This window comes from Ambystoma mexicanum, chromosome 7p (assembly GCF_040938575.1).
Source record: "Ambystoma mexicanum isolate Mex_15411 chromosome 7p, UKY_AmexF1_1, whole genome shotgun sequence".
In the NCBI taxonomy this organism is placed as follows: Eukaryota; Metazoa; Chordata; class Amphibia; order Caudata; family Ambystomatidae; genus Ambystoma; species Ambystoma mexicanum.
In genome coordinates this window covers 8,962,699-10,116,131 of record NC_090939.1, presented here as the reverse complement: position 1 = coordinate 10,116,131, position 1,153,433 = coordinate 8,962,699, and the positions used below count along the sequence as shown (strand labels likewise).

The following is a 1,153,433-nucleotide window of genomic DNA, read 5'->3' as shown; positions in this document are numbered from 1 at the left end:
ACCAACCCTGATGACAGAGTCATGCCGTCAATGGCGTTGACCAGTTCGGGGGAAGGCTTGGGAATCAGAGGAATACCATGGTCCTGAACAAACTGACTATCAGCATAATTCCCAGTAGCCCCTGAATCCAATACTGCATCAACAGAACAAGAAACCATTGAAGGAGCGAGAATGTCAACAGTAATGGGAAACAAAACCATGGTATCAGAGCCCGCATTAGTGGGACTCGACAAAGGGGCTCCCTCTATTGCCGAGCTTACAAGTTTCCCTGTTTACATGGTTTCTTGGGGCACTGTCTCAAGAAGTGTTCCGAGGAACCACAGTAATAACACAAATTGTTCTTCCTGCGGGTCTCTCTTTCTTCAGATGACAGAGGATCCCTGAGGGTACCTATCTGCATAGGGTCAGGCGTAGCATGGCTCTGATCACTAGATACTGGTGTTGGATAGGGAACCAGACTCTTTTCCCCTTTGCGTTCTGCCCTTCGTGCATCGACTTGAAGAACCAGGTCCACCAATTCAGAAAAAGCGGCGGAACCACAGGGACAGTGGACAAAACATCCTTGAGCGAGTCTGAAAGAACTTTATAAAACAGAGCCCCTTTCTTTGCCTCAGGCCAATCCGTCTCTGCTACCAGTTGGTTGAACTTGGCCAAGTAGGACAATAAGGGCATATCCTTCTTTTGTAAGGAGAGCAGCTCCAGATCTGAGGCTTGGTACTTGTACGGAGTGTCAAAGACACAGGACATAGCAGAGATGAGGGCATCGCAATCGTACAAAAGATGGCTACCCTGTTCCAATAAAGGATTAGCCCAGACCGCTGCTGTTCCCCCAAGGTAGGATAACACAAAAGCCGCCTTGGTAGTGGCATCAGGGAAAGACGTAGGACGACATAAGAAATGTAGCCTACATTGGTTGATGAAAGTGCGGAACGTCTTCGGATCCCCCATGAAACGTTCCAGAGGGGCCAAGGGAAACTGTGCCGTCATGTAAACAGGCGCGTTCTCTTGTCGAGGAACGCCTGCCCCGAGGGCAGAACCAGAAGGAGGGGCACTAGCGCCACCACCTGCCTGTAAGTTAACTTGCAGGGCGTCGATCCGACGCTGGGTGGCATCATGAGCCGCAGTCATATCTGCGCGTAAACCAGCGACCAACTGAACCAAAGCTGCCAACGGGTCGTCGGCAGCTTCCATCATGGTTAATTATACGGCTTCTGAATATGTGAGGAATCACCCACGCAGACCTGGTGGCGAGACCGGGGTTCAGTTGAGCGCGTAGTGTAGCCGTAGAAATCTTCCTGACAATGCAACGCCCAATAGTACCAAAGGACTGTTTGGAAGGGGAATTGCCCGGAAGATTTATGGTGAGTCGGAACACAGCCACCTAGACAGAGAACACAGTGTCAGGAGTTGGGTTCACGAAGCAAACAAGAGCAAACAATAACTGAGCAAACCAAAGTACTCACATAGTGGGATACCTCTGGGCAATGATAGCAAGTCAGACAGAGCGGAAGGCCAGAGATATGCAGGAAACCAGTCTTGGTGCTTGTCCGTGAAAATGTTCCAGCAGTGGAAGTGGAAACCCAGAAGAAATAGGAAGTCCGTCCGAGGAGTGTGGTTCCAAAATAAAGACAATCCAACCTAAACCTGTACCCGCCGGCACGCGGACGCCTGTAGGGAAATGGAAGTCCGTGACAAGTTCCCAAAGTAAACGTGTTCCTTGTGACGAGTTCCCAAAGTAAATGCGTTCCGTGTGACAAGTCCCCAAAAGTGAAAAGAGTTCCTTTCTGGATGAAGAGGAGAGATTGTGCTCGCGAAAGGTCCGGCGAAAAAACAGATGATTGATTCCGTGTAACAGGACGTGCAGGAAGTGAGTTCCGATGCGACAAGACAGAAAAACGTAAGGCAAGAGGAATGGTCATTCGTTCCGAAGTCAAGGAATACAAAGTATCAAGTACGAGGTCAGGGGTGTCCAATATCAATCCGTAGGGCAAAAACAAGGTTGTGGTTCAAGGCAACAGGTAACAACAAGAAGAGAGCTCCAAATGACAAAATTCAGAAGCAGCGTTCTATGGTCAGGGCGGAGATTTATACAGAGTCACGTGACCGCGAGGGGAACGTTGCACACGCTGTAGTCGTGCACGTACATGCTCAGGCAACCAGCATTTCCAAGGCAACCCCCAGCGTTGTCGCAGGGTTTGGAAACGTGAGGAGACGAAACGATTTGGCTCCAAAGATCTCGGGGATTCGGGACTTGCATGTTTGGCATAACGTTTGGCGGTACGGGGAGCTGGTTTCCTGACAATTTACAAGATCAGGGAGAGGATTGTTTTGGCCAGCAGTTCTAGAGCTGCGGGGCCTAATGGCCTATTGAATGCTCTCTTTAAGTGGATACGTGGTCAAAGGCCTTACTTCTTCTCTTCCAAGATATAAATCAAACAAAGATCATTCCATGTTCATGGAATATGAGTTACATCATTCCAATATATAAGAAGGGGGATAGATCCTTACGGTCAAACTATCGGCCAAGAGCTCTTTTAGATTCGGACTCCAAAATCCATGCAAGTCTTCTGTTACAAGAAATTGAATTGTGGGCATCCAAAAATGAGATCCTTTCACCATCTCAATTCGGTTATAGGAAAGGAATCGGCACCATGGCTGGGGGTCTCTTGATCTTCCTCCTACAAGAAATGGGTTGGAAAAAAGGGGCAATTCCGGTGTATTTGGCTAGTATGGATCTATCCCTAGCTTTTGATTTGGTGAATAGAGCTATACTTTGGAAGAAATTGGATCTTTTGGATATCCTGATCCATTTGCATGAAGGCTCGACGATTCGTATTTGCCTAAATAATGAAGGCCTCTTATCTCTGCCAATTAAAACATCCAATGGACTAAGACAGGGTTGCATTTTTGCTCCGACATTGTATAATTTGTATACATCTGACATAGGCCCATCGTTACTGAGTTATTTCACCCTAGCTGAGTGCTTCCCTCATTCAACCTAAATTGGCAGGCAAAAAAATGTGCTGGTGTTCCTACGTGGATGATTTTTTACTGTTTGACAGGACTCCTGTAGGGCTTCAGCATTTGTTAACAGCCTTCACAACTTACATGACGTACAATGGTCTAGCTGTAAATGCTCAAAAATCACATATTTTGTGTTTTAGTGGAAAGAGAAACCATGCACAGAAAAGCTGGTTTTTGAACAAGATTAAATTGGGAATCAAAAACTCGATGATATATCTCGGCTTTTTTGTGAGTGCTAATTCAAACGCAGCTCAAGTATTAAACCATTTTTTGACGAAAGTTAAAGTATGCATTACTCAAATGCATATAGTGGACCGTAAATTTGGTAGATTTTCTTACATACCATATCTAAGATTTTACAAACAAAAAACTATTCCTAAAGTTTTATATGGTAGTGAAATTCCATTCATAACAGGTACGCTGGATGTGAACAAATTGGAGGCGACCATTCTTAGAGAAACTATCTTCTGCCTCCCGAAAATGTGTTCCATTAGTAGCCATTCGTTATGAATTTGGTTTACAATAATTTAAGAGCATTGTAGAGTGGAAATGCTTACTGTTATTTCGTAATCTTATCATCCAAACCGAAAATAATTTGTACAATGAACTCTCTTACATGCTTAAACTAGGCACATCAAAATCAATATGTTTGATTAAATTAATGGAAATCTGTAACAATGTATTGAGCTGTGTCGGAGTATCTATGAATACTCTCATATTTAATGTTAAAAAAGTGAAACAGCTACTTCAAAATAATGATTGGGCGAATAGAATTCAGAAACTGTCTCAATATAGGCTGTATTCACATATGGTGTCCTATTATAAATATATGGGTTCCATGGAACCATATTTAATCGCCTTTCTGAACAGAGGATGGAGAAATCTGTATATGAGATTTCGATTTAATGTTTTGCTCACTGGAGAAATAATTGCGGTAAGAGCAAAATCTTTGGTACCCACAATACTGCGTAGATATTGTAAGGATTTAGAAGTAAAAGAAACATTGAGACACTTGCTGCTTGAGTGCTTTGAACATGAAGAGAAGGCATTACTTCTCTCGCTTTGTCCCTGATGTATCAAATGTGGACTTGGATCTGTTGTGAAAATGTATGTTATTTGATAAAAAAATCCTGTTGCAATTAGCGGTTGTAAGATTTTTTAAGATAGATTGCGGTCTTTGTTAGTCCTGTGTATAAGCGACTGTCAGGAAAATTGAACTATCCTCAGTCTCCAAACTTCTTAAATAGGTAGATGTATTACATTATGAATTAGAGTGCCTGCATGATTATAATTGTCCATTGCAGATTTGGCAATTTTTTAGCTTGTTTTAGATAAAGCGTTTTGGTGAAACGATGTCTAATTTTAGATGTGAATCGATTATTATTATATCTTTTCTAGATAATTTGTTTTAGTGAAATAAGGTCTAATTTTAGATGTGAAATTGTTTACTATTTTATCTCCTTGTACAAATTTTGTAAAGGATTTTTGAAAACCATATACAAATAAAATAAATGAAAAAAAAAAGTTTCTCTTGCTCCCTAGTGATTTACCGACATCCTACCGGGTCTCTCGTTCTCCCCATTACCTTTTATTCTGCAAGGGAACGTCACCAGGGCAGTACTGGCTCAGGATCTCTTCAGTTGCTCCGCTTCTCTGTCTTCTCGACTCTGACTTTGCTGCCCTCCCACTCTCAGTCCTCTCTTTTTTCCGGGATCGAGTATGGCTGTGGGTAAGTGGATGTCTCGTTGTTTCCTCCGTGTTGTGGTCGTAGTCACGCTACCAGTCGGATTTGGATTCCCATCTCCTCAGCTTCTCACTGTGTATAAACGGTGGGCCGCCAGCATTTCGTTCTCACACTCAAGACACTTGCGAAAGCTGCAGGCTCTGTGGCTCTCATCGGCTCAAACTCTGACAGGTGTGATGCCATAAGGCAGCGTCCACTGCTTACGCTCTCTGCCCTCTCTCTCGGCTTAGCCTCTCCTCAGTATGTGTTGCTCTCTCTTCAGTCTATTCATCACAGTTGTATCAAGGTCTCTTATTAAAGAGAGAAATCCTCTTTCTTGTTCACAAAGGTGTATTTTACATTTTTTCTTCTGCCAAATCCATGGCTTCCATAGTGGTCTTCATATCTGACAGCCCCATTTGTGCCACCATATGTGCCACCATGGGAAATTGCTTAGGGAGTTCCTCACCGGAACACGAGCCCTTGTGCCCTAAGGGGGAGTCTCTGCCAGTGAGGTCCCACTTGCTCAGACCCCTAGGAAGGGTCTTGGAAAGTGGGCTCACTTCCCAGGCCTCAATGGGGGAGGCTCCCCGTTGGGGAAAAGGTACGAATTCCCTTCATTCGTCACATACCCTTCTCCTTATGGTCGTGGCTTCCCCATGTTCATTGATAGCGAACCGACCTAGAAAGTCAATGTTTACTTGCTCTTTCCCCTTTCGATTGTCTACGGAGAAACAGAAAGGTTGTAAGTCGAAAAATCACTTTGTCACTCTTGCATTAGTTTCCTTTCTCACGGTCATCAAGGTCAATGGTAAGTGGTCCGCAATTAACCTGAATGTTCTTCCAGTCAAATAATATCTCATATGCATGATAGACCATTTTATGACCAAGGCCTCAAGATCCACCATAGCATAGGATTGTTCTCTTAGAAAGAGCTTCCTGCTGGTATATAATACTAGGTACACATTTTCATCGTATTCTTGAGAGAGTACTACTCCCAAGCCCATCGTTGATGCATCAGTTTGGAATAGGAACTCCTTATTGATGTCCAGCATTTTACAGAGAGGTTTGTGACATAGTATAGTTTTCAGTCCATCAAAACTTGCTTGATCCATTTTATCCCAGAGTAATTTCTGGGGCTGAGAATTCTTAAGCTTATCCGTTAGGTTAGCAGCTAGGGTGAAATAATTCGGGATACATCTCCTATAGTAGCTGGTTAGCCCAGGGAAGGCACAAAGGTCTCTTTTGGTCTTTGAGGTAGTAGTTTGTGGGACCGCCTTTACATTCTCCACCTGTGGTTGTATTAGGCCGTTTCCAACAAAAAAACAAGTAATTCACCATGGATTAGGCCAGATGACATTTTTGAGGATGTGCTCTTAAACTGGCTTTCCTAAGGGCACGGTTGATAGAATACAGGTGATGAACGTGCTCTGGCCAACTGTTGCAATGAAAAAATATGTCATCCAAATATGCCCCCACAAAATGCTGAGTTTGGTTTTAGCACTTTGTCCATTAGTCGCTGAAAAGTGGATGGGGCTCCGTGCAGACCAAAGGTTAAGGCCTTGAACTAGAATATGCCTTGTAGCATTGAAAAGGCTGTTTTTTGCCTGTCAGCTTTAGTTAAGTGGACATGTCAGTAAACCTTTGTCAAGTCTACCATTGATATAAATGCGGAGGTCTGTACAGAAATGGCAGGACTAGTCAGGTTTTGTGACTAAAGCAATAGAGGAGGACCAAGGAATCTCAGAGGGCTCAATTATATCTGCCTTGAGCATTTAATCTATCTCCTTCTCAATTATTCTTTTTTTGCTACAGAGATCCTATTATGTTTTAAATGAATGGTCTTCCCTGTCGGGGTTCAAATGTAGTGGAAGAAATCAGCAACCCTGCCTGGCTGTTCTGAAAATACCTCAGGGAACTAAGCCAGCAGATGGCTAATGTCGGTCTGCTGGGAAGTTGATAGATCTGGGGAAACTAATGCATTTCTTTGATCAGAATCAGTGAGGAGGGCAGCCATAGTAACTGTGGTATCTATACTATGGTCTATCTTCCACTCCTTCAGCAGGTTGACATGATAGACTTGTGTAGTCTGATGCATATTGGGTTGGGAGATAAGGTAATTTAAGGGGCCTCTTTTCCTGTAAGACTTCATAGGGACAGTACCAATTGGAAATCATCTTATTCTACAACGTGGGAAGGAGAACAAAGGCTGAATTTATTTATTTATTTATTTTACATTTATAAAGCGCTCACACAGCCCGCAGGCATCGAGGCGCTGTTACAGCAATTGTTTGTTTTTCTTAGTTGCATAATTGTGTTTTTTGTTGTTGTTGTTATAGTTACGTATTTATAACGCGCTTAAACACCCAGAGGTTTCTAAGCGCGGACCCGGGGATCGAACCTGTTGTTGCTTCGTGTCGTCTTGCTTCCAAGACGCGCACGCTGCCGCTGAGAATGTCCAACTGAGAAGAATCGGGTTACAGCATGTTATCGTAGATAGCTTGCTGATGTTCTTTTTTTTTAATGGTTTTAAAAAAAATCTTTTTTGATTTCGTTTTCTAAGCGCGGGTCTGGGATTCGAACCTCTGTTGCTCTGCGTGGTCTTGCTTCCAAGACCAGTACGTTGCCCCAGTGCTATCCTCTTTACAATTTATCTCACCGCTGTCATAGGGGTTCTCAGTTTCTCAGTTTCTGTTCGGTTTGCAAAATTGATAGAAGGGCCTCCTCCCTTACTCCTCCCTTACTGCCCAAGTCTCTTTTAGCATGTCTAGTTCAGTTCAAATGGGTAATATCCCAGGGAATCTTATGGTGTTTTCTGTACTGCGAACAATGCCCAAGGTATCATGACATGCCAGTTTTTCCCATCTGCTTCCACCGGCTTCCATGATATTCTTTTTTCCATCTGGTTGAAACGTTCGACCAAACCATCCGTCTGATGATGGTAGATGGACGTTCTTAGGGTTTTGATATTAAGCAATTCTTTTACCTCTTGCATTAATCGAGACATGAAGGTAGTAGGTTTATCTGTAAGGATGTCCTTTAGAAATCCTATTCTCGATAGGAAAGGAATAGGTGTTTTAATATTTGCTGCATGGTGTTGTTACGCAGGGGAAAGGCTTCTGGATATCGAGTAGCATAATCCATGATCACTAGGATAAAGCGGTTTGCCAATTTAGAAGTTTCTAGTGGGCCTATGATGTCCATCACTATCCTCGAGAACGGAACCTCGATCATAGCCAGCAGTTACAATGAGGCTAACGGGACTGGAGTTGCCACAGTCTTCTGACAGATCGAACAGGTCAGAACAACATTTTTAACATCTGCAAAAACACCTGGCCACTAGAACCTGGAAATTGTCTGACTTTGGGTTTTTCCCACCCCTTGATGAACTGTCAGATGTGAATGAGCTAGCTCCAAAACAATTTGCCTATGTGTTCGGGGAACGTCTAGTTGTGTTCGACTAGTACCCCATGCTGGTATGTCCCTGATACAACAACCCTTTTTTCTAATAAAGAAGGGGCTTCCTTGGCTGCATTCAGCTTCCTCACTGGTTACCTTGCTAAAGGCCTCTGCGAGGACTGGTTCATTCCCCTGGGCAAAGGCCAGATCAGGTAAGGGGGCAACCTCTTCCATCTCTTCTTGGTGGGTCTCCACTAGAGGAAGATCCGCCTTTCCGAACCCGTTTCATCCTCTCTCCATTTCTTTTTTTACCTCAACCTTTTGGGGTATGGGGAAAATGTTTTTTTTAGGATCCCTTGTGCTACCTTCCAGCCCACTTTTATGGTATAGGGGTTGTTTCTGTGGTTGTGCAGAAGAATTTTAATATCCCCTCAAAAGCCAGTGTCAGGAAATACATACCTGAAAAAGGCCACAACGGTTCCCTTCTCCCGCTGACGCTTGCTTGTGGCAGCCCCGTTGGACACAGCGTTATCTTGCCGGTGTCTCCAAGATGGCCACCACAAACGGTCAATTGCCATACAAAGATGGCCACCTGTTTTCCACACCATACCCTCACAAAAATGGCCCCTCAGTGTTGCCATGCCATACCCCCACCAAAATGGCCACTGCCGTAGATGCAACTCTGCGTTGTGTTCGGCAGACCATTCATCATAAAAGAGTGGATGCCAGCAGGAACAAGTGTCTTGAAAACATCTTGTTTCAGGACCCAGAGACTCACTGAGCCTCCATAAAGATCTCTTCCATCAAGATCCAGGCTCCAAGTATTAATTAGATAATTAGAACCTTGTTTTTGTGTTGTTCAATTTTGGGACTTCTATGCTCTACATTAATGCCTCACATGATTTTAGTTGGAAAGGCAAAGCAAGTGGATACCTTGTTTTGATCAAAGAGACAGCTTTCCCATTCCCAGGTAATTTATATCCATTGAAGGGAGAGAGGGTTTTTGTCTGTGTATGCATATCTCATTATATGTCCCTCTCTCATTCCCAGTCCCAACCCTGAAACCATTCTGGTCCTGGATGGTTGTCACAGTACGGTCTATAGAGGGAGAACACAGGTATGCTCTATAGAGGGAGAATGCAGAACATCCCATCCTACCAACCAAGGTCCCTGCCACTTGGGCAGGAAGGGGAGCACAAAGCTCTTATATTAAGATAGGGTGGTCAGTTCCTTTCCCTCTCCTAGCTGTGCTTTCTACATGGTTCCCGAGAGTTCAGGTCAGTCATTTTGGTTTAGATCTGACAGTCAGGATCAATGACCCCTGCCATGACATCCAACCCATATCTCCATGCCAAGCCTGATTTCGAGGATACTCTAGTATAGGTGCCTTGAGGAGGGGCCAGGGTAGGGCCAATGGGAATCGAGCGTCTATCTCCAGGTGGATTTAAAATGTCTTCCGTACTTTGTAGATCAAACCCTATGGACTCTGGTGTGGCTACCACAGGGTTTTTTGCCTTGGAACTCAGTTTTGTAAATAGCACAGGTCCCCAAATGGTATCAGTTGCTGGACATCCCACTTCTTACACCATATGTGGTGGGTCAGAAGAAGGACGCAAATACTGTGAGGACATTTCTACTGGTTGATTTATTAAATAGTAAGTATAAAGCCTAGCTCTCCCTATTGCTATGTGGGTGTTCCCTGCCTTTGTATATAACTAAAGTGCTCATCAGTCATCAGGAATTCTCAAATGAATCAGTCTGCTGTCCAAAAAACTACTTCTAACTGACCCTACCACTATTCTAACCAACTTAAATAAAATCAGGAGAATGTCTCCCTTTTACTGATTGCATCATGACAATGGGGGTCATTCCGAGCATGGAGGTAAGGTAAAAACCATGCGGGTAATGATTTACCGGCATGGTTTACCGCTCCATGCTATTCTGACCCCTCAGACCGCTAATTACGGCACCGTAAACTACAATGCCGTAATTATCGGTCTTGGGTCTTGCGTGCGCCCGACCATGCCGAAATTAGCGGCATGGCGTAAACGGGAGCTGATCGCAAGTGAGGAGCACACGTAAATAATGGCCTCCCCAATGCCGTAAAGTACCTCCCCGGCATGGAGTACATACAGGCATCTCAGAGAAGGAGTAAAAACCCTGAGCAGTGCTTCCCAGAGCCACAGGTGCACACATTCATCACAGATGGAGGCCATGGAGTCTGCCACAGCAGAAAAGGAACACACCCACACACCAGCCCCCCTCCCACACCAAGATGACACCAATAGAACCAGCAAGGCCACAACCACAAAATCTTCTGCAACAACACCAGGCCCCCCCTCTGAGGAGACACAGGGGTAGAAGGAGGGGGAGACAGGCCCTGCAGGCAGCACCAGTGCAGCCTCCGTCACCACCCCAGCAGCCCCCATGCACACGCAGCATGTCCGGCCACTCAAGGAAAACTCTTAGCAGATAGACACCCCTGACCACCTTGACTGTGACACCGTCACCACCATATTTCGCCAGAGACACAAAGAGATAAGCGAGCAGCATACAAATATACAGTGCTAACCTGGCACAAGTGACGGTGTTGCCTGTGCCCCACACCCATGCCACAGGCACCTACCATCACACAGTGGCGCCCATGCATGGCATGTCACAACCGTCCATTAGACGGCCACATAAACAAGTGCTGTTACACCTCCCCAAGCACACCAGGGCCTACCAATCCCCAACATGGACTGCCCAGGAGATACACAACAGTAAAGCTGGACCTCATGCAAATGGAGGCATGCCAAAAGACAATGGTGCCCCTCACAGCACCCCACAGGTCGTATGTGGACCAGCATGCCATGCAGGCGGCGGATAGCAACTGCAAACAATACCACTCCCCCTACGTGCAGATGGAATGCAACGCAACCAAGAACTGCACACATGGGTGGGCCCCGACACCAAAGAACTACACATGACTCAAAGGGCCAGCAGTTCACCACGCTACCGTGCCACATGGTCCAACATGCAGGATGACGTGCCTGGCTGGCTGTTGAGTCGTCTGACTGTGTCATGCAAGTGCATTGGTGCCATGAGGTGGGTGCCTGCATGAACCAACTGGGTCGAAATGATGAAGCCATCGTACGGTGTTCACCCCAACAACAAACCTGCCACAGAACCAGTGCAATGGCACATACAAACAGATTCCCACTTTGATGGAATAAGGCACTCACAATACACTACATCTCCACCATCTGACAAGGGCTAATCACACTACACTCGCACCACTCATTGGCGGCCACCAAAACCGTAAGCGCATATCGGAAGACACACTGCATATGCACAATGTGGCAGCCCCCAGCATGGCACCACATCGGAGACCCATCCCTGGGAGTGGATTGAACAGAGGGCAGGAGGGATACCATACCACGTCACCGGCATGGCACACCCATAGGAGTGTTGGGATTCACCATAGTATGTATTTGAGCAGGATGATGACCATGAGCCACAGACTACAGCCATCACACCCAAATACGAATCTACACAGTACACAGCACCACATGGATCTAACATCAGGACAGCAGCATGCAACAAGGAAACATGTACCACGAGATGTCCATGCCATCGTTCACGGACCATCTTGAAGACGCAACCCCCCCACAGCATTCCATTGTATTCGACACATATTGTGTCCATGATCGTGCGGAATGCATCCATGGACATGTGCATATGGCCATCAATGAAACCCTGCCATGACAGCCAAGTACTGTTCTCCACCATGAGAGTCCAAACACTCACCTTATTTGGCTAGACATGCAGCTGTTGGTGGCTGTCCCTTGACAACATGGTACATGACTCCTGTCAGTAACCCCCTGAACAGGCCCAGGGAGCACTCAAACAATGGCCATACCCGTGCATACGTGTAGATGAAGCAGTCACCTGGCTTGCGTAAAGCACATATGAGTTGGCGAAGCAGGACTGGTGGGTTACCCATCCACTGATATGTGGTGTCCAATAAGCCCATGTCATATGTGTAGCTGAACAAAAAGTGCATCCCTAGATTAGCGTCTATCACCCCTGACATAGTACTGCTATGATCACATGACGATGCGGTGAAGGTGGAGGGGGAAGTGGCAAGAAAGCATCATGGAGGCAGTGCACTTGAGGGACACGTAATGCGCCAAACTAACAGTGGACAAGATGTCCAGGACACAAGTCAGCAGAGGGTGGCATGACATGGACACAGAGGGCACTGGACGTGTGTATACTTGTACACCATGCACTGGCAGACGTCAATAAACACATGCTCAATGATGAATGTCCACAACGGTTGAACTTTGCGACACCAATAGTGTATTGTGAAAAAAAAGATTTCGTGAAAACATCATCAGCAGCCCCCCCCTCCTCCCCCGAAACTCAACAAGAAACCATCACCCCCCTAAACCCCAACTCCACATCAAACACACCCCCCCCCCTGCCCCCAACTCCACAGCAGTGGTCCCATGTAGGATGTGAAGCCCACATGTGGCAGAAATGCCTATTGTTTCTTGCTCCCCTTGCCCTGGGGAGGCATATCCCTGCGACGCATGAAACGCTGAGTGCGTCTCTCTGGGCAGCCGTGTCCGCCTGCTCTGGCTGGGTATTGGAAGGGCCTGCCTCAAGGGCATTCGCTATGCGGCCAAGGATATGACAGAGACGGGTCGTGCTGTCTGTCAGAATGTCACCCAACCGGTTGGTGCAGTCGGTGAGGGACTGCCGCATTTCTCTAACTCCATCATGCCATTGAACCCTGGCCTGGCGGTTATCCTCCATGAATTCTGCAATGAGGTCTGCCAACTGATTCACTCGACGCGTGCCAAATGATGGGAAACCATCCGCGAAACCACTTGCCCCAGCATGCTCGGGAGAGGGCTCTACAGGTGGACTCGGGAGATCATCCTCATACCCCTGCGGGTCGAGTTGAGGACTGTGGACAGGTGTAGGTGCATCCCCACAGTCACTGCATGAGGCCAGGGGTACAATACAGGGCTCCGGGGTGTGCACTGTGTTTTGGCCCTCCTCCTCGGACGCCCCACAGATGGGTGACGGGCTGTCCACACACTCATCAGGGCCGGTAGCAGCAGCCTCCCCAGAGATGCTCGACTGTGCCGAGGTAGGGGTTGGCATAGTGGCTGGCGCCGATACTGGGATGGATTGTGGTTCGGCAGCATCCAGTGGCCTTTCCGGAGCCAGGGGGCGGTTCTTTTAGGGGCTGACATTCGCCTGACCCTGCCACTACCCGTGGAGGTGCTTGGCCGGCTTGATTGGGGCTCTGCGTTGTCATGATCAGTGCCTGTGGGGGTAGAAGAGAGGTACAACATGAGTGAATGTGCGATGTCCTATTTGCATACATGGCTGCATACACATTTCGGTCAATTAAGGTTTGTGGCATTTTGGGGGTAGCCATGGCAGTGGTACATGTGCATGGTTATGTCATGTATGCATGTTTGGGAGTGACTCATCGTGGCCTGGTAATGTGCAATTTGGCTAGTACAATGCCGAGCCGGATGCACAGTGTGCATGATGGGCTGTGCAAGTTAATGCACTATGGTTGATGTGCGTTATGTACTCGCACTTGGACCTTCATTGCGTGGCACTTGCCTCAGCATTAGTTGGATGGGGGGATGCGTTGGATGGGGGGAGGGCAACACGAGAGGATGCCTTCGATGGCCCTTGGGTCAGTTTGAATCACACTGTGGACACTCACTTCCTTCGGCAAAAGTCGTTGCCTCGCACTCCATGTTCCCCACGCCCTCAATACATTCTGTGCCAATGAGAGCTGCACAGGTCTCCTCCCACGGCTCCAGTTGGACAGGGGTACTTGGTCCGCCTCCCGTCTGCATGGCCTGACTGCGGTTGCTGGAGAGGAGGCCCGGCACCCGCAGGTCATCCCACCGCTTGCGGCAGTCCATGGGGGTGCGGGGGGGTGTTGCCTACTGCGCTCACCCTCTGTGCAAGTTCGGCCCAGATGTTCTTCTTGCGGAGGATGGACTCCCTCCGCATGTCGTTGCTGAAAACGACATCGGCATGCTCAGCCAGGAAGTCAACCATGGCCTGGAGTTCATCGGGGCAGAATCTCCTCTTGCGGATGCGATACGCAGCCTTCTTTGGTGCTTTGGGCATGTTGTGAGTTGTCTGGTCCTGTTCCCGACTTTAGTTAGCTCACAAGGGTGCTGGCGGATGAGGATGGCAATGGATTGTGTTTTTAAAGATGGCCGCCGCTCTCCTTCCCGTTCCTGTGCGATGACATAATTTCCGGTTCCTTTTTTTAGCGGTGGCCCAAATTTACGGTCTCCGTAAATTACGGTGACCGTTATGTACTGACGCTACAGCTTCCAAGGTGGTGTTGTTATTTACGTGTCGCAGCATGCTGGTAGGGGTTTTTCGGATCGTTTTGCGGCAGGACGCTCGGTTCTTTTCCGGCATGGCAAAAAGCATGTGTCCGCGAGCTTGGAATGGGCCGCAATTAGCGGTCTGACGCCAGCCCGGTGTCGTACTTTCCGCCATGCCGGAAAGTACCGGTACTTACCTCCTAGCTCGGAATGAGGGCCATTGTGAAAGAGGGCAAGAAGTGATAGCAGGAAGTGACAAGAGACTATTTAAAAATATCCTATTAAAAGGGATTGTGAGGAGAAGAAGAGACATTGGCCCTAAAGTCGGGAACAGGACCAGACAACTCACAACATGCCCAAAGCACCAAAGAAGGCTGCAGATCGCATCCGCAAGAGGAGATTCTGCCCCGAGGAACTCCAGGCCATGGTTGACTTCCTGGCTGAGCATGCCGATGTCGTTTTCAGCAACGACATGCGGAGGGAGTCCATCCTCTGCAAGAAGAACATCTGGGCCGAACTTGCACAGAGGGTGAGCGCCGTAGGCAATTCCCCCCGCATCCCTAGGGACTGCCGCAAGCGGTGGGATGACCTACGGGGCTTGTTTTGGAGTTTGGGTTTAGGGGGGTGATGGTTTGTTGTTGAGTTTGGGGGAGGGGGGTGCTGATGATGTTTTCACTAAATCTTTTTTTTCACAATACACTATTGGTGTCGCAAAGTTCAACCGTTGTGGACCTTCATCATTGAGCATGTGTTTATTGACGTCTGCCAGTGCATGGTGTACAAATATACACATGTCCAGTGCCCTGTGTGCCCATGTCATGCCACCCTCTGCTGACTTGGGTCCTGGACATCTTGTCCACTGTTAGTTTGGCGCATTATATGTCCCTCAAGTGCACTGCCTCCATGATGCTTTCTTGCCACTTCCCCCTCCACCTTCACCACATCGTCATGTGGTCGTAGCAGTACCATGTCAGGGGTGATAGACGCTAATCTAGGGATGCACTTTTTGTTCAGCTACACATATGACATGGGCTTATTGGACACCAGATATCAGTGGATGGGTAACCCACCAGTCCTGCTTTGCCAACTCATATGTGCTTTACGCAAGCCAGGTGACTGCTTCATCTACACGCATGCACGGGTATGGCCATTGTTTGAGTGCTCCCTGGGCCTGTTCAGGGGGTTACTGACAGGGGTCATGTACCATGTTGTCAAGGGACAGCCACCAACAGCTGCATGTCTAGCCAAATAAGGTGAGTGTTTGGACTGTCATGGTGGAGAACAGTACTTGGCTGTCATGGCAGGGTTTCATTGATGGCCATATGCACATGTCCATGGATGCATTCCGTACAATCATGGACACACTATGTGTCCAATACAATGGAATGCTGTGGGGGGTTGCGTCTTCAAGATGGTCTATGAAAGATGGCATGGACATCTCGTGGTACATGTTTCGTTGTTGCATGCTGCTGTCCTGATGTTAGATCCATGTGGTGCTGTGTACTGTGTAGATTCGTATTTGGGTGTGATGGCTGTAGTCTGTGGCTCATGGTCATCATCCTGCTCAAATACATACTATGGTGAATCCCAACACTCCTATGGGTGTGCCATGCCGGTGACGTGGTGTGGTATCCCTGCTGCCCTCTGTTCAATCCACTCCCAGGGATGGGTCTCCGATGTGGTGCCATGCTGGGGGTTGCCACTTTGTGCATATGCAGTGTGTCTTCCGATATGCGCTTACGGTTGTGGTGGCCGCCAATGAGTGGTGCAAGTGTAGTGTGATTAGCCCTTGTGAGATGGTGGAGATGTAGTGTATTGTGAGTGCCTTATTCCATCAAAGTGGGAATCTGTTTGTATGTGCCGTTGCACTGGTTCTGTGGCAGGTTTGTTGTTGGGGTGAACACTGTACGATGGCTTCATCATTTCGACCCAGTTGGTTCATGCAGGCATCCACCTCATGGCACCAATGCACTTGCATGACACAGTCAGACGACTCAACAGCCAGCCAGGCACGTCATCTTGCATGTTGGACCATGTGGCAAGGTAGCGTGGTGAACTGCTGGCCCTTTGAGTCATGTGTAGTTCTTTGGTGTCGGGCCCACCCATGTGTGCGGTTCTTGGTTGCGTTGCATTCCATCTGCACGTAAGGGGAGTGGTATTGCTTGCAGTTGCGATCCGCCGCCTGCATGGCATGCTGGTCCACATACGACCCGTGGGTGCTGTCAGGGGCACCATTGTCATTTGGCATGCCTCCATTTGCATGAGGTCCAGCTTTACTGTTGTGTATCTCCTGGGTGGTCCATGTTGGGGACTGGTAGGCCCTTGTGTGTTTGGTGAGGTGCAACAGCACTTGTTTATGTGGCCGTCTAATGGACGGTTGTGACATGCCATGCATGGGCGCCAATCTGTGCTGGTAGGTTAGCACTGTATATTTGTATGCTGCTCGCTTATCTCTTTGTGTCTCTGGCGAAATATGGTGGTGACGGTGTCACAGTCAAGGTGGTCAGGGGTGTCTATCTGCTAAGGGTTTTCCTTGAGTGGCCGGACATGCTGCGTGTGCATGGGGGCTGCTGGGGTGGTGACGGAGGCTGCACTGGTGCTGCATGCAGGGCCTGTCTCCCCCTCCTTCTACCCCTGTGTCTCCTCAGAGGGGGGGCCTGGTGCTGTTGCAGAAGTTTTTGTGGTTGTGGCCTTGCTGGTTCTATTGGTGTCATCTTGGTGTGGGAGGGGGGCTGGTGTGTGGGAGTGTTCCTTTTCTGCTGTGGCAGACTCCATAGCCTCCATCTGTGATGAATGTGTGCACCTGTGGCTCTGGGAAGCACTGCTCAGGGTTTTTACTCCTTCTCTGAGATGCCTGTATGTAATCCATGTCGGTAAGGTACTTTACGGCATTGGGGAGGCCGTTATTTACGTGTGCTCCTCACTTGCGAACAGCCCTCGTTTACGCCATGCCGCTAATTTCGGCATGGTCGGGCGCGCGCAAGACCCAAGACCGATAGTTACGGCATTGTAGTTTACGGTGACGTAATTAGCGGTCTGAGGGGTCAGAATAGCATGGAGCGGTAAACCATGCCGGTAAATCATTAACGGCATGGTTTTTACCTTACCTCCATGCTCGGAATGACCCCCAATGTCTTTGGTTCTTTCTTCCCCTTATGGGATGATCCGGTTCTCCAATACTCCCTTTTTTGTGGCTTTATTATTCTCTGATTTGTGTTGCTATACCCTTTTGAGTTCGGTAGTATATATGTTCGTATCTGTTAAATGCCTTCTTGGCTCTTCTGGGTCTCAATCTCTTTTGGTGGTTTACTCTGAATATCTCTCCCCTTAAGTGGTTCACTTGGCTTTTCTTCTCATTCACAGAATTCTCTCTCTGATATTCTCCACTCTTTGCTTCTTGACTTCCCAGAGTGTTGTACCCTGGTGGTAGAGATCTCTCTTTCCCCGTTAACACAGTTACACTTTATTGGCTTTAAACTCAAGGTCTCATCAATTCTACTGGGGCAAGTTTTTCCTGTTCATAATGATTCACCAACAGCCTCCCGGATCTTCTGCTCTCCCGATTACCTTTGCTTCTGTAGGGAAACGTCATTGGGGCTTATACTGGCTCGGGTTCTCTTTGGTTGCTCCGCTTCTCCATCTTCTCGAATCCACTGACGTCCCACTCTCAGTCCTTTCTTTCTCCGGGATCGAGCATGGCTGCGGGTAAGCAGATGTCTCGCTGTTTCCTCTGTGTTGTGGTTTTGGTGTCGTGGGACGGGTGCTCTGCCCACCCTGAAAGGGCTTTGTCGCACCACCACTGGGATCTGGATTCCTGTCTCCTCTGCTTCTCACTACGTGTAAACGCTGGGCCTCCAGCGGTTCGTCTCCTGCTCAGGCCACTTCTGAAAGTCGTGGGCTTCACGGCTCTTCCCTGCTCCACCTCTCACAGGTGTGACATCATAAGGGGGCTTCCCCTGCTTATGCTCTCTGCCGTCTCTCTCTCTGCTTCGCCTTTCCTCGGCATGTATTGCTCTCTCTTCAGTCTACCCATCACAGTTTTATGAAGGTCTCTTATTAAAGATACAGATCCTCTTTCTTGTTCACAAAGGTATATTTTAGTTTTGTCTTCTGCCAAGTCCATGGCCTCCATAGTGATCTTCATTTCTGACAGTCCCATATATGCCACTATGGGAAACAGCACAGGGAGTTCCTCTGTGGCACGGGAGTCCTTGTCCCCCAAGGGGGAGTCTCTCCCAGTTTGGTCCCACTTGCCCAGACCCTTAGGGAGGGTCTTGCAAAGCAGGCTCACTTCCCTAGCCTCAAAGGGGGGGCTCCACCTTGGGGAGAAGGGATGGATTTCCTTGATTTGTCACAACACTCCCTGTCCCCTTCTCTGGCACACATAGCGCCCTTTGTCTGCTAAAGCCACATATTTCCACAGTAAAGGGGATTTCCTTATAAAGGCATTTCCTGACCTGAGAAGTCAGGAAGAAGGCCAAAGAACAATATGGCCAAAGAACACGCAAAATACCTTGTGGCATGTCCCTCTTGGGGTGGTAGCCACCTTTAGGATGCATTCACAGTTAATGCAAAAGTGAACAAGTAAAAGGTCATAAAAATAGTAAAAATATCACAGCTGCCACCAGCTTGTCTTAGGCACTTTGTAAAAGTAACCAAAAAGCCATTCTATAACAACAACAAAAAGAGGATACACGGTATCCTAACAGCACTTCACTGTAAGGTGATGTGTGCAATTGTAAAAATACAAGAATTCATAAAGAGAGACAATGGGCCTCATTATGACCCTGCCGGTACGGAAACAACGGTGGCCGTAAATCCACTGCCACTGTTGTTTCCGTAACGGCTGATTCCGAGTTCTGCAGGCGGGCGGTGTCACTCCTGCCAGGTCTGACCTGGCTGGAGTAACACCACCCGCTTGCAGCCGGAAATGGAAACACCGGCTACGTCATAGACGGAACCAGTGTTTCCATTGTCCCCATCCCAGTCCTATAGGACTCCATGGGAATAGGGATTTACGGAATTCCTCCTCTGGAATTACCGGGTCACCGGGGTTGTAATGCCCCGGTGATTCAGCCAATCACGGAGGCGGAATGGTATTTCGGGTCCGGCGGCAGCCTGCCGGTTTTTCCGGCACGACTACCGCTGGACTTGTATTGAGGCCCAGTCTCCCAGTTCCGATAGTCTTAGGGACTTGTCAGTTTCCCCATAAGAATGAGCAAAACATGCAAGGGAAGTAAATCAGAAGGCTTTACTTAACTACAAAAAGTCAGGAAAGGGTTCAAAACAAGCAAAAATAAATGATGTCCCTTAGAAACCTATGGAGGGAAAGTTGCGAAAATGAAATCTTTCATAACAATAGCCTCACGCTTGTTGACTTGAGGGTGTATGTCTATGCCCTCAGTGCAGCAGATAAGATTTGGAAGTGGGAGTATTTTACTCACTGTATTTTAAAGTTGGGAGTAAAATGATTTTTTTAGGGAGCAAAAATGTATTTCCAGTTCCAAATGGGAATATTTTATGTGTGAATGGAAATGTTTTTAACTGGAAAACAGAAATTTTTTTTAATCATTATTTCTTTGCACCTAATTATTCATACACATTAAAAGATACATATTTACTTGAACTGAAAAGGTAGTAATAATACAATGTTCTTCCTGTGGTACTACATGTACTACTGTCAAAACAAATCCATTGAGCTGTGTGGGTCAGCGGTGCAAGGTCCTACGTGTCTATTTCAGAATTTTTTTGTTGGGAGTATTTTTATTCCCTATTTTTAGTTTTGGGGAGCATTTGCCTATTTTTAGGGAGTAAAAGTGGCCGATACACCCTTTATCTGTAGAGCTGCATGCCCCGCCGTATAGTCCATTTACTGTGTTTGGTTGTAGCCATCACAGTCTTCTCTGGGTTGATTTTCAGGCTGGCTTTCTCCAGGGTTTTTACCACTTGTAGCAGTGTCTTCCCAAGTCTCGCTAAACAGGATATCATCCAGATGAACATCCGCATACTGTTTATTTGGTTGTATAATGTTGTCCATTTACCTTTGGAAGGTGGCTGGTGATCCGTGTAACCCAAAGCGCAGTACCTTAAAATGATAGAGACCGTATCGCAATGCTATTCTTTCTTTTTTTTGCTGTCTTGGTAGAATCTGGCAATAACCTTTGGTTAGCTCGATGTTCCTAAGGTAGGCCTTTATTCTGACCCATGTCAACCCTCGGCATGGCATGGGCTTTGTATACTGAGATTGTGCTACGTTGCCTCAAGTCCATCCAAAACCGTGTAGATCCTTCTGGTTTCGGGACTCGTACTATCAGGTATTACCGAGATTGTTCGAGTACAATTGTTCGAATGATACAATTGACTGAATTTCAGGGGTCCGAATTGAACTTCTGCATAATTGTATGGTCATTTTTATATATATAATGGGTTGGGTTGGGGTAATAATATAAGGGGATTGGGTGGGGGTTGGGGTGGGGGTTGGATTGGGTGAGGGGCTGCGGTGGGTTTCCCACTGCATATATATCCTAATTGACCGTTTAAATTCAGTCAATTGTGCAGAAGGTCAATTGTCATTCGGGAAATTGTCATTCGAACAATTTGTATACAACCTACTATCATGGAACACCAGGGACTCTCTGAAGGTTCTTTGATGTCCAGTCGCAACATTCCTTCCATCTCTCATCGTACCATGTGGTGCTTGGCTTCTAGGATCCTATAGCGGTGTAGCTTTACTTACTTGTCTGGCATTGTTTTGGTGGAATGTTCTGCTAATGTTGTTCGTCCCGGTAGGTTGGAAAAGACTGTTAAGATGGATTTCTCGAATCTGGCCTGGTGGACAGATTTCAGGAGGTCACTCTATTTCTAGTGAACAGGGAGCTCTGAGAGGGTAGCCAACACCAAACCAATGTAGCAATATAGAGCAGTCAAGTCTTATTCTCAGGAGAGTGTGAATGGGGTCAGGAGCTCGGAACGAGTCCACACAGTATCACATAATAATTCAATTTAGACAGTCAGTTTTAAAAATACAACTATTTATTATAGGCCCCGTGAACACACTGGAAAATGAATCTAACAGGTAATATTATCGTACAACACTCCATGATACAAATGTATACATTCACCATAGGTTCAAATATACATCAAACAGCAAAGCATGTAAGTATTTTAGATGCATTTAATGATGGAACTAGATCACAAGACAATGACCTAACTTTAGAAGTCCAAACCCTAAAATGAATGGGGTCTTTTGGGCAAAAGTCACAGGAGCCACAATGTTTCTCACCAGAATGGTATCCCTGCAGGTAGGTGTCAGTAGGCTTGTGTTGGTGATAGTTTAAACATTCTTCAACTATTTTACTAAAGGTAAGTAAATGTTTTCTTGTGTTACAGACGCAAGGCTATACCAGAGGCAGGATACTCGACCAAGGTTCAATGGCATAAATGTGAGTGGAAAGGTTTAAGGAGACAAAGGGGTTTGTACCCAATGTTATCCTGTAAAGGACAGATGGACAAATGCACTATGTTTACTTAGCCCCCATACTCTGATTTTCCCAGATGGCTTCATAGATTGTCTGGGGTGTCACTGGAGGCTTGATCTCCCACAGTTGGTTCCAGTGAGAGGAGCCCAGGAGTTACTGGTTCAAGGATTCTTCTGGTCGGGTGCAGCTGCAAGATGCAACCTCTGTCGATGAAGAAATGTAAGAAACAGAGAGTTCCAGCAACGGTCTCTGAACTCAGGCGATGAGTGGTGTCATTCTAGTCACAGAAGCTGCTCCAGGACAGGATCCCTTGATGCTGGGATGCTGGAATGTGGAGAGAAGGTGACTTGTGGCACAAGCTGGTGACTACCAAGGTTCTGGGTGCAATCGCGGAGTAGCAACAGTTCTGGTGAGGTTGCACATTAGAGAGCTGGTCAGTCCACCGGGCAGTCCACGGTCCTTCCAATGGTTGGATCCTGGAGAAGGTGTTGAGACGTGGGCCCCATTAGTCCAAGGGCTGAAGCCCAGCTCAGGGTCTTTGGAGATCAAGCAGAGGAGCAGGGCTTCACCAGGCTGGCTACTGGAAGGGATTCTGGCCCACCTAAGTAGTTGTTTTCGGATCTTCAGTCAGCTCTTCTTGGTCAAGGGATTCTTGGCTCCAACGATGCTCTGAAGAAATGGCTCCAGGAGTCCTTTTCTTATCCAAAATCCGAGCTGGAAGCAATTCCAAGCCCACCAATGGGGAGGATCTGCACCAGTCAAACAGCCAGCAGCGGTCCAATCAGGGACAACTACCGGTTTAACACTTGCCCCGCACCTAGAACTTCTGGCACCATGGAACTCTTGTGTATAGGCGCGTTATGAATGCATATCATATCATATCATTGAGGTGGAGTGAGACCAGACAGTGCCACCCGCTTCCCGGGCCGCACACACAAACAAATCAATAGCCCGTGAAAGCTGCAGCTTTCTGGGAGAAGCGCATGACCTTATAAGGAATTTCCTGAGCTAGCAAGGCCAAAGAAGCAAGCAAATATTATGGCAAGGCCATTTTAGTGCACCAGCCACGTTTAGTAGCAATACGCGTTAAACACGAATGTGCACACTAAAAATAATGAAAGCAATTGTAAAAATGTATCTGCTGCCACCAGCTTGTTTTTAGGCACATATAAAAATAACCAGATATTGCATGTGTAAAAAGATAGGGTGATACACAAATACCTCCATTGCACTGCATTGTAAGATGCTGTGTGCAGTGTTCAAAAGTAAAGAATTCAAAAGGGCAACACAGTTTCCCAGTACTGATAGGCCGAAGGACTGATCCGTTTCCCCATAACAATAAACAATAAGGAAAGGGAAGTGGAGCTGAAAGCTTTACTTCCCTTCAAAAAGTCAGAACAGGTTCAGCAAGATAGCAAAAAGAAAGGTGTTCCATAGAAACTATGTGGGGAAAGTTGGAAAAAGAAAAATCTTTCTTAACAAAGACTTCCCAGTGTTTCATAAGTCGTTCCATGGCTTCCTTCTTCCATCAAACTGGTTACCAAGAGTATGTCTTCCATACAGGCCTTAGGTTTAGTCAAGAATATATCAGTGGTTTCGGTTGGTTCGGTGGTACTAAGTCCTACGGGCACTGGGGGTTCATGGCATTCCTTCAGTAGATTCACATTGTCGTTTTATTCTGTTTGCCTATGGTCTGTTTGAGAACCAGGTCATTAACGAGTCCCATTACTCTTGTTATAGTGTAAGGCCCTCTCCATCTGGCCACCAGCTTCTTTTCACTGGTGGGAAGGAGGACCAATACTTTATCTCTAGGTTCAAAGGTTTGCACTCAGCTTTTCTTACTATATAGTTCTTCTTGACTTTATTGGGCTTGTCCCAGGTTCGTCTCAGCCAATTCGTTTAGGTTTTTTAAATATCCCCTTAGATTCTCTGCATACTCTGTTAAGGGCCTTTCCTCCAGTTTTCTCCACTCTTCCCGAACAATGTCAAGGATACTACTGAGGGGTCAGAAATGTGAGGTGGACAACTTTGTGAAGATTTTTCAAAAGATGCCATTTTATTAACTGAAAAGGTTGGATAAATGCCTCACTAACCCTAGCCTGATGAGGATTTCCCTGCCCAAAATAAGCTAAAGGAAACACTCTAACAAAAGGGTTCTGTCCCTCACACTTATACATACACCAATTCAGTAAGGTGATATATAGCAAATCAACATTAACAAATATAACAGTTAAATCCACAATCTGATAACTTTGTTTCCTTCCAACCTGGGTTAATTCCCCTTCCCCAGATTCAAGCAGGATTATATTCACCAGTTCAAAGAATAAGGAAATCCTGTCTTATAATAAAGTTCTAACTCAGTTCTTTTGGTTCCAACTTGACAACATACATTCCAATATAGTTCCACTTGTTCCAACTTGAACTTAACCAACAGTTCAAAAGTATTAAAAGTATTCCACAAGGTTTTCCTCTTTTCACTTTTGACAAAAGAATTCAATGCAACTTCTTCTCCTAGACCAAGAAGGCTTTCTTGTTTCATTAGATTCTACAAATATGTCTTTTTTAAGATTGTTCTGCAACAGTACAGCAAAACACTTGTTTAATCTTGTCTTGGGAGGATAGCTCAGGGGCAACGCACTTGCCTTGGAAGCAAGACGACACGGAGCACCACAGGTTCAATCCCCGGGTCTGCGCTTAGAAACCTCTGGGTATTAAGCATGTTATAAATAACATATCATATCATATATCAATGTTGGATAATTCTGCAGCAGTTAACACAACACTTGCTTCAGTAATATTTATATAGTTGTCCGGATGATTCTGTAGCAATTCATACAATCCTCTTAGTTGTTCTGACACTTTTCTTTAGGACACATCACCATCACACCACAGTACTTCATCGACTTTCACCTGGTCGACTCACCTGCCAGGTCTACCACTACAAAGTTCTATGCTCTGGTGTACTCTCCTCCCAGAACAGAACAAAAAAAAAGTCTGCACAGTTCTCTAACCTGCAGAACTCTCCTGTCAGGCCAGAGTAAACTACTCACCACAAGTACTTCTATGGTAAAGGTAAACTTACATCAACATATAAATGTCTCTTGTTTCACAACATCAAATTTAAGAATCTCTCCAGGGAGAACAAGAACCACACTGGTGCTGTTTGCTACATACTGATAATTGCTCCAGGCAATGCAGGTTATGCTCCACTCCTTCTGAATATCTTCTACCAGAAGGCCAGCCTACCTGCTACTCTTGTTCCTCTTTTCTTTCAACAAACTACTGTGAACAATCTTCATTTATCACCTTTGCCCTTCTTTGTCTTAAGCAACATTATTCATAATTATTTGGTTGTTGTTTTGCTCTCTCTCCCTAAATTGCTGGTAGAAAGTAGCTTGCTTAAGAACCACTTTCTCTTGGCTTGGGTAATGTGGGTTACGGTCAGCTTTCTTTAATGCCACTCTCTCTTGGCTTTGGCAATGATAGTTTGGATTAACTTGTTCAGGTCTTGCCTTCTTTATATATTTGTTCTTCACTTGATTAATGTAATAATAACCATAACCTTTCCTTGGGTTCACAAGGTTTCTGCTCTGCTCATTCACCACCTTAATATCAATTTGGTATTCAAAACTATGAACTAAGGCTAAAGTTCACTGACGGAGTGTTCCGGGGTTTCCTCGCTTAGGCAAACTCACCGGATCTTTGCCTCTTCTCCTGTTGCAAAGGCTCCTTCCTGCTTCGGTTGCTCTCCAGCGGACAGCGCCGCTTGGAAAAGGCGCTTGCTCTGCCCCTTGATACGCCTGTGTGCTCGCCAGCCACCTGGAGCGAACAAGCAGTTCAGAGAGTCTCTCTCAGTGAGGAAACGGTCTGCCACGGCTCCGCTTCCTGCTGCGTGGCCTCTGCAGCTCAAAGCTCCTGCTCTGATGACCCGGGTCCACACATACATCGGTCATGGTCTCAGCGTTGCCTGCATTTCACAATAGCCGCTCACAGCTCTCACTACTACTCCGCCTCCAACTGCATCTCCTGGTCCACACCTGAGGGGCTTTCAAATACCTCTCATTACTTCTCAGGTGTGGGTCAATAACATCAATTAACTGGACAAAGCAGTCTTGTGCCTCTGTTTCCCTCTTCTTCGTCACAGTACCTTGAGCATTGTGGGACTTGAAGTCCACAATGTTCAAATTACTTCTTTTCATGACACTAACATTATTAACTTTATTTGTATTCTTATTTCAATTCCCTAGAAGGGTATTATAAGGATATAATGAAGGGTTTTGTTTTACAGAATAATTAAAGATTTTTGAATCTCCATGGTTAATGTTTAGAGTTCCATTTTTAATCCTCTGTAAACCAAATTAGTTTTTATCTCTGGCAATGTTCTTGACTTCAAAGGGGGTTTCTTCTTCCCAAGCCATAAGTGTTTAGGATGGTTCTTATCCACCTTGATATAATTAGTTTGGAAAGTTTTTTAAAAAAAAATAATTTTATTAATTTATTCCAACAAACAATACAAACCAAACTTGCAGTGCATATAGTGACATCTTAAATATACATTGCTTCATCATGTGCACTGCTTCTCCCCTCCCCCTTTCGAACCTATTCCCTTCCATGTTCTATTTTTGCGCCTTGAGATAGAGATTCCTCTTCCATGATTTCCGTTGGGTCTCGCATTGGCCCAAATAACTCTGCTATTAGTTGTTTCCAGGCCATCAGGGTCTCTGTTTCCTCCTGCCCTCGGCATTGCTTGCTTCTTGCCATACTGTGGTTTCTGCCTCAGCCCATTTCTGTAGATCTTTCCACCATACTTCTAGTCGTGGTCTATGGCATGCCTTCCACCCCATAGCAATTCTCCTCTTTGCGAGTGCATACGCCAGGTCTTTCAGTTTGCTCACATGCTTGAGTTTACGTGGTCTAGGAAACCCTCCTATCAAACAGGCCCACACTGTATCCACCACAATATTAATACCTTTTTCCGCTAGTCTGTCTGCCACTTCACCCCAAAAACACTCAATGACTGGGCATGTCCAGAACATATGCACCATTCCAGCATTCTCCTCATCACATTTGGGACATGCTTGTCGTCTTGCATTTTTGAATTTAGCTATTCTCTGGGGTGTCATATACGCCCTATGTGTAGTGTATAATTGCATCTGTTGTAGTCTTGCGTTCCTTGACACCTTTTTGTAATACCCTTGGGCTCGTTCCCACATCCCATCACTCATTGGGGCTCTCACTTCCGCCTCCCAGTCCCGACTCAGTTGTGCCACTTCCTTTCCCACTCTGGACATCTGGACATCATCGGCTCATATATTCTAGATATCTCATGTCCCCCCTCTGCTATGTCATATATTGTATCTATGGTGGCGTCTGGTTCTTCTCCTAGTACTATTTCGGACCATGTCTCCTTGATTCTCCGCACCACTCTATGATATGTGATATACTGGCCTGCGTGTAACCCGGTTTCCTCCGCCAACACTTCGAAGTCTATGATAGTCCCCTCTTGCCAAATATCACCCATTGTTGCTAACCCAACCGGTTCACAGTGTTTCCTGATCATCATCCTTAGTTGCCTTTCTTCACTCGCTAGCGCCACTAATGGTACCTGCGGGGAACACGGGAATGGGTTCTCCATCAACTGGCAGGCCCTGCGCCATATCCTCCACCCAAGTACCATCACCTTTGGACACCCTTCCATATCTGGCGTGGGCAGCCACTTAATTTCCTTTAAGTAGAATGGAGCACAGTTCTGTCGGAACAGCCTGGACTCAGAGGTTGGCTCTTCAGAAAGCCATTTAGCTACATATTGCAGCTGGCTAGCTATATAATAAACTTCATAGTTTGGCAGTTTTATACCCCCTTTCTCATGTGAGTTTTGTAGCTTCCAGAGGGCCAATCTATTTCTCGTTCTATGCCAAAGGAAGTCCCTGCACATGCCGTCTAACCTAGTAAAGAACCTCCTTAGTAAAGAACCTCCTTGCTATCAGGTATGGTATGTTCCCAAAGTAGTGTAAGAATCTTGGTAGGACCACCGTTTTCAACATTGCCCCTCGCCCCAACATTGCCAAGGGTAGCTTCACCCAGAACTTCATGCTGTTTTCAATTTTCTTGATCGCTACCTCTGTATTATACTGATGTTCCTCTTCCACCGTATGGTATATATCTGTCCCAAGATATCGAAATGTGCTAACCTCCCATGGTATCTGTAGCACTGGTAGCTGTTTTAACAGGATCCCTTTATACCTACCCAATGGGAATATGCTAGATTTTTGGGGGTTCACAGCTATGCGAGACAGCCTTGCATATCTCTCCATCACCTCCAGAATGTACTGGAGGTTTTCTTCCAGGTGTCGTAAATACAGCAACATGTCATCCGCATACAGGGAGATTAAATGTGGTTCCCCTCCTACAGCGATGCCTATCATGTCGTACTGTTGCCTCAGGTATATCGCCTGGGGTTCCAGTGCCAAAATATACAGCATAGGAGACCATGGACATCCCTGTCTAGTGCCCCTATGGAGTTGCCACCTCTCTGATATCACTGCTCCTGTTTTAACTCTAGCCAACGGCTCACTATATAACATTTTTGCCCACTGCAGGTACCCGGACCCCATTCCATAACCAGCCAAGGCCGCCATCAGCCACGGCCATTTGACCGAGTCAAAGGCCTTTATTGCGTCCAACGATACAATTGCCAATTCGCCTTTGTTCTCACTTACATGCTCAATGACTCGATGGAGTCGCCTAAGATTATTGGATATGTTCCTGTTTGTGACATAGCCAGTCTGGTCGGGATGTATTAGTTTACCAATAACCCTCCTCAGTCTGTTTGCCAAGGCAGCTGTCAGTATTTTACTGTCCTGATCTAGCATTGATAGGGGCCTGTATGAGCCACAGTTGTGACCAGGCTTATTAGGTTTGGGAAGCGGTATGATAATCGCCTCTCTGAGGGACTCTGGTTGCCTTCCCATCACATATGCTTCATTCAGCATCTCTAAGAGCGGGGGGAGCACCTCTCCCTTGTTTTATAAAATCTGCTTGGGAGTCCATCAATCCCCGGAGTCTTGCTGGTAGGCAACTGCCTCATCACCTCTTCTAATTCCTCTAAAGTGATCGGAGCATCCAGCTCCTCTCATTCTTCAGCGCTGATCTCCAGCAGTCCTATGTCCTCCAGTGTTTCTGCTACTTCTGTGCGATTACTCTCCTACTCATCTCCATATAGAAGTCTGTAATAATCTACAAATTCCTGGTTAACTCCTTCTTGGGTATCCACTATGCTCCCATCTTCCCCCGATATCATCCTGATTGTGGGCCTGGGGTTCTCACTCTTGTATAGCCATGCCAAGACCCTCCCTGGTTTGTCCCCTCCTGCGTGCTATCTCTCTATGTACTTTTTATACTTAAGATTACACAGTCTCTCCCAATGCCCCACATATATCTGCTGCAGCCTAAGTATTACTTCATTGTCTTCTTTGGTATTACCTCCTCCCCTTAACGCCCTTTATAACTCCTTCTGTGTATCTTGTAGTTCAGCCAGGACCCCTCAATTAGCTTGGAAAGGTAACAGCTCTTTCTGACAGCAAGCCATTAAATATTTTGGTTTCACTAGTCTTTCTTCCCTTAGGAAAGATACATACCACATCTCATCCAACGGAGTCCTCCTGTTCCCCTGGTACCCTTATCCTCCCAAGTGATCCTCCCGGCTGAATCCACCCCAAGGGTTAGGATCAGGAAGCATCGGCCTTTCCCTGGCCCCCTGGGAGGAGACTTTAGGTAGGGTTTTTGTGAGGACTCTGCAGGATTCATCACATAGTGCAGAGTATTATATGACAAGATAGAGCCTTGGTAAGTGCAGTAACACCTTTATTTCACATTATCTAGAAAGTAGCAAAATACAGCAAGCAGCCCCAGCCTCTTGCATCTTCAACCGGCTCCTGCTTCAAATGTCAACTGTATGGAAGGCATGTTATCAAAGTACGACAGACGCAAGGGATCACAGTTCAAGGGTGTTTATTAAACTGTAAAATGGGCAAGATAAATGCCTAATCTAAACCTAAATCTAAGATGGTAGCAAGTTATGACCATCAAATAACAATAATACACTCCTAGTAGAGTCTAGTCTAATAAAAAGGGCCTAGACTAAAAAACCTATTGCCAATCCTTACCGCTATGATACACAATAGTGTGGGATAATGTTCACAAGAAAAGAAAGAAGTGTTCACAAAATGATAAGTCAGCATGTTATGGCGGGGTCTCCCTTCCCCACGTTTTTAGCACAGGACAAAGCCGGACCCTTGAGGAGAGCACACTCCTGGGCTTCTCTGGTACAAGCTTACAGTTCCTTTTCTCTATATCAGGGCCTTCTGGGCCCAAGTCTCTTCTCGTGCAAAGTCTCTTGCTTCAGAGGGCCTGCCATGGCAAAAACAACAAAACAAAAAGTTCCTTCTGCTAACCTTCACATTGGGCGATTACACTTCACCCTAAGATCCCCCTCAGCCGGGCTCTGATCCTTCTTTCAGCGTCAACCTCCCAAAGCACTTGCCAATTTATGCAGAGACTTCCAAAGGCCGATCTCGTCTCGCTGGGTCACTCTGTTGGCTTATGGCCAGTGCAGGCTTCACAAAACCACAGTTCGCAAAGCGTTCCCCTCACCCGGGCGCAAAACGCCTGTTTCACAATTCCCTCAGTCGGGTTCACAATTTCACAATCGTCAAAACTTCTGCAACGTGTCAAGGACTTTCAATTGTACAAGGGGTTTGGCTTGATCCTTGTATGACCACCTTGACACCTCATGTCGGCTTTCCCTATGTCCTTTTGGTACTTGTAGTTTCAATACTTTTGTAATTCCACATTCTCATTGTTCAGGAGAGGGTTACCACCTAGAGACCTACGAATGAGCGCTCACGTGGCGCCGGACCTTATCTTTGGTACCAAGTTTGTTCCCAAAAAGACCTCAGTCTATTAATCTTCTTAATATTGCCACTGCAACCTTGAGCCTAACAAGAGTCTGGTTAACTATGAGGTTCTTCCGACTCACCCGCTGTGCTGAACTTGTTGGTGTTTCTTTTGCCGCTGGAGTCAAGGACAGTACCACAATGGCAACCACGTCTTTCCGCCCTGGGTATCAGTGCGGGAGGGTTCCATGTACCGCTTACATCCGTCACAACATTCGCGAACTGCGATTCCCGGTCTTATGTTTCCTTTGTCAGAGGCTTCGGTGGGTTTGGGTTAAAAAGGGCAAGGGCAACTCCCTCCTTGACGCCCTTTTAGGTCTCGCCGCCTTTCTCCTCCGTTTGAACAGCCATCCTGGAATAGCTGCTTCCTCGTGCGTTCGGCCTTGCTCAGAGTGTGCTCTCGTGCTCCACCTTTTATCCCCATGGGGAAGGGAAAGGGCAGTCGTGTGTGTGTGTGTGTAGTTGTCTGCAATTGCCTGACTCGGCCTGACCCTTGTGTTGGGACATGTCAGGTAAACAGCCCTGGTTTTAGTCCATTGTCGCTCACTGTGTGAGAAAGTGTTCTTGTTGGAATAGGGAGGCGGGGCGCTGAGCTTCTAAATATCATACTAGGCAGGATGGGGAAAAGGTGTCATAAGGAAGGGGATACCGCATCTCACCCTTCGGTGTCCCACTTCAACTCACCGAAGACCCCCATCCAGGTGATCCTCCCGCACTGGTCCACCCCCAGTAACTAGATCCAATAGCGATGGCTGTATCCTGGCCACCTGTATGACAGATCCCCGGGGACTAGTGGGTGAGACACCTTCAGGTTTCTCACACAGCATTCTTTACCAACGGTGGTTTCAAGGTGAACCTGGAACCTTATTAACAATCCAAAAACAATGAAAACACTATGTACATGAAGATGCATGGTTAGCTATGTACAAGCAGTACATTTAATGTTTGCAGTTTTCCTTCTTAATATGTAACACACCTCTTTCCCTTTACATCACACCATAGTTATTTTACAATAGCCACCCTTTCCTTCCCCCCCTTCTCACCATTCATCAGCCTGATGGCATTGCCCAAATCATCTTTCACTTCCATCGGTCTTGAATACTTTATCATTCCTTTTTCCACTCTCCTTGTAAGTCCCACCTTCACTATTGCACCGTTGGGCATCGCCCTTTCACTGGTACAATTCTTCCAATCATACCTCTCTTTGGCCATCACCTGACTTCCCACCATTCTTTTCTTCACTACCTGTTCGGACACCACTGATCTCTCACCACCATACTTTCTCATCCATCCTGGATGCAATTTGTAATTTGGTAACCTCCTCCTGAAAACATCAAATGGTGAAACCCCAGTCACTTGATGTGGCACTAACCTGTACTGAACAACTCTCTCCATCACAACCCTCACCCAATCTCCACCAGTCGCCACAGCAATCCTGATGACATCCATGATAGTTCTATTACATCTTTCCACCACTCCATTCACTTTGGCATTGTACAGGGCAGTTGTGGCACGCTGCACTTCATTCACTTCCAGACACTCTTCCATTTCTTTTGCCACAAACTATGGCCCATTGTCTGAAACACTCTTCCTTGAAAACCCTTCTCTCCAAAATATTGATTCCAAAAATCTTACCACACTCCTGGCACTGATGTCTTTCACAACACACACTTCCGGCCATTTCGATAATAGGTCCACAGCCCCAATCATGTAGTTGCTCTGACATCCCCTTACAGCAATAGGGCCGAAGATGTCGACTGCCACCACATCGCACACCGTACTCAGCGGCTCTAGTACCTTCATTGGCAGGAGTCTTGTTTATTTATTTATCTACTAGAGAATGAATAGAGCGCACAAACACCCGAATGCAACCTGGCACTAGCAGACAGAAATGCAGCGGGGGGAAGGGGCTCAGAAGAGATTGTTATAAACACCTTGTCATTAACGCTGAAACACTCACATTCCTTCAACGCAAGCTCAATGTCCTTATCCGATCCAGGCCACCAGTATTCCCGACGTATCATACCTTTGGTTTTACATACATCGGAATGACCTTCCTGCGTGACCTGCATTACATTTTTCCTTATGCCCTCCAGGACCAACATGCAATCTCCTCTGATCAGCACCCCTTCTCCCGACTCAGCTCATTCCTCACCCTCTTGTAAGCCTTCAACGCACCCTGCAATTCCTCAACTGGCCACCATTTTGTACAAATTCCACAACCTTTTGATACTTGTCATCAGGGCCGTTCCTAGGTCTGGAAAAGATCAGGTGCCAAGCTAATGTGGGGACTGGCGGGATTCGGGCTAGCTATAGCCTTTTGGTTGTAGCCCCTGAGCTTCTAAAACCAAAAGACCCAGAGCTATGGCCCCTTGCCACCCTTAGCAACGCCGCTGCTTGTCATCCTCCGTACACCGGGCATGCCAATTTTCTTCATCCCCAATGCAACAATTTACAAAAGCCTCCCCTTCCGGCTGCTCCTCACCATCCTCACTCAACTGCATCTCGAGATAAGGCATCCGCGACCACATCAAGTTTCCCTTCTCCTCCCAGATGACCCGCCCAGCTGACATCACCCCCAGGGTTAGGGTCAGGAAGCCACTGTCTTTCCCTGGCCCCCTGGGAGGAGACCTTCGGTAGGGTTTTTGTGAGGACTCTGGAAGATTCATTACATAGTGCAGGGTATTTATTATATGACAAGATGGAGCCTTGGTAAGTGCAGGAACACCTTTATTTTGCATTATCTATAAAGTAGCAGAATACAGAGTTAACAGCGCCAGCCTCTTGCATCTTCAACCGGCACCGGCTTCAAATGTCATCATTCTTTACCCACGGTGGTTTCAGGGTGAACCTGGAACCTTGTAAATAATCCAAATTCCAACAACGAGAGAACGATGAACATGGAGATGCAGGTTTAACTATGTACAGGAAGTACGTTTCATGGTTCTAGTTTTCCTTCCCAATGTGTAACACAGGGCTGCGGTCCAAAACAGCAACTCGAAGTGCGAGAACCCGCCGGAGGATTGAGGAGTCTCTCACGGGACTGTGAGGATAAGGGTGGGGCTTGGTCCCAATTGTTCCCGTGGGGTCCTACTCTTCATCATTTGGGGGGGTGAACTGAAGTTAGGAGCCTCTGTAACTGTAGTTTTTGGCAAGCGGGTGAGTCGGAAGAACCTCATAGTTAACCAGACTCTTGTTAGGCTCAAGGTTGCAGTGGCAATATTAAGAAGATTAATAGACTGAGGTCTTTTTGGGAACAAACTTGGTACCAAAGATAAGGTCCGGCGCCACGTGAGCGCTCATTCGTAGGTCTCTAGCTGGTAACCCTCTCCTGAACAATGAGAATGTGGAATTACAAAAGTATTGAAACTACAAGTACCAAAAGGACATAGGGAAAGCCGACATGAGGTGTCAAGGTGGTCATACAAGGATCAAGCCAAACCCCTTATACAATTGAAAGTCCTTGACACGTTGCAGAAGTTTTGACGATTGTGAAATTGTGAACCCGACTGAGGGAATTGTGAAACAGGCGTTTTGCGCCCGGGTGAGGGGAACGCTTTGCGAACTGTGGTTTTGTGAAGCCTGCACTGGCCATAAGCCAACAGAGTGACCCAGCGAGACGAGATCGGCCTTTGGAAGTCTCTGCATAAATTGGCATGGCATTGGACAGGGTATTTATTATATGACAAGATGGAGCCTTGGTAAGTGCAGGAACACCTTTATTTTGCATTATCTATAAAGTAGCAGAATACAGAGTTAACAGCGCCAGCCTCTTGCATCTTCAACCGGCACCGGCTACAAATGTCACCATTCTTTACCCACGGTGGTTTCAGGGTGAACCTGGAACCTTGTAAATAATCCAAATTCCAACAACGAGAGAACGATGAACATGGAGATGCAGGTTTAACTATGTACAGGAAGTACGTTTCATGGTTCTAGTTTTCCTTCCCAATGTGTAACACAGGGCTGCGGTCCAAAACAGCAACTCGAAGTGCGAGAACCCGCCGGAGGATTGAGGAGTCTCTCACGGGACTGTGAGGATAAGGGTGGGGCTTGGTCCCAATTGTTCCCGTGGGGTCCTACTCTTCATCATTTGGGGGGGTGAACTGAAGTTAGGAGCCTCTGTAACTGTAGTTTTTGGCAAGCGGGTGAGTCGGAAGAACCTCATAGTTAACCAGACTCTTGTTAGGCTCAAGGTTGCAGTGGCAATATTAAGAAGATTAATAGACTGAGGTCTTTTTGGGAACAAACTTGGTACCAAAGATAAGGTCCGGCGCCACGTGAGCGCTCATTCGTAGGTCTCTAGCTGGTAACCCTCTCCTGAACAATGAGAATGTGGAATTACAAAAGTATTGAAACTACAAGTACCAAAAGGACATAGGGAAAGCCGACATGAGGTGTCAAGGTGGTCATACAAGGATCAAGCCAAACCCCTTATACAATTGAAAGTCCTTGACACGTTGCAGAAGTTTTGACGATTGTGAAATTGTGAACCCGACTGAGGGAATTGTGAAACAGGCGTTTTGCGCCCGGGTGAGGGGAACGCTTTGCGAACTGTGGTTTTGTGAAGCCTGCACTGGCCATAAGCCAACAGAGTGACCCAGCGAGACGAGATCGGCCTTTGGAAGTCTCTGCATAAATTGGCATGGCATTGGACAGGGTATTTATTATATGACAAGATGGAGCCTTGGTAAGTGCAGGAACACCTTTATTTTGCATTATCTATAAAGTAGCAGAATACAGAGTTAACAGCGCCAGCCTCTTGCATCTTCAACCGGCACCGGCTACAAATGTCACCATTCTTTACCCACGGTGGTTTCAGGGTGAACCTGGAACCTTGTAAATAATCCAAATTCCAACAACGAGAGAACGATGAACATGGAGATGCAGGTTTAACTATGTACAGGAAGTACGTTTCATGGTTCTAGTTTTCCTTCCCAATGTGTAACACAGGGCTGCGGTCCAAAACAGCAACTCGAAGTGCGAGAACCCGCCGGAGGATTGAGGAGTCTCTCACGGGACTGTGAGGATAAGGGTGGGGCTTGGTCCCAATTGTTCCCGTGGGGTCCTACTCTTCATCATTTGGGGGGGTGAACTGAAGTTAGGAGCCTCTGTAACTGTAGTTTTTGGCAAACCTGTTTCATGGCATTGGACATGAAGTTAGTTCCCTGGTCAGATATACATTTCTTTGGAATACCCACCAGGGCCCAAAACGGAATCAATATGTCGTAATAATCAGCACGTCTGGCAGCCCTTGCAGTGTTCGGACACATTGCCATATATACTTGGCCAATAGAAACGTTTCAAGAGGTGTTGTTGGGTTTACTGGGTTGCTAAGTGTCCCCCGCAAAGAAGCTAGTGAGCTCACTGCAAAAGGAGCGCTCTATTTTGTGGGTATGAGCGACAGTTCCTTTTCAATAATTCTTCACCTTGACCGGCCTTCTTTCTGGCCATTCTGTGTGCAGGGCCAGTCAATACGACGGTTCTCAATGAAGGGGCTTCGTCCTCTAGGCTCCAATCAATAGCACTGGACTGGTTCATCTTCTTTCCAAGTGTTATCTTTTTTTTTTTTTTAAACATATTTTTATTGTTTTCTGGTACAAAAATAAACATTAAAACAATTATTTCTCCCAACTTCCCTCCCTCCTCCCCGGAAGAGTGGATCCTCATCAGTTTTTCACTTCTGGAACGTTTACGTACTATACATGTCTGATATTTTAATGTTATGTGGGCACCATTGTTCTATGTAGTCTGATTTCAAATATTCCAGCACTTGTCCCCCATTCCTTCATGAAAGTATTGTTTTGGTCCTGGAGATGGTGCGTAATCTTTTCCATGGTCATTTGGGACCACACCTTTTGCAGCCAGGTGAATACCAGCGGCGGGTCTCGTTTCTTCCAGCTTTGAGCTATCGTTGCCCATGCCGCAATGACTAAACCCATGAGGCTCCTCCATTGTGCTTTGTGTAGTCTCTTGGCCTGTGGGTCTTTAGATTCGCACAACCACATTCTATCCCCCATTTGTCTGCCTCTGGGAATATTTTCCGGATTTCCAATCGCACTTCCTTCCAGAAGCCCTGCACTCCCTGGCAGTCCCACCAGATATGCCTCCAGGTTCCTGCGTCCAGGCACCCCCTCCAGCAACGATCCGACGTTGCCGGGTACATTGATTTGAGCCTCTCTGGGGTGTAGTGCCAATGTGTGATTATTTTCAACCACATTCCTCTGGTTTGGACTGCCCTGGTGAGTTTTGGGATGCCTGCCCAGAGTTCTTCCCATTGCTGCCTGGTTATTTCTTCCCCCAGCGTGGCTTCCCATCTCCTCATGTATGTCCATTTTATTTCCTCTCCTTGTGTGTTGATGAGGGTATAAAGGGTTGACACCAGTGTTTTGTCTCCTGGGTTGGATATTATGTACTTTTCAAATGGTGTAAGGTCCCTTGTGGCCGCCTGGAAGATCTCTGGTGTGCTTAGCCAGTGTTTTATTTGCTCGTATCTATAACGATCGGCTTCTGTTAGTTTCCACATGTTTTTACATTCCTCGAAAGATTGTATTTCCTTATCCTGGATCATTTCACCTATTTTCCTGCATCCAGCTGTTTCCCATTTTTCAAAGGCGCCAGATTCCTGTCCCGGTGGGAACTGAGGGTTTCGGCAGATTGGCGTGAAGGGGGCCAGTGGGGTGGTCATGATTCCCTTCCTGGTTTGGTCATCCCATGCGTTGAGGGTGGCTTTCATGACCTCACTAACTCTAAGGTTCAAATGTCTGTGTTGTTTATGTTTCCACAGTAGGTCCTCCAGGGGGGTCCTGGCGACCGCCCTGTCTTGTGTTACCCAGATCATCTGTTGGTCCTCCCCCCAACCATTCCTTGAGGATCCAGAGTTGGGCTGCCTGATAATATTTTTTAAAGTGAGGGAGGGACATTCCGCCTGCCTTGATAGGTGCCGTGAGAATGGCTCTGGAGATCCTCGGGGGTTTCCTGTTCCACACATATTGCGATATGGCTTTGGAGAGTGCTTTGAAGAAGGAGTTAGGGACTGTTACTGGGAGGGCATGGTAGAGCACCCTGGGGAGTATGTTCATTTTTACTGAAGTGTTATCTTTTTAAAACAAACTTCCCTTAAGGTTTTTCTGCTCCTTGGGGTTGAGACAGGTAATTAGACTTGGGGTGGGGGCTTCCTTCAGCCACCCTTCTTCCCCTAGGGTTAACACATTCTTGAAATGGGGATGGTCTGCTCCTATTACCCCTGGAGAAGGCAAACGGGGCAGAATCGAGGCATGAATCCGTACCCCCACTTCTTAGGGGGTTGATGCCCTTAGTAGGATCAGGTTTTAAGACTCCACGAGTACACTTTCTTGGGCCCCATCACAAGTTGGGCAGTTCGGTAAAAATATGGTGGTAATCGCGTTACCGCCACATTACTGCACCACCCAACTATGAGTTTGGGGGAAAGTCAGAGGATTCTCCTTCAGCCATGAGCTGGCGGTAAATCCGCAGACCTTTCGCCCATTTTCGGTGCTATTACCAGGGCACAATTACCATTGCAGTAATTGCACCGAAAATGCCCCATTGAGTCCTATGAACTCAAAGGAAATGGGGACTTACACCGCCATCGCCACTTGTAATCTGGCAGTAACACTGGCGGACCAAGTGGCGGTAAGGAAAATTTCATTGGGCGGTATTCCGGTGGATTTACCACTAAAATACCAGTCAACTCGTGATGAGGCCCATCCTTCCCTGGCACACTTACTGGTGGGAAAACTGCAGTTTCTAAGCTACTGCCATCAAACCTGGCATTAGGGGGTACTCTGTCCACCTGTGTGCCCATAGTGTAGGGATATCTCATGCCGGAGGGCGAGGTTCCTTGCATGGCTACGATCTCCATGGGCTTTGGCATGGTTTTCTGGGGACATAATCAGGCTATATGTGCCCACACTCCGCACTCAAACCATTGAAGTCATCTCGACAGTGCATTAGGCGGTGGGCCTCTGACATGTGCCCAGATCCCTTCCTCTTCTGTGGACTTCCATCTGGGTGTCATGGGCCAGGGAACCAGGCCCCCTTGGGGGCTACCGGCTTTAGTGGGGTTCCTATTCCTGGGAAATCAGTGGTATCCAGCTTCCCGATATGCTGATGCTATATTGATGGGTTCGGCGAGGTTGGTTTTGTGGAGGACTCGTGAGTACCTCAAGAAATATCTGCAGGACCATCTTTTCTTGTATTCCCTCCATGGAGGTGGGGGTTGTAGCCATTTCTCTGCAATGTCCTTAACCCTGTAATACAGAAGTTGCGGATTCCCCCTGGGTTTAGACGGGTTTCTCTGAACCTCTGTTGATACGTTGCCTTCTCTAGGCCCAACCTCTCCAGAAAGGCCCTCTTGATGTCCACATGTGGGGTATCACTATGGGGTTGCTGCTTGATATGTCCCCTCTAAGGGTCCTGTAAGCGGGGGGGGGGGCACATACTGTCCCCACCTTTCTTGGGGCCATTGAGCATTCTGGGCTATTCTGTCAGTGTTCATGATGAAGGCGGGCCGTTGCCTTTGTGGTATTTCTGCAGTACTGAGGAGGGAACTCCCATATGGGCTCTAGATGGTTAGATGTATAAGCACCTCCTGGAGTTTCTCTTGTGCACTGGCTTGTCGATTTCCTTGCAATTGCACGGCTTCTTGAAAGGCCTGTCCATCAGCTGGGGGTTGTTGGGGTTGCACCTGTATCAGCTGCTGCGCCCATTAGTCAATGCTTTTATCAGGGTTTCAATTGTGCTCCCAATACCATTTCTGACACCACTTTGTGGGCAGAGATGACAGGACTCTTATAAGGTCTCCTAATAGTCTACATGAAGCCGCTTGGCAATCTCTGCTGGATGTAGGATCAGTGACCACCGTTTCCCCCTGATGTCAATTGTGCCTCTTCCCGCGTAGGGCGAGACTCTTCCGGCCGCTTGGCCTCCTGGTTCGGCTCTAGTGGGTCTATTGGTGCTGTGAGCCTTTGCCTCTGTCGTCCTCCTGGAACAGAGGAACTCAAGTCAGCCAATGTTTCTGCCTCCGACGTGTGCAAATTGCGGTTAGCCGCCTCCACCTAATCCCTTCCGTTAGCAGTTGACCCTTTCCCCACCAGCACTGGCTGCCCGTCTGCCCTGGCATGCAGCATCTTTGGCGTACCTGCCTGGGTTCCTGCTCTGGGGCTCAGACAGTTCATGTGACAGCCCCCGAAGCATCCTCTGCCCACCGTGGTCGCATCCGGCTGGACCGCACGGCCCTGCCACACTGGTAAGAACCCTGGGATTCCTGGTTTCTTCCTTGGTCAGGAACTTCTCTGGGATTCAGTTGGCGTCCTCTGGTGCTCTCTGGCAGTCTGTGTATCCGTCTCTCTCTCCATGTGCATGCTGTCTCTCTGTCTTCCTCCTTGTGTTGCTCTTCCCTGAGTCCTTGAGTGTCTTGCGTCTGAGGTTCTTGGAACCTCTGTGCTTCCTGAAGCACCCAGTCGCCTCAGATCTCGGAAACTCATTGTAAATATTCCTCAAATATGGGAACATGGAGTTAGCAAACTTTAGCAAAACGAAAAGAAGAAAAACAATCCATGATTCCCACGTGCGCAAATTGCATAGCCAGGCTCAGTTTCTAAAATCGGACTCATGTGCAGACAGCTCGCCTCTCTATTCAAAAACACTCTCCAGCCCAGTTTGCACGCAAGTGATAAGCTAATGTAACTGCCGGAATAATGTATGTTTTCATTCAAGCATTAAGCCTGCCCAGGAAGATAAGCCCGTGAACAATGAATGCATGTTTTGAGCTAAGCGTTCAGCTCGCCTGGGCGCGATGCACCGGGGTCCAGTCCAAAGAGCACAGATCAATTGGAAAAGATAAAAGGCTAAACGCATGTGTATCGCAGAAGAGCTGGTTAGGGACAAGAGGCAGCCTTTCCAGGCGCCTGGCAGGCAGACGAATAGTTCCCCTTTAGTATCAGCGAGTTGGCGTGTGAACCTTTAAAACTCATTCATTTTCTGGCATGTCACGTTAAGCCAATTAGCCGTTTTTAAATATTTCTTTTATTATAAAGATAAGAAAGGGCAAAGCATATCATTTTGAAAGTCTAAATCCGAGAGTCCACTTTATTCGGTAGAAGCTTTAAAAGTACATAAGGCAAGAAATAGTTACATTGATATTTCCTGAGCCCATTTTAAAAGGTAGTAACTTTCTAAACACAGCAAGGGACGAGCTCTGTGCTGGGCAGATTGCTTAGCTAGAAGCGTGGCCTGAGATGACCCAGGCAGAGGTAATCTGAATTGAGCCTGGCCTGCATTTCTTGGTGCAAAAGATTCTGAGACATTTTTTAATTTCGAGGCTCATGTATTTTAGAAACCATTTATAAGCAAAATAAAATGTTATTTTGAACTTTGCTTTTAGATTAACCAGCTAAGGCTCGGTTTAGTGTCTAGAAGCAACTAGCAAGGACGTTTTTCGGAGAAAATTAGAATTGAAACATTTTTTGAGGATCAATGCTGATATTTAATGACAAACTGTGAATGGAGTGTTATCATGTTTCTTGGCAGAACATTAAGAGCATTGAGATAGTGAATGGTAATAATTAGGACTGCTAAATTGAACTAACATTTTTAAATAAATATTTTTTTAAAATACCAGTTTGTGATTCTTGAAAACCTCTATTGGCTAAAACTGGATCAGCACAATGTTGTCCTTTTCTTTAAGGCAAGAGGTCAGAAGTTCACCAGGGATAGAATACATGTCAATGGCCCTTATTACAAGTTTGCAGTAATTCTGGCGGGGTACTGGCAAACTGACCTATCGTTTCCATCACCTGATATCCCGGAATACCGGGATAATACAGGTGGCGGGAAGGGCAGGAATTCCATAGGACTCCATGGAGGGGATTGGCTGTATTTCCGGCACCAGTAATACTGCTGCCAGAAATACCGGCAGTTTTTATTTTTACCAGTGGTGGTCTGATTTACCTCCAGCTCTTGACTAGAGGTAAAACAGGGAACACCCACCACAAACCTGTAGTTTTCCGGTCCGGGAAAAGTGTTGGTCACAGTAATATTGCTACTTTTGGTGACATTTTTCCCGGACCGGCAAACTTGTAAAGAGGGCCAGTGTCTCTTGAAGAAAATAATGTGTACTTGGTGTCTCTTACAACCGTCTAATATGTTCCTCCTTCTCACTTGGTGTTTGAGGCAGTCTGCATTTTAGGAGAGAAACCTGAGGTTGTTGTTGGGGTCATGCAGAGTCAATTTGATTATAGGGAAGTGAGAGAGGTGAAAGTAAGTTGAGGGGAGTGTTGTTTACCAATTCCATCCATATAGAGTGTGGCGAGTTTGTGTTCAGTATTACCCCCTATATATTGAAAGGTAGTTCTTATGCAACTCAGGTGAGGATGTGCAAAAGACATACCAACCATAAATGACGAAGGGGAGAGGGTTAAACACATTGACATTGCAAATAACTTTGAGAGGAGATGGGAGACTGAGGGTCGAAGCTGTGGGTGAAACCACAGGTTCTACTGTACCAGGGGTCCCTGAAGAAAGAAAGAAAAAAAGAGAGAGATAGCGAGCGAGAGAGAGAGAGAGAGAGAGAGTACGTGTGTGTCTGTTAGTTAATATCCATACAGCTAGTAATAGAACCACCTTCAGTTTGGCAAACCATTCAGCTTCACTCCACGCCTGTAATGGGGTGGAAATGGTCTGTGGAAAGTAGGGTGATACTTGATAACAGGTCAGTTGCTAGGCATGTAAATGAAGAAGATTGATGTGGATGACAGGAGCCAACAAAACAGCTGGCCAACATTCATGTAATCTTCAAAGCAGTCATCTGTTTCAGTGAATGACAACCTAAAAGGGTCACCAGAATTGCTGCTGGTGGGTTAGTCATTCGTGATTTTGTGACATAGACGGGGGATGTTAGCTACAAGGTTCCAACAGGGCTTATATTAGGTATATTTCACATTTGAAAAAGCCTGTGAGCCTCGATTGCATCCTGTCAGTCAACCCGTGGTACATGTTGCAGATGATACGGACTTGGTGGATAATATGTAATAGTGTTGAGTTAGAGAGGACAAAAGGAAGAGGAAGATCAGGGAAGATGATCATCAGTAAAACTCAGCTTAAGTTCTGACTCTTAGCAGGTGATGTGGTTCTGTCTACTCTGTCCCAGTGGATCATTGTCACTTACTTATAGGGTAGATAGAGACAATTGGCAGTCTCAGGCTTCAAAGAGAATGCAATAAAGTCACAGATCCTTGCCTGTTTAGGCATACAATGTGCATCCAAGTTATCTACACTTTATGCCTCCATGATGGAAAAATCTGTACATCACTTGGCCTGCGGGAATATCAGTAGTGAATACGTATTTCAAGGCAGCTTTATCAAATTGCTGTAAAGATCTTGGCAAACTTGCCTTTGTGGTTGGTCCAGGCCAAAGGTTAATAAAAGGTCTAGATAGCTTCTAAAACTGAAGGTGGACTAGCATGTCCAGATCTGCATACCTATTACACTACTTCACCAACTAAAGTAGTTGCAGAATGGATCCAGAGAGCTACAGAAAAACAGTGGGTTTTATTGAACAATAAATTGTAGATGTCCATATAAAGTCCGACCATGTTTGAAGAACCACTGTAGGTCTAGTAATGTTAGGGCATGTTTAAAATGTGGGTAAAATGGGAATTATGCCCCTAACCATTCACAATAACATGAAGATTTCTCAACAAGCGAGTCGAGCAGGCTTCACACGTTGGGAAACCAGGGGCTGCAACAAGCCTGGAAATGTATTCTTAAAAGGGAATGTCAAATTCTTTAGGAAGTGTAACAAACATTTTAGGACAGATGAAATTGGCAGAATCTCATATTATCAATAGAGATACTGGGCCTTACATAGGGAAGTACATCCAGTGGATGCATGCAAGCTCCATGATATGATATGAAAAGTCATTTATAACGCATCTGTACACAAGTGTTTCTAGGCACGACAAGACAAGGGAGGTGTTAGAGGTCAACATATACCTGTTTTCCCTTGCTGACCTTTGCACGGGCCCTACAAAATCGAATTGCAGATCGGACCATGGGAGTGTCAAACCTCTTTTCATTAATGGTACTCTGTGAGTTTGGGAAGCAGGCTGAAATTGCGCACACACTAAACATCCCCTGGTGTAGAGTTTTACATCCTGTGACATGTGTGGCCAATAGGCATAATCTTTTAAGATTTCCAAAGTTTTCTGGGAACCTCTGTGGCCTGCAGTTATTGCATCTTGGGCATGATGTAACATCAATCCCCGAAATGACAAAGGCACTGCTCATTGGATTTGGCCTGACATGGATTATCTAACCATCAGCCCATCTTGTAAACTAATTCTCTTTTTGTTTTTTAACAACACCTTCAGCTCCTCTTTCCCTTTGCAGTCCTCTTCAGTCAGAGTATTTTGTTCTTCATCTATCAAGTGGTTGTAAAATGGACATAAGATCCTCCTTTTGTTCCTTAATCAAATCTTGATCAGGAGTATCACAATCACAACTCCACTGTGCCACGGGCTGATCAATTGTTTTCAGAGATTTGGAGTGTGTTATCGCATCCACCTGGATTTCACCCAGCAGATGTTCAATGGGAAATAACTCACGCATTACAGCCCCAATGTTGGCTAATTAGTCTGCCTTTCATTTCCTTGTTTATCCTCCCCATGTATTTTCAAATGATCACGTATCTTCCTCTAACGGATGGTCAGGTCATTTTCTGAAACAAGTTTGTCTACAGCTTAATTTTGCCATGTTTCAGTGGTTTCATGTTATATGCATGCATTCCCTTACATTTCCAAGTGGGTAAATACTCCACAAAACTATTTTGTGCATAATCAGAATTAGTTGCTAAAACTATTTCTTTAAGTTTATTTTCTACTGCTGTAGATATTGCCTTATAAATGGTGGCCAATTCTGCAACTTGATTGATTTTGTGGGCCTAGCCTCATGCTTACTCTCAGCATACTATCGCATTTAATCCACCAGTTTCCTATTCCTGCCACTAGTTCTTTTTCAGAATCACCTTCCACGTGATATGCACATACATCTACATACACGGTTGGGAGATCCTTACATGTTTCTTCATTGAAAGCCATGTGTGGGGATTGCTCAAATTCATCTACATTTGTTTCTAATTCTGTCTCTTCAGTTGCACAGACAGCTGCAGTCATGTAATTCTGCTAACCCCTGAGCAGCTGGGCTCTTTTTGTTCTGTCCATACCTCACCTCCACTGAACATCTCTGAAGTTCCAACGTCCATGAAGTGATTCATGACTGGGCCAAATTCCTTGAGCTGATCCTTTTACTTTGCAAGAGCTGTAAAGGTTGGTGATTCATTTCAACAATCACCCGCTCCCCTTAAATTATCGGACAGAAATGTTGCAATGACCAGACAGTGGTCAGAAGTGCTTTTTCAAATTAACTAAAATTAGTCTCTACCTGTGACAATGCCTTACTGGCATATGCAATGCTTTTATTTGCATCATGTTTTTGGTATAGCACTGTCGACATAAATTGATCTGTGTATCTTATTTCTACAAAGAAATCCTGACTTTTTATTGGACATGCCAAACATTGCGCTTTCATAAGACAGCCTTTTAACTTGACCACTGCCTCACTTTGTTCCGTTTCCCATTTCCAGGGTACACCCTGCTTCAGTAACTTCATTAAAGGTTGTGTAATCTGCATAATTTTGAAAACATTTTTTGTTGTAACTTGCCATTTCTAATAGACTATTTAAACTTTACAAGTTAGTGGTATCTTTTAGTTTCTGAATCACTTTCACATTTTCTTTTGTGGGTTTAATCCATGCTCTGTCACTTCATGGCCTAGGAAGTGTACTCTTTTTCTGCACCAATGTGCTTTCTGTAGAGATAATTTTGGTCCAGCCTTCTGTAGCTGGCCGAGTACATGTCTAATTTCATTGAAATGGCTTTTCAAATCTTCATTATTGATTAGCACATCATCCACATAAACTAGTGTTCCTCTGTCAGCTGCATCTGGGAGTGCCTTGCTCAGGAATATCCCAAACTCACCACCCCCTATTGACATACACAAAAGGGGTCCGGGACAACGCATATTGTGATTTGTCAACTGAAAATGCAAATACATTTGGAATGTCTTCAGCTAGTGGCACACACCAGTATCCAGCTGTAAGATCCAAGGTCGTAAAAATAGCTTTGACCCATGAACCTGTGCAAGTCCCTCGTCAATAAATGGAAGAGGCCATTGTGAAACAGGTACCCTTTTGTTCAATTCTCTTAAATCTGCCCACAAACGCCATTTGGTTTTAGCACACCTAATATGGGAGTATTTGATGTACTATGAATAGGCCTAATGATTCCTCTGGATTCTAAATGTATTATTACATCCAGTGACTCCACATATGCCAGGGGCAACCTATATTGTCGTACAAATACCAGCTCGCTACCATGTCCTTCTGGTAGTGTGGCAACATGTAAATTGGCCAGCCCACATTCATAGGCATCTTTGGGAAAAACCTCTTTGAACTACATAAATATTTTCCTCAATTGGTCTTTTTCTGATTCATTTGCACAAGCATCTGCAGCTTGAATCTGCTCATCTGCCATTTTAGAAAACTCTGGTCCAAAGGATGGACTTCTGTGCTTTCCTCTAACCGTGTGGCACTGTCTCTTTGGAATATTAACCTGCACTTCAATATGCTGCTTTTCTCTTTTAGATTCACCTAATTCAAATAGGACACAATCCTCCTGATAACAGCATATCACTTCACTTGGTTAATAAGGGTACACAGACTGAACTTTAAAGATTCCCTTTGGCTTAAAATCCAATGATTCTGGTAATTTACCCTGTGCAGTCACATAGCTTTCAGGAATATTCCCGATCACTGGGCTACTGAGATCAGCAGTGTTGTAAGATCCCTGTATTGCGATTCCTAACACTATATTTTCTTCCAAATGAATGTCTTGACACCCTTTATTGTCCAACAGGATTTCAATAGGTTCATCCTCAATCTCTATAAATGGTGTAAATTTGCATTCTAATCCTTGCTGCTTTATGGATTCATTAAGGCACACAAATGCATCAGGATCTTTCATCTGTTGTCCCTTCCTGTATTTTAATGCTACTGTAAATTGTCTGGTAAATGCAGGAATGGTGACATCCTTTTTCACTTGGAGTTTAATTGCATATGGCATCCTTTGGGCACAATGGTAAGCTAGTCTCTGTTTCAAATTCAGGTGCAGCTCCACCCAATCTGGACCAGACCTTTTGATTTAGAAAGTCTAGTACCATACACATTTTGTGCATGATGTAATTTCCCAGATAGAATTTGTTTTGTATTCCGCTCACAATCCACACATTGTTATGAATGTTTTTAGAGACAATTGTAATCTTTAGCATGCATCTTCCCACAATTCTTTGTCCCAATTCAAGGTCATCTAGGCCAAAGATGTGTTGATTTTTTATTTTGAAATGTGGGATCTCCTCTCCATCAAGTATGTGTCCGAGTACCTTTTCATTAATTAAACTCCTTTCCTGCTCAAGTGCCAAAGCGGCTTCAATCATTTCAGAATGCCCATTCACATGGATAGGCATCCATGGTTGTCTTTCTCCCACGTGTATTTCTGCAATTGTTGAAATGCAGTTTTCCTGATCGGACTCTGGAGTAACGCTTGGTTTGCATTTTTCTTCATTTAGATAGAAACGCAATGTGTTTTCATCTATTTCTGTTTGCCAGTTTTCTTAGGGTCCAAATATATCTCCAAAGATTGCTTCTCTTTTTCTCTTTGCATTTCATCCTGACACATGAGGATGACAGTGACGCTAGGCACACAGCCATTCTGAAGATATACTTCCATTGCACCGATTTAGCAATGGTGTTGCATTCTTTTATGCTGTTGCTTTGGGTCATTATTTTCTTAGGTTTCAGTGTTTTCCACAATACCCCATTTACCCCATCAACGAGGGCTACAGTCTCCTCAGGCAGTTTATCCCTATGAGGAAGGGTATTCCATTAAATGGTTGTGAGCAATACTTCCTGTCTCATCCTATGCTTGCCTATTTTTATGTCAACTTCAGTGACACCTTCGATAGGTATTTCTTCCCCATTGAAATTGTTCCCAGGCCTTCACTTTGCCTCACCTTTACACATTCTGTGAGGATCTCCCCTCATTGATACTTTGCATCAGTTCCTTTGACCTGTGTCAATCATAGCAAACGCGTTACATTTATCTTCAAAAGTGATGGGAGCATAGTATCGGTCTTCAAATTCTTCCAATACGCATAGAAAGCGTGAATTGGTACGGATCTCAGGACTTACTTTTCTCAGATCAGCCTGGCTCTTTGCTAGGCAAAGAGGCATATGAAATGACATTTTTCCCTCCTTTTTGCCCATTTAATTTTGAATTTCTTTGTCTATTCTCCTGGGCTCAGAACCCATTTGAAGTGTAGCCACTGACTGCAACTCTGACTTGGGACCACCATTGTTCACACCCCAATCTCTCATTATTCTTTCCCCATTGTCTGGGTCCTCTCTACTTATCCCCACTCAGAAACCTATTGGCTGTGTATTTCCACAAGTATCATGTGACTGCATGTCAGTTTCTGGTGTGTGACACTTATCTGCGTTTTGTACGGTGTCTGTCCTTTCTGTCTCTTGGAATATCTGTGGTTCAAAATACTCCTCAGGTTACTGACCTGCATCTGCCCTTTGGGGATTTTTTTATTTCTGTGAGAGTATCGACAGTATTCTGATTATCAAGTAGGAATACACTGTCTGTTGATTTTGTGTTTCATTTTCACATTGCATGTTATTTTTACATCTACCTCTTTGTTCTTTGGGTTTTTCTTGTACATTTTCTCCTTTTTGCTCTTCATCTTCACACACCTGAATGGTCTGGTTTAACTCAAAGTTAAACCACACTCCCTTTTTGTGTGTGTTATAATTCCCTGTCTCACTTTCATTCGTTTGTTGTCTTGTTTTTAAATCGGCATCAATTCAGTATTTTTATTCATAGGTGATTCATGGGCATCTGTGTTTTCATCAGGGCAGAGGTGACTAGCTAGTCACTTCTTGTCGCCACGTGCAAGATCACTCCTATGACCTTCTGCACCTTCACTTGGTTGTTGCTTTTGAACTGCACATAATTTCCCTATTTGCTCAGACAACATTCTAACTTGGGCCTCTAAACACCGACGCCTGGCCATGTCTCCGAATTCCTCTCTTTGTGGTCTGGGCCGGTAATGATTAAATTCACCCTTATTAGACCTGTTCTGGTACCTTTCAGGAGATTGATTTATGTTTGTGTTTCCCCTGAATTCTTGTGACACAGGAGGTGGAGAACTAAATGTAACTCCTATATATACTGCATACGTAAAGGTCTGTATGTGTAAAGGGTAGAGTTATCAAAGCGAATCTATGCTCTGCGGGATGTCAGGAGAGCATCGCATCAGTCTCTATACAGCACTACACCCGGTCTGACTATCATGTATAGGGACTGTATTCAGATCCGTGCCCGTTATAGGGGAAACGCTGATCTCATAATTTTGTGTTCACAGCCGCCACACTGAAGCTCTCCTGACATCCTGCAGAGCAGAGATTCACTTTGATAACTTTACACATCTGGACCTTTACATAAGGTAATTGCCCTTCCACCCCATTGACCATGCCTAAATTTAGTATCCAGTTTATATAGGAGTTACATTTCGTTCCCGTACCTGCTGTTTAGGCTTTCTCACTTAATATCCAAAAGCCACCTAAGAAGGCGCAAGCAGTTCAGCATCTGGAGACAGTGATTAGTCACTGCATACCGTCAGGACCGACCCCCACGAGGACCAGAGTAGAGTTACCACGCACAACCTACATTCAAGGTGGGTTATTTTACACTTGCCACCAGCCTACCTGCTTTAATGGCTGTTGTAGCAATGGGTTTTTAACCCTCTTTGGCTTGTTTTTAGCGATTATAAAGCATACTTATATGCTTTTTCGATTAATTAGGCACCATGAAGGACGCATCCTAGTCCTGACTACCATTATTCTCAATGCCCTTGCCCTCAAGAACACCTATGCAGGTAATTATCAAACTACTAACGTGGCACACTCATATATTGAGCAAAATTAGAGAATTTAGGAACACTAGCTTACTCTATGGTAGGTTTGTTTTGTCTGACAGGTGAAGGCTGTTTAGAAAATCCACATAGAAAACATCACAAGCACTCTAGCACATCTACCACGCTTACAACCACTGGGCTACCGACTCCTGATGAATGTTCTGCATTTTTGCAATTGTGAACTGAAACATGTTGAGATACTATACTGTAAAGTAATTATACAGTGACAAATTGCTGCAACAGAACACAGAGTTTCATGCATGAATTCTAGTTTCTTTTCCCTAATGTGTCTAAACCAGAAGAGAACAGTGAATTCATATCTCATGTATGTTATGGTACCCAGGCCACCCTTGTGATAAACTGTATTTGTGCAGGACCAGTGATTAATTGCTGATGATTTGTTTTTTTTAAGAATCATGTACTTTTAGAAATTCATGTCTTTATGTATAGCTTTAATGTTTATGATGATTAAATTGTTTTTTTTTAATCACTGAAAGAAAAATCCCTTTCAGTTTTCCACCCCATCAGACTCGTCTCTATTTAATTTTTTGTTCATAGTTACCCCCTCCTGGGATCAGACAGAGACAGCACTCAGATATTTGTTTTAGGAGTGGATCCCCGGGGTTCCTCCTTTATCTTATTGTGACCATCCTCTGACCATGGTCAACCCGTGGTGGGGACTGACTATATTGGCGGGGTACATAATTCATATTTTGCCTTTGATTTGGTGGGAACAGTTCCCTATGCTGATTTCCACTTTCAATTAATTTATCCACAAACCTTGGTCTTTCTTGGTGGCCATGCACCATTGTGTTTGGATCAAATCTACTCTGGACCACTAATGTCTGGTATGGGCCATTGTGCGTCTGATTTTGACTGTTATTTAGGCCTGGCAAATCATGGCAAAACCCCACTCTGGGAGACGAACCACAGTAAGGAGGACTAATGCAAGAATTACTTTCACTGGGATCAATGGATTGGAACATAGGAGTCTGGGGTGCTGTTCTCTGTGGAGCTACGCTCCATTGATTATGTGTCATGACGTTCTTTGCCTGAGTTTGGGCTGATTCTAGTGGCATCTTTACAGACTTTACCTCCAAAATCGCTGGTGTGGATTCCCTAGACTTTGATTTTGTCTCTTTGTTTCTAGGCCCCGCTTCTTTCTGATTAAATATTACCTCATACAGTTTGGTTGCCTGTTAAATTATCCATTCTAATGGCTTTTCCCTGTCGAATTCAGATTAATTGGGATTTTTGGAGCCCATAGTAATACATAGTTTTAAATTCTGAGTTAGGGTTAAAGGTCACATCAAAGCACGAGTATGCCCTTTTTAAGTTTCCAAAGAAGGGGCGAGGGGGATTCATTTTGTTGTGCAGCCATGCTATCAGCTGCTTTCGTGGCTTGCTGTATAGACTGATAGAGTGAGAATTGGTGTCTTATTTCTTTCTTAAAGTCTGCCCATGACAAATGTTCCTGTTATTCAGACCACAGATAACACTAGCAGAAGCCACATCTAGAGTGAGGTGAAAGTTACCTCGAAACCTGAAGGGTCGTGAATATATTGTGGACCACCTCCAAATGATCTTCTATGCAACAATCCCCTCCTTTTTTTGAACGGTCTAATCAAGGTCTTCATAGATTTCATAATTTTTAAAGGACTACATGGTGCATTCTGGTATGTGCCATTTTGTCGCTCACTCCTGTTCCCTTGTGGACGAGAATGTGTATGAGCAATTGCAGGTGATTGAGACCCCAACATTGGATCATACCCAGGCCTGGTTATGTGGACAGCTGCTGGCTGGTACATTTCCTTGGCTAGAGGTGTGACCAAATTCAGCATCAGTGAACCTGATACATTGCTGTTTTTCTTGAGACTTAAGATCAAAATTTGCGGTTTCAATTCTCTACACTGCGCATGAAGCCGCTGTGCTTCATGGCAAAAATTAGAATTCTCACTCCTGACTTTATTGATTATCTCTTGCAATTCCTTAATCTGTATCTGATAACGGTCCACTGTTTTTGCTTTTTCTTCATTCTCATGCAGTAATTTAAATATGTCTTGCTCCATGTCGCGGAATTCCTCATCTCTTTCACTGTTCTCTTTTCTAAGGGTTTTCAATTTCTGAAATTGCAACCGCTTGATCTTGCCTTACATCATTTAATACTGTTTTTAAATGGATTAATTCTTGCTCACTTTCAGCAAATTGTTCATCTCTCTGAGCCAGTCGGGCAGTAAACTCAGTACATTTGGCCTGCAATTGCATGTCTAATTTCCCCATTTTCTTCCATTTGGAGCAACCGTTTTCGTCATACATCTAAATCATCTTGCAACTTGCTAATATCCTCACAGTCTTTCCGTTGCAGCTTTATGGATCTGTGTAGCAGAAACCAAAGTTTTGCACACAGTCTAATGATGCAATCATTCTCTTCCTTGCGCTCCGATGCTCGGAACTGTCTAAGGAGGCACGTTTGCACAATACTTCCTTCATCAAAAATACCTTCAGATGCCTATTTTTCTACTTCAGTGATAATCCTATTTTTCCACGTTATCAGATTTTCAGATGATCTGGTTGCTTAAGAATAGCGTTTCACCTTGAGTTAATCTGATACCTCAGGAAATTCAGCCTGAATCTGAGACATGGTGGTACTTTTGCCAATAGCGCTATAACAAAAGTCAAATGTGCACAAAGCACTGCACTACTTCACAACATCTAACTCAGCGAATGAGTGCACAATATGATTATGCTTTATGATGCAAGGCCACACCTACTAATTTACCGCTTCCCGGCCAACACACCAAAGTTGTTGGTGGTATTTTTGGTATTTCGTGGTATACTGGTGAGCCTAACTTCAGAGTACCACCTAATAACTGTTTTTATACCGGGGTCAAAAACTGTAAGCAAAGACTTGGACTAAAATGCAATTACCACTTACTTCACCTCTGCATGAGAACACAAGAAACCAGGGCACATAAATAAAGAGCTCACTTGTTTCTTTTGCAAGCAAGGTATAAGTAACTGAAATTCTTAAATTAAACAGCACATATAATGCATTAAAAAGATTTGTGGCTTTGTTCACTTGCCGATGCTGAATTCACAATCTGTTAGAATAATACAATGCGCTTACAATTCCAGCAGCAATATTTAGCACACATTTTGCTCTCTCCCACCCCAGGCAATGATCCCTCTAGCAGCTCAGAGAGTTACTGAAGCCCAACTTGGCAAAGAACACTCTGCAACGACATTGAGACATTTACCTCTGAAAGCAGTAACTTCTATTACTTCCAATTATTTTTGGCAATGAATCCCGCATTGGGAAATACACTTCATTTCAGTATAATGGGGAGTGAACAGACTTTGGGATGCCTGATACGTAGAACCCATGCAAAATCGACATCTACACTTGTCATTTTAAAGCTACATGCACCTCAATTCACCAGACACTCACCAAGAATGAAGCTTAGTTATGTGCCCCCGGACTGCTAACGAGCCCAGTCTAATTGCCGACGAGAAGAATTCTTTATTATTATTATTTTTTTATTGTAAAATATTTCAGTTTATATCAAACTTCATTTACAAACATATTTCATTTGATCGTGTCACATCCATTAGTCAAAAAAGAAGGAGACTTAAAGAGAAAAAAGGTAAGACAAATGTTCTGCTTCATATTATTACCACAACATTTAAATCATATTAGCTAAAGTTTGAACATTAATATGCATAGCTATTTCCCCAATATGCTATCTAAGTAGTCAATTTCCAAACATGTTGGCATTAAGTTGCTGCCTGTTAACAAATTCTACCACCACTCGTCCATGTTACTATTTTTTTGGAGCATATTTGCCTAGAAAGTGACTTTGTTGGATTGCCAGGGCTCCATATTCAGCACTCGGGTGTTTGAGCGATTCCACTTCCTTTGTACAGAAACAGCATTTATTGTCGATTACGTCTGGTTGATGTTTCAAAAGCAACATTTCCTTTGTCGCATATAAATGTAGCCGTAATCGCAGAAATTGGTCCCGATGGTATCTGGAAGGAAATGGAAGCATATTCAATGATCTTCCTTCTCCTAAATTCAAAGTTATCACAAAATCGCCTCGTTTATTTTGCGTAGCTATCCAGTGGCAGGCTAGCAAATTTTCCTTGCCATACATGGATTTGTTAACAGGGTTTTTGTGTCAATGTTGGCATAGGCTAAATGTTCTTGTAGCCGCACGGTGCATTTTTCAAGTAGCCCTCTATACGATTTTCCAGGTTGGGGAGCTAATAGGTGATATGGCAAAGCTCCTGGTACTAACTGCATTTTTCTCCACATGGCAATCGATTTCCATAGAACTACATAAACTAGTGATTGCAGTCCAAGTTCGTATCGGATAGCCGTGATGGGTACCCCTCTTGGCAAGTGCAACACTTTCTGGCAAAATAGACCTTCAAGCACTTCCCAGATGGCTCTTCTGTTATTTAGTTCTGCCTCACTTCCAAATGTAATTGTCACCATTATTTTCTGGCGATAAAACATTATCATTGGTTTCATGGTGAATTTGCCACAAGCGGTGTGTAGTTTAATTCCTTGTAAGGCTAGATTTTTCATCAGGAGTTTTAGGTCATGTGTCCATTGCCATTCGCGTATTGATGCTACATACCACTTGAACTGCTTTCCCTTTGTGGCAAGCTTAGTACCAAAGGCCATGATTTTTTTATTTGGTCACGTTGATTAGTAGGTTATTATGTTGCAAGTAAACTGCCAGATCACTTAGTAGCCTCTGGAGGCCAATTTGCGTGGTGTCTAGTAACACAAGATCGTCTGTGTAGATGGCCCACACAATGTGTTGACTATTTAACCTTGGAGGAAAGGAATTCGTTTTCTCAAAGGACGTTTGCAGGTCTGTGATATAAAGCTTAAATAGAAGTGCAGCCAGGGGGCATCCTTGTTTGACCCCCTTCTCGGTTTTTATTGTTAGCAGATAGGTCCCCCTCGTCATTCAGTCGTATGGACGTGTTGGTATGTAGAGCTTTAATTGCTTGTAACAGATCTGGTGGGCAATTCCAAGTTTCCAGTTTACTCCACAAAGTGTCTCGATTAACGTTGTCAAAAGCTTGACGCAGACCAATAAAAGGACAGTAAGAGCTTTTTGCCATACCTCAACATTTCAAGCTTCAGCGGGTTTAGTAATATGAGGTCAAGTTCGACTCAGACTCCTCTGGTGAATCCCGTCTGCCTGGGGTCCATGATTCCCACCTCTTCTGCCCATTGGGCTAAACGCTTTTGGAGAAAGGAGGCAAACACTTTACCAATCACATCCAACAAGGCAATCGGACAGTAGTTGTTTGGATCAGACCTATCTCCCTTTTTATATATAGGAACTACCACCGATTGCCAAGATGGAGGGATTGTTGCAGAAGCGTTGATCTGCTCAAACAAAATGTGTATAAATGTTGCCCACCGTTCTTTGTTCTTTTTTAAAGTGAGGTTACTCAGCCCATTAGGTCCAGCGGCACCTGCGTTTTTTCAATTTACTTATTGCCGCTAAGATCCTTGGTCAACTTGTTTCAACTGCCCATGGTACTTTCAGATCGTGAGCACTTTTGACTTCAATCATGATGGGAGCTTTAAAGACCGCTGAATAATGCCTTTCCCATTTGTCGGCACTTATGCACATTGTCAAAAGTGCCTGCTGTGTTAAGGATCCTTCATTTAGGATAGTTCATGTGTCCCTATTGTGTTTTGCAAAGATGGATTTCAACATTATCTCTCCTCTTTCCTGGTCCCGAAGCATTTTAAATGCAAGCAGTCAGTTCCGATAACGTTGTCAGCATTTTTTCATTGCATCCCTTGAATTCAAGTTTTTGTTTGATTTTAACAACCTGCTGCAATTCCTCCTTTTTTTCTTTTCTGCTGCAACTTGTTTACTAAATGGATATTTTGGTACTAAATGCTTAACTCGAGATCCACTTTCCGTTGTTTGAAACTGTAACAAAAGTGACACATAGTTCACTGCTCCACCCACTGTATTGTTGAGTACAGAGAGTGTTTTTACATAGAGACTTGGTTTCCATCGGTCTTTATCTGGTTCACTCCCTCTGTGTTTGGACAGAGCCCACAAATGATGTTCCTCAGCCTGCCTGTCAGCACTTGCTGCACACCCTCATAGTCAGCCAGAGATTAAGAGTGCCTGATACTGCTGGCCATTTCTGAGACGTCCGCACCAGCCCAAGAGCGAGCCTCTTCCTGCCAGCATTTCTTTTAAAGGGATGGTCTAGTAATAAATTGTATTTAAAAAATAGATAGGCAACATAAAAAAGAAAATACTAGCATTCTCCGTTTTAAAACTTCCTATGTAAAATTTTGAGCTATTCAAGCTCAAAATTCGCAAAAGCAAGCACATGGGCGCATCCATTTTGTGAAATGGAGGCCCTCCTGTGCTGGCTTTTGCTTTTGCAGCACTAATGAAGTAAAAGCCAGCCAGCTTTAGTAAACAAAGGCTACCGCTGGGTGGCTTCCCCTTCATTAGTGCTGTGGGTGGAGGACGGGAACCGGAGACCAGAGCAGGAAAGCTGCAGCTGAATCTCGGTAAGTGCTATTTATTTTTAAAAAAAAAATAAGCACTAGCTGCAGGTTTTTTTCTATGTTTTCTGGGCTGAAGGAGCCCGGAAAAATTAGAAATAAAACCGCAGCTTTAAAAATGTTGTATTTATGTTTGAGGTCGCTTTTGAAGCGACCGCAAACATAAATTCAACGTTATTGTGTTGGAAAATGCTGCGGTTTTTCTTTCCAAGTTTCTCAGGCTCCTCCGTCTCGGAGGAGCATGAGAAACTCGGAAAGAAAAACCACAGCGTTTTCCAACACAACCGCGTTGTTTCTGCCTGAAGCTGCTTTCCCATTTGGGGCTCTCGGGCTCCCCACGGGGAGCCCGAGAGCCCCAAATGGGAAAGCAGATTTAGGCAGACAACGCAGCATTTAGCATTTCCCATTTGGGTCTCTGGGGCTCCCCACGGGGAGCCCGAGAGCCCCAAATGGGAAATCAGCTGCAGGTAGAAACACTACGCGGCATGTAAACATAACCGCGTGTGTTTCTGCCTGCTGTGGCTTTCACTTTGGGTCTCCGGTGCTCACCGGAGACCCAAAGTGATAGCCGCAGCAGGCAGAAACACACGCGGTTGTGTTGGAAAACGCTCCGGTTTTTCTTTCCAAGTTTCTCAGGCTCCTCCGAGCCGGAGGAGCCTGAGAAACTTGGAAAGAAAAACCACAGCGTTTTCCAACACAATAACGTTGTATTTATGTTTGCGGTCGCTTCAAAAGCGACCGCAAACATAAATAAGTTTTTAAAGCTGCAGTTTTATTTCTAAGTTTTCCGGGCTCCTCCAGCCCGGAAAACTTAGAAAAAAAACGCAGCTAGTGCTTATTTAAAAAAAATAAATAAATAGCACTTACCGAGATTCAGCTGCAGCTTTCCTGCTCTGGTCTCCGGTCCCCGTCCTCCGCCTACAGCACTAATGAAGGGAAAGCCACCCAGCGGTAGCCTTTGTTTACTACAGCTGGCTGGCTTTTCCTTCATTAGTGCCGCAAAAGCAAAAGCCAGCACAGGAGGGCCTCCATTTCACAAAATGGATGCACCCATGTGCTTGCTTTTGCGAATTTTGAGCTTGAATAGCTCAAAATTTTACATAGGAAGTTTTAAAACGGAGAATGCTAGTATTTCGTTTTTTATGTTGCCTATCCATTTTTTAAATAAAATGTTTTACTAGACCATCCCTTTAAGCTCTCTCCCTAAATCTGCCCATGTATATAATTTGCACCTATATGAAAGAGTGCCAGCCTTTTTCTATGATGTAACATGTCAGTCAGAACCACCTCCCTTGAAACTCAGCCAACCCTCTCAAAAGATCTGACCGTGTTCATCCTGGCTGTTTAAATTGGTAGCAACAGATGCAAATAGCTACATCTCAGTGCTGTTTCCTGCTCCGAAAGTCTTTTAAACAGACTAGTTTTGAGCAAAACTGATTTTACATTCCGCAATTCTGACTTGTTACGTCTTCGTTCAAACACAGCGCAGCCTTAATTCTGCATGTTTTATTTATTGCATTTCCAAGCTAACCTTGCCCATCCCAAATGCCTTGCACATAGGGTTGATCAATTTGCACCACGTTTATAAAAAAAAGTCATGGATGGACTTGCTCTGAATATTAGCAGGGGGTATTAGTGGTTAGCGGATGTTAGTCTTGTGTTTTATTCAGTGCAATTCGGCCCACAACTGTGGTGTAGTGGTGCAAAAGTGATAACATGATCTTATGTAATTCAAAACCTTCATTTTTCTGGAATGTGTTCTATGCACTCTCAATGCTGACATCTACTAGATTCAGCCCGAGTCTCACACGCTTGCTCACTACGGGGATCAGTCTTTTATCCTTATTGAAATTTGGAGCCCTAGCTAAAATGTGGCATCACCTCTCTCTACAGAGGGAGGACAAGACAAATGATGTTACTAGGCCTTTTGTCATTCAGATTGGGCAAGGGCGACAAAGCCTAGTGCAGAGGGAAGAGAGACAGGAAAGTGTCAGGGAGAGGGAAGTGCAATCAGGGCAGCATTGCTCTGAGTAAGTGCAAGGAAACAGGGGACTGTAGAGGTTAAAGTTACAGGCCCTAAGTGTGCGTGAGGTCCTGAGGTAGTTCAGGGGAGACTGATCATGAAGGAGCCTCGTACCCAGTGAGACTCTGAGATAAACAAGCAACCAGTCAGTGCAGCATACAGGTTGGTCAGCAGGGGAGAGCGAGAAAGCAAAAGCGACGAGGATGGTCTTGAGCTGCTTCCAGAACTTCAGGTGGTCCGGTTCAAGTTTGAGAGGGGCAGGGAGGCCCAAAGTATAGATCTTTTCACTTTCTTTGTCGGGAGGTGCCTCTGACGAGGCTAGAGGTGTTCCAGCTCTATTTTTTGTGGTGGTAACAAACAATGAATATGGCTTTAACTGACCCCTGATATAGAGGGGGCCTGAAGGAGCAAGTCTAAAGACCTTCTCAATACGTGGGTTTACCACCCATGTTAAGTTTGGGGTTACCAAAGAGAGTTGTATTTGCCTTTTTACAGACTGGAGGACAGGGATAAATGCGCAGCAGATTTTATGTCTCCCAAGATGTTTTCTTCAAAGTCTTTGTCTATTTGGGTTTCCTGTGTATCAATTTGGAAATGTTCAGCAGCCTTGAGGAGCATATTGTTATACTGGATTTGGTTTTCAACCTGTGAGTCTGCCATTGGTGGGTCTGTATGACTTAGATGTCTTCATCGTCAGTGTAATAGAACTGGTCTACATCCCCGATTTGTCTTGGTCCTCAGTGTCAGAGTATGCTCCAGTGTCCTGGAAGCTTTGAGTGGAATCATAGAATGAATGCTGCCCTGGGTCCTGCTGTGGGGTAGCTGTCTGTGCAGGGTTGAGTAAGAGCAGGACTACTTGCTGGCGGGGTGCTTTGGAGAATTTTCCCAAACCTCTGGGTGGCTATCTAAGAAATTGGCTAGTGAGGACACGCGTCGCATGACCCGGTCTATATCTTCTACAGACCACTGGGAAGAACTTGGGACAGCAGGTGGTGGTACAATGGCTGGAGTAGGAGGTCTGGGAGTCGGCTCAGGTGCAGGGGGCTGCCTGTGTTTCATAGCCCCTGAAATGGTCCCCTCCCCCTGGGACATAGTCTCCTTTTGTCTAGAGGACTCATAGGCCTTTGATTTGTGGTGTCTCGAAGTCCGACCTTTTAAAAGTGTGTCCGGGACATGTTTTTTAACCAGTTCAGACATCTTCGAGGTCTGATGGGATTTTGCGGGAGCTTTTGACGTGTCTTTCGACAGTCATTGTTCGGCATGCGCATGGGCCGTCGCTACGTCTTTCGGCAGTTGGTCGTCGGCGTTCGTGGCTTTGTTTTTTTTGGACATGGCGTCTGAACCAGGCTTTTCTCTCGATTTCAGGGGCCTGTCATGAGGTGAGCGTGATTGCCCAGAGGACAGGGAACTGTCGGCCCTTCCCCTTGACGCTGTATGAGGACTTCCGGTCAGCGTGGAAATCACCCTCTGGCCGAGGGTTGTGCGTTTAGTGTGGGTATGCTCGTCTGTGCCAGTGCTGCCGGGCGTTGTCCCCGTAACAGAGCCGACGGTCTGTGTGATGGGCTGGGGAGCTTGCACGCGGCTATCTGACTGATAGTTTGCAGTCGTCACTAAAGACGCTGATGCTGCAGTCGCTGTAGGCACCCACAACATCCATGATGGCCTCGGCCTGCATGGCGTGGTGGACCAGTGCTTTGTTTTTCGGTCCTTTAAAGTCTTGGGCTTGAAGAGCTTGCAAGATTTGCAGTGGCCCTTGTTATGGTCCCTTAAGGTTGCACACCCAGTGCAAGTCTTTCCATGGAATTGTTTTATTGCAAGATGGACAACATTTAAAAAGGTGTATTCTCCATTTTGTCAGGGTAAGGCAGCTTGGCGAATAAAGTGCGAAGAAGTGGAGCAATGCATTCTCTTAGGGAACTAAGATATGAACCACCCTCCTCCCCCCCACTCTCCCTACTGTGAGGGCCGAAGCCCAAAGTGGCCTTCCGAGGCCAGTTGGAAAAGTTTGAGGCGGGCTCCGCAGTAGATGAAGGTAGTCCTCGAATCCGTTGCCGAAGATTTTATAGGGCAACTGCAAAGAAAGGACAGTAGGAGTAACTAGCTCTAATTATTAATAAAATGGCCCCGACGTGTGAAGCACCATGAGTACAGTGGACGTCACACATGGGACAGTATTACTGGCACACCCTGTCGACGTTCCTTTTCTTTTTTTTATATTTTATTTATTGATTGCTTGACAAGGCAACAAGAGCAGTCGATGGGCGGTTCTACAGGGAAACACGTTATACAACGACAACATCAAGGAACATCTCACATCACAATGACTTATTAAAACAATATTATTGTGCTTCCCGGGGTCCTAGTTAACATTTGTTGCATCCTGGTCACTAGATGGATCGGGAGGGCCAGATGGATCCATATCCTTACCACTGTCAGCGGCAAGTGACTGTAAATACGCTTGGAAGGGTGGCCATATGTCACAGGATATGCAGCCAGATGGTTGCAAGGAGATCCAGCGCTCCTCTGTATCCGAATCCCAAGTGACATCGCAGAGCCATTGTTTTGTGGTGGGGCAGTCAGCCGAAGCAACAATATACAACGTACTGCAAGAAGCATATATAGACTGGCAAGTTTGTTGGGCGCTACCTTATAGTCAGGGAAACTCATGGAATGGACAGTTCATAGGGTTTGGGTCAATAGTTTGTTCAAGCATTGTGGATACAGCTGCACAGATCTCTTCCCAGTAATTAGAGATTTGCGTAGAGAGATGATTTCTGGAGGGCCAGTGAGTCGAACCCTCTCTGAGTGTTTATGTTGCAGCAGGTCAGCTAAAGGTTCCATCAATAATGCAAAGATAAGTGGGGAAAGGTGGCAGCCTTGCCTCGTTCCCCTGCCGATCTCAAAAGGGCGGGAGAGTTGGCCATTAGTACATACCCCAGCAATAGGATTGCTATACAGCAGCTGCATCCAGGAAACAAAGCGGGACCAAAATTGCATTTCACGAGTACCGCCCAGAGGAAGTGCCAGGAAACGGAATCAAAGGCTTTCTGCGCATCAAGCAGAGCAGCAACGGCATGCGCTGCAGGATCCATTTGGGCAAGGGTGTTAAACAGTCGCTGTAGGTTGACAGTAGAACGGCCTGGTACGAATCTGGATTAATCAGCGTGCACCATATATGAGGCAAGGCGAAGGGCAAGCATCTTTGCAAAAACCTTAACATCACAGTTGATCAAGGATAGAGGGCGATACGAGCTGCAATTCGTGGCAGGCTTACCAGGCTGAAGGACCATTATCACTGCTTCTCTGTGGATCAGGGTGGCTCTTTTTTTTATACAAGATTCATCCCAGAGGGTGGCTAATGGGGCAAAGAGGGATTTAAAGCATTTATAGAATTCAAAAGTAAGGCCATCGGGACCGGGGGCCTTACTGGAGGGCAAAGCATTTATATCACAGGATATCTCCTCAGCATTCATAGGGTGGTCAAGAGCATCCCCGGTCTCGTCCAAGAGCAGCGACAGCAGGACCCCGTCCAAGAAAGCTTCTATATCAGCGCCCAGGGATTCATCTGTATTGGTGTAAAGGGATGCATAAAAGGAGCAGAAGGCCTCATTTACGGCAGTGTCAGTGTGAACCAATGTATCTTCCGAGTCCTCAATCAGGGGGATATGTCGCCCTCCCTCCTCCTGGCCTCTCCCCCTCGCCATACTGTCATGCAGCCGTCAGGTTGTCCAGGAACTTCAGCTCCATCTCCGCTGCCTCCCTGATACTGTCAAGTGACTCCTTAATTGCACCTAAAGTTGTGGAGGTCGGGTCAGTGGCATACGCTGTTTCGAGCTGTTTAAGAGAGGACTCACATCTCTGAATATTCCTGCGTATTGCCTTCGGGATCCCTGCCTTGGGTCAAGGCCATACCACAGATATATGCTTTAAAAGCATCCCAAAGTTTGGCAAGGGAGCTCACTGAACCCCAGTTGATTGAAAATAGTTGCTTGCACACTCCCCCAACTCAGCCCTGAATACGGGATCATGTAATGCATTAGGCTTAAGCCTCCAGGGTCAGTTGGGGGTGTGCCACCCATCCCAAGACAATGTCAAGGGCAATCGGGGAGTGGTGGGAGTATGTCCTAGGGAGTATGTCAGCACAGACTATCCGGTTAATCAGTTTCCCAGATGTTAGCCACAAATCAATTCTAGAGTGGGAGTCGTGCACCGTTGAATGAAACATATATTCGCATGATTAATCTCCAGGTGTCCACTACCCAAGTCCGACCTGCTTGCCCAGGATGGCACGCGCAGTTCTAGGCAGCAGACGGGCTCTGTCCAAGTGAAGATCAAGGATGGTGTTAAAGTCACCACTGCACAGAACCGGGATTAGAGGGTACATGGCAAGCATATCCATCAACTGCGTGTAAAAGTCAGGTTTGTTAATATCGGGTCCATATATGTTGAGCAGTATTACGTCCAGACCAGCAAGTATACCATGCAGTAGTACATATCGTCCCAGGGGATCTATATGTATGGGGTTTGGTGTGCATTGGAGGGATTTGTGGATGAGGGTCATCACGCCATGACTTTTGGTTGAATATTGTGTATAAAAGCACTGAGCCCCAGCTCTTGGCAAACCATTCACACCCGACGCAAGTGAATGCGTCTCCTGCAGGAAGATGTGGGCTTTATGCTGTTCCACATACAATTGCATCTTGCGCATCTTCGTGTAATTGCCTAGCCCCCTAACATTCCAGCTCATACATTTCAATGTATCAGGCACCATCCGACAATTGTGTGTAGAAACTAGTGAAGCCAGAATGTAACCAAGGGGGGCCAGTGCGTAAAATTGTAGCCTTACAATAGCCTTATTACCTATGTCAAGCATTTTCTATGACTTATTTTTTTTTATTGTAAAACTACCGTTTTATACATTTTTTATGACAAAACTTTTGTTACATTTCCAATTTTTTCCCACCCTTCATCCTCGTTCTTGTTTTGCTTTTGGTTACAGTTTGCCCACTCTCTAGTCTATTTCCGAGGTTCCTGATTTAACAACAGCATGTCCATATAATCTATTACTGCGCATATGTTTTCGCCTGATAACAGGTTTTTCCACCATCTTTCGATGTCGTTGCTCAACGGAGTGAACTTTGCCAGGTGTATTTTACGCTGAGCGATTGTTCCTGTACACTCTGTAATAAGATGTTTAATGGTTTCGATCCCATTGTTACAAAATCTGTAGAAACTGTCCTTTATTATTATATCTTTTTGTCTCCATAATGTTTCTTTTGTTCTTAGTACGTTTAATTTCAATCTCAAAAACTGCATACGATAGTACTCTGAAGGGCATCGTGTCAGAAATCACGCTGGCGTGTTTAATTTGTTTTCAATTGGCCCTAGACTTGCCATTGATTTGTATGAATCTCGTATTTCTTTGTTAATAATCCAGGACCATCATTCAAACTTTTTTGTCGCAATTTGCGGTGTATCTTGCAGTTCTGTTTCTTTGATGTCAGCTGTAGCCAAGATTTCCATTAGTTTAGAGTTCCATTCAGTTATTAGATTCGTCTGAGTTCCAGTATTCTTCTTGAAGATCTCGTATGCTGGAATGGGAGAACTTATTACCCACCCCCCTCACAATCGGGGGGTGAAACCCCCATAACCACAAACATTACAATTTAGCATTGGGGGGGCGGGCTGATCGCGTCTGGCAGCCCGCTTGACACTGTGGCATAACAATAGCATCACATAAGGAGGCACCCTAATAGGTGTATTGGGCCAGTACAGAGAAGAGGGACTGTGGCCATGTGGGGCCAGTAACGAGTTGTTACGATAAGTTCTGATTCGGCCAATCAACAGCGGCCATAATACAAACAAGAGTTTAGCTGTAGGGCAGGGCATAATCATCCAGGGAAATGTTGATCGAGAAATGTCATTGCTTCTTCTGGAATCGTGAAAAAGAAGACCACCTCAGCATGCACGATGTAGAGCCTGGCGGGGAACATCATAGCGTAGTTAACACAGAGTTTGTGTAGTCTCCTCTTCACAGCAAGGAAAGATTTACTTTCCTGCTGAACTGCAACAGAGAATTCTGGATACAGATGGATTGTGTTTGATCCAAGCAATAGTTCCCCTTTGGCTCTGGCGGCCCAGAGAAGAGTGTCCCTGTAATTAAAAATTCTGGCGATGATTGGACGAGGAGGGGCCCCAGGCTTGGGCTTCGTACCACGGGAGCAGTGGGCCCACTCTACAGCAAAGTGGGGAGACAGCTTGGGACTATCTAGTAAGGAGAGAAGGGTACTCTTCACAAAGTCTTCCATGGCGCCAGGCGTGTGGACGCCGAAGATACGTATATTATTACAGGATCTGGACTCCAGGTCATCGTTCTTCTTACTGACTGCCTGTACTTGTCTGGTGAGCACAGTCAGGTCGGACCGGAGCAAGGTAATGTCATCCTCGGCTGTGCTGACTCTGGTCTTGAGTTCGGCGACACAGGTATCAGGTTTCTCAATCCAGGCCTTTATAGCACTTATCGTGCCACTCATATCATCCAGCTTGGTATTAAGAGTTGTATTAAGAGTTGTGCACCCCTCTTGCATATAGTCCATCACTTTCTGTAGTTCCGTGGGCTCACTGCTGCCTGAAGTGGAAGGGTCCAGAATGGCTTTGCTAGCATTCCCCAGATCCTTGGTTGTATTTTTGGTGAACATGTTCATTGAACTTTGCTTCTTGCCTTCACCTTTGGCCATGGTGATACTACCGGGTAGGGTGAAAGGAATTGATGAGGTGGGGCATTACAGACGGAGGACAGAAGGTTGCAGCCGGAGGAGTGACCGCCCAAAAAGCACTCTTCGACTACACAGATTGGGGACAGATCCCTAGAGCAGCAGCAGAATGTCAGCAGCTTGGAGCACAGAGGAACCAGACAATGGGGGCTGTAGGGGTACAGAAATGCCCCAACTGTAGGTAGAAACAGGGCACACTTCCAGTTGATTTAGGGTGGGGGGTACCCCCATAAGGAGGGGGAGAAGCAAGAGATCTTCTGGTGAGTAGACCTGTTGGGCCGATCCGCAGTGATGGAAATAGATTACACAGGTAGAGCCAGGCTAGTAGCAGCCTGTTGAGGATAAGCCACCGTCTCCTAGCATAGCCACAGTAAGGAGAGGGACCATGTATTATTGCAGCATAGAACGGGTGCTCCTCGCGTCCCCACAAGGATAGTAAGGCAGTCTCCAGGGTATTTGGGTGTTCAGGTGTTTAACAGGCACCCGAGGCTTACCAGCTCCAATCAGGCTCAGGGGTGGGCAGCACAGTGGTGTAGTGCCGACAGGAAAGCAGGCCAGCAAAACAGGGCCGGCGCGGAGGTGTTAGTAAAGATTTCATAATTGTATGTAATTTTTCCTCCAGTTGTACACCCCCAAACTTTTTTCTGTTTAGACAGCATAGACTGACTTTGTGTCATGATTCCTGCCCCTCATATCCCCAGCCCTCCAAGATGTCAGGCTGGTGCCAAGCCACGATCACCTACATGGCCCTCAAGGGCCTCTCCATCCCTCCAAAGACCCACTTGCAGTCAGACTTGGCGCTTGTGGCACCAGACTCACTCATTCCCACAGGATAACATTGGGGATTGGACTTGTAGTGCTTTGATGGAGACAAGATGGATGCCCCCACATATTTCGGTTTCCAGAAATGCATGTGCAGTCTAGTCTTTTGGGTGTGGTTCAGCCCAGAGACACCTGGGATAACTAGAGACTATTTAAGCCACACCCAGGCTGAGAAACATGCTTTGTGTTTTCTGCACCTGCAGCGTGACACTCACCGTGTTCGGATCGGTCTCCAGTAGGCCTGCATCTTTCTTCTGCGCTCAGCTCCTGCAAGAACAAGAACACTGTTAGGAACAGCCATACCTTGCGGCGCTGCTGCCCATCATTCATCGCTTCTTCTGTTCTGCGGGCATCTTTGGCGGTGTCATTCCCATCCCAGCACGCCGCTTCCTAAGGAAAAGGGAAAAGAACAGAAAAAAGGCATTAGTAAGCATTCAGCAAATCTTCGCTTATTTTTAAAGACCATACGAGCTTCAAACGCTTACCTGAATCCCAGCCGCTCTGGGGGAAATCTGTCTCCGGAACTTCTCATCCATCTGCAAGAGGGAAAAGACACTCCAGGTTAGCGGGGAAACATCTGGAGGCGCCGCATACCGCGCATCGCGCTCTCACTCACCTTCAGCACTACTCATCTCAGCAGTACGTCCCCATCCCCGGACACCGGCCATCATCTAAGGAAGGAAAGGAACGAAGTTAGAGAACTGTTCAAAAGACTCATTATACTTACCTGTCAGACTCTTGCCAGAGAAGTAACTAGGCAGCAACGAGCCCACATCAATCAACGCGCCCCTGCACTGAAAGCAGGACAGATAGCACACTTTCCAAGAAAACAAGGTGAGCTGTAGATCAAAGGGAAGTTTTGGACCTCGGGGAAGAAGGGGTTCAAGCACACAGAGACAATAGGGAGTTAAACTCTACCAATCCTGTGTTTCAGGCCCAGTCTCCAGTCGAGTAGACTCCAGGGAAGGGTTTGAGGTCGTAAGAGGTCAGAACAGGCTGAGTGACGTCCCCGTGGATACCAGGTGAGCGTTACAGAACACAAAGCCTCACATCAAAATCCACCTGGGCGTCATGGAAACGTCAGAAACCGACCAGTTAGCCCACATGTTGGGGCAGCTACGTTCCGAAGTATCTGCAGCCAGGCAGGAGACCAACACCCTGAGGAGAGAGCCGATAGTAGCCAAAGAACGCACTGATAATTTAAGCCGGCAACTTCTCCAGTCACAAGCAGGGCATGCACCATTGCTGGGAAGCGTGCTGTCGATGCCAGCACCATCAGCCAATCCCGTTCAGATAACCCTTCCTGGGGCAATTCCCTTGGCCGCACCCAAACGATTTACGGGGGATCCCAAGAGGTTTGCAACATTCATGAACCAGTGCCGCCTGCACTTCCTTTGTAGACCAGGGGCCTTTCCGAATGACCAATCACGGGTCGCTTTTGTGCTATCCTACCTGAGTGGTAGCGCCGCAGACTGGTCTGTACCCTTTGTGGCCCAAGACTATCCTTTGCTGCATGATTTCAGGGGCTTTCAGCAGGAGATGGAAAAGCTGTTCACCTGTCGTACTCATGGGCAGGCATGAGACAACGAACTTCTGTCCCTACGCCAATGGAATCAAGACCTATTAACATACATAGCCAATAGACTCGTAGTTGAAGCAGAATGGCCAATGGAGAAGCGAACCATCAGGGGTTGCGGGGGGAGCACAAGAATGTTCTCGCACAAGTAGTGAACCCCCGAAAGACTGCTCAGAATTCATTGACTTGTTGCTCAACTGGATCATAGGTTGCAGGACCAAAGATCAGATTGAACCACACCGGACCCTCACCCTATGTATGTGCGTTCTAAAGGACAATATTGCCCGCACAACAGAAGGTTCAGGAGAACCAATGCAATTCGGGGGGGGTCAGATCCCCCTTGACTAAAGCGGAAAGGGATAAAAGGAGACAGCAGCAGTTATGTCTGTACTGTGGAAGGTCAGGTCATTTAATTAAAGAGTGCCCTGTGAAGCCACCGAGGAGGACGGTAGGGGCCACAGACAAGGAAGATGCCATCAAGGAATCGGAAAACTCCCCAGACCGGCAAGTGTAGGGGTCCACTTGTCGAGCGAAGAAAGTGAACTACAGACCTCCCATTTTGCACTATGTGTGGTCTTGATCAATCACCAACAACCATCTCGGATGCACGCAGTAAGAGCGTACATCGACCGTGGAGCCTTTGGGAATTACATCGACCAGGATCTTGCGGCAAAGATGGGGCTTCCGTTACGCCCTAAATCAACCACTGACACTGTTGCCACTGTCGACGGCACGGAAATAGCTTCTGGTCCAGTATCCCAATGCACTGCAGCTTTAACCCTTCTGTGCCAGGATGCACACCAAGAATCTATCGTTTTCAACCTCATTAAGGCACCACAGTTCCGGTTGATTTTGGGAATGCCATGGTTGGTAGAAACAACCAATAGACACCAGAACCTCCACGCTTGCGACTGTGGCAATCGGCACCCTACCAAGTGAATACCAAGACTTTCAAGATGTCTTTCCGAAAGAACAGGCTAATACCCTGCCACCGCATAGACCATACCATTGCCAAATCGACCTGATACCCGGCGCACAAATCTCTTGTGGGCGAATTTACGCACTTACAGAACCAGAAAACCAGCACCTGAAGGCCTATCTTGACCAATACCTGGCCAACGGGTTCATCCGTCCCTTGAAGTCTCCAGCAGCCAGTCCTCTATTCTTCATACCGAAAAAGGAGGGGGACTTGAGAACATGCATCGACTATCACGCACTACCAGATTATCGTAAAAAACCGCTATCCCCTGCCACTGATCCCTGAATTGCCCGATCAAGTCAAAGATGCCCAAATTTACACAAAACTAGACCTGAGGGAGGCATATCACCTTGTTCGCGTAAAACAGGGGGACAAATGGAAAACCACTTTTCGCACCAAATACGGCTTGTACGAATATCAAGTAATGCCCTTTGGCCTTTGCAACGCGCCTGCAGCATTTCAATACTTCATGAACAATGTCCTACGGGAATTGACTGATGTCTGTGCTCTAGTGTACATCGACGATATTCTAGTATATTCCGCATCAAAGCAGGAACAAGTTAACCACTTCCGATCCGTATTGGAGAAACTCCGTCAACACCAGCTCTACGCCAAGCTCGAAAAGTGCTCATTCCATGTCTCCGAGGTGGAATTCCTGGGCTTTATTCTCAGCCCAAATGGAATCCGAATGAATGTACACAAGGTAGATGCTATCCTGAACTGGCCATCCCCAAATTCATTCAAGGGGGTTCAAAGTATGCTGGGTTTTGCAAACTTCTACCGCCGGTTCATCCAGGATTTTCGCAAATCGTGCATCCCATCACGTCATTGCTAAGGAAAATCAACAAAGAGTTCCAGTGGACAACAGAAGCTGAGGAAGCTTTCCAGGAACTCGGAGCAAGATTCACATCTGCCCCATTTCACGCCACCCTCGCCCTGATCTCCCATACCGGGTGGAAAAGGACACCTCAAGCATGGCTATGGGAGCCATCTTCTCACAAAAGGATCCCGAAACGGGCCAGTTACACCCTGTTGCCTTCTGGTCACGTAAATTCACACCCCCTGAACTCAATTACGCTATCACAGACAAAGAACTCCTGGCCATTAAGTCAGCCTTTAAGGCATGGCGGCACTACCTCTTGGGCGCCAGACACACAATCATCATAATAACGGACCACCGGAACCTTCAGTACCTAAAAACGGCAAATGCCCAATCCTCACGACAACTACATTGGGCTCTTCTTTTTTTGCTGAATAGGACTACGTGATTACATTTCGACCAGGGGTGAAAAACAGGAAGGCCGATGCCCTTTCCCATATGAGGGTGGAAGAGCAAGTGTATCAGACCCCTGACCTAATAGCAATCATCCCGATTGACAAGCTCCTAGAAATCACAGCAACCATAACTCAGAAAGAATTACATGAAGAAATCCAAAACCTGATGAGTCCGGAGCAATTACAAGCGTGGAGTGCACAAGGAGAACATTACATGATATACGATCAGTTGCCCTACTTCAGGAATCGTTTATTCTTACCAAACCAAGAACTACGAGAACAAGTCATGTCCGGTTATGATTCCTTGATCGAGGGCCACCCCGGAATCGCTAAAATCCTAGCCAAGGTAAAACTAAATTATTGGTGGCCCACGTGGCTTAAAGACATTATCCAATTCATCCTATCTTGTGGAGTGTGTGCTCAAAACAAGTCATCCAAGCAGAAACCGGCTGGGCTATTACAACCATTGGCAATCCCACCAGCACCCTGGCACACGTTGTCCCTCGATTTTATTACTGACTTACCACCCAGTCAAGGGTTTAACACTATTCTTGTGGTCGTGGACCTATTTTCAATAATGGCACATTTCATTCCTCTTAAGGGGCTCCCAAATGCTTCCACTCTGGCAAAGGGATTTCTTGAAGGCATCTTACGGCTCCATGGGTTTCCTTCAGTTTTAGTCTCAGACCGAGGTACTCAATTCATATCTAACTTCTGGAGAAAATGCTGCTCTATGGCCCAGATCGACATCCGGCTATCCACCAGTCACCATCCCCAAACGGATGGTCAAACAGAGGACAAATCAGACGCTCGAGCAGTATCTGCGTTACATGTTAGACCAAGCTGAAGGAAGCTGGTTCGACCTATTATGGATAGATGAATATGCTTATAATAGTTCCCTACACACCAGCACTGGGCAGACACCCTCCTATACCATGTATGGCAGGCACCCACATACTTCTGAGTTGGACGTTCCTACAACCCTGGAAATGCCAGCAGTCAAAACCTTGCACACGACCATTTCTCAAACCTTTAAAAGGGTAGTTTAACACCTACTTCAAGCTAACAATCGCCAAAAGAAGTTTGCTGATCAACACCGAGCAAAGCCCCCCAACTACCAAGTGGGAGACAAAGTCTAGCTGGCATCTAAACAAGTGTCCATTAAAAGGAACCCAAACTTTCCGTCCAAGATATCTGCGTCCATTCACCGTCACCTCCATGATAAATCCTGTGGCAGTCAGACTAGCTTTGCCGTCAAACATGCAGATTCATGCTGGGTTCCGCGTGTCTCTCCTTAAACCTGTTCAACCTGGGACCCGGGTAGCAACGCCACCAAAGCCAGTAGTAGTCGCCCGAGAGCCAGAATTAGAAGTCACGGACATCCTGGATTCAAAGTACGTAGACTGGAAGGGTTATGGTCCACAAGACATGACATGGGAGCCTTGAGAGTACATCCATGCACCTCGCTTGCTTAGACGATTTCATCAAAACCATGCAAACAAACCAGGACCAGACAGAAGAGCCACCTTGAGAGGGGCGTTGTTTGGGGGGGAGTGGGGGAGTGCTGTCATGATTCCTGCCCCTCATGTCCCCAGCCCTCCAAGATGTCAGGCTGGAGCCAGGCCACGATCACCTACATGGCCCTCAAGGGCCTCTCCATCCCTCCAAAGACCCACTTGGAGTCAGACTTGGCGCTTGTGGCACCAGACTCACTCACTCCCATAGGATAACATTGGGGATTGGACTTTTAGTGCTTTGATGGGGACAAGATGGATGCCCCCCCACATATTTCGGTTCCCAGAACTGCATGTGCAGTCTAGTCTTTTGGGTGTGGTTCAGCCCAGAGACACCTGGGATACCCAGTGTTCCGCTCACCTGGCTCCCACAGGGGCGTCGGTCGGACCCGGACAGCTGCGGTCTCCACCCACGTGATGCGTAGTGCAGCGATGACTGACTGACTGGATCTGCCCTCCTAATCTTGTCTGCTTAACCCGTAGAAATATTCTCCTGCAAGTGGAGAGATGGATTTAGCCACTTGTGGATTCAAGTGATGGCACCCCCGCAGTTCTCCACAACTAATCACCTCTGAAATGCCCTCACAGCAATCTCACCTTATATTCTTGAAAGATGAGCTCTCCATCCTGCGTGGATTTGCAGGGGCGCGTAGATTCCAGTTACTTCACTGGTTTGAAGGCTCGGGAGAGTTCCGGAGAGTATTGACTCTGAGGTTCCTGGTGAGGACCAGTAAGTATTAAGTTCATAGAGTTTAATATGTCCGATGTTCACTCTTGTTCCCCCCTTCCTTTCTTGTCTTGCAGCTGGCTCGTGAAAAGATGCTCTTGTGGCAGCTGGTGGCGCTCAGGTAAGAGTCTGTATTACCCGGCGCTGTCCGGTAAATGTTGCACGTGGAAAACGTTTTGTTTTGTCTCTCTTTAGAGATGCGGCACGTGAAAATATGGAGTCACAAAAGGATGCCTCCGGTGGTAAATCAGGTAAGTCTTATATTTGTTGGTTCCCTCGGCTCACCTTGTGGTTTTCTTTTGTTTCCTAGGTGCCGAAGTTCGGCAAAGAAATGATGGAGGCAGCGCGGACCCGAAGGATGCTGTGAAGACTGGCGAGTATGGCACAGCGCTGCAGCTGGAGGTGCGGCGCAGGCAGAAATGATGTTCTTTACAGGTCCGGAGACGAGATGGATCTAGAATCAGGTGTGGAATAGAAATAAGTTTGTTTTCTAATCTTGTCCCTTTCTTTCCTCTTTGTTTTAGGAGCTCCGGATTCGAGGCGGGCGTGGTAGAAGACTGGATGCAGGCTGCAGGCACTGTGAGCGTTACGCTGCTGGATGCAGAATAACGCAAAGCCTGTGTTGCTGGTCGGGCGTGGTTTAAATAGCCTCAAAAGTAGTCCCAGGTAAGAAGTCCCTAGAACCACACCCGAGTAAAAAATAGTCCCTGTAGAAAAATAGTCCCTTTCAGGCTTCATATTCGATTGGAGTAATTTGCAGCATGGTCTGTCTGAGGTAAGTAATGACTATGAGCCTGGCGCCTAAGGCGCCAGGACTGAACCCAGATAGCCCCTAGCCGGGGCTGCTGAGGTTTTACTAAATGTCTAGAGGCCTGCTCCCGGGGCTGATGGGCTTGGTCCGGATGCCTGGGGGTAGGCATCATGACACCCAGAGACTATTTAAGCCACGCCCAGGCTGAGAAACATGCTTTGTGATTTCTGCACCTGCAGCGTGACACTCACCGTGTTCGGATCGGTCTCCAGTAGGCCTGCATCTTTCTTCTGCGCTCAGCTCCTGCAAGAACAAGAACACCGTTAGGAACAGCCTTACTTTGCAGCGCTTCTGCCCATCATTCATCGCTTCTTCTGTTCTGCGGGCATCTTCGGCGGTGTCATTCCCATCCCGGCACGCCAGTTCCTAAGGAAAAGGGAAAGAACAGAAAAAAGGCATTAGTAAGCATTCAGCAAATCTTCGCTTATTTTTAAAGGCTGTACGAGCTTCAAACGCTTACCTGAATCCCAGCCGCTCTGGGGGAACTCTGTCTCCGGAACTTCTCATCCATCTGCAAGAGGGAAAAGACACTCCAGGTTAGTGTGGAAACATCTAGAGGCGCCGCATACCGCGCATCGCGCTCACTCACCTGCAGCGCTACTCATCTCGGCAGCACGTCGCCATCCCCGGACACCGGCCATCATCTAAGTAAGGAAAGGAACGAAGTTACACATTCTGGGTGCCAGAGTCTGGAGTGCCATGAATGACTGGGATCACTGTGGTCCTTGATTGGTCCACGTATGGAGTATGTTTGTGAGCAGATCTCCCATTGGCTCCTCTCCGTTTTGGCGCAAAGGGAACTTTGGATAAGAGGAGGCTGAAAACACCCATACCATATCGATCTCTGGAGTTCTCACTGAACGAAGCATAGGAACCAAGTATCATGAAACTAAGAAGCCGAGTCAAGGAACCGCTGGAGGGTTTGGCACCCTGAGCCCGCTGTCATCCCGTGGGACCCCTCTGCATCTGGTCGTCCAAGAAGGTCTGCGAAGATGCTTCGACCCATTAGAATAGTGGGACCAACTATTCTCGGCACCTTCAACAAAACCTGCAAGTAAGCCTTCTCGGAAGTGTCCCTGGGCCAACCAGTGGGCTGACCTTACGCCGGACCTTTGCTCTGTCTCTGCCGTCGTTTGAGGATGCCCTCAAAACTCGGTATACTGCTAGCTCTGTGTCCCCGGTACCCTCACACCGAATTTCGAACACTTAGCATTCCCAGGTCTGAAATGAGACGAGTGCGCCAGGACCAGAGTAAACACTGTTTATTGTGTTGCCAAGCCGCAGCAACGATCTTTACAAGTGCGCTGCATTTGTGACCCTCTTGCCCCTGAAGCCTGCTGCAGTGAAACTGGCCTTATCCATCCACCAGGAACGGAGAAATCGCCACTGTCCCATTTGGAAATCCTCTGTGTATCGCCAGAACTAAAAGCCGCAGAGACGTCCTTTTAGTCGTGTTTTGAACCTGCAGCCGCAGTGGTCCCAACTGGCAAAGTTTGGTCAGAAGTGTGCCTGGGGCCAGTGTGTAACCCTAAGATTAACCGGTGGCCCCTAGCGCCTCCATCTGTTTGTACGCACAAGTGGCCCCTGGGTGGTCCCTCTCCTTTCCACTGCTAGTGCGAACTAGCAAATCCTTCCTGAACCTTGGAATTGCCTCTGCCTTCAAGTGGAGGCCCTCCTCAAATAGTGGGAATCTATTTTTCATCGCCTCACCCATCTTCCTGGGCTGCTAGAGGCCCCTGAAGAGACCCCGTTTTGCCCAATGGAACAACCGCGTGCGCCTGCACTACATGTACTATTGAGCATGAGGCTGCTCTCTTAGGGATTGGACTGCCTCTTAGGTGTGTGTTGGATGTTGAAGGGGACTAAAAGACTATCTGCACTGCCGATTTTCCTTCCCCTCTAGGTTGTGAATATTTCGTACCTTTAATCCTTTAGACCCCAATGGTCTTGTATATATTCTGTATTGATTGTGGTGTGTTGGTTTGGTAGGATTGCTGCGATTCTTTTACTTTGTGTTGAGTTAAAAAGGCCTTGTAATAAATGTGTTTATATTTGTAAGTGTCCTTGCTCTGTGTGCTCAGTGAGGTCTTTCAGTCACCCTCACCCCTCCTGAGACTTAGTCTTGACCGCCTACCATAGCTACCTTGATTGGTCTGGCTTGTCCAGAGGTTACCCTGTTCCAAGAAACTAGGCTGGCCTTCTGAAAATCTGTCCACCAGGTCAGAGTTCAGAAATCTGTTTTAACAGGAGGTCTGCACAATACGAGGGCAGGTAGAGAGGCCAGCCAGCACCTAGTCAGCGAGGCTCCAAGAGAAGCAGCACTCACTGTTAACAGCCTATGAGTGGGCCGGGCATATTGATGTAATCTGTGTGTGGATCAAGGTGAAGGACAGTTTCGGTCTCCCACACACCGGGACAACTTGGGCTGCGGCAGCTCCCCGAGTCTCGTAGCAACAACACTGGTTAACGCGCCAGTGAGAGGGTGCTCCTCCTCGGCCAGTAGCAGGGAGATCACAGCACCGGGGGTACGTTACTCCGGCCAACGGATCAGAACAGGCAACACATCCCACAGTTAGCCTGCAGCCCCCCCTCCCAAGAGTCAGCCTCAGAGGTTGGTCCACACTGCAGTCGAACAAAGGTGAAGTGGAGTAACCACAGGAGAGGGCTCTGCAGTTCAGGCAGCACCCAACAATGTCCGTGGTCCAGGCAGTACCCTGCGAAGTCCGGGGCTGCATCCTGGTAGTACCAGCCCTCGGGACGCCGCCTCCAGAACATAGTTACAGGGTATGTAGTTGGTCCCAGGCTGCTCAGAGCAGCACCACATGGGACACGTAGACCTTAGGAAGGATTTCTCAGCCACGGGACTACTACTTCAGCCCAAAGTCAGCCAGCAGACGCTGTGCCCGGTGGGAGAGTTACATGGCCAGTTTGGTGCTAATTCATGCTAAGGAAGGATGCAGGCTGCAGAGCCGCAGAGTCAGGCGGCCATCAACTTCGCACTCAACAACGCTCCCCTGACGTCCCTTTGAGTTTCGAAAACTAATACTCTGCAGCTTCCACTAGATGTCGGCCTACGTATAGCATGTGATCCAAGCAGATTCCACAAGCCTCAGAAATATATATATGGGATACATTACTCACCGTAATCGTATTTCTGATGCTTGTATCTGCTTAGATTCACATGCTGTGCATAGGCCGACATCTAGTGGAAGCTGCGGAGTATTACAGTTTGTTTTTCGAAAGTCGAAAATGGGCGTCGACACAGGCGTGCCAGTAATACTATCCCTAGTGTGACGTCCACTGTACCCAAGATCCCTCACGCGTGTAGGATCCTCAGATTGTATTTTTTCTGACATGAGGAAGCATGAGGAGTAGCGTGAGTACAGATAATCCAAGCAGATAGACAGAAAGGTAAGACTACAAGCAATCATGCGCCTTCTCTCGGAGGGGAGGAAGGGTGGGTCGCATGTGAATCTAAGCAGATACAAGCATCAGAAATACGATTACGGTGAGTAATGTATCCCTTCTGAGGCTTGTGGAATCTGCTTAGATCACATGCTGTGCATAGATTAGCGAGCAGTACCAGAAGAAGGAGGTGGGATGTGAGAAGGGTCATGAGCAAACAGGTGTCTTAGAACCGCTTGTCCCACTTGTGTATCTGTCTTGGAATGAGTGTCAATGCAGTAATGCTGAGTAAAAGTGTGAATAGAGCTCCAAGTAGCCGCTTTGCAAATGGTGTCGAGGGGAACATTTGCAATGAAAGCCAGAGTGGCACCAATGCCTCTAGTAGAGTGGGCCCTTGGCGTAAAAGGCAGAGTCTTGTCAGAAAGAGAGTAACACAGCTGTATACAGTTGATAATCCACTTCGAGATAGCGCCCTTAGAGACGCGATCCCCCTCTCTGCCTGTAGCTACGGAGACAAACAGTTGATCTGTTTTCCTTAGCGGTCTGGTTTTATTTACATAGTATAGGACCGCCCTACGCACATCTAGGGTGTGTAGTTTCACCTCAGCCGAGCTTTGCGGGTTCTGGAAGAAAGCCGGAAGCTCGATGGACTGGTTTACATGGAACTTGGATATGAATTTAGGTGAGAACCTAGGGTGTGTGCGTAAAACCAGTTTGTCCTTGTGGATAGTAAAGAAAGGATCCTGCACTGACAGAGCCTGAATTTCACTGACCCTTCTTATGGAGGTAATGGCTACTAAGAAGGCCGTTTTATAAGTCAGGTGTTTGAGACTACTTTTATGCATGGGTTCGAATGGGGGTCCCATGAGCTTAGCTAGCACCACGTTGAGGTCCCATCCTGGCGGTGGGTTCGAAATAGGAGGGTGAAGTCTCTTTACTCCTTCCATGAAGGCTTTAACCACTGGTACTTTCCACCACGAGACCTTGTTATGGGATGTGGTGTAAGCCGAGAGGGCTGCCAGGTGTACTTTCAGCGAGTTAAAAACCAACCCTGCATCCAGCAGGTGGAGCATGTATGTCACAACGTTGGAAGGAGTGCAATCAACCGGGTTGATTTGTTTATTCTGGCACCAGATAACGAATCTTTTCCACTTATCAAAGTAACAGTGCCTTGTATTTGGTTTCCTGGACTCCTTTAGAATGTCCATACACCTCTGTGGTAATTTGAGATGTCCAAACTCTATGACTTCAGGAGCCATGCTGCTAGGTTCATAGAGTTGGGTTCCTGATGCACTGTTTGACCCTGTTGCTGGGACAGTAGGTTGTACCAGGCTGGGAGTCTGATGGGTTCGCACACCGCCATCCTGCGTAGGTGTGGAAACCATGGTTGTCTCGCCCACATGGGAGCAACTAGGATGAGCGTCATAGATTCCTTGTTCATCTTGTACACCACCTTCCTGATGAGAGGAGTTGGTGGAAAAGCGTACGCAAACATCCCTGACCAGTTCATCCACAGGGCATTCCCTTGGGAGTCCGGCTGGGGGAACCTGGATGCAAATCCTGGGCATTGTTTGTTTTCGCTTGTGGCGAATAGGTCTATAGTGGGGAAACCCCACTGAGAGAAGAGATCTTCTACTACGTCTCTGTGAAGGACCCATTCGTGTTCTTCTGGGAGGGAGTCTCTGCTTAGAGCATCCGCTAGGGAATTGAGCTCCCCTGGAACATGTTGCGATGACAGGAAGATGTTCCGTCTGAGTGCCCATATCCATATTTTCTGGGCAAGCTTGGACAGATTTGGCGAACGAGTCCCCCCTTGCTTGTTCAGATAGAACATGGCTGTCGTGCTGTCCGTCCTGATCTGCACCGACAAGTTCAGTAGATGGGGCTCGAACGCCCTTAGCGCTCGGAATACTGCCAGAAGCTCTAGCAGATTGATGTGGTTCTTGGCTACTGAGTGAGACCAGAGACCCTGAGCTGTGTGGTGGAGATGGTGAGCTCCCCACCCAGTCAGGCATGCATCTGTAGTCACCACGGCTTGTACTTCGGGATCGTAAAAGGGTTTCCCCTTTGCGAGATTCTCTCTTGTCCACCAGTGTAGGCTCTGTACGAGTGTTGGCGAAACGACCACTAGATCGTCCCAATGACCACTTGCCTGAGACCACTGTTTCGCCAACCATTCCTGCATGGGACGCATGCGCAGACGCGCGTGGGGGACCAGGTAAATGCATGACGCCATCATGCCCAGTAACCGCATAGCTTTGCGTACTGTTATCTGTTGACCTGACTGATAATGCGGAATTTGCAGAAGTATATTCCGAATTCTCTCTTCCGAAGGGAAGGTCAATCCTTTCTGAGTATCTAGGATAGCTCCTAGAAACTGTTTTGAGGTGCTTGGCACCAGACTTGACTTTTTCTCGTTGATGGAGAAGCCTAATTCGTGGAGGAGGTCGATAGTCCTCTGAATGTTTGACCTGCAAATTCCTGGGGTTTCCCCCGTTATGAGCCAGTCGTCCAGATAAGGGTACACCGGGATTGCTTCCCTGCGTAGGTGTGCAGCCGCCACCGCCAGTACCTTGGTGAATACCCTTGGTGCTGAAGCTATCCCGAAGGGCAGTACCTTGAATTGGTAGTGGCGACTGTCCACCTTGAAGCGCAAGTACTTTTTGTGCGCTGGGAGCATGGAAATATGAAAATAAGCATCTTTCATATCCAAGGTTGCCATGTAATCCCCCTTTTTTAGGAGGGGGATTACCTCTTGTAGCGTGGTCATACGGAATTTTTGGGGCTTGACATATTTGTTGGCAGGCCGTAAGTCCAATACTGGGCGCATTGTCAAATCTTTCTTTGGCACAAGGAAGTAAGTTGAATAGATACCCTTGTTTACCTGGTGTCCTGGGACGAGTTCTATCGCGTCCTTTTCTAGCAGAATGGCGATCTCCTCGAGAAGGATCCTTTGATGCTCTAGGGAGTGCACTCTTTGTCGTGGAGGATGATTCCGGGGACGCTGCAGTAGTTCTATACAATATCCTGCGGATACTGTTGACAGCACCCATCTGTCTGAGGTGATCCCTTCCCAAGCCTGGGTGAAGGTGGAAATGCGTCCCCCTACTGGGGTTGCGTGGCAAGGGACCCTGAACTGAGCGTCACTGTTTTGGTGGAGGCGTGCCACCTCCCTTGTTGGGGCTGCCTCTGCCTCTTCCACGACCTCTCTTGTTACCCCTGCCGTAACTCTGGGTAGACTGCTGGTTGTTATTCCATTGTGTACCTTGTCCCTGGGCATAGTTGCCTCTTTGTGAATTTTGGCCGCGTGGGCGACGAAAATTATTGTTCCCCCTCTGGTTAGGGGGTTTGTTGGTAAGCTGGCCAAGGGATTTGAGAGTCTCATATTCATCTTTGGCATTTTTAAGTGCGTCTTCGACCGCTTTCCCAAACAATAGGTCGGGTTCCACTGGCTTGTCTATTAAAGAAGCCTGGGTTTCTGTCTTGAATCCCGACTGCTGTAACCACGCATGTCTCTTGATAACAGTACCTTCTGCTATCAATCTCCCTGCGTTGTCAGCGGCGTCGAAAGTTGCTTTTAAAATGCAACCAGACACGGCTCTCCCCTCTGCCGAGATCCGAGCCAGCTGGCCCTTTAACGGTTCTGGAGCAGAGGCAATGAGCGCCGCGACTTCTTCCCATTGATGGCAATTGTAACTAGCCAACAGGGTGGTGGAATTCGCAATCCTTGCTTGGTAGGCGGACGTTGAGGCTACCTTTCTGCCAAACCCGTAAAGTTTTTTGCTCTCCTTGTCGGGAGGAGCTTCTGATGAAGATAAGGGCGTGCCAGCCCTTTTTCTAGTGTTGGTCACCACTAGGGAATCTGGTTTAAGATGTCCCCTTATATACAGAGGGTCAGACTGGGCTGCCCGGAAAATCTTTTCAATTCTGGGGTTGACAGCTCTGGTGAGGTTAGGATTCACCAGGGAAGGATCTATTCTTCGTTGGATGGATTTGAGGATAGGGATGGTCTGAGCGACCGGTCTTCTCTCTCCTACAAACTCCTCCGCGAAGTCCCTTTCCTCCTGTACACCGTGGGTGTCGATGTGGAAGTGTTCCGCTGCTCGAGCGAGAACCTCGTTAAGGAGGGGCTGGTTATCAACTGGAGAGTCAGTAACTGGGGCTTCGCTTTGTACTGGGGAATCTACTCTGTAAATTTCCTGCTCATCTTCTCCCTCCTCCAGGTCCTCATCCTCTGCATAGTAATCTGTCCCGGTTTGTTCTTCCATAATTGCAAACTCCTGGTCCTCTTCAGGGAAAACTTGTCCCTGATAACTGGGGAGTGGAGTAGAATATGGAGTGGAGTAAGGCTGAACCTCGAAGGGTTCAGGTCTTTCGACCCGGGGCTTTTTACTTAGCGGGATAGGATCGGAGGAGCCTGAGGGTGTGGCCCCTTGAGGGTTATATGAAAGAAAGTGTTCTGGGTTCTTATCATAAAAATCAGCCAAGGAAGACATCCTAGACATAACCCTGTCTATGTCTTCACTGGACCATTCCCTGGAACAGGGTATTACTTTAGCAGGTGATGATTTATGGGACTTTTCAAGGGTAGACTTGTGTTTACTTGTCTGCCTAGGGTGAGAGGATGGCTTTACAGGGGTGGAAGGCTGTGCTTTCCGCTGTTTCCCCCCCTCCCCGTGCGTGGAAAAATGTTTTCCCTGTCCCTTGGAGGCCCCAGAGACTTTCGACGCCTGGCGCCGAGGGTCTGGAGAGGTATCTGTGTGCTTCGGGCGTGGGGCCTCACTGGTGTTAACCGCGGTCTCGGTAACTTGGAGCGCGGCCTGGGGGTGGAAGTCGTCTTCGTCTCCCGACGATCGAACTTCCGTTAATGTGTGTAGCGAGGCACTCTTGGCAAGAGTGGATGATTGCCTTGCGTCGTGAGGTGATCTCGATCGAGAGCGCCCAGAGGACACCGAGTCGGACCGTTCTTTTTGTGCCTCTTTCCGGGAAGTCGACGTCGTCGAGGTCCGGTTGGTCTTAGTGTGTTTAGTGTGTGTTAGGTGTGTAGCGCTTGCGTCGCCGGGGGTCTTCCCCATAGCCGCCCTGCCGGACGACCTTCCGAGGTCGGGGACCTGCGCTCGCCGGCTGTCTTTCGACGCCATAATGCCCTCGCCGTCCGAAAGTACGGCGTCGCTGCCATCGCTGAAGGCGCCCTCCGCTGCCATGGCCTCCTGCCTGGCGTGGTGGGCCCAACGCTTTGTCGAACGGTCCTTAAGTGTCTTAGGTTTAAACCTACTACACGCTCTGCAGTTCGCTTCGGGGTGATCCCTCGGCAAGCAGAGATTGCACGTGGCGTGCCTGTCGACCCAAGGGTATTTGCGATTGCACTTGGGGCAGAATTGAAAAGGGGTACCCTCCATACGCACCGTAAGGCAGCGGGCTGCTAAGTGTAGGAATATATAAAATGTAACTATATATCAAGAGTAAAGAGTATGTACCACCCCCCACTCTCCCTACTTGTAAGGGCCGAGGCCAGCGGCCTACTAGGCCCGGGCCGAGGCCAGCGGCCTTCCGAGGCCCAGATCCGTCGTGCAGCAGTCGACGGTCGATGACTTCTCCAGCCGTCGTCGAGGTTGAGGGTCGACGTTGGGGTGGGGAAGGGAATGAATAAGAATTATAATTATAATAACAGCAAAAGTATGGCTAAGGCCAGGGAACTCCGCAAGATGCTTCCGACCAGTATGGCGGAAAAAAACAATCTGAGGATCCTACACGCGTGAGGGATCTTGGGTACAGTGGACGTCACACTAGGGATAGTATTACTGGCACGCCTGTGTCGACGCCCATTTTCGACTTTCGAAAAACAAACTGTAATACTCCGCAGCTTCCACTAGATGTCGGCCTATGCACAGCATGTGATCTAAGCAGATTCCACAAGCCTCAGAAATATATATATATATATATATATATATATATATATATATATATATTGTTTTGTACAGTGCACTGTACAGACTTTGTATATAGTTTTTAGACTTTTTACAAACTGTTTTTAAAACTACTTCTTAAATATATTTAAATGTTTAATTACACAGCTGCTTAGGTTTCGGTCATTTGTCTTGTTTTCCCCCTTTTTAACAATACTCGGGCGATTCACTATATGCTGTCACTTCTCCCGGAGGAGGCCAGGTCGCTACCCAATAGTCCCCCTGGGTATAATGAGAGAGGATCTCTTGGGGAGGGACTCCATCCCTAGGAAGAAAGACAGCAATCTAAGGTGTAGCCCTTATAGGAACATCACACCCACAACCATTCTAGCCTCTTCTTCCTCTGATAATCTCCCTGTAGAGAATAGGTCTGTGTGTTGTTGTAAAGTAGACAATCTCAAAGTTCTGAAAATTACTGAGACGAAGAAGATCAGGAACATAGCTAACTCAAGTACTAGGACGAGGTGGGAACACAGATTGAAGAACCATGGTAAGAAGGAACTGTAGAGGTATAGACTTCTGCAGGGGAGTAGTCTTGCTTACGCCATAAAGACCAAAGGACTGCCTGAAGGGGAGACCGAGCCAACCAGGGTGAGAGACTGAAGCACGAAGGAGACGCAGAGAAGGCCAGGAAGGAGCTAAGAGCAGTCTGCTCCTGGAGTCAAGAAGACAACAGGACTGCTTTACCCGACTTCGTAAGGAGATCTGCAAAGGAATCAAACTACGAGCAGGAGAAGAAGGACGGCAGGAAGAACCGGGTGCAGACAAGGTAACTGGAGAGGCACGGGGACCGGTAGGGGCCGAAAGGTGTGGGAGGCACAAACCCAGTACCAGGATTATAAGCAGGACCATCTTCTCGTGTCAGCAAGCGAGGCAGCCAAGGGGACATAAAGAGGACCCAACCCAAGAGAGTGATACGAGTCATCTTCCGGATGGCAGTACTTGGCAGGGAAGTGAACAGAGTTGGCCAAGGAAGAAGAGAGCAACCAGGGTCATGGAACCCATCTTTCATCTTCCTTCAACACGGTCAATCATGCCATCCTGACAAATCGGCACTCCAACACCCTGGGCATCACAAGCCTGGCACTGGACTAGTTGACCTTCCTCTCCAACTGACCTTCCCAGGTTCAACTTCACTCTCCACCTGCGGCATCCCTCAAGGCTCTATCCTCTCGCCGAGGCTTTTCAGCATCCACCTTGCCCCTGGCCCACTGGATCACGGCCTTCTCTCCTTGCTTTCAGTGTTCCACAGAGGTAACGCAGCTCTCCTTCAAGCTTCCCTCCTCCCTCATCCGACTGACTGCTATTCAGTCATGGTGTGCTGCCAATGATCTCTGCCTTAATGCCAGCAAGACTGATCCTTTTCATTGGGACCCCAGCTCCCAGCTTTCCTCCCTCTGTCCGTCTTCTATGGGCCCCACCCTCTTGTAAGGTAAAAAAACCTTGGTGTTCTTTGAATCCCCTCCCTTTTTCTCTCCTCACATCGTATACCTTGTCAAGAAGGCCCATTATCAGCTGCACCTCCTCAGAAGTATTCTCCCTTTCCTGACTTTCCCCCAGAAGCTCAAGGTCTCTAGACCTCTCTAGGTATGACTACTTTAACAGCCGCTCCCTCATTCTTCCTCCCTTCGTCCCCTTCAACTAATCCAGAATAGGACTGAGACTTATTCCTGTCCTCTATCCCAGTGACTGCATCTCTCCAGCCCTAGTTTCTCTCCACTGGCTTCCGGTTGTTGCTAGGAACAAATTCAAAACCCTCTTCATCATCCACAAGGCTTTCTCGAGCCTGGGACCCTGCTACATCCAACTCTCTCCCTAAACATCTCACAATATCTCCCTGCTAGAGCTCTTCGGTCTGATAGCTACAACCCTCTGCAAATCAGACACTTCTCTAAGCAAAAAGTAGGGGTAGATGTGTCTCCTCTGCAGAAGCCTCAGTCTGAAATAGTCTCCCTGCCCCTCTCAGGCTTGAGCCGGACCTCGTTAAGTTCTGGAAGCACAAAACACTCCTTTTCTCCTCCTTCACTCTCCCCCTTTCCGCCTAATACCTTTGGTCATTAACTGGTTGCTTGATTCCCTCCGAGTACTACAGGGCTCCAGTCGCCCCCCGCCCAGTCCCCTCTTCCCTGCACTTGCCTGCATTGCCTGGCACTGGCTTCCGGTTGTTGCTAGGAACAAATTCAAAACCCTCTTCATCATCCACAAGGCTTTCTCGAGCCTGGGACCCTGCTACATCCAACTCTCTCCCTAAACATCTCACAATATCTCCCTGCTAGAGCTCTTCGGTCTGATAGCTACAACCCTCTGCAAATCAGACACTTCTCTAAGCAAAAAGTAGGGGTAGATGTGTCTCCTCTGCAGAAGCCTCAGTCTGAAATAGTCTCCCTGCCCCTCTCAGGCTTGAGCCGGACCTCGTTAAGTTCTGGAAGCACAAAACACTCCTTTTCTCCTCCTTCACTCTCCCCCTTTCCGCCTAATACCTTTGGTCATTAACTGGTTGCTTGATTCCCTCCGAGTACTACAGGGCTCCAGTCGCCCCCCGCCCAGTCCCCTCTTCCCTGCACTTGCCTGCATTGCCTGGCACTGGCTTCCGGTTGTTGCTAGGAACAAATTCAAAACCCTCTTCATCATCCACAAGGCTTTCTCGAGCCTGGGACCCTGCTACATCCAACTCTCTCCCTAAACATCTCACAATATCTCCCTGCTAGAGCTCTTCGGTCTGATAGCTACAACCCTCTGCAAATCAGACACTTCTCTAAGCAAAAAGTAGGGGTAGATGTGTCTCCTCTGCAGAAGCCTCAGTCTGAAATAGTCTCCCTGCCCCTCTCAGGCTTGAGCCGGACCTCGTTAAGTTCTGGAAGCACAAAACACTCCTTTTCTCCTCCTTCACTCTCCCCCTTTCCGCCTAATACCTTTGGTCATTAACTGGTTGCTTGATTCCCTCCGAGTACTACAGGGCTCCAGTCGCCCCCCGCCCAGTCCCCTCTTCCCTGCACTTGCCTGCATTGCCTGGCACTTGCTAGCTGGACTCCTCTTAGCACTTGCACCTCGCCTCTTCCCCCCCCCCTTTTCCCTTCCCACCGTAGTGCTCGTTTTTGCATAGACCAGCACTCCCCCTCCTCCCTCCCCCCTGCACTTCTTGTTCAGCCCTTGCACGTTCCGAATGTCACAAGGCCTAGTAGAATCCTTTTTTTTCTTGTGGTACCTTGAAACACCATTTGTTGTATAGGTGCCTTACAAATACCCAATTAAATAAAGAGAAGACCAGAGGAAGGGAGTCATTCTCCCTGCTTGTAGGAGACTATCATAAATACCAGGACAGGGAAGTAATCTCCTGGTAACGTGGACCGGAAAGAAGGTCCAACAAGCCTGGGGAAGGGATTCATTACCCCAAGCTAATTTGACACCGAGACCAAATTCCAGGGCAAGGGAGGCATTATCCTGGCTTATGTAGTAAATGTTATTTTGGAACTGCGACCCGGGGAAGGGAGTCATTCTGCCAGGCTGCTTAAGACTGAACGCCGGGAGAAGGGAAGCATTCTCCTGGGATCAGCACAGTGCTTCCTTATTCGTTAGTTTGTAGTGTAACAGTCAGAAGTAGAGTTTTCTTGACACAGGACAGTGGCTACTTTTACTTTAACAGACATCCTAACAGGTCCCATAGATCTTTAGTTGAGGCAAGGAAACCCCTCTTAGAAATAAGGACAGATACTAAATGTAAAGCAAGAGAAAACCTAACAGAAGGTCTATAGCCCCAAATATGCCACCTTTGTGTCAAAGTCCTTCCTCTACACCCTTACAATTCTTTAAAAAAAACCTGCTGGTGCACCAGACGGATAAGTGAAACAAGAACTGTACACCAGTATTCCTTTGACCGCCTTTACTTTTGTGTGCCAGTTATTCTAACCTAGTGTATTTCTTCTTAGGAGTATTTGGAAGAAAATCCATCTGGCTCCAACCTTTGCCTTTCCACAGCTGGACTCACTAGCGACGTCTCGGAAACCCAGGTAAAAGGTGGGTCGAGTTGTAAGGTATATAAGTTGTGTACTGTGTGCCCGCCTACAGCCGTCTCCCAACAAAGTGCGTGGTACAACCCCCGCCCAATACATTATGCTTCACAGTCTCTGCACTGGCCCACTAGCGTGAGCCATAGTATTTCTCAGTGCCTCAGCCCCAATTCAATTAGGTCTGTCTCTTGCAGCATATTGGTACCAGTCGAGTAGCATGCGACTCAGTGCCCCATGCAGCTCTTGGCACAGAAACACTTTGTCCAGGCTCCTTCCAACACCTGATGACACTGCCTTTCTCATGCTACTGGAATTCACTCCTTGTTCTCCGTCCAAGCTGGTGCTGGGCTGCATCATACAGTCTGCTCTCTTGCTTGATCACTGGCCTTGTTTGTTTATTTATTAATTCGCGCCAAACCCAAGGGTAGCCGGGCGCAACAGTATACATGAATACTTAAGCTAGTTACAATAGTTGGCATGAGTATATACAACACAATTGCAAAGAAGAGCAAATATATGTGTGACTATATACAAGCATAAGCATATAGAGCAGAGCGGCAAGAAGCAAATATATACAAGAATATATACAAAACACATACCCAGAAGCAAGGCATATCTTGGGGTGTCCAGGCAAAGGGTGGGTCATGGCTAGATAGGAAGCTGGGTGTAAGTTATGTGTCATTGGCGCGCAGCCAATTGATTATCTTGTGCCTGAATTTCGGGTACGGTTGTTCCGTTCTGAGGTCAAGTGGTAATTTGTTCCAGCAGTGAGCAGCTATGACAGGAAAGCGATTTCCTCCCGCGGTGGAACGTTTAAACCTTGGAATATCTAGTTTGGAGGCGTTAGCAGATCTCGTAGGTCGCATGGAGATTTTCCTGTTAATTTCTTTCCTAAAATACGAGGGGGCTCGGTTGTTTAGACATTTAGATGTGAGGGATGCTGTTTTAAGTAGGATTCTGTCCTTTATTTTTTAACCAGTTAACCTCTTTCCTGAAATTGGTGATGTGCTCTCTGTAGGGGATGTTTAGAGCTGGGGGGCGCTGTTCTGTAATCTTTGAAGTTTATCAGTGATATATATATATTGGTTCCAGAATACAAGGCGTTACAGTAATCCAACCTAGACATAAGGGCGTTAGCTAATGTGATGCAGCTGGCACTGGAGAGGTAAGGTCTAGCTGCACGGATGAGTTTGCAGGTGTAGGTGGTGGATGAGGCGAGGGAGTTGACCTGCTTCTTGAGAGTAAGGGAGGAGTCCAGATAGAATCCAAGTGTTTTAACCACAGACATCACATTGATAGGGTTATCAATGCTGAAGGATGTGTAGTTTGGGCATAGTTTTTGGATGTTGGCTTCAGAGCTTAGAATTAGTAGTTCTGTTTTATAGTCATTGAGGCAGAGGCCGTGTGCGGCCATCCATGCCCGAATGAGAGTGTATATCTTCTTCACCAAGGCTGAGTCTGTCTCGTAGTCGCCCGAAAGGGGTATGTGGATCTGGGTGTCATCTGCGTAGTTCGTGTAGATGAAACCCAATCTGTCCAACTTGTCAAACAAAGGCTTGGTGAAGATATTGTACATGGTGGGGGAGACGCAGGATCCTTGTGGGACACTGCAGGTTATTTTGATGGGGTCAGCTGAGTTGGTGGTGGAGAAGACTCGCATGGTGCAATTTGCTAAGAAGGATTGGACCCAGGCTATAGCATCTCCAGTGAAGTTGGCGGCAGATTCGAGGTGGTTGCATAGGTTCTCCCTCCTGTAGGTGCTAGTCTTCCTCAATACACACCTCCCATAACCCAGTCAAGTAATTAGCCATGGACAGTTCACATAGCCGAATTTGGTCTCTTTCAAACATTTAGACTTTTTTTTTAAGCAGGCAACGTCGTTTCATACTTTTTATCACAGGTCCTCTGTAGAGACTTAAATTGTCTACAAATACGTTAGGAGAGAAGCCTACTAAGAAGACTGCAAAGCAAAGAATTAGAAACTTCCAACAATCACAGAAAGGCAGACATGACATGAAAGAGCTAAGGAGATACAGCCCTCCTGTGAGCACAACTCTGAGCATGTGTCTCTTGTCAATTTCTCACCACTGCAATAGGCAGGTCTGGCACAATTGGCCAGGTTCTTGGATTAGACTCGGCATTGCTTCTGTGAGGAGAGTGTATGCTGACCGAGGCGTTTCAGTACAGGAGATTATCACCAGAGACTCTCGATCCCCTGCAGACACATTAAGCTTAAAAATGGTGGGTGCACGGTCTGGTGTGTGCGGTGGACCAACACGGTCCGACTAAGGCTGGGACCCGCCCACATTGTGCTGCAGTAATCAAGGGAACAGAACAATGTTAGTCTCTCCATACTGGAAAAGTGTGGCATTTCTACTACTGGTGGTGCAAGACTACCAAAAGTGCTCAGATGGCTTTGGGCGCTGGAAGAAGCAAGTCTGGTGAGTGAGAAGATTGGTATGTTATGTTGATTTATAGCACACACCAGACAACATATGACAAGGTTAGGTGAAGATGAATCTAATGAGGTATCACTGCTCTCGACTGTGGCAAGCGCTACGAAGAGGCAGCGTTACCAAGCTTGGGGGGAGACATCAATAAACACATCAACCGTGGCCAAAAAGATGGTCAAACAAGAATCTACATCCTGTGACTTAAGCCCAAGAGTTCAGGCAAATAGGATTCCTTGCACTAGTGAACCACATGGCTCACATTGGGTCCTGATGTCATTAGTAGCACCACAAAAAAAAAGATAATATTGCAGCGCAGCAGACCGCCTATAGAAATAGGATACAAGTGCTGTATAAGCACACCATTTCTAACTATGCGAAAATAATAAAATGGGGGAATGTAAATTAGATTCTCTAGTCATTTAACCACTATGACAAAGTCCTGCACCCGCCCAGACAGCAGGAGAGGGAACTCTGGGAGCAGAGGGGGCAGCATGCTCTATGATGAAACCCATGGATGTGGTAAACTGGGGCCTCCTAAACGATTTAGGGCACAGCTGTATACCTTTTCAAGGTGAGTTAGAAAGCTCACATACAGGCTAGTTCCTTCACAAACATCCTAGGCAGATCACAGGTTACTTCTGCGTGACCCCAACATTGTGGACTAAAAACTTCTAACAGTAGATTTACCTCACCTGGAGTTAAAGAGGTGAAGGTTCGACTGTGGGGACCTGAAATGAGGCGTCTAACCAAGTGAAGGCATGTTTGTTGCTACAAACTTATTAAAAACAATAAATGAAATCCTAAGTATCCCTGAAGCTAGAGGTGGCTTCCCTATCTCAACAAAACAAACTCTGGTCCACCAGGATGTCCGCGAGATCCAAAGCAAAGATACCGAACTAGTCAAAATTCCTACTCTATCCCCGTCACTCAAACACAAATCACTAAGCTAACGGAAGGGAATAGTGCTTAGTTATTCTCCCAACTCAGGAGAATGACTCCCTTCTCCTGGGTAGAAGTCTCTCAGAGTTCGGGTTTCAAGGTACGACACAAATTCCACAACTAGGAGAATGGCTCCCTTCTCCTAGGTTACAACCAGAGTTTTAGCAATCTATTCTTTACTTTAATACCAGCTTTCAAGTTGCTCCCACTGAGACGAGGGAGACACTCCCAGAGTTCTGTTGTCTCGAGTTACTTCAACTTTGATTATTCATCAATTCTTTAAGGTCTCTCTACAGGTTTAGTATTTTCTCTATTTTAACACCGTCCTTAAACCTTCCCCTCCCGGGATGAGGGAGAGGCTCCCAGGGTGCTTCTTGACTCTTCAATACCACAGTCTTATAGAACTGACCAGGGAGTTGCCTCACAAAATGATCTACTGCTCTTGTTTTCTGGTTTCACCTTCTCAAGTTTTCCCGGCGGCCTCCCGGACTTACTACCGTTCCCTTTTCTTTGGCATCTTTTCAGCCGTTTCGCGATGCGTTGCGGGTTGTTTCTCTTTCTTATTCTCCTATTCTCCAGCATGCTGGACTTCGCGGCCCGTTACTGCTGGCAGCCTGGGCGCAAGTTTCAGACCAGCCAGTCCACCTGTTACAGGTCAAGCAACCACCACAGTTCCTCGTACTTCCCAATCACCTATACGGTTCCGCAGTAGACTAGTGTTGGTGGTCTTGATGTAGGGCTTCGACCGCACGGTCCAACCACCACAGATCATGCCACCACAGCGTTGTTGGCTTCCAGCAGACGATGAGATGCTTTCTTAGCGTCCCTCGGTTCCCTCTGTCACGCTGGGAAAACCTACCCATAACAACCCTGGTGGGGTATGGCAGTTGCTACATTCTCTTTTGGTATTCCTAGGACAAGAGGGGACTTATTACTGGCGGTGGGACAGATGTATAAAATAAATCATATGAGGCACAATATCTTGAGAGTGGCATAGCTCATAAAAGGGGAGGAAAAGGATCAGGTGTTGCTAGATTCCCAGACCAGGAGGCAGTCTGTAGGAACTGGCAAAATAATTATCTACAACTGAAGTGCAGACACCACCAGTATCGCACCCGGCTAAATTAGGTGCTCCAGTTGAGGAGGGAGATCTACCACTTTAATCACTGTGACAAAGTCCTCGCTGAGACAGCAGTTTGAGTCAGCGAGGGATTATTGTGGAGAAACCTCAGAGACTGGTTGGTGATGGCAGTGTTGCTGATGAAGGCTTTGCTTACTTTTTCTTCCATGCCCCCGTCCCCCAAGCCACTAGATTGACATTGGTGTTATTGCCCTAATGTGAGGTGGATGGTTCAGTGGTCTTCTGATCTCTCGTACTGCTTACATAGTCAGCGTTTTGGGGCGGGGTTAAAAGTGTTCAGGGTTTCCATTTACTGTATTTATAGGCAAATGTCTCCATGGAGCAGTTACTGGTGAAAACAAACGTGCAAATGTAACAGAGTGGCTTTTAAAAATGATTAAAAGAATGTAAAAAAATCCACGAAAAAGCAGTGATTTCAAAAGCATCTTTATTTACAAGGGAAGGTATGGCTTCTGGCGAGTCTATGGGGATGGGCTTTACTGCACCACATCTTCATCCTCTTGGGGAGGTACAGTCTGCATCTCAAGGTCCTCTTACTGAAGTCGTTAGTGTTGTGGCGATTGTCTGCCGGATGACGGCTGAGGAAGGCGGAATTTGGAGAGCTCCAGTTCAATATCAACAAAGGTATAGGGGGTGAATGAATGATGCTGGAGGTTTTTGTAGGTGGAACTATCATATGTCCGCTCTTGGGCTTCTTCAGCAACTTTAGTCTCTGTGGATAAGAAAACAGAACAAATGACATCAACAATGGTGCATATGGAGCAAAGGCTCAATTGTGAACAGTGGCCTCTAACTGGCCTTTATAAAGCACCTGTAATCCCACCCTTTGCATCCAATAAGAGGACAAGACTGCCATATTCACGAGAGCCAGGACATGCATCTAGAAACCAAACCCTTTGCCTCGAGGCTCTAAAGGCTTTGTGTACACAGCCCCAACCATGAGAACAGCTCCACACCTTACCCCCTGCTGACACCACCGTATGCACAACCTAATAGCACGGTAGGAGCGCCAAACCCTGCTTGCTGCAGCCCTAAAGACATCCGCCCTGCAGACGTACATTACATCAGATGCACATCGTACCTAGTACTTTAAAGACATATTTTACAGTAGACCAGCTCCACTACCCGATTTAGCATAGCGTTAGGCATCTAGATACCTGCTTCACACCCCACCTCTTGCTCTAAACACATCTTCCATCTACTGCAATACGCGCATCCAAGCTACACACAATGCCTCCTGCTGGAAAGATCTATTAAATACTGCCCCAGGCCAGGTAACCAGCTACATAGTATGTACCAAGGGTTAAAGATTTAACATAAGAGATCAGCTCCACATATTATTTTACAAACCCATCTCCAGACTAGGTGTAAAGGGTCAAACGCTGCTCTCTGATCAAAATAAATGATGTTCCTTAATTGCCAGACTAGATCAGTCCCAGACCCTGCTTCACGCACACACAGGCTGCCTGATATTCTACGTATACCCTCGCCACCCAACAAGGATAACCCAAGGCTGCCTCATGCTCAAATTATAAACAACACCTGGCAACGACACCATCTCCACACCTTATTCCCTGCAGCAAAGACATTAAAAATGTCTAAAAGGAGACCAGCTCTACAACCAGCCTGGTGTTGTAAAGACATCCTAAAACAAGTTCAGACCAATAACCGGTTCCATGCACTGTTCCAACATTCTTTATAGCCTCCAGAGAGCAGTTTCACATTCCACTTCCTAGTCTAAAACATTGTACAAGTTGCTCATTGCCAGAATTCTAGCCACAAAATGTCCATTGCTCTAAACATACATTAACACTGCTCTAGGCTAGGTGACAAAAACTCTACACTTCTTGGTTGAAAGAATCCTACACAGGCACACACGAAGGTCCCAAGAGATCAGTTCCATACCATGCTACTGATCTAAGTAACATTTGCATCACCACAGTAGAACTACACCTCTTGGTCCATTGCAAAAAGATGCACTATATTCATATCCAAAACAGGATTCCCGTTGCAAACGCTCCTTCCTTATCTAAACACATTGGGTATGTATTGTCATACTAAGATCAGCTCCAGCCCTGCTTTATTCTCAAATACATTGTTCACACCACCCACAACATGATTCCTATTCTTAACGGGGTTTAGACTGGCTCCGCGCTAAGGGGAGCGCCCTACACCCTGCCCTAAAGTAGTCTTACGCACACAGACCTGCAAATGCCACTTTGCCTCCCTGCGCACAAAGGTATCAGAGACTGGTTGGCGCTTGAGCTGTCCATGTGAATGCCCCCACGACTATTAGCTTTGAAGGGACTAGTTGTCATGTTAAGGGACAGTTTGTACAGGATTGTGTCTCCCAGGTGTCTTGGCTTGCCAGGAAAGGCACATTTGTCTATTAAGTCAGTGTCACAGAATTAAGCAGCACATAGTCCAAAGTCTACTTGGTGATATGAGAACAAGGTAATAGTAGGGATACATAAAAACACATACTGCAAACAAAGCAATTATAATTTGGAATAAGAAACGGTGCCATGGGTAGCTGAATAAAAAGAAAGCAGTATAGAACAGGCCATGCACACCAAGCAGAGGCGAGAAAAGCACTGAAAACAGCCTTGGCTGCTGGTTTGTCAATCAAGTTCAGTATTTTGACAATTGCTTAATTTCATTCAAGCTGCTGAACCACATTAAAGAGCAATATCAGGCATAATTCAGAGACAAAATCATCCTGTCCTGGGCCTAAGCGGTCTAATTGAAATGCCAACCGGATGTCACACTACAGGCATTTGTTATATGCATGTGTCTAACTGATTTCAGTCACATTGGGCCAATTGAAATCTTCTCTGCATTAGAGATTGCAAATAGAAGCCAGAAAAACCAAGGTAACAAGAGGGTGTCCAGTTCATGGAGAACATTCCATGGAAATTGGCACAGTGCAGGGAGCCGCACAGCAGACAGTAGGCATGTTTCAATAACTTCAGCAGTTGGCCACATAGAGCGACGATGAGGAATAGTTCAAGCAAGATGGTGCAATTGCCACTAAGGGGGGGGGAAGAGAAATACCCCACACTGTGACCCTTGAGTGAGGAAAAGGGCATGCATCAAAGTTCAATCACATGGAGGCAAGGCTTGTACCCTAACACTCGCCCCGCCCTGGACAATGCTGTAGGGATCACGAGGAAGTATGGGCAAAGTTGAGTTGCTGCTGTCTGAAGCTTGTTCTTCGGTGGTGGGTGCACTGCACCGTGGGACGGTGTGCCAGTGTGCCTAAGCCGGACCTGGGTCATTTCATCTGCTGCAGACTGCAGGCTGGACCTTTAGTCACATAGCCTTGTTTGTGAAGGCGGGTGAAGAAATCAAATGCTGCTCCCTGCAGGAAGCAGCCCAATAACTCACCTGCCAGCTCTGCCTTGGCTGTTCGGCTGGGTCCGTTTCCATCCTTCACTGCTCCACAGTCCCTGGACACGCCCCTTTGGCTTGCCCATCAGTCTTTGGACTATTTGACATGACCTGGGCAAAGCCCAGGGGGAAGTTGGGGAAAAGTTGACAAGCTGATGTTTGCAGCTGTCCGCAGATGGCTGCTCTTACATGCATGTTTCAGTGTTTCTCAGAATGCTTTTTTTTCCTTTCATCTTTTCTTTCCTATTCAATCTGAGTTCAGCAGACCTCGACCATCATCTCGGCTTCCCAGTCTAAAGCACACCCAGTTTTATCACTTACTGGGTCCTTTTTTTCCTTGTAACATCATAGTGCCTGCTACATTAATACTACTTTAATTTTAACGTTTTTTAAGAGAGTAAGCAGAGGCAACTCAACCTGGAAATTTCAGCACTATGAAGAACAGTGTAAAAAGGGCAGTCTGGCTTCAGATGTCCTCTTATATAGAGAGGGTCAGACTGGGCTGCCCTGAAAAGTTTTTTTAACCCTGGGATTGACTGCTCTGGTGAGGTTCAGGTTCACCAGGGACGGATCTATTCTCTGCTGAATGGACTTAAGGATAGGGATGGTCTGGGCAACAGGCCTCCTTTCTCCCACTAACTCTTCTGCGAAGTCCCTTTCCTCCTGGACACCGTGGGTGTCAATGTGGAAGTGTTCTGCTGCGCGTGCGAGAACCTCGTTTAGGAGGGGTTGGTTATCGACCGGGGAGTCGGTAACCGGGGCTTCGTTCTCTACCGGGGAATCTACTCTGTAGGTTTCCGGGTCCTCCTCTTCCTGGTCCTCATCATCCCCATAGTAGCCTGTCCCGGTTTGCTCTTCTATCATACCAAATTCTTGGTCCTCACAAAAGGAAGCCTCTCCTTGATACAGTGAGTATGGTCTTGCGTATGGTTCTACCTCAAAGGGTTCTGACCTCATCTGAGTTTCAAACCGGGGCTTCTTACTCGGGGGGGGGGGGATTGGATCAGTAGAGCCTGAGGGTGTCACCCCCTGTGGATCATATGAGAGGAAATGTTCTGGATTTTTATCATAAAAATCTGCCAAAGAAGACATTCTTGACATGACCCTATCTATGTCTTCACTGGAGCATTTTTTGGAACTGGGGATGACTCTCTCAGCAAGTCTATGGGATTTATCTTGAGTAGCTTTGCTGGTTTTAGACATATCAGCAGACCTGGTTTTGTCTGTCTGTTTAGGGGGGGTGGTGTGTTTCACAGGTGTGGAAGAGTGCAAAGGTTGTTTCTTCTGCTGTTTTCCCCCCCTCCCCGTGAGTGGAAAAATGTTTTCCCTTCCTTCAGTGGCTCCGGAGGTTTTCGACGCCTGACGTCGAGGATCGGGGGTGGTGTCACTGTCCTTCGAGGGTGGGGCCTCGCTGGTTTTAACTGCGGGCTCCGACTCCTGGAGCGCAGCCTGGGGGTGGAAGTCGTCTTCCGACGATCAAACTTCTGTTAGCCTAGGGAGCGAGGCACTCTTGGCAAGAGTGGATGATTGCCTGGAATCATGCGGCCATCTTGATCGAGAGCGCCCAGAGGACACCGAATCAGGCCGTTTTGTTTGTGCCTCTTTCCGAGAACTCGACGTCGAGTCTCGGTTGGACTTAGTGTGTTTAGTGTGTGTAGTATGTGAAGCGCTTGTGTCGCCGGGGGTCTTCCCCATAGCCGCCCTGCCGGATGACCTTCCGAGGTCGGGGACCTGCGCTCGGCTGTCTTTCGACGCCGTAATGCCCTCGCCGTCCGAAAGTACGGCGTCGCTGCAGGCGCCCTCCGCTGCCATGGCTGCCTGCCTGGCGTGTTGGGCCCAACGCTTCGTCGAACGGTCCTTAAGTGTCTTAGGTTTAAACCTACTACACGCTCTGCAGTTCGCTTTGGGGTGGTCCCTCGGCAAGCAGAGATTGCATATGGCGTGCCTGTCGACCCAAGGGTATTTGCGATTGCACTTGGGGCAGAATTGAAAAGGGGTACCCTCCATACGCACCTTGAGGCAGCGGGCTGTTAAGTGTAGGAAATGTATAAGGTGTACCTATATACCAAGAGTGTAGAGTATGTACCACCCCCCACTCTCCCTACTTGCAGGGCCGAGGCCAGAGGCCTTCCAAGGCCTGGGGCGAGGCCAGCGGCCTTCCGAGGCCCAAATCCGTCGTGCAGCAGCCGACGGTCGATTTCTTCTCCAGCCGGCGTCGAGTGTCGAAGTTCGACGTTGGGGTGGGGAAGGATGTCAATAGATTATTATTTTAAATTTTTAGCAAAGGTATGGCTAAGGCCAGGGGACTCCGCAAAATGCTTCCGACCAGTATGGCGGAAAAAAACAATCTGAGGATCCTAGACGCGTGAGGGATCTTGGGTACAGTGGACGTCACACTAGGGATAGTATTACTGGCACGCCCTGTGTCGACGCCCATTTTCGAGTTTCGAAAAACAAACTGTAATACTCCGCAGCTTCCACTAGATGTCGGCCTATGCACAGCATGTGATCTAAGCAGATTCCACAAGCCTCAAAAAAAAAAAATATATATATTATATATATATATGACAATGCATTACTTACCGTAAAAGCATTTCTGATGGTTGTATCTGCTTAGATTCACATGCTGTGCATAGGTCCGACATCCAGTGGTCACTGCGGAGTATTGCATTTTGTTTTTCGTAGTCGAAAAGGGGACGTCGACAAGGCGTGTCTGTAACACTATCCCTATAGTGACGTGCGTTGTACCCACAATCCCTCACGCGTCGAGGTCCCTCTGTTTGTATTTTTCTGCCCTGAGGGAGCCTTCTAGACGTGAGTGAGTACAGAAAAGAGAGAAATATAGAAAAGGATGTCTATGTTCCTTCCATCCGAGCGGGGAGGAAGGGTGGGCGCATGTGAATCTAAGCAGATACAACCATCAGAAATGCTTTTACGGTAAGTAATGTATTGTCTTCTGATGTTTGTTAATCTGCTTAGAATCACATGCTGTGCATAGACTAGCGAGCAGTACCCAGAGTTGGCGGTGGGTTATGAGAAGGAACAGTAGAGAAAAGATGTCTTAATACTGCCTGTCCCACCTGGGAGTCAGATTTAGAGTGTGCATCTAGACAGTAGTGTTTTGTAAAGGTGTGCACAGAACTCCAGGTAGCCGCTTTGCAGATGGACTCAAGGGGAACATTTGCAATGAATGCTATGGAAGCCCCAGTGCCTCGAGTGGAATGTGCTCTTGGCTTGAAGGGTAGTTCTCTCTTAGCAAGAGTGTAACAGAGAGTGATGCATTGAACAATCCATCTAGATATAGTGGACTTTGAAACTGCATCTCCTTCTCTTCCTGCTGCCACCGAGACAAAGAACTGATTAGTCTTTCTTAGTGGTCTGGTTCTTTCCATGTAGAACATGACAGCTCTGCGTACATCCAGTGTATGCAGACTTTTTTCTCCCAAGCTGGAAGGGTTTTGAAAGAACGTTGGTAGTTCTATTGACTGGTTTACATGAAATTTCGATATGAATTTTGGTGCAAACCTTGGGTGTGTGCGTAGAACCACCTTATCCTTGTGAACTGTTACGAAGGGGTCTAGTACAGAAAGAGCCTGTAGTTCACTTACTCTCCTAATGGAGGTGGTGATAGCTATTAGGAAAGCAGTCTTAAGAGTGAGGTCTTTAAGAGTTGCCTTGTGCATGGGTTCGAAAGGCGGGCCCATGAGTCTAGAAAGTACCACATTTAAGTCCCATCCGGGAGCTGGGTTAGCTATCGGAGGGTGTATTCTCTTTACCCCCTCCATGAAGGCCTTGATAACTGGTATCTTCCACCACGACACTTTAAGTTGGGAAGTGGTGTATGCAGAAAGTGCCGCTAGGTGGACTTTAATGGAATTGAAGACTAGACCTGAATCCAGTAAATGGGTCAAGTACAGAACAATGTTAGTGGGAGAGCAGTCAACTGGGTTGATGCTCTTAATTCTACACAAGATGACAAATCTTTTCAACTTGCTAGAATAGCAGTGGCGAGTATTAGGTTTTCTGGCTTCCCTGAGGATGTCCATACATCTCTGCGGGAGTTGTAAATGTCCAAATTCTACGATCTCAGGAGCCAGGCTGCTAAGTTCATGGTCTGAGGGCATGGATGCAGTGTCCTGTCCGTGTCCTGTGACAGCATGTTGTACGGGCAGGGAAGTTTCACTGGGGGAGATAACGACATCTCCATCAAGTGAGCGAACCATGGCTGCCGGGCCCACATTGGGGCCACTAGTAACATGGTAACCTGCTCCTGGTGCATCTTGTGCACCACTTTGTTGAGAAGGGGAGTCGGGGGAAAGGCGTAAACAAATTTCCCTGACCATTGAATCGACAGACCGTTCCCCTTGGACTGGTTCTGGGGGTACCTGGAGGCGTAACTTTGGCATTGTGAGTTTTACATAGTTGCGAACAGGTCTATTTCCGGGAATCCCCATTGCGTGAAGACGTCTAAGACGATGTCTTCGTGCAATTGCCATTCGTACTCTTCGGGCAGGGGGAAGTCTCTGCTGAGTTTGTCTGCTAGCAGATTGAGTTCCCCTGGTACATTTTGTGATAGTAGGAACATGTTGTGTTTGAGAGCCCACTTCCATATATTCTGGGACAGCTTGGACAGTCCTGGAGAGTGAGTGCCCCCTTGCTTGTTGAGGTAGTACATGGCTGTGGTGCTGTCTGTGAGGACCATCACTGTCTTTCCTTGTAGGTGTTCCTGAAAGGCTTTCAGTGCTTTGAACACCGCTAGAAGTTCCAGCAGGTTTATATGCTTGGATGCTAAGCTCGGAGTCCACGCTCCGTGAGCAGTCTGATGGGATAGGTGAGCCCCCCATCCTGTGAGGGAGGAGTCTGTGGTTAGAGTGGCTTCCACTGCGGGTGTGGCAAAAGTTTTCCCTAATAACAGGTTCTTTTTTGTCCACCACCGTAGCGAGAGAACTAAGGCCTGCGAGACCACCACTAGATCGTCCCATTGTCCGCTGGCCTGACACCACTGGCTGTTGAGCCACTCTTGCATTGGGCGCATGCGCAGGCGCGCGTGAGGTACCAAATAAATACATGATGCCATCATCCCTAGCAAGCGCATTGCTTTGCGTACCATCACCTCTCGACCTGCCACATAATGGGGGATCTGAAACAGCATGTTTTGGACCCTCTCGTTGGAGGGGAAGAAGAGGCCGTCCTTTGTTCGAATTAGAGCCCCTAAAAATTGTTTGACTTGGTTGGGGTCTATGCTGGATTTCATTTCGTTGATGGAGAAGCCCAGTTGGTACAAAAGGTCTCCGGTCTTTTGGGTATTGGAGAAGCATGTTTCGTAAGAATCCCCTGTTATGAGCCAGTCGTCGAGGTAAGGGAATACTGGGATGGATAACCTGCGCAGGTGGGCCGCTGCTACTGCCAGTACTTTTGTGAATACCCTTGGTGCAGAAGCTATCCCGAAGGGTAGTACTCTGAACTGGTAGTGTTTGTTCTCTATCTTGAACCTTAGGTATTTTCTGTGTGCTGGCAACATTAAAATATGAAAGTATGCATCTTTCATGTCTAGCGTTGTCATATAATCCCCTTGTGATAACAGTGGGATTACTTCCTGCAAGGTCACCATACAAAACTTTTGGGGTTTGACAAAGTTGTTCGCTGGGCGCAGATCTAATACAGGGCGCATGGTTAAGTCCTTTTTGGGTACAAGGAAGTACACTGAATAAATACCTTCTGTTACCTGAGATAGGGGAACAGCCTCTATAGCTTCTTTTTTCAGTAGCTCTTCTACTTCTTGAAGAAGAATGGTGAGGTGTTCCGGTGTTATGCGTCGGTTCCGTGGGGGTCTGTACTTCGGGGAACCGTTGAATTTGATGCAGTATCCGTGGGCTATGGTGGATAATACCCAGCGGTCTGACGATATTCCCTCCCATGCTGATAGGAACGATGTTAGCCGGCCTCCGACCGGTGATGCATGGGATGGGACCCGAATCTTCGGGTCATTTGTTGGTATTGGGCGTGGAACCTTTGGGGCTGGAGCCGCAACATCTTCCTTTGCCACGCCGTTGGCCTCTTTGACTGAACTGGGTGTTGTTACCCTGGTTAGAGGGCCAGTTGGTAGCAGAGTAAAATTGCTGTTGGTTTTGCTGCTGGCGTAGGCCACGAAAGGAGCGTCTATTGCCATAGCCGCCTCTGTTAGGGGGCCTAGAAATTTGGTCAAATGTCTTGATGGTATCAAACTCTTTCTTCACATGTTCTAGGGCCTCATCAACTGATTTCCAAAACAGATGTGTTTGTTCTATGGGCTTATTTATCAGGGACGCTTGGGTTTCCGGCTTAAATCCAGAATTGCGTAGCCAGACATGGCGTTTGAGAAGTATTCCCTGAACCAGGGAACGGCCAGCCGTCTCTGCGGCATCTAAGGAGTTCTTTACGATGCCCTGGTTTACAAGAGTTCCCTCTGATATTATAGCTAACAGGCGTGAACGCAGGGGTTCTGGTGCGTCCTCTGCTTCGCTGCGCAGCTTGCTCCACTGTGCATCCGCGTAGCTAGCTAGTAGGGAATTGTTATTTGCAATCCTAGTTGAGAAGGCGGCGGAGGTTGTGATTCTCTTTCCAAGTGCATAGAGCTTCTTGCCCTCTTTGTCAGGTGGTGCCTCACTAGTGGATAGTGGTACCCCCGCTCTTTTTCTTGTATTAGTAACTACGAGGGAGTCCGGAATAGAATGTCCTCTGATGTACAAAGGGTCAGAGGATGAAGGGCTGAAGAGCTTTTCTATTTGAGGGTTGACCCCTCTTACTAAGGCAGGATTGGAAAGGGAAGGAGATATTCTTCTCTTTATAGAAGCCAGGAGCGGAATAGACTGGCTAACAGGGGCTTTTTCTTTAATAACTTTCTCTACAAAGTCTATGTCAGGAAGAGTTTCCCCTGTGTCTATCTCAAAATGCGCTGCTGCCTTGCGCAATAGTGCATTGAGTGAAGGTTGGTCATCTATGGGAGAGGTGTTCCCAATATGTGAATCCTTGAGAGGAGAAGGGTGAAAGACATCAGGGTCTGAGTGCACTGATGGGGATTGCCAAGGCTGCACTGATGGGGATTGCCAGGGCTGCGAGGTAGCTGTATCTTCTTCAAAAGCTCCTGCAGTAGTGTAAGGATCTTCTTCGAACCCCTCTTCCTCATGTTCTTCCTCTCCACCCAAACACTCCTCATCTTCCTGGAGGTATTGCTCCTCTTCAGTGAGGTCTTATACGTCTGTGGAAGGGGGAAACAGCCTAGGAATCTTGACCCTAGGGTCATCCTGGGGCCATTCTCTTTGTCTTTTGTGTGTGGGTGTGTCTTGGCTTCCCAAAAACCTTTCCATTTTCTCCATACAAGAATGGAGTCTTTCAAGGGTCTCATGGGGTACCCCTGAATAGTCTAGAGGGGGGAAATCAGTGTTTTCAGCTTCAAAACGCTTAGAACGCTCCCACAACGTCGAGGAGAGGTTTCCGTCTCCCTCTGAAAAGCCCTCTGGTAGTTCAGAAGTGCCCTTAGATGAAGGGGGCTGTTCCTGGCTACTTTTGTGCTTTTTCGGCGCGGTATTCAACGTTTGTTTCGTCGTCCGCGTACGTTTGTCTTCGGAAACAATTCTCGCCAGGCTCTCGACAACGAGTTTGTCAGTCGAGGGCTCTGGTGTCGACGTTGCCTGCGTTGCGCGTTGTTCCTCGACGGCCGCTCTATGGAGCGTTACGTCGGATGATTTTGAGGTAGCGCCCGTGTTTGATGAAAGCCCAATCGCTGGTCGCGGCTGCGTTTGCGGGTGGGGCTTGAGACCTTTACGGTCTGAAGTAGACGCCGGAGTGCCCTGCGTCCCCTTCGGCGCTGATGGATCCTTCGTCCTCGACGAAGAAGAGCCGTGGGTTGTGTGTTTAGTCTTATGGGGCCTATGTGCGTCCTTGTCGCCGGGTGTTCATCCCCATAAGCAGGGCGTGAGCCGAGCCCGTCGGGGACGGACGTCGAGGAGCGCAAGCGCTCCTTCTGGGGGTTAATGACTTCCGTGACGGACTTCGAGTTATCACCCTCCTCGTCACTTTCTGTAACAGCGGCGGCGGGTGAGGAAACTGACTTCGACATAGCGTAGTCCGCCCACCTCTTAACTTTTAGTTCTTTAAGAGTTCTTGGTTTCAAGAGCTTACAGGCCGCGCAGCTGTCCTCTTTATGATGAGGGGCAAGCAACGATTACAGAGCTTGTGTTTATCCTTCCAAGTGTATTTGCCCCTACAGCGTGGGCAAAACTTAAAAGGTGTCCTCTCCATAGCTTAGGCAATAATAACTGGTGATAACAACCCCAAGGGAAAGATAGGGGAGAAAGAAAGACATTCTCAAAGAGAAGATAAAATTTCGAACCCCCACTCTCCCTACTGTATGTTGGCCGGCAAGGCCCGGCCACGTGTTCGGCAGCGCCGAAGGATCTCCTCCGCCTCTTCCCCTCCGTCGAAAACTTGCTCGGCGGAGAAACAGCTTCGACTACGAAAAACAAAATGCAATACTCCGCAGTGACCACTGGATGTCGGACCTATGCACAGCATGTGATTCTAAGCAGATTAACAAACATCAGAAATATATATAAAGTCAATTGTGAAAAGGTCAATTGTGACCCTTTAAATTCGGTCAATTGTGCATTCGAACAATTGCAAACGAACAATTCGGGTAATACCCTCGCTCGGCCATAGAAGGACTCTTTCTGATCTGCGACCGTCATCCTCCCAGTGTCTGGGTGGCTCCTGCAACGTCCAGTCTTCTTTACCGGGATGACCAGACTTCACGCCTGTTGCTCTCTTTACTAAGTATTTCTTTGCTTTTTGTTTTGTTGGGCTGGGGCCTACCCAGCTGAGTTCCATATTCAATCACTGGATTTAGTTGTGTACTCGTCTCCTTGGGGCACCTCGCCCCAGTATCTTTCACATGAGTGTTCTGTATGACTGTTGTTCTGTAGTACCTTCATAGTACAAATCATGTTTGAATGGGGTCTAATCTTACAGGAAGAACTGAAGGAGTAACTGTAGTACGGTCAGCCTGAACCTTGACAGATCTTAAGGGTTTCATAGTTTTTAGTGAAGGAGAATTAGTGAGTTCCATCATAGAACGGGAGTCCTTGTCCCCATAGGGGGAGTCTCTCCTTGTGAGGTCCTCCCTGCTTTTTAACCACCCCTAGCCGGACTATCAGGTAGCAGCTTCACCTCCCTAGCCTCACAGGGAAGGGCTCCACCTTGTGGAGAAGCGAGGAGATCCAGTGAATCGTCACACTGGTCTATGTATTAACTGGCCTAAGTCAGTGCTATAGCCGCTTCCAGGATGGTGGGATAGACAAACTGCCCCTGAAGGTGTTAGAAGGAAGGCATGGTATCAAAATGCAAGACAGACACAAGTGATCACAGTTCAAGGGTTTTTATTGAACTTCAATTGGGTGGGTTTGAAAAAAGCCTATCTAATCCTAAACCTAAAGATGGGAGCAAGCTACGAACATTAAATAATAATAACAGCCCTAGTCGAGTCTGTCAAAATAAGAGAGTACCCAATTCCAATCCTTACCTCCAAGTACAAATAGTGTGGGAAACAATGTTATGCAAAGGAAAAGTGTTCAAGAAATGATGTCAGGATATCTGAGCCGTTAGATCCCCTTCCAAACGCCCTTCCCAAAGTTTTCCACACGGGACAAGGCAGCACACTAGAGTTTAGCACATCTCTGGCTTAGCACATCTCTGGCTTAGCACATCTCTGGCTTCTCTTGCAGGAGGATGCAGCTCAAAACTTCAACATTATGGCTTTCTGTGCCAAAGTCTCTTCGCCATTATGTCAGAGGGCCTGATGCAACACGACAAACATCAAAGTTCCTTTATGCTTAGGATTTCACATGTACAAATTCTCTGGTGATTTCCTGTTCACCCCCGGGTGCCCCTCTGCCAGGCTCAGACCCACTTTAACACAAAATGTTGAATTGATCTCCCTCTGCCGGGTTTGGACCAACTGTGCAAAAACTTCTTTACTCCACAAATCGAAGACCTTTGAATGGGCGCAGGATTTAGCTCAACCCATCGCAGGACCACTTTGATTAACAATTACTCGCTCTCCTCTCGATAGAACTTCTTTCTCACTTTCACTTTTATCACTCCTCAGCTGAATACCTTACAGAGACCTTTGATTGAGCACCCACCTAGTGCCGGACCACTCTAAGGTATGTTATCTTGCTTTGAAAATTCAATCACTCATCTGCAGTTTCAACATCACTTGTGTCTTATCAGACAAGTTTTTACAATGTTCGTTCCAGCGCCCGCCATACAATGTTGCTGCTTGCAAACTTGGCTTCAACATAGACCGGTCTTGTATCAGTCTCCCCAACTCACCGGCTATGTTGATTTCACTGATACTGCTTTGCTCTTGGAGCAAAGGATGGTACCACGGTGGCTGGCGATACTCCCTGCCTTGATTATTGATGGGGGAGGGCCTTTCACCACCCCGCCCCCACCTCCCTCTGAGTATGACACTCAATGCAGGATTCTTAAGTTTGTTTTCCTGGTCTTACACGTTCTAATCGAGGGTTCCTGAAAGTAACGCTTCCTTGTCAAAAAGGTAAAGAGAAATTGCGATCCTCTTCTGTTTTGCAGTCTCTCCTCTTTTGTTAAACTGCCATCTCGAAACTGCTGTCACCTCGTGTGCTTTGCTCAGTGTGCTCTCGTGCTCCGCCTTTTATCCGTGTGGGTGAGCTTAATGGAAGTCACGTGTGTGCGATGGTCAGTAATTGCCTGACCTCACCTGACCATTGTATTGGGACACGTCAGATATATGGCTCAGTGTTAGCCCGCTATGAGAGAAAACTGACTATCTGTGGGAAGGTGTTTGTGTTGTGGGAGGGGGAGGTAGAGTTCCTAAATATCCTACCTGGTAGGATAGGGTAAGGGTGTTACAGGGAAGGGGGTACTGCATCTCACCATCCAGTGTCCACTCCCAGAAGACCCCTCACCCAGGAGATCCTGCCACACAGGTCCACCCCCAGGAAATGGATCCAAAAGCGATGGCCGTGTCCTGGCCACCTGGATGACAGATCCCCCGTGGACTAGTGAGTGAGACACTTCTGGTTTATCAAAGTGAGCACAGAATATTTCAAATATCTGGGAATAATGTTGAATGCAGACTTTGAAGTGGTATACAGGGAAAATCTAGAAGAAATTATTAGGGTATTTACTGAGCGCAGACCTAGCTTTGTGAAGCAACAGAGCGCTTTACAATTATGATAGGATATATGATGTGGCATTTATAACGCACCTGTTCACGCATAGTGTTTATAGGCTCGAAAAAGGGGAAGAACAAGTTTACCCTTTAATACACACAATGACAAATGAAGCACCCTAGAATAACAGCAGTCTAGAAGGGGGCCTCTCTGGGATGGGAATGGCATAATATGTGCCCACTCACCCAGCCCCACCATCTGGTTTATCAAAGTGAGCACAGAATATTTCAAATATCTGGGAATAATGTTGAATGCAGACTTTGAAGTGGTATACAGGGAAAATCTAGAAGAAATTATTAGGGTATTTACTGAGCGCAGACCTAGCTTTGTGAAGCAACAGAGCGCTTTACAATTATGATAGGATATATGATGTGGCATTTATAACGCACCTGTTCACGCATAGTGTTTATAGGCTCGAAAAAGGGGAAGAACAAGTTTACCCTTTAATACACACAATGACAAATGAAGCACCCTAGAATAACAGCAGTCTAGAAGGGGGCCTCTCTGGGATGGGAATGGCATAATATGTGCCCACTCACCCAGCCCCACCATCCCATCAGCTTGCACTGCGTGCATCCACACTCTTTCAGATTGTGCCTAACCTCGTTAGGATTTGGGACCAGGTAGTAACCACATCGACTAACCACCCCACTATCACTCATAGGGAAAATTGCCGTGGCAAAGATGGTTCTATTACCGAGTTGCATTGGTTGCAGGTTATGCAGACAATGTTATGCAGACAATTGTCATATCAGCATTTTATTAAGATGCTGGACGCAATACTATTTACATTATTTTGGGGTAATAAGAGCCAGAGAATCGCCTAACCAAGTAGAAGCAATTGATAGCGAGAGGTGGGCTGTGTCCCCCAGGCTTCTGGCTGTACTGCTATAGAGCGCATTACAACATGTGGTAGCATGGTGGGGAGACACTACATTAGATCTCCCGAATAGGATGATGAAAGTTATCACGGGAGAACAACATCTGTGGGCAGGAGTGACGAGAGCTATGGGGTTGCCGGCTCTGTTGAAGGTGATGCATTATAATGGGCCAAACTGTACCCGCTTAAGAGTAAATACGTGGTGGCACATGATATTCCGTTGTGGGGCAATTGTATATTAAAAGGGCTGTTGAGCAGCACCAGGAAGGGGGAATTGGCTGGGAATTAGTGCAGAGCACTGGTCGATTTATATAAAGGGGACACTGCTTCCAGTTTGGGAAATCTGCCTGAAGTGGAACCTTCGGGGGATCTTTGTTTTTGTGGTACAATGGTGGTACTCCCAGAAACATGAGCCGACTTCCCCAAGAGGCCACCTGAGCACACAGTGGGAACAACGATTAAAGCTCTGTCAGCAGGTTGAAGGAGAATTTCAAACATATCTAAGATGTTGCTGGCCGACCAAGCCCTAGATCCTAGTTAAGAGAGCGATGGAGCAATGACCTAGGGCGTAGGGCGTAGACGTGGATGAGGTCAAATGGAAAAAGGAGCGTCAACATGTGAAGGATGTATCGACTAACGCTAGGTTCAAACTCATACAGTATAAATATGTACAGAGTATACCGGACGCCGGAACAGATACATCGGTTCACCCCAGGGAGCTCAGCTGCATGCCCCAGATGTTCGTCACAGACTGTAAACTTTATGCACATGATGTGGGAGTGCCGTCTTATCCGTCCACATGGCAATTGATAGTCAGTTGGCGGAAATGACGGGGTGGGAAATAGTGGATGACTCAGAGGTATACTTGCTGGGGAAAATTACTACACGAAAAGATGGGAAGACATTGGGGTTTATACTAATGAAATGTCTAATAGGAATGCAATGGAAGAGTAATACTGCTCCAGTGTTTAAAGATTGGCAGGGGGATTTATTAGATGGTCAGCTTCTGAGAGGGACTTATGTAGGCAAAGAGCTGTAAGGTCTGGAGCAGAGTGCTTATATTCACAATGGGGTGAATTTTTAGATTAGCTGCAGTACCCATCCGACTTAAGGCCGTCCTGAACCAGTCCACAAATGTATATGAATAGAGCAGCCAATAGAGCACTCCCCCACCACCTTCCGAGGAGCAGGAGCTCCAGGCCATGTCCCTGCAGGCGCAGCGGACCCACGGAGGAACGCACACATGCCCAGCTGTTCTCATGAAGATTCGGTAAGCGCTGATGTCTCCTGCGCACTTGATGGAAAATTGCCACATTAGCCTGTATATTACTGCAGGCGAGCACACGCTGATTTCTAAATGCAGAGTTCCTACTGCATTACTCTCCTGCTCTAAAAGGCTCAAGCAAGCCCATTGCCGCCATTAAGGTACACGAGGTACCTAATCACTCAAAGATGGCCGCCCGCCCGATGCTTGCTGCCCCCTCGGCCTAATCCAGCTTCCAGTAGCCATCTGATTGGCTTACTGGCCTATCTTCACCCCCATTGGCTGCCGGCAGGCGAAGCCGGCCCACTCCCTCCAAGGCACACGAAGGCAAGGCTGTTGCCTGTTTCGAGCCTGTTTCCTGCCGTTTCTGCCTCTGCCAGTCCCCCTGACCCTCACAGGAGAGCACCAGCTTGGAGGACTCGCTGCCCCAGGACCACTAACCATCGCCTTGGAGCCCCTGAGGTCAACGGGTAAGCCCACCAGCAGCAAATCACGCGGCCTCACTGATCCACAAGCTGGCTAACTCCCCCCTATGCGCAAAACCCTACCACCTGGCTGTTGCCCTACACACCTACATCCAAGAACAGCACGTGACAATTGTGTTAATAACTTGTTTTGCTCACCCACGGCTACGCACCTCTCCCTAGCCATACGGTGATTCAATGCAGTTACACTGCCTGCACCGCTATATGCTATCTGAATGCCCCTTATTGTGCCTAAACACGGCATTCTACCCCTTTTTGTGATATTGAATCTAGGCAGGTTGACACTGCTATCTGTTGCCTAATCACTGCATTCTACACCACTCTGTGATATTAGAATCTAAGCAGGTTGACACTGCTATTTTGTTGCCTAAACACTGCATTTTGCCCCTTTTTTGTGATATTGAATCTAGGTAGATTGCTACTGCCATTTGTTACCTAAACACTGCATTTTGCCCTTTTTTGTGATATTGAATCTAGGCAGGTTGACACTGCCTAAACGCTGCATTTTGCCCCTTTTTTGTGATAATGGAATCTAGGCAGGTTGACACTGCTATCTGTTGCCTAATCACTGCATTTTGCACCACTCTGTGATATTGGAATCTAAGCAGGTTGACACTGCTATTTTGTTGCCTAAACACTGCATTTTGCCCCTTTTTTGTGATATTGAATCTAGGTAGATTGCTACTGCTATTTGTTACCTAATCACTGCATTTTGCCCCTTTTTTGTGATATTGAATCTAGGTAGATTGCTACTGCTATTTGTTACCTAAACACTGCATTTTGCCCCTTTCTTGTGATATTGAATCTAGGCAGGTTGACACTGCTATATGTTGCCTAAACGCTGCATTTTGCCCCTTTTTTGTGATAATGGAATCTAGGCAGGTTGGCACTGCTATCTGTTGCCTAATCACTGCATTTTGCACCACTCTGTGATATTGGAATCTAAGTAGGTTGACACTGCTATTTTTGTTGCCTAAACACTGAATTTTGCCCCTTTTTTGTGATATTGAATCTAGGCAGGTTGACACTGCTATTTGTTGCCTAAACACTGCATTTTGCCCCTTTTTTGTGATATTGGAATCTAGGCAGACTGCTATTTTGCTATGTACTCTCATCCCGTCTTCACCTGCTTAATTAGCACGCTATTCACATTTATGACCTCACCACACCCTTCGACCGTAAAGCACCCCCACCACGACCAAATCAGCCCGCACCATCGATTACACCCAACGGACCCCTTGCCCAAGCCATCACACACTCCAAATAACACAGCACTAATGATACCTAACCTCAACCTCAGATTAGACAGACTCCGAGCCCGCACCATCCCTATCCACCACTATGCCACTCCTACACACATACCACTTAGAAACAGCAGACTTAGCTCACGCACCCATAAAGTGCACACACTTCACATCCATGACAACACATCCATATGCCACAAATTTAAACACACACCCACCACACCGAGCAGTAACTCCTTCTCTCAATATACCACTGTACCTAAAGCAGACACCCACACCATACCTTCAAAAATCTCTTGCCCTTGCCCAACGCCTTACAAATGCGCCTTAATCAACGTACGATCACTAAATGCCCACGCATTAGAAGTAAATGACCTAATAACTACCCATAACCTAGACTTACTCGCTATCACTGAGACATGGCTTAACGAAGCCTCAGGCCCAGCCATTTCACTAGCCCTACCACAAGGGTATGCCATCCTTAGACAAGACAGGATAGCCAGAACAGGAGGGGGGGTAGCCATTATCCACAAAGAAACCCTCCCCATCAGAGCCATACCCCACCAAGAGGAAGATAATATAGACATCCTATCAGTCAAACTAGCACTCTCTCCAAATAGCACAATCAATATTCACACCATATACCGTCCACTTGGCCCAACCGCTAATTTCATAGGTCAAGTCAATCACCTCCTAAGAAACAACTTTAAAAAATCCACTAAATCATTACTCATAGGTGACCTTAACTTAGGATTCAACGACTCTAAGGACAAAACTGCTATCTCTCTAGCCAAGGACCTCCAAGACCTAGGCTTCTCTCAAAAGAGCACCTCACCTACTCATATTAAAGGACGCATCCTAGATTGGATCGTAGACCACAACTGTAACACAGCCATCACCTCCAATACTAGCCTCCCATGGACAGATCACAACCTTCTCCTATTTGACATCCCTATCTTAATAAGCACTAAAGTGACTACTAAAGCGCCGGCGACCGCAGCGAGAAGCGCTAAAAAACTCACTGCAGACAATATCAGTGCACTCCTCAATCTACCTTGCCTAGCGCCCCCATTCTCCGATGACCCCAACATCCTCGCAGAAATATTCAAAGACACCATCACAATGGCTGTCAACACTGCTGCCCCACTAGAAATCAAAAAAGAAAAAAAATCCTTCCATTCCAATTCCTGGTTCACTCAGGAACTCCAGACCATGCGCAAAGACAAACGCCTAGCCCTAAAAAATTGGCAGCTTAACCCATGCGATACCACAAAAGCTAACTTCAAATCCATAGCAAAAAAATACAAAGACGCAATCTTCCGTGCTAAATCAGAAACTTACAACAACCGCATTTCCAATGCCAACTCCCACTCCAAAGAACTTTTCAATATATTCAAAGAGCTAACCGTACCACCTACATGTCCTGATGAGATCGTCAAAGACGAGGCATGGTGTACAGGCATTCAATCAGCCATGCTTACAAAAATAAACCTCCTCCAAAACAAAATATCCCACCACTTCAAAACCTTACCCAAACAAAGTGAACATGCACAGATAAAACCTCATGTAAAAGTGAGAAATGTGCCCAAATTTACATTTACCGAAATTTCAGAAACCGAGGTCACTGACATTCTCAGACACATCAAACCATCACAATGTAAGGGTGATGTATGCCCCCCTAAAATCATCAAAGATTGCGCAGAACCACTCGCCCCCCTTCTCACAGCCTTCATCAATGCATCCTTCAAAACGGGCATAGTCCCAGACAGCCTTAAAGAGGCCTGGGTCCGCCCTCTCTTAAAAAAACCGACCCTAGACCCCGCTAACCCTAACAACTACCGACCCATAACCACAGTCCCCTTCCTCCTGAAACTACTTGACAAGGCCGCCCACAAACAAATTCAACTATACCTTGAACTGAACGCAATCCTAGGTAAAAGACAATCCGGGTTCCGCAAGGGACACGGTACTGAAACCGCCCTTCTAGACTTAAAAAATGAAATTACCAACATCCTAGACAAAGGCAAGCCCGCCCTCCTCCTCCTCCTCCTTGACCTATCAGCGGCGTTTGATCTGGTAGACCACACTACGCTTACCAGCCACCTGACACATGCAGCACACTTCTCAAAGGACGCTGCATCCTGGGTAACATCATTCTTAGAGGGAAGAGCGATGAAAGTGTTCTCCAACATAGCACATGCTGCACCCTCCATCATCCACTGTGGGGTACCACAAGGTTCCTGTACTGCCCCCACGCTATATAACCTCTTTACCAAACCATTATTTGATAAACTAGATGCGCTAGGGATCACGTACACAAACTATGCCGACGACACGCAGGTTCTCCTCCCCCTGACAGGGAACTATCACCAAGACGCCTCTACACTACAGCAAATCTACTCTACCATACAAGCATGGATGGCTACTAACGGCCTCTGCTTGAACGGGGACAAGACCGAAATACTCATTCTAGGACAGAAATCCACCCTCACCAACCTCAACCCACTATACATCAATTTCAACATAGACAATTGTATCATCCCTGTCCTATCCTCAGTCAAAACACTGGGGGTTCACATAGACGCAACACTTTCCATGGACAAACAAGTCAGCGCCATAGTCTCGGCCTCAGCACTTACTACTAAACTCATTAACGCAATAAAACCATTCCTAACCAAGGATAGCTGCCTCTCCATCACCCGAGCAACTATAGGAGCTAAGCTAGACTATTGTAATGCGCTCCTAGCCGGAACCTCCCAAAAAAACTTATCTAGGCTCCAAACTACTCAAAACAACGCTCTCAGAGCAGCCCTCAGCATACCAAAAAGAGAACACATCACACAAGCCAGAATAGCAGCTCATTGGCTCCCAGTCAAAGACCGTATCTCCTTCAAAATTCTCACAACCACCCACAAATGTATCAACCTCACAGCTCCCTCTTATTTATCTGACACGATATGTAGATATCAATCCACAAGACCTAGAAGAGCACAATACACGAACCAACTAGCAATACCTCGCATCAACAGAACTAAAGCAGGAGGTATAGGCTTCCCATTCCTCGCACCTAAACTCTGGAATTCCCTTCCTACTGACCTCAGAGCTGACACATCTCTTTTCTCCTTCCGAAAAAAGCTCAAAACTGCCCTGTTCAACTAAACCCGTTTTCATGTACTCCTGCTGCACTTGCATATCTGTAAAAAAGTATATCTACATGAACTGAATGTAACTAAGTAAGCAACACTGTAACTAGCGCCACGATGCCTCCGGTCTGATGTGCGCTCAACAAATGTGAATAAATAAATCAATAATAAAAATAATGATGGCAGAACAAATTATATGTGGGGAAAGGGAAGAACGGGTGGCAGAAGCGAATGGCGAGCTTTCTACCCACAGACCCCAATTGACACGTGTTATGTTATGGGAATTTCTGTAAGCGCACGTACACCCGAAAGCATCTTGGCGCTGAGGCGGCAAGATGAAAGCTGGATTACAGCTAGAAAAGCAAGGTTTTTAAGCCTCAACGAAAGGCGAGGTGATCAGAGATGTCACGCAAAGGAATAGGAAGGTTGTTCCACTATCTTGCAGCAGCAACCGAGAAAGTACGGCCACCCTTACAGGCCAGCTTAAACCGAGGAACAGCCACCCGCCGGGTGGTTAGAGAGCGAAGGGTACGAGTGGGTTGGTAGGGAGTGAACTTTCTTTGCAGATATTCTGCTCCCATTCCATAGAAGGCCCGGTGTACTATAAACATGGACTTGAACAGGATCAGCTGGGCAACAGGGAGCCAGTGTAGTTGTCTCAGTAGGGGAGTCATATGGGCTCCAAAAGGCGGGCGGATGTTAGCACAGGCTGCAGCATTTTGAAGTAGCTGCAGACATAATGTAATGCATCTACAATGTATGTACACCGGATGTACACCAGATTCTTGATGTAAAATTATGAACTCTATGCTGCAAGATGTGATGTTGAGATTGTTGTATTGTTGAATTAAATTAAAAAAATACAACAGTTGGTATCTTGCTAATTTATTTTGCCACTCTAAAGATTTCATCAAGACAAGTTATCATGGCTAGTGCTTATAACTTCCCTGCTATAGACAATGATTTGCTTTTTCAGTTAGTTTGTCCTGTGGGAAAATGGGTTGACAGCAATAGGGATGCAATGTTTATCTTGGCAAGAAGAGTGTTTACGTCCAATCACTCTTCTTGACAACAGAATCATACATGGCCTGAAGACTGAGCAATGGCATTCAGCTTTGATATGTGGGCAACTGTAATCGATATTCTGCATGGTTATTTCATCCAGTTGGTCAACAATTTTAGTGCTTCAACAGGACCAAAACATGGTCCTGTACCACTGCCTGGAATTTAATTTTGAAGGCTGTGCGATCCATTGTACAAGGACTAGTTGGCTTCTGCCCATCAGAAAGACAGTAAGGAGGCTGAGGGAAGGGAGTGAGCCCCTGGAAAAGTTCGCAGACTAGTAGTAGAAATTTGTAGCGAATCAGTCTCCCATACAGAACCAGCCAGCATGAGGGGGTGATGGAAACTGGGAGAATAGCAGGGAGCGTTTAGGGTGTGGGTATGGTGGAGTTGAACATTTTGTTGAGTGGCGAGAAGGAATAAAGGGAGGCCAAGGAGGAGACTGAGGAAGTAGTCAAAAGTGACAGACGACCACAGTTGATATGAGATCTTTGGTAGAATGTGGGTGAGGCGATGGCAGACGTTCCAGATTCTGAGCAGGCTAAACCTGCCAGCAGTAATGAAGTTGTGGAAATTGAGATTGCTGGGGAAAGTAGGTTGATGAATATGAGATAGGTGAAAGAATTAGGAGGAGGGGTACTGAAGGTTGGGAGGTAGATGATTTTGGTCTTAGAGCATAAGTTCCATTCAATGGCAGTTTGCTGTGAGTTAATCAGTAAAAAAAAGCGCAGAGCGATCAGGAGCGAGAATGTGGAAGGAGAAGATTTGAGTATCCGACACAAGGTCATAGGAGAAACCAAAGGACGATCTGAATGACATGCATTACTCACCGTAATAGCATTTCTGATGATTGTATCTGCTTAGATTCACATGCTGTGCATATGGTCCGACATCCAGTGGTAACCGTTGAGTATTGCATCTGGTCTTTCGAGGAGCGAAAGGGGACGTCGGCATAAGCGTGTAACACTATCCCTACCATGACGTGTACCCAAAATGCCTCACGCGCCGAGATCCCTCCAATTGTATTTTTTCTGCCATGAGGGAGCCCAAGGCTAATGTGATTGAGCACATAAAAGAGAGCAAGTAGTAAGGCGTCTATGTTCCTTCCACTCGAGCTGGAAGGTAAGGTGGGCGAATGTGAATCCTAGTAGATACAATAATCATAAATGCTATTACGGTAAGTAATGCAGGTCTTCTGATGCTTGTTAATCTGCTTAGAATGACATTCTGCGCATAGACTAGCGAGCAGTACCCAGAGTTGGAGGTGGGTTGTGAGAAGGAACAGTAGTAAAAAGATGTCTTAGTACTGCCTGTCCCAATCTGAGAATCAGACCTAGAATGACTGTCTAGGCAATAGTGTTTTGTAAAGGTGTGTATAGAACTCCAGGTTGCCGCTTTGCAAATGGACTCTAAGGGAACATTTGCAATTAATGCTATGGAAGCCCCGGTGCCTCAAATAGAATGTGCTCTGGGCTTGAAGGGCGGTTCTCTCTTAGCAAGAGAGAAACAAAGTGTGATGCAATTGACAATCCACCTTGAGATAGCTGACTTAGAGACAGGATCCCCTTCTCTGCCAGCTGCCACTGAAAAGAAAAATTAATTTTCCTCAGTGGTTTTGTTCTTTTCAGATAAAATATGACTGCCCTGCACACATCTAGTATGTGTAGGCTTCTTTCGGCCATGCTAGTGGGGTTTTTGGAAGAAAGTGGGCAGTTCCATTAACTAGTTCATGTGGAACTTGGAAATAAATGTAGGTGCAAATCGAGGGTGAGTGCACAGAACCACCATCTCTGAACAGTAACAAAAGGGTCTAGTACTGAAAGGGCCTGTAGTTCACTAGCCCTTCTAATAGAAGTGATAGCCACTAGGAAGGCTGTCTTATAGGTAAGGTCTTTTAGACTTGCCTTGTACATAGGCTCAAAGGGGGACCCCACAAGTCTAGTCAGAACCACATTTAGGTCCCATCCGGGAGCTGGGTTAGAAATGGGGGGGATGAATCCTTTTAACCTATTCCATGAAAGCCTTGATAACTGGTTATTTTCCACCACACCAACTTTTGCTGTGACGTAGTGTAGGCTGAGAGAGCAGCTAAGTCAACCTTTAGGGAGTTAAAAACCAGCCCTGACTCCAGTAAGTGGGTCAGGTACAATACAATGTGAGTAGGAGAGCAGTCAATGGGATTGACGCCCTTGGCATAACACCAGATAAAGCGTTCCCATTTACTGGAATAGCAGTATCGGGTGGTTTTCAATATCATGGTGACTGGTTCCTGGTGCATCTTGTGCACAATCTTGTTGTGTAAGGGAGTCGTGGCGAGGGGGGGTAAAGCGTAAACAAATTTCCCTTACCATGCTTATCCAGCGAACGTTCCTCCTTGGACCAGTTCTGTAGGTACCTGGAGGCGTAATCTTGGCATTGAGCGTTCTTCAGAGTGGTGAACAAGTCGATCTCTGGGAAGCCCCATTCTGCGAAAATGTTGGAGACAATGTCTTCGTGTAGTCGCCATTCGTACTAACTTGGATAGCCCTGTGTGTGCCCCCTTGTTTGTTCAGGTAGTACATGGCTGTGGTGCTGTCTGTCTATATCAGGATCGTCTTCTCCTGCAACTGTGTTTGAAAAGCTTTCAGTGATTTGAATACTGCTAATAGTTCCAACAGATTTATGTGGTTGGACGCTACTTGTGGGGAGCACACGCTGTGTGCAGTCTGCTGAAGCAGGTGAGCCCCTCCACCCCGTAAGAGATGCGTTGATCGCGAGAGTGGCTCCTACTGCAGGCGTGGTGAAGGTTTTGCCCTTCAAGAGGTTTTCCCTCAACCACCACTGCAGAGAAAGAATGAGGGCTGGCGAGAGACAACTACCAGATCTTCCCATTGTCCACTGGCCTGACACCACTGGCTGTTGAGCCACTCTTGCATTGGCTGCATGCGCAGATGAACGCGAGGAACTAAGTAAATGCAGGACACCATAATTCCCCAACAGAAGCATGGCATTGCGTACCGTCACTTCCCGAATGGCTACATACTGAGGGATCTGAAACAGCATGTTTTGAACCCTCTCGTTGGAGGGGAAGACGATGCCGTCTTTCGTCTGAATTAGAGCCCCTAGAAACTGACTTGACTGGGGTCTAGGCTGGATTTCTTCTCGATGGCGAATCCCAGACTGAATAAGAGGTCTATTGTCTTCTGAGTGTTCAATAGGCATGTCTCGTAGGACACCCCTGTTAAGAGCCAGTCGTCGAGGTAAGGGTAAACCGGGACGGATAGTCTGCGCAGGTGTGCTGCCACTACTGCCAGTACCTTTGTGAACACTCTCGGTGCCAAGGCAATGCCGAAGGGGAGTACCTTGAACTGATAGTGCTTGTCCTCTATCATGAACCTTGGGTATTATCTGTGCGCTGGCAACATCAAAATATGGAAGTATGCATCTTTCATATCCAGTGTTGCCATGTAATCTCCCTGTTTCAACAGCAGGATTACTTCCAGTAAGGGGAACATACAAAGGTTGAGGTTTGACAAATTTGTTCGCTGGCTGCAAGTCTAGCACAGGGCGCATGATGAGATCCTTTTTGGGTACAAGGAAGTACACTGAATAAATACCCTTGTTTACCTGTAGAATAGGGACGACCTCTATGGGGTCCTTTTCTAGAAGGGTCTGCACCTCTTGCAGTAGGATTTGCAGGTGGTCCGGCGTCAGGAGTCTTGATCTTGGCGGTCTGAATTGGGGTGGTCGGGCAAATTCAATGCAGTACCCGTGGGTGACCGTCTTGAGTACCCACTGGTCTGTTATGTTATGTTATACGCCCCCGACCGGGGTGGCATGGGAGGAGACTTGGATCCACAGGTCATTTCTGACCAGAGGCCTAAGCGCCTCTGGGGTTAGAACTTCGTCCTCTACCTTTCCCATGCCGCTGTCCTCTGGGTGGGTAAGTGGTGGCGGTATTAGAACCTTGTCCCGAATTCCAGTTGTTTCCTGCATTATACTAGTTCTGGGAAAAGGGAATAGTTTCTTACCTGTAACTCCATTTCTCCAGCATTGGTATCTTTCATGGATTCACATGCTTAGAATATTCCCCGTCGTCAGGCTGGGAATCCCCGGTACATTATATAGACCCTTTCCCGTAGGAAAACTTTTTCGACGCTTATGTGTCCTATCCACCTTGTTTTGTATCATGCGTGCCCGCACCGTCAGGACGTCATGATATAAATACAGGACCCGCCCCCGCGCTCCCTCAGATTTCGGCCCCCAAAGTAGTGGGGGAACCGGTTTGCATGTTCAGGGGAGGCAGGTGGGCGCATGTGAATCCATGAAAGATACCAATGCTAGAGAAATGGAGTTACAGGTAAGAAACTATTCCCTTCTCCAGCATTGGATCTTTCATGGATTCACATGCTTAGAATAGATTACATAGCAGTACACCCCCAAGAGAGGAGGCGTGCATGCAAACCCATATACTTTCTTCGCAAAGCCCGTTCCCTATGATCATGTATACATTAGTAATCGTTAACATAGGAAAGCGAACCACATACAGTCATAAATTCCACAGGATGCAACCCCTCAGTCGGGGCTTACCTTATTGGAATAGGTGTCGGAGCACCGCCTGTCCCATCCGGGTATCTTCGGCATGTTGCTGCGACAGGCAGTAATGGCGGGTAAAGGTGTGTGTAGCCGCCCAGGTAGCCGCCATGCAGATGTCCCCCAGAGGGACTCCGGCCCACAGTGCCGTCGACGATGCCGCTGCTCTAGTTGAATGAGCTCGTGGCCGTCGTAGAAGAGGCTTCCCTGCCCTGGAATGGCAGTACGAAATGGTAGATGACACCCATCTTGACAGTCCTTGCTTTGAAATGGCTTTTCCTCTAGCACCCAAACCATAGGCCACGAACAGTTGTCTCGTTTCTCTGAATGGTTGCGTACGATGAAGATAAAACTTGAGAGCCCTTTTTACATCCAATGTGTGTAACATGCGCTCCGCTCCCGAGCATGGCTCCGGAAAAAACGTAGGCAACACAATAGAGGAGTGTTTATGGAACACCGAAGGAGCTTTCGGTATGAACTGTGGGTTAGTAGCAAGGGTTACCTTGTTCTTGAAAAATCGTAAGTATGGTGGGTCTACCATTAGAGCCTGAACTTCTGAAATACGTCGGGCTGAAGTGATGGCCACCATGAAGGCCAATTTCCACGACAAAAACTTTAGAGACGCTGATGACATTGGCTCAAAAGGAGGCTTCATAAGAGACGTTAAGACCAGATTGAGGCTCCACTCCGGCGGAAATTTCTTCTCTGGAGGGAAAATCCGAAAGAGGCCTTTAAGGAAGTGCTTAATCAGGCGGTCGCTGAACAATGGTGCCGAATGCCGTCGACGAGTAAACCTGGAAATGGCGGCCAGGTGTACTTTTATTGACGATACCGATAGGCCCTTTTGAGCTAAGAACAGCAAATATGGAAGGAGCTGTTCCGGCTTAATCGATTGCGGGGCCAAACCTGGTTGATCCTCACACCACTGACAGAAACTTCTCCATTTGTACGTGTATGAGGCGTTTGTGGAAGGCGCTCTTGCCGCTTGCAGGATACGTCGACAGTCCTCCGGAATCGTTAGCCGACCGAATTCGGCGAAGTCAGGAGCCAGGCCGTCAACTTGAGGCTGTCCGGGTCGTGATGCCAAACGACACCCTCCTGTCGAGACAGAAGGTCGGGGGTCTTCTGGAATCTCATCGGTTCCGCCACCACCAAGTGTAGTAGGTCTGAAAACCACACCTGCCTGGCCCAGTACGGGGCCACCAGAATTACCCGACATGGGTACCTGAGGATCCATTGCAACGTCCTCCGTACAAGGGGAAAAGGAGGGAATGCGTACAGGAATTTGTTCGACCATGGGAAGGAGAACGCATCCCCCAGTGAGCCCTGCTGAGGCCATCTGCTTGCATACTGATGGCATTTCCTGTTGTTCTTCGTCGCGAACAAATCTATGGAAGGATGTCCCCATTTCTTGAATACTTGCTGTAGTTGTTGGTCGTTCAGCACCCATTCGTGAACTTCGTTCATTTCTCTGCTGAGGGCATCGGCTTCCACATTTCTCACGCCTGGCAGGTGGAACGCCAAGATTTGCATGTTGTGTTGTAGGGCCCAATGCCAGATTTTCTGTGCCTCCGTCGATAGGGACCTGGAACGTGTCCCTCCTTGTTTCCTCAAGTAGAACATCGTAGTGGTGTTGTCCGTCATGACACGCACCACCGAGTCCCTCAGTTGAGGAAGAAAAGATTTTAGAGCCCATCGCACTGCTCTCAGTTCTAGCAGGTTGATATGCAGGGAGGACTCCTGCAACGACCACTGGCCTTGTACCTGTAACGTATCCAGATGAGCTCCCCATCCGCTCAGCGATGCATCCGTCACCACCGTCTTTTGGAACTCCGGTTCCAGTAGAGGCATTCCTTTTGTTAGATGAGTAGACACTCTCCACCAGCAGAGTGCTTGTACTAGTTGTTCGTCGACGACCAGTCTGTCGGACCAGCGACCTCGGCTCTGCGCCCAGCGGTCCGCTAGAAATTCCTGGCAAGGCCTCATAAACAGACGGCAGTTGCTTATCAACGGAATGCAGGACGACATGGTCCCTAGCAGGGACATGTATTTGCGCACCGACACCTTGGTACCGCATCTCCATTCCGACGCCTTGCCTTGGAGTTTCTGAATTCTTTCGCTGGATGGTCTCACCAGGCTTGTGTGTGTATGAAACTCCGCTCCTAGAAAGACCAAGGTCCTCGAAGGCTCTACGGAGGACTTGTTGAAGTTTATTGCGAAGCCCAGTTCCTGTAAGAGGGACATTGTGGCCCTTAGACTGTTTCGTGTTTGTTCCCTGGACGAACCTCTGACCAGCCAGTCGTCTAGATATGGATAGACATGGTGACCATCCTTCCTTAAATGGGCCGCTATAGGGGCCAAGCACTTGGTGAACGTCCTGGGGGAGGACTTGAGCCCGAACGGGAGGACCTTGAACTGAAAATGCTTTCTCCCGACGACGAACCTTAAATATCTCCTGTGTCGTGGGCGTATTGGGATGTGAAAATAGGCTTCTTGAAGGTCTAGTGACGATAGATAATCCATGGGTTGCACCGACCTGATAACCTCCTGGAGCTTTAGCATTTTGAATTTTAGGCTCTTTAGCCATTTGTTGAGTACCCTCAGGTCGAGAATGGGCCTCCATTTTCCATTTGGCTTCTTGACAACGAAGAACCGGGAATAAACTCCGTGTCCTTCCTGTGCCACAGGAACTCTCTCTACCGCTCCTTTTCGCAACATAAGCGCCGCCTCTTGTCGTAGGATTCGGAGGTGGGGCTGGGTCGAAAATACAGGCGGAAGACGTGGAGGCTTGTCTTTGAATTGTAGCGCATGACCCATGCGAATCGTGTCCAGAACCCATCGATCTGTGGTGATGCATTTCCATTGGTCGAAGTGATGAGACTCGGGCCCCCCAGGACGTTCCGAAGGCCGTCATTGGTTGCTGGTTTGCTTGTTCTTCGTCGACGAGGGACCCGAGCCTCGCCGCCTGGAAGCTTGATAGTCTCTGCTTCTACGTGCCGACTGGGACGCTCGTCTGAACCCTTGTGAAGAGTACAAGGGCCTGTTAAATCCACGGTCCCTCGAGGCTCCAAAGCGGGAGTTTCCAGAAGCACCCCTAAAGGGGCGAAAAGAGCGAAAGTTTCTACCCGTTTGGAGGGCGCCGAGGGACCTAGCAGTATCCGTGTCTTCCTTCATCCCCTTCAACGCTTCATCAACCTTTTCGCCAAACAGGTGTTCCCCTTCACATGGCATGTCAAGGACTTTGTACTGGACTTCAGGACGGAACATAGTACATTTGAGCCACGCTTGTCGACGAAGTACTACGCCATGGTTGATTTGTTTGAAGCCAGACTCTGCTAGGTCAACTGCAATATTAATTGCGTGGTTCGAGGCCTCTTCGCCATCCCGCAACAGTAACATGGCTGCTTTTCGGTGTTCATCTGGCAGGTGTTCTAGGATAGGGGCTAGTTTGTGCCACATTTCTCTATCGTATCGTGACACGATCGCTAAGGAATTGGCTGCTCTTACTGTCGTCGCACCGACCGAGGGCACCTTTTTTCCAAAGGCGTCTTGCCTCCTAGCCTCGCTTTCTGGTGGAGTTGAGCATTTTTGCTGTACCCTGGCCTTCCTAGCCGCTGCCGCCGACACCACCGAGTCAGACAGAGGTTGTGATGTTAGACATTTTGGAGTGGACTCCGGAGCTTTAAACTTTTTCTCAATCCGCCCCTTTATAGCTGGCTCTGAGAACGGATGGCGCATCGTCTTGAGACCTTCTTGCCACACGTGGTCCAGAATTGGGATGGCAAATACCGATTTCCTCCTTTGACCCATATGGTCAAAAAGGAAACAGTCTTTCTTCTGCTCCTCAGGAATCAAGCCGAACTCGGAACAAGCTTTTCCCATCATTGCATGGAAGGCTCCCACATCATCCGGAGGAGATGGGTGTGACTGGCTCCTCGTAGACTCTACCTCTACATCCGAATTCCATGTTGGGTCCCTCGACGGTGACAGGGAGATGTCTGACCCTGAGTCACCCAGTATAGAATCGGACTCCGATAACTCACCCTCCTCCTGCGCTCGAGGACGATCTTTTACCGCCTGAGGAGTCGATGGGTTTTTAGTCGTCGATCGAGCCGCACAAGTTTGCTCGTCGACGGAAGGTACCGAAAAGGTGACGAAGTTCCAGGTTGAGGGATCTGCGTATCCAGCCGCTGCAGGAGCTTCTGAAGAGTATTAAGCACATCCAGAGACAAAACTGTCTGGGGGGTCAGTAACGTCGATGATATAGGTACCATACCCCCACTCGCACTCGTCGTCGTCGCCGACGTGGAAGGCCGTAAGCCTAAATCCGATGGCTGCAGAACCGTGCCACCTTCTCCTTCCACCGAGCAGGCTGTGTCTGGCTGCAGTAAGACCTCAGGGGGGGATCGGATCATAGACCTCTGGCAGCCAAGCCATAGACTGAGTCTCCGTCGACAAAGGAATCCCAACCGCTGCTGCCTGGACGGTAATAGGCATCGTCAATGACACCGAGGTCGACGAGCAAGTAGTCGTCGTCGGGCCCTTAGACTTCGTAGCCGATTTCGATGCCGACTTCCCGGCTGAAGCGTCTCGACTCACTGAAGACCTGGGACGGTCCCCTGAGGAGGATTTTGACAGCGCCTGCCTCTCCGTCCTAGATGATGAGGAGGAGGAGGAGGGCTTTTTATGTGATGAGGAAGACCCAGCATGCTTCCCCTTATGCTTGTCCTCAGCGCGGTTTTCTGCTGGCCGTACCTTTTTCGATGGAGGTTCCGACTTGCTCCTGGAGGCCGTGGAGCCAACTTCCGAAGCCGGGTAGGCACCCGCTCCATCATTAAGCCAGTCGACCAGCCTTCTTTTATGGTCCTTAAGGGTTTTTTGGGAGAAACCCTGGCATATCTCACATGTATCCGCCGTGTGGTGCGGGTGGAGACAGTAGATACAATCCATGTGGGCATCTCCTTCATAAACTTTTTTGAGGCCACATGTCGCACAAGGGCGAAATAACGCTTTTCCAGACATAATTCTCCAGAATATGAACGTCGCCGAAGCGAAACAGAAAAAACAACCTAGTTTCCACTAGCAGTAATCACGAGGATCCCACTACTTTGAAAGACGGTTGAAATCTGAGGGAGCGTGGGGGCGGGTGCTGTATTTATATCATGACGTCCTGACGGTGCGGGCACGCATGATACAAAACGAGGTGGATAGGACGCATAAGCGTCGAAAAAGTTTTCCTACGGGAAAGGGTCTATATAATGTACCGGGGATTCCCAGCCTGACGACAGGGAATGTTCTAAGCATGTGAATCCATGAAAGATCCAATGCTGGAGAAACAAGATTGTCCACGAAAGGACCGGCGGGAGCTGCTTCCTCTCTAGGGAGAGGGTTTCTGGGTAATTTGTTGAAGGGACTTGAGTGTTTCATGTTCTTTCTTGGCCGTTTCGAGAGCATCGTCCACTGCCTTGCCAAACAGGTTGTCTCCTCAACGGGTTTTTTTAATCAGTGCTGCTTGGGTCTCTGGCTTGAAACCGGAGTTCTTCAGCCATGCAGGTATCTTGAGCAAGGTACCTTGTGCCAGGGTTCTTCGCGCTGTCTCAGCAGCATCCAGAGTGTTTTTGAGCACATTCTGGTTCACTTGCTTGCCTTTGGAAACTATGGCGAGCAACTTTCCTTGTATGTTCTGGCACTTCTTGAATGCCTTCTTGCAGAAGGTTCCACTGGACGTATGCATCGCTGGCCAATAGCGTGGCGTTATTGGCTATACGGGTGGAAAGCGCAGCAGCAGTTGTTACCCTTTTTCCTAGTGCACAAAGTCTCTTGGACTCCTTACCGGATGGGGCCTCTCCTGTAGACAAGGGAACACCAGCCCGCTTTCTAGTAGTGGTAACCAATAAAGGATCTGGAGTGGCATGACCCTTGATGTAGGCAGGGTCGGCCGAAACAGCTTCTCCACCCTAGGGTTCACTGCCATGGTCTGGGCTGACAAAAAGGAAGGTGCCAATCTCCTCTTGATAGAGTTCAACAAAAGGGATGACCTGGCTGGCCGGAGGTTTGAGTATATCCTCCACTAAATCAGAATCTGGTAAAGCCACTTGAGTGGCGATCTGAAAATGGTCAGCTGCCTTCTTCAAGATGGCGTATCTGTCATCCGCTGGGGAGCTTGGCGAGCAGGAGTGGAGGTGGGGAATCTAGGCACAGGACACTGGGGTCCAGGGTGGGAGTAGGGGACGCCTAGGGTTGAGCATCAACCCGGCGGCTGTCTTCCCAATTGTCGTTTAGACCGGTCTGATCATCCACATTTTAGTTTTCCAGAAAGGTGCCATCCTCATCCTAATCATAAGCATCCACAATATCATCATCTGTGATGACACATGTATACTCCTCATGTGGATCTTCCAAGGTCCTTTGAAACTTGGATACAGGCGTAGAAGGAAAGTCTTCGAGGCCTTTTGGGAGCAGGAGTCTCAAGAGACACATTTTTCTAATCTGACCATACATCCCTCAAATTTCTCACTGATCCATGAGGAGGAAAGGGTTCATCATCTTCCCTGTGATGTTGAGATTTGTCCTCCAACGTGCCTGACAAAGGCACAGGACTCTCAGCATAGTCCTTGCGGGGTTCGGGGCGCTGTGGCGTGTTTTTCGTCACATCTCTTGGCCGTTCTTTTTGCTTCGCGACCTCCCTCGACCGCTCCTTCAGTCTAACTGTCGAAGTAATCCTTGCGATGCTCTCGCCAATGGTCGGAGAATCTGGGCAGTTTACCGGGTGAACCGGAGGCTGAGCTGTGGATTTTGACGCCACCGGGTGAACCGGAGGCTGAGCAGTGGATTTCGACGCTACACGGGCCTTAAGCGGGGTCTGCGCGTCCTGATGGAGCGCCTCGATGTCAGCGTGTCTTTTAGTGTTAGCGCCTTTTACTTTGGATTGCCCAGTCGCAGGCCGGGAAGGCTGTCGATCATGCCGTGATCAGAGGATCCCGTTGAAGATTTCGACGGTTCCGTTGGTGCTTTAGTATGCTTTGACAGTGCTGCCAGAGCCGAACCCGAACCTTGGGTTGTGCGTTTGGTGCAATGATCGTGTGCGCCCCTGTCGCTGGGTGTTTTCCCCATAGCGTGACTCGTGTTTGGCCTTGTGGGGTCAGGGACGGGTGTTGCAGGCCGAGAACAGTCTGCCGTTAGGTCAATGGCTTCTGACACGGAGGCCTGGTCATCGCTAGTTCCCCCATCGCTTTCAGAGGTTGCAACGGCAGGGGAAGAACATTCGGCCTGGGACATGCCATAGGCCGGCCACAGCTTCAAGCAGTGCTCCTTAAGAGTCTTATAGCACAGGAGTCTACAGGCCACGTAACTCGCTTCGTTGTGGTCGAGGGGAAGACAGTTGTTGCACCAAGCGTGCTCGTCTTTCCATGGATATTTGACCCTGGACGAGGGACAAAATCTAAATGATGGCTTTTCCGTAGCAAAAGACAGTTACAGCAATGACAATACTCAGGGAGCAGAGAGGGTGAAAAAGGAAAGGCATACTCAACTGTTGCAGTGAATTAACAGGAATAACGACAGTCGATAATGACAATAACGCTATCTCCATGTAAGAGCTCTGCATTAGGGTGACCAGTAATCTGGGTGGAAAAAAAACAATCTGAGGGACCCCGGAACATGAGGGATTTGGGGTACACTACACATCATGGTAGGGATAGTGTTACAGACACTCCTATGCAGACGTCCTCTTTCGATCCTCGAAAGACAAGATGCAATACTCTGCGGTTACCACTGGATGTCAGACCATGTGCACAGCATGTGATTCTAAGCAGATTAACAAGCATCAGAAGTAGAGGCTTGGGGAAAGGTTGGGTCAGTGGTGGTCGTGTTCCATAAAGTGTGATGGGACAAAGGGGATGCAACTCAGACAAGGGCAATACAATATCCTGGATTCCAAGGTCAGTAAGGGCCTGAAGGAGAGGCAGTGTTTGTTTTGTTTTATTCGTATTTATATAGCGCACAACAGCCCGAGAACATATATATATATATATATATATATATATATATATATATATATATATATATATGTATACACAGGTTGCAATATAGTTACATAGTCATTAGCAGCATATATACAGGTTACAATATAGTTATATTACATGTGTTATATTACAATATACATGGCAGAAGTGGAGTTTCAGCTCTATGGGTGGCAAGGAGTGAGTTCCAGAGTTTCGTGCAATATAGGAGAAGCCTAGACCTCCCGCTGTGGTTCTCTTTATGCGTGGTATGTGTAGCTGGTTGGTGTACTGAGCTCTGGTCGGACGAGTGGATGTGGTCCTTGATATTGCTTCAGATAGGTATGCTAGAGCGGTTTTGTTGATGCACCTGTGAGTGATGGTGAGGATTTTCAGAGTAATACGGTCTTTGACCTGGAGTTACCGTGCTTCACGTCTGGCGTGGGATATATGGTCTCTTCTAGGGATGCTCATGGCGGCTCTGAGGGCATTGTTTTGTGTGGTTTGCAGTCTGAATGTTTTTGGCGGAGGTGCCAGCTAGAAGGGCGTTGCAATAATCGAGTTTGGCTCCTATAGTTGGTCTAGCTATGGCCAAGCGGTTGGGGGTGGATAAGTAGGGTTTAATGGCATTGATGAGTTTGGTGCTGAACGCTGATGCAGAGGCTATGGCGCTGACTTGTTTGTTGATCGATAGATTTGCATCAATGTGAACACCTAGTCTTGACAGGATGATACGGAGATGGTTGAGTTGTCTATGTTGAAGTTGTTGTATTGAGGGCTTAGTTTCGATAATGTGTTTGTCTGGCCCAGGATGAGAATTTCAGTCTTCTCCCCATTAAGACAGAGGCCATTGACTGCCATCCAAGCTTGGATAGTGGCACAGATGTTGAAGGGCCGTGGCGTCTTGGTGGTAGAGTCCAGATAGGGGTAAAAGTACTTGAGTGTCGTCTGCATAGTTTGTATATGCAACACCCATGGAGTCAAGTAGGTCGAAGAGGGGTTTTGTGAAGAGGTTATAGAGGGTGGGGGCTGTACAAGATCCTTGGGGGACACCGCAGTTTATAGTGGTAGGATCTGTGTTAGCTGTGTCGGAGTAGACCTTCATGGCTCTTCCTTCAAGGAAGGAAGTGATCCAGGATGCTGCTTGATTAGAGAAATGGGCTGCATGGGTGAGGTGGGTGGTGAGTGTTTGGTGATCTACCAGGTCAAAAGCAGCTGATAGATCGAGGCAGAGGAGCAAGGCAGGTTTGCCTTTGTCCATGATCTGTGAGATTTTATTTTTTTAGGTCTAATAAGACGGATTCTGTTCCATGCCCGATACGGAAACCAGATTGTCTTTTGACTATTATGTAGTTAGCTTCTATGTATGATTGGATCTGGATGTGAGCTGCTTTGTCCAGGATTTTTAGGAGGAACGGGACGGTCGTTATCGTCTGTAGTTGTTGGGTTGCGCTGGGTCAAGTGTGGCCTTTTTTAGAAGTGGCCGCACCCAGGCTTCCTCGAGATTATTTGGGACAGTTCCTGTTTGGAAAGATGTGTTAATGAAGGCAGTAATCAGGGGTGCTAGGTCATTGGCGCATTCCTTGATGATTTTGGGAGGGCAAATGTCTGCTTTGCAGAGGGGATGGTTTGAGGTTTTTGATGAGATTAAGGACCTGAGGTTCAGTGACGTTTCTGAAGGAGAATTGAGCGTGATTGAGATTACTACGCTCGTCTTGTGTAGGGCGGTTGGTTATTTGGTTTGGGAGGGCTTTGCAGTGGTTTTGGATTTTGTTCTGGAGGAGTTTTATTTTGTTGAGCATGGCGGACTGAATGCTGGCACACCAGGCTTTGTCTTTAGTTATCTCATCAGCGGTAGCCGGAGGAGTGACTAATTCATTAAAGATTGCGAATAGTTCTTTAGCTTGGGAGTTGGCCTTTGAGATCCTATCATTGAAGGAGTTGGATTTTGCTGCTAAAATGGCCTTTTTTATATTGGAGGTCTACTTGTTTGAAGAGGCTCTTATTTAGATCACTCTGATCCGTTTGCCAGTTTTTAAGCGACTGGCGCTTTTGAGCTCGGAGGGTTTGGAGTTCTTCCGAGAACCAAGAGTTGCAATGAAATGATTTTTTTTCCTTCTTGCTTTCAAGTGGGGCTATAGAGTTTATGGCATCGGTGAGAGTATCATTGAAGATAGCTGATAGTATATTTGGGTCCTGAGAGAAAGGTGGTGCTAGGCAGGGGCTTTTAAGGCGGGGACGCAAGTGGTCTGCGTTGAGTTTTTTTTAGAATTTATTGTGGCAGGTGGTGCGTGGGTGAGAGTCTTAGGTTTAGGGTTGGTGGGGATGAGGAATTCGATGCATGTGTGGTCCGTCCAAGGAAGGGCGGTGCTTGAGGTAATGTTGGATGCACAGTTGTGATCCATGACCCAGTCAAGGGTATGGCCTTTGGAGTGAGTAGGGGTGAGGACTCTTTGGGAGAAACCTAAGTCTGCGAGTTCTTTAGCTAGGGTTGCGGCAGATTTATCCTTAGGATCATTGTATCCTAAATTTAAGTCTCCTAATAGAAGTATTTTGGAGGACTTTTTAATGTTGTTGCTGAGTCGATGGGAGAGGTGCTCTTGGAAGTCAGCTGGGAGTCCGGGAGGTCTGTATAGGATGTGGATGTTGATTAGATTATTGGGGGAGAGCGTAAGCTTGGCTGATGGGATATCAGCATTACCACCCCATGTGCTATGGACTGCTAATCTAATGGATAGTGAGTCTTTGTGGATAAGGGCGACTCCCCCTCAAATCTTATCACATCTATCTTGCCTAAGGATGGTGTAGCCTGTGGGTAGGGCTAGTGCGATGGCTGGGCAGGAGGCATCAATGAGCCAGGATTCGGTGATGAAAAGTAAGTCCAGATTAAGTGTGGATAGTAGATCCTTTATCTCGAGGGCATGTGCAGGTAGGGAGCGTAAGTTCAGTAGTGCACGTTTAAGAGGTGGGTGTTCTGTGCCTTTGATGTTTTTGTTTGTACTAGTATGGGGTGAAGTGTGCTTGTTGTGGTGTGTGGTAGTGAGGAGCTTAATGTGAAGTAGTGTAGAGGCATGTTGGGGTGGTGGGGGGAGAGGGGCAGTGGCTATGCTCATCTTAGTATGGGGTAGTGGTGCAGTGCGGGTGCCTAATCTGGTGTTTCTATTTGTGATGGGTGTGGGTGAGCAGAGTAAATACCTAGAAAGTGATTGATTTCTGAGATTGCGGAGTCTGGTGGCTAGGCTAGGTGGCCGAGACTGTGTGATGTTCTAGTCTGGTGCTGCGGCATGTGAATTTAGTGCCGGGCGCTGGGTGAGGTGTGCTGAGAATATGTGGGGAGGCGTAGAGGCCATTATAGTGAGGGCTATAAGGATGGCTGTTAGGCTACTGAGCGGAGCGTGGCAGGGAGTGTGGCAGGGAGAGTGAAACTATGCTATGATTGGGAAGTGCACTCTTGGACATCATAACCGCGGAGAGTGGCTGTGTGTGTGTGCAGCTGGTGTGTGCTGCTGGTATGTGACAGAAATGACAGGGGGATCGTGTGACTAGTGCTAGGTAGTTCAGAGGCAGGGCATAATGGGTGGCAGTTGGCTGCACGAGAGGATACAGTACAAGCGGATAAGCAATACTGGTAAATGCGCTAAATAGTATAGTGAGATATTATATAACAACAATAGACCAGGTGATAGCAAGCAATTGTCCAAAGTCAGTGAAAAGCAGAGGCACCCATGAGGTGTACGGCATTAAGGGATTAGGTGGAAAGGATAGGTTCTGGGGAGGTGTGGGCTAGCTGCAGGGTCAGGGCAGGCTTACCAGAAAATGGGCAGAGTCCTTAGCCCAGGCCTCAGGTGCATCCGGACAGGCTCCAGACAGGAAAAGTTCCACAGGTGTGGTCCACTGTCTCCAAAACCAAACTCATGCTTTGCAGTACAACCCTATCAAGCCCACCCAGAGTACCCTGGATTGCTGAGTTGGGCCCATGCACAGAACAATTTTCAACAATAAGGAACCTCGGAAAACCAATGGGTGGTAGCCTCATGCTGGGACCACAAGTCAGAGCAATCGGCAGAGGCGGTTTCTTCCAACGTCTGAAACTACAACGCTGTGACAGGGCCATTGTTGTGGCCCTGTCAGGGGAGAGGGAGGCACCACCCTCTGTCAGGGGGGGCGGGGGAGGGAGGGACCCCCAACCAAACCGACCCACATGCCCGATTGTGGGCAGGCCCCCTTTCCACCCTACCTTATCTGCACAGATGGCGGCCTCAAGCACGCAGCAGTGCCACAGAAGGAAGAGATGCCCAAGACCACGAGGAGCAGTGGTCTACAAAAAACCAAAGGGTGCCACAAGCGGCACAACACCAGAGGGCGCAGCAAAGGGATTAAAGAACCAAAGGGTGCAGCATCAACCACAACACCGGCATGGCTCCAGCAGATGGTCTACTGGAGCCCGCATCCACAGGGACCCTCCACCAGCCCACCATGGAATTTATAGTGATAAAATAAAGGCCAGGAAGGACTTGCCCATCACCCACTTTGCCACGCAGGATTATTTGGTTATTAAACAAAGGCCCCCATGAAGGCCTTTACCCACTATACCACCAGGGATGTAATCATTGTTTAGAAGGCCCCATGGAGGCTTTCACCATGCAACGCCCGGGACCCTAGCAGGGTCCATTTTGGAAAGGGGCTGGGTTTACCAGCCTTCTTAAGCCTTCCCATGGCCTTCCCCTGTCACATCCCCTGGAGCCAGGGTGGTGGCTCGCTTAGGTAAGTGGACCAATCCTGGGAGGAGTTGGGGTATTTAAGTGAGCCTGTGTGAATGGCTTAATTGGGCGAGGACATGATGTGGTGGAGGACGTCTAAGAGGCGAGAGGAGGCGAGAGCAAAAGGAGTGAGGAGGCCATTATAAGGAGGAGTCTGGAGTGTGTGAGAGCTGAGGCTTTGTAAAGGAGGTAGAGTACAAGAAACCGACAATGCCAGCTAGCAGGCAAAACCACAAACGACCTAGTGCACAAGCCTCTGTCACCTCAACTTTGCAACTAGAGATCTTTATGTGGGGAGGAGGGGTAATGAAGGTTAAATAAGAATGGAGGGGGGTGGAGATTGTCGAAACAAAGGGACAAAATCAAAAGGCAATATTAACATACACATGAAAGAGGTGATTTGAATAGATGAAAATTCTCAAAATTGTTTTGCGAGTGGATATTTTATATTAACAATGAAACGCTGGACTCATGTAGACTGTTTGGCTTTCATTACAAGTGGGATTCTTGGGACAACAATTGCGCTCGTTTTCATAGGAATACCTGGCAAAACAGCACTTGTAGTACATTCAGTGTGGGGTGGGGAAAGGACACCATGTCATAAACAAAAGGAATTGAAAAGGGGGCCAAACGAAAACTAAGGGGAGCATTAGATCATCCTGTATTTAGATCTACTGCCTAGATCTAGAGAAATGCTGAATGTACACACAATGGATAAAAGCCTTGGCCGAAGTCCTGCCAGGGCTTTACAAAGGGCTGCATGCATAGCTCCACCTCTGCCTGCACAATGCAAGAAAGAACACATACTTTGTTGTTAACAAGGAACTTGGTCCTGCCCAACAACTATTAATTTCAGTGGGCAATGCGATTAATCTGAGGTCGTCACCACTACTTTCCCGGAGGTAGCTTCTCATGTGGCTAGGGGACGGCAGCCGCCACCTGATCCGAACCATGGATGTGGCTATGCGAGGGAGGATCACATGAGGGGAGGCGACCCTCAGAGCGATGGACAGGCATCATCAGATGAGACATGGTATCCCCCAGCCGTTCCCAATGCCTTAATGGCATATTATGACAAACCCTCTCAACATCCCGTAAAAGCTGCTGACAGACCTCGTGAACATTTTCCACCTTGTGAAACAACATATACTGAGACGAGGAAGAGGACTGTAACGACCAAGAGTGGGAAACATAATACGCAGTCTAGTGTTCTGAAGAATCCAAGGTCCAAGACACTTTCCAGCCTAGAGGCAGAAGTTTAAATCAGCTGCTGGGGGATAATGGAGAGACCCTCCTTTTCCAAGTGTCGGCTTAGAAACCGTCAAGAGACGCAGGGTGCAGAGCAGACAGTGTCCCAACACGTGAACAAACCCCAGAGGCAGGCGAGTGGTGGCGGCGAGAGAGGGAGCAGGCCCAAGCACTTCTGGCTGTCTGGGCGAACCAGGAAGTAGATGGGACCGAGAGCCATGGCTGCACAGCACTGCTTGCAAGAGGAGGAATGGAGAAGTGTGCTCCGGACCAGCCATGTCCAGAAGTGGTACCGGTTGTCTGTGGAGGCGCACGAAGAAGAACGAAGTTGCGATGGGAATCGGAAGCCAGGACAGGCCTTGTTTCAATGCGAGGAGCGAGAATGCTCTGTGCTGCTGGCTGAGGAAAGCCGCTCAAGTGCAGCGGATTCCAAGGCGAGAATCCTAATGTGGGCGATTGGAGCAAGAGATAGCAGATTATGCCAGTGAACTCAGAGAAGGAAACAGCAAAACTGGGGCAAAGAGACCCAGAAAGAGTCAATTGGTTGCTAAGAGTGATTGGAATCAGTGTCATTGTTACAGTTCTTTGACATAAAGTAACTGGGGGGTGGAGGGGGAGCCATGCCCCCTTGTACTGAGTTTGTAACAAGGTCCTGGCAGGAGAGTTTACCAGGCGAAGAGTGGATCTACGCCCACAAAGAATTGTGTTGTATGAGAGAACTTGGCAGGGGAGTATACCAGGTGTTTTTTTAGTCTGGGACCCGCACCCAAGTTGTTTTATCTTGAAAAGAGAATCCTAAGGAAGACTCATGCCCTTAAGATTTGAAATTGTATTGAATGTGGAAAAGGCCTGGGGAAAGGAGTCATTTCCCCTAGAGTGAATTGCAACACAACAGGAGGGAGTTATCCTCTTGAATTAAAAAGGAACCTGGTTATTTCTTTGAGCTCTTGTTTTGGTGGAGAGAATCCTGGGGAAGGGAGTAATTCGCTCTGGCACTGTGAACATTATCGTGGAACTTTTGTTGGAGTGCCACCTTCCGTTGAACTTGAATATTTTTACACTTTCTAAGCAAGGGACAAATACCCCAAACACCTTAAAGTTCGTTTTAGAATGTGAGGGCAAAGATAGGGTTTCGGATACAGGACATTTTTGCTTTGGACATCTTGACAGACCCTTAGTTTTGGTTGGGGTAGGGAAATCCCTCCTAGATTAGGGAGTGAGGCATTTGCCAACCCTTTTATTATTTCAATAAAAGTCTATACCAACCACCATGAGTCCTCTGTGTCTACGTCTCATTCCTGGCTCTTCACAGCAATTAACTGCCATTTTTTTTATAGCAGGAGGCATGTCCCACTAAACACGTTTATCATGCTGGACATTGCCACGGAAGCAACATCTCCTAATTCGGCTAAAGTGCCCATGGAAGCCATGCCATTGCAACTGTGCGTAAGACAACGCTAGCAAGTTTCTTGCTTTACGATTTAAATGGGCCTAGTGCAGTTAAACTGTGAAAAATCCTGTCCTGGTGAGAATGAAAGCGGATATATGCAGGAGGTTTAGCTGTGCCGAGACTGGAAATGCTGCACTAACACAAGGTCCATTCATGGTGAAATTGAATTCTACAGTGCAGAACAGGGGTCTGATGCGATTGAGAATGTAGGACATAGGTGCCCCACTGTGCATTCTGCTTATCCATCCCGTTAGTACTGCACCCTCTTTGCTGCTCTTCAAGGTCTATAGAGTGAGCATGGTGCAGACTCCTGCTTATGTCAGGCCAAGAGCTCATGGAGCAAGCCAAGGAATCCCATATGAGAGATTCTAGCACTGTCTGTTAATGCATTAACTTTCAGCCATAGGTAAGACTACCAGGGACAAGAGCCGCTTTCAAGGAGGTTAGAAAAAGGATGTAGCTTAAGAGACAGGCAAGCAAGGAGACATCTGCAGACAGTGACATCCCCAACAATTTAAAAACAGAACTTTCAAACTTGAAAGCTTTAAATTGCACATGAAGCACATGTGAATCTGTACCAGCTAAAGTGCTCGTCTCCACGGGTTCAGTGGTGGTTTCCAATGTAGCGCTTTGATCACCAGTGCCAGTCGCTTCGCTGGTTAGAGAGCTCAACTCCAGAACATCAGTAGCTTTATCGTGTGAAGTGCTTGTATCCAGAACCATAGCAGCATTGTCGGGTGTAGTACTTGGCTCCAGATCATCTGTAGCTTTATCGGGTGAAGTGCTCATATCCACCAGTTGGGCAGCATTATCGGGTGTGGTACTTGGCTCTAGAACATCAGTAGCTGTATCAGGTGAAGTGCTCGTATCCACAACCTGGGCAGCATTATCGGGTGTTGTACTTTGCTCCAGAAAATCTGTAGCTTTATCTGGTGTAGTGCTTGTATCCACAACTTCAGTGGCTTTATCGGTTCCAATGCTTGGTTCCTGAATCTCAACAGCTATATCCGGAGTAACTCTTGGCTCCAGAATTTCAAAAGCCACATCAGATGTCAAGCCTAGCCTCCCGGTCTCAGCGGCTTGCTGCACAGAGGTGACACTCTTCACCCTCTGGTTGTTCTTTGGCTTGTTAGTCTCAGGCGAGGCAACTTCCATTGAGCGTTCTTCAGGGATTTTTCCAGGTGTGATCGGTTCTGTTGCAGGTCCAGGATGTATCATTGGTGCAATGCTGGGTAGCTCTTCCTCTGAAGGTTCTTTCACCCCAGGACTACCAACTTCTTTTATTTTTTTCACCAGCTTTGATTTTGTTGGTCCTGCAGTAGGTGTATCTGCCTGCAGAGCTCCCCTTGAGGAGTCTACCTTAATTTTAGGCTCTGTAGGTTTTCCTTCCTGCCATGGTTTGGAACTCAAGTGCTGTTCCTTTTCTTGTCTCATCAGGTTGGAAATAGTTGGCCCTCCTTCAGCTTTTGTGATTTCATGAGCACTAGTGAGTTGGCCTGAAGTCTCCCGTTTGGGTTCTCCTTTCCTTGCCTGTTTTTTTGGCACCGCTGAAGCTTGATCTTCCTTGCTATCCACCTTGGGTGCATCATGTCTGTCTGCATGGTAGGATCCTCGCACTGGGAAATTAACGCTGGTTTTAACTGGGACTTCTGCTGCAACCTCTTCTGCTTCAGAATCAGAATCAGAGCTGGAATCAGAGTCTGAACTGGAGCTGCTGGAGGAAGACGACTCCTCGCTTCTCTTTTCCTTTGGTTCATCTACAGCAGCCCCAACAGCTCTTGCATCTTCTTGCTGAGCAGAGACCAGGTTTCTCAGCGGAAACTCTACCAAAGTCTTCCTGGTGGAAAATTCTGTATCCCTGTTCTCTTCCAACTTGGCAGTCTTATTAGGGTTAATTTTCATTTCCGTCTCACTTGCAGTGGCAACTGGTGGATTAGAGCTAGGGGAAGACTGCTTTTTATTGAGTTCAACTGCACGTTTTTCCGCCTGGACCTTCACCTTCTTCTCGGATGCTACTATATCTAAGAAATGGTACAAAAGCAACATTATTTTGGCAGATTCACTAAATTGCATCAATTTGTTTTCCAAAACAGCATTATTTTATGTGATTACTAGGAGAGGCAAGCAAGATGAAAAGATGTATAGATGATAGTTGCTTGATAAGGAGCGCATTTCTACACTGGGAAATAGCTGCATTATTGTTGCTTCTAAAGGGAGAGGCCAAGACTAAAGACCACATTAAAGGAGGAGTCAAGGAAAATATGGAGTCATGGAAGATTCAGAAAAAAAGAGCCCTCTGGAATAATAACATGATAAAGCAGAAGGAGGTGAACGCCACAGGAAGTGGTCAGTAATGCCAGGAAACAGAAAGAACACGTAGGCTTGTGCAAGGACAGAAAAAATAGAAGGGACTAGCTGAAGCAAAGGGGAACTCTGCACTGGCTTGACAGCCTATGGAGGGAAGCACAGTGCTTGGGATAGACAACACCAAGGTCTGCCCTCTAACAAGGGAGTAAAGCAACTAAGTGTGCCATTGGTGTCGGCTTCTGACAAACTTCTGCAGAGCCGTACCAAACTGGCCTCTTTCATCTCAGCTCTCTGGAAAAGTTCAACCAGACAGGGACACAGACACTTCAGGATGCTTTTGCAGAGGACTTTCAGGAATGCTCATTAGTCAGGAGGCAAGGCCTGTGCTAGCCAAAAGAGGGTGGGTGACGCAGACAAACCAGAATCTTTACTGCACCATACAAGTACTTTTGTTCAATTGTGGATGCCAATTGTTGCTTTTCTCTGGTCTATGATGTCCTGTGTGCATATATTTGTTCTCTCTCTCTCTCTCTCTCTTTCAAACAATGTCTACTTTGCGCCTTGTGTTCCGCATTGCGGATTGTCAAGACTTCAACTCCCAACATACGACTCTTTCAGTGCCTCCCCACTCCTTGTGCTTCGCAGTGGGCCGGAAAAGCAATTCAAGGCACGCAATCCCCCTAGGCTCACCTCATGATTGCTTGCACGCAGGTGGAGTGATGGACTGCAACTCCCAGCACGCGGCTCCCTGGGGCTCACTCTTTGCCATTCAACATTCCTCATGCACCAGTGTATTCTCAATGCCTTCTTTTTCAGACACCAGCTTCATGGTCAAATCTTTTGTCTCTTGCCTTTCATTCCTATTACCCCCTCAGCGTCTTTCTTTCCATCCACCTTTTGTTGAGCTTGCGTCGGGTCACTTCGACCATCTTGTGTACTCAGTTGTTGGTTTAGCTCTTGCTGGACAGAGATTCCTCTCGGGTATGGATTCACAACTCCGCTGCATACCATGTTGCATTCAGCTTGAACGGCCCCTTCAGTTTCTGCTTCACCCCCTTTTCTTCTTTCAATGAGCTGTGTACTTGGTGACGTATCCAAATATGGGGAAACAAACTTACAGGCGAGCCCTTTGTTTTCTCTGGGGAGGAGTCTTGACCACACCCGATGAGTGCAAATCATAAATTGAATTTGGAGTTTCTCTGCTCCTCCGATGTCTCGTTGCAAACAGAGGATTGATTCGTTCATCCCTAGAATTCAGGATCTGGCGTCTTTTCTCGGGCACCAGGTTCATTCACCACATCCTCTGCGTGGTCTCGCCTCCATGTAAGACCAGCTTTATTCTGCTTGGCGACTCTGCACAGCTCTCTGCCGGGTCGGCAGCGTTTCTCCTTCTCTCCATGCCACAGTCAGCTCTGCTGTGTAGCATGGCTTGTCCCTTCAATGACGTGCTCACGTCAGCGGCCGGCCTCTGCATATTTATTCTCCTTCTCCATTCAAGGGTGATCATGCCTTTATTCTCATTCCGTGACCAAAAAGGGGCATGCTGCTCTTGCTCAGCTGTCAAGCCCATGGAGAGACCAGAATTGTCTTGAGGCACTTCCAGTATTGTTTTGTGTCCCACAGCTGAATGCAGGATTCCAGTGTATGCAGATAGTGGGAGTCCTTGTCCCCTTGAGGGGAAGTCACTCCCAGTGAAGTCCCGCTTTCCCAAACCCTTGGGAGGTGGGGGTTGGGGGGGTTTGCTGAGCGGGGGTCCACCTCCCTAGCCTCAGAGGTGGCGGCTCCCCAGGGAAGAAGGGACAAAATATCCAGATTCGTCAAATACCCCTCCCATTAAGCGAAAGCCCCCCACTCAATACAATGGAAACTGCTAAGAAAACCCACTTTTCCTTTCCAATGTTCTACAGCAAAGCAAAAAGGTTGTAGATCCAAACGCCACCTCGTAAATGGGGCATTTGAATCTTTTCTGAGACTCATCCAGGTTAGGGGCAAATGCTCTGTCTGTAATTGGAGGTTCCCCATGTCTAATAATAGCAAAGACGGACTACTGCCCAATTGACGGATAAGGTATCCAACTCGATGGTGGCATATGCCTGTTCTCTAGGAAATAACTTACTTCTGGTATAAAGGACAGGGTGTTCTAGCCCATCATGATCCTAGGAAAGGAGCACCCCAGGCCTACTGGAGGCATTCTTTTGTCTGCCATTTCCAGCACTAGCTTCTGACATAGTATTTGTTTTAGCCCCTCAAAGCTTCTCTGATCTGCCTCTTCCCAGATAGGTTTTAAAGGGTGTGAATTTTCCAATTTATCCGCAAGATTGGAAAACAGTGTGGAATAATTGGGAATGAATAGCCTAGAATACCTGGATTTGTTTTTTAATTTATTTTTTATTATTTGCGCTCGACAGTATTTAACATGTAGAACAGTCACAGACTTATTGGTACATATAATTCCACATGACATTACCAAACCCATTCCCCAACGCCCCCCCACCCCATCTAACACCATTTAATGTCCCATTATCAGCCCAGTCCATCTCCTTTCCCTATATACCCATTCCCCAGCCTCTCCTCCGAGCCATTTATGGATCACCCCCGCCCAATCGCACTCCCCTCCTGTCTGCCCCGTATATCTGGTCATTCACCTTCTCCTCTGTGGTGCTCTTCGCCTCAGTGTGGCCTTAAATCTTGTGACGATGTCAACTCATTTAGCATCTGCCCCTAATCCATCTCTGCATCCCCTTCTTCCTCGGTCCCTCCCCGCTTATGCAGGAAATACATCTCTGTAACGACCCACCGCGGACCATCCTTAACCCATATCTGCATAGCCGTGCCTGTGAGGCTTTTCCATGAAATTGCAATCCTCCTTTTGGCCAAAATAAATTAAAATGGTGCCATGTTCTTCCAGTTTTGTGCCCATTCTACTCAGATAACAGTCACAGCAAACAGACGGCAAGCACTCATAAGAATCCTGAACTAGTTAATTGACCATAGCTGTCATTGCTTCTTAGAAGGTAGTTATCACTGGTATAAGGGTGCAGAAGTAAGGCTCGGACACAAAGGTGACAGTTTTGGTTATAAATCTTTATTGACCAGCAAAAGGGTTAGACAAATAACCTCTCTCCCCCTAAAGGCAAGCAAGGTTTCCCTGCCTCAAAGAAAACTATTCGTCATCCTGAGGTTTTCCTTTTATAGTCAAAGTTATGTCCAAAAACCCTGCTTCTGACCCAAACACTAGTAACTTAAATCTTATGTACAATGACGTTATATTCAAAACTAAAGTGGTGATGACCGTTCTTGCCAACAGAAAGTTCCCATGTCTCAGATTGTCAATAAAAGGTTTCCTTTTCCACAATGTACCATTACAATGACCAGGGATTCGCGCTCCTTTGCCCTGGATTCCTTCTTGTTCTACTTGACAAATTAGGAGCTTGTCTCCTCCTTATGTGCGCTTCCTTTACTTTGCAAAAATAACACAAAATAAGGCACCTTATCTGTTAGGGTTATCATTTTTATGCTTCATCCCTTCTCCTAGTGAGACCCCAGCACTTTTTGTGGGACCTCTGGACATTTTTCCTTCTGTGGGGGGAGCATGTTTCCAGTCATTCATTCTTATCTGCTGTTTTTTGCAACTCTGTTCTCTGTGTTTTACTTATTCTATGGAGTCTACTTTCCTCCATCGCTCTTTTAAGTTAAGGCCTCTGTATTTTGCTTTTGCAGCACACAGCTCCTTATGGGCAGTGTTGGTGGGAACTCTTTGGGTTCTCCTTTGAGATTCCTTCTTTATCCTTACTAACTACAGTTTATCCTTCCTAAAATGTTATACTATGGGAGATTAGCACTCACCACCTTATGTGGAGTCCCAACAAGATACCTACTATCCCCCTTCTCCCTGCTTCTGTGACTTTTTAGTCACAGACAACCCTATAGTTATAGCTGGTGGCAGTGGACGTGTTCTACCAACTATTGTGCTATTGTTTTTACCACAGACTGTATTCACAGTCTCGGTTTTTCACAATAGGGTCACCCATATTACAACATTGTGGCTCCTTTCTTTTTTCGCCATTTCTACAGTGGTTGCTCTTTGTTAGCCCTTCTACCATTCTGGGAGTGGGAGGTCCGTGTGTGTGTCTTACCTTTGGCAGGAACTGATGGGTGTCCCCGCCTAGGCTCCATTGTGTCAGGGCAGGCAGGAAGTGGGGGAGGAGTAATTCATCCCCTGCCCAAGTGCCTGAATGGAACCAGTTCCCACTGGGGGACTGGCTGTCATGATTCGACAGCCAACCGCCCCTTTCTGTAAAACGCTGAGAGGGTTTGCAGAGGAGTGCGTGGGAAAACTAAATTAAAAGTGAGGTGAAAGGCAAGTCAACCACTGGAAATGAAGTTAAGCTGAAGACGACCATAGGCGCCTGCAGACCCTTGCAATCACTGTGAAGCGACCACTGCTGTCCTGACCCAGTTTTCTACCCGACAGAGGCGCTCCAAAGAGGATGATTGCTTCCCTTTGGCTGTTGGGACAACCAGCCTGCCCTGAGACGAACTACAAATTGAGCAATCTCCTGGGGGGTCAAAGGGGAGGAGTGCCTTTCCAGAGCTGCAGACCACGAATACCACGATAGGATATGGCATTTATAACACGCCTATACAGAAGGGTTTCAAGGCGCAATGAGGCAAGGGAGGGAGAACAGAGGGAAGACGGACAATGATCTTACTAGGCCAGGTGACATTGAGATTGCGCAAGTGCAGGGGAAGGGGAAAAGTGCGGGGTGCAGGGGGAGGGGGCAGTGCAGTACATGGGATTGACAGTAAAAATAAATAGGATAAAAGCAATAAGTAAAAAGTGTGGCCAGCTGGTGGCAAGTGCTGGTAGTGGACTGAAGGGATACAGACAACAGTCCCCAGGTGCGGGAGTTGCCAGGGAGGCAGTGTATGTGTGCAGCTGGTGGGGGAGGAGACCTGGGCCCAAGATCAGAGGGTGGCTGGGTGACCAGGTAACCAGTGCAGTTTCAGTTTCAGCCAGGCGATCAGCAGGAGAGAGAAAGCAGAAGCAAAGAGGAAGGTTTTGAGGCGCTTCCGGAACCGGAGATGGTTCTCCTCAAGTTTCAGGGCGGCTGTTCCAGAGGGAGGCCCCAGCCAAAGACAGATCTGCCACCAACTCGTTGCTTGGAGAAGCGACTGACCCTGAGGGAGATGGAGACGGATGAGAGAAGAGCTCGAGAAGGAAGCTATTTAGGAAGAGAGAGTTGAGGGCATTGAGGCCCTAGGCCCCAGAAGGCCTTGTGTACAATGCACAGGGTTTTGAACTTAATCCTCACAGCCACTGGGAGCCAGTCCTGTTCTGGATGAGTTGCAGAGGACGGAGTGTAGAAGCAGGCAAATTTAAAAAGTGGCTGTTGCAGTAGTCCAGCCTAGAGAGAACCAGAGCTCTGGAGACAGTGAGCTTCTGGGGGAAGAAGAGGAGGTGCAGCTGGTAGTGTGACTTCTTAGAGACGTCGGGGAAAGAAGGAGTGTGTGGAGTCAAAGATGACCCCAAGATTTTTAGCCCCACAGGTGGGAGCAGGAATAGGACCAAGAGAGACCGGCCAGAGAGTGAAAGAAAAGGAGGCAGCAGGTGTGTCGATGAGGAGAATCTCAGTCTTACTAGCATTAAGGCACAGATCATTGGCGGCACACCGACTGTCTGCTATCCAGGAGTGGAGATGAGAGACGGAGAAGTGGCGGAAGGGAGCCTGAAAATTAGTTGAGTCATCCGCATAGCACTGAAAGTTGGGGCAGAGGGCGGCAATGCGGTGGGCAAGAAGTGCTAGGTATTGGTTGAACAGCCAAGGAGAGAGGTTAGATCCCTGAGGGACACCACAGATAGAGGGAAGGGAAAGGAAGGACCATAGTTGGACCTAGGAGGGTCAATCGGAGAGGAAAAAGGTCAACCAAGCTAGGGCCTGATCAGTGATAACCAGGTTTTTCACAGACGGTTGAGCAGGATGGCATGGTTGACTGTGTCAAAGGCAGAAGAGAGATCAAGTAAGATGAAGAAACAGGGGGTGTTAAAAATCAAGGTTTGAGAGCAGGTCTTCACAGATATTCAGGAGAGCGGTTTTCGTGCTTCTGGCAGCTCTGAAGCCAGACTGATGGTCATGGAGACAGCCAACAGATTCAGTGTGAGGATTAAGCTGGGAGACGGCCAGCTTTTCCAGAAGTTTGCCCAGGAAAGGAGTAATGGAGATTGGGCGATAGTTAGCTGAATAGGACGGGTCGGCAGAGGGTTTCTTAAGAGGAGGGTGCACAAGGGAGTGCTTCAGGAGGGGTGGGGGGAGGGAAGACCCCAGTGGCAAAGGAGTGGTTGCAGAAGTCAAACAGAGCAGGGGCCAAGGTGTCCATGTGGTCCTTGATGGTTTTGGAGGAGCACAGGAGAACCGGTTTTGATGACTTTCATAGATCGGACTTGTCTAGAAACATTGCCTGAGGAGAACAGGGGAAAGGAAGAGAAACAGGGAGGAGAGGTGGCCAGAGAAAGAGCAGGGAGAAGAGGGGGCAGGGTAAGAGGAAGAGAGAGGACATGATGTCCTGGGGTTTAGAGATGAAATGAGAAGCCAGGGCTGTGCAGAGGGCCTGGGAGGGGACAGGAGAGGTAGAAACTGTAGCAGGATTGGCCAGCTCCTTGCAGTTTTAAAAGAGTTCGGCTGAGTTGTTAGATGCCGCAGAGACGCAGACTTGGATGTGGGCTCTCTTCCTGGTGCAGACAAAGAGCCGGTATTGCCTTTGTAGCAGGCGACAGACCAGTTTGTCAGAGGATGTACCTGAAGCACGCCATTTCCTCTCAGCCACCCTGCAGTTGCGTTTAAGGGTGTCGAGGTCTGAGTCGTACCAGGAGTTGCACTTGGCTTTGGGCTTCAAGCGGATCCTCATTACAGGGGCAAGAACATCAAGAGTATCCGAGACAGCAGAGTGGAGCATGGAGAGGACTGTGTCAGGGTGTGAGTCAGCCAAGGGAGGGGAGGGGTGAGAAAGTGGCAGCGAAAGCCTCAACTGACACACGCTTCATGGGTCGGATAGCCGAGAAGGTAGGTAGCAGTGCTGGAGTTGGCTTGGCATGAGGGGTGGAGAGAGTGAGTTGGGAGGAAAGGAGAAGGTGATCACTCCAGGAGAGGAGTGGTGAGAGGGATAGAAAGGGGAAGGGGAGGATAGAGAGAGAGAGAGAGATGCAGAGGTTGCTAAAGAGTCCAGAGGAAGGGCGGGAAGCATCCAGGTGGATGTTAAAGTCTCCAAAAAGGAGGAGTTGAGTGGTCGGGACCAGGAGGGAAGAGGAGAGGTCCGCCCACTCAGAGAGGAAGGAGGATATGTGACCAGGTAGCCGATAGGTAGCCACAGTAAGGGAATGGCTAGAAGACAGAGCCTGCAGACACGGCATTTGAAAGAAAAGTAGGCCTGCATAGGAATGACAGGCAGGAATACACTCAGGGAAGATCAAGGCTACACCCCCTCCGGAGCGGTTGAGCTGGGCTCAGGGAGGATCTTGTACCAGTCAGGGAGGAGAGTGTCAAAATCTGTGACAGAGATGGCCATGAACCATGTCTCTGTGAGACTGAGGATATCGAAGTCAAGCTCTTCCAAGAGGTGGCAGATGTCAGGAGTGTGACAGCAGAGTGAGGGTTTAGAGTGGCAATATGGAGAAGGTTGCCATCCTTGAAAGACTTCCAGGGAGGGGTACAAATCTGAGGTACGCCCCCTGAGGAAGGAGGAGAGGGCAAGGTAGCCAAGGAGGAGACAGCGGGAGAGGCAAGGAAGCCATGGAGGGAAGAGAGGGCACAGCAAGAGCAGTAAGGAAATTGATGAGTTGCTAGAAGCGTCTATCAAAGAGGAGAAGATTGTCCTGAGGGCCATGGACCAAGACGGTACCATCCAAATTAACATCAATGATGACCTTAGAGGAGTCGAAGGAGGGCTGCCCACTGGGTGCCACCATTAACAGGAGAAGAGAAAGGAGAAAGCACAGAGACCATCTGAAGATTCCATAAATCTGGCGAAGGAACGACAAAGAGGAAAAGAGGATGTCAGTGAGGGTTTGCCTAGAGGAAGCACTGGTATAGGTGTCAGTGAAAGGAAGGCCTTGTTTGGAGGCAAGGATGTCCTTTTTAAACTTCTTCCTACCAGATTTAGTGAGAAGAGTAGGATAGTCGATAGAGAAGCAGTTAGAAAACATAGGAGAGACAGAAAGCACTATGGAGTAGGTAGGGAGAGGAGAGAAAAGGAAGGGATGAGTTAGGAGGGGGAAGCACTAGGGAAGGACACAGGGAGGGGTGCAAGACGACGAGACAAGGAGAGACGAGACAATAGTAGACAATTGAACAAAATGACAAGGGCTCAGACAGAAGTAGAACAGTTTGCTAGGTGAACATTTAACTAAGAAGGCAAGAACCCAGGACAGCACTACTTTCACAATGTAGTTTAACGACAGACATCAAACCTAGGTCAAGAGTTCTGTAAAGTGAGAGAAGGCCTAGGTTTCACAAAGAGTGCAGGACTCCAGAATCTAACATCGACCTGGCAAATACCGTCCTTTGTTGGTGCTGAGAAAAAGGCGCCAAAACCGCAGACTGACCAAGGAGGGAGAGAAGAAATCTGTGCCAAAGGTCCTCTTTTGAGACTGGCTGCTGGGACATCCCATTCAGAGTACTTCCTTCCGTCACCAGACCGAGGAATCGGGAGACCGGACCGTCGCTGCTGCACAGAGGAGAATCCATCTACCAGCTTTTCTTCTAACCTAAGGTACTATTGGGTGGAAGGTATTGCTTACCTCTGACCAAGAAGTTGCTCCAGAGTGACTGGAGTGTGTGAAGGTGTCCAGAGTGACCACTCTACCTCTGACCCAAGCTTGCCAACTTGTGTCCCTTTAGGGAGTCCTTTTGCAGGGTACCCCTCGTTGTGTTGAATTACCAAGTAACTTCGCCCACAGACAAACTATTCTGAGGAACCGTTGCTGTTCTTCTGCTTCTTAAGACTTCAAAGCCAGTCCTAAACTTACTTTTTCGTATAGTTAGGGATTTGACTTTTAAAGCGTTAAGTTTATCCGAAAAGTGTCTTGAGAACGTTAAGGGCTGGTGCTGTGCGATTAACCAAACTTTTTCCTTCCTAAAAGACTATCTTAGGTCGTTTTTCTAACTAAATACACTTAACATATTTCTTGGTCTTAACGCAAGTGCACTGTAGTACTGATAATGCGGTAGAACGGTCATTAGTGTCAAACTCAGTAACACATTGTACCGCAAGCAACTACCATTGAAGCAATATTAATAAGAATTCCAATGTGTGCTGGTTAAGTTAGTTATCTACCTTCCTTGTGTAAATGTAATAAATGTATATTTTAATATACCATTTTAAGTGCAAGTTTCTCTTTGGACTATTGTACTTACTGGGTTCAGTGTACTTACCTACAGCTCACATCTTCCACCTATGATAAGCCTGACTGCTCTGCCACTCTACCAAGGTTCCCGGAGTAGTACAGACTTATACGAGTTGGGGACCTTTATGCCAAGGGACAGTTTTACGAAGTCTTTACTCAAGTGGACTTTAGGAAAACTCCCCAAACAGTATTCACTCATCCAGGGGACTCATCTTCCTTTTCCTTGGCTTTCCAAGCTTTCCCAAAGATACACAAAGGTCTCTAGCTTTTTCGTGATCACCTCTTTTGCTCACAGAGGGTTTACGTCTGGTTCAATCTCCTGCCAAACAAACGCCAGGAAATTATAACTGACAGTCTCTGTAAAGCATCTGCTTGGGTCCCAGACACCGTACTTTCTTGAATGAGCTTCACCTTATTCTTAGACCTTCCTACGGGTGTGAGTCCCATATATGATGTATTATATAAGCTTGGTGCACCCTCCTTCCAGGCATGTGTTTTCTTCTCGTCAGCATTTCTTTTCAGGGTTCCAGACCCGCTTATTCTCTGGTTCTCATGTGGGTGCAGGTCTCAGACTCGCAATGCAGTATCACAAACGCTTGGTTTACTCTCCTGTCAAGCATTTCTTTCTGGACCAGCTTTCTCTCAGGGCCCCAGGGCATATTATTCTTTGGCTCTTATATGGGTGTGTCACAGACCCGCAATGTCGTCTCTTGCCTGCTTTGTTTACTCTCCTGCCAAGCATACAATGGTTTCTTTCTCCCTCTGTTACTCTCAGGGTCCTAGTCCCTCTTTACTCGTGCTTGGTAGTTGTTCCCCAATTCCTCCTGGACCTCTAGCACCTCTCGGTCTGCCCGTGTACCTGTTTGTGGAGTTTGAGTCATTGGAGCGGCGGTGCTCTACTTTGAGGCTCCGGTAGTGTTCGGGTGCCCTCTTGGGTTGGCGGCGGCTCTGCCAGTTACTCCTTTCTCAGGTTGTGGTTTCGGTCTGCAGCTCCTTTCGGGTTTAGCCGCTCCTCTGCAGTTGCTCTGGTGGTGGCCACTGCTTCCTTCTCAGGCTGTGGTTTTGGTCTCTAGCAGCTCCCCAGACTTTGGGACGTTGGGAGGGTTTCACAGGCAGCGGTCTGCGTAGCTCCTTCATCCTGGACTACCTTTGTACTCCCATTCACCTCTGTGCATAGCGCCTCATGGTGAGTTTTCCTGTTCTCAGGGTCGGCGTCTCCGGGTTTCCTCCTCAGAGGATGGCTCTCTCCATGTTGGTTTCCCTCTGCCATTTTGTAGTGCCTTTGATCAATCCAGTCCTGAGAGACTAGACTTCACTCCGGTTCTCTGGAGTGATCTTCATACTCCTGGCCAACATCTTCTTAACAGTACTTCCACTGGAATTCCATGGAAGGCAAAATGTGTTCCCGGGTGCCTTATTCAGGTCTAACATACAAGGTTGGCTGACTTTACAATAAAAGAGTTGTCAAGACGGAAGGAGAATTTTGCTTCTGGAATAAGGGAGGGTGCAATAAAGCGCAGGTATACCGCATTTTTGGGATGGTCGCCCCCAATCCCAGAAGGGGCTTCTTCTCCCATGCGATCCTTTCCTGTGCACCCGGCCCCCCCATGGGGATTATTGTACTGTGGACACACTGCCCTTGCCCCATGGGACAGGTCTCCCATTAGAGGAGAAGGGACAACATCCACAGATTCATCACATTGGGTAATTCCATTCCATATGCCAGAACTCTGCAGAGCTTTCCCCGCATCACGGGCAGCAATGACAAATCTGTTGGCTAATAGCAAGAAGTCTCGACTAGGATAAATATGGGATACATTACTCATCGTAATCGTATTTCTGATGCTTGCATCTGCTTAGATTCGCATAGGCCGACATCTAGTGTAAGCTGCGGAGTATTGTTTTAGAAACTCGAAAAGGAACCTCAAACAGGGCGTGCCAGTAATATTATCCTAGTGTGACGTCCGCTGTACCCATGATCCTTCACGCGTCGGGATCCCTCAGATTGTTATTTTTCTGACATGAGGTAGCATGAGGTGTAGCGTGAGTACAGTTGTATCCAAGCAGATACTTATCAGACAAGCTCATAAGCATCCATGTGCCTTCTCTCCAAGGGGAGGAAGGGTGGGTCGCATGTGAATCTAAGCAGATACAAGCATCAGAAATACGATTAGGGTGAATAATGTATACCTTCTGAGGCTTGTGGAATCTGCTTAGATCACATGCTGTGCATAGAATAGCGAGCAGTGGAAGAAGGAGGAGGTGGAATGTGAGAAGGTTCATGAGCGAATAAATGTCTTAGAACCGCTTGTCCCAGTTGTGTATCTGTCTTGGAATGAGTGTCAATGCAGTAATGCTGAGTGAAATTATGTATTGTGCTCCATGTAGCTGCTTTGCAAATACTGTCTAAGGGGACATTTGCAATGAAAGCCAGAGTGGCTCCGGTACCTCTTGTGGAGTGAGCCCTGGGCGTAAAAGGCAGCATTTTATCTGATAGGGAATAGCACCGTTGGATACATCTGACTATCCACCTAGAGATGGCATTTTTAAGATGCGGTCACCTACTCTGCCTGGTGCTATGGAAACAAACAGTTGATCTGTCTTTCTTAGCTGTCTGGTCTTCTCTACATAGTAGAGAACCACCCTCCTCACATCTAGTGTGTGGAGTTTTACCTCTGCTGAGCTACTGGGTTCCTGAAAGAAAGCCGGTAGCTCGATTGACTGGTTTACATGAAATTTGGAGATTAACTTAGGTGTGAACCTAGGGTGAGTATGTAAAACCATCTTGTCTGTGTACAACAAAAAGGATCTTGCACTGACAATGCTTGGATTTCACTAACCCTTCATATGGAAGTGATAGCCACTAAGAAGGCAGTCTTATAAATCAGGAGTTTGAGACTAGACTTGTGCATAGGCTCGAAAGGGGGTCCCATGAGCTTAGCGAGTACCACATTAATGTCCAAACCTGGTGGCGGGTTAGAAATTGGAGGGTGGAGTCTCTTTACCCCTTCCATAAAAGCTTTGATGACTGATACTTTCCACCATGAGACCTTATTATGAGAGGTCGTGTACGCTGACAAAACCGCCAGGTGTCCTTTAGGGAGTTAAATACTAACCCTGCATCTAGAAAATGGAGCATATGAGTTAGAAAGTGGGCTGGAGTACATTCTATGGGGTTGATCTATTTATCCTGGCACCAAGTTATGAATCTCCTCCATTTGTCAAAGTAACAGTGCCTAGTGTTTGGCTTTCTTGATTGCTTGCAAGATATCCATGCATCTCTGAGGCAGGTTGAGATGTCCGAACTCTATGACCTCAGGATCCATGCTGCCAAGTTCATTGAGTGCGGGTACACTGTTAGTCCCTCGTGCTGGGTGAGTAGGTTGTACTGGCACGGGAGTTTCATGGGATCGCACATTCCAAGTTTGCGCAGATGTGGATACCATGGTTGTCTTGCCCACACAGGAGCAACTAGGATACGCGTCATTGGTTCCTTGTGTATTTTGATCACCACCTTCCTCATGAGAGGTGTTCAGGGAAAAGCATAGGCAAATTTCCCTGACCAGTTCATCCATAGGGCGTTCCCCTGGGCATTGACTGTTTTCGCTTGTAGTATAGTTGGGAAACCCCATAGAGAGAAGAGGTGTTCTACGACCTCTTCGTGCAGACGCCACTCGTGTTCTTCTGGTAGGGGATCTCTGCTCAATGAGTCTGCTAGAGGGTTGAGTTCTCCTGGAACATGTGATGATAAACATCTTTCGTCTGAGTGCCCATTTCCAGATTTGCTGTGCAAGTCTGGACGTATATGGAGAACGTGTACCCCCCTGTTTGTTGATATAAAACATCACTGTAGTGCTGTCTGTTAGGATCTGCACATATAGTTTTGTTAAATGGGGTTCGAAAGCCTGCAAGGCTTTGAATACTGCCAGAGGTTCCAGCAGATTGATGTGGCTCTGAGCTACAGTGCGAGACCACAGACTCTGAGCTGTGTGGTGAAGGTAGTGAGCCCCCCACCCTGCCAGTGAGGCGTCTGTCGTGACAATCGCCTGTACTTCTGGATTGTAGCAAGGTTTTCCTATAGTTAGATTCTCAATGTCCACCAGCAAGGATTTTGTACAAGTGTTGGCGAAACGACCACTAGATCGTCCCACTGACCACTTGCCCGAGACCACTGTTTCGCCAACCATTCCTGCATGGGTCGCAGGCGTGCGTGGGGAACCAGGTAAATGCAAGATGACATCATGCCTATTAAACGCATTGCTTTGGGACCCTTATCTGGCGGCTGGTCTGATACTGTGGTATTTGCAGTAACACATTTTGTATTCTTTCCTCTGCTGGAAAGACCAACCTTTCTTCTGTGTTCAAGACAGCTCCTAGGAACTGCTTTGAAGTGCTTGGCGCTAGACTTGACTTTCTCGTTGATTGAGAAGCCCAATTGAAAGAGGAGGTTGATTATTCTCTGAATGTTTTGTCTGCAAATCAGGGGTGATTCCCCTGTAATGAGCCAGTCGTCCAGGTAAGGGTACACTGGGATTGCCTCCCTGCGCAGGTGTGCTGCCACCACCGCCAGAAAGATGTCTATGTTCCTTCCATCGGAGCGGGGAGGAAGGGTGGGCGCATGTGAATCTAAGCAGATACAACCATTAGACATGCTTTTACGGTAAGTAATGCATTGTCTTCTGATGTTTGTTAATCTGCTTAGAATCACATGCTGTGCATAGACTAGCGAGCAGTACCCGGAGTTGGAGGTGGGTTGTGAGAAGGAACAGTAGAGAAAAGATGTCTTAATACTGCTTGTCCCACCTGGGAATCAGATCTAGAGTGGGCATCTAGACAGTAGTGTTTTGTAAAGGTGTGTACAGAACTCCAGGTTGCCGCTTTGCAGATGGACTCAAGGGGAACATTTGCAATGAATGCTATGGATGCCCCAGTGCCTCGAGTAGAGTGTGCTCTTGGTTTGAAGGGTAGTTCTCTCTTAGCAAGAGTGTAACAGAGAGTGATGCATTGAACATCTAGATATAGTGGACTTTGAGACTGCATCTCCTTCTCTTCCTGCTGCCACCGAGACAAAGAACTGATTAGTCTTTCTCAGTGGTCTAGTTCTTTCCATATAAAACATGACAGCTCTGAGCACAGAGTGTATGCAGGCTTTTTTCTCCCAAATTTGAAGGGTTTTGAAAGAACGTTGGTAGTTCTATTGACTTGTTGACATGGAATTTCGATATGAATTTCGGTGCAAACCTTGGGTGTGTGCGTAGAACCACCTTATCTTTGTGAACTGTTACAAATGGGTCTAGAACAGAAAGAGCCTGTAGTTCACTTACTCTCCTAATGGAGGTGATAGCTATTAGGACAGCAGTCTTAAGAGTGAGGTCCTTAAGAGTTGCCTTGTGCATGGGTTCAAAGGGTGAGCCCAGGAGCCTGGTAAGTACCACATTAAGGTCCCAGCCGGGAGCTGGGTTTGCTATCAGAGGGTGTATTCTCTTTACCCCCTCCATGAAGGCTTTGATAACTGGGACTTTCCACCATGACACCTTAAGTTGAGAGGTGGTGTATGCAGAAAGTGCCGCTAGATGGACTTTAATAGAATTGAACACTAGACCTGAGTCCAGTAAATGGGTCAGGTAAAGGACAATTTGTGTGGGAGAGCAGTGAGCTGGGTTGATGCTCTTACCTCTACACCAGATGACAAATATCTTCCACTTGCTAGAATAGCAGTGGCGAGTGTTGGGTTTTCTTGCTTCTCTGAGAATGTCCATGCAGCTCTGTGGGAGCTGTAAATGGCCAAATTCTATGACCTCAGGAGCCAGGCTGCTAAATTAATGTTCTGTGGGCATGGGTGTAGTGTCTTGCCCTTGTCCTGTGACAGCATGTTGTACGGGCAGGGCAGTTTCACCGGTGGGGACAGGGACAGCTCCATCAGGTGCGCAAACCATGGTTGGCGGGCCCACATCGGGGCTATCAGTATCATGGTGACTGGTTCCTGGAGCATCTTGTGCACTATCTTGTTCAGCAGAGGAGTCGGGGGGGCGGGGGGGAGTGTAAACAAATTTCCCTGACCATGGTATCCAGAGACCGTTCCCCTTGGAGCGGTTCTGTGGGTATCTGGAGGCGTAATCTAGGCATTGCGAGTTCTCCAGAGTTGCGAACAGGTCTATTTCTGGGAAGCCCCATTGTGTGAAGACGAAGACAATGTCTTTGTGTAACCGCCATTCGTACTCCGAGGGTAGAGGGAAGTCTCTGCTGAGTTCGTCTGCTGGCAGATTGAGTTCCCCTGGTACATGTTGTGACAATAGGAACATGTGTCTGAGAGCCCACTTCCAGATGTTCTGGGACAGCTTGGACAGTCCTGGAGAGTGAGTGCCCCCTTGCTTGTTGAGGTAGTACATGGCTGTGGTGCTGTCCGTGAGGACCAGCACTGTCTTCCCTTGAAGGTCTGTCTGGAAAGCCTTCAGTGCTTTGAAGACTGCCAGTAGTTCCAGCAAGTTTATGTGTTTGGACGCCACAGTCGGAGTCCAAACTCTGTGTGCAGTCTGATGGGATAGGTGAGCGCCCCATCCTGTGAGGGATGAGTCTGTGGTTAGAGTGGCTTCCACTGTGGGGGTGGCAAATTGTTTCCCTATTACGAGGTTTTCCTTAGACCACCACCGCAGCGAGCGAACCAGGGCCTGCAAGACCACCACTAGATTGTCCCATTGTCCGCTGGCCTGACACCACTGGCTGTTGAGCCACTCTTGCATTGGACGCATGCGCAGCTGCACGTGAGGTACCAAATAAATACATGACGCCATCATTCCTAGCAATCGCTTGGCTTTGCGTACCGTCACCTCTCGACCGGCTACATATTGAGGGATCTGAAACAGCATATTTTGGACCCTCTCGTTGGAGGGGAAGACGAGGCCGTCCTTTGTTCGAATTAGAGCCCCTGGGAATTGCTTGACTGGGGTCTAGGCTGGGCTTCTTCTCGTTGATGGAGAAGCCCAGCTGGAACAAAAGGTCCACAATCCTTTGGGTATTTGAGAAGCACGTCTCGTAAGAATCCCGTTATGAGCCAGTCATCGAGATAAGGGTATACTGCAACGGCCAACCTGCGCAGGTGGGCTGCTGCCACTGCCAGCACTTTCGTGAATACTCTCGGCGCTGACGCGATGCCGAAGGGTAGCACTTTAAACTGGTAGTGTTTTCTATCATGAACCTGAGGTATTTTCTGTGCGCTGGCAACATTGAAATATGAAAGTATGCATCTTTCATGTCCAGTGTTGCCATGTAATCCCCCTGTGAGAGCAGGGGAATTACTTCCTGTAAAGTTACCATACGAAATTTTTGAGGTTTTACAAATGTATTCACTGGGCAAAGATCTAGTACAGGGCGCATGGTTAGATCCTTTTTGGGTACAAGGAAGTACACTGAATAAATACCTGTGATAGAGGCACGACCTCTATTGCTCCTTTTTCTAGTAGCAGTTCGACTTCTTGAAGGATGGCGAGGTGCTCCGGTGATGGGCGTCGTCCCCTCGGGGGCCTGAAAGTAGGGGACCGACTGAACTCTATGCAGTAGCCGTGGGCTATAGTTGATAGTACCCAGCGGTCTGTGGTTATTCCCTCCCATGCTGGTAGAAACTATGTTAACCAGCCCCCGACCAGAGATGCATGAGAGGGGACCCGAACCTTCGGGTCATTTGGTGTTGGTAGCCGGGGAGACTAAGAGAGTGGGGCCCCGACCTCTTCCCTTGCCACAACGTTGTCCTCTCTGAGCAGATTGTCCGCTGGTTCCTTGAGTGGAGGACCAGTTGCCTGCTGAGGAGTACTGTTGTTGCTGTTGGTTTTGTCGTTGGCCACGAAAAAAGAGTCTGTTGCCGTAACCTCGCTTATTAGGAGGTCTTGTGATCTGGTCTAGAGTCTTTAGGGTATCAAATTCCTTCTTAGCTGTCTCAGTGCGTCGTCCAACCGCTTTGCCAAAGAGGTTGGAGTCCTCAATTGGTTTGTTGATGAGGGACGCCTGGGTCTATGGCTTAAAACCAGAGTTCCTGAGCCAGACATGACGCTTGAGAAGTATCCCCTGGACTAAAGACCGGCCAGCTGTTTCTGCAGCATCTAGCGTGTTTTTGATGATGCTCTGGTTTACCAGAGTACCTTCTGTTACAGTGGCTAACAAATGGCTTCGTAAGGGTTCTGGGACTCAAGGCCTTTGCATAACTTTCCCCATTGGGCATCCGCATAGCTGGCCAGTAAGGAATTGTTATGGGCAATTCTGGCGGAGAAAGCTGCTGAGGATGTAATCCTCTTACCCAAGGCATAAAGCTTCTTTTCCTCCTCGTCTCGGGGTGCTACGCTAGTAGAGAGCGGAACCCCTGCCCTCTTCCTTGTGGTGGTTACTACCAAGGAATCAGGTATTGAGTGATCCCTAATATGTAAAGGGTCTGACGGTGAGGGGCTGAAAAGTTTCTCAATCCTTGGGTTCACGCCTCTAACCAAAGCAGGTGTTGAAAGAGATGGAATGAGTCGTCTTTTGACTGAGGCGAGAAGGAAATGGCCTGACTAGTAGGTTGTTTCTCCTTAATTATTTTCTCTACAAAGTCTATCTCTGGAGAAATCTCCCCTGTATCAATTTTAAAGTGTGCTGCTGCCTTACGTAGCAGTGCATTGAAAGTGGGCTGGTCCTCCACCGGTGATGGGTTTCTGACCGGTGTAGTTTAGGGAGGGGACAGATCCAGAACGTCAGGGTCTGTTTGACGCCCATGGAGACTGCCAAGGCTGTGAGCCACTTATGTCAGGGTCTTCTTCGTAGCCCCCCCCCCCCCCACCAATGTCTGGGTATTCTTCATAGCCTTCTACAGGGTCTTGTAGTTCCTCATTATTTATGAACTCATCATCCTCTTGAAAATGAGTGTCCTCTTCAGTGAGGTCATAAGCATGAATATCCTCCTGAAGTGGGTCAAAGAGTCTAGGGTATTTGGCCCCAGGGTCTTCATGAAGTATCTCCCTTGGCCTCTTGGGTGTAACGTGTTCAGGGGTGGACATGAGCCCATCTAGTTTGTCCATACACGATTGGAACCTTTCTAAAGTCCGTTGGGGTAACCCTAAACGGTCTGGAGTCGGAAAGGGGTGCTCTTCCGCCTGTAGCCGTCAAGATCTATCACATAGTGTGGAGGAAATACTCCCATCGCCCTCCGAGAACCCTTCTTGTGGTTGTGACACTGGGGGTGTATCTCTAGGCCTTTCATTCGATGGGGGGGGAGGGGAGGGAGGGGGATGTGCTCCGGCACACCTTCCGTCTGTTTCGGCGTCTCCCTGGCCTTGTGAACAGGATTTGGCGATTCCTTCGCTGTCCGTCTTTGAGCGTCAGTGGAAAATATTCTAGCTAGGCTTTCGACAACTAAACTGTCAGTCAAAGGCTAATTATGCACGGATTTCGGCAGTGCTGTAACATATTTCGCCGACGCTCGCTCTCTTACGAGGTGTGTAGTCTGCCGTTTTAGTGATAGCGCCCTTAGTTGTGGAGGGCCCGGCCAGTAGTCAAGCATGCAGCTGCGGGGAGGGCTTGCGACCCTTACAGTCGGCGGAGGCTGCCGGAAGATCCGGTGTCTCCATTGGTGCTAGGGCCTTCTTCTACTTAGTCGAAGGATGACCATAGGTTGTGTGTTTAGTTTTTTGCTTTCCATGCGAGTCGGCGTCCCCATGATTAGGGCGTGAGCCGAACCCGTCGGGGCCAGGGACAGACGCGGAGGAGCGGTTATCACTGTCCCCCTCGTCACATTCGGCAGCAGCGGCGGCGGGTGAGGAATCAGCCTTCGACATAGCGTAGGCTGTCCACCTCTTGACCCTGCGATCCTTTAAAGTTTTTGGGCGAAGGAGTTTACAGGCCGCACAGCCGTCCTCGTTGTGGTCGAGGGGTAAGCAGCGGTTACACCGCTTATGCTTACCCTTCCAAGGGAATTTGCCGATACGAGGACAAAATCTAAAGGGAGTCCTCTCCATAGCGGAGGATGCAAGAGTAAGTGATAACAACCCCGAAGGAAAGGAGGGGGTGAAATAGAAAGGCATTCTAAAAGGAAACAGAAATGTCCCCACAACCCTCACTCTCCCTACTGTGTACGCCGGCGAGGCCGGGCCACATGTTCGGCAGCGCCGATAGGATTGCCTCCTCGAAACCACCGCCGAAGATCTTGACTCGGCGGGGAAGTAGTTTAGCTGTCGAAGGAGGGCTGGAGGAGTTTATTGATAACTGACAAAAAACGACCAAGGGTCGAATAAATGGTAATGGCAAGGTCTCTTACGAGCTCTGCATAAGGCCACCAGTATTCTGGGCGGGAAAAAACAATCTGAGGTACCTCGACGCGTGAGGTATTGTGGGTACACTACACGGCACTATAGGGACAGTATTACAAACACGCCTATGTCGACGTCCCCTTTTCAATTACGAAAAACAAAATGCAGTACTCCGCAGTGGCCACTGGATGTCGGACTATGCACAGCATGTGATTCTAAGCAGAGTAACAAACATCAGAAACGACGGATACGCTTGGGCCAGCTGTTACTATGTATAACTATATCGTCCAATAAGACCCCTGAAAAATCAGAGTAGGATCTAAGAACCCATGTAGTGACCACCACGCCTTGCGGTTGGTCATGGGAATTGATCCGCCGGCGGTCCCAATTGTTAATCTTCCCGAATTGGACCACTGTGGCATTAATCCCCTGTGTAAGCAGAGAATTAAATGGGCCAGACTGGACTCTGCGGACACACAATCCTCCGTTTCTAATTCAGTACCATCCTGTCAAATGGATCCCCCCCCCAGGTACCATAATATCAGCGTCACAAAAATGTTGCAACACCATGTCCGCTATTTTTCAAAAGGGACTTTAAAACAGGGAGAAAGAACCCGGAAACTTGGTTCGATGTATCCTGTCGGACAGCACAGAAAAACCGTAAAGGCATTCTGGGCGCAAACGATAGTACCCGTGCAAAATAATCACTGCCCGGGTGCACTATAAACGCGTCCTGGCCAAAAGGAAGACCCCACTGAGAAGAACAAGCCTGGGTCGACCTCATTCAGGCTGTACAGTCGAAGGATTCCAAAAAATGTTGGGAATTTGTGGCCAATGAGCCACCCCACAAACGAACAAAAACTCACAAAAGAGAACAATGTAAGCACGTTGGCCTGGTCTAATCACTTTAACACTCTGTATAAAGCAGATCCTCCCTCAAGTTATAGCGGGCCTAGTGGTTCTCCTCTGCGTTTAACCATAAAAGAGGTAGAGATGGCTATTAAAAAGCAACTCCCCAACCAAGCACCCTGAACCAGACGCCATCCCCGTGGATATTGTCTGCAATGAAGTGGACCTGTGGGCCCCTTTACTGACCAAGTGCTTTAATGCATTTTTGGAACTCGGCACACAATCATTTTTCCCATTTTTGAGAAGGGTGACCTTGGCTGTCCCCTCTCTTATAGACCAATCTCTGTTGGACACCTCTTTTAAAATCTTCGGCCGGGCAGTTTTGGCACAGCTTGAACAATGGATCTCTGATTCTGAGGTCCTTCCAGAGACACAATATGGTTTTTGTCAGAGCTTGGGAACTAGGGACCAGGCTCTGAATCTGTACCTGGTGGGTGCCACGTCTATATATGTGAGGGGAGAGCCCCTATATTTAGCATTCATGGACCTGAACACCACGTTTGATAAAGTGGACAGGGCTATGCTCTGGGCGGTGCGCAGGTCCATGGGTTGCCAGGAGGTCCTTCAGATAATCCATGAACATACATCAGCCTGTGTTAGATTTGGTGACCAGGGACAGGGCACAGCTTTTTTTTTTAAGACCTTTTGGAGTGTTCGCCAGGGCTGCGTTGTGGCACCGGTACTGTTTGCCCTCTACATAAACGGTGTTTATCAGGCCTTGGTCAATTCCAACACTGACTATCAGGGTAGGAGGTGTCCCCCTCCCAGTTCTAGGCTATGCTGACAACATGGTTATAATTGCCCTCCCAGTACTAGGCTATGCTGACAACATGGTTATAATTGCTCGTACCCCCAGAGCCTTACAATGCCTGGTGGACGTCTACACTAAATTTATGGCCACCCACAAAAAAAGAAGAATCAGCCGTCATGGCATTTAGGAGCACGGGTGTCGGACACCTCAAGATGCGCAGGATATGGAGCGGAGGTGAACCCATTCCTAGGGTTACTCGTTTTGAATACCTGGGAATCTGTTTCACCGAGAATTGGCGAGGGATGGGCCATGTTGATAAACAATGTATGAGGATGAGACAGGCTCTAGGGGGCTTGTCCCGCTTTCAACATAATTGTGTGGGGCATACAATCAAACTAATCCTTGAAGTGTAGAGGGCACAAAGTAAAACAGCTACTAACTATGGGGCTGCACTGTGGGGCATGGAAAGGATTTCAAATATTGAAAATGTTGAGAACTCCTTTCTTAAAAAAACTCCCCGGGCTACCGCAGTCTTTGCCAAACTATGGTACACATTTGGAACTGGACCGCCCCCACGTTGCTGATGAGTGGTTACTGGCCCCCGTTTTGCACTGGCTGGCCTTATGGTCAAATCAGAAAGCCACTCTTACATATCATCATAAGAGCATTGGTGAGAAGCCCAGCTGTAAAGGAAATTCTGTGTCTCATATATATCCAGAAATGTATCAGACAGTTAACCTGTGTTAACCTCATCTGCTCTTTAACCTCCTTGACCCCGTGTGCTGTACATGCATAAAAGCAAATGTTTAAATCCATTCTTGTGTTAAATAGGGAGTCCTGTTCCCTGGGCATTTCTGCAAATAGAAGGCACATTGTTTTAACAACTGAAGATGCCAATCAGCCGTACGTGCTCCACAGTGACAAACCCACTGACCATTAGGCCCTGACTCGAGCCTGATTTGACTGCCTGTGGTTAAGGGCTCAAACAAAAAGCTGGTCTCACAATGTACAACCTACAGCCTACCCCCGTTGTCAGTGGCCGGTGGAGGACCTTTTACATTTTGTGTTTTGCCCATATTATACTGATCTAAGACGGAAAACACTTTTGCCACTTCTCAGGTCTGCTGGCATGTCTCATGCTAGGCCTGCTCTATGTTATTTGCTCTCAGCTGTCACAATGTCTGTGGCTTGGGGTTCGGTGGATTATCTGAGAAGGGCCTGGCACCAGAGAACTAAATTTATCTATCAAAACATGACCGAACATTGAAAATGTAATGAACAATTTGGACGCCTCTTGGTGGACACTAATTGAAATACACACATGCACTTTTTTAATCTCTTTTTATATGCAATGTTTGTAAGTTTACATTATGGATTTTATTTCAAAGGCAAAGTGTTCCCCTCCCCGACATACAGGGGGGAAGCTTTCCTGACAATCCCACAATTGGGACAAGCTGGAGGGCCACTTCTGGACAGAAGTAATGCCACTCCCTAAATCAACAGCGATCGTGGCAATCAGAAGAGAACTAGGACTATCCTCCCTGAAAGCGACAGTGGACGCCAACGAAATGTCACTATATGTTAATGTTAAAGGTCATTTGTACCGCGCACTATCACCACCGGAGTGGTCCCCTGGCGCCCTGGCGGCTCTGAAAGAGGGAGGGAGGGGTGGGTTAGTGGGTGGAGGCTGGAAAAGTGCAAGATTGCAGTGATGTGCTGTTGGCAGCCTCAGCCCGGTGGTTCCGTCGGCTGGGCCTGGGGTGTATGCGGCCGGTAGTCGTCGTGTGCTGATGTGCGAGTCTATGTGTGTTTTTGTTTTGTTGTTGCAGTGTAGTGAAGTTCGTGCGGTTTGCTGTGCTGGAGGTTTGTGGTTGTGTTTGGTTTGGAGTTTGAGAGGTGTATGCAGAGAAGGAAGTTGTTAGTGGTATACAGGAAAATAATCATGCCGAAACACCCACACAATACAAACTGGTCGAGCAAGAAATCCAAAGAGGTAATTGCAAACTTCTATCAGCCTGGGCAGCGAAAAAAGAAAACATCCTGGAAGAAATTCCCTGCACCAAAGAACATCTCTTCATAACAAAATCAGTAAAAAATTGACCTACAAGATTGGATACTCACGCAAGATAAAGCAGCATCCAACAAACTCCTTGCCCATCTGCCGCAACAAAACAAAAAACTGAATGACTATGCATCAGTCATCAGAAGATTCCCAGACAAAACTCTATGGCAATCCTTCATAAGGGCAAGATGAAATCTCTTACCAACAAACGAAATCAGAGCACTGAGAGGTCTAACCGACTCCAATACCTGCAGATTATGCAAAGACCCCACACAAATTGAAACAATACGCCATCTTCTAACAAACTGGACGAAAACATTCGCCCCAAGGCAAGCCTTCTAAACCCCGTTACTAAAGCCGTTTGACCTGCGCAAAGAGGAAGCCTGGTGGAACCCACTTATAAGCGGGAATAAAACCTCATGGACAATCGCAGCAGCCAAGATTCTAGGAGTCCTTGCAGAATGTCTTAGAGAAGAAAACCCTCCAGAAAATCTGATAGGGAAATAACTACATAGTCATACACAGCACCAGAAAGACAAACTAACTCACCCGCAGATCGACAAGCAATCAGCATCAAGACGTGAAGACCAACTCACCCACCTTCGCAGCATTTTGTAAAATAAAAGAAATGATAAACAAAAATAAAAAAAAAATTATGGATTTTTTAAATGTAGAGTTGTACTTTGCACTGATCTCTGTATTTTTATCTTGTATTTGCGGTTGATGGACAATTTGTTTCCGAATTAACTTATTATTGAATTGAAAACAATTATGTACCCGACCAGATTTGTGCTGATAGATCATGGAGGGCTTCCTGCTGAGTGAACTTCTCATTTTTGGTCAGTTAAAATGGGCCATGGTAACGGTAGTATTCTCGAGATTTAGTTGATATATTGACTTGATAGATTTGAGTCTTTTGAGGTTGGTCTACCTGGCTAAGCGACTTTGTAGTTTAGAAGGCTTTTTCTTTCTAGGATCTTATATAGACATACCATTTGCATAGGGAGTATTTCATCATCGCCTCGGTCTCCAACTCAGATGAACGGAACAAAATAGAAATTTTACGCAAGAAAATTAGTCACACAGAGCTCCAGGGAGCTCCGATGATAGAATATCTCAGAGCACACGCTGCATCGAATGGGCTCATAATCAAGATCAAACCCAGAATCCTTCTGGACCAAATACAGTTCCGGAAAGATTGGTCCTACATAGCAAACAAATGAACGAGGGACTGGCTGAATTTAATAATAAACACAGCAAAAACTGTAACAGAACAACTGCTGAAGGAATTAGATGAGAAAAACTAAGCTCTTAAATTGAAAATAACCATATTTTTACGGCTATTCATTTTAATAGCCATATTAAACTGGCAGCCCTCGACAGCACACAAAGACTTCAAGGAGTTTAATTTGAACAAAAAACTCAGCAAGCTTAAAGAAGATCTAGCCACTTTTGCACTCGAGAAAATCCATCCGTATGCCGGCACTAATTATTTTTCTGAAGCTGCTAAACAGGCCAGAAGGGATGCGGCACAAATTTGGTTCCAGAAGTACTCAAGAGGCAGTAACGGATCAAGATCAGGATCAAGATCAGGATCATCCTCAGGATCCTCCAATAGCTCGGACAATTGACGAGTGCAATTCAATCTCAACCAGGGCAATGTACCAACAGGACTCAATGTGCCTTTTTTTTTAGGGCCGTGTGGCGCCAACAGAGGCAGGCACAATCACTGAGTGTAACTCGCAGCAGAGGACGAGGCCTACCCCAACCAACAGTTCCCTAATAGTCAATCTATCCACGCATGTACTTACCAAAGATGAAGAAGGTATCCTCCCAAAGGGCTTTCCTTTGTGCCCACGGCCCAGCACGATCCCTTCCAAACCACGATAGAGATATGCCAACTCATGAGGAAAATCTGAAAAAATTGTGTTAGACGGAGCAGTACGGAAGACAAACAAGACATTACAGGGTTTGGGAGAAATCCCAATACCCCCCCCCGACCCACTTTACATACTGATACAGCAGAATCAGCCACGTTCGAGCAAGCCCTTTTGAAAAGCCTAGAGAGAATGGAAAAGAATATGCCCTTTATAGATTCCAACTATACACAAGCTGAACTACAAACCCTCACTAATCTGGCCAACAACCATATAGTGATCATCAAACCAGCAGACAAAGGTGGAGCCACTGTCCTGATGAATACCGATGATTACAACACCATGGTGGACAGCATTCTCCAAGACAGAACCAGCTATTGCATACTACCAGGCGACCCCTACGCAGATACTTGGGAATATGATCAATACGCTGGTTGAAGAAGCAGCAGTTGAAGGTTTCCTCAGTGCAAAAGAAGCAGCTTTTTGCTCTCCTAGTCATCCTAGAATTCCAGCCTTGTACGCCACACCCAAAATACATAAAGGCATCCACCCCCGCCAGCCAGCCTATTATCTCTGGCATACAATCTTTGTTGGAACCCCTTTCTCAATATGTAGATTTTTTCAAAAGGACTCTACAGCAATGCTCATTCTGCTGGATACTCTCACTTTTGACACAGACCTAAAATGGATGGTCACCATGGACATAGAATCTTTGTACACCAAGATACCCCAAGCAGCCACACTATCCAGTCAAAAACATTCTTGACTCTGGAATTGAACTACACAATGTACCATCATCCATTATCATTGAGCTGGCAGAGATCGCACTCACGAAGAACTTCTTTATATGTAATGAAACATTTTACCAACAAATCTCCGGCACCGCAATGGGGGCTACATTTGCCCCCAGTCTGGCTAACTTGTAGGTGGACGCATTCGAGAAGGATAACATCTAACTAATCCCTTTCTGAACAACATTTCCATCTGGCGTCGATACATCGATGATGTGTTCATGATTTTTAAAGGGTCACAACAAGAGTTATCTGCATTCCATTATTGGATCAATACATGTAACACACTTGAAATTTACCATCAAAACCAGTAAAGAAGCGATTCACTTCTTTGATCTCGCAATTACCAGTGAGAATGGATGACTAGTGTCAAGGGTTTACAAAAAGCAGACAGAAACTCGCTGTTAACTTTCTCAAGTCACCATCCGACAGCCTTAAGAGAAAACCTCCCCTTTGGGCAATTCTTAAGGTACAGAAGACTCTGCACCAACACTGGTGATTATGTATAGCAAGCAAAGGAACTCAAAACACAATTTACCAAGAGAGGGGACCCGCAACAGATCATTGATACAACATACAAGTGTGCTCACAACATCCCTAGAACCATTACCCAGTAACATCCCAAGCCTCTAGTAGGGGAAAACATCAAGGCAGTACTAAATTACTCACCTCTTCTTAATCAGATTAAATGCGAGGTAAAGACACTTTGGCCTATCCTGAACGCAGGAGAACATCCTTTGCAGGAACCTTCATTTGCACTGAAGCGTAGAGCTAATATCTGCGACAAGCTGGTCAAAACATTATAAGATAATAAGAGCGATGACCTTGCACAAACGACCCTGTGGAACACAAATCCGTCCATTGGCCATGCCCCATGTGGTAACTGTACTATGTGCCCACTAACACGACGGAGCACACAGATAGATATAGGGCTTAGAACTCTGTGGAAACAATGTACTCTCACCAACTGCAATACTACCGCCGTTATTTATCTCATCACATGCTCATGCAACCTTAGATACGTAGGCATGACACCAGGATGATCAAACATAAATCATGGTTGCGCATAAATAAATTAATAAATCACTGCTCCCTTGTTGCACATTTCGAACAAGCAGGACACGGCACAGACGACTTCATGTGGACAGTGATTGAGAAAATACACTTACCTAGACGTGGTGGTAATCTGCACAATATGTTACTCAAGAGAGAACAAAGTTGGATCTTTCGCCTTGGGACTTACAGTAATGGCACAAACGAACAGATACAATGGAACGAGCTAACAGTCATGGATAGATTAAGTAGGCACTACAGGCCAGTAGGAGCCACTAGCTTGCTAGAGCTAGTTCATATAATGACCTGCACCATGGAGGCAGGCCGGATACCATCTCCCAGAGTCCACCTGGCACATTGCACGACATAGGGTAGTGCCCGGCCCCGGTTTAACATCCAACATAACTAGATGTCTGCTAACATCTCTGCATCTGTTTTCCAGACAGACCAACAATTGACAACAACATTGTCGCTTCAATTTTCTACTGTGCTCTAGCACCTATGTATGGTTGGTAAAACCCTAATACATCCTTCCTGATTACACTCCGCGCCTCATGACACCTGTTGGCCTTTGCACATTTCTTGCAGCAGGTGCTAGCCAGGCCTCACCTCTTGGTGATTTAGCTCAATCGTGAATTTTTTTCACAATATTCCATCTCCACACGCATTTCCATGCGCGTCCTCACCCAAGATGGCACTGCACGTGTTCTAGACAACGCATGCTTGAGTTTTGATCAGCATACGAGCCGCCGGCCGTAGCACAGACAGTAGCTGAGGGAGCCGAGACGGACGTCGCAATATTCGGCGTTCCCTACACCTGCAGGTAAGCGGGGCACACATCGCAAGGCTGCATACGAGGCTGCGGCAAGGCACTACAGAGATGACCACGGAGCACCCCAGGAGTAGTACGCTCATTAGCTTATGTATGTTTCCATCCACTCGCAGCGCCGAACCATCTAGAGCGCAGCACTGTGAAGTCATACTCGCCAGATACAGGCGGCATGGAGCAGGCACCAGAAGAGGGCATCTTCTACCTCATAGCCGCCCCCCCCCCCTGGCCATAGTGGTAAGCACACTAGCTGATTACATCTTCGAATGGGCACACACTGAATTACGTATAATTAGAATGTGTTTTTTTAATACCCTAGGAAGGAGGATTGCAGTCTGTTGCTACATAGACATGTTTGCAAGCTACCATCTCTATGCCAGCCTACCCCGACCGCACAGCCTTCACAACTTGGCCGTCAGGTATGGACTTTTGATGTCCGACTCTTGAACATATTGCTCTTTCACTGGGGCAGGGGATACACAAAATACTGCATGTTGAACCACTAATTTTGTGACCACACAGTGGCCAGGAATCTTCAAAAGCACTTGCCCGCATGCCCCACCACTAACAGGGTTAGTGGTTGCACTACTGATACCCCCACTCTCCCACACACCCTTTCCCGCATGGAAATACTGCACGGATATGGAGCCAATGTGAGGCTTCTACATATTCTGTAGCACTTCGCTATCTCAAGTGAGATAAGCACTAAGTTATTTTGCACACCTAGTAACCCTGAGCAAGACAGCTCATGGGTTCCCTCAGGGGCAACATTCATACCCTGCTTCTCTGCCTTTTTGTTGCCTCCCAGGAAGTGGAAGTGCTCCACAGATCACAACGCCGATCTCTAGAAGGAAGCCATCCTTGATAAACCATAGGTCCTGAAGATGATGATCACAACCACATGGATCATCGAAACCGGTCGAGCACTAATGGCATGAGTGACCTCATGCTGAAGACAATATTCACTACAACAAGACTTGGACATGTCTAGTAATGGTATTGTTCAACTAGAGAGCTATATTGGCCCCATGTCTATTTTGCTCTCTGCTGAGAGCAGATTGTTACTGCTTCTAACAATATATAAGTCTTTAGTGGCAGGGACTGCACCCATGTAATGACGATTAAAATATATATAGAAATCCAGATGAGAGGACAGCCCATAGTCACTAGGAGAGAGACAGAAGTGGTTGATACTCTGTCGCCTTACAATGGTCTTGCATGACCTATACAATATTGTTTTTTTAACTGGAACTTGTTTGTATGGAAGAAGGCGAGTTAGGGTAAGTCTCTTCACTATCCCTGTTAGATAGGCGGTACACCACTCGCAGCCTAGGGAGAGGAGTCATCATGAGACAGGGACAGGGTGTTCTTCCTATCAGGGAGAGTATGTATGTGTGTATTTGTTCTGTTAGAAACAAGATTAATGTGATATTTAGCTAAATCATTCCTCCATCGGCATTCGTTTGTGAAACTAGGGAGTTTTTCTAACAGCAAAAAGTGCCCAGGGAATCAAGACATCCCAAATATGGCCAACGGTATCTACTAACTTGTGGACAATCTTCTTGAGAGTTTGATTAAATCGCTCCACAAGCCTAGCGAACCGAAGGTGGTATACCGAGGTCCATAATGTTTTTATTTCTAGAATTTCTTTTACCTCCTACATGATTTCAGACAAAAGTAGTACCTTCAAACATGAGGATCTCTTTAGGGAATCCTACTCAGGTGAGAAAGGAGTAAATGTTTCAAAACCTTTGGCTGGTGTTGGTACTCCGAAGCATTTCCACTAAGGAACGAGTATCGTAGTCCACTATTAATTACCAAGATTGATTTATTCCCCCCAATTTAGATGTCTCTAACGGCCCTACAATGTCCATGGATATGCAGAACAACGGGACTTCAATTGGGAGTGGCCGCAGTTTTCCGACATGTCACATGCAACATCATATCTTTTAACATTCAAAAATACCCTAGGCCAGTAGAATTGAGGGACCACTTGGCTCCGAGGGCCAGCTTCAATACTATTCTCGGATGACCTCTAGGAATTACTAGTTGGATTCTGGGAAGGCCATCCTTCTCAGTGTCCCCTCGATATAATAAGCTTTTTAATAAAAAAGAAGGGTCTGCTTGACTGAGACCCTGCTCTTTTAAAGCAACCTTCCCAAAGGCTTTGGTAAGAACCAGGTCATTCCTTTAGGTCAAGCACCAGGTCAGGTAAAGGATCTTCGGATTTGGGTCCAACTGATTAGTCAAGGAAGCATCAGCCTCTGCAAATCATAATGATCCTCGTAGGGTCTCTGTCAACTCCTCAACCTCTTGTGGAACAGGATTTAAGGATTTGCATTGTGCCTCAGCATTTCCAATTTTGACCAAGCATGGGTCAGATCCATGGTTGTTGTGATGAATCCTGCAGTCATCACTGACCCTCAGCCTAAAGTCTCCTCCCATGTGGTCAGGGGGCAGGCAGCCGCTACCTGAAGGTTTGCATTTTAAAGTGTATTTTTATTGTTGCCAATTGCTCCCTTTTAAAGAAGGCTTATTTTAAAACTTAAATTAATCATTATTTCATCAAGAAACCTTGAGTGTAAGTATTATTTGAACACTTGTCACTGTGAAACTATGTCGCAACCCTACAGCTCACACTGACCCCTTGAGTTAGGCCTGGCTGCTCAGTCTTGCTACCAACTTGTGTAGTAAAGGCCTATACCAAAGGTTGGGTTACCCATTGCCAAGAGGATAAGGCTGGTGTAGTCCCTCACAGGGTTACTACATACAATCTTGCCTAACACCCCGGATACACAAAATGCTCCAGTGGCCTTCACTTGTGGCTCATTAGGAGAGCACCTTTGAGGAAGAGAGGGAGTTGCCAACATACAATTCGAAGAGTCACCAGCATCCTGCATCCTGCTGGTTTTTTGGTGTCCGGGACCCTCAAATTCAACTGCATCACACCCATTCCGATTTGTTGGTAAAGGCCTCTCTTGCAGTTTAGGATCCAGCTTAAGTTGCAATCTGAGAGATCAATTACAGCTGGGTAGGGGACCAAGGGAGGCCAGGTGCAAGACATTACTGAGACTGTACCAACAAAGGTCTTGAGGCAAAAAGCTGTCCAATCAAAAGGTTTTCGACCACAGCTGCTTCTTGATTGTGGAGCTCACCCTTATGTCTCCTCTTTCCCCCCCCCTTTAGAAAAAGGGTAAACAAAATAATTAATCTTGCATTTCTGCTCCCCCATTTAGGGTTTAATATACCTTTTCTTTCTCAATATCCCGCCAAGTGCCTGAGGCTTTCCTTCCAGTTTATCTACGTGTTCTGTTATGTTGTACTGGTTCTGTTATTTTGCCAAAGTAAGTTACTATGTGTTAATTTACTTTCACAGAAGTACTTAGATTCCCACCCCCCCCAATTTCTTTAAAATGGGGCCCCCATCCTAAACACGCTACCCCACTACCAACCCAACCCCACCTATAAACCAACCCTTAAAACACACAAGATCACCCCACCCCATCAAAGTCATTTTGTAGAATTATTATGCAGTAATTCACTTCACCAAGATAACAGCCAACTGTTGTGCTATGGCAGAGTGGAAAAAGTAGTGAAATTGCTGTTACTGTCATTTTTCACCACACCAACATACTTAAAAGAACCCCAAAGACACTTGAATTTCCAATTATGGATGAGTGTAAACATATGCGCACCCCTTTTCTATATTTTCTTATTGATATTACTAGCTCAGGAGCAACGGTGCACTGTGCAGGTCATAGAGCAAAACATTGGTAGCACAAATTTACTGTCATCAAGTCAATAATAATAATTATGTTACAATATAGAGGTAAGGGCGTGTACAAGGTAGCTGGAATCTAGTTACATCAAAGTGTTGCTGGACGAGCCAGGTCTTCCCAAACCGAAAGAGATTTGGAGCAGTCCGGATTGCCAATGGGACGGTGTTCCATGGGACTGTAGCAGAAGACCTTCTTTCTAGTTTTCTACTTGCGGGCCAGTATAGTTTCCAGTCTGGTGATTGTTTTACTACAAGAGGACCGATGATTTTAGTTTGTCCATCAGGTGGGCAAGCATACTGGCAGTGGTTGCTGTGTATAAGAGGCATACGGTTTTGACCCACATCCCAACTGGAATCGGGAGCTAGTAGAATTGTAAAAGGTGAGGGTTATTTCTGAAAGGTATACCGCGCCATCACTCGGGTAAGTCCAAGTAAGCTTTACATAGTTTCTCAGCATGTCCATAAGATAAGATAACACATGGAGGACCCAACGGTGCCCATCACCCAGGACCCATCTCTCTAAAAGACTCTTCCCGGAACTCTGGGTTTGGCATTCTCTACTTGATAGCAATACATTCAATTCATAACATCCTACACTTTAACTGCACTTACCCAGACAGAAATACACAAGACAGATTAAACAAACCTCCCTTCTCTACCAAGCACTGTTATTCAATCACACATCGAACCCTCAGACACTCACACAGCCAAACCAATTTACCCAGTGCTTAATTTGTGGGGTTAAAGGGGCGTGCTAGGGCTCAGCCCCGCCACTTATTTCTAAGCCGTGACCCTTCTTTCTAATCCTAGCTTGATTATGTCGTGGTATTTTGGCAACTTGAGTTTAACTGTCAGTCAGTCATAGTAATATAAAACAGTGTGCACTGACCTGGGCCACTTGATCCCGGGCTTGCTCATTGTTATTCACAAACTTGATAACCAAGGCTGGCAGGGGCTGGCTACTTATCCATTTTCAAGAATAACAATGCATTAGAAGGTGACAATGTTGGGCACGGATGCTGGCCATTCCTGCACAATGCTCCAATCAACACGCTTGACATTGCTGCACATTCTCTACAGTAATAACCAGCATAGAGGGTTGACCATATGAGAGTCACCAGCTAGCAGCCACAACATAAGGGCAACGTCAGTGAAAAAGCCAATATCAAGGAGTGCCTAGCATAGGTGCCATACCAAGGAAGATGAACGTACCTGTCAAACACTGCAGCAAGGTCATCAGGTGACAAATCATTTGGCCTGCACATAAAAGCAAATCACGGTGGCTCTTATTTTCTATCGATCGATTAAATGTTCCACTTGTCACTGATATGATCAGAGTGTTTTAAAGAAAAATATTTATATGATTTCAAGACACCATATGTTACGTGGATTGGTATCTGTAAATCACACCATCTAACCATCACCCTCACTGAACCAGTGGCATTTGCAGCCTTAACACCAATGAAGGCGCGAGAAACCTGGGGGTATTCTCCCATGTAGGACCCGAGAATCCTATAGTCCCTGGGGGTATTCTCCCATGTAGGACCCGAGAATCCTCTAGTCCCTGGGGGTATTCTCCCATGCAGGACCCGAGAATCCTCTAGTCCCTGGGGGTATTCTCCTATGTAGGACCCGAGAATCCTCTATTCAGAGGGCCAGGCAAGGGCCATCGCTTTTGGATCCCATCCCTGGGGGTGGACAAGCGAGGGAGGATCACCTGGGTAGGGGGGGGATGGGGTTGTCCTCAGGAGAGTACCATAGTAGAGACACAGTATTCAATTGGGACGATAGGTGGAGAAATTCCAGAAGACTTCATGGGTTATACAGGACCCACTGCCCCTAATCCCAGAGAGAAACAAACCGATTATCTCAGAAGAACCCAGATGAAAGGGAAAAGCAAGGAAAGACAGGGACGTAATTTGAATTCCAAAAGTCTTTGTTTTTCCCCAGTTCAGATCATGGTATGGGTTATACAGACCCAGGGTGGCATGGCCGGGTGGGTAGGAAAGGGAGTAAGTTAATACAAAGAGAATCACCTTTTGTTTACCAATCTAGGGCCATGTCTCCCCCTATACTTTACCAATCAGTATCTCCAATCTCCCCTATCTCCCCCTTTCCATTTCCAACAAATACTGAGATGAGGAAGAGGCAACTAAGATCAGTAAAGATTACCCATAGGAATAACATGGGGAAAGTGGGGGCAACCTACCCTAGAAAGAACTGGAGTTGTCCCACTAGAGTCAGGCATTTAATAGTGACAAGTTACGCCAGACTCCACTTCATTTTGACAATATAAAAAGGTGTGGTTTTACAGTGATTGTTGAGCGAGCTGGAGAGGTATGTTGTCCAGTGAAGCCATGAAGCTGGGAGCTGTAGGAAGGAGGACTGGAAGAGAGCAGTGTCCTGCGACACCGACCGGTGTGCAAGGAGGGCTGCAGCGTGGCTGGGGAGCTGTGTCTCCTGAGAGCCGCAACGAGACAGCTGGGACTCTGTCCATGCATTTGCTTGTTGCCTTGGGCTGTGTGCCGGGTCCACGGGCCTCTGACGGGCAGGTGTTGAGACCCTGAACCAAAGCACCCCGGAGAGACCCTTCGTCAGCACTATGCTACCCATAGAGTTTCGCACGACTAAGAAACTTGGGAGCCTGCAGTTGGCTGGAGCGGGAAAGGGACGGACAAAAAAAAGCAAGCATGGCAAAACGGTACAAAACGGAAAGCAAGGAGGATAGTTTTAAGAAACTGAAAAGTAGAAAAAGAGAAAGCGAGTGAAAGAAAGTGACAGAAAAACAGTGTGTGTGAGCGCCGCAGAAATAAAGACAAAGAAAATAGCTTTGAAAGAAAGGGCAAGCGGACTGAATCTTAAGTTAAAGAGGATAGAAGCAAAACAAGAGGAAAGTGCCACTGCGCTCGGGAAAGTCAAGAGAGGGCAAGCGGCCCGAAAGTAAAGCAAGGAAAGGTGCGGGTGGGCACAGAGAAGGAAAGTGACAGTTTAAAGGTGCAAGGACACAGCAAAGGAATGAAAGTGCAAGTGTGCATGACTAAAGACATCAATGAGTGAAACAGAAGGGTGCAAGAAGCGCAATAAGGAAGGAAGATTCAAGAGGCGCAAAAGAATTATAGAGTGGAAAAGAATAGCGCAAGTGTGCACAACAAAGTGAAAGAGGTAAGAGACAGTGCCCGACAAGCACATGAAGGTAAAAGGCACAAAGGAAAGCACGGGCGGGCAAAGGATCAGAGTGGCCGCGCTTAAGAAAAGCCCCCGATTTTACCCCATTGAAGGATTGTGTGTAAGAAAATCTGTAAATAAGAAAAAGGTATATCCTGACCAGTTGAATAACTGATATATTTTGTTTTGTGTTGAAAGCTGGAAGAGGCCTACGCTTGGGGAAGGGAACCGAGAGATGCCTACTTAAGAAATCAAAGTGCATCCTGATAACATTGACTGTGTGTTTGAAAACTGGAAGGGGTCTGAACTTGGCAAAGGGAACCATAAGAGGCCCAGTGAAGTTGGGGATTTATTGGTTCACTTTATAGCGTTGAAAGGACTGAAACTTGGGGAAGGGAGCCCAAAGGACATCAAAGCCCTTGAAAGTATTTGAATTCACTGAAAGGACCCTGTGGCAAAGATCTTGCAGACAGCATTGCTTTAACTTTGGTGAACTTAAAGCCACGCCTGGCTAGAAAGCCACCAGAAGAACAAGTTACTTTCTTACCTGGTAACGCTCTTTCGATGGGATGGTCCGACGACGTATTCCATATCTATGACAGGTAATGTCCACAGCTGTGCTGCTTCGGAAAATCTTTGGCGTCCCGCGTCGATGACGTCGATGCGCCGTCCCCGAGGACCTCCTCCGACGGCCGACGCCACCCGATGTGATAAGTAGGACGCACGACACCCATAGCCTCAGTTATAGTTTTTTCCCCAGAATGTGTGCCACCAGTTTTCTGCCAGTCAGACACACAAGGCCTTGCAGAACGCAAGCTGCAATCGCAAAAGAAATTCTGCAGCGGGGAAGGCAGGGAGGGAGCGATGTGGAATACGTTGTCGGACCATCCTATCAAAAGAACATTACCAGGTAAGAAAGTAACTTGTTCTACGAGGGGATTGGGTCCTCCGACGTATTCCATATCTATGACAGACTCCCAAAGCAGTACCAAGCAAGGAGGTGGGAAAGAATTTAGAATACAAATTTAGCATGCCCAATCAAATTGCGGAATAGAGAACTGCCTTGCCAAAGGCCAGATCTTGCCCTCTGATGGAATCAAGGGAATAGTGACGTACAAAAGTATGTACTGAAGCCCAGGTGGCTGCATCACAGATGTGACGAATAGGAACTCCCCTCTGCAGGGCAGTAGATGCAGCCACTCCTCTGGTAGAATGGGCCCGCAAGCCAGGCGGAGGGTCCTTACCCGCCAAGCGGTAACACTCGGAGATAGCTAAAATAATCCAACGAGACAAAGTCTGTTTCGTCACAGCTTGTCCCAAACGCTTTCCAGCGTAACCAATGAAAAGTTGATTGTCCACTCTGACCCGGGACATGCGCGAAATATAAAAGCTCAACGCTCTCCGAGGATCAAGCCTATGTAGCCTCTCCTCTTCCTTACCAGGATGTGGAGGAGGATAGAACGCCGGAAGAACAACCTTCTGGCTCAAATGAAATTCCGAAACCACAGGAAGAAAAGAAGGACGAACTCTAAGGACAACCCTGTCCTTGTGAAACACAGTGAAGGGTGGCTTAACTGAAAGTGCCTGTAACTCACTCACTCTGCGAGCGGAAGTAACCGCAACCAAAAACACAGTTTTCAGAGTTAACAGCCTCAAGGGGCAAGAATGTAAAGGCTCAAACGGAGCACCCATAAGAAACTTAAGAACAAGAAAAGGTGACGGAGGGAACACATTAGTGAGCCCCTTTAAAAACTGCGAAATTAAAGGAATTTTAAAATAGGAACACTCTTCAGACGAGCGCTTAAATATGGACAGCGCCGCCAGGTAACCTTTAATGGTCCCCACTTACAAGCCCCTGTGGGCCAAAGAAAGCAAAAAAGACAGAACCATGGGAATGTCACATTCAAAAGGATCCACATTCTGAACTCTGCACCAGTCGCAGAACTTTCTCCAACGGCAACAGTACAGAGACTTTGTTGCCGGCCGCCTGGCCGAGAGCAACACCTCCATCACGTCTTCAGGGAGGTCCCAATCCTTATACCTCAACCTTTCAGAAGCCAAGCGTGAAGATTGAGGGATCTGACCTCTGGACGGAGAACCTGACCCCCCTCCCGTGAGAGCAGATCGTCTCGGTAGGGAAGACGACGTGGAGGGCAGATGGACAAATCTAGAAGTTCCGGGTACCATGTCCTCCGGGCCCACGCCGGAGCAATGAGGATCATCCGGGAACCGAACCTCCGCAGCACTTGCGGGATGATGGGGACTGGCGGAAACACGTACAGCAGTGGGAATGACCACTCCACCACAAACGTGTCTCCTAAGGCTCCTTTTGGAGGAAATTCCCACAAGCAAAACCTTTCGCACTTCCGGTTGACACTGGAGGCGAAGAGATCCACTTGAGGGGTCCCCCAAAGGGTGAAGATCTCCAGGAGAATCTCCTGAGCCAGTTCCCACTCGTGAGAGATCGTGCTCTGCCTGCTCAGAGCGTCCGCCGTCTCGTTGTCGTCTCCGGCCAGATGAACCGCCGAGATCGAAACTTCCTGCTGGATGGCCCAGAATTCGAGCTGCATCGCCTCCCTGCACAGCGGAAGTGACCCTGCCCCCCCCCTTTTTGTTGAGGTAGTGCATGGCCACCGTGTTGTCGGTTAGAATCAGGACACTCTTTCCGCACACAGCCGGCAGAAAAGCCTACAGGGCTAGCCTGACGGCCCTCAGCTCCAACAGATTGATATGGAGTCTGGACTCCGACGGAGACCAACGACCGCTGACTGTCAACTCGTTGGCATGAGCTCCCCATCCCGCGAGGGATGCATCCATCACGATCGTCACCTCCGGCCAGGGCAGCCAAAATGGGGCCCGCCTTCATCAGATTGCCCTCAACGGACCACCACAGAAGGTCCCGGGCTACCGAGGACGGCACCTGAACAGGGTCTGACAGCCTGCAGGAGGACTGAGACCACTGGAGCTTGAGTGCCCACTGCAAAGATCTCATCCACAGACTAGCCTCTGGCACCAGAAGAATGCAGGATGCCATGAGGCCGAGCAGTCTCAAGAACTCGGACGCTGGGAGATTCTGGGCAAGTTGAAACTTGTGCACCATCTGCTGAATGTGAAGAGCCCTCACCTGAGGAGGAAAACACTGCCCCAGGGACGTGTCGAGCACTGCTCCGATGTACTGGAGCTGCTGCGTTGGTGTCAAATGGGACTTCTTTAAATTGAGGGAGAAGCCCAGCCTGTGAAGGGAGTGGCAGGTGACGGACAGATGATCCAAGACTTGCTCGGGAGAGCTCCCTCTGATCAACCAATCGTTCAGGTAGGGGTAGACGTGAATCCCCCTTTCCTGAGATGCGCTGCCACCACCACCATGAGCTTGGTGAAAACCCTCGGGGCGGAGGTCATTCCGAACGGCAGGACCCGAAACTGAAAGTGCGAGTCGCCAACCGCGAACCTCAGGTACTTCTTGTGCTTGGGATGGATCGGCACATGGAAGTAAGCATCCTTAAGGTCGAGAGACACCAACCAGTCCTGAAGTTGAAGGGCCTGGAGGACTTGAGAAAGAGTCACCATCCTTCCTGAGGAGTTTGTTCAAACCGCGCAAGTCCATGATGGGTCTCAATCCCCAGTCTTTCTTTGAAATCAAAAAATAAGGGGAATACCATCCCTTGTTACTCTCCGCTACAGGCACCAGTTCTATGGCGCCTTTCTCCAGCAGGGCTTGAATTTCCTGCGCAAGGAGCGGATCCGGATTCTTCAAAGAGAGGTTCCCTGGTGGATTGTCGTGAGGCCTCTGCCGAAAAGGAAGACAGTAGCCGTGGGTTATGATCTCCAGAACCCACACATCCGAAGTAATGGCTTGCCACCACCTGAGCCCAAAGGCTTACGGGCGGTGTCTATCGACCGGTGCCGACCGACCCTACTCGGAGGCGCGGACGGACCGGTGCCCTGCGATTCAGGAATCGCTAGCATCCGCTTCCCGAAGGAAGCCCATTCCTCCGGTGTCGCTTGCATGGAGGGATAAGCGACCCGCCGACGGGCGGAGTCCTCGGAAGAGGACGGGGAAGGCGACCTATGCCGGCGCTTCCGGGAAAGCCTCAAAGAGGCGGAGGAGTGGCGAGACCGACTCCTGGAAGGAGACCCACTGGACTTCCGACGATGATGCGGAGAGTCGCCCCTCTAGTCATCCGTCGAAAGCCCCACAGACCTCGACTACCGGGGCTTAGACACCCGGCCTACCGACAGCTTCTTCTTGCGTTCCTGCAAGGCCTTTGCCGTGAGCGACTGGCAGTCGACACAGTTGTCCGTATCGTGGGCCTCCCCGAGGCACCAGAGGCAGGCGTCGTGCGAGTCTGTGACCGACATCCCCGCAGTTCTTGAAGCCCGGACGCGGGGTTGAAGATGAGAAAGACATCGCCACGAACAAGTCTTCACAACAAACCGAACAGGTTCAACGAACCGAGAATTGAAAACAGCAAACTCCAACGAGTCGATGCGTACCAAGGTTCACGAAGCGAACACGTTCGCGGAAAAAACGGAACCGAGGCTATGGGCGTCGTGTGTCCTACTTATCACATCAGGTGACGTCGGCCGTCGGAGGAGGTCCTCGGGGACGGCGCATCGACCCAGACACCAAAGATTTTCCGAAGCAGCACAGCTGTGGACATTACCTGTCATAGATACGGAATACGTCGGAGGACCCAATCCCCTCGAAGCCAACCTTTGTTTCCTATTTTTCTATTGAACCACTACTTTACATTTTTGACAAAAGACCCCCCCACAACACATTTTTGTATAGAGTGAGAGGAACCCTAGGTTTAGGCATGGACAGACTTTTTATTTGTACTTCCAGACATCGGCGGCCCTTCGAAGCATTCCAGGGAAACATCCCTTTAGTTACGGCCAGTTGGGTATTACACCAACCCTGAAACTTTAAATAGAGGTTTTGAAATCCAACTTTGAGTCCGTTTCAGTTGTCACCATGCCCGTTTCACAGTTGATACTGTATGGAGCAGGCATGGGTGTTGTCAGTGGGCTGGGAGCTGCCTCCGCCGATGTGCCAGTGACATGCAAGAAAAGATTTGGGCACTTGCACTATTTTCTTACAAATTAAAGCACTAGTACCAATTAACATTAGCTTTGCATCAAACAGATCTGAATACATCTGGGACAGATGTGGCACACGTCTGGGTTAGGAATTCTCTAGCTGATCAAGGCATTCTATTCATGACATTACACTCACTCCGACATCCTACACTTCAATCTCACCGAATCATAAAGAAACACACAAGACCGATACAACACATGTGGTGAAATGTAATATAGCTGCTAATGGGCTGCCTGGGTGGTAACAAGGTGAGCGGCCTCAAGGACTGCGAGGAGGAGGTTACCTCTGCTGATACACATTAGGGCCTGCAACACCGTCCGGAAGTCCTGGGGCAGGAGGAATGGCCTGATCTTGTGGAGAAGAGAGATATGGTACCAACTGTTTTAGCCTTTTTCACAATGTGTTGTTGGAAGGATGGAGTGGTGTCCACAAGAAAGCCTAGGGCTTTTGCTGAGTGGGAGTGGCGAGGCTTGAACCATCCAGCCAGAGTGGGTTCCTACTTGGTGGCGTGGCCCAAAGGTACATATTTGTTTTAGTGGGGTGAACAGGGACTGGTCATCCGCATCTGAATGTTTGAAAGGCATGACCTTTCATGACAATCAGGTATCATTTGATTACTGGTGTATTGCAATGTTTGGTCATAGGAGCGAGCCAAGCAGTTCCATATAGAACGATGAGAGACTGGAACCCTGAGGTACATCACAGGTCAGAGGGAGGTGCTCGGACCATAGGGAGCCCATCTGCACAGTTTTGTGTCTGCAGATATATAGGAGAACCACATTTTCAGGACAATGCCATAGAAGCCTATGCTAAGAGCAAATAGGGCGATTAGTGTGCGTTTGGCGACCATGTCGAATGCAGGAGAGGTCCAGAAGGATGCGCTGGCACGAGTCCCATTTATCAATAATATGAATTGTTTTGTCGACTAACTGGAACGGTGGCTGTTTTAGTACTGCATGGGGAGGAGCAGTGAACCAGGATGCAGACCGAGCTGCTTGATTTTTGTACGCAGTTGGTGTGACGGGGCCGTCACATGGGGCCATTGTCCCACGCTATGAAGAGATGGGACGGGATCATCATTGATCCCATCCTCGAACAGGGAAACGTCCAGAGAAGAAACCACATCCCGCCACCCCTTCTACCCTTGGTGCCGAGATGCGTCTAGCCAGCCACCATCCTCCCAGGCCGTGCCTCATAATAAAAACCATTTGGCAGGTGGCATTAGCTTCCTCTAGGCGCACAGTGGTCTTCAAACTGTGGGGCTGACCCCCTTGAGGGGCCCAATGGGTTTCCAGGGGGGCGCAAAAGTGAATACGGTGACTGATTTTAATTGAAAATGTAAGCAGAAATTACATCCAAGGGGGCCCAGCAGCAATATTTTTACTCGGGGCTGGAGGGGGAGCTCGCCATGAAGTTTGGAACCACTGCTCTAGGGAAAGGTGACGACTGGGAAATACTCTGAGAATCTACATCCACTCACCCACCCCCGTCCCATGTTGGAGAAGGCCCAATGAGACGCAACTACGTAAACATCCAGCAACACGGCACAGAAGGAGCCCAGGTGCCGCGACTACAGCTCAATCTACAACCCCCACACCCCCAAAAGTTCAGAAAGCTGGCTAGACCACCAGGGTAGAGGGCAAAGGATCTAGATTCTCCACAAGGACCAACTTACTGGGGAAGGGCAAAGCGAGGCTTGATGGGAACATGTACGAGGCACAGCTCTACCAGTCATTAATTTACAGTGATGGCCGGTGCGGAGAAGGGAATTTGATTAGCTATTCTATGCAGAGTGAACACTCCCCGGCCGAAGTAACGCAGTGCGATTGGCTAGGGGCAGAGATCTAATCCATGCTGAGAGGGGAATATTAAGCTCCCTACCACAATGGAAACAGGAAGGGTGAGCTTGGGTGTGGCCAGAGTGGAAGGAACCCAAAAGACCAGCAGGAGGAAGGAGAGCGCGCCAGCTTGCAGAAGAGGTTTTATCGTGGAGAAAGTGAGGCATCAGTGTAAAAGTGAAGGTGGTCCAGCAATGTGAACAGGCGTTGACGAATCCAGGAAATCCGTCCCTTCTCCCCAAAGGGGAACTAACCCCTTTCGGACTAGGCAGGTGAGCCCACTACATGCAACACCCTCCCTAGGGGAGAGGGAAAGCGGGATCCCATTGGGGGTGATCCTCAACCCGGGTACAAGGAATGCTGTAACAAGATTCACCTTTCACCTCCCCTCACTGCAAAGTTCCAAGCATATATGGGGACCTAAGCATGTGCATTGCTTGGTCTCCGACATATCTGTTACAGTCTCAGTCTAAAGGTGAGAGCCAGTTGGATCTCCCTCTCCACTCCAAGGAGTACCTAAAATACACCAGCAGAGAAAGAAACTCCAAGACCGCACAGTCCGGAGCGAGGACGAGAATGAGGTTTGCACACGCCAGGAAGACCGCCTCCAGAACCGTACACTGCAGCTGGAGTGAAGCAACCCTGTAGCCCATATGGGGTAATAACCAGGAGAACCCCCAAGAGGGGGCAAGAGAAACCGCAACCAAAGTGGTAACAAGCAGGCCCATTCTCACACAGGGCTAATCAGAAGAAACCAGGAAAGGATGAGAGAAATGATTACTAAAGCCAGATCCCATGTTGGGTTCAGCAAACACCTAGCCTACCTGAGGCCAAAAGCAGGAATATGGTAACAGAAACAAGAAAAGTGGAATTTTCCAAATACCGATGACCACAGATCCAAGGAACTCATTACATTTAATATAGCCCTGAGGAGGTGGTAAACCAAGAACTATTTGGGCTAGCGTATATAGCCATCACTGACAAAAGAACATTAAGATACATTTTACTTCCTTTTGATTGTTCATTGGCACTGCCAGGCCAAGAGCTGGAAGAGATCTGTTGTAAAGACCTTTTTGTATGTTCATTGGAGTACCGAACCAGGAGCCAAACAAAGCTTTTTGAGGACTCTTTGGTGGTGGTCAGAAAATCCAGCCCCTACAGAGTAAATCCAAGGGGAAAGCAGCCCTAATCTAAGTACAAGTTAGATTGTCTCTCTTGTGTCTCTAGTGGTAGAACAGGTGGGAGGCTAGTTTAGGTTTTGGGACCAAGTTTGTTTGTTTGACATCCGGATGAACACTCGTTAGGGAATTAATATTAGAGGTAGGACTTGGAGAAGGCTCCTTCATTTAAAATAAAAGTGGTGTTAAAACAGGTCTCTTGTCCGACTCCTATATCTGACTTAACCCAGAGTTTTGTGTGGCATGTGAACAGAAGAAAGTTAATGTGAGGTGGAAGAAGGATGTGTAGTTTGGAGGAGTAGTGTAGTAGTGGCAGGAGAAGAGGAGCAGGGAAAGGGATAACATCTAAGGGTGGAGCTGAGACTTATCCGGAGCGGAACATTGGAGGGTGTGAGAAACCAAAGGTTGCCTCACCTACTAGACCCCAGAGAGATAAAGATATATTCCCCCCCCTCTCTCCTCCTCCTTTCCCAGGGTGCAGCCATCGCCTTTGGATCTAGACCCTGGGGTGGACCAGTGCAGGGGGGGAAGCAGGGGGGGAGGGCGGAATCTCCTGGGTGAGGGGTCTTGTGCGAGTTAGACAACCTATGGTTTGACGCGGTATTCCCCCCTTTCCAGTACACATGAGCCATCCTTTTTTATAGGCTTCTCCAATGTCCCAACTCCCTCCGCCCCCCCCCCCCTTCTACACAGACACTGGCCCAAGGATGAGGGCAACCGAGGAAAGATGCTAACCCTTACATATCTCATTGGACATGTCCCGCTAATCGGGTCAGGCAAAGTCAGGCACTTGACTTCTAAGTGCATACATCTGATATCAATTAGCTCTCCTCACATGGATAAAAGGCGGAACATAGAGACACTCTGAGCAAGATGGAACACGAGTAAGAGCAGGACTTCCGGGGCGAAGGCAAACCTACTGGAGCAGTGCGACCGACAGAGGGACGAGAGCAAAGGATAGAGAAACCGAGGAGATCCCTGCAGGATCCGTTGCCTCCGAAGAACCGTGAAAGAAAAATGGAATAGGCCAAATCCCAGACAAGAAGACTGCATTGTGTTTCAAGGACGCTAGCGACCATCCAGGGTGAACGGCAGAGTTGGCAGGCAAAGCCTATGGTATTAACCTTGACCTGTGAATTAAAAACTGCAAAGACAAGAAAGAAACTCACAGAGCCGGTGAGCTGGCAAGCGACATGAAAGACTGGTGTGTGTTAAGGAAAGATTGAGCAACAGTATATCGCACAATTGAAGGCTGCACGCGTGTGGATGAGACGCGAAGGAAAACAGACCTGTGATTAACTTTGAATTCCCGATAGCTATGAAACAGCGATACCAAGTAGCGGAGTGGTCCGGCGAAAGAAAGTAGCCCATTCGAAAGTCTCTGTGAAAGGTGAAATGTTTGTTATGAAACAATCAAGTGAATGAACTATAAAAAGCAAAGTGAACAAAATTAACCCTGGAAAAGGGGGCGGAGGAGCAAGCAAAAAGGTGAACGTTGAATTCTTTTGCTATGACATTGAACTACCCAGACCAAGGGATACTGGGACAAATAACACAAGTGTGAGCTGAACGGAAAGTCGAAGTGGTCCTGCAGAGGTCTATAGTAAAAGCGACGCACATTCCAAGTCTTTGACTACAGGAAAAGGTCTGAGTCTGACTGAGGAAGACCGGAAGTGTGATAAGTTAAGGGACCCTCTAAAAGATGTGAATTAAGCTTGGAGAAGGGAATCCCTACAAGTGTTGTTTTTGAAAGGGCCAAACCCAAGTGAGAGACCGGCCTGAACTTTGTTGAACTGTGTTTTGAAAGCTTGAAAGAGACTTTAGCTTGGAAGGCCAGGCGGGCCTCGATCCACGTTGTGAACTGCCTTTGTTTTGAGAACTGAGCCAGTGTATGTTATCCTGTCTTCAAGGACCGACTTATTTTGTGCTGTCTAACGTGAGGAGGAGAGCTGACTCAGCCACACTTATTTTTAATACTCTAACACTGATTTTCCTTTGCATACATATACTCCTTTACAAACTTTGTACAAGAGATATGGCAGGCATTAGGTTTTGTTGGTGTAGGCCATTTTCATTTGACAGACTCAACTAGGACTGTTGTATTCATTATTTGATGATAGAGACTGCTCCTATCCTAGCTAGAGGGCAAAGCAGGAGTTTTTCCAAAACCAGAAAATTGAATAAAGGTTTTACAAATTGTACCTTTTGTGCCAGTGTCATACTCGTCATACCATGCCTGATGGGTTGGGTGGAGTAAGGTGAAGGAGGGGGCAGGGGGAGATTGTAGGAGTATAATGGAAAGGTGCGAATAGTCAAACCCAACAGAAGTGGAAGGCACCACCCAAAAACCCCATTTAGAAATATAAATAGTCAGAGTAGGGACAGATTAAAAGATCCCCTGTAGAAGGGAGGTATCAGGCATTTAGGGTAAGCATTGCCAGGGTACATCTAGACAGTAAGGGTTATGCGAGCAGTAGCACTAAATTGGGGTTTCGAACACCTCGGTCAGGGCAGAAATTCCACGGGAGGAGAGAGTGAGGGACGGCCCTAGCGCTAAGCCACCCCCTTTCTCTAACCAGGCCTTGTGTCCAATCCATGTCCTGTCTTTGTCCTAAACAAATAAATGCCTACCTTGTACAGAAATAAAGAACAGTTCCGAAAATACCTCAAGGACTTTAGGGCAGGTATGGGATCCCTTGTGACATTGGTTAGCAATTGCCTTCTCGTGATTGGCCAGTAGTTTGCTGGGTTCTTCTGGATTGAGGGTGGGGTTTTTCAGGAGTGGTCGTATAAACCCTGTTTTTCGGATGTCTGGAAATGTGCAGTCGCTGAAGGAAATGTTTACTATACCAACAACCTTGGGACGTAGGGAACAGGGCCAGAGGATAGTTGGAGCCTGCTGGGGACTTGCTGATAGCCTCACAGTTCTCCTAGGATTCTGGTACTTCTGGGCCTGGTGTGTAGTTCAAACAGCTAATATTGGTGGTGGTGTAATACATAGATTTGGCTCTGGATACCTGGGATTAGTGCTTGGAATGTAAGAGTTTCAGGGACAGACGGTCTGAAGGTCATGTGTTTTGCGAGACATAGGCAAGTATTTCTCAAGAGCTCTTATGGAATGTTTGTTGATTGAGAGCTCTTTTGTATATCGGGGTGGTCGATTTGGTTCTGCCGCGTCCCACTTTTTCTGGAGCAAAAAGGTATCTGCCAACTCCTTTGCAGTTTGGCCAAATAGTTGATTGCAAGGTCATGTTTGCAGAACGGGGGCGGGGGGCTGGGGAAAAGTAGCCAATGTCTCTACTGGAAACTATATGGACGAGTAACAGGACACCATGGGGAGTTTGTCCTGCTCCTTGTAGGCCATCAGGGAATGTGATAAAGAGAATGGAATGGATGCACGGTCTGCTGTCCAGTTGAACGCGACGGGGTCCTCATAACTTAGGAGGGGGGCAAGGGTGAAAAGATTAGGCCTAGGTTATTACCCAAATGTGTGTGGGGGCTAGTATGCGTTGGGTTATGTCCAGCGATGTTGCCAGAGATAGGAAGGGGTCTCTGGTGTTCTTGGCTCCCAGGAAGGTTCGTGTTTCCAAAGAAGATGTTGGTTGGGTTTGCCACCTCTACAGACCACCCCTGGGGTGGTCTGTAGAGGTGGGAAGTGGTTTACTCCCCGTTTGATAAGAGGGGACTGGCAAGTGTGAGTTTCCATTGGATCTAATGGTGAATGATTGTGTACGGTACAAGGCCAGTCATGAACAAATAACATGTATAGATAAGAGTTGGTTTTGGAAGACGTTCCTATACCCTGGAGATGGACCAGACAGAAAAACTATGAGTGAGCAAGAAAAATTACCACCATCAGTTTTGGTTGCGGGGTATTGCCTACCATATTTCTCTTACCTCTTGTGCCTGTCGCTACCACTTCTTCAATATTCGCAAGGTCCGCTCCTCTCTTACCTTCCAAGGAACAAAACTATTAATCTCCTCCCTTATCTTCTCTCGCCTCTTCTACTGCTCCTCCCTATTCTTTGGACTACCTGACCTCATCTTGCTCCACTTAAATCTATCGACCACTCAGCTATCCCTACCCTCTGTCTCCTTGCCCCGCATGACTCCATTTCTTCTTTGTTCTCCTTCCTTGGCTGGCTTCCCTTTCACACCCAACTTAAATTTCATTTCCTCTGTCTAGTCTTTAAATTTCTCCATGACCTGGCTCCCCCTTATCTCTCCTCCATTATCCCTCCCTTCAGCCGACCTCTTCCTTCTCACCGTTCTCCCCTTCCCCATGTGCCTCCTCCCGTTTCCGCTCCTAGCCCCCCTGCACTGGAACTCCTTACCTCTCTTGATCCGCTATACACCTACCTTTCCTCCTTTCGCACTTCCCTGAAATCTCTCCTTCTCTATTCCCCGCCTTGAAACCCGTTATAATGTTAAAACGTCACTTCATTCCACCCGGAATGAATAATGTTTTCCCCCCCAGGTTCCACCACGGAACGCCGTTTGTCATTCTCCCAACTGACAGCCCTCCCTCTGGGGGCCGTGGAATAAAGCTTATCCTTCAATTATCTCCACTTTGGTATTTATTACATTTGGCGACGAGGCTTTCTGCAGCGAGCGACATCCGGCCCCCGGAGCTGCCCTGCCAGTCTTCCTGCTATCCTACGACGACAGCCCCGGCGGCTCCTCGGCGGCCCTGTCCCACCGCCGCTCCCGCCTGCCTCCCCATTCCGCTGCCCTGAACGGAAGGGGAGGGAGCCGCCGGCAGCCACATTATGCAGCGACGGCGATAGAGGTAGGATTTCCTCTTCTTTTCCGGCAAACTTATCCACGCCGCCACAGGTGCACTGTGCGAGCGCGCATCTTTTGGATCGCCAGCCAACGGCGATTAGAGGAAAGAACCTCTCTACGTGCCGTGCGTACGGCCATCTTAGCAGGCCGAACCCTGTTTCCACGGCGACGACGCCGTGGATCTCCATCAGCTGTGCTCGGCGCCCCCAACAGCAAAGGAGTTCACGTTGCCTCCAGCCAGCTACCCACCCCGAATAGCAGTGAAACGTTTCACGATACATATATAATAAAAGCTGTGATGCCAAATAACAGTGCATAATCTCCAGGGCGATCTGGATTGGTGTCCATTCATAATAAGCTGCGACACCAGACAACAGTGCCCATTCATAATAAGCTGCGACACCAAACAGTGCATATCCCCCAGGGCGATCTGATTGCAGGTGCACTAGATACTTGCGCACACCACATCATACCTTGTCAGCCATTCACGGCGCCAGGGCACACCACTGTGACCACTGATTGTGGAAGTTGACCCACCGCCTAGTGATGCCTCGACACAGACTCATCGCAGTGCCATAACACACATTGCACTGCTTCCTCAATTTCCCTTCCGGCGGCACAGCCGACCCGCAGAGCCTCTACCACCCATACCGGCCAGCCATGCAGAACGTGCCACACCCCACCAAGTTTCTTCCCTGCCCGGGAACCCCAACCTGCCCCTGGGAGCAATGGCTCGATGGCTTCCAGATATATCTAAGGGCCATTGGCGGGAGCAAATTCAACGATGACCTTAAGGAAGCAACCCTCCTGAATTGTATAGGAGCCGAGGGCCTGAGGTTATTCAGGGCGCTTCCAGATCCAGATGGTGCAGGGGGTGACGGCAATCGAAAGTTTGACACTGCTTTGGCCAAACTCACCAAGCATTTCGGCTGCAAGACAAATGTGGTGTTGGAAAGATACAAGGTCTTTTCTCGGAAGCAAGCCAAGGGCGAATCGGTTGATGCATATCTGACTTCCCTCAGGGTGCTCATGTCCACGTGCGAATTCACAGGTGTTAGTGACGAGTATTTGAGAGACCAACTGCAGACAAAGAATCCCTCACTAGATCAAGCTACTGAAATAGTGAGAAGTATGGAATTCGGGGACCGATGCATGAAGGAGAGACTGGTCCTAAAAGAAGGTGTTGAAGTGAAGTCTGTGGGCACTTTTGAGTCTGACCACGACGGAACCTTAGTAGCAGCTGTGAGGAGTGCACCTCAAAATACAAGAACAGACTCCAGTAGAGGGAGAGTCTCAGTCTACGACAAGCAAAACCCAACGCGCTGTCAAAAGTGTGGGTGGTACAAACGTCATGACGCTGGGAAGATGTCCGCAGCCAACAATGTTTTTTTGATCAAAGACTTTATTGATTTGAAACATAGGAAAACAACTTAACAGTACATGCATCTCTCTGTGTATCAGGGCTGGGAGCAAGGGAGCAATCATACAATCAACATTTTCAGGAGGGGGTAAGGAAAGGAGAAAGAAGCAGGTAAAAAATAAAAACAACAAAAGAGAGGAAAGAAAAGAGAAAAAACCCTTGGTAACTGGGACTGCCGACTAGTGGTCTGTCAGACTTTGCCAAAACAGGAGTTACTCGTGGCACGATCAGTACGTGCCTGGCTTGCTTCATTCGGTATCATGCGACCCTGTCCATTCTTAGCGTCTGCCGTGTCACCCCTGACTTCTAGCTGGCATCTTCCCAGCGGCTCCATATTTTGTTCGCTTTTTGCGGGCAGCCCCTCGCAGTATACACCCGATGTTCCATTTCAGTGCAGATGTCTACATCCACGACCCATTGGTCGTAGTCCGGAGTGCGTTCTGCGCCCCACAGTTGTGCTATATTCCGCCTGAGCACGGCCATTGCGGTAGAGCAGAGTATCTTTTCATACCGGGACAGGTCGGTTTCATTGGAGATCCCCAGAAGGAGATGTTTTGGGCATCTTTCTATTGTCTTGCCTATAACGCTGGATAGTTTGTCACAGCATTTCTGCCAGAGTTGTTGGATATTATTGCATTCCCATAGGATATGGAAGAATGTGCCTTCCCCGCGCTTGCAGCGTAGGTGTCATGTCACGTGGGAGACCGGAGTCTGCCGCTCCCTTTTCCTCCTGGCGAGTCTACCCGCGCGTTCGCGTCTGGGGACTCGCCAGGGGAGGAGCGTTGGGTGTTGGGCCCGGCGGCCTACGGCGCATGCGCGGGAGACCTCTGTCGCGGTTCCGCGCATGCGCCGTGGACTCGGCTCGCCTCCTTGGAAGGGCTTGCCTTCCAGGCCTCGTTGTGGGTTCGCCGGTGCCCGGAGACGAAGCGGCTTGCGTTCCAAGCCTCTCGGGCGCCGGCGACCCATAAAAGAGGCCACGAATCGATGCAAGCCGCGTCTCAACGCGGTTTGCTTCGCTTTGTTTGTTCCTGTGCTCCTGTACTTACCTGGGTCCAGTCCTGGGCCAGCCTTCCACCTTCCCGAGACCTGCCCTGAGCCTGCCTATTTACCCTTATCTGGGTCCTGCCCTGGGCCTGCCTGTTTTCCCTTACCTGGGTCCTGCCCTGGGTCTGCCTGTTTACCCTTACCTGGGTCCTGCCCTGGGCCTGTCTGTTTACCCTTACTTGGGTCCTGCCCTGGCCTGTCTGCTTACCCTACCAGGGTCCTGCCCTGAGCCTGCCTGTTTACCCCTACCTGGGCCCTGTCCTGGGCCAGTCAACTACTTACCTAGGACCTGCCCTGGGCCTGCCAGCTACCCTTACCTGGGTCCTGTCTTGGGCCTGCCTGCTCACTCCTGCCATAATCCCGTCTAGAACCTGCCAATCACTTACCTGGGCCCTGCCAAGCAACTCTTCCAGGTCAACTCTGGGTCCGCCTACTCGGCACCTTTTAGGGCCTGACTGCTAGTTATATCTGGTCTCCCTCATTCCTGTCTGCCTGCTCCTGTCGGACCACCAGCATCTGCCAAGATCTTTTCTTTCTGCGGTATTGAACTGTCTTGCCGCGTCGGACATTTTGACTACTTCTGCAGTTCTTGAGCCTCCGGAGTATTGTCATCGGACTTCATCTTGCCAGCAATCTTCACCTAAACTTTGGCCTCACCAGTCTGTGCTTGCACAGTCCCACTGTCACAGTTATCAGAAGAGTGCCTTCGTGACATTGGGAGTCGGTCCATCCTCCACCCATTTCTAATCATGGGTGGTGGAGAGGCTGGTTCTTCGTGCCACTTGTTCATCTTTTCACGAGCTCCAGACTGGCGACCTCTGCGAGATCGACCTCCAAGACATCAGGTACGCGGCCCTCTCGGGCTTCCCAACTTGACAGTAGGCAATGTGCGTCTGTGTCTTCCCCCAGCGGAAAAGGTTGACTCTTGGGTAGTAGACGCGGTGCAGGATCTTTAGTTGAACCAGTCTGAGTCTTGAAGAAATGGTTACCTCGCGCGGGTACATTAGGGCCTCCACCCAGTCTTCCGGCTGGAGCGGTCCCACGTCCCGTTCCCATTTGGTCTTCAGGCTGGTCAGTTCTGGTGTCGCAAAGGATGTAATCACATTGTACATGGTGGAGGTGACTTTCCGTTTCACCTGGTCCGATACCATATTGTGCTCAAGGGGAGAGCTTTCCGGTATGTTTCGTATATTCTGTTGGTGGGTGCTCCACGCATGTTGCAATTGTGTGTAGTGGTACCTTTCTGTGGCTGGGAGGGAGAATTCCTCTTGCAATGTTTCAAATGGTACAAGTTTGTCCTCCCGCAGCACAGCCCCAACGGTGGTGATTCCTCGTTGGACCCATTCGGGCTATCTAGGTAACTTTTGTATTTCAGGAAGATGGCAATTGTTCCACAGGGGTTGGGCCAGTGTCAGTTTCCCATCCCATCCTAGTTGTCGGTGTACCTCTTTCCATATTCTCACAATGTGTGTCGCCATATCTGGTTTCGGTGGGCGACCCAGGCTTCCGTAGAGATGTTCTAATGGTGCTGTTGTGTTGTGGGGGTTAATTGCTTTGATGTGCGGAAGTGTCCCAGCCCCATGCAACATGTCATTGACCACCGTCAGCTGGCCGGCCCAGTAGTACGATTGCAGCCTGGGTAGTCCAATCCCTCCTTCCCATATGGACCTTTGGAGCGTGGAGAGAGCGATCCGCGGGTGCGCCCCTCCCCATAGCAGCTTTCTGAGGATGCAGTCGAGCTTATGGAATTCTTGCTGCGGGATATATAGAGGGGCGTTTTGCAGGATGTACAAGAATTTGGGGAGGGCAATCATTTTGAATAGTGCAGCTCTACCCAACAATGTCAATGGCAAAGAGATCCAGTTGCTGGTATCTTCTGCAAATCTTGTTACGAGTGGGGCAAGGTTCAGGGATGTATAGTCTGCAAGTTGCTGCGTGATGCGTATCCCAAGATATTTGAACTGCTCTATTTCGATCTGGTAGGGGCCGTTCATTAGACTGGTTGCAGGCACACCCCCTATGGGAAATAGGATGGATTTGGCCCAGTTCACTCGTAGGCCGCTGAATGCCCCATGTTGCTCCAGTGTGCTCGTAACTCTGGAGCAGAAATTGGCTGGGTCCTTCAGGTAGATGAGCAGGTCATCAGCATAGAGCGATAGTCTGTCCTCCCAGGTTGCTGACCAGCGAAAGCCTTCCCAGGTAAGGTGTGTTTCTCAGGAGGATTGCCAGGGGTTCTATTGCGATCGCAAAGATCATGGCTGACAGTGGGCAGCCCTGCCTCGTTCCTCTCCCCAGCCCAAAGGGATCTGATTGCCATCCATTGATCCTGGTTCTGGCGGTTGGACAGTTGTATAGTAGGCGTACCCAGCTCATAAAGTTCTCGCCGAAACCCATACGGTGCATTATGACCCAGATAGCCTCCCATCTCACTGAGTCGAAGGCCTTTTCAAAGTCAATTGCAAGTAAGGCTAGGGGGCCTTGTATGCTGTCGGCTCTTTCCAGGGCTGAATATAGTCTGTAAAGGTTCATGCATGTTGATCTCTGTGGCATGAAGCCACACTGGTCCGGGTGTATCAGAGAGGGGATGACCTGTTGGAGGCGGGCTGCTAGTATTTTGGCCAGTATCTTTGTTTCGCTGTTGATAAGTGAGATAGGCCTGTATGAACTGCAGGTTTCGGGGGGTTTGTCCGGTTTGGGTATCGCTATTATCGTTGCTTCACGTAGGTCAGGTGAGAGAATGCCCTTTTCATGTGCATACTGGTACATCTGTAACAGGTGTGGAGCGATCACATTGGTCCCCACCTTCCGCCATAGCTCGATCGGGAAGCCATTGGGACCTGGGGATTTGCCGGTTTGGAGGCTGGATATGGCACTTAGAATCTCGTCCTCCGTGATGTCTCTCTCCAGTAGTTCCTGCTGCGCCGCATTTAAGGTAGGGATGACTATTTCCTCCATGATCGAGGTATCCATTCGGGTCCTGGCTGCCGCATAGAGTTCTGAGTAATACTCTGCAAAGCCTTGTGTTATGTCCTGGTCTGTTACGCAAGTGTTTTGCTCTCCCGTCTCCAGCCGCCAGACAGGGCTACGCCCCTGCTCTTTCCTTTCCAGCCATGCCAGCATCTTCCCAGCTTTGTCTCCCGTTTCATAGATTCTCGCTCGCATCGCAGTATGTGCATGCCTTGCATTATACATTGCTGTATTTTGGAGCTTCTTTTGTGCTCGAAGCAGGGTGCGATTTGTGTCCGGTGTGTCTTTGCTTATGTGCTTTTCCTCTGCCTGCTTCACTTGCTGTTCTACTTCAAGTATTTTGCTGAGATGCTTTCTTTTTTTGGCAGTCGTCCATGATATTAGCTCGCCCCTTAGCACTGACTTGTGGGCCTCCCACAGTGTCTCAGGGTTTGAAACAGACTGTGTATTAAGCTCAAAGTATGTGTTTGTGCTCTCCTGGAGTTTATCCACTAGCTCGGGGTCCCCCAAGTAGTAGTTATTTAGTCGCCAGCTCGGCAGGGGAAATCGGCCTGGATGTTGTGATTTTCAGTTCAAGCGGGGAGTGGTCAGATATGCCCCTAGGAACAGGTCTATTTCCTGCACCTTGTGTAAATCAGAGGCCGGGACGAAAAAATAGTCCAGCCTAGATAGGGAGGCATGTGCCCCTGAATGGAACCAGCCAACAATGTTGAGTGCTATAAATGCGGCCAGTTCTGCCATTTCGCCAAAGTCTGCCGAAACACCCGAGGAATTCCAGATAAATCTGGCAACACCAACAGACGACCTGTCAATAGATATGGGTCTGTCAAGACAGTCGACCATGACCAAATGTCAGATAGTATTTTGTCCGTCAATCAGACATGCTCACAAGTGCAAATCCTCACCGTCACTTCTGTCCAAGAATCGTGCGGCCCATGGGTTAACATGTATGTCAACGACATACCATTGAAGGTGATGGTGGACACAGGGTCCCCCTATACCATGGTTGACCTTGAAACCTTTGTGAAGGTGCTTTCTGGTAAAGTCAATGACCTGCGGAACTCCTTGGTAAAAGCCACAGGGTATGGATAGACCCCTATTGACATAATTGGATACAGGTGGATCAAACTCAAATTTCAGGATAGACAAACATACTGCAAGTTATACGTAGCAAAGAATGGATCCTCGGTGGTAGGATGGGAAGAGCAGGCAGCCCTCCAAGTGAGAATCCACCCCGGAGAAGATATCCCCGTACTGAGTGTGTTCAAAAACAATGCCGACATCAAATCCAATTTGGCTGAGCAATTCCCCAAAGTGTTCTGCAATAAAATCGGATTACTTAAGGGCTTCCAGCACAAAATCATATTAAAAAAAGGTGCAGTCCCCGTGGTCCATCGCGTACGTGGAGTCCCTTTTAGGACCAAAACAGCGCTTAAGGATGAACTCACATGCCTATGCAATGAGAACATTATACAAGCTATAGAGAGCTCTGAATGGCTTGCCCCCATCGTACTAGTAAAGAAACCCGACAATTCCATACGTATGTGTGTTGACCTGAGGGACCTAAACAAAAACATATGGGTCGACAGACACCCACTTCCTAACATATCTGAACTCCTCTCGACCATGGAACCGGCGAGTTATTTTAGCACCTTAGACCTCTCCTCAGCTTACCACCAGATTGCCTTAGATGACAACTCAAAAGCCCTCAACTCCTTCGTTACACCTTTGGGAGCATACATGCTCAACAGAATGCCATTCGGACTCGCTTCTGCCGCAGCAGTATTCCAGAGACTCATGTCACATCTTTTTGGAGGCCTTGATGGAGTACAATGCTTACAGGACGATATTCTTATATCAGCCAAAACTGAGGAAGAGCACGATGCCAAACTAATGGGCGTGTTACGGATAATTCAAAGGAGTGGACTCACCCTCAAATTGGAGAAATGTAACAAAGTGCAGCCAGGTTTCTTATCTGGGCCATTCCATCGACGCCAGTGGCATCCGTCCCAAGAAAAAACTCCTGGACACAATATTGAGTTTAGCTGAACCCACCAACAAAGACCAATTGAAAAGTTTTTAGGGATGACGGAGTACTACTCCAAATTCGTGAGTAACTATGCTGACAGAACCGAGAACATGAGGAAACTCATGAAAAAATCCAGCAGATTTGAATGGTCCATAGAGTGCAAAAACGAATTCGAGAACCTCAAGTCCCACATCAACCGAGCCCCAGCTCTAAGTATGTTTGATTATAAAGCAAAAACGATAGTGTCAGTAGATGCCAGCAAGATTGGCCTTGGTGCAGTACTAGAACAGCAACAGAATGGCAACATCGTGACCATAGCATTTGCATCCAGAGTACTAAGAGGTGCTGAATTAAATTATTCCACCATCGAGAGGGAAGCTTTGGCCGTCAAGTGGGCACTACAACATTTCAGAAATCTAATCTGGGGCCTACCCATCCTCCTAAAGACTGATCACAAACCCCTAGTCAACATCCTCCAATCCAAAACGCCACACCTTATATCGCCAAGAATAAGGCGTTGGTTTCTAGACATCATCCAATATAATCTTCAAATTTGCTACAATCCTGGTCCACAGAATCAAGTAGCAGATTCTCTTTCCAGACTACCCACCATTCAGGAAAAACAGGACGTTGAAAACGAAGATCATGACGAGGACATCATAGCCACCATAAATCCTGCCATCCCCTCCGATGAATGGACATGCATCACCAAAGCCGACACAGAACAACAAGAAATCAGAAGGGCTGTGATGAACGACTGGGTTAGTGTTGGACAAGAGTTGGCGAACTTCACACCATTTAAAGATGAGATATCTGTGAACGAAAACCACATCTTTAGGGGAAGCAGAGTAATTCCAGCCGTTGCTCTTAGAAAGAAGCTACTTGATCCAGCCCATGAAGGACATCTGGGAAGGAGTCTGACAAAGAGCAGGATAAGGAATAACTACTGGTGGCCCAACATGTGGAAAGAGGCGGAAGAGACAGTAAAACACTGCACTGCCTGCGCTTCCAGTGACAAATCAAAAACATTGAGGAAAACTCCACTTCAGCCTGTAGAAACCCCCAAACATGTATGATCAAAGCTGGCAATAGACATTATGGGCCCCTTCGAGAATCTGGAGGCAGTAAAAATATTCCTCATTGTAATCGTTGACTACACCTCCAAGTGGACCGAATGGGACGTGGTAGAAAACAGCGCAACCACAAAAAAAGTAATTGACTTCCTAACCGAAATTTTCAACAGGGAAGCTGACCCCAAAGACATGGTCTCAGACAACGGGTCCCAGTTTACCTCGTCGGAATTCCAAGAGTTCCTTAATAAAAGAAAATCCATCAACCACATCACTAGATCACTTTACCACCCAATGTCCAACGGATTGGTGGAAAGAATGAACAGACTGATAAAAAGTGTCACCCAACTAGCCACAGCCAATGCTATCCCATGGAGAGAGACCCTCAAGGAGGCCTTGTACGCATATAGAACAACGCCGCACTCCACCACCAACTCAGAGCCTTTCACCTTGATGCGTGGCAGAACCGCAACTAAGCAACTGAGACCAGCATGGATCTTCCTAGACACTGGTGAGGCAAGAATGAACACGGAACCAAAAGCGAACATGGAACAAATCCATAAAACTATAAAGGAAGAAGCAAAAGAAGTATAAAACATACTATGAGAAGAATGGAGTTAAACAAATGCTGCTTCAGGAAGGAGACTGGGTCTGCGTCAGAGAACCCAGGAAAACTCTCAAGGGTGAATCCAAATTCAGGTCTCCAAAGACACACAATGTCATAAAATATCTGTCACATTAGACGATCGAAAGAGATGGTCCCATGATGATCTGGTGAGAATAACCAAGGACACTTATAGACCGAGCACTTTCAAGAGCAATCACAATGTTACTTGGTCAGGAAAGGATATGAGGAGAACACCCAACGACATATGCAGACCCAGCACATCTAAAGACTCACATGATGACATAAGATCAAGGAACGAACCCATTCCTGAGGACACATACCACCTCAAATACTCTAGAAACAACGAACCTTGTCACCACAATGACGAAAGATCCGCCAGGAGTCTGTCGAAAAGGAATCGCAAGATCATCCACTACTACTACTACCATCTACTATTGACAACAATTATCAACCATGCTAATTTCCTTTAGCCAACCTTCCCATCCCACCTTTCCTTGTCCCCCCCCCCTTTACGCCACCGCTTTCCCATAGGTAAGGAGATGTTATAATGTTAAAACGTCACTTCATTCCACCCGGAATGAAGAATGTCCCCCCCCCCCCCCAGGTTCCACCACGGAACGCCGTTTGTCATTCTCCCAACTGACAGCCCTCCCTCCGGGCCCGTGGAATAAAGCTTATCCTTCACTTACCTCCGCTTTGGTATTTATTACAAAACCTTCCCCACCTCTCATCCTCTCCCCTTCCCTCGAATCCTCTCCTCTCCCCCTCCCCTTATCCTCCCTCAGTTCACCCTTGTATCCCTTCTGTTCCCCCTCTCCCTTCCTCTCCCCTCCCCTCCCCCTCACAGATTGCTCTATTTACCGTTTTTATTGGTTCGATTCATTGTAAATTGCTTCTTCTGTTATAATGTTCTATGTATTCTGTTATAATGTAAAGCGCTTTGGATGAAAGCGCTATATAAACATAATAAATACAAATAATATGGGCAAAGGTGAAAATGGCTCCAAGAGTGTAACAAGTGCACATATTAACCCACAGAGGGGAGAGCGGTAAAAGGGAGAACAAAGTTCTAGAAAAATAGAAAAGCACTGAATTACGGAAGACTAACTGGAAGCTCAGTCCCCCATTCTTTTCACTGGACATTTTGAACAACATAGGAGCTGATGGATGGGATAATGACATCATAAGTAAACAATGGTCTATCATACATAGCCATTTGTGTAAACAAAGGACACCACAAGCTAAATTAGATTTTGGTTTGTAGAGGTCAATTTCAGAGCCAACATGCAGCCTTATTACCATTTGACTGGGCTGTGTGGCGATTTCCTAAATGAAGAGTACTAGACAAGGAAACATGGTTAAACCAGGGTTCAAATTGAGGGGAGCTGGGAGCTATTTAGCTCCCGCTTGTGGCCTAGAGGAGCCTGGTTGGCTTGACACCAACAGCTACTTGTGATCCCTATTCCAATGAAAGCGGAACACACCTACGTGAATTTATCTCTTTGCATTTGGGACAATCTATAAATACAGATTAGGACACATCAAAATGACAGTTAAAACATTTGGGGTCATAATTTATGGACAAAATTATAGGTTTGCATTTTATGTGGAAGACTTGTGGAACGCTATGTACTCGCTCCTGGTTGCCCAGTGGTGGCTCCTGGTGACTGCTGGATACCCAAGAGCTGCTTTTAGCTCCTGCTTATCCAATCCTAATTTAGAGTTCTGTTTAACACTAAATTAAACAAAATTACTTCCAGGATGTACGCAAATTCTAATTTCTGTCTTTTAGCCACAGTGCATTCTTTCTCCCTGAAGAGTTGTAGGACTTTGGTTTCAGGTCTCAGACCATGGGTCCCGTAACCCTGGAAAATGGGTTCTCCCCGACTCCTTTCCCTCATTCTACCAGAGTTAGTGGAAGAGAAAAGCAGAAAAGGGAGCCCAAATCCTATTAGTCCAAATGGAATTTATGTAAATTCCGATACCACCGAGGACCTAGAATTTCTATGTCCGACTCTGACGCAAGTTCAAGTGTAACTATTTCCTCTCTGTCAGGTCTTGTTTTTCCTTACTGCATGCTCTCCGTTTCCAGGCTGGTTAATCACGCCTCCTAATAAGGAAATCCACTGGCAGCTCTGCATGGTGCCAACACCAGGTATTCCTCATCCTCTTCGGACTCTCAAGCCCTTCCAGCTTCATCATCACGTCCTACCACCCAGGCGTAGAGCTCATCTCGCTCTCTGGTGCTCACAGTTAGCCTTCCGAATGATTCCATGGTTTCCCTTTGTGCACCTGTATTGCAACTCAATCCGAACTCTCCCGCACTGATTTTCTTGCCCTGTTCGGCTTCACATCACAATGGCACGTGAAAAAAGACAAGATTCGATTGACCTTGAAGTAAGTAACTGTGTGCGATAAGAGATTAGAGTCACCGACAGCCTTCATGTGAGGCTAAAAGACCACCCTCTTAACCCACAATGCACACCTGGAAGGCCTGCTGGCCGAGGAAGGTGACAAACTCTTCCTGCGATCCAAGGGAATCCAACACAGTAGCTCTGTCTCACCAGCAACTAAAAAGAGACCACTTGCGGCGCTCTGTCCATCGCACTGGGGGAACGGGTGGACCACAACACCTGCACCGATTGTGGTGGGATGATAGAACTCGCCAACCCTTTAGCGGGGGTTTGGGAGGAGAGTCACTAGGGCCAAGGTGGATCTGGCTGCCACCCAATATGCCTTCCAAAGGGTGGATGGAGTGGGAACATTGTCTCCACCCCACCGCTTCCAACCCCCGCTCCAAATTCCCCCCTGCCCCCACAACAACTTCCCCCTGCAACTGCCCCTCAAGAGAAGAGTGTTAACTGACCCGGGACATCCTTGGTTTCAAACCCCACCTGGGTGTGTGGCTTAAACACTTCTTAAGGCCATGTAGGTTCAGTTCATGGCAAAGGAGAAGAGTGCAATGAATGTACTGTGTGTCCCGTTGTGCAAGCCTCAGAATATAACCAGGGCAATCGCAAACTGTGCATTGAAGCCACGCTGTTTACGCCCCGCACATGGGAGGAGGAAGCAAGATGGCACCAATGTCACAGTGCAGCTACAAAGCCGTAGAACTGCCAGAGGAGAAGTCTGATGAATTACCCAATGCAGAGAAGTTGTTTGTCCTGTGGTTAAGAGACAACTATGGATGTGGGAGTAGGGTGGAGATAACGCTCAAACCAGACAAGTGAAAACTCCCTAGCATACACAGCCATTAACAAGGGTTGGCACAAAAAAAATAAAAAAAAATTCAGGCACTTTAAAATATGGATGGGAGAGCCCAGCATAGGCAGGAGGAGGACATGTTTCGTATTGCTTCCTGCTGAGAAAGGGAGACCGCCACTTGGTAGCCAGTTTGCTAGATTCCCTACGTGCCACTCAGACCCTACTTCAAGGCCTCTCCTATGTCTAGGATAGACCTAAAACTGATTACTGAAGTGAGCGAGCGGGCACTGGACTGGCTGACCTCATTCCTAACTGATCGTCCATCCTAGGTTACTCTGGGCACTTTCGCCTCTCCTACCTCCTCCACCTGGGATGTCCCCCAAGGCTCCAAACTATCCCCCTGAGTCTTCAACAATTAGCTTGCTCCGCTGGCATACATCTCCTTCCCCAACTTCCAGTGATATGCTGCTGACCCTCTTGCTGCTTCCACCACCCCGGACTGCCCATCTGCTATCCAGTCCTGGTGCACCTCAACAATCTCTGCCTAAATGCCAGCAAGACTGAGATCCTTCCTAATGGGACCCCTGCTCTCTCTTTCGTCCCCTCACTCTGGCCATCTATGGGCCCCCCCCTTCTCCTGCATCTGAAACCAAAAGCGTTGGGAGTCCTCTTTGACTCCTCTCTCCCCTTCCTCCCTGACATCCAGGAGGCTTAACTCTAACTTCTCAAAAGAATTCTCTCTTTTCTCACTTCCCCCAGAAGTTCAAGGTTACTGGAACGCTGGTCCTCTCTAGGCTCGACTACTGCAACAGCCTACTCTTGAATCTACCCTCTTCCTCAAGATAATCCAGAATAGGGCAGCAAGACTTATCCTTGGCCTCAAGCCCAGGGGCCAAATCTTTCCTGACCTTTCACTGGCTCCCGATTGCTGCACGGATTAAATTCAAATCCCTCTGCATCATTCACAAGGCTGTCTGGGGCCAGGGAGCACGCTACCTTCAACTTGCCATCACTAAACAGTCTCCCTCTAGACCGCTACATTCCTCTGGAGCAAACTCAGTGTGTGACTCGCTAAATGGAGGGCCGGAGACCGATCTCTTGCCTCAGCAGGCTCCCTCTTGTGGAACAGCCTCCCCCAACCTCTTAGTCTTGAGCCCCACCGCCTCAAATGCCAGAAGCTCCTCAAGACTTTCCTTTTCACTTCTTCCTTCCGTTCCTCCCTCATCTGCTAACCTCCCAGCTGCTACGATAGGGGACCAGGGCCCCTTGTGTGTCCTCAGGTCCTGGCCTTCCACACCCAATCTCCTCAGCATCTGCCTACACACAGCACTCAGCACCCACTGGCCTACCCCACTGTAGGCCTGCACTTACCAACCTTATTGCAGCTCCACGCTACCTAGCACTTACTATATATTTGGCACTTACATCTGATGCCCACCCATGAGCATGGACATTGCAGCACTTATGCGCCACTCTTCTCTCGCTGCACTTGCACGTTCTGAATACTCAAGGCCTAGTAAGTTTGCCTTTATCCCATATTGTTTCAATCCCATGTTCCCTCCCTGTTGCCATCCGGGCGCTTTGAAACACAATTTACTTGCCGTATACACGCCTAACAAACGCACAATAAATAAAATAAATACCTTTTTCAGAACCATGGTCTCCCCAACAGGACAGTGTGGAGGCATCATGAAGTAAGACACAGACAACAGATTCACTTTTCTCCAAAAAGGTGCATTCTTCTTAAATGTCAGGATGGAGTAAGGCCTACCTTGCCCTATGCGAAGGTGGGATTTCCCTACCTAAAGAAACCAAGGATAGTCTGCGTCATTATGTTCAACAAAAAAATCTGCCTCAGTCGCAAAACCTATAATTGCCCTCACAACTAAAGATATACAATGTGTAGGGATGTCGGCAACCAAAGAAACAGTGCCCCCACATAATGTTGCGCAATTCTTCCAGCTTTTCAGCTTCCCCTTGCCAAAGTTCAATCAAAACAGTTCCAACAGGCCTCGGGGCTCACTTCCCCGAGAAGGCAGCTCTTCCAGCTTCAATACCACAGTCAGTTCTGATCTCTCAGCTTTCAATCATAATTCCAGTTCAACTTTGACCGCATGCAGGCTTTTCAATAGATCACATACACGGTTCCTTTCTTCAATCACTTCAGTACTTATTATACAAGACCGCTTCTGTATCTTGACTTCCCTTGGTTCTTTCCAAGTAGGAGTGACTCAGTTTCGGCACAGCTGTTGGACCACACGGTCCACCCATTACAGGTCAAGCAACTGATAACCCTTTTGAATTTTGCTACCCACTGAGGTTCTCTATATTAGGCAGCACTCAATTCTGCTTACAAGTCTCTTGGCTTTGCCACAACGTGCTTTCCATACTTTAGGTATCTCTGGACACTCACTTATTTCAGATTCTTAACAAAACGTGTATCTCATACAATTCTTCAAACCTCCTTACCAACACTGCTCTTCTCTCTTTCAAACCAGTGTTCTCAATCCACATCGAGTTCTCCTTTTCCTTGGCAGTTTCTGGACTAGTTTCACAAAACTCACTTTGTGGTGTTTATTTCTTTCCATCGCTGTGCTTTCACATTGCCCGTTCGTACTGATCACTTGGTTTATAGGTGAGGATTACTGGCTTTCGCTTTTTTCATACTTTCATATTGTCCATCAATGCACATCACTTGTTTGCACTGCGTTCATAAATGCACATCACTTTCTTTCCACTTATGCAGTATTTTCATATACTTTTCATATCTTTTCTTTAGTTCGGTATTCAATAATTTAGTTGCATTTCAAATGTACTTTACAACTTGTTCGCGATTCAAAGATTCTTCCATTCAGTCTTGAAACCTAATTATTATACATTTCCATTCGATCAGAATTTCCATCTGCTCAATTCCAGCCCCTGGAGCGCCATATTATGAGTGTTCCCTTTATTTCACGCACTATTGTGTGGCTGCTCTTCCGGGAGTTTTTTTTCTCTTCGGCTTTCGCTTGCTTCCCTTGTGCTTATCGGGAGCTCTGGAGTGCCTTCGAACCTTGCTGCAGCAATATGGAGTCTTCTGTGTCCACAGCTGCGGCACAGGGTACTGCAGGTGTCCGACCCTCTCGTGACCCAATCGGGTCCCAGTGTCTCTGCAACACACTGCATCCTTTTCGGCAGTACCTCTCCAGCCTGCTTCACGTCAGGTCACTGCGCCCTTCTTACCAGGGGGGCTTCTCCCTCTTTCTTGCCAGTCTCTCATTTTATGAACCTGTAGCCTCTTAATTGGTTGCAGGTGCAAGTCCTTTGCCTGACCATAGTTAAATCTATCAGTGGGACATGCCTGGACATTCTAATAGTATTCCTCCATAGTCCTCTTCCTCGTCCTCGTCTCAGTATCAGAGTGGTGTGAATTAATGGAAGGGTGCATAACTCCCAGTTGTCTCCTTCTCGTCAAAGTCTTAAAGGAATATGATTGTGGCACTGTGTTGTGTGTGAAAGAGGAAAAGACTGAATCGAAAGGTGTATAATTTCCAGTTTCTTTGCGGTCTTGTTATGGCTCCAATATTTCTCTGTATCAACAAGAGGTTACTGTGGGTTTAACCTACCCATGTAAGAAGTTGTTCTCCTTGTTGATGTCTTCCTTGTACCTCTATAATGATGGTATTTCTGAGTGTCATTTAGGAAGGAAGGGAAGCGGTTGAAATTACCCTTTAAAGGCTTCTGGGACTGAAGGTTCATTATGAAAAGGAAATGGGGGATACTGTGTCTCACTTAAGGACATCCCTCTTTCCATTCCCAAAGTTCCTCCACCCATGTGATGCTCACGCGCATGTCCACCCTAGGGTCGGGATCCAAAAGCGATGGCCTTTCCCTGGCCACCTGAGCAGAGATGTTGGGCAAAAGGAAGTGGGGACACTCAGGTTTTTTTTACAACAGACATACACTCATAAAAATCACACACATTTTCTCTGCTACATTCCTCCCTCCCTTGGTTTGTAGCATTTTTGCCCACTTTCCCATCCTCTTATCCAGAGGGAAAAATGCAAGCAACTAGCCAACCATAAAAAGTCACATGTAACCTCAATTCCGCACACATAGTACACCATTTCTTACTCGCCAAGATTCAATTATCACTGGCCAATGGGTAGTGGCGAATGCAGATTTTGAGTCTTGCCATCTTCCCCTTCCTCATTTTCCTTCCGCCAGCCGAATGAAGGCCTGGATATACTTGGTGGGAGGCACAGTACTCAGGCAAGCCTGGGCGAACATAATAAAGGACACAGGGAAAAAAAAGGTTCCGACTGTGTACGTGTAGGGAAGCATACGAGAGAGCTTCTGGACCTGTCTTTGGAACTATAGGGCAGGTAGACTAGTGGGTGATGCACAGCATACCCTCCCACCCCAAATACATGGGTAGTGATCCGATCCGCTCTTGTTCCCTCAGAGAACAATTCCTCCAGCATGCGCTCCTCCATCCACTCTTATTTGGAGCCAGGGAAATACTTCTGTGCTTGCGCTCCAGCATATGAATTCAATGGGCACGCGAGTGAAACCATGTACCTTTTTAGATATCTCAATCCAACGTCGTTCTGCTGATGGAGTTTATAGAACTGGACAGAACACTCCAGATGAGAACTCTATGGCTAGTGCCATGTGCTGCAGCGCCCTATTAAGATGATTACCTCCCCACGCCTGCCCCGGAGCAATCACTGGAATAGTGCTGCAGCGCCCTATTCAGATGATTACCTCCCCACGCCTGCCCCGGAGCAATCACTGGAATAGTGCTGCAGCGCCCTATTCAGATGATTACCTCCCCACGCCTGCCCCGGAGCAATCACTGGAATAGTGCTGCGGCACCCTATTGAGAATATTACCATCCGCTCCAACGCGGGAAGGGGGCGGTTATCTCAATTATTTCTAAACCCTTGAAAGGCTCTGCGAGCTGGCGCCTTGGGTGAAGTAATTGATGACGCGGATGTAGTAAGCTGAAAGATGTTTATTACGTAACAAGTATGAAGTAATATAAGACCCAAGTCAGCACTGGCATGGTCGACAGTTGGTGACCTCTGATGCTTTACTACGTAATAGCCTTGTGTACGTGAGGTGGGACGGTGACGTCTGCCTCACGCACCCAAGACATGAAACAGGATACAACATACGTTCTCCCTTATGGATAGTACATGTGCATTAATGGGGCATAAGGAAACAAGAGTGAACCTTAAAATATAATTAAACATGGGGGCGTGGCGTGGAGCTGATGGTGAACGGAGGCCGAGTAGCCGAGCTCTGGCCGAGACGCCGCATCTGGATCCTTTTCGGCTGATTTTGCACGCTCCAGAGACGGAAAAAAGCAGCCACGACGGTAGAAGCAGCAATCCCCAACAGGGGCCAACAAATTACCAAGTTAATCGGAAAAGAGGAACGCGGGAGACCGCGTTTGAATCAGTCTCCCCCCGCCGACGCCTGCACCTAAGATGGCGGCCGTCCCCCGACACTATCGCCGAGCGGGACGAAGACACTGACAGCCCTCATCTCGGCGGGCACACACAACAGAATAACTGCGGGGACCGTGTCCGTGGAGGAACACACCGCGGTGTTGACTAACGCCGGGTGTCTCAAACCCGATAAACTGAGCCGCACTGAACCCACTCCAGCAGGGGGAGCGACCCCCGCCCATAGCACGCGGGAGACCGACAAGATCCTCAGCTGGAAACGCTAGTGGCTTCCACCCGAGACTCGACCGCAACCAACGGACGCCTGTGCATGCGGACACCTGCAGGTGGGGGAGAAATCTATACCATCGGAGAACTTATTCAAATAGATTCACACCCTGCCTCCACCCGCACTCGAGACGGTGCCGTCCCCTGACGCCAACGACGGTCGGAACGGAAACGTTGGATGCCTCCTTTACAGTGAGCTTGCACGGCGAGTGACAGAGGGGAGGGCGCCCGTGTCAATCTCTCCTCCGCAACAAGGCGCAGATCAATACCGGGTACCTTAACCCCGGTGAGCTGTGTAGAACAGAGCCCGCCCCAGCAGAGGGAGAGTGCCCCGCCTGCAGCATCTGAGAGCACGATAGAGGCTGGGAAACGCCGAGAGCAACCATTCAACACCCTGCCTAATCTGAAATGAAATCTCTGAACGCCCGCACCCGCAGAAGGAGAGACCCATGCTGGCGAACATCCCCGGAACGGAAGGAGAACCAACAAGCCGGGTTACAGAAAACGAGGGCGCCTTGCCTTCCCCCCTGGCCCCCGATCCACCGGACCTCAGTGGGGAGGGGACCCAAAAAACCAGAGGTGAGGAGAGAGGGGGGGGACGTGCAAGCTAATAGCGGCGCCACAGTGGCCGCCCTACTCGGAGCACTGACGCACACCACCTTGGTGCATAAAGCCCTCCCCGGATCCGAGGTGGAGGACGTTAACTCCTACTGGAGATAAGGAAGCATTAGTCCCCCCATTATTGGAACTACCCAGGCCATACCAAGGAGCTGGATAGACATTTGCCACACTTGAAACTAGGTATTCTGGGCGCTGCGGGCCACAAGGTTAGCCCTCGCTCCACCTAGAGACTGCCACGGACCAATCCCAGCACACCTATCCAGATTAGAGCTCCCTTGCCCTGACCATCAGGAGCCGAAAAATATTGCCACTGTGATAAACCAGGCACCATTGTACAATAACACTGCCATGGCCGACATGGGCAAAGCTAATCCGGCCACAATGGACACTTTTGTCACTGCCAAAAGAGCTCGACCAGCTTCCACCCTTCCACCCCCGAACACACACAAACAAAGGGAGCGGACTGCACTGAAAGTCAATCCCAAGTGCTAGAAGCCATTGCATCACTGCGCACATTCATAGACTCGAAGATAGATGAATTCAGATCTGATATCCAGCTGGTGCGCAAAGATGCCAGGAACTTAACAGAAAGACCAACCATAAGGGAGACGACTGAAAACACTGTTGAGTTGAAGGCCAAGGTCGTAGACCTCGAGAGGAAGGTCGCCAAACTCGAGGCGAGGGCTGAAGAGGCAGAGGGAAGGGCCAGACAGGGCAACATCAGAATATTGGGAGTACCGGAAGGTGACGAGGGCCCGAACTCAACAGCATACATAGCGTCCCTACTGCAACAAGAAACAGGCGCAGGAAACTCACACAAGTATTCGCAGTTGAAAGAGCACACCGGTCCCTCCAAAAGAAATCCCCCCCCCCCCCTCCGGCTCACATCCTCGCCTGATAATCGCCAAAATACTCAATTTCCAAGACCGTGAAACCATCCTGAGGTACTCCAGGGAGGAGAGCCCCATTGAACGTGGCAACGCCAAAATAACCGTTTACCCAGACTACACACCAAAGGTCCAAAGGGAAAGAAACTCATTTGTGCCGATTAAGGCCAGGCTCCGGCAATTAAATTTAAAATACATGCTGCTTTATCCATCAAGGCTGAAAGTCATCTTCAAGGGTCGCGCAATCTTCCTAGGGTCCCCAGCAGCTGCAAATATGTGGATGGAGGACAACAACCTTGCAGAAGGCAGAGACACCTACCTCCGGGACAAATGAGGGAAAACCATTTAAAAGCACACATGAACCACCAACACTTGCTGCATCGCAACTCCAACGCAAAACATGGGCAATCTGCCACCAAGGAAGTAACCTACACTATAGTTAGCTAAATAGATGCGGCCCTCGCTTGGGCCCGCACCAGGCACAGGACTTAACCCCCACGAACAGACCAGGACAGGCCAGTTGCCTGACCGACCCAGCTCGAGCCCGATACCAGGATGGGTCCTGACGGCGGGAGAGCGCCTGAGCACTGCAAGAAAAATGCAGTCGCTGGGCGCACCAGTTCCAGTTTCGTTAAATGTTCTACTGGTTACACAGTCTTCACATTACCACAATTGAAGAGGCAGAGGGCAGAGTCACCACAGATTTTGGACAAGATCAGAACTAAGAGCCGAGAACGGGAAAGCACCGATGAGAATCAACGGCTGCTGCACGGTATCAGAATGGGCAGACAAAGGACACACCACTTGATCCCAATGGCAACACAACTGAAAATTATGACGTGGAATGTACGCGGGATGGGCTCATCCTTAAGAAGGAATTGGATACAATCCTATCTCCGCAGAAAGAAGATCTCGATTGCAATGCTTCAAGAGACCCACCTATCGGAGGAGTCCTCATCCAAGCTGGCAGAATGATGGGGAGGCACCGGGAAAGGAGCATCTTACTCCAGCTATGCTCGAGGGGTCTTCACGTGGGTGAATCCGAACGTTCCATTTCAACTGCTAGGCACAGAGGCCGACAGAAGGCAGGTATTTAATAATGTGGGGAACCATCGAGCACATCGCGATCTGCCTGGTGAACTACTTTCCGCATCATGGAATACCCTCACACCTCAAGACAATATGCGGCAAGATGGTACACCACAGGGAAGGAACCTTCATATGGGGAAGCGACTTCAACTGCGTCAGAAACTGAACCTTGGACAGATCTATACCCCCTCAACAACCACATAACGCTGCCACCCAAGCACTCAACGACACGCTGGAACACCTCAACTTGGTGGATATTTGGAGAGAACACCCTGCCGAGAGAAGTTACTCATTCTACTCGGCCCCACACAAGATCCACACAAGGATTGACTATCTCTTCATCGACAGAGAACAAACTCCGTTGGCAGACACCACAGCATACCTGGGAAGGTCGATCTCTGATCACTCGCCGTTAATTATGCAATGGAAATTAAGAGGACCCAGACCACCGATTCCGACATGGAGAATGCCCACCGCAGCCCTTACTGATCATGACTTCAGAGAATAACTGGGTACCAAATTAGAGGACTACATTGATACCAACAAAGGATCTGTATCAAGCTGGAGCGCTGGAGCACGGGAGCACGCTGTGGGAGGCTATGAAGGTAGTGACACGTGGATAAGCGATATCAGGGGCAGGAGGCATCCGGAAGCACTTGATGGCGACGCTAGCGGAGCGAGAAACCGAAATAATGCGCCTCGAAGCCTGCTCCGACTCCACTCCAGAGGTGGAAGTGACTCTGCAAGAAATTTGCGTTGAATGCAGCACAGCCTGAGACGGGTTGGCCGAATTTGATTTCACAACAAACACCGCCAGGGCCCATAAGGAAGCCGATAAACCAGGCAGACTACTGGCCTGGTTGTGCAAACGCGAACAGCCCAGACACCTACCGACAGAGATCACCGACGAAAATGGGACAACACATAAGTCAAAACAAGATATCAACAACGCTTTCTTGGAGTTTTACTCCAAACTATACTCCCACGACAAGCAAATACCCATAGACGAAATTAAGAACACCCTGGAAGAAATAGGACTCCCAAAGCTATCCGAAGAACAGAGAGGCATTAGACGCGGAAATCACCACAGAAGATGTTACGGAAGCAATCAGGTCTCTGTCCACCTGCAAGACTCCTGGTAGCGACGGCCTTCCACCCGAATTTTACAAAGCCTACGAAGCAACCATCACCCCAATACTACACAAGGTTTTCATGGAGGCATACGAAAATGGAATTCTCCCCAACACCATGAAAGAGAATCATAATTCCCATGCTCAAGCCAAACAAACCACCCACCCACAGACTGAGACTCCTATCGCCCACTAGCAATGCTAAATTATGATAGCAAGATCCTGACCACTATTCTAGCCAAATTACTTGCGAGGGTGCTGGGAACCTTAATTCATGATGACTAGAATGGCTTCGTCCCCGGACACAATACCACGGCTAACCTGAGAAGGCTTCAGCACATCACGGCGGAAACCCACACAAGAAACGAAGATCTCGCAGTGCTTTCACTTGACGCCATCAAGGCCTTTGATTCCATATTCTGGGAATGGCTGGTTGAGGTGCTGAGAGAGTTTGGATTTGGAGAAGGCTTTGTGAGATGGATCAAAGTACTCTACAATTCACCCATGGCAGGAGTGAAGCCTGGAGGAATGATCTCAAAACCCTGGGCGATACAGCGAGGCACCAGGCAGGGATGCCCATTGTCACCGATGTTATACAGGCTTGGAACCGATCGCCATTTATCTTAGAAAGCAGTTCTTTGACGCGGTCATCAAATTGGCCAACCATTACTCCATAATATCTCTATACGTGGACAACGTGCTCTTATACCTGAAGGACCCACAAGTAAATGCACAAGTCATACTAGACGTCCTTGACAACTACGCACTTTACTCAGGGATCAAGTTCAGCAGATCGAAATCCTGTGCATTCCCACTGGCCAGACACAGAGACCTACCAGAAGACGACCTGCCGGCTGTGTGGATAAAATCGCACCCTGAGGAATTCCGATATCTGGGAGTCAATATACATCGCACTCCAGAACTCACACACGACCACAACACCGAAATAACAATGAAAGGACTCAGCAAATCCATGAAATTCTGGTCGAAACTACCACTCGCAATGATGGGCAGAGCAGCCATTGCAAAAATGATAATCCTCCCTCGCTTTTTATACTTTTTCACAAACATCTGCTACTTCATCCGTCCACCCTTCAAGAAGCTGGAAACGTTAATCAGAGACTTCCTATGGGGCCCATGCAGGCACAAACTACCCCTATCAATTCTCACGTTGCGTCACAAAGAAGGTGGAGTGCAACTTCATGTATTACTTAGCGGCACAGCTTAGCCACGTGACGAAATGGCTTCAGGATGAGTCGAACACTGAGCTGGAACTATTACGACAGATACCCTCCAATCTGTTCCCCAAAGAGACACTCTGGAACCCAGTGAAACAGACACAGGACGACCCCATGATTGCAAAGCTGGGCAGACAGATCTGGACCAGAACCCGCTCCACCCTGCAATTGAGCCATCCATATTCGCCCAACACCCCTATCCTGGTGGACGCTTGTAAAACTACAACAGACCTCGCGGTGGCGAGAAGCTGGGAGAAAGCTGGGATCTATGCCTGGGGGGGGGGACATGTTTGAAGATGGCAAATTCAGAGACTTTGAATAAATACAAATGGCAGAAGGACTCACCAGCGGCCAATTTCTGTGACATCATCGACTCAGACAAATTGCTAAAAGAAAATGGGACAACTGGCCCGAGGAACCCAGTCCGGACCCTTTACTACAAGAGATGCATGATCTAGCAGACGGCTGGAAGCCAGTGTCCCGGCTCTACAGCCGATTGATGGACAAACCCAACCCCAAAAGCATGCTACTAAAAGAAAGGTGGGAAACCGACCTGGGTATCACACTGACGGACAAAGAATGGGAAAGGATACTACTTTATCCCAAGGAGGTGTCTAGAAACACCAGAATCAGGCAAATACAAATCAATGTCCTTTACAGGACGTATATGACCCCACAGAGGGTGGCCAGCTTTAACAAGAAAGCATCACTGAATTGGCCCTGGTGTGGCACTGACACAGCTGACCTGCTCCACATGTTCTGGACCTGTACTAAGACGATGCAACTCTGGTCCAAAGTCAAGCAGACCTGCAAAGCAGCTGGCATCACCAGATACAAATGGGATCTGAAAGAATGCTTGTTAGGAGCCCACCCCAGAATGAGTAAATATAAGCATGTAGTCAAGCTGATGGACCTTTCCTGCATCCTTGCAAAAAGAACCATTGCAATGGCTTGGAAGTCACCTGGAGGTTCGAGATATGAACGCTGGATTAAGGAACTAGAAAGGTGGACTGAAGCAGAGACCAGAGCATGGCAAGAAGGGGCCAACTCCGGAGTGGATGAACCAAACAACACCCATGAATCGTGGAAAGCCCTACTGAGAGACATACCCTTTACTGCGGATCACAAACCCCCCTGAAGGGAACGCCCGGACCAGCATAATTTCTGAAAGAGACTCACCTTAACTCACGAAGATGCCCGACTTGGACCATTCTCTGCATTTGAACTTTTGCCCCCCCCCACCCCTGCCCCCAAACGGAATAGCATAGAAGACATAGCATCAAACGAAGATTGTTTGTTTGTTCATTATGTTGTTTCCCCCCTTTTTTTCCTTTTTCTTTTTTCTTTCTCCCCGTTTTGTTAAATGTTACCACACGTAATGACAAGACAAATTGTTAACTCCTAATTTGTTACGTGTTAATCAAAGCTCATATGATTAAATACCAATAAAATATGTTTAAAAAAATAAATAAATTAAACATGAAGCAATAGTGCGACCCAAATAAGTTCCCACATGTGTGTGGTGGACAGTGGCCAGGGAAACATAAAAGGAACTGAACATATCATTTGTGTAATACAAGTCACGATTTACAGAAGAAAAGAAACTGAATTATAATCACTTTTATAATTCAAAGTCATCATATTTGGACAGTCTTTTCCTTACCTGTTCTGTGGTACCTATTCCAACACCTTGCCTTTCCCACTCGCAACCATCCATTTCCACTGCAGTGGGTTGAGACCCACTACCTGGTGACCCATTTGTGGACGTGCCCTGTTCACCAGTGCCCATGTTGCCTTCTTCATTCACAGCATAGTCTTATCATCATGAAATGGCCCCTCCATATACCAGTCCTCCTCTCTGTTGTCTTAACTTGCACAATTGGTAAGACATTCTCTCTGAGCAGGATTGTTAACCACTGCCACACGACTCATGCTCCAGCGTTTGCCATGACTGTTTACCACATGTTTCTAGCCCTCTTTAGTCACTAAGATTGGGTCATAGTATTGAGAGCCTCCCTTGGACACTCGGAAAGGTTTCCTGATCCTCACAACATCATCTGCCCTCACACTGTGCATCCTACTCGTGTTCTCGTACCCTCCCCCCCCACAGCTTGGTCCCTTACCCAATCAGGATATGAATCACAATGCATGGGCCTCCCTCATCAATTGGAACAGTGATATTTCCGTACATGTGGGGTGTCCTGGTGTGCCATCAACAGTTCCTTCAACCCTTTTTTCCACTCCAACCCATTTGCCTTGGATAACTGTATAGATTCCTTGATTATGCGGTTGATCCGTTCCACCAACCCGTTAGCTCTCGGGTTGTATAATGCTGTGCTGTGATTCAATATGCCATGTAGTTCCAAATATCGCTTCATCCCATTAGACACTAACGGAATACTGTTGTCGGATATGATAATCTGGGGGTATCCTTCACGAAGAAACAGTTTTTCTAAATAATCACTACACCAGTTGTCACACACTCTACAAATTCCACCTCGAACCATCAAAGGGCATAGTCCACCACAACTATGGCAAACCCATTCTCTCTCCCCAACATTGGCATGGGACCCATAAAGTCAATGGCAATGTTTTCCCCTGCGTTATCAGGAATTTCCACACTACCAGTTTCCACCTTTAAGGTTTTAAGAACATGAACATGGGATGCACTTCCCCACCTCAATGCCTACCATGGCGTCCATTCCTGGACAACAAAATATGGATCTTAGTCTCCTTTTAGTTTCCCAGATGACCTCTGTGTGCGTGCTTAGTCAATAGACCCCATAATGAAAAACAATCAATCACCCTCTGCCCATTCAGAACTACTCAATTCATCTCTAAATCTATAGTAAGGAAATGTTGACGATTCCTTGGACCATGTATAACATAGCCAACCTCATCTCTAGGTCCTGACTCGGCGTGCGTCCAACCAAACCTTTTTGGAGAAAACATGGCTTACAGTATTGTTTATTTGAGATATCCACTCCCGTGACATGTCTGTGGAATCAGCACTGTCAAGAGGGGCCCTGGAGAGGCAGTCAGCAACAGAGTTACACTTCCCCGGACATATTCTACGATGAAGTTGTAACTCTGTAGAGCTGCTAAACACCTAGCAATTCTAGGAGTTGCCAACCCTGAACCTTTCATGGTGGAGAAATCAGCCAAGGGATTATGATCACTCCTCAACTTGCAGGGCATTCCCCAAATGTATGTCTTGAAATGCAGAGAGGCCCAGTAGCATGCCAGGCTTTCCCGCTCGATGGTGGAATATCTGGATTCAATGCCAGTTAAAGTTCTGGAAGCAAAAGCCACTGGTACTTCCTTACCCCTCCTAATCTGACTCAATACAGCACAAATACCAGCTACTCATGCATCAACCGATACAATGGTTTCAGTAGCTAGATCGAAATTGTACACCTTGGGAGCATTGGCTATTTCCCCTTTAAGTCTCTAAAACGCGCCTTCTTCTACTAGCACCACCTGAACCCAATCATGTCCTTTAACAAGGCTCACTTTTTGCCACGAAATTCTCCACAAAACTTGAAATAAAATTCTACTAGACCTAAAAATGATTTTAACTCGTCTTTGTTGGAAGGTGACTTAACTTTTACAATAGTGTCCACCATTTCAGGACGTGGTACCATTACCTCCTTTGTAAGACTGTGGCCCAAATAAGAAACTTTGTGTACTTTCAACTGGCACTTGGCTAACTCGACAGTCAATCCTGCCTTTTTCAATCTGCGTAAAACTTCATACACCCTGGCATCATGTTCACATTCATTCTTTACACCAATCAGAATATCACCTTGGAAACACTGCACACCAGGTACACCCCTGAACAAATCTCCCATACCGCTGGAATACTGCGGATGCAGATGCCAACCCAAACATCATCCTTCTGAACTGGAAAGCGCCCATCGGGGTGATGAATGCTGTTAAGGGGCGTGATGAGGGATGTCGTTCTACTTGATAATATGCAGAAGAAAGATCCAGATTAATATACCATTCTGCCTCTCCCATGGTCATGAGCATCTCATTGATCTTGGGTAGGGGATGTCCATTTAGCCAAATCGACCTATTGAGGTTCCTCAGGTCGACACAATTTAATCCGCCCATCGGGTCGTTGCGTTAATACAGTTGGCGATAACCACTCGCTGCTCTCACTTGGATCAATGACGTCCTGCTCACATAACCCACGTAATTCTTCTCTCACCTTCTCCCGCACTCTAAAGGAAGAGAGTTTGTGTACACAAGGTCTGGCATGTGATGACAATTCAATCTTGTGGAAATATCCCTTCAATTTCCCAATGCCATGCCCAAACACTCTTGAATCTTGAACCCACATCCTTGGCAAATGCATCTGCTCTGTTCTCCCCCACCAATCTCCCTTGTAATTCCTTGCCAGGATGCAATTCAATGCCCAACTTCCCTGGATGACGCCACCCGAGCAAGCAATTCGCTTTACTGGCCACATACCTTTTTCCTCTGGTTATCCTGTCCCAATAGGCAATAGCTCCCCACACAAAACTGATGTCTATTTTCCCTCCCCCGTATGCGCGTGGCCTTATGTCGGTATTGTGCAGCACATAACTTTTCTCACTCCAAAACTCTTTGTACTTGTTTTCCAAAATAATGGTGTAGGGAGACACAATCAGCAAGTGCCTTCAGAGTGCCTCCTGCCACAATGATTTCCACATTGGGGGTTTGGGGTGTGGGAGGGGCATATTCTTCATCGTCCTCTTCAATCACCCCCACAATGTTAACAATCTTAATTTTCCCACTCTCCCTTCTCCTCCCCCACAAACTGCACATGCCTGTCCCCTTCCTGGGATTTGTTGTTGAATTTACACAACCTACCAAAATGCCCCATGATGTCACACCGTCTATATTTAACCCTCATAGCTGGGCATCTTTTGAGCTCATGCCTTGTTATTCGAAACCACTCCTGGTACAGTGCCCTTTGCGGTTGTCACATGCAAATGTATTGTTACCGCTAGTATTTGTGGCCCACCCACCACCATTGTTACCCCTATTGGGCTTGTAAATGTAAGACTTTTTCATGGCACATACCGTTGTTTACTGAGCTCCTCCTGTATTTTCCCACACCTTTTCTACAATGGCCTGTACGAACTCCTTATTGCCCCTTGAATTTACATCAAGGAACATGCTAGTTAATTCCATTCCTTTGGCAATCGTCAAGGTCTTGATTAAGGGTGGACCCTTTGCCTGCCACAACCGTTCCTGTATTTTGGGGTTGGACGTATGCAACATTAACTGGTCTCGGATATACTCTGCCTCATTCCCTGTGAACTCGCATGATGCCAATTATACCCTGAGGTCAGCCACAAAGGTCCACGGCTTTCCCCAGATCCTGTTTCCTAGAGAAGAACTTGTACCTTTCCAAAACTATATTGGTTTGTTTCCCAAAAAGTGCCTGCCATTTTTTCATAGCTGGGCCATATAAACCCTCACCATCCCCTCTACCCCCATCATCGACAACATCTGGACGTTTTTTGATTATCCTCGCTGCTTCTGCACCCAAACAACAAATAAGGGTAGAGAATTTCTGCTCATCAGAATACCCTTCACCCAGAGATGCCACAAAAAAAATTTAAATAAATCTCACCAATCTTCCCATGGAATTGGTGGTTCGTCGGGTATCTGAGTGGTAGCTCTACGTTTTGCATGGTCTATCACTAATCTTCAGACAGGAGTCTGTCCCACAGTCACTTCTGGATGAAGTTGGGACAGTCACACACAGGGTACACAGGTACTACAGTTCAACCCCTCTGAATATGGATAATACCCTTCCTAGACTCCACAGGGTGGAATCTCTGTAGCTGGCAATGCAGTGCGCAGAGAATTATGCCAGCTAAACCAGGGTTGCTGTAAGGACAGAGCGCGGCGCCAAAAATACCAAACACCCCACCGCCTGAAGGGTGTAAAGTTAATTGCAGTGCTTCAAATAAGTATTCTGGGAACGATCTGGCCAAAACAATAAAGGAGCTGATCCCAAAGGACTTTGAATTGTCTTCCAAGATACATGAAAAATAAATCAACCAGTAATACCATTAAACAAGCACCGGATGGCACAGTTGTGACTTCTGGCAGGGAATCCATACTGAAAGCTTCCACGTGACGTTATAGTCAAAAGAAAATCGATTCCTTTGCTCGTTTTAATTAAGAGATGCATGGTACGTGCCTTACAGCAGAATTCAAACAGGCTGAAAATGTTATGCAGGCGCACTCGACCCCAAACTGAAGTCCGGGCACTGCCTCAAACGCATCACTCCTGCCACACCGAAAGCCACTTACAAGAGTCTGTGGAGCGCAGTAGATGTCCGCTCCAGCATGCCGATAAGGAGGTTGGCACTACATAACGCTTGTTGTGTCCGTTATATGCCTCTATGTATCCAGCGGTGCGCTGCTGCTCTTGATACTTAAACGCGCGACTGGCGTCTTTCCTCACTGGGTCATCCCTCCTCGTCGCCACTATTGTAGTAATTGATGGCGCGGATGTAGCAAGTGATTTTTTTTTATTCTTTAACAAGTATAAGTATAAAGTAACACAAAACCCCATTCAGCAATGGCAGGGTCGCCTGAATGACCGTTGTCAAAGCTTGTGACTTTTATGACGTAATAGCCTCGGGTACGCGAGGCGAGACGGTGACGTCCACCTCACGCTCCCGAGGCATGCAACAGGATACAACAATGGGGGTCAATTGTGCCCCGGGTGGTCGTGCAGGTTAGTTCTCTTTGCACACCTGTTCATGCGTTTACCCACTGCTTTCTCACATTCTTTTTTTTAACTTTGTTTATTTTAAATCAAGGCAGGATGATAAGTACAGACATTATAAGCAGTGGTTATTTAGGCATGTTGAACCCCAGTCCTCTATCCCCCCCCTGCGACTTCTCCCTCCCTCCTCCCCCTGGTCCATCTGTCCCATAGGCCCTGTAGGCGGGCTCCTCCCTCCCGGGCAGTCCGAATTGGGCCTCAGCGACTAGGTGTCTTCCTCCGGGATCTAAGATCCAGCGGGCCCTGGTGGGTTTGTAGGTCAGGGCGGGGAAGCGCTGGTCGAATTCCAGCACTGGGGCCCAGATATTCTGGAAACAATGAAGAGTTCCGCTTGTGCTGCCGTCACCTTCTCCGCTATCAGAATGTCCCAAAGTTTGGTCCACCATTGGGCTATGTGAGGGCCTTCCGGGGTTTTCCAGGTTCGGACCACCACCGTTTTCCCTGCTACTACGCAGTGAGTTACTAGTTTCGCTCTGGGTCCGGAGCGCGGATAGGTCCCGGGAATTGGAGCACCCAGCAAAACCGGTTCTGGTTCCAAGGGAATCGTTCCGGTAATTTGTGAGATGGACCCTAGGCAAGCTTTCCAGAATGGTTGGATCTTCGGGCAGTCCCACCACATGTGGAAGAAGGAGCCTGAGTGGCCGCATCCTCTCCAGCAAGAGTGGTCCACCTGGGGGTTCATATGGTGAAGTCTGAGGGGCGGATAGTACCACCGCAGCGTGATCTTATACGCACATTCCCTGTTGGTGATGCAGGTGGACGAGGTATGTGTTCTGGTCCATATGTCAACCCAGGTTTGATCCTCTATCGGGTGACCCGTGTCCGCTTCCCATTGGGCTATGCAGCGGGTTCTTGCGGTCAGGAAGTCGCTTAGAAAGCGTCTGTACAGGGTGGATACTCTGCCGCGGGTTGGAAGATCTCCCAGGGTGAGTTCTAAGGCAGTAGGAGGGTGTGATGCTGCTTGCAAGGTTTGGGGATGCGAGCACCAGTGGCGTAGTTGAATATATGTGAATCTATCCCATTCCTGGAGTTGGAACTTCTCCTTGCATTGGGCGAATGTGAGAGGTCTCTCCCCCGTATACAGCTGGTCTATGGTCTCCAGCCCACCTTTGATCCAGTTACGAAAGTTGCGAGGATTCATACCCGGTGTGAACGTTGGATTATGAAAGACCTGGGAACGAGGGCTCAGTCCTCTTGGCAATCCCTTTCGTTTTAGCGCCCAGTCCCAGGTGCTAAGGGTGTGTTTAGTTGATAGCAGGAGCTCTCCCCAATGGGACCTGAGGGGGGCGGGATGTGTGGTAGAAATCGCAGGGGTAGGGGTGCCCGTGATTGTTCCAGCTCCACCCATCTGGGGCGGTTTGTCGTATTTTGCCAGGCCTGGACCTGGGCCAGTTGGGCTGCCACTCTGTAGGCCTGTAGGTCTGGGACCCCTAGCCCTCCCAATTTGGAGCTCCCCAGCATAGTTCTGAGAGGGATTCTCGCTTTCTTACCTCTCCAGATAAAGTTCAGCATTTTCCTCTGGATCCCTCGGAGAGTTGGCGTGGGGATTGCCACTGGTAGTGAGGCGCATGTGTATAGGAATCTCGGAAGGAGGTTCATCTTGCATGCAGTGATGCGCCCGAGCAGGGAGATCTCTTGGGTCTCCCAGCGCTTCAAGTCGCCTTCCAGTTCTTTGAAGAGTCGGGGAAAATTGGCTTTGTACGTATCCCTTGGGTCAGCCGGGATGTAGACCCCTAGTTAGGGGATGGCGCTCTTTTCCCCATGTTATTGGGCACATCCTAGTCAATGGTTCTTGTTCTGCTGGGGTGAGGCCAATACCCAAGGCGGATGATTTATCGAAGTTTATGGTGAGGCCTGAGACTTCGCCGTAGCTGGCGATTTCGTGTATCGTGTGTTTGAGGGATGAGTGGGCCTCCGAGATCGTGAGCAAAATGTCATCCGCGTACAGGGCGAGTTTACGGTGCGTGGGGCCACTTTGTATGCCCTTGATTTGGTCATTCCGCCTATTTTTGGTGCGAAGGGCTCCATGGTGAGTGCAAAGAGCAAGGGCGACAGTGAACAGCCTTGCCGGGTTCCGCATGATAAGGGGATTGGGGCAGAGTTGTGGCCGTTGATCCTCAGGCTTGTTTTAGGGCTATCATAGTTGGCTAGAACCATCGTTTGTAAAGCTGGTCCGAAGCCCAAGGCCCCTAGGGTGTGTCTCATAAACGTCCAATCCACCCTATCAAACGCCTTAGCTGCATCGAGAGCCACTAAGACTAGTTTTTGGGAGTTCCGGGAGGCGAGGTCCAGCAGGTTCAGGGTTCTCCGGATGTTGTCACCTGCTGCCCGGTGTAGGATAAAACCTGCCTGGTCGGGGTGGATGATCTTCGGCAAGATGCGATTCAAGCGGGTAGCTAGAATTTTTGAGTATATGTTCGCATCGATATTTAAGAGTGCGATTGGTCTGTAGGATGTTATGCTTCTTGGGTCTTTTCCAGGTTTGGGCAGGAGGATGGTGGTTGATTCCTGCATCGATGGGGTCACCGCACCCGTTTCCCTGAAGGAGTTGAATAGGGTAGCCAGGTGGGGGGTCAGTTGTGCTCTGAATAGTTTATAGAACCTGGTTGAGAAGCCATCTGGGCCGGGGGCCCGTGTTTTAAGTGATTTGATGGCCTCCTCAATTTCCTCCCCTGTGATGGGCCCCTCCAGTTCGTCTCTCGTTGCGTCAGAGATCCAGGGCACTACTGCCTGCTGCAGGTATTCCTGCTGTTGTGATACGTTTTGTGGGGTTGCTTTCATGATTTGGGCCAAGTAATCTATTGCAAGGCGTTGCTTCTTGGGCTTTGAGTATAGTGTGAACCTGTTGGCATCACGCAGGCCCGTGATTGCGTTGATGCGTCTCTGCTTGGCTAGTTTGGCCACCAGAAACTTGTTCGCCTTGTTGCCCTTCGCGTAGTATGACTGTTTGGCCTTCGCCATTAGCTGGGCGGTTTGTTCCGCATAGTGGGCTTCCAGTTCTTTCCGTGCCGTAAAGATGATCTGTTGTGTTTTGGGGGACCAGCCTTTCTCCTTATGGAGTGCCTCAGCCTCTCTTAGTTAGTTCTCTAGGGCCGTCCGGGTCTGACGTCTGTCTCGATGGTAGGCCGCACCTTGGGCTATTAGGGAGCCCCCGATATACTGCCTTCATGGCGTCCCAGTTGTTCGCTAATGAGGTGTCTGAGGCTGGGTTTTCATTAAAGAAGTTTCTTATTCCTGTTGCGATCTTGTCTCTGGTGGCCATGTCGTTGAGGATCGGGTAATACAGCATCCATTTACGCGGGATGTTGGGGTTAGGGTTATGAACCCGGAGTTCCAGGGGCACTGGGGCATGGTCGGATATCGCTCTTGTGCCGATGGTGACCTCTTTGACTGAGGGGAACGTATGCGGGGAGATCAGGAACAGGTCGATCCTTGAGAAGGTGCGATGGACAAAAGAGTAAAAGGAGAAATCTTTTTCGTCAGGGTGGAACACCCGCCATGAGTCTATTATCTCCAGCGTCCTGAAGAAGCGAAGGAGGCCGAGTGCTTGGGCGAAGTCGCTTGGAGTCGGGGGGTGTGATCGGTCTTTGGTGGGGTCAGGAACCCTGTTGAAATCCCCGCCGACAATTGTTTGTCCCTCCACAAAGCTAGCGAGAGATGTGCCCAAGGAGTCCTAGAAGTGTGACTGTCCAGTGTTGGGAGCGTATACTGAAATGAGGGTATATAGATCCCCCATTAGGAGGCATTTAATCGCTGTAAATCGGCCTTCTGGGCATATTTTCGTTTCCGCAGGTGGGTCTCTTGAAGTTTCAGCAGGTGGGTCTCTTGAAGCATAGCTATCGCTGCGTCTTCGTCACGAAGTTTTAGTAGAATTGCCTTTAGGGGGGGGTCAAGGGGTGGTGGCTCAACTGCCATGTCTGTAGGGGAAACTCTTGATATCATCCTGCACTTGAGGTTTTAACGCGGAGCCCCAACGGGGGGCCGCAACTTTAACAGGGAGGTAGACCGACATTGTCAGTACGGTCGTACCTAAAGCCAACAGGGCCAACTGTCCCATCACATATCGTGTACTGTGGGTTTCCAAGAAACAAAGGATGGAAAGTATCCTTGGAGTGGGTATGAACCATGGGTGTGGCCCGCCGCCACCGTGTTCAAGGTTGGTGAGCTCGAAATCTAGGTGGCGGGTCCTACTTCAAGCAGGGGCATCTGTGTCGAGGCTTACTTGCTGACGGAGCCTGGGATCGTGGAAGCGTCCCCGTTCATCTCTTTCTGTTGTTCCGCTGGGTCGACGACCATGGCGTGCGTTTGGGCTTTGGAGAGGGAAGCGGTCCAAAATCTTCTGTCCCCTCTGGGATTGGCGTGGAAGAATCTCGGGGTGAGGTTGGGTGTACGATTTTCTCAGCGTCTTCCAAGTGGCTGATTCGGCGTAGGGTGCCATTATATGTAAACTGGAGAGCTGTCGGAAACAGCAATCTGTAACGGATCTGTTGCTCCTGGAGGAACAATGTCAGAGGCTGAAGTGCTCTTCTTTTCTGGAGGGCGAGTGGTGAGAAGTCCTGGTATATTTGAAGAGGAGTGCTCTGAAAAGTGATCTCATCTCTTCGGCGACTGATCGCTGATATTGCCTCTTTCGTCGTAAAGAAATGGACCCTGGTGATAACATCTGGGGGGGGGGGGTCCGAATCTGTCCCACGGCGCGGGCGGAGTCTGTGGGTCCGGTCCAGCAGGAGCTGGGATTTGTCCAGATCCGGGATTAAGGCCTCGAAGAAGCTTCCCACGGAGTCTGCTAGTTTGTTGTCGGGTATAGAGGACGGGACGCCCCGAATGCGGAGGTTATTTCGACGTGCCCTATTTTCCAGGTCTTCATGTTTGAACTCCAGGATCTCGTATTTGTGATGCAGGGAATCGAGTTCTGTGACCCTCTGATCCGTTTGGTCAACTTTAGCGGTGAGTTCCGAGAGGCAGGCGCGGAACTCCGATTTGATGTCTGCCATGAAGGCTATCAGGTCTCCTTTGGTGGCGAGAGCACCCCTATCCTCTTGTGGCTTCTGTGGGGTCAGTTTAGGAGGATCCTGTTTCTTGGGTTTCTCCGGAGCCGTAAACATGGTGGAGATATCTGTGCCCTTGCTCACCTTCGTCTGCCTCGACATGCTGCTCGTGTCAGGCGGTCTTGATTAAGAGAGTAGCAGCGAGGCCTAGGACGGCGGAAGACTGCACTCGGGGAGTTCCTCACCCTCGACCCCCGCTCTGGACTAGATCTGGGGGAGCGGGCAGGGTCGCCCCAGGAAACGTTGGTGTGGGGAGAGGGTCTCCGTCGGGGATGATGCAGGATGGCCGCGGGGGTCCCGACTTGTTCTGCGTAGCGGGGGGAGGGGTGGAAGCCTGCTCTCTCGGCCCCTCAGAGTGTATTTAAGCCGTGGTCGCCGCAACCCGGAGTGTTCTGGGTCGCCTTGGTTTAGATTCTGCTCCCCCTCTCCAGCTCCTCGGTGTTCTAGGGCCCCGCTACCGCCGGGTGCGGAGTGTGCTGCTGGGTTCCGGCTTGGCGGCCATCTTGGTTTCTTCGGTCGAAGACGGGGGAGAAGTTCAGCCGCTGAATTCTGGTAGAACGCCTCCTCGGTCGAAGGCTATGTTTAGCCAGGTTGTGCCATGTCGGTTCCGGTCGCTTTAGATGGCATTGGCGATGCAGAACCCCGCTTAAAACCGCCGGAATTCGACGGCGGCGGCGGGCATCCCACGGGCGGCCTCAGAGGAGCGACCACATCGATGGCGCGCTCCAAGCCACGCCCCCCCTTTCTCACATTCTTCACCTGTTATGACGCTCTCCTTTTTGATGGCATGTGGGCTCCATGTACCGCTCATCTGGATTTCTGAGTCAATGCTGTACATGACCTGCAGTGCACTGAAGCTAAGCTGCTGCCACCAAAAGGAGTTTCAACCCAAGATCAGGTCTGTGTCACTTGCAGACAGGTGCACCTTGCCCTACCCGATTTGCTAGGCTGCAGTGGTCCACAATCTGCATCTCTCCAGATGTTTTGAATTATGAAGCCCATGATGCCTCATCCTTGACTAGGCTGTAGTCCAAAACATCTAGAGATCCAACGGTTGCTGATGCTCGCTCTAGTGGAACCTCGGGAGGGACTGACGATACAGATGCAGAGAAGGCCATCGGGATGTTGAGGGACAGAGTATTAAGGATTGTACGTACAAGGAAAACAAGCAGCACAGTACCGGAGAAGATGGACAAAAAACACACACAAAAATAAAAAAATAAAAACACATTGGGGAAGACCACAAGTGCCCATCAGCAAACATATGGGAGTGGTCTCAGGTAGGGGAATGGGAGGTTGAAAGAGTTGTAGGAGTGCTGAGAAAACTATGCAGAAGGAATCGGAAATAAGGAGGAAGCAGCAAGAAAATGCAAGGGGAGCAAGATGGCAATCTAGAAAGCCACAGATGCCAGAACAGAAGCAACACCCCTGAAAACCCCACAAAGTCACTGCACCAAGAAAGATAGAGCGTGCAACAAGAACAAGGAGCCCTCAAGCGTGAGTGTAGGTTCTCAAACATGTTATTTTTGTTGGACAATTCTCATTTCTTAAAACAATGCCTTGCTCCCCCTTGATTCTGAAGCTCAGAGCAGCTTATGCGCACACAACTCCAAGTTGCTCTTACCAGCTTCCACTCACACCAGACTCCTTGTCCGTACACACTTGCTAAAGCCAAAATCCCAAGAGCATGTGGCAGACAGTAAAATGTGTGGCAGTCTAAATGCTAACCCCTTTCCACTCATGCTTCCCATGCTCCAGCTTCTAACCCATCGCATCATAGTCCACTGACGATGTAGACTTACTTTTTTTGGGCTCTTTCTTTGGCGCTCCTGTTTTTGTGCAGAGTGAGATGGCGGGGGGCACAGCTCGGAGACTTCGGGCTTCCAGCTGCAGAATCTGCAAAAGGCAAACATAGTTTCTGACGTTTTACAGACTTCAAAGCTTGCAGACATTGCACTGTAAATTTATGAACATTGTGAGCTCTCCGTCTGCATGGCATCCCTGCGTCGTTAACCACTGCCTCTACTACATTTCCCATTGCCCTCACAGTAAAATGCATTGAGGGCCTCACTATATATCACCTCAATGCATTTTACTCTGCAGCTCCTACTGCATCACTCACTTCCTTGAGCAAATCAGCCTCTCACTCTGGATTCCCACTCCATCCCTTTAATGCCTCTATTCAGTTCCTCACTGTCGCAGGTGAATCCTCGCTAGCACACTGCATATCTTTCAGCTGCTAATCTACATTCCGAAATTTCCCCACTGTACCATGACAAGTGATGTTGGGATATTCTACACATTTGTGGGCCATTTAACATACTTGGAAGACAAAAAAAAACTTCTTGTGGTTAAAGACCATATTTTGGGGGGCAGATACACTAGATTTAACAGAACTGTATGAAATAGGGCCTGCCCCGACTGCCTTTGCCAACGCACCCCTCGTTGCTTCCAGCAATGCCATCAACCACACATCCCTCACTGCATTTATCATTGCCATCAACCACACATCCCTCACTGCATTTATCATTGCCATCAACCACACATCCATCACTGCCGCCAACCACATCCCTCGCTGCATCCATCATTGCCACCAACCACATCCATCACTGCTACCAACCACATCCATCACTGCCACCAACCACATCCATCACTGTCTCATTGCCATCAACCACATCCATCATAGCCACATCCCTCGCTGCTTCCAGCAATATCATGAACCACAACACTTGATGCTTCCAGCAATGCCAACCACATCCCTCACTGCATCCATCATTGCCGTCAACCACATCACTCACGGCATCTATCATTGCCGTCAACCACATCCCTCACGGCATCTATCATTGCCGTCAACCACATCCCTCACGGCATCCATCATTGCCGTCAACCACATCCCTCACGGCATCTCTCAGTGCCATCAAGCACATCCCTCGCTGAATCCAACATAGCCACATCCCTTGCTGCTCCTAGCAAGGCTGGACCATGTCAATTCCTCGCCCCCAATAACCAGTCACTCTAGTATTGTCTGCAGCCAAACATCACTCGCTGCTTCTAGCAAGACTGGACTATGTCAATTCCTCGCCCCAATCACCAGTCAGCCTAGTATCGCCTGCAGCCAAATATTAGCTTTGTGTGCTAAAGGTTATTTTTTGACAGAAAAAAATATATTATTTACAAAGTATGTAATCAGTAAAGTGAGGGACTTTGCAGCAAATGTAGACCCGACAGTCTCACTATGCCTCCGACTGGATCCAGCACTGCCTCCAACTGCATCCCATAATCCTTTGCTACTTTCATTGCTGCCACCCACTGTTCCAGCCACTAACTGCTCTTAATACTGTCTCTCTTCCAGCAAACCTCTACTCCACCGCACCCCACTACCATGGCTGCATTCATCACCACACCCCACTGCTCCATTCACTGGCGTACTGTCTTACACCAAATCCCAGTGCACCTGGGATAGTATTCGTCAATACATCCATCACTTCATCCTCTGGTTCCTTTCGCTGTACTCCTCCACTGCATCCCACTGTGCCTTTCATTTTACTGACCACTGCATCCCATGCTTCCTTTCACTTTATTCTTCACTGGTCCTTTCATTTTATCCCTTACTGCTCCCTTTCCACATTCCATTCTCTTCCTTATCATTTCTATCAAAACATCCAGTGCTCCTTTCACTTTATTCTCTTATGGCATTCACTGCATAGTTATGTTACACCATCCACTGTCCTCTATGTTATCACTCACTGCATTACTGCCCATTTCTCCTACAGCATTCAGTGGTCCTCTCACTGCATTTCGATTTCTCTTACAGAGTCTGCGGGTCTTTTTACTTTGTGAATCACTGCGCCCATACTCCTATAATTGTAACAGAGTGGCGGAGAGTGGCAGTCGTGCAGAGAGTCTACCCTGCTGAGTCTATCCATCCTGTCCATTCCTTACTAGAGGATGAGTCTCTGAACTACCTACATCTGTCTAACCAGACCGTAGAGCGGACGCGGAGTGGTGGAGAGTGGCAGTCGTGCAGAGAGTCTACCCTGCCGAGTCTGTCCAACCTGTCCATTCCTTACTGGAGGAGTCTCTGAACTACCGACATCTGCCTAACCAGACCACGGAGCGGACACGGAGTGGTGGAGAGTGGCAGTCGTGCAGTCATGGCTATCGTGACTGGAATGACTGCTGCCTCCCTGTCTCCCATCGAAGACGACAATAGCCGCCTACGAAGTCTGCCCCCTCGCCAGCGCTTAGACAAACCTTTGCACACTGAAACGCTGGAACCCGCTGACCCATTGTATCACCAGACCCTTGAAAACTGTTACGAAAAAGGCAGGAAAAAAAGATCCAAAGCTTTCTCTACACTCGCTCGGATCAAGACTGTGTCTAACACTTAATTGTGCATCGAAAACTCAAGAAACATTGATAACTTCATCACAGCTCTCAACGGGGCCCCGCTTACAATCAAGTCCCGAGGACAGCATCACACGCAGCCCCACAATCTTGCCCGCTGGGCCACCTCCCGCTCGCTTACCGGCTTTCCTCACAGGGGGGGCTGAGTCTGCATTCGGGTCGATGTGCTTTGGTGGGTGTGGGATCGGGCCTGTGTCGTTCCCCGTGGATTGCAGCTTAGAGTTGGTCGAGGATCATCGTGGAGTCCATGAACTTCGCAGCTCCCCCGCCCCCTCTCCCGCCGAGGCGATTCGGAGCTCGGCTGAAGAGCAGAGGGGTCTGAACTCGGGGGCGTGTGTGGAATCACGGGATGCCTTGGTGTTTCCCCGTTGCCTCGGATCTCCTTGTGGTCTGAGTTTGTGTCCTCGCGAGGGCGGGGGCGCCCAGTAGCGGGTCTCGCTCCGGGAGAGGGCTGATCTGGCAGAGCTCCCACCCTGTCCAGGAGGAGCCCGCTCGGATGACGTGCCTTTGGAAGCGTCATCAGAACAGGGGCCCTGCAGCCCCATTACAGAACCTGAGCTACGCCCTCCTGGTAAGCAGCAGCTGCAACCACCTGTCAATAACGAAAGGCCAAACCCAAAGAAACGCCCCCGCCCAGCGCGGGATACAATCCAAGTAAAGAGGAAAAGAGGCGCCAGAACAGATAAACAAAAGTCTGCAAGATCCAAACAGCCTCTAAATAAAGTAAGACCATTCGGCCCCGTTCTCTCTCCCCTGTCATCCTTGGCAAACTTTTTTTGTTTTTTTTTTTTGAAGCAACAAGGGGGCAGGAGCTCTGGTTTATTGAAAGAACTGACGGATGCTGAACTGCTTGACGCAGTCTCTGACTTACAACCACCAAATAAGCAAAGAAGACCTGATGAGGCACCAAAGACTATGCTAGCCACCTCTGAATTTAGTGCCACTTTAACAGATAACTTAACTGTGTGCGCAGACATCACAGATATACAGATAACATCCGGTCTTGTAAACCTAAACCTGACTCCCGAAGACTTTGTTTTTGGCCAAAATATTTGCCCGCCTTCAACTTCAAACTCTCTACCCTCTCTATCGAGCACCTCTCCATCTGTATTACTTAAAGATCAGACACAAATCTTAGAGTGTGGTGCCCATTCGGGGCCACAACGAAGTCAAATAAAAGTGGCTACATCGAACATTACCTTGCGCTCGCCACCATCTATAAATGAATCGCAGGATATAACAGGGCCAAAATTAGCCCCTTGTAATGAAAAAAAGAGCACACACCGAAATGAGCAACAATTCCGACGCCATCAAAATGTCCACCAAAAACCATTCTCTCTGGACCACAGAGACAGGAGAAACTCGTTCCAAGACCACGAGCCAAGCTCCGACAGATCAGGTTTTCCGATCCCCTCGACTCCTACGCATGGCCTACATTGAAATGCCACAACACACACCAAAGAAAAACCTTTAAAGAAGCAAGATCTACTTTCATACATGTCCACACTTACAAGAGCTTTGGCTCCTTTCACTAAACTATATCAATCACTCTACGACACACTAAAGGACCACACAACTTTACAGGCCATGAGACATACAAAGCTCATCTTCCTAGAAGGCCATGTTATGGCCCAAGCGGAAAATGAAAATAAAAACATGCCATGTGCAAACATGGTTGCCATTTCTTCGCGCCTTCAGGCAATAGAAACTGCCTTGAATCATTTGGATAAACGCAACTCCCAAATTGTGCAAGCAGCTTCGGCAACCATCCCACTCCCCCGCATCGACTTGACCTCAAACTTCTTGGTCAACTCCTCTTCCTCTGCGAGAACCACACTGGCTCCCAAGAAAGTTCAACTGTCACCGACAAAAACTGCAGTTGGATCAGCTACAAATATTGTCTTAGTAGTTGACGAAGAAGAAAAACTAAATATACCATCATCTGAACCGACGGAACAACCCTACTCCATTTATTAACCTGCAAAGCCTAAACACATTCGTCCTTTGGGGAATTTGGAAATAGTCGACCTGAAAGTACTTTTCAAAAAAACAATCAGCTCTGTTTATAAGTCTGTTCCTACAACCCCGTCAGAACACATCTCTTGCACTGAAGTGTCCCAAAAGGATTGAGACTCTAAATTTCCACGACACTCCCACAAATCAAAAAGCAAAGAACTCGCCAATAACAGAGGATTTCATGTCAAATACAGACCTGATGAACCTTACAGAACACTCGGATGTGGTCTCTCATGGGTTCACCGGCTCAGCTTGCTGATGATCAAAGCAGTTCTCCCCGACTGGACCATCATACCAACGACCCAGTAGTAAACAGTAGCCGAGAGAATGAAGGATTCCACCCCCACTTCATGACCTTAGAGGACCGCCGAAAGAAAATTGAAGCATCAGCGTTAGCCAGAGTCAAGCTACTGCCAAATAGTGCTAATGACCATGCAACAAAACAGAACCCTAAAGAAGGGACAAACAAATCTAAAGCACGGCCGAAAGAGCATGGGCAGCAACTATCAAACTGCTTCCATACATCGGGCTTGCCTCCCTATCCTACACAGTCTTCTAAACCGACATCAGGAACCCAAAATCGGGAGGTCATCCCCAGGCAAAACAAAACCCATGCAGCTCAGCACTACAGATCACAAACGAATAAATATAAAAACCCAACGAAGTTCGAGAAACAGCCTGGGAAATGGATTCTCAAATTGGAACAAACTAAAGAAAACCGAGATGAAGTCATACTGAACAGAGTAGGTACCTTGATCTTGATGCTTCTCACCCCAAAGCTAATCCAAATAAAGTCAGATGACTTATGGATAGTAGAACCAAGCCACTATCATGGAAGAGCGATTTGCCATCTTCACATTCTCTCAAGAAGAATCAAAAACACACCGATTGACCGAGAGAGGGACTTTATAAGCTTAGGATACCATTTATCGCTACAGAACGAGTCTGTAGAGCAGGAAAAACCCAAAAGCTCTGAACCTTTACGGAGCAAAGCACGAACAAACAGCGAAAACAATTACCAACTGCGAACTAAATTCGCTCCCACTACAACTCCTCAAATCCCCTCACGACCTTCTGCAATGAAGAGGTCCCGTAGCCCAAAAGTGAGTTTCTTGTCTCAGAATCAACTCATCTCGCACGATTTTCGAATACTATCTGGAGCAGTAGCAGCGGATCCAAATGCAGAGGAATCTGAAGCCAAACTCAATCTTCACAAAGAGCGAAAAGAAAGCAACAGGAAGCTTACTAAAACTATCCAAACTGAGAAAGGGGGCCTGTCAGCGTCAATCAACAATATCCGTACCCCGTCTAGCTTCTGGGCTTGTCTACCGAAAGCTCTATTAACGCAGCGCTCAAAATAGCAGCCCAAGAACAAGAGCCCTTCGGCAGACTCGCCGGCATCCATCGAGAATGCACCCACTGAACCTAGGCTAGGTTCCTGGAATACCAGGGGCTACCTACATCTAACTTCGCCCAGTGATGTCAACCTCGGCTCTTTTGACTTGGCTGATAAAAAAAATCCTTCGCTCGACGGATACAAACTTTTTTTGGCTCTGGCATCAAAAGGCTCAGTAGGCCGACCCTCCTCGGGTTTCCTTACGGCCTGCCGGATGGACAAAGGTCTTTCAGTATCTGCTATTCTTGTTGCCAACTACTCTACTAGCACTTTTGCTAACCTGGTCGCAACAACTTGCAGAAGGAGTTCAACAACAACCTATTTCCATAGCAATCCTCAAATTATACTGGAGCCCTGCAGCAGTCGACCAAAAGAAATTCCTGGAACTAATCGAGAACACAATCGACGAAGTACGGTCCACCCACAAAACTTACCATATCCTTATATGTGAGGACCTGTACGCTCTCTGTAACCAGAAAAAAGGCAAGAAAATTTCGCCCGGTGTACAACGTGGTGAAAAGTGGCTTAACTTGATGAACTCAAGAAAGCTTCACAACCTGGACACGACATCCAAAAATAATCGCTTAGCAAAATGGACTAATGGACACCTTGGCTTTAACGACTGATTGATGTTCTTCATACAGTTGCCAGAGATCATAACATCTTGCTGACCACTTGGAAGTCATCCCACTTAAATCATGACAGGATGAAGATCGGGTTGGAGCAAAATCCTCAGGGAACTAGACTGTGTCTTACAGCCCATAGCATTAAAGATCTTACAAACCTTTACAAGAATCCAGGTCACGCTCCCACTACAAATCCCGTTGACAATGCTCCCCTGTTGTCGCCTTACAGAATGCCCAGAAGAAAACAAAATGATAGCTTCCGAAATGCAAACCATTCGTATGACAAACGTTTGGTCCAGAAACGCTGCGATTTCAGGAAAGCTAAAAGAATTGCAATGAGCCTTCCATTGGTGGAAGGAAAGGTAGCCATCCAAAACGCTACTAGAAAATACAAAGCGTTGGTGAGATCGTATAGATGGAAGCTACATCAACAAGATGTGGAAGCCATCCTGAAAACAATCTGCTTAAACAATTCTAGGGAATTTTGGTCGTTACTTAAAGCATCTGAAGAAACCGGTCCGGAAACCATGAATAGCATTAGCGAAGCCACTTGGGCAGACCACTTTAGATTGCTTTTCCAACTGCCTACTGCAAACCCACTTGAAGGTTGTCCTTCGCAAGAATTCAGGGATGACAGTGAAGGCCCTAACCAGCCCCATCGATGGACGAAACTGGATGACCTCTATGACATACAAGACATCCTTAGAAAACTTAAAAAGTCTTGTGCCCCGGGGATCGACGGCATTACCAACTTTGACCTAAAAACATTTCCGGACGAATGGGCCATTTATAAGATCTGTGTTCTCTAGATGTGTGGCCTCTCGATCTGCCCCCCCCCATGGCTTTCTGCAATTGTGGTTCCCATATACAAGAAAGGAGACAAACAAGACCCGATAAACTACCGCCCAATGGCCTTACTGGATCCAATAGGAAAAGTCTTTGGATCACTTCTGCTGAATAAATTCCAAAGTTGGGCTTCTCATGCGCCATGTAACGACAACTTTCAAACAGGCTTAAAAAAAAAACTTAGGAACCGCAATCAACATCTTCTTGCTAACCATCTTAAAAAGCAAAGTGAAGCAGGGTAGCCCTAGACTATTCACTGCATTTATAGACTCTGGGAAAACTCTGGGAAAAACTGGTAGCCTGGGACTGTCCAAATGACATTCTTAACCCGATCAAAACTCTGCACACAGACACCAACATCAAAGTGCGCCTAAACCAACAAGTTCTTCCATCTGCCCAAATTGAGACAAAAAGGCGTGTCAAACAGGGGTGCCCGTTGGCCCCAGCACTTTTTCTCGCTTACATGGGGGACTATCAATACTCATAAGATCATGTTTGATCATTCCCACCGAAACTTGCTCAAACAAATATAAGCAGATTATTGTACACTGACGATCTTATCCTACTTGACCCAGGTAGGACTACAGCGTCAACTTGCCAACCTGCATACATTTTCCATCGAAAATAACCTTGAAATTAACATCGAAAAGACAAATAATGGTTATGGAACGCCCTACAAAGAAGTTGGAAAAATTCAATTGGTCAATAGACAAGACCCCTATTGAGAAAATTAAGAAATTCAAATATCTGGGCATGGTCCTAGACAATTCCACAAAAGGGCTGGCCATGCAAGAAGCCCTCTTTGCAAAAATCTGAAGTCTGGCAACAAAAGGGAAAGCCACAGATAGAAAATTCGGCAAATTTTCAACCATCCCACTGTTACATTTTTACAAATCTAAGGTGGTTCCTACGGTGATTTATGGCTCGGAGGCGATGCCCAGCTTGCCCAAAGCTCTTTGGTCCAAATTGGAGGCTTACTTTTGGAGGACGGTTCTGCGATTGCCAAACTCAACCCCATTCACACTAATTCGACGAGAACTAAGTTTACTTTCCCTTCAAGGCACGGTTGACTGCAATACACTCATGCTGTACCGGAAATGTGTTCTTCCAAATCCTTCCTTCCTTCCTTCCTTCATGGTTTGGTGCTCAAAGAAATCCAAGCATCAAATTGCAAGTTGCTTAACGCATGGAAAAACGTAAAACTTACCCTACTAAAAACTATAGAGTGCACAGAAGAGGATCTGATCCGCAATCCAACAAGGATAATTAAAAAAACAAAGGAGATGGACGGGATTCGTACTTTAACTGCAGCAGTTGGAAATAAAATTAAATCTCATCTGCCTCCAATATGGAAGAAACTAAATTTGCTCCAGTACTACATCAAAAAAATGTCAAAGCCGTGCAGCACGAAATCTAATAATGCGAGCAGGACTGAATCTTCTTAACTCTAACGAAATAGTCAGCGCCAGAGGTCTGGCGCTGACTAACACCTGTAGATTCTGTGATAAGGATAAGGAGACAATTCGCCATCTAATTCTGTCCTGCCCTGGAACGAAGGAGGTTAGGCTTCCTTATATGAAATATCTTCTCCGGCAATCATCTATCTTCGATGAAGATGCATGGTGGGCAAGGATGATCAGTGGAGACAGAACATCGTGGCATTTAGCCACCTTTAAGATCCTGAAACAGTTCATAGAAAAACTGGAGCTTAAACAAAATGAAACCGACTAAGACTTTTTCTTGTACGGTTTTTCTTTTCCTCTCAGTAACTCTATCAGTGATAAATCTGGACAAAATATAGGAAAATCTGAAGATGTTGTAAAAATCAATTATTTGATAAAATTCAACAATAAAAAAAAAAAAAAATTGTAACCTTCACTGCCCTGAACTTCACAAATTCAGATCCTGCAAGATGGTTGACCCAGCCCTTCATCCTTAGGAGACTAATAAATGGGGGCATTAGGATACCGGCAAGAAGTAATATATGAACCTTAAAGCCACAGGTTTCTTCTCTTTTAGATGACCCTAGAGTCGGAGCCCTGGTCCTCTTTGACCAGTTAGCGGCCGCAACATCATCAGTGATGAGATATTAAGCACACGACCTGTTGAAATTGCCATTTAAATCCACACTCATGATTGGCTCCTCCATTCTCACTGAAAACAAAAGCTCAACTATAGAGCCGTTTTGACATTATCTGGCCTGTGGGTTCCTCGGGACCAATCTTCCCCTTAATGTTTAGCCTACTCCACCGATTAAACCGATTACAACTTTTTATGTCAATGTTTACAATTGGTAAGGAAGAACAAATCTGCAGAGTACCTTCAGGTTACGAAATACTGGAAGGAGGAAAACAAATTGAAAATGTTGTCAACATTTTATTATATATATATATATATATATATATATATATATATATATATATATATATATATATATATATATATATATATATAGTGAAAACACTTTGTTAAAGGTACGTTATGGTTCCAAGTAAAACCGAAAAACCCTTGAAATTCGCTAGTTATGGTAAGCTAAGCAACCATAACTCGCTCCACCACCGTGCACTGCCAAGACTAACGCCCACGACATCACAAGTCATTGATGACATCAGTGATGACATCACATGCCTGGCTCACTCTTTTCTTTTGCTGACATATCTAGGCCACATGGTTTCTTAAGTAACAGTCAGAAACTAAAAATTGTATTTTATTTGTAGACGTAGCCTACAAGTAGGTTCTTATAGTAATTCCCTTAGAGTCCAGTCACATCATATGAAACATATACATAGGGGAAGACAAGATTTAAAGACAGCATTATTTTCATGCAAATAAATGATTGCTCTGTTTCAAAGCTGCTATTTACCCTATGTATATGTATATTGGTATGTGTTCTTGTCTCTTTGTGTTTTGTCTATAGTAATGCAATTATGTAATATATGGGTTTTATTAGCTACTTATTACATATTTCACAGTACACAAAAATCTAAGAAAACAATTATTTAATTATTCAACATATTAACATTACGAATATTATACCTTCATCTTGTACGCTGCACACAATGCTATGTTTCTGCATTAGTAGCTTAGTATACTAGATAGAACCCCATAATAGAATGCTATTTATATCAATGCATCGTTCAATGCACTAATTAGGGTATGATATTTATTGCAATGATCCTTGACACTTTTTTCGCAACATTATAATAAGAATCCCTTGTACACATTTCATGAAAAGTACATACACATGTGATGTCATCAGTGATGTCATCAATGACATTTGTGATATCATCTTTGATTTCGTGGGTGTTAGTCTTAGTGCACGGTGGTGGCGCGAGTTATGGTTGCTTAGCTTACCTTAACTGGCGAATTTCAAGGGTTTTTTGGTTTTACTTGGAACCATAACGTCCCTTTAACAAAGTTTTTTTTACTGAATTTCATAGGTTTTTAGTAGCGCAACTTAACCATAAAGTCAGTTTAACACATTTTCTTTTACTGAATTTAATAGTTTTTTTATTAGTGCAACGTAACCATAAAGTCCTTTTCAATGGAGGAAGACCACTAGCATCCTAGGTTCTCAAAGTGGGAACCTGGGGTGGTAAAAAAAAAAAAAGATTTTTCTTCCCAAACCGGGACGCCGCAGGCAGGCGTCCCGGTGTAGGAAGGAAAATCTTTTACCAAGATGGACACCAGGGAAAGGGAAGACAGGGTGTATAAAGAGAACACAACAGGGCATCGGCGGGGGGTCGGGAAGACCAGGAGAGAGACACGGGGCATGAGCAGTGGGAAAGAAGGGAGACACGGGGCATGAGCGGGAAAGAAGGGTGACACGGGGCATGAGCGGGGGGTGGGGTGGGGAAGAAGGGAGACACGGGGCATGAGCGGGGGTGGGGGTGAACAGGGGAGACACGGGCCATGAGCTCGGGGAAAAGGAGGGAGACAGACACGGAGCATGAGCGGGGGTGGGGTTGAACAGGAGAGACACGGGGCATGAGCGGGGGTAGGACAAAGTGGGGCCCCCACCCCCGCTCATGCCCCGTGTCTGCCCTGTTCCAATAGTGCAGACACGAGGCATGAGCGGTAGGTGGGGGGGAAGAAGGGAGACATGGGGCATGAGCAGGGGGAAAGGAAGACACGGGGCATGAGCAAGGGGTGGGGGAAAAAAGGGAGACACGGGGCATGAGCAGGGGGTGGAGGGAACAGGAGGAAGACAGGGCATCAGCGAGGAGTGGGGGGGACAGGAGGAAGACACGGGGCATGAGCGGGGTGTGGGGGGAACAAGAGGTCAACAAGGGGCATCATAGGAGGTTGGACAAGAGGAAGACACGGGGCAGGAGACAAACAAAAACACGGACATGAGTTCGTGCGGCAGATCCCGCTCCTCGGCCCTCTGCTGGCCACCGTGTCCAATGGCGTGAGCGGGGGGCTGGAGGAACAGGGGAGACGCGGAGCATGAGCGGGGTGGACGGATGGACACACGGGGCATGAGCGGGGGTGGGGGGGAACAGAAAGGACACACGGGGCATGAGCGGGGGGTGGGAGGAACGGGAGACAGACACGCTCCTGCTGACCTGACAAAGCCTCTCATGCAGGAAAGAAAGATAGCGGGCATCTCTGAAGCCAGACGCACTGCACGCTTTCACCGCATCCAATGAGAGAGCAGGTCAGATGTCCGCGGACATCACGCAAGCTGCTTGCCCAATCACCGTCCTGTCCGCGGAGCGAACACAGATATCACTATTTTTTTTTTACCTACTTTTTGGTCATTTAAAAAAAACTACTGGACGGATTTTCACCAAATTTGCAAAAGCACACTTTCGGGACCAAGCCGCTGCTCCTGGTCCAAATTTGGTGAAAATCCGTCCAGCTGTTTGGGCTGTAGGCGCGAGCAACATTTTTTTCCCCATTCAGTCCATGGGAAAAAAACAGAAATTTTGGGACCCCTCCCTCTAACTTTCCCCCCCTGGACGAATCCTCACCAAACTTTGCAAAGAAATTCAGAGTGGGCCATATACTTTTTTTTGCAAAGTTTGGTGAGGATTCGTCCAGAGGGGGCGAAGTTATAAGCCGCCCAAAAAGTGCTCTTCTTATGGAAACAGCAACTTAACCATAACTACATAGCCACTACCGTGGCCATGTAAAAATATATATATGTTTTGGTCAGAGCCCCCCCTTTGCTCATGGCCTTCAGAAATATGGCCACTACAACAAGTTAGCGTTAGCTGCAAAACTGTAAATCCCCTCTCACCCCAACAAGGACTGCAATCGCTGCATTGAAGGCCACTTCAAGGCAGACTAGATGTAAGGCAGAGAAGATGTTAAGGTCCTGTGGTCCTCCAACTGCCCTGATCTGTTAGCATCTAAACTCCTGCATGCAAGAGTGACCTCACTGATCCTCTTCTGTCTTACTGGTTGCCGTCCCTAACCCAAACGAAAGCAGCCAAGGTCGTCGCACCCCATCTCCTTTGGCACTGAAACCATGGAATGCATTTCCTTTTGGACTACGATGCTTGAAATACTTCAATATTTTTTTTTAAAAACAAATATTTATTTGCACCCAATGCTGAGCTAGGAATCTTCTATCTAGGTGGGTTTGTGATACAGTCTCAGGAAGCCACTATATGATATGATAATATGATATGGCATTTGTAACGCGCCTGTACACAAGTGTTTCAAGTCCACTGTTGCGGCATCTCACTGACTACTACTGCAGCACACTTCCTTTTATTCATACCATATGCCCCTCGTGCTGCACTACACTGTATGCCTCACTGCCTTTCACTGCACCCACCGCTCCTTTTATATGATCCCCTTACTTTCTTCTATGCACTTACTCTATCAGAATTGTCCCAGAACCTAGTATGATGGCATGTATTTGAAGGTTTTGCAACCTGCTGGCAATCTCAAAGCGAGCTCACGTGTAAGCTCATTTCAATCTAATGGCGAAGTAGCTGTGGCTGCATGGTAATACGGCATTGAGGTTGCCCAATGATTGAGAGAGACAGAACATTTACCTTATTGTTGCGCCTACAGTTATCAAAAATCTAAGTAGGTCTTTGAGTGATGAGCAGAGACACAACGAAGATACAGGTTCATATTTATTAGATATATTGTTAACTTCACAATGAATATCTATTCATGAAAAAAAAGACGTGCTTGAAGGGAAGTCAAACGAAGCTCATGCCTAATAACCGAATTGGGAATTGTCAGAGATAAACTCAAAACCTTTGTCCACAGTTTACCCTGAATTACATTAAGCAGGTTCCCCAAATCCAGTAGAGACATGTCAAGTCCATACAACAGGACCGGTTCAATCTTGGCCAGATAAAAGCAATGGACAATATAGAAAATGTACACATTCTTGTACAATAGACTTTTTATTTGGGCGGGGGTAAGTATTCAAATTTGTTCGTGGAGAGAATTCCCTCCACATTCCAACGGATGCCTTTTTACTCAAATTGCATCCCAGACATCTCAAGGATGCTACCTGTTCCAGTCTCTTAGAGGCCATTACCCAGTACATGATCTTGCGTTTAGAGCCCCTAGAGAACACAACCACCTTCGACTTGACTCCATTAGGTAACATTATTGTCAAGTGAGTACTTGAGAGAAATGTTCAACTTACATTGCAAACCCTGCGCCGTTCTATCGAAAAGAATAAAGTCTTCAGCAAAGGCTAGCCAGTCTAACCTAAGACTTCCAAGCCGTGCCGACAAAATGAATGGCCCCTGCCACAAAGAATCCACATCACATACATAAAGAGTGAAAAGGATCGGGGCAAGCGTACAGCCTTGTTTCAAACCTTCATATGAATTGATAGCCGTGGAAAGGGAACCTTTCAGTCAAACAAACCCACAAAGTAGTTCATGTATGCAGGTGAGCAAGCAGTTGCACCAACATCTTGGGGATATTCATTTTGAGCAATGTTGTCCACAACACTGATCTAACAATACAATCAAATGCACTGGTTATGTCCAGTGAGGCCATGTAAACTGCCCCAGCGTGGCTGTGAGGAATAGTGTAGTAGATGAGCAAGAATAGTGGCATTTAGAGAAGTCCCCAATTGCTTCCTAAACCCCACCTGGAATCTAGACAAAGCATGGGACATTTTTATATAAGAATTTAGATCTCTTAGGAGCAAACACCTTACTAATAGCATCATTTAGGGCGGTCTATAATTTCCTGGGTCCAAGGAGTCACCTTTTTTAAAAATCAGAATGATGGACTGAGCCCAGGACAGGGGAATTACATGAGTCATGTATATTTGATCAAACATAGGTTTTAAGAAAGCTGACCAAACGGAAGGAGAATCTGTCAAAACAATAAGACGGATATAGGCAGGGCCCATGGCTGAGATGGTTTTAATTGGTCTATTGCCCAAACAATATCCTCTTCTTCCCAAGGACAAATACTGCTGCTAACCTGGGCCCACAGCAGGATTATCCAATTCCATAAAAGACTGCTAAAGAATATTTCTTCTTCTAGAAGTCCACCCATGTTTGTTCTGCAATCGGGGAGTCCATAGGGATCCCTTTTAATCCCAGAGTGCAGTTATCAGTAGCCCACACTGTGCCTTCCCTGCCGTTGCAAAGTTGCAACAAAATAGAATGAGAAGTCATATCTTTAAAGGTGGATTTACACGTCAGGGACTAAGTTCTTATGTGATTGACACCTTTTTCCTTGCTGTAATTATATTCTATTAAGGACAGCCTCTGCTTCATTAACAAACCCATATTTTCCCGCTTTAATCTCTTAGACACCATAATTCTTCTATTAAAAGTATGCCTAAACTCACCTCTACACTCAGGGGATTTGGTTCTTTAGCCCAATCCCCAAGAGACCGTTTTTCGTTGTCCCTTGATCCTGAGTTTGTGAGTGTGTTGGTCAGTAATTCAGTAAACTTCACCACGTCCTGTGGTTCCATTTTAAGGTAAGCCCTCCCCGACTGGCAAAATACAGGCAAGATCAGGTCTCACCTTGAAGGTGCGGAGGGAAAGGTCCAATGGGAACGACAAGAGTAAGTACATGTGATGTTTCACAAACCCATGTCATACATGTACTGGTTGGTTACGTGGCAAGATATTGAATGCAATATTTCAGCAGGATCCCAGTATCTGGCAAATGCTTACCAGATTTAATTGTGTAGCTTCCAGTTCTCTTCCAGTGCAAGAAAGACTTCTGTCTGGTGTGATGCAAATAACTAATCTACATCTAGTGCTTAAAATATATATAAGTAGGCAAGTTCATTTGAGCCAAGTCACATATTCCACAACACCAAGTAGCTATCGCTTGAAGTTCACCTCTAGTTCTGAGCCAAAACAGTAAGGCATTATGGGTATGCAAATTAACTCAAATGCAAACCTTTTTCTCAAGGAAATTGTCTTTGTCTATGAGGGCAGTGCTATTTTATACATAGCTTTATTAACCCAAGACAGACGTTTTGCAAGGCTGTCACGGCAACTACATACCTGGTTTCACCATTATAAGGGATCATCAGCTACTAGGTGGCGTTGTGAAGTGTGTGACTTGCTCCTACTTTCACACGACAGGTGAAAGTTTTTTTCCAAACCTTTTTAAACCCATCATAACTTTGTTGGTGCTGTGTGCATGTGTAATTATATATATATATATACACACACACACACACTTTTACAAAATACATCATAATCACAGAAATACAATCCTAAAGTAGATCATAATAGCTAATCTTAAATAAAATTGCATGTAGAAACAGCAATTTTGTTTCATAGTGCTGCAATTTCACATGAAAGCCGAGCAAAATTAGATTCCATAAAAACGTGGGGAATAGTTCTAGAATTGGAAGATCAAGTGATAAAAACACAGCAGTCTCACTTCCCCTTACACAGTACACTTCCCGTTTTACTGCAGCCCTCATTGCTTGGCATACTACACACACGCCTCTGCTCCTTTCACTGGTCCTCTTACAGCATCCAGTTGTTCCTCTGTGTATCCCTGCACTGCTCCTTTTACAATATCCCGCTACTCTTTCCACTGTATCCCTCAATGATTACACCCCACTGCTCCAATCATTGCATCCCAAGCTGCCACTTACTGCATCAAACTGCTCTTTCAACTTTATCCCCACAGCCATTCTTAAAGTAGCATTGCCTTCAGCATCCCACGTCTCTTTTCATTTTATACCTTACTGCACGATACTGTATCATCCACTTCCCTTAATGCAACGTACCGCTCCCATCACTGTATCCGTCACAGGCATCCCACTTCTCCTTTCAGTGTGTCCCTCGCAAGCATCTCACTGCTACCTTCACTGCATCTCTCAGCAACCCACTGCTCCTTTCGCTGAATACCTCACTGCCTCATAAGCATACCACTTATCTTTTCACTGCATGCCTCACTGCCTTATAAGCATCTCACTGCTCCTTTCACTGCATGCCTCACTGGCTCAGAAGTATCTCACTGCTCCTCTCACTGCCTCATAAGCATCCCATTGCTCTTTTCACTGCATGCCTCACTGCCTCATCAGCCTCCCAGTGCTCCCTTCACTGCCTCATAAGCATCCCATTTTCACTGCATGCCTCACTGCCTCATAAGCATCCCACTGCTCCTTTCACTGCATGCCTCACTGCCTCCTAAGCATCCCACTGCTCTTTTCACTGCATGCCTCACTGGCTCAGAAGCATCTCACTGCTCCTTTCACTGCCTCATAAGCATCCCATTGCTCTTTTCACTGCATGCCTCACTGCCTCCCAAGCATTCCACTGCTCTTTTCACTGCCTCATCAGCCTCCCACTGCTCCCTTCACTGCCTCATAAGCATCCCATTTTCACTGCATCCCTCACTGCCTCATAAGCATCCCACTGCTCCTTTCACTGCATGCCTCACTGCCTCCTAAGCATCCCACTGCTCTTTTCACTGCATGCCTCACTGGCTCAGAAGCATCTCACTGCTCCTCTCACTGCCTCATAAGCATCCCACTGCTCTTTTCACTGCATGCCTCACTGCCTCCTAAGCATTCCACTGCTCTTTTCACTGCATGCCTCACTGCCTCATCAGCCTCCCACTGCTCCCTTCACTGCCTCATAAGCATCCCACTGCTCTTTTCACTGCCTCATAAGCATCCCATTGCTCTTTTCACTGCATGCCTCACTGCCTCCTAAGCATTCCACTGCTCTTTTCAATGCATGCCTCACTGCCTCATCAGCCTCCCACTGCTCCCTTCACTGCCTCATAAGCATCCCATTTTCACTGCATGCCTCACTGCCTCATACACATCCCACTGCTCCTTTCACTGCATGCCTCACTGCCTCCTAAGCATCCCACTGCTCTTTCCACTGCATGCCTCACTGGCTCAGAAGCATATCACTGCTCCTTTCACTGCCTCCTAAGCATCCCATTGCTCGTTTCACTGCATGCCTCACTGCATCCCAAGCATTCCACTGCTCTTTTCACTGCCTCATCAGCCTCCCACTGCTACCTTCACTGCCTCATAAGCATCCCATTTTCACTGCACCCCTCACTGCCTCATAAGCATCCCACTGCTCCTTTCACTGCATGCCTCACTGCCTCCTAAGCATCCCACTGCTCTTTTCACTGCATGCCTCACTGGCTCAGAAGCATCTCACTGCTCCTCTCACTGCCTCATAAGCATCCCACTGCTCTTTTCACTGCATGCCTCACTGCCTCCTAAGCATTCCACTGCTGTTTTCACTGCATGCCTCACTGCCTCATCAGCCTCCCACTGCTCCCTTCACTGCCTCATAAGCATCCCATGCATGCCTCACAAGCATCCCACTGCTCCTTTCACTGCATGCCTCACCATCCTCCCACTGCTCCCTTCACTGCCTCATAAGCATCCCATTTTCACCGCATGCCTCACTGCCTCCTAAGCATTCCACTGCTCTTTTCACTGCATGCCTCACTGCCTCAGCCTCCCACTGCTCCCTTCACTGCCTCATAAGCATCCCATTTTCACTGCATGGCTCACTGCCTCCTAAGCATTCCACTGCTCTTTTCACTGCATGCCTCACTGCCTCATCAGCCTCCCACTGCTCCCTTCACTGCCTCATCAGCCTCCCACTGCTCCCTCCACTGCCTCATCAGCCTCCCACTGCTCCCTTCACTGCCTCATAAGCATCCCATTTTCACTGCATGCCTCACTGCATCCCAAGCATTCCACTGCTCTTTTCACTGCCTCATCAGCCTCCCACTGCTCCCTTCACTGCCTCATAAGCATCCCATTTTCACTGCATGCCTCACTGCCTCATAAGCATCCCACTGCTCTTTTCACTGCATGCCTCACTGGCTCAGAAGCATCTCACTGCTCCTCTCACTGCCTCATAAGCATCCCATTGCTCTTTTCACTGCATGCCTCACTGCCTCATCAGCCTCCCACTGCTCCATTCACTGCCTCATAAGCATCCCATGCATGCCTCACAAGCATCCCACTGCTCCTTTCACTGCATGCCTCACTGCCTCATCAGCCTCCCACTGCTCCCTTCACTGCCTAAGCATCCCATTTGCACTGCATGCCTCACTGCCTCCTAAGCATTCCACTGCTCTTTTCACTGCATGCCTCACTCCCTCATCAGCCTCCCACTGCTCCCTCCACTGCCTCATCAGCCTCCCATTTTCACTGCATACCTCACTGCCTCATAAGCATCCCACTGCTCCTTTCACTGCATGCCTCACTGCCTCCTAAGCAGCCCACTGCTCTTTTCACTGCATGCCTCACTGGCTCAGAAGCATCTCACTGCTCCTTTCACTGCCTCATAAGCATCCCATTGCTCTTTTCACTGCATGCCTCACTGCCTCATCAGCCTCCCAGTGCTCCCTTCACTGCCTCATAAGCATCCCATTTTCACTTCATGCCTCACAAGCATCCCACTGCTCCTTTCACTGCATGCCTCACTGCCTCCTAAGCATCCCACTGCTCTTTTCACTGCATGCCTCACTGGCTCAGAAGCATCTCACTGCTCCTCTCACTGCCTCATAAGCATCCCATTGCTCTTTTCACTGCATGCCTCATCAGCCTCCCACTGCTCCCTTCACTGCCTCATAAGCATCCCATTTTCACTGCATGCCTCACTGCCTCCTAAGCATTCCACTGCTCTTTTCACTGCATGCCTCACTGCCTCATCAGCCTCCCACTGCTCCCTTCACTGCCTCGTAAGCATCCCATTTTCACTGCATGCCTCACAAGCATCCCACTGCTCTTTTCACTGCATGCCTCACTGGCTCAGAAGCATCTCACTGCTCCTCTCACTGCCTCATAAGCATCCCATTTTCACTGCATGCCTCACTGCCTCCTAAGCATTCCACTGCTCTTTTCACTGCATGCCTCACTGCCTCAGCCTCCCACTGCTCCCTTCACTGCCTCATAAGCATCCCACTGCTCTTTTCACTGCCTCATAAGCATCCCATTGCTCTTTTCACTGCATGCCTCACTGCATCCTAAGCATTCCACTGCTCTTTTCAATGCATGCCTCACTGCCTCATCAGCCTCCCACTGCTCCCTTCACTGCCTCATAAGCATCCCATTTTCACTGCATGCCTCACTGCCTCATACACATCCCACTGCTCCTTTCACTGCATGCCTCACTGCCTCCTAAGCATCCCACTGCTCTTTCCACTGCATGCCTCACTGGCTCAGCAGCATATCACTGCTCCTTTCACTGCCTCCTAAGCATCCCATTGCTCGTTTCACTGCATGCCTCACTGCATCCCAAGCATTCCACTGCTCTTTTCAATGCATGCCTCACTGCCTCATCAGCCTCCCACTGCTCCCTTCACTGCCTCATAAGCATCCCATTTTCACTGCATGCCTCACTGCCTCATACACATCCCACTGCTCCTTTCACTGCATGCCTCACTGCCTCCTAAGCATCCCACTGCTCTTTCCACTGCATGCCTCACTGGCTCAGTAGCATATCACTGCTCCCTTAACTGCCTCATAAGCATCCCATGCATGCCTCACAAGCATCCCACTGCTCCTTTCACTGCATGCCTCACCATCCTCCCACTGCTCCCTTCACTGCCTCATAAGCATCCCATTTTCACTGCATGCCTCACTGCCTCCTAAGCATTCCACTGCTCTTTTCACTGCATGCCTCACTGCCTCAGCCTCCCACTGCTCCCTTCACTGCCTCATAAGCATCCCATTTTCACTGCATGCCTCACTGCCTCCTAAGCATTCCACTGCTCTTTTCACTGCATACCTCACTGCCTCATAAGCATCCCACTGCTCCTTTCACTGCATGCCTCACTGCCTCCTAAGCATTCCACTGCTCTTTTCAATGCATGCCTCACTGCCTCATCAGCCTCCCACTGCTCCCTTCACTGCCTCATAAGCATCCCATTTTCACTGCATGCCTCACTGCCTCATACACATCCCACTGCTCCTTTCACTGCATGCCTCACTGCCTCCTAAGCATCCCACTGCTCTTTCCACTGCATGCCTCACTGGCTCAGTAGCATATCACTGCTCCCTTCACTGCCTCATAAGCATCCCATGCATGCCTCACAAGCATCCCACTGCTCCTTTCACTGCATGCCTCACCATCCTCCCACTGCTCCCTTCACTGCCTCATAAGCATCCCATTTTCACTGCATGCCTCACTGCCTCCTAAGCATTCCACTGCTCTTTTCACTGCATGCCTCACTGCCTCAGCCTCCCACTGCTCCCTTCACTGCCTCATAAGCATCCCATTTTCACTGCATGCCTCACTGCATCCCAAGCATTCCACTGCTCTTTTCACTGCATGCCTCACTGCCTCAGCCTCCCACTGCTCCCTTCACTGCCTCATAAGCATCCCATTTTCACTGCATGCCTCACTGCCTCCTAAGCATTCCACTGCTCTTTTCACTGCATGCCTCACTGCCTCATCAGCCTCCCACTGCTCCCTTCACTGCCTCATCAGCCTCCCACTGCTCCCTCCACTGCCTCATCAGCCTCCCACTGCTCCCTTCACTGCCTCATAAGCATCCCATTTTCACTGCATGCCTCACTGCCTCATAAGCATCCCACTGCTCTTTTCACTGCATGCCTCACTGGCTCAGAAGCATCTCACTGCTTCTCTCACTGCCTCATAAGCATCCCATTGCTCTTTTCACTGCATGCCTCACTGCCTCATCAGCCTCCCACTGCTCCATTCACTGCCTCATAAGCATCCCATGCATGCCTCACAAGCATCCCACTGCTCCTTTCACTGCATGCCTCACTGCCTCATCAGCCTCCCACTGCTCCCTTCACTGCCTCATAAGCATCCCATTTGCACTGCATGCCTCACTGCCTCCTAAGCATTCCACTGCTCTTTTCACTGCATGCCTCACTGCCTCATCAGCCTCCCACTGCTCCCTCCACTGCCTCATCAGCCTCCCACTGCTCCCTTCACTGCCTCATAAGCATCCCATTTTCACTGCATGCCTCACTGCATCCCAAGCATTCCACTGCTCTTTTCACTGCATGCCTCACTGCCTCAGCCTCCCACTGCTCCCTTCACTGCCTCATAAGCATCCCATTTTCACTGCATGCCTCACTGCCTCCTAAGCTTCCACTGCTCTTTTCACTGCATGCCTCACTGCCTCATCAGCCTCCCACTGCTCCCTTCACTGCCTCATCAGCCTCCCACTGCTCCCTCCACTGCCTCATCAGCCTCCCACTGCTCCCTTCACTGCCTCATAAGCATCCCATTTTCACTGCATGCCTCACTGCCTCATAAGCATCCCACTGCTCTTTTCACTGCATGCCTCACTGGCTCAGAAGCATCTCACTGCTTCTCTCACTGCCTCATAAGCATCCCATTGCTCTTTTCACTGCATGCCTCACTGCCTCATCAGCCTCCCACTGCTCCATTCACTGCCTCATAAGCATCCCATGCATGCCTCACAAGCATCCCACTGCTCCTTTCACTGCATGCCTCACTGCCTCATCAGCCTCCCACTGCTCCCTTCACTGCCTCATAAGCATCCCATTTGCACTGCATGCCTCACTGCCTCCTAAGCATTCCACTGCTCTTTTCACTGCATGCCTCACTGCCTCATCAGCCTCCCACTGCTCCCTCCACTGCCTCATCAGCCTCCCATTTTCACTGCATACCTCACTGCCTCATAAGCATCCCACTGCTCCTTTCACTGCATGCCTCACTGCCTCCTAAGCATCCCACTGCTCTTTTCACTGCATGCCTCACTGGCTCAGAAGCATCTCACTGCTCCTTTCACTGCCTCATAAGCATCCCATTGCTCTTTTCACTGCATGCCTCACTGCCTCATCAGCCTCCCAGTGCTCCCTTCACTGCCTCATAAGCATCCCATTTTCACTTCATGCCTCACAAGCATCCCACTGCTCCTTTCACTGCATGCCTCACTGCCTCCTAAGCATCCCACTGCTCTTTTCACTGCATGCCTCACTGCCTCATCAGCCTCCCACTGCTCCCTTCACTGCCTCATAAGCATCCCATTTTCACTGCATGCCTCACTGCCTCATCAGCCTCCCACTGCTCCCTTCACTGCCTCGTAAGCATCCCATTTTCACTGCATGCCTCACAAGCATCCCACTGCTCCTTTCACTGCATGCCTCGCTGCCTCATCAGCCTCCCACTGCTCCCTTCACTGCCTCATAAGCATCCCATTTTCACTGCATGCCTCACTGCCTCCTAAGCGTCCCACTGCTCTTTTCACTGCATGCCTCACTGCCTCATCAGCCTCCCACTGCTCCCTTCACTGCCTCATAAGCATCCCATGCATGCCTCACAAGCATCCCACTGCTCCTTTCACTGCATGCCTCACTGCCTCATCAGCCTCCCACTGCTCCCTTCACTGCCTCATAAGCATCCCATTTGCACTGCATGCCTCACTGCATCCCAAGCATTCCACTGCTCTTTTCACTGCATGCCTCACTGCCTCACTGCCTCATCAGCCTCCCACTGCCTCATCAGCCTCCCATTTTCACTGCATACCTCACTGCCTCATAAGCATCCCACTGCTCCTTTCACTGCATGCCTCACTGCCTCCTAAGCATCCCACTGCTCTTTTCACTGCATGCCTCACTGGCTCAGAAGCATCTCACTGCTCCTTTCACTGCCTCATAAGCATCCCATTGCTCTTTTCACTGCATGCCTCACTGCCTCATCAGCCTCCCAGTGCTCCCTTCACTGCCTCATAAGCATCCCATTTTCACTTCATGCCTCACAAGCATCCCACTGCTCCTTTCACTGCATGCCTCACTGCCTCCTAAGCATCCCACTGCTCTTTTCACGGCATGCCTCACTGCCTCATCAGCCTCCCACTGCTCCCTTCACTGCCTCATAAGCATCCCATTTTCACTGCATGCCTCACTGCCTCATCAGCCTCCCACTGCTCCCTTCACTGCCTCGTAAGCATCCCATTTTCACTGCATGCCTCACAAGCATCCCACTGCTCCTTTCACTGCATGCCTCGCTGCCTCATCAGCCTCCCACTGCTCCCTTCACTGCCTCATAAGCATCCCATTTTCACTGCATGCCTCACTGCCTCCTAAGCGTCCCACTGCTCTTTTCACTGCATGCCTCACTGCCTCATCATCCTCCCACTGCTCCCTTCACTGCCTCATAAGCATCCCATGCATGCCTCACAAGCATCCCACTGCTCCTTTCACTGCATGCCTCACTGCCTCATCAGCCTCCCACTGCTCCCTTCACTGCCTCATAAGCATCCCATTTGCACTGCATGCCTCACTGCATCCCAAGCATCCCACTGCTCTTTTCACTGCATGCCTCACTGGCTCAGAAGCATCTCACTGCTCCTTTCACTGCCTCATAAGCATCCCATTGCTCTTTTCACTGCATGCCTCACTGCCTCATCAGCCTCCCAGTGCTCCCTTCACTGCCTCATAAGCATCCCATTTTCACTTCATGCCTCACAAGCATCCCACTGCTCCTTTCACTGCATGCCTCACTGCCTCCTAAGCATCCCACTGCTCTTTTCACTGCATGCCTCACTGCCTCATCAGCCTCCCACTGCTCCCTTCACTGCCTCATAAGCATCCCATTTTCACTGCATGCCTCACTGCCTCATCAGCCTCCCACTGCTCCCTTCACTGCCTCGTAAGCATCCCATTTTCACTGCATGCCTCACAAGCATCCCACTGCTCCTTTCACTGCATGCCTCGCTGCCTCATCAGCCTCCCACTGCTCCCTTCACTGCCTCATAAGCATCCCATTTTCACTGCATGCCTCACTGCCTCCTAAGCGTCCCACTGCTCTTTTCACTGCATGCCTCACTGCCTCATCAGCCTCCCACTGCTCCCTTCACTGCCTCATAAGCATCCCATGCATGCCTCACAAGCATCCCACTGCTCCTTTCACTGCATGCCTCACTGCCTCATCAGCCTCCCACTGCTCCCTTCACTGCCTCATAAGCATCCCATTTGCACTGCATGCCTCACTGCATCCCAAGCATTCCACTGCTCTTTTCACTGCATGCCTCACTGCCTCACTGCCTCATCAGCCTCCCACTGCCTCATCAGCCTCCCATTTTCACTGCATACCTCACTGCCTCATAAGCATCCCACTGCTCCTTTCACTGCATGCCTCACTGCCTCCTAAGCATCCCACTGCTCTTTTCACTGCATGCCTCACTGGCTCAGAAGCATCTCACTGCTCCTTTCACTGCCTCATAAGCATCCCATTGCTCTTTTCACTGCATGCCTCACTGCCTCATCAGCCTCCCAGTGCTCCCTTCACTGCCTCATAAGCATCCCATTTTCACTTCATGCCTCACAAGCATCCCACTGCTCCTTTCACTGCATGCCTCACTGCCTCCTAAGCATCCCACTGCTCTTTTCACGGCATGCCTCACTGCCTCATCAGCCTCCCACTGCTCCCTTCACTGCCTCATAAGCATCCCATTTTCACTGCATGCCTCACTGCCTCATCAGCCTCCCACTGCTCCCTTCACTGCCTCGTAAGCATCCCATTTTCACTGCATGCCTCACAAGCATCCCACTGCTCCTTTCACTGCATGCCTCGCTGCCTCATCAGCCTCCCACTGCTCCCTTCACTGCCTCATAAGCATCCCATTTTCACTGCATGCCTCACTGCCTCCTAAGCGTCCCACTGCTCTTTTCACTGCATGCCTCACTGCCTCATCATCCTCCCACTGCTCCCTTCACTGCCTCATAAGCATCCCATGCATGCCTCACAAGCATCCCACTGCTCCTTTCACTGCATGCCTCACTGCCTCATCAGCCTCCCACTGCTCCCTTCACTGCCTCATAAGCATCCCATTTGCACTGCATGCCTCACTGCATCCCAAGCATTCCACTGCTCTTTTCACTGCATGCCTCACTGCCTCACTGCCTCATCAGCCTCCCACTGCCTCATCAGCCTCCCATTTTCACTGCATACCTCACTGCCTCATAAGCATCCCACTGCTCCTTTCACTGCATGCCTCACTGCCTCCTAAGCATCCCACTGCTCTTTTCACTGCATGCCTCACTGGCTCAGAAGCATCTCACTGCTCCTTTCACTGCCTCATAAGCATCCCATTGCTCTTTTCACTGCATGCCTCACTGCCTCATCAGCCTCCCAGTGCTCCCTTCACTGCCTCATAAGCATCCCATTTTCACTTCATGCCTCACAAGCATCCCACTGCTCCTTTCACTGCATGCCTCACTGCCTCCTAAGCATCCCACTGCTCTTTTCACGGCATGCCTCACTGCCTCATCAGCCTCCCACTGCTCCCTTCACTGCCTCATAAGCATCCCATTTTCACTGCATGCCTCACTGCCTCATCAGCCTCCCACTGCTCCCTTCACTGCCTCGTAAGCATCCCATTTTCACTGCATGCCTCACAAGCATCCCACTGCTCCTTTCACTGCATGCCTCGCTGCCTCATCAGCCTCCCACTGCTCCCTTCACTGCCTCATAAGCATCCCATTTTCACTGCATGCCTCACTGCCTCCTAAGCGTCCCACTGCTCTTTTCACTGCATGCCTCACTGCCTCATCATCCTCCCACTGCTCCCTTCACTGCCTCATAAGCATCCCATGCATGCCTCACAAGCATCCCACTGCTCCTTTCACTGCATGCCTCACTGCCTCATCAGCCTCCCACTGCTCCCTTCACTGCCTCATAAGCATCCCATTTGCACTGCATGCCTCACTGCATCCCAAGCATTCCACTGCTCTTTTCACTGCATGCCTCACTGCCTCACTGCCTCATCAGCCTCCCACTGCCTCATCAGCCTCCCATTTTCACTGCATACCTCACTGCCTCATAAGCATCCCACTGCTCCTTTCACTGCATGCCTCACTGCCTCCTAAGCATCCCACTGCTCTTTTCACTGCATGCCTCACTGGCTCAGAAGCATCTCACTGCTCCTTTCACTGCCTCATAAGCATCCCATTGCTCTTTTCACTGCATGCCTCACTGCCTCATCAGCCTCCCAGTGCTCCCTTCACTGCCTCATAAGCATCCCATTTTCACTTCATGCCTCACAAGCATCCCACTGCATGCCTCACTGCCTCCTAAGCATCCCACTGCTCCTTTCACTGCATGCCTCACTGCCTCATCAGCCTCCCACTGCTCCCTTCACTGCCTCATAAGCATCCCATTTGCACTGCATGCCTCACTGCATCCCAAGCATTCCACTGCTCTTTTCACTGCATGCCTCACTGCCTCATCAGCCTCCCACTGCTCCCTCCACTGCCTCATCAGCCTCCCATTTTCACTGCATACCTCACTGCCTCATAAGCATCCCACTGCTCCTTTCACTGCATGCCTCACTGCCTCCTAAGCATCCCACTGCTCTTTTCACTGCATGCCTCACTGGCTCAGAAGCATCTCACTGCTCCTTTCACTGCCTCATAAGCATCCCATTGCTCTTTTCACTGCATGCCTCACTGCCTCATCAGCCTCCCACTGCTCCCTTCACTGCCTCGTAAGCATCCCATTTTCACTGCATGCCTCACAAGCATCCCACTGCTCCTTTCACTGCATGCCTCGCTGCTTCATCAGCCTCCCACTGCTCCCTTCACTGCCTCATAAGCATCCCATTTTCACTGCATGCCTCACTGACTCCTAAGCGTCCCACTGCTCTTTTCACTGCATGCCTCACTGCCTCCTAAGCATTCCACTGCTCTTTTCACTGCATGCCTCACTGCCTCATCAGCCTCCCACTGCTCCCTTCACTGCCTCATAAGCATCCCATTTTCACTGCATGCCTCACTGCCTCCTAAGCATCCCACTGCTCCTTTCACTGCATGCCTCACTGCCTCATCAGCCTCCCACTGCTCCCTTCACTGCCTCATCAGCCTCCCACTGCTCCCTTCACTGGCTCATCAGCCTCCCACTGCTCCCCTTGCAGCATCCCCCGCCCCTGCATGCAGCACTCAATGCTCATTTGATTGGCAGTGTGATAGGACTACTTGCTTTCAATGCCTCGCTTCTTTCGCTGCGATGTTCTCACTGTAGAACATTGCAGTAGTCCCCACTACTGCTCAATTCGCACAGCAGCACCCACTACTCCATGCCCACTGCGTTCCCGCGCGCCCTCCGCCTCTCACCTTCCCCCCAAAGCGCAGCAGTGAGGCCGCCATGTCTGACCCTGAGAGCTCCGGAAACAAGGACGCCGGGAGCCGAGCCTTGCAAGTGACACGTGACCCGCTCCCCGCACACGTGACACACTCCGCACGAGCACGTGACCCGCTCACGCACACGTGACACACTCCGCACGAGCACGTGACCCACTCCCTGCGAACGAGTGACCCATCCCCGAACACTTGGCCGCCGTGACCGCGCACGCAATGAGGAGCAGGCACGGATGAGACAGGCCGGCTGCCTTCTCTTACCTGCCCTGCGTGCTCCTCGGGGAAGCTTCCCGCGTGCTGCGTACCTCTATTCCCGTCTAGGCACGCGCAAGGCCACAGGCCCAGCAGGGCCTCAACCTCCGGGGGCGGGGGGCGGTGCCGAGATGCTGCAGTACTGCGCGTCCCCAGTAGATGGCGCTACATCACCACTTTCAGACTTTTGGAGTTCGCTTGTTTTACAACTACTCAGAAGGGAAAATGGAACAGTGATTCGTATGATTTTTGCAAAATGTCTTTGTAATATAATGATGACCACAAGATGATTGAAGTGACTCAGTTAGCCACTCAGTAGCAGGCAAGGGAATGTTCAGTTAGCTACTCAGGTGACTGATCACAAAGGCAACCTCTGCATATAGTTCTTATTTGCTGCAGCAAATCTCTGGCTTTATCAGTAATATATATATGACATGATAGTTTATTTATATAGCGCCTGTACAGAATGTGTTTCAAAGCGCTTCAAGGCAAGGGAGGGAACAAGGGAAAATACAACCACATTCTTACAGGCCATGAACAGTAAGGATGTGAAATTAACTATCGTACTCGGCCTGACGACATTTCAGATAGTGCAAGAGCTAAGACATAGATAAGGAAGGGAGGGGGAGAGTGGGAAGGAAATGGAAACAGACAGGCGACTACCGTACTAGGCCTGACGACATTTCTGGTAGAGCCGGAGAAAAACAAAAGGTGCGGGAGAGGGGTGCAGAAAGGATGGAGGGACAAAACAAGCGACTATCATACTAGGCCTAACAACATTTCTGGTAGAGCCGGAGAAAAACAAAAGGTGAGGGAGAGGGGAGGAGAAAGGGAGGGGAGGAACAAAACAAGCGCCTATCGTACTAGTCCTGACAACGTTTCAGATAGTGCTGGAGGGATGGTGGGGTGGAAAAAAACAGTAATGGGAGGGTGGAGGAAACAGACGAGGATGCTATCATACTAGATCCAGGGACAATTCTGATAGTAAGTGCATAAAAGAAAGTAAGGGTAGGAGAAGGGAGAGTGGAGGGGAGGAGAGAACAGAGAGTAAGAAGTCAAAAAGAGTGGAGAAGCAAGAGGGAAGAGCGAATACAATTGCAGAAGTCAGTAGTAACACATACGGCCTCATTACGAGTATGGAGGCTGACTCCATACCGGGTTCCAGGTCTGGGTTCCTTCAATGAGGAATTACCGGGCCATTCCAACCTTGGAGGACCCAGTAATTCCTCATTGAAGGAACCCATTCCCATTTCAGCCCCCATGTCCCGCAAGGGGACCTCATAATAGGGCATCCTGTAATGAACGGTGCCGATCTCGTACCGGCACCGTTCATTACGGGAGCGCCAGGGTCGTAATGAGGCCCATAATGTTGCAAACCAGGATACAAGATGAAGATGGGAACAGCATGATTCAGGGCCACCATGAGTACAAGATGTAAAGGAAGTTCAGCATGACAGTTGAGAAAGGGTGCTGCACCATGAATCAATGAAGTCCATAAAAGTCAAATCCAGCATTGGCCACAAGACAGTGATGGTGATGGTGAAACCAGAATGTATCAGGACCAACTCCTGCAGAAATAGGCTGGATGGGGGGAGAGGGAGCAGGGTAGATGAATCAAGGAAAACAGTCAACACCTGTGTGCGCGAAGGGGTGTGCACACAGAACATCACAGGAGGACCAGAGGGTGTGCGGATATAGAGGAACACCGGGCCGCTCGTCTTGCTCGGGCTATCTCCCACACCAGTGTCCCTGCTCTCTCTCACTCGACTCCTCTCACACGCCGAGTCTCGCGGGCTCACCACATGCCTTCTTTTGTTGAGCAGCGTTGTCCCAATCCATGACATAATCTGCATACTTGGCTGGTCTTCACATCTCTGGTTATGGACGGGTCTTGTGGTTCTCTCTACCCAGAGATTCGGCAGCTGGTGTTCTCATTCTCACTCTTCTCGGTTCCACCTGGTTCTTCTCTCTGAGACTCTCACTCTCACCTCCCATGCTGAATCTGTGTTCTTCATCTTTTGGGGAAAATTCTCATTGTAGTTCTCAGTGCTACTTCGTGCACAGATGCTGCACGCTCCCTGCACTCTGAGCTCACTTGGCCGGGGTTCTCCCCACACGTCTAATGTCTTTTGGTACACTGCAACCCTTTCTAATTTCCAGCATTTTCCATCCTGAGTACATATATGATTTGGTTCATTCTGCTGAATCTCAAACCAGTGTCTTGGTCTTTGTGGGGCAATCGGTTTATGACTATGTCTCCCACTCAAACCTCCATTCTCTGGGCTGCTCTTCTCTCATCACTTCTGACTTTCATGATTGCCTTGCTCTTTTTGATTCTACGTATCAGTTCCTCCATGTCTACTGTCTTATCTTCTCTTACCCTGTGTAGCCATGGTGGTACGAGAGTGGACACCGCCCTCCTGCCCCGTAGCATGTGAACGGGTGACACATTTGTGGTACCATTAGGAGTGAGGCGATGAGCCGCAATGCCCTCTTACAGTTTTATACAGGTCCATATTTGAAGGCCTGCACAGCTGCAGCAGACCATTGATGAACCTATTGGGTCTCTCGACCAATCCATTTGCTTGAGGGTGATGTAGAGAGGCCTTAACTTGTTTGATATTGTTATCCATCAGAAATCTCTCCATCTCTGGATACTAACTGGGGTCCATTGGCCGTGACTATCTGCTTGGGCAATCCTTCCCTTTGGATCACAGCAGTCCATACTTCTATGACCGTTGTGTTGCTGTCTGCCACAGACTCGGCTTCCACCCATTTTGATAAGTAGTCAATCATTATTATCCGGTATCTATGCTCCGGGCCCATTGCTTCCAGTGGGCATATGAAATCTAATCCGGTGTCCAGTCATTTGGTCGACTGAAAACTGGTCGAATGACATTTGGTCGACGCAATTTGGTCGAAAACCAAATGGTCGAATTTTTTTTTTATTTATATATTTATTTTTCGGGGTTTTGTTTTTTAAAAAAAGGGGTTTTTAGAGAAAAAAAGGGGGTTGGGGGGACCCCCCCAAAAAATAAAAAAAGGGGTGAAAATAATAAAAAAAAAATTCGACCATTTGGTTTTCGACCAAATTGGTTCAACCATTTGTCTGGTCGACCAATTTTTTTCGACCAAATGTCTGGTAACCATCTAATCCCACTTGTGCCACACCCCTTCCAGGTACCTCTGTTGGAATCAGAGGTGCTTGATGTACCTTCAGTCGTTTGTCGCTGTTTATGCACTTGTGACACCGGTCCATCATCATTCGGATGTCATTATCCATACCTGGCCACCAGTATGCATCCCTTTTGCGGTGTTGCGTCACACTGGTCCCTAGATGTCTGGAGTGAGCCCTGCATAAGATGATCTTCGTTATGCTCGCTGGTGGTATTATTTGATCTCCTCTAGAGAGCAATCCATCTGCATCGTATATTTCGTCTGCAACTTTCCAGAATGGTCTCAGCCCTTCCAGAATTGTTCTCTCATTGGGGCATCCTTTGCAAACCCATTCGGTTATTTCACATGTCGCAGGATCTTTAGCTGCCTCATCTCTCCAGTGATTTGTCCTCCATCTCCATGTACATCCTGCAGTTCAGGTCTTCCACTGATGCCACTACACACTCATCTTTCAGGAAGGGTGACGCCGGACCATCTGACTCCGGCAGTGTTGACATGCAGTTGGCCTATGAGTTCCTCCATCCTGCTATGTGTCCAATCTTTTATGTGTACTCTTGTAGCGTCGCAGCTAAGCATGCTAACTTGAGGGTAGACATTTTGGTACCGCATGAGCTCAGAATCTGTATGAGTGGTTTGTGGTCGGTAAGCAGCATGAATCTGGTGCCCCACACATACGTCCACGCAGCCCAAGCGCACAACAATAATTCTTTTTTCAATCGTCAATTCTTTTCAGCATCCGACAGCCGAAAAAAAAGCTGTATGGTAGCTTTTTACGCAAAAGGCACCATTTGTTCAGCGTTACCCTGTTTCTGGGTGAGGGTCATGCCTAGACCATGTGCACTGGCATCTGTTCTGATGACTGTGTTCCGTTGGGCATGGTGCACTTGGTAATCTGTCCTTCACCTCTTTGAACGTCCTTTCTTGGGTCGGGGTCCACTTATACTCTGCCCCATTTTTTAGCAGTTCTCTGTTTCTTCAGAGAACCATGGCACAATATTCTGCAAGGCCTAAAAAGGATCTCAGCTTTTCTTTATTGGTTGGTTCGGGAGCCTTTACTATGGTTTCCATGAAAGTTCCTTTTTGGACTAATGAGAATGTCATCTTGGAATCAGGCTACATTCCTCATGTTTTTCAGTAAGGCGTCTGTGATGCTGGAAATGGCGTATGGAGGGACAGGGCCTCCTGTGCTTGTCCTACCACTTCTCTGTGTGTGCTTTCTCTATGTTTTCTGCCACTGAGGTCCAGCCTGGACCTCTGACAGTGCAGGTCTTCATTTTAACTTTTGGTGAACAACACCCTTTGGATACCCTTATGGCACCCATGGGTGGGAGCCCCTTATGTGTGTTTTTGGGCACCTGTGTGTTGCCCAGAGAGCAGGGTATAGGCTTGTGGCAGCTACATGCTACCTTAACAGTGGCTCTGACTGTCCTCCATTTCGGAACATCCAGGCTCTGCTATAGAAATCAATGGATTCCTGATGTAAGGAAAGATGGCCACTGTGGCCTCTTGGTTTCTATTGCCTTTTATCTTGTTTCCCAAAATCCCGGGAAACCCTGTCTCTGTTCCCTTCCTCCTGAATGGCTGTTGGGTGGAAACACCATATTTGTGTCTTTCCTCTTTTCTCATGACTGGCTGTTGGGTGGAAATACCATACATGGCACTGGGGCTGCCTCCCGTCAAACTGACTGGAGCCTTCCCAGGGGTTGTGTGTTGTGGGTACACCCTAGTGGTGGGACCTGTGTGAATGGACTTGGGAGTCAGCTCCCATTCTCTGTTGTGGGTGTCTGGTTTCTGGGTGTGTGACACAATGAATGAGACAACCCTGACTGAAACTAACATGAATGTAGTGTAGTGTGCTGAAAGGCTGGGTACTTGCCACAATCCGCATTCTTTGTTATGGTTGTCTGGTGGCGTGAATGGCCTGAATGCCTGTGAGCCTCATTGACTGCCTGCCTGCATGAAGGCCCTTCTGTGTGACTGGCTGACTGAGCCTGGCTCAGCCAGAGTGAATTGGGAACAGATGTGTATATCTGGGGACCTCTCATTTACCTATTTGCTCAGAAGCTGAAGTCGAAGCTGAAGCAAGAAGAGGCTGTTCCTTGAAGTCTAGCTGGAGGAGAAGTCTGCTGCTGCAATTTCTTCAATGTCATCCGAAAGCTGTCATGTGTTCCAAGGACTGATCCAGAGAGGACCTGCAAAGGAGACCTCTCCCCAAACTACGAGGGATCATCGTGCAAAACTGCTGCTCCTCATCCAAAGTGCCCTGGAAGCCATTCCTGAGTACCTGCCGTTCGGAGAAGGAGTCTTTGTGAGTCCTGAAGAGAAGTACCTGGACATCTCACGTCGAAGAAGTCCATTGGTCTCACCCAGGGTCCGGTGGTGCGTTTCATGACCGCTGGAAGCCGTTGCTGTCTACCGTCCAGAAGAGGGGATACCCTGACATAGTGCTGCTTGACACCCTTGCTTCAAAAATTCCAAACTACCTAAGAACATTTCAAGGGACATCCTTGCCATCATCACTGACCACTATTTCCCACCAGAGAGAGTCCAGAGTCGCTGAGTGCAGAGGAAGGTCAGTTGGTTGGTTTCCTGCCACCAGAAGCTAACAAAAACTTCTCATTGGTCCAGCCTTGGTGAGGGTCCGATGTCCACGCCAGTGGTCGAGTCCATGTCACCAGAAGCCGTCCAGAGGTCCGTGCTGCGCCTGCAGCACCGAAGAAACGAAAGTCGGAAAACCGCGATATTCCAAAACCCGACACTAAAGTCACCTATGAACCCATGGCTGCCAGACGTCACCAAAGTGTCCCAAGAGTCTTACTCTCATCTACTCAGCCTTTAAGGAACCCATGGTAAGTTTATGCTTCACAGAACTTCTACAGTCAGAGAAATCGTCGACCCAAGGAGAGCACCGCGAAGAATAAAACTGCTGCACTTCTGAAAGACTTTGGTTGAATTTTTCTTCTTGGACTCAGCATCCCAGTGGCTCCTTCTTCCAAGGGAGGTCCATCCTCAGAGGGAATCATCAAGTTGAACTGCGAAACTCTACCACTTCACCGGCCAAGGCACCAAAGGTACTGTGACGAGGAAGAGCATCTTCTAGCTCTAGAGTCGCACAGGGGTCCCAGATTCATTGTGGATCCTGTTCTCCTGAGGCCTCTCGGGTACGTTGGGGTGGTAGCACCTTTTAAAGAAAGAAAAAGGTTATTGAACATTATTGGACTGGGCTGTAAAAGACAAGATAAGTTACTCACTAACTTTTCTGTTACAGGTTGCCCAGGTGGGGGGATCTTCACACATAATTGTATATCTAGTCTAAAGAAAGCATTCTGCCACTGTTCACAACTAACCTGCCTTTCTTCCCTAGTCAATGCTGATACACCTAATTTAAGAATTCACATGCCTATTTAAAACTGTCTGCAGTTAGTGCATCTATTACTGAATTTAAGTATTGTGTGGTACCACATAGAGTGTCCATATTTGCCATCCTTTGAATAAGTATTCCAAGTACAACGTTGTATTGTTTATATGTATATACTGGTAGGGGTAGACAGGTTATTTTATATAAAGAAGCTATGTTATCACCTAATATAGTGTGTGGACATTACTTTGCAGAGGCTTTGGGGATTCACTGTACTTAAGAACCAGCCTGCCCCACTCCCTGAAAGCTTAAGCCTGGTTGCTTGTCCATTGCTACCAAATTGAGAGCCCTGGCTGGGGTGTTCTGTGCCTTTACCCTGCCATATAGAGGGCAGAAGTACAGATACTCCCAGTCTTTACACTGGTGGTACAACTGTGGGATCACTGGTTTTAAGACTCAGTGTTTAACCGAGATTCTATAAAATAGCCACACTTCTTTGTTATTTTAGAGTTCTGTTAGTATATACTGATACCTACACTACACACAATGGAAACTATTGTAAATGTTAAATTGACTAGGATGAGCTTAGAGGCTCTCCAGAGTGCTTGTGACGGAGAGAAATAGATTTTGAAGATATGTCTAGGACAGAGCGTATAGCTGCCCTTGTGGCTTACCAGACAGATTGTGAGACTCATGATGAAAATAGGCGTTGTGAGGGGGGCTGTGATGGGGTCCTTACCCCTGGTGAAGTCACAGATGTTGCCATTGGGATTGCCACATCTCCTGTCACTTCTATTCCAAAACCCAGCATTGTTTCTCAAGGAAGTGCCATGGAACTTGAGTTATTAGCCTTTACATACAAAAAGTTAGAGACTGAAGCTGAGTAGAAGAAAGCGGAGTTGGCACAACATGTTTATTTATGTTATTTATTTATTGTTTGCTTGTTAGGTGCTTATACAATAAGAAAATACTGTTTCAAATCGCCCACTGGGCAGGGAGGGAGCGAGGGTGGGAAATACATTACAACACAATATTTAAGAGCAGAGGGAGGAAGAGAGATGGACAAACCTACTATGCCTTGTGAGTATTCAGAACGTGCAAGTGCCGAAAGGAAGAGGGAAGAGGGGGTAAGTGCTGGGGAGTATGAGCTCGTGGATGAGCCATAGACGAAGTGCTAGGAATGTTGAGTGCTACAAGGCCTGGGCCGCGGGAGGTGTAAGTACGAGCCTCCAGAGCGGAGGGTGTGCAGATGCAAAGTGCTGTGGATAGACATGTGCTGGGATGAACTAGTATGAGAGGTCAAGGCCCCAAAAAAACGCATAAGGGCCAAGGACACTGATTCAGCAACTGTGGGATTAGCAGAGGAGAAAAGGAGGGAAGGAGGAGGAAACAAGGAAAGTCTTAAGGAGCTTCTGGAATTTGAGAAGATCCTGCTCAAGGTGCAGGGGAAAGGGGATGCTATTCCAGAGGAGGGAGCCTGCAGAGGAATGTGAGCGACCCCTTGCCCTCTGTTTAGCGAAATGCTTTACACACAAAGAGTAGGTGCCAGAGGAACGAAGTGGTCTAGAGTAAGAGTATTTAGTGAGATAAAGTTGAAGATAGTGTGGTCGCCGGTCCCAGACAGCCTTGTGGAAGATGCAGAGGAATTGGAATTTAATCTGTACAGCAACTGGGAGCCAGTGAAGACTTTTTAGTGCAGCAGAGATGCAGTCTGTGGGCTTAAGGCCACGGCTAAGTCTTGCTGCCCTATTTTGGATAAGCTGGAGGGGTCTCAGAGTGGAAGAAGAAAGATTAAGGAGACTGTTACAGTAGTCATGTCTAGAGAGAAGAAGGACTTGAGTCACATTGAGCCTGTGAGGGAAAGTGAGAAAAGGTAAAATTCCTTTGAGAAGAAAGAGCTGATAGTTGGACTTCTTGGCAATGTCCTGAGTGTGAGGGAGGAAGTAGGGAGAAGAGTCGAAGATGATTCCAAGGTTTCTGGCTTCAGTTGAAGGTGCAAGGGGAGAGCCCAAAGAGGATGGCCAGAGGGTCGGGAAGAAGGAGGGAGCAGGGATTCCATTGGGAAGGATCTCAGTTTTACAGGTGTTGAGGCAGAGATCATTGGAGGTGCACCAGGATTGGATGGCAGATAGGCAGTCAGGGATGATGGAGGGTGCAAGAGGGTCAGCAGGTAGTCTGAAGAAGAGCTGTGTGTCGTCTGCATAACACTGGAAGTTGGAGGAGAAAGAGTAGATGTGGCATGCAAGGAGAGCAAGGCAGATGTTGAAGAGTCAGGGGGAGAGTATAGAACCCTTGGGGACACCACAGGTGCAGATGGAAGTAGGAGAGGAGAGAGGTCCAAGGATGACTTGGGAAGAGCAGTTAGTGAGGAAAGAGGACAGCCAATCCAGTGCCCATTCCGAGATACCAAGTGTATCGTGAAGCCCTTGTATGAGGATGGAATGGTTCACTGTGTCAAATGCAGAGGAGAGATTGAGAAGGATATGAGGAGTTGGAGTCCAGAGGTGCAAGCATTTCTACACGGAAAGTTTCTGTGCCTCTGGGTGCTCAGAATCCAGAATGATGGTCGTGAAGGCCACCAACAAGTTCAGTGTGACAGTTGATTTGGGGCAAGGCCAGCTTCTCAAGCAGCTTCCCCAGGAAGGGGGTGATGGAGATAGGGCGATAGCTGGCAGTGCAGGTAGGGTCAGAGGATGATTTTTCCAGGAGTGGGTGCACAAGGGAGTGCTTAAGCAGGGATGGGAAAGATCCAGTGATAAAGATTGATTGCAGAAATCAGCGAGATCACGGGGCACGAGAGCCAATGTTATCCTTGATGGTCCTGATGAGCAGGGGGAGACCTGTTTAGAAGAGACCCTTATAGATCGGACAACTCTGGTAACTTCTTCAGGTGTGACGGGAGAGAAGGAGGAAGGAGGAAGGAGGGGGGGGGAGTCTAGCCGGGGGTGAGGGAAGGGTTGTGAGGGAGAGTAGCAAGTGTGGTCAGAATGTCCTTAGTTTTGGTGGCAAAGTGTGAGGCCAGTGCATTGCAGAGGGCCTAGAAAGGAGAAGGGGAGGAGGAGACTGTGGAGGGGTTGGCTAGTTCCCTGCAGATTTTCAAAAGTTCAGCCGAGTTATTGGATTCACCAGAGACCCGTGCCTGAATGTGGGCTCTTTTCTTTGCATGGATGGCAAGTCAGAATTGCCTTTGGAGCAGGCGGCAGGCCAGTTTGTCAGAGGATGAGCCTGAGGTTAGCCACCTTTCTGCTGCTCTGGATTTTTGTTTCAAGGCTGCAAGTTCGGTGTCGTACCAAGTGTTACGCTTTGAGGCAGGTTTCAGACGGATCCTCATGACTGGGACAAGAATGTCAAGACTGTTAGTGATGGAAAGATGGAGGTTGCTGAGGGCAGAGTCAGAGGTAGAGTTAGAGGTGGGAGAGTGAGGGGCGAAGGTGGAGGCGAAGGCAGCCGCAGTCACTTGTTTCATTGGGTGGATATTAGTTAACGAGGTTGGTGGGTTTTTGGGGGGCAGTCAGGGGGCCAATGGGGCCCAGATCGGAGGAGAGTAGAGAGCGGTCTAGAGGAAGTCCCAAATATAGCCTGCACTGCAGCCGCCCATTTTGAAGTGCCAGGAACGTTCACACCGAGATATGTGACGTATGATGAGCAAATAAACCAACAGAGAGCCACATTAGGGCTCTGCCCAGTGCCCATCAGAAGAGCAATACCTATTGAAGTGCCAATAACCAGACAACCATGGGCAGTAAAGTATCCATTGAGAAAACCCTAGCAGCAAATGACACGAAATGAAGATTGCTTAAACACTGTCCCAGAAGAAACTCAACAGGCCTTAATTGAAGACGAATGGTGACGTCACGAGGGCCCGGACTGTTAGAAGAACTCCTAGAAGCCTATGGAGACACAGGAAGTTACATCAACCACGATATACTCAGTGGAATCCAACATGGCGGCTCCTTGATAACATCTCTATCCACTAACAATGCAGGTCTAGTCTTTTTCTTCCACTTTGTCCTTCTCTCTTTCTACCAATTGTTCGTACTTATTCCCCGCGAACAAACTGGTAACTGCATTGCTACTCTGTTCTATAGCATTGCTCCCTTGTTGTTGTTCGCTCGTATCTTTTGGTACCTGCTCCCACTCAGACCTCCTTCTGAGTCATCCCTCTTTCCCTCCTCCTTTTCCCTTCCTTCGTAAGTCACCGTCACTTCGGTTTCTTCCATTTCCTTTCATCCCGCTTCATACTCCTCCGTTCGGAGCCTGTCGCCTAATAGCCGTTCTCGGCACTGTTATCTGCTCTCTGTCTTTTCTGCCGCCCTTGGCATCCTTTCCCTCCGTCTCCTATTCGCCGCCGCTTGCGGCCCCTGTTCTTTCCAGCCGTTCACGGCTACTTCCAGTGCTTACCTTTTCTGCCGCCCTCGGCATTTCTTTTCCTTGGCTTCGGTTAGCCTCCGCTTGCAGCTTCTGTTGTTGCAGCCGCTCGCGGCTTCTTACTGCGCTTACCTTTCACCCGTCTCAGCTTTGTCTTATCTAACTCTTCTTCTTCATGGTTCTAGCTGTCCTTCTCTCTCTCCTTTCATTCTTCTGTCTCTCCTCTGTCCCTTTATTCTGCTGCCCCATTCCTTACCTTCTTGCTACAGCCGTCCACGTATTCTACTGCATTCAAGAATCTTCAGCCATTTTTGCACCCATTGGATTGGGATATTCTTCGTCCTTCTACCTGACACTACGGACATTGTGCATCTGATCCTCCTCTACACCTGCAGAGTCTCCGTTTTCTTCCCCAAGAGAGTTTCCCAGGGGGCGGCCCCCTGGGGAGCACAGAGCACAGATTATCTGGCCTCTGAACCTCTGGGGGGACGCCTCTTACCTCTTCACATCTGATCTTAGAGTCCGAAGAGCCGTGAGTACCCCGTCTGAGTACCAAAGTTGTAAGAGGTTGTAAGAGATAGCAACGCCTAAAGGAAATAGAAGCATGGATCAACAAATCCAGCAGTTGATGGCTGCGGTGCAGACTTTGAATACAGAAATGCAGGGATTACGGAATGAAAACACCCTGCTCCGCCAAATGGCAAATACAAGGACTGAATTACCTCCAGGACCCTTACCTATGGGAAAATATGAAGGCAACCCCAGGAAGCTTAAAGAATTCATAGATTCTTGTACCGTACAATTTACTTCTGAAACCGGCATTTTTTCCTACAGAACGGTCCAAGGTTAGTTTTATTATTTCTAGTGCGCTGGCTTGGGCTACTCCATTAGTGACCACTAACAATCAACTCTTAGACTCTTTGGCAGGGATTCTCAATAGTCTACAGGCCATGTTTGGTCGCAGAGAATTAGTGGTTACAGCCCAGGAAAACCTTCTTGATTTAAAGCAAGGAACCATCGAACTAATGTCTTTTATAACACAATTCAAGCACTTGGCTAACGAGACAGCATGGTCCGATGATGCCCTCTTAACCATATTCAGAAGAAATGTTAACGTGGAATTAAAGGACGAGTTATCTCGTGTTCCCCGCCCACATAATCTTGCAGAGATGATCACTCTTGTTCTTCAAATGGATTATCGCATCCAAGAACGAAATTCGGAGAAAAGGAAAAGAAAGGCAAAAGGAATACCATCTTCTCTTAGAAGTGAGACACTCAAAACATCCCGTACCACCAAAGATGAACCTATGCAAGTAGGCACTCGGCCCTCTTACAACTGAAGAGAGGAACAGGAGACGTACTCTGGGGTTGTGCATGTATTGCGGATCCGACAAACATGTACTTAAAGACTGTAACCTGGTTCTTCCACGGCGCTCGGGAAACGCATCCACCCGTTCATAAGGGGAACCGTGAACGGGTCCATTTTGAAGCGTTCCCTCAACTGCGTAACGAATGCCCTGCAAATGGTAGTGTTACCATTAACCATCCAATTCCAGGACTCTATAATCGAAAAGGTATCAGCACTGGTGGATTGTGGTGCGGCAGGTCTTTTTATGGACATTGATTGGGCATACAAACATAAGATACCCCATCTATCCAAGACCACCGCTATACCGGTGGAAGGAGTAGATGGAGAACCACTGTCCTCAAGGTTCATCAAAGAAAATACTTCGGTCCTTACGATGAAGATAAACACACATCAAGAAGAGGTGATCTTTGACCTTATCAAGGCCGCACATTATCCTATTATCCTAGGAATTCCTTGGTTATCAAAACGTAACCCCTATATTAACTGGAAGGCCGCAACTATGTTTTTGGGATCTGAATACTGCATCGCAACATGCTTACCCTACTGTGACACTGGCGTACATATCTCCCAAGCTCAAGTAGCACCACAGACTTCCTCTTCTGTAGTACTGAATCTAAATCTGCTGCCTTAGAGCTATCATAAATTTCACAGAGTCTTTCCCAACGAGGAATTCAAGGAGTTGCCTCCGCACAGATGAGATGACTGCGCCATTGAGCTGTTACCAGATGCTCAGATCCTTTTTGGAAGAATGTATACTCTTTCTAACCCAGAAAAGGAAGCCTTACGGGAATATTTAAAAACCAATGTACGCAATGGATTGATAACCAAATCCAAAAGTCCAGCAGGGGCATCGCTTTTCTTTATACCAAAGAAGGATTGCAAAGAACTTCGACCCTGTATAGACTATAGAGGATTAAACAAGGTCACTTACAGAGACAGATACCCCTTACCTCTTATCCAAGACATCCTCGAAGCAGTCAGGGGTGCTTCAGTCTTTTCGAAACTGGATTTATGTGGTGCGTACCATTTTATTCGGATAAAAAGCGGAGACGAATGGAAAACCGCGTTCCGCACACCATTTGGCCACTACGAGTATCGTGTGATGCCATTTGGATTAGCAAACGCTCCCTCAGTTTTTCAGAGGTTTGTTGACCATTTGTTTTCTGATTTACTCCTCCATTCCTTAATTGTCTACTTAGACGATATATTGATATTTTCCAAAAATCTACAAGAACACGTAGGCCATGTTTCCGAAGTACTCCACCGTCTACAAGACAATCACTTGTTTGCTAAATTGGAGAAATGTTCGTTTCATCAAACTAGTATCCCCTATTTGGGTTTTATCCTCTCTGCCGAAGGGGCTTCCATGGACCCACGAAAGGTACATGCCATACTGCAATGGAAGGCTCCTCTAGGGGTAAAAGAGGTCCAAAGATTCCTGGGATTCTCGAACTTTTATCGTAGATATATCCCTAACTTCTCAAAAACCATCAAACGTTTGACCACTCTTCTTCAAAAGGGTAAAAAATATATGTGGACTACCGAGACACAACAAGCCTTCGACAAACTTAAGACTGCCTTTTCCACTGCACCTATCCTGAGATTACCAGATCAAACAAAACCATTTGTTCTCGAAACTGATGCCTCACATTCGGCTATTGGGGGAGTGTTAAAACAGGCCTCCTTGTCGGGCCTTCAACACCCCATAGCCTACATGTCAAAAACCTTACTTCCTTCGGCACAAAACTACCCAGTCCTTGAGAAGGAACTACTCGCTATTAAGAAAGCATGCCAAGAGTGGACCCATCTCTTAATAGGTGCAAGACATCCTATCACCACCAGAACTGACCATAGTAATCTGAAGGTACTCCAAAACTATGAATGTCAGAACAGTCGCCAAGCCCGCTGGGCCTACTTCTTTTCCTCCTTTGACTTCATCATTACTCACATTCCTGGAACCAACAATCAATTGGCGGACGCCTTATACCGGAGTCTACAAACAGAAGAAACCCACATTCAAGAGAAGATATTACCTCAAGCTACTTTTATCTTTTTGGTATCTACCTTTCTTCAGGACATTCGCAAACAGCTCCATGGAATCAATGAAATGGATATCCAAAAGTACCAAATCCAGAAAGAACAAGGATTGTACTACCACAACACAGAGCTATACGTGCCTACTGAGTCCCCCAGGAAACAGGTATTATACATGTGTCACGACCACAAAATCGCAGGACATAGGGGAATAGCCAACACCCTCGAACTGGTCAATTGACATTTCTGGTGGCCATCTGTTTCTTCGGACGTAAGAGACTACGTTACAGCATGTCCTTTATGTCTTCAGGAAAAGACACCAAGAAGACTACCTAAAGGGAAGTTAGTTCAACCTCCCATTCCTAATCAACCTTGGGAAAGGATTTCGACTGACTTTATTGTGGAATTGCCTCCTTCCAATCGCAACACCACCATTATGGTGACCATTGATTCGCTGACTAAAATGGCACATTTCATTCCCATGGTAAAACTTCCAACGGCTGCCCAGATGGCATCGTGCTTCCTACAGACTATCTTTTGTTTACATGGCTTACCAAAGAACATCGTCTCTGACAGAGGGCCACAATACATTTCCGCCTTTTGGAAGAATCTTTGCCAAGCTTTAGGCATACACCGGAATCTTACCTCAGGTTACCATCCACAAGCCAATGGTCAAACCGAAAGATTAAATCAATCATTGGAACAATATCTCAGATGCTTCGTATCCTCCACACAGGATAACTGGAATGAGTTATTACCATATGCAGAAATTGCTTACAACAATTCTCAACATTCCGCCATCAAGATGTCCCCGTTCTACTGTAACTATGGGTTCCATCCTGTGGTTGTACCAATCACAGCCACTCGGATAACAAACTCCCCCTCTGTAGAGCAGTGGGTGGCACACATTCAATCAGGACATACCATTGCTCGTACCATCCTGAAACACACTCAACAGAGAACCAAAGTCCAAGCGGATAAAAGAAGATCCCAAGAACCAACGTACAAACAAGGGGATCTCGTATGGTTGTCATCTCGTTATTTACCTAGAAGATTGATACCCTCCAAACTATCTCCCAAATTCTTTGGTCCTTTTCAGGTACTCAAGGCTATTGGAAAGGTATCGTATCAGATACAACTACCACCTTCATGGTCACGGATACACAATGTATTCCATGTCTCCCAACTAAAAACTCATGTATCTGACAGATTCTGCAGACAAGGAGTGATATCACCCCCTCCTATTGATACACCAGAAGGACCGGAAAACGAAGTTTTCCGCCATAGCTGATTCCAGGTATCACAGAGGTACCCTACAATACTTGGTTGATTGGAAGGGGTACGGTCCATCTGATAGAACTTGGGAACCAGCATCTGCAGTGCATGCACCTGCTTTGGTGAGGAAATTCCATCGATTCCATCCCTGGAAACCCGGTCCTTTTCCCCCACGGGGAGGGCATACTGTTAGAAGAACTCCTAGAAGCCTATGGAGACACTGGAAGTTACATCAACCACGATATACTCAGTGGAATCCAAGATGGCGGCTCCTTGATAACATCTCTATCCACTAACAATGTAGGTCTAGTATTTTTCTTCTCTTTCTACCAATTGTTCGTACTTATTCCCCATGAACAAACTGGTAACTGCGTTGCTACTCTGTTCTATAGCATTGCTCCCTTGTTGTTGTTCGCTCGTATCTTTTGGTACCTGCTCCCACTCAGACCTCCTTCTGAGTCCTCCCTCTTTCCCTCCTCCTTTTCCCTTCCTTCGCAAGTCACCGTCACTTCGGTTTCTTCCATTTCCTTTCATCCCGCTTCCGACTCCTCCATTCGGAGCCTGTCGCCTACTAGCCGTTCTCGGCACTGTTATCTGCTCTCTGTCTTTTCTGCCGCCCTTGGCATCCTTTCCCTCCGTCTCCTATTCGCCGCCTTTTGCGGCCCCTGTTCTTTCCAGCCGTTCGCGGCTACTTCCAGTGCTTACCTTTTCTGCCGCCCTCGGCATTTCTTTTCCTCGGCTTCGGTTAGCCTCCGCTTGCAGCTTCTGTTGTTGCAGCCGCTCGCGGCTTCTTACTGCGCTTACCTTTCACCTGTCTTAGCTTTGAATTACCTAACTATTCTTCTTCACAGTTCTAGCTGTCCTTCTCTCTCTCCTTTCATTCTTCTGTCTCTCCTCTGTCCCTTTATTCTGCTGCCCCATTCCTTACCTTCTTGCTACAGCCGTCCACGTATTCTACTGCATTGAAGAATCTTCAGCCATTTTTGCACCGATTGGAATAGGATATTCTTCGTCCTTCTACCTGACACTACGGACATTGTGCATCTGATCCTCCTCTACACCTGCAGAGTCTGGGTTTTCTTCCCCAAGAGGGTTTCCCACAGGGCGGCCCCCTGGGGAGCACAGAGCACAGATTATCTGGCCTCTGAACCTCTGGGGGGACGCCTCTTACCTCTTCACGTCTGATCTTAGAGTCCGAAGAGCCGTGAGTACCCTGTCTGAGTAGCAAAGTTGTAAGAGGTTGTAAGATGGACAGACACACAAATGAAAAAGATGACAATCAAAAGATGACACACAGAGACAAAACGTCATGAATGAGGACATCATGAACTTAGAAGGAGAGACGACGTTGAAAGATAAAGAAACTTAAACTGTTAAGCAGGATGAAGCTATTCAATCAGCTAACGCCTGTACATATGCTTGTAACTGCAAGAAGCTAAGTAAACAGTGCGGCTTGATATGCTTAGTAGAAGAATAGAGCGGCAAGGCACACTATATAAGTGCGAGTCCACTTTACACAAAGCAGAATTAACCCAGGTTACTAGAGGTCAAACAGGACAGGATTCGTACTAAAGGTAAAAGTGAAAAGAGACGGCGGGATTGAAACTCAGCAAGTGCAGCTCGTGCCTGGGAAGTCGAGGTCAGACCAAGAGAGGGAGACGGACAATAGCTCCGGAGAATTGAAATTTAAGAACAGAGCAGCCTGCCCTGTGAAGGTCGAGATAGGGAGGCCCAGGCAGGTGGCAAGCCGAGTAAAGAATTAAATGCACAAATAGAAGGAAAACCAAGCAGATTCACGTGTGTGCTAGCACGTGACCTGCCAAGCAAGAAGAGGTACCTACGCCTGGCTGTCTCCCAAACAGAAGATACCATAACTTTACCTGACAAGAAGCTATAGTTTCGAGGCCGACCACAGACAACTAATTGACACATAGCACTAAAGTACTGATTGATGGAAGGGAGGCTGGGTGAATCTTGGGGCATCCTGCACCTGGTTGACCATTCTACGTGCTGCTAATTAAAGTGGAGATTTATGCATGGGGTTGAAGCCAACCCAATCATAGTGGACCAAATAATGTAGGGTCCTATAGATAGTACAACCAATGGGATGTCGTACTTTTAGTGACGTCCACCGTAGTAATTTTTGAAGGAAGGGCTTAGACGCCCACCTAATGATGTTCATCCAATCCTCACACTCCGTTACCATATATAGGTATAGCACTTATATTTAAGTTACATTTTCCAACCAATAGAATTGCATGACAAACTTTTGAAAGTTACACGTCAATGATGACGAATTTTGGGTATAACTGTTACTGTTTGCATGAAGTTATTGGGAGTTGAAGCGAGACGGGCTATCGCATCACTGTTGATTCCCATGTTTCCCCATTTTCTGCACTTGTCATTGAACTGACTCCCCTTTGCCAAACCATTGAGTTGTCCTTATTGATTGGTGTTGGAGTAAGAAATCCTACACCCCATCCACCTCAAGTTGCATCTATCTCGTCTTAAACGTACTACAGAGCAAGCTCTGACTCTATGGGCTGGTCAGGGGTCACTCGCTCTCGCTGTGAAAGGGGCCCCTAGGGGTCCCTCGCGATATGGAAACAAGGCAATAACCATACACGAAAAGATGCGCCAGACACAAGGTTCAAATTCCCAATGCTAGGGTTTATTGCAAGCAAAAATAGTCCCAATTGGCCAACTGTGGTCTCACGCCCCGCGACGTGTATTTTCTAGACCTCGAGGGATGCAAGAGAGCAAATTACGTACATCAGTTACATATATACAAAATGCATATCATACAATCAGCTATGACATGTTTAACACCCCCCTTTATTGAGTTTCTTTGAACTCGGGATGATGATGGACATATCCGACGAGTATGACAATTATGACACTTTCGATGTCTATTCTAGTGACAATGTGCAATTAAGAATGTGCGGAGGCATCTTCTAGTTGTTGAACAGAACACGGTGCTTCTGTTCTTGGAAGCAAGCTGCACACGGGGGAAGAGTCACATTCCAAACCTTGCTATCTATGAGGTGCTATTCGTGTCCTGGGAGCCGACACGCTCTAAAGGGTTTTGTGAAGGGGGCCGTAAGAGGAGCATAATTCAAGCCTTTAGCTGCTTTATTCTAACATATTCTACCACAGTACAAGACTGGCTGGCAGCTGTGAAATGATTAAATGCCCTGCAGCTCTCCCTCAAGGCTACAGAGAGGGAGCGTGGGCATTCCTTTCTGGGCTGCTCATGAGGAGTTTCAACAAACTCCTCAGTCCCGCGGCCTTGCCCTTTACATATTCAGACAAAAATGTTAACAGTTGAGCAGAGTAAGCAGAATTTGCAAGAATTGCAAGCTGCAAAGCAGTTTAGACAGAAAGCAATGAGCAATGGTTAACAAGCAAAATGGCGATTCTTGCTACGTTTAAAATGGCCGCTTGTTGGTCAAGCATAGCAGTCTGTATTTCTATAATTTTGTGCATAAAACGGTTGGCCTTCGGCCATCAAGTTACGTCTATCATCCAAACGAAGGGTATTCACTTTTCCAGATTGACAACCCCTCATTTTGGCCGTATGCCAAACGTCTTATTCATTAATTGTATCCTCCTCTGATGAGGATAAGTCTGGGGTATCTATGTCTGAACCTTTCATGTTATCATAAGCATCATCTTCATCATTAATGTCAATAGCCATGAATTGTTTTACTGTTTTTGTTTCATCAGTGTCTCTGTTATTTCGGCCATGCGTTTGTTTTCCTCTCGACACCATGTGCATACATCCCTTAGTACATCCCTCAGTTATCTCAGTGCAAACTATTGGTAGGCATTGTATGCAACAGCAACATGTTATGAATATACCAAGTATCACAATTAGTATCGAAATTAGCTTCCATTCCCAGGACCGCAATAGTCCCCAAAACCAGGATCTTATCCCCCAACCCCCTTCTACAGTGAAGAGTGTGGAACTTAGGACATGTAATTTCCGGATTGCTTTAAATATCGTAGGGGAGTAATCATCTATAAACACACAGCATGCAGTTTTTACGAGTTTGCAAACTCCCCCACGATCAACTAATATTATATCAAGAGCCATCCTGTTTTGGAGTGCCATTATTCTTATTCCTTTCTCTTCTAACGTCATATTGAATAAAATATCCGTTGTTGAATCTATTGTATTTTTTAATATTCTAGACAGTTTTCTTATATTATAGGAATTTTCTATTTGGGCCAAGAATGGTATAAACGATTTGGCTACATCCATTGCTATCATTCCATCTTCACTACTCCTTTGAGTTCTACCTTTTGTTCGTCTGGCTACTTCTGCTGTCTCCAAGAGGAACACTCCTGGAAACAGTAGACCTAGGTAACACGTACCTCCCCAGTTCCTAGGTAACCATGGATATGCTTTTTCCCCACATATAAAGTAAACAGGGTCCCCTACGTACACGGGTTCTATTTCGTGCTTTAAAACCACTGTGTTCAGGCAGCTGCTAAACGTTCCTACTTTATAGGGACCTTTTTTCTTTAAACATAGGGGAGCAGTTTTGGGGCTGTGATCCACTGTATAGGCAGGAGGCACAGCATCTTTGTTCCATTCATCCTTCATTCGAAATGTCATTACTGATGTTCTTTCTGCTGGCGGGGTTGGTCTATTCTGCCTATGTAATCTATTTAGTCTTGTTATCTTTCGTGTATTCTTTCTCATGGGTTCTAGTGCAAACAAGCGAGCTTTGTGGAATATGGAACAACCCACAGGTGTCATGATCACTTCCTCAAATTCATTCATATTGGTCTCATCTAGCTGACCCGTATTACTCTTGTTCCATTTCCCAAAGAACATTGCACTCAACGATACTTCACATGAATAAACCAATTATAACGGTTGTACATACCAGCCTGTACCTTTCCCACCGTGCTGTGGTAAATGGGCACAAACCCAGCAATCTTTTTTCTTTAAAACCGCATGGGTCATGTTCATGATGAGCAACAATGTATTGTTGCCATATCCTTCTCTATGTCTTTCTTCCATTGGGGACAAAGTACCAGTGATTACATGAACCGGGCTTTTAGTAGCTGCTTTTGGCAAAAGTGTTTCTAATGGGTGCGCGGACTCCAGGAACCATAGTGTAATAGCTATTATTGTTGGTACTACCATACTTAGAGAACACAGGACCAATGTCCAAATCAGTACCCTATTCCTTTTACCATGCTTTTTTCCTAAATTTACAGTCTCTAAAACTATCATTTTTTCAGCAGGGGTGCAGGAGGAGGCTGAAACCGGTCTTGATTTGTTCTTCATCGTCCTTCTTCTTGCTGGCAAAGTTCGTCGCAAATGTCTCTTGTTCTTGATGCCAGAAAAGTTCAATGAAAATGTCAAAGTTCAATTCTGCCAGCCCTTTCACAGCCTAGACCACTTATCCACTCCGAGCAAGATTAGTTGTTCTTTCTCCCACTGCTCAGACGATTTCTGAACAGTTCTTTATTGACAGAGTACTATGTGCATCCAGCTTGTCCCGCTCTGGTTTAGGACACATGTACTCTGTCTGCCTCAGTACTTATGTGCGTCCAGCTTGTCCTGCTCAGGCTCCTGACACATGTACTCTATTATAAGCGCACTGAGGAGCCGTGAGTATTGAATTGTCCGACTTGCACAACTCTCACACTTCTCTCCTCTACACCCCTGGCTCCTACTCCGTCCGTGAGTGGAACCAAAGGCAAAACAAAAGCACCAAAGATCTGTGGATCACTTTGCCTTTTGAGGCCTAAGATCATAACGTTTCACTCCTGGTATTGTGTGATCTGTAAATAGTGCCGATGCACTTCCAGTTCAGGCTCAGTGTCAGCCTGCGGCGCAATGATGGGTAGTGATGAGCGCCGTGGCAATGATGTAGTTTCTTTCTCTCGCTCTGGTGCGTTTGCAGAAGCTGGTGGGCGCCAAAGGGGTACACGCGTTGTTTCTGCTGGTGTTTGCAATGCAGAGTTTGTGTCGCTCGGCAGTGATGTTGTTTCTGCTGGGCAACGTTGGGGCACTTTTCGCCCTTTCCCCTTTCTGGCTGCCTCCTCAGGCTCTGTTTCAAGTTTCACTTCTCGCTCAGGCTTTGTTTCAAGTTTCACTTCTCGCTCAGGCTGATGCTGTGGCAGTGGACTGGCAACAGTTTCTTTCGTTTCCGAGACCGTTGTCTCTTTCTGGTCGTCTGGATCAGGCAAAGTTTTCAGTGAAGCTGGGAACCTTTTGGCATGGGTAGCATGAATACAGGCCTTGCGGCCGTCCACCCGTATGGCCGTCTGCGTTGCCAGCAACACTTGATAGGGGCCGCGCCACCTGGGTGCTAATGCTGTCTTCCGCTCAAAGTTCTTAATCAGGACCCAGCTTCCAGGCTCCAGCGCGTGCCCCGGTCCGGTGTATTGCACTGGTAACGCCTCCTGCACCTGCTGATGAATCAAACGCAATTTCTGCATTAAAAGGCCACAATACGTGCTTAACACAGGATGCTCGACCTCACATAATCTTTTGGGCTACGGTGCGCACCATACATTTGCCGGTCTCCCCATTATAATTTCATAGGGGGAGAGCCCAGTTTTAGCCTGCACAGACGTGTGCATGCACAATAGCGCTAGGGGTAATGCATCCACCCAACTGAACTTGCTTCCAGCACAGATTTTTGCTATTTTTGACTTTAAGATAACGTTATGTCTCTCAACAAGCCTGGCAGAACTGGGATGCCTGGAACTGTGGAATTGTTTCTCTATCTGTAGTCCTGCACAGATCTGTAGTACTACTGCACCCACAAAGTGTTGGCCGTTATCTGACCACAGGACACGGGGTAACCCGAACCGGGAGAAATACTCTTTCAACATTATTTTTGCCGTTGACATGGCAGTACAGTCTTTTAAAGGATATGCCTCCACCCACTTGCTAAATGCACAAATCACCACTAACACATATTTGTAGTTCCGGCACCTTTCCATTTCTATGAAATCAAAATGGATCCCCTCAAATGGCATAGAGGGTGGGCCAAAACTACCTACTGGAGTCACGGTTCCCTTCCTTACATTGTGTTGCAGGCACGTAATACAATTCTGCACTAGCCTTTCTGAATTCTTTTTTATGTGCTCATTTTTCCATACTGTGGATAAATGCTGTACCATCTTCTTCGCGCAAATGTGGGTAGGGCTATGCGTCATCGTAACCATTGCAGTCACGTAACAGTTTGGCAACATCCAGTTCTTTGTTTCCTTGTCCACCCAACACCCTTCCAAATCTAACTCAGCAGAGCCCTCAGCCCACCCCTGAATCTCTTCGGTCGTGGCCTCAGCCTGCTTTTCTTTAACTGTGGCAACTCCATTCTCTATCATACAAGGTACTTTCTCTGTTACATGTTACTTTTTTATGCGCCTCGCATTTTACTATAGCTAGGCGCTTTGGAAACGTGAGTGCAGACAACAATCGTACAATCAAAGGGCCGTGCTGAATCCTGGCCCCATGTGATGTCAAGAAGCCCCTCTCAGCCCAGAGTCGGCCAAAGTTATGAACCACGCCAAAGGCGTACTGGCTGTCAGTATAAATATTCACGTTCAAATTCTCAGAGAGTTCACAGGCTCTAGTCAAGGCTATAATTTCTGCAGCTTGTGCTGAATTATATGGAATTCTTTTACTTTCCACAACACTCTCTAGGGTAGCAATTGCATATGCGGCAGTTGACGTGCCATCTGGTAATTTAAAACAAGAGCCGTCACAAAACAACACCCCATTCGGCTCTTTTTGTGGGATGTCGTTCAAGTGAACTCTTCCCTTTGTTTCTTCTTCAGTGACCATTAAACAATCATGGGGTGGTGATTCGTTGTCACCAATTTCTGCTATGGGCAGTGGCATTAATTCTGCAGGATTCAAGGCACTACACCTCATAATTTGGATGTGGGGTGCAAACAAGATGAGCTCATATCTTGTTAGTCTGGCAGAAGTGAGGTGTTGCGTCTGTGTTCTATTTAATAGAACGTCTATAGCTTGTAGCACCATCAGAATTAAAGTGTGCCCCAATACCATTCCTTCCGTTTGTTTCACTGACGCAGCAGCCGCTGCAACAGATCACAAACATCGTGGTAGTGCGCGCGCTACAGGGTCCAGCGCAGAAGAATAATAGCCGCACGGCCTATTTCTTCCACCTTGTTCCTGTGTCAAAACCGCCAATGCACATCCTTCACTCTCGCTCACAAATAGTCTAAAGATCTTTTTATAGTTAGGAGTGCCTAAAACTGGTGCAGCACACAATGCAGCTTTCAATTGCTCAAACGCTTTCTGACATTCCTCATCCCACTGTAAAGGCATCACTGCATCCTTCTTAGTTAATTTTATCATCGGCTTCACAATCAACGCAAAATTACTGATCCACTGCCGACAATAAGAGGCCATGCCTATTACAGCTCTCATTCCTTTTCGAGTTTTTGGAATAGGCATACTAGAAATACTTTCTATGCGTTCTGGTGTTAATCTTCTCCCTTCTTTCGAAAGTAGGTAACCCAAATAAGACACCTCCTTTTGATTATACTGGAATTTCTTCAAACTCGCCTTGTGACCATGGGTCGCTAGGTGTGTCAGTAGTAATATAGTACTTTCTTTGCAGATCTCTTTTGTGTCAGCAGCTAGTAACAAGTCATCTATGTACTGCAAGAGCACGCAACCTTTGGGTAATTCTAGCATGTCTAGCTGCTCTTTTAGCTCTCTGCTGTAAATACTCAGGCTTTCTGTATATCCTTGTGGAATGCATGTGAATGTGAATGATCGACCTCCTAGAGTGAACGCGAACAGATATCTACTGCTTTTATCCACTGGAATGCTAAAGAACGCGTTCTTCAAATCAACTACACTAAAGTATTCTGCAGTGGCCGGTATCATTGTCAGTATTGTTGTGACATCTGGGACCAAAGGGAATTGTGGGTCTACCACTTTGTTCAATACGCACAGATCAATTATGAAACAATATGGTACTTCATTGCCTCCTTTCTTGTAAACTGGAAGAATCGGGCTGTTGCACGTGCTACCTGCAATTTCTTCAACCACCCCCAATCTCACCAGGTCAGTAACAATACTCTTTAATCCTTTCTCACCTTCAACAGAAATTTCATACTGGGGAATTCGTGGTAATGTAACACCTTCTTTCAAAGTTATTTTTGCTGGCTCTATTTTCAAGCATCCTACATCGTTATCATGCATTGCCCACAGACAGGTTGGTACTCTACTTAGCTCTTCTGGTAACGCTTCTGACATAAATTCCATCACCGGTGCATCGTGAGGCCAAATCGTGAGGAACACCCCATCTGCCGTACAAGGTATAACTGCCCCCAATTTTCTCAACAAGTTTAATCCTAGCAAGTTCTCCCCACAATTTTCTGTCAGAAGAAATGGACACTGTTCCGTAAATGGTCCTATTGTAATTGGGACAGCTTCGGACATGGGGTTAATTACTGGTGTACCTGCGAACCCTACAGAAACATTCTTTTGCCCCGACAGTGGGATCTCTGGAACCAAGTGGTGGTCTATCGAACACTTCTGTGCCCCTGTATCTACAAGGAAACAGTGCTCCTTATTCCCGACTCTCATTTCTATGTAGGGTCCTCTCTGATTCACGGGAATAGACACTGGTTCCGACCCCTGCCGTGGGCTGTCCTATTGTGAAAATAACACATCGTCCGATGTGTAGTCACCGCTGCTGCTATAATACGTGTTTGGCTGTGTATCAAAAATATTCCCATTTCCCCCTCTGTGTCCTCCACTCTGATCATTTCTCTGTTGGCCCTGCCCGCCCTGATTTTGGTTCGGAACACTTTGGTTCAATGCCTGGTTCTGTTGAGCTTGGTTTTGACCATGGGATTGGGTTTGAGTACCTCCATTGGTATATCCCTGCTGCTGCATGTTACTTCTGCTTGGGCCATTTGACCCCTGATGTCCTCTATGAGGCCTTCTCTGGCCAAACCCACCTCTATTCTGTAGGTGGGGGCATTGCGCTCGCCAGTGTCCTTCCTCTTTACAGTACGCACATTGGTTTAATCCCAATGACACCCCGTGCATATTATTCAAATTTCCTCTGCCTTGCGCGTTCCCTCTACCTCTATTGTATCAATTACCTGCTGCAGTAACACCCTCGTTTTTAAATTTACTCTATCCTTCACCTCTCTTTCTTTCGCCACATTTACCCTGTTCTCGTAATATTGGGCTATGTGTAATATCTCACTCACCGGTTTTGCTGCCCAGGAACTTTCCGACGTCATTAACATATCTTGAATTGGTGATATTAGTCCCCTCACAAATGTATCAACAAATAGCCTTTTCCCTGACTCTGTGCTCACATCCTGCCCACTGAAGTCTGTGAATACTCCTTCAAATCTATTGAAATAATCCGTTACTGGCTCATCCTTGCCCTGTACACATGTAGTTAATTTGTCCCACTGAATCCTTTTTTCTGGAATTATTTCCCTCAATCTCCGCATTATCCGTTCTGGTAGATCTGCCATGCAGGTTCCCGGATTTTCCCCTACTTTTTTATTTTTGTCCTCCAATAGTAACTCCGCCCATGTGGCGTCAAAAGCCCCCACGTCATCTACCGTCCTTATCTGTTTCCATATATCTGCTGGCAAAATCACTGGGAAAATCAAATCTATATCGCTCATAGTAAGCACTGCTGATCTCAGGGTTGACTCTACTTTCTTGTAGAAATCTGCTGGATTCTTTCTTATATCGGGAATCGTCTGTCTTATAGTATTCACCTTTTGCCTGGAAAAGGGGACATGCACATACTGGGCGGTGAAATGGGCTGGTGTTACCTGCGCTCCTACTGTACCAGTCGCAGGGACCTCTACTTTTGGTACAAACGTGGGCGGAACCTCTCTCATTTGAAATGCCCCACTCACGTTCCCTCCCCCTTCTCTTAGGTTCAATAGAATTCCTAAGTCCATTGATAGGCCCGTTTCTCCTGTACTTCGCTCGAATGCTCTCTTGTATACCGCTAGTATCTCGGGTGGGCTAGCCTTATTGTTTTTTATATCCTTGTCTATTAAATGTTCAGCCATCGATTGCAGCGCCTTTCTTTTCATTGGCATGGAATATTCGTCAAATATGTCATGTATGACCATTGTTGGGATACTAGGATTCGACATCCACTTTATCACTTCCCGTATACGTACTTTCAGCTTGTCGCCCCTCTGTACAGATGACATTGAATGTCTCCGCTGTATGTATGGTTCTACCGTCCCTCTCCCATCTCTTCTAATATCCCAACCCCTGTATCCAGGTGCAGCAAACATTTCAGCATAATCATTATCCAACTCATTTTTAAGATCAAAAAGTCCATTCACATGTTCCTTTACTTCTTCATCTTTTACTCTACAACATGCTAATTGGTTCAAATCTAACAATCGTTGTGGCTGTAATTTCTCAAGTAACTTTTTCCATTCTCCCACCAAAAATGTTCCCATGTATTCCAACACTACCTGTCTCTCGTTGCTTCTTCGGTGCCCATTTAATGAGGCCAATGCTGCCGTCCCATCATTACCTTCTATGTACATTTCTGCCTCTTGCTGTAATTCAATCTTTCTTTCTTTGATCGCGCTTCGAGTTACCCGTCCAAATCCTGTTCCTTCAGCCCCGCCTCTCGCCTCCCCGGTCTCAATTTCGGCTTCGGGAGGGGCGGATGGTGCTGAATCTGTCTCTGGAGCGGGAGGTGCGGATGGGACAAGTGACACAGGTGGCATCTGTGAAGGGCCTTCCTGGGTGCTGGGAAATTGCGCGTCTGCGGTCTGCGCTTGTGGGAGGGCTCGAGCTGAAGGTGGGGCGTAGGTTAATGCTTGCGTGAGGGGAAGTCCTTGGCTACGGGAGGGGCTATGAGAGCTTCTGGTTGGGCCTGCGCAGTCACTACTGGCGTGTTTGGTTTCGATTCTGGTTTTGGGCCTCGACCCGTATGGGTTAATACCTGTTCCATTAATTCGTCTTCTATGTGTAGTTCCCGCTGCGGGTATATTCCTTCTATGTTCATTTGCTCACGTCTCCCTTCCCGTCTTAGACTTGCCGTCCACTCCTCCTCCTCCTTTTCTTCTGCTACCTCAAGCTTCGATTTGTGCCTACGCGCATGCTTCTCTCTACTCCTAAATCGGAGCATTGCTTCCCTCCTCCAATCTTTGATAGTCTCAAAAGCTGCGGGTCGCGCTTTTTTCCTTATCAACACCCTTTCTAGATTATCTATCCTCGCAATCTCAAAGCTACCATTATTCGGCCACTGATGGTCCTGTTGCTTTCTAGTTTGCCTATGCCAAATTTCACAAAATATTATCGCACCCAGACCATATTTTGCATACATGTCATAAGCCGGCGTTCCCCCAGGCGGTGAACTTTGGCCATTTTCCAAGGACTGTCTACCGCAGAGGAAAAGTCCCGCTAAAGTGGACAGTACTCCAGGCATGTTTTTAACCTTCCCCTTGGTTATTCAAACTTACTCTGGATGTTTGAATTTGCAAAATCAACACTCTACCAAAAATCAGGTTTTCGTTTGAATCGGGGAATGACTCACCTGATAAAACAAGTCACCTGTCCTGATGCAACTTCTCCCAAAGTCGTGTCTGCGCTTCTCTGGCTTCTGCCTCGTTTCGGGACCCTCGCCTCCTTTGCCCTCTGGCCCGATACGTCGATCAGGGATCAGATGTGTGCAGATCTGCGAAGGAATCTCTCCTCACTTCTACAGGGCGCCCCGTACACCTCTTGATCCTGGCTCGATCGTCCCGTCCTCGCCGTTCTCCGCCTTTACTCCGTTACAACATATACGATGGGGCAAGTGGGGAAGGGTCCTTATTCGGGTGCCATCCTGAAAGGGGCCCCTAGGGGTCCCTCGCGATATGGAAACAAGGCAATAACCATACACGAAAAGATGCGCCAGACACGAGGTTCAAATTCCCAATGCTAGGGTTTATTGCAAGCAAAATAGTCCCAATTGGCCAACTGTGGTCTCACGCCCCGCAACGTGTATTTTCTAGACCTCGAGGGACACAAGAGAGCGAATTACGTACATCAGTTACATATATACAAAATGCATATCATACAATCAGCTATGACATGTTTAACACCCCCCTTTTATTGAGTTTCTTTGAACTCGGGATGATGATGGACATATCCGACGAGTATGACAATTATGACACTTTCGATGTCTATTCTAGTGACAATGTGCAATTAAGAACGTGCTGAGGCATCTTCTAGTAGTTGAACAGAACACAGTGCTTCTGTTCTTGGAAGCAAGCTGCACACGGGGGAAGAGTCACATTCCAAACCTTGCTATCTATGAGGTGCTATTCGTGTCCTGGGAGCTGACACGCTGTAAAGGGTTTTGTGAAGGGGGGCCGTAAGAGGAGCATAATTCAAGCCTTTAGCTGCTTTATTCTAACATATTCTACCATAGTACGAGACTGGCTGGCAGCTGTGAAATGATTAAATTCCCTGCAGCTCTCCCTCAAGGCTACAGAGAGGGAGCGTGGGCATTCCTTTCTGGGCTGCTCATGAGGAGTTTCAACGAACTCCTCAGTCCCGCGGCCCTGCCCTTTTCATATTCAGATAACAATGTTAACAGTTGAGCAGAGTAAGCAGAATTCGCAAGAATTGCAAGCTGCAAAGCAGTTTAGACAGAAAGCAATGAGCAATGGTTAACAAGCAAAATGGCGATTCTTGCTACGTTTAAAATGGCCGCTTTTTGGTCAAGCATAGCAGTCTGTATTTCTATAATTCTGTGCATAAGACGGTTGGCTTCGGCCACCAAGTTACGTCTATCATCCAAACGAAGGGTATTCACTTTTCCAGATTGACAAACCCTCCTTTGATTGACAGCGGTACAGTGGTCTGACCAGGTCTGACCAGGATAGAGAGGTGACTGATGGGGAGAGAGAGAGGTCAGTGTGTGTGAGGTCATCCAGGGTGTGTCCAGCTGTATGAGTTGGGTATGGGTTGGCCCGGAAGGGAGAATGGAGAGGGAAAGCGAGGTGCAGAGGTTAGTGAATAGAGTGGATGTAGAGTCCAGTTTAATTGTTCTAATTTGTGATCCCCTTGAGCCGTTGACATCTGCTGCAACACACGCTGGCTATTGATCGCGGTCCTATGATTCCTTCCGCTGAGGTTTCACAGGCCTTGGTCGGAAAGGGCGGCAAGGTTGCTTCCCTCCTTGTCATCCTCCTCTTGGACTGCCATGCTGAGTTAGCTCTCTCGTTGTGCAGTCTGCCTTGCTAGTATTGTGCTCTCGTCTCCACCTTTTATCCCTGTGGAGAAGGGAAAGGGCCATCAGGTGTGTGTGACTCTGGTGGTCAATTGCCTGACTTTGACTGACCTTTGTGGTGGGACATGTCAGGTAAATGGCTTTGGTGTTTGTCCGTCGTCTTTTGCGAAAGTGCGAAAGTGTCCGTGTCGGAAAAGGCGGGGTAGAGTGTTTGAGTATCCTACTGGGTAGGATGGGGAAAAGGTGTTATAAAATGGGTGATACTGCGTCTTCTCACCCGTCGGTGTCCCACTTCCACACCCCGAGGACCACGAGCCCTGTGATCCTCCTGCACTGGTCCACCCACAGGAACTGGATCCAATAGCGAAGGCCGTCTCCTGGCCACCTGGATGACAGATCCCCTGGGACTAGCAGGTGAGACACCCTCAGGTTTCTCACAACCCACACACAGAGGGACTATATCCAACCTCCACTTTATTGTCACTGAGGACCTCCCCGTCCTCACACCTCTCACTTACTTTTTCCTCCACCCTAACTCAGACCCTCTCTGAGGAATCTTGAGGGCATCCTCACTTATTTTCGCAACATATCCTCCTCCCAGGTGACATGGGAAAGGCCGTCAAAATCGGATCCTGACCCTGGGGGTGGATATGCGAGGGAGGATCACCTGGGTGGAGGAGACTTGGAGAGTGGGGACGAAGCACCCTCGGGCAAGAAACGGTATCCCCATTTCCCTTTTCTGATGAATCCAATGTCCACCCGGCCTTTGTAGGTTATTACCAGTCCCTTCCCTATCTTTTGCATGACTTACCTCCAAGTAAACACCAATTTTGTACCAGGATCAGGAAGAGAAACCCCAGAGCCATACATCACACACACTACAACACACACACAAACACCACTTTGGTACTGGGATGAGGAAGATGCAACACAGACTGACAATAGACTGCAGAACTAACTCTGCAGAGTCTAGGTGTCAAGGACCTAATCCAACTGGCGGGATATTTAAAAGCCAGTGCTAGAAGCATAAGGGGGGGCGTGAAGTAGAGAGCCATTGTGTGGAAGTAAAACTCACGGAAGCCGGAGAGGGATGCAGAGCAAGTGCATTGGGAAGTCAGATGGAAAGCAGGCCGGCACGAGAAAGCTCTGCAGAGGAAATGTGGTGCTTCCCTTTGAACTGTAGAAGCAAATAGATAGCCTGTCAAATAGCACAGCGAGTAGTGCGTTTACTTTAACATCCGTGCAGAGCTTGCGGACGCAGGTTCAATTCCCGGCAAGGTCAAACTCAGCCTTTCATCCTTCCAAGGTCGATAAATGAGCACCACACAGCGTGGGTAATAATAAGCAGCGCTCAGATGCCTGAGGTTCGTAGCGCTATATAAATGCTGAATTATTATTATTATTATTATTATTAAATGGAGAGGCCGGGTGAGAGCCGGAGGAGCACAGCCGAACGAACCGCAGCATAGAAGGGGCTGGCGGTGTCATGGAGGCAGTGAGTTGCATTGGCTATACCAGTGGGTGAGAGAGAAGCTGTCCACAAAGCCACGGGAGGAATGGCAGGACAGAGAATGCTTCCCAGAGACATAAGTGCTGCAGCCCCACACCACCTGTCAGACATGCCAATCAACACCAGTGAGCCTGCCCAGGAGTGCTGGGAGCCCTGGGGTGTACCGACACAGGTTTCAGGGGGATATTTGCTATATATGATAAACGGATAAAGGAAAGAGACTGTAACTATGTGAAATCCCGTCATTTAAGTCAATTAGGGAAAAATACTGAATAAGTACAACAATGAAGTAATGAACTGTGATAAAGCCAGAGAAAATATTGATACCAGTAAACTGTCATGACCCTTGCCCCCTGGCCCTCACTGGCAAGTCAGCCTTCCAGTTAGGGCCAGGTCAAGGGCCTTAAAACCTCATCCAAGACCCTCTTGGAGTCAGTCCTGGCGCCTTTGGCGCCAGGCTCATAACCATCACGAAGACCAACATTAGAATGGGACTATTTACTTGGGACTATTTAACTTGGGGGTGGGGTTCAGCCAACATGGAGGAACACACATAGCTCAGTTACAAGAAACTGAGCTATGCGGTCTAGTCTTTTGGGTGTGGCAGGCCAGGGACTACTTTACCTGGACTACTTTGGGTGTGGCAGGCCTGGGACTATTTTACCTGAACTACTTTACCTGAGACTATCTAAACCACACCCAAACAGCAGAACATGCTTTGCGTTATTCTGCTGTGGGCAGCGTAACGCTCACCGTGTCCAGTTCTTTGATGCTAGCTTACCTGAAACCAAGGACCTCCTGAGAGAGAAAGAACAATACAAAACTTACCTGGAACAGTATCCTGTCTTCAATCCATCGCTGACTTCAGTTCCACTCACCTGAAGGTACGAACTCCATCATCCCGCACCGCATGCATCCTGAAATACCATAACCTGGAAAGAGGAGAAAGAAAGACAGCATTAGTAAGTGTTTACTCACGTTTCCTCCCGAATGAAGAAAGCCACACAATTATTTTCTGGGTAGTCATCTCCTGGTCAGTATCATTGCTGGAACATTACGGCGCTCGGCGAGGAACATCACAACCTGCAAGGAGAGAAAAGACACAGGTTAGCAATATAAAAGGCGAAACAACGCATCGCTCATTACTCATCGGACAGCATCGCGCACACCGCGCTTTCGCATACCGTCCCATGCTCATCTTCAAACTGCATGTTGACTGTGTCGACTTCATGATGCCTTCACACCTCCTCTAACATAACGATGCAGGCCGAACATCACACCAGATAGAGGTATTTCTCAAACTGCTCCAAAGGTACTACCTCCATAAACACTTACGTAGAACTTCTAACCTTCCTAGATTTTTAGATTTGTTCTTGTTTAACTTGAGATTATTTTATTCACAGTCTTGGTCAACAGCTGATATTGTCACAGGTTTCCCCTTTTCTCACCTGTTTCCTTTGCTTTGCGGAATCCTTAGCCGGGGTCTTTGTCCGTGCAGTTCGGGTCTTGTACAAGCCCACTCGGCCGTCTTCGGATTCCCGGATTCGTTCAGCTACTTCGTCCGGGATCAAAGGAAACTCCAGGAAACTTGGAAGATGGCAGCACACGGAGGCGGTCTGCGCGGAATGCGGAAAGAACATGATCAAGGAAGTAGAAGGAATAAGAGTAGGAGGAAAGTCCGGGAATCAGAGAGCAACACAGTTCCAAGAGAACGAACAATGGCACACGTCAAGCCACAGCTATCGGTAGCGTTGAGACGCGCGGAACCGCAGGGGAGTAGCTAATTTATAGAACGTGCTGCATAGGACGTAAAGGCTGATAGACCGCGTTCTGTGTATACGGCCATGTTGGGTGTACTACAGCGAGTAACCCCCGACGTGCCAGGGACCAGGAAGACCAGAAGGGGCGTGATCGATGGATCATGACAGCATGCCCCCTTCTAAAACCCGTTCCACCGGGTTTACCTGGATGTATTCGGTGGAACTTTCTGAGCAATCTGGGGGAGTTTAAATTTGAGACTGGTTCCCAGGTACGTTCACTGGGTGGATAGCCCTTCCATTCCACCAGGTATTGAAGCCGGCCTCGTCTATATCGGGAGTCACAAATACCAGAAACTTCATATTCCAGCTGGTCATCGACAATCACAGGACTAGGTCTAAGAGTAGTCCGGGTGGTTTGGATGAATGGCTTCAACAGAGATTTGTGAAAAACTGGATGTATCTTCTTCCAGGAGTCCGGAAGTTGGAGTCGAAAGGCCACAGGATTAATGATTTCTTTTATAGTGAAGGGCCCATAATACCGGGGAGCCAACTTATTCGGTCTGAGATGTCGGGGCAGAAGTTTCGAGGATAGCCATACTTTACCCCTAATATAGTAAGAAGGTCCTGGTCTTCTCTTTGAATCTGCATAGTGCTTGGTTTGGATTCGCGCACTCTCAAGATGTTCCTTGGCGTCTTCCTGTACATTGATGAGTGTTTCGATCCAGGAATTGACGGTTGGAACAGGTGTTGGGTGTGGAAGAACAGAAGGTAAGACCGAAGGGTGGAATCCTTGGCTGCAGAAAAAAGGGCTGGTCTTAACAGCTGAATGATCCAAATTATTGTAGGCGAATTCGGCCACTGGTATTAAAAGTGACCAATCATCCTAGACTTTGGTAGAGAAGCAACAAAGATATTGTTCAAGGGTTTGATTCACTCGTTCTGTGATACCATTGGTTTGGGATGATATCCCGAGGAAAGAGCTTGTTGGATCCCTAATATCCTGCAGAGGTGTTTCCAAAACTGTGAGATATACTGTGGTCCTCTGTCTGATATGATCTTGGAAGGAAGTCCATGCAGTCGGAAGATGTGTTCCAGTAAAATACCAGCAAGTTCTGATGAGGATGGTAATTTATACTGAGGAGGAAAGTGAGCCATATGAGTGAATAGGTCAATGGTGACCTTGATAGTGGTATAACCTCTGGAAGGCGGCAATTCCACAATGAAGTCTGTAGCTATGATTTCCCAAGGTCTTGTTGGTGGTGTTGGCTGTAATAAGAGACCTGCTGGCTTCTGGGTATCATGTTTGTTCTGATTACAGACGGAACAAGATTGAATGTACAGTTGTACGTCTGTCTTCATCTTGGGCCACCAAAATTGTCTTTGTATTAGACGGAGGGTGTTGGAAATACCACGATGACCGGAGTGAAGAGTATCATGGCAGAGATTTAATTTCCTTTGTTGTAGTTTCTGTGTGGGGATGACCAGGTTAGTATCCTTGAACAAGTATCCGTCCTTGATTCTTAAGTCCCATTGATTCTTCTCTGAAAGTCCTTTCCAAAGTTCCGAAGTCTGAGTTTGCACGCAAATCTCTTCCAGGAGGTTTGTTGCTTGAGCTACAAATATGGTATGAGGAAACATCTTGGGATATGTCCGATCTTCCGGAGGTTCGTAGTCTGGACGTCGAGAAAGGGCGTCAGCTATTATATTTTGGGTTCCAGGGACGTGGTGAATCTGAAACTGATATTGTGCAAAAAAAAAGTCCACTGAGCTTGACGGCTATTCCTACATTCCAAGGCTTGCAAAACTTGTAGGTTTCGATGATCCTTGCGGACATGGACCGGTAATTTGGCTCCTAGAAGTAGATGACACCATTCTGTGAAGGCCTGGCGGATGGCTAGCAGTTCCTTTTCCAAGACGAAGTAATTGGTTTCACTAGGAGTTAATGTCCGAGAAAGGTAGGTGATGGGATGTTCCAAGCTGTCCTCGAGTTGTTGTTTTAGAACGGCTCCAATGGCGTAGTTGGAGGCGTCTGTCTCCACTATGAATGGTCGATTGACATCAGGCTGAGCCAGGATGGGAGCTTGTGTAAATTCAGATTTTAACTGTTGAAAGGCTTTCTCTTGGGCTATGGTCCAATGGAAGGGAACATCTTTTTTCAACAAGGCAATGATGGGTTGGACTATCTCGGAAAAGGAAGGTATGAATTTCCTATAGTAATTAGCCAAGGCCAGGAAGGATTGTATCTGTTTCACAGAAGCCGGCTAGGCCAGGATAGTATAGCCTTAACCTTGGATTGATCCATCCCGATACCATCTGGAGTAAGGACAAAACCTAGGTAGTGAACGGTAGAGGTATGGAAGATATATTTCTCGGGTTTCACCAGGAGCTTATTTTCGCGTAAGCGTTGTAATACTGCCTTAACATGTTCTTCATGCTTGAGAGGGTCCTTCGAGAATATTAGAATATCGTCCAGGTAGACGATCACAAAAATGAACAGCATGTCCGAGAACACCCGATCCATGAAGCGTTGGAAAACCGCTGGGGCATTAGCAAGTCCAAAGGGCATGACTAAGTATTCAAAATGCCCAAAGGGTGTTCTAAAGGCTGTTTTCCACTCGTCTCCTGGCCTGATACGGATCAAATGATAGGCGCCTCTGAGATCCAGCTTGGTGAAAACAACTGCACCTCTTACTGCCTCCAGGATATCTGAGATCAAGGGCAACGGATAGCGGTCCTTAAGGGTACACTGATTTAGACCTCGATAATCCAGGCACGGTCTGAGTTCTTTGGTGTCTTTCTTAGGAACGAAGAACAGGGAGGCCCCTGATGGAGATTTAGATTGTGTATGGTGCCATTTGCAAGATTTGTGTCCAGGTACTCTCGAAGGGCTTTCTTTTCAGGTTCTGATAGGATAAACATCCTACCAAAGGGAATCACTGCGGTGTCATGAACTTCAGATCACGCCCCTTTTGGACCTCCTGGTCCTTGTCTCAACAGGGCTTACATTCTGTACTACTTCCAACATGCCGTTCAGAGCTGTAGCCTTTGCTCGCTCCATGCGCTGAACGCGGCGTGATCTATTTGTAGACCACGCCTTCCGCGACTCCGCGTGTCTCAATGCTATTGCAAAGTAGCCCAGACGTGTGTTCGTAGTTCGCGGCATTGTTTCCTTTGTCCCATTGCTATTACCCACTCCTGTCCCTTCCCCCCTTCCTGGTTCAAGGCATTTCTAGCCTTTCCCAGTCTCCCAGATTCCTGGACTCTGCGATCCCGGAACTAAACGCAACCTGGAACCAGACAAGACTCGAGCAGCGCTGTTCAAGACCAGGAGCGTTTGCAAGAAGGCAGCGATCGAAGACACCGGCAAACACCGGACCCAGGTGAGAAGGGGGGAACTCCTTGACAGTTTGAGACGCCACCCGATCGAACCTAAAAATGAGATGGAAGCCGCCGTGCAGGACTTAATGCGACGTATGCAAGAATTATCAACCGAGGTTCAAAATCTTAAGGCGGAAAACGCCCCGCTCAAACAATTGGTCTTGTCCCGGGATTCTGCTACAAAGGAGGGTGCCCTGTTGGACGGTATTGTTGACAAGTATGATGGTTCGGCAAAAACACTTTGCGGATTCCTGGATTCATGCCTGGTCTACTTTACCTTTAAGCCCTATTATTTCTCGACTCCTAGGGCTAAGGTGGGTTTCATCATATCCCACCTTTCCGGCAACGCCTTAACTTGGGCAACACCCCTTGTTAACTCTGGCGATGCCCTTCTAGACGACTACGATGGGTTCATACAGGCCCTTAAAGCAGTGGTCTTCAAACTTTTTTGGCCAGGGCCCCCCTGAGCAAAATTTGGGCAGGTCGGGACCCCCCAGAAATGCCAAATGGACAGTATATATTGCGCGCCGTCACCTGCTCCCATCAAAGTCGCTGGGCTCCCTCATCCCACTCCTACCCAGTCGCTGGTCTCTCCCCACCCCATCACACACCCAGGGCTCTCCCCACTCTGCTCCCATCACTATCCCATGGTTCCCGCCCATTGTGCTCCCACCATAGTCCCTCGGTTCCCCCATCCCGTTCCCAACACAGTCTGAGGGCCAGTGGCGGCTGGTGAATCTTTTTTAAGTGGAGGGGCATTAAGGGGAGGTTCGGGGGGGTTTCCCCCTGTGAATTTTTTTTTAAATAATAGGTTAAAATGTTGCATTGTAGAGCATACTTTTAACAAAAAATGGGTAAATAGCCAAACAGTTTGTAATTGTTGCTGGGAGTCCAGGGGGCAGGCATTGATATTTTATTTCTATCGCGCTCGTACACAAGTGTTTCAGAGCGTGACAAGGCAAGGGAGGGGAACAGAGGAGAATAAAACAGCGATCTTACTAGGCCCAGTGACATTGAGAACGCGCAAGTGTGAGGGGAAAAGTGCATGGAAGGGGGGAGAAGTGGAAAGTGCGAAGCAGAGGAGAAACAGATAAATAACAATAAATAAATAATAAAGGCAACAAACAGTGGTAGTGCAGCCAGCAATTTGCAAGTGCTACGGTTAAGGCAGCAGACAGGGTAGGTCTGATAAGTGCAGGAAGAAAGATGGTTCTCCTCAAGTTTTAGAGTGGCAGGGCGCTGTTCCAGAGGGAGGCCCCAGCCGAAGACAGAGATCTACCCCCAGCTCGTTTCTTTGATAAACGACTGACCCTGAGGGAGTTGGAGGTAGAGGAGTGAAGAGCTCGAGAGGGGAGGTATTTGCGGAGGAATAGCTGAAGGTATTTTGGACCGAGGCCCCAGAAAGCCTTGTGGACAAGGCAGAGGGTTTTGAATGATAGATGTCCGGTAAAAAGATACCATCCCTGTCCCCTGGGCCCCACTGGTCCTAACACAATGAACATGATTATGTGTATATGCAAGGCGCTGCACATTCATACAGCAATCACTCTATCATTCACATGAGCATCCATCACCATACACTCACTCATAACGCATCCATACACATGTTTAAATAAAAACAATGAACATAAACGCACCTTCTGCATTGGCCTGTGTGTGGGTGCTGCTCCAGCTGCTCTGTCCGTATGTGCGAGGAGGCGCAGGAGCTCCCCCTCGGACATACAGACATGCAGTGCCCCAGCCAGCATTTCCAATGAGCTATGCAATGCTGGCGAAGCAAAACGCCCCAGCACTTGCATGGCTCAGTGAGCATGTGCGGCTGGGGAACTAAACTGAACTGTCAAAGGGAAACAGTGTTTCCCTTTGACAGTTCAGCCAGCCCAGGAGCACTCCATTAGCTGGATAAAGCAGCTGAGGGAGTGCTCACTGTTTCACTGGGCTGGCTCCTTAGCTCCTCCATAATGGGTGAGGGGCCACTATGCAGTTAGTAATGTTGACCATTGTTGCTGAATATATCACAATTTACTTACATTTTAACACAAAGCACCCCTTTGGGTACTATTGAAACAGTGGGCTTCATAACTACTCTGGCGGTAGCTGTGCCGGTAAAACCGGCACGGCTGCCACTGGAGTTGCATCCGGGTCTGGCACCCGCGAATGGGCAATTACTAGGTCATGCCGAGTTAGGCGGACATGATAATTGCCCTTTCGAAGGTCCCGGTAGATCCCCATTCCCATTTGAGCCCCATATGCCTCAAATGGGAAGGGGGAGCTCGGATGCACCGGCACCGTTAATAACGGTGCTGGTGCATCCGACAAGCTGAGGTCAGACCTGGCGGGGGCTGTCAAGCACCCACGAGCACAACTCTTACTATGGCGGAACGGTAGCAACGGTGCCGGTAGCTTACCAGCACCGTTGTTACTGGTCCGCCATAGTAGTAATGAGGCCCAGTCTGTGACTAAAGGAATGAATATCCATTTACAACTGTGGGCCACGTTTTCATTGTTGCCTGAGACAGTTTCATGCTTCAGCCCGCCCATGTGGGCCACCCCTGCCCATTTCTTCCAATCTAAAAAAAAATTTAAAAAAATAAAATCTTTTTTCATGCTGAGCTCTCAGGCCCCCCCTGGGATGCACCCGCGGACCCCTAGGGGGTCGCGACCCACAGTTTGAATACCACTGCCTTAAAGGCATGTTTGACCGTCCAGAGCAGGTCTATACTGCCCAAGAACGCTTGCTGGACTTTCAACAAGGCTCCCAAGATATGCTCACTTATGTGACCAGATTTAAACAATTGGCTAAGGAAGCAGGCTGGTCCTCTGAGGCTAGTTTTACCCTGTTCAGGAAAGGCCTAAACGATGAGATCAAGGATGAACTGGCCAGGGTGGCCAGACCAAATTCATTCCAAGCACTAATGGACCTGGCCTTGCAAATAGACTTTCGCATCCAGGAAAGGAAGGCTGAAAGGAAGAAATCCAAGGGAAACCCACCCAAGACGTCCTTTGAGAGCACAGCCAGAACGGACGCAAACCCAAGTCCAGCCCCAGAACCTGACCCCATGCAAATTGGAGCCTTTCGTGGACCCATATCACTTCAAGTAAGATTGAGAAGGATCCATACGGGTTTGTGTATGTATTGTGCTTCAGACAAACATTTGCTCTGGGAATGTCCTCTGGCACCTCCTCGGCGTTCGGGAAACGCCAGCTCCTGATCTTAAATGGAGCAGAGATTCAGGAGAGAGATGTTTGCTCCACATCAATTCCATCCTTGAACTCTCCTGGATAAAACAGTTTGGTGATACTGCAGGCCTTCCTGTCGCCCTCCAAAGACAAGACCTATCCCATTCTGGCCTTGGTGGACTGCGGAGCTATTGTAATTTTCATTGATCAAGACTGGGTTGTTAGTCATCATATTCCGTACGAGACACAAAACACCATGCAGCCGATGGAAGCAATTGACGGAAGACCCCTCTCTTCAGGACCCATAAGCCTGCAGACTAAAGAGATCCAACTTTCCATAAACCATCATCAAGAGCGGATTACATTCGACATCATTAAGTCAGCCCATTACCCCATGGTTTTGGGTATGCCCTGGTTACAAAAGCACAATCCGTATATCAATTGGACAGCAGGATCATTATTCCTGGGCTCAGAGTTCTGTATGTCCCACTATCTATCCCTGGATCCCTCCTCGGTAACTTCTAAAGAACTACCAAGAGACCAAGAAACACCACTCATGGTTTCCAATGTCATACAAGTTCCAGAGGCCTATCAGGGATATGCTGATGTATTTTCTACTGCCATAGTCCAGCCCTTACCCCCTCACAGGCCCAAAGACTGTGCCATAGATACGGATCCCTCAGCTGTAATTCCTTTCAGCAGAATGTTCATTCTTTCCGAACACGAGAAAAAGGCCCTTCGGGAATACCTAGACACTAATCTTGAAAACGGCACCATAAGACCCTCGAAATCTTCAGCGGGTGCTTCATTGTTCTTCGTTCCCAAGAAGGATACCAAGGAACTCAGACCTTGCCTCGACTATAGAGGTTTAAATCAATGCACCCTCAAGGATCGGTACCCACTGCCCCTGATCTCGGATATCCTGGAAGCTGTGAGAGGAGCCGTAATATTCACCAAATTGGATCTCAGGGGTGCCTACCATTTGATCCGTATCCGGGAAGGAGACGAGTGGAAGACCGCCTTTAGAACACCCTTTGGTCACTACGAGTACCTGGTCATGCCCTTTGGACTAGCCAATGCCCCAGCAGTATTCCAACGTTTTATGGATAGGGTGTTCTCTGATATGTTTTTTTTTTTTTTTAAATGTATTTTATTTTATAACCACATAGTGCAACAGAACATAAATAGAACACATCAAGCCACAACAAAGGCCAAACAACAGATATGAAAAAGAAAAGAAAGAAAAAACAGAACAGAATTAACTTAACAATCCCCTTCCCTCCCCCCTATGAGCCTGTAGGGTGTCCACCATCATTGTCCGTTCCGTGTGGTGGGGTTCCGTCGCTCTCAGATCCAGCCGAGGTCGACCCCGTACTAAACAGTTCAGCCAATAGCACCTTCCATGCCGTGAGGGAGCTCACCTCTTCCTCCCCTCCCACCCTGCTGGCCTCCCACCATGCTGTCGTCTCGGCAGCAGCCCATTTCTGGAGGTCACGCCACCATACCTCCACCCGTGGCCTCTGGCAATTCTTCCATCCCATGGCTATTCTGCGTTTGGCAAGTGTATAAGCCAAATCTTTAAGCTTCTCCACGTGCCGAAGCTTGCGCGCCCTGGGGTACCCCCCAAGCAAACAGGCCCAGGCCGAATCTATCTTAAGTACAATGCCCCTCCCTGCCAGCTTCTGCGCCACTTCACTCCAGTAGGTTGCAATCACAGGGCAGGCCCAGAACATGTGAATCATATCAGCGTTCTCTGTGTTACACTTGGGACACGCCTGGCGCCCAGCGTCTCGAAATCTGGAAATTCTCAGGGGGGTCATGTATGCCCTATGCGTGATATATAGTTGTATCTGTTTAAACCTGGCATTCCTCAATACTTTTTTGTGGTACCCCAGGGCGCGCTCCCACTGCCCATCCGCCATCGGGGCCCCCATCTCTGTTTCCCATTCCAACCTCAGGTACCCCAAATCCTTCCCAACCTTTGCCATCAGCATCTCGTACAGCCTGGAGACCTCGTGCCCGCCCTCGGATGCGTCATACATAATCTCCAGCGTCGCATCCGGCTTGTCAGCCAATACGGTCTCGGGCCAAGTGCTCCGGACCTCCCTGACCACTCTGTGGAACGTCATGTATTGCCCCGCATGCAGCCCCGCCCCCGCCTCCAAATCTGCGAACTCCGCCAAGGCCCCATCCTGCCAAATGTCCCCCAAAGTGACCAGCCCCACTGCCTCCCAGTATGTTCGCAGGATGGCCCTAAGCTGTCCGTCTTCCCCTGCCAAGGCCACCAGCGGCAGCTGCGGCATGCACGGCAGGGGATCCCCCATCATCCGGCAGGCTCTTCGCCACATGTTCCTGCCCAACGCTAACATCTTAGGACGCCCCCTCATCCATGTGCTGGATACCCAAATGATCTCTCGCAGGTAGAAGGGGGAGCAGTCCTTTCCCAACAGTCTATGTTCCGGGGTTTCGTCGTCCGAAAGCCACTTGGCCACGTACTGCAGCTGCGCTGCCACGTAGTAGGCCTCAAAGTTCGGCAGCCTCAAGCCGCCTTTCTCATAAGCCTTCTGCAATTTCCACAATGCGACCCTGTTACGCGTGCCCTGCCATAAGAAATCTCTACATGCCCCATGTAGTCTAGCAAAAAACCCCTTGGGTATCATGTGTGGAATGTTATTGAAATAATGCAGCAGCCTAGGTAGCACGACCATCTTAAGCATAGCACCCCGGCCCATCATCGCTAAGGGTAGTTTCTCCCAAAACCTCATGCACTTCTCGATCCTCCCCACTGCCAATTCAGTATTGTGCCTGTGTTCCTCCCCGGTCGTGTGATATACGTCTATGCCAAGGTACCGAAAGGTGTCTGTCGCCCATGGGATTCGCAATACTGGCAACCTCTCAGCCGGTATCCCCACATAGCCGCCCAGCGGGAACAGGGTGGATTTCCGAGGGTTGACCGCTATACCAGAAAGCCAAGCAAACCTCTCCATCACCTCCAAGACATATTGCAGGTTCTCTTCAGGGTATTGGAGGTACAACAGCATATCGTCGGCATACAAGGATATCAGATGGCTCTCCCCCCTCACCTCTATGCCCACCGGGTCATACTGTTGCCGGAGGTAAATTGCCAAGGGCTCAAGGGCCAGGATGTACAACATTGGGGACCAAGGACATCCCTGCCTGGTGCCTCTACCTAACTGCCACCTATCCGACACTACTGCCCCCGTACGAACTCTGGCTAGAGGCGCGCTATATAATAATTCGGCCCACCTCCTGTACCCTGGCCCCATTCCGAAGTGATCCAGTGCCGCCAACAGCCACGGCCAACGAACAGAGTCGAACGCCTTGACCGCATCCAGCGCCACTATCGCCATTTCGCCGTCTTTGCTACATCCCCATTCGACCACTCTGTGTAGGCGTCTATGGTTGTGGGTAATGTTCCTGTCCGGGACATAGCCCGTCTGGTCAGGGTGAATCAGCTTGCCTATCACTCTCCTCATTCTAGCCGCCAAGACAGCTGTTAGGTTCTTGCTGTCCTGGTTCAGCATTGACAAGGGTCGATAGGAGCCGCAACCGTGTCCCGGTGTATTGTGCTTGGGGAGTGGCACTATGACCGCTTCCCTGAGTGATTCTGGTAGCTGTCCCAGCTCGAACGCCTCATTAAACATGTCCAGCATGGGTGGGAGTACCTCCTCCCCATACGCCTTATAAAACTCGCTGGGGAACCCGTCCGCCCCCGGGGCCTTGCAAGTGGGCAGCTGTCGCACTATTTCTCTGAGCTCTTCCAGAGTGATCGGAGCATCCATCTCCTCTCGCTCTTCATCGCTGATTCTGGGCAGGCCTATATCCCCGAGTACTTCATCTATCTCCTCTCGGCTCCCCCCTTCCCGATCTTCATACAATGTTTGGTAGTATTCTGCGAATGCCCCATTTACCCCTTCTTGCGTATCGATCTCCGCACCCCCTTCAGTGATGACCGATCGGATCGGAGCCCTAGGGGTTTCGCTCTTATATAGCCAAGCGAGGAGCCTGCCTGTCTTGTCCCCACCCGCATGCAACCTCTCAATGTACTTCGTATAATTCAGGTTACAAAGTCTGTCCCAATGCCCAGTGCACCGCTGCTGCAGCTCAGTAACTACTTCCACATCGGTCCCACCCTTCTCCAATTCTTTTTCCAGCTCGATCTCGGCCTCTCGCAGGTCGGTCAGGATTCCGCCCATTAATCCCTTGGACTTCGCGATAGCAACTCCCCTCATCACCACCTTAAAAGCCTCCCACAAAGTACCAGCCGATTTGACACTCCCTGTGTTCGTCTCAAAGTACGCGAATATCTCCTCCCTCATGTCCTCCTTGAATACCGGATCCCGTAGCGCTTCCGCCCGAAGGCGCCATGTTGGAATCCGTGCACGTGGGGGGCGCAGCCGCCAATGCATGATTAGGGGCGAGTGGTCCGAGAGGACCCTCGCCCTGTAGTCAATCTGTTCACACTCCGTAAGAATGTCTGGAGTGGCAAAAAAGTAGTCGAGCCTCGTGTGCAGTTGGTGCGGAGCCAAATAGTGCGAATACTGCCTCCCACCCGGGTGTCTCGCTCTCCACACGTCTACCAGGCCTAGATCCGCTAGCAGCGACTGCAACACCTTGGCCGCTGGGCTGGGCCTAACCATTTTGTCATCCGACCTGTCCTCCCTGGGGTTAAGCACACAATTAAAGTCTCCACCCCAGATTACTGTGCTCCCCATCCCTTCACCGAGTCTCGCGCACAGTGTCTTGAAGTAAGTCGCTGTGTCCTGGTTGGGCGCATAAGTGTTTATGATACAGACAACTCTACCTTCCACAATCCCCCGAACCATGGTTCTCTGATATGTTGTTTCTCTTCGTCATTGTCTATCTGGACGACATATTTATTTTTTCCAAAGACCCTCTGAAGCATGAAGGACATGTTAAGGCAGTTCTACAAAGACTCCGGGAACATCACCTTTTAGCCAAGCCTGAAAAATGTTTGTTTCACGTTACCTCTGTGCACTATCTGGGATTTATCCTTAGTCCAGAGGGGATTGGCATGCACCCTTCAAAAGTAAAGGCCATTCTCGCCTGGCCTACTCCCACGTCCGTGAAACAAATCTAATCCTTCCTAGGACTAGCCAATTTCTACCGGAATACCGGAAGTTCATAGCCACCTTTTCCGAGATTGTACAACCCATAGTGGCTCTGCTAAAGAAGGACACCCCATTTGTCTGGTCAACATTACAAGAAACTGCATTCCAGCGTTTAAAGACTGAGTTCACACAAGCTCCTTTTTTGGCTCAACCCGATACAAGTCGACCCTTTTTAGTGGAAACGGATGCCTCTAATCACGCTATAGGAGCAGTGTTGAAGCAGAAGATGGAGGACGATTTGGAACACCCCGTTGCTTATCTGTCAAGAACCTTAACTGTCAGGAACTCGGATTGGAGGGTCTGGAAACGCTGGAGGCATTGATGCTGTACGCGCGTTCCAGTCCTCACCCAATATGGCGGACGAGTCCTTATATTCTGACTCCTCCCACCAACCGACGCGTTGTATCTGTTTACCAACGCTACAGTTCGTGAGGAAACTTCGTCCGTGATTTTTCCGCTTGCCTCTTCCCATCTTTTGCCTTTTCAGCCCTCCTGTTCCTTCTTATCGGAACGTCTACTTCCCCGTTGCCTTTTGTATACTCAATTTTCCTGCTATTTCCGAGTCCACTACCGTTGCTATCCTTTGCCGTCTCCTGACATTCCAGCCTTGTAGTTTGTTACTTACTTCCTACTTTCTACTTACCTTGTATCCTCCTTTTCTGTCCGGTTCCATTCCTATGTTTGCTTGGATACTCTTCTGGATTCCTGTCTTCTTGCCTTATCTTTTGCTACGGGTTACTTTGTTTACAACGTCCTTGCTAATTTCTGCAGCCGGTCCCGGCATCTCATTTTCGTTTACTGAGCAGTCTCCCGCTCCGTAAGCATCTTCCTGTCTGCTTACCTTATTGCTTCTAGTTCTGTACTCGCTACTTGCACTGTCTGTCTCTCTCTCTATACCACTTCCTTGTCACCTTTCCAATCAGATTTTTCATTGTCATCTTTCTATTATTGGAGCTTCCATTTCCAGAAATTCATCCGAACTCTAAGGATTAATAGAGCTACTAACAAACATACCCTTGATACTCTACCAACGCCGACTGCCTTCCGGTCTTCAAGAAAGAGAATTACAACCATTTGAACCCATCTGAACATACAGGGTTTTTTCCGCCTTTGTGCTTTTTCCCTGAATTTAGGGCTGGCCCCCCGGGGTTCCCCGCGGACAGGGTTCTTTCTCTGCCAAGGTGGCCACCGGAGGGGCCAGACCTTACTTGCACGAAAAGAAGATCAGGACACCCAAGAAAGAGACTCCCACTACACGGAAGGAACGAAAGAAGACCGAGACCATCCCAATAGAGTATATCTCTGAGGAGCCAGGTGAGGAAGAGGGGAGGAAGTTCTTAAACTTGACAGCATACAATGCCCAGAACCCACCATGGCGTCATTGGAACAGTATCAAGAACTGGTGGCAGCCATGCAGAATCTAACTATGGAGGTCCAGGCCCTGAGAACCGAAAATATCGCCCTCTGACAACAGGTTGTGATGCATCGTGACGACCGTGGAGACTTTCCTACAATGCCTCTATCCTTTGGCAAGTATGATGGTCACCCCAGAGGAATGAAGGAGTTCCTCGATGCGTGTAAGGTATATTTTGCCTTTCGTAGCCACACCTACGAGACTGCTCGATCCAAGGTTGGGTCTATCATAGCCAATCTAATGGGAAATTCACTTTCATGGGCTTCACCATTTGTAACTAGAAACTAACCAATATTGGATGACTACGATCGTTTTACAGAGGTGTTTAAGGAACGATTCGACAGACCTGAAGTATTTTACTCTTCTTTAGAAGCAATCTTAGATGTTGAACAAGGAAACACTGACGTCCAAACCTATCTCTCCCGTTTCCAGAGACTGGCAGCCAAGGTGGATTGGCCGGATTCCGCCCAGCAAACCATTTACCGACGCGGCCTTCATGAAGAGATTAAGGATGAGCTAGCTCGAGTAGCCCGACCTGCGTCTTTCCAGGACCTGGTGACATTGTCTCTTCAGATAGAGTTTCGTTTGAAGGAAAGACGATCTGAAAGAAGGAGAACCAGAGGCTCTTCTCGACCATCCACTCTACCCTCTTCTATTCCTCCCACCAGGTCTTCTCATCCCACTGATGAACCTATGCAGATTGGAACAACCCGAGGACCATTAACGCAGGAAGAGAGAAAGAGAAGAAGAGAGTATGGGTTGTGTATGTATTGCGGCTCTTCAAAGCACTTATTAAGAGACTGTCCTGAAGTACCTCCTAGAAGACAGGGAAACTTCAACCCCTGATCTACAGCAAGGGAGGTTTCGGGGGAAGTCTCAAACACCCTTGCAACCATACAAGAGCAGTAAACACTCCTGAGGATAACAGTTTGATGGTATTCCGAGTCCACCTTTGGCTGACAGATGCCGGTCCCACTGAGATATTAGCTATGCTTGACAGTGGCGCTGCAGGGAACTTCATAGACTCCAAGTGGGCAGCGGAACATCTTGTCTCCACTAGAACTAAAGCCACACCTATCCCAGTGGAAGGGGTTGATGGTAGACCCTTGTCGTCTGGGCCGATAATTAAGGAGACAATCCCCTTGAGAATGAGGTTAAGCCACCACGAGGAGTTTCTGGTCTTCGATCAGATCTGAGCAGCCCATTTTCCTTTGGTTATCGGTATTCCATGGTTAAGGAAGCACAACCCTCACATTGATTGGACCGCCAACAAGGTACACTTCGATTCCAAGTTCTGTAAATCACACTGTTTTGAATTACCTTTGGTCTCAAAAACCCCAGAGTCTTCCATAAGCAGAATCCCAGAACTGATCACAGTTGCTTCTGTTCCTCTCCACTATCAGGAATTCTCAGAGGTGTTCCTGGATACCATACCCAGACAACTCCCGCCGCATAGAGCTGAGGACTGCTGTATTGACCTAACACCAGATGCAGTGGTTCCCTTTGGGAGGATATATCCACTGTCGTTACCGGAGAGGAAGGCATTAAGGGATTACCTCGACGCAAACATACAAAACGGACTCATCCAAGAGTCCAAGTCTGCTTGTGGTGTTTCCTTGTTCTTCATTCCAAAGGAAGACTCGGCAGAACTACGCCCTTGCATAGATTACAGGGGTCTGAACAAGGTCACCATCCGGCACAGATACCCCATGCCCTTGATTCGAGATATTCTGGAGGCGGTTCAAGGAGCGGAATACTTTACAAAGCTTGACTTAAGAGGGGCTTATCACCTTCTGAGAATAAGACAGGGGGACGAATGGAAGACAGCGTTCCATACCCCTTTTCGGACTCTTCGAGTATAGAGTGATGCCGTTTGGCCTAGTAACTGCTCCAGCAGTCTTTCAAAGATACATGGACAAGGTTTTTTCTGATATGCTATTTGTATCTGTGGTAGTGTATCTGGATGATATTCTTATCTTCTCCAAGACACTTTCAGAGCACAGATCACTGGTCAGACAGGTCCTACGACGTCTTCAATCACATCAGTTGCTGGTTAAACCGGAAAAATGCATTTTTGAATCCACTTCCGTGTCCTACTTAGGATTCATTTTGTCCAAGGAAGGTATCGAAATGGATGCTAACAAGGTAAGGGTGATCACTGAGTGGAAGAATCCAGTTAACATCAAGGAGCTGCAGAGCTTCTTAGGATTGGCCAATTTTTATCGGAGGTTTATTCCCAACTTTTCCAACAAGGTATTACCTCTGACCTCTTTATTGAAGAAGGGTGTTAAGTTCATCTTTGGCGATGAACCCCAAAGGGCGCTCCAATATCTAAAGAAATGTTTTTCTACCGCACCCATCCTAGTCCAACCAGATCAGACCAGACCGTACATTCTGGAGACGGACACCTCTTCAGGAGCAGTAGGGGCAGTCCTACTTCAAGAGCAGGAAGATGGATATGAACACCCTGTAGCTTATTACTCTAAGACACTTACCTGTAGCAAACGCAACTATTCTGTTATCGAGAAGGAGCTTTTGCCGATTAGATTGGCCTGCCAAGAGTGGAGACATCTACTACAGGGAGCTAACCATCAATTTACCATTCGAATGGATCATCGTAACCTTCGGGTCTTGCAACAGATGGAATGTTCCAACGCCAGACATGCCAGATGGGCATATTTCTTTTTACAGTATGATTTCGTGATTACATACATACCAGGAACAGAGAATAAGAAGGCTGATGCCTTGTCAAGAAGTCTGGGGGAAGAATCTGGTTCCTACAAGGGACATGAGCTTATTTTCCCAAACCTTACTATGTTGGCATCTGCGGTTTCCTTTCTAAGATCTGGTACCACAGTATCAGATGTGCACTGAGTTTCCATCTAAGGTGAACCAAGACAAGGACGGATTGTACTACTATGAAGGTGCACTCTATATTCCGACCAAGAAGCTACAGGAACAGATACTGTCTTGGTGTCATGATACGCCCTTAACCGGGCACTCAGGTATTAGGAAGACATATGACCTCCTACGGAGAGGTTTCTGGTGGCCAACCTTAAGAAGTGATGTAAACCAGTACGTTTCTACCTGTTCAGTCTGTGCCTCTAACAAATACCGAACAGGAAGACCCCTAGGATTGTTGAAGCAGCATTCCTTACCGGCTCGTCCCTGGGAGCACATATCCACCGATTTTATAGTAGACCTCCCTTCATCCTATGGCATGACAGTAATCATGGTGACCATAGACTCATTCAGCAAATTGGCCCATTTTTCAGCCTTCAAACAGATACCGTCTGCCTCCGCGATGGCAGCAACCTTTCTCCAGGACATTGTCCGTTTACATGGTTTACCCAGAACCATCGTGTCGGACAGAGGACCCCAATTCACATCCAAGTTTTGGACTTCTCTCTGCCAAATTCTGGGTATTCACAAGGCTCTCTCTTCAGGGTATCACCCGCAGAGCAATGGACAAACAGAAAGGTTAAACGCCAGCCTAGAACAATATATCTGATGCTTCTGCAGTCCTCAACAAGAGGAATGGTATTGCTTTCTCCCTCAGGCAGAATTTGCCTATAATAACGCCCTGCATACCTCTATCCAGATGAGTCCCTTCTATTGTACATATGGGTTCCATCCCCAACACTTACCCTGGCTCAGTTCTCCTTCTACCAAGATCCCACCTCTTGACGGAGTTCTACAGGATCTACAGGAGGTACACAGATTAGCCAAAGAAGCTCATCAAGCAAGTCAACATTCGCAAAAGAAATGGGCAGACAAGGAACGTAGTTGTCACGACTCGCTCCCTTCGCTCCCGTTCCCACCATTTGGGGGCATGATTTGGGGTTTATTCCCTACTGGACTTTTCCTCCGAACTTTATGCTACAGTGCTGTGATGATTTGGGAGCGCTAAATCCCTATTTTCCCAGCTACTTCCCTTCCGGATCCATTCCAGGTTTTTGGCAGCCAGCATGCTTCTTTAACCAAATGACTATGCTTCCCAGAATGCCTGGCCCACTGCTCCACCTCCACCCTTGCAACACAAGGTTGGGTGGAGGATAGGTAACAGCTGTGGCGGCAGGTGCAGCAATCAGCACACCCGAGGCGTGTGCTCGTTAAGCAGCTTTAAAAGCCTCAGTCTTACTTCAGTCCAGCGCTGGTCATCGTTTGCAGTGTTCCTGTTGTGACTAGTCCCTTGTTCCTTGTTCCTTGCCTTTGTACCTAGTTCCTAGTTCCTGTTTTCTTGTTCCTCCGCCCTGAATTTCGGATTCATGCGCTAATTGATTTCTGCTCCCTTGATTCCCTTTTTGTCTTCCTCTGTTTGCAGGCAGCATTTCTCAGTGCTTTCCCCTTTTAGATGCAGCCCAGTTTGTCTGTGTTCTATATTTCTTTGACTCTGTCCTTTGCTGCTGTAAACCCGTATGCCTTAGCCTTCCTCTTAGATTAGCATCCTGTATTTCCCTTGGAGTGGTAGGGGGAAGTTTGCATTGGTTATTTCGTTTTTCCCTGCTCCTGATCCTTATTTTCCATTGGGATCCATTCCATGTTTTCCATGGCACAACTGCATTTATTTCCCATTTGATATTTAGGTGTGGTGTGCGGTTGTAGCTAGCTCCTGTGTGAATGCTTATGTTTTCCTCACTAATTTGTAAGCACTATTCCAACTTAGGTATTTAGTTTTCCTCCCATTGCTGTTATAGCCTTTCTGGGTCCCAGTTTCATCAACAGGATTCGTGGGCTAGCTGACATTCAAGAGGTTTATCTCGTCCTCGTGAGTACTGTTCTTTAGTTCCCTTATTTAATACCATCAAGAGTGTTAGTTCACAGATCCTGTCATTGCTTGCCCTCCACGTGGGTTTAGCGCTGTCAGTACCTGTAACAGCAATTGGGGGTAAGGCGCTTGCCGACTTTCCTCGCGGTCAGGTGCTTACCCCACATCCCTTTTCATATATTGGTTTTGTTGTCACACTCTATTTGCACTCCTGGGTTCTAGCATACATGAGTCTTTGTTCCTGTGTGCACGTAGTTTAATTCGAAGCCTTTCACTGTGTAATTTAGTGCACATTTCCCTTGCCATATTCGCTGCCTTTGTACTCGCCTGACTAATCCTGACAGTAGTGGCAATCCAGCATGGAAGATAGGGCAGTTGGTCTGGTTATCCACCAGGTTCCTGCCGAGATGGGTTCATAAGGGCAAATTCTCCTCGCGCTTCCTTGGGCCATTTCCAATTTTACAACAGATAAACCCTGTGGCATTCAAGCTCAAGCTACCGTAATATCTCAAAAGGGTGCACCCAGTCTTCCACGTCTCCCTTCTGAAAGAACATAAGGAGGACCCTTTCAAGAGACCCGTATTCAGAGGGCATACTCAAGTGTCTCCCATTCCCAAAGAATATGAAGTGTCTCATCTAGTGGATTCCAGATACCACAAAGGACGATTGTACTATCTGGTTCACTGGAAGGGTTATCCAGTAGAGGAGCGAACTTGGGAACCAGTGAGCCATGTCCATGCCCCACAGCTAGTACAACGATTCCACCGACTTCATCTGGGTAAACCCGGGGGATCCCCGAGAAGAAGGGGGCATACTGTCAGGAACTCGGATTGGAGGGTCTGGAAACGCTGGAGGCATTGATGCCGTACGCGCGTTCCAGTCCTCACCCAATATGGCGGACGAGTCCTTATATTCTGACTCCTCCCACCAACCGACGCGTTGTATCTGTTTACCAACGCTACGGTTCGTGAGGAAACTTTGTCCGTGATTTTTCCGCTTGCCTCTTCCCATCTTTTGCCTTTTCAGCCCTCCTGTTCCTTCTTATCGGAACGTCTACTTCCCCGTTGCCTTTTGTATACTCAATTTTCCTGCTATTTCCGAGTCCACTACCGTTGCTATCCTTTGCCGCCTCCTGACATTCCAGCCTTGTAGTTTGTTACTTACTTCCTACTTTCTCCTTACCTTGTATCCTCCTTTTCTGTCCGGTTCCATTCCTACGTTTGCTTGGATACTCTTCTGGATTCCTGTCTTCTTGCCTTATCTTTTGCTACGAGTTACTTTGTTTACAACGTCCTTGCTAATTTCTGCAGCCGGTCCCGGCATCTCATTTTCGTTTACTGAGCAGTCTCCCGCTCTGTAAGCATCTTCCTGTCTGCTTACCTTATTGCTTCTAGTTCTGTACTCGCTACTTGTGCTGTCTGTCTCTCTCTCTGTACCACTTCCTTGTCACCTTTCCAATCAGATTTTTCATTGTCATCTTTCTATTATTGGAGCTTCCATTTCCAGCAATTCATCCGAACTCTAAGGATTAATAGAGCTACTAACAAACATACCCTTGATATTCTACCAAGCCGACTGCCTTCCGGTCTTCAAGGAAGAGAATTACAGCCATTTGAACCCATCTGAACATACAGGGTTTTTTCCGCCATTGTGCTTTTTCCCGGAATATAGGGCTGGCCCCCCGGCGTTCCCCGCGGACAGGGTTCATTCTCTGCCAAGGTGGCCTCCAGAGGGGCCAGACCCTACCTGCACGAAAAGAAGATCAGGACACCCAAGAAAGAGACTCCCACTACACGGAAGGAACGAAAGAAGACCGAGACCATCCCAATAGAGTATATCTCTGAGGAGCCAGGTGAGGAGGAGGGGGAGGAAGTTCTTAAACTTGACATTAACTCCTAGTGAAACGCACTACTCCGTCCTAGAAAAGGAACTCTTAGCCATTTGCCAAGCCTTCACTGAATGGCGACACCTACTTCTGGGAGCCAGACATCCTGTCCAAGTCCGTACTGATCATCAAAACCTTCAGATTCTACAGTCACTGAAGTGCAGGAACAGTCGTCAGGCACGTTGGGCCTACTTTTTTGCCCAGTATCAGTTCCACATTACCCATGTCCCTGGATCACAGAACCTGATCGCTGATGCCTTGTCTTGCCGTCCTGACTACATGACCACTGAAGATAAGGCATTTCCTAAAATGTTCTCTCCCACAATCTTCGTAGCCCAAGCAGTTGATCTCCTGGAAGAAGTCTGATCGCAAACTCAATCCTCAGAATTATGGAAGGACATTTCAACACGAAATCTCTGGAAATTAAGAGCCAAGGAAGGCTACTTATTCAAGGACAATGCACTACTCATTCCTACACGGAAGTTACAGCAAAAAATAATAAACCTTTGTCATGACACACTCCATTCCGGGCACTGAGGTATCACCAACACCCTCCGTCTTATACAGAGACAGTTCTGGTGGCCTAAAATGAAGTCTGACGTGCAGCAATACATCCAGGCTTATATAACCTGTGCCCAAAATAAACATGATAACAAAAGACCGGCGGGTCTTCTTCTGCAGCCCACTCTACCCTCTAAACCATGGGAAATCATCGCTACAGACTTCATAGTGGAGTTACCACCTTCCCAAGGATATACTACCATCATGGTCACCATAGATTTGTTTACCCATATGGCCCATTTTATGCCACTGATGAAACTACCCTCCTCTTCAGAGCTAGCTGGAATATTTCTGGAACACATATTCCGACTACATGGGCTTCCTTCCAAGATAATATTTGACCGGGGTCCCCAATACATTTCACAATTCTGGAAACATCAATGTCGGGTACTAGGAATCCAACGTGCCCTCTCTTCAGGATATCACCCCCAAACCAACGGAGCCATAGAACGTGCAAATCAGACCCTGGAACAATATCTCCGATGTTTCGCCACCAAGGTCCAGGATGACTGGTCTCTCCTGATACCCGTTGTCGGAATTCGCTTACAACAACTCCGAACATTCAGCGCTATAGACCAGCCCCTTTTATTGTAGCCAGGTGTTCCATCCATCGGTCTTGCCCTCGGTTCTTCCTTACCCTACACCAGTACCTACTGTTGACTCCTGGATCGAAACTCTTATCAACATTCACCGGGAGGCTAAAGAACACTTAGAGAAAGCCAGATCACAGACCAAGAGGTATGCGGATTCCAAGAGAAGACCAGGTCCTTCCTATACGGTCGGTGACCGAGTGTGGTTGTCATCAAAACTACTTCCCTGACACTTACGTCCAAACAAGCTGGCTGCCCGCTACTATGGTCCATTTCCCATCAAGGAGATTATCAATCCTGTCTCATATCGAATCAAGCTACCTGACTCCTGGAAAAGAATTCATCCAGTTTTTCACACATCCCTATTGAAACCCTATACCCAATCCTCTCGAAAATCCAGTAGACCACCTCCTCTACTGGTTGACAACCAACTGGAATATGACGTGTCCCAGATTTGTGACTCCAGGTATAAGCGGGGCCATCTTCAATACCTAGTGGAGTGGAAAGGATATCCTCCTAGCGAAAGGACCTGGGAACCTATTTCAAATATCAAGGCTCCTCGGTTGCTCAGAAGATTTCATCTAATACACCCGGGCAAACCTGGAGTGAAAGGCCTTCGGAGGAGGCATGCTGTCATGAACTTCAGATCACGCCCCTTTTGGACCTCCTGGTCCTTGTCTCAACGGGGCTTACATTCCGTACTACTTCCAACATGGCCGTTCAGAGCTGTAGCCCTTGCTCGCTCCATGCGCTGAACGCGGCGTGATCTATTTATAGACCACGCCTTCCGCGGCTCCGCGTGTCTCAATGCTATTGCAGAGTAGCCCAGACGTGTGTTCGTAGCTAGCTGCATTGTTTCCTTTGTCCCAGTGCTATTACCCACTCCTGTCCCTTTCCCCCTTCCTGGTTCTGGGCATTTCTAGCCTTTCCCAGTCTCCTGGATTCCTGGACTCTGCGATCCCGGAACTAAACGCAACCTGGAACCAGACGAGACTCGAGCAGCGCTGTTAAAGACCAGGAGCGTTCGCAAGAAGGCAGCGATCGAAGACACCGGCAAACACCGGACCCAGGTGAGAAGGGGGGAACTCCTTGACATGCGGAAGGTTCCGTTTCAATAGCACAATCTTCAGGTCTGTGGAGAGGTAAAGCCTGAACAATGGCAGAGGAGAAAACATCAGAATATTCTTGGTAAGTCTCCGGAACCCGGATGATGTTTGAGACTGAGATTGTACCTTGATGATTTGTAGGGAGTCCTTCCGATAGTGTAGGATCAAGGTCTGGATGTAGGCAGTGGGACATACAAAACTCAGAACCCAGGAACAAGGATCCCGCTGCCCAATTGATATACGGGTTGTGTCTTTGAAGCCAGGGCATTCCCAAAACCATGGGGTAATGGGCCGACTTGATGATGTCAAAGTTTATTTTTTCTCGATGTTGGTTTATAGCAAGCTTGATCTCCTTGGTCTGAAGGGATATGGGTCCAGAAGAAAGGGGTCTTCCATCAATTGCTTCTACAGGTTGCATGATAGTCCGGGATTCGTAAGGGATATGGTGTTTTAGGACCCATTCATGATCTATGAATACGCCCATAGCCCCACAATCGACCAGTGCCAGGATGGGATATATTTCTTTCTTGGATGTTGACAAGAAGGCCTGTAAGATTACCAAGGAATTTTGTCCAGGTGAGTCCAAGGATGGAATAGAGGTGGAGCAGACATCTCTCTCCCGAACCTGTGCTCCATTTAGGATCGGGAGCTGGCGTTTCCCGAGCGCCGTGGAGGGGCAATTGGGCACTCTCTTACTAAATGTTTGTCGGATGCACAATACATACATAATCCGGTATGGATCCTTTGCATCCTTTCTTGGAGGGTAATGGGTCCACAGAAGGCTCGGCTCCTAATTGCATAGGTTCAGGCTCGTTGCTTGGAGTAGAAATGCCTTCGGAGCTCGAAGGTATCCCAATGGAGTTCTTCTGGAGTGGTAACTTGGTTTTCTTTTTCTCCACCTTCTTTCCTGAATGCGAAAGTCAATTTGTAGAGTGAGATTCATTAGGGCTTGATAGGAACTCGGGCATGCCACTCTGGCTAGTTCATCCTTGATATCTTCGTTTAGCCCTCTTCGAAATAAGGTAAAACAAGCTTCAGAGGACCATTCCGCTTCCTTAGCCAGCTGTTTGAAGCGTGTGACATATGAGAGCATATCCTGGGTACCCTGCTGGAAGTCGAGTAGATGTTCCTGGGCACTGTAAAGCTGTTCTGGGCGGTCGAACATGGTCTTGAGGGCCTCTATGAAGCCGTCGTAGTCATCCAGGAGAGCATCCCCAGAGTTAACCAATGGGGTGGCCCAGGTCAGGGCATTCCCGGAAAGATGCGAGATAATAAAGCCCACTTTAGCCGTGGGCGTAGAAAAATAATAAGGCTTAAATGTAAAGTGGACCAAACAGGAATCTAGGAATCCACAAAGGCTCTTTGCTGAACCGTCGAACTTGTGAACGACACCGCCTAGAATTACACTCTCCCTTGTGGCGGAATCACGGGATAACACCAATTGTTTTAACGCGGGGTTTTCAGCCTTTAAGTTTTGCACTTCGGTCGTCAGCTCTTGCATGCCACGCATAAGGTCCTGGACGGCCGCTTCCATGTCTGTATCGAGATCGGTCAGGTGGCGTCTCAATCTGTCACAGGTTTCCCCTTTTCTCACCTGTTTCCTTTGCTTTGCGGAATCCTTAGCCGGGGTCTTCTTCCGTGCAGTTCGGGTCTTGTACAAGCCCGCTCGGCCGTCTTCGGATTCCAGGATTCGTTCAGCTACTTCGTCCGGGATCAAAGGAAACTCCAGGAAACCTGGAAGATGGCAGCACATGGAGGCGGTCTGCGCGGAACGCGGAAAGAACAGGATCAAGGAAGTAGAAGGAATAAGAGTAGGGGGAAAGTCCGGGAATCAGAGAGCAACACAGTTCCAAGAGAACGAACTATGGCACACTTTAAGCCATAGCTATCGGTAGCGTTGAGACGCGTGGAACCGCAGGGAAGTGGCTAATTTATAGAACGTGCTTCATAGGACGTAAAGGTCGATAGACTGCGTTCCGTATATACGGCCATGTTGGGTGTACTACAGCGAGTAACCCCCGACGTGCCAGGGACCAGGAAGACCAGAAGGGGTGTGATTGATGGATGATGACCGATATCAGGGCTTCATCAACATAGCTGTGCAGACAATATCAAAAGACGCCGCACACATGCAGGGTACACAACACATTCAAAAGAGGCTTTGACAATCGCTGCTGCCCCCTTCCGCTCAGCTGTCTTACCCCGTCACTGTGAAGCCCCTCTGCTCAACCTGGGCAGGGATACGTTACCACAGAACTGCAGCATCATGAAGTGAATACATGTAGTGTCTGGTCTGGAACACACAACTGAGCCAGGAGGCCATACATGGCGCAGGGCAACAGAAATGGTCTTGGTATCCGGACAGCGTTAGATCCACCGTTAATGCACTGGTCCTATCTCACCTGGATGGGGCAATGCACTCCTTAAAGGCATCCTGTCATCTTCCCTTGTGCCCCTGAGAAGTGCCCTCCACGCGGCCGCATGCCTCATCAAGGGTCTACGCAGATACGACCACATCACCCTGGCCCTCATCGACCTTCATTGGCTCCCACTGCACACACAAATCACCTTCAAGTCTGGCTGCATCATCTATAAGGAAGTCGCCCTTAAGTCAGCCAGCTACCTCGTGGAGAAACTCTGCATCCATGGGGGACAGCGCACCACCAGAAGCCAGACACATGCCGACTTGAAATCCGCCGCTGGCAAAAGGAAAGGCCCACAAAACGAGCCTTCTCTGCCTACGCACCAAGACTATGGAACCTCCTCCCCGTCAGCTTCAGACTTGCATCCACGCTCCTACAATTCAGAAAAGAACTTAATACACACCTCTTCAAGGAGTCTCTCCTCCTCAAAACCTAGGCCATCACGTCGCCCCTCGCACCACCTGACTTGCTAGGTGCAGTCTGTAAAGACTGGAGGGGGGGTGTTTGTACTCCTGCTCTCTATATGGTAGAGGAGAGGCACAGAGGACCCCAGCCAAGATTCTCTATTGTTGGTAGCAATGGATGAGCAATCAAGGCCTAGTTTCTCGGGAGGTGATGCGGGCGGGTTCTTAAGTACAGTGTAGTCCCCAAGCACCCACAAAGGAATGTCTGCACACTGTATTAGTGGAAACACAGTCTTTATATAATTAAGGATCAAGGTTATATACACAATCACAATAACTCACTTTGTGCTCAGTTAATCTACAATGGCAAATATATACAGTTGTAAGTGGTACCACAATTATTATCAGATTTCATTAAAGTGCATCAACTATACTCTGGTCAAATGTCACACAAATCAATTAATAAAGTGAACCAACAATAGATATAGGAGGAAAGCAGTTGGTTAGAACAATTGGCAGAATACTGGCCCCTACCGCTAAACACAGTTCTGTGTGGAGATCCCCCACCTGGGCAACCTGTAAAATAAAGATATACTACAAGCCCAGTCCATATATTGTTCAATGAGTCTTATTCTCTTCTAAAATGTTTCTACCACCCCAATGTACCTGGAATAGCAGTGTTCCTCGAGGAGGCATCGATGGATCCTTCTTGAGTGACTCCCTTTAAAGCGGCAGCCACGGATCGTCGATGGGCCTCGAAGAAGGTGAACTTGTCGTCGATGATCCTCGATGAAAAGTTCAATGGCGTTGAGGCAGCAGCTTCGGTCCTGGCGGTGCTCGTCAACGACGAGTCGAAGACGTCCTGCAAGGATGAGGCGTGTGGGGCACCTCGATGTCGATGGTTCAGGACCGCAAAGAGTTTGTGAAGAACTTTGGCCCAGCAAGGGCATCGAGTCGTCTGGTGTCTCTACGGTCTTTGGGTGGCGCAAAACCCACTGGCGGATTCTTCTCGGCGCGTTGGCGGCCTCGACTTTCTCCAGCGGTACAAATCGGTCGGCGGGGTGGTCGAGAGTTTCCTTCAATTCGAATGTCTTAATCAATGGAGCGTTACGGCTCCCGTCGTCGATGTCACGGCGTCAGGCGTTCCCCGCTTCTGGGCAACTCGGCTTCGACGGGCCTCCAACAGTTATAGCAAACCTGCGAATCCTGGTCGACGACGGTGGGACGGAATGTCCGGTGCTTCTCTTCGTTCTCCTCGGTGGTCCCCGTCTCCGGTCAGCAGCCTCTCGAGGGTCTGACTTCCAGGGTGCTTTGGCGAAGGTTAGCGGTGCTCTGTGATCCCTCGGAGCTCAGGAAGAGGGCGCCTAACCAGGTTCTCTCTCGGATCAGTGTTGAGTCACAGCGGCTTTCAGATTGCGGTGGAGGTAACAGCAGTCAACCTTCTTTTTCGGGCTCGGCTTCGAGATCAAGCATCAGTTTCGACTTCAGCTTCTGAACGAATTCTAGCAGTGAGAGGCCCCCAGATATACTGTTGATCTCCCATTCATTCTGCTGGGTCACACTCAGGCAACCAATCACTCAGAAGGGCATTCAGCAGTCAGTCAGCCAATCAGGCATACAGTGCATTAAGGCCATTCTCCTCCCTCTCAGACACTCATAACAAGGAATGTGTATTGGGACAAGTATCCAGCCATTCAACACTATACACTGCATTCATACCAATTTCGAGCAGGGCTGTCTCAGTCATTGTGTTTCATACCAGAAATCAGGCCTCCACAACAGGAAGTGCATAATGGTCACACACTCCATTCACCCAGGTCCCACCCACAGGGTGTACCCACAACATCCAGTCACTGGGAAGGCTCCAGCCAGTCTGGCCTGGACTTCACTACAATACCATATATGGAACTTCCACCCAACAACTAGTCAGGGGGGAGGGACAGAGTCAGGGCTTCCCAGGTCTTTGGGAAAACAAGGTAACAGGCAATAGAAAGCAAGAGGCCACAGGGGCCATCTTGTTTCCTATCAGGAATCAACTGATTCCAATGGCAGGGCCTGGGTATCCCAAAATGGAGGATGCTCTGGGCACTCGTCAAATTCAGCATGGAGCTGCCACCAGCCCATACCCTGCTCTGTGGGCCACACACAGGTGCCCAAAAACATACACTAGGGGCAAAGGGTTGTACCCCCACCCATGGGTGCCATAAGGGTATCCCATGGGTCTGTACACCAAACCAAAAACAGGATGAGCTGCACTGCCAGGAGTCCCACATGGACTCCTGGGCAGAAAACAATACAGAACACAAATGAAAAAGGACTACAGGACTAGGACAGGGAGGCCCTGCACCTCCAATGCATTTCCAACATCACACTGCCCACCCATCTCCTTTCCGCCACCCGGTACAGCTGTACCCCTCCTCTGTCCCTCTCTGTATCCTACCCCCCCACTGTGTATCTGTTCTGTTGTTACCACTGAAAAGCGCTCTTTTATGCATCTGTAGTGTTGTGTATCTCTGTAAAGTGCTCTGTGGTGTATCTGTTTTGTTGTATACCTCTGTAGAGTGCTCTGTGGTGTATCTGTTTTGTTGTATACCTCTGTAGAGTGCTCTGTGGTGTATCTGTTTTGTTGTATACCTCTGTAGAGTGCTCTGTGGTGTATCTGCTTTGTTGTATACCTCTCTAGAGTGCTCTGTTGCTTCTCCAAGCTAGGTCCACGCTCAATAAAAAACATAATAGTAATATTATGGCGCCCAAGTAGTAAGAACCTAATTGTGTAAATAGAATGGTGAAGGGAAACTAAACATGATTACCAAGGTGTCCTCCAAAAGCATTGCACTTCACTCTCCTAGGCTCGAGGGGTGACATGTTCTGTCCATTTAGCTACTCGACCCAGAGGCACGCGAAGGCTGTAATGCAGGGCTTTGCTGCTGAGTTGTGGACTCAAGGGTGAATGCGTGCTGCAAATTAGATGTTAGTAAGCACCTCACTGTCAACATAGTTCTCAACTCCCTGCCTCGTAATCAGCTAACTCACCCGTCAAGCCCCCTACACATAAATGCCTAACCTCCCTATTTAACCCGGAGACTCCAGGTTTTTACACTCTTCTCCGGGTCTCCGGGAAGAGCCACCCGGAGAAGAGCGTGGAGCATAGCTCTCAACCATTTGTGTTACAAAGGCCGGTGAAATCACCCGATTTTGTTTTTGGCGGGTGAGACGCCCATTGGAATGAATGGGCGTGCATGAGTCTTGGCGGGTGAGACAGCCCTTTACAAGGCGGGTGACACCCGCCAAAAGCGTGTGAGTTGAGAGCTATGGTGGAGTCTCTGGGTTTTCTGGCCCTCCCTACGTCTCCACCAGATTTGTGTGCTTTGATCCCTTTCCTGCCATGCAATACCGGCAAGAAATGCTGTGTCCTTCTGCGATTCTTAACTGCCCACCTCCCCCCGAAATGCACTCATGTTTGTCTTCAAAGCGAGTTAACTGTAATGCAGGGCACACATTACGGCCTCCACTATGGCGAACACGTGTTATGCCACATGGGGATAAAAAAAAGAAGTTATTGTGGCGTGTTCGAGGGATTTCATTATCACGTTGATAATGCACTCCGTTTACATACACGTTCAAATGTGAATATATATATATTTGTGATGGATCCTTTAATATCTTTTGCACATTTAGTGCTTATTACAATCCTGTGAGTTTTAAACACATCTAGTACAAACTTAAATATATTGCAATGTGTGGGCTTAGCCTTGCAAACGTGTGGGCGGGGCTTTCCGATGACGTAGGTCTCCGGGTTTTTCATTTTGGAATGTAGGCGGGCATTGTTAAGTGTGGGCCTCGGTGTGGGCCTGTTGCTCTTTTAAGAATGAGTGTCATGACTTTGTCATGATACACGTAAATAAAAGGGGCACTGTGGGCACGTGAGGGCCAGTGCAGCAGATCCCCAGGAAGCAGCAACTCGTGCCTGTGCCCTTATTGTGTGCTGTTTTGCCGTGTGACCATGGTCTGGTCCGGCAGCCTGGCCCGGATGCCCCCAGTGCCGAGGCGGCCATGTTCACTGCACCCCCAGCCTATGTGAGCCATCCGGTGATCTGGATCCTGCAGGGTGATCACGCAGCATTAGTTCCCGAGTCGGGTGATCCTGACACAGCCCCCGGTGGCTGGAGGCGGGCCACCACATTGGTGACGAGGGAGTGGCAGTCTGGACCCGTGCACACTGGTGTGCTGGCCGCGGGAGGCCAGTGATCCTCTTGTGTTTTTTTGTTTTTGGACATTTTTGTTGTCTCCCCCGTGCAGCGGCATCAGCCGCATGGGGTGAGGACCGGAGAGGTGGCGTCGGCTGCAGAGGAAGGGGTTGTGGACGGCTGACACTCGGGCCGGCGGTGTTGAAAAGGGGGTACTGTGCCCTGCGGGAGCCTCGGGTAAAATGGGGGAGGGGCACCGAAACACCAGGCCTGCTGCAGTGACAACGAGAGGGAGAAGATAAAAGGAGGAAAAGAAAGAAGACATAGAACAAAGAGGGGGGCGTGGCCGAAGCATCCCAGCCCGCGGCATTAAAAGCGGAGTCCTCGCGCGCCTGCTCCTGTGGGGGGAGTAAAGCAAAGACAAAGGCAATGGCCCGTGCCACGTGCTGGGCCTGCATATATGTTGTGCGTGCAGGCAGCACGTGAGGCCTGGAAGGTGGAAAGGGGGCTGAAACAAGACACCATTGCTCCTCAGCTGTTTGCCCAGAGGGGTCCGTGCTGCACATGCAACAAAAGGAAAAAGAAACAAAGACATTTTTCTTTTCTCTTGCCTGAAGTCACGGACAGGATAACAAGGGTTGCGGCTCCAAATTAGTGCTTGTGCGCCCTGGGAGTGAGACGGTTTGCCTCTGTTGCCTTGCCCATGGAGCAAACAGCGCCACTGTGCTGACAGCACTGCCAGATCCTGGCCTGGGGATCCCATCAGCCAGGAAGGCCCAACAAAATAGAAACAGCCCTGGGTGCCCATCGCCCCTCACAGTAGCTTCTCGCTTCTCACCAAAAGGGACCCAGAAGGGTAGCGGCTCTAAAAGGAGTGTTTGTGTGCCTTAGTGTGTCCCGAATTGCCCAGTAACCATCATGGGGGATGAGGAAAATTAAGTGGTGTGTCGATAAGGTGGTCAGCTGGCACCCCTGTATCCCTTCGATATGGTGAGTGCACCTGCCAGTCTAGGACACCGATGGACTGCATGGGTGGAAAACCTGGAACTTTATTTTGAGGCAGTGGAAACCAAGGACAGGCCGAAACGCCCAACCCTCCTGTACTCAGCCGGCCCGGCTGTTCAGAGGCTGTTTAAGACCTTGCAGCCCAAAGCCCAGTCATATGGTGCAGCCATTGCAGCACTGAACGAGTACTTCAGGCCCATGGTCAACAGGGACAATGAACGGTTCAGTAGGAGGTGTGCGAGGCAAGAGGAAGGAGAGAGCCTCGATGCGTTTCATGGAAAGCTGCGTGGCATTGCGCTGTTGTGCGCTCTGGGTAATTTTGAGGAGAACGAGATCAGGGCACAGATCATCTATGGCTGTAGCCCATCTAAGCTGCAGAAACAAGTCCTCAGGGACCTAGCGCTAACCCTTGACCGAATACTAGAACTCGGTTGTGCCCAAGAGTTGGCGGAGGTACGTGCCTCGGCCATGGACCTCTCCAGGCAACAGCTCAAGCTGGAAGCCCCCATGCAACGGGTCAAGATGGAGGAGGTGTTGGCCATCAGCAAGTGGCAAGGAGGTAGGCCAACGAGGAGAGGGGATTGGCCACAGAGAGATCCAGGTGCCACCATATGCCATCAGTGTGGGTGGGATCTCTTGCACGCGCAGGAGTGCCCGGTCAAAGGACACATCTGTTGGTGGTGCGGAAAGGTGGTTCACTTCACACGGGTGGGCCCAGCCCCAGCCCCAACGCCGGCCTGCATGGTGGGGCCATCGGCAGCAAGTGTGTCAAAGGAGGGTGCAGGGAGGGAAGCCTCTCGAGAGTGGCAGCGGTCCAGGTGCCTGAAGAGCAAATGAGGGGACTGTATGACTATGCTGAGGAAGAAGATGAAGAAAATGTGTTCTTCTTGTCCTGCAGCAGCTCAAGAGGCTAGTTTTATCCAGGCATTTTCTGATCCACCGTGCCCGCCGTCGGCCCCTGTGGTGTGCAGACTGAAATGCACCCGTTGTTTGCAGTGTTTGAACAGTTCATCAGTGGGTGCTTGGACTGGAATGCACCACCGTTTGCAGTGATTTTGTAGCATAGTAGTGGTGTGCGGACTTGAATGCACCATACTTCTGGACCCCAATAGAGGGTCGCTGTTTTCTGTGTGTTGTGGTTTTTCTTTTGTTATAATAAAGGAGGAGTGTTGTTTGTGGCCCTTTTAAGTGTGTGCCTTTGTGTGGGCCTGTTGCCCTTTTAAGAATGAGTGCATGACACTCGTAAATAAAAGGGGCTCTGCTGGCACGAGACGGCAGTGCAGCAGAGCCCCAGGAAGCGGCACCCCGTGTCTGCGTCCTTATTGTGTGCTTTTTTGCCATGTGACAATGGCCTGGTCTGGCAGCTGGGCCTGGGTGCCCCCTGAGCTGAGGCGGCCACGTGCAGGGTGCCTCCAGCCTATGTGAGCCATCCGGTGATCCGCATCCTGCAGGATGATCCCTGCAGCCTGTGCGCTGCATGCATGCAGCATTAGTTCCGGAGTAGGGTGATCCCGACACGTGGTGTGGCCCACCCCGGTGACGGGCCTCCGCAGGTATGCCCCTACATGTCCATAGTATTCACCCGGCCAAAAAGAAATCGGGTGTTCTTGCCCGCCTTGACAACACAAATGGTTGAGGGCTGTTATGATCTGCATTGCTTTTGTCTCCCTTCCCTGCCTCTTGTGGAATAGCCATTTATGATCACAAAGGATCGGATTGTTCTAATGACCCTGTCCAAAAACACAACTCTATGACATCTGGTATATGAGGGGACAGCAAGTGCATTCGGTACATAACATGGGTCTGTTGGAGGCAGGAAAAAACAAGCTAGACTCATTCCGTTTCAAAGGTGAGATCAAAGGCGGCGCGGGTGTCGAGTATAGGGTAGGGTGGTGAACTGTTCTGTATTTTGTGGGATTGTCCCGTAATTGGGGACTCTGTCCTGCAGTTTGCGGAGTGGTTGTGCGGGACGCGGCAGGTTGTCCAGACTTGCTTTTGTTCCCTGGAGTGTGACTCTCGGGAGACAGCAAGTCGGGGCAACCTGCCTCCAGCACAGCCACTAGTCTGCAAACTGAAGTGGCCGTCTACACCACAGCGCTGCCGCCTGCTGCTTTCTTTCTCCGGCGGCTCTGCAGCCCCGGCTCCTTTTGAGTCTGCAGGTCGAGCTGGCTTAATTCAAATGCTAATGCTTTGTTCCTGGGGCCATGATGGTCATGTTTGCAGTTAAAAAACTTGACCATCACCTCCCAAGGACAAACCATTTGCATTGCAATTAAGTTGGGTGTTAAAAGCCAAAATGGGGCGGGCCAAATGTGAATAACACTGTATATCATAAAGTTCGGTCACCCTACTATGGGCTCCCCCCCCCCTATGGGCTCCCCCCACCTCCCCTACTATGGGCCCCCCCACCTCCTGCCCCTTCTCCTCAGACTCTCCTCTGAGGTACCTCGGGGCCTTCGGGCTTGTCTTTGTGCCTGACTAGAACATGGCCGCCGGGTCTGGTCTCTGGCCAGGCGGTGACGTCGGCGCCGCGCGCCTGTCGCGGTGACGTCATATGCCCGCGCGGCCGCTGCTGCAGGCGCAAGCATGGCGAAGCTGTCACTGTGCGGAGGGCGCGCCGCTGTCACCGCCGGCTCTAGGCTGCTGGCCTCCGGCCTCGGCGCAGTGGCGGGCGGGGAGAGGTGAGCCCCGGGGACGGGGGTGGGGCAGGTGAGCCCCGGGGACGGGGGTGGGGCAGCTGGGCCCCAGGCGGGGCGAGGGGGCGCACCCAGCCCAGGCAGTGATGAGCCCGTGCAGGAATGCATCTCTCAGGCTCCGGGGGGGGGGGGGGGACTTCCCCTCCACGTGTTGCCGATGCGCCGCTCCAGCGCGAATCCCTCTCTCAGTCCCCTTCATTCTATGAGTGTCACATACGAGAAAAGCAGGGTGCAAATAGCAGCAATGTTGGCTCCAGGCTCTGCTGTGTACATCCAACACGGTGACCACAGGTTTATACCAAACACATTTGTTCTAATGATGTAAGTAAGCGAATGCACACTTGGCCTGGTACGTTTTTATAACCATGCACAATATATGCTCCATTTGATGGCCTCGGTTTTTGGGTCTAACGCTTGGGCTGTGAGGCTTGAACAGAGGATAACTTGTCATTTCCCTGAATGCATTGCTTTCGCAGCCTGTACATCTAGGAGGCAGGCGAGAAGGGCGAGCTCTCAGTGGCAGGGCACAGGGGGAATTGCACCAGCTGATCTTCAATCCTGAGTGATGGGGGCTACAGGGCCAGTCACTTAGGGTTGGGAGTCTGGAATGGAGAATCACGTCACCAATCAGGGACGCGGCAGTAGGGCTTTAAGTGGGCCGGGACACTCCCACCCCCACCAAGTACACTGAACAGTGATCTTCCCGAGGGTGCGCTAGATCGAGTGACAGCATTGTTCCTGGATGCGCGTGAGATGGTGATTAACGAGCAGTGTGTAGGATAAGTGACTGGAAACTAGAAGCTGCTGTCACTCTAGAATGACAGACAATTCTTATGCCCAAAGACTGACGTTGCCCAGATGAGCTGGACTTGTGGTTTGCAGACATTTTACTATTGGGGTATTATTTCACATGAAGTGCTCAGCAAAGCCAGTGTAGATTATGTGATCATATATTTTGTAGGCTTGAATCACTGTCGCAGACCTAGATCTGAAACGTATGAGACTACGGTTATTCTTATGTTCCCAGCATTCTTTCCTTTCATGCAAAGCAGATACGGGACTACATCTCTGCTATGTTCCCTTCCCCTTTCTCATATCTCAGGATGTATCTGGCTCATGGGAGCCTATTTCAAAATGCTGTTTGGCGATGTTGCCTTACTCATCCTGAAGTATGGCGCATAGATTATAATGGAGCCGTGCCCTAATTTTTTTTATTTTAATGCTTTTGGCTAATAAATTAAGCATTTTGCATACAGTACAAAATAATGAATATACTCTACATTTAAAATCAACAATGCAGAAGAAAGAGAATCAAAACAATTCATACAATACTAAAAATACACTTGATGACATCAATACCCAAAATCCTCAATCTATTAATTTACTGCAATTTGATAGCAGACATTTCATCTTAAAATACCTATTCACTTAAATTATTAAAATTGATAAAAGTTGCCATACAAACTCCATCACTTTGTCCATATTTAGCTATTATGTACTTGTGTGTAGCCTGTTCATGAAAGACACAATCCTTTTTTAAAAAAAAACTTATTTTCGATCGCTATTGCGATTTTTACAAAATTCACCTTAGTAGAAAGAAGATTACTTCAAAGAGAAGCAAAGCATTCAATTTGTACTTATGTTTATATTCTGCCATACTCTACCTCACAGTTCAGATGTTGGAAGCCTCGTTCGTGTTGAGATTGCGGCCTTTCTTCCTCGTTTGTCAGTATGTTTCAGAATCTTTGCCATTACTGTTATCCATGAGGTCTTGCCTCTGCTTATCAGTCGTGACCACCAAAAGTCTTCCTCAAAAGTAAACAAAGCAACAGGAAGATCACTCAAATATGGGCCTCTGATGTATTGGGTGCCAGGACAAGTCAACAGAAGATGTCTTGTGGTTTCTATCTGTTCCGGATCAACACAAAATCTGCGATTGTTTGAGTCATATAAGCCTCTAATTGCCAACATTTAGTTCGTTTCGGGAAGGTTCAAGCAGGCTCTTATAAAGGTGTTCTTAGAGCTCTGTTTGGATATTTTTTCATGAACTCCTGAGTCTCGTTTAATTTTCTGAGCTGCAGAGGCAAGTGGGAGGTTATTTTATACTTAATGCTACATCTAAGGTGTTGGTCCAGTCCCGCCATTTTCCTTTTCACTTTTGGGGGTTTTGGATCAATTCTTCCTCAGAACTATGGATCTCTGCCAATTTTTTTCTTCAGACCTTGTTTCCACAATTAAAGCATTTTGCAGTGCCCTCCTGTTAGTTCCATATAGATCGGGCTGAAAATTGAAGGGCGATTTGGCAGTAGGATTTTTCTGTATAGCATCATACTGTTGTGTTCGATGACTGCCTGCAGTGACATTTGGCTTAGTTCCCGTCCGATCAGAGACATCGGGGTTGATTTAGGCAGGTTTAGAACAGTTCGCCAAAAGTAACTATCCGATGTCAGCTATGTCTTTTTTGGTATGTTTGGCATGTCCTCCGCTCCATAGGTTATGGATGGCACAACCTTTACTCTGTAAAAATTGATGACAGGTATAATTGAAAAGCGCCTGTACTTTTTATCAACTGCTTTTGCTTGCAATGATTTTTCTCATGACGAACACGCTGCATTGAGATTTCGGTTCTTGAGCCATCAAGCGTTACTCCTAGGTATTTAAATTAATTCACTTTTTCTATCTGGGAGTCTTCGAGGTACCATTTGTTTTTCCCTTTTCCAGCTGGACTTCTGTAGCGGCATCACTTTTGTCTTTCCTTTATTGATCTCTAAGTTATTGGTATTTATGTATTTGGATGTTGGTCAGTTGTCTCTGAAGACCTATAGCCGTGTTGTCCAGTAGGATCATATCGCCCGCATACAAAAGTCTGGACGTTTTTTGGAGGGAATGCTCTTACACCGTCCTCAGTACCCTGAACATATCTGAAGTAGGCTAGGAAGAGTGCCGGCGCAAGGGGGCATCCTTGCTTGACTCCTCCTGTTGGTATTTCCTCAGATAGCCGGCCCCAGGCGTACTCTGATTTTGGCATTTGTGTGTAATCCTTTATCGGGTCCAGGATGGCCGAAGGGCAGTTCCATGATGCCAGTTTGCGCCAGAGTTGGTCTCCATTGACCTGTTCAAATGCTTGAGCCTGGTCAATGAACGCGAAGAAAACCCTGGGGCCATCTTCCAAGGTCTTGCTGTTAAGGATGCTCAATAGCTTAATGTTTGCAGAGGTTTCAATGTTTTTCTTGAAGCCGGTCTGAAGAGGGTCGGTGCAAGGTGCTGAGTTCGCCCATGCTTGAAATCGAGTCAACAGTAGCGAGCCGAATACTTCTCTATAACATCTAACAATGCTATTGGGCAAAAGTTTCTCGGATCGTTTTTACAGCCCATTTTGACAATCTAGATGACTATTGATGAAGTCCAGGATGATGGCAGTTTCTTTGACAGCATGCATCTTTGGGAAACTGAGCTGATAAGTCGCCCATTGCTCAGGATGGTTCTTTAAGTCAATGTTGGTTATTCCATCGGGTCCCGACGCTCTTGAATTTTTCTATTTGTGGATGACATCCATGATGGAATCTCAGTCGTGTAAGTCGACCCACTGCTTCTTTGACGTAGTTGGTCCTATATGATTAGCAGTTGCCGGGCAGTGGAATAAAGTGCATTGAATAGTCTCCCAAATATGCATTGAGGCGGCAGTAATCACAAGGGAGTGTCGGTGGCTACAATCGTGTACCAAAACTGTTCTGTTGTAATGCTACCTGCCTGTGTGCCGAGGCGATCGTATCCTTTAGAGTAGGGGTTGGTTGCCTTTTTACATGCAAATATATGCCTAGTAGATTCTATAGACTTTGGACACAAGCAATATAATCATTATTTTTTCTTTTTTTCTTCCCATGAGGAATGTTTGCCAAGCACTAATACAGCAGAATATTTAGGCGCAGGTGTATGATAAAGCGCCTTAATGCACTAGTACAGGACTTAATCAAGAAACTGTAAGGCTTAAGGTATCAAACTCTGATTTATATACTCTTTGTAGCGTCACACTTTCTCAAGTTCTCAATAGTTCTTACTCTCCCGTTCATCTGTTTTGTACTTTAATTTATGCAAATAACCAATGGCAGCTGCCAGGGGTAATCCAATATTCTCCCAATGACCTTGTACTGACTCAGCCAGTTCGAGAGATGCTGTATTGGACATCCGTTTTAAACATCAAGAATATGTTTAGTGAATGTATTGTGCTGCTGTCTCTATTTTTCAGAATAATTTACTACAGGTTGACTTGACGGTTCCATTCTCGTAGCAGCCACTGAAACTGATGCCGGGAGGCCCAAAAGCGGCCTGAGAAATGACCCTTCCAATTGTTCTAGCCAGCCCACGTGATTTTCAGGAATTGTTTTTGTACCATACAGGGGTGTTGCTAGACCTTTCCACTTTGACCAAAGGATTTGCCGATCAACGCAATCAAATGGTGTTGTGTAATCGGCAAAACCTTACAGGTCTGCATCAGTCCCATTTCAGACATTGGCTGCTAACAGACGCAATGTCCAGGTAGCCTTAATCGAGCAATAGCCCTTCCTAAATCCTAGCTGGTGGGGTTTAAGCAGCTGTTTATCGCTAGTCAACTTGTTCAGCAATTTTAATAGTATTGCTGCAAACATTTTGCTGCTTGCATGTAGCATAGCTAGTAACCTATATTTATTGGGATCTGTATGAGAACCACTTTTATGTATCAGAACCAGTATTGAATTGAGCCAGCTATGGGGAAGAGTACCAAGTGCATATTTTAGTGTACATTTCGTACCATATACTAGCCCACAACTGGGGATTGGACTTCAATACAACGTTGGCCAAACCATCCTGTCCAGGGGCCCTGGATGGTTTAGTCTTGCCAGGTTATGCAATATGCCAGTACTTTCAATATTCAAACCGTGTGTGTGTGTGTGGTGTGTGGTGTGTGGTGTGTGGTGTGTGGTGTGTGGTGTGTGGTGTGTGGTGTGTGTGTAAAAGGAAAATTCATATTTCCCCAATATAATCTCTTTACATATACTGTCCAGTCTTCCACAATCGCACACGTTTCCTTTTTTTGAAGTCCCAATCTCAGTTTATTTTTTTCCCCTTGGTTGTTCAAAATCATACTTTTCTTAATGGCCTTAGCTTTCTTACGTAGCTAACCCTTTTCCATGTGGATGTTATAGTCAGAAGAATTGTCCCTTCCTTGTATTATCATTTTGCCTGCCATTATAAAGCCTATGCTTAATGCAAAGAATTCAGCCAAATCCCCTTTACAGTGCTTAAGTGCTTCTTTCGGGGGACACACACGCTATATGTGCAATGTATTCATTGGCCCTTTTTAAGTTTGCATCTGACCATACTAGTCTGTTGCCCGAGACATTAGGAAACGTAGCGTTCAGCATTGCGTGGTCATGAAGTGTTGTAAATTTAACTTCATACTTCAATATTTTACAATAAAGCATCATATCAGTTACAAAGATACAGCCCAGACATGAAGCACTAGTGCCACTAGTCCATGTGTACGGTGTTTCGCCCTATGTTTCTGAAAGAAGAGGTGGGCAGCAACCTGTAGTAGTCCTGAGCACGACACCTTACCGCAAACATGTTCAAAATGAAACCTCAGGGGGATGATCGATAGGACCTCATGAGGGTGCAATGTCCGACCTAAGTATGGGCAGGCAGCCCTGTGGGAGGGTTGGCTCTCTACTAATGGCACGGTCAGCCTTGGGGCTAACCGTAATGTGTGCACCGGTTTAAATAAGCAGTCACAGCCTTATTTCATTTGACCAGCCTTCTTTATAAAACAGAATATGTAAAACGGATCCTTGGTGTACCCGAGTAATATCCCACCACTGGGCCCTTGAGGCGTTCTCGGTAAGTGCATGAACAAAATACATACTTAAATGTCCTCTTTCCATTCCCTCTGTTATTAAATAACATCAGTTGGTTACCTGGGAGCAAGATCATTCACATTTTTATTTTTGTAGGCAGAGGCATACAGCAAACGCATACCTCAGAGCAAACATTCCATTCAATGTGCACATGAAGTAATACAGTAACTGCAAGACCAACATTATAGCAGGTGGGGGGAGCAATAAATCGTGATGCACCGCAACATTTAAGCACTTCATTGTGAGACCAGGGAAGAGCCCTCTCGGATGTGCTCTCCTCTTGGCTGTTAAGGTAGCTGTTGAATGCAGCCCATATGTTCTTGGGGTGTGAGTGAGTAGGAAGCATATTAAGGTACTCTTCTTTGCAATTTTGAGACCAGGTAAGCACATATAACCACTTCTGAAATGTAGGGGGAGAGGGACTCTTCCAGCTTTGAAGTATGCATTTCTTGGACACTATGCAGCTTATATTTAGAAATGTGGCCATACGCTTAGCATAATCTGCTTTCCCCACCCCTAACGGGACACCCAGCGGGTCAGGGTCAATTACAGTCTCCATGATCTCGGATAATGTCCCTAGGATTCTCTCCCAGAATTCTCTAGTTTTTGGCATGTCCAGAACATATGCAGATGTCAGCATTCTCTGCCTTACAGCAGGGGCAGGAGTGCGAGACGGTACGGGCAAACTTAAGAGGTTCTGAGAGGGGTGTAGTACAGCCTGTTCAGCAATTTATGTTGCATGGCACGGTAGCAGAAATTGAGGGAGACACTATTGGTGTGGAAGCAAATTTTTTCCCATAAGTGGTCAGAGACCTCAAGGCCCAGTTAATCTGCCCACTCACTGCGTGCCCTGGAAGGTCGAGTCGGGGTGCTAGTCAGTAACCTCTTGTATAATGAGGAAACAATGCCACGGACGCCCCCCGAATTACCAATGTATGCAATCCCTGGAGCGTCAGAGGGCTCGTTGGGGGAAATCGGGCCATGCGGCGCGGAAGGCAGCACAGAGCCTGTAATATTGCAGGAATTCTAGCACCGACCCAGAATGGCCCGGCCTCCACGTCTGTGGGTTTATGAACCGCCCATTGGGATAGAATTCTGTTAGTGCCTGGTAGCCCAGGGTGCCCCAGTGCCCCGCCAGGGCCATGTCGTGTGTAGGCTCCAACCTGGAGAACCCACACATCGGAGTAGGTATTCAGTGGCTGGTTGTTGGGTGGCGCTAGTAAGCGGAAAGACCTCAGATTTGGAGTAATTGATTGTAAATCCTGAGAGGGTACTTATACGAGTGATGTCTCGTAATATTGGATCAAGATGAGTGGCAGGGTCCCTGATGTACAATAATACATCATCTGCGTAGAGAGATATAATCTCGGGGGTGTCTTTCAGTCGTATTCCCCTGTGGGAGTGGCACGCTCTGATGTGGTCCGTCATTGGCTCTATTGCCAGTGTGAAGAGGATCGGGGAGAATGGGCAGCCCTGTCGGGTGTCTCTGAAGAGCGGGATCAGAGTGGACGTCAGGGAGTTGACTCGGACCCTGGCTACTGGAGAGGTGTATAGTAGTTTAATGTATTTGATCATATTGGGGCCAATGCCCATTGTCTCCATCACTAACCACATATACTTCCATGATACCATATCGAACGCTTTTTGAGCGTCAAGTGTGACCGCAACCGCATTCGATCGATTCGCGCCATAACGTTGAGCAGCCTGATGTTGTGGGAAGTGGATCTCTCTGGTACAAAGCCTGCTTGATCCTCATGGACCATGTGTATCATAATCTGGAGGAAATGGTTCTCTATTACTTTGACGAAGATCTTGGTGTCTAGGTTCATAAGCGAAAGGGGCCTGTATGAACCACATTCATCACTGGGTTTCCCGGGTTTAAGTAGCACCGTTATAACGGCTTCACACAAAGTGGGGGGGAGGGCAGACACGCATAGTGATTCATCCCATACCTCCAGTAGTTTGGGGGCCAGTATAACTGTGTGTGCCTGATAGAATTCGGCTGTGAGCCCGTCGGGACCAGGTGCTTTACCTTTAGGGAGATCTGAGATGGCAACGAATATCTCGTCCAGTAGGATCGGGGAGTCCAGTTGGTCCCTGGTTGAGGAGGAGATGCATGTCGTGGGTATCTGATCGAGGAGATCCCTCATATGCCGTTCACTATGTTCGGGGGGTTGGGAATAGAGGTTCGTGTAGAAATCGATGAAGATGTCCAATATCTGCTGGTCCGACCATCGTGTAACTCCTCGACACAAGCAATTTGGGCCTGACCCTCGGCCCCCCTAGCCCCCCTTGTTAGAGTTGCCAATGTTTTACCGGGTCTAACACCCTCTCCATACCTGTGGGTGGCTAAAGTATTGGACTTCCCTGGTGGCGTGTGCGTTGAACGACTGAAGTGTCTCACTAATTAGAGCGAGAGTGGCAGGGTCGGCTGCTGTCGAGCAGTCCCGCTCCAACTCTTGCTGTCTGGACTCGGAGCGACTGAGTTGTGCCCTTATTCTCTTCAGTACTCCCGCCTCCTTAGATATGGACATTCCTCTGATATAGGCTTTGAAGGCATCCCAACGAACACCAATGGTAGTGGCCTGAGGGGTGTTGTGCTCAAAATAGGACTGGATGTCCGCTAATAGTTCAGCCTTGAACACAATGTCCCTGAGGGCAGCATATTTGAATCGCCATATGTTAAATGTCGGGGCGGGTGTTCCTAATTCCACCGATGGGGTGATTGGTGCATGGTCAGAGAGGGTACGGGTCAGTATCTGCGCTCCCCCCACCCTTCCCATCACTTCGCTTGACACTAGGAACAGATTGATTCTGGAGGAGCTATCAAGGACAGAGGAATAATGGGTATATTCACATAGTTGTGGATGTTTATTTAATATGGCGCAGCCGAGACCCGAAGGTAGTTGGGCGCAAGCATTACAAGGATACTTATAGCTTGGTTACAAGGTGGTTATATATATATATATATATATATATATATATATATATATATATACAGGCAAGGATATCTATACAATGTTACAGTGAGTGAGGCTATTTACAGAGACAGATTTGCAGAGTACCAGCTGGTAGTGCATGAGGGTGATGCAGTGGGATGAATACAGTTGTGTAGAGGTCAAGGAAGGAGAGCTGCCTGGGTGAGGGGAAATTCAGCAGCAGCTCAAGTTAGACATCTAGAACTTTGCGCCAAAATGAGGGGTAGGGTTGGTCAGTTCTGAGCTCTAGCGGGGGTTTGTTCCAGGTTTTGGCAGCGGTAACTGGGAAGCTGGAGCCACCCGCTGTGTTCAGTTTGTATCTAGGAACCTCTAGGGTAAAGGCGTTAGCTGATCTCATGGGCCGGTTTGATGTTTTTCTGATTATTCTCTCTGTAAGGTAGGGTGGCGCTATGTTGTTTAGGCATTTGGAGGTGAGGGATACTGTTTTGAGTAGGACCCTGTCTTTTATATTGAGCCAGTGAGCGTTTCTTCTGGAGGCAGAGACATGATTTCTGTTGGGAATTTTAAGAGCAGCTCTTAGGGCGTTGTTCAGGAATATTTGCAATTTGTCCATGATGTACTTATTAGAGCCCCCATAAAGTGCGTTGCAATAGTCCAGTCTAGATAGTATGAGTGCGTTGGCTAGGGTGATGCAGCTGGTTTCGGAGAGGAATGGTCTGCAAGCTCAGATCAGTTTGCAGGTGTATGCTGAGGAGGATGCTAGTGAGTTGACTTGCTTCTTAAGGGTAAGCGCTGTAATATCCCCCAGCCATCTTGAATGTGAGTGTTGCGCTATGTGCATGTTGCCTGCGCGCTGCGCCAGACAGTGACCTGGTAGCAGTCCCAGTCCTGTCCAGTCTAGTGTCTTAATATCAAGTTCATATCCCCTCCCCAGATCTGGATTCCCACGTAGCCCAGCAGTATAGATGCCCCTGTGCCCACAAAGTCAGGGGTGCCTACATTGGGACCATATGTGTTTACAAGAAGGTATTCTCTGTTTACAATTGTGCAGTGTAATACGACATATCTGCCATCGGGGTCAATATAGCTCTTGTGTAGTATGGATTTATGAATCAGTGTCAAGACGCCTCTGGCCCGGGTGGAATAGGAAGTGCAGTATCTGTTAGGTCCCCATGATGGTGCCATACTCATTGCCAGGCGACCCTTAGCGTGCGTTTCTAGTAGCAATAGTATCTGACTACCATGTCTGAGCATAAGCTATGACTTTGTGGGCCTTGGTGTGGTTACTCAATCCCTGGACATTATAGTAGTGGGCATTTCAGTTGTCCAGGGCACATCCCAGCTCTGTTGTCGTAGCATGTGTTTGCTGTTAGTTTTGACGCTCTGGGGACACCCCGATATAACGTGATATGCTGGTCTGCCTCCGCCATTTCCAATATAACTCCCCCAACCAACTCCTCCCCCCTCCCCACACCACCCATTCCGGCCAAGCAGTGTCCCCACCCTCGTCCCTCCCCATTGTACCAAATCTTCCCTCAGAACAGGAGTTGGCGGGTAAATCCCACCATGGATCCACCACACTACCGGCCCAACGGGGCCCCAAATCCACCAATAACCCTTCAAAAGTAACCATTGCAACCGCAGTGGGGCGTGCTGTTGCCGTGTAGTTGACACTTAAACGAAGCAGGAAGCATCAAGTACCAAAAGCGGTACGTGCGTCAGCGGTACACATAACAATCGCATATTACTTATCACCAGTGAGCGCAGCAAAAAAGGGCTTCATCAAAGGATTAAGCAACATGAGCAGTCGGTTCCCGGCAGCATGATAACAATTGGTTAGAACCCAGAAGCAAGTACAAGCCTGTGCCAAATTAAGCAAAATAGGATGAAGAGAAGGTAGTGACCGAAAAGAGGCAACCGACTCGGCATAACTGCTACATGAATCAGGTGTATATGCAAAGTTAGATCAATGAGGCCGTTATTGCCATCATCTCATTAGGAAGCAAACATAAATGACCAAACAAGGGCAACATGAAATTAAGCCAGCTAGTGCTCAGTCGTTATCCATAGAGTCCTCTTCTGGATTGTGAAGCGGTATCTGCGACTAACTTCACAGCTTCCTCGGACAGTGAAAAAGCACAGTTTTTCCTTATAAGTAAACTTGAGTCGTGCCGGGAACAGTATTGCATAGGGGACGTTACGCGCTCTTAGCAGCTTTTTTGACGCCGAGGAACTGGCGCCTCTCCTGTTGCACTCCAACAGAGAAGTCGGGGAAGATCCTGATAGTGTGAGTCGAGGCGCAGGTCACCGTTCTCGCGTGACAGGATAAGGTCTCTGTCCCTATAATTGAGGATTCTAGCGATGATAGACCTGGGGAAGTCTCCTGGTTTAGGGCGCAGTGATGAGGCCCAGTGGGCTCGCTCGACAGACCGTGAAGTATGGGGACAAGGCAGGGTTCCCCAGCAGCTCTTGAAGTAGGTTCTCGACTATCACCTCCATGCGCCCCTTAAGGGCATTCTCTGGGACCCCAATGATACTAAGGTTGTTCCTGCGCGAGCGCGACTCTAAATCATCGCACTTCGCCTTCACGATCTTCATGTCTCGGGCCAGGGGGGCAACTGTGTCCTGAAGGGTGTGCAGCCCATCCTCGTTCACGCCAATTCTGTTTTCTGCCTCGGTGATCCTCGTCCCAGCTTGGTCAACCCGGGATTTAAGTGAAGCGACATTAGCATTGATATCGTCTAGCTTCTCGTGGAAGGAAACCATGTTCTTGGCCATGGATTCCATCATTGTGGTAAGATCAGGGGTTGGTGCGCTAGGGTGTGATTCAGATTCGGATTCCTCCTGGATGGATGATGCATTTCTCGGCTCAGACTTTTGTGCTGCCTTCGTGAACCTATCCATAGCCCCCACCTTGTTGGCCCCCCGGGATCGGTTAGACGTTTCCGGTGCAGTTAGAGGCGCAGTGGTGCCCAAGTGGGTGATGCCTGGGGTGATGTGGAGAGCAGAGGTACAGTTCAGCGTGGTGGTGCCCAGCGAGTGCAGTAAGGGGTGATGGGGCACAAAATGAGGGCACCAGGGGGGGCATCGATGGGGTCCGAGATCGATGTGTTGATAGGCGCTACAATGGAGCTACAGTGGGGCAGGCAGCTGTCTCAGCCATCCAACGTTGAGTGTATAGGGGTAGCGATGTGATATATCACAACCACATAAGAGCAATGATATGTGGTAATGGCAAAGGTGAAGTATGTTCGTATCCAGTAGCACTTGACCGTTGGGGGCTCTCTGGCAGGTGAGCACAAAAGTAGAGGGAGCACCAGGACTGTGCCAGATCATCTAAACATGAGTGTTTATAGGGGCACAGAGTCCAGACAGAGAAGCCCCACTTGTGGCCTAGCCCAGTCAAAGGGGGCCACGTATTGCCGGAGAGGCAGGCGAGGTCTCCATATAGCCTGCCCACAGTTGAGGCACAGGTAGGTGCGGCCTTGGGGCCAAGATGGAAAGTGCTGTGGAGAATGGAGGTCCAGTGAGGGGCCGGCAGCACAGGCAGCAGAAGCACACAAGAATGGACAACCCCCCCCCCAGCTCCTCACCTGCTCTACGAGCACGCTAGTCCCAGCTCGCGGGGAACGTCTTCGCAGCTCCGCCAGCCCGTAGGAAAGAACGTGAATGCTCCCGGGGGGAGAGTTGCTTAATGGTGGCCTGTCGGGGACACGGGGCATGCGGCCTGTGGGGGCGGTCCTCCGCCCAGGCTCCCACTCCGTGTCGGGCCCGGAGCGCTCCCCAAGCCTCAGGTGCAGCATGGCCGGTCCGCAGCCCCAGTGGGGAGTGCCGATAGTGAGACAGTCAATGCCAGCCCCAGGCGCAGTCGCACCCCCCAGGCTGCAGTGCAGCATTCTGGTTACGCCGCTGCGGCCTCAGTGACAGTCACAGCAGCACCCTAGGATGCGGTGTGGGGCCCAGACAGATAGGCCCCCAGTGCGCTGCCAGCTATTTCTCTGGAGGAGAAATAGCCCGAGGTTGGATGGGCAGTGGAACAGCGAGCCTTCACATGGCCAGGCAGCAAGCAGCCGTCAGTCGTAGCTGGTCGTCCGAACTCACTCAGAATTGGGGCCAAACATCCATTGAGGTGTCGGATGTATTCTGAGGCAATATTGGGTGATGGCAGCAAGGCAGACCGCTGATGTAGCCGAATGTGTGTCGGATCCACACAGAGCTCTAATGCTAGGCAGCCATTTTTGGGTTGCTCAACAGCCCCCTCCCGCCCCCCCCCAAGATCATTCACATTTGAAAAAGAAATAATTAAATGTCATAAAGTTAGGTGCACTGAGCTCCCTTCACCTGGCACTCGCAATAGGCAACACAAACCCCTTAGGACTACGGGTAGCTGCAGACTAACACAATACGCACAACACACAGGACAGAGACCAACCAAACAGTGCTCCGATATACTTGGGGAAATGATCCCTGAGGAGAACCCAATGGCTCAGTGTGGGTAGGGCAGGTTTCGCTACTCGCCCTGTAACCACGTGCATTACGTAGCCCAGGCCTCCGTGGTTTAACAGGGTTTGGTTCGATTTTGTAATATTCTTGAGGTGCGCCGCTCGTGCGTTTTTCCTGACCGATTTACACAACACTTCCCTTCTCTACCAATCTAGAAAAATAAGGGGGCAGAAAAAGGCACCAAAGAATACAACAAAACCAGTCTACTCCTCTGGGGCTCGCACGAGTCCCTCGCCCTTCACTTTCATGAAATGCGCAATGGGCCTTTGCGTGCTGAGGAGGCCACCGCAGCGCCACAGGGTAGTATTCCTGAACCAAGAACGAAAACCCTGTCTCTAGGCAGCTAGATGCCACAAAAGTGGCCAGTGCGGTGGGTTTAAGAGTGCAGTGCTTACTCTGATGGCTCTCATCACATCCGCACGGCGCTGCAAGGCTGAGGAAAAAACACCTTCAGATCTCCTTCCCCTATCCCCTCTTCCAACAGCAGAGAGGAGACATTGACAGTTACTACTAGTCTGCAAAAGGTGAGAGCCCCATCTGGTTGCTAACCATGCCACTTGTGCTTGCAGATCAATGACTATTGTTTACGCTTCATCTGTATAATCTGCTGACACCCGGCCAGCACCGTACTTCCTATTAGAGCTAATCCTTTATTGCGCCCCATTGCACTGCCTGTGCACCACCAGAGACTATATCACTGATTGCCCTGATCAGATCACTGCAGCATTGTACTTACAGCCAGTGCCGCTCTTGCCCAATTGGTATTCTGATCCTGTGTTTACACTGTATTCTAATACTGTAGATTACAGCCCAGTTCTTAGCCTAACGCTGTCCCACGTGCATCAATGGTATTTAGCCTAGCTCGTGTCCCACTTAGGATTATTGTTGTTAGCCTAATGCTTCTGCATGTATGATAATGTCATCTAGCCTAAACTGCACCCCTCCTAGGATTATTGCTACCAGCCCACTAGCACTTTACTATTGACTACGGTATCTAGCCTTATTGATGTAGTCAAAGTGAGCCTAGCCTCATCTTACACCACCCCACATCCCTAGCTATGATAAACTGGATATTGTGCATCATGTTCCCCTTCTGCCTTGTCCCAGCGGACACCCCATGCACTGGCAACCACTTCCTCGCCCTCAGTAATGGGCTCACCAAACTAGCTTGCCCAAGACACCATCCCATCCCCTGTCCTACCCCCTTCCTCCCCACCATACCTCCTTTCCCATCCTCCTCCATTCTCACTCCCAGTCCCAAGGACCCCTACATAACCAGTAAGGAACACCATCCCACCCCAGCCATCATCAATGATCCACATGTACTCCCCAACCCTTTAATCAATGGTAAAACATACCCTATCCTAGGATATAAGAGAACATCCCGTTTAAGAGCACGCACAAGGTTACCACACCACAACACCATTACCAGGTCCCAGCCACCCAGATCACCCAATCCTTCGGCCCACACAACAAATAATAAACACACTCAGCCTACAGTAACTAAAACTACTCCACCGTGTTGCCCACCAACTAAAAATTCTCTCACTAAGGATCCCAACCCCCCCATTAGTCTAAAAAATGCGCTCATCAACGCCCGCTCCCTTGGAGCCCACGCCATTGAAATTCATGACCTCATCATCGAACTCGACCTAGACCTGTTAGTAATCACAGAAACCTGGCTACACCAAGCCTCAGGTCCTCTTTTAGCATTGGCCATCCCACCAGATTACACCATTCTCAGATCTGATAGGACCACCACTCCAGGAGGCGGTGTTGCAACCATTACTAAAAATAGCATCAAACTTAGATCAAGTTCCATTGAAATTATCGCAGGGTACGAACTACTGCTCGCCAAACTCACCTTGAATGAAAACACCACAATTAACATAGTGGTCATCTATAGATCCCCTAGCACAAACAGCCACCCAGAAACAGACATCCCACTAATACTGGCGCCCTTCCTTAAACCCAAAACGAAATGTATCATCATTGGTGACTTGAATCTCGGTTTTAATGACAACCAAGATACCAAAGCCACCGCCCTTCTCCTGGCACTAAATGACATGAATTTCTGTCAACACATCAATGTTCCCACTCGCACCAAGGGCAGAACCCTTGATTGGATCCTCTCCCTCAACACCAACATCACTCTAGGCCCGATTACCCCACTTAGTTGGACAGACCACTACTGCATAGAATTTACTATCACTAGTGACGATCCCTGCACACCCAAGAATATAACTATGGACACCATTGAAAGTAGAAACCCGAAAAAGCTCACAGCTGAGAACTTCGACCCCACCTTGAACAAATTGCTAGATACACACTCAATCCTCAGCAATGACCCAACTACCATCGCTGAGTACTACCACAAATGCCTCTCCACAGCGATTGACACCATAGCACCTGTCACCTCCAAACTAAGACGCCTCAATAAAAAATCCAACTTCTGGTTCAACGAGGAACTAATCGTCCTTAGAAGGAAAAAACGCTCTCTTGAGCACGTCCATAATAAACATCCCTCCCCGGACTCAGCCAAAGCATTCAAAGACGCAAATACCCTCTACAAATCAGCTATCATCACCCACAAAGCAAACGCCTACAATGCTCGCATTAGCAACGCAGCATCAGACTCCAAAGAGCTCTTCTCTATCCTTAGAGAACTTGAAAATCCACTCCCAACCGACACACCCACAAACACAAGTAAAGAATGGTGTACCACCATACAAGACGCTCTTGCCTCCAAAATCACTATGCTGCAAAATAAAATCAATTCCAAAAAACTACTCCTAGCAACCAAAAACTCCCCCTCCCCTATTCCCTGCACCCTTTCCAGTGACAACTCAAACCCCCCCTTCCAATTCACACCAGTCACCCACGACCTCGTACTCGACACAATCTCCAAACTAAAAGCATCCAACTGCAAAGGAGATACTGTCCCGGCCAAATTAGTCAAAGCCTGTGCACCCACCCTGACCCCCCTCATCACCAAATTTGTCAATGCCTCATTCAACTCGAATACAGTTCCGACCTGCATTAAAGAAGCCTGGGTTACCCCGCTTCTAAAAAAAACAAATCTAGACCCCACCATTCCAACTAATTATCGCCCCATAACCACGGTCCCATTTTTACTCAAAATCATCGACAAACTAGCCTACAACCAAATTCAAACCCATTTAGAATCCAATCAGCTCCTCGGCACCAGACAATTAGGTTTCAGGCCTAACCACAGCACTGAAACAGCTCTCTTGGACCTCAAAATCCAGATGGATGCCATCAGAGATTCAGGGAAAATTTGCATTCTTCTGCTGTTGGACCTCTCAGCCGCGTTCGACCTGGTGGACCATGACAAACTCTGCAACTCACTTACCCGCGAGTTTAACTTCTCCAGGGCAGCCACTGCTTGGGTGAAATCCTTCTTAACCGACCGCACCTCCAGAGTGTCCATAGGCAAAGAAGCAGCCAACCCCATCCCAGTCCCCATAGGAGTACCCCAAGGCTCTTGCCTTTCTCCCACGCTGTACAATGCATATACCAAGCTCCTGTTCTCAGCACTTGATGAAATGGGTGTCATATACACAAACTTTGCGGACGACACCCAGATCCTTATACCACTGACAGGCAACTATGACCAGGACACACTAACAATCAATAAAATCTACGTCATCATACAAAACTGGATGGCATTAAACAGCCTATGTCTTAACGATGAGAAGACAGAAGTCCTCATCGTAGGATCTCCAGCCAAAATAGCAACCCTTCAGCCAGAATATTCAATCATCAATATCGACGGTACCAATATTCCAGTGTTAAAGCAAGTAAAAACACTGGGCGTGTACATCGATGCCAGCCTGACCATGACTAAACAAATCAATGTACTTTCCTCCTCCACGGCCTACACCTCTAAATTAATTGCGCTCAGCAGACAATTTCTGACCCTAGCCAGAGCACTGGTCCTATCGAAATTGGATTACTGTAATGTATTACTACTGGGCACAACACCAACCTAGCCAAAATGCAACTTTTGCAAAATAAAGTCCTGAGGGCCGCTCTAGGCATAAAAAAATCAGACCACATATCCAAGATTAGGAAAAATGCCCACTGGCTCTCCATCAAAGCCCGTATTATCTTCAAAACATTATGCATCACCCACAAATGCCTTACCAAAAAAGGACCTATCTACCTCAACAACACTCTGCATCCCAAATCCGACATGAGACTACTTAGATCCAATGACAAACTCCTCCTGGACCCCCCCCGATTCAAAAACACAAGAGCAGGGGGCAGCAGCTTCACCACTTTAGCCCCTAAACACTGGAACACCCTACCCATCCACATTAAAAAAGCATCTTCCTTCACGATCTTTAAGAAACAGTTAAAAACCTGGTTATTCAACCAATATTAGCACCCAAAGATAGGACCCCGTCCATCTTATACTGCTGTGAATACTTAGGCTATTGTATAATATTGTGAATATTCTGTAATTTATATCATGTAATGGAACGAATGCAATGTTTTGAATTTTACTAATTGCTAAGCTGTCTTTTAACCACGCCGTGACACCTGAGGGTTTGGGCGTGTAACAAATAAAAATAAATGGCACCCCGACTGGCTGCCAACAGTATACGTTTCTCCTCACATGGTAACACCGTACCATGGCCTGATTCTCAACCTTTCCCCACTCCCCTATAACAACCTCCCAGCATTGTTTCATTCTTACAAGGCAACACCGATATTAGACTGGATTCAAGCAATGCTTCCGACCACCTCAAGCCCTTTTGAATTAATACTCTGGCATGTTCTGCTAGTATTCTCTATTCATCAGTTATTACTCCGATTTAGATTTGTACATTGAGCGTTGAATTCGCCAGCTGTCAATCTGTATCCCTTGCGGTTAATTAGCTTCCACCTATACAACTGTCACCCGTTTCAACAGTAAATCGGTTTGCATTCCATATGGGCGATCATATACATTAGTATTGAAGTCCTGCAATTCCTTTTGTGGAAGTTTCTGATTTCAACTTCTAGACGATTCACACAATCTGCACCCGACTATAAGCCATGGCCTCATAACCATGTCGGAGGCCAATGCATAGACTACCATTAGGCCTCGCCGTCTGGGCTCTAGTGCTGGTTGTACGAATGTTCGATAGCCATCCATAGTGAACGTCGTCATCAGCCAGGTCTCTTGCAAGAGAAATATGCTGACTTAGTCAAAGAAACAGCCTTTTATCTGTGAGGTAAACAATCTAAATCCCCTTGTATTCATTCCATGATGGGATCAGGCACAAAATAATCTGTGCCGGTGGTCAAAATGCTGGGTCATCTACGAGTGGTCTCCAATACCCATTAGATTGAGATATTGAGATTGCTGGACCAATCGAGACTGTCGGGCTTGTTTGCCCAACTTTTTTTCTTTAGTTTTGTTTTTTTACCAAAGTAGATTTAGTTGTTGCTTTACCCTCCGTGGTGCACATGGGGATCTGAATCGCTCCTTATTAGCTAGGCCATAATAGAGCTGTATACAATAGCCCATGGTGTAAAATTAATTAACAAATGACATGAGCCTTTCGAAAACTATACAGCTGATAAACCTTATCACCACCCAATTGGCTTGACTATGAAAGGTCGGCAATTCCACCCTTTCAATATCTTGAGACGTCATGATTCAATTTTCTGAAACAAAGTAATTACATTCCTCTATTTAGAAATGGGGTATGGCTGGTAGGCTCGATTTCCTCCATGCACTCACAACGTGGGTAGCATCATGGAGTTTTGAGTTGTCTCCTTGCTGGTTGTGTGGATAAGTCCACGTATGATATCTACCCTTGGGACACATTAGAAGAGAACTAGATTGCTCTGCAAGTGTCCCCATTTTGTTAGATAATGGGCCATTCCACACTCTCACGAAGGGACATCTATTTCTCTGCAATATTCTGTAGAGATTCAGTAGATCGGCTTTTGTTTGGAGTACTTCAGTGGGCTGTCCTTTATCGCTTTGCATGGTGGCTTGACTCCCAAAAGTAATCCTTCCTCAGGGAATTGTAGCCATTTATCCAAGGTGCCACACCTGCGCCTTGGCAAGGTAGATTTATTACCTACTTTCTGGTGGTTAGCTTTTATAATGTTCATAGATGATAGTCTCTTAATTACATTAGAAATGGCTGCCAGTGAAGATGTATTAATAGCCGCTTTAGCAGGGGGTAGATTTTTCCGTCTAGGCTGTGGTAGCTTTTTTTTCCCCTCCTTTGTTTCCTAGCCGTTTTTGGCTGTGTGCTAGGTGACGGCACACTAGCTATTGGAGGATGAATAACCGGCTCTTAATAGATTTCCTTAATTTGATTAATTCCAGTAAGAATGTCGAATGCTCAACGATAGAGGGTGGAGTCCTCGCCTGCATCTTCTTCAATATCCATGTTTGCTATTTCTCCAGGCCAATCCCTTGCAGTATCCTGTCCACTACCCTGGCCAGAATCTTCCTCATTGTTTGCTGTTCATTGGCCAACGAAGAACAGGCCAAAAAATGACATCCATTGGGACTGCAATGGTATTTAAACGTGGCCTAAAATTCGAGTTATTAATATTGTCATCGCCTTGGGTAGTTATTTCTGAACTACCAAGGCTTGAGTCTACAATGTCAGGCACATGCCTATTAACTGGGGGTTGCTGACAAATTTGTAGGGGGTATTGATTGTGCTGAATCAACTTCCGGGGCACCAGTGGTCCAGGGATGAATTTTGGTTTCTAAACAATCAATCAGCCCCACACCTCGTACACCAGAAGAGATCCCAACAGATTGGAACACAATTAAATTATAAACTTCCTTGTCCAATTTTTGGTAACGTGGACGGAACGGCCGGTTTATCTCTGCAAGGTCATGGATCGTTGGTTAGTTGCAACATACAATTATTACCCAATGATAAAATACAATTATTACCCAATGATAAAAGGGACACTCCAGTCAGGGTTGTATAAAAATATCTACTTTTATTATTACTGCAACAGACAGTTCTAGCACACTACAAAATACAACCCACCTTGTAAAGGAACACAGATGATAGACAGTTTCACGAAGGAAAGGGAAGCACTCTGGATACTGACGGGAGGGTAATCAGTAATCAGTCTTGATTGGTTTCAGCACCAAGGGAGTAAAGGGTCATAAATGTCACTAGGGGACTTTGGAGAAGGACCAGGGGGACAGGACCACAATGTACCTGGTGCTTGAGATGATCTTGGTGCTAGACAGCGTTGCATCTGTTCCAGGACGCTTGGCAGTTCCTGTGACAGAGTTCAAGACGGGAGATGGCTGCGGGTATCAAGCGGCAGGCAGTTTGGCAAGCAAGGCTGGATGGACGGCTGCAGGCTGGCCTACACGGCGGCTCTGCATCAAGAATAGCTGTCTCTGTGCTGGTTGGTGGATCTGGAATGCTGGTCGAGGCTTCTTGGATGGCTTGAGTGACTGCAGCGGGACAACTGTAGTGAAGCCATAGAGCAGGAAGCTGGCAACCATACCAAGCTAATCAGTCGCTCTCTGTATGTACCCTGACCGGGTTTCGTAAATTCTGCTGCTTAAAATCGAAAGTGTTACTATGTTTCTCACAGTTCCTTTATAAGTAATCGCAGAATAAATGAATCTTCCTCCTTCAACGTGATTTGTATTTAAATTGAGTTCACTAATCACTTCTTAGTGAGGCAAAAATCAGCATATCCACCATTATAGATTCATTTGCCAATGCATTTCGAAGTATGTCTCTTTCATCGGGGCGAACCTTAATGTCCATAGTTTCATTCATAATATAAATCGCAACATAAAATTATTACCTCCTAGAAATAGAATACACGTAACATATGTCATGTTTCATAATGTGGTCAGCATATGTAATCAAAAAGAATGAGAAATCCACCCTGTTCTTACTAAAATGCGTGTACTCAAAATCTGTGGAGTTCCTTTACATTTCCTTCAGATTATGTTGAAAAAATCTTTCAAACGTGGATGCTGCTAGGGCGTATGCTTAAAGCTGCCAAATGTCGTCTTTGCTGCTTAGCAATCGATATCAAGGCGGGTAATATGTGTTAGTTCAATGATATGCAGACGCGTGGTGCTTAAACGGACTAGGTAATGTTATGAGCAAATTCTGCAAGTCAATTGTGTGTGAATATACACTGCGACTAATCTAAAACCATACTGGGTAGTTACGAGTCAACTTACTCGCCGTGCTGCTGAAGTTGGTGGTTGTCATGGAGATCACAATAACCGGGCGGCTCAAAGGATCGAGTGCTGCCCTGAGATGGTCCTCCATGTGAACCAGATTGATGTTTACTGTACAAAATAGCTACAATTTTCACCAGGAATGACGAAGGTGTCGTACATCACGGCACCTCGTGTTCCCAACGCTACGGGAGTCCGGGACAGGCCTCCTGGGTTGTTACACCCACTGTAACATCCTCAATCCTAATAGTTTGCATGTAAATCTCAATTACAACAAAACGGGAGTATTGATAGTAAAAAAATAAGAAATAACAAAATATAAATCAAAATAAGAATATCAACAAACATAATAAAATACGTATGCGTTGGGACCTGTATACCCATACTGTAACTGTACAATTGTGTTGATACGTGTGTCTGATTACAAAGAGGTTGTAGACTGGAGAAGTGTCTGCACCAAGAGTCTGGCGTGTAAAGCTGAATGAGTGGGAGGCGTGAGGTAGAGAATGCAAGGAGACAAAGATGAACCCAAATCAGATTATTTCCTTTGGCTGTAACAGAAGGGGCTCTATTTAGAAGCCCAACCTCCAAATGTATTCTTTATTTTAAAAAAAAAATCTATTTTCTGTTGGCTCAAATGGCATTTTTTAATGGTGATAATTAATGGCATTGCCGACATAGCAACTTGCATATGACATGTTGCTGCACTGTTGGACCATGGTGTTGTAACGGGGGAACCGCAGCATGACCTGCGCTGTAGATTTGCACAGACTTTGCAGTGGACGCTTCACTGGAGGTCACCATGCTGGTGAGGTTTTCCCATGTTCCAGTAGTGTCTTCCAGCACTTGGTACCATTTTCTATCTCTTTGGATGGGAGCACCTTAAGGGCTGACTGGTTTAACGTGTCTGCCTCCAGCCTTTTCCCTGTAGCTTGAGTCTCGGATTAACTGGGAATGATGGCCAGCAGTGATGCTAGATCTCGGGGAGGAAAAACTGCATCTCGGCCCGGAGTACATAGGAGTTCCACAATCTTCACTGGACTCTGGTACAATAATCTTGAACATCCTGCAGTGGTCTGGAGAGTTGGTCTAGAGAGGCTGCAAGTTCCCCCAACATGGACCCGTCTGAGCCCTGCTCATTCTGGGGCCCTGCAGTGAATTCTACTAAATGCTGTTGCTGCAAGCTGCAAGCTGCTCAGTTCCCTACAATCCAGCAAAGTTGAAAGCGATCTGGAGGTACACGATTGGCTCCCTTGGGAATCCTACATCGCAAACCGAAAAGACCTCATGGGTTGGATAGGGTGCCTCCAAGGGAAGGCTGGGCTACTGATTCTCTTCTGGCTGGATCGATCGGAGTCTCGCAAGTGTGTACCAGTCTATTCCCACAGATGCTCGGGATGACCTTTACAAAGGCATGCATTGATCCAACACTCCTTTAAACATGTACAAGTGATTTGCCCACTCTTTATGATAAATGGGTGCAGCGCCATATTGTCCTGTGATCCAGGCCTGTTTAATAGCATGAGGCAGAGAAGTTCCAAAGTTAGACTAAAGGTGTTTTGCAATAGCCTGAGAACATTTTTAAATGTAGGAGTGGTTCCTCCTCGTTCAACAAGATGACTTGGCAGGGCTAGAAATATACATAAAATAAAAACGCGAGAGAAATAGGTTTCCGTATCTGAAAGAGGGAGAGGTTGTCTCCACCGGCGATGTTGAGGGGCTGAACGGGGAAGATCTTTATACAGTTAGTTCATGATTTTAATATGCATGCAGCCTCAAGCTCTGATCCTCATAACTTCTCAGCAGGCCTCCTATTCTTTTGATGGAGCAGTTTCAACACTTTCTCGTAGTTACTGTGTGCTTTTAGTTTGATTTTAATCTTTTTGTGTGGTCTACCTTTTTTTCCAGATACACCAACAACTTTTTCCTGTATGACTGCAGCTCTGCAGAGAAGAAGCTTCCTGACCATAAAGAGTAAGTGTGCTGGGTGATGTGAGATGGTTCCATGCCGAGCCTAGTGCCTATCCCTGAACATTGGCAGCCTGCTTTCTGTGTTCAGATACGATTTTGATGTGGGAAAATTTTACTTCCTATTTTGTAAATTGGTAGTAAAATAATGTTTTTAGAGTGAAAGAAAGTCCAGTTCCGAGTATTTGTAATGGAATTGGTGTTTTACTGTGAAACAAATTTTTTGTACTGAATATTGCTTTGCACCAAGTTATTCGTGCTCATTGAAAACACATACCTTTACCTCTTTATATCCGGCAGTAGTAATCATAGTTTCTTTCTGTGGCACTAGGTTTACTACTAGTCCTGTCCATGGAGCTGTGGTTGAAAGCGGGGGGACCGGTTCATATGTCTGTCCTATTGTTGGCAATATTTTAATATTTTTACTCCCCCCCCTAGCTTTTGTTTGTGAGGCATTTGCCTCTTTTTAGGGACTATAAGTGGCCGACACTCCCCTTATATGCAGAGCTACATGGCTTTGCAGGAAGTGCAAGTCCTCAGGTTTGTTTTTGGGAGTTATGTATATTCCTTGCGCATCTGTAGAGGGCTTTAAACAGGTTGTGTTATCAGCATTTGCTGCTGTTCTTAGTATTGGGGTCTATTTGCATGATGGTGTGGAGGCCTGCACATAATTGGTCTTTTATAATGTGCTTAATACCAACCAGTGGTTTCTAAGCACGGAATCGGGATTTGAACCTGTGTTGCGCTGTGTTGTCTTGTTTCCAAGACCAACTCATTGCCCCTGTGCTATCCTTTCTCCCCCTTTGCTAATCTTTGTGGGCAGGTGCAGGTTGTGGAAGACAGGGTTATGTCTTAAGTAGGAGGTGTAGGCTAAGGTAGGTTGCAGATGGATAGTATTGTGGGTTCAGTTGATAAATCTCCCTGCCTCTACTCTCCGTCCCCTGCAACTCATCCGGAACAGAACTGCGAATCCTGTCCTTGGCCTCAAGCCAAGGGATCATATCTCTCCAGCCCTGAAATCTGTCCATTTGCTCCCAGTGGCTGCAAGGTTCAAGTTCGGCCTTCTGGGGCCTGGGATCACAATACCTCCAGCTCTCTACGGAAGTACCTTCCTACTCGAGCTCTTCACTCCTCCACCACCTTCAGGGTCGGTCGCTTTTCCAAGAAACGACTTGGGCAGCTCACTGTCTCTCTTCGGCTGGTGCCTCCCTTTTGGAACAGCCTCCGTGCCTCTCTGAAACTTGAGCAGGACCATCTCCGGTTCTGGAAGCATCTCAATATTTTACTATTTGCTTCTACCTTCTCTCTTCCCTGCTGATCTCCTGTATGATACTGCACTGGTCTCCTGGCTACCCTCTGAACTATGGGCCCAAGTCCCTGCCCTCCCAGCTGCACACCTACACTGCCTCTTGGCAACCGTGCACTTGGGTCTGCATCCCTACAGTTAATTCCCCCCCCCTGCACTTATCAGACACTTGTCTGCACCTGACCTTGCAATGCCACTTGCTTACCGCACTCTTTTTCTTTGTTTGATCCTGTCTCGCACTTCTACTCCCCTGCACTTGCGCGATCTCAATATCTTTAGGCCTAGTAAGATCGTTGTCTTGTTCTCCCCTTGTTTCCCCTCCTTTGCCTCGTTGCGCCTTGAAACACTTGTTTATAGGCACGTTATAAATACCATATATCATATCGTATAGGTGCCTGGTTATAAACGCTTCTTAAGGTCATGTGCGGTTCTTCAATTGTTGTCTGGGGGAAGAGCACGTTTGTTCTCTATTGTAGGGCAGGTGTTCTTAGATGGAGCAGCAGAGGTTTGCGGTGGCACATTCCTGGTTATGGTGGAAGTTACACCTATGTGTGCTTTTTGGAGATATTTCGTAGACTCAAAGTGGTTGAATGCAGGGATTGGTTAATCGGTCAGCGTAGCCATCTCTTGAGAAATTCCAGTCCCAGTCCATGAAGAGCTCTGCAGATCATTCAAAATGGAATTCTGGACCAAGTGCATGGAAGATTCCGACATTCATGTAGCACGGAATGTCTCGTGGTTAGCTTGGTGGATTTGTGAGTGAGTGTGCCCTCTGTGGAGTTGACTCTGTAAGTATTTGCCCAGGTACATGTTGGTAACTGGTTTGAATCAAAGGTGGGGTGGTGAGTGGGCACTCAGCCTTTCATCCTTATAGTGTGTGCTTTCAATGCAGGCATCAAGTTCATTCCTGGAGGCCATTCAGTTTGTGGTATTTATAAGGCGTTGACTGAGATGGATGGATGGATGTCTGTCATGGAGAAATGGGTATTCAGAATGTGGCATCATTTTAATGCCAAATGGAGCCTTTCAATGGTTTTGTTTGTGGAATTTGTAAAATGACAAACTAAATGAAATATATTTGTGTGTGCAGTGAGGATGGTCTGGCGATGGCCGTAGGGAGTGATACAATCCTGGCTCATGCTTTCTCCTCATCCGGCTCCTTCTTCGCATTGACCGATGACAACAAGCGGCTGATCCTGTTCCGTACTGTCCCTTCTTGGCAGTGCCTCAGTGTCAGGTGAGCGGCGAGCAGCAAGTGGTGTCTCTAGGCTTTAAATGGACTAAGCCTTATTGTTCTAATGCCCCATATAGTGATCCAAAGTGCCCTGGGGTAGAGAGTTGTTTCCCATATTCCTTTTTTACCCTCTCGCTCCCTCCCGCCCCCACACTTTTTATCGAAATGAGCTAGAGTAACGGCATTTTGAGAGCTGCTGGTATTTATAGGACAAAGTAGGGGCCACCTATTCTATTGCACAAGGTTACACACCTGACTATGCTTTTCCTTGGGCCATCAGAGAGGGACGTGGACAGCGAGCAGGAGGGAGGCACAGCGACACCAACACCCTTGAGCTCTGAACCTAGAGCTGTCAAGCACCACGCTGCTTGACACTGATGTGCCACTGATGGATCGGCGTTCCTACAGGCTCAGGGTACTCTTGGTATACGGTCTACTCTGTGAGCAACTCCTCACGGGTTGGTGGTGGCTTCAATAGATTTAATTTGTACAAAATACATTTACTGCTTCTTCATATGCTTCCTATGAGAGGTGAGTGGGTTACTGAAGTTCCATATATGGTCAACTCTTCCAGCCCATGATCCACTGCAGCGATGCCCTATGGTCAAAGCTTTGCCAGCCCATGATTCAGTGCTGCAGTGCCCTATGCTCAAAGCTTTGCCAGCCCATGATACTGTGCTGCAGTAGCTTTGCCAGCCCATGATCCACTGCAGCGATGCCCTATGGTCAAAGCTTTGCCAGCCCATGATCCAGTGCTGCAGTGCCCTATGGTCAAAGCTTTGCCAGCCCATAATCCAGTGCTGCAGTGCCCTATGGTCAAAGCTTTGCCAGCCCATGATCCACTGCAGCGATGCCCTATGGTCAAAGCTTTGCCAGCCCATGATCCAGTGCTGCAGTGCCCTATGGTCAAAGCTTTGCCATCCCATGATACTGTGCTGCAGTGTCCTATGATCAAAGCTTTGCCACCCCATGATCCACTGCAGCGATCTCTATGGTCAAAGCTTTGCCAGCCCATGATCCACTGCAGCGATGCCCTATGCTCAAAGCTTTGCCAGCCCATGACCCAGTGCTGCAGTGCCCTATGCTCAAAGCTTTGCCAGCCCATGATCCAGTGCTGCAGGGCCCTATGCTCAAAGCTTTGCCAGCCCATGACCCAGTGCTGCAGTGCCCTATGCTCAAAGCTTTGCCAGCCCATGACCCAGTGCTGCAGTGCCCTATGCTCAAAGCTTTGCCAGCCCATGACCCACTGCAGCGATGCCCTATGCTCAAAGCTTTGCCAGCCCATGATCCACTGCAGCGATGCCCTTGGCATCGGACCGGTTTTTGGATATAAGGTTGTATCCACACTTGGAGAGGTTGCCCAGGGAGAAGCCTGCTCGTCGTGCAGATTGGTGAAGCAATTGTGCTTTTTAATGATATTGGCATGAAGTTTAGCGCACTTTTAGACCAAACCATATTGAAGATGTTTGGCTGTAGGCTGTCTCAGATTTTCCCCTGTAATAAACCTGATGGCCAATTTTAAATATTGCTGTTACGGTTCCTAAATATTTGGACAATTGTGTATAGTTAGTGTTTGTGATGTCTGATTTATCCCGTGGAAGGCTAAAAAAAGTCCTAATGGTAGATAATGCCAAATGAAATTCGTCAGTTTTGTAACATAACAAAGTTTTCGTTGTTTTCAATGGTTGGGCATTTTAGGGGAAAAAATAAAAGGATAATTTGTTTATTCCATGTAAAAACAAAGATTATTACTATGCCTAATACAGTAAATGTTATTTGTTAAAGGAAAATACACTTGCATCCTGTCTTCCCCTTTTTACTGTTATTGCCAAGTGTGCCACAAAGACAAACCGCAGTACACTGTAGAACAACCTTCTGCCCCTTGCAATGTTCCGTACAGCATTCCTTGCAGCCACATCGTAGGAGTCTCCTTCAAGCATGCATCGCCTCTGGTAGCAATGCAGATCAGATTTCCCACCCCCAATCACTTGGTGAGGAAAACTGCAGTCGTGCGATCATCATTTGGGCCCAGCAGTGACTAGCCTGTGGTGCAGCTCTTTTGATCTGCTGAATGAGTGCTTTCAGTCTTGCAGCTAGTTTGTCTACCTTTCTGCGTGAACAGCTGCTTTTGTTCCTCGAAACTATAGACCTCTGTGCTATGGGTGCTCTTTCTCTTCTGCTCTAACCTCTGTTTCTCTTACCACTGCAGGTCTGTAGCCCGAAGGTGCACAGCTCTTGTGATTACAACAGCAGAGGACCGGATATTCGTGGCTGATAAGTCTGGAGATGTTTATTCATTCTCAGTGACTGATCCCCAAGGCGAAGCACGGCTGGAGCTCGGGCACCTGTCCATGCTGCTGCACCTGGTATGTATAGACCGGGGCACGTGTGGGTCTCTGACTGTGCTCGTGGCAGGGCCACTGTTTGGTACTGTGCTCGTGGCAGGGCCACTGTTTGGTTTGCAACTGTTGGACACCTCATGCGGGTCCCATTCATGTGTATGGGGGGGGCATTGGTCTGAAATTCTTTTTGTTCTGATCCACTCCTGTTTACCCTCCCCCCCTCCCCTATTTCCCCCACTCTTCCGTTTCCCTTCTCACTCATGTTGCTCACTCCAGGGAAACTAGTGACTGAGTGATAGAAGATTCTATATACTAGAAAGACACCCAATCCAGGGAGGAGATGCTCTGGCTGTCCCCACGGGATGAGTGTCGACCCTGAAGGTTGCAATAAGTTAACCCTTTTATCTTCAATGATCATGTTCATTAGGCCCTCTAGTTGTGCTGCTGTCCTGGTTGGAGCTTGTCTGTCTGGTGGATTTTTGTGAGTCCAGTGCAACTGTGACTGGGAAGGAAGTGTGAATGTATTTGTGGATGCCTACAACCTTGTGTGAATTTCTTACATTAGATACATATCCAACCTGCAAGCTGAGAAACGCACAATGGAGCACATAAACGAAAGCATGAAGGGTGGACCACAGTGACCACAGTAGGCCATATCCACAACACGTTTTCTTATCCCCAGAACGGGAGGCTGACTGACTTCCACAGTCTCCCTATAGTTCCCAGTTTCCCGCGCAGTCTCTCCTGCACGCCTTATCTATAAGTATGCAACCTCCTAAGCAGTGAATGTTGGTTACACAGCCCCTATTAGTCTGTAACCTTATCAAGACCAAGAGTGCCTAAATAATCCACTGCCGAGTTTTAAACTGTCAACTAGCGAGCTAATTTAATCAAGTGCTTGCTAATGGTAGCGTCCTTCTGACCCCAAGTACTTCTCATTGGCTCGGGGTTCCGGCCGCGACCACGAGTAGTTGGTTGTAGGCAGTAACTGGCGGATGTCCACTGACTCTCCAGACAGCTATAGAACAAGAAGCCTCTTTCGTGCTGCCGGCAGGGGGATGAAGGAAGGTACCCAGCGAAATCACTGCAGTGGCCCGGAGATCCTCCAAGCCAGCCGCGGCACGCCGTCCTGCCTGAGCCTTGTCACGCCGACCTGCCCGTGCCTCATCACCAAAATCACCAGCACCTGGCACGGCAGGACGGCTTCCTTATGAAGCCAGTATGACCGCATGCCTTCCTGCACAGCCTCATGGGAACTGTAGCTCCTTTCAGCAAAGATGATCCGGGGCCCCAGAGCAAGGCACTTCCAGGGCTTGTTGGCCCGCGCTCGGCTTCGGTCACACAGGCCCTTAGATGTGGCTCCCAGCGCCCCCACCCCACTCTCCTGACATTAGCAGAATGTCTTTGCTTATGTAATTAATCCAGTGATGCCATCACTGACTCTCTGGGGAAAAACTCTTCCCATGTGGCCAGGGTAGGGCAGCCACACCTGATCCAGCAGCCCTGGGTGGTGGCTGTCTGAGGGAGGACCACATGGGTGGAGGGGAACTCTGTGGGAGGGAAGGAGACTCGCCGTTAGAAACATGGTATGCCCCTTTAAACTCATGGTATGATCCCCCCCCCCACTAACTTCCAAAATCTTTATAATACTGGAACTGGTCCAATCCTTTTATACTGAGAACAGGGCTTTTTTTGACAACTTGTACCAAAACACTGAGAGGAGGGAGACCCTGAGAGTAATGCATCGCACAAAGCATTGGAACTAGAGATGCACTCTAGTGGTTGAAAGCATCTGATAGCTGCTGGGACATTTAACTTCCCGGCACCACATGGAAGATGGACATCCAGGGTACCCGACATGGGTCGAGAAGCAGACCAGCTATAGCAGAAGCGCTCCTATTGGCGCCGTCATGATGGGTCCAGACGGGAAGAGTTCGCCGCATGTGGACATGGAGTAAGTGAGGCTGACGAGAGAGGTCCAGGCATGGTGAAAACGAGAGGACAGGCGGACGCTAGCAGCAGTAGGAGGTGGTGCCCTCTGGAGAAGCTAAGAGCTGCGGGAAACGCTGAAGCCGCCAGAGAACACCTGTGAGCCCAGAGAGGGAGAAGTGAGACACCAGGGTGCTTTGAGACGTATACTGTACGCTGAGGAAAGGCAGAGACGCTCACAGGGCAAACCCGGGCGAGGGAGCTGGGATGCTGAGCGCAGTTAGAAGGGAGACAAATTAAAGTGACCCGGTTTCTGAAAGAAATGAACTGTAACATTTGACAGAAGTCCTGGCAGGAGAGTAAACCAAGCAGCCGGTTGCGAGTCTGTCACCCCCATCCAATTACAAATAAGAGGTTTACAAATAAAAGGCGCCAGAAGAGGAAAGGCGGCCTTTTAAAAGTGTTTGAAACCCAGGGCGAGGAACCAAACCATCCTTGGGCTGAAAAGGTGGTTAAACTGAAGAGCAACTGAAGAGCCAAGCGAGTAACTGTGTGTGAAGTCTAGGGGAAGGGAGCCATACTCCCTGGATTGGATAATTGCACATTTCTGGGAAAGAGAATTGTGGTTAAAAGCAGAGACAAAGCTGAAAGACTCTTGGGAAGCGCTCCCCAGCCCCTCCGCCTCCTGAGGATTCTGGAACTTTATATGCACACCTTTTTTGAACTCCTTTCGGCATTAGTTTAGCTTTGATAAGGAAATCCCCAGGGCAGGGGAAAACCCTATAGCAATGAAGAGTCAGGACACAGTTGAGAGGGAAACCAACTTATTAGAGAAAGACAAACAGCGTAATACAGTATGACCAGTGACCGGTGTAATCTGTTGTCCGACGGAGAGCTCTCCTGGTGTTTGGTCAGAGCGTATCTTGTATAGCGTGTCACGATTCCATGACGTTTGGTAACACTAGGAAGCAGACATTTGTGACGAAGCCTTGTGGTTACATGCAGAGTACATTGTGTAGCAAGATCAGTACGCAACTTTGGCGTGAACAACTGAATACTCCTTATAAGCTGTTATTTGTACACAGCTATGGAAAGGTACGGGAGCTGGTGTCTCATGGCTCCCGAGGGCAGCATTAGGTCGTGGCCTGCCGAACTAAAGCGAGGTGTGGGCATGACAGAAGAGCAAGGTGTAGCAAGAGGCCTCGGGCTAAGCCATATTGAAGGATCTGGGGCCTTGCAGGAGAGGTATAGTATCGGGACAATCCTGCCATATCAACCCCTTATTTGGTCGTCCTTGGGACAGGGTGAAGACCACAGGGCACAGGATTGTTCTATATAGTTGCAACCTAATACGCACAATACTTCAAGCTCTGTTCCATGTGAATGCAGTCAAACGCTGGGTGATGGGGGCATCCCAGCGCAGAATCTTGGCTATTCGCCCAGTGGGGCCAAACTCTGTGGTAGGTGTTAGGGTCACTAAGTAGTGGATGAGGTGAGTAGGCCCAGGGATCGTCGTGGAACAGAAGAGCCAGCATTGTCGTTTGCCAGACATCACCGTGGTAACACGACCGGGAGATCGGTGGAGGGCGATTTTTATACCACGGTCAAAAAAGTAGGTGGCTGGTGTGGAACCCAGCGGGACAGTTTCACTGATAATGTAAGCGATGATTGCAGTAGAAACACAAGCTGTTGGCCTTTTGGGAGGGATGGTACTGGAGAAGGAGGCGTAGAAATGTAAATTGGCTGTGGATACTGTAATGTGGGACAATGAAGGCCATTCAAATTCAGTAAATAACACCGGGGTGAAAGGAATTCTGCTGCTGGGGTGTGTGCCCAGATAGAACAATCTGAGGCATCCATTAGATCGGCATATGTCTTTGAGAAATTTGAGGTACTTATTGAGGTCTGGGGACATGAAGTGCTGGGCAGTATTCCCAGAAAATCAGTCAGCAGGTGTAACGTGCTTGATATGTGTTGGGGATAGCAATGGCTCTGCTTGTGGTATTTAGTCCAGGTACTTCCGAACTTGGTCAGGGTATATCACGGCAGTGTACCTAGCAATACTTTTGTGGAAGGACGTGAGGGAGAGAAAGGACTGGGTCCAATACTTTAAAATCAATGGCAATGTGCAAGAAACCATCATATCAAGTACACCTATTACAACAAGAAATCTGACCCACCAGTCGGGGCCGTATCTTGTCCATGGGATGCTTGCTTGGGTAGCCTGGAATGTGAAAAGTGAGCAGTAATTGTTTATAAGACTTTGTAGGCAAGATAGGCATGTGATCAGAGAAACATCAGTTATGCCATGGCAATAATATTCCTAACTTGTGCTATCCAGCCCTATGCAGAATGGGGCCTTGTGCCCAAAAGTTCCAAGCAATTTCGGCTATCCCTGGAGCTGGCAAGCTGGAGATGGCAGACGGCAAGTTCAGGAAGCCAGCAGGCTAGATGCTTGGTCAGGCGTGGAGCAGAAAGGTTGAGGGTCGGCGTGCTGAAAATGTTTGCCAGGCTGGCATCTCTGCAGGAAAATGGGCTGCCCAGTAAATAAGGCAGTGGGTGCAAAGAGCAGGTATACAGACCATCTAGGAGGCAAAGACCCTGGCACGTCACATGGGTCAGGTGGAGCTGGTCTGTGCTGCAGAAGGAGTAAAGGCAATTGCTGAGGCGCAAGGTGCACTCAGCCGGCCCACTCCCCCGACCTCTTGTACTGGTGGGCCCTGGTGCCTATACTCCAGGTGCGCAGCTTTATTATGTCTGTATGAAGAAACCAATTTTGAGGGCGTAGTGCCACCAGCGGATAAGGCAGGTGTAGCAGGACGTCGTTGTGCTGTACCTTCTGGTGGCAGCACTCTGTACCTCCTAGACGACAACACTCCGATACCAGTCCAGAAGTGCAGGATGGGGTGCTCCACGGAGCCTGTCCTCGGTGGGAAGGTACAGCGGGGTATCTTTGTCCTGGACCCCTGCAGGTGGCTACTGGGCTGGTGTTTCTGGCGTCACCTGGTGGCGAGGTGACGTTGTCTTTTTGGCTGTGGCTCTTCTTGGCCGGTGGCACTGTCTTTACACAGTGGTGGGCATGGTCCCAGGCGTTGAGGCCTCTGCAACGGCCTACGTTGTGGGTTATCAGCAGGACCTTGTATGAAGACTTTTGTAGATTAACCTTAGGACCTCCCAGTCTCCTGGCAGGAGGCTGTGGCACAGTGCTTCAGGAGGACGAGGACGTTCTTATTGTATTTGCTGGAAGTGAGAACTGACAACGAACATTCGTTTTTTTTCCAATATGACACCATAAAATCATTCTTCAGTTGAAGATTACATAGTTCTGAAGCCAGTGGGGAAGTCGCTGGCATCCTCATGGGTCTGCTACCAGACAGGCCAGGCGTTCTGCTACCAGTATTTCTAATGTACATCAAAGTGAGAGGAAGAGCATCTGGCCAGCTTGGGCCAGTTACATGGCGCACCTTGGCAAGGCAGTTTTTCAGGTACCCACTGCGAGCAGTGTACCTTTTGAAGAATACGTAGGGCCCTACAAATGTTTTGACAGTCTGTCCTGTGCAATGAATGCCCTTTGCAGAGTTCATGGATACTGGGAGGCCACAGCGTGGGATGAACTCCTGAAGTAGTCTCTTAGCTTCGTGATCTAATCAGCATTTTTACAGAGGTAGGCTTCAGTCCAGCCAGAGAATTTGTATATGATGACCAGGATCTATTCAATGGAGGCACATTTTTTAATTTGAGATGGCCAATTTGCAAATTCACAAAGTGTCTGTGGGGCGGGTCATGTGCCCGGGGAGGAGTTTTGACATTCTTTCCCTGGTTGTATGTAAGACAAGTGGTGCAGTGTGCGCAGTACTTCTGTGCAATGGAGGGGAACTTGGGAGCAAACCAGTATCTTTGGAACTTTGTGGTACTTTTTGCCTTACTTGAATGCGACAGAGTGAGCAACACGTGCCATGTATGGCAGCAATGAACAGGGGGCCAGTAACAGGCCCGTGCTATCACGCCCTAGGCGATCAGAGCAACACATACAACCTTTAGTTTCCCGGCTCTGTTTCTCGTTCTGGGGGGCTGCCTCTTGGAGGTCTGGAAAGGGATGTTAGGGGGTCCTCAAATGCGAAGAGAAACAGCGACACATAATCAGGAGCCTGACGGCCATGGAGGGCTGCATATTTGGCACAGTGGTCTGGCAATGCATTTCCCTGCAGAATGCAGTTTGAACAGAGTATGGGCCTTAAATTTCATGATGGCCAGCTCGGTGAGTAGCAAAATAGCGTTCAGCAGTACTTCAACATAGGGTGCATTGAGGATAGGGGTACCTTGGGCAATGAGGTAACCTCTGTTTTCAGAGAGGCTGTGTTGTGCGCCGATAGTGCAGGCCCTAGTGAGGGCAATTTTCAGCACCCTGTGCTGATCTTACTGATGGGAGCTGGAGCACTTCTATGGGCTCAAGGTGGTACAGACTAACAAGCCTTCAACATAGTTCTAGGTCTGCATTGGGGAGGGGGACATCTTTGAGGTCGGGTCATGGATAAGAAACTATCAACCGCAGCAAGTCAATCATGCAGGTGACTATACTGAGGAGTGGGTAAAAGGGAGGCACAACTGATGAGGGCGATATTGGTGGTGGAGAGGCCTAATATTTCATACTTGGTGAGGCGGGCCGCTGATGGGTGTTTTGTTTTACCTTTGAGTAGGGCCAATACAGAGTGCGGCACTGCCACATTTATGTGCCGTGCTAGTGTGATGGTGGCAACTTTGGAGCGCAGGAGTGTAGCAGCAGTCACTGCGTTTAGACATTTGGGGGAAGGAGGAGGCTACCGGGTCTAACTGATAGCGGCCGCAGGCAACTGGGCATTGTAGGTCCCCATGCTTCTGTGTGAGTACACCGAAGGCATACCCCTCTGTCTCATCATGGAACACGGTGAAGGTTTTGGAATAATCCAGGAGGGCCAGGGCCGGGGCGATGGAGAAGCCAGTTTTAATTTTGGCGCAAGCAATGGTGCACTCTGGAAATCAGGTTGGTTTATCAGGCAATGCTGCTTTTGCACGGGCGCAACAATGGAGGCATAATCAAGAATCCAAAGGCGGCAATAATTGCTCATTCCCCAAAAAGGAGAGGAGCTGTCTCTTGGTGTCGGGGATAGGGCGGTGAAGGATGCATGTAACACAGGAGGTAGTAGCCCTCTTCGTGGATTGTGACGGACAAGAATGACGCCAGATCAATGCACGTAAAGAAGGTGGCATTGGGAGGGAGTCCTAGGATCTGGCACAACTGGATGAAAAGGGACGACCGTCTTATTAAGAGCTCTTTGGCTAGAGGGAGAATGGGGGTATTTGCACGCGTTTGTGGCGCAGTATAAACAACCTTGGTCAAGGAGTGATTGGATGACGTGCTTGATATCTTCTGGTTGGGGTGAGATCCTGCACTGTGGCACTCGTGACAGAGGAACCTCGTGATTCACGGTGACGTGTACTGGCGACGCCTTCAATGAGACGGGGAGTGTCCTGTAGTGGCTTGCATCCTACCATGCTGTCCAGATGGACTTCTTCAGGTCTGAACCCTCCATTCTCCTAGGTGACCCCAACTTCGTGGTACACCATTGCGCACTTGATGCACAGATGTACCTAAAGGTCAAGGACCCAAAATATGTTGCTCTCCTTTACTCCTAGGTTAACATTCAAATGTGAAGTGGAACCCCACCAAGACTGAGTTCATATGCTTATGCCACCCGTTGGCGTAGGAACCCACTCAAGGGTGGCTGCATGAAATGAACTCCGACCGCTTCATCCCCGTCACTCACTCGGCAAAATCCCTAGGTCTTATTGTTGATGGCAATCTGTCCTTCAAGCCAGTAACGCATCCCAAAAACGGCTCACCCCTCTAGCTCTCAGATCTCTCCACTCTGCAAGATCAAGCCCTTCCTCCTGCCCTGGTACTTATGAGCGGTGGTTAATGCTCTAGTAATCCTGCAAATGAACATGAAAATGCCCTCCTCGCAGGGCTCCCGGTTGCTCACCCGGGACCATCAAAGCTGCAGCTCCTAATCATCAGCTCTAGGAAATTGGACCGCAAAACCCTGACCGTGCGTAAATTACACTGGCTCTCCCTCCCAGCAAAGATCTGATTCAAAACCTTGTCATCTACATGGCAACCGCCGCCGGTATGCCAGCCTACCTGCTGGGCAAATGAAAATCATTGCGCGTCACACTGTCTTCTCTGAGTAAACCCATCTCCAGACTTGAAAATAGGCTGGCTCACAAGGAGAAACCATGGAAACAGTCCAGTCCTCCTTATGCTATGTAGGAGCCACCACTTTTAAATAAACATGTAAGTGCAAAATTAAGGTTACTGCTGGACAGAAAGCCCACTTTGTACCACATGTTTATATCCACAAACCAAGGTCTGATGATGCCCCCGCGCTTTCCCAATATGCCACTTCTTGGACCAGGTCAGCTACCACTATGGTGGTGAAGGGTGCCATATAAATGGTTAATAACAGAACATCTGCTAGGACCCTGAAGCTTATCTATATTTGATTGTGTTGTTTTTCTTCCCAGCCAGCCTGAATCTCATGTCTGATCTGAGACTGCAGCTCTGTTTGTGCTCTGCCTTAGGTGTCCGAGACACCCAGGGCAGGTGTTACTCCATAGTTTCCCAGAGAGATGACCCTTTCCGTTAGCCATGGCGCTAGGCCTGTGGTGGCGTTTTCACTTGTTTCTGAGCACCCCGCCCCCACCCTCCATTCATCACAATGGAGGTTGCAGCTGGTTGCCTCAAAGACCTGGAGAGGTTCACATGCCTATCTCTTGGGCATCTTTGTGTGCGCGAGAGGAGGTGGCGGTCCTTGGTCATTGGGTCGGTCTCACTCAGGAGTCACAGGCTATCCAGTGATGTTACCCAATTGAAAACGACAAATGAAATGTTACCGAATGAAATACAGAAAAGTTAATATATAGGGGTGTGGGGTGGTAAAGGGTTACAAGGTGTGGGGGATGGTTTGGGGTGGGGTTAGAAGCGTGGAGAAAACGGGGTTGGGGGGGAAACCTCAATTTCTTTTTGGTTTTTTTTCCGGTAAGATCTAATTTGTTGAAATTCTTTTCAGTAAGATCACATAGATCCAAATTGCGGCTGTAATCTGCCTGAAAACAGTTCAGACTAGCCTTGTAGTAGGGCCTTGTTCTGGGAGAGACCGTTACAGAATACCTGTATGTGCTTGGAGGGATGGTCTGCCATTGGCTGACCACCCCCTCTTTGTAGTATGCTTGTTGTGTGTTTTGCACGCCCTGTTTCCTAGCGGGATGAAAACAGACCCCTACCTCACGCAGCCCACTCGCAAGCTCAAAATTGCTTCCCTATGTAGTCGAAGTCCTGTCCTTTGGCCATCTTGCTTTTTGGCTGTCTTGTCCTCTGGCAGAAACCTCCAAAAGTAAGGCACACTTTCATGGAGTCCTGCTTAGGACTCCAGTCAACGCTTTGTGTGACTGGAACTCGCTGATAAAGGGATTGGGATTGTGTGGTCCAAATCTACATTTCTTTCAGGTATTCGTGTTATGGCTGCCCGCAAGCTGTGGAGCTCTGCTGGTTCTTGGTAGCCTTTTTTGTGATTCTAGGTGTTGGAGGTTTTTTTCTGAGCACCTCCGGTGAGGGTCAGAGAAACCACCTATAGTAGAGGTCAGAGCATCCCGCATCCCCACAAATGAGACCCAGCTGTCGCTGGTGATGTGACTGGGCAGCAAAGCTGTATTGTTCAGAGAAGTGGAGAATGGCATAGTACAAAGAGCATGCTCTAAAGCTACTCCAATGATTGTCCACACAAGTATATACTGAACATATGTGTAGTGTTCATTTAACAATAAAAATGTCCGTGCAGCCTAGATGACGTCTTAAGGTAAGGAACTCTGCCCTGGCCACTGGGCAGCAATGCACCATTCAACCCCTGAATGGTTATTCAATCCTGGATACCCAGCTCCAATGAATCTGTGACATCGGAGAGGCTGCTTCTAAATTGGTGTCTCTTGGACCCCTATCCCTTCCAAACTAGTTCCAAGCGCACAGTCGCGCTTCCCAGGCTGACGTACAAATGGGCATTGCCATTTCAGCCTGAACAGGACGTCGGTCAAATAATCCAGTGATTTTAAAAAGTCAGGGCTAAGACAGCATGCTAGCAATTTTGGCCATTGTAGTGGTCACAAGGCATCCTTGCAGCAAAAAATAAAGCTGCCCAGCAGTGCATCAGTAAAATATATACAAATCTAGATGGCACTGCCACCAGCCCGTCCAGGAAAGTAGAGTAAGGGTAGAAAGATCTGGGGACAGCATTCAACAGTCTAGTAGTACTAGGCTAATACTTAAATGGGAAGATGGCCAAACGGACTGAGCAGTGCATGTCCTATGAACGTATGATATGATGGGTTATTTATAACGCGCTTAATACCCAGAAGTGTCTATGCGCGGACCCAGGGATCGATCCTGTGTTGCTCCGTGTTGTCTTGCTTCCAAGGCGAGCACTTTGCCGCTGAGCTATCCTCTCGAGACGTAGTTGGAGTGGAAGCACTTCAGAATAAAGAAATGGAGCCATGTAAGATCAGTCCGCGAATATGCTGGAAGTCTGAACGATTGAGGTTGGCAAAGCATTCCTAACACTGGGGAAGACCACTAACTGCACCTTGGAGGTGTCCCTTACCGGAGGCCCTTGTAAAACCCAGTGCTCTGTTCAATATCCACGACTTAGTTATTGTGGGCGAGTGAATAGGACACGGATGTGGCATGCGTGGCCTTGGCTTTTTCCTTCCTCCGAGAGCAATGGCTACATTTTTCAGAACCTGCTATAAACTGTATTACTACAAAATATTGCAGACCCTTACTGCGAATCCGAAAATGATGCTTTGTAAGCCCCATTTCACTATGTGTATAAGTGGGGGGGGGGGGGGGTGGGTTAACTTATACATTTGCATGGGAGGAGGCTATTGGGGGGGGTAGTCGGTCTCCCCCTGCATATATATGCAGTGAAATTGGATAAAAGGAAATTCAGTATTTTCGGATTTGCTATTTTTATTCTGATATTTTACATAGAGCCCTATGGACAGTTTGTGAATTGTGTCTGTGTTTTAACTCTGAATCTTCAGCTGAGAGAAGGCAAGAAAGAAGCCAGACATAGCTCAATCGGTCAGCAACCAGTTGGTTAGGGTTGAGGGAAGTTTGTATAGCCTAAGCAAACCCTCTACACTTGCCCACATTAGCACTGTGTTGTGCACAATTTACCCGGTCTCATCGAATAGTGTCACCTGCCTTTACATCGCTTTACAAAGGGATGTTGTGAGCTCTTAGTCACTCTGTGGAAAACGGCAAACATAGGCAAGTCATCTACCACATGTTCTAGGAGAAGCAATCTTCTCACAGGCAGTCGTTCCCATCCCTATGCCATTCCCCTCCCTAAAAGATGTGCTGCGTCTTGAGTTTATCAACAAATTGAACATTCGTACAGACAACCCAACAGTTTTTGAAATTAATAGGATAGCCAGAACAATGCATGTTGTATTTAGGGGATTCAAAATTGAACAGTGTAGGCATTTCAAACTTTTGGGGAAAAACAGAAAACTAGATGCTAACCAAAAGGAACAGTGAGGCACATGTTATATTGTTGGAAGATACAAATATGTAAATGTACAAAGTTGAAGTGGGCTTGTGAATGTCTATGCATCTGTACTGAGTGCCCATTGGTGTTGCAGGCTTGTTGATGCTTTTCACCAGGAAGTAAGTGGTCAGCCTAGCAAGTTTTGCATGCTGCCTAATTTAAACGTAGTGTATGTAGGACCAAATCGAAAACTGGGGACAAGCCAAGTCCCAAAATATTCAAATGTCCTAGCAGCCATGGGTCCTACTTTCTCTGGGTCTTGCGTCTGTAGAATTCTCTTAAGGCTAATTTCCCAAACCTAGTGAGTCCCCCAGCAGCTTTGCTGGATTTTTGGGGTTTGTTTCTTTCTCCTGCTAAGAGTGATACTCTCTTCCTCCCACTGTTAGGCATGATTTGAGGTATGTCTTTGACTTGGTATGTGCTTATGGGCTATGGGGTCTTTTACTTCATAGGGTATCATCTGTTTTGGTATGTTACACAGCACCCTCAGTGCAGTAACACCGGGGTGCCATAGTGACCCCCAAACATAGACTCCATACCCTGGGACTGACTACTGTCTCCCAGGGCATGTAAAGTCACCATTGACTTAATTAGTCCAAAATTGCGAACAGAACCAGTACAAACCATCATATTGTGGAAGTACTGGAAGGGGTTAATTAGATTGTCCCTGGGTCTGTTTCCAAGGGGGCACTGTCCAGTCCCCCCTTGTTGAGTTTCTGGCTGGTGGCAGTGGTTACCACGCAAAATATTCCACCAGAATATTTCCTATGGGATTTTCCCAACGCACCACTTTTTTGGTGCATTGTAAAGATACCGCCGGTTTATTTAATTAATATAAAATCGCCGGTTGAGTCTTTTCGCCAGAACTCTTTTACAAAATGGCATATGTGTCCGTCTCCTTAACTCCAACCAAGGTCGGGCCCTTTGTTCCACTTTTTGGCGGGCATCTCCACAGAAGCCCTCCAACTGGTGCCACTCTGTCTGGGATTCACAGGATGTGTGGGTGGGGGAATTGGCACCCTGGACTGCGTTGCCTTAGCAACCCAATTCAAACTGTTCTGATTGGCCCAGTGGTGAGCCGCCCGGCTCACCACTTAGCATGTATGAGTGACAGCTAGGCTGTTGAATGGGGGTTTTTCTGCATAAAAGCAGGGCTTTTGGGACTGGAACTTAAAGTCGCCACTGGACCTGAGAAATCCGAAGAGGGGAGAAGCTGAGCCATCTGCAACGACGACACCACTGGTGGAGCCCTGGTGCAACAACCTCACCACTTCCCGAAGACAAGAGATCTTCTGCTGTAAGAGTCTTCTCCCCCTGAGCTGGTGGGATCAACCAGTTCGACATTTGCCTTCCAGGACGTCCCTTGGTCGACTCGCCAGTGCCAAGCACCTGGCGGCTGGATAGCCAAGACTGGAGTGCATTTTTAAACTGTGTGATCTTGGGCACATTTTGCCTTGCTCCGTGTAAAGTGGCCTTGGCCTATGAACTTTGGCTCTACAGTAGACTCTGCCTTCACTAGCTTACTCTGGTCTTAGAAAAGTGTTGAACTGTTTTATTTTCATGACCTGTTTTTTTTCCTCCCTGTAACTTAATTATTGGAGTGCCATTTAAGTTAAGCGCCCACATCTGTTTTACAAATGGTGGTGTTTTGACCTAGTGTAATAATTAAGGGAGGTGTGTTGTATACTCTTGCTGATTGTGTTTGAACTTGCTTTGCTCTATAGTGCTAGTGTATTTCCTAAAGTGTGTTTTAAATAATTATATACTTTTGATACCAAGCTCTGGTCAGTGTTTGTTTGCTCCACTGTGTTTTTTGGCCCTATTGTGTATCCTCTGTATACTGCCCTACTCATCTTGAGAGAAGTCTGACTGCTCAGCCACAGCTACCAGGTAAATCTGGGTGGTACAGACTGCTACCAATTGGGTTGACTGCTTACTCCTGTAGTCTTAATCTTTTTGCAGTGTTTCCCAAGTGAACTGCACAGGATTCTGCTTAACAGCGTCCCTCCAGTATTCTTGTATGAGCAATGCGACATCTTGGAATACTTGGGTAGGAGAGTAGATCGTTTTGCAGAGGTTTTGCTCTAGTGCAGGAGTACTAAAAAGGCCCTTGATGACCTCTTGCCTTGTATAAATTGCTTTGGGTGGTCGAAATGTGGCCTAGGCTTCAGGTGTATTTGCAAGATTGTGTTGGGCCCTCACACCATACTCTCTCCCCTTACCTCTCATCTGCCCCCCCAACCCACCAAGCTAGGAGTCTCAGCTGTGTTTGGGTCAGGCACAGCCCTCTCTTGTTGCCCCTCTCCTCGGCTTTTTCCCTCTTTCTGGTCTTCACCGCGTTTTCTCTCCTGCCCGTTTTGTACTAATCTGCTCCTCCAACCTTCGTGTTCCTTTGCTTGCCTTCTCCCTTTTGATGATCTATTGTTTTTCTCATTCTCTCCTTTGGCATAATTACTCATTACTCCTTTCCACCCCATCCAATCTTGCTTCTCTCTTGTGCTGATGTTGTCTCCCTTTTGCACCTCATTTTCAACTCCTCCCTCCTTCTGTTCTCCCCTCTGCTCTATTGTACCTCCCCTTATTCACTTTCGTTTTCACTTCTCCTCCTCTGGTCTGCACCTACTCCACCTCTCTTGCTTGCCACCACACACTACATTTCACGCGTTCAGTTTCTGACACCCATGCCTCTTTTCCCCTCTTTTATACTCTTGTGAGATCACTCACAGAAGGGAAAGAGAAACTAGGCGAAAGCTGAAATAATATCCTCCAGAACTACAGGCCACAGAACCCTAAATGGGTTGGCAGCATTGTGAGCTACAGTTACTGTGAAGCAGTGTGCATTTCGGCAGAAATATTAAAGGAAATGTGTAAATCTGATGATCCCTCATATTAAAGACATGCTCATGAAAATGTGCATGAGTTTTGTCCATGAGCCCATTACTAGAGGAAACGATAATTTGCAGAATCTACATGGAGATGTTGAATTGCAGCAGAGTGAAAGCCATTCATGGCTGGAATTGACAAAGGACACTGCAATTGTGCCTTCAAAATCAACACTTTAACTATTCACATGTACAGCTAAAGTCTTATATCCCTTCTGTAATCACTGTTTGCAGGTAACCACTGTGCAAGGGTTTTACATGTTGAAACTGTGAAATTCTAAGAGTTGATTTAAATGTAAAATTCTGTTCAGCAGAGGCATGCCGAGCTCCTGGTTTTGTTTCTCTGCTGTTGGTTACCAAAGTGTGGTAGATTTTGAAGCTCTGTTGCCAGGGGGACGAATTGAGGAATTCTCCTGCTGCCCAGGTTTTATGACTAAAACCACTTAGGCCGTCATAAAGCTGGCCATCAGCCCTTGACGCTCTGGGCTAATCTAAACAAAAGCCTCCCTCTTGATGTCAGAGCCAAAACCAGATCCCTTCCAAGGGTGGGGGCAGATCTAAAGAGTAGTTTCACAACCATTGCACAGAATGGGAGATATGCTGTTTATGGGGTAACTTGGGAAATATTGATCGCGCACGATTCATGTTCGGATTCCTGCAAAGCTGTTAGCAAGCCACTTCTGGTGAGCCAATATACCAAAAGTTATGAGGAAAAAAACTTGATTGTGATCTCTGTATAAAGGTGAGAAGCCTACAAATGTGAGGAAATATGTAACATTTTACCCATATTCCGCCCACTTAGTGCCGTATTTTTCATTAATATAGTTCTGGCGTAAGCGAGAAACTACTGTAGCTTTGCACCAGTAGGTTGCACAGACCTCAAACAAGGTTTATGCGATTCCTTGAAAAATGTAGAATTAAAACATGCTGGCATGTGTCATAATATGATGAGAAAGGGCATTTGTCATGCAGTGAGATTTCCAGGTGCCAAAAACGAGCCCCAGCCCCCTGTCCCATTAAATGATGGATGGGGTATACTCCCTTGGCTTCCCAGAACACTCCCACTTTCTTTAGACTTATCGGCCCACAGATGGGAGGGAACCCTTGAACACTGCCCTATCAATTCTGTGAGAACTATGATGTCACTCCTCCTCAAATCGGGACTCTCCCTACCAAATCTTGAGGTGTGCAGATGGCCAAATCTGGAACCATACTTGCAGAGTAGGCCTAAATCTTGGAGTGAAGCCAGGAGCTGGAGTGGGACCGAGGGGCCTTGACTGGCCCCTTGATTGTTCCCTGGTGCCCCCTTGATGTCAATCAAGCCCTCTCTTGTAAGTATAAACTTCCCCAGCAATAGATTAAATAAGCCCCCTCTTCTTCAGCATTGCCAAAAATCCCCTATCTTCTTTGTTTGTGTAATTCAGTCATTTCCCTATTGAAAGATATTTCACTTGTCTTAGCATTGTAGTAATTGTTCCCATTGCAAATCCTTGGTGTTTGCCTGCGTCCGTCATTTCCCACTGAAGAATCTCCAGTTGCATGTGTAGATCCCATGTAATCAATTAATTTCCACATTATTTATCGAGTTTCGAATTCTAACTCTCTCTCTCTTCGCAGTGTCTTGTGAGTTGTTATAGTTCCACAGTGTCCCCCAAAATATTTCAATTTATTGTGAGTGGAAAACTAATTTGTCCGTGGTTTAAATGGTGTATTACAAAACAAATACCTTGTTACATCTGTCATTTTAAACCCAAACCGATTTTATTATTGTGAGTAATCTCTTTGCCAAGTGCCTACCTGTTTTGTGCCTCTGTCATTTTAACTGAAAACCCATTTTCCTGTGAGTTCCCATTGCTTAAAACGTTTGTCATTTGCAGCCTTAGTAAAAACGAGTGTCGTTTGCCTTTTCGTTTTCCTGGACATTTTGCTTAACCTTTTAAAAACCGTTTTACCTAGTCTATTCCTGTACTCCATTTTGATAACTGATTTCCAATCGCATTCCCTTATTTGTCCTTATGTTTGCATGTACTAAAATCTGTTATTGTGTGCTGGCTCGTCTGTTCTAAAGCCCTATTAGTTTTCTAGTCTAAGCCGCACAAAGTCCCCTTTTGTGCTGTCCCATTGCAGTTGTCCTAACTAAGTGAAACCCCATTTTACCTGGTGCAGAAACTGTCCCATTCATTGCTGGCTCCCATAGTTTCTGAAAACCCATTCAAAATCTGATTTTTAATCTGGTATTCCCATTCCTTGCCACTGCCTTCCATTAAGAGCTGATAAGCCTGGTGGAGGTCTGGGGAAGGGGTTAGGGGGTTGTTAGACAGAAACCTGTGCAGTTCCCTTTGGGACCACTGCAAAAGATTTAAGACTACAGGTGTTTGGCAGTAAACCCAATTGGTAGCAGTCCGCACCACCCAGATTTACCTGGTAGCTGTGGCTGAGCAGTCAGACTTCTCTCAAGCAGAGTTAGGCAGTATACAGAGCATACACAATGGGTCAAGAGAACACAGTAGAACAAGCAAACACTGACCAGAGCTTGGTGTAAAAGAGATATAATTATTTATTTAAAAACCCATCTAGTAAACACACTGGCACTAATATATCAAGCAGTTCAAAAACACGGTCACTAAAAGATATACACTCCCTTAAACGGTTATTAGACAAGTCTTAAGTAAAGCAACACTTATTTTCAGACAGCGGTGAGCGCTTAATGAAGATGGCTTAACTTGGTTAAAAAGGGAGAGAAAGGGAAAGCATAGCTAGAAACAGGTCCCAACACTTTAACACGAACACAGTAAGAGAAGAAGGCAGGTTGGAACCGGGAAGTCAAAGTTCAGAAAGCCGGACCCACTTTAAGAGGATCCGCAAGAAATGTGTCCAAGGTCACATGGTTAAAAGTGCATCAAAGTCTCGACAAAGGTTCAGAACAGTGTTGGACAAAAGAAAGGGACCAATTAGATGGTCAGGTGGCCAGCCCAGTCCAGAAGGTTAAGGATTTACTGTCACCTTGTAGCAATCTATAGAAAGGGAGGCCTGGCGGACACAGTACCTTTAAAATGGTGAGAACGCTCCAGCGGGGGCAGTTGTTCCTGGCAGCGGGTGCAAGTCGGTGCTTCGTCCGGGGGAAGAGAGGATCTCGTCATGGAGGAAAGCAGGTCGTCGTTGAACTGCCAAGGAAGAAACCAGCTGCGGCGTTCTCAATTAAAAGGAACAGTCCTTTTATTCGCGGTGCAAGCGTAAGTGGCTATCCAGTTGCCGGGGTGCTTGGCACGGGCAATTCGACCACTTGGACGTCTTCGAAGCGAATAAGAAGGTAAGCTGGTTGTTCCCACCAGTCAAGGGAAGAAGACTCTCCAGCAGGGAGATCTCCTCTGTCGTTGGGAAGTGGTGAGCCGGTTCAGCAGGGCTCCACCGGTGGTGTTGTCGTAGCAGGTCGGCTCAGCTTCTCCCTCTTCGGATTTTCAGGTCCTGTGGCGACTTCTGCAGTTCCAGTCCCAAAAGCCCTGCTTTTATACAAGAAACCCCCATTCATTCAGCTTAGCTGTCCATCAAACATGCTAATGAGCGGGGCGGCTCACCACTTGGGCCAATCACGCAAGAGTGCGACTTGAGTTGGCAAGGCAACTTAGTCCAAGGTGCCTAAACCCCCTCCCACACCCCCTGTGGTACCCAGACAGAGTGGCACCACTTTGGAGGGCTTCGGTGTAGAAGCCCGTCAAAAGTGGAACAAAGGGCTCACCCTTTGGTTTGGAATTAGAGGCAAACGCAAACGCCATTTTAAAACCGAGTTCTGGCACAAAGACCCTACCGGTGAATTAATATTAAATAAATAAACCGGCGGTATCTTTAACATTGCACCAAAAAGTGGTGCGAGTAAAATACATGGGGAAAATCCCATATAGAATATTAAGGAATATAACCACTGCCACCAGCCAAAACTCGACGAGGGGGGACGGGACAGTGCCCCCTCGAACAGACCCAGGGGCAATTGAATTGCCCCTACCAGTACGTCCACAATATGATGGTTTGTACTGGTTCTGTTAATAATTTGGGACTAGTAAAGCCAATGGTGACTTTACATGCCCTGGGAGACAGTAGTCAGTCCCACGGTATGGAGTCTATGGTGGGGGTCACCTAGGACACCCCTGTGTTACTGCACCGAGGGTGCTGTGTAACACACATAGAAAAAACACATGAGGCCCTATGGAGTAAAAGACCCCATAGCCCATAAAACACATAGATCAACAAAGGAATACCCCAAATCATGTCCAAGAGTGCGTGGAAAAGAGTCTCACTCTTGGCAGGAGAAAAAAAACACTCCACAAATCCAGCAAAGCTGTTGGGGGACTCACTAGGTTAGGAAATTCAGCCTAAACAGAGAATTCTCCCTAACGGGGGTCAGGGTTGCTGGGACTCGAGAATACTTTTTGTGCGCCAGCACTTTCCTGTGGGTTGCATCATTTTCATGATGTTTTGAACTGTTGATGGTAGTGGTGAAATCAGTAAAGTAAATCCTTGTGCCATACATGGTTGCATTGTCTTAGTGTGCCAATAGACTGAAAGGGCCCTAAATGTGTGTTGCCACACCCTGGTAGCTATTGTAACTGTTTATTCAATTTATCCATTAAATCGCAAATTAATAAAATAGTCATTGATAACACACCGGCCTGGTTCCTGGTCTACTGTGTAAGTCGTGGGCCAGAGACAAGAAGGTAAGGTAACCAATAATATTTTATTCTTACAGCACACCAATGGTTAAATGGTTGGGTGCAGCCGGTCTTCTCCTTAGCCAATTAACTTCAGTTAAAGTTCATAGAGCAAAGCAAATAAAGGGCCTTCCAGGCTGCTCAAAAAAACAGGATTGCAATCTTTCTTGTCCACAAATGGAGTTCGTAAAATTCAACTCAAATTTGTATTTTTCCAACTAAATGCAGTTCAGCAGCCTTTCTTTGTCTGAAAACAGCCGTTTGTACCTTGAAAACCCCTGGAGTAAAATCCTCTTCTTAAAGCGCCATGTATTCAGGACTCAAGCGCTTTTACTCCACACGCCTGAATGGTTCAGAGCTTTCTTGTCCAAGCTCTGCTGCAGGTTCCCGGAGCCAGCCATTCCACACTGGCATTGGGCTGGAATTTAGTAAATAAACAAACTTTCCTTTTTACGCTGTTGTGACTCAGGCGTCTTCATCTGCTGTGCAGACAGATTTGACTACAGGACTGGTATGGGACACTCCGGTGAGATTTCCTTTTTCCTCTAATACGCCCACCGATATGGGGTACTGGCCTCGTACCATTCCGAGTCCACTCTGTCAGCCCCCTTCCACTCCTGAAAAACGAGAGACAAGTTGAGCTGTTTTCTGATGCTTTTAACCCCGGTGTGCCTCCTCCTCAGCAATTAGCGTCAGGCGTTCCCAGCCCTGAGCTCCTTACACCTGAGGCTAATTCACCTCCTCCCAGCTTCAACTTCACGGAGTTAGCCTTGTATTTAACCCCTGACTATCCGGAACCCCCATTATATGTAAACGTAGTTTTTCGTCTTCCTTATCTGATTTCTATCCCCATTTTCTGGCTTTTGTTTTGAAAATGTATCTGTTGGGGCATTCTGGGATATATAGTTTCTTTTCTTTCTCCCTCGTGTCTCTTAGATTTGTTTTGTCCGGTGTGATAGTTGATTGGTGGGGCATTCTGGGACATGTAGTCTGTGTTTTTAATTGTTCCCGCGTGTCTCTTAAACTTGTCATTATGATATTAGACTCGTACCGCTCCCTCCTGTTTTGTTCCGTAGTGGCCGCTACTGTTTCCTCATCACATACTCTGGCACGGGGTGCTTATCGAGGTTCGGTGCGACGGTTGGAGGCCTCCTTAAGCGGTATTATCGTGCGCCACATTCATTGCAACGAAGAGAGATCCCCGACCTGCTTGTGCTGCATCATAATATATCGTGACATACAAGAGGAGGGTGCCAGCATTGGGCCTGACTTTTTATACAGTAATGCATTACTGTTGGATGGTGAGTGGGATTTGTATTCATCTGGCAGTGATTCTTGAAAGACACTTTTTTAGTGTTTTGTGGAACTGGAGGATGGTGGGGGCATTTCGAGCCTCTGTCGGGATTAGTTTGGGCCTCAGTGCACTGACAAACCTACAATGAAACAAAAACATGTATTAAATAAACAGCATAAGCCGCTAATAATAAAAAAGAGAATCTGTTATTCCTACAAATAGCATAAAAATCAATCCAAAATGATTCTCTGCTTAGTATAAAGTGACAGAGAGCGCAGGTTTTTACATTGATTCAGGAGCAATGGTAAATTACTTTGACCGCCTCCTATGACAATGCAGTCTGTATTGTCCATCGTACACCAGTTATCAACTTGCAGCCTACTCAGGATTCAGGTCCTGAGTTCTAATGCAACTTTGAACCCACTCATTGTTGTAGCCAGAGGATTCCTGAGGCTTCTCAACATTGGTGAGTATGTATGCACCTCCTTAAGGTCAGATCAACAGTCTTTGGCATTGGAGATTTTCTTATACGAATATCCTTTAAGGATGGCAATTCCGATGTAGTATTAATCCTGGTCCTTGGTTTAACGAGCTTTGCAGAAGATTAAGAACACAACAGCGTGGTTCTACCAAAATTCCAGGGACAGCCCTGGCTTGTTCCATTTGCTGTATCCCAATGTCCATAGTGTCTACTAAACGTTTCTGCATCAGCGATTACATCTGAACTCGCTTGGCAGGACTGGTTAACCTTTTCATGAGTCTGATCCGTTTGATACGATTCTTCCATACTATGTCTGTACCACAGGAACCCAGGTATCCAATGACTCCAACCAGGAAGCAAATTCAGCCGCATTTGTACAAGCATTACGAATGTGTATGTTAAGTTCCTTAGTACGCTGCCATCTCCCTTTAATCAAGTGGCTAATGGTTCATCATCCACCCCCCTTTTTAGCCAACGTGGACTGCCCCAAGGCTTCAGAGTTAACATCCTCCGTATTTTTAGTCGGGGACTGCAATGCAAGAATAAAGGCAGGCACCACGTCCACAGCACTGCCAACTCTGTTTCTTGATGACACTTCACCAAGAACCTGTAAGGAAGGGCATGGCATCAACAGTAAGGCATACACAAGTGACCACAGTACAAGGGTGTTTATTGAACTTCAACAAGGGTATGATAAACGCCTATCTAATCCAAAATCTACAGATGGGAGCAAGCTACGACCATCAAATAATAATAATGCAGTCCTAGTGGAGTCTTGTCAAAATAAAGCCTATTGCCAATCCGTACCTCTAAATACAAATGGTGTGGGGGTAGTGTTCACAAAAATGATATATATTTCGGGATGTTCAAGCCGCTGGCCCTCCCTTCCCCACGTTTTCGGCACTGCACAAGGTGGTTCACTCGAGCGTAGCACAATCTTGTGCTTCTTCGGCATAGTAATACAGTTCAATCACTAGCATCGGGGCCTTCTGTGCCCAAGTTTCTTTACTTATCAAAGTCTCTTAATACAACAAAGTTCTTCTCCTCTTACAAGCACTGAATTCAGGTGATTCACTCTTCACCCCGCATACCCCTCTGTCGGGCTTGAATCCTTCCTCTTACACAATTAGTCCCCCTCAGCCGGGCTCAAACCAATTTCGGTTTGTATCAACAATCAAAGACTCTTGAATGTGCACAGGGTTTAGCTTGATCCGTTGCAGGACCACTTCGATTTCACAATTTTTTACATTTTGCCACCTCTATTGGATACCTAACAGAGACCTTCGAATGAGCACCCACGTGGTGCCGGACCACTCTGTTTACAGTATCTGGCTTGCCTTCAAAGGTCTAGTCACTCGTCTGCTGTTTAATTATTTGCGTTGCTTGTCACATACACTTCACACACTGTTCTCTTCAGATTTCTCTATGCAATGTTGCCGCTTGCAACCTTGGCTCTAGCACAGACAGGTCTTGTATCAGTCTCCCCAACTCACCGGCTGTGCTGACTTTACTGGTGCTGCTTTGTTGAAGGAGCCAAGACAGTACCACAGCGGCAAATGCCCCTGCCCGCCTCGGTTATCGACGCGAGAGAGTCCTGGGTACCTCTGATGCACTATGCAGGTTTCTTTAGCATTAAAGGATAGTTCCGGGACTTTTTTTTTTATTGTTCCTATGGTTCGGCCATGTGTTTTTAAGCATAAATCGGTAGATCGTAGAAAACTTTCCTATGGACCTTACCCGACTTTTCGTCCATTAACGCACTCGAAAACATCCGCCATTTTATGATAATCCTCTCACTTGCCGCATCGCCCTGGCTCACCTGCTTTTTCGGCACTAAATCAAATCCCCCGCCCCTGAGCCTGACATCAGCAGACGCGTACCGCCCATTTCCCGTTTCGTGTCAACAATCGCTGCGCCTCAGCTAATGAAGTGTCGCCATGGAAATGGCAGGACGCCTCTTTCCTCAATAAGTATAAACAGACCGTTTCACAACACACAGCAGCAGATTTTCGAATCCATTCCTCTCTCTGTGTTACTTTGAGTATTCTGTGACTCGTTTCTGTGCTCTGGTCAGCTACCTTCGTTGATTGTAGCCCGTGTGAACAGATACCAGTACCACCGCTATAAATTATTTTACTTTCTTTACCACATAATGGCTACAATAATGCCGTATATGTACGAGCCCGAGTACACCGAGGAAGAACTACTGGAAAGGCAAGCACGCGAAAACGATGGGGATTCGGACGGCAGTTGGGAGGACCAGTCAACGGATGAAGAGCCTGGACCATGTCGCATGGACGGCGTCTCCACCTGGTGCACGTGCAATCGGTGCAAGCTAATGCCAACTGAGGAGGAGAACTGCTGCTGCCGAGAAAACTCGGGATGCTTGGCCTACATTTCGGAAGGCGAGCAAAGTCTGCAGGAAGGCGAGCAAAGTCCGCAATGCATCACCGAGCTGCCAGAGTTCAGGGAAGCCTGCCTCTCACGGACCGTGTTGAGGATGATGATGGTGCTTATGCACGAACTTCGCGGCACTGTTCGTCCGCGTAATCCGAGTAACGAGTAAGTATACTCTGGTTGTGATGTCAGTGATGCCACTACTATGTCATGGTCGTCTCCCACATATAAAATTACATCTACATATCATTCGAATGCATGTAAATTGGTTCCATATTGTGCATTTTCTAGATAGAATTTTTTTCAAAGCAGAATGACATTTTTTATCTGAATCGATAGTGATAAAGTTTTGTCATTTTAATACAGTTTGCATCTTTCATTTTCACAGGTGGTACAGGCTGGTGGCCTATCGTTGCTTCACTTGGTGGCTTCACGGGAGGCTCGGACACCGCGTTCGGAGAGTAATACCTGCCTGTGCGGTACTTGCCATTAGACAACATTTCCCCAGCGACAGTGGACAATACCGCGGATTTTCCCTGGATGTGCTGCAACTGCAAATTTACAATGTGTAATGTTTATTATTTATGTTCAATTGAAATTAAGATCCAAAATAAAACCCAATATATATTTTAACAATGGTTGTTTTGATTTGTCCAAGCGTTGGCAATAAAAGGAAGGCCGTTGTATTTTATTGATACAAAACATGGTTATAGGTAAATATGGTTGATCATAATAAATCATCCTTTTGGTCACCGGGTACAGAGATGACCCCCTCTGGCCCGTGCCACCTTGCCACCACAGGCCAGCCTGCTGCTGACTAACTGCCTAGGCATCCAGGGTCTCCAGGGTGAACTGCACCCATATATTCTCCTGGGAGGGTGAGGTATTTATAAACTCACCCCCCTGCCTTCCATGTACTAGATCCTGCAGCCAGCCTCTTACATGCAGTTAGATGGCCTCTCCTTGGTGAGGCCCTGCGGCAAACGAGTCTTGTCTGCACGACCACCGCCCCAATCCACCCCCCGCCCTATCAAAGGCAGTTCGCACCGGGGTACTTGTGCAGGCAACTGGAGCAGTCAGGGAGCGATAAAGGCCAAGAGGTGCCAAAGACCATGTACACTTCAAAGTGGTCTATAGAGCATGGGTTGTTGTTCCCATGTCTACCTCCAGACCCCGTGTCTCCTGCCAAGCATCCCCCCTCACGCTGGACGGCCCCCTGCAATCCACATAATGCCACGACATATACACGTCATTCATTCACAAACACACCCCTGTTTCGAATTCTTTGTAACCCACTTCATATTTCTAATGAGCACTTCTTTGCGCTTTGCTAGTCAACCCGTGAAGGTGCTGGTTATCTGCTCTTCGTCTCTGTGAACTTCCGTGACCACTTCGAGGAAACTCGTCAGATTGCAACCTGTGAACTGCTCCCTGTTCTACGACAAGAAACTACTCTGATCCCTGCATCTAACTGTTTGTTCGTCAAGGTAAGGCCATGTACCATAATCATTTTGCGTCCAATTTCTTTTCGTTCAAGACAGTACATGCAAGGAACTAGTCACATGTTCTGAGTTTACATTGGTATTCATAGAGAATTGTTGATCTTTTCTTTTCAGAACTTTCCACAATGCCTGCCTGTTCCATTGGCGGTTGTCCTTCGAAGACCCATAATAAATCAGAAGGTACTATAATGTATGTTTTCGCTAAGACAATAGATCAGATAAGAGAATGGGTCCGATATTGCGGATATCCACCGTCTGAGCTTGAAAGTAGAGTCCTAGAGGTCTTTGCGGACAAGAGGGGTGATAGATACCGCATCTGCAGCAGGCACTTTACCTCTGACATGTACTCCACATCATTGCTAATAAAGAAGAACACACCGCGAGCGAGGCGAAAATTGCTCTCAACCGCTATTCCCACTCTATTCGTCCACATCCCTACACGGTTGAGTCAAGTTTACGTATTTATCTCTTGGCCTTGCGGTAGTGTGTAGCATTAGCTAACAATAATTTCCCCATTTATGTATCCACTCAATATGTAGGCGGAAGATTCTCCATCCGTGTCATTATTGCAGTCATCAGCTACTTCAAGCGACTATCGGGTAATCTTACTTGGCTATTCTGCCACTGACTTGTTTTAGGCATGTAAATCAATAGTTTTAATTTATCGTGTAATTATGTTACCTAATGGTACACCCTTGTACTCGTCCTCTAGTCTTTGTTTTCAGTTATAATTATTGTTATCCAAAATAACGCAAGTACTGTCTTTCAGGGAGATGCTGAGGAGTCCAACGTATTGACGACTACCGTTGATGTCACTCAGATGCTCGAGGTACGTTTCAGGACAGTTCCGTCGCCCTCCTATGTGTCTTCTTTTTTCAATTTTGTGTTCATTACTAATGAAAGTCCTATGTTTCAGGGAGTCGATGGAGCATTAGTCCAAGAAGAAGGGGGAGCATGCAGTTACGGGTCGGCGCAACAGCTTGCAGAAGTGTGCACCGCAGTTACATCGTCCCTTGATGATGTTATGCATTTCGAGGTATGGATACTGACAGTTCGATCAAGCGAAATCATATGACGTGATTACATCCGCTATACTTCCTTCTTTATTAACGCTAGTACTATGTTTCAGGGAGATGACGGAGCTTCTTCTACAAGAACATCACCCCCAGTAGTTGATGCAGATCTCTGGGTTGTGACACTTCCAACGATCAAGCAAATCGAATCATATTTACATATCCATTATTTATTTTAGACAACTGATCATTTGTGCAGGTCTATTTAGATGAGCCGTTCACGCCTGCACAAAGTTTGTTCTTTTTATCAAAATAGAAAACCATACTAATGCAATTACTGTGTTTCAGGGAGTCACTGAAGCATCATCTTCAATAATATCATCAATGGAAGTCTATGAGGAGCCCGAGGTATGGATCTTGACAGTTCCATCTAACTAGATCAACAATGCGTGAATAATTGTCGTTTGAATGTTCTACACAAAGCGTTCATTCGTGTTTTGCTATTGAGATGTACGTGGGTATTGGTCCCCAAGTACATTTTGTGTTTTCAATATTATTATACATACTAATGAAAGTTCTATGTTTCAGGGAGTCGATGGAGCGTCAGTGCGTGATGGATGTGCTTATCATGAAAATATAGTCGTTGCAGCGCAAGAGGAAGTGGAGACATGCACACACGAGTCGGAGCAACAGCGTCCTGATGTTGAAGTTCGAGGCAAGAAAGTTTCAAAGAAAAGAAAGCAAAAGAAGGTTAGTGTCCTGGTCACTATATTATGTTGTTTTTCACTGTTAATAGTTCAATACTGTAAGTTGTGTTTAAACTGAACATCCCTTTTCCAATCTGTCCTCTAGTTGCGAGTGGGTGTACGAACTAGATCTACACAGACAGTGAAGCGAACGAGGGATGTTGCTTGTCAAACCTTTTGGCAGGGACTTGAGACTGGAGATGCATCGTGCCAATGGGAAGAATATGAAGTGATTGACAACGGAGCTATACCACCACCAGCCATTGATAGTGAATGTCCTCCTGGTAGTTCGGATGCAGTTGTAGATAAATTCACAGAATCCACACCCGCAAAAACTAAGACCGCGAGAAAGTTGAAGAAATTGTCCTATTCACCCATTGCCGGAGAAGGAACAGATGTTGCAATGGAAGAGAATGAAGTGGACTACAATGAAACACCTTCAATATCACTGAACATAGCGGAAGACGATATCAGAGATTCTACCTTTCATGTGAGTGACATGTCCTCAACGTTACAGGCCGAACCAGCTGGGATGCAGAGTGACACTATAAGGAAAGAGGCCAAATTCATTGTATTCGATAGTTGTTTGATTGATATTATTATTCGGTTGAAATGTGGGCATTCGGTAGGTGGGGAAGTATGTGGGGAGCCATTGATTAATGTGACTCGTGCAATTTGAGGCACTAACCTTAAAATACATGCCACCTGTACAAAATATCATGCTTTCTCATGGTCTGCACAACCCATGCTGGGACAACTGCCAGCAGGCAATCTACTTTGTGCAGCGGCTGCACTTTTTAGTGGTTCAAGTTTTAAAAAATTAGAGTCTTTCTTTCAGTTTGTGGGAATCCGTTTCATTGCGAAAACTCAGTTCTACAAATACCAAACCGATTATCTATTTCCAGCCATTAGCGAAGCTTGGAGAATGGAAAAAATGTCTATTGATAGTACATTCGCGGGCAAACGGTTCAGGCTAGCCGGTGATGGACAGTGCGACAGCCCAGGATTTTCAGCCAAGTACTGCACCTACCACTTTCAGGACATGGAAAGTAAGAAAATTGTGAGTTCGGTGGTTGTGCAGGTGTCACAAAGTACATCCTCAGTGGCCATGGAGAAAGTTGGCTTTGTAGCATCATTGCAAGAACTACAATCGCGGGGAATGGTGATCGACCTGATAGCCACGGACAGACACGTTTCAATTGCCAAGACAATGAGAGAAGAGTACAAAAATATAAATCACCAATTTGACGTTTGGCATCTTGCAAAAACAATCAATAAAAAAATGTCTGCTGCAGGTAAAAAAAAAGAAACGCAAGGTATTTCACAGTGGTCCAAGTCAATCAGCAACCATCTTTGGTGGAGCTCAAAAACATGTGGAGGGTCGTTGGAAATTCTACTGGAAAAATGGCGGTCAGTAATGCCACACTGCACAAACGTTCACCGTTGGAACACAAACCAACATTTCCACAATTGTGAACATGGCCATTTGTCCACAGAGGAGGCACGGAAGAAGAAGTGGTTGATTCCTTCATCACCCACTCACAAAGCCATTGAAAAGATTGTATTTGATAAAACTATAACAAGAGATTTGAGGGGACTCACGGAATTCTGCCACACAGGAGATTTGGAGGTGTTCCACAATATGTGCCTAAAGTACAGGCCAAAACGATTGCATTTTGGCATGGAGGGCATGATAAATCGGACTCTTCTAGCGGTCTTGGCACATAACCATAACGTTGGACGTCAACAAAGTAGGACGACCGGAACTTTAGGGACGCTTCGCTACAATAAGGCCTTCACTAAAAGAAGTAAACAATGGGTGATCAAACCAGTGTTTGAGGATATGCAATATGAGTTTATTGAGAGACTTATTGTTGACGTCCTAGATAGGCACATAAATGGAGTTGTGAACGAACCTGTGCAGGTGACAACTGCATTGCCACCCAACATTGCCTCTGTTCCATGTCCACCTAAAGAAGAGCTCATTGAGAAATACACATCACGGTTTAAATGATTGTAATTTGATTGTCTGTTCTCTCGAGTCTCCTCATGTCGCAGGCCCATTGAATATGTTTATATATCCAACCTTGTTCATTTGCGCATTAAATTAAACCAAACAGTAATATAAATTCTTTTTCCAAAAATATAGAATGTCTCCGTATTTATGCTTCTGTGGGGCAGCAAAGCAAGCAGACAAAATGCAAAGATGGAGTGTAAATTTCAAGTCCTGTAAAACGGCCTTACACTGAATGTAGCTAACTAGGAATGTGTGTTCGTTCAAAGTGAAGGTCAGCTGCTTTGATTTTTTCTCGAGTGCCAGAATGGCCCACGACTCAGTATAAGGTTCTATTGTTATTTGACCTTGACAGGCCGGGACCACGTAAGAAACGATAATGAATATAATTTCAGAAACGAAAGCCATTTCATGTTCGTTCATTAGAAGAAATAAAACGTCGGCATAGAAGGAGTGGTATTTCGGGGCTGCCCTACGCACAGACACAATGGAAAATGCAAATATAATGTAAGTAACTCTTTAGATGAGTTTATACCGCAATTTAATTACTATACAGTAGCTTTAAAGACGGGTTAAGTTGTACTTTTTCATTCTATGTGGCATATTGTTTTGTACCGCGCACTATCTTGGGGAGAACCGTCTCCTTTTACGGAAGCACCTCCAAACCTTCCTCTTTGCTTCTGCTTTCTCTCTCCCTCTCCCCTGCTACAACTTGTCCACTGTCTGCGACCTCGGTCCTGGGCCCTTCCACTCTCCACCTGCACTCCCTGTCAACCCCTGCACTGGGGGACTGTCTCAGTATCCTACAGCCCCCCTTGACGTATAAAACCCAGTTGCACTGTCCTAGCTATGAAATAATTTCCAGACCTAATATATAAAATGAATAATTTTAATGAAGATCTGATGGTGAGACTAATTTCCTTTTTTTATGTTTTTCAAATAGATACATCGTCCATTATTGTCTGTGTCACGAGTACCAGACACCGGCGGATGGCTTTTTCAACCGCCAGCTGCTTCTCCGCGTGAACAACGTTAGCACCCTGACCATTTTGTGGGACGATCGCCAAGTACAAGTATGCCCTTACGCGGTACTAACGGCTAGATGCAACATACAGACCGTTGTGGTGCCCTAGTGCCTCGTTGTTGGAATAGCCATGCGATTATCAGTGCGACCGAAGAGCTTATTTTATCGTAAACCAACACCCTGTCTACTGCACACGAACATCGCTTGCCTCAAGACGAAATATTTTGGATCGAGAGCAAATAAAAATGCAAATCGCTGAATATTCTCAAAACATTTGATGTCAAATAAATGTACTTTGCCAAATGTACAATCTTGCCGTTTGCTTTTAAACCACTGTTTCATATTCCGAATTGTGGCGCTGTATTGTGAGATGATCTAAGACCCTGTGTACAGCAAAGGAACATCGTGTGCCTCGAAACGAACTTTTTGGAACGTGAGCAAATAAAAATGCTAATCGCTGAATATTCTCAAAACATTTGATGTCAAATAAATGTACTTTGCCAAATGTACAATCTTGCCGTTTGCTTTTAAACCACTGTTTCATATTCCGAATTGTGGCGCTGTATTGTGAGATGATCTAAGACCCTGTGTACAGCAAAGGAACATCGTGTGCCTCGAAACGAACTTTTTGGAACGTGAGCAAATAAAAATGCTAATCGCTGAATATTCTCAAAACATTTGATGTCAAATAAATGTACTTTACCAAATTTACAATCTTGCGGTTTAATTTAAAAGCACAGTTTCATATTCCCAATTGTGGCGCGCTGTGTTGTTTGAGCTCATCTGTGTTGATTTCCTGGTTCTGTTGGAGTCGCGTAGAAGACGCCTGGGCGCGTTTGCCTACGCAGCTCAGTCACGTCACGGATAGAGGCGGGGAATATGAATGTTTTGATCAAGTCTGTTTCAGGGGCGGGGGATTTGATTTAGTGCCCCAAAAGCAGGTGAGCCAGGGCGATGCGGCAAGTATGAGGATTATCATAAAATGGCGGATGTTTTCGAGTGCGTTAATGGACGAAAAGTCGGGTAAGGTCCACAGGAAAGTTTTCTACGATCTACCGATTTATGCTTAAAAACACATGGCCGAACCATAGGAACAATAAAAAAAGTCCCGGAACTATCCTTTAATTCCAGATCTTATGTTTCTTATTCTCGATGGCTCCTGAAAGGAAGTCTTATTATTATTATTATTATTTTTTTTAAAGGTGACTTCCCTCCTTCCAACCCTCTCCGGTCTTGCCCTCTTTCTCCTCGATTTTAAACTGCCATCTTGGAACTGCTGCTGCTTCCTTGTGTGCTTTGCCTTGTTCCGAGTGTGCTTTCGTGCTACGCCTTTTATCCGTGTGGGGAAGTGTGGTGGATGTCGGGTGTGTGTAAAACCGGTATTTGCCTGACCATTGTGTTGGGACATGTCGGGTATATGGCTTGGGTGTTAGTCCATGCTCTTTGTGTGAGCTGTCCGTAAGAAAGTGTTTGTGTCGGCAAGGGGGGGTGAGGGGGTCAGTTCCTAAGTATCCTGGTAGGATGGGGAAAAGGTGTTACAGGGAAGGGAATACTGCGCCTCGCCGTCCGGTGTCCCACTTCCACTCTCCATCCAGGTGATCCTCCTGCATTGGTCCACCCCCAAGAACTGGATCCAAAAGCGATGGCCGTGTCTGGAATAACAGATCCCCATAACAGGATTAGCGGGTGGGGCGCCTTCAGGTTTCTCACAAACGCATGATTGATCCGCCTGAGTAGATGTTACCTCCTTCACCAACTCTGGGGGTAGTAGTCGACTTCTATTCCCATGAGAGGCCAGGGGCTCAGTGGGTACACTGGGCGTCATAGGGGCATATATATTTTGTACAGTTTAATTTCCTATACCTTGAGGATTTTAACCATGATGAGATACTGGAAGCTGGTTTGGGCAGCTTATTGGTACCATATGATATAGTAACCAGCACTCGTTTTATTCCATTTTTTTTTAAATTTAAAATTGCAAACACTCCTGTCTAAGCGCGCACCTTCCAATCCTATGCCCCTACCTGATTCAACACGGTAGAAAGAAACCAGATGGAGTTCCAGATGGTTGGGTCATTGCAGGAGATGGACTGCATGCAAGTCTTCTCTTTCTGGACTAGTTTAGACTCTGATAGTTTTGCTACGTGAGGTATGCGAGTGTCCAGAGTTGTGTAGTTTAGCTGCCAAGTATGTTGGCGTTCCATTCGAGACTGCTTTGTAGGTGATGCATGCAGTTTTGAATATGACCCTGGCAGGGATGTGGAGCAACTGAAGCTTGTGCAGTGTTGGAAAGAGGTGGGCTGCAGCGTGGTGGGCTGCCTTGAGATGGTCCATGCATACCTTTCTCCCTTAGTTTGTAGTTGGACCTCCTTTTTAATCCATGTCCCCGTGACCCTTTGGCATGTTTGGGCAGGCAGGGGTCGTCCAGATTTCCTGGAGAGGCACTATGGACCGAAGGATGGTGATTGAATGGAGACCTTGGGGATCCTCTGTATACTGCCTTGTGTAGCAGGTTTGGCACCTACTCTACAGTCCCATCTCACAGCCTCCAACATGGGACTTTTTCACATTATGTGCAAAGATACGAATGTGTTGATGTTTTGTGATAAACCTAAGCTTCTGGTATAGAAATGCGGAACTCTAGTTTCTAGACCTGGTCCACTTTACGAGTGTCTATTTGGTCTTCACATATTGTAATGCAACTATTCATAGCGCCCGCCAGTGCCCTGGTTAGTGGTACTTAGTAATCTGGGTGCTATTTGCTGGTGTACATAGTCTTGATTGAGATTAATTGGCACCATGCATGACCCAGCATTTGTAAAAAGGAACGCAACTCCTTTGGATTCTTTGTGTATGGCTTTCCCTTTATTATTGTCTGTCTTCTCAGAGTGACTGCATATGTCTTTCATTCTTTCATTACCAGTGCTTTGTCTCCCTCTTCAGGCAGTGAGTCCAGATGACCAGTACATCATCACAGCTGACCGGGATGAGAAGGTCCGCGTGAGCCTGCTGGCAGCACCACATAACATTGTGTCCTTCTGCCTTGGGCATACCGAGTGAGTGTCCATTTCCTTGTTTTGTGGGAAGTATTTGTATTTGTAGGGGCAGATCCTTGGGCTCTGATCCATGCATGTTGGTGTCTTTTTGTTTTTAATCCTGCATAGGGAGCAACCGGTATTCCGATTGCAGGTATACAGATTTGGCAATTTGTTTTAATTCGCGTGGTTTTTAGTATCCACTTTTATTTATTGTGCTTTAGTGCTTGACACTCTGCCTAGGTCAGGAAGGCATATTTGGAAGTATTTCGTCTGTCATTTAGCCCCCGACCCACGGGTCGTGTGACTCACCCATTTATGCGGCAGCAGCAACGCCCGCGCAGAAGAGCAAGCGGGCACGCTTAGGGCAAGCCCATCTGTGACCGCCCGGGACTGCACAGGGCCGTGGGGCACCTTGGAACTACAAAAGGTGGGAAACCTAGACCATGTCCTTCCCGTTCCTAATCCATCCATTAGGGTTTTCAGTGGAGCTGAACTCATTGCGTTGGCTCCCGAAAGTACCCTTTTCCCTACTGACTTCAGGCAGCCTTCTCGGGCATCCCTGCATACCTCATTCGCAGACCTGGCTCCAGGCATTGTATCAGATTGTAAAGCCAAGGACTGTGCAGGGTTCCTGCCAAATGCACGTCCGCTGTTGTACACTGTGATCACATCTATGATCTACTTAGTATTTGCCTGCTAGATATACTATGTCTCACGGAAACCTGGTTCAACACAACGTCCGGTCCTGAATTTGAACAGCAGCTACCCCCCCCCCTCCCATCCCCCACCAAGCTATATTTTTTTTTTATTGTTTTTTTTTTTACCCACTCACCCACCACCTTGGCCTGTGAGCTCCTACTCATTCGAATTGAGTGCAGATTTTTCTCTCATCTATTCTAACCATATCATTCTCGGTGTTTTTTTAACGTGCTTATTAACCATAACTCCCAAGCAGCTAAAAGGATTGCTGGGATGGCGGACCTTGATCTACATATCCGCAAACAGCTTCCGACTCACAACAACGGTAATACCTTGGATATTTTCTCAGCTGAAGAATCTTTAGTCGCCTTTACTCCACTACCTGTCATTTGGTCAGATCCTAATATTTTACCATTGTTAATTATATCGCCGTTACCTCCCTTGAACCTATGGGACATCTTTGGTCCTGTCTACGCGAGTGGTCCAAAACTACCACAGACCAAGTTGCATTGCATCTTAAGGATATTTTAGCAAATACAAAAAATTCAAGTGGAGATCATTATGATCCCCGTACATCTCTCACTATCCCACTGTCCACTGCGGCGGATACTTTAGCACCGCTGAAATTCGGCCTTAGCCTCCCCTGTCCCATAGCCCCTTGGTTCACATCTGAACTTCTGACCCTTAAACAAGCAGTCCGCAGGGCCGAACGGAAATGAAGGCTTAGATACGATGCTGACTCCGAGCACTATATAATCTGGCCTCTCAAGCCTACCACAAGGCCATTAAGGCAGCAACATCTCTCCACTATGCAGAGCGCTTTTTAACATCTTCCTGCTCCTCCCGTGAATTATTTAAACTTGTAAAAGAGCTGTCCACTCCCACCCTGCCTGGCTCATGACCCCATCTCGTTCACAAGCAATGTATAATGACATAAATTCTTTATTTCCAGGAAACAATCACCAAAATCCAGAATTATATTTCGGCCGACGGTCTTGGTAGATCTACTGCTGACTTTTTTTTTTTTTCCTGCTTACGAATTTTCGGGAAACCCCAAATCCTTTTTTTCACTTCGACTCAGTCTCTGATCAGACTTTGCATAAAGCACATCATCACCTTAAATCCGCCTCTCCTGCAGATCCTATTCTGCTTCACCTGCTGCCCTCTCTACCCCTTGATTGCATCCCTTTACTTACTGCAGCTTTTAATTATTCATTTACATATTGTTTTATCCTCCCTTCTCTCATGCTTGTCTCTGCTTCTGAAGAAACCTCACCTCGACCCCTCCCTTCCGGACAATTAGAGTCCTATCCCACTTCTCCCGGCCACCGTGAAACTTATGGAAGTGATGGTCACACCTTTCTCTTTTAGAGTCAAATGATCCTCTTCATGGTTTCCAATTAGGTTTCAGACCTGCTATGGGCACTTGATGATTTCGGTTCTCGATCTGGCGCTGATGCTACACCAGAGAGGCTGGTGTTTTGATGCTTCTTGACCTCTCTGCGGCCTTTGACAGTCGACCACGGCATCCTAGATCAACGGTTGGCCCAGGCAGGTTTTAAAGGCACATCGTTAGAGTGGTTTATCTTTTAAAGTTTTGCCGTCTCCGCTTTCTGCTGCACCGTATAGTGGTGTGTGGTGTTCCCCAGGGATCCTCCCTCTCCTCTCTGCTGTTCAATCTTCATCTTCGCCGTCTTGCTGATCTGATTTCTTCCTATGGTATTTTGTACCCATTTCTTTACACACATGCGTATGACACGCAATTACTCTCCGACATCTGATCCTCCTACTCTGAAGAACTGTCTGACAGCAGTTTCCAGTTGGATGGCTAACGATAGGCTTACGGCAGTTAAACCGTCGTTTGCAACCTCCGCCCCTACCTTGTTCTGGAAATGTATCTTTTGGCCTGAGTCCTTTGGCAATCTGCCGGCACCCTGCCTCATTGTAAAAAAGCCTAGGGTTAAAAATCCTCCCCTCCAGCTCCTGTGAGGCCCACATTTCCTCAGTTTGAAGCGCCTGTTTTCTTAAACTAAAACTGCATAGTAAAGTTCTGCCTTTCTCCCTTCTACCTGTCGAGCCATGGTGGTTTCTACTGATGAAGCAAACGTGGTGCTCCCTACCTTTCCTATCCAGTTGACTGAGGGAAAATTGGTCAGACTCTTGAGATGTGATTAAGATTCTTTGATGCTTTAATTTTATTTTAAAATTTGTTTATTGGCATTTATGGTTAAGAGCGTTTTACATTAATACTAGTCCGGGCCTTTATTCAGGACCCCTGACAGGCTTATTGCAGTTATGCCTTGTTTATGAAACAAAATAACAACATTCGTACAACAAACTTAACATTAACAGTCTCCTTACAATGGCCGAGTGGTGGTTGGTATTGTCGGGGAGGGCGAGTTCAATTTCCACAGGGGAGTGGGAGGAGTCCTTTCTGGAGCAGTTCAAGGGCTGGGGGGTATGGTGTTTAGTGTTCTATGCCTTCACGTTTAGCAGTGGGATAAACATCTGCGTCGTTCAGGGAGGTTTATCATCCGAGGATCTGAACAGTTTGGATAAGGTGTCCTTCCATGCCTCTAGTGCCGTGCTTGAGTCTTCAGTGGACCTAGTTACACTGTCCTCCCAGGCTCTGGTTTCGGCGTTCGCCCACCTTTCCAGTTCTTTGCGCCAGGCTTTATGGCTTGGTCCTGTGGGCTTTTTCCAGGCCATGGCGATGGTTCTTTTGGCCGTTATGCACAGCAGGTCCATTATTTTTACAGCGTGTTTAAGTTTGGCTGGCCTAGGATAGCTGCCTAGGAGGCACTCAGCTGGAGTCCATTTGTATCTTGTGACTTCTGCTTTTTCGCAGGTTTGCTTTACTTTCGACCAGAGGTTCTGTGCCTTGGTGCAGATCCATAACATGTGAATCAAGTCTGCCCCATCTGTCCCGCACCAGGTGCATTGTGTCTCAGTGGTTCTTTTGAACTTCGCTATCCTGCTCGGGGTCAAGTAGGTGCGGTATAATACATTGATTTGTATTGATCGGAATCTTTGGTTCCTGGAGACCTCTTTTGGGAAGGACAATGCTCTAAGCCATTCACTTTCTGTCATTTCATGTTCCATGTCCTTTTCCCAGCAGGTCTTTAGTGCAGCACTGCGAGGATTGGGGATGTCCCTTAGAAGGCTATATATTTGGGATATCGCTTTTCCTCCTTCGTTCAAGTTGTACATCAGCGTCAAGAAGGGGTCCTCTTCAGGTTCTTCTGGCCAGGTGGCCCATCTCGTGCGGGCTATATTGCGGATCTTTTGATACCACAGGAATTGACCGGCCTGGATATCTTCTACCGCCTGTAGTTCAGAGAATTCTCTGAATGTGCCGTCGGTGTATAGGTCACCCCAAGTATATATCCCTTTCTTTTCCCATAGCCTGATATTGTATAGGTTGGTATCTGTTTTGTCGAGCCCTGAGATGATTGGCACTTCACGGGAGTATGGGTGTTTCAGGCGCAAGACCATTATGGTTCTGTGCCATATCTGCTTGCCCAGGGTCGCCAATAATGGTGGCCTATGTACCAGTTTTTGTGGGGCCCAAAGCCATTCTTTCAGGTGGATCGGGGCAATCATGGCCTGTAGCAGGGGGGTCTCGGACGTGGCTTCATCCGCTAACCACTTCGACACATGGCTCAGTTGGGCCGCCAGATAGTACTTTTCTAGATTTGGTAGTTGGATGCCACCTTGATCGTACGGTAGGACTAGCGTGGATAGGGCAACCCGGTGTCTGCCCTTACCCCAAAGAAATTCCTTGATTATCGTGTCAAGAAGTTGGAAAAAGGGTTTTTTGATGTAAAAATGGACATTTTGGAATCCATATAGGAGTCTGGGGAGGATGATCATCTTGGTTATCGAGGCCCTCCCTAGCATGGATAATGGAAGCTTCTCCCAGAATCTTATGGATTTACGTAGTGCGGGTACTGCAGCCTTCGTATTGTGTATGTGCATTAACTCTGGGGTATGCATTATTTGGATCCCTAGGTAGCGGAAGGAGGTCGTCTGCCATTTGACCCCCACCCTGGGGAGATCTTCGCCGCTTCTGTTTTTCAGTCCTGCCAGGGGGAACAGGCAGGATTTAGTTTTGCTAAACTTGATGCCAGAGTATTTGGCGAAGTTGTCGAGGACTTCTAATATTGTCGGTACATTTAGGTGTGGGTTGTTAACATATATTAGAACATCATCAGCATATAATGAGATGATATGGTCGATTCCTGCCAACCTGATCCCTGCATCGAAAAAATGCTGTCTGAAATAAATTGCTATAGGTTCCAATCCCAGGACATAGAGCATGGGGGAGAGCGGACAGCCCTGCCTAGTGCCCCTCTGAATGTCCCATTTTTCTGACACGTATTTCCCGGATTTCAGCCTGGCCTTAGGTTTGTTGTACAGGATCTTGACCCATCTGATGAATCCCTGGCCGATTCCGAAGCCCTCCAGGACAGCTATTAGCCACTCCCAATATACGGAGTCGAAAGCCTTAATGGCGTCTAAGGATAGTAGTGCTAGATGTTCGTCGGATGTGTCAGTCTGGGTTATGATGTGTTGGAGCCTGCGCAAATTTAGGGATGTGTTGCGGCCGGGTATGAAGCCGTTTTGGTCTGTATGTACTATTTCTCCTATCACTTTGGATAGTCGTTTTGCTAGGATCGTCGTTAATATTTTAACGTCGTAGTTGAGCATGGCGAGTGGGCGATAAGAGTCGCATTTGTCTGGGGGCCTATCGGGCTTAAGCATTGGGATCACTAGGGTCTCTCTCATACTGTCTGGGAGGACGCCTCTTTCGTATGCTTCTGAGAAGACTTGGTGTAGTAGTGGCGTTAGGGAGGGTTCGAATGCTTTATAAAACTCAGGGGGCAGCCCGTCGCTTCCCGGGGTTTTACACGTGGCTAGGGACCGGATGGCGTCCGTTATGTCTTCTGGTGTAATGTCGGAGTTCAAGGTGTCGGATTGTGCTGGTGATAGCTTAGGTAAGCCTATTTCCTCCAGTGTATTTGCAATTTGTTCTGGTGGGATCGTGTCCGTATGGGAGTATAAATCCGTGTAATAGAGTTTAAAAGTATCGTTGATGCTCTGCTGGGTTCTGTGCTCTGTGTCATGTTCGTCCCTTAATGTTGTGGTTATCTGTCTGGGGTGTTCTCGTTTGCACAGCCAGGCCAATAACCGGCCTGGTTTATCTGCTTCCGCGTGTGTTCTGTCAGTCCTGGCGCTAAAGTCAAATTTGGCTAGTCTATTCCACGCGCTGGAGCAAGCATCTCTAAGGGTTCTAAGGTCATCTTCCCTCCCAGGGGTTTCTATTGGGGTGGCCTCCAGCTTCTGGATCTCGCCTTCTTTCTGCTCAAGCACAGCTCTTAATGCTTTTCTGATGCCTCCCGCTTTCGCTATAACTTCCCCTCGGGTAACTACTTTTAGGGCTTCCCAAACCACGCTGATGTGTTCTACACTGCCTGAATTTTCTGTTATGTAATTCACTATGGATTCTTGCAATTCCTCCCTGAAGACAGGGTCTTTCAGGGCATTGGTAGGCATCCTCCACATGGGGATGGGTGGTCTGGGACTGTTGTGATGCCAGTCCATCAGGAGTGGGGAATGGTCGGAGATGGTCCTCCCCAAATATTGCATGCCCCCTACTTGTGGCAGGTGCTCCTTGCTTATGAAGAGATAGTCTAGCCTAGTGTGGAGTTTGTGGGGGGATGAGTAATATGAGTAGGCTCTCATCTGGATGTAATTCTCGCCATGCATCTGTCAGGTCTAGTTCCCTGACCAGAGTGGCTAGGGATATGGTGGCTGTGGAGGGACCCCTCGCTGGAGGCCAAGACCTGTCCAGCGCAGAATCGTGGACACAATTGAAGTCTCCTCCCCACAAGAAAAAGCCCTCTCTATATTGCACCATCTTGGCGCTCAGTGTTTTCAAATGGGCAGGGATATTATTGTTGGGGAAATATGAGTTTACTATGCAGATCTCCCTTTGCTCGAAAGTGCCCCAAATTATTAGGTATCTGCCCTCTGGGTCCTTTTCCATGCTAGTCAAGTGGAATGGCACATGGGGGTTGATCCAGGTGTAAACCCCTCTGGCGTATTTGGAGTAGGGTGCTCCGAAACCTTGTCCTCCCCAGTGTTCTTGCAGCTTTGCATTGGTTTCCGTGGTGCAGTGTGTTTCCTGCAGTAGGGCAATGTCTACTTTTTTCCTTTGCAAGTAGGATCGTATTCTATTTCTGCGAAGATAGGTGCCTGGGCCCCTCACATTCCAAGTTAATATCTTAATGTGCACTGCCATCTTGGTATCGCTGGAGGGTGCGGGAGACGCTCGCTTCCCCTGAAGTGCTTGTGGTCTCGACCAGGGCCCTAGGGTCTCTGTCAAAGCGTGAGTTCCAGCCCTCCTCGACCGCCGTTTCGACTCGCCAAATCGCTGGCTGCATTTTACTGAATGGAGACTTAGTAACTAATAACAACAACGAGGAACTGCCCCCAGCAGTCGTTCCGAACTGACAACGCTCGGGGGCTCCTGGGCCTTCCAGTCCTGTCCAGGTCTTTCGGCTCAGGTAGTGTGTAGGTTTTTTACCTACACCTTTCCAGTTTGGGGGGGTCATCAGCGGACCTGTGATCGGGCTTCCGGTTTCCTGCCCAGTTGTGACATTTCCTTGGTGCGGCAGTAAATTTGGTCACAGTATTTGGATGCACATGGGGCCTTCCTGTGGTTTCATCTTTTGTTGTGTTCCAGCAATTCCTCAGTGTCTTCTGCAAGGTTATTGTGTTCGAGCCATAGGTTCGCTGCGGCCGGGGTCTCTAGGAAAACGGCCTTTCCCTTGTATAGTATTTTGAGTCTTGCTGGATATAGCAGCATATATTTAAGGTTCAGTTTTCGTAGTCTGGCCTTTATGGGAATGTAGGAGTTCCTAGCTCGCTGCACCGAAGGGGTATAGTCGGGATACATGACTATCGATGCATTGCTTCTTTTGATTTCACCTCCCTCCCTCGAGAACCTCAGTATAGTCTCTCGGTCTCTGAAATTCAGTATTTTCGCAATCATTGGTCTAGGGTAAGACCCGGGGGGTGGCCGCTTCTGAAGAGACCTGTGGGCCCGCTCCACAGAGAACCCCTGGGAGAGATTACCCGCTCCAATTTCCTGCATCAGCAGTGTTTCTATGAACTCTGTGGGGTTTGAGCCCTCCATGTCCTCCGGAACTCCCAGAATTCGCACGTTATTTCGGCGGGCCCGGCCCTCCGCATCTTCGGAGCGTGTTTCCAAACGGGCCACTGTTGTTTCCAGCTCTTTGACTTTCGCTTTTAGCTCCTGTGTGGTCTCTGTGGTTTCCTGTAGAGTGGATTCGGTGGCAGTGACTCTCTCGGCCAGGTTACGGGCATCTTGCCTTATTAGTTGTAGTTCTGATTTTATTTCTCCTCTCATATCTTCAACAGTTGTTTTCAGTGCTGCGATCGCTTGGAGGATCTGTGAGTCGCGGGGGTCCTCCGGCGGGGTCGGTGGTTCGGTCATGGTGTCCTCTCCCTGTAGCATATGTGTCTTCGGTCGAGCTGTGGTGAACGAGTCCATCGTTACGGTTCTGGACCTGTTTTTGGGAGGAGACATTGCACCATACGGGGTGTCCGGGTTTTCGTGTATGGACGGTGGCCTTAATTTGCGTCTTCGAATATGAGGTTGAGTTGTGCGCGATTCTGACCCCTCAGTGGCTGACCCGATAGTTAAGCAGAGGCAGTTACAAGGCACTTCACTTAGCACATTACCCAGTTCGCCGTCTATGGCCTGCGCAGGGAGGGGGTGGTGAGGTCTGAAGTGGGGCAGCCACTTACTTCGTTTTTGGTCGGGTGGGTCCACAGTTGTCGTCGGGATTCTTGTGGCTCGTGGTGGGTTCCTTCGGGGGGGCTCACCCCTCAGGAGGGCCGGCGGGACCGGCTTCCTTCCTCTGCTCTCGGGCCACCGCAAGGATTTTTCGCCGGGTCAGATCGTCGTCAGGCACTGGGTGGGCCGGCTCTCCTGCGGCTCCGTTTGAGGCTCGCGGTCGTGTGGGGGCGGGTCGCCCTCGGGCGCACTCCCTCTGGACAGCTCGGCCGGGATGGCCGTTCAGTCTCCTCGTCTGGGGCCCGTCGGGTCCCGCTATCCGCTGCCTCTCCTGGATCGTTCCAAGCGTCTTCGCCCCCTCCTGCTTGGAATGGAGCTGCGGGAGCCCGGTGTTGGTGTTTCCGTCTGGGGGGAGGTAGGTTGTTGTGGTGATCAGCGGAGGCCCGCGGGTCCTGTCTCCGTCTCGCCCCGCTTAGTGGGTCTCTCCGTTGCGGGCCGCCATCTTGGATGTCGCAGGGGGGTAGAGTCCGGGTGCTTCGTTTACAGCTTTACCTGCACCGATTTTTCCCGATATTTCGGTCGGGTGCTCTTGAAAGGCTCTATTATGGCCCGGTCAAATTTCAGCCCTGGAGCTTCATTATTTTCGCCGTTATTTCTTGTGTTGCAGGATCATGGGCAGGAGCTCCTCGGAAAGCCGCCTTCACTACATGCGCGCTGGCCACGCCCCCCTTCTTCTTTGATGCTTTAAGTATCAAATGAAGCTGGATCCAGAAGCTTCCGTTGGAGTTTTGATTGATCCCGACCGTGACCAGGCAGTTTCAGACACTAATGCAATCCAATAGCCCAGTGTATTCATATGGGCTGTCATGCACTGGAGTAATCTTCTAGTACTAGGTTCTGGATGCTTTCAGCGCAGCTTTGTCTTTTTTTGGCTTGTTATTGTCTTAGCTTTTTAAGCATGGGGATGGCTGCATCTGTGTAGAGTGTCTTCTCAGGATTCAGAGCTGTCGCGTCATTGGGCGGGGGATGGCATGCAGCAACAAAATGAAACAACCTTAGGAAGTCTGCAGCTGCTGTTATCACTACTTTGTCCAAAAGACAAACTGTTTCAGTGCTGGAGTTGGAACTAACTTAGCTGGAACTAAACGACCAAGAACAGCAGCAGGTAATCCTCACGCACAGCAGTTTCTCACACATCAATTCCATCCCCCACCCCTCTTTCTCCTGGGTCTTAAAAACACAACTCAATTGATGCCCTCTAAGACACCCAACACCGTAGCTTCACTGTCTCCCTATACCCCAACGGTCCCCTCCAGCTTCTTGTTCCCTCCTTGTTGGTCTCTTGGTTCACCTCCTCTGCTCCAGGCACCAGCCTTTCATCCCCTTCTGAAACGGTTGAATTTATAGCCCACCCCTTCCTGCTCAGGAGTTCCTTGCGGCGTGCAATGTTTCTGTAAGTCAGCTGCCCCTTGGCTAATCTCTAACTGATCTACTCCCTTGGAGTCTGGGACTTACCCTGGAAGTCTTTAAGAAGCTTTCTAGCCCCACCCCTTTTTTTTTTCTCTCCATACTCCACTCCCTTGCAGACAGCCATGTGCTCAGCCAGGTAGTTTTCTCCTGTGTTCTGGGCAAGTGGCTGTGTAAATAGTTTGGGGAATATTTCTGGGTCTTCCCTGCAGCCCCTTGGCAGTTCTGTGGTTACTGCTCCACAGCTACTGGTAGTCTGTCTGCGGTGGTTTGAGTGGGTGTTTGGTGTCTCCTTAGTTTTCGGAGGTGAGTAAAGTATTTCCTTTTTTTTTTTTTTTTTTTTTTTATTAAACTTTTGTTTATTGGTGAGAAAAGGTAAAGACAAGAATAGCACATTTTACACAGATACACAGAATCACAATAGCACAGCTGGGCATTACATCATGCATTTTGAGACGGCTCAAGAATGGGGGGGGGGTAATGACCACTCGGGAGGAGGCAAGGTGTCTAGTCTTTATGGCAACTTGACAGGCGGATCCAGCGGGGGAGCGGGGCCCCACTCAACCTCATCTTTATTGTTCAAATAAGTGCAGAACTATGTCCACACATTCTTTGGGCGAGATGGAGTGGGCAGGGATCCAATATACTCCTCACAGGTCTGCACCCAGGTGAGGGCCTTCAACCACATTTCAAAGGTGGGAGGAGAACGGCGTTTCCAACCATGCAAGACACATCTTTTAGCAACAATAGCGCATACATTCAGAAATTTAGAATTTTTTTTTGCCTTTTCTCCAGACCATACACCAAATAAGGGCCAGTGGGTCGGGGTCTATTGGGGACCCAATTATCTCTGTGAGCGCTTTCGTTACTTCCAGCCAGAACGCTCCAAGCGCAGTACAGGACCAAAACATGTGCATATGATCTGCCTCCTCGGAGTTGCTTTTTGGGCACCTGTGGGCAGGGGAGCGTGTGAAGTTCGCTACTCTGAGCGGTGTGTAATAGTCTGTTGAGTAGTTTATATTGTATGCAGCAGAATCTTGCACTTGGGGAGACCTTGCGTGTGTGCGCACACATGTTGTTCCGCATACCATCAGTGATTTCTATTTCCAGCTCTCTGGCCAAGGCGTCCCTTGGTTTCAGGGACATGTTCTCTTGCTTTGATAGCTGCATTTTATACAGGGAGGACACTATGCCCCGCCCCCTGTGGAGTTTGCTATGTATTGGAGTTCGGGTGAGTCCGGGGGCTCGTCTGGGTATGATGGCCACAATGCATGGACCGCCGCTCTTAGCCTAAATTATTGTAGTAGCCTGAGCGCTGAGTTAGAGTGCCTGGGTGTCCATGTTTGGGGGGTGATGAATTTACCATCTGGGCACAGGTCCGTAAGAGCTTGGTTTCCCAGGGCTTCCCAATGTTGGATGAAATGATTGTGTGTGGGGGAGAGACCTGGGAATTGTCGTAAGGGTAGCCATTTATAGTATGGGCAAAGCTCTTGTGCCGGGTTCAGTATCATATTCCATGCTCCAATTGTAGTGGCCACAGGGGCGTCAGTCTGGAACGTATGGTGTAACAGGGTCATAATGTTGGTCCCGTCCCCCGCCAGTTCTCCAATTTGACGTGTGGAGGTGGGTTCAGGTATGCATACCAGTGCGTGGCGTGTTGGGCCTGTGCCGCAATCCAGTATAGGGTTAAATCTGGGGCTGAGAAACCCCCTTTCTTGTAGGGGGTGGGGGTCATGTGTAGCCACTTTTTGCGGACTGCCCCGGAATGCCAGAGGAATTGGGCACACGCGGCGTGGAGTCTCAAAGTATTGCTTTCCAGGCCAAACTGGAACGTTAGCAAAGATGTAAAGGAGCTTAGGGACCACAATCATTCTGATTAGTGATAGTCTGCCTGCCAGAGACAGAAGGAGGTTGCGCCATTTAAGCATTTTGGATTCAATATGCTGTACCGTCACCTCGTAATTATCCGTCAGTAAGGAGGCCTTGGTTAGTGAAACCTGTACCCCTACGTACCTGATGCCCCCCCGGGGACCATCGTAGGGGAAATTCACATGGTGGCTGCTGGGTCGCCGCAGTGAGGGGGAATATCTCCGATTTACAATAGTTGATGGTAAAGCCAGAGTAAGTTCCTATTTTTATTATGTCGCGGATGATCGGGTCGAGGTGTGTGGAGGGGTCCCTGACATATAGGAGTACGTCATCGGCATACAATGAAATAATTTCCGGTGTGCCCTGCAGGCGAATACCCTTGCGAGTATGTCTGTCCCTAACGTGATCTGCCATAAGCTCGATGGCGAGCGCAAAAAGGATGGGGGAGAACGGGCATCCCTGACGGGTCCCTCTGTGTAGCACAAAGGGGGAGGAGACAATGGAGTTAACCAGCACCTTGGCCCTCGGGTCAGCATATAACAGTTTTATGTAGGAGAGCATGTTCGGGCCTATCCCCATTTTTTCCAGTACAGCTCATAGGTATTTCCATGAAACCATGTCGAATGCCTTTTGGGCATCTAGCGTGACCGCCACTGCGTCCGCCTTTGGGTCAATTCTGGACAATATATCGAATAGTCGACGGATGTTAAGAGCAGTGGAGCGGCCTGGAACCAATCCACTTTGGTCTGCGTGGATCATATGGGGCATAAATGGGAGGAATCTATTCGCAATTATTTTAGCAAAAATGTTCATGTCTGTGTTGATAAGTGGTAGGGGCCTATAGGATCCACATTCATCTGGGGGTTTCCCTGGTTTGGGGAGAACAGTGATAATGGCTTCCCTTAAAGAGGGAGGGAGAGAGGCCAATCGAAGGGATTCGGTCCAGACTCCGTGCAATATGGGAGCTAGGATGGCGACGTGTTCACGGTAGAACTCAGATGTGAGCCCGTCGGGACCCGGAGGAGCCTTATTCTTCCGAAGGTCGGAGATCACCTGGACTACCTCTTCCAGGGTGAACGGGATGTCAAGCTGTTCCCTGGTACTCTGGGAGATGGTCATAGGGATGCGTTCTAAAATGTCGTCTAGATCTTGAACGTTGTGTTCTGGTTGGGGGGCCATAGAGCCTGGCGTAGAAGCCAGCGAAGATGTCAGTTATGGCCTGATCGGACCAATGTTGCTCGCCCCGTTTCGTCTAGAATACTGTCTATCCGGGATCTGCCACTCTCCCCACGTACCAGTTTGGCCAGGGTTCTGCCAGGTCTATCGCCCTCGCCGTACCGTCGGGCGGCCACTGGGCAAGCAAAATAACGCACCTCGCTTAGGGCATGGGATTCAAACAGTTCTAGTTCTGTTCTAATTTTGTTGGGGCGGAAGTATGTTGTTCTAAAATTTTAAGCTTTGTTTCGGAGCAGTGTAGGGCTTGCCTTATAGCTTTAAGCACCCCGGCCTCCCTCGAGATACACATCCCTCTGATGTAAACTTTAAATGCTTCCCAATGGGTCCCCTCGGGTGTATCGTGCGTGTTGTTGTGTTCGAAAAAAGTGGTTATATCCGATAATATCTCAGCTTTGAAGACTATGTCAGACAAGGCCTCCGACTTAAAGCGCCAAGCTGGTCGGGCCGCCAGAGTGTTATCCAGTTGGATCTGCAGCAGCACGGGGGAGTGATCAGAAAGTGTGCGGGCGAGTATCTTGACATCCCGCACCCTAACCACCTGGCACCCCGACAATAAGAACATGTCTATTCGGGAAGCACTATCGTGCACTGTGGAGTAGAAGGTGTAATCTCTGTCCAGGGGATGGAGCGTTCTCCACACATCATATAGGTTCAGGGAATTCATCTGTGAAATGAGCCGTCTGGCGGCTCGGGGTACGACCCTACGGGTCGAGGTTGTCCTGTCCATGTTGTTGTCGTATAAGATTCATATCCCCACCCCATATAATGGGAACTTCCACATATTTCATGATAACGGCGGTCACAGCATCTATAAATTCAGGGGAGCCGGTGTTGGGGCCGTACGAATTCACGAGTAGGCATTCCTGGCTAGCCAGGGTACAGTGAAGGATCACATACCTGCCCTCCTTGTCGATATGGGATGCGTGGAGTTTACATTTTACAGATTTGTGAATGAGTGTTAGGACACCTAGATTGAGTGGAGAATTGGGTATAAAATCTGTTGGGGCCCCAGGACGATGCAATATTGGATGATAGGAGTTTCTGAGCGTGCGTCTCCTGCAGCAGGAGTACCATAATCCTGTGTCTTTGTGCATATGCTGTGATCCTACGGGACTTTGTAAAATTTGTCAATCCCCGAATGTTCCATGTCATCATTTTAATAGCCATGCTAGCATTTTATGGGACGTCCCAACTGTAAGAGCTAAAGGATCTGCGTCTGTTTATCAAGAGATGTGCAACTGTGGCATTCTTTCTTGCCAATTTTCATATAACTTCCCACAACTTTCCCGCCCCCCACCCTCACCGCCCGAAAAGAGTCAGCAGTGTGATAATACCCACAACCAAAACAACCAACCGCGTGCCATTCCCAATCCGGCAACGCTAGACTAACTGCCCAACAGGGGCTCAACCATAAACACTTCGCCTCAGAGGGCATTGCAGCTGCAGTTGGGGCTACCGCTGCCGACAACCCACATTTGTTAACATGTTATGATGGTACATCATAGATATTTTGCACGGCTGATGAGACATAGGGTTACAAGGAAGGCAAGTTGTACACGGACCCCGAGAACCATGCCATTTTTGGAGTGGTCTGGTGCCTAGCTGATGGGCTGATGGGCTGATGGGCTGAGGTGACGGGGTTCGGGATCAGAGTGTGCCATTGAGGTCAGATATTATAGGGGTATACCCCACTCTTCATATCATGCCCTCGGATAGAGCCATCGGGGCTGGTTAGGCCCAGAATAGCATAGCGAGAGGGGGGGAAGAACCAGTTTGCCCCCAAGGGGGAAGGGGCAGCTTTTTGGAGAGGCATAGCTGATGGCTGATAGTCTATAGCCAGGTCCTGCGAACCTGTCTTTTAGTCATTATTCATTGGTTTTCCCACATGGTCCGCTAGCGGGATGTGCGCCTCAATAAATTTAACTACCTCATCTGGAACAGTAAAGAAGTATATATTGTTACGATGGGTACATTTTAGGCGAGCCGGGAAGAGCATAGCATATTCGATTTTCCTCTCCCTCAGCATCTTTTTGACTCCTACAAATTGGCGGCGTTCCATTTGCACTCCCACAGAAGTGTCAGGGAAAATTCTAATTGTGAGTCCAGCCTTAGTTCCCCTTTCTCTCTGGCCAAGCGGAGTATGTGGTCCCGGTCTTTGTAACTTAGCAGTTTTGCAATTATTGTTCTGGGAAGTCGCCAGGTTTGGGTTCGGGGTGCCAGTGAACGATGTGCTCTTTCTACCGTGAAGAATGGCGATAACTCGGGGTTGCCCAGTAGGTCTTTAAGAAGTTGTTCGACCGCTAGTTCCATGTGCCCTTTTAGAGCAGTTTCGGGAACTCCCACTATGCGAATGTTATTTCTTCACGACCTCGATTCGAGGTCATCACACATTATCCTCGTTGGTTCCTATTCTCTGCTCTCCCTCCGTGATTTTTGCTCCATGTTGGTCTAGTTTGGCTGTTAGGGAGGCTACGTTAGCGTTGATATCGTCCAGTTTTTCATGGAAGGCTGCAAAGTTTTTGGCCATAGACTCCATCATTACAGTAAGGTCAGGCTGAGGTGGATCGGGCAGGGTATCGCCGTCTTCTTGTGCTGTGGAGGACGACGCCTGGTCTGACCTGGGCGCAGCCTTGGTGAACTTGTCCATGGCGCCTACCTTGTTCGCGGCCCGTGCTCTGTTCGACATTGCAATTTCAGGTGGACAGATTGGTGGTGAACTCAGTATAGGAGTGCACTAGTGGGGGTGGCAGCTGGCCAGTAGTATTGCCGTGTAGCTTGATCGCCTAGTATTGCAGGTATTGCCAGCCCGTAGATCACAGCCAGTACAGGGGTGGCCACTAGTAGTAGTGTGGGAATTGTGGAGAAGGTTTGGCCGGGGGGAGAGCTGTATGATGGCGGGATGAGCCGGAGCACCGTGGCTGCCGCAGGCGCGGCAGGCCGATATAACTGGAGGGAGATTCAATGGGCTCCCGAGTAGCTAGTGCAATGTTTGGTGGTATTGAGGCTCAATTGGGTGAGTTCAGTGAGTGGGGTGGGTTGGGGGGCCTCCTGGGCAAGGATCCGTATTGTTTAACCAGTTGTAGGCAGTGGTGATGGAGGGTGCCCTCTCCGCTCGTGGATTATCGTGCTGTTCCAACTCCCCGGCTGTAAATGTCACTCAGGTGGATTGCAGGGGTCTCACGGCGCGAGGGGGAGCCGTTAGCTGCACCACCCCTGAATTGTTACGTTGCTCGCCGACCGCGAGTGTGTGAGGAAGGGCTGGGGAGGCTTTTTGTAAATTGGAGGTTCTAGCCACATCCACTGGAATCCGAGCCGGGGTGCAGCCGGCGCCGCCTCCGCAGCGGGCAGGGCCAGTGAGCGGCAAGCCCCGCTCGAGATCCGGGGCCAGGCGTGGGATGTTGTAGACCGCCGCCGCGCCCAGCAGGGAGAAGCAGGTAAAGCCAAGGTGGAGGGGGGAGGCGGGAGCCAGCCGCAGCCGCCTCATATGACGCCGGGCTCACGGGAGCTCTGGCGAGGCAGCGGATAGTTGGCGGCGCGCTACCCGTCCCCGAGGCACTCGCCTTCCCCGCCTGCGGTCGGAGGGCCTTACGGCGGTGGACCAGATGGAGCTTGCGCCGGCGTCCACGGCGTCAGCGCGTTCTCGTCCCGTGGCAGAGGCACGCCAGGAGGTCCCCCACACGGATATCGGCCTCCGGCGGCGACTCACCCGGATGACAGAGCGCTCCGCTCTCAGATGTCCCAGGAGGAGGGCCCAACAGCCGCACAGAGCCAGCCGCCATAGTCGATCGTAACTCGGCAGCGGCCGAGTCTCAGGCAGCGGTTTTTACCCCAATATGTGCCCCGCAGCTAGGGGAATTATCTGGTGCGGCTCTCGGGGTCAGAGGTGTACGGATTACGCCGTTGTCCGCCGATGAAGATCTGTGGGTGTCGGAGCTCTGTAGCTAGGCGGCCATCTTGTTGGCTGCTCAACAGCGCCCCCACATTTCCTTTTTGATGCTGGATCCCTTCCTCCGGTTCAAGGCTGGGTTTTGCCAGTTGCACCCAGGTTCATTCTGATACTGGTAATTTTGGTTTCTTATAAGGTGGTATTTCCTGCCTGAACTGGTGATTCTTGTCAGGGTTCAGAGGGATCCTGTGCTTGCTGCAGTTCATGTACTCCAAACCAGAAGAAAAAAACCTGGCCAGGACAGAGACTGATGGATCTTGCGACTGGGACAGTGGTACCAATAGCCCTGCATATACTCACACTTTTGTGGACAAGGGTTCCTCACACCCCACTAACCCCTTCTCTAGACGGGGTCACAGCCATGACCCTGTCACAACAGTAACAGCAGCACAAGGAGCACTCTGCAGGTCAGAGGTCGGTCCAGGGCAAGGAACTGTCCCACAGAGAAGATAAAGGCCGCAAATGACCCAGTTGGTCCCACAATGGAGCAGCCATCATGATCTCTAGGACAGCAAGAAATGGCCCACATCAACCTTTAGGCACATGGGCCAGAAGGCTGTTCCAGTGGACAGCAACTGCAGGTGAGAAAGTTCAACAAGGACATCCGGTTAAACCAGCAAGGAGGACTAGAAGACGTAAAGAGCACAGCCAGTATGGCCACACCAGGCTCCTCCACAGCGGCATCTGCATACCACTCTTTAGGTGCGTTCAGGAATACATTGGAGGAAGGTTCAGGTCTCCCACTGAAACGCATTGCAGCGTGCCTCTTCTGTATTGAATGGATGCAAGTTTGGGATGTGAGGTCAGAGTGACCGATGGCATGTGTGTGTCAGGACTCTCCTGCGTTTGTGGTACTGGGCGCTGCTCCTCCTACCTGATGAGTTGCGCGTTCCCTGCCGTCTCGCCCAGGGCTACTGGCGCACCGCCCACTGCTGTACACACCGCCATGTCGTGGGCTCAGTGTTCAGTGGCTTTCATCGGGCTGTTCTTCCTGAACGCGTGACATCACGACATGCATGCACGCAACCCGGAATTGGCGTGTCTTTTCTGGTGTGGTCCATAAAATGAACCAGCAGCAACTACGTGGTGCTCCTCAACTGTTTTATTCCACTGAGTGGTGATTTAATACCCTTTTGGACTTCCTCATTTTTTTTCTTTAACCTTTATGTTCTGCTTGGATTGTCTTGTTTGTTTGGCATTTGGTGCTTCATGCTTTGTTAAATGGACTGGCTTCATCTACTTTGGATCTGCCTTGGGATTTTTCCCTTATCTGCTGTTGCCCACTGGAACCTTTTACTCTCTATGGGACTTGGCTGTGCTTGACACTGGATTGGCTATGCATTACCCTGAACTATTGTGATGTCTCTGGATTGTATGGTTTCCCATCCCTGAACGGAATCCCTAGGAGCCTCTTGAACTTAGTCTGCCTTCCTTTAGTTTTTCGCCCTCGTGCCGTTCGGGTCAGACCCCTGTGTTTCATCATGGGGCTCTTGCGTCCGCCAAAAATTACGTCGGGCGGGCGGCTCTGACCTATGGACTTTCTTTTTTTGGTAGAAACGCCCGTAGGTTTATCAGCATCTCAATATTTTAACCCAAGTACGAAGGGCAGCAGGAGGGAGTTCTTGTCCAGTGTCGGGTAGGCTTTGTGTTAGTTAATGCATTTACCTGTTTTCTTCCCCCTGTAGCGCTTGCTGGTTCCTTGAGTGTTCCTGTCTTTTCAATTGAGCCCGTAGCCCAGCAGTTGATTGCAGGTGCTTTAGGCGATGCTCTCAGGAGTAAAGTCTCCCCAGATTGGGGACTGTTGCCCTTCGAGCTATTCGAGAGGGGTAGCGGATGTGCAGGTGTGAGAATACTATGTTAGATGCATCACCTAAACAACACACTGTTCACCGAACCTTTTGTATTTTTGTAAAGGGTTGTTTCCCTAGTTTGGAGGGGTGTTTGGTGTAGCAGTATAAATACCCTCCTACCTCCCCTTGTGTCAGTTGGTGAGAATACTATGTCCCAGGTGTTCCACCACTGTCCGTTTAAGAGATGTAGCCTGGATGGGGGGAGGGAGGGGGGTCTCTATCCTTGAAGTGTCCTGATGGCGACAAACTGGTCTTTTCTAGAACCATGGAAATGGACTTGAGCGTACCGGAGGAAAAATGAAAGAAAACCAAGTAACATGCGGTGGAGGAAGCAGCCACTTAAGGTCCCATCTCCCAGGGAATATGTTGAGTACAACATGGAGTTATGGTGTACTGTCCCCCCCCCCCATCCGCTGCCCCAACCCAGTTTAATATGAGTTTTGGATTGTGCTATAGATAGAACTGGCACCTAGGCACCCTGCAGCCGAAAGATGGGTTGTGTGGGGAATGGACTGTGCAATGGAATATCCATAGCCGCCTACAAGGAAGTGGCAGGCATCTGATGGATGCTGCCGAACACACAAAGGGATAGTATGAGTAGGTAGGCAGCAACTGTTTGTATGGATGTGGAAACTGTGTGTGTACTGGCTGACCAGCGTTGTTTCCGTTAACTGCATAGCTGAATGGAAGTGGAACACAAGGTGTGGTGTGACGGCTTGAGGACAAAGTAGAGCGGAGCATTCAAGGAAAGTGGTATGCTTCCCGAGTGTAAGGAGAGATGGTTTGCGTGGGACTAGTCTGGAGTGCTAGAGCACTGCACAGCCCGCTGCCCAGTGGTGAAATGGTGACGTCGCCATCCCAACCAGCAGATTCAAGAAGAGGCCCTAGTAGCGTGGGGATGCTATTCAAGGCATTACTATGCCAATAGTTGTGTTTTTTTTTTTTACAACATGCTTAATACCAACAAGTGGTTTAAGCGCGGGATCAGGATTCAAACCTGTGTTGCGCTACGTTGCCTTGCTTCCAAGACAAATGCTTTGCCGCTGAGCTATCCTTTTATCGCCAAATACCAAGAAGGAGCGAGGCAGATGGCATTGCACAACAGGATGGCTGTGTGACGTGGCGCGCACAATATTGTAAAGATGTGGCGATGGGACAGTCTAAGTTGGTTGTGGGGAATACTTTTGCAGAATGTGCATTAAGCAAGGTTTGAAGGCAGTACCCTCGGAACACTACAAACAACTATAGAGGTATAGGCAAACCAACCTTTGGTATAAGCTTGTACTACCATTTTGGTAGCGTGTTGAGCAGCCAGACTTGTCTAAAGAGGGGAGATGTGAGCTGTAGTGAAGTTACACAAAGATTCACAGTTACAGGTATTCAAATAAACTCTTAGACTCATAGTTTCTTGCATAAATAATTATTAGTTTATTCATCAATCAGCTTTAAAGCCTTCTTCAGAAGGGAGCAATGGAATAGTGACGCACAAATATACTTCAATATACTAGTACATTCTGAGTTTCTGAATCAGTAAAGAACCTTTTGGGATGGCCCACAGACACAACCTACACCCACAGGTGACTTCAATAACGAGGGTGCTGGGGACATTAATAACTTTCTGTTGGCATTCAGAATACTCTTAAAAGTTGGTTAAAGGCAAGGGTTATTGGAACAAGAGACCACACATCCTTAAGCAGGGCAAATACTTTTAGATCCTCTTCGAAGGGTCATACTATTAAATGGGCTAGGCCAAAGTCATTGGTCAAAAGTCTTGGATAGGATGAAGCACTTCTTGTAAGTCAATGGAAAAGTCTTTGCACAAGTTCTTAGGAGTCTTTGATGAAAAGAAGAATTAAATGTAGGGCCACAAGCTGATTAGACTTGTGGAAGTTACAAGCACTTCCACAGTAAGAGGTAAGTTCTTAGACTTGTTTTACAGTACCTTTAGTAAAGAAGAAAAGCTGCAGCTGATGACTTCTGTTCCTGTGCAGCTCTGCAGATCTCACTGTTCCTGGGCCTCAGTCGTGGGGACAAGAGGGAGGACATCGGGGTGGGTGGGTGAGGGGGGGGGGGGGCTCCTGCAATGCATTGTCAAGACCCGCAACCGACAAACTTCACTTGCAGTGGCTGTTCGCGTTTCAGTTCCTCGCGTCTACCGCAAATAGCAACAATGTGATTCCTGGCTGTCAAGATACTGTCCTCGCTTCTGGGGCCCTCACTGCCGTGGGGGCTCAGGCTTGATCAGTCCTGCTTCCTGTGAGTCCCGAGGATCTTCCAAAAGCTTTAGGCCAGCTTAAAAGCAACCCACACAATCTGGTGTTGCTCTGCCTGGCTATATGGTTTTCAGCAGCAACTCTGTGGAAATTCAACCAGCTCCAAGATGGATGTCCAGGTGGCTTACTTTGGAGTTTGATTGGTCCCACCAACTCAAAAGGAGAAGTCGTCCTTGCGGGGGCTTTTCTGTCGATGCAAACTTGGTGTTTCGGCACTGCAGCAGGGCTTCACTGGGCAAACCTACGTTCCAGGAGTTGCAGCAGGCGTCTTCTTCAAGCTCTTCTTCGGTTCCTTCGTCCAGTAGTAGACCCTGCTTTCCAAATCAAGACTCGCCTTTTATTCAGTTCTCTCCCATTAATTCCAGCCTAGCTGTCACTCACCCAGCAGGGTGGCTGTCCTTGCCGGACAGTCAGCCAGCCAATCACCACAGAGTGCATGTGGGTCTCCTAGGAGACTAAGCGCAAGGCGTTTCGGGCACCTAACTCGCTTCCTGTCTACCCCAGACACTGGAGCCAGAGGCAGACTTCACTCCTGAATCCCGCGAAATGAACAAAGAGACCAAACCTGGTTTGGCGCACAGAGAAAATCTCTAGAACGACCTTTCCACAAAGACATGGCGAAAAAAGACCGGGGTCCGTTTTGTCAAAGACTGCTCAGTGCCATTTTGAAAAAGATGGCTCCCGCGGTTGCTTTACCGGAGCCGCGAACGCAGCCCGCAGTAAATGCAAACCGTGGTAGTTCAAACAAAACCACTGCCACCAGCCATTCTGAGGAAAGGGTAACATAAAAATGTAAAATGAGCATCTAGACATGCGATAAAGTAACGCCTCCAGCACCCTATTGTAAGATGGTGTGTGCTGGGTCTAGAAAGTTACAATGGTACGTAAAGTCAATTTCCCTTCACTGCTCTGGGAAAAAGTAGTTTATCCCAGAGAAGGTATTTAAACCTTTGGGAAATCTAACAGACTTACCTGCGCCACTGCACTGAAGGTGCTGTGACACAATGCAAAAAGATGCCTATGGAGTTTCAGACTCCACAACCAAAAGAAACAGCGGTATCATTCACATTAAAATACATGAGGGGGGGGGGGGGGGGGAGGGTCCCACTCTCTCCAGGTTAAAAAAAAAAAATGAAGTCCTCAAAATCCAGCAAAATTACTGGGGGGTCTCTAAGGTGGAGGGAATTGGCACATTTTTGAGAATTCTCTAACACGTTGCTGTCTGATGTAGGGTTGCGGCATACATCTGTGGCTTCAATGCATTTGTACATTCTTCTAAGTGACCATGGGGGTCTCTAATGTTGGCGCCTAATATATTTTATGTCAGGTAATGGAAGTGTTCACGGACTAGTAGGAACTGCTTAGTTCTCATAAGGAATGTGTGGTGCGCACAGCATTACCTTGAGTAACATGCAGAGTATTCTACACTGTTTAGTGAGTACTAGTATAAAGACTTGCTAAGGTGGTGATGATTTCTAACTATGTCATTGTTCCTCTAGTGTGGATCATAATCCTGAATAATACAAGGAGTTGCAGTATTGTGTTGGCTAATGCAACAGGGGCATCTAGGGCATGCTTATTTTTTAAATGTAAATATGCAGCATCCAATGTTTTAGAAGGTAGCAGGGAGATTGCAATGATCATCGATATGTATTGGTTATGTGCTCTGGTGGATCAGAATAAGGACCCATGCTGTGAAAACAAGCTTAAGATTTATTCTAAAATAAAAATAAGGCCCACCTCTCCTTATAGCTATGGGGTGTACCCTTCCCATTTTTATGAACTAAGATGCTCGTCATTCAAGGTCAATATCCGAAAAGAAGTCTGTCCACTGTCCAAATCTTACCACTAATGTAACAGGATAAGGACTCCTTTCTCCTGGTTTCTGTTTTGTCACAGGGGTTTCATGTTCTTTCGTTCCACTCAATAGACCATACGCAAATAGTCTCTTATCTTCTGAATGAAGTTCTTTAACTCCTCCCTGAGGGTACAAGATCCTCCCCATGTCCAGATCGAACCGGGGGTATAGCCCTAATCTTCCCCGAGTGGATCCCTGCTTCTGTCATTCCTACGCAGGCCTACTCCTCTTTCGAATGCCTCTTCTGCAGGCTCTCTCTCCTGGCCATTCCCTTACTGTGGCTACCATTTATCAGCCACCTGGTCAGATCGCCTCCCTCCTCTCTGAGTGGGCAGACCTTTCCTCTTCCCTCCTTGTCTCAGCCCTCCTTCTTGGAGACTTTAACATCCACCTGGATGCTTCCTGCCCTTCCTCTGGACTCTTTATGACCCCTGCAACTCTGTCTCTCTTCTCCCCTCTGGCCCCACTCACTCTGCAAGGCAAACTCTGGATGTTCTGATATCTTCAGACCTTCCCTTTTCTATTCCTCTCGCCACTACTCTCTTCTGGAGTGATCACTTTCTCCTTTCCTCCCAGCTCACCCTTTTTATCCCTCAGGCCAAGCTACCTCCAGCATTGCCACCTACCTTTGCAGTTATCCGACCTATGAAGCGTGTCTCAGTTGAGGCTTTCACCACCACTTTCTCACCCCCACCCCCTTTGGCTGACTCACACCCTGACACAGTTTTTTCCATGCTCCACTCTGCTATATCTGATACTCTTGATATTCTTGCCCCTGTCATGAGGTTCCACCTGAAGCCCAAAGCTGAGTATAACTCCTGGTACGACTCTGACCTCGCCACCCTCAAACGCAAGTGGATGAGAGGACATGGCCTGCCACCTGATCCAAAGGCAGTACTGGCTCTGTCCGCACCAAGAAGAGCGGTCACATCCAAGGCCGCGTCTCTGCGGCATCCAATAACTTGGCCGAACTCTTTCAAATTTGCAAGCAACTGGCCAATACTGCTGCAGTCTCTACCTCTCCTGTCCCCTCCCAGGTCCTCTGTGCGGCTCTGGCTTCTCATTTCATCTCCAAAACTCAGGACAATCCTGTCCTCTTCCTCTCCCCCTCCTCCCTCTACTCCCTGCTCTTCCTCTGGCCATTCTTCGGCCCCCTCTCCTCTCTCCTTCTGCCTTTCCCCTGACCCCTCCCTCCCCCCAGCCAAGGTTTCCAGACCAGTCCGATCTATGACTGTCTCGTCAAAACAGGTTCTGCCCTGTTCCTCCAAAAACATCAAGGACCACATTGACACCCTGGCTCCTGCTCTGGCTGACTTCTGCAACCCCTCCTTTGCCACTGGAGTCTCCCCCGCAAACCCCCCTGAAGCACTCTCTTGTGCACCTGCTTCTTAAACCCTCTGCCAACCCGTACTGCCCGGCTAACTATCGCCCAATCTCCATCACTCAATTCCTGAGCCGACTCCTGGAAAAGCAGTCCATCTCCCAGCTTAATCTTCACACTGAATCTGTTGGTTGTCTCCATGACCATCATTCTGCCTTCAGAGCTGCCAGAAGCATGGGAACTGCCCTTATGAACATCTGTGAAAACCTGCTCTCTAACCTTGATGCCAACACCCTCTGTGTCCTCATCTTACATGATCTCTCTTCTGCTTTTGACACGGTCAACCATGCTATCCTGCTCAACCGCCTCCATGATAACCTGGGTATCACCAATCGGGCTCTGGCATGGCTGACTTCTTTCCTCTCCGATCGACCCTCTGTATTGCTCGCCAAGAGTGCACGGACAGTTATTTATCACCAGTACATTTGCAGAGCAGAGCAAATACTATGAACGCAGGTAGACAGAGCAATAACTCACACCTACACGCGCAGTTAGAGGATAATGAGTACTTATGCGGCTATTTATTCATAAAGCAATAAGTGATGAAACAGAAATAAATCACAGAAAAGATAGTGAATTAGAAAGAATACATCACCATGGGCGTAACTGAATCCCTCATCTAGCCAGAAGCGGCTGGAAGACCCCGGTAACAGCCAGGCCTAGAGCACAACAGCCCACAGTTACGTCTGAACAAGGCATCCCCCCCTCCGACTGAGGTCTTTGTGCTTTTTCCGTCTGACCTTTCCAGAGCCCGCATACATGCCCTCCTCAAAAGGGGTGGCAATTTCTCAAACCTTCTGGCATTAGCGCTTGCGCATTGATGAGTTACCGTTGGCTGCCGGCCGGGTCAACTGACAGTAACCCCAAGGATCAAAGCGCTTCCCTCTCCTAAAGCACCACGGAAAACAATTCCATAACTCCTCTTGAGACCTTGGCGCAAGCATAGCAAGCCGTAACCAACTTTTATCAGGTACCAGCCGGCACCTGTGGATCCTAGCTTTCCCAGCGCAGTGTCCTTGGCTGAGGTCTGCATACCAGGCTCAGCAACGAATAACATTGAAAACCTGTTTTTCAGAAAAGCAAGTGCAGCTTTCACTGAGGCATGGAATAAATATCCATTATGGCTCTGAGTGCTCCCAGAATGCACTGCGCACCAGCACCATGTTTTAGCTCGAGCATCACAATCCACCCTTGGATATTTACCTTCCATAGCCCAGTGGTAGAGGAGCCGGTCTCTGAAACCGATGAAACATCAGAACTAAGTTGGGAATACATTGAATACAACAACCAGCTATTATGATAGCTAATATAATACAAATGTAAGCAAAGGCGTAACGCAGTGTACCCCCAATATCAGGAATCCATGAAAATAACCAATCCCACTAATTCCCAGTATGATCTTGAGACACTTGGGAAATTAAGTCCCTCAAACCTCAGATATGACTTTCGATGGATCGTGAATGGTCACTTAGATTGAAACAACACATACCTTCAACTGCGTTGCAGCCAAAATTATGTTTCAGCAAGAGATAATCAACGGCAGCTCTGTTTAGCAAAGTTGCTTTTTTAATAACTTTTGCTATCAAGGAGCAACTCTTCTAATGCTTGAGAAGTATGATTAAGTCCTTTTTACCACTAAGCATGATAGTTTAATTAAAGATGTGTAAGCCCCCAGCAGCTAAACCCCAAACTCCCACTAATGAAAGGGCTAATGCTGGAACCTCAGCCTCTGTGTTATCAATCTGGGGATAAACCCACAGACTCAAAAGTTGACCTCTTCGAGACATTGCTGGGTGTAAAGGAAACATCATTAGTCCTAATCGAGTTAAGGCACATGGACCTCTGGAATGTAAGTGTATGTGATGTTGCCACAAGAGAAGAGCCATCCTGTTGGAAGTTTCACATGATTTAGATGACTGGCAGCTATCACTGTACGATTGCAAGACATAGTTTTGTTCACACTGGTACATGTGCTTGGAACTCGTGAACACAACCTTTTTTTAGTTTGATTCTTCTGTTTGGTTAAATTCAGCTGTTGCAATTTACCAATTTCACTCGGTTGGCAGGTCATAAAATAACACTATATTGTAGGTTATAATTAGTGTCAGGTTTCTCCACTTGCGATCTTTTTCTTGGCAAAATCTGCAGTACCCATAGATGGAAAAGGATTGTCTAATATCGGAATCTTGAACCAAAGAATCATTGTGCGTGACACTGAAAATGTGCTTTAGAACCGGAACTGGCGTTGGCACCGCTTCTAGACAGGTAGTCAGCAAAGCTTCAGCATTGAGCACGTCAGTAAGGCAAAAGCGCGTAATGTTGAGTACCTGTTGTGCCAAATATGTCCACACATTCTCCGTTTGGGTAATCCCGGGGAATATTTTCGCTCTTCTAAAGACATCTCTTGCATAACTGGTATCAACGTTGTGTGCACTTGACGTGTTCGCTGCATTCCACAAATCGATTTCTTCGGTCTGGCTGGTTTTTCGGCATAGGGCTGCTTTCGGACATCATTGGTCATCATCGGTTTCCCATGGATCGCTGGCACAGATGTGACATTTCTCATTGGTAGCAGCATGCCGTTTGACTCTCCCAAACGGGGTCCATTTAGTCCCACAATTACACCAGCCATACACAGGATCTACAAGGCAAACCCAGAAAAGAGATATCGGTGTTGAAAATCACTCTTGGGTAATATTTGTCTGCAGGCACATACTTCCATTTTTCTTTACCGGGTTCCATTACTAAGACTACCTGGTTTTTGCCTGATGCAATCACATCTGCGGGCACCGTGGGCCACTTGGTCGTTCAACCCACACCTTTGCACCCGGTACCATACTGTCTGAAGAGCCAAAACCACGATCCCCATGCGTGGTTAACACTGTGGGAGGCCCCCCCTTTTTAATCATAGACAACTTAACAGGAACAATAATCAACTGGGCCACCCAGTCGCCTTTATGAATCGGCAACACTTGGCCACTACTATTCATTAAGATGACTTTGATCCCGCCTTGGTAATCGGCGTCAATGACCCCTGCTAGCACTTGGACTCCCTTCAATGCTAATCCAGATCTAGGGGCAATCCATCCCATATGCTCTGGAGGAATTTGTACTCCAATCCCCGTTTTAATCACAATCCCTCTCGCGTCTAATCTGATTTCTTCATGAGAATGCAAGTCTACCCCTGCTGACTCTGGAGTTGCCCGATAGGGAGCTAAAGAACCTGGGGTAATTTCCCAGTACAATAGAGTCTCTCTAACTGAGTTGGGTTGAATCTGTAAAGCAGGAGTCATTAGTCACAGCAATGGAGTCTCATGATTATTCACAGGCCTATTGTTTAGCACTTGCACCGCATCAAACACACAATCACGCCAGCCTGCCAAATTGCCATCTCCAGATTTGCGCAGCTGTTCTTTCAACAACCCATTGATTCTTTCAATTAATCCTGACGCTTCGGGGTGATAGGGTACGTGGTAGAGCCACTCAATACTCTTTTCCTGACAATATTCCTGAATTAATTTGCCTTTGAAGTGTGACCCATTGTCTCTTTGAATTTGCAAAGGCACTCCGTAATGCAACGTGATCTGATCTACCAACTTAATGGTGTTCAGTGGTGTAGCACGTTTGCATGTCAAAACCATCATATATCCAGAGTATGTTTCCACAATGGTGCATGCATACCGACAGCCTTTGCTGATTTGCAGAGGACCGATGTAATCAAATCTGCCAAATTTGTCCTGGTAACTTTCCTCTCTGCATCGTGCCCTGGACAATTTGAGGGATAGGCCTATGCTGTTGGTGTTGGCACATCGGACATTGCAAAATATTGTTTTTACTACTTCTAAAGGAATACTGATTCCTTGAGCTTGTGCCCACCTGATAGTAGCCTTTTCTCCAAGGTGCCCACATTTGTGGTGAGCCCACTTGGCCAAACCCTCCAATTGTCTTCCTGAGCCTCCGCATCCACAGATGAAATCTTGGTGTGTTCATCTGCAACGGAATTAAACCAATGTTCTAATGAATCTGTAGCACAATGCGCATCCACATGATACAGTGACTTCACTTTGTGATAACATTTCCGCAATATCTTGCCACAGTTCTTTTCCCCACAACTCTTTTGAATGAATCTTCCACCCATTCTTTTGCCAGGTTGGCAGCCACACCGCCAACCCATTTGCCACTGACCATGAATCTGTGTACAAATGACATCGACCAGGGGTCTCTTGTTTCAGTGCTTGGTAAACTGCATAAAGTTCTGCAAACTGACTGCTCTTCGCTTTCCCTGACGTTCCCAAAATCTATTTAGTCTTGGGATTGTATGACGCCGCTTTCCAGTATCGCTCGGTTCCCACATAGCGGGCCGAGCCATCTGTAAACCAGGCATGCTCTGTCTGCTCTACGGTCAGATTGCCATAAGGTACTCCCCATTTCACGGTAGACTCATGTTTTTCGGACACTTTCGGTGGTATGTAGTCTGAGGGTGGTATGTTGGCTACTTGCTCATGTAATTTTGCAACCCCACTCCTCCCTGATTTAGCTCTGTCTTGAATGTACCATTTCCATTTGATTATGCTGGCTTCTTGAGCGTGTCCTATTCTGTGTGTTTTAGGAGAGCTCAGCACCCATTGCATAATCAGTATTTCTGGCCTCATCAACACATCATGCCCCACTGTCATTTGCTCTGTATCGAACAGGGCCCAATAACATGCCAGCAACTCCTTCTCAAACGGAGTGTATGAGTTACCAGCATCAGGCAACTTACGACTCCAGAACCCCAATGGCACACGTTTCCTGTTCTGCCACACACTCCAGTTAGCGTAATTGTCTTGCACAGACCCATCAATTCCACTTCGCCTTCCTTCAATCGCCATAAATCGAGCACCAGCTGCACAGTGTCTTTTGCCAAATCAAATGCTTTTTGACTTATTTCTTTCGTGTCACTTTGTAGAGTGGAGCCAGTATCTGCCCTAAATGGGGAATGTGCTGTCTCCAAAACCCAAACAGCCCTATGAACTGCTGAGCTTGCTTTTTGTTAATTGGAGTTGTAAACTCAAGTATTTTCTGTCGGGCCTTCGGCGCCATCTCTCGATGCCCATTATGCCACTGAATCCCTAGAAATATCACTCTCAGCTGGGCCTTGAATTTTGTTTGGGTTAATCCCCCCCACCCTTCCTCCTTCAATCCTTCCATAATAACTTCTAACTGGTTTTGCACACTTCGCTCATCCTTGCCCTGAATCAAAATATCATGAATGTAGTGAGAGATTTGTATGTCAGGTTTACACGGTATCTTGTCTAAGTGCTCTGCCACCACACGGTGACAGTCGGGTTATGTATGTACCCATAGGTAAACTCGTGAAGGTGTACTGATTGGCTAAATCTACCACTGCATACCAGGTCCCCTCAAACTTTTGGACATTCTCAATCAAGGTAATGGCATCTGGGACTGCAGGCACCAAGGGAGGAGTGTGTTTATTTAACTCACGGTAATCCACCGTCATCCTCCAAGACCCGTCCCCTTTTTTGACAGACCAGAGTGGGTTGTTCCACGCAGTAGTAATAGGGGGCAACACACCCGCCTCTACGTACCCTTTGATGGTGTCTGAAATTTCCTTGTGCCCCCCGGGAATGCAGTATTGTTTCATCGCTACCCGCTTCGTTGCCACAGGCACCTGCACTGGGGGCATCTTCAATTTGCCTACGGAAATGGGTGTGCCGGTCAATGCACTCACCCCAAACGTTTTACCTCCAAGTCCCAAAATCAATCCTTCTAGAATGTCAAAGCCAATTATGTACTCCGGTATTGGGAGAATCAACACTTGGTATTTCTGCCTAGTCAAATTGCCTATTTTCATCTCCACCTCAGTTTGTACTGAAGGGGTCTCCTCCCCCCCCCCCCCCCCTAGCCCTGTAATGGTAAAGTATCTGCCTTTGAATCGTGTTGGATTTCCATGAATCGGAGAGGCCTCCGCCCCGGTGTCTAGCAATGCTCGCACCCCTTGCGTATTTCCCAGCCTCCAAAAAAATCTTAACATTCACAAGGGGCCGCCTATCAACCTTTATGCGAGCAGACGCTGCCAGAGCTTGGCCGTAACCCTAGTCAAATTTTGAATGAGTGTAACCTGACTCTGCCTCTAACATTGCACTCACCACCTTCCTTAAATCAGCATATGTCAGCTAGTACGGGGAAGGAATCCCCATAGACACTTCTTCCTGTTCTTCCTCAGGAGAGGCGGAAGGTGAGGTGTCCCTCTGTGGCTTAGTCACCACCAGTTTCTTAACCTGTTTATAGCGCTCTTTGGCTGCAAGCCCCCTCTTTTTGTACAGTTCATACATTACTCTGGTTTCAATGCCATCAATTTCTTCCCGTGGCACACCATCTTTTAACAAAGCCAAAAATATGTCTTTCCGGGACACTCGGGAGTCTCTACTATTTTGCCTCCTGCCTTCAGATCTTCTCTCATTACGCCCCTTTCTCTCTCTCTCTCTCTCGCGGCTTGTCATCACTCTTGTCCCACTCCCCTAAGTCTGCCAATTGCCGGATGACATCCACTTTATCAGTGGGTTTACCCGTCATACCTACGCGCAAAGTCATAGCATGCTCTCTGACATTTTGAATCGCTTCTTTCAAAGTGTACCACTTCTTTTCCTCACTGGGCCAGTCTGTGGCAATGGAATACTTGCGGTTGCATGCCTGGGCTGCTAGGTGCAACAAAGACACCTGTGAAGCTTTCCCATCCTCCTCAGGGGGGCGGCCCTGCCCTTAAGACCTCCTGTACACTGATGTCAGTTGACAAAAGGCAAAAAGCTTGGAGTCTGTGGAATCTACCAACAACCCTGCGGTGCCCCCATCTAGCAATCTCACCATCCATGTCAGTAATAATTTCCCCAACCTCCTGCTGAGTGTAATCTTCCAGCGTGGTTAAATCCACAACCCCGCCTGCAGGATTCTGCGGGTGGGGTCCGGCACGCCGTCTTCTAACCGGCTTAGCCACCACTGTCTTTTGATTAAGTTCTGCTTTGGAATCTGACTCATTTGCCGAGCTGCTCTCTGGGCTTGTTGAGTCAAAAATGTCTTGATCCCACTCATCAGGGTCCCAATCCGCACCTGCGGTAGCAATTACAGCTGCCATTTTTCTTTGGTTGACCCCCCTCGTCTTTGTTTTGGACCACTCTGACTGCAGCCCTCTCTGCCACAGCCTGATACTTATCAGCCTCGTCTTTAAAAAGTTTCATCTGAATTTCCTGCATCAACATTATCTGCTGCTTGGCAGCCAACTCTTTTTTCTAATTGCAAAATATTCTGTTGCATTTCCACATTTCTGATGTATTTTCCGGTAGGCATGCAAGAGAACCCAACCCTGCCTGCCTAGCGCGGCGCATTCCTTTCCTCTCTCTACTGAAATCTATTGTAAACAAAACATTACTTCTGACGGAGCAGCTTCTCCCAAACCATCGTCCCATGTTTCACTCAGCCCAGGGCCACATGCCCACACCTGGGCCAACTTATGTGGGCCTTTAGCCCACCCTGGGATCATAACATTGGGACATTCACTGCCAGCGGGAATGCCCTTTTTCCTGAACAAACTATTCATCATTACAGTAATTTGCAAAACCTTTTTTTTTTTTCCACTCTGCAGTCACTCGCGCAAGTACGCACACACAAAAAACAGATTAATACAGTCTGACACTCACTGCCAAATGAAAATAAACTTTCGCTTGCAATGCAAGCAAAGCCTATCTGCGTTCAGATTCTTTAATATTTGGAGCAATTCATCACAAATATCCCATCCTCGTCGCCGAAAATGTATTGCTCGCCAAGAGTGCACGGACCGTATTTATCACCAGTACATTTGCAGAGCAACTACTTTGAACGCAGGTAGACGGAGCAGTAACTCACACCCACATGCGCAGTTAGAAGATGAGTACTTATACAGCTATTTATTCATAAAGCAATAAGTGATAACAGAGAAATAAATCACAGAAAAGATGGTGAATTAGAAAGACTACTTCACCATGGGCGTAACTGAATCCCTCATCTCGCCAGAAGCGGCTGGAAGACCCTGGTAACAGCCATGCTGGGAGCACAACAGCCCACTGTTATGTCGGAACAAGGCGCCCCCCCCCCCCTCCGACTGAGGTCTTTGTGCCCCCCCTTGACCTTTCCAGAGCCCATATATATGCCCTCCTCAAAAGGGGTGGCAATTTCTCGAACCTTCTGGCATTAGCACTTGTGCATTGATTTACCGTTGGCTGCCGGCCGGGCCAACCGACAGTAACCCCAAGGAGCAAAGCGCTTCCCTCTCCTAAAGCACCACGGAAAACAATTCCATAACTCATCTTGAGACCTTGGCGCAAGTATAGCAAGCCATAACAAACGTTTTTTTATCTGGTACCAGTCGGCACCTGTGGATCCTAGCTTTCCCAGCGCAGTGTCCTTGGCTGAGGCCTGCATACCAGGCTCAGCAACGAATAATGTTGAAAACATGTTTTTCAGCAAAGCAAGTGCAGCTTTCACTGAGGCATGGAATAAATATCCATAATGGCTCGGAGTGCTCCCAGAATGCACTGCGCACCAGCGCCATGTTTTAGCTCAAGCATCACACCCTCCCAGGTCCAACTTGGGCCCTTCCTCTCCTCTATATCTATCTTTACCTGCGGTGTTCCTGTTAGGCAGAGTGTGTATGCCGTACCCTTTGGGACCACTACACAAAACTAAGACTACAGGTGTAAGGAAAACCAACCTTTGGGGATAAGGCTGTACTACAGTTTTGTGGTAGCGTTGCTGAGCAGCCAGGCTTATCTCAAGAGAGAATGTGAGCTGTAAGGGTGTGGTCTATAATTAGTATTCAAAGAGACTCTTATACTCAAGGTTTCTTGATAAAACACTCATTTATTTCAGTCAGTTATAAATCCTTCACTAGAAAGAGGCAATCTATATCGCACAAAAATATACTTCAGTACTTCACAAGATCAGGTTCTGAGGCATTTAAATTACTTTGAAGGAGGAGCAAAATGGCATTCCGAGCATTTGAAGTAGGAGAAAAAAGGCATAAGTTAATAAAACGAATATTACATTTACTCTAAAACAGTGAAAATAGTTTCAGTTCACCAGAGGAGTTGATCAAATGCAATCGGTTAGGCCAAAGTCAATGGGCTTAAGTCTTGTACAGGATACAGCAGTTCTGGAGGTTAACAGAAAAGTTTTTGGCAAAGTTCTCAGAAGTAGTTTGTAAAAGAAAGATGAATATGTTGGGTCACTAGCTAACTAGGTCTGCAAGTTGCCAAGTTTCAAGCACTTTTGCAGTGAGAGGTGAGCGCTCTCGGTCTGGTTTTCACAGTACCTTACTATGAAGAAAGATGCAGCTGAAGACATCTGTTCCTGGCAGTTCCTGCAGATCTCGCTGTTCCTGAGCCTCAGTCGTGCGGACAAGAGGGAGGACGTTGGGGTACTACTGCACTGGTCAAAAAAGCTGGCCACAGCAAATCTTCAATTCCGGTAGCTGTCGTCAAGCGCACAAACCGATGTCCTCCCTGGCTATTCGGTTTCCTGCAGGACTCTGAGGAAAATACAACCAGCTCCGAGAATGGTATCCAGTTGGCTTACAAGTTGATTGGTCCCAACAACTCAAAGGAAGAAGTCGTCCTTGAAGGGCTTCTGTCGAGATTAACTTGGCGATTCGGACCTGCAGCAGGGCTTCACCGGGAAAACCAACTGTCCAGGAGTTGCAGCAGCCGTCGACTTCCAGCTAGTCTTCGGTTCTTTCGTTCCAATGGTCGACTCTGCCTTCCAAGCTAAGAGACTGGCCTTTTAAACAGTGTTCTCCCATTCATTCCAGTCCAGCTGTCACCCAGCAGGGTGGCTGTTCTTGCCGGACAGTCAGCCATCCAATCACGCCAGAGTGCATTTGGGTCTCCTAGGAGACTAATGACAGGGCGTTTCGGGTACCTCCCTCACTTCCTGCCCACCCCAGACATCGGGCGCCAGAGGCGGTCTTCAGTCCTGAAGCCCGCCAAAGGCATAGGAACAAAGGGACCAAACCTGGTTTGGCGCGCAGAGACAAACTCTACAAGGACCTTTCTAAAAATGAAATGGTGAAAAATGAAGACCGGGACCTGTTTAAACAAAGGGGGCTTGGACGCCATCTTGAAAAACACTACCGGTGTTCTCGGTTGGGAAAAATCATGGTAGTTGTAAAACCACTGCCACCAGCCATTTCGAGTGGAAAGGGTAGCATTCGACTGCTACATGAGTTTCTAGACATGTGGGAGGGGGGATACTAAGTAACCCCTCCAGCACTCTATTGTAAGATGGTGTGTGCTGGGTCTAGGAATTTGAAAAGACATAGCAAAGTCAATTTCACTGTACTTTCTCTGGGAAACCGTAGTTTATTCCAGAGAAGGTATTTAAACCTTGGGAAAGCCTGAAAGGCTGCCCTATGCAACAGTTCTGAGGGTGCTGTGTGACACACATGAAAAGATGATGCCTATGGAGTTGTCTAAAACTCCATAATCAAAGAATGCAAGAGTAAAACACATTCAAAATACATGAGTGGGAAAAGAAGGCTCACACTCTCTCCAGGTGAAAAAATCAAGTCCTCAAAATCCAGCAAAGTTGTTGGGTGTCTCTAAGGTGAAGGGAATTGGCACATTTTTGAGAATTCTTCCTAACAGTTCCCCAGGGGTCTGACCTCTCTCTTTGGCTGTTCAACCAATACCTGGCACTTCTTGTCCACTGCATTGCTGCGCTCTGCCCCAACTTTCAGTGCTGTGCGGATGACTCGGCTCATTTTCAGGCTCCCTTCGGCCACGTCTTCTCTTATCTCCGACTGTCTGCTATCCCGGAGTGGTGTGCTGCCAGTGACCTCTGCCTTAATGCCAATAAGACTGAGATTCTCCTCATCGGCACATCCACTCCCTCCTTGCCTGTAACTCTGGCCGGCCTCTCTTGGCCTTCTTCCTGCTCCCACCTGTGAGGCTAAAAACCTTGGAGTCTTAAAATCCACACTCTCCTCCTCCCCTCACATCTGACGTCTCTAAAAAGTCACACTACAGCTGCACCTCCTCAGAGGTATTCTTCCTTTCCTTCCCCCATAGGGTCACTGTCTCCAGAGCTCTGCTTCTCTCTAAGCTGGATTACTGCAACAGCCTCTTTCTAAATCTATCTTGCTGCTTCTCCTACGCCCTCTGCAACTCATCCAAAACAGGACTGTGAGACTTGTCCTTGGCCTCAAGCCTAGGGATGGTATCTCTTCCAGGGCTGAAATCCCTGCACTGTCTCCCAGTGGCTGCGAGGATGAAGTTCAAAACCCTCTGCGTTGTCTTGAAGGCCTTCTGGGGCCTCAATACCTTCAACTCTCTCTTCCTAAATATCTTCCTTCTCAAGCTCTTCGCTCATCCACCTCCAACTCTCTCAGGGTCCGAGTTGGTGGTAGATCTGTCTTCGGCTGAGGCCTCCCTTTGGAACAGCCTCCCTGAAACTTGAGGAGAACCATCTCCGGTTCCGGAAGTACCTCAAGACCTTTCTCTTTGCTTCTGTTCTCTCCTCCTCTCCCCTGCTGAACTCCTGGCTGAAACTGCACTGGTCACCTGGCCACCCTCTGATCTTGGTCCCAGGTCACCTCCCCACCAGTTGCACGCCTGCACTGCCCCCCCACACCCCCCCACCCGGCAACCCTAGCACTCTGTGCCTGTTTCTGTAGCCCTACAGCCCCCATGTCTGCAGCTAGCCTTGAAACTGGCACCAGCTGGCCACTCTTATTTGTTTTTTATTTTACTTATTTACTGTTGTCCTATGCACTCCATTTCCCTTCCCCCTTCCCCTTGCACCTTTTCCCTTTCCCCACTCCCCTTGCGCAATCTGTGTCACCTGGCCTAGTAAGATCGTTTGTCTTCCCTCTGTTCCCCTCCCTTGCCACACTTGTATAGGCGCGTTCTAAATGCCATATCCCATCATATCATATCTAGGGTACTGACGGCTTTCCTCTCCCATTGATAAACCTACAATCTTACTTTTGCAGAAGTTTCTTATTTTTTCAGGTTCTAGCACTTTTATTGGAGTGCCGTTTCATGCATGAGCTTTGATTTCCTGGTTTCCTGGGTGTGTCTCAAATGTCATATTTTCTCATGTTTTGAACCTGGGTTGACTTATTCCCTTCTCCCAATGTTTCAACTCCACTCCTCTCCCACTTTGTGTATTTCATGTAGTGCTGCCTTTCTTGAACATTGTTCTAATTCCTCATCTTATTTTCAATACTGTGAGTCGGAAATGAAACCTGGTCACAAGGTTGCCATGTTTTTGGATAAAGACATTTATTGAAAATAAAAGGGGTTGGGAAAAGGCCTCTCTGACTCTAATCTAAGAGGAATGTTTCTGCCTAAACCAAAACGAAGGATCTGCCCATGTTAGGATGTCAAACAAAACGGTCCTGTGTCCAGACCCTCACTATATAAACTCATAAGGTGAAAAGGAAAGATGTCTTTAACCTTGGGTGGTTCCGAAAAGTGTTCTTAAAGGAAGAATAAATTGTTGCAACACAAGTTCTTAAAGGCTTAAGGTCCTTTCTCCAGAGGGTGATTCTTCTTCCCCTGGATGCTACGTCCACACAAAATATCTTTACAAACAGTTCCTTGTGTTTTTCTTGATTCGCAATAATGCTGACACACAAGACTATGCCACTTTGTAATTGTCTCTCTCAGGATTTCTGGCATATTTCTCTGCCAGGGTTTTAACTTCTCTTTTGATCCGCACAGTCCTGATGTTGCTTCTCAGGACTTTCTTAGATTTGCACACTTGCAACTGCCTGGTATACTGTCCTGCCAGGGTGTCTTGTATTCACACACTTGCAACTGCCTGGTATACTCTCCTGCCAGGGCTTCTGTTCATATGGCACTTCCACTCGCTCCCATTGTTGTGCTTTTACTTGGTTGGCTAATGTATCCCTTGATATATTATCTTGTTCGTCTTTCCTATGTGTTGGTATTCAATACCATCACTTACTTGCAAGGGACATGCTTGTAATAAAATGTCCCCCTTTACAATATGCTGCTTCGCTTTTTCTCTCGCTCAGTTTGATTATTTGCATTTAGCGTTGTAGCTGATACGCCCCAGTGTTCCCTCTGCTTTTGGGTGGATTCACCGGCTCTTCTTGCCTTTCTTGTGCACTCCCGCAGTCAGCTGACGAAGGTACTCTGGCTGCTTTCTTCTTATGACCGCCTTTTCCTCGCTTTCTTGTCTCTTGCAGCTTCCCTGTTATTTGCTGGCCCGCTCCAGGCTTTGGTAAGTGAATCGCTGCTTGTCATCACCTGGAAACGCCCAGGAGTCCCTCACTGGCTCCTGGCGTTCTCGCGTGTCCTGCCCGCGCAGCGGCTTCCTTCATCCTTGTTGAGCTTGCTGGTTCCACCATTCTTGTCTGTGGTTTTTGGGGCCTTGAGCCTCGCGCAGAGATGCAGCTTGCTTTCGTCAGCAACAGCCTTTAGCTCCCATCGCTTAAAATTCACGGGCACAGGTGGATTCGAACAACTAGAGCGCTCGCTGTGGTTGTTCTCTTGCGCTATGTATTGCTCGATTCCTCTTCTTCGTCCCAGTATTTGAGTAATTCTGGGAACAGTAGTCCATAGTTAAGTCTTTTCAATGATTTTAAATGACAAATCAGTCTTGAATGGTTGATAGTGTTGTAATTTCCACAAGGCAGGCACACTTGTAAGGTTGGTCTGCAGGTCTGGATGAAAAGCTTTCTCTGGTTTTCATGGGGAGAGGAGTAGGGTTATGACAATAGGCCATGAGAGCACTGGACATAGGAGGATTATCACAGGAAAATGGCGAATACCATATCTCGCCCTCCCTGGCGGTTGTCTCACTCATGTGATCCTCCCTCATATAGCTGCTCTGTGTCCGGATCGGGTAGTGGCTGCCGTCCTCTGGCCACATGTGGGAAGTTCACTGCCAGAGAATCAGTGATGACTTCATCAGATTCATCACAACTGGGACACGTTTTGTTCGGGCTGAGAGTCCCTCTTAACTCTCTGGTGATCCAGAGCCCCGTATTGCCTTCTGTTCTGAGGGCTAACGTCAGTTACCAGTAAGGGCTCGGACTCTTTATGCTTCCTCTTGGCTAGTCGTGCTGTCTGGTTCACGGGTGGTTTGTTTGCATGTGTGAGAACCCTATGTCCCAGGTGTTAAACCAATCACAGTTCGAGAGATATGATATGGCATTTGTAACGCGCCTATACACCAGTGTTTCAAGGCGCGATGAGGCAGGGAGGGGGGAACAAGGGGAAGACGGACAATGATCCTACTAGGCCAGGTGTCATTTAGATCGCGCAGGGGTAAGGGGAAGGGAAAAAGTGCGAGGGGGAGGGGTGGGGAGTGCAGTACAAGGTAAGTAGTATAAAATAAATAAAATTGGGCCAGCTGGTGGCAAGTACAAGGTAAGTGCAGACAAGTGCTGGGAGGGGGGGCTGTAGGGATACAGACAGTCCTGTAGTGCAGGGGTTGCCAGGGAGGCAGTGCAAGTGGAGAGTGGCTGGGCCCAGTACCGAGGTCGGCCCAGTTGCAGATTCAGTGCAGTTTAGTGAAGAATTTAGCAGGGGAGAGAAAGCGGAAGCAAAGAGGAAGGTTTTGAGGTGCTTCCAGAACCGGAGATGGTTCTCCTCAAGATTTCAGGGAGGCAGGAAGGCTGTTCCAGAGGGAGGCCCCTGCCGCAGAGAGATCTAGAGATCTATCCCCAGCTTGTTGCTTAGAGAAGCGGCTGACCCTGAGGGAGTTGGAGACGGATGAGCGAAGGGCTCGGGAAGGAAGATATTTAGGAAGAGAGTTGAAGGTATTCAGGCCCCAGGCCCCAGCAGGCCTTTTGGACAATGCAGAGAGTTTTTAACTTAATCCTCGCAGCCACTGGGAGCCAGTGTGGAGATTTCAGTCCTGGAGAGATACGGTCCCTGGGCTTGAGGCCAAGGACAAGTCTCGCAGTCCTGTTCTGGATGAGTTGCAGAGGGCGTAGAGTGGATGCAGGCAGATTAAGATAGAGGCTGTTACAGTAGTCCAGCTTTGAGAGAACCAGAGCTCGGGAGACAGTGAGCTTCTGGGGGAAGGAGAGGAAGGGAGGAATACCTCTGAGGAGGTGCAGTTGGTAGTGTGACTTCTTAGAGACGTCAGATATGAGGAGAGGAGAGTGTGGAGTCGAAGATGACCCCAAGGTTTTTTGCCTTGCAGGAAGAGGGCCAAGAGAGGCTGGCCAGAGAGCTGCAGGGAAGGAGGGAGTGGGTGTGCCGATGAGTAGAATCTGTCTTACTGGCATTAAGGCAGAGGTCATTGGCGGCACACCATTCCTGGATAGTAGACAGTCAGAGATGAGGGAAGGAGAGGAGGCCGAGGGTAGCCTGAAAATGAGCTGGGTATCGTCCGCATAGCACTGAAAGTTGGGGCAGAGAGCGGCGATGCGGTGGGCAAGGAGTGCCAGGTACTGGTTGAACAGCCAGGGAGAGAGATTAGATCCCTGGGGGATATCACAGGTGGAAAAAGGATGTCAGAGAGGAAGGACCCCAGTTGGACCTGGGAGGGTCGATTGGAGAGGTCAGCCACGCCAGAGCCTGACCAGTGATACCCAGGTTATCACGGAGACGGTTGAGCAGGATGGCATGGTTGACCGTGTCAAAGGCAGAAGGGAGATCGAGCAGAATGAGAACACACAGAGTGTTGGAGTCGAGGTTCAAGAGCAGGTCCTCACGGATGTTCAGGAGAGCAGTTTCCGTGCTTCTGGCAGCTCTGAAGCCAGATTGATGGTCATGAAGACTACCAACAGATTCAGCATGGATGTTAAGCTGGGAGATGGCCAGTTTCTCCAGGAGCTTGCCCAGGAAGGGAGTGATGGAGATTGGGCGATAGTTAGCCGGGCAGGAGGGGTTGGAAGAGGGTTTCTTAAGAAGAGGGTGCACAAGGGAGTGCTTAAGGGGGGATGGGAAGACTCCAGACGCGAAGGAGTGGTTGCAAAAGTCAGCCAGGGCAGGTGCCAGGGAGTCGATGTGGTCCTCGATAGTTTTGGAGGAACAGGGGTGAACCTGTTTAGACGAGACTTTCATAGATCGGACTTGTCTGGAAACCTCGTCAGAGAAAAGGGGAAAGGCAGAGAAGGAGGGAGGGGGGGTGGCTGCAGAAGGGCCAGAGGAAGAGCAGGGAAGGGAGGGAGGTGATGGGAGGAGAGTGACAACGGGATGTTAGAGATGAAGTGAGAGGCCAGTGCAGTGCAGAGGGCCTGGCAGGGGACAGGAGAGGTAGAGACTGCTGCAGGGTTGGCAAGCTCCTTGCAGATTTTAAAGAGTTCGGCCGAGTTGTTAGATGCCGCAGAGATGCGGGCTTGGATAAGGGCCCTCTTCTTGGTGAGAACGGAGAGACGGTATTGCCTTTGGAGCAGGCGGCAGGCCAGTTTGTCAGAGGATGAACATGAAGCACGCCATTTCCTCTCTGCCACCCTGCACTTGCGTTTTAGGGTGACGAGATCCGAGTCATACCAGGAGTTGCATTTGGCTTTGGGCTTCAGGCGGATTCTCATGACGGGGGCAAGGATATCAAGTGTATCAGATATAGCAGAGTGGAGCATGGAGAGGGCTGTCTCAGGGTGGGAGTCAGCCGAAGGGGGAGGGCAGGGGTGAGAATGTGGCAGAGAAAGCCTCAACTGACACACGTTTCATGGGTCGGATGACCGAGAATGTGGGTGGCAGTGATGAGGGAGGCTTTGTCTGTGGGGTAGGGAGGGTGAGGTGGGAGGATAGGAGAAAGTGATCACTCCAGGAGAGAGGAGTGGAGAGAGGGACGGAGAGGGGAAGGTCAGAAGAGATCCGAGCATCAAGAGTGCCCTGCAGAATGAGTAGGCCCAGATGGGAGAATAGAGAGAGAGAGAGTCGCATTGGTCACGAAGGAGTCCGGAGGGGGGAAAGGAGGCATCCAGGTGGATGTTGAAGTCACCAAGAAAGAGGAGTTGAGTGGTAAAGGACAGGAGTGAGGAGGAGAGGTCAGCCCACTCAGGAAGGAGGAAATTTGACCAGGTGGCCGATAGATAGTAGCCACAGCAAGCGAGTGGCCAGGGGAGAGAGAGAGAGCCGGCAGACAAGACATTCAAAAGAGTAGGTCTGCGTAGGAGTGACAGGAATCCACTCAGGGAAGATGAGGGCTACACCCCCCCCTGCACGGTTGGGCCTGGGCACGGCGAGGATCTTGTAACCGTCAGGTAGGAGTGTCTCAAAGCTGGTGACAAAACTGGTCGTGAACCATGTCTCCGTGAGACCGAGGACGTCAAGGTCCAGTTCCTCAAGAAGGCGACAGATATCAGAGGAATGTTTGATGGCAGAGCGAGAGTTAAGAGTGGCAATGTGGAGAAGGTTGCCATCCTTGAAGGACTTCCGGGGAGGGGTACAGATCAGAGGTACGCCCTGCAGAGGTGAAGGAGGAGCACAAGAGGGGGCAGGGAGGGAGGGTAGAGGCAAGGTAGCCGAGGACAGAGGAGGAGGGGGGACAGCAGGAGAGGAAAGGAAGTTGATGAGGCGTGGGAAGCGTCTATCAAAGAGGTGAAGGTTGGCCTGAGGGCCTTGGACCAAGATGGTCCCATTAGCGTAGACATTAATGATGGCCTTAGAGGAGTGGAAGGGGGCCAAGAGGACATCCCAACGGGTGCCACCATTAATGGGAGAAGAGGAGAAAGGAGAGAGCACAGAGACCATATGAAGGGTCCATAGGTCAGGCGAAGGGACGAAAAAGAGGATGTCGGTGAGTTTCCTTAGAGGAGGCACTAGTGTAGGTGTCAGCGATAGGGAGGCCTGAGTTGGAGACCAGGATGTCCTTTTTAAACTTTTTCCTACCAGATTTAGTGAGGCGAGCAGGATAGTCAATAGAGAAGCAGTTAGAGAAGATAGGCGAGATAGAGAGCACCATGGAGTAGGAGGGAGTGGGGGGGAAGACAGACGAGATGAGAGCACGCAGACGGGAAGTGAGCGGCAAGCTCAAGTTTACCACATTCCAGAAAAACAGTAAATGCGTATTAGGTACACAGTGGAGAGGCCACCTAAGTTTGAGAGTCCTGCGAGGGGAGAAAAACTCTAGTTTACCACATTTCAGAAACCACAGTAATGCGTATTAGGTACAGAGGCCACCTGTAGCCTGGGTGGTGGAGCCAGTGGATCCCTGTCCTATAACTCATTTGGACTTTTATTGTTGCCTGAGTCCTTGAATGGCCCTTTACAGAACGTTCACTCAAATGATCACACACATTCTGCGGGCCAGCCAATCTGGACTCGCCCTTAGAACTGCCAAATAGGCAGTCCTGCAGATGTTGATTGGGATATCTGGATGAATAGTCTGCACTGGTCTAATCCTAAATGGAGGGTGTCTTTGTGGGCTGAGGATAAGCCAATGTCAGCAAAGCTGCCATTTTGACTGTACCATATCGTCCACAAAGGGGGACCACGAAACAAAATGACAAGGGGAAGAACTTTAAAAAAAAAAAAAGATATGCGGCTCGTGGATATCCTCCTTGGTCCACCTCATTGGCTTGTGCCGGTCTTCCTGTGCTGGGACCTTTTTTCGGGGCTGATTTGCAGCAGTGTACCACCAGGGCCGCCTTCCTTGGTATGGGAAACTGCCATTGCCCAACAAACTGCCTCATGTGCTCCTCTGGGCCGTAATGGGTCGCCTCCACTCTAGTGTCTGTTCTAGGAATACTTCTGCTAGATAACTTGTTCGATGAGTCTCTGGAACCTGTCTTTGCGTCCATCTAAATCCACATCCGATGCTGCTTTCTGGATGGTGGTTCCACTCCTAGGAAGACAATTGTTCTATTTTGGGCTTTTGGGGTCGTTGTCAAGTCCCTGGGTGACCGGACCCCTGCAGTTCGCCCTGTAGAAGATCTCTACTTAAATGGTTGTTTAGCCTGGACTTCATACCCCTGGGCCTGTGGGGAGGGAGTGATTCCTGTATTTCTACTCGGCGCTTCCCAATTGCCCCTTGTAGGAGATCTATCCAGGCGGGTGTCAACCTTTCGCTAAAAGCCCTATATGAGTACAATAAAAAAATAAACTGTTATTCCTTTCCCATTGACTTAAATTGGGGGGGGGGGCTAGGCCTTGTTTGGCTGTAACTGCTCTTGGGACCTGGCCCAGGATCTCTTCAAGGTGTCTTAGTTGATTTGGTGGGTGGGTCGTCACCATCTGCACCTGTGGGGTAGAACTTGGATCTCCCTGGCTTTTTACCCGATCAGCAGCACCGCTTACTGACTTTGTCCTGTGTTCCTTGGGGAACTTTGAAACATACCAGTACTTGGCTCGCCAGTGACGTTTTTCCTGGGATCTCTCTTCATCCTTAAAGTGCAGGTTCAAAGACTACAAAATACAGAAAAAATCGGGACCACGTGCTAAAATTCTAGAGTCCTGCATTACATTTCTTGCTTTATAAATTACATTGTTACTGTTTCCCTTGTGGTAACTATTGTCTGCTCTAAGATTTTTTTTTTTTATGAGTCCTAGTGACTAACACGGTTTGATTTATTATCTTGTGTTGTGCTCCCGATAACTGCATTGTTGTCCAGCCTTAAACTAATGCCCATTGCATTGCCTTTGCTATTGTGTTGCTTGATGCTTCATGGATAGATTTGCTTGCATGTTGATTATGCTGTAAATAGAAACTCATTTTTTTTGTATATTTTTTTTTTTAGGTGTCACGCTTTTGCTCCAGTCTCTATTTACTGTTTGTGTATTTGTAGAATCAAAAGGGGGGTGACTACCTGAATAAAGAAAAAAGAATTGGGTAAAATCCCAAATTCACTGGGTTAGATCTCAATTGTTGCCAAACGTTCACAGGGTTGGATCCTTTATGCTGCATTTGTACTGCTGTTCCTCCTCCTAGCGCTTTCGTGTCCCAACATTCTTCCGGGAGGCTGTGTTGCCTTTCCTTTCAGGTGAATCCAATTAAATTGCTAATGCAGTCTCTAAGGATTATGGGAGCTATAGTGAAATCATTTGTTCAATTCAGGTGACCAAGGAAAGCGCCAATTTTCCTGTGTCAAAGGGGCAGGAATTAATTGTGTGGCAATATTTGGTACTAATCATGACTGTTAACTGCAATGTTTTGCTGAGTCTGGGTTCCCTGGTCTCACCACCCTCCCCTATTTAGACGATATTTATAGGACTCATCACTGGATAATGGCATTGTATGTTAGCTGTGGGGCAAAAAGTGTCTCAATTGACGATTGTTTTTGTACATACACTGGTTCATGGTTTTTGTGTGCCTAAAGTGCTTATTGTAACCTGATCGATTTTATGCGTTACTTTGTGTTTTTTTTCAGTATACGGGCCAGTGTTGGGTGTTTTTGAACTGTGTAGAGTAATAGACCACCCTTGCCTCCTGAAGTTAAGCCTGGCTGCTCTGCCTCATTGCTGACCTTTTTATAGGCATTTGGCTTCCCTTTTGGTTGAATTTGCTCTACCATTAGGTTAGATGGTTGCATGGCCCCTCTTAAAGGATTGTTGAGAAATCTTCCTTGCACTATCCATATGGGCTACTAAGACGCATGAGAAATGAAGGGTAGCAGTGACTGGGGTGAATCAGTGGAGGTTCCTCTAGTCCCAAAACGAAAGTGTAAATATGGTGTCATTCTGTAAAAAGTTTGGGGATCCCACAAAGTGAGTGAGAATGAGCCGCAAAATGGAATTCAGTTTTATCAAAACCAAGCTACTAGTTAAGTAACACTGCTACCAACTGGAAACACTTGACACGCAGGAGTGTGGATAATATCGGGGTACATTATGTGATCTCCTTGAGAAGCCGAAGGATCTCTATGCGTGTGTTCACACACTGGTGTCCCTGGTGAGGCCTCTCCAGGGAATACATTTAAAAGAAGCAATGAATGAATAAAACCATGACTTGGGCCCCTCCATAGAGGTGCAGTATGAACCCAAAGCTGCTGGGCTTGGGCTTCGTCACATTTACTTTCCTATTGCAGTCCGTGATCTTTTCCTTAACGTCATTCAGATGTTCAGCTTGGAACCCCAGGGTAATTGCAGTACTCTTGTACCACCAGTGAAAGGGTGTGCCCTTGTGCAGAGCTGAAAGCCTCTAAAGGCTGCAGAGGGATGTTGGAGCCTCTGAACAGATTGTGGATAAAATATCTTCCGTCACGTTCTCCACATAAAGAAAATGCTCTACTGCACATATAACTCTGAATAGGATGTGTATGCAGAAGTGCTATTCTGTAGGGAAAGGACGGAATCTAGATGTTGCAAGGTCATGGTGCAGGTCAATCTTGAATTTCCTGTTTTGCTTTCTGTTCACCTTCTTCAAATAGTCTAATTTTGTGATTTCTCTGTAGGTTTGTGTCTCAGCTCCTTGTTCTTCCGTGGGCTCCTGATCTTTTAGTGTCTAGTTCCGGGGTGAGTATGAAGGTTCCTGTTGTGCTGTTTCACTTGAAAAGATACACAAGCAACACAGAGGTTTAAGGGCACACGCCGGTATATGACTAAATTATAAAGCTACTCAGGGAGAACTAAAAGGGATTTGAGTGAAAAAAAGACATTGTAGCATCCCCTTTGGGTAATTAAAGAGACTAATACAGGAAGTCACAAGAGACTATTTGCGATTATATATTAGACTGGTACTAGCAGTACCCTCAAGAGAGCGGAGTCATTCTCCTGACCCGGGTTAGTTTTCTTAGTGGTGGGGTCCGCGTAGGGTAGTTTGGGACGGCAGACTTGTTTCATGGGACATACACGACTGACAAACAAGCAGCTTCATTATTAATATGGGAAGGGACTACCCAAAGACATGGGGAAAGTTAGGCCTTCACTTTTATTTTAATAAAGAATACATTGTGTGTAAGTAAGGCATGGTATCAACAGTAAGACGGACACAAGTGACCACAGTTTAAGTGTGTTTATTCAACTTCAACAAAGGTATGATAAACTCCTATCTAATCCTAAATCTACAGACTGGAGCAATCTACGACCATCAAATAGTAACGCAGTCCTAGTGGTGTCTTGTCAAAATATAAGGGCCTATACTAAAAAACCTATTGCCAATCCTTACCTCTAAATACAAATAGTGTGGGGATAGTGTTTATGAAAAAGAAAGGTGTTCACTAAAATATGTCAGAATGTTCAGGCCAATCTCTGGCTTCTTTAGCACAAGGAATACAGTTCAGTCATTGGCATCAGGGCCATCTGTGCACAAGTCTTTGCCTCTGTCTCTTCTTTCATAGGGCCTGATATGCCAAAACAAACGAAGTTATTTTCCTCTTACAAGTACTCAATTCAGGTGATTCACTATTTTACCCGGATCACCCTCTTCAGGGGTCAGATCCTCCTTCACAATGGGAGAAGAGGAAAAAGGAGCGAGAACAGAGACCATATGGCGGCGGGGGGGGTCCATAGGCCTGGAGAGGGAATGACCGAGTATGTTGGTATGGGTCTGTCTGGAGGAAGCACTGGTAGAGCAATAGGGAGGCCTGGGTTGGAGACCAGGATGTCCCTTTTGAACTTCTTCCTGCCAGACTTGGTGAGAGAGATAGGATAGTCGATAGAAACACAGTTTGAAAAGATAGGCTAGGCATAGAGTATCATAAGGGGTGCGGGAAGGAAAGGACGGGATAGGGAGAGGTGAACCCAGGCAGGGGAGAGGGCATGGGAGATTACGTAGGGGGGTCGGCGGTGAGACAGGAGGGGGGGAACACGAAAGGGAGTGGGGGCACAACAAAAAACACGAACAGACCTACAAATCCGATGCAGTATAGAACCAGAAAGAAGAGCATGGCTGGAAGGCTCATGAAAGTACCAGTCTTCCTCTGATAAGGTCAAGGGCACTTCCCTCCTTGCAATCCTTTGTTCTTGGCATCTTTCTCCCTGTATTGAACTGCCATCTTGGAACTTCTGCTTCCTCGTGAGCTCTGCCTTGCTCGGTGTGCTTTTGTGGTCTGCCTTTTATTCGTGTGGCGGGGGAGTGTGATGAAGTCGGGTGTGTGTAATGATCAGTAATTGCCTGACCATTGTATTGGAACCTGTCAGGTATACGACTCGGGTGTTAGTCTGTTTTCTTTCACAGTGAGCTGTCCATGAGAAAGTGTTTGTGTCGGAAAGTGGGGAGGGGGTTGAGTTCCTAAGTACTCTGCCCGGTAAGATGGGGACAGGGTGTTTCAGGGAAGTCGATGCCACGTCTCGCCGTCCAGTGTCCCACTTTGACTCCCTGAAGACCCCTCATCCAGGTGATCCTCATGCACTAGTCCACCCCAGGAACTGGATCCAAAAGCGATGGCTGTGTTCTCGCCACCTGGATGACCGATCCCTGGGAATAGCGGGTGAGACACCTTCAGGTTTCTCGCATGTCATCCGCGAGTCAATGTCTTTCTTCTGACTTGACACAGTAAGTAAATTAATGCCCTAACGATGGAACCAAGTCAGAAGTGAAGTCTCCTAACTTTAGGAGTCTTTGGAGGGAGGTTCTAATTTACTTGTGTTGGGGATAGTTCAAAGATGATCTTCTACACAGTTACTGGGTAAGTAATTTTCAGAATCGATGACCAAAAGGCAGTGGAATGGAAGGTTGGGATACAAAGTGACTGGTTCCCAATGTTATCCTATGGATGACAGGTAGAGACAAATGCTTTGTGTTTACTTAACCAATCAAGTCATCTGGGAAAAGGCACAGGGGGTTGAGTGGGGGGGTTGCTGGAGGTTGCTTTTCCCACCATTGGTTTGTTTTCCTGCTGTTGGTTTTCCTGCCGCTGGTTAATTGAAGAGTTCCCAGGAGCAGTGAATTCTTTCTGTTAGGTCCAGATGTAACGCCTGGCGATTAAGAAATGCAAGATTCACTGATGCAGGTCTAGACTAGTTAGTCACACTAGTCCAAGGGCCGAAGCACCCCCCATGGTCTTCGGAAATCGGGTAGTAACAGGGCTTCACCAAGCTAGACGCAGGAAGGGATGCTAGGCCTCTTCCGGAGTCTTTGGATCTTCAGTGGCCTTTTTGAGGCATTCTTGGCTCCAACGTTGACCTGAAGAAATGGCTGCAGAGCTGCTCGTCTTATCCAAAATTCAGCCTAGAAGCAAGTGCCATGCCCAAGCCCACTAATGGCAAGGATCTGCACCATTCAAACAGCCAGTATATCCAATCGGGCACAACTACTGTTTTCTCATTTTAGGGAACTAAAACTAGAACTAGTAGTACATTAGAAATAACGCAAACAGCTTGTCTTTAGGCATATATAAAAGTAACCAAAAATCCCAAGTGTAAAAAGCTAGGTGATGCAAAAGTATCCCCATTGCACTGTAAGTTGCTGTGAGCAATGTTATAATGGCACAACAGTGAGAGGAAACATAGTAACCTAGTACTGCTAGTCTGAAGGACTGATCCGATTTTCCTATAACAAATGACAAAAAGGCCAGGGAAGTGAAGCTGAAGGCTTTACTTCCCTTCAAAAAGTCAAAGGATATTGCAATACATTGATCTCCACCCACAACCTTTAGCCTCCAATCTGGCATCATTCATCAAAGTCTAAACGCGTAATACAACAGTTGCAATCCATATCATGGGAACCAAACTATATACTGGTCACACGGGATGTCACATCCCTTTATACTAGTATCCAACATGAAATGGGCATCCATACATTACATTTTCTAAAATCACGATCAATCTCATATCCTTCACAAAATAAGATAATTGAGATGCTGAAATTCACATTGAACCGCAAAAAATGGTTTCAATTATCAAATTTATCGACGGCAACCATGAACGGCAATGGGAGCAAAATGTGCCCATCCTATGCCAACCTTTTCATGTGACATTTTGAGACCGGGAATGCTTGGGGACATCCAGCCTTCACTGAAAACAGTGTTTTGGGTTCGGTACATAGATGATATTCTCATCATCTGGGATGGTGATAAAACATCCTTGCTAGAGTATGTCAAATATCTCAATGATAATGTAACGCTCACCTGATTCCCGCAGAGGCGCCGGTCTTGACTGGGTGAATGCCGTATCTTCAAAGGTGATGTGTAACACACGGTTGGCTCTTTGGGCTGGACCTCTGTGCACTGTATGTCTGACTCGAAGAGTAAGATGTCTGCAGATAGAAAATATGGGATTAATGAACTGGGGTTATTGGGTGCCTCTCTCCTCTTCCCTTTCTCTTCTCCTGTAGAACCCCAAAGGTTAACGCCCTCACCTTAGGTAAGTGAACGCCGAGCTCTCCATCTGCCTCGGGGCAGGGTGCCGTAACCAGTTTCTTCACTGGATAAGGGTGCAGGCCTCTTGACCTCAGAGGACTGCTGTCCGTCGTTAACTGCACGAACGGTAAGTTCTGGGCACTTCAAATGTCTTAAAAGTCTTTTGTAATGATATCTCTTGTTTTGCAGGGTTCCGGCGATGGCGGGCTGATGAGAGTTGAGGATCGAACCCGCGTGAGGAATAGAAGCGCCTGGAAGCACGTAAGTAAGCGCTTGTAGCCTGCTTCACGATGCGCACTAACTGTCCCTTTTATCTTGCAGGTACAAGTTCGGAGCTTTAGAGAAGCTGAAGGGTGCTGGAATACCCACTGGATTCGGCGTGGGAAGGAGTAATGGCACGTGAGTAATAAAGTTGCCCAATGTCTTTAAACGCCCCTTCTTTTGTCTTTCAGATGCGGGATGCAGCGCCGAAGGCCTCCGGAGCGTGCGAAGAGCTGGTAAGCTTTTGTCTTTCAGATGCCGGAATACAGCGCGAGGCGTTGGTGACAGCCGATGGACCAGGTAAGAGATGCGCTGCCACTGAAGACCGTAGTGCTAACCTGTTCTTTTTTTGTCTTTACAGGTGCTGCTGAAGACTGGATTCCAGGATGGTAAGCCTTTGTTCCCTTAGGCGCAGGATCAGAAGCAGAAGACACGATGAGCGTTCTGCTGCAGAGAATGCAGAATAACGCAAAGCAAGATTCATCCATCGGGTGTGGTTTAAATAGCCTCCTGTAGTGCTTAGGTGTCTCCTTCCACAGCCACGCCTAGGTAAGAAAAGAGTTCCTGCTTTCCAGAAGAGTTCCAGTGTTCTGAACCTAGGGAGTGGCTCCTGCCCCACCCAACAGGAAAAGTAGTCCCAAACAGAAGAGGATCAGGGGTTCAACTGGCAAGTAAGTAAGCAGCATGGTCTGCTGCAGGTAAGTCCACCCAAGCATTATGAGCCCAGGCGCTTCTAGCGCTGGGACTGGGCATCTTTATGAGCCTGGTGCCACTCGTGCCAGGACAGGGTCCAAAAGGTCCCAATTGGGACTGGCTGGCCCTCGGAACCGGGGTTATGGGTCTGCTTCCAAGAGTCGGGCAAGTCCTGATCTTTTGGAAGCAGAGATCATGACAGCTAATCAATACAATATTAACCTAACCATGAATGAAAATACAGAAAGAATCAGTTTCTTAGACTTGGAACTTTACGTAGAGAAAAATTAAATCCACACAACCTTGTTCATAAAACCTACAGCTGGCTATAGCATCCTTCACGCAAATAGTGAACATCCCATTTGTAGAACATCTTGGAATCAAAAGCACCCGTACAGGTAACGGTGAATTCTTAAAACACGCAGACAAAATGATGGATATATGTAAGCAAAGGGGCTACGATGAAAAGAATCTCAAACACTAATTTAAGAAAGTCAACATGAAAGACAGAAGGGAGCTACTTATTGACCAGTCCAAAGTCCCCTCTCACGAAACATATCGCAAACTAAGAATAATTACCAACTACAGTTTGGATGTACATAACATAGAAAAAACCCTAAAAAGAGATTGGCATACCATAAAATTCGATCAGGACATCAATGGTTTTTTTGGATGAAATGCTGGCATTGATGTTTCTGAAGGTACCAACCATTAAGAGTGTAATTAACACAAGCTTTATCACTCCCATTAAAGCTAAGAAAACCATCCAGTCAATGTGGAATCGCCCTCCTCCGCAAGGTAACCACAAATGTGGTAACAGTAAAATTTGTAAACGGATGATATTTGGGGGGGGGGGGGGAGGGGTTGGGGGAAAGACTATACAACTACCAAATGGTAAAGTTAAAAAGATTTTACAGTTTATCAACTGCAACACGCAATTTATCTATGGCATCAATGTCAGTGGGACCGTTTATACATTGCAAGTACTATATGGCAATCCATTTTAACATGAACACTTAGACGACGACCTTGACCAAATTTCCTTTTTTGGTATAGAGAGAAAAAGCAACTATTGAGAAGGAAAGAAGCAAAATGGATAAATGTAATGGACACCTGTGATACTGGTTTAAATCAAGGTAATGAAATGTGCAACTACTTATAACATACAGGCAAAATATAGATTAACTTCGAGGGGATTGGGTCCTCCGACGTATTCCATATCTATGACATGTAATCACCACAGCTGTGCTGCTTCGGAAACTTTTCCGGCGTCTGCGTCCTGCGTCGATGCGCCAACGTCGAGGACCTCGTCCGACGTCATCCGATGTGATAAGTAGGACGCACGACGCCCGTAGCCTCAGTTCCGTTTTTCCGCGAACGTGTTGCTTCGTGTTTCTCGGTTCTAAGCCTCGACTCTTTGGAGTTCTGTTCTTTCTGGTTCTTCGAACCTGTTCGTTTGTGAATTTCCTTCGGCGATGTCTTCCACTTCGTCTTCAACCCCGCGTCCGGGCTTTAAGAAGTGCGGGGAGTGTGGGTCCAAGATGTCGGTGACTGACTCGCACGACGCCTGCCTCTGGTGCCTCGGGGAGGCCCACGATACGGATGACTGTATCGACTGCCAGTCGCTCACATCCAAAGCCTTACGTGAACGTAAGAAGTTGTTGTCGGTAGGTCGGGTGTTCAAGCCCCGGAAGTCGAAGTCGGCGGGGCTTTCGAGGGGTGACTCTCCGCGTCATCGTCGGAAGTCTCGTCGGTCTTCTTCTAGGAGTGGGTCTCGCCACTCCTCAGCCTCTTCGAGGAATTCTCGGAAGCGCCGTCACCGGTCGCCTTCCAGGTCCTCTTCCGAGGATTCTGCACGGCACGTCGGTTACCCCACCAGCCGTGCGACGCCGGAGGAATGGGCTTCCTTCGGGAAGAAAATGTTGGCGATTCTTGAGTCGCAGGGTACTCATCCGTCCGTGCCCCCGAGTGGGGTCGGCCGTGAGAGGTCGAGAGACTCCGCTCGCAAGAGTGGTCGGCACGAGTCACGGGAGCGGTCCCGTTAGGACAAGGAGGCTCGTTCTCGCCGTACCCGTTCCAGGTCCCGGTCCTCGACGCGTTCGAGACCGTGTGCTCCTGTGAAGTCTTCGAGGAAGACATCGACGTCTGAGGCGTCGAGGGCGTCGACAGGCTTTCTCGAGGCTCCGGCTTCGAGGAAGTCGTCGAAGCCGTCGACGATCAGGTCGTCGAGGGACACGCTCGGGGCTCCGGCTTCGAGGGCTGTGTCGACGCCGCCGATACTGGAGGCGCTGCATCTGACGTCGACGCAGATTTCCTCGACGCCGATCCTCTCGGCGCCGTTGCCGGTTTTCTCAACGTCTGCGCCGATTCGCTCGACGCCATCGACGCCTTTCATGTCGGAGGTGCCCGTGTCACGGGTGTACCCCCTAGGAAGGCTCTGGTTAAGAGCAAGTACTCTCGGGTGCCTTTTCGCCACCGGGAATATATTTCAGAGCCGGATGAGGATTCTGATGGCCTGGTTCCTAGTCAGGTGCCAGATGACATTGTCTCGGGCCATAGTCAGTTTGACGATTTGAGGCAGTCACTGCATGATGCCAGTGGACTGGACACCTCTCCGGAGGTGGAATTTTGTAGGCCTGAGCCTGGCTCCCACGCCGATTCCTCGTACCGGCGCCTTATGGCTAGGGTGTCTGAGTATCTGGGATGGTCTGCTCCCCCAGGGGAGTTTGTGCAGGATGATCTGACGGACCTCCTTGATGTTGGTCCCCCAACTGACCCGGTACTGCCGTTCCATAAGGCTTTACAGAGAAGGGTGGCGGCGGCTTGGACTGCTCCGGAGAGTCTCCCGGCGGTGGGCAGATCCTTGTCGCGTAAATACCGTCCAGCCAGTAGCGACCCCTGCTACTTGACCAGGCACCCCACTCCGGAAAGTTTGGTGGTGCAGGCGGCCACGGCCCCGGCAAAGCAGGCGTCGTACCCTACCATCCCTCCTGATAGGGACGACAAACGTTTTGATGGCTGGGCGAAGAAAGTGTTTTCTTCTGGTGGTATGGCGCTTCAGGCGGCCAACTCCATTTGTGCCTTGTCACGTTTCACGCACACTCTGTGGAACTGTGTTGCGTTAGCGGCTGAACATATTCCCGAAGGGGATGAACGGGATGGTTTCCTTGCTATGGTCCAGGATGGTAAGGATGCCATGTGTGAGTCCGTTCAGTCGGGTCTGGACTTGGCTGAATGCGTCAGTAGGTCCATGGCGGCGAGCACTGTGATACGCAGGTCTGCGTGGTTGCGGAAGTCGGGGTTTGCTCCTGATGTGCAGTCCCGGCTCCTCAACATGCCCTTTGACGGTGAACACCTTTTTGGCAGCAAGGCTGACGAGAGCCTTGAGAGGTTGCAGACCTCAAAAGCTGCAGCGAAGTCGTTGGGCGCTGCAGTTCGCCAACCTCCGCCTTTTCGTCCTAGGGGACAGCAGTGGAGGGGTGGTTCCTTTCGCTATTACTCGTCCTTCAGTAAAGCGAGAGGAGCTGGCAGTCAAAGAGGCCAACGCAGGGGTACCAGAGGTGGACGACAGGGTACCTGTGGTGCCAAGGCCGCTCGGGCAGTTGCCTCTTTGCCCTCAGGTAACGCCGCAGCCGCTCCTACTCAGTCATGAGGCCAGGTCCCATGGTTCGCCGGTTGGGGGAAGGCTGGCGCAGCATCTTGTAGAGTGGCAAGCCATTACTTCGGATGTGTGGGTTCTGGAGATCATAACCCACGGCTACTGTCTTCCCTTTCGGCACAGGCCTCGCGACAATCCACCGGGGAACCTCTCTTTGAAGTGTCCGGATCTGCTCCTTGCACAGGAAATTCAAGCCCTGCTGGAGAAGGGCGCTATAGAACTGGTGCCTGTAGCGGAGAGGAACAAGGGATGGTATTCCCCTTATTTTTTGATTTCCAAAAAAGACGGGGGATTGAGACCCATCATGGACTTGCGCGGTTTGAACAAACTCCTCAGGAAGGACAAGTTCAAGATGGTCACTCTCTCTCTCAAGTCCTCCAGGCCCTTCAGCTTCAGGACTGGTTGGTGTCACTCGACCTCAAGGATGCTTACTTCCATGTGCCGATCCATCCCAAGCACAAGAAGTACCTGAGGTTCGCGGTTGGCGACTCGCACTTTCAGTTTCGGGTCCTGCCGTTCGGATTGACCTCCGCCCCGAGGGTTTTCACCAAGCTCATGGTGGTGGTGGCAGCGCATCTCAGGCAAGGGGGGATTCACGTCTACCCCTACCTGGACGATTGGTTGATCAGGGGGAGCTCTCCCGAGCAAGTCCTGGATCATCTGTCCGTCACCTGCCACTCCCTTCACAGGCTGGGCTTCTCCCTCAATTTAAAGAAGTCCCATTTGACGCCAACACAGAGGCTCCAGTACATCGGAGCTGTGCTCGACACTTCCCTGGGGCAGTGTTTTCCTCCCCAGGTGAGGGCTCTTCACATTCAGCAGATGGTGCACAAGTTTCAGCAGGCCCAGACGCTCCCAGCGTTCGAGATCTTAAGGTTGCTCGGCCTCATGGCATCCTGCATTCTTCTGGTGCCAGAGGCTCGCCTGCGAATGAGATCTTTGCAGTGGGCACTCAAGACGCAATGGTCGCAGTCCTCCGGCAGGATGTCGGACCCGGTTCAGGTGCCGCCCTCGGTCGCCCAGGACCTTCTGTGGTGGGCCGTCGAAGGCAACTTGATGAAGGGGGCTCCATTTTGGCTTCCCTGGCCGGAGGTGACAATCGTGACGGATGCATCCCTCACGGGATGGGGAGCTCATGCCAACGGGCTGACAGTCAGTGGTCGTTGGTCTCTGTCGGAGTCCAGACTCCATATCAATCTGTTGGAGCTTAGGGCCGTCAGGCTAGCCCTGAAGGCTTTTCTGCCGACTGTGAGAGGAAAGAATGTCCTGATCCTGACGGACAACACAGTGGCCATGCACTACCTCAACAAAAAGGGGGGGGCAGGGTCACTTCCTCTGTGCAGGGAGGCGATGCAGCTCGGGTTCTGGGCCATCCAGCAGGAAGTTTCGATCTCTGCAGTTCATCTGGCCGGAGACGAAAACGTGACGGCGGACGCTCTGAGCAGGCAGAGCGCGATCTCTCGCGAGTGGGAGTTGGCTCAGGAGATTCTCTTGGAGATCTTCGCCCTTTGGGGGACCCCTCAAGTGGATCTCTTCGCCTCCAGTGTCAACCGGAAGTGCGAAAGGTTTTGCTCGCGGGAATTTCCTCCGAAAGGAGCCTTGGGAGACGCGTTCGTGGTGGAGTGGTCATTCCCGCTGCTGTACGCGTTTCCTCCAGTCCCCTTCATCCCGCAAGTGCTGCGGAGGTTACGGTAGTTCGGTTCCCGGATGATCCTCATTGCTCCGGCGTGGGCTCGGAGGACGTGGTACCCGGACCTTCTCGACTTGTCCATCTGCCCTCCACGTCGTCTTCCCTACCGAGACGATCTGCTCTCACGGGAGGGGGGTCAGGTTCTCCATCCAGAGGTCGGATCCCTCAACCTTCACGCTTGGCTTCTGAAAGGTTGAGGTATATGGATTGGGACCTCCCTGAAGACGTGATGGAGGTGTTGCTTTCGGCCCGTAGGCCAGCAACGAAGTCGCTGTACCGTTGCCGTTGGCGTAAGTTCTGCGACTGGTGCAGAGTTCGGAACGTGGATCCTTTTGCATGAGACATCCCCATGGTTCTGTCCTTTTTGCTTTCTCTGGCCCACAGGGGCTTGCAAGTGGGTACCATTAAAGGTTACCTGGCGGCGCTGTCCATCTTTAAGCGCTCGTCTGAAGAGTGTTCTTACTTTAAAATCCCTTTAATTTCACAGTTTCTGAAAGGGCTCACTAATGTGTTTCCTCCGTCACCTTTCCTGGTGCCCGGTTGGGATTTAAACCTTGTTCTTAGGTTTCTTATGGGTGCTCCGTTTGAGCCTTTACATTCTTGCCCTTTGAGGCTGTTAACTCTGAAAACTGTGTTTTTAGTTGCGGTTACTTCCGCTCGCAGGGTGAGTGAGTTACAGGCACTTTCAGTTAAGCCACCCTTCACTGTTTTTTCACAAGGACAGGGTTGTCCTTCGAGATCGTCCTTCTTTTCTTCCGAAGGTAGTGACGGAATTTCATTTAGCCCAGAAGGTTGTTCTTCCGGCATTCTATCCTCCTCCGCATCCTGGTAAGGAAGAGGAGAGGCTCCATAGGCTTGATCCTAGGAGAGCTTTAAGCTTTTATGTTTCACGCATGTCCCGGGTCAGAGTGGACGATCAACTCTTTATTGGTTACGCTGGAGAGCGTTTGGGGCAAGCTGTGACGAAACAGACTTTGTCCCGCTGGATTATTTTGGCCATCTCGGAGTGTTACCGTTTGGCGGGTAAGGACCCACCGGCTGGCTTGCGGGCCCATTCTACCAGGGGTGTGGCTGCATCTACTGCCCTGCAGAGGGGTGTTCCTATTCGCAACATCTGTGATGCAGCCACCTGGGCTTCAGTACATACATTTGTACGGCATTATTCCCTCGATTCCATCAGAGGGCAGGATCTGGCCTTTGGCAAGGCGGTCCTTTGCTCGGCTATTTGATTGGCTATTCTAAAATTTTGCTTCTAAATTCTTTCCCTCCTCCTTGTTTTGGTACTGCTTTGGGAGTCTGTCATAGATATGGAATACGTCGGAGGACCCAATCCCCTCGAAGAACAAGTTACTTTCTTACCTGGTAACGTTCTTTCGATGGGATGGTCCGACGACGTATTCCATATCGCTCCCGCCCTGCCTTCCCCGCTGCAGAATTTCTTTTGCGATTGCAGCTTACGTTCAGCAAGGCTTTGTGTCTGACTGGCAGTTGACTTATGTCACACGTTCTAGGGGGGAAAAAACTACAACTGAGGCTACGGGCGTCGTACGTCCTACTTATCACATCGGATGACGTCGGAGGAGGTCCTCGGCGCATCGACGTCATCAACGCAGGACGCAGACGCCGGAAAAGTTTCCGAAGCAGCACAGCTGTGGTGATTACATGTCATAGATATGGAATACGTCGTCGGACCATCCCATCGAAAGAACGTTACCAGGTAAGAAATTAACTTGTTCTTCTGACCTATTACACTGGAAGCATCCAACTATACACCTAAGTATAAGCAGTAAAATATTTAGCTGTCCAATTTACACCAAAAGCATCACTTAAAAGGATATAGAAGTAATCGGACTCAAATTCCCACTAAATACAACAGAAACAATATGTATCTGTTGAAGATTACGAACGGATACAAAATAAATATAGCTATTACATCAAAGCTGTATAATCTACATTTCCCCAATCTAAAATGGCCGACTTGCATCAAAACGCGATGTCGTCCTTCACCGTAACGCGATGACATCACTGCGCTGATATTTAAATTGAGTGCCCATTTTGGAACGCTCTATCCAGATCACGGATTGTTTGTTTTTCAACTTTGGACAATTTAATCCAAAATGCTAGCCTCACATAAAGGTAATACTCCCCCTCCCCCCCCCCTTTTTATAAACTTTTTACCCCTGCAATTTATACCAGCAAGAAACCTGCATCCCTAGACCTAGAACCTCAAGACTAAGATATGTTTTCATGCTTACAGGACTAACTCTTTCACAGCCAGTCATTTAGAAACGAGCAACATCAGTTATCTCAACTTTGAGAAATTTACAAATGGGTGAGTTCTTTTCCGTCGTTTCAGAAGGATTTCATGCTTTGCAAAACAGAGAAACCTACCAATAGTCACTTTCACTATCATTAACACAGTCGTACCATCATTGAGACTAGACCATTTTTCTTTTCACTTTAGAAATCCCAAACAAATCCTCCTGGTGATCCACTTTAGACACCGTGGGGAATTAGCGTGTCGATGTTGATACAAACAGAGGAACCATTCATACAGCATGCCACAGGAGCTAGAGGGAGGAAGTGTTGGATGTGATGAATCGCAGGAATTAGTCCCTTTGCCGCAGTGGGAGTCCCCCTAAGACTAACTAGGTGAGTCCACTCAACACCCTCCCTAGGAGTCAAGGCAGGTGGGACCTCACCGGGAGCTACTCCCCCTTTGGTAACAATGTAAGGGAGGCATGGAATCATATGTTTGACATGACACAAAGGTTACAAGTCTCAAAACCTTTGTTAGATTTTTGGGGTTCGGAAAAACCCCTGCGTTGCCCAATATCTATGATGGGCGTAGGCTCTACCATCAAATGATCAAGAATAAGATTTTTATTTTCACATGCCAAAAGCCAGTCACATGAAACTCGGCAAATGGAACACAACTGCAACAAAATCTGTACAATCGGCTTAGGTGTACAAATGGACAGTCAAGTATCAAGCTCGACGAGTATTCACCTAAGTAGACGAAAGAGGGAGAAAGAAAAGAGGGGGAATAAAAGCCTACATTCACGAAAGTCAAGCGCACAGTAATATCATTGAATGAGTTTACATAATGGAAACATTAGCCATATGCATCTAGGAATGATCCCCATATGTCCATGAACTTATTAGTGTCTCCAGACTGCCTGTAGATGGCCCTCTTGTATGTGGATACAGTTAACTCCTCCATCCAGTTATCAATACAGAAAGAAGTGGTTGACTTACATGCCAGTAGGATAATTTTCTTTTAGCAATCATGCATTCTCGGAGCAACCAGACTTTCAAAAAATGGTACCTCATCCAATGGAGACCCATCTCTGAGAATCGAGATTGATGCATTCATTGTAACAGTGCAGTTCAAAACCAGGCCCAACCTTTCACGGACCTCTTCCCAGAAGTCTCTTGTCTTTTTGGAAGTCCAAAGTAAATGACTCTGTGGACCCCTTCCCTCTTTGCACTTCCAACATTGGTCACGCTCCAAAAGATGTCCCTTGAACATATATTCTGGAGTCCAGAACGTCCTAAAGAGGATTTTAGTTTGCGACGCTCTTCGACCCCGGTCCATGCTGACTAAACTGACATTGTTAATGCTTTTCTTCCAGCAGCCTGGATCAACTGACTCACCTAGTTCACCAGCCCAGACATTAGCAAGCTCAGGATACCTTCTACTGCTGGATAGCAATACTCCATACATTGTTACAGCCGGATGTATTGCACGATTGTAAAGCTCAAGCGCTGACGAGGCTGCACTCTCCTGCGTCGATGGTTGCACTGGATCAATTTTGGCAGCAATGATTACCCTCAAGTGTCTGTACTCTGCATAGGTGCATTCACTCAAGTCAAAATCACGGCGGAGACGTGCAAAGGGGATCCATTTCCCATTGTCAACCAAATCCTTACTGTATCTTCCTCCCAGGAACCATGATGGCCAGAAGAGTATTTTCCCATGTGTGGTCAGTCCCAGATCGATGCATTTTGGAACAAGTACGAATCACATCCTATTCTATCTGATATGCAGCGCCAGCATTCACGCAGGAAGGCAGTCGTGGGTTCTGTAGGCGAGATGGTCTCGTAACCATCGTCAACAAGGCCTTTGGTGACAAGCGAGATACACTATTACACTCCAATACGATGTCATCCAGTTCATCTTGGTCAGGCCTTACAACCCGACATAGATGGCTAGCAGTAAACGCCAGATGATAGTCGAAGCAGTTCGGCAGATTCATACCACCTTGTTTCAGTGGGAGCTGCATCTTCCATAAGGCCAACCCTGGTGGCTTGCCATCCCACAGGAACTTCTGTAGCTAGTTTGAAAATACTTCTGAGCGTCTTGAAGGGACGCAGTTAATTTTGCCCCACAGTGAAAGTTTCAGAAGTGTCAGCCTGTCTTTCCGATTTTTCGATTGGGTATTCTTGATCTTTGGCCAATCCAGATTCCCAGCTATTTCATTTTCTTTGGACACCACTTAAAGTCAAATTGGTCACATGCGTGTTTCGTGCATTAATTAGTGACGGGAAGTATCTCAGATTTGATCCAATTCACTTTGTATCCAGACACCTCCGAGAAGCACCGAACAGCATGCATCGGATGTGGAATGCCAGTGCCAGGATCACATAGGAACACTAGCAAGTCGTTGCATAGAGACCCATTTTGTTTGCACATACACCTTCCCTGTTAGGCAAGATTGTATGCGGGACCCTTTGGCAGACTACACCAACCTTGTCCTTCTGGCAATAGGTAACTCAACCCTTGGTATAAGTTTGTACCACACAGGTTGGTAGTGTGGCTGAGCAGCCAGGCTCATCTCAAGAGGGGTCAATGTGAGCAGTAGGGTTTTTAGAGATTCACAGTGACCAGTATTCAAATAAACTCTTATATTCAAAGTTTCTTGATTAAACAATTATTTAAGTTAGTTGAATAATCCTTCTTCTGAAGGAGGCATTATATAATTAACTCAAGAATACACCTCAAAATTCACACTCTTAGTTTCTCTAAAACAGCAAGTACCCATTTGGGATGGCCCACGGATGGTTCTTACACCGTGAGGTGACTTAAATAACTAGAACACTGTGGACATTAATATCTCACTGGTACATTTAGAGCAATACGGAGTTTGGTGTCAAAGAAAAGGGTTTGGGAATAAAACAAAGGTTGCACAAATCTTCTGAAGCCGGTTAAGTACTTCTGACCCCCCCAATACAAAGTAAATTAACCCTTTTCCTGGGGCAAAGGTAAAGCACAGTCAGAAGTAAGGCGTCGTTCAGGGAGCCAGGCCAGCCAATGTTAATTGAACAAAAGTCTAGGTGAGCTGAAGCACTTCTTGCAGGTAAGTAAAAGTCTTGCGCAATGTTTTAGAAATCTTTGTAGAAAATGAAATTCCTGTAGGGCCACAAGCTGGGAGGCTTGTGAGGGACGAAGCTGCAAGCAACTGCAAAAGCAACCAAACAAATCTCAGCTGAGAGCTAGCCAGGCTACACAAGAGGTAAGTCCCCTAGTTTTACAGTACCTTTGATTAGAAAAAATTGGTTCCAGCTGGCTTCTATTCCTGTGTAGGTCTGCAGATCCTGTTCCTGGGCCGCTGTCGTGCGGACAAGAGGACGTCTGGGGACTCCTGCACTGTGAATGGAAGGTCGGCAGCAGCAATGGGCAAACTTCAGATTAGCGGCACTTCACGATATCAGCTCCTCGCGGCTCTCGGATACCACTATGGACTGTCCTCGTATCGAGGTGGCTCAGGATTGGTCAGTCCTGCTTCCTGGGAGTCCAGAGGGTTATCCTGGACCTCGGGTCTGACTTCAAGACGCTCCCTTGATTCTGGTGTTCCTCTACATGGCACTTTGGTTTCTGCAGCAGCAATGGAAGTACAGCCAGCTGTGAGAGGATGGCCAGATGAGCTCGTCTTGGGGTCGATTGGTACCACCAACCCAAGGGGAGAAGTCGTCCTTTGCAGGTCTTCTCTAGTCGAGGCGCATTTGGAGCTTCAGTACAGTGGCAGGGCTTCACCCGGCATAGCGAGGGTCCAGGAGTTGCAGCAGGCGTCTCTTCTAAGTTCTTCTTCAGATTCTTTCGTATAGTGGTCGACTCTGCCTTCCAAGCCAAAAGCCTCGCCTTTTATTCCGTTCTCTCCCATTCATTCCAGCCTAGCTGTCAGTCACCCAGCAGGGGGGCTTTCTTCCGAGGACAGTCCTTCAGCCAATCACCCTTGGGTGCATTCCTGTAACCAAGGAGAATAAGCACAGGGAGTTTTGCGCACCTCCCTCGCTTTGCCCTGCTGGAGCCAGACGCGCGCTTGACTTGCAAATTCCGCCAAAGGCAAAACAAACAAATGGAAAAGGGACCAAACATGATTTGGCGCGCAGAGTAAATCTCAAGAAGGACCTTTCCAACAAGAAATGGTGTAAAAAGACTGGGCCATTTTGAGGAAATGGGCACCCATGGGTGTCTTGCTGCAATTGCAGCCCGCGGTAAAAACACAATGGTAGGAAAAAGTAAACCACTGCCACCAGCCATTAATTGTAGAAAGGGTAACATAAAAATGTAACATAAAAATGTTACATGAGAAACTACACAGTACCCTATGGTAAGATGTGTGCTGGGTCTAGAAAGTTACAAAATGTAAGTAAAGTCAATTTCACTTCACTGAGTTTTCACCAAGAGAAGTTATTTAAACCTTTGGGAAATCTAAGACTTCCCTGTGCCACTGCACTGAAGGTGCTGTGTGTCCCAATGCAAACGATGATGCCTATGGAGTTTGTCGGGCTCCAAAGTAAAAAACGCAGAAAACCCAGAATTAAAAGTACAAATCCCAAAGTTCAGCAAAAGAGCTGGGGGTCTTGGAAGGTGGGAGGAATTTAGCACTAAACTGAAAATTGTCCCTGGCACCAGTCATTTCCTCTTATTTCCCCTCAATCCCACCACTCCAGTACTGGAATGAGGACGAGGCGACTAGGAGTTGTGCACATTCATATTCGGTTAAACCACTCTGGTACTGAGTCGAGGAAGAGACCTGAACTATTGCGAGGGTCATGCATGTCCAGAGAATAGGAATGTGTGGTCAGGCAATTGAACGCAAGGACTCGCACCTGCAGCCTGTTAACAGGCCGCTAAGTGTGTAGACTGGGTCTCGACTATTTTGGTGTTAATAGTGAGCCTGGTGAGCAATACTTAGATGTAATTTCACCTCCGTTTGAAAGATCTTTGTATATGCATCGGGATTGGGTATTTATCCAGTTGCTGCTTTTACATACTCTTGGAGCGATGCTGTGTCTGATATTTGCCCAATGTGTGGGACAGCCAGTGAAAGAGTTCTGCACTTTTCCCGCTATGTGAAAAGACTCTGAGGCGCGCAAACCTAAAACAGATTTAATGGGATGTTAGGAACTTTAAATCCCGCTTGGCTATTTTTAACACAATGTTTGGCTCCTAATGTGACATTTGCAACTGCTCGTTAGTTATAGGGCGTGGCTGAAAAGGCCATGAACTAGCTATTTTATTCATCTGGTTTTGGAGTTTTATCCTTCAAGGCTGCAAGCATTGCTTCCTTGTGTTTTTCTTTTTCTTTTAAATGTTATAATTTTTACTGTGGAGAGTCTAGCATGTTGTTGTTGTGTATTCTTATTCCTTGTTCAAATTTTGTTGAAATGTGTACTTTTAACTGGAGGGCTTATGCTGAGTAAAAGCATGGTATGATGGCTGACTCACTGGAATTGTTTGTATATGTTTTTAATGGTGTTTTGGATCTTACTTTTCCTATTCTCCAGCATGGGGTCTGGCATGGATTCACATGCTCATGAATATTCCCCGTCAGGTTGGGAATCCTCGGTAAAGGAAAAAATCAGTATCAGTTTCGTTTCTGATCTGTCTTTCTCAGTAGTAACCAATCACTGGTCTCTGGGTCATACTGCCCCCAGCCAATGACTGCCCTCTGCCTAAGCCCCGCCTCTGGCAGCCATCCTCAGATTTTTACCGCACGCTCAAGTGTTGGGAGTCCTCGTGTTTAGCTCTCGAGCTTTTGCTGCGTTTTCTCGATTTTTCAAAGAGAACTTCTCATTTTTCCGTCAAATAGAGCCTCGAGCTCCACCGTCTCTACATCCGATTAACGTGGATCTGTGTTGGATTTTTCTACGCCCCTCAAGGGTGAAGATTTCGTCGAGTTACGCTTCTTGGAGGATTTCAGAAGGGCCCAGGAGAAAGGAAGCTCGACGCCCAGAAAGCTGTTCAGGGTTTGCCCTGGATGCCAGCTGCAGAATGTGTTCAAGGAGGACGAGCACTCGAAATGTATCTAGTGCCTTCATGAGGACAAAACGCACGTGGAGAAGGACTGTGCGTTTTGCAGGAACATGTCTGAATGGACCGACCCATTCGTCTCTCCAACTGGCTGGAAGGAAAGAGCCCGTCAGGTGAGAAGAAGTCTGAGCGGTCTTCTAAGTCCTGTGAGGGTGCCCCGGCGACAGGGGCCCAACAGAAGGCAAAGCACCGCGAGTCTGCGGGCACCGGGAGCGCCGAACGGTCGGGCTCTTCGGCTGCCAGGCAGGGCGCGCCTTCCTCGGCACCGTCAACCACGAGCCAACACTCTGGTTCGGGGAAGAGGAAATCCAAGAACCCAGGTAAGCTTCTAGAGAGGCCCCGGTCGATCTCGAAGGATTCAGCCGAGGGGGAGCGAGGCAGTAACCCCCCCCCCCCCCCCCAAGGTGAAGGCCTCCAGCACGCGCAAGGTGGTGAAGGCCTTGATTCACCTGGCCAAGGCCTCTATCGAGGGAGTCGTGGCGGCCCTGGCGCAGCCTGTAGAAGTTACACCAGTGGAGGCAACCTCGGGGGCCCAGAGTCTCCCTGCCTCTGCGGAGGGAAGCCTCTTTCAGACCCATCGAAAAGACCCCCCGTGAAGACCCCAGCGGAAAAAGAGGAGAGGGGGCTGGTGGCCATTGTGGACACGGACACAGCATCTGAGGAGGAGCTGGTAGAAGTCTTAGAGGGCCTTGACGAGGGTGTCGAAGAGGGCTGTCCCCACGGGAGGGATCCCGACGAAGGTGACGACGAGAGTGACGGCGGCACCGGCGAGGGTCCTAGTCACCCTTCGCTTCCGGAGACGCAGGATAACTCGCCGGCCATTTTGTTGGCGATACACTATGTTCAGAGATGAGGACGAGATTGCCCTTACCACCGACGGAACCAGGCCCGGCGGGCAGCCCCCCGAACAAGAGAAGACGGATCCATCCAGCCCCGCCTTTTCAGCCCTCGCGGCCTGCTCAGCCTTTACCCACGTCCCCCGTCCCTGGGGATGACACGGGAGCGGACACGGCCACGACGGGTACCGACGACGGTGGTGATGACGGGACGGAGCTCCCTTCGCCCCCAGCCCGGGCTTCCCCGCCCGACGAGATCTGATCCAGGGCATCCAAGCTTTTTTCAGCTCTGCCCCGAAGAGAAGGAAGGTTTCCTTTACCAACGGCGCAAGGCCAAGAGGAAGACAGTTCTTGCCGTGCCTCTACTGGATGACATCTGGGACGAGGGTCCCACCCTTCTCAAGAACAGTAGTACCGGGTCCCCGACATGGCCCCTTTGTGCTTTGGGGCAAAACCGACCCCTGACTCGGTCGTCTCAGCAGCGGCCAAGAAGAAAGTGGGGCGGGGGCATCGGCCTCAACATCAACTTCCCTGCCGGACGGCGAAGGAAAGCAGCTGGACGCAATGGGACGACGAGTTATCTCGTCAGCGGCAACAACGATTAAGGCGGCCAACGCCCTCGCGATCATGGCCCGCTACGACAGGGAGTTATGGTACAAGATCACCTCCCTGTTGGACTTCCTACCGGATGAAAAGAGGGCCGGGGCCCTGGAGATCTTGCAAGAAGGCGAAGTGGCGTCGGACCACGCCATTACGGTGGCAACAGACATTGCTGACACTGGTTTCCGCCAGCTAGGCAACAGCATTTGCCTTAGACGACGAGGGTGGCTCAAGTCGACGGATTTCCGCCAGGACGTACAAGCCAAGGTTTTGGACATGCAGTTCGACGGGAACAATCGGTTTGGGAAAACAGTGGATGAGTACCTCCAAGCCATCAAGGCGGACACAGTGACAGCTAAGGCCCTAGGCGTTCTCCGGCAACGAAGGCAGTCCTTTCGGAGCACCGGAGGCAAGCAGGGCGCCTCCAAGGGATTCGGCGGTGGCTCCTCTACGTACCGCCAAGCGGTCCGCTCCTCTTCGCAGGAAGCCTATAGAGGATGAGGCAAGTCGGGTGGACCCCGCCGTCGCCAGGGAGGCCAAGGCGGCAAGGGGTCCTCCAAGCAAGATTGAACCAACAGCGTTGTCGGGCCCCCACCGAAGCATCCCGGTGGGAGGCCGGCTGGCGAAGTTCGTCAGTGTGTGGGAGTCCATCTCTACTGACCGTTGGGTGCTGGATGCCCTGGCCCAGGGGCACGCCCTCGAATTTCTAAAATGCCCCTGCATTCAACCCGTGGCCAGGAAGGAAAATCACGTCCCTCAACTGCTATTGAAGGTAAGGGCGATGCTCAAAAAAGGTGCCATCGAGCTTGTCCCGGAGAGGCTGCGGGGCTCCAGAGTATACTCCAGGTACTTCCTTGTGAAAAAAAAGACCGGAGGATGGCGCCCCATCCTGAACCTGCGACAACTGAACAAGAACATCAAGGCACAGAAGTTCTGGATGGTCACCCTCCAGCACGTGCTGGCACAGCTGGAGGAGGGCGGTTTCCTGTCGTCGTTGGATTTGGAGGATGCGTACTTCCACATCCCCATTCTAAAAGGACACCGAAAGATCCTCAGGTTCGTGGTCCAAGGATGGCACTACCAGTTCAAGGCTCTCCCGTTTGGATTGAAGTCGGCACCCAGGGTGTTCAAGTGCCTCGCACCGGTGGCGGCGCGGCTGCGCCTGCAGGGGGATCCAAGTCTACCCCTACCTGGACGACTGGCTCATCCGAGCAAGGATAAGGGAGCTCGCCATAGATCACACAGCGAAGACCGTCCAGCTGCTCATGGAACTGGGATTCTCCATCAACTTTCCCAAATCCCACCTGGTCCCGTCGCAAGTCGCACTGTTTCTGGGAGCCAAGCTCGACACAGTGGCGTGTCTGGCCTCGCCGTCAGAGGAAAGGACGAAGGCCATCCTGGGCAAGGTGCAGCATCTGCCGGCCACGGACGTGGCCAGGGTGAGATCCATCAAGTCCCTCCTCGGGATGATGTCCTCCTGCATATATCTCGTGCGCCCTCTGCAAGAGTTCCTAGACGCCCGCTGGATCCAAGCGACAGGCAGCTTCGAGGAGAGGATCCCGCTCGACAAGACCTTCCGACGAGCGATCCGGTGGTGGGGCACCCACGCTCATCTGACGGCGGGCAGACTTTCAGACCCCATCCCACCAGATAACGGTGACGACAGATGCTTCCCTGGAAGGGTGGGGAGCGCACACCGGAGAACTTCAGGCGAAAGGCCTTTGGCTCCCGGAGAAGATGTTCCACATCAACATCCTGGAGCTCTGTGCAGTGTTCTGGGCCTTCGGGTCCTTTCTCCTGTCCCTCAAGGGCAAGGTGGTGAGACTCTTCACCGACAACACCACCACGATGTGCTACATACGGATGCAGGGAGGAACCAGATCCCCAGCCCTCTCCAAGGAAGCCCAGGATCTGTGGCTTTGGGCCGTCACCCAAGGGATCTTTCTGGTGCCCTTTCATCTGGCAGGGATAAAGAACACCATCGCCGACTCACTCAGCAGGGAGCTGCGCTCGTGCCACGAGTGGGAACTACGTCCGGATCAAGTGGATCAAATCTTCCGACGATGGGGGGGGGGGGAAACCACAGATCGACCTGTTCGCGACGGACTCAAAGTGCCAGAGGACCGCCAGCAGGTTTCCCCCGCCGAGGAGCATGGGCAATGCTTTCTCGTTCCCCCTGGGACGGCCTGTTCCTATATGCGTTCCCTCCGTTGCCGTTGCTGCTCCGACTCGTCAACCAGCTCAAGAGGTCCCGGTGCAGGATGATCCTCGTCGCACCGGCATGGCCGAGGCAAATCTGGTTCCCGACCTTCTGGACTTGTCAGCGTCCCCACCAGTCAAGCTGCCGACGGACGCGGATCTTCTCTCCAGAGAAGGAGGCGCCATACTTCATCATGACCCGGAGTCGCTGAACTTGCAGGCCTGGCTCCTGCAGCACTAGAGTTTGGAGGGTACGATATCCCGGCTGACTGCAGAGAGGTCCTTGCAAAGGCCAGGGCGTCCTCAACTCTCAAGTGCTACGGACATAAGTGGAAGAGGTTCTCTGTCTGGTGCCGTGCACAGAAGATTAACCCTCTACGGATTACGGCCCCTCAAGTGCTGCCGTACCTACTGTCGCTGGCCAAGGCTGGACTGGCTCACGCCTCCAAGATACATCTGGCTGGGATCTCCCGATAAACCAGAACCACGGGACGGGTGTCCTTGTGGTCCCATCGCCTGGTGAAGGAATTTATGAAGGGATTGTTCCGATCGTTCCTGCCGGTGAAGGCCCCTGCCCCGTCGTGGGAGCTCAACGTGGTGCTGACCAGGCTCATGGGGGCGCCACCCGAGCCCCTGCATTCGGCACCGTTTAAGTTCCTGTCGTAGAAGACTTTCTTGTGGCCATCACCTCCGCCCGACGAGTGGGAGGGATCAGGCCCTATCCTGCAAGCCTCCATACTTGACTTTTCCCGACACGAGGGTGGTGCTGAGGACACACCCCTCCTTTATACACAAGGTGCCGTCGGACTTCCACCTCAACGAGCCCTTGGTGTTACCTGTTTTCTTCCCGTCTCCTTCGTCACCGGCCGAGAGGACTTTGCACTCGCTGGATGTGGCTAGAGCGCTGAAATTCTACGTGGACCGCACAAAGAGTTTTCGGAAGTCATCACAGCTGTTTGTGAACTTTGGACCTGTGAACCAAGGGAAGGCTCTCTCGAAGGCTTCCATTTCCAGATGGCTCTCCGGCTGCATCATGCACTGTCATCGGTTGGCAAACCGACCGTTGCCTGGCCGTCCGAGAGCCCATTCGACCAGAGCTATCGCTGCTACATGGCGTTCTTGTCTGGTGTGCCCCTGCTGGACATCTGCAGGGCTGCTATGTGGAGGTCGACGCACACCTTCACGAGATTCTACTGCGTCGACCGGGATTCCAGGGAGGAGTCCAGGGTCGGCCAAGCAGTGCTGCGCAACCTGTTCGCCTAAGGTGAGCCTGGTGAGGAGGTAAGATTTGCTTAATGTTGAGTTTGATGTAATGCTTAATGTTGAGCCTTTGCCACCTCCCGCTGGTTGTGCATGTGTGTACTGCTGTTTATTCTTATATTCATGAGCATGTGAATCCATGCCAGACTCCATGCTGGAGAAAGGAACAAGTTACTTACCTGTAACTGTTGTTCTCCAGGATGGGTCTGGCATGGATTCACATGCAAACCCTCCCTCCTACACCTCTGCAGCTCTTCACTTGGTCATACTGCCACTTTGCGTGCTGCCAAATCTGAAGATGGCTGCCAGAGGCGTGGCTTAGGGAGAGGGCAGTTATTGGCTGGTGGCAGTATGACCCAGAGACCAGTGATTGGTTACTACTGAGAAAGACCGATCAGAAACGAAACTGATACTGATTTTTTTTCTCTACCGAGGATTCCCGGCCTGACGACGGAATATTCATGAGCATGTGAATCCATGCCAGACCCATGCTGGAGAACAGTTACAGGTAAGTAACTTGTTCCTTTGTAAAGCACTTCCCTGTAAGTTCATATTTCTCTGCTTTGCTTCATATAACGAGTATAGTATCCATAGACACAGTGTAGCCTTTCCTTGTTGTGTGCTTTTGGGTTGACTGCCTACTTTCCCCTCCTGCTGTCCCAAGAGTAGTCTGACTGCTTAGCCACAACTACCTCTGCGAGTGCCTACCTACTTGCTGTCCCAAGACTAGTCTGACTGCTTAGCCACAACTACCTATGCGAGTGTCGGGAATAACTTGGTGGAAACCCCTGCCTTACACTACAGCGTGTTTTTTCCCTAGCCCTCCACGGGGGACCTGGATGGGGGCTCAGTTGGGAAAATCCAGTAAGGCAAGGAAAATGGCATGACACTTCCATGAGCTCACATGATTAAACATTTGACTCAACACCACCATAGGTCCTTTACTAGGAAAGGCTGTGCCCATCAACACTAAGACAGCAAACCCATTACAATGAATTTTCTTTTTTATGACGCGCTTAATATCAACCAGTGGTTTCTAAGCACGGGATTGGGAGTCAAACCTGTGTTGCGCTGCGTTGTCTTGCTTCCAAGACACATGCGTTGCCCCTGAGCTATCCTTCCTACTTCCCTGCATGCAGTGTAAACTGCCTTAGAGCACTGTGTACTGGGAACTGCAGACAGTTTATACACACTGGCGAGAGAGTTAAAGGAAAGTGTATTGCCTGTAGATGTTTAGGGCAGACTTCTAACTAACTTCCCTTGCAGGGAGTAGGTCTAGAATGTCTGCATTGTTTCAGATGGATAGGACTCTGGTGTTCTGCCTGTATGTCTTTTCAACATGTTGTATTGCTGGAAAAACGCATTTGTAATTTCAATCTTTTCCTGCAAAATTCGTGTTGCAGCCCTCTTAAGAAGCAGGTACTGTCATTTCCAAATCTTTTGCAACATTTTTTGGGTGTTTTGGTGTACCCAAATATTATTTTCCTGCCATAGTGCTAGTTCTCAAAAGCGGATAAAAGCCGGAGATCACACAGTGCAGAAAACGGTCCTAATTTGGGAAAAACTGAAAAACACTGCAAGATATACAGAATGTACACATTTGTGGATTTGTGATTGCGTTTGTGTAGGATATGATACTGGGCTTCCTACTGATCCATTTGTGTTTTGCGTAGGACCAAACCATCAAGCTTTGGGAATATGTAACTGGAAGAGAAGTGCAGAGCTGTGACCTTTCCACCAGTCATCGGCAAGATGGAGACGAAGACAAGGTATGAGTTTGTACATGGATCAGAGATATTTTGTGCTCGGGGATATTGATATTTGGTGCTCGGATATTTGGTGCTCAAACAGTTTGCCATACAAGATGGATTGAAGAAATATTTGTTCAATCCTCACTCCTAGGGCTCAGGAAAGACCACTGTGTCTCTAGTCGTTGAAGTTACCAGTCAGGCCAGTGGACTCACTAGGGAAATTCTTATGGTGTGTTTGGGGATGAAGAAACCTAGTCCTGTACCGGCCACTGTTTGAGTAATAGCAATGTGGGGGTACAGTAAGCTACTGGCTTATGTCTAGAGTGGGAGGAGGGTAGTGGTAGTAGGGGTGCTAGAGTATGTTTGGGGTGATAAATGGGCAAAATAGAATGAGGGGGAAAGAAATCCGCAGGGTTTTATCTGTAGGATCAAGGCAGGTTTTGAAGATCTGACACAGGAAGTGGCAGCATGTAAGGCTGAGTTTCCCTGTGGCGTCTTGCGCACGGAAGCACTAGGAAGTGTCTGAGGCATTTTGGTGCCTGGGCATTATTTTGTGCCTAGAGGTGCAGGAAGTTGCTGGGCGCAATGCCTTGTGGACAACCCACACCAGTAGTACTTTAGGTAGGTGAAAGTGAGGTTTTGGAGGTGTATGGCTGGGGCCCAAAGAGGGTGGTTTAAGTGGTGATAGAGGCAGAGGGCAGCAAGTACACTCATTATGGTGGTGTGAACTGGATAGGAGAGCAGTGCCCTGCAGCTTGAAGTGTAAGACAATGTGTTGGGGGACATGTTTGGTCTGGCTCACTGTGTCCTCTCGATAGGTTTGCTGGCGGGTCGCCTACACTCTGCACTCAAGATGATGGTTCTCAGTAGACATTTGGGGAGGGGCTGTGGAGGGTTGAAGTTGTGTGGGGGATTCGGGATGGGAGCTAAGCTATGTTCAGATGAGCTTGGGAAGGCACCATGAGAAAGAGCCTTTGTGGCAGGCACCATTGGTTTCTATCAAAGGCACCACATTGTATTTGTATAGCCTGGTCAAGGGTGGCATAGGAGAAGCATTTGGAAACTCATCTTTAATATCAGTGAGTCGCAGGCCACCAATGCCTTGCATGCCTTATTCCCTTTATACGTTTGCAATGGGAAGATGGTAAATTCAGCTCCATAGGCCTTTGTTTACTTTAGCTCCCTTTCTATTCTGTGCTTTGCTATGTCCTCTCAATTGCTTTCGAACATTCAGCCCAATGGTTGTCCTTCATTCAAGCAAGAAGCTTGTGATTGATTGTCTTGAAAATCCAGAGGGTGACTGCTTTCTTGCAGCTTCCTGAACAGTTTATGTTCCTGATCACAGACTGGGCGAGTTTCTATTTAGAGTTCTTATTTTGAGGAGGCCCTTCAACATTTTGATTTTCCCAGTTTTTTTTTAGTTCTTTGGTCCCCCTTTTTGGTGGCCAGAGGGCACACGCCTGAAATCCCCCGTCATTGCGTCCTTTTTACCTTCTGTAAATTAAGATTTTGGGTTGCCTCCTAAGACTTTGTCATTTTTGCCCTAGGTTCATTTGATCACCCTACGCAGGTTACTGAATGGTACCACAATGGAAACGTTCCATTGGGGATACCAATGGGTTTGTGGCTATTTTGTGTTTTTGGGCTTTTATTTGTCTAGATGACCATGAGGTAGGCCCACAATTGCCATTCTGACCATCTGGTCTCTTTGTGAGCCCTCAGTGTCCGTCTCCATATTGGTTTTAAGCCCTGTCTTGGCCATACTGGCTAAGCACAGTGGCTTTGGCATATCCCGGCTTCTGTTTTTTGTGCCTCTGGAGGCCCTGTCGGGCCCCGTCTCAACTGTCGCCCTTGCATCTACTGGTATGAGCCTTCCTCTCCTGGACCTTTGTCCTGGCAGTTTACCACTGCCACCTGAAGTTTTCTGCCCGACCTGAAGGTCGATGCCTCAGTGTTCCACCATGTCTTCAGCTTAGGATGTCTGAGGGTGCCACCAGCCATTATCTCCACCCTCGCACTGTTTGCTGCTGTTCTGCTGTTGACTTTTGTGCATCAAGCTTCTGGGAGCAGTCTTCTCGGGATCCCTCTTCATGAAGTCTTCCTTGCAAGATTATTCACTCCTGTCTTGACAGTAGATGTCCTGGGAGAAGAGCCTTTGTTCCTTTCTGTGACCATTTTTCTTTGACTCCTGGTGCAAGTCCTGGAGAATTGAATCATGAAGAATGCGCATGTGGAAATGTTTACCCACTGGGTTGTTTTGAGTTGCTGGGGCCATTTTCACTGATGCCACTCATGGAAGTACCGAACTTTGGTTCCTGGGGTGGGTGATGTGGCGAGCCAGAAAAAGGACATGATGAACTCTTATTTATTAAAGCAAAAGTCGGCGGCCTAATCTTCCCTAAATCAAGGGTGCTCCCAGCCTATAGTGCTAACGAAGGTGCTGGTTTGTCAGTTGTGCATGTCAACAGAAACTAGTTTGCTGTCCAAACCGACCCAATTTGTCCCTGCTACTAAGAAAAAGTAGCATAAAATGATTCCCTTTTCCTGAGGATACTGCTGGTACCAGTTTTTAATCTACTTTCAACTCCCCAGGGGAAGGGGGGGGTGGGTGACCCTTTTTTCGGGGTCTTCTCTTTTGGCTCCTCCTCAGCCAGTTCAAGGCTTGGTGTTGGGCTTGTGGGTTTACTCCTGGTCCTACCTCTTTCTCTTCACTACTATATTCTTAATGTCCCTCTTCCCCGGGGTATTTTCTTATACTGATTCTCTTTTCCAATCTCTCCTCCATTCATATTCAGTTGGTTTACAAGTGAACTCTATTTTACTACTTCCACTGCGACGAGTTACCCGTGTATGATGAGGCTTTTATTTTACTTCAGGCTTTATATCCTTTTGGTTTCAAAGTTTACTGTTTCAGACTAACTAGGACGAACGAGTTAATTGAGTGATTTTCATTTTTTATTTTTATTTATTTTTTTTCTTTGTAATCTTTATATCTTTGTCCTCAAAGTTAAATGTTTCATATTTCTTACTGTGACAAGTTAACTCTGTCATGATTCCCTAGAGTGTCCCTGTACCACCTGGGTACCTTCCCTCTTCGGGGAGAACGTTCTCTGAAGGTTTCCATCCCGGGGCTTCGCTGTGTCTCTGGGACATCGTTTTCCTCCTGAAGTTTGCATCCTTGTGCTCCATCTTCTGCACCCTTCCCCGGTGTCCGACTTGCTTCAGACACTTGTGTTCCTCTTAGATTGACATACTTGTGCCACTGAAAGAGGATGTCTTTATTTAATGCGAAGTGACCCTTTTTTCCAGGATAACAATATCTTTGTAGTTTGTTTGTCCAAGTCATGACTGTTCAGGTTATTTATCTGGGGTTGGGGGGGGGTGGGGGGAGTCTCTCCCAGTGACTTCCCACTTGTCTAGGAGGGTATTGCCTAGTGGGTTAACTTCCCTATCCTAACAGAAAGCGGCTTCCCCATTGGGGAGATAAAATTCCCTCGATTCGTCAGTTATTACTGGAGAAACTCACCTTTGGGTGTCCCCCTGGTTCATGGTAGATTTGGTGGCGAGTCTTTACCACATTTCTCTTTGACTTCTATTGGGGGTGGGGTGTCTTCCTGTTCTGCTGCTTATTATGGGGCAGCGTTCATCTTCCGACCTCTGGAACACATATTTGGGGTCTCTACTGGTCTTCACTGGAGTTGATCGCAGATTCTGCATCTGTGGGGTAGATCATACTTGCCTCCATTAATGCAAGTCATCCTTTAATTTTTCATTCCTATGGAACTTGCACTTGAATTGTTCTAAAATTGACTCTGCGATACCTACCTTCCCATGGCCATTTTTAACTTCTATCCTGCTTTGCTATTATGAAGTTACTAGAGTAAGTTACACTGTTCAAGGTAATGAGGTGCATACTTTTCCCTGAAACATTTAAGGAACGTTACCATTACTAATGTTTCATTGATACTTTGAAGCCTTTGGCTATGGTTTACAGCTGTTACATTTTCCCTATGTCTATAATGTACCATATGTGGCACTGCATTAATACTACTTTAATGCCCTGGGAATCTTCTAAATGATTGTGTATTAATGTCAAAAAGGCCTTCCATACTCTTTCATATGTGTTAGCTGCTGACCATCTGCAGACCTTCCGCCTACACTAGGGTTGGGCTGTCGCTACGACACTGCACTTCTTTGTGCAGGCCAATGGTGTGTTTACCTGCTTGTTAGTTTTTATGGTTCCCTCGATCTCCCCACTCGCTTTTTATTTTATGTTGGGTGCTGGGCTCTGGTCGTGCGCCCACATATAGACATTGGCGTTGGGAGAGTCCTTGTAAATATGCTTTGTATGTTTTTAATACTTTACATTATTACCAAAGTACTTTATTTGAACTATATTGTGTGACCTTTTTAATGTATGTTTGTTTCAATACATCACTGGCGTATTTATTAGCGTTATTTTTGTGGACTAATTGCACCTGTTACTACCCCTACTTGAGAGTTAAGCCTAGTTGCTCTGCCCGCGTGGACAGCACGACTAGGCTTAACGCTCAGGCAGGTTTGCTTGAGAGGTTTGCCTTACCATTCTTGTCAGTCGTTGGCCTCTCTTGGGGTTAGTAGTTGTAGCACCCTCAGAAGAGGGTGCTACAAAAACTTCCTTAACCTTTGGTGGGCTGAATGTTCATATGTACCCGCATGCACATGGATGTGCTTCCCTTGGCACAGTTTACCTGCAGTGTCACAAAAATCCTACTCTTGTCCCCAGCCAGGGCCTGACTGAAGCACAACAGTACTGTTATAACTGGAAAATTAAGGAAGGTCCTCGGATGATTGCACTTGTTTTTATGACAGTAACACTGAATGTTTCTCTGGCACTAGAAATATATCTATAGAGTTGAGACTGTACGTCCCATCCTGGTGGTGCAAGGCCTCCCTATATTGACCATTTCTTGACTAGATTTCAGGCTCAGGATAATGTACACCAGACCTGGGGCAACCAAGCAACCAGATGGTCCTTCTCTTCACACTCCAGCCGTGATGCAAACTCATAACACGCCCTGGCATCGAACCCGTAGGAATGTCTTTCTACTCTTGATAGAGCAGCACAACTAGTAGCTCCACAGCTGTTCTTACTTGAAGATCCTCATCGCTGCATTACTAGATCCAAAAACCCTCCTGCTGACCTCTTACCTCTCTGCTTGCAAGGATCCAAGCATTGGCTGCCGGTGGTTGAAAAGATCTGAACCAGTGCTTGGTCTTTGGAAAGGCACCAGAGTAACCTTGAAGTGAAGGCTGATTAACTTTGGGCTTTCTATTTGCCATTGGATAATGCTCAGCATCTGGAACAAGGTTCCATCTATCCGCAAATCGGAATATGGTCTGTCTCCTATGTGAGACTGAATCCTGGATGAGCCCTAGACAAGTCTGCAAGTTCCCTTAGGGTACACTGTCTAACCTTGAAACCAACGGTCTGATTGACCTTAGACTTTGTAGTGGACCCTAGAAAATGAGGTGAAATCTAGAAGATGCTCATAGAGGCTTTTCTGAACTGCACTACTTACTTGTAATCTGCACAATTTCATTTACTTCCTACTGGTGAGATCTAAAGCTTACTTTCATGACCAGCTTTTTGGGCATTTGCTTTATGCTCTTAACCTGTATTCCTTTCTACTCTGCTTTGAGTAGACTCGGAGCTCCTGATGACCACTATCACTAGGTGAGCCAAGGAGAACTTAACAAGTCTTTTTGCCTAGTGGTGGGAACGTTTTTCTTTTTGCACCCTTTCCTACATCGATTCCTTTGGGACCACACGTCTTTTTGCTTATTTTTTTTAACCCTGTCCTGACTCCTGGCAGTTAGTAAAGCCTTCTGCTTTACTGCCCTTGCCTGTTTTGCTCATTCTTATGGGGAAACTGACTAGTCCCTAAGGCTATTGGAACTGAGAGGCTGTCTCTCTTTTGGAATTGCTGTATGTTTACAATTGCAAATATCACCTTACAGTGACGTACAGTTAAGATACTTTGTATCCTCATAACATTTGACCCGTTTACTTTTTGGTTACTTTGACAATGTGCCTAAAACAAGCTGGTGGCAACTACTAGTGTTTTTCTGAGATTTTTCTTGTGCCCTTTTGCATTTATTGCAAATGGCTAAAGTTGGCTAGCACCCTAAAATGGCTGTGCCACTAGACTTTCGTTTGTTCTTTATCTTGTCCTTTTGGCCTTCTTCTTCTTGCCTCTCAAGTCAGGAAATGTCATGTATGGTAACCGCTTTCCCCGTGAAAGCTGCTGCTTCCACGGGTGGGGGGGGGGGCGCGGGGTGGGTGTGTGTGTGCGCATCAGTGTCCATGGAGGAGCTTGCTGGGACTGGCTGGTCTCAGTCCACATCCTCTGGCGCCCAGGCGTCTGTTGCTGTACTGATTTGATGACCAGTGCTTGTCTAAGATTAGATAACCCTGGGCTGTTTGAATGGTTCAGAGCCTTACCCTTGGTGGGTTGATGGTTCAGAGCCTTACCCTTGGTGGGTTTGAGCTAGGATAAAAGGATGGCTCTTGCAACTATTTGACAGATCATCGGTGGAACCAAGACTTCTATGAAGAAGAGCAGCCTGCTGACAACCGGAGGACGATCCCTGCAGCTGTCCAGCATCGACCCCAGTGATCGGCTCGGTGAAGCCCTGCTCCTCTGCCTGATCACAGAAGACCCTTGTTGGGGCATTGACCCCAGGACCGTTGGGGTCCCTTTTGGGCTACTGTGCTGTAGCCAATGCCGTTCGGACAGAGCCTTGGCTCTCGCAGGATCTTCAGCGCACGACATAAGTCACATTTTCTCAATTTCCTTCTCACAACAAGGGAAGCTGAGCTGAGGCTGTGTTGGTGTTTGCCTCCTGACTGTGTTCATCTCTGCTGAAACCATCCTTTTGCAATCTCATGAGGTGTCTTAAAGGGTCTGCACCATTGAGGTCGGCATAGTTTCTTTGTTTGGGGATCTTTAAGCGGTTGCCTGGAACAGTCTGGTGGGAACCGCAACCAGTTTCCTACACAAAAAAATTCTCTACACCTGCACCCCCTGGACTCCCCTTACCAGCACAATAGACAGAAAATTTGAGCCCTGGCAAATTCTGTTTGACCTAGTTTCACCTGGACGAATCTGGCTCAAGTGGGTAAGTGAATATACATATACTGGTGTCTGTCCACCCCCCCCCACCCCACTTTTTTCCCAAAAGGTAAGATATTGGGGTTAGAGGCCTTTGTCCTTAAACTCCCTCTGGCCTGGCCTTTGGTCATCAAACCTGGGCCAAGGATCCTTTCCTAAGATTTAACCAAGTCATGGGGTAGAGTACCTATTTTGAAGTAACTAGTTGCTTTACTAGCGATGGGCGAAAAGGGCAGAATTCACACTGGATTTTGCTTCTGCCTATTAAGCGAAATCGGCATTACGGTTCCGCCGCCACTGAAATTACACCCGGTTTTGTGCACTTTTGCGCAGAACATGGTGTTTCGTTTGCATGTTGGTTTTGTGTTGCAAGACTAGAAACTTTGCACAGGACTTTTTTCGCTCCGTGCTAGTGCAGCGTCACAAACCTTGCGCTGGCCTTTTTTTCGACTAATGCTACGTTCATGCAGCGGCATGAGAAGCTTTGTGCCACACTTTGATTTGTACTAGATTTCACACAGCGATTCCAGAAGCATTGTGCTTCTCTTTTTGAGACACAGGGTTGGCGGAACAGCGGTTTGGGGCGAAGCAGAAGGAAATTAGACAGATTTCACTTCCGCGGCTGGCAGAAAGGAATTTATACCACCACAACCAACTGCTTCTGTTTTGAAATGCGTACCCTGGAGAAACCATAGTAGAACTTGTGACTTTTGGGCACAAGGTCCCATTCATTTTAGGGCTGGACTTCATAAGTCAGAGGAAATAGGGTTGCGGTTATTCTCTCTAACTGTTTCTCTTGCATTTCATTACATACCCGATTTACTCTTGCTATGTAATATTATCGCTAAAGGTGAATGCATTGTATTTTCATATACTTACTGACAAACTTGAATTATTGGTGGTGGACTCCTTGTGCCCCTAGACAAGTCCCGCACTTTCCCTGAGACTCAGCTTTGACTGCTCTTCGACACTAGTAGATTAGCCTCTGTGTAGTCCTTTATTTACTATAAATCCTGTGGCCTTCTAAAGGCCTCCCCAGGGGCTGATTTGAGAAATTCATCTTAAAACCTAGGTTGAAGAAAGTGTCCACGCCCCTGAACACATGCTGTAGGACTCTGCATCACCTGCAAACTGCTAAACTCTGCCCTGGGACCAGCTGTACCAGGCTTCCTGTTCCTCAGCTTGGAGGTCACTTCCCTTGGCATGATGGCAATTTCTGAACCACAAGCCCTAGCAAACGCCCTGTCCACAGGAAGCTTTATATATCCCAAAAAGGAGTAACCGCCGAATGGAGTTGCAACATACTACTAATTCTGTATGCTGCTATTTAGAACAAGGTAATCGTGGTGTTGCCAGAATCACCGGTGGTCCATCCTTGTGGTATAATCTAAGGAACACTTAGCTGTGAGGACTACAAGCAAATTAATGTGTACATGTATACAAAGTCTTGTCAGAAAAAGCTTTTTTGTTATATATTTATTACATAAAGCTTCTAGTACCGGACAGTCAAGGTAGAGCATCCTGGTACATTTAAACTAGCAGACATCATTCGAGCATGTCTCTCGTGTGTTCCGCATCAAGGTATTTTAAAGACCTGGATTGCAACAACATATTACTCGCATACATTTGAACAATATCATAAAGGAAATAAAGAAATGTAAGGTGTGAGGAAAAACAGAGGGGTGAATATATTTTCAACAATTTTAGAAAATGGAACACAAAGGTAGACTGCAACAATATACACGCAAATCTAGTAGGCACTAATTAGTGGTGCAACAGCATATGGTGGGGGGGGCGAGAAAGGGAACACACTTGTCCTTCCAGAGTCAGGGCAAGCCCCATAAGCTATATGATTGTCTGAGATCTATTGGTGACCAATCCTCTGTCTATGGCGGGAACATAGAATTCCCAGGAGTGTATACAGGGCGAGCAAAGGCAAGGCTGGGTCCTAGGTGTGGTGCCTTCTGGGCCATGGGATTGTCTTCCTATAGTTATTAAACAAAAAATGAAGGGGATATTAAAATCTCACAAGGTGGACTGTACCATCAAGTGGTACCAATAGTGTCAATAAGAGAAGAGCATTCTCATTAAAAAAACAAATGCAAGCCAACCTTGAACTTGGGTCTGGGCGGAGGTGGGAGGAGTAGTGACGGGTCAATCTAGTCGAGCCGTGTTCAATCAGCAGGGACTAGAGTATGATACGGCTGTATACTGTGAAGGACTGGGAGTGAAGCGGCCTGAATCCATCTGTAAAGCATTAGCAACCATGTATCCTGAGTGGTGCACGCCAGGCATGGTCCCCATACACAGAGGGAATGTAAGGTACAGAGGATGTTCTTACTTAATTACCATGCACTAGTGGTGGAGTCTGGCAACGGTAGTGCTGAAAATGCCAGATGCACTGTATACACGTGCCCCCAAAGCAGCTAGTGAACCGGAGGTAGAGGACCGGTTGTGGCTGGTTGTAGAAGAGCAGCTGGGGAGCAGTCCCCCTGTTGTGTCACCAACCTGCGGGCGCTGTAAGGATGAAGTGGAATATGCTATGAAAAAAGTGGCAAAGAGTATGGACGGGTGCGCGTATGCTTAGCGTGGCGGGTTGCCATGTAAAATAGGGAGCCCCTGCAGAGGAGGAACGCACTGCTTACCTTGCTTGAGAAAGAATCGTGAAGCAATGGAGAACAGCGCTCAGTCCCAGTGGAGAAAGCTGTAGGCATACGTCGCGAGCGGACTGCGCATGCTCCGCAAGGGGAATGCTAATCCAGGACGCATGCTCACAAGCTGGAAGTCACTGCTCTGAGCCTGCGTCTGGATCCAGGAAAAATGTTACCTAGGTAACATATAGGGAAGCCTTGTGGACCTGCTGGTTGGGGGGGCTGTGTTGGCAGGGTCGTAAATCGGACTGAAGAGGCGGCCCCATGTGTTTTACAAAGTAGAAGCTGATGGTCATAACCAAGTATGACATGAACCTGCGTGGGCTGGTGTGCCAGAATGCACCAAGGTGTGTGTAAAGGGAACTGATCAAGGCAAATGGGGAGCCTGGCCAGTAAGCATGAAATGGGGCGCAGGCGATGGAGAGTGGGCGCCACCAGGTATGGAGAGGGTCCAAATATTGGCAGACTGGACGTAGGTGCCAGTCATTGGTGTGTACTGGTGCACAGTGTATAGTAAACAGTCAATGTACTGCTCTGGATAGCACTGGGTAGCAAGATTATGCACAAGCATGGGAGATGTATATGTAGTTGCTAATAGTTGTGTGGGTCTGCAGACCAGAGAGGTCACTTGGAATGTGCCAAATAAGGGTAGCCGCTTAGTATCGATTATCCAAAGGCGTTGCTTCGTTGAGGCCTGTTTCGATTGAGCGCAATTTAAAGACCCACCAAGCTTCTTTGTAGTTCAGGGCATTTTTCACATTCACTGTTTTGTATTCTTTCCAAGACCCACTACTTCAGTTGGTCTTGGTCATGTTGTAGTTCCAAAAAGTGGGAGACCAGTGGGGCTGTTGTCGTGCGGCATCTGATTTTGGACTGGTGTTCCACGATGCGTTTGTGTACCGGTCTGCTGGTCTGGCCTACGTAGTGTAAGCCACATGGACATTCTATTGCATAGACAACATTAAGTTTTTATTTTGTTGGTAAAACGGCATACTGTACAGTTGCCGCATGGGTAGTGGCCAGTGATCTCTTAGATTTCAGAGGCCTGTTCTCAGTGGTTTTTTGGGAAGTTTGGTGTGTGTGAGCCATTCACTTATGTTCTTGGACCATTTGAGGGCCATTCTGGATGGTGGTTCGCCAGGTAATGTCTGATCAGAGGCCAGAATTGTTTAATAATGCTCTATATCCTGTTGGTGTTCGGTCCAAAGGTTAACACAGGTAATTGTCGTTCTCAGCGTTTGTGTTTGGGCTGGAGCAGTGTCTCTCAGTGGGTGCAGGGAACTTGTTTTCTAGTATTTTTAAGCATTTTTTTGGGTAGCCCCGGGCTTTCGGTTTGGATTCCAGGATCTCTGCATGGTGCTGGTATTGGTGAGTCTCTGAGCAGTTGCGCCTGAGTCTGAGGAATTGACCGAAGGGTAGGTTAGTCTTCAGGCTCTCAGGATGATTACTTCGGTAATGAAGTAAGGAGTTTCTATCGGTCTCTTTTCTGAAGAGGGTACATGTGAGTTTGCCCTCCTCGACTCTGATTGTCAGATCCAGGAAGTTGATTGATGTCACACTGCTATTAATGGTGAATTGTAGGTCCGTGGACCATGTTTTCTGCCAACCATGGAAGTCTGCGAGTGCATTGGCAGAGCCTTTCCAAATGAAGATGATGCAGTCTATATAACTCTACCATCGACTGATGTTTGATTTAATTGTAAAGCGCACAAGGCCCGTGGGCAACCGGGCGCCTAACCTTAAGTACAGGCTACAGCAATATACAAAGGGCGAGATTTACAGGTAGTGCGTAAGTACAGGATACAAGTTAAGAACGATACAGTGTGGCATATATACACAAATGAAATATAGACAGATAAGGAACCGGCTAGCGTGGGACCTTATGCTTTCTGGGTGAACAGCCAAGCTTTGGCGTTGTTTTTGAACATTAGAAAGGACGGTTCAGTTCTTATGTGGGTTGCCAGAGTGTTCCACAGTTTGGAAGCTAGGACAGGGAAGCTCACGCCACCCGCTTTTTGGAGTTTGAATCTGGGCAGAGTTAGGCTGTGAATTTGGGCTGATCTGATAGGACGGGAGGAAGAATGAAGTGCAAGACGCGATGAGGGGTGGGGCGGGGCATCGTTGTTCAGGCATTTGTGGGTCAGAGCTAGCGTTTTCAAGGCAATTCTGTGTTTTACCGGGAGCCAACGAAGGTCAGATCTGAAAGTGGAGATATGGGACCGTCTGGGAATATTGAGAGCTGCCCTTATGGCATTATTTTGAATAGTTTGTAGTTTGAGGTTAGACTGGCTAGTCCCTAGGTAGAGGGCACTACAATAGTCTATTTTGGACATAAGAGTTCTGGCCAGCGTAGTGCAATTGTGAGTCTTCAGGCAGTGATAAGTTTGCATGTGTAGGCCGAGGCCGACCTAACAGCATTTGTTTGTCTGTTCAGGGATAGGGTGGAGTCTAAACGCCTAATGTTTTGGTGTCTTTGGAGATCTTGATGACGTTGCCGTCAATAGTGACAGACTTATAGGCTTGGTTTAGTTTGTTGAGACGATGAGTGGATCCTAGTAGTAGGAGCTCCATCTTATCGTCGTTGAGGCAGAGTTCATGTTGAGCCATCCAGGCCTGGATGACCAAATAGACATCTTTCTAAGCTTTGGTGTCGGCTGTGTAGTCACCAGTGATGGGGATGAGTATCTGGGTGTCATCCGTCATTCCAGAATGGGTTATGTTGACTCTGTACATGGATTGCTTCAAATTCTGCAGTGAAAATTATTGCGAGGCTGGGGTCAAAAGCAGCCCCCCATGGCTGTGCCAGATGTCTGGGGGGGTAGAAAGTCTCGTCAAACAGGAAGTTCTTAGTAAGAGTTATTTCTAGCAGTTCCAAAATGAAGTTGACACTGACTCTTTCTTGTTCCATGTTGTGAGTGAGATGGTTCTGTATGCAGTGCAAGGCCGCAGTTTGTGGGATGCTGGTGTATAATGCTTTTATATCCAGCGTCACCAGGATGTCAGTCCTGTTGTCAAAGGTTATGTTTTCATAAACGTTGATGGTGGACATCGTGTCTTTCAGGTATGTGGGAGTGACTTGGCATAAGGGTTTGAAAAAGAAATTAATACATTTGCAGAGGGGTTTGTGAATGGAACCACATCTTGACACGATGGGTCTTCCCAGAGGGCAGATGGCATCTTTGTGGAGTTTCGGGAGTGCATAAAAAATGCTGGTGTTCTCCCCTCTGATGTATTGAGAAAAGACTCCTCTTTATCTGTAATCCATTCGTATTCAAGAGCATAGCTGGTACATGACGTGATTTCCTGTTTAATGGCTCCTGTAGGGTCTTGGCTCAGTACCTTGTAGTTTGTTCTGTCATCAAGTAGGGACAGAACCATTTCTTTATATTGTGAAGTACTCTGGACCACAATACCTGCTCCCTTTCCACGGCTTTTATCACAATGTTGTTCATGGATAGTTGTTTAAGGGCCTTGCGTTAATCATTGGTAAGGTTGTGTCTAATAGGTGTTTGTATTCTTTGAAGTTGTCTGACGCACCTTTCAAAGGTAATGAGAGCAGGTTCTGTCTCATGGTCTTTCGGGCAGTAGTTGGATTTGGGTTTGAATCCTGTATCTTCCATCTGGGATCTCGGGTCGGAGTCTTTGAAGTGTGCTTTAAGTCTGATAGACCTGAAGAAATGTTGACGTTCATTTTCTAACCCAAACCAGTCGGTATGATTGGTTGGGACATATGATAGGCCTTTCGTGAATACCGAGAGTTTTTCTTTGGCAAGATTGTACCTTGAGAGGTTAAAAACTGGTAAGGTGTCTGGGTTTGTCTACGTTGGTTGCATCATCGCCCCCACATTGCGCTTCCATGTGCAAAAACAGACCTGAAGATACGAGTGCGCTGGTGACTGCATCTGAGTGGCTACTTTCGACATTTAACTAAGATTGAGAAGAACCCAATGTGAGGGCTGGTACATAGGGGAGTCTCCTACCTTACCTGCCATTGCTGTTCACCTCCTGTATCAACTGGTAGACACGCTGCACCTCCACTAGCCCACAGGACCGCATCTCAGATGAAGCAGTTCGTCTTTGGTATATCTGCTGGTTTGGCTACTCCACAGCAATTGTGCATAATTGAAGAGCTTTGGCAGCTACACCCAAACAAATGACCTTAAGATGCTGACCTTTCACCTTCACCCAAACCAGAGCATTGTCCTAGGTCAGAAATTGGCAAGTATTCTTGACTCTGAGGTTCCCACCTCTCAGCCCTCTTTCGGAAAGGTGCCCAAGTGGCCTTGTAACAATGTTCTGACATTAACGTTGGGCCTACACTTGCCATTGCTGGATTCATATGGAATTGGCAATAGTATCCCCCTGAGCAAATCCAAATTGTCCCTCTCCCATGCTACATCCTATTAGTTACTGGGCTGCAGTTGGGTGAATGAACATCTCGACGTGCCCCTGGCACACCCTATGATCAACTTGATGATCATAAAAGCTCTCTTCCAGCATGAACCTACTTGGCCAGGCTATAGGCCTCTAAAAGCTACCCCCTCAGACTTTCTGAACCCAAATTACTCTAGCAGCATTTCTAATAAAGTAATTGTTGCCCTCTATTGTCTACTTTCCCCCTCCCGACTGATATGTTTTATTTGTATCGCGCTCATACACATGTTTCAGAGCGCGACAAGGCATGGGAGGGGAACAGTGGAGAACACAATGATCTTACTAAGCCCAGTGACATTGAGAACACGCAAGTGCAAGGGAAAGGGGAAAACTGCATGGAATGGGGAGAGTGGAGAGTGCGGGGCAAAGGAGAAACAGATAAATAATGAACAAAAATAAATAGATAATTGAGGCAATAAACAGGGGTAGTGCAGCCAGCAAGTGGCAAGTGCTGTGTTTAGGGCAGCAGACTGGGTAAGTCTAAGTGCAGACAAAGAAGAAATGGGGGTGGGGGACTGTTTGGGTACAGATGCAGACCCCAGTGCTAGGGGTGGCCAGGAGGCAGTTCAGGAGGGTGGCAGGGTGAGCAGGTACCTGGGCCCAGGGGACAGAGGGTGGCCTGGTGCACAGTGCCAAGAGAACAGATCAGAAGAGGAGTGAAGGCAGAAGCTAAGAGGAGAGTCCTGAGGTGCTTCCGGACCCGGAGATGATTCTCCTCACATTTTAGAGTGGCAGGGAGGCTATTCCAGAGGGAGACCCCAGCCGAGGACAGATCTACCCCCTACTCGTTTTTTTGAAAAAGAACTGACTCAGAGGTAGAGGAGCAAAGAGCTCGCGAGGGGGTGGTATTTGCGGAAGGAGATGAAGATATTTTGGACCTTGTGGATAATGCAGAGGGTTTTTAATGTAATCCTTGCATCCACTGGAAGCCAATGGAGAGATTTCAGAGCTGGAGAGATGCAATCCCAGGGTTTGAGGCCAAGGACAAGTCTTGCAGTCCTGTTCTGGATTAGTTGCAGAGGGCGGAGAGTAAAGGCAGGTCGTTTTAGAAAGAGGCTGTTACAATGGTCCAACCTAGAGAGAAATAGAGCTTGGGAGACAGTGTCTGGGGGAAGGAGAGGAAAGGCAGAGTACCTCTGAGGAGCGTTCATCGCTTGACCGTAGCAACCACCAGGTGAGCTATAGAAAGCTGAATGATAGCCTGTTTGGCCAGATTTAGGATAGTATCGTCACACTGGCTTCTCAGGCTTCAGGCTAGCGCAGACAATGCAGGGTAGGAGGAGTGTGTGTGGTGATAGCAGCTCCTTCCTATCCATTTTCAGAATGGCTCTGGGTTATATTTGCCCCTTCCTTGTCCCTATGATCCTAGCACCAGTCCCCAATGTCTGAGCCTGCCTTGGTCCTCTGTTCCTAGCACCAGCCCCTGATGTCTGAGCCTGCCTTGTCCCTATGATGCTGGCACCAGTCCCGGATGTCTGAGCCCGCCTTGGTCCTCGGTCTCCGATGTCTGAGCCCGCCTTGGTCCTCGGTCTCCGATGTCTGAGCCCGCCTTGGTCCTCGGTCTCCGATGTCTGAGCCCGCCTTGGTCCTCGGTCTCCGATGTCTCAGCCCGCCTTGGCCCTCAGTCTCCAATGTCTGAGCCTGCCTTGGCCCTCAGTCTCCGATGTCTGAGCCTGCCTGGGTCCTCTGATCCTAGCACCAGCCCCTGATGTCTGAGCCTGCCTTGGTCCTCGGTCCTTGATGCCTGAGCCTGCCTTGGCCCTCTATTCCTAGCACCAGTCCCTCATGTCTGAGCCCGCCTAGGTCCTCTGTTCCTGGCACCAGTGCCTCATGTCTGAGCCTGCCTCGGTCCTCTGTTCCTAGCACCAGCCCCTGGTGTCTGAGCCCGTCCTGGTCCTCTATTCCTAGCACCAGCCCCTGATGCCTGAGCCTTCCTTGTCCCTATGATCATGGCACCAGCCCCTGATGTCTGAGCCCGTCCTGGTCCTCTGTTCCTAGCACCAGCCCCTGATGCCTGAGCCTGTCTTGGTCCTCGGTCCCTGATGCCTGAGCCTGTCTTGGTCCTCGGTCCCTGATGCCTGAGCCTGTCTTGGTCCTCGGTCCCTGATGCCTGAGCCTGTCTTGGCCCTCGGTCCCTGATGCCTGGGCCTGTCTTGGCCCTCGGTCCCTGATGCCTGGGCCTGTCTTGGCCCTCGGTCCCTGATGCCTGGGCCTGTCTTGGCCCTCGGTCCCTGATGCCTGGGCCTGTCTTGGCCCTCGGTCCCTGATGCCTGGGCCTGTCTTGGCCCTCGGTCCCTGATGCCTGGGCCTGTCTTGGCCCTCGGTCCCTGATGCCTGAGCCTGCCTTGGTCCTCGGTCCCTGATGCCTGAGCCTGCCTTGGTCCTCGGTCCCTGATGCCTGAGCCTGCCTTGGTCCTCGGTCCCTGATGCCTGAGCCTGCCTTGGTCCTCGGTCCCTGATGCCTGAGCCTGCCTTGGTCCTCGGTCCCTGATGCCTGAGCCTGCCTTGGTCCTCGGTCCCTGATGCCTGAGCCTGCCTTGGTCCTCGGTCCCTGATGCCTGAGCCTGCCTTGGTCCTCGGTCCCTGATGCCTGAGCCTGCCTTGGTCCTCGGTCCCTGATGCCTGAGCCTGCCTTGGTCCTCGGTCCCTGATGCCTGAGCCTGCCTTGGTCCTCGGTCCCTGATGCCTGAGCCTGCCTTGGTCCTCGGTCCCTGATGCCTGAGCCTGCCTTGGTCCTCGGTCCCTGATGCCTGAGCCTGCCTTGGTCCTCGGTCCCTGATGCCTGAGCCTGCCTTGGTCCTCGGTCCCTGATGCCTGAGCCTGCCTTGGTCCTCGGTCCCTGATGCCTGAGCCTGCCTTGGTCCTCGGTCCTCGATGCCCGAGCCTGCCTTGGTCCTTGGTCCTCGGTCCTTGATGCCTGAGCCTGCCTTGGCCCTCTATTCCCAGCACCAGTCCCTCATGTCTGAGCCCGCCTCGGTCCTCTGTTCCTGGCACCAGTCCCTCATGTCTGAGCCCGCCTCGGTCCTCTGTTCCTGGCACCAGCCCATGATGCCTGGGCCCGCCTCGGTCCTCTGTTCCTAGCACCAGCCCCTGATGCCTGAGCCTGCCTAGGTCCTCTGTTCCTAGCACCAGTCCTGGTCCTCTGTTCCTAGGACCAGCCCCTGATGTCTGAGCCCGCCTTGGTCCTCTGTTCCTAGCACCAGCCCCTGATGCCTGAGCCCGCCTCGGTCCTCTGTCCCTGATGCCTGAGCCCGCCTCGGTCCTCTGTCCCTGATGCCTGAGCCCGCCTCGGTCCTCTGTCCCTGATGCCTGAGCCCGCCTCGGTCCTCTGTCCCTGATGCCTGAGCCCGCCTTGATGCCTGAGCCCGCCTCGGTCCTCTGTCCCTGAATCCTGAGCCCGCCTCGGTCCTCTGTCCCTAGCACCAGCCCCTGATGTCTGAGCCCGTCCTGGTCCTCTGTTCCTAGCACCAGCCCCTGATGTCTGAGCCTGCCTAGGTCCTCTGTTCCTAGCACCAGCCCCTGATGCCTGAGCCTGCCTTGGCCCTCTGTTCCTAGCACCAGCCCCTGATGTCTGAGCCCGTCCTGGTCCTCTGTTTCTAGCACCAGCCCCTGATGTCTGAGCCCGTCCTGGTCCTCTGTTCCTAGCACCAGCCCCTGATGCCTGAGCCTGCCTTGGTCCTCAGCCCCTGATGTCTGAGCCCGTCCTGGTCCTCTGTTCCTAGCACCAGCCCCTGATGCCTGAGCCTGCCTTGGTCCTCAGCCCCTGATGCCTGAGCCTGCCTTGGTCCTCAGCCCCTGATGTCTGAGCCCGTCCTGGTCCTCTGTTCCTAGCACCAGCCCCTGATGTCTGAGCCCGTCCTGGTCCTCTGTTCCTAGCACCAGCCCCTGATGCCTGAGCCTGCCTTGGTCCTCAGCCCCTGATGCCTGAGCCTGCCTTGGTCCTCAGCCCCTGATGTCTGAGCCCGTCCTGGTCCTCTGTTCCTAGCACCAGCCCCAGATGCCTGAGCCTGCCTTGGTCCTCAGCCCCTGATGTCTGAGCCCGTCCTGGTCCTCTGTTCCTAGCACCAGCCCCTGATGTCTGAGCCCGTCCTGGTCCTCTGTTCCTAGCACCAGCCCCTGATGCCCGAGCCTGCCTTGGTCCTCAGCCCCTGATGCCTGAGCCTGCCTTGGTCCTCAGCCCCTGATGTCTGAGCCCGTCCTGGTCCTCTGTTCCTAGCACCAGCCCCTGATGCCTGAGCCTGCCTAGGTCCTCTGCCCCTGATGCCTGAGCCTGCCTCGGTCCTCTGCCCCTGATGCCTGAGCCTGCCTCGGTCCTCTGCCCCTGATGCCTGAGCCCGCCTCGGTCCTCTGTCCCTGATGCCTGAGCCCGCCTCGGTCCTCTGTCCCTGATGCCTGAGCCCGCCTCGGTCCTCTGTCCCTGATGCCTGAGCCCGCCTCGGTCCTCTGTCCCTGATGCCTGAGCCCGCCTCGGTCCTCTGTCCCTGATGCCTGAGCCCGCCTCGGTCCTCTGTCCCTGATGCCTGAGCCCGCCTCGGTCCTCTGTCCCTGATGCCTGAGCCCGCCTCGGTCCTCTGTCCCTGATGCCTGAGCCCGCCTCGGTCCTCTGTCCCTAGCACCAGCCCCTGATGTCTGAGCCCGTCCTGGTCCTCTGTCCCTAGCACCAGCCCCTGATGTCTGAGCCCGTCCTGGTCCTCTGTTCCTAGCACCAGCCCCTGATGCCTGAGCCTGCCTAGGTCCTCTGTTCCTAGCACCAGCCCCTGATGCCTGAGCCTGCCTTGGCCCTCTGTTCCTAGCACCAGCCCCTGATGTCTGAGCCCGTCCTGGTCATCTGTTCCTAGCACCAGCCCCTGATGTCTGAGCCCGTCCTGGTCCTCTGTTCCTAGCACCAGCCCCTGATGCCTGAGCCTGCCTTGGTCCTCAGCCCCTGATGTCTGAGCCCGTCCTGGTCCTCTGTTCCTAGCACCAGCCCCTGATGCCTGAGCCTGCCTTGGTCCTCAGCCCCTGATGTCTGAGCCCGTCCTGGTCCTCTGTTCCTAGCACCAGCCCCTGATGTCTGAGCCCGTCCTGGTCCTCTGTTCCTAGCACCAGCCCCTGATGTCTGAGCCTGCCTTGTCCCTATGATGCTGGCACCAGTCCCGGATGTCTGAGCCCGCCTTGGTCCTCGGTCTCCGATGTCTGAGCCCGCCTTGGTCCTCGGTCTCCGATGTCTGAGCCCGCCTTGGTCCTCGGTCTCCGATGTCTGAGCCCGCCTTGGCCCTCTGTCTCCGATGTCTGAGCCCGCCTTGGCCCTCTGTCTCCGATGTCTGAGCCCGCCTTGGCCCTCAGTCTCCGATGTCTGAGCCTGCCTGGGTCCTCTGATCCTAGCACCAGCCCCTGATGTCTGAGCCTGCCTTGGTCCTCGGTCCTTGATGCCTGAGCCTGCCTTGGCCCTCTATTCCTAGCACCAGTCCCTCATGTCTGAGCCCGCCTAGGTGCTCTGTTCCTGGCACCAGTCCCTCATGTCTGAGCCTGCCTCGGTCCTCTGTTCCTAGCACCAGCCCCTGGTGTCTGAGCCCGTCCTGGTCCTCTATTCCTAGCACCAGCCCCTGATGCCTGAGCCTTCCTTGTCCCTATGATCATGGCACCAGCCCCTGATGTCTGAGCCCGTCCTGGTCCTCTGTTCCTAGCACCAGCCCCTGATGCCTGAGCCTGTCTTGGTCCTCGGTCCCTGATGCCTGAGCCTGTCTTGGTCCTCGGTCCCTGATGCCTGAGCCTGTCTTGGTCCTCGGTCCCTGATGCCTGAGCCTGTCTTGGTCCTCGGTCCCTGATGCCTGGGCCTGTCTTGGTCCTCGGTCCCTGATGCCTGGGCCTGTCTTGGTCCTCGGTCCCTGATGCCTGGGCCTGTCTTGGTCCTCGGTCCCTGATGCCTGGGCCTGTCTTGGTCCTCGGTCCCTGATGCCTGGGCCTGTCTTGGTCCTCGGTCCCTGATGCCTGGGCCTGTCTTGGTCCTCGGTCCCTGATGCCTGGGCCTGTCTTGGCCCTCGGTCCCTGATGCCTGGGCCTGTCTTGGCCCTCGGTCCCTGATGCCTGGGCCTGTCTTGGCCCTCGGTCCCTGATGCCTGGGCCTGTCTTGGCCCTCGGTCCCTGATGCCTGGGCCTGTCTTGGCCCTCGGTCCCTGATGCCTGGGCCTGTCTTGGCCCTCGGTCCCTGATGCCTGGGCCTGTCTTGGCCCTCGGTCCCTGATGCCTGGGCCTGTCTTGGCCCTCGGTCCCTGATGCCTGGGCCTGTCTTGGCCCTCGGTCCCTGATGCCTGAGCCTGCCTTGGTCCTCGGTCCCTGATGCCTGAGCCTGCCTTGGTCCTCGGTCCCTGATGCCTGAGCCTGCCTTGGTCCTCGGTCCCTGATGCCTGAGCCTGCCTTGGTCCTCGGTCCCTGATGCCTGAGCCTGCCTTGGTCCTCGGTCCCTGATGCCTGAGCCTGCCTTGGTCCTCGGTCCCTGATGCCTGAGCCTGCCTTGGTCCTCGGTCCCTGATGCCTGAGCCTGCCTTGGTCCTCGGTCCCTGATGCCCGAGCCTGCCTTGGTCCTCGGTCCCTGATGCCCGAGCCTGCCTTGGTCCTCGGTCCCTGATGCCCGAGCCTGCCTTGGTCCTCGGTCCCCGATGCCCGAGCCTGCCTTGGTCCTCGGTCCCCGATGCCCGAGCCTGCCTTGGTCCTCGGTCCCCGATGCCCGAGCCTGCCTTGGTCCTCGGTCCCCGATGCCCGAGCCTGCCTTGGTCCTCGGTCCTCGGTCCTTGATGCCTGAGCCTGCCTTGGCCCTCTATTCCTAGCACCAGTCCCTCATGTCTGAGCCCGCCTCGGTCCTCTGTTCCTGGCACCAGTCCCTCATGTCTGAGCCCGCCTCGGTCCTCTGTTCCTGGCACCAGCCCATGATGCCTGGGCCCGCCTCGGTCCTCTGTTCCTAGCACCAGCCCCTGATGCCTGAGCCTGCCTAGGTCCTCTGTTCCTAGCACCAGTCCTGGTCCTCTGTTCCTAGCACCAGCCCCTGATGTCTGAGCCCGCCTTGGTCCTCTGTTCCTAGCACCAGCCCCTGATGCCTGAGCCTGCCTCGGTCCTCTGCCCCTAGCACCAGCCCCTGATGCCTGAGCCTGCCTCGGTCCTCTGTCCCTGATGCCTGAGCCCGCCTCGGTCCTCTGTCCCTGATGCCTGAGCCCGCCTCGGTCCTCTGTCCCTGATGCCTGAGCCCGCCTCGGTCCTCTGTCCCTGATGCCTGAGCCCGCCTCGGTCCTCTGTCCCTGATGCCTGAGCCCGCCTCGGTCCTCTGTCCCTGATGCCTGAGCCCGCCTCGGTCCTCTGTCCCTGATGCCTGAGCCCGCCTTGATGCCTGAGCCCGCCTCGGTCCTCTGTCCCTGATGCCTGAGCCCGCCTCGGTCCTCTGTCCCTAGCACCAGCCCCTGATGTCTGAGCCCGTCCTGGTCCTCTGTTCCTAGCACCAGCCCCTGATGCCTGAGCCTGCCTAGGTCCTCTGTTCCTAGCACCAGCCCCTGATGCCTGAGCCTGCCTTGGCCCTCTGTTCCTAGCACCAGCCACTGATGTCTGAGCCCGTCCTGGTCCTCTGTTTCTAGCACCAGCCCCTGATGTCTGAGCCCGTCCTGGTCCTCTGTTTCTAGCACCAGCCCCTGATGCCTGAGCCTGCCTTGGTCCTCAGCCCCTGATGTCTGAGCCCGTCCTGGTCCTCTGTTCCTAGCACCAGCCCCTGATGCCTGAGCCTGCCTTGGTCCTCAGCCCCTGATGCCTGAGCCTGCCTTGGTCCTCAGCCCCTGATGTCTGAGCCCGTCCTGGTCCTCTGTTCCTAGCACCAGCCCCTGATGTCTGAGCCCGTCCTGGTCCTCTGTTCCTAGCACCAGCCCCTGATGCCTGAGCCTGCGTTGGTCCTCAGCCCCTGATGTCTGAGCCCGTCCTGGTCCTCTGTTCCTAGCACCAGCCCCTGATGCCTGAGCCTGCCTTGGTCCTCAGCCCCTGATGTCTGAGCCCGTCCTGGTCCTCTGTTCCTAGCACCAGCCCCTGATGCCTGAGCCTGCCTTGGTCCTCAGCCCCTGATGTCTGAGCCCGTCCTGGTCCTCTGTTCCTAGCACCAGCCCCTGATGCCTGAGCCTGCCTTGGTCCTCAGCCCCTGATGCCTGAGCCTGCCTTGGTCCTCAGCCCCTGATGCCTGAGCCTGCCTTGGTCCTCAGCCCCTGATGTCTGAGCCCGTCCTGGTCCTCTGTTCCTAGCACCAGCCCCTGATGCCTGAGCCTGCCTTGGTCCTCAGCCCCTGATGTCTGAGCCCGTCCTGGTCCTCTGTTCCTAGCACCAGCCCCTGATGCCTGAGCCTGCCTAGGTCCTCTGCCCCTGATGCCTGAGCCTGCCTCGGTCCTCTGCCCCTGATGCCTGAGCCTGCCTCGGTCCTCTGCCCCTGATGCCTGAGCCTGCCTCGGTCCTCTGCCCCTGATGCCTGAGCCTGCCTCGGTCCTCTGCCCCTGATGCCTGAGCCTGCCTCGGTCCTCTGTCCCTGATGCCTGAGCCCGCCTCGGTCCTCTGTCCCTGATGCCTGAGCCCGCCTCGGTCCTCTTTCCCTGATGCCTGAGCCCGCCTCGGTCCTCTGTCCCTGATGCCTGAGCCCGCCTCGGTCCTCTGTCCCTAGCACCAGCCCCTGATGTCTGAGCCCGTCCTGGTCCTCTGTTCCTAGCACCAGCCCCTGATGCCTGAGCCTGCCTAGGTCCTCTGTTCCTAGCACCAGCCCCTGATGCCTGAGCCTGCCTTGGCCCTCTGTTCCTAGCACCAGCCCCTGATGTCTGATCCCGTCCTGGTCCTCTGTTCCTAGCACCAGCCCCTGATGTCTGAGCCCGTCCTGGTCCTCTGTTCCTAGCACCAGCCCCTGATGCCTGAGCCTGCCTTGGTCCTCAGCCCCTGATGTCTGAGCCCGTCCTGGTCCTCTGTTCCTAGCACCAGCCCCTGATGCCTGAGCCTGCCTTGGTCCTCAGCCCCTGATGTCTGAGCCCGTCCTGGTCCTCTGTTCCTAGCACCAGCCCCTGATGTCTGAGCCCGTCCTGGTCCTCTGTTCCTAGCACCAGCCCCTGATGTCTGAGCCCGTCCTGGTCCTCTGTTCCTAGCACCAGCCCCTGATGTCTGAGCCTGCCTTGGTCCTCTGTCCCTGATGTCTGAGCCCGTCCTGGTCCTCTGTTCCTAGCACCAGCCCCTGATGCCTGAGCCTGCCTTGGGCCTCAGCCCCTGATGTCTGAGCCCGTCCTGGTCCTCCGTTCCTAGCACCAGCCCCTGATGTCTGAGCCTGCCTTGATCCTCTGTCCCTGATGTCTGAGCCCGTCCTGGTCCTCTGTTCCTAGCACCAGCCCCTGATGCCTGAGCCTGCCTTGGTCCTCTGCCCCTGATGTCTGACCACTTCCTGGTCCTCTGTTCCTAGCACCAGCCCCTGATGTCTGAGCCTGCCTTGGGCCTCAGCCCCTGATGTCTGAGCCCGTCCTGGTCCTCTGTTCCTAGCACCAGCCCCTGATGTCTGAGCCCGTCCTGGTCCTCTGTTCCTAGCACCAGGCCCTGATGCCTGAGCCTGCCTAGGCCCTCTGTTCCTAGCACCAGCCCCTGATGTCTGAGCCCGTCCTGGTCCTCTGTTCCTAGCACCAGCCCCTGATGCCTGAGCCTGCCTTGATCCTCTGTCCCTGATGCCTGAGCCTGCCTTGGGCCTCAGCCCCTGATGTCTGAGCCCGTCCTGGTCCTCTGTTCCTAGCACCAGCCCCTGATGTCTGAGCCCGTCCTGGTCCTCCGTTCCTAGCACCAGCCCCTGATGTCTGAGCCTGCCTTGGTCCTCTGTCCCTGATGTCTGAGCCTGCCTTGGCCCTCTATTCCTAGCACCAGCCCTTGATGTCTGAGATGTCGCCCTTGCAGAGGTGTTTGTTGGGAGATCAGTGGTGCTGTAGGTTGCATGCTTGGAATGTAAAGCCTGGCGCTCTGCTGATGCCTCCTTTTCTTCTTTCCTAGCAGAGGTTTGCAGTTTCCAGAATAGCCGCAAGCTGCAGCGGGAGTCACATTGCCGTCTTGTTTGACTGGTAGGCACTGGTGGGATTAGACCTCTTACTGACTGTCTCTGCCACTCTCCCATCAGACGGGTGCAGATTATGTGCTGATCGTCGCCAAAGCGTACATGTTATGGTCTGTATTTCTTTGCACCTGGTCATCCCTTCATGGCCAGGACCTACATGCCCTTTCTCGCTATCGCTTTCGGTTACTTTGGGGCTTAATTTATTTTACGTTTCCCTTATGTTTCCACTGTATATGACATTATTTCATGCCATACAATTTGATCTGTAAAAGCTTTTACGTGATATGATGGGCTGTTTATGATCGGTTATTTATAACACGCTTTACCCAGAGGTTGCTAAGCGGGGACCCGAGGTTCGAACCTGTGTTGCTCCGTGTTGTCTTGCTTCCAAGGCGAGCAGGTTGCCGCTGAGCTATCCTCTCGAGATGTGCACAAGATGAAGCTTGGAGCGCTGTCCTGGCATTAATTGTGAATCACCCCAGCATGTGGCAACCACTGGTGGCATGCAGTCTAATCCCACTGTCCTCATATTTAAGTTCTCACGTCTGGATGGCAGAGTCTCCTATCCAAGCTGTTCCCCAGTCTGCAGAAGGACAGCCTTTTGTTATGAAAGGTTTTTTTTTCGCAGCCCCCCCGTCTGCTTCAACGAGAACCCCAGCATATCCGCTGACTGTTTAGAAACCTTGACGTGCTATTTGTGAGTGGTCGTCTTAAACTGCACTCCCTGGTTTAACTGAATTCATGTTGTGGCCACTGCCTGGGCACCCAGCTCCCTATTTAGTCAATGATTCTGCTACTCCAACCCCCCCCCCCCGCCCTCCTCCCCCTACACTCCCTCTTCCCCCTTTAAGGAGAGTAGTGCAAGGAAACCTTGTAATACCATCATTTTTGTTCTATAGGTATTCTCCCCCTAATGGGTAAAGCCCAGATGAGGGCTGTGGTAGATATGTTTTTGTAACCCTTTTGTGTGCACTCGTGTGCACCTTCTTTTTTTGATTGCTGGATGGCAGCCCTTTGCGCACTGCAATGCTCAGACCGGCTGCCCTCGTTGCTGAAGCCCTGCCTTTGTGCGTCACTGTCCCTGTGGCCGTCTTCCTCCCTGGCAGGGCTGGAATGTGCCATACATGGGCATCCTCTTCACGGGTCCTGCCCAGAGCCTGGGAAGTAGCCATTCGCTTGCCACTGGTTCTGGCTGAGTATGGGCACCGCCTCAGTACACATTCAGTACCTTGTGTGAGGTCCTGGCTGTCGCCCAGAGTCGGATCGTTGCAGGTGCCCTTAAGGTTTCTATGGGAGACATGCGAGTGCCTCTGACCCCCCACTCACCCCCAAAGTAGCCTAAACTGGGTTTCTTACGTTGAGCTTTAGCTTTGTGAATTACTTTCTTAGGTTAGGGGTTGGACTTAAGTTTAGTTACTGTGCACTGGCACTGCAGTATACGTTGTGTAAGGCCTGTGATCATTTGTGCAACCTTTTCAACCCACATTTGCGGTTGAATTGTAACTGCACCTGACTTGAAACGTTGTATATGTATAAAAGGTGGTGTGTTTCCCATTCTCATATATCCTATGTCGGCCTGTTTTGAATGTATTAAAAACAGAGGTAAGATATGTAATGATCACTGCAGAGTTTACATTTTTTGCAACAAACCTCTACAGTGTGCTGCTATTGAAAAGCACTTTTCCGTTCAAAATGCTTTTATTTGACACCGGGTCTGCCGAAAACACGGAGTTGTAAAGTAGAGCTTTCCCCGCTATTGCAGTTTATAACGCGAAGAGCACACTACTTTGTGCTAGTAGAAATGCTCACCACGCAGCTTTATTTGCGTGCATTAGAATACATGAGCAGAATCTTAGCTAAGCTTTGGTCCTGGTTTCCACATCAAAACAGAACAACCAACACACACTACCACCTTTCTTCTTTTGGTTATCTTGGGAACTTACCTCACTCTACACAACTCCAACTATTAATAGAAAAATGTAACGATGATTTATATTCCTTTTTTGGAACATGTACATGGCCTTGTGTTCATTTCATCTGTTGAAATGCTGTATGTGCCACTTTGATGGCCCTACAGCTGAATACAGTGAAGTGATGATGAATTTCTCTCATTACTTCCGAGATTTATCATAAGGTTTTTTCAACACATCTAATATTTCAAATTTTGTGCAAAAGGTGTTAGTAAATGTGCTTTTTGTGCACAATGCACCTACATTTAAATCTAATCAAACACTTTTACGAATGATTGGACAGGGAGTGTGGTATCTTTTCAATTCTTGACCTTATTTGATTTAAAATGAGGTGTATTCATTTATTGGCTCCATTTGAATTTGCAAAACCACTCCCTTTTTTCAGTCTTTTTCTATAATCTCATATTTGTACCACTTCCCCTGAGAAGTTATTTCTCAACATCTGTGTTTCATTAAAATACCAAAACGTGGATGGGATCAAAACAGAGTGGACACCAGAGCGTTTTGGCCCTTTACAGCAAGACCCGCTCATCCACCGCGGTCTCTTGGTGATTGATATCTAGGCCTTCGTCAGGACAAGAGTCGATTGTGTAGACGTCTTAATCAAATCTTTCAACCCCATGGCTACTTCATCACATGTATAAAAATATTGGAAAGTAAAAAATCAGATTTTAATAATCTAGCTAAACAAAATCACACTCCCCGTCCAAGCATGTTTAAACATGCGTGATTATATTTAAATGTACTGTGTTATGCACAAAAATCACATTTACTAACCCCTTCTACACAATCTAAAATGTGTAGTATTAAATGTGTTGAAAAAACGCTTTGGGTTGATAAATGTCTGAAGTAAAAAGAGAAATGTATATGTACCAAAAAGGATTTTTACCGCGTTCTGTGTATAGTGATTTAGGTTTTAATTGCTACTAGGTTCGCAAGGAAACCAATTGTAGTCATAACAAAAGGAGGAGGATGGGGTAGTGTGTGTTGGTCGTTATGTTTTGATATTATTGGTCCCTGTTTCAACATAAAATGAAGGGGTATACCGGTTTGCCTGGCTTCCACATGCAAGATTGAGCTACACCCAATTTTCCAGATTGTTTTACCTGGCCAATGTGCTCAATTTGAATGGTTCGTGATGCATTAGCAATCTACTGCATTCACAAAGAAAATCCAATCCTTTTTACTATAACAGGGTTTTTGTAAATCGATAATGTATTTCATGAAATGCACGTTTCATGCCCTTGAAAAATGAAGACACGTTTTATTGTAAGCTGGATTTCTCTATAATAGGGACTCTAACGATTCAATGTGATTTTCTGCCCTTTTAGAATGTCAACTGCATAGAGAAAAAAAAATAAACTGACAAATGTTAACCCTATGAATCAAATCGGCTATGATTGTGGGAGTTGTCATGATTAGACTTCACTGATTTTTAAAAAAATCAGTGGACGATCTAGAGGAAGTGGACTTGCTGGCCAGATCTGTTATCTTGCTGTGAGGTACCTCTGTTTTTGGAGGATATTAGTTTTGGTGCGTAGACCCAGATTGCAAAACATGAATTGTGTTTTCACTGTTACTTTGTGAAATCAATGGAAAGTCAAAGGGACACAGACCTGCCGGGCAGTTGCAAAGATCAAAACTAGGGATTAAGGTATTGAGGCCCACAAGTCAGGATTGGGTGTGTAAGGAAGGCGTGGTATCAAACAGTAAGACGGACACAAGTGATCACAGTTCAAGAGCGTTTATTGAACTTCAATCGGTTTTAAAAAACGCCCATCTAACCCCAAATCTAAAGATGGGAGCAAGCTACGACCATCAAAATAACAGTCTTAGTCGAAATAAAAGGGCCTATACTAATGAACCTATGGCCAATTCTTACTTCTAAATACAAAATGGTGTGGGAAACAATGCTATGCAAAAGAAAAGTGTTCAAGAAATGATATGTCTGAATATTCAATCCATTGGCTTCTCTTCCCCACGTTTACAGTACGGGACAAGGTGGCACATTTGAGCTTGGGATGATCGCTTCATACATTTATCTAGTCTGCATTGGGCGCATGTGCTGCCATGCGTGTGGGAGTGGTTAGTGAAACAGTGGTCTCGGGCAAGCGGTCAGTGGGACAATGCTAACCGTAGTACAGGCTCTTCGCTGGTGATCCAAGGAAAATTTGTTGAAAACCCTTTCACAATCCAGCAGTTCAAGCGATTCTTACTACAGCCGCCTCAGTCTCCAGATGGGGAGCCCATTACCTTCACCGCACAGCTCACAGACAGTGGACTCGCACCACAGCCCAAAAACACATCCTGGTACTATCAGTACTCAAGGCTCTACACACTTGTACTATCTGTGAGGACTTGCATTGTCTCACCTACTAGATGCAGTTGACAACTACTATGTTTTACATAAATAAGCAGGGAGGCTACTCTCAAGTCTGTCTACATTGTCCCCCAAAATGTGGAAGTGGGCACTTACTAGGATCATGTTCCTAGTCTCTCAACACGTTCCAGGGGAACTCCATGCTCTGGCAGACACTCTGAGCAGAAACACTCTACCCGAGGAGAACGAATGGCAACTCCACAAGATATTCTTTGGGGTTATCCTCCTAGTCTTGGTCGCCACAAACCTAAACGCACAATGTCCAGACTTTGCATCCAGGTTTCCCCAGGGAAATTTGCCTACGCTCCCCAACAGCCACCCCCCGCACCATCCACCACCACTCCTCAGCAGGATAGTACGCAAGATGCACCAGGAATAAGCAACACTTGATGTGGGCATGCAACCATGGTTTCCACATCTACTGAAACTGGGAATGTACGAACCAATCACATTCGTGTGCCCCTCCAACATGCTGTCCCAGCACGGGTGGGGACTACACTCATCCAAAGTCTTTGAACTTGGCACCCTGACTACTGAAGTTATTAGACACTTAAAACGACCTGAAATGATTTTTTCTTGCATTTTCTTTGTGTATACAACATACAACCACCAACCAAACACAAACAGGTTTTACCATGACCTTGTGAATGTGTCCATAATTTTGTGGGCTACACATGAATCTATATTGCATACTATTTTCACCCCTTCCCCTGGGCTTCCATATGTCTTGTAGCGTGGGGCGTCACCCACAGTTTTCATTGCGTCCATGATCTTGCACTCCTTCTCCCTCCCTCTCTGCCCCCTCATCGAGGTTATTTTGTGGGTCTAACTTTTTACTTTCATCAGTAAACCGGGTCCGAATTAGTACATTCTAAGCTAACGTACCCTCACTGGCCTCGAGTAACCCTTTATGCAGTGCTCCAAACCATGCCACTCTCCGCTAGTGACAGTCTCTTCCGTTCGCTCCACCAGGCCTCCAAATTGGGGCCCTCAGTTTTTTTTTTTTTTTCACGTCATCGCTATCTTGCGTTTTGCTAGTATGCAGATCAGGTCTTTCATTTTAGTGAGGTGTGCTTCGTTCCTCCTGCCCCTCTGGGACAGCCCCCGCAGGCAGAACTCTGGGAGCCAGGCTTGCATCTGGATGCCCCCTCTTTCCGCCCTCTGCATAATCCTCCAGAACGTTTCAATTATTGGGCATGTGTATCATGTCCGCCCCGTCTTGTGCGCATCTGTGGCAAGTGTGGTTCTGTCCCCCAGCCATACTGGGTAGTCTGTGGGGTCATGTACGCCCTGTGTGACATATAACTGGCATTTCTGGAGACTCACTTGGTGTATTGTAATGCTCTATTCCATACTCCCATCTTTAAAGGATCCCCATACGTCCATCTCCCATTGCTCTCTCACCTGTAGTTGTTGCTTAGTGCAGCCGCAAATCATATAATCTAGAGATCCTATGTCCCCTTATGTCACATCATATATCGGGTCTAATGTTCTGTTGGTCGCCCACCTCTTTCTGATCCTTCTGGTCATACCTAGATATGGGACAAATTGGCTTTCATGTATGTTGCGTTCTTCTACAAGAGTTTGGAAACTCAACATTTGACCTTCTCGTAACAGCTCTCCGATTGTGGTCATTTTTTGCTTTCCCAGGGCCTCCTGTATTGTCCCCTGTTCTCCTATGACTCCAGTTAGTGGAATCTGATCAGGGCAGGGGTCTGGCCCTCCAAGGCGTTTCCAGGCCCTTTTCCATTTGTCCTTACCATGTTTCAGAAATGTGGAAGGACTCTCTAAGGCGGTTTCCTTGATCCACAGGACTTCCTTTAAGAAATGTTGCCTTATCCTAGGTTGCAATATTAGGGTTTCCTGTGTGGCGTCCTCTCCCAACCAGTTCACTGTGAATTGCAATTGTCCCGCTAAGTACTAACATTCGAAGTCTGGTACTTTCATTCCTCCCTCAAAAAAGTCCCTCTGCCTTGTGTTTCGGTGCAGTTCTGGTTCCCCCCCGCTACCCCACAGCAATTCTCACCATCGAATTCAGCTGGTGAAAAAAGGTTGTTGTTATATTCTAGGGTATATTGACAAAGCATTCAGAAGTCGTGCGAGCAGAAGCATCATTAGGAGGGCTGCTCTACTTGGTACTTTCAGTGGCAGCTTTTTCCAGAATCCCAATGAGTTGGCCACCCCCTTGAGGACCTTCAGTATATTGTCTGCATGTGCTTCCGCCGGATCGTACCACACGTTGATACCTAGGTATTGGAAAGTGTGTATTTGGAAAATGCAGTATTTCTCCCCGTTCACTGTGATGCCTCTAGGTACTGAATTAGTCGATGACGTGCGGCAGGTTGTCTTCCAGTTGGTTTACCTATAGCAACATATGATCCGCGTAAAGGGAGACCAGATGTGTTGCCCCATACCAGCTTCAGCATATTCTTTCCTAAGGAGCACTGCTAGGGGTTCTAATGCAAGTACGTACAGCATCGGTGACAACAGGCAGCCCTGCCTGATACCTCTGCCCACCTTCCATGCCCCGGAGATTTAACCTCCTGTCTTAAACCTGGCCATGGGGGCCGTATATATTAGTTTCACCCACCTTTAGAAACTCATGCCAGACACGAAGTGCACTAAGGTCCTTAACATCCAGTCCCCTCTGACCGAGTCGAAGGCCTTCACTGCGTCCAGTGAGGCCACCCCCCAGTCTACATCTAACGGGTTTGTGCCCTCTATAACATGATGCTGTATCTTTCAGTTCCCGGCAGTGTTGCGCCCTAGGATATACCCGGTCTGGTCCTTATGGGCCATCTCACCAATTACTCTCTTGAGCCTACTCGCTAGCACAGTCGTCAATATTTTTCAATCCTGGTTTTCCATTCAGAGGGGTCTGTTTGACCCGTAGTCCTGTGGGGGTTTACCTGGTTTAAGGACGGTTACTATGACTGCCTCTCGCAAGCTATTGGGCAATTTCCCCAGGTCGTATGCCTCTTCAAAGACCGACGGCAGTCTGGGCACTAGTATATTGGCGTAGGCTTTGTAAAACTCTCCTGGGATCCTATCAGGTCCCGGTGCTTTGGCAGTCGAAAGTTCCCATATCACTCCTTCTAGCACCTCCGGCAGCAGTGGTGCATCAAGCATGTCCGAGTGTTCCGCTTTTAGTTTAGGCAAGTCGATCCGGGATATGACATCTGCTGCGCTGTTGTCTCCCTCGACAGTGTCTGCAGAGTATAGGGATTCATAAAGACTTGGGAACACTGCATTGATCCTGTGTTGGGTCCTGACCAACTCTCCATTTGCATCAGTTATTGCACTGATCCCATCCCTAGGATCCTCGGCCTGCACAAGCATGCAAACAGTCTCCCAGGCTTGTCCTCCCTCCTCGTGCAACCTTTTGGTGTGCACGGCATAATCTAGCTGTCCCGGCCGGTCCCATTCCTTCATGCATTTCTACTGCAATTCCAGCAGTTCCCTTGCTTCCCCAGCTGTCTCGGATGCCTTGCTTTCGGCACGTTCTAGCTTGTTTTCAATGTTCCCAAGAGCCCTCTATCTACCTCTTGAGGCCACCCGTTTTCCTTATAGCTGCTCTCCTAATGACCACCTTGAATGCGTCCCATAGTGTGCTCATCTCTTCTACACTATCTGCGTTAGTGTCTGTTAGCACATTTCTGACAATTCTCCCCAATTCCTCTCTACCTTAGAGACCCCCAGCTCTTTTGCTGGACTCTAGGACTTTTTCATTTTTACCTGGAGAGAGTGAGACGTTTTTTCCCACTCTCATATTTTACTGTTATTTTAACTGTTTCTTTTGGTTTTTGGAGTCTGACAAACTCCATAGGCATCTTTTTACATTGTAGCACACTACACCTTCAGTTTAGTGCTACAGGGAAGTCTTTCAGATTTCCCCAAAGGTTTAACTACCTTTCTCTTGGATAACTACCTTTTCCAAGAACAGTAAAGTTAAATTGACTTTACTTACATTTATACATTCTAGACCAAGCACACACTATCTTACCATATGGTGTTGGAGGGGTTACATGGTATCCCCTTTGTCTAGCTTCTCATGTAACATTTTTACCCTTTCCTCGATGAATGGCTGGTGGCAGTGGTTTACCTTTTACTACCGTGGTGTCTTTACCGTGGGCTGCGTTTGCATATTTGTCAAAATGGCCCTGGTCTTCTTTTTTTGCAATTCCTTTGTGGAAAGATCCTTCTTGAGATTTACTCTGCACGCCAAACCAGGTTTGCTCCCTTTGTTGTCTTTGGAGGGATTTACGAGTGCAGCCCACCTCTGACTCCAGGGTGTTTAGTGGGGGTAGGACGTGAGGGAGGTGCCGAAACTCCCTGTGCTTTGTCTCCTAGGAGACAGGAATGCCCTCTTAGGTGATTGGCCGGCTGGCTGTCCGGCAAGGACAGCCACCCTGCTGGGTGATTGACAGCCAGGCTGGAAGGAATGGGAGAAACCTGCATAAAAGGCCAGGCTTTTTGGCTTGGAAGGCATAGTCAACCACTGGATAAAGGAATCCAAAGAAGAACTTGAAGAGGACGCCTGCTGCAACTCCTGGACCGTTGGTTTGCCCGGTGAAGCCCTGCTGCTGTGCTGAAACTAATTCGGATCAACAGAGAAGCCCGTGCAAGGATGACTTCTGCCTTTGAGTTGGTGGGACTAATCCATTCTAAAGTAAGCCACCTGGACATCATCTTGGAGCTGGTTGAATTTCCAGAGAGTTGGTGCTGGAACCAGTAGAGGGGGGGGGGGGAAGATGGGGGGGGGGGGGGTGTGTGTGTGTGTGTGTGTGTGTGTGTGTCATCCCAAAAAGGTGCTTGCCGATTTAGGAACCTTGTGTGTTGCTATTATGTTGCTCCCCTCTGAAGGCTTAATCAGCTGACCGGTAAATAATTGTATCAAGAGACCTTGAGTTGAAGTGTTTGTTTGAATACTTGTCACTGTGAATCTTTGTCTACCCACTCTATACGGCTCACCCTGCCCCCTCTTGAGATTGGCCTGGCTGTTCTACCACACTACTTACCTGTGTAGGTCAGACTTATACCCAAGGTTGGGTCCTATTGCCAGGAGGCTGAGATTGTTGTAGTGCACCCTAAGGGTACTACCCCAAATCTGTCAAAGTAATCCTCAATCTGAACCCTCAGGTGTTCCCGAAAAGGTGTATGGATATCCTCAAGGGGGCACGCAAACCCAACACCAGGAACTGCTACTTCAACAAGTGGAAAAGATTTATGATATGGTCCCGGTCACAAGTCTTAAATCTAATTGACTGTTCTCCAGCAAAGGTTCTTCACTACATGCTTTACCTGCAGGACTCTGGCCTTGTATTTAAATCCAAAGTTCACCTAGGCGCTCTGTCTGCGTACTCCACGTCTCAAAGCAAGGTGTCCTGGTGTAAAGTTCCTGTTATCAAGGCTGTCATGGAGCAAGAAAAGAGACTTTGCCCTCCCATTTCCAACCAGGAAAGTGATGTGTTTTAAAAATAACAAGAATTCCACTAAGGGAGACCGGATCTCGCAGTACTAATCTTCTGCACTGATCAGTTTCCACAAAAGAGTAAGGAAAAAGCAGATTAAGTAAAGCTGAGGGCTTTACCTGGTTCCAAAAAAGTCAGGTCGGGATGCAGACAATAGCAAAAAGATGGGATATCCCATTGATGTCGATGGGAAGAAAGGAAATCTTTCCTAACATAAACATAAGTAACTTTTCCGTTTGCGGTCAAGCATGGCAAATCTTTATAGTTCCTGTAGTTATATTCTCTCTGTTCACTCTCTTCCTCTCCAGCTTTCACGTAAGGTGCCTGCGCACAAGCCTTCACTGTGCATATGCTGACTTGCTTTCTCCTTTACCCATTGCTTTACATTGTTACCCCTGTTTCTCTCACTTCTCAGTTTTTCAATCCTTCTGACTTCTGTTTTGTCCCTGTTCTAGTGTTCCCACAGTTCACGTCTTCCAGTTTGATGCAGCTTCTCGGCAGCTTCTTCCTGGTCAGGAGATCTCCCTGGAGCACGGGGTCTGGGACGTTGCTTTTGATGCATCCTCTGGCCTCTGGATTCTGCAGGAGGACAAAGATGAAGTGGTTCTAATCTACAGATTAGCGGATGGAAAATGGCAGGTGAGCAGACCCAGGTGACTGGTTCTGGGATGGCCGTCATGAAAGGTGGGGAGGCAAACTGTTTCTCGAAATGCATTGTGCATGTTACCCGTCAGAGGTTAATGGGCCCCGCCTGTACTGCCATAGATCCAGGCAGGAGGCCTTTTCAGGTGAGCGTGTGTATTGACTCGGGGACACTGCTCCCCACTAGGTCTTTTCTCTGCAAATTCAATATTAACCCCACCTTCTGATACCCAATTGCATTGCCAAAAGGGGCCTCTGCTCTTGTGACTCATGGGCATCCTTGAAAGTGTCCATTGGCCCGATCATCCTTTCCTCCCGGTCACTGCCCTTCAAGATCTTGGGACACCATGTGCAATCCTTAAATCCCCCCCCCACCCCCCCACCCCATACTGCCCCTTAACTATTTCCTTCTCCCTTTGGGGCTTGGATTCCTTCCCCCTTTGGGGCTTGGATTCCTTCCCCCTTTGGGGCTTGGATTCCTTCCCCCTTTGGGGCTTGGATTCCTTCCCCCTTTGGGGCTTGGATTCCTTCCCCCTTTGGCTCGTTTTCCTGTTCTGAAACCTATGTTCCTGAGCCATCTAACCAGTCGTTGCCACCTCCTCAGAGACAATGACCTTATTGCTTAGCTTTACACTATAGTCGCGAACTGACATTAGTCCCATTTGAACTAATTTTGTTAGTGTTCATTCTCTGCAGCCAGAGCACCCAAAGAATGCCCTGCAAGACCCCTCATCATAATAGAGAGCTTTGAGTTCAGATGGAGCATCTTTCACAAGTTAAGGGTCTGCAAAATCACAACTCCAAACTCAGGAGGGCAACTGTTGCAGCAAGGTAGCCCAAGAGGAAGCTAGCCAGCCCACAGGATGGTTCCGGGAAACTTCTGAAGGTATCCAAGAGCAGGATCCTCAAGCGGGTGAGGAGGTGGGGGGGGCGGCAGAGGAGTCCAGACTGGTTGTTTGCACTGGTCCTAGGTTTGAAGCACTGGTTAAGACCTTCTGGAGATCAGCAAAGGAGCAGGGCTTTGCTGAGACGGTTGAAGGCCATGCTGGATGGCAGCAGCAAAGCCTGGCAGGCCTTCAGTGGGACACTCCTCCTTTGTAGGGCTCTTGGAGCCAACGATCTGAGGAATGGCTGCAAAAATCCTCCTTTTATCCCAGATTGGAGCTGGAGTCGCTCTCGAGCCCGGCAATGTAAGCCTCTGCACCATTGAAACTGGCAGCGGCTGACTCCTCATGCATAGCCTTCAGCCACCACATTTGCCCAGCAACACACATTCTGGCATGGATGTAGACCGGAATAAAGTCCCAGCTCACGCATCCAGCCACACACGCACACTGTCACTTTCCCCAGAAAGCCAGAGCTTTCCCCCAGAAAAGTACTTATCATTTATGGAAAATCTGGCCCTGACCGGACAGGAAGAAGACCAAAATACAAGATGGCCACAGCAGAGGTGAACATCTTGTGGCACAAAACGTTTTGAGTATATGGTACTCTAAAAGGCATTACGTGTTAAAATCCACGAGAGAATTAAAATAAACAGCTAGAAAAATATCCACTTCCAGCCCATCTTGGACCCATCGTGCAAGTAAACCCACGTTTATAGGGGCCCAATATAACCCTACTGCACCTCACTGTAAGGTGAAGAGAGCAAGTCAAAGTAAACAGAGAATTTCACAAAGGAGACCAGTGTTCTGCTGAAATGTCATCTCTGTGAACTGATTAGTGCCCTCAAAACAGATGAGCTTAGCAGTGCAAGTAACATAAAAAGACTTCACTTTGCTGGTGTTTTGTACCTTTCCTGACATTTGTAGACAAACAGTGGGGGCTGTGGGGGTTTCAATAGATGTCTGTGGAGGCACCGCAGCATAATGAAAATCTTGCTTAGTCGCCTCTTTGCTGCTTGCCATCACCATTCAATGAATGCTTCTTTAAGAAGCTGAATAAAGGGTCTCTTAAGTTTTAACTTCTGTTGAGTCAACGCGCAAGCCGTTTAACTGTTTCAGAAAATAACTTTTGGACACTTCAAGTCCTGAAGTATTATATTGGCGTTCCTTTTGTCCAGAAATGTCACCTTGCACAGTAGAAATGATTTGCATACAGTTTGATGAAACTGCCTTACCCCCCCACCCCGCTATTCTTTCCCAATGCCCCCTCATTTAATGCTCTTGGCCAGCATCTACTCCCCCTAATCTTTTCTTCTGCAAACTCCTGTCCTTTTGCCAACTGCGTAGCTGTGTGGTTTATTTTTTACGCTTTTCTTTTCAGCGTTCCTTGAATGAAGAATCAATGGAGAGATTGTCAAACCACTTAAGAGATAACTGGACCCTAATGGAAGGTGAGAAACTGGCCTGATGACTTCTACCTCAGAGTTCTCAGTTAGATGGACATGACCTGATAAACCCTTGCCCCAAAATGTGGGTATGTTCATGCAGGCATGTTTTCTAACACAGAGCTCACCAAGTGGTCATCTTTCCTTTTCCCCACACAATGGACATTTTTCTTTCTGTAGTTCACAACTTTTTCCCATATCTAAAAATAGCAGTGATGAGTGCTTTTGCAAGAGAAGTGTTACAAGCACTGCAGTGGTGTCCAGTTCTTCTATTGAAAGGAAAGTGGATCTTTGCGGAAGCAATATTCATCTCCCACTATGCAGCATTTCCTCCACATATTCTAGGACTGGAGTTTTATATAATTGTACCAGTCCTAGAAAATGCTGGGATTGCTGATAAGTAGGAAAAGAAGTATTGTGTCCAATATATAATATATTCCATGGATTCACAACGCTCTAGTCATTTATCTTAGGCCAGCAAAGGTATTTAGGTTTCGATCTGTGGGGGACTCCCATGTTGAAGGATATGCAGAATCAAGATCAAATGTGATGCTCTGGTTGCTAGGATGCAGCTGTAACGTGTGTTGCATGGATACTAGTCAAGTATGCCCAGTGTAAAACTGGCTGCCTCCCCAACAGCAGCCACAGAAGAAATCTCAGTCAAATATAGGGAAAACTCCAAAACGTTCCTAAAGTGCAATGTGAGCCAATCGAAGGCAAGTGCGTACAGCAGGACTTGACTAGAATCTGATTCTTAGGTTGTAATCCTTCTTTCATGTCTGGTGTATCTAACGGAGCAAGAGTGTTGTGATGGATTTTCAGACTCAGACTTGTAGACAGACTCTGAGTCACCCTAATCTTAACAGATAGACACATGTTTAGCCCAATGCTACCTGGTGAGTGTGACTGAGTAGCAAGGGTTAGACTTCGAAGGGCAGCAGAGTGGTGAAGGGTTTAGTTAAACACACAAAGTGCACTATTAATACAAGTTGGACAAAGTATAAAAGTGCTTGTAATCTCCTTCCTCACTCGCACTCGGGACATTGCCAAGAAGTCCCACTTTCAGCTCTTCCTTCTCAAAGTAATTCTACCTTTTCTCACTTTCCCCCAGAGGCTCAATGTTACACTAGCCCTGGTTCTCTCCAACAGTTGCCTATTGCAAAAGCCTCCTCCTGAATCTACCTACTTCCACTCTGACTCCTCCAGCTAATCCAGCATAGGGCAGCAAGACCTCCCGGTTGCTTCACAGATTACATTCAAATACCTCTATCATCCACAAGGCTTTCTGGGGCCTGGGACCACACGATCTGCAACTATTTTACTAAATATTCTCCCTCCTAGACCTCTGCGTTCCTCTGGCACAAACTGTGTGTAAAGCTGTTTGCTAAACGGAGGGCAGGAGGTAGTTGGCTTTCCTCAGCTTGCTCCCTCTGAGCCTTGAGCAGGACTTTCTTATTCCATAAGCTCCTCAAGACTTTCCTCTTTACCTCCCCTTTCCTGCCTTCTCTCCTCTGCTAATCTCGCAGATGCTTTGATTGGGTAACAGGGCCTTTATGTATCCTCAGGACTCTGACCTTCCCACACTCAACTGGCCCCAGCTTCTGTCTATCCTCAGCACTTGCCTCAGCACACCCTCCGCCCTGGAGGCTCGCACTTACTTTACCATGCACTTCATTTGATGCTCACCCATGAGAACGGGCACCCCAGCACATACCCCCCCCTCCCCCACTGTCTTCTCCCTTCTGTACTTGCACGTTCTAAATACTCACAAGGCATAGTAGGTTTGTCCTTTTCTCCCCCCTCTACTGTATTTTATATTTTATGTCTTTTAATGTCTCTCATTCCCATGTCCCCGCCCTGTGGGCGCTTTGAAACAGAATTGACTTGCTGTATAAGTGCCTAACAAGCAAACACATGACATAGGCCTTAGAACAATACTCATCTCAATGAAAACCCACAGATAACGCGCTAAACCATGAACTTATATACACACATTCAACTTGGCGTTCTCTGGTAAGAGCACCGACGCTTCACTTTTAAGTACAGTGAGAGAGAGGTTTCAAAATGCTATAAATGTAGTAAAGCAAGTGAATTAAACAGATCCAGGAAAGAAACACACCGAGAACTAATAGGTTGGAAATAAAGGAGTTAACAAACATCAAAGAAAATCTTCTACATAAAAAGGCACGGACCTTAAAAAGTCGTTCCCTAGCTAGAGAGGCAGGGGCATACTGCCCTTGGAGTCACAGGTCCCAATCGAAGTCTTTTTCGGGAGGCTAGGAGTTGCTTTTAGGAAGTTGGATCAGTAGTTGCAAGTGTTCCAAAAGATAGTAAAGCAAAAAGGAAAGTCTGTAACAGACCCTCTCCTAATCAAGCCACCTTAGGTGGGCGCCAGGGGAAGATACCAGGCAGAACACCACTGTTCAAAGCTAGCTAAGAGTTAGTTATGAATTTACGCCCATAGAGCCCTATGGGAACGGGGGAGCAAAACAGGTAGGTTTACTCACCTTGTGTACTCTGATTCACTCAGGGAAAACCGTGGAAGTTCTTAAATTCACTTGGCCTTCTGGAGGTGTGCTTGGGTTCCCTTGAAGGAAGCCCAGTGATCGCAGTTTCAGGGGTCACTTTAGGCATCAGGTTTTTTGGGTCTGGCTAGTTTGTGGTTCCAGGTCCTGCTGGACCAGTTCAGGACCACCACTCTGGTGACGGCCTCATTACTTCCACAACGCGATGCAGGAGGTGAACAGTGATGGCCACTTGAAGAAAATGGTGGAAGGCGTCCCTTGTGGCAGAAACACAAACTGGCCCGCAAGGCCCCTCTTCTTGGTAGAGAGCTGCAACTTATGGGAATTTCTTCCATATGCTGAGGAACTGCGGAGTTCCAACGTTCAACTCCGGACTATGACCATTGCAGCAAATTAACACAGGATGACGTCAGACTAATAAATAATAATGTTGCATTTATATTGTGCTATGAACCCTCGGGCATCTGAGCGCTGCTAATTATTTACCAAGGTGGGTGGTGCTCATTTATCGACCTCAGGAGGATGAAAGGCTGAGTTTGGCCTGGCCGGGATTCGAACCTGCGTCAGCAGGCTCTGCACGGCTGTCAAAGTAAGCGCTCTACTCGCTGTGCTATCTGACCCGACTAGGCCACAGAATGGTTCCAGGACTGTTCAGCATGCTTCCAGCGGCTGGATCTCCAAGCAGCAGTCAGGACTGGTTATTTAAGAGGTCTGAAGACAGGCATGGCTTCCCCGGGCAAGTGAATGAAGGTGCTGCTGGCGAACGTCCAATGACGAACTCCTGGCCTTCAGGGGACTGCTCTCCTTTGTAAGGATCTTGGCCCCAATAATGATCTGTTGAATGGAACCTCTTCTTATCCAGAATCTATGCTGGATTTGCCCACAGCCCACCAATGGCAAGCTTCTGCACCATTCAAACTTGGCAAGGGCTGTCCAATCACGACAGCCTCTGCCCAGCAGCACACTCTGGCATGAATGTGGACTGAGTGCAGACAGACCCATCCCCCACATACAGCCCCACACAGACCACCAATGTGCCAGGCAAGGGCTCACCATATATATAAAATTCAGCCACGCTAGGACAAGAGGATGAGCAAACTAAAATATCCATACTGGAAATATAGTTCAACTTGCAATAGTTTGCTGGTCTTAGTCAGGCACTTGTGAAAGACCTTGTTCTACATTTGGTTCCAGATTACTTTTTTGATGGGATTCTGAAGCTTATGCTTGGAACATTACCCCTGGTGTCACTGGTGAGTTCCTGTCGAGGTACCCCATTGGAGAACTGTAAATGTACTGTGATGGCATATTGAATCTGTTGCCTGCATGTATTTATTTTCCTGTGTAAGCTTCTTAGGGAAGCATGGTAAAACCTTTTAATTGAAGCTGAAATTGGAACTTTGAAATCTGGCCTGTCGTCATGTGCGTCTGCACAGGACGCCTTCCCTGTCTGTGATTAGTTACTTTATTGGGAAGACCTGGAACAATAAATCTATTTGTTACTGATTCTCTTTTGGCAACTTTCGCTCCATATTCTATGGACCCCCGAGACATTTTGCTTTTTTTTTTTTTAACTGGTCCGCTTCACTGCCCTGGCCTTTTGCTAATTTGTTATGTGTAAATTTATCAGTCCTTCAGACTTTCAGTACTGGACAACTGATTCCCTTTTTGTCTTTTTACTTTTTTACTTGTTAACTTTAACAGCGCACACATCTTAAATTGCAGTGCAGTGGGGATACTTTTGTATTACCCTAGTTTTTTACACTTGGGATTTTTGGTTTCTTTTAAATGGGCTGCGATGAATCGAGGGCATTCCTCCCTTCTCCCCAAGGGGGAGGGAGCCTCTCCCTACGAGGCTAGGGAGGAGAGTCTCCTAGGGGTCCGTCTGGTCCCACTCCACATTCATGGTGCCAGAGAGTCTGGGTCTTTGGCATGAGTGAAACCCACAGTGCTCCCTGATTGGGCCGCTGCTGGCTGTTTTAATGGTGCAGATCCTGGTGGTCAGTCATAACATCGAGAAAGAAAAGTCGAATTACAATAAATTTGAAAACTTAATGTTGGGGGGAAAAAAAAATCATTCTTTATTTTTTTATTCATATTTTTTTGGGTGTTCCGCATGTAAAAAAAAGGTCAAAAAAATAAAAAGGGGGGGTTGGGGTGGAACCCCCCATTTTGAATAAAAAACGTATTAAAGAAATTTGATTTTTTTTCGACATTATTTTTTTGACATTTTTGCATTCGATTTTATGACTATAAACCGCATATCCTCATTGGTGGGCTTGGACTAGCTTCCAGCCAGAATTTAGGATAACAGGACTTCTGCAGCCATTTCTTCAGATCAGTGTTGTAGCCAAGTATCCTGTGTAGAAGAGCAGCCGACTGAGGATCCATGGACGCGCCCCCGCCCCAACAGAGTCCAGGCATCCCTTCCTGCATTTGACCTGGAGAAGCCCTGCTGGACTACCTGATCTACAAAGGTCCAGAGCGGTGCTTCAACCATTGGACTGGTGGGACCAACCAGTCTGGACTCATTCTCGAGGATCCCGCTGTTCGCATTCTTGGTTTCCCTGGACCACCTGCCTGGTGGACTGACCAGCTCTCCAGTGCGCTACCTTTTGAAGAATCGTCAGCGTTGGTTCATAGTGATAATTTCGACAAAAAAAATGTCGAAAGTCAAAATTTCGAAAAAAGAAAAAAAATGTCGGAAAAAAAGTTTTTTTTAATGCATTTTTTTTTCGAAATGGGGGGGTTCCCCCAACCCCCTTTTTTAAATTTATTTTTTATTTTTTCCCTTTTTTTAACTCCCGAACCCCTAAACTAAATATATAATTAAAAAAACCAAAGTCGACATTTTTGTCTGTCGACATTTTTTTGTCGAAATTATGACTGCCCACTGTCAGCGTTCCACATTTGTCATCGGATCTTCGGTGGTGGCCAGCTCGTGCTGCAAGTTGCTTCTTGCCAAGTTTCAGCTACCCAGTATCAAGAGCACCTACCCTGGAAGGTGGTCTTCAGCCGCAACTAGAAAGATGCCTGCTGACGTCTGTGTGCAGTAGCCGTTGCTGGAACTTGCCTTCCCCTGTCTGGTCAACTGTCCGTAAGAGGTCTGCATCGGTGCCTTCTACATTTCTTCTTCTCAAAGGGTTGCACTCTGCTCCTGGAACTAACCGTAAGAATCCTTGCACCTGCAGGTCCTAGGCTCTGGGCTTCTCATACCTGACCCAACGTTGGGAAATCCTACCTCCAGCAACCCCAGAAATACCCCCCCGCCCCTCATCCAACCCCCCCCACCCCCTCCTCCGTCAAATACATGGACTCCTGGGAAAACCTGAGTCGGCGGGTAAGTAATTGCAACGCATTCACCTCCCCTGTTCTCCTTGGAATAAACCTTAAAATAAACTTTGGTTGCTACATTCCAATGCTTTTTGATGGTTTGATCGAAAAGCTGGTATCTGAAATTATATTTTACATACCTGTAACTTGTTGAATATCTTCTGGAACATTTTCACCACTTAAAGAACTCTTCCTACATCTGTCCCGTCTCCTAAGAAGCTTTGTGACTTTTGGGCTCAAGGACCCATAGGTCATAGGTATTGCACTTAGTAAAGTTAGGGCATCTCTCTTGTGAACTGGTTTCATTCCACTGCATCACTATTTACCTTTCTTTTTTTTTTTTTTTTTTTTTTTTTTTTTTCTTCCTACGTTATTGTACGCATTCCTAGAAAACTAAGGCAACTGTATATATGTTTGATAATTGAGTATTGTGTGATATAACTACCTGCTTGATTCCCTTTTTCTAATGTTTTTTCGGGCCTATTGTACAGTATTTTTATACTTGCTTGTCTAAATTTAATTGTGTGCTTCGAGTGGGACTCATTGTGAACCCTTGGCCCATTCCTTTTCTCCTGAGACTAAGCCTTGACCACTTTCCATGCTTATTTTGATATGGTTTGGCTAACCTCAGAGTACCCCTGTTCACTATAGCTAGGGGTGGCCTCCTAAAATCTGTCCACCAGGCCAGATTCTAGAAATCCATCTTAACAATGATCACAAGTCCGATCAATGACTTTTCCATACTTGTATTCCTTTCTATTGACATCCTTCTCTGTCTCTTAGGATGCAGCGACACAGAAAGTCCTTTCCGTAACCTGTACAAGGCCTCGTATGACAATATGGCGCATTACCTCCAAAAGAAGGAAGAGCGAATTCTTGAACAGAAACAAAAGAAACGGAAGGGTGCGCAGCAGGAAACCACTCAGCAAACCAAAGTACTTCATCCGGTAACACCCTCTTCATGACGATTCCCGCTGATCGGCTAAGCCAAGCATTGCTGCCATTGCACCCTTTTACAGACACTGGACTCCCAAAGAGAAAGTGTGAATAGCATTGGGTGCTTGCTCGTATCTGGCGTGTGGTGGATACCCTCCACATCTGAGACCCCTATGCAAGGCTTTGCTAGATCACCGAAGATGTGCAGCGCATGCCTCTCCACCGTGACCTGTACCCCACTAATTCCCCTCAAGGAAAACTCCTATGTTTGCCTTGTTTTTTGCAGCCATTCTGGAAGTGAACCAAGTACTTTGGAGATGTTGGGTCTGCTGCTGACCACCAGTTTACATGCCCGGAGGAGGAATAGCACTGTTTTGCGGCATACCCTGAACCCTGCTGGCAAGGGCTAGGCGTATGTATGACTAGGAAGAACTAACTGCACGCTGGAGCGGACTAAATCTGTAAAAGAAACTACAATCGTTCTGTGCTAGTGCCAGAAGTGCAGCGTATTGGCTGTGAAGCCCAGTGACCTGGCTTCCTTGTGGTGATTGTGTTGAGTGAGTCACCGGGCCTCTTTCTTCAGCGGGGCGAGTCCTTCGAAGCTGACACTAGCCTGAGTGCGTTTGAAATTTTAGGTATGAAGTTTGAATGAAAAATAAAACTAGACCACCAGTCTGTTGTATGATTTTCTTTAAATGTCTGTCTTGGTTGTTGGGTTCCGTCTTGTAATTCTGGACCTAGACCCTGGTTACAGAAGGATCTCTCCTGGGTGTGTTAGAGGATGTTGGCCAAGCATTTTTATTTCTTTGCTTTTTCTGCAGTACTAGGCTGAGAAAATGGATGTAATGCGGGGACCTCTCACTTGGCTCAGCAAGCGGCTACCTTTCAATGATGTACGCTACCAGTGGGTGTCGGACCGCGGAGTAGCACACAGCACATCACAAAAAACTGCACTGTTCTTCAGCTGCTGTACTTGCAAACACATTGCAAGAACATCTAGTCTTGCAGTTCCCATCCACTGTTTGCCTCCTCGAAATCATGCATATGTTCTGCATTTAAATCAAACCCGCCTCTGCCCCCCAGCCCTTACTCTTGGTACTGGTTGCGGCACAGGATTTGCGGTCTCCTCCCTGCCAGTGGGCAATAAGCAGCAGGGGGCAATAAGCAGCAGGGGGCAGGGGCTAATGACCTGTGCTGTCATGTTCCAATCCCAAATGATCTCTTGTAGAGTAAGGCCTCCCTCTGTATCCTGTGAGGATACCCTATACATGTGAGGTTGGCCATATAGGATGTGGTCCTGTCCTTTATTCTACAAAAAATAATTACATTACCAATTTAGGGTTCCTGTTCATCTCTTTTTTGGATTTCAAAACATGTTCTAAAATAAATCCAAGACTTGAGAAGCAGCCCCTTCCATCTTATGCCTTCCCTTCTCTGACCGGTGCTTCAGATGTGGTCAGAAACGACCGCTCATGAAATGCAAGTTAAGGGGTTGGGCGTCAATTACACTATGTACCATGTAAGAAGGGGCCAGCATATTGTACCGCATATCGTACCGGTGGCAGTTATTGGAAACAGTTGGTGGTCCTTAAGATGCACTACATGAATTGTATATCTAGGTGTCCTTGGGGTGGTCTGATTTGGCCAGTAGCGCTCATCTTCCATAGAATCATAGGACGTGAGATCAACAAAAGGCTACCAGACCCCCCCCATTCCATGCCCACCCCCACCTAGTGCAATGCTGGGACATTTCCCAGCCTCCTGCTTACTGCCGTTCCTCTTCCAGTGATAAGCCCCCCTGAAGGGAACATGCAGCCGACCCCTCTTTCCCATCTCCACCGTGTGAGAGTAGAAGGAACAGGACGGCATGACCATCTTCCTGGGCACCCCCTCTTCATCGAACTTCACATTGCATGGGCCACTTACCTCAGTAGCCCGATTTTGCTTATTACCTCAGCTGGCAATATCATGCGAGTTGTGGCAGCAGAGATTGTTGCAGAGTTTTCCTCAACAGGACAGTCTCTGGGCATTACACTCAGTGCCACAAGACCCTTCTAGCCCTGCCCAAAATGAATACTTCCCATTCTTGCTACTGCTTGTTTTAAAGGGAAGCGAGAAACGGTACCATAAAACCGATCTTGAATCCTCTGCTTGGCTCTCCCTAGTTTACCAGGTGTTAACTTCCCCTTAGTTCCCAGTGCTGTATGGGTTGTGTTGCATATATGACCACACTTCATGTTCTGTGGCACTAGCGTAAAATGAATTAAAAAAAAAACCTTTCCATTGGCGACGTGTCAAAGCCAATAAATGGCATTCCCGCCACACTAGATGACTGCTTTCTGTGCTGCCGCTCTTGAAAAACACAAGTGGTGACGTAGATGACCTTTCCAACTACAGGCCGATGTCTAACGTCCCCTACCCAGCAAAACTTCTAGAAACCTACGTATATAAACTAACCCAAGAACACGTAGAAAAACACCACAGCTGGACCAAGCTCAAATCGGTTTCAGACCAGCGAGAGGAACGGAAACGGCACTATCCATCTGGGAAGACCGCAAAACTAATGCAGACTCAAACACTACCTCAGCCCTCATTCTGCTCGACCTCTCTGCAGCCTTTGACGCAGTTAGCCATGACACCTTGACCAAAACACTAGAAGACATAGGCATAACAGACACAGCACTATGCTGGACCAAATCATTCCTAGCAGACAGAAACCGTATGGATAAAACCTTTCAAATCCACTCCACGAGATAACAACTGGAGTGCCACAAAGATCGTCACTATCTACACTATATTTCAACATCTATCACACTGGCCATCAGAATCTTAAAAAAATACAACATTACATGTTACAACTACGCAGATGACACTCAGATAATCTACAAAATCAAAGACACCGATGCCGACCACTCAACCCTAACAGACTGTCTGAAAGAAGTCTTCAACTGGATGGATACCAACAACCTGAAAATCAACCCAGGAAAGACCGAAATCATGATCGTATCCAAAGACTAAGAGAACAAAACCACCATCCCATGGCCTACGGAAATGGGAAACGCACCAACACCATCGAAGGTAGTAAAAAATCTGGGAGTCCTAATGGACAACACCCTAACCCTGGAACCACAAATGAATGCAACAGTGAAGAAATGCTTTTTCCTCCTCCACACAGAGAGAAGAATTCTACCTTTCCTCTCCTTCACACACAAAACACTCACTATCGTCGCCCTAATCATGTCAAAAATCGACTATGCAAACGGCCTCTACCTCGGAATACCAGAATACCTCCTGAAGAAACTGCAACAGATCCAAAATGCAGCAGCAAGACTACTCCTCAAACTATCCAGAAAGAGACCACATCACTCCAGCCCTAAAAACACTACACTGGCTCCCAGTAAAATGCTGCATCAACTTCAAAACAATGTGTATAACGCACAGGGCAATCAGCGGACAAGGATCAGAATTCTTACAAAAGAAAATAAGTCTACAAACCAATGAGACCCCTCCGATCAAGCAACGAAATCCACCTGGAACTTGAACCATAACTTAAGAAAAAACTTGGAGGCACCTCCTTCTACCACTTAGCCGCAAAAACCTGGAACAACATCCCAAAAGTAATAAACACTTGATCACCTAAAATTCATGAAATCACGAAAAACCTTGTTCTTCAACACCACGGACTAAATCTGGAAACAAAACCGGAAAAAGGGTGACTTAACTGGAAAGGACAGGGACATCCCCGACCCAAGAGGGTAACTCCCACAGCACCTGAACGGGTGACACCGGATAGACTGGAACACAGTCGGCATGCATGGAAACTGAGTCAACTACCCCAGACAATCCCACCTAACACTTTCGCCCACCCCTTAGTTACCGCCAGGCACCACAATGATGTGGAATTGTCGAGATGTTGGCAATCACCACATTACCTGAGAGGTTGATATTGACAGGTGCACTGGCCACAGGAGTAAGAAGGGAGGATAAGGGGAGCTATGAGAGAGCATGTTAGAGGTGGGGACCAGAGAAGTAAGGAACCTTATATGCCAGTCAGACCCAGATCAGGACAGAGCCGCATCAAGGGGAGACTACGCAAGCCGAGCGCCTCAATTCAGGATAGAGACACAAACTAACCAACCCCACTAACAATTTCCCTTTCTGCATACACCCTCAAACTCCAAACCAAACACAACCAAAACCTACAGCACAACAAGTTGCACAAACCTCACTACATCGCAACAGCAAACCAAAAACAGTCTTGCACAACATTACACGATGACTACTGGCCGCCAAAACCCCAGGCCCAGCCAACGGACCCACCGGGCTGAGGCTGCCAACAGCACATCACTGCTCTCTTGTACTTTTCCTGCTTCCTCCCACTAACTCAACCTCCCCTCCACTTTCAGAGCCGCCAGGGGACCACTCCGGTGGTGATAGTGCACGGTACAAATGTCCTTTAACATTAACTCATTCTTCAGGCTCAGCGTCTCCATGTGTGGACACTCTCTGATCAGACATCGCTGGTGCTTTAACACACTTCCACCTCCATCACTTACCCTCCGGCATGTGTGTGCTAGACCCGTGTCTCTCAGCTCAATCACTGTCCCTCCGGCATGTGTGTGCTAGACCCGTGTCTCTCAGCTCCATCATTGTCCCTCCGGCATGTGTGTGCTAGACCCGTGTCTCTCAGCTCCATCACTGTCCCTCCGGCATGTGGGCTTTAGACTCGCGTGTCTCAGCTCATCACTGTCCCTCCGGCATGTGGGCGCTAGACCTGCGTGTCTCAGCTCCATCACTGTCCCTCTGGCATGTGTGCGCGCTAGACCTGCGTCTCTCAGCTCCATCACTTTCCCTCCGGCATGTGTGCGCTGGACCCGCGTGTCTCAGCTCCATCGCACTCCTGGCATGTGGGCGCTGGACCCGCGTCTCTCAGCTCCATCATTGTCCCTCCTGCATGTGTGCGCTGGACCCGCGTCTCTCAGCTTCAGCACGGGCTGCAGGTGTCCTGGAGTGTGCCCTTTATGGGTAATTCTGTTTTCTTAATTGCAGGACCTGGTTGCTCTAGGCGGGGTATTCGCTGAACCTCCCTATGCCGCTACACACACTGCACTAACACAGTAGCGATAGCTGGTAGCTTTCAGAAAGTTTTATTATACAGCGGCAGCCATATGCTTTATAAGAAACTAGCACATTCTGGTGAGATCAACCCAACAAACCGATCTATGTACTCAACCCTACAGATTAGGGGTATATCAGGCACTTGTTTCCTTAAAAATGTGCATATACCTCACAAAATAAAAATGGGGAGTAAAAAACAGCAAACTGGCTTAGAAGAGCGTATTCCTGTGCTTTCATACACACAGCCCTACACGTGTTTGGGAAAGTAGTGTGTGTAGTGCACAAGCAGCAACAATCCTTATTACTGCTGATCTGAAGGGGTACACCTGTACCTATGCATGAATAACTAGGTGCAAAGAAATATCTATTACATCACATTTCTGTTTATAGTTCTACTTGCTTATTAAATACTCCCACCAGTAATGGATATTACTTATTTACTTCCTGGTAAATAATGTTACTTCCACATTGGAATCTTATTGGGAGCGCGGCTTGTACTGCATCTAAACTGGCAAGTGAAAGGGGTAATTGCTGGTTTGAGCCATCTCCCTCAATACTTGCTATGAATTGTTTGACTAATGAAGCTCATTCCTATACCAAGAGTTTGCTGCATGGACCAAATAAAGTGTGTGACCAAAGTCCAATGTCGGAGAAAAGTTGATCAGTCTGACCTCATGCACTAAACCCACTGACTCTCAATATGTCGTAATATTCTCTAGAACAATACATACACAATGGAAACGTCTAGTTCTTCCATATTATGCTTTTAATCTGCAAAACAGCCAGAATGTGTTTCGACCTTACAAAGGTCTTACTCAGGGCTGTTGTGCCACACAAGACATACAGATATATTAATTGAAACAAGTCACAATTGATGTAGTCAATAACATATACATAAAAGGATACACAGGACAATTACTTGCGAAAGCCAAGGTTCTGTTTTGTTCTAGAGAATATTATGAAATATTGAGTCAGTGGGCTTTGCGCATTCGGTCAGACTGACTAGCATTGCACTGCATCTCCTCTAGCATTGCTAGTGGTGAGGCATGGTGAGTCAGGTTGACGGGCATTGCACTGCAACTCCTCTAGCATTGCTAGTGGTGAGGCATGGTGAGTCAGGTTGACGGGCATTGCACTGCAGCTCCTCTAGCATTGCTAGTGGTGAGGCATGGTGAGTCAGGTTGATGGGCATTGCACTGCAGCTCCTCTGGCATTGCTAGTGGGGAGTCAGACTGACCAGCATTGCACTTCATCTCCTCTAGCATTGCTAGTGGGGAGTCAGACTGACGAGCATTGCACTGCATCTCCTCTAGCATTGCTAGTGGGGAGTCAGACTGACGAGCATTGCACTTCCATCTCCTCTAGCATTGCTAGTGGGGAGTCCGACTGACGAGCATTGCACTTCCATCTCCTCTATCATTGCTAGTGGGGAGTCAGACTGACGAGCATTGCACTGCATCTCCTCTAGCATTGCTAGTGGGGAGTCAGACTGACGAGCATTGCACTTCCATCTCCTCTAGCATTGCTAGTGGGGAGTCCGACTGACGAGCATTGCACTTCCATCTCCTCTATCATTGCTAGTGGGGAGTCAGACTGACGAGCATTGCACTTCCATCTCCTCTAGCATTGCTGGTGCGGCGTCAGACTGACCAGCATTGCACTTCATCTCCTCTAGCATTGCGGGTGCGGCGTCAGACTGACCAGCATTGCACTTCATCTCCTCTAGCATTGCTAGTGGGGAGTCAGACTGACTAGCATTGCACTGCCATCTCCTCTAGCATTGCTAGTGGGGAGTCAGACTGACTAGCATTGCACTTCATCTCCTATATCATTGCTAGTAAGTCAGACTGACCAGCATTGCACTGCAGCTCCTCTAGCATTGCTAGTGCGTAGTCAGACTGAACAGCATTACACTGCAGCTCCTCTAGCATTGCTAGTGGCGAGGCATGGACACTTGACGCTGAACAATGCGACTAGCCTGAGCTCTTGGTTTGCACATCTCGACCAGTGCTTTTCTTTTTTCAAATGTAACTGTTATGACCCAACATGTCCTACTATTAAAGTAGACGGGTGGCTTTATTGCCACACTCCGCATGGCAGACATGCCTGCCTACTTTGGGTGCAAGTGCAGCATATGCAGGCTAGCGTGGGGGACGGGGGGGGGGGGGGAGCAGCAGCTTTAGGGTGATGGCAGTAGAGGAGACTGTTATGATGCTTCACTGCAATGGGGTACAGACTGAATGAAATCGAGGGTTTGGCTCAGATGCCATACAGGTGGCAGTAGTAGCAAGCCCCATCTCCTCTGAACGCAGTCCCTTACATGCTTACTCGGTCTACAAAGAATTCTTCTGTTGCCTAACTTTATATTGTGAGCGGTCACCCTGCAAACAGCACATTTGAGCTCATGTAACTCCCCTCACCAACCCTCCCTCGCCAAACTATCACCCTGTTCTGTTCATTAGGTGTGTGTTAAATCCACCAGTTTACTTCTGGAACCCACCACTAGATGGACAACTGTCTAGTGAGGGGGCAGGGGAAATGAGTAGAGTATATAGAAAAGAATAAAAATCATGACCAAAAACAACAACAAATGGTTTGATGATGAACTGGTCTCCCTTAAAAGGACATCTCACATTCTAAAACACTCATGGAGGAAATCAAAGTTGCCGATGATAGATGGAAATGTGAAAGTCATAGCAGATGCTTTCAAGGGACCATTGTAATTAAGAACAACCTATACTACTACAACATCATCTCTTTTGCACAATGCAAGTCGACAGAGGTTTTGAAAATGTGCAATGAACTAATCTCTCGACAACAAACTAGTAATTGACCAAACTCTGAGGGTCTGGTAGTTTCTCTTGCTAGGGCCCTTCACATCCTCCTGGGATCTCTTTGAGCTAGATTTATGAACCCTTAACATCAAACCTTCGGCTTAAAGTGCCTGCCAGTGTTTTTTCAAAGCAGTCTTCTGAGAGTTGTTGAATTGCTTGGAGCTGTAAGTGCGCTACGGGTGTGATTAAAAATGTCTTAACCAGGTCTGCTTTTTAAAATGTATTTTTTTAAATATTTTGAGATCAAGAAGCATATAAGGCTCCTACTGCATATACAAGAACAAATGAAGATAAGAAGATGGAACAAGTAGCTCATTATCAGAGCCACTTATAGTGTGATAAACATTCTATAACCTAATGCATAAAATGCAGTTTAAGTTCAGGAAACATGTTTTACACAACTATGAGCCTACCTTAAACAAACAGAAGACGTGCAGGACAAACATGAAAGCAAGGGATGGAAGATGATTACCGAGATAAACGATGAAGGCAGAATGTTATCCTTTCTACTGTCTAGAAGTTTTCTAAAAATTTTAAGAATGGCTGCCATTTCAATTAATGTTTCAGCTGTAAAAATGCGGTCGTAGAATTACTTTTTTCCATTCTATGGATATTACACACTGTGTTCCACCATATTTTAATATGTTAACATCTTTCCAATTAGAGGTTAAAGCTTGAATAGCTATTATCATTAAGAGGTTAAACAGATAACATTTTTTTTTGTCAATTTATGGCTGAATAACGGTACTGCCAAGATAAAGCAAAATAAGGCAGATATCTTGTTGCAGGAGAAAAATATGCTTGAGTTTTCCTACATTTCCCCAAAATACTTTAACATCAGCACATTCATAAATGATGTGTTTGAAGGAGCCTTGAGTTTGATGGCAGCTCCAGTTGAAGGAGCCCCTCAGGGACCCTCGCGTATGGAAACGAGGCACAATCACCACACACAAACTGATACGTCAGACACAAGGTTGTATTCCCAAAATCTAGGGTTTATTGCAAAGAAAATAGTCTCAGTTGGCCAACTGGTCTCACGCCCTGCGACGTGTCGATCAGACCTCGGGGGACGCAAGAGCCCCGGAGATAGTACAACAGTTACATATATACAGAATGAGCATCTTGTAATCAGTAGCAACACACTCTATACCGCCCCTAATACATTTCCTTTGAACTAAGCATGATGATTGACAATAGTGACGAGTATGACACCTTCAAACATTCATTTAGTAACAGTCTGCAATTTTGTAAGCCCACAGACACAAGTCTTTGTTTAAAGGAACACAATGCTTCTGTTTTCGTGAACAAGCTGCGCGTAGGGGAGAGACACATTCCAGGCCTTGCTATCTCCTAGTTTCTATTTGTGTGCTGGGGGTCAACTTGCTCTCCAGAGCTCCAACGGGCTTAGGAAAGTGGGGGCCGCAAAGAAGAGCATAATTCAAGTCATTTAATGCTCGCTCTAACATTTCTACTTTGCTACCGAGACTGGCTGGCACCTGCTGTACTGATTAGAATGCCTTGCTGCTCACTCTTCAAGGATATGTGTGGGAGGAGACCGGGCATTTCTGTCTGGGTTACTGCGTTGTGTTTCAACATGCCTCTCGCGGCCTTGCATTATGCACCAGCGAAGCAGAATAATATTTCAGCAAAGCAGTGTTACATGAAGCTAAGGCAACGTTCGAGGAAATAAGCTAGAAAACAAAATAGCGATTTTTGTTCACCTTAAAATGGCCGCAACTCAGTGCATATTATAGGTAGGCAATGTATGCAACAAAAATGCCATGAATATTCCTAGTACTGCTACTAGGATCGCAAATAATTTCCATCCCCATGTTCGTAATACTTCCCAGAAGCAGGAACTTATGTTCAATTCCCAGCCTCCTTCAGGGGGGTGAAGATCAGAGCTCAGAACGTGCAACTTTCTTATCGCTCCAAAAATTGTGCGGGAGGAGTCACTCACAAATATGCAACACGCTGATCCCACGATTTTGCAAACACCACCACGATCAACCAGAATTATATCTAGAGCCATTGTATATTGGAGTGACATTAATCTAATTCCTTTTTCCTCGAGGGTCATATTATATAATATATCTGTTCCATTTATTGTTTCCTCTAATATTCTTGACAGTCGTCTTATAAGAGTTTATTGCTTGGCCCCAGAATGGTATGAATGATTTTGCTATAGCCTCTGCAATCAGACCTCCTTTATCATTTCGTCAAGGTCGTGACCTGGCCAATTTGGCTATGTCTGCTGTTCTTGAAGGAATACCCCAGGGAATAGAAAGCCCAAGTAACAAGTACCTCCCCAGTTTCTAGGCAACTAAGGATATGCTTTTTCTCCACAAATAAAGTAAACCGGGTCTCGTACATAAATTGGCTCTACCTCCTTCTCAAGGAATGCTATGTTTTTAGTTTTGAAATAACTCCAACTCTTTTACCCTAAAAGCAAACTTTGGTGGTCATGTTTCATAACTGTGCTGCTGAAAACCAATGAACTGAATGTCATTACAAGTGACTAAACTGATGGAGGTTCCTTGTGGAAATAAATGAACTTGAAGAAAAGAAAATGTGTTTCCAAACAATGTCAATAAAACTGTGAACACAAACTCCAGAATGTCTCAAGAAGATGAGTCTTTTGAATGAAGCACACTTGAAAAAATAGTTGAAAACACAGAAATAATCTTTTGTTTTCTTTAAAATGATACTCTTTCCTTAATCAGTTAATTCCATTTCATTTACCTCTCTTTATGGAAATAGTTCAACAACCAAAGGAAATACCATTTAATGTTGAGTGCAGTTTTAAAGTAAAGTTATTCCTCAAAAACATCTTTGCATGTAATGAGATGCATTTGGAAGATTCCTCATATAATATGGTAAACAAGTCTTATATATTTTCCTCTTTGTTAAAAATACCTGGGCTCAAAAATAAATATCCTTCTTGGTGCTGCTTTTAAAAAACAAAGTTGCCTGTGCAGTCATTAACTTTAATAGCCTTTAAATATCATGTTTTCATGACTTAATCTCTGATGAATGAGTTTGCCATGTAAAAACACTGGCTTCACAACACGACATCTTTTAATCCTTGCACTTCAGAGGAGAAAATAACAGAATATAAGGCTAACTTTGGCAGTTCATTTAGATTAATTACATAAAAAGTACTTAGCTTATTTCTTGCTTTAGAAGACCTCTCAGCATTTTCTTCCACAGGGAAAATTAATTTCTTTAGAGTAGATGTAACTTGAATGAGTTGTTTCTTTTTCTTTTAGTGTTGAAGATATTTTCTTATGAGTTTTCCAAGGCCCAAAACATAGGAGATAAACAGAAACATGACCAGCTCAGGAAACTAAACTAATGAAAGGCAGTTTAGAATGTTGGGAGTCACACCATTGTCAACCTGCCACCCAATCAGAACTCCTGCCTCTGCCCTCCATCTTGGCTTGGGGTATCTGCAGTACTCTGAATATGGAAGTTAAGGCCCAACCATTTTAACAGTGAAAGGACTATATTTAGTTTTTAAACCTAACAATGAAATAAACAAAGAACATAAGGATAATAATTCTTTAATTACCACCTATTTACTATGGAACCTGACAATAGAAAGCCCAAGTAACAAGTACCTCCCCAGTTTCTAGGCAACCAAGGATATGCTTTTTCTCCACAAATAAAGTAAACAGGGTCTCGTACATAAATTGGCTCTACCTCCTTCTCAAGGAATGCTATGTTCATGCATCTGGTGAATGTTCCCACCAAGTAGGAACTCTTCTTTCTCAAACAAAAGGGGACAGAACGTGGACTATAAATTCATGTTTGTTTTGTCTAGCTGACCAGTTTCACTCTCGTTCCATTTCCCATAATACAATGCACTCAAAGAGGCGTAACATGCAGAACTCAATGGCAGGGGCTGCACATACTAACCAATCCCCTTACCACCATGCTGCGGCAAGTGGGCACAAACCCAGTAATTATTTGTCCTTAATATTGAGTGTCATGTTCATTATTAGCAATAATGTGTTATTCCCATACCCTTCCCTAGGTCTCTCTTCCATTGGGGATAAGGTGTAGGAAATTGCATGGACTGGGCTTTCCGCCGTGGAAATGTTTATAACAGGCAAGAGAACTTCTAACAGGTGCATTTCTTCCAAGTACCTTAATACCCGTACTGTCATTATTGGGACCAATGTACTCATTATACACATCGTTAAGCTCAGCATACAATTTTTTTCGACCATTTCCTTTGTGTAACCTTCTATGCGCTATGTCTAATTCATTATCAGCAGTGGTGCAGGAGAGGGCAGATGCTGGTTCCGGCATTTCTCTCTCACGGCTCTTCTTCAACAATGTTTGTCGTGAATATCTCTTCGTTGCACTCGTTGGAATGTCAATAAGTTCGATAAATGTCAACAGTCTGTTCTGCCAGTTCTTAGCAGCCTGGATTGCTACATGCTGGGCAAGATCTCTGTGCGTCTGCACATTGCTCAAAAGAACTCCAGGGCAGTTATCAATTGCCTTCGTACCATGTGTGCCCCGTTTGTTCGTGCATGTTCAGGACACATGGATTTTATGTTAGCACCGAGGAGCCTCGTTTATTGGGCTGTCCTAGTTGCACAACCCTCACGCCACTCTCCTCTAGGCCTCCGGTTCCTACTACATCCGAGAATAGGAAACGGAGGCAACAAAAAGATCAACAGAGATGTAGGTTTGATCACTCCTTCTTCTGAGGCCGCAAATTATATCGCCTCGCTCCTGGTGTTGTGTGATCAATGAATAGTGCGGATGCACTTCCAGACTCAAGCTCTGAGTCAGCCTGTGGCGCAATAGCAGATGATGGTGGGCGCCACACTGATGTTGCAGCTTTCGTTTCAGGCTGAAGCCTCAAGTAAAGAGGGTGGGCACCAAAGTGGTACACGTTTAGTGTCTGTTAGCAGTGATGCAGGTTCTGCTGAATAACGTTGGGGCCCTCCTTGCCCCTCCCCTTTTACAGCAATCTTTTCATGCTTCGTGTCGGGATCAGGCAAATTTTGTGGCAAAGAACTGGCAATCATTTCTTTCGTTACTGGGACTGCTGTCTCTTTCTGCTCGTCCCGATCAGTCAGTTTTTCAGACGGTGATGGGACCTTCTTGGCGTGTGTCGCATGGATCCACGTCTTCCTTCCATCCACACGAATTGCCGTTTGCGTAGTTAGGAGGCTCAGATAGGGTGCACGCCATCTGGGTGCTAACAATGTCTTCCGCTCAAAATTCTTAATTAGCACCCAGTCTCCTGGCTCCAGTGCGTGTCCTGGGCCAGTGTATCATATTGGTAATGCCTCCTGCACCTGCTGATGAATCAAACGCAATTTTTGAATTAAAAGATTACAATAAATGCTGAGCACAGGGTATTCAAGTTCCCTCAGCCTTTTTGGCTGGGGTGCAAACCAAAAATTTGCCGGTCTCCCCATTACGATTTCGTACGGGGAGAGCCCAGTTCTTGCCTGCACAGATGTGCGCATGCATAGTACCGCTAGCGGTAATGCATCTACCCAGCTTAACTTGCTTCCTGCGCATATCTTGCTTATCTTGGACTTCAGAATGCCGTTGTGGCGTTCAATAAGACCGGCAGACATGGGGTGTCTAGAACAACAGAATCGTTTATCAATCTGGAGACCTGCACAAATCTGTAATATTACTGTGCCCACAAAATGCGGACTGTTGTCTGATCATATGACACGGGCAAACCAAAACGGGAAAAGTACTCCTTCAACATTACGTTTGCAGTCCTTGAGTGGATATGCTTCCACCCATTTGCTAAATGCACATTTGACCACCAGAACATACTTCAAGTTTTGGCATCTCTCCATCTCTATGAAATCAAAATGGATCACCTCAAACAGCATAGAGGGAGTGCCAAAACTGCCTGTTGGAGTCACTGTTCCCTTTCCCACATTGTGTTGAAGACACGTGATACAGCTCTGGACCAACCTCTCTTCATTTTTCTTTGTGTGCATTCTCCCATACTGTGGCTAGATGTTGGACTATCTTTTTCGCACCAATATGAGTGGGACTGTGGGCCATTGTGACCATTGCCGTTACATAGGAATTGGGCAACATCCAGTTTCTACGTTCCTTGTCCACCCAGCATCCTTCTACATCTAATTCTGCAGAGCCCTCAGCCCACACTCTGATTTCATCAACAGTGGCTTCCGCCTGCATCTCTTTGACAGTAGCAATTCCATTTTCTATCATGAAGGGAACTTCCTCAGACTGTACTGTTAACATTTTGGTATTCAAGTCAGTGGCAGTTTGTTTCGCAATTCTGTCTGCAAATGCGGTTCCTTCTCCCACTTTGCATGTTACTTTTTTGTGCGCCTTGCATTTCACTATCGCTAGGCACTTTGGACAAGTGAGTGCAGACAACAATCGCACAATCAAAGGGCTATGTTGAATTCTGGCCTCATGTGATGTCAAGAAACCTCTCTGCCCAGAGTCGGCCAAAGTTATGAACCACGCCAAAAGCGTATTGGCTGTCAGTATATGTTTACACTCTGATTTTTCAGAAATCTCACAAGCTCTGGTCAAGGCTATTATCTCTGCCGTTTGTGCAGAGTTGTAGGGGATTCTTTTACTCTCCACAATACTTTTTAACGTGGTTATAGCATAGGCAGCAGTTGATGTGCCATCAGGTAGTTTAAAACAGGAACCATCACAAAACAACTCTCCATCTGGCTCTTTTTGTGGTGTATCTGTCAAATCAATTCTCCCCTTAGTTTCTTCCTCTGTAACCATTAAACAATCATGGGGAGGAGATTCATTCTCACTGAGTTCCTCCGTGGGCAGTGGTATTAATTCTGCAGGATTCAAAGCGCTACACCTCATAACTTGGATGTGTGGCGCAAAGAGGACAATTTCATATCTAGTCAATCTAGCAGAGGTGAGGTGTTGCGCCTGCGTTCTATTGAGTAGAACGTCTATGGCATGTGCCACCATCAAAATTAAGGTGTGCCCTGATACCATCCCTTCCGTTTGTTTCACTGATGCAGCAGCTGCTGCAACAGCTTACAAACATCGTGGTAAAGCGCGCGCTACAGGGTCCAACGCAGATAGCCGCACGGCCTATTTCCTCCACCTTGTTCCTGTGTCAAAACAGCCAACGCGCAGCCTTCACTCTCGTGTACAAACAGTCTGAAAAAATGTTCATAATTTGGTGTGCCCAAAACTGGAGCAGAACACAATGCAGTTTTGAGCAGATCAAATGCTCTCTGGCTTTCTTCATTCCACTGCAAAGGCATCACAACATCCTTCTTAGTCAACTCCACCATTGGCTTCTCAATCAATGCAAAATTCACAATCCACTGCCGGCAATAGGAAGCCATGCCTATTATAGCTCTGACTCCTTTCTGTGTTTTTGGAATTGGCATACCAGAAATGCTCTCTATTTCTGGCGTCAGTCTTCTCCCTTCTTTCGAAAGTAGGTAGCCCAAATAAGCCACCTCCTTTTGAGAATATTGGAACTTCTTTAAACTTGCTTTATGACCATGCGCTGCCAAGTGTGTTAATAATAAAACAGTACTTTTTACAAATCTCTTCTGTATCTGCAGCGATCAATAAATCGTCTATATATTGTAACAAAACTAAACCTGTCGGTACCTCTAGCATGTCTAGTTGTTTTTTCAATGATCTACTGTAAATACTTGGACTCTCTGTGTAGCCTTGTGGAATGCGCGTGAATGTAAATGATCGTCCTCCTAACATGAAGCAAACAGATATCTGCTTTCCTCGTGTACTGGAATGCTGAAAAACTCATTCTTCAAGTCAATAACACTAAAATATTCAGCCGAGGCACGAATCAAGGTCAAAATTGTGGTAACGTCTCGGACCAATGTACATTTTGGATCTACCACCTTGTTTAATGCGCGCAGATCAATTGTAAAACGATATGGTACCTCATTACCTCCTTTCTTATACACTGGAAGAATGGGACTGTTACATATACTGCCTGTAATCTCTTCAATGACCTCCAATTTTACCAAATCGGAAACAATACTTTTCAATCCTTTCTCTCCTTCTGCTGAAATTTTATACTGTGGAATACGTGGTAACGTTACTCCTTCTTTCAAAGCAATTTTCACTGGTTCTATTTTCAAGCATCCAACTTCATTGTCATTCATTGCCCATATACAAGTTGGCACCTCACTCAATTCTCCTGGCAAAGGTTTAGACACAAATTCAGATATTGGTACATTCCGTGGTGAAATGGTCAAAAATACTCCATCTGGTGTACAGTGGATAACTGCACTCAGTTTATTTCAACAAATTTAATCCCAAAAGATTTTCTCTGCAATTCTCTGTTAAGAGAAATGGACAATATTCCGTGAATGGGCCTAATGTCACTGCTACTGGTTGGGACATTGGATTTATCACTGGAGTTCCTGCGAACCCTACTGAAATATTTGTTCGCTCTGACAGTGGTATTTCTGGAACCAAATGATGGTCTATTGAACATTTTTGTGCCCCCGTATCCACGAGGAATCTGTGCTCACTATCCCCAACTTTAATTTCTACGTAGGGTCCTTTCTGATTCACCGGAATAGACACCGGTTCCAACCCCTGTCTTGGGCTGTCCTATTGGGGAAACAACACATCATCCGATGTGTAATCGCTGCTGTTATTATAGTACGCACCCGATTGAGTGTCAAATGTTCCCACCCCTTCCTCTAATCCCATTTTGCATGTTCTGCTGGCTTTGATTCTGAGCAGAAGTTTGATTTTGAGCTTGGTTCTGAATGTGAGTGCTATTTCCGTGACTATTTTATTGCTGCTGCATGTTATTTCTATTATGCCAATTTGCTCCTAGATGCCCTCTATGCTGTCTTCTCTGGTCATACCCATTCCTATTTTGCAAGTGTGGACATTGCGCTCGCCAGTGACCTTCCACTCTGCAAAACGCACATTGGTTCAATCCGAGGGGTCCTCCATGCATATTTGAATTACCTCTGCCCTGGGTGTTTCCTCTTCCCCTATTGTGTCCCGCTACCTGCTGGAGTACCCCCAACCGTTATTCGTAGTGCTTCTATCCTCATGGACAAGGGGTATTCCTCAATCATCTTATGTATTTCCATTACGGGGATGCTAGGCTCTGAAATCCATCTCAACGCCTCTCGTATACATACTTTCAGTCTGTCGCCCGTCTGTCTTGACGACGACGAATATCGCTGCTCTATATAGGGCTTGTAATGACCACTGGGTTTCCCCTTAGAAGTGCCCCCAAGAAGTCTTGGTTGGTTGCTTACCATTCCTGGTCTAGGGGTAGAAAGAACATGGTGACCAATTTACATTCAGGCATTTCCTCATCACCTAATATGGCCGCCAGGCTGCCTTCCCTGAATGCTGCAGCATGGTCTAGTTGTGGCAGCTCTGTGAGTACTTAATCCCCTCCTCCCTGTTGTGCTGCGCTTTGCGTCTTCTCTGCCTATGCAGTGGATGCTTACTGCGGTTCAGCTTCTGACTAGAATTCCACAGACCCTGTTGTTCATAGAAACCCATTATAGTTTTGCCGGTTCCATTTCTTGTTCCCTCCCTCCTCAGCTCAGTAGCCTTTTCAGTTTCCTTGTACCCTTTTTCTGGCTCTCCAATCACGCTTCGCCAGTGAGTAATTCTGGTGTTTGTTCCGTCAGAGTTTGTCGGTAGAAGCCCTCATTCCCGCCTCCGACTCACCGCAAGTATCACTGTATAATAAAAGTGTTTGTTTATATATATTAGCATTTCATTGTTGCGAGTGTGCAGATAGTGTTTCCGTACGAGCTCCGGTGTTTTCATAAGTAACGCGCGCCATCTCAAGTGCTTTGGAGGTTCATGTGTGTGAGGAGATTTAGTCGTAGAGAATGCCGGCGCACTTTTCTCAGTTTCCTTTTTTGCCCTATTAGTTCTAAGCCATAGTGTTAAACCTGTCGGCAGAGTGAGGGCATTGTTATCTTTCGTTCCAAGCATCATTCTGTGCCTTTCCTGTGTGGAATGTAAGTTAGCTTAGTTAGTTCTGAGGATTGGGGGAAAAAGGGCGTTTTGAGGTGAATCTTTGAAAGTGAGGAAGAATGCTTTCCTATCTCGTTGGGTCTTATTTTCGGCATTTAGCAGTAGTTGACCCGTTTCTTGTGACATTTCCTCTAGCATTGGAGTTGGCACATTAAAAAGACCCTTAAGCTCCTTAGGTTTACATTTTGTATTTTTTCTTAATTCCATTTCCAGATCAGTAGCCCTGTTAGTGGGGCTGGAGTTTCCCTTGCTATTCAATTCGGCCTATGCATTGCACTCCATTCACAAAAGGTAGTTCCCACCCCTTCCCAGTTATACAGGCCGATTCATGGAATTAATGTGCGCTGAAAAATCATGCGCAAGCGTGCGAAACCATGCGAATCGCAGTGCAAATGTGAAAATCGCAGCAAAACCCGCGCACATCGATTCATGGAAGTCCGTGCGCGAGTAAAATCTGGGATGTGCGCTGAAAATCTGCATGGTGCACGCCGGCGCACAGGTCATCTAACGGTGTGCGCTACGGCCGCAGCGAAAGCGCACATAGTGCGGCGCACATAACAAAAGTAGGCGTAACACGCAGAATGGGGAACAACGCGTGAAAATGTGGGCGTCACGGGGGAAGTACAGGAGGCAAATGTGCCGAACGCCCACACGCTCGCATACAACACGTATTCATGGAATGGAATAGGGCAAACCAGCGCACCGGTGAAGACGCGCACAGGCCTAAACATGTACGCCACACGAAGGCAGGCGGTAGTGTCCCTGCACGTGAAAAAAATGTGCGCTAACAAAAAGCACGTATGTACAGCCCTGATGATTGTCCCATACTGTGGCCCTCTAGGGCAAATGACGTGCAAAGGGGTACGCGACAAACACCCGCTGTGTCGAAAATAGCGTGTGTGTGTATTTCGGGAAGTTTCACACGCGATTGGCCTTGGGCGAGTGGGGTGCGTGCAAATCTGGGGTTGCGGGAAGTTTCACAGGCCCTGTGCGAGTGGGGTATGTGTAAATCCGGGGTGCAGGGGAGTCCTACACGTGAATTGGCAGTGTGGGTCTTCCCAGGTGTTCCCTCTACACCACCCCTGCAGGCAGCCCACACCACAGGGGACTACCCTGCACCCCTGGACATGTCCCGCAGGCAGCCCATCCACCACGGGCATGCCCCCCAGCTAAGCCACATGTAACCTGGCACTACTGATCACCAACGCATGATGCCCTCCACTGCCACCCCCAGCAGTGCAGGGGACCTGCCAACAGGCCCCCACTCATGTCCCACTTATGTCCCCTTGCACCCCACCCCCCAGCATTGAGGGGCACCTGCCAGCAGGCCCCCACACATGCCCCCTTGCACCCCCACCCCCAGCAATGCAGGGCACCTGCCAGCAGGCCCCCACTCATGTCCCCTTGCACCCCCACCCCCCAGCAGTGCAGGGCACCTGCCAGCAGGCCCCCACTCATGTCCCCTTGCACCCCACCCCCCAGCACTGAGGGGCACTTGCCAGCAGGCCCCCACTCATGTCCCATTGCACCCCCAGCAGTGCAGGGCACCTGCCAGCAGGCCCCTACTCATGTCTCCTTGCACACCGACCCCCCCCAGCACTGAGGGGCACCTGCCAGCAGGCCCCCACTCATGTCCCCTTGCACCCCCAGTAGTGCAGGGCACCTGCCAGCAGGCCCCCACTCATGTACCCTTGCACCCCCACCCCCCAGAAATGCAGGGCACCTGCCAGCAGGCCCCCACTCATGTCCCCTTGCACCCCCACGCCCCAGCACTGAGGGGCACATGCCAGCAGGCCTCCACTCATGTCCCCTTGCACCCCCACCCCCAGCAGTGCAAGGCACCTGCCACCAGGCCCCCACTCATGTCCCACTCATGTCCCCTTGCACCCCCACCCCCTTGCACTGAGGGGCACCTGCCAGCAGGCCCCCACTCATGTCCCCTTGCACCCCCACCCCCAGCAGTGCAGGGCACCTGCCAGCAGGCCCCCACTCATGTCCCTTTGCACCCCCACGCCCCAGCACTGAGGGGCACCTGCCAGCAGGCTCCTACTCATGTCTCCTTGCACACCCACCCCCCAGCACTGTGGGGCACCTGCCAGCAGGCCCCCACTCACGTCCCCTTGCACCTCCACCCCCCAGCAGTGCAGGGCACCTGCCAGCAGGCCCCCACTCATGTCCCCTTGCACCCCCACCCCCCAGCAGTGCAGGGCACCTGCCAGCAGGCCCCCACTCATGTCCTCTTGCACTCATACCCCCCAGCACTGAGGGGCACCTGCCAGCAGGCCCCCACTCATGTCCCCTTGCACCCCACCCCCCAGCACTGAGGGGCACCTGCCAGCAGGCCCCCACTCATGTCCCATTGCACCCCCAGCAGTGCAGGGCACCTGCCAGCAGGCCCCTACTCATGTCTCATTGCACACCCACCCCCCAGCAGTGCAGGGCACCTGCCAGCAGGCCCCCACTCGTGTCCCCTTGCACCCCCAGCAGTGCAGGGCATCTGCCAGCAGGCCCCCACTCATGCCCCCTTGCACCCCCACCCCCCAGCAATGCAGGGCACCTGCCAGCAGGCCCCCACTCATGTCCCCCTCATGTCCCCTTGCACCCCCACGCCCCAGCACTGAGGGGCACCTGCCAGCAGGCCCCCACTCATGTCCCCTTGCACCCCCACCCCCCAGCAGTGCAGGGCACCTGCCAGCAGGCCCCCACTCATGTCCCCTTGCACCCCCACCCGTGCAGGGCACCTGCCAGCAGGCCCCCACTCGTGTCCCCTTGCACCCCCAGCAGTGCAGGGCATCTGCCAGCAGGCCCCCACTCATGCCCCCTTGCACCCCCACCCCCCAGCAATGCAGGGCACCTGCCAGCAGGCCCCCACTCATGTCCCACTCATGTCCCCTTGCACCCCCACGCCCCAGCACTGAGGGGCACCTGCCAGCAGGCCCCCACTCATGTCCCCTTGCACCCCCACCCCCCAGCAGTGAAATGGCGATCTCATGACACAAACCAAAAGTCAACTATGTACATCAACACATGTCTGCCACACGAAGGAAGGCGGTAGCGTTCCTGCGCTAACAAAAAGCCTGTATATACAGCTCTGATAATGTCCCATACTGTGGCCCTCTAGGACAAATGACGTGCAAAGGGGTACGCGACAAACACGGACTGTGTCAAAAATTGCGCGGGAAGTTTCACACGCGATTTTGCCTGGGCGAGCGGGGTACATGTACTTCAGGGGCTTGCGGGAAGTTTTACATGCGATTGGGCCTGGGCGAGCAGGGTACGTGAATTACTGGGGTGGGCGGGGAAGTACAGGAGGCAAATGTGCGGAATGCCCACACGCACACGCCAAAAAAGACGCGCTAATCCGGACACACATATGGGGGGGGGGGGGAGGAGGAGGAGGAGGAGGAGGAGGAGGAGGAGATTTCCACCTCACATCACCCACCCTCTGCTCCCAAGCACTCAGCCCCCTGGAGAAGGTCCTCAATGTAGTGCACTTTTGGCCACCGGATCATTTCAGTGGACAAGTGCCATAGTGGGGGGGGGGGGTCACAGGCCACGCAGTCATGCTGCCTACACCAGGTCTTGGCCATCATGACTGCACGCCCATCAGTCCACAGGCGCATATACCTGCCCAGAACACCTGCAGAAAGGCAGGCTGCCGTCCAGGATTTCTACGGGGTGCCACAATTCACCAAAGTCCTAGGTGCCATTGATTGCACCCATGTGGCTATATGCCCCCCCCCCCCCAGGGCATCAGAGCACTTCTATAGAAACCGCAAGCACTGGCATTCCATCAACGTGCAGGTGGTATGTGATGCCAAGGGAATCATCAACTCGGTATATGCCAACTATCCAAGGTCCACCCACGACAGTTTCATTTACAGAATGTCAACCCTAAACCGGGACCAAGAAGCTGGGCGGCATGGACGATACATGGCTGCTCGGTGAGTATAAATGCCACAGCACATGCATGCATGCCAGATACTGAGTAATGTCACAACCCTACTAATGATACCCATCACCACCTGCCCAGGGGACAATGCCTACCCTCTGAGCACCCACATGATGACGCCAATTCGGAACCCCACCACGCCACCTGAGGTAAGAAACAACACAGCCCATATTGCAACCCGGGGCATAGTGGAGCGCACATTTGGAGTGCTCAAGTCACGCTTTCGCTCCTTTCACCAGCGGGCAGCTGTTATACGCTCCCCCAGTAGTGTGCAGGATCATAGTGGCAGCATGTGTCCTGCACAACGTTGCAACACGCCGGGTCCTGCCGGCAGACATGGTGGTGCCCCCCACATCCACAACCACATGCACGCCCACTGCGCATGGGAGGGGAAAGGGCACGGGGTGAGGCAGCCCGAACGCAGCTGGTGGCTAATTACTTCACTTAGAATCACACCCCTGTGGAGTGCACACAGCCCTGCCACATACCAGCTGACAATAGATGATGACACAAGGGACAGTGAACTGTCACAACCATACCAGCCTGAGATTGGTCACCTGGAAGTGTCACAATGTGTGCATCCCTACCTACAGAAACACCACCCACGCTGTGTCATCAAAATACACATATGCTGCTAAATGCATTACCCCCTTGCAAAATACAACATGAGAACAGTGCCATGTCACCCAACCCCTCCCCAGCACACCACCCAACACACCATGGCATGTCATGCTATGTGAGAGCAAACAAAGCAATCCCGAAAACCTGAGACAAGTGTCACAAAGTACAGCGTCCCTAATGGAAACAGGACACACACAATATGCTCCCAGTAATGTTGAACTAACACCACACATGACCAAATACTTACCAACAATACAATGCAGCTACACAAGCTCAAACATAACTAAAATATGACAGTACTAAGTTAAAGTAGTAGTACAACCTGAATATGCCACCACATCGCCCCCTTCCAACTGTAGTCTTGCAGGCTTCAAAACTTGTATGTGTACTGCATACAACATGAACTCCATCTCCAAAGTAGACGGCCTTGTGAAGACATGAGGAATGAACCTGAAAATTCAGAGGGAGACATGGAAGCAGAAGCATACATAATTCCAACATGCAGTGTACAATACAACAACAATATACACAAGGAATGTCTACACAGTATTGACTACAGACTGCCCACACAGCTCATGGGAGCCCAACATCACTGTGTACATCACTGTCACTTGGTCACACCCTTTGCAAGCCCATGGAAACTGGAAGCAGGAGGTGTGTGTGTCTCACGAACCCAAGCATCAAACCCAAACTCAGGACAAGCCTGCATGTGCCCAGCCGGAATACAGTAGATTCCCACGGGAGCCACACATGGCAACACACTGTTAAAAAAAAAAAAAAAAAAAAAAAAATGGCCATGTGGGGGCTGGGGGGGAGGCCACCCAGGAGGTTCGAGGACAGGGTGCGCACCAACAGCCGCCTGTGTGGATGTTGGGGGAGAAAAAAACACCTCCATGGGCTCATGGCCTGCACGGCTATGTCAATGTGGGAGAACTGCTGCTGTCGCTCTCATTACCCTCTGTTGCTGCCACAGGAGGTGGTGCTATGGGAGGCAGCCCACGCAAAGCCCTGGTATGGTCCTCCATGGCAGCAAGCATGCGGGTGTGGAAGGTCTTGTTCTGGAGGATTATAGTGCAGAGATCCCCATGCAGCACCTGCCGTGATGCCCGGATCTCCTCCCGAGTTGCCTGCATCTCAGCTGAGAGCGAACGTGTGAGCTGCTCCAGCTGCTGTTCTGTCCTCAAGTTAGTGGAAGTCTCAAGGTCAACAAGAGTCTCCCTGAGGTGATGGAGTTCTACCCTCAGGGCTTCCCTGTGACCCTGGGACTCTATTGATATCGATTGGCGTAGAGTCTCCAGTGCCGCCCGTCTGTCCATGTTGGACGCCAACATGTCCTCCCTGTGTGATTGGCAAATGGAGTCTGTTGCCTGCTGTAGTAGCTCCATCTGCCTTTCAGGGGGGACAATGGAACTGGCCACCCTCTCCATTGCTTGAGCCATCATCTCAACTGATGCTGCCTGTTGAGTTGCCATACCGTAATTGGATTGTTCCCATGCGGTATTGCCTAGTGGCGTACGGCCACCGCATCAGGGGGCACCACACCTGTTTGGGGCAAGGCGATCTGCGCCTTGCTGTGCCGGCACTGCCTGAGGCTGCAGGACTGCATTGCCCCTCTGATCTGCTGGCCCAGGATCAGGATCCGATGTTGTGGAGTGTGACCCTACACTCGTAACCGCCAAAGGCTGACTAACCAACACTGACATCCCCATAGGGGGTTCTACCCATGGTGCAGGTGGGTTGGACAGAACAGAACCCCTTCCAGAAACACTTACCTGCGACGCCACATAGGTCTCATCATCCGAATCAACACCTGAATAGAGGTCTGGGGAGGTGCACCCAGAGACACCCCTTGACAGAATCGTCTACAGCAAGAGTGGGTTCTCACCCACCACCACACCACGTCCCCGACTGGTGGCCGTTGTGCCTCAGGTTCCTCTTGGGTCTGCACCATCTCCTCTACCTCACCAGCATCAAGTGTGTCATCCCCTGCAAAAACATGAAAGCCAAAAAAATGGAAACCGGCATTAGCACCATAGCATATAAATAGGCCTGACAAGCTACAGAACCAGTACATGATTTACACATGTCCCACATGACTATAACCCTCCCATGCATGCACTGTCACAGAGTTGGAAAGGGAGGCAAAAGTCTGACACTGATGACACCAAGATGGAAGAGCAACACATTTGCTGCATGCTGGGTAGCACTGCCATCACACATTGACCTGTGAGTGGCATGTCCTATACACATAAATGACACATGCCATCACACAGATGGCATGTACCATAACCATGGTACATTCCACAAGTACATCCATATGTCAGTGAATGAGTACTGTCACCCATCCATGTGAGATGGACATGAAGAGATGAAAAATGCCACATAGTGTGAAAAGATACGCCATGTGCCACACACTGCAACACATCCAGTGTACAAAAATACAGTGATTGCAGGGCCATGTACACATCAATGGTTGTGCACTTCATGACAGGAAAAGACTAGCATGTTCCACATTCAAACAGGCCCAAAAACATCATTCGATCAGGACAATACTCATTCAGCCTGAATGGTCAAATCATTCAACTACCAAGGTGACACATGTGGGCCTATGTGGGGTTCTTCACTGACAGAAGCATGTCACATATGTCACAATAGGGCTGAGGAATGTGTTGCAAAAGTGGGAGAATTGAAACAATCAGCCTGAAAGAACACTGAAAAATACAAACCATGTTGTTGCATGATGCCACCTCAAGGGCAACTGCCGTAATGTTGCTACTGTGGGCAGAAGGGATAGTGTCACACCCAAATTCAAGGCCGCAGAATGTTTTGGATGAAGCACATGGGTGACCCATACTATTCAGTCACACACACACACCCTCACTTGGCACTCAATCAGAACCCGTCACCCAAACAACATACACATGCTTTACACACACACACACGCGCATGGGCACTCACCGGACAATGTGTAATAATCGGGTAGTTCTCCCACACCTCGGATCTGTTCCTCTGTGAGGAAGGTCCCAGCAACAGACTCATGTTCAGTGAGTTTGTTGTCCTTGTGGAAACCCACCACCAGTCACCAGAGTAGCGGCATGACTTGAGGCCAGCTTGTCCTTTGCTCTACGTTTCAGGTCGTTCCACTGCTTGTAGCAATCATCAGCTGAGCGCCTCACAAATCCAAGGGCACTTATGTGGTTGGCGATGGTCTGCCAGTGTGCTTTACGTTGACCAGGTGTGGTCTGGGACCCTGCAGTCACCACCATTTTGTGGCTATGTTGCAACACATAACTCACAAGTGCATTAAGCTCCGCGTCATTAAAGCAAGGCTTCCTTGATGTGCCGGAGTGTGTAGCCGTGCCTGGGGTCTCAGCCTGTCGTACCAGAGCACCCTTCTTCCTCTTTTTAGAAGGTGGAGCGGAGCCAGAGTGGCTAACGCCGCTCTGGTCAGTACAGGCAGCCCAAAAACAAAAATAAACGTGTACGCAACCCCTCGTAGACCACGTGCGTGGAAAAATGAACCTGCACTACGATGTGGCACCCAGAAACACAAAAATAAGCGTATGCGTAATACACGCAGCCTACAATGACCTCTGAAGGGGTACGCGACACATGGGGCAAGCACAGTTGCTAAGTACGTGCAGAACTCACCGTCTGCCTGGAAAAAGAATGTGAAAAATATGCGCGTGTGCGCGTTGGAAACACCCCCGCCAAAAGAAGAATTGTTTTCTGTCTGAGGAGACAGGACAAAAGGAGAAGTGAACACTGTTTGAGGAAACAGGCCCAAAAAAAGTAGAAAAATGAAAGCTGTCAGAGGTAACGGGGAGTACGAACTTGAAACGCTGTGAAGTAATCGCATGTGAACCGACAAGAAGTACACAATCCACCCACTCGCTTTCCACAAAAAGCACGTACAAGGAAATGGCGTCCTACACGTAGCTTTTTAAACCGGCCCACGTACGCATGTACGCGCCCTTTCCTCCAATTACACGCGCTGACACTCGGACGTGCAGCTTTTCCACATGTGCTCTGTCATCACGTGCTATGAGGGGAAACACCTGCGCGCATCACGTCACAGACGCGCTTACATGCTAAGGGCCTTTGGTCCAATGAAATCGTGTAAATGCGCTGACGGCTTAAGCGCTAAGGTCCTTTCCTCGATTTACACGCTGACATGCAAGATTTTCACGTGCCAAATCACTCCGTATCAAGCTGGCCACGCATTCACACACGGAAGACCACGCTCCTGCCCAGAAGGCCAAATTACTGCCCTCCCCCCCAGAGCCCTGAGCGTGCTCCCACCTGCCATCTGCTGCTGCCTGATTGGCTGCTGCCCACATGCCCTGCCATTTGCTGCCTGCACGTCAGCCAGGGGTGCTGTTGCTGTGACCACCCCTGCTGGAACCGAAGACTCCCGACTGGGATTCCATCGCTCCACAGCCCAGCCCCAGGACCCAGTTGCCCACCCACTCCTGCCTCTGGGGTTGCCATGTCCAGCACTACGCCATCTGGCGGCACTGGCAACCCCCAGCCAGAGAGGCAGAGGGCCACCAGCTTCACTGCCACCGAAGTTGGTGTCCTGGTGGAGCAAGTCCTGGAGCAGTATGATGCCCTCTTCGGAAGGTTGCGCGCCGGCAAGGAAGGACGGGCCAGGATCTGGACGGTCATCGTGACGGCCATCAACGCAGAGGGGGTGGCAGTCTGCAAATTCCATCATGTCAAGAAGCGCTGGGAGGACTTCAGGTCCAGGACTCTCAACAAGGCCCGGCGCCTCTTGAAGGCAGCGGATGCTAAGGGGCGCCGGGGCCACCTGTCGGAAGACCAAATGAGGGTCCTGGAACGCGTATACCCAGCGCTCCACGTCCAGGTCCTTGAGTGGCAGACCCGTCCGGAGTCGAGCGCTAAGTGTACATGTATACTGATTGGAAGCTGTGCGTGTGGTGGTGTGCCAGTAGTGTGCAGGTTGCACATGTGGTTTTGTAGGGCCATGTATGGATGTGTACGTACAGGGCAGTGAGGCTGACGCATTCGAGTTTTTTCATGTGTGAGACACATGGTTGGTGTATTTGTGGGTAAGCATGCAGGCCAAATGCAGATGTGTGAGCACACATGTTTGAATGACTGTGTATGTCAGTTGTCAAGGTTGTGGTGTCACACATGGATGTTGGTTCCAGCTGCATGTATCTGCACTGTGTACATGTGTATCTGACAAGTATGCAACTGTCATACAACATGGATGCATGTGAGACTGATATGTAGAAGACTGATTGCCAGATGTGACATGGATGCCGATCTTATCGCTGAGGCACTTGGTGGAGGTGTACACATGCATGTAAGTGTGGTGGCGTGTGTGCATGTCTAGTGCACTCCCTGTGTCTCATGTGATGTCTGGCTCACCTTTGCCTGCTCATGCTGTTGTATGTGTATGGATGGTGCTGGCTGTCGCGATATGGCTGTGGAATAGCTCATGTGTGTGATTTGAAATGATGTATGTTGGAGATTGTGATGCCATGTCTGAAGTTTGACAATGACACTCGTGTGCAACTGTCGTGTGTATAAGTCCATTGTACAGTGCCCTGATGCCTGTGTCCTATCTCTCCCTGTCTGCAGCGTCGACTGATGAAGAGGGCGGAGAGGGTGCTGTGGAGCACAGCGTCATGGATCGCACCGCCAGCCGGAGACGCAATTCCCGGCTCCCCTCCCAGGTTGTCATCTCGTCGGGGAGTGAGGAGTCCGGTGCCGCGTCCCAGGTCGCAGCTGCCGAGGGGAGGTCCAAGAGGTGGAGGTTGGAGTTGGATTCTTCGGCAGCCGAAGGGGCAGCTGAGAACCCACAGGGCCCGACGGAGGAAGATGGCACGGAGTCATCCAGGTTGGTGGGGGGTTTGGTGGAGGAGGAGGCTGTGCAAGGGACAGAGACGGGGTCTGGAGGTGGGGATTCCACTGGTGCTAGTGGTGCAGTCCAGGGGCAGGGACAGGAGGCAGCACAGGCCGCCGCGGAGGTGCCTGTGTGTAATCCTGTCCCCGATCCTGTGACTGCATCATCTTGCACCAGCAGGGATACCTACGTTCAGACCCGTTCTCAGGGAGGGGATCGGCTTACACCAACTGGCCTTCCTCTCCCTGCGGATGTGGCTATCCGGCACCGGGTTGAGCCTGTCCTGGGTGGGGTGGCGTTGCGTCAACGTGTTATGCAAGCTGACCTGCAGTCTTTTCAGGAGGAAACTGCACATCTTCTCGCATGGCTCGTTGACCCACTGGGACAGCTCACCAGGGCCGGATTCCTCCGTTTTCTGGACCTTGTTCAGACTCCCTCCTCAACTGAACCCCCTATGCGCCAGTCGTCCTCCGTGCCATCTTCCCACCCATGTGTCACCTGGGTGCCCTGTGGAGCTGCCTCTGACCCTGCGGCCAGGCTGGTGGAGGACCCATCCCTGCCACAGTCGGGAGTCGGACGTCCAGCAGGGGTGGCCACATCAACAACTGCACCCCAGCCGGAGGAGGATTTGCAGGCAGCAGGAGCTAGGGCACAGGCAGAGGCACAGCAGCAGCAGCAACAAGGTGGGAGCTATGATGGCTCGGGGCCTTCAACATCGGAGGGGCAGGCATCGGCCAGAGGGCAGGAGGACCCAGGACGGGAAGTGTCTTCCGTGTGGCAGCGGTTGGGCCATGCTATAGATGCGGAGCGGCAGCGGGCGGAAGAGGCGCGGCTCATGATGGTCAGGGCGGAGAACTCCATGCATAGGGCCCTGAGGTGGGCCGAGTGCCTCAAGGCCATTCGCAGGGACCTGGAGGTCCAGATGTCGCCCCTGCGAACCCTCGGGGCCATGGAAGAGGAACGCCTCCGGGACATGGAGCAGGAGTTCGATGATGCCCTGGCCCGGGAAATCAGAAAGTGAGCCGTTGGACTAGCCCGCTTCCATTGTAAATAGTTGTATAGTGTTAGGTTTCCTTTTTGTTTTTCTTTTCATTTGGGGCGCTTGGACAATGCCCCACCTTTTTGTATATAGTTTTTCATTATGTAGGATTTTTGTAGGTTTCCTTTCAATGGTTGGGCTCATGGACCCTGGATTTGTACTTTGTAGATAGTTCCACAATGGATTTCACTTCATTTGCCTTTTTTTTAACCATGGATCAATGGATTTTTCTTTTTTTTTCACTTTGGATTTGATTTGACGGACAGACTCTTTGGACCCATTTGCTTTTGGATTGATTTTTATTCTGGTTTTACACGTCTTCTTTTTCATATTTTGGACATGCAGCTTTTTATTTATTATTTACATTGTGTGATTTCATTTCATTCCCTTGCTTTTGTGTCTAATACATTTTTATTTGATACTTCATTGTGTGGTATGCTTTCCTTGGTTTCCTGCATGTCACGATGCATGTTTTCTCATTCACTTGCACCCATTGTGTGTGTGTGATGGACATGTATTGATGTGCATACTTCAATATAAATGAAAAACCGGCCACGCAATCTCCCTTTTCCTCCCGCCGATGCAGGGCCACCCCCCATAGACCACATATTCCAAACCAGGAGGAGATCGTACCAGCGTTAACAGATTTGTCAGCAGTTTACAACATTTCTAAGCGGACCCTTACTTTAGATGAAATTGCGGTTCTTGAGAAAGGTTTTTCCTTTATTCCGATGCGAAATCCGAGCCAAATGGATCTAGAAATGGAATTCCGGGGCTTTTTTAGAAATACGGTTACGCGACTACTTTGGAACCAACAGCAGTAATGTAGATGATAACGTTAATACACCATTTAAACCTAAGTCACATTTACGCCAACATCTCATATGGTATCCAATGAAACTGTTACTTTTGAACGTGCCGTTCTTTGGGATTTCCATTCCATTTTCTCCTCTCTGGTTGACTCTAAACATAACCGTTGCTACAACGTCTCTAAAAAGGAGTGGACTAGCCTTCAAGAACTCAAGCAAGACACAACTATTGATATTAAGCAGGCTGACAAAGGTGGGGGGGTGGTAGTCTGTGATGCCTCTTCCTATGACACCGAAGTATTGATAATCCTGATTTTTACCTCAAACTTAGAGGGGACCCCACAGAAGGAATATGGAATGAAATTCTAGCACTTGCTACATGGGGCAAAGATGCTGAAATTTTGAGTTCCAAAGAATTCCAATTCCTCACAACTAAAGGTACGAGGGCCCCTCTATTTTATATTCTTCCAAAAATTAATAAGAATATGCTTAATCTCCCAGGCAGACCGATTGTGTCTCTCTGTGGGTCCATCCTGGAACCTTTGGGTACATTTATTGATTATTTTCTCAAACCTTTGGCTGGCGAAACTCCCACTTTTTTGTCAGATAGTACGGATGCCATTGTCCACCTGGAAGGCCTCCCCTTTGACTCTGCTAATAATTTGTTTATTACTTTAGACGTGGAATCGTTATATTCAAATATCCCACAGTCTGAGTCGTTGCCGATTATGACATTTTTCCTGGACCTTTGAAGTGATCCGCAGCCGGTTCCTAGTGAATTTATTGTAGATTTGCTAGAAATTGCCCTAACTAAAAATTACTTTAGGTTCAAAGATAGTTTTTACTTACAAGTCAAGGGAACCGCAATGAGCGCAGCCTTTGCTCCCAATTACGCGACCCTGTTTATGTGGGCCCTTGAAAAGGTCTCCATTTTTGATGATTCCAACCCTTATCAGCAATCCATCATTTTTTATAAAAGATATATAGACAATATCATTATTTGGGACAAAACTAAGGGAAACCATGATCAATTTTTGACATGGATTAATTCCCAAAATGACCATCTACGGTTCACTATGTCTACCAGCAGTACGTCCATTTCCTTTTTGGATCTCCAACTAAAAAAAAAGGATGGAATAATTACAACAGACTTGTATTGTAAAACTACTGACCGTAATACGATCTTACATTTTGAGAGTTTTCATCCCCAATCCCTAAGGGAAAGCATCCCCTATGGACAATTCTTCAGGGCTAGACGGAATTGTACCGACAAGAAGGACTTTGTGACACAATCCAACACTATAGAGGATAGACTTTCCAAGAGAGGGTACCCACGGCATATACTGCGGCAGTCACGTAAAAGGGCGCGTTACCAACACTGTGAGGTACTATTGGCCAAAAACACTCACGCAAATTCGAACCACTCACGCATGGTCTGCGCTATGACTTACAGCACATACCATGCAGAGATTAAGAAGGCTATAGGCAGACATTGGCATCTGCTCCAAATGAATATAGCAACCTTGAGCGTCCGATGTATGCCTTCAAAAAGGGAAATAACCTCAAGAGTTGGCTATCTCAGGCGGACAGGTTGCATGCCACCAAGGCACCATTAACTATCACTCAAATGTGGGGCATGGAGAAGGTCACTGGCCACTACCCGTGTGGGCAGTGTTGCCAGTGCGAATTTACTACGGCTACCAACACCGTCACCATTAACCACAAGCCTTGGAAACTGAGGGACCACCGCACATGTAATTCCAAGAATGTGGTCTGTTATAACGTGCCCTTGCATGAAGTCCTATATAGGAAAGACATCGAGACCTATAAAATTGAGGATTTCAGAGCACAGATCCCGTATTAGAATGCACAATTTGTCTTCGCCCTTAGTGCGGCACTTTATTGAGTATCAACATAGTTGTAAGGACTTAAATGGTGGTGTCTAGAGCGTGTCTTAGGGCCTGACCAATATGCTACGGCTAATAGACTTGCCTCACGCGAACACTGGTGGATATATAATACTCAAAGCCATATATCCGGATTAAACGCTCAGGAGGAATGGCAATCAGTGTTCAACAGGACTCCCAGATACTAGTGTTGACAGGGGATTTTGCGTTGGCTGGGAGATCCTGCACAGTGCCCACGTATACTTAATTAGAAGGCAATCTCATCCACCTAGACACAATGAATCTTTCATGATGTGAGATAGGTCCTTCTGGTTATGTGACATTACTTGTCAGCCTGTCATGTATATTTGCTACCTCGTTGCGTCCCTGAGGGTGTATTCCATCAATTGACAGCCTGAATCTCTTGGCTGTTATTCTATAACGTGAACTTATTCCACCACTTATATGGTACAATTCTTATTGACTTTGCCGCGGCTACGGCATGTTGTTGCTTTTTATTATTATTTTTTACATTTATATTTTTTTCTGCTTTTCAGCGTTTTTGAATATGGTAACTCGCCCCATTATTTAAATGGCACACTTTTTTCTGATTCCGCTGCTGCCACGGCATGATGTTGTTCTTTATAAGCACATGACGTTCAGCGCTGCGAGCAGTCTAGTTCCATTTTCTTTTACGGAACGTTAGACTGGTTACGCTCTATGCGCTTGACGTGCCTTTAAATGAAAAAACAGGCGTTACACGGCAGCTTGTCACTTCCGGGCCTGTTGGCGTCTGTGTACGCTGGACTTCCTAATTCAAGGTAAGGTGGAGGATACCTGTAGGTGCACGTTTCGAGTTAGCCTCCGCTCCCAATGCGGTTATTTTAGCATCTTTCTTTGTGAATAGTTGCCATTTTGATTCGTTGGCGCTAATGAGGGCACTTATGCCTTTTATGGTTTCCATCGCAGTGCGCTTTGATAACCGCCGCGTTCCGCGGTGCTTGTGTACACGCCGCTCTCAGGTTGGGGCTCTTTATGTAGTAGATTTGTGTTCCGTTTGGACTTCTCTTTCTCTGGGGATTGGTGTTAGCAATAAAGATCTCGTTTGCACATGCTTAAATTCCTCTAGGGACGGTGAAGCCGCTAGGCATTTTGATTGTATGTTTCGAGAAATTGGAAGAGGCGATTTGCTTGTAATGCATTATTGTTAACCCCACAACTAATTTGCGCATTCTAATCACAGCAATTTTTGAACAGTTGTTTCACAGCCCTTCGTTGGACTTATCCTTGCAAAGCTGGAGTATTAAGGCTCAATAAAGCTGGCCTCCACTGCAACAGTTCAAATGGCCATATTGGCGGCACACTTTTTTGGATGCTGCCCGTGTTATCCTATTTCTTCTGAACCATAGAAAACCACACATCTTGGAACTGACTTGACTCCAGGGATTTGTTCTAGCGTTACATTGGTGAGTTTAAGGTTCGCATTGATATGTATTTTACATATATGGTATTCCAATTGGGAGGGGCTTTGTTTCCCATTGCACTTTTAGGATATAAATGGTTCCCTTCTCTTTTTTCCTTTTTGCTTTTCTGGATTCATTATTTTATATGTAGCTGAATTTGCCACTTTGGATACTCCTGTTTCACTGCACATAAAAGGAGACATTCCTATGTGTGATTTTATACCCTCACATCTAAGTCTAATTTATAGAGACCTAGTCTATGGCACAGCCTGATTAATACTTCCTGGACTTATCGACAGGATTCCGGGACCAGCCTAATTGGTTGAGACTATGGTAAATATCTTTTCTTCCACATAGTTTCTTAGACCTCATGACACAATTGAGCTATGGTTAATGGGTTGGGCCCTTTGGGATTCACTCACAGATCATCCACTTTTATATGTCTATTTTTCATATTGTTGATGTAACTGTTAAAATCTCTATTCTTTTCTTTTTTCCCTCTGTGTTTACATTTTAGGTGTGTTTTATACATTGTGAAATGTTTAACCCTGTTCTCTAAATATATTGTATAAATTAAGACACAGATGAATTTCAAAGAATCATGACACCTACGGGAATGCCACGTCCTGATGAAGATGGATATCGTCGGCTTTTGAGTTAGATGTGTTGTCTCCATCGAAACTACTATCTGTTAATTGTACCAGGTCTATTGTACTGTATGTCACACTGTTCCTGTCCTGACACAAGAGTAGTTGACGCATAGCATCCCTTGGCTAATTTTTGCGTTTTTTTCAATGTTTGTGTTCATTATATTGTGCAGTGCTGTAACTAACCATTGTGATTGGCTGCATGATCCTTTAGTGACCAGATTGCCCTTTGTTGATTTATTGTTTGGCCCTTTTGCCTTCAGATCTGAATAGGCGATTGTGGTTTCCCTTACCGAGTGACTTTCTTCGCTCGCACGAGAAACCCCTTTTTGGGATCAATCTAGTAGCATCTAGGTCTACTGTGATTTATTTCTGACTTTTTCACTTACCGCCAACAGTGAAACTAGCTATCAGTCACTTTACACAATGCACTTTATGTTTGATACATTAATGTTGTCACTTTGCGTATTTTTTGTACAGAATTTCAGATGATTTAATACTTATTTTAACGAGTACAAATTCTAAATAAATACAGTATTTTTAACAATTGTTTCGTTCTTAATGGATTGATCTGTGTTGTGACCCTTGGGGGTCCTCCCCCATTTTGGTGGCCTGTTTGAGTATCTTCAATTCATTCCGCTGGCTGGTTTTTCATTTATATTGATCGTTGCTTCCCCTCTGCCAGCGAAGTAGGGGGAAACCCACCTCTTTGTTTTGCGGTGCTTGATGTGCATACTTGCCATTTGGGATGTTTCATGTGATGGGGATTTCAATGTGGGGTGTATGTAATACTTGGTTGTGTGTTTCGACTGGGGTGGCGTGGGTTGGGATTTGGTTGAACATTAGGCCCATGATTGTGGATCGTGATGACATGTTGTGGGGGACATGAGTGGGGGCCTGCTGGCAGGTGCCCTGCACTGCTGGGGGTGGGGGTGCAAGGGGACATGAGTGGGGGCCTGCTGGCAGGTACCCCTCACTGCTGGGGGGTGGTGGTGCAAGGGGACATGAGTGGGGGCCTGCTGGCAGGTACCCCTCACTGCTGGGGGGTGGGCGTGCAAGGGGACATGAGTGGGGGCCTGCTGGCAGGTACCCCTCACTGCTGGGGGGTGGTGGTGCAAGGGGACATGAGTGGGTTCCTGCTGGCAGGTGCCCCGCATTGCTGGGGGTGCAAGGGGACATGAGTGGGGGCCTGCTGGCAGGTGCCCTGCACTGCTGGGGGGTGGGCGTGCAAGGGGACATGAGTGGGGGCCTGCTGGCAGGTACCCCTCACTGCTGGGGGGTGGTGGTGCAAGGGGACATGAGTGGGGTCCTGCTGGCAGATGCCCCGCATTGCTGGGGGTGCAAGGGGACATGAGTGGGGGCCTGCTGGCAGGTGCCCCGCACTGCTGGGGGGTGGTGGTGCAAGGGGACTGGAGTGGGGGCCTGCTGGCAGGTGCCCCGCACTGCTGGGGGGTGGTGGTGCAAGGGGACTGGAGTGGGGGCCTGCTGGCAGGTGCCCTGCACTGCCAGGGAGTGGGGGTGTAAGGGGACATGAGTGGGACATGAGTGGGGGCCTGCTGGCAGGTGCCCTGCACTGCTGTGGGGTGGGGGGTGCAAGGGGACATGAGTGGGGCCTGCTGGCAGGTGCCCCGCACTGCTGGGGGGTCGGGGTGCAAGGGGACATGAGTGGGGGCCTGCAGGCAGGTGCCCCGCACTGCTGGGGGTGCAAGGGGACATGAGTGGGGGCCTGCTGGCAGGTGCCCCGCACTGCTGGGGGGTGGAGGTGCAAGGGGGTAATGCGTTGGTGATCACTAGTGCAAGGTGACATGTGGCTTGGCTGGGGGGGCATGCCCATGGTGGATGGGCTGCCTACAGGACATGGCCAGGGGTGCAGGGTAGTCCCCTGTGGTGTGGGCTGCCTGCAGGGCGTGCAGAGGGAACACCTGGGAGGACCCACACTGGCAATTCACGTGTAGGACTCCCCTGCACCCCCGAAATACATGTACCCCACTCACACAGGGCCTATCGCCCCCCAGTAATACACGTACCCTGCTGAAATAGCGTGTAGAACTTCCCGCGCACCCCAGAAATACACATACCCTGATGAAATCGCGTGTTAAACTTCCCCGCACCCCAGAAATACTTACCCTGCTGAAATCGCTGGTGGAACTTCCTGCGCACCCCAGTAATACACGTACCCTGCTGAAATTGCATGTGGAACTTCCTGCGCACCCCAGTAATACACGTACCCTGCTGAAATTGCATGTGGAACTTCCCGCGCACCCCAGTAATACACGTACCCTGCTGAAATTGCGTGTTAAACTTCCCCGCACCCCAGAAATCCACGTACCCTGGTGAAATAGCGTGTAGAACTTCCCGCACACCCCAGAAATACACGTACCCTGCTGAAATCGCGTGTTAAACTTACCCACACCCAAGAAATACACGTACCTTGCTGAAATCGCGTGTGGAATTTCCCGCACACCCCAGTAATACACGTTCCCCGCTTGCCGTTTGCTGTTTGGCAGCCCTGTATACTGGTCCAGGGTTAGCGCAGCCCATTGCGCTGAATTGGGAATTTTGATGGCTTTTCCTTGCACGAGGGCATTCTTGGGGGCGTAACTGGCACTGCTGCAGGGTCGCTGTGCCACGGCTGGTTTTGGAGGCTAAAATCCATGAATACGCTGTGTGCGAAAATCGATTTTAGCGCACGCGGCTGGCGCAGACATTCGCTCGCGCACACTGTGCGCCACTTTTGTGTGAAATTCTATGAATTACCCTGTCAGTCTCCTCCTTCAGAACATGCGCCCCTATGCTGAAGCAGGATGGAGAGTCCATTAAAACCTAAGCTGAGGTGAGAAGGGTAATTTAGTAAAGGAAGGAGTTTAATTGGAAGAAGAAATTCAACTCTCATGCAATTAGGTTAGAATTCATTATTGACAAGCCCTTATATATATTCCCTAGATTCCAAGCTTCATAGAACAATATTGTAGTGGTGAGAGAGCAACGCACCCTAAGAAGAGTAGAAGTTGTCATCAGGAGTGGTGTTCCCGCAGAGTCCAAGGTAAGCGTTACAGAACACGAAGCTGTGCGGAAAAGTTCTCTGTCTGGATATCATGGGAACTCCTGAGGTAGATCAGTTAACCCAACTTCTGGGAGAACTAAGGGCCGAAGTCCATGCAGCTCGGACTGAAACCAGTGCTTTTAGAAGAGAATTAGGGGTGAATAGAGAGCGGACTGAAGAACTGGCTCGTCAACTGTTACAGAATCAAGCGGGACAAGTGCCCTTACCCCGAGGTAATCCCCAGGCTTCCTCCTCCACATTGCCCCCGGGTCCTATCCAAGTAGCTTTCCGGGGAATATTCCTTTGGCGCCTCTGGAGCGTTTTACAGGGGACCCAAAAAGATTTGCTGTCTTCTTAAATCAGTGCAGATTGCATTTTTTGTGAAGACCTGGAGTTTTTCTCACTGACCAATCAAAAGTTGCATTTGTGTTGTCTTATCTGGGTGGATATGCGGCTGATTGGTCCATTCCCCTGGTTAATAGGAATGATCCTGTGTTGCAGAACTTTGCAGAATTCCAGCGAGAGTTAGAAAAACTATTTGCTTGTCACACTCAAGGACAGGCATTGGACAATGAGCTGCTGTCACTCAAGCAGGGAAAACAGAAGTTACTTGCATACGTGGCTACCCTTTAATAGGCTGGTGGCAGAAACTAATTGGCCCACGGAAAAGAGGACAACATTATTTTATCGTGGTTTGCGCAGTGAGTTGAAAGATGTTTTGTAGTGAATCCTCCTGAAAATATCACGGAATTTATAGACCTCACTGTACAGTTGGATCATTGTTTACAGGACCGAAGAACTGATCGAGTTTGTCAAGACAATCGAGCCTTTGTGGTTCGCTCAAGAGAACTACTGTTGACCCATGCAGCTGGGCGGGATCCGAGGTCCAATTTCCCAAGCCGAGAGAGAGAAAAGACGTCAACAGCAGTTGTGCTTCTACTGTGGCAAGGCCGGTCACTTTTTGAAAGATTGTCCAGTAAAACTGGCTAGGTAACCTTTGGGAGGAGTTAACTAGGACAAGAAGGGTCAGATGGAGGAAAACTCCAGTGCCCGACAAGTCTAGAGGTCAGCTTGTCGAGCATGAGAAAGGTTGCAGTGACCTCACACTTCGTGTTTCCTATTGTCCTTTTAAGTCATGCGACTCCCACTAAAAGGCATGCTCTGACTGCATACATTGACTGTGGGGCCATTGGCAATTATATGGATATACAACTGGCTAGCAGATTGGGACTCTCTTTACGGGAAAAGTTAGAAGCCGAGAACGTTTCCGGGGTGGATGGCACTCCGTTGGTGCCGGGTCCAGTCACGCAGTGCACTAACACTCTCATGCTTTGCCAGGAAGGACACAGTGAGAGGCTCTCTTTTGACCTTATTCGAGCCCCACAATTCCAGATCATCTTGGGAATACCCTGGTTGGAGAAGCATAACCCCTTAATCGATTGGTGTTCCCGAACTCTAACGTTTGCCTCAAGTTGTCAGAGTGCATGTGTGTCAATGGAATATTCAGTAATGATGATGCAGCCTGAGCCCACTACTACAGTTACCTTAGGTCTCGTAGGTTTGTTACCAGAAGAGTATCAAAAATTCCAGGATATCTTTCAAGAAGAAAAACGAGCTGAAGTTTTGCCCCCACACAGACCTTATGATTGTCAAATTGATATCACTCCCGGAGCCCAGCTTCCATGCAGTAGAATTTATGCACTCACTGAAAAAGAAAAGGTCTGTTTGAGGTCCTATCTGGATCAGTATCTGGCTAATGGGTTTATCAGGCCATCCAAATCACTGGTGGCCTCTCCACTCTTTTTTGTGCCCAACAAAGAAGGCGAATTGAGGACCTGCATTGATTACCGAGTGTTGAATCAAATCACTGTGAAGAATCGTTATCCTCTTCCCCTCATCTTGACCTTGCTGGATCAGGTGAAACAGGCACGGATATTCACCAAGCTCGACCTCTGAGGTGCCTATTATCTTATTCGAATTAAGAAGAGAGACGAGTGGAAAACCACCTTTCGAATGCTGTTTGGGCTCTTCGAATACCAAGTAATGCCCTTTGGGCTTTGCAATGCTCCAGCGGCCTTTCAGTCCTTCATGAATGACATCTTCAGAGAATTGTTGGGCATCTGTGTGGTCGTCTATGTAGATGACATTCTAATCTTCTCCGCAAATCCTTCGGATCATGTAAGGCACGTGACTTCTGTACTTCAAACACTCAAGGACAACTCTCTGTCAATTTAGAGAAATGTAATTTCCATGTTCCTGAAGTGGAGTTTTTGGGATTAATTCTGTCTGCACATGGAATCAAGATGGATAACCGGAAGGAGGTCGATGCCATTCTTACCTGGCCTGCGCCGACTTCTGTCAAGGGAATTCAAAGTTTTCTTGGATTCGCGAATTATTACCGGCAATTCGTCTGTTTTCTCTTGTTTGGTTCATCCCATCACATCATTGCTCAGAAAAAACAGAAAATTTGATTGGACTAAAGAGGCAGACGAGGCCTTCAAAAAATTAAAAGAGCAATTTACAGCTGCGCCTGTTCTCCAACATCCGCAACCCGATGTTCCTTTTGTGGTGGAGACGGATGCCTCAAATGTCACCATGGGAGCTGTTTTGTCTCAGCGCAATCCCGACACCCAAGAACTGCATCCAGTGGCCTTTTGGTCTAAAAAATTCTCCTTTGCAGAATTGAACTATACTATCACTGATAAAGAGTTATTGGCTATTAAGTGTGCGCTTAAAGAATGGAGACATCACCTGCTCAGAACAAGACACACTGTAACCATCTTCACCGACCATCGAAACTTACAATATCTATGCTCTGTGAAGGCAAAATCCTCTAGACAGTTGCGATGGGCCCTCTCTTTTGCAGAATATGACTTAATCATTACCTTCAGACCAGGGGTGGGTAATGGAAAGGCTGATGCCCTATCCCGTATAGGAAACAGGGAAGAAGCTTATGTGCCTGTGAATCCTGTGGAGATCATTTCCGGAGCAAAGGTACTCGGAGTTATAGATACTACAGATTCGACCTTTGAAGAACTGAGAAATGATATTCAAACCAGCATCTCTAAGGAGGAACTGATAAAATGGGAATCAAAAGGAGAATGTTTTTCAGTACAAGATGGTTTACCTTTTTATCAGGGACGTTTGTACTTGCCCACGCCTAAACTGCAAGCTCAAGTGGTTGCTAACTATCATGGAGCCCTGTTGGAAGGTCATCCGGGAATCACCAAAACCTTGGAAAAGGTGAAGCGATCCCACTGGTGGCCTACTTGGCGTAAAGATGTCATTCAATTCCTGAAAACATGTGGTAGTTGCGCTCAAAATAAATCTAAAAAAGAAAACCTGCTGGCCTCCTCCTACCATTGAGTGTGCCACCTGCTCCTTGGCATACTATTTCTATGGACTTCATCGCGGATTTACCTAATTGTGAAGGTTTTGATACCATCCTGGTGGTGGTAGACCTATTTTCAAAAATGGCGCATTTTGTAGCCTTGAGAGGATTACCTTCAGCATCAGTCTTGGCAAAAACCTTTTTGGAGAACATAGTGGAACTGCATGGCTTTCCTTCAATAGTAGTTTCAGATCGAGGAAGCCAATTTGTCTCTAAATTCTGGAGAAAATGTTGCGAGTTGGCAAAAATAGATGTGCGGTTGTCCACCAGCCATCATCCCCAGACTGATGGACAAACGGAGCGAACTAATCAAACCCTGGAACTGTTTCTCAGATGTATGCTACATCAACCAGAAGACACCTGGCTGAATGTTTTGTGGATTTCAGAATATGCCTATAATTCTGTCCATGCCTCCACTGGACTTAGTCCTTTTTACACCTTGCACGGCCGACACTCACACACATCGGCCTTTGACCCACCAGAACCCTTGGAGATGCCAGGAGTAAAATCTCTGCACAAAGAAATTACTGCAGCCATAGATCAAGCACGAGAACAATGTCCTTGGCCAAAGAGTCTCAGAAGAAATTTGCAGATAGCAAAAGATGTGATGCTCCAAATTACAAGGTGGGGGATTTGGTGTGGTTAGCCACTAGGAATCTGGCCTTGAAAGGGTCTCAAATTCCTTCCACGATTTCTGGGGCCATTTCCCATGGAAAAAATAATCCAGTAGCCATGAAACTAGCACTCCCAAGAACCATGAAAATCCACTCTGTATTTCATGTTTCACTTTTGAAACCAATTCATCCTAACACTCGAATCCAAGATGCTCCAGCTCCCGTGGAAGTAGAAAATGATCAACTCGAGTATGAAGTCAAAGCCATCCTGGACTTGTTAAGATTGTGCGCAATAAACTATTCTATTTGGTGGATTGGAAGGGGTACGATCCTCAGGATAGAACATGGGAACCCCTAGAAAACCTTCATGCCCCCAGATTGCTAAAGACCTTTCATCGCAATAACCTGTGCAAACCCAGGAAGGGGAGTTTCAGTTTAGGAGGGGTTTTGAGGAGGGGGGGAATAATGTCATGACCACTGGGTTTCCCCTTAGAAGTGCCCCCCAAGAAGTCTTGGTTGGTAGCTTACCATTCCTGGTCTAGGGGTAGAAAGAACATGGTGAGCCATTTACATTCAGACTTTTCCTCATCACCTAATATGGCCGCCAGGCTGCCTTCCCTGAATGCTGCAGCATGGTCTAGTTGTGGCAGCTCTGTGAGTACTTAAGCCCCTCCTCCCTGTTGTGCTGCGCTTCATGTCTTCTCTGCCTATGCAGTGGACGCTTACCGCGGTTCAGCTTCTGATGAATTCCACAGACCCTGTTGTTCATAGAAACCCATTATAGTGTTGCCGGTTCCATTTCTTGTTCCCTACCTCCTCAGCTCCGTAGCCTTTTCAGTTTCCTTGTACCCTTTTTCCGGCTCTCCTGTCACGCTTCGCCAGTGAGGAATTCTGGCGTTTGTTCCGTCAGAGTTTGTTGGGAGAAGCCTTCATTCCCGCCTCCGACTCACCGCAAGTATCACTGTATAATGAAAGTGTTTGTTTATATATATATATTAGCATTTCATTGTTGCGAGTGTGCAGATAGTGTTTCCTCACAAGCTCCGGTGTTTTCATAAGTAACATGCGCCATCTCAAGTGCTTTGGAGGTTTGTGTGCGTGAGGAGATTTAGTCGCAGAGAATGCCGGCGCACTTTTCTCAGTGACCTTTTTTGCCCCATTAGTTCTAAGCCATATTGTTAAACCTGTCGGCTGAGTGAGGGCATTGTTACCTTTCGTTCCAAGCATCATTCCGTGCCTTTCCTGTGTGGAATGTAAGTTAGCTTAGTTAGTTCTGAGGATTGGGCAAAAGGGCGTTTTGAGGTGAATCTTTGAAAGTGAGGAAGAATGCTTTACTATCTCGTTAGGTCTTATTTTCGGTATTTAGCAGTAGTTTACCCGTTTGTTGTGACATTTCCTCTAGCATTGGAGTTAGCACATTGAAAAGACCCTTAAGCACCTTAGGTTTACATTTTGTATTTTTTCTTAATTCTATTTCCAGATCAGTAGCCCTGTTAGTGGGGCTGGAGTTTCCCTTGCTATTCAATTCGGCCTATTCATTGCACTCCATTCACAAAAGGTAGTTCCCACCCTTTCCCAGTTATAGTCTCCTTCTTCAGAACATGCGCCCCTGCGCCAAAGCAGGATGGAGAACCCATTAAGAGCTGAGGTGAGAAGGGTAATTTAGTAAAGGAAGGAGTTTAATTGGAAGAAGAAATTCAACTGTCATGCAATTAGTTTAGAATTCATTATTGACAAGCCCTTCTATATATTCCATAGATTCCAAGTTTCATAGAAGAATAGTATAGTGGTGAGAGAGCAACGCAGCAACGCAACCGCAGAGTCCAAGGTAAGCGTTACATGGCTCTACCGCTTCAGTCCTATCTCTCCTAATATCTCTACTCCTATACCCTGGTGTGGCAAACATTTCAGCATATTCATTATCAAGTTCATCCTTGAGTTCAAAAAGTCGGTGTACATGTTTTTATCTCTTCATCCCTTCCTCTACAACGTGCCAAAGCATTCAAATCCAACAGTCGTTGCGGAGGCAGCTTCCCAATCAACTGTTTCCATCTCGCCACAAAGTATTCCCCCATGCATTCCGGCACTACCTGTCTTTCATTGCTCCTCCTGAAGTCAAACATTGAAGCCAGTGCTGACGTTACATTGTTTCCGTCTATATACATTTCGGCCTGTTCTTGCAACTCTCGCTTTCTCTCCTTGCTAATCGCACTACGGGTCACTCTTGCACATCCACTTTGTCCAGCCCCTTCTCTTGTTTCAGTGAGTTCAAGTTCAATCACAGGAGGGGCAGATGGGACAGAAACGATCTCTAGGGAGGGAGGTGCGGATGGGACAGCAGGACCGGGAGGTGACTGTTGGGGCGCTGACTGGCTAATGGGAGACTGTAAGTGTGCGGTCTGGCTGTGCTAGGATTTTAACAGTTCGGAGGGGCTGAGCAACGGGAGGGGGCTGAGCAATAGCCACTGACGCAATCATTTTAGTCTCTCTCCTTGGACCTTGCTTTGTGTCTGTCAATATGTTATCTATTAATTCGTCTGATGAATGCATCTCCCGTTGTGGGTATATCTTTTCTATACTCAATTGTTTGCTTCTATTTGACTTTTTCAAACCATCATTCCACTCCTCTTCTTCCTTTTCCTTCGCTTTCTCTGCTTTCGATTTATGCCTACGCGCATGTTTCTCTACTTTTCCAGCGAAACATTGCTTCCCTTCTCCAGTCCCTAAGGATATCAAATGCTGCAGGGCGTGCTTTCTTTTTCATCATTCTCTCCAAATTATCTATTCTCGTCATTTCAAAACTCCCATGGTTCGGCCACTGAAGATTTTCCTGTTTTCTGGTTTGCCTATGCCAAATCTCACATTATCGCTCCCACACCATACTTCACATACATATCATACGCTGGCATTCCCACGTGTGGCGCAACCTCGCCAGTTTACAAAGATTGTCCGCCGCAGCGGAAAAATCCCGCTAGGGTGGACAATACCCTAGGCATGTTTTAACCTTACCCTTGGCTAATCAACCTTACGGTGGGTGTTTGATTTTGCAAAATCAACTCTCAACCAATATCAGGATCACTTTTGGATCGGGGCACGACTCACCTGATCAATCAAGTTGTCTTTTCAAGACAGTATTCGTCCGTATACTGATGCAACCAATGACGACGTGTCTGTGTATCTTGGCTCACTCTGCCTCGTATCGGGACCCTGGCCTCCTTGTTTTCTGGCCAGGCACATCGATCAGGGATCAGTTGTGTGCAGATCTGCAAAGGAATCACCACTTTCGCGGGGGCGCCCCGAACACCTCTTGATCCTGGCTCGGTCGTCCCGTCCTCGCCATTCTCTCCTCCTTCCTTATCTTACAACGTACACGATGGAACAAGTGGGGGAGGGTCCCTATTCGGGCGCCATCTTGAAGGGGCCCCTGAGGCACCCTCTCGTATGGAAAGGAGGCACAATCACCACACACGAACTGATATGTCAGACACAAGGTTGTATTCCCAAAATCTAGGGTTTATTGCAAAGCAAATAGTCTCAGTTGGCAAACTGGTCTCGCGCCCCTCGACGTGTGTCTACCAGACCTCCGGGGATGCAAGAGCACCGGAGATCATACAACAGTTACATATATACAGAATGAGCATCTTGTAATCAGTAGCGACATATTCTATACTGCCCCTAATACATTTCCTTTGAACTAAGCATGATGATTGACAATGGCGGCGAGTATGACACCTTCAAACATTCATTTAGTAACAGTCTGCGATTTTGTAAACTCACAGACACAAGTCTTTGTTTAAAGGAACCCAATGCTTCTGTTTTCGCGAACAAGCTGCGCGTAGGGGAGAGACACATTCCAGGCCTTGCTATCTCCTAGTTTCTAATCGTGTGCTGGGGGTCAACTTGCTCTCCAGACCTCTACCGGGCTTAGGAAAGGGGGGCCGCAAAGAAGAGCATAATTCAAGTCATTTAATGCTCGCTCTAACATTTCTACTGTGCTACCGAGACTTGCTGGCACCTGCTGTACTGATTAGAATGCCTTGTTACTCACTCTTCAAGGGTATGTGCGGGAGGAGACCGGGAATTTCTGTCTGGGTTAGTGCGTTGTGTTTCAACATGCCTCTTGCGGCCTTGCATTATGCACCAGCGAAGCAGAATAATATTTCAGCAAAGCAGTTTTACATGAAGCAAACGGCAACTTTAGAGGAAACGAGATAGAAAACAAAATGGCGATTTTGGTCACCTTAAAATGGGCGCACCGTGGTTAAGCTTTTGCTATATGTTTGCTAAAACACATGAGGCGGTTGGTCTTCGGCCAACAAAGTACATTTCCTTTACGCTCGAGGGGGTGTCTACTTTTTTCTAGACTGACACAGTAATTGTCATTTTGTAAGGTTCCACCTTTTGAAGAGAATTTGTGGGGTAATAACAACTGCATCCAACAACTCGGCCGAACTCTTTAAAATCTGCAAGGAGCTGGCCAATCCTGCTGCGATCTCTACCTCTCCTGTCCCCTCCCAGGCCCTCTGCATAGCCCTGGACTCTCATTTCATCTCTAAAACTCACAACCTCCTGTCCTCTCTCTTCCTCCTCCCTGCTCTTCCTGTGGCCCCCTCTCCTCCCTCCTCTGCCTTTCCCATGTTCTCCCCAGATGAGGTTTCTAGACAAGTCTGATATATGAAAGTCTCATCAAAACAGGTTCCCCCCTGTTCCTCTAAAACCATCAAGGACCACATTGACACCCTGGCTCCTGCTTTGGCTGACTTCTGCAACCACTCCTTCGCCACTGAAGTCTTTATTTCCCCCTTCCCCTTTTAAGCACTCTCTTGTGCACCCTCTTAAACCCTCAGCCGACCCCTCCTGCCTGGCTAACTACCGCCCAATCTCCATCACTCCTTTCCTGGACAAACTCCTGGAACAGCAGGAAATCTCCCAGCTTAATCTTCACACTGAATCGGTTGGTTGTTTCCATGACCATCAGTCTGGCTCGAGAGCTGCTAGAAGCACGGAAACTGCTCTCCTGAACATCCAAGAAGACCTGCTCTCCAACCTCGATTCCAGTACCCCTTGTGTCCTCATCTTACTTGATCTCTCTTCTGCTTTTGACACGGTCAACCATGCCATCCTGCTCACCTGTCTCTGTGATAACCTGGTATCTGGCTTGACTGACCTCTTTCCACTCTGATTGACCCTTCCAGGTCCAACCTGGGTCCTTCCTCTCTATCTCTACCTGTGGTGTTCCCCATGGGTCTAACCTCTCTCCCTGGCTCCTCAACCCATACCTGGCACTTCTTGCCCACTGCATTTCCGTCTTCTGCCCCAACTTTCAGTGCTATTCAGAAGATACTCAGCTTATTTTCAGGCTCCCTTCCGCCACCTCGTCTCCTTCTCTCATCTCGGACTGTCTGATGTGATATGGCATTTATAACGCACCTATACACAAGTGTTTCAATCCAGGAGTGGTGTGCCGCCAGTGATCTCTGCCTTAATGCCAGTAAAACTGAGATTCTCCTCATTGGCACACCTTCTGGCGCTCTCTGGCTGCCCACTCTGTGCCCTCTTCCTACTCCTACCTGTGAGGCTAAGAACCTTGGGGGTCATCTTCGACTCCACACACTCCTTCTTTCTTCACATCTTTGATGTCTCTAAGAAGTCAAACTACCAGCTGCACCTCCTCAGAGGTATTCTTCCCTTCCTCACTTTCCCCCAGAAGTTCTTTCTCCAGAGATCTGTTTTTCTCTAGGCTGGACTACTGCAACAGCCTCTTTCTAAATTTATCTGCTTCTACTCTCCAACTCATCCAGAACAGGACTGCAAGACTTGTCCTTTGCCTCAAGCCCAGGGATTGTATCTCTCCAGCAGTGAAATTGCCTCATTGGCTCCCAGTGGCGTCAAGCATCATGTTCAAGATCCTCTGCATTGTCCAGAAGGCTTTCTGAAGCCTGGTACCGCAATACCTCCAACTCTCTCTACCGAAATAGCTTCCTACTTGAGCTCTTCGCTCCTCCACCTCCAACTCCTTGAGGGTCAGTCACTTCTCCAAGTAACGAGTTGGGGGCAGAACTTTCTTCAGCTGGTTCCTCCCTCTGGAACAGCCTCCCTGCCTCTCTGAAAACTTTAGCAGAACCTTCTCCGGTTCTGGAAGCACTTCAATACCTTCCTCTTTGCTCCGCCTTCTCTCTTCCTCTCCCCTGCTGATCTCCTGCCTGTTACATGCACTGGTCACCTGGCAACCCTCTGAACTCGGGCCTGTCCAGCTGCATACCCGCACTGCCTCTTGGCACCCCTTCAGTGGTGGTATTTATCTGTAACACTACTGTCCCCTCTCCTGCACTTTTCAGCCACCTGTCTGCCCTCCTAACACTCTCACTTGCCACCCGTTCGCTGCACTACTTGTTTTCCTATTTTCCTTGTGCTGCACTTGTCTGTCCATCCCCCCCTTCACTCCTCCCCTCCCTGCTCCCGTGCACTTGCGCAGTCAGAATGTCACTAGGTCTAGTAAGATTGTTGCTTTTTGTCCTCCTTGTTTTCCTCTCCTCTCCCTTGCCACGCCTTGAAACACTTGTATAGGTGCGTTATAAATGCCATATCATATCAAAAACAGCACATAGAAAGAACTAGAATCCTCAAAACCATTGATTGCAATCTTGGAAGTAACCTACCTAGATGTGAAAATGGACCTAATCTGGAAACGGATTGCTGAAACAATCGACGGCATCTCCCCAGAAAAACCCCTCAAACCCACCACGAAAGAAAGCAGTGGGGGAGATGGGTCACACCCCACCTCAACACAATGAAAACAACAAACCGAAAACACAAACCAGCATGGAAGAAAAACTATGACCAGTAAAAAGAAAAATGTTTCAAAAACCAATCCGAGCATTCAAAAAGGAAATCCTTAATGTGAAAAAGAAATACTATGACGACCGGATCACAAAAGCCACCAACATTCTGAAAGAACTGTTTAACAACATAAACAAGATATGAAATCTCCCTGGATGCAATAACACACTGGTGCCTTCACCAAAACTATGCAATGATCTTTGTGATCACTTTAAGAATAAAATTAACACCATACCAAATCTTACAAAGTAGACCAATCAACCAGAGCATGCACCCCCCGCCCCTCCACCCCTAACGGTGTTGCTCTGGATTAAATCTTTCTTGTCGGAAAGAACAGAAACAATATGGATAAAACCATTCACATCTGCACCGCAGGACACCACCTGTGGAGTACGACAAGGATCCTCGTTATCCCTGCTCCTCTTCAACATCTATGTAACGCCACTAATCAACCTCATCAAAAGACACGGCCTCACCTGCTACAACTACGCAGATACCCAAATCATCTACAAACTCGGCAATGAACAAGAGGAGAACACAACGCTAATAGTGTTCATCCATTGGTACAGTTCTTTGACACTGTCTAACAAATACAAACTAAAACTGGACAAGACAATAATCATGATTACTTCCAACAACCAAGGATGCAACCAGTACATCCCATGGCCCACAGAACTGGGCACAACGCCACACCATCCACAATTGTCAAAAACCTTGGAATCCTAATGGACAACAAGCTAACTTTAGAACCGCAAGTAAACGCTATAATTAAGAAATGCTTCTTCCATCTACGCACAATCAAATATTCTACCATTCCTCTCCTTCACGCACAAAACACTGGCCATCATCTCCCTCATCATGTCCAGGATAGAGTATGCCAACAGCTTATACCTACGAATGCCAGGCTATTTACTGAAGAAACTTGCAACGTATACAGAACTCAGCTGCCAGACTTCTTCTAAAACTCTCACGAAGGGACCACATCATTCCAGCACCAAGGATGGTACATTGGCTCCCAGTCAAGAAAAGAATCGCCTTCAGAACTGTGTGCACAATACAGAGCAATCCATGGCCTGGGAGCGTAATTCAAACAAGAAAATCACCATCTACAAGCCGACTAGAACTCTCAAATCCAGCGACGCCATCGCCTAGAACCTAAACTGTACACAAGAAGAGAACTTGGTGGATCAGCATTCTCCTGCTTAGCTGTGAATCTGTGGAACTCCCTCTCCAAAATAAGAACTATGAAGGACCACCTTAAATTCAGAAAACCTCTAAAAACCTGGCTCTTCGACCTTGAATAGGAAGAAAACTAATGAACAACCTCATCTCACCATGAAATGAACACACGATGGAGCAAGACTAGAGGGTATGCCAAACTGGAGGGCAATGCGGAGAGGAGGAGAGCAGTCTGAATGGGAGGGAGACCTACGTGTACCCTTCCCTACAGGGGGATCAAACAGGAAGCTGGGGATGGAGATGGCTCCGACCTGGTTGGACCACTGATGGAGCGCCTGAGTTAATCGGAGGGGGAGCGCCGGATCGGAGCTGATGGACCGCAGGACATGGAGACCACATCCCAACCGCAGGAACCTGTGAGGTGGTGGTAATTGCAGCACACAGAAATTATGCTGGAGGGGAAGATGCAGACCTTTGAGGACCCACTATTCTGCACACATAGGGGGTGCAAGTGTATCGCACTGGAATACACAACGGGAGAAGGGATATAACAGTCAATCAAAACAGACTGTGTAGGATAGGGCAATACCACTAACCATCCTTACCAAAAAAAAAAGTGTCCTTCGTCGTACACCTCACAAACTCCTAATTAAACCCAACCATACCTACAGCACAACAAACAGCACGCACTTCACTACACCACAACAATAAAACAAACCATGTTTCTCCAGCATGGGGTCTGGCATGGATTCACATGCTCATGAATATTCCCCGTCGTCAGGCTGGGAATCCTCTGTAAAGAAAAAATCTGTTTGTTTCACTTCTGAACTGTTTCTCCTAACAACCAATCACTGGCCTTTGGGCCATACTGCCCCCAGCCAATGACTGCCCTCCACCTAAGCCCCTCCTCTGGCAGCCATCTTCAGATTTTTACTGCATGTTCAAGTGTTGGGAGTCCTCGTGCTATAGCTCTTGAGCTTTTACTGTGTTTTGCGATTTTTCTTGCTCTATTTTGTCAGTCAATCGAGCCTCAAGCTTCACCGATCAACCTTCTGATTAACGGGGACGCATTTTCGGGTTTTTCAGCGCCACTCAAGGGTGGACTTTCATCGAGTTTCTTTTTGGAGGATTCCAGAAGCGGTGGAGGCCTCAAAGAAGCGTGTCATGGCGGAGGAGAAGGACTTGCCGCCTCTCCAAGGTTTGCCACGGCTGCAACCTACGGAACGTCTTTTCGGACGATGGACATTCCCTGTGCCTCTACTGCCTGCATTCGGACCAGACGCATCTAGACTGCGTGGCTTGTCGGGAGATGGTGCCGCGCACGCAGGCCGACCGATGCAAGAGCCTCAATGAGTGGCTGCAGGCCAAGGCCCCTGCTCTGGGGGATTCCCGGCAGCATGCCTTCCCTCCCCAGAAGAAGAAAGCTGAGAGGTCTTCTAAGACCTTTGAGGGCGCCCCTCCAACATAAGGCTAAGCACTGTGAGTCCACTTCCTCTGGGAGTGCCGTTGGGACGGGCTCCTCGGCAGCCAAGGCGAGTTAAGCATCTCCAGCACCTTCGACCACGAACCAATGCTCAAGTTCTCAAGAAGAGTAAGTCGGACCATCCGGGTAAGCTTTTGCAGAAGACCCTGACTGGCCTGACGGAGAAGACCAAGGGGAAGCGGGGCCCGACCCTCCCCCTAGGGTGAAGGCCACGGACTTGGCCAGGACCGCAAAGGCCCAGTGCATCAGACGAAGGCCCACACTTCCATCGAAGTAGTAGCAACGACCCTCGCGAAGGCCGCTGTGGCAGATTCGCAGGGCACGGCCCTGAAAGCGAGAGTGTTCCTGCCTGCCAGGAGGGAGTCTTCCTTCCACCCCATCGAAAAGACTCCAGAGAAGATGATGCCCATCATTTCACCGAAACCATCTCCCTTGGTCGCAGAGAAGGGGGCGGTGCACAATAGTCCTCCAGGGCACGGACATTTCCTCAGAGGAAGAGCTCATCAAGCTCCCGGTCCTCCAGGAGGGGAGATGCGTCAAGAGCAGGCCCTACGGGAGGGATCCCGATGAGGGCGATGACAAAGGTGACGGGGAAACTGAGGAGCAACAGGGCAGTGACGGAGCGGACCATCCTAAACCGCAGCCTCCTGGGGATATCTCAGTGGACATTCTGACAGCTCTGCATACCCTGTGCTCGGAAATCCGGACAAGGGTGCTCCATGCCCCAGCGGCCGGGGCACCAAGGCCATCAGAGGAACCACCATCCAAGAGGAGGAGTTTTCACCCCTTGCCACCCCCCCCTACGAGAGATGACACAGAACCGGACACAGCGATGACGGGCACTGGCATGGACGACGGCGGCCTGGGGGATCTCCCATCTACGCAAGCCAGATCGTCAACACCCAACGAGATTGGCTTGTTCCACGCCATGATCTCCAGGGCCTCAGAGCTGTTCCAGCTCGTCCCGGAGGAGGGGAAGAAAGAGGGTGTCATTTACCAGCGCTGGCAGGCGAAGAGGAAGACTGTGCTGTCGATTCCGTTATTGGATGACATTTGAGATGAGGGGTTGTCCCTCATGAAGAACACTTAGTCGGTTCCGGCGAAGAGGGATTGCTACGAGAAGAAATACACAGTGCCGGACTCTGCGCCCAATTGCTTACAGTCCCAGCCATCTCCAGACTCTGTGGTTTCGGCGGCGGCCAAGAAGAAATCATTGGGCTCATCCTTGTCCGCGGCCTCCTCCCCCACCGCCACTGGACAGTGAGGGTAAGAAGTTGGATGCCATTGGGCGAAGAGTGACCATGTTGGCGGCGACGCCCATCAAGGCCGCTAACGCCCTTGCCATTGTGGCGCTGAAGCGTTGGAGATTCTACAGGAAGGTGAGGTGGCCTCGGACCACGCCATTACAGTGGCCACGGACATTGCTGATACAGGATTCCACCAAATGGGCTACAGCGTTTGCCTTTGTCGGCGAGGCTGGCTGAGGGCCACTAATATCTGCCAGCATCTTCAGTCGAGGGTGTTGGACATGCCCTACGACGGGGACAATTTGTTTGGAAAGACTGTGGACGAGTCTCTCCAGGCCATCAAACGGTCACTGAAACGGCTCGTGCTTTGGGCATGCTTCAACAATGACGACCGTCCTTTCGAACTTCTGGAGGGAAATCCCCAAGTTCCTCTAAAGGATTCAGAGGAGGTGCCTTGTCCTACCGTCAGCCCTCCCGCTCATCGGCCCAGGAAACCTACAGGGGCCGCGCCAAGTCTGGTGGTGGATGTTGTTGTCGCCAAGGCCCCCAAGGCGGCACTTCGATGTCGAAACAAGATTGAACCGGCCATGGAGTCGGGCCTCCACCGGTGCATCCAGGTGGGAGGCCGGATGGCGAACTTTGTCAGCATGTGGAAGACAATCTCCACCGACCGGTGGGTGCTGGATGCTCTCACCCACGGGCACACCCTAGAGTTCCAACGGAAGTGTCCTCGGATACCACCAGTGACATGTCAGGAAAACCACGTCCCTCAGCTGCTGCTGGAGGTACGGGCCATGTTAAGAAACGGGGCGATGGAGCTGGTCCCAAAGAGGCTCCGATGCTCCGGAGTGTACTCGATATTTCCTCGTCAGAAAGATGACCTGCGGTTGGAGGCCCATTCTGGACCTCTGCCATCTGAACAAGTACATCAAGTCCCAACATTTTTTGATGGTGACTCTTAAGCGCGTGCTAGGACCGCTGGAGGAGGGGGATTTTCTATTATCGCTGGACTTGGAAGATGCCTATTTTCCCATCCCCATCCACAAGGGACACCTCGAGTACCTACACTTCGTGGTTCAAGGACAACATTACCAGTTCAAGGCCTTTCCCTTCTGGTTGAAGTCGGCACCACGAGTGTTCACCAAGTGCCTGTCCCCGGTGGCGGCACAGATGCATCTACGAGGGAATCCATGTGTACCCGTACCTGGACTACTGGCTCATCTGGGTGAACTCAAAGGACATCGCCGTCGGCCACACGACGAAGACAGTCCACTCCTGATGGACCCGGGGTTCTCGATAAACTTTGCAAAGTCCTGCTTGACTCCATTGCAGGACTCACTGTTTCTGGGAGCCTGACTCAACACAGTGTCATGCCTGGTGTCTCCGTCAGAGGAGAGAATAGCGGCCATTCTGGGCAAGGTTCAGGGCTGTTGACCCTGAAGATTGCAAGGGTGAGGTCCATCAAGTCCCTACTCGGCATGATGTCGTTGTGCATTTACCTTGTGCGCCTGTTCAGGCTACGGATGCGACCACTGCAGGAGTTTCTCGACCCCGTTGGAACCAGATGGTGGGGAGCTTCGAGGACAAGATCACACTCGACAAGAGTTTCCGTTGAGCGATTCGGTGGTGGGGTGTCTGCATGCATCTGTCGGCGGGTGCGGATTTCCAGACCGCCCCCCCAGAGACGGTCACGATGGACGCATCCCTGTAGGGATGGGGTGTGCACACCGGTCGTCTCCACGCAAGAGGCCTGTGGCTATCGGAGGAGAAGTCGTTGCACATCAACGTTCTGGAGCTACGGCTGTGTTTTGGGCCGTCAAGTCCTTCCTTCTGTCCCTCAAGGGCAAGGTGGTGCAGATTTTCACAGACCATACCACCTCGATGTTTTACATCCGGAAGCAGGGGGGAGGGACCAGATCCCCAGTGCTCTCCAGGGAGTCCAAGAAATGTTTTGCATCCCATTTCATCTGGCAGGGAACTGCGCTCGTGCCATGAGTGAGAGCTTCGGCGGGACCAAGTGGATCTGCTCTTCTGACGATGGGGCATTCCCCAGATAGATCTGTTTTCGACGGCGACGAACACCAAGTGCCGGGGAGCATGGGGTATACGTTCTTTTGCCCCGGGACGGCCTGTTCCTCTATGCGTTTCCCCTGTTGCTGTTGCTTCTGCGACTCATCAGTCAACTCAGACGGTCCCGGCGCAGGATGATCCTTGTCGCACCGCGGAAGATGTGGTACCTATACCTTATACCTATACGCACCTTCTGGACATGTCCGCCTCCCCTCCAGTCAAGCTTCCGGCAGACGCAGATCTTCTCGCCAGGGAAAGAGGCGCGATTCTGCACCACGACCCAGGGTCGCTGAACTTGCAGGCCTGGCTCCTACAGTGCTAGATTTTGGTGGATACGATCTCCCAGCAGACTGCAAGGAAGTTCTTGCCGAGGCCAGGGCTTCGTCTACACTGAAAGACTACGGTCATGGTCGGGCACAGAAGCTCGACCCTTTACGGATTCCGGCCCTGCAGGTGTTGCTGTATTTACTGTCGCTGGCCAAGGCAGGGTTGGCCCATGCTTCTATCAAGGTTCATTTGGCAGTTATCTCCTGCTACACCAGAATTCCGGGGGGGTTGTTGTTATGGTCACACCGCCTGGTCAAGTAATTCACAAAAGGACTTTTCCGTTAGTTCCCACCAGCGAAGGCTCCGGCCCCAGCGTGGGAGCTCAATGTGGTGCCGACTAGGCTCATGGGTCCCCCGTTTGAGCCCATGCATTCAGCACCGCTGAAGTTTTTATCGTGGAAAACAGTGTTTCTTGTGGCCATCACCTCCGCACGATGAGTGGGAGAGATTCAGGCCCTCTCTTGTAAACCACCTTATTTGACATTCCACGAGACGAGGGTGGTGCTGCGGACGCACCCCTCCTTCATGCCCTAGGTGCCGTCGGACTTCCATCTCAACGAGCCCTTGGTGTTGCCTGTTTTCTTCCTGTTGCCTCCGTCCCCGGCTGAGAGGAGTTTGCACTCGCTTGATGTGGCTAGAGCGCTGAAGTTCTACGTGGACCGCACAAAGAGTTTTCGGAAGACGTCACAGCTGTTTTGTGAACTCTGGCCCTGTGAACCAAGGGAAAGCCCTCTCCAAGGCTTCCATTTCCAGGTGGCTCTCGGGCTGCATCACCCATTGTCACTGGTTGGCAAACCGACCGTTGCCTGGCCGTCTGAGAGCCCATTCGATCGATCGCTGCAACTACGGCATTCCTATCTGGCGTGCCCCTGATGGACATCTGCAGGGCTGCTACGTGGAGGTCGACACACACCTTCACGAAATTCTACTGCATCGACCGGGATTCCAGGGAGGAGTCCAGAATCGGCCAAGCAGTGCTGCGCAACCTGTTCGCTTGAAGGTGAGTCTGGTGAGGAGGTAAGAGATGATTATGTTGAGATGCTTGATGTTGAGCCTTGCCACCTCCTGTGGTTGTGCATGTGTGTACTGCTATGTATTCTTTATTAATGAGCATGTGAATCCATGCCAGACCCCATGCTGGAGAAGGAGCAAGTTACTTACCTGTAACTGTTGTTCTACAGCATGGGTCTGGCATGGATTCACATGCAAACCCTGCCGCCTACCCCTCTGCGGCTCTTCTCTTGGTCCTACTGTCACTTTACATGCTACCAAATCTGAAGATGGCTGCCAGAGGAGGGGCTTAGGTGAAGGGCAGTCATTGACTGGGGGCAGTATAACCCAGAGACCAGTGATTGGCTGTTAGGAGAAAGACCATTCAGAAATGAAACTGAAACTAATTTTTTCTTTACCGAGGATTCCCGGCCTGACGACTGGGAATATTCATGAGCATGTGAATCCATGCCAGACCCATGCTGGAGAACAACACTACAGGTAAGTAACTTGTTCTTTCTCCAGCATGGGTCTGGCATGGATTGACATGCGAACCCTCCCGCCTACCGCTCTCTGGCTCTTCTTTTGGTCCTACTGCCACTTTACGTGCTACCAAATCTGAAGATGACTGTTGGGGAGAATTCTCAAAAATGTGCTAATTCCCTTCACCTTGAGACCCCCAGCAACATTGCTGGATTTAGAGGACTTGATATCTTTTTACCTGGGGAGAGTGTGAACCTTTTCCCCACTCTCTCATGTATTTTGGTGTGTGTTTTACTCTTGTCTTTTCTTTGGTTATGGAGTCTAAATAACTCCATAGGAGGCATCATCTTTTTCTGTGTGTCACACAGCACCCTCAGTGCAGTGACATAGGTGAAGCCTTTCAGGCTTTCCCAAGGTTTAAATACCTTCTCTGGGATGAACTACTGTTTCCCAGAGTAAGTAAAGTGAAATTGACTTTACTAGTCTTTTAAATTCCTAGGCCCAGCACAGCCTATCTTACAATAGAGTGCTGGAGGGGTTACTTAGTATCCCCTGATTCTAGATACTCATGTAGCAGTCAAATGATAACCTTTCCTCACAGATTGGCTGGTGGCAGTGGTTTTACAACAAACTACCATGATTTTTCCTGACCTTGAACTATCCGTAGCTCCGGTAGCGTTAAATCGTGGGAGCCATGTTTTTCAAGATGGCGTCTGAGCCCCTTCTGTAAAAACAGGTCCTGGTCTTATTTTTTCACCATTTCTTTTTGGAAAGGTCCTTCTAGAGTTTGTCTCTGTGCACCAAACCAGGTTTGGTCCCTTTTGTTCCTTTCAGGACTGAAGACCGCCTCTGGCACTCAAGTGTCTGGGGTGGGCAGGTAGCGAGGGAGGTGCCCAAAACTCCCTCTGCTTAGTCTCCTAGGAGACCCAAATGCACGTTTTGGTGATTGGCTGGCTGATTGTCCGGCAAGGACAGCCACCCTGCCGGGTGAGTGACAGCTAAGCTGGAATTAATGGGAGAGAACTGAATGAAAGGTGAGTCTCTTTGCTTGGAAGGCAGAGTTGACCACTGGAACGAAAGAACCGAAGACGAGCTTTAAGAGGATGGCTGCTGCAACTCCTGGACCGTTGGTTTGGCCGGTGAAGCCCTGCTGCAGGTCCGAATCGTCAAGTTCACCTCGACAGAGAAGCCCCTTCAAGGACGACTTCTCCCTTTGAGTTGGTGGGACCAATCAACACCTGGATATCAATCCGGAGCTGGTTGTATTTTCCTCAGAGTGCTGCAGGAAACCGAATAACCAGGGAGAGGGACTCCAGTTTGTGTGCTTTACTTGCAGCTACTGGAATCGAAGTTTGCCAGTTGCAAGCTGTTGACTGTTCAAGTGCAGTGCAGTAGTCCCCTGACATCCTCCCTCTTGTCCCCACGACTGAGGCCCAGAGACAGTGAGAGCTGCAGGAACAGAAGTCATCAGCTGCCTCTTTTTCTTCATTTGTAAGGTACTATAAAACCAGACTGGGAGTACTTGCCTCTTGCAGTGAAAGTGCTTGGAACTTTCCCAACTCACAGGCCTACTCAGCTTGTGACCCAACATATGATTCTTCTTGCTACAAACTATTCCTAAGAACTTTTGCAGAGACTTTTCCGTTTAACTACCAGAACTGCTTTATCCTATCCAAGACTTTAGCCCATTGACTTTGGCCTAGCCTATTCAATTGAATTGACTCTTAGTGAACTCTAAATATTTGCACTGTATAAGAATAATTGTAACCTTTCATGTTCTAATAATCTTTTCCTTTTACTCCTCCTGAAAAGTATTTCTAAAATAGTGTTGAAGTGTATTTGTGTGTGATATATATTTGCCTCCTATTGAATGTTTTATAACTAACAGATAAATGAATAAGTATTTATCAAAGAAACATTGAGTGTAAGAGTTTATTTGAACACTTGTGATTGTAGACCTCTGTGTAACATCATTACAGCTTACATTCCCCCTTGAGATCAGCCTGGCTGCTCACCTCTGCTACCAAAACTGTGTAGTACAGATTTATACCAAAGGCCTAGATCTGTAGTGGTCCCAAATGGTACTGCATTCAAACTTTGCCTAACACTGGCTGCCAGAGGAGGGGCTTAGGTAGAGGGCAGTCCTTGGCTGGTGGCAGTATAACCCAGAGGCTAGTGATTTGTTGTTAGGAGAAAGACAGTTTAGAAGTGAAACTGATTGTTTCTTTACCGAGGATTCCCAGACTGACGACTGGGAATATTCATGAGCATGTGAATCCATGCTGGAGAACAACAGTTACAGGTAAGTAACTTGCTCCACAGCCTTGCACAACAGCACATGACTGCTACCAACCGAAAAAAAAGAAAATACGAATGGTGTCAACCGAACTGAAGCTGCCAACAGCACATCACAGCTCTCGTGCTCCTTTTCCTGCTAAGTCCTGTTAATGCGTTACCCCCTTACTCTCTTGCCTTACAGAGCCGCCCAAGTGCCAAGGAACCACACAAGTGGCGACAGTGCGCGGTATAAGGACCCTTAACATAACACAACCTGTTACAAAAATATATCTCTAGCAGGTCAAATAAGTACCTAGAACAAAATAGCTAGACTTAAAATATACATGTTATATTTTAGGTATCTCCTCGATGCCTTTATATGGGCCCACTATCTGTGATGAGCTCTCAACCTCACTTTGCAGAGAGGGGTAGCGAGAACGAGGGAACCACACAAGCTTACAAAGCATCCATATGCGCCTGCAGTGTCCCATACACACAACCTTTCTCTATCCTGTATGGTTGGTCCTAGTTCAGGGGTCAAGGTCTAACATGTACGCAGAAAAGGGAACCCTACATTTTATCCTACCAGTAAAATAGTAACCAAGGCCAACTCTGATACCACATTCATTCTGGCCCCCTTAGACAGAATGTTAAAATAGTACTTGTGTGCCTTTTTATTATCAGGCTAGTGGGTGGAAAACAATTTCTACACAATATAATGCCTTTTAGTATCAATTTCCAGTATAATTCACTCGCGGGAAAGATGGTCACACAGTTAGTAAAATTAGCGTATCCATCATTCACATCTACTGAAAAAAGGAGCAGGACATTAAAGATACACTAACAATCCCTGATCGTTTCTAAAATTACAGTTATTTGCCTAAAATCCTCTGAGCCCCTTGTGGGTATACAACATATCTGGGGGTGTGGGTAAGTACCCCAAAGCCACTTAAGGAGAGTTTCAGGACAGGTAGACGGTTCCATAGGAATCAACAGGACAAAGTCACTGGGCAATCTACTTGTATGGAGGGAAGTCTGTTGTACCCCACAGGTATGGGTTTCATGGCAAACCTCCCATGGAGAACCAGAGGAGACCCCAATCAAGAGCTAAGATGTTGGCTGAAGAACCAGAAGCCCCAGAACAAAATGCAGGAGGACCCCAATAATCAATGTCAAATGTGGTTGAGACTCTCCTCGAAAGAAACTCCACTCCGGACCAGTCTGATCCCTGTGGGCGAGTATCTTTAATAATAGCCCACCCGCGCACCTAGAGGTAAATACTCTGGAAGATTTGGTGACAATGGCTACAGCACAGGGAAACAACCTGGGTATGTACAGGCTTCTTTCCTAGGTACAGTTTACAAGATCTGGTGTCATGTGGTTTGAACTCTGTGCCAATGGCCAGCTCCAAGACCAAGGAAAGCAAACGGTCTTCCTGTGCGATGACCTTCAGGCCAGGAGTGCAGAATCTGGTAGGAAGACTCTGGGGAGGAACTGCAAGGGTGGCTCTCTGGGACTCGTGGACAAAAGTGCAGCGCCCAGCAGAAAACTATACCAACATGGGGTTAACAACTGGGGACTCCCTAGGACACCCCAAAGAGCAGACCCGTTCGGGTGTCAGACCATGGGGGCAAATGGTGGTAAACTGTTCCTACAGTGAAGCCTGTGCCCAGTGCATGAAGGAAGGCACCTGCACAATTCAAGAAACCCAGAATGGACTCCTAGGAGCATGAAACCCAAACCGGGATATTGCTGAACCAGTACACCTAGCCAGTATGACCAGGTGCTGGTCAGCATAACAGAAAGGGCGGGGACTCTACTTCAGCTGTTCGGCTGACCTGCTTCTTCCAAGTTCCGGAACAAAGCAGCAAGAGAGTGATGACTCGACTAGCTGGAGCCTTCTGCCAAAGGCTAGCCTTCCAATCATTAGGGGAAGCTGGTGGCAAAGGTCAGATGGGCAAACATACTGGTTGGTCTGTAGGCCTGCCACTCAGCCTTGACCACCCCCACATGAAAGGAAGTGTGAGGTGTTGCACAGGGACCCACACTAGTCTAAACCAGTTAAAACCAACATGGAGGCTGCAATGTGGACTCGCAGGGAGCCCAGGTTGTCAGAATACCCATTTTGAGCTCCCTTTGTGGTGGCCTCCCTGAACAAAGGAAGCCCTAAAATACAAAATGGTTGAGGTCAGGATTTCTTTAAAACAAAAGATCTTTGGTGCCCCAATGGCAACCAGGAAGGTACACTGGACTACCACTGCTGTCAAATGGCCTCTTGGTGAAGCCACAATTGAACAAGTGCCACAAACCTACGCCCCAAAACCAATGTAGGGTGATCTAAATACCCTAGAGCTGAAATATGGTTCTCGGGAAGCTTTCCTGAACTGGGGGCCGTAGGGGGTGACCCAATACCATAGATCTTAAGTAAATGAATTTGAAAGTTAGTTATCATCATAGTGCAACCTGTGATGATGTTATATAGCCACTGGGTTAGGTGACGGCATGGGTGGAGCAAAATGGGATTTTGCAACCTTTTCAAACAGGATTTAGGAAAGGGGTGGGAAACTACCCTTCCAGGGGTGGTAATGTATATGTGCCAACATATGTCTGCAAGAAAGTGCCAGAGAAATGTACGCCGCCAGTATAGATTCATCTCTGGCTTTTGACACTGTGGACCATGAGCATTTGTGGAGAAAGTTAAGATCTTGGAATATCTCCCCTTCGTTGCTTGGTGTAATTATTTGTTTATTTAGTGACACAGCGTTGAGCCAGACTTAATATGCAAGGTGACCTTTATCAGCCAATGGAAACCTTTTGGAGGCCTTAGGCAAGGCTGTATCCTCGCCTCACTTTTATTAAATCTGGACATGGAAGAATGTCTCGAACGCGCTTCCCTATTTTTGACCATAATATCTCTTGGATCGATTACGTGGATGATATTGTCCTTGTGGATGGGTCAAAGCTTGGCCTTCAGAGACTTGTACAGGCCTTTTTCTAGTTACGCTAACCATCATAACTTGATTATTGATGAGAAGAAAACGAAGATTTAAAAATTCGGGACTCGTAACAAGTGGACTATGAGTTGGTAGCTTTCGAGTCAGCAATTGGAAACTACTGAGGAATTCAGGTATTCAGGATTTTCTTTTAACGCGCCCATATAAAACACGAATTATAGAAAAAATGGAAAGGAAAGCAAAAACATTGGGTTTCCAGATGAGAGACTTTTTTTAAATAAAAGATTGGTGAGTTCTCGGTTCTGCCAGGATACACGTTTTACAAGGGGGAAAAGTGGTCCCTGCTTTGCTGTATGGGCTTGAAAGCTATCCGTCCCTTCTCCACCTTGATCTAACTCCTCTAGAAGGTATGATCTGGAGCTTTCCGATGGAAGCCTTCCGTGTTGAGTTGGGCTTGCTCTCATTGAATGTTCGGCTGTTGTGGAAGAGGCTGCTCTTATGCGCTACATTTAGAGAGCCATGTCCCAACCCCCTTATTTCCAATGTTTGCCTCCTTTGGGGAAGCCGCGCAAGAGAGCACTGTGAAGTGGCACTATGAAAGTGGGGGATTACTCTGGAAGAGGGTCTGGCAGATGTGCTGTCTTTGGAGAGAATAACCTTGAGATGTCTTTGCTGTAAGGAAACGAAGTACACACTTTATTGCAATTGTGTGATCTGCATTTTGTAGCAGTAGATCTTTTTAGCAGTATATGGAATGTTGTTATTTATTTCGAGTTTTTGTATTTTATAAGTGATATAGGCTTAGTGATTTTGAGCTATTTATTTAAAAATGAGATGGATTTAATTGATTTTGACATTGGATGAATTGTTGAAAATGATGTCATTATAGTGCGATTGTTTTGTTTAAGGCTTCTTTCGAAACATTGAAAAGAAATGTAAGAAAATGTAGCCACTGGGATAGGTTATTCACTGGCTCCTGCCGCTGGAGTGAGGCCCTGGGTATGCATAGCACTCCGGATCCAATCCCCTCACTCGCCGAACCCTCTGGGTGTCAGTCTGCGATTTTTCTGCTAAATCTCCATGGCTTTCAGTCAGCAATGGATGGCCGGTCTTATTTCTGGATGGTCCGGGAGGACTACCAGTTGTGTACCATATGATAATGTCATTCGCTAAGGCTATACAATTAGAAAATTTGCTCTATCCAGTATAAAAGAGGCATTTCACATTTCTGGGCGTTAGTTGATGAAACTAGGGGTCTACCGATATTCGGCTTTGAATAAGTATTCATCTGAATTCCAGCTGCAAATGAGATATTCGACCGAATAGCTTCCCCTAAAAAATACAATAAGCCCTGCTTTGACTGTGCCTGGAACCATTCGGGCGTGTCATATTTATCCTTTAAAAGGATCATTAAACAAATGATGCCGTCTCTTTTTTGATTAGACACGGAGCAAAGGTGTAAAAGTGCAGAGTCTCAGCCCTTCATGGGTTGGATACACTGACTTTAATCTTGTGGTTTGCTGGGGGGGAGGGCGAGCTGAACAAAAACTCAATATTTTGAATGTGCACTTGTTTACGGTATGTTGCTTCTATAGCGCTGTCAAACCAAAGTGCTTTACAATTATTAATGAAATGGTACATAACCGAGATAAGATGGCAAAGTAACAGAACAGCAAAAACAACAAGAAAAGCAGACAGACTGAAAATGACAAGGTGATCCAGAAGAAACAGTAGAATGAAAGTCCAGAAGAATGGACAATGCAAGACCAGCAGTAATGCCGCACTGCTCCAGAGTCTAAATCGCAACTTCCTGGGTGGGAGAGGAAATCCAGTTTAAACCACTTCCCGCTCGATGTCGCACAGGCGAAGTGAAGTTCCTAGATAATGTAGGCAAAGTGGCACTAACGGACATCCCGCAGGAACTGTGATTTCCAGTCCACACCCACAACACCTGGCCCGTCAGCATGAGCTGGATGGAACCCCACATAATCACCAGCCAGGCCCCCGGCGTCAAGCTCCACTCTGTCCATATCGTCATGACTCCAAGGATACACGTCACCACCCACCAGGCAGCGCAAAGACCTGACACCTCCATGAACCTCGGGGCCATCCACGTCGTCCAAGTTCCAGCCCAGTCCACACACCCCGGCAGGGCGGCTCCCGCGACCTCTGCAAAAACGCTTGCCCGCCATGGGACGAGCACTGGCTACCTCTACCCAAAGGACTGTAGTATGGCTCTGGGAGCACAGCACCACCAACTGCGGCTCAACTGTTGCCATGGCTTCACAGCGTGCAGCTCTTCTGGTGCAGGCTGCTCCTCTGCACTGGAGGGATTTGGAAGTGCCTTTACTGAAGTCAGTAACGATATGTCTCTTGTCACTTTGCAGTAGAAAACCACTGAGCTGGAACAAGCGTTTACAAAGTCGCTATTGGCAAATGGTATTTTCTTTGGGGATTTATTGATTTGGTGATGACCTGTGTAATCTGAAAGTTACTCGTTCCAATCCAAGTAATATAAAGAAGTGGATTAATAGAACTGCTGCCGATATCCCAGGCAGTTCCAAACCCAGAATAACATAGCTCAGGGGGTAGTGTGCCTACAGTAAAGAACTGTATTCATCCTACAGGCCAAGGTTATGAATCAAGTAAGATGGCTCAGTGGGAAGTGTCCCTGCCGCAGAGAAGTGCTTGTAATATTGAAACATGGGTTACAATTCCAGCCCTCCAACTTTCTCATGTGGCCAAAATGAGTTCTTTTGAATTGGGTAAAAGGGACAGCTGTTACTAAAGAGTGTGGCTATCCAATAGATTGTGAGTTTAGAAAAAGTATTTCTAACCAAAATGACCCAGTCTGTGGCAGGAGAAATATTCCTCCCCGCATTAGAGTGTTAAAAAAGAAGGATATTGTGTAATAAAGATGAGACGCATGTTTACAATTTAGAAGCATTGGACCAAATGGATGTACTAGCGAAGCAGATAAGTAACATAAACATGCACACGCCACTTAAAGGTGTGAGAATCCGCACAGGCCCTTCCCTAGAGGATCATCCGAGAGCCATCGAGGACTCGGCATTCCCTATATCACTTTAGCTGGTCTCTTTTGCCATACCCCAAAACCCCACAAACATACCCCACCCGAAAAAGAACGAAAAAAACTATCTATTCATGAAAAGACTCCTCTTGGTACCACAAGTAGAAAACATGGCCTCAGCATCCCTAAGGTTTGTATTCAGGAGCACCTACCTCTGCAGTCTGCAGGGGGCTAATTGATGTAATCGCTCCTTTTGTGTGTCAGTGCTTTGCTGGAGCCAGAAGGATAAAGATGGGAAGGCTCAAAAGGAGCATTTGAAAGTATGAATAGACACGTCCCAGTTTCCCTTGTGTGGCCTGGTCTTAGTTACTTGGGTCCTGCCAAACAAGCGACCAGTGTTAGGAAGAATTCTCTGTTTAGGCTGAGTTTCCTAACCTAGTGAGTCCCCCAGCAGCTTTGCTGGATTTTGTGGGGTTTATTTTTTTCTCCTGCCAAGAGTGAGACTCTTTTATCCTCACTCTTGGACATGACTTGAGAGTGTTCTCTGTGACTTGCTATGTGCTTATGGGCTGGGGGGGGTAATTCTCCCCATAGGCCATCATTGGTTTTTGAATGTGTGTTACACAGCACCCTCAGTGCAGTAGCACAGGGGTGTCTTAGAGACCCCCAAACATAGACTCCCCACCCTGGGACTGACTACTGTCTCCCTGGGTCTGTAAAGTCACCATTGACTTTACTAGTCTTAACTTAGGAACGTAACCAGTACAAACCATCTTACTGTGGAAGTACTGGTAGGGGCAATTAGATTGCCCCTGGGTCTGTTGTCGAGGGGGTACTGTCCCATCCCCCCTCGCCGAGTTCTGGCTGGTGGCAGTGGATACCACGGAAATATTCCACCGGAATATTTCCCAATGGGATTTCCCATTGTTTTGAATGCACCACTTTTTGGTGCAATGTTAAAGATACCGCCGGTTTATTTATTTAATATAAATTCACCGGTTGGGATTTTTTGCCGGAACTCGCCGCCAAAATGGCGTCTAGGTTCACTTCAGTAACCCTGAACCCGAGTCGAGCCTTTGTTCCACTTTTGGCGGGCTTCTGCACAGAAGCCCTCCAAAGTGGTGCCATTCTGTCTGGGTACCACAGGGGGTGTGGGAGGGGGTTTAGGCACCCTGGACCGAGTTGCCTTGCCAACTTAGGTCGCACTCTAGTGTGATTGGCCCAAGTGGTGAGCCACCCCGCTCACCACTTAGCATGTTTGAGTGACAGCTAGGCTGTATGAATGGGGGTTTGCTGCATAAAAGCAGGGTTTTTGGGACTGGTTCTTCAAAAGTCGCCACAGGACCTAAGAAGCCGAAGAGGGAGAAGCCGAGCCGACCTGCCAAGACGACACCACCGGTGAAGCCCTGCAGAATCGTCTCACCACTTTTCCCGACGACAGAGGAGATCTCCCGCCGGAGAGTCTTCTTCCCTTAACTGGTGGGGACAACCAGTTGCTGCCTTCTTTTCGCCGTCCCGAAGCATCTCGTGGCCGCCTTGCCTGTGCCAAGCACCCCGGCAACCGGGATACCACTTTTTACCTCAACCGCGAAAGAGGGGTAAAAATCCTTTGTGACCGGAGAACTCCACGGCTGGCCTCATCCCTGGTAGTGCAACGACCTGCAGCCTTCCTCCCCGTCGAGATCACCTCTTCCTCGGGACGACGCCTCGACTTGCACCCACTACCAGGAACGACTACCACCGCTGGAGGAATCTTTCCACTTTTAAAGGTACTGTGATCCGCCCGGCCTCCCTTGCCACCAATTGTACGGGGTAGATTTAGCCCTCGGCTCTCGAACCTGGGTAGGTCTGGGACACCCTAACTAAACTTTTCAGAACCATAGTAAAACCGTTTTCTACTCACCGGCAAAGACTTGTGACATTGTGTGATCTTGGGCACATTTTCGCCTGGCTCCCTCTCACGCGGGCCCCGAACTAATTCCCCTTGTTCCACTATTGACTGCCTTTGCCAACCTTATGTGAAAAGTGTTTTACCTAACTGCTCTCTTTATTTCTGCCTTTTCCCTCCCTTTTGGTAATACTTGTTGGAGTACCATCTAACGTTATGCGCTCACCTCTGGTTGGAAATAAGTGGTGTTAACTTAGAATTGTCCAACAAACGATTAGGGATGTACATATGAGTAATAGTAACTGTGTTTTGACTTTCTTACCTTTTCTAATGTGCTAGTGTAATTTATGAGTGTACCTTTAATAAATAAGTTTATACTTTTACACCTAGCTCTGGTCAGTGTTTGCTTGTGCTACTGTGCCTCTATACCTATCCTGTATTCTCTGTATACTGCCCAACTCTTCTTGAGGGAAGTCTGACTGCTCAGCCACAGCTACCACAGTGAATCTGTGCGGTGCAGACTGCTACCAAGTGGGTTTACTGCCAACACCTGTAGTCTTAAATCTTTTGCAGTGGTCCCAGAGGGAACTGCACAGGTTTCTGCCTAACAACCACTATGAGTGCACACAAATACAAACTGTGCTTTTATTGAACGGTTTATTTTCTGATACTGTATTCCTTTCATAGTTTACCCAAACATCTTCTGTAGACAACAAAGAAGAGAAATGCAATAAAGAATTGAGGCATATATTTTAAAGTGGCAATTGGTTGGAGTTCTCTGGTTCGGGACTCCCTACCTGCCGCGCACCTTTCTTTGGAACACATTTAGGTCAACCTGCAGCCTCACTCCTTGTTCGTCTGGGGACCAACTCCAGATCCCCAATAGGTTGAAAGGATACTGGGATGACAAACTGTGGATGATGATGGGCGCTGGGGGGCTGCGCTGGGGGGCTTCACTGGCCCATGCATGTAGCGATTGCATAAAGAATTGGTTTCATGGTCAGATTTAGAAAAAGTCTTCTTTATACATTAAAACTTGTTGTTTTATTGTTGCTTATGCAACTCCATACGATAAAAAATGAAAGAACATAGTGATGTATAACATCAGTCATAACCCATTGGTAAGTGAAAACAGCCGACGCGCGTTTCGACCTAAGTCTTTTTCAGGGCAAGATCGGTAGTAGGATGAGCTCTGAGTAGGGCTAGAGGCTGGTCCTCCTGAGACCGGGCGCCAATTGGGCTGGGTAGCCTGATCTGAAGCCGTATCCAGCTAGGAAGTGCCTGTGTCCTGACGAGCGGATTTTCAGGTATATTTTAAAGTGTTTTTTAATTTACAAAGTGTTTATCTTGTCTACATAACCTTATTTATTAAAAAGGTAACCATTCGGCTCTAGCCGAATACTTGCCCAACTATTTGGCTGAATACTTAAATCTACTATTCGGTACACCTCTGGATGGAACCAAGAACCCAGTCTGACAAGAGGACCTATGGTTCAACCAGAGTGACTGTAGCCATTTTACTGTGATACTGTTTATTCCTAACCAACCCAAGAGAATAGGGATGCAATTTGGAGCAAGAGGCAACAGATGTGCCGAATTAGAACAGGCCAGCTGCTTGTCCCTTACCCGCAAATTTGAGTAGTTGTCCATGCTGAATTGAGACAAGATTGCCATGCCTCAACTGGCCGATTGTTCTAGAATTCTGGAAGCTTCCGTCGTGGCAAATGCATCTCTCTATCTTGGATGGAAATCGGTGGCGAGTTCTCTTGCCCCTGTTACTCTGATGGAAGGTTTATTAATTAGACCAGTGATCCTACTCTGCAAGATGTTAGATACATTTAGAACTCAAAGGATCGGATCGGACACTCTGTGAATTTTCAGAATTTATATTACATAACAAGTGTCTTGAGAAAGACCCAGAGGGTTGAAACATGTGTTGGCTGTTATTGATGTTCTTGTCTTTTGCTTTAGAAAAGACCATTAAATTATATATTGAGATTTTATTGAATAGTATATTTTTAGACAATTTGGTAATAGAACGCAATTTCTCTGACACAGATTCTCAATTTAATATTGATAGGCTGTAGGAATGCCCTTCATGTGCCCCTCCGCTATCCTAGTACCGCTGGAAGCCCAGCGCATCTCCAAACGAGAACGTGATCAATGTTTACTTGGCCAAATGCTTGAGTGAGAAACTCTACCGGCGCCCCGCAGGCAAAGGAAGCCCCCACCAAGTTATCTCTAGTTTGAAGGAATAATACATTCTAACCAGTTTTAGTCCAGAAGTGCCACCCCTCCCTGACTGCATTGTACCCCATCCTTCATTATTTCCCACAGGATTTAAGCCGGCATAGCCGGTCACTTCAGATTCAACACATTTTGCAATCATGTGTGGAACAGCAGAGTCTTGGCCACCCTTAACATTTAATAAATGAAAATGCACACGCGCATACTAGCGCCTCCCATTTGTCTCATATTTGGACTTCGGCCCCTCCGAGGGCGTTTGAACCAACAGTACGTTGGGACCCAAATAATGGTGAAAGGCACTATAAAAATGACAAAATTAATGAATAGGTATGTGCAGTCACACATGAACAGCCCATACACACCTTTTGACTGAAATGACCCCACCAGATGGTCTGGTTGCCCTAGTAAATGCCCTCTTTATCAGTCGCCTAAGAAGCCGGGCTAGCCTTGAACTCCTACCATCGGTTAGGCCTTGGCGGCTAACTATGTCTGGTAACTACCAGTGCCGCTGCAGTCTTGAATCTGCTTGAATAATTCTGGTTTATCTATTCGTATATCCCCCACTCCCCTTTACTGGCAATTCTGCAGCGCTGTCCTGTCCATGGAGTGACACTTTCCTCCCCCTTTTGTGTGAGCAACAGCACTTCCTTCCTCTCCGCTGCACTTGCCTTTCCTGCTGCCCACGCCCCTAGGTTAAAGTTTGCCATTTGGAGGTCTTGTTGCCCTCTCACCATCCCCTGATTGCTTCACTGCTTGCATGTGTCCTCCTTGACTGTTTCCCCCTGATAAATTTCCCATGGCACCCGCCTCCCCCTGTGTGCAGAGACACGGCTGTCTCTTCACCCCAGTCTTTCCCCCTATACAGAGACACAGCTGTCTCTTTGCCCATTATTGCCCCTGTACAGATACATGGCTGTCTCTTTGCCCCATTTTTGCCCCCTGTACAGAGACACGGCTGTCTCTTCACCCCATTATTGCCCCCTGTACAGCCACACGGCTGTCTATTCACCCCATTATTGCTCCCTGTACAGAGACACGGCTGTCTCTTCACCCCATTCTTTCCCCCTGTACAGAGACACGGCTGTCTCTTCACCCCATTATTGCCCCCTGTACAGAGACACAGCTGTCTCTTCACCCTTTTCTTGCTCCCTGTACAGATACATGGCTGTCTTTGCCCCATTCTTGCCCACCGTGTGCTGTCTCTTCACCCCATTCTTGCCCCCCTGTACAGAGACACGGCTGTCGCTTCACCCCATTCTTGCCCTCTGTACAGTGACACGGCAGTCTCTCAGCCCATTCTTGTCCCCTGTACAGAGATACAGTAGTCTCTTTGCCCCATTCTTGCCCCCTGTACAGACACACGGCTGTCTCTTCACCCTATTCTTGCTCCCTGTACAGATACACAGCTGTTTTTGCCCCAAGCTTGCCCACCATGTGCAGAGACACGGCTGTCTCCTCACCCCATTCTTGCCCCCTGTACGGAGACACAGCTGCCTATTTGCCCCATTCATGCTCACTATGTGCAGAGCCACGGCTGTCTCTTCACCCCATTCTTGCCCCCTACACAGATACATGGCTGTCTTTGCCCCATTCTTGCCCACCGTGTGCAGAGACTTGGCTGTCTCTTCACCCTATTCTTGCTCCCTGTACAAAGACACAGCTGTCTCTTTGCCCCATTCTTGCCCCCTGTACAGAGACACAGCTGTCTCTTTGCCCCATTCTTGCCCACAGTGTGCAGAGACATGGCTGTCTCTTCACCCTATTCTTGCTCCCTGTACAAAGACACAGTTGTCTCTTTGCCCCATTATTGCCCCTATACAAAGACACAGCTGTCTCTTTGCCCCATTCTTGCCCCTGTACAGAGACAGCTGTCTCTTTGTCCCATTCCAGACCCCCTGTACAAAGACACAGCTGTCTCTTTGCCCCATTCTTGCCCCCTGTACAGAGACAGCTGTCTCTTTGTCCCATTCCAGACCCCCTGTACAGAGGTACATGGCTGTCTTTGCCCCATTCTTGACCAGTGTACAGGGATATGGAGGTCTATTTACCCCCTCTTCTTTTCATGTTGAACTTGTAACACACACGGGAACAGATGTGTTGTTTACGGTCAGACCAGCTCACAATCTGCCCATTGCATGGATATTTTCCATTTCATGGTAATTTCGGAGTTCTGCTGCATCTGGTTGAACATAATCCACCAAAAACCTGTGTATATTTTAATTCTAGAAACAACTACGAGCTCCCGACGAGGGGGCGAGGTTATGATAAACAATGGTGGGGGCGGCGTTGAGATTTGGAAACTATCGAGTTTTAGTTTCTTGGGTGGTTAGCAGGTAGGGATTGGGTACATAATAGATTGCTTGCAGTTTCGTTTGAAGTGAAGGGTTAAAGTGTTTTTTTTTAAGATGGACTGATGTTAAAAGCTGCTGGTTTAGATTACTTCTTTGGGTCAAGTTTTATAATCCTTGAGAATGTTCCTTTTTGTCCAGCTAATTTCTACAACTTGAAGTAGTGCCCTTGTTTTCTTTGAGTTAAAGGGTATTGTATATGGAACTCACATTGTGTTTTAGGGGAATGGAATGTGCCCGTATAAACAGGGTGTGGTCCATTTAATTTGAGTTCGATTAGGATACATGTCAACATTCAATTTATTGCCACAGAAAACGATGCACCAAAAATAGAATTGGAAGAAACCATTTAATGTTGCATTTACAAAATAGAGATTCTTCTATACATTATGAAAATAATTTAAAAACATATTTTAGAAAAACAAACCCATACAAATAATTCTAGAATCTGGTTATTGCTCTAAGACATGTAATCCTGAGGCTGGTTGTTGGTGTGGCGGCCCGTGCCTGTGCTGCCAGTTCTCCAGTCCTTGTGGCTCTGCTGTGCACCTCGGACTGGCCTCCGCCTCCGGCTCCCAGAATGCACCACCTTCAGCCGCGTGGAGGGCGCCTCCCATCCTGTAAGAAAAGAAATGGGGTGGTTATATGTATGGGCGGCTCCTAGAGGCTGCACCTCTACCTGCACATGTCCCTGCTTCCTCACAGTCCTTTCTTGCAGACTCGGGTAGCTGTGGTGTCTGCATTTGTTTTGCAGTATTTCCCTGATTGAGGCTCTTGGTCTCCACCTAGGTCTGTCTTCCCCTCCTGGGGGTCTCCCTTTTTTTTTGTTTTTTCATAATTCTTGCGCAGACTATCCCCCCACAGGTGGAGGGCAGATCTACACAGGAAGAACGGGTTATCCTTTCCTTGCAAGCATTTATTTCAATACTCCGTAATTATGTTAATTCCCTGAATGTTTTGTGCTGCAACAGAAAAACAATATCTCTTGAAAATATTGGCTATGCATTATCGATTAACTACTATGCTGGAAAACATAGAACTCTTCATTTGCAGACCCTAATGGAAAACGCACAATACAAAAATCCAAAGTTATACAAATCAAATTCTCACCAAGCACTCAGCAATAGTTCATTACTCATTGAGTTTGAACACATATTCGCTACTCCAACATGTTAACCAGAGCTCTATGACCAGCTGCATCATGTGGGGTGCATTTGAAGGGCCCAAACGGAAGTCCCTTTCAAATGAATAGCAGGCATTTAAACACTGCAACAAAAACAGCCTGGCGTTTGCTTTTGTTTCATGTAAAGTTAAAGAGCCATGTGGAAATGGGCCTACCTGTCATTATCAATGGGCAAGCGGCAGTTTAATTCACAAAAGAAGGAAGAATCAAAGAATCCTGTGACATGGAAAACAGGACTTTTAAACATTGAAAGCAAAAACGGCCTGCACATGTGTTTGCAAATGAAAATGGTTTTAAAAAGCCACAATGGAAAACATCTCACTGCTCACAGAAAAAAGTCAGGAAAGCAAAACATGATGTGTGGGTTGACCAAAGCAATGTATATTATGTTTCACCCACAAAAAACTCCAGTGACATTTGAAGAGACACGAAGTCTTCAGGAAAAACCTGTTTCTGGCCGAGGGCAAAACTTCACAAAGGAAAACTCTACTTCCAGCTGGATGTCACATCTCTCATCTAATGGCCCTGCAATAAAATGTGGGGATGCTAAATGCATCAAATCAGTATGCCCCAGACCTGCGGACTAGGAAAGCAGGGACTTCAAGAGAAAGCCGTCATTGGCTGGAGCATGATTACAAGGGGGTGAATCCTTGTTGTACCCACTTCAAAGAGACTCATAAAAACCTCTGGTCCCAGGCTGACAGATGGCGGTGCTGAATGGAGCAGCCCTCGCCATTTGCTGAACAGGAACACTCACAATTAATTTAAAATACTATTTTCATTTAGGCATTTTGCGCAGCAACCATACTGTGGATTGATTTCCTTTTTATACAATTGTTTTATGTGATCTCCAAGTGGTTTTGGGGATATAAAATGCATCTACCTATGACTCTAGGAACTGTAATGGCCAGTTAGACTGGGTTTCTGGCTACTCTGAATATGTTCCAAATGTGGGATTTGGTGGCAAATGACATTAGGGATATTCTTAATAACTTACATCTTCATAACTGTTGTGCATTTTAAGGAAATGACAAAAATGTGCCACATGGCCATGCTAAATCGTACGGATTTGGCAGTTAGCTTATCTAATTCCCCAGGATCAGCTAAAACAGAAAATATGTTTAGTATGGCAGTTGCTAGTACAATTATCAAGTTGTGATGTATAACTAGTTTTTGCCAAAAAATGGAAAGGAGAACAAAGGATGATGAAAAATGGGAAAAGACAGATGTTGCTCCAAACCCCTAAACCAATCTTGACTGGGGGCGGAGAGAGAGAGAGGGTGACTGGCCAATCCTAGCAGCAGGTATTATTGTAGGGTACTTCCCCTAGATTGTAAAATTGGTGATGTCATTTCTGCTACATAAGGGAGACTGCAGTAGTACAGGACACACAAAAACCGGGTGGACAGAAAAAGGAGAAAGACAGGAGGACGGAAAGAAGGCTGCTGAAATTTAACATCTGACAGATGATATCTTTGAGAGTGGAGTGACCAGACCCCTGCCCTATCTTTCCAGAGTGTCCTGGGATGCAGCTGGCCTTCCTGGACATTAAACAAAGGCTTGCTACGTAAGTAGCAATAACCCCAGCCCTAAATTGCATAATCCCTTCATTCTTGTAGCATTACATCCAATATTTCCGCAAACCCCAATTGCCAGTGCATTTTAGTCATTTCCCCATAGAAGAATCTCTTGTTTGCCCGTGTAGTTCAGTCGTCTCCCCATAGACAAATCTCTTGTTTGCCTTTGTATGTTAGCATTTGCCCATTGAAAACCCCCTAATTTGTCTGTGTAAATCCTTAGTATTTTTGCAAGTAAATAAATTAATTCCCCGATTGAATTTCACAGGATGAGGATTGGTGGAATTTGAAACCAGCAATCTTTTTCCCAGTGTTTTTGTTAATTGTCGTAGTTATAAAGTGTTGCCCAAAAGGATTCATCCCATTGTGATCTGGGAAACTAATTTGTCCCTGTGTTCAAATTCTGCACTGCTAAATGAATTTCCATTTTCCACTGTATTTTCACTTTGCATTTGCTATCCTAACCCAAAACCGATTTCCCTGTTGTGAGCTAACCCCTTTCCTAGTTCCTACCTGTCATTTGCAGCCTTAGTAAAAAACGAATTGTGTTTGCATTTTCTTTTCCAGTGAAATTAAGATTAATATCCCAAAAGCCGATTTTCCGCTTCTGTTCTTCTTTCCCTATTGTGTGGTCAAAACTATATTCCATATGTTGCATAGACTAAAAATTGATTTTCTCTTTGTGCTGATTAGTGTTCCCTAAAAGCCCTGCCTGTCTTTCTAAACATAAGCAAGCAAATTCATGGTTTTCTAACTCTTTCCCCTAGCAGTTGTGAGAAATAATAAAAGCACCATTCTTCCATTGGTGCTCCAAAAACGGATTTTCCCCTGCTTTGCTGGCTCCCCATGTTGTTTCTGTGGGCACCACCCCCAAAACCGATTTGTCCCCCCTGTATTCTTACTCCCTGCCACTGCCTTCCATTCAAAGGAAACAAGTCCCATTGATGCTTGGGGGGGTTGAGTGTTGCAGGGGGAGTGCTTAATGCTAGTGCTATCATTGTGGTAAATTGTTCTTTTTCTGTTCTGCCATTGAAAAAAAGGAAGTAACTGTGACAGGATATCTTAACCTGATTGTTTTGTAGAGATTATTGCATTTTGTGTTGCCACAACATTGGTGGTTGTTGTAATTGGTTGATTTTCCGTTGACATTAAATAATAAATTAAATATCTTATTGATACCCACCGGCCGGGTTCCTAGTCCATTGTGACACAGGGTGTTTGTGGAGATTGGGTGCAAGATGTGTTGGAGGCCTACTCAAAAGAATCCGTAGTATACAAAAAAATAAAAAGCATTTTTTTGTGTTCCACATTCATTGCAGGGGAAGGAGTTCCCTGGCTTGCGTGTGCTGTGTAATAAACCATGACAATGATTTACAAATACGTTCCTGGCTCCTGTGTTTCATGGCCATGGACTCTTGCCCAACTATGCAGTTCCTTCCCTTTGCTCATTGGAACTTCAGATAGGGTGCAGCATCTCCTGACAGCAACTGCACAAGCAGAGCAGTCATGGGTCGGTGCATTGGCAGCTATGTTGGCTACCTTACCTCAAGACTTTTCCATTAGGGTAGTATTTGACTTCCACAGAAATTAGCATAATGTGGTTAACAGAACCAAGTGGTCTCCATTAGTTGTAAGTGTAACGGCATTCGCAGATATTGGAAAAAATGTCAATGGTTCGAAAGTGGGGTGGGGTCAACAGGAAGTGTCCATTGTTATTAAAGCCTCTGCCCGCATGCTATTTTCTTATAAAACTGCTTTACTTTTCAAATATTAGTATCTGAAATGTAATTTTAATATGCAATATTGTTACATAGAATATAAACCATAAGACATTTTTGATTACCCTAGTGCTGTGCTTGCTCTGATGTTGTTTGGGAGATGGGTACCCTCTAATTTCCTTCATTGGAAACTTCACTCCAGATGCCCACAGTATTGTTGGGTTATTTTATAAGATGTTTGTATAGCATGCAGCGCTCCTGGATGCTGCTTAAAATACTCAAGTGAAGTTATCTTTTCTAAACCTCTACAGTCCACCAGTTAGAGGCATATTAAAAGTATGCTGACTGCTTCAAGCAAAATACCCTTCCTTTTATCTACTCCTGCCAGGATCACTGATAGAAATCCCAGCATCTTTTTTGTCTCAAGCCATAGTTGCACCACATTGCACATGGAAACCTGCAGCTGTGTGCACGTCTCCAAATGGACAAGTGCTGTGTATGCCTCCAGGCCTTACTCAACAAAACAGCACCCCCATTAGTACATGTCTCAAAGTTGTCTTTACAAAGTAATACAATCAAGAATGACATTTTGAAACATTGAAGGATATTCCAAAATGGCAAAAGAACTAGGGCTCGATTTAACACCCCTTCTGTCTTTGCCTATAAACGTAGTGAAAACTTGAGGGATTTCTTAATCAGCAGAGACAGTTGCACTAAGCTCACCAATACATCCACATGAGTAGGTAGATTTCCCTGCTTAAACTGTAGAAATTGTAATAGCATTATAAAATCGCCCACAGTGTTTCATCCCAGAACAGGAGAGAAAATAAGGTTGAAGCAATTCGCTACTTGTGAATCTGAAATGTGATCTATTGTATGCTGCGTGTCCGGTTTATAGTATGTGGGGCAGACATCCCATAAAGAAGGATCAGGTGGAACGAACACAAATCTTGTGTGAGGACTAACAATGTTAACTCATCTGTAACTCGCCACTACAAAGAACATGGGCACTCGATAGTACAGATGTGGTTCCAAATTCTGGAAGTTATCAACAAGAACTATTTCAAAGGCAACATTCATAAAGTGTAGAACCAGCAAGACGCCTACAGGATACACAGATTGGACTCGAATGCCTGAAGGCATGAATGAAGACCTAAATCTGCACAGGTTTATTTGAATTAACAAAAGGACTACTTCCAAGCATGATTTTGTACCATTTTGCAGATGGTCATGGTTGTTGAGGTCTACTTTCTTCATGCCTTATAACATTGTTTTACGGAGATGTTGTATTATTTGATTTCTTAATAGCTGTGTTTGTTTTCAAAATGTGATTTCTAATTTTACTACTATTGCTGATTTATGATGGCACCAAAAGTTCAGTTCTGAATGCGATTTTCCACAAGGAAAATGTATATCTATCAGACGGGGAAAACATGTTAAGAGGGCTCACTAAAAATGACTCTAGGATCTTCTGGCAACTCATAAATGTGGATCCAGTTAATCAAGAAAGCAAACTCATAAATGAGGATCCAGTTTATCAAGAAGGCAAACACTTAAACCCCATCCCTGAACAGCACTGGACAAACTATAGAGGGTTTGTATGGTGCATCTAATGCCCGGAATTGGGCAGAGTATTATTCTAAAAGTACATCTTGGGAGGCACACATTGATATTGAGGATATTGAACATTTGATTCATAGTGTTAATCCATCGAGAACAGCGCAACCAGATGATCTTTCGAGCTGTGTTTTGAAGGGAGACTAAATTGTGGGTGGGCATTGTGTATACACTATATCAGAATATACTGGAAACTAAGATCATACCGGCTTCATGGAAAACATCCTTCCTGATCCCAATTTTTAAGAAGAGGGATAGGCCCTTACCACTTGATTATCGTCCAATAGCCCTTTTGGGCGTTGGCAGTAAAATCTTTTCTGCAATAATATTCCGGTTTCTGAATGCATGGTCCTTTGAGGCAGATAGACTGGATGATTATCAGGATGGCTTTCGCCAGGGTTTAGAAATCCAACTTAGTGAATTCCTGCTCACACTATTGCTGAGGCTTAAAAGGATTGAAGGCCATTGTAGTTGGCCTTCATAGATCTCTCCTCGGCTTTTGATAGGGTGAGTAGGGGCAAGTTTTGGGATAAACTAAAAACCTGGGGGGCACCTGACTCCATCCAAGAAATCCTAAAAGCTATTCATACAGACACCAATGTGAAGGTATGCCTGAATGGGTATGGTTTCATGTGGGGTTTGGGGGCGAGTTAATACCTATAAGGGGTTTCGTCAAGGATGCATGCTGGCCCTAGCACTTTTCACCCTCCATCTGTCAGACTTGTGTGAAAATCTCAAACAAGTGGGAGCTTTTCCCCCACGCATAGGTATCTTATTTGTCCATTATCTGGCTTATGCTGAGGACCCGATCCTTTTTGACAAGACCCGGATAGGGCTTCAGCGAACTGCGGATGCTCTGGCGACATAAATGGGGAACAAAGAATTGTCTGTCAACAGTCAAAAATCGGAAATTATGATTTGCTCGAATAAGGGCAAGGAATCACATTACAATTGGAAGCTCAATGAGGAAGTGATGGAGTGATGGACATAGTTGACTAATACATATATTTAGGATTCTCTATGCACAACCGCCCTCATGGACCCTTCACTTTGACAAACTAAAGAAGAAATGGGGAAAATAGGTTGCCCAGATGAGAAGACTAAATTCCAAATATGGTCGTTATTCTCTTTTGCCAATAGTGAAATAGTATAGCGCTAAACTAATGCCAGCATTGCTGTACAATACAGAGATCCTGCTCAATTACAAAGATTTTGAGTGGCAGAATTTGGTAGGGCCATGTTGGTGTAAGGTCCTGGGTCTACCGAACCATGTGTCAGCTCCCGTTATTAGATATGAATTTGGACTTCTTTCTATGGCACCCCTGATTAAGTGGAGAACTCTTGGATTCTATAGAAAAATTCTGGACCCCCCAAAAAAAATCGCTATTCACCAAATTGAACATGTCAATGGTCAAATGAAGCTCTGCCCATCTATGAAACTGGATAAAGGAGTGTGAATCTCTTCTATTTAACATCCATCGGGCAAGTGAAACATATATTCTCACGCCGCCGCACATAGTAAAGGAAGCACTATGGGACTATGATTGGAGCAATACACGAGACAGTATAATCAAGTACTGTCTATACCACAATATGTCTCGCAAAAGAAACCGTATTATAAAGTAGAGCCTTGTATAATAAAATTCCCCTGGCCCAAATGGTGGATGTCTTTTCAAAGACTTTAATCTTGTTCCAACTTTGGAAGAGGAGGGGCTTAGATCTGGAGTCCCTAGAGCGAAACGGGTATGTCAGTATTGCCTAGAGGATGGTGTGATTAGACACTTCAGCGTCTCCTTAAAGAATGTCCAAAGCACTGCCCACAAGGTTCAAACACTTTGGGGGCTTTCTTCGGGGAAGAAGGGTGTATGTACAAGTGCAGTTGTGGAGTGAGATCCTTGCAAGGGTTCTAATATCCCCGACACTGGCAGCTACTAGATGTTCTGAAGAGATTTCGAAAATATGTAAAGGAAATACAAACAATTAGATAGGAAATGATTTACCCTTTGTTTAAGATTCTACCGAGGTTAACTTGAGATCAGTGTTGTTTTTAACTAAGTATGAATGGATGCATTTTCGACTTAGTACAACTAAGGGCACATCATTGTTGATAGATTACTGTTTGATGTGTTTTGTAGACTTTTGTACAGTTATGATGTTTGTGTAAGGTTTATTTTAAACTATATGCACAGTAATATTCCTCCCTATACATTGATCTAAGACATTAGCCTCTCCTTAGGTCTTTGCTACATTTTCTAATGTATGTCTGTTCGGACTTGGCTGCAGCTCGTGCCTATATTTACGTGTACTCTCATTACTCGATACTGTGATGATTCACAAGGTGTCATCACATCTCCCCAAGGGGGAGCCCTTTTCCACGAGGCTAGAGAGGTGCAGCCGCTACCCAATAGTCCTTGTATGGGTGGTTTAATGCAGGAGGATCTCATGGGGAGGGACTGCCCCCATGGGGACAAGAATGATCACTTGGGGGGCAGCCCACTGAATAGTGTCACTCCCCAACATTCTCTATTCTCTAACATCCTGCCCCACTCTCCAGAACCCCTTCATTGTAAGTAAGCCTGTGAACATGTGTAATGCAGGGGATAAGGCTAAAGCCAAAAGTACTTGGACAAAGAAGAGCACAGGCGACATGAAGGTCACTGACTGTGCTAGTACTGATACGAGGTGGCTCAAGCATGAAGATTAAGTTATCAACAAGAACAAAGGACTTTTACAATCTGCCAGGGCGGGACTGGCAACATTGTATAAGTATGGACGCCAAACTAACCAACCTGTCAAACCCAGCCGGGAGAGGCAACAGGCACAGAAACCAGCAGGAGTTTCAAATGCTGTGGGCAGAGAAGAGCAGAGGACGACAGTGAGGGAAGGAAGAAGTTCTCAGTGGGTCCAGCAGATGCAGACCTGAATGCGAAGCAGGAGCGAAGAGCCAAGTAGCAGATTGGAGCGCGGAACTGCAGCAGTGCTGTGGAAGCCAAAAAGAGAAGGCCTGTGTGGCGAAGAATCCCAGCCCCAGAAAGTCCCGGTGGCATGCTGAAATCCCTGAGAAGGTAAAAGGAGGTGTGAGAGACCCAGAGGGCACACAGGGGCAGATGCTAGAAGGGTCAGGGACCCAAACGCTGATAAGCAAAGCATCTGAGGAGAACCTCCTTGTCACAGTGGTGACCATAAACCCACTGACCACCAGAGGAGGGTCGGAGACCCTAACCAGCCTAAAGCAAGCATCAGAGGAGAGCTTCCTCGTTGCAGTGGCAGTAATGAACCAACTGACTGCCAGAAAAGGGAACTGAGCAAGAAAGGAGAACTTCCTCGTAGTGGCGCACTGAGAGCAGAGAAGAATTTGGGACTTTGCTAACAACAAATCTTAGTGGCAAAGTGTGAATCAAGCTGAGGGTTGTGGGAAAGAACGTTTGAGACACCAGGAGAAGGGAGTCATTCTCCTGGCGAAGGGGCAACGCTCCTGGAATATACTCTAGAGACTCTAGGGGGAAGGAGTCATTCCCCCTGACCTTTTTGTGAACTGTGCTCAGCAATACCTGGAGAAGGGGGTCATTCTCCGGTTACCAAACTGAGATGATTAGAGACACCGAGGAAGAGAGTCACCCCCTCATCCTCTGGCCTGGCGGTGTAGTGAACTGTGCTAAGCAATACCAGGGGGAGGGAGTCATTCTCTTGGAGAAGGAGCTAAAGCTCTTGGAATATACTGTATAGACGCCAGGGGGAGGGAGTCGTTCTCCTGGTACCGAACTGAGAGTTGTAGAGACACCAGGGGGAGGGAGTCATTCTCCTGGCATTGTTGTGAACTGTGCTAAGCAATACCAGGAGAATGGAGTCATTCTCTTGCAGAAGGAGCTAAAGCTCTTGGAATATACTGTATAGACGCCAGGAGAAGGGAGTTGTTCTCCTGGTTTTATTGGAAACTGCATCTATCTACACCAAGAGAAGGGAGCCATTCTCCTGGACTGGATTTGTATAAAGGCTGTGTGGAACCCACATACCAGGGCAAAGTAGCCATTCCCGCTGGCGTGTTTTTGTTGGAGGAGAACATTCTTTTTTAACATTACCCGAGCAACCGGAGAAGGGAGACATTCTCCATGAGAAGGAACTTTGTTAGGTTATCCTTGAGTTGTAGTGTGAGGGATAGAAGTAGGTTATAACACAGGACGGTGGTGTTTTAATTTGATGGACATTCTGATGGACCACTTTAATATTAGTTTTGAGGCAGGAAACCCCTTCTTAGAGGGATAGGGAGGGATTTTATATACACAATTTAAAGTCTCTAGCCAACAGCATGCCATCTTTGTGTCAGCTTCCTTCTTCCACACCCTTACAATACCCGCTGGCATTCCAGCCCCCTTACCCTTCCAGCGCCTTCCTTTCACCCCCCACCCCATGTCTAACGGTAATGCCACTATTCACATTACGTTTTCGGTGATCCGGTCTCCGTCATCTTGTCACTGGGATGCTGTCATCACGTCTCCATGACGCACTGCCGCTCTATTTTTGTTTGTTTCTCCTGTCATATTTCTATCTATCTGCTCCCCACAGTCCTGTTACTCAATATTTAACTGAAGTCTACAGTGGACGGACGCACAGTGCTTCATTTACACAAGGGATGCACACTGTAGCGTAGCTATCTGCTATTGCTACGAGCCATGAATCCTTTTTGGAAGCCCTGCAATCTCTTATTACTCTACTGATACATAGACATATGTATATTTTCTAGCCCAATATCGTTACAGTTGGTAATGGGGTTTACGACCTGATGAACTTGTATTAGCGTTCGGACATTTCTCAGGAAATATGACCATTGACCTTTGCAATCTTGCATTTTCCCACACTCTCTTTACCTTGCACCCAATGACCTGACCTACCTTTCGGTATTTTCTGCGTTTTTTTCTTCTCTTCAGCACAGCTTATTTGACGTAGCCACTGCGTTCGGTGGATTTGTTCCTCCTCATAGTACATTCTGCTCTTTTATATGCCAGGATTTATGGTTTCATCGTATTTTTAAATTTCTTAATTTTTTCTTTCTTTTGTTTCACTGCAGATTTTGCCCTGAGGAAGGACCATTGCAGGTCTGAAATGCATTGGCCTTTGATCTCTACCTATACTTATAATACATGTTTTCATTACTAACAAAGTAATAGCACAAATAATTATGGTCATATGAAGTATTTATCTTTAGGCATCTTGCCCTACATGTTTTCTACACTACAACATGCGTGCAGCCAATACTGTGGGTCTACGCCCGGTCTTTTCAGTCAGTTACACTAGACTACGCTGTGCGTGGGTATCCTTGCTGGCTTGCACTTTGGACGCACTGTAACTTATAATTGAACAATCTGAATTTCGTAGTGGTGCCCACCCACCTCCTCCGAATTCACACAGAGCAAGACCAATAATTCCAGTTAGAGAGAGGCAAGTATACAAATATATTTATTTATTAGGCCTTTAGATACACACTGAACACATCAAAATCACAGGTAAATATGACCACACAAAACCTTAACCTGTGTACTCATTCACCATTCAGAGAATAGAACTGCATGCGAATGAATTACCAGTGCATCACAGGTGAGTAGTCAGATGCAAGGGAAAGTAGGCAACACCAACTCAAAAACATTTCCCTCAACCTTGAATAAGCCAACACTAAGAGGCATGGGTCTTTTGCCCAAAAGTGATGAGTTTCAAAGTAGAACTTCTTCAGTTGAGTAATTTCAAAAGGATGCAGTGGGCTTTGGTGGCGAATCCAAGGCTTTCTAAAGTTACATTTTTAGTTAAGTTCCGAGAGAGACTCTATCCAAACCCTTGGGACAGGCCTAAGAAAGGATCCTTAACCCAGGTCCCCACCACAGGTCATGTCAGAGTGAGTTAGGATCCGGACTGTACGCCTGGAGCACCCTGTGGGAGTCAGGGGGAGAAAGCAGCAAGTATGTACACTTACCCCCTTTGGTTGACCTGGACTTCACTTCTGTAGGGTCCAGACTTTATTCTAGGTGCTTTCTTCTGTTCTTGTTCCAACCCAGAGGGTCATCTAGACGGAAGGATACTTTGTATCTCAGGATTTAGTTTCAGTTGGTTGCCGTGCACAGGAATCAGTTCCAGACAACTTCCAGTTGAATACCCAAACAAAGGACAACTTCTACAGCAGAGATGGCCACAGGACGCCTCAGGGACACAAAGAAGAGCAGCTCCAATGTAGGTCACCACGGTCAGGCGATCGTACAACTGCGGTCACAGAAGCAGCCTCACCACATCTTTCCTTGAAGTTAGACGGCTGAAATTGTGAGGACAGCTGACTTCTGGCACAAGCTGGAGATCTGAAAAGTTCCAATGCACGGCTCGGAACTGTGACCACTGAAGCAAGGTAGCCCAGGAGAGTGCTGGTCAGTCTATGGGGTGGTCCAGGGACTCTTCTGAAGGCTCAGCAGGAACAAATCCTCAAGCAGGGGTCAAGGCTGGTTGTTCACCAGTCCTGGAGTTGAAGCACCAATCCGGGTCTTCTGAGATCAGGCAGATTAACATGGCTTCACTGGGCTAATCACTGGAGTCAATCCTGGTCAGCTACAGGGGTCGCCCTTGAGTCGTCAGTGGGCTGCATGTTTCGTAGAAGTGCTGGTTCCAACAATGATGAACAGTTGCAGGAGCACTCCGTTTAGCCAAGATTAAGGCTGCCCAAATCCACCAATGGTAAGGAAATGCACCATTCAAACAGCCAGGATGTGTCCAATCCTAGATAGCCACTGGCCATCACAACTGTCCAGCAACGGACCTTTGGGTGCCAGAGGGAAAGGGACACTCACTCACTCACTCACTCACTCACTCACTCACTCACTCACTCTCTCTCTCACTCCTTGGGCAAGGTAATTCTAAATCCCACAGCTTTGGTTTGTTGTTCTCTTTGAGTACATCTGGGTTTTCTTTGAACTCAAGGGGTTGGACCAAGCCTCGAAGAGGCCTGTGTGAGCACCAGAAGGTGGCTCACCCACTAGTCCCTGGGGGTCTCTCTCAGGTCTCTAGGGCATGCCCATCGCCTTTGGATCCAGACCCTGGGGGTGGACCAGTGCAGAAGGATCACCTGGGTGAGGGGTCTTGTGGCAGTGGGACAATGGATGGTGAGACGCGATATCGCTCCCCTGTATCACCATTTCCCCATCCTACCAGGTAGGATACTTAGGGACTTTACCCCCAGCCTCCTTTTCCTACATGAACACTTTCTCACAGACAGCCCGCTCTGGGAGAAAACACTCACACCCGAGCATTACACCTGACATGTCCCACTACTGTGACCAGGCAGAGTCAGGCAATTATGGTTAACGGCTCACACCTGTCTCCCATTAAGCTTCCCCACATGGAAAAAGACCGAGCAAGAGAGCACACTCTGAAGGAATAGCGTTTTACAGAAGGGAGCTGAACGAGGAGAGAAAGGTGGCAAACCAAGAAGGGAAAGCAAGGAGGGAGATACCCTTGACCTTTCCACAGAGAAAGTTACTTTCCAGAAACCTTCAGATTGGAAAGTGTAAAGCCAGGAAACCAGACTAAAGAGTCCTGAATTGTTTGTCAAAGATACCCAGAGCTCTCCTGCATGACTGAGTGAGTCAGGGAGGAGCTGCAGCCACCGTTCGACCGTCCTTGGCTCCAGGATCAAAGCAGCGCCAGAGAAATCAACATAGTCGGTGAGTTTGGGAGTACGATACAAGACTGGTCTGTGTTGAAGTCAAGGTTGCAAGCGGCAACATTGTATGAGGAACACAAGAGCAAAGAAATAACACGTGTGATGAAAGACACGAGTAATGCTCAATTGCTGATGGATGTTTGAACTCTAATGTGAAACCGTGAAGGTGCGAATCTGGAACTGCAGGTGTGCTCAATAGATGGTCTCTGTAAGGTATCTAGCCAAGAAGTGGCAGAAACGAAAGTGGAAGATTCGTAAGAACATCGTGGGATGTGAATCGAAGTGGTCGTGCAACGGTTTAAGCAAAACTCATCGCACAGTCGAAAGTCTTCGATTTTTGTTATAAAGAGGAAAATGCAGAAAGTGAGAATTCCTGGTCTGAGCCCGATCAAGTGACACCAATTATGAACATTGTGATAAAAAGGGGTCCAAACCCAAAGGAGGGAGACCCATGGTGAACACTGGAAGCGAAAACATGTAAATGTGAACATTATGATAAGAAAGGAACTTTGGGGCTTGTTTGTTATGACAGGCCCTCTACAGTAAGAGACTGTTGTTGGGAAATAGGCTTTGGCAGAAGGCCCTGTTACCTATGCTTTGAACTGTATCCTTGTGGCAGAAAAACCAAAGTGTGTGTGAAACTCGAATGTGCCGCCTTGCCCTGTGCTGAAAATGAGGGGAAGGGAAGCCAACTACTCAACTATCCTGACATATTATTTCTCGAACACTTAATTTGGAATACACTGTTGTCCCGCACCATTTGTATTTAGAAGTAAGAATTGGCAATAGGTTTTTTGGTATAGGCCTTTTTATTTTGACAGAGACTCCACTAGGACTGCGTTGTAATTTGATGGTCGTAGCTTGCTCCCATCTTTAGATTTAGGTTAGATAGGCGTTCAACCAACCCATTGAAGTTCAATAAACACCCTTGAACTGTGATCACTAGTGTCTGTCTTTACTATTTGATACCATGCCTTGCTTACATGTGGTGTCAGAAGAGGGATGTGACCCAACTGAAAGAAATTGGTGAACCCTAAAATTCCAGAAACGCAGTCACAGAGCCTCAGATTCCACTATCGCCACAAAAAATGCATAGGCTCTGATATTTGTAGTAGCAGAGAAGCTACTATCCCTCCAGGGAAAAGCTGGATGGTTCCCACAGACTTAGTCCTAATACCATCTGCAGGTTGCTGTATAAGATTGGCTCAAGAATCTGGCCTGGAGGTTTGTATAGATCCTGCAATGCTGGAAATGCGTTGGAGGGACTGGGCCTCCCTGCCCTTGTCCTGTAGTACTTTTTCATTTGTGTTCTGCCAAGGAGTCCATGTGGGACTCCTGGCGGTGCAGCTATTCCTGTTTTTAGTTTGGTGTACAGACTCATGGGATACCCTTATGGCACCCATGGGTGGGGGTGCAACCCTTGTACCCCTAGTGTATGTTTCTGGGCACCTGTGGGTGGCCCACAGAGCGGGGTATGGGTTGGTGGCAGCTCCATTCTGAATTTGACAGGTGCTCTGAGTATCCCCCATTTTGGGATACCCAGGCCCTGCCACTGGAATCAGCTAATTCCTGATAGGAAACAAGATGGCCCCCGTGGCCCCTTGCTTTCTATTGCCTGTTACCTTGTTTTCCCAAAGTCCTGGCAAGCCCTGACTCTGTCCCTTCCCCCTGACTGGCTGTTGGGTGGAAGTTCCATATATGGTGTTGTTGTGAAGTCTAGGCCAGACTAGCTGGAGCCTTCCCAGTGACCGTATTTTGTGGGTACACCCTGTGGGTGGGCCTGGGTGAATTGAGTGTGTGACCAAATGCACTTCTTGTTGCGGATGTCTGGTTTCTGGTGCATGACACAATGACTGAGACAGCCCAGCCCGAAACTGGTATGAATGCAGTGTGGAGTGTTGAATGGCTGGGTACATGTCCCAAAACACATTCCTTGTTGTGAGTGTCTGAGAGGGAGCAGTATGGCCTGAATGCACTGTATGCCTGATTGGCTGATTGGCTGCATGAATGCCCTTCTGTATGATTGGCTGCTGAGTGTGACCAAGCAGTGTGGATGAGAGACAGAATAGTATATAGGGGGACCTCTCACGACTGGAAATTGTTCAGAAGCTGAGTTGACACTTGAAGAGTAACTGGAACTGCTTAACTTGTCACTGAGGCAATGAGGGAAGAGGAACCTCCCATCCTTCCCGACCTAGCCTTTGCTCAGCAAAATGATCCAGCACTCGCAGAGGCTTTTTTACAAGTGACTCCTGAGGGGGAAGGACTAGAAAAGGGGAGCCCCTTTTTCTTCCTGAACCAGGGATTACTATATAGAAAAGAAACCTCCAGAGAAGGCCTAAGTAAAACTTGATTAGTAATCCCTAAAATCCATCACAAGATTGTGCTAGAGCTTGCACATCTTCATTTGGCAGGTGAACATTTAGGACAATCTAAAACCCAAGCTCTCATTAGTGGGAGGTTCTACTGGCCAGGTATCCATGCTGACATAAAGAACTTCATGCAGACATGCGAAACATGCCAGAAAACCAGCACACCTACTCCCTTAGCTGCCCCTCTGAACCCCGTACCAATATTAGAAGTCCCTTTTTCCAAAATTGGGATGGATATAATTGGACTGTTGGAAACCTCCAGACTGGGTAATAAATACATTCTCGTAATCGTCGATTATACTACCTGATATCTGGAGGCGTTTCCCATGCGGAACAATACAACCCTGCAAATCTTAAAACACCCATTACCATTCTTCTCTAGGGTTGGTTTCCCCAAGGAAATTCTGACGGATCAAGGATCCAATTTTATGTGCAAACTCATGGGTGAATTCAAGGAATTACTACAGATTTCCACCTTAAGAACCTCAGTTTATCACCGCAAACAGGCGGATTGGTAGAGAGATTTAACAAGACTTGTAAGATGATTTTGAGAAAACTGGTAGACAAGGATGGGAAGGACTGGGATTGCATGATCCGCTGTGCCCTATTTGCTGTTAAGGAAGACCCCCTCAGGCATCAACTGGATTTTCTCCATCTGAACTACTTGAACCAAGAGATGTCTTAGACATGCTCCGGGAGACCTGGGAAGAGAGTGGAGATACACCTATTCCCAATTGCAAGAGCATAAGAAACTTGTTTGAAATCTAGTTTACACTAGCATGCAAAAGCTCAAGCCCAACAGAAGCCCACCTAAGACAAAAAGTTACATTTAAGATCCTTCTCAGAAGGACAGAAGGTATAAGTCCTCTTACCTACTTCTGAAAATAAACTTGTCTCAAAGTGGCATGTGCCATATGAGGTACTAGAGCAAACTGGGTCCTGTACATATAAAATAGCTCAACCTGATAGGAAACAAAAGACCCACCCTTACCATGTCAATCTCTTAAAAAAGTGGAAATAAAATCCTTCTGCTGCCACAGCCTCGATACTATCTTGTCTGGTACCGCAGGAGATAGCTTTTGGGGACTAAGCTCTGAATTGTCTATCTAAGCAAAAGCAAGAAGATTTAAACGACCTGATTATGGCATTCCCTGATCTATTCTGTGTGAAACCAGGGACAGTACATGGTACTTATCATTATATCAGAACTCCAAACGAAAAAGTGGTCCATTTGAAACCATATAGACTCCCAGAGGCCTGAAAACAAAATAGTGGTTGAGTAAGTGAAAAAAAAATTGAAGACAAACATTATCGAGCCCTCTTCAAGTCCATGGTCCTCCCCTATTGTATTGGTAACTAAACCCAATCGTTCTTGGAGGTTTTGCATAGACTTCAGGCAGGTCTCCACCATCAACACCTTTGATGCCTATCCTATGCCACGCATTGATGAGTTAATAGATCTACTTGGAAATGCCACATTTCTATCAACCCTAGATTTAACCAAGGGGTACTGGCGGGTCCCAGTACATAGACCTGATAAGGAAAATACTGTTTTCTCAACACCCTTGGGACTATTCCAGTTCAAAGTCCTCCCTTTTGGCCTGCATGGGGCCCTAGCCACTTTCCAATGACTCATGGACCGGCTATTACAGCCCTACTCCGATTTCTGTGGGGCCTATACTGACAACATAGTCATTTATAGTCAAACTTGGGAAGACCATCTTTTTGACCTTTCTAATGTTATGAGAACCCTCAGAGAAGGCGGCTTAGCTGCCAATCCATCCAAATGTAAGCTGGCTCAATTAGCTGTGAAATACCCTGGCTTCTTTGTAGGGAATGGCAGTGTCCAGCCTCAACAAGAAAAAGTGAAAGCCGTCCTAGGCCTAAGACCAAAAGAGACACGAGGGCATTCCTAGGATTGATTGGTTATTACCATAGGTTTATCCTGAAATTCTCATGCAGAACTGCTAGATTAACCGATAAATGAAAGAACACTGAACCCTAGGGGTTACATTGGACTGATGAAGACGATGCATGCTACTGCAACTTTAAATAAATCTTGTGTCAGAACCCAATTCTAAAAGTAGGAGACTTTTCGAAAGAGTTTGTGCTGCAAACTGATGCCTCTCTCACAGGGTTGGGGTGGTTGTATCAGATATTTGTGATGGATTAGAATATCCCATCCTGTTCACTTGTCGTAAACTGTTCCCACGTGAAAATAATTACCCTGTGTTGGATTTAGAGGCCCTTGCCATTAAGTAGACAATCTCCCGCCTAAGAACTTTCTTCTAGGAAGGAAGTTCAGACTTGTCACCGACCACTCACCTTTAGTATGGATGAGTCAACAAAAGGACTCTAACCCTCGAGTCATGCGATAGTTCTTAGACCTGCAACCCTACTGTTTCACTGTGGAAGACCAAAAAGGTAAAGACCAGGGGATCGTAGATTTCCTTTCCCGGTTTCCCTGTGAAAGAATTGCGGCTACATCGCATAGGGCAAGGGTATGTGAGAAACCAGAAGGTGTCTTGCCCACTAGTCCCTGGGGTCTCTCTCTCAGGTGGCCAGGGCACGGCATCGGATTTGGATCTAGACCCTGGGGGTGGACCAGTGTGGGAGGATCACCTGGGTGAGGTATCTTCGGGGAGTGGGAGTGGTATGCCTCCCCCTGTAACACTTTGTTCCTATCCTGCATGGTAGCATACTTATGGACTTTACTCCCTAACCCCCTTTTCCTACAGAAACACTTTCTCACAGACATCCCACTCTGGGAGAAAACAGACTTGCACCTGAGCATTACATCTGACATGTTCCAATACTGTGGTCAGGCAATTATGGTTAATGACTCACACCTGACTCCCATTAAGCTTCCCCACACGGATAAAAAGGCGGAGCACAAGATCACAGTCTGAGCGAGGCAAAGCATATGAAAGAATAGCGTTTTCCAGATGGCAGCTGAGCAAGGGGAGAAAGGTGGCAAACCGAGAAGGGAAAGCAAGGAGAGAGGTGCCCTTGACCTTTCCACCGAGAAACTGCTACTTTCCAGACACCTTCAGATTGGAAAGCGGAAACCAGACTAAAGAGTTCTACATTGTGTGTCAAAGGTACCCTGGGCCCTCCTGCATGACTGAGAGAGTCGGGGAGGAGCTGCAGCCGCTGTGATACCGTCCTTGGTTCCAGGAACAAAGCAGCGCCAGAGAAAACAACACAGCCGGTGAGTTGGGGAGTCTGATACAAGACCTGTCTGTGTTGAAGTCAAGGTTGCAAGCTGCAACATTGTATGAGGAACGCAAGAGCAAAGAAATAACACATGTGATGAAAGACGCGAGTAAAGCTCAATTGCTGATGGATGTTTGAACTCTAATGTGAAACCGTGAAGGAGCGAAATAAAGTAACACAGTGGTCCAGCACTGCAGTTGTGCCCAATCGAAGGTCTCTGTAAGGTATCCAGCCAAGAAGTGGCAGAAACGAAAGTGGAAGATTTGTAAGAACATTATGTGAAGTGAATCGAAGTGGACCTGCAATGGTTTAAGCAAAACCCATTGCACATTCGAATGTCTTTGACTTTTTGTTATAAAGAAGCAAATGCTGCAGAAAGTGAGAATACATGGTCCGAGTCCTGTCGAGGGAGAACAATTGTGAACATTGTGGTCAAAAGGTGGCCATGCCCGAAGGAGGGAGAGCCATGATAAACACTGGAAGCGAAAACCTGTAAATGTGAAGAATCCTGATAAGAAAGGAACTTTGGTGCTTCTTTGTTTTTTGACAGGCCCTCTACAGTAAGAGACTGTTGTCGGGAGAAAGGCTTTGGCGGAAGATCCTCTTGTCAGCAGTCTCCACTGATAGGACTTCAATATCCCTGCTTCCCTCCTCCGCCACCTCACCTGTTGAATCAGAGTCTTATTCAGTAGAGCTGAGAGTTCGATGTGCTCTGTAGTCCTTTTCATTTTTTCTTTGTTGCGGATGTCTCCCATGAGAAGAAGCCACAGTGAGAGTGATAGAAACGCCCCTGACCGTGACCCCCCTCCCGGGAGGGACCGGAAAGGGGAAAAAAGCCAAGTGTAGGCAAAAACCTCGGTGAATCACAATGGCAGGTGGGTATCCTGATGGAGGTTGTACTAGCTGAACTCAGCGGATATCAGCAAATCTCAGAAATGGAAAGCGAGGGAAGAATAACCAAGAAACAGGAAGGGTAGGAAATTACAATAGCTATTACTCCAGGAAAACGGAAAACTGCAGGCAAACAGGACGGGAATAACAAAAAGAAAAAGAAGAAAATAGAGAGAGAAGGGGAGTCCTGGGAATCGGGACCCGAGAGGAACGAGGAGGTGCAGAGAGAGGAAAGGCTCAGCGGAGCAGAAATACAGCGTATAGCAAACCGCAGCAGCAAAAGAAAGCACAGCTGACCGTGAAGGGGTTGCAACGCACAGAAGGTAGATAGGGTGTGGCTTAAGTAACGCCACGTTCGCTTGAGCGGAAAAAGACTATATAGCTAAGTGGACGTGACGCGAAAGACGTGACAGGAATTAGGAAATGCGTAATCGGAATCGGGGCCACAGATGCCAGGTAGGAATGCGTTGCATGACAGTATGCCCCCTTCCAAGACACAGACCCCCCGGTTTACCGGGATGTAATCGGTGAAACTTTCTGAGAAGTATTGGGGCATGGATATGTGAACGGGGTTCCCAAGAGTCCTCCGTATGAGATAAACCCTTCCAATGCACCAGGTATTCCAGGCACCCTTTGTGGTACCTAGAATCCAACAACTGGGAAACCTCATAGTCAGATGAATCGGGGAGTGAGAAAGAATAGGGAAAGGTCGAGCCTTGTGAGACTGATCGGCACTCTTAAGAAGTGAAGCATGAAACACTGGGTGAATCTGCCTCAATGCATGTGGCAGTTTTAGGCGGAATGCCACTGGATTGACTTTCTCAGTGATAGGATAGGGACCAATGAACCAAGGGGAGAGTTTAGACGGTCGAGACCATCTTGGGAGGTATTTAGTGGATAACCACACTTTAGAGCCCACTTTCCAATCAGGTACCACCTGCCGGTGTCAGTCGGCCTGTCACTTATAGACTTGTAAACTGTCGTTCAGGTTAACCTTTGCTTTTTCTTGAGTATCTTTTATCCTGGACAGTGTTTCAGCAACCGCCGGAACAGTAGGTTGAAAGGGAGAGAGAGGAATAATGGCTCGGGGATGAAAACCATATGAACAGTAGAAGGGAGACATCCCACTAGCTGAATGGCTGGCGTTGTTGTATGCGAATTCCGCCGTTGGCAACAGGTCCACCCAGTTATCTTGTTCCAGGTTCGTGTAGCTGCGCAAGTACTGCTCCAAGGTGGCATTCAAGCGTTCCTCTGGCCATTTGTGTGGGGATGATATCCAGAGGATAAAGCACGTTGGATGTTAAGGGCAGCGCAAAGTGATTTCCAAAATTTAGAGACATATTGACTCCCCCGGTCAGATATGATTTTGTCTGGGAGACCATGGAGTCTAAAAACGTCTTTTATGAAAACCAATGCCATGCTGTCAGCAGTCGGGAGACCTGGGAGTGGAGAAAAATGGGCCATCTTGATGAGAGTATCGATAGTCACCATCATAGATTTGTGTCCCTGGGAGGGTGGTAAATCCACAATGAAATCTGTGGATATATGACTCCACGGGCGATCAGGAATGGTGTCTTGTTGCAACAATCCAACGGGCCTCTTAGTACTGTTTTTGCTCTGACAACAGACTTTGCAGGTCCTTACATACTGTTTAACATCCTCAGGCAAACCCTACCAATAGAAGGCTCTTCTTATCAAGTCCAGGGTACTGGCTTGCCCTCTATGACCTGCTGTCTTGTGATCATGGCACCAAGACAAGATGTTTTTCTGGAGGGTCTTGGATGGTACCCATATTTTTTGACCTTTGAAAAACAGGCCATTTCGTTCAGTCATGCCATGGGGCTCCGGTTGAGAGGAGGCAGCTTCTCTGATCTGTTGAAAAAATAAAGTGATGGTAGCCACTATTCGATTCCTTGGGAACAGTTTTTCAGGGTAGGAATAGGCTGTCTGGGAGGTAAATGTCTTTCTGGATAGAGCATCAGCCAAGGTATTCTGACTTCCAGGGATGTAAGTAATCCGGAAATCGTATTGTGAAAAAAATTTGCCCATCTTGCTTGTCTGGAATTTATGCAATCCATTGACTATAACACCTGTAAATTATTGTGATCAGTTCGAATTATGAAGGGATGGCAAATCCCCTGTAGCAGATGCCTCCAAACTTCACAGGCCTTTTTCATGGCTAAGAGTTCTCTTTCGATGACGGAATAATTCTGCTGACTTGTTGTAAGGGTTTTGGACAGATAGGCTATCGGATGTTCTGTGTTGTCATATTCTTGTAGTAAAACCACTCCTATGGCTGCAGCTGAAGCATCGGTCTCGAGGATAAAAGGTTTCCTTTGATCTGGCTGATGTAGGCTGGGAGCACTACAGAAACTTTTCATCAAGAGTTGAAAGCTGTCTTCAGCCTGAGTGCTCCAGGCAAAAGGCGCGGATGACTTCTTTAATAAACTGGTGATGGGTAGAACAATGTTTGAGAACCCTGGTACAAATCGCCTGTAAAAATTTGCCAAGCCCAGGAATCGCTGTATTTCCTTAACAGATGAAGGAGCTGGCCATTGGAGAATGGCATCGACCTTTTTTTGGTCCATTTGAATCCCTTGAGATGAAAGAATAAATCCCAAGTAAGGTACAGAAGAAACTCCAAAAACACACTTTTCCCTTTTGACCAATAGTTGATACCTTTTGAGTCGCTCCAGTACTTCTTTGAGATGTATTAGATGTTCTGGCATGGTCTGGGAAAAAACAGTATATCTTCAAGGTAAACGACAACAGACACAAATAACAAATCTGAGAAGATACGATCGATAAACCTTTGAAAAATGGCGGGAGCGTTCACTAGTCCGAAGGGCATCACGTAGTATTCGTATAGGCCAAATTGTGTTCTGAACGCAGTTTTCCATTCATCACCGGAACGTACTCTGAGTAAATGATAAGCGTTACGCAGATCCAGCTTTGAGAAAACCGTTGCCCCTTGTACGGATTCCAAGATGTCGGTGATCAGCGACATGGGCTATCTATCCTTAAGAGTTACTTTGTTAAGTCCCCTATAATCAATGCATGGCCGGAGGTCCTTGGAATCCGGTTTGGGTATAAAAAACAAAGGAGTACCTGCCGGGGACTTTGAAGGTCTAATGAGACCATTACACAGGTTATCATCCAAGCATTTCCGTAGTACTTCCTTTTCAGTTTTTGATAACGCAAACATCCTGCCAAAGGGTACTAGAGCGTTGGGAGCCATGTCGATGGCGCAGTCCTCAGGTCTGTGGGGAGGTAACGTCATAGGAGCAGCTTCTGAAAATACTGATTGATATTCCTCCAAGACTTTGTCAAGAGAGTGTACTCCAATAGTCGTGAGAAGAGTGGTGGGATGGATCTTTACCTCCTGTTAAGGTGTGTCTTGGAAACAATGGGTTTGGCAATAATTGGAATTGAAATGCAAATTATTTGATTTCCAGTCAATGCTGGTATTGTGTTGACGCAACCAGGAGATCCCTAAAATCAGTGGAAAATGAGCTGCCCTGATAATGTCGAATGTGATGACTTCTGAATGCTGAAAAATGGTGAGTGGCAGAGGTTCAGTTGTCTGTACAATGAGTCCAGAACTCAAAGGCGTACCATCCACCCCCTCAACCTTTTGGCCGTGTCTGCGATCAATACGCTTTGCTCCAACTTTGTCCACCCAGAGTGTATCAGCAAAATTCCCTGCCGCACCACAATCTAAAAGTGCCAAGGTCTCCACTTGATTACCATGAATGGTAACCTTTACTGTTAATACCATAAGGCGTGAGTCTTCTGAGGGATCTGAAGAATCAATTAACATAGTCACATAAGGACTGGAAGATTGCCCTCAATAACCCGTCCCTTTTAGGTACGAGGGTTCGCGTTTTCTGCCGGTTTATGCGGCATTTCTGTACAATTATGTACTGAATGACGATCCAAAGCACAATAAGTGCATAGGCCAAGTTCTCTTCTCATTTTCCTTTCTTCAGGGGTCAGGGACCGACGAGTAGCTCCGATTTGCATGGGTTCGTCATTATGTTTCAGTGTAGCTGAAGGAGGTGAGGAGGTTCTTGTAAAGGAGGGGCGGGTCTTGCGTCTCTCCTGCCACCTTTCTTGCATCCTGAATTCCATCTGAAGCGCAGCAGTCATCAGGTCGTGTAGTGAGGCAGGACGAGGAAAATGAGCCAGTTCGTCTTTAAGTTCCTCTCTGAGGCCTCGGCGAAATAATATGAATTGAGATTGCTCCGACCAACCAGTCTCCAATGCCAGTCTTTTGAAGGAGGAAATGTAAGACAACACATCGGCTTGGCCCTGGCGAATGTCCATCAGGTCTTCCCCTGCTGCCATAGATACTTCGGGTCTCTCAAAAGTGCGTTTTACTAGGTCCACAAAGGCATCGAAATTTTGGGGAACTGGGTTGGTTCCTGTAACTAGAGGGGTGGCCCAAGCAAGAGCATTCCCTGTCATGTTAGATATTAGAAACCCGATTTTGGCATGATTGGATGCATAGGTGCGAGTTCTAAATGAAAAATACACCTTGCAAGCATCAAGGAATTCTTTTAGGTTCTTAGGAGACCCATTGTACTTCCCAGAGGACAAAGACATGGGAGGTAGATCTGTTGTGGGTGGTTCGCGTGCCATCACCACTTGTTTCAAAAGGTTATTTTCTGCTTTCATGTTTTGCATTTCGAGAGAAAGATTTTGAACAGCAGCTATTAACTCTTGCACTTGCTCAGGAGTAGCCATTATTGAGGTTTGGGGGCGTTGCAAACTGTCAGCAGTCTCCACTGATAGGACGTCAATATCCCCGCTTCCCTCCTCCACCTCCTCACCTGTTGAATCGGAGTCTTCTTCAATAGAGCTGAGAGTTCGATGTGCTCTGTAGTCCTTTTCTTTTTTTCTTTGTTGCGGATGTCTCCCACGAGAAGAAGCCACAGTGAGAGCGATAGAAACGCCCTGACCGTGACCCCCTCCTGGGAGGGACCGGAAAGGGGAAAAAAGCCAAGTGTAGGCAAAAACCCCGGTGAATCACAACGGCAGGTGGGTATCCGGATGGAGGTTGTACTAGCTGAACTCAGCGGATATCAGCAAATCTCAGAAATGGAAAGCGAGGAAAGAATAACCAAGAAACAGGAAGGGTAGGAAATTACAATGGCTCCTACTCCAGGAAAATGGAAAACTGCAGGCAAACAGGACGGGAATGACAAAAAGAAAAAGAAGAAAATAGAGAGAGAAGGGGGGTCCCGGGAATCGGGACCCGAGAGGAACGAGGAGGTGCAGAGAGAGGAAAAGCTCAGCGGAGCAGAAATACAGCGTATAGAAAAACCGCGGCAGCAAAAGAAAGCACAGCTGACCGTGAAGGGGTTGCAACGCACAGAAGGAAGATAGGGTGTGGCTTAAATAACGCCACGTTCGCTTGAGCGGAAAAAGACTAGACCGCTAAGTGGACGTGACGCGAAAGACGTGACAGGAATTAGGAAATGCATAATCGGAATCGGGGCCACAGACGCCAGGTAGGAATGCGTTGCATGACACCTGTTCCCTATGCTTTGAACTGTATAGTCGTGGCAGAGAAGCCATAGTGTGTGCAAAGCTCGAACGTGCCGCCTTACCCTGTGCTGAAAACATGGGGAAGGGAAGCCAACTGCTCAACTATCCTGACATGTTGTTTCTTGAACACTTTTCTTTTTGCGTACATCGTTGTCCTGCACCATTTGTATTTAGAAGTAAGGATTAGTAATAGGTTCTTCCAAATCGAAACTGTATTGGGGAGACGGAGACGGGAGTCAACCAAGGGGAAGCGATAATGAACCCCTTACCCTCAAACTTGAAGCAGACGAATGTAACAGACACATCTAGAATAAGTGTAGACTTAAACTCATCTTCAGATCTGTCGAACATATCGCTGTACTCTGACAAAAGGGAACCAGACTCCCCACCGCCGTCAAATTGTGACGACGCTCCAAAACAAACGCAAACAATCCCCTCAAAAAAAGATGAACCTACTCGAGAACTTAATAAAAAAAGTCACCCCGAGGCATCTAGGGAGCTGCTCAGACAACGATCTCGCTCAAACTCTCCATCTACTGCCCTAGAAGCTCTGAGAAACTTAAAGGAGACACATGAAAATGTCGGACATGAGCCACATAGAGATCAAGACCAGAAACACTACAAATCTCACTACTCCGCCAGAGCTCGGTCATTGAAGGAACAAAGAGGAAATAAGGACGCTGCCTTAGACAAAGACAAAATCTTTGAAGGGGGTAAACTCTTCAAGCTAGAACAAATATCATCTAAAGACTCTTATCTGGTCCTAAACCGCAGAACAGTCTTAAAAAGACTGGGGAAAATAGGAAAACTCTGCCACCTAAGATCGGAAGACTTCATATTGGTCGAACCCTACCATTGGGAACATAAAGCAAAAGCCTACCTCCATTTAAGAAGAAAAACATCATTGGAGTTAACCCCCGACGTGCACAAGGACCCCCAAAAAATGGGCCTAAAAATCTACTGCCTTCAGAAACAATCGAAGGACAACGCTAAGGCGACGAGAGAAAAAAGTGAAGGTTCAAATCAAGACAGGGAGCGACACAGAGAAAACAACGCACAGAGGCTCCCGAGAAAACAAAACGCGGCATATGGCAACGAAAGGTGGTGGCGGAGCAACCAAACTACCCCTCCAACTAGGACCCGAACCAAAAACTACGATGCACCAAAAACACAAAGCTATCACGAGAAAAGAGAAATAAGACAATCTAGAACGGAAATCACAAAAGAGAGCAGACCATTAAGAGAAGCGAGTGCACCATCGGCACGCAATCCATGGAAATGGATTTCGGAAACCTTTGTGCAAAATCACAAGAAATAGAAACAAAACCAAGGACCAAATCCGACGGAGAAGCAACGCATCGGTCCCTTAAATCCTCTACTAAAATGCTCCCTAAACATGGCTTCGTGGAATACGAGAGGACATCGACATCTCACAACGCCTAGTGACACAAATTTAGGTATGTTCGAACTGATCTGCCTTCAAGAAACGTGGTTGGTTCATAAACCAGCCATGGACGGATACGAAACAGAGGCCTCGCCTGCCTGCAAATCCATTCTAGGACGCCCCTCCGGAGGCATACTAACAGCTATCCGGATTGGTTCAGGGATCACTCCAAAAGGGAAAATAGCAGAGGGTTATGGAATGCTAACGACGCTGTCTACATGGTTCCATCAAGACTTAACCAGAGATGCTTGGATAAATTCGGAGTTAGGCATAATAAACCTCTACTGGAACCCGGCGAAAACCAGCAATACAGAGTTCTGCACCATGGTCGCCAACCAAATTGACGACCTAATGGTGGAGCGGAAAGTACCCAATATCATCATCTGCGGTGACTTGAACTCTAAATGTGAGGGGAGAGTGAAAAACAAACAAAGCCCTAACTCAATGATGGACGAAAGAGGTCGAGCCTGGTCCCTCCTAATGAAATCAAGGAACTTCCACAATGCATCATTACTTCAAGATCGAGAAACACAAATTCCTACGTGGGAAAGACTGAGCTCGACCGCCACGCTGGACTATATATTCATCACTGAAGGGCTGATAGCCTATTTCACCGACTTTACGGTGGTGAAAACGCAGGAAAGTGATCATAACCTCCTAAAAATGTCATGGAACGGAACAGTTCCATCAAGGTCCTTCTACCCAGCAGTGGTGGAATCTAACTTACAACAAAACAGGCTCTGTTTAACTTCCGACAATGTAAAAAACTTCACGTCCAACATTGCGAGGAAAACAGTCCAAATAACGAAGAGCAAAAGCGACAGACGACCAGAATACATCTCGCTTCTGGCCCTAAATAAAACGAACTTCACGGGAACAAAAATAGGGAAACCTACGCACATGCACTCTTTTGACACAGAAGTGGCGACAAAAAGGCTGAATCTTAACAAATTGAAAAAAACGGCCATAAGAGCTGACTCGCCGGAAACATGGCTTAATTATCAAGCGGAACAAAAGTCCTACAAATCATGGCTAAAACAGCACCGGTGGCTTATGTACCAAAATGACGCTGAAGCAATGCTCCATACTTGCGCCACAAGGAACACTCGAGACTTTTGGTCGCTATTGAAATCAATTAACGGGCAGAGGGCAAATGTGCTGGCTAACTGTGTCCTAGAGTCAAAGTGGATTCAGCACTTTACGGAGCTGTACCGCTGCCTCACCACCTCGTCATTGTATCCTCCTGTCCTCTCAGATTCCCCATGGATCACTCTCTCATCGGTTGAGGACATCAGAGAAGTGATCAACAAACTTAAATCCTCAAGGTCCCCAGGGCCAGATGGCTTGACTAACACTGACCTCAAGGCACACCCACTATTATGGGCGCAAGCAATTGGCGAAATATTCACTCAAACTCAGAAAACCAAAGAAATTCCTAAAACCTGGACAGAGGCTGTACTGGTGCCCATCTATAAAAAAGGAAACAGAGACATCCCCGCCAATTACAGACCTATAGTCTTATTGGACGTCATAGGGAAGATTTTTGCAGCACTACTCCTACGCCACTTCAAAGTCTGGGCCAGTGCCTCCCCGGCAGCCGATATGTTTCAAACAGGATTCCAGAAGGGAGCAGGAACGTCAATTAACCTTCTGCTTTTGAACATACTCAAAGCAAACACAAAGAGGGGCACTGGAAAGGTCCACATGGCAATGGAGGACCTGTCCCAGGCCTTTGATCTGGTAGACCGAGAAAGACTGTGGACGAAGTTAGCCACCTGGAAATGTCCTGACCCGATTCTTGCACCAATAATGGCACTCCATGCAACCACTTCACTCAGAGTTCGCCTAAACCAACAAGGCACACTCTCAGAGCAAATCTTTACAAAACGCAGAGTAAAACAGGGCTGCCCTCTGGCCCCAGCTCTGTTCATTTCGTTTATTGGAGACTTCCAAGACTCAGAGAAATTAGTAAGATCCTTTCCACCGCGAGTGGTTGTCTCTAAAGTCTCAAGACTGTGGTACGCCGATGACTTAATTTTGATTGATCAGACGGCCGTGGGCCTTCAGAGACAGCTAACAAACTTGGCCAAATACATGGAAGAAAATAATCTGCGAATAAATAAAAACAAAACCAAAATCCTGTCTTTCTCAAAAGGCACAAAAAAGACAAAGAAATGTCCGGTATGGTTTCTTGATGAAGAAAAAATCGAAGTAGTAGACGAGTTTAAGTATCTGGGCATCCAACTAGACAACACTTTGAATGACATTTCACTACAAGCCTCGTTATGGTCAAAAATCAAGAACTTGACAGCCCAATCTCGAGCTGTTGACAGAAAATTCGGCAAGTTTTCCTGGACCCCGGTACTACAATTCTATAAAACAAAGGTAGTACCGGCCATAACATACGGCATGGCAGCCAACTTAACTTTACCTGTTGAATTTTGGCTGAGACTGGAAGGTTTTCTATGGAAATCGGTCTTGGGGCTTCCTACCTCAGCCCCCATGCCAGCCATTCGGCGCGACCTTGGCCTTCCTTCACTAGCCTCAGTTGTTATGCAAAGCGCAATTCTACTTTATAGGAAAATACGGACCTCTGACTCTTTGCCGATTTTTCGGATATTAGAAAATGAACTGGAAAATGGGAAGTGCATACCACTCACTAACTGGGCGAAGAAAATTGAAAAAAAACTAGAAGAAGTCCACTGTACGGACGACCTCCTCATCTCTAATCCTGGGCGTGTGAAGCAAAAACTTATAGAACAAGATTGGATACGTACTAATGAGAAAATCCTAGCGTACACATCCCTAAAAGACTTGCCACCCACTTACAATAGCCCAAAGGTTCCGTTGAAATATTGCGAAAAATTTCCCGAAAAAAAGTTGAGAAAAATTTTTCTGCGGGCCCGCCTGAATCTTCTGCACACGAGAGAAATTTTGGCCAAAAGAGCGCTGGCAAATTCTTCTTATTGCCAGGTCTGCGGCCTAGTTGACCAAATAGAATCTGTCCGTCATCTACTTACTTCATGTGTTGGACTGGCGCAGGAAAGAAGGGCTTATTTGACACCACTCATCACGTGCCCTTTTACACTCGACGAAGAGACAATATGGTTCCGTTTAATTGCAGGCGACTCCACTAGATGGTCCAGAGCGGCAGCTAAATTTCTCGAAGTAGCTCTGGCAAAAGCCAGTGACATTGGCTCATTGCCTGCAACCTCAGTAAGAGACCTTCAAGGAAACTCGAGAGTGGTGTCGTGAGTCCTGGGTCAATTTCCAACCTTCAAAAGTAGCACAAACACAGTTTGCCACAACGCAGTTTTGTAAAAAACCCTAACAGGTTAATAAACAAAAAAAAAATAAAACAAAAAAAATAGGTTTTTTGGTATAGGCTCTTTTATTTTGACAGAGAGTCGACTAGGACTGCGCTATTATTATTTGATGGTCGTAGCTTGCTCCCATCTTTAGATTTAGGTTAGATAGGCGGTCAACCAACCCACTGAAGTTCAATAAACACCCTTGAACTGTGATCACTTGTATCTGTAATCACTGTTTGATACCATGTCTTCCTTACACCTATCAGCCATTTTGAATGGTGGTTTTCTCTATGTGAGTCTCCCAGTTGCTGTTTGTGCTTTGGTGGTTCCAGCGGTGTGGATTGGCAGCTGGAAACACAAATGGCAAGACTTTGAAATTGCAACCTTTCATCTTTTGTATAGGATCCTATTGTTGAGCACCAATGGCTTGCTAAGTGTTTCCCACAGTGAACCTTTACATGTTTGTGAACTCCTGAGCCGGTGGCATTTTATTTGCAGTGCTGCCAAGTTCATTGCGCATCCTGTGAACTTTAGGAATACATCCCTTTTATTTGCCAGGTGAGGCTTCACCTGTAACAAAACACTCACTACTGACATCGACTTCAGAGGAAACGTTTCATTTGCAAGGCCAGCTGCCTATTCCCTTCTTGGGTCCATTTACAAGGACCCTTCGGGGCTCGCAATGCGGAAGGGGGTGCACCAATATCGCCCTGCAGGCTCTCAGAAGGTGTCAGGCTGGACTGCCTTGGGGAGAGGTTGGGGAGCATCGTTTGGGTGAGTACAAACCCCCACCTCCCCAGACAGGTTGGTGCTGGGCTACTTGATGGCCTCCTCCCATGTGACTGGGACCAAGGTGAGTTGGGCAGGGAATCCTCCCCATAGCACCCCCAGGCCCAGCATGGACTGGTGCAGGGTAGCACCTGACCCCCTAAGCGCCACCTTGCCAGTCCCCAAAACCAGACTGGAGAAAACGTACTATACCTGCTGTGTTTTTAAAACCATCTCAAACTTCCATACAGTTTAGAACATCTGTCCACTTTCCACAGAAGTCTTTTTGGGGGTGAAGGAAGGGCGAATGAAGGCCCTGTTGGGGCTGACGAATGTCCTCTTGTTCAGCTATACTGACCTTGTTTTTGGCTTGAAAATAAGAGGGTTCCGAACTGTCCTCTGTTCCTCCCTTTGCCACTCATTAGCTTTCGTGTATTTAAAATGAAAAGTTCATTTTTAATTCATCATATTTTCATGAGAGAGAAAGCGAATACTCTGGTTCCCTACACAATTCACATGCAGACCTGTTGACTACAGCTACCAGAAGTCCTTGCAGCAGAATCAACACTGATTGACAACACATGTACTGGCTGTGAGCTGTAGGCAAAGACTGCCTCCCTGATGATGTGATGAGCATTGAAACTCCTTCCTTCCGCCACTGTTCATATTTACACATGTACACAATCAATTGTCTCTCCACCTTATTTCAGTGGCTTCCAGGAGAATCCACGTGTGGGTGTAAATAAAAGGCTCCCTTGAGGGGGACCCAAGGTGTGGGAGATCATGCCATTTCTGCCTGAATGACTCGGGTCGTTGAGTTGAGAATGTGGCCTCGCGTGGCCACATCTCCTGCACTAGCTGGCTGCTGAAGAGGTATTTGTGAATGGAAAGACCAGCCATGGACATGCCATCTCACGCAGGAGGGCTGGTCCTCACCTCGGAATCACAAACCCAAGGGTAAGCACAAATGTAAGGGGCATTGAAGCCACTTAGGAGTGTTTTATGGGCTGGAGGCAGACTGCAGACATGGTCTCACAGTTCAACTTTGCAGGAACCTAACCCCATCTCTGCTACTCTATGGCTCACAAGCTTGGAACATCCTCTGCCCATCAGCAAGGCCACTGCCAATCAGAGTGAGCAGATACGCTAGGAAAGGGTGGCTTCCCCTGCTCTGTGGCACAGAGAACGTCTTAGGTCCCTACTGGCCACTGCCAATCAGAGTGAGCAGAGACGCTAGGAAGGGGTGGCTTCCCCTGCTCTGTGGCACAGAGAACGTCTTGGGTCCCTACTGGCCACTGCCAATCAGAGTGAGCAGAGACGCTAGGAAAGGGTGGCTCCCCCTGCTCTGTGGCACAGAGAACGTCTTGGGTCCCTACTGGCCACTGCCAATCAGAGTGAGCAGAGACGCTAGGAAGGGGTGGCTTCCCCTGCTCTGTGGCACAGAGAACGAGAACTGAGGGAGCCCTCGGAATGGCGGGAAAGAAGCTATGTAAGCCCTGGGAATGGCGGGAAAGAAACTAAGGGAGCCCTGGGAATGGCAGGAAAGAAGCTAAGAGAGCCCAGGAAATGGCGGGAAAGAAGCTAACAGAGCTTTGGGAATGGCGGGAAAGAAGCTAAGGGAGCCCTGGGAATGGTGGGAAAGAAGGTAAAGGAGCCAGGGAATGGCGGGGAAAAAAGCTAACAGAGCCTTGGGAATGGCAGGAAACAAGCTAAGGGAGCCCTGGGAATAGCAGGAAAGAAGCTAAGGGAGCCCTGGGAATGGCGGGAAAGAAGCTAAGGGAACCCTGGGAATGGCGGGAAAGAAGCTAAGAGAGCCTTGAGAATGGCAGGAAAGAAGCTAAGGGAGCCCTGGGAATGGCGGGAAAGAAGGTAAAGGAGCCCAGGGAATGGCAGGGAAAATAGCTAACAGAGCCTTGGGAATGGCAGGAAACAAGCTAAGGGAGCCCTGGGAATAGCAGGAAAGAAGCTAAGGGAGCCCTGGGAATGGCGGGAAAGAAGCTAACAGAGCTTTGGGAATGGCGGGAAAGAAACTAAGGGAGCCCTGGGAATGGCAGGAAAGAAGGTAAAGGAGCCCAGGGAATGGCGGGGAAAAGAGCTAACAGAGCCTTGGGAATGGCAGGAAACAAGCTAAGGGAGCCCTGGGAATAGCAGGAAAGAAGCTAAGGGAGCCCTGGGAATGGCGGGAAACAAGCTAAGGGAACCCTGGGAATGGCGGGAAAGAAGCTAAGAGAGCCTTGAGAATGCTGGGAAAGAAGCTAACAGAGCCTTGGGAATTGCGGGAAACAAGCTAACGGAGCCCTGGGAATGGTGGGAAAGAAGCTAAGGGAGCCCTGGGAATGGTGGGAAAGAAGCTAACAGAGCCTTGGGAATGGCAGGAAAGAAGCTAAGGGAGCCCTGGGAATGGCAGGAAAGAAGCTAAGGGAGCCCTGGGAATGGCAGGAAAGAAGCTAACAGAGCCTTGGCAATGGTGGGAAACAAGCTAAAGGAGCCCTGGGAATGACGGGAAAGAAGCTAAGGGAGCCCTGGGAATGACAGGAAAGAAGCTAAGAGAGCCTTGGGAATGGCGGGAAAGAAGCTAAGAGAGCCTTGAGAATGGCAGGGAAGGATCTAAGGGAGCCCTGGGAATGATGAGAAAGAAGCTAAGAGAGCCTTGGGAATGGCGGGAAAGAAGCTAACAGAGCCTTGGGAATGGCGGGAAACAAGCTAATGGAGCTCTGGGAATGGCAGGAAAGAAGCTAAGCGAGCCCTGGGAATGGCGAGAAAGAAGCTAACAGAGCCTTGGGAATGGCGGGAAAGAAGCTAAGGGAGCCCTGGGAATGGCGGGTCCCTACTGGCCACTGCCAATCAGAGTGAGCAGAGATGCTAGGAAAGGGTGGCTTCCCCTGCTCTGGGGCACAAAGAACGTCTTGGGTTCCTACTGCCCACTGTCAATCAGAGTGAGCAGAGACGCTAGGAAGGGGTGGCTTCCCCTGCTCTGTGGCACAGAGAACGTCTTGGGTCCCTACTGGCCACTGCCAATCAGTGAGCAGATACGCTAGGAAAGGGTGGCTTCCCCTGCTCTGTGGCACAGAGAACGTCTTGGGTCCCTACTGGCCACTGCCAATCAGAGTGAGCAGGGGCGCTAGAAAAGGGTGGCTTCTCCTCCTGTGGGGCACAGAGAACATCTTGGGTTCCTACTTACCACTTCTAATTGTCTACTGCTCCTGGAATGGACGTCCCAATGTGTACACCTTGTACCTAGAAGAGAAAGAGGACAACACGTTTACAACATGAAGGAGAAGCAAACCAAACACAACTGATGGGAGACAATGAGACATACAGATGGGGATGCGTAAGACTAATCCAATGATTACTTCGTTACTTACACCAAGTCCTACCCATCCACCCATCGATCGTCCTTATGAAGTCAGATTGGCCAAAACCCAGGCGAAGGACCCTGCTAGTGTACCAGAATTAAAAAAAATGGTTTCTTATTCCCCATTAGAGGGACCACCTCCACTGCCAACATCTTTGTGCACTAAAGAGCAGTACCTCCTCCCCCCCAAAAGACAAAGTCGATCACTGCGGGAGGGAAGGTATTGGAAGACATGCATAGAGTGGGGTCATGCAAAGGTGGGGTCTTGCTAAAATGGGTTCTTGCAAAGGTGTGGTCTTGCAAAAACCTGGGCAGACAATGAGCCTCAGATGGGCCAAAGGGCCTTTCAGAAGGGATGGGAGGACGCCTTGATATCCAAGCTGCAGTGCTAGGCACATGTGGCTACAGAACACCACGCTTCTGCTCACCGGCAACTTTCCAGCAAGTGAGTCCCCCCTGACTATGAGGCCACAATACCTTAAGTGAGTCAAGACTGAAAGACTAGTGTATGTCCCGCCTGAGCGTAAACCACTGTAAAACAGATGTCAACCAGCTAGCAAACAGCTGGAAAGTGTGGAAGCCCTCCCTACCTGAATCAGAAGTCACCAAGACAGACCTTGGGAATTCCTTAAAGGTGCTGTTTTCGGAAAGAGCATTTGGGCCACCCTGGAAAGATCAATGGAAAGTGTAGCCTGATCCTCAAGCGAGGAAGCAACAGACAACAGCCTGATCCACAAGCGAGGAAGCATCAGACAAGAGCCTGATCCTCAAGCGAGAAAGCATCAGACAAGAGCCTGATCCTCAAGCAAGGAAGCATCAGACAAGAGCCTGATCCTCAAGCGAGAAAGCATCAGGAAGCATCAGACAAGACCCTGATCCTCAAGCGAGGAAGCATCAGACAAGAGCCCGATCCTCAAGCGAGGAAGCATCAGACAAGAGCCTGATCCTAGCATCAGACAAGAGCCTGATCCTCAAGCGAGGAAGCATCAGACAAGAACCTGATCCTCAAGCAAGGATACATCAGACAAGAGCCTGATCCTCAAGCAAGGAAGCATCGGACAAGAGCCTGATCCTAGCATCAGACAAGAGTCTCATCCTCAAGCGAGGAAGCGTCAGACAAAAGCCTGACCCGCAAGCGAGGAAGCATCAGACAAGAGCCTGATCCTCAAGCGAGTAAACATCAGACAAGAGCCTGATCCTCATGCAAGGAGGCATCAGACAAGAGCCTGATCCTAGCATCAGACAAGAGCCTGATCCTCAAGCGAGGAAGCATCAGACAAGAACCTGATCCTAGCATCAGACAAGAGCCTGATCCTCAAGCGAGTAAGCATCAGACAAGAGCCTGAACCTCAAGCGAGGAAGCATCAGACAAGAGCCTGATCCTCAAACGAGTAAATATCAGACAACAGCCTGATCCTAGCATCAGACAAGAGCCTGATCCTCAAGCGAGGAAGCATCAGACAAGAGCCTGATCCTAGCATCAGACAAGAGCCTGATCCTCAAGCAAGGAAGGATCAGATGAGCCTGATCCTCAAGCGAGGAAGCATCAGGAAGCATCAGACAAGAGCCTGATCCTAGCATCAGACAAGACCCTGATCCTCAAGCAAGAAGGCATCAGACAAGAGCCTGATCCGAGCATCAGATAAGAGCCTGATCCTCAAGCGAGGAAGCATCAGACAAGAGCAGGAAGCATCAGACAAGAGCCTGATCCTAGCATCAGACAAGAGCCTGATCCTCAAGCAAGGAAGTATCAGACAAAATCCTGACCCTCAAGTGAGATAGCATCAGACAAGAGCCTGATCCTCAAGCGAGGAAACATCAGACAAGAGCCTGATCCTCAAGCAAGGAGGCATCAGACAAGAGCCTGCTCCTAGCATCAGACAAGAGCCTGATCCTCAAGCAAGGAAGCAGCAGACAAGAGCCTGCTCCTCAAGCGAGGAAGCATCAGACAAGAGCCTGATCCTCAAGCAAGGAAGCAAGCTAGGAAGCATCAGACAAGAGCCTGGTCCTCAAGTGAGGAAGCATCAGACAATAGCCTGATCCTCAAGCAAGGAAGGATCAGACAAGAACCCAATCTTCAAGCGAGGAACCATCAGACAAGAGTCTGATCCTCAAGCGAGGAAGCATCAGACAACAGCCTGATCCTCAACTGAGGAAGCATCAGACACTAGCCCGATCCTCAAGCGAGGAAGCATCAGACAACAGCCTGATCCTCAAGCGAGGAAGCATCAGACAACAGCCTGATCCTCAAGCGAGGAAGCGTCAGACAAGAGCCTGATCCTCAAGTGAGGAAGGATCAGACAATCTGCTGATGAAGATGAAAGGAGAGCAGGGTTTTTGGAAGAAGATAAGATCCTGACCTGAGTATTAAAGCTTTGGGTGAGAGGTGCAAGTACGGGCAATGCGACAAAAGAGCCACCACTGATGCAATCTTCCTAACTGATGTACTGCACCCTAGAAAACCACCTTAGCTGCAATGGACCAGATTTAAAGGTCCAAACGGGGACCATGCAAAACATGCAGGTTAAGAAAAGTTCCAAGGAGGTCTCTTCAGCCTGCAAGAAAGGTGAGACAAGGTCCCAAGAGAGACTTTTTGGCCTGCAAGAAGGATAAGACAGGATTGCAAGGAGGACTCATCGGCCTGCAAGAAGAGTAAGACAAGGTCTCAAGGAGGACTCGTCAGCCTGCAAGAAGGGTGAGACAGGGTCCCAAGGAGGACTCATCGGCCTGCCAGAAGGATAAGACGGGGTCGCAAAGAGGACTCATCGGCCTGCAAGAAGGGTGAGAGAGGGTCCCAAGGAGGACTCATGGGCCTACAAAAAGGGTGAGGCAAGGTACCAAGGATGACTCATCAGCCTCTAAGAAGTGTGCGACAAGGCCTCACGGAGGACTCATCAGCCTGCAAGAAGGGTAAGGCGGTCCCAAGGAGGACTCATCAGCCTACTAGAAGGTTGACGCAAGGTACCAAGGAGGAATCATTGGCCTGCAAGAAGTGTGTGGCAAGGTCCTAAGGCGGATTCATCGGCCTGCAAGAAGAGTAAGACAGGGTCCCAAGGAGGACTCATCCGCCTGCAAGAAAAGTGAGGCAAGGTCCCAAGGGGAGACTCATTGGCCTGCAAGAAGGGTGCAACAAGTTGAACCCATGGAGCAAGTGGGAAGAAAGGATTCAATCCCTGTGTGGTCTCACCAAGGCTTCATAAAATGTCCTGATTGCTGCCCATTTAATGGTAAGGATTGAAATGGAAATGTCCAGCCAAAGCCCATCCTGAAGGAACTGAAGACAGTCGCAGTCAACAAGGTGAAACTCCTTGGGGTGCTGCCATGCCCGTAAATACCCCCAATGATGTTCCAGTACAAGCAAGATCAAAGAATGCTTGGAGTGCTGCTCTGCTAAGTTCCCAGACACTGCCAAGCGTGAGTCCTTCCCTCAACCTTCAAGCCAAGTAGCAAGAAAGCTATAACAGAAGGTGCCAAAGAAAGAATGTACTCTTTAGCCACAAGATGAAGAAGCAGGGGACCACTTCATCCACGGCCAGAGAGGGATGGGCAGACTGAAATGCACTTTCTCTTGACTGCTTGTGAGGCAGGGCATGAAAAGACCCCCAAAAGACCCTCTGACCACGGGAAAGGAAGAAAACCTACTGCCCATGCCTTTGAAGCCAGTGTTCTGCAGGATCAATGGAGAAGGTGGGCATTAGCCTGGAAGCAAAGCGATCCAACCACAAAGAGCCCAAGATCCTGGAGATGCTGCTGAACCATTGGATGTAGAGAGACCCCCTGAGGGAAGGAAAACATCCAGGGAGAAGATCCTGTTCAACCTGGAGCCCTCCCACCCCCCAGATGATTTATGTTATATGTGGCCATTGTATAGTTAATGCAATTTGAACTGGACGATTGTAGATCTAAGGGAAACAAGCTAAGGGAGCCCTGGGAATGGTGGGAAAGAAGCTAAAGGAGCCCTTGGAATGGCGGGAAAGAAGCTAAGGGAGCCCTTGGAATGGGGGAAAGAAGCTAACGGAGCCTTGGGAATAGTGGGAAACAAGCTAAAGAATCTCTGGCCATGGCGGGAAATAAGCTGAGGGAGCCCTCGGAATGGCGGGAAAGAAGCTATGTAAGCCCTGGGAATGGCGGGAAAGAAACTAAGGGAGCCCTGGGAATGGCAGGAAAGAAGCTAAGAGAGCCCAGGAAATGGCGGGAAAGAAGCTAACAGAGCTTTGGGAATGGCGGGAAAGAAGCTAAGGGAGCCCTGGGAATGGCGGGAAAGAAGGTAAAGGAGCCCAGGGAATGGCGGGGAAAAAAGCTAACAGAGCCTTGGGAATGGCAGGAAACAAGCTAAGGGAGCCCTGGGAATAGCAGGAAAGAAGCTAAGGGAGCCCTAGGAATGGCGGGAAAGAAGCTAAGGGAACCCTGGGAATGGCGGGAAAGAAGCTAAGAGAGCCTTGAGAATGGCGGGAAAGAAGCTAAGGGAGCCCTGGGAATGGCGGGAAAGAAAGTAAAGGAGCCCAGGGAATGGCGGGGAAAAAAGCTAACAGAGCCTTGGGAATGGCAGGAAACAAGCTAAGGGAGCCCTGGGAATAGTAGGAAAGAAGCTAAGGGAGCCCTGGGAATGGCAGGAAAGAAGCTAAGGGAGCCCTGGGAATGGCGGGAAAGAAGGTAAAGGAGCCCAGGAAATGGCGGGGAAAAAAGCTAACAGAGCCTAGGGAATGGCAGGAAACAAGCTAAGGGAGCCCTGGGAATAGCAGGAAAGAAGCTAAGGGAGCCCTGGGAATGGCAGGAAAGAAGCTAAGAGAGCCCAGGAAATGGCGGGAAAGAAGCTAACAGAGCTTTGGGAATGGCGGGAAAGAAGCTAAGGGAGCCCTGGGAATGGCAGGAAAAAAGGTAAAGGAGCCCAGGGAATGGCGGGGAAAAAAGCTAACAGAGCCTTGGGAATGGCAGGAAACAAGCTAAGGGAGCCCTGGGAATAGTAGGAAAGAAGCTAAGGGTGCCCTGGGAATGGCAGGAAAGAAGCTAAGAGAGCCCAGGAAATGGCGGGAAAGAAGCTAACAGAGCTTTGGGAATGGCGGGAAAGAAGCTAAGGGAGCCCTGGGAATGGCGGGAAAGAAGGCAAAGGAGCCCAGGGAATGGCGGGGAAAAAAGCTAACAGAGCCTTGGGAATGGCAGGAAACAAGCTAAGGGAGCCCTGGGAATAGCAGGAAAGAAGCTAAGAGAGCCCTGGGAATGGCGGGAAACAAGCTAAGGGAACCCTGGGAATGGCAGGAAAGAAGCTAAGAGAGCCTTGAGAATGCCGGGAAAGAAGCTAACAGAGCCTTGGAAATTGCGGGAAACAAGCTAATGGTGTCCTGGGAATGGCAGGAAAGAAGCTAAGGGAGCCCGGGAATGGGAGGAAAGAAGCTAACAGAGCCTTGGCAATGGCGGGAAACAAGCTAAAGGAGCCCTGGGAATGACGGGAAAGAAGCTAAGGGAGCCCTGGGAATGACAGGAAAGAAGCTAAGAGAGCCTTGGGAATGGCGGGAAAGAAGCTAAGAGAGCCTTGAGAATGGCGGGGAAGAAGCTAAGGGAGCCCTGGGAATGATGGGAAAGAAGCTAAGAGAGCCTTGGGAATGGCGGGAAAGAAGCTAACAGAGCCTTGGGAATGGCGGGAAACAAGCTAATGGAGCTCTGGGAATGGCAGGAAAGAAGCTAAGCGAGCCCTGGGAATGGCGAGAAAGAAGCTAACGGAGCCTTGGGAATGGCGGGAAACAAGATAAAGGAGCCCTGGGAATGGTGGGAAACAAGCTAAGGGAGCCCTGGGAATGACGAGAAAGAAGCTAGGAGAGCCTTGGGAATGGTGGGAAAGAAGCTAAGGGAGCCCTGGGAATGGCGGGAAAGAAGGTAAAGGAGCCCAGGGAATGGCGGGGAAAAAAGCTAACAGAGCCTTGGGAATGGCAGGAAACAAGCTAAGGGAGCCCTGGGAATAGCAGGAAAGAAGCTAAGGGAGCCCTGGGAATGGCGGGAAACAAGCTAAGGGAACCCTGGGAATGGCGGGAAAGAAGCTAAGAGAGCCTTGAGAATGCCGGGAAAGAAGCTAACAGAGCCTTGGGAATTGCAGGAAACAAGCTAACGGAACCCTGGGAATGGTGGGAAAGAAGCTAAGGGAGCCCTGGGAATGGTGCGAAAGAAGCTAACAGAGCCTTGGGAATGGCAGCAAACAAGCTAAGGGAGCCCTGGGAATGGCAGGAAAGAAGCTAAGCGAGCCCTGGGAATGGCAGGAAAGAAGCTAACAGAGCCTTGGCAATGGCGGGAAACAAGCTAAAGGAGCACTGGGAATGACGGGAAAGAAGCTAAGAGAGCCCTGGGAATGACAGGAAAGAAGCTAAGAGAGCCTTGGGAATGGCGGGAAAGAAGCTAAGAGAGCCTTGAGAATGGTGGGGAAGAAGCTAAGGGAGCCCTGGGAATGATGAGAAAGAAGCTAAGAGAGCCTTGGGAATGGCGGGAAAGAAGCTAACAGAGCCTTGGGAATGGCGGGAAACAAGCTAATGGAGACCTGGGAATGGCAGGAAAGAAGCTAAGCGAGCCCTGGGAATGGCGAGAAAGAAGCTAACAGAGCTTTGGGAATGGCGGGAAACAAGCTAAAGGAGCCCTGGGAATGGTGGGAAACAAGCTAAGGGAGCCCTGGGAATGACGAGAAAGAAGCTAAGAGAGCCTTGGGAATGGTGAGACAGAAGCTAACAGAGCCTTGAGAATGGCAGGGAAGAAGCTAAGGGAGCCCTGGGAATTACGAGAAAGAAGCTAAGAGAGCCTTGGGAATGGAGGGAAAGAAGCTAAAGGAGCCCTGGGAATGGTAGGAAACAAGCTAAGGGAGCCCTCGGAATGACGAGAAAGAAGCTAAGGGAGCCCAGGTAATGGCAGGAAAGAAGCTGAGGGAGCCCTGGGAATGGCAGGAAAGAAGCTAAGGGAGACCGGGTAATGGCAGGAAAGAAGCTAAGGGAGTCCTGGGAATGGCGGGAAAGAAGCTAACAGAGCCTCGGGAATGGGGGGAAAAAAGCTAAAGGAGCCCTGGGAATGGTAGGAAACAAGCTAAGGGAGCCCTCGGAATGACGAGAAAGAAGCTAAGAAAGCCTTGGGAATGTCGGGAAAGAAGCTAACAGAGCCTTGGGAATTGGGGGAAACAAGCTAACAGAGTCATGGGAATGACTGATATGTCCCACTAAAGGAAAAATCGTGATTCCCCCTGACACGTCCATTTCGCTTAAACTGAGTGGAACCATAAATAGCCATCCAAGCTTTCTAACATTGGCATTCATCCATCATGACCTCAAGAAGAAGGGGAGGAAATAACACAACCCCGTGGACATGTGATCAATAATCCACTGTCAAATAAGACCATCCCTCTTGAGTGGGCACGAGAGATCCCAATCTCCCAGTTTCAATACCCAGATGGGCATCTCGGAGTAAGCCTAATAGAGCACAAAGCCAGCAACCGCAGCCAGGAAGAGAACATGCGATACCCTAACATGCTGACACAAAGCTCATAACATGTTCCCCAAACCTGCCACAAATTACGTCGGGGTGAACCCTGGTCACTGCAATTGAGTTAGAGGTAACTCGAATTTCTTGAAGAGACAAGGACCCCTTGAAAGGAGTCTGGATGACATTGCAGGCTCTTTCTCACCAGGCTCCTGGAAGCCTGGGACAGAGGGTGTGTGCATAATCCATTAATGGGATCACCATAGTGCACTGTGGCAGTACCTTGGTGAACTCCCTCAGCTCTCCCATTGGCCCAAAAGGTACACGATGCTCAGGAAGCATGGGCAAACTTGAAAGGTAGGGTGTTTGAAAAGATGTCTTGGCGATCCTGGGAAGGAAGCAACTGCCGGGAAGAGTTACGGTAACACATCTTCAGAGGCTCGATCGCAAAGGACTCTACACAAAGTGACTGTTGCGAGGCTTCTTCCACCTGGACATTTCCTGAAACACTTTGTTGACCTTGTTCCACAGGGAACCAAGCAGTACCTCCCTGATGAGGCCCAACAAGTCCGGAACATGCCTGGGCTTGCTTGTGTTTTCCTGAGGAGGGGCGTGGCCAGAAGTTTGAGCTCCCCTGCTCCCATTTGTATCAGGACCAGGGCTGATTTGCATATGGCTGGTTTCCCTCTGCAATGATGTAGACAGGCTAAAAAATGATGATGTGGAAGGTTGCCCAGAAGAATGCCAGTGGTTAAGTCATAACCTTCTATCTATCAAATTTTTGGGCAGTGGCCTTGTTGACCCGCAACACATTGGAGTAGTTTGCCAAGTCTCTCCTCTTCCCAGGAAGTGGGAGGACAACATTATTTTATGAGATGAAGAATTTGCTCTGGAAGGAACAGACAGTTGGTGGAATTCTAAGTCTATTTTGTATGGGCGGGCTCTGAATTCGGAGGGATGGGGCGAATTTGATGTTTGAGACCCTTCCTCTTGTTAGAGGTTGCTTGATCATATATCTGTGTATTTCTTGCTGTTTAAGGGTCAGTCCTTCAGCTACAGCTATCTCTCGACCCATGTGTAAGGGTTCTGCTGTGCTGTTGTGCCAGGCATGAGCTGTGGGGAAGCGTGGCGTGCAGGTGTGTGCATCACTGTTATGAGCTTTGTGGTGTGGTCTAGAACCTCGGTTGTACCATTCTGGGTCTGGCAACTTTTTTTTTTTTTTTAACTTTGTTTATTTTAAATCAAGGCAGGATGGCAAATATACAAATCACGACATATTACAAGCAATGCTTATTCAGTTTTTTTGATTCCTAGTCCTCATTTCCCCCACCAGGCTTCCTCCCTCCCACCTCCCTCCGGCCTCTCCACCCCTTAGGTTTGGAGGCAGAATTTTCCCTCCTGGGTTATCCAGTTCGCCCCTTAGCGTCTATGTGTCTTCCTCAGGGTTCTCTTGGTGTTTCAGGATCCATCGGGCCCTGGTCGGTTTGTAGGTCTGGGCGGGGAAGCGCTGGTCGTATTCCAGCACTGGGCTCCAAACATTCTGAAAGCGATGGAGCGTTCCCGCCTGTGCTGCCGTCTCCTTCTCCGCGATCAGGATGTCCCAGAGTTTAGACCACCATTGGGCTATGTGAGGTCCTTCTGGGGATTTCCAGGCCCTGGCCAACACCGATTTCCCCGCCAGAAGGCAGTGTGTCAATAGTTTAGACTTGATCCGGGAGCGCGGGTAGATAGCGGGGATCGGGGCTCCCAGCAAAACTGGTTCAGGTTCCAGAGGAATCGCCGTTCCCGTAATTTCTGTGATGGTCTCTAGGCATGTCCTCCAGAACTGTCGTATCTTTGGGCAAGCCCACCACATATGGAAGAAAGAGCCTGGGTGACCACATCCTCTCCAGCAGGCATGATCCACATGTGGGTTCATGTGGTGAAGTCGAAGGGGCGGGTAATACCACCGGAGGAGCACCTTGTACGCACATTCCCTATTGGTAACGCAGGTGGAGGAGGTATGTGTTCTGGTCCATATGTCCACCCAGGTTTGGTCCTCGACCGGATGACCTAGGTCCGCCTCCCATTGAGCCATGCAGCGGGTCTTTGTGGACAGGAAGTCCCTTAAGAAGCGCCTATATAGGGTGGATACCCTGCCCCGGGTTGGAAGGTCCCCCAGTGTCAGTTCCAGGGCGGTGGGCGGGCGTGTTGCTGCCTGCAGAGTTTGGGGGTGCGAGCACCAGTGGCGTAGCTGGATATAAGTGAATCTGTCCCTTTCCTGGAGTTGGAACTTCTCCTTACATTGGGCGAAGGTGAGGGGTGTCCCTCCCATAGATAGCTGGTCTATGGTCTCCAGCCCGCCCTTTATCCAGTTCCGGAAATTGCGGGGGTCTGCTCCGGGTGAGAAGGATGGGTTATGGAAGACCGGGGAGCATGGGCTCAGTCCTCTTGGCACTCCCTTTTGCTTTAGTGCCCAGTCCCAGGAGCTAAGGGTGTGTTTAGTTGATAGAAGGAGGTCTCCCCAGTGTGTTCTAAGGGGGGGCGGAATGTGTGGCAGAAATCGCAAGGGTAGAGGTGCTTGTGATTGTTCCAGCTCTACCCACCTGGGGCGGTTTGTTATAGTTTGCCATGCCTGAATCTGTGCTAGTTGTGCTGCCACACTATAGGCCCTCAAGTCCGGGACCCCCAGACCTCCTAGCTTGGAGCCCCCCCAGGATCGTTTTGAGAGGGATTCTCGCTCTCTTACCTTTCCAGATGAATTTCAGCATTTTCCTTTGGATGTCCCTGAGGGTTGGTGTAGGAATCGCTACTGGGAGGGAGGCGCAGGCGTATAGGAACCTCTGCAGTAGGTTCATCTTGCATGCTGTGATGCGCCCCAGCAGTGAGATCTCTTGGGTCTCCCGTCGTTTCAAATCGCCTTCCAGTTCTTTCAGTAGCCGGGGAAAGTTGGCTTTGTATGTGTCTCTTGGGTTAGCCGGGATGTGGACCCCTAGGTAGGGGATGGCCTTCTTCACCCATGTCATCGGGCACATCGCAGTTAGTGGCTCCCGTTCTGCTGGGGTGAGCCCGATGCCCAAGGCCGAGGATTTGTCAAAGTTTATAGTGAAGCCTGAGACCTCACCATAGGTGGTAAGTTCTCGAATCGCCTGTTTCAATGATGATTGGGCTTCTGAGATCGTGAGTAGGACATCGTCCGCGTATAGGGCGATTTTGTGTTGCGTGGGGCCGTTCTGCAGCCCTTTAATTTGGTCGTCTCCCCTAATCCTTTGGGCCAAAGGCTCCATGGTGAGTGCGAAGAGTAAGGGCGATAGCGGGCAGCCCTGCTGGGTTCCGCATGATAGGGGGATCGGAGCTGAGCTGTGTTCATTAATTCTTAGACTCGTACTTGGGCTCTTATAATTGGCCAGCACCATTGTCTGAAAAGTTGACCCGAAGCCGAAGGCCTCTAGGGTGAGTTTCATAAAGGGCCAATCTACTCGATCAAATGCCTTGGCTGCGTCCAGAGCCACTAAGACCAGTTTTTGGGAGTTCCGGGAGGCAAGGTCCACCAGGTTCAAGGTTCTCCGTATGTTGTCTCCCGCTGATGGGTGGAGGATGAAGCCTGCTTGGTCGGGGTGAATGATCTTCGGGAGGACGTGGTTCAGGCGGCTTGCCAGGATTTTTGAGTATATATTTGCATCAATGTTTAAGAGTGCAATCGGTCTGTAGGAGGTTAGACTCCTTGGGTCCTTTCCTGGTTTGGGCAGGAGGATGGTGGTTGATTCCTGCATCGATGGGGTGACAGCGCCTGTGTCTCTGAAGGAGTTGAACAGGGTCACCAGATGGGGGGTCAGTTGTGGCCTGAATAGTTTATAGAATCTGGTCGAAAAGCCGTCCGGACCTAGGGCTCGTGTTTTAAGCGACTTGATGGCCTCCTCGGCCTCCTCGACCTCCTCCCCGTGATGGGCTCCTCCAATTCGTCTCTCGTTGTGTTGGCGAGACGGGGTACCGCTGCCCTCTGCAGATATTCCACCTGTTGCGGTCGGTTCCGAGGGGTTGCCTTCATGATTTGGGTCAGGTAGTCTGTCGCGAGCTGTCGTTTTCCGGGATCCGAGTACCGGGTGACCCCCTCAGGATCACGCAGACCTGCAATCGTGTTGACACGTCTCCGTTTGGCTAGTTTGGCCACCAGGAACCTGTTTGCCTTGTTGCCCTTCGCGTAATATGATTGTTTGGCTTTTTCCATCAGTAGGGCGGTTTGTTCCGCGTAGTGGGCTTCAAGCTTTTTCCTCGCTGTTCGCATGATCCGTTGCGTTTTAGGGGACCAGCCTTTTTCTTTGTGGATTGCCTCAGCCTCTCTTAGCTCGTCCTCTAAAGCTATTCGGGTCTGGCGTCTGTTCCGGTGGTAGGCCGCTCCTTGAGCAATGAGGGAGCCCCTGATTACTGCCTTCATGGCGTCCCAGTTATTTGCTAGTGATGTGTCCGAGGCTGGGTTTTCGTCAAAGAAGTTTTTTATTCCCGTCACAATCTTGTCTCTCGTAGCCATGTCATTGAGAATCGGGTCATATAGGGACCATTTGCGTGGGTTATTGAGATTGGGGTCCTGAACCCGGAGTTCCAGGAACACTGGAGCGTGGTCGGACATGGCTCTCGTGCCGATGGAGACCTCTTTGACTGAGGGGAAGGTGTGCGGGGAGATCAGGAATAAGTCGATCCTTGAGAAAGTGCGGTGTACGAATGAGTAGAAGGAGTAGTCTCTTTCGTCGGGGTGAAACACCCGCCACGAGTCTATTATCTCCAGAGACCTGAACAGCCGGAGGAGGCTGAGTGCTTGGGCGAAATCGCTTGAAGTCGGGGGGTGTGACCGGTCTTTAGTGGGGTCGGGAACCCCATTGAAGTCCCCTCCGACAATTGTTTGGCCCTCCACAAAACTAGCGAGAGTCGTGCCCAAGAAGTCGTAGAAGAGTGATTGTCCAGTGTTAGGGGCATATACCGAGATGAGGGTGTATAGGTCTCCCAACAGGAGGCATTTGACTGCTGTGTATCGGCCTTCCGGGCATGTTTTTGTTTCCAGGATTTGCGGGTTCAAGTCTTTTCTAAAGAGGATCGCCGTGCCTCCCTTTTTGCTTGGGCCGGAGGCAAAAAATTGAAGCGGGAATGATCGAGAGCGAAGCCGGGACACGTCCGCCGGCAGCAAGTGGGTCTCTTGGAGCATAGCTATCGCTGCGTCTTCGTCCTGGAGCTTTAATAAGATTGCCTTTCGTTTGTTAGGGGAGTTCAGTCCGTTAACATTTAGGGAGAGGATTCGCAGAACTTGGTGGTCCAGAGGTGTCCCATTCTCTATCTCTTGAGTTGGGGGGGAGTTTGAGTCGGTGGTTCAGCTGCCATGTTTGTCATGAGATCTTGTGGTACCATCCTGCACTTGAGGTTTTAACGCGGAGCCCCAACGGGGGGCCGCAACTTTAACTGGTGGGTAGACCGACATTGTAAGTGCAGGCGTACCCTTGGCCAACGGGGCCGGTTGTCCCATCACATATCAAGTACTGTGGCTTTCCAAGGAACGAAAGTTGGAAAGTGTCCTTGGAGTGGGTATGAACCGTGGGTATGGTCCGCCGTCTCCGCCCTCAAGGCTCATCAGACTAGGCGTTATGTGGCGGATCCGAGTTCAGACCGGGTCAGAGGAGACCAGGGAAAGATGCAGTTGGAACCTGGAGGTGCGGGGGGCGCCATTGTTCATCTCTTTTTGTTGATCCGCTGGGTTGATGACCATGGCGTACATTTAGGTTTTGGGGAGGAAAGCGGTCCAGAGTCCTCAGCTCCCTCCGGGGTTGGTGTGGAGAGTTCCTGGGGCGAGGTTGGATGCATGATCCTCTCTGCATCCTCCAAGTGACTGATCCGGCGTAGGGTGCCTTTATATGTGAATTGTAGAGCCGCTGGAAACAGCCATCTATAGCGGACTTGCTGCTCCTGGAGGAACAGTGCCAGGGGTCGGAGTGCTCTTCTTTTCTGAAGGGTGAGTGGTGAGAGGTCCTGGTATATTTGAAGTGGCGTGCTCTGAAACGTAATTTCCTCCCCTTGGCGGCTGATCGCCGAAATCGCTTCCTTGGTTGTGAAGAAGTGGACCCTCGTAATGACATCTGGGGGGGAGGTCAGAGACTGCCCCTTGACGCGGGCGGAGTCTGTGGGTGCGATCTAGCAAGAGCTGAGATGTATCCAGGTCTGGGAGAGAACCTCAAAGAAGCGTCCCACGTAGTCCGCTAGCTTGTTGTTGGTGACGGAGGTTGGGACCCCCCGAATGCGGAGATTATTGCGGCGCGCCCTATTTTCAAGGTCCTCATGTTTAAACTCCAGGATCTCGCATTTCTGATGCAGGGAGTCAATGGCTCTTCGCATTTCCCCTAGAGTGGTAGCGTGGTCCCGAGAGTGGTCTTCGATTTCTCCGAGCCTCTGTTCGACCTCCGTAATCCTTTGGTCTGTCTGTTCGATTTTGGTGGTGAGTTCTGACAGGCATGAGCGAAACTCCGACTTGATGTCTGCCATGAAGGCTATCGGGTCCCCTTTGGTAGCGAGGGCTCCCCCGTCCTCCTGTTGTTTCTGTGGGGTGAGTTTGGGGGGCTCTTGCTTCTTGCTTTTATCTAATGTAGAGAGCATGGTGGAGATATCTGCGCCCTTGCCAACCTTCGTTTGCCTGGACATCATGATCGTGTTTGGCGGCCTTGGCTGGAAGAGTTGCGGCGGGACCAAAGCTGTGGGAGATGGCCCCCTCTAGGTCCGCAGAATTTAGTGCGTTGTAGGGGTGGGAGGTCGAGTGTTTTTCGGCGCCAGCCGCCCAGGAGAGTTCAAGCATGGGAGTGCGAGTGAGGAGTCGGTGGAGTAGCTGTGATTCCGCAGTAGTCTGGGTCGCTAGCTGGATGAGTGGGCCGGGGCGCCCAGGAAGCACTGGGTGGTGCGTGGAGGGAGGGCCCGCGAGGTCGAGCTTCTCTGGGTGTCTCTCAGGGCTTATCTCGTGGCCTCCGTGTTTCCCCCGTCGACCTGGCCGAATGCAGCCCCCAATGAAGTTCTCACATATTCTCCGGGCAACCCCGGCATGATCTGGCTGGATCCGTGTTGGCGGGTCCGTCTGCTACTCTTCTTCGGTCCCCCTGAAGCCCGTCACCATCGGGTTCGTAGTATGTTGTTGAGTTCCGGCGCGGCCGCCATCTTGGTTTCTTCGAATGGCGACGGGGGAGCGGTTCGGTCGCTAAGTTCTAGGAGAACGCTCCAGCGTTCGGAGGTCATTGTAGGCCAGGTTGTGCCTCATCGGTTCCGATCGCTGTAGATGGCATTGGCGACTCGGATACTCGATCAGAACCGCTTGAATTTGACGGCGGTGGCGGACATCCCACGGGCGGCCTCAAGGAAGCGACCACATCGAAGGCGCTCCAAGCCACGCCCCGTCTGGCAACTTTTTAACGGTGTCCGCACCTTTGGCACCCTTTGGTTGTATCAGAAACTCCTGCACATCTGCTGTTCCCACTAAGATGCCCAGTGTTGACCCATTAAAGGGATTACCTTCCTGCCCAACCACTGCCGTGCTGTGTGGACAATGATCACACTTGAGGCAGATGCTCTCCTGGAGCGTGTAGATACTTGGCTTTCTGCTTGCTGACCCTGTCCAGGGCCTGCCACACTTCCTATCACTTCCCACCAGGACTAGGACAGACTGCAGCATCCTAGAGATGGTCCAAGGGAGTAAGGTGCACCGCTATTCCTGCGATGCTCCTGCAAAGGCATTACTAGCCTCAATCTGAGGACTGAGTTGCCTTTCTCTTCCTGTGCCATCCCTAGTACCCTGCTAGTAGCCTCCTATTGGCTTTCTGTATTCTACTAAATCAGACTTTACATGCTACCTTTATACACCTGATCTTTCGAAACCTACCTCCAAGTGGCATGGCATTTGCACTGCTAGCGGAGTCTGCATGTGTATTATTAGATTGGGTTGCGTCAGTGCCATCCCTAATTTAATGGTGACTTGACGGAGGCTACGTTCTTGCTATTAGTGTTGCATTGCCTGACTCAAGCGAGGACCAGGTTCATCTAGCTCACACCCAATAGGCTCTTCACGGTGTAGCTCACACCCAATCGCCCCTTCACGGTGTAGCTCACACACAGTCGGCTCTTCATGGTGTAGCTCACACCCAGTCAGCTCTTCACGGGGTAGCTCACACCCAGTCAGCTCTTCATAGTGTAGCTCACACCCAATCGGCTCTTCACGGTGTAGCTCACACCCAATCACCCCTTCACGTTGTAGCTCACACACAGTCGGCTCTTCACGGTGTAGCTCACACCCAGTCGGCTATTCACGGTGTAGCTCACACCCAGTCAGCTCTTCATAGTGTAGCTCACACCCAATCGCCCCTTCATGGTGTAGCTCACACACAGTCGGCTCTTTACGGTGTAGCTCACACCCAGTCGGCTCTTCATGGTATAGCTCACACCCAATCACCCCTTCACGGTGTAGCTCACACAAAGTCGTCTCTTTACGATGTAGCTCACACCCAGTCAGCTCTTCATGGTATAGCTCACACCCAATCGCCCCTTCACGGTGTAGCTCACACACAGTGGGCTCTTCATGGTGTAGCTCACACCAAGTCGGCTCTTTGCGGTGTAGCTCACATCCAGTCAGCTCTTCGTGGTGTAGCTCATACCCAGTTGGCTCTTCACAGTATAGCTCACACCCAATCACCCCTTCATGGTGTAGCTCACACACAGTCTGCTCTTCATGGTGTAGCTCACACCCAGTCGGCTCTTCACGGTATAGCTCACACCCAATCACCCCTTCACAGTGTAGCTCGCACAAAGTCAGCTCTTTACGGTGTAGCTCACACTCAGTCGGCTCTTCACAGTACAGCTCATACCCAATCTCCCCTTCACGGTGTAGCTCACACCCAGTCAGCTCTTTGCGGTGTAGCTCACACCCAGTCAGCTCTTCACGGTGTCGCTCACACCCAGATGGCTCTTCACGGTGTAGCTCACACCCAGTCAGCTCTTTAAGGTGTAGCTCACACCCAGTCGGTTCTTCGCGGTGTAGCTCGCACTCAGTCGGCTCTTCACAGTGGAGCTCACACACACCAAGGGCCAGATGCGTTGATCTGATGAGGAGCTTCCACAGTCTCCTCGTAAGTGAATTGGGGGTCTGCCAGCCTACCAAGGTACGGCCAGACTGCTACTGCCAAAGGCCTGTGAAAGGTGTTGACTGCTTGGGAGAGTAGAAAAGCAGTGCTGGATGCTCCTCAGAAGAGAGATTCTTATAAACCCCCGAATAGAAGCCAATGTTCCCTGTGTTTGCTTTCATGATCAGCTCGTGCAGTTACTCAATGAGCACCTCGTCTGCCAGGATGGAACCTTTATCAACATGTTCGATTGGACATGTTCCATCTTCCAATCACATGTCTGTTGGTGAACTGCCATACGCACCCAAGTCCTAAAGCCATGGAAAGGAAGGTGTGATAAAGCTTCAGCTGCCATACACCGCCCCTTACTTAAATCTAACTGGCCACCACCGCCCCTTCTTTAGATCTAACCGGCCACCACTGCCCCTTCTTTAGATCTAACCAGCCACCACCGCCCCTTTTTAGATCTAACCGGCCACCAGCGCTCCTTCTTTAGATCTAACCAGCCACCATCACCCCTTCTTGAATGGTCATCAATGAGGATGTGAAATCCGCGAGCGGGCATTGGATCACTTACTTAAAGTATGTGCCAGTCTAAATACCCCGATTCGGACCTGTATAATATATATCTGCAATTAGGGGGCACCCAATTTTCCAGGAATCATCAGATGTTTTCTTCAAGCTCAAAAATCCAGATCCTAGAATGAATTGGTCTGAATCACAACACTTCGTATTTTCTAAACATTCCCAAACAAATTATTGATATTATGGTACGTCTTCTCACAAACTCATTCTGGTAAATAGCACAGTATTTTAATAGGCATGATCTATTCGCGAGCTACAGTAGTTTAACAATAAAACACCAGCCTTAACATCGTGATAACCAAGTAATTATGGAGTCTGCGTGTTACTTTCAACCTTTCATTTCTAGCGTTTCATTCTCACTCGCGCATTCCCTGCCGAATCCCAATGCATGTATGTATTGGGGTTATTCCCCACCAGTTGGCACCTACACCACATATGCAAGGGTTTCAGGAGATCTTTCCTTTCCCTCAGGGTAGCAGATCCTGGTGCAGAGGAAGGCTCTTGGCTATTGACTGCAGAGTTTGCTGTGTCCGAAGGCGCAGCGAGCTCCCGATATGATATGATATGGCATTTATAACGCGCCTATACACAAGTGTTTCAAGGCGCGATGAGGCATGGGGGGGTACAAAAAGGGAGGACAGACAACGATCCTACTAGGCCAGGTGTCATTCAGATCGCGTAAGTGCATGGGAAGGGGGTAGGGACAGTGCAGTACGTGGGAATAAATAATAACAATAAGTAACGGCCAGCAAGTGGCAAGTGCAAAGGTAAGTGCAGACATCAGGTGTCAAGGGTTGGGAGGGGGACTGTAGGGATACAGAAACAGTCCCCAAGTGAGGGGGTTGCCAGGAAGGCAGTGCAGGTGTGCGACTGGCGGGGGAGGGAACTGGGCCCAAGAACCGAGGGTGGCCTGGTAACCAGTGCAGATTCAGTTTCAAACAGGAGGTCAGCAGGGGAGAGGAGAAAAGGCAGAAGCAAAGAGAAAGGTTTTGAGATGCTGTCGGAACCGGAGATGATTCTCCTCAGGTTTCAGGGAGGCAAGGAGGCTGTTCCGGGGTGAGGCCCCAGCCATAGAAAGAGATCTACCACCAACTCGTTGCTTGGAGAAGCAACTAACCCTGAGGGAGTTGGAGACGGATGAGTGAAGTGCTCAAGAGGGAAGATATTTAGGAGAGAGTTGAAGGTATGGAGACCCCAGGCCCCAGAAGGCCTTGTGGACAATGCTGAGGGTTTTCAACTTGATCCTCACAGCCACTGGGAGCCAGTGCAGAGATTTCAGTCCTGGAGAGATACGATCCCCAAGTCTTGCAGTCCTGTTGTTCTGGATGAGTTGCAGAGGGCGGAGAGAGGTAGGCATATTTAGAAAGAGGCTGTTGCAGTAGACCAGCCTAGACAGAACCAGAGCTCTGGAGACAGTTAGCTTCTGGGGAAGGAGAGGAAAGGTAGAATACCTCTAAGGAGGTGTAGCTGGTATTGTGACTACTTAGAGACGTCTGAGATGTGAGGAGAGAAGGAGAGGGTGGAGTCAAAGATGACCCTGAGGTTTTTAGCCTCGCAGGTAGGAGCAGGAGGAGGGCCAAGAGTGGCCGGCCAGAGGGCGATAGGAAAGGAGGGAGCGGGTGTGCCAATGAGGAGAATCTGAGTTTTACTGGCATTAAGGCAGAGGTCATTGGTGGCACACCACTCGTGGATAGCAAAGAGACAGTCAGAGATGAGAGACGGAGAGAAGGTGGCCGAAGGTACCATGAAAATGAGCTGAGTGTCATCCGCATAGCATTGGAAGTTGGAGCAGAGGGCGGCAATGCAGTGGGCAAGACGTGCCAGGTAAAGGTTGACGAGCCAGGGAGAGAGATTAGACCCCTGGGGGACACCACAGGTAGAGAAAAAAGATAGCGGAGAGGTAGGACCCAAGTTGGACCTTGGAGGGTCGGTCAGAGAGGAAAGAAGTCAGTCACGCCAGGGCCTGATCGGTGATCCCCAGATTATCACTGAGACATTTGAGAAGGATGGTATGTTTTTTTTTTTTTTACTTTTATTTTTGTTGGCAGAGGCATACAGCATACACAGACATCGGAGCAGCCAGGAAATTCGATACACACATAGATGAGTACAGTGGTGTACAAAAGCAATGATACAACAGCAGGTGGGGAATGAGGCATCATGGGGTGTCTAATGTTTCAACACTTAACGGTGAAGTCTGGGAGGAATAGTCAACAGAAGAGTGCTTGTCCAACCTGTTCAGGTAGCTGTTAAAGGCAGACCATATATTTCGGGGGCGGGAACGAGCAGGAATCATATTAAGGAACTCTTCTTCGCAATTACGGGACCATGTGAGTAAGTTTAACCATTTCTGAAATGAGGAGGGGGGAGTGCACTTCCAGTTCTGCAATACATTTTTTAGCAATAATACAGCTCACATTCAGGAGTTTGGCCATGCTTTTAGTCCCCTCAGTCTGCCACACCCCAAACAGAACTCCCATCGGGTTGGGGTCAACAACAGCATCACTGATTTCGGATAGTGTTTCCAGGATCTTTCCCCAGAATGCGACCAGCCTCGGACAGTCCCAGAACATGTGTAAATGGCCAACGCCCTCCACGCTACAGCGAGGGCAGAGCCGTGGGTCGGATCGCTCAAACTCGGAAATCCTGCGCGGGGTGTAATACAACCTGTTCAACAATTTTTACTGTATGGTGCGATAACGGAAATTTAGGGAGACTCTGTTAGTGTGAGAGCACATCTTCACCCATAGATGGTCAGTGAGCTCCAGTTCCAGCTCGGACGCCCAGTTGTCCCAGGCCTTGGAGGGTTGGGGTGGGGCAGCAACCTGCAGAGGTTTGTAGAGTGAAGAGACCGCCCCACGGGCGCCGCCCGAATTGGCGATGTAAGCAATCCCAGGGGAGTCCGGCGGTTCATTGGGGAAGTCGTGCCAGGCATTTCGGAAGGCGGCGCGGAGTCTATAAAATTGCAGTAGTTCCAGTGCTGAGCCTGAGTGACCCGGTTTCCACGTCTGTGGTATTATGAACTGCCCATCTGGGTAGAAATCGGTTAGGGCAAGGTATCCCAAGGTCTCCCAGTGTCGTGCCAGAGCTGTGTCATATGCGGGTTCCAGCCCGGGAAATCGCCAGGCGGGGAGCCACTTGGAGTATGGATGTTGATCGGCGCATGTTTTGAATATCCGACCCCAGGCCTGCACAGTGGTTTGGACCGGGTCGATGGGTATGAGTCCGGCTCATACTGCTGGTGTAATATTAATGACATTATGTTGGTACCTGCTGCTACCAGGGTTTCTACCTTGACATGGGGGCGTGGAGGGGGCCAATGGTACCAGTAAGAAGCGAACTGTGCCTGTGCTGTGACCCAGTACCGCAGCATATCGGGGGTGGTGAACCCACCTTGTTGTAGGGGAGTGTCATATCAGACCATTTTTTACGCACAGCGCCAGAGTGCCATAAGAACTGAGTGCACAGCTTGTGTACGTTTGTAAAGTATCTCTTTCCGGGCCAGATAGGTACGTTGGTGAATATGCACAGCAGTTTGGGGAGCAATATCATCTTTACAAGTGAGAGTCTCCCAGCTAGTGATAGTGGAAGTGAGCGCTAACGCGCCATTTTGGTTTCGGCTTGCTCAGCCGCGGCCAGGTAGTTGTCTGTTAGCATCGTATCTTTGGTCAGGGACACCTGAACTCCTAGGTACTTAATCCCCTTAGGGGACCAGCGGAGCGGGTACTCAGTGGCGGGTTCTAGAGTGGAGCTGGTGAGAGGGAAAAGCTCGGACTTAGTGTAATTTATAGTGAATCCGGAGTATGTGCCTATGCGGGCGATGTCACGCAGGATTGGGTCAAGATGAGCAGCGGGGTCTCTAATGAACAATAACACGTCATCCGCATAAAGAGAAATGATTTCAGGAGTGTCCTGCAGCCGTATCTCTTTACTTGAGTGGTGCTCCCTGACATGGTCAGCCATTGGCTCGATTGCCAGGGCAAACAGGATCGGGGAGAATGGGCAACCTGTCGGGTGCCTCGGAAGAGGGGGATCAGGCCGGACGTCTGGTAGTTGACTCGGACCCTGGCCACAGAGGAGGTGTATAATAACTTGATATATGCAATCATGTTGGGCCCTATGCCCATAGTTTCCAATACTAGCCACATGTACTTCCAGGACACCATATCGAATGCCTTCTGGGTATCCAGTGTGACCACAACCGCACTCGCACCCTGGTCAATTCGCGACATGACATTAAGCAGCCTTCTAATATTATGGGACGTAGATCTTCCGGGCACGAAGCCTGACTGGTCATCATGGACCATATATGACATGACCGGGAGGAAGCGATTAGCAATTACTTTGGCAAAGATTTTAGTGTCCAGATTCATTAGCGAGAGGGGCCTATAAGATCCACACTCATCGCTGGGCTTATCGGGCTTGAGCAGGACCGTAATGACGGCCTCGCGTAGTGTTGGGGGAAAGGACCCTAGACGAAGCGACTCGTTCCATACTTCAAGTAATTTAGGGGCCAATATAGCTACATGCTCCTGGTAAAATTCCGCCGTTAGCCCATCAGGGTCCGGTGCCTTTCCCTTAGGGAAACTGGATATGGCCTCAACTATTTTGTCAAATAGGATTGGGGAGTCTAGTTGGTCTTTGGTTGCGGAGGAGATACAGGTAGTAGGTATCTGTTCGAGTAGGTCCCGCATACGGGAATCACTGTGCTCGGGGGGTTGAGAATATAGTTCAGAGTAGAAGTCCGTAAAGACCTCCAGGATTTGCTGGTCGGACCATTTTACTGCCCCCTGACAGTCCTTGACACAAGTAATCTGGGTTTGGCCCCACTCACCCCTCGCAAAGGCGGCCAGTGTTCTGCCAGGTCTATCACCCTCTCCGCATTTCCGCGCAGCTTGTGGACGGCTGAAGTACTGTACTTTCCTAGTGGCTTGTTCATTGAAAAATTGAAGTTCTTTGCTAATTTGGGAGAGAGTAGCAGGGTCAACTGACGTCTGGTGCACTCGCTCTAGTTCACGTAGTTTGGCTTTGGAGCAGGTGACGGCTGCTCTTATGGTTTTGAGGACTCCCGCCTCCCTAGAAATGGACATTCCCCTGATAAAGGCTTTAAAGGCATCCCAACGGACTCCCAAGGTGGTAGACTGGGGTGTATTATACTCAAAATAGGACTGGATATCGGCAAGGATGTCTGCCTTGACGACAATGTCCTTGCAGGGCGGAGGACTTAAATCGCCATGTGTGGATGGTAGGAGCAGGTATTCCCAGTTCCAGGGATATCAAGATCGGTGAATGATCTGACAGAGTGCGCGCAGGTATCTGTGTTTCCACTACTCTACCCAGCATTGTGCTTGACAGTAGGAACATGTCAATTCTGGAGGAGCTGTCGTGTACTGAAGAGTAGTGAGTGTACTCGCATGTTTGTGGATGCAGTGCCCTCCATGCGTTTTGAAAATCAAGTGTTTTGCTGTGTGCTAGGAGCCTGCGTGCCGCGCTGGACAGGGGTCTAGGGGCTATGCCTGTTCTGTCCAGCATAGTGTCCAATAGGAAATTCATACCCCCCCAATGATATGCAATATGGATACCACCAGGTCGACAAAGTCGGGGGAGTCTACATTGGGGCCATAGGTATTTACCACCAGGTATTCTCTGTTAGCTATCGCGCAGTGCAATATAATGTATCTTCCCTCCGGGTCTATATAGCTCTTGTGGAGAACAAACTGAAGTGATTCGTGAATCATTGTCAACACTCCTCTGGCACGGGTGGAATATGAGGTGGAGTATCTATGGGGTCCCCATGATGGTGCCATACATCTAGTCAGAGGGCCCGTGGAGTGTGTTTCCGGCAAGAGCAATATTTTGCAGCCATGTCTGTTGGCGTAGGTCATGATTTTACGAGCCTTGCTATAGTTACTTAAGCCCCGTATGTTCCAGGACATCACTTTTACGGGCATTCTAAGAGTCTAGTGAACATCCCACCATTCACGGTGGGATCTGCCTGTGCGCGGGCCCCCCAATGTCTCGTGGTCTGCCAGTCTGCCCCCGCCTTTTCCAATAACGTTACCCAACCTAGCCCCATCCCCCTCCCGCACCACCCCATCCTGGCGGGCAGTGTATCCCACCTCCCCCCTCCCGTCAGAACCAAAACACCCCATGGAACAGGGGAAAACAGGCAGGGCCCAACTTGGGTCCGCTATTTTTACGGCCCAACCGGGGCCAGAACCCAACATCAAATTAACAAAACCGAACCTTGCAATCGCAATGGGGAGCGCTGTTACCGTGTGGGGGACACTTAAGCAAATAAAAATGACATGTAGTTGCCTGCGGTACATTGAACAGACATAAGCATAGTAATGACTCCTGACCCACATAACCTGAGACAAAGTAAAGAAGGTCTAATCAAGAGGCGGGGCACCCCGCACACAGGTAGTCAATAGTCAGGCTTGTGGGTGCAAGCGATTAAGCCACAAGTGCAAGAATGAGTCAGTGATGGCAGGTAGGAAAATGATGGCGGGGAACCGCCCATAGGCACAGGTGGTGAGCTAGCCAAATATGATCGTCTCAGGTGATAAATGCATACATATAGGTGAACCAATAGGTTACATTGCTATTAGCACATGGAGGAACAAACAATCATGAGCAGATTAATGAGACACAAGGTGGTTGGAGGAAAAGTCAGGGAACACGAACAGTATGTGAATCCAGGCACAGGTCACTCTTCTCACAAGGCAGTCGAAGGATATGGTCCCTGACTCTGTAGGCAAGAATTCTAGTGTACATAATTGCCATTTTCGCATCAATAGTCAAAGGTTATCAGACAGAATGGGCACAAGGAATAAAGGCGAATCAGGGTTAATCATCCTCAGCAGGGCCTCCCTGGCGTTGGGAAGGGGAATTTGTGATTCAATAAACTTCACTGCCTCGTCTGGAACAGTGAAAAAGTAGAGTTTGCCATTGTGGGTGATTTTGAGGCGGGCCGGGAACAGTATCGCATAGGGTACATTGCGTTCTCTAAGCAGTTTTTTGACGTCTAGGAATTGGCGCCTTTCTTGTTGTACCCCCACTGAAAAATCGGGAAAGATCCTGATAGTGTGGCCCTCCAGGCGTAATTCCCCGATCTTGCACGGCATTCGCAGAATTAGGTCTCTGTTGCGGTAGTTGAGAATTCGAGCAATGATAGGCCTGGGGAAATCGCCTGGTTTAGGCCGCGGCGATAGGGCGCGATGGGCTCGCTCAACAGTGAAGTATGGTGACAGGGCCGGGTTACCAAGTAAGTCTTTGAGTAAATTCTCGACTGCGTCTTCCATGCGTCCTTTGAGTGCATTTTCGGGAACCCTGACTAGGCGAAGGTTGTTCCTGCGTGAGCGAGATTCCAAGTCGTCACACTTTGCCATTACGGTCTTCATATCCCGAGAGAGGGAGGTAACTGTGGTCTGCAGTGAATGTATTTCGTCCTCGTTTGCAGCGATTCTGTTCTCAGCATCGGTGATTCTGGTCCCGGCCTGGTCGACTCTGGTTTTCAGGGAGGCGACATTGGCGTTTATGTTGTCGAGTTTCTCTGGAAGGAGGCAAAGTTCTTGGCCATTGATTCCATCATTGTGGTTAAATCTGGTGCTAAAGAGCTGGAGTGTGAGTCGACCTCAGACGACTCCTACAAGCACGAAGTGTGGCCCACTTCAGCTCTTGAGACAGATTTGGTGAATTTGTCCATGATGCCCCCTTTTAACCGTTCCACGGGACCTGTTAGACATCGCTGGTGGAGGAATGAGTGCTGCAGCGGCCCACTAGTGGAACCGGGGGTGAGCAGGAGGCACCAGCACCGACCAGTATGGCCTACAAGGGGCAGTGTCAGCGGTGAGAGCTAAGAAGCTGCGCAATATTAGTAGGGGGTGGCCGCAGCAAGGATTGAGTGAGATTTGATGAGCAGGTCTCGGGGGAGGTGGGGGCCTGGGAGGGCGATCTGCTGCAGGCAAGTGATGAAGTAGCATGCCAGGGCGAGGAGCCGCACGCCACCTCTGGTTAGGGATAGTGGGCACCAAGCTCTCCCCGCCGATGCGTCCCAGCAATCCGCCACTGTTAGCAGCCCCAGAGGAGGGGTGAATGATCTCTGCCCAGTGAGTAAGAGGGTTGGCAGACTACTGGGTGCATGTGGCGGAGATGGGCTATAGACTTGGTTATAGCTTATTATGACCGAGCCACGTAAGGTATTTGCGGCCAGGATCAGTATGTACAAACACATGTCTCCAGACAGATGGGTAGGCCAGTTATGAGCCCGTAGCAGTGGGCGCCGTGTGGGGATCCAGACCCCCCGTAAGTGTGTTGGCCAGGCGAGGAGGATATCTCTAAAGGGGAGGGCCTACAGGCATGGGGAACACCATACGTGTCCCCCGCTCCTCACCTGACATGCAGCTTCTCCAGTGTAGTAATCGGGCAGGCAGGAGGGCAGGGGGGCTCCGGACTGCAGCCCGCGCTGCCTCCGAATGCGTGTGGAAGAGCCAAGGGTGCACCTCCCCTTGGGCCGCTGATGGTAATCTTCTCTGCAGGGGTCCGGGCAGGCGGGCGGCTCCCCAAACAGGACGCGACCGCAGCGGACGTGCGGAAGCCCGGCTGCAGACCCAGGGGGTGGGGGAAGCTGGCTCCCACCCAGCGGGCCCGATGTGTGCCGCCTCCCCAGGAAACACAGGCCGGAAGGTTATCAGGCTCCAGCCCGCAGTCGGCGCTGTCTCCCCAGGTGCAGGCGGGCCGGCCCTCGTGGCAGTAGGGCGGGCGGTGCGTTTCAACCAGGCCCCCGATGTTAGGCCGTTCCCCAGAGTCACGCCTCACCCAGGCAGCCAACAACTGAAGTGGGGGCAGAGCAGCAGAGGCGCAGCCGGGATCGGCCGGAGAAATCCAAGGGCGAGTTTCGCGGGTGATCAGTTGGCAGCACCAGCGTCCATCGCCACAGCGGAACGTCAGGAGTAGGGAAGGCCTGGCCAGGCTCGAGGAGGCGCTGTCGTGCCCGCAGAGCCGGCCAGAAGTATCAGACGCTGTAAATCGGTCCCAGACCCCCGATAACGGCCCAAACTCGCAGCACACAGACAGAAAGATGTAATCTGTCACCCATCCAGTAGTTAGAGCATGAGGATAGTGTAGACCGCAGATATATGCAGATTTTCGTCGAGTCCACACAGAGCTTGGAGACTAGGCAGCCATCTTGGGCTGCTCAACCAGGATGGCATGGTTGACTGTGTCAAAGACAGAGGAGAGATCAAGCAAGATGAGGACACTGGGGGTGTTACAATAAAGGTTGGAGAGCAGGTCTTCACGGATGTTCAGGAGAGCAGTTTCCGTGCTTCTGGTAGCTCTGAAGCAAGACTGATGGTCATGTAGACAACCAACAGATTCAATGTGTAGATTGAGCTGGGAGATGGACAGTTTTTCTCGAAGTTTGCCCAGGAAGGGAGTGATGGAGATTGGGCAATAGTTAGCCAGGCAGGAGGGGTCAGCAGAGGGTTTTTAAGAAGAGCGTGCACAAGGGAATGCTTCCGGGGGGAAGGGAAGACTCCAGTGGCCAAGGAGTGGTTGCAGAAGTCAGTCAGGGCCGGAGCCAGGGAGTCGATGTGGTCCTTGATGGTGTTGGAGGAATAGGGGTGGACCTGTTTTGACGAGACTTTCATAGATCGGACTTGTCTAGAAACCTCATTTGCGGAGAACAGGGGAAAGGCAGAGAAGGAGGGAGGAGAGAAGGCTGCAGAATGGCCAGAGGAGGAACAAGGAGTAGAGGGTGGGAGGAGAGTGAGGACAGGATGTCCTGAGTTTTGGAGATGAAGAGAGAAGCCAGTGCTGTGCAGAGGGCCTGGGAAGGGACAGGAGAGGTAGAGACTGTGGGAGGATTGGCCAGTCCCCCCCTCAATCCATGCAGCAATATCTCCAGCTGGAGAGAGGCGCTGCATTCTTCTTCTTCCTGCTGCTCATCTGGCAAAGGATCTTCTCAAGAGTAGGGTAGAGGAGAATGGCACACGCCTTCTGGATGGGGTCATTTCCTGGTTACATGCCTTCTGGATGGGGTCATTTCCTGGCCACACGCCTTCTTGACGGGGGTCATTTCCTGGCCACACGCCTTCTGGACAGGGTCATTTCCTGGCCAGATGTCTTCTGGACTGGGTCGTTTCCTGGCCACATGCCTTCTGGACGGGGACATTTCCCGGCCAGATGCCTTCTGGACGGGGTCATTTGCTGGCCACATGCCTTCTGGACGGGGTCGTTTCCTGGCCACATGCATCATGGACGGGGTCATTTTCTGGCCACACACCTTCTGGACGGGGTCATTTCCTGGCCACACGCCTTCTGGACTGGAAGCAGCCCCTTTGATATTGGTGAGAATGAGGAGGAGTCATGCAAGGTCCTTTATATGTGACCCTCTGATAGAGTCTAGGCGCTACTTTCCACACCGAAGCACTTTTGCTCATATAAACTATGCCCGCACTTGTAGAAATATGCTGAGGTGGAAGGTGCATGGTTAGATGTGTAACCTGGAAACGAGCACATGCTACAGAATTGTGGGAGGAGAGGACACACCACAGCACGCCCCACACTCTTGCAGCGCGGCGCGCCCTTCACGTGATAAGCTTTTCCTATTGCATAGGCACTAGGAAATATCTATGCATTTAGCTAGAGACTTGCTAGACGCACATATGATGTAACATGTGGTGACCATGACTAGAACTGCAGTTCCATCTGCTGTAATAAACGATACAGTCCTCCTGATCAAACATCTGTTGCACTGGAGTGGTTGCTGGTGTCTCCCTTCCCTTGCATGTATGGGGGGTTCCAGCCCCGGGGTGAGAGAGAAGGCGATTATCACCTCTTGCTGGAACTATGGAGGAAGGACAGCGAGTGCAATTCAAACGGATCCTCCCCACTTTTTTATGGGGGATGTGGGCTGGTTGTGGTTTACATAGGCGGGGAGAAAGTAACAAAAGAAAGAAGTGAAAACAGACTACCCCTCCCTTTTGCACCAGCCAATGTCACACATGGAAACAGATGCAATGCCACCATTTGAAAACACCAGTCACAGCCTTAGAAGAACAATTTAAAAAGGTACAGTTTTATTTCATTACAAACATAATTTGGGAATCTGTTATTGCAGCCTAGTGCCTAATACGCAAATGTGCAAATCATCATGCAAAGTAAGTAAACGCTGCGTTTACTTTGAATTGTGAGCGCTCCTTGCCATGCTGGCATAGCAAGCGGCGCTCACAATCGCAGTTAAACCCTGTATGACATATCACATGCTCGCATGTGGAGCAGGGTTTCATTGTATTGGACACGCTGCCCGCCATGGCATGGCTACCCCCATACCGGGTAACGGGTCCGGGTTCCTGGAATGGGGAAATACCGGGCCATTCCGACCTTCGAGTGCCCGTTAATTCCCTTTCCCGGGACCCGGACCCAGTACATCTCCATTCCCATTTGAGCCCCCATAGGGCTCAATGGGAATGGGGAGGATGCAAACAACGGAGCCGTTAATGAGGGGTTGTTGTTTGCATCCTGGTCTGCTAGCGGGTCCCGCTAAGGATGCCTGGTTTTACCAGACGTCCTTTGCGGGACCCACGATCATACCTCGTAATGAGGCGGTAGAGGGATAATGGGGCCGGCAGCTCTACCGGCGCCGTTATCCCTCTACCGCCTTCCTTGTAATGAGGCACATAGTATGTTCATTGTTTTTTCCTTCTTCCCTCCACTGTTTTTAAAATGTTGTGTATTTTAATGTGTTTCATTCCCTTGTTCCCTCCCCTTGCCCTCTGGGTGCTTTGGAACAGTACGTACTTGCTGTATAAGCCCCTAATAAGCGGACAATAAATAAATACATTATAACAACCCTGTAATCTCCTGAGTCTAGGCCGTGTTGCTCTAGCACCTACCTCGATTGACTTTGGCTAGACCCAAGTGTCTTTTCCCTGTTCACTAAAAAAGGGGTGCCCTATCAGGCCATTCCTGATAATCCATCTTAACCTAAGACAATGAAAGACTTACTAGACAACGATCTTGCTAGGCCAGGGGACATTAAGATTACCCAAGGGGATAGGGTAGAGGAAAAGTGTGGGGGAAAGGGTGAGGGGGCAGTGCAATACATAGGATCAACAGTAAAGAATAAATACAAATAAAAATAATAAGTAAAAAGTGCGGCCAGCGGGTGTCAAGTGCAAGGGTAAGTACAGACAAGTGTCAAGTGCTGGTAGGGGCTTGTAGCGATACAGAAACAGCCCCTCAGTGCAAGGGTTGCCAGGGGGACAGTGCAGGTGTGCAACTGGTGGGGAGGGAACCTGGGCCCGAGATCTGAGGGTAGCCAGGTGGGTGTGCAGTCAAAATGTCGAAAAAAAAATATTTTGACTTTCGACTTTTTTGTTTTCGATTTTATGACTATGAACCAGCCAGGTGACCAGTGCAATTTCAATTTCAGCTATGAGATCAGCATGGGAGAGGAGGAGTGAACTGGAGATGGTTCTCCTCAAGTTTCAGAGAGGCAGGGAAGCTGTTCCAGAGGGAGGCCCCAGCCGAAGAAAGAGATCTACCCCCCACTTGTTTCTTGGAGGTGGATGAGCGAAGAGCTTGAAAAGAAAGATATTTAGGAAGAGAAAGTTGAAGGTATTGAGGCCCCAGTCCCCAGAAGGCCTTGTGGACAATGCAGAGGGTTTTGAACTTAATCCTCACAGCCACTGGGAGCCAGTGCAGAGATTTCAGTCCTGGAGAGATACAATCCCTGGGCTTGAGGCCAAGGACAAGTCTTGCAGTCCTGTTTTTGTTGAGTTGCAGAAGTCGGAGAGTGGAAGTCGGCAGATTTAGAAAGAGGCTGTTGCAGTAGTCCAGCCTAGAGAGAACCAGAGCTCTGGAGACAGTGAGCTTCTGGGGGAAAGAGAGGAAAGGAAGAATATCTTTGAGGAGGTACAGCTGGTAGTGAGACTTCTTACAGACGTCACAGATGTGAGGAGAGAAAGAGAGTGTGGAGTCGAAGATGACCCGAAGGTTTTTAGCTTCACAGGTGGGAGCAGGAAGAGGGCCAAGAGAGGCCGGCCAGAGAGTGACAGGAAAGGAGGGAGCAGGTGTGCCGAGGAGGAGAATCTCAGTCTTACTGGCATTAAGGCAGAGATTATTGGGGGCATACCACTCCTGGATAGCAGACAGACAATCAGAAATGAGAGAAGGAGAAGAGATGGCGGAAGGGAGCCTGTAAATGGGCAGAGTGTCATCCGCATAGCACTGAAAGTTGGGGCAGAGAGCAGCAATGCGGTGGGCAAGAAGTACTAGGTATTTGTTGCACAGCCAGGGAGAGAAGTTAGACCCCTGGGGAACACCATAGTAGAGATAGAGGAGAGGAAGGACCCACGTTGGACCTGGGAGGGTTGATCGGAGAGGAAAGAGGTCAGCCAGGCCAGGGCCTGATCGGTGATACCCAGTTTATCACGGAGACAGTTGAGCAGGATGGCATGGTTGACTGTGTCAAAGGCAGAAGAGAGATCAAGTAAGATAAGGACACAGGGGGTATTGATATCGAGATTGGGAGAGCAGGTCTTCACGGATGTTCAGGAGAGCAGTTTCCATGCTTTTGGCAGCTCTGAAGCCAGACTGATGGTTATGGAGACAACCAACAGATTCAGTGTGAAGATTAAGCTGGGAGATGGCCAGCTTTTCCAAGAGTTTGCCCAGGAAGGGAGTGATGGAGATCGGGCTATAGTTAGCCGGGCAGGAGGTGTCAGCTGAGGGTTTCTTAAGAAGAGGGTGCACAAGGGAGTGCTTCAGGGGGGAAGGGAAGACTCCAGTGGCGAAGGAGTGATTGCAGAAGTCAGCCAGAGCAAGAGCCAGGGTGTCAATGTGGTCTTTGATGGTTTTGGAGGAACAGGGGAGAACCTGTTTTGACAAAACTTTCATGGATCGGACATGTATAGAAACCTTGTCTGGGGAGAACATGGGAAAGGCAGAGAAGGAGGGAGGAGAGGTGGCTGAAGAAGGGCCAGAGGAAGAGAGGGGAGTAGAGGAAGGAGGAGGGGAGGAAGAGAGAGAGGACAGGATGTCCTGGGATTTAGAGATGAAATGAGAAGCTGGGCCGTGCAGAGGGCCTGGGAGGGAAGAGGAGAGGTGGAGACTGCAGCAGGATTGGCCAGCTCCTTGCAGATTTTAAAGAGTTTTTGCCGAGTTGTTGAATGCCACAGAGATGTGGACTTGGATGTGAGCTCTCTTCTTGCTCATATATATATACAGGGACTAACAATGCTCTTTTGATCGAAAAAAGTGATGCACATTAGATATCAGATTGGACAGGAAGCAGCGAGCTTCTTGCCATCTTGAGTGACATTCTGAGCATGTTGTGGTAGGAAGTAAATAGAGCAGTCACCGGATGTACATAGGTTAAGCCGATCAACATGAGACATTTTTAAGTTGCGGTAGGCGGTACCGCCAGCTGTGCTCGGGATGTGACCATGATGAGTGAAGTGCTAGAGTGGAGGCAGAGGAAGGGAGGGGCAGAGGCATGTGAGAGGCGAGGGAACATGTTAGCCAGCAGGCCGATGAGAGGTAGGTAAGAGGGTAACTCAGCGGCGAGGAGGTAGGATTTCAATGTGGCTTTGAACTAGTTTACTATAAACAAATGAAGGACAGCACTGGGACTTGGAAGAGAGACAAGAGGAAATGTGTAATGGAGAAGATGACATTGAACTCAAGTACCCATGAGAGCAGGGAGGCGGGGGAGGCGGAGCACTGAGAGGCAGGGGCAGGATAAGGGGGGCGCAGATCTGGAGGCTCACCTCTTTCATGGCGTCATCAATCTCTTTCAGCTGCTCGTATCGATCCCTAGACTCCCAGAGAGGCCTCAGCATCAGCTCTTTGATTTGAGGAAAAAGCTGTAAAATAAATATAGTTAGAGCTCAGACTTCTGTTTGCTTGTGGGGCAAGGCTTCTCCTGGTGTCCAGGCGTGCTTGGGCTATGCCACATTGTGCACTGTGTGCATCTTCAGTGCATTCTGGCATGGCACTGGAGCCTGCGGCTAAGGACTCCCTCTCTGTACGGAGTGCGGTTGTGTGCAGAAGGGGAGAGGGCCTGTCCACCTGTGATTAAGGAAGATGTCCATGGTTCTACAGACACCAGAATACTCCGTAACAAGTACAGATGGGATAAGATGGCGACCGCTTGTTTCTGACAGTAGGATATGGCAACACATGTTTGCGGTTGGGCATGTATAGAGCTTGGGCGAGACCTTCCAACGGTCCCATGTGATATGTTCCAATACTAGACGCAAAAAATACCAATTTCTTTCAGCTGATTTGGTGTAGCATTCAATATCCGCTAATGTCACAATTGGGGGGGGGGGGGGTTCGTCCCTCTGAACCACTCTGGAAACAAATCCCCTGCCCACCCTCACCCTTTAAATTGGGTGTGGGATGTTTCACCCTCAAACCCTTATTTGCTACCCTCCGTACCATAAACATCTCTACGGCAACCCCCTACACACACACACACACACACACACACACATACACACACACCACACCCCCTGGCCTCCAAAACCATGGAGGTCATTAAAACTACTAGCCCCCTAGCACCACGTGCGGGGTGTTAATAGTGGTTTAAATGGAAAAAAAGGTCATGTTGTTGAAGGTACTTGTGTGTTATGCAAATTTTCATTAAGTGGAAGCACATCCCAAACAAACAAAAGCAGTGTGCCCCTTTTTACTTTCCATGGCAAAATGTCATTTACCCTCTCCCTGTATCCTGATGACTAAATCCTGGGAAACGCCCAGGGCTCAGATATGGAAGAGTGGTGGAGTTCACTTCGTTCTGCTCCCCGAATTGAATCTTGTTTTGCAAAATGAAATAATCTCAACTCAAATTTCAACGCAGATGGACTCCCTTTACTGGATTTCTTAATCATATTGTTCGAACAGCTGGTGCTCAACATGTTGGTCCAAATCCCAATGTGTCCAAAGCACCATGAATTGTCTATAATGTGTGTGTCCCTTCCCTCTCATCGTGTCTGTCCTGTCTATTGACTTGTCGCTTGTAGTACATGCATCCATTTTTATAAGGTGATTTCCCCTGAAATGCTACATTCTATTTCACTTCCTTGTTATGAAATGTTTCTTTTTAAAATAATGTAATTATAGCTATGTGTATCAATTTATTGTACTCCTAAAATATTTCAATAAACATCAAAATTAAAAAAAAGGTGCCAAAAGAGCGACAAGATGCCTTCAAGATGGCGGCTGCTACAGAGGGCGCAGTGGTGTGATGCGTATGATGTCATCACTGGGGCCTCCCGTCTGTGGCCCTGTAGAGGGAAGGCATGTGTGGGGCCTGTGAGCACATGTGAAAGATTGGGTTTTTGACATAAAGGGACCCTCTTGAAAGCCATGAACAAGTGGGTGCATATATGAAGCAGAGGAGTCTGGGAGCACATTCTCTGAGTGGGTCCCTGCAACCGAAGCGACCAAGGAAGCATTCCGGCCCCACGATGTAATAGCAGGATGGAGTAATGCTTCCTGGGTTATCCTCATCAGATCCTGAGTCAGTGTGCGGTTTTTTCGCCCGACTAGACGGAACAGGGACTTGGTCTTATGTGTTATGTCTTTGGCAGGTACTCTAGAGTCTCACCATTGTAATACTGTAGCGGCCTGCTTGTGAGTAGGTTCACCCGGGGAATCAACCTCCTGGCTCCTTTGCTGCGGTATTGTGGGGGGAGTTAGGGTAGTCCCACTGCCTCGCTGTTTCTCCACCCATACACAAGAGCAGCTGCAGAAATAATGACGCTCCAAAGCAAGAAGGACTCTACACCTTGGCTTGGGTTTAAACTAGGCTGCAACCAGCTCATTAATATTTAATTTTAGAGGGGCAAATAAATGTGGCAGAAACCCCCCCTTAGAAGAGTACACTTGCTTCCAGCTCTTGGTGTCTGTTTAAAGGGATTCCAAGGAGCTTATCACGTTTATGGGGTGCATCCCTGTTGTGTCATAGGTCCAGGATGACCACCATGCACTCGCGGGCCTACCCCAAGTTCAGGTTTTCTTGCTAGTTGGTTCGGTTCGCTCAACGGGACCCTTCCGTGACACTATAAGAGCTTCCTGACGGATCGCAGTCCTGCGCGGCTTAATGGACAGGCCATAGTCGTTTGAACAATAAGAGGTGACTGACACTGGCCAATAGCTTTGCTTGGCCTCTAGCTTCCGGTGGCTCACCCTGCTAACCCTGGTAAAAGAAGAAACACACTTCAAACGAACTGCACACCATGTGCCACCCAACAGACCTTGTTGGCATAAGACAAGCGTAAAACACTGAGCCCGGGCTCTGGGAGAAGATGTTATGGCGCTGGGCCCACATGAACCTTCAAGTCCCAAGTTCACTCTTTATTAAATCGGATTTCTCCATTAACGGGTTAAAAACACAGAATCAATTCAAACCTACCCCTGTGAAAATTCATAGCATCTAAGAACTAGGCCTATAATTGAATTGCCTTGAAAGTGCTTTGTTAACACATTCATATAAACTATAAACAAAGATAACACATAGAATAAAACGTAATATTACTAATAATAATACTAATAATACATGACATAACATACGGCCCTACACTTTTACTACGTACCGTAGAGTAATATTTGCAAAACAATAAGAAGTGGCACATGTCTACGAAACTACAATTTTCCAATAACATGTCTTGTCTTCAACTCTTATGCCATTTCCTTCGATCATTTCACGGGGTATAGCCAAGTGGGCCATTAATACCAGTCTATCATCACATCATTCACCTCCTTGTACCCATGCGAAGCCTGGCGTGCATTTTCCAGGAGGGATGAGTGCACACATTTGCTCTGCTCACATCCTGCCTTGCTTTAGTGCATTGCACTTCAGGAGGCCTTTTAAATAGTAAAATTCAAGACCTTCCAGCTTTGTAAAATCCCAACTTCCTAAAAGTGTGCAGCCTTCCCCATACCAAATATATTTGTTCATTCTAGATGACCCTGCTATTTCCCGCAAATCTTAGTCATGTCGGGGTTACAGAGAGCCCCAAGTATACCATCAGGAATAGGCAGCAAACCTTTGTTTCTAGACCTGGGGTACCCAACTCTAATGGTACTTCGCAATTAGGGTTACCTTGCGGGAGACCTAGTATTCTCTTCAAGGTATTATTTGGCCTCCATATGGGAGCAATTTGAGTGACCCCAAATCTCATTCACGTTTAGCAGCCTGGTGCACAGCTTAGCATTATAAACACTAAGACACTTGACAGTTAAGTAGGCACTGTACATGTGATCAAATCTTAAAAGGCCTCATAAACTTGCTGATGCTTTCATTGCAATCATTTTTATATATCTTGACAATTTCCCGTTTTTGCTCAAAAGTAAACCCAAATAACAGCCAGCCTCCTCTATAGGTTACCCCTTTAAATGCCACGAATCCAGATTTTTGCCTTTTCCCGGCACAACACCTTTGCTTCTGTGCATTTTATCTTTTGAGCTGTGTGCACTGAATTATTCATCTGCATACGAGAGTCCTTGCTGCAGTCCCTCTGGCATCAAATCTAATAGGGCTGTATTAGTAGTATATGGGGGCCCCTTTCCTCTTCAAGTACATTTTGACAAGTCGGAACACCCCTTTATGTCTTTAGTCCTTGCCCTTTTGATAGGCTTTTGATATTAATTTATATAGCAAATATGTTTGATATCAAAAAGATAACAAAACGATATCAAATGTATATGTTTATGTATATTTTTATAGGAAGCATGTTTTGATATCAAAAGTCTAAAGGGTATCATTATATCAGTATAATATAAAGTTTATATTAAAATGATTTATATATAAAGTTTAGATTAAAATGTTTTTAATATGGGAGAGTGCGTGTGCGCTGTTGCTTGGTCGAGGGCATAGTGAGTTGTGAGGAGTTAGCCGACGAGTGTTAGGTATTGGTGACGCTTTAATGACGCAGGAGTGGGTTTTGACCGTGATGGTATGATGTCATGGTGTTATATAAAGCTGGCCTTTGATAAGCCTTTGACTGATTTTGTGTACACTTTATATTATTTCTAGTTATAAAAAAAAAGTGCAATCAAAACATTTGGTTTGATATCATAAATGTTTGATATAAAAAAAATCTTAAAAAGTATGACATCAAAAAGTTTTGATATCAACATTTTTTTATATCAAACATTTTTGATATCAGATTTTTATATATCAAAATTATATCCTTTTTTATATCAAAATGTCATCGGATTTGTTATATGAAAATAAAATAAAAAGATATGAAAATTGTCTATCAAAATGATATCAGATTTTTTTAATGTCAAAATGACACATTTTTGATATCAACATTTTTTGGATATCAAAATTATAAAATTTGATATGACTTTTTTAAATATAAAAATTACAAAAAATGGATATACAAGTTATTGAATTTTTTATATCAAAATTTAAAAAACTATTGATATCAAAATGATATCGCATGTTTTGTATCAAAATGTTCTAAATCATTGATATCACTTTTTTATATCAAAATGATATGGGCATTTTTAATATCAAAATTCAAAGTTTTTGATATCACATTTTGTTTATATCAAAATTGACAAATTTGATATCAAATGTTTTGATATCAAAATTATATCGGATTTATAGAATAGGCTGACATCAAAACATTTTGATATCAAAATAAAAAAAAATATATCAATTTTTAGGCGCATTATGAAGTTGCAGGACATGAAAGCATTGTGAACATATGATGGCAAAAGCTGCTCTATGTTTTTACAGGGCCTATGAATATATATAGTTTACAATGTATAACAAAATGAAAACTGAATATCTAATTCTAGGGCTATAAGAACACAGACAAATGCATGCAACATGCTGGGACACTGGATTCTACCATTCTGCCTGGTGTGCAAAACACAGTGTTCACAGCAACACTGCTGCAGCTTGTCTTTATCTATGAAAATGCCACACCATGGCAGAGAATTCACAGATGACGATACACACCCAAGGGCCGGTGCTCTGACTCAGCTAAGGCTTGGGCGGATAGCTCAGGGGCAACGCGCTCGCCTTTGAAGCAAGACAACGTGGGACAACACAGTGTCGAACCCCGGGTCCGTGCTTACAAACCTCTGGGTATTAAGCGTGTTATAAATAACCAATTACAAGTTTGGTTTCTCTGTGTATTAGAAATTATATGAAGCCACATCAGAATGATGCAACCTTGCAATGAAGCCACGAGGCTATTGTAATCACGCACCACCAATGTGCCTGGTATGACTAAACTGCATTTGCATAGCCCCATTCATTGTAAAGGAAGCGTAGCCCCAAGGCGTGTAATCTTCAGCTGGAATGTGACTGTTGTTTCTAAAGGGCATCTGAATGACCCATTGTATTGTAAACTCCCTGTGACTAGGGGTTTAAAAAGGTCTGCAGCAGCCTGCATGTGAAATAGGCCGGATGGGGGGGTGTTCTGCTGAAGGGGGGGTTGGATATCTTTAAAACTCATGGTTTGGAAGCCTGCCAGAACAGTGCTGTGGATTTCTGGAGATTTGCACGATCTGTGGAGCCCTGGCTGGAACTGAAGAACTCAGGACTTCTAAAGTCCGATGTCGAAAGAGGCATTCTACTTTTAAAAGTGAGTTGATTTCATGTATTCAATGCAAGCTTGTAAATAAACACCATTTTTTAAAAGTGTAAAATCTTTAAACTAGATGTGAAAACCATTATAAAAGTTCCTGTTCTATAATCTATCCCTGTGTATTTTTATTTAATGGTGCAAACAGAGCTTTTAAAACAAAATGTGTATATTCTTTAGCTGCAAGCAGGATTAACTGCTAGCCTGCATTTTTATATATTTAAGTTAAAGTGTGCATGGAAATGGGAAAACCGTCTCTGGAATCTGCTTGGCGGGATTAGGTCATTTTCTAATCTGCATTTTATGTTGTTTTGCTGGAGAGGGTCTTTGACATGTGGGCTTTTCAGTCATTCAAGCTTATAAAAATGTCATGCTGGTTCATGAAGTTTCCTGGAGTGGGACATTCTTTGTGTAAAATGAAAGCCTTAGGCTAGGGTCTATCACCACATACAGTGCTGACACAGCACACACAATAATGTGACAAGCTGTGTGGTTTTATGCAAATAAACCTTTTTTAGATGTTGAGCTCTGACTTTACACACATGAGGTTAAAAAAACCTGTTTTTAGAAGAAGAAAAAAGCCATTGGCAAACCCAACAGACAGGGCATTTATATAGACACAGGAAAGATTGCTTAAAGCAGCCACAGATTTATTTCATTACCCATTTGTTATTTTAAAACAAATATTTGTTTTGGTTGGAGAGGGTATTAGACATGTATAAGTATTTAGAAAGTGCACACCAATTTTGGTTCTAGGAAAACAGCTGTGCACACATGCTATAGGTGCTTTGTGTGGTGTGGTTTTTAATTGTGGACCCGTGACAAAGTGAATAGGTGTGGCGAGCCCTGATTAAAGTAACCACAGTGACAAAATGAAAATGATACATATGCACATAGGGCCTGAACTTGTATGCACACGCTTACAAGAAAAAGACATTGACAAAGGGAATAGGCAACACCTTTTATATAGCGCTGCAGAAATGTATTTTGAAGTAGCGTTTATGCCAAATATATTCACTGCAAGCTCTTTCAAATTTATGGGAGATCGCAGTTGACCAACACGGACAACACAGACATTACAACCATCACAGACAGGCGTGGCGACGGTGATGGCTCTGTTGTCTGTGTTGTCTGTGTTTGTTGTGCAGGCGCACAGGGGTGTTTGGAAAGCATGTGAAGGCTAAATTGGAGTGTTAGTATTTTTAAACATGTAAGAGTTGCACTGGGGACTTATTCATTGTGTGCCAGGAATTGGCGCCTCCTCCCTATCAAAGTGAGACTTATCCCTTTGCTTCTACATTTCAGGAAGGAGCTCAAGACCCTCCACGTCAAGAAATGGCACCTCCCTAACACCACACACACCCCCCACCCAACCTCACACTAGGCAAACTGAACCCCCCTGTGTCGTCCTCTGGTTACTTGTAGATCCCTTGCTGCCAAATTGCCCCCTCCCCTTTCCCTGTTGTTAGCTCCCCGCTCTCTTGAATCTGTGCTTCCCTCACTGTCTCCTTCCCCAATGATGTGTAAAGTGATCTGTTGCTTTCCAAAGCTTGGTCCGTGCTCAAAAAATACTCTAATAATACAATAATAATTTTGGGTAGGGCTTCTTAATGAAGTCACCAATACCACTGATGTTGTTCACCTTTGATAAAGCCACCAGTAGCAAGACCTAGCTCCTCTTTGATAAACCCACTAGCTGTCAGGGATGGCTGGCTGAGTAGTGTACATAGAATTAACATTGTGGTTGCCCAAGTCAAGATGGAGAGAAAGACATTTAATCTGATTGGTTTGAAGAACAATGCTATGTTTGGTTTGTCTGATTGGTGGAAAGGATAATGGTAGGATTCTTGGGAGGTGAGCAAGATTCTAAACTGCCTTTCATCCAAAGTAATTCAGTGGCCGGTTGTGTTTTAGTTAAGCTCCTTAAGTAAGGCCTTTCAGAGTTCAGAAGATTTACCACAGAAGTAAGAAAATCGTTTGCTGAGCCAGAGAGATTCAGAAGACATCAGGTGGGATTGTTCCTTTTAAAAGCTTAAAGATTTTCACAGTGAACTTCCATTGTTTATCAGAAACTTAAAGAGTTTAGAAGCTTACAGCTTACTGAGAGAAAGAACGTTTACAGTTTATTTACAATAAGGAGAAAACAATTGAAAAGACTGTGCGCGCAAGTTTTAAAGTTGTAAACTGTGCGAAAAGTGTTTCAAGACTGTTTAACGTGCGCGCAAGTCTTCATGACTTGAGCAACATCGTTGGGAGCGCGTGCGTATGAGAGCGTGTGTTGGATTGCGATAGAGTGCGAGTCCATATCAACTGAGCGCGGGTGGTTTTTGGAGCGTGTATATTTTTCACGTGAGCGACGTTACGTAAGAGAGCGCGTGTTGGATTGCGATAGAGCGCGAGTCCATGTTAACTGAGCGTGAGTAGTTTTTAGCGTGTGTATATTTTTCACGTGCGCGACGTTACGTAAGAGAGCGTGTGTAGGATTGCGATAGAGCGCGAGTCCATATTAACTGAGCGTGAGTAGTTTTAGCGCGTGTTTCGGTTGGCGATTGTGTGCATAGTTTTTCCAGAGCGTGCGCGTGTTTCCTGTACGCGTGGAATTGTTTAAAAGCGCGTGTTTCAGGTGCGCGTGAATTTGTTAAAGTGCACGTGTTTCACGTACATGTGAATTGTTAAAAATGCGTGTTTCACGTGCGCGTGTATTTGTTAAAGTGCGCATGTAATTTTTAGCACAAGGACAATTTTTTCATGTTTTGTGATTTCACGTGTTAATCGCATGAATGCAGTGAGAATTCAATACTTCAAGAAAAACTGTATTTCTCAAGAGCATTTGGAAATGTAAATTTTATGGAGTTAAGTGAACTTAAAGTCAAAGAAGAATATCTAAGGTTGTACAGTGTTTGCAAGAGTCATCTTCTTCAGAATATTAAAGAGACGGGAATGGCTAGTGACAATATACACCGAAACATTACAAAAGATTTCAAGATATTCTCTACAGACAATTAACCTCTAAGTTCTAAACAGAGGAATAAGAGGTAAATAAGTTAGAGTTGTTTTAAAAGAATCATTTAGAGAAAAAGGTTTACACTGATGTATAAGTAATCAAGTGTGTTTGTTACTACAGATACCAGAGCCTACCAGAAGGTTGCAGGGCTGCAGTGTCTCCGTTGTTATTTTATCCAAATTCCCCTTTCCCTTTCCTGGGGTTTTCAGCTCAGCTTTCACTTTAGGGTTGAGAGGTGAACTCTTGGTGAGGGTCTGTGGGGCCAGCATCAGCTCCTGTGGAACTCAGTCAAGCCGGACCCTGACAGGATGAAAGTCCCACGATAATTTTTCCACCTGAGCTGATATGGACCCCACAGAAGCATTAGCAAATTCCTTAAGGGACATATTTTCGGAGCTAAAGGAGGAGATGAGGGCAGTGCGAAGAGAGAACCAGGAATTACAAGTCAAGTTTGATTAATTAAATTCTAAAGTTACCCGTAGGGGCGAGGACATTTCTTTGGAGTCAAGAGTTTCTGAGAGTCCAAGTAGAGAATTACCAGTGTTAGTTAGAGAGGATTTGGGTGAAGGAACGAGTTCTCAGGAGGGAAGTAGGGGGAGCTTGAATAGACCTTTAGGTCCAGTCCCTTTAGCACCGCCAGAACATTTTGGGGGAGATGCCAAGAAATGTTAAATTTTCCTCACCCAGTGTGAACTTCATTTCCTATGTAGACCTGAAGCCTTTAATACAGATGCTACTAAAATAGCTTTTATCTGTCTTACCTTACTGGTGAGGCGGCAACTTGGTCAGTGTTATTAGTTGGTAAAGAGAATCCCATTCTAAAGAATCTGTTAGCCTTTAAATCCGAATTTAATAAAATGTTTGACAGACGACAGTTATATCAAGAAGTGGATGGAGAACTATTAGAGTTAAAACAAGGAAATAAAGATTTAGTGTCTTACATCACACAGTTTAGATCCTTAGTATTAGAGAGCAATTGGCCAGAGGAGAAACAATCATCTTTGTTTTATAGAGGCTTGAGAGAAGAGTTAAAATATGCCTTATCCACCATTGTGTATAGACCCACTTCATGTAAAGATTTACTTGATCTTGTCATACAAATTGATTATAGATTAGGAGAATGCAAGGCTGAGCGTAAAAGAGGAAGTGTAGAGCAACTCAGAGTTTTCCCTAGAGTCGAGAAAGGAAGATTAGAGGTTGTAAATAAAGAATTGAGAACTGGGAATGTTGAGAGAGTAAATAAAGTGAGAGGTCCTTCAACTAAGGATGAGAAGGATAGGCGTAGGCAGGATAATTTGTGTTTATATTGTGGCAGATCAGGACATTTTGTTGGAAAATGCCCTTAGTGTCCGAAAACCTCTTCATCTATTCACAGTTCCAGAAATCAACACGTGGCTAATACCATTCAAGCTGCCGTACCACATATTACATTGAATGTATCCTTGTATATAAACGAGGAATTCAAGGGAAGTGGTCCAGTAGTAATAGACTCTGGAGCCACAGGTAACTTCATGGATTGGAATGTGGTAAAAGGTATGAATGCGCCTTACATTGTAAAAAATATACCAGAGCAATTAAGAGCGGTGGATGGTTCTCAACTTACTTCAGGTGTAATTACACATGGAACAATTCCATTGGGGATGGAAATTGGAGGGCACTGGGAGGAAATTGTGTTTGAGTTAATAGATACTCCACAGTTGAAGATTATATTAGGGATGCCTTGGTTAACGTATCATAATCCTCAGATTGATTGGGGAAGGAGAGTTGTTAAATTGGATTCACCTTTTTGTGTTGCAAATTGTTTTAAGGAAAAGGTTCAGGAAGATGAGTCTGATGGTTGTTCAGAAGTTGTGGAAGGTTTGGTAAAATTGGGTGCCATAGTACATTCTATTGGGGCTGTAATAGGATAATTACCAAAGTGTTATCAAGATTTTAATGATGTGTTTAGTGAAAAGGAAGCTAATGAATTACCTCCTCATCGGGAATACGATTGTAAAATTGATTTAGAACCAGGAGCTCACATTCCTTGCAGTCGCATCTATGCCCTGACTGAGAAAGAGAATCAGCATTTGAAAGATTACATCCAAGAAAATTTGGCTAAGGGGTTCATCAGACACTCTCAGTCGCCAGCAGCTTCTCCACTATTTTTTGTTCCAAAAAAAGAAGGTACGCTACGGACGTGTATTGATTATAGGGCATTAAATAAAATTACAGTTAAAAACAGATATCCTCTGCCTTTAATTTCAGTGATGTTGGACCAGATTCAAGGAGCTTCAGTGTTTACAAAACTAGATCTTCGTGGTGCATACCATTTGGTGCGGGTACGTCAAGGTGATGAATGGAAAACAGCATTTAGAACAATATTTTGACTTTTCGAATATCAAGTAATGCCATTCGGATTGTGCAATGCCCCGGCGACTTTTCAATTTTTTATAAATGAAGTGTTGAGAGATTTCATTGACATTTTTGTAGTAGTTTACATTGATGACATTCTCATTTATTCCAAGGATCTACTGCAACATGAAGAACATGTTAAGAAAGTTTTACAGCGATTAAGGGAGAATAAATTATTTGCTAAATTAGAAAAAAGCCAATTCCATACCAAAGAAGTGGAATTTTTGGGTTTTATTATTTCTCCCAAAGGTTTGGAAATGGACATGAAGAAAATTAAAGCAGTAGAACAGTGGCCAATTCCAACTTGTGTTAAAGATATTCAAAGCTTCCTGGGTTTTGCGAATTTTTACAGGCGATTCATAAAAGACTTCTCTCAAACTATTTCTCCCATCACCAAATTATTGAAAAAAGGAATGAAAGTCCCGAGGAGAGTCCCAGTCTGCCCCAGTCCTTTTGCAAGAGAGGAGCTGCAGCAACCACCTGCGTTTGTTTTGTGTGCTTTTCACCGTGTTGGCCCCTTTAAACATTTGACTGAGGCTCTTAGACTCCACCTTAAAAGGTGTTGGCGGGCGCGGAGCACCGCGCGGAGTCCCGAGGAGAGTCCCAGTCTGCCCCAGTCCTTTTGCAAGAGAGGAGCTGCAGCAACGACCTGCGTTTGTTTTGTGTGCTTTTCACCATGTTGGCCCCTTTAAACATTTGACTGAGGCTTCTAGACTCCACCTTAAAAGGTGTTGGCGGGCGCCGAGCGCCGCGCGGAGTCCCGAGGAGAGTCCCAGTCCGCTCCCAGACCGTCCAGGCGTCTGGAGTATGGTTGGCCCTTTCACTCGTCAACGCACGCTGCAAGAAAGACACGTGACTAATGACAGAATGATGGAAGGCAGCAATGAAAGTGCCCCGGTTACTAGCAGCAAGGTAAGCGGAAATGTGATGAATAAACATTTGCATTTTTCTTCGGAAGATTTGAAACTGACCTCAACCGAGGGTGTTCCCTCGCTAAAATCCCTAGCAAAAACGATTGTTAGCGGTAATGGAATACAGGTGGCGGCATGGAAATGTGCTCAAAATATATCAACACTGCCACAAGTTGAGTTGGTAGTAGAAGAAATAAACAATGGCTGTGTGGCAACAACAGAAGGTGCTCCATTAATAGATGCTGCTCCAGTTGCATGCTATAAAGCCAACTTACGAGCGGCAAATGAGAAAACATTAGCAGCAGTGACTTCAAATGGAAACACTGTAGAAAGCAACCCTGTCGATAAGGATGTCAATTTCACTTGCGTTTTTGAGTCAAAAGAGGCTATGGGGGATAAAGCTATAGAAATAAATACGTCTTAATTTTTATCACCCTTTGATGTAACAGACCACGAGCTTCTCCAAATTCATGTATCCACCGATTCAGAGAGGCTGAACACGTTCGTGTTTAACCCCCCACTTAATCCTTCACTTCTAGTAGAAGACGAATGTATGTCATTACAAGGTCCGCACAGGAATTTATGCGGAAACACTGTTCTTCAAAATGAAGTAATATACGCTCCGAAATTGCATGTTTTGCAAAATGAAAGGACAAGCAAAAAGCCTTTAATGCTGCTCTCAGAAATAAATGTGCTGCCTCGTCTAAGTTTGAAGAAGACTGAAACCAAAGGAGAAGAGCTTTCAAAAAAGCATTCCGATGAAACAATGGAAGCTAAAAGAGATTTGCAAAACAAAACAAAACACATTCTGGTGCACAAAAATGCTATGCTGACTGAAGCTCGTCAACATTGTAATAGTCAGATATGTCAGCCAACAAGTACTGCTTCGCAACTTGTGAATGTCATTCCTGCACAGAAATGATTAGCAGTAGATTGTCAAACAGCTCCAGTAAACTTGAATAAACTATCAGGGCATGATTTAGTAGCTCGCAAAGCACGTTTAGCGGAACGTTTGACAGCTGATTGTCAACAAATAAAAGACAAGCTAATAAACAGCTTCAGTTCGAAATTACAGACAAAATCTCAGTCGAAACCTACAACGGGCGACGAGGAGCTGCGAAAGTTGCAGCAATCAATCCTACATTTGCGAACAAAGACTCAGACCCAGACAAGTACACCTCTGGCGAAGGGATTGATTTTAAAAAATCAAGCTGCATTGAGCAATGATGTTACCTTACTAGAAGCTCCGTCTATAGGTTTGGCAACAAAAAGTGTCCCTCAGTCGCACTTGGACACTAGTATGAGTTCTAACATAACACAACCAAGTATTGACCCTGCTCAAACATATGATCACGACATGGAACGGAACAACAAAGCAAGTCTATCAGTGGCTGCAGGCATTCAAATACATAATAATGTGCTGGCAGCAACTTCTGTAGCACTAATCCCTTTTACGAAACTGTATGAGTCTTTAAATGACTCTATAAAAGAACAAGGTACATAACTGCCTACCATCCTGCAAAAATTGGAAAAACTTGAACAAAACAACAATACCTTACAGTCTCGAACCGAAAGAGAAGCTGAAATTTCATCGCAATGGCATTACCGGCTAGGTGATCTAGCATCAAGTGCGCACACCAATAACGCAACCCTTATGAATGCTGTTCTTGAATGCATGAAATGGCTGAGGCATAAAGACAATAAGGAAAGTGGGCAGCTTGGAACACATCCCACTCAACTTACCTCTCGGTCTCTAACTTCTGCTAAAAGTACTGGATCACAAACTGTGTCATGTAATGCTACGAGTGAAATATCAAATGTGCCAAACCCTGATAGAGCTGTAGGTCCTGCTGTTTCTGGGAAGAAGCAAATCGAAACTCCCACTATAAATGTTCCAGCTATTGTGGTGAGTCATGTTTCATTCCCAAATGACTTTGTAAGCACTAAAACATTAAGGGAGGTTTTGGTAACTGACGCTAACCAACTGAGTAAGCAGTCAACTAAAGAAAGAGCGTCAAGTGAGTCAAAGCAGCCATCCTTTGGAATCTTTACCGGTTCCGCGAAGAATTTGGAGGAAAAGCGTCTTGATTCAAATAAACCTAAAGATGTACAATCAACATCTAAGGCTGCAAGAAAAGGTGCAAAACGCAAATCAACTAATACCAAGCAATTTGTTCGAAACCTACCTACTCCTGAAAAACTGGGGCTATTTGACCGTAATAAAATGAAGAAATTACAGATGAGACACCAAGAGCAAACTGATGTGCCATCCAAAGTGTCAAAAGCAGCTGATCAGAAAACTGCTACCGAAATACAAAATTCAAGGAAAAGAGCCAGAATTGATTCAGATTTGGAGATCAGCAAGCGACAAGACGAATCAATTGATTTATGTGATCTTTCAACATATTCCATCGAATCAGATAATACTATGAGCTCTATTGGTGGAAGAGGGTCGCAGCATCAGGCCCAGATGGCTCAAGAAGCTAGTGTGACCACAGGTGGTGGACCTAATAATCAGGAACCTGCTGATTTAGCTTATTCTAAAGTCCCGGAGCCTGGAGTAGGAAAAGTATCAAGGAATGGAGGAATGAAAGCCTTGATGGTTGCCTCAAATCCAAGCGTTAAAGATGTGACAGCAGACACTGCAGAAAGGCCTGATCAAGCCAGATCTTCAAATAGCCATAGGTTTAATCCAAAAATGACTTCAGCTCAAATGGAGATTCAAAATCAACTCAAGAATAATATGAGGTCAGGGTCCTCTGATGATAAAAAAACAAAGACCTGGAAGATTAGAGTAGAAAATCTCTTTCCTGATGACAAGGACATCAATTTGAACCGAAGAAATTTGATGCACTTATTGCACACAATACCATCACTTCGGACAATTACTTCGGATGATATTGTCATTGTGGAATACATTTCAGAGGATGTTGCTGATAGAATATTCCTGCACATAAAATCGTACGCAGTAGAAAAAACTCTATTCGCTGCAAAGGATGAGCTTCTAGCTTATGGTTTTGACATCCAGGTGGAAAAGCAGCAAACTGACCGGAGGGAAATAAGTAATTTGTCATCAGCGAGCGCTCTATCCTCAAATGAATATAGAAGAGATGTTTTAAAACAGCACTTTAAACTGAAGTCACCAAAATCATCTAATGAAGTGCGATACCTACAAAGAAATGACAAAAACTCGAGAGGAAATGCAAACTTTCGGCAGACCTCATAACTTGCATTTCTCAGTGGAGAGGAATCGTGTGATATAATCTCATGGAACACCAGAGGTTTTAATCATCTATTCCAAGAATGGTCACTACCCATGGAGAATAATTTTGTAATATTTCTACAGGAAACCTGGTTGCGTGAAACCCCAATAAAAGATGGTTATACTATATTATTAAATGCAGCTGGTAAAAACAGATCAGGACGGCCATTTTCGGGGCTAATAACACTTGTTAACAATGCTTATGGATGGAAAGTTATCGAAATATATAATCCAAACATTTATGTTCAAGGAACGTTGCTGGTGATGGAATCAGAAATAAAAGTGGAAGTGAAATGTCTGCTTCTGATAAATATATATTGGAATCCTGTCACGATATCTACAGCACAATTTATTAACGCTGTCACAACAATCATCGATCAGTGTTTAATAACATGCTCAAATCTTGCCATAATAATTTGTGGAGATTTCAATTATTCTTGGTATGAAGATCGGCAAGTAAGTTCATCTGTAGCCCCCTTAGGGCTGACAAGAGGTGATTATTGGAGTCAAGCTCTAAAAGCAAGAAACTGCGAAATGGTAAATGGCAGAGTACAAAGTGATATTCCACCTAGTTTCACATGGCAGCGAGAGAGCTGTAAAAAAACAATAGATTATTTTTGGATCAGTTCTTTTCATTGGTCGAAAATTGAACATTTGGATATACATAAGTCAGCTAAAAGCGATCACCATGCACTGGTATTGACCTTACAAATGACAAGGTGTGGTGTAAAACTAACGTATAACTGTCCACTTGAGATAAATCAAGGAGCTAACAGATTAAAAATAAACAATCAACAAATACAGATGCTGAGCAAAAACTTAAAGAACTCGTCTAATGATCTAGCGACAAGAATAAACTTTTCTCCCTTGCTGCAACAATTCTGTATGAAAAAACAACAGCAAAAGAATGTTTGTCCAACTAACAAATATGTATTCAGTGCGCTGGTTAGCTCGGAAAAAAAACAATTGGCCAAAGACATAAGACTTTTGAAAAAAAATGGAGGCTGTGATATGGCAATTAAAATCAGAAAACGAAAGGTAAAATATCGAAACTGGCTCAAATCATTTAAATTAATAAGAGATCAAGAAAGAGCAGAACTTATGTTGAAGTTGATTGTACAACATAAAGTAAAAGATTTTTAGTCTATCCTGAATACAGGATCACTATGCCTAGATGCAAGACTAGCGAATGGTATTTCTGCATCTGCCTGGGAAGAGCACTTCAGTCTAGTCTTTAACGGCAAACTGGGAAAAATAGAGAAAGTAAATGTGGTCTGTACAGAACCTTGGGATGTAGTTGAATCAAAAGATACAATTTTGACATTGATACAAAAATTAAAAAACTCACGCGCGGCAGGCCCTGATGGCTTGTCAAATGTGATGTTGAAAGAAAAAATGGAACTTTGGGCTGACTTCATCGAGAACCTTTTTCAACTGATATCGACATCAAAAACCATTCCAGCATTGTGGACAACATCTGTTATCGTGCCTATTTTTAAGAAGGGTAATAGGGACGATCCGAACAACTATCGCCCTATTGCCCTTCAGGACACTATAGGAAAAATATTTGCAACATGTCTGCAACAAAAGTTAACGTCTTGGGCATAGGCATCTGGGCGAATGGATTGTAGACAAACAGGTTTTACTAAAGATACAGGAACGGAGGTGAACTTGTTGATACTAAGCCTATTAAAGCTTGACGCATTGAAAAATAAAAAGAACTTGTTTATAGCTTTTATAGGCATGCGTCAAGCTCTTGACACTATAAACCGTGATAAATTATGGATGAAACTACAATCATTGTCTTGCCCGCCAGCCTTGCTTCAACCATTGATCGCGTTACATAATGATACCACTACAAGAGTTTGCTTGGATGCTACAGGAAATCTGACTAATGAAATAAAAACCTCTAAGGGCGTTAAACAGGGGTGCCCATTAGCTGCCCTATTGTTCAAACTATTAATTTCAGATATTTCAGGCAATCTGGAAAATACTCATCGATTTCCACCCAAAGTGAATGGTCAGGAGATCAGCTGGGCATATTACGCAGATGATATTGTGTTGTTCGACTTGACCCAAATTGGTCTGCAACGACTCTTGAACAATTTAGTTGCATACTTTCAAGAAAATGAGCTTGCAATTAATACGAAGAAAACAAAAATCATGGCAAATAACATCAGGAGCAAAAAAGAAAGTCAACCAGTTTAAGTGGTCTGTAGCAGGTGAGACAATTGAGACAGTATCAACAATCCGATATTTAGGCGTGCAAATAAACAGCTCAGTATGGGTAGCAGAATTGAAACATTGCATGTCCATATTGACAATACAAGGCCAAAAGCTGCATTTTGAATATGGTAAATTTACCCTCCAACCACTACTGACCTTCTATATACAAAAAGTAATTCCCATAATAACGTATGGGGCGGAAGCTGGTTGGAACATTGACCATCGAATTTGGGCCATCTTGGAAGGCAAATTTTGGAAGAAAATATTGCGACTTCCAAGCAGTACCCCGATTGTTGCAATAAGATATGAACTGGGCCTGGAACCATTACATGGAACAATTCAATGGAAATCAATTGCAGCTTTACGAAAGATGCAGCTATCAAAAATTGCTCCAGCGTACAAAATATTTGAATCAATGACTAAAAATCCACATGGAGGAATTCTCTTGTCCTGGGCAAATAAAATCAGGAATATCTTGAAAATAGCTGACATCTCATGGCAAATGGTAATAACAATGCCACAACTCGCAAAGAAAAAGTTACAGCAATGGAACTGGATCTTAAACGAAGAACAGCGTTTGTCAATGTCTTCATCCCTGAACTTAGGTATGTCTTGTAACTGCCTAGACAAAGTTCCAAGATATCTATCAAGATTTCCTTCCAGATGGCATCGGAACAAGTTTCTGAGGCTGCGTTTAAATGTATATAAAACCAAAGAAGTTTTGTGGAGAAGAAAAGATCCGAAGATCGTTGACAATCTATGTCGATTCTGTACAATGGAAATAGAATCATTAAAACATCTAATCATGGAATGTCCCACAATAACCACTCAACGAATTTGCTTTTTGGGCAGATTTGTATCACCTAACATTAATATGGATGAGTGGTGGTGGAGGGTGCTAACTGGAAACAATGCGATGTTAACTTGTGCAGTGATAGATTTTTTGGAAAAACTACTGGAGTAGGGAGATGCCCCGTAACATCTTGAAGCATACCGGTTACAGTATTGGTTGAACCCATATGTATGTGTGGACCTATGTGTGTCTTAATCATCTAATGAAGTGTATTGTGATGTGATTGTTTGTGTTTTGTAATTAAAGTTTGTAAAAAAACTAATTGTTACAATAAAAAAATAAAAAAATAAAAAAAATAAAAAAAATTTGAGTGGAAGGATGAAGCGGATCAGGCTTTTAAAAAACTGAAGAACTGTTTTACATCAGGACTAATTTTATTACATCCAGAGCCTTCCCAACCATTTTTGTTGAAGCAGATGCTTCCAATACAGCAATTGGTGCAGTACTTTCTCAAAGGCATCCTGAAACTGGACAACTGCATCCTGTGGCCTATCTTTCCAAGAAGCTGCTTCCAGCTGAGATGAACTACACGATTACTGATAGAGAACTCCTGGCTATGAAGAAAGCATTTCAAGAATGGAGGCATTATCTGTTAGAAGCAAGATTCACAGTAACAGTCTTAACCGACCATAGGAATATTCTATTTTTGAAATATGCTCGAACATTATCACCAAGACAACTTAGATGGTTGCTTTTCTTTTCGGAATATGATTTTGTAATAACCTTCAAGCCAGGATGGTTAAACGGTAAAGCGGACGCTTTATCTCGACAAAGTTCGTCAGATGAGGTAGAACATCAGTTATTACCTGAGCCAGTGATTGCAGAAGATACATTTATTCTAAGTACTACTAAAGAAGAGAACCTGCTTCTTGAGAAAATTCGAAGGGAGTTACCAGAGAAGGCGATTCAATCTTGGGGTGTGGAGGATTCTTTAAGACATTTAATTGATGGATTCCCATGTTTCCATTCGAAAATTTATCTTCCAAGTAAAGAACTGCAAAAGGAAATTATGCAAGAATGTCATGAATCAGAGTTGGTGGGTCATCCTGGAATTTGTAAGACAATTGAATTGGTGGAAAGGAATTTCTGGTGGAAAGACATGAAAAAAGATATAGAAGATTTTGTGAAAACTTGTGAAGTCTGTGCTCGAGTGAAGGCCGGAGGAGGAAAACCATCTGGATTACTTAATCTATTACCCGTACCTCCTAGTCCATGGTTTACAATCTCTATGGATTATATTGTAGATCTTCCTAAAGATCAAGGTTGCACTACAGTATTAGTAGTAGTGGATTTACTGACCAAGGCAGGGCATTTCATCCCCATGAAAGGAGAGGCCTCTGCAAGGAATCTGGCAAAGAGTTTTTTGCAAGGAGTGGTGTGACTCCATGGGTTACCAACACAAATTGTATCAGATCGAAGGTCACAATTCATTTCTAAGTTTTGGCGAGCTTTCTGTAAAGAGTTGGGGATTGAGATAAAGCTTTCTTCAGGTTATCATCCACAAACCAATGGTCAGACAGAACGAGTAAATCAGGAGTTAAAAAAATATATCAGAGCTTTTTGGCAGGAGAAAGGGAGCTGGGTGGATCTTCTTTGGTTAGCAGAATTTAGCTACAATAATTCTGTCAAGGATTCTACTAGTTATTCACCTTTTTACAGTAATTATGGTGTTCATCCGCGATTTTTGAAAGAAGTGTTACCATCTGAGTATTCCAATCCAGAGGTTGAGCATCGATTGACTAGTATTAGGGATGGTTTAGTGACAGCAGAGGAAACTTTGGAGAAAAGTAAATTTAAGTTCAAGACCTTTGCTGATAGAAAACGTCAAAATGCACCACATTATCAAGTGGGTCAAAAGGTTTGGTTGTCCACAAAAAATCTACGTCTAAAGGGAAGAACTAAATTTAGTCCGAAATTTATTGGTCCATTTGAAATAGAAAAAATAATAAATCCAGTGGCAATCAGGCTAAAATTACCTCCCAGTATCAAAAGTCATCCTACATTTCACATCATTTTAGTGAAACCTTGTGTGTTAGGAACTAGATTGGGAAAACCACCACCAGCAGTTTATACAGAGGAAAATGAAGAAGAGTTTGAAGTTAGGAAAATTTTAGATTCTAGGTTTGTTAGAGGTACCTTTCAGTATCTTATTGATTGTAAGGGATACGGGCCTGAAGAAAGATCTTGGGAAAATCAGATTGATGTACATGCTCCTCAATTAATAAGACAGTTTCACAGAAAGTTCCCTGCTAAGCCAGTCCCTGGGACAGGGCTTTGAAGAGGGGGTACTGTCAGGGGATGGCTGGCTGAGTAGTAAATAGGAAGAGTATGTACATAGAATTAACATTGTGGTTGCCCAAGTCAAGATGGAGAGAAAGAAACTTAATCTGATTGGTTTGAAGAACAATGCTATGTTTGGTTTGTCTGATTGGTGGAAAGGATAATGGTAGGATTCTTGGGAGGTGAGCAAGATTCTAAACTGCCTTTCATCCAAAGTAATTCAGTGGCCGGTTGAGTTTTAGTTAAGCTCCTTAAGTAAGGCCTTTCAGAATTCAGAAGATTTACTACAGAAGTAAGAAAATCGTTTGCTGAGCCAGAGAGATTCAGAAGACATCAGATGGGATTATTCCTTTTAAAAGCTTAAAGATTTTCACAGTGAACTTCCATTGTTTATCAGAAACTTAAAGAGTTTAGAACTTTATAGCTTACTGAGAGAAAGAACATTTACAGTTTATTTACAATAAGGAGAAAACAATTGAAAAGACTGTGCGCGCAAGTTTTAAAGTTGTAAACTGTGCGAAAAGTGTTTCAAGACTGTTTAACGTGCGCGCAAATCTTCATGACTTCAGCAATGTCGTTGGGAGCGCGTGCGTATGAGAGCGCGTGTTGGATTGCGATACAGCGCGAGTCCATATCAACTGAGCGCGGGTGGTTTTTGGCGCGTGTATATTTTTCACGTGAGCGACATAACATAAGAGAGCGCGTGTTAGATTGCGATAGAGTGCGAGTCCATGTTAACTGAGCGCGAGTAGTTTTTACGTGTGTATATTTTTCACGTGCACAATGTTACATAAGAGAACGCGTGTAGGATTGCGATAGAGCGCAAGTCCATATTAACTGAGCGCAAGTAGTTTTAGTGCATGTTTCGGTTGGTGATTGCGCGCGCAGTTTTTTCAAAGTGTGCGCGTGTTTACTGTACGCTTGGAATTGTTTAGGTGTGCGTGTTTCACGTGCGCGTGAATTGTTAAAAATGCGTGTTTCACGTGTGCATGTAATTGTTAAAGTGCTCGTGTAATTTTTAGCGCGAGGACAATTTTTTCACGTTTTGTGATTTCGTGTGTTAATCGCATGAATGCAGTGAGAATTCAATACTTCAAGAAAAACTGTATTTCTCAAGAGCATTTGGAAATGTAAATTTTATGGAGTTAAGTGAACTTAAAGTCAAAGAAGAATATCTAAGGTTGTAAGGTGTTTGCAAGAGTCATCTTCTTCAGAATATTAAAGAGACTGGAATGGCTAGTGACAATATACACCGAAACATTACAAAAGTTTTCAAGATATTCTCTACAGACAATTAACCTCTAAGTTCTAAACAGAGGTATAAGAGGTAAAGAAGTTAGAGTTGTTTTAAAAGAATCATTTAGAGGAAAAGGTTTACACTGATGTATAATTAACCAAGTGTGTTTGTTACTACAGATACCAGAGCCTACCAGAAGGTTGCAGGACTGCAGTGTCTCCGTTGTTATTTTATCCAAATTCCCCTTTCCCTTTCCTGGAGTTTTCAGCTCAGCTTTCACTTTAGGGTTGAGAGGTGAACTCTTGGTGAGGGTCTGTGGGCCAGCATCAGCTCCTGTGGAACTCAGTCAAGCCGGACACTGACACTAGCAGCATATGCTAGCTCACCTCAACGGTCCCGGTTCGTAATAGCGAAGATGGAACCCAGTGATCTTTAATATCGTGAACATGTGTTGATGCCCTAAACATAGCAAAGAGTTCCTCTTACCTGACACTGGACCCTTTTGACCCCTCTTTGATTCAAATAGTATAACACCTGCCCCAATACAGTCACAGCAGCATGGGACCTGCTTAGCCTGAATAAAGCCAATAATAGTACAAGCCTAGATCACCTTTGTTAAGGGCACTAGTAGCCTTGGATGCAGCTCACCTTGGTCACTGTTTCGAACATTGGGATGAGAATGAATTTGATGAATCCGATCTGGGCGGTGGGTTTGGTGACTTTGTCCCGGTCCATGAAGGGAGCAACTGGAAGCCCCTCCGACTTCTCTCGGTCACTCTGCGGAAGAGAGGCACTCAAACATGACTGTTCAGAGAATAGAAACATTTGGGAAAGTGAGGCTTCCACATATCTCTGATACTCACAGTGCCTCCAATTTCAACCTCTAGTGGGGTGTCCTGGAACACAGTCTAGCCTCTATCCTGAATGCACTCTCATTTCACACCAGAGCCACATTGATCTATTTCACCTGTGTCTTAGTACACCCTCTACTCTGTCATTGGTGCCACTCCTCTCTGCCACCCCCTGTCCTGGGGTCCACTGCACTCTCTATTGTGCACTCAACTCTTCTCCATCTTCCTTTTTACCAGATCCCACTCTTCCGATCACCCTTTGTCATGTGACACACTGGAATTTCGGTCTCGGGCCCAACTGTGCTGTCTATTTATTTCCGGGATTCCACTGTTCCCTATCAAACTTTCTCTGGGACAATCAGCCTTTATTCCAGGGCATAGTGTACTATGTACCCGGGCCCACACTACTCCCAGCAAATTAGACATTAACTCCTCTCGATTCTGGCCCCACCCTCTCTTGCCAATGGGTATTTATCTGGAATAAGAGGAGGCCGCATCTTCCTGAAACACTTCACATGGTAGGTCATACAGAGCGGACGATTCTCTTATAGGTAGGGACGGTCTCATGGCAGGCAAGGATACTGGATGGCGTCAGGGGGTGCTCCTCCTAGAGGACAGAAATATCTCTCTAGGGCTAACCTAAAACACTGCACATTTTCCATTTCTTTTATTTCTGGGGGTAGGGAGCGCCAGTGGAAGGGCGCCAGGTAGTACAAAGTGGGTGTGGGACAGATAGCCTGTGAGGGTTGCCTGTGAGCAGAGAGTATGAGGGAGCTTTTGAACTAGGTGAGTTGGGCGGGGTGGGGTTGGGTGGGGTTGAGTTAAAGTGTAAGGGGAGGAACCTTCTGAGCGTCTGCAGTACATGGGTCCTTCTACAGCAAGGAGGAGGTAGAGAGGGTCAGAGGAGCTTGTAGAGAGTGTGAGTAGAAAGGGTCAGCCCTGTGCTCAGAGGAGCAAGGAGTAGAGGGTTAGGCTACAGAGGAGGCTGAAGCAGTCATTGAGATGAATGAGAACAAAGGTATTGATCAAGGCTGTGGGGAGCAATAGGTGACGGTGTGGATGGATTGTCCAGTTCTTTCAGCTCTACCCATAACAATCAAGGCGATGACTTGCCGGAGCTTGAACTTCCTTACGCAGAGGATGGAGCAAGAGACTGCAAGGCATGGAGGAAAATGAAGGAGATTCAGGACACATGAAATGGGCGGCGAGAGGAGGGTCGGGGGCGTAGCAGCAGGGAGAGGAATTAAGCATGAGGCACTGAAGTGCCATCTAGGAGTGGGGCAAGGGAGGGGGCAGAAGGACCTTTGGATATACCAGCCAATGCTTATGGGGTGAAGGAAGGAAAACAGACAAGAGTGTCAACTGAAAATAGATGATCGGAGCAAGAGAGGAGAAGAGATAGGTTTGCTCAGTGAGAAGGTCTAAACAGTGAAAAGCAGCAGCTCAAGGACAAACGTACACAGAGAAGAAAGAGAAACAGTCTTGGGAGGGAAGGGGACCAGGGAAGGAGGAATGGCGGAGATTCCATGGGTGTCCCTCTGATAATGGAAGAGGTGAGCTGGGGAAAGGGAGCAGCAGCGGAGTGGGGGGTGGTGGGTTTCTGGATGTGTCTCCTGGATAGTAAGGAGGGGTGAGGTGAGGTAGGCGGGGGGAGGAGAAGGAGTGGGAGAGATCCATTGCACAAAGACTGGAGCAGCGCAGGAGTTTTGAAATGGATACACTTTGGAACATACACATGTAATCTGTGGGAGTGGAGGTGCCAGAATCCTGTGATAAGGAGGAAGATCAGTTTGACTGATAGAAGGGAAAGCAGCAAAACGCAGGCCTTGGATGCCTCTGTAGGAAAAGAGGAGGACTGGCAGATGGTCAAAGGATGCATATGAACCGAGGAGAAGGAACATAGAGGAGTGTCTTGCCTGGTGGCAGAAGTAAGGACATCAAAGACGTGCATACGTGCAGTCTCAGGGGGGCTTGGGCGGGGGCATGGCATATGTTACTTGTCTCCAGATAGTCAGGGTTTCTGGTGAAAACAACGCGTCCCAAAATGCAGGAGCCACGAGGGAGGAAAGAAAAAAGATGATTGGGAAAGGGGGGGGGAGTGGAGTTTCAAATATGAGCACTGGTGACAACCCACCCATTTCGGGACCCTAATAACCGTCTCCCTGTTCCTGTGTTTGCGTCTACCACGTATGGGATTGGGGATAAGGACCGGTGGCCGGATTCTATGACCCACGTCTCTTTGAATAAGGAAAGCCCCTTGTGCCTGGATCAGGTCACTGCTCCTTATACAGCAGCGTTCTGCCTATGGGTCTCCCTGGATTATATCACCCCCACTATCCACATACTATGGATCTTGGGCTAAACCACTTATGCCTGAGTCCTCCAGCCCAACTGTGCACACACCATGGGCCTTGAGATAAGATACCGATCCCTGGACTCTTTCACCCCTGCAGCCCAAATATCATTGACCTTGGGCTAAATCACTTGTTCCTGGATACTATAACCCCCCACACACACCATAATCACCTTTACCTGGATTAGTTCAGACCCCCACAGTGCACATGCCATAATCACCTTTACCTGGATTAGATCAGACCCCCACAGTGCACACGCCATAATCACCTTTACCTGGATTAGATCAGACCCCCACAGTGCACATGCCATAGATCTTGTGATAATCCACCTATTCATGCATTATTTAAACTCTCCCCATTCCCCTATAGGGCTGAAATCTGGATATTGGCAAAAAAACACATGTGCTTGGATTCTATCGCCCTGTCAGTGCTCAAAGGGTTAACACACAATGTGTACAGTTATACTCACAGTCCCTTTCTCAATCCCTGGGAGTGAGCTTCTTACCTGCATGAAATATTCCTCCAGTAAGCAGTCTGCCCAGAGATCTGCCACCTCCAGGGGGCGCACTTCATTAGAGATATCACAGCACTTGATCAGCACCATCTTCAGCTAAGTGAAATAAGCCAGAGAAATACACTAGTATATGATCTACTTATAACGCATGACATTCAGCCATACCAGTGCAAAAGCCTGTAAATAATCATTTATGATTCATGGCAGCCAGCAACGCCAGTGTAAAAGCCTGTAAATAATCATCTTATACATGATCGCAACCAGCAATATTAGTGGAAACACCTGTAAATAATCATCTTATACATTATGGCACCCAAGAATACCAGCGTAAAAGTCTGTCAATAATCATCTGTTGATTCATGGCAGCCAGCAATACAGGTATGAATGCCTGTAAATAATCGTTTTATAATTCACGGAAGCATGCAACACCAGTATAACATGCTGTAAATAATCACTGTATACATCATGGCTGCAAGCAATACCAGTGTAAATGCCCGTAAATAATCATCTCATAATTTCGTTGGCCAGCAATACCAGTGTAAACACCTGTAAATAATCATCTCATAATTTATGAGAGCCAGCAATACCTGTGTACAAGCCTTTACATGGTAGCCTGCAACATCCTGTACAAAAGATCTGAAATATAATGTTTTATTACAGGCTAGTTGTGACATCACAACAGACCTGTACCATCAAAATGACAGCACATTTCCTCTGTAATCGGTTACTATGCTTCATTTGTGACATTACAATGCCTGCTGCTTGAGCCAGCAAAGGTCAGAGTCCCAGCTGTCACTGCAGCTCTTAAGGAAAGCCGTTTTGAACTGTTCCTATTCCTTGCTTGTTGAATAGTTTTCTGTGACACTTTACAGTGATTCATTGCCATGGAACTGTGTCTGTGGTAGACTGTTTAATGTGTGCATTGCTGAAGTCTAACATGTGAGGAAGAAGCTGCGTGCTATTACTTATCTTAAAGTACAAAATGAAAACTTTTTTGAATGCATTTTATTACCCTGTTTAAACTATTTGTATGCAACACATTCAAAGCTGCATATTTGGTTGTTTAAATCCAAATAGATTGTACACTGATTGTATGGATCAGCAAATGGAAGATCTCTTTCATTAGATTAGGGAAGAGGCCAGGTATTGAAGGGGATGACGGTGTCTGGCCATTGGTCTGGCCATTGTTTGGACGGAAATAAACCTCTCCCACCCACCTAGGCGCTTTAGATTAAGGCGATGTACCAGGAGGCAGGGGGGGCCTGCTAAGACATCCTGCACAAACACCATAAATATAAATGCGTAGGCTTAGTGCGCACATATAAGGAAGCGCCATGTTTGTAGTTATGGTTGAAACATTCGGCCCTGCCTGGCTGCGTGGTAAACACAGATCCAACGAAGAAACCTGAACAGTCCCAAGCGCTGATAATAGAGCGACCCACGCTGCTAGCTCTCACAGAAACGTTCCTTTGTTCCACAACTGTCGCCAATACGTGTTATCCCAAGAAGGCCACGAGACAGTACCAGGTGACTCGCAATGCACGTTTTTTGCAGCCAGGTCAAAAGAAGACCTCTGTTGTAATACGCACGGGCTCGTGCATAGGCATCGTGTGGAATGTTGATCTACGTTCAGAATCAACATTCCGCAGGAGCCGTTGAGCGAGGGGAGCCGTAGCTTGAGGCTGCGGGGTCTCGCCAATAAAGAAACGTAAATACAATTACCTGTGCCTATGTAATTGTGTCATTGGCGACGAGGACCGGGATTGTGGTCGAGACCCTGTTCCACGCGTGTGCTAGCCGGCTGTCTGGCTCCCCATCGTCTGTGGCGCAGTCGGGGCGGACGGGGGCCGACTGGCGCTGGACCGTCTGGAGCTGCTGCTGCGGGCTTGAAGGCCGGGCTGGTGGTTGCCCATGAGGTGTGGTGGTCTAGGAGCAGTTCGGGCGGGGAGCTGATGCCCCGGATCGAAGGCCGGTGAGCGTGCCTGCATTGGCTGTCCTGTGGGCGGTGCGCCCCGCATTCGTCAGTTGCGGGTCCAGCCCCGGTGGAGGTTGTGGAGACGCTCGAGCGCCCAGGCGGGGTGCGGCCGGGCTGCCGCTGGTTGCTGGCAGGCGCGGAGGTCGAGGAACGGTCGCTGCAGGTTGGCCGGGGGCAGTTGGTGGGGTGCCCTGGATTGGAGTCCGCTGGCAGCTGGCCCGGTACTCGCTGTCCGCCGGCAGCTGGTTCCGGCGTTGGAGGCCCAGCGGGAGCACAGGCAGTTGATAGTCCAGCCCCGGTGGAGATTGAGGAGCCGCTCGAGTGCCCAGGCGGGGTGCGGCCGGGCTGCCGCTGGTTGCTGTCAGGCGCGGAGGTCCAGGAACTGTCGCTGCCGGTTGGCCAGGGGCAGTGGGTGTGGTGCCCTGGAGCGGAGGCAGGGGGGCGAGCGCACCTGAAGTCCGCCGGCAGCTGGCCCGGTACTCGTGGTCCGCCGGCAGCTGGTTCCGGCGTTGGAGGCTCAGCGGGAGCACAGGCATTGGCGGGCACCAGCAGTTCGCCCGGCAGAGGGCGCCGACCTGATTGGTCCGCCGGCAGATGGTCCCGCCCCGGTGGCGTGCATGAGTGGGGGCCCGGCGGGAGCACAGGCACCAGCAGTTCTTCCGGCAGTGGGCTCCGCCTCGATAGTGTCTTTGTAGATACGAGGCGGGGCTAAGGTGATGTCTGCGTGATCAGAGCTGCCTGCGGTCGCTCCAGGGAAGCAGGAGGGGCTGCAGGAGCAGGTGCAGTGTGATTCAGGAAGCAGCTGTCTGTCGGGTTGGTGGTTTGAACAATAATAAACAGGAGGAGAATAACATCTGCTACGTGGCCGGGGGGGCTGCTGGTAAGGTTGGGATATCCCACATCGTGGATTTGGTTGTGACTCACCCTGTGCCAGGATTTTGGTTGTACTGCATATGCGTGGGGGTGCACGCTCACAAGGCCACAAGGGAAGACATCCGGGTGCCGTCATCGGGGTTGATGTGGAGCCTACTGGCTTGAAGTGTCTCTGATTTTAGGGGCACTTAAAAGTGGATATAAGTATTTTTGGGTGGGCACAAGTTCTTAGCCAGCAAAGTTGACCATGTTGCATACAGCAGCTAGGCCTCCACCAGCATTTCTGCCTAGCCCGGGAGAACCAGTGGTGCCTTGGGAGCAATGGGTAGATGCTTTTAAAGTATATTTGCGGGCTGCTGGTGGGGCAAAGTTTAACGATGATGAAAAGGAGGCTGCTTTGCTTAATTGTATTGGTACGGAGGGCTTGAGAGTCTTTCGTCACCTGCCTGGAGAGAATGTAATGATTCAAGGGGGTGGTGAAGGGGAAATGGTTGTAAGTGCCTATGAGACAGCTTTGAAGAAATTGCAAGTACGCTTTGGAAAAAGAGTAAATGTGGTTTTAGAACGCTATAAGTTCTTTTCGAGGGCACAAGGTTCCACGGAAAGCATAGATTCATATGTTACTGCCTTACGTGCGCTCATGGCTACGTGTGGGTTCCCGGGTAATGGTGAGGAACAGATTAGGGATCAGATAATGATGAAAACCTCAAATCAAAAAATCAGAGAGAGATTGTGGATTGAGAGCGATCCGTCACTGGATAAGGTTTTGGAGATTGCTAGAGCTATTGAAGCCTCCAAGGCGAGTGTACAAATGGTTACCGAAAGGGATGGAAATAGGGAGACGGTGCATGCGGTGGTGTCAAAGTGCAAGAAGGCTCTGGACAAAGGGGTTGCACAAGGGAATAGAGCACAAAAAAGTAAAGAAGTGTGCAAAAATTGTGGTTGGGCAAGTCATACAGTGGATTCGAAATTCTGTCCGGCTAGCAATGTAGAGTGCAGGAAATGTAAAAGGATGGGCCATTTTGCACGTATGTGTAAAGGGCAGGTGGTCGCAAATGTATCTGCAGAAGAGTTGACTAGGGGCCTGGAGGGAGGGTCAGGTGGGGGTCCCAAACAGACAGTCATATTACATGTGGAAGGTGATGGGCGGAAGGGTCCATGGGTGTCAGTATTGGTCGACCAGCACCAGGTGGAGATGTTGGTGGATTCTGGATCACCTTATACACTTGTGTCTCCGGAAATGTATCAAGAGGTTTTGGGTAAGCCGATCTCTAATTTGTTGACTCCAGATATCAGACCGTATGCATATGGGCAAAATGCCATTGAGCTACTGGGTTATGATTGGTCAAACTTTTCATTCAAAGGAAGGCAAACTTTAGGTAAATTGTATGTGGCTAAAAAAGGGATAAGTGTGTTGGGTTGGGAGGAGCAGGCAGCACTTAAAATACAAATTCATCCTGGTGAAAAAGAACCGGTTCTCAGTGTCGGGGAGAGAAGTGAAGAGAAGCATGTAAGAGTAACGCCTACAGTGCTTATGAGCGAGTTTCCGGAAGTATTTTCTGACATCCTGGGAAAGCTTAAGGGCTTTACGCATCGCATTGTGTTGAAGAAGGGTGCAGTGCCTAGAGTTCATAAGGTGAGGGGTGTGCCAGTTTCAGTGAGGGAGGCATTTAAGACGGAATTGTCTAGGTTGCAGATGGCAGGAATAATAGAACCCATTGAGGCTTCGGAGTGGTTGTTTCCTGTGGTTTTGGTGAAGAAGGGTGATGGCAGCATCAGAATGTGTGTGGATCTCCGGGAGTTGAATGCCAGCATATGGGTGGATCGGCATCCTTTGCCAAATATTAATGAGTTGCTCTTGACGTTGGGTGAGGCTAATTATTTTTCGACTTTTGATTTGTCAACGGCGTATCACCAAATTGATTTACATGTTGAGTCGAGACCTCTTACTTCATTTGTGACTCCATTCGGGGCGTTCAGATTTTGTCGTATGCCGTTTGGTTTGGCTTCGGCCTCGGCAGTATTTCAGAGGCTAATGCAGCATTTGTTTGAAGGGGTGGTGGGTGTCAGCTATTTTCAAGATGACATTTTGGTTTGGGGCAGCAGCAAGGAGCAACATGATGAAAGGGTAAGGAAGGTCATGCAAATTCTTAAAGAGAGTGGCCTAACAGTAAAATTAACAAAGTGTCAGGTGGGGGTGGAGGAGGTCACATATCTGGGACACACTTTGAATTCACGAGGTGTAAGTCCAAAAAGGGAGTTGGTACAAGTGTTGAGGGATACGCCAGCTCCGGTTAATAAGGATCAGCTGAGGGCTTTCCTGGGTCTTGCAGAGTATTATGTTAAATTTGTGTCAAATTACGCGGAAAAAACTGTGGCCATGAGAGCTCTTATGAGGAAGTGCGTAAGATTTGTATGGTCTGCGGAGTGTGCGGCAGAATTTGAGCTGGTTAAGAGGGAGGTGGAGAAGGCTCCATGTCTGAAATCATTTGACCCAAAAAATAGAACTGCGTTGACGGTGGATGCAAGTGAGGTGGGCCTAGGGGCAGTGTTGGAGCAATGCATCAAAGGGGAATGGGTCCCGGTGGCTTTTGCTTCGAGGACCTTGAGAGATGTGGAAACCAGGTACTCGGTAATAGAGAAAGAGACTCTGGCAGTGTTGTGGGCATCAAAACATTTCAGGACATTTGTGTGGGGTATACCTTATGTAGTTAGAACGGACCATAAACCGTTGGTACAGGTATTTTCTTCCAAGGGAGTCATGGCAGTATCCCCGAGGATTGCGAGGTGGTCTGTACAGTTACAAGATTACAACTTTTCTTTGCAGTATGTTCCGGGGAAATTGAATGTGGTAGCGGATTGTTTGTCCCGGTTGCCAGTGGTAGAGCAGGATAATGAAGGGGAAGTAGGGAAGGAGGATGATGTGCAGGAGTGTCAGGTTGCTTTGGTTACCTCGGCTGTGGAGAGGTCGGTGTGGGATCAGGAGTCTGAGGGTGACATTGAGTTAAAGTGGATTAAGGAAGGTTTGGTGAAGGGGTGGCACACTGTGAAGGAGAGGCCGGAAGGGAAAGGCTATGGTCAAGTTCTCCAGGAATTAGCAGAAGGTCCTTGGGGTGTCTCGAGGGGTAGTAGATTGATACCCCCGATAAGTTTGAGGGGGAGAGTGGTGGAGTTGGCACATGAAGGTCATTTGGGCCGATCATTGACTAAAAGGAGACTGAGAGAGGAGTATTGGTGGCCGTCAATGGACAGGGATGTGGAACAGGTGGTGAAGGAGTGTCAAGCGTGTTCTGTCAGTGATAAGAGTAAGGTACTGCATCCACAACCGGTGCATCCTGTTGAGGTTCCAGAGCAAGTATGGTCGAAATTGGCGTTGGACATTATGGGTCAATTCGACTGTCTGGAGCCTGAATCAAGGTACATGTTGGTGTTGGTGGACTATACGTCCAGGTGGATTGAGGTGGCGGCGTGTTCAGATATCACGACCAGTACGGTAATTGATTTTATGAGAAGAGTGTTTGACCGTGAGGGTTTACCGGCAAGTTTAGTTACGGATAATGGTGTGCAGTTCACTTCTAGTGCCATGAGAGAATTCTTGGAAAGGCATGCCATTTCGCATTATAGGACAGCTTTGTATAATCCGTCGGCAAATGGGCTGGTTGAAAGGGCTAATGGCACGATTAAGTCAGCCATACAATTGGCGTTGGCCAATGGTTGGAAGTGGCAAGAAGTGGTGACACAATATTTGGCTGCATATAGGAGGACTCCGGCCGTGCTAACGGGAAGATCTCCATTTGAACTAATGAGGGGCAGGAAGGCAGGTACAAGGTTGAGGACATTGGCTATGGGGGGCGGTGGCCCATGCGAGATGGATTTGCAAGCAATACATCGTAGCATTATAGAGCGCCAGCAGACTATGGAATCCTCACAAAGGTGTAGGAAGGAGTTGAATGTAAAGCCTGGGGATCAGGTGTACATAAAGAATCCTAGATTAGTTCATAAAGGGTACAGCACTTTTATGCCCTCGAGGAAGGTTATTAAAGTGGGAAAAGGATATGTGCATTTGGAGGATGGCTCTGTGTGGAGTAAGAGGCGTGTGGCGGTGGATGGACGTGGAAGTGAGGATAAGGATGGTGTGGAGTGGGAGGAGGAAACACAGGAAACAGCGATGGATTATAATCCTGTGGTGTCTCAATCAATTGGGAGTGAACAGCAAGAGGGGGTACCAAGCCAAGGTCCTGTGGATCCACAAGTAAATGTGGAAGCTCAGAATGCTATGTCTCAGGAACCTGAGCTAGTACAAAATAGGGATCGCATGGGTAGGAGCTGTGGACGTCCCATAAGATTTAGGGATTATGTTTGTTAAGAGTGGAGGACATTAAATATTATCCATGATTCTTGAATGGTTATATGGTTAAAGGAAGTGGCATTTATGACATGTCAGGTTATGTTGTTTCATCTTCCATTGCTAAGAAAATTGTAAATATTTTTATCCAAGGGAAGAGGATATGTTGTAATACGCACAGGCTCGTGCATAGGCATCGTGTGGAATGTTGATCTACGTTCAGAATCAACATTCCGCAGGAGCCGTTGAGCGAGGGGAGCCGTAGCTTGAGGCTGCGGGGTCTCGCCAATAAAGAAACGTAAATACAATTACCTGTGCCTATGTAATTGTGTCAACCTCCAACCCCCACCCAGCCCACCAGGAGTTATGACACCCACAACTGCCCCAGTCCAAGACCCCTGAATTCCACGATAGTAGGTGACCTCAGACCAGCAACCCTAAACCCAGTGGTCATAAAAGATGGAAGAGAACACGACCATTCCACCTTATTTCATAATGACACCCTTTGTAATACGAGGTAGAGGGTGGGATAAATTATAGTCCAAAGCGAGGGTGGAAGCCTTGGGTGCGGAGAGTGCGATATGGACTGACTGAAGAATGTGTGGGTCAGCAGGATACTAAGCCTCCCCCTGTGCCAGCCCCCGAGTTTCCCAGGTGCACCCCATAATGATAGAGTAGCATTGTCGTACATAATAACTCATTGCGAACTCGACCTTGATTCCCTGGAGATGATGAGCCCAGCTGACCTCACGTGATGGAAGACGGACGGATGGGGCTGGGACCAATAGCAGCCTGGTATCCCCTATGGAGCAGGCCGCCCATGTATAGGTCTCACCAACCAGCCACGCAGGTTTTTACTGTATATGTGACATCATGAGCGACAATGTGTTTCCTTATAAGATTCTTCTTGTACTATTTCACTGCAGAACGTTCCCGAGCAGCAGAGTTCTTTGCTGGCCTACCTATTTTTTGTGTGATTAAAACTTATTATCCTGGCAAGAATCTCTTTGCCTTTTTGCCCTGGCGGGTTGTATTATTTGTGGCGTGAGTGTTTGTGGGTGTGATACCCCCCTACGGTATGTAAAAATGATATTGCAAATCATCTCAGAGTTCCATGACCTTATAAAGGAACTTGTTCCCCTATTTGGTCATGGAACTCGTATGCAACTTGCAATATGCTTGAACCGTACTGTAGGGAGGGTACTTAATCCTATGTATGAAATACTGAACATTATTTTTGCTTTTAAAAGCGTGTAGCAACATCAACGTGCCCCTGTATTGGGGGCGGTGCTGGGGAAGATAAGGTACTTAGGAACTCATCTCACTCCCTCTTGGAGGGATTTCTGCAAGGCCAGCTACACACCAATCTGGGAAGTCATCAAGAGCGACACATAGAGGTGGTCCGGGTTTCGGCTGCTGTGGATGGGAAGATTAGTTTCCATCTTAGTGAATATCCCTGCAAGGCTTTTCTTCCAACTTGAACTGACCCATGAACTGAGTGTCTTCTTCAGGAGAGCAATCAAGACACTGCTCAACTTCTTGGTCAGTGGCAGGAAACTCAGGGTCTCTTATGCAACATCAGTTCAGCCTAGAGCGAATAGGGGGGTAGGTTGTCCTAACCCGGAGGAATACTTCAGAGTAACCCAGCTATACATGGTGTTCATCGGCTGGCCACTGAGAGGAGGCAGTCGGTAGGTGTTGCATGGTTTCAGGTCACTGTGGCAGTCAGGGTGTGGTGGTGGGTTCCAACTGCCAACCTCCCATGCACGGTGTGATTTCACCCATTGCTCGCCAAACTTTGGGAGTTGTGGAGGTAAAGAGAAAACACTAAAGAGCTAGCCACATGGCCACCCTCCTTGTGCACATCTCGGCTTCTCCCATTAGGAATAACATCAACAATCCTCTGGTTATTCAGAAGTGGCTAGAGGCTGGAATAGAGAGGGCAGAGCAGTTAGGACTGGACCCCTTTTTAAAGGCTCATCAGTTGGAGGGAGAATTTAATATTAGCCACATTTCTGTCTTCAGGCACCTCCAATTGAGGGGCTGTATGACCCGGAAGTGGGCTCATAATCTGAGCAGGGAATTCACCTCATTCGAGATGCTGCTGGTGTCTCAGGTTGCCTCTAGGGTAGGGGTATGCAACCTGTGGTTCTCCAGATGTTTTGGACTAGGACTCCCATGATCCTTCACCATTGACTATACTGACAAAGGCTGATGGGAGTTGTAGTTTAAAACATCTAGAGAACCAAAGGTTGCAGACCCTTGCTCTAGTCTAGAGGGAGGGTTTCCTGACAATATAGAGGTTTGATTGCGAGAAAAATGAAAATGAAGGGAGGGGCCAAGACCCAATGGGAACAGGATCTGGGGTGGGAGCAAGAAAAACACTGGAGGTAAATCTTCCAACTCAATGCCTAAAATCGGCAATATTGGTGAAATTACTGCAGCAATAATTCTGCCACAGTAATTCCTGCAAAAAAAGCCCCATTGGGTCCAATGAACACAAAATAAATGGGGAATTACACCGCCACCACCACTTGTAATCAGGTGGAAATTCCGCCCAGTGAAGTGGCAGTAACAGTAATTCATTTTGGGCAGATTCATAATGGAATTACCGCCTAACTCGTAACAAGGGCCAAAGAGTGGTACCAGGGATGAAACTCATGGCACAGGGGTGTTGGTGGACCCGGCCACGACCATCTCCCACTTCCCATATCTAGGGCCGGGCTAGTTCTGGCTTCTGTCTTAGTGAGCCTCCTGCCCCAGGCTGAGAACTTTCATTCTTTCCCTGACTCGGTCACACTGGGGATGATCTGATGCAGTTGAGTCATTTTGAATGAAATTGTCCAGGTGAATGTGTTGCGGTCCTTCCGGTTCAACAAGGGACACCACTCTGCAGAGGTTTTCTTACCAAAAGCAGTATTGAAAAGAAACCCTCCTTCCTGGCTTCCAGAGGGTCTTCTTCTATGGCCGGTTTCGGAGCATTTTTCTGATGCCTTGCAATAAATAAAGTCTTTCATTTTTCCCAGAGTCTGGGTAGAGGCGTCTTTCGAACCCTTAAAGGTGGCAGGGTAGAACCAAAGTCTATTCGGAAACCCTCCTTGATCAATGAAACTGCCCAAACAAATTCTTGAAAAACAGGCTAGACACCCACCCACTGGAATATCTAGCTCCAGCGCATAGTCAGGAGCGAGTAGTGGATCGCACCACCGCCACGGATGGAGCAAGGTCTGGAGTATTGACGTTGACCTTTTTCTGCTTCTAACACGGTTTGCCTGTGCTCGGATCCCTGACACTTTGCTTGGAAGACTGAATCTTGGCTGCCAAGGCTATTTGCCGACCTTCACAGTCCCCTTTCAAGACTGTGGCAATTTGTTCTCTGAATAATTCCTTGCCAAAGGACTGGAGCTTCTTGATCAGGTTCAGTTTCTGTGACGTTCCCGCGCCTAGAAACACTTGTGCACAGGCGTGTTATAAACGTCATATCATATCATCATATCATTATCATATCATATCATATATCATATCCGTTTTCTCCCTTCTAGTCTCTAGTCCACAAGTTCCTGCGGCCTAGGATTGATTCACCTGAAGGTAGAGCTGTCACCCGGATGTTGCCAGATCCGAGATCCACTCCACCTGTGTCTGGATGAATTCAATCAACGCTGTGCATCCTGCCACGCCAGAGGTATCGTACCAAAACATCGAACCATTTTACTGCAAATCCCGTAACAAGGAATGTTTAGCATCGAATTTAATGGAAATTTTAGATGGTGATGAGGCATCGGGTCTAAATTAAGGTGGGTGGGATGCGGGGGCAGTTGGCCCTGTGGGTGGTCTCCCCCTGCATATATTGGCCCAGAAATGCATTTAAAAAAACATTCAATGTTATGGGACATGCAGTTAAAAGTTAGATGTTTTGAGGTAGATCAACCTCAGACAGGTCCTGGATAAAGCATGCAAAGTGCTTCAAGACCCAATTTGCGGTATAAGGGATATATGCAGCTGACAGCAGCTGTATTTCAACACGGCCTCTACTTTGTGGGCAACTGAATCGGATAAAGTAGCTTTGTCGGCAGACACAAACATGCGTCCAATCAAATCCAACAGATCTGGAACCACAGGTACTGGTTTGGTCAGACCCGGATCGTCCACCTCCAGGTCATACACCTTCATGAGGGATATAGTAATGGAGGTCTTGTCCGCTTCTGTGGAGAACACCTTCTCTATCTTCGTGAGGGATATAGTAATGGAGGTCTTGTCCGCCTCTGTGGAGAACACCTTCTCCATCTTCATGAGGGATATAGTAATGGATGTCTTGTCCGCCTCTGTGGAGAACACCATCTCTATCTTCATGAGGGATATAGTAATGGAGGTGCTGTCCGCCTCTGTGGAGAACACCATCTCCATCTTCATGGGGGATATAGTAATGGATGTCTTGTGCCCTCTGTGGAGAACACCTTCTCCATCTTCATGAGGGATATAGTAATGGATGTCTTGTCCGCCTCTGTGGAGAACACCTTCTCTATCTTCATGAGGGATATAGTAATGGAGGTCTTGTCCGCCTCTGTGGAGAACACCATCTCCATCTTCATAGGGGATATAGTAATGGATGTCTTGTCCGCCTCTGTGGAGAATACCATCTCTATCTTCGTGAGGGATATAGTAATGGAGGTCTTGTCCACCTCTGTGGAGAGCACCTTCTCTATCTTCATGAGGGATATAGTAATGGAGGTCTTGTCCGCCTCTGTGGAGAATACTATCTCTATCTTCATGGGGGATATAGAACACCACATCCAGATGGGCCCACGCTCTGGGAACGGGGGCCCTGCCCACCTCCAGGCGCAGTGTTGCTCTATTTAGAAAGGGCCCTGCCCACTCCCTAGCATGAATGTATGCCACTCTGCTCACGATGCGGCCCGCTGCCGGCGGAGGCTCAGGGAGAGGTATGCAGCCTCGCTCGGCTCATGTCGAAAGTACAGGCGGGTGGATGGAATCCCCCCACTTTTTTCAGAGGGCACCTTCATATGCAAATTTCTGGTGATGCCACATTCAATTGCTATGTTAATGAGTCCCCCACTTTCTTTTTTAGGACTAGACCCCTGCAGCCTCGTACTCCGGATGGACCTGCCAGAGCTGCCTCATGTTGTGACCGGCCCTGCCAGTAACTCAGCGTCTTGTCGGCCCTGCCAGTAACTCAGCGTCTTGTCGGCCCTGCCAGTAACTCAGCGTCCTGCCGACCCTGCCAGTAGCTCAGCGTCCCGCCGGCCCTGCCAGTAACTCAGCATCCCGGCGGCCCTGCCAGTAACTCAGCGTCCCGCCGGTCCTGACAGTAATTCAGCATCCCGCCGGCCCTACCAGTAACTCAGCATCCCGCGGCCCTGCCAGTAACTCAGCATCCCGCCGGCCCTGCCAGTAACTCAGCGTCCCGCGGCCCTGCCAGTAACTCAGCATCCCGCCGGCCCTGCCAGTAAATCAGCGTCCCGCGGCCCTGCCAGTAACTCAGCATCCCGCCGGCCCTGCCAGTAACTCAGCGTCCCGCCGGTCCTGACAGTAATTCAGCAACCCGCCAGCCCTGCCAGTAACTCAGCGTCCCGCGGCACTGCCAGTAACTCAGCATCCCGCCGGCCCTGCCAGTAACTCAACGTCCCGCGGCCCTGCCAGTAACTCAGCATCCCGCCGGCCCTGCCAGTAACTCAGCGTCCCGCGGCCCTGCCAGTAACTCAGCATCCCGCCGGCCATGCCAGTAACTCAGCATCCCGCCGGCCCTGCCAGTAACTCAGCGTCCCGCGGCCCTGCCAGTAACTCAGCATCCCGCCGGCCATGCCAGTAACTCAGCGTCCCGCCGGCTCTGCCAGTAATTCAGCATACCCAGAGGTTTCTAAGCACGGACCCGGGGATCGAACCTGTGTTGCTCCGTGTCGTCTTGCTTCCAAGGAGAGCACGTTGCCGCTGAGCTATCCTCCCAAGACTAAACATGTGCGGGACAGTTTACTGGGGCCAAAGTAGGTTACTTTAAATGACCTACAGATTGTCAAAAGTAGGCTTCCGCTAGCTTCACATGGGTACATGTGCTGCATGGACAGGGCCAGGACAAGATCCCTCCACACCTGGCACAACATGGACAGAGCCAGAACAAGATCCCTCCACGCCTGGCACAGCATGGACAGGGCCAGGACAAGATCCTTCCACGCCTGGCACAGCATGGACAGGGCCAGGACAAGATCCCTCCACGCCTGGCACAGCATGGACAGAGCCAGGACAAGATCCCTCCACGCCTGACACAGCATGGAGAGAGCCAGGACAAGATCCCTCCACACCTGGAACAGCATGGACAGAGCCAGGACAAGATCCCTCCACGCCTGCCACAGCATGGACACGGCCAGGACAAGATCCTTCCAGGCCTGGCACAGCATAGACAGGGCCAGGACAAGATCCCTCCAAGCCTGACACAGCATGGAGAGAGCCAGGACAAGATCCCTCCACACCTGGAACAGCATGGACAGAGCCAGGACAAGATCCCTCCACGCCTGGCACAGCATGGACAGAGCCAGGACAAGATCCCTCCACGCCTGACACAGCATGGAGAGAGCCAGGACAAGATCCCTCCACGCCTGGCACAGCATGGACAGAGCCAGGACAAGATCCCTCCACGCCTGCCACAGCATGGACAGGGCCAGGACAAGATCCCTCCACGCATGGCACAGCATGGACAGAGCCAGGACAAGATCCTTCTATACCTGGCACAGCATGGACAGGGCCAGGACAAGATCCCTCCACGCATGGCACAGCATGGACAGAGCCAGGACAAGATCCTTCTATACCTGGCACAGCATGGACAGGGCCAGGACAAGATCCCTCCACGCCTGGCACAGAATGGACAGAGCCAGGACAAGATCTCTCCACGCCTGGCACAGCATGGAGAGAGCCAGGACAAGATCCTTCCACACCTGGCACAGCATGGGCAGGGCCAGGACAAGATCCCTCCACGCCTGGCACAGCATGGACAGAGCCAGGACAAGATCCTTCTACACCTGGCACAGCATAGACAGGGCCAGGACAAGATCCCTCCACGCCTGGCACGGCATAGACAGAGCCAGGACAAGATCCCTCCACGCCTGGCACAGCATGGAGAGAGCCAGGACAAGATCCCTCCACGCCTGGCACAGCATGGAGAGAGCCAGAACAAGATCCCTCCACGCCTGGCACAGCATGGACAGGGCCAGGACAAGATCCCTCCACGCCTGGCACAGCATGGACAGAGCCAGGACAAGATCCTTCCAGACCTGGCACAGCATGGACAGGGCCAGGACAAGATCCCTCCACGCCTGGCACAGCATGGACAGAGCCAGGACAAGATCCCTCCACGCCTGGCACAGCATGGAGAGAGCCAGGATAAGATCCTTCCACACCTGGCACAGCATGGACAGAGCCAGGACAAGATCCCTCCACACCTGGCACTGCACAGCATGGACAGGGCCAGGACAAGATCCCTCCACAACTGGCACAGCATGGACAGGGCCAGGACAAGATCCCTCCACGCCTGGCACAGCATGGACAGAGCCAGGACAAGATCCCTCCACGCCTTGCACAGCATGGACAGAGCCAGGACAAGATCCCTCCACGCCTGGCACAGCATGGACAGGACCAGGACAAGATCCCTCTACGCCTGGCACAGCATGGACAGAGCCAGGACAAGATCCCTCCACGCCTGGCACAGCATGGAGAGAGCCAGGATAAGATCCTTCCACACCTGGCACAGCATGGACAGAGCCAGGACAAGATCCCTCCACACCTGGCACTGCACAGCATGGACAGGGCCAGGACAAGATCCCTCCACAACTGGCACAGCATGGACAGGGCCAGGACAAGATCCCTCCACGCCTGGCACAGCATGGACAGAGCCAGGACAAGATCCCTCCACGCCTTGCACAGCATGGACAGAGCCAGGACAAGATCCCTCCACGCCTGGCACAGCATGGACAGGACCAGGACAAGATCCCTCTACGCCTGGCACAGCATGGACAGAGCCAGGACAAGATCCCTCTACGCCTGGCACAGCATGGACAGAGCCAGCGCACATGTTATTTCCAAAGAGCAGTTGAGGGCTGGATCCAGGCAGCCCAGCAGCTTCTGTGCAGATGGAGCTCTCTGCCTTCACATGTGCTTCTCCCCTGATCAGCAGCACTTGCCATACGCTGCCTGGAGAGAGGGGCAGGTAACGGGCACCCAGTCTACCCTCTGTCTTGGCCATAGCTCACTGCCGGGCCTACTGTTGGGGGTGGAAGTGTGAGTGTAAAAAAATGGGTCGGTAAGTGCAGCTGTTAGTAGAGGCACGCCTGGCCCTCTGGAGTGCAGTGCATTGCAGTCAAAGCTCCATCAGTGCCCCCCTATAGTGTCACCCCCCACCCCCAGTGCCCTCTGAGTTGCTCCGCCCCTGATTTCAAGTGGATTCAGTTTAAAGGGACAGGCCTATTTTTAGTCGGGTTCCCACTATTCTGCAAAGACCTTCCAAAATGTTCAGTTAGTCTAACACCCTTCATTGTAAGTACAATACAACATGAAAAGACCCACATATATGATGTTGACAGGTTGAGCACTGTGCATTTACCCTCAACATGCACACTCCCTCATGCGGGATGCTTATGTTGCTTTTATAACCTGCACTAGATAAACCTACCCTGGCAGGCAGAGGGGGGAGCCCTGACCACTGGGGGGCAGCATTGCTTGGAATGTTAGCACAGAACATTTCAAATCAATTAGGTTGTTTTTGGTTTGCCAGCTTTCCAGGAAATGACGAATACGCTATGATTTCACGCACATACAAAGCATAGCAAGTAGCATGTATGCCCAGAGTAAAGTCTTTATTCACACAGTAGCTTTAACGATGCATGAATAAACACACTTCCGTGAGAGAGCAGAAACTGTAGCAAGTCAATCATGGCCTCAGTACCCAGAGGAAGCCCCTCCAGCCTGGCTTCACATGGTACATCTATGGCGGTGTCCTGCTAATGAGAGTGAGTGGAGAAGGCCAGTCAGCACCCTGTTGCTGAACTTGCATGAGGCCCCCTGCGCATCCCCCTTCTGCTCTTAACTGTGAGCTGTAGGCTTCAGGGGGCCCATGCAATGTCTCCAGAAGTTCCAGGCGGGGTCCACCAGGACTGTGACCTGCCTGGGGTGTGTAACCTGGTTCTGACCACCTTCTTCTAAAACCTCTTGCTCTTGTTTTTACTGTTGAGTCAGACCATGTGGTTTCCAGACCAGAAACAGGTTCCAGTACGAAATAGCTCTGCCTCCACTACCAAGTTACTGACTCTGCCTTCACTGCCAAGTTACTGACTCTGCCTTCACTGCCAAGTTACTGACTCTGCTTCCACTGCCAGGTTAGTGACTCTGCTTCCTCTACCAAGTTACCGACTCTGCCTTCACTGCCAAGTTACTGACTTTGCCTCCACTGCCAGGTTACTAACTCTGACTCCACTGCCAAGTTACTGACTCTGCTTCCACTGCCAACCACGTTACTGTCTCTGCTTCCACTGCCATGTTACTCACTCTGCCTCCACTGCCAAGTTACTGACTCTGCTTGCACTGCCAAGTTACTGACTCTGCTTCCACTGCCAAGTTACCTACTCAGCTTCCACAGCCACGTTACCAACTCTGCTTCCACTGCCAAGTTACCGACTCTGCTTCCACTGCCACGTAACTGACTCTGCTTCCACTGCCAAGTTATTGACTCTGCTTCCACTGCCAGGTTACTGACTCTGCTTCCACTGCCAGTTTACTGACTCTACTTCCAATGTCAAGTTACCTACTCAGCTTCCACTGCCACGTTACCTACTCTGCTTCCACTGCCATGTTACTGACTCTGCTTCCACTGCCAAGTTACTGACTCTGCTTCCACTGCCAAGTTACCTACTCAGCTTCCACTGCCAAGTTACTGACTCTGCCTCCACTGCCAAGTTACTGACTCTGCTTCCACTGCCCCGACTCTGCTTCCACTGTCAAGTTACCTACTCAGCTTCCACTGCCAAGTTACTGACTCTGCCTCCACTGCCATGTTACCTACTCAGCTTCCACTGCCAAGTTACTGACGCTTCCTCCACTCTTAGGATTACCAGTGAGAACAGATGGCTTCTATATTGTGAAGGGGAATTGATAGGTTGTGGCTGGACAGTCATTTTAGTGACCAACACTGTTTTCCATCCATTCCAATTCAAGAATGGTCTTTGCCATCGTTCTCTTCAAGAGCTATCCCACTCGCCAGATACTGGCCATTTATGTACAGATCAAGGTGTGTGCCTCAGTGTACTGACTTCCGAGTGCTATAATTCTTGGTAGCTAGAGATATAACTATGCTCCCCGAACCTTCTATACTGCAAACATGTATGACATTTGATGCAGGTTTCAGTATATTGCTTATTTTCCGTTCAGTGCCCCATTACAGCTGCAACATAAGGGCAGGCATCTTTTCCATTTAATTTCTGCTTGTATTATTGTTTGAGGTTTGTTATGTGATTTATGCATTTCATTGTGATGTACTTTGTGCCTTGTGAATATTAGTCACTTCCGGGTGTCAAGAGGGTAACGTGGAGGTTGATACAGAATAGGGGAGAACAAACCGGGTACAAATGAGCCTATTTGTGGGTGATCCAAAGCCACTTTCCTGGCCTTGCCCTCAGCTGCAGCATGTGCTAGGGCGAGTTTGCAATACACGTGGTTTGGTGGGTGACCCTGTTAAGTCTTGAAGGTGTCTGTGGATGGAGTCTAGTTCTTTTCAGATAGCTCATATAAACAGGTCTATTTGGACAGACTTCCATCTTCTACAGATGCCGCGTTGTAAATACATTCTGTTAGGTTTCTTATATGTGTACACCACAGGGTGTTGCTGTATCACCAGCTGTGTTGGAAGCTACGCAAGGAAGGAAGTAGTGCATCGTGGTATGTACGTCAGGTGCTCCTTGATACCTTCCAGTATCAGGTGGAGGCGCGAGATACAGGTACAATGAGAACTCGAGTCTCTGGAGGAACTGCATCTCTCACACAGACAGCAAGTCCATGTCTCCCCAGAAAGGAATGCTAGGCTCTACCATCTGGGAAAGTCTTGCTGATACCCAGAGTGCAGCTGGGCAATGCGGTCATCCATGATTCTAAACTTCTGAGATCATACAGCAAGGTTACCTTAGGAGCCAGAGTGTCATGGAGTCAGCTGGTAGATGAACCCCCGCAGCCAGCCTGGCTCCATGGCACAAAGACTCCTTTGAAGGAGATGTTTCTCTTCTTTTGTGGGGGAATATGACATAACATGTGCAAAGGATGTCCTCACCGAGATCACATGTTCCGGGTTTGAGAAGTCAAAATGCTCCAGATTCGCCTTGAAGGTATCGAGGATCTCCTGGTGTTTCGCCATGTCTGTGGCCAGGATGAGCGCAATGATCTTCTGGAAAACAAGACAGACAGACAGGATTGATCAGATGCAAGCATCTCAGGACAAGTGAAAATGAACACAGATGGGCCTTTATCTCTCTTTCACTCTCTCTACCTCTCTCTCTCTCTCCCTCTCCCTCTATCTCTATCTCTCTCGCTCTACATCTCTCTCTCCCTCTCTCTCTATCTCTCGCTCTTGCTCTCCCTCTCTACCTCTCTCTCTCTTCCACTTTCCCTCTCCCTCTATCTATATCTCTCTCGCTCTACATCTCTCTCCCCCCCTCTCCCCCTCTCTCCCTCTTTCACTCTCCCTCTCTCTATCTTCCCCCTCTCTCTCCCCCCTCTCTCCCTCTCTCTTTCTCTCCCTCCTCTCTCCCTCTCTCTCTGTTCCCCCTCTCTCTCTCCCTCCCTCTCTCTCTCTTTCTCCCTCTCTCTACCCCCCTCTCTCTCTCTCCCTCTCTCTCTCCTCCCCCTCTCTCTCTCCCCCTCTCTCTCTCTCCCCTCTCTTTCTCCCTCTCTCTCCCTATTTCCCTCTCTCTCATCCCCCTCTCTCTCTTCCCCCTTTCTCTCTCTCCCACCTCTCTCACCCCCTCTCTCCCTCTCCCTCTCTCCCTCTCTTTACCTCTCTCTCTCTCTCTTCCTCTCTCCCCCTTCCTCTATCTCTATCTCTCTCGCTCTACATCTCTCTCTTCCCCCCTCTCTCTCACTCCCTCTCTCTACCTCTCTCTTTCTCCCTCTCTCCCTCTATCTCTATCTCTCTCACTCTACATCTCTCTCTTCCCCCTCTCTCCCTCTCTCTCCCTCTCTCCTTCCCCCTCTCTCTCTCTCTCCCTCTCTCTCTCCCCTCTCCCTCTCTCCTTCCCCCTCTCTCTCTCCCTCTCTCCCCCTTTCTCTCCCCCTCTCTCTCCCTATCTCCCCCCTCTATCTCTATCTCTCTCTCTACATCTCTCTCTCTTTTTCTCCCTCTCTCTCTCTATCTCTCCCTCTCCCTCTATCTCTCTCGCCCTACATCTCTCTCTCTACCTGTCTCTCCCTCTCCCTTTCTCTCTCTCTATCTCTCTCTCTCTCTCTTCCCCCTCTCTCTCTCCCTCTCTCTACCTCTCTCTCTCTCCCTCTCTTCCCCCCTCTCTCTCTTCCTTCCTCTCTCTCTCCCCTCTCTTTCTCCCCCTCTCTCCCTCTCTCTCTCACTCTCTCTCTCCCTCTCTCTCTTCCCCCCTCTCTCTCTTCCTCTGTCCCTCTCCCCCCTCTCTCTCCCTCTCTCTCTCTCTCTCTCCCTCTCTCTCTCTCTACCTCTCTCTCCCTCTGTCCCTCTCTCTCTCTCTCTCTCTCTCCCTCTCTCTACCTCTCTCTTTCTCCCTCTCTCCCCCTCCCTCTCTCTCTCTCTCTCTCTGCATCTCTCTTTCTATCCCTCTCTCCCTCTCTCTCCCCCTCTCTCTCCCTCTCTATCCCCCCACTATCTCTCTCCCTCTCTCCCTCTAGCTCTATCTTTCTCGCTCCTCTACCTCTCTCTCTCCCCCTCTCTCCCTCTCCCTCTCTCTCACTCTCTCTCCCTCTCTCTCTTCCCCCCTCTCTCTCTTCCCCCTTTCTCTCTCTCCCCCTTCTCTCTCCCTTTCTCTCTCTCTCTCCCTCTCTCTTCCTCTGTCCCTCTTCCTCTCTCTCTCTCTCTCCCTCTCCCCCTCTCTCTCTCTACCTCTCTCTCTCTTCCTCTGTCCCTCTCCCTCTCTCTCTCTCTCTAACTCTCTCTTTCTCCCTCTCTCCCTCTCTCTCTACATCTCTCTCTCTCCCTCTCTCCCCCCTCTCTCTCCCTCTCTCTCTCTTTCCCTCTCCCTCTCTCCCTCTATCTCTCTCGCTCTACATCTCTCTTACTCTCTCTCTCCCTCTCCCTCTCTCACTCTCTCTCTCTCCCTCTCTCCCTCTCCCTTTCTCTCTCTCTACCTGTGTCTTCTCTCTATCTACCTCTCTCTCTCTTCGCTCTCTCAGAAAATACAACATGTAAAAGCTGAATTTTACTCAACAGAAGAATTCCGCAGTTGGAATGACAAAATTATTTTTTACTCCTGAAAAATGATTTCCGTCTCATTAAAAATAGAGTAAAGTACCCCCACTTCACGATCTATCTGGAGCCCCGCCCTCACCGATCTGCAGTACATTTCAGGTGTTATTTCCATTACTGCCACTTTTTCAGGGTAGTAATGGAATTACTGCCAATTTTACCACATCGCCAAATTCTGAGATTAGTGGTGAAGTGGACGATTCATCTGCAAGATGAAGCTGGGGGGGGGGAACCCTCCAGTGTACCTCCAAAACTCCCCATACCTCTGCCCCAAAGTTAATTGCCGCAGCAGCTGCTGCCACTTCCCTAATGCACCGCAGCGAGCAGAAAACATAGCTCCAGTAAAAAGATAAATGTACCTTATAAAACTTTTAGTCCCAACAAGGAACACCCACTAAATGTTATTTAAACGCTCGTTTATGTACTTGTATAAATAAATACACGTTATGTTTTCTTTTGAAATTCTTACTTTACCCCTTAATTCCCCTTCCTGATTAAAAAAACAAATACATAGAGAGACATACATATACTTTCCCCATTTTAAATCTCCACCCCCCACCCCCCCACTGCTAATTACCTGTCTGATAAAAACAAGGAATAAGTACTTAGACCTGCATTTGCGTTACATTAATTTCTACAGCATTTATTGGTCATTTGTCTTTTTTTCTTATTCAATAAAATACTCAGGGTGTTCTCATAGCTTTATAAACCTGCAGCTCGGGCCGTACCAGGCGTTATGGTCCCTCATACCTCGTTAAAGGCCCTCTACGCTCGGGCCTTTGACTCCGTCTTCAGGGCCCATAACGCCTGGTACGGCCCTCGCTACAGGTCTATAAAGCTATATTAGAACCTCAGGAGGGCGAATAACCCTTTCCCATTGGTCAATTTTCAGGCTATAAGAGTGGGTATAGCTCAGAGTTTTCTTATAGCCCACACATTTCAGCATTGCTTTCTTTTTCTCAGAAAGCAGTGCACTAACAGGGCTTCACCCCCTATAGCGGCCTAGCTGAAAGTTACATTTTCCTACAAATACTTTTTTTGTTTTTTTAATTTAAATTAGCAAAAAGAATAATTGACTATAAATAAGCCCAACTTATATATTTCTCATATTATTTTTCATGAAGGGAGCTATGAAACACTGTTATGGCAATGACCTTCTGAGTACAATGAACATACTCTCTTCCACATCTAGCCAATCCGGCGCCAGCTCATGCTCTCTTTTGCCTGGTGCATCCTCTCCATGGCCACCAACTGGCTACACAGAGGTACTGCACGCCCAGAGTAAAGTGGAGGAAGTGGGCACTAAACGGTGGTCTTTCACCTGATCACCTGAACTTAAGCAGGCCCTAGCATCCACTGTGTCCCATTGAGCACCCGTGGGGGCTGAGACCCTCACCTGTCTGATGCTTTTGAACTCTTGAGGCTCCACGTTGGAGAAAATGTTGCACTCTGGCTGGGCCACAATCTGGAAGGCCACGGCACAGTGATGGTTCTCCAGTGGGGAAATGTCGTTGTACCGAACGGCCAGCTCTGTTCGGGCGTTAATTTGGTACCTAAAGAAAAGAGAGACTTGAGAAGCATCTCAAACAAAGCCGCACAACATTGGGTTTCCTAGACATCATCACTCTATGCTTCAAGCATGTCCTTCCTCTTACTGTCTGCCGAAGGAGAACTGGAAAGATCCAACCATGATAGATTGCACTTAGTGGAGGAATTAGGGACAATCTCACTCACTGCACAATCTTATATTAGGCAACCTAATCATTGGGTTCCGTAAGTTGCACAGCATCACTCTTATTCACCAAAAGCCCACTGTCTCACCCCTACACAACAATGTATCTTGCAGAATCATCACACCCAGTAACAACTTTAAATGTGCCCGGAGAGAACCTAGACTCGCATTTCCACTTCATGGCCCCATCCACGCGGATCCTACTTTATGCCCACACTCTAGGTCATTTATCAAAACTCATGAGCTGTACTCAATCAGCACAAAATATACACACACACACACACACACACACACCCCCCCCCCTGTTTCAGTACCCGTCTGCAATTATCTCTTGGCCAAAACACAGACTTTTTTCACTGCGAGTCCTACCGAATTACCAGAGCACTTTCTACTCAACCAAGAGTCACCAGATGCAAATCACAACCAAAGTCTTCTGCACGCCTCACCTCATCAGCTCAGAATATTGAAAACAGTGACCAGACACATCACTGAAGCCATGTGGTGTCCATGCATGACCTCACTGTGCCGGAGAAGCCCATCAGCAACTGCAGTTATCACCGTGCACAGAAGGTCTTGTCTAGATGAAAACTATTTTAAACCCACAAACCAGACATGGAGATCCTGGAGGCAAGCTCGCGACTTTTTGCAACTGTATCCTTCCAGGCCATGAAGGGGGTGCAGATGGCCAATGGACATGCTTCATTTCAAAAGTGGACATAGTCAAAATTCATCTACAGGTGGAGGCGATTTTATGCAATGGCTTTACTACGACAGAGCAGAGAGCATTTGAACGCAGAGGAAAGATTGCCCCGCCAATAGACATATATTTGCTTGATAGACTGGCACTACGCCTGAGCTGCCAGCATTTGATAAGCAGCACCAAATGTATCCAAACAGAAGCACGCTCCAGACCAGTTGCACCACACCCTAAAGTTAGTGGCTGTGTTCCATATAAATTACAGTAAATGCTGACAAATTCCAATTGTGGCATATATTCTTCACTGGCTTGTAGCCAACACGTGTTTCAACCTCCTACCGAGGTCCTCCTCAGGGCTACAATACCAATGCCATATTCACATAGTGACACAATGTCATACCAGACACACATTGCATTCATTGAGATTCCATAAATGACATACATTTGCGTTTGTTTAACAATAGTTACAGGCCACACCAAACAGAACAAGAAATTAAGTCAACAGGAACCAGCAGCCGGACCACAAATGGTTTGGAGTAAAAAGGTGAGAAAGAAAACATACATTGTAATGGGTTACTACTCGTCAAACTTGACAATCCACACATAAAGTCAACCCTACTGCATGATCTGATAGCGTGTGCGCTAAGATGGATACCTTGGACACCTTACCTACTAAAGTGTGGGAGACCAAGAAATAATCTAGCCGGGATGCCGCGTTATGAACAGAGGAGTGAAACATATATTATATTTTGCCTAAGTTGCTGGTTCTCCAGACATCGTTGCCTGGAGCAGCTTGCCTGTATGGCACCCGCGAACCCAGGCTGCAAGGTGCCTGTCTGATGCCACTATCCCCTCGAGGCATACCTTCACAACGGCACGACCCCAAGTGCCCAGGCGACCTCCCACGAGCACCCACCGCCCCCGAGACAAGATCCACAACGCAGCAACAACGTTGCTGCATCTAAAATGGCCGCCGCATTCCACGAGGAGCTTTTGTTTATTTTGGTTGCCTAGCAACCTCTTTGCCGCACGACCTTAGGGAACGAGGCAAGCCGGAGGTGGAAGCCGGCCCACCTCTCCCAAGGCCCACTCCGACTAAGGCCCCTTCCTGTCTGCCCCTCAGCCCCATTTAGGACTAGGGCAGGAGCCCTGCTACATGCAGTAGCACTGCCTCTCCCTCCTGCTAAGGAGCGACGCTTCTGGAGCAGCTTGCCTGTAAGGCACCCGCGAACCCAGGCTGCAAGGTGCCTGTCTGATGCCACTATCCCCTCGAGGCATATCTTCACAACGGCACGACCCCAAGTGCCCAGGTGACCTCCCACGAGCACCCACCCCCCCGAGACAAGATCCACAACGCAGCAACAACGTTGTTGCATCTAAAATGGCCGCCGCCATCCAAGAGGAGCTTTTGTTTATTTTGGTTGTCTAGCAACCTCTCTGCCGCACGGCCTTAGGGAACGAGGCAAGCCAGAGGCGGAAGCCAGCCCACCGCTCCCAAGGCCCACTCCGACTAATGCCCCTTCCTGTCTGCCCCTCAGCCCCATTCAGGACTAGGGCAGGAGCCCTGCTACATGCTCTAGCACTGCCTCTCCCTCCTGCTAAGGAGCGACGCTGCCGGAGCAGCTTGCCTGTATGGCACCCGCAAACCCAGGCTGCAAGGTGCCTGTCTGATGCCACTATCCCCTCGAGGCATATCTTCACAACGGCACGGCCCCAAGTGCCCAGGCGACCTCCTACGAGCACCCACCGCCCCGAGACACGATCCACAACGCAGCAACAACATTGCTGCATCTAAAATGGCCGCCGCCATCCACAAGGAGCTTTTGTTTATTTTGGTTGCCTAGCAACCTCTCTGCCGCACGACCTTAGGGAACGAGGCAAGCCGGAGGCGGAAGCCAGCCCACCTCTCCCAAGGCCCACTCCGACTAAGGCCCCTTCCTGTCTGCCCCTCAGCCCCATTTAGGACTAGGGTAGGAGCTTAGCTACATGCAGTAGCACTGCCTCTCCCTCCTGCTAAGGAGCGACGCTTCTGGAGCAGCTTGCCTGTATGGCACCCGCGAACCCAGGCTGCAAGGTGCCTGTCTGATGCCACTATCTCCTCGAGGCATATCTTCACAACGGCACGACCCCAAGTGCCCAGGTGACCTCCCACGAGCACCCACCGCCCCGAGACAAGATCCACAACGCAGCAACAACGTTGTTGCATCTAAAATGGCCGCCGCCATCCACGAGGAGCTTTTGTTTATTTTGGTTGTCTAGCAACCTCTCTGCCGCACGGTTTTAGGGAACGAGGCAAGCCGGAGGCAGAAGCCGGCCCACCGCTCCCAAGGCCCACTCCGACTAATGCCCCTTCCTGTCTGCCCCTCAGCCCCATTCAGGACTAGGGCAGGAGCCCTGCTACATGCTCTAGCACTGCCTCTCCCTCCTGCTAAGGAGCGACGCTGCCGGAGCAGCTTGCCTGTATGGCACCCGCAAACCCAGGCTGCAAGGTGCCTGTCTGATGCCACTATCCCTTCGAGGCATATCTTCACAACGGCACGACCCCAACTGCCCAGGCGACCTCCTACGAGCACCCACCGCCCCTGAGACACGATCCACAACGCAGCAACAACATTGCTGCATCTAAAATGGCCGCCGCCATCCACAAGGAGCTTTTGTTTATTTTGGTTGCCTAGCAACCTCTCTGCCGCACGACCTTAGGGAACGAGGCAAGCCGGAGGTGGAAGCCGGCCCACCTCTCCCAAGGCCCACTCCGACTAAGGCCTCTTCCTGTCTGCCCCTGTCCGCACCTGCGCCACGGCGCCGGACATTGCTCTGTGACTATTTCAACCACGTAACGTGTCTCTGGACTGCAAAGTATCATCACGCATGGCCCTCTGCTACTGGAACACTCTGCGTTTTAACTCTAGACCGGTAAGACTGATATCGTGAAGTGTCTACCTGTATGTCAACTAGTTGTATAATCTACCCTCACGCTTACCAACAACAAAAAAGAAAATGCGAGGCCATTTGGAGCAAACATCCATCTGAAGCCAATAAACGCAAACTTGCTAAACTGTCCACACTATACAAAAAAGAAATGTACCTTGCAAAACGCACTTCCTTTGACACACGCATAGCTAATGCCAAGTCCAACATAAAGGAATTGTTCACAATTCTTAAAGAAGTAGAGACCCCAATAGCACCACCTGATACTTGCATAAAAGACAAAAAATGGTGCGAGGACATCCAATTCGCCCTTTCTAACAAAATAGCCACTCTTCAAAACAAAATCTCACGCAAACGAATTAGCCTACCTGATCCCTCTGCCTCCAATTCCACAGGCAAAACCAGTAGAGGCGATGCCACGCTATTCAACTTCACCAAGGTCTCCATTATTGAAGTGGAAAGAATAATTCTATCCCTCAAACCATCAAACTGTCAAGGGGATCTATGTCCGGCACAACTTATCAAGGATGCAGGCCGTGACTTATCGCCTTTCATCACCAAACTCATTAACGCATCCTTCACCACCGGCATTATTCCTACCAACCTGAAACAGTCATGGGTACTCCCTCTGCTAAAAAAACCCACTCTCGACCCATCCATACCCACCAACTATAGGCCCATCACCACAGTGCCTTTTCTCCTAAAAATCTTGGACAAGGTAGCTTATACTCAAATTCAAAAACATCTGGAACAACATCACCTGTTAGGAGCTAGACAATCTGGATTCCGCCCCCAGCATGGCACAGAAACTGCCTTCATTGATCTAAAGACACAAATTGACGAGCTGTGAGATGAGGGGAAAGCAGCACTACTCCTCCTCCTAGATCTCTCAGCTGCCTTCGATCTTGTCGACCACTCCATCTTATGTAACCACCTTAACACAGCAGCACACTTCTCCCATCAAGCCATCACCTGAATTAAATCCTTCTTAAATGGCAGAACAATGAGGGTCTTCTCGCCGTTAGCAGCCGCTGACCCCATACCCATTACCTGCGGTGTGCCTCAGGGATCCTGTGTCTGACCAACACTCTATAACATCTTCACTAAGCCCCTTTTCGATGATCTGGATCATCTTGGTATCACCTACACTAATTATGCAGATGATACACAGATCCTCCTCCCGCTTCCCAGGGATTATGAAAAGGATTTGGCCTTGGTGAATATCATCATCCAGGCATGGATGGCCACTCATGGCCTACGCCTGAATGATGATAAAACGGAACTTATCATCCTTGGCATCCATTCCAACTTACAAAAACTAGGACCCAAGTACTCATCTTTCATAATTGATGGCAACATCATAAAAGTAGAGCATGAGGTTAAAACACTCAGCTTCTACCTTGACTCTCAATTATCATTCACAAAACAGGTTAACTCCCTTGCATCGTCTACAGCCTACACATGCAAATTGATACATACAGGTAAACCATTCCTCTCAGATCACAGCTGTATTACTTTAGCCAGAGCTCTCATCCTCTCACGCCTGGACTACTGTAATGCACTCTACCTAGGATCACCAAAAGCCATTATCAAACGCATCCAAATCCTCCAAAACAATGCCTTGAGAGCGGCCCTAGGAATGTACCGAAAAGATCACATCTCCCAGATCAGTCGACAACACAACTGGCTTTCAACTCACGAGAAAGTACTCCTAAAAACTCTATCTCTGACCTATAAATCCCTCAATAGTGCTGCTCCCATTTACCTAATAGAGAGGTTCCACAAGTACACATCCTCCAGACCCACCAGATCTGTCAACAAAGACCGTCTTGTCGTACCCAACTTCAAACGGACCACAATCGGAGGCAACAGCTTCCCGGTGAAAGCCTCTAAACTATGGAACAACCTGCCTCCTAGCTTAAGACTGAACCAAACTTACCACAAATTCAGAGCTAACACTACTATATGGCTAAAAACTAACAACCAACTCTCCTAACCTAGCAATGAGACCTACCCATATGACCATGCTAGCCTGCCACTAGCCTTTACTCTGTATCTCTCGCTTTGGTCTTCTGTATATTATGCTGAAAACTTGTCTCCTTGTAATTAACCCCCCTTGCCTGCATTATGTATATTGATGTGTATATAAGTCTTGTATTACTCTATGTATAATTTGTGGTGTATACCATTGTATAATCCTGTGTGTAACCAAGTCTCGCATATTCTTGTATCTGCTGCACACTGTTACCCCTGGGTATGACGCACATTACAAATAATAAACAAACAAACAAACAAACATGTCCTGCAGTTTGCAAGTCCCCTTTGGTACCCCTGGTATGGTCCCGGTCGGGCTCCATGACCGCATTGAAATCCCAAGCCCAAATTATTTCCCCAGATGGCAACCCTTCTAGTTGGCGGCCAAGGGTCTCTACCGAATCTTGATTTGGGCCATAATAATTAACCATATGTACAAACGGCTCTGTATGGTTCCTAGCACTACCAGGCCTCTTCCCTCTTGATCTTTAACCATAGTGATCAGACGGAACCTGACGGAGTTGTGCATAAGGATACACACCCCTCTGGAGTATGAGGAGTAGGAAGAAAAGTAACAGTGACATCCCCAGTTCTGCCCAAATTTCGATTCCCCACCTGGCATTAGATGCATCTCTTGTAGAAACGCTACATCTACATGATGTCTCTGAATGTACAATACTACCTTCCGGCATTTGGACCGTTCAGGCCTCTCACATTCCATGTAATACTCCTAAGTGACCTGACCATTTAGTACCCATATCATGCTCACTACCACGTTTTGTTCCTCTTGCATAGTTTGTGATGCTGTGACACCCCATTACCCATTAAAGTAAAGCGACTCTCGATTCCTCTGTGCATCTTTAATGTTAGCTCCTTTAACAACCCCCCTCCGTCCTCACCAGCAACCCCAACCTGCCAGTTTCCTCCCTCCCCCTCACTAGAAAAATAATGTCCTTCCATCATGTTCCACCCTGAGTTTGGTTGGGAAGAGCATAGCATACTTCATGTCCCGCGCTCTAAGTCTCCTTTTGTCATCAATGAACGTTTTTCCTGGAGGTATGCACTTTATCCGAGAAGTCAGGAACAGAACAGATCTGTGCACCCTGATATGTCAGGGAACCCTTTTCCCTAGCCTTACGCAAAGCACGGTCTCCTTCCCGATATTTCAAAAGTCTGGGTATCAGCGGTTTCCTCATCACCCAAGACTTCCTTCAACAGGCCTTCTACCATAGCCTCCATATTCTGCTGGTTTGCCGTCCCTGGTATCCCCACAATTTGCAGATTTTTGCACTGAAAGCGAGACTCAAGTCATCTTGTTTGTCCGTTAGTTCCTTTATCGCTTTTCTGATCAAGACCAATTCTCTCCTTGCTGTGTTAGACTCGTCCTCAACCGTGGATACTCGACCTTCTACCTTGTCCAGGCGACTTCCGTGCTTATCCAAGCGCAGCTGCATATGGTCTACTTTGCATGTCAGGGTGTCCATCTTGCCATCCAGCGATTGTATGCTTGCTTGTACTTGAGCCAACATTGTTTTAATATCGCTGAGTGTTCCCCCCCACCCCCGGATCCAGCATGGAGGATTGTCAGGCTTCAATTAGGGAGCAGTCCCCAAGTGATAGTGTTTTGGCCGGAGTTTCAAAGTGACGTTTTGATTGTTGCTTGCCTGATTTTTGTGACTTGGATATCTCGCTGAGTATATTTCCTGATCCCACATAGGCACACAATGGGACTCTAGACCTTGGCAAGAATCTCAACACAGTCCAGAGTGACATTTCTCACTAATATATCATGCCAAGTTGACCTGTTGATGTCTGGGAACACCACTCTTCTCCACAAGACTCTAAGGGAGAATCCGGCGAGGAGACTGCCAAGGTTGGAACGTCAGCCAATAGTCGCCAACCCAGAGACTATGAGCCCACTGAGTGGCCCTTCCTTTCCTGGGCCGTCGGGCAGTAACTCCACCATCAAACAGTGAGTCATACCCTCGAAATGAGACTGTTTATGGCCTCCGTATTGCGCCCCCTTTCACACACCTCATTGGGGGCCCACCAAATCTTTCCCTCAGATCAGGGCCTCCCTTTTCACCCAACTGTGCAGCTCTGTGTGCTGGTGTACCTGGTGAATCCAGGCACTGTCACGAGGGAGACGCCAATTGTTCCTCCTCTAACCAGAACCCCTTATTAGGGTCAATGCAGCAAACAAGGCGCAAACAAAAGGACCCCCCTTCAGGCCTAAGGATCGTGTAAGAGGCTGGCCAACAGTACCAGAGCTGACCCCCTCCTCCGTGTCACTGCCACACCACATGCCTGGGGGGGCCAAGCGGGCTACTGCTTTCGGCAGATGGCTGCCACTCACCGCAATTATACTCATCGTCCCTCAGCTGCCAAGGGGGTCTGGTAGCTTATGTTGCCTGACCTCTGGCTTCCCAGGTCTCTGAAAGGGTAGCAATGCTTTATCCGTGCTCGCGTGCAAAGTAACGCCTCTCCCTCTCCATTAGCTCCAGTATCCACGTATCGAGACCCAACACGGATGCCTCCCCCCTCTCGGGCTTCTCAGTCAGCCAGCAGTCCTCACACGACTCTGCGTGGCACAGGGAGAACCACTACCCTCCTCGCTCTGGTCACTGTTGGTCGCTCGCGCGGGTCGCATGCACCAGCCAGGAAATCCTGTCGACGAGCCCCACCTCCACACTGCGTTGGCAGCATTCCCCCTGCTATCTCCATCACTCGAGCTCGGCTGTCCTCCAAAGTTATACCAATTCAGGCACAAAACATTCCAATGTTGCTTAGGTCCTACATAGAAGCGATGGCAGATCAATTGGAGCAGGATAAAGACTGCATAGTGTAGGATTGCCCAGGAGCTCACAGGCTCGTGCCCATCTTGACTGGGCTCTCTAGCGCCCCCCCAACCATGATGGAATTACTTATAGAGAACGATACAAGGGAACATGATGGAGTAGTAAAACAAATAGAAGATGTGAAAAAGGAGATTGAACTAATGAATGCTGTGCATGCCATAGTGGACACAAATTACAAAAAGATAAATGAAGGATTAAAAACTCATCAGAATGAGGATAAATAAAGAAAATCCAAACAAAATTCAGGGATAAATGAGACTATCATGAGGACAGGGTACATCATTTCCAAACGAAATATGATGATAGTGGATATGGACATTCTAACGATACCACACCCCAAACCTCACCTGCTAGCTCGGATCCGGAGAGTGACCCTGAGATAGGTGAGGGTAGCAAAGAAAGACAGATTACCCAAAACAAATATTTAGAGCAACTAAAGAGAATAAAGAAAGAGAATTTCAACACTGTCGTAAAAAAGTAAGATTCCAGGATCCACTGGTACCAAATACCATAATAACTATATAACCAGACGCAGTACTAGGAGTGGGAGAAGGGGTAGAGTAGCGAGACCCAATCGGGATGACAAGAGTAACCAGATCTTGGTCTCAAAAGCAGACACAGACAATGAAATGAAAAGTGTTGTCTTGAATCTATCGCACAGAGATCTTAGTGAAGTTGGAGTAAAAGTCCTTAATAGGGGACTGTCCTTTGCACCAAGTGTACAGAATAATTGGACCAATATATCTTTTCAAATTTACGGGAACATTTTAATTGAAAAGAAAAAATAATTTCACCAGCACAAATCTCAAATATGTAGAGGAACAAGAAAGAAACCAGACAGTGAATTAACTGTCACTGACATTGCCAACACCCACCTTCTGTTGTCACCGGATGACTCCGAGAAGGTTTAGGACTTAGACATCCTAAGGGAATTAGATATAGACCCTAAACATCTTATAGACATAGAAATGAAGGAAATATCGCGGTTTATACCATTCTTTGTCACGGAGAACGCTATAGACTTGCTCCACAAGGCTGTTACCCAAGACATCCTCAAGTTGTTGGACACGGAAAGACTCAAATTGAAAACTGACAACTTATCACGAGTAAAGAAACAAGGTTTGACCTCGCTAAAGAAGGATGAACAGATTATAATTAAACCAGCAGATAAGGGAGGGAATGTTGTGATTATGGACAGGGTAGATTAGATTAGAATGGTGGAAAATCATTTAGAATTACTGGGCTGTTATGAGAAATTAAAAACTAACCCTTTGATGGAAATCATGAAAGAAGCTGAGGATATGATAGATAAATGGTTTCGAACCGGATTATTAAGTGATGAGGACAAAAGCTATCTGTCTTTGAAAAATCCTAGATTGCCAATGATTTATTTCCTACCCAAAGTTCATAAAACATGGGTTGGATTACAGAAAGATGTTCCAAGTTTATAGTTGCGATTATATACAAAGTAGAGCCCAAACTACCTGCATTCTTGAGAGACATTATGCACTTATTGCAAATGTTAGAATGTTTTGAATGGGGAGATGATGTCTATTTTGTCACACTGGATGTGAAAGCATTGAATAATCGATACAACATCCTTCAGCCGTGAAAGCAATTGAATGCACGTATGGTAGCAGGTCTGCTTCGTACCTCCTACATATTCAACCACTGAGTGATTGGTATTACTTGCTCACGTTTCTTCTTGGTAGTTTTACCATATATTTCTTCAGACTGAATCTTGGGTCTTATGGTATAATACCAAACAGTGGCTTGGTCTGAGGGGTTTTCTGAAGCCCTGGTGTTACTGTTGGTCCCAGAGAAAGGGTTTTAGGGAGTTAATTTGTGGAATGGGAGTCCTTGTCCCCAAGTGGGGACTCACACCCTGTGAGGTGCCGCTTGCCACCACCCCTATGTGGAACATTGCATAGCAGACTCACCTGCATAGCCTCACAAGGAAAGCCCCCCCCCTGGGGAAAAGGGACTGAAATTCACGATTCGTCACATACCACACAGTCATTGTTACCCTGGTGTCTAATTGCAGACACCATAGGTCACCTTTCCATAGTCCTTGAGTAAAAGAAGCACATGGCCATTCTTACCCTTTGGTGTGTCTTTAAACAAAACAAAGATATTTTGGATGAATCTATACAGAGAACATGACCCCACCTATCAGTACACTTTGAACATACAAGTATCATTACATTGGACTTCATTGCATACTAAATTATATTGAAGTTGAATTGTAAAGCCCTGAAGAAGCTCACCTAGAGAACTGCACAATTTTTTGTGGTTAAGGACTGAAACACGTGTAGGCTGAAAAACATGACAGTGTATGTTTCATCGATGTATATTGAATGGGATATAGTTATAATTATCCTATTCAAATGATATTAAAGGAATACGAATGGTTGTGTGATATTATGCTCTGGTGCTAAGAATGAATTCAAAGAATGTATGGTAATAGAAACCAAGTAATAGAAAATATGTTGAATCATTACATGATATATGCCAAGTGCACTATGCAAAGAAAACGTGTGGACAATATAATACATGTGAGATTACTAACCAATTGAAAATGGGAGTCCTGGGAGTCCCTCTGCCAGACATCAGTCCTGGTTACAAGAGACTTACCCAGAGTCTTTAGCTCACTATCTTTCACAGAGAAGAAATATCCCAAACATATCAGTCTTTGTCCTGCCCTGGGGCAGTCCAGCACTGAAATGCTAGGCAATTCTCCTCTGAACAAGAGTACCAACAGAAACCCCAGACACGTGTTTCAGTCTGGTTGGACCTCATCAGTAGGGTGGATCTGTGCCTCTCTAAGAATAGTGAGCAAGGGGTCCACGTCTGGATTCCCCTAGTAACTTAGGGTGAGACCCAAAGTTACTTGAATATGCAAATTGACAAGGGGGGTCCTGGGAGTCTCTCTGTCAGACATTAGTCCTGGACCCCCCTTGTTAGATTACTAACCAAGACACAGTAGTTTCCACGTACATTAAATCCAAAGGAATGTTAGGAATATACTGAGCTACATACGAGTAAGCACAAGAGAAGCGCCTAACAAGTGAACAATAAATAAGCAGCGCTATGATATGAAGGGAAGCAGCTCATTATGTCACCAGCACATACAGGGTCGATTGATTCTCTAGAAAGAGTATTGAAGGCACATAAGGTTTGGTGTCAACCTTTGCCCCGTGTCGCAGATTATAGTAAGAATCTGGAGAGTAGCGCAGCCAGGATCATCCTAGGCCTGTACCCTTTAAGCAATAACCTTTCCATGTTACCTGGTGAAAAGCAGTGCACAGTCATTGCTACCCTAGTGCCTGATTACAGACCCCATCATCTTCTGTGGAACTTGATGGCAGACATCACACAGTCCTTCCTGCCCTGGTATGTAGTTATAGGCAACACAGGGGCCCCTCCCATAGCACTTGATTACAGATACCACACCCTTACTTTTCCTGTGCTGTCTGGTTATATAACCACATGCCACCCTTCCCATAGAGCCAGATTGAAGTCTCCACACAGTCTCTCTTCCTAGCCGTTCACTACGGGAGACTAGTGCACGCACCCTCAGCCTTCTTACTCCACAGTCACTCCTTTCTGTACCTCCAGCTTGGCACATGTAAAGGGGATTGACAGCTAGAGAAATCTTGGATTGAGAAAAGAAGTGCTTTCACCTACGCGTTATTGTATCCAGGGTGGTCCAGATCGTGGCAAATGGCAGCCGTCATTAGAATCAGGACCTCTGTCTGTGAAAGCTTCTCCTGCGTAGGCAAAAACAATCTGTCGTGACATATGCAATGAATTAAACACTTTAATCAAGGTTTCGGAGTGCTGTACAGGCGTAACTCGATTGACGTGACAGTGAAACCCATGATTGCTGAAGGCGTGTCTCCTGGGTACAGGCAGGGAAGGGGGCCCAGGGTACATGGGGTCTTGGCCATTAAAGGTGATCTTTCTGTAGATGAACTGCCCCCATCCTGCAACATAACAAACCTCAGAATCTGGGTGCAGGGCTTAAGGGTTCTTGCGGGGATATGGGAAAAGACGTTGTGCAGGAACCTTTCCCTTCACCTACACAGAAGATCTTTACAGGTGACCAAACTAACTTCCCTGTGTGTAGATGGTGGTCTCTGCTGCCTTTAGACACCCTCACGGCTCTGGCTGGGCCCTTGAAGAATGTCATCAAGGATATCGTCAACCATGACTTGTCATACCTGGAGAACACTAATGTCATGGCGACAAGTCCAGGGCCTGCAATTTGTGAATGCAACTATTGTGTGAGGGGGTCTAATGAGTGAGGAACTGCCTGCAGCTGGGCTCAGGTAATATAAAACGAGTGATTGTCGGCTTCCAGCCTCGACTCAGGATGGGGACGCAACTTGCACCACTCATTAATGGGCACCAAGCACCCCCGTTCAGCAAGGACATAGGCACTGGTCTTTAGCTTGACTATAGCCTAATAATGAAGGTCTAGGTATCCGCTCTGAGCATAGCAGATTTCTACATCTGAGTGTGTGCAGAAGCCTCCCACCACCACACACACGCACCAACATCTCCTGCTGATCTGGAGGGGGTCTCCACATCACTGTAGGAAGGGTCTGACTGGATCGTCTGTGGAGGGTGAGATACACAAACAGGCACCCAGAGCCCTTTGGAACACCTGTAAGGGGCTATCATGGCTCCCTTTCTAAAAAAAGAGAGCTATGGTGCTAAGGGACGCCGGTGGTCTAGCATTCTGGAGTGCAGGCAATGGTATGTGGAACATCGACTTTCATGCTCACACAAAGGACCTCATTATGAGCATTGTGATGACAATAACATGTGTTCTTTTAAATAGCACTTGGTTTCAAATAGTTCCTACTCATGAGTTGGAATCATTTGATTATTCTGCATGGGGTGCATATAAAATATGCTCTGTATGGGAACTGATCTGGTCTGTCCAAAAGGAGAAGTGACCTGACGTGGCTTCAGGTGTTTAAGGAAGAGGAACTATAAGAGGGGGCACACACGGTTTGGCTCAGGAGGGAGGCTTCCTGAGGTCTACACGGGAGGGGAGGCTTCCTGAGGCCTACACGGGAGGGGAGGCTTCCTCAGGTCTACACGGCAGGGAGGCTTCCTCAGGTCTACACGGGAGGGGAGGTTTCCTCAGGTCTACACGGGAGGGGAGGCTTCCTCAGGTCTACACGGGAGGGGCGGCTTCCTCAGGTCTACATGAGAGGGGCGGCTTCCTCAGGTCTACACGGGAGGGAAGGCTTCCTGAGGTCTACACGGGAGGGGAGGCTTCCTCAGATCTACACGGGAGGGGCGGCTTCCTCAGGTCTACACAGGAGGGCAGCTTCCTCAGGTCTACACGGAGGGAGGCTTCCTCAGGTCTACACGGGAGGGAGGCTTCCACAGGTCTACATGGGAGGGAGGCTTCCTCAGGTCTACACGGGAGGGGAGGCTTCCTCAGGTCTACATGGGAGGGGAGGCTTCCCGAGGTCTACACGGGAGGGGAGGCTTCCTCAGGTCTACACGGGAGGGAGGCTTCCTCAGGTCTACATGGGAGGGAGGCTTCCTCGGGTCTACACGGGAGGGGCGGCTTCCTCAGGTCTACACGGGAGGGGCGGCTTCCTCAGGTCTACACGGGAGGGGCGGCTTCCTCAGGTCTACACGGGAGGGGAGGCTTCCTCAGGTCTACACGGGAGGGGAGGCTTCCTCAGGTCTACACGGGAGGGAGGCTTCCTCAGGTCTACACGGGAGGGAGGCTTCCTCAGGTCTACAGGGGAGGGGATGCTTCCTCAGGTCTACACGGGAGGGGAGGCTTCCTGAGGTCTACACGGGAGGGGAGGCTTCCTCAGGTCTACACGGGACGGGCGGCTTCCTCAGGTCTACACAGGAGGGGAGGCTTCCTCAGGTCTACATGGGAGGGAGGCTTCCACAGGTCTACACGGGAGGGAGGCTTCCTAAGGTCTACACGGGAGGGGAGGCTTCCTCAGGTCTACACGGGAGGGAAGGCCTCCTCAGGTCTACACGGGAGGGGAGGCTTCCTGAGGTCTACACGGGAGGGGAGGCTTCCTCAGGTCTACACGGGAGGGGAGGCTTCCTCAGGTCTACACGGGAGGGAGGCTTCCTCAGGTCTAAACTGGAGGGGAGGCTTTCTCAGGTCTACACGGGAGGGGAGGCTTCCTCAGGTCTACACGGGAGGGGAGGCTTCCTCAGGTCTACACGGGAGGGGCGGCCTCCTCAGGTCTACACGGGAGGGGCGGCCTCCTCAGGTCTACACGGGATGGGCGGCCTCCTCAGGTCTACACGGGAGGGGCGGCTTCCTCAGGTCTACACGGGAGGGAGGCTTCCTCAGGTCTACATGGGAGGGGAGGCTTCCTCAGGTCTACACGGGAGGGGAGGCTTCCTCAGGTCTAAATGAGAGGGGAGGCTTCCTCAGGTCTACATGGGAGGGGAGGCTTCCTGAGGTCTACACGGGAGGGGCAGCTTCCTCAGGTCTACACGGGAAGGGAGGCTTCCTCAGGTCTACACGGGAGGGGAGGCTTCCTCAGGTCTAAATGAGAGGGGAGGCTTCCTCAGGTCTAAATGAGAGGGGAGGCTTCCTCAGGGCTACACGGGAGGGGAGGCTTCCTCAGGTCTACACGGGAGGGGAGGCTTCCTCAGGTCTACACGGGAGGGAGGCTTCCTCAGGTCTACACGGGAGGGGAGGCTTCCTCAGGTCTACACGGGAGGGGAGGCTTCCTGAGGTCCACACGGGAGGGGAGGCTTCCTCAGGTCTACACGGGAGGGGAGGCTTCCTCAGGTCCACACGGGAGGGGAGGCTTCCTCAGGTCTACACGGGAGGGGAGGCTTCCTCAGGTCTACATGGGAGGGGAGGCTTCCTCAGGTCTACATGGGAGGGGCGGCTTCCTCAGGTCTACACGGAAGGGGAGGCTTCCTCAGGTCTACACGGGAGGGGAGGCTTCCTCAGGTCTACACGGGAGGGGAGGCTTCCTCAGGTCTACACTGGAGGGGAGGCTTCGACAGGTCTACACGGGAGGAGAGGCTTCCTCAGGTCTACACGGGAGGGGAGGCTTCCTCAGGTCTACACGGGAGGGGAGGCTTCCTCAGGTCTACACTGGAGGGGAGGCTTCCTCAGGTGTACACAGGAGGGGAGGCGGTGAAGGACCTGTGATAGCTGATCGGTGTACGCACCCGCAGGTTGCACAGGGAGATCATGCTGTACATCATCTGGGCGACACAGAAGCAGTGGCGGAAGTTGTGGAAGGGATTATTCCTGTAGTTGTCGTGTATGCAGAGCTGCAAAGAAAGAGAAAGGAGAGATTAAGATGGAAGATGCTAGTATATGTGGAGACGTTCCACCAGAGCAGCCGCCGAGCCACTATATGCTGACGGTAAATGCAACAAGGGAGTCTGAGGTTGCTTCACACTTGAGCTCTACGTTAATGCAGTGAATTTGCAGTGCTTCATAATACTGCTCATCTGGCATAACTGAAGATGGCGGGAACCTGCTTTAGGATTTCTGAATCCTGTCTGGATCTGGAGGTCCCACGGCCCCACATGCATGTATTATATGTAGGATGTTCTAATGGAAACCCCGGAAGGCCCCAGTCTTCCATGCTACGTCTAGATGAACAGTTATGTATTCTGCTCCCATTCTTATGTTCTACATTTCACATTCACCTGCAAACTCATTATGAAACAATACACATTTAAAAAGAATTCCACTGAAGTCCTTCAGACATTTTTATTTTTTGTTTTATAAAAGGAAGGAGAGACCACAAGGGGGAGCAGAGAACATGGCCGCCTACAGCTGGAACTCTACAGTTTCCTCCGAATACAACGTCCCAGAGAATGCCCCCCGCACGCCTCGTTGTATCCGCAAAACAAAAAGGCAATCCAGATGCAGGTCTACAATTGGAGGCCTCAAGAAGAAACAGCAAACCCAAGGCCTTAGTGTTTGACATGGGACAACAAAACCGGTGGGCCTGGGAATCGGCACCTTAGGTAGAGAAACGGGCAGAGCTGTACAACCCATTGAGTTGCTGTGGTGTCCCATCGGCCCTTCAGCTCTCCCATTGATTAGATTGGGTCGATGAAGGGAGATTACCACAGTGCCGCGGTATCAAGCAGGCCTGGAAATACCCTGAAGCGTCCTGGGAGGCCAAAACAGCAATCTGCTAATGCCTAAGTCAGTGCAATGGCCCATGCTAAGACTAAGCAGGCGGAGGAGGCTTGGGAGGGGCCTTGTCCAGAGAAAAGCTCTGGTCCACCTTTGCATACCCATCACGAGAACCCACATGGAGACATAGCTGGACCCCAGGAATCAAGATTATAGCCCTAAAAGAGTCCTCACCAAAGGGATTTGGACTGGGATACTCTGATTGGCTCGGGAGACCATAGAAACAGCCAGAGATGAAAGGAGAGACACGCTTTGAATATAGAAAACCCTAAATACAGTCCCATAGCAAAGCTAACATGGGTAAGTCCCCACTCAACAGTGTGACAGACGATGCAGAGACTGAGGGAGCAGCCACTGAAAGATATCAAAAGACTGCTCGTGGATGTTCAAGCATCATTGTTAGAACTGAAAGACAGAGGAGATAAAGTGGAGGATCCACTAGAAGCGATTGAGGATAACCATTCATCAATGGAAATTTTGGAGTCAAGTTTGGAATCACAGATCAAAGAACTGGAATGAAAGCACAAAAACACAGTCTGAAGATGGTCATTCCAGAAGATTGAGAGGAGAAACAACCTACGCTTCTTTGGAATTCCATGTAAGAAAGGAGAAACCCCCAGTCATTTGGCTAAGAAAGTGAGAAATATCTTGAGTACCCTATGTGAAGAAGAGGGAGGCAAGGAAATTCTACTAGACCGTCTGCACAGGGGCAGAGGCCAACCAGATACCCAAAATCTGTAATTGCAAGATGCCATTGCTTCAAAGGCAAAATGGACATCCTAGACACGGCAAAGAAAAAAGATGCCATGGACTTTGAAGGTGCGAAAGTGAGGATATTCCAAGACCTATCTTTCATGACAGTCGAAGAAAGGGAACTACAGAAGGCGATTCCCATTTCCCCTCTCATTCAAATATGGAGGAACTGAGTATAGGCTTACGGGTATGGACGAGATGCCCCAACTGCTCCAAGGTCTACAAGACAGCCCAACTGGAGGAGACTTCGGGAAAAGAGAGAAGGAGCAAAAGGGGTAGTGAGAAAAAGATGTCTGGAATGAGGACTGCAGAGAATTGTAGTAGAAAATGGTCAGGGTGATTCATGGTCCTGCGTCTGTCACGCGAGTCCTTCTTGTTGTTGTTGGAATCCGGACTTCGCGTGACAGAAGCGGGGACCGTTGTCAGCTGGAAGAAAGCAGATCTCCGGGCAGGCTCGCATAATAAAGAGACCTAAATAACTTACTCCACCTCATCGTGTCTCCCTTCAAGGACATTCAGAAAAGTCGCTCATCCTTCACCTACGGGACGTTGAGGAAGAAATAATGCTAGTGGACATTGAGTTTTGAAAATTAAATGAAAAAAGGATGGTGGTTAAAGAGAAATAAGTAATTGAGGGAGCGTTAACCTCTGGAAGTTCAGCATTTAAAAAGGGGAGCCTAGAGAGAGATTTATAGATTATAAAGCCGAAGAGTAGGAGGGAGAGAGGTTCTGCCCTGATGGCCGAGAATCACCCAGGTATCTCATCCATTGAGGTTTGGGGGGAGGGGAGGCTATTGAATATAGTTGTTGTTGACACGTTGGATATGGGGGGTGCATCTAAAGGTTAAGGGGAGGAAAGGAATCAGATGTGGAAGCGCTTACTTGTTAATGGACTTACATCAATGCATTCAGTGTAGTGGGGGAGCGAGCACTGGGCCAAGCCTGTGGGGAAGTTTCCAAAGGAAAATGATGACTAAGTCTAAAAGAAAGATGAGAATAGCCACTCTTAATGTCAAAGGGTTGAATTCCCCCACAAAGAGGCTCCTATTGGCCAGTGAGATATTAAGGAGCACACCTTCTGGGCTCCTTCTCCAGGAAACCCACTTTAGAAAAGGGGAAATGAAAATAGCAGGTAAGGGGATTTGACATACTTTTGGTCCTTAGCTAAAATCAAAAAATGTGGCGTAGAGATTCTGTTGGGGTCAGATTGGGCTCTAGATGATGTACAGATCAAGAAAATCAAGAGTGCAGAATGAAACTGATCAAAGAGAAACTGGAAGGAAAGTGGCTTACAATAGTGGCTCTAAATATCCCATCCACCCCGCCAGGTAGGATTTCTTAAGAAAGCCGTGTGGGGAGACAACGCTGGGCAGAAGGAATTACGCAAATAGGTGGTGAGTACAATATGATGAGGGACCCCAACCTTGACTGGATGTCAGGGATGGCGTTGACAGTAAGACATAGGGAGGGGGAAATGATAGCCTTGGGTGAGTGTTTACAACAATACTCCTTATGTGTCACATGTGTCATGCGGATAGGTTGCCTACTCATAGGAAAAGGGAGCGAACACCTCATAGTGGCTTTGTGGGCAGAGGTGGGAGGATGGTAAGATCACGATATGCTTTTTATGGAAATGAAGTGGGAGGGGGGGTTCAGAGGCCGGAGTAGGTGGGGATATAATGATCCCTTTATAAGGAGAAACTATTAGGGACTTTCTTGGGACAGAAACACAGCATTTCCTTAAAGAAAATGATAATGGTGCAATGTCCTGCAACAGTATCTGGGAGGCAGCAAAAGCCACGTCCAGAAGTCTGTTGCTATCAGAAGGATCAAGGAATAAAGGGAAAATACGCTGGTTGCAGATCAGCTTAAACAGAACATGCGAAAGCTCGAGACTGAAAGCGACTGGAGGGAAAGACATCACAGACTCCAGACAAAGCCTGCTCGAAAGGAGCTTATATAAATTATATCAGAATATGAAAATGACTAAATAGATGAACTACGAAAAAGGTGAAAAAGCTAACACCGTGTTGACAAATTAAAGAGGGTAGAGAGGAGTATTCAGAAGATCAAAGATAGGGGTGGGAATGTTAGAAATCACCCAACAGATATCGCCAGCTGTTTCTCAGAGTCCTATCGAACCTTGTGAGAGAACAATGGTAGGCGTGGACGATGGTGTTTGGACCAGGCTGTTCCATGGGATTTGAAGGGGATCAACAGCCTCCCAATACGAGTCACATGCACTGACATGGTTGCACCGTTGGCAATATGCACCAGTGAAGCGGTCTCGTACATATGCAGAAAACAGTCCGCTTTGTTGGCGAGGCTGTGGAGGAGTTGGTCCTTACTGGCACACGTGGTGGGTATGCAACCGCACAAAGAGGTATTGGAAGGAGGTCCGATCAAGTGAGGGAGTTAGATGGTGTGCATAGGAAACTAGACTCTCTCCTGATCCTGTTCGACTTGATGAGACACAGGGGGTCATTTGTAGACTGGATCATATGAGCAATGATATCCTCTTGGCGGCAAAGATGAATTTAACTGAAAGACAATACACTTCCCTACAAAAAAAGCAGATACAGACTGCAAAAGATACCCATACCATTTTTAGTCTGTGTTCCTATTACAATGTGTATATCTTGTAAGCATGTAAATACTGTATGCAACCTGGTAAGCTTTGCATCTCCATACTGCTGCGCCCTTTTACTTACGAGTCTGGTGCGCCTAACAAATGAATAAACAAACAAACAAACCCATAATATGGAGATGATAACACATTTGAATCAACACGAAACATTGACAGAGAGTGGGACCCGTTTATAACGCGTTACCTGAGCAAAGATTGAAGACTTAGATGCCTGCAGAACCCCCCTGCTTTAGCAGTGCTTTAGCAGGGAATAGCTGATTTACGGTAAGAGGGGAGGGGACTATGTTATGGTAGCAATTCATGATCTGTATTTTAATCTCCTGGTGGAAATCGTACATTTTACAAGATTGTTTCCCGTACAAGGTAACAGAAATTTCGTGAGAGAGAACTAATCAAGAGGTCCTATATGTTCTTTAGAAATTGTAATGAAGTTCTAGTGGAACAAAGTAAAAGGAAGGCACTGTGATGTGTAATGATCATTTGTTCCTCATCCCCCTGACATCATTGTTCTTACATGTCTATTAGCACTTATTCACACCTTACAAGGCAGGATACACTCAAAACCAGCTAAAAGGACACAATACAACACAATCCCCTGTCAAGGTCCAGCTATCACAACTTTAGGCGAAAGTACGCGGTCGCCTTGAACAAATACAGGGCGTGGATGGGTGCCAGCCTTTACGATTTCCTGCCCTGGGAGATATCAATATACCGGGCCAATTTGTAGGAGCCTCGCAGGTTTTTAACCCCTGGGATGGACATTAGTGGCTCGAGTCTGATGGTCACTAGAGCTCTGTGGAGTTGTGGGACTTTGTCTTCATACACTTTGTGAAGTTTACTACACAATGTGGCAAACTTCACAATGTTGTAAAGTTTTCCACCGGCACCATTAAATGCCAGAAAGTCAGGTTCTGTGTAGGTAGAAGTAAACATATGTGAGTTTCAGTACGATAAATGGGGTGTTTCCCCTTCACAAACAGCTGTAATGGCCAGATTTATTCTGCTAGCAGTAGTCACAGAACAAAGGAAATGGGTGTGGAGGAATATTCCCAGAAAACACTGTGTGGCAAAATTATTACAAGGTCAAAAGGAGGATGGAGACGAGCATGGCACGCACAACTGGTATCAAACAGGCTAGCCGGTATACACATCCACTTCCTGTGTTTCCCTCTTGGCTGGCCTGGGAGTGGGCGTGGCTAGATCCTTGTGACTGCATCCTTTGCTCTGCTCTCTGATCCTCACATTATTTCCATACTGAAACACAGGAAGTTACTAATTGTATATGGCACCCAGAGGGGGCTTAAGGGGGCCTCCCAGTCTGTCGGGAAGCTGAGAACATGGGATTGACATCATGGTAAATCCCACATTCTGAGTCATCTCAGAAGCAGGAGGCCACCATCTTGCGAGCCTGGCAGACAGCAGGAAAGTACTTCCATCCCCCCTTGCCCCCTGACTCCTCCAAATTCCACTTCCCTCCACCCCAACCCTTGCCCCGCTTACCTGCAGTTGCCTCGTCCCTAGCCAGCACCCGGAACACACAGTCTTCTGGCGCTTCCCTTCCATGGCAATGGCCGCCATGGAAAGGGAGAAGGGACTTGGTGTAGTTCCCTCCTCCCTTGATCATGGCTGCCATCTTTATTTTTATTGCTTTTTTAAGTTGAGAAATGACAACTGTGCCATTTCTCAACTTAAACAATCTATTAGTACCCCGGTAGGCATGCCAGGATCCCTCTGGGGGCATTAGCAGGGCATGCAATGCCCTGGAGATAATGTTAAGGGCCTTGCTTCGCTGGACCTGTAACTCAGTCTGGGGCATTACTTTATTGCCTAAGTATTACGAGTAATCGATGAACTTTCTGAGGTGGGATAAATGCTTTGTGGTGTGTGTGATGTTATGCAGGGGCACACACTCTACTGCATAATAGAGGCAGAGAGGGGGCCTGGGGGGGGGGGACAGATGGGGAATTCTGTGTTGAGCTGCTGGAACTGGATGCTGTTTAGTTTGTTCAGCCAGGTCTTTGGTCCCAGTGCTGGCAGGCTGGTCATTGGGGCAGGATTGAAGGGCTCATAGTGAAATTAGAACATTACTTAAATAGCACTAGAAACTGTAAAACAATGAAACATGTAAAAATAAATCTTATTTGTGTAACTATGTGAAGGAAAACATCTATACCATTTACTTTTCATTTTAACTGCGCAAGTTTCTAAAAGTGATTTAGAAATGATATGTAGTCCATCTGACATTTCACACTTAGAAAAGATTTCTTTTAATGTGATTGTTAATGAAATGTATAACTTGATATTTTGTTTTTCTTTTATTATTATTATTATACATTCTTTGTTGGTTTATATATTAACAATAGTTGTTAATATTATTACATTTATTTTGAATTAGTAATATTTTTTTTCTGTATTATTATCTTTCAAAATACTTTTTAATATCTTGATTACTATTATTTCTCAGATAAAGCAATGTTAATTAGTTTGTGGCCATTATGGTATTTTGTATGAGCTACTTGTAACGCTCACCTGATTCCCGCAGAGGCGCCGGTCTTGACTGGGTGAATGCCGTATCTTCAAAGGTGATGTGTAACACACGGCTGGCTCTTTGGGCTGGACCTCTGTGCACTGTATGTCTGACTCGAAGAGTAAGATGTCTGCAGATAGAAAATATGGGATTAATGAACTGGGGTTATTGGGTGCCTCTCTCCTCTTCCCTTTCTCTTCTCCTGTAGGACCCCAAAGGTTAACACCCTCACCTCACGCCGAGCTCTCCATCTGCCTCGGGGCAGGGTGCCGTAACCAGTTTCTTCACTGGATAAGGGTGCAGGCCTCTTGACCTCAGAGGACTGCTGTCCGTCGTTAACTGCACGAACGGTAAGTTCTGGGCACTTCAAATGTCTTAAAAGTCTTTTGTAATGATATCTCTTGTTTTGCAGGGTTCCGGCGATGGCGGATGGCGGGCTGATGAGAGTTGAGGATCGAACCCGCGTGAGGAATAGAAGCGCCTGGAAGCACGTAAGTAAGCGCTTGTAGCCTGCTTCACGATGCGCACTAACTGTCCCTTTTATCTTGCAGGTACAAGTTCAGAGCTTTAGAGAAGCTGAAGGGTGCTGGAATACCCACTGGATTCAGCGTGGGAAGGAGTAATGGCACATGAGTAATAAAGTCGCCCAATGTCTTTAAACGCACCTTCTTTTGTCTTTCAGATGCGGGATGCAGCGCCGAAGGCCTCCGGAGCGTGCAAAGAGCTGGTAAGCTTTTGTCTTTCAGATGCCGGAATGCAGTGCGAAGACCTCCGGAGCATGCGAAGAGTAGGTAAGCCTTTGTCTTTCAGATGCCGGAATGCAGCGCGAGGCGTTGGTGACAGCCGATGGACCAGGTAAGAGATGCGCTGCCACTGAAGACCGTAGTGCTAACCTGTTCTTTCTTTGTCTTTACAGGTGCTGCTGAAGACTGGATTCCAGGATGGTAAGCCTTTGTTCCCTTAGGCCCAGGATCAGAAGCAGAAGACACAATGAGCGTTCTGCTGCAGAGAATGCAGAATAACGCAAAGCAAGATTCATCCATCGGGCGTGGTTTAAATAGCCTCCTGTAGTGCTTAGGTGTCTCCTTCCACAGCCACGCCTAGGTAAGAAAAGAGTTCCTGCTTTCCAGAAGAGTTCCAGTGTTCTGAACCTAGGGAGTGGCTCCTGCCCCACCCAACAGGAAAAGTAGTCCCAAACAGAAGAGGATCAGGGGTTCAACTGGCAGGTAAGTAAGCAGCATGGTCTGCTGCAGGTAAGTCCACCCAAGCATTATGAGCCCGGCGCTTCCAGCGCTGGGACTGGGCATCTTTATGAGTCTGGTGCCACGGCGCCAGGACAGGGTCCAAAAGGTCCCAATTGGGACTGGCTGGCACTCGGAACCGGGGTTATGGGTCTGCTTCCAAGGGTGTCGGGCAAGTCCTGATCTTTTGGAAGCAGAGATCATGACAGCACCCCCCCTCAAGGCCCCTCCCAAACCGGGCTTCTCCGGGGGTTTGGGCTTGTTAGGAAATGTTCGATGAAATCTTTTGATTAGACGAGGCGCGTGGACATATTCTGCAGGTTCCCAGGATCTTTCTTGGGGACCGTAGCCTTTCGAGCCAATCAGGTAAAATAGTTTAGATTTGGAGATCTTGGAATCCAGGATGCTTTTGACTTCAAACTCGAGTTCTCCATCAACTAGAATAGGTTTTGGAGATGTAGTTAGTCGGGTTTGAGGTTGCACGGGTTTTAATAGAGAGACGTGGAAGACCGGATGTATCTTCATGTGAGGGGGCAAGTCCAACTTGACCGCTACTGGATTTACTCTGGTAGTGATGGAATAGGGACCAAGGTATCTTGGGTTGAATGTGCGTGGTCCTTTTAGAGGTAGATATTTGGTGGATAACCAGACTTGATCTCCTACTTGATATTGGGGGGCTTCCTTCCGATGTTGGTCTGCTCCTTTCTTGTATTGTGCTTTAGCCCTTTGAAGGTGAGAAACGGCTTCCTTAAAGGCTTGGGTGATTGTAGAATGCAGGTGGTCTACTGCTGGTGTTCCAAGATCTTGGAGTGGATCCAACTCCGAGGTTCGAGGGTGACTACCGTATAAAAGAAAAAACGGGGTCTTCCCAGTTCCCGAGTGGACAGAGTTATTGTAGGCATATTCGGCTATCCAAAGGATATCTTTCCAAGTTTTTTTCAGTTTGTTGTAGCATGCAGCGCAAATACTGTTCCAGAGTTTGATTGGTCCTCTCGGTTTGTCCGTCGGTTTGAGGGTGGTGGCTGGTCGAAAGTCTCACATCAATTTGAGCCGACCGACAGCAACTTCGCCAAAAATGAGAAATAAATTGACTACCTGGATCCGAAATTAGAACTGAAGGAAAACCGTGCAGTCGGACGATGTTTTCGAGAAATTCTCGGGCCAGAGTTGCTGCTGTTGGTAAGCCTTTGAGTGGAATGAAATGTGCCATCTTGGAGAATAGGTCCACGATTACTAGGATCGTATTGTATCCGGAGCATGGAGGTAGATCGGTGATGAAGTCCATAGAAAGCGTATGCCAAGGGCGAGGCGGGATGTCAATAGGGCGTAAGAGGCCGGCTGGTTTTTCCTTTTGACTCTTGTTTTGTGCGCATACTCCACAGGACATTATAAAGTCTCTGATATCTTTCTTCCAAGTCGGCCACCAGAAGTAGCGCTTGATCTTTTCCGAGGTCTTGGTCATACCGGGATGTCCTTCCATTAAAGAATCGTGATAACAAGAGATTACCTTTTTCTGTAAATCTGTGCTGGGCAGGTATAACCGTTCTTGGAAATATAATAGGTTGTCCTTCACCGTAAAGTCCTTTCCCTGCAGATGCCAATTCTGTATATCTGCTGGAGTTACTAGTAGCCTGGCTTTATCCTTAACTTCCTCTATGGATTGTGTGGCGATTACACCTAGAATTCTTTGTTCGGGAATGATAGGTACAGGTTTAGGATTGATCAAATGTTCTTCCACTCCCATCCGAGAAAGGGCATCAGCTTTACCGTTTTTTGTACCAGGTCGATAGGTAATTATGAAGTCAAACTCGGCAAAGAATAGTGCCCAACGGAGTTGCCTAGAGGATTGAGCTTTTGCGGTTTTCAAATATTGCAGGTTTCGGTGATCTGTAATCACAGTAACGGTGTGTCGGGCCCCCAGAAGATAATGCCGCCAAGCCTTAAATGCGGACTTGATAGCTAGAAGTTCCTTATCAGTAATAGTGTAATTGATTTCAGGAGGCGAGAATTTGCGGGACCAAAATGCCACAGGATGCAACTGATTGGTTACTGGATCCTTTTGTGATAGAACTGCCCCCATGGCAAGGCTCGAAGCATCAGTTTCAACGATGTAGGGGAGTTCTGGGCGAGGATGTTTTAAGATCGGTGCAGAGATAAATCTAGTCTTCAAATTCTGGAAAGCTTGTTCCGCCTCGGTAGACCATTCAAAACGTTTGTTTTTCTTTAACAAGGCGGTGATGGGCTGGACTATTCGAGAGAATTCGGGGATAAACCTGCGGTAAAAGTTAGCGAAGCCTAACATGCTTTGAACACCTTTTACGGAGGATGGCGATGGCCATTTGAGAATTGCATCGACCTTCTTTGAATCCATACGCACTCCGCTAGGTGATAATATGAATCCCAAGAATTCAACTTCAGTCACGTTGAAAACACATTTTTCCAACTTAGCGAAAAGTTTGTGTTGACGCAATCTCTCGAGGACCATTTTCACGTGTTTCCGATGTTCAGTTTCCGATGAAGAATAAACGAGGATGTCGTCAATGTAAACAACAACACACACATCTATGAGCTCTCTGAGGACATCGTTCATAAAATATTGAAAGGCGGCCGGGGCATTGCAAAGTCCGAAGGGCATGACCTGATATTCAAATAGCCCATACTTGGTGCGGAAGGCCGTCTTCCATTCACCGCCCTCTTTTACTCGTACCAAGTGGTAGGCTCCTCTCAGATCCAGCTTTGTATATATGCATGCTTTTCTAACTTGGTCCAGGAGTTCAGGGATCAAAGGTAACGGATATCTATTCTTAACGGTGATCTGGTTCAGGGCGCGATAATCTATACAAGTTCTAAGGTCCCCTTCTTTTTTTGGAACGAAGAACAAAGCTGAGGAAGCAGGGGACTTGGAAGGACGGATAAACCCATTTGCTAGGTATTGATCCAGGTATTGTCGGAGGTGAAGATTCTCAGACTCGGTGAGGGCATAAATTCTACTACAAGGAGGAGTAGATCCAGGTATCAGGTCTATCTGGCAGTCATAAGACCTATGAGGAGGTAGAGAGTTAGCCTGATCCTTCCGGAAAAAATCTTGGAATTCTAGGTATTCAGGAGGTAACTGGGGAGCCTCCGAGGAAATTGCTGCCAGTGCAACACCAGGTCGAGGGTGACAAGTAGAGACACATTCTGGAAACTGAACCGTTCTTGCTTGCCAATCGATCTGAGGATTGTGCTTCTCTAACCAAGGAATTCCTAGAATAATCTGGAACTGAGGGGCCTTGATCACATCGAAAACGATCTTCTCATGGTGTCCATCTTGACTTACTAGCGTCACTTCTTGGGTGGTATGCGTTACTGGTCCGGAGGCTATCTCCGTACCATCCACCGTAGTAATGACGTCCTTTACAGCCTTTGGACAAAGAGTCAGATTCATCCTCAAAACCATTTCATGATCCACATAATTGCCGATGGCACCGCTGTCGACGTAAGCTTCAATCGCATGTAATCGATCCGGATGTTCAGGGCTAATGAGGACCATAGGTATCACGAAATGCGAGGTCACGGAACTGGTTTTAACGCTCGGCAAGAGGACCTCTATTCTTGTCGGGCGAGGGCGTTTCCCTGCTCAGAGTTTGTGACCCTGGTAACTGCAGCTCCTACTGCCTTCTTGGCTGGTTTCACCGGACAGTCTCGAAGAAAGTGCCCCGAGTTTCCGCAATAGAGGCATAATTGCAGCTGTTTTCTCCTTTCCCGCTCCTTTTGTGTTAGTGGTCCTTTCAGGCCCCCTATTTGCATGGGTTCCCCGGAGTCTACTCCTTTGGTAGGAGTTGGTGGTTTGGAAAATACTCGAGCATCAAACTTGGAACGATCGGCCTTCCTTTTCTGCAGTCTGTGGTCAATTTGAATGACTAAGTCAATATAGTCCGAACAGTCTTGCGGGGGATTCACTACTTGGGCTAACACATCTTTGAGCTCTCCACGTAGACCTCTATAAAACAGCGTAATCCTTTTGTCCTCAGGCCATCGAGTTTCCACTATCAGTCTGTTGAAAGACGCAATATAAGCCAAAAGGTCTTGATTACCCTGTCGCAATGAAAGGAGCTCATTGTCCAAGGCCTGCCCCTGTGAATGTCTTGCAAACAGTTTTTCCATACTGAGCTGAAAAGCTTGAAAATCATGGAGAACCGGATCATCTTGATTAACTAGAGGGATCGACCAGTCTGCCGCATTGCCACTAAGGTACGAAAGCACGAAAGCTACCTTAGCTTGATCAGTTGGAAAGGCTGCTGGCCGGCATAAGAAGTGCAACCGGCACTGATTAATAAATACTGCAAACCTCTTTGGGTCACCAGAAAATCGTTCGGGCGGAGCCAGAGGTACATTCCCAGGTAGGTTGATCTGCACTGGGTTCGTAGAGGATGTTGAAGGAAGATTTTCCCCTTATGCGGGTAACAGAGTTTGTCCGGCTTGTGACTGTAGCAATTGTCTAGCGAGATCGTCTGTTCGCTCCTTGGAAATAATCAGTTCCCTTCTTAGAGCATTTGTTTCCTGACGGGCTGCATGCACTTCTGCTCTTAGTTCCCCAAGTAACTGGGCTAGCTGGTCGGTATCCGAGGTTTCCATAGCGCCTGGGTGGGAGTTTTGCGATGGGCTTTGCGTTCTGTAACGCTCACCTGATTCCCGCAGAGGCGCCGGTCTTGACTGGGTGAATGGCGTATCTTCAAAGGTGATGTGTAACACACGGTTGGCTCTTTGGGCTGGACCTCTGTGCACTGTATGTCTGACTCGAAGAGTAAGATGTCTGCAGATAGAAAATATGGGATTAATGAACTGGGGTTATTGGGTGCCTCTCTCCTCTTCCCTTTCTCTTCTCCTGTAGGACCCCAAAGGTTAACACCCTCACCTTAGGTAAGTGAACGCCGAGCTCTCCATCTGTCTCGGGGCAGGGTGCCGTAACCAGTTTCTTCACTGGATAAGGGTGAAGCCTCTTGACCTCAGAGGACTGCTGTCCGTCGTTAACTGCACGAACGGTAAGTTCTGGGCACTTCAAATGTCTTAAAAGTCTTTTGTAATGATATCTCTTGTTTTGCAGGGTTCCGGCGATGGCGGATGGAGGGCTGATGAGAGTTGAGGATCGAACCCGCGTGAGGAATAGAAGCGCCTGGAAGCACGTAAGTAAGCGCTTGTAGCCTGCTTCACGATGCGCACTAACTGTCCCTTTTATCTTGCAGGTACAAGTTCGGAGCTTTAGAGAAGCTGAAGGGTGCTGGAATACCCACTGGATTCAGCGTGGGAAGGAGTAATGGCACATGAGTAATAAAGTCGCCCAATGTCTTTAAACGCACCTTCTTTTGTCTTTCAGATGCGGGATGCAGCGCCGAAGGCCTCCGGAGCGTGCAAAGAGCTGGTAAGCTTTTGTCTTTCAGATGCCGGAATGCAGTGCGAAGACCTCCGGAGCATGCGAAGAGTAGGTAAGCCTTTGTCTTTCAGATGCCGGAATGCAGCGCGAGGCGTTGGTGACAGCCGATGGACCAGGTAAGAGATGCGCTGCCACTGAAGACCGTAGTGCTAACCTGTTCTTTCTTTGTCTTTACAGGTGCTGCTGAAGACTGGATTCCAGGATGGTAAGCCTTTGTTCCCTTAGGCCCAGGATCAGAAGCAGAAGACACGATGAGCGTTCTGCTGCAGAGAATGCAGAATAACGCAAAGCAAGATTCATCCATCGGGTGTGGTTTAAATAGCCTCCTGTAGTGCTTAGGTGTCTCCTTCCACAGCCACGCCTAGGTAAGAAAAGAGTTCCTGCTTTCCAGAAGAGTTCCAGTGTTCTGAACCTAGGGAGTGGCTCCTGCCCCACCCAACAGGAAAAGTAGTCCCAAACAGAAGAGGATCAGGGGTTCAACTGGCAGCATGGTCTGCTGCAGGTAAGTCCACCCAAGCATTATGAGCCCGGCGCTTCCAGCGCCGGGACTGGGCATCTTTATGAGTCTGGTGCCACTGGCGCCAGGACAGGGTCCAAAAGGTCCCAATTGGGACTGGCTGGCACTCGGAACCGGGGTTATGGGTCTGCTTCCAAGGGAGTCGGGCAAGTCCTGTTCTTTTGGAAGCAGAGATCATGACACTACTGCAATGTTTTTATTCGCCTTGATTACTATTATTTCTCAGATAAAGCAATGTTAATTAGTTTGTGGCCATTATGGTGTTTTGTATGAGCTACTGCAATGTTTTTATTCACCTTGATTACTATTATTTCTCAGATAAAGCAATATTAATTAGTTTGTGGCCATTATGGTATTTTGTATGAGCTACTGCAATGTTTTTATTCACCTTGATTACTATTATTTCTCAGATAAAGCAATATTAATTAGTTTGTGGCCATTATGGTATTTTGTATGAGCTACTGCAATGTTTTTATTCGCCTTGATTACTATTATTTCTCAGGTAAAGCAATATTAATTAGTTTGTGGCCATTATGGTATTTTGTATGAGCTACTGCAATGTTTTTATTCACCTTGATTACTATGATTTCTCAGATAAAGCAATATTAATTAGTTTGTGGCCATTATGGTATTTTGTATGAGCTACTGCAATGTTTTTATTCACCTTGATTACTATTATTTCTCAGATAAAGCAATATTAATGAGTTTGTGGCCATTATGGTATTTTGTATGAGCTACTGCAATGTTTTTATTCGCCTTGATTACTATTATTTCTCAGATAAAGCAATATTAATGAGTTTGTGGCCATTATGGTATTTTGTATGGGCTACTGCAATGTTTTTATTCGCCTTGATTACTATTATTTCTCAGATAAAGCAATATTAATGAGTTTGTGGCCATTATGGTATTTTGTATGAGCTACTGCAATGTTTTTATTCGCCTTGATTACTATTATTTCTCAGATAAAGCAATATTAATGAGTTTGTGGCCATTATGGTATTTTGTATGAGCTACTGCAATGTTTTTATTCGCCTTGATTACTATTATTTCTCAGATAAAGCAATATTAATTAGTTTGTGGCCATTATGGTATTTTGTATGAGCTACTGCAATGTTTTTATTCGCCTTGATTACTATTATTTCTCAGATAAAGCAATATTAATTAGTTTGTGGCCATTATGGTATTTTGTATGAGCTACTGCAATGTTTTTATTCGCCTTGATTACTATTATTTCTCAGATAAAGCAATATTAATTAGTTTGTGGCCATTATGGTATTTTGTATGAGCTACTGCAATGTTTTTATTCGCCTTGATTACTATTATTTCTCAGATAAAGCAATATTAATTAGTTTGTGGCCATTATGGTATTTTGTATGAGCTACTGCAATGTTTTTATTCGCCTTGATTACTATTATTTCTCAGATAAAGCAATATTAATTAGTTTGTGGCCATTATGGTATTTTGTATGAGCTACTGCAATGTTTTTATTCGCCTTGATTACTATTATTTCTCAGATAAAGCAATATTAATGAGTTTGTGGCCATTATGGTATTTTGTATGAGCTACTGCAATGTTTTTATTCGCCTTGATTACTATTATTTCTCAGATAAAGCAATATTAATGAGTTTGTGGCCATTATGGTATTTTGTATGAGCTACTGCAATGTTTTTATTCGCCTTGATTACTATTATTTCTCAGATAAAGCAATATTAATTAGTTTGTGGCCGTTATGGTATTTTGTATGAGCTACTGCAATGTTTTTATTCGCCTTGATTACTATTATTTCTCAGATAAAGCAATATTAATTAGTTTGTGGCCGTTATGGTATTTTGTATGAGCTACTGCAATGTTTTTATTCGCCTTGATTACTATTATTTCTCAGATAAAGCAATATTAATTAGTTTGTGGCCGTTATGGTATTTTGTATGAGCTACTGCAATGTTTTTATTCGCCTTGATTACTATTATTTCTCAGATAAAGCAATATTAATTAGTTTGTGGCCGTTATGGTATTTTGTATGAGCTACTGCAATGTTTTTATTCGCCTTGATTACTATTATTTCTCAGATAAAGCAATATTAATTAGTTTGTGGCCGTTATGGTATTTTGTATGAGCTACTGCAATGTTTTTATTCGCCTTGATTACTATTATTTCTCAGATAAAGCAATATTAATTAGTTTGTGGCCGTTATGGTATTTTGTATGAGCTACTGCAATGTTTTTATTCGCCTTGATTACTATTATTTCTCAGATAAAGCAATATTAATTAGTTTGTGGCCGTTATGGTATTTTGTATGAGCTACTGCAATGTTTTTATTCGCCTTGTTTACTATTATTTCTCAGATAAAGCAATATTAATTAGTTTGTGGCCGTTATGGTATTTTGTATGAGCTACTGCAATGTTTTTATTCACCTTGATTACTATTATTTCTCAGATAAAGCAATATTAATTCGTTTGTGGCCGTTATGGTATTTTGTATGAGCTACTGCAATGTTTTTATTCAACTTGATTACTATTATTTCTGATCAATATTATTTTTCAACACTGTCGTAGGGCTCATGAATTACTAACTTTGTTTATTCACCCCGATTATCATTATTTCTTGCCAAGATTATTTTTGTCACTGTGGTATTTTTCACGAATTACTGATTTTTCTTAAAATGAGTGGTACATTTGTGGGCATGAGTGGGTGTAGTAAAGAATCGCAGGGAAGAATGGCACTGACCAGGAAAATAGCGTAAGATCGCGCCATGATTGCTATGTCAAAAATGAGAACGCGGACAAAAGCCCACCATTGAAATGAGTGCGCACACAGTCTGCTCTCTTTCACACAAGTGGTGCAGTCAGTAATGTATCCATTTTGGGGTTCATGTACCCCTTGCATATAACTTTCTCTGCCGAAGCCCTTCCGAGAGGACCTTACTAGTGTGATCTTCTAGTTGGGTCCGCATCATTGCACCCTCACTGGATTGCCTTGTTGTGAAGTATCTATCTAAATCTTCCTGCCTCTACTCTCCGGCCTTTGCAACTCATCCAGAACAGGACTGCAAGACTTGTCCTTGGCCTCAAGCCCAGGGACCGTATCTCTCCAGTACTGAAATCACTACACTTGCTCCCAGTGGCTGCGAGGATTAAGTTCAAAACCCTCTGCATTGTCCACAAAGTCTTCTGGGGCCTGGGGCCAAATTACCTTCAACTCTCTCTTCCTAAATATCTTCCTTCTCGAGCACTTCGCTCTTCCGCCTCCAACTCCCTCAGGGTCAGCCGCTTCTCCAAGCAACGAGTTGGGGGTAGATCTCTCTCCGCAGCAGGGGCCGCCCTCTGGAACAGCCTTCCTGCCTCCCTGAAACTTGAGGAGAACCATCTCCGGTTCCGGAAGCACCTCAAAACCTTCCTCTTTGCTTCTGCTTTCTCTCTCCCTCTCCCCTGCTAAATTACTGAAACTGTACTAAATCAGCAACTGGGCCACTCACCGATCTCGGTCCTTGGCCCAACCACTCTCCCCTGCACTGCCTCTCTGGCAACCCCTGCACTACGGGACTGTCTCTGTATACCTACGGCCCCCCTTCCCAGCACTTGTCTGCACTTATCCTGCACTTGCCGCCAGCTGGCCCTTATTATTTATCTTGTTCATTACTAACTCTGTACTGCACTTTCCCCTCTCCCTTTCCCCCTTGCACTTTTCCCGTCCCCCCTACCCATGCACTTGCGTGATCTGAATGACACCCGGCCTAGTAGGATCGTTGTCTGTCCTCCCCTTGTTTCCCCCCTCCCTGCTTCATCGCGCCTTGAAACACTTGTGTATAGGCGCGTTACAAATGCCATATCATATCATATCATAAGTGCTCCGTTGCTTCGCGGTCAGGGTTGTGCATGATATAACACTTCGCTCATACTTGTGCATACCATTGGCCATCGGCTCAGTGGGGTTCACAGGCACATTATGGGATACATTTTTAAGCAAATGCAAATTGGTGGCAATAATATGAGTTGGTCTCCCAATAGCCAATCCCACAAGGGGTATTCACAGCCCTCCTACTTTGTGGGTACTAAATATGGTATATACAAAAGTAACTAAAGTGCTTCAACCTACACTCACAAACATGAATCTGAACTCAGTGCTCATATTTTAGTAAATCACACACATAAAACACTAAAATTCATGTCAAAGACAATATAGCCTATGTTTGGCAATAAGAATTAACTAACGACGAAGTCACAAAGGCCATTCAATCACAGAGGAGTGTGGGTGAATTGTGGGGTCTTCGCAAAATGTTAGGTAACACACCATGCAGTGTTTGTGTCAATTGCAGTTCGACACATAGAAGCACCTAGGAGGATTTAGGATTAGCGAGACCCTGGTCGCAACACAGCTTTACTAATTGTAACACCGGTAATGTAGTCTATGCAATTTGGTGCCCTTGTAAAAAGATCTACTTAGGGATGACTGCGCGTAAGATCACAATTAGAATTTCAGAACATAGAAGTTGCATCAAGAATAAAGTGTTAACAGCTCCTTTAGTGAACCATTTAGTGATGCTAGACCACACAAGCGATGATCTGGAGTGGGCAGTTCTGCTACATATTCCAGCACTGAAATTGGGTGAGCCTTCAACCAAGAGATTATTTGCCAAAGAGCAATGGCTAATCTTTTTGTGTGATACGTTATGATTTGTTTCTCGATTACGGGCGTTAACGACACTCTTAGTCGAAAGTGTTACTACTACCTAATGTGGGTTATAACCCAGAGGTGTTAAAAGACAGTCTTTCTGTTGGTTTGGTTACTGTGACCGTGATGATACATTTTACTATTGATTATAAAAGAACAACTTATACTAAAGGCAATATGGAGGACTTGAAGCTTAAGTTGCCTTTTTCCTTTCTTCCTCCCTCTTGTTTCATAGACGAATGTACTGAAACTTAACATCGCAAGTATCCTGACATTCGCAATTTAGTCTGAAGATCAAAAGATTAACTACACTAAGTGGCGTTTGTTCCGCCTTGTTAAAGAGGAAACGATTGTCATCTGGCCCTTTCATGTAAGTGTATAAGTCACTCTGCACTGAATTTCTGGAATTTATTAATTCAGTGATGGTGGTATGGAAACTGTTAGTGGCCATTTAGACTTTACATAAAAAACATCAGTTTACTTTATGAGGGTCGAGGGGTTTACACGTGTAATCTGAAGGCGTTCAAGTGTTCCTTTTTGTTAGTCCCATGGGTCCTTTAAAAGTATTCGAATTTGCCAGAATACAGGATTCAGAAATTAGGTATCATTCAGATACAAGTATGGGTAAGGATTATGTTTCTCTGGATTTATGTTGACCAGTCGACTTATACAATGTGTTGTTTCAACAGATGGCAGTCTACATTAGAGACACATCTACCTACCCGTGAAATGGACGATTAATTTGTTGTTTCACGGGGAGCCAATAGTGGGAGACTTATGCTTCTAGCTATTTTTGGTTCTTTCATAAGTAATTGATGGCTGTATTTTCGTGTTGTTCTCTCTAGAGACAACGATCACCTGTTCTTATATCAATTGTGAAGAAAAGAGTATAAACAAGTAGCGCAATCTGCTATGTCGAGTACCCCTGATGAAGTTCTTGTTACATTTGTATTTATCAAATCAGAACGAAACATGTTGGGTTTGTTTACCACTGTAAAAGTTAACAGTGTTGTACAAAGAAAGACTAATGAAATGTAGAGCCTACTTGGTAAATAAACAGGATTCGCCCAATAATTCTAGCACAAGAGTTTAGTGAACAACCTTCAACATTTAGGTATTCTCTTATTTATACTGGACAGCAGTGCAAAATGTGTTGTAGTAGTTAGTCTTTTTCTTGAAAGAATAATGGTGTATACATTATACTTTGTTTAATTGGTTTAAAGGAGAATTTGTTATGCATTTTATGATTGCATTTTTGCACTTTTTTCACTGATTATTATGAATGTAAAGTAATTTTGGTGCTTTCTTATAACAGATTTTTTTTTAATATGGTTTTAAAGAAAATATGATTAAATTAAATTGTAATATTGTAACATTGTGTATTGGAGGTGTTTACACACTCTCACATTTGCTAGAAGACTGTGTTACAGGGTTTGATCTGCCTATAGAGAGTACAATACGAAGGCCATGTGATTCCTTTGACTGAGAAGTATCACACATGTTTGAGTATGGGGATGATTCCCGGGGCCACATAAGCTAACCCCATTGTCTTCCATTTGATAGGTTGGCAATAAGAATTGTCCACAAATGTACACATTGAAGTGACTGTTAACCAATTGTCATTGTCATATTGCGATCTTCTTCATGATTGACGATTTGTGTATACATTTGTGTGTTATTGGACAGTGTGAGCCTTTTTATATAGTTTCTTATATTGTATTTGACATGAATTTAGTGTTTTATGTGTGTGATTTATATAATAAAATTTGAAATATATTTTTTAACTAAAATATGAGCATTGAGTTCAAATTCCTATTTGTGAGTATAGGCCGGAGCACCGGCAATAATATGAGGTCATTGCAGTTCATATGTGAACTCCACATGTACTCTGAGACATCACTCGTCAGTTCATGGAAATGTGCCGACGGAAGGTATTTTACAGGACAGTGGTCCACATTTCCTCCTTGGAAGTTGCCACCATGAAATGCCATGTGTTCAGGACTCCTGACAGATAGTGAAGAAAGAAACTCTTTATTATTGGAGGGGTCTGCAAGGAAAGTCATGGCCTATCATTGTTGAAGGCCTGTAACAGAGGCGAGAACCATTGAACTACCCCGGGTACCCTTTGTAGGATGGCATTTGGGATATTTTATAGGAACATGCATTCAGCTCTCTTCTTGGCGATGAGGAAGCAGATATGCTGCTCAATTTTCCAACTAAAAGAGTTCTCAGCATTCCTTGTCGCACAACAGATCTATTTAAGCAATAGGCCCCGAGCAGGGTTGGAAGCATTACCATTTCAGGTAATGCCCCGGGACCCCTAGTTACAGGCCCGAGTTAAGCAAGTGCCTTGACGAAGGCCCCGGGGCATTACCTGAAGTGGTAATGTCCCCCCCCCCCCCCCGCGAGGGGCCTATTGTTGTTAGTACCCCGGCTTGTAAAACCAGGGTACTAAGAGCATTTTTTTTAAATGGCCACCATGGCGGCCATTTAAAATGAATGGAAAAAGGTAAACAAATAAAATAGCTACGTGTAGTCCCTTCATCCTTTCCATGATGGGCTGTTGCGGATCAGGAGCGGGTGCGCTGAGGACAGAAGTGTTCCCAGCGCGTCCACTCCCAAAATGGACCAAAAAGAAGGTAAGTGGGGTGGGAGGGCAGAAAGGTGATTGTTTAGATTGGAGGGGGGGAAACACTTCCAGGCCTGTGGAGCTCAGAGAGGGGATTACCCAGTTCCAAGGCTCCTCATTGGCTGAGTGGCTGCCACCCCCCGATCTGCCGGGAAGGAACGTTGTGGGGAGAGGGACTCACGGTCTGGTAACGCCCCAGAGAGGGCCATGGAGCTTGGTTGTAACAAGCTCATTGTCCTTCGCTGGGTATTAATTAAGGGAAAAGCAGGAAATCATGAGTGGGCTGTAATCTCTGCAATGTGGCTTGACTGCCGGCGTGGCCCTTGTCATTCAAAGGGTGATTCAAGGAGGAGAGTTTAGTGAAAATATAAAATATGAGATAGGGGAGTTAAAACTACCAGTGTCCGTTAAGAATTTCTGTGACGTTCCCAACTGGGATGCGCTATTTCAGCAACTAAAGCCCCTTGGGTATTTCAAATGTCCTGCTGTGTGATATGCTCATGGGAAATAAAGTGATCAGATTTTTATTGAGGCTAATTTTAAATACAAATAAATATGGGATATAATGGGTTAAGATTATGGGTTTGGGGATTTGATAAATCAGACAGTTCTCAAAAATTGGTATTTAAGGTACTTGCAACGTACTGTCACGTGTCATGGCACTGATTATTTCATTAATTGTGCATTATTATTGAATTGGTAAAACTATTCTGTTTTATTAAAAACTAGCCGTCCCCGACCACGCGTTGCTGTGGCTCAGTCTGGTTAAATGGAACAGAAAGAATAGAGAAAGCGCAAAACATCCCCCATCCCGTCCCCCCATAATCCAGGAGTCAGGTATATAGTACAGCGTGTGTTGCTTTTAGGTCCAACAGATGGCGCTGCCTTTCCCCAAAAACATGTTTTTACATGTCACAGGCGTGACATCTATGTATAGTAGGTATTTAAAACACGCGCCTATTCCAATGCAACATTGTGTCAAAATTTAAAAGCAATCGGTGAAGAACTTTCGGAGATTAATATTTTGAACAAACAAACATTTACATTTTTATTTATATATATATAATAGGTTGAAAACATATTAAGGGATTGAATCTCGGCTGCCTTTTTCGTGATGTATTATAAAATCAATTAAACCAATTGTTTTGCGTTCATTATGAAAGTGAGTCACCATGAGAGTCAGAGATCGATTTATTTTCTGGAGAGTCATAAGCTCCTGATTGCTGCATGGAACTATATAATATAGATCAAATTAATAGATTGGACCCAGAAAATCCAAGAACTCCGGCAGAGTAATGTGGGTGTTCCGGCACAGTACTAGGTATGTTGCAGAATAGTTGCAACCAGTAGTACCCTGGCCTGTGGATATCACCACCACATGTCCGTGGGAGTGGCGTAGTATTACCTTGCTTGCACGCGGCGGTCCTTATGCTCTGAATGTGGAGGACTTGTCAAGGTTCAATAGCCCTCAATGACTGCCAAGGCTTTGCCACAGTGATTCTATCTCACTGCTGTTATTTCTATTGTCAAGCCCCTCCACCTCTAGATCTTCAGACATCAAGGACTGCTCTTACATGGTCTTGCAGTCATTGCATATCCGAGCAATCATGTGGCCCTCTCTACCACCAAGCCAATGGTTCAGAACTAAGAGGATCAAAACAAGAAATCCATTGGAATAAAATCAAATTAACTGCAGGGGGCAAAAGCCCAAACAGCTTCCATGAAGTGCTTGTGGTACTCAAACGCCAAACTCTTTCTCTACATGGTAAAGAAACAAGAGGGGGGCCCCACCCCACATGGAAGTGCAAACCAGGTCATAGTACAGCTTTCAGGCTAGAGATGTTGGGCCTCCTACTCTCCCAGTATGCACTGCAACATACAGGATGGGTTAAGGCGAAGAGGAGGAACAGTATGGTTAATATGAGGGCAGTGTCTTGCACATGCAACCATCCTTGATCCGGAGTCAAGGCAGGACCCCTCACCAGCTTGCACTGTAAGGGCAGGAAGTCCTTCCCAGATCCTCTGCATGCTTGGACTAAGTTAATGAGCTGTCTGTGATGTCTCTACATGGTTTTCTTACCAGCCATCTCTTCAAGGTAATGGCGTTGATGTCAAAGGTCTTCACCAAGCCCAGGTCATGATACATGTGTTCCAAGCAGCTCAGCATCTGTAGAGGGAGAGAGGGAAGGTCACCTCTATCAGTGGAAGACATTAGGCATATGAAGATCCTATCTGATAGGATGAGATGTTGACGCCTTGTTGTGCCTTCAGATAACTAACAAGACTGGAAGTTTAGTTTTTAGGTCTGTTTTGATACTGTTCTTCTAGCTGGGCCATTTCAAGAGCAAAGGAAAATTATGCAGCTCCCTTGGGTGACACCAGGATGGGAGCCTCAATTGGCCCCTAGATTGTCCTTACGGCAGCCAATGTGTTCTGTCGGAGAAGTCAGTGATAAACCCCCTAGCACTGGCACGTCTCCTATTCTTCACCTGTGTCCATGTTCCCATGGCCACAATCCTTTGTTCTGTTCTATTTGGTCATGTTGAGTATTGGGTCCAATCTATGCTCTGCCAATCATAAGACCGGAGTTAGTTCTTTGAATGGAAACTTTTTATCTAGTCTTTATCTTGTGCCCCAGGTCATATCTCTTGGTGTTGCCTCCTTGTTCTGTACTCCTAGACCTGTTTCCTCGTTCTGTACTCCCACTTCTCCTAGTGTTGCCCTCTCACTCCTCCCTGCTAGTTCTTCTAGTTCTGCCTCCTCGGTCTGTACTCCGAGGCTTCTTAATGTTGCCCCTCATTCTGTACTCCTAGTTTTGCTTCCTTGTACTGTGCTCCCATTTCTCCTAGTGTTGACTCCTCACTCCTTACTCTTAGTTCTTCTAGTTCTGCCTCCTTGTTCTGTGCTCCCATTCCTCCCAGTGTTGCTCCTCATTCTGTACTCCTAGTTCTGCCTGCTTGTTCTGTTCTCCTAGTGCTGTCTCCTCATTCCTTACTCCTGGTTATTCTAGTGTTGCTGACTCATTCTGTACTCCTAGTTCTTCTAGTTCTGCATCTTCACTCTGTGCTCCCATTTCTCCTAGTGTTGCCTCTTCCCTGCTTACTCCTAGTTCTGCCTCCTCGTTCTTTACTCCCATTTCTCCTAGTGTTGCTCCTCATTCTGTACTCCTAGTTCTGCCTCCTCGTTCTGTTCTCCTAGTGTTGTCTCCTCATTCATTACTCCAAGTTATTCAAGTGTTGCTGCCTCGTTCTGTACTACTAGTTCTGCCTACTCATTCTGCACTCCCATTCCTCCCAGTGTTGCTCCTCATTATGTGCTCCTAGTTCTGCCTCCTTGTTCTGTTCTCCTAGTGTTGTCTCCTCATTCCTTACTCCTAGTTATTCTAGTTCTGCCTCCTTGTTCTGTGCTCCCATTCCTCCCGGTGTTGCTCCTCATTATGTGCTCCTAGTTCTGCCTCCTTGTTCTGTTCTCCTAGTGTTGTCTCCTCATTCCTTACTCCTAGTTATTCTAGTTCTGCCTCCTTGTTCTGTGCTCCCATTCCTCCCAGTGTTGCTCCTCATTATGTGCTCCTAGTTCTGCCTCCTTGTTCAGTTCTCCTAGTGTTGCCTCTTCATTCCTTTCTCCTAGTTATTCTAGTGTTGCGGCCTCGTTCTGCACTCCTAGTTCTGCCTCCTCACCCTTTGCTTCCATTTCTCCTAGTGTTGCCTCCTCACTCCTTACTCCTAGTTCTTCTAGTTCTGCCTCCTCGTTCTTTACTCCCATTTCTCCTAGTGTTGTTCCTCATTCTGTACTCCTAGTTCTGCCTCCTCATTCTGGACTCCCATTTCTACAAGTGTTGCTCCTTATTCCGTACTCCTAGTTCTGCCTCCTCATTCTGTTCTCCTAGTGTTGTCTCCCCATTCCTTACTCCTAGTTCTTCTAGTGTTGCCACCTCGTTCTATACTCGTAGTTCTGCCAGGAATGAGAGGCGGACACCGAGGACTCATGGTTTTGGTTATACACTTTTATTCAAAATAATAAGGGGCTGGAAAATATCTCACTATCCCTAATCTAGGAGGTAATTCCCTAACTCAATCAAAAATGGAGGGGTCTGTTGTATGTCAAGATGTCCAAAGTACAAATATGTCTTGTGTCCTATTCTGACCCTCAATCTCTAAAAAATAAACTCTAAAGTGCAAAGGATAGTGTCTCTGGATATCAAGGTGCACAAATGTTCAAATTCAACAAAAAGATGTAAATCCAATGCAAATGTTCCAAGTGGTTAATATTCACAGTTCCAGGGAATGGCTCTCTTCCCCTGGTTTCTTTTACCAATATGAAAAGTGCAAAAAAAGAATAACCAAGTTCTTTAGAACCCCAAGAGGATAGCTCCCTCCTCTTGGCACATTCACAGTTCTTGGGAAAATAGCTCCTTTCCCCAGGTTTCTCTTCACGTTTCACATAATTTAGACTCCTAAGGGTATGTGACTTCCTAGGAATTCTCCTTTTACTGTCTTCTCTCTTATAGCACTTCACAATCTGAAGGGCATGGGCCTTCCTTAAGATACTTCTATTCCTGTAACTTATTACGCACTCTTGACTTTGGCTGGTGCACTCTCCTGCCAGGACTTCCATGCAATCTTTAAACACTTATCTTCACCCGGTGTACTCTCCTGCCAGGATTTTCACACAATTAGTTGTATGACACTTTACAATCGCCAGGGCAATGCTCTTCCCTGAGATACTCTTCCTTCTGCAACTTATTACACACACTGAACTTTGCCTGGTATACTCTCCTGCCAGGGCTTTTAAACAATGAGTTTTCCATTTATCCATCAAACGATATTTGCCCACTCTTGGCATATTGTTCCTTGTTTAACAGTGTTTGTTTCAATAATACATCTCTCTTTCATACAATGTGCCTCTTTCCCTTATCCCAGTGCCTTCACCTTTACTTGGCTTTCTTTCACAATTACTATACTTTCGCTTTTAAGGTGCGGGTTCAACAACCCCTTCGTGACATAGCTTGCAGGTATGGTAACCCTTCTTTTTTTCCCTGGGCTTACCGGGTTCTTTAATTGTCCCTCACGCTTCTCTGCTTCGGTTGGGTTTCTGGCTTGGCCTGTGTCCTGTTAGTTGCTACGCCCCCGCCGTGTCTGTATACTATTCTCGTTGCCTTGCGCTCTTGGGCGGCGAGCTGTCTGCCCTCCGCTTTCCTCTTCTGCCATCTGGATCAGCCTCAACACTGTTTCCTGTGGTGTCCTCTCCCTCAGCGTACTGGCTGGTGTCCGTGCAGGTCGCTGTACAGCTCAGAGTCTGCAGCTCACTCTGCTTGCCATCAGCTGCGCTGGTTTTAAACTTCCCGGCATTATTGAATAGTTTCCAAAAACTAGTCCTCTGTGTGTTCTTAGTGATCTTCATTGTTCTATCCCTCTTTCTAGTCTCAGTTGTTATTATGTCGTTCCTCATGTGATATTGAGGTAACTGGTATGGGAACCTTTTGGCAGTGATCATTACTTTTCCCTGCCTCTTCTTTGTCTCTGTGGTTGATATATTGTTCTTTGGGCCATGCTGGGGAATACTTAAAGTAGATCAGGTACATGGTTAAGGGAGAGTGTTGCAATATGCCTTTAAGGCATGAGGGATGGAGGGAACATCCCTAAAAGAGAAGGGGTAGGGGGTATGTGACTTTTCCCAATGATTTTGTGTCATCCCCTGAGGGTCTCCTCCCCCCAGGTGGTCCTCTCTCATATCGCCATCCCCCGGCGTTAGCATAAGTTAGCGGCTGCCGTCCCCTGGCCACATAGGGAGAGGCTACCTCAGGGAAAGGAGTGATGATACCATCAGATTCATCACACTTCTTTGTTATGTACTTTGAGTTCTCCTGGTGTTACCTCCTCATTCTGTACCCCTAGTTCTCCTAGTTGTGCATTCTCATTCTGTACTCCTAATGTTGCCTCCTTATAGTTACTCCTCATTATCCTGGTGTTGTTTCCTTTTTCTGTACCCCTAGTTCTCCTAGATGTGCTTCCTCATTCTGTACTCCTGGTGTTGTCGCCTCATTCGTTACTCCTGCTGGTGTTGTTTCCTCTTTCTGTACCCCTAGTTCTTCTAGAGGTGCTTCCTCATTCTGTACTCCTAATGTTGCCTCCTCATTCGTTACTCCTCGTTATTCTGGTGTTGTTTCCTTTTTCTGTACCCCTAGTTCTCCTAGATGTGCTTCCTCATTCTGTACTCCTGGTGTTGTCGCCTCATTCGTTACTCCTGCTGGTGTTGTTTCCTCTTTCTGTACCCCTAGTTCTTCTAGAGGTGCGTCCTCATTCTGTACTCTTAGTGCAGCCTCCTCATTCTTTACTCCTAGTAATCGTGGTGTTGTTTCCTCTTTCTGTACCCTCAGTTCACCTAGAGGTGCTTCCTCATTCTGTACTCCTAATGTTGCCTCCTCATTCGTTACTCCTCGTTATTCTGGTGTTGTTTCCTTTTTCTGTACCCCTAGTTCTCCTAGATGTGCTTTCTCATTCTGTACTCCTGGTGTTGTCGCCTCATTCGTTACTCCTGGTGGTGTTGTTTCCTCTTTCTGTACCCCTAGTTCTCCTAGAGGGGCATCCTCAATCTATACTCCTAGTGCTGCCTCCTCATTATTTAATCCTAGTAATTGCTGTGTTGTTCCCTCTTTCTGTACCCCTAGTTTACATAGAAGTGCTTCCTCATTCTGTACTCCTAGTGTTTCCTCCTCATTCTTTACTCCTAGTCATCCCGGTGTTGTTTCCTCTTTCTGTACCCATAGTTCTCCTAGAGGTGCTTCTCATTCTGTACTCCTAGTGTTGCCTTCTCATTCTTTACTCCTAATCATCCTGGTGTTGTTTCCTCTTTCTGTACCCCTAGTTCTTCTAGAGGTGCGCCCTCATTCTGTACTCTTAGTGCTGCCTCCTCATTCTTTACTCCTAGTAATCGTGGTGTTGTTTCCTCTTTCTGTACCCTCAGTTCACCTAGAGGTGCTTCCTCATTCTGTACTCCTAATGTTGCCTCCTCATTCGTTACTCCTCGTTATTCTGGTGTTGTTTCCTTTTTCTGTACCCCTAGTTCTCCTAGATGTGCTTTCTCATTCTGTACTCCTGGTGTTGTCGCCTCATTCGTTACTCCTGGTGGTGTTGTTTCCTCTTTCTGTACCCCTAGTTCTCCTAGAGGCACGCCCTCAATCTATACTCCTAGTGCTGCCTCCTCATTATTTAATCCTAGTAATTGTTGTGTTGTTCCCTCTTTCTGTACCCCTAGTTTACATAGAAGTGCTTCCTCATTCTGTACTCGTAGTGTTTCCTCCTCATTCTTTACTCCTAGTCATCCCGGTGTTGTTTCCTCTTTCTGTACCCATAGTTCACCTAGAGGTGCTTCTCATTCTGTACTCCTAGTGTTGCCTTCTCATTCTTTACTCCTAATCATCCTGGTGTTGTTTCCTCTTTCTGTACCCCTAGTTCTCCTAGAGGTGCTTCCTCATTCGGTACTCCTAGTGTTGCCTCCTCATTCTTTACTCCTAGTTATCCTGGTGTTGTTTCCTCTTTCTGTACCGCTAGGTCTCCTAGAGTTGCGTCCTCATTCTGTACTCCTAGTGTTGCCTCCTCATTCTTTACTCCTTGTTATCCTGGTATTGTTTCCTCTTTCTGTACCTCTAGTTCTCCTAGTTGTGCTTCCTCATTTTGTACTCCTGGTGTTGTCGCCTCATTCGTTACTCCTAGTTATCCTGGTGGTGTTTTCTCTTTCTGTACCCCTGGTTCTCCTAGAGGTGCTTCCTCATTCCATACCCCTACTGTTGCCTCATTCTTTACTTCTTGTTATCCTGGTGTTGTTTCCTCTTTCTGTACCTCTAGTTCTCCTAGTTGTGCTTCCTCATTCTGTACTCCTGGTGTTGTTGCCTCATTTATTACTCCTAGTTATCCTGGTGTTGTCTGCTCTTTCTGTACCCCTAGTTCTCCTTGAGACGCGTCCTCAATCTATACTCCTAGTGCTGCCTCCTCATTCTTTACTCCTAGTAATTGTTGTGTCGTTCCCTCTTTCTGTACCCCTAGTTTACATAGAAGTGCTTCCTCATTCTGTACTCCTAGTGTTTCCTCCTCATTATTTACTCCTAGTCATCCTGGTGTTGTTTCCTCTTTCTGTACCCATAGTTCTCCTAGAGGTGCTTCTCATTCTGCTCCTAGTGTTGCCTTCTCATTCTTTACTCCTAATCATCCTGGTGTTGTTTCCTCTTTCTGTACCCCTAGTTCTCCTAGAGGTGCTTCCTCATTCGGTACTCCTAGTGTTGCCTCCTCATTCTTTACTCCTAGTTATCCTGGTGTTGTTTTCTCTTTCTGTACCCCTAGTTCTCCTAGAGGTGCTTACTCATTCCATACTCCTACTGTTGCCTCCTCATTCTTTACTTCTTGTTATCCTGGTGTTGTTTCCTCTTTCTGTACCCCTAGTTCTCCTAGAGGTGCTTCCTCATTCGGTACTCCTAGTGTTGCCTCCTCATTCATTACTCCTAGTTATCCTGGTGTTGTTTCCTCTTTCTTTCCTGCTAGGTCTCCTAGAGCTGCGTCCTCATTCTGTACTCCTAGTGTTGCCTCCTCATTCTTTACTCCTTGTTATCCTGGTGTTGTTTCCTCTTTCTGTACCTCTAGTTCTCCTAATTGTGCTTCCTCATTTTGTACTCCTGGTGTTGTTGCCTCATTCGTTACTCCTAGTTATCCTGGTGGTGTTTTCTCTTTCTGTACCCCTGGTTCTCCTAGAGGTGCTTCCTCATTCCATACCCCTACTGTTGCCTCCTCATTCTTTACTTCTTGTTATCCTGGTGTTGTTTCCTCTTTCTGTACCCCTAGTTCTCCTAGTTGTGCTTCCTCATTCTGTACTCCTGGTGTTGTTGCCTCATGTATTACTCCTAGTTATCCTGGTGTTGTCTGCTCTTTCTGTACCCCTAGTTCTCCTAGAGGCATGTCCTCAATCTATACTCCTAGTGCTGCCTCCTCATTCTTTACTCCTAGTAATTGTTGTGTTGTTCCCTCTTTCTGTACCCCTAGTTTACATAGAAGTGCTTCCTCATTCTGTACTCCTAGTGTTTCCTCCTCATTCTTTACTCCTAGTCATCCTGGTGTTGTTTCCTCTTTCTGTACCCATAGTTCTCCTAGAGGTGCTTCTCATTCTGTACTCCTAGTGTTGCCTTCTCATTCTTTACTCCTAGTCATCCTGGTGTTGTTTCCTCTTTCTGTACCCCTAGTTCTCCTAGAGGTGCTTCCTCATTCGGTACTCCTAGTGTTGCCTCCTCATTCTTTACTCCTAGTTATCCTGGTGTTGTTTCCTCTTTCTGTACCGCTAGGTCTCCTAGAATTGCATCCTCATTCTGTACTCCCAGTGTTGCCTCCTTATTCTTTACTCCTTGTTATCCTGGTGTTGTTTCTTCTTTCTGTACCCCTAGCTCTCCTAGACATGCTTCCTCATTCAATACTCCTAGTGTTGCCTCCTCATTCTTTACTCCTAGTCATCCTGGTTTTGTTTCCTCTTTCTGTACCCCTAGTTCTCCTAGAGGTGCTTCCTCATTCTGTACTCCTAATGTTGCCTCCTCATTCTTTACTCCCAGTTACCCTGGTGTTGTTTCCTCTTTCTGTACCCCTAGTTCTCCTAGTTGTGCGTCCTAATTCGGTACTCCTAGTTTTGCCTCCTTGTTATTTACTCCTAGTTATCCTGGTGTTGTTTCCACTTTCTGTTCCCCTAGTTTTCCTAGGGGTGTGTCCTCATTCTTTACTCCTAATTATCCTGGTGTTGTTTCTTCTTTCTGTACCCCTAGTTCTCCTAGTTGTGCTTCCTCATTCTGTACTCCTGGTGTTGTTGCCTCATTTATTACTCCTAGTTATCCTGGTGTTGTCTGCTCTTTCTGTACCCCTAGTTCTCGTAGAGGCGCGTCCTCAATCTATACTCCTAGTGCTGCCTCCTCATTCTTTACTCCTAGTAATTGTTGTGTTGTTCCCTCTTTCTGTACCCCTAGATTACATAGAAGTGCTTCCTCATTCTGTACTCCTAGTGTTTCCGCCTCATTCTTTACTCCTAGTTATCCTGGTGTTGTTTCCTCTTTCTGTACCCCTAGTTCTCCTAGAGGTGCTTCCTCATTCGGTACTCCTATTGTTGCCTCCTCATTCATTACTCCTAGTTATCCAGGTGTTGTTTCCTCTTTCTTTCCTGCTAGGTCTCCTAGAGCTGCGTCCTCATTCTGTACTCCTAGTGTTGCCTCCTCATTCTTTACTCCTTGTTATCCTGGTGTTGTTTCCTCTTTCTGTACCTCTAGTTCTCCTAATTGTGCTTCCTCATTTTGTACTCCTGGTGTTGTCGCCTCATTCGTTACTCCTAGTTATCCTGGTGGTGTTTTCTCTTTCTGTACCCCTGGTTCTCCTAGAGGTGCTTCCTCATTCCATACCCCTACTGTTGCCTCCTCATTCTTTACTTCTTGTTATCCTGGTGTTGTTTCCTCTTTCTGTACCCCTAGTTCTCCTAGTTGTGCTTCCTCATTCTGTACTCCTGGTGTTGTTGCCTCATGTATTACTCCTAGTTATCCTGGTGTTGTCTGCTCTTTCTGTACCCCTAGTTCTCCTAGAGGCATGTCCTCAATCTATACTCCTAGTGCTGCCTCCTCATTCTTTACTCCTAGTAATTGTTGTGTTGTTCCCTCTTTCTGTACCCCTAGTTTACATAGAAGTGCTTCCTCATTCTGTACTCCTAGTGTTTCCTCCTCATTCTTTACTCCTAGTCATCCTGGTGTTGTTTCCTCTTTCTGTACCCATAGTTCTCCTAGAGGTGCTTCTCATTCTGTACTCCTAGTGTTGCCTTCTCATTCTTTACTCCTAGTCATCCTGGTGTTGTTTCCTCTTTCTGTACCCCTAGTTCTCCTAGAGGTGCTTCCTCATTCGGTACTCCTAGTGTTGCCTCCTCATTCTTTACTCCTAGTTATCCTGGTGTTGTTTCCTCTTTCTGCACCGCTAGGTCTCCTAGAATTGCATCCTCATTCTGTACTCCCAGTGTTGCCTCCTTATTCTTTACTCCTTGTTATCCTGGTGTTGTTTCTTCTTTCTGTACCCCTAGCTCTCCTAGACATGCTTCCTCATTCAATACTCCTAGTGTTGCCTCCTCATTCTTTACTCCTAGTCATCCTGGTTTTGTTTCCTCTTTCTGTACCCCTAGTTCTCCTAGAGGTGCTTCCTCATTCTGTACTCCTAATGTTGCCTCCTCATTCTTTACTCCCAGTTACCCTGGTGTTGTTTCCTCTTTCTGTACCCCTAGTTCTCCTAGTTGTGCGTCCTAATTCGGTACTCCTAGTTTTGCCTCCTTGTTATTTACTCCTAGTTATCCTGGTGTTGTTTCCACTTTCTGTTCCCCTAGTTTTCCTAGGGGTGTGTCCTCATTCTTTACTCCTAATTATCCTGGTGTTGTTTCTTCTTTCTGTACCCCTAGTTCTCCTAGAGGTGCTTCCTCATTCGGTACTCCTAGTGTTGCCTCCTCATTCTTTACTCCTAGTCCTCCTGGTGTGTTTCCTCTTTCTGTACCCATAGTTCTCCTAGAGGTGCTTCCTCATTCTGTACTCCTAGTGTTGCCTCCTCATTCTTTACTCCTAGTCATCCTGGTGTTGTTTCCTCTTTCTGTACCCCTAGTTTCCTAGAGGTGCATCCTCATTCTGTACTCCTAGTGTTGCCTCGTCATTCTTTACTCCTAGTCATCCTGGTGTTGTTTCCTCTTTCTGTACCCCTAGTTCACCTAGAGGTGCTTCCTCATTCTGTACTCCTAGTGTTGCCTTTGTCATGAACCACAGAACACGCCCCTTCTGGACCTCATGGTCCTTGTCACAATGGGGCTTGTACTCCTTGATACTTCCAACATGGCCGACTAACGTGGAACACCTTCCCTGTTTTTACGTCGGACGTAGCGTACTTACAAATAGGCTGCGCCCCCGCGGGCCCGCGCGTCTCAATGCTACTGCAAGCAGTGACTAGACGTGTGCTCCGTAGTTTGCTACATTGTTATCCTTGTTCCCGGACCTCCTAATTCCTTTCCCAATACCCTATTCCTCTTCCTTGTTCTCGGACTCGTGTGCCGTGTGCACGCCTTCCTCGTTTCTGGATCCCGGAGTATCAGAATCCTGGAACTCTGAACGCACGCTGGAGTCAGAAGAGGCTCGAGCGGGCTTATACAAGACCAGGTGCGTGCGTAAGAAAATACTGCCCAAGAAATCCTGCAAGGATCGCTCCCAGGTGAGAAAGGGGGAATTCCATGACAGCCTTCTCATTCTTTACTCCTAGTCATCCTGGTGTTGTTTCCTCTTTCTGTACCGCTAGTTCACCTAGAGGTGCTTCCTCATTCTGTACTCCTAGTGTTGCCTCCTCATTCTTTACTCCTAGTCATCCTGTTGTTGTTTGCTCTTTCTGTACCCCTAATTCTCCTAGTGGTGCTTCCTCATTCTGTACACCTAGTGTTTCCTTCTCATTATTTACTCCTAGTCATCCTGGTGTTGTTTCCTCTTTCTGTGCCCCTAGTTCACCTAGAGGTGCTTCCTCATTCTGTACTCCTAGTGTTGCCTCCTCATTCTTTGCTCCTAGTCATACTGATTTTGTTTCTTCTTTCTGTACCCCTAGTTCTCCTAGAGGTGCTTCCTCATTCTGTACTCCTAGTGTTGCCTCCTCATTCTTTACTCCTAGTCATCCTGTTGTTGTTTCCTCTTTCTGTACCCCTAGTTCTCCTAGAGGTGCTCCCTCATTCTGTACTCCTAGTGTTGCCTCCTCATTCTTTCCTCCTAGTTATCCTGGTGGTGTTTCCTCTTTCTGTACTTCCATTTCCCATTCATATCGTTGCCTCGGAAGACAGTTCCCTTAGCTTTGCCTCCCAGCTAGGCTCTCCTATTCATGGTGTGCAACTGTTCCCGTTGGCTCTTTGATCTTCCCAATTAGCCTTACGTCACCTGAGTGTACACCTTTGTATCTCCCTTAGTTCAGTTTACCTACTTTGCCTCTTCGCACAGGTTTTCTAATCAGACCTTATTTCTCTTCTCCTAGTCTTACAACATCATTCTATTCTTATAGTTTCATTTCTTATGGCCGTTGATATTTTTGGCCCTTGATTGCATTATTGTCTCATAGTTCTGCTCTCCTATTATTTTTGTGTAGCTGTTTTTTAAGTCCTCTTTCCTAGCACGGTTTCCTCAGTCTTGCCATTTTTCTTTGTTCTCCTAGCTATGCCTCCTATATCAGTTCTCCTTGTCTTTTCCCTTAGCTCTGGTGTAATCGTGCTTTCTTGATTTGCTATAGTGTTACTGCCTGGAAATTCTTTCCTAGCCTTCTAGGCTAGTTCTGTTTTCCTAGTATTATCTTCTAGCTGTTTTCTTAAGTCCTGTTTCCTTGCACGGTGCCCTCAGGCTTCCCATCTTTCTGTGTTCTCCTAGCCATGCCTCCTATCTCACATCTCCTTGTCTTGTCACCTTGCTCTGGTATAATCTGGCTTCATAGCTTTCATATTGTGTTATTGCCTAGCCTCACATCCTGGTTTTGTTCTACTAATATTGACTTCTAGCTTTAAATGTGTACATAATCTTCCTTCACTCGCACCTCCAATTAATGGGACCACTAACCCCTTTTTCGTGTCACACCAAGATGTATTGTAAAGCTCTGCACAGTTCTACCTGCAATCTCTCGCTATAATTACCGAGACCTAGGGGAGGCCTAGGAGACCTTGATTCACAGATGTTTGACATTGGCATTGCTGTTCCTCAGGCCACTATAACAGAAGACCTTTTGAGGTAGATGTGTGGGCAATCTGCAATGACTGGAGGCTTCAGTCCGACTGTACCTGGCACCAGCTAGAAGCCTACAGTATGTGTTAGATGCTAGGTAATCATACAGAAAGTGAAATGGCAACCTGTGCAAGATTTTCTGAAAAGTGTGTGCAGTCCAACCATTGGTCATGCAATCCTGCAATAGCCTTTTCACTTTAAGGTGCTAGGCTACCAATTTGAATTTAGTCCTAGGATTGTGCTATTTCCAAACTTCTGTAACCAAGCAACAGCGCCTTTTCCACGCTCCAATCTTGGCCAAGCCACACTCTGCCTACAGGTTAGGCAGTTCCAGAATTAGCATCCTGGATTTTGACCATTGGTACAATCTATTGGTGTGCCCACACACACAAGCCCCATTTCTTCCTCGGACTGCCCGAGCACCTCTCGATCCACTCAATAGTGCACTGATCTACACTACAAATCACCACATTCCAAAAGAATGGGTACACCTCTAGAATATTCTCTCTCTTCCAGATCATACATCTATGGTCCACTTAGCGTGCCTGCATGCACTCACACTCTCCGAAGATGTTCACTTCTGCATCCCTCGCAATCCTCTGAATGCAGCGCGGATCCTTCTTTGCTTTCTCTTCTCAGCTCGTTGCTCCTTTCTCCTCCTACACACTATGATCTGCAATCTCCTGGCGAGGGCGCAATAAACCAATTCATGGACAAGCCAAGGTGCTCTGAGAGAACTAGGGTGGCGATTTGGAGTAAAACAATAATACATCCTCCCCCCTAGATTTCTTCTTCTAATATTGTCTCCTGATGGTGTTTTACTCTCTTTGTTATCACTTCCTTTCCTTCTATCTTTGTTCACCTCTTGTTGTCTCCTGGCTCAGCTATACTAGCATTGTCTCCTGGCTCAGTTATACTAGCCTTGTCTCCTGGCTCCGCTCTAGGCTTCCCTCCTACCTTTTTAATTATCTTCTATCTGTGTTCTCATGGCTTAGCCTACACGCTCTGCTCTTCTAGATTTCACTCCTAGCTTGGTTGTCCAACATTTGCCTTCTACCTCTGCTCTTCTCAACCTGTCTCCTAGCTCTGGCACTGTTGTCCTAGTCTATTTTCCAAGATTTATTTTCCTAGCATTTACTTCTACCTCTGCTTTATAGGCTTCTCTCCTAGCTCTGTTACTGTTGTTGTAGTCTATTTTCCAAGCTCTCTTATGATATAGCATTTATAACACGCCTATACACAAGTGTTTCAAGGCGCGAAAAGCATTTTCTCCTAGCATTTTCTTATGCCTCTGCTGCTACTGTTGTCCTAGTCTATTTTCCAAGATCTCTTTTCCTAGCATTTACTTCTACCTTCTCTCCTAGCTATGTTACTGTTGTCCTAGTCTATTTCAGAGCAGAGGCAGGAGAAAATGCTAGGAGAAGAGAGCTTGGAAAATAGACTAGGACAACAGTCTCTTATGATAGGCTATTTTCCAAGCTCTCTTCTCCTAGCATTTACTTCTACCTCTGCTTTATAGGCTTCTCTCCTAGCTCTGTTGCTATTGTCCTAGTATATTTTCCAAGATCTCTTCTCCTAGCATTTACTTCTACCTCTGATTTATAGGCTTCTCTCCTAGCTCTGTTGCTATTGTCCTAGTATATTTTCCAAGCTCTCTTCTCCTAGCATTTACTTCTACCTCTGCTTTATAGGTTTCTCTCCTAGCTCTGTTGCTATTGTCCTAGTATATTTTCCAAGATCTCTTTTCCTAGCATTTACTTCTACCTCTGCTCTTATAGGCTTCTCTCCTAGCTCTGATACTGTTGTTCTAGTCTATTTTCCAAGCTCTCTTCTCCTAGCATTTACTTCTACCTCTGCTTTATAGGCTTCTCTCCTAGCTCTGTTGCTATTGTCCTAGTATATTTTCCAAGATCTCCTTTCCTAGCATTTGCTTCTACCTCTGCTCTTATAGGCTTCTCTCCTAGCTCTGTTGCTGTTGCCCTAGTCTATTTTCCATGCTCTATTCTTCTAGCGTTTACTCCTGCCTCTGCTGTTCTAGGCTTCTCTCCTCGGTCTGTTAATGTTGTCCTAATCTATTTCACAAGCACTGTTCTCCTAGCGTTTTCTTCGACCTCTGTTCTTCTAGACTTCTCACGTGTCTTGGTTCTCCTAGCCTAGTCTCCTAACTAATTTAATTAAATATCAAAAATATCACCCTTTGTCTTTAAATGTAACTCCTCTTATTCTTCATTTTGATTCTTCGACTATTCTCACACCCCTTTGCCCACTCAGCCTCCCGGTCTGGTGCCTCTTTCATCATAATCCCATCCTGTAAGAATACCCTTAGATTTTCAATTCAGTTCCTCTTTTTCTACCTCCCCGATGAATCTGCCACACATGTGGTGGAGGTTCTCAGTATTTGTGGCATTATCACAGACCTCCGAAACACACTGAACTTCCCTGGAGGAAGGGCCGTTATCACCATAACACTGTTCTCAGGATAGACGCAATAGTGTTATGAATGCTATATGTCAGATAAGTTAACAAAACCCTGCCTTTGGTTTGGTCCGTGTGACTCCTGCTGAGGTTGAGGGGTCATGGGTCTGCACTGTGGGCATTGAGATTGAGCAAGGGCATGTGAGAGGGGAGGGGAAAAGTGCCAGTGGAAAAGGGAGGGGCAGTGTTGTACATGGGATCAAAACAATACCAAGAAGTGAGGCCAGCAGTTGGCAGGTGCATGGGTAAGTGCAGACAGCAGGTGTCCAAAAGTGCAGGTAGGTGGACTGTAGTGTTCCAGATACAGACCCAAGTGCAAGGGTTGCCGGGAGGCAGTGCGGGTGTGCAACTGGGCGGGTAGGGACCTGGGCCCAAAATCAGAGGGTAGCCAGGTGACCAGTGCAGTATCAGACAGGAAATCAGCAGGGGAGAGGAAGAGAGAAGGCAGAAGCAAAGAGGAAGGTCTTGAGGTGCTTCTGGAACCGTAGATGGTTCTCCTCAAGTTTCAGAGCGGCAGGGAGGCTGTTCCAGAGTGAGGCCCCAGCCGAAGAAAGAGATCTACCACCAACTTGTTGGTTGGAGAAGCGACTGCACCTGAGGGAGTTGGAGGTGGAGGAGCGAAGAGCTTGACTAGGAAGGCATTCACAAACAGAGAGTTGGAGTTAGAGGTACTGAGGACCCAGGCCCCAGAAGGCCTTGTGGACGATGCAGAGGGTCTTGAACTTAATCCTTGCAGCCACTGGTAGCCAATGCAGAGATTTCAGTGCTGGAGAGATACGATCCCTGGGCTTGAGGCCAAGGACAAGTCTTGCAGTCCTGTTCTGGATGAGTTGCAGAGGGTGGAGAGTAGAAGCAGGCAGATTTAGAAAGAGGCTGTTGCAGAAATCCAGCCTAGAGAGGACCAGAGCTCTGTAGACAGTGAGCTTCTGGGGGAAGGAGAAGAAAGGAAGAATACCTCTGAGGAGGTGCAGTTGGTAGTTTGACTTCTTAGAGATGTCAGCGATGTGAGGAGAAAAGGAGAGTGTGGAGTCAAAGATGACGCAGAGGTTCTTAGCCTCACAGGTGGGAGCAGGAAGAGGGCCAAAGGAGGCTGAGTCAAGTTAAGCTCCCACTTCCTTATTAATTGACTGGGGGTCTCATACCTCATTGGGTTCCCACATCCAGACGTCAAAGGTTGGCTTTCTGAGTGCTTCTATGGTTTCTTGAGAGAGCATGTACTAGAGAGAAGAGACTGCTGTTAATGAATCATGAGTGCACAGTGAGGAACATGGGGCAAGGCCCCATCAGCGCTCTGACCACACCTCAGTCACTTAACAATTGAGATGAAGAGGAAGGGGAAATAGATGTGGTTTAAAGGGGGAGTGTAGAGCAGGAAGAGAGAGAAGGGGGTTGCAAGGAGTGAGATAGAAGATGGATTTAAGGGGTCTGAAAAGGGGCTATAAAAAGGGAGAAGTGAGGGGTCAGAGGTGAGAATAGGAGGTGGCATAGAAAGATAGACCGCGAACAGGAAGGATAGCAGAATAAAGACAAAGGGACATGGAAGGGACAGACACACAATGATGATACAACCGTAGAAAGATTATTAAACCGTGTGGGTCTTTACACATATGCTGTAATTGATCAGAGATGGTTCAGTAGCGATATCATCAGCAATTGATTACACATTGATTGTTCTAGAGATCATCCAGAATTGAGCAAAGATTTGTTTAGTAGCAAGATCATCCATAATTGATTGAGGAGAGGTTTAGTATCAAGGACATGCAGAATTGACTGAGGAGAGGTTTAGTATCAAGGACATGCAGAATTGATTGAGGAGAGGTTTAGTAGCAAGAAGATGCAGAATTGGCAAATTCCTAAAGAATATTTTGATAGATACTTCTGCAAGTTTAGGGAGAAGCCCAGGCTGTGCTGCCGGAAACAAGAGGTGCCTCGAAACCTGCTCTGGGGAACAACCTTGGATCAGCCAGTCGTCCAAGTATGGGAATACAAAGACGCTGGACCTCCTAAGGTGGGCCACCACTACGACCATCAGCTTGCTGGACATGCTGGGTGCAGAGGTCAAGCCAAAAGGGAGAATCTTAAACTGATAATCCCCAATGATGAACCTCAGAAATGGTTTGTGCTTCCTGTGGGTAAGCACATGAAAATAAGCGTCCTGAGGCTCCAATGACAGCAGCCAGTCCTGGCACTAATTCAGCAGGTGCAAATATTCTTTTACGGAGGAGGATGAGCCATGCGTCTGTTATCCAATCAGCACTTACATTGCGGGCGTATCACCGAATATGAAATATACAGAAGCACCCCTTTAACTGAGGAAATAAAGTGGAGCTCTTTTCCCACATGTGAGAAGTGCTGGATTATGCAAGATAATCACAATCTTCTTTATTAAATGCGCCATCCTTCTTCTTTTGTTTCCTCTTTACTGGCCTTAATCCCCAAAATCCTAATAGCATATCCAAAGAGAACAAATCTATGGACTGACAGGTACCATTTGTGTAAGGAGTACCTCTTTGTTCCGATTCAAGCCCTCCCTCCCAAGACAGTGAGGGGTTCACAGAGCTCCCCCAAGACTAGGCTCAGTGTGGTCTGAATCTAACAGGTTATCACCAATGCAGCATTAACCCCGTAACACCCATTGTTAGGAAGCACACCCAAGAGAAACAATCACCAAAGAGCTGGAAAGAAGAAGAGAGATGCCAGGATAAAGGGCACTTGACAGGGTAGGATTGCCCTCCGCAAATAGGTGCAGAGGCCCTGTACCGGAGCACCCAAGACTTAAGGAAGGTTCACACGCTCTACCTCACTGTAAACCTTCTCCAGAGACACTGGCACCACCTTGAATGGAGAAAAGAAACACATGTGCGTGAATGCTTGCGCCATGTTTGGGGGGTTTACACACTCTCTCTATGTGGAGGGAAACAAGAGGGACATCTTTGGAGAGGGGCATATGCACTTGGTAGGAAGGAATCTAGCCAGTATGCATGAGGGACATCATGTGTGGAAAAGTACTTTGGTGCATCCCCAAAAAGAACATGTTTACCCTCGGTGGGAAAGAAGAGCCATTCTCTCTCTCTCCATGGGGAGAATTACGTATTCCATCCGTTCACGGGAGAGAATGACACACTCGTCAGTCCCAAAGGATATGGCATTTTCTTCTTCCACCACAGCGTGAGCACAGAGTTAGGTTCAGAATGACCCAAGGTGCAGTAACCTCTCGCATTCACCAATGGCTCACTTTTTGGTAGCTGCCCCAAGCACAAGGCTTCTTTTCAGAAGAGGGGTAAAAACAGATATAAATAGAGTTCACTATATTGCAATCAGAAATATACGATGGTGCCCCCCGCGCTCTCACCTCCCACCCCCGCGGTCACTCCATTGCCAACCTTCATCCCAAAACAATGCCGTGGTTTTCATAGTTGTCAATGCATGCAGCTGCAGCACTGGATGGAACTGCAACACTGGATGGAAGGGGTTCTGATAGATGTGAATGCATGCAGCTTCACCACTGAATGGAAAGGGTTCTGATAGATGTGAATGCATGCAGTTGCAGCACTGGATGGGAGGGATTCTGATAGATATCATTTCATGCAGCTGCAGCACTGGATGGAAGGGATTCTGATAATTGTGAATGCATGCAGCTGCAGCACTGGATGGAAGGGATTCTGATAGATGTAAATGAATACAGCTGCAGCTCTGGATGGAAGGGATTCTGATAGATGTGAATGCATGCGGCCGCAGCACTGGATGGAAGGGATTCTGATAGACGTGAATTGATGTGGCTGCAGCACTGGATTGAAGGGACTCTGATAGATGTGAATGCAGCGGCTGCAGCACTAGATGGAAGGGATTCTGATAGAGATCAATTCATGCAGCTGCAGCACTGGATGGGAGGGATTGTGATACATGTGACTTCGTGTGGCTGTAGCACTGGATTGAAGGGATTCTGATAGATGTAAATGCATACAGCTGCAGATGGAAGGGATTCTGATAGATGTGAATGCATGCGGCTATAGCACTGGATGGAAGGGACTCTGATAGATGTGAATGCAGCGGCTGCAGCACTGGATGGCAGGGATTCTGATAGATGTGAATGCATGTGGCTGCAGCACTTGATGGCAGGGATTCTGATAGATGTGAATGCATGCAGCTGCAGCACTGGATGGGAGGGATTGTGATAGATGTGAATGCATGCAGCTGCAGCACTGGATGGAAGGGATTCTGACAGATGTGAATGCATGCAGCTGCAGCACTGGATGGGAGGGATTGTGATAGATGTGAATGCATGCGGCTGCAGCACTGGATGGAAGGGATTCTGATAGATGTGAATGCATGCAGCCGCAGCACTGGATGGAAGGCATTGTGATAGATGTGAATGCATGCAGCTGCAGCACTGGATGGCAGGGATTGTGATAGATGTGAATTTGTGTGACTGCAGCACTAGATTGAAGGGATTCTGATAGATGTAAATGCATACAGATGCAGCACTGGATTGAAGGGATTCTGATAGATGTGAATGCATGTGGCTATAGCACGGGATGGCAGGGATTCTGATAGATGTGAATGCGTGCGGCTGCAGCACTGGATGGCAGGGATTCTGATAGAGATCAATTCATGCAGCTGCAGCACGGGATGGGAGGTATTGTGACAGATGTGAATGCATGCAGCTACAGCACTGAATGCAATGGATTCTGATAGATGTGAATGCATGCGGCTGCAGCACTGGATGGAAGGGATTCTGATAAAGGTCAATTCATGCAGCTGCAGCACTGGATGGGAGGAATTCTGATAGATGTGAATGCATGCAGCTGCAGCACTGGATGGAAGGTATTCTGATAGATGTAAATGCATACAGCTGCAGCTCTGGATGGAAGGGATTCTGATAGATGTGAATTCATGTGGCTGCACCACTGGATGGAAGGGATTCTGATAGAGATCAATTCATGCAGCTGCAGCACTGGATGGAAGGGATTCAAATAGATCTGAATGCACGCAGCTGCAGCACTGGATGGAAGGAATTCTGATAGATGTGAATTCATGTGGCTGCAGCACTGGATGGAAGGGATTCTGATAGAGATCAATTCTTGCAGCTGCAGCTATGGATGGGAGGGATTGTGATAGATGTGAATGCATGCAGCTGCAGCAGTGGATGGAAGGGATTCTGACAGATGTGAATGCATGCAGCTGCAGCACTGGATGGAAGGGATTCTGATAGATGTGAATGCATGCAGCCGCAGCACTGGATGGAAGAGATTGTGATAGATGTGAATGCATGCAGCTGAAGCCCTGGATGTAAGGGATTCTGACAGACGTGAATGCATGCAGCTGCAGCACTGGGTGGGAGGGATTCTGATAAATGTGAATGCATGCAGCTGCAGCACTGGATTGAAGGGATTCTGATAGATGTGAATGCATGCAGCTGCAGCACTGGATGAGAGTGATTCTGATAGATGTGAATGCATGCAGCTGCAGCACTGGATGGGATGGATTGTGATAAATGAGAATGCATGCGGCTGCAGCACTGGATGGAAGGGATTCTGATAGATGTGAATGCATGCAGCTGCAGCATTGGATGCAAGGGATTCTGATAGATGTCAATGCATGCAGCAGCAGCAATGGATGGAAGGGATTCAGACAGAGGTGACTGCATGCATCAACATCACTGGATGGGAGGGATTCTGATATGAATGCATGCAGCTGCAGCACTGGATCGGAAGGATTCTGATGGATGTGAATGCATGAAGCTGAATACTGTATGGGAGGGATTGTGATAGATGTGAATGCATGTAGCTGCAGCACTGGATCGAATGGATTCTGATTTATGTCAATGCATGCAACTGCAGCACTGGATGGGAGGAATTCTGATAGATGTGAATGCATGCAACTGTAGCACTGGTGGGCGGGATTCTGATGTCAATGCATGCAGCTGCAGCACTGGATGGGAGGGGTGCTGATAGATGTGAATGCATGCAGCTACAGCACTGGATGGGAGGGAATTCTGATAGATTTGAATGCATGCAGCAGTGGATGGAAGGATTCTGATTGCGGTCAATGCATGCAACTGCAGCACTGGATGGAAGGGATTCTGATAGAGGCCAATGCAGACAGCTGCAGAACTGGATGGAAGGGATTCTGATAGATGTGAATGTATTCGGCACCAGCACTGGATCGAAGGGATTCTGATAGAGATCAATTCATGCAGCTACAGCACTGGATGGGAGGGATTGTGATATATGTGAATGCATGCAGCTGCAGCACTGGATGGAAGGGATTCTGATAGATGTGAATGCATGCAGCTGCAGCACTGGATGAAAGGGATTCTGATAGATGTGAATTAATGTGGCTGCAGCACTGGATGGAAGGGGTTCTGACAGATGTGAATACATGCAGCTGCAGCACTGCATGGGAGGGATTTTGATAGATGTGAATGCATGAAGCTGCAGCACTGGTTGGAAGGGATTCTGATAGATCTGAATGCATACGGTTGAAGCACTGGATGGAAGGGATTCTGATAGATGTGAATGTATTCAGCTGCAGCACTGGATGGAAGGGATTCTGATAGATGTGAATACATGCGGCTGCAGCACTGGATGGAAGGGATTCTGATAGAGATCAATTCATGCAGCTACAGCACTGGATGGGAAGGATTGTGATAGATGTGAATGCATGCAGCTGCAGCACTGCAAGGAAGGGATTCTGACAGATGTGAATGCATGCAGCTGCAGGACTGGATGGGAGGGATTCTGATATATGTGAATGCATGCAGCTGCAGCACTGGATGGAAGGGATTCTGATAGATCTGAATGCATGCAGCTGCAGCACTGGATGGAAGGGAGTCTGATAGATGTGAATTCATGTGGCTGCAGCACTGGATGGAAGGGATTCTGACAGATGTGAATGCATGCAGCTGCAGCACTGGATGGAAGGGATTCTGATAGATCTGAATGCATGCGGCTGCAGCACTGTATGGAAGAGATTCTGATACATGTGAATTCATGTGGCTGCAGCACTGGGTGGAATGGATTCTGATAGATGTGAATTCATGTGGCTGCAGCACTGGATGGAAGAGATTCTGACAGATGTGAATGCATGCAGCTGCAGCACTGGATGGAAGGGATTCTGATAGATGTGAATGCATGCGGCTGCAGCACTGGATGGAAGAGATTCTGATAGATCTGAATGCATGCAGCTGCAGCACTGGTTGGAAGGGATTCTGATAGATGTGAATTCATGTGGCTGCAGCACTGGATGGAAGGGATTCTGATAGATGTGAATGCATGCCGCTGCAGCACTGGATGGAAGGGATTCTGATAGAGATCAATTCATGCAGCTGCAGCACTGGATGGGAGGGATTGTGACAGATGTGAATGCATGCAGCTGCAGCACTGGATGGAAGGGATTCTGATAGATGTAAATGCATGTGGCTGCAGCACTGGATGGGAGGGATTGTGATAGATGTGAATGCATGCGGCTGCAGCACTCGATGAGAGGGATTCTGATAGATTTGAATGCATGTAGCTGCAGCACTGGATGGGAGGGATTGTGATAGATGTGAATGTATGCGGCTGCAGCACTGGATGGAAGAGATTCTGATAGATCTGAATGCATGCAGCTGCAGCACTGGTTGGAAGGGATTCTGATAGATGTGAATTCATGTGGCTGCAGCACTGGATGGAAGGGATTTCGATAGATGTGAATGCATGCCGCTGCAGCACTGGATGGAAGGGATTCTGATAGAGATCAATTCATGCAGCTGCAGCACTGGATGGGAGGGATTGTGACAGATGTGAATGCATGCAGCTGCAGCACTGGATGGAAGGGATTCTGATAGATGTGAATGCATGTGGCTGCAGCACTGGATGGGAGGGATTGTGATAGATGTGAATGCATGCGGCTGCAGCACTCGATGAGAGGGATTCTGATAGATGTGAATGCATGTAGCTGCAGCACTGGATGGGAGGGATTGTGATAGATGTGAATGTATGCGGCTGCAACACTGGATGGAAGGGATTCTGATAGATGTGAATGCATGCAGCTGCAGCATTGGATGCAAGGGATTCTGATAGATGTCAATGCATGCAGCTGCAGCACTTGGTGGGAGGGATTCTGATAGATGTGAATGCATGCAGCTGCAGCAATGGATCGAAGGATTCTGATAGATGTGAATGTATGCAGCTGGAGTAATTGATGGGGGATTCTGATAGATGTGAATGCATGTAGCTGCAGCAACGGATGGGAGGGATTCTGGGATTGCGATAAATGTGAATGCATACAGCTGCAGCACTGGATGGGATGGATTCTGATAGATGTGAATGCATGTGGCTGTAGCACTGGATGGGACGGATTCTGATAGATGTGAATGCATGCAGCTGCAGCACTGGATGGGAGGAATTCTGATAGATGTGAATGCATGCAACTGTAGCACTGGATCGGAGGGGTGTTGATAGATGTGAATGCATGCAGCTGCAGCACCGGATGTAAGGGAATTCTGATAGATTTGAATGCATGCAGCAGTGGTTGGAAGGATTCTGATAGCGGTCAATGCATGCAACTGCAGCACTGGATGGAAGGGATTCTGATAGAGGCCAATGCACACAGCTGCAGAACTGGATGGAAGGGATTCTGATAGATGAGAATGCATATGGCTGCAGCACTGGATGACAGGGATTCTGATAGATGTGAATGCATGCGGCTGCAGCACTGGATGGAATGGATTCTGATAGAGATCAATCCATGCAGCCAAAGCACTGGATGGGAGGGAGTGTGATAGATGTGAATGCGTGCAGCTGCAGCACTGGATGGAAGGGATTCTGACAGATGTGAATGCGTGCAGCTGCAGCACTGAATGCAATGGATTCTGATAGATGTGAATGCATGCGGCTGCAGCACTGGATGGAAGGGATTCTGATAAAGGTCAATTCATGCAGCTGCAGCACTGGATGGGAGGAATTCTGATAGATGTAAATGAATACAGCTGCAGCTCTGGATGGAAGGGATTCTGATAGATGTGAATTCATGTGGCTGCAGCACTGGATGGAAGGGATTCTGATAGAGATCAATTCATGCAGCTGCAGCACTGGATGGAAGGGATTCAAATAGATCTGAATGCACGCAGCTGCAGCACTGGATGGAAGGGATTCTGATAGATGTGAATGCATGCAGCTGCAGCACTGGATGGAAGGGATTCTGACAAATGTGAATGCATGCAGCTGCAGCACTGGATGGAAGGGATTCTGACAAATGTGAATGCATGCAGCTGCAGCACTGGATGGAAGAGATTCTGACAAATGTGAATGCATGCAGCTGCAGCACTGGATGGAAGGGATTCTGACAAATGTGAATGCATGCAGCTGCAGCACTGGATGGAAGGGATTCTGATAGATGTGAATGCATGCAGCCGCAGCACTGGATGGAAGAGATTGTGATAGATGTGAATGCATGCAGCTGAAGCCCTGGATGTAAGGGATTCTGATAGATGTGAATGCATGCAGCTGCAGCACTGGATGAGAGGGATTCTGATAGATGTGAATGCATGCAGCTGCAGCACTGGATGGGATGGATTGTGATAAATGAGAATGCATGCGGCTGCAGCACTGGATAGAAGGGATTCTGATAGATGTGAAAGCATGCAGCTGCAGCATTGGATGCAAGGGATTCTGATAGATGTCAATGCATGCAGCTGCAGCAATGGATGGAAGGGATTCAGACAGATGTGACTGCATGCATCAACACCACTGGATGGGAGGGATTCTGATATGAATGCATGCAGCTGCAGCACTGGATCGGAAGGATTGTGATAGATGTGAATACATGCAGCTGCAGCACTGGATGGGTGGATTCTGATGGATGTGAATGCATGAAGCTGAATACTGTATGGGAGGGATTGTGATAGATGTGAATGCATGTAGCTGCAGCACTGGATCGAATGGATTCTGATTTATGTCAATGCATGCAGCTGCAGCACTGGATGGGAGGAATTCTGATAGATGTGAATGCATGCAACTGTAGCATTGGATGGGTGGGATTCTGATGTCAATGCATGCAGCTGCAGCACTGGATGGGAGGGGTGCTGATAGATGTGAATGCATGCAGCTACAGCACTGGATGGGAGTGATTGTGATATATGTGAATGAATGCAGCTGCAGGACTTGATGGAAGGGATTCTGACAGATGTGAATGCATGCAGCTGCAGCACTGGATGGGAGGGATTCTGATAGATGTGAATGCATGCAGCTGCAGCACTGGATGGAAGGGATTCTGCTAGATCTGAATGCATGCGGCTGCTACACTGGATGAAAGGGATTCTGATAGATGGGAATTAATGTGGTTGCAGCACTGGATGGAAGGGGTTCTGACAGATGTCACTACATGCAGCTGCAGCACTGGATGGGAGGGATTCTGGTAGATGTGAATGCATGCAGCTGCAGCACTGGTTGGAAGGGATTCTGATATATCTGAATGCATACGGTTGCAGCACTGGATGGAAGGGATTCTGATAGATGTGAATGTATTCAGCTGCAGCACTGGATGGAAGGGATTCTGATAGATGTATATGCATATGGCTGCAGCACTGGATGACAGGGATTCTGATAGATGTGAATGCATGCGGCTGCAGCACTGGATGGAAGGGATTCTGATAGAGATCAATTCATGCAGCTACAGCACTGGATGGGAGGGATTGTGATAGATGTGAATGCATGCAGCTGCAGCACTGCAAGGAAGGGATTCTGACAGATGTGAATGCATGCAGCTGCAGCACTGGATGGGAGGGATTCTGATATATGTGAATGCATGCAGCTGCAGCACTGGATGGAAGGGATTCTGATAGATCTGAATGCATGCAGCTGCAGCACTGGATGGAAGAGATTCTGATACATGTGAATTCATGCGGCTGCAGCACTGGATGGAAGGGAGTCTGATAGATGTGAATTCATTTGGCTGCAACACTGGATGGAAGGGATTCTGATAGATGTGAATGCATGAAGCTGCACCACTGGATGGGAGTGATTCTGATAGATGTGAATGCATGCAACTGTAACACTGGATCGGAGGGGTGTTGATAGATGTGAATGCATGCAGCTGCAGCACTGGATGGGAGGAATTCTGATAGATGTGAATGCATGCAACTGTAGCACTGGATCGGAGGGGTGTTGATAGATGTGAATGCATGCAGCTGCAGCACTGGATGGGAGAGAATTCTGATAGATTTGAATGCATGCAGCAGTGGTCGGAAGGATTCTGATAGCGGTCAATGCATGCAACTGCAGCACTGGATGGAAGGGATTCTGATAGAGGCCAATGCACACAGCTGCAGAACTGGATGGAAGGGATTCTGATAGATGAGAATGCATATGGCTGCAGCACTGGATGACAGGGATTCTGATAGATGTGAATGCATGCGGCTGCAGCACTGGATGGAATGGATTCTGATAGAGATCAATCCATGCAGCTACAGCCAACACTGGATGGGAGGGAGTGTGATAGATGTGAATACATGCATCTGCAGCACTGGATGGAAGTGATTCTGACAATGTGAATGCGTGCAGCTGCAGCACTGGCTGGGAGGGATTCTGATAAATGTGAATGCATGCAGCTGCAGCACTGGATGGAAGGGATCTGACAGATGTGAATGCATGCAGCTGCAGCACTGGATGGGAGGGATTCTGATAGACGTGAATGCATGCAGCTGCAGCACTGGATGGAAAGGATTCTGATAGAACTGAATGCATATGGCTGCAGCTCTGGATGACAGGGATTCTGATATATGTGAATGTATTTGGCTGCAGCACTGGGTGGAAGGGATTCTGATAGATGTGAATGCATATGGCTGCAGCACTGGATGACAGGGATTCTGATAGATGTGAATGCATGCAGCTGCAGCGCTGGATGGAAGGGATTCTGATAGATCTGAATGCATGCAGCTGCAGCAATGGATGGAAGAGATTCTGACACATGTGAATTCATGCGGCTGCAGCACTGGATGGAATGGAGTCTGATAGATGTGAATTCATGTGGCTGCAGCACTGGATGGAAGCGATTCTGATAGATGTGAATGCATGAAGCTGCACCACTGGATGGGAGTGATTCTGATAGATGTGAATGCATGCAACTGTAACACTGGATCGGAGGGGTGTTGATAGATGTGAATGCATGCAGCTGCAGCACTGGATGGGAGGAATTCTGATAGATGTGAATGCATGCAACTGTAGCACTGGATCGGAGGGGTGTTGATAGATGTGAATGCATGCAGCTGCAGCACTGGATGGGAGAGAATTCTGATAGATTTGAATGCATGCAGCAGTGGTAGGAAGGATTCTGATAGCGGTCAATGCATGCAACTGCAGCACTGGATGGAAGGGATTCTGATAGAGGCCAATGCACACAGCTGCAGAACTGGATGGAAGGGATTCGGATAGATGAGAATACATATGGCTGCAGCACTGGATGACAGGGATTCTGATAGATGTGAATGCATGCGGCTGCAGCACTGGATGGAATGGATTCTGATAGAGATCAATCCATGCAGCTACAGCCAGTACTGGATGGGAGGGAGTGTGATAGATGTGAATGCATGCAGCTGCAGCACTGGATGGAAGGGATTCTGACAGATGTGAATGCGTGCAGCTGCAGCACTGGCTGGGACGGATTCTGATACATGTGAATGCATGCAGCTGCAGCACTGGATGGAAGGGATTCTGACAGATGTGAATGCATGCTGCTGCAGCACTGGATGGGATGGATTCTGATAGACGTGAATGCATGCAGCTGCAGCACTGGATGGAAAGGATTCTGATAGAACTGAATGCATATGGCTGCAGCTCTGGATGACAGGGATTCTGATAGATGTGAATGCATGCAGCTGCAGCACTGGATGAAAGGGATTCTGATAGAGATCAATTCATGCAGATACAGCACTGGATGGGAGGGATTGTGATAGACGTGAATGTATGCAGCTGCAGCACTGGATGGAAGAGATTCTGATAGATGTGAATGCATGCAGCTGCAGCACTGGATGGGAGGGATTCGGATAGATGTGAATGCTTGCAGCTGCAGCACTGGATGGAAGGGATTCAGATAGATCTGAATGCATGCAGCTGCAGCACTGGATGGAAGGGATTCTGATAGATGTGAATTCATGTGGCTGCAGCACTGGATGGAAGGGATTCTGACAGATGTGAATGCATGCAGCTGCAGCACTGGATGGAAGGGATTCTGATAGATCTGAATGCATGCGGCTGCAGCACTGGATGGAAGAGATTCTGATAGATGTGAATTCATGTGGCTGCAGCACTGGATGGAAGGGATTCTGACAGATGTGAATTCATGTGGCTGCAGCACTGGATGGAAGGGATTCTGACAGATGTGAATGCATGCAGCTGCAGCACTGGATGACAGGGATTCTGATAGATGTGAATGCATGCAGCTGCAGCACTGGATGAAAGGGATTCTGATAGAGATCAATTCATGCAGATACAGCACTGGATGGGAGGGATTGTGATAGACGTGAATGTATGCAGATGCAGCACTGGATGGAAGAGATTCTGACAGATGTGAATGCATGCAGCTGCAGCACTGGATGGGAGGGATTCGGATAGATGTGAATGCATGCAGCTGCAGCACTGGATGGAAGGGATTCAGATAGATCTGAATGCATGCAGCTGCAGCACTGGATGGAAGGGATTCTGATAGATGTGAATTCATGTGGCTGCAGCACTGGATGGAAGGGATTCTGACAGATGTGAATGCATGCAGCTGCAGCACTGGATGGAAGGGATTCTGATAGATCTGAATGCATGCGGCTGCAGCACTGGATGGAAGAGATTCTGATAGATGTGAATTCATGTGGCTGCAGCACTGGATGGAAGCGATTCTGATAGATGTGAATGCATGAAGCTGCACCACTGGATGGGAGTGATTCTGATAGATGTGAATGCATGCAACTGTAACACTGGATCGGAGGGGTGTTGATAGATGTGAATGCATGCAGCTGCAGCACTGGATGGGAGGAATTCTGATAGATGTGAATGCATGCAACTGTAGCACTGGATCGGAGGGGTGTTGATAGATGTGAATGCATGCAGCTGCAGCACTGGATGGGAGAGAATTCTGATAGATTTGAATGCATGCAGCAGTGGTAGGAAGGATTCTGATAGCGGTCAATGCATGCAACTGCAGCACTGGATGGAAGGGATTCTGATAGAGGCCAATGCACACAGCTGCAGAACTGGATGGAAGGGATTCGGATAGATGAGAATACATATGGCTGCAGCACTGGATGACAGGGATTCTGATAGATGTGAATGCATGCGGCTGCAGCACTGGATGGAATGGATTCTGATAGAGATCAATCCATGCAGCTACAGCCAGTACTGGATGGGAGGGAGTGTGATAGATGTGAATGCATGCAGCTGCAGCACTGGATGGAAGGGATTCTGACAGATGTGAATGCGTGCAGCTGCAGCACTGGCTGGGACGGATTCTGATACATGTGAATGCATGCAGCTGCAGCACTGGATGGAAGGGATTCTGACAGATGTGAATGCATGCTGCTGCAGCACTGGATGGGATGGATTCTGATAGACGTGAATGCATGCAGCTGCAGCACTGGATGGAAAGGATTCTGATAGAACTGAATGCATATGGCTGCAGCTCTGGATGACAGGGATTCTGATAGATGTGAATGCATGCAGCTGCAGCACTGGATGAAAGGGATTCTGATAGAGATCAATTCATGCAGATACAGCACTGGATGGGAGGGATTGTGATAGACGTGAATGTATGCAGCTGCAGCACTGGATGGAAGAGATTCTGATAGATGTGAATGCATGCAGCTGCAGCACTGGATGGGAGGGATTCGGATAGATGTGAATGCTTGCAGCTGCAGCACTGGATGGAAGGGATTCAGATAGATCTGAATGCATGCAGCTGCAGCACTGGATGGAAGGGATTCTGATAGATGTGAATTCATGTGGCTGCAGCACTGGATGGAAGGGATTCTGACAGATGTGAATGCATGCAGCTGCAGCACTGGATGGAAGGGATTCTGATAGATCTGAATGCATGCGGCTGCAGCACTGGATGGAAGAGATTCTGATAGATGTGAATTCATGTGGCTGCAGCACTGGATGGAAGGGATTCTGACAGATGTGAATTCATGTGGCTGCAGCACTGGATGGAAGGGATTCTGACAGATGTGAATGCATGCAGCTGCAGCACTGGATGACAGGGATTCTGATAGATGTGAATGCATGCAGCTGCAGCACTGGATGAAAGGGATTCTGATAGAGATCAATTCATGCAGATACAGCACTGGATGGGAGGGATTGTGATAGACGTGAATGTATGCAGATGCAGCACTGGATGGAAGAGATTCTGACAGATGTGAATGCATGCAGCTGCAGCACTGGATGGGAGGGATTCGGATAGATGTGAATGCATGCAGCTGCAGCACTGGATGGAAGGGATTCAGATAGATCTGAATGCATGCAGCTGCAGCACTGGATGGAAGGGATTCTGATAGATGTGAATTCATGTGGCTGCAGCACTGGATGGAAGGGATTCTGACAGATGTGAATGCATGCAGCTGCAGCACTGGATGGAAGGGATTCTGATAGATCTGAATGCATGCGGCTGCAGCACTGGATGGAAGAGATTCTGATAGATGTGAATTCATGTGGCTGCAGCACTGGATGGAAGGGATTCGGACAGATGTGAATGCATGCAGCTGCAGCACTGGATGGGAGGGATTCTGATAGATGTGAATGCATGCAGCTGCAGCACTGGATGGAAGGGATTCTTATAGATCTGAATGCATGCAGCTGCAGCACTGGATGGGAGGGATTCTGAAAGATGCGAATGCATGCAGCTGCAGCACTGGATGGAAGGGATTCTGATAGATCTGAATGCTTGCGGCTGCAGCACTGGATGGAAGGGATTCTGATAGAGATCAATTCATGCAGCTGCAGCACTGGATGGGAGGGATTGTGATAGATGGGAATGCATGCGGCAGCAGCACTGGATGGAAGGGATTCTGATAGAGATCAATTCATGCAGCTGCAGCACTGGATGGCAGGGATTGTGATAGATGTGAATGCATATGCAGCTGCAGCACTGGATGGAAGGGATTCTGATAGATCTGAATGCATGCGACTGCAGCACTGGATGGAAGCGACTCTTATAGATGTGATTGCATATGGCTGCAGCACTGGATGACATGGATTCTGATAGATGTGAATGCATGCGGCTGCAGCACTGGATGGAAGGAATTCTGATAGATGTGAATGCATGCAACTGCAGCAGTGGATGGAAGGGATTCTGATAGATCTGAATGCATGCGACTGCAGCACTGGATGGAAGGGATTCTGATAGATGTGAATTCATGTGGCTGCAGCACTGGATGGAAGGGATTCTGACAGATGTGAATGCATGCAGCTGCAGCACTGGATGGGAGGGATTCTGATAGATGTGAATGCATGCAGATGCAGCACTGGATGGAAAGGATTCTGATAGAGCTGAATGCATGCGGCTGCAGAACTGCATGGAAGACATTCTGATGGATGTGAATTCATGTGGCTGCAGCACTGGATGGAAGGGATTCTGACAGGTGTGAATGCATGTGGCTGTAGCACTGGATGGAAAGGATTCTGATAAATGTGAATGCATGCGGCTGCAGCACTGGATGGAAGGGATTCTGATAGAGATCAATTCATGCAGATGCAGCACTGGATGGGAGGGATTGTGTTAGATATGAATGCATGCAGCTGCAGCACTGGATGGAAGGGATTCTGATAGATGTGAATGCATTCGGCTGCAGCACTAGATGGGAGGGATTGTGATAGATGTGAATGCCTGAGGCTGCAGCACTGGATGGAAGGGATTCTGATAGATGTGAATGCATGCGGCTGCAGCACTGGATGGGAGGGATTGTGATAGATGTGAATGCATGCGGCTGCAGCACTGGATGGAAGGGATTCAGATAGATGTGTATGCGTATGGCTGCAGCACTGGATGACAGGGATTCTGATAGATGTGAATGCATGCAGCTGCAGCACTGGATGGAAGGGATTGTGATAGAGAACAATTCATGCAGCTGCAGCACTGGATGGGAGGGATTGTGATAGATGTGAATGCATGCAGCTGCAGCACTGGATGGAAGGGATTCTGATAGATCTGAATGCATGCGACTGCAGCACTGCATGGAAGACATTCTGATAGATGTGAATTCATGTGGCTGCAGCACTGGATGGAAGAGATTCTGACAGGTGTGAATGCATGCGGCTGTAGCACTGGATGGAAGGGATTCTGATAGATGTGAAAGCATGCGGCTGCAGCACTGGATGGAAGGGATTCTGATAGAGATCAATTCATGCAGCTGCAGCACTGGATGGGAGGGATTGTGATAGATATGAATGCATGCAGCTGCAGCACTGGATGGAAGGGATTCTGATAGATGTGAATGCATGCGGCTGCAGCACTGGATGGGAGGGATTGTGATAGATGTGAATGCATGAGGCTGCAGCACTGGATGGAAGGGATTCTGATAGATGTGAATGCATGCGGCTGCAGCACTGGATGGGAGGGATTGTGATAGATGTGAATGCATGCGGCTGCAGCACTGGATGGAAGGGATTCAGATAGATGTGAATGCATATGGCTGCAGCACTGGATGACAGGGATTCTGATAGATGTGAATGCATGCAGCTGCAGCACTGGATGGAAGGGATTGTGATAGAGAACAATTCATGCAGCTGCAGCACTGGATGGGAGGGATTGTGACAGATGTGAATGCATGCAGCTGCAGCACTGGATGGAAGGGATTCTGATAGAAGTGAATGCATGTGGCTGCAGCACTGGATGGGACGGATTGTGATAGATGTGAATGCATGCGGCTGCAGCACTGGATGAGAGGGATTCTGATAGATGTGAATGCATGCAACTGTAGCACTGGATCGGAGGGGTGTTGATAGATGTGAATGCATGCAGCTGCATGCAGCTGCAGCACTGGATGGGAGGGATTGTAATAGATTTGAATGCACGCGGCTGCAGCACTGGATGGAAGGGATTCTGATAGATGTGAATGCATGCAGCTGCAGCATTGGATGCAAGGGATTCTGATAGATGTCAATGCATGCAGCTGCAGCACTTGGTGGGAGAGATTCTGATAGATGTGAATGCATGCAGCTGCAGCAATGGATGGAAGGGATATGGACAGATGTGACTGCATGCGTCAACATCACTGGATGGGAGGGATTCTGATAGATGTGAATGCATGCAGCTGCAGCACTGGATCGGAAGGATTCTGATAGATGTGAATGTATGAAGCTGGAGTAATTGATGGGGGGATTCTGATAGATGTGAATGCATGTAGCTGCAGCACTGGATGGGAGGGATTCTGGGATTCCGACAAATGTGAATGCATGCAGCTGCAGCACTGGATGGGACGGATTCTGATAGATGTGAATGCATGAAGCTGCACCACTGGATGGGACGGATTCTGATAGATGTGAATGCATGAAGCTGCACCACTGGATGGGAGTAATTCTGATAGATGTGAATGCATGCAACTGTAGCACTGGATCCGAGGGGTGTTGATAGATGTGAAATTAATGCTGCTGCAGCACTGGATGGGAGGGAATTCTGATAGATTTTAATGCATGCAGCAGTGGTTGGAAGGATTCTGATAGCGGTCAATGCATGCAACTGCAGCACTGGATGGAAGGGATTCAGATAGATGTGAATGCATGTGGCTGCATCAATGGATGGAAGGAATCTGATAGATGTGATTGCATATGGCTGCAGCACTGGATGACATGGATTCTGATAGATGTGAATGCATGCGGCTGCAGCACTGGATGGAAGGGATTCTGATAGATGTGAATGCATGCAGCTCCAGCACAGGATGGGAGGGATTCTGATAGATGTGAATGCATGCAGCTGCAGCACTGGATGGAAGGGATTCTGATAGATCTGAATGCATGCGACTGCAGCACTGCATGGAAGAGATTCTGATAGATGTGAATTCATGTGGCTGCAGTACTGGATGGAAGGGATTCTGATAGAGATCAATTCATGCAGCTGCAGCACTGGATGGGAGGGATTCTGATAGATGTGAATGCATGCAGATGCAGCACTCGATGGAAGGGATTCTGATAGATCTGAATGCATGTGGCTGCAGCACTGCATGGAAGAGATTCTGATAGATGTGAATTCATGTGGCTGCAGCACTGGGTGGAAGGGATTCTGACAGGTGTCAATGCATGCGGCTGTAGCACTGGATGGAAGGGATTCTGATAGATGTGAATGCATGCGGCTGCAGCACTAGATGGCAGGGATTCTGATAGATGTGAATGCATGCGGCTGCAGCAGTGGATGGAAGGGATTCTGATAGAGATCAATTCATGCAGCTGCAGCACTGGATGGGAGGGATTCTGATAGATGTGAATGCATGCAGATGCAGCACTCGATGGAAGGGATTCTGATAGATCTGAATGCATGTGGCTGCAGCACTGCATGGAAGAGATTCTGATAGATGTGAATTCATGTGGCTGCAGCACTGGGTGGAAGGGATTCTGACAGGTGTCAATGCATGCGGCTGTAGCACTGGATGGAAGGGATTCTGATAGATGTGAATGCATGCGGCTGCAGCACTGGATGGAAGGGATTCAGATAGATGTGAATGCATGTGGCTGCAGCACTGGATGGAAGGGACTCTGATAGATGTGAATGCATGCAGCTGCAGCACTGGATGGAAGGTATTCTGATAGATGTAAATGCATACAGCTGCAGCTCTGGATGGAAGGGATTCTGATAGATGTGAATTCATGTGGCTGCAGCACTGGATGGAAGGGATTCTGATAGAGATCAATTCATGCAGCTGCAGCACTGGATGGAAGGGATTCAGATAGATCTGAATGCACGCAGCTGCAGCACTGGATGGAAGGGATTCTGATAGATGTGAATTCATGTGGCTGCAGCACTGGATGGAAGAGATTCTGATAGAGATCAATTCTTGCAGCTATGGATGGGAGGGATTGTGATAGATGTGAATGCATGCAGCTGCAGCACTGGATGGAAGGGATTCTGACAGATGTGAATGCATGCAGCTGCAGCACTGGATGGAAGGGATTCTGATAGATGTGAATGCATGCAGCCGCAGCACTGGATGGAAGAGATTGTGATAGATGTGAATGCATGCAGCCGAAGCCCTGGATGGAAGGGATTCTGACAGATGTGAATGCATGCAGCTGCAGCACTGGATGGCAGGGATTCTGATAGAGATCAATTCATGCAGCTGCAGCACTGGGTGGGAGGATTGTGATAGATGTGAATGCATGCAGCTTCAACACTGGATGGAAGGGATTCTGATAGATGTGAATGCATGCGGCGGCAGCACTGGATGGAAGGGATTCTGATAGATGTGAATGCATGTGGCTGCAGCACTGGATGGCAGGGATTCTGATAGAGATCAATTCATGCAGCTGCAGCACTGGGTGGGAGGATTGTGATAGATGTGAATGCATGCACTGCAACACTGGATGGAAGGGATTCTGATAGATGTGAATGCATGCAGCTGCAGCACTGGATGGGAGGGAGTGTTTTAGATCGGAATGCATGCAGCTGCAGCACTCGATGAAGGGATTCTGATAGATGTGAATGCATGCAGCTGCAGCACTGGATGGAAGGGATAATGATAGATGTGAATGCATGTGGCTGCAGCACTGGATGGAAAGGATTCTGATAGATGTGAATGCATGCAGCTGCACCACTGGATGGAAGGGATTCTGATAAAGATCAGTTAATGCAGCTGCAGCCCTGGATGGAAGGGATTCTGATACATGTGAATGCATGTGGCTGCAGCACTGGATTGAAGGGATTGTGATAGATGTGAATGCAGGCGGCTACAGCACTGGATGGAAGGGATTCTGATAGATGTGAATGCATGCAGCTGCAGCACTCGATGGAAGGGATTCTGATAGATGTGAATGCATGTGGCTGCAGCACCGGATGGAAGGGATTGTGATAGATGTGAATGCAGGCGGCTGCAGCACTGGATGGAAGGGATTCTGATAGATGTGAATGCATGCAGCTGCAGCAATGGATGGAAGGGATTCTGATAGATGTGAATGCATTCGGCTGCAGCACTGGATGGAAGGGATTCTGATAGATGTGAATGCATGCAGCTGCAGCACTGGATGGAAGGGATTCTGATAAAGATCAGTTAATGCAGATGCAGCCCTGGATGGAAGGGATTCTGATAGAGATTAATTCATGCAGCTGCAGCAATGGATGGAAGGGATTCTCATAGATGTGTATGCATTCGGCTGCAGCACTGGATGGAAGGGATTCTGATAGATGTGAATGCATGCGGCTGCAGCACTGGATGGAAGGGATTCTGATAGATGTGAATGCATGCGGCTGTAGCACTGGATGGCAGGGATTTTGATAGATGTGAATGCATGCGGCTGCAGCACTGGATGGAAGGGATTCTGACATGTGAATGCATGCCGCTGCAGCACTGGATGGCAGGGATTCTGGTAGATGTGAATGCATGTGGCTGCAGCACTGGATAGAAGGGATTCTGATAGATGTGAATGCATGCAGCTGCAGCACTGGATGGAAGGATTCTGATAGTGATCAATACATGCAACTGTGGCACTGGATGGAAGGGATTCTGATAGAGGCCAATGCACACAGCTGCAGAACTGGATGGAAGGGATTCTGATAGATGTGTATGCATTCGGCTGCAGCACTGGATGGAAGGGATTCTGATAGATGTGAATGCATGCGGCTGCAGCACCGGATGGAAGGGATTCTGATAGATGTGAATGCATTCGGCTGCAGCACTGGATGGGAGTGATTGTGATATATGTGAATGCATGCGGCTGCAGCACTGGATGGAAGGGATTCTGATAGATGTGAATGCATGCAGCTACAGCTCTGGATGTAATGGATTCTGATAGATGTGAATGCATGTGTCTGCAGCGCTTGATGGAGGGATTCTGATAGATGTGAATGCATGTGGCTGCAGCACCGGATGGAAGGGATTGTGATAGATGTGAATGCAGGCGGCTGCAGCACTGGATGGAAGGGATTCTGATAGATGTGAATGCATGCAGCTGCAGCAATGGATGGAAGGGATTCTGATAGATGTGAATGCATTCGGCTGCAGCACTGGATGGAAGGGATTCTGATAGATGTGAATGCATGCAGCTGCAGCACTGGATGGAAGGGATTCTGATAAAGATCAGTTAATGCAGATGCAGCCCTGGATGGAAGGGATTCTGATAGAGATTAATTCATGCAGCTGCAGCAATGGATGGAAGGGATTCTCATAGATGTGTATGCATTCGGCTGCAGCACTGGATGGAAGGGATTCTGATAGATGTGAATGCATGCGGCTGCAGCACTGGATGGAAGGGATTCTGATAGATGTGAATGCATGCGGCTGTAGCACTGGATGGCAGGGATTTTGATAGATGTGAATGCATGCGGCTGCAGCACTGGATGGAAGGGATTCTGACATGTGAATGCATGCCGCTGCAGCACTGGATGGCAGGGATTCTGGTAGATGTGAATGCATGTGGCTGCAGCACTGGATAGAAGGGATTCTGATAGATGTGAATGCATGCAGCTGCAGCACTGGATGGAAGGATTCTGATAGTGATCAATACATGCAACTGTGGCACTGGATGGAAGGGATTCTGATAGAGGCCAATGCACACAGCTGCAGAACTGGATGGAAGGGATTCTGATAGATGTGTATGCATTCGGCTGCAGCACTGGATGGAAGGGATTCTGATAGATGTGAATGCATGCGGCTGCAGCACCGGATGGAAGGGATTCTGATAGATGTGAATGCATTCGGCTGCAGCACTGGATGGGAGTGATTGTGATATATGTGAATGCATGCGGCTGCAGCACTGGATGGAAGGGATTCTGATAGATGTGAATGCATGCAGCTACAGCTCTGGATGTAATGGATTCTGATAGATGTGAATGCATGTGTCTGCAGCGCTTGATGGAGGGATTCTGATAGATGTGAATGCATGCAGCTGCAGCTCTGGATGGAAGGGATTCTGATAGATGTAAATGCATGTGTCTGCAGCACTTGATGGAGTGATTGTGATATATGTGAATGCATGCGGCTGCAGCACTGGATGGGAGTGATTGTGATATATGTGAATGCATGCGGCTGCAGCACTGGATGGAAGGGATTCTGATAGATGTGAATGCATGCGGCTGCAGCACTGGATGGCAGGGATTCTGATAGATGTGAATGCATGCGGCTGCAGCACCGGATGGAAGGGATTCTGATATATGTGAGTGCATGCGGCTGCAACACTGGATGGCAGGGATTCTGATAGATGTGAATGCATGCAGCTGCAGCACCGGATGGAAGGGATTCTGATAGATGTGAATGCATTCGGCTGCAGCACTGGATGGAGGGATTCTGATAGATGTGAATGCATGCGGCTGCAGCACTGGATGGAGGGATTCTGATAGATGTGAATGCATGCGGCTGCAGCTCTGGATGGAAGGGATTCTGATAGATGTGAATGCATTCGGCTGCAGCACTGGATGGAAGGGATTCTGATAGATGTGAATGCATGCATCTGCAGCACTTGATGGAGGGATTCTTATAGATGTGAATGCTGGCGGCTGCAGCACTGGATGGAAGGGATTCTGATAGATGTGAATGCATGCGGCTGCAGCACTGGATGGAAGGGATTCTGATAGATGTATATGCATGCGGCTGCAGCACCGGATGGAAGGGATTGTGATAGATGTGAATGCAGGCAGCTGCAGCACTGGATGGAAGGGATTCTGATAGATGTGAATGCATTCGGCTGCAGCACTGGATGGAAGGGATTCTGATAGATGTGAATGCATGCAGCTGCAGCAAGGGATGGAAGGGATTCTGATCAAGATCAGTTAATGCAGCTGCAGCCCTGGATGGAAGGGATTCTGATAGAGATCAATTCATGCAGCTGCAGCACTGGATGGAAGGGATTCTGATAGATGTGAATGCATGCGTCTGCAGCACTTGATGGAGGGATTCTGATAGATGTGAATGCATGTGGCTGCAGCACTGGATGACAGGGATTCTGATAGATGTGAATGCATGCAGCTGCAGCACTGGATGGAAGGAGGGAATATTCCTAAGACAGGGAGTTGGAAGCCATGAGCTTTGAAAGGTTGATTCTGGGTTTCCCATCTAATCACGTGGTATCAGGGATAACACATTTGCTAGACATCATTGAGGCGTGGGAGTCCAGCAGGTATCCAAGGGCCTGGTAACTGGAAATGGGAAAAACCAGTGAGCAATGGGAGGAGATCCTGGCAAAGGCTGCTATGTCGTCTTAATGCGTCAACTACAAGGAGAGCGCCTAGAAGGGCTGCCATTGAAGAATAGGGCCATAGAAAGGACCCGAGAATCTGGCAGGGAAACGGCGGGATTTGAATCTACTTGGCTGAAATGTTAAATAAAAGAACAGATATTGAAGGTATTTCCCCTTCAATGGCCTGATGGTGGTCCTTTCTGGTTGTAGCGTGTCCAAGTGACGCAGCCAATGCATTCAGGCAAATTGATCGCACAGATGTTTGTGGTTGAGAAGATCACCTTTGCTCAAGTGTGGAACACCGAACAAGCCCCCTCTCAGCAAGATCGGTTGTGTCCCAGCTTTGGGAAAGCTCTACAGAGGAAAGATGGGGGTCCCAATGACCTCTCTTGGTGCAGACCTCCACAGTGATGCAACTCCTCTCCGCCCTGTGCGAACCCGCCCTCTTCTTCCAGAAGCTTCCTGGCATTTGCTTGGCCCTCAAGCCGCCGCTCTTCTGTGATTATCTGCCTGGTATTTTTATTTCTTTTATGCTTTCCGTTTTGTTGGGGTTTTCTTTTAGGGTGGGACGCGGGTCTAACACAAAGAAAATCTACTTTTCAAAAGGCAATTGTACATTGGATTGTTCTGAGGCAAAACACAGATGCCAATAAAATCCTTTTTTTCAAATCAAAGGGGGTTAGTAATAATGGCAAGGGAGGAAACTTCTGGTCCCACAGGTGGTCCCAAAGTTATTGCGGAGAGTGATGGATGCTCAGAAGCAAACGTTGTGATAAGAAAAGAAAGTGAATTGTTGCTCTAGAATTCTAGCTATGGGTTGCAAACATTAAATGCTGGTGTGGAATTCCCACGCTACAATAACCAGTGCCGGGATCCCAACATAGTCCCTAATTCATGGATTATTTGTGCCGAAAAAAACAGGATTTGGGTGCCATTCTGCCCGCAAATACCCATTTGTTAAACAGGGATTTGCGGGCAGAATGGCACACAAATCCCGTTTTTTTCGGCACAAATAATCCATTAATAAGAGTGTTAGTGTCTAATAACTCAAGCAGTGGTGTCCAACTCCAGGAGGGCCACACACCTTTATGCAAATTTATCTCTTGAATATTAATGAGGAATATCCTGAAAATCTGACATGCTTCTGGCCCTCGCGGTCTGGAGTTGGACTACCCTGGGGCATTAACTCTATCACTACAAAGAGAAAAATAAAACCAACCCCATTGAAATAGGCCCGTAGCACTATCCCACAGGCTACACAGACCTTGCAAGCTCAGGCTTTAGAAAGCAGGGCTATGGCTGTGTAAGGATGAGCAACTTTACACAATCATTTTGCAGGACACTTTACAGGTGCACGCGCATTCGAAGCAGTGCGCGCGGGTCTGCACGGTGTCATTTGTGCGAGTCTTTTTCTCACGAATCACCTTTTTGGCAGCGATAGTGGCAAAGAGCATTTTAACACATACACCAGTGCTCAGATAAGATTTTGGAGTGGGAGTATTTTGCTGCCTAAATTGGGAGCAAAATGATTTTTTAGGGAGTAAAAATGTAAGTCCAGTTGCCAATGGGAGTATTTTATAAACAAGTAAAAATATGTTTTAACTGGAAAACGGAAATGTTTTTTGATCATGATTACTTTGCAGCGAGTTATTCATAAACATTAAAAGAAACAAGTTCACTTCTTCTGAGCAGGCACTAATAATAGGCATTTCAATGGTCCTAACAGGTGCAAGGAGCTGTGCGGGTGAGAGCAGGGGCACAAGGCCCCACGTGTCCGCTTCCTGCTTTTTGTTGGGAATATTTGTACTCCCTATTTTTATTTTTTGGCAGTATTTGCATAATTTTAGGGACTAAAAGTGGCCGATACACCCCTTTTTTTGGTGGGCTGACATATGCAGCACTAATAAATGACAAAACTATAGCAGTGTTATGCATACAGGGCACTGACCAGTTACATTTCCTTCTAGGGGACGGTCCAAGGATTTACCAGGTTTTGTGCAGAAAAAGGGCATGCACTCCCTTAATTTGCAAATGTATTGACATCATTACACGTCACGCCCCAGAAGAGGGCGCTGCAGCCTTTTATACTCGAGACACCATCGAAATTGCTACTGAAAGAAGTTGCCGAGAGCCAAGTGGCTGTGTGCCGTGCAGTGTATTCATGGGCCCTCATTACGACCCAGGCGGTAAGTTACCGCCTGGGTCGTACCCTTACCACCATGGCGTAAACTACGTTTACGCCATGGTGGTTGGCGGATTTACCGCCCCATTCCAAGGTGAGTGGGGCGGTAAATCCCCATGTCCCATTTTACCCTTCCCCATTCCCATTTTTGCCCCATAGGGCATAATGGGAATGGGGAAAGGAGCTAATTACGCCACTGGGATTCCATTTTGCTGATGTGGAAATCAGAGCACTACACTGGGATGTGGAAAACAGAGCACTGGACTGGGATTCCATTTTGCTGATGTGGAAATCGGAGCACTACACTGGCATGTAGGATGTCTTCTCTTTCGAATTCCAGGTCCCATTTAGTTACAGCTGGTAGATCACAGGAAACTAATAGTTCATGTTTACAGAATAGGGCTATGTAAAACTCTACCCATACTTTTTCAGTGACAGCATTGGCCTGTAGGGCATGTTGAGGTGCCAAACTGCTGTTTATCAGTTTCCAAAAGTCAGCTGAATTTTTCCCTTCCATTTTTGCCATAATTTTCTCTGAGTCTCTTTGTAGTATGGTGGCCGCATGTGACTTCAGCCAGTTCTTGTATTTTTGTTTAATTGCCCTTATGGAATGTTTCGTGATTATGTTGAAAGGCCCTTTTATTTTCCTTATTTCCTGTCTCATCAGTCTTTTTCGTTGAAGGATGGACAAGTCGAATTTGTGTTTTGGATATGCTTCCACGTGTCTCAATTCATGTTTTCGTTCTTCAAATTGAGACAGGAGATGTTGGTATTCCAGACCCTCTGTGTTTTCTGTAAAATTCAATGTTATTACCCCTACTTCAGAATCAAGGAGGTTTAGACGGATCCTGCTAGACCCTGTGCTTACCGAATAAGGCCAGCTCACTTGGATACCGTCAATCTGTTTATTGAATGTAAGTTGCACCATGTCATGGTCACTGTGAACTGTTTCAAGGACGTTTAGTTGCCGCACTCTCTTATGGAAGTTTTCCGTAACAAATATATAGCTAAGAACCAAAGGTTGGTCCAATCTTCTCCATGTGGGCTTGGCTGGAATGTCTCCCACAGTGTTGCCATTTAGCATAGACAGACCACGAATGTCCATTTCTGAGCACCATTGAGCTGCTTTATGGTCCAGATGACATTTCTCACTCAGACATGCGATGTTTAAGTCGCCGCATACGATCAGATCTAACGGATGTTCCTTTTCAAGGTGTTCGTCGATCGCTGCTGTCACTCTGTCTAGAAAAGACGTTGCGTCTTTAACCCGATGATTCCAACATACATTAATAATGTATAGTCAAACACCTTTGATTTCTTTGGACTGTGTTACACCAACTGTTGATATCTGAATGTGCTTCTTATCAATCCAAGTAAGACCAGAATGTCTTACTTGAAAGTCAAAGAAATGCAATTTTTCTTGTCTATGGAAAATGTAAATATCAGGATCAGTACTAGCTTTGTTTATCTGGGGTTCTATTTCGGGGCCCAATCAGGCCTGAGAAAAATCTCAGAGATCCTCCTGCAAAGAGCAGCCCAGCTTCAGAGCCAGATCATTAAAATCGATTGCAAATTCTGAAGATTTTCTCTAAAACCCACTCATGTTCTATGAGGGGAAAATTGTTCTGAAACTCATATATAGCCTTCAATTATATGGCGATGCTATTTTCAAACTTTTGGACCTGATTGAGGCTAAACCGTGGCATGATATATTGGGTATCCCCAATGCAATTCCTCTTGCGGCACTGAGGGTTGAACTGGGTCTATCTTCTCTAAAAGCTCGTGTTGAGTGGTGCATGTTGTCACTATACTTAAAATTGACCTCTCCACTGGTAGATTCCCTGTATGAGACTTTGGGTGGTGCCCATAAATGTCACTATGACCCCCAAGTGAATTCTCACTATCTGGCTCAGTTTGGCCAGAAATGTGAAGCCATTCTCTCAAGAACTTCCTTGGATCCGGATACTTTAACTGCTAACCCGACCAAGAGGAGAAGCGCCCTCTTTAATCTTGATTGGGCCGCAACGACTGACCTGTGCAGACGCACCCCTTCCGTATTGCTCGCCCAATTCCCTAATCGGCGGCATAGGGACTTGCTTCTCTGGCTACCCTGGAATTTGCTTCCCATGAAGGAGATTCTGCTTAGGAGAAGCACAATAACCGAGGTTAATAGTGGATGCAGATTTCGTAATTCAGAATTTGAATCAATCGAGCACCTGGTACTTGACCGTGAGGCATTAACTGCCCGCAGGACCAAACACATGGGGCCTCTCGTGATGTAGCGCCCAGGATTTAAAGATCATCCTTTATGGAATAGATGTCTAAACATTCAGAATGCACGAGAAGGTTTACCAGTCCTTGGTTTCATTAATACCCTAAATCTGATGTAACTTTAGTGTAGTTTTATTCACGGACAACTGTCATTGTTTTTTTTTTGCCTATTTTGTTCTTTTATTTTGTGCTTGGTACTCCAGTTTGTTTGTTTGAAATGTCTATATCTGGATGAAATGCTATAAAAAATGATTCTATGACCTTCTTTTATAAATGCTTTTATTCTTGTTTCTATTCACGCTTGTCTGTTTTGTAAAGGTTTAATTTAAACCAAATAGAATACATGAATACAAATAAATAGTTTTATAGGAATTGCCTTGAAAAGTCCACAAGTCATGTATTAAACCAACCAGATAATGCATAAATAGCTGTACAAATATGTTGAACAAAAGAGTTTCATAGTTTTATGTTTCCCTGACTGAATGGAAATGTACAGTAGCATTATGGAAAGTACTCTGAGCCCAAAGAAATGTTCATTACATTTTTGTAACTATTTTATCAAGACTTAAAGATGTACAGTGAATGAAAACAGACATTGTGAACTGCTAGCAGTCATTATTTCACACAGATTGCAACTTGTGCTTCCCTCCCATCTCTAATCACCCATCGTTTGGCCCTCTTTAGGGACAATAGTCATACCCAACGGCTGGCTCACTGCTGTGTTTGAGGATACCTACCAGTAATATCAGACGTTTCAACACTCTGCTGAAACAAAGGACTTGTTAAGAAGCAACTAGTGTACAGAACCGGCGAGGGTAGGGTGGGGACACTGTTCAGTCATGAACTCAAAACACCAGTACACTGTGTATAAACCAGTGCCCTGTGCATAAAAACATCAACGCTCTGAATGCCCGGTAGGGCCCTGCTGTACTGCTCCTGAGGGGGCTGCTGCACTGCTCCTGAGGGGCTGCTGTACTGCCCCTGAGGGGGCTGCTGTACTGCTCCTGAGGGGGCTCCTGTACTGCCCCTGAGGCGGCTGCTGTACTGCTGCTCAGGGGGCTGATGTACTGCTCCTGAGGGGGGTGCTGTACTGCTGGTCAGGGCTGCTGTACTGCTCCTGGGGGAGGGGCTGGTGTACTGCTCCTGAGGGGCCTGCTGTACTGCCCCTGAGGGGGCTGCTGTACTGCTATTAAAGGGGCTGCTGTACCATCCCTGAGGGGCCTGCTGTACTGCCCCTGAGGGGCTTACAGCTGTACTGTTCCTGAGGGCCTGCTTTACTGGGCCTGCTCTAGTGCCCCGAGGGGCCTGCTATACTGCCCCTGAGAGGCCCAGTCGTGCTACCCCTGCAAGCCCCTGGATGGTAAATTGCGTCCGTTCAGTTTCTGAGGCTGCTTCTTACCTTGGGGTAGGACGGCACATCTCGTCGGGGAGTCAACTTCTTGCTGTCATCGAAAAAGGTGTACTTGCAGGGGCAGTTAGTCCTGCGAAGGCAAGGGTGGCAGTGAGGCAGGGGACTGATGGTGGGCGTACAGCATGAAGTAGCAAGCCATCAATTCTCTAGTAGGAGATCATCCTCACACCAGAAGGTCACCTTCTCACACAAGGAGGGCACCCTCTCATACCAGCAGGTCATCCTCTCATACCAGCAGGTCATCCTCTCACACAAGGAGTTTATCCCCTAAACCAACAGTTCACCATCTCACACCAGCTGGTTATCCACTGTGAGGAATCTGAGGGTGTCCTCACCACGTTTCCCCATATCCTCCTCCCAGGGGACCAGGGAAAGGCTGTCACTATCAGATCCTGACCCTGGAGGTGGATATGAGAGGGAGGATCATCGGGTGGAGGAGACTTGGGGAGTGTGGATGAGGCACCCTTGGGTGAGACACAGTATTCACAATTTCCCTTTCACAATGTTGCATCCATCCCCCAGATGTTTGCAGGTTATTGTAGGTCAGACCCTTATTTTCCCATAGAAATTCATACATACACACACCACTCTGGTACTGTGACGAAGAAGAGGACTAAAGAGCTATGCAGGTGGAACACCCAGGAAAGTGAAAGTCCACCTAATAGCCTTAGCCATAGTCAGGCAATTGGAATGAATGACCCACACCTGAGGTCACTTAACACTTCTAACGGATATAAAAGACTTCACCACCTAAAGCAGAGGAGAGAAAGCGGCTGGCGAGGAGAGAGCTGTGAGAAACCGCTCTGTGATGAAAGGTCCACCGAGACGCTGACCCCTCTGCTGGTTGGGTCCGGTCCCGTGAGTGGCGCTGGAACAGGAACTCCGTTATGCAAAGTCGATGCAGCGGGAAGCAAAGAATGCTTGTTACCCTTGGGCATTGTGGGAACGACAGAGTGTTCACAGGGCAGGCTTAAGACCCCCGAAGATGGAAGAAGAGTGAAGGAAGGTTTGCGTAGACCTGAAAGGCAAGCGCCAGCACTGGGGAGTTTCACTGACATTAAAAAACACTGAGTGGTCTTGCACGCAAACACAGGTAAATGAGAGATTGTTGAACATGTTTGCAAGCAAAAAGGAAATCACACGCGAACAGCAACTTAGTGGCAACACATTGTTAAATGGCTTTGCTCTAGGAAGACAGCTAGCGAGCAAACCGTTCTTTTACAATAAGACTGAGGGCCTCATTACGACCCAGGCGGTAAGGGGTTTACGGCGGCGTAAACAGTGCCTACCCTTACCGCCTGATTCCGAGGTCCCTTAGCACCATGGAGGTTTTAACACCAGGGGCCTCATTACGACCCTGGCGGAAACCGAAAAACGATGGCGGAAATGCAATACCGCCATCGAATAGCGCTCGGTGCGACTATGACACGTCACCGCAAAGTACGATGCCATTAGCGACACCGTAGTGAACGCCAACGCTAACTGCACCAAGTACGCGCGCGCGCCATGCCAAACCGTAATTACCACCATGGCGCAACGGTACGCGAATTCTGACCCTAGCGGACATGCACCTAACGCCATCAAGCACGGCGGAAAGTACCATTCTGCCATGGTGAAAAGTACGGCATCGCGAATCAACCGTAAACGGCCCCACTGAGTGCCTGTACACCGCTCCCTGGCCACATTGTACAACTCCCCGTAGGTGCAATGAAGTCACACAATGCAACCAGTGAAATGTACCAGTCATCCATGCCTGCCAACGAACAAATGAATCTCAAGAGGGGCCAATGGGAGCTGCAGGGCACAGATGGCACGAATACAGAAGCCATCCCAATGGACATGACCTCAGTCTCCCACCAAGAAACGCACGCAAACACAGGCACCTGTGACCAGCAATATTCCGAAAATCACATCATTCCACCAATCCACCTGGCTGACCGGCATCTGTTACACAAAAGCAAATCCCCCGCCCATGAGCAGGACATCATTAAAACAGTCATATTGGCAGCCCTCATCCCTGACCTCACTGGGCTTCGTAGGCAAACGCGCCCAGCACAGTACCACGCAACTATACTCCGAAGCTGGAACCCAATGCAGATCTCCTCACAATACATCGCTCCCCAAATAGGAATATGCCACATCACTTGCAAAGAAGAACGCTACACGGTCCATATCAGAATAGAAATTTAATGCACAACAAATTCACCAAGCCCATACAGCCATTAGGCCATGAACTCCAAAACACATTTCACCATTGTGGGCTGCATCCGCAATAAATGACCAGCTACTTCTTGTGTGACGCCCTGTTCCTTCATGGTACACAGGGGCTACATTCTCGTACGAAAAGGCAACATGGAAGCGCCTAGAACCGCAGGGCCGTCCCAATAGGGAGGCACTAGTCCAGCTGAAAGGCCGAAATGTTGCTCCTAGCCACAAGTACTGCGTAAGGGCATGTGGCCCATTGGCGACCGTCCCATAAGATCGTAATGCTGCTCCACTGATTAACACGAAGCAGCAGGTGTCGGGAGTAAAATCCATCTGCAGGAGTGGCATACAGATGGCAGTGGCAAAAGGGGAGGAGATACCTGTCAACCAAATGAAATGAAAAAGAATAGTATGGCCATCAGAACTACATTTGAATTACTCACTTCAATGATCACACCAAATCCACAGCCATATGCATGCTAGCCCACTCCAAAGGATCATCACCACCCCAAAACCACTTGCGAATCATAACTATCTATATCGAGGTGAAAACACTATCACAAACGAGTGTACCTGTGCATGCGTCTGTTAAAACAGAATCCATCAGATGGGATTGGTAACGTGCATAGACTCAAGTGTCTGAAGGCGCGTCGAGACAGGGAGGGCTCAACAAGGCCAGATAGACGATGGTCCCACTATGGCAGCTCTGCATCACATAGCGCAGGGGAAGGGGATAGATACCAAAAAGCCATGTACATGGCAAACTCTCAATTCAATCATCTGTCCATGCATCCATACATCATTCCCTCATCCCGTAATGAGAACGCCTGTTTCCATACTCACATAACATGTGAAATTTCCATTGAGTCTGTGCGTTATGCAGCCTGCAAAATCCACTGTGCCCCAGCCCGTAATACCAGTGTTGTGAAGTAACATGTATTTGGGAACGTCCGGCCTCATCGTCCACCTCGCCATTGCGCATCCCAAACTATTCATATCAATCATTGCATCCTCGCCATGGCCCCTGTCCCAAGGACATTGAACAATAGAACGTTATATTTGCAGTCAGACCTGTGGGCATCTCCTCGCCGCTAGCTGAAAACCGAAAGCGCCGCCCTTCGAATTCCTCATTTGCAACATCACGTCGAAAAGGCATCTGTGGCCGCTTGAAATCACAAATTAATCCATCTAGTGCGGCTGTGTGTGAAAATGGCAACTGCCTTCACTCACAAATGGGACGCCCCGCCCGTCGTTGAACCTCGGTGCAGTGATGCATGAGGGTCCACCGTTACTCGAGTACTACGTTCCACTGACCCTTCACAAGTCTGTTCGCGACTGCAAAGATAGTATGTGAAACAATGGGACCATAGCCGAATGAACATATCAACCAATGTTACACTGCCATCGGGTACAAATACATGATTGTAATAGCAAGATGCCATTCGTCGAATTGCAGCGTTGTGTGCGGGACGTGCTCGCCCAAAGGGGAGGGCAGCTTGCACAGGTGGAATGAATCACCACAGGTGGAGGCCATACAGCCTGAAAACACATAAATTGCACGCCCAGTCTCCTCCCACAACCACTCCGAAATGCTACCGGCAGGACTAGCTATGTTGGCCCTGGGGGACCTGATAGCACTGCAGGTACTCCAACTTCAAGAAGAAGACGAACACCAACTACAACCGGCCGCACGGAGGAGACGCAGGAGGAGGAGGAGGGCAAGGCAGGGCCAGCAAGGGCCGCCAGCACAGCCACTACCACCACGCAGGCAGCCCGCAATCCCACGCCTCCGAGCACATCCGTTCAACCTCACTGATGAGCAGATCCACACCCTCTACCGTTTAGACCGGGACACCATAACCGCCATTGTGGACATGACACAGGCTGACCTTGTCAGCATGATAGATAGCCCAACCGCCATCCCACCCCTACTGAAGGTGGTGTCTGTACTCCACTTCCTGGCCACAGGCACCTACCAGCACACAGTCGGACAGTTGCATGGCATTTCACAGCCACTGTTCTCACGGACACAATTGCAAGTGCTCGATGCCCTCCTGAAGCACGCAGACGACTACATCTCTCTACCACGCTCGGAGCAGGAAATTACGAACACAAAAGTGGGATTCCATGCACTTGCCGGCATACCGGGTTGCATTGGTGCCATCGACTGCACCCATGTGGAATTGGACGTCCCACATGCCATGGAGGCCCAGTACCGCAACCGGAAACAATTTCATTCTCTGAATGTACAAATGGTGTGTGACTCCAACAGGATCATTACACATTGTTGTGCCCGATTCCCTGGATCAACCCATGATTCTATGATCTTGAGGAACTCTACAATACCACGCTACATGGAGCGACACGCAGGGAACAGATCCTGGCTACTCGGTGAGTCTCATTTCATGCATGATAATGTGGGTTATGTGATGCGGCAATGACCTGGCAGGAAGGGGGGGGGTGCGTACGTAGCAATGGCATTCCACATGATTCGTTTATCGTCCACATACAGGTGATGCCGGATATCCACTGAAGAGATGGCTCCTCACACCAGTCCGGAACCCACGGGACCAGCATGAGGAGGACTACAACCATGCCCACTCACGTACCCGTGTAGTCATAGAACAGGCATTCGGCCTACTGAAGACTCGTTTCCGGTGCCTCAGCAGGTCTGGCGGGGCACTCCTGTACCGCCATGTGAAGGTTGCGAAGATGGTGATGGCATGTGTCATGCTACACAACATGTGCGTACGTAGAAATGTGCCCATGCCCCCTGACGCAGAACTGCAAGCACCTGAAGATGGTCATGATGAGGGTGGGGATGTGGCAGCACCTCAAGGAGTCTGCGAGGCACAGGAGGGCCGTGACATTCGTCAGCATCTCATAGATGCATGCTTCTAGCACTCACGCCTGGTGGCTGATACATGGACACGGGACTCGTGGCACTGTGTGTGTATGGTACATGCACAATATGGACTGTACGCCTATAATGGCCTCGTACACAAAGATCAATGTCCACACATCTCATTGGTTGATCGTGCATTGTTTATGGCATATGTGATATCATGTTAAACACCCTATCGACCCGCCACCCAAGTGAGCCCAACACCCCCCTCCACCCTCCTACCTCCCCCCCGAACACCAGTGTCCAGAGATGCTCATTGCCAGTGGGCAGTCGCTATTGCAAGCCCCCTCTGCGGGTATCAGGGGCACCCCTGCCTGTGGAGCGCAGGTTCCTCCCAGATCTACGTTGGGGGCTGCCCTGGACGGAACTTGCAACGGATGATGTCTCTGCCTGCTCACGTCCATGCATGTCCCTAAGGGTTTGTGAGAGCTCAGTGAGCACACGGCGCACTGCGGCAAGTTCGGCACATACGTCTTTGGACGTCGCATGCAGTTCCCCCCTCAGGCTCTCGGTGCTTCTCTCCATTTGGACTCTCAGGCACTCGGTGCTACTCTCCATTTGTGCCCTTAGTGTCTCTGTACTTCTCTCCATTTCTGCCCTAAGTGTCTCAGTTGATGTTTCTATGTCTGCCTTAGTGCCCCCACATTCATCGGCATGGTCCTTGAGGAGCGTGGCCAGTTGCTGCTGTTGCACGATTAACTGGTCGAGGGACTGTTGCCTCTGCTGGGCCATGGCCATTTGCGGTGGTGTCACAGAGTGGCTGTTCGCCTCATGTTGCCCTGCCACAGGGCTTGTGGGGGATGGCCAGTCGTCGTCTTGTGGGTGCCCCTGCGTGGTATCCGCATGGTGTACGGGATGGAACAGACAGGGGGATTGGGACAGGTCATGGATGGATCTGACTTCGACATCCCCGTTTTCTGTGTCGGAGCATGCTGCCATTAATGCAGTGTCACCTATGGTGCTGCTGCCACCAGAAGCAGTGCCTACTGTGGCATCCATTGGGGGGACCTGTGGTGGTGGTGTTGTGGGCATGCTGGCTGCTGGGGTGCCTGTTGGAGTTCCCTCCTCTGTGCTGCCACTTGATTTTTGCTGCTGCCGTGTCTTGATGCGTGCAGCTGAGGTGGAGGGTCTTTGGCCGTTGGTCTTGGCCCTCTTTGCAGGTGTGCTGGTAGGGGTGTCCTGGAGCTCGTCGTTTGGATCGGACCCTGTGGTGGAGTAAAGGAGGGCGAGCGTTATTGATGGGTCTGTGGGAATTGGAATGGCGATGTTTCACATGCATTGGGGTGGTACCTGAGGGTGATTTGGGTCGGGGCCTTGGAGGTGGTTTCATTTGTGTGTGGTGTGAGGGTGCAGTTGTTTGGCAGCCTGCAGTTAGGGTGTGCCTGCTGCACGTGTAGAGGGTGTTTTTAGGATTTTTAATTATTTATGTATTTGATGTGAGTTTTGATGTGTGCTATCAGGCCTATGTATGTGGACGTTCTCCTGGACATGTGTTACTGTTGCACTATGTGGGCACGTGGTACTTCACATGATTGGACATTGTGGTTTTGGCATTGTTTTATTTGGGCCACCTACCTGATTCTTCGGATGTCTGCACTCCTTTCTCCATCCCTCCGACTCCCTCTATGCTCTCCATTCCTATGGTGGAGGCACAGATTTCTTCCCAGGGGGTCAACTTGATGGGTGATTCCGATCCTCCCCCGGTGGCTGTGGCAATGTTGCGGTTGGCAGACAGTATGCTACGGACGCGTATCCGCAGGTCGTCCCATCGCTTTCTGCATTGCTGTGGGTTGCGGGGTGCGGTCCCCACCGCACTTACCCGCTGTGCCACCAGGGCCCATATGGCCTTCTTGTTCGCAAGTGCCGTCCTGGTCATTTGCGTGGAGAAGACGGCGGCTGCATTCTCCTGGAGGGTCTCTGTGAGTACGGTGAGTTCCTCACGGGAGAAGTGGACCTGCCGCTTGCGGTCGCACGCTTTCTTCGCTACTTTTCCCATTTTTCTTGGTTTCACTAGGGTGGATGACGGGTTGGGATGTGTCTCAGGGTAGTATTTTTAATGGTTATGTGGATTTAGTGGTTTTATAGGTGTACGGCGTGATGTTTCCCGTTCCGGGACCATGCTTTTACTTCCGTTTCCGTATATTTACGGTCGCCGTACTTTCCGGTTGGCGCTCACTGCGGTGTCCGCTGAGATGGGTGGCGGTATTGCACCTAGGGCGCCGTACGGCGGCGGTGTGGGCCGTTTTGGGGTCATTTCCACCATCGCGGACTTTGCACTTCCGCCATGGCGTGGTGCTCGTGCCCGATGGGTCGGAATGAGCCGCACTTTGCTCCATCGTGCAATGGCGGAAACGCTATTTACGCTGTGGCGGTCCGGTCAGTCACTTTCCGCCAGGGTCGTAATGAGGGCCCAGGTGTTAAAATCCATGGCGCTAAGGGACCTTGTTGTTAATTACGCCACCGTAATTTACGGTGGCGTAATTAACGCCTTCCCCACTCCCATTATGCCCTATGGGGCAAAAATGGGAATGGGGAAGGGTAAATGGGTAAATGGGGACTTACCGCCCCACTCACCTCGGAATGGGGCGGTAAGTCCGCCAACCACCATGGCGTAAACATAGTTTACGCCATGGTGGTAAAGGTACGACCCAGGCGGTAACTTACCGCCTGGGTCGTAATGAGGCCCTGAATCTTTGATGCCGGAATTGGTGGGTAGCAAAAGGAAGAAAAGTTTGGTACACTTATTCCGTAAAAGCCAAGAGAACATTATGTGTTGTCCAAGGAGGGGTTGCAAGAGTTTAATGTGCAAGTTACCAATGGGGAAGATATGAACCAGCATTGCCAAAGCTAGAAGACTGTTAAAGTTATTCAACTGGCATTGTTGACGCTACAAATGTGTTATTGAAAGTGAAACCTACACTGGCAAGAGCCATTTGGAAACTGTATGAAACAAGATTTGGCAAGAGCCATTAGAAACTGCGTGAAACAAGCATTGGCAAGAGCCATTAGGAACTGTGTGAAACAGGCATTGGCAAGAGCCATTGGGAATTGTGTGAAACAAGTATTGGCAAGAGCCATTGGGAACTGTGTGAAACAAGTATTGGCAAGAGCCATTAGGAACTGTGTGAAACAGGCATTGGCAAGAGCCATTGGGAACTGTGTGAAACAAGCCTTGGCAAGAGCCATTGTGAACTGTGTGAAACAAGCATTGGCAAGAGCCATTAGGAACTGTGTGAAACAAGCATTGGCAAGAGCCATTGGGAACTGTGTGAAACAGGCATTGGCAAGAGCCATTGGGAATTGTGTGAAACAAGTATTGGCAAGAGCCATTGGGAACTGTGTGAAACAAGTATTGGCAAGAGCCATTTGGAAACTGTGTGAAACAAGCATTGGCAAGAGCCATTGGAAACTGTGTGAAACAAGCCTTGGCAAGAGCCATTGTGAACTGTGTGAAACAAGCATTGGCAAGAGCCATTGTGAACTGTGTGAAACAAGCATTGGCAAGAGCCATTGGGAACTGAGTGAAACAAGCATTGGCAAGAGCCATTGGGAACTGTGTGAAACAAACATTGGCAAGAGCCATTGGGAACTGTGTGAAACAAGCATTGGCAAGAGCCATTAGGAACTGTGTGAAACAGGCATTGGCAAGAGCCATTGGGAATTGTGTGAAACAAGTATTGGCAAGAGCCATTGGGAACTGTGTGAAACAAGTATTGGCAAGAGCCATTAGGAACTGTGTGAAACAGGCATTGGCAAGAGCCATTGGGAATTGTGTGAAACAAGTATTGGCAAGAGCCATTGGGAACTGTGTGAAACAAGTATTGGCAAGAGCCATTTGGAAACTGTGTGAAACAAGCATTGGCAAGAGCCATTGGAAACTGTGTGAAACAAGCCTTGGCAAGAGCCATTGTGAACTGTGTGAAACAAGCATTGGCAAGAGCCATTTGGAACTGTGTGAAACAAGCATTGGCAAGAGCCATTGTTAACTGTGTGAAACAAGCATTGGCAAGAGCCATTGGGAACTGAGTGAAACAAGCATTGGCAAGAGCCATTTGGAAACTGTGTGAAACAAGCATTGGCAAGAGCCATTGGGAACTGTGTGAAACAAACATTGGCAAGAGCCATTGGGAACTGTGTGAAACAAGCATTGGCAAGAGCCATTGGGAACTGTATGAAACAAGCATTGGCAAGAGCCATTGTGAAACAAGCATTGGCAAGAGCCATTGGGAACTGTGTGAAACAAGCATTGGCAAGAGCCATTGGGAACTGTGTGAAACAAGGATTGGCGAGAGCCATTTGGAACTGTGTGAAACAAGCATTGGCAAGAGCCATTGGGAACTGTGTGAAACAAGTATTGGCAAGAGCCATTGGAAACTGTGTGAAACAAGCATTGGCAAGAGCCGTTGGAAACTGTGTGAAACAAGCATTGGCAAGAGCCATTGGGAACTGTGTGAAGCAAGCATTGGCAAGAGCCATTAAGATGTGTGCCTTGAGAAACCAAAGATTGGCAGGAGCCCTAAAGTGTATGAAGTGGCAATAAATGAGAAGTGGTCAAGCAAGCAATGGTAAAGACTAAACAAGTAAGGTGTATCGGCTGCGTGACCTGTAATTGGTGAACCGTGTGATCCGACAGCTGCACCTAGACTGAGGACACCCACCCACTAAAAAGCCACATAAATACTTGCCGGGAAGCGTGTGATTGAATATAAAGGAAGTTTGATGTGAGCATTTTGTAACTGTAGTTGTGAAACTTGTAAAGAATAACCAAAGTGGCCCTGGAAATTGTGTTGTGAAGCAGAACCAGAAAGCTAGGGAAAGGGAACCCCCTGGCCTTGTGATTCAGGGAAAGGACCCCCTTTGCAAGCTAGGAGCTGGTAGAAGCTCAGAACCTTTACCCTGAACACTTATTCTTTTGACGTTGAGAATCCCACACAGTGTATACACATAGATGTGACGGCATGTGTAGGATTTGGACACAGCCAGTAGTTTTCTTTGGACTTCCTGACGCAGTCTATCCTTAGTTTCCTTTAGGTAGGGAAATCCCACCTTAGCATAGGGAAAGTTAGGTCTTTTCTCAACCCTTTTTACGCTAAATAAAAGTTTGTATCACAGACCTATTTTCTGTTGTCTGTGTCTACTTCAGGATATCTTCACACCTCTCACACCAAAAGGCCATTGTCTCATCAGCAGGTCATCCTGTCTCGCCAACATCCGAACAATCCTCTCACACCAGAAAGCCACCCTCTTATACAAAAGGGGTTAATTCTCTCACAATGGCAACCCATCGGCTCAAGGTTCTATGTGAATTCGCTGATTGAAAAATGCTTGCTACCTTTTATCCTAGTATTGTAAAGCTGGTGACAACAATGGCCCCTTGACATTTCCAGCATGTGGCTTGGCCATCTCTCTCTGAATGCCCTATTCCTCACCCCATGAAGTCTGTGCACCCTACCCACCCGTCCCTAGGAGCAGGAAGTTTCCTGTCACATCATGCAGCGCCGTCACAAGCGTTTATGTGGCATGCTGTTTAAACTCCAGTTGACATTCACCAGCCTATTAGGAGGATGATATATTCGACCATCACATTCACTGGGTACGCCTCTCAACCAGCAGGTCATCCTCTCACACCAGTGGGTCACCCTATCAAACCAGCTGGTCATCCCCTCACTTCTTTCTTGGGTTCCTTGACAGCCATTCGTGTCTGTCTGTGCTTGTGCCAGAATGTCTCTATGCCTTTTCCTGCCTTCCGGTTATGTTATAATAATTTCTAGAGCGCACGGTCACCCGAAAGTATCTTGGCGCTTTGAGAGAGGAGATAGAGGTCACTACAGGACAAGCCTAAAATAAGTGGGTCTTCACACGCCTTCTGAAAGCTAGATAATTGGATGTTTTCTTTATGAAAAGCGGGAGCTCATTCCATAGAGTTGCTGCGGCAATGGAAAAAGCCTGGCCACCAATCCGAGACCATTTGTATCTTGGCACTACGAATTTTACGGCTGTGGCAGAGCGAAAACTACGAGTACGGTAGTAGCGGGCAAATTTGGCTTGGAGATATTCAGTGCCCTGATTATGCAGGGCACGATGCACTATACATAGTTCCTTAAATTCGACCCGCTGGGCCACATGAAGCCCGTGGGGAGTTCGAAGCACGGGGGAGATGTGTGCACCAAAGGGCGTGCCAGTTGCCACCCGAGCAGCTAGATTCTGGCGCTGCTGCAACCCTTGGGTCAAGCCCTTAGGTTGGTCTAGATACAAGGAATTGCACTAGTCTAGCCGTGATATAACCATGGCTGCTACTACGGGGGGACGCAGTGAAGCAGGGATCAAGGGTAGCACCTTCCTCTGAATTTTCAGCTGGAGATGACCAGCCTGGCACACCGTAGTGACCTGTTTGTCCATAGAGAGTGATGCAGAAAGCACAACACCCAGATTTTTTACTTTACTTGCCGGGATAAGAAGAGAGTCTAAAGATGAAGGCCAAAAGGAAGACACCCAAAGCGTGGTATCGGGGGCCAGCCCACCACCATCACCTCAGTTGTATCTCCATTTAATTTGAGCCAATTGCAGTTCATCCAATGTCCAACGGCTGTCAGACACTCCCGCAGGCACGACGACACATCAGCTGGATCAAGGTCTAGTCGGCTCAGAATCTGAGTGTCGTCTGCGTATGAGTAGCCTCTGACGCCGGAGGAGCGGATGAGACAAACAAGGGCCCAAATCTAGATGTTAAACATAATGGGAGATAGGGAAGAGCCTTGCGGCACTCCACAGCTGGGGTGACAAGGAATAGAGAGAAAGGGGGGCATGGACAGGGTCTGGGTGCGATCCGCCAGGAATTACGTGAACCAGACTAGTACGTGCCCTGATATAACAAATTGGGCAAGTCAGGGCTCCCACTCCACCTGCATCCACCAGCCAGGCCATGTCATCCTGGACGGCGACCAGAACGCTCTCTGTGCCCCGACCAGGACGAAAACCAGATTGAGCAGTGTCAAGGAGATTAGAAGATTCAAGAAAAGTAGACAGCAAAGGAGACACCAGTGATTCTAGAAGTTTAGACAGAAGAGGCAGAAGTGAAGTAGAATGGGAATTAGATGTAGCGGTGTACCGGGCCCACCACCCTTCTGTCGCTTCTGCTCTTCATTCTCCCTCCTTTGATCCCCGTGCCTCTTTATTCCCCTCACCTCTGTCCTTGACACTCGCTTCTTCTCGTCGGCTCTCCTGTCTCCCCCGTTCCTCTGCTCCTCCTTGTAACTCCTCCATTAATGGTTCCCTTTCTCGCCACCTTGCTTTCAATTCTCCGAAGACCCGCAGCAGTCCTCCCCTATACCCTTGTGTCCCTTCTTCTTGCATGTGCCCATATGGGCATAATTGCTGTAGGATACTCAGGTGTGCAGGAGGTGTGTGACCCTACTCTTGTGTCGCTACCTGCTGAGCGGTTCTTCAGGTTTATGCATCCTGGATTCAGAGTGGCACAGGGTGGCAGCTGCAGGTGCTATTATGGGCAGGGGGCGTCTGAGTCCCAGAGCAGGAAGGACCAGGAGTTTCTTCACTGATTTCCTGCCCAAAAAGGCAGGCACATGCCAGATTCATCCAGCCACCACGGGGCACTGCGGGTTCTTATCCCGCACAATGTATAGGCGCTGTCTCTCACAGCCATGCCTAGCATGACCTATGGAGCTCGCCAGGGGCATCCGCCAGTCACATGCAGTCTGAGCTGGTGGTTACCCATACACTCCAGACTCTCACAGAAGCATCACTACTGCCTACTGTCTTCCACACAAGGACTCTGCAAGTTGCAAAGGCAGGAGGGTGGGCAGGGACTCGTAGGGGTCTCTGTATTCTGTGGAGTGTAACAGGAAGGGGCAGGGGATCCGATGGGGGGACCCAGTGAGTGTGACCCAGGGTGAATACGCTAGAATTACAGGGTGCACAGGATCCATCATTCTGCTCTTTTAGGTTAATGCCAATTGCTTTTTATAAGCACTCTTTAACCTTCCCAACTGGCCAAACCAAAATTATTTTTATGTTAGCCTTCCCAACCAAAGATGTGGTAAACTGGGCACCCCTCCCCCTTCATAGTAATGGAAGAGGGACTCACTGTCCTCCGGTCTGCTACACGTTCAGGCTCCGTAGGACAGTGGGGCGGCAGGTGGACGGAGACAACAAGTAGATAAGTAGGATTCTGGACTCCCCACTTCCATCCACAGAGGATACCCGGACCACAACAAAATCCCATGACCACACTCCAAAAACTGGTGCGCAGAACAGGTTAGAGACAACACACTAGCATCATGCGGGGAACACCCATGCTTCACGCCACTCCCTCTGCACCCAGGAAGATTAGGGACACCGATGCTTTCCACGTCACACTCAAGAACAAAAATAAAAAAAACTGCGCAACCGCTTGCTCTGGGCTGCCCCCTCCCTCCCCCCCTCCCGACCTCAGGCATGCCACACCCCAGCGCAGCGCGCTCCCCTGAGAGCAAACTAACCTACCCACCAAATCCTGCAAAATACACTTCCTCCTTCCGCCCTGGGCTGCCCCCCCCCCCCGCCCCGCCCCCAGAGTCACAGGCTTATGGCCTAATCCTCATGCCATTTCTATCAGTTGTGCAAAGAGAAGAATCTAAACCAAGCAAGCTGAGGACCTGGGCCCTTGTCCACATAGAACACCAGAACCAATGTAGCACGTCTCCCTTTAGGGCCCCTGTGCCACAGAACTGCTGGAGAAGGTGGCTTCTTTGTGGCATGAGAGGCTGCAGGTTTATTATAACACATCACATCACATCACTCATCTACTTCAAAACGACATGATTGTCATCACAGTAAGAACATTCTTTGGGGAACGGTTCCCCTGGTGTGGCGACCGGCCGACTGACCCCTCCCTTTCTTGCTTTTACCCGGCGCCTTATATCGCCGGCGCATGCCCCGGATCTTCCCGGCGTTTCCCCGGCCCCATTCCTGGGCTTGCCGGCCGTTTCCCCGGGCTTCCTGCCCCTTCTTGTTTCCCCGGGCTTCCTGCCCCTTCTTGTTTCCCCGGGCTTCCTGCCCCTTCTTGTTTCCCCGGGCTTGGAGCCTGATTTTGCAGGCTTCCGCCCACGGCCCCCTATCAGTGGGGGAAGGGAGGGATGCGGACCCGGTTATCTGGGTGCCTCCTTAAGGTGGGGGTGACCCCTCACCATCATCACTGCTACCCTACTTTGCCCAGTTTCAGTAGCTAGTGCTTCGGTAAAATTGCTGCAAGAAGCTGCAGCAGCTGACTTATACAAAAAAAAGGGAAATAATACACCATGTATTTACTGACATACCCATAGAGAATGGGTGCCCCCCACATTTTTAGAGACCTACCCCTGCTGGAAGAGGGACACAGGCCACTGAGCCCAGCAGAAAGACGCAGAAAGACGCGGGAAACGTATGTAAATATTGTGGCCTCGCGGGCCATTATGGGCGAAATCCAAATATGGCTCCGCTCGCCCCAACACCCACCTCCTTTTAGGGGTCACGTTGTTAAAGGATCCCCCAAAACATCCAAGTATTAGCGCCACTGGTTCCCACTCTCCAGAGTAGGCCCTGGAGGGAGTCCGTAGCAGAGGTTCTTGGCCCCGCTCTTAGCTCAGTCGATGGCAGTCCATTCACTTCCGGGAATGGGATGACCCTGGTTTCTAGATGAGGTTCCTTCAGAAGATCTGCTCCGACATTCTTGATACCCGCTCACTTTCCCACAACTTAAGGGATGCCATGGCCCCGAAAGCACAGTCTCTAAACCCACAGGAGTTCAGAAGTTCCATTGCCAGCTGCTTCTTTTGTATCCATTAGTGTACTTTAGCCATACATGCACTACGCCTCAGGCTGCTGTGCACCATCAGAGAGATGCAAACAAGTTGCCTGAAGGATATGCTTAGATTAGACAGGCATTATGTGAACTTGCGCCGCGACTATGATTGTCAAACTGAATTAATACAAACCCATTCCCCGCGGGGGCGAATTAAAGCATTGGTTCTGCAAGCAGGTGAGGAGGTGATGACACACCACACACCACATAACCAGCACTGGCTCCGATTTCTTTAATGCCCAAAGGACAGCAGCATCTAAGACTGTGCCTAGACGATTACAAATGGAACTCTCCATCACGATACCCAATTATCACCCACTTCTACTCATCCCAGTACTTACCTGTAAACATATATATCACTTACCTGCTTTATGCAAACGGAAGAGCATACAGTTCAGTAGGTTTACTGCGTAGGCCATCTTGTATTGTGTGGTTTTGGGTTGACACACTGTACCTTATGATCACTCTGCTCGACTCCAAAGAGTGGGGTCCGTCTCCTCTGCCACGTTACCACGGTGAGAGTCAAGGCTAGCTTGGTGGTCACTCCTGCCTAACATTACCAGTGTGCTTGTCTAAGCCCTTACCTGAAGACACTTACACATCTGCCTCACAAGTGGTGGCAGCGGTGGGATCTCAGGACTCAGTGACCACCTCGCGAGTGCCAATAACACGTCTACACTGGAATGTTCATAGATGACCTACTGAATGCAAGTTACCTTTTTTGTAGGTTAACTGTCTGCATTTTCACTGTATTGTATCATGGAATGTATGATTGTGGAGGCCTTGAAAAAGAGGAATGAAAGACAAGTTGTTGGAAGAACTGTGTCCTGCAAGAGGTCTCCCAGTGACTGTCAGGGAAAGTGATTTTCTGAAACCTACTGATTAAGGTGAAACCAGTAGTATTACTTGGGGGGATAGGAGGGGGTCTGGTGTAGCTCTTACCACCTCAACTTCGATTACTTGCTCCGCAATGGGGTCTGCTAATAGGGTCACCCTTCTGGAACCTGAGAGAGTGTTTAACCCAGGGCCACGGAGCTGAACTTAAAGAAAGCCCCGTAAAGTGCAGATGCCGAGGCCAGGGGACACGACGCCAAGAGGGGATAATCGGAGCACAACAGGCAAAGGTACAACGCGAGAACCCGAGTGTGGACAATGAAAAGAAGCGAGCGCAACAGCTGGAAGGTTAGACTTAGAAACTGTTCTAGGGACTAATTCCAATCTTTCTAGCTCTGGTAAGGATCATCTACCCCTCCCAAGCACCCCAAGGCCCTGCTGAGCTTGAAGAAGATGGAATGATGTATTGACTTTGGTTGGGTGCATTTTGAAAGGCGAGTCACATACATGTTGTGGCTGGCAAAGATCAAGCCATGCGCCTTCCGAGTAGACTTCCCTGAGTACTGGGGAAGTCACCATGGAATTGGATGAGGCCGAGAAAGGAACTTTGAGAGTATGGAGGCTGCTCCAACTCTCCCATTTGGCAAGACTCGCACTCAGTATCTGAGGAGGCTTTGAGAACACACAAAGTAAGACCAGTAGAGCTGGGTGAATGACTCACTGAATGGATGTGTGAATGGCCACAAAGTGGACTCATTTGAGGGCCTGATGCATTGGATTGTGTTGGATCACATTACGGATACATGTGACCCTGCACTGCATCCACGCTTCGCTGATTCCAATGTCTTCAACTCCAAGAAGCTAGCTGTCTCTTCTGACCTGTGGCATCTCATAGAAGACAGCACAAAGACAGGGGGGCTTTTGAGAAAGCTGAGGAGAGTAAGGGGTCAGGTTCAGGATAGAGTTGTCCCCACAGGACCCTAAAACAGAGGTGGGTAAGACTCCTGGGTGTGGGTCACATAACTCATTGGGTAGTGGTGGTCACACCTCCCACAGATTCTAGACAATTGCTGGGACAGTGGGACGGTACAAGGGGCACAAGTTGTGTGTTTACCATCTGATTCTCAAGATGTGCTCTTTCGAACCCCCTTTCAAATAGCCCCACCCTCTATTGATATTAGGGAGCAAAGGGCCAAAGGGAAGACTGAGGTTCTCCATACTAGAGGGTACCCAGAGACCCTGTGTGAAGGTGGCCAAAGGCCCACTGGGCTTGCGACTCTGCTTCTAGTGCTATCATGGTGCACAGTAGTCTGGTAAGAGGGCCCTTCCAGTCCAGGGAACTAGAGAGTGAACCCTCACTAAGTTTACCCACTGCTGTTGTTACAAATGCCTTCTGACAGGACGACTGTCAGTTTACGCTTCCTAAAATTGTCTTAGGGAGTAGGTTGGCGTCAGCAACGTGTTTTATTTTTGGTAACACTATTCTATACCATTTCTACTGCATTAGCAGCCAAATGCCCATATATGAGGACCTTTGGGTCACCAATGCATTGGAAACATCCTTCACCGGCGTCACCGCAGCCTTTTTTCTTTGTGGTCTTTCTGGAACACGAGAGATGGCTGCAGGGAGCGGCCTGTCTAGGTGGGCTCTTGTCGGAGCGTGTTCAAGCACTTTTGGGGCATGTGGCCTCCTGCTCTCACTGTGTGAAGGCCCCCCAGATATTGCAATCCACCTACATGGCCGGAAAAGGGATGTTTGGCTGTGCTGTCCTGGTTGGGTGGCTGCCAAGACTTTGAATGGTGTATGGATGCTGACTGTAGGGCTAAGGATGTCTGTACCCTGTGTGTGTGTGTATCTGTGGGGACCCCGAAGCATTGCAGAGCCGCTGGAAGCACTTGAAGCTCACCCTTGAAGCTGAGAGGGAAGAGGCCAGGCTGGAGGCCCTGCCTGTGCTGCTTGCTCTGAATCTTCTCTCCATGGGAGCCCTGTCTCAGGCGCTTCCTCGCTCTGATTGGCTGGGAAGAGCTGGATCACCCGCCACGTCAGCCTTGCACGCCACGTCCAGAATGACCTATGCTACTGCTGGACCCCACCGTAGGAGGTCTGGACTGTGCTCCCCATCCCTGCTGCTTCCACGCCCTCCTCACTGTGGGTCGGCTGGAAGAGGTCCTCCTTCTTCCTGCTTCCTGCCAGAAGCAGAGTCCTGGAGCGCCATATGGCCAGACCCAGTCCCATCTTCTGCAGGGGCGTGTGGACCCGCACTCTCTGGTCCGGAGTCTGGGCAGCCTTCCCTGGGTCCTGCGGCCCTCACCGTGTGACTGGTTCTCTTCTCGGGTGTCTCTGAGATCTGGATACAGAGTGTCTTCTCTTCCCCCCTCACCGTGACTGTCTTTCTTCTGTGGGCTCGAGTCCCACTTTGCAGCAGTCACGCGCCTCCGCACCTCCAGTGGTGGAATGAAGGCCCTGAGCTCCCCTGCTGAGGTCTCTCTGACCCCACCCCGACCCTCCTCATGAAATATGTGGCCCCCAGCCAAAGGTAAGACATTAGATACCAATCAGATGTCTTTAGAAAAGGGTGAGTGGTAGGTCAGAACCACGAGGCGGGCAGGGTGGCATTCTATATGGCTTCCGTATATTGCCTTTACCACAATCCTGAGCTGTCCCTATGTCTAAGGTTCCACGGCTGCCCGTCAAGGTGTCTTTACAAAAACCAAGAAAAAGTCCTGTGTCTAGAATCCTACAGTAACCTACACTCTGCCCCCACCGCTGTTAGCAAGATAGAAATCCAACAGAAGATACGCCTGGGCCCTTGGCCCCCACACTTCAATGATGGCTGGTTTCTGACGGCTCTAAGGGATTTTACCAAAAATATTTTTTTCGATGGATTTCTTACTGAAACAAATCCATCGAAATCACTGAATTTTTATTTATTATTTTGGGGGGACCCCTGGTACCTAACTCCCCTCCCCCCGTTATCTTATGTTTTTAACCCAACCCCTCCCCTCCAATTTTAACCCCTTACCACCCACCCATATATATATTTAAAAAAGTAGGTTTCTTTTTCGATGGATTTCTTTCAGTGAAAAAGTCCATTGAGATTTGCTTTCTGGTAAAATCACTGGATAGCGTTTCTGACCCCCACCCTAGTGGGGCTTTGGCAACAGGGCACCTTGCCCCTGGGGCACAGCCTAAGGATGAACGTCTTTTCCGTCATTCTTTCTTCCACACAGTTCCATTAAATCCCCCCAAAGTGTCTCTTGTCCTCTTTGCCTCCCTTTAGAGGACCGCTTGGTCTGTGTCCTTCCCCCTGTAGTGAGGACCGCCCCGGGACTCTTTACCAAGAAGGTTCTGGGATTTCTTACCCTCGAGGCAGCTCTTGGGTGGGGTGATACGCTTACAATACCTGTAAGGACATCCACAAACTCGTACCTAGATATGCAGGTAGCCTGGCACTGCAACTAGAAGAAAGCTCGTACCTAGATATGCAGGTAGCCTGGCAGTGCAACTAGAAGAAAGCTCGTACCTAGATATGCAGGTAGCCTGGCAGTGCAACTAGAAGAAAGCTCGTACCTAGATATGCATGTAGCCTGGCACTGCAACTAGAAGAAAGCTCGTACCTAGATATGCATGTAGCCTGGCACTGCAACTAGAAGAAAGCTCGTACCTAGATATGCAGGTAGCCTGGCACTGCAACTAGAAGAAAGCTCGTACCTAGATATGCAGGTAGCCTGGCAGTGCAACTAGAAGAAAGCTCGTACCTAGATATGCAGGTAGCCTGGCAGTCCAACTAGAAGAAAGCTCGTACCTAGATATGCAGGTAGCCTGGCAGTGCAACTAGAAGAAAGCTCGTACCTAGATATGCATGTAGCCTGGCAGTGCAACTAGAAGAAAGCTCGTACCTAGATATGCAGGTAGCCTGGCACTGCAACTAGAAGAAAGCTCGTACTTAGATATGCAGGTAGCCTGGCACTGCAACTAGAAGAAAGCTCGTACTTAGATATGCAGGTAGCCTGGCACTGCAACTAGAAGAAAGCTCGTACCTAGATATGCAGGTAGCCTGGCAGTGCAACTAGAAGAAAGCTCGTACCTAGATATGCAGGTAGCCTGGCACTGCAACTAGAAGAAAGCTCGTACCTAGATATGCAGGTAGCCTGGCACTGCAACTAGAAGAAAGCTCGTACCTAGATATGCAGGTAGCCTGGCAGTGCAACTAGAAGAAAGCTCGTACCTAGATATGCAGGTAGCCTGGCACTGCAACTAGAAGAAAGCTCGTACTTAGATATGCAGGTAGCCTGGCACTGCAACTAGAAGAAAGCTCGTACTTAGATATGCAGGTAGCCTGGCACTGCAACTAGAAGAAAGCTCGTACCTAGATATGCAGGTAGCCTGGCAGTGCAACTAGAAGAAAGCTCGTACCTAGATATGCAGGTAGCCTGGCACTGCAACTAGAAGAAAGCTCGTACTTAGATATGCAGGTAGCCTGGCACTGCAACTAGAAGAAAGCTCGTACCTAGATATGCAGGTAGCCTGGCACTGCAACTAGAAGAAAGCTCGTACCTAGATATGCAGGTAGCCTGGCACTGCAACTAGAAGAAAGCTCGTACCTAGATATGCAGGTAGCCTGGCACTGCAACTAGAAGAAAGCTCGTACTTAGATATGCAGGTAGCCTGGCACTGCAACTAGAAGAAAGCTCGTACTTAGATATGCAGGTAGCCTGGCACTGCAACTAGAAGAAAGCTCGTACCTAGATATGCAGGTAGCCTGGCAGTGCAACTAGAAGAAAGCTCGTACCTAGATATGCAGGTAGCCTGGCACTGCAACTAGAAGAAAGCTCGTACCTAGATATGCAGGTAGCCTGGCACTGCAACTAGAAGAAAGCTCGTACCTAGATATGCAGGTAGCCTGGCAGTGCAACTAGAAGAAAGCTCGTACCTAGATATGCAGGTAGCCTGGCACTGCAACTAGAAGAAAGCTCGTACTTAGATATGCAGGTAGCCTGGCACTGCAACTAGAAGAAAGCTCGTACTTAGATATGCAGGTAGCCTGGCACTGCAACTAGAAGAAAGCTCGTACCTAGATATGCAGGTAGCCTGGCAGTGCAACTAGAAGAAAGCTCGTACCTAGATATGCAGGTAGCCTGGCACTGCAACTAGAAGAAAGCTCGTACTTAGATATGCAGGTAGCCTGGCACTGCAACTAGAAGAAAGCTCGTACCTAGATATGCAGGTAGCCTGGCAGTGCAACTAGAAGAAAGCTCGTACCTAGATATGCAGGTAGCCTGGCACTGCAACTAGAAGAAAGCTCGTACCTAGATATGCAGGTAGCCTGGCACTGCAACTAGAAGAAAGCTCGTACCTAGATATGCAGGTAGCCTGGCACTGCAACTAGAAGAAAGCTCGTACCTAGATATGCAGGTAGCCTGGCACTGCAACTAGAAGAAAGCTCGTACCTAGATATGCATGTAGCCTGGCACTGCAACTAGAAGAAAGCTCGTACCTAGATATGCAGGTAGCCTGGCACTGCAACTAGAAGAAAGCTCGTACCTAGATATGCAGGTAGCCTGGCACTGCAACTAGAAGAAAGCTCGTACTTAGATATGCAGGTAGCCTGGCACTGCAACTAGAAGAAAGCTCGTACCTAGATATGCAGGTAGCCTGGCAGTGCAACTAGAAGAAAGCTCGTACCTAGATATGCAGGTAGCCTGGCACTGCAACTAGAAGAAAGCTCGTACCTAGATATGCAGGTAGCCTGGCACTGCAACTAGAAGAAAGCTCGTACCTAGATATGCAGGTAGCCTGGCACTGCAACTAGAAGAAAGCTCGTACCTAGATATGCAGGTAGCCTGGCACTGCAACTAGAAGAAAGCTCGTACCTAGATATGCATGTAGCCTGGCACTGCAACTAGAAGAAAGCTCGTACCTAGATATGCATGCAGCCTGGCACTGCAACTAGAAGAAAGCTCGTACCTAGATATGCAGGTAGCCTGGCACTGCAACTAGAAGAAAGCTCGTACTTAGATATGCAGGTAGCCTGGCACTGCAACTAGAAGAAAGCTCGTACCTAGATATGCAGGTAGCCTGGCAGTGCAACTAGAAGAAAGCTCGTACCTAGATATGCAGGTAGCCTGGCACTGCAACTAGAAGAAAGCTCGTACCTAGATATGCAGGTAGCCTGGCACTGCAACTAGAAGAAAGCTCGTACCTAGATATGCAGGTAGCCTGGCACTGCAACTAGAAGAAAGCTCGTACCTAGATATGCAGGTAGCCTGGCACTGCAACTAGAAGAAAGCTCGTACCTAGATATGCATGTAGCCTGGCACTGCAACTAGAAGAAAGCTCGTACCTAGATATGCATGCAGCCTGGCACTGCAACTAGAAGAAAGCTCGTACCTAGATATGCAGGTAGCCTGGCACTGCAACTAGAAGAAAGCTCGTACCTAGATATGCAGGTAGCCTGGCACTGCAACTAGAAGAAAGCTCGTACCTAGATATGCAGGTAGCCTGGCAGTGCAACTAGAAGAAAGCTCGTACCTAGATATTCAGGTAGCCTGGCAGTGCAACTAGAAGAAAGCTCGTACCTAGATATGCAGGTAGCCTGGCAGTGCAACTAGAAGAAAGCTCGTACCTAGATATGCAGGTAGCCTGGCAGTGCAACTAGAAGAAAGCTCGTACCTAGATATGCAGGTAGCCTGGCAGTGCAACCAGAAGAAAGCTCGTACCTAGATATGCAGGTAGCCTGGCACTGCAACCAGAAGAAAGCTCGTACCTAGATATGCAGGTAGCCTGGCACTGCAACCAGAAGAAAGCTCGTACCTAGATATGCAGGTAGCCTGGCAGTGCAACCAGAAGAAAGCTCGTACCTAGATATGCAGGTAGCCTGGCAGTGCAGGTAGCAAGCTCGTACCTAGATATGCAGGTAGCCTGGCAGTGCAACTACATGCAGGCTAACACATATGTTACACTTGGAGCATGTAGGCCTTATAATGTTTAACCCACCCATGGCGCTCAAAGTTATATATTAGTAACCCTTCATTGCACTTATAACTCCTTAAGTCGGCCATTGTAATGCAGAGCTGCTCTATACAGGTTTCATTGATATTGCACGTAGTAGACTCCTTTGGTTAGAGTTCATAGAACTTGGAAGATATGCCGTAAGAATATAAAGGTAAGCAGTCTTTTGCACTTAGAGAATCCCACTATCCTAGTTTCTATGGTAGTCTGTCTGTCCTGCCTAGAAGATTTACTAAGAGAGCCTGTCTATTGCACTTGGGAGACTTGAGGGTAGTCTGTCCCTACTGCCTAGAAAAGTCTACAAAGGTATCTGGCTTTTTCCTTTCACATCGATGATCGGATAACACAACGACACCAAAGATAAGCTCCAGCTGAGCTTAAGGTACGTATAAACGCAGCACTTCGGTGGCCCTCTGCCACAGGCACGGCCATCCATCCACACACTTTAGAACGCGGCTACGACTATGACAAATTTGGTCTAGCTGGCCACATAACCGCTTCACACGGAAACACCAGACTTGCCTCAACACCTCTGGCATTAGAATACATTGACAACCTACAACAAATTTCAGTCTACCTGGGTACATATCACGTCTCCGCCACTAGCACTCTGTCGTCACCTCCCTCAGCACCCATCCACAGGCCGGAGCTCTTGGGTTGCTCACTGGAGCCTAGCCAGCCCTCCTAAATCCTAATCTTGGCCAAATGCACACACACATCATAAGCTTCCTCTAAAAACATTCCCATACCTGGACCTCTGTCCCCGAGGGCGTTCCTACCACAAAGCGCTTGGAGGCCATACAAATGGGAAAGGTGCTATATAAATGACTACTACAATACCATACAATAACCTGCCCTGGGGTCCGCCTCTTGCTCCCTGCACTGGGGGTATGTGCTCATTCACCCTGGGGGTATGTGCTCATTCACCCCACTTTGGCCTCTTGCTCCCTGCACTGGGGGTATGTGCTCATTCACCCCACTTTGGCCTCTTGCTCCCTGCACTGGGGTATGTGCTCATTCACCCCACTTTGGCCTCTTGCTCCCTGCACTGGGGGTATGTGCTCATTCACCCCACTTTGGCCTCTTGCTCCCTGCACTGGGGGTGTGTGCTCATTCACCCCACTTTGGCCTCTTGCTCCCTGCACTGGGGGTATGTGCTCATTCACCCCACTTTGGCCTCTTGCTCCCTGCACTGGGGTATGTGCTCATTCACCCCACTTTGGCCTCTTGCTCCCTGCACTGGGGGTATGTGCTCATTCACCCCACTTTGGCCTCTTGCTCCCTGCACTGGGGGTATGTGCTCATTCACCCCACTTTGGCATCTTGTTTCTCGTACCCCGTGTTGGGGTCATGGTTCCATCACCTTGCCTTGGGGTATAGTAGCTCTCATCCTACCCTGGGGTATGGTTTAATTTGCCCCATATTGGGGTCTGGATTCTCGTGCCTAGCCTTGGGGTCTTGCTTCTCTCACCCCGCCTTGGGGTATGGCGGCTCTCATCCTATCCTGGGGTATGGTTTCGTTTGACTCACATTGGGGTCTGGTTTCTCATGCCCCGCCTTGAGGTATGGTAGCTGTCACCCCACCTTGGGGCATTGCGTCTCTCACCCCATCCTGGAGCATTGCGTCTCTCACCCCATCCTGGGCTGTTGTTGGGCCGCGCAACACCTCTCCCAGTTCCCTGGACCCAGAGCGTACCTCTCTTGTCATTAAGGTGCTCCTGAGGAGAATCGGGGAGTTTGGTCCATGCTTCACCAGTTCTTCAGCGTTTTGTTGGTTCTTTGCTTCTGGCAGACCTTGCGCCTTTCGCCCATGGGCTTCTGGTGCGTTTGCAGTGCTGGTTGCTAGGCCCACCTGTTATCAGGCAGCTTGGTTCTCTGGGCCTGGTGTTCCCGGTTCTTCGTCTGGCAGGGCTTTCAGAGTTCCGTGGTCTTAGCCTAGGTCAGGGCCACCACTACTGCGTACAGTCTCCTCTTCCTGCCACAGCTCCCAGGGGGAAGGTTCCACGTGGATGCCTCACCCTTTGTTGCAAGGTTGATTGGCTCGTTATCCCTCTTTTAGGAGGTGGGACTTTCCACGGCTCCCTCAGTCCTCACGGATCCTGTGCACACTGGGGGTCAGAAACCATACCAACCACCCGTACAGGAAGTTTCCAGTCATCAAACATTTGCCTCCTGTGCGGCCACCAAAGGTAGAACTGTAGTCTCGAGCATAGAGAGGATGTAATATCCCTTTCTAGGGACCCTCTGTCCTCTAAGGGGGCGGACCACCAGTGGTATCTCGCTTGTCTTGTCCCCCAGGGGGTGCTAAGCTGAGCGGGCTCACCCCCCTACTCCCAAAGGCAGTTTATTGAGTTCAGTTACACGGGTGATAACATTTTAGGTACTACTAAGAACTCTAAAACCATAAAAACAATACATATAAGGTGGGGGTCATTTTGGATGTGTCTGGAGTGGTAAACGCGGTATGCAAACGTGCATTAACTTTTTATGGCATAAGTCCACGGCTCGATTGCTGCTCTGGGCCATTTTGAAGTATTTGTGAGTCCACACATGTGTCCGGGTGAATTCAGACCTTGCACCTGTGGTCTGGTCCCCTTCTGTGATGGCTTGGCAGGCTGACACACGAGGCTCTCTAGACGGTTGCCCAGAGCAATGCCCGTGGTTATGATTAATTCAGAATCTTCCTGCCATTATCCTTCATTATGCTCATGGGAGAATGAGTTCATGGATCTTAAGACACGCCCCCAAATATGAGGGGTCACGTTGTAAACAGAAGTGGGAGTTGCGGCTTATTGGGCGTTCCCTTTTTTGCTACTTTGGCTATAACAGGAACATGCAATACAAGTGTGTGCTCTGCTGTGAAGGGCCTTCGGTTCCCACACGTTTGGTGTGTGCCTGGAGGGCAGGGCGGGGGTGCACATGCGCAACCCATTCTGACCTTTACCCTTGTGCAGGTCTCCTTTGTGAGTACATGGCCCCTGTGTTGCGCAAGGAGGATCTCAGACACTTTCTTTGATGTTTGGGTGCATTCTCTGTCCATTAAATAGTGGATATTTTAAAGAAATAGGGATAGCCATGGATAGGGAGCCATCTGGTGGCCAGCCTGGAACATTGCAGCATTTGATCCGTTGAGTTGATGTAAATATTCATGATTGTGTGGCATTTATATAAAGTTCCTACCCACCTCTGTTCAGTCTCTTTCCTCCTGCCTTGCCACCCCCTCCCCCCACGTGTCTCTCCAGCCTCCTCCCACACTCTTGTGCCTGAAACCCCCGCACTTCACCTCACCAGATCTGTATTCCTGGACTCCCTGTCAGCTCTCTTTACAGACTTGGGTTAATCGTCCCTTTCCTGATAGGCTGGATGGTATGGTGTGTCCCCTCCTGGGAACATGGTATCTCCCAGGGCTCGTGGTCATGTCACGTGTCAGTGACCATGTGACTAGAGTTAATAAGAGTAATGAGCGGTTCATCAGTCTTGGACCAACTGACTGCAGTGTGCTGTGTGGTTATTATCAGCGCCATGCTGGTGCTGCGTAGCGGGCTGAGGCCTGCCTTGCAGGGCCCTCCACCAGGAGCGTGCCCCTACTGGGCAACGCTGTACATCACGCCTGTCACCCCTGTGTGTAGAGTCCCTGCCGGGCAACTCTGCCTGTGTGCCCTGCAAAGCCCCTGCTGGGCAACTCTGCTTGTAGACGCTGGCGCCCCTTCTGGGCAACGCCAGCGCTGTCTTTAGTGTTGGCCTGGCTGCCCCCAGGCCATGGAAGAGCCTCTGCGCTCATGGGCTGGCAGGGTGCCCCCTGTCACGGTATGTCTGCTGGGTGCCCCTGGCATGTCGGCAGGGTGCCCCTGGCATGGTATGTCTGCTGGGTGCCCCTGGCATGTTGTCTGGGCGCCCCGAGGCTGGGTCTGTCTGGCCCGTGTGACCGCCGGCCAGGACTTAACAGATGGGTCACGTGACCTGTCCAAGCATTCTCAATCAATCGGCCTCTTTGTAGTTCTTACTCTTGGGAGAGGATCTTGCACTCGGCCAGCCGCCATCTTGAATCTCTTTCCGGAATGGTCTTCCTAGTGAATGAGCCGTAGTGCCTTTGCTCTCTCACTCTCTCTTCTCTTGCTCGCCCAGTCTCATTTTCGCTAATTCTCTCTCACTCTCTCACCCACCCCCCACCCCACACTCTGTAGCCAGCAGGTCACGCTCTGTACGGTGAGCTCCTTTTGGTTTCTCACATTGCCTTTAATAAACAGAGTGGCTGAAGGGGACTGTCTCTCCACTGTGCTTACAAGCAACTGTGCGGGAGACGGGATCCTCCCTTTCCAGGCCTCTCCTCTGTGTGGGGGAGAAGTAGAGTCCTGCATGGGGGAGGTCTGCTCTTCTATCTGCCCCTCTGGGCGTTACATACATGGGAGCGGAGTGTCAGTTCCCATTGATTGCCCTCTTTGGGGAGTGACAAGCCCTCCTGTGGGTACTCAGGTCCACCCCAATAGACTTCTGGCCCCTAAATACATAGCTGTGTTTCCGGTGTCTGGCCCAGGCTTTCCCTCCTTCCCAAGGCCCTTTGATAGATGGTCTGGAAAGCTTGGGCTTGTATATGATATGATATGATAGGTTATTTATAACGCGCTTAACACCCAGAGGTTTCTAAGCGCGGACCTGGGGATCGAACCTGTGGTGCTCTGTGTCGTCTTGCTTCCAAAGTGAGCACTTTGCCCCTGAGCTATCCTCTCAAGACTTTCTCCTGTGCCCCCAAGTCACCTCAGAGACCTGACTAGCATTTCTATATAGTTGTCTTCTTCCTGAATCCGTAGTTGACTCTCCCAGATCTGTTCCAGGTTTTCCCTCTGACACCCAGGGGAAACCAGGATAGTGTAGCCCCTGACTGCTGGGAGCATGACTCTCTGGACTATAACTGCCTTCGAGGAACCCGGATGCATGTGACGATGACCACGTGGTCACCTCATCTCACCTCCTTCCCAGTAAACCTTGACCACTCAGAGGCCTCGCCTTTGGATGAGGCCAAAGCATGACTGTTAGGCCTGCATGAATTGGAATCTTTCCCTGCACCTTGCAGAGCAGGCAGGGCTCTCATGTGAGACACCCTAGACACCCCAGTCACCCCAGCTGCTCAAGCAGGATCATGGTGACATGCCTGAGTGAGGGTAAATAGATCTTTTTTTTTTTTTTTTTTATTGTTTGGCTGTATAAAACAACCTTTCAACAATTACAAAAATGGATAAAACCATATCAAAAACATATTACAATTCAATTCATCAATATATAACACATTTTTAAATTTTTGCACCTGACACCCAATATATAAAACATTTTTGTAGCAGCAGCAGTTGTTTTTTTTTTTTTTTTTTTCCCTTTCTTTCTTTCCCTTCTATCACCATTCTCTCATGACAGCATTCACAATCACCTTGGATATACTTCATTTAAAAAGGCCGTTGTTGCTAATCTAATTGACATTCTCTTTGTACCAAAAATCAATAGCCATAATTCTTCCATATTAGTTACAGCTTGCGTTGCAAAGCAATTGAAATAGTATTTACAACGTATGACATATAATGCAGGACAGTAGACAATAACATGTTTCAGCGTTTCTACGTTTGCAGGATCCATACAAAAACGGCAGATGTTCTCGCTGGCGTCAATTAGTTTTCGCCTAAATAAAATATCCCTTGTGTGCCACAAATTCAGACGAAAACGAATGTAGTCATCTCTGAATTTTGGAGATGGGTATTTTAAAATGTATGGTTCCGCAACTCTAAATTTTTTATGGCCAAACTGGGCAGTGTTCCAATCTTTAGAATGGGAACATTTTTCCAAGGTATATATCCAGTCTTGCCGATATAATTTAGTTTTAGCCTGCGTTGGATTATGAATTAGAATATCTACGGAAATGTCCGCATCTGAAAGGATATTTATAGCTGTGTTTAACCAGCATTTTGGGTATTGATGATCTGAGTACAATAAATATTTACCCAAGATACCGGATATGTCTAGACATTGTAATGACAGAATGCATTTTCTCAACAAGGCTATCAATTTCCATGCAATAGTACTGTATAGCGATAGCAGACCTAATTCAAAACGAATCATTGCAATGGGGACACAGGTAGGCAAATTAAAAATTGAGCGCCAATATTTTCCTTCTAATCGATCCCACACTAAACGGGGCAGCATCGATGCAGCTTCAGAGCCATACGAGATAATGGGTTTTACTTTCATGGAATAAAATGATATTATATGATTGCATGTAAACTTTCCAAATTTATATAAAATGGCCTTAGATTGGGAAATTAGGGTTTGCAATTTCAATTCAAGTTCTTTTTTAAACACCTTATCATTGTTGCCCTGGGTGATCATAATGCCCAGGTATTTATATGTTGAGGTTAGAAGAATCGACTCCTTTTTTATGTTCCACTTGTATTGGAAGTGTTTTGTCATTTTACGATTTTGGCACATCATAATTTGAGTTTTCGTTAAGTTTACAGTGATAGCATTTTCTGCAGTATACTCTGATAATCCATTAATCAAACGTTGCAAACCTGCAGGAGTTTTTGATAATAGAACAAGATCGTCTGCATAAAGAATCCATGGTATCTGTTCTTGGTCTAATTTAGGAGCATCAGAGTTAACATTCTGAAACTTTTCACCCATATCAAGGATGAATAAGTTAAACAATGTAGCTGCCAAGATGCATCCCTGTTTTAGTCTTCGATATGTTAAAATGGGGCGGGTTAGTATCCCGTCACGAGTAAGACGAATATGAACTGATGTATTTTCATGGAAGATAGAAATTATCTTAACCAAAGAATAGGGGCAGCCCAATAGTAGCAATTTTTGCAGCATTAGATTGCGATCTATAGAGTCGAAAGCTTCCTTGAAGTCTACAAAGGCAATAAATAGCGATTGTTTTTGCTGACAACAGAGTGCTTTGATTGCAGTCAAGGAGACGATATTTATGGCCGTTCCCTTACCAGCTACAAATCCTGTTAGAAACCTCTCTCTCATATTTGATAAATTGATCCATTGTTGGAGATCTCTTAGAATTAATGAGGCAAAGATTTTCCCAGGAGCATCTAACAGGGCAATTGGCCTATAGTTTGCAGGGTTTTGTCTATCGCCTTTTTTATAAATGGGTACAATCAGTGAAGTACACCATGATTTGGGGATCTTTTGGGTAATTACAACTTGAGAGAAGATTTCAAACAGGATGGGGGCCCATAGGTCCGGAAATTCTTTTAGCATGGCATTAGAGAGGCCATCGGGGCCTGGAGCACGGGATCTACTTGCTTTATGGATAAGATTAAGAATATCGTCTATTGTAAAATCTATTGAGAAGGATCCCTCAAGTTTTACAGGAGGTACGCAATTAGTAGAAGGGGGAAGAGCATAAAGATCAGAAAAATGGGAGATCCATTTGGTAGAAGCAACGTCATTAGTCTGCATCTGACATTGAGTGGTGTTATATGTGTCTGATATTAATGTCCAACATCCTGCAGTGTTTTTGGTCAACATTTTGACTAACATTGCCTCACCATCTTTCTGGTATAATAAAGAGCGATAAGTTCTTCTCCAGTTCCTATGTTTAGTTTTAATTGCTTTAAGAGCAGCTAAGCGCTGATCTACTGGTAGAGATTTAATCGCTTTCTTATTTTTTCGGAATAGAGCTTTCGCTTTCTTCATATCTTGGTTATAAGAGTGTGCTGCAACCGAAGAACTTGTTATCTTAGTAGAACTGGCAAATTGATACATTAGTTTTGTATAATCAATATCAGAATTACAATGGTTTAGCGAGGTTTCGCTTGATGTTTTAAGAGAATCTGTGAATTGTAATAGTTTCGTACTGGTCCATCGTAGGCGATTTCGACCAAGATTCGCTTCAATAGTTCCTTCCATTGTTATAGGAGTCATAGGTGGAGCAGTGCTTTGAACAGTGCAGTTTAGTGGTCAGTGAAGATGTAACATATTGTGGTCACTGGCGGAAGATGGCAGAACCTGAAACCCTTTTAGGAGATAGAACAAGGAGCGGCTGACATAAATGAAATCAATAATAGCCACAGAACTTCCCCTTTTCCATGTCGGATGGGGAGGAGAATCCTCAGGAAATTATCCGTTTACCATGAACATGTCTTTCGATTGTATAAATGCATTCCAGCTTCTTACTCGATCGTCAGATAGCACTTTGCTACTATTTAGACAATGGAGATTTAAATCTCCCGCTAAAATTATGTGCGTTTGTTTCTTGTATTGATGTATTTTTTCCCATAAGCGTTCAAGGGAGCGCAAGTAGGAATCAGTGGAAAGAGCAACTGGATTCCAATATGTATTAATCAAAGAGTATTGACAATCGTCAATAGATAGTTGTGCTAGCTGGAGATACGGAGTCAAGAATTCATGTGAAATAACACTCATGGATGGAGATGTTTTCAGCATGATTAACAGGCCAGACATTGGTCGACCTTTACTAGCAGAAATAGCAGGATTTAAGATGGGATAATATCCATCCCATGATGGGCAGTTAGTTAGCCATGTTTCCTGTAGTAATATAAAGTTGTACTCTCTTAGTTTAATGACAGCATCGGAGAAAAGATGTTTGAAGCCTCTAGTATTCCAGCTTAACAATGAAAGATGCTTACTAGGGGGGTCGCTATGCTTGGGAGGTAGAACACCGACATTCACACTGTTGTTTACGTTGTGAACCACTCGAGTTCACTTTAGTGGATGTAACCAATGTTAGTTGTGCATCGATATATGGGACTGTGATAGCAGAGCTTCTTTGATGGTCAATCGTAAGCTCAAAACCCAGATCCCACAAGGCTGCGCGAGCGGCCCAAAGAGTGTTTAAAACCACTCTTGAGCGGAGCCAGATTCGCACTAAGGACAGATCGTTATTATTTAAGAATTCAACTTGTTCAATATCAGCAGAATTGATATCCTCCAATGCGTATATATCACCAAAAATAGCTAAAAGGCTAGCACGATTCAAATCATATGAGTGATACGGCAAAGGTCTACATTTAATAATTAATGAGTGAAGATTTTGTTTCACATCGGGTTTTTTCAGTCTATTTAGGGTACTATCTGGATTCGAGGTGAGTGTCGCATGAGGACTTACGTGTTTAGTAGGGGCAAATGGAGTTTGTTTTGAAGATGAGGCAGCAAATACAGATTGGTTTAGATTCGAAATAGTAATAGATGAAGGTAATTTCTGCCCGCCTTCGTCGTACTTAGTGCCATTATCAGAGGACTGGTGGAATTTTAGCATGTATTGTTCAATGGCTGAAGCTATAATACGATCTAAGGATGGTGGCATGGAAGATAAATTACATTGATCCGTTTTATTCGCATCTGCCAAGGAGGGAAAAGAGAGCGACTGTGGTACTGATTTTATTGTAGAGGGTAATCTAAATTGAGATAACGTATTGGCTCCACTTTGGGGATGAGCACTATCTTTGATATTAGATCCACCAATAATATTAGATTCAGCCGAAGTAGGTTTAAGGCTTTTAGCTTCTAAATAAAGGTCTATTTCTTTGCGCAGCTCTGAGCGTTTTAAACACAACTCAGTATCAAATAGATCTTTCACTTTTGCAGCACTGATTGATGTTGGGTGATTATCAATTATCGCAGACTTATTGTCAATCAAAGCCACAATATTATTTAGGGGTGAATGCTCAGCTGGAGGTTGTGTATTTACAGGTTCTTTTAAGCTTTTCTCTGCAGCGATTTTTGCATATTTATCTCGTACTGCTTTAGCAGCTATGGTCATTTTATTTTTGGCAGGTGGTTTTAGCCCTTTCAAAAAAGATTTGGAGATCGAGGAGGGAATGTGCTGCATTGGTTGATTTTTTGTTTTCTTTTTTAAGGGGCTTGTATGAGTCCGTTTGGCCGAGACAGCACCCGAGAAAATTGTGAACAGTTCTTTAGAAGGTTGTGATTCATTCGTAGATGGTGGGAGCAACACAGTATTAGGTAATGGACATACAGGAGCACACTTCTCAGTAGGGGAATGAAGTTCCCGAATAATATGTGGAAATGTAGGGAGGGAAAATTGAACAGATGTAGTCGTATTTGTCATGGACAGTTTTGGTTTTTCTGATGAATTATGGGAAAAATCATTAGTTGCTTCCTGCTGTAATAATACATCAGAAGTTAACTTTGATTTTTTAGGAGAGAAGGGGGCAGTGTCATTATATGATTTCACCTGTTGTAAACGTAGTTGTGATTGCCATCTAATTAATTTAATAAGTTGCTTATCTTGGATTTTAAGTTTTTCATCCAAGGTCTCACACAGTTTAAACAATGATGATATAGCCAGATTCATAGCGTGCAAGGTGGTTTCAATTAGTACTGTAGAAGACAGACATGCAGTAGAGGGAAGGGGTAAAGAAGGCAAGGGCATGGAAGGAGAAAGAATGGATTTCGGCATGGTGTCAGACCGTCTGGGAGTAGGAGCTAAATATGAGGATACAGACATATGTTTCTCATCATCAGAGTATATGTGGGAGATTTCTGGTAATTCGTAGTTTACATCAAGCATCACATTAGCATCGACAAAGGATGAATTAGGACAGTGGTTAAGTTCATCTTGAACCTTTATAAACTCATCAGCCAATACTATAACCGTAGGGTTAAAAGGTGTGCCACACATAGAAGGAATACACGAAGCGGCAGGAGTTAATAGACCATTTGGCCCAGATGTAACTAAAGGCTTGCTAATGGGCATACATTTATCATTCAGCGGTAACTGTGTGCTCCCTTCTTTTGCGGCCTGTGGATCTTTGTTGCTTAGTGATTTTCCCAGATCAGTATAGGGATCTGTCAAAGAAGCTGGTTGTATCAGAACTTCACTATCTTTCAGCATAGTTATATCGGAAATAGAGCGCTTGGGTTTAGGCTGCATTATAGACGATGGAATATCAGACATAGCACAATTATCAGGTAAATCACTGCTACAGGGCCTTTTGTCTTTGCCCATAATGGCAAGCATCTCCTGTATATCACGAGACGCTACTGTTGCTTTAGATCTCGCAATTTTAGGAACTCGGGAAGCTGAAGTCACTTGTGGCCGCGGTGTACTGCCCATTATTGTTCTTTTCTGAGAAGCTAAAGGAGGGGAAGAGGATGGAGCTGCCGCCAGCTTGTTTGATCTAAGATAATAAAAGCGTCGGCGCATTTAATACGCCACCCAGAGAAGCACTTGAATTACTATTTCAAATGGAAAGGATAAATTTTTTTTTTTTTTCCTCTTTCTTCACGAAGCAATGATATTCATCCAAGTAGTCTGAGGCAGTTATTCAGTTTCCAGGGAAGGGAACGCCCGACAGCTTGTGGAGCTGCCAGAGTCCGACTCTCCACCCCAAACCCTGAGAACTTGTCAAATGAGTGGAAGTGTGGCTAGCAGTTGGGAGCTTTGGTTCAGACCACTCACCGCCGAACAGCAGAACAGCGACTCAAGCCCTTACAGCCTCCAGGGCTTAACGCCACAAGGGTGGATATGCCGGCAGTAAATGCTGGGATCCAGTCACGTGATCGCGCACGTGTGCGCGATAGGCCCCGCCTCCTCCAGGAAGCAGGGGAGCAGCAAGAGCTCGGCTCGCAGTGCTGCTGGGCTCGGAATGGGCTGCAATAAAAAAAAAGATGCTTCGTTCGTGAAGCGCACCTCCAGATAGACAGAACAAATAGATCTTCATTTCCGGAAGGGCATTGTGTAACGTGGCTACACTGCATGCCCCCATCCTGCACAGGTGCCAAATAAAACGTGGGCTGAGATTCTGTCACTGTGTTGCCCTTCCACCCGATCCTGAACCAGTGGTGAATTATTTAACTTGAGGGGCAAGCGTGGCAAAGGAGCCCAAACTAAGTGAATGACAAAGGAGCCCAAACTAAATAAATGACATTGGAGGTCCCCTTTAATAAACATGTTTTAAATAATGGGTTAAAATTTCACCTTTTACAGCCGATGTTTTCTTAATAATTGAGTAAAAAGCTATGCATTTACAATTAGTTGTGTGGGCTAAAACATGAAGAAAAAAATATATGACAGATCACCAACAGTACCAGGACAATTTCTCTGCAGATTTTCAAGATGCCTGGGTCCACACTATATGCCAGTATTGCCATGGTAAGCTACTTGTATGTAGCTGCACTATTATATGGTAGCATTGTCACTGTATGTGTCTTTCATCATGCTGCACCCACAATATATGCCAGCATTCATATAAACAATTAGTTTGATGCCACACACACATTATATGCCACCCTTGCCACTTGAAATAATTTTCATGAAGCTGCGTACACAATATATGCCATCATTGTTACAGTATATCAGTTCCATAATGCTGCACCCACAGTACATACCAACATTGCCACTGTAAATGCCATTCATTAAGCTGCATCCACAATATATGCTGGCATTTGGCACTCTAAATAATGTTCAGGATGATGGCCGACACCATCGAACAAACACATGCAAGCATCATACTTGTACACACAGATACACAGTAGGGCACTCTCACACAAACATTGTGACTGTACAGCCGAGGTGAGAATGTAATCTTACACTGGCAACACTGTCAATATTGGACATAGCCAAAGTGAGTGTGTTCTCACGGTGGCAATGCAAGCATATATTGAGGGGACAAACATAATGAAAATGTATTGTAAAATGTTCCTCTGTACTGTTGGTGATCTGGCATCTATTGGATTTTATCCTAAAGGCCCCATTGAAAACTGTATGCCTTTTGACCCCATTTGTCTACCAAAATGTTCAGTAAAGCCATCTTTCAAACCGTTATTTAAAAAACAAATGTGTAGGTGGACCATCTCCCCCGAGCCTGGCTACATTACTTAAACGCCCATGCTATGCCCAGTAGTCGCTCCAGCCAATTCACAGGAGACACAGTGATGCCCCTCCAGTGAAAATATTCACAAGCTTTCAAGTGCCAGCTTAAGGCCCTTTACAACCAAAAGGTGCTTCTGTGCTAAACGCTGCAAGCAGGAGGAACGCAGGAACTCCACAAGGATAGAGGGGGGTTAGAGAATGGAAGTGGCTAGATAGGGGGGTGTTCGGATGAATGGCGAGAGGGCGCGGGAAACCATATTCCTTAGGTTTGGGGAAGAGTGGTTTGGAGGTCGACTCAACCTGGTCCCCACTGTAAATTCTTTAGGTTGCGTTGTTCTCCCTTTGCTCATATCCTTACCACGAATAACTCACCTTTCATTTATTTACACACTTTCCCCTCATTCCCTCATCTGAGGTCCTTTTCATACTTGAGAACAGATTCCATGTGAAGTTATCTTGTTAGTGCTGCTTTTATCTCTGTTGGGGTTGTCAGGCCTTCAGAATGAGGGAAGGGGTTGTTGATTGTTCCCAAAGCAGCTGTGCCGATGGCTTACTGGATATGATTTGATAGGTTATTTATAACGCGCTTAATACCCAGAGGTTTCTAAGCGCGGACCCGGGGATCGGACCTGTGTTGCTTGCTCCGTGTCGCCTCGCTTCCAAGGCGAGCACGTTGCCGCTGAGCTATCCTCCCGAGACATCATTTTGATTGACACATTGACCTATGCCTGATTTTGTTCCTGAAATGGTCTGAGAGGTCGCTGTAGAGCTTCTGGGAAGGGGACCGGGGTGTCCTTGCAGGGGGCAGCGTTTCTCGTCTTGTTGGAGATGAGTTGGGACGCTTCCCTGCTGCTCTGGTTCTATTGCTGCAGTGGGCTTTCTTGGCTTTTAAGATAAGAGCTAGGGCTGCTGTCTGTAGAGGGATTTGCTGTGCGACGACCCTGTGATGTAGGGGTCCTGTAAAGCACATAGGTGCTGAGACACCCATCGCTTCCGCAGCACAGTTCACTGTGGGGTCGTAAGACTATCTGCTGAGCCCGAGAGAGATTTTTGGAACCTGGTGTGAGCCTCGCCAACTGGGCAAAAGCCTTACCATCTGGGTGACCCCTGAGTCATGGATTTGAACTGCCCGCCTTTGTTACGTTTAATGTGTTCAGTAAATTGTACATTTCGCCCATGTGTCATTTATTAAGTATTAGTGTATTTTTTTGCTTTTCATGTAGCCCCTGATTTCCGGCAACAGGCCATGTGTGCAGTGTTCCGCGTGCAATATTTCTTCTTGTATCTTTCCCCTCCTGTTTAGAACTACATATTACATGCGTGAGGCCTACAGTGTGGGTATTCACTACATGCAACATACACATAAACAATCTACTCCAGGCTTCTCAATGAGCCCCCCACCCCACCCCACCCCCTGCCCTGCCCGCTCACCTCCCTTCCCCGTCATTGACTGCTGACAGCACCAGGATCCCATGTGAAAGGGTGCAGGGTGCAAGCACCTTGCAAGTGGGCAGAGGCAGGATTGTCTCTTGTCACCCCATGCGGCCTCCCACCCAGCACGGCCCTTGCACCCTACGGCGCACTTAAGTCCTCCCTCCTCGGACCCCTCCGACAGCAGAGCAGCACATTCACAGCGCACCTCCTCTTTAGTAACGAAAAGACGTCGCAATTGCCAGTGAATTGCAATCAAGTCGTTGGGTGACTGTTCCCAGCCAAGTCCAACAGCATCTGTGGCCAGGCATGGTGTGCGCTTAGAATTATGAAGGGTCGGCCAAGGCTACCTCGATTCAAGGTTCATCAATCGTAGAGTAAAAAGAGAAAAGGAGCGGAAAGGTGACGAGGCCCAGGGGGGCAATTGGGCACAGGTAGAAGAAATAGATTCTGAGATCGTAAGGGGGGGGGGGTAAGGAGGAGCGATAGGGCGGAGCCAGGCCATGAGTGCATTTGGAAACATTTGAAAGACAGTGATGCAGAAGGCAAGATTCGAAAGGAAGTCATGAAATGGAGAGCAGGGAGGGGGTACGGAGGAAAGGAGACGGACATGACACCTCAGCAGGAGTTCAGCCACAACGTGACTTCTCCTAAGGCTAGACAGGAGGAACCCTTCACCTGAGCCCCGAGACGCCTCCACTGGCTACCGGTGAAAAACAGGATCCACCAGTCAGAACATAGCCCTCACCCCCAGACCCTGCAGTGATGCGCTCATCGAATCAAACAGGGGCAGAATTGTCTCCACCACGCCCAGAGCAAAATGGTGGCACCGTATCCCTCAAGGAGTCCAGCAGCAGGAGAGCACCCAGCATTCCGAAAAAACTGCTTAAGAATCGGCTCTTCAACACATCACGGTGGTGGTCAACCGGGCGTGAGGCAAAATAAATTACACCACCCAGCTCTCCAAGCACCACCACCAACGACCTGGCATCCACCCAACAAACATGCCACCAGAATGAACATCAGGGCAAACACACGAATTAAAAACAAAGCAAGAAACCCCCAGATTGAGTGAACATCACCACCGCTGGTACGTCTAACACCTTCCCAACAAGCAAGCATCCCGCCAGGGAGAGCACCCGGAAGAACCTGCCGGAAAACTCCAAGGCTTCTGCACTAGCCTGCCCGGCACGGCCCATCCATCGACATCTTCCCCAAACCACCCAACAGCACTCACTGGAAAACCTCTCCATAGCCAAGAGCAATGAGGAAAGTCCTAGCAAGTCAAGAAGCCGGAAGGACAGCTCAGGGTCAACACATTCACCCAGGGAACAGGACAATGCTATGCCACATGGGTGTGATGCCAGGTCAAGCGCTTAGAAGCTGGGGCAGTCAGACAGGAAGCGCTATATTTGTCCAGTGCAGATCCTATTGAGTGAATAGAGTGACTGCTTGCGCATTTTGTCAGAATGTTAGTTAGAAACAGTCTTTCTCTTGCTCAGTCTCTGGTAATGTTCAGGTTGCCCTCTCTCTCTGTGGGGCTTGGCAGTCTCCGGCTTCCTCACGGGCCTTCACTCCCCTTCACGAGGGATATCATATCTTTGGGCATGTTTTGGGCATGCTTGCACAAGCATGGTGCATGGGGCACGGAGTCTACACATACTAGTGCTTGCCCTCCTTCTGATGAGCCCGTGCCAGGCGCTGCACCACAAACCAAATGTCGCAGGGCCCATGGCTGCCCCACTGTTTGTTTTATTATTGACTCTTTTTATTAAGATGTTGAGCAGCATAAAGAGAAAAAGAAGAAACAGATCCAGCATTATACAATCTGCCGGCAATCAGCGAAGCATATCCTACGGGCACGTCTGCCAACAATCAGCAAATCATTTCCTACCGGCACATCTGCTGGCAATCAGCAAAGCATATCCTACGCGCATGTCTGCCAACAATCAGCAAATCATTTCCTACCGGCACGTCTGCCGGCAATCAGCAAAGCATATCCTACGGGCACGCCTGCCGGCAATCAGCAAATCATTTCCTACCGGCACGTCTGCCGGCAATCAGCAAAGCATATCCTACGGGCACGCCTGCCGGCAATCAGCAAATCATTTCCTACCGGCACGTCTGCCGGCAATCAGCAAAGCATATCCTACGGGCACGCCTGCCGGCAATCAGCAAATCATTTCCTACCGGCACGTCTGCCGGCAATCAGCAAAGCATATCCTACGGGCACGCCTGCCGGCAATCAGCAAATCATTTCCTACCGGCGCGTCTGCCGGCAATCAGCAAAGCATATCCTACGGGCACGCCTGCCGGCAATCAGCAAATCATTTCCTACCGACACATCTGCCGGCAATCTGCAAAGCATATCCTACGGGCACGCCTGCCGGCAATCAGCAAATCATTTCCTAGCGGCACGTCTGCCGGCAATCGGCAAAGCATATCCTACGGGCACGCCTGCCGGCAATCAGCAAATCATTTCTTACCAGCACATCTGGCGGCAATCAGCAAAGCATATCCTACGGGCACGCCTGACGGCAATCAGCAAAGCATATCCTACGCGCATGTCTGCCGGCAATCAGCAAAGCATATCCTATGCGCATGTCTGCCAACAATCAGCAAATCATTTCCTACCGGCACGTCTGCCGGCAATCAGCTAATCATATCCTACGGGCACGCCTGCCGGCAATCAGCAAATCATTTCCTCCCGGCACGTCTGCCGGCAATCAGCAAAGCATATCCTACAGGCACGCCTGCCGGCAATCAGCAAATAATTTCCTACCGGCACGTCTGCCGGCAATCAGCAAAGCATATCCTACGGGCACGCCTGCCGGCAATCAGCAAATAATTTCCTACCGGCACGTCTGCCGGCAATCAGCAAAGCATATCCTACGGGCACGCCTGCTGGCAATCAGCAAATCATTTCCTACCGGCACGTCTGCCGGCAATCAGCAAAGCATATCCTACGGGCACGCCTGCCGGCAATCAGCAAATCATTTCCTACCGGCACGTCTGCCGGCAATAAGCAAAGCATATCCTACGGGCACGCCTGCCGGCAATCAGCAAATCATTTCCTACCGGCACGTTTGCCGGCAATCAGCAAAGCATATCCTACGGGCACGCCTGCCGGCAATCAGCAAATCATTTCTTACTGGCACGTCTGCCGGCAATCAGCAAAGCATATCCTACGGGCACGCCTGCCGGCAATCAGAAAAGCATATCATACGCGCATGTCTGCCGGCAATCAGCAAAGCATATCCTATGCGCATGTCTGCCAACAATCAGCAAATCATTTCCTACCGGCACGTCTGCCGGCAATCAGCAAAGCATATCCTATGTGCATGTCTGCCAACAATCAGCAAATCATTTCCTACCGGCGCGTCTGCCGGCAATCAGCTAATCATATCCTACGGGCACGCCTGCCGGCAATCAGAAAAGCACATCCTACGCGCATGTCTGCCGGCAATCAGCAAAGCATATCCTAAGCGCATGTCTGCCAACAATCAGCAAATCATTTCCTACCGGCGCGTCTGCCGGCAATCAGCAAATCATATCCTACGGGCACGCCTGCCGGCAATCAGCAAAGCATATCCTACGCGCATGTCTGCCGGCAATCAGCAAAGCATATCCTATGCGCATGTCTGCCAACAATCAGCAAATAATTTCCTACCGGCACGTCTGCCGGCAATCAGCAAAGCATATCCTACGCGCATGTCTGCCAACAATCAGCAAATCATTTCCTACCGGCACGTCTGCCGGCAATCACCAAAGCATATCCTACGGGCACGCCTGCCGGCAATCAGCAAAGCATATCCTATGCGCATGTCTGCCGGCAATCAGCGAATCATATCCTACAGGCACATCTGCCAACAATCAGCAAATAATTTCCTACCGGCACGTCTGCCGGCAATCAGCACAGCATATCCTATGGGCACGTCTGCCGGCAATCAGCAAATCATTTCCTACCGGCACGTCTGCCAACAATCAGCAAATCATTTCCTATTGGCATATCTGCCGGCAATCAGCACAGCATATCTTACGGGCACGCCTGCTGGCAATCAGCGAATCATATCCTACGGGCACGTCTGCCGGCAATCAGCAAAGCATATCCTATGCGAATGTCTGCCGGCAATCAGCAAAGCATAGCCTACGCGCATGTCTGCCAACAATCAGCGAATCATTTCCTAACGGCACGTCTGCCGACAATCAGCAAAGCATATCCTATGGGCACGTCTGCCAGCAATCAGCAAAGCATATCCTATGCGCATGTCTGCCGGCAATCAGCGAATCATATCCTACAGGCACGTCTGCCTGCAATCAGCAGAGCATATCCTATGGGCACGTCTGCCAGCAATCAGCAAAGCATATCCTACCCCCATGTCTGCCGGCAATCAGCGAATCATTTCCTACCGGCATGTCTGCCTACAATCAGCAAAGCATATCCTATGGGCACATCTGCCGGCAATCAGTAAAGCATATCCTATAGGCACGTCTGCCGGCAATCAGTAAAGCATATCCTACAGGCACGTCTGCCAGCAATCAGCACAGCATATCCTACGGGCATGTCTGCTGACAATCAGCAAAGCAAATCCTATGCGCATGTCTGCCGACAATCAGTGAATTATATCCTACGGGCACATCTGCCGGCAATCAGTGAATCATATCCTACGGGCACGTCTGCTGGCAATCAGCAAAGTATATCCTATGGGCACGTCTGCTGACAATCAGCAAAGCATATCCTATGGGCACGTCTGCCGGCAATCAGCGAATCATATCCTACAGGCACGGCTGCTGGCAATCAGCACAGCATATCCTACCCGCATGTCTGCCGGCAATCAGCGAATCATTTCCTACCGGCATGTCTGCCTACAATCAGCAAAGCATATCCTATGGGCACATCTGCCGGCAATCAGTAAAGCATATCCTATAGGCACGTCTGCCGGCAATCAGTGAATCATATCCTACGGGCACGTCTGCTGGCAATCAGCAAAGTATATCCTATGGGCACGTCTGCTGACAATCAGCAAAGCATATCCTATGGGCACGTCTGCCGGCAATCAGCGAATCATATCCTACAGGCACGTCTGCCAGCAATCAGCAAAGCATATCCTACCCGCATGTCTGCCGGCAATCAGCGAATCATTTCCTACCGGCATGTCTGCCTACAATCAGCAAAGCATATCCTATGGGCACATCTGCCGGCAATCAGTAAAGCATATCCTATAGGCACGTCTGCCGGCAATCAGTAAAGCATATCCTACAGGCACGTCTGCCAGCAATCAGCACAGCATATCCTACGGGCACGTCTGCTGAAATCAGCAAAGCAAATCCTATGCGCATGTCTGCCGACAATCAGTGAATCATATCCTACGGGCACATCTGCCGGCAATCAGTGAATCATATCCTACGGGCACGTCTGCTGGCAATCAGCAAAGTATATCCTATGGGCACGTCTGCTGACAATCAGCAAAGAATACCCTATGGGCACGTCTGCCGGCAATCAGCGAATCATATCCTACAGGCACGTCTGCTGACAATCAGCAAAGCATATCCTATGGGCACGTCTGCCGGCAATCAGCGAATCATATCCTACAGGCACGGCTGCTGGCAATCAGCACAGCATATCCTACGGGCACATCTGCTGACAATCAGCAAAGCATATCCTATGTGCATGTCTGCCGGCAATCAGTGAATCATATCCTACAGGCACATCTGCCGGCAATCAGTGAATCATATCCTACGGGCACGTCTGCTGGCAATCAGCAAAGCATATCCTACCCGCATGTCTGCCGGCAATCAGCGAATCATTTCCTACCGGCATGTCTGCCTACAATCAGCAAAGCATATCCTATGGGCACATCTGCCGGCAATCAGTAAAGCATATCCTATAGGCACGTCTGCCGGCAATCAGTAAAGCATATCCTACAGGCACGTCTGCCAGCAATCAGCACAGCATATCCTACGGGCACGTCTGCTGACAATCAGCAAAGCAAATCCTATGCGCATGTCTGCCGACAATCAGTGAATCATATCCTACGGGCACATCTGCCGGCAATCAGTGAATCATATCCTACGGGCACGTCTGCTGGCAATCAGCAAAGTATATCCTATGGGCACGTCTGCTGACAATCAGCAAAGCATATCCTATGGGCACGTCTGCCGGCAATCAGCGAATCATATCCTACAGGCACGGCTGCTGGCAATCAGCACAGCATATCCTACGGGCACATCTGCTGACAATCAGCAAAGCATATCCTATGTGCATGTCTGCCGGCAATCAGTGAATCATATCCTACAGGCACATCTGCCGGCAATCAGTGAATCATATCCTACGGGCACGTCTGCTGGCAATCAGCAAAGTATATCCTATGGGCACGTCTGCTGACAATCAGCAAAGCATATCCTATGCGTATGTCTGCCGGCAATCAGCAAATCATTTCCTACCGGCACGTCTGCCGGCAATCAACGAATCATATCCTACACGCATGTCTGCCAACAATCAGCAAATCATTTCCTACTGGCACGTCTGCCGGCAATCAGCACAGCATATCCTACGGGCACGCCTGCCGGCAATCAGCGAATCATATCCTACGGGCACGTCTGCCGACAATCAGCAAAGCATATCCTACGCGCATGTCTGCCGGCAATCAGCAAAGCATAGCCTACGCGCATGTCTGCCAACAATCAGCAAAGCATAGCCTACGCGCATGTCTGCCAACAATCAGCGAATAATTTCCTAACGGCACGTCTGCCAACAATCAGCAAAGCATATCCTATGGGCACGTCTGCCAGCAATCAGCAAAGTATATCCTACGCGCATGTCTGCCGGCAATCAGCAAAGCATATCCTATGCGCATGTCTGCCAACAATCAGCAAATCATTTCCCACCGGCATGTCTGCCGGCAATCAGCAAAGCATATCTTACGCGCATGTCTGCCAACAATCAGCAAATCATTTCCTACGGGCACATCTGCTGACAATCAGCAAAGCATATCCTACGGGCACGCCTGCCGGCAATCAGCAAAGCATATCCTATGCGCATGTCTGCCGGCAATCAGCGAATCATATCCTACAGGCACATCTGCCAACAATCAGCAAATAATTTCCTACCGGCACGTCTGCCAACAATCAGCAAATCATTTCCTATTGGCATATCTGCCGGCAATCAGCACAGCATATCCTACGGGCACGCCTGCTGGCAATCAGCGAATCATATCCTACGGGCACATCTGCCGGCAATCAGCAAAGCATAGCCTACGTGCATGTCTGCCAACAATCAGCGAATCATTTCCTAACCGAACGTCTGCCGACAATCAGCAAAGCATATCCTATGGGCACGTCTGCCAGCAATCAGCGAATCATATCCTACAGGCACGTCTGCCTGCAATCAGCAGAGCATATCCTATGGGCACGTCTGCCAGCAATCAGCAAAGCATATCCTACCCGCATGTCTGCCGGCAATCAGCTAATCATTTCCTACCGGCATGTCTGCCTACAATCAGCAAAGCATATCCTATGGGCACGTCTGCCGGCAATCAGTAAAGCATATCCTATAGGCACGTCTGCCGGCAATCAGTAAAGCATATCCTACAGGCACGTCTGCCGGCAATCAGCACAGCATATCCTACGGGCACGTCTGCTGACAATCAGCAAAGTAAATCCTATGCGCATGTCTGCCGGCAATCAGTGAATCATATCCTACGGGCACATCTGCCGGCAATCAGTGAATCATATCCTACGGGCACGTCTGCTGGCAATCAGCAAAGTATATCCTATGGGCACGTCTGCTGACAATCAGCAAAGCATATCATATGCGTATGTCTGCCGGAAATCAGCAAATCATTTCCTACCGGCACATCTGCCGGCAATCAACGAATCATATCCTACACGCATGTCTGCCAACAATCAGCAAATCATTTCCTACTGGCACGTCTGCCGGCAATCAGCACAGCATATCCTACGGGCACGCCTGCCGGCAATCAGCGAATCATATCCTACGGGCATGTCTGCCGACAATCAGCAAATTATATCCTACGCGCATTTCTGCCGGCAATCAGCAAAGCATAGCCTACGCGCATGTCTGCCAACAATCAGCGAATCATTTCCTACCGGCACGTCTGCCGACAATCAGCAAAGAATATCCTATGGGCACGTCTGCCAGCAATCAGCAAAGCATATCCTATGCGCATGTCTGCCGGCAATCAGCGAATCATATCCTACAGGCACGTCTGCCTGCAATCAGCACAGCATATCCTATGGGCACGTCTGCCAGCAATCAGCAAAGCATATCCTACCCGCATGTCTGCCGGCAATCAGCGAATCATTTCCTACGGCATGTCTGCCTACAATCAGCAAAGCAAATCCTATGGGCACATCTGCCGGCAATCAGTAAAGCATATCCTAAGTGCATGTCTGCCGGCAATCAGTAAAGCATATCCTACAGGCACGTCTGCTGGCAATCAGCAAAGTATATCCTATGGGCACGTCTGCTGACAATCAGCAAAGCATATCCTACGGGCAAGTCTGCCGGCAATCAGCGAATCATATCCTACAGGCACGTCTGCCGGCAATCAGCACAGCATATCCTACGGGCACATCTGCAGACAATCAGCAAAGCATATCCTATGTGCATGTCTGCCGGCAATCAGTGAATCATATCCTACAGGCACATCTGCCGGCAATCAGTGAATCATATCCTATGGGCACGTCTGCTGGCAATCAGCAAAGTATATCCTATGGGCACGTCTACTGACAATCAGCAAAGCATATCCTATGCGTATGTCTGCCGGCAATCAGCAAATCATTTCCTACCGGCACGTCTGCCGGCAATCAACGAATCATATCCTACACGCATGTCTGCCAACAATCAGCAAATCATTTCCTACTGGCACGTCTGCCGGCAATCAGCACAGCATATCCTACGGGCACGCCTGCCAGCAATCAGCGAATCATATCCTACGGGCACGTCTGCCGACAATAAGCAAAGCATATCCTACGCGCATGTCTGCCGGCAATCAGCAAAGCATAGCCTACGCGCATGTCTGCCAACAATCAGCAAAGCATAGCCTACGCGCATGTCTGCCAACAATCAGCGAATAATTTCCTAACGGCACGTCTGCCGACAATCAGCAAAGCATATCCTATGGGCACGTCTGCCAGCAATCAGCAAAGCATATCCTACGCGCATGTCTGCCGGCAATCAGCAAAGCATATCCTATGCGCATGTCTGCCAACAATCAGCAAATCATTTCCCACCGGCATGTCTGCCGGAAATCAGCAAAGCATATCCTATGCGCATGTCTGCCGGCAATCAGCGAATCATATCCTACAGGCACATCTGCCAACAATCAGCAAATAATTTCCTACCGGCACGTCTGCTGGCAATCAGCGCAGCATATCCTAAGGGCACGTCTGCCGGCAATCAGCAAATCATTTCCTACCGGCACGTCTGCCAACAATCAGCAAATCATTTCCTATTGGCATATCTGCCGGCAATCAGCACAGCATATCCTACGGGCACGCCTGCTGGCAATCAGCGAAGCATATCCTATGGGCACGTCTGCCAGCAATCAGCAAATCATATCCTACAGGCATGTCTGCCTGCAATCAGCAGAGCATATCCTATGGGCACGTCTGCCAGCAATCAGCAAAGCATATCCTATGGGCACGTCTGCCGGCAATCAGTAAAGCATATCCTATAGGCACATCTGCCGGCAATCAGTAAAGCATATCCTACAGGCACGTCTGCCGGCAATCAGCACAGCATATCCTACGGGTACATCTGCTGACAATCAGCAAAGTAAATCCTATGCGCATGTCTGCCGGCAATCAGTGAATCATATCCTACGGGCACATCTGCCGGCAATCAGTGAATCATATCCTACGGGCACGTCTGCTGGCAATCAGCAAAGTATATCCTATGGGCACGTCTGCTGACAATCAGCAAAGCATATCCTATGCGTATGTCTGCCGGCAATAAGCAAATCATTTCCTACCGGCACATCTGCCGGCAATCAACGAATCATATGCTACACGCATGTCTGCCAACAATCAGCAAATCATTTCCTACTGGCACGTCTGCCGGCAATCAGCACAGCATATCCTACGGGCACGCCTGCCGGCAATCAGCGAATCATATCCTACGGGCACGTCTGCCGACAATCTGCAAATTATATCCTACGTGCATGTCTGCCGGCAATCAGCAAAGCATAGCCTACGCACATGTCTGTCAACAATCAGCGAATCATTTCCTACCGGCACGTCTGCCGACAAGCACAAAGAATATCCTATGGGCACGTCTGCCAGAAATCAGCAAAGCATATCCTATGCGCATGTCTGCCGGCAATCAGCGAATCATATCCTACAGGCACGTCTGCCTGCAATCAGCACAGCATATCCTATGAGCACGTCTGCCAGCAATCAGCAAAGCATATCCTACCCGCATGTCTGCCGGCAATCAGCGAATCATTTCCTACCGGCATGTCTGCCTACAATCAGCAAAGCAAATCCTATGGGCACATCTGCCGGCAATCAGTAAAGCATATCCTAAGTGCATGTCTGCCGGCAATCAGTAAAGCATATCCTACAAGCACGTCTGCTGGCAATCAGCAAAGTATATCCTACAGGCACGTCTGCTGACAATCAGCAAAGCATATCCTACGGGCAAGTCTGCCGGCAATCAGCGAATCATATCCTACAGGCACGTCTGCCGGCAATCAGCACAGCATATCCTACGGGCACATCTGCAGACAATCAGCAAAGCATATCCTATGTGCATGTCTGCCGGCAATCAGTGAATCATATCCTACAGGCACATCTGCCGGCAATCAGTGAATCATATCCTACAGGCACGTCTGCTGGCAATCAGCAAAGTATATCCTATGGGCACGTCTGCTGACAATCAGCAAAGCATATCCTATGCGTATGTCTGCCGGCAATCAGCAAATCATTTCCTACCGGCACGTCTGCCGGCAATCAACGAATCATATCCTACACGCATGTCTGCCAACAATCAGCAAATCATTTCCTACTGGCACGTCTGCCGGCAATCAGCACAGCATATCCTACGGGCACGCCCGCCGGCAATCTGCGAATCATATCCTACGGGCACGTCTGCCGGCAATCAGTAAAGCATATCCTACAGGCACGTCTGCCGGCAATCAGCACAGCATATCCTACGGGCACGTCTGCTGACAATCAGCAAAGCATATCCTATGCGCATGTCTGCCGGCAATCAGTGAATCATATCCTATGGACACATCTGCCGGCAATCAGTGAATCATATCCTACGGGCACGTCTGCTGGCAATCAGCAAAGTATATCCTATGGGCACGTCTGCTGACAATCAGCAAAGCATATCCTACGGGCACGTCTGCCGGCAATCAGCGAATCATATCCTACAGGCACGTCTGCCGGCAATCAGCACAGCATATCTTATGGGCACATCTGCTGACAATCAGCAAAGCATATCCTATGTGCATGTCTGCCGGGAATCAGTGAATCATATCCTACAGGCACATCTGCCGGCAATCAGTGAATCATATCCTACGGGCACGTCTGCTGGCAATCAGCAAAGTATATCCAATGGGCACGTCTGCTGACAATCAGCAAAGCATATCCTATGCGTATGTCTGCCGGCAATCAGCAAATCATTTCCTACCGGCACGTCTGCCGGCAATCAACGAATCATATCCTACACGCATGTCTGCCAACAATCAGCAAAGCATATCCTATGGGCACGTCTGCCAGCAATCAACAAAGCATATCCTATGCGCATGTCTGCCGGCAATCAGCGAATGATATCCTACAGGCACGTCTGCCGGCAATCAGCACAGCATATCCTACGGGCACGTCTGCTGACAATCAGCAAAGCATATCCTATGCGCATGTCTGCCGGCAATCAGCAAATCATTTCTTACCGGCACGTCTGCCGGCAATCAGCGAATCATATCCTACGCGCATGTCTGCCGGCAATCAGCAAAGCATATCCTACGGGCACGTCTGCCGGCAATCAGCGAATCATATCCTACAGGCACTCTGCCGGCAATCAGCAAATCATTTCTTACCGGCACGTCTGCCGGCAATCAGCGAATCATATCCTACGGGCACGTCTGCCGGCAATCAGCAAATCATTTCTTACCGGCACGTCTGCCGGCAATCAGCGAATCATATCCTACGGGCACGTCTGCCGGCAATCAGCACAGCATATCCTACGGGCACGCCTGCCGGCAATCAGCGAATCATATCCTACGGGCACGTCTGCCAGCAATCAGTGAATCATATCCTACGGGCACGTCTGCTGGCAATCAGCAAAGTATATCCTATGGGCACGTCTGCTGACAATCAGCAAAGCATATCATATGGGCACGTCTGCCGGCAATCAGCGAATCATATCCTACAGGCACGTCTGCCGGCAATCAGCACAGCATATCCTATGGGCACATCTGCTGACAATCAGCAAAGCATATCCTATGTGCATGTCTGCCGGCAATCAGTGAATCATATCCTACAGGCACATCTGCCGGCAATCAGTGAATCATATCCTACGGGCACGTCTGCTGGCAATCAGCAAAGTATATCCAATGGGCACGTCTGCTGACAATCAGCAAAGCATATCCTATGCGTATGTCTGCCGGCAATCAGCAAATCATTTCCTACCGGCGCGTCTGCCGGCAATCAACGAATCATATCCTACACGCATGTCTGCCAACAATCAGCAAATCATTTCCTACTGGCACGTCTGCAGGCAATCAGCACAGCATATCCTACAGGCACGCCTGCCGGCAATCAGCAAATCATTTCTTACCGGCACGTCTGCCGGCAATCAGCGAATCATATCCTACGGGCACGTCTGCCGGCAATCAGCAAATCATTTCTTACCGGTACGTCTGCCGGCAATCAGCGAATCATATCCTACGGGCACGTCTGCCGGCAATCAGCACAGCATATCCTACGGGCACGCCTGCCGGCAATCAGCGAATCATATCCTATGGGCACGTCTGCCGGCAATCAGTAAAGCATATCCTACAGGCACGTCTGCTGGCAATCAGCACAGCATATCCTACGGGCACGTCTGCTGACAATCAGCAAAGCATATCCTATGCGCATGTCTGCCGGCAATGAGTGAATCATATCCTACGGACACATCTGCCGGCAATCAGTGAATCATATCCTACGGGCACGTCTGCTGGCAATCAGAAAAGTATATCCTATGGGCACGTCTGCTGACAATCAGCAAAGCATATCCTACGGGCACGTCTGCCGGCAATCAACGAATCATATCCTACAGGCACGTCTGCCAGCAATCAGCACAGCATATCCTATGGGCACATCTGCTGACAATCAGCAAAGCATTTCCTATGTGCATGTCTGCCGGCAATCAGTGAATCATATCCTACAGGCACATCTGCCGGCAATCAGTGAATCATATCCTACGGGCACGTCTGCTGGCAATCAGCAAAGTATATCCAATGGGCACGTCTGCTGACAATCAGCAAAGCATATCCTATGCGTATGTCTGCTGGCAATCAGCAAATCATTTCCTACCGGCGAGTCTGCCGGCAATCAACGAATCATATCCTACACGCATGTCTGCCAACAATCAGCAAATCATTTCCTACTGGCACGTCTGCCTGCAATCAGCACAGCATATCCTACGGGCACTCCTGCCGGCAATCAGCGAATCATATCCTACGGGCATGTCTGCCGGCAATCAGCAAAGCATATCCTACGCGCATGTCTGCCGGCAATCAGCAAAGCATAGCCTACGCGCATGTCTGCCAACAATCAGCGAATCATTTCCAACCGACACGTCTGCCGACAATCAGCAAAGCATATCCTATGGGCACGTCTGCCAGCAATCAACAAAGCATATCCTATGCGCATGTCTGCCGGCAATCAGCGAATGATATCCTACAGGCACGTCTGCCGGCAATCAGCACAGCATATCCTACGGGCACGTCTGCTGACAATCAGCAAAGCATATCCTATGCGCATTTCTGCCGGCAATCAGCAAATCATTTCTTACCGGCACGTCTGCCGGCAATCAGCGAATCATATCCTACGCGCATGTCTGCCGGCAATTAGCAAAGCATATCCTACGGGCACGTCTGCCGGCAATCAGCGAATCATATCCTACGGGCACGTCTGCCGGCAATCAGCAAATCATTTCTTACCGGCACGTCTGCCGGCAATCAGCAAATCATTTCTTACCGGCACGTCTGCCGGCAATCAGCGAATCATATCCTACGGGCACGTCTGCCGGCAATCAGCACAGCATATCCTATGCGCATGTCTGCCGGCAATCAGCAAATCATTTCTTACCGGCACATCTGCCGGCAATCAGCGAATCATATCCTACGCGCATGTCTGCCGGCAATCACCAAAGCATATCCTACGGGCACGTCTGCCGGCAATCAGCGAATCATATCCTACAGGCACGTCTGCCGGCAATCAGCAAATCATTTCTTACCGGCACGTCTGCCGGCAATCAGCAAATCATATCCTACGGGCACGTCTGTCGGCAATCAGCAAATCATTTCTTACCGGCACATCTGCCGGCAATCAGCGAATCATATCCTATGGGCACGTCTGCCGGCAATCAGCACAGCATATCCTACGGGCACGTCTGTTGGCAATCAGCACAGCATATCCTATGCGCATGTCTGCCGGCAATCAGCAAAGCATATCCTACGGGCACGTCTGCCGGCAATCAGCGAATCATATCCTACGGGCATGTCTGCTGACAATCAGCCCAGCATATCCTACGGGCACGTCTGCCGGCAATCAGCGAATCATATCCTACAGGCACGTCTGCCGGCAATCAGCAAATCATTTCTTACCGGCACGTCTGCCGGCAATCAGCGAATCATATCCTACGCGCATGTCTGCCGGCAATCAGCAAAGCATATCCTACGGGCACGTCTGTTGGCAATCAGCACAGCATATCCTATGCGCATGTCTGCCGGCAATCAGCAAAGCATTTCTTACCGGCACGTCTGCCGGCAATCAGCGAATCATATCCTACGGGCACGTCTGCCGGCAATCAGCAAATCATTTCTTACCGGCACGTCTGCCGGCAATCAGCAAATCATTTCTTACCGGCACGTCTGCCAGCAATCAGCGAATCATATCCTACGGGCACGTCTGCCGGCAATCAGCACAGCATATCCTACGGGCACGTCTGTTGGCAATCAGCACAGCATATCCTACGGGCACGTCTGTTGGCAATCAGCACAGCATATCCTACGGGCACGTCTGTTGGCAATCAGCACAGCATATCCTACGGGCATTCCACCCTGTGGGCACGACAGTAGTCGAACTATACACACTGCCGTCATCAATAACACCCCCCACACCCTCCCCATTCCCCCTCCCCTAGCGGTGCTGCCAGCGTCTACTGCCTGAGCAGGGTAACATGTATACACGTAGGTGGGCCCTTCGTTAGCCATTCATCCTCACATGTGGCAGCAGGGCCCGGACACTCGTGTGATGGGTGTGGCGGTGTGCTGAGGTCTTCCTCCGTCACGCTGCCCGTTGGCATAAGTACATGGGTACTGAGGTGTCTATTAAGTCGCCAAGCTTCTCAGCACGGGCCTGAGCTCGTTCTAGATCCCAGTCCCTCGCCAGTAGGCCCAACCATCTCTGCTTCTCAGGTGCCGCACACCACTTCCATCCGATCAAAACGGCCTTTCTAGCAGAGAATAGGCCGCGTCAGAGAGTCCTCACGCCACTCCTCAATATCGAGGCCAAAAGCCATCGCCACAGGTGTCGAGGGAACATCACAGTTTCCATTCTTGGCCAGGCGACGCAGTACAAGAGCCCAACATGGCTGTATGGGCCAACGCAGCCCACCGCCCCACACTTTCTCCAGCAGAGAGGAGATGGGGAAAGGCCCACGGAATGCAATGTAGAGGGCGTGTAGTAGGCCCTGTGTATCATCTCCCTATGCCGCAGACTGCCAGGGCATCATACAAGGTAGCGCCATGATGCCTGTTGTGCGAGCGTGCGCTATACAAGTGACCATAACATAACATGCCCTCTGCTCAGAGTGGTGTGTCGAGGTCTTCAGCCCGCATTTCTGGCAGCGTAACATTTCTACTGAGGTTTCGTGGTATACAGAAGTCATAAAAGGTCCAAAGCAAAGGGAACCCACTTTTCTTTTCACACAAAGTGGCCCCACCTTTTACCCCATGGGCGAGGCGGGTGTTTTTGCTGAAACCTTTAGCATGTTTCTGGAGCAAACGTTAGTGCTTTTCGTGAAAATTCTTTCTTAAGATTTGAAGGAAATTTCTGTGGTGTTGCATCCATGCGTTCTCTTCCCACTTGGCATTTTAAATAGCGCTACGAACCCTCAGGTATCTGAGCGCTGCTTATTATTACCCACGGTGTGTGGTGCTCATTTATCGACCTTGGAAGGATGAAAGGCTGAGTTTGGCCCCGCCGGGATTCGGGCCTGTGTCAGCAGGCTCTGCACAGATGTCAAAGCGAGCGCTCTACTCGCTGTGCTATCGGACCGGCTGCAGCAGTGCGGCAGGCTGCCGCTCGACTACCGCAAATTAAAGCGCTTTATTCCTGCAACCACCTTCTCTTGGCTACCTTCAGCAACAGGCCTACGCTCCTAATGTCTGAGCATTGCACACACAGAGCACACCACCCTCATCACTCTCAGCATCACGCACCCATACAGTCTCCTAACAAAGCAAAGACGGCTCAAGGAACACGCCATTCCCACTGCTGGAACTATCACCTTACTCTGGAAGACTAGAAGCAAACCCCAAAACCCAGAAAGTGGGAAGGACCATCATTCTTTCCCACTCATGTGGGCCATGAGACAGTTTAGGGGTTCCCCCTGGTGTCAGACTTGGGGTACCACATCAATGGCGGCCAAAGATCCCACAGCATCACACTCACTTCTAGAGGTTCATCAGCTGCTGACTGTAGCATCTCTAGCGCCTAGCAGCACTGCAACCCTCCCTCGAGGGACTAGGCCCCCCTCGCGTTTTACTGCTTGTATGCTAGACCAGCAGGCGCCCACCGCATCTCAGAGGGGGGTCCTGGGGGCAGAGCCCTGCTGCTTCTTAGTCATTCTTTTCATGGAGACATGGAGTGCTTCCTCTCTTGGCTTTCCCTGGAGGGATGGAACGACCCTTCCATCTTGTGTGTCTTGGCCTTGAGACCCAAGTTGCTGTAGTCTTTTGGAGACATGCCCCAATGTTGCCATCTTGTCCTCCCTCCCATAATTCCTTTCCCAAGGGACTGAACATCTTAGTGCTCCCTCTCATGTCCTCTTGCAGACATGAGCACCCCTGGCTTGCTGGGGGTCTTTCCTAGTGGAAGGGGGTCAAGGCCAGCGTGGGACTTCCCCTACGGAACCTCCTATGACCATTCAGCCACCGGAAGGGTCAGCGGGCCACAGATCATGCCCCAGAAGACATGGAAGCCGTTATGGTTCGTAACAAGCACCCCTTGAATCTGGTTCCTCGTCCCAAGGAAGGCAGGGCACCCCAACCTAGTGCCTCATCGTGTAGCAGATTAGATCGCCGCCCTAGTGTTTGAGACCGGCCTTTATAATGGATGGACCTCACTGGGTCTTCATGCGTCCAGGAGGTCTTCCCATGGGGAACTGTGAATCTCCTGCTCTGCTCCATCCATCCTCTGGTAGGGGAAGTGTGCATTCTTTATGTCTTCCCTAATGAAACAACGAACCCTTAAGTAGAAGTTCCTGCTCTGGAATTCAGAAGAGCCCCTCTGGGTTCATAGCCCGAGCTCCCCCTCGCCCCGGAGGTCTTGCCACCTCGCCCGGGTGCAGGACTCACCTGGTGCTTCTAGCCCGGAGGTCTTGCCACCTCGCCCGGGTGCAGGACTCACCTGGTGCTTCTAGCCCGGAGGTCTTGCCACCTCGCCAGGATGCAGGACTCACCTGGTGCTTCTAGCCCAGAGGTCTTGCCACCTCACCCAGATGCAGGACTCACCTGGTGCTTCGAGCCGCCATCTCCTCCTTGATTCTCTTGATGTCACTCTTGCATCTCTCAATGTCCACCACCTTGAGTCCTTCCACTGGAAACAAAAAGACAGGTGAGGTTACCATGGGGAAACCTGCTGGGCGTCATTCCAGGCTGCGCGCCGCGCGGGACCGCGGGCCTATCCCATATGCAGGCACTGGGGACGAACAAAAGCCTGTCGCCGTGCCCCGGTGTCGCACAGCAGGTTTTTCAAGATCTGGCCAATGGCCCAAGTGTTTACAGAACCGGGGCTCGGAGAGGGGAGGGTGGGGTGGCCCAAGGTGGAGGGTGGGGTGGCTCAAGGTCTCAGCAAGGTGAGCCAGGACCAGGCACAGGCATCCCCAAATCACCACTAATGTAGTCAAATATATGCCTCGGAATGCACATATGTGTACAGAGACATACCTTGAGAAACATGAAATTAGGCGCCCACATAACCTCATATAGCTCTGGAGAATGACTGTCCAGCGCTTTGATTGAAAGCGCTATAGAAATAAAAAGCAAACGCATGCTGTGTTCCTTGTATGAGACAGGAGCCCTGGTGTATATGTGCATGTGTGTCTTTACAGTACAGAGCAGACAATGCATATATGTGTCCATGGGACAGAACAGGTCTGGTGCACACGTATAGGGCAGTGCCTGTCTCTAGACAGATACACATAGTTCTCTATAGACGTCATTGAGATACACGGGTGACTGACCTTTCCTGGCACATGATTGGTCAAGAGCCACCCAATATTTTATGGTATGGATGGATTTTCAAGCCCTTTTAGTTTCGACCATTAGTCGGTGTTTAAGCACCACATACAAGCCACAAATGATGGCATTGGAGTACAGGTAGGAGGGCGATCGGATATGAGGAGGGAACCCCATCTGGTGGGTTTTGTTTGGAAATTTAACTACCCATTGACTGCCCAGGGGCAACATAATCCTCGTGGCTACTTCCAGCCACTACCTACTCCTTCCTGCGCAAACCCCCTCATTGGGATCAGTTTGAGCTAGCTCTATCAAGCAGTAATATCAAAGTTTGTGCTGGATAGGGTCTGCTAATAATATTTCTAAGCATGTCTAAGCAGTCTTCTATGAGTTAATGGTTTAAATGTAGTCATAAATGTGTTCCTGGTATAATAGAATTGTCTAAACCAAGTGTACAATCACAAACATCATTTATAAGCAATACATGTGTCCTCACATCTGTTCCTTGCACGGAAGTCCTGTTAAAAACAAGCATTGGCAATGGTAACCGTTTTGGCTTACATGGTAGGTATTAGGTCAGGTACTCGCATTTGCAATGTTTGTAGATGTTTAAAAAAATGTATACTCAGTAAACAGAGCACTGTCTTATTTTTAAAATGCCACTGATATGGGAAGGCCAGGAGAGATTTGGCACGCATGTGCACGGGACGGGTTGGAGTGGAGAGACCGGGCCCCTGTGGAAGGGGGCCACGGCAGACCCTGTGTGCAGGAGCTGGCACCTCTTGTCGACGTGGGGTTGACACCTGGGTACCCCCGCTTTCTTCAAGCCATGGAGTATATCTGACAGTCCAAGATGGCGGCCCCCAGAGGGGAATGCGCAGGATCCGCCTTCTCCTCATTCCAGCGAGATTTGGGCTGTTTTTAGCTGCCACAGTCATCCTAGGATAGTTGCAGCTACTTCAAGAGCACTGCACCTGTTGTAACCTCTGTCTTTCTCTGCAGTGTGCTGGACCCCGCTAATGAGTCTGACGTCTGAGGGGGGCAGAACAGTAGTGGGGCAGCCAGTGGCCATTGCTCACCTCTACCCCCGCCCCCCCCTCCTGGAACATGTCCACCGTTTCTTCCCCTCTCATCCTCCAGCTCCATTCAGGACACTCTCTTTCATCTCTTACTGTGAGCAGAGCTGACCTTACAAATGACCTTTGGAGAGTAGCATCCGCCATATTGGAATTGGACCTAAAACCTACAGACCTCTTTAGAAAAGATCCAAACAGGCGTCGCCTGTCTCCCAGGCCCTCGTCTAGTTATGAGCGGACCTGGGTACCCACCCTTGCAGGCAGGATGGTGAGGCGCTATTCTATTCTTTCGCCCCTGAGGAAGGGCCCACTAAAGAAGGGACTGAAACATGTTGGGCTAGGCCGCAATATCAGGTGTACATTATGTGTGCTCCTAGCCTGGACCTTCTCCTCCTGTTCCAGTTGGTGTGTTTATGTGGTGTCCACACGTTTGCAATGGGCTAACGCATCTTGAGAATGTATGTATTTTGCCAATCTAATTCATTGCACACTCCTTGTGTGTGTGTCTCTCTATAGCGGGGGTCTCGCTCTTTGCAACAGGAGGAGTTACCTGTTCGTTGTCTCTGCTGTTCTGAAGGAATGACACCCCCCGAGAGCTCTTGTGTGAAAGGTCATAGCGCCTCTCCGTGCCCCTGGTCTCGTGTGAGCTGCCCGGCCTTCTGGGGGCAGCACAGCGCACCCCTCTTTCCACTGTCTCTGCTGCTTGCACCTCAGCGGCTCTCTCCCTGATAAACGCTCTCACTTCGGTGCCTTTTCGCTAAAGTGGAACATTTGACAGATTTCCAGAAGCTGGTTGCGAGAGGGGGACATTCTGTGAAAGTCTGGGACTGTCCCCCCCAAAGCTGGGACGCCTGCTAACGCCCTGGTGCACATTACATAGAGGGTGGCGGGGGAGTGGGGGGGGGCGTGTACTGCTGGCCCCACAGGAGCCCAGGCACGAGGTTGAGCTGAGATGACAGGGTTAGGAAGCTGCCCCCCACGAGGGTGTAAGATTATTCCGGATTATAAAAGCCCCCGAGGACTGGCACCAGAAATAGGAGTAAGGCTGGCACAGACTGGGCTGCCAGGGGGCCCTGGACTCATGAGGAGTCCCAGTGAGTCTCATTACCTGGCCAGGCTCTTTCATTAGACTCTCTCGGCTGCTGCCAGCCCCCCTCCTCGGAATGTGCACCCGCCCTCCTCTGCTGCCCCCCCCCCCCCTCGCCCCCTCTTATGCAGGACCTTTGCCCCGCATCCCTTGAGTGCTGTTCACACCCTCTAATGCCAGCAAAGCCTCGAGTGCCCATCGCGCTGCTGCCAGGGCAACCATTGTACCCAGAGAGGCTGGGCTGCAGGTGTGGAGTGCCGGGGACTGGAGATGAAAGGGGAGCCCGGACCGGAAACACAACAGCAACCGAGAGACAGCAGTGCACAGAGACAGGGGGCCGCCAGGGGGACATGAGACTGCAATGTACAGAGACAGGGGACCACCAGGGGGACATGAGACAGCAGCGTATAGAGGCATGAGACCGCCAGGGAGACATGAGACAGCAGTGCGCAGAGACAGGGGACCGCCAGGGGGACATGAGACTGCAATGTACAGAGACAGGGGACCACCAGGGGGACATGAGACAGCAGCGTACAGAGGCCTGAGACCGCCAGGGATACATGAGACAGCAGCGTATAGAGGCATGAGACCGCCAGGGAGACATGAGACAGCAGTGCACAGAGACAGGGGACCGCCAGGGGACATGAGACTGCAATGTACAGAGACAGGGGACCACCAGGGGGACATGAGACAGCAGCGTATAGAGGCATGAGACCGCCAGGGAGACATGAGACAGCAGTGCGCAGAGACAGGGGACCGCCAGGGGGACATGAGACTGCAATGTACAGAGACAGGGGACCACCAGGGGGACATGAGACAGCAGCGTACAGAGGCCTGAGACCGCCAGGGATACATGAGACAGCAGTGCACAGAGACAGGGGACCGCCAGGGGGACATGAGACTGCAATGTACAGAGACAGGGGACGACCAGGGGGACATGAGACTGCAATGTACAGAGACAGGGGACCACCAGGGGGACATGAGACAGCAGCGTATAGAGGCATGAGACCGCCAGGGAGACATGAGACAGCAGTGCACAGAGACAGGGGACCGCCAGGGGGACATGAGACTGCAATGTACAGAGACAGGGGACCACCAGGGGGACATGAGACAGCAGCGTATAGAGGCCTGAGACCGCCAGGGATACATGAGACAGCAGTGCACAGAGACAGGGGACCGCCAGGGGGACATGAGACTGCAATGTACAGAGACAGGGGACCACCAGGGGGACATGAGACTGCAATGTACAGAGACAGGGGACCACGAGGGGGACATGAGACAGCAGCGTATAGAGGCATGAGACCGCCAGGGAGACATGAGACAGCAGTGCACAGAGACAGGGGACCGCCAGGGGACATGAGACTGCAATGTACAGAGACAGGGGACCACCAGGGGGACATGAGACAGCAGCGTACAGAGGCCTGAGACCGCCAGGGAGACATGAGACAGCAGTGCACAGAGACAGGGGACCGCCAGGGGGACATGAGACTGCAATGTACAGAGACAGGGGACCACCAGGGGGACATGAGACAGCAGCGTACAGAGGCCTGAGACCGCCAGGGATACATGAGACAGCAGTGCACAGAGACAGGGGACCGCCAGGGGGACATGAGACTGCAATGTACAGAGACAGGGGACCACCAGGGGGACATGAGACTGCAATGTACAGAGACAGGGGACCACCAGGGGGACATGAGACAGCAGCGTATAGAGGCATGAGACCGCCAGGGAGACATGAGACAGCAGTGCACAGAGACAGGGGACCGCCAGGGGGACATGAGACTGCAATGTACAGAGACAGGGGACCACCAGGGGGACATGAGACAGCAGCGTACAGAGGCCTGAGACCGCCAGGGATACATGAGACAGCAGTGCACAGAGACAGGGGACCGCCAGGGGGACATGAGACTGCAATGTACAGAGACAGGGGACCACCAGGGGGACATGAGACTGCAATGTACAGAGACAGGGGACCACCAGGGGGACATGAGACTGTAATGTACAGAGACAGGGGACCACCAGGGGGACATGAGACAGCAGCGTATAGGGCATGAGACCGCCAGGGAGACATGAGACAGCAGTGCACAGAGACAGGGGACCGCCAGGGGGACATGAGACTGCAATGTACAGAGACAGGGGTCCGCCAGGGGGACATGAGACTGCAATGTACAGAGACAGGGGACCACCAGGGGGACATGAGACTGCAATGTACAGAGACAGGGGACCACCAGGGGGACATGAGACAGCAGCGTATAGAGGCATGAGACCGCCAGGGAGACATGAGACAGCAGTGCACAGAGACAGGGGACCGCCAGGGGACATGAGACTGCAATGTACAGAGACAGGGGACCACCAGGGGGACATGAGACAGCAGCGTACAGAGGCCTGAGACCGCCAGGGAGACATGAGACAGCAGTGCACAGAGACAGGGGACCGCAAGGAGGGACATGAGACTGCAATGTACAGAGACAGGGGACCACCAGGGGGACATGAGACTGCAATGTACAGAGACAGGGGACCACCAGGGGGACATGAGACAGCAGCGTATAGAGGCATGAGACCGCCAGGGAGACATGAGACAGCAGTGCGCAGAGACAGGGGACCGCCAGGGGGACATGAGACTGCAATGTACAGAGACAGGGGACCACCAGGGGGACATGAGACAGCAGCGTACAGAGGCCTGAGACCGCCAGGGATACATGAGACAGCAGTGCACAGAGACAGGGGACCGCCAGGGGGACATGAGACTGCAATGTACAGAGACAGGGGACGACCAGGGGGACATGAGACTGCAGTGCACAGAGACAGGGGACCGCCAGGGGGACATGAGACTGCAATGTACAGAGACAGGGGACCACCAGGGGGACATGAGACTGCAATGTACAGAGACAGGGGACCACCAGGGGGACATGAGACAGCAGCGTATAGAGGCATGAGACCGCCAGGGAGACATGAGACAGCAGTGCACAGAGACAGGGGACCGCCAGGGGACATGAGACTGCAATGTACAGAGACAGGGGACCACCAGGGGGACATGAGACAGCAGCGTACAGAGGCCTGAGACCGCCAGGGAGACATGAGACAGCAGTGCACAGAGACAGGGGACCGCCAGGGGGACATGAGACTGCAATGTACAGAGACAGGGGACCACCAGGGGGACATGAGACAGCAGCGTACAGAGGCCTGAGACCGCCAGGGATACATGAGACAGCAGTGCACAGAGACAGGGGACCGCCAGGGGGACATGAGACTGCAATGTACAGAGACAGGGGACCACCAGGGGGACATGAGACTGCAATGTACAGAGACAGGGGACCACCAGGGGGACATGAGACAGCAGCGTATAGAGGCATGAGACCGCCAGGGAGACATGAGACAGCAGTGCACAGAGACAGGGGACCGCCAGGGGGACATGAGACTGCAATGTACAGAGACAGGGGACCACCAGGGGGACATGAGACAGCAGCGTACAGAGGCCTGAGACCGCCAGGGATACATGAGACAGCAGTGCACAGAGACAGGGGACCGCCAGGGGGACATGAGACTGCAATGTACAGAGACAGGGGACCACCAGGGGGACATGAGACTGCAATGTACAGAGACAGGGGACCACCAGGGGGACATGAGACTGCAATGTACAGAGACAGGGGACCACCAGGGGGACATGAGACAGCAGCGTATAGAGGCATGAGACCGCCAGGGAGACATGAGACAGCAGTGCACAGAGACAGGGGACCGCCAGGGGGACATGAGACTGCAATGTACAGAGACAGGGGACCACCAGGGGGACATGAGACAGCAGCGTACAGAGGCCTGAGACCGCCAGGGATACATGAGACAGCAGTGCACAGAGACAGGGGACCGCCAGGGGGACATGAGACTGCAATGTACAGAGACAGGGGACCACCAGGGGGACATGAGACTGCAATGTACAGAGACAGGGGACCACCAGGGGGACATGAGACAGCAGCGTATAGAGGCATGAGACCGCCAGGGAGACATGAGACAGCAGTGCACAGAGACAGGGGACCGCCAGGGGACATGAGACTGCAATGTACAGAGACAGGGGACCACCAGGGGGACATGAGACAGCAGCGTACAGAGGCCTGAGACCGCCAGGGAGACATGAGACAGCAGTGCACAGAGACAGGGGACCGCCAGGGGGACATGAGACTGCAATGTACAGAGACAGGGGACCACCAGGGGGACATGAGACTGCAATGTACAGAGACAGGGGACCACCAGGGGGACATGAGACAGCAGCGTATAGAGGCATGAGACCGCCAGGGAGACATGAGACAGCAGTGCACAGAGACAGGGGACCGCCAGGGGGACATGAGACTGCAATGTACAGAGACAGGGGACCACCAGGGTGACATGAGACAGCAGCGTACAGAGGCATGAGACCGCCAGGGAGACATGAGACAGCAGTGCACAGAGACAGGGGACCGCCAGGGGGACATGAGACTGCAATGTACAGAGACAGGGGACCACCAGGGGGACATGAGACAGCAGCGTACAGAGGCATGGGACCGCCAGGGAGACATGAGACAGTAGTGCACAGAGACAGGGGACCGCCAGGGGGACATGAGACTGCAATGTACAGAGACAGGGGACCACCAGGGGGACATGAGACAGCAGCGTACAGAGGCATGAGACCGCCAGGGAGACATGAGACAGCAGTGCACAGAGACAGGGGACCGCCAGGGGGACATGAGACTGCAATGTACAGAGACAGGGGACCACCAGGGGGACATGAGACAGCAGCGTACAGAGGCATGAGACCGCCAGGGAAACATGAGACAGCAGTGCACAGAGACAGGGGACCGCCAGGGGGACATGAGACTGCAATGTACAGAGACAGGGGACCACCAGGGGGACATGAGACAGCAGCGTACAGAGGCCTGAGACCGCCAGGGAGACATGAGACAGCAGTGCACAGAGACAGGGGACCGCCAGGGGGACATGAGACTGCAATGTACAGAGACAGGGGACCACCAGGGGGACATGAGACAGCAGCGTACAGAGGCCTGAGACCGCCAGGGATACATGAGACAGCAGTGCACAGAGACAGGGGACCGCCAGGGGGACATGAGACTGCAATGTACAGAGACAGGGGACCACCAGGGGGACATGAGACTGCAATGTACAGAGACAGGGGACCACCAGGGGGACATGAGACAGCAGCGTATAGAGGCATGAGACCGCCAGGGAGACATGAGACAGCAGTGCACAGAGACAGGGGACCGCCAGGGGGACATGAGACTGCAATGTACAGAGACAGGGGACCACCAGGGGGACATGAGACAGCAGCGTACAGAGGCCTGAGACCGCCAGGGATACATGAGACAGCAGTGCACAGAGACAGGGGACCGCCAGGGGGACATGAGACTGCAATGTACAGAGACAGGGGACCACCAGGGGGACATGAGACTGCAATGTACAGAGACAGGGGACCACCAGGGGGACATGAGACTGCAATGTACAGAGACAGGGGACCACCAGGGGGACATGAGACAGCAGCGTATAGAGGCATGAGACCGCCAGGGAGACATGAGACAGCAGTGCACAGAGACAGGGGACCGCCAGGGGGACATGAGACTGCAATGTACAGAGACAGGGGACCACCAGGGGGACATGAGACAGCAGCGTACAGAGGCCTGAGACCGCCAGGGATACATGAGACAGCAGTGCACAGAGACAGGGGACCGCCAGGGGGACATGAGACTGCAATGTACAGAGACAGGGGACCACCAGGGGGACATGAGACTGCAATGTACAGAGACAGGGGACCACCAGGGGGACATGAGACAGCAGCGTATAGAGGCATGAGACCGCCAGGGAGACATGAGACAGCAGTGCACAGAGACAGGGGACCGCCAGGGGACATGAGACTGCAATGTACAGAGACAGGGGACCACCAGGGGGACATGAGACAGCAGCGTACAGAGGCCTGAGACCGCCAGGGAGACATGAGACAGCAGTGCACAGAGACAGGGGACCGCCAGGGGGACATGAGACTGCAATGTACAGAGACAGGGGACCACCAGGGGGACATGAGACTGCAATGTACAGAGACCGGGGACCACCAGGGGGACATGAGACAGCAGCGTATAGAGGCATGAGACCGCCAGGCAGACATGAGACAGCAGTGCACAGAGACAGGGGACCGCCAGGGGGACATGAGACTGCAATGTACAGAGACAGGGGACCACCAGGGTGACATGAGACAGCAGCGTACAGAGGCATGAGACCGCCAGGGAGACATGAGACAGCAGTGCACAGAGACAGGGGACCGCCAGGGGGACATGAGACTGCAATGTACAGAGACAGGGGACCACCAGGGGGACATGAGACAGCAGCGTACAGAGGCATGAGACCGCCAGGGAGACATGAGACAGTAGTGCACAGAGACAGGGGACCGCCAGGGGGACATGAGACTGCAATGTACAGAGACAGGGGACCACCAGGGGGACATGAGACAGCAGCGTACAGAGGCATGAGACCGCCAGGGAGACATGAGACAGCAGTGCACAGAGACAGGGGACCGCCAGGGGGACATGAGACTGCAATGTACAGAGACAGGGGACCACCAGGGGGACATGAGACAGCAGCGTACAGAGGCATGAGACCGCCAGGGAAACATGAGACAGCAGTGCACAGAGACAGGGGACCACCAGGGGGACATGAGACTGCAATGTACAGAGACAGGGGACCACCAGGGGGACATGAGACAGCAGTGTACAGAGGCATGAGACCACCAGCGAGACATGAGACAGCAGCGTAGAGACAGGGGACCGCCAGGGGGACATTAGACAGTAATGTACAGAGTCAGGAGTTATAATGTGAGTGACTGAATCTATGTCTGTGCATCTAGTTATTCATTTTATTTTATTGTATTTATTTATTTTATTTGCTGATGGCGCCCAGACCCGGGGTATCACAGCGCTTGGGGGGTTACATCATAGTAAATGCATTGTGACTTTTAGGTTACAGTGGGGTCACAGTCAGGAGACAATTAGTCACAGACATAGCGACAGCGAGGTTGCATTGAAACTCAGAGGTTGTAGCTGCCAGCGTCGAGGCAGTGAGTGAGCAGTGGAGCGGTAGATCAGGGCAAGAACCAGACAGTTTTCTGTGTGAGCAGTAAGGGGTGAAAATGGTGAGGCATATTTGTTGAAGCGGTTCAGGTAGGAGGGTTCATCTTGGGTGCAGGGTGGGAGGGTTCCAGAGGGTGGGAGTGATGAAGGTGAAGTTGGGGCCTCCAGATCTTTTCCTGGTGAATCTCGGGGTGCTTAGCGAGGTGGAGGAGGAGGGTCGCAGGAGGCGAGGGGTGGGTTTCCTAGCAATGCGATGGGCGAGGTAGGGAGGGGCAGTATTGTGGAGGCAGCGATGTGTGATGGAAAGAATTTTGAATTCGATAAGCACCTTGATGGGTAAGCAGTGTGCTTCTCGTCTTACTGGCGAAATGTGGTCAGAGCGTTTCAGACCCCAGACTGCTCTGAGGGCATTATTTGGGATCAGCTGGAGTTTATTTATGTTTTTGTGGGAGGTCCCTGCAGGGAGGGCATTGCAATAGTCTCATTTGCTGCCAAGGACGGCTCTAGCGAGCATGAGGCAGTTGCTGGGGTGAGGAATTTTCTGTAGAGGTTTATCAGTTTGGTGGGGTAGGCTGCAAAAAAGGCGATGGCTTTGAAAGTTGATGCATGTTGACCTCAGAGTCAAGATAGACTCCCAGTGTTTTGACGGTGTTATTACCATCGATGGAGAAGGAGGTGAAGGCAGGGTCAAGGTGTTTAAGACGGTGTGGGGACCCTACTATGAGGAGCACCATTTTGTCATCATTTAGGCTTGGATGGTGGGTAGCCATCCAAGCCTGAATGATGCTGTAGATCCGGTTGATGTTCGCAGAACCCAGATCATGGTTGCCGGTGAGTTTCAGGAGGACTTGGGTGTCACTGATGAAGTTTGTATATGGGATATTGAGACTGTCTGGGTGCTCAAAGAGAGGTTTGGTGTACATAGTGTACAGTGTAGGTGAGAGACAGGAGCCTTGTGGAACCCCGTAACGGATGGGATGAGCTGCTTCGGGCCCAGCGGGGCCTCTGGAAGATCTTTCGCTGAGTAAGGATTTGTGCCACCTGGTAGCTTCGGTGGAGCGGTTGAAGGTGGCTGTGAGATGGTGGCATAGGATGTCGTGATCTATAAGATCGAAGGCCGCCGGAAAGGTCCAGTAGAAGGAGTCGAGCTGAATCTTACGGTCCAGGAGGGCCGATTCAGTGCTATGTCTGTGCCTGAAGCTCGACATGTACATGTTTGTGGGAGTGCGACTGACTGGAGGAGTTTGCAAATGCAAATGACGTGGCACGTGGCACGTGGAAAGGAGGTGAGTAGAGGAAGGTGATTGGATGCTGGAAGGTAGTCTGCCTTGGAGGAGTTAAGCAAAATACAACAAAGTGCCATCCCGTGACAGATTGCGGTGAGACAGGAAGAAATACATATAGAGAGATCAGGAGTGACAGTAGGGAAGGAGAACATGTGTGTGTCATCCTTGAAGAGGTGGTAGTGGAACCCAAAGGAGGTATTCAGTTGACCAGGGGAGGACGCATACACTGTTAAAAGTAGAGGTTGCCTTGGAAGACATCAATAGGTAGGGCTGTAGGATCTGGGGGTCCATGTTCCTAGAATTGGAGAAGGAACAGTGAGAGAGGTAGGAGGCACCCCAATCTAGAGCGGCCAGCAAGGGTCTGAAGAAAAGAGAAGTGGCCCACAATGTGGAAGGTGGCCAGGGGGTCCTTGAGGGTGAGGGTACAGCATGGTTTACTAGGCTGCGCAGAGATTAGAAAGCTGAAGTCAGGTTTGAGGGAAGCTTTGGTAGAGGATTGGCTGAGGAATTGCTGTGGAACCAGATGTCGGAGGGTCACAGCGGCTATTCCTGTCTAGGTGGGCAGGCATTATGTTAGGCCTTGTGTTCGAGGATGTGAGTGGTGAGGGAGCAGAGACAGAGGCTGATACTTTGCAGGATTCATGGGTCTGCCCGGGGTTTCTTAAGGATTCCAGGGTCAGTTGGGGAAGGCCCCGATGGGAAAGGGAGAAGTTGTAGGAGCTGGGAGATGTTGTAGGAGCTGGGAGATGTTGAAGAGCTGGGAGATGTTGAAGAGCTGGGAGATGTTGAAGAGCTGGGAGATGTTGTAGGAGCTGGTAGATGTTGTAGGAGCTGGGAGACGTTGAAGAGCTGGGAGATGTTAAAGAGCTGGGAGATGTTGTAGGAGCAGGTGAGATGTGAACATTCCTTGACTTGTTCATGGGTCGATGGGAGAAAGGACAGGACGGTGGTCCTCAAGGTGGGTCCCAATTCAGCGTGCGGGGTAGGGAGGAAAGGGAGATGGTCGAAGGTGGGGGAGATGGAAACTGGGAGAGGGAAGGAGGGAGCGAAGTCTCACAAATGTTGGCAATCTTAGATGGGAAGTATTTGGCCAAGTCGTTCCTAGACAGGGAAGAAGGAATTGCATGAGGGGGGGTCTGGGGGGAGGCGCATGGCTTGTGGCATGCTACAGATCTTACCGGGGGGCGAGCAGAGAGTAGTGATTGGATTGGTGGAGTAGGGTGATCTGTCAGATTCAAGGGCGGCAATAAAGGAGAGGCGACCTTTTTCTTCTCGAGGAGGAGGTGGATTTCACGGGTGAGGCAGGGTTGGGGTGAAGTTCGGAAGGAGTGAAGCTGTGAGAAGGATTGCACTGATGAATGGAAGCCAAGGAAGGTGCTTGATAGAGGGAGACGGGGGAGGAGCCAGCGGGTTAAAGGAGGGAGGGCCTGGGTACCAATGGGCTGCTGGCCAATTAGTCCACGTTGAACTTTACGTTTAGAGAAAAAGAAGAGAAGAAAGGAAGAGGTAAGGGGGATACCGATACTGAAGTGGAGGACAGAGCGATCAGAAGGGGAGGGGTTCATGAAGAGATTAGAAGAGGACACTGAAGAAGAGGGGAAGGCAAGATCAAGACACTTGCCCTTAGAATGAGAGGGACGATGGTATAGGGTTGTACCTCTTCCGTACTGAGGCTGATGGATGAAACTTGATGGAAGGGAAGCTGCCCAGATCACCAACTAGTTACATGATATAAGTCACTTATAACGCGCCCGTGCACAAGCTTTTCTGATTCATTCAAATATTTCCATCCACAACATTTTGCTGTTTATAATGAGTCTCCAAAGGGGGGACGGTGTAGACCCAGGTGGGGCCTCTTACTCGCCGTCGGCGGAGCTGAAACTCACTGATGAGGCCCAACAAAGCTCGACCATGTCTAATGGTGTTCATATTCCCATTAAGGGGGTACATGGCCAGGCAGTGTGGGCTGACCTGCTCCCTTGGTAGCAGGACCAAGATTAAATGCTGCAGAAAGGCAAGACATGCAATGGATTAAAGCTTCCCGGAGGAGTCCCGACTGGTTATGGATAACTCCACAAGTGAAATGGAGGACAACTGCACGAGAGCGTGATGGACCACAAGGACAAAGGGAGCGTGAACTTCATTAGACAAAGTGGAACACCACGGATCACAGGGAAAGGGTTGGGGCACCATAGATCACATTGAAAGGGTTGGATACCATGGACCACAGGGAAAGGGTTGGGACACCATGGATCACAGGGAAAGAGTTGGGATACCATGGATCACAGGGAAAGGGTTGGGGCACCATAGATCACATTGAAAGGGTTGGATACCATGGACCACAGGGAAAGGGTTGGGACACCATGGATCACAGGGAAAGAGTTGGGATACCATGGATCACAGGGAAAGGGTTGGGGCACCATAGATCACAGTGAAAGGGTTGGATACCATGAACCACAGGGAAAGGGTTGGGACACCATGGATCACAGGGAAAGAGTTGGGATACCATGGATCACAGGGAAATGGTTGGGATACCATGGATCACAGGGAAAGGGTTGGGGCACCATGGATCACAGTGAAAGGGTTGGATACCATGGACCACAGGGAAAGGGTTGGAAGACCATGGATCACAGGGAAAGGGTTGGATACCATGGGCCACAGGGAAAGGGTTGGGACACCATGGATCACAGGGAAAAAGTTGGGATACCATGGATCACAGGGAAAGGGTTGGGATACCATGGATCACAGGGAAAGGGTTGGGATACCATGGATCACAGGGAAAGGGTTGGGGCACCATGGATCACAGGGAAAGCGTTGGGACAACATGGATCACGGGGAAAGGTTTTGACGATCATGGATCACAGGGAAAGGGTTGGGACACTATTGATCACGAGGAAAGGGTTGGGACATCATAGATCACAGGGAAAGCGTTGGGACAACACAGATCACAGGGAAAGGGTTTGAACATCATGGATCACAGGGAAAGGGTTGGAAATTATGGATCATAGGGAAAGGGTTGAAAATGATGGATCACAGGGAAAGGGTTGGGACATAATGGTTCAAAGGAAAGGGTTGGCCCATCATGGATCAAAGGGAAAGGGTTGGGCCATCATAGATCACAGGGAAAGGTTGGAACATCTTAGATCACAGGGAAAGGGCTGGAACATCATGGATATTAACAGGGAAAGGGATGGAACATCATGGATGATGGCAAAGGGTTGGGACATCATGGGTCACAGGGAAAGGGTTGGGACGTCATGGGTCACAGGGAAAGGGTTGGGACGTCATGGATATTCACAGGGAAAGGGTTGGACTCATGACACATAGGGGTGGGGGTTGGACGTCATAGACAGTGGTATGGGTTTGGACACTGGATAGCACGGGGGTCCGGGCAACTTCCTATTTGGAAGCCGCTCCAGGGAAACCAGAGGAGAGGACATAGTAAAAATATCGGAGGAACCCCCTTTTGTAGGATGTTATCCTAAAACGCCCCAGCTCAGGAGTACAGTTCATTCCAGCGCTGCATGGTCACCCAGGTAGAGGGCCACCCCCACCCGCACGAGAGAAGCACAGAGACCCAGAGACCTCTGCAGGCGTGGCCTATAGAACAGACCCCCGGGGCCCAGACACTTAGCACGCTGCGCCGCTCCCCAACAACACACGTCTACGGGGAGGCACCAGGGCCCGAACATGCCCCGGCAGGGGCAAACAGCGCGCCGTCTGGAAGTGAACATGCGCTGCACAGAGACACACAGGGATGGGTCGGGTGCACAGGCATTGCGGGGTAATGCCGTCTTCTGGGTCTTGAATGAAGCAGTGCAGGCTCAGACAAAGAAAGGACGGTAGTGCAACCAGCGCAGGGGGGGGGGTTACCCCCATACTCACATTCTACTCTCCGCTCCAGCTTCGCCAAGTGATTGGCTAATTCGGACTTCAGCTCATGAACATTAAAGGCTCTGGAAAGAAAGAACACTCAGTATCAGATGAGAAAACCGAGAATGCAGGCACACGACTTAGCACTAGACCCGGCTCACTTAAAGGCCTCTGAAGATCCCCAGAAGGATCCCCCCTTTCCAGTGGGGCAAAGCAGAGGTGCACTGGAATTCTGAGTTATGGCAGCCAGGGCCTTCTTGCTCCACTCTCAGGACTGGGTGGATCACTTGGGTGAAGGATCGCCAGGTTTACACACACAGAGCGGCACCTTTCTGGGCACCCCGTTACAGACCAACGAAGGAGGACACTTCGTAAACTTGGTCATGGAGTTTCATGGAGGGAAGGTGCTCGACTGGTGCCAAGCCACAGAACAGTCCACTGGCAATGGAAGAAACTATGGCAAAAGAATAGGGCAACCCTGGCACAGACCGAAGATCCCAACCGGCCCAGGCATAGCCAGAAACCGGCCCCCACTGCACAGGGACGATTTCGCCCCGGCCACGGCCCGAAAGGCGGAGGGGCCAATCCGACCCTGACTCAAAGACCCTCAGGCGTTTGCTTCTCCGTGTTGCCTGGGTGCTAGTTATTTGCAGCAAGTCATGGATGCACTTACATGCGCAAATTGCGTGGTTAAATATTTTGAGAGCAAGTTAGAAATGCAAGGTCTTATTTTGTTTGTATTACTTTTAAGCGGGGTACATCAGGGGTGCAGCATCTGTTCTATATGACGAGAAAACAGGTCTGTTCACATTAAGACATCTTGGCATGCTCTTGCAGGGTTTCCCAATGTTGTGGGAGCTGTGGACTGTACTCATGTCTGACTTCTTCCTACACAACAAAAAAGGATTTACTCTCAATATACAAAACATATTCACATTTTCCGTAAAAGGCTGGCACTGCTGTCTTGCACTGGACCAGCAAAGGCCACCCACCACATGCACAATGCTGCATGCACCCGAACGCCACACACCACAGACAGGCAGATGGTCATACGTGGGTGCGTGCAGGATGAGCATCGGATGAAAGGGGGTGAGGTATGAAGTGGGGGGCAGCATGGTAGACACTGAGGACTGTGGCTGATTGGAGGGAGTCCAGCCAATGGTTGCTGTGGGATGCAGGGGCAGGCCATGCTATGGCTGAGGGGGCACTATGGGAGGTGGGAGTTTGCAGTTATTGTAATTGGTTATTTATAACGCGCTTAATACCCAGAGTTTTCTCAAAGGGACCCAGGGATCTAATCTGTGTTGCTCTGTGTCGTCTTGCTTCCAAGATAAGCACGTGTTGCCCCTGAGCTATCCTCCGGGGACAGTAGGTGCAGGAAGTGGTGCATGAGGGTGTGAGCCCCCACAACAAGGTAAAACAATGAGCCCTTCATTAGGAATTTTGTGGAATAAATAAATGGTGCATGTGTCAAACGGGAAATCATATCGTGCCTCCTATTGTAATGAATATATGTATATTGGCCTACGCCAAGCTGCTTGAAAGCCACTTGCGAAGAAATCCGTGTTGCAAGGTCCTGACCTTAGAATCAATGTAAGCCGCCATTTTAGGTTCTCTCTGTAAAGTCACCCTATGAGGTAAAATGGTGGACGATGTCATTTCGAAATACAACATGGCCGTCTTGACCTCTGTTTGTAATTAATATGTAACTTGCCTGCAGGCCATTTGTTGGGGTCGTGAAGTGGGACCTTGTCCTTCGCTGACCTGTGTATAAAGGATTACTCGTGCCAATGAAACTAATCCGCGAGCATAGGTTAAGAACAATGTATCCAAATACTGAACTAAGAACACTTGTTTAACTACATTGTATTAATGTTTGAGAAGACCTGTATAAGAGATTCTAAAATGCACTGTTACCGTGTAGACTTGTTGGCGAATGTATTAAAGGCAATCCCTATGCATATAGTTGTGTGAACTTGGCATGAACCCTAGATCAGTAATGTATTAGAGGAATATTAACCCGCAGTAGGGTTGGACATCATGTTCGCAAAGGGTATAAAAGTGGGACTAATTCTAATCCACAGCCCCACTCGCTGAGCACACCGAACCATGCTGGAGTTCGCTGTGTTGTACTGAGGGCTGATAGCTATCTGATTTTGTTTTGTCCTTTGTAACTGTTCAGTATAAATTAAAGATCTTTGTATGTTCCTTTGTAACCCGTGTTTGGTGTATTTCCTTTTGGGGTACTCAGCCTCGATATTTTGACTTTGTTTTCACAGTTGGCGCCCGAATAGGGACCCTCAAGATTGATGCCGGATTGTCGAAGGTTGACGCACGCTATCGGACCGGGATCGGACGGTGAAAGGGGCCCCTTCTGAACGAGACGCAACACCTCAGCAGCGCTGCACGACCCGATCCCTGGCCGATTAGCTTGTGGTCCGAGATGGCATCTTGACGAGGGTCCACTTGTCGAGGCAGGCAGATTTGCTGAAATCACCAAACACGAGGTAAGATTAGTTAGGTAAGATTCTTTGTAATCCGATCGGACCTCCTTAGGATTGATCAGGTGAGTCGTGACCCGATAAATATCCTGATAATTTGATTTTGACGTAATTGTATCAGCAGACACAATTATTGACCAGGTAACATCAATATTTTGATATGCCTGGGAAATTGTCTATCTGCTTCAGGGCGTTATTCTGCAGTGATAGGCAATCTTTGGAATTTAGCCGTCCGGCACCACAGGAAGGGTCGCCGGCTTGTACTATGTACTGTAAGCATGGCATTGGAAGTATAGTGTTTAATGATATTTGGCACAGACAAACCAGACATGCTTCCGAACTTCAGTGGCCAATCAATGGTAGTTTTGAAATCCCTCGTATTGAGTATTTAGAGTCAATTCTATTAAAGAAAAAGGCCAGACCTGCAGCATTTGATGTTTTGCAGTATTGGAAAAAAGAAGCATTACAGCAGCTTAAGAGTAGGGAAAACATGCGTGCCGTCATAAGACAAACGCCGAAAAAGCATTGTTGTATGACCAAGATAAACAGTCTGAGTCAGCTAGGCATATGGATAGGGCTTTCTCACTTGGCATTCAGAAAATCTATCCTTCTAAAGATTTCCATGTTTCTGATGAATTAATTGACAAATTGTTAAATGAACGAAGGTCTGGTGCCACTGCGCCACCTCCGTATGTTCCTCTTCCTGCTGTTTTGCCTCTTCCTGCTGTTATTCCTGCTATTTCTGCTCTGCCTGTTGTTCCTGCTCCTCCTAATGTTCCTCTTCCTCCAGTTGTTGTTCTTCCATGTTCTTCCACCTGTTCCTCCACCCTTCCTATTGCACCAGTAATAGTACCTCCATTGAATTCACCTGCTCTTCCTCTTCCAAGTGGTCTCGTACCGCTTATAGTCGATCAGGGTGCAGGGTCAAGGGTTGTCACAAGTAATACTGTACCTCCAGAGAAGAAACGTGATTTGATTGCATGGGCTAAGCATTGTATGGAGAGGGATGATCGAGCTAATGTTTTTGCCACACTTTCTAATATGGATAATTTTCCTGAGAAAAATGTTTTTATTGAAGGTTTAGGGATTTATTTATGTGTGATGTGGGGCAAATTAAATAAAACAGATCGCCCGCAAGGGTTAAGGGATCTAAACACTTTAGTGTTTTCTAGAGACACTGTGGAGAAAGTTAATGAGCATGTCGAGAGGTTATTTGGCTATAGAAAGGAGTTGGAAAGGTTGCAGAATGAGGATGACGAGGGGGAAAGTATGTATGTACAGAAACAGTTCCTTCCTTGTCGAAAATCAATATCTGAGGAAGCACGAATTTGTGCGAAAGACGCGCTTAGATGGATTTCAGATATGTCGATAACTTCAGTTGGAGTATATGACACATATAGTCAGTATACGCCAGAAATGCAGAGGAAAGTGGTACAGGTAATGATAGAGTACCTACAGCATGATTGTGTGAAGAGAAAGATTAGTTGTCCCACAGAGTTATTGAGTATTTATAAGAGAGCTTTTTCACTTGACACTTCTTCGACTGCTTTAGTACTCGACTTGGCTCTGTTGCTTAGTAAGCGTTCGGAATCACCTACTTCTCAGTTGCCTCTGAGAGAGGTTCCTCCGACATTTGTCCTGAAGGTTGAGATTGCGGCTGATCCTGCAAAAAATGCAGTTGATGTGAGCATTCCTGCGCATTATGTATCACAGTTTGTTCACGTCCCGTTCTCAAGGCAGGAAGTGAATACTATTACACAATCTATTCCTGATATTAGGAAAAATCCAACAGGGTTCTATAAAGAAATAGAGTCTGTCTTGCAGTCTTCAGTATTCATCCTAGGTGATATTGATTTGTTATTTCCTGTACTCCTGCCCGTAGATTTGTGGAAACAAGTTAGGACTATAGACGACGTGCCAGGGTTGGGAGATACATGGGCTAACATAACTAGACTCGATGGAGAAAGGCCAGCTGGTGAAAGACCGCCACAGGTGATATTAACCTTGCCTGATAGAATCATTGCAAAATTAAAAACCATAATTCTCAAAAAGAGGATTATTTGGGACAAGCTCACGGCCTGTGTCCAAGGGAAGTCTGAGGGTGCTACCGAGTTCTTTAATCGGTTCGAACAGGTATTCTCGGATTTCAGTGAACAAGACTTAGGCACAGATTCTGGGAAAAGATTATTTGTGGACAAATTTGTGCGTGGATTAGGCACAAGTTTGCGAGCTGTCGCTGCTGCAGCTGCGTCTGTAAAACAGAGTGAGGGAATGGTCCTAGGCCATGATCTAACCCTGATGGTGCCTCACTCTGTAGATGTTCTACTGAACCGAACCCAAACACAACACCTCACTTCTGTACGATTGACGAGATATGAATTGATCTTGTTTGCTCCTCACATCCAAATTAAGAGGTGTTGTGTTCTTAATCCGGCTGAACTCCTACCTTTCCCGCAAGATACTGCTTGCGGCGACAAAGAGTCACATGACTGTCTGTATACTACCGAACAAGAGACAAAGGGTAGAGTTGATTTAAAAGACACCCCTTTGAACAATCCTCAAGGAGAGCTGTTTTGTGATGGCTCCTGCTCCAAACTTCCAGTCGCAAATTATGTCTTCTGAGAGCGCTTGGCAGGCGAAGTCCCAATCAGAAGTACTGCACATGGCTCAGTACTACGAGAATCGTGTCAACAATGAAAAAGATAGAGTTGAAAAGCGAAAAGGTGATTTAAAGACTAAAGTACTATTACAGCAAATTGTTAGAGGCCCCAGAGGGGGTAGTTCGCAGATTCGAGGTCAGTATGTTCCACAAGGGAATGTGCGCTTGGGTCCTGTGAACATTAACCAGTGTGCCTATTGTCGACAAGAGGGTCATTGGCGTGCACAATGCCCCGTCCTTCGACAGAGGTCGAATAACACATTTGGAAATATGGGTAGACGATCCAGAGGTCGCTCGGGTATAGGGGGCCTGGTAGAGGTCAGTTTACACAGGATCCTCATCAACCTTTTTCACAGGATAATCAGACTACGAGTGTGGATGCTAGGAACATATTTGATCATCCTTCTGCTGCATATCTATATGAAGAGCTTCCTTTTGATGATATTTTGTTTTGCTAGGATTGCCCGAAGCAGGGTTTGGAACCTACACCTATTCCCGTCATCAGAAAGGTCCCTACGTTGAAATGGTAGTGGGAAATAGGAAACATCTGTTTTTGATAGATGCTGGAGCACAGAAGTGTTCCATTGATCATTCTCGGGTTCCAAACATTCCACTGTCAGGGCAAACCAATGTTTCTGTAGGGTTTTCTGGCACACCAGTTGTTTGTCCAGTTTCTTCTCCGGTACCTATTTCTTTGGGTCCCTTTACAGACCAATGTCCATTTCTGTTGACTTCGAATTGTGGATAGAATTTGCTGGGGTTGAATCTGTTGAAAGAATTAAATTCGGTAATTAATTGTTCTTCTGACGGAGTGCCTTTGACGATTTCACCACAGCAACTTTCTGTCTCTCAATTCTTAACCAGACCTTTGCCGCCAGAATTCATTGATGTACCAGAGTGCTTATGGGCAATTGACGACAATGATGTCGGTGTTTAACAGATTGAGCCTGTTAAGATAGTCTTAAAACATGGAATTGAGTTGCCACGCATTCCACAGTATAAGATTTCAGTTGAGGGCGAGCGAGCTTTGAAATGCATTGTTTCCGATTTTGTGCATCGTGGGGTGATTGAGGAGATTGCAGGTAGTTTGTGCAATAGTCCAATTTTACCCGTGTACAAAAAAGGCAATAATGCAATTCCATTCCGTTTCATAATTGATCTACGTGCCATTAATAAAGTCGTTGCTCCGCAATTTCCAATTGTGCCTGATGTGATGACAAAATTGACCATGATTCCAGCTACAGCTACTTACTTTAGTGTTGTGGATCTAAAGAATGCTTTCTTCAGTATTCCTATACATGAGGATAGTAGATACTTGTTCGCGTTCACCTTAGGGAGACGCTCGTTCACATTTACTCGTGCACCTCAAGGTTACACAGAGAGTCCTAGCATCTATAGTAGGGCTTTGAAAGAGCAGCTTGATACCCTATAATTGCCCTCTACTTGTACATTGCTTCAGTATGTTGATGACCTGCTTTTAGCTGCTGATTCTGAGAGCGCCTGTAAGGAGGGCACTGTGTTGTTGTTTATTCATCTAGCTAAACATGGTCACAAAGCTTCACTTAAAAAGTTTCAATACTGTTGTCAGGAGGTTTCCTATTTAGGCTATCTCCTGTCAAAGGAGGGGAGAAGATTGACACCTGAAAGAATAAACACATTTCTGGCATGTCTGTCCCAAATACACAGAAGGAAGTTAGAGCATTGATAGGTATGGCTTCTTACTGTAGGTTGTGGATCCCAAACTTCTCACTAGTCATTAAACCGATGTTGGCTTTGACAAAGAAGGGCATTTCTTCACCATTGCTGTGGAACACGGAGCACCAGCAATCATTTGATTTGCTCAAGACTGCATTATGCTCGGCACCAGTTCTGGGCACACCAAACTATGAAAAGGCCTTTGTGTTGTTTGTGCATGAATGTGATGGATGTGCTTTGGCTGTATTAACGCAGGAACATGGAGGGAAGAATAGGCCGTGCGGTTACTTTTCTTCCGCCCTTGATCCTGTAGCATGCGCTTTGCCAGGATGTTTGCGAGCTGTCGCTGCTGCAGCTGCGTCTGTAAAACAGAGTGAGGGAATGGTCCTAGGCCATGATCTAACCCTGATGGTGCCTCACTCTGTAGATGTTCTACTGAACCGAACCCAAACACAACACCTCACTTCTGTACGATTGACGAGATATGAATTGATCTTGTTTGCTCCTCACATCCAAATTAAGAGGTGTTGTGTTCTTAATCCGGCTGAACTCCTACCTTTCCCGCAAGATACTGCTTGCGGCGACAAAGAGTCACATGACTGTCTGTATACTACCGAACAAGAGACAAAGGGTAGAGTTGATTTAAAAGACACCCCTTTGAACAATCCTCAAGGAGAGCTGTTTTGTGATGGCTCCTGCTCCAAACTTCCAGATGGTACATCCACAGCTGCTTATGCAATCACCACATTGAGCGCGGTCGTGGAAACCAAGAGAATCACGCATAACTCCACGCACGCCGCAGAGATTATAGCATTGACCCGAGCTTATGTACTTTCCTAAGGGCTTACAGTAAACATATATACTGATAGTCAGTATGCCTTTGGGGTGGTTCACAACTTTGGGAGACTTTGGTCAGAGAGAGGGTTCTTAACTTCGCATGGCACGAAGATCCAACATGGCTCCCTAATAGTACAACTGCTCTCAGCGCTTGCGCTCCCTACTCAGTTAGCTGTCGTAAAATGTGCATCACATCGAAAGATTACAGATGACATAGGAAAAGGGACTGCTTTCGCTGATCAGATAGCTAGACAAACTGCTACCGATCCCCTTACGGAGATGTATATTTCAATGGAGACTGTAAATGCCTATGCAATGGATGATGGTGCTGGGATGTACGGGATATCCAAGCCGATACCACGTTAGAAGGATCCAAGAGGTGGGCTGAAGGCTTGGGGGACTCGATGATGATGGGTGTTGGGTGGACATAGTCGAAGGGAAATGGCTACTCCCTGACGCTTATGTAATGATGATGGTCATCATGGCCCATGGTCCTACGCATATATGTGCCCAGAAAGTTACGAAAATGTTAGAGAAAGTTTGGGCAAATGACAACATTTTGAAAATTGCCCAGTGCTATGTTCAGGACTGCATGATTTGCCTACAACACAATGTGGGAAAGGGGACACCAGCTCCAAGGGGAAGTTTTGGGCCACCCTCTGTCCTCTTCGAAGTAATTCACTTCGATTTTATTGAAATGGAGCGGTGCAATAATATGAAGTACGTATTAGTGGTCATTTGTGCTTTTAGTAAATGGGTCGAGGCTTTCCCTGTCAAAGATGCTACAGCCACGACTACTGCCAAAACCATGTTAAAGGAGTATTTTCCTCTGTTCGGGCTACCACGAGTCATCTGGTCGGACAATGGTCCACATTTTGTCGCTGCTGTAATTCTGCAGATATGTGCGGCATTACAGATCGACAAACAGTTCCATTCGGCCAGACACGCTCAGAGCGCCGGACTAGTAGAAAAACACAATGGTATCATCAAGAACAAGCTCGCTAAGACGTGTGCCGGCACTAAATTAAAATGGCCGGACGCCTTACCGATCGTGTTACTAGCCATGCACACAACCCCTCAAACTAAGACTGGGCCATCTTCATTTGAGGTGGTAATGGGGAGACCAGCCAAAATCTAGAATCTTCCTAAATGTAGATCCTTGAAAAATGTTGAAAATGTACTTCTTTCAGATTATTGCAGCCAGTTGACTAAAAACCTGTATTTGATTTATCACCAGGTGCGAGAGGCTTTGCCTGTGCGATACGAGGGCCCGGGCCACAGCATACGGCCTGGGAAATGGGTGCTCATCAAGGCATTTGAGCGTTCTTCCTGCCTTGCACCCCATTAGCGGGGCCCATTCCAGGTCCTGTTGGTCACACAAACGGCGGTGCGGGTCTCTGGCAGAAAAAACTGGATCCACGTGTCGCATGTCAAGAAACTTCCTCACCCAGTGCCACACGATACAGAAGAAACAGAACCCCTCGCTAACACTGCAACCAACGATCGCAAAGCAGTAAATAGTGCTGAGAGTGCATTGGAGAATCTTTCTGAGCCCGTGAGGCTTGGGGAACCTGCCATTTTGTCTCCACACTCTCCAAAAGTTTTGCTTCCGGAAACTGTCGTTTCAAATTCTGCATCTTCACTTGCTCTTGATACGTTGCTCCCAACGGGGAGGGACGACACATTGTTCCCGGATCAATCAGTACCGGGAAAAGCAAGGTACAATCTGCATCCAAGGAGATAGACTTACGGTACGGTTTTGCTGTGCACTTGATAGACTTACGGCACGCTTCGGCTGTGCATTCGGAGAAGGAAAGGATCATTGAGGGCTTGTTTTTGCCCAAATTTGAGAAAAGAGATTCTGTTGGCTAGGGTTGTGGAAGGACTAAGAAGTCGCGCGGCCGGGAGGTCGCCAGCTAACAACATTGGGGTTTGTCGTTTGAAGACTACAATGCCTGCCACCGCTACCACTCATATGGGACTTGTAAATGATCGTGTGACCAGCCGGGATAATGGACAAAGCACTTGGGCCCCGAAAACGTATTGCTGTGTTTTTATAATAATATTTGGTTTTTATAATAGTCATTGTCTTAGGCTTGTGGTACATCGAGGAAACTCATCCTTTAGAGTCCTTGTTACCAACTGAAAATGTACCCACTGTTCATACTCCCTTTGTACATTTGCATACTCTGTCCCCTAGGGACTCCCAGCATCGACAGAGGTACCATAACAATACTCTGTTACTTATCTTGAATGCTACGCATGCCATTTTTAATAGGTCCAACTGTTGGGTCTGCTCACATTTACCGCAACACGGGGATAAGGGGCTAGGTTGGTATATTCATCCTTTACCTTTGACAACTGCTTGTTATGCTTCTCTTAGAGCACTGTTTTTGGCCTTTGGAACGATAGCATCTCGAGGAATTTTGATGGTACTAATCTGAATAATTTTGAGAAACGTATTCTGACTCCCCTGGGATGCTCGCTTTTCGCAAATAAGAGTAAGCTCAATGTTGCCTCTATTAGGCCTTCTGATAGACTGTCTCGTCCTTTTCAATCTTTGATTTCCTTCAATATGGCTCTAATAGGCAATAAGGATGCCATGCCTTCTTCTTAGACTGTTAACCATAGCCCTGATTCAGTTTCTTTCTGCATACAGAGGAATGGTACTCAGTCAATGGGAGATTTTAAAGGTTGTGCCAACGTTGCAAATTTGACTGGAGAAGACAGGCCTTTGTATGTAGGCGAACCTGTCTACTTTGTTTGCGGTAATGTAGCATTTCCATGGTTACCCAGGGATTGGCAGGGAACCTATTATTTAGTGATCCTGTTACCTGAGGTGTTCATAGCTAGTACAGTAGAGGTTTCAAAGGCTCATCCACGGCGGGACGAGAACGGTGACACTCCAGCACAGGTCTTGGGAGATGTAGCAAAATCATTTGTGCCATTTTGGGGGCAGATAGCAAATTCCGAAGATATTAGAAGACAAGCGAGAGTACTGGAGAGAACCATCAACCGGACCACGGACATACTCTATAATATGACATTAGAACAGAAGGTAATAAGATTAGTAGCACTTCAGAACCCGATGGCATAAATTACACACTCCACGTGGTGGAGTGTGTAAATTAGTTGAGTCCGCTTGCTGTGTTTACGTGCCAGATTCCTCCCCAACCATCTTCAAGGGCAATACAGAATCTGCACGTCCTTAGTTCAGAAGTGCATGTTCCCGAGGGAAACTGGGATCTTAGCGCTTGGTTTGGGACTTCTTGCGACCTTGGGGTTGGAAGATACTTTTGGTCTTACTGATCATTTCATGAATTCTGTTGTTGCTTTGTTGTTGTATCCAGTATTTCCCTAGCATATGTTCGATGCTAGGGGGATGTTGCGCACAAGCGATAGGTACAATAGGACATAAAGTATATGCCCCAGATAAAACTAAGGAATATGTGTTAAAAGAAATTTTAGCGAATGATCTGATAGCAAAAGATATTTCTGACAGCGATTCAGGGTGCATGGACGATGATGCATGGAAATGTTTGCAAGGAGATCAGAAGTAGTTTAGCACTTGGCATAGGCCAAAAGGAGGATTTGTCAAACGGTAAATCATATTGTGCCTCCTATTGCAATGAATATATGTATATTGGCCTACGCTAAGCTGCTTATAAGCCACTTGCGAAGAAATCCGTGTTGCAAGGTCCTGACCTTAGAATCAATCTAAGCCGCCATTGTAGGTCAATCCGCCATTTTAGGTTCTCTCTGTAAAGTCACCCTGTGAGGTAAAATGGTGGCAATGTCATTCTGAAATACAACATGGCCGTCTTGACCTCTGTGTGTAATTAATATGTAATTTGCCTGCAGGCCACTTGTTGGGGTCGTGAACTGGGACCTTGTCCTTCGCTGACCTGTGTATAAAGGATTACTCGTGCCAATGAAACTAATCCGCGAGCATATGTTAAGAACAATGTATCCAAATACTGAACTAAAAACACTTGTTTAACTACATTGTATTCATGTTTGAGAAGACCTATATAAGAGATTCTAAAATGCACTGTTACCGTGTAGACTTGTTGGCGAATGTATTAAAGGCAATCCATATGCATATAGTTGTGTGAAGTTGGCATGAACCCTAGATCAGTAATGTATTAGAGGAATATTAACCCGCAGTATGGTTGGACATCGTGTTCGCAAAGGGTATAAAAGTGGGACTAATTCTAATGTACAGCCCCACTCGCTGAGCACACCGAACCACGCTGGAGTTCACTGTGTTGTACTGAGGGCCGATAGCTATCTGATTTTGTTTGTCCTTTGTAACTGTTCAGTATAAATTAAAGATCTTTGTATGTTCCTTTGTAACCCGTGTTCGGTGTATTTCCTTTTCGGGTACTCAGCCTCGATATTTTGACTTTGTTTTCACACATGGTTGAGGGAGTGGCGCGAAAGGCAGGCAGCATCGGGGGTGGGGGGCAGCACGCAGACACACAGAATCTGCTTTCTTGGGGCAACAGCAGCAATTCTCTTCCAACCACTCATTATGACACACACACAAAGACACGCACGCAAGCATGGCAACATTTGTGTGGTGGCCCCCTCATTTCTTTTTTATTTGTTAGGTTTGTCATTTATAGAGCGCACCAAACCCGGAGGCATCTAGGCGCTGGTTATGGTATGATAGGGTATTTATAACATGCTTAATACCCAGAGGTGACCTTGAGCTATCCACCTGAGCTTGATTTACAGTAACTGCTTAGTACAGTTACGAGGTCAATACAGTCAGATGTATAGTTACAGGATATCTGAAATACTTGTGATGTCACAGGAAGGAGTTATGCATCTTGTGGCAAGAGCCAGGTGTTAGGGAGAATTCTCATTCTATGGCTAATTTCCCTTACCTATAGAGTCCTCCAGCAGCTTTGCTGGATTTGAAGGGTTTGTTTCTTTTTACCTCCACTCTTAGGCATTTTTGCTAAGTGTGTTCTAGGCTATTTTTGTGTTTAATGCCTATGGGATTTTCTCCACCCCATAGGAACCATCTTTATTCACATGTGTTACACAGCACCCTCAGTGCAGTGACACAGGGGTGTCGTAGCGACCCCCAAACATAGACTCCATACCCTGGGACTGGCTACTGTCTCCCAGGGCATGTAAAGTCCCCATTGACTTTACTAGTCAAGTCTTATGAACTTAACCAGTACAACCCATCTTATACTATGGAGGTACTGGAAAGGGTCAATAGCTTTTCCCTTAGGTTCATTTTTGAGGGGGTAAAGTTTCTGGCTGGTGGCAGTGGTTACTACCATAAATATTTGACCGCGATTTCCCATTGTTCGAGGCTACCACTTTTTCTGACAGCCTCTAACATACCGCCGGTGCATTTTAATATTAACTTTGGTCTGGTAGGTTTTATTTGCCAGAACTTTAATATAACTTCTTTCTCGTGTCTTTCTCTACAATCCTAACCCAGGTCGGGGATCCTTTGTTCGTCCGTTTGGCGGGCTTCTGCCCAGAAGCCCTCCTTCCGGCGCCACTGAGTCTGGGGTGGGTCCGTTGTGTGGGAAGGGGAGTAGGACCCCTGGACAGGGTTGCCTCAGCAACCCATGTTGCACTCTATCCTGATAGGCTGGAGAGTCTCCCGCCAAGATGACCACTCCACTGTGTGAGTGACAGCTAGGCTGTATGAATGGGGATCTTTTTGCATAAAAGCAGGGTCCTGAGGACTGGAAGAGCAAGACGGCACCACTGGAACTACGGAATCGAAGGGGAGAGAAGCCACAGACATCTTCAGCACCTGCACCACCGGTGAAGCCCTGCTGCAGCATCTCACCACTTTTCGTCCACACGAAGAGAGGAGATCTTCTTCGCAAGAGCCTTCTTCCCTTCAGCTGGTGCGACCAAACAGTTCACCAATTGCTTCCTCAGACCTGCCTTGGTCGAATCGCCAATGACCAGCTCTTGGAGGCCGGATAGCCAGGCAGCCATCCACCTGGACCGCGATTTAAATGAGCGTACGTTTTTTTCGTTTGGCAGCACAGCGGTTGGTTTCATCCCTGGGTAGTGCAGTAACTCGAACCTTCCTCCACAACGAGAGTCTCTCTTCCTCTGCTGGATCCCCCGAACTGCAGGAACTACCAGGAACAACCGCCACCGCAGGAGCCACTTCTTCATTTAAAGGTACTTTGTTCCACCAGGCCGCCCTTTCTGCGTGGTAGCCCTAAAGGTGTTTTAAATCCTTTACCTACCTGTTGGGTTGGCCGCCCTTTCATCTAACATTGTCTTTCGCCTTGCATCTACCTTTTCAATATTCGTTAAACAAAGACTTGACTGCAGCTACAAGAACATTTTTGCTCCTAAGCTCTTGGTCCTGTACCACTGACTCTGGCTCAGACCTATTCAATGTGGCTGATTTGTTAGATCTGCCCTCACTAGATTGATTCTCAATGAAAAATGTGTGATGCACCTGAATCTTCTAAACCCCTCTTCCTTCCTACTGTTTTAACTTGTGAAGTGCCATTTTGCTCAGTTTTCAATTACTTATCTTTCTGCTAAACTATTATTGTGCATTACTTGTTCACAAAACTTCAGGGAAGTGTTGCTAGGGGGTGTCTGAAGATATTTTGGTTTAACTTGTGCTTTCCCGCCCTTTCTCTGAATTGCTAGAGTGCCATTTGTAGTTGGTTTTCCCTGTGCAGTTTTGCTCAGTTTTCACTCTACCGCAAACTTGTCTACAATTGGCTAGGGAGTTGTATAAACTTTCCTTGACTAAACTTAACTTGCTTTATCAACTGTGATTTATGTGTTAAACTAGATGTGTATAAAATAAATCTATATATTCTCTTTTTGATACAAAGCTTTGGTCAGTGTTTCCTTGTGCCATAGTACTGTAATACCTATTGTGTAAACCCTGAATACTGCTCATCTCCCTCTTGAGATAAGTCTGACTGCTTAGCCATAGCTAACAACTAAATCTTTGTGGTACGGACTGATACCAAAGGGGGTTTTTCTTGCTCATACCTGTAGTCTTAATCTTCTGTAGTGCTCCCTAGGGGAACTGCACAGGATTCTGCCTAACACTGGTGTACAGCGGTGAGGATAAAAGTATTGGATTTACATTTTAGTGTGCTACTAGTACCTTGGTTCAATTAACCACAAGGTTAACAATCACAGAAAGTTTATTTCAACAAAGTCAAGTATGGAAAGTTATAGTCAGGTACCCTCCTTACTAAAACTGCTGATTATCTTAAAGATTTGTGCAGACAGAAAGTCAAAGGTAAGAAAACAGAAATTATTGATAGACTGTTAGAGAATCAAAGTCTGGGTAGTGGTGCTGTAGTGCCCACCACTCCAGCAAATGTGGCAAACAGTATTGAGGATAATGATGAAGATGTTATTGTTGAGACATGTGAGGAAGAGGAGGATAACTATGTCACCCCCTCTGGTCCTCTGCCTGCTCAAAGGCCTCAGTCTGTGGCTACTGGTCCCTTACCAGGTCCCACATTAAGTCCTGAATTTATCTCACTAGAAAAAATGAGACTTGAACTAGAATTCAAAAGAATTAGTGGCAGAAATGAACAGAGACATCAAGAACTAAGGCTCAAAGAAATGGAGCTCAACCACGAGCTTGAGATGAAGAAATTGTCTTTGGAAAATGCTTCTCTCCTCGAATCCTCTAGATCTTCCAGTTCAAAAAGACCCTGGATGCTTAATGAGATTGTGGGTATGTATGAACCTAAGTTGGATGTATTAGATTGGCTAGCTATGTTTGAATATAATCATGGGCTCCAGGATATCACAGGGAATCAGTTGATCCCATGGTTATTCTCTAGGCTCCCCCCCGTTGCATCTGATGTGGTAATGGAGTTGGGGGAGGTGGATAGGATGGATTATGAATGTGTAAAGCTAGCTTTGATAGCTAGATTTGGGAAGACTCCTTCTCAGTACCTTAAGAGGTTTAGGACCCTTAAAAAGCATAATAGTACCCCTTGGGTTACTTGGGTGAATGAATGTTTGAAGAACTTAGGGAGATGGATTAAGGGTTACAGAGTTAACACTTATGAAGGAATGAGAAATCTTGTTATGATGTAGTCTATCTATGATGCCTGCTCCCCTGAGCTCTGACAGCACTTGGATGATTCCAAAGAATTGGATTCTAAGAAGCTAGCTAAGGCTGCTGACTTGTGGGTTGCCAACAGGGCTACTCACAAGAATTCAGCGGTAACTCATAAAAAGGATGAGGGAAAGCAGCCTAAGAAAGACAACAAAGAGAAATCAAATAATCCCAATTCCAAAGAGGGCCCCAAACAAAATCCTAAGGGTAAGCCACAAGGGAAACCTAATCAGGCTAGTGCACCTTCTGGTCCCAGACCAGAAGGAGGTCAGAACAAGCCACCATTCATAAAGACATTTGGGAAATGTTATGTTTGTGGCTCTACTGATCATGTGAAAGGGGATCCCAGATGTAAGGGAAAACCTTCAGGGGTCCACACTGTCTCCTTAGCCTTCACACCAGAGGAGGAAGTACATATGGCCAGTGGAAACTTTCAACTACTAGCTGAAGACCCCATCCGAGTCTCAGTTAGTGTATCTTTAGTATCCCTAGGGTTGTGGGAACAACAGAATTTTGATGTGTAGAATTATATCCCTCCTAATACTGAAGAGTATTATAAAGACAGTGTCCTAGTCAATGGTCAGGCAACCCCTGCCATCAGAGACACTGGAGCCAGCATAACTGTGGTGGACAAATCTTTTTTGAAGGTGGAGAATGTTGCTAAGGCACCCAAACACCTCACCAAGTTAGCTGGAGGGCCTGTGCAGATGCTTCCCCAATTACCAGCTCTCATCCAGTGCAATGAAATGACTGTCGGGATACCTGTGAGTGTACAATCTGAAGTACCAGGAAGGGTGCTGTTGGGCAATGATCTGAAAGACCTGGAAGTAGTGTCAAGTATTCCCAGACCTCCTAGTAAGAGATTACAGGAGCTTACCAGACCTGCAAGGCAGAGGACCTTGAGGGGCTCTCCTGAGGAGATGATGGAAAAAGAAATCACTCCTACTCCACTGGAGTTACTAACTGCTATTTCCAAGCAGCCCGAAGTAAAGGGCAAGCCCAAGACTTCAAAGAAGAAACCAGCAGAGAGTACTCCAGTACTGCCAACCAGGAAATCTCCTAGGTTGTCAAAAATCACACCTGTGATCTCTCCTCCAGTTGAGGCTGAGAGGGACGTACAACCCTGTGTGGTTGAACTAGAGCCTGAAGACACAGATCTAGTAGGAGGCCAGGAACTCATTGGAGATCTTGACCCTGTGGACCATCCTGAGCTGCAGTCTTTACTGGCTGAAGGTGGACCCCAAAGGACAGACTTCAGTAAGGGACAAAGAGAATGTCCAACTCTGGAAGGTCTTCACCAACAGGCAGCCTCTCAGCTTGAAGGGCAAGAGCCTGGGAAGTATAGGTTACACTGGGAAGATGGCCTCTTCTATAGTGAACCAACAGAGTCAACCCCTGGAGACTATAAGAGACTTGTAGTGCCCCTAGTGAACAGACTGAAATTCTTGCAACTAGCCCATGAGATACCTTTGGCTGGTCACTTGAGCTTCAAGAAGACCAAGAAAGGCTCTCTCTCTACTTTTATCGGCCTAAAATGGGGGCTGAGGTAGATAAATACTGCAGGAGCTGCCACACCTGCCAGACCTCTGGTAAGGTGGGTTCCAAGAATGTGGCACCTTTAGTGCCTCTCCCAGTGGTGGGAGTCCCGTTTGAGAGAGTAGGGATTGACATTGTTGGTCCCCTTGATCCTCCAACTTCTTCAGGCAACAGGTTTATACTTGTTGTTGTAGACCATGCTATTAGGTTCTCAAATCGATCTAACTTATAAAAAGCTTCTGCTTCAAACGCTCTGATAAAACAAAGAGCGTGATTAGAGCGCCTGGAGATCACACAAGTATCATCGGTGCGTGGTATAAAAACCTTTAACATTAACTTAAGTCCTAACTGTGAGGCCCCGCGCGGTCTGATGGGCTGCTGGGAAGCCGTGCGGAGGGGGGATGTGTCTCTAGAAGAGAGTCACAGGGGGGTGGGATCTGAAAGCCTGGCCCGCCAAAATGGGAACGCTGTGCCTGGAAGCAGCGCAGACGCGCAGCCCCCGTTTAAAGCAATTCACATTATTTCATATACTCTCTGCAGCTGGTGGCTGTCTGGCCACCAATAACAGTGGGCCCGGGCGACAGCACACACTGCCCATGCCTCGGGCCGACCCTGCACACACAGACGCACCCCAGAAACACTGAGGAAACGTGCATGGCTGAAGCATAGGTCCCCATGTCTGCCTGCCCTGGGTGCATATCTGCTCTAAACTCTGGATAAGGGGTGTTGCTTTTTTCCATTATGCGCAATGTTGCACAATATTGATGTCAGGTGAAAACCACCCCCAGCCAAAAAGGATTAGGGACTTTGAGATTATTCATGTATTTAATTAATAGTATTTGCTGAGCGCGGACCTGGCCCTGGGGAGTACCAGAGCGCTGTACATAGCAACAAGGGTACATAGCAACAGGTGTGCATGGCAATAAGCTTATATATATACAGTGGGGGGGATGCCTAGTTCAGCAGATAGGTGATGACATAAAAGAAGGACAAGTCACATGATTGCTATGTCATGTTACTCTGCTTTTATTCTGCGTAGCGGCTTCAGAGCGTCTCATCCCTGTCTGTGATGAATTGTACTCCGGGCCTTAGTCTGCTTGAGGAATAGTGGGTAAAACTGAGGAATGCAGGAGCGGAGAGTGGGAAGAGAGGAAGGTTGTTTGGGTCAAGGGAAGTACTTTGTGTTAGGATGGATGTGTGCCACTCCATCGTGTATGGATTGTCTTCTAGGGGAAGTTAGGGAATGGATATGTGATGAGACGGTAGGCATAATTTGCTTGCAAGGCAGTTTTGGAGGTGATCAATAGTTTCTTTACTTCGCTTTGTAACTTATACTAGTTCCAGTGCTAGTTAACTTCTCTTTTGTCCATGCAGCTAATTCATGCACCATGTGCTCGCCTTGGGACAGGCCCACTCAGTCCTTCATCCCTCCAGCTCAAAAAAGCTGATAAGAGTGGCAAATAACATCAATTCCAAAGGTTACAGTTCCTTGAAACTGAGAAATCCAGCAAGAGCGCTGTGTAAATCATCACATTATTATTAGTTTTATGATTATTTTGTGGGAAACCTTCAAATTGAACTGAAATCATAGCAATGGGCCTGAAAATGCCAAGTTTAATGATCATATTTTACAAGTCGATGTAAAGTCCTTAGTGAGGGAGTTCAAATTCGAATACGAAAGAAAATGGACAAAACAACACAATATCTTGATGGCGTGGAGAGAAACAGTGCAGCATTCGCCTCAAATATCCCAGAATCTCTCAACCAGACCATTGGTCTGGGGATGGTAAGATATGGAGAACTTGTAGGTTACCCCACACTCTTTCCACATGGTTTTCATGTAACTCGACATGAAGTTGGATCCTCTGTCAGAGACAACCTCTTTAGGGAATTCAACACGGGGGAAAATGCCCAGGAGATCCCTGGCAACCACCTTGGCAGTGATAGTCTGAAGGGGCATAGCCTCAGGGTACCTGGTAGCATGATCAACCGAGACCAGAATGAACCGATGCCCACCTGAAGTGGGAGGGTCAAGGGGACCGACAATGTTGATGCCCACCCTCTCAAATGGTGTGCCAACCACTGGCAATGGTTGCAGCGGGGCAATGACACTGCCTCCAGTCTTGCCAGACAACTGACAAGTTGGGCAGGTCCTGCAGTGGGACTCCACTTTTACTCCCATCCATGGCCAGTAGAAATGGGCAGAGAGCCTCTGCTTAGTCTTCTTGATACCAAGATGACCAGCTAAGGGCACCTCATGCGCCAACTGCAGCAGGAAGAGTCTGTAAACCTGGGGTACCACCAACCTGTTGAGGGCACCAGTTTCAGGCTTAATGGGCTTACTAACAAGAAGCTCACCCTCCCAATGTCCTAGGCACTTCTCGCTGTGCCTGGGATAGGGCCTTTTGCCTCAGACCCTCGAGAGAGTGTCACTCTCTCTGACCCTTGCAGAAGTCCGTCCGGGAGAGTCCCCCTTCAGCCAACAGGCATTGAAGGTCGGGAGGGTCTTCTGCCTCATTTCGCTCAAGAGTTGAGTTTGGGTTTACCACTGGACCCAGCCCGTCTGGAGCATGAATCCCAGTGGGGGCTGCAGGAGCAGCAGGAAGAGAAGGGGTCCCTTTCGCAGAGGCGGCCTTCTTGCTCTTCCGTCTTCATGCCTTGGGTTTCCCCATCAGCGAGGGTACCGGACTCGCAGCTGGACCCGGTGTGACCTGTGATCGGGTGACCGCCGCAGCAGCCATGGGTTGACCATCCAGGATCATCCCCATTTCTACCAAATCATTTCCTAACAAAATGTTAGCAGGCACGTTGTCCTGAACCAGGGCAGGAAGCTTTGCTGCCTTGTCTCCAATCGTGATGTTGACTAAGGCTACAGGCGATAATTTGGGAGGCCCACCAGCTAACCTGGTGGTTCTCAGAGGAGCACCTCCATAGTCCTCTAACTTGAACAGGGTCCTGTCCCACACTGTCATGCTTGCCCCAGTGTCTCTCTAGCCAGTAGAACCCTGGCCATTCAAGAGGACACTTCTAAAAAAAGCTACAGGTGTTCTGTGGGATTGTCTCCAGTACTTCTGCATTCTGTTGTAGAGGAGGTCCCAGACATGGCCTCCACCCCTTCCCCTCATTTCGAGGTATCAGGAGCGCACTCGCCAAGGTATGTGACGTATGAAGAGCAAATGAACCTACAAAGAGCTGCACTGGGACTCTGCCCAGTATACATCAGAAGATCCATACCGGTTGAAGCACCCATAACCAGACAACCCTGGGCAGCACGGTACCCTATTAGACAGCCATACCAGCCGCTGATACGAAATGAGGAGTACCTACACACGGTCCACGAAGATACCCCAAAAGCCTTAATGGAAGGCCAGTGGAAATGACACAAGGGCCTGAACAGACCCGTGAATGAATAAAAGTACCTATCGAAGATAACACGCCAGTGTGAGTAACTACGAAAATGAATGGAATAGACACATAGAGGAGACAATGTTACAACGTGAGGAAACAGTGCTACGAGACAAGATGGAAGCAACCGTCCTGTTAAATGTGTGTAAATAGGCTTGAAACGCAAGATGCTAAGAAATCGTTACTGATTGCAATGCTTAGTAGAAGATAGAGCGGCAAACACCAACCATATATCTACCTCCTTAAGGCACAATATACAAGTGCGACTCCATTTTGTAAAAGCAGAAATGTACCCAGGCGGCCAGAGGCCTGACAGGCCAAGTTTTGAAACCCAGCCAAAGGCAAGAGAAGGAGCGGAATCGAAACTCAACAAAGAGCGGCTCATGCCTAGGAAATAGAGGTCAATCAGAGAACGGGAGGAGAGCGTCAGCTCACAAGACTCCAACTTCAGAGCATACCAGCCTGCCTCATGAAGGTCAATATAAGGGGGGCCCATGCAGGTGGCTAGGCTGACAGAATTAAATGCACTAAAAGCTGGAAACTGAAGCAGATTCATGGTGAACTAACACGTGACCAGCCAGGCGCGAAGAGGTACCATCGCCTGATGTCATCCAGAACCCGAGGATGCCATAATTTTAGTGACTATCCTTAGCCAACTAATTGACACGTTGCCCTAAAACACTGATTGATGGAAGGGAGGCAGGGTGAAACATAGGACACCAGGCACAGGGGTGTCCATTCTGCTGCTGCTAATTAAAAGTGGAAATTTATGTCTAGGGGTGTAACCTGCCCAATCACAATGGACCAAGTTATCTGGAGTCCTATAGATATTGTAACCAATAGGACGTCGTAGTTATAGTGACGTCTATCACGCGTGATGTAGAGGGATGGGCGTAGACGCCCACCCGATAAGAGTTATCCGATCCGCATGCCCTATTATCATATACAGATATAACACCTATACTTAAGTTACCTTTCCTAACCAATTATATTGCATGGTGATTTTTTATAGAAATTATACGTCAGTGATGACGATTTTTGCCTATAAGAAGTGCTGTCTGACCAAAGTTCGAGGAAGTCGGAACGAGACAGGTGATCGCAATGCTGCTGATTTCCATTTGTTTCTCTGATGTAATTGTCATTAAACGGACTTCCCTTTGCCAACTTACTGAGTCCTCATTATTGAGTCGTGTTGAAGTGAATCCTGCACCCCCTGTCCTCACATGGTGCAGCTATCTTGTCTTACAAGTTCTGGAGGGTGAGCGCTGACCTATGGGCCCGTCAGTAACTTCTTCCCCTTCTGAACACTGGTCCCAGGCCCCAAGGGAAATCTCTACAGGAGCACTGTATGTGATTCCTGTAGAGGAGGGGAGGACAGTGGCCTCCACCTCAGACATGGGGTAAGGGTAGGTCTGGCTGACGGCCTGAACTCCAAGTGCCTTACTTTTACACTTGGGATCACCCTTCTTGTGGTCCAGATCCCCACAGTCCCAACAAGTGCCAGGAATGCGGGGTACGGTACTGGAACCACTGGGAGCATGCTTTGCAGTAGGTGGACCACCACTCTTATTCTCACCCACATAGGATTTATCCCCACTAGGTGTTTGGGTCTTGGGAGAGGAAGGTTATGGTTTACCCGACTGTGACTGCTTCTGGGACTCCTCAGCTTTCTGAGAGGTCCCCTTTTCTTTGTCCTTGTCCTTTCCACTGGAGTCCCTAGGGGACACCCGGTGGGAGACCAACTTGTCAGCCAACCTAGCCAGCTTAAAGGGATCCAAATTGTTCTGGTCAGCCACATACTGACGCAGCTCTGGTGAACAGGCTTCAGAAAAATGCTCAAAAAACAAGAGGTGGGACAATTCAACAAACGTTTTCACTTTGTAACTATCAATCCATCCCATCATGTTCATATGCGCAGCACTCACCCAGTCGACCCAAGACACATTCTCGCTTTTCTTAAAATCCCTGAACCGTTTAATGTATTGGGTAGGTGTCTTGCCAAACATGGCAATCAAAGCAGACTTCATACACTCATACTGACCTCTTTCTTCCACACTCAGCTTCAGAATACAGTCATATCCAGTTTGAGGCACTCTGCTTAACAAACACTTAGCCCAATCTCTTTTATCAACATCATGAATCGCACAAGCCATTTCAAACGCTTCAATCCATTGGAGGATATCTGAACCCTCCACAAATACACCAACCAAATCTTTCATAAACTTGGTGGCTGGGGACCTGACACTCTCAACGGGTTTAGCTGAAGTCTCCACTCTAGCTTTCTCTAGCTGGATTCGCTGACATTCAGTGTCCTTGTCTTTGAGTTCAAGATCCCTATTCTTGAGTTCCACTTGTTGTGCCAATTCCTCTTTCTCAAGTTCAGCTTCTATTGCCAACTTTCGGTATTCAAAGGCCATTTCATCCTTAATAACTCAAGTTCCACGGAACTCCCTGAAGAAACATTGCTGGCGGTCGGAACATAAGCAGCAGGAGTGGTGGCGTTCCAGGAATCAGATTCAACACCCCCAGGGGTGGGGCCCTCATTGGTTACATCCCCCCCTTTAAGAGCTTCACAATCAGTCTGGTAGTCCACCAGGGCAGCTATCAGCTCAGCCCTAGACTTATCCACAAAGTCTAACTCCCGGGCTTCACAAGCATCCTGTAGAGCCTCTAAGCTCATCCGAGTCAATTTACCATTTGCAATAGACTCCATTGCTTGTAATGTAGTTATCTTGTACACGACTAAACCTCAAGTTAACAAAGTGTACATATTTTGTAAGTGGCAAGGTTATACACTGATTCTTAAAATCATAAGCATCCCACCGTTGCCACCAGTGTAAAGACCGGAGGGGGGTGTCTGTATTCATTCTCTCTATATGGTAGAGGAGAGGCACAGAGGACCCCAGCCAAGATTCTCTGTGCAGTAGCAACTTCGAGCAATCAAAGGCTTCAGCTCTCAGGAGGTGATGCAGGCTGGTTCTTAAGTACTGTGTAGTCCCCAAGCATCCACAAAGGAATGTCCACACACTGTATTAGTTAAAATACAGTCTTTATCTAATTAAGGTTCATGGTTATATACACAAACACAAGAACTCACTTTGTGCTCATGTTAATCTAAAATGGCAAATATCTACAGTTCTACGTGGTACCACAATTACTTTGATTCCTTTAAAGTGCATTAACTAGACGTAGTTTAAATGTCACACAAATCAATAAATCCAGTGAACCAACGATAGAGGAAAACAGTTGGTTAGAACAGTTAGGCAGAAGGTTGGAACAGTTAGGCAGAACAGTACTTTAGTTACTAAGTCACAGTTCTGTATGAGGATCCCCCCACCTGGGCAACCTGTAAATAAACATATATCATACACGCCCAGTCCATTTAGTGTTCTCAAGAGCCTTATTTCTTTCTAAATGGTTCTACAACCCCAAAGTACCTGGTTGCACAGAGTTCTTCAATGAGTCGTCGACAGGCCCTTCTTGAGTGCACTCCCTTTCAGGCAGGAGCCACGGGTCGTCGAGATTCGGTGAAGAAAAAGGGTGAACACTGTCGTTGCGGCAGCAGCTTCAGTTCTTGCGGTGCTCGTTGACAATCGGTCGAAAATGTCCTGCAAGCTGAGACGTGCGGGGAACCTTGACGATGAGTGTTCGTATCCACAAAGAGTTACTGAAGAACTTTGGCCCAGCAAGGGCGTTGAGTCGTCCAGCGTCTCTGTGGTCTTCGGGTGGCAGGAAACCCACTGGCGGATTCTCCTCAGTCTTCGATGACCTTGACTTTCTCCGGCAGGACGAAAGCAGTCGACAGTGATGAACAAGGAATTCCTTGGATGAAATGTTCTTAGGCAAAGGAGCACTGCAGCTCCGGTCGGCGACGGCAGTCTGGTGCTTCTCTTCATTCTCCTTGGCGGTCCCGTTCTCCGGTCAGCAGCCTTTCGTAGGTCTGTCTACCATGGAGCTCTGGCAAAGATCAGCTGGTGCACGATGTTCCCTCGTAACACGGGAAGAGGTCTCCTAGCCAGGTCCTCTCTTGGATCCGTTCTTGAAGGCACAGCAGCTTTCAGATTAGATAAGGACAGCAGCTGCAGTTCCTCTTCTTCCAGTGGGGTTCAAGGTTAAGCATCAGTTTCGACTTCAGCTTCTGAATGATTTCCATCAGTGAGAGGCCCCCAGATATACTGTTTATCTCCCATTCGATCTGCTGGGTCACACTCAGGCAACCAATCATTAAGAAGGGCATTCAGGCAGGCAGCCAATCAGGTGCACAGTGCATTCAGGCCATTCGTCTCCATCGAGACACTCACAACACAGAATGTGGATTTGGAGAAGCACTCTGCCATTCAGCACTCCACACTGCATTCATACCAGTTTCGGGGAGGGCTGTCTCAGTCATTGTGTCAAACACCAGATACTAGACACCCATAACATGAAATGCGTATTCGTCACACACTCCATTCACCCAGGTCTCACCCAGGTCCCACCCACAGGCGTACCCACAACTTACAGTCACTGGGAAGGCTCCAGCCAGTCTGGCCTGGACTTCCCCACAATACCATATATGGAACTTCCACCCAACAGCCAGTCAGGGGGAAGGGACAGAGTCAGGGCTTCCCGGTACTTTGGGAAAAGTAAGGTAACAGGTAATCGAAAGCAAGAGGCCACAGGGGCCATCTTGTTTCCTATCAGGAATCAACCGATACCAATGGCAGGGCCTCGGTATCCCAAAATGGAGGACACTCAGAACACCTGTCAATTCAGCACAGAGCTGCCACCAGCCCATACCCTGCTCTGTGGGACACACAGGTGCCCAAAAGCATACACTAGGAGTACAGGGTCGTACTCCAACCCATGGGTGCCATAAGGGTATCCCAAGGGTCTGTTCACCAAACCAAATACAGGAAGAGCCGCACCGCCAGGAGTCCCATGTAAACTTCTGCGTCAAAAAAAAGACAGAACACATGATAAAAAGCAATAAAGGACAAGGATTCAGAGGTCCTGTCCCTTTGGTGCATTTCCAGCATCACAGTGTGCCACTTTAATAGCATTGCCGTCAATGTTGAAGGTGGTGTAGTTTGAGCCTAGTTTATTGAGGTTGGATGTAGAGCTGAGTATTAGAAGTTCAGTCTTATCATCGTTCAGGCAAAGACCGTGTGCAGCCATCCAGGCCTGGATGATAAGGTAGATTTTATTCACCAAAGCCAGGTCCTTGTCATACTTGCACGAGAGGGGTATGAGGATCTGGGTGTCTTCTGCATAGTTAATGTAGGGGACACCCAGATGATCTAGATCATCGAACAATGGCTTTGTGAATATTTTGTATAATGTGGGGGAGGCAAAAGAGCCTTGTAGTACACCACACGTTATGGGGATCGGGTCAGCCGCTGCGAGAGGCGAGAAGACTCTCATGGTCCTATTGTTGAGGAACGATTTGATCCAGGTTATGGCACTTTGTGAGAAGTGTGTAGCTATGGCCAGATGTTTGCAAAGAACTTGGTGCTCCACCAGGTCGAAGGCGGTCGACAGGTCGAGAAGTAGCAGCAAAGACGTTTTACCCTTGTCCTTCAGTTCGTCAATCTGCATTTTTAGGTCTATGAGAACAGTCTCTGTCCCATGGCGGGGTCTAAAGCCGGATTGTCGGGCACTGGGGAGATGGTTTGACTCAAGGTGCTCCTGAATTTGGATGTGGGACATTTTGTCGGTTCCATGTGTTAATATACCCGCAAAAATATCGTGATACAAAAATATCGCCATATTTTTGCAGCGATATTGACCCATGGACCCTGCGGTGGGACACCCCCGCAGCCCCCGCTCCCACAAATTATCCCCCCCAAAAATATCGCCCATGGTAAGACAAACGGCCATCTGTACGCCGATTGTTTTTGGTGGGGATATTTGGTAGGGATACTATTTTGTCGAGGATCTTCAGTAAAAAAGGTACAGTGGTAATGGGCCTGTCGTAGGTAGGGATGGAGGGATCTAGTGTCTGTTTTTTCAGGAGGGGTAGGACCCATGACTCCTTAAGGTTACTGGGTCGGTGCCAGAATGAATGAAGAATTGATTAATTTGGTTATAAATGGGGCAAGGTCTCTGGCGGCATCTTTAATAATTTGTGCCGGGCAGCTGTCTCCTTGGCAATTAGATGGTTTAAGTGAGAGCATGACTTTTTTAACCTCATGAACTGAAACTTGAGAGAATTTAAATTGTACATGGGGTTTGTTGGTAGTTTCACTAGTAGAGGCGGGGTTGTTTGAGATGGGTAATGAGGCTTTTTTCTTAGATAACTAATTTTGGAGTAGGGCAATTTTGTTCTGTAAGACATTCTGGATGCTTGTACACCAGGGTTTGTCTTTGAGGCAGTTATCTATCTGTGGGATAGGGGCTTCCAATTCCCTTAGGATAGTGAACGCTCATTGTAGGAAATTTGTTTGGCGTGTATAATCTCCTTTTTATAGGAGGTTGCAGAGTTGACTATATTGGTTTTGTTTTCCTCAGTGGGACTGGCTTTCCACAGGGATTCAAGTTTTCTTTTTTCTTTTCTCACATTTTTTAAGTGGGGGTGAACCATGAGTTCAGGTGGGCTTTTGGTTTACTTTTCCGTAGCTTGAGTGGTGCTATTACATCGAGGGCTTCTGTCATGGCGGTGTTATAGGCGCTTACTAGGTTGTCTGGACTAGTTGAATTGGGAAGAAGGTTGAGGGTAGACATGATAAGTGGGATTCTGTCTTCGGTGATGTTCTTTTTATTTCTCGTAGGGAGGGCTGGTGCCATGGAAGTAATCTTGGGGGTAGAGGACCTGGCAGATAAGGTGAATGATATCAAGCAGTGGTCCGTCCAAGCTAGGGGTGTTATCGCAGTGATGGAAGTTGTGTGGTTTTAGTCAGCTACCCAGTCGAGGGTTCCCCCCTTGTCGTGGGTGGCTTGGGTCACTCTTTGTGTGACTCACTGTTCTGTTAGGGTGTTGGCAATGGTCCGGGCTATTGGATCATTGGGATCATTGAGTCCTAGATTAAAAACTCCAAGAAGGAGAATTTTAGATGTTGCTTTGGAGTTCTCAGAGAGGAGGGTAGAGAGTTTGTCTTCAAAGGAGGTCTATAAATGATATAGATAGTTGGGGTGTCATTGTTAGTCATTGGGAGTTTAGCTGTGAGCAGTTTGCATGAGCTATTGGTGGGGGAAGGGGCAATTCTTCAGGCTAGGTTGGATTTAGCGATAATTGCAATACCTCCACCTCTAGAGTCAGTTCTGTCTGCTCTAATAATTTCATAGTTGTCTGGTACAGCTAGGAGAATGGCCGGACCGGCAGCGGCGAGCAGCCAAGATTCTGGGATAGCAGGAAAATCATAGTTTTCACTAGTGACCATTTCTGTGGGGTGTGCCACAAGGGATCCGGCATTCATTAATGCACCCGTGATATTCGGGATCTTGGTCTCTGTTTGCAGATTCTTCAAGGGTGCTTTAGGGTGAGGGTACATGTTAGCATTAGCAATAGTTGGTGCAATAGCGTGGCATTTTTTGTGTGCAGAGAAAGGGTGGGGTTGGGAGCATGTTTTACATAGCGAGTGGGATTTGTGGTCGTAGATTTATTGCTATTGGGGCTATGAATAATTTGGGTGATGGTTTTAATGGTTTTAGCAGGAGTTTTGTGTTTTGTGGTTTGAGTTGCGTGTGAGCCCACGGGCTCCTCCACCACACTAGCCTCTGGATTCCTGAAAGCAGTGTATTCCCGGATTAACAGTAGGCCTTAGCACATGATCCTACACAATGCAGTTTAGCCAGTGTCCACGTTCAACATTTGCTTTGTATTGTCTTAGATGTATGTTCGTGGATGAGGCTTATTGGTGCAGACAATCCTAAAACCATAAATCCTAAAACCATAAATCAGGTATAGGACAAGGTCTCTTTACCCAGTCTAAACATTCGGCCTGCGGATAGTCTAAACATTAACTAGGTGCAAGGGTCGGTAAGGCTCGGTTACAAGTTGGAAACACAGTCCACCATTTTAGAACACAGAGTTACATTTGAACAGAAATCAAAATGGCGGAAAATCCTAAAATGGCGGCGAAGTCGATCCAAAATCGGAACATTTGAAACGCGTCACCAGGCTGCAGTGCGAGGGCATCATGGAACAAAGCCCTGTATATATTTGCACTCCACAAAGAAGGCCCGGCCCTACTCCAGGCTATCGGTTCAGTCCCAGAAGTCAAAGGCATGTCCTGGTACGAGTAACCCCTCTACACAATTTCATCTAGAAATCCTATTCTTGAATCGACGACAGGGCCCTGGCCCTCTCTTTTGAGGAACCCCCGAATTGGTGATCCTGGGGGTAGAGTAATGCGGCAATTCTGTGCTTTTCACCTGAATTTTAAGACTGTGACCCTCGCGGCATGAATCTCCTACAGGTTAGGCAGACAGCCTCAACCCCAAAACCGCTTCATCCACTATGTGGAATGACCGCAGGACAGCCTAAACCCCACATCCGCCCATCCACAGTTCAGAATGACCGCAGGAGAGCCTAAACACCAAATCCGCCTAATCCACTATGCAGAAGGACCGCAGGGCAGCCTAAACCCTGTATTCGCCTCATCCACTATGCAGAATGACCGCAGGACAGACTAAACCCCAAATCCGCCTCGTTCACTGTGCAGAATGACCACAGGACAGCCTATACCCAAAATCTGCCTCATTCACTGTGCAGAATGACCGCAGGACAGCCTAAACCTGAAATCGGCCTCGTCCCCTATGCATAATGACCACAGGACACCCTAAACCCCAAATCCGCCTCATCCACAATGCAGAATGACCGCAGGATATACTAAACCCTGAATCCGCCTCGTCCACTATGCAGAATGACCGCAGGACAGCCTAAACCCCAAATCTGCCCCATCCACTGAGCAGAATGACCGCAGGACAGCCTAAACCCCAAATCCGCCTCATCCACTATGCAGAATGACTGCAGGACAGTCTAAACTCCAAATCTGCGTCATTCACTATGAAGAATGCACGCCGGACAGCCTAAACCCTGTATCCGCCTCACTCACTATGCGGAATGACCGCAGGACATCCTAAACCCCAAATCAGCCTCATCCACTGTGCAGAATGACCGCAGGACAGCCTAAACCCCAAATCGCTTCATCTACTGTGCAGAATGACCGCAGGACAGCTTAAACCCTGAATCCGCCTCATTCACAATGCAGAATGACCACGGGACAGCCTAAACCCTACATCCGCCTCGTTCACTGTGTAGAATAACCACAGGACAGCCTAAACCCCAAATCTGCCTCGTCCACTATGCAGAATGGCCCCAGGACAGCCGAAACCCCGAATCCGCCTCGTCCACTATGCAGAATGACTGCAGGACAGCCTAAACCCCACATCTGCCTCGTTCACTGTGTAGAATAACCACAGGACAGCCTAAACCCTGAATCTGCCTCGTCCACTATGCAGAATGGCCGCAGGACAGCTTAAACCCAGAATCCGCCTCGTCCACTGTGCAGAATGACCACAGGACAGCCTAAACCCAGAATCCGCCTCGTCCACTGTGCAGAATGACCGCAGGACAGCCTAAACCCAGAATCCGCCTCGTTCACTGTGCAGAATGAGCGCAGGACAGCCTCAACTCCGAATCCGCCTTGTCCACTATGCAGAATGACCACAGGACAGCCTAAACCCAGAATCCGCCTCGTTCACTGTGCAGAATGAGCGCAGGACAGCCTCAACCCCGAATCCGCCTTGTCCACTATGCAGAATGACCGCAGGACAGCCTCAACCCGAATCTGCCTTGTCCACTATGTAGAACGACCGCAGGACAGCCTAAACCCAGAATCCACCTTGTCCACTATGCAGAATGACCGCAGGACAGCCTAAACCCCAAATCTGCCCCATCCACTGAGCAGAGTGACCGCAGGACAGCCTAAACCCCAAATCCGCCTCATCCACTATGCAGAATGACTGCAGGAAAGTCTAAACTCCAAATCTGCGTCATTCACTATGTAGAATGCACGCCGGACAGCCTAAACCCTGTATCCGCCTCACTCACTATGCGGAATGACTGCAGGACATCCTAAACCCCAAATCAGCCTCATCCACTGTGCAGAATGACCACAGGACAGCCTAAACCCCAAATCGCTTCATCTACTGTGCAGAATGACCGCAGGACAGCTTAAACCCTGAATCCGCCTCATTCACAATGCAGAATGACCACGGGACAGCCTAAACCCTACATCCGCCTCGTTCACTGTGTAGAATAACCACAGGACAGCCTAAACCCCAAATCTGCCTCGTCCACTATGCAGAATGGCCCCAGGACAGCCGAAACCCCGAATCCGCCTCGTCCACTATGCAGAATGACTGCAGGACAGCCTAAACCCCACATCTGCCTCGTTCACTGTGTAGAATAACCACAGGACAGCCTAAACCCTGAATCTGCCTCGTCCACTATGCAGAATGGCCGCAGGACAGCTTAAACCCAGAATCCGCCTCGTCCACTGTGCAGAATGACCACAGGACAGCCTAAACCCAGAATCCGCCTCGTCCACTGTGCAGAATGACCGCAGGACAGCCTAAACCCAGAATCCGCCTCGTTCACTGTGCAGAATGAGCGCAGGACAGCCTCAACCCCGAATCCGCCTTGTCCACTATGCAGAATGACCACAGGACAGCCTAAACCCAGAATCCGCCTCGTTCACTGTGCAGAATGAGCGCAGGACAGCCTCAACCCCGAATCCGCCTTGTCCACTATGCAGAATGACCGCAGGACAGCCTCAACCCGAATCTGCCTTGTCCACTATGTAGAACGACCGCAGGACAGCCTAAACCCAGAATCCACCTTGTCCACTATGCAGAATGACCGCAGGACAGCCTAAACCCCAAATCTGCCCCATCCACTGAGCAGAATGACCGCAGGACAGCCTAAACCCCAAATCCGCCTCATCCACTATGCAGAATGACTGCAGGACAGTCTAAACTCCAAATCTGCGTCATTCACTATGTAGAATGCACGCCGGACAGCCTAAACCCTGTATCCGCCTCATTCACTATGCAGAATGACCGCAGGGCAGCCTAAACCTCAAATCCGCCTCATCCGCTATGCAGAATGACTGCAGGACAGCCTAAACCCCAAATCAGCCTCATCCACTGTGCAGAATGACCGCAGAAGAGCCTAAACCCCAAATCGCCTCATCTACTGTGCAGAATGACTGCGGGACAGCTTAAACCCTGAATCCGCCTCATCCACAAAGCAGAATAACCACGAGACAGCCTAAACCCCACATCCGCCTCGTTCACTGTGTAGAATAACCACAGGACAGCCTAAACCCCGAATCTGCCTCGTCCACTATGCAGAATGGCCGCAGGACAGCCGAAACCCCAAATCCGCCTCTTCCACTATGCAGAATGACTGCAGGACAGCCTAAACCCCACATCTGCCTCGTTCACTGTGTAGAATAATCACAGGACAGCCTAAACCCCGAATCTGCCTCGTCCACTATGCAGAATGGCCGCAGGACAGCCTAAACCCCAAATCCGCCTAATCCACTATTCAGAAGGACCGCAGAACAGCCTAAACCCTGTATCTGCCTCATCCACTATGTAGAATGACTGCAGGACAGCCTAAACCCCAAATCCACCTCGTCCACTATGCAGAATGACCGCAGGCAGACTAAACCCCAAATCAGCCTCGTTCACTGTGCAGAATGACCACAGGACAGCCTATACCCAAAATCTGCCTCATTCACTGTGCAGAATGACCGCAGGACAGCCTAAACCCCAAATCCGCCTCGTCCACTATGCAGAATGACCGCAGGACAGCCTCAACCCCGAATCCGCCTCGTCCACTATGTAGAACGACCGCAGGACAGCCTAAACCCAGAATCCACCTTGTCCACTATGCAGAATGACCGCAGGACATACTAAACCCTGAATCCGCCTCGTCCACTATGCAGAATGACCGCAGGACAGCCTAAACCCCAAATCTGCGCCATCCACTGAGCAAAATGACCACAAGACAGCCTAAACCCCAAATCCGCCTCATCCACTATGCAGAATGACTGCAGGACAGTCTAAACTCCAAATCTGCGTCATTCACTATGTAGAATGCACGCCGGACAGCCTAAACCCTGTGTCCGCCTCATTCACTATGCAGAATGACCGCAGGGCAGCCTAAACCTCAAATCCGCCTCATCCGCTATGCAGAATGACTGCAGGACAGCCTAAACCCCAAATCAGCCTCATCCACTGTGCAGAATGACCGCAGAACAGCCCAAACCCCAAATCGCCTCATCTACTGTGCAGAATGACCGCGGGACAGCTTAAACCCTGAATCCGCCTCATCCACAAAGCAGAATAACCACGGGACAGCCTAAACCCCACATCCGCCTCGTTCACTGTGTAGAATAACCACAGGACAGCCTAAACCCCGAATCTGCCTCGTCCACTATGCAGAATGGCCGCAGGACAGCCGAAACCCCAAATCCGCCTCTTCCTCTATGCAGAATGACTGCAGGACAGCCTAAACCCCACATCTGCCTCGTTCACTGTGTAGAATAATCACAGGACAGCCTAAACCCCGAATCTGCCTCGTCCACTATGCAGAATGGCCGCAGGACAGCCTAAACCCCAAATCCGCCTAATCCACTATGCAGAAGGACTGCAGAACAGCCTAAACCCTGTATCTGCCTCATCCACTATGTAGAATGACTGCAGGACAGCCTAAACCCCAAATCCGCCTCATTCACTTTGCAGAATGACCGCAGGACAGCCTAAACACCAAATCCCCCTAATCCACTATGCAGAAGGACCGCAGGACAGCCTAAACCCAAAATCTGCCTCATTCACTGTGCAGAATGACCGCAGGACAGCCTAAACCCCAAATCCGCCTCGTTCACTGTGCAGAATGACCACAGGACAGCCTATACCCAAAATCTGCCTCATTCACTGTCCAGAATGACCGCAGGACAGCCTAAACCCCAAATCCCCCTCGTCCACTATGCAGAATGACCGCAGGACAGCCTCAACCCCGAATCCGCCTCGTCCACTATGTAGAACGACCGCAGGACAGCCTAAACCCAGAATCCACCTTGTCCACTATGCAGAATGACCGCAGGACATACTAAACCCTGAATCCGCCTCGTCCACTATGCAGAATGACCGCAGGACAGCCTAAACCCCAAATCTGCGCCATCCACTGAGCAAAATGACCGCAAGACAGCCTAAACCCCAAATCCGCCTCATCCACTATGCAGAATGACTGCAGGACAGTCTAAACTCCAAATCTGCGTCATTCACTATGTAGAATGCACGCCGGACAGCCTAAACCCTGTATCCGCCTCATTCACTATGCAGAATGACCACAGGGCAGCCTAAACCTCAAATCCGCCTCATCCGCTATGCAGAATGACTGCAGGACAGCCTAAACCCCAAATCAGCCTCATCCACTGTGCAGAATGACCGCAGAACAGCCCAAACCCCAAATCGCCTCATCTACTGTGCAGAATGACCACAGGACAGCTTAAACCCTGAATCCGCCTCATCCACAAAGCAGAATAACCACGGGACAGCCTAAACCCCACATCCGCCTCGTCCACTATGCAGAATGGCCGCAGGACAGCCGAAACCCCAAATCCGCCTCTTCCTCTATGCAGAATGACTGCAGGACAGCCTAAACCCCACATCTGCCTCGTTCACTGTGTAGAATAATCACAGGACAGCCTAAACCCCGAATCTGCCTCGTCCACTATGCAGAATGGCCGCAGGACAGCCTAAACCCCAAATCCGCCTAATCCACTATGCAGAAGGACTGCAGAACAGCCTAAACCCTGTATCTGCCTCATCCACTATGTAGAATGACTGCAGGACAGCCTAAACCCCAAATCCGCCTCATTCAATGTGCAGAATGACCGCAGGACAGCCTAAACACCAAATCCCCCTAATCCACTATGCAGAAGGACGGCAGGACAGCCTAAACCCTGTATCCGCCTCATCCACTATGCAGAATGACTACAGGACAGCCTAAACCCCAAATCCACCTCGTCCACTATGCAGAATGACAGCAGGCAGACTAAACCCCAAATCAGCCTTGTTCACTGTGCAGAATGACCACAGGACAGCCTATACCCAAAATCTGCCTCATTCACTGTGCAGAATGACCGCAGGACAGCCTAAACCCCAAATCCGCCTCGTCCCCTATGCAGAATGACCGCAGGACACCCTAAACCCCAAATCCGCCTCATCCACAATGCAGAATGACCGCAGGACGGCTTAAACCCTGAATCTGCCTCGTCCCCTATGCAGAATGACAGCAGGACAGCCTAAACTCCAAATCCGCCTCGACCACTATGCAGAATGACCGCAGGACAGCCTCAACCCCGAATCTGCCTCGTCCACTATGCAGAATGACCGCAGGACAGCCTCAACCCTGAATCCGCCTCGTCCACTATGCAGAACGACTGCAGGACAGCCTAAACCCATAATCCACCTTGTCCACTATGCAGAATGACCGCAGGACAGCCTAATCCGTGAATCCACCTCGTCCACTATGCAGAATGACCGCAGGACAGCCTAAACCCCAAATCTGCCCCATCCACTGAGCAGAATGACCGCAGGACAGCCTAAACCCCAAGTCCGCCTCATCCACTATGCAGAATGACTGCAGGACAGCCTAAACTCCAAATGTGCGTCGTTCACTATGTAGAATGACCGCAGGACAGCCTAAACCCCAAATCTGCCCCATCCACTGAGCAGAATGACCGCCGGACAGCCTCAACCCCGAATCCGCCTCGTCCACTCTGCAGAATGACCGCAGGACAGCCTCAACCCCGAATCCGCCTCATCCACTATGCAGAATGACCGCAGGACAGCCTCAACCCCGAATCCGCCTCGTCCACTATGCAGAATGACCGCAGGACAGCCTCAACCCCGAATCCACCTCGTCCACTATGCAGAATGACCGCAGGACAGCCTCAACCCTGAATCCGCCTCATCCACTATGCAGAACGACCGCAGGACAGCCTAAACCCAGAATCCACCTTGTCCACTATGCAGAATGACCGCAGGACAGCCTAAACCGTGAACCTGCCTCGTCCACTATGCAGAATGACCGCAGGACAGCCTAAACCCCATATCTGCCCCATCCACTGAGCAGTATGACCGCAGGACAGCCTAAACCCCAAATCCGCCTCATCCACTATGCAGAATGACCGCAGGACAGCCTAAACCGTGAATCCGCCTCGTCCACTATGCAGAATGACCGCAGGACAGCCTAAACCCCAAATCTGCCCCATCCACTGAGCAGAATGACCGCAGAACAGCCTAAACCCCAAATCCGCCTCATCCACTATGTAGAATGACTGCAGGACAGCCTAAACCCCAAATCAGCCTCATCCACTGTGCAGAATGACCGCAGGACAACCTAAAACCCAAATCGCCTCACCTACTGTGCAGAATGACCGCAGGACAGCTTAAACCCTGAATCCGCCTCATCCTCAATGCAGAATGACCGCGGGACAGCCTAAACCCCACAACCGCCTCGTTCACTGTGTAGAATAACCACAAGACAGCCTAAACCCTGAATCTGCCTCGTCCACTATGCAGAATGGCCGCAGGACAGCCGAAAACCCGAATCCCCCTCGTCCACTATGCAGAATGACTGCAGGACAGCCTAAACCCCACATCCGCCTCGTTCACTGTGTAGAACAACCACAGGACAGCCTAAACCCTGAATCTGCCTCGTCCACTATGCAGAATGGCCGCAGGACAGCCTAAACCCCAAACCTACCTAATCCACTATGCAGAAGGACCGCAGGACAGCCTAAACCCTGTATCCGCCTCATCCACTATGCAGAATGACTGCAGGACAGCCTAAACCCCAAATCCGCCTCATTCACTGTGCAGAATGACTGCAGGACAGCCTCATCCCCAAATCCACCTCATTCACTATGCAGTGAATGACCGCAGGACAGCCTAAACACGAAATCCGCCTAATCCACTATGCAGAAGGACCACAGGACAGCCTAAACCCTGTATCCGCCTCATCCACTATGCAGAATGACTACAGGACAGCCTAAACCCCAAATCCACCTCGTCCACTATGCAGAATGACCGCAGGACAGACTAAACCACAAATCCGCCTCCTCCACTGTGCAGAATGACCACAGGACAGCCTATACCCAAAATCCGCCTCATTCACTGTGCAGAATGACCGCAGGACAGCCTAAACCCCAAATCTGCCTCGTCCCCTATGCAGAATGACCACAGGACGGCTTAAACCCTGAATCCGCCTCGTCCCCTATGCAGAATGACCGAGGATAGCCTCAACCCCGAATCTGCCGCGTCCACTATGCAGAATGACCACAGGACAGCCTAAACCCCGAATCCGCCTAGTCCACTGTGCAGAATAAACACAGGACAGCCTATACCCAAAATCTGCCTCATTCACTGTGCAGAATGACCGCAGGACAACCTAAACCCCAAATCCGCCTCATCCACAACGCAGAATGACTGCAGGATGGCTTAAACCCTGAATCCGCCTCGTCCCTTATGCAGAATGACCGAGGACAGCCTCAACCCCGAATCTGCCTCGTCCACTATGCAGAATGACCACAGGACAGCCTAAACCCCGAATCCGCCTTGCCCACTGTGCAGAATGACCGCAGGACAGCCTCAACCCCCAATCCGCCTTGTTCACTATGCAGAATGACCGCAGGACAGCCTCAACCCGAATCCGCCTCGTCCACTATGCAGAACGACCGCAGGACAGCCTAAACCCAGAATCCACCTTGTCCACTATGCAGAATGACCGCAGGACAGACTAAACCCTGAATCTGCCTCATCCACTATGCAGAATGACCGCAGGACAGCTTAAACCCCAAATCTGCCCCACCCACTGAGCAGAATGACAGCAGGATAGCCTAAACCCCAAATCCGCCTCATCCACCATGCAGAATGACTTCAGGACAGCCTAAACTCCAAATCCGCGTCGTTCACTATGCAGAATGCACGCCGGACAGCCTAAACCCTGTATCCGCCTCATTCACTATGCGGAATGACCGCAGGACAGCCTAAACCTCAAATCCGCCTCATCCACTATGCAGAATGACTGCAGGACAGCCTAAACCCCAAATCAGCCTCATCCACTGTGCAGAATGACCGCAGGGCAGCCTAAACCTCAAATCCGCCTCATCTGCTGTGCAGAATGACCGCAGGACAGCTTAAACCCTGAATCCACCTCATCCACAATGCAGAATGACCGCGGGACAGCCTAAACCCCACATCCGCCTCGTTCACTGTGTAGAATAACCACAGGACAGCCTAAACCCCGAATCCACCTCGTCCACTATGCAGAATGGCCACAGGACAGCTGAAACCCCGGATCCGCCTCGTCCACTATGCAGAATGACTGCAGGACAGCCTAAACCCCACATCTGCCTCGTTCACTGTGTAGAATAACCACAGGACAGCCTAAACCCCGAATCTTCCTCGTCCACTATGCAGAATGGCCACAGGACAGCCTAAACCCCAAATCCGCCCAATCCAATATGCAGAAGGAACGCAGGACAGCCTAAACCCTGTATCCGCCTCATCCACTATGCAGAATGACTGCAGGACAGTCTAAACACCAAATCCGCCTCATTCAATGTGCAGAATGACCGCAGGACAGCCTCATCCCCAAATCCACCTCATTCACTATGCAGAATGACCGCTGGACAGCCTAAACAGCAAATCCGCCTAATCCACTATGCAGAAGGACCGCAGGACAACCTAAACCCTGTATCCGCCTCATCCACTATGCAGAATGACTACAGGACAGCCTAAACCCCAAATCCACCTCGTCCACTATGCAGAATGACCGCAGGACAGACTAAACCCCAAATCCACCTTGTTCACTGTGCAGAATGACCACAGGACAGCCTATACCCAAAATCCACCTCATTCACTGTGCAGAACGACCGCAGGACAGCCTAAACCCCAAATCCACCTCGTCCCCTAAGCAGAATGACCGCAGGACACCCTAAACCCCAAATCCGCCTCATCCACAATGCAGAAAAACCGCAGGACGGCTAAAACACTGAATCCGCCTTGTCCGTTATGCAGAATAACCGAGGACAGCCTCAACCCCGAATCTGCCTCGTCGACTATGCAGAATGACCGCAGGACAGCCTAAACCACAAATCCGCCTCATCCACTGTGCAGAATGACCGCAGGACAGCCTCAACCCCGAATCCGCCTCATTCACTATGCAGAATGACCGCAGGACAGCCTCAACCCCGAATCCGCCTCGTCCACTAAGCAGAACGACCGCTGGACAGCCTAAACCCTGTATCCGCCTCATCCACTATGCAGAATGACTACAGGACAGCCTAAACCCCAAATCCACCTCGTCCACTATGCAGAATGACCGCAGGACAGACTAAACCACAAATCCGCCTAGTCCACTGTGCAGAATGACCACAGGACAGCCTATACCCAAAATCTGCCTCATTCACTGTGCAGAATGACCGCAGGACAGCCTAAACCCCAAATCTGCCTCGTCCCCTATGCAGAATGACCACAGGACGGCTTAAACCCTGAATCCGCCTCGTCCCCTATGCAGAATGACCGAGGACAGCCTCAACCCCGAATCTGCCTCGTCCACTATGCAGAATGACCGCAAGACAGACTAAACCCTGAATCCGCCTCGTCCACGATGCAGAATGACCGCAGGACAGCCTAAACCCCAAATCTGCCCCATCCACTGAGCAGAATGACCGCAGGACAGCCTACACCCCAAATCCGCCTCATCCACTATGCAGAATGACTGCAGGACAGCCTAAACCCCAAATCCGCGTCGTTCACAATGCAGAATGCACGCAGGACAGCCTAAACCCTGTATCTGCCTCATTCACTATGCAGAATGACCGCAGGACAGCCTAAACCTCAAATCCGCCTCATCCACTATGCAGAATGACTGCAGGACAGCCTAAACCCCAAATCAGCCTCATCCAGTGTGCAGAATGACCGCAGGACAGCCTCATCCCCAAATCCACCTCATCTACTGTGCAGAATGACCGCAGGACAGCCTAATCCCTGAATCCGCCTCATCCACAATGTAGAATGACCGCGGGACAGCCTAAACCCTGTATCCGCCTCATCCACTATGCAGAATGACTACAGGACAGCCTAAACCCCAAATCCACCTCGTCCACTATGCAGAATGACCGCAGGACAGACTAAACCACAAATCCGCCTAGTCCACTGTGCAGAATGACCACAGGACAGCCTATACCCAAAATCTGCCTCATTCACTGTGCAGAATGACCGCAGGACAGCCTAAACCCCAAATCTGCCTCGTCCCCTATGCAGAATGACCACAGGACGGCTTAAACCCTGAATCCGCCTCGTCCCCTATGCAGAATGACCGAGGACAGCCTCAACCCCGAATCTGCCTCGTCCACTATGCAGAATGACCGCAAGACAGACTAAACCCTGAATCCGCCTCGTCCACGATGCAGAATGACCGCAGGACAGCCTAAACCCCAAATCTGCCCCATCCACTGAGCAGAATGACCGCAGGACAGCCTACACCCCAAATCCGCCTCATCCACTATGCAGAATGACTGCAGGACAGCCTAAACCCCAAATCCGCGTCGTTCACAATGCAGAATGCACGCAGGACAGCCTAAACCCTGTATCTGCCTCATTCACTATGCAGAATGACCGCAGGACAGCCTAAACCTCAAATCCGCCTCATCCACTATGCAGAATGACTGCAGGACAGCCTAAACCCCAAATCAGCCTCATCCAGTGTGCAGAATGACCGCAGGACAGCCTCATCCCCAAATCCACCTCATCTACTGTGCAGAATGACCGCAGGACAGCCTAATCCCTGAATCCGCCTCATCCACAATGTAGAATGACCGCGGGACAGCCTAAACCCTGTATCCGCCTCATCCACTATGCAGAATGACTACAGGACAGCCTAAACCCCAAATCCACCTCGTCCACTATGCAGAATGACCGCAGGACAGACTAAACCACAAATCCGCCTAGTCCACTGTGCAGAATGACCACAGGACAGCCTATACCCAAAATCTGCCTCATTCACTGTGCAGAATGACCGCAGGACAGCCTAAACCCCAAATCTGCCTCGTCCCCTATGCAGAATGACCACAGGACGGCTTAAACCCTGAATCCGCCTCGTCCCCTATGCAGAATGACCGAGGACAGCCTCAACCCCGAATCTGCCTCGTCCACTATGCAGAATGACCGCAAGACAGACTAAACCCTGAATCCGCCTCGTCCACGATGCAGAATGACCGCAGGACAGCCTAAACCCCAAATCTGCCCCATCCACTGAGCAGAATGACCGCAGGACAGCCTACACCCCAAATCCGCCTCATCCACTATGCAGAATGACTGCAGGACAGCCTAAACCCCAAATCCGCGTCGTTCACAATGCAGAATGCACGCAGGACAGCCTAAACCCTGTATCTGCCTCATTCACTATGCAGAATGACCGCAGGACAGCCTAAACCTCAAATCCGCCTCATCCACTATGCAGAATGACTGCAGGACAGCCTAAACCCCAAATCAGCCTCATCCAGTGTGCAGAATGACCGCAGGACAGCCTCATCCCCAAATCCACCTCATCTACTGTGCAGAATGACCGCAGGACAGCCTAATCCCTGAATCCGCCTCATCCACAATGTAGAATGACCGCGGGACAGCCTAAACCCTGTATCCGCCTCATCCACTATGCAGAATGACTACAGGACAGCCTAAACCCCAAATCCACCTCGTCCACTATGCAGAATGACCGCAGGACAGACTAAACCACAAATCCGCCTAGTCCACTGTGCAGAATGACCACAGGACAGCCTATACCCAAAATCTGCCTCATTCACTGTGCAGAATGACCGCAGGACAGCCTAAACCCCAAATCTGCCTCGTCCCCTATGCAGAATGACCACAGGACGGCTTAAACCCTGAATCCGCCTCGTCCCCTATGCAGAATGACCGAGGACAGCCTCAACCCCGAATCTGCCTCGTCCACTATGCAGAATGACCGCAAGACAGACTAAACCCTGAATCCGCCTCGTCCACGATGCAGAATGACCGCAGGACAGCCTAAACCCCAAATCTGCCCCATCCACTGAGCAGAATGACCGCAGGACAGCCTACACCCCAAATCCGCCTCATCCACTATGCAGAATGACTGCAGGACAGCCTAAACCCCAAATCCGCGTCGTTCACAATGCAGAATGCACGCAGGACAGCCTAAACCCTGTATCTGCCTCATTCACTATGCAGAATGACCGCAGGACAGCCTAAACCTCAAATCCGCCTCATCCACTATGCAGAATGACTGCAGGACAGCCTAAACCCCAAATCAGCCTCATCCAGTGTGCAGAATGACCGCAGGACAGCCTCATCCCCAAATCCACCTCATCTACTGTGCAGAATGACCGCAGGACAGCCTAATCCCTGAATCCGCCTCATCCACAATGTAGAATGACCGCGGGACAGCCTAAACCCTGTATCCGCCTCATCCACTATGCAGAATGACTACAGGACAGCCTAAACCCCAAATCCACCTCGTCCACTATGCAGAATGACCGCAGGACAGACTAAACCACAAATCCGCCTAGTCCACTGTGCAGAATGACCACAGGACAGCCTATACCCAAAATCTGCCTCATTCACTGTGCAGAATGACCGCAGGACAGCCTAAACCCCAAATCTGCCTCGTCCCCTATGCAGAATGACCACAGGACGGCTTAAACCCTGAATCCGCCTCGTCCCCTATGCAGAATGACCGAGGACAGCCTCAACCCCGAATCTGCCTCGTCCACTATGCAGAATGACCACAGGACAGCCTAAACCCCGAATCCGCCTTGCCCACTGTGCAGAATGACCGCAGGACAGCCTCAACCCCGAATCCGCCTTGTTCACTATGCAGAATGACCGCAGGACAGCCTCAACCCGAATCCGCCTCGTCCACTATGCAGAACGACCGCAGGACAGCCTAAACCCAGAATCCACCTTGTCCACTATGCAGAATGACCGCAGGACAGACTAAACCCTGAATCTGCCTCGTCCACTATGCAGAATGACCGCAGGACAGCTTAAACCCCAAATCTGCCTCGTCCACTATGCAGAATGACCGCAGGACAGCCTAAACCCCAAATCTGCCCCATCCACTGAGCAGAATGACCGCAGGACAGCCTAAACCCCAAATCCGCGTCGTTCACTATGCAGAATGCACGCCGGACAGCCTAAACCCTGTATCCGCCTCATTCACTATGCGGAATGACCGCAGGACAGCCTAAACCTCAAATCCGCCTCATCCACTATGCAGAATGACTGCAGGACAGCCTAAACCCCAAATCAGCCTCATCCACTGTGCAGAATGACCGCAGGGCAGCCTAAACCTCAAATCCGCCTCATCTGCTGTGCAGAATGACCGCAGGACAGCTTAAACCCTGAATCTACCTCATCCACAATGCAGAATGACCGCGGGACAGCCTAAACCCCACATCCGCCTCGTTCACTGTGTAGAATAACCACAGGACAGCCTAAACCCCGAATCCACCTCGTCCACTATGCAGAATGGCCGCAGGACAGCTGAAACCCCGGATCCGCCTCGTCCACTATGCAGAATGACTGCAGGACAGCCTAAACCCCACATCTGCCTCGTTCACTGTGTAGAATAACCACAGGACAGCCTAAACCCCGAATCTTCCTCGTCCACTATGCAGAATGGCCACAGGACAGCCTAAACCCCAAATCCGCCCAATCCAATATGCAGAAGGAACGCAGGACAGCCTAAACCCTGTATCCGCCTCATCCACTATGCAGAAGGACTGCAGGACAGCCTTAACAGCAAATCCGCCTAATCCACTATGCAGAAGGACCGCAGGACAACCTAAACCCTGTATCCGCCTCATCCACTATGCAGAATGACTACAGGACAGCCTAAACCCCAAATCCACCTCGTCCACTATGCAGAATGACCGCAGGACAGACTAAACCCCAAATCCACCTTGTTCACTGTGCAGAATGACCACAGGACAGCCTATACCCAAAATCCACCTCATTCACTGTGCAGAACGACCGCAGAACAGCCTAAACCCCAAATCCACCTCGTCCCCTAAGCAGAATGACCGCAGGACACCCTAAACCCCAAATCCGCCTCATCCACAATGCAGAAAAACCGCAGGACGGCTAAAACACTGAATCCGCCTTGTCCGTTATGCAGAATAACCGAGGACAGCCTCAACCCCGAATCTGCCTCGTCGACTATGCAGAATGACCGCAGGACAGCCTAAACCACAAATCCGCCTCATCCACTGTGCAGAATGACCACAGGACAGCCTCAACCCCGAATCCGCCTCATTCACTATGCAGAATGACCGCAGGACAGCCTCAACCCCGAATCCGCCTCGTCCACTAAGCAGAACGACCGCTGGACAGCCTAAACCTGGAATCCACCTTGTCCACTATGCAGAATGACCGCAAGACAGACTAAACCCTGAATCCGCCTCGTCCACTATGCAGAATGACCGCAGGACAGCCTAAACCCCAAATCTGCCCCATCCACTGAGCAGAATGACCGCAGGACAGCCTACACCCCAAATCCGCCTCATCCACTACGCAGAATGACTGCAGGACAGCCTAAACCCCAAATCCGCGTCGTTCACAATGCAGAATGCACGCAGGACAGCCTAAACCCTGTATCTGCCTCATTCACTATGTAGAATGACCGCAGGACAGCCTAAACCTCAAATCCGCCTCATCCACTATGCAGAATGACTGCAGGACAGCCTAAACCCCAAATCAGCCTCATCCACTGTGCAGAATGACCGCAGGACAGCCTAAACCCCAAATCCGCCTCATCTACTGTGCAGAATGACCGCAGGACAGCCTAATCCCTGAATCCGCCTCATCCACAATGTAGAATGACCGCGGGACAGCCTAAACCCCACATCTGCCTTGTTCACTGTGTAGAATAACCACTGGACAGCCTAAACCCCGAATCCGCCTCGTCCACTATGCAGAATGGCCGCAGGACAGCCGAAACCCCGAATCTGCCTCATCCACTATGCAGAATGACCGCAGGACAGCCTAAACTCCACATCTGCCTCGTTCACTGTGTAGAATAACCACAGGACAGCCTAAACCCCGAATCTGCCTCGTCCACTATGCAGAATGACCACAGGACAGCCTAAACCCCGAATCCACCTTGCCCACTGTGCAGAATGACCGCAGGACAGCCTCAACCCCGAATCCGCCTTGTCCACTATGCAGAATGACCGCAGGACAGCCTCAACCCAAATCCGCCTCGTCCACTATGCAGAACGACCGCAGGACAGCCTAAACCCAGAATCCACCTTGTCCACTATGCAGAATGACCGCAGGACAGACTAAACCCTGAATCTGCCTCGTCCACTATGCAGAATGACCGCAGGACAGCCTAAACCCCAAATCTGCCCCATCCACTGAGCAGAATGACCGCAGAACAGCCTAAACCCCAAATCCGCCTCATCCACCATGCAGAATGACTTCAGGACAGCCTAAACTCCAAATCCGCGTCGTTCACTATGCAGAATGCACGCCGGACAGCCTAAACCCTGTATCCGCCTCATTCACTATGCGGAATGACCGCAGGACAGCCTAAACCTCAAATCCGCCTCATCCACTATGCAGAATGACTGCAGGACAGCCTAAACCCCAAATCAGCCTCATCCACTGTGCAGAATGACCGCAGGGCAGCCTAAACCTCAAATCCGCCTCATCTGCTGTGCAGAATGACCGCAGGACAGCTTAAACCCTGAATCCGCCTCATCCACAATGCAGAATGACCGCGGGACAGCCTAAACCCCACATCCGCCTCGTTCACTGTGTAGAATAACCACAGGACAGCCTAAACCCCGAATCCACCTCGGCCACTATGCAGAATGGCCGCAGGACAGCTGAAACCCCGGATCCGCCTCGGCCACTATGCAGAATGACTGCAGGACAGCCTAAACCCCACATCTGCCTCGTTCACTGTGTAGAATAACCACAGGACAGCCTAAACCCCGAATCTGCCTCGTCCACTATGCAGAATGGCCACAGGACAGCCTAAACCCTGTATCCGCCTCATCCACTATGCAGCATGACTGCAGGACAGTCTAAACACCAAATCCGCCTCATTCACTGTGCAGAATGACCGCAGGACAGCCTCATCCCCAAATCCACCTCATTCACTATGCAGAATGACCGCTGGACAGCCTAAACAGCAAATCTGCCTAATCCACTATGCAGAAGGACCGCAGGACAGCCTAAACCCTGTATCCGCCTCATCCACTATGCAGAATGACTACAGGACAGCCTAACCCCAAATCCACCGCGTCCACTATGCAGAATGACCGCAGGACAGACTAAACCCCATATCCACCTTGTTCACTGTGCAGAATGACCACAGGACAGCCTATACCCAAAATCCACCTCATTCACTGTGCAGAACGACCGCAGGACAGCCTAAACCCCAAATCCACCTCGTCCCCTATGCAGAATGACCGCAGGACACCCTAAACCCCAAATCCGCCTCATCCACAATGCAGAAAAAACGCAGGATGGCTTAAACACTGAATCCGCCTTGTCCCCTATGCAGAATAACCGAGGACAGCCTCAACCCCGAATCTGCCTCGTCCACTATGCAGAATGACCGCAGTACAGCCTAAACCACAAATCCGCCTCATCCACTGTGCAGAATGACCGCAGGACTGCCTCAACCCCGAATCCGCCTCATTCACTATGCAGAATGACCGCAGGACACCCTCAACCCCGAATCCGCCTCGTCCACTAAGCAGAACGACCGCAGGACAGCCTAAACCTGGAATCCACCTTGTCCACTATGCAGAATGACCGCAGGACAGACTAAACCCTGAATCCGCCTCGTCCACTATGCAGAATGACCGCAGGACAGCCTAAACCCCAAATCTGCCCCATCCACTGAGCAGAATGACCGCAGGACAGCCTAAACCCCAAATCCGCCTCATCCACTATGCAGAATGATTGCAGGACAGCCTAAACCCCAAATCTGCGTCGTTCACAATGCAGAATGCACGCAGGACAGCCTAAACCCTGTATCTGCCTCATTCACTATGCAGAATGACTGCAGGACAGCCTAAACCCCAAATCAGCCTCATCCACTGTGCAGAATGACCGCAGGACAGCCTAAACCCCAAATCCGCCTCATCTACTGTGCAGAATGACCGCAGGACAGCCTAAACCCTGAATCCGCCTCATCCACAATGCAGAATGACCACGGGACAGCCTAAACCCCACATCCGCCTCGTTTACTGTGTAGAATAACCACTGGACAGCCTAAACCCCGAATCCGCCTCGTCCACTATGCAGAATGGCCGCAGGACAGCCGAAACCCCGAATCTGCCTCATCCACTATGCAGAATGACCGCATGACAGCCTAAACTCCACATTCGCCTCGTTCACTGTGTAGAATAACCAAAGGACAGCCTAAACCCCGAATCTTCCTCGTCCACTATGCAGAATGACCGCAGGACAGTCTAAACCTCGAATCTGCCTCGTCCACTATGCAGAATGGCTTTAGGACAGCCTAAACCCCGAATCTGCCTCGTCCACTATGCAGAGTGACTGCAGGACAGCCTAAACCCTGAATCCGCCTCGTCCACTAGGCAGAATGGTCGCAGGATGGCCTAAACCCCACATCAGCCTCGTCCACTATGCAGAATGGCGGCAGGACAGCCTAAACCCCGAATCCGCCTCGTCCACTATGCAGAATGGCCACAGGATGGCCTAAACCCCACATCCGCCTCGTCCACTAAGCAGAATGGCCGCAGGACAGCCTAAACCCCGAATCCGCCTCATCCACTATGCAGAATGTCCGCAGGATGGCCTAAACCCCACATCCGCCTCGTCCACTAAGCAGAATGGCCGCAGGACAGCCTAAACCCCGAATCCGCCTCATCCACTATGCAGAATGTCCGCAGGACAGCCTAAACCCCACATCAGCCTCGTCCACTATGCAGAATGTCCGCAGGACAGCCTAAACCCCACATCAGCCTCGTCCACTATGCAGAATGGCCGCAGGACAGCCTAAACCCCACATCAGCCTCGTCCACTATGCAGAATGTCCGCAGGACAGCCTAAACCCCGAATCCGCCTCATCCACTATGCAGAATGTCCGCAGGACAGCCTAAACCCCACATCAGCCTCGTCCACTATGCAGAATGTCCGCAGGACAGCCTAAACCCCACATCAGCCTCGTCCACTATGCAGAATGTCCGCAGGACAGCCTAAACCCCACATCAGCCTCGTCCACTATGCAGAATGGCCGCAGCACAGCCTAAACCCCGAATCTGCCTCGTCCACTATGCAGAATGGCCACAGGATACCCTAAACCCCGAATCTGCCTCGTCCACTATGCAGAATGGCCGCAGGACAGCCTAAACCCCGAATCCGCCTCGTCCTCTATGCAGAAGGGCCGCAGGTTGTGCATTTGTGGTCGACTGCAGAGTCAAGACGTGGCTTCTTCTGGGTCTGGGTGTAGAATTCACCAAATGGTTTACCTTCTAAAATGGCAGCGCTGCGGGTGGGAATAACTCCCTGAGATGGGTTTGTCGGGGATGTCATGTCATTTTAGGAGAGTGACCTAACTTCGTGGGAGGAGTGCGAGGGGTAGATGGTCAGTGGCCTATGTTCTTATTCCTCTGAAAAGTTCCAGTGGGTCAGAGTTTTGTCCAGCGGTGTCAAGGCCACAGGCTGGCCTTGGTGCACAGCAATGGTGCACGGATAAAACGAGGCAGAGAGACTGACTATGCACACATTTACAAACACACATGACAAAGCGGGGGGTAGGTGGGTATGCGGTGCGGACGGTACCACAGCGTCTCCCCCCGACCCTGGACCCTCTGTACAATACACATGGATACTGCTGTAATAGACACACCTTCTCAACACACACACACGCGCAGATCAGCTCAGCCATCATAAACACTCATGATGATGTGACATGCTGCCTGTCAGGGAGCTGTGATGGACATGTACTGCACTACCTCCACCTATAGACACGGCACTGGACCATGGACGGACGCGGACGCGCTCCAGGGCCAAGCATCGCGCATCTGCCAGGTGCCACCTCGGACCATGGACGGAGGCGGACGCGCTCCAGGGCCAAGCATCGCGCATCTGCCAGGTGCCACCACCGACCAGGTAAAGCTAGAAGCTGGAGGACACAGGCGACCCCTGAAGAATGTCTGAGCAGTGCTAGCACATAGCAGACAGAAACATGTACATGCAGGGCGACGCAGACTGAAAGCTTGACTAGGAGGATGCCAACTATGTACAGGAGAAAGAGGACGGAATAAACTCAGACTAACTAGGAGAAATAGTTCATGATGATGACTGGATTTTAATGGTAATGTCAAGTTACGTGCACTTTGCTTCACGTGTATGCACTTTGCCATTAGGTTTAAAAGAATAAGGAGTCTTTTTAATGTTTTGACATGTGCTGTTTTGTATGTTATTATACATGCCGCATTGTAGAGGAATGAAGATGCATTGTGTTGCAGCAGAATAGTTGTAAGCGGTTTAAAGAAGTACCAGACCATGTATGTAAGAGGGCCATAGCTGTTGGTGTGTATATAGCTATGGGGTCCTGTCAGTAGCCTTTAGGAGACATGGATGTGTCTCTTCTAGACCATATGGCCCCAAACTGCGGTGCTAACCCGGAGGCCTTGTGCTACTAAGCTCCCCTGGTGTAGCCAAGCGGAACCCATGGGTGTCAAAATCACCACCCCGATGCCCTCAAGCTTCTTGCGGACCCCAGCAGCCCGGAGGGTCCGCTGGTGCCATCAGGTGGAAGGGGGCACCTTACACAGACATATATACTGCTCTCATTCCCAGAGTTTCCTGCAGTGAGTTTGGCAAGTCAGTCTTCGAATAGTTATTAAGGGGAGGGGAGGTCATTCTTCGGGTGCTGGTGCCCCCCCCACCCGATTCTCACAATCCATGAGGGTGGGATCGTGGGAAGCCCAGGGCCATCTTAAGCACTTTTGGGGCCCTGGGCGCGGACATCTTAGGGCCCCCCCCTCCACCAAACCAAACAAATTAAGGGATCAAGAATACTGGTCGCACCCCCGCCCGTCGCGCTCAAAACATATAGGTTGATATGATGGCTCGTAGCATAATAAGCAAGTTTACTCCCTTTAAGTCCCCTTACCTTCTTCATTCTTGCTCTAATCAGAATGATAAACAAGTAGTATTTGAAGACCAACATTAGCAGTCTACGAATAGGTTCATGCTTTAGTGCATACAGGATAATTGTTATCAATAACATCCAGGAAGGTGTGCAGCCTGTAGTATTAATGCAGGACCACATGAAAAATGTATATGTAACCCATAATAGACAGCACTCACATTGGCCGCCTCACAGAATGCAAAAGTGCTAATGCATGGATAGAGGAGACCAATTGAAAGGAAGGAGAAAGCTACACATCCCATTGCTTAAAAAAACGACCTTACCTGGTCCAAACCTGGGGGGATAATCCCTTCCTTGGGTTGGGGATACTTTGATACTTCTGGAGTTGGGGGGCTGTTTCGTTGTGTGTTTGTTGTGTGTTTTGGTTTCTTGTTGTTTTGTCTTAATGGTTGAGTGTCAGGAATTTTTGTTCAAATTGTATTTGTTTTTTACAAATATTATCGATGTCCATGTATTCAGTATTATTCTGTTTATTTCTAAGATTCTTTTAGATTTTGCAATCTGAACACGATGTGATGTACTGGAGATTGTTTTTCTTTATTTTTTGTTAGAATCTTTAAATAAAGTTATTGAAAAAAAAAAAAAAAACGACCTTAGACCCAGGCATACCCACTAACTTCAGACCCATAACCACCGTCCCGTTCCTGCTCAAAATCTTGGACGGTGCAGCTTACCTGCAGATCCAAGATTACGTGGAATCCAATAATCTTCTTGGTCTCAGACAATCGAGATTCCGGCCCAGACATGGGACTGAGACGGCTCTAATAGATCTTAAAACACAAATAGAAGTACTCAAGGACAAAGGCAAACTAGCCTTGTTACTTCTCCTCGACCTCTTTGCGGCATTCGATCTGGTCAATTACCAAATCCTATGCAGGCACCTCCACTCTGGTGCCCACTTCTCTCCGTCAGCCACGGCGTGGATTAAATCCTTTCTGAGTAATAGATCTATGAGGGTCTTTTCTCAATCCGCAGCTGCAGATCCTTCCCCGATTCACTGTGGCGTCCCTCAGGGCTCTTGCGTGTCACCTACACTCTACAATGTCTTTACTAAACCTCTCTTTGATGTACTTGATTATCTGGGTGTCTCCTATACAAACTATGCTGACGACACCCAGATACTCCTTCCCATCACTGGAAACTACTTAGTTGACACCAAGGCCCTGAATGACATCTACTTGGTCATCCAAGCCTCGATGACCCAACACCAGCTATGCCTCAATGACGACAAGACGGAGCTCCTCATCCTGGGCACTACACAATGCCTTAGCAAACTCGAGCCGTCCTACCAGTCATTCATCATTGATGGCAATGCCATCCAAGTCTCAAAAGACACAAAAAACTTAGGCTTTTACCTTGACGCCACTCTATCCTTATCTCGACAAACAAATGCAGTCAGATCAGCCTCTGCATACACCTGCAAACTTATCACAGCCTGCAGGCCATTCCTGACTACTCCTAATAGTGTCACACTAGCCAGAACCCTCATTATTTCCAGAATTGACTACGGTAGCGCCCTCTAATTGGGAACCAGCCAAGAGAACCTGAATACATTACAAATCACCCAGAACAACGCTATAAGAGCTGCCTTAAATATCCCTCAAAACCACCACATTTCTGAATCCAGAACCAATCTACAGTGGCTACCCGTCAAGCAAAGAATCTCATTGAAATCACTTGCCCTCACGCACAAATGCCTGGCCAACCAGGCCCCCCGTACCTTTGCAGTCGGCTATCCCGCCATGCGTCCACCCGACCTCAAAGAACCGCCCAGACACACTGTCTAACGATCCCTAGATTCAAACTTCAAAAAGCCGGGGGCACAAGCTTCCCTGTCCTTGCCTCCAAGCTTTGGAATCCCTCCCGATCTCCATCAGATCTGAAGAATCTTTTAACGCATTCAAGTCCAAAACGAAATCATGGCTCTTCCATCAGTATTGAGACACGCTACTAGTAACCACCTACCTACCTTGCCTGCTGTACACTGTTGTCTATATGTCTTATGTAAATTAATTTGCTATGTAATTATGTAGTGTGTCCTATTTGTTGATTATCATGTATGTACATTTGCCCGTGCCTGCAAGTTTGGTTATTTATATGCTCTGTATGTAACTTTGCACAAGTCGCGCCCTGATGCCTCCGGGCCTGATGGTGCGCGTTACAAATAAAACAAATACAAAATACAAATACATACCGTACCATGGATAGTGGAGGCAGATTAGAAGCTACCAGGAAGGTGTCTTTATCCAGACAGACTGAGGTTAGAAGTGGGATATGGTTTTAAAATAGTGTTGCCATTAGATATCAAAGGAACAAATGCCTGTAGTGTGTGATATAAATATGCTCACTATTAACACAGTGAAACCATGAAAAAGGCTTTTATAAAAATCATACCATGAGAACGAAATCACTCGGAAGGGCTGACAATTTTGAAAGTTTTAGGGACTGGCAATATAAGATTAAATGAGATACCCAGGATCACACATTGGTTAAGGGATGAAGGGGTGAAGCTGGGATTTGTGCCAACTCTGAAATGTTTGCATTTGAACATTTTCTTTTCCAGTTCTTACCATGAACTAAAACAATCTAATTTTATAAAAACGGACTTGGAAAGTACACAAATTACATTACCAAACGTGAAAAATGGGAATGGTTCTAGCTTCATTCTCTCCATCATCAAGGGAAGTATATAAGTACCAGCATACCAATCGAAGTGATTTAACAATATAATCTGGGTTTGTCTTTTGTATTGTAAAGCTTTAACTACTTCTAAAACTATGGCTTGTGACATTTTTATTTATAAACGTGCAGAAAACCCTTGACTTTTACCAAAAAGCTAACCGTATTTTGTGTCAAGCAAGCAGACCTTAAAATATGCTTGCCTGAGGCCTGCAACATCTGGTCCGCTCTCTTCTGTCTACCAACCCTTCCACCCACATGGCCTACATAAGAAGAAAGATCAAGTAATGGGCTAAACCATACCAGGAGCATGCAAGAAGGCACACCTCACAGAAGACAGCACAGTAATGTAAGATATATTAGATGATTTGACCAGGATCACTGTATCATCTGCTGGCAAATCCAGGATACAAGCATGAACACTTTGGTTCCATAGTCTTGAATTTGGATACTTAGTCACCTCTTGAACTAACAGTTAGGATTTACAATACCCCATATGCACAAATCAATTTCTAGTCCTTCACCATATGGATGATATGTTAATTTGTATAGCATATCTGGTGCAGGTACATTTCTGATGCCAGCAGATGTTGTTCTGCAAAACCAAGTACATATGCGGGCAGTTTTATATCTTCAGACACAGGAAAGGCTCAGCCAGCCGAGCTGGAATGTGACATTCTAATTTTGCATATGAACACATATCTTTGCAATTGGTGCTTCACACACTGAGCTAACTTCTGAACCATTGTGGCACTCAATTTGTCAATATGCATTTCACCGTTGCCTATTGCACATGATCAACATAATTTCCACAGAAAGGAAAGAATGCTACAGAGTTGTGCCGGCAGGAACACACAAACTATGTGTACCACAGTGAACACAGAAAGCAATACATGATGAATTGATCAAGGCAGAATGTTCTTGTCAAAACAGAAAGGCAATACGTTTAGAGCCTCAGCAGCACCCCATAAAATATCCTGACGTGTGCTATTTAAGACTGGTGAACAATGGAATCTTACTTTTTCAGATCAGGCAGCCTTGTGGGGCCCCCCTCCAAGATGGGGGCCCTGGGCAACTTCCCCTTTTGCTCTCCCATAAAAACGTCTCTAGGGAAGCCCCCAGAATCCCAGACCACCGCTGCTTTGGTCCATCTCGGAGTCCACATTGGATCTTCCAAGCCACTCTCCAATGATTCTTGCTTCTTTAACCCCCGCCGCCTGCCCCCTCTATCCCCCCATCTAACAGCACAGTCCTGGAAGAGATCCCCCCTCCTTCATGTTACCTGGAGAACTGCTCAGCAACTTGACTCAAGACGTTCTGGAAGAGCTCCTCCTTAGCTAAAAAAGAAAGAGAGAGGGTGTGAATGGACAGTCACAGTGAGACAGAGTGTGCTGCTCTAGGCAATTAGTCTCAGTGAGGCAGGGTGTACTGTCAGTCACAGTGAGGTAGAGTGTGCTGCTGGATGCAGCCAGTCACAGTGAGGCAGGGTGTACAGTCAGTCACAGTGAGGTAGTGTGTGCTACTGGATGCAGTCAGTCTCAGTGAGGCAGGGTGTACTGTCAGTCACGGTGAGGTAGAGTGTGCTGCTGGATGCAGCCAGTCACAGTGAGGCAGGGTGTACAGTCAGTCACAGTGAGGTAGTGTGTGCTACTGGATGCAGTCAGTCTCAGTGAGGCAGGGTGTACTGCCAGTCACAGTGAGGTAGGGTGTGCTACTGGATGCAGCCAGTCACAGTGAGGCAGGGTGTACAGTCAGTCACAGTGAGGTAGGGTGTGCTGCTGGATGCAGTCAGACACAGTGTGGCAGGTTGTACAGTCAGTCACAGTGAGGGGGTGCACTGCTGAGTACAGTAAGTCACAGTGCGAAAGAGTGCTGCTCTAGGCAGTCATTCACAGCGAGGTACGGTGTTAGTCACAGTGAGGCAGGGTGTACTGCTGGAAGCAGTCAGTCACAGTGAGGGGGTGCTTTGCTGAGTGCAGTCAGTCAGAGTGCGACAGAGTGTGCTGCTCTAGGCAGTCAGTCAAAGTTAGGTAGGGTGTGCTACTGGATGCAGTCAGTCACAGTGAGGCAGGGTCTACAGTCAGTCACAGTGAGGTAGTATGTACTGCTGGATGCAGCCAGTCACAGTGAGGCAGGGTGTACAGTCAGTTACAGTGAGGGGGTGCACTGCTGAGTGCAGTCAGTCACAGTGCAACAGAGTGCTGCATTAGGCAGTCAGTCACAGTGAGCAAGGTGTACAGCCAATCACAGTGAGGTAGGGTGTCAGTCACAGTGAGGCAGGGTGTACTGCTGGAAGCAGTCAGTCACAGTGAGGGGGTGCACTGCTGAGTGCAGTCAGTCACAGTGCGACAAAGTGTGCTGCTCTAGGCAGTCCTTCACAGTGAGGCAGGGTGTACTGAAATGTGCAGTCCGTCACAGTGCGGCGGGGTGTACAGTCAGTCACAGTGAGGTAGGGTGTGCTAATGGATGCAGTCAGTCACAGTGAGGCAGGGTATACAGCCAGTCACAGTGAGGCAGGGTGTACAGTCAGTCACAGTGAGGGGGTGCACTGCTGAGTGCAGTCAGTCACAGTGCGACAGAGTGCTGCTCTAGGCAGTCAGTCACAGTGAGGCAGGGTGTACCGTCAGTCACAGTGAGGCAGGGTGTACTGCTGGAAGTAGTCAGTCACAGTGAGGGGGTGCACTGCTGAGTGCAGTCAGTCACAGTGCGACAGAGTGTGCTGCTCTATGCAGTATGTCACAATGAGGTAGGGTGTGCTGCAGGATGCAGTCATTCACCGTTTTGGAGGGTGTACTGCTGGAAGCAGTCAGTCACAGTGAAGGGGTGCACTGCTGAGTGCAGTCAGTCACAGTGCGACAGAGTGCTGCTCTAGGCAGTCAGTCACAGTGAGGCAGGGTGTACCGTCAGTCACAGTGAGGCAGGGTGTACTGCTGGAAGTAGTCAGTCACAGTGAGGGGGTGCACTGCTGAGTGCAGTCAGTCACAGTGCAACAGAGTGTGTTGCTCTATGCAGTCAGTCACAATGAGGTAGGGTGTGCTTCTGGAAGCAGTCAGTCACCGTTTGGGAGGGTGTTCTGCTCTGTCCAGTCAGTCCCATTGTACATGTAGTAATCTTTGCAGTCAGTCTCAGTGAGACAGGATGTTATGCTCTGTGCAGTCAGTCACAGTAAGGCAGGTGTATTCAGGTGTATTCCTCTGGCCAGTGAGTCACCTTAAAGCATGGTGTACTAATCTACGCTGTGATTCACAGTGTTGTGGAGTGGGTGTCTGTAGGCACTCGTAATGAGGCTGTGTATGCTGGTGCATGAAGACAGTCACTGTGGGGAAGCATGCACTTGTGTCTGCAGACTATCACATAAGGCAGTGTGGGATTGGGTGTATGCAGTCGGAGTGAAGCAGTATGTACTGGTGTGTGCAGGCACAGGAAATGTGCGTTAGTGTGTGTAGGCACTCACAGTGAGGAAGCATATACTGGTTTCTGCAGACTATCACATAAGGCAGTGTGTGCTGATGTGTGCATGCTGCTATTGTGAGTCAGTATGTTCTGGAGTGCAGGTAGTCAGGGTATAACAGCGTGCCCTGGTGCGTGTGGGCACTCACTATAGGAAATGTGTGCTGGACTGTCAGGCAGTCAGAGTGAGGCAGCGTGTACAGGAAGTCACAGTACCACTGTGTGTGTTTGCACTGACAGTGAGGGACTGTGCACTGACCATTGCATGCTTGCCAACATGATCCATTCCAATCAGTAGGTGCTTGGTGTGATGAATTAGAGGAGATCATCCCAGAAACCCTGGCCTGGACCCCTGCTCATGTGGCAAGAGAAAGGCAGCTGCTACCTGATCCTGACCCTGGGGGCGGTGTTATGTGGGAGGATCACATGAGAGGAGGTTCAGGTCAGGAAGAATGGGAGAATACTGTAAATAATTTTCCTAATGAACATACCCCATTAATGGCATATTGTGAAGTTGAAAATCCCGAAACTAAAACGAATCAGAACATTAGGGACTTCAAGTCCCATGATGCTCTGGTTACTGAGATGAGGAAGGGGTGCTCAGACATGCAGAACTTTAGTGTGCAGTCTAGTGGTTCTGATGACCCACACCTGAGCAGGACTTTAAAAAATGTAAATCACCTTTAGGGGCAGGCCAGGAGAAGGAAGCAGTGGAAGCAGCAGAAGCAGGAGGGAGAAGGAGACGTCAGCGCCACCACTGTGTTGAAAGTGGGACGCCGCGCTGAAGTAGCAGGGGTCGGGAAACCTGAATGCAGAGGACGCGCAGCAGGAAGCGATCCTAAGTGTAGCTGTCCTGTGAGAGAGAGAAGCTTTCCTGGCCCCGCATGCTGCTCCGGTGTGTGGCATTCACAGGAGTGCAAGCGGAGCAGAACTAGCTCCAATTACAGGAGGTGCGAGCAAGGGGACCATTTCCGAAGCTGTCAGATGCCTGTGTGAACTCAGGGGAAGAAGAAACAGGAGCAGCGGGTGCAGCAGAGACATGTAGAAAGACCAGTGAGTTGGCCTCTGTCAGCTAACTCCAAAACAGACCACTGGCCCAAACAAAACCTTTTCAATACTGAACTATTGAATTGAAGCAATTTTAGTGTAACGCTTGTCTTAAGAGAGATTGAGTATTGCAATAACCATTGTCAAAGCCAAAAGGGGACAATATTCAAACACAGTGTACAAGAATATTGTAACCAGCATTGCCTCAGCCAAAGGAAGGCAATTAAAGGAAACCAAAGAAGGCAGAATAGAAGCCCTCCTTATAACAGTTATCTTGGGGGAGAGAAATATAATCTGCATTGCCTGTGGCAAATAAATCAGTACGAAAGACATTGTCAATTTTTACAGCATCCTTGTAGAAGAAATCATTAACCCATTGTGGTTGTTGGAATTCAAAAGCTGTATCCATGAAACAATTGTTGATTGAGGATTGAAGTGTGGAAAGTGTGAAGCAAACCTCACCACAAAGTATTCATAGTAGTTGTAAGAGTTTTAACCTGGCAGGCAGGTATACCAGGAAAGGGACACTTAGTGGTTAGTCCTGGCAGGCGAGTGGACCAGGAAGAAGAGACGTTGAAGTGCTGTAATGCGAAAGAAGATTGTGGTGGAAAGTAAGTGGTACATCCGTTGGTGTGCTTTATTGAACTGTGGTGAAATCATCCTGATAAAACTGTGATGCTTATAAAGAAAAAATGTGATATAATGAAAGGTGATTGGTCTTCAGAAAAGAGAATAATTATATTGCAAACTGACGTGTATGAAAAAGAAGTATTTTTGGTTTATCAAGCAGTGGTTTGTGGATACTTTAACCATTGCCTTGAAAAGTTAGAAATCCTATTTGAAAATAAGAAAAGTATGTTGCCAAGTGAAGAACCTATGGAATCGACAGAACATGGTGTTATACATCAAGTGGAACTTGTCTATCGAAAGAACGTTCTTGCTTTTCACTTTTGGTTGGAAACATCCTGAATTGATCCTGTGAAAGGGGATTCACCCCTGGACACAAGAATGTATGTTTATCCTTTCTCTGTTTGAATCTAAATGTTATATTACGAAGTTTGAACAGCCAGATAAGCCTTGTATGATTGTGTTGTATGCATGAGAGTGAGGGACAGAGATCTTTGGACATAAAGTAATTTTCCTTTAGTTTTGGGTTTGATAGTGTGGTAGCTAAAGCAACCCTCCCCAAGGGTCACTTTGGCCTTGTCTTTGGCGTGCAGAAAATAAGGAGATCAGGCACAGACTGATGGTAAACCAAGCTTCCTGTATTAGCTACACAGTATAGAGAGTGGTCAGCTGATAAGCAGGAATATACAGCAGGACATGTGACGGGCAGTCGGCACTCGGAGCTCTCAAGGGACAGCCCTTAGAGCGCAGGTTATTTAACATATCCTATGCAATCACTAATATATTGTAGCATTTGCACAATTGTGGGAGCTACTTGGCATGAAATTGCAGACATTTGTCAATAGCCGTCAACCTCTCACGTGTGACCTTGTGACAAGGTCTTGCGGGGACATGGGCTGGGTACATCGTGTTGGCATGTGGATAAGCAGTATTCTCAGAAACCCTATTGTTATCTACCATATATGGTGCTCATGCTATACTTGTAGAGAGCAAACGGAAGAGACAGTCTGACGTGTCCCTCTGTCCTGTTGCAGGGTGTTGGAGCAATCAGCACCAGGGGGGATTTGGGCATGTGAGAGGAGTGGAGTGCAGAGGGGGCCAGAGGGAGCCAGGGGGAGGTAGAGGGAAATGCAATATGGAGGATCTGAGGCCTAAATGTATGAGAGAGCCTAATGTAGCATACCATAGCATAGCATACCATAGCGTAGCATACCATAGCATAGCATACCATAGCGTAGCATACCATAGCATAGCATAGCATAGCATAGCATAGCATAGCATAACAATCCTGCCACATCAATAGGTAGGGAAACCCTTGTCAGGCTAGGGAAGGTTAGGCGTTTGTCTCACCCTTATTGTTTAATAAAATGGCTACTTGTGAGAAAACTCTATCTACGTGTCTGTTTCGCATTTCCCAACCCTCACATTAGTCAGTCCTGGTTTTTTATTTGCATTCTGGGACTGGTAGTTCTGCTTTTCCCATGATAAAATTCCGACTTCAAGTGCCAGACTAGAAAGTAAAAACAAAATTGGATAAGTACCCACAGATTGGAATGGATCATGTTGCCATCTATGCCATTGGAATTAGCACTGGTGTTCCCCTATTGGCTGCGATGATGACATTTTACCCTCAACTACCATGAGGAGAGGACTGGTGCCCCTGCTGGCCTTTCCCCTCATTCCCTGCCCACCCTCCTCAATCTCCTCCTCACCGGAGGCTCCCTCCCATTTCAGTGCTCCCTGAAGTTTAGCAAAAGGGTCCCCTTACCTGAGAGCTGCTCGCTGGGCACCGGGACCACTCTGTATGGAGAACTGCAAAATATAAGTTGAAAATCACTGAAGGGACTGGCATCATACAGCACACAAAGAAGAAAGACAGGCCCCTGTGGGGTAAGAGGTGCACCCTATTATGGGTTCACCCCATATCTCTCATGCCCCATAGCACAATAATAATACAATGATAATAATAAATAAATAAAGCAGGGCTGTGGAGAGAGACGCTCAGCGTTCCTCAGCACAGTCCTTTTCTTTGAACAAAAAGGGGCATCATTTGGTGCTTGAGGGGGAGCAGAGGGTTGGCTGCTACAAATAGATTGACAGAGGTTATTTCAAGATCTAAACATATATAGCAATTGTGTCGAATCCAGGGAATTCGTCCCTCCCACCCTGGCATGTATTTTATACATGGCGGCCCATATTGGACAGCAAAGCTGCATTTGGAGATACAGTGACCTGGTGGAAACCTAGCTTGGTCAGACCAGACAAGGCCTGCTGGTGAACAGCTGTACACTTGCTTCGTAGTGGAACACATGATAGTTAGTATGGCAATTGTAGTGAGTGAACCTTTCAAAGCACTTTAGGGCTTAAGGGCCTAGAATAGCTGCCTCTTCTTTGTCCCAGTTCCTCTCCATGAGACTCTGTGTGCTTCCTTGTATTGCTGGTTTATTGCGTATTCTTGGATTCAATTCTAGTGCTTGAAGCTTTCAAAGCACTTTAGGGCTTAAGGGCCTAGAATAGCTGCCTCCTCTTTGTCCCAGTTCCTCTCCATGAGACTCTGTGTGCTTCCTTGTATTGCTGGTTTATTGCGTATTCTTGGATTCAATTCTAGTGCTTGAAGCTGTCAAAGCACTTTAGGGCTTAAGGGCCTAGAATAGCTGCCTCCTCTTTGTCCCAGTTCCTCTCCATGAGACTCTGTGTGCTTCCTTGTATTGCTGGTTTATTGAGTATTTTTGGATTCATCTTCTTGTGTAATGCTGGCATCCTCAATCTGAACTGTCAGTCATCATTGGGGGTTTTCCTCCCCAAGAGCTTTCCCCCTACATTGGGACTGCCACCTGGGGAGGGACCGCCAGGTGACTGTTGCTAACCGGTTCCCAGGCTGTTCCTCTACTCGACCCTATCACCAGCTAAGACTTTATACTCAAAGCTGATGGAAACCCGTGCAGAATCTATAGGTGATCCCATTCAGGAGTCGGAGCAGTCAGGTCTGGACTCTAGTCCTGACAGTTTGCAAAGCCCACACTCAATGGACATGCACCAAATGGATAATCTTATGAGTGTGCGGCAAAAACTGACCACATAAAATACCACCCTTCCACAAGCCATGGAGTTGAGGGAAAATACTCCTCAAGACCTAGCAATTCCTCTTCTTCAGGAATTAGATTTGATGGATCTCCAAAGAAACTAAAAGAAATCCTCGACCATTGTTTGATACAATTCACTTTTAGACCCCACCAGTTTTTTCTGATAGAGCCAAGGTGGCTTACATGGTGACTAATATGCTAGGCAATGCTTTAGCCTGGGTAACTCTGTTGGCAACCTCAAGTAATTCCATTTTGGATAGTTATCCAGCTTTTTTGAACGCTGCTAAGACCATGTTGGATGGACCTGAAACTGCATACACGTGTAGAGGAGGTCCCAGACATGGCCTGCACCCCATCCCCTCAGTTCAAGGTACCAGGAGCGTATTCGCCAAGGTATGTGACGTATGAGGAGCAAATGACTCAACAAAGAGCTGCACTGGGACTCTGCCCAGTAAACATCAGACGTTAAGTTCCATACCTGTTGAAGCGCCCATAACCAGGCAACCCTGGGCAGCACGGTACCCTATCAGACAGCCGTACCAGCTGCTGATACGAAACGAAGAACACCTACAGACGGTCCATGAAGAGACCCAAAGAGCCCAAATGGAAGGCCAGTGGAAATGACACAAGGGCCTGAACAGACTCGTGAATGAACAAAAGCGGCTACCGAAGACAAGCACGCCAGTGCGAGTAATTACGAAAATAAATGTAATGGACACAGAGAAGAGACAATGTTAAAACGTAAGGAAACATTGCTACGAGACAAGATGGAAGCAACCGACCAGTCAAACGTGTGTAAATAGGCTTGGAACGCAAGAGGCTAAAGAAACGAAACTGCTTGCAATGCTTAGTAGAAGATTAGAGCGGCAAGTGCCAACCATATATCTACCTTAATAAGACACATTATGCAAGTGCGACTCGATTTTGTAAAAGCAGAAATGTACCCAGGCTGCCAGAGGCCTGACAGGCCAAGTTTCGTAACCCAGCCAGAGGCAGGAGAAGGAGCGGAATCGAAACTCAACAAAGAGCGGCTCATGCCTGGGAAATCGAGGTCATCCAGAGGAAGGGAGGAGAGCATCAGCTAACAAGACGCAAACTTCAGAGCATACCAGACTGCCCCATGAAGGTCAAGATAAGGGGGGCTCATGCAGGTGGTGAGGCCAAAATGGAATTAAATACACTAAAAGCTGGAAATTGAAGCAGATTCATGGTGAACTAACATGTGACCAGCCAGGCGCGAAGAGGTACCACCGCCTGATGTCATCCAGAACCCGAGGATGCCATAACTTTTCTCGATAAGAGGCTACAGTTTCAAGGCCATACCCAGCCAACTAATTGACACAAAGCCCTAAGATACTGATTGATGGAAGGGAGGCAGGGTGAATCTTGGGGCACTAGGCACCTGGTTTTCCATTCTGCTGGCTTCTAATTAAAATTGGGATTTATGTCTAGGGGTATAACCCGTCCAATCACAATGGACCAAGTTATCTGGAGTCCTATAGATAGTAGAACCAATGAGACGTCGTACTTGTAGTGACGTCAATCACATGTGATGTAGTGGGATGGGTGTAGATGCCCACCCGATAAGAGTTATCCAATCCGCATGCCCTATTATCATATACAGATATAGCACCTATACTTAAGTTACCTTTTCCAACCAATTATATTGCATGCAAGTTTTTTAGAATTAGATGTCAGTGATGACGATTTTTGCCTATAAGAATTGCTGTTCGACTGAAGTTCGAGGATGTTGGAGCGAGACAGGTGATCGCAAGGCTGCTGATTTCCATTTGTTTCTCTGTTTGATGTACTTGTCATTAAACGGACTTCCCTTTGCCAAATTACCGAGTCCTCATTATTGAGTCGTGTTGGAGTAAGTGAATCCTGCACCCCCAGCCCTCACATGGTGCAGCTATCTTGTCTTACAGGTACTAGAGGGTGCGCACTGAACTATGGGCCCGTCAGTGAAACCCTGCTCCTCTGTACACACGGCTCAGGAATCACTCCTGGATTTCTACCAGGAGAATCTAGATGCCTTGACCTATGTCTCTACGTTTCGACAGTTGGAAGAGGAAACCGGCTGGCCAGAAGAAACTAAATGTACCTTCTTTCGGAGGGGTCTCTCTGATACATTGAAGCATGAACTGGCTCGTGTAGCACAACCAGCGACTTTTGCTGACTTGGTCACGATAATCCTTCAGGTGGACTACCGCCCTCAAGCGCGTAAAAGCAAAAGCAAAAAGAGTCGGTGTGCTCGTCACATTCCTGCTCGCCATCATCATCAAAACCCGACATAGAGGCAGAAGAAACAACGCAAATAGGAATGGCCAGAGGACCTCTTTCTGACGCTGAAAGGAACTGACAATGTAGTTTGGGTTTATGTATGTATTGTGGAAACAAGGGACATTTAGTCAAGGATTGTCCCTTAGTCCCTGGACAGCATCAGGGAAACACTCTCTCCCATCTATAAATGGGACAACAGTTCAGGAGAAGAAGCCTATTCCCTCTTTACATGCAGTGAACAAAGATCAGGAAGCTGTTTTTTCTGGTGCTAAGGATCTCACTATCTATCCTTACAGGAGAAAACGTCCCTGCTCTGGTGGATTGCAGGTGGCTGGGCTTTTTATGGATTCTCAGTCGGCCATCCAACATCAAGTACCCAGGTCCTTCAAAGTATCTTTTCATACTGTTGAAGGTGGTGATGGTCAATCTTTGAGCTCTAGGCTCATTAAAGGGAATACGTCCAATATGATTCTGAGAATCGGCCTATACGAAGAAACACTATGCTTTGATCTAATCAAGACTGTCCATTACCCTGTGATCTTGGGCATGCCATGGCTAAAAAGGCATAATCCCTACATCAACTGGGTGGCTGGTACCCTGGCTTAGCGGTCTGAATACTGTGTTCATGACTGTCAGTTAAGACTCCCATTAAAGGTACCTTTATTTCTTCTGATTATAAGCGTGTAGTGGTACAACTTCAAGCCATTCCACAAGAATATGCTGACTTTTATGATGTTTTCCTTGAAAATTCAACACCTGAGCTGCCCCCTCAGATGCTTGAGGACGGTTCCATCGAATTGAAACTGGATGCAGCGTTAGCTTATGGACTTATGTACTTACTATCTGAGCATGAAAAAGGAAGCCCCCTCTTGAGGAACATTTCAAACATGATCTGATTGTTCAGTCCAAAGCTCCAGGAGGGTCACCCTTATTTGTAGTGCCTTAAAAGGAGACAAGTGAGTTGAGGCCCTGTCTTCACTACAGAGGCTTGAAAAAGGTAACTGTGAAGGACAAATACCCCCTGCACCTGACTTCTGACATTGTAGAGGCCGTCCGGGCGGCTACTATATACACCAACTTAGTCCTCCGCAGGGCCTATCATTTTATCAGAGTCAGGGCAGAGGATAAGTGGAAACTGCTTTTAGGACCACATTTGGACTGTATGAGTACAGAGTCATGCCCTTTGGTTTTACCAACGCTCCTGCTATTTTTACGAGTTTCGTTGATAAGGTCTTTTAAGACATATTTTTCATTTTGGTTATCGTATATATGTCTCAATGATATACTTATTTTGTTGAAAAACTCCACAAGACCATATTTTGCATGTGAGAGAAGTTCTTAGCCGACTCAGACAAGAAAGATTGAAGGCCAAACCAGAACAATGTCAGTTTCATCTCTCTTCTCTGTGTTATCTGGTTTACATCCTTTCTTCTGCTGGTCTTGAAATGGATCCCCGTAATTAACATGCCATTCTATAATGGCCACCACCCTCTCCAGTTAAAATGGTCCAACACTGCCTTGGCTTGGCAAGGAAGGAGTGAATCACCATAGAAATGGAGTGCCAGACAATGAAGTATGAAAAGAGGCACTTAACAGTGGGAGTTGGAAAGTCACTAGAAGGCAGCTGTGGAAAGCAGGACTTGTCAAGAAAGAGAGACTTAAAACAGCCTGACCAAAGGAGGAGCAGTGCCAGGCTCTTCAGACAAAGCCGAAAAGGCCACCTGTTTCCATACCTTAAGTGCTAGCACAAAGTCACGCTTGAAAGACAAAGCCAAGAGGCTGGTTTGAGAATCTGAGAACCACTTGCCTGACAAAGCCAAGAGGCTGGTTGGAGTACCTGAGAGCGGCTGTCCCGACATAGACACGAGGCTGGTTGGAGTAACTGAGAACGACTTGCCAGGCAAAGCCAAGAGGCTGGTTGGAGTACCTGAGAGCTACCTGTCCCGACTAAGCCAATAGGCTGGTTGTAGTATCTGAGAATTGCTTGCCCATCAAAGCCAAGAGTCTTGTCGAAGTATCTGCATACCGCTTGGCCAACAAATCCAAGCATCTGGTTGAAGTCTCTGAGAATCGCTTGTGCAACAAAGCTAAGAGTGGTTGAAGTCTCTGAGAACCACTTGCATGACAAAGTAAAGAATCTGGTTGATGTCTCTGAGAATTGCTTGCCTGACAAAGCCAAGAGCCAGGTCGAAGTGTCAGAGAATCACTTGCCTGACAAATCCAAGAGTCAGGTTGAAATCTCTGAGAACCACTTGCCTGACAAAGTAATGAATCTAGTAGAAGTCTTCAGAACCACTTTCCTGACAAAGCCAAACAGATGGTTGTAGTATCTGAGAACCACTTGCCTGACAAAGCCAAGAGGCTGGTTAAAGTCACTGAGACCTGCTTGCTCGACAAAACCAAAAGACTGGTTGAAGTCTCTGAGAACCACTTGCCTAAAAAAGCCAAGAGCCTGGTTAAAGTCACAGAAAATCGCTTGCCCGACAAAGCCAAAAGACTGATCGAAGTTTCTGAGAACCACATACCTGACAAAGCCAAGAGCCTGGTTAAAGTCTCTGAGAACCGCTTGCTCGACAAAGCCAAAAGACTGATCGAAGTTTCTGAGAACCCCATATCTGACAAAGCCAAGAGCCTGGTTAAAGTCTCTGAGAACCGCTTGCCCGACAAAGCCAAGAATCTGACTGAAGTCTCTGAGAATTGCTTGCCTGACAAAGCCAAGAGCCTGGTCGAAGCCTCTGAGAATCGCTTGTCCGACAAATCCAAGAGTCAGGTTGAAATTTCTGAGAACCACTTGCCTGACAAAGTAATGAATCTAGTTGAAGTCTTCAGAACCGCTTTCCTGACAAAGCCAAAAGGATGGTTGAAGTCTCTGAGAACTGCTTGCTCAACAAAGCCAAAAGACTGCTCGAAGTCCCTGAGAACCACTTGCCTGACAAAGCCAAGAGCCTGGTTAAAGTCTCTGAGGATCACTTGTCTGACTTCTGAAATTTAAGCCACATTCTCCATGTTTGCCACAATCATACACTCCTGTTAGATAAAGTAACCCCTTCTTAGGGGGATGAAACCTTTAATTTCTCCATCAGACGTTCGCACCACCATCCAGGATTTAGTACTTTCTTGTTTGGACGGTGGGAATGCCATCCTCCTGGCCGGTCCTTCTCCCGCATCGATCCCTCTGAAAGCTGCTTTACATTCTGCTGCACTATAGTTAGAACACGTCACTCCTGTTCTAATTTCACTTCATTGGCTCTCAAGTCACCATTGATCACTTTTCAAGATCTGGTGCATCACCTGGTGTTGTGTCAACTTGCTCACCCTGCACCCAAACTCAGCATTGCCGGGAGATCCTCAACAACTAGGAGTGCTGACCTTCCAAGCTGGTTATTCCTCAATTTAAGCATAGGGGCTTTCTCTGTGACTGCCGCTTGCCCCTAGAATGCACCGCCTCCCTCTGTCCACTTGCCGCTCACTTGCTCCCCACCCTAACTGGATATAAGAGAATCAATAAAACTCATCAGTTTTTAAATTACTCACCTATAGTTTTTATTTCTGTTTTCTAATTTTAATGTCATTTTTTTTTAACAATCATTATTTTGTTTTTGTTTGAAATAAACATTGTTCCTATTAAAATATTTTAAAATAAATAAAATAAAAAGCGATGAGGCTGGTTGAAGCCTGTGAGGTAAGCCGAGAGGTGGCTGAAAGTCTACGAAGTGCCTTTATGTGACACAAGCAAGAGGCTGGAAGTTCCACACCATGTTGCCTGAGGAACCCAAGAGGCTGTGAAGAGCCTTTGTGTGTGGCCATGAGGAGGGCACTTATAGACCTGAGAAGCAGAGATGGAGGAGACCTGAGGTGGGGAACCCTTCAATGGGCCTTCTATTGAGTCAATGCTTAAAAAGGCGCAGTTCTTGAATCTTTCCTGCTTTACTCTCTTCTTGTTGACAGCAATTCAGCACAATACATTCAGCCGGCCACGCCCTCCTCCTTTGCACCAGTCACCCCTTCCCCTGGCTGAAGAGGCAGCTTTCCTCTGACCTGCCAACCTCTCCTGTGCAGCTCCTGACTTCTTCTCAGCCCAGACACCCACACCTTCCTCTTCCCTCTCTTCAACCTCTCCCTGTCCTCCTGGAACTTTCCAGCCGTCTATAAGGTCGCCATCATCTCACCATGCTTAAAATAAACCTTGAGTGACCCCAGCAACACTCCCAACTCCCAGTCTGTTTTCCATCTCTATTAATATTGTGAAGCATTAGACCGCATGCTGTTCCAGGACAGCGCCACATCCCTGGAGAGGTGTGGGCCTAGCAATACCCGTTGGCCCGTATTCCGCAGCCATCACTGCACTCCGTGCTCCCCATGACCCTAACTTCCTGAGCACGCCCCACCGCGCTCGCCTGCGCTCATTCTCTGAGATCTGTCTGGTGTCTTTGGCTGCACTCACCACCACTCCTCCTGACTCTCTCCCTCCCTTGGCTTGCAAGGGACAGTCCTTGCCTGTAATGTCTCCTTTCATATCTCCTGGACTATCTCAGGCGAACCCCTCTATGAGTCGGGGTCCCTAAAAGACGGTCCTTTGTTCTTGTCCTCATCCTTACCCTCATGTTTACCCTCATGGCCATTATTAGCAGCACCCCATGTTGCCACTGCTTTCTCACTTGTCCCCCCTTTCCCTCTGCTCCAGCTCTCTCAGGCCTTCTTGAACCCCACTCACCTCTTCCCACGGCCTCCGTGTGGGCGCAATCGCCCCCTCTGTAAACCGCTCATTCTTGACTGCAAACCCATCCATGGCCTACACTGCACGTCTACACTGGACTCCTACACTGCACTTCAACACTGCACTTCTATACTGCACGCACCTCTACACTGCACTCCTACACTGCACTTCAACACTGCACTTCTACACTGCACTTCTACACTGCACTCCTACACTGCACTTCAACACTGCACTTCTCCTGCCAGGTTCCATCTATGGCTTGCTACTTATTCATTCATTCAGTCATTTGTGTAGCGCGTTTCACCATAATTATGGTCCCAACTCGCTTGTTGGTTGAACACCCTCGGAGGGGTCAGAGTCCAAATTTGGGAGAATTGGGGGGTGCTATTATGCGCGTGTGCATTTCAGAGAGTAAAGTTATGTGAGAGTGGGCCAGACGCTGCTAGTCACTCATGTCTGAATGGCGTGTGGAGGGTGCAGCGGAGGTAAACGATGAACTAAACAGGGGTGGGAAGTGTTTAGGGAGAGAGAGAATTATGTGGGAAGCTACATTTCGAATTGTTGTTTAATTTAGCTTCATCTTATGGCAGAGGTGCTGTGCGGTAGTGTTTGCGTTACATGCGAGTGCCGGGTGTGTGGAAGGAGCCCGCGCCTTCTGCGAAAGTTAGGAAGGTGTGGTGTGGGAGAGGAGAAATGGGTTAGCTGTACAAACACCAATGTTTACATCCCAGTACCTCTATGTGCAGAGCAGTGCTACGCATCACCTAGAATTCAAAGGGGAGCCGGGCCTAGAATGCTGAACAGACAACGAGTGATTGAGTTTAGAAAACACCTTATGCAATACTTGGCTAACCTGCCTCCTTCCTCTGCCTCTCTGCACCCCTCTGTACCCCACCTTCCTTGTGCTATCTCTCGCTTTCGCTCCCTCCCACCACTGGCGCACTCTACTCCTGACAACACGACCTCCACTGTGTCAGGCGCCGAGACTGCCGTGGAGAAGCGCCTGCGTTTGCTCTCCAGACCCCCATCAGGGCCCCCACCATTTCACTTGCGCATGAATGTTACTGCTGCAGCCTGGCTGCTGGGTCACTTGTGGAAGTGCAATCACTGCTTGGCCGTGCCCTCCACCCTTGCAGAGGCATAGACAGGGTAGGGCCTGAGGGGCAAGGACCACCCAGATCCTGTAGATGCCCACCCTGCAGCGCTGTGTGGGCATTTACAGATGTTAATGTCACTGTGGTGAGCCCGACTACATTCACTTCAGGCCCCGCTTGTTAGACAAGCTTGGCCGTGCCATCCACCTTCGTTGCCACACTACACATGCAGGAGTGCCCCGCCGTGCACACATGCACACGTGCAGAACCTGTGCTCTGAGCGCGTCTCTCCGTCCCTGGGCCCCCACACGGGATGGGAGCACTGGTAATAGGCTGGACCTGTACCTCTCCGCATTGTCTGGCATGGTGGGATCGATGGACACCAGTGTGTCGTCGACTGTCACGAGGGACAGGGTTGTGTTCCTGAAAAATAAAGCAAAATTAAAGGAGTAACTAAATCTTTTTTTTTATTTTTATTTTTTATTTTTATTTGGTTTATTCAAACCTTTAAAATGACAGTACAATCTCCCAGTCTCTCCTTCCAACTCTTAGTTTCCTTCATCAATCTGAAACATCGTCATTTTAATTTCACACATACAACCCATGTTCCTACTCCATAACAGTTTTCTTAATTACGTAAACCCAGTTTCCCATTCTCAATGTCTAAATTACTTTTCAGCAATCGAAGGAAATTCACTAGAGCAAATAGAACTACTCTGTTGTTCCCCTCAAACAGTGCCTTCCACCAATCATCTGAATTCATGAATTGATGCTCTTTGATCAATTTCCCAAAATGTCTTTCTCTTTGTGGCTCAAAAGCAAAACAAACCATGACTAAATGTTTGATGGATTCATTACTCTTTTTACAAAATCTGCACACTGGATCGATGTTAGCATACTTAGTCCATATAGCCAAACGTTCTTTTGTTAGAAACAAATTCATTCTGAAGCGCATGTACAAAGCTCTTGAGTATTGATCTGGTAAGCAGGTTAGATATGCATGTCGCTGACCATAAGCTTTTGCTTCTCCCGGTACCTCACACATTAGAATTGAATTTGCTCTTAAGTCACAAGTCGATATCCAATCAGTTCTCCAAATTTTCATTTTAGCCATGTCTGGGTTCTCTATTAGCAGAGAGAGACTGATGCCGTACTCCTCTAGTAGAGCCTGACAGAGTACGTTCCAGTCGAACAATGTAGTAGTGACTCTGTCTTTATCAGACTTATGTAATAATTCAAATTGCGGCACCGGAGTTTGAACCATCGTTTTTCTATATATACTTAGTAAGTTCCACGTGACTCTTGCTTTAATTGATATGAGCCCTAGCTCATACCGTAGACATGTTGTTGATGTACCCTTTGGAAGCTGCAAGACACGGGACCAAAAAATGTTTTCTAGGGAATTCCACAAGACCTCTGCACAACCAAATGCATTTTCGCCGCTATATATTAGTGCAGGTACTGCTTTTTGCTCAAAAAATAAAATGACAGGTTTTAGCGAAAATTTGCCAAATTTCTTATTGATTAGTTGCGCTTGGCACGCCAGCTGCCGGCACTTGCTTTTTGCAACAGTAGACCTCGGCTCATCTCTTCTACTGGCGCTAATTTTCATGCCCAAGTAGGTCGAGCTCTTTACGATTTGTAGGTACTCATTTGCAATTCGCCAGCGAAACTTTCCTTTTTTGCCTTTATTTCCCTGTAACTTTTCAAAAATCAGGATTTCACTTTTTTCTTTGTTGATTTTGAGGCCGTTTTCTGTTGTGTAATGCTCAAGACAATTGAGTTTTGGCTGGAGCCCAATCGGCGTCAAGTCCACCAAAATGAGGTCATCAGCATAGACCAAGTATTCTATTGAGGTTCCATAAAGTTTTGGAGGAAAGGTAGCTACACAATTGATCGCTTGCTTTATGTCTAAGATAAAGTGATTGAAAATAATTGCTGCCAATGGGCAGCCTTGTTTCACGCCCTTATATGTGGCAATATCAGCAGACAACGTACCTTTCTCATCCAAACGAATCTTAATAGAAGTGTCCGTGTGTAACTCGCGGATTGCATCCACTAAACTCGAGGGACAGTTCCACCTCGTAAGTTTTTCCCACAACAGCTCCCTATTTATGCTGTCAAACGCCTGTGACAAGTCTATCAGTGCCGTGTAGATCTTTGTGTTTGACTTCAGTGCATCCATTTTTAGCAGATTTAGCAGTAACAAGTTCAACCCACATCCTACTCCTTTTACAAAACCCGCTTGTCTGGGATCTACGTGGTTTGCAGCTGTAGCCCATTTTAGGAGTTTTTGTTGTAGGAGGCTGGCATAGGTCTTTCCCAAAACGTCAAGTAGCGCTATAGGTCTATAATTTCGAGGATTAGTTCGGTCCCCTTTTTAAAAATAGGTACTACCACGGCGCTTTTCCAAGACTTTGGGGTCGAGCAGTTCTTAATGACCCTTTCAAATAGCGTTACACAAAAGTCTGTCCATAATTCTGGATTTTTCTTGAGTGTGAAGTTGGTTAAGCCATCTGGCCCGGGCGCTCTAGAATCGTGCACGTTTTTAATTACATTAAGTATATCAAGACGCTCAAACGCCAAATCCCATTTCTTTAGCGCCGTATATACCCAGACTGTGGAAGATGGATCTTTAGCATATAGATTCGAATAGAATTCGGCCCACTTTTCTTCTGCATTAGCTTGTAATGCATGTTGAGGAGCCAAGCTGTTGTTTATCAATCTCCAGTACTCAGCCGATTTTTTACCAGACATTTTCTGTAACATAAGTTCGGAGTCATTTTGCATCGGAATTGCAGCGTGTGATTTATGCCAGTTCCGGTATCTTTGTTTAATGATTCGTTTACACTCCTTCCTGGTTATACTGCTTATATTTTTTAAGGCCCTTAATTCTTGTCGCATGGCTCTTTTTCGTTGCATGACAGCCATATCAAATTTGTGTTTTGCTCGAAAACCCTTGTGATTTGTGTTATGTTTTCGTTCTTCGTAGTCGCACAGAAGGTTTCGATATTCAAGTGCTTTTGAGCCGTATTGGAAATTGTGTGTAATGGCAGTAACTTCTGTATCCAACAAATTTAAACGAATTCTATTGGAACCAGTAGTCACCGCAAAGCACCAACCTTCCTTAATACACGGAATAGAATGTTCAAATATAAATTGAACCATATCGTGGTCACTATGCTTCATTCTGACAACTTCCATTTTTTTTTGTCCGTTTGTGGATGTTTTCAGAAACGAATATATAGTCGAGTACTGAGGCCTGATCAAATCTTCTCCATGTAGGACATGCAGGAATGTCCCCAACAGTATGGCCGTTGAGCATTGATAGACCACGAAGCTCCATTTCTAGGCACCACTGAGCTGCTACTCCTTCATGTTTATGCACCTTCTTATCTTTTAGCTCAGTTCTATCTCTGTTTTGGGCGCAGACAATGTTTAGATCCCCACACAGAATTAGGTCCAGTGGCAGTTCCTTTGTTAAGAGATCATCGATCAATGCTGTAATTTGATCAATAAAAAGTGAGTCATCCTTGGCCAGGTGATTCCAATATACATTAATGATATACAGGCAAGGTGCCTTACACTCATTTTGGTGGGTAGTGATAGTGACAACCTGGATAAAGGAAGATGGATTGAAAGAATTCAAAATCCGAAGGCCGGACGCTTTATTTATAGCCACAAGTAGGCCAGCCATCGGTCTGCCTTTTGCCTGCTTTATGGATGGATTAAATGCCACTTCAAAGCCTTCCAACAACGGAGTTTGCAAAAGCCAAGTTTCTTGTAAACATAATATGTCCAATCCACAGGCCCACAATGATTCAAAGAGGTGCAAAAAACCATGGGTATTCCATGAGCCCATGGTGCACCCTTTAGGGCCCTCTGGTTCCTGGCATTACTTCTCCGGTTGATTATTTATGGTTGCAGCCAACCATGTCCAGTCATCATCTCTGTTGCCTGAAGATTCTTGAGCCTTTGTGTCAACCCTTGTGCGCAAAGGGTTTGTCATTCCATTAATCGTTATTCTTATCGGATCCTTTGTGTGGGATACCTCGGTGGAGAATAAAGCTTGATGCAGACCCAACGCCGACTCCCCAGTTTTAATTTCACCCTGATTTGTTTCTATTTCTTCAATCGGAGCATAACTTGTGGCAGCAACTATTGGCAGGTCTGTCTTCTCTTCAAACGAGCCAAACTGTCGGCCTTCTTCAATTTTTGCTATGTCAAACCCCAGCGATATTAATACGGGGCCGGCATCCAACAGGGCTTCCACTATGAGTTTAGACTGCAGATGTAAATTCACAGCATCATTTTTCTTCTCATCGAAGAATTCAACGATTTTTAGATCCGCGGATTCAATTGCTCTTAAACTTGTAATTAAAAGGCACAGCCATAACACATTATGTCGGTTTTAGAATTAATTTATCAGATGTTTCAATTCGTTCCAAGAGGAGTCGGTGTAGCACTTGTGTTGAATGTGCTTGTAACTTCCTCCCTTTATTGTTGACTTTTGGGGTATGCACGTTTTCATAACTCTGCCTCACTGTTTGCGTCTTTAGGTCAATTCCTGTGTTAAGGCTTGAAGTTTGTCTATTTCTATGTGATATCGGATGACCATTATTCACAGAGAGGGGCTCTCTGTTTTGAGCTTGCGAGTTGACAGTATCAAGCAACACCTCCTGGTCAACTTGCGAGCTTGACAACCGGCCTTTGATTTGCGACTTGGCAGCAATCAATCTTCGTTTGGCCTCTAGTGTCGTAAATATAGGTTCCAAACGATCCTTCGCATTTTGTAGCGAGGGTAACGGTTGGATTAGTTGGCACTTTCTGGATGGAAAAGTCGAGGACGTTGCTGTAGTTTGATCCTGTGTTACAGCCTGTGTCGCCGTGTCACATACTTTTAGGTCTGCCTGGACCGCCGGCACAATAAGTCCTTCTGGAGCAGTTACAGGTTGCGCCATAGTAGGTGCTCAGGCAAACTCATGGGGTGGAACACGGCTGGCTCCTTCTCTACAAGTTCTTCATCATTATATGTTGAAAGATTTATTAGGAGTTCAGTGCCATCGCTGCTGCTGATTATAGATTCTTCTAAAACGATTGGGCCAGCTGGTAGCACATGTACGACTTCCTTTCTTCCAGAGTTTTCCGCTCCATGTAAGGGTCCGTTAACGGTTACATTGACTGTTTTAAGATGATGCAGGAATTTTCTTGAGTCAGCATTGCGTTTAGCTTTCCTTTGCGGCTGATTTTTACTTTTTTTAATCAGCCGTTCCTTGGCTGTACACTACTTGCAGTGATCTTTTGGGTGGCCAATGGGCCTTTAAAGATGTTGTATAGTTCGGGCATCGCAACAGCCACTCCCTTGAGGAGCGTAGCTGGCGGTTGAGTGCTTGTTACTTCCCTATTAGCTGGTATAGTTGAGGTCGATGGCACTTGTGGATTTAAAAGAGCCAAATTCGATGCCACTTGGGACTCCTAAATAATGTTGGCGAAAGCACTACTGACCTTATTTAGTTCTTTTAGAGGAACGTTCACAGGTTGGCAGTCAACTGCAAGTGTGCTATTCGCAGCAACCACAGGCAGTGATGCATCGCCAGGATTCTTCAGTGTTTGTAATGAGAATGCCTCATTGCCAACAGGGCTCTGACGGTTCAGTACAGTTTTCCTTTGTAAGGGTGAGCTTAAAGTAGCATATTGCGCCCGGCTGCTAGGATGCTTTTGAACATTCCGTGTAACATTGGCACAATCTTGTTCAGTGAACCTTCCCACATTTGCTGGTTTCGCTGTTTTAGGTAACAGGCCGTTTGCTGGACAACGGGTCACATCCATTTGTTGGTCGTGCTTCTTTTTCTGTTGTTGAAAAATCCCCAGTGCCTCTTTTGCAACTTCAGCCAACAGTCTTTTGTCCAAATTTACATTTTTGGCATGGTCAACGAGGGTTTCTATAGCCCAATCAGTCTTTCGATGGATTTCGTGAAGCACTTCTTTACAGTGGAAGTTTTTGTTTTCCATGCTAAGCAGCTTATTGTTCATTGTAGCAACCACTGATGAAAGCTCTTTTACGTTCTCATTAAGATTTTCATACATTTTGATGAATGGAGCGATTGATAATGTCATGGATGAAATTATAGTTGCTTGTAAGTCTTTGGCATGGTAAACAGTGCCCCGCTCTTCTAACACGTTACTGGTAGCACGTGGATGTACCCTATCACGATGCACAGGTCTTCTAATCTTCGGGTAGGGGCGCTCCATTATGGATGAATCAGTGGAATCTTCATCTGTTGAAGAAACAGTAGCGGCTGAGGGTTTAATGGGTTCTGGCCGTGTTGTGTTAGTTGTTGAAAGCGGTGACGAAAGTTCCAGTGGAATAGTTGACATTTTCAGTTTTTTATTCTGTGAACAACTAACGCTACGCGACATGCTCCCAATTAGCCTCCTACGTTTCAATAGGGAGCTTGCCTCTGGTGTTTGAATTATAGGCTGTGGTAACGTTGGTGCTTCACACGGAGCAATATTTTCACACTCCGACATGGACGCTCCACAATTCACTAAATTTTTTGAGGCTCTTTCCGCATTAAGGCGTGTGAGGGCATTTAAAAGTTTGTTAGCTACCTCCAAAGAGTTCCTTCTTTCCGATCCAGGTCTCAGGTCATTAAAGGGGGCAGGGCAATCTTGGATAGGTGACTCATTATTTTGGTCTTGGCCAGCCACCCTTTCCACCCGCAGTGGTGTCACACTCTTCATTAACACAACATCTTCCCCACTTGACTCTGAGCCATTCTTACCCATGAATACCTCATCGCTGGCATCATCTGCCACGTGGTTGGTGTTGTCAATGAAGGCTGCTGTATCTACAGCAGTGTAGAACCTAGGCCGTGGGGACATCGGATTTCCAGTGGAGTTGGGCAATTGGTTAGTAGGCAAATTCAAGTACGAAGTCACTACATCCATGGATCTCTGATGCTCGGCCTTGCCACCAGCAAGCACATTGTGTTCGCATGGCAGTTCACATGGCAATTTGTCAACATCGTCCATCAGATAAACTGATGTTGTCACCATATTTACTTCGACAGGGGATCTCGACTGCTCCACAAGCCTTACATGGGGCCCTCCGCCCACCACTTCCACGGCGGTAGGCCCCACAACCCCGGCAGCACAATACCCAGGGTCGAATCCCTCTCCATTTACATCCCCAACAAGGGTAACCCCACCACTGCCGCTCATATCATTTATTAAATGCCGCTCCTCAGACAATCGAATTTCCTGTTCCTGTACGTCCACTAATAGCTCGGTAGAGGGCAGTGTCAGGGGGCAAATCTCCCAATCCATGACTCGAGCAAGGCAATTAGGTGGTTTCAGCATCGCACTGTGCACATTTCCACTTCTTTGTTCCCTTGGGAATGATCCTCTAGATAATGTAGGCGGTGGCACTATAGTGTTTTGTGCTAGTACGTCAGATGGGTGAATAACAGTGCTTATTGACTCAGCAAACCGCTCCATATGTAACCCTACTGCACCAGTAGCCTTCTGCTGTTCATTTATATACTGTGCCGGCTCCATGGTCGGCATAGATTCTAGTTTGCGCTGGGCTCGAGTTTCTCGCATTGTGCGAGCCCGCTTGAGATTTCACCGTAATGTTCCTTTAGAAGTGAATGTTAGCCGTTACAAGAATAACTTATGAATTGTCAGTAGAGAATTAGACCACATCCACGACAAAGTCACACACACCAGCGTTTATATAAAAATGTGTAACCGTATTGTCCGGGTCCAGGGAGAGTGTGGAGCGTTGCAGATTATCAGCGCAAACAGTGGGAAACAGCGAGTCGTCTCAGCCCTTTCCTCCTCTCAGGATGCCAATAGTCACACAAAGATGAGAGAGCTTGCTGGCATCCGGCAGCCGCACACGCCGAACAGCCAAACAGCACCAGCCCTTCTGCCACCAGGGCTTACGCCGCGAGGGTGGTTGGGCCGGCAATTAATACCCGGCTGTGGTCACGTGATCAGCCACGTGTACGGGATAAGCCCCGCCTCCTCCAGGAAGCAGGGAGCAGCAAGAGCTCCTGCTCGCAGTGCTGCTGACCTCAGAGAACGAAGGCTTTTCTTTAAAACACGTTTGCTGCACAGAACACACCTTCAGCGTCCACAGATACAGTAACTAAATCTCAACATGTAATTATAAGCACGAAACATGAATGCAGGCTTTTTGCCAGAAGCTGAAGCTTTGGATAAACGAACAATGTGCGCCCCTTATTCACAGAGCGTTTTCCAGTCGGGTTTTGGAGGGTGACACTGGGTGGTCAGTACAGGAAGCTGCCCTGGGAGTGCACGCCCCATGCACAAGTATGTTTCTGTAGAGCGGGGACATGACATCTAAATGAAAGGGGCCCCTGCCAAATTAGTGGGTCAAAATGGAGTGCCACAAATGTTGTGGGGACAAACACCCTTGTCCCCCCCTAAAAGTACGCCCATGGTGTCACGCATGCTATGCACATTTCTGCATGGACTGTGCACGCACAGGGCAGCTCCATCTACTGAGCAGCTACTTTTTGCTTAAATATACTGTCAACCCAAGCACTGCAGTTGACAATATCTCATCACGCAGGTCACCACGCCCTGCAGGCCGCGGCCAACAGGGCGTGCCTAAAAGGGACCTGCGCCCAAAGCGCCAAAACAGCCGGCACCAAAAGCTCTGCATCGGAATATTATCCGGCTTTGCCCTCGAGCAGCTGAAATATATCACTGTGTGAGGAGCGCCGCCTAGTGGCCGCAGTTGCGTATTAGAGAATAATGCGTCCCAGTGGAGGCTATCAGTGTGTGCTGCAAGTGAAGTCTTTTCTTTTGTGGGTAAACTAGAAAGGCAGTGCACAATGAGTTCCCCTATTGGTACGATTATGATATCAGTCTGCAATGAGCTTGGCCTAGTAGATATCAGTGTTTAATATAATCCCTGTAGACTTGGAGGATGTGTTATAATATCAGTGCATGCGGGAGTGCATGATGTGCTCCCTTTCATCGGCGCGGCACGCCCTGTTGGCTGCACTCCGCCAGGTGCGGGGCTTTTTGGCGCGGGGATGTTTGGGCGCGGAAATAGCTAACATTAAAAACATCATGAACCTGTAACATGAATGAGTTACATGTGCAGTTTCGTAAATTAATGAGCGCGGCCACCAAATAAGTTGATAAATAAATGAACAGGAGCGCCAAATGAGAAAAAAGCCAAAATAAAAAACATGCACACCCTGCGCCAAATGAGTGCCTTAAATACAAACAAAAATGCAATCCTGAACCCTGCTCTCAAAGGGTTAAAGACGCAGGCCAAAGGAGAGGCATAGTTTCTATAGGACCAGAACTCATATTATATGTTCCACAACTTTACATGATCAATTGATGGTCAATATGAACTTTGTCAAGATTGAAAGCCACCGCTCTCTGTGGCCTGGTGGTTACCTGCTAGGTCTTCAGCACTACCCTGGGATTCCCCATTGCTGATGTGGAAATCGGAGCACTGCACTGCAATGTGGAAATTGGAGCACTACCCTGGGATTCCCCATTGCCGATGTGGGAATTGGAGCACTGCACTGGGATGTGGAAATCGGAGCATGGCACTGGGATTCCCCATTGCTGATGTGGAAATCGGAGCACTGCACTGGGATGTGGAAATCGGAGCATGGCACTGGGATTCCCCATTGCTCATGTGGAAATCGGAGTACTGCACTGGTATGTGGAAATCGGAGCACTGCACTGGGATGTGGAAATCGGAGCACTACCATGGGATTCCACATTGCTGATGTGGAAATCGGAGCACTGCACTGGGATGTGGAAATCGGAGCACTACACTGGGATTGCACATTGCTGAGGTGGAAATCGGAGCACTGCACTGGGATGTGGAAATCGGAGCACTGCATTGGGATTGCACATTGCTGATCTGGAGATCGAAGCACTACACTGGCATGTGGAAATCGGAGCACTGCATTGGGATTGCACATTGCTGATGTGATGTGGAAATCAGAGCACTGCACTGGGATGTGGAAATCGGAGCACTGCATTGGGATTGCACATTGCTGATCTGGAGATCAAAGCACTACACTGGCATGTGGAAATCGGAGCACTACACTGGGATGTGGAAATCGGAGCACTGCATTGGGATTGCACATTGCTGATCTGGAGATCAAAGCACTACACTGGCATGTGGAAATCGGAGCACTACACTGGGATGTGGAAATCGGAGCACTGCATTGGGATTGCACATTGCTGATCTGGAGATCGAAGCACTACACTGGCATGTGGAAATCGGAGCACTACACTGGGATTCCACATTGCTGATGTGGAAATCGGAGCACTACACTGCAATGTGGAAATTGGAGCACTACCCTGGGATTCCCCATTGCTGATGTGGAAATCAGAGCACTATAGTGCAATGTGGAAATTGGAGCACTACCCTGGGATTCCCCATTGCTGATGTGGAAATCGGAGCACTACACTGCAATGTGGAAATTGGAGCACTACCCTGGGATTCCCCATTGCTGATGTGGAAATCGGAGCACTGCACTGGTATGTGGAAATCGGAGCACAGCACTGGGATGTGGAAATCAGAGCACTACACTGGGATTGCACATTGCTGATCTGGAAATCAAAGCACTACACTGGGATGTGGAAAACGGAGCACTGCACTGGGATTCCACATTGCTGATGTGGAAATCGGAGCACTACACTGGAATGTGGAAATCGGAGCACCTCACTGGGATTCCCCATTGCTGATGCAGAAATTGGAGCACTACACTGGGATGTGCCAATCGGAGCATGGAACTGGGATTCCACATTGCTGATGTGGAAATCGGAGCACTACACTGGGATGTGGAAATCGGAGCACCTCACTGGGATTCCACATTGCTGATGTGGAAATCAGAGCACTACACTGGGATGTGGAAATCGGAGCATGGCACTGGGAATCCATATTGCTGATGTGGAAATTGGAGCACTACACTGGGATGTGGAAATCGAAGCACTGCACTGGGATTCCCCATTGCTGATGTGGAAATCCCAGCACTGCACTGGGATGTGGAAATCGGAGCACTGCACTGGGATTCCACATTGCTGATGTGGAAATCGAAGCATGGCACTGGGATTCCACATTGCTGATGTGGAAATCAGAGCACTACACTGGGATTCCACATTGCTGATGTGGATATCGGAGAACTACACTGGGATGTGGAAATCGGAGCACTACACTGGGATTCCACATTGCTGGTGTGGAAATCGGAGCATGGCATTGGGATTCCAAATTGTTGATGTGGAAATCCGAGCACTGCACTTGGATTCCACATTGCTGATGTGGAAATCAGACCACTACACTAGGATGTGGAAATCGGAGCACTGCACTGGTATTCCACATTGCTGATGTGGAACTCCGAGCACTGCACTGGGATTCCACTTTGCTGATGTGGAAATCAGAGCACTACACTTGGATTCCACATTGCTGAGGTGGGAATCCGAGCACTACACTGGCATGTGGAAATCGGAGCACCTCACTGGGATTCCACATTGCTGATGTGGAAATTCGAGCACTGCATTGAGATTCCACATTGCTGATGTGGAAATTCGAGCACTGCATTGGGATTCCACATTGCTGATGTGGAAATCCGAGCACGGCACTGGGATTCCACATTGCTGATGTGGAAATTCAAGCACTGCATTGGGATTCCACATTGCTGATGTGGAAATCCGAGCACTGCACTGGGATTCCACATTACTGATGTGGAAATCCGAGCACTGCACTGGGATTCCACATTGCAGATGTGGAAATCGGAGCACTACAATGGGATGTGGAAATCGGAGCATGGCAGTGGGATTCCACATTGCTGATGTGGAAATCGGAGCACTACACTGGGATGTGGAAATCGAAGCACTGCACTTGGATTCCCCATTACTGATGTGGAAATCCGAGCACTGCACTGGGATTCCACATTGCTGATGTGGAAATCAGACCACTACACTGGGATGTGGAAATCGGAGCACTGCACTGGTATTCCACATTGCTGATGTGGAACTCCGAGCACTGCACTGGGATTCCACTTTGCTGATGTGGAAATCAGAGCACTACACTTGGATTCCACATTGCTGAGGTGGGAATCCGAGCACTACACTGGCATGTGGAAATCGGAGCACCTCACTGGGATTCCACATTGCTGATGTGGAAATTCGAGCACGGCACTGGGATTCCACATTGCTGATGTGGAAATCCGAGCACTGCACTGGGATTCCACATTGCTGATGTGGAAATCGGAGCACTGCACTGGGATTCCACATTGCTGATGTGGAAATCCGAGCACTGCACTGGGATTCCACATTGCTGATGTGGAAATCCGAGCACTGCACTGGGATTCCCCATTGCTGATGTGGAAATCGGAGCACTGCACTGGGATTCCACATTGCTGATGTGGAAATTCGAGCACGGCACTGGGATTCCACAGCACTGCACTGGGATTCCCCATTGCTGATGTGGAAATCCGAGCACTGCACTGGGATTCCACATTGCTGATGTGGAAATCGGAGCACTGCACTGGGATTCCACATTGCTGATGTGGAAATTCGAGCACTGCACTGGGATTCCACATTGCTGATGTGGAAATTCGAGCACGGTACTGGGATTCCACATTGCTGATGTGGAAATTCGAGCACTGCACTAGGATTCCACATTGCTGATGTGGAAATTCGAGCACTGCACTGGGATTCCACATTGCTGATGTGGAAATCGGAGCACTGCACTGGGATTCCACATTGCTGATGTGGAAATTCGAGCACTACACTGGGATTCCACTTTGGATTGCCACCAACGCTAATGTGTGCGCTTCAAACTGTGGAGAGCCCAAGAAACAGGGTTACCCAGCAAAGTACTTGAGCGAAGTTCCGAAGGCCAGACTCAGAGCATTGTTTTTGATATGATCAGATGTGATATTTTATTTGTATCGCGCTCGTACACCACTGTTTTTGCCATGCTTTGAAAAACATTGTGTATAGGCGCTATGCAAATAAACTATCATATTATATCATTCCGTCTAAACCTCGCCCTGATGAGTGACATGCGTGACATTAGAGATGCGGGCTCCTATCCTCATCCAGTGTCTCGACTGTGTAAATGAGACATCGATAGAGAGGTTGGGGGTCTTATGTGGGGGGTTGCCGAGGTGACGTGCGCGTGGAAGACCTACTTTGGCAGCGCTGTTATTGGGGCACACAGACTAAAGTGCTCTTAAGAATACTAACATCTCTGAAACATTTGGGTTTTGTGGCGCGGTAGCTCAGTAAATAGTGGACATTTACAATGACGTTCAGCTGCCTGATGGTTTCATCGGTTATGCAGCTTTGATATGTAAAAGGGCAAGACTATGTGACATGTTGTATGACGGTTTATGGATTGTATGCATATTTGTAAAAGGTTTCATGTTTATATCTTTTAAACCATGACACACATAAATACATTAACATAAATACAATAGAACTGGTTAAAACTCAAGAAATACCTACAGTCGAAACTTAGCACTTCTAAAGTTGAAAGTATGTTTATACAAAAACAGTGAAGCAAACACACATAGGAACACATATCCAAGCCAATGATACCAGTAAGTGCATTTCACTTGAGTACTTAGACTTTATTAGACAGTTTAGAAGATGGATGTGTCCATAGGAATCGTCAGGACAAAGCCAATAGGTTCAGGTCAGAGAATAAAACATGTGTTCACAGAACCCAAGGGAGCTGCTCAGAAGGCGATCTTCAGGTGGGCGACCGTAGGGGACCCAGACTCTGAGAAGTCGATCTTCAGGTGGGTGACCGTAGGGGACCCAGACTCTGAGAAGGCAATCTTCAGGTGGGTGACCGTAGGGGACCCAGACTCTGAGAAGGCAATCTTCAGGTGGGTGACCGTAGGGGACCCAGACTCTGAGAGTCGATCTTCAGGTGGGCGACCGTAGGGGACCCAGACTCTGAGAAGGTGATCTTCAGGTGGGTGACCGTAGGGGACCCAGACTCGACTCTGAGAAGTCAATCTTCAGGTGGGTGACCGTAGGGGACCCAGACTCTGAGAAGTCGATCTTCAGGTGGGCGACCGTAGGGGACCCAGACTCTGAGAAGTTGATCTTCAGGTGGGCGACCGTAGGGGACCCAGACTCTGAGAGTCGATCTTCAGGTGGGTGAATGTAGGGGACCCAGACTCTGGGAAGGCGATCTTCAGGTGGGCGACCGTAGGGGACCCAGACTCTGAGAAGTCAATCTTCAGGTGGGTGACCGTAGGGGACCCAGACTCGACTCTGAGAAGTCAATCTTCAGGTAGGTGACCGTAGGGGACCCAGACTCTGAGAAGGCGAACTTCAAGTGGGTGACTGTAGGGGACCCAGACTCGACTCTGAGAAGTCAATCTTCAGGTGGGTGACCGTAGGTGAAACCCAGACTCGACTCTGAGAAGTCGATCTTCAGGTGAGCGACCGTAGGGGACCCAGACTCTGAGAAGTCGATCTTCAGGTGGGTGACCGTAGGGGACCCAGACTCTGAGAGTCGATCTTCAGGTGGGCGACTGTACGGGACCCAGACTCTGAGAGTCGATCTTCAGGTGGGTGAACGTAGGGGATCCAGACTCTGAGATGGCAATCTTCAGGTGGGTGACCGTAGGGGACCCAGACTCGACTCTGAGAAGACAATCTTCAGGTGGGTTACTGTAGGGGACCCAGACTCTGAGAAGTCGATCTTCAGGTGGGCGACCGTAGGGGACCCAGACTCGACTCTGAGAAGTCAATCTTCAGGTGGGTGACCGTAGGGGACCCAGACTCTGAAAAGGCGATCTTCAGGTGGGTGACCGTAGGGGACCGAGACTCTGAGAAGTCGATCTTCAGGTGGGTGACTGTAGGGGACACAGACTCTGAGAAGTCGATCTTCAGGTGGGTGACCGTAGGGGACCCAGACTCTGAGAAGTTGATCTTCAGGTGGGTGAACGTAGGGGAACCAGACTCTGAGAAGGCGATCTTCAGGTGGGCGACCGTAGGGGACCCAGACTCTGAGAAGTCAATCTTCAGGTGGGTGACCGTAGGAGACCCAGACTCGACTCTGAGAAGTCAATATTCAGGTGGGTGACCGTAGGGGACCCAGACTCTGAGAAGGCAAACTTCAAGTGGGTGACCGTAGGGGACCCAGACTCGACTTTGAGAAGTCGATCTTCAGGTGGGTGACCGTAGGGGACCCAGACTCTGAGAAGTCGATCTTCAGGTGGGTGACTGTAGGGGACTCAGACTCGACTCTGAGAAGTCAATCTTCAGGTGGGTGACCGTAGGTGAAACCCAGGTTCGACTCTGAGAAGTCAATCTTCAGATGGGTGACCGTAGGATACCCAGACTCTGAGAAGTCGATCTTCAGCTGGGTGAACGTAGGGGACCCAGACTCTGAGAAGTCGATCTTCAGGTGGGTGACCGTAGGGGACCCAGACTCGACTCTGAGAAGTCAATCTTCAGGTGAGTGACCGTAGGGGACCCAGACTCTGAGAAGGTGATCTTCAGGTGGGTGACCGTAGGGGAAACCCAGACTCTGAGAAGTCGATCTTCAGGTGGGTGACTGTAGGGGACCCAGACTCTGAGAAGTCGCTCTTCAGGTGGGTGACCGTAGGGGACCCAGACTCTGAGAAGTCGATCTTCAGGTGAGTGACTGTAGGGGACCGAGACTCGACTCTGAGAAGTCAATCTTCAGGTGGGTGACCGTAGGTGAAACCCTGACTCTTAGAAGTCGATCTTCAGGTGGGTGACCATAGGGGACCCAGACTCTGAGAAGTTAATCTTCAGGTGGGTGACCGTAGTGGACCCAGATTTTGAGAAGTCGATCTTCAGGTGGGTGACCATAGGGGACCCAGACTCTGAGAAGTCAATCTTCAGGTGGGTGACCGTAGGGGACCCCGACTCTGAGTAGTCGCTTTTCAGGTGGGTGACCGTAGGTGAAACCCAGACTCGACTCTGAGAAATCAATTTTCAGGTGGGTGACCGTACGGGACCCAGACTCTGATAAGTCAATCTTCAGGTGGGTGACCGTATGGGACCCAGACTCGACTCTGAGAAGTTGATCTTTAGGTGGGTGATCATACGGGACCCAGACTCGACTCTGAGAAGTCGCTCTTCAGGTGGGTGACCGTAGGGGACCCAGACTCGACTCTGAGAAGTCAATCTTCAGGTGGGTGACCGTAGGGGACCCAGACTCTGAGAAGTCGATGTTCAGGTGGGTTACCGTAGGGGACCCAGACTCTGATAAGTCAATGTTCAGGTGGGTGACCGTATGGGACCCTGACTCGACTCTGAGAAGTTGATGTTTAGGTGGGTGATCGTACGGGTCCCAGACTCGATTCTGAGAAGTCGCTCTTCAGGTGGGTGACAGTAGGGGACCCACACTCTGAGAAGTCAATCTTCAGGTGGGTGACCGTAGGGGACCCAGACTCTGAGAAGTTGATCTTCAGGTGGGTGACCATAGGGGATCCAGATTTTGAGAAGTCGATCTTCAGGTGGGCGACCGTAGGAGACCCAGACTCTGAGAAGTCGATCTTCAGGTGGGTGACCGCGGGGGACCCAGACTCGACTCTGACAAGTCAATCTTCAGGTGGGTGAGAGTAGGGGACCCAGACTCGACTCTGAGAAGTCAATCTTCAGGTGGGTGAGCGTAGGGGACCCAGACTCGGCATCGCTAACAAGTGGGTAGCCAAGCCCAGATGCTCTGGTGTTACAGCGACGGGGAGGCACGGAGAAAGACTGTAGGCAAAGCTCTGAACACCGGGCGAGTGGCCGCAGGGAATTTCATCTGCACCCTTGGATGGGTTCCCCAAGTGAGGATTTTGAGTTTTGTGGGAAACCCTATGGTGGTCTTGTGGCTAAATAACCAGGAATTCTGGTCCTTGCCTTGATCACCTGACAGCTAATGTCCAGTGTCTCAACGGGAACAAGTCCCAGCTGGGCAGTGAGCACGTCACCTCATCGCCTGAGCAAGAAGGAGTGAAGTTTCAGGCGACCCTCAGCCTGCCAGCCAACATGAAATGGGTGCCTGGGGGCTTTGTGTCTGAAACAGTCTTTTCTATGAACTAGAGGTTGGTGACTTCTACAGATAATGAGTGGTGTCTCCAGACTGCCCCCTCCCCTCATCTGCCAATTCCCAGATCCTAGTTGCACTTGTGGTACAATGTATTTAAGAGAGAGAGAGAGAGAGGGAGAGACTGGGCAGGGCACAGTGCTGGTTTGCCTTTTTCCTGTGCTGCTATGCGTTCTAATGCTTTGGGATGACTGTCATGCCTTGCCATTTCCTATATGTGTTTCCAGCATTATCTGACCCACAGTTGCTTCTACGTGGAAGCTTCCGGTTTGTGGGGGAAATGGGAGGCTAAAGGACTGTGTGTGTTGCTTGAAGTAATACCATCCCTCCACTGTAGACCCTAAAATGGTCCCAAGCATGCCAGTTTATGCCACCTGCAGGGAAAACCCTCCTTCATAACTCGCAGGCTACGCATCACCTTGCAATCCATGTCTTGGGCAGAACTTTCAAAGGTGGCATACGATATGATATGATCGGTTATTTATAAGGCACTTAATACCCAGAGGTTTCTAAGCGCGGACCCGGGGACCGAACCTGTGTTGCTCGGCGTGGTCTTGCTTCCAAGGCAAGCACGTTGCCCCTAAACTATCCTCCCGAGACCAATAAGACTGTAAGAATAGTGGTGGCACCGTGCAAAGTGCACCCACAACAACTTGGATGTGCCGTGTTCCATGGACACGGGTACTAAACATACAAGTATTGCCGCAATGGCGGAGACACGAGCCACACACTGAGTTCAAGTCCGCAGGGTGGTCCAGCATGCTGGGCAGACAGCCAAAGAACCAGGAGCAGAACACAGCCGAGATCAATACCCTTTACAAATAAATGCTGATCACAGACCTGCTGGCGAGGAATTGATTAGACTGCTGGCGAGGAACTCCTGCCAATGGAACCTGATCAGGATGTAATGTTGTGTTTATATTCTAACTATTGCACAGATCGAACTTGGGTTCTATCCAAGAAAATACATAAGAAATGCACTGACTTTGCCCTTGTCTTTATTTCCTCCCAATGAAACCAGGTGGACTGGGGATGAATATAAATTAAGCCCATGCAGGACCCCTACTGTAGACCAGTCGTAATAAAACGTGTTTAAGCCGACCCTCACCCCTTGAGTATAAATGTTTTTGCCTAGCCCCCCCTTGAGAAAAAAATATTGTTACTGTGGCCCCCCAGAAGCTTATATTTTCTATCAAAAGCAGTCACCATACTCTTTTTTTGGAAGAGCCTTGTGCCCCCCAACCCTGGACTTCCATCAGGCCCCCCCGGGGGGCGGCGCGCGACACAGTTAAAAGACCCCTGCTATAGACAGAGAGGGGTGTAAAGCAAGGCCAGCAAAGGACGCTGTAACAGACTAAGGGGCGAGCAACAGCAGCTGCTTCTCCGAGAGGAGCTCCGGTTTCATGTTTTGGGAATTTTTGGGAGCTCTTCAAACAATCAATGGTAGATTTTAAGTAAATGTTCAAATATAAACTTTGGTGGATTGAGGTGTTTCCTCGACTCACGCAAATGACATATCGCTGAATCCCCGTGGCGGCGAAGGGAGAGGAGCAGCTATGCAGCTGGTGAAGCGGCGGCATGCAGCGAGATGCAGCTGGTGAAGCGGTGGCATGCAGCGAGATGCCGCTGGTGAAGCAGCGGCATGCAGCGAGATGCAACTGGTGAAGCGGCGGCATGCAGCGAGATGCAGCTGGTGAAGCAGCAGCATGCAGCGAGATGCAGCTGGTGAAGCGCAGCATGCAGCGAGATGCAGCCGGTGAAGCGGCAGCATGCAGTGAGATGCAGCTGGTGAAGCGCTGGCATGCAGTGAGATGCAGCTGGTGAAGCGGCGGCATGCAGCGAGATGCAACTGGTGAAGCGGCGGCATGCAGCGAGATGCAGCTGGTGAAGCAGCAGCATGCAGCGAGATGCAGCTGGTGAAGCGCAGCATGCAGCGAGATGCAGCCGGTGAAGCGGCAGCATGCAGTGAGATGCAGCTGGTGAAGCGCTGGCATGCAGTGAGATGCAGCTGGTGAAGCGGCGGCATGCAGCGAGATGCAGCTGGTGAAGCGGTGGCATGCAGCGAGATGCCGCTGGTGAAGCAGCGGCATGCAGCGAGATGCAACTGGTGAAGCGGCGGCATGCAGCGAGATGCAGCTGGTGAAGCAGCAGCATGCAGCGAGATGCAGCTGGTGAAGCGCAGCATGCAGCGAGATGCAGCCGGTGAAGCGGCAGCATGCAGTGAGATGCAGCTGGTGAAGCGCTGGCATGCAGTGAGATGCAGCTGGTGAAGCGGTGGCATGCAGTGAGATGCAGCTGGTGAAGCGGCAGCATGCAGCGAGATGCAGCTGGTGAAGCGGCGGTATGCAGCGAGATGCCGCTGGTGAAGCAGCGGCATGCAGCGAGATGCAGCTGGTGAAGCGGTGGCATGCAGCGAGATGCTGCTGGTGAAGCAGCGGCATGCAGCGAGATGCAACTGGTGAAGCGGCGGCATGCAGCGAGATGCAGCTGGTGAAGCAGCAGCATGCAGCGAGATGCAGCTGGTGAAGTGCAGCATGCAGCGAGATGCCGCCGGTGAAGCGGCGGCATGCAGCGAGATGCAGCTGGTGAAGCGGTGGCATGCAGCGAGATGCCGCTGGTGAAGCAGCGGCATGCAGCGAGATGCAACTGGTGAAGCGGCGGCATGCAGCGAGATGCAGCTGGTGAAGCAGCAGCATGCAGCGAGATGCAGCTGGTGAAGCGGCGGTATGCAGCGAGATGCCGCTGGTGAAGCAGCAGCATGCAGCGAGATGCAGCTGGTGAAGCGGCGGTATGCAGCGAGATGCAGCCGGTGAAGCGGCAGCATGCAGTGAGATGCAGCTGGTGAAGCGCAGCATGCAGTGAGATGCAGCTGGTGAAGCGCAGCATGCAGCGAGATGCAGCTGGTGAAGCAGCGGCATGCAGCGAGATGCAACTGGTGAAGCGGCGGCATGCAGCGAGATGCGCTGCCACCATGTAGAGCGGAAAATCACTTACCAGCTGCAAGGAAAAGGCTTCAGGTTCCCTGAATAGCTGTACAGGTGAAATACAGGCAGAATTCGTGCCTCCCATGTAGAAGACCTGGGTTCGAATCCCATTAAGTACTGTGGATAAACTAGTCTAAATTAATGAAATAAAATCTACAGAACTAGAAAGACCTGGGGAAATAAAATAAAACCTTCTTTCATAAAGCAAGAGGAACACAGAGAGCCATGCCAGCCATCTAGGAGGAGCAAACCAGATCAACTGGAGTAGAGCCCTACTATAGTCGAGTTAAGTGCAACTGTCATTTGAACTAACCAAAAGGAGCTGACCCACGCTAAGGGGGCTATGATGTAAGCATTACTTCCACCAATGGAGAGGCTGGTCAGTTCAGCCAATCAGTGGGCTAATGGAGAAAGGACTGGATGAAAGGAAAGTCAGTTCAGTTGCAAGTTGTCTCAGCTGGGGACTGGATCCCTGTCTCGCTGGTTAAGGGAAATCAGTGGAGAAGAAGCCTGAAGCAGGGGGAGGAAGGCTGCCTTGTGTCTGGTAGATTCCTTGCTATGCTGAAGAGGGAAACCTGAGAGACCACAGAGGGGCATAAGAGGCCCACACCCTTTTGATCGAGGAGCTAGAAGAAAGGCAGAACGTGCTACCTAAAGTTCATGAGCAAAGGAGGGACTGTTGGCAGCCTGACGACTCCCGGAAGGGAAGAAGTGAGAAGGGGTGAGCCCAGTGCAAAAGAGTCACGTAATATGCTGAGCCCCTGAAGGAAGATACCCAAGAGAGGGGGCGAGAGAGTGAGGATACCCTAAGAGAGGGGGCGAGAGAGTGAGAATACCCCAAGAGAGGGGGCGAGAGAGTGAGGATACCCCAAGAGAGGCGGCGAGAGTGAAGATGCCCCAAGAGATGGAACGAGAGTGAAGATGCCCCAAGAGAGGGGGCGAGAGTGAAGATACCCCAAGAAAGGGGGCGAGAGAGTGAGGATACCCCAAGAGAGGGGGCGAGAGAGTGAGGATACACCAAGAGAGGGGGCGAGAGTGAAGATGCCCCAAGAGAGGGGGCGAGAGTGAAGATGCCCCAAGAGAGGGGCGAGAGAGTGAGGATACCCCAAGAGAGGCGGCGAGAGTGAAGATGCCCCAAGAGAGGGGGCGAGAGTGAGGATACCCCAAAAGAGGGGGCGAGAGAGTGAGGATACCCCATGAGAGGGGGCAAGAGTGAGAATACCCCAAGAGAGGGGGCGAGAGAGTGAGGATACCCCAAGAGAGGGGGCGAGAGTGAAGATATCCCAAGAGAGGGGGCGAGAGTGAAGATGCCCCAAGAGAGGGGGCGAGAGAGTGAGGATACCCCAAGAGAGGGGGCGAGAGAGTGAGGATACACCAAGAGAGGGGGCGAGAGTGAAGATGCCCCAAGAGAGGGGGCGACAGTGAAGATGCCCGAAGACAGGGGGCGAGAGTGAGGATATCCCATGAGAGGGAGCGAGGGTGAAGATACCCCAAGAGAGGGGGTGAGAGAGTGAGGATACCCCAAGAGAGGGGGCAAGAGAGTGAGGATACCCCAAGAGAGGGGGCGAGAGTGAAGATGCCCCAAGAGAGGGGGCGAGAGTGAATATGCCCCAAGAGAGGGGCGAGAGAGTGAGGATACCCCAAGAGAGGCGGCGAGAGTGAAGATGCCCCAAGAGATGGAACGAGAGTGAGGATGCCCCATGAGAGGGTGCGAGAGTGAAGATGCCCCAAGAGAGGGGGCGAGAGTGAGGATACCCCAAGAGAGGGGGCGAGAGAGTGAGGATACCCCATGAGAGGGGGCAAGAGTGAGGACACCCCAAGAGAGGGGGCGAGAGAGTGAGGCTATCCCATGAGAGGGGGCGAGAGTGAAGATACCCCAAGAGAGGGGGCGAGAGAGTGAGGATATCCCATGAGAGGGGGCGAGAGTGAAGATGCCCCAAGAGAGGGGGCGCCCAAGAGCGGGGGCGAGAGTGAGGATACCCCAAGAGAGGGAGCCAGAGTGAGGATATCCCATGAGAGGGGGCGAGAGTGAGGATACCCCATGAGAGGGGGTGAGAGAGTGAGGATACCCCAAGAGAGGGGGCAAGAGAGTGAGTATACCCCATGAGAGGGGGCGAGAGTGAGGATATCCCATGAGAGGGGGTGAGAGTGAGGATACCCCATGAGAGGGGACGAGAGTGAGGATATGTCAAGAGAGGGGGCAAGAGTGAGGACACCCCAAGAGAGGGGGCGAGAGTGAAGATGCCCCAAGAGAGGGAGTGAGAGTGAGGATACCCCATGAGAGGGGACGAGAGTGAGGACACCCCAAGAGAGGGGGCGAGAGTGAAGATGCCCCAAGAGAGGGAGTGAGAGTGAGGATACCTCAAGAGAGGGGGCGAGAGTGAGTATACCCCAAGAGAGGGGGCGAGAATGAAGATGCCCCAAGAGAGGGGGCGAGAGTGAGGACACCCCAAGAGAGGGGGCGAGAGTGAAGATGCCCCAAGAGAGGGAGTGAGAGTGAGGATACCTCAAGAGAGGGGGCAAGAGTGAGGATACCCCAAGAGAGGGGGCAAGAGTGAAGATACCCCATGAGAGGGGACGAGAGTGAAGATATCCCAAGAGAGGGGGCGAGAGTGAGGATACCCCATGAGAGGGGACGAGAGTGAGGATACATCAAGAGAGGGGGCAAGAGTGAGGATACCCCAAGAGAGGGGGCAAAAGTGAGGATACCCCAAGAGAGGGGGCAAGAGTGAGGATACCCCATGAGAGGGGACAAGAGTGAAGATATCCCAAGAGAGGGGGCGAGAGTGAGGATACCCCATGAGAGGGGACGAGAGTGAGGATACCCCAAGAGAGGGGGCAAAAGTGAGGATACCCTAAGAGAGGGGGCAAGGGTGAGGATACCCCATGAGAGGGGGCAAGAGTGAGGATACCCCAAGAGAGGGGGCAAAAGTGAGGATACCCCATGAGAGGGGGCGAGAGGGAAGATGCCTCATATATATGTGGAGGGTTTAGAGTATACTAGTAATATGGGGGAGCTGTGGGGGGTCTCCCCGCATGTATATATGGTGTAAAGGGTTAAAATAAAAGGTTGGCATTTTTGGCAATCGCAATAATCACACAGATCCAAGAAGTCCTTCACCTATTCTTTGAACTGTGGCAAATAACCTTGAAGGGAGGATATCCAGGACTCCCATTGGTGCTATTTTCTTCGCTGGAATTGGAAGGGGAACTTTTCAACTGAAACCAGAGAATTGCTACCAGTGGATTCTTGTTTGATGAACTTTTGTTTAGACTTGGAACTGGTAAGAACTGGTTTCCTTTGAACATTGTGAGGCTGACGTTCATCCACGTATTGGTCAATTGTTGTTTATAATATTGTGTTGCTTTATCATTTACTTTGAATGTTTGTTGTGTAGAGTGAGGGCCAGTTAACCCCCATGCTAGAGATTGCCCCCTTAGCCTTTAGACTAGGTAGGGAATTCCTTAGTAGAGTAGGGCAAGCAAGGCCTTATTTGCAAACCTTTACTTTAATAAAATGTCTTACTTTGAGAAAACTGCAAGCGGTTGTCCGTCTCACATTACTGACCCCTCACAGTAGCCGTGGCTGAGTAGCATTTGCTTTAGTAATTACCAATCACCCTAACTGCTAAGTGAGCCGTTCCTCCTGTAATTTGATCCTTGCGGAGAACTAAAGTGACTTGTAAAGTTATAAGAGAGATCTAGATAGTTCTTACGCTCGTCAAGATCACCTCAGGAGTTGCTTGGCTTACATGTTTACCTGTGTCCGTTCTACTTTATCATGCTCCATGGCCCCTTCTGCTTTTTGCACAGTTCATGGATTAAGGGAACAATCCCACAAAAAAATTACTGGCTTGTCCTCAGTGGAGGCAGAGCGGCTCTTGTGCTCTCTCTCTTTTCCCCCTAGTGAAGGGAGCCTCCCATTTGCATTGGTTCTATGGGTGATTCACTGGCACGGGTCGGAGGGATTTCTTTCGGTCTAATATACAGGACACATTAGTCCCGGCGTGCACAAACACTGTTCCTTCCAGGCGCTGGCGATCCGCTTGGACTACAGAGTCGTTGAAGGCTGCACATCTATTGAGTAGGATCGACACTTGGACCAAAACATATCTTAAATCTTCCCTAAGCCATTGCACTGGGGCCAAAACATATCTTAAATGTTCCCTAAGCCGTTGCACTTGGGCCCAAACATATCTTGAATCTTCCCTAAGCCGTTGATGGAACAGAGGAGTTTGCTTCTCTTCTGTACAATAAAGCTCTACTACTACAAACTCGGAATTCGGTGATGCAAGAACGTGGCGGTAAAGTGGTAGTAACAGAATTATTGACACTTTACTGCTATTTTTACCAACATTAGTGAATTTATAATGAGTCCCCAAAGTCCTTACAGCAGCAATTGTGGAGACACCGGACACTCTTATTTCTCCAGAGGAGTCAATGACGATTCTAACTCATAGGAGACCAGAGTGGAAACCACAATAATGCAATTTACAAATGTGCAGCAGTAAAGCATTAAAACAAATCCTATATTCAGTTCAACAATAGATTAAATGCTAAAATGAAAGCTAGATCAGCGGCATTGCTGTTCTTTCTGCGTTTGGCCGGTATCTCTGTGGGATAAGGTGTAATGCCTTCTATGCAGACGTGAACCTCTTAAAAGCAAAGATACACACGCGCTGGCATCATAGATATTCACACTACTTCAGAGGGTGCTGAGGTCAAATGCTCCGCCTTTCATGCTCCAGGGGAAGCAACACATTTATCAGACAAAATTACTCTTTAAGAAAAAGGAAGTTCTAATTGGTGACCTGAGTAGTCAGTGAAAATAGAAATAGGACAGTCTAGAAAGGCAGTGCTCTGTGGAAATATGGGAGAGGAGTATTCATCTCAAACAATTGTGTGATGAGAGTGTAACCTAAATCCAGGCCTCTGGGACTAGAATAAATGAAAATTGAGGATTCTGAACAAAAAAAGGATATTTTCTCTTTTCACAAAAAAAGGTTTTGGAGCAAAATAGAAGTCTTTTTTAAATGTTCCATTTTATTTATAATTTATAGAGCACCTTACGCCAAAGTCCAGCTAAAGCGTGATTCTCTGGCAACCCTGGGAGCATAATGGTGATGGATAACCAAAAATCATGACTAACCAAATGTCGGTTGTCTGAGCCCGGCATTTGTGTTCTGTTTTCCTGATACAAAACTTTGTTATACAAGAATTTCTTCACTGGAACCAGTGCTATTACTGGAAATTGAGGTGTCCTGTTAACAAAGCAATAACTGCAAAGAATCAGAAAGAGAACTCAATATATGATATGATATGGCATTTATAACGCGCCTGTACACAAGTGTTTCTAGGCGCTACAGGACAAGGGAGGGAAGATAGAGGGAGGACAGGACACGTGATCTTATTAGACCTTGTGTCATTCAGATCTTGAAAATGAGACAAAGCAAAGTGCAGGGGGAAGGGAGAGGGGAAGGGAGGGGGGAAGTGCAAGGGAGAGGGGAGGAGAAAACAGGGCAGCATTGCTCTGAGTAAGTGCAGCCAGGGCAGCGCAGGTCTGGGTAGTGCAAGGAGAACAAGGGACTGTAGGGTTACAGTCACAGCCACTAAGTGCGTGGTAGTCCTGGAGGCAGTGCAAGGGCGACTGATCGAGAACGAGCCTGGTACCCAGTGAGACTCTGATGGTAGCCAAGCAACCAGCTGGCACAGCAGACAGGTAGGTCAGCAGGGGAGGGAGAGCCTACGGGAGCTAGTGGAGAGATTTCAGAGCTGGAGGGTTATGGTCCCTGTGCTTGAGGCCAAGGATAAGTCTCTCAGTCCTGTTCTGGATTAGTTTCAGAGGGCGGGGAGTGGAGGAAGGCAGATTTAGAAAGAGGCTGTTGCAGTAGTCCAGCCTAGAGATACCCAGGGCTCTGGAGACAGTGAGCTTCTGGGGAAATTGAAAAGGGAAGAGTTCCTTTGAGGAGGTGCAGCTGGTAGTGGGACTTCTTGGCGACGTCTGAGAGTTGAGGAGAGAAAGAGAGAGTGGAGTCGAAGATGACACCAGGTATTTTTGCCTCGCAGGATGGTGAAGGAAGAGGGACCAAGGCAGGCGGCCAGAGTGAGAGAGGGAAAGCAGGGTTAGGGGTCCCAATGAGAAGGTTCTCGGTCTTACTGGCATTAAGGCAGAGATCGGTGGAGGCGCACCAATCCTGAATCATGGATAGGCAGTCAGGAATGAGCGAGAGAGGATAGGAGGCTGAGCGGAGCCTGTAGGAAAGCTGAGTGTCATCCGCATAACACTGAAAGTTAGAGGAGAAGGTAGAGATCAGGTGGGCCAAAGGGGCAAAGTAGAGGTTGAAAAACCAGGGTGAGGGGATAGAGCCCCGAGGAACTCCATAGGTAGAGAGAGAGGTGGCGGAGAGAAAGGGACCAAATTGGTCCTGGGAGGGGCGGGTGAAGAGGAAGGAACACAAAGACCCCGAAATTGGGTGGGTCCCGTGCATACAACTTAATATTAAATCACAAAAATAACAGTAATATCAAGGTGCCTTATAAAGCACAGATCTAGTCCAGCTTAAACAGAACGATTTAGCCTAAAACCCCGCTCCAATTACTCTAGAGGTGAAACATAATCCTCTTTATCCCAAATGTTTGTTTCGACTATAAAACAAGAATGATATAGAATGTGTAGGGATGACAATTCATGCATTGGCAAACAGGAGGATAGCAAACAAGCACATATCGAAACTATGCACCTGACGGACACAATTCTGGAGAGGAGCGAAAGAGGAGAAGCGCTGAGGCCCTGAGATGTACACTGCTACCTTCCAGCCCGATTCATGGAATGGACGAGATGCCCACTAAGCTTACGAGACAAAAATGGACTTCTTCTGAGTCCATTACTCCAGTTTAATAAAACTGAAAAAACGGAAGATTAGGAAACATATCTTCAACAATTGTACTCTTTGAAACATGTTGCTGTAGCCTTTATCAAGTATTTCCTCCCTCTTCACGTAGCAATGGGTAACTCCTAATTTATTTTACTTGTAATCCATGTGAGGAGCTGCAAATGTGAGTATTTTCTATTGCCTATTCCAGATGGTGAACATCATGGGCAAGGCTTCTATAGAACTTGATCAATAAAGCTGTCCGTCCCCATGCCTGAATTTTCAGGTACATTTCATTTATAAAAAGAGCTCTTATTGTCTGTATTTGTTTCAAAAATAATTCGGGATTAATTAAATAAAGAAAATGATGTGCTGTTTCTTTTTACGTTGCGAGCAATTGAGGAACAGTTTAATAGGTAACCACAAATGTTGTACCTTTTTGTTTAATAACAAAACCTTAATTGATTTTTATTATTTAAGCATGAGCCTTGCTAAATGTATTTAGTTCCTTTCACTTGAACCGTGGTAGCCAAGGAATTAATAGAATGTTGATCCAAAAAAAGGAGTTACTACCTTGATTAGGCTAACATAGTCATTTATTTTGCATATTTTGAGTTTTCGTGGAATGTCGCCACTTCCTCTGGCAGAGACCTTTGAAAAACATCAAAGCCTTACAGCTTACATAGCCCCTCCTGCAGATACCCCGTTATCTGTGCCTGTCTGTCCCTGATTTGTAGGTTTGCTCAGAGAGGCGGTGTATTGGATGTTCAACTCCCCCGCACACTCACTGGTACACTGTGCTAAGTGCGGCAGAGGTGGATTTTCATTGAGAACTGTTAAAATAATCAATAATTTCCGTATTGGTGAAACAAGAAAGTGATCATCTGCAACTGGTCCCATCCTGTAAGTCCTGCATTGTCCAGGAATAGAAACACATGGTTTAAAAATCGATTGCAGTCAGACTGCCGAGGCCAGATAAATGTTGTTTTGTTTGGACTTTCAGTCAAAAACGTGAAGAAAAAGAAAGATAATTATTTGTTTAAAACATTGACTGCATTTTTAATCAATGCTTTTTGCTGGTTGGGAGAGTGTCTTTTTGCTGGTTGGGAGAGTGGCTTTTTGCTGGTTGGGAGAGTGGCTTTTTGCTGGTTGGGAGAGTGTCTTTTTGCTGGTTGGGAGAGTGTCTTTTTGCTGGTTGGGAGAGTGTCTTTTTGCTGGTTGGGAGAGTGTCTTTTTGCTGGTTGGGAGAGTGTCTTTTTGTTGGTTGGGAGAGTGTCTCTTTTTGCTGGTTGGGAGAGTGTCTTTTTGCTGGTTGGGAGAGTGTCTTTTTGCTGTTTGGGAGAGTGTCTTTTTGCTGGTTGGGAGAGTGCCTTTTTGCTGGTTGGGAGAGTGTCTTTTTGCTGATTGGGAGAGTGTCTTGTTTTTTGCTGGTTGGGAGAGTGTCTTTTTGCTGGTTGGGAGAGTGTCTTTTTGCTGGTTGGGAGAGTGTCTTTTTGCTGGTTGGGAGAGTGTCTTTTTGCTGTTTGGGAGAGTGTCTTTTTGCTGTTTGGGAGAGTGTCTTTTTGCTGGTTGGGAGAGTGTCTTTTTGCTGATTGGGAGAGTGTCTTTTTCCTGGTTGGGAGAGTGTCTTTTTGCTGGTTGGGAGAGTGTCTTTTTGCTGTTTGGGAGAGTGTCTTTTTGCTGTTTGGGAGAGTGCCTTTTTGCTGGTTGGGAGAGTGCCTTTTTGCTGGTTGGGAGAGTGTCTTTTTCCTGGTTGGGAGAGTGTCTTTTTGCTGGTTGGGAGAGTGTCTTTTTGCTGGTTGGGAGAGTGTCTTTTTGCTGGTTGGGAGAGTGTCTTTTTGCTGTTTGGGAGAGTGTCTTTTTTCTGGTTGGGAGAGTGCCTTTTTGCTGGTTGGGAGAGTGTCTTTTTGCTGGTTGGGAGAGTGTCTTTTTCCTGGTTGGGAGAGTGTCTTTTTGCTGGTTGGGAGAGTGTCTTTTTGCTGGTTGGGAGAGTGTCTTTTTGCTGGTTGGGAGAGTGTCTTTTTGCTGGTTGGGAGAGTGCCTTTTTGCTGGTTGGGAGAGTGTCTTTTTGCTGGTTGGGAGAGTGTCTTTTTGCTGGTTGGGAGAGTGTCTTTTTGCTGTTTGGGAGAGTGTCTTTTTGCTGGTTGGGAGAGTGCCTTTTTGCTGGTTGGGAGAGTGTCTTTTTGCTGATTGGGAGAGTGTCTTTTTCCTGGTTGGGAGAGTGTCTTTTTCCTGGTTGGGAGAGTGCCTTTTTGCTGGTTGGGAGAGTGTCTTTTTGCTGGTTGGGAGAGTGTCTTTTTGCTGTTTGGGAGAGTGTCTTTTTGCTGGTTGGGAGAGTGCCTTTTTGCTGGTTGGGAGAGTGCCTTTTTGCTGGTTGGGAGAGTGCCTTTTTGCTGGTTGGGAGAGTGCCTTTTTGCTGGTTGGGAGAGTGTCTTTTTGCTGTTTGGGAGAGTGTCTTTTTGCTGGTTGGGAGAGTGTCTTTTTGCTGTTTGGGAGAGTGTCTTTTTGCTGGTTGGGAGAGTGCCTTTTTGCTGGTTGGGAGAGTGTCTTTTTCCTGGTTGGGAGAGTGTCTTTTTGCTGGTTGGGAGAGTGTCTTTTTGCTGATTGGGAGAGTGTCTTTTTCCTGGTTGGGAGAGTGTCTTTTTGCTGGTTGGGAGAGTGTCTTTTTGCTGTTTGGGAGAGTGTCTTTTTGCTGGTTGGGAGAGTGCCTTTTTGCTGGTTGGGAGAGTGCCTTTTTGCTGGTTGGGAGAGTGTCTTTTTGCTGGTTGGGAGAGTGTCTTTTTGCTGTTTGGGAGAGTGTCTTTTTGCTGGTTGGGAGAGTGTCTTTTTGCTGTTTGGGAGAGTGTCTTTTTGCTGGTTGGGAGAGTGTCTTTTTGCTGGTTGTACCACGGCTTATGGACATAGATCCACAAACGTCCTCTCGTGCGGAGAAGCAAGCCCTTCATCCCAGAGAGCACCTTCAGAGCTGCTCCTCAAGCCCTGGTCCTCCCCCACCAGGATGGTAGCAATGCCCTTATGGAAGGCCTTCCGGAGACTACCCTGGCACTCCTGAGATGTGTCCTGCATGCTGCAGCAAGGCTCATCAAAGGACTGCAAGTTCAACCGCAACACCCCGACCCTCATAGAGCCGCACAGGCTCCCACTGCAAGCCCCTATCATCTTCACCCCCTGCTGCATCGTCTACAAGGCTGTCCCCCTGAAGTCCCCAAGCCCCTATCCTCACCTCCTGCTGCATCTCCTACAAGGCTGTCCCCCTGAAGTCCCCAAGCCCCTATCCTCACCTCCTGCTGCATCTCCTACAAGGCTGTCCCCCTGAAGTCCCCAAGCCCACCAATCCCCCATCCGCACATCCTGCTGCATCATCTACAAGGCTGTTGCCAAGAAGTCCCCAAGCCCCTATCCTCACCTCCTGCTGCATCTCCTAAAAGGCTGTCCCCCTGAAGTCCCCAAGCCCCTATCCTCACCTCCTGCTGCATCTCCTAAAAGGCTGTCCCCCTGAAGTCCCCAAGCCCCTATCCTCACCTCCTGCTGCATCTCCTAAAAGGCTGTCCCCCTGAAGTCCCCAAGCCCCTATCCTCACCTCCTGCTGCATCTCCTACAAGGCTGTCCCCCTGAAGTCCCCAAGCCCCTATAATCACATCCTGCTGCATCATCTACAAGGCTGTCACCCTGAAGTCCCCAAGCCCCGATCATCACATCCTGCCTCATCATCTACAAGGCTGTCCCCCTGAAGTCCCCAAGCCCACCAATCCCCTATCCTCACCTCCTGCTGCATCTCCTACAAGGCTGTCCCCCTGAAGTCCCCAAGCCCCGATCATCACATCCTGCCTCATCATCTACAAGGCTGTCCCCCTGAAGTCCCCAAGCCCACCAATCCCCCATCCACACATCCTGCTGCATCATCTACAAGGCTGTTGCCAAGAAGTCCCCAAGCCCCTATCCTCACCTCCTGCTGCATCTCCTACAAGGCTGTCCCCCTGAAGTCCCCAAGCCCACCAATCCCCCATCCGCACATCCTGCTGCATCATCTACAAAGCTGTTGCCAAGAGGTCCCCAAGCCCCTATCCTCACCTCCTGCAGCATCTCCTACAAGGCTGTCCCCCTGAAGTCCCCAAGCCCCTATCCTCACCTCCTGCTGCATCTCCTACAAGGCTGTCCCCTTGAAGTCCCCAAGCCCCTATCCTCACCTCCTGCTGCATCTCCTACAAGGCTGTCCCCCTGAAGTCCCCAAGCCCACCAATCCCCTATCCTCACCTCCTGCTGCATCTCTTACAAGGCTGTCCCCCTGAAGTCCCCAAGCCCCTATCCTCACCTCCTGCTGCATCTCCTACAAGGCTGTCCCCCTGAAGTCCCCACGCCCACCAATCCCCTATCCTCACCTCCTGCTGCATCTCCTACAAGGCTGTCCCCCTGAAGTCCCCAAGCCCACCAATCCCCGATCCGCACATCCTGCTGCATCATCTAGAAGGCTGTTGCCAAGAAGTCCCCAAGCCCCTATCCTCACCTCCTGCTGCATCTCCTACAAGGCTGTCCCCCTGAAGTCCCCAAGCCCACCAATCCCCCATCCGCACATCCTGCTGCATCATCTAGAAGGCTGTTGCCAAGAAGTCCCCAAGCCCCTATCCTCACCTCCTGCTGCATCTCCTACACGGCTATCCCCCTGAAGTCCCCAAGCTACCTCACTGAGAAGCTCAGCATCTGTGGAGGCCTACGTGTCGTGCAGACTTGAACTCCCCGGTGGAGGAAGAAAAGAGCCAGAAGACAAGCCTTCTTTCTCTAAGCCCCCATATTCTGGAACCTTGGTTGGTAAAATTATCCAACAATTACTTTTCTGCCCTTTTTATTGAAGGCTTTATGGTGTGCTACTCTAGCAAGATCCTGTTGACGTTTAGACAAAACCCTCGATCCATCTCTTTAGGGACATTAAATAAGATCCAGGATTATAATATATACTGTTATTGCATATATAGCGTGATAAATTCAAGTTAAGTTGGCTCTAATTAATACCAGATTGGCATTAGCTCATGGACCAGAGTTGTATGACTTGGAGGAACAAAACAAATTGGATCTCGTGTTTTTAACAAAAACTTGGTTCAACGACTCTTCCTGTGCTCGGTTTCATACACTGGTCCCCCATGATAATTCTATTAAATGTATAAATCACTCCACGCCACAGAAGAGGCGGTATTGCAGTGATCTATAAGAACGGTTGGAACCTATCACACCTTGATGTGTTAAATTGGGGTGAGGTATCCCAAATTGGATGTCTAAAGGTCACGCTATCTCCCACATTTTCCTTTAAAATGATCCTCTGCTATAGGCCTCCAGGTCCGGCAAAGACCCTTTTAGCCAATCTGGACCAATGTGTGGCCATCACTGCCCTTAGATACACCTAAGTACTGATTATTTGTAATACCTGGCTAGACAATCCCACTACTCTTGATTCAACTGAACTTTAGTAGCTCATGACTAGCCATGACCTATGACCTTTAACTATATCCCCTTCCCACCTCTATGGACACTGTATCCACTCAGTGCTATTACGTGGCTCAGGTATCTTGATGGTCAGGACCGAGGCTACCTTCTGTTCCGATCACTTTTCCTATTGCCATGAATTTGCAGAGCGCTAACCGACATCAGGAAGTGCTAAGGAACCGTTTTGAGAAAGATCTTCTTAAGACTTCTGGGACTGACCTAGCAACTGCTTTGGCAGCCGTTTACACCAACCCTGGGAGTGATTGCTACGGGCTGCAAAGAGCTGAAATCAATTGGCGACTCCATAGCTCTGCGCCAATTTACAACATCTAACAAACAGTAGAACTCTTAGTACTCACCTACTAAAATTAAGCAGTTGTACTGCAAATACGAAAGAGCATGGATAAAATCTAAAAGCTTAATCAGGTGTGGCAAGGCGGAAATCTGTGTAACAATGCAATATTTGAGGCTGAAGCAAAGTTCCTACAGAGTAGAATTTGTCCTTCACTGAATAAGCCTAGAGAACTTTTCTCTTCCATTTTTAAATCCTATAAGTGCTTCACCTTACATAACTCCTTCTACGCATGAAGCAAATGAATTTAATGAATTTTCTGTGAACAAAATCAAATTTATTCGGGAGAAGATAGGGCAAGCCTTCAATCGGATCGATCCTACGGTGGAAACAACCACAGGGGCGGATGTACACTTTGATTTTAGCCTACTTACCTCTGATCTTATTAACTTATTGCTTAAGAAATTGAAACCTACTAATGATATGTTTTATGTTCTCCCTGCGTGTGCGGCACAAAGACATGTCATGCCATTGGCCCAGTTTATCACTACCTTTGTTGACCTTTCTTTAGATAAAGGCTTAGTTCCCCCTGACTTGACAGCCGTCTCTCGATGCTATGGATTTCCAGAATTATCGTTCGGGGGCAGCCTCCGCCCTAGTTAGCCAAAATCCTGGAGAAAGTAGTCATCTTCCAACGTTCAGCGTTCACTGCTCCACTCCGTTCAAACCGGATTTCACCCTATCATGGTACGGAGACTGCTTTGGCGGAAGAGTGGGATGACATTTTTAAAATTGCGGGAAAAGGGTTTTAACACTGCTGGTAAGGCCTTTGATACAATGGCCTCTAACATTTTACGGCCCAGAGGGGAGTATCAGCTCATGAGCTAAATTGCTCTAGATATTTTTTGTCTAGTCACCACCAGCGTGTAAAAATGGCAGGTTATATATCAGAGCCAATCCAAATAGAATGCGGGGTCCCACACGCTTCCTCGCTGTCGCCATTGTTGTTTCACAGTGTTTAACGATTGTTTAACAATGACCATTTTCAGAAACTATGATCTGGGTTACCACTCATATGCTGATGATACCGAGATCTACATGAGGGTGAGCAAGAGGGCTGAATCCCTGCGCAAGGTGCGGCAATGCACTGAGGAGGTGGGCCAGTGGATGGGAGGGTAAGCAACAGACTCCAATTGAACCCAAACAAAACTGAGCTGATTCTCATGGGCCCTAAACACCTGTTGGCGGATCTCTCCTGTGCTCTTCCTCCACTGTGTATTTTCTGGCTACCAATGACCTTTGCACCTAAGGTCAAAAATCTGCCTATGGCAGTCCAACCTTGGTAGAAGCTAAGATGCAATCGGTATTCTATTCTCGTCGTCTGTTAGGAAACTCCATCCAGTTTGTTCGCCAGAAAGACCATGCGATTGTGGTAGGAGTATTGGTTAATTCCAAGCTGAATTATCAGAACAGTAGCCTCATGGGCGTAAATGAAAGCAATTCAACCGCCTCCAGAGGGCACAGAACACAGCAGTTTGACTGACATTTAGAGCACCTAAATCGGTACCTACACCCAACTCCCCACCCCCATTACGCCAATCACTCTGTTGGCTTCCAGTTCAGTAGAGGATTGATTTTGAAATGCTCTGCGTAGTTTTCATTGCCTTATTAAGTTAGCCCCAAGATACCTGTCCGGAAGGAAGCCCTTCCACCATCCCTTGATAAGCTCTTATTAGTGATTCCGCCGCCCAGCTTTGTCCATAGGGGGCGATAGACGTTTTTCAACATACAGGCCCTGATTGTGCAACCTATTGCCTCCCAAGATTCAAGGCATTATGTCACTTATCTTATTTCGGAAGGCTTTAAAGACTCACCTGTTTAATGAACCACTTGGCCTTTTTTCCTCTTTTTTTTTTCCATCAGTACTTATGCGTTGGTGCGGAACAGAATTTAGTAACGCCTGATGCAGTTAATTCTGTCTGAAGCACGCTAGAAAGACATCGCAAATCTAACCTCCTCCCTGTCGCCACCAATCTTGCCCCCTCATATCTACGTTTCCGGAAAGATCTCAAGACCATCCTCTTCAAGGAGTGGCTCCTCCCTAGCACCTAGGTTCACACCTTGCACTCCTGACCCTACCCGAGACTGGGCGATCTTATCTCCACTGTTTACTCTCCTGGTTGCTTGTAGACCCTTGCTGCTCAACTGCCCACCCTCCTCCTCCTCCCCCGTTGTTAGCTCTCTATTCCCTTGTATCTCTGTGCCCCTCACACTGTGTCCTTCCCCCTATGATTTGTAAAGCGCTCTGTTGCTTCCCGTAGCCAGGTCCGCCCTCAATAAATACTCTAATAATGAGAATAACACACATGCCAGTATTTGGGTAGAGCCAAAGGGGAGGCTTGGAGATGGGAAGAATAATGGACATATTAGGAATTGGTGGGGGACAGGGCCTCACGGCAGTGTTGCCAGGCACACAATCACATTCAGAAAATGCTGCAGCTATATGACCACAGCAGCTGGCAGTCCGCCATCTTGTGGTTGGCAGTTTAGTGCTACCGATGCATGGAGGACCCATATTGTGGTTGGCCAGATATGTTGACAAGCACTGCGTGGTTTTCTTTGGATGTCTCCCTCTGGCGGATCACTGATATGCTGTTGGCTAATTACATTTACATGATACTGGTGGATCGACAATCGGAAAAACATGACTGTGGTGCTTATGAAATGCGCCAAAAAGAGCAGGGTATGTAGGAAAGAAGGGTGCGCGGTCTGGGAGCGCATGTCGCAGTGCACGCTGGGGGTGTAGAGAAAGCATGTGGACCTCATGGGTGATACCCTACAGGGAGGGTACAGAACGGATCTGCGCCGCCAACACAGGAGTGGAGCAGAACACTGCAACAGCATCTCAGAAGCAAGATATTCTGGGAGGGGGGCAAATGTTTAGCTTAAAAGTTATCTTTGCATGGTCTCATTATGGAACATGGATGCTGATCCCCAAAGTGAAGGCAACACTGCACAAGCATGACAAGCAGAACTAAGCACAGGCCAAGAGCAAGAAGCCAAGTGCAAAATGTCCATATGAACAGATACAAGCAAACAAGGCAGCCCCCCCGCCCCCTCCCGGGTACTTACCGGGGAAGCCCCGCGGCCACACACAGCAGGTCCTTGATGTCGCTGGATCTGCAGGATTTGCTGAAGGTGACCTGCAGGGGAACAGAGGAGACCGACTCAGAAAGGATTACAGGTATTCAATCTACGCCTGTCGGGTATTTGGGAAGCGCGCGGGCGACACTAAACACAGGGAGTAGTGGGGGGCTTCACGCTAATAAGCGGGACATAGATACAGAATACATGCCATCAAAGGTAAGCGGATAGTCAGGAAAGATTCCTTGAGAATTGATGGCCATCTATGGGGGGCTAGCGAGAGGGGCAATAGGGGGCATAGGCGAGGAGGGGTACAGATCAAGGATCACTTGGGAGGGAAGCCTCATGGTGTAGGGTTTCAGACAGGTCTTAACGCAATCAGTGTACCCCAATACCAAATGACATCAGCACCTTCTTGGTGGACGTGGGACTCAGATGTATCCTAACACCAAGCCCAGGAGAAACCCAGGTTGCCTCCACTCTAACCTCAACCTGGATGTAAATGCCCTTTGCTTTCACTGATCCAGCGAATGGACCCCGTTCAGTAGATCCCGGCCCCAAGCCCTTCTTCAACTTTGAGCAACCACAGCGCCTTTGCCATAGTCACTTACATACATGGAACGGGGAGCTTACCAGATCTACAAGGCTGGCATATCTTGTGCCGGCGGGTACTGATCCTGGGACCTGCTGATTGGCTCGGACTGTATTTAGGCTGGAAAGATGGCTCATGCTGACTGCAGGTTCGATAGCGCCCCGAGTTAGGTGCTTCCTACTGCCATCTGTGTTTATTCTGCAGGTCACGTGCTCAGGTCCCAGAAGGTCCATCTGAGGGTTTCCTCCTCGGGTGATGGTTACTCGTAGACCCTGGAAATTGGTAGGAGGGCTTATATACATCCTACATGCGCAGTGCTGGTTATTGCTGCCATGCTGCCTTGCACAGCGCTGGGGTGAGGGCCTCATTCCATGAACAGGTGGCAGCCATTTCATCAGGCGGGGTAGAAGAGCGTTTTTCTCTGGCAGTGCTCCTGGGTGCAGCATTGGGTTCGGCAAGCCACCAGACCCTAGGCTAGCCTATGGCCTATGCCCTGCTGTCACACAGTGCCCGGCGTGACCCGGCAGCGGAGTGGAGTCGCGGAGCTGAGAACCTGTGTCTAGACTCTAGGGTGGGCGCAATGTGATCACGGGAGGGTGGCATCGTCCAGAAGCATGAGCCCACCCGAGTGGAGGGTCCCGGCGGGGGATCGTAGTGGGGGCTCTGGCTGCCCTGGCCGTGCATTGGCTTCTAGTAGAGCAGGTGTGTGAAATAAAAGCTGTCCTTGAGTAAGTGCTGGGGAGAGAGAACTGAGGCTGCATGCTCTCGCTTTCAGCAGTGACCTTTGACCCAGGTCTTGGGCTTAATCTTCCACGTACAACTAGGAGCAGGTGAGCGGCCATCAGAGTTGTTGTGTGGGCAGCCACCTGACCTGTAAACAGGGAGTGGACTTGGTGGGGGGCATTTAATGGCATCTGTTCTAGACAGCATTTACAAATACTGCCGCTGCCCTCGATCGGTTGGCTCATATGGCAAAGGCAGTGATCAGCAATTTATAGGACACTGGGGGTGTGGGGGGAGGGCGATAGAGGGGGCCAGATCTGCAGATGTGGGTGCACTGGAAGGAAGGGGGAATGGAGGGGCGTGGCGGGTGCTAAAGCCAGGGAGATAAGGAGGGATAAGACTGCGGATGGATTAGTTGAATGTAAAATGATGTACACAGCTGAAGCCAGACCAGCCTTGCCAGCCTTGGAGAGGGCATCAAGTGCACCGACACTGTGCCAAGGTTTCCCAGCCTCTTCATCAACACACTCGAAGATATCCAGAAGAACATTCCGTGCAAGGTGTCCTCCACATACATTTATTTGGTCTTTATTGGAGGTGGTGATGTAGTGCCGACCTCGCCTCAAAGGGCAGAGGCGGGCTTTGCGCCATAGCCCCAACCCACGGGGGGGGGGGGCTAATATCAGCTACAGAGCGGAAAGCCTCCACATTTCGTATTTCCTATTTATTTGTCATTTATATAGCGCCTTACGCCAAGGCGCTGTACCAAACCAATTTACAGTACACCTAGGACTAAAATAAAGTTAAGATTGAAGTAGGAAGGTTTTCAGGGCGGCACGGGAAGTCGGGTGATAGAGAATAGGCAGAGAGAGTGGACGAGCATTTCAACAGAGAGGAGCCAGCAAAGACAAAGAGCGTAGCCGTGAAGAAGCACATGGAGGACAGGGTACAAGTAGAAGAAAGCAGGATTGAGAGCGAAGAGCACGAGAGGGAACATAGAAGGAAACTAGAGATGAAAGATAAATGGTAGCCATCGAATAGAGGTAGAAATGGAGTCATGCATAGATAAGGAATACAGCAGACGAATGGAGGAATTAAGACAGACTTTAGAGGAGCTTGGCGAGCGACAGGGAAACCAAAGAGAAGTACAGAGCAGTAGAGAAGTTGTGAAAAAATGAAAGAAGACATTAGAAGCTTAGTGGCACTAAACGTTACAAGAGGTCTAACTTTCCAAATGTTGAAAAGATGGGAACGACAGGAGCGGGATGTGATAGAAATGTGATGAGCAAAAGAGAGATTAGTGTCAAGATGAAGGCCGACATTGCAGGTAGTGAGAGGGATTGAAAGATGGGAAGGAGAAAATAAGCCAAAGGGAGGAGGAACAGGCGCAGGGATCGAATTAGCTGGAAAAAAGAGAACTTCAGTTTTAGAGGGATTCAGGACAATAAACTGGTTAGACAGCCAGGTTTTGATAGCAAAGAGACACGCGGAGAGATTTGTGTGTATAGTGGGTGTGAAAGAAAAAAAAAGATAGAAATAGTTGGGAGTCATCAGCATAAAAATGATGATACAGCCTGTGAGGAGTTCGACCATCCACATGGTGTGTGTGCGCTCGCCTTGGTTTTTTGACATTTTAAAAGAAATGGAATGATTGTAGATGGACCTCTGGAAAATGTGTGGGGCTAATCTGCACACATCTTCCTATGCTCACTGCACGACATACACATAGACCCATGTACTCTGGGTGAACACAGCATACAGGTGCCGTCGCCCCTGTCATATTTAGTAGGGATATGACAGCCAGAAGGGGGAAGGAAAAACCTTCCTCCTGCCATGGCCAGTCTTATTAACTAACAAAGGCTCAATGAATCCACCATGTGCTTTGTTAGCCTGCAGTTTCACATACTAATCAGAGTTAATTCAAACAGGCCTACAGGGGGGGCCTGGTTGCAGGACTAACAAAACAGACAGGAAACCCCAACAACCTTTGATATGCACTGAGTCAACCTGAAGCCAGCTCCTGCCTCTCAGTATCAAGGGAAGTGACCTGTCATGTCTGGGACTATGTGCTCACAGTAGACAACCCCCACAGGTGGACCCCATTCAGAACGTACGAGAATGTGGTTTACAAGAGACAGAAAGTCTGTTCTGCTGCTGCTTCAAGGGAGACCTGCCACTCTAATCAGGAACCACAGAGAGCTCAATTACCAGAGTGATTCTTTGATCCACAACAGACAGGAAGATGAGTGGGACTTGGTATTACATGGTTTCACCCCTTTACCATTTCTATTGCAAAGCACTCTAGTTGTGATCTCATGCATACAGGAGATTGTTGGGTGGGGACCCAGGATTGTTTCATTAAGGTCGGCTTAGTCTACAGCAATCACTGTGGCCAGTTTAGCATTAAAGGAGGGCTGAGCCCATTTTTTGTGCAAATCATATGAAGACTTCACAAGGAGTAACAAGAAGAACTCAGCATTAGACCCTGGCTGAAGGTACAGTTGGCCTTACAGCTTCCGCCAGTGAATGAAGGCCAGGATTTCCAAAGAGGGATGCAGGCTCCCTCCACTAAACATCTCCCAGGGAACAGTGGGAGATACTGAATCCAGAAGACCCTCCAGCAGCTCCAGAACCGGTACCCAGGCAGCACACAGCATGCCCTGCTAGGCTCTGTAGCAAGCTTCCTAGGTGAGAAATGCCAGAGAGTCTCTGAACCAAACTAAGAACAAGGCAGCTGCCAGCAACAGTCTCCTCAGCCTTGGGCCGTCTGCCTGTAAGGATGACACAAGCCCCGTGAACAAGCTAGGAGGAGTGCATCAACAAGCATCTACCAACATCCGCCTTAAAGGAAATTTTCGAGCCAGTCAAGCCGCTTGAGCGTCAAGCGACTGCACTGCTGACTGTTGTTATGCTGCAGTCACTAAAGCCACCTGAGACGCCTGGACCAGTGCTTCAGACCTGCCGACCAGCACTGAGACAATTCCTGACCCTGAGCCACTGTGTAGGCCATCTTGCAGCCGTCCGTCCAGCCAAGCTCACCAAACTAACTGCCGCCTGATACCCGCAGCTGTCTCCCTTCTTGAATTCTGTCGCAAAGCTGCAAGGTGCCCTAAAACAGACAGACTCGACCCTGTTGAGCACCAAGAACATCAACAGCACAAGGTACATTGTGTTTCTGTCCCCCAAGTCCTTCCCTGAAGGCCCCTAGTGACATTTTATGACCCATTGCTCCCTTTGTGTTGAAATCAAGTATCCTTGAACTATTGAGATTAATTAATTCAACAACCACCCTCCTGTCAGTATCCAAAATGCAATGCGTTTCCGTTCCATGCATGTTACCAAAATTGGACAAGGAGGTTTATAATTTACATGTGTTTCCAATTTGTTCGGATCCCTTCTGGTATACTAGAGGTGTGGGGCTGATTGATGGTTTAGAAACCGATATTCATCTCTGGACCACTGGTGTCTGGAAGTTGAATCGTCACATTGGTGGCAGGCGGTCTTATCTAGTTGGATCCTTGCGCACAGCTTAGTCACCCAATGATGAAAGTACTGTTGCAGGAAACATTTAGGCACTGCTAGGTATTCGTAATAATCATGGATCTTGACATGGAGACTGTAAAAGGCATGACCAAGGATGTCCTGCGTGTCCTATGTCAAGAGACATAGAAGCCAGGTCAGTTGGGAAGAAGTCCCCAGGCGATGTGCTAGGCCCCGTGCACCCGAACGGACAAGACCTTCCAGAGGGGTAGTGGAAGATGGCGAGGACGACAGCATGCGCAGTGTTTCTCGCCAACCATCACGCCGGGGGGCAAGTGTGCTGTCTCAACACTCTACAGTGTCAATGAAGTCAGGGGCTAGTGCAGCATCCGGCTGGTCCCAGGCCTCAGCACAGTCTCTAAGTGGCCCAATAATTGTTCCTACTGTTAACAAGGTAGTGGCTAGAAAGCTCCTGCTCGAGGAGGGGAGACTAGCGATAGAAGAGCAGAAACAGGGGGACGAGGTCACCATAGAGCTGCGGAAGCTGGCGCTTGAAGAGCAGAAGGAGGCCAACAGATCCACCTCTAGCAAAAGCAACAGTTGTGGCTGAAACCAGTACACGGGATAAGCCCCAGATTGCACATCCCCAAAGACTTAGTGCAGGCTTACAAAGTGGGGAAGGATATCTTTGACTGGTTTTAAGTGCTGGAGCTGGAGCTGGCTTTTCAGCTACAGGAGGTGGACGAGGATTGTGGGGGTGCAACCCTGATAAGTTTCTTACCGACACCAGGGACTGATGCAATTCTTCAGTTAACTCCTGAGGAAAGGCCAGTTTATGAGAGCATGAAGGCGGCCCTCCTCAGGAAGTTCTGTAAAACCCCAGAACAGTATCTCAAGAGCTTCAGAGAGCTTGGAAAAAAGTGGGCAGACATTGTAATCATTCACACACTTGTTGAAATATCTGAGCAGGTGGGTGGCTGGTAACAAAGTTGACACATGTAAAGGGATGTACAATTTGATTGCGGGTGAGCATGTATTGAAGAATTGTGAGGTTGACCTACACCAGCATGTGGTGGACAAGATTATCACAGACCCAAGGGAGCTAGCAAAGGCTGCCAACAGGTTTGTGAGTGCTTGCATCCAGAAAAAGGTGCAGGCGAGCACACCCAAACCGGAAGATAAATCTTCGGACAAAAAAGTAAACAAGGATGGGAAGGACAAAGGTACAACCTTATCCTCTTCGAAGTCAAGTCCCCAAAAGAACTAAGGGAAACCCCAAAACTCTAGTTCAGCCCTACACACTGAAAAGAAGAGCGCAGGCAACCCTAACACTGGGACACCTGCGTTCTCACCACCCAAATGTTGTTTGTGTGTAAGGAACTGGGCCATAGGAAAGGGGATCCTGCTTGCAACGGCTTACCCAAGCAAGCCATAGTGAATGTTGGACTCATAGAGGAGGACTTCCCACTAGACCAGAGAGTGGCCGAATGTGGATTGGTTACACTGAGTGGGAACGCTACTGGGTCTCCAGAAGAGATTGCCCGGCAGTTCTCAATAATACTCAACTCTATCTAGAACATATGTATATCAATGGACACAAAACTCATGCGGTCCGAGACACTGCGGCTAGCGTCACTGCTGTGACCCGGCAGTGGGTACAGCCAGACCAGTGTATTGATGGGCGTGATTGTAGCATCAGATGGTTTGATGAAAAGAACAAGTGCCCCTTGGCGATAGTAGAGTTCAGCTGGTGAGGTGTAACTACCCAGCGCTGTGTAGCGGTGAAAGACTCCATCGCTGTCCCATGTCTGTTGGGTAATAATCTTCCTGATCCCGTGATAGTTGCAGTGGCTATGAGATCGAGGGCCCAAGAGATCACCAGATTGAAGTCTCTCAGAGCCTTTGGGCATGGAGTGCTTCCAGAGGGCTTGTTGGAGGGACCAGCATGGCCAGTAGCCCCTAGTTCAGTTCCACTGACTGCTGAGTCACCTACTTCAGTGGTAGAGGAGCCAGTAGTCACTGAGGACTCTACTTTGGTAGCAGGGGACTCAGTAACTTCAGAGTTCCCTGGCTCAGTGCAGGAACCTGAGGTGGAGGACCAGGTGAGCTCAGATCTGAAGGGCCTGCCCAAGCTGGATGAGTTTGCATCAGCTGGGGACCCAGATCAGACTGACGTCTTTAAAGCCCATGAAGAATGTCCCACTCTGGCGGACCTGTGGAAGCAGGTGGAGGAGAAGCCTAAGGGCAAGGCCCCTGGCCTGTTCACAGTATACTGGGGGGATGGACTCCTGTACAGTGAGCCATACTACTCTGAGTGTGAGGGCACCAGAAGGTTGGTGATTCCCCAGTGCCACAGAAAGTTCCTTTTGGATTTGGCTCATCAAATTCCTTTAGCGGGTCACTTGGGAGTGACTAAGACATTGGGCCAGTTGTCTAAGCACTTTTGCTGGCTGCAGTTCGGCGTACAGGTTAAGGAATTTGTCCAGTCCTGCCCACCTCGTCAAGCTTCTGGCAAGTCAGGTGGTGCCACAAAGGCCCCCTTAATCCCACTACCCGTGGTTGGGAGGCCGGTTGAGGGAATAGTCATGGATATTGTCCGTCCTTTGGATCCTCAAACCAGCTCAGGGAACAGCTACATCTTGGTGGTGGTAGACCACGCCATGAGGTACCCCGAGGCTGTCCCTCTGAGGAGCATCAAGGCCTCTGTGGCTGGGTAGGCTCTGATCGGGATATTCTTGGATTCTCCAAGGAAGTCGTTTCTGACAGGGGATCAAACTTCATATCAGCATATTCGAAGGCTATGTGGGAAGAGTGCAGATTCACCTACCAGTTTTCTACCTCCTTCCATCCAAAAACAAACTGGCCTGTTGAGCGGTTCAACAAGACCCTGGAAGGCAGGATAGGTGGCTTGGAAGAGCACCTGAGGAGAAAATGGGATATTCTCCTGCCATGCCTTCTGTTCGCCTACAGGGAGGAGACACATAACAGAGTAGGGTTTAGCCCCCTTGAGCTTCTGTTTGGACACCCTGTACAAGGTCCCCTCAGTCTAGTGAAAGAGGGATGGGAGGGTGACCCCACATCCTCTACACGAGATGTGTTGGACTATGTACTTGGCCTTTGATGTAGTATGGCAAAGTACATGGAACAGTCAACGCAAAACCTAAAGGCCAGACAGGGGCTGATGAAGCACTGGCATAACCAGAAGGCCACAGTGACAGTCTATTCTCCAGGACAGTGGGTGTGGATTATGGAGCCTGTCAAACCCAGTGCTCTTCAGGACAAGTGGAATGGGCCTTACTGTGTGCTAGAAAAGGTCAGTGAGGTGAATTATCTCATTGACATGAAAGGATCTAAACAGATGTGCAGGGTCTTTCACGTCAACCGACTAAAACCCCATTATAGCCGGGATGACTTGGTCATGGCCTTAGTGACTGACCGAGAGACTGAGGAGGAGACTGATCCCCTCCCAGACCTCCTGCACACTGAAGCCACAGATGGGTCAGTTGAAGGTGTCAGCCTTGTAACGGACCTGTCAGAACAGTAACTGACAGTCTGTCGCTGTTCACTGGGACAGGTTGCTGGTCTGTTTTCGTGGACTCCAGGTCCTGCAGATTGGTGCACCCATGATGTGAACACTGGAGACAGTACGCCAGTGAAGAGTAGGATTCGCCTGATGTCCGATAAGGTCAGGGACGCCATCAGGGAGGACGTTTCCAAAATGCTTTCCCTTGAAGCGATAGAGCCATCCCACAGTCCATGGGCTAGCCCAGTGGCACTGGTCCCTAAAAAAAACAGTGGTGGAAAAACTGAAGTTTGCTTTTGTGTGGACTACAGGTGGCTCAATTCTGTCATGAAGACAGATGCTCGCCCCATTCCTCGGGCAGATGAGCTCATTGACAAGTTCAGCACTTCCAAGTACATGAGTACCTTTGAACTCACTGCAGGTTATTGACATGTCGGCTTGAAAGATGGAGCGAGAGAGAGGTCAGCATTCTCAACCCCAGAAGGACATAACCAGTTCACTGTGATGCCCCTCAGATTGAATAATGCCCCTAACACTTTTCAGAGGATGGTTAACCAGGTTTTGTCTGGTCTGGAAAACCTCAGTGTTGCCTATTTAGACAACATTGCTGTTTTCAGCCACACCTGGAAGGATCACTTATCCCACCTGAAACAAGTGCTTCAGGTGCTGCAGAATGGAGGTCTGACTATCAAGGCCACAAAGTGCCAGATAGCGCAGGGCACAGTGACTTACCTGTGCCACCTGGTTGGTGGATGTAAGAAACAACTTCTCAAAGCAAAGGTACAGGCTGTGAAGGATTGGGACATCCCAACCACACAGACGCAGGTGAGAGCCTTTCTAGGTGTCACCGGGTACTACTGGTCGTTAATAAGAGGGTATGGGAACATTGCCATACCCCAGAATGATGTAACTTCGAAGAAAATGATGAAGAAGGTAACTTGGACCCCCACCTGTCGAACCTCCTTTCAGAATTTAAAGCATGGATTGCGCAGGGCCCCAGTTCTGAAAGTGGCAGAATATGGCCAGGGGTTTACTATCCAGACAGATGCCTGTGATTTTGGGATTGGAGCAGTGTTAGCGCAGTTGACCTCTCTAGGGGGAGAGCAAACTGTCGTCTACATTAACAGGTGTTTGACAAAAAGGGAAAGGAACTGGGCCATCATTGAAAAAGAGGCTTATGTGGTCATGTGGGCCATAAAGAATCGGAAACCCTACTTCTTAGGTTCACACTTTACGATCCAGACAGACCACCTGCCTCTTCAATGGCTAATGGCCATGCAAGTGGAGAACCCTAAGCTTCTGCGTTCAGCCATATCCCTACAGGGAATAGATATGGACATCCAGCACAAGCCAAGCTCCCAACATGGAAATGCAGATGGCCTCAGCCAGCACTTTCGCGTTGATGGCGACCCAGACCCTCGGTAGGGTGGTGGTTCACATGTTGAGGGTGTGGGCCATGTGAGGAATTCGACCATCTGCACGGTGGGTGTGCGCTCGCCTGGGTGTTTTTAAAATTTTAAAAGAAATGGAATTATGGTAGATCAACCTCCAGAAAATGTGTGGGGCCAATCTGCACACATTTTCCTATGCTCAACGCATGACATACACATAGACCCATGTACTCTGGGTGTACACAGCCTACAGGTGCCGTCCCACTGTCAGTCATACGTAGTTGGCATATGACAGCCAAGAGTACATCAAGGCATATCAGAATGAGGAGTGCAAAACCTTCCACCTGCCATGGCCAGCCTAATTAACTAACAAAGGCTCCATGGATCGGCCCTGTCCTTTGTTAGCCTGCTGGTGGTAGCTTTGCATACTAATCAGAGTTAATTCAAAGAGGCCCACGGGGGGCCTGGTCGCAGGACTAACAAAAGAGACAGGAAACCCCAACAACCTTTATATGCACTGTGTCAACCTGAAGTCAGCTCCCGCCTCTCAGTATCAAGGGCAGTGAAGTGTCATGTCTGGTAAAGGTATTTACAGTAGGCAACCCCTGCAGGGGGACGCCATTCAAAAGGTACAAGAATGTGGTTTAGAGCAGACAGAAAGTCTGTTCCCACGGCAGCTTAAAGGAAGATCTGCTGCTTTAATCAGGAACAACAGAGAACTCAATTAACCAGAGAGATTCTTTGATCCACAACAAACAGGAAGATGGCTGGGACTTAGTATAACATGTTTTCACCCCTTCACCTTTTCTGTTGCAAAGCACTCTGGTTATGACCTCTTGCATACAGGAGATTTTGGTAGGTTCCAATTCTCTGGTCGGTGGTTGCTGTGTCGGGAACGGCCTCTTTGTCGAGTTGCTGCTATCGGAGGTGCGGCTTGACACTCTCGTGACTCTTGTGACTCTCGCGACGTTGGCGAGGGTTCTTTCCTCGAGTGCGTGTGAGCGGGTAGTGCAGACAAGCCGCTGATCCTGAGAACCATAGCATCACGCTTCTGGTTACCGCTGTATTGGCGTGTCGTGTCGTGTCCTGTGGAGCTGGCGAGTCGGTCTCGGTGTTGGTACCAGAGAAGCGCCGGTGATTGACTGCAAGGGCGTTTTGGGCATTTGCAGTTTGAGGTCATTTTAGCCCGATTCGCCGCGACCCGCGGGCCCACGACCTATTGTGCACACTGGCACAGGTGAGCCATTCAGATTCATTACTGGTTACTGTCCCGCTCTGTTGCGAGACGGCGGATCTGGGCTTCTGCTGGTGAGATGGTGAGACGGTATACAGTGCGCCTGCCGGCGCATCTTGGCCCTTTTCAAGTTGTGCTTTGTTGTCTAGTTGTGGCTTGTGCACAATGGATACCCTGTGAGGCGGACGCGAGCAGGAGACTGCAGGGAAAATTCCCTTTGATCCTGCCCGTCGAAGCGACGCACTAATATTGAGGCTATACTGCAGTAGACTGCGCTGTTACCTGACTTTCTGAGCCTTAAGCATGAGCGATCACAATAGCTGAAGCCCTAATCATATCACTACGAGGCTCGGAGGCAAGCAGGTGCCAGTTGTGTGAGCCATTTATTCTTGGCTTTGTTATTGCTACGGCACTGTAAACCCCACGAGCTTTGCCCCCGCCCCCTTTTTATTTTTACGAAAAACAGAAACAAAACTACAATTGTGGAACCAAGTAAGTGTGTAAGAACGCAAAGCTCTGCATTAGCTGTGATTGTAATCTAGCAAACCAGAGAGCAGGACAAAGGCTCACTTGACTCAACAAAGTAACAGACCCTGAGACTAAACCATGAGAAATACTAGAGTGAGTTCTGAGTCAATCACGATGACAGGCAAAACTGGTCCACAGACCAGGACCAAGACCTCACAACAACGCCGCTTATCTAACACATGGACGCTTGCAAAGGCAGGCACAGCTAAACTAAGCACCAAGAACGGAGCACTAAGAGGCGGGACATCAGACCTTGGAAAAGACGCCACGAGCACAAGTGATGACAATGCCGGATGCTCCCAGCCATCACAAACTGAGCCTGCCCTAACAGGTGACGTGGCTGTTCCTGGATGAACTGAAGTATCACCACAGAGCAACACGAAGGAAGGGGAAATCAAAGAATCATTGCAAGGAAATCAGGGAAAAGTGGAACAGTCCGAGGAAGTCACAGGAATTGATTTGCTAAAGGGAGGAGTGAATATACCCAAAGCAATTCTATCACTGTCGGACTTGGTGCCGATCCCAATTGACACTGGCAAACCAGATAAATCTCAAGACATGGACTGTCAGGAGGAATTTTTCACACCCTTCGAAATAACCGAAGTGGAATTATTGGGAGCTCTACACCCAGAAATATTATTGCAACCATTTGACTGTGCTCAACCGACGAGAACAACGCACACTTTGCATCTACTCGGTTCGCCCAAACGGACACCAGAAAGTAACAACATTCGAAATACATCTGATCAACCTACAGACCAATTTGATGTATAAATAGAAATAACTGCAAATGAAAGTTTGCCAAAACAAGGCAGTAACCTGAAAAACGGTCTGAAGAACTGTGGTGAGCAAGCAACAATAATTATAGACGAAACCAGACTGGACGAACTTCCAAAACTTGTAGAATGTCCAAAAAAAATAAACGCACAAAGGCTGAGCCTAGGGAGTTCTAAAACTCCATCCAACAAGGAGAGCTACACGCCAAACGGAAAATTAGCGAAAATAGACCAGCGTCCAGCTTCCTCAGACCACACTGAGAACAGGGGATGCAAACCAAATACTCCAAAATGGCATATGACAACCCCAGTCCTTGAAAGACCGAGACAACGATCATTTACTGGATTGACCATGCTGGTTGGCAACCCGAGCAAAGATTTGCCAAATATTCAAACAATGGCAGCGAAGGGCCCAAGCGAAGCAACAACAAAATCAAGCCTCTTAGTAGCTGCAGAAATGCAAATACATAACAATGTATTAGCAGCATCATCTCTGGCAATGATCCCCTTCGTCAAATTGTACAAAACACTCAATGAAACAATTAAAGACCAAAGTGCGATGCTAAACAACCTAATGCAAAAACGGACAAACTAGACATGGGCCTCATTACACGGAAGGTGGTAAGGGATTACCGGCACCGGTAACGGCCCAGGTGACGGTAATCCTTTACCACCCTACTAAGAGGTCCCTCAGCGGGTCCCGTCCTTAACGTGTGGTCAGACCACACGTTAAGGGCGGGACCCGCTGAGGGACTTCAGACCTAATAACGGTACTGCTAATAGCGGTACCGTTATTATCTCCTTCCCCATTCCCATTGAGCCCTATGGGGGCTTGAATGGGAATGGGGAATGGTAATTGGCATGGGGACTTACCGGGTCCTCCAGGGTCGGAATGACCCGGTAAGTCCCCATACCGCCTACCCGGACCCAGAAGGCGGTAGGGGGTAGCCATGGCGCTAATAGCGCCATGGTTACCTCTTACCGTGTTCATGACCTTTCTCCAAAATCAACTAGAAAAAGAAGCTGATGTTTCCGCTGGCTGGCAAATGCGTCTAAGCGATCTAGCTGCAAGATACCACTGTGAAAATGACAGCTTATCAATGGGCCTACTAGAAGCAGTGAAATGGATGAGACACGATGGGTGTCAACCATTGTCAGCAAACTCAGAGCCAAATTGCATCAAAACTCTAGTCACAAAAGCAAACAAAGACAAGACACAAGCGAATCCCTGTGCACTAAACCCGGAGAGACAAAACATCCAAATTGAGCACAATGGTCCGCAAACGATCTTGCAGAATGGACACAGAGCTGATAGTAGTAGAGCAATTCCAAGCTTAGTACCAGAATTATTTGATAAGCAACCATGTGAGCAAGATGGAGTTGAGGTCAAAACAATTAACAGACTATCAACTGACAGCCTACCACGAAGCCTTGAAGAAGCAATGGCAGTGTCATTGCTTGCCAATCTCCAAACCAATCTAGGAGGAACCGCTCAACAAGTAGCATTCGCAATCTTCACTGGTGGAAGCAAAGAAACATCAAAAGCAACAACAGGACTACGTAAAGAAGGTGCCACCAATGAGGGACTCAAAGGACCACCTCTCTCTAAAACTGGCCCAGTAATAAACAAGAGGAAACGATCGACGACTGCAAAAAAATTCATAAGGAATCTTCCGATGCCAAAACGACCAGCAATGTTCTGTCGACCGGTGAAAGAAAATCATAAACCGGCAAACCTAGCTAGTCAAAAATCTAGCAAAAATATTGAAATGAGGAAACTTAATAGGAAACGAATGAGGCGAGATTCCTTAGACACAAGCACTACTCTTTCCACCTCAGACTCATCAATAGATCTCTGCAACCTGTTGACATACTCTCACAACAGCGACATTGTTGAAGATGAAGAAGAGGGGGTGTCCGACAGCATAACTCATCCAAAAAACAACAAACTCGCCAATCAGCGATCATTATCCAAAGACAAACGAAAACGTTAAAATATTACAAATGATGAAACACGTAAATTCAGGTAATGAAAGGAGGCAGGTTCAACCAGTTACAAAACGAAACCCAAAACTAACACCAAATCAACGAAAACAAGCAGTACATTACATTTCCAAAACACAGCAGTATCAAAAAAATGAAATGTCAAAACAAATTACAAAGCTATGCCTTCAAAATATCCACAAAGATGAACACAAGATGAACTTAAACCGCTCAAATGTGTTGAAGTTATTTAAATGTGTACCATCACTACGGACAATTCATAGTGATGACATTAAAATCGTAGCATGTGAAAATACAACAGACCAGGTGTTATTACACATTGGGCCTCATTACGAGGTAGGTGGTAAGGGATTACCGGCACCGGTAAGGACACTGGTGCCGGTAATCCCTTACCACCCTATTCCGAGGTCCCTTAGCGGGTCCGTTCCTGAACGCCTGGTTTTACCAGGCGTTATGGAAGGGACACATTAAGGGACTTCAGAGCTAATGACGGTACTGTTATTAGCTCCATCCCCATTCCCATTGAGCACTATGGGGGCTCGAATGGGAATGGGGAATGGTTCCCGGAATGGGGACTTACCGGGTCCTCCAAGGTTGGAATGACCCGGTAAGTCCCTATTTCAGGAACCCGGACCCGGAATGTGGTAAGGGGGTAGTCATGGTGCTAATAGCACCATGGCTACCTCCTACCTCGTAATGAGGCCCATTGTCTTAAACACGGTGCGAAACACAAGTCTGTGTGCAACAGATGAACTGCTTGCATATGGCTTTGATCTGATGGTAGAACCTCCTGAAAGTCGTGAAGAAGGAAGAATCTCTAATGACGATACCACCCCCCAATCAATAGAGTCCAAGATCTCTACACTGTGGCAATCGCTAGGTAGCTTACAAGATGAGCCTCGGAGAGGAGGTTCCAACCATCAAAAAGCGAAGAAAAATAATGATGATCAAGGAGTACAAGGTTGGCACAACTAGCAATGACTAAGAAGAAAAGAAGGAAGGTGTGATCTGTTGTCCTGGAATACGCGCAGATTTTCACATCTGTTCAAAGATTTCCCTGTCTCATTAGAGAACACCTTAGTCATTTGTCTGCAAGAAACCTGGTTACGCAAAAAACCGTCCAAAGATAGTTTCAGTGTCTTCCTTAATCCCACTGAAAAAAAAAACTCACAGGCCGCCCCTTCTCGGGCCTAATAACTATGATCAGAATCAATGAAGGTTGGGTACCAGTTGATACACAAAATCTGAATCCTTTTGTGCAAGGGACGCTATTAAAATTCCACCAGTTAATCAAAGGACGTTACGAATACATGCGAATAATAAATTGCTATTGGAACCCGGCTAAAATCACCACAGATGAATTTTCAAAAGCAGTGATGGTCCTTTTAGACAGTGCCATGTTAACCTACAACAGCTTGTGGATCGTATGCTGTGGTGACCAAAACTGTTCTTGGTTTAAATTGGAACCAACATCATAAACAAATTTAAAAATCTCCAAAAATCAACTAAGTAGAAGAGCAAATTCGTGGCAGGGATTGATGGCAAATAGAAACCTCTATATGACCAACGGAAACATCAAGGGAGACATGCCGCCAAAAAACACCTGGAAAAGAATGGGGAACTGTGATGCAAAAATGTTAGACTACATGTGGACGTCTGGAGAGATGTATGACAAATTAATCAAAATGGAAATGATCCCAACGGATCAGAGTGATCATTAATTAATACGTCTGCACTAGTCGCTGAGTTGGGACAAGAGCGTCCATGAAACAACTTCTTTGATAACAGTAAACACTGCTGAAAATAGACTGAGAATAAACGGCACTCAGATACAGCAATTTACCTTAAATTTCTCTGTAGGGGATCACCAGAAATCAATCGATTACGCTCCGTTGTTAAGTAATCTTGTAAAAAACCACTCTACGGCACTTAGCAAGGCTCATAAACACAACTAAAGTGAGCTGCTCCATGACGCAAAAAAAGAATTGAGACGAGATGTGCAACGCCTAAAAAAAATCTACGTGGCCGATGATGCATTACAAAAGGTTAAAATACGCCGCCAACAATACAGGAATTGGGCAAAATCCCACCATGTAATTATTGAGCAAAATCGTGCGGAACTCATCATGAAACTCATGATAACCAAAAATTCTAGAGACATATGGGCAATCTTAAATGCTGGAAACCTGAAATGTTTGCCCATAATTACCAATGATTTAGCAAGTAACATCTGGGTTTAACACTTCACAAACTTATACAAAAAATCAGAATCGGAACCTTTAACAAAGATAGAAACTGGAACCATGTTCCTGGGACATAAAAATAAATGCACACGAGATCGCTGAAACATTAATGCAGCTAAAAAACTTGCGGGCCCCGGGGCCAGATCTAATCACAAACGTCATGCTAAAACAAAACGTTGTAGAGTGGTCAGTCTTCATTGAGACCTTATTCAATCGAATAGCGACAACCAAACAAATACCGGCATCATGGTTAAAGGCCGTTGTGGATAGCGATCTACAAGAAGGGCGATCGGGACGATCCTAACAACTATCGACCGATCACCCTCCTAGATACCATAGGCAAGGTCTGTGGATCCTTCTTGAGGAAGAAGCTCGTAAAATAGGCAAAGACATCAAAAATTGTCAACCCTAGGCAAACGGGATTTACCACTGGTGTCGGAGTCGATGTTAATCTTTGTCTACTAAGCATTCTAAAAATGGAAACCATCAAGGCAGGTCAAAGGCTGTTTCTAGCACTTCACTCTAACCTCCCTAACATGAGCAATATCAAGGGTGCGTTAATCAATGCCAGATCACTCACGGCTCACGCCCTTGAAGTGGCTGACCTCATCCTCGACCTCAACCTCGACTTCATAGCAATTACCAAAACCTGGCTTCACGCAGCCTCAGGCCCACTACTCTCCCTAGGCATCCCTCCAGGTTATAACATTATCAGACATGACCGTAATTCTAATCAGTCCAAAGGTGGTGGCATTGCCATTATCCATAAAAATGTTCTAAACTTCCACCTCTCTTCCGCGCACCACTTTTCCGCTTTGGAAGCACCGACAGCTAAACTAGCCGTTACCCCTAACCATTCTATCACCTTCCATCTACTTTACCGGTCACTTGGCCTGTTATCCACCTTCACTGAGGACCTCTCTAACATCATCACTCTCAACACCAAAACCAATTCCCAAGCCACGATATTGGGGGATTTCAACCTAGGCCTTTCTAACCCCAAGGACACTGCTGCCATGACTATTGATAATATGCTTATGAATGCAGGATTCACACAGTTCATAAACCAACCTACCCACGCCAAGGGCAGAACCCTTGACTGGCTAGCTGCCCACAATTGTCCCATCAATATCACCTCCAACCAACAGTGTTCATGGACTGACCACAACTAGCATTTCACCTGCTACGGCCACTCGTAATAAACGTGACATCACTCGCGACAGACTCCTCCCACTCCTCCTCCCTGCTCTCAATGACCAGGCTCACACATGCTCCGACCCCATGGCTCTGGTTGACACCTTTAACCGCGCTATGCAAAAAGCCTTAGATACCATCGCCCCATCTAAACTGAGAAAATCCAAACCTCGAGCCCACCTGAACTCCTGGTTCACACCCCAGCTCAGAACCTTGCGCAAAGAAAAACGAATTGCGGAATCACATTGGAAAAGCAACCACTCTCCAGCCAACAAATCGTGTCTACTCCTGGCCACCCTTAATTACAAGGAAGCCATACTCCAGGCAAAAAAAGACACATACAATAAACGCATCGAACAAGCCAAATCCAACACCAAAGAATTGTTCAAAATCCTAAAAGAACTTAAAACTCCTGGTACTGCACCAGACACCTGCACCAAAGATAGCACTTGGTGCTCCATAATCCAAGAGTCTCTTCTAGGCAAGATTGCCACCCTCCAAATTAAAATCAACAACAAACAAACCAGCCTACAATCCAACCCTCAACCTAACCTTATACCTACCCTAAACCACTCCTTCCCAGATTCTCTGACTCCTTTTAGCTTCTCTCCACTCTCCATTTCTGAAGTGGAAAAGATCATCGCTAGCCTTAAACCATCCAACTGTCATGGTGACCTTTGCCCTGCGCCCATTATTAAGGAAGCAGCTCATGACCTGGCACCATTCATCACTATGCTCATCAACTCTTCCTTTAGTTCTGGGATTGTACCTGACAACCTAAAGGATGCCTGGGTCATCCCTCTTCTGAAAAAATCTACCTTGGACCCCAGCATACCCACTAACTACAGGCCAATCACTACTATCCCATTTCTACTAAAAATCCTCGACCGAGCTGCTTATCTACAAATTCAAGATTACCTTGAATCAAACAAACTTCTGGGACTTAGGCAATCAGGGTTTTGGCCACGCCACGGCACTGAAACTGCCCTTAGCGATTTAAAAACTCAGATCGAAGATCTAAAAGACAAAGGCAAACTTGCGCTATTACTTCTTCTGGACCTCTCGGCGGCCTTTGATCTTGTCAATCATGAAATTCTTTGTCACCACCTCAAATCAGCGGCATACTTCTCAGACAAAGCTACAACCTGGATTAGTTCCTTCCTAGACAATAGATCAATGCGCGCGTTCTCTCCACTAGCAGCCGCCCCACCCGCACATGTCTCTTGTGGCGTGCCTCAAGGGTCCTGTGTCTCAACCACATTGTATAACGTGTTCACTAAACCCCTTTTCGATATTCTGGACTATCTGGGTGTCACTTATACCAATTACGCTGACGACACCCAGATACTAATCCCTATCACAGGTGACTACACTACTGACTCCCTCGCTATCAATGCCATCTACCAGGTCATCCAAGCGTGGATGGCTCAACACGGACTCTGTCTAAATGATGAAAAGACAGAGCTCCTCATTCTTGGTTCGCCACAAAAACTTACCAAACTTGACCCTGCATTTAAGTCCTTCACCATTGATGGTAATACTACCGTAACTGCCAAGGACACAAAAACCCTAGGGATCTACATTGACTCGACCTTATCCTTGACTAGACAAACCAATTCAGTCTCATCCGCAGCGGCTTATACTTGTACGTTTATTACAGCCTGTCGCCCTTTCCTCTCTACAGCTAATTGTGTGACCCTGGCTAGGACCCTTGTACTATCAAAGGTTGATTACTGCAGCGCCCTTTACCTAGGCACTAATCGCTGTAACTTAAATAAGTTACAAATTGTCAAAAACAATGCGATCAGAGCGGCCCTTAACATTCCCAGCCGCCAACACATAGCTGACACTAGACGTAACCTTCACTGGCTCTCAATCCCACACCGAATTTCCTTGAAATCTCTGGCTCTTACCCATAAATGCCTTCACAACCAAGCTCCCTCTTACCTGGCTAACAGATTTGCCCTCCACAGCTCCACTAGACCACGCAGAATGGCCCAAGCCAACTGCCTTGCCATCCCACGATTCAATCTCCAGAGATCAGGTGGAACCAGCTTCCCCATCATGGCAGCCAAATTATGGAACTCACTCCTTAATGAGCTGAGAGCAGAACCCTCCTTTCTGAGATTCAAACACCTTACCAAAGTTTGGCTGTCCTCCCAAGACATCTAACACTGGGCTTACTGCTTAACTTTACTTTGACGTACCCCTGTATATACACTCTGCTTGCCTTCTTATTGTTATTCTATTGCTTGTAAACTTTGTAATATACCTGTAAATCTTGTAAGTACTACCATGTCTGCTTTCATCATGTTGTATCTAAGAGATGTGCCCGGTTGCCCCTGGGCCTGGTGCACTATAGAAATAAATAAAATACAAATAAAATACAAATATAGACATGAAACAGGCCTTTGATGGCATAAATCGCGGCAAGTTATGGCTCAAATTAACGACATGGGGATGCCCTGCAAACTTACTCAAACCAATAATAGCTCTTCACACCAACACATCAATTTGTGTTTGCCTCAATAACAGCGGAGAAATGTCTGGGCCTATTATAACTGAAAAAGGAGTAAAGCAAGGGTGCCCCCTGGCCTCTGAACTCTTTAAACTGTTCATTGCCGACCTACCAACCCAATTAAATGATGCCAACTAATTTCCTCCAAAGCTGAATAAAATGCCAATATCCTGCATAACATATGCCGGCGACATAGTATTATTAGATCGGACTCAAGTCGGGCTGCAACGGCAGCTAAGTAAACTGTTTGAATACTTGACCATCAATGAACTTGAAATAAACACGGCTAAAACGAAGATAATGGCAATCGGCCCAAAAGGAAACAAGAAAGATCAGGCCTTTCGATGGAAAATTAATGGTGAAATGATAGAAAAGGTAGCCTCAATAAAATATCTAGGCATTCACTACAACAACTCCATTTGTGAAGGACCGTGGATCGACAATCTAAAAAACCGGATGAAGAAGTTGGCACTGCAAGGAGCCAAAATAGAGAAAGAGTATGGAAAATTCTCGCTGGAACCTGTCCTACTTTTCTATGTTCAAAAAGTAGTGCCGACAATAAGGTTTGGTGCCGAGGCCGGGTGGAATATTCCTAAATCAACCTGGCACTTACTGGAGGGCCTCTTCTGGCGTAGAGTGCTGAACTTACCTATACATGTCCCAATGACTGCTCTGAGGCATGAACTATCATTGAACTCATTACATTCAAAAGTTACATGGAAATCACTCACAACGAGGAGGAAAATGATCTTAATGCCCCCAATTCCGGCATATGAGATTTTCAAGATGAAAAGTGGAAATCAAATGACCTTGCTAAAAGAATGGTACATAAAACTAAAGGATATTTTAGCAGCAGCGTCCATAAAAGAATCGGAACTGCAACTAACACCACAAATTGCAAAAAAAAAGTTTGAGCAGTGGAGCTGGATTGTCAATAAGGAAACATGAGACAAACGGAAATCATTGGCAACTATAAAGTCCAGTGAATACAAACTAAACGTGCCACCAAGATTCTTGACACGGTGTCCTTCAAAACATCATCGTATGCAATTCCTGAGATTGAAACTAAAAGCATTGAGTACCAAAGAAACACTATGGCGAAGGAAAGATAAAGAAACACAAAACAGCACCTGCAGGTTCTATAACCTTGACATTGAAACAAGCAAAAACCTAATAAGTGTACTGAAACCATTAATCAGCGTAAAATCCATTTGGAAACAATTTCCCCACTGAACAGTGATATTAAAGGGTCGTGGAAACACCTTTTAGATGGCCAAAATGTAAAATGAGTCTGCGCGGTAGTAGACTATTTGGACATGTTGCTGAAACAAGAACCTGTGAAACTGAATCAAAAGATGGAAACACAGCTAAATGCAAGAAACTGAAGAAATAATGGGCATAATGAATTATTGACAACATGGAAATTGTAACAATAGTTTAATATAATTTTGTATAAAACTAGTTTTACAATAAAACAAAAAAAAATATAGTAGATTGTTGGTGGGGACCCAGGATTGGTTTATTAAGGTAGACTTAGCCTACACCAATCTCGGTGCTCCATTTGGCTTTAATAGAGGGCCAAGCCCCTCTTTTTGGCAGACCATCTGAAGGCTTCACCTGAAGCAGGAAAGAAGAACTGAGCATTGGACCCTGGCTGAAGGTACATCCTGCCTTATATCTTCTGCCAGTGAAGGAAGGCCAGGACCTCCAAGAGGGAAGCAAGATCCCTCCCATAAACATCTCCCACGGAACGGAACCATAGTAGAGGAAGGAGGGGAAGCAGAATGAGAAGAAGGTGGAGGAGTAAGAGAAATGGCAGAACAAATAGAATTCCGTTTAGAAGTGGAGAAGTTAGCAACGTCAGATGGAGTAAGCGTTGATAAAAGAGAATAATCAGGTAAAAGTGGAGTCAGTAGACGAGAGAGGGAGTGGAAGAGGTGCCGGGGTGGGATGATTCAGAGTGCAAGAGATCAGAGTAATAGAGACGTTTAGAAGAGAGGAGTGCGTTATCATGTCAAGTGTGATAAGAAGAGAAGGACACGCCATCAGACGTAGACTGAGATTTATGCCAGCGACGCTCCAAGCGATGGAGCAAAGGTAAGGAGTAAGCCAAGGCGGGAGGGTTTACGAGAGGAAAGGAATTCAGAGAGAGGATATGGGGTATCAAGAGAAGCAGAAAGAGAGGTGGAGAGGGCTGAGGTAGCTTCATCCATTGAAAGAGCTAGAAAAGTAGAATGAGATGGAAGAGTGCCAATGCAAGAAGATACAAAGAGAGGAATATTGAAAGTATGAAGATCACGATGGAAAAAAGAAGGCGTAGCAACAGGAGGAGAGCAAGTGTCATAAATGTGGGGGTAAATAGAGAAAAGGAGCAAGTGACGATGGGAGGAATAGAGAGGAAACATAGAAACATCTGAGGTAGACTTAAAAGAAGTGAAAATAACATCCAGACAGGATCCAGGGATGCGGGGGGAATCAAGGGGGGGACCAAGGGGGGGACCAAGGGGAGGGACCAAGGAGGGACCAAGGGAGGGGGAGAAAGGCAGTAAGAATCAATCATAGCAAGAAATGGGGTAGAGGCATGAATAGAAGAGAGATGTAGAAAAAGAGTGAGAGCCAGGCAGGAGGACAGGGAGGGCACCAATGTCATCGCAGAAAGTGGAGAGAGGACCAGGAGGACGATATATGAAGCTCACGGCACAAGACTTGGAGAAGCTGGACAGAGAGCATCCAAAGGAAGTAAAGGTAGGTAACGAGTGGGAAGTAATATGACTTGTGGAAGATGGCCAATAAAGAATACAGTACCTCCTCCACGAACCAGAGAATGAGGAGTATGGTACCTCCTCCATGATTCTGAGAACGAGGAGTACAATACCTCCTCCATGACCCAGAGATCGAGGAGTATGGTACCTCCTCCACGACCCAGAGAATGAGGAGTACGGTACCTCCTCCACAACCCAGATAACGAGGAGAACGGTACCTCCTCCACGACCCAGAGAACGAGGAGTACGGTACCTCTTCCACAATCCAGAGAACGAGGAGTATATGTGAAGACAGTATCAGATGTGAACAGAGAAGCGGGCATAGCAGAGTTGAAAGACGAAAGTCAGATCTCAGTGAACCTGAAAAGTGCAAGTTGAGTAGATGTGCGGTAGGACCAGTGAGAAGGTACAGCTCTGGGCTAGAGAATGAGGAGATGTGTGGCAGGTCCAGTGAGTAGGTACAGCAATGGGTTAAAGGATGAGGAGATGTGTGGCAGGACCAGTGATTAGGTACAGCACTGGGCTAGAGGATGAGGAGATGTGCGGCAGGACCAGTGAGTAGGTACAGCACTATGCTAAATGATGAAGAGATGTGCGGCAGGACCAGTGAGTAGGTACAGCACTGAGCTAAAAGATGAGGAGAGGTGCGGCAGGACCAGTGAGTAGGTACATCACTGGGCTAAAGGATGAGGAGAGGTGCGGCAGGACCAGTGAGTAGGTACAGCACTAGGCTAAAGGGTGAGGAGATGTGCGGCAGGACCAGTGAGTAGGTTCAGCACTGGGCTAGAGGATGAGGAGAGGTGTGGCAGGACCAGTGAGTAGGTACAGCACTAGGCTAAAGGATGAGGAGATGTGCGGCAGAACCAGTGAGTAGGTTCAGCACTGGGCTAGAGGATGAGGAGCTGTGCGGCAGGACCAGTGAGTAGGTACAGCACTGGGCTAAATGATTAGGAGAGGTGCGGTAGGACCAGTGAGTAGGTACAGCACTGTGCTAAAGGATGAGGAGAGGTGCAGCAGCGGCAGGACCAGTGAGTAGGTACAGCACTAGGCTAAAGGATGAGGAGCTGTGCGGCAGGACCAGTGAGTAGGTACAGCACTAGGCTAAAGGATGAGATGTGCGGCAGGACCAGTGAGTAGGTACAGCACTGGGCTAGAGGATGAGGAGCTGTGCGGCAGGACCAGTGAGTAGGTACAGCACTGGGCTAAACGATAAGGAGATGTGCAGTAGGACCAGTGAGTAGGTTCAGCACTGGGCTAAAGGATGAGGAGAGGTGCGGCAGCACCAGTGAGTAGGTACAGCACTGGGCTAGAGGATGAGGAGATGTGCGGCAGGACCATTGAGTAGGGACAGCACTGGGCTAAAGGATGAGGAGATGTGTGGCAGGACCAGTGAGTAGGTACAGCACTGGGCTAGAGGATAAGGAGATGTGCGGCAGGACCAGTGAGTGGGTACAGCACTAGGCTAAAGGATGAGGAGATGTGCAGTAGGACCAGTGAGTAGGTACAGCACTAGGCTAAAGGGTGAGGAGATGTGCGGCAGGACCAGTGAGTAGGTACAGCACTGGGCTAGAGGATGAGAAGATGTGCGGCAGGACCGGTGAGTAGGGACAGCACTGGGCTAAAGGATGAGGAGATATGTGGCAGGACCAGTGAGTAGGTACAGCACTGGGCTAGAGGATAAGGAGATGTGCGGCAGGACCAGTGAGTAGGTACAGCACTAGGCTAAATGATTAGGAGAGGTGCGGTAGGACCAGTGAGTAGGTACAGCACTGTGCTAAAGGATGAGGAGAGGTGCAGCAGCGGCAGGACCAGTGAGTAGGTACAGCACTAGGCTAAAGGATGAGGAGCTGTGCGGCAGGACCAGTGAGTAGGTACAGCACTAGGCTAAAGGATGAGATGTGCGGCAGGACCAGTGAGTAGGTACAGCACTGGGCTAGAGGATGAGGAGATGTGCGGCAGGACCAGTGAGTAGGTACAGCACTGGGCTAAACGATAAGGAGATGTGCAGTAGGACCAGTGAGTAGGTTCAGCACTGGGCTAAAGGATGAGGAGAGGTGCGGCAGCACCAGTGAGTAGGGACAGCACTGGGCTAAAGGATGAGGAGATGTGTGGCAGGACCAGTGAGTAGGTACAGCACTGGGCTAGAGGATAAGGAGATGTGCGGCAGGACCAGTGAGTGGGTACAGCACTAGGCTAAAGGATGAGGAGATGTGCAGTAGGACCAGTGAGTAGGTGCATCACTAGGCTAAAGGATGAGGAGATGTGCGGCAGGACCAGTGAGTAGGTACAGCACTGGGCTAAAGGATGAGGAGAGGTGCGGCAGGACCAGTGAGTAGGGACAGCACTGGGCTAAAGGATGAGGAGATGTGTGGCAGGACCAGTGAGTAGGTACAGCACTGGGCTAGAGGATAAGGAGATGTGCGGCAGGACCAGTGAGTGGGTACAGCACTAGGCTAAAGGATGAGGAGATGTGCAGTAGGACCAGTGAGTAGGTACAGCACTAGGCTAAAGGGTGAGGAGATGTGCGGCAGGACCAGTGAGTAGGTTCAGCACTGGGCTAGAGGATGAGGAGAGGTGTGGCAGGACCAGTGAGTAGGTACAGCACTAGGCTAAAGGATGAGGAGATGTGCGGCAGAACCAGTGAGTAGGTTCAGCACTGGGCTAGAGGATGAGGAGCTGTGCGGCAGGACCAGTGAGTAGGTACAGCACTGGGCTAAATGATTAGGAGAGGTGCGGTAGGACCAGTGAGTAGGTACAGCACTGTGCTAAAGGATGAGGAGAGGTGCAGCAGCGGCAGGACCAGTGAGTAGGTACAGCACTAGGCTAAAGGATGAGGAGCTGTGCGGCAGGACCAGTGAGTAGGTACAGCACTAGGCTAAAGGATGAGATGTGCGGCAGGACCAGTGAGTAGGTACAGCACTGGGCTAGAGGATGAGGAGATGTGCGGCAGGACCAGTGAGTAGGTACAGCACTGGGCTAAACGATAAGGAGATGTGCAGTAGGACCAGTGAGTAGGTTCAGCACTGGGCTAAAGGATGAGGAGAGGTGCGGCAGCACCAGTGAGTAGGGACAGCACTGGGCTAAAGGATGAGGAGATGTGTGGCAGGACCAGTGAGTAGGTACAGCACTGGGCTAGAGGATAAGGAGATGTGCGGCAGGACCAGTGAGTGGGTACAGCACTAGGCTAAAGGATGAGGAGATGTGCAGTAGGACCAGTGAGTAGGTGCATCACTAGGCTAAAGGATGAGGAGATGTGCGGCAGGACCAGTGAGTAGGTACAGCACTGGGCTAAAGGATGAGGAGAGGTGCGGCAGGACCAGTGAGTAGGTACAGGACTGGGCTAAAGGATAAGGAGAGGTGCAGCAGCGGCAGGACCAGTGAGTAGGTACAGCACTAGGCTAAAGGATGAGGAGCTGTGCGGCAGGACCAGTGAGTAGGTACAGTACTGGGCTAAAGGATGAGGAGATGTGCGGCAGGACCAGTGAGTAGGTACAGTACTCGGCTAGAGGATGAGGAGATGTGCGGCAGGACCAGTGAGTAGGTACAGCACTGGGCTAAACGATAAGGAGATGTGCGGTAGGACCAGTGAGTAGGTACAGCACTAGGCTAAAGGATGAGGAGATGTGCGGCAGGACCAGTGAGCAGGTACAGTACTGGGCTAGAGGATGAGGAGATGTGCGGCAGGACCAGTGAGTAGGTACAGCACTGGGCTAAACGATAAGGAGATGTGCGGTAGGACCAGTGAGTAGGTACAGCACTAGGCTAAAGGATGAGGAGAGGTGCGGCAGGACCAATGAGTAGGTACAGCACTGGGCTAAAGGATGAGGAGATGTGCGGCAGGACCAGTGAGTAGGTACAGCACTGGGCTAAAGAATGAGGAGATCTGCGGTAGGACCAGTGAGTAGGTACAGCACTGGGCTAAAGGATGAGGAGAGGTGCGGCAGGACCAGTGAGTAGGTACAGCACTGGGCTAGAGGATGAGGCGATGTGCGGCAGGACCAGTGAGTAGGTACAGCACTGGGCTAGAGGATGATAAGATGTGCGGCAGGACCGGTGAGTAGGGACAGCACTGGGCTAAAGGATGAGGAGATATGTGGCAGGACCAGTGAGTAGGTACAGCACTGGGCTAGAGGATAAGGAGATGTGCGGCAGGACCAGTGAGTAGGTACAGCACTAGGCTAAATGATGAGGAGATGTGCGGCAGGACCAGTGAGTAGGTACATCACTGGACTAAAGGATGAGGAGTTATGCGGCAGGACCACTGAGTGGGTACCGCACTGGGATAAAGGATGAGATGTGCGGCAGGACCAGTTAGTAGGTACAGCACTAGGCTAAAGGATGAGGAGATGTGCAGTAGGACTAGTGAGTAGGTACAGCACTAGGCTAAAGGATGAGGAGATGTGCGGCAGGACCAGTGAGTAGGTACAGCACTGGACTAAAGGATGAGGAGAGGTGTAGGAGGACCAGTGAGTAGGTACAGCACTGGGCTAAAGGATGAGGAGATCTGCGGTAGGACCAGTGAGTAGGTACAGCACTGGGCTAAAGGATGATGAGATCTGCGACAGGACCAGTGAGTGGGTACAGCACTGGGCTAGAGGAAGAGGCGATGTGCTGCAGGACCAGTGAGTAGGTACAGCACTGGGCTAGAGGAAGACGTGATGTGCTGCAGGACCAGTGAGTGGGTACAGCACTGGGCTAGAGGAAGAGGCAATGTGCTGCAGGACCAGTGAGTGGGTACCGCACTAGGCTAAAGGATGAGGAGATGTGTGGCAGGACCAGTGAGTAGGTACAGCACTGGGCTAGAGGATGAGGAGATGTGCGGCAGGACCAGTGACTAGGTACAGCACTGGGCTAAAGGATGAGGAGAGGTGCGGCAGGACCAGTGAGTAGGTACAGCACTGGGCTAGAGGATGAGGCGATGTGCGGTAGGACCAGTGAGTAGGTACAGCACTGGGCTAGAGGATGAGGAGATGTGTGGCAGGACCAGTGAGTAGGTACAGCACTAGGCTAAATGATGAGGAGATGTGCGGCAGGACCAGTGAGTAGGTACAGCACTGGGCTAGAGGATGAGGATATGTGTGGCAGGACCAGTGAGTAGGTACAGCACTGGGCTAAAGGATGAGGAGAGGTGCGGCAGCAGCAGGACCAGTGAGTAGGTACAGCACTAGGCTAAAGGATGAGGAGCTGTGCGGCAGGACCAGTTAGTAGGTACAGCACTGGGCTAAAGGATGAGGAGAGGTGCGGGAGGACCAGTGAGTTGGTACAGCACTGGGCTAGAGGATGAGGCGATGTGCGGCAGGACCAGTGAGTAGGTACAACACTGGGCTAGAGGAAGAGGCGATGTGCTGCAGGACCAGTGAGTAGGTACAGCACTAGGCTAAAGGATGAGGAGATGTGCGGTAGGACCAGTGAGTAGGTACAGCACTGGGCTAAAGGATGAGGAGATGTGCGGTAGGACCAATGAGAAGGTACAGCACTGGGCTAAAGGATGAGGCGATGTACTGCAGGACCAGTGAGTAGGTACAGCACTAGGCTAAAGGATAAGGAGATGTGCGGCAGGACCAGTGATTAGGTACAGCACTGGGCTAAAGGATGATGAGATGTGCAGCAGGACCAGTGAGTAGGTACAGCACTGGGCTAGAGGATGAGGATATGTGTGGCAGGACCAGTGAGTAGGTACAGCACTGGCTAAAGGATGAGGAGATGTGCGGTAGGACCAATGAGTAGGTACAGCACTGGGCTAAAGGATGAGGCGATGTGCTGCAGGACCAGTGAGTAGGTACAGCACTAGGCTAAAGGATAAGGAGATGTGCGTCAGGACCAGTGAGTAGGTACAGCACTGGGCTAAAGGATGATGAGATGTGCAGCAGGACCAGTGAGTAGGTACAGCACTGGGCTAAAGGATGAGGAGATGTGCGGCAGGACCAGTGAGTAGGTACAGCACTAGGCTAAAGGATGAGGAGAGGTGCGGTAGGACCAGTGAGTAGGTGCAGCACTGGGCTAAAGGATGAGGAGAGGTGCGGCAGCGGCAGGACCAGTGAGTAGGTACAGCACTAGGCTAAAGGATGAGGAGCTGTGCGGCAGGACCAGTGAGTAGGTACAGCACTGGGCTAAAGGATGAGGAGAGGTGCGGCAGGACCAGTGAGTAGGTACAGCACTGGGCTAGAGGAAGAGGCGATGTGCTGCAGGACCAGTGAGTAGGTACAGCACTGGGCTAAAGGATGAGGAGATGTGCGGTAGGACCAATGAGTAGGTACAGCACTGGGCTAAAGGATGAGCAGAGGTGCGGCAGGACCAGTGAGTAGGTACAACACTGGGCTAGAGGAAGAGGCGATGTGCTGCAGGACCAGTGAGTAGGTACAGCACTAGGCTAAAGGATGAGGAGATGTGCGGCAGGACCAGTGAGTAGGTACAGCACTGGGCTATAGGATGAGGAGATGTGTGGCTGACCAGTGAGTAGGTACAGCACTGGGCTAGAGGATGAGGATATGTGTGGCAGGACCAGTGAGTAGGTACATCACTGGGCTAAAGGATGAGGAGATGTGCGGTAGGACCAATGAGTAGTTACAGCACTGGCCTAAAGTATGAGGAGAGTTGCGGCAGGAACAGTGAGTAGGTACAGCACTGGGCTAGAGGATGAGGCGATGTGCGGCAGGACCAGTGAGTAGGTACAGCCCAGTGCTGTACCTATTCACTGGTCCTGCTGCACATCGCCTCATCCTCTAGCCCAGTGCTGTACCTACTCACTGGTCCTGCCGCACCGCTCCTCATCAGCACTGGGCTAAAGGATGAGGAGATGTGCGGTAGGACCAGTGAATAGGTACAGCACTAGTCTAAAGGATGAGGAGAGGTGCGGCAGGACCAATGAGTAGGTACAGCACTGGGCTAAAGGATGAGGAGATGTGCGGCAGGACCAGTGAGTAGGTACAGCACTAGGCAAAAGGATGAGGAGATATGCAGTAGGACCAGTGAGTAGGTACAGCACTCGGCTAAAGGATGAGGAGAGGTGCGGCAGGACCGGTGAGTAGGTACAGCACTGGGCTAGAGGATGAGGCGATGTGCGGCAGGACCAGTGAGTAGGTACAGCACTGGGCTAAAGGATGAGGAGAGGTGTGGCAGGACCAGTGAGTAGGTACAGCACTGGGCTAGAGGATGATGCGATGTGCGGCAGGACCAGTGAGTAGGTACAACACTGGGCTAGAGGAAGAGGCGATGTGCTGCAGGACCAGTGAGTAGGTACAGCACTAGGCTAAAAAATAAGGAGATGTGCGGCAGGACCAATGAGTAGGTACAGCACTAGGGTAAAGGATGATGAGATGTGCAGCAGGACCAGTGAGTAGGTACCGCACTGGGCTAAAGGATGAGGAGAGGTGCGGCAGCGGCAGGACCAGTGAGTAGGTACAGCACTAGGCTAAAGGATGAGGAGATGTGCGGCAGGACCAGTGAGTAGGTACAGCACTAGGCTAAAGGATGAGGAGCTGTGCGGCAGGAACAGTGAGTAGGTACAGCACTAGGCTAAAGGATGAGGAGATGTGCGGCAGGATAAGTGAGTAGGTACAGCACTGGGCCAGAGGATGAGGAGATGCGCGGCAGGACCAGTGAGTAGGTACAGCACTGGGCTAGAGGATGAGGAGATGTTTGGCAGGACCAGTGAGTAGGTACAGCACTGGGCTAAAGGATGAGAAGATGTGCGGTAGGACCAGTGAGTAGGTACAGCACTAGGCTAAAGGATGAGGAGATGTGCAGTAGAACCAGTGAGGAGATACAGCACTAGGCTAAAGGATGAGGAGAGGTGCGGCAGGACCAATGAGTAGGTATAGCACTGGGCTAAAGGATTAGGAGAGGTGTGGCAGGACCAGTGAGTAGGTACAGCACTGGGCTAAAGGATGAGGAGATCTGCGGTAGGACCAGTGAGTAGGTACAGCACTGGGCTAAAGGATGATGAGATCTGCGACAGGACCAGTGAGTGGGTACAGCACTGGGCTAGAGGAAGAGGTGATGTGCTGCAGGACCAGTGAGTAGGTACAGCACTGGGCTAGAGGAAGACGCGATGTGCTGCAGGACCAGTGAGTGGGTACAGCACTGGGCTAGAGGAAGAGGCGATGTGCTGCAGGACCAGTGAGTGGGTAATGCACTAGGCTAAAGGATGAGGAGATGTGTGGAAGGACCAGTGAGTAGGTACAGCACTGGGCTAGAGGATGAGGAGATGTGCGGCAGGACCAGTGACTAGGTACAGCACTGGGCTAAAGGATGAGGAGAGGTGCGGCAGGACCAGTGAGTAGGTACAGCACTGGGCTAGAGGATGAGGCGATGTGCGGCAGGACCAGTGAGTAGGTACAGCACTGAGCTAGAGGATGAGGAGATGTGTGGCAGGACCAGTGAGTAGGTACAGCACTAGGCTAAATGATGAGGAGATGTGCGGCAGGACCAGTGAGTAGGTACAGCACTGGGCTAGAGGATGAGGATATGTGTGGCAGGACCAGTGAGTAGGTACAGCACTGGGCTAAAGGATGAGGAGAGGTGCGGCAGCAGCAGGACCAGTGAGTAGGTACAGCACTAGGCTAAAGGATGAGGAGCTGTGCGGCAGGACCAGTTAGTAGGTACAGCACTGGGCTAAAGGATGAGGAGAGGTGCGGGAGGACCAGTGAGTTGGTACAGCACTAGGCTAGAGGATGAGGCGATGTGCGGCAGGACCAGTGAGTAGGTACAACACTGGGCTAGAGGAAGAGGCGATGTGCTGCAGGACCAGTGAGTAGGTACAGCACTAGGCTAAAGGATGAGGAGATGTGCGGTAGGACCAGTGAGTAGGTACAGCACTGGGCTAAAGGATGAGGAGATGTGCGGTAGGACCAATGAGAAGGTACAGCACTGGGCTAAAGGATGATGAGATGTGCAGCAGGACCAGTGAGTAGGTACAGCACTGGGCTAGAGGATGAGGATATGTGTGGCAGGACCAGTGAGTAGGTACAGCACTGGCTAAAGGATGAGGAGATGTGCGGTAGGACCAATGAGTAGGTACAGCACTGGGCTAAAGGATGAGGCGATGTGCTGCAGGACCAGTGAGTAGGTACAGCACTAGGCTAAAGGATAAGGAGATGTGCGTCAGGACCAGTGAGTAGGTACAGCACTGGGCTAAAGGATGATGAGATGTGCAGCAGGACCAGTGAGTAGGTACAGCACTGGGCTAAAGGATGAGGAGATGTGCGGCAGGACCAGTGAGTAGGTACAGCACTAGGCTAAAGGATGAGGAGAGGTGCGGTAGGACCAGTGAGTAGGTACAGCACTGGGCTAAAGGATGAGGAGAGGTGCGGCAGCGGCAGGACCAGTGAGTAGGTACAGCACTAGGCTAAAGGATGAGGAGCTGTGCGGCAGGACCAGTGAGTAGGTACAGCACTGGGCTAAAGGATGAGGAGAGGTGCGGTAGGACCAGTGAGTAGGTGCAGCACTGGGCTAGAGGAAGAGGCGATGTGCGGCAGGACCAGTGAGTAGGTACAGCACTGGGCTAAAGGATGAGGAGAGGTGCGGCAGGACCAGTGAGTAGGTACAACACTGGGCTAGAGGAAGAGGCGATGTGCTGCAGGACCAGTGAGTAGGTACAGCACTAGGCTAAAGGATGAGGAGATGTGCAGCAGGACCAGTGAGTAGGTACAGCACTGGGCTATAGGATGAGGAGATGTGTGGCAGACCAGTGAGTAGGTACAGCACTGGGCTAGAGGATGAGGATATGTGTGGCAGGACCAGTGAGTAGGTACAGCACTGGGCTAAAGGATGAGGAGATGTGCGGTAGGACCAATGAGTAGTTACAGCACTAGGCTAAAGGATGAGGAGATGTGCAGCAGGACCAGTGAGTAGGTACAGCACTGGGCTATAGGATGAGGAGATGTGTGGCAGACCAGTGAGTAGGTACAGCACTGGGCTAGAGGATGAGGATATGTGTGGCAGGACCAGTGAGTAGGTACAGCACTGGGCTAAAGGATGAGGACATCTGCGGTAGGACCAGTGAGTAGGTACAGCACTGGCCTAAAGGATGAGGAGATCTGCGGTAGGACCAGTGAGTAGGTACAACACTGGCCTAAAGTATGAGGAGAGTTGCGGCAGGAACAGTGAGTAGGTACAGCACTGGGCTAGAGGATGAGGCGATGTGCGGCAGGACCAGTGAGTAGGTACAGCCCAGTGCTGTACCTATTCACTGGTCCTGCTGCACATCGCCTCATCCTCTAGCCCAGTGCTGTACCTACTCACTGGTCCTGCCGCACCGCTCCTCATCAGCACTGGGCTAAAGGATGAGGAGATGTGCGGTAGGACCAGTGAATAGGTACAGCACTAGTCTAAAGGATGAGGAGAGGTGCGGCAGGACCAATGAGTAGGTACAGCACTGGGCTAAAGGATGAGGAGATGTGCGGCAGGACCAGTGAGTAGGTACAGCACTAGGCAAAAGGATGAGGAGATATGCAGTAGGACCAGTGAGTAGGTACAGCACTCGGCTAAAGGATGAGGAGAGGTGCGGCAGGACCGGTGAGTAGGTACAGCACTGGGCTAGAGGATGAGGAGATGTGCGGCAGTACCAGTGAGTAGGTACAGCACTGGGCTAGAGGATGAGGAGATGTGCGGCAGGACCAGTGAGTGGGTACAGCACTAGGCTAAAGGATGAGGAGATGTGCGGCACGACCAGTGAGTTGGTACAGCACTGGGCTAAAGGAGGAGGAGATGTGCTGCAGGACCAGTGAGTAGGTACAGCACTGGGTTTAAGGATGAGATCTGCGGCAGGACCAGTGAGTAGGTACAGCACTGGGCTAAAGGATGAGGAGATGTGTTGCAACACCGTTGAGCAGGGACAGCACTGGGCATAGAGAGAGAAGTAGACCTGCTGCTCCAAATAACGGAAATGCGGTGCAGTGGTGGAAGCAGCCCGCTTGCGCACATCTCTTGCGCGTCGCGCAGCCATGTAATGCGCATTTCTAGGACCACGCAGCTCGATGTCTGGGTATTGCCGCTCCTGTGAGATCTCTATTTCACTGCAAGCCACACACTCACTGCAGTTACTTTCACGCTTTTTTTACAAGGAAGCGCAGACTAAAGAGGCGCACTCACACTGCGCAGTCCTCCCGATTAAACTACTTCCGCGTGATATCACTGATCTGTCTTAGTTTTTTTTAACTCGGTTTCTATCTTTGCTTCTAAGTCTTTCTCTCATTCTCATCGGAAGACCAACAGACTATGGTCGGAACACACCCTGGGGGGTCACAATACCTCGATATCAAGATAAGGCTTGCGCCGTGAAACCGGCCGCATGTACATATATCCTCACATAGCATGCCAGCATGCACATGTATCCTCACATAGCATGCCAGCATGCACATGTATCCTCACATAGCATGCCAGCATGCACGTATATCCTCACATAGCATGCCAGCATGCACATGTATCCTCACATAGCATGCCATATGTCCTCACATAGCATGCCAGCATGCACATATGTCCTCACATAGCATGCCAGCATGCACATATGTCCTCACATAGCATGCCAGCATGCACATATGTCCTCACATAGCATGCCAGCATGCACATGTATCCTCACATAGCATGCCAGCATGCACATGTATCCTCACATAGCATGCCAGCATGCACATATATCCTCACATAGCATGCCAGCATGCACGTATGTCCTCACATAGCATGCCAGCATGCACATATGTCCTCACATAGCATGCCAGCATGCACATATGTCCTCACATAGCAAGCAAGCGCTATGCTTCTGTATCCATGGCTACTCAGAAAACTGACAGGAGGGCCCCCTTTCCCAAAGACAGCGAGAATTCACTTGCCACAAAACTCCAGCTATCATAAAACGTGGGACAAGCATTGAAATCTGGAGAACCCGGATTCAAGAGGTTTTATGTTTCTCTATAAAACGGTGCGTGGGGGCTCCCCTAACGAGAGGAGCGTTGTGTCTCCCGCTCAGAGCTAATTCCTCCACCTGGCCAGGTGCTGTCCTCAGGAGTCAGTGCTTGCTCTGCCTAGCACCTGGCAGAGGGCAGCCTGCTCTCTAGTCTTCCATGCCCAGCATCTGGCAAAGGGCAGCCTGCTCTCTAGTCTGCTCTGCCCAGCACCTGGCAGAGGGCAGCCTCCTCTCTAGTCTTCCATGCCCAGCACCTGGCAAAGGGCAGCCTGCTCTCTAGTCTTCTCTACCGAGCACCTGGCACAGTGGAGTCTGCGCTCTAGTCTTCCATGCCCGGCACCTGGCAGAGGGCAGCCTCCTCTCTAGTCTTCCATGCCCAGCACCTGGCAGAGGGCAGCCTGCTCTCTAGTCTGCTCTGACCAGCACCTAGCAGAGGGCAGCCTGCTCTCTAGTCTTCCATGCCCAGCACCTGGCAGACGGCAGCCTGCTCTCTAGTCTTCCATGCCCAGCACCTGGCATAGCGCAGCCTGCTCTCTAGTCTGCTCTGCCCAGCACCTGGCAGAGGGCTGCTTGCTCTCCAGTCTTCCATGCCCAGCACCTGGCAGAGGGCAGCCTGCTCTCTTGTCTTCCATGCCCAGCACCTGACAGAGGGCAGCCTGCTCTCTAGTCTTCCATGCCCAGCACCTGGCAGAGGGCAGCCTGCTCTCTTGTCTTCCATGCCCGGCACCTGGCAGAGGGAAGCCTGCTCTCTAGTCTTCCATGCCCAGCACCTGGCAGAGGGCAGCCTGCTCTCTAGTCTTCCATGCCCAGCACCTGGCAGAGGGCAGCCTGCTCTCTAGTCTTCTCTGCCCAGCACCTGGCAGAGGGCAGCCTGCTCGCTCTAGTCTTCAATGCCCAGCACCTGGCAGAGGGCAGCCTGCTCTGTAGTCTTCTCTGCCCAGCACCTGGTAGAGGGGAGCCTGCTTTTTAGTCTTCTCTGCCCAGCACCTGGTAGAGGGAAGCCTGCTGTCTAGTCTTCTCTGCCCAGTACCTAGTACATGGGAGCCTGCTCTCTAGTATTCCATGCCCAGTACCTGGCAGAGGGCAGCCTGCTCTCTAGTCTTCTCTGCCGAGCACCTGGTAGAGGGCAGCCTGCTCTCTAGTCTTCTCTGCCCAGCACCTGGCAGAGGGCAGCCTGATTTCTAGTCTTCTCTGCCCAGCACCTGGCAAAAGACAGCCTGCTCTCTATTCTTCCATGCCCAGCACCTGGCAGAGGGCAGCCTGCTCTCTAGTCTTCCATGCCCATCACCTTGCAGAGGGCAGCCTGCTCTCTAGTCTTCAATGCCCAGCACATGTCAGAGGGCAGCCTGCTCTCTAGTCTTCCATGCCCATCACCTGGCAGAGGGCAGCCTGCTCTCTAGTCTGCTCTGCCCAGCACCTGGCAGAGGGCAGCCGCCTCTTGAGTCTTCCATGCCCAGCACCTGGCAGAGGGCAGCCTCCTCTCTAGTCTTCCATGCCCAGCACCTGTCATAGGGCAGCCTGCTCTCTAGTCTTCCATGCCCTGCACCTGGCAGAGGGCAGCCTGCTCTCTAGTCTTCCATGTCGAGCACCTGGCAGAGGGCAGCCTGCTCTCTAGTCTTCCATGCCCAGCACCTGGCAGAGGGCAGCCTGCTCTCTAGTCTGCTCTGACCAGCACCTAGCAGAGGGCAGCCTGCTCTCTAGTCTTCCATGCCCAGCACCTGGCAGACGGCAGCCTGCTCTCTAGTCTTCCATGCCCAGCACCTGGCATAGTGCAGCCTGCTCTCTAGTCTGCTCTGCCCAGCACCTGGCAGAGGGCTGCTTGCTCTCTAGTCTTCCATACCCAGCACCTGGCAGAGGGCAGCCTGCTCTCTTGTCTTCCATGCCCAGCACCTGACAGAGGGCAGCCTGCTCTCTAGTCTTCCATGCCCAGCACCTGGCAGAGGGCAGCCTGCTCTCTTGTCTTCCATGCCCGGCACCTGGCAGAGGGAAGCCTGCTCTCTAGTCTTCCATGCCCAGCACCTGGCAGAGGGCAGCCTGCTCTCTAGTCTTCCATGCCCAGCACCTGGCAGAGGGCAGCCTGCTCTCTAGTCTTCTCTGCCCAGCACCTGGCAGAGGGCAGCCTGCTCGCTCTAGTCTTCAATGCCCAGCACCTGGCAGAGGGCAGCCAGCTCTGTAGTCTTCTCTGCCCAGCACCTGGTAGAGGGGAGCCTGCTTTTTAGTCTTCTCTGCCCAGCACCTGGTAGAGGGAAGCCTGCTGTCTAGTCTTCTCTGCCCAGTACCTAGTACACGGGAGCCTGCTCTCTAGTATTCCATGCCCAGTACCTGGCAGAGGGCAGCCTGCTCTCTAGTCTTCTCTGCCGAGCACCTGGTAGAGGGCAGCCTGCTCTCTAGTCTTCTCTGCCCAGCACCTGGCAGAGGGCAGCCTGATTTCTAGTCTTCTCTGCCCAGCACCTGGCAGAAGACAGCCTGCTCTCTATTCTTCCATGCCCAGCACCTGGCAGAGGGCAGCCTGCTCTCTAGTCTTCCATGCCCATCACCTTGCAGAAGGCAGCCTGCTCTCTAGTCTTCAATGCCCAGCACATGTCAGAGGGCAGCCTGCTCTCTAGTCTTCCATGCCCATCACCTGGCAGAGGGCATCCTGCTCTCTAGTCTGCTCTGCCCAGCACCTGGCAGAGGGCAGCCGCCTCTTGAGTCTTCCATGCCCAGCACCTGGCAGAGGGCAGACTGTTCTCTAGTCTTCCATGCCCAGCCCCTGGCAGAGGGCAGCCTGCTCTCTAGTCTTCCATGCCCAGCACCTGGCAGAGGGCAGCCTTCTCTCTCTAGTCTTCCATGCCCAGCACCTGATAGAGGGCAGCCTGCTCTCTAGTCTTCTCTGCCCAGAACCTGGTAGAGTGCAGCCTGCTGTCTAGTCTTCTCTGCCCAGCACCTAGTACACGGGAGCCTGCTCTCTAGTATTCCATGCCCAGTACCTGGCAGAGGGCAGCCTGCTCTCTAGTCTTCCATGCCCAGCACATGGCAGAGGGCAGCCTCCTCTCTGGTCTTCCATGCCCAGCACCTGGCAGAGGGCAGCCTGCTCTCTGGTCTTCCATGCCCAGCACCTGGCAGAGGGCAGCCTGCTCTCTGGTCTCCCATGCCCAGCACCTGGCAGAGGGCAGCCTGCTCTCTAGTCTTCCATGCCCAGCACCTGTCAGCGGGCAGCCTGCTCTCTTGTCTTCCATGCCCAGCAACTGGCAGAGGGCAGCCTGCTCTCTAGTCTTCCATGCCCAGCACCCGGAAGAGGGCAGCCTACTCTCTAGTCTTTCAAGCCCAGCACCTGGCAAAGGACATCCTGCTCTCTAGTCTTCCATGCCCAGCACCTGGTAGAGGCCAGCCTGCTCTCTAGTCTGCTCTGCCCAGCACCTGGCAGAGGGCAGCCTCCTCTCTAGTCTTCCATGCCCAGCACCTGTCAGAGGGCAGCCTGCTCTCTAGTCTTCTCTGCCCAGTACCTGGTAGAGGGCAGCCTGCTCTCTAGTCTTCTCTGCCCATCACCTAGTACACGGGAGCCTGCTCTCTAGTATTCCATGCCCAGTACCTGGCAGAGGGCAGCCTGCTCTCTAGTATTCTCTGCCCAGCACCTGGTAGAGGGCAGCCTGCTCTCTAGTCTTCTCTGCCCAGCACCTGGCAGAGGGCAGCCTGCTGTCTAGTCTTCTCTGCCCAGCACCTGGCAGAAGACAGCATGCTCTCTAGTCTTCCATGCCCAGCACCTGGCAGAGGGCAGCCTGCTCTCTCTAGTTTTCTCTACCCAGCACCTGACAGGAGGCAGCCTGCTCTCTACTCTTCTCTGCCCAGTACCTGGCAGAGGGCAGCCTGCTCTCTCTAGTCTTCTCTACCCAGCACCTGGCAGAGGGCAGCCTGCTCTCTAGTCTTCTCTGCCCAACACCTGGCAGAGGGCAGCCTGCTCTCTAGTCTGCTCTGCCCAGCACCTGGCAGAGGGCAGCCTCCTCTCTAGTCTTCCATGCCCAGCACCTGGCAGAGGGCAGCCTGCTCTCTAGTCTTCCATGCCCAGCACCTGGCAGAGGGCAGCCTGCTCTCTAGTCTTCCATGCCCAGCACCTAGTAGAGGGCAGCCTGCTCTCTAGTCTGCTCTGCCCAGCACCTGGCAGAGGGCAGCCTCCTCTCTAGTCTTCCATGCCCAGCACCTGGCAGAGGGCAGCCTGCTCTCTGGTCTTCCATGCCCAGTACCTGGCAGAGGGCAGCCTGCTCTCTTGTCTTCCATGCCCAGCACCTGGCAGAGGGCAGCCTGCTCTCTAGTCTTCCTTCCATGCAAGGGGAAGCCTCCTCTCTAGTCTTCCATGCCCAGCACCTGGCAGACCGGAGGGCAGCCTGCTCTCTGGTCTTCCATGCCCAGCACCTGGCAGAGGGCAGCCTGCTCTCTTGTCTTCCATGCCCAGCACCTGGCAGAGGGCAGCCTGCTCTCTTGTCTTCCATGCCCAGCACCTGGCAGAGGGCAGCCTGCTCTCTAGTCTTCCATGCCCAGCACCTGGCAGAGGGCAGCCTGCTCTCTAGTCTTCCATGCCCTGCACCTGGCAGAGGGCAGCCTGCTCTCTAGTCTTCCATACCCAGCACCTGGCAGAGGGCAGCCTGCTCTCTAGTCTTCCATGCCCAGCAGCTGGCAGAGGGCAGCCTGCTCTCTAGTCTTCCATGCCCAGCACATGGCAGAGGGCAGCCTGCTCTCTAGTCTTCCATGCCCAGCACATGGCAGAGGGCAGCCTGCTCTCTAGTCTTCCATGCCCAGCACCTGTAGAGGGCAGCGTTCTCTCTCTATTCTTCTCTGCCCAGCACCTGGAAAAGGGCAGCCTGCTCTCTTTAGTCTTCCATGCCCAGTACCTGGCAGAGGACAGCCTGATCTCTACTCTTCTCTGCCCAGCACCTGGTAGAGGGGAGCCTGCTCTCTAGTCTTCTCTGCCCAGCACATGGTAGAGGGCAGCCTGCTCTCTAGTCTTCCCTGCCCAGCACCTAGTCCACGGGAGCCTGCTCTCTAGTCTTCCATGCCTAGTACCTGGCAGAGGGCAGCCTGCTGTCTAATCTTCTATGCCCAGCACCTGGCAGAGGGCAGCCTGCTCTCTAGTCTGCTCTGCCCAGCACCTGGCAGCGGGCAGCCTGCTCTCTCTAGTCTTCTCTACCCAGCACCTGGCAGAGGGCAGCCTGCTCTCTAGTCTTCTCTGCCCAGCACCTGGTAGAGGGCAGCCTGCTCTCTAGTCTTCTCTGCCCAGAACCTGGTAGAGGGCAGCCCGCTCTCTAGTCTTCTCTGCCCAGCTCGAGGCAGAGGGCAGCCTGCTGTCTAATCTTCTATGCCCAGCACCTGGCAGAGGGCAGCCTGCTCTCTTGTCTTCCATGCCCAGCACCTGGCAGAGGGCAGCCTGCTCTCTAGTCTGCTCTGCCCAGCACCTGGCAGCGGGCAGCCTACTCTCTCTAGTCTTCTCTACCTAGCACCTGGCAGAGGGCAGCCTGCTCTCTATTCTTCTCTGCCCAACACCTGGCAGGGGGCAGCCTGCTCTCTAGTCTTCCATGCCCAGCACCTGGCAGAGGGCAGCCTGCTCTCTAGTCAAACACCAATGCCAACCACTAAAGCAACCCGCTTCCTAAGCACACACCAATGCCAACCACTGAAGCCACCCTCCGCCATAAGCACACACCAATGCCAACCACTGAAGCAATCTTCCTCCTAAGCACAACAATGCCAACCACTAAAGCAACCCTCCTCCTAAGCACAGACCGATGCCAACCACTAAAGCGGCCCGCCTCCTAAGCATTCACCAATGCCAACCACTAAGGCAGTCCTCCTCCTAAGTACACACCAATGCCAACCACTAAAGCAACCCGCCTCCTAAGGTCACACCAATGCCAACCACTAAATCAACCCTCCTCCTAAGCACACACCAATGCCAACCACTAAAGCAACCCTCCTTCTAAGCACACCAATGCCAACCACTAAAGCAACCCTCCTCCTAAGCACAGACCAATGCCAACCACTAAAGCGGCCCTCCTCCTAAGCACACACCAATGCAAACCACTAAAGCAAACCGTCCTCCTAAGCACACGCCAATTTCAACACTAAAGCAAGCCTCCTCCTAAGCACACACCAATGCCAACCACTAAAGCAGCCCTCCTCCTAAGCACACACAAATGCCAAGCACTATAGCAACTCTCGTTTTAAGCACACGCCAATGACAACCACTAAAGCAACCCTCCGCCTAAGCACACATCAATGCCAACCACTAAAGCAAGCCTCCTCCTAAGCACACACCAATGCCAACCACTAAAGCAACCCTCCTCCTAAGGACACACCAATGCCAACCACTATAGGACCTCTCCTCCTAAGCACACACCAATGCCAACCACTAAAGCACCCCTCCTCCTAAACACACCAATGCCAACCACTAATGCCACCCTCCGCTGTAAGCACACAACAATGGCAACCACTAAAGCAACCCTCCTCCTAAGTACACACCAATGCCAACCACTAAAGCAACCCTTCTCCTAAGCACACACCAATGCCAACCACTAAAGCCACTGTTAGGGAGAATTCTCTGTTAAGGCTAATTTCCCAAACCTAGTGAGTCCCGCAGCAGCTTTGCTGGATTTTTGGGGTTTATTATTTTCTCCTGCTAAGAGTGAGACTCTTTTTCTCCCACTCTTAGGCATGATTTGAGAATGTCCTTTGTGAATCTGTTTTATGGGCTATGGGGCCTTTTACTCCATAGGGCGTCATGCGTTTTTGGTATGTGTGTTACACAGCACCCTCAGTGCAGTAACACATGGGTGTCATAGTGACCCCCAAACATAGACCCCATACCCTGGGACTGACTACTGTCTCCCAGGGCATGTAAAGTCACCATTGACTTTACTAGTCTCAAATTGTGAACAGAACCAGTACCAACCATCATATTGTGGAAGTACTGGTAGGGGTAATTCGATTGCCCCTGGGTCTGTTTTCCAAGGGGGCACTGTCCAGTCCCCCCTTGCCGAGTTTCTGGCTGGTGGCAGTGGATATCACGCAAAATATTCCACCGGAATATTTCTTATGGGATTTTCCCAGTGATTTTAAACGCACCACTTTTTTGGTGCAATGTTAAAGATACCGCCGGGTTATTTATTTAATATTTATTCCCCAGTTGGGTCTTTTTGTCAAGACTCGGTTTTAAAATGGCGTTTGTGTTCGCCTCTGAAACTCCAACCCAAGTCGAGACCTTTGTTCCACTTTTTGGCGGGCCTCTCCACAGAAACCCTCCAAATGGTGCCACTCTGTCTGGGGTCTACAGGATGTGTGGGATGGAGATTAGGCCCCCTGGACTGAGTTGCCTTGGCAACTCAAGTCGCAGTCTTGTGTGACTGGCCCAGTGGAAAGCCGCACGGCTCACCACTTAGCATGTGTGAGTGACAGCTAGGCTGTTGAATGGGGGTTTTTCTGCATAAAAGCAGGGCTTTGGGGACTGGAACTTCAGAAGTGGCCACAGGACTGTTAGGCAGAAACCTGTGCATTTCCCTTAGGGACCCCTGCAAAAGGCTTAAGACTACAGGTGTTGGCAGTAAACCCAATTGGTAGCAGTCAGTACCACCCAGATTTACCTGGTAGCTGTGGCTGAGCAGCCAGACTTCTCTCAAGAAGAGTTAGACAGTATATAGAGTATACAAGATAGGTACCAAAATACAGTAGCACAAGCAAACACTGACCAGAGCTTTGGTAACAAAGTATATCATTATTTATTTAAAGACACACTTAGAAACACTCCAGCACTAATATTGTAAGCAAGTTCAAAACACAGTCACTATTAATATATACAGTATAAACTATAGGGCACCTGGCGGGGTCCTGATTTACCCAGGTGGGTATACGTATCATAAACAAATAATCAGGATGAAGAGATCCGATAGAAAAAACAAAATGGTGCTGTGTGTGTGTGTATTTATTTTGCAATCACACAAACGTTATGGGTGGCTCAACAATTTACTTAACATTTCTTTCGATAAGCACGAAAGATGAAGGAAAAAACGGACAAAGTTGGTTCAACAGTGGTAACACATATGGGTGTTGATCGGGATACGTGTTTCCTCACAGATGGAGGGGGTATGAGAACCCACTGGTACAGGAAAGACACGAGCCTGAGACTTGGGATGGTCCAAGGCGTGGTTAACAAAAAGTGCACACAACAATCTTTACATATAACATATACGAGGGGGTGGTACAGTACCACCCCCTCGTATATGTTATATGTAAAGATTGTTGTGTGCACTTCATCCTGATTATTTGTTTATGATACTATTAATATATATACATCCCTTATTCCTTATTAGACAAGTCTTAGTTAACCCCACTTATTTTCAGACACAGGTGAGCGCTTAACTAAAGATGGCACTCCAATAAGTTAAGAAAAAGGGAGGGAAAAGACAGAAATTAGAAAAGCACACAACACTAATACTTTAGAAGCACCCAGCAAAGCAGGAAAGTCAAAGTCTACTTGTGAGCAAAAAGTTCAGAGGCCAGGCTCCCTCTTAGAGAGAACAGGGCACCAATGCGCCCAAGATCACACAGTTTAAGAGGCTTGAAAAGTCTTGCAGGGAGTTCAGAAAATAATTAGTTCAGCTCAGAAAAGTTCAGGTAGCCAGCCAAGGGCCAACCCAAGTGGTAAATTGAGGATTTAAGAGACACCCCACACAGACCGTTGCGAGAGAGGCCAGGCGGACACAGTACCCTGAAAGTGGAGCGAATCCTCCAGTGGGGGCAGTTGTTCCTGGCAGCAGGTGCAAGTCGCGCGTCGTCCAGAGGAAGAGATGATCTCGACGTGGAGGAAAGCTGAAGGTCGTTCAACTGCCAGGGAAGAAACCAGCCGCGGAGTTCTCCGGTTAAAAAGTACTACTCTTTTATTCGCGGTAGTGGTAAAACGTGGTATCCCAGTTGCCGGGGTGCTTGGCACAGGCAAGGCAGCCACGAGATGATCCAGGAAGGCGAAAAGGCGGGCAAACTGGTTATCCCCACTAGCCAAATGAAGAAGACTCTTCGGGATGAAGATCTCCTCTGTCGTTGGAAGAAGTGGTGAGACGGTTCAGCAGGGCTCCACCGGTGGTGTCGTCGTTGCAGTTCGGCTCAGCTTCTCCCTCTTCGGATTCTTTGGTCCTGTGGCGACTTCTGAAGTTCCAGTCCCCAAAGCCCTGCTTTTATGCAGAAAACCCCCATTCATCAGTCCTAGCTGTCACTCAAACATGCTAAGTGGTGAGCCGGGCGGCTCACCACTGGGCCAATCACACACGAGTGCGACTTGAGTTGCTGAGGCAACTCAGTCCAGGGCGCATAAACCCCCCTCCCACACATCCTGTAGACCCAGACAGAGTGGCACCACTTTTGGAGGCTTCTGTGGAGAAGCTCGCCAAAAAGTGGAACAAAGGGCTCGACTTGGGTTGGAGTTACAGAGGCGAACACAAATGCCATTTTAAAACCGAGTCCTGGCAAAAAGACCCAACTGGGGAATAAATATTAAGTAAATAACCCGGCGGTATCTTTAACATTGCACCAAAAAGTGGTGCGTTTAAAATGAATAGGAAAATCCCATAGGAAATATTCCAGAGGAATATTTCGCGTGGTAACCACTGCCGCCAGCCAGAAACTCGACGAGGGGGACTGGACAGTGCCCCCCCTTGTAAAACAGACCCAGGAGCAATCTAATTACCCCTACCAGTACTTCCACAATATGATGGTTTGTACTGGTTCTTTTCCCAATTTAAGACTAGTAAAGTCAATGGTGACTTTACATGCCCTGGGAGACAGTAGTCAGTCCCAGGGTATGGAGTCTATGTTTGGGGGTCACTATGACACCCCTGTGTTACTGCACTGAGGGTGCTGTGTAACACACTTACCAAAAACCACATGAAACCCTATGGAGTAAAAGACCCTATAGCCCATTAAACACATTACAAAGTCAAAGGATATCTCAAATCATGTCTAAGAGTGGGAGAAAAAGAGTCTCACTCTTAGCAGGAGAAAAAAATAAACCCCAAAAATCCAGCAAAGCTCCTGGGGGACTCACTAGGTTTGGGAAATTAGCCTTAACAGAGAATTCACCCTAACACTCGCCCCCCCAGACTAAGCGACAGGAAGATTTAATCCACTCTTGGATGAATCTCATACCTCTAGTCGATGACATACATCCTAGAGAGACCATCAGCATTTTGGTGGTGACACCCTGACCTGTGCTCAATGGTGAAATCAAACCCTTGCAGGCAGACTGACCATCTCAATAGTTTTGGGTTTTCCCCCTTCGTTTGCATCAACCATCTCAAGGGTTGGTGGTCAGTCTAAATGACATAAGTAGAACCATACAAGTATGGCCTAAACTTCTTCAGTGCCCATACAATAGCAAAACATTCTCTTTCAATTGTTGCCCACCTTGTCTCAGGATCCTTCAGCTTTCTGCTGATGAAGCAAATGGGGTGCTCCCTACCGTTCTCATCCAGTTGGCTAAGGACTGCACCTATACCTACATTAGAAGCATCTGTCTGCACAATGAAAGTTTGGTGATAGTCAGGAGCTCTCAATACTGGTGCTTGGCATAGAGCTTTCTGCAGGTTTTCAAAGGCCTGATTGCACTCCTCATTCCATTTGACCTTCTTAGGGAATTTTGAAGAGGAGATTACATTCAGTGGAGAAGCTATGGTCCCATAGTTCTCTATGAAATTCCTGTAATACCCAGTGAGGCCTTGGAAGGCTCTCACCTGGGTTTGAGTAGTAGGTGTTGTCCAATTTTGCACAGCTTCAATCTTACTGAGCAAAGGCCTTATTTCTCCACCTCCTACCTCATGCCCAAGGAAGACCACCTTACTCTGACCAATCTGGCATTTACTTGCCTTTATGGTCAGATTGGCCTGTCCAAGAGCCTGCAAAACATGCCCTAGGTGGTCAACATGCTCTTCCCAGGATTGGCTGAATACTGCAATGTCGTCCAAGTATGCCATGCAGAAGTCCTCCATCCCAACCAGAACCTGATTTACCATCCTTTGGAATGTTGCAGGTGCATTTTTCAATCCAAAAGGCATAACCTTAAATTGGTATAAGCCAACTGGGGTAGAAAATGCAGTCTTCTCCTTGGCATGGTCTGTCAGGGCTATTTGCCAATAGCCTGATGTAAGGTCAAATGTGCTGAGGAACCTGGCTGAACCAAGTCTATCCACCAACTCATCTGTCCTTGGCAAAGGGTGGGCATCAGTCTTGGTGACTGCATTAAGAGCTCTATAATCCACACAGAATCTCAATTCTTTGAATCCTGCCTTTGGTACTAACACAACTGGGCTAGACCATGGACTAGTAGAGGGCTCTATTACCCCGAGATCAAACATCTTCTTGACCTCCCCTTTGATGTGGGTCCTTACATTTTCTGACATTCTATATCCTCTGCTTTTGACTGGCAGACAGTCACCAGTGAGTATATCATGCTGGCCCCAAGGGGTCAAGCCTGGTGAAAGTGAGAACAGAGAGGCAAACTGATTTAACATAGATTTGCACTCCTCCTGTTGCTCAGGTGTCAGATTTGAAGAGAGATTTACTCCTTCAATCTTTTTGTCTAAAGGTAAGCCTCTGAGGAGATCCGGGAGAGCTTCACTCTCTTCTCCTTCCTCTGATGATGCTAGAAGCAAAGCTCCTACATTAGGTCTGGAGACATACGCTTTTAGTCCGTTGGTGTGGAAGACTGTTGGAGCCTCCTTGGGATTGCCCAAGTCCACCAGATAGTTGACCTCTCCAAGTTTACCCACAACTTTGAAGGGTCCCATCCATTTGTCTTGCAAGGCCCTCTGCCTTGTTGGAATCATAACGAGAACTAGCTGGTCCTGAGTAAACTCAACCATGTTAGCCTTTTGGTCATGCCAGTGCTTGACCAATGCTTGTCCAGCTTTCAAGTTGTCACTTGCTTCTGCCATCATGAGCGACATTCTCCTTTGGAGACCTATCACATAGTCAGTCACTCTGACTGGCTTGGGAGAAGGAGCACTCCCCAACCCCTCCTTGATCAGGGCCAATGGACCTCTGACCGAATGACCATAAAGAAGTTCAAAGGGAGAATAACCTACTCCCTCCTGAGGGACTTCTCTATAAGCAAAGAGAATGCATGGCAGTAGAAGGTCCCACTTTCTTTTAAGGGGGTCCTCTAAAGCACCTATCATGCTCTTCATGGTTCTGTTGAACCTTTCAACCAACCCATTTGTCTGAGGGTGGTATGCTGTTGAGAACTTGTAAGTAACTCCGCAGGTTTTCCACATGGCTTTCATGTAGTGGGACATAAAAGTCGACCCCCTGTCAGAGATTACTTCTTTAGGAAACCCAACCCTGGTAAAAATACAAGGAGGGCCTTAGCCACAGCCGGAGCTGTAACAGTCCTCATAGGAATTGCCTCAGGGTACCTAGTAGCATGGTCTACTTCAACAAGTATAAACCTGTTGCCTGAGGAGGTTGGAGGATCAAGGGGACCAACAATGTCAATCCCTACTCTCTCAAATGGGACTCCCACAACTGGGAGAGGCACTAAAGGTGCCACATTCTTGGAGCCAACCTTACCAGAAGTCTGGCAGGTGTGGCAGCTCCTGCAGTACTTTTCTACTTCAGCCCCCATCTTTGGCCAATAAAAGTAGAGTGAGAGCCTTTCCTTAGTCTTCTTGAAACTCAAGTGACCAGCCAAAGGAATCTCATGGGCTAACTGCAAGAACTGTGGTCTGTTCTCTTGGGATACTACAAGTCGTTTGCTGTCCCCAGGTGCAGACTCCGTTGGTTCACTGTAGAAGAGGTCATCTTCCCAGTGCAACCTATACTTCCCAGGCTCTTGCCCTTCAGCCTGAGCATATGCCTGGTGGCGAAGACCTTCCAGAGTTGGACATTCTCTCTGTCCCTTACTGAAGTCTGCCCTGTTGGGTCCACCTTCTGCCATTAAAGACTGCAGCTCAGGATGGTCAACAGGATCCAGATCTCCAATGAGTTCCTGGCCTTCCACTAGCTCTTCCTCAGAGTCTAGTTCAACCACACAGGGTTGTACCACCCTCTCAGCCTCAGCTGGAGGGGGAGTTACTGGTGTAACTTTGGACAACCTAGGGGAAGTCCTTGTTGGCTGCACTGGAGTGCTGGCTGTGGGGTTCTCTTTAGAAGTTTTAGGTTTCCCTTTTTCTTCTGGTTTCTTAGATACAGCTGACATCTCCAGTGGAGCAGGAGTGATCACTTTCTTCATCATCTCCTTGGGAGCACCTCTCATGGTTCTCTCCCTTGCAGGCTGGTGAGCTCCTGTAACCTTTTACTAGGAGGTCTGGGGGTATGTGACACTACTCCAAGAGTTTTCAAGTCATTACCCAACAGAACCCTTCCTGGCACCTCACTTTGTATGCTGACAGGTATCTTCACAGTCATGTCATTACACTGGATGAGAACTGGTAGTTGGGGAAGCATCTGCACAGGCCCTCCAGCTAACTTGGTGAGGCATTTGGGTGCCTTAGCAACATCCTCAGCCTGAAAAAACGATTTGTCCACCACAGTTATGCTGGCCCAAGTGTCCCTAATGGCAGGAGTCTCCTGACCATTCACCTGGACACTGCCCGTATAATACTCTTTAGTATTATCTGGGATAGAATTATAGACATCTAAGTTCTGTTGTTCCCACAAACCCAGAGACACTAAAGAAACACTGGCTGAGACTCCAATGGGTTCATCAGCTAGTAATAGAAAGTTTCCACTTGCCATTTGTACTTCCTCCTCTGGAGCGAAGGCTAAGGAGACAAGCTGGACCCCTGAAGGTTTACCCTTACATCTGGGATCTCCTTTCACATGGTCAGTAGAGCCACAAACAAAGCATTTACCAAATGCTTTCTGGAATGGTGGCTTGTTCTGACCTCCTTCTGGTTTGGCACCAGAAGGTGCACTAGCCTGATTCGGTTTCCCTTGTGGCTTACCCTTATGGTTTTGTTTGGGGCCCTCTTTGGAATTGGAATTATTAGAATTCTCTTTGGAGTCCTTTTTTGGCGGTTTTCCCTCATCCTTTTTCTGAGTAGCCCCAGAATCCTTGTGAGTGGCCCTGTTGGCAACCCACAAGTCAGCAGCCTTAGCTAACTTCCTGGAATCCAAATCCTTTGAATCAGCCAAGTGCTGTCTGAGCTCAGGAGAGCAGGCATCATAAATTGACTCCAACATTACAAGATTATTCATTCCTTCATAAGTGTTAACCCTGTAACCCTTAATCCATCCCTCTAAGGTTTTCAAACTTTCACTCACCCAGATAGCCCAAGGGGTACCATCATGCTTTTTGAGGGTCCTAAACCTCTTAAGGTACTGGGAAGGGGACTTCCCAAATCTAGCTATTAAAGCTAGTTTCACACATTCATAATCCTTCTTGTCCACCTCCCCCAACTCCATTACCACATCAGTTGCAACAGGGGGAAGCCTAGAGAACAACCAGGGAAGTAACTCATTCCCTGTGATGTCCTGGAGCCCATGATTATACTCAAACATTTTTAACCAATCCAACACATCCAACTTAGGTTCATACATACCTACTAATTCCTTAGGCATCCGGGGTCTTTTGGGACTGGAACTCCTAGAGGAACCAGAGGAGAGAGAAGCATTTTCCACAGACAACTTTTTCATTTCTAGTTCACGATTAAGCTCTATTTCTCTGAGTCTCAACTCAGCTTGCTTCTGCTCAGCCTGGGCATTCATTCTTCTGAACACTAGCTCTTGGTTTCATTCAGATTGAGCAATAAAACGTTTGTACTCCAATTCAAGCATCATTTTTTCAAGTTCAAAATAAGCAGGATTACATGTAGGACCTGGTATAGGCCCAGTAGGTAAAGTAGGTAAGGCAGACAGAGGCTCAGAGTGGCTAACTTCAATAGGTTCACTTTCCTCTTCTGACTCATTATCAAAGCTTTGACTCAGATCAATACCATCACTGTTTTCTACATTTGCTGGAGGGGGTAGATTCCTCTGTACCACCCAGACTTTGGTTTTCTAACAATCTTTCTACAAGTTCCATTTTCTTGCCCTTCTCAGAGAGATTCTTATGTCTACACAAGACTTTTAAACAATCAGCAGTTTTGGCAGACAATGATTCTAGGGTATAACTCTTCATAGCAGACATAGTTAGAAAATCAGCTTTTTAGTGCTAAGCTTTGTGGTTAGTTGTCCAAAAGTATTCAAAAAGCACACTAAAGTGTATACTCAATACAAATCCCACCGCTGTACACCAGTGTTAGGCAGAAACCTGTGCAGTTCTCTCTGGGACCACTGCAAAAGATTTAAGACTACAGGTGGTTGGCAGTAAACCAAATTGGTAGCAGTCTGTACCACCCAGATTTACCTGGTAGCTGTGGCTGAGCAGTCAGACTTCTCTCAAGGAGAGTTAGGCAGTATACAGAGTATTCACAATAGGTCAAAAGAACACAGTAGAACAAGCAAACACTGACCAGAGCTTGGCGTAAAAGAGATATAATTATTTATTTAAAAACACATCTAGTTAAACACACTGACACTAGTATTAAGCAGTTCAAAAACACGGTCACTAAAAGATATACACTCCCTTCAACGATTATTAGACAAGTCTTAAGTAAAGCAACACTTATTTTCAGACAGCGGTGAGCGCTTAACGAAGATGGCACTCTAATCAATCGGTTAAAAAGGGAGAGAAAGGCAGAGCAAAGATAGAAACAGATCCCAACACTTTCGGAAGAACACAGTAGGAGAAAAAGGCAGATTAAAACCGTAAAGTCAAAGTCAAAAGGGCCGGACCCACTTTAAGAGGCTCCGGACGAAATGTGTCCAAGGTCACACGGTTGAAAGTGCCCAAAAGTCTCGCAAAAGTGTCAGGAAGAGTTGGACCAAAAAGAAAGGGACCAGTTAGATGGTCAAGGCGGCCAGCCCAGTCCAGAAGGTTAAGGAGTTATTGTTACCTTGTAGCAATCTTTAGAAAGGGAGGCCTGGCGGACACGGTACCTTAAAATGGTGAGAACGCTCCAGCGGGGGCAGTTGTTCCTGGCAGCGGGTGCAAGTCGGTGCTTCGTCCGGGGGAAGAGAGGATCTCGTCGTGGAGGAAAACAGGAGTCCGTTGCACTGCCAGGGAAGAAACCAGCCGCAGAGTTCTCAATTAAAAGGAGCGGTCCTTTTATTCGCGGTCCAGTGGTAAGTGGCTATCCGGTTGCCGGGTTGCTTGGCACGGCAATTCGACCATGAGACGTCCTGGGAATGCGAGCAAAGAAGGTAAACTGGTTGTGCCCACCAGTCAAGGGAAGAAGACTCTCCAGCCGGGAGATCTCCTCTGTCGTTGGGAAGTGGTGAGTCGGTTCAGCAGGGCTCCACCGGTTGTGTCGTCGTAGCAGGTCGGCTCAGCTTCTCCCTCATCGGATTTTCAGGTCCTGTGGCGACTTCTGAAGTTCCAGTCCCAAAAGCCCTGCTTTTATGCAGCACACCCCCATTCACTCAGCCTAGCTGTCAATCAAACATGCTAAGTGGTGAGCCGGCCGGCTCACCACTTGGGCCAATCATACAAGAGTGCGACTTGAGTTACCAAGGTAACTCAGTCCAGGGTGCCTAAACCCCCTCCCACAACCCCTGTGGTACCCAGACAGAATGGCCCCACTTTTGGAGGCTTCTGTGGAGAAGCCTGCCAAAAAGTGGAACAAAGGGATCGACCTTTGGTTTGGAGTTACAGAGGCGAACACAAACGCCATTTTAAAACCGAGTTCTGGCAGAAAATACCAACCGGTGAATTAATTTTAAATAAAAAAGCATCATAAATTGACTCCAACATTACAAGATTCTTCATTCCATCATAAGTGTTCACCTTGTAACCCTTAATCCATCCCTCTAAGTTCTTCAAACTTTCACTCACCCAGGTAGCCCAAGGGGTACCATCATGCTTTTTGAGGGTCCTAAACCTCTTAAGGTACTGGGAAGGGGTCTTCCAAAATCTACCTATCAAAGCTAGCTTCACACATTCATACTCTTTCCTATCCTCCTCCCCCAACTCCATTACCACATCAGTTGCCACAGGGGGGAGCCTAGAGAACAACCAGGAAAGTAACTCATTTCCTGTAATGTTCTGGAGCCCATGATTATACTCAAACAAACTCAACCAATCCAACACATCCAACTTAGGCTCATACATACCCACAAGCTCTTTAGGCACCCGGGGTCTTTTGGGACTGGAACTCCTAGAGTATCCGGAGAGAGAAGCATTTTCAACAGACAATTTCTTCATCTCTAACTCGTGCTTGAGCTCCATTTCCCTGAGCCTTAGTTCTTGATTCAGTTCTTGGTGTCTTTGTTCTGCTTGAGTATTAAGTCTCTTAAACTCCAATTCAAGTTTCATTTTCTCTAGTTCCAGATATTGAGGACTAAGTGTGGGACCTGGTAAAGGTCCAGTAGGTACAGCTGGCAGAGCAGGTAGAGGCCTGGGGGGTGGGCAACTACATCATCCTCACCCTCCTCTTCTGCTTCTGACTCAAGGTTATCAATACTAGGATCAATATCAATATCATTGCTTTTATCTACATTTGCTGGAGTGGTAGGTTCCTCTGAACCACCCTCCAGACTTTGGTTTGCTAACAACCTTTCTATTAGCTCCATTTTCTTGCCTTTAGTCAGGAGATTCTTATGCTTACAGAGAACTCTTAAACAATCAGCAGTTTTTGTAGCAAGGGACTCTTGACTATAACTTTCCATAGTTGACAGGTTAGAAAATAACTTTTTTTAGTGCTAAGCTTTGTGGTTAGGTGCACTAAGGTATCTATAAGCACACTTAAATGTATACTCAATACAAATCCCACCGCTGTACACCAGTGTTAGGCAGAAACCTGTGCAATTCCCTTAGGGACCACTGCAAAAGGCTTAAGACTACAGGTGTTGGCAGTAAACCCAATTGGTAGCAGTCTATACCACCCAGATTTACCTGGTAGCTGTGCCTGAGCAGCCAGACTTCTCTCAAGAAGAGTTGAACAGTATATAGAGTATACAAGATAGGTACCAGAATACAGTAGCACAAGCAAACACTGACCAGAGCTTTGGTATAAAAGTATATAATTATTTATTTAAAGACACACTTAGAAACACTCTAGCACCATTATTGTAAGCAAGTTCAAAACACAGTCATAATTAATATATATACATCCATTATTCCTTATTAGACAAGTCTTAGTTAACCCCACTTATTTTCAGACAGAGGTGAGCACTTAACTAAAGATGGCACTCCAATAAGTTAAGAAAAAGGGAGGGAAAAGGTAGAAATTAGAAAAGCACACAACACTAATACTTTAGAAGCACCCAGCAAGTCAGGAAAGTGTAAGTCTACTTGTGAGCAAAAGATCAGAGGCCAGGTACCCTCTTGGAGAGAGTAGAACACCAATGCGCCCAAGATCACACAGTTTAAGAGGGTTGAAAAGTATTGCAGGGAGTTCAGAAAAGAATTAGTTCAGCTCAGAAAAGTTCAGTTAGCCAGCCTAGGGCCAACTCAAGTGGTAAGTTGAGGATTTAAGAGACACCCCACACGGACTGTTGCGAGGGAGGCCAGGCGGACACAGTACCTTGAAAGTGGAGAGAATCCTCCAGCGGGGGCAGTTGTTCCTGGCAGTGGGCGCAAGTCGCGGCATCGTCCAGAGGAAGAGATGATCTCGACGTGGAGGAAAGCTGAACGTCGTTGCACTGCCAGGCAAGAAACCAGCCGCGGAGTTGTCCGGTTAAAAGGTCCTAACCTTTTATTCGCGGTAGTGGTAAAACGTGCTATCCCGGTTGCCGGGGTGCTTGGCACAGGCAAGGCAGCCACGAGATGATCCGGGAAGGCTAAAAGGCGAAAAGGTGGGCAAACTGGTTATCCCCACCAGTCTCTCTTCACATCTGCCGGAGCAGGTGCTCCCTGCCCTGCCTCGTATTGCAGGTGCCCACCAGCAGGATCCATAGCAGAAAGGTCTGGGAGGTAGAGGTAAGGCCAGGCACTACACGTGCAGCCACGCAGCCCCTCTATACCCACTGCCTACCCACCACCACCACCAGCCTCTGGATCTACAAGGGCCGTTTTGTCCCTCTCAACTCCTCACTAATTGCGGGCCGTTCCGCTCAGCGTACGGTTCCCGAACGAAAATCCAAAATGGCCGCCACTGTGATGCCCGGATCTGCCTGACCTTGTCCCCAAGGCTCCAGGCATCCAGGAATACCCCCATTGGTTGAGGCCATCCACATTACTCATGCCCAATCACCGTCAGGCGGGAGCCGGCGGGCAGAGTAAGGCCTAGGAAGAAGGCCAACAGCTGACTGAGCTGACAGAGCGCTACAGGCGCTAAGGGGCCGTCATGCTGCCCAGGCACGCTCCTCCACTCGCAAATGAACATAGGTGAGTCCTCCACACGGCACTACAAAACGTCTTTCCGCATGCAGCCTCCAGCTAGCCAATGTCCCCCCTGGCCCTCTCACATCTCAGGCGTAGCGTCTCACGCCACCTCTCCCGCGCTGCCCGCAAGCTCAAGCCTAACTTTCAACAGCCTGACTACCATAATTGACTACCTTGCTACTTGGCCCTGCTCAATTGTGTTATTGCCTGCCCCCAGTGGCCCTGATCTACTGTGGTAACTGCCTGCCGGTAGTGGCCCTGCTCATTTGTGTTATTGCATGCCCCCTAGCGGCCCTGCTCAATTGTGTTATTGCCTGCCCCCAGTGGCCCTGATCTACTGTGGTAACTGCCTGCCCCTAGCGGCCCTGCTCATTTGTGTTATTGCATGCCCCTAGCGGCCCTGATCTACTGTGTTAACTGCCTGCCCCTAGCGGCCCTTCGCATTTGTGTTATTGTATGCCCCTAGCGGCCCTGCTTAATTGTGTTATTGCCTGCCCCTAGCGGTCCTGCTCATTTGTGTTATTGCATGCCCCTAGCGGCCATGCTCAATTGTGTTATTGCCTGCCCCCAGTGGCCCTGTTCTACTGTGGCAACTGCCTGCCCCTAGCGGCCCTGCTCATTTGTGTTATTGCATGCCCCTAGCGGCCCTGCTCAATTGTGTTATTGCCTGCCCCTAGCGGCCCTGCTTATTTGTGTTATTGCATGCCCCTAGCGGCCCTGCTCAATTGTGTTATTGCCTGCCCCTAGCGGCCCTGCTCATTTGTGTTATTGCATGCCCCTAGCGGCCCTGATCTACTGTGGTAACTGCCTGCCCCTAGCGGCCTTGATCTACTGTGTTAACTGCCTGCTCTAGCGGCCCTGCCCCAGCGGCCCTGTACTGCCTGCCCCTGGCGGCCCTGCTCAATTGTGTTACTGCATGCCCCTAGCGGCCCTGATCTACTGTGTTAACTGCCCACCCTTACCAACAGTGTTATTGCCCACCTACCTGTACATCTCTTGTCTACAAATGCAGCCCCTTGGCACACACCCCAAAGCGCCTACACACCTCCCTTCCTCTTTATCCATCTTCTTCACATCACTCTCCTTTCTGGCCATCTGCAGCATGCCGCATGCGCACCCAGACCAGCATGCCCACCCATGCCTTACCCCACCATCTGACCTCATACACACCACACCGTCGTCTGCACTCCATTCCACACTCAACTACCATACCAATCCGATCGGACATCACCCACTCCACCTCAGGCTCTGTAGACTAAGAACACGCACCAAACACCTCCTAACTCTCCGCAGCACTCCACACTCCTTAGGAACAACAGACTCAGCTCTCGCACCCATACATCAGCCGCCCAGACTTACCTCTCTGATCACACTCACTACCCTAGCACCCATCACACTGTATCTATCACGCCCCAGCCTCACACACCCAAATACGCACCGCCCACCCCCAACACCACCAACGCCAACACACACACTCTACGACCAGACTTAAGATGCGCTCTCATCAATGCACGCTCTGTCCATGCCCATGCCATTGAAATCAATGACCTTATCACCACCCACAATCTTGACCTACTTGCCATATCCGAAACCTGGCTCCATGAAGCTTCCAGTCCATCCATCCACCTCGCTCTCCCTCAAAACTATACCATTCTCAGACAGGACCGGAAAAACTCCAAAGGTGGTGGCGGCGTCGCCCTCATCTTTAAAGACACCCTCTCCATAAGAATGTGTAATCAACAATGGGACAACAACGCTGATCTCCTCACCGCTAAACTAGCCCTCTCACCTAACTGCACCATAAACTTCTTTATCACCTACAGACCACCAGGATCACCCTTTGACTACCAAAAGCAACTCTTCCAAAACATAGGCAACAACCTCAAAAGCACCACCAAAAGCATCCCTCTAGGGGACATTAACCTTGGTTTAGCTGACGCGAAGGACAAAGCAGCCGCAAATTTAGCCAAAGAACTCTCAAACATGGGGTTCGAACACAAAATTACTGCCCCCACTCATAACAAAGGCAGATCCATTGACTGGCTAGCTGATCACAAATGCTCATCTGCAATTACCTCCATCTCGGCCCTCCCATGGACGGACCATTACCTCATTCAATTCTCCATTCCTACCACGCCCACTCATAAAACCTTAACTCATGCCCCACCCGCTAAAGTAAGAAGCTCCAAAAAACTCACTGCTTCCAAACTCGCCCCTCTCCTCGATATCCCTGAACTCAAGCCTCCATTCATCCATGACCCTACCTCTCTAGCCAACATCTACTCCAGCACACTCACTCAAGCCATTGATATCATTGCCCCTCTAGAAGAAAAAAAAGGGAAGAAATCAATGCACTGCAACTCTTGGTTCACTGAAGAACTATCTGACTTTCGCACCAAGAAACGCAAAGCCCTATCCAGACGGCAAGCAGCGCCTAACCAATCCTTGCTTAAAGATTTTAAAGAGATCTCTTTGACCTACAAAAAAACCATATTCCATGCTAAATCCGAATCCTACAACCAGAGAATTACTAATGCCAGCTCCAAATCAAGAGAAATATTCTCCATATTCAAAGAACTCACCACACCTGCCTCCGGCCCAAATGAAATCATCAAGGATGAAGCATGGTGCACAGGCATCCAGGCTGCCCTCCTCAATAAAGTTAAAACACTCCAAGACAAAATAGCCTCCCAACGCAAAGCTCTCAACACCCCCACCTGTTCGCCCACACCTTCCACCAACAACTCTCTCTCACAAACACCCCTTTTTGCTTTTAGAGAAGTCTCAGAGACGGAAGTCAAGGACCTCCTCAAAAAAATCAAACCTTCCACCTGCAAAGGGGATATCTGCCCACCCTCCTTAATCAAAGAGTGCTCAGAATCCCTCACCCCCATCATTACGGCTTTCATCAATGCCTCCTTCGCATCTGGAACTGTACCACAATGCCTAAAAGAAGCCTGGGTCCACCCGCTCCTGAAAAAACCCTCTCTCGATCCTTCCTCCCCTAACAACTATTGCCCCATCACCACCGTCCCCTTTCTCCTCAAAATCCTAGACAAAGCCGCATACAATCAAATCCAACACTACCTGGAAACCAACTCCATCCTAGGCAAAAGACAATCAGGCTTCCGCAAAGGCCATGGGACGGAAACTGCCCTTCTAGATTTAAAAAATCAAATTACCAAAATAATGGACACAGGCAAACCTGCTCTCCTCCTTCTGCTCGACCTCTCTGCAGCATTTAACCTGGTCGACCACAGCATTCTCACATCTCACCTCTTCAATGCTGCACACTTCTCTCACAAGGCTACCACTTGGATCACATCCTTCCTTGAAGGTAGGGCCATGAAAGTGTACTCTGACCAGGACAGCGCCCCCCCGCCACTATAAATTGTGGAGACCCACAAGGGTCCTGCACTGCACCGACCCTTTACAACCTATTCACCAAACCCCTCTTTGACTTACTGGACTCCCTCAACATAGCGTACACAAACTACACAGATGACACGCAAGTTCTCCTCCCCCTCTCCGGAGACTACGACCTAGACTCAGAAGCCCTCCTCAAAATCTACTCGACTATCCAAACCTGGATGGCTATCAATGGTCTCTGCCTAAACGGAGACAAAACTGAAATCATCATCCTAGCCACCAACGAAACACTAACCAAACTCAGCCCCGATTAGTCTCACATGATCATCGACAGTATTAGCATACCTATCTCCCCTGCCGTCAAGACCTTAGGAGTCTACATTGACGCCACACTCTCAATGACAAGACAAACCAGCGCCATCGCCTCAGCTTCTGCTCTGACTACCAAACTCATCTACGCCATAAAACCCTACCTCACCACGCCCAACTGCCTCTCCATAGCCAGAGATACTATAGGAGCCAGATTGGACTACTGTAACGCCCTCCTGGCAGGCACCTCGTCAAAAAACCTAAACAGGCTCCAAATAGTGCAAAACAATGCCCTCCGCGCTGCACTACACATCCCCAAAACTGACCATATTCCACAGGCCAGAAGACGTGTCCACTGGCTCCCAGTCAAGGAAAGAATCAACTTTAAAATCATCACTCTCACACACAAGTGCATCAATCACACAGCACCCCCCTACCTATCTGAAACTATAACAAAGAACTCTTCCATCCGTCCCAGAAGAAGTCATCACGCCAACCAACTCCAAGTACCCACTGTAAAAAGAGCCAAAGCCGGCGGCATTGGCTTCCCACACATAGCACCTAAGATCTGAAATGCCCTCCCCAACTCACTCAGAGCAGAACCTTCTCTGTATTCCTTTCGCAAATCTCTCAAAACCGCTCTATTCAACTAACTTCATCCTTCCTTCACCCACACCAGCTCGCATACGTCTGATACAAATGTTTCTGATACGAAATGTGTCTTGTAATGAAAATTTGCTTTGTAACCATCTTCCTTCCACGGTAACCAGATTATGTATGCCTTCATGTAACAGCGCCACGATGCCCCCGGGCTGACGTGCGCTTTCAATAAATCCGAATAAATAAATAAATAAATAAATAAATAAAGGAAGAAGACTCTTCGGGATGAAGATTTCCTCTGTCGTTGTAAGAAGTGGTGAGACAGTTCAGCAGGACTCCACCGGTGGTGTCGTTGTTGCAGGTCGGCTCAGCTTCTCCCTCTGCGGATTCTTTGGTCCTGTGGCGACTTCTGAAGTTCCAGTCCCCAAAGCCCTGCTTTTATACAGAAAACCCCCATTCATCAGTACTAGCTGTCACTCAAACATGCTAAGTGGTGAGCCGGGCGGCTCACCACTGGGCCAATCACACAAGAGGGCGACTTGAGTTGCCGAGGCAACTCAGTCCACAGTGCCTAAACCCCCCTCCCAAACATCCTGTAGACCAGGACAGAGTGGCACCACTTTTGGAGGCTTCTGTGGAGAGGCCCGCCAAAAAGTGGAACAAAGGGCTCGACTTGGGTTGGAGTGACAGAGGAGAACACAAACGCCATTTTAAAACCGAGTCCTGGCAAAAAGACCCAACCGGGGAATAAATATTAAGTAAATAACCCGGCGGTATCGTTAACATTGCACCAAAAAGTGGTGCGTTTAAAATGAATGGGAAAATCCCATAGTAAATATTCTTAAGGCATATTTCGCGTGGTAACCACTGCCACCAGCCAGAAACTCGACGAGGGGGGACTGCACAGTGCCCCCTCGAAAAACAGACCCAGGGGCAATCTAATTACCCCTACCAGTACTTCCACAATATGATGGTTTGTACTGGTTCTGTTCCCAATTTAAGACTAGTAAAGTCAATGGTGACTTTACATGCCCTGGGAGACAGTAGTCAGTCCCAGGGTATGGAGTCTATGTTTGAGGGTCACTATGACACCCCTGCATTACTGCACTGAGGTTGCCGTGTAACACACATACCAAAAACACATGAATCCCTATGGAGTAAAAGACCCCATAGCCCATTAAACACATTACAAAGTCAAAGGACATCTCAAATCATGTCTAAGAGTGGGTGAAAAAGAGTCTCACTCTTAGCAGGAGAAAAAAATAAATCTCAAAAATCCAGCAAAGCTGCTGGGGGACTCACGAGGTTTGGGAAATTAGCCTTAAAAGAGAATTATCCCTAACAAGGACCTAAAAAATCCAAAGAGGGGAGAAGCTGAGCCATCTACAACGACAACACCATCGGTGGAGCACTGCTGTACGAACTCACCACTTCCCCGACCGACAGAGGAGATCTTCTTCCAGGAGAGTCTTCTTCCCTTTGAGCTGGTGGGACCAACCAGTTTGCCTTTTACGCCTTCCTGGACGTCTCGTGGTCGAATCGCCCGTGCCAAGCACCCCGGCGGCCGGATAGCCACGCTTCACCACTAACCGCAAATAAAAGGGTCGTACCCTTTAATCGGGAACAACACGGCTGGTTTCTTCCCTGGCAGTGCAACGACCTCCAGCTTTCGTCCTCATCGAGATCATCTCTTCCTCTGGTCAAAGCCACAACTTGCACCTGCTGCCAGGAACAACTGCCACCGCTGGAGCTTTCTCACCATTTCAGGTACTGTGTCCCGCCTGGTCTCCCTTGCAACGGATTGTCCAAGGTGTCCCATAAATCCTTGACCTTCCAACTGGGGTGACCTCAGACCTGCTAACTTTGCCTTTCTGAACTGCTCCTACGTCTTTTGACATTTTCTGCAAAGACTTTGAGTGCATTTCCACTGTGTGATCTTGGGCACATTTCGCCTTGCTCTCCAAGAGTGGGCCTGGCCTATGAACTTTTGGCTCTACAGTGGACCCTGCCTTTCTTGACTTGCTGTGGTTTCTTTAAAGTGTTTTTGCTGTGTTATTTCCATACCCTAGCTTTTCTCTCCCTTTTTAACGAATTATTGGAGTGCCATCTACAGTTACGCGCTCACCTCTAATAAGTGGTGTCTTAACCTAGACTTGTGGAATAATTAACTAGGGAGGTGTATATACTTATAGTGACTGTGTTTGAACTTGCTTGATATATTAGTGCCAGTGTATTTTCAAAAGTGTGTTTTTAAATAAATAATTATATACCTTTATCCCATAGCTCTGGTCAGTGTTTGCTTGTTCTACTGTATTTTTAGCCCTATTGTGTATACTCTATATACTGCCTAACTCTTGTTGAGAGAGGTCTGACTGCTCAGCCATAGCTACCAGGTAAATCTGGGTGGTGCAGACTGCTACCAATTGGGTTTACTGCTTGCTCCTGTGGTCTTAAGCTGTTTTCAGTGGTCCCTAAGGCCACTGCACAGGTTTCTGCCTAACACCAATGGCAACCACTAAAGCACCACTCCTCCTAAGCAAACTAATGCCAACCACTAAAGAACCCTCTGCCTAAGCACACACCAGTGCAAACCACTAAAGCAGCTCTCCTCCTAAGCACTCACCAATGGCAACGAGTAATCAACCCTCCTCCTAAGCACACACCAATGCCAACCACTAAAGCAACCCTCCGCCTAAGCACACACCAATGCCAACCACTAAAGCAACCCCAAGTAAGCAAGCCTCCACCTAAGCACACGCCACTGCCAATCACTTTAGCAACTCTCCTCCTAAGCCCACACCAATGCCAACCACTAAAGCAACCCTCCTCCTAAGCACACACCAATGCCAACCACTAAAGCAAGCCTCCTCCTAAGCACACACCAATGCCAACCACTAAAGCAGCCCTCCTCTTAAGCACACGCCAATGCCAAGCACTATATCAACTTTTGTCTTAAGCCCACGCCAATGACAACCACTGAAGCAGCCCTCCTCCTAAGAACACACCAATGGCAACCATTAAAGCAAGCCTCCTCCTAAGGACACACCAATGCCAACCACTAAAGCAACCGTCCTCCTAAGGACACGCCAATGCCAACCACTGTAGCAACTCTCCTCCTAAACACACACCAATGCCAACCACTAAAACACCCCTCCTCCTAAACACACAAATGCCAACCACTAAAGAACCCTCCGCCTAAGCACACACCAATGCCAACCACTAAAGCCACCCTCTGCCGTAAGCACACACCAATGCCAACCACTAAAGCAACCCTCCTCCTAAGTACACCAATGCCAACCACTAAAGCAACCCTCCTCCTAAGCACAGACCGATGCCAACCACTAAAGGGGCCCTCCTCCTAAGTACTCACCAATGCCAACCACTAAAGCAGCCCTCCTCCAGAGTACACACCAATGCCAACCACTAAAGCAACCCTTCTCCTTAGCACACACCAATGCCAACCACTAAAGCCACCCTCCTCCTAAGCACACACCAATGCCATCCACTAAAGCAACCCCACTCCTAAGCACACACCAATGCAAACCAGTAAAGCAACCCTTCTCCTAAGCACACACCAATGCCAACCACTATAGAAACTCTTGTCTTAAGCACACGCCAATGCCAACTACTAAAGCAACCCTTCTCCTAAGCACACACCAATGCCAACCACTAAAGCAAGCCTCCTCCTAAGCACACACCAATGCCAACCACTAAAGCTAGCCTCCTCCTAAGCACACACCAATGCCAACCACTAAAGCAACCGTCCTCCTAAGGACACGCCAATGCCAACCACTGTAGTAACTCTCCTCCTAAGCACACACCAATGCCAACCACTAAAACACCCCTCCTCCTAAACACACAAATGCCAACCACTAAAGAACCCTCCGCCTAAGCACACACCAATGCCAACCACTAAAGCCACCCTCCGCCGTAAGCACACACCAATGCCAACCACTAAAGCAACCCTCCTCCTAAGCACACCAATGCCAACCACTAAAGCAACCCTCCTCCTAAGCACAGACCGATGCCAACCACTAAAGCGGCCCTCCTCCTAAGTACTCCCCAATGCCAACCACTAAAGCAGCCCTCCTCCAGAGTACACACCAATGCCAACCACTAAAGAAACCCTTCTCCTTAGCACACACCAATGCCAACCACTAAAGCCACCCTCCTCCTAAGCACACACCAATGCCATCCACTAAAGCAACCCCACTCCTAAGCACACACCAATGCCAACCAGTGAAGCAACCCTTCACCTAAGCACACTCCAATGACAACCACTATAGCAACTCTCATCTTAAGCACACGCCAATGCCAACTACTAAAGCAACCCTCCTCTTAAGCACGCACCAATACCAACCACTAAAGCAAGCCTCCTCCTAAGCACACACCAATGCCAACCACTAAAGCAACCCTCCTCCTAAGCACACACCAATGCCAACCACTAATGAAAGCCTCCTCCTAAGCACACACCAATGCAAACCAGTAAAGCAACCCTTCTCCTAAGCACACGCCAATGCCAACCACTATAGAAACTCTTGTTTTAAGCACACGCCAATGCCAACTACTAAAGAAACCCTTCTCCTAAGCACACACCAATGCCAACCACTATAGAAACTCTTGTCTTAAGCACACAAAAATGCCAACTACTAAAGCAACCCTTCTCCTAAGTACACACCAATGCCAACCACTAAAGCCACCCTCCTCATAAGCACACACCAATGCCATCCACTAAAGCAACTCCCCTCCTAAGCACACACCAATGCCAACCAGTAAAGCAACCCTTCTCCTAAGCACACGCCGATGCCAACTACTAAAGCAACCCTCCTCCTAAGCACACACCAATACCAACCACTAAAGCAACCCTTCTCCTAAGCAAACACCAATGCCAACCATTAAAGCAACTCTCCTCCTAAGCACACACCAATGCCAACCACTAAAGCACCCCTCCTCCTAACACACCAATGCCAACCACTAAAGAACCCTCCGCCTAAACACACAATAATGCCAACCACTAAATCCACCCTCTGCCGTAAGCACACACCAATGCAAACCACTAAAGCAGCCCTCTTCCTAAGCACTCAACAATGGCAACGAGTAATCAACCCACCTCCTAAGCACACACCAATGCCAACCACTAAAGCAACCCTCCGCCTAAGCACACACCAATGCCAACCACTAAATAAACCCTCCTCCTAAGCACACACCAATGCCAACCAGTAAGCAAGCCTCCTCCTAAGCACACACCAATGCCAATCGCTATAGCAACTCTCCTCCTAAGCCCACACCAATGCCAACCACTAAAGCAACCCTCCTCTTAAGCACACACCAATGCCAACCACTAAAGCAGCCTTCCTTCTAAGCGCACGCCAATGCGAACCACTAAAGCAAACCTCCTCCTAAGCACACACCAATGCCAACCACTAAAGCAACCCTCCTCCTAAGCACACACCAATGACAACCACTAACACAACCCTCCTCCTAAGCACACACCAATTCCAACCACTAAATCAACCCACCTCCTAAGCATACACCAATGCCAACCACTAAAGCAACGCTCCTCCTAAGCACAGACCAATGCCAACCACTAAAGCGGCCCTCCTCCTAAGCACACACCAATTTCAACCACTAAAGCAAGCCTCCTCCTAAGCACACACCAATGGCAACCACTAAAGCAGCCCTCCTCCTAAGCACACACCAATGCCAACCACTAAAGCAACCCTTCTCCTAAGCACACGCCAATGCCAACCACTAAAGCCACCCTCCTCCTAAGCACACACCAATGCCATCCACTAAAGAAACCACCCTCCTAAGCACACACCAATGCCAACCAGTAAAGCAACCCTTCTCCTAATCACACGCCAATGCCAACCACTATAGCAACTCTCCTCCTAAGCACGCACCAATGCCATCCACTAAAGCAACCGTCCTCCTAAGCACACACCAATGCCAACCACTAAAGAAACCCTCCTCCTAAGCACACGACAATGCCAACCAATATAGCAACTCTCGTCTTAAGCACACACCAATGCCAACTACTAAAGCAACCATCCTCCTAAGCACACACCAATGCCAACCACTAAAGCAACCCTCCCCTAAGCGCACACCAATGCCAACCACTAAAGCAACCCTCCTCCTAAGCACACACCAATGCCAACCAGTAAGCAAACCTCCTCCTAAGCACACGCCAATGCCAATCACTATAGCAACTCTCCTTCTAAGCCCACACCAATGCCAACCACTAAAGCAACCCTCATCTTAAGCACACACCAATGCCATCCACTAAAGCAACCCTCCTCCTAAGCACACACCAATGCCAACCACTAAAGCAATCCTCCTCCTAAGCACACACCAATGCCAACCACTAAAGAAACCCTCCTCCTAAGCACACCCCAATGCCAACCTCTATAGCAACCCTCGTCTTAAGCACACACCAATGCCAACTACTAAAGCAAGCCTCCTCCTAAGCACACACCAATGCCAACCACTAAAGCAACTCTCTGCCTAAGCACAGACCAATGCCAACCACTAAAGCAACCCTCCTCCTAAGCACACACCAATGCCAACCACTAATGCAAGCCTCCTCCTAAGCACACAACAATGCCAACCACTAAAGCAACCCTCCTCCTAAGGACATGCCAATGCCAACCACTATAGCAACTCTCCTCCTAACCACACACCAATGCCAACCACTAAAGCACCCCTCCTCCTAAACACACCAATGCCAACCACTAAAGCAACCCTCCTCCTAAGCAAACACCAATGCCAACCACTAAAGCAACCCCCGTCTTAAGCACACACCAATGCCAACCACTAAAGCAGCCTTCCTCCTAAGCACACATCAAGGCCAACCACTAAAGCAAGCCTCCTTCTAAGAACACGCCAATGCCAACCACTAAAGCAACTCTCCTCCTAAGCACACACGAATGCCAACCATTAAAGCAAGCCTCCTTCTAAGCACACACCAATGCCATCCACCAAAGCAACCCCCCTCCTAAGCACACACACCAATGCCAACCAGCAAAGCAACCCTTCTCCTAAGCACACGCCAATGCCAACCACTATAGAAACTCTTGTCTTAAGCACACGCCAATGCCAACTATTAAAGCAACCCTTCTCCTAAGCACACACCAATGCCAACCACTAAAGCCACCCTCCTCCTAAGCACACACCAATGCCATCCACTAAAGCAACCCCCTCCTAAGCACACACCAATGCCAACCAGTAAAGCAACCCTTCTCCTAAGCACACGTCAATGCCAACCACTATAGCAACTCTCCTCCTAAGCACACACCAATGCCATCCACTAAAGCAACCGTCCTCCTAAGCACACACCAATGCGAACCACTAAAGAAAGCCTCCTCCTAAGCACACACCAATGCCAACCACTAAAGAAACCCTCCTCCTAAGCACACGCCAATGACAACCTCTATAGCAACGCTCGTCTTAAGTACACACCAATGCCAACTACTAAAGCAAGCCTCCTCCTAAGCACACACCAATGCCAACCACTAAAGAAACCCTCCTCCTAAGCACACGCCAATGACAACCTCTCTAGCAACTCTCATCTTAAGCACACACCAATGCCAACTACTAAAGCAACCATCCTCCTAAGCACACACCAATGCCAACCACTAAAGAAACCCTCCTCCTAAGCACACGCCAATGCCAACCTCTATAGCAACTCTCATCTTAAGCACACACCAATGCCAACTACTAAAGCAACCATCCTCCTAAGCACACACCAATGCCAACCACTAAAGCAACCCTCCTCCTAAGCACACACCAATGCCAACCAGTAAGCAAACCTCCTCCTAAGCACACGCCAATGACAATCACTATAGCAACTCTCCTTCTAAGCCCACACCAATGCCAACCACTAAAGCAACCCTCATCTTAAGCAGACACCAATGCCATCCACTAAAGCAACCCTCCTCCTAAGCACACACCAATGCCAACCACTAAAGCAATCCTCCTCCTAAGCACACACCAATGCCAACCACTAAAGAAACCCTCCTCCTAAGCACACGCCAATGCCAACCTCTATAGCAACTCTCGTCTTAAGCACACACCAATGCCAACTACTAAAGCAAGCCTCCTCCTAAGCACACACCAATGCCAACCACTAAAGCAACCCTCTGCCTAAGCACAGACCAATGCCAACCACTAAAGCAACCCTCCTCCTAAGCACACACCAATGCCAACCATTAAAGCAAGCCTCCTTCTAAGCACACACCAATGCCATCCACCAAAGCAACCCCCCTCCTAAGCACACACACCAATGCCAACCAGCAAAGCAACCCTTCTCCTAAGCACACGCCAATGCCAACCACTATAGAAACTCTTGTCTTAAGCACATGCCAATGCCAACTATTAAAGCAACCCTTCTCCTAAGCACACACCAATGCCAACCACTAAAGCCACCCTCCTCCTAAGCACACACCAATGCCATCCACTAAAGCAACCCCCTCCTAAGCACACACCAATGCCAACCAGTAAAGCAACCCTTCTCCTAAGCACACGCCAATGCCAACCACTATAGCAACTCTCCTCCTTAGCACACACCAATGCCATCCATTAAAGCAACCGTCCTCCTAAGCACACACCAATGCCAACCACTAAAGAAAGCCTCCTCCTAAGCACACACCAATGCCAACCACTAAAGAAACCCTCCTCCTAAGCACACGCCAATGACAACCTCTATAGCAACTCTCATCTTAAGCACACACCAATGCCAACTACTAAAGCAACCATCCTCCTAAGCACACACCAATGCCAACCACTAAAGAAACCCTCCTCCTAAGCACACGCCAATGCCAACCTCTATAGCAACTCTCATCTTAAGCACACACCAATGCCAAATACTAAAGCAACCATCCTCCTAAGCACACACCAATGCCAACCACTAAAGCAACCCTCCTCCTAAGCACACACCAATGCCAACCAGTAAGCAAACCTCCTCCTAAGCACACGCCAATGACAATCACTATAGCAACTCTGCTTCTAAGCCCACACCAATGCCAACCACTAAAGCAACCCTCATCTTAAGCAGACACCAATGCCATCCACTAACGCAACCCTCCTCCTAAGCACACACCAATGCCAACCACTAAAGCAATCCTCCTCCTAAGCACACACCAATGCCAACCACTAAAGAAACCCTCCTCCTAATCACACGCCAATGCCAACCTCTATAGCAACTCTCGTCTTAAGCACACACCAATGCCAACTACTAAAGCAAGCCTCCTCCTAAGCACACACCAATGCCAACCACTAAAGCAACCCTCTGCCTAAGCACAGACCAATGCCAACCACTAAAGCAACCCTCCTCCTAAGCAAGCACCAATGCCAACCATTAAAGCAAGCCTCCTTCTAAGCACACACCAATGCCATCCACCAAAGCAACCCCCTCCTAAGCACACACACCAATGCCAACCAGCAAAGCAACCCTTCTCCTAAGCACACGCCAATGCCAACCACTATAGAAACTCTTGTCTTAAGCACACGCCAATGCCAACTATTAAAGCAACCCTTCTCCTAAGCACACACCAATGCCAACCACTAAAGCCACCCTCCTCCTAAGCACACACCAATGCCATCCACTAAAGCAACCCCCTCCTAAGCACACACCAATGCCAACCAGTAAAGCAACCCTTCTCCTAAGCACACGCCAATGCCAACCACTATAGCAACTCTCCTCCTAAGCACACACCAATGCCATCCACTAAAGCAACCGTCCTCCTAAGCACACACCAATGCCAACCACTAAAGAAAGCCTCCTCCTAAGCACACACCAATGCCAACCACTAAAGAAACCCTCCTCCTAAGCACACGCCAATGACAACCTCTATAGCAACTCTCATCTTAAGCACACACCAATGCCAACTACTAAAGCAACCATCCTCCTAAGCACACACCAATGCCAACCACTAAAGAAACCTTCCTCCTAAGCACACACCAATGCCAACCTCTATAGCAACTCTCATCTTAAGCACACACCAATGCCAACTACTAAAGCAACCATCCTCCTAAGCACACACCAATGCCAACCACTAAAGCAACCCTCCTCCTAAGCACACACCAATGCCAACCAGTAAGCAAACCTCCTCCTAAGCACACGCCAATGACAATCACTATAGCAACTCTCCTTCTAAGCCCACACCAATGCCAACCACTAAAGCAACCCTCATCTTAAGCAGACACCAATGCCATCCACTAAAGCAACCCTCCTCCTAAGCACACACCAATGCCAACCACTAAAGCAATCCTCCTCCTAAGCACACACCAATGCCAACCACTAAAGAAACCCTCCTCCTAAGCACACGCCAATGCCAACCTCTATAGCAACGCTCGTCTTAAGCACACACCAATGCCAACTACTAAAGCAAGCCTCCTCCTAAGCACACACCAATGCCAACCACTAAAGAAACCCTCCTCCTAAGCACACGCCAATGACAACCTCTATAGCAACTCTCATCTTAAGCACACACCAATGCCAACTACTAAAGCAACCATCCTCCTAAGCACACACCAATGCCAACCACTAAAGAAAGACTCCTCCTAAGCACACGCCAATGCCAACTTCTATAGCAACTCTCATCTTAAGCACACACCAATGCCAACTACTAAAGCAACCATCCTCCTAAGCACACACCAATGCCAACCACTAAAGCAACCCTCCTCCTAAGCACACACCAATGCCAACCAGTAAGCAAACCTCCTCCTAAGCACACGCCAATGACAATCACTATAGCAACTCTCCTTCTAAGCCCACACCAATGCCAACCACTAAAGCAACCCTCATCTTAAGCAGACACCAATGCCATCCACTAAAGCAACCCTCCTCCTAAGCACACACCAATGCCAACCACTAAAGCAATCCTCCTCCTAAGCACACACCAATGCCAACCACTAAAGAAACCCTCCTCCTAAGCACACGCCAATGCCAACCTCTATAGCAACTCTCGTCTTAAGCACACACCAATGCCAACTACTAAAGCAAGCCTCCTCCTAAGCACACACCAATGCCAACCACTAAAGCAACCCTCTGCCTAAGCACAGACCAATGCCAACCACTAAAGCAACCCTCCTCCTAAGCACACACCAATGCCAACCATTAAAGCAAGCCTCCTTCTAAGCACACACCAATGCCATCCACCAAAGCAACCCCCCTCCTAAGCACACACACCAATGCCAACCAGCAAAGCAACCCTTCTCCTAAGCACACGCCAATGCCAACCACTATAGAAACTCTTGTCTTAAGCACACGCCAATGCCAACTATTAAAGCAACCCTTCTCCTAAGCACACACCAATGCCAACCACTAAAGCCACCCTCCTCCTAAGCACACACCAATGCCATCCACTAAAGCAACCCCCTCCTAAGCACACACCAATGCCAACCAGTAAAGCAACCCTTCTCCTAAGCACACGCCAATGCCAACCACTATAGCAACTCTCCTCCTAAGCACACACCAATGCCATCCATTAAAGCAACCGTCCTCCTAAGCACACACCAATGCCAACCACTAAAGAAAGCCTCCTCCTAAGCACACACCAATGCCAACCACTAAAGAAACCCTCCTCCTAAGCACACGCCAATGACAACCTCTATAGCAACTCTCATCTTAAGCACACACCAATGCCAACTACTAAAGCAACCATCCTCCTAAGCACACACCAATGCCAACCACTAAAGAAACCCTCCTCCTAAGCACACGCCAATGCCAACCTCTATAGCAACTCTCATCTTAAGCACACACCAATGGCAACTACTAAAGCAAGCATCCTCCTAAGCACACACCAATGCCAACCACTAAAGCAACCCTCCTCCTAAGCACACACCAATGCCAACCAGTAAGCAAACCTCCTCCTAAGCACACGCCAATGACAACCTCTATAGCAACTCTCATCTTAAGCACACACCAATGCCAACTACTAAAGCAACCATCCTCCTAAGCACACACCAATGCCAACCACTAAAGAAACCCTCCTCCTAAGCACATGCCAATGCCAACCTCTATAGCAACTCTCATCTTAAGCACACACCAATGGCAACTACTAAAGCAACCATCCTCCTAAGCACACACCAATGCCAACCACTAAAGCAACCCTCCTCCTAAGCACACACCAATGCCAACCAGTAAGCAAACCTCCTCCTAAGCACACGCCAATGACAATCACTATAGCAACTCTCCTTCTAAGCCCACACCAATGCCAACCACTAAAGCAACCCTCATCTTAAGCAGACACCAATGCCATCCACTAACGCAACCCTCCTCCTAAGCACACACCAATGCCAACCACTAAAGCAATCCTCCTCCTAAGCACACACCAATGCCAACCACTAAAGAAACCCTCCTCCTAAGCACACGCCAATGCCAACCTCTATAGCAACGCTCGTCTTAAGCACACACCAATGCCAACTACTAAAGCAAGCCTCCTCCTAAGCACACACCAATGCCAACCACTAAAGCAACGCTCTGCCTAAGCACAGACCAATGCCAACCACTAAAGCAACCCTCCTCCTAAGCACACACCAATGCCAACCACTAATGCAAGCCTCCTCCTAAGCACACAACAATGCCAACCACTAAAGCAACCCTCCTCCTAAGGACATGCCAATGCCAACCACTATAGCAACTCTCCTCCTAACCACACACCAATGGCAACCACTAAAGCACCCCTCCTCCTAAACACACCAATGCCAACCACTAAAGCAACCCTCCTCCTAAGCAAACACCAATGCCAACCACTAAAGCAACCCCCGTCTTAAGCACACACCAATGCCAACCACTAAAGCAGCCTTCCTCCTAAGCACACATCAAGGCCAACCACTAAAGCAAGCCTCCTTCTAAGAACACGCCAATGCCAACCACTAAAGCAACTCTCCTCCTAAGCACACACGAATGCCAACCACTAAAGCAAGCCTCCTTCTAAGCACACACCAATGCCATCCACCAAAGCAACCCCCCTCCTAAGCACACACACCAATGCCAACCAGCAAAGCAACCCTTCTCCTAAGCACACACCAATGCCAACCACTATAGAAACTCTTGTCTTAAGCACACGCCAATGGCAACTATTAAAGCAACCCTTCTCCTAAGCACACACCAATGCCAACCACTAAAGCCACCCTCCTCCTAAGCACACACCAATGCCATCCACTAAAGCAACCCCCTCCTAAGCACACACCAATGCCAACCAGTGAAGCAACCCTTCACCTAAGCACACTCCAATGACAACCACTATAGCAACTCTCATCTTAAGCGCACGCCAATGCCAACTACTAAAGCAACCCTCCTCTTAAGCACCAATACCAACCACTAAAGCAACCCCCTCCTAAGCACACACCAATGCCAACCAGTGAAGCAACCCTTCACCTAAGCACACTCCAATGACAACCACTATAGCAACTCTCATCTTAAGCACACGCCAATGCCAACTACTAAAGCAACCCTCCTCTTAAGCACCAATACCAACCACTAAAGCAAGCCTCCTCCTAAGCACACAGCAATGCCAACCACTAAAGCAACCCTCCTCCTAAGGACACGCCAATGCCAACCACTATAGCATCTCTCTTCCTAACCACACACCAATGCCAAACACTAAAGCACCCCTCCTTCTAAGCACACTGTTAGGGAGGATTCTCTGTATAGGCTAATTTCCCAAACCTAGTGAGTCCCCCAGCAGCTTTGCTGGATTTTTGGGGTTTATTTTTTTCTCCTGCTAAGAGTGAGACTCTTTTTCACCCACTCTTAGGCATGATTTGAGAATGTCCTTTGACTTTGTAATGTGTTTTAATGGCTATGGGGTCTTTTACTCCATAGGGCTTCATGTGTTTTTGGTAAGTGTGTTACACAGTACCCTCAGTGCAGTAACACAGGGGTGTCATAGTGGCCCCCAAACATAGACTCCATACCCTGGGACTGACTACTGTCTCCCAGGGCATGTAACGTCACCATTGACTTTACTAGTCTTAAATTGTGAACAGAACCAGAACAAACCATCATATTGTGGAAGTACTGGTAGGGGTAATTCGATTGAACCTGGGTCTGTTTTTCAAGGGGGCACTGCCCAGTCCCCCATTGTCGAGTTTCTGGCTGGTGGCAGTGGCTACCATGCGAAATATTCCACCGGAATATTTCCTATAGGATTTCCCCATTCATTTTAAACGCACCACTTTTTTGGTGCAATGTTAAAGATACCGCTGGATTATTTATTTAATAGTTATTCCCTGGCTGGGTCTTTTTGCCAGGACTCAGTTTTAAAATGGCGTTTGTGTTCGCCTCTGTAACTCCAACCCAAGTCGAGCCCTTTGTTCCACTTTTGGCGGGCTTCTGCACAGAAGCCTCCAAAAGTGGTGCCACTCTGTCTGGGTCTACAGGATGTGTGGGAGGGGGAATAGGCACCCTGGACTGAGTTGCCTCAGTAACTCAAGTCGCACTCTTGTGTGATTGGCCCAGTGGTGAGCCGCCCGGCTCACCACTTAGCATGTTTGAGTGACAGCTAAGACTCATGAATGGGGGTTTTCTGCATAAAAGCAGGGCTTTGGGGCCTGGAACTTCAGAAGTCGCCACAGGACCTAAAGAATCCGAAGAGGGAGAAGCTGAGCCGACCTGCAACGACGACACCACCGGTGGAACCCTGCTGAACCGAACTCACCACTTCCCAACGACAGAGAAGATCTTCTTCCAGGAGAGTCTCCTTCCTCTGAGCTGGTGGGGATAACCAGTTCACCTTTTTTGCCTTCCTGGATCATCCCATGGTCGAATCGCCCAGGCCAAGCACCCCGGCGGCCGGATAGCCCCGCTTCACCACTACCGCGAATAAAAGGGTGGCACCTTTTAACTGGGAAACTCTGCGGCTGGTTTCTTCCCTGTCAGTGCAACGACCTCCAGCTTTCCTCCACGTTGAGATCTTCTCTTCCCCTGGACGAAGCACTGACTTGCACCCGCTGACAGGAACAACTGCCCCCGCTGGAGCTTTTTCTCCATTTCAGGTACTGTGTCCCGCCTGGTCTCCCTTGCAACAGATTGTCCAAGGTGTCCCGTAAATCCTTGACTCTCTATCCTGAGGTGACCTCAGACCTGTTAACTAACTTTTATGAACTGGTCCAACTCCTTTTTGAACTATCTGCAAAGACTTATAAAGTGTACCTCAACTGTGTGATCTTGGGCACATTCTGACTTCCTCTCTCCAAGAGTGGGCCTGGCCTATGAACTTTTTGCTCTACAGTAGACCCTGCCTTTCTTGACTTGCTGTGGTTCTTTAAAAGTGTTGGTATTGTCTGTTCTCCTATTTCTGCCTTTTCTCTCCCTTTTTAAAACTGAATTATTGGAGTGCCATCTAAGGTTACGCGCTCACCTCTGTTTTGCAAATAAGTGGTGTCTTAACTTAGACTTGTCGAATAATTTAATCAGGGAGGTGTATATATTTCTAGTGACTGTGCTTGAACTTGCTTGACATGTTAGTGCCAGTGTATTTTTACAAGTGTGTTTTTAAATATATAATTATATACTTTTATACCAAAGCTCTGGTCAGTGTTTGCTTGTGCTACTGTATTTATGTACCTAATGTGTATACTCTACATACTGCCTAACTCTTCTTGAGAGAAGTCTGACTGCTCAGCCACAGCTACCAGGTAAATCTGGGTGGTACAGACTGCTACCAATTGGGTTTACTGCTAACACCTGTAGTCTTAAACGTTTGCAGTGGTCCCTAAGGGAACTGCACAGGTTTCTGCCTAACACTGGTGGCAGGGGTGGGATTTGTATTGAGTATACATTTAAGTGTGCTTATAGATACCTTAGTGAAACTAACTACAACGCTTAGCACTAAAAAGTTTATTTTCTAACCTGTCAACTATGGAAAGTAATAGTCAAGAGTCCCTTGCTACAAAAACTGCTGATTGTTTAAGAGTTCTCTGTAAGCATAAGAATCTCCTGACTAAAGGCAAGAAAATTGAGCTAATACAAAGATTGTTAGCAAACCAATGTCTGGGTGATGGTTCAGAGGAACCCACTCTCCCAGAAAATGTAGATAACAGTGATGATATTGAGATTGATCAAAGTATTGAAAATCTTGAGGCAGAGTCAGAAGAGGAGGGTGAGGCTGTTGTGACTGTCCCCCCTAGGCCTCTGTCTGCTCTACCAGCTGTACCTACTGGGCCTTTACCAGGTCCCACACTTAGTCCTCAATGTCTTGAACTAGAGAAAATTAAACTTGAATTGGAGTTTAAGAGGCTTGATACTCAAGCAGAACAAAGACACCAAGAACTGAATCAAGAACTAAGGCTCAGAGAAATTGAGCTCAAGCATGAGGTAGAGATGAAGAAATTGTCTGTTGAAAATGCTTCTTGTTAGGCATAAACCTGTGCAGTTCCCTCTGGGACCACTGCAAAAGATTTAGGACTACAGGTGTTTGGCAGTAAACCCACTTGGTAGCAGTCTGTACCACACAGATTCACTTGGTAGCTGTGGCTGAGCAGTCAGACTTCCCTCAAGAAGAGTTAGGCAGTATACAGAGTATTCACAATAGGTCAAAAGAACACAGTAGAACAAGTAAACACTGACCAGAGCTTGGTGTAAAAGAGATATTATTTATTTAAAACCACATCTAGAAAAACACACAGGCACTAATAGTAAGCAATTCAAAAACACGGTCACTAAAAGATATACACTCTCTTAAAAGAATATTAGACAAGTCTTAAGTAAAGCCCCACTTATTTTTAGACAGCGGTGACCGCTTACCGTAGATGGCACTCTAATAATTCGTTTTAAAAAGGGAGAGAAAAGCAGAGAATAAATTGAAACAGACACTTTTTCATGAACACAACAAGAGAGGAAGGCAAAGTAACACCGTGAATTCAGAGTCAGTAGGCCGGACCCGCTTTAAGAGGATCAAAACGAAATGTGTCCAAGGTCACACGGTTGCAGTGCACAAAAGTCTTGTAACGGTTCAAAAAGGAGTTGGACCAAAGAAAGGGACCAGTTAGAGGGTCAAGGCGGCCAGCCCAGTCCAGAAGGTTAAGGGGTTATTATTACCTTGTAGCAATCTTTAGAAAGGGAGGCCTGGCGGACACGGTACCTCAAAGTCGTGAGAACACTCCAACGGGGGCAGTTGTTCCTGGGAGCGGATGCAAGTCAGTGCTTCGTCCAGGGGAAGAGAGGATCTCGTCGGGGAGGAAGACAGGAGTCTGTTGCACTGCCAGGGAAGAAACCAGCTGCAGAGTTTCTCAGGTACAAGGAGCGGTCTGTTGATTCGCGGTCCAGTGGTAAGTGGCTATCCGGCTGCCGGGGTGCTTGGCACGGGCAGTTCGACCACAAACCGGTCTGGGGTGCGAAGAGAAGAAGGTAAACTGGTTGTGCCCACCAGTCAGGGGAAGAAGCCTCTCCAACCGGGAGATCTTCTCTATCGTCGGGAAGTGGTGAGTCGGTTCGGTAGGGCTCCACCGGTGGTGTTGTCGTGGTAGGTCGGCTCAGCTTCTCCCTCATCGGATTCTCAGGTCCTGTGGCGACTTCTGAAGTTCCAGTCCCCAAAACCCTGGTTTTATGCAGCATACCTCCATTCACTCAGCCTAGCTGTCAATCAAACATGCTAGGTGGTGAGCCGGCCGGCTCACCACTTTGGCCAATCACACAAGAGTGCGACTTGAGTTACCAAGGTAACTCAGTCCAGGGTGCCTAAACCCCCTCCCACACCCCCTGTGGTACCCAGAAAGAGTGGCACCATTTTTTTTGGAGGCTTCTGTGGAGAAGCCTGCCAAAAAGTGGAACAAAGGGCTCGACTTGGGTTGGAGTCACAGAAGAGAACACAAACACCATTTTAGAATCGAGTCCTGGCAAAAAATACCAACCGGTGAATTAATATTAATTAATAAACCGGCAGTGGGTTGGAGGCTATGAGAATTAAATAATTAAAGTTGGTAGCCTCGAACAATGGGAAAATCCCATAGGGATATATTCGCGGTCGAATATAAAAAGTATTTTCCACTGCCACCAGCCAAAACTCGATCAGCGGGGACGGAGACGTGCCCCCTCGACTAACAGACCCTGGGGCAATCGAATTGCCCCAACCAGTACGTCCACAATATGATGGTTTGTACTGGTTTCTGTTAATAATTTGGGACTAGTAAAGCCAATGGTGACTTTACATGCCCTGGGAGACAGTAGTCAGTCCCAGGGTAGGGAGTCTATGGTGGGGTGTCACTATGACACCCCTGTGTTACTGCACGGAGGGTGCTGTGTAACAATACACATCGTAAAAACACATGAGACCCTATGGAGTAAAGGACCCCATTGTCATGATCTCTGCTTCCAAAAGATCAGGACTTGCCCGACTCCCGTGGAAGCAGACCCATAACCCCGGTTCCGAGTGCCAGCCAGTCCCAATTGGGACCTTTTGGACCCTGTCCTGGCGCCAGTGGCACCAGGCTCATAAAGATGCCCAGTCCCAGCGCTGGAAGCGCCGGGCTCATAATGCTTGGGTGGACTTACCTGCAGCAGACCATGCTGCTTACTTACCTGCCAGTTGAACCCCTGATCCTCTTCTGTTTGGGACTACTTTTCCTGTTGGGTGGGGCAGGAGCCACTCCCTAGGTTCAGAACACTGGAACTCTTCTGGAAAGCAGGAACTCTTTTCTTACCTAGGCGTCGCTGTGGAAGGAGACACCTAAGCACTACAGGAGGCTATTTAAACCACACCCGATGGATGAATCTTGCTTTGCGTTATTCTGCATTCTCTGCAGCAGAACGCTCATCGTGTCTTCTGCTTCTGATCCTGAGCCTAAGGGAACAAAGGCTTACCATCCTGGAATCCAGTCTTCAGCAGCACCTGTAAAGACAAAGAAAGAACAGGTTAGCACTACGGTCTTCAGTGGCAGCGCATCTCTTACCTGGTCCATCGGCTGTCACCAACGCCTCGCGCTGCATTCCGGCATCTGAAAGACAAAGGCTTACCTACTCTTCGCATGCTCCGGAGGTCTTCGCACTGCATTCCGGCATCTGAAAGACAAAAGCTTACCAGCTCTTCGCACGCTCCGGAGGCCTTCGGCGCTGCATCCCGCATCTGAAAGACAAAAGAAGGTGCGTTTAAAGACATCGGGCAACTTTATTACTCACGTGCCATTACTCCTTCCCACGCCGAATCCATTGGGTATTCCAGCACCCTTCAGCTTCTCTAAAGCTCCGAACTTGTACCTGCAAGATAAAAGGGACAGTTAGTGCGCATCGTGAAGCAGGCTACAAGCGCTTACCTACGTGCTTCCAGGCGCTTCAATTCCTCACGCGGGTTCGATCCTCAACTCTCATCAGCCCGCCATCCACCATCGCCGGAACTCTGCAAAACAAGAGATATCATTACAAAAGACTTTTAAGACATTTGAAGCGCACAGAACTTACCGTTCGTGCAGTTAACGACGGACAGCAGTCCTCTGAGGTCAAGAGGCCTGCACCCTTATCCAGTGAAGGAACTGGTTACGGCACCCTGCCCCGAGGCAGATGGAGAGCTCGGCGTTCACTTACCTAAGACATCTTACTCTTCGAGTCAGACATACAGTGCACAGAGGTCCTACCCAAAGAGCCAACCGTGTGTTACATATCACCTTTGAAGATACGGCATTCACCCAGTCAAGACCGGAGCCTCTGCGGGAATCAGGTGAGCGTTACACCCATAGCCCATAAAACACATTAACAGTCAAAGGAACACCATAAATCATGTCCAAGAGTGTGAGGAAAAGAGACTCACTCTTGGCAGGAGAAAAAAACAAACTCCAGACATCCAGCAAAGCTGCTGGGGGACTCACTAGGTTAGGAAATTCAGCCTAAAGAGAGAATTCTCCCTAACACTTCTCTCTCCGGATCCTCTAGGAGTACCAGTCCCAAAAGACCCCGGATGCCTAAAGAGAGTGTGGGTATGTATGAGCCTAAGTTGGATGTGTTGGATTGGTTGGCTATGTTCGAGTATAATCATGGGCTCCAGGACATCTCAGGGAATGAGTTACTTCCCTGGTTGTTCTCTAGACTCCCCCCTGTTGCATCTGATGTGGTCATGGAGTTGGGGGATGTGGATAAGAAGGATTATGAATGTGTGAATGTAACGCTCATCTGACTCCCACGGAGGCGCTGGCCTGGTTCGTGCTGCTGTGACCTCTTCTAAGGTGATGCGCAGGGTTCGGAAGACGGACTGGACCGGGCCCCCAAATCTGGCTTGTCTGGCTCGCAGAAGTATCCTTCTGTAGGCGAAAATAGGGGATTAACTGTCTGCGGGGTAATGCAATCAGCCTCCCACTTTCCCCTCTCACCCTCCTCGAAACCCTTCTGTGATTCCTCGTAGCGTCTCACCTTAGGGTCTGGAAGGACGAGCTCTCCATCCTGCTTCTGATGCAGGGGCGCGTTGGTATCCAGTTACTTCACTGGATTTTCGGATTGGTGAGAACCAAACTTGCTTGGCTTCCAGGTAAGTTTTTTGATAAGAGGTTCCCCTTGTGCCCATGCATTAATGTACTAATGCTAGTGTCTTTTTCCCCATAGGGGCCGGGGGACGGAATGCCGGGGAACAGGCACCGACCCAAGATGAGAGGTGAAATCCTTGTAGAAATCAGGTAAGTCTTTAATGAGCGTTTTTTGGTAATGTATTTTCATTCGCTCATTAACGCTGATGTCTCTTTTTCCCCTTAGGGGCCGGGGTCCGGAAATGCCAGGATGCGGCGCGGACCCGAAATGAAGAGGGAATGAATCAACAGGTAAGTCTTAACATGGAGATTTAGCTTTCCTTATTCCCTTCTCTCTCTCACCTTTTGTTCTGGTCTTTTTCTCCCTAGGCGCTGGGGCGTGACTGCGAATCCGGATGATCGCTGCTGAACATGGAGGCGCCCTGTAAAGGTGAGTGGAATGCGGCGCTGCAGCGATCGACGCGATAAGCTTTTAAATAAAAGTCTTCCTTTTCAGGATTGTCGGCGAGATGTCTCTGGGATGCGGATTTAGCAGGTAAGGACTTTTCCTTCTTCTGTTCTCTTCTTCTCTTCCTTTGCAGGTGATCCAGGATGCTGGCAGGCGTGGCAGAAGTTAGGATGCAGGAGCAGACACGGTGAGCGTCCAGCTGCTAGATGCAGAACAACGCGAAGCACGTGTGGCTGTTCGGGTGGGGTTTAAATAGCCTTGGAAGAAGTTCCAGGTATGTATCCTTCCTCCAATCAGGTATGTATCCTTCCCCGACCACGCCCGGATGGTAAATTAGTCCCACAGGTAAAGTAGTTCCTTTCAGGCCTCAAGGAGGCCGGGATCCTGCAGCATGGTCTGCATCAGGTAAGTGCACCCAAGCACTTCCATAATGAGCCTGGCGCCTATGGCGCCAGGACACTGTCCAAAGGGCCCCTATATGGGGTTGCTGGGTCCTTCCTTGGGGACTGGATGTCCGCTTTCGGGGACGCAGGGCTTGAACCGGCTCCCCGGGAGCGGGCATCATGACAGTGAAGCTAGCTTTGATAGCTAGATTTGGTAAGACCCCTTCCCAGTACCTTAAGAGGTTTAGGACCCTCAAAAAGCATGATGGTACCCCTTGGGCTACCTGGGTGAGTGAAAGTTTGAAGAACTTAGAGGGATGGATTAAGGGTTACAGGGTGAACACTTATGAGGGACTGAAGAATCTTGTGATGTTGGAGTCAATTTATGATGCCTTCTATCCTGAGCTCAGACAGCACTTGGCTGATTCAAAGGAATTAGATTCCAGAAAACTAGCTAAGGCTGCTGACTTGTGGGTTGCCAACAGGGCTACTCACAAGGACTCTGGGGCAACTCAGAAAAAGGATGAGGGGAAACAGTCTAAAAAGGACTCCAAAGTGAATTCTAATAATTCCAATCCCAAAGAGGGCCCCAAACAAAACAATAAGGGTAGGCCAGAAGGGAAACCAAATCAGGCTAGTATACCTTCTGGTGCCAAACCAGAAGGAGGTCAGAGCAAGCCACCATTCCAAAAAGCATTTGGTAAATGCTATGTTTCTAGCTCGCCTGACCATGTGAAAGGGGATCCCAGATGTAAGGGTAAACCTTCAGGGGTCCAGCTTGTCTCCTTAGCCTTCGCTCCAGAGGAGGAAGTACAGATGGCCAGTGGAAACTTTCTACTCCTGGCTGATGATCCCATTGGAGTCTCAGCCAGTGTTTCTTTAGTGTCTCTGGGGTTGTGGGAACAGCAGAATTTAGATGTATATAATTCTATCCCAGATAATACTAAAGAGTATTATAAGGACAGTGTCCAGGTGAATGGTCAGGAGACTCCTGCCATTAAGGACACTGGGGCCAAACTGTGGTGGATGAATCATTTTTCAAGGCAGAGGATGTTGCTAAGGCACACAAACGCCTCACCAAGTTAGTTGGAGGGCCTGTGCAGATGATTCCCCAGTTACCAGTTCTCATCCAGTGTAATGACATGACTGTGAAGATACCTGTCAGTGTACAATGTAAGGTGCCAGGAATGGTTCTGTTGGGAAATGACCTAAAAACTCTTGGAGTGGTGTCACACACCCCCAGACCTCCTAGTAAAAGGTTACAGGAGCTAACCAGACCTGCAAGAGAGAAAACCATGAGAGGTTCTTCTCTGGAGATGATGAAGAAAGATATCACTCCTTCTCCACTGGAGCAACCTACTGCAGTCTCAAAATCAATAGAAGCAAAGGGGCAACCCAAGACTTCTAAGAACAAGCCAGCCGCAAGCACCCCAGTGCTTTCAACAAAGACTTCCCCTAGGTTGTCCAAAGTTACACCTGTAACTCCACCTCCAGCTGAGGCTGAGAAGGAGGTACAACCCTGTATGGTTGAACTAGACTCAGAAGAAGAGCTAGTAGAAGGCCAAGAACTTATTGGAGATCTGGATTCTGTTGACCATCCTGAGCTGCAGGCTTTACTGGCAGAAGGTGGACCCAACAGGGCAGACTTCAGTAAGGGACAAAGAGAATGTCCAACTCTGGAAGGTCTTCGCCATCAGGCAGCTTCTCAGGCTGATGGGCAAGAGCCTGGGAAGTATAGGTTGCACTGGGAAGATGGCCTCTTCTACACTGAACCGACCGAGTCTGCACCTGGAGACTACAAGCGGCTCCAGCGTAGTAGTACTTCAGCGTAGCGGCTTGTAGTACCTCAAGAAAACAGACAACAGTTCTTGCAACTAGCCCATGAGATTCCTTTGGCTGGTCACTTGAGTTTCAAGAAGACCAAGGAAAGGCTCTCACTCTACTTTTACTGGCCAAAGATGGGGGCTGGGGTAGATAAGTTTTGCAAGAGCTGCCACACCGCCAAACTCTGGTAAGGTTGGTTTCAAGAATGTGGCACCTTTAGTGCCTCTCCCAGTAGTGGGAGTCCCATTTGAGAGGGTAGGGATTGACATTGTTGGTCCCCTTGATCCCCCAACCTCCTCAGGCAACAGGTTTATCCTTGTTGTAGTAGACCATGCTACTAGATACCCTGAGGCAATTCCTATGAGGACTGTTACAGCTCAGACTGTATTTAAGGCCCTCCTTGGTATTTTTACCAGGGTTGGGTTTCCTAAGGATGTAATCTCTGACAGGGGGTCAAATTTTATTTCCCACTACATGAAAGCCATGTAGAAAACCTGTGGAGTTACTTACAAGTTCTCAACCGCATACCACCCTCAGACAAACGGATTGGTAGAAATGTTCAACAGAACCAGGAAGAGCATGATAGGTGCTTTGGAGGAACCCCTTAAAAGAAAGTGCGACCTTCTACTGCCATGCCTTCTCTTTGCTTATAGAGAAGTCCCTCAGGAGGGAGTAGGTTACTCTCCCTTTGAGCTTCTTTATGGCCATCCAGTCAGAGGTCCATTGGCCCTGATTAAAGAGGGGTTGGAGAGGGCTCCTTCCCTCAAGCAAGTCAGAGTGACTGACTATGTGATAGGTCTCCGGAGGTGAATGTCACAGATGATGGCAGAAGCTAGTGATAACCTGAAAGCTGGACAAGCTTTGGTCAAGCATTGGCATGATCAAAAGGCTAACATGGTTGAGTTCACTCAAGACCAGCTAGTTCTAGTTATGATCCCAACAAGGCAGAGGGCCTTGCAAGATAAATGGATGGGACCCTTCAAGGTTGTGGGTAAACTTGGAGAGGTGAACTATCTGGTGGACTTGGGCAATCCCAAGGAGGCTCCCAGAGTCTTCCACACCAACAGACTAAAGGCGTATGTCTCCAGGCCTGAAGTAGGAGCCTTGCTTCTAGCTTCAACAGAAGAGGAAGAAGAGAGTGAAGCTCTCCCTGATCTCCTCAGAGGCTTACCCTTGGATGAAAAGATTGAAGGAGTAAATCTCCTTTCAAATCTGACACCTGAGCAACAAGAGGAGTGCAAATCTATGCTAAATCAGTTTGCCTCCCTGTTCTCACTTTCACCAGGCTTGACCCCTTGGGACCAGCATGATATACTCACTGGTGACTGTCTGCCAGTCAAAAGCAGAGGATACAGAATGTCAGAGAATGTAAGAACCCACATCAAAGGAGAGTTCAGCAAGATGCTTGAGCCCGGGGTTATAGAACCCTCTACTAGTCCATGGTCTAGCCCAGTTGTGTTAGTAGCAAAGGCCGGATCCAAAGAATTGAGATTCTGTGTGGACTATAGAGCTCTTAATGCAGTCACCAAGACTGATGCCCATCCTTTGCCAAGGACAGATGAGTTGGTGGATAGACTTGGTTCAGCCAAGTACCTCAGCACATTTGATCTGACGTCAGGCTATTGGCAAATAGCCCTGACAGACCATGCCAAGGTGAAAACTGCATTTTCTACCCTAGTTGGCTTATACCAATTTAAGGTTATGCCTTTTGGACTGAAAAATGCACCTGCTACATTCCAAAGGATGGTAAATCAGGTTCTGACTGGGATGGAGGACTTCTGCATGGCATACTTGGATGACATTGCAGTATTCAGCCAAACCTGGGAAGAGCATGTTGACCACCTAGGACATGTTTTACATGCTGTAAAGCAGGCCAATCTGACCATAAAGGCAAGTAAATGCCAGATTGGACAGAGTAAAGGGGTCTACCTTGGACATGAGGTAGGAGGTGGTGAAATAAGGCCTTTGCCCAGCAAGATTTAAGCTGTGCAAAATTGGACAACACCTACTACTCAGACCCAGGTGAGAGCCTTCCTAGGCCTCACTGGGTACTACAGGAATTTCATAGAGAACTATGGGACCATAGCTTCTCCACTGAATGTGATCTCCTCTCCTAAATTCCCTAAAAAGGTCAGATGGAATGAGGAGTGCAATCAGGCTTTTGAAAACCTGAAGAAAGCCCTTTGTCAAGCTCCAGTGCTAAGAGCTCCTGACTACCACCAAACTTTCATTGTACAGACAGATGCTTCTAATGCAGGTTTAGGTGAAGTCCTTAGTCAACTGGATGGGAAAAGTAGGGAACACCCCATTTGCTTCATCAGTAGAAAACTGAAGGATCCTGAGACAAGGTGGGCAACTATTGTAAGAGAGTGTTTTGCCATTGTGTGGGCTCTGAAGAAGTTTAGGCCATACTTGTATGGTTCTACTTTTATTATTCAGACTGACCACCAACCCTGAGATGGTTAATGCAAATGAAGGGGGAAAACCCAAAACTATTGAGATGGTCAATCTGCCTTCAGGGGTTTGATTTCACCATTGAGCACAGGTCAGGGTGTCACCACCAAAATGCTGATGGTCTCTCTAGGAGGTATGTCATCGACTACAGCTGTGAGATTCATCCAGGAGTGGATTGAATCCTCCTGTCCCTAAGTCTGGAGGGCGGGGGGGCGAGTGTTAGGGAGAATTCTCTTATAAGGCTAATTTCCCAAACCTAGTGAGTCCCCCAGCAGCTTTGCTGGATTTTTGGGGTTTGTTTTTTTCTCCTGCTAAGAGTGAGACTCTTTTCCTCCCACTCTTAGGCATGATTTGAGGTATGTCTCTGACTTTGTGTGTGCTTATGGGCTATGGGGTTTTCTCTCTACTCCATAGGGGATCATCTATTTTTTATGTGTGTGTTACACAGCCCCCTCAGTGCAGTAACACAGGCATGTCATAGTGACCCCCAAACATAGACTCCATACCCTGGGACTGACTACTGTTTCCCAGGGCATGTAAAGTCACCATTGGCTTTATTAGTCCAAAATTGTGAACAGAACCAGTACAAACCATCATATTGTGGACGTACTGGAAGGGGTTAATTATATTGCCCCTGGGTCGGTTTTCAAGGGGGCACTGCCCAGTCCCCCCTTGCTGAGTTTCTGGCTGGTGGTAGTGGTTACCACATGAAATATTCCACCGGAATATTCTCTATGGGATTTTCCCATTGATTTTAAACGCACCACTTTTTGGTGCAATGTTAAAGATACCGCCGGTATTTATTTAATATTAAATCCCCAGTTGGGTCTTTTTACCAGAACTCTTTTCTAAAATGGTGTTTGTGTCCGTCTCTGTAACTCTGACCAAGTTCGAGCCCTTTGTTCCACTATTTTGGCGGGCTTCTCCACAGAAGCCCTCCAAATGGTGCCACTCTGTCTGGGTTCCACAGGAGGGGTGGAGGGGGGAATTGGCACCCTGGACTGCGTTGCATCGGCAACCCAAATCGCACTCTACTCTGATTGGCCAATTGGTGAGCCGCCCAGCATGTGTGATTGACAGCTAGGCTGATGAATGGGGGTTTTTCTGCATAAAAGCAGGGCCTTTGGGAGTGGAACTTCAGAAGTCGCCACAGGACCTAAGAATCCGAAGAGGGAAGAAGCTGAGCCATCTGCAACGACGACACCACTAGTGAAGCCCTGCTGCAACTACCTCACCACTTTCCTGATGACAAGAGAAGATCTTCTGCTGGACGAGTCTTCTTCCTCTGAGCTGGTGGGACCAACCAGTTCGCCCTTTTCGCCTTCCAAAGACGTCTCTTGGTCGAATCTCCCGTGCCAAGCACCCCAGCGGCCGGATAGCCAAGCTTCACCACTTTGACCGCCAATAAAAGGAATGCTCCTTTTTATTGACAAACTCCGCGGCTGGTTTCATCCCTGTGCAGTGCAACGACTCCACGTTTCCTCCTCGATGAGATCCTCTCTTCCCCTGGTCGAAACAACAAACTGCAACCACTGCCAGGAACAACTGCCACCGCTGGAGCTTCCTCTCTGTTTAAGGTACTGTGTCCTGCCTGGCCTCCCTTTTTTCAGTTTACCCAACATTCTGCAAAGACTTTTAGTGCATTGTTAAACCGTGTGATCCTGGGCACATTTGCTTTGCTCCCTTTTAAGTGGGCCTGGCCTATGAACTTTGGCTCTACAGTCTATACTGCCTTTATTCCCTTGCTGAGAACTCCTAAAAGTGTTGGGACCTGTTTTATTTTGATGCTCTGCCTTTTTCTCTCCCTTTAACTGAACTATTGAAGTGCCATCAGGTTATGCGCTCACCTCTGTTTAACAAATCGTGGTGTTTTAATTCTGACTTGTCTAATAGTTATTAAGGGAGGTGTGTATACTTTACCTGACTGTGTTTTAACTTGCTTTTGATTTAGAGTGCTAGTATATTGCCTAAAGTGTGTTTTAAATAAATAATTATATACTTTTCTACAAAGCTCTGGTCAGTGTTTGTTTGCTGTACTGTGTTTTTAGCCCTTTAGCCCTATTGTGTATACTCTATATACTGCCCTACTCTCCTTGAGAGAAGTCTGACTGCTCAGCCACAGCAACCAGGTAAATGTGGGTGGTGCAGACTGCTACCAATTGGGTTTACTGCTTACTCCTGTAGTCTTTTGCAGCGTTCCCCAAGGGAATTGCACAGGATTCTGCCTAACGGCCAGTCGTAATCCAAATGCAGTCCACTCCCAACCGTTAGGCCATCCATCAGACTCCAAGTGCACACCAATCAAAACCAAAGGCGCAGCCCTCATTCTTGGCACAGAGCCAGCCCAGCATGGAGAAAAGCCTCACTCTATAAGATGACTAATTCCAATCACTCAGCAAGAGATCCTAGTAGAGCTGACCAATCTCAATCACGAGAAAAGCTGCCATATGAAGCGCAGACCAAACAAAAGGCCATCTGTCATAGTAGAAACTGGACCACACAAAGTGTTAGGCCATCCTTTACCAAAGCACCAGTAGACTCCCAACCAGTAGACCAGAGCTGCTGCACCTCCATCCTATCAGCATCACAATCTTCACCACTGGACTAAACCCTCACCCTGGAGGCCGACCCCAGCAGTGCCACTAAAAGTAGACTACTACCAACCACTAAACAACCAAGTTAGTCAAGTCCTTGTGCAAACATCAAAGCAATGCTTTTCCCATGGATGTGCTGTTTAAGACTGGAAATACATTGGTTGCTGGTGCTAACTCCAACAGAATGGACATGGGCCTGACCCCCTTCATGTGATAGGTCATGCCCCCCTGCTGCCAGAGCAACTTACCTTCTGCAACCTGCCATCGATGTCCAGGTAAATCACCCTGGCTCGGTACGTGGATGACCCGGAGCCCATCTTCTGCAGATACAACCCGCTGCACTCTGATTTCCCACAATCTGCTGCACTCCGCTGCACTCTGCTGCACTCTGGTGTCCCACAATCCGATGCACTCTGGTGTCCCACAATACGTTGCACTCTGCTGCACTCTGGTGTCCCACAATCCGCTGCACTCCGCTGCACTCTGGTGTCCCACAATCCGCTGCACTCTGGTGTCCCACAATCTGCAGCACTCTGGTGTCCCACAATCCGCTGCACTCTGGTGTCCCACAATCTGCAGCACTCTGGTGTCCCACAACCTGCTGCACTCTGGTGTCCCACAATCTGCTGCACTCTGGTGTCCCACAATCTGCTGCACTCTGCTGCACTCTGGTGTCCCCCAATCTGCAGCACTCTGGTGTCCCAAAACCTGCTGCACTCTGGCGTCCCACAATCTGCAGCACTCTGGTTTCCTACAACCTGCTGAACTCTGGTGTCCCACAACCTGCTGCACTCTGGTGTCCCACAATCTGCTGCACTCTGCTGCACTCTGGTGTCCCACAACCTGCTGCACTCTGGTGTCCCACAATCTGCAGCACTCTGGTGTCCCACAATCTGCAGCACTCTGGTGTCCCACAATCCCACAACCTGCTGCACTCTGGTGTCCCACAATCTGCTGCACTCCTGTGTCCCACAATCTGCTGCACTCCGCTGCACTCTGGTGTCCCACAATCTGCCGCGCTCCGCTGCACTCTGGTGTTCCACAATCTGCTGCACTCCGCTGCACTCTGGTGTCCCACAATCTGCTGCGCTCTGGTGTCCCACAATCTGCTGCACTGCGCTGCACTCTGGTGTCCCACGATCTGCTGCACTCTGGTGTCCCACAACCCGCAGATATTGGTTGTACCAGACGGCTGCACTCCGATGCCCACGAGCTAATTCACCCAGATGCCCACAATTCTAGGCACTTGGCTGCCCTCAAGCCAAGGCAATCGGGTGTTACACAGAGAAACTCACTGCCCGTTCCCACGTGTCAGGCTACTTGGAGTTCTTGCAGTCAGTGCCCTAGGTCGTGCAGTTTCACTATCCAACACATAGATCTCCCACAATCCAGTGCTCTAGGGGTGTCCCACAATCCAGTGCTCTAGGGGTGTCCCACAATCCAGTGCTCTAGGGGTGTGCCACGATCCAGTGCTCTAGGGGTGTGCCACAATCCAGTGCTCTAGGGGTGTCCCACAATCCAGTGCTCTAGGGGTGTGCCACGATCCAGTGCTCTAGGGGTGTCCCACAATCCAGTGCTCTATGGGTGTGCCACAATCCAGCAAACTCTCCTGTCACACAGTGCAAAGCACTCGTCTGCCTGGCACCCGGAGTTCAAGATGTCCAGAGAATCCAAGATACTGTGGAAAGAAAGATGGCAAGAGTGACATCAGGGCACGCACAAAACCAACAGTGCCCCAGTCCCCACGCCCTGCCATGCAGTACCACACCCACCCTTCCAGGGTCCATCCTTACAGCAGAGCCCCAGCTCACCCTAGTGCCAAACCACCATCCCCATGCTTCCACAGCCAATCCTAATCCCTGCACAATCCACCCTCCCATCACTCCACCACCCTCCCATCATGGCAAAGACCCTGTGACACCAACCCTACTGTGACAAGTCCACACAGACCAAGAAAAATCCTAACCCACGACTACATCATCAGCCCTACTGTGACAAGTCCACACAGACCATGAAGAATCCTAACCCACGACTACATCCTCAGCCCTACTGTGACAAGTCCACACAGACCATGAAGAATCCTAACCCGCGACTACATCCTCAGCCCTACTGTGACAAGTGTACACAGACCATGAAGAATCCCAACCCGCGACTACATCCTCAGCCGTACTGTGACAAGTCCACACAGACCAAGAAGAATCCTAACCCACGACTACATCCTCAGCCCTACTGTGACAAGTCCACACAGACCAAGAAAAATCCTAACCCACAAGTACATCCTCAGCCCTACTGCGACAAGTCCACACAGACCATGAAGAATCCTAACCCACGACTACATCCTCAGCCCTACTGTGACAAGTGCACACAGACCATGAAGAATCCCAACCCGCGACTACATCCTCAGCCGTACTTCTGACAAGTCCACACAGACCAAGAAGAGCCTAACCCACGACTACATCCTCAGCCCTACTGTGACAAGTCCACACAGACCAAGAAAAATCCTAACCCACGACTACATCCTCAGCCCTACTGTGACAAGTCCACACAGGCCATGAAGAATCCTAACCCACGACTACATCCTCAGCCCTACTGTTACAAGTCCACACAGACCATGAAGAATCCTAACCCACGACTACATCCTCAGCCCTACTGTTACAAGTCCACACAGACCATGAAGAATCCTAACCCACGACTACATCCTCAGCCCTACTTTGACAAGTGCACACAGACCATGAAGAATCCTAACCCACGACCACATCCTCAGCCCTACTGTGACAAATCCACACACACCATGAAGAGCATAACCCACGACCACATCCTCAGCCCTACTGTGACAAGTCCACACAGACCATGAAGAATCCTAACCCACGACTACATCCTCAGCCCTACTGTGACAAGTCCACACAGACCATGAAGAATCCTAACCCACGACTACATCCTCAGCCCTACTGTGACAAGTCCACACAGACCATGAAGAATCCTAACCCACGACTACATCCTCAGCCCTACTGTAACATGTCCACACAGACCATGAAGAATCCTAACACACGACTACACCCTCAGCCCTACTGTGACAAGTCCACACAGACCAAGAAAAATCCTAACCCACGACTACATCCTCAGCCCTACTGTGACAAGTCCACACAGACCATGAAGAATCCTAACCCACGACTACATCCTCAGCCCTACTTTGACAAGTGCACACAGACCATGAAGAATCCTAACCCACGACCACATCCTCAGCCCTACTGTGACAAATCCACACACACCATGAAGAGCATAACCCACGACCACATCCTCAGCCCTACTGTGACAAGTCCACACAGACCATGAAGAATCCTAACCCACGACTACATCCTCAGCCCTACTGTGACAAGTCCACACAGACCATGAAGAATCCTAACCCACGACTACATCCTCAGCCCTACTGTGACAAGTCCACACAGACCATGAAGAATCCTAACCCACAACTACATCCTCAGCCCTACTGTAACATGTCCACACAGACCATGAAGAATCCTAACACACGACTACACCCTCAGCCGTACTGTGACAAGTCCACACAGACCATGAAGAATCCTAACCCACGACTACATCCTCAGCCCTACTGTGACAAGTCCACACAGACCAAGAAGAATCCTAACCCACGACTACATACTCAACCCGAGAAGATGGGCTACTGCGGCTCCACACTCAACCCAAGAGGAGGGAGTAATGAGGCTCCACACTCAACCCGAGAGGATGGAGTAATGAGGCTCAAGCCTTGGTATCCAAAAATCACACTGATGGATAAAAATCTATCAGCAAGAAGAAGACAGGACTCCACCACCTACACTCAGCCACAAGGCAATCCACTGAGCTCAAAAACATCTCAACTGCACAGCTTCCCTTCAGCTAATTCCTACAGCCCTGGGGCCTGCCTTCAGCTCATTGTTACAGCTCTGAGGCCTTCCTTCAGCCCATTCCTATAGCCTGAGGCCTGCTTTCAGCTCATGCCTGCAGCTCCACAGCCTACCCTCGACTCATTGCTGCAACTCCACAGCCTACCCTCAGCTCATTCCTACAGCTCCACGGCCGACCCCTGACTCAATACTCCAGCTTCACAGCCTACCCTCATCTCATTCCTACAACTCCACATCATACCCACAGCTCATTTCTACAGCTCCACATCCTACCTTCAGCGAATTCCTACAGCTCCAAAGCCTGCTTTCGGCTCATTCCTACAGCTTCACAAACCATCCTTAGCTCATTGCTACATCTGGACAGTCTAGCCTCGGTTCATTCCTACAGCTCTACAGCCTGCCCTCGAGTCATTACTCCAGCTTCACAGCCTACCTTCATATCATTCATACAGCTCAAGATCATACCCTCAGCTAATTTCTACAGCACCACAACCTGCCCTCAGCTCATTCTTGCAGCTCCACATCATACCCTTAGCTCATTCCTTCAGCATCACAGCCTGCTCTCGGCTCATTCCTACAGCTCCACAGCCTGCCCTCAGCTCATTCCGGAAGCTCCACGGCCTGCCCTCAGCTCATTCCTGAAGCTCCACAGCCTGCCCTCAGCTCATTCCTGCAGCTGCACAGCCTGCCCTCAGCTCATTTCTGAAGCTCCACAGCCTGCCCTCAGCTCATACCTGCAGCTCACATACTTCTCCCGGCTCATTCCTACAGCTCCACAGCCTGCCCTCAGCTCATTCCTGAAGCTCCACAGCCTGCACTCAGCTCATTCCTGCAGCTCTACATCCTACCCTCGGCTCATTCACGCAGCTCCACATCCTACCCTCAGCTCATTCCTGCAGCTCCACATCCTACCCTCAGCTCATTCCTGCAGCTCCACATACTTCCCTCGGCTCATTCCTGCAGCTCTACAGCCTGCCCTCAGCTCATTCCTGCAGCTCCACATCCAACCCTCAGCTCATTCCTGTAGCTCCACAGCCTGCCCTCAGCTCATTCCCGCAGCTCTACATCCTACCCTCAGCTCATTCACGCAGCTCCACATCCTACCCTCAGCTCATTCCTGCAGCTCCACATCCTACCCTCAGCTCATTCCTTCAGCTCCACATCCTACCCTCGGCTCATTCCTACAGGTCCACAGCCTGCCCTCAGCTCATTCCTGGAGCTCCACAGCCTGCCCTCAGCTCATTCCTGAAGCTCCACAGCCTGCCCTCAGCTCATTCCTGCAGCTCTACATCCGACCCTCAGCTCATTCCCACAGCTCGACATCCTAGCCGCAGCTCATTCCTGCAGCTGCACATACTACCCTCAGCTCATTCCTGCAGCTCCACATACTTCCCTTGGCTCATTCCTGCAGCTCTACAGCCTGCCCTCAGCTCATTCCCACAGCTCTACATCCTACCCTCAGCTCATTCCTGCAGCTCCACATACTTCTCTCGGCTCATTCCAACAGCTCGACAGCCTGCCCTCAGCTCATTCCTGAAGCTCCACAGCCTGCCCTCAGCTCTTTCCTGAAGCTCCACAGCCTGCCCTCAGCTCATTCCTGCAGCTCTACATCCTACCCTCAGCTCATTCACGCAGCTCCACATCCTACCCTCAGATCATTCCTGCAGCTCCACATCCTACCCTCAGCTCATTCCTGCAGCTCCACATACTTCCCTCGGCTCATTCCTGCAGCTCTACATCCTGCCCTCAGCTTATTCCTGCAGCTCCACATCCTACCCTCAGCTCATTCCTGCAGCTCCACAGCCTGCCCTCAGCTCATTCCTGCAGCTCTACATCCTACCCTCAGCTCATTCACGCAGCTCCACATCCTACCCTCAGCTCATTCCTGCAGCTCCACATCCTACCCTCAGCTCATTCACGCAGCTCCACATCCTACCCACAGCTCATTCCTGAAGCTCCACAGCCTGCCCTCAGCTCATTCCTGCAGCTCTACATCCTACCCTCAGCTCATTCACGCAGCTCCACATCCTACCCTCAGCTCATTCCTGCAGCTCCACATCCTACCCTCAGCTCATTCCTGCAGCTCCACATACTTACCTCGGCTCATTCCTGCAGCTCCACATCCTACCCTCAGCTCATTCCTGCAGCTCCACATACTTCCCTCGGCTCATTCCGGCAGCTCTACAGCCTGCTCTGGGCTCATTCCTGAAGCTCCATATCCTACCCTCAGCTCATTACTGCAGCTCCACAGCCTGCCCTCAGCTCATTCCCGCAACTCTACATCCTACCCTCAGCTCATTCACGCAGCTCCACATCCTACCCTCAGCTCATTCCTGCAGCTCCACATCCTACCCTCAGCTCATTCCTGCAGCTTCACATACTTCTCTCGGCTCATTCCTACAGCTCCACATCCTACCCTCAGCTCATTCCTGCAGCTCCACAGCCTGCCCTCAGCTCATTCCCGCAACTCTACATCCTACCCTCAGCTCATTCCTGAAGCTGCACAGCCTGCCCTCAGCTCATTCCTGCAGCTCTAGATCCTACCCTCAGCTCATTCACGCAGCTCCACATCCTACCCTCAGCTCATTCCTGCAGCTCCACATCCTACCCTCAGCTCATTCCTGCAGCTCCACATACTTACCTCGGCTCATTCCTGCAGCTCCACATCCTACCCTCAGCTCATTCCTGCAGCTTCACATACTTCTCTCGGCTCATTCCTACAGCTCCACATCCTACCCTCAGCTCATTCCTACAGCACCACAGCCTGCCCTCAGCTCATTCCTGCAGCACACATGCTTCTTCGGCTCGTTCGTGCAGCTCCGCATCCTACCCTCAGCTCATTCCTGCAGCTCCACTGCCTGCCTTCAGCTCATTCCCGCAGCACTACATCCTACCCTCAGCTCATTCCTGAAGCTCTGCATCCTACCCTCAGCTCATTCCTGCAGCTCACATACTTCTCTCGGCTCATTCCTGCAGCTCCACATCCTACCCTCAGCTCATTCCCGCAGCTCCAGATCCCACCCTCAGCTCATTCCTGCAGCTCCACATCCTACCCTCAGCTCATTCCTGCAGCTCCACATACTTCTCTCGGCTCATTCCTACAGCTCCACAGCCTGCCCTCAGCTCATTCCTGAAGCTCCACAGCCTGCCCTCAGCTCATTCCTGCAGCTCTACATCCTACCCTCGGCTCATTCACGCAGCTCCACATCCTACCCTCAGCTCATTCCTGCAGCTCCACATCCTACCCTCAGCTCATTCCTGCAGCTCCACATACTTCCCTCGGCTCATTCCTGCAGCTCTACAGCCTGCCCTCAGCTCATTCCTGCAGCTCCACATCCAACCCTCAGCTCATTCCTGTAGCTCCACAGCCTGCCCTCAGCTCATTCCCGCAGCTCTACATCCTACCCTCAGCTCATTCACGCAGCTCCACATCCTACCCTCAGCTCATTCCTGCAGCTCCACATCCTACCCTCAGCTCATTCCTTCAGCTCCACATCCTACCCTCGGCTCATTCCTACAGGTCCACAGCCTGCCCTCAGCTCATTCCTGGAGCTCCACAGCCTGCCCTCAGCTCATTCCTGAAGCTCCACAGCCTGCCCTCAGCTCATTCCTGCAGCTCTACATCCGACCCTCAGCTCATTCCCACAGCTCGACATCCTAGCCGCAGCTCATTCCTGCAGCTGCACATACTACCCTCAGCTCATTCCTGCAGCTCCACATACTTCCCTTGGCTCATTCCTGCAGCTCTACAGCCTGCCCTCAGCTCATTCCCACAGCTCTACATCCTACCCTCAGCTCATTCCTGCAGCTCCACATACTTCTCTCGGCTCATTCCAACAGCTCGACAGCCTGCCCTCAGCTCATTCCTGAAGCTCCACAGCCTGCCCTCAGCTCTTTCCTGAAGCTCCACAGCCTGCCCTCAGCTCATTCCTGCAGCTCTACATCCTACCCTCAGCTCATTCACGTAGCTCCACATCCTACCGTCAGCTCATTCCTGCAGCTCCACATCCTACCCTCAGCTCATTCCTGCAGCTCCACATACTTCTCTCGGCTCATTCCTACAGGTCCACAGCCTGCCCTCAGCTCATTCCTGAAGCTCCACAGCCTGCCCTCAGCTCATTCCTGAAGCTCCACAGCCTGCCCTCAGTTCATTCCTGCAGCTCTACACCCTACCCTCGGCTCATTCCTGCAGCTCACATACTTCTCTCGGCTCATTCCTGCAGCTCCACATACTTCTCTCGGCTCATTCCTGAAGCTCCACAGCCTGCCCTCGGCTCGTTCCTGCAGCTGCACAGCCTGCCCTCAGCTCATTCCTGCAGCTGCACATACTTCTCTCAGCTCATTCCTGCAGCTGCACTTGCTACCCTCAGCTCATTCCTGCAGCTGCACAGCCTGCTCTCGGCTCATTCCTGCAGCTGCACATCCTACTCTCGGCTCATTCCTGCAGCTACACAGCCTGCTCTCGGCTCATTCCTGCAGCTGCACATACTTCTCTCAGCTCATTCCTGCAGCTGCACAGCCTGCTCTCGGCTCATTACTGCAGCTGCACATCCTACCCTCAGCTCATTCCTGCAGCTGCACAGCCTACTCTTGGCTTATTCCTCCAGCTGCACATACTCCTCTCAGCTGATTCCTGCAGCTGCACAGCCTGCTCTTGGCTCATTCCTGCAGCTGCACATACTTCTCTCAGCTCATTCCTGCAGCTCCACATACTTCTCTCGGCTCATTCCTACAGCTCCACATCCTACCCTCAGCTCATTCCTGCAGCTCCACAGCCTGCCCTCAGCTCATTCCCGCAGCTCTACATCCTACCCTCAGCTCATTCACGCAGCTCCACATCCTACCCTCAGCTCATTCCTGCAGCTCCACATCCTACCCTCAGCTCATTCCTGGAGCTCCACATACTTCCCTTGGCTCATTCCTGCAGCTCCACATCCTATCCTCAGCTCATTCCTGCAGCTCCACATACTTCCCTCGGCTCATTCCTGCAGCTCTAGAGCCTGCTCTGGGCTCATTCCTGAAGCTCCACATCCTACCCTCAGCTCATTACTGCAGCTCCACAGCCTGCCCTCAGCTCATTCCCGCAGCTCTACATCCTACCCTCAGCTCATTCACGCAGCTCCACATCCTACCCTCAGCTCATTCCTGCAGCTCCACATCCTATCCTCAGCTCATTCCTGCAGCTCAACATACTTCTCTCAGCTCATTCCTACAGCTCCACAGCCTGCCCTCAGCTCATTCATGAAGCTCCACAGACTACCCTCAGCTCATTCCTGAATCTCCACAGCCTGCTCTGAGCTCATTCCCACAGCTCTACATCCTACCCTCAGCTCATTTACTGCAGCTCCGCATCCTACCCTCGGCTCATTCCTGCAGCTGCACAGACTGCCCTCAGCTCATTCCTGAAGCTCCACATCCTACTCTCAGCTCATTCCGCAGCTCACATACTTCTCTCGGCTCATTCCTGCAGCTCCGCATCCTACCCTCAGCTCATCCCTGCAGCTCCACTGCCTGCCCTCATCTAATTCCCGCAGCTCTACATCCTACCCTCAGCTCATTCCTGAAGCTCTGCATCCTACCCTCAGGTCATTCCTGCAGCTCACATACTTCTCTCGGCTCATTCCTGCAGCTCAACATCCTGCCCTCATCTCTTTCCTGCAGCTCACATACTTCTCTCGGCTCATTCCTACAGCTACTTATCCTACCCTCAGCTCATTCCTGCAGCTCCACATCCTACCGTCAGCTTATTCCCGCAGCTTCACAGCCTGCCCTCAGCTCATTCCCGCAGCTCCACATCCTACCCTCAGCTCATTCCTGCAGCTCCATATCCTACCCTCAGCTCATTCCTGCAGCTCCACATACTTCCCTTGGCTCATTCACGCAGCTCCACAGCCTGCCCTCAGCTCATTCCCGCAGATCTACATCCTACCCTCAGCTCATTCACGCAGTTCCACATCCTACCCTCAGCTCATTCCTGCAGCTCCACATCCTACCCTCAGCTCATTCCTGCAGCTCCACATACTTCGCTCGGCTCATTCCTACAGGTCCACAGCCTGCCCTCAGCTCATCCCTGAAGCTCCGCAGCCTGCCCTCAGCTCATTCCTGAAGCTCCACAGCCGGCCCTCAGCTCATTCCTGCAGCTCTACATCCTACCCTCAGCTCATTCCTGCAGCTCCGCATCCTACCCTTGCTCATTCCTGCAGCGCCACATACTTCTCTCGGCTCACTCCTGCAGCTCCACAGCCTGCCCTCGGCTCATTCCTGCAGCTGCACATCCTACCCTCAGCTCATTCCTGCAGCTGCACAGCCTGCTCTCGGCTCATTCCTGCAGCTGCACATACTTCTCTCAGCTAATTCCTGCAGCTGCACAGCCTGCTCTCGGCTCATTCCTGCAGCTGCACAGCCTGCTCTCGGCTCATTCCTGCAGCTGCACAGCCTGCTCTCGGCTCATTCCTGCAGCTGCACAGCCTGCTCTCGGCTCATTCCTGCAGCTGCACACACTTCTCTCAGCTCATTCCTGCAGCTGCACACCCTGCTCTCGGCTCATTCCTGCAGCTGCACATCCTACCCTCAGTTCATTCCTGCAGCTGCACAGCCTGCTCTCGGCTCGATCCTGCAGCTGCACATACTTCTCTCAGCTCATTCCTGCAGCTGCACAGCCTGCTCTTGTCTCATTCCTCCAGCTGCACATTCTACCCTCAGCTCATTCCTGCATCTGCACAGCCTGCTCTCGGCTCATTCCTGCAGCTGCCCATACTTCTTTCATTACATTCCTGCAGCTGCACACCCTGCTCTCGGCTCATTCCTGCAGATGCACAGCCTGCTCTCGGCTCATTCCTGCAGCTGCACAGCCTGCTCTCGGCTCATTCCTGCAGCTCCACATCCTACCCTCAGCTCATTCCTGCAGCTCCACATACTTCTTTCGGCTCATTCCTGCAGCTCCACAGCCTGCCCTCAGCTCATTCCCGCAGCTCTACATCCTACCCTCAGCTCATTCACGCAGCTCGACATCCTACCCTCAGCTCATTCCTGCAGCTCCACATACTTCTCTCGGCTCATTCTTACAGGTCCACAGCCTGCCCTCAGCTCATTCCTGAAGCTCCACAGCCTGCCCTCAGCTCATTCCTGAAGCTCCACAGCCTGCCCTCAACTCATTCCTGCAGCTCTACAGCCTGCTCTCGGCTCATTCCTGCAGCTCCACATCCTACCCTCAGCTCATTCCTGCAGCTCCACATCCTACCCTCAGCTCATTCCTGCAGCTCCCCATACTTCTCTCGGCTCATTTCTGTAGCTCCACAGCCTGCCCTCAGCTCATTCCCGCTGCTCTACATCCTACCCTCAGCTCATTCACGCAGCTCCACATCCTACCGTCAGCTCATTCCTGCAGCTCCACATCCTACCCTCAGCTCATTCCTGCAGCTTCACATACTTCTCTCGGCTCATTCCTACAGGTACACAGCCTGCCCTCAGCTCATTCCTGAAGCTCCACAGCCTGCCCTCAGCTCATTTCTGAAGCTCCACAGCCTGCCCTCAGCTCATTCCTGCAGCTCTACATCCTACCCTCGGCTCATTCCTGCAGGTCACATACTTCTCTCGGCTCATTCCTGCAGCTCCACATACTTTTCTCTGCTCACTCCTGCAGCTCCACAGCCTGCCCTGAGCTCATTCCTGAAGCTCCACAGCCTGCCCTCGGCTCGTTCCTGCAGCTGCACAGCCTGCCCTCAGCTCATTCCTGCAGCTGCACATACTTCTCTCAGCTCATTCCTGCATCTGCAGACCCCGCTCTCCGCTCTTTCCTGCAGCTGCACTTCCTACCCTCAGCTCATTCCTGCAGCTGCACAGCCTGCTCTCGGCTCATTCCTGCAGCTGCACATCCTACTCTCGGCTCATTCCTGCAGCTACACAGCCTGCTCTCGGCTCATTCCTGCAGCTGCACATACTTCTCTCAGCTCATTCCTGCAGCTGCAAAGCCTGCTCTCGGCTCATTCCTGCAGCTGCACATCCTACCCTCAGTTCATTCCTGCAGCTGCACAGCCTACTCTCGGCTCATTCCTCCAGCTGCACATACTTCTCTCAGCTCATTCATGCAGCTACACAGCCTGCTCTCGGCTCATTCCTGCAGCTGCACAGCCTGCTCTCAGCTCATTCCTGCAGCTGCACAGCCTGCTCTCGGCTCATTCCTGCAGCTGCACATACTTCTCTCAGCTCATTCCTGCAGCTGCACACCCTGCTCTCGGCTCATTCCTGCAGCTGCACATCATACCCTCAGTTCATTCCTGCAGCTGCAGAGCCTGCTCTCGGCTCGATCCTGCAGCTGCACATACTTCTCTCAGCTCATTCCTGCAGCTGCACAGCCTGCTCTTGTCTCATTCCTCCAGCTGCACATCCTACCCTCAGCTCATTCCTGCAGCTGCACAGCCTGCTCTCGGCTCATTCCTGCAGCTGCCCATACTTCTTTCATTACATTCCTGCAGCTGCACACCCTGCTCTCGGCTCATTCCTGCAGATGCACAGCCTGCTCTCGGCTCATTCCTGCAGCTGCACAGCCTGCTCTCGGCTCATTCCTGCAGCTCCACATCCTACCCTCAGCTCATTCCTGCAGCTCCACATACTTCTTTCGGCTCATTCCTGCAGCTCCACAGCCTGCCCTCAGCTCATTCCCGCAGCTCTACATCCTACCCTCAGCTCATTCACGCAGCTCCACATCCTACCCTCAGCTCATTCCTGCAGCTCCACATACTTCTCTCGGCTCATTCTTACAGGTCCACAGCCTGCCCTCAGCTCATTCCTGAAGCTCCACAGCCTGCCCTCATCTCATTCCTGAAGCTCCACAGCCTGCCCTCAACTCATTCCTGCAGCTCTACAGCCTGCTCTCGGCTCATTCCTGCAGCTCCACATCCTACCCTCAGCTCATTCCTGCAGCTCCACATCCTACCCTCAGCTCATTCCTGCAGCTCCCCATACTTCTCTCGGCTCATTTCTGTAGCTCCACAGCCTGCCCTCAGCTCATTCCCGCTGCTCTACATCCTACCCTCAGCTCATTCACGCAGCTCCACATCCTACCGTCAGCTCATTCCTGCAGCTCCACATCCTACCCTCAGCTCATTCCTGCAGCTTCACATACTTCTCTCGGCTCATTCCTACAGGTACACAGCCTGCCCTCAGCTCATTCCTGAAGCTCCACAGCCTGCCCTCAGCTCATTCCTGAAGCTCCACAGCCTGCCCTCAGCTCATTCCTGCAGCTCTACATCCTACCCTCGGCTCATTCCTGCAGCTCACATACTTCTCTCGGCTCATTCCTGCAGCTCCACATACTTTTCTCGGCTCACTCCTGCAGCTCCACAGCCTGCCCTGAGCTCATTCCTGAAGCTCCACAGCCTGCCCTCGGCTCGTTCCTGCAGCTGCACAGCCTGCCCTCAGCTCATTCCTGCAGCTGCACATACTTCTCTCAGCTCATTCCTGCATCTGCAGACCCCGCTCTCCGCTCATTCCTGCAGCTGCACTTCCTACCCTCAGCTCATTCCTGCAGCTGCACAGCCTGCTCTCGGCTCATTCCTGCAGCTGCACATCCTACTCTCGGCTCATTCCTGCAGCTACACAGCCTGCTCTCGGCTCATTCCTGCAGCTGCACATACTTCTCTCAGCTCATTCCTGCAGCTGCAAAGCCTGCTCTCGGCTCATTCCTGCAGCTGCACATCCTACCCTCAGTTCATTCCTGCAGCTGCACAGCCTACTCTCGGCTCATTCCTCCAGCTGCACATACTTCTCTCAGCTCATTCCTGCAGCTACACAACCTGCTCTCGGCTCATTCCTGCAGCTGCACAGCCTGCTCTCAGCTCATTCCTGCAGCTGCACAGCCTGCTCTCGGCTCATTCCTGCAGCTGCACATACTTCTCTCAGCTCATTCCTGCAGCTCCACATACTTCTCTCGGCTCATTCCTACAGCTCCACATCCTACCCTCAGCTCATTCTTGCAGCTCCACAGCCTGCCCTCAGCTCATTCACGCAGCTCCACATCCTACCCTCAGCTCATTCCTGCAGCTCCACATCCTACCCTCAGCTCATTCATGCAGCTCCACATACTTCCCTCGGCTCATTCCGGCAGCTCTACATCCTATCCTCAGCTCATTCCTGCAGCTCCACATACTTCCCTTGGCTCATTCCTGCAGCTCTACAGCCTGCTCTGGACTCATTCCTGAAGCTCCACATCCTACCCTCAGCTCATTACTGCAGCTCCACAGCCTGACCTCAGCTAATTCCCGCAGCTCTATATCCTACCCTCAGCTCATTCACGCAGCTCCACATCCTACCCTCAGCTCATTCCTGCAGCTCCACATCCTATCCTCAGCTCATTACTGCAGCTCAACACACTTCTCTCAGCTCACTCCTACAGCTCCACAGCCTGCCCTCAGCTCATTCCTAAAGCTCCACAGCCTGCCCTCAGCTCATTCCTGAAGCTCCACAGCCTGCTCTGAGCTCATTCCCGCAGCTCTACACCCTACCCTGAGCTCATTTCCTGCAGCTCCGCATCCTACCCTCGGCTCATTCCTGCAGCTGCACAGCCTGCCCTCAGCTCATTCCTGAAGCTTCACATCCTACTCTCAGCTCATTCCCCAGCTCACATACTTCTCTTGGCTCATTCCTGCAGCTCCGCATCCGACCCTCAGCTCATCCCTGCAGCTCCACTGCCTGCCCTCAACTAATTCCCGCAGCTCTACATCCTACCCTCAGCTCATTCCTGAAGCTCTGCATCCTACCCTCAGGTCATTCCTGCAGCTCACACACTTCTCTCGGCTCATTCTACAGCTACTCATCCTACCCTCAGCTCATTCCTGCAGCAGCACACCCTGCTCTCGGCTCATTCCTGCAGATGCACAGCCTGCTCTCGGCTCATTCCTGCAGCTGCACAGCCTGCTCTCGGCTCATTCCTGCAGCTTCACATCCTACCCACAGCTCATTTCTGCAGCTTCACATACTTCTTTCGGCACATTCCTGCAGCTCCACAGCCTGCCCTCAGCTCATTCCCGCAGCTCTACATCCTACCCTCAGCTCATTCACGCAGCTCCACATCCTACCCTCAGCTCATTCCTGCAGCTCCACATACTTCTCTCGGCTCATTCCTACAGATCCACAGCCTGCCCTCAGCTCATTCCTGAAGCTCCACAGCCTGCCCTCAGCTCATTCCTGAAGCTCCACAGCCTGCCCTCAACTCATTCCTGCAGCTCTACAGCCTGTTCTCGGCTCATTACTGCAGCTCCACATCCTACCCTCAGCTCATTCCTGCAGCTCCACATCCTACCCTCAGCTCATTCCTGCAGCTCCCCATACTTCTCTCGGCTCATTTCTGTAGCTCCACAGCCTGCCCTCAGCTCATTCCCGCTGCTCTACATCCTACCCTCAGCTCATTCACGCAGCTCCACATCCTACCGTCAGCTCATTCCTGCAGCTCCACATCCTACCCTCAGCTCATTCCTGCAGCTTCACATACTTCTCTCAGCTCATTCCTGCAGCTGCAGACCCCGCTCTCCGCTCATTCCTGCAGCTGCACTTCCTACCCTCAGCTCATTCCTGCAGCTGCACAGCCTGCTCTCCGCTCATTCCTGCAGCTGCACATCCTACTCTCGACTCATTCCTGCAGCTACACAGCCTGCTCTCGGCTCATTCCTGCAGCTGCACATACTTCTCTCAGCTCATTCCTGCAGCTGCACAGCCTGCTCTCGGCTCATTCCTGCAGCTGCACATCCTACCCTCAGCTCATTCCTGCAGCTGCACAGCCTACTCTCGGCTCATTCCTCCAGCTGCACATACTTCTCTCAGCTCATTCCTGCAGCTACACAGCCTGCTCTCGGCTCATTCCTGCAGCTGCACAGCCTGCTCTCAGCTCATTCCTGCGGCTGCACAGCCTGCTCTCGGCTCATTCCTGCAGCTGCACATACTTCTCTCAGCTCATTCCTGCAGCTCCACATACTTCTCTCGGCTCATTCCTACAGCTCCACATCCTACCCTCAGCTCATTCCTGCAGCTCCACAGCCTGCCCTCAGCTCATTCCTGCAGCTCTACATGCTACCCTCAGCTCATTCACGCAGCTCCGCATCCTACCCTCAGCTCATTCCTGCAGCTCCACATCCTACCCTCAGCTCATTCCTGCAGCTTCACATACTTCTCTCGGCTCATTCCTACAGCTCCACATCCTACCCTCAGCTCATTCCTGCAGCTCCACAGCCTGCCCTCAGCTCATTCCTGAAGCTCCACAGCCTGCTCTGAGCTCATTCCCGCAGCTCCACATCCTACCCTCAGCTCATTCCTGCAGCTTCACATACTTCTCTCGGCTCATTCCTACAGCTCCACATCCTACCCTCAGCTCATTCCTGCAGCTTCACATACTTCCCTCGGCTCATTCCTGCAGCTCCACATCCTATCCTCAGCTCATTCCTGCACCTCCACATACTTCCCTTGGCTCATTCCTGCAGCTCTACAGCCTGCTCTGGACTCATTCCTGAAGCTCCACATCCTACCCTCAGCTCATTACTGCAGCTCCACAGCCTGACCTCAGCTCATTCCCGCAGCTCTATATCCTACCCTCAGCTCATTCACGCAGCTACACATCCTACCCTCAGCTCATTCCTGCAGCTCCACATCCTATCCTCAGCTCATTACTGCAGCTCAACACACTTCTCTCAGCTCACTCCGACAGCTCCACAGCCTGCCCTCAGCTCATTCCTGAAGCTCCACAGCCTGCCCTCAGCTCATTCCTGAAGCTCCACAGCCTGCTCTGAGCTCATTCCCGCAGCTCTACATCCTACCCTCAGCTCATTTCCTGCAGCTCCGCATCCTACCCTCGGCTCATTCCTGCAGCTGCACAGCCTGCCCTCAGCTCATTCCTGAAGCTCCACATCCTACTCTGAGCTCATTCCCTAGCTCACATACTTCTCTTGGCTCATTCCTGCAGCTCTGCATCCTACCCTCAGCTCATCCCTGCAGCTCCAATGCCTGCCCTCATCTAATTTCCGCAGCTCTACATCCTACCCTCAGCTCATTCCTGAAGCTCTGCATCCTACCCTCAGGTCATTCCTGCAGCTCACATACTTCTCTCGGCTCATTCTACAGCTACTCATCCTACCCTCAGCTCATTCCCGCAGCTCTACAGCCTTCCCTCATCTCATTCCCGCAGCTCCACATCCTACCCTCAGCTCATTCCTGCAGCTCCATATCCTACCCTCAGCTCATTCCTGCATCTCCACATACTTCTCTTGGCTCATTCCTGCAGCTCCACAGCCTGCCCTCAGCTCATTCCCGCAGCTCTACATCCTACCCTCAGCTCATTCACGCAGTTCCACATCCTACCCTCAGCTCATTCCTGCAGCTCCACATCCTACCCTCAGCTCATTCCTGCAGCTCCACATACTTCTCTCGGCTCATTCCTACAGGTCCACAGCCTGCCCTCAGCTCATCCCTGAAGCTCCACAGCCTGCCCTCAGCTCATTCCTGAAGCTCCACAGCCTGCCCTAAGCTCATTCCTGCAGCTCTACATCCTACCCTCAGCTCATTCCTGCAGCACCGCATCCTACCCTCGGCTCATTCCTGCAGCTCCACATACTTCTCTCGGCTCACTCCTGCAGCTCCACAGCCTGCCCTCAGCTCATTCCTGCAGCTGCACATCCGACCCTCATCTCATTCCTGCAGCTGCACAGCCTGCTCTCGGCTCATTCCTGCAGCTGCACATACTTCTCTCAGCTCATTCCTGCAGCTGCACGGCCTGCTCTCGGCTCATTCCTGCAGCTGACCATCCTATCCCCAGCTCATTCCTGCAGCTGCACAGCCTGCTCTCGGCTCATTCCTGCAACTGCACATCCTACTCTCGGCTCATTCCTGCAGCTGCACAGCCTGCTCTAGGCTCATTCCTGCAGCTGCACATACTTCTCTCAGCTCATTCCTGCAGCTGCACAGCCTGCTCTCGGGTCATTCCTGCAGCTGCACATCCTACCCTCAGCTCATTCCTGCAGCTGCACAGCCTGCTCCCGGCTCATTCCTGCAGCTGCTCAGCCTGCTCTCGGCTCATTCCTGCAGCTGCACAGCCTGCTCTCAGCTCATTCCTGCAGCTGCACAGCCTGCTCTCGGCTCATTCCTGCAGCTGCACATACTTCTCTCAGCTCATTCCTGCAGCTTCACATCCTGCTCTCGGCTCATTCCTGCAGCTGCACGGCCTGCTCTCGGCTCATTCCTGCAGCTGCACATTCTTCTCTCAGCTCATTCCTGCAGCTGCACACGCTGCTCTCGGCTCATTCCTGCAGCTGCACAGCCTGCTCTCGGCTCATTCCTGCAGCTGCACAGCCTGCTCTCGGCTCATTCCTGCAGCTCGACATCCTACCCTCAGCTCATTCCTGCAGCTCCACATACTTCTCTCGGCTCATTCCTGCAGCTCCACAGCCTGCCCTCAGCTCATTCCCGCAGCTCTACATCCTACCCTCACCTCATTCACACAGCTCCACATCCTACCCTCAGCTCATTCCTGCAGCTCCACATCATACCCTCAGCTCATTCCTGCAGCTCCACATACTTCTCTCTGCTCATTCCTACAGGTCCACAGCCTGCCCTCAGCTCATTTATGAAGCTCCACAGCCTGCTCTCAGCTCATTCCTGAAGCTGCACAGCCTGCCCTCAGCTCATTCCAGCAGCTCTACAGCCTGCTCTCGGCTCATTCCTGCAGCTCCACATCCTAACCTCAGCTCATTCCTGCAGCTCCACATACTTCTCTCATTCCTGCAGCTCCCAAGCCTGCCCTCAGCTCATTCCCGCAGCTCTACATCCTACCCTCAGCTCATTCACGCAGCTCCACATCCCACCCTTAGCTCATTCCTGCAGCTCCACATCCTACCCTCAGCTCATTCCTGCAGCTCCACATACTTCTCTCGGCTCATTCCTACAGGTCCACAGCCTGCCCTCAGCTCATTCCTGAAGCTCCACAGCCTGCCCTCAGCTCATTCCTGAAGCTCCACAGCCTGCCCTCAGCTCATTCCTGCTGCTCTACATCCTACCCTCAGCTCATTGCTGCAGCTCCGCATCCTACCCTCAGCTCATTCCTGCAGATCACATACTTCTCTCGGCTCATTCCTGCAGCTCCACATACTTCTCTCAGCTCATTCCTGCAGCTGCACAGCCTGCTCTCGGCTCATTCCTGCAACTGCACATCCTACTCTCGGCTCATTCCTGCAGCTGCACAGCCTGCTCTCGGCTCATTCCTGCAGCTGCACATACTTCTTTCAGCTCATTCCTGCAGCTGCACAGCCTGCTCTCGGCTCATTCCTGCACCTGCACATCCTACCCTCCGCTCATTCCTGCAGCTGCACAGCCTGCTCCTGGCTCATTCCTCCAGCTGCACATACTTCTCTCAGCTCATTCCTGCAGCTGCACAGCCTGCTCTCGTCTCATTCCTGCAGCTGCACAGCCTACCCTCAGCTCATTCCTACAGCTCCACGGCCGACCCCTGACTCAATACTCCAGCTTCACAGCCTACCCTCATCTCATTCCTACAGCTCCACATCATACCCACAGCTCATTTCTACAGCTCCACATCCTACCTTCAGCGAATTCCTACAGCTCCAAAGCCTGCTTTCGGCTCATTCCTACAGCTTCACAAACCATCCTTAGCTCATTGCTACATCTGGATAGTCTAGCCTCGGTTCATTCCTACAGCTCTACAGCCTGCCCTCGAGTCATTACTCCAGCTTCACAGCCTACCTTCATATCATTCATACAGCTCAACATCATACCCTCAGCTCATTTCTACAGCACCACACCCTGCCCTCAGCTCATTCTTGCAGCTCCACATCATACCCTTAGCTCATTCCTTCAGCACCACAGCCTGCTCTCGGCTCATTCCTACAGCTCCACAGCCTGCCCTCAGCTCATTCCGGAAGCTCCACGGCCTGCCCTCAGCTCATTCCTGAAGCTCCACAGCCTGCCCTCAGCTCATTCCTGCAGCTGCACAGCCTGCCCTCAGCTCATTTCTGAAGCTCCACAGCCTGCCCTCAGCTCATACCTGCAGCTCACATACTTCTCCCGGCTCATTCCTGCAGCTGCACAGCCTACCCTCATCTCCTTCCTACAGCTCCACAGCCTGCCCTCAGCTCAATCCTGAAGCTCCACAGCCTGCCCTCAGCTCATTCCTGCAGCTCCCCAGCCTACCCTTGGTTCATTACTCCAGCTTCACAGCCTACCCTCATCTCATTCCTATAGCTCCACATCATACCCTCAGCTCATTTCTACAGCTCCACATCCTACCTTCAGCAAATTCCTACAGCTCCACAGCCTGCTTTCGGCTCATTCCTACAGCTTCACATCCAATCCTTAGCTGATTGCTACATCTGGACAGTCTAGCCTCGGCTCGTTCCTACAGCTCTATAGCCTGCCCTCAACTCATTACTCAAGCTTCACAGCCTCCCCTCATCTCATTCATACAGCTCGACATCATACCTTCAGCTCATTTCTACATCACCACAGCCCGCCCTCAGCTCATTCCTGCAGCTCCACATCCTACCCTCAGCTCATTTCTGCAGCTACACATACTTCTCTCGGCTCATTCCTACAGGTCCACAGCCTGCCCTCAGCTCATTCCTGAAGCTCCACTGCCTGCCTTCAGCTCATTCCTGAAGCTCCACAGCATGCCCTCAGCTCATTCCTGAAGCTCCACATCTTACCCTCAGCTCTTTCCTGCAGCTCCACAGCCTACCCTCAGCTCATTCCTGCAGCTCACATACTTCTCTCGGCTCATTCCTGCAGCTCCAAATCCAATCCTTAGCTCATTGCCACATCTGGACACTCTAGCCTCGGCTCATTCCTACAGCTCTAAAGCCTGCCCTCGACTCATTATGCCAGCTTCACAGCCTACCCTCAACTCATTCATACAGCTCAAAATCATACCCTTAGCTCATTTCTACAGCACCACAGCCTGCCCTCAGCTCATTCCTGCAGCTCCACATCATACCATTAGCTCATTCCTTCAGCACCACAGCCTGCTCTCGGCTCATTCCTACAGCTCCACAGCCACCCTCAACTCATTCCTGAAGCTCCACGGCCTGCCCTCAGCTCAATCCTGAAGCTCCACAGCCTGCCCTCAGCTCATTCTTGAAGCTTCACATCCAACCCTGAGATCTTTCTTGCAGCTCACATACTTCTCTCGGCTCATTCCTGCAGCTCCAAATCCTACCCTCAGATCATTCCTGCAGCTCCACATCCTACCCTCGGCTCATTCCCGCACCTCTCAGCCTGCCCTCAGCTCATTCCTACAGCTCTACATCCTACCTTATGCTCATTCATGCAGCTCCATATCCTACCCTCAGCTCATTCCTGCAGCTCCACTTCCTACCATCAGCTCATTCATGCAGCTCCACATACTTCCCTCGGTTCATTCCTGCAGTTCTACAACCTGCACTCAGCTCATTCCCGCAGCTCCACATCCTACCCTCAGCTCATTCCTGCAGTTCCACAGCCTGCCCTCAGCTCATTCCCGCAGCTCTACATCCTACCCTCAGCTCATTCACGCAGCTCCAAATCCTACCCTCAGCTCATTCCTGCAGCTCCACATCCTACCCTCAGCTCATTCCTGAAGCTCCACAGCCTGCCCTTAGCTCATTCCCGCAGCTCCACATCCTACCGTCAGCTCATTCCTGCAGCTCCACAGCCTGCTCTCGGCTCATTCCTGAAGCCTCACAGCCTGCCCTCAGCTCATTCCTGAAGCTCCACAGCCTGCCCTCAGCTCATTCCCGCAACTCTACATCCTACCCTCAGCTCATTCCTGCAGCTCCACATACTTCTCTCGGCTCATTCCTGCAGCTGCACAGCCTGCCCTCAGCTCATTCCTGAAGCTCCACATCCTACCCTCAGATCATTCCTGCAGCTCAAATACTTCTCTTGGCTCATTCCTGCAGCTCCGCATCCTACCCTCAGCTCATTCCTGCAGCTCCACAGCCTGCCCTCAGCTCATTCCTGCAGCTCCACAGCCTGCCCTCAGCTCATTCCCACAGCTCCACATCCTACCCTCAGCTCATTCCTGAAGCTCCACATCCTACCCTCAGCTCATTCCTGCAGCTCACATACTTCTCTCGGCTCATTCCTGCACCTCCACATCCTACCCTCAGCTCATTCCCACAGCTCTACAGCCAGCCCCCAGCTCCTTCCCGCAGCTCCGCATCCTACCCTCAGCTCATTCCTGCAGCTCCACAGCCTGCCCTCAGCTCATTCCTGCAGCTCTACATCCTACCCTCAGCTCATTCCTGTAGCTCCACATCCTACCCTCAGCTCATTCCTGCAGCTCCACTTCCTACCATCAGCTCATTCCTGCAGCTCCACACACTTCCCTTGGCTCATTCCTGCAGCTCTACAGACTGCTCTCGCCTCATTCCTGAAGCTTCACATCCTACCCTCAGCTCATTCCTGCAGCTCCACAGCCTGCCCTCAGCTCATTCCCACAGCTCTACATCCTACCCTCAGCTCATTCACGCAGCTCCACATCATACCCTCAGCTCATTCCTGCAGCTCCACATCCTACCCTCAGCTCATTCCTGCAGCTCCACATACTTCTCTCGGCTCATTCCTACAGCTCCACAGCCTGCCCTCAGCTCATTCCTGAAGCTCCACAGCCTGCCCTCAGCTCATTCCTGAAGCTCCACAGCCTGCCCTCAGCTCATTCCCGCAGCTCTACATCCTACCCTCAGCTCATTCCTGCAGCTCCGCATGCTACCCTCAGCTCATTCCTGCAACTGCACAGCCTGTCCTCAGCTCATTCCTGCAGGGCACATGCTTCTTCGGCTCATTCGTGCAGCTCCGCATCCTACCCTCAGCTCATTCCTGCAGCTCCACTGCCTGCCTTCAGCTCATTCCCGCAGCACTACATCCTACCCTCAGCTCATTCCTGAAGCTCTGCATCCTACCCTCAGCTCATTCCTGCAGCTCACATACTTCTCTCGGCTCATTCCTGCAGCTCCACATCCTACCCTCAGCTCATTCCCGCAGCTCCAGATCCCACCCTCAGCTCATTCCTGCAGCTCCACATCCTACCCTCAGCTCATTCCTGCAGCTCCACATACTTCTCTCGGCTCATTCCTACAGCTCCACAGCCTGCCCTCAGCTCATTCCTGAAGCTCCACAGCCTGCCCTCAGCTCATTCCTGCAGCTCTACATCCTACCCTCCGCTCATTCACGCAGCTCCACATCCTACCCTCAGCTCATTCCTGCAGCTCCACATCCTACCCTCAGCTCATTCCTGCAGCTCCACATACTTCCCTCGGCTCATTCCTGCAGCTCTACAGCCTGCCCTCAGCTCATTCCTGCAGCTCCACATCCAACCCTCAGCTCATTCCTGTAGCTCCACAGCCTGCCCTCAGCTCATTCCCGCAGCTCTACATCCTACCCTCAGCTCATTCATGCAGCTCCACATCCTACCCTCAGCTCATTCCTGCAGCTCCACATCCTACCCTCAGCTCATTCCTTCAGCTCCACATCCTACCCTCGGCTCATTTCTACAGCTGCACAGCCTGCCCTCAGCTCATTCCTGGAGCTCCACAGCCTGCCCTCAGCTCATTCCTGAAGCTCCACAGCCTGCCCTCAGCTCATTCCTGCAGCTCTACATCCGACCCTCAGCTCATTCCCACAGCTCGACATCCTAGCCGCAGCTCATTCCTGCAGCTGCACATACTACCCTCAGCTCATTCCTGCAGCTCCACATACTTCCCTTGGCTCATTCCTGCAGCTCTACAGTCTGCCCTCAGCTCATTCCCACAGCTCTACATCCTACCCTCAGCTCATTCCTGCAGCTCCACATACTTCTCTCGGCTCATTCCAACAGCTCGACAGCCTGCCCTCAGCTCATTCCTGAAGCTCCACAGCCTGCCCTCAGCTCTTTTCTGAAGCTCCACAGCCTGCCCTCAGCTCATTCCTGCAGCTCTACATCCTACCCTCAGCTCATTCACGCAGCTCCACATCCTACCCTCAGATCATTCCTGCAGCTCCACATCCTACCCTCAGCTCATTCCTGCAGCTCCACATACTTCCCTCGGCTCATTCCTGCAGCTCTACATCCTGCCCTCAGCTTTTTCCTGCACCTCCACATCCTACCCTCAGCTCATTCCTGCAGCTCCACAGCCTGCCCTCAGCTCATTCCTGCAGCTCTACATCCTACCCTCAGCTCATTCACGCAGCTCCACATCCTACCCTCAGCTCATTCCTGCAGCTCCACATCCTACCCTCAGCTCATTCACGCAGCTCCACATCCTACCCACAGCTCATTCCTGAAGCTCCACAGCCTGCCCTCAGCTCATTCCTGCAGCTCTACATCCTACCCTCAGCTCATTCACGCAGCTCCACATCCTACCCTCAGCTCATTCCTGCAGCTCCACATCCTACCCTCAGCTCATTCCTGCAGCTCCACATACTTACCTCGGCTCATTCCTGCAGCTCCACATCCTACCCTCAGCTCATTCCTGCAGCTCCACATACTTCCCTCGGCTCATTCCTGCAGCTCTACAGCCTGCTCTGGGCTCATTCCTGAAGCTCCACATCCTACCCTCAGCTCATTACTGCAGCTCCACATCCTACCCTCAGCTCATTCCTGCAGCTCCACATCCTACCCTCAGCTCATTCCTGCAGCTTCACATACTTCTCTCGGCTCATTCCTACAGCTCCACATCCTACCCTCAGCTCATTCCTGCCGCTCCACAGCCTGCCCTCAGCTCATTCCCGCAACTCTACATCCTACCCTCAGCTCATTCCTGAAGATGCACAGCCTGCCCTCAGCTCATTCCTGCAGCTCTACATCCTACCCTCAGCTCATTCACGCAGCTCCACATCCTACCCTCAGCTCATTCCTGCAGCTCCACATCCTACCCTCAGCTCATTCCTGCAGCTCCACATACTTACCTCGGCTCATTCCTGCAGCTCCACATCCTACCCTCAGCTCATTCCTGCAGCTTCACTTACTTCTCTTGGCTCATTCCTACAGCTCCACATCCTACCCTCAGCTCATTCCTACAGCACCACAGCCTGCCCTCAGCTCATTCCTGAAGCTCCACAGCCTGCCCTCAGCTCATTCCTGCAGCTCTACATCCTACCCTCAGCTCATTCACGCAGCTCCACATCCTACCCTCAGCTCATTCCTGCAGCTCCACATTCTACCCTCAGCTCATTCCTGCAGCTCCACATACTTCCCTCGGCTCATTCCTGCAGCTCCACATCCTACCCTCAGCTCATTCCTGCAGCTCCACATACTTCCCTAGGCTCATTCCTGCAGCTCTACAGCCTGCTCTGGGCTCATTCCTGAAGCTCCACATCCTACCCTCAGCTCATTACTGCAGCTCCACAGCCTGCCCTCAGCTCATTCCCGCAGCTCTACATCCTACCCTCAGCTCATTCACGCAGCTCCACATCCTACCGTCAGCTCATTCCTGCAGCTCCACATCCTATCCTCAGCTCATTCCTGCAGCTCAACATACTTCTCTCAGCTCATTCCTACAGCTCCACAGCCTGCCCTCAACTCATTCCTGAAGCTCCACAGCCTGCCCTCAGCTCATTCCTGAAGCTCCACAGCCTGCCCTGAGCTCACTCCCGCAGCTCTACATCCTACCCTCAGCTCATTCCTGCAGCTCCGCATCCTACCCTCGGCTCATTCCTGCAGCTGCACAGCCTGCCCTCAGCTCATTCCTGAAGCTCCACATCCTACCCTGAGCTCATTCCTGCAGCTCACATACTTCTCTCGGCTCATTCCTGCAGCTCCGCATCCTACCCTCAGCTCATTCCTGCAGCTCCACTGCCTGCCCTCAGCTCATTCCCGCAGCTCTACATCCTACCCTCAGCTCATTCCTGCAGCTCTGCATCCTACCCTCAGGTCATTCCTGCAGCTCACATACTTCTCTCGGCTCATTCCTGCAGCTCCACATACTGCCCTCAGCTCTTTCCTGCAGCTCACATACTTCTCTCGGCTCATTCCTGCAGCTACACCTCCTACCCACAGCTCATTCCTGCAGCTCCACATCCTACCCTCAGCTCATTCCCGCAGCTCTACAGCCTGCCCTCAGCTCATTGCCGCAACTCCACATCCTACCCTCAGCTCATTCCTGCAGCTCCACATCCTACCCTCAGCTCATTCCTGCAGCTCCACATACTTCTCTCGGCTCATTCCTGCAGCTCCACAGCCTGCCCTCAGCTCATTCCCGCAGCTCTACATCCTACCCTCAGCTCATTCATGCAGCTCCACATCCTACCCTCAGCTCATTCCTGCAGCTCCACATCCTACCCTCAGCTCATTCCTTCAGCTCCACATACTTCTCTCGGCTCATTCCTGCAGATCCACATACTTCTCTCGGAATACTCCTGCAGCTCCACAGCCGGCCCTCAGCTCATTCCTGAAGCTCCACTGCCTGCCCTCGGCTCGTTCCTGCAGCTGCACAGCCTGCCCTCAGCTCATTCCTGCAGTTGCACATACTTCTCTCAGCTCATTCCTGCAGCTGCACACCCCGCTCTCGGCTCATTCCTGCAGCTGCACATCCTACCCTCAGCTCATTCCTGCAGCTGCACAGCCTGCTCTCGGCTCATTCCTGCAGCTGCACATCATACTCTCGGCTCATTCCTGCAGCTGCACATATTTCTCTCAGCTCATTCCTGCAGCTGCACAGCCTGCTCTCGACTCATTCCTGCAGCTGCACATCCTACCCTCAGCTCATCCCTGCAGCTGCACAGCCTGCTCTCGGCTCATTCCTCCAGCTGCACATACTTCTCTCAGCTCATTCCTGCAGCTGCACAGCCTGCTCTCGGCTCATTCCTGCAGCTGCACAGCCTGCTCTCAGCTCATTCCTGCAGCTGCACAGCCTGCTCTCGGCTCATTCCTGCAGCTGCACATTCTTCTCTCAGCTCATTCCTGCAGCTGCACGGCCTGCTCTCGGCTCATTCTTGCAGCTGCACAGCCTGCTCTCGGCTCATTCCTGCAGCTGCACATACTTCTCTCAGCTCATTCCTGCAGCTGCACGCCCTGCTCGCGGCTCATTCCTGCAGCTGCACAGCCTGCTCTCAGCTCATTCCTGCAGCTGCACAGCCTGCTCTCGGCTCATTCCTGCAGCTCCACATGCTACCCTCAGCTCATTCCTGCAGCTCCACATACTCCTCTCGGCTCATTCCTGCAGCTCCACAGCCTGCCCCCAGCTCATTCCCGCAGCTCTACATCCTACCCTCAGCTCATTTACGCAGCTCCACATCCTACCCTCAGCTCATTCCTGCAGCTCCACATACTTCTCTCGGCTCATTCCTACAGGTCCACAGCCTGCCCTCAGCTCATTCCTGCAGCTCCACATACGTCTCTCTGCTAATTCCTACAGGTCCACAGCCTGCCCTCAGCTCATTCCTGAAGCTCCACAGCCTGCCCTCAGCTCATTCCTGAAGCTCCACAGCCGGCCCTCAGCTCATTCCTGCAGCTCTACATCCTACCCTCAGCTCATTCACGCAGCTCCACATCCTACCCTCAGCTCATTCCTGCAGCTCCACATACTTCTCTCGGCTCATTCCTACAGCTCCACATCCTACCCTTAGCTCATTCCTGCAGCTCCACAGCCTGCCCTCAGCTCATTCCCGCAGCTCTACATCCTACCCTCAGCTCATTCACGCAGCTCCACATCCTACCCTCAGCTCATTCCTGCAGCTCCACATCCTACCCTCAGCTCATTCCTGGAGCTCCACATACCTCCCTTGGCTCATTCCTGCAGCTCCACATACTATCCTCAGCTCATTCCTGCAGCTCCACATACTTCCCTCGGCTCATTCCTGCAGCTCTACAGCCTGCTCTGGGCTCATTCCTGAAGCTCCTCATCCTACCCTCAGCTCATTACTGCAGCTCCACAGCCTGCCCTCAGCTCATTCCCGCAGCTCTACATCCTACCCTCAGCTCATTCACGCAGCTCCACATCCTACCCTCAGCTCATTCCTGCAGCTCCACATCCTATCCTCAGCTCATTCCTGCAGCTCAACATACTTCTCTCAGCTCATTCCTACAGCTCCACAGCCTGCCCTCAGCTCATTCCTGAAGCTCCACAGACTGCCCTCAGCTCATTCCTGAATCTCCACAGCCTGCTCTGAGCTCATTCCCACAGCTCTACATCCTACACTCAGCTCATTTCCTGCAGCTCCGCATCCTACCCTCGGCTCATTCCTGCAGCTGCACAGACTGCCCTCAGCTCATTCCTGAAGCTCCACATCCTACTCTCAGCTCATTCCGCAGCTCACATACTTCTCTCGGCTCATTCCTGCAGCTCCGCATCCTACCCTCAGCTCATCCCTGCAGCTCCACTGCCTGCCTCATCTAATTCCCGCAGCTCTACATCCTACCCTCAGCTCATTCCTGAAGCTCTGCATCCTACCCTCAGGTCATTCCTGCAGCTCACATACTTCTCTCGGCTCATTCCTGCAGCTCAACATCCTGCCCTCAGCTCTTTCCTGCAGCTCACATACTTCTCTCGGCTCATTCCTACAGCTACTTATCCTACCCTCAGCTCATTCCTGCAGCTCCACATCCTACCCTCAGCTTATTCCCGCAGCTCTACAGCCTGCCCTCAGCTCATTCCCGCAGCTCCACATCCTACCCTCAGCTCATTCCTGCAGCTCCATATCCTACCCTCAGCTCATTCCTGCAGCTCCACATACTTCCCTTGGCTCATTCACGCAGCTCCACAGCCTGCCCTCAGCTCATTCCCGCAGATCTACATCCTACCCTCAGCTCATTCACGCAGTTCCACATCCTACCCTCAGCTCATTCCTGCAGCTCCACATCCTACCCTCAGCTCATTCCTGCAGCTCCACATATTTCTCTCAGCTCATTCCTGCAGCTGCACAGCCTGCTCTCGACTCATTCCTGCAGCTGCACATCCTACCCTCAGCTCATCCCTGCAGCTGCACAGCCTGCTCTCGGCTCATTCCTCCAGCTGCACATACTTCTCTCAGCTCATTCCTGCAGCTGCACAGCCTGCTCTCGGCTCATTCCTGCAGCTGCACAGCCTGCTCTCAGCTCATTCCTGCAGCTGCACAGCCTGCTCTCGGCTCATTCCTGCAGCTGCACATACTTCTCTCAGCTCATTCCTGCAGCTGCACGGCCTGCTCTCGGCTCATTCTTGCAGCTGCACAGCCTGCTCTCGGCTCATTCCTGCAGCTGCACATACTTCTCTCAGCTCATTCCTGCAGCTGCACGCCCTGCTCGCGGCTCATTCCTGCAGCTGCACAGCCTGCTCTCAGCTCATTCCTGCAGCTGCACAGCCTGCTCTCGGCTCATTCCTGCAGCACCACATGCTACCCTCAGCTCATTCCTGCAGCTCCACATACTCCTCTCGGCTCATTCCTGCAGCTCCACAGCCTGCCCCCAGCTCATTCCCGCAGCTCTACATCCTACCCTCAGCTCATTTACGCAGCTCCACATCCTACCCTCAGCTCATTCCTGCAGCTCCACATACTTCTCTCGGCTCATTCCTACAGGTCCACAGCCTGCCCTCAGCTCATTCCTGCAGCTCCACATACGTCTCTCTGCTCATTCCTACAGGTCCACAGCCTGCCCTCAGCTCATTCCTGAAGCTCCACAGCCTGCCCTCAGCTCATTCCTGAAGCTCCACAGCCGGCCCTCAGCTCATTCCTGCAGCTCTACATCCTACCCTCAGCTCATTCACGCAGCTCCACATCCTACCCTCAGCTCATTCCTGCAGCTCCACATACTTCTCTCGGCTCATTCCTACAGCTCCACATCCTACCCTCAGCTCATTCCTGCAGCTCCACAGCCTGCCCTCAGCTCATTCCCGCAGCTCTACATCCTACCCTCAGCTCATTCACGCAGCTCCACATCCTACCCTCAGCTCATTCCTGCAGCTCCACATCCTACCCTCAGCTCATTCCTGGAGCTCCACATACTTCCCTTGGCTCATTCCTGCAGCTCCACATCCTATCCTCAGCTCATTCCTGCAGCTCCACATACTTCCCTCGGCTCATTCCTGCAGCTCTACAGCCTGCTCTGGGCTCATTCCTGAAGCTCCACATCCTACCCTCAGCTCATTACTGCAGCTCCACAGCCTGCCCTCAGCTCATTCCCGCAGCTCTACATCCTACCCTCAGCTCATTCACGCAGCTCCACATCCTACCCTCAGCTCATTCCTGCAGCTCCACATCCTATCCTCAGCTCATTCCTGCAGCTCAACATACTTCTCTCAGCTCATTCCTACAGCTCCACAGCCTGCCCTCAGCTCATTCCTGAAGCTCCACAGACTGCCCTCAGCTCATTCCTGAATCTCCACAGCCTGCTCTGAGCTCATTCCCACAGCTCTACATCCTACCCTCAGCTCATTTCCTGCAGCTCCGCATCCTACCCTCGGCTCATTCCTGCAGCTGCACAGACTGCCCTCAGCTCATTCCTGAAGCTCCACATCCTACTCTCAGCTCATTCCGCAGCTCACATACTTCTCTCGGCTCATTCCTGCAGCTCCGCATCCTACCCTCAGCTCATCCCTGCAGCTCCACTGCCTGCCTCATCTAATTCCCGCAGCTCTACATCCTACCCTCAGCTCATTCCTGAAGCTCTGCATCCTACCCTCAGGTCATTCCTGCAGCTCACATACTTCTCTCGGCTCATTCCTGCAGCTCAACATCCTGCCCTCAGCTCTTTCCTGCAGCTCACATACTTCTCTCGGCTCATTCCTACAGCTACTTATCCTAGCCTCAGCTCATTCCTGCAGCTCCACATCCTACCCTCAGCTTATTCCCGCAGCTCTACAGCCTGCCCTCAGCTCATTCCCGCAGCTCCACATCCTACCCTCAGCTCATTCCTGCAGCTCCATATCCTACCCTCAGCTCATTCCTGCAGCTCCACATACTTCCCTTGGCTCATTCATGCAGCTCCACAGCCTGCCCTCAGCTCATTCCCGCAGATCTACATCCTACCCTCAGCTCATTCACGCAGTTCCACATCCTACCCTCAGCTCATTCCTGCAGCTCCACATCCTACCCTCAGCTCATTCCTGCAGCTCCACATACTTCGCTCGGCTCATTCCTACAGGTCCACAGCCTGCCCTCAGCTCATCCCTGAAGCTCCGCAGCCTGCCCTCAGCTCATTCCTGAAGCTCCACAGCCGGCCCTCAGCTCATTCCTGCAGCTCTACATCCTACCCTCAGCTCATTCCTGCAGCTCCGCATCCTACCCTTGCTCATTCCTGCAGCGCCACATACTTCTCTCGGCTCACTCCTGCAGCTCCACAGCCTGCCCTCGGCTCATTCCTGCAGCTGCACATCCTACCCTCAGCTCATTCCTGCAGCTGCACAGCCTGCTCTCGGCTCATTCCTGCAGCTGCACATACTTCTCTCAGCTAATTCCTGCAGCTGCACAGCCTGCTCTCGGCTCATTCCTGCAGCTGCACAGCCTGCTCTCGGCTCATTCCTGCAGCTGCACAGCCTGCTCTCGGCTCATTCCTGCAGCTGCACAGCCTGCTCTCGGCTCATTCCTGCAGCTGCACACACTTCTCTCAGCTAATTCCTGCAGCTGCACACCCTGCTCTCGGCTCATTCCTGCAGCTGCACATCCTACCCTCAGTTCATTCCTGCAGCTGCACAGCCTGCTCTCGGCTCGATCCTGCAGCTGCACATACTTCTCTCAGCTCAATCCTGCAGCTGCACAGCCTGCTCTTGTCTCATTCCTCCAGCTGCACATCCTACCCTCAGCTCAATCCTGCAGCTGCACAGCCTGCTCTCGGCTCATTCCTGCAGCTGCCCATACTTCTTTCATTACATTCCTGCAGCTGCACACCCTGCTCTCGGCTCATTCCTGCAGATGCACAGCCTGCTCTCGGCTCATTCCTGCAGCTGCACAGCCTGCTCTCGGCTCATTCCTGCAGCTCCACATCCTACCCTCAGCTCATTCCTGCAGCTCCACATACTTCTTTCGGCTCATTCCTGCAGCTCCACAGCCTGCCCTCAGCTCATTCCCGCAGCTCTACATCCTACCCTCAGCTCATTCACGCAGCTCCACATCCTACCCTCAGCTCATTCCTGCAGCTCCGCATACTTCTCTCGGCTCATTCTTACAGGTCCACAGCCTGCCCTCAGCTCATTCCTGAAGCTCCACAGCCTGCCCTCAGCTCATTCCTGAAGCTCCACAGCCTGCCCTCAACTCATTCCTGCAGCTCTACAGCCTGCTCTCGGCTCATTCCTGCAGCTCCACATCCTACCCTCAGCTCATTCCTGCAGCTCCACATCCTACCCTCAGCTCATTCCTGCAGCTCCCCATACTTCTCTCGGCTCATTTCTGTAGCTCCACAGCCTGCCCTCAGCTCATTCCCGCTGCTCTACATCCTACCCTCAGCTCATTCACGCAGCTCCACATCCTACCGTCAGCTCATTCCTGCAGCTCCACATCCTACCCTCAGCTCATTCCTGCAGCTTCACATACTTCTCTCGGCTCATTCCTACAGGTACACAGCCTGCCCTCAGCTCATTCCTGAAGCTCCACAGCCTGCCCTCAGCTCATTCCTGAAGCTCCACAGCCTGCCCTCAGCTCATTCCTACAGCTCTACATCCTACCCTCGGCTCATTCCTGCAGCTCACATACTTCTCTCGGCTCATTCCTGCAGCTCCACATACTTTTCTCGGCTCACTCCTGCAGCTCCACAGCCTGCCCTGAGCTCATTCCTGAAGCTCTACAGCCTGCCCTCGGCTCATTCCTGCAGCTGCACAGCCTGCCCTCAGCTCATTCCTGCAGCTGCACATACTTCTCTCAGCTCATTCCTGCATCTGCAGACCCCGCTCTCCGCTCATTCCTGCAGCTGCACTTCCTACCCTCAGCTCATTCCTGCAGCTGCACAGCCTGCTCTCGGCTCATTCCTGCAGCTGCACATCCTACTCTCGGCTCATTCCTGCAGCTACACAGCCTGCTCTCGGCTCATTCCTGCAGCTGCACATACTTCTCTCAGCTCATTCCTGCAGCTGCAAAGCCTGCTCTCGGCTCATTCCTGCAGCTGCACATCCTACCCTCAGCTCATTCCTGCAGCTGCACAGCCTACTCTCGGCTCATTCCTCCAGCTGCACATACTTCTCTCAGCTCATTCCTGCAGCTACACAGCCTGCTCTCGGCTCATTCTTGCAGCTGCACAGCCTGCTCTCAGCTCATTCCTGCAGCTGCACAGCCTGCTCTCGGCTCATTCCTGCAGCTGCACATACTTCTCTCAGCTCATTCCTGCAGCTCCACATACTTCTCTCGGCTCATTCCTACAGCTCCACATCCTACCCTCAGCTCATTCTTGCAGCTCCACAGCCTGCCCTCAGCTCATTCACGCAGCTCCACATCCTACCCTCAGCTCATTCCTGCAGCTCCACATCCTACCCTCAGCTCATTCATGCAGCTCCACATACTTCCCTCGGCTCATTCCGGCAGCTCTACATCCTATCCTCAGCTCATTCCTGCAGCTCCACATACTTCCCTTGGCTCATTCCTGCAGCTCTACAGCCTGCTCTGGACTCATTCCTGAAGCTCCACATCCTACCCTCAGCTCATTACTGCAGCTCCACAGCCTGACCTCAGCTCATTCCCGCAGCTCTATATCCTACCCTCAGCTCATTCACGCAGCTCCACATCCTATCCTCAGCTCATTACTGCAGCTCAACACACTTCTCTCAGCTCACTCCTACAGCTCCACAGCCTGCCCTCAGCTCATTCCTGAAGCTCCACAGCCTGCCCTCAGCTCATTCCTGAAGCTCCAGAGCCTGATCTGAGCTCATTCCCGCAGCTCTACACCCTACCCTCAGCTCATTTCCTGCAGCTCCGCATCCTACCCTCGGCTCATTCCTGCAGCTGCACAGCCTGCCCTCAGCTCATTCCTGAAGCTTCACATCCTACTCCCAGCTCATTCCCCAGCTCACATACTTCTCTTGGCTCATTCCTGCAGCTCCGCATCCGACCCTCAGCTCATCCCTGCAGCTCCACTGCCTGCCCTCAACTAATTCCCGCAGCTCTACATCCTACCCTCAGCTCATTCCTGAAGCTCTGCATCCTACCCTCAGGTCATTCCTGCAGCTCACACACTTCTCTCGGCTCATTCCTGCAGATGCACAGCCTGCTCTCGGCTCATTCCTGCAGCTGCACAGCCTGCTCTCAGCTCATTCCTGCAGCTCCACATCCTACCCTCAGCTCATTCCTGCAGCTCCACATACTTCTTTCGGCACATTCCTGCAGCTCCACAGCCTGCCCTCAGCTCATTCCCGCAGCTCTACATCCTACCCTCAGCTCATTCACGCAGCTCCACATCCTACCCTCAGCTCATTCCTGCAGCTCCACATACTTCTCTCGGCTCATTCCTACAGATCCACAGCCTGCCCTCAGCTCATTCCTGAAGCTCCACAGCCTGCCCTCAGCTCATTCCTGAAGCTCCACAGCCTGCCCTCAACTCATTCCTGCAGCTCTACAGCCTGCCCTCAACTCATTCCTGCAGCTCTACAGCCTGCCCTCAGCTCATTCCCGCTGCTCTACATCCTACCCTCAGCTCATTCACGCAGCTCCACATGCTACCGTCAGCTCATTCCTGCAGCTCCACATATTACCCTCAGCTCATTCCTGCAGCTTCACATACTTCTCTCAGCTCATTCCTGCAGCTGCAGACCCCGCTCTCCGCTCATTCCTGCAGCTGCACTTCCTACCCTCAGCTCATTCCTGCAGCTGCACAGCCTGCTCTCCGCTCATTCCTGCAGCTGCACATCCTACTCTCGGCTCATTCCTGCAGCTACACACCCTGCTCTCGGCTCATTCCTGCAGCTGCACATACTTCTCTCAGCTCATTCCTGCAGCTGCACAGCCTGCTCTCGGCTCATTCCTGCAGCTGCACAGCCTGCTCTCAGCTCATTCCTGCGGCTGCACAGCCTGCTCTCGGCTCATTCCTGCAGCTGCACATACTTCTCTCAGCTCATTCCTGAAGCTCCACATCCTACCCTCAGCTCATTACTGCAGCTCCACAGCCTGACCTCAGCTCATTCCCGCAGCTCTATATCCTACCCTCAGCTCATTCACGCAGCTACACATCCTACCCTCAGCTCATTCCTGCAGCTCCACATCCTATCCTCAGCTCATTACTGCAGCTCAACACACTTCTCTCAGCTCACTCCGACAGCTCCACAGCCTGCCCTCAGCTCATTCCTGAAGCTCCACAGCCTGCCCTCAGCTCATTCCTGAAGCTCCACAGCCTGCTCTGAGCTCATTCCCGCAGCTCTACATCCTACCCTCAGCTCATTTCCTGCAGCTCCGCATCCTACCCTCGGCTCATTCCTGCAGATGCACAGCCTGCCCTCAGCTCATTCCCGAAGCTCTACATCCTACCCTCAGCTCATTCCTGAAGCTCTGCATCCTACCCTCAGGTCATTCCTGCAGCTCACATACTTCTCTCGGCTCATTCTACAGCTACTCATCCTACCCTCAGCTCATTCCTGCAGCTCCACATCCTACCCTCAGCTCATTCCCGCAGCTCTACAGCCTTCCCTCAGCTCATTCCCGCAGCTCCACATCCTACCCTCAGCTCATTCCTGCAGCTCCATATCCTACCCTCAGCTCATTCCTGCATCTCCACATACTTCTCTTGGCTCATTCCTGCAGCTCCACAGCCTGCCCTCAGCTCATTCCCGCAGCTCTACATCCTACCCTCAGCTCATTCACGCAGTTCCACATCCTACCCTCAGCTCATTCCTGCAGCTCCACATCCTACCCTCAGCTCATTCCTGCAGCTCCACATACTTCTCTCGGCTCATTCCTACAGGTCCACAGCCTGCCCTCAGCTCATCCCTGAAGCTCCACAGCCTGCCCTCAGCTCATTCCTGAAGCTCCACAGCCTGCCCTAAGCTCATTCCTGCAGCTCTACATCCTACCCTCAGCTCATTCCTGCAGCACCGCATCCTACCCTCGGCTCATTCCTGCAGCTCCACATACTTCTCTCGGCTCACTCCTGCAGCTCCACAGCCTGCCCTCAGCTCATTCCTGCAGCTGCACATCCGACCCTCATCTCATTCCTGCAGCTGCACAGCCTGCTCTCGGCTCATTCCTACAGCTGCACATACTTCTCTCAGCTCATTCCTGCAGCTGCACGGCCTGCTCTCGGCTCATTCCTGCAGCTGACCATCCTATCCCCAGCTCATTCCTGCAGCTGCACAGCCTGCTCTCGGCTCATTCCTGCAACTGCACATCCTACCCTCAGCTCATTCCTGCAGCTGCACAGCCTGCTCCCGGCTCATTCCTGCAGCTGCTCAGCCTGATCTCGGCTCATTCCTGCAGCTGCACAGCCTGCTCTCAGCTCATTCCTGCAGCTGCACAGCCTGCTCTCGGCTCATTCCTGCAGCTGCACATACTTCTCTCAGCTCATTCCTGCAGCTTCACATCCTGCTCTCGGCTCATTCCTGCAGCTGCACGGCCTGCTCTCGGCTCATTCCTGCAGCTGCACATACTTCTCTCAGCTCATTCCTGCAGCTGCACACGCTGCTCTCGGCTCATTCCTGCAGCTGCACAGCCTGCTCTCGGCTCATTCCTGCAGCTGCACAGGCTGCTCTCGGCTCATTCCTGCAGCTCGACATCCTACCCTCAGCTCATTCCTGCAGCTCCACATACTTCTCTCGGCTCATTCCTGCAGCTCCACAGCCTGCCCTCAGCTCATTCCCGCAGCTCTACATCCTACCCTCACCTCATTCACACAGCTCCACATCCTACCCTCAGCTCATTCCTGCAGCTCCACATCCTACCCTCAGCTCATTCCTGCAGCTCCACATACTTCTCTCTGCTCATTCCTACAGGTCCACAGCCTGCCCTCAGCTCATTTATGAAGCTCCACAGCCTGCTCTCAGCTCATTCCTGAAGCTGCACAGCCTGCCCTCAGCTCATTCCTGCAGCTCTACAGCCTGCTCTCGGCTCATTCCTGCAGCTCCACATCCTACCCTCAGCTCATTCCTGCAGCTCCACATCCTACCCTCAGCTCATTCCTGCAGCTCCACATACTTCTCTCATTCCTGCAGCTCCCAAGCCTGCCCTCAGCTCATTCCCGCAGCTCTACATCCTACCCTCAGCTCATTCACGCAGCTCCACATCCCACCCTTAGCTCATTCCTGCAGCTCCACATCCTACCCTCAGCTCATTCCTGCAGCTCCACATACTTCTCTCGGCTCATTCCTACAGGTCCACAGCCTGCCCTCAGCTCATTCCTGAAGCTCCACAGCCTGCCCTCAGCTCATTCCTGAAGCTCCACAGCCTGCCCTCAGCTCATTCCTGCTGCTCTACATCCTACCCTCAGCTCATTGCTGCAGCTCCGCATCCTACCCTCAGCTCATTCCTGCAACTCACATACTTCTCTCGGCTCATTCCTGCAGCTCCACATACTTCTCTCAGCTCATTCCTGCAGCTGCACAGCCTGCTCTCGGCTCATTCCTGCAACTGCACCTCCTACTTTCGGCTCATTCCTGCAGCTGCACAGCCTGCTCTCGGCTCATTCCTGCAGCTGCACATACTTCTTTCAGCTCATTCCTGCAGCTGCACAGCCTGCTCTCGGCTCATTCCTGCACCTGCACATCCTACCCTCCGCTCATTCCTGCAGCTGCACAGCCTGCTCCTGGCTCATTCCTCCAGCTGCACATACTTCTCTCAGCTCATTCCGGCAGCTGCACAGCCTGCTCTCGTCTCATTCCTCCAGCTGCACAGCCTGCTCTCAGCTCATTCCTGCAGCTGCACAGCCTGCTCTAGGTTCATTCCTGCAGCTGCACATACTTCTCTCAGCTCATTCCTGCAGCTGCACAGCCTGCTCTCGGCTCATCCTGCAGCTGCACGGCCTGCTCTCTGCTCATTCCTGCAGCTGCACACACTTCTCTCAGCTCATTCCTGCAGCTGCACACCCTGCTCTCGGCTCATTCCTGAAGCTGCACAGCCTGCCCTCAGCTCATTCCTGAAGCTCCACATCCTACCCTCAGCTCATTCCTGCAGCTCCACATCCTACCCTCAGCTCATTCCTGCAGCTCCACATCCTTCTCTCGGCTCATTCCTGCAGCTCCACAGCCTGCCCTCAGCTCATTCCCGCAGCTCTACATCCTACCCTCACCTCATCCACACAGCTCCACATCCTACCCTCAGCTCATTCCTGCAGCTCCACATCCTACCCTCAGCTCATTCCTGCAGCTCCACATACTTCTCTCGGCTCATTCCTACAGGTCCACAGCCTGCCCTCAGCTCATTCCTGAAGCTCTACATCCTACCCTCAGCTCATTGCTGCAGCTCCGCATCCTACCCTCGGCTCATTCCTGCAGCTCACATACTTCTCTCGGCTCATTCCAGCAGCTCAACATACTTCTCTCGGCTCACTCCTGCAGCTCCACAGCCTGCCCTCAGCTCATTCCTGAAGCTCCACTGCCTGCCCTCGGCTCGTTCCTGCAGCTGCACAGCCTGCCCTCAGCTCATTCCTGCAGCTGCACATACTTCTCTCAGCTCATTCCTGCAGCTGCAGACCCCGCTCTCCGCTCATTCCTGCAGCTGCACTTCCTACCCTCAGCTCATTCCTGCAGCTGCACAGCCTGCTCTCGGTTCATTCCTGCAGCTGCGCATCCTACTCTCGGCTCATTCCTGCAGCTGCACATACTTCTCTCAGCTCATTCCTGCAGCTGCACAGCCTGCTCTCAGCTCATTCCTGCAGCTGCACAGCCTGCTCTCAGCTCATTCCTGCAGCTGCACAGCCTACTCTCGGCTCATTCCTCCAGCTGCACATACTTCTCTCAGCTCATTCCTCCAGCTACACAGCCTGCTCTCGGCTCATTCATGCAGCTGCACAGCCTGCTCTCAGCTCATTCCTGCAGCTGCACAGCCTGCTCTCGGCTCATTCCTGCAGCTGCACATACTTCTCTCAGCTCATTCCTGCAGCTCCACATACTTCTCTCGGCTCATTCCTACAGCTCCACATCCTACCCTCAGCTCATTCCTGCAGCTCCACAGCCTGCCCTCAGCTCATTCCCGCAGCTCTACATCCTACCCTCAGCTCATTCACGCAGATCCACATCCTACCCTCAGCTCATTCCTGCAGCTCCACATCCTACCCTCAGCTCATTTCTGGAGCTCCACATACTTCCCTCGGCTCATTCCTGCAGCTCCACATCCTATCCTCAGCTCATTCCTGCAGCTCCACATACTTCGCTCGGCTCATTCCTGCAGTTCTACAGCCTGCTCTGGGCTCATTCCTGAAGCTCCACATCCTACCCTCAGCTCATTACTGCAGCTCCACAGCCTGCCCTCAGCTCATTCCTGCAGCTCTACATCCTACCCTCACCTCATTCACACAGCTCCACATCCTACCCTCAGCTCATTCCTGTAGCTCCACATCCTACCCTCAGCTCATTCCTGCAGCTCCACATACTTCTCTCTGCTCATTCGTACAGGTCCACAGCCTGCCCTCAGCTCATTCCTGAAGCTCCACAGCCTGCCCTCAGCTCATTCCTGACGCTCCGCAGCCTGCCCTCAGCTCATTCCTGCAGCGCTACAGCCTGCTCTCGGCTCATTCCTGCAGCTGCACAGCCTGCCCTCAGCTCATTCCTGAAGCTCCACATCCTACCCTCAGCTCATTCCTGCAGCTCCACATCCTACCCTCAGCTCATTCCTGCAGCTCCACATCCTTCTCTCGGCTCATTCCTGCAGCTCCACAGCCTGCCCTCAGCTCATTCCCGCAGCTCTACATCCTACCCTCACCTCATTCACACAGCTCCACATCCTACCCTCAGCTCATTCCTGCAGCTCCACATCCTACCCTCAGCTCATTCCTGCAGCTCCACATACTTCTCTTGGCTCATTCCTACAGGTCCACAGCCTGCCCTCAGCTCATTCCTGAAGCTCTACATCCTACCCTCAGCTCATTGCTGCAGCTCCGCATCCTACCCTCGGCTCATTCCTGCAGCTCACATACTTCTCTCGGCTCATTCCCGCAGCTCTATATCCTACCCTCAGCTCATTCACGCAGCTCCACATCCTATCCTCAGCTCATTACTGCAGCTCAACACACTTCTCTCAGCTCACTCCTACAGCTCCACAGCCTGCCCTCAGCTCATTCCTGAAGCTCCACAGCCTGCCCTCAGCTCATTCCTGAAGCTCCAGAGCCTGCTCTGAGCTCATTCCCGCAGCTCTACACCCTACCCTCAGCTCATTTCCTGCAGCTCCGCATCCTACCCTCGGCTCATTCCTGCAGCTGCACAGCCTGCCCTCAGCTCATTCCTGAAGCTTCACATCCTACTCTCAGCTCATTCCCCAGCTCACATACTTCTCTTGGCTCATTCCTGCAGCTCCGCATCCGACCCTCAGCTCATCCCTGCAGCTCCACTGCCTGCCCTCAACTAATTCCCGCAGCTCTACATCCTACCCTCAGCTCATTCCTGAAGCTCTGCATCCTACCCTCAGGTCATTCCTGCAGCTCACACACTTCTCTCGGCTCATTCCTGCAGATGCACAGCCTGCTCTCGGCTCATTCCTGCAGCTGCACAGCCTGCTCTCGGCTCATTCCTGCAGCTCCACATCCTACCCTCAGCTCATTCCTGCAGCTCCACATACTTCTTTCGGCACATTCCTGCAGCTCCACAGCCTGCCCTCAGCTCATTCCCGCAGCTCTACATCCTACCCTCAGCTCATTCACGCAGCTCCACATCCTACCCTCAGCTCATTCCTGCAGCTCCACATACTTCTCTCGGCTCATTCCTACAGATCCACAGCCTGCCCTCAGCTCATTCCTGAAGCTCCACAGCCTGCCCTCAGCTCATTCCTGAAGCTCCACAGCCTGCCCTCAACTCATTCCTGCAGCTCTACAGCCTGCCCTCAACTCATTCCTGCAGCTCTACAGCCTGCCCTCAGCTCATTCCCGCTGCTCTACATCCTACCCTCAGCTCATTCACGCAGCTCCACATCCTACCGTCAGCTCATTCCTGCAGCTCCACATATTACCCTCAGCTCATTCCTGCAGCTTCACATACTTCTCTCAGCTCATTCCTGCAGCTGCAGACCCCGCTCTCCGCTCATTCCTGCAGCTGCACTTCCTACCCTCAGCTCATTCCTGCAGCTGCACAGCCTGCTCTCCGCTCATTCCTGCAGCTGCACATCCTACTCTCGGCTCATTCCTGCAGCTACACACCCTGCTCTCGGCTCATTCCTGCAGCTGCACATACTTCTCTCAGCTCATTCCTGCAGCTGCACAGCCTGCTCTCGGCTCATTCCTGCAGCTGCACAGCCTGCTCTCAGCTCATTCCTGCGGCTGCACAGCCTGCTCTCGGCTCATTCCTGCAGCTGCACATACTTCTCTCAGCTCATTCCTGCAGCTCCACATACTTCTCTCGGCTCATTCCTACAGCTCCACATCCTACCCTCAGCTCATTCCTGCAGCTCCACAGCCTGCCCTCAGCTCATTCCCGCAGCTCTACATCCTACCCTCAGCTCATTCACGCAGCTCCACATCCTACCCTCAGCTCATTCCTGCAGCTCCACATCCTACCCTCAGCTCATTCCTGCAGCTCCACATACTTCCCTCGGCTCATTCCTGCAGCTCCACAGCCTATCCTCAGCTCATTCCTGCACCTCCACATACTTCCCTTGGCTCATTCCTGCAGCTCTACAGCCTACTCTGGACTCATTCCTGAAGCTCCACATCCTACCCTCAGCTCATTACTGCAGCTCCACAGCCTGACCTCAGCTCATTCCCGCAGCTCTATATCCTACCCTCAGCTCATTCACGCAGCTACACATCCTACCCTCAGCTCATTCCTGCAGCTCCACATCCTATCCTCAGCTCATTACTGCAGCTCAACACACTTCTCTCAGCTCACTCCGACAGCTCCACAGCCTGCCCTCAGCTCATTCCTGAAGCTCCACAGCCTGCCCTCAGCTCATTCCTGAAGCTCCACAGCCTGCTCTGAGCTCATTCCCGCAGCTCTACATCCTACCCTCAGCTCATTTCCTGCAGCTCCGCATCCTACCCTCGGCTCATTCCTGCAGCTGCACAGCCTGCCCTCAGCTCATTCCCGAAGCTCTACATCCTACCCTCAGCTCATTCCTGAAGCTCTGCATCCTACCCTCAGGTCATTCCTGCAGCTCACATACTTCTCTCGGCTCATTCTACAGCTACTCATCCTACCCTCAGCTCATTCCTGCAGCTCCACATCCTACCCTCAGCTCATTCCCGCAGCTCTACAGCCTTCCCTCAGCTCATTCCCGCAGCTCCACATCCTACCCTCAGCTCATTCCTGCAGCTCCATATCCTACCCTCAGCTCATTCCTGCATCTCCACATACTTCTCTTGGCTCATTCCTGCAGCTCCACAGCCTGCCCTCAGCTCATTCCCGCAGCTCTACATCCTACCCTCAGCTCATTCACGCAGTTCCACATCCTACCCTCAGCTCATTCCTGCAGCTCCACATCCTACCCTCAGCTCATTCCTGCAGCTCCACATACTTCTCTCGGCTCATTCCTACAGGTCCACAGCCTGCCCTCAGCTCATCCCTGAAGCTCCACAGCCTGCCCTCAGCTCATTCCTGAAGCTCCACAGCCTGCCCTAAGCTCATTCCTGCAGCTCTACATCCTACCCTCAGCTCATTCCTGCAGCACCGCATCCTACCCTCGGCTCATTCCTGCAGCTCCACATACTTCTCTCGGCTCACTCCTGCAGCTCCACAGCCTGCCCTCAGCTCATTCCTGCAGCTGCACATCCGACCCTCATCTCATTCCTGCAGCTGCACAGCCTGCTCTCGGCTCATTCCTACAGCTGCACATACTTCTCTCAGCTCATTCCTGCAGCTGCACGGCCTGCTCTCGGCTCATTCCTGCAGCTGACCATCCTATCCCCAGCTCATTCCTGCAGCTGCACAGCCTGCTCTCGGCTCATTCCTGCAACTGCACATCCTACTCCCGGCTCATTCCTGCAGCTGCACAGCCTGCTCTAGGCTCATTCCTGCAGCTGCACATACTTCTCTCAGCTCATTCCTGCAGCTGCACAGCCTGCTCTCGGCTCATTCCTGCAGCTGCACATCCTACCCTCAGCTCATTCCTGCAGCTGCACAGCCTGCTCCCGGCTCATTCCTGCAGCTGCTCAGCCTGATCTCGGCTCATTCCTGCAGCTGCACAGCCTGCTCTCAGCTCATTCCTGCAGCTGCACAGCCTGCTCTCGGCTCATTCCTGCAGCTGCACATACTTCTCTCAGCTCATTCCTGCAGCTTCACATCCTGCTCTCGGCTCATTCCTGCAGCTGCACGGCCTGCTCTCGGCTCATTCCTGCAGCTGCACATACTTCTCTCAGCTCATTCCTGCAGCTGCACACGCTGCTCTCGGCTCATTCCTGCAGCTGCACAGCCTGCTCTCGGCTCATTCCTGCAGCTGCACAGGCTGCTCTCGGCTCATTCCTGCAGCTCGACATCCTACCCTCAGCTCATTCCTGCAGCTCCACATACTTCTCTCGGCTCATTCCTGCAGCTCCACAGCCTGCCCTCAGCTCATTCCCGCAGCTCTACATCCTACCCTCACCTCATTCACACAGCTCCACATCCTACCCTCAGCTCATTCCTGCAGCTCCACATCCTACCCTCAGCTCATTCCTGCAGCTCCACATACTTCTCTCTGCTCATTCCTACAGGTCCACAGCCTGCCCTCAGCTCATTTATGAAGCTCCACAGCCTGCTCTCAGCTCATTCCTGAAGCTGCACAGCCTGCCCTCAGCTCATTCCTGCAGCTCTACAGCCTGCTCTCGGCTCATTCCTGCAGCTCCACATCCTACCCTCAGCTCATTCCTGCAGCTCCACATCCTACCCTCAGCTCATTCCTGCAGCTCCACATACTTCTCTCATTCCTGCAGCTCCCAAGCCTGCCCTCAGCTCATTCCCGCAGCTCTACATCCTACCCTCAGCTCATTCACGCAGCTCCACATCCCACCCTTAGCTCATTCCTGCAGCTCCACATCCTACCCTCAGCTCATTCCTGCAGCTCCACATACTTCTCTCGGCTCATTCCTACAGGTCCACAGCCTGCCCTCAGCTCATTCCTGAAGCTCCACAGCCTGCCCTCAGCTCATTCCTGAAGCTCCACAGCCTGCCCTCAGCTCATTCCTGCTGCTCTACATCCTACCCTCAGCTCATTGCTGCAGCTCCGCATCCTACCCTCAGCTCATTCCTGCAGCTCACATACTTCTCTCGGCTCATTCCTGCAGCTCCACATACTTCTCTCAGCTCATTCCTGCAGCTGCACAGCCTGCTCTCGGCTCATTCCTGCAACTGCACCTCCTACTTTCGGCTCATTCCTGCAGCTGCACAGCCTGCTCTCGGCTCATTCCTGCAGCTGCACATACTTCTTTCAGCTCATTCCTGCAGCTGCACAGCCTGCTCTCGGCTCATTCCTGCACCTGCACATCCTACCCTCCGCTCATTCCTGCAGCTGCACAGCCTGCTCCTGGCTCATTCCTCCAGCTGCACATACTTCTCTCAGCTCATTCCTGCAGCTGCACAGCCTGCTCTCGTCTCATTCCTCCAGCTGCACAGCCTGCTCTCAGCTCATTCCTGCAGCTGCACAGCCTGCTCTAGGTTCATTCCTGCAGCTGCACATACTTCTCTCAGCTCATTCCTGCAGCTGCACAGCCTGCTCTCGGCTCATCCTGCAGCTGCACGGCCTGCTCTCTGCTCATTCCTGCAGCTGCACACACTTCTCTCAGCTCATTCCTGCAGCTGCACACCCTGCTCTCGGCTCATTCCTGAAGCTGAACAGCCTGCCCTCAGCTCATTCCTGAAGCTCCACATCCTACCCTCAGCTCATTCCTGCAGCTCCACATCCTACCCTCAGCTCATTCCTGCAGCTCCACATCCTTCTCTCGGCTCATTCCTGCAGCTCCACAGCCTGCCCTCAGCTCATTCCCGCAGCTCTACATCCTACCCTCACCTCATTCACACAGCTCCACATCCTACCCTCAGCTCATTCCTGCAGCTCCACATCCTACCCTCAGCTCATTCCTGCAGCTCCACATACTTCTCTCGGCTCATTCCTACAGGTCCACAGCCTGCCCTCAGCTCATTCCTGAAGCTCTACATCCTACCCTCAGCTCATTGCTGCAGCTCCGCATCCTACCCTCGGCTCATTCCTGCAGCTCACATACTTCTCTCGGCTCATTCCAGCAGCTCAACATACTTCTCTCGGCTCACTCCTGCAGCTCCACAGCCTGCCCTCAGCTCATTCCTGAAGCTCCACTGCCTGCCCTCGGCTCGTTCCTGCAGCTGCACAGCCTGCCCTCAGCTCATTCCTGCAGCTGCACATACTTCTCTCAGCTCATTCCTGCAGCTGCAGACCCCGCTCTCCGCTCATTCCTGCAGCTGCACTTCCTACCCTCAGCTCATTCCTGCAGCTGCACAGCCTGCTCTCGGTTCATTCCTGCAGCTGCACATCCTACTCTCGGCTCATTCCTGCAGCTGCACATACTTCTCTCAGCTCATTCCTGCAGCTGCACAGCCTGCTCTCAGCTCATTCCTGCAGCTGCACAGCCTGCTCTCAGCTCATTCCTGCAGCTGCACAGCCTACTCTCGGCTCATTCCTCCAGCTGCACATACTTCTCTCAGCTCATTCCTCCAGCTACACAGCCTGCTCTCGGCTCATTCATGCAGCTGCACAGCCTGCTCTCAGCTCATTCCTGCAGCTGCACAGCCTGCTCTCGGCTCATTCCTGCAGCTGCACATACTTCTCTCAGCTCATTCCTGCAGCTCCACATACTTCTCTCGGCTCATTCCTACAGCTCCACATCCTACCCTCAGCTCATTCCTGCAGCTCCACAGCCTGCCCTCAGCTCATTCCCGCAGCTCTACATCCTACCCTCAGCTCATTCACGCAGATCCACATCCTACCCTCAGCTCATTCCTGCAGCTCCACATCCTACCCTCAGCTCATTTCTGGAGCTCCACATACTTCCCTCGGCTCATTCCTGCAGCTCCACATCCTATCCTCAGCTCATTCCTGCAGCTCCACATACTTCGCTCGGCTCATTCCTGCAGTTCTACAGCCTGCTCTGGGCTCATTCCTGAAGCTCCACATCCTACCCTCAGCTCATTACTGCAGCTCCACAGCCTGCCCTCAGCTCATTCCTGCAGCTCTACATCCTACCCTCACCTCATTCACACAGCTCCACATCCTACCCTCAGCTCATTCCTGTAGCTCCACATCCTACCCTCAGCTCATTCCTGCAGCTCCACATACTTCTCTCTGCTCATTCGTACAGGTCCACAGCCTGCCCTCAGCTCATTCCTGAAGCTCCACAGCCTGCCCTCAGCTCATTCCTGACGCTCCGCAGCCTGCCCTCAGCTCATTCCTGCAGCGCTACAGCCTGCTCTCGGCTCATTCCTGCAGCTGCACAGCCTGCCCTCAGCTCATTCCTGAAGCTCCACATCCTACCCTCAGCTCATTCCTGCAGCTCCACATCCTACCCTCAGCTCATTCCTGCAGCTCCACATCCTTCTCTCGGCTCATTCCTGCAGCTCCACAGCCTGCCCTCAGCTCATTCCCGGAGCTCTACATCCTACCCTCACCTCATTCACACAGCTCCACATCCTACCCTCAGCTCATTCCTGCAGCTCCACATCCTACCCTCAGCTCATTCTTGCAGCTCCACATACTTCTCTTGGCTCATTCCTACAGGTCCACAGCCTGCCCTCAGCTCATTCCTGAAGCTCTACATCCTACCCTCAGCTCATTGCTGCAGCTCCGCATCCTACCCTCGGCTCATTCCTGCAGCTCACATACTTCTCTCGGCTCATTCCAGCAGCTCAACATACTTCTCTCGGCACACTCCTGCAGCTCCACAGCCTGCCCTCAGCTCATTCCTGAAGCTCCACTGCCTGCCCTCGGCTCGTTCCTGCAGCTGCACAGCCTGCCCTCAGCTCATTCCTGCAGCGCTACAGCCTGCTCTCGGCTCATTCCTGCAGCTCCACATCCTACCCTCAGCTCATTCCTGCAGCTCCACATCCTACCCTCAGCTCATTCTTGCAGCTCCACATACTTCTCTTGACTCATTCCTGCAGCTCCACATCCTACCCTCAGCTCATTCCTGCAGCTCCACATACTTCTCTCTGCTCATTCGTACAGGTCCACAGCCTGCCCTCAGCTCATTCCTGAAGCTCCACAGCCTGCCCTCAGCTCATTCCTGACGCTCCGCAGCCTGCCCTCAGCTCATTCCTGCAGCGCTACAGCCTGCTCTCGGCTCATTCCTGCAGCTCCACATCCTACCCTCAGCTCATTCCTGCAGCTCCACATCCTACCCTCAGCTCATTCTTGCAGCTCCACATACTTCTCTTGACTCATTCCTGCAGCTCCACAGCCTACCCTCAGCTCATTCCCGCAGCTCTACATCCTACCCTCAGCTCATTCCTGCAGCTCCACATCCTACCCTCAGCTCATTCCTGCAGCTCCACATACTTCTCTCGGCTCATTCCTACAGGTCCACAGCCTGCCCTCAGCTCATTCCTGAACCTCCATAGCCTGCCCTCAGCTCATTCCTGAAGCTCCACAGCCTGCCCTCAGCTCATTCCTGCAGCTCTACATCCTACCCTCAGCTCATTGCTGCAGCTCCGCATCCTACCCTCGGCTCATTCCTGCAGCTCACATACTTCTCTCGGCTCATTCCTGCAGCTCCACATACTTCTTCCAGCTCACTCCCGCAGCTCCACAGCCTGCCCTCAGCTCATTCCTGAAGCTCCACTGCCTGCCCTTGGTTCGCTCCCGCAGCTGCACAGCCTGCCCTCAGCTCATTCCTGGAGCTGCACATACTTCTCTCAGCTCATTCCTGCAGCTGCAGAACCCGCTCTCCGCTCATTCCTGCAGCTGCACTTCCTACCCTCAGCTCATTCCTGCAGCTGCACAGCCTGCTCTCGGCTCATTCCTGCAGCTGCACATCCTACTCTCGGCTCATTCCTGCAGCTACACAGCCTGCTCTCGGCTCATTCCTGCAGCTGCACATACTTTTCTCAGCTCATTCCTGCAGCTAGACAGCCTGCTCTCGGCTCATTCCTGCAGCTGCACATCCTACCCTCAGCTCATTCCTGCAGCTGCACAGCTTACTCTCGGCTCATTCCTCCAGCTGCACATACTTCTCTCAGCTCATTCCTGCAGCTACACAGCCTGCTCTTGGCTCATTCCTGCAGCGGCACAGCCTGCTCTCAGCTCATTCCTGCAGCTGCACAGCCTGCTCTCAGCTCATTCCTGCAGCTGCACATTCTTCTCTCAGCTCATTCCTGCAGCTCCACATACTTCTCTCGGCTCATTCCTATAGCTCCACATCCTACCCTCAGCTCATTCCTGCAGCTCCACAGCCTGCCCTCAGCTCATTCACGCAGCTCCACATCCTACCCTCAGCTCATTCCTGCAGCTCCACATCCTACCCTCAGCTCATTCCTGGAGCTCCACATACTTCCCTCGGCTCATTCCTGCAGCTCCACATACTTCTCTCGGCTCATTCCTACAGCTCCACATCCTACCCTCAGCTCATTCCCGCAGCTCTACATCCTACCCTCAGCTCATTCACGCAGCTCCACATCCTACCCTCAGCTCATTCCTGCAGCTCCACATCCTACCCTCAGCTCATTCCTGGAGCTCCACATACTTCCCTCGGCTCATTCCTGCAGCTCCACATCCTATCCTCAGCTCATTCCTGCAGCTCCACATACTTCCCTCGGCTCATTCCTGCAGCTCTACAGCCTGCTCTGGGCTCATTCCTGAAGCTCCACATCCTACCCTCAGCTCATTACTGCAGCTCCACAGCCTGCCCTCAGCTCATTCCCGCAGCTCTACATCCTACCCTCAGCTCATTCCTGCAGCTGCACAGCCTGCTCTCATCTCATTCCTGCAGCTGCACAGCCTGCTCTCAGCTCATTCCTGCAGCTGCACAGCCTGCTCTCGGCTCATTCCTACAGCTCCACAGCCTGCCCTCAGCTCATTCCTGAAGCTCCACAGACTGCCCTCAGCTCATTCCTGAAGCTCCACAGCCTGCTCTGAGCTCATTCCCACAGCTCTGCATCCTACCCTCAGCTCATTTCCTGCAGCTCCGCATCCTACCCTCGGCTCATTTCTGCAGCTGCACAGCCTGCCCTCAGCTCATTCCTGAAGCTCCACATCCTACTCTCAGCTCATTCCGCAGCTCACATACTTCTCTCGGCTCATTCCTGCAGCTCCGCATCCTACCCTCAGCTCATCCATGCAGCTCCACTGCCTGCCCTCATCTAATTCCCGCAGCTCTACATCCTACCCTCAGCTCATTACTGCAGCTCCACAGCCTGCCCTCAGCTCATTCCCGCAGCTCTACATCCTACCCTCAGCTCATTTCTGCAGCTGCACAGCCTGCCCTCAGCTCATTCCTGAAGCTCTGCATCCTACCCTCAGGTCAGTCCTGCAGCTCACATACTTCTCTCGGCTCATTCCTACAGCTACTCATCCTACCCTCAGCTCATTCCTGCAGCTCCACATCCTACCCTCAGCTCATTCCCGCAGCTCTACAGCCTGCCCTCAGCTCATTCCCGCAGCTCCACATCCTAGCCTCAGCTCATTCCTGCAGCTCCATATCCTAATCTCAGCTCATTCCTGCAGCTCCACATACTTCCCTTGGCTCATTCACGCAGCTCCACAGCCTGCCCTCAGCTCATTCCCGCAGATCTACATCCTACCCTCAGCTCATTCACGCAGTTCCACATCCTACCCTCAGCTCATTCCTGCAGCTCCACATCCTACCCTCAGCTCATTCCTGCAGCTCCACATACTTTGCTCGGCTCATTCCTACAGGTCCACAGCCTGCCCTCAGCTCATCCCGGAAGCTCCACAGCCTGCCCTCAGCTCATTCCTGAAGCTCCACAGCCTGCCCTCAGCTCATTCCTGCAGCTCCACATACTTCTCTCGGCTCACTCCTGCAGCTCCACAGCCTGCTCTCGGCTCATTCCTGCAGCTGCACATACTTCTCTCAGCTCATTCCTGCAGCTGCACAGCCTGCTCTCGGCTCATTCCTGCAGCTGCACAGCCTGCTCTCGGCTCATTCCTGCAGCTGCACAGCTGCTCTCGGCTCATTCCTGCAGCTGCACATACTTCTCTCAGCTCATTCCTGCAGCTGCACAGCCTGGTCTTGGTTCATTCTTACAGCTGCACAGCCTGCTCTCGGCTCATTCCTGCAGCTGCACAGCCTGCTCTCGGCTCATTCCTGCAGCTGCACACACTTCTCTCAGCTCATTCCTGCAGCTGCACACCCTGCTCTCGGCTCATTCCTACAGCTGCACATCCTACCCTCAGCTCATTCCTGCAGCTGCACAGCCTGCTCTCGGCTCGATCCTGCAGCTGCACATACTTCTCTCAGCTCATTCCTGCAGCTGCACAGCCTGCTCTTGTCTCATTCCTCCAGCTGCACATCCTACCCTCAGCTCATTCCTGCAGCTGCACAGCCTGCTCTCGGCTCATTCCTGCAGCTGCCCATACTTCTTTCAGCTAATTCCTGCAGCTGCACACCCTGCTCTCGACTCATTCCTGCAGCTCCACTGCCTGCCCTCATCTAATTCCCGCAGCTCTACATCCTACCCTCAGCTCATTACTGCAGCTCCACAGCCTGCCCTCAGCTCATTCCCGCAGCTCTACATCCTACCCTCAGCTCATTTCTGCAGCTGCACAGCCTGCCCTCAGCTCATTCCTGAAGCTCTGCATCCTACCCTCAGGTCAGTCCTGCAGCTCACATACTTCTCTCGGCTCATTCCTACAGCTACTCATCCTACCCTCAGCTCATTCCTGCAGCTCCACATCCTACCCTCAGCTCATTCCCGCAGCTCTACAGCCTGCCCTCAGCTCATTCCCGCAGCTCCACATCCTAGCCTCAGCTCATTCCTGCAGCTCCATATCCTAATCTCAGCTCATTCCTGCAGCTCCACATACTTCCCTTGGCTCATTCACGCAGCTCCACAGCCTGCCCTCAGCTCATTCCCGCAGATCTACATCCTACCCTCAGCTCATTCACGCAGTTCCACATCCTACCCTCAGCTCATTCCTGCAGCTCCACATCCTACCCTCAGCTCATTCCTGCAGCTCCACATACTTTGCTCGGCTCATTCCTACAGGTCCACAGCCTGCCCTCAGCTCATCCCGGAAGCTCCACAGCCTGCCCTCAGCTCATTCCTGAAGCTCCACAGCCTGCCCTCAGCTCATTCCTGCAGCTCCACATAATTCTCTCGGCTCACTCCTGCAGCTCCACAGCCTGCTCTCGGCTCATTCCTGCAGCTGCACATACTTCTCTCAGCTCATTCCTGCAGCTGCACAGCCTGCTCTCGGCTCATTCCTGCAGCTGCACAGCCTGCTCTCGGCTCATTCCTGCAGCTGCACAGCTGCTCTCGGCTCATTCCTGCAGCTGCACATACTTCTCTCAGCTCATTCCTGCAGCTGCACAGCCTGGTCTTGGTTCATTCTTACAGCTGCACAGCCTGCTCTCGGCTCATTCCTGCAGCTGCACAGCCTGCTCTCGGCTCATTCCTGCAGCTGCACACACTTCTCTCAGCTCATTCCTGCAGCTGCACACCCTGCTCTCGGCTCATTCCTACAGCTGCACATCCTACCCTCAGCTCATTCCTGCAGCTGCACAGCCTGCTCTCGGCTCGATCCTGCAGCTGCACATACTTCTCTCAGCTCATTCCTGCAGCTGCACAGCCTGCTCTTGTCTCATTCCTCCAGCTGCACATCCTACCCTCAGCTCATTCCTGCAGCTGCACAGCCTGCTCTCGGCTCATTCCTGCAGCTGCCCATACTTCTTTCAGCTAATTCCTGCAGCTGCACACCCTGCTCTCGACTCATTCCTGCAGATGCACTGCCTGCTCTCGGCTCATTCCTGCAGCTGCACAGCCTGCTCTCGGCTCATTCCTGCAGCTCCACATCCTACCCTCAGCTCATTCCTGCAGCTCCACATACTTCTTTCGGCTCATTCCTGCAGCTCCACAGCCTGCCCTCAGCTCATTCCCGCAGCTCTACATCCTACCCTCAGCTCATTCACGCAGCTCCACATCCTACCCTCAGCTCATTCCTGCAGCTCCACATACTTCTCTCGGCTCATTCCTACAGGTCCACAGCCTTCCCTCAGCTCATTCCTGAAGCTCCACAGCCTGCCCTCAGCTCATTCCTGAAGCTCCACAGCCTGCCCTCAACTCATTCCTGCAGCTCTACAGCCTGCTCTCGGCTCATTCCTGCAGCTCCACATCCTACCCTCAGCTCATTCCTGCAGCTCCACATCCTACCCTCAGCTCGTTCCTGCAGCTCCCCATACTTCTCTCGGCTCATTTCTGTAGCTCCACAGCCTGCCCTCAGCTCATTCCCGCTGCTCTACATCCTACCCTCAGCTCATTCACGCAGCTCCACATCCTATCGTCAGCTCATTCCTGCAGCTCCACATCCTACCCTCAGCTCATCCCTGCAGCTTCACATACTTCTCTCGGCTCATTGCTACAGGTCCACAGCCTGCCCTCAGCTCATTCCTGAAGCTCCACAGCCTGCCCTCAGCTCATTCCTGAAGCTCCACAGCCTGCCCTCAGCTCATTCCTGCAGCTCTACATCCTACCCTCGGCTCATTCCTGCAGCTCACATACTTCTCTCGGCTCATTCCTGCAGATCCACATACTTCTCTCGGCTCACTCCTGCAGCTCCACAGCCTGCCTTCAGCTCATTCCTGAAGCTCCACAGCCTGCCCTCGGCTCGTTCCTGCAGCTGCACAGCCTGCCCTCAGCTCATTCCTGCAGCTGCACATACTTCTCTCGGCTCATTCCTGCAGATCCACATACTTCTCTCGGAATACTCCTGCAGCTCCACAGCCGGCCCTCAGCTCATTCCTGAAGCTCCACTGCCTGCCCTCGGCTCGTTCCTGCAGCTGCACAGCCTGCCCTCAGCTCATTCCTGCAGTTGCACATACTTCTCTCAGCTCATTCCTGCAGCTGCACACCCCGCTCTCCGCTCATTCCTGCAGCTGCACTTCCTACCCTCAGCTCATTCCTGCAGCTGCACAGCCTGCTCTCGGCTCATTCCTGCAGCTGCACATCCTACTCTCGGCTCATTCCTGCAGCTACACAGCCTGCTCTCGGCTCATTCCTGCAGCTGCACATCCTACCCTCAGCTCATTCCTGCAGCTGCACAGCCTACTCTCGGGTCATTCCTCCAGCTGCACATACTTCTCTCAGCTCATTCCTGCAGCTACACAGCCTGCTCTCGGCTCATTCCTGCAGCTGCACAGCCTGCTCTCAGCTCATTCCTGAAGCTGCACAGCCTGCTCTCGGCTCATTCCTGCAGCTGCACATACTTCTCTCAGCTCATTCCTGCAGCTCCACATACTTCTCTCGGCTCATTCCTACATCTCCACATCCTACCCTCAGCTCATTCCTGCAGCTCCACAGCCTGCCCTCAGCTCATTCCCGCAGCTCTACATCCTACCCTCAGCTCATTCCTGCAGCTCCACATCCTACCCTCAGCTCATTCCTGCAGCTCCACATACTTCCCTCGGCTCATTCCTGCAGCTCCACATCCTATCCTCAGCTCATTCCTGCAGCTCCACATACTTCCCTCGGCTCATTCCTGCAGCTCCACATCCTATCCTCAGCTCATTCCTGCAGCTCCACATACTTCCCTTGGCTCATTCCTGCAGCTGTACAGCCTGCTCTGGACTCATTCCTAAAGCTCCACATCCTACCCTCAGCTCATTACTGCAGCTCCACAGCCTGACCTCAGCTCATTCCCGCAGCTCTATATCCTACCCTCAGCTCATTCACGCAGCTCCACATCCTACCCTCAGCTCATTCCTGCAGCTCCACATCCTATCCTCAGCTCATTCCTGCAGCTCAACACACTTCTCTCAGCTCACTCCTACAGCTCCACAGCCTGCCCTCAGCTTATTACTGAAGCTCCACAGCCTGCCCTCAGCTCATTCCTGAAGCTCCACAGCCTGCTCTGAGCTCATTCCCGCAGCTCTACATCCTACCCTCAGCTCATTTCCTGCAGCTCCGCATCCTACCCTCGGCTCATTCCTGCAGCTGCACAGCCTGCCCTCAGCTCATTCCTGAAGCTCCACATCCTACTCTCAGCTCATTCCCCAGCTCACATACTTCTCTTGGCTCATTCCCGCAGCTCCGCATCCTACCCTCAGCTCATCCCTGCAGCTCCACTGCCTGCCCTCATCTAATTCCCGCAGCTCTACATCCTACCCTCAGATCATTCCTGAAGCTCTGCATCCTACCCTCAGGTCATTCCTGCAGCTCACATACTTCTCTCGGCTCATTCCTACAGCTACTCATCCTACCCTCAGCTCATTCCTGCAGCTCCACATCCTACCCTCAGCTCATTCCCGCAGCTCTACAGACTGCCCTCAGCTCATTCCCGCAGCTCCACATCCTACCCTCAGCTCATTCCTGCAGCTCCATATCCTACCCTCAGCTCATTCCTACATCTCCCCATACTTCTCTTGGCTCATTCCTGGAGCTCCACAGCCTGCCCTCAGCTCATTCCCGCAGCTCTACATCCTACCCTCAGCTCATTCACGCAGTTCCACATCCTACCCTCAGCTCATTCCTGCAGCTCCACATCCTACCCTCAGCTCATTCCTGCAGCTCCACATACTTCTCTCGGCTCATTCCTACAGGTCCACAGCCTGCCCTCAGCTCATCCCTGAAGCTCCACAGCCTGCCCTCAGCTCATTCCTGAAGCTCCACATCCTGCCCTCAGCTCATTCCTGCAGCTCTACATCCTACCCTCAGCTCATTCCTGCAGCTCCGCATCCTACCCTCGGCTCATTCCTGCAGCTCCACATACTTCTCTCGGCTCACTCCTGCAGCTCCACAGCCTGCCCTCAGCTCATTCCTGCAGCTGCACATCCTACCCTCAGCTCATTCCTGCAGCTGCACAGCCTGCTCTCGGCTCATTGCTGCAGCTGCACATACTTCTCTCAGCTCATTCCTGCAGCTGCACAGCCTGCTCTCGGCTCATTCCTGCAGCTGACCATCCTACCCCCAGCTCATTCCTGCAGCTGCACAGCCTGCTCTCGGCTCCTTCCTGCAACTGCACATCCTACTCTCGGCTCATTCCTGCAGCTGCACAGCCTGCTCTAGGCTCATTCCTGCAGCTGCACATACTTCTCTCATCTCATTCCTGCAGCTGCACAGCCTGCTCTCGGCTCATTCCTGCAGCTGACCATCCTACCCCCAGCTCATTCCTGCAGCTGCACAGCCTGCTCTCGGCTCATTCCTGCAACTGCACATCCTACTCTTGGCTCATTCCTGCAGCTGCACAGCCTGCTCTAGGCTCATTCCTGCAGCTGCACATCCTACCCTCAGCTCATTCCTGCAGCTGCACAGCCTGCTCCCGGCTCATTCCTCCAGCTGCACATACTTCTATCAGCTCATTCCTGCAGCTGCACAGCCTGCTCTCGGCTCATTCCTGCAGCTGCACAGCCTGCTCTCAGCTCATTCCTGCAGCTGCACAGCCTGCTCTCGGCTCATTCCTGCAGCTGCACATACTTCTCTCAGCTCATTCCTGCAGCTTCACAGCCTGCTCTTGGCTCATTCCTGCAGCTGCACGGCCTGCTCTCGGCTCATTCCTGCAGCTGCACATACTTCTCTCAGCTCATTCCTGCAGCTGCACACGCTGCTCTCGGCTCATTCCTGCAGCTGTACAGCCTGCTCTCGGCTCATTCCTGCAGCTGCACAGCCTGCTCTCGGCTCATTCCTGCAGATCGACATCCTACCCTCAGCTCATTCCTGCAGCTCCACATACTTCTCTCGGCTCATTCCTGCAGCTCCACAGCCTGCCCTCAGCTCATTCCCGCAGCTCTGCATCCTACCCTCACCTCATTCACACAGCTCCACATCCTACCCTCGGCTCATTCCTGCAGCTGCACAGCCTGCTCTCAGCTCATTCCTGCAGCTGCACAGCCTGCTCTCGGCTCATTCCTGCAGCTGCACATACTTCTCTCAGCTCATTCCTGAAGCTCCACAGCCTGCCCTCAGCTCATTCCTGAAGCTAAACAGCCTGCCCTCAGCTCATTCCTGCAGCTCTACAGCCTGCTCTCGGCTCATTCCTGCAGCTCCACATCCTACCCTAAGCTCATTCCTGCAGCTCCACATCCTACCCTCAGCTCATTCCTGCAGCTCCACATACTTCTCTCGGCTCATTCCTGCAGCTCCACAGCCTACCCTCAGCTCATTCACGCAGCTCCACATCCCACCCTCAGCTCATTCCTGCAGCTCCACATCCTACCCTCAGCTCATTCCTGCAGCTCCACATACTTCTCTCGGCTCATTCCTACAGGTCCACAGCCTGCCCTCAGCTCACTCCTAAAGCTCCACAGTCTGCCCTCAGCTGATTCCTGAAGCTCCACAGCCTGCCCTCAGCTCATTCCTGCAGCTCTACATCCTACCCTCAGCTCATTGCTGCAGCTCCGCATCCTACCCTCAGCTCATTCCTGCAGCTCACATACTTCTCTCGGCTCATTCCTGCAGCTCCACATACTTCTCTCAGCTCATTCCTGCAGCTGCACAGTCTGCTCACGGCTCATTCCTGCAACTGCACATCCTACTCTCGGCTCATTCCTGCAGCTGCACAGCCTGCTCTCGGCTCATTCCTGCAGCTGCACATACTTCTCTCAGCTCATTCCTGCAGCTGCACAGCCTGCTCGCGGCTCATTCCTGCAGCTGCACATCCTACCCTCAGCTCATTCCTGCAGCTGCACAGCCTGCTCCCGGCTCATTCCTCCAGCTGCACATACTTCTCTCAGCTCATTCCTGCAGCTGCACGGCCTGCTCTCGGCTCATTCCTGCAGCTACACAGCCTGCTCTCAGCTCATTCCTGCAGCTGCACAGCCTGCTCTCGGCTCATTCCTGCAGCTGCTCATACTTCTCTCAGCTCATTCCTGCAGCTGCACAGCCTGCTCTCGGCTCATCCGGCAGCTGCACGGCCTGCTCTTGGCTCATTCCTGCAGCTGCACACACTTCTCTCAGCTCATTCCTGCAGCTGCACACCCTGCTCGCGGCTCATTCCTGCAGCTGCACAGCCTGCCCTCAGCTCATTCCTGAAGCTCCACATCCTACCCTCAGCTCATTCCTGCAGCTCCACATCCTACCCTCAGCTCATTCCTGCAGCTCCACATCCTTCTCTCGGCTCATTCCTGCAGCTCCACAGCCCGCCCTCAGCTCATTCCCACAGCTCTACATCCTACCCTCACCTCATTCACACAGCTCCACATCCTACCCTCAGCTCATTCCTGCAGCTCCACATCATACCCTCAGCTCATTCCTGCAGCTCCACATACTTCTCTCTGCTCATTCCTACAGGTCCACAGCCTGCCCTCAGCTCATTCCTGAAGCTCCACAGCCTGCCCTCAGCTCATTCCTGAAGCTCCGCAGCCTGCCCTCAGCTCATTCCTGCAGTGCTACAGCCTGCTCTCGGCTCATTCCTGCAGCTCCACATCCTACCCTCAGCTCATTCCTGCAGCTCCACATCCTACCCTCAGCTCATTCCTGCAACTCCACATACTTCTCTCGACTCATTCCTGCAGCTCCACAGCCTGCCCTCAGCTCATTCCCGCAGCTCTACATCCTACCCTCAGCTCATTCCTGCAGCTCCACATCCTACCCTCAGCTCATTCCTGCAGCTCCACAAACTTCTCTCGGCTCATTCCTACAGGTCCACAGCCTGCCCTCAGTTCATTCCTGAACCTCCACAGCCTGCCCTCAGCTCATTCCTGAAGCTCCACAGCCTGCCCTCAGCTCATTCCTGCAGCTCTACATCCTACCCTCAGCTCATTGCTGCAGCTCCGCATCCTACCCTCGGCTCATTCCTGCAGCTCACATAATTCTCTCGGCTCACTCCTGCAGCTCCACAGCCTGCCCTCAGCTCATTCCTGAAGCTCCACTGCCTGCCCTCGGCTCGTTCCTGCAGCTGCACAGCCTGCCCTCAGCTCATTCCTGCAGCTGCACATACTTCTCTCAGCTCATTCCTGCAGCTGCACACCCCGCTCTCGGCTCATTCCTGCAGCTGCACATCCTACCTTCAGCTCATTCCTGCAGCTGCACAGCCTGCTCACGGCTCATTCCTGCAGCTGCACATCCTACTCTCGGCTCATTCCTGCATCTGCACAGCCTGCTCTCGGCTCATTCCTGCAGCTGCACATACTTCTCTCAGCTCATTCCTGCAGCTGCACAGCCTGCTCTCGGCTCATTCCTGCAGCTGCACATCCTACCCTCAGCTCAATCCTGCAGCTGCACAGAATGCTCTCGGCTCATTCCTCCAGCTGCACATACTTCTCTCAGCTCATTCCTGCAGCTGCACAGCCTGCTCTCGGCTCATTCCTGCAGCGGCACAGCCTGCTCTCGGCTCATTCCTGCAGCTGCACATACTTCTTTCAGCTCATTCCTGCAGCTGTACAGCCGGCTCTCGGCTCATTCCTGCAGCAGGTGTGTGTGGGAAGGGGCTGGTGTCTGAGAGGAAGGGGCTGGTATCTGAGAGGAAGGAGCTGGTGTCTGAGGGGAAGGGGCTGGTGTCTGAGGGGAAGTGGCTGTGTCTGAGGGGAAGGGCCAGGTGTCTGAGGGGAAGGGGCTGGTCTCTGAGGGGAAGGGGCTGGTCTCTGAGGGGAATGGGCTGGTGTCTAAGAGGAAGGGGCTTGTGTCAGAGGGGAAGGGGCTGGTGTCTGAAAGGAAGGGGCTGGTGTATGAGGGGAAGTGGCTGGTGTCTGAGGGGAAGTGGCTGGTGTCTGAGGGGAAGGGGCTGGTGTCTGAAAGGAAGGGACTGGTGTCTGAGAGGAAGGGGTTGATGTCTTAGGGGAAGGGGCTGGTGTCTGAGGGGAAGGAGCTGGTGTCTGAGAGGAAGGAGCTGGTGCCTGTGTGGAAGGGGCTGGTGTCTGAGAGGAAGGGGCTGGTGCCTGAGGGGAAGGGGCTGGTGTCTAAGAGGAAGGGGTTGGTGTCTGTGGGGAAGGGGCTGGTGTCTGAAAGGAAGTGGCTGGTGTCTGAAAGGAAGGAGCTGGTGTCTGAGGGGAAGGGGCTGGTGTCTAAGAGGAAGGGGTTGGTGTCTGTGGGGAAGGGGCTGGTGTCTGATGGGAAGGGCCAGGTGTCTGAGGGGAAGGGGCTGGTCTCTGAGGGGAAGGGGCTGGTCTCTGAGGGGAATGGGCTGGTGTCTAAGAGGAAGGGGCTTGTGTCGGAGGGGAAGGGGCTGGTGTCTGAAAGGAAGGGGCTGGTGTATGAGGGGAAGTGGCTGGTGTCTGAGGGGAAGTGGCTGGTGTCTGAGGGGAAGGGGCTGGTGTCTGAAAGGAAGGGGCTGGTGTCTGAGAGGAAGGGGTTGATGTCTTAGGGGAAGGGGCTGGTGTCTGAGGGGAAGGAACTGGTGTCTGAGAGGAAGGAGTTGGTGCCTGTGTGGAAGGGGCTGGTGTCTGAGAGGAAGGGGCTGGTGTCTGAGGGGAAGGGGCTGGTGTCTAAGAGGAAGGGGTTGGTGTCTGTGGGGAAGGGGCTGGTGTCTGAAAGGAAGTGGCTGGTGTCTGAAAGGAAGGAGCTGGTGTCTGAGGGGAAGGGGCTGGTGTCTGAGGGGAAGGAGCTGGTGTCTGAGAGGAAGGAGCTGGTGCCTGTGTGGAAGGGGCTGGTGTCTGATGGGAAGGGGCTGGTGTCTGAGAGGAAGGGGCTGGTGTCTGTGGGGAAGGGGCTGGTGTCTGAGAGGAAGGGGCTGGTGTCTGAGGGGAAGTGGCTCGTGTCTGAGGGGAAGGGGCTGGTGTCTGAAAGGAAGGAGCTGGTGTCTGAGGGGAGGGGGCTGGTGTCTGAGGGGAAGGGGCTGATATCTGAGGGGAAGGGCCAGGTGTCTGAGGGGAAGGGGCTGGCCTCTGAGGGGAAGGGGCTGGTACCTGAGGGGAATGGGCTGGTGTCTGAAAGGAAGGAGCTGGTGTCTGAGGGGAAGGGGCTGGTGTCTGAGGGGAAGTGACTGGTGTCTGAGGGGAAGGGGCTGGTGTCTGAAAGGAGGGGGCTGGTGTCTGAGAGGAAGGGGCTGGTGTCTGATGGGAAGGAGCTGGTGTCTGAGAGGAAGGGGCTGGTGTCTGAGGGGACGTGTCTGGTGTTTGAGGGGACGGGGCTGGTGTCTGAGGGGAAGGGGCTGGTATTTGAGGGGAAGGGCCAGGTGTCTGAGGGGAAGGGGCAGGTGTCTGAGGGGAAGGGGCTGGCCTCTGAGGGGAAGGGGCTGGTACCTGAGGGGAATGGGCTGGTGTCTGAAAGGAAGGAGCTGGTGTCTGAGGGGAAGTGGCTGGTGTCTGAGGGGAAGTGACTGGTGTCTGAGGGGAAGGGGCTGGTGTCTGAAAGGAGGGGGCTGGTGTCTGAGAGGAAGGGGCTGGTGTCTGATGGGAAGGAGCTGGTGTCTGAGAGGAAGGGGCTGGTGTCTGAGGGGACGTGGCTGGTGTTTGAGGGGACGGGGGCTGGTGTCTGAGGGGAAGGGGCTGGTATTTGAGGGGAAGGGCCAGGTGTCTGAGGGGAAGGGGCTGGACTCTGAGGGGAAGGGGCTGGTACCTGAGGGGAATGGGCTGGTGTCTAAGAGGAATGGGCTGGTGTCTGAGAGGAAGGGGCTGGTGTCTGAAAGGAAGGAGCTGGTGTCTGAGGGGAAGGGGCTGGTGTCTGAGGGGAAGTGACTGGTGTCTGAGGGGAAGGGGCTGGTGTCTGAAAGGAGGGGGCTGGTGTCTGAGAGGAAGGGGCTGGTGTCTGAGGGGAAGGGGCTGGTGTCTGAGGGGAAGGAGCTAATGTCTGAGAGGAAGGAGCTGGTGCCTGTCTGGAAGGGGCTGGTGTCTGAGAGGAAGGGCCTGGTGTCTGAGGGGAAGGGGCTGGTGTCTGAGAGGAAGGGGCTGGTGCTTGAGAGGAAGGAGCTGGTGCCTGTGTGGAAGGGGCTGGTGTCTGAGAGGAAGGGGCTGGTGTCTGAGGGAAAGGGCTGGTGTCTGAGAGGAAGGGTTGGTGTCTGTTGGGAAGGGGCTGGTGTCTGAGAGGAAGGGGCTGGTGTCCGAGGGGAAGGGGCTGGTGTCTGAGGGGAAGGAGCTGGTGTCTGAGAGGAAGGAGCTGGTGCCTGTGTGGAAGGGGCTGGTGTCTGAGGGGAAGGGCCTGGTGTCTGAGGGGAAGGGGCTGGTGTCTGAGGGAAAGGAGCTGGTGTCTGAGAGGAAGGAGCTGGTGCTTGTGTGGAAGGGGTTGGTGTCTGAGAGGAAGGGGCTGGTGTCTGAGGGGAAGGGGCTGGTGTCTGAGAGGAAGGGGTTGGTGTCTGTTGGGAAGGGGCTGGTGTCTGAGAGGAAGGGGCTGGTGTCTGAGAGGAAATGGCTGGTGCCTCAGGGGAAGGGGCTGGTGCCTGTGTGGAAGGAGCTGGTGTCTGAGGGGAAGGGGCTGGTATCTGAGGGGAAGGGGCTGATGTCTGAGGGGAAGGGGCTTGTGTCTGAGAGGAAGGGGCTGGTGCCTGTGTGGAAGGGGCTGATGCCTGTGTGGAAGGGGCTGGTGTCTGAGGGGAAGGGGCTGGTGTCTGAGAGGAAGGGGCTGGTGTCTGAGGGGAAGGGGCTGGTGTCTGAGAGGAAGGGGTTGGTGTCTGTTGGGAAGGGGCCGGTGTCTGAGAGGAAGGGGCCGGTGTCTGTGGGGAAGGGACTGGTGTCTGAGAGGAAGGGGATGGTGTCTGAAAGGAAGGGGCTGGTGTCTGAGGGGAAGGGGCTGGTGTCTGATGGGAAGGAGCTGGTGTCTGAGAGGAAGTGGCTGGTGTCTGAGAGGATGGGGCTGGTGTCTGAAAGGAAGGAGCTGGTGTCTGAGGGGAAGTGGCTGTGGCTGAGGGGAAGGGGCTGGTGTCTGAGAGGAAGGGGCTGGTGTCTGAGAGGAAGGGGCTGGTGCCTGAGGGCAAGGGGCTGGTGTCTGAGGGGAAGTGGCTCGTGTCTGAGGGGAAGGGGCTGGTGTCTGAAAGGAAGGAGCTGGTGTCTGAGGGGAGGGGGCTGGTGTCTGAGGGGAAGGGGCTGATATCTGAGGGGAAGGGCCAGGTGTCTGAGGGGAAGGGGCTGGCCTCTGAGGGGAAGGGGCTGGTACCTGAGGGGAATGGGCTGGTGTCTGAAAGGAAGGAGCTGGTGTCTGAGGGGAAGGGGCTGGTGTCTGAGGGGAAGTGACTGGTGTCTGAGGGGAAGGGGCTGGTGTCTGAAAGGAGGGGGCTGGTGTCTGAGAGGAAGGGGCTGGTGTCTGATGGGAAGGAGCTGGTGTCTGAGAGGAAGGGGCTGGTGTCTGAGGGGACGTGTCTGGTGTTTGAGGGGACGGGGCTGGTGTCTGAGGGGAAGGGGCTGGTATTTGAGGGGAAGGGCCAGGTGTCTGAGGGGAAGGGGCAGGTGTCTGAGGGGAAGGGGCTGGCCTCTGAGGGGAAGGGGCTGGTACCTGAGGGGAATGGGCTGGTGTCTGAAAGGAAGGAGCTGGTGTCTGAGGGGAAGGGGCTGGTGTCTGAGGGGAAGTGACTGGTGTCTGAGGGGAAGGGGCTGGTGTCTGAAAGGAGGGGGCTGGTGTCTGAGAGGAAGGGGCTGGTGTCTGATGGGAAGGAGCTGGTGTCTGAGAGGAAGGGGCTGGTGTCTGAGGGTACGTGGCTGGTGTTTGAGGGGACGGGGGCTGGTGTCTGAGGGGAAGGGGCTGGTATTTGAGGGGAAGGGCCAGGTGTCTGAGGGGAAGGGGCTGGACTCTGAGGGGAAGGGGCTGGTACCTGAGGGGAATGGGCTGGTGTCTAAGAGGAATGGGCTGGTGTCTGAGAGGAAGGGGCTGGTGTCTGAAAGGAAGGAGCTGGTGTCTGAGGGGAAGGGGCTGGTGTCTGAGGGGAAGTGACTGGTGTCTGAGGGGAAGGGGCTGGTGTCTGAAAGGAGGGGGCTGGTGTCTGAGAGGAAGGGGCTGGTGTCTGAGGGGAAGGGGCTGGTGTCTGAGGGGAAGGAGCTAATGTCTGAGAGGAAGGAGCTGGTGCCTGTCTGGAAGGGGCTGGTGTCTGAGAGGAAGGGCCTGGTGTCTGAGGGGAAGGGGCTGGTGTCTGAGAGGAAGGGGCTGGTGCTTGAGAGGAAGGAGCTGGTGCCTGTGTGGAAGGGGCTGGTGTCTGAGAGGAAGGGGCTGGTGTCTGAGGGAAAGGGCTGGTGTCTGAGAGGAAGGGTTGGTGTCTGTTGGGAAGGGGCTGGTGTCTGAGAGGAAGGGGCTGGTGTCCGAGGGGAAGGGGCTGGTGTCTGAGGGGAAGGAGCTGGTGTCTGAGAGGAAGGAGCTGGTGCCTGTGTGGAAGGGGCTGGTGTCTGAGGGGAAGGGCCTGGTGTCTGAGGGGAAGGGGCTGGTGTCTGAGGGAAAGGAGCTGGTGTCTGAGAGGAAGGAGCTGGTGCTTGTGTGGAAGGGGTTGGTGTCTGAGAGGAAGGGGCTGGTGTCTGAGGGGAAGGGGCTGGTGTCTGAGAGGAAGGGGTTGGTGTCTGTTGGGAAGGGGCTGGTGTCTGAGAGGAAGGGGCTGGTGTCTGAGAGGAAATGGCTGGTGCCTCAGGGGAAGGGGCTGGTGCCTGTGTGGAAGGAGCTGGTGTCTGAGGGGAAGGGGCTGGTATCTGAGGGGAAGGGGCTGATGTCTGAGGGGAAGGGGCTTGTGTCTGAGAGGAAGGGGCTGGTGCCTGTGTGGAAGGGGCTGATGCCTGTGTGGAAGGGGCTGGTGTCTGAGGGGAAGGGGCTGGTGTCTGAGAGGAAGGGGCTGGTGTCTGAGGGGAAGGGGCTGGTGTCTGAGAGGAAGGGGTTGGTGTCTGTTGGGAAGGAGCCGGTGTCTGAGAGGAAGGGGCCGGTGTCTGTGGGGAAGGGACTGGTGTCTGAGAGGAAGGGGATGGTGTCTGAAAGGAAGGGGCTGGTGTCTGAGGGGAAGGGGCTGGTGTCTGATGGGAAGGAGCTGGTGTCTGAGAGGAAGTGGCTGGTGTCTGAGAGGATGGGGCTGGTGTCTGAAAGGAAGGAGCTGGTGTCTGAGGGGAAGTGGCTGTGGCTGAGGGGAAGGGGCTGGTGTCTGAGAGGAAGGGTCTGGTGTCTGAGAGGAAGGGGCTGGTGCCTGAGGGCAAGGGGCTGGTGTCTTAGGGGAGGGGGCTGGTGTCTGAGGGGAAGGAGCTGGTGTCTGAGAGGAAGGAGCTGGTGCCTGTGTGGAAGGGGCTGGTGTCTGAGAGGAAGGGGCTGGTGTCTGAGGGGAAGGGGCTGGTGTCTGAGAGGAAGGGGCTGGTGTCTGTGGGGAAGGGGCTGGTGTCTGAGAGGAAGGGGCTGGTGTCTGAAAGGAAGGAGCTGGTGTCTGAGGGGAAGTGGCTGGTGTCTGAGGGGAAGAGGCTGGTGTCTGAGTGGAAGGGGCTGGTGTCTGAGGAGAAGGGGCTGGTTTCTGAGGGGAAGGAGCTGGTATCGGAGGGGAAGGGCCAGGTGTCTGAGGGGAAGGGGCTTGTATCTGAGGGAAATGGGCTGGTGTCTAAAAGGAAGGGGCTGGTGTCTGGGGGAAAGGGCTGGTGTCTGAAAGGAAAGGGCTGGTGTCTGAGGGGAAGGGGCTGCTGGTGTCTGAGGGGAAGTGGCTGGTGTCTGAGGGGAAGTGGCTGGTGTCTGAGGGGAAGGGGCTGGTGTCTGAAAGGAAGGGGCTGGTGTCTGAGAGGAAGGGGTTGGTGTCTGAGGGGAAGGGGCTGGTGTCTGAGAGGAAGGGGCTGGTGGGGAAGGGGTTGGTGTCTGAGGGGAAGGGGCTGGTGTCTGAGGGGAATGGGCTGGTGTCTGAGAGGAAGGGGCTGGTGCCTGAGGGGAAGGGGCTGGTGTCTGAGAGGACGGAGCTGGTGTCTGAGGGGAAGGGGCTGGTGTCTGAGAGGAAGGGGCTGGTGCCTGAGGGGAAGGGGCTGGTGTCTGAGAGGACGGAGCTGGTGTCTGAGGGGAAGGGGCTGGTGTCTGAGGGGAAGGAGCTGGTGTCTGAGAGGAAGGAGCTGGTGCCTGTGTGGAAGGGGCTGGTGTCTGATGGGAAGGGGCTGGTGTCTGAGAGGAAGGGGCTGGTGTCTGTGGGGAAGGGGCTGGTGTCTGAGAGGAAGGGGCTGGTGTCTGAGGGGAAGTGGCTGGTGTCTGAGAGGAAAGGGCTGGTGTCTGAGGGGAAGGGGCTGGTGTCTGAGGGGAAGTGGCTCGTGTCTGAGGGGAAGGGGCTGGTGTCTGAGGGGAAGTGGCTCGTGTCTGAGGGGAAGGGGCTGGTGTCTGAAAGGAAGGAGCTGGTGTCTGAGGGGAGGGGGCTGGTGTCTGAGGGGAAGGGGCTGATATCTGAGGGGAAGGGCCAGGTGTCTGAGGGGAAGGGGCTGGCCTCTGAGGGGAAGGGGCTGGTACCTGAGGGGAATGGGCTGGTGTCTGAAAGGAAGGAGCTGGTGTCTGAGGGGAAGGGGCTGGTGTCTGAGGGGAAGTGACTGGTGTCTGAGGGGAAGGGGCTGGTGTCTGAAAGGAGGGGGCTGGTGTCTGAGAGGAAGGGGCTGGTGTCTGATGGGAAGGAGCTGGTGTCTGAGAGGAAGGGGCTGGTGTCTGAGGGGACGTGGCTGGTGTTTGAGGGGACGGGGCTGGTGTCTGAGGGGAAGGGGCTGGTATTTGAGGGGAAGGGCCAGGTGTCTGAGGGGAAGGGGCTGGACTCTGAGGGGAAGGGGCTGGTACCTGAGGGGAATGGGCTGGTGTCTAAGAGGAATGGGCTGGTGTCTGAGGGGAAGGGGCTGGTGTCTGAAAGGAAGGAGCTGGTGTCTGAGGGGAAGGGGCTGGTGTCTGAGGGGAAGTGACTGGTGTCTGAGGGGAAGGGGCTGGTGTCTGAAAGGAGGGGGCTGGTGTCTGAGAGGAAGGGGCTGGTGTCTGAGGGGAAGGGGCTGGTGTCTGAGGGGAAGGAGCTAATGCCTGAGAGGAAGGAGCTGGTGCCTGTCTGGAAGGGGCTGGTGTCTGAGAGGAAGGGCCTGGTGTCTGAGGGGAAGGGGCTGGTGTCTGAGAGGAAGGGGCTGGTGCTTGAGAGGAAGGAGCTGGTGCCTGTGTGGAAGGGGCTGGTGTCTGAGAGGAAGGGGCTGGTGTCTGAGGGGAAGGGCTGGTGTCTGAGAGGAAGGGTTGGTGTCTGTTGGGAAGGGGCTGGTGTCTGAGAGGAAGGGGCTGGTGTCCGAGGGGAAGGGGCTGGTGTCTGAGGGGAAGGAGCTGGTGTCTGAGAGGAAGGAGCTGGTGCCTGTGTGGAAGGGGCTGGTGTCTGAGGGGAAGGGCCTGGTGTCTGAGGGGAAGGGGCTGGTGTCTGAGGGAAAGGAGCTGGTGTCTGAGAGGAAGGAGCTGGTGCTTGTGTGGAAGAGGTTTGGTGCCTGAGAGGAAGGGGCTGGTGTCTGAGGGGAAGGGGCTGGTGTCTGAGAGGAAGGGGTTGGTGTCTGTTGGGAAGGGGCTGGTGTCTGAGAGGAAGGAGCTGGTGTCTGAGGGGAAGTGGCTGGTGTCTGAGGGGAAGGGGCTGGTGTCTGAGAGGAAAGGGCTGGTGCCTCAGGGGAAGGGGCTGGTGCCTGTGTGGAAGGAGCTGGTGTCTGAGGGGAAGGGGCTGGTATCTGAGGGGAAGGGGCTGATGTCTGAGGGGAAGGGGCTTGTGTCTGAGAGGAAGGGGCTGGTGCCTGTGTGGAAGGGGTTGATGCCTGTGTGGAAGGGGCTGGTGTCTGAGGGGAAGGGGCTGGTGTCTGAGAGGAAGGGGCTGGTGTCCGAGGGGAAGGGGCTGGTGTCTGAGAGGAAGGGGTTGGTGTCTGTTGGGAAGGGGCCGGTGTCTGAGAGGAAGGGGCCGGTGTCTGTGGGGAAGGGACTGGTGTCTGAGAGGAAGGGGCTGGTGTCTGAAAGGAAGGGGCTGGTGTCTGAGGGGAAGGGGCTGGTGTCTGATGGGAAGGAGCTGGTGTCTGAGAGGAAGTGGCTGGTGTCTGAGAGGATGGGGCTGGTGTCTGAAAGGAAGGAGCTGGTGTCTGAGGGGAAGTGGCTGTGGCTGAGGGGAAGGGGCTGGAGTCTGAGAGGAAGGGGCTGGTGTCTGAGAGGAAGGGGCTGGTGCCTGAGGGGAAGGGGCTGGTGTCTTAGGGGAGGGGGCTGGTGTCTGAGGGGAAGGAGCTGGTGTCTGAGAGGAAGGAGCTGGTGCCTGTGTGGAAGGGGCTGGTGTCTGAGAGGAAGGGGCTGGTGTCTGAGGGGAAGGGGCTGGTGTCTGAGAGGAAGGGGCTGGTGTCTGTGGGGAAGGGGCTGGTGTCTGAGAGGAAGGGGCTGGTGTCTGAAAGGAAGGAGCTGGTGTCTGAGGGGAAGTGGCTGGTGTCTGAGGGGAAGAGGCTGGTGTCTGAGTGGAAGGGGCTGGTGTCTGAGGAGAAGGGGCTGGTTTCTGAGGGGAAGGAGCTGGTGCCTGTGTGGAAGGGGCTGGTGTCTGAGAGGAAGGGGCTGGTGTCTGGGGGAAGGGGTTGGTGTCTGAGGGGAAGGGGCTGGTGTCTGAGGGGAATGGGCTGGTGTCTGAGAGGAAGGGGCTGGTGCCTGAGGGGAAGGGGCTGGTGTCTGAGAGGACGGAGCTGGTGTCTGAGGGGAAGGGGCTGGTGTCTGAGAGGAAGGGGCTGGTGCCTGAGGGGAAGGGGCTGGTGTCTGAGAGGACGGAGCTGGTGTCTGAGGGGAAGGGGCTGGTGTCTGAGGGGAAGGAGCTGGTGTCTGAGAGGAAGGAGCTGGTGCCTGTGTGGAAGGGGCTGGTGTCTGATGGGAAGGGGCTGGTGTCTGAGAGGAAGGGGCTGTTGTCTGTGGGGAAGGGGCTGGTGTCTGAGAGGAAGGGGCTGGTGTCTGAGGGGAAGTGGCTGGTGTCTGAGAGGAAAGGGCTGGTGTCTGAGGGGAAGGGGCTGGTGTCTGAGGGGAAGTGGCTCGTGTCTGAGGGGAAGGGGCTGGTGTCTGAGGGGAAGTGGCTCGTGTCTGAGGGGAAGGGGCTGGTGTCTGAAAGGAAGGAGCTGGTGTCTGAGGGGAGGGGGCTGGTGTCTGAGGGGAAGGGGCTGATATCTGAGGGGAAGGGCCAGGTGTCTGAGGGGAAGGGGCTGGCCTCTGAGGGGAAGGGGCTGGTACCTGAGGGGAATGGGCTGGTGTCTGAAAGGAAGGAGCTGGCGTCTGAGGGGAAGGGGCTGGTGTCTGAGGGGAAGTGACTGGTGTCTGAGGGGAAGGGGCTGGTGTCTGAAAGGAGGGGGCTGGTGTCTGAGAGGAAGGGGCTGGTGTCTGATGGGAAGGAGCTGGTGTCTGAGAGGAAGGGGCTGGTGTCTGAGGGGACGTGGCTGGTGTTTGAGGGGACGGGGCTGGTGTCTGAGGGGAAGGGGCTGGTATTTGAGGGGAAGGGCCAGGTGTCTGAGGGGAAGGGGCTGGACTCTGAGGGGAAGGAGCTGGTACCTGAGGGGAATGGGCTGGTGTCTAAGAGGAATGGGCTGGTGTCTGAGGGGAAGGGGCTGGTGTCTGAAAGGAAGGAGCTGGTGTCTGAGGGGAAGGGGCTGGTGTCTGAGGGGAAGTGACTGGTGTCTGAGGGGAAGGGGCTGGTGTCTGAAAGGAGGGGGCTGGTGTCCGAGAGGAAGGGGCTGGTGTCTGAGGGGAAGGGGCTGGTGTCTGAGGGGAAGGAGCTAATGCCTGAGAGGAAGGAGCTGGTGCCTGTCTGGAAGGGGCTGGTGTCTGAGAGGAAGGGCCTGGTGTCTGAGGGGAAGGGGCTGGTGTCTGAGAGGAAGGGGCTGGTGCTTGAGAGGAAGGAGCTGGTGCCTGTGTGGAAGGGGCTGGTGTCTGAGAGGAAGGGGCTGGTGTCTGAGGGGAAGGGCTGGTGTCTGAGAGGAAGGGTTGGTGTCTGTTGGGAAGGGGCTGGTGTCTGAGAGGAAGGGGCTGGTGTCCGAGGGGAAGGGGCTGGTGTCTGAGGGGAAGGAGCTGGTGTCTGAGAGGAAGGAGCTGGTGCCTGTGTGGAAGGGGCTGGTGTCTGAGGGGAAGGGCCTGGTGTCTGAGGGGAAGGGGCTGGTGTCTGAGGGAAAGGAGCTGGTGTCTGAGAGGAAGGAGCTGGTGCTTGTGTGGCAGAGGTTGGTGTCTGAGAGGAAGGGGCTGGTGTCTGAGGGGAAGGGGCTGGTGTCTGAGAGGAAGGGGTTGGTGTCTGTTGGGAAGGGGCTGGTGTCTGAGAGGAAGGAGCTGGTGTCTGAGGGGAAGTGGCTGGTGTCTGAGGGGAAGGGGCTGGTGTCTGAGAGGAAAGGGCTGGTGCCTCAGGGGAAGGGGCTGGTGCCTGTGTGGAAGGAGCTGGTGTCTGAGGGGAAGGGGCTGGTATCTGAGGGGAAGGGGCTGATGTCTGAGGGGAAGGGGCTTGTGTCTGAGAGGAAGGGGCTGGTGCCTGTGTGGAAGGGGCTGATGCCTGTGTGGAAGGGGCTGGTGTCTGAAAGGAAGTGGCTGGTGTCTGAAAGGAAGGAGCTGGTGTCTGAGGGGAAGGGGCTGGTGTCTAAGAGGAAGGGGTTGGTGTCTGTGGGGAAGGGGCTGGTGTCTGATGGGAAGGGCCAGGTGTCTGAGGGGAAGGGGCTGGTCTCTGAGGGGAAGGGGCTGGTCTCTGAGGGGAATGGGCTGGTGTCTAAGAGGAAGGGGCTTGTGTCGGAGGGGAAGGGGCTGGTGTCTGAAAGGAAGGGGCTGGTGTATGAGGGGAAGTGGCTGGTGTCTGAGGGGAAGTGGCTGGTGTCTGAGGGGAAGGGGCTGGTGTCTGAAAGGAAGGGGCTGGTGTCTGAGAGGAAGGGGTTGATGTCTTAGGGGAAGAGGCTGGTGTCTGAGGGGAAGGAGCTGGTGTCTGAGAGGAAGGAGTTGGTGCCTGTGTGGAAGGGGCTGGTGTCTGAGAGGAAGGGGCTGGTGTCTGAGGGGAAGGGGCTGGTGTCTAAGAGGAAGGGGTTGGTGTCTGTGGGGAAGGGGCTGGTGTCTGAAAGGAAGTGGCTGGTGTCTGAAAGGAAGGAGCTGGTGTCTGAGGGGAAGGGGCTGGTGTCTGAGGGGAAGGAGCTGGTGTCTGAGAGGAAGGAGCTGGTGCCTGTGTGGAAGGGGCTGGTGTCTGATGGGAAGGGGCTGGTGTCTGAGAGGAAGGGGCTGGTGTCTGTGGGGAAGGGGCTGGTGTCTGAGAGGAAGGGGCTGGTGTCTGAGGGGAAGTGGCTGGTGTCTGAGAGGAAAGGGCTGGTGTCTGAGGGGAAGGGGCTGGTGTCTGAGGGGAAGTGGCTCGTGTCTGAGGGGAAGGGGCTGGTGTCTGAGGGGAAGTGGCTCGTGTCTGAGGGGAAGGGGCTGGTGTCTGAAAGGAAGGAGCTGGTGTCTGAGGGGAGGGGGCTGGTGTCTGAGGGGAAGGGGCTGATATCTTAGGGGAAGGGCCAGGTGTCTGAGGGGAAGGGGCTGGCCTCTGAGGGGAATGGGCTGGTGTCTGAAAGGAAGGAGCTGGTGTCTGAGGGGAAGGGGCTGGTGTCTGAGGGGAAGTGACTGGTGTCTGAGGGGAAGGGGCTGGTGTCTGAAAGGAGGGGGCTGGTGTCTGAGAGGAAGGGGCTGGTGTCTGATGGGAAGGAGCTGGTGTCTGAGAGGAAGGGGCTGGTGTCTGAGGGGACGTGTCTGGTGTTTGAGGGGACGTGGCTGGTGTCTGAGGGGAAGGGGCTGGTATTTGAGGGGAAGGGCCAGGTGTCTGAGGGGAAGGGGCAGGTGTCTGAGGGGAAGGGGCTGGCCTCTGAGAGGAAGGGGCTGGTACCTGAGGGGAATGGGCTGGTGTCTGAAAGGAAGGAGCTTGTGTCTGAGGGGAAGGGGCTGGTGTCTGAGGGGAAGTGACTGGTGTCTGAGGGGAAGGGGCTGGTGTCTGAAAGGAGGGGGCTGGTGTCTGAGAGGAAGGGGCTGGTGTCTGATGGGAAGGAGCTGGTGTCTGAGAGGAAGGGGCTGGTGTCTGAGGGGACGTGGCTGGTGTTTGAGGGGACGGGGGCTGGTGTCTGAGGGGAAGGGGCTGGTATTTGAGGGGAAGGGCCAGGTGTCTGAGGGGAAGGGGCTGGACTCTGAGGGGAAGGGGCTGGTACCTGAGGGGAATGGGCTGGTGTCTAAGAGGAATGGGCTGGTGTCTGAGAGGAAGGGGCTGGTGTCTGAAAGGAAGGAGCTGGTGCCTGAGGGGAAGGGGCTGGTGTCTGAGGGGAAGTGACTGGTGTCTGAGGGGAAGGGGCTGGTGTCTGAAAGGAGGGGGCTGGTGTCTGAGAGGAAGGGGCTGGTGTCTGAGGGGAAGGGGCTGGTGTCTGAGGGGAAGGAGCTAATGTCTGAGAGGAAGGAGCTGGTGCCTGTCTGGAAGGGGCTGGTGTCTGAGAGGAAGGGCCTGGTGTCTGAGGGGAAGGGGCTGGTGTCTGAGAGGAAGGGGCTGGTGCTTGAGAGGAAGGAGCTGGTGCCTGTGTGGAAGGGGCTGGTGTCTGAGAGGAAGGGGCTGGTGTCTGAGGGAAAGCGCTGGTGTCTGAGAGGAAGGGTTGGTGTCTGTTGGGAAGGGGCTGGTGTCTGAGAGGAAGGGGCTGGTGTCCGAGGGGAAGGGGCTGGTGTCTGAGGGGAAGGAGCTGGTGTCTGAGAGGAAGGAGCTGGTGCCTGTGTGGAAGGGGCTGGTGTCTGAGGGGAAGGGCCTGGTGTCTGAGGGGAAGGGGCTGGTGTCTGAGGGAAAGGAGCTGGTGTCTGAGAGGAAGGAGCTGGTGCTTGTGTGGAAGGGGTTGGTGTCTGAGAGGAAGGGGCTGGTGTCTGAGGGGAAGGGGCTGGTGTCTGAGAGGAAGGGGTTGGTGTCTGTTGGGAAGGGGCTGGTGTCTGAGAGGAAGGGGCTGGTGTCTGAGAGGAAAGGCCTGGTGCCTCAGGGGAAGGGGCTGGTGCCTGTGTGGAAGGAGCTGGTGTCTGAGGGGAAGGGGCTGGTATCTGAGGGCAAGGGGCTGATGTCTGAGGGGAAGGGGCTTGTGTCTGAGAGGAAGGGGCTGGTGCCTGTGTGGAAGGGGCTGATGCCTGTGTGGAAGGGGCTGGTGTCTGAGGGGAAGGGGCTGGTGTCTGAGAGGAAGGGGCTGGTGTCTGAGGGGAAGGGGCTGGTGTCTGAGAGGAAGGGGTTGGTGTCTGTTGGGAAGGGGCCGGTGTCTGAGAGGAAGGGGCCGGTGTCTGTGGGGAAGGGACTGGTGTCTGAGAGGAAGGGGCTGGTGTCTGAAAGGAAGGAGCTGGTGTCTGAGGGGAAGGGGCTGGTGTCTGATGGGAAGGAGCTGGTGTCTGAGAGGAAGTGGCTGGTGTCTGAGAGGATGGGGCTGGTGTCTGAAAGGAAGGAGCTGGTGTCTGAGGGGAAGTGGCTGTGGCTGAGGGGAAGGGGCTGGTGTCTGAGAGGAAGGGGCTGGTGTCTGAGAGGAAGGGGCTGGTGCCTGAGGGCAAGGGGCTGGTGTCTTAGGGGAGGGGGCTGGTGTCTGAGGGGAAGGAGCTGGTGTCTGAGAGGAAGGAGCTGGTGCCTGTGTGGAAAGGGCTGGTGTCTGAGAGGAAGGGGCTGGTGTCTGAGGGGAAGGGGCTGGTGTCTGAGAGGAAGGGGCTGGTGTCTGTGGGGAAGGGGCTGGTGTCTGAGAGGAAGGGGCTAGTGTCTGAAAGGAAGGAGCTGGTGTCTGAGGGGAAGTGGCTGGTGTCTGAGGGGAAGAGGCTGGTGTCTGAGTGGAAGGGGCTGGTGTCTGAGGAGAAGGGGCTGGTTTCTGAGGGGAAGGAGCTGGTATCGGAGGGGAAGGGCCAGGTGTCTGAGGGGAAGGGGCTTGTATCTGAGGGAAATGGGCTGGTGTCTAAAAGGAAGGGGCTGGTGTCTGGGGGAAAGGGCTGGTGTCTGAAAGGAAAGGGCTGGTGTCTGAGGGGAAGGGGCTGCTGGTGTCTGAGGGGAAGTGGCTGGTGTCTGAGGGGAAGTGGCTGGTGTCTGAGGGGAAGGGGCTGGTGTCTGAAAGGAAGGGGCTGGTGTCTGAGAGGAAGGGGTTGGTGTCTGAGGGGAAGGGGCTGGTGTCTGAGAGGAAGGAGCTGGTGCCTGTGTGGAAGGGGCTGGTGTCTGAGAGGAAGGGGCTGGTGTCTGAGGGGAAGGGGTTGGTGTCTGAGGGGAAGGGGCTGGTGTCTGAGGGGAATGGGCTGGTGTCTGAGAGGAAGGGGCTGGTGCCTGAGGGGAAGGGGCTGGTGTCTGAGAGGACGGAGCTGGTGTCTGAGGGGAAGGGGCTGGTGTCTGAGAGGAAGGGGCTGGTGCCTGAGGGGAAGGGGCTGGTGTCTGAGAGGACGGAGCTGGTGTCTGAGGGGAAGGGGCTGGTGTCTGAGGGGAAGGAGCTGGTGTCTGAGAGGAAGGAGCTGGTGCCTGTGTGGAAGGGGCTGGTGTCTGATGGGAAGGGGCTGGTGTCTGAGAGGAAGGGGCTGGTGTCTGTGGGGAAGGGGCTGGTGTCTGAGAGGAAGGGGCTGGTGTCTGAGGGGAAGTGGCTGGTGTCTGAGAGGAAAGGGCTGGTGTCTGAGGGGAAGGGGCTGGTGTCTGAGGGGAAGTGGTTCGTGTCTGAGGGGAAGGGGCTGGTGTCTGAGGGGAAGTGGCTCGTGTCTGAGGGGAAGGGGCTGGTGTCTGAAAGGAAGGAGCTGGTGTCTGAGGGGAGGGGGCTGGTGTCTGAGGGGAAGGGGCTGATATCTGAGGGGAAGGGCCAGGTGTCTGAGGGGAAGGGGCTGGCCTCTGAGGGGAAGGGGCTGGTACCTGAGGGGAATGGGCTGGTGTCTGAAAGGAAGGAGCTGGTGTCTGAGGGGAAGGGGCTGGTGTCTGAGGGGAAGTGACTGGTGTCTGAGGGGAAGGGGCTGGTGTCTGAAAGGAGGGGGCTGGTGTCTGAGAGGAAGGGGCTGGTGTCTGATGGGAAGGAGCTGGTGTCTGAGAGGAAGGGGCTGGTGTCTGAGGGGACGTGGCTGGTGTTTGAGGGGACGGGGCTGGTGTCTGAGGGGAAGGGGCTGGTATTTGAGGGGAAGGGCCAGGTGTCTGAGGGGAAGGGGCTGGACTCTGAGGGGAAGGGGCTGGTACCTGAGGGGAATGGGCTGGTGTCTAAGAGGAATGGGCTGGTGTCTGAGGGGAAGGGGCTGGTGTCTGAAAGGAAGGAGCTGGTGTCTGAGGGGAAGGGGCTGGTGTCTGAGGGGAAGTGACTGGTGTCTGAGGGGAAGGGGCTGGTGTCTGAAAGGAGGGGGCTGGTGTCTGAGAGGAAGGGGCTGGTGTCTGAGGGGAAGGGGCTGGTGTCTGAGGGGAAGGAGCTAATGCCTGAGAGGAAGGAGCTGGTGCCTGTCTGGAAGGGGCTGGTGTCTGAGAGGAAGGGCCTGGTGTCTGAGGGGAAGGGGCTGGTGTCTGAGAGGAAGGGGCTGGTGCTTGAGAGGAAGGAGCTGGTGCCTGTGTGGAAGGGGCTGGTGTCTGAGAGGAAGGGGCTGGTGTCTGAGGGGAAGGGCTGGTGTCTGAGAGGAAGGGTTGGTGTCTGTTGGGAAGGGGCTGGTGTCTGAGAGGAAGGGGCTGGTGTCCGAGGGGAAGGGGCTGGTGTCTGAGGGGAAGGAGCTGGTGTCTGAGAGGAAGGAGCTGGTGCCTGTGTGGAAGGGGCTGGTGTCTGAGGGGAAGGGCCTGGTGTCTGAGGGGAAGGGGCTGGTGTCTGAGGGAAAGGAGCTGGTGTCTGAGAGGAAGGAGCTGGTGCTTGTGTGGAAGAGGTTTGGTGTCTGAGAGGAAGGGGCTGGTGTCTGAGGGGAAGGGGCTGGTGTCTGAGAGGAAGGGGTTGGTGTCTGTTGGGAAGGGGCTGGTGTCTGAGAGGAAGGAGCTGGTGTCTGAGGGGAAGTGGCTGGTGTCTGAGGGGAAGGGGCTGGTGTCTGAGAGGAAAGGGCTGGTGCCTCAGGGGAAGGGGCTGGTGCCTGTGTGGAAGGAGCTGGTGTCTGAGGGGAAGGGGCTGGTATCTGAGGGGAAGGGGCTGATGTCTGAGGGGAAGGGGCTTGTGTCTGAGAGGAAGGGGCTGGTGCCTGTGTGGAAGGGGTTGATGCCTGTGTGGAAGGGGCTGGTGTCTGAGGGGAAGGGGCTGGTGTCTGAGAGGAAGGGGCTGGTGTCCGAGGGGAAGGGGCTGGTGTCTGAGAGGAAGGGGTTGGTGTCTGTTGGGAAGGGGCCGGTGTCTGAGAGGAAGGGGCCGGTGTCTGTGGGGAAGGGACTGGTGTCTGAGAGGAAGGGGCTGGTGTCTGAAAGGAAGGGGCTGGTGTCTGAGGGGAAGGGGCTGGTGTCTGATGGGAAGGAGCTGGTGTCTGAGAGGAAGTGGCTGGTGTCTGAGAGGATGGGGCTGGTGTCTGAAAGGAAGGAGCTGGTGTCTGAGGGGAAGTGGCTGTGGCTGAGGGGAAGGGGCTGGTGTCTGAGAGGAAGGGGCTGGTGTCTGAGAGGAAGGGGCTGGTGCCTGAGGGCAAGGGGCTGGTGTCTTAGGGGAGGGGGCTGGTGTCTGAGGGGAAGGAGCTGGTGCCTGTGTGGAAGGGGCTGGTGTCTGATGGGAAGGGGCTGGTGTCTGAGAGGAAGGGGCTGGTGTCTGTGGGGAAGGGGCTGGTGTCTGAGAGGAAGGGGCTGGTGTCTGAGGGGAAGTGGCTGGTGTCTGAGAGGAAAGGGCTGGTGTCTGAGGGGAAGGGGCTGGTGTCTGAGGGGAAGTGGTTCGTGTCTGAGGGGAAGGGGCTGGTGTCTGAGGGGAAGTGGCTCGTGTCTGAGGGGAAGGGGCTGGTGTCTGAAAGGAAGGAGCTGGTGTCTGAGGGGAGGGGGCTGGTGTCTGAGGGGAAGGGGCTGATATCTGAGGGGAAGGGCCAGGTGTCTGAGGGGAAGGGGCTGGCCTCTGAGGGGAAGGGGCTGGTACCTGAGGGGAATGGGCTGGTGTCTGAAAGGAAGGAGCTGGTGTCTGAGGGGAAGGGGCTGGTGTCTGAGGGGAAGTGACTGGTGTCTGAGGGGAAGGGGCTGGTGTCTGAAAGGAGGGGGCTGGTGTCTGAGAGGAAGGGGCTGGTGTCTGATGGGAAGGAGCTGGTGTCTGAGAGGAAGGGGCTGGTGTCTGAGGGGACGTGGCTGGTGTTTGAGGGGACGGGGCTGGTGTCTGAGGGGAAGGGGCTGGTATTTGAGGGGAAGGGCCAGGTGTCTGAGGGGAAGGGGCTGGACTCTGAGGGGAAGGGGCTGGTACCTGAGGGGAATGGGCTGGTGTCTAAGAGGAATGGGCTGGTGTCTGAGGGGAAGGGGCTGGTGTCTGAAAGGAAGGAGCTGGTGTCTGAGGGGAAGGGGCTGGTGTCTGAGGGGAAGTGACTGGTGTCTGAGGGGAAGGGGCTGGTGTCTGAAAGGAGGGGGCTGGTGTCTGAGAGGAAGGGGCTGGTGTCTGAGGGGAAGGGGCTGGTGTCTGAGGGGAAGGAGCTAATGCCTGAGAGGAAGGAGCTGGTGCCTGTCTGGAAGGGGCTGGTGTCTGAGAGGAAGGGCCTGGTGTCTGAGGGGAAGGGGCTGGTGTCTGAGAGGAAGGGGCTGGTGCTTGAGAGGAAGGAGCTGGTGCCTGTGTGGAAGGGGCTGGTGTCTGAGAGGAAGGGGCTGGTGTCTGAGGGGAAGGGCTGGTGTCTGAGAGGAAGGGTTGGTGTCTGTTGGGAAGGGGCTGGTGTCTGAGAGGAAGGGGCTGGTGTCCGAGGGGAAGGGGCTGGTGTCTGAGGGGAAGGAGCTGGTGTCTGAGAGGAAGGAGCTGGTGCCTGTGTGGAAGGGGCTGGTGTCTGAGGGGAAGGGCCTGGTGTCTGAGGGGAAGGGGCTGGTGTCTGAGGGAAAGGAGCTGGTGTCTGAGAGGAAGGAGCTGGTGCTTGTGTGGAAGAGGTTTGGTGTCTGAGAGGAAGGGGCTGGTGTCTGAGGGGAAGGGGCTGGTGTCTGAGAGGAAGGGGTTGGTGTCTGTTGGGAAGGGGCTGGTGTCTGAGAGGAAGGAGCTGGTGTCTGAGGGGAAGTGGCTGGTGTCTGAGGGGAAGGGGCTGGTGTCTGAGAGGAAAGGGCTGGTGCCTCAGGGGAAGGGGCTGGTGCCTGTGTGGAAGGAGCTGGTGTCTGAGGGGAAGGGGCTGGTATCTGAGGGGAAGGGGCTGATGTCTGAGGGGAAGGGGCTTGTGTCTGAGAGGAAGGGGCTGGTGCCTGTGTGGAAGGGGTTGATGCCTGTGTGGAAGGGGCTGGTGTCTGAGGGGAAGGGGCTGGTGTCTGAGAGGAAGGGGCTGGTGTCCGAGGGGAAGGGGCTGGTGTCTGAGAGGAAGGGGTTGGTGTCTGTTGGGAAGGGGCCGGTGTCTGAGAGGAAGGGGCCGGTGTCTGTGGGGAAGGGACTGGTGTCTGAGAGGAAGGGGCTGGTGTCTGAAAGGAAGGGGCTGGTGTCTGAGGGGAAGGGGCTGGTGTCTGATGGGAAGGAGCTGGTGTCTGAGAGGAAGTGGCTGGTGTCTGAGAGGATGGGGCTGGTGTCTGAAAGGAAGGAGCTGGTGTCTGAGGGGAAGTGGCTGTGGCTGAGGGGAAGGGGCTGGAGTCTGAGAGGAAGGGGCTGGTGTCTGAGAGGAAGGGGCTGGTGCCTGAGGGGAAGGGGCTGGTGTCTTAGGGGAGGGGGCTGGTGTCTGAGGGGAAGGAGCTGGTGTCTGAGAGGAAGGAGCTGGTGCCTGTGTGGAAGGGGCTGGTGTCTGAGAGGAAGGGGCTGGTGTCTGAGGGGAAGGGGCTGGTGTCTGAGAGGAAGGGGCTGGTGTCTGTGGGGAAGGGGCTGGTGTCTGAGAGGAAGGGGCTGGTGTCTGAAAGGAAGGAGCTGGTGTCTGAGGGGAAGTGGCTGGTGTCTGAGGGGAAGGGGTTGGTGTCTGAGGGGAAGGGGCTGGTGTCTGAGGGGAATGGGCTGGTGTCTGAGAGGAAGGGGCTGGTGCCTGAGGGGAAGGGGCTGGTGTCTGAGAGGACGGAGCTGGTGTCTGAGGGGAAGGGGCTGGTGTCTGAGAGGAAGGGGCTGGTGCCTGAGGGGAAGGGGCTGGTGTCTGAGAGGACGGAGCTGGTGTCTGAGGGGAAGGGGCTGGTGTCTGAGGGGAAGGAGCTGGTGTCTGAGAGGAAGGAGCTGGTGCCTGTGTGGAAGGGGCTGGTGTCTGATGGGAAGGGGCTGGTGTCTGAGAGGAAGGGGCTGTTGTCTGTGGGGAAGGGGCTGGTGTCTGAGAGGAAGGGGCTGGTGTCTGAGGGGAAGTGGCTGGTGTCTGAGAGGAAAGGGCTGGTGTCTGAGGGGAAGGGGCTGGTGTCTGAGGGGAAGTGGCTCGTGTCTGAGGGGAAGGGGCTGGTGTCTGAGGGGAAGTGGCTCGTGTCTGAGGGGAAGGGGCTGGTGTCTGAAAGGAAGGAGCTGGTGTCTGAGGGGAGGGGGCTGGTGTCTGAGGGGAAGGGGCTGATATCTGAGGGGAAGGGCCAGGTGTCTGAGGGGAAGGGGCTGGCCTCTGAGGGGAAGGGGCTGGTACCTGAGGGGAATGGGCTGGTGTCTGAAAGGAAGGAGCTGGTGTCTGAGGGGAAGGGGCTGGTGTCTGAGGGGAAGTGACTGGTGTCTGAGGGGAAGGGGCTGGTGTCTGAAAGGAGGGGGCTGGTGTCTGAGAGGAAGGGGCTGGTGTCTGATGGGAAGGAGCTGGTGTCTGAGAGGAAGGGGCTGGTGTCTGAGGGGACGTGGCTGGTGTTTGAGGGGACGGGGCTGGTGTCTGAGGGGAAGGGGCTGGTATTTGAGGGGAAGGGCCAGGTGTCTGAGGGGAAGGGGCTGGACTCTGAGGGGAAGGGGCTGGTACCTGAGGGGAATGGGCTGGTGTCTAAGAGGAATGGGCTGGTGTCTGAGGGGAAGGGGCTGGTGTCTGAAAGGAAGGAACTGGTGTCTGAGGGGAAGGGGCTGGTGTCTGAGGGGAAGTGACTGGTGTCTGAGGGGAAGGGGCTGGTGTCTGAAAGGAGGGGGCTGGTGTCCGAGAGGAAGGGGCTGGTGTCTGAGGGGAAGGGGCTGGTGTCTGAGGGGAAGGAGCTAATGCCTGAGAGGAAGGAGCTGGTGCCTGTCTGGAAGGGGCTGGTGTCTGAGAGGAAGGGCCTGGTGTCTGAGGGGAAGGGGCTGGTGTCTGAGAGGAAGGGGCTGGTGCTTGAGAGGAAGGAGCTGGTGCCTGTGTGGAAGGGGCTGGTGTCTGAGAGGAAGGGGCTGGTGTCTGAGGGGAAGGGCTGGTGTCTGAGAGGAAGGGTTGGTGTCTGTTGGGAAGGGGCTGGTGTCTGAGAGGAAGGGGCTGGTGTCCGAGGGGAAGGGGCTGGTGTCTGAGGGGAAGGAGCTGGTGTCTGAGAGGAAGGAGCTGGTGCCTGTGTGGAAGGGGCTGGTGTCTGAGGGGAAGGGCCTGGTGTCTGAGGGGAAGGGGCTGGTGTCTGAGGGAAAGGAGCTGGTGTCTGAGAGGAAGGAGCTGGTGCTTGTGTGGCAGAGGTTGGTGTCTGAGAGGAAGGGGCTGGTGTCTGAGGGGAAGGGGCTGGTGTCTGAGAGGAAGGGGTTGGTGTCTGTTGGGAAGGGGCTGGTGTCTGAGAGGAAGGAGCTGGTGTCTGAGGGGAAGTGGCTGGTGTCTGAGGGGAAGGGGCTGGTGTCTGAGAGGAAAGGGCTGGTGCCTCAGGGGAAGGGGCTGGTGCCTGTGTGGAAGGAGCTGGTGTCTGAGGGGAAGGGGCTGGTATCTGAGGGGAAGGGGCTGATGTCTGAGGGGAAGGGGCTTGTGTCTGAGAGGAAGGGGCTGGTGCCTGTGTGGAAGGGGCTGATGCCTGTGTGGAAGGGGCTGGTGTCTGAGGGGAAGGGGCTGGTGTCTGAGAGGAAGGGGCTGGTGTCCGAGGGGAAGGGGCTGGTGTCTGAGAGGAAGGGGTTGGTGTCTGTTGGGAAGGGGCCGGTGTCTGAGAGGAAGGGGCCGGTGTCTGTGGGGAAGGGACTGGTGTCTGAGAGGAAGGGGCTGGTGTCTGAAAGGAAGGGGCTGGTGTCTGAGGGGAAGGGGCTGGTGTCTGATGGGAAGGAGCTGGTGTCTGAGAGGAAGTGGCTGTTGTCTGAGAGGATGGGGCTGGTGTCTGAAAGGAAGGAGCTGGTGTCTGAGGGGAAGTGGCTGTGGCTGAGGGGAAGGGGCTGGAGTCTGAGAGGAAGGGGCTGGTGTCTGAGAGGAAGGGGCTGGTGCCTGAGGGGAAGGGGCTGGTGTCTTAGGGGAGGGGGCTGGTGTCTGAGGGGAAGGAGCTGGTGTCTGAGAGGAAGGAGCTGGTGCCTGTGTGGAAGGGGCTGGTGTCTGAGAGGAAGGGGCTGGTGTCTGAGGGGAAGGGGCTGGTGTCTGAGAGGAAGGGGCTGGTGTCTGTGGGGAAGGGGCTGGTGTCTGAGAGGAAGGGGCTGGTGTCTGAAAGGAAGGAGCTGGTGTCTGAGGGGAAGTGGCTGGTGTCTGAGGGGAAGAGGCTGGTGTCTGAGTGGAAGGGGCTGGTGTCTGAGGAGAAGGGGCTGGTTTCTGAGGGGAAGGAGCTGGTATCGGAGGGGAAGGGCCAGGTGTCTGAGGGGAAGGGGCTGGTCTCTGAGGGGAAGGGGCTGGTATCTGAGGGAAATGGGCTGGTGTCTAAAAGGAAGGGGCTGGTGTCTGGGGGAAAGGGCTGGTGTCTGAAAGGAAAGGGCTGGTGTCTGAGGGGAAGGGGCTGCTGGTGTCTGAGGGGAAGTGGCTGGTGTCTGAGGGGAAGTGGCTGGTGTCTGAGGGGAAGGGGCTGGTGTCTGAAAGGAAGGGGCTGGTGTCTGAGAGGAAGGGGCTGGTGTCTGAGGGGAAGGGGCTGGTGTCTGAGAGGAAGGAGCTGGTGCCTGTGTGGAAGGGGCTGGTGTCTGAGAGGAAGGGGCTGGTGTCTGAGGGGAAGGGGTTGGTGTCTGAGGGGAAGGAGCTGGTGTCTGAGAGGAAGGAGCTGGTGCTTGTGTGGAAGGGGCTGGTGTCTGAGGGTAAGGGGCTGGTGTCTGAGAGGAAGGGGCTGGTGTCTGAGGGAAAGGAGCTGGTGTCTGAGAGGAAGGAGCTGGTGCTTGTGTGGAAGGGGCTGGTGTCTGAGAGGAAGGGGCTGGTGTCTGAGGGGAAGGGGCTGGTGCCTGAGGGGAAGGGGCTGGTGTCTGAGGGGAAGGGGCTGGTGCCTGAGAGGAAGGGGCTGGTGCCTGAGGGGAAGGGGCTGGTGCCTGAGGGGAAGGGGTTGGTGTCTGAGAGGAAGGGGCTGGTGCATGAGAGGAAGGGGCTGGTGCCTGAGGTGAAGGGGCTGGTGTCTGAGGGCAAGGGGCTGGTGTCTGAGGAGAAGGGGTTGGTGTCTGAGGGGAAGGGGCTGGTGTCTGAGGGGAAGGGGCTGTTGTCTGAGGGGAAGTGGCTGGTGACTGAGGGGAAGGGGCTGGTGTCTGAAAGTAAGGGGCTGGTGTCTGAGGGGAAGGGGCTGGTGCCTGAGGGGAAGGGGCTGGTGTCTGAGGGGAAGGGGCTGGTTTCTGAGGGGAAGTGGCTGGTGACTGAGGGGAAGGGGCTGGTGTCTGAAAGTAAGGGGCTGGTGTCTGAGGGCAAGGGGCTGGTGCCTGAGGGGAAGGGGCTGGTGTCTGAGGGGAAGGGGCTGGTGTCTATGGGGAAGAGGCTGGTGTCTGAGGGGAAGGGGCTGGTGTCTGAGGGGAAGGGGCTTATGTGCGCACCTGCTTCTTGTTAGGCAGAGGCGTGAGGAAAGCCTTTTCTGGAACTAGCAGGGCATATTAGCTCACTGTGTATGTTTGTGTGCATGTGTGCAATGAGTGTGCGGGTAATGTATGTGTGAATGAGTGTGTGATATATGGGGGCTGGGTGTGCATGTAAATGAGCGAGTGTATGATAAATGGGATGTTTAAATGAGTGAGTGAATGTGTCATTGTGAGTGCGCCTATCTGTAATGCCGGGCTGCTACCATTTGAACAGAGGGGGCGTGCCCTCCAAGTTTTCACTTCCCATCACCAGTTACCCCCCCCAAACGTAGGTTTCATAGCACCCCGGTTTGTAGGTGTTGTTAGCTTATTTGCCCCCCGCCCCCTATTGACTGCCCATGGCCATGCTATTCCCTATTGCCATTGCCTCCCACTTCCTGCCCCTCCCCGCCCAAAACTCCTCCTCATGGGTACTCTTTAGAATTGCTTTAGTCAAGCCTTGCCATCAAATGGGGTGCTCAAAATGCCTGCCAGTGTTTTCTCAGAGCAGTCTTCTCACAGTTAAAGACTTAATTGGAGTTGTGAAGGCGCTACTGATGTAATAAAAATGTCTTTATGAGGTCTGCCTCCAGGCACTTGATCTATAAGCACATCTGCGTGTCCTTCACTGAAGGCCTATTAAAAACAAGCATTGGCAAAGCCAACAGTCTAGGCTTGTGTATACTTATGAGGCTTTTCCAGGCACTGCTATTAGATGCCCAGGGACTCGCACCTGCTCCCATCACTGCAGCAGGGCATGACAAGTGCCTTTCCCATGCCTACACAAAACGGTTGGCATTGCCAATGCTTGTTTAAAGAAAGGCATGCCCAGTTGATAGTGAGCGAGTGGTCCGCATTTTGGCGCCGCCTAGTTGGGGATTTTAAAAATCTATGTTCACACCCACTCCCCACATCTCATCGTGATGGGCAGATAGAAAGACTGCACCCTGGGGGGTGGGGGGGGTTGGAAAGGGAGGGGGAAACACGCTATGAATGACAGAAGGGGAGCCCGGTGTAGCACACCCATCGCGCCTAGGAAGAGCGACTGGGGTGTGCTGTTTACACGGAATGGGGGATGGGGTGCATTGAGAAACAGTTTCGATGTGGCAACGCCAAATACTTCCTTCACAGCACTTTCCGGGGACTCCTGCGCGCCCCCTCCCAGGTCAGGAAAGGAATGTATTGCCGCCTCTTTCGTGTTTCCATCACACTGCTCCTAGGCAGCTGGGGGGCAGTGGGGAGGTGGAACCTCCCCCATCACTCCCCCACCACCTTTCTTGCTCGTTCTTACACACACACACACCTATCATCTCCCCCAGCCCCCCTGTATCTCCCCCACCTCCTCCTTGCTTCAGAATCACCCGTTTCACCCCAATCTAGCACTCTTTCTTTCCCACTCCAAATCTGGACCCTCTGTATAACCCCCACTCTGTGCCAGTCGCCGTGCGCCACTCCTTCCTCCACTTCACCCTCTCCCCTCACCCTCCCTGTAACGCCACGCCCCTTCTTGCTTTCTGTGACCCCCCTCTCAGCCCCTACACCCCCACACTCTTGTATTCTCGTTCCTTTCCATCTGTCTTCATTTCTTGCTCCACTCGGTGCCGCCTCTTCCTCCTCTGCATCACACTTCACTCTATCCGCCTCTCTTCACCGTGTTCTTGTCACCCCCTCACACCTTGTCTCTTCGCGTCCCCCCTGGTCCAGCCACGCTGCGCCCCCTCCCCACCCTCGCCCTCACCTCCCATCCTGTGTAAACTTTGCTTCTGTCTCGGCTCTCGCAGTGTCGGTCACTCCTTTCCCCTGCGGCGGTGGCTCCAGTTCCTTCTCGCCGGCCCCTGCCACTCCAGCTCCATGGGCTTGAGATGGGATTGTGAGTGTGGATCCCAACCCTTGGCGCCCTCGTCCCCATGGTAACCTCGGTGCGCCCTCAAGAGGACGTGTTACCAAGGTGAGGACCAGCCCATGCACATCACCTCCCACACTCGCTGCAACCTCTCTCCATTTCACACATCGCATAACCCCACTCACAGCAACATCTTTCCTGTCCTTCCCACTCATCAAACCGCATCACGCAACCCCACTCACATCACACATCGCAGCAACCCCTCTCCATTGCACATATCACATAACACCACTCACAGCAACATCTGTCCTGTCCTTCCCACTCATCAAACCGCATCACGCAACCCCACTCACATCACACACATGCAGCAACTCCTGTCCATTGCACACATCGCATTACCCCACTCACAGAAACTTCTGTCCTGTCCTTGCCACTCATTAAACCGCATAACGCAACCCCACTCACATCAAACACTCGCAGCAACCCCTCTCCATTGCACACATCATATAACCCCACTCACAGCAACTTCTGTTCCATCCTTCCCACTCATCAAACCGCATCACGCAATGCCACTCACATCAAAAACTCACAGCAACCCCTCTTCATTGCACACATCGCATAACCCCACTTACAGCAACTTCTGTCATTCCCACTCATCAAACCGCATCATGCAACCCCACTCACATCACACACTCGCAGTAACTCCTCTCCATTGCACACATCGCATAACCCCACTCACAGCAACTCATGTCCTGTCCTTCCCACGCATCAAACCGCATCACACAACCCCACTCACATCACACATCGCAGCAACCCCTCTCCATTGCACATATCGCATAACACCACTCTCAGCAACATCTGTCCTGTCCTTCCCACTCATCAAACCGCATCACGCAACCCCACTCACATCACACACATGCAGCAACTCCTGTCCATTGCACACATCGCATACACCCACTCACAGCAACTTCTGTCCTGTCCTTGCCACTCATGAAACCGCATCACGCAACCCCACTCACATCAGACACTCGCAGCAACCCCTCTCCATTGCACACATCGCATAACCCCACTCAGCAACTTCTGTCCTGTCCTTCCCACTCAATCAAACCACATCATACAACCCCACTCAAAGCACACACTCGCAGCAACCCCCTCTCCATTGCACACATCGCATAACCCCATTCACAGCAACTTCTGTCCTGTCCTTTCCAATCATCAAACTGCATCACGCAACCCCACTCACATCACACACTCGGAGCAACCCCTCTCCATTGCACATATCGCATAACCACACTCACAGCAACATCTGTCCTGTCCTTCCCACTCATGAAACTGCATCACGCAACCCCACTCACATCACACACGTGCAACAACTCCTGTCCAATGCACACATTGCATAACCCCACTCACACCAACTTCTGTCCTGTCCTTCTCACTCATCAAACCGCATCACGCAACCCCACTCAAATCACACACTCGCAGCAACCACTCTCCATTGCACACATCATATAACCCCACTCACAGCAACTTCTGTCCCATCCTTCCGCCTCATTAAAACTGCATCACGCAACCCCACTCACATCAGACACTTGCAGCAACCTCTCTCCATTGCACACATCGCATAACCCCACTCACAAAAACTTCTGTCCTGTCCTTCCCACTCATCAAACCGCATCACGCAATGCCACTCACATCAAACACTCACAGCAACCCCTCTTCATTGCACACATCGCATAACCCCACTCACAGCAACTTCTGTCATTCCCACTCATCAAACCGCATCATGCAACCCCACTCACATCACACACTCGCAGCAACCCCTCTCCATTGCACACACCGCATAACCCCACTCACAGCAACTCGTGTCCTGTCCTTCCCACGCATCAAACCGCATCACACAACCCCACTCACATCACACATCGCAGCAACCCCTCTCCATTGCACATATCGCATAACACCACTCTCAGCAACATCTGTCCTGTCCTTCCCACTCATCAAACCGCATCATGCAACCCCACTCACATCACACACATGCAGCAACTCATGTCCATTGCACACATCGCATAAACCCACTCACAGCAACTTCTGTCCTGTCCTTGCCACTCATTAAACCGCATCACGCAACCCCACTCACATCAGACACTCGCAGCAACCCCTCTCCATTGCACACATCGCATAACCCCACTCAGCAACTTCTGTCCTGTCCTTCCCACTCAATCAAACCACATCATACAACCCCACTCAAATCACACACTCGCAGCAACCCCCTCTCCATTGCACACATCGCATAACCCCATTCACAGCAACTTCTGTCCTGTCCTTTCCAATCATCAAACTGCATCACGCAACCCCACTCACATCACACACTCGGAGCAACCCCTATCCATTGCACATATCGCATAACCACACTCACAGCAACATATGTCCTGTCCTTCCCAATCATCAAACTGCATCACGCAACCCCACTCACATCACAAATGCAACAAGTCCTGTCCAATGAACACATTGCATAACCCCACTCACAGCAACTTCGGTCCTGTCCTTCCCACTCATCAAACTGCATCACGCAACCCCACTCACATCACAAACGTGCAACAACTCCTGTCCAATGAACACATATCATAACCGCACTCACAGCAACTTCTGTCCTGTCCTTCCCACTCATCAAATCGCATCACGCAACCCCACTCACATCACACACACCCGGCAACTTCTGTCCATTGCACATATATCACCACAGTTACTCTCTTCTATACACCACCACTCAACTAGAACACAGCGATACTATGACACATTCGGTATAGCTGTTCTCATACAAACACCTGCCACATACACTCCATAATCCTAACTAAACACAGTTGGTTGCGCACCCGCCAGCCTAGGCGTTCTCCTGAGCCCTAACACAGCCAGATCAGTCTGGTATCACCCTGCCAGAACGAACACATACTTCTGATCTCCCAAACACGACACCTTCCGCTAAGAAGCAGCTATCATACGAGTGCCACACCTGCTGCATACATATCCGGTGCACCCACGCACCTTATGACTCTCTCTCTCTCTCTATACTGACTTGAACTATGGTTCCCGAGGGCATTCAACCTGCCAGCGCCTTGAGATCATACCAATGGTACATAAGGCGCTATATAAATGCAAAGTAACATAACATAACATATCATAACCCCACTCACAGCAACTTTTGTCCTGTCCTTCCCACTCATCAAACCGCATCACACAACCCCACTCACATCACACACTCACAGCAACCCCTCTTCATTGCATATATCGCATAACCCCACTCACACCAACTTCTGTCCTGTCCTTCCCACTCATCAAACCGCATCACGCAACCCCACTCACATCACACACTCACAGCAAACCCTCTCCATTGCACATATCGCATAACCCCACTCAAAGCAACTTCTGTACTGTCCTTCCAACTCATCAAACCACATCATGCAACCCCACTCACATCACACATGCGCAGCAACCCCTCTCTATTGCACAAATCACATAACTCCACTCACAGCAACTTCTGTCCCTTCCTTCGCACTCATCAAACCGCATCATGTAACACCGCACTCATCACACATGTGCAGCAACTCCTGTCCATTGCACACATCGCATACCCCCACTTACAACAACTTCTATCCTGTCTTTCCCACTCATCAAACTGCATCACGCAACCCCACTCACATCACACACATGCAGCAACTCCTGTCCATTGCACAAATCGCATACCGCCACTCGCAGCAACTTCTGTCTTGTACTTCTCACTCATCAAACCGCATTACGAAATCCCACTCACATCACATGCTCGCAGCAACCCCTCTCCATTGCTCACATCGCATAACCCCACTCACAGCAACTTCTGTCCTGGCCTTCCCACTCATCAAACCGCATCACGCAACCTCACACAAATCACACGCTCGCAGGAAACCTTCTCCATTGGACACATTGCATAACCCCACTCACAGCAACTTCTGTCCTGTCCTTCCCACTCAATAAAACTGCATCACGCAACCCCACTCACATCACACACTCACTGCAACTCCTCTCCATTATACGCATCGCATAACCCCACTCACAGCAACTTCTGGCCTGTCCATCTCACTCATCAAACTGCATCATACAACCCCACTCACATCACACACTCGCAGCAACCCCTCTCCAATGCACAAATCGCATAACGTCACTAACAGCAACTTCTGTCCTGTCCTTCCCACTCATCAAACCGCATCATGCAACCCCACTCACATCACACACTCGCAGCAACCCCTCTCCATTGCACATATCGCATAACCCCACTGACAGCAACTTCTGTCCTGTCCTTCCCACTCATGAAACCACATCATGCAACCCCACTCACATCACACATGTGCAGCACCTCCTGTCCATTGCACACATCGTATAACTCCACTCACAGCAACTTCTTTCCTTTCCTTCCCACTCATCAAACCGCATCACGCAACCCCACTCACATCACACAAGCATAGCAACCCCTCTCTATTGCACAAATCACATAACGCCATTCACAGCAACTTCTGTCCTGTCCTTCCCACTCATCAAACTGCATCACAAAACTCCACTCACATCACACACACGCAGCAACTCCTGTCCATTACACACATTGCATAACCCCACTTACAGCAACTTCTGTCCTGTCTTTCCCCCTCATCAAACTGCATCACGCAACCCCGCTCCCATCAAACACGTGCAGCAACTCCAGTCCATTGCACAAATTGCATACCGCCACTCGCAGCAACTTCTGCCTGTACTTCTCACTCATCAAACCGCATCACAAAACCCAGCTCACATCACACACTCGGAGCAACTCCGGTTCATTGAACACATCGCATAACCCCGCTCACAACAACTTCTGTCCTGTCCTTCCCATTCATCAAACCGCACTAAACAACCCCACTCACATCACACACTCCCAGCAACCCCTCTACATTGCACATATCGCATAACCCCACTCACAGAAACTTCTGTCCTGTCCTTGCCACTCATCAAACCGCATCACACAACCCCACTCACATCACACACATGCAGCAACTCCTGTCCATTGCACACATCGCATAACCCCACTCACAGCAACTTCTGTCCTGTCCTTGCCACTCATCAAACCGCATCACGCAACCCCACTCACATAACACACTCGCAGCAACCCCTCTCCATTGCACAAATTGCATAACCCGACTCACAGCAACTACTGTCCTGTCCTTCCCACTCATCAAACCGCATCACACAACCCCAGTCACATCACACACTCACAGCAACCCCTCTCATTGCACATATCACATAACTCCACTCACAGCAAAATCTTTCCTGTCCTTCCCACTCATCAAACCACATGACGCAACCCCACTCACATCACACACATGCAGCAACTCCTGTCCATTGCACACATTGCATAACCCCACTCACAGCAACTTCTGTCCTGTCCTTGCCACTCATAAAACCGCATCACGCAACCCCACTCACATCACACACTCACAGCAACCCCTCTCCATTGCACACATCGCATAAACCCACTCACAGCAACTTCTGTCCTGTCCGTTACACTCCTCAAACCCCATCACGCAATCCCACTCACATCACACACATGCAGCAACCCCTCTCCACTGCACACACCCCAAAACGCCACTCACAGCAACGTCTGTCCTGTCCTTCCCACGCATCAAACCGTATCACACAACCCCACTCACATCACACACTCGCAGCAACCCCTCTGCATTGCACATATCGCATAACCCCACTCACAGCAACATCTTTCCTGTCCTTCCCACTCATCAAACCGCATCACGCAACGCCACTCACATCACACACTCGCAGCAACCCCTCTCGATTGCTCACATCGCATAATCCCACTCACAGCAACTTCTGTCCTGGCCTTCCCACCCATCAAACCGCATCACGCAACCTCACTCACATCACACGCTCGCAGGAACCCTTTTCCAATGGACACATTGCATAACCCTACTCACATCACACACTTGCAGCAACACCTCTCCATTGCACAAATCGCATAACCTCACTCACAGCAACTTCTGTCCTGTCCTTCCCATGCATCAAACCGCATCACACAACCCCTCTGACATCACGAACTCGCAGCAAGCCCTCTCCATTGCACATATCGCATAACCCCACTCACAGCAACATCTTTCCTGTCCTTCCCACTCATCAAACTGCATCACACAACCCCACTCACATCACACACATGCAGCAACTCCTGTCAATTGCACACATCGCATAACCCCACTCACAGCAACTTCTGTCCTGTCCTTGCCCCTCATCAAACCGAATCACGCAACCTCACTCACATCACACACTCGCAGCAACCCTTCTCCATTGGACACATTGCATAACCCCACTCACAGCAACTTCTGTCCTGTCCTTTCCACTCAATCAAACCACATCACACAACCCCACTCACATCACACACTCGCAGCAACCCCTCTCCATTGCACATATCACATAACCCCACTCATTAACCCGCATCACGCAACCCCACTCACATCACACACTCACAGCAAACCTCTCTCCATTGCACACATCGCATAACCCCACTCACAGCAAATTCTGTCCTGTCCTTCCCAATCATCAAACTGCATCACACAACCCCACTCACATCACACACATGCAGCAACTCCTGTCAATTGCACACATCGCATAACCCCACTCACAGCAACTTCTGTCCTGTCCTTGCCCCTCATCAAACCGAATCACGCAACCTCACTCACATCACACACTCGCAGCAACCCTTCTCCATTGGACACATTGCATAACCCCACTCACAGCAACTTCTGTCCTGTCCTTTCCACTCAATCAAACCACATCACACAACCCCACTCACATCACACACTCGCAGCAACCCCTCTCCATTGCACATATCACATAACCCCACTCATTAACCCGCATCACGCAACCCCACTCACATCACACACTCACAGCAAACCCCTCTCCATTGCACACATCGCATAACCCCACTCACAGCAAATTCTGTCCTGTCCTTCCCAATCATCAAACTGCATCACACAACCCCACTCACATCACACACTCGCAGCAACCCCTCTCCATTGCACATATCACATAACCACACTCACAGCAACATCTGTCCTGTCCTTCCCACTCATCAAACCGCATCACGCAACCGCACTCACATCACAAACATGCAACAACTCCTGTCCATTGCACACATTGCATAACCCCACTCACAGCAACTTCTGTCCTGTCCTTCCCACTCATCAAACCGCATCACGCAACCCCACTCACATCACACACTCGCAGCAACCCCTCTCCATTGCACACATCATATAACCCCACTCACAGCAACCTCTGTCCTGTCCTTCCCACTCATCAAACCGTATCACGCAACCCCACTCATATCACACACTCTCAGCAATCCCTCTCCATTGCACACATCGCATAACCCCACTCAAAGCAACTTCTGTCCTGTCCTTCCCACTCATCAAACCGCATGACGCAATCCCACTCACATCACACACATGCAGCAACCCCTCTCCATTGCAAACATCGCATAATGCCACTCATAAAACCACATCATGCAACCCCACTCACATCACACACTTGCAGCAATCCCTCTCCATTGCACACATTGCATAACCCCACCAACAGCAACTTGTGTCCTGTCCTTCCCACGCATCAAACCGCATCACACAACCCCACTCACATCACACATTGCAGCAACCCCTCTCCATTGCACATATCGCGTAACACCACTCATAGCAACATTAGTCCTGTCCTTCCCACTCATCAAACCGCATCACGCAACCCCACTCACATCAGACACTCGCAGCAACCCCTCTCCACTGCACACATCGCATAACCCCACTCAGCAACTTCTCTCCTGTCCTTCCCACTTAATCAAACCACATCATACAACCACACTCACATCACACACTCGGAGCAAACCCTCTCCATTGCACATATCACATAACCCCACTCATCAACCCGCATCACGCAACCCCACTCACATCACACACTCACAGCAACCCCTCTCCATTGCACATATCACATAACCCCACTCACAGCAACTTCTGTCCTGTCCTTCCCAATCATCAAACTGCATCACACAACCCCACTCACATCACACACTCGCAGCAACCCCTCTCCATTGCACATATCATATAACCCCACTCACAGCAACTTCTGTCCTGTCCTTCCCACTCATCAAACCGCATCACGCAACCCCACTCACATCACAAACTCGCAGCAACCCCTCTCCATTGCACACATCATATAACCCCACTCACAGCAACTTCTGTCCTGTCCTTCCCACTCATCAAACCGTATCACGCAACCCCACTCACATCACACACTCTCAGCAATCCCTCTCCATTGCACACATGACATAACCCCACTCACAGCAAATTCTATCCTGTCTGTTCCAGTCATCAAACCATATCACGCAACCCCACTCACATCACACACTCTCAGCAATCCCTCTCCATTGCACACATCGCATAACCCCACTCAAAGCAACTTCTGTCCTGTCCTTCCCACTCATCAAACCACATGATGCAATCCCACTCACATCACACACATGCAGCAACCCCTCTCTATTGCACACATCGCATAACGCCACTCATAAAACCACATCATGCAACCCCACTCACATCACACACTTGCAGCAACCCCTCTCCATTGCACACATCGCATAACCCCACCAACAGCAACTTGTGTCCTGTCCTTCCCACACATCAAACCGCATCACACAACCCCACTCACATCACACATCACAGCAACCCCTCTCCATTGCACATATCGCATAACACCACTCACAGCAACATCTGTCCTGTCCTTCCCACTCATCAAACCGCATCACGCAACCCCACTTACATCACACACATGCAGCAACTCCTGTCCATTGCACACATCACATTACCCCACTCACAGAAACTTCTGTCCTGTCCTTGCCACTCATTAAACCACATCACGCAACCCCACTCACATCAGACACTCGCAGCAACCCCTCTCCATTGCACACATCGCATAACCCCACTCAGCAACTTCTGTCCTGTCCTTCCCACTCAATCAAACCACATCATACAACCCCAGTCACATCACACACTCGCAGCAACTCCTCTCCATTGCACATATTACATAACCCCACTCATCAATCCGCATCCCGCAACTCCACTCACATCACACAGTCACAGCAACCCCTCTCCATTGCACATATCGCATAACACCACTCACAGCAACATCTGTCCTGTCCTTCCCACTCATCAAACCGCATCACGCAACCCCACTTACATCACACACATGCAGCAACTCCTGTCCATTGCACACATCACATTACCCCACTCACAGAAACTTCTGTCCTGTCCTTGCCACTCATTAAACCACATCACGCAACCCCACTCACATCAGACACTCGCAGCAACCCCTCTCCATTGCACACATCGCATAACCCCACTCAGCAACTTCTGTCCTGTCCTTCCCACTCAATCAAACCACATCATACAACCCCAGTCACATCACACACTCGCAGCAACTCCTCTCCGTTGCACATATTACATAACCCCACTCATCAATCCGCATCCCGCAACCCCACTCACATCACACAGTCACAGCAACCCATCCCCATTGCACACATCGCATAACCCCACTCACAGCAACTTCTGTCCTGTCCTTTCCAATCACCAAACTGCATCACGCAACCCCACTCACATCACACACTCGGAGCAACCCCTCTCCATTGCACATATTGCATAACCACTCTCACAGCAACATCTGTCCTGTCCTTCCCACTCATCAAACTGCATCACGCAACCCCACTCACATCACATGTGCAACAACTCCTGTCCATTGCACATATTACATAACCCCACTCATCAATCCGCATCCCGCAACCCCACTCACATCACACAGTCACAGCAACCCATCCCCATTGCACACATCGCATAACCCCACTCACAGCAACTTCTGTCCTGTCCTTACCACTCATAAAACCGCATCACGCAACCCCGCTCAAATCACACACTCGCAACAACCCCTCTCCATTGCACACATCGCATAACCCCACTCACAGCAACTTCTGTCCTTTCCTTCCCACTCATCAAACCGCATCACGCAACCCCACTCACATAACACACTCGCAGCAACCCCTCTCCATTGCACACATCATATAACCCCACTCACAGCAACTTCTGTCCCATCCTTCCCCCTCATCAAACTGCATTACGCAACCCCACTCACATCAGACACTCGCAGCAACCCCTCTCCATTGCACACATCGCATAACACCACTCACAACAACTTCTCTCCTGTCCTTCCCACTCATCAAACCGCATCACGCAACCCCACTCACATCACACACTCGCAGCAACCCCTCTCCATTGCACACATCCCATAACCCCACTCATAGAAACTTGTGTCCTGTCCTTCACATGCATCAAACCGCATCACACAACCCCACTCACATCACACATCGCAGCAACCCCTCCCCATTGCACATATCGCATAACACCACTCACAGCAACATCTGTCCTGTCCTTCCCACTCACCAAACTGCATCACGCAACCCCACTCACATCACACACTCGGAGCAACCCCTCTCCATTGCACATATCGCATAACCACTCTCACAGCAACATCTGTCCTGTCCTTCCCACTCATCAAACTGCATCACGCAACCCCACTCACATCAGATGTGCAACAACTCCTGTCCAATGCACACATTGCATAACCCCACTCACAGCAACTTCTGTCCTGTCCTTACCACTCATAAAACCGCATCACGCAACCCCACTCAAATCACACACTCGCAACAACCCCTCTCCATTGCACACATCGCATAACCCCACTCACAGCAACTTCTGTCCTTTCCTTCCCACTCATCAAACCGCATTACGCAACCCCACTCACATAACACACTCGCAGCAACCCCTCTCCATTGCACACATCATATAACCCCACTCACAGCAACTTCTGTCCCATCCTTCCCCCTCATCAAACTGCATTACGCAACCCCACTCACATCGGACACTCGCAGCAACCCCTCTCCATTGCACACATCGCATAACCCCACTCACAACAACTTCTCTCCTGTCCTTCCCACTCATCAAACCGCATCACGCAACCCCACTCACATCACACACTCGCAGCAACCCCTCTCCATTGCACACATCCCATAACCCCACTCATAGAAACTTGTGTCCTGTCCTTCACATGCATCAAACCGCATCACACAACCCCACTCACATCACACATCGCAGCAACCCCTCCCCATTGCACATATCGCATAACACCACTCACAGCAACATCTGTCCTGTCCTTCCCACTCACCAAACTGCATCACGCAACCCCACTCACATCACACACTCGGAGCAACCCCTCTCCATTGCACATATCGCATAACCACTCTCACAGCAACATCTGTCCTGTCCTTCCCACTCATCAAACTGCATCACGCAACCCCACTCACATCACATGTGCAACAACTCCTGTCCAATGCACACATTGCATAACCCCACTCACAGCAACTTCTGTCCTGTCCTTACCACTCATAAAACCGCATCACGCAACCCCACTCAAATCACACACTCGCAACAACCCCTCTCCATCGCACACATCGCATAACCCCACTCACAGCAACTTCTGTCCTTTCCTTCCCACTCATCAAACCGCATTACGCAACCCCACTCACATAACACACTCGCAGCAACCCCTCTCCATTGCACACATCATATAACCCCACTCACAGCAACTTCTGTCCCATCCTTCCCCCTCATCAAACTGCATTACGCAACCCCACTCACATCGGACACTCGCAGCAACCCCTCTCCATTGCACACATCGCATAACCCCACTCACAACAACTTCTCTCCTGTCCTTCCCACTCATCAAACCGCATCACGCAATGCCACTCACATCAAACACTCACAGCAACCCCTTTTCATTGCACACATCGCATAACCCCACTCACAGCAACTTCTGTCATTCCCACTCATCAAACCGCATCACGCAACCCCACTCACATCAGACACTCGCAGCAACCCCTCTCCATTGCACACATCGCATAACCCCACTCATAGCAACTTGTGTCCTGTCCTTCACATGCATCAAACCGCATCACACAACCCCACTCACATCACACATCGCAGCAACCCCTCCCCATTGCACATATCGCATAACCCCACTCACAGCAACTTCTGTCCTGTCCTTGCCACTCATTAAACCGCATCACGCAACCCCACTCACATCACACACTCGCAGCAACCCCTCTCCATTGCACACATCACATAACCCCACTCACAGCAACTTGTGTCCTGTCCTTCACACGCATCAAACCACATCACACAACCCCACTCACATCACACATCGCAGAAACCCCTCTCAATTGCACATATCGCATAACACCACTCACAGCAACATCTGTCCTGTCCTTCCCACTCATCAAACTGCATCACGCAACCCCACTCACATCACACACATGCAGCAACTCCTGTCCATTGCACACATTGCATAACCCCACTCACAGCAACTTCTGTCCTGTCCTTGCCACTCATTAAACCGCATCACGCAACCCCACTCACATCAGACACTCGCAGCAACCCCTCTCCATTGCACACATCGCATAACCCCACTCAGAAACTTCTGTCCTGTCCTTCCCACTCAATCAAACCACATCATACAACCCCACTCACATCACACACTCGCAGCAACCCCTCTCCATTGCACATATTATATAACCCCACTCATCAATCCGCATCACGCAACCCCTCTCACATCACACAGTCACAACAACCCCTCCCCATTGCACACATCGCATAACCCCACTCACAGAAACTTCTGTCCTGTCCTTCCCACTCATCAAACTGCATCACGCAACCCCACTCACATCACACACGTGCAACAACTCCTGTCCAATGCACACATTGCGTAACCCCACTCACAGCAACTTCTGTCCTGTCCTTCCCACTCATCAACCCGGATCACGCAACCCCATTCAAATCACACAGTCGCAACAACCCCTCTCCATTGCACACATCGCATAACCCCACTCACAGCAACTTCTGTCCTTTCCTTCCCACTCATCAAACCGCATCACGCAACCCCACTCACATCACACACTCACAGCATCCCCTCTCCATTGCACACATCATATAAACCTACTCACAGCAACATCTGTCCCATCCTTCCCACTCATCAAACTGCATCAAGCAACCCCACTCACATCAGACACTCGCAGCAACCCCTTTCCATTGCACACATCGCATAACCCCACTCACAAAAACTTCTGTCCTGTCCTTCCCACTCATCAAAAGGCATCACGCATTGACACTCTCATCAAACACTCACAGCAACCCCTCTTCATTACACGCATCGCATAACCCCACTAACAGCAACTTCTTTCCAGTACTTCCCAATCATCAAACTGCATCACACAACCCCACTCACATCACACACTCGCAGCAACCCCTCTCCATTGCACATATCACATAACCACACTCACAGCAACATCTGTCCTGTCCTTCCCACTCATCAAACCGCATCACGCAACCCCACTCACATCACACACGCCCGGCAACTTCTGTCCATTGCACATATATCACCACGCTTACTCTCTTCTATACACCACCACTCAACTAGAACACAGCGATACTATGACACATTCGGTATAGCTGTTCTCATACAAACACCTGCCACATACACTCCATAATCCTAACTAAACACAGTTGGCTGCGCACCCGCCAGCCTAGGCGTACTCCTGAGCCTTAACGCAGCCAGAATCAGTCTGTTATCACCCTGCCAGAAAGAACACATACTTCTGATCTCCCAAACACCACAACTACCGCTTAGAAGCAGCTATCATACGAGTGCCACACCTGCTGCACACATATCCGGTGCATCCACGCACCTTATGACTCTCCCTCTCTCTCTCTACTGACTTGAACTATGGTTCCCGTGGGCGTTCAACCTGCCAGCGCCTTGAGATCATACCAATGGTACATAAGGCGCTATATAAATGCAAAGTAACATAATATAAAATATCATAACCCCACTCACAGCAACGTTTGTCCTGTCCTTCCCACTCATCAAACCGCATCACGCAACCCCACTCACATCACACACTTGCAGCAACCCCTCTCTATTGCACAAATCACATAACGCTACTCACAGCAACTTCTGTCCTGTCCTTCCCACTCATCAAACCACATCACGCAACCCCACTCACATCACACACTTGCAGCAACCCCTCTCCGTTGCACATATCGCATAACGTCACTAACAGCAAATTCGGTCGTGTCCTTCCCACTCATCAAACCGCATCACGCAACCCCACTCACATCACACACTCACAGCAACCCCTCTGCATTGCATATATCGCATAACCCCACTCACACCAACTTCTGTCCTGTCCTTCCCACTCATCAAACCACATCACGCAACCCTACTCACATCACACATGCGCAGCAACCCCTCTCTATTGCACAAATCACATAACGCTACTCACACCAACTTCTGTCCGGTCCTTCCCACTCATTAAATTACATTGCATAATCCCACTCAAATCAAACACACGCAGCAACTCCTGTCCATTGCACACATTGCATAACTCCACTCACAGCAACTTCTGTCCCTTCCTTCACACTCATCAAACCGCATCATGTAACACTGCACACATCACACATGCGCAGCAACTCCGGTCCATTGCACACATCGCATACCCCCATTTACAGCAACATCTGTCCTGTCTTTCCCACTCATCAAACTGCATCACGCAACCCCACTCACATCCACACACATGCAGTAACTCCTGTCCATTGCACAAATCTTATACCGCCACTCGCAGCAACTTCTGTCTTGTACTTCTCGCTCATCAAACTGCATCACGAAACCCCACTCACATCACACACTCACAGCAACTCCGGTTCATTGCACACCTCACATAACCCCACTAACAGCAACTTGTGTCCTGTCCTTCCCACTCATCAATCCGCATCGAAAAACCCCACTCACATCACACACTCGCAGCAACCCCTCTCCATTGCTCACATGGCATAACCCCACTCACAGCAGCTTCTGTCCTGGCCTTCCCACTCATCAAACCGCATCACACAACCTCACTCATATCACACGCTCGCAGGAACCCTTCTCCATTGGACACATTGCATAACCCCACTCACAGCAACTTCTGTCCTGTCCTTCCCACTCAATAAAATTGCATCACGCAACCCCACTCACATCACACACTCACAGCAACTCCTGTCCATTATACGCATCGCATAACCCCACTCACAGCAACTTCTGTCCTGTCCATCTCACTCATCAAACTTCATCATACAACTCCACTCACATCACACACTCGTAGCAACCCCTCTCCATTGCACATATCGCATAACACCACTCACAGCAACTTCTGTCCTGGCCTTCCCACTCATCAAACCGCATCACACAACCTCACTCATATCACACGCTCGCAGGAACCCTTCTCCATTGGAAACATTGCATAACCCCACTCACAGCAACTTCTGTCCTGTCCTTCCCACTCAATAAAACTGCATCACGCAACCCCACTCACATCACACACTCACAGCAACTCCTGTCCATTATACGCATCGCATAACCCCACTCACAGCAACTTCTGTCCTGTCCATCTCACTCATCAAACTTCATCATACAACTCCACTCACATCACATACTCGCAGCAACCCCTCTCCATTGCACATATCGCATAACCACACTCACAGCAACATCTGTCCTGTCCTTCCCACTCATCAAACCGCATCACGCAACCCCACTCACATCACACACGCCGGCAACTTCTGTCCATTGCACATATATCACCACGCTTACTCTCTTCTAACACCACCACTCAACTAGAACACAGCGATACTATGACACATTCGGTATAGCTGTTCTCATACAAACACCTGCCACATACACTCCATAATCCTAACTAAACACAGTTGGCTGCGCACCCGCCAGCCTAGGCGTACTCCTGAGCCCTAACGCAGCCAGAATCAGTCTGTTATCACCCTGCCAGAACGAACACATGCTTCTGATCTCCCAAACATCACACCTACCGCTAAGAAGCAGCTATCATACGAGTGCAACACCTGCTGCACACATATGCGGTGCACCCACACACCTTATGACTCTCTCTCTCTCTCTCTACTGACTTGAACTATGGTTCCCGAGGGCGTTCAACCTGCCAGCGCCTTGAGATCATACCAATGGTACATAAGGCGCTATATAAATGCAAAGTAACATAATATAACATATCATAACCCCACTCACAGCAACGTTTGTCCTGTCCTTCCCACTCATCAAACCGCATCACGCAACCCCACTCACATCACACACTTGCAGCAACGCCTCTCCATTGCACATATCGCATAACGTCACTAACAGCAACTTCGGTCCTGTCCTTCCCACTCATCAAACCGCATCACGCAACCCCAGTCACATCACACACTCACAGCAACCCCTCTCCATTGCATATATCGCATAACCCCACTCACACCAACTTCTGTCCTGTCCTTCCCACTCATCAAACCACATCACGCAACCCCACTCACATCACACACGCACAGCAACCCCTCTCTATTGCACGAATCACATATCGCTACTCACAGCAACTTCTGTCCTGTCCTTCCCACTCATTAAATTACATCGCAAAATCCCACTCAAATCACAGACACGCAGCAACTCCTGTCCATTGCACACATTGCATAACTCCACTCACAGCAACTTCTGTCCCTTCCTTCGCACTCATCAAACCGCATCATGTAACACCGCACACATCACACATGTGCAGCAACTCCTGTCCATTGCACACATTGCATACCCCCACTTACAGCAATTTCTGTCCTGTCTTTCCCACTCATCAAACTGCATCATGCAACCCCACTCACATCACACACATGCAGCAACTCCTGTCCATTGCACAAATCTTATACCGCCACTTGCAGCAACTTCTGTCTTGTACTTCTCGCTCATCAAACCGCATCACGAAACCCCACTCACATCACACACTCACAGCAACTCCGGTTCATTGCACACCTCACATAACCAAACTAACAGCAACTTCTGTCCTGTCCTTCCCACTCATCAAACCGCATCACGCAACCCCATTCAAATCACACACTCGCAGCAACCCCTCTCCATTGCACATATCGCATAACGTCACTAACAGCAACTTCGGTCCTGTCCTTCCCACTCATCAAACCGCATCACGCAACCCCACTCACATCACACACTCACAGCAACCCCTCTCCATTGCATATATCGCATAACCCCACTCACACCAACTTCTGACCTGTCCTTCCCACTCATCAAACCACATCACGCAACCCCACTCACATCACACACGCGCAGCAACCCCTCTCTATTGCACAAATCACATAACGCTACTCACAGCAACTTCTGTCCTGTCCTTCCCACTCATTAAATTACGTCACAAAATCCCACTCAAATCACACACACGCAGCAACTCCTGTCCATTGCACACATTGGATACCCCCACTTACAGCAACTTCTGTCCTGTCTTTCCCACTCATCAAACTGCATCATGCAACCCCACTCACATCACACACATGCAGCAACTCCTGTCCATTGCACAAATCTTATACCGCCACTTGCAGCAACTTCTGTCTTGTACTTCTCGCTCATCAAACCGCATCACGAAACCCCACTCACATCACACACTCACAGCAACTCCGGTTCATTGCACACCTCACATAACCAAACTAACAGCAACTTCTGTCCTGTCCTTCCCACTCATCAAACCGCATCACGCAACCCCATTCAAATCACACACTCGCAGCAACCCCTCTCCATTGCACATATCGCATAACGTCACTAACAGCAACTTCGGTCCTGTCCTTCCCACTCATCAAACCGCATCACGCAACCCCACTCACATCACACACTCACAGCAACCCCTCTCCATTGCATATATCGCATAACCCCACTCACACCAACTTCTGACCTGTCCTTCCCACTCATCAAACCACATCACGCAACCCCACTCACATCACACACGCGCAGCAACCCCTCTCTATTGCACAAATCACATAACGCTACTCACAGCAACTTCTGTCCTGTCCTTCCCACTCATTAAATTACGTCACAAAATCCCACTCAAATCACACACACGCAGCAACTCCTGTCCATTGCACACATTGGATACCCCCACTTACAGCAACTTCTGTCCTCTCTTTCCCACTCATCAAACTGCATCACGCAACCCCACTCACATCACACACATGCAGCAACTCCTGTCCATTGCACAAATCTTATACCGCCATTCGCAGCAACTTCTGTCTTGTACTTCTCGCTCATCAAACCGCTTCACGAAACCCCACTCACATCACACACTCACAGAAACCCCTCTCCATTGCATATATCGCATAACCCCACTCACACCAACTTCTGTCCTGTCCTTCCCACTCATCAAACCACATCACGCTACCCCAGTCACATCACACACGCGCAACAACCCCTCTCTATTGCACAAATCACATAACGCTACTCACAGCAACTTCTGTCCTGTCCTTCCCACTCATTAAATTACATCGCAAAATCCCACTCAAATGACAGACACGCAGCAACTCCTGTCCATTGCACACATTGCATAACTCCACCCACAGCAACTTCTGTCCCTTCCGTCGCACTCATCAAACCGCATCATGTAACACCGCACACATCACACATGTGCAGCAACTCCTGTCCATTGCACACATCGCATAGCCCCACCTACAGCAACCTCTGTCCTGTCTTTCCCAATCATCAAACTGCATCATGCAACCCCACTCACATCACACACATGCAGCAAGTCCTGTCCATTGCACAAATCTTATACCGCCACTTGCAGCAACTTCTGTCTTGTACTTCTCGCTCATCAAACCGCATCACGAAACCCCACTCAAATCACACACTCACAGCAACTCCGGCTCATTGCACTCCTCACATAACCCCACTAACAGCAACTTCTGTCCTGTCCTTCCCACTTATCAATCCGCATCGCACAACCCCACTCACATCACACACTCGCAGCAACCCCTCTCCATTGCTCACATCGCATAGCCCCACTCACAGCAACTTCTGTCCTGGCCTTCCCACTCATCAAACCGCATCACGCAACCTCACTCACATCACACGCTCGCAGGAACCCTTCTCCATTGGACACATTGCATAACCCCACTCACAGCAACTTCTGTCCTGTCCTTCCCACTCAATAAAACTGCATCACGCAACCCCACTCACATCACACACACACAGCAACTCCTGTCCATTATACGCATCGCATAACCCCACTCACAGCAACTTCTGTCCTGTCCATCTCACTCATCAAACTTCATCAAACAACTCCACTCACATCACACACTCGCAGCAACCCCTCTCCATTGCACATATCCCATAAAAACACTCACAGCTACATCTGTCCTGTCCTTCCCACTCATCAAACTGCATCACGCAACCCCACTCACATCACACACTCGGAGCAACCCCTCTCCATTGCACATATCGCATAAAAACACTCACAGCAACATCTGTCCTGTCCTACCCACTCATCAAACTGCATCACGCAACCCCACTCACATCACACACGTGCAACAACATCTGTCCAATGCACACATTGCATAACCCCACTCACAGCAACTTCTGTCCTGTCCTTCCCACTCATCAACCGCATCACGCAACCCCATTCAAATCACACACTCGCAACAACCCCTCTCCATTACACACATTGCATAACCCCACTCGCAGCAACTTCTGTCCTTTCCTTCCCACTCATCAAACCGCATCACACAACCCCACTCACATCAGACACTCGCAGCAACCCCTCTCCATTGCACACATCGCATAACCCCACTCACAACAACTTCTGTCCTGTCCTTCCCACTCATCAAACCGCATCACGCAACCCCAATCACATCACACACTTGCAGCAACCCCTCTCCATTGCACATATCGCATACCGTCACTAACAGCAACTTCGGTCCTGTCCTTCCCACTCATCAAACCGCATCACGCAACCCCACTCACATCACACACTCACAGCAACCCCTCTCCATTGCATATATCGTATAACCCCACTCACACCAACTTCTGTCCTGTCCTTCCCACTCATCAAACCACATCACGCAACCCCACTCACATCACACACGCGCAGCAACCCCTCTCTATTGCACAAATCACATAACGCTACTCACAGCAACTTCTGTCCTGTCCTTCCCACTCATTAAATTACGTCACAAAATCCCACTCAAATCACACACACGCAGCAACTCCTGTCCATTGCACACATCGCATACCCCCACTTACAGCAACTTCTGTCCCTTCCTTCGCACTCATCAAACCGCATCATGTAACACCGCACACATCACACATGTGCAGCAACTCCTGTCCATTGCACACCTCACATAACCACACTAACAGCAACTTCTGTCCTGTCCTTCCCACTTATCAATCTGCATCGCACAACCCCACTCACATCACACACTTGCAGCAAACCCTCTCCATTGCTCACATCGCATAACCCCACTCACAGAAACTTCTGTCCTGGCCTTCCCACTCATCAAACCGCATCATGCAACCTTACTCACATCACACGCTCGCAGGAACCCTTCTCCATTGGACACATTGCATAACCCCACTCACAGCAACTTCTGTCCTGTCCTTCCCACTCAATAAAACTGCATCACGCAACCCCACTCACATCACACACTCACAGCAACTCCTGTCCATTATACGCATCGCATAACCTCACTCACAGCAACTTCTGTCCTGTCCATCTCACTCATCAAACTTCATCATACAACTCCACTCACATCACACACTCGCAGCAACCCTTCTCCATTGCACATATCGCATAAAAACACTCACAGCAACATCTGTCCTGTCCATCCCACTCATCAAACTGCATCACGCAACCCCACTCACATCACACACTCGGAGCAACCCCTCTCCATTGCACATATCGCATAATCCCACTGACAGCAACTTCTTTCCTGTCCTTCCCACTCATCAAACCGCATCACGCAACGCCACTCACATCACACACGTGCAATAACTCCTGTCCAATGCACACATTGCATAACCCCACTCACAGCAACTTCTGTCCTGTCCTTCCCACTCATCAAACCGCATCACGCAACCCCATTCAAATCACACACTCGCAGCAACCCCTCTCCATTGCACATATCGCATAACGTCACTAACAGCGACTTCGGTCCTGTCCTTCCCACTCATCAAACCGCATCACGCAACCCCACTCACATCACACACTCACAGCAACCCCTCTCCATTGCATATATCGCATAACCCCACTCACACCAACTTCTGACCTGTCCTTCCCACTCATCAAACCACATCACGCAACCCCACTCACATCACACACGCGCAGCAACCCCTCTCTATTGCACAAACCACATAACGCTACTCACAGAAACTTCTGTCCTGTCCTTCCCACTCATTAAATTATGTCACAAAATCCCACTCAAATCACACACACGCAGCAACTCCTGTCCATTGCACACATCGCATACCCCCACTTACAGCAACTTCTGTCCTCTCTTTCCCACTCATCAAACTGCATCACGCAACCCCACTCACATCACACACATGCAGCAACTCCTGTCCATTGCACAAATCTTATACCGCCATTCGCAGCAACTTCTGTCTTGTACTTCTCGCTCATCAAACCGCATCACGAAACCCCACTCACATCACACACTGTAACGCTCACCTGGTTCCCTCGGAGGCGCTGGTCTTGACTGGGCGGTGAGAATGTCTTCAACGTTAGGCGTAGGATTCATTTGGCTCCCGGATTTGACCCCTTCCTCACCGAAAGCTTGACCTGCAGTGTGAGGTGTCTGCAAGTGGAAAATCAAGGTATTAGTTGCTGGAAGGCTGGGAGAAGTTCTTAGCCCCTCTCTCCCTCTCTTCCCGTGGTACTCGGGTGATTGTTGTGCTCACCTTAAGTAAGTGAATGCTGAGCTCTCCATCCTGCGTCTTGTGCAGGGGCGCTGGATCCAGTTACTTCACTGGATGTGAGTTCCGCCTCTTGATTGCAGAGGGTATTTGAGAGCGAAGCCGCCGTTTGCTGCACGAGCGTGACTTGTAAGTATTAAAGTTCTCTTAGATTGCTCTCTTCAAATGTCTTTTCCCCTAATGTCTATGTCTTTGACTTTTCAGATGCTGTCGATGCCAAAGAAGATGCTCTCCCCGATTAGTGGCAGAGAGCGTAACAAGAAGATGATGAATTCGAAGGCACGTAAGTAGGAAGGCTGTTTTGGGGCCGTAGAATGCACCTTAATGTCCCCTTTTGTCTCTACAGGTGCCGGAATGCAGTGCGAGCAAGGTTGGAGCAAGCGCAACACAGGTAAGCAGTTTTGTAACCAAGCGTTACTAACCAATGTTCTTTGTCTTTGCAGGCCCGATGCCGGACGAGAAATGCAGAAAAAACGTCTTGGATGCTGCCGATGGATCGGGTGAGTCGAAGCGCTAACTTTGCCTTTGTCTAACCTGTGCCTTTTGTTTTGCAGGAGCCGCTGAAGATTGAAGATTGGTTCCCAGCAGGTAATTTTCGTAATTACAGGGTCCGGAGCTGAAGATTCGCTGGAGCTGACACGGTGAGCGTCCTGCTGCAGATGCAGAATAACGCGAAGCATGTGGTACCAATCGGGTGTGGTTTAAATAGCCCATAGGAGTGCTTAGGTGTCTTCTTCCACAGCAGCCTCGCCCAGGTAAAAGAGTTCCTGCTTCCAGAAGGGTTCCAGCAGCAATAATCCAGGGAGTGGTGCCTGCCCCACCCAGAAGGAAAAGTAGTCCCTGCCAGAAGAGAGTAAAGCCTCATCTTGCTGGTAAGTAAGCAGCATGGTCTGCTCCAGGTAGGTTCACCCAAGCACCTTTACACTTGATATGAGCCCGGCGCTTCCTGTGCCGGGACGGATCCTTACTATGAGCCTGGCACCACCGGTGCCAGGACAAGGTCCAAAAGGTCCCTATTGGGACTTGCTGGTGCCGATAAGACATGTTATGAGCCTGCTCCCAAGGATGTTGGGTAGGTCCTGACTCCTTGAAAGCATTGGTCATGACAGCACCCCCCCTCAAGGCCCCTCCCAAATTCGTCTTCTCCGGGGGTTTTGGTTTATCAGGAAAAGTTCGATGAAACTTCTTAACCAGACGGGGTGCATGAACATGTTCCGACGGTTCCCAAGATCGTTCCTGGGGGCCATAACCTTTCCAGTCAATCAGATAGTATAATTTAGATTTGGAAATCTTGGAGTCTAATATGTCTTGTATTTCGAATTCTAGTTCTCCGTCCACAAGAATAGGGTCTGGAGATTTTGTCAAACGGGTTCCAGGTTGCATGGGTTTCAGTAGTGAGACGTGGAAAACTGGATGTATCTTCATATGGGCAGGTAGGCCCAATTTAACCGCCACTGGATTGATTATGGCAGTGATTGGGTAAGGCCCCAGGTATCGTGGATTGAAAGTACGCGGTCCTTTTAGGGGTAAATGTTTGGTGGATAGCCAGACCTGATCTCCCACAAGATATTGAGGAGCTTCCTTTCGATGTAGATCCGCACACTTCTTGTATTGCTCCTTGGCCTGCTTGAGGTGAGATGTGGCCTCTTTAAAGGCTTGAGTGATTGTCGAATGCAGATGATCTACAGCGGGTGTTCCAAGAGTCTGAGGTGGGTCAAGATTTGAGGTGCGAGGGTGGATTCCATATGAAAGAAAAAACAGAGTTTTTCCAGTTCCGGCGTGGACTGAATTATTATAAGCGTACTCCGCAATCCAGAGAATGTCTTTCCAAGTGCCCTCTGATTGTTGTAACATGCAGCGTAGATACTGTTCCAAGGTTTGGTTGGTCCTCTCGGTCTGCCCGTCGGTCTGGGGATGGTGGCTGGTCGTAAGCCTTATGTCAATTTGGGCTAGGCGACAACAACTCCGCCAGAAGTGGGAAATAAATTGACTCCCTCTATCTGAGATTAAAACTGAAGGAAAGCCATGCAACCGAACGATGTTTTCGAGGAATTCTCGGGCCAAAATTGGAGCTGTAGGTAACCCTTTCAATGGGATGAAATGAGCCATTTTCGAGAATAGGTCCACAATCACTAAGATTGTATTAAATCCGGAGCATGGTGGTAAATCCGTGATGAAGTCCATGGAGAGAGTATGCCATGGGTGTGGAGGAATGCCTAATGGATGTAGGAGGCCTGCTGGTTTCTCCTTCTGGTTTTTGCTTTGAGCGCACACACCACAGGAATTAATGAAATCCTTAATGTCCTTTCTCCAAGACGGCCACCAAAAATGTCTTTTTATCTTTTCCAACGTTTTGGTAATGCCGGGATGTCCTTCCATTAAGGAGTCATGGTAACAAGAGATCACCTGTCTTTGTAAATCTGTACATGGTAGATATAATCTTCCTCGAAAGTATAGTAGGTTCTTATCCATTGTGAAATCATTTCCCTTGCGTTGCCAGTCTTGCACTTCTGCTGGAGTCAGCAGATCTTTAACTTTAGCTTCAATGTCTTCAATGGATTGTGCACCTATCAAACCCAGGATTCTCTGTTCCGGAATTATGGGTACGGGTTCAGGATTGGTCGTGAGTTCATCTACTCCAATTCGGGAGAGAGCATCTGCTTTTCCATTCTTGTTGCCTGGTCGGTAAGTTATCACAAAGTCGAATTCGGCGAAAAACAATGCCCAGCGAAGCTGTCTAGAGGATTGAGCTTTGGCTGATTTAAGGTACTGTAAATTACGATGATCCGTGATGACGGTGACTGTGTGTCGGGCCCCCAAGAGATAATGCCGCCAAGCTTTAAAGGCGGACTTGATAGCCAAAAGTTCCTTATCTGTAATGGTATAGTTAATTTCAGGAGCTGAAAATTTGCGGGACCAAAATGCCACTGGGTGTAACTGATTTGTTTCCGGGTCTCTTTGTGAAAGTACTGCTCCCATTGCGAGACTGGAAGCATCAGTCTCTACTATATAGGAAAGTTCCGGGCGAGGATTTTTTAGAACTGGAGCCGAGGTGAATTTTGTTTTTAGTTCCTGAAAAGCTTGTTCAGCCTCTGTAGACCATTCGAAACGTTTATTCTTTCTGAGGAGGGCTGTAATGGGTTGGACTACTCGAGAAAACTCTGGGATAAATCTTCGATAAAAGTTGGCGAAGCCCAACATGCTTTGAACTCCTTTCACTGATGTTGGTGAGGGCCACTTAACGATAGCGTCCACTTTTCTTGAGTCCATGTGGACTCCATTAGGTGACAAAATAAATCCCAAAAATTCGACCTCCGTGACGTGAAAAACGCATTTTTCCAATTTTGCAAAGAGCCTGTGTTTTCGGAGCCGCTCCAATACTGCGGTGACATGTTTTCGATGTTCCGCCTCAGAGGACGAGTAGACCAGAATGTCATCAATATAGACAACTACACATACGTCAATGAGCTCTCTGAGGACGTCATTCATAAAATACTGAAAGGCTGCCGGAGCGTTGCAAAGCCCAAAGGGCATTACTTGATACTCGAACAGTCCATATTTAGTACGAAAGGCCGTCTTCCATTCATCGCCCTCTTTTATTCGTACTAAATGGTAGGCTCCTCTGAGGTCCAGCTTTGTGTAGATACAGGCACTTTTAACCTGGTCAAGAAGTTCAGGGATCAATGGTAACGGATATCTGTTCTTAATCGTAATCTGGTTCAGGGCACGGTAATCTATGCATGTTCTTAGGTCTCCCTCTTTTTTTGGCACGAAGAACAAAGCTGAAGAGGCTGGGGACTTCGAGGGACGGATAAATCCATTAGTCAAGTACTGGTCCAAATACTGCCTTAGGTGAAGATTTTCAGGTTCTGTGAGGGCATAAATTCGACTGCATGGAGGAGTGGATCCTGGAACCAAGTCTATTTGGCAGTCGTATGATCTGTGAGGAGGCAGCGAATTAGCTTGATCTTTCCGAAAGACATCCTGAAATTCCCGGTATTCAGGAGGCAGGTGAGGACTCTCAGAAGTAGTTGCAGCTAGCTTCGTGCGGGGCTGTGGATAACAGGTAGGTGCGCATTCTGGAAACCGGATTGTCTTTGCTCGCCAATCAATTTGAGGATTGTGTTTCTCCAGCCAAGGGATTCCCAGGATAACTTGAAACTGTGGAGCCTTGATCACGTCAAACACGATCTTCTCTTGATGTCCATCTTGGCTTACCAACGTCACTTCCATGGTGGTGTGAGTAACTGGTCCGGAAGCTATTTCTGTACCATCCACGGTGGTGATAACGTCTTTCACCGACTTAGGACAAAGAGATAGATTCATCCTGGCGGCCAATTCACAGTCCACGTAATTGCCGATTGCGCCACTATCTATGTATGCTTTAATGGCATGCATACGATTGGGTTGTTCCGGACTCACGAGGACCATGGGCATGGTAAAATGCGAGGTCAAAGAACTGGTTTTAACGCTCGGCAAGCGGACCTCTACACTTGTCGGGCGAGGTCGTTTTCCGACTCTGAACTTTTGGCACCCTTATCGGAAGCTCCTACTGTCTTCTTTTTTGGTTTCACTGGGCAATCTTGGAGGAAGTGCCCTGAGTTCCCGCAATAGAGGCACAATTGCAGTTGTCTTCTCCTTTCTCTTTCCTTTTGGGTTAGAGGTCCTTTCACCACCCCAATCTGCATGGGTTCCACAGTATCATTTCCTTTAACGGAGCTCTGTGGTCTTGAAAAAACTCGATTCTCAAACCTGGAACGATTGGCTTTTCGATTTTGTATTCTATGATCCAGTTGCACCACCAGATCAATGTATTCGGAACAGTCTTGTGGAGGATTCACCACCTGGGCCAGAACGTCTTTAAGTTCTCCACGAAGGCCTCTATAGAAAAGGGTGATTCTCTTATCCTCAGGCCACCTGGTTTCAACCACTAGTCTGTTGAATGATGCAATGTAGGCCAGAAGATCTTGATTGCCCTGTCGTAGTGAAAGAAGTTCATTGTCCAGGGCCTGTCCCTGAGAATGTCTTGCGAACAATCTTTCCATACTAGCTTGGAAGTCCTGGAAATTATACAGAATAGGGTTATCTTGAGTCACTAAAGGAATAGACCAATCTGCGGCACTGCCGCTAAGATATGAAAGCACGAAGGCCACCTTAGCCTGGTCTGTTGGAAAAGCGGCAGGTCTACACAGAAAGTGCAAACGACACTGATTGATGAAAACAGCAAATCTTTTCGGATCACCTGAAAAGCGTTCGGGCGGAGCCAAAGGTACATTTCCTGGTAGATTAATTTGCACCGGATTAGAGGAAGCTGTTGGGGCATGGCTACCACCAGGGGTAGGCAGAGGAGTCTGTCCCGCTTGGGCTTGTAACAATTGTCTAGCCAAGTCGTCTGTTCGCTCCTTAGAAACCACTAGCTCTCTCCTTAGGGCATTTGTTTCCTGGCGAGCTGCGTGTACGTCTGCTCTCAACTCCCCGAGCAACTGGGCCAATTGGTCTGTGTCCGAAGTCTCCATTGCGCCTGGGCGGGAAATGTATGGTGAGGCTTCGCGTTCTGTAACGCTCACCTGGTTCCCTCGGAGGCGCTGGTCTTGACTGGGCGGTGAGAACGTCTTCAACGTTAGGCGTAGGATTCGTTTGGCTCCCGGATTTGACCCCTTCCTCACCGAAAGCTTGACCTGCAGTGTGAGGTGTCTGCAAATGGAAAATCAAGGTATTAGTGGCTGGAAGGCTGGGAGAAGTTCTTAGCCCCTCTCTCCCTCTCTTCCCGTGGTACTCGGGTGATTGTTGTGCTCACCTTAAGTAAGTGAATGCTGAGCTCTCCATCCTGCGTCTTGTGCAGGGGCGCTGGATCCAGTTACTTCACTGGATGTGAGTTCCGCCTCTTGATTGCAGAGGGTAGTTGAGAGCGAAGCCGCCGTTTGCTGCACGAGCGTGACTTGTAAGTATTAAAGTTCTCTTAGATTGCTCTCTTCAAATGTCTTTTCCCCTAATGTCTATGTCTTTTACTTTTCAGATGCTGTCGATGCCAAAGAAGATGCTCTCCCCGATTCGTGGCAGAGAGCGTAACAAGAAGATGATGAATTCGAAGGCACGTAAGTAGGAAGGCTGTTTTGGGGCCGTAGAATGCACCTTAATGTCCCCTTTTGTCTCTACAGGTGCCGGAATGCAGTGCGAGCAAGGTTGGAGCAAGCGCAACACAGGTAAGCAGTTTTGTAACCAAGCGTTACTAACCAATGTTCTTTGTCTTTGCAGGCCCGATGCCGGACGAGAAATGCAGAAAAAACGTCTTGGATGCTGCCGATGGATCGGGTGAGTCGAAGCGCTAACTTTGCCTTTGTCTAACCTGTGCCTTTTGTTTTGCAGGAGCCGCTGAAGATTGAAGATTGGTTCCCAGCAGGTAATTTTCGTAATTACAGGGTCCGGAGCTGAAGATTCGCTGGAGCTGACACGGTGAGCGTCCTGCTGCAGATGCAGAATAACGCGAAGCATGTGGTACCAATCGGGTGTGGTTTAAATAGCCCATAGGAGTGCTTAGGTGTCTTCTTCCACAACAGCCTCGCCCAGGTAAAAGAGTTCCTGCTTCCAGAAGGGTTCCAGCAGCAATGATCCAGGGAGTGGTGCCTGCCCCACCCAGAAGGAAAAGTAGTCCCTGCCAGAAGAGAGTAAAGCCTCATCTTGCTGGTAAGTAAGCAGCATGGTCTGCTCCAGGTAGGTTCACCCAAGCACCTTTACACTTGATATGAGCCCGGCGCTTCCTGTGCCGGGACGAATCCTTACTATGAGCCTGGCACCACCGCTGCCAGGACAAGGTCCAAAAGGTCCCTATTGGGACTTGCTGGTGCCGATAAGACATGTTATGAGCCTGCTCCCAAGGATGTTGGGTAGGTCCTGAGTCCTTGAAAGCAGTGGTCATGACACACACTCACAACAACCCCTCTCCATTGCATATATCGCATAACCCCACTCACACCAACTTCTGTCCTGTCCTTCCCACTCATCAAACCACATCACGCAACCCCACTCACATCACACACGCGCAACAACCCCTCTCTATTGCACAAATCACATAACGCTACTCACAGCAACTTCTGTCCTGTCCTTCCCACTCATTAAATTACATCGCAAAATCCCACTCAAATCACAGACACGCAGCAACTCCTGTCCATTGCACACATTGCATAACTCCACCCACAGCAACTTCTGTCCCTTCCGTCGCACTCATCAAACCGCATCATGTAACACCGCACACATCACACATGTGCAGCAACTCCTGTCCATTGCACACATCGCATAGCCCCACTTACAGCAACTTCTGTCCTGTCTTTCCCACTCATCAAACTGCATCATGCAACCCCACTCACATCACACACATGCAGCAAGTCCTGTCCATTGCACAAATCTTATACCGCCACTTGCAGCAACTTCTGTCTTGTACTTCTCGCTCATCAAACCGCATCACGAAACCCCACTCAAATCACACACTCACAGCAACTCCGGTTCATAGCACTCCTCACATAACCCCACTAACAGCAACTTCTGTCCTGTCCTTCCCACTTATCAATCCGCATCGCACAACCCCACTCACATCACACACTCGCAGCAACCCCTCTCCATTGCTCACATCGCATAGCCCCACTCACAGCAACTTCTGTCCTGTCCATCTCACTCATCAAACTTCATCAAACAACTCCACTCACATCACACACTCGGAGCAACCCCTCTCCATTGCACATATCGCATAAAAACACTCACAGCAACATCTGTCCTGTCCTACCCACTCATCAAACTGCATCACGCAACCCCACTCACATCACACACGTGCAACAACACCTGTCCAATGCACACATTGCATAACCCCACTCACAGCAACTTTTGCCCTGTCCTTCCCACTCATCAAACCGCATCACGCAACCCCACTCACATCACACACGCCCGGCAACTTCTGTCCATTGCACATATATCACCACAGTTACTCTCTTCTATACACCACCACTCAACTAGAATGCAGCGATACTATGACACATTCGGTATAGCTGTTCTCATACCAACACCTGCCACATACTCCCCATAATCCTAACTAAACACAGTTGGCTGCACACCCGCGAGCCTAGGCGTTCTCCTGAGCCCTAACGCAGCCAGAATCAGTCTGTTATCACATTGCCAGAACGAACACATGCTTCTGATCTCCCAAACATCACACCTACCGCTAAGAAGCAGCTATCATACGAGTGTCACACCTGCTGCACACATATCCGGTGCACCCACGCACCTTATGACTCTCTCTCTCTCTCTCTCTCTACTGACTTGAACTATGGTTCCCGAGGGCGTTCAACCTGCCAGCGCCTTGAGATCATACCAATGGTACATAAGGCGCTATATAAATGCAAAGTAACATAACATAACATATCATAACCCCACTCACATCAACTTTTGTCCTGTCCTTCCCACTCATCAAACAGCATCACGCAACCCCACTCACATCACACACTTGCAGCAACCCCTCTCCTTTGCACATATCGCATAACGTCACTAACAGCAACTTCGGTCCTGTCCTTCCCACTCATCAAACCACATCACGCAACCCCACTCACAACACACACTCACAGCAACCCCTCTCCATTGCATATATCGCATAACCCCACTCACACCAACTTCTGTCCTGTCCTTCCCACTCATCAAACCACATCACGCAACCCCACTCACATCACACACGCGCAGCAACCCCTCTCTATTGCACAAATCACATAACGCTACTCACAGCAACTTCTGTCCTGTCCTTCCCACTCATTAAATTACGTCACAAAATCCCACTCAAATCACACACACGCAGCAACTCCTGTCCATTGCACACATCGCATACCCCCACTTACAGCAACTTCTGTCCTCTCTTTCCCACTCATCTAACTGCATCACGCAACCCCACTCACATCACACACATGCAGCAACTCCTGTCCATTGCACAAATCTTATACCGCCACTCGCAGCAACTTCTGTCTTGTACTTCTCGCTCATCAAACCGCATCACGAACCCCACTCACATCACACACTCACAGCAACTCCGGTTCATTGCACACCTCACATAACCCCACTAACAGCAACTTCTGTCCTGTCCTTCCCACTCATCAATCCGCATCGCACAACCCCACTCACATCACACACTCGCAGCAACCCCTCTCCATTGCTCACATCGCATAGCCCCACTCACAGCAACTTCTGTCCTGGCCTTCCCACTCATCAAACCGCATCACGCAACCTCACTCACATCACACGCTCGCAAGAACCCTTCTCCATTGGACACATTGCATAACCCCACTCACAGCAACTTCTGTCCTGTCCTTCCCACTCAATAAAACTGCATCACGCAACCCCACTCACATCACACACTCACAGCAACTCCTGTCCATTATACGCATCGCATAACCTCACTCACAGCAACTTCTGTCCTGTCCATCTCACTCATCAAACTTCATCATACAACTCCACTCACATCACACACTCGGAGCAAACCCTCTCCATTGCACATATCGCATAACCCCACTGACAGCAACTTCTTTCCTGTCCTTCCCACTCATCAAACCGCATCACGCAACCCCACTCACATCACACACGTGCAACAACTCCTGTCCAATGCACACATTGCATAACCCCACTCACAGCAACTTCTGTCCTGTCCTTCCCACTCATCAAACCGCATCACGCAACCCCATTCAAATCACACACTCGCAGCAACCCCTCTCCATTGCACATATCGCATAACGTCACTAACAGCAACTTCGGTCCTGTCCTTCCCACTCATCAAACCGCATCATGCAACCCCACTCACATCACACACTCACAGCAACCCCTCTCCATTGCATATATCGCATAACCACACTCACAACAACTTCTGACCTGTCCTTCCCACTCATCAAACCACATCACGCAACCCCACTCACATCACACACGCGCAGCAACCCCTCTCTATTGCACAAATCACATAACGCTACTCACAGCAACTTCTGTCCTGTCCTTCCCACTCATTAAATTATGTCACAAAATCCCACTCAAATCACACACACGCAGCAACTCCTGTCCATTGCACACATCGCATACCCCCACTTACAGCAACTTCTGTCCTCACTTTCCCACTCATCAAACTGCATCACGCAACCCCACTCACATAACACACATGCAGCAACTCCTGTCCATTGCACAAATCTTATACCGCCACTCACAGTAACTTCTGTCATGTACTTCTCGCTCATCAAACCGCATCACGAAACCCCACTCACATCACACACTCACAGCAACCCCTCTCCATTGCATATATCGCATAACCCCACTCACACCAACTTCTGTCCTGTCCTTCCCACTCATCAAACCACATCATGCAACCCCACTCACATCACACACGCGCAACAACCCCTCTCTATTGCACAAATCACATAACGCTACTCACAGCAACTTCTGTCCTGTCCTTCCCACTCATTAAATTACATCGCAAAATCCCACTCAAATCACAGACACGCAGCAACTCCTGTCCATTGCACACATTGCATAACTCCACCCACAGCAACTTCTGTCCCTTCCGTCGCACTCATCAAACCGCATCATGTAACACCGCACACATCACACATCTGCAGCAACTCCTGTCCATTGCACACATCGCATAGCCCCACTTACAGCAACTTCTGTCCTGTCTTTCCCACTCATCAAACTGTATCATGCAACCCCACTCACATCACACACATGCAGCAAGTCCTGTCCATTGCACAAATCTTATACCGCCACTTGCAGCAACTTCTGTCTTGTACTTCTCTCTCATCAAACCGCATCACGAAACCCCACTCAAATCACACACTCACAGCAACTCCAGTTCATTGCACTCCTCACATAACCCCACTAACAGCAACTTCTGTCCTGTCCTTCCCACTTATCAATCCGCATCGCACAACCCCACTCACATCACACACTCGCAGCAACCCCTCTCCATTGCTCACATCGCATAGCCCCACTCACAGCAACTTCTGTCCTGGCCTTCCCACTCATCAAACCGCATCACGCAACCTCACTCACATCACACGCTCGCAGGAACCCTTCTCCATTGGACACATTGCATAACCCCACTCACAGCAACTTCTGTCCTGTCCTTCCCACTCAATAAAACTGCATCACGCAACGCCACTCACATCACACACGTGCAACAACTCCTGTCCAATGCACACATTGCATAACCCCACTCACAGCAACTTCTGTCCTGTCCTTCCCACTCATCAAACCGCATCACGCAACCCCATTCAAATCACACACTCGCAACAACCCCTCTCCATTACACACATCACATAACCCCACTCGCAGCAACTTCTGTCCTTTCCTTCCCACTCATCAAACCGCATCACACAACCCCACTCACATCAGACACTCGCAGCAACCCCTCTCCATTGCACACATCGCATAACCCCACTCACAACAACTTCTGTCCTGTCCATCTCACTCATCAAACTTCATCAAACAACTCCACTCACATCACACACTCACAGCAACCCCTCTCCATTGCACATATCGCATAAAAACACTCACAGCAAGATCTGTCCTGTCCTTCCCACTCATCAAACTGCATCACGCAACCCCACTCACATCACACACTCGGAGCAACCCCTCTCCATTGCACATATCGCATAAAAACACTCACAGCAACATCTGTCCTGTCCTACCCACTCATCAAACTGCATCACGCAACCCCACTCACATCACACACGTGCAACAACTCCTGTCCAATGCACACATTGCATAACCCCACTCACAGCAACTTCTGTCCTGTCCTTCCCACTCATCAAACCGCATCACGCAACCCCATTCAAATCACACACTCGCAACAACCCCTCTCCATTACACACATCACATAACCCCACTCGCAGCAACTTCTGTCCTTTCCTTCCCACTCATCAAACCGCATCACACAACCCCACTCACATCAGACACTCGCAGCAACCCCTCTCCATTGCACACATCGCATAACCCCACTCACAACAACTTCTGTCCTGTCCTTCCCACTCATCAAACCGCATCACGCAATGCCACTCACATCAAACACTCACAGCAACCCCTCTTCATTGCACATACCGCATAACCCCACTCACAGCAACTTCTGTCCTGTCCTTCCCAATCATCAAACTGCATCACACAACCCCACTCACATCACACACTCACAGCAACCCCTCTCCATTGCACATATCACATAACCACACTCACAGCAACATCTGTCCTGTCCTTCCCACTCATCAAACCGCATCACGCAACCCCACTCACATCACACACTTGCAGCAACCCCTCTCCATTGCACATATCGCATAACGTCACTAACAGCAACTTCGGTCCTGTCCTTCCCACTCATCAAACCGCATCACGCAACCCCACTCACATCACACACTCACAGCAACCCCTCTCCATTGCATATATCGCATAACCCCACTCACACCAACTTCTGTCCTGTCCTTCCCACTCATCAAACCACATCACGCAACCCCACTCACATCACACACGCGCAGCAACCCCTCTCTATTACACAAATCACATAACGCTACTCACAGCAACTTCTGTCCTGTCCTTCCCACTCATTAAATTACGTCACAAAATCCCACTCAAATCACACACACGCAGCAACTCCTGTCCATTGCACACATCGCATACCCCCACTTACAGCAACTTCTGTCCTCTCTTTCCCACTCATCTAACTGCATCACGCAACCCCACTCACATCACACACATGCAGCAACTCCTGTCCATTGCACAAATCTTATACCGCCACTCGCAGCAACTTCTGTCTTGTACTTCTCGCTCATCAAACCGCATCACGAACCCCACTCACATTACACACTCACAGCAACTCCGGTTCATTGCACACCTCACATAACCCCACTAACAGCAACTTCTGTCCTGTCCTTCCCACTCATCAAACCGCACCACACAATCCCATTCACATCACACACTCACAGCACCCCCTCTCCATTGCACATATCGTATAACCCCACTCACAGCAACTTCTGTCCTGTCCTTCCCACTCACTCAAACTGCATCATGCAACCCTGCTCACATCACACACGCACAGCAACTCCTGCCCATTGCACACATCAGGGAACCCCCTCACATCACACTCTCACAGCAACCCCTCTCCATTGCACACATTGCATGACCCCACTCACAGCAACTTCTGTCCTGTCCTTCCCACTCACTCAAACCGCATCATGCAGCCCCGCTCACATCACACACGCACAGCAACTCCTGACCATTGCACACATCGCATAACACCACTCACAGCAACTTCTGTCCTGTCCTTCCCACTCATCAAACTGCATCACGCAACCCAACTCACATCACACACTCGCAGCACCCCTTGTCCATTGTAAACATTGCATACGCCATTTACAGCAACATCCGTCCTGCCCTTCCCACTCAATCAAACCGCATCATGCTACCCCACTCTCCTCAGACATTCGCAGCAACTCCTGTCCGCTGCACACATTGCATAATCCCACTCACAGCAACTTCTGTCCTGCCTTTCACACAAAATCAAACCGCATCATGCTACCCCACTCACATCACACACTCGCAGCAACCCTTCTCCATTGCACACATTGCATAACCCCTGAACTGGATGATCTCCAGACAGCCCTTTAAGATGAGCAGCAGCCCCCTCGAGATAGATGGGGATGCAGCTTTATACTCATGCATCAAATACTTAAGACAACTCAATAGTTTGGCAAAGTGAGTCCATTTAATGACAACTTCATAATGCGGGGAGTACAATGAACATCAGCAATCACTCCATCTTCTCGTCATCCTACGTGGCAATCATAAAAACCTATCATGCAATGTGATTGGTTATAGGAAGGTAACTTAACATAGGTACTATATCTGTATATGGTAACAGGGGGAGGGAATTCAATATTCAATGTCAGGTGGGGCAACTAAGCCCTCCCTTCAAAATGGCCACTATGAACATCACTGAAAGTACAACGTCCCATTTGCACTACTCACTATAGAACCTTAGATCACATGGTCCACTATGATTGGGTTGGCATCAACCCCACTCATACTTTTCCACCTACATCTAGCAGCATGCAGAAAGAACATCCAGGTGCAGAGAAGCTTGTCTGCACCCCAGCTCCCCACCAATTATGCTACAATCAATCATTACCTCAGTGGTCATGTGTCAATTACTGCTTTGTAGTTTGGCCTTGAGTCTACTCTGTCCTCTGAGAATTTTCAAGGAGTATGGGCATCGTGGAGATCCATGCGTAGATGTGATATTTTCACCCTTCCAGCCTGCCTTTTGTCACGTGACTGGACACTGTGAAATCGGCTTTTCTCTGTGTCTTTTTGTGTATTTGATTTAATTCTACCAGGTCTCTGACATCTTTGACTTATCTTGACCTTTCTGAACAGGATCCTCTGTTCTCTTCTCTCCTTAATTGTATCCAATGTCGGCCTATTACAGCCAGATAAGACCTTGACTTCTTAGCATGGTCATCTTTAGCTCAGTTTTGCTCTGTCTTGATTCTCAATTTCCTTGCTGCAACACACTCCCTCTGAGGTCTTTTGTAACCTTCATTCAATTCTGCTCATATATGTAGTGGACTTGTATTCATACATAAAGTGCTTTTTGTGGTACATACTTGTAAACGTTGGCACTTGCCGCAATCTATTGACTATTTAGCATAAGCAAGCTTCACAATGTCTTTCCCTCTTGCAGTTACTTGCATCTGTACACGTTTACACTAACTAAATATCCTCATCATGTATGTGGCATAAGTTTCTTCATCTTGACATCAACTTCTTCACTTGGGCTCAATATGTTACTTATCCATGGTATTGTCTCTATATTTCGTCTCTTGTCAGTGTTGTCATTATATCTTCTACATGTGTGTCAGTCCAATTTATTATGATGTCACCATTCATCTTCCTTTATTATCTTCTTAGCTTCTTCAAGTATTTTATCCAAACAACCGTCATATTGTTTAGCATGTAGGTATGGCTTCTTTAAAGGATACCTTACTGTCCAGGTTTTCTTACGTGTCATTATATTAATAGGTGCTGTTATCCTGATAGGTACTGGGTAGAGGCCATGTGCTGCTCTCTGCTGATTTATCTGTTTATCATACGTCACATACTTTGGTGTGAACTCAATAGGTAATGGGAGGGGGGGAACTGGAGTGGGGGCAATACTCAACAGTTCCTCTTCACTCCTCCCTCTGGGCTATTCATCAACCACTCTCACTTCTTTCTTTGCATCCACTTTTTCTTCATCCTTCACTTTTATTTCATCTTCTGGATCCAGACATTTTGGGGTCCATATCTTTATGACTCCTTTCAAGCATCCTGCTGTCCATACGTGCTCATCCTTGTTCCATGTCATCAGTTGGCATTCTCCACTTGGACTGCAATAGATCCATCTTCCCACATATTTTCTATGATTTCTTGGATACAGGAATTTGGTTCCCTCTGGGGCAGAAATGCTGGATTTCACAAAGTCTCTTATTTCTTCATCAGTTAGGTTTTTGGGCTTCCATCCTGACTTGACATCATTCATGATCTTCGTCTCTGTGGCTTTCTTTGCAGTCTTCTGGCATTGAGAGATTATTAATTTGATCACACAGAATCCGAGTAATATCATCACAAACAGGGCTCCTAGGAACTTGAATGCATCTGCCATCCATTGTGGAATCCATGAAAACAGTGCTCAAAACGAACTGTTGTCATCAACTTCGCCAGCTTCATCATCTGATTCTGTCATTTTTTCAACATATCAATGGCCTCTGTTAAGGTTCCATTCTCTTCGTCGTGTGAAGGTGTAAATGTGCAACATGATTCTCCGATTCTTGCATAAACACCTCCATCCATAGCTGTGATCATGTCTAAGACATATCTGTTCTGAAGTGTCATCAGTCTGATTTCTCTCAACTCTTCTCTGATTGCATTGAATCCTTTTATGGTCGTGTTGGTGGTCTCCAGTAACTCCCATCTGGTTATCTGAAACCATTTAGTATTTGCTCCAACCTGAATTTGTGGCATCAGGATTGTCGTAAACACTGATGAGGTCAGGCTGAACAACCTGTGTTTGTATGGGATAGCATCGAAAGCTTCTATGGATTTTGTAGAGAAATAATTTTCTCTGTGCATTCTCTTCATAATTTCCACAGATCTCTTCTTTCTCAGGTGAGCATCTGCTTTTGGGAAATTGTTCACATCACTTTTTGGCATCACCAACGCTGGAACATGGACATTCACCAATGTACATATACCTCCCTACTTTTTTGGCATTCTCATGTATGCCTGGGATCCACATGCCCAATAGTGATCCATGATCACTGCAGTACCATGCACCATTCCTGGAATGTCAAAGACTCGACTACAATTGTGATTCTCTCCCATTTTTCTTGTTCCATTATTTCTGAAACAGAATTTTGGGGTCTCCAATGGTATTATCTGCAATGGTCCTCCTCAAGGCTTCAGTGTGCCTTAGTCCAAAGTCAACAGCTATTTGTGGCTCAATGAATGCAAATCTCTTTTCTCACCTTGCAACTAGGATGCAGAGAGTGTTCGTATTTGTGTCCCTTTTCCCTTATTTTGCTCAATGGAGACCTTATCACAAAGGTTCCTTGTTTTTTTCCTTGACTGGTCATGCATCCTTCTTCCTCGTCATAGATCTCATCTGCACGTGCTGTGGTTCTTCCCCGTTGTCTGTAATTTCTCTGGGTTTAGGGGGCAGAGGGTTCTCTCCAGTATAAGGCTTGATGTCACCAAGGAAGATCCAAGCTTTTCTTCCCTGTAACTTGACTGCAGATGGTGTAATATCCTCTACAATGAAAGGGCCGTGGAACCTTGGCTCGTCCCACCTTTTCCTTGTGTGACTCCCAACTAAGACGATATCCCCAGGGTATAGTTGAGGTACATGTAACTCAGGAACCTTGTCTGTTGTAGTATCTCCTTCTGTCTTCTGTACTGCCCCACACCCTCCTTGTTGTTGCTGCATCTGTCCTGAAATTACAGAAAAACTGGAAGTCATACAGATCAGGTAGTTTTGCATTTCCAATCGTAGCACTTCTGCTGTTGGCTGTGCATCACATCTAGTTCTAGTTTGAGTCATTAATGGCATCCACATTCTTCTGCCCGTCACAATTTCATGTGGTGCAAGATGGTGGTCATAACCAGGTTGGTTTCTGAGTGCATACAATGCCAGTGGAAGGCAATGCAACCATCCTTTCTTCAGAGTAAGCTTCAACTTGGCTATCCTTTCCATTAACAAGCCATTGAGCTTCTCACATATGCCTTTCCCTTGTGGATGATACGCTGATGAAAACTTATGCTTTATACCAAGCAACAAGCTGATTTGTTCAAATATTGCATTAACAAAATGAGAACCATTATCTGACCTTATCACTTCACAAACTCCCCATCTGGGAAACACTTCCCTCACCAAGAATTTGGCCACATAGTTAGAGTCTGGGTGTGTACATGGACCTGCTTCTTTCCATCTAGAGAATGGACACACCACAACAATTAGATACCTGTACCTGTTACATACTTGAATCATATTGACATAGTCGATGTGCAAGTGCTGAAAAGCCCCATTAGGCCTTGGGATTTATTCGTATTTTTAAAGCGCCCATCAGCCCAAGGGCATCGTGGCGCCCTCGGATCACACATAGTGTATGCCCAGCCATGAATTTCTGACAGACTATACAATTTATCATAGGAAATGCAACATGCTCCGCTAGGTTTGGTACACACCAGTCTTCGGCAATGGTTGCTGCTAGATTCTCTCTTGTTATGTGCTGGATAGTGTAATTGTTCCAGTGCTATTTTCAGTAGGCCTATAGGCATTACTGGTTTACCAGTGCTATCCTGTCACCATAAAGCCTCAGAGAGGTTTAAGGAACACCCTCTTCGCTTCCAAAGATTATTTTCTTCCTGTGATTCCTCCCCTTGGAGCTCCATTAACTTTGTATTTGACATGTTACTGTAGCCTTCCGGCTCACCAACTGTAGCCTTCCTTACAACAATAATTTTCTCATGCACATCAGGCATTCCCACATCCATCATTATTTCATCTTCAGTTGCAACACGTTTGGCTTCAGTGTCTGCTGCTTGATTTCCGCGTGAGATAAATTCTGTTTCCTTTGTGTGGGCTGCGCATTTCACGACTGCTATGCCCACTGCGAGTTGTAGGGTCTTAATGAGCCTGTCCAATAAGGCAGCATGCTGCACTGGCGTGCCGTCAGCTCGGAGGTAGCCACTCCTTTTCCAGTGTGCTAAGCCTGCGTGCACTGTCGATGTTACATCGGCAGAGTCACTCTACGCCGTTACTTACTGGTCTGCGTGATTCTCTAGCGTGAGTATCAACGCCAATAATTCTGCAGCCTGTGGTGAATAATGAGAGGGTAAACATGTACTAATAAGTACTCGAAATTTCCCATTTGCCGTGTGGTTCACTACAGCGGCACCTGTATATCTTTGTCCGTCATTTTGATCAATCGTTGAAGAACCATCAATGAAGACGATTTCTCCTTCTGCCAATGCATTTTCTTTTATTCTGGGGATCTCATCATAGAATTCTTCATAGTTCGCGCAAACATGTATTGGCTCTCCTTCAGTAACTGGCTCTGCTATAAACATAGGTGGGTTCACTTTTCTGCATTAAACTATTTTAATCGCTGGATTTGATATTACCACTTCATAAGCAGAAGCTCTTTGTGATGTCAATGTACCTTTTGGTTTCTCTAAAATGGCAAATAATGCATGCTCAATGAATAACGTCATTGGGCACCCCATTACAATGGTTGTAGCTTACTCTATGATGAATGCGGCAGCAGCCAAACTTTGTTCGCACAGGAAATTACCTCTCATTACTGGGTCTAAAATCCCACTGTAGTATGCCAGGGGCTTGTATCCCAGCGTGGATTTCTGTGTAAAGACTGCTGTCATAACAGTACCATCTGTGTGTGAAAACAGGTAGAATTCCTCTGCATAATTGGGAATCCCTAAAACTGGCACTGTGCAAATGCATCAAACCCTTCCTCCATGACCTTAGTCCACACAATTTCTTCTTTCGTTGCCTTTGCTTTCTTTAAGGCTTGTAATAAGGGCCTGGTATAAGAGTGGTAGTCAAAGGCCTGTGCCCTGACATAATTAAGTAATCCTAGAAAACCTTGCATTTGTTTTACCATGTGTGGCTTAGCTGTTCTCAAAATAGCTTCTGCTCTTTCAGGAGTAACCTTCTTTCCCTCGTGTGAAATCAATTGGCCTATGCACAACACCTCTTGTTGACAATACTGTAACTTCTCCTTGTCAACTTTATATCCTTTTTCAGCAAGTGTAGTCAATAACTGAATGGAATCGCGTCTGCACTTGTCCTCTAGTGTGCTGCAGACTAAAATGTCATCCACGTATTGCAAAACAACACTCTCTAAAGCAATGTTGCTCAAGTCCATCTGCAGGACTCTATTAAAAATCAAAGGAGACTCACAATGCCCTTGAGGCAGCCTGGTGCTTTTCAGACAAACCTGTCTTAACGTAAAAGATGTCAAATCTTGTGAGATTGAGAAAAATGCATTTTTGAAGTCAATCTCTGTGAAATAACGTGCCTCAACAGATATATTACGTAGAATTGTAGACAGGTTAGGGACCAGAGGGAACTCGGCCTCTACTAATCTGGTTTATCGGTCTAAAATCTTGTATTAACTGCCAAGACCCTCCCTTTGATTTTTTGATTGGATAAACCAAAGTATTGCATGACGAACCTGACGTCACTAAGATACCTTGATCCATCATGGCAGAAATTGTCTTGAAAATCCTTTCATCTGCCTCCCTATATATGGGATATTGTCATGGTCTTGGTAAAATTGCTCCTTGTTTCAATTTAATCTTCACTTCTCCAACTCCTTTCAGTAATCCTATGTCATAAAGGCCTGTAGTCCATACTGAAACAGGCACCTTTGCCATATCGTCATCAAAATATTCAGGATGTTTTTGTGCCAGCATCATCCTTTGGGGCACCTCTCTTTTAATCATTTTCACCCAATATATGAGGTTCACCTCAAATGTCATCTCATCCTAACCTATTTGTTCTTGAAACAGATTATCATCCGTGATGTCAGTCAATCTGTAACCTTCCCCAATGGCGATTAGTGCACACCATTGTCTGAATTCATCATCACAGCCATCAATCAAAGCCATCTCTCCTCGCACTATGGCTGCTTATATTGTTAAGGGAAACACTCGTCCCTTTTCCTCATTCATAGGTATGCTTGGTCTGAACAGAAACTCATCTGAGGTCCTCATTGTTCTATCTGCAAGGCCTGGTAGCCATGACATTGATATGCGCACTCCGTATGCAAATATCTCAGGTTCTAATGGAATGGCTTTCATAGCCATTCGTCCTCCATATGCTCTGATAATTTCATACACATTTAAATAATGCATTGCTGGAGTTGAACACACTATGCTTTCCTCAGTGAACGAGATTGTCATAATTAACTTTGTCATCAAATCTCGTCCCAATATATTGACAGGCGTCTGTCTCGAATACAATAGTGGCACTTTCATGTCACATTCTCCGACAGAAACTGGAAGTTCTTTTGTGAAAGGAACACAGCTTGCGGCTCCTGTAAAAACGTGGGTATTCATGGCATCACCAGATAAAGAAAACTTGCCTTCATGTTTACACGAGCGTGTTGCACCCGTGTCCAGTAGGAACGAATATTCTTTATCCCCTATAGTGACATCTACCCTTGGTTCCTTGTGAGGGTTTGGTGTCAGTGATAGGATGGAACACATCAGGTCTCCCAGTGAGCTGTCCTAGTCCATGTACAATTTCGTCCCACAGTTAGTGAATGGATTTCCTCCATCACCAGTGGCATTTCCTGCTCTAGCGTTCAATACCTGTCCTGTGCCTGTAGTCTGTAGAAGTTGCATTGGGGACTGTTGAGACTGCACTTGTGGGAAATTGGCCAATGTTGTGGTTGCAAGTTTTGCTGCACTCTCGGCGCTTGCTGCTGTGCAATTTGATTCTGCGCAAATCTATCTCCACCCTGCTGCGAAAAAGCAGGTGGATTCATCATGCTCCCTCTTGTGAATTGGTCATTTTGCACCGTCCTTGGACTCTTGCACATACGCGCTAGAGGCCCTGTCATTCCACAAATCCAACATGTTGGAGGCGGTCTGATTATTTGCCCATTTTGCATATTCTGATTTCCACCTTGCATATTCTGAAAGCCTCCCTGATTACTTTGCCATCCCCTTCCTTGGTAGCCTCTTCCTCTTGGGCTGACCCCATTATTACTTTGATCAAACTGCCTTTGGTTATTGACCTGATGTGTATTGGATCCATCTGTGCTAGTTAACATTGTCCCTTCAATGGCATATTTTGAGAATTTTTTCTGCACTAATTTGGCCTCTTTGCCTTTCCTTGCATCATTCTTTTTGCGATTTTTCTCTTGCAGCGGCTTGCAATAATGCACAATGGTCAGTTGTATTTCTGACTATGGCTTAGCTTCAATTCCTACCAACTTCTTGAGCTGCTTCTGTACCTGTTCTGGCGCCCATTGACACAATATATGATCAAACACGGGTATAGATTTCCCCCAAGATTCACAAGTTTCCAGTACCCATGCATCTTGAAACGTATGAATGTAAAGCAATGGATCATCTCCCTCTTTCATCTTACACGTCATTATAGCTCCCATGTTAGAAGTGTCCAGGTATAGTACTCAAAGCGATTTCCATACAGCGGTTCTGCAATTGTTAAATGGCACTCTGTTGTGTGCAGTACTGACTATAGTCACACTAGGGTAACCTGCATGTGTCCAAACATCGTCAGCTCTGTCACCAAGTATGGCGATCAAAAGACCCTTGATATCCCCTATAGCCAATGTATTACCTCCCGTCATTTTTTCTAACTCGTGTATCCATTGTCCAGCTCTGGATGTCAATATTGGGAGCGTGTTTTTTAGATTCTCTTTATCGATTTGTGGCCATGGTATATACTGTGGCCTTGTCCCTCCCTTCTTTAATAAGGAAAACTGTGATGCACTGAACTCCTTTTCTTCTCTCATCATTTGTCTGTCTACCACAGGGGTAATATTCCCACAACGCCATCTGCCTGGCAATTTCCTTAACCTGCTTACGTATGATGGGGGAGATACCCCCTCTGACTGTGTGGCAGTCCTTCATGCTGATCTAACTGTGTCACTGACTCTGGTGCTTTAGATGCTGATGCAGTTGAATCCCACTATCTTATTCCCTTACCCCTAGGGAAACGTTTCTCACGACCTCGCTTCGTGTCTCTTTCTTCTCTTTCTTCTCTTTCACAGGCTTCCCTTTCTTCGTCTGATATTGCCTGTGCCCAACTCGTGCAGCTTCTCTCATCTTCCTCATTTCTATTTAGAGTCAGCCGATCTAACGACAGCTCTCTATGTCTACTGCTCCTGCATGAAGCGTCGTACAACTGAGTGCTTTCAAGAAGCTCATCCTTTCCCTTTCCTTGAGGTACTTTTTCTAGTCCCATCTCATCATATATTCTATTGATTGTCTCTCCGATGCTTCTGGTGTTGAAGTCATCTTCTAGAATTACTCTTGACGTACTTGGTATTGAATCGTACTCAGGAAAGAATTCTTATATATCTTCCCATTCTACCACTGGATCGAGTTTTCTTACCTCCCTTTCCAGATACTCAAGATCACGCGTTCTCTGTATTTGCATGTCATCATCAAATTCTCTACGCTTCCTCGCTTCCTCTCTAACCCTGTCTTCCTCCTTTTTCCTTGTATCTCTTCGTTCATTTTCCCTTCACATTGCCTCATCTTTACGTCTTTTTATTCTCTTCTCTTGTATCTTTTGTTCTTCTTCTTCTATTCTCCTTTGTTTTATTCTTTCCTGATCATCAGCTGTTCTCTGCTTATTATCACGTTTTCTTTGTTTTTTTGCCTTTTCCTGTTTTCTAGCCTGTTCATCATGGTATAACTGCTCTCGTTTCTGCCGATCGTTTTTCTCGCCCCTTCATCTCTCAATCGTCCTTTCTCCTTATCCTTTCTCTCTTGTTCGTCTCGTTCTCCCCTTTTTATCATGTCCTCAATGCCTTTACCATCGAGTTTCAATAAAATTGGACCTCCCATCCATTTGTTCTGTGTGAATGCCATCTCATCAGTTCTATCCTCATCTCCTTTCCATCTCTTCACCTCTCTTCCCATATCTAGAGATGTACTTGCTTGTGCTTGATCACCTTTTTCCTTTTCGCGTCTCTCCTTATCCCTCGGGACTTTGGAGGTAATATTGCTTTCGCTGTCCTTCTCTGCGCTTTCATCACTACTTTGCGTATGTGACTCATATGACAGGTTGTTATATCCCGTTGCTGCTTTAAGTTCTCTTAGTGGGTACAATCCTTTGTCTTTAATAGCTCTGTTTTTTTATTTCAGACGGGGCGGGTGGCAAAGAAGGCTCTTCACCCCCCCCCTTTGCATATATTCAGTATTCAATCTAACGGCGGCTCCTCCCTTTCTTCCTGGTACATCTTCCAAAGTTCTAAACTAGCCAGGCACTTATCTAACTTTTTGCCAGTGTACGTGGCATGTAAATATGTCGTCATGTGCTGCAGGACCGTTATAGATAGCGATCCACCTTGGGGCCACGGCATAAACATTTTGTCCGCGGTCCCTTTAACCCATTCCGCACTGTACTGTTTAAGCTTAGGTGCGTGTTTCGGCAACTGTTTGCACACGTGTATTAACGGAGTGATGTCTTCCATGATTAACTCGTTTATCCCTTATTCATATAGCACTTGTTTATTATTTTTTTTTCACTTCACACTTTATTACAATTGCGTCTCAACAATCAACAATGTGAGCGAGCACCAATTGTCGCAAGCTCCAATCCCGTTTTTTCAACAATAATTTTTACCTTAATCTTGCTAAAAAACAACCATCAATCTATGTCATGCAATAATTACCTTCTACAATCGTGCAATTTTCATGCTCTTTTTTCACATAAAAACTATTTTCGACTATGACGTCACGATTTTATTCAAACACATAAAACAAACAGACAAACTCTAGCCGGCCACAGAAATCTTATGCTGTTTGCTCTCTCAAACGCATCATACCCCTATGTTTATTCCGACATGGTATTTAAGCCTATGTCTTTTGGATCGCCTTTAATCAATCCGGTCTCCTACGTCATCCTATTTATCAGGACTTTAGATAAGGGCTTCTGCAAGCATTCTTTAAAATCTAGGAACTGGACGTATACTCTTATCGCGGTCACACTCACGATAACTCTTTATATTGCTCGCCACACTCGAGTCAATTTCTTTCCCCTTATATATATTACACTCTTATTCCAACATTATTCGTTATCCTGCCTCCCTCCGTTACCTTTCCTTTACTTGTTTTTTTAAGCCATGCATGCTTTGCCAAAACATTCAGTCTTTTTTACTCACGGTTCGCATGTGTTTCATCTACATTTTTCTTGCTGCTAATTGCACCAGTGATCCGCCGACCTGCAAGAATATCTACTCAGCCTGCATGTTTTAAACTTGATGCCAACAGCTGCTGTGTTTGCCCCTGCCACCATTAGCCACCACGAGGTTTTTACTCTTCCAAGATGGCCGCCCGCCATGTCTCAATGAACCCCAGTGCCTAACTGAGCACATCCGACTGTCCTCGCATCCGATTGGCCATTGAGCCACCTTAAGCAGCCTATCGCCAGCCGGTAGGCGAAGCCGGCCCACTCCCAGCAAGGCCCAGGATAATAAGGCCAATACCTGTCTTCACCTGTCCTCAGCCTTCCTCGCCGTTTGCTCGGACCCCCTGCCGGATTCCAGACCAACCTGAACGGTAAACGCCACTTCGCATTTAAATTGAACTGCCTAGACTCTGGAAAAGGCTTTGTTACCACAAGCTACATATTGCCACTCTCGTGCACTCAGGCCTTATTGCATGCTGTATCTGTGCCCAAAGTTGCTGCCACTTCCAGTACATAGGTGCTCGGTCGTATTTAGACTACTGTGTCGCTAATCATCCCTGTCACATATAACTGCACTGTGCCTCACTGCTGCTCGGCTACCCTATGCAATTCTAGCTGCCATTTTTAACCACATTGTGACCATCTGCTCTGTTCTGCTGATCTGCTCACCAACTGCCTCTAGATCTGTTGACCTGCAGCCCAATGTGTCCCCGCTCAACATACTTTTATATCCACTAAACTCAATGTTGTGCTTAATCTGCTCTTTGTGCTATTTTGAAGTTAGGGGTTATTCTGATCCTAGGTGTTATCTTGAACTAAGTGTTACTCTGAACCTAGGTGCTATTCCCATTCCAGGCGCTATTCTGAATACATGCTACTCTGATCCAAGATGTTAATTGGTACACTGGCGCAATTCTAAACCTAATGCTGTGCTAATTGACAAACGCTTACTATGACCACTTTGCTTACCTGTACCTGAGTCAGATGCCAATCTGCAACCTTGCACTACATGGATTAGGTAGTATTCGGCTACTCCAAGCAGGCCGCACTGTCCACTGCTAGATTTCGACCCTAGACAGGACACACACTGCACCTTACCCCCCTCACACAATGTTCCTCCCGGGCCTTTACTCTATACTACTGAGAACCATTCTCCACATCACCAATTCCGCATGCCTGCCCAGCTCACCCCTTAACTTGACCAGCCTAGGCACCGCATCACCCACCCTCACAGAGCCCAGCACCACAATCATGCTTACCCTACTCGCTCCCCCATGCCTTTCGGACAGGCTGACCAGATTACGATCCAGACTTCCAAAAATACACGAGCCTAGAGCCAGGGACTCCACACAATCCATACTCACACACCGAACATCCATCAGCTCCTGCGCTAACCTTACGCTAAAAAAAACCGAACCTAAACCCGTCAACTCCACTACAACCAACAATAGAGCGCTCATCACAGCTACCACCCCCACCCCTGCCAAAGCCAAAACCCTACCTATAAAAGGTGCCCTCATCAACGCACGATCCATGATTGCCCATGCCACGGACATCGCTGATCTCATTTTAGCTGAAGATCTAGACTTCCTAGCCATAACAGAGTCCTGGCTTCATGCAGCCGCAGGCCCAGCCCTTTCGCTAACCATCCCCACTGACTACACCATCATCCGAGCGGACAGAACTGAAGCTAAAGGCGGTGGTTTGACCATCATTGCCAAGACCCACCTTAACATCAGACTCAACTCCGCCACACACCACCCATCATGTGAATCACTTACAGCCAAACTACCCATCGCTAACTCCCAAACAATATCCATTCACTTACTATACAGACCGCCCGGACCCCCGGGATCTTTCGAGGAAGACCTCAATGCCATCCTTACCGACAACCTAAAAAACTCCTCACAATGCCTTCTCTTAGGAGACTTCAATTTAGGCTACAAAGACCCCAAAGACAATCAAGCCACTCTCATCAGCAACACCCTGTCTGAACTAGGCTTCACACAAAAAGTAACCAGCCCCACCCATAACAAAGGGAGAACCCTTGATTGGATAGCAGACTATAACTGTGCCGTATCGATCACTAACAACACTCCCCAATCCTGGACCGACCACCACCTCCTCTCCTTCTCACTTGAGGCCTCAAGCCCTACAACCAACATGGCACTAGCCCCAGCCATCCACACGAGAAGCAAAAAAAATATCACAGTAGAAAAACTGATCCCACTCATTCTTCCTACACTAAGCCAACTCCAAGACTCTAATCCCTATGACCTCGTAGAAGGCTATAACAACACCATGCGCATAGCCTTAGACGCCATTGCACCATTGAAACTCAGAAAATCCAAACCAAAAAAGCACCTCAACCAATG

General features: G+C 49.0%; 3 protein-coding genes across 6 annotated transcripts; 1 reads left to right on the top strand and 2 right to left on the bottom strand.

Moving 5' to 3' along the window:
* Positions 1 to 91,442: 91,442 nt before the first annotated feature.
* NDUFV3 (NADH:ubiquinone oxidoreductase subunit V3) lies at positions 91,443 to 248,713 on the bottom strand. Its single transcript, XM_069635658.1, has 4 exons — positions 248,575 to 248,713; positions 220,568 to 220,661; positions 134,361 to 135,803; positions 91,443 to 91,744 (listed from the first exon to the last, which is right to left on the bottom strand). Exons 1-4 carry the CDS (start codon positions 248,605 to 248,607, stop codon positions 91,578 to 91,580), a joined length of 1,737 nt encoding a protein of 578 aa, XP_069491759.1. The 5' UTR covers positions 248,608 to 248,713; the 3' UTR covers positions 91,443 to 91,577.
* Positions 248,714 to 314,551: 65,838 nt separating this feature from the next.
* Positions 314,552 to 525,310, top strand: WDR4 (WD repeat domain 4). Of its 4 annotated transcripts, XR_011283383.1 has the most exons (12): positions 314,561 to 314,679; positions 338,148 to 338,213; positions 340,604 to 340,750; positions 342,957 to 343,113; positions 375,656 to 375,768; positions 421,504 to 421,564; positions 446,540 to 446,635; positions 470,865 to 470,932; positions 481,202 to 481,385; positions 483,654 to 483,723; positions 523,911 to 524,119; positions 524,634 to 525,310. XR_011283383.1 is itself a non-coding variant. In XM_069635656.1 (11 exons), exons 1-11 carry the CDS (start codon positions 314,585 to 314,587, stop codon positions 490,538 to 490,540), a joined length of 1,236 nt encoding a protein of 411 aa, XP_069491757.1. In that variant the 5' UTR covers positions 314,552 to 314,584; the 3' UTR covers positions 490,541 to 491,183. The 4 variants fall into 4 exon arrangements, 3 of the variants coding, with proteins under 3 accessions (XP_069491757.1, XP_069491758.1, XP_069491756.1); XM_069635656.1 differs by lacking the exons at positions 523,911 to 524,119; positions 524,634 to 525,310 and adding an exon at positions 490,359 to 491,183 and having other exon boundaries at positions 314,552 to 314,679; positions 470,868 to 470,932; XM_069635657.1 differs by having other exon boundaries at positions 523,911 to 525,310.
* A 36,195-nt stretch (positions 525,311 to 561,505) lies between these two features.
* On the bottom strand, positions 561,506 to 1,104,616 carry PDE9A (phosphodiesterase 9A). The gene is made up of 20 exons (XM_069635653.1): positions 1,104,483 to 1,104,616; positions 1,021,411 to 1,022,840; positions 934,477 to 934,547; positions 898,963 to 899,040; positions 889,209 to 889,252; positions 883,599 to 883,653; positions 829,662 to 829,732; positions 814,502 to 814,586; positions 759,443 to 759,524; positions 730,398 to 730,472; positions 715,087 to 715,173; positions 691,623 to 691,727; positions 688,122 to 688,204; positions 675,582 to 675,738; positions 672,032 to 672,145; positions 653,513 to 653,617; positions 650,451 to 650,579; positions 627,792 to 627,887; positions 595,697 to 595,752; positions 561,506 to 561,793 (listed from the first exon to the last, which is right to left on the bottom strand). Exons 2-19 carry the CDS (start codon positions 1,021,477 to 1,021,479, stop codon positions 595,702 to 595,704), a joined length of 1,557 nt encoding a protein of 518 aa, XP_069491754.1. The 5' UTR covers positions 1,021,480 to 1,022,840; positions 1,104,483 to 1,104,616; the 3' UTR covers positions 561,506 to 561,793; positions 595,697 to 595,701.
* Positions 1,104,617 to 1,153,433: the final 48,817 nt, after the last annotated feature.

What these genes read in the sequence shown, in the direction of transcription:
- NDUFV3 (XM_069635658.1), bottom strand. Translation starts at nt 248,607, where the DNA reads ATGGCGGCCTCACTGCTGCGCTTTGGGGGGAAG. An exon ending in TGCTGCGCTTTGGGGGGAAG is followed by an intron (nt 220,662 to 248,574) that starts GTGAGAGGCGGA and finishes TGCCTTTTGCAG; the next exon opens with ATTCTGCAGCTGGAAGCCCG. An exon ending in GGAGACGAGCACTTTAGCTG is followed by an intron (nt 91,745 to 134,360) that starts GTACAGATTCAC and finishes TCTTATCCACAG; the next exon opens with AGACTAAAGTTGCTGAAGAA.
- WDR4 (XM_069635655.1), top strand. Translation starts at nt 314,585, where the DNA reads ATGGCGAAGCTGTCACTGTGCGGAGGGCGCGCCGCTGTCACCGCCGGC. An exon ending in AAGCTTCCTGACCATAAAGA is followed by an intron (nt 338,214 to 340,603) that starts GTAAGTGTGCTG and finishes TTGTGTGTGCAG; the next exon opens with TGAGGATGGTCTGGCGATGG. An exon ending in TAACTGGACCCTAATGGAAG is followed by an intron (nt 483,724 to 490,358) that starts GTGAGAAACTGG and finishes TCTGTCTCTTAG; the next exon opens with GATGCAGCGACACAGAAAGT.
- PDE9A (XM_069635653.1), bottom strand. Translation starts at nt 1,021,479, where the DNA reads ATGGGCTCCGGGTCATCCACGTACCGAGCCAGGGTGATTTACCTGGAC. An exon ending in GCCCAGCGAGCAGCTCTCAG is followed by an intron (nt 883,654 to 889,208) that starts GTAAGGGGACCC and finishes TTTCTTTTTTAG; the next exon opens with CTAAGGAGGAGCTCTTCCAG. An exon ending in CACCCTGGATACAATAACGC is followed by an intron (nt 675,739 to 688,121) that starts GTAGGTGAAAGC and finishes TCTTTTCTTTAG; the next exon opens with GTACCAAATTAACGCCCGAA.